General features: G+C 37.6%; 1 non-coding gene across 1 annotated transcript; it reads left to right on the forward strand.

Moving 5' to 3' along the window:
• The first annotated feature begins 1,078,386 nt into the window (after positions 1-1,078,386).
• LOC129006955 (U6 spliceosomal RNA) lies at positions 1,078,387-1,078,494 on the forward strand. Its single transcript, XR_008492144.1, has one exon. It is a non-coding gene; the product is annotated as a U6 spliceosomal RNA (small nuclear RNA).
• The last annotated feature ends 74,939 nt before the right edge of the window (positions 1,078,495-1,153,433 follow it).

Genomic DNA, 1,153,433 nt, shown 5'->3' on the forward strand with positions numbered 1-1,153,433 from the left:
CTGAATACATGTATGAATGGGTCATCTAGTAATCACATTATTACTTATATAGCAAAATGTATCTTCTGTTGATTAGAGTAAGCCAAGACTCCAGTGGGAAATAAAAACAGAAAGAACTAACTAGCACCTGCTCCCATTTGGGAGCCTCTGAATTTATGTGACTTCATGGCATATTGCTGGACTTGTGTTTCTACCACCGAAATGGGCCCTTTCTCCTATTTGTGGGGCTGTCCAGTATCCACTTAGAAGCATTCTAAGTGCCCAAAGGAGGTAATTAAGGTAAAGAAATCCAGAGAAGTGCATATTTATTATAAGTGCTACCATATGTTGAGTTTTATCTTTGTGACACAATGCTGGATGCATTTCATCCTCACTCATCCAATTTCCCATTTTATTCCTGAGGAAACTGTCACTTGCCTAAGTTGACACAGTTAGTAAAACCAGGAGCCAGGATTAAATCCACAATGGAGTAACTGCTATAACCCCTGACATTAACCACTGTTCTCTACCATACATTGATGAGTTGGGGTAAAAGAACACCAATTACAGGTCGTGCAGCCGAGTGCACATCACATTTTCAAGGAATGCTATCCTCAGTTTCCAATTTGGAATCTATTTGGTGTTTATTTTTACTTTCTCTTCGATCATCTTTTATTCTTCTTGGCATGCCATTTATTGCACACAAGCTATCCCCTTAACTTTAATAAAGGATAGGCCATTTCTCATAGTAGTTTTATTAGTTACATATTTTTAATCAATTTTTTCATTTTTGAGATCACTTTAGAATATAAAGAGATCACAGATAGTTCCTAGAGTTCCTGTATATGTTGTCCAGCTTCTCCTAATATTACTTTCTTACATAACCAGAATACAGTTATCTAAACTAAGAAATTGACACTAGTGTAATACTATTAACTAAGCCATAGACTAGAATTCCATAAAGCTATAAAACTGGAATTCGGTAGTTTTTCACCAAAATGATTTTTCTGTTTCAAAATATAATCAGTCTAATCAAAGGCTCCACCTTGCATTTAGCTGGCATATTCCCTTACTTTCAAACCTATGACAATTTCTCAGTCTTTCCTTGTTTTTCATGATTTTGAGATTATTAAAGTCAGATATTTTGTAGTATGTCCCTCAAATTGGGTTGGTCTGAGGTTTTCTCATGATTAGATTGATGATACTCATCTTAGGGCAGAATACCATAGAGGTGATGTGCTTCTTTTAGTGCATTATATCAGGCACATATTGACATTATGTATATATGTCTTATTGCTGGAGCTGTCACCCTGATTACTTGGCTAGGTAGCCTTCACTATAAAATTAGTGTCTTTCCCTTTGTTATTAGTAAATATTTATTGCAGAGGGCAATACTTTGAGGATATGCAAATATCCTGTTTCTTCTAAACTTTAGTCAACTGAATTTTGTAATTATTGGTAGATGTTTCCTAAAGCAATTATTACTGTCTTTTTCTAATGATAATTTGTCTATTTCCTTCATTTGTTCCACATGTATTAATTAAATTTCTCTGCAAGAAAAAGTTATTTCTTATCTCCTATTCACTGATTCATTTACTTATATAGTAAGGATTTCATGATATTTATTTTATTCTTCTGGTTTTTATCCAACACCATTATTATTTATTTTGTTGTTTAAATTATTCTGGCTTTGGCCATTGAGATCTCTTTCAGATATTTTTCCTGATTTTTCAAGTGGGTAAACTATTTAAAAGCTCATTTCCTACAAAGAAAAATTAGAAAGCAGCTTGGAGTTAAGGATCTAGGGAAACTATGTGGACCTACTGCTGCTGATTGGACATACTGCTGTGAAAACATAAATGGCTCTCTTTGGGTCTCAATTTCTTCATTTGTAAAATGCGGAAGTTGGACTAGATAATAGTTTATTTTCAAATTGTAGTGTTAAATAATTGTGAAGTAGAACTTTGTAACATTAATTCTAGATTGTAGAAGACTTTCTTACCTGGGAGATGTTGGTGGCAATTAATAATTTCTTTTCAGGGAGCACGAAATGGAAGGAGGAAAGGGGACTGAAGTCATATATTATTTGAAAACACAGCCACATTTTGCTTCATCCCTTTAATTTTTGTTTGTTCCCAATTTTTAGTTTGGATTTCAGATTATGTTAAGACAATTTTATTTTTTTAAAAAAGTTAACATTTCTCTAGATGCTTTTAAAATGTAATTGGTTCTCAACACAGTAAAAGTTATCACAGCTGCAAAGTGAGTTTGTTTAGTAGTTTTCCAATTTTTTGATGCCAAGGCCTATCTTTATCCCTTCTTATCCACCCCCACATCTTCACATGGTGCACTCTTTCACTGCATTATGTTTCAGCTTCCATGTGCTCTGTGCAGGGGACCTTCCCCCACCTCCCTATGAAAAATGGCATTCCTCTTCAAGTACTGTCACTTTCTCCCCCAATACAACTTCCTCTTCCTTTATAGTTCTTATCACTAGCAGAAGACATACTGTTTGCTTGTTAGTTATTCATGCAGTGATTGATTCTTTGCCCGACTATTCTATCTGCCTCATTTTTTCTCATTGAACAATTTCGTACACTTAGCAGTGTGATTCCCTACCATCCAAGAGTGGTGAAAAGTATGGTATAGGGATTAAGGATCGTGTTCTTTTTCAGCTTTCAATAACCCTCTCAGTGCCCTTTTCTCTGTGTCTCTTCCACCCTCTCTCTAATTGATAAGGGGAGAGGTGTTGGTAATAATAATAAAGTTCATTTTTCTGAATGTTAATAAAGATACTGTGAGTAAGGATTAATGATCTTAATAAGTACTGTTAATGATCTTAATAAGTATTGTTACCTTCTTATTTTTATTCAGTAACAGAATAACTGAATCAAAAAAATAAATAAGTGAATTAACCAAGCCCATTCAGAAAGTAAGAGTATTTTCAATGGAAAGTCCTGCAATGTCTGTAATAGTAATATCATGTATATGTGTAAAGGCTTTGTAACAATCCTACTAGCAATGTTAGTAATGGCAATAAAATTTAAAATTTTATAGTTACCTATGATCTAGGTTACTGTTTTTTTAATTTTATTGTAGTAAGACATTTAATACTCACTGAAACCCTTAAAATAGATTTAGCAATTGTCTATTATGCAGAGATATTTATATATATTATCGAAACTAGTTATCATGTAATCTCTGCAAGTAAGCAGAGCTGTATTTTTTAAAAATTATCTCTATCGGTGAAGAAGAATCATACTGATGATATAATGAAGTCAAACTCAGAGAAATGAGTGAAAGAGGATGGATTACAGCTTTAACTGCTGAGTTCTAAAAGTTTAAAAGGTAGTTCTAAAAGCCTTCTCTGAGGAGTACCAAGAGAGTGTTCCCTCTCTGCAACCTAACCATGAGACTGAGAAAAAAATACCAGAGTCATCAAAGGAAAAACATCTTTGGGAAAGAGAGGGGGAAGGACATTCATGCTACTGGCCACACCCAGGGTTGATACCCAGCAAGGTTCCCAATCTCAGGTCAGAACCATGCAAATCCCCCTTAAGGTGCTCAGGCTTAGGGAAAGTAGAAACAGACCACATCCAAGGTCATTTACCAAAGAAGCCTCCAATTATTTTTTAATTTTTTGATTTTTAAATTTTGTGGGTACATTGTAGCTATATATGTTTATGGGATACATGAAATGTCTTGATACATCCATCCAATGTATAGTCATCACATCATGGAGAAGGGGGTATCCACCCCCTCAGGCATTTACCCTTTGTGTTACAAACAATTATGCTCTTTTACTTATTTTTAAATGTACAGTTAAGTCATTAATGACCACAGTCACCCTGTTGTGCTATCAAATACTAGTGTTACTGAGCACTGTGAGCATCCTTGGTTTTTGTCTTCTTGAAATAAAGATTTCAGTCAAGAGATGCACAGCAAGGGTTAAGTAGCAGAGTTGATTGAAGGAAGATACAGTACATTCCAAGAGAGGAGCAGCCAGCTTGGCTGGAAAACAGCTCCTGGTTGGTGTGGCTAGAAAAATAGCAGTAGTAGTGTTTATTTAAAGAGACAGTATGCTTGGAAAATGAGTCAGAGTGGGCTGGTGGACAAGAATGAGCTAGCAGCAGCCAGCCCTGGGAGATTCTTTTTATTAGAATCTTACATGATTATTCATGAAGGGGCATGACAGTGTTGTGTGCAATCATGTTTTAGGTGGTACCCTTGGATGTGCAGACTCTGTGGTTGTACATGCTAGTACACATATGACATGTATCACTAGTATTTAAAATCTTCACCCTGGGGTATGTGTTTTACTATTATAATAAGCAAAAGGCTACTCCAGGGTGAGTTAATAGAGGAGTGTGCATGCTTGGCAGCAGGGAAAGTCCCTACCATCGTTATCTCTGGAAGGGGCCTGATAGGTCTCCTTTAGGGCCAGAGGAGCCCAACTATAAGGCTAGAAGTAGTCAATGAAGCCAATGTATGTTTTGCTGACCAACAATGGGCAGCACTGACTATCAGTGGGCAGTGTCTCCAAGTCTTCTTTTCGCAGGCTCACTTGGTTGCTCATTTCTGGCTATTCACCTACGCTAACAGTAGGTCTTATTCATTCTACCTATTTTTTGTACCTATTAACCTTCCCCACCTCCCTCCCCGCCCCCCAATACCCTTCCCTGCCTCTGGTAGCCATCCTTTTATGCTCTATGTCCATTAGTTCAATTGTTTTGAGTTTTAGATCCCCAAAATAAGTGAGAACATATGATATTTGTCTTTCTGTGCCTGACTTATTTAAAATAACATAATGATCTCGAGTTTCATCCATGTCATTGCAAATGAAAGGATCTCATTCTTCTTTTATGGCTGAATTGTATTCCACTGTGTATATGCACCACATTTTTAAAAAATCCATTCTTCGGTTGAAGGACACTAAGATTGCTTCCAATTCTTGACTATCGTGAATAGTGCTTCAACAAACATGGGAGTGCAGGTGTCTCTTCTGCATATTCATTTCCTTTCTTTTGGGTATATGCCCAGCAGTGGGATTGCTGGATCATATGATAGCTATATTTTTAGTGTTTAGAGGAGACTTCAAACTGTTTTCATAGTGGTTATACTAATTTACATTTCCACCAACAGTGTAAAGGATTGCCTTTTCTCCACATCACCAACATTTGTTATTCCTGTCTTTTAAATATCAGTCATTTTAATTGGGGTGAGATAATATCTCATTGTAATTTTGATTTGCATTTATTTGATGATCAGTGATTTTCAGCATGTTTTCATATGCCAGTTTGACCTTTGTATGTCTTTTATTGAGAAATGTCTATTCAAATCCTTTGCTCATTTTTTGATCCAATTGTTAGTTTTTTTTTTCCTGTAGTTGTTTGAGCTGTTTCTATATTCTGATTATCAATCCTTTGTCAGATGGTTAGTTTACGAATATTTTCTCCCATTCTGTGGGCCATCTCTTCACTTTATTGATTGTTTCCTTTGTTGTGCAGAACCTGATGTGATCCCATTTGTCTATTTTTGCTTTGGATGACTGTGCTTGTGGTGTATTGCTAGAGAAATTTTTGCCCAGAACGATGTCCAGGAAATTTTCTCCAATGTTTTCTTGTGGTGATTTCAGAGTTTAAGGACTTAGATTTAAGTCTTTAATGCATTTTTATTTGATTTTTGTATATGGTAAGAGACAGGGGTCTAGTTTTATTTTTCTGCGTGTGGATATTGGGTTTTCCCAGCACCATTTATTGAAGAGACTGTTTTTTTCCAGTGTTTGTTCTTGGAGCCTTTGTTGAATATGATTTCACTGTAGATGCATGGATTTATTTCCAGGTTTTCTATTCTGTTCCATTCGTCTGTGAGTCTGTTTTTATGCCTCTTAGGAGAGATCCAGAACATTATTTGATGTGTGGTTGACAGTCCTCAGCCATGTGCTGACCCAGCTGCCCCACCTCAAGGTACTCAGGATACTCATAGCATTTTCCTGTGTTTGGACAAGTGACTTTTATTAGACTCCAAAATCTTGCCAGTGGAAGATGAAGCATTTTATTGTTGCTCAGTTCCTATCTAGCTGCATCTCCATATGAAACCTGGTGTTTGCCGACTACCAATGATAAAAAAAAAAAAAAAAAAAAAACACAACTATGAATGAAATGAAAACAAAAAAGCACAACAAAGAACAATTAACCACCACAACAAAATCCTAGAGTTAGAACCCTCTGATTCTATCCTTTTCTCTTCAAAAAAATCATTGGTTTTCTATCTGATGTGCTTCATTTGGGAAAAAATATATAATCCTGTCTTTTCTGAATATTTAGATAAGGAAGGAAGGAGAAAGCATTCCCAAAAATCTACGGTATTTGATCTTGTTTCATGGATGACATGGTTAGACCTGTGTCCCCACCCAAATCTTATCTTTAATTGTAATTCCCACATGTCAAGGGAGAGAACTGATTGGATTTTGTGGGCAGTTTCCCTCATGTTGTTCTCATGATAGCAAGTGAATTCTCACATATCTCATGGTTTCATAAATGCTACTTTTTCCTGTACTCTCACACAATTCTTTCTCCTGTCACCCTGTGAAGAGTGCCTTCCACCATGATTGTATGCTTTCTGAGGACTCCCCAGGCATGTAGAACTATGAGTCAATTATACTTCTTTTCTTATAAATTATCCAGTTTCCAACCATTCTTTATAGCAGTGGGAGAATGGAATAATACAGTAAATTGGTACCAGGTAGTGAGGCACTGCTATAAAGATACCTGAAATTGTGTAAGTAACTTTAGAACTGAGTAATGGGCAGAGATTGGAACAGTTTGGAAGACTCAGAAGAAAACAGAAAGATGTGGGAAAGTTTGGAAGTTCCTAGAGACTTGTCGAATGGTTTTGATCAAAATGCTGACAGTGATATGGACAACAAAGCCCAGGCTGAGGTGGTCTCAGATGGAGATGAGGAACTTATTGGGAATTGGAGCAAAGGTCACTCTTGGTATGCTTTAGCAAAGAGACTGGAGGCATTTTGCCACTGCCCTAGAGATCTGTGGAACTCTGAATTTGAGAGAGATGATCTGAAATTGGAACTTATGTTTAAAAGGGAAGCAGAGTATAGAAGTCTGGAAAATTTACAGCCTGACCATGTGATAGAAAAGAAAAACCCATTTTCTGGGAAGAAATTCAGGTCAGCTGCAAGAATTTGCATGAGTAACCAGGAGCCAAATGTTAATTACCAAGACAATGGGAAAAAAAATGTCTCCAAGCCATGTTAGAAGTCTTCACAGCAGCCCCTCCCATCATAGGTCCCAAGGCCCTGGAGGGAAAATGGTTTTGTGGGCCAGATCCAGGGCCTTGCTGTTTGTGCAGTCTCCACACTTGGTGCCCTGCATCCCAGCCATAGATAAAAGGGGTCAACATACAGCTCAGGCCTTTGCTTCAGAGGGTGCAAGCCCCAAACCTTGGCAGCTTCAATGTGATATAGGGCCTGCAGGTACACAGAAGTCAAGAATTGAGGTTTCGGAACCTCCACCTAGATTTCAGATGTATGGAAATGCCTGGATGTACCAGCCGAAACCTGCTGCAGGGGTGGAGCCCTCATGGAGAACCTCTGCTAGGCCAGTGCAGAAGGAAAATGTGGGGTTGTAGCCCCCATACAGAGTCCCCACTGGGGCACTGCCTAGTGGAGCTGTGAGAAGAGTACCACCATCCCCCAGACCCCAGAATAATAGATTACCAACAGCCTGCACTGTGTTCCTGGAAAAGCTGGAGACATTCAATGCTACCCCATGAAAGCAGTCAGGAGTGGGTCTGTACCCTGAAAAGCCACAGGGGCAGAGCTGCCCAAGACCATGGGAGCCCGTATCTTGCATCAATGTGATCTGGATGTGAGACATGGGAGTCAAAGGAGATTATTTAGGAGCTTTAAGATTTAATGACTGCCCCACTGGATTTTGGACTTGCATGGGTCCTGTAGCCCCTTTGTTTTAGCCAATTTATCCCATTTGGAATGGGAGCAATGCCTGTGCCCCCTTTGTATCTTAAAAGTAACTAACTTGCTTTTGATTTTACAGGCTCATAGGCAGAAGGGACATGTTTTGTCTCAGATGATACTTTGGACGTGGACTTTTGGGTGAATTTTGAAATGAATTAAGACTTTGGAGGACTGTTGGGAAGGCATGATTGGTTTTGAAATGTGAAAGAAATGAGATTTGGGAGGGGCCAGGGGTGGAATAATATGGTTAGGCTTTGTGTCTCCACCCAAATCTCATCTTGAATTGTAATCCCCACATGTAAAGGGAGAGCAGCAATTGGGTGGTGGAAGTAGTTTCCCCATGTTGTTCTCATGATAGTGATTGAATTCTCACAAGATCTGATAGTTTTATAAACGGTAGTTTTTCCTGAACTACTTCTCTCTCCTGCTGTTCTGTGAAGAGGTGCCTTCTGCCATGATTTTAAGTTTCCTGAGTCCTCCCCAGCCATGCAAAACTGTGAGTCAATTAAAGCTCTTTTCTTATAAATTACCCAGTCTCAGACAGTTCTTTATAGCAATGTGAGAACGGACTAACACAGGGAGTCAGACATATGATTGAGGCAAGAGAGAGGCTTTTCAGGAGTAGTAACATCAAATTGTTTGAAAGTTTGCTCCTTTAGAGGATCTGTCTGTGATTCAGCATAGTTAAAACTAAGAATTTATGTAGAATATAGTAGAATATGGGGCTAGAAAAGCAGACTAGTGTCATATTCTGAGGAGTCTCATATGCCTTTCTAAAGAATTTCAGTTTTAGCCTGTGAGAGTCAAGAAGCCCCTGAAAGATTCTAAATAGGTATACACATATTCATCTTTGTATTTCAGCAAAATCACATTGATATCATCATGAAGGATGGGTTGGAAATGGAACAAGGCTGGTAGCAGGGAAATTTATGGGAAAGCTTTTGTGGGAATTCAGGCAAAAAAAATGAAGATGTTGGTAACTCCTACAGTGTACAAGGGGCAGATAAATTTGGAAAAGGATATTTAAAATGCAAATATGCAATGTGAACCAATTAGATGTGAGAATCACAGGAAAGTTTGTGGTTGTGGACTTTGATGACTATATCTGACTTAAATGACCACACAGTTAGTAATGTGATTAAGTGAAGAGGGAGGGAGTTCAGTGTGGAAAAATTGACAGACTATCCAGCCAGAACTCTAGCCTTGACTGTAGGTGTTAATAACACTAAACTGAGATGCCCTTCAGAAATCAGCCTTTTCATCCTAAGTAGCAACAGCATGTGACTAAATGTAATAAAAAGAAAGGGGAACATGTCTTATTAAGTGAGATGAGGAAATGCCATAGCAGAGAATATCAGGAGGAGGTGAAAGATTAGGACAGTGGGAAAGGAGAAGAGAAAACCACAACTAACACATGAGAAAACTTCACTTCACATGATCCCGTCTAAGAACAATTGGATCAGGAAAGCTGCTGCCACAATTCTTGGAATGTGCTCTGTTTTCTTACAGGTGAATGAGTTATTGGTGTTCCTTAACTGGAATTGCTATTCTGAAGATTCCTGCATTTCAAATTAACAGAATTTGCAGTGGAATAAAATAAGTTTGTAGTGGCTTTGTAATGACATGTAAATCAGCTTTTGACACTACTGGAACCCATTTCAGGCAATTCTTTGTCTCATCTCAATTTGAACACACTGTCCCAGGATAGAGCTGTGAGGCAGAAACTTCTAGAATGAGCTATAAGTTGCTTATAAAGGCACCCATGCTAGCCAATGAGCACCATTAACTCTGGATATTATTTGTACCCCAATATGATACAGTCTCATGGCCAATAATATGGTTTGGATCTGTGTCCCCATCCAAATTTCATGTCAAATTGTAATCCCCAGTGTTGGAGGAGGGGTCTGGTGGGAGGTGACTGAGTCATGGGGGTAGAGTTCTCATGAATTATTTAGCACCATTCCCCCTTGGTACTGCATAATGAGTTCTCACAAGATCTGGTTGTTTAAAAGTGTGTGGCAATCCCCTCCCTTTCTCTCCTGCTCCAGCCATGTGACATGGCTGCTTTCTCTTCACCTTCCACCACGATTGTAAGCTTCCTGAAATCTCCCCAGAATGAGTAGATACCAGGAATTGTGAGCCAATTACAACTCTTTTCTTTCTAAATTGCCCAGTCTTAGATATTTCTTTATAGCAATGTGAGAATGACCTAATACAGTCAGCATTAAATACCATTACGGAAATCCAGCTGCCTTAGAAGATGTCACAATTTAAGTCTCTCTAAAACCTTGAATCTTTTTTGGTCTAAGTTATCTGGAGAGAAGTGAGCAAAAAAAATGCCAGAACAAAAAGCTATTGTGGGGAAACAAATTATTCTTCATAGGAGTCTGCAGTTTTTATGATTAAAGTGAATGTTAAAAGCAGATCACAATAAATTAAGATGATTGGAAGGAAAATAAATGATAGCCAGAATCCTTGACACTCAGCCACAGTTATGAGCCTTCAGTAATCTTGTGACTTTTTGAAACAGCCTGACGGTATAGCAGAAATAGCAAGGAATTCAAACAACTACCAGAGTAGACAACACACAGTAGCTAGACTCACCCATATTTGCCTTGTTATTTGGTTGTTTAAACTGACTGTGTGGAAAAGGGTTTTTGCTAATGAACTGTGCAATGACCAAAGGGGAAAAAGAAAGAAGAAAAAAAGACATAAAATATACAAAGACAAGGCTGATTGTACAATTAAATTGAAATATGTATTTATTTATTACCCATTGTAACCCGGAACAAATGAAGTGTGAGATTACTGTGACAGCTAAGTTATAATTTCAGCTCTCAGTTCCCTTTACAAACAGTGAAAAAAACAGGCAGTTGTAAAGTTCATAGTATTCTCATGGACAAAGGTTATACATTTCTTTTTATTTATTTATTTTTTTATTAATTAATTAATTTGTTATTATTATACATTAGGTTTTAGGGTACATGTGCACAATGTGCAGGTAAGTTACATATGTATACATGTGCCATGCTAGTGCGCTGCACCCACTAACTTGTCATCTAGCATTAGGTATATCTCCCAATGCTATCCCTCCCCCCTCCCACCACCCCACAACAGTCCTCAGAGTGTGATGTTCCCCTTCCTGTGTCCATGTGTTCTCATTGTTCAATTCCCACCTATGAATTAGAATATGCGGTGTTTGGTTTTTTGTTCTTGCAATAGTTTACTGAGAATGATGATTTCCAATTTCATCCATGTCCCTACAAAGGACATGAACTCATCATTTTTTATGGCTGCATAGTATTCCATGGTGTATATGTGCCACATTTTCTTAATCCAGTCTATCATTGTTGGACATTTGGGTTGGTTCCAAGTCTTTGCTATTGTGAATAATGCCGCAATAAACATACGTGTGCTAGTGTCTTTATAGCAGCATGATTTATAGTCCTTTGGGTATACACCCAGTAATAGGATGGCTGGGTCAAATGGAATTTCTAGTTCTAGATCCCTGAGGAACGGCCACACTGACTTCCACAATGGTTGAACTAGTTTACAGTCCCACCAACAGTGTAAAAGTGTTCCTATTTCTCCACATCCTCTCCAGTACCTGTTGTTTCCTGACTTTTTAATGATTGCCACTCTAACTGGTGTGAGATGGTATCTCATTGTGGTTTTGATTTGCATTTCTCTGATGGCCAGTGATGGTGAGCATTTTTTCATGTGTTTTTTGGCTGCATAAACGTCTTCTTTTGAGAAGTGTCTGTTTATGTCCTTTGCCCACTTTTTGATGGGGTTGTTTGTTTTTTTCTTGTAAATTTGTTTGAGTTCATTGTAGATTCTGGATATTAGCCCTTTGTCAGATGAGTAGGTTGCGAAAATTTTCTCCCATTTTGTAGGTTGCCAAAGGTTGTACATTTCATTACATCTATGCCCAAATGGCTATGGTGTGACGATAGGAAAAATATCAGTAATACATTAAAGGTATCTTAATGCAAACATCCGAGTACGGAGACATCACTGAAGACATCTGGGAAAGCACAGCAATAACCTGGCCTGGGTTATATTAAATTAAGAGCTATATGGACTGAGTCTAAAGGAATACTTTAATTTAAACAGCAACTAGTGTCAAAGTTGTCCACAACCAGTTTCCTAAGCAGGTAGTTCTGACCACAGACTAAAGCACAGCCCATAACATATGGAAAGAACAAGAGAACTTTGACTGGACCCTGTACCTGTGCACACAGATAGTAACCAACAGCATGATTCTCAAGCACACACACCAGTGACACAGTCATCACAAATTTGTGCCATTATCAGAGACTCATCCCATGTCTGGAGCAGGAAAAAATAATAAGCTAGTCCAAAGTTTCTCTGGTTATTCACTTCCAGCTTTATTCCATTGTGGTCAGATGAGATAACTGATATGATTTCTATATATAAAATTTTTGAGACATGTTTTGTGGGTTAATATGTGGTTTATTCTTGAGAATGTTTCACGTGCTGAGGAGAAGAATGTGTATTCTCTAGCTGTTGAATGCAATGTTCTATAAATGTCTCTAAGGTCCATTTGGTCTATAGGGAATATTAAGACTGATATTTGTTGATGATTTTCTGTCTAGATGATCTGCCCAATGCTGGAAGTCATTAGTGATTATTATGTGCAACTATATGCCAATAAATTGGAAAACCTAGAATAAATGGATATATTCATATATACAAAACCTATAAAGATTAAACCATAAAAATCCAGGACCTTGATAAACCAATAACAAGTAATGAGATAGAACCAGTAATAAAATGTCTCTCATTAAAAAAAAAAAGGCAGAGGACCTGATGGCTTCCTTACTGAATTCTACCAAACATTTAAAGAAAAACTAATACCAATCATAAACTATTCCAAAAAATTGAGGAGGAGGAGGAAGCACTTTCAAACTCACTTTACAAAGCCTGATACTAACCCTGATACTAAGATCAGACAAAGACATAAAACACAAAAGAAAACTAGAGGCCAATACCTCTGATGAACATAGACGCAAAAATCCTCAACAAAAGACTAACAAAATTTAATGACACATCAAAAAAATCATTCACCACGATCAACTGGAATTCATCTCATGGATGCAAGGACGGTTCAGTGTATGCAAACCAATCAGTGTGATACATCACATCAATAGAATGAAGTACAAAAACCATATGGTCATTTCGATAGACGCCAAAAAAAATTGATAAAATTCAACATCATTTCATGATAAAAACTCTCAACAAACTGGGGAAGTAGAAACATACCTCAACATGATAAAAGCCATATATAACAAACCCAGTAGCTGACATCATACTGAATGGAGAGATCTGAAAGCCTTTCCTTTAAGATCTAGAACAAGATAAGGATGCTCACCTTTACCACATTTATTCAACAAAGTACTGGAAATCCTAGCCAGAGAAATTAAATTAGAGAAGGAAATAAAGGGCATACAAATTGGAAAGGAAGTAGTCAAATTGTCCTTGTTTGCAGATGACATAATCTTATATTTAGAAAATTTAGGCACTTCACCAGAAAAAAGGCTTTCAGATTTCCCAATTCAGTATGATGTCAGCTATTGGATTTGTTATATATGGCTTTTACCATGTTGAGGCTTCTACTCACCCAATTTGTTGAGAGTTTTTATTATAAAATGATGTTGAATTTTACCAAATGTTTTTTGTCATCTATTGAACCATAAATTCAGTAAAGTTGCAGCATACAAAATCAACATACAAAAATCAATAGCAATTCTATATGCCAACAACAAGCAATCTGAAAATAAACTGAGAAAGCCATCCCATTTATTATAGTTACTAATAAAATAAAATAACTAGAAATAAACTTAACCAAGGAAATGAATAACCTCTACAATGAAAACTATCAAACATTGATAAAAAAAATTAAAGGTGATAGAAAAACTGAAAATATATTTTATGTTTATAGATGGAAGAATAAATATTGTTAAAATGTTCATATTGGCTGGGTGCGGTGGCTCACGGCTATAATTCCAGCACTTTGGGAGGCTGAGGAAGGCAGGTAACGAAGTCAGGAGATTGAGACCATCTTGGCCAACATGGTAAAACCCAGTCTCTACTAAAATACAAAAAATTAGCTGGGCGTGGTGGCACATGCCTGTAATCCCAGCTACTTGGGAGGCTGAGGCAAGGGAATTACTTGAACCCAGGAGGCGGAGGTTGCAGTGAGCTGAGATCGCATCACTGCACTCCAGCCTGGGGACAGAGCAAGACTCCATCTCAAAAAAAAAAAAAAAAAGTTCATATTACCCAAAACACCCTACAGATTTGTTCAATCTTTATCAAAATACCAATTCTTCACAGAAATAGAAAAAAAAATTCTGTCAGCCATGACAGCTCACACCTGTAATCCCAGTATTTTCAGAGGCTGAGATAAGAAGATCATTGAGGCCGAGAGTTCAAGAACAGACTGGGCAAGACAGTGAGACCTCATCTCTACAAAAAATTTAAGTATTAGCTGGGTATAGTGACACATACCTGTAGTCCTAGGTATTCAGGGGACTGAGGCAGGAGAATCACTTGAGCCGAGGAGATTTAGGCTAGGCTAAAGTGAGCTATGATTGTGTTATTTATTGTACTCTAGCCTAAGTAACAGAGCAAAACCCATTTTTTTAAAAAAGAAGGAAAAGAAAAAATGATCCTAAAATTTATATAAAAGCACAAATGACCCAGAATAGCCAAAGCAATTGTGAGCAAAAAGAATAAAGGTGGAGGCAATGCATTACCTGACTTCAAATTATACTATAAAGTTACAGTAAACAAAACAGCACGATACTGGCTTAAATACAGACACATAGGCCAATGGAATAGAATAGATAACTCAGAAATAAATCCACACATTTACAGTCAACTCATTTTGACAAAGGTGCCAAGAACATACACTGGTGAAAGGATAATCTCTTCAATATATGATGCTGGCAAAACCTTATATCCATATTTAGAAAAACGAAAGTAGATGCCTGTCTCTTACCATATACAGGAATCAAATCAAAATTTATTAAGACTGAAATCTAAAACCTAAAACTATGAAACTGTTCGAAGAAAACTTTGGGAGACACTCCAGGACATTGGTTTGAGCAGAGACTTTTGAGTAATACCTCAAAAACACAGGCAGCAAAAGCAAAAATGGAAAAATAGGATCACATAAAGCTAAACAGATTCTGCACAGCAAAGGAAAGAGTCAACAAAGTCAAGAGACAACCTACAGAATAAGAGAAAATGTTTGCAAAGTATCCATCTGACAAAAAGGCTTAATAATCAGAATATTTAAAGAGAAACAACTCAATAGAAAAATACCAGTTTAAAAATAAACAGTCTAAATAGACATTACTCAAAAGAAGAAATATGAATATCCAACAGACATGTAAAAAGATGCTCAACATTACTAATCATCATAGAAATGCAAATAAAAACTACAATAAGATATCAGCTCACCCCAGTCAAAATGGCTTTTATCCAAAACAGGCAATAACTGATATGGTTTGGCTGTGTCCCTACCCAAATCTCATCTTGAATTGTAGCTTACATAATTCCCACATATTTTGGGAGGAACCCAGTGGGAGATAATTGGATCATGGGGGCAGTTTCCCCTATGCTGTTCTCATGGTAGTGAATAAGTAAGTCTCATGAAATCTGACGGTTTTGTATGGGGAAAACCCTTTCAACTGGTTCTCATTTTCTCTCTTGCCTACTGCCATGTAAGACGTGACTTTCACCTTCCACCATGATTGTGAGGCCTCCCCAGCCATGTGGAACTGTGAATACATTAAGCCTCTTTTTCTTTATAAATTACCCAGTCTCAGGTATGTCTTTATCAGCAGCATGAAAACTGACTAATATAATAACAAATGCTGGCAAGGATGTGGAGAATGGGGAACCCTTGTACATGGTTGGTAGGAATATAAATTAGTACAACCTCTATGGATAATAGTTTGAAGGTCCCTCAAAAAACTAAAAGTAAAACTATCATAAGATCCAGTCATCCCAGTGCTGGTTATATCTACAAAAGAGAGGGAATCAGTATTCCAAAGAGATATCTGTACTCCCACGTTTATTTCAAAAGGATTCAAAATAGCTGAGATGTGGAATCAACCTAAGTGTCCATCAATGAATGAATCGAGTTTTTATATGTGGTAAGTATACACAATAGAATACTATTCAGCCATAAAGAGAATAAAATCCTGTCGTTTGCAACAACATGAGTGGAACTCAAGGTTATTACATTAAATGAAGAAAGCCAGGCACAGAAAGACAAATATTACATGTTCTCATTCGTATGTAGGAGCTAAAAGAAAAATCGAACTTATGAAGATTAGAGTAGAATGATGGCTATCAGAGTCTGGGAAGGATCTGGCAAGGCATTAGGGAGGGAAGGATAAAGATGGAATGGTTAATGGGTACAAAAATTGCCATAGAAAGAATAGGAAATAAGATCTAGTGTTTGTTCGCACAATAGGGTGACTATAGTTAACAATAATTTTTTGTATGTTTCAAAATAGCTGAGTAGAATTGGAATTTCCTTAACACAAAGAAATAATAAATTTTGAGGTGATGGATATACCAATTACCTTGAATTGATCATTACACATTGTATACTTATATCAACATATCACACGTACACATAAATATGTGCAATTCTGATGTATCTATAATTAAAAGTAATTTTTTATAAAATTGAAAGAAAAATAATGAGCAAATTCAATAATCATACTTTCATCAGTCAAGGCCAATCTTACAATTCTAGGGAGATTTTCTGCTTTAACTAATGACACTAGTGTCACTAGTAAAGTCAAATATGTTTATATTTCTAAACTTTTGTTATTGTTTCATGCTTTTTTAATTCATCATGAATCAACTTAGGGTTTTTTCCATATTTAATTTGGAATAGAATTTAAATGAGTTATGGTTCACAACAGAAGTAAAGGCAGTTTCATAATTCAAACTGTTAATATCCTTTTGATCCTTAATTTATCAAGTTATTAAATGTTCTTCTCTGCTATAGACACTATCCAAGGAATCATCTTAACATTTTTTCAAATCCACATTTAATAAGGAAGAGAACAATCTCTCTTTAAATCAAAGTTGTTAAAGGAAATTTAAATTGCGTATTCATAAAATGGAAAGGTAAAGTACATCAGTGGAGAGCAGCTTGTACTCCTTTTAAATTGTTATTAAGCAAATGCAGTTAGCATTTTTAGCATACCAGGCAATTTACACATCTGAGCACAATTTATTACCTTGCTTTATGCATCTTTAGGAACAAGGTTTCCTACAGCCATCACTGTTTGACCTAATCAATGGATTCATATGTTTCTGCATTGTCCTGTCACTTTAGCTTTGTTTCTACAAATGAGTTTCTCTTCAAGGGAAGGAGAAAAAAAATCACTTCAGTTTTAATCTTAGCAGAGGCACAGTGCTGAGGGTCACAGAGGTCCTGATTAACAGAAAGCCTCATTCCTGAAGATCCTGTAGACTGGATCCCACCAGGCTTCCCATATTGGTATTGTTGGTACACCTTTTGGTGGGAAGTGTCTCATCTGCTCTCATTCCAATCAGGGCAAGGTTGTTGAAGTGTAGTGCTAACTGAATTCTAGCTTTCAAGCATGCAAGAGGAGAGTCAAAATCACCAGGCTGTGGGACTTTGCTGAGACTTCAACCATCAGCTCCTCAGCCTCTCTCTCTCACTCTCCCCATCTCACTCCACTCACCTCTAACAGGACCCCCAGTAATGTGCAGATAAATATCTACAGCAACATTCCTGGGAGACAGAAATCCTAGGAAGATGTGTTCAAGCCTGTACTTCGTCTCAAAAGTTCCATGCTGGACTACATAAAAAAATTGTTTGTTATTGTCCTGATACAAATGAAATTTTATAAACACAGAAAACAAACTTGAACATGGAAAATTGCCCTTCTGTGTATCCTTTTTTACTTCTCCCTTTATCCTGTCAGCATAGTGTCCACACAAGTCAGAGCCCTAGATTATAACTCAGCTTTCCTGCTTTCATTCCGCTTCATGAATGTTTCAGTATTTACATTTCTGCTTAATATGCTAAGATGGATAGCACTGCCTCTTGACAGATACTAATATAGGCTCCCCAGTTGCTGAGAGGTTTGCTCTCTCCTCTAATTTCTCTGTAATACCTAAAGTTCATTTTCACTGCCCATATCCTTCTAGTGTGCTCATTTTTCAAATAGCTATCTTTCAATATAATATTGTCAAGGTAACAGCATTTACCCAAACGAATGATTTGATTAGCGCACAGAAGGATGTCTTAATGGCCGCACATGGTCAGTTAAATTTCCTCCAGCTTTGCAGCTTGTCACCCTGGTCCCCTTGTCTATACACCGACTGAGAAAATGCAGAGAAAAGGGAAAGAATTCAGAAATTTTTTTAAAACTATCAGTTGGCATTACAAGATACCTCAGGGACTTCTTCAAGACTCTTATTTCTCTGACCACTACTTCAATTTACCACAGCAGTTCAGTTCAGATAGAAGGTGACCTACCTGGAACATGAACATAGGTCCTAGCCCAGATCACAGACAATTTTCCTAAAATCTAACTCTGAACATGAGCAGATATCAACAAAATCTATTAGCAACGAATCTCAAGCTCAATGTAAGCACCTCATTTTTTTAAGACAATTTATGAAGTCCTGGACCTTGACAGAGATTCACTGAAACACGTAGTTGAAGGAGATATGAGTGGGAGACGCTCTTGGAGTCAAGATTTCAATCGGCACCAAGTCCTTTATACATGGACGACCACCAGAGGCTGGCTGTAACTGCAGCAGGTGTTTACTGAGTGCTTACAAGTTGTGCACACTGTGCTAAGTGCTACGTGGTTGCTATCTTAATCTCTCAACAACCAGTGGAAGAGGAAACTAAGGCTTAGGGAAACTGAGGATCTTGCCCAAGGTGACATCACAGGGAAATCAAGGAGCCTGGTTTCAAATGCAGTTAACATAACTTTCAGCCATTGTGCATAAGTGGAGCCTATGCTGTGGGTATAGCCATTTCCCCACAAAATATATCTGGGGGAAATGTGTAGACAGAGAAAGAGGAAGAGGGAAACTATTCAAAAATTCAAACAGGGCAAAGCACTCCCTTACTACTGCTTTCTCTGATTCTAGAAGATACTAAGACCTGACTCTGTTGTTCCCTTACTTAGAGCACTTCAAAAATGCTCCTTATATTGTAAACACATTGCTGTTTTGGGTGCCATCTTAGTGCTTAAAAAATATGAATTATCTATTCATGATGGCCCCTAAACACTGGTCAAATAACTTAGTAGCACTAAAAGCAATGAAGGAAACCATCATTGCTTCCAAAGCTCCCAGAAACTGGGCTGTGGTGGTCTGGCTGAAATGGTATCTTGGTCTTTGTTGTGACACATTTAAGAGTGGTTATCAGGAGAAATTTTAAATTGATCCTTATGCTCTTGTTTTATAAGTTAAAATCACAATGAGATGCAGATATTATCTGTTTCAAGGAACTTTCCCTTCTCTTTCTCACTCTAACCCACAGCTCAGAAGCCACAGGTCATTCCAGACTTCTTACTTTTTTGTTACCTTTCATAATAAGGAATCTATAAAGATGGAAAGTGTAAGAAATCCAGACTTTGACAACAACTTTTAAATTAAAGTAAAACAAAATCAATTAAAGATGCCTCTCAATTGTAGGCTATTTTATTTTAGGTGTTTATAATTTTCCTAAACATTCTAATGACTCAACATTATTTTGTATCTTGCCAACATGAATGTGCATATTGGCATAAATATAAAAAAATGAGTGAATGTAACACAGGAGTTCAATAACAAAGATAAAGAGAGAGAAAGCATGAAAGTGTGAGGTCAAGCACAGACATGGATGGAGACAAATGTAGACAGATGAATATCACATGCTTGCTTGATTTTATTCCCTCTTGTCCTACTTTCCTACCTCCTAGGGGAGTTTTGTTTTTGCTGATTTGGTTTGTTCTTTTCCTGCACATACTTTATAATTAATCACTTTCCCAAGCATCCTCATCTTGGTGTCTGCTCCTTGACCCCTACTCCAAAATAATAATCTTTTTCCAGATATCTTTTACTCCCTATCTCATTCACTAATTTTCCTGACAGTGATTCTTTAATATTCCAAATAAACTGCTTGCACTGAAGTTCTTGTCTAGGCACACTTATATGTAACCCAACTAAGAAATAAGTGACAAACAAACTCAGATAACTGTCTCCAAGCTGGTGTGCCATTTTCTGTAATTCATCAATATCCATGCTTACGTTCTCCGACAACAATTCCTTTTAATGATTTAGACAGTGGTTCCTGACTCACTTACTCCAAATCTCACAAGTGTGATGGCAGAGCCCCACATTTACTTGGTGGGAATTGGTAAAATCAAGAATATCCTTTTAGCTTGATGTTTGGTCTACTTTATTTATGGAAGATTTGATTTCTTATTTAGATTTCATTCTAGTCTATATGACATCAATTCTTACTTGCAGACATCCACATGTAACTGAAATGATTGAAGTTTGATGAAAAACATATATTGACTGGCTTGGGGAAACTATCTGACAAGTATATATTGCTATAGGGAAATGAGACAAGTCCAATAGCCATATCTTGAGAACCCACTATGTGCCAATAGCTGAACCCTTCCTGTGGACACATCTAAGACTCCTTGGCACATACTAGGATTTTGATCATTACGTGAGGGCTAATGTATCTTGAGGCAGGAACAGCTAGCTCTCTCTTCCCTTTGACAGAGTTGTGTATTTATGGCTGGGTGCACTGGCTCACACATGTAATCCCACCGCTAAGAGTTGTTATTCTTTTTATTATTACAATTATCTTATCAATCTGTTTCAAGCACTTATTTTAAAATGGTAAACTTTTAATTTATTAACAACAATTATAACAAACTCAGCAATTTTATTTTCTACCTCTGTTCATCCCATGTTCAGGTTCCCCAGAGATACCCATTGTTTACTCAATTAGCTATTTTATCCCCGTAACTATTTAAAATGGAATTTCCCTTTATATCACTTGTCCTTCCAAGCTTCAAGACAAGAAATGTTGCATTGGGAGACATTGTATCATTCTCCTCAGCTTGACTAAATTTTAGACATGTTTCTTTTTGACTACAGACTCTGTCCTCTCTTTCTTAAATTGCTTTTAGAGCACTTACTTTATAAAACTTGCAATTGTAAATTATTTGTCTTTGTTAACATCTCTTTGAGATTTTAAATCTTCTCCCAGACCCTATCCAGTTTTATAACCCAGAAATATCTTTCTCAAGGGCTTGGTAGACATTCTTCTGAAATGTGATGATTAAGGAAGGCAGAGTCCTATTTCTCACTCTCGGTAGACAGGTAGGAGACTACCTTTGACAAACATCAATTAACAAACACATTGACCAACCTTCCCTCTAAAGTCCTCCAGCCCTTTTCTACTAGCTCATCCCATTGTTTAAGAACCTTCCTACCTTTTGTTTTATCAAAGTTGTGCTTAGCCTCTCTTCTCCACTGAAATAGTCATAATCACTCCACAACCTATGCATGTACTAACATGCGCCACATGTACCATCACAATGTACCCCATAAATATATACGATTATTATTTGTTAAGTAAAACAAATCTTAAAAAAGTAAAAATAAACCCTTCCTTGCCCGTTTACCTGTGTCTGGTGCATATTTCCCTTCGACTATATCCACCTTTATTTTGTTGTAATACCTTAAGCCAGTGAATGTAGAGGCAGAGAGGACATATCAATGGTACACAGGACAGTGTCTGGAACAAACAAACGCACTGTGTCAGGTCACAATTTCTTCCCTGGGGCATTAATGGAACAGCTTCAGGCAAATATGACAAGCTGACCCTGTACAGCCCTCCCATCCCTCTTATAGTAGTTGGCTCCTCTCTAGCCTGCTCACAATCCCCATCTGGTCATGGTCCTTTTATTTCTTTCTTAGTTCCATATTCTCCCTCCCTCTCAGACTTTTTTTCTTTATCCTAATCTGAATTTAGATTTTTCACATGAAGGGAAAAATCATCAATCATAACTAGGCCAAAAGACCATAGGGGCTTTGGAATCTCAGTTTTGCTTTGAATCCTGACTCTGCCATTTTAATAAGGATGACTTTAAAGAACTTATTGGATCTTTCTGAGCTTGAATTATCTATTTTCCAAAATGAGAATGATATTACCTAGCTTGCATGACCACTGTGAGAGAAATGTAAGGTCCTTAAAGCAACCAAAGCATACTGAAAAAACAAAATAACTGAAACACAAGTGTGAAATAAATAAGTAACCTTCCCCTATGATGAAAACCAGTTGTTGAAAAGAAACAAAGAAGAAACATCGAAAGACAGCAACAACTTCAATTATTATAGCACCAATCTCGGCCATTCGAATACTGTCTCTCCTTCCCAACAGTGACACTGATTTGCTGTGAAAATTTTCATATTTTTTGATTGTTGGTTTACTTGAGAAAATCCTCTTCTGCCTAGTAATGGACATTAGTAGTCATTAATGGGCTCTACTCTCAACAGGGTACAAGGAGAAGTTAATTTATGGCTGTGGCGGGTTCTGGGATAGTCCTACTAAAGAGATCCAAGATGCTTTCAGATGAAAAGCAACAAAGAACAGAAGTTAAGGTCCCACATTTCTTCCAGAAAAGAAGAGAACTCCTACCCTCAAGCTAGGCTTGCAAGAATTCTTTTTTGTCAGGATCTTAGAAGTTTAATATTTTATGAGGGAGCTATTGATATTGATGTTGAGGACATGGTAGGACTTTACTTCTCCCTCAAAGGATAATTAGCTATATCCATCACAGTTTCACAGGTAGGGATAATTCACTGCACCACTACTGCACCACTGTGATATCTTCATGCTGGGCCATAAATGATTACTTCAGCATGCATTTAGTCATTTGGAAATTTAAATATCTACTGTAGACTCTGAGACTGCTCTAAAATCAAATTCCAGAAAAGAGCAGTAAAGAGAATAAAAAAAGATGAATTTTTGCTATAGTTCCTCTAGAAAAGGTTAATCTTAGGGGAGCATATAAGAATGTTTTCCAAAACAGACTGGCTGTCGGATAGTAGATAAATAATAACTTTCAGTCATATACTAGAGGTTTTTTTTCTCTCTTTTCATCTTTAGGCTCCTGTATTTTCTCTGCACAATGTTGTGTGCCTCACAGAGTGTGACACAGAGTCACCTGCTCTCAGAGCCCAGATGCTCTGAAGGTAAACTCTGTGTACCCAGTGCCTGAGCTCACAGACGAATAACAGCCTAGGGACAGTCCTGCAGCTATCCTTTCCCAGAGTGCCCAGATGACATTTGTACTTGACAAAAAGTTCTAGAAAAAAAACTTTTGCTATCTCCAAGTATCCTGAAGTAGAGCCAAGATTTCTCAGTAGTTGAGTAGTTGAAGAAAACTTGGCCTAATTCTACTTTCCATGAATGCCAGTATATAGAAATTAATTAACTAATCATCTAGACAGGCTTACAAAATTGTGGTATACTTTACATGTTCACAGTTTACAAATAATACTTTTACACATACACATACATCAAAAATCAAAATACAGTTGTCCTATTCAAAAGATAATTTCAGAACCAATACAAAATATCATGTTACCATTCAGCATTGACAGTGTGCTTTAGTAATAACATATAAGCTTAAAATTGAATAATGAACATTTTAAAATCAAATTCAATTAAGTTATCACTGCAATTAAATGTATATTTTTGTCTGGATTTATAATAATCCCAAAATAATTTGAGATTCTTTAGATGCCACTTTGCCCCATAAGAAGATTTGGAAATATTATCTGACTCCTTAAAATAACTGTTACCATTTTAAAGAACAATTATTTGATTTAGCTCTGGGCCCCCAACAATAAAACCTTAACTCTTTATGCATATGAATCATTAGCTTTCTCTTATCTGTCTTGGTACTGCTATCATCTGCTAATTATACATCACAAATATGTCATTGCTAAAAGAGACCTAACAATCACACAAAAAATAAACTTCATTTTCAGAAGGCATAATTCTCACTACTCTTCTAAGAGATTTATACACATGAATTTTGACCCTCAATTTAGTGCAGGTCTGATGGGCAAAAATACGCAGTTCCGGGTCCATGGTGACCCAATTACAATATGTTATGTATTTTAAATGCTTGACTGGTATGTGAAAAGAATGAATTATGTTCTACAATAAATAGCATAAGCTCTAAAGCTAGAAAAACACAAGTTCAAATCCCTAGAACAAATTACTTAACATATCTAGGCCACTGCTGGATCATTAGAATAGTGTAATAATAACATATTATTTTAGGTTTTCTTTAAGATTTATATATAAAGTGCTAGTAAAGTACCAAGTATACAATCTTATTAATACGTAATGGGATTAATGTCAAATTGTGATTTTTCAGAGGTTGCTTAATAGCCGCTAAAATGCAACAATTGTTATTAATAGTTACTGTATTTACAGAAACACAAAATATTAGAAATTAATGAAATTATTTCTAGATTGGATGACTCTTCTTTGAAATATGACATTCAGTCTAAGATCAGCAGATACCTGTATTAGCTCATGCAGCAAGTGTTACTTTGAGGAAAATATGCCTGTAAAATCAGCATAGTTAATGATCAGATTGTGATGTATAACGTCGTGTTCCAGACATTGGATAAGGATGACAACTTGGTATAATCATTTGGGGGAGGTAATGACTGTTAGAATGAGGGAGAAGGAATTATTGACTAAAACAAGATGCCCTGAGTAGCAGACTGCTAGCTATTCAGGGAAAATCCTTAAAAAAAAATTCTGGGTACAAAGCTAGACTGCATTTCCCATATCTGCTTGCAGTAGGTGCGAACATGTGACTTAGTTCTAGCCAATAAACAAGAGCAGAAAGCCCCACTTTTAGATCTGATTAATAGATGTACTCCCATGATTCTCTGCATGTTCTTTCTGCCACGCCCTGACCAAACGTACATGAAGATTATACTGCAAGGGATAGAGCGATCACATGATGAAAGCTTCTGAATTCCTGAATCACCACAAGGAGGAAAGTTACCAGCTGACCAGAAACACATGCCTTGGACTATTATGTAAGCCAAATACATAAATAATAACTCTTCTTCTGTGGTTGTGCCACTTTCCAAGTTGAGATCTCTTTGTTGCTATTGTTGGCCTGCATTAAAAATACAGCCAAGTGTTGTGCTTGGCCATTTAGACCACCCACTAGACTGCAGACACCTGAGAGAAACGAGTGGTGCTTTGTCATAGCAGCCCTAAGAAACAACATATTTTATAACAAAAGATATTTAAAACATCAGTTCTGGTGGCTAGCAGTTCCAAATCAAGATGTTGTCTAGGCCATGCCCCTGTGAAAACTCTAGGAGAATCCTTACTTACTTCTTCCCAGCAAGCTTTGGCATCCCTTGGCTTGAGCCTTCATATAAGTCCAATCTCTGTTCATTGTCAGTGGTGTTCTTCCTGTGTTTCTGTCTTTACATGGTCATCTTCATATAAGAATACAATTCATATTGGATTAAGGGCTCACTTTTTTCCAGGATGACATTATCTTAACTCATTACATCTGCAATGACCCTTTTTCCAAATCAGGTCACATTCTAAGACACTAGGAGTTAGGGCTTCAACTTAACACTTGTGTGTGTGTGTGTGTGTGTGTGTGTGTCTGTCTGTGTGTGTGTGTGTTACAATTTAGTCTATAATAGTTAGTATTAAGAATTACTAAAACATACTTTTGTATCATTATCTCATAAGGTGCCCCAAATGGCTCTTCTCTATACTTACTTAACTCTTTCCTAATGTTAAGACCCAATGCCAGGTCTCTCTCATTCAGAAGCTTTCTCTAATGCTCTAAAACACAAAATTTGCTCCCTTCTAGGAAATCCTGTGCTATTGAAAATCTAAACCTTTAGCCTTTGTTGCCATTGATGGCTAGTGATACCATGTCAAGATTAGCACAGAAAAGCACAACCACTGCAATCACTGGGATACATGGATCACACATACACACACATACTCACATGCACACACACATATGGTTTAAAATTAGCTATTGATCTCACGTAGTGGTGGGAGCTTATTAAACAGTCTTTTTGAGGTGGCCATTTCTGGGGCAGGTATTAGAAACTAAAATCTAAAGGGGCAGGTAGACAAAAGTTGAATGGTGCAAACAATGGCCAAGTGGAATCTGCAAGGTTGTTCTGGTACCCGTGGTAAACTGGAACTGGGGTCAGTCTCTCATTGCCTCTAAGCTTCCACCTTCTATGACACAGGTATACTGGAGGAGAAGGTGATGCATTTCATCATGAAACTAAACATCTACTTGACCCAGAAACTGAAAAGTTGAAGGCGGGCATCCAATAGCAGTTGTTGGTCTGCAGCCCTATATCAACCAGGTGGGATAACAGGTGACCGACGCCATACTTGAGCTGCAAAAGTACTTGTATACTACTCTCAGTCCTCTGAGTCTAAATACAAAAGGTGACTCCTAGTTCTCTTTGTCTTCCCAATCTAGTACAAGATTTCTCCTGTACTCTGCCATATGTACAAAAAATATCCAGAAGAGAGAATTCTGGAAACCACAGTTCAAGCCTAATTCAGTTGATGTAATACAAATCTACCATGCTAATGATCTTTTAATGATTTAAAGTACAGCTGCTTTCTTTCTTTGTTGATTTATTATTTAATTGAATGAATACACATTACGCACATTATTTCTTCAATAATCTGTAATATGTATGAATTCAGCAGGAATTGATAAGACTTGGTCCCTTGAGTCATACAACTTCTAGTCCATCAAAGAAACAGATGTACAATCATAAAACTAGCACACAATTTAATTATGTTGTTAATAAATGCTTTTATAATGGTATATACAAAGTGGTATAGAAGCTTAGAGAAAACGGTGACTAACACTGTCCTGAGGTAATAAGGAAAGTTTCACAAGGAAAATATTTTTGCATGCCTGCATTGATACAAAAGAGTGGTCTTCAAGCTCTGAGATTCTTTCCTCAGCTTGGTGTATTCTGTTGTCAATATTTCTAATTGTATTATGAAATTCCTATAGTGAACTTTTCATTTCCGGAAGTTCAGTTTGGTTCTTTTTTAAAATGGCTGTGTCATCTTTCAATGTTTAGATCATTGTGTCCTCTTCATTGGATTCAGTTTCAACCTTCTTCTGTATCTTGTTGAGCTTGCTTATCATCCAGATTCCGAATTTTATGTCTCACGTTTCAGCCATTTCAACGTGGTAAGAACTATTGCTAAAGAGCTTGTATGATCATTTGGAGATAAGCAGACACTCTGGCTTTTAGAGTTGCCAAAGTTCTTGTATGGGTTTTTTCTTATCTGTGAGGACAGATGTTCCTTTATCCTTTAATGTTACTGTCCTTTGGATAGGGCTTTTTGCTTTTATGTTCTTTTTTTGTCCTTGAGGTTTTGACTGTGGTACAAGGTAAGTATAGTCAAATGGCTTTGCTTCTGGTTGCTTTCACAGACCCAAGGCTCATCTTGGCACTCCTGGGTTATGTGCTTTAACACGGGGGGTGCTGGGACAAGGCCCACAGCTTTGTTCTCTTGAGGTTGAAAACTGGCTATTGGGGGGTAGCACCAATGTGCTCCCAGACCACTGGCAACAGCACTCTGCTGAGGGTTGTGGATGAAAGTGCTCTGGTAGGGCGGCAGTGAGGTCATAGGTGAAAGTACTCCAGTGGGTCATCAGCAAAATTGCTTCAGTGAGGCAGTGGGGGTCACCAGTGGAAGTTCTATAATGGTGGCCACTGGCAAAAGCACTCTGGTAGGGCAGCTGAGGCTGCACTGTGAGCCAGTGTGGCCAGAGAGGGACTCAGAGAAGCTGGTGGACAGGGGGATGGGCAGATTAGACGTGCTCTGGTCCTGCAAGAAAGACAGGCCTGCTCTATCCATGTCCACCAGTGAACAAAGGCCAGAACTACCTGGAGGAGTATGGAGAGCCTTGATGGGCACCTATAGCTGTGTTCCACTCCAGCTGTCCCCGTGCCAAACCACCTGGGCTCCACGCGGATTTGAGCTCTGTCTGTCTACTCTCTGGGCCATTTCCCTGCCATCTCAAATGTCTGTGGGGGTTATGGGGGCTCCTGCAGCTAGGATTCTGGAAGGCCATGGTGGGAAGGGACCACTCTGCATTTATTTCACTCAGCCCTTCTTTAGGAGCCATTCAAGCCCAGAGATTTTGTTTTGTTTTGTTTTGTGTTAGCTCTGAAAGTCTTCTGTGTTGGGAAACCCCTCAGTCCTGGGCAAACCTGAATGTTTAAGAACATTTTTCCTTCTCTGAGTGAAAAACCTAAATTGTATTCTTTAAGGAAATTTTTACAAAAAGGATTATATATTCTAAAGATCCTTGCTCCATCAGGAAAAGGACACCTTTTTAAGATGCAAATAAAATCAGCTTTTTGTTTTGGAGACTTTCTCTACTACTTTCACTGAGAATTGAAGCTGCCTTATTTGGTCTTGCCAGAATCCCAGACCTGGCCAAGGGAAGAGCGCCCTCTATGAGTAGAGCTATGCCTATGCAGGCCATAAAGCTAAACTAGACCTGTCCAAGTCCAGCTTTTTCTACTGTGAGCATTCTTTTTTTTTTGTATTATGACTTCATTTACTTTGTAATATAATTTTTAGATAACAATTGGCATTTTTCCTGGGAACATAATTTGGTGACTCAGCCAAGTGTAAATGTAAAAAAGTGTTAATGTGCTAGGAATCAACTTTTTTTTTTTTTCTGCCGAAGATTCAAGTAACACGACTCCTTAGCATACTCATTTAGCACTATCCATTGTCTTCATCCAAAGTTCTCCTATTTGTGGGTCATTATGGAGGTCGTTATCCACAGACTTTCTCTGTGAATATCCACAGATGCTTTATGCAAGCTACAAAATCACAGTAAAGGATAAGCTGTTTGGGAAATAGAGGGAGCCTTTAAACCACACTGGTGCTTACAACTCAGGCTGAGGGTTCCCGCATATGGTTGTGCATCTGGCTTTGAGGCGGGCAGGGTTGGAATCTAGTCTGTGGTCTCCTCATCAACACAGCCCTGATGGAGTTGTACCTGGCCAGAGGGGGCATCTTTCTCTAATTCAGACAAAGGTACTACGTGGCACTATATAGACTAGACCAGGCCCTGGATCTTTTGTTAAGTTTGCTATATAATTACTAACTTGCGATGTATAATTTAGGTTGATTTTTGGTTACAAAGAGGGTAGCAAACAAATTAACAAAAAAACGTGAACGTTTTTACTCAGAGAGGGAATTTGCTGGAATAACAACAGAACTTGCAAACAGTTTTGTAACTGGACTTCAGAAATATTAGAACCATCAAGATGCTATCCTCTTTTTATTGTGTTAGCCTTGTTCTTCTATCTTACCTCAGAACAGCTTTCTCCTCATGGCCAAAACACAACTGCCAAGAGCCGCCTAGTTTTATGTCTCACAGATTTAGTCCCAGGGAGAGAGTGATCATATTGTTTTTCCTATGGAAGACGCTCATTGCCCCAGCTTGGGTCAAGTACCCAATAGAACTTAGCTGGAATGAAGTCCCATGAAAATGTTATAACTCTAGAAACAATATAGATAGAGTAGAGGCTGGAGGAGCTGTCTCCTTGGACAAAGAGAAATACCTGTCCCAGAATGTGATCTGAATGTCAATCTGAACAATTAAGTGTCATCTCAACTACATAAAAAAGGTAAGGCCATGAATTAATCACAGATTTGAATTTCATTCCCTGCAAAACAAAGCACAAAAAAATAAGTCAAAGATACATACCCACCCTAAGCCCTCAAAAGTTTCACCCTTCAATTCTAACTTGGATACTTCTCTTATGTTTTATCCTGTTTAAATTCTGCTCGCTCCAAGGCTCAATTTCCTTTAATAAGACTTCCCCAGTGTCATATTCTTCATTGAATTTTCTCTTCTGTCCATTTCTGAGGTACTGATAGCTTGATTCACACATTACCTCCCTTGATCATGCATTGAACCAATTATTAATACATGACTATTAATTAGCAACAATCACCTACCTTCTATTTCCTGCATGGTGAACCAGTGCTAGGTGTACTCTCTGTAAACATGTTTAAGAATGGATTCTGGGAGACTATGACTTGGCATTGCTTTTGCAAAGAAGATTGGCTAGCCTCACAGTAAGTCTAACAGAAGAGTGCCAGGGAAACTTACTGTATTACTCAGAGTTCTCCGGAGAAACAGAACCAGTAGAAGATAAATAAATAGATAGATACATAGTAGTGAGAATTGGTTCACTCCATTATGGAGGCTAAGAAGTCCCATGATATGCCATCTACAAGCTGGAGAGCCAGGGAAGTTCGTGGTATAACTCAGTCTGAGTCCAAAGGTCTGAGATCCTGGGGAGCTACTGTAATAAGTCCCAGAGCATAAGCTGGAGAACCTGGAGTTCTGATGGCCAAGGGCAGGACAAAATGGATGTCTCAGCTCCAGAAGAGAGGATGAACCCTCTTTTCCTCACCCTTTTTGTTCTATGTGGGCCCTCAGTGGATTGGATAAAGCCCACCCTCCAGCCCCCCAACAATGGTGAAGTCAGATCTTCTTTATTCAGTCTACTGACTTAAATGCTAATCTTTTCTGAAAATACTCTTACAGACCTACCCTGAATCAGTTTCACCAACTATCTGGATATTCCTTAACCCAGTCAAGTTGATACCTAAAATTAACCATCACACTTACTATTTCCCTAGACTCACTGAAGTATATGCTATGGAATGATCTCAGGCTGGAAGCTGAGACACAGGTGTGGGTAACATTAGACATATGTCTCTGCCCCTCCCCCACCATAAATTGCTATAAAAGAGTGTAGTGAAAAGACCATTATTCTGTCTCTTCAATTTTCTACTTATGGTAAGTTTTTAGGTAAAGAGGAAGTTCAGAAAACTTTTAGAAGGGGTACTTTTCGTAATTTCTAGAAGGCAGAGGTGTTTGTGTTTCAATATACATTTCCAGATGTGATGCAAGTCAGTGAATGTGATTAGAATACCAGCTCACTAATTCGAAGTAATTAAATGGAAATCAATTTAAATTGGTGGAAAAACACATTTTGAGCCTTATTTAAAAGGCACAATAACTAGAGTTTGATAAACAAAATGTTACAGGAAAATGCTCCACAGAGATAACTTTGTTTAGGGAACTCTTCATGAAGGCTTGCATTAGCATATTTATTGTTAGGGTGTCAACAATGTTCCCAGAGTAATGGAAAACAACATTTTCTCTGAAGTAAAATAATGTATTCTTTTATACTTGTTACATTATTTGCATTTAATTTAACCTCTAAATGGCTTATTCTTTTTGTGTAGTATTGTACTTTGCAGTTCAAAAGCATCTTCTCATTTATACCTTGCGTGATCTATCAGGTAAGTAAAATAGAATTGCTAGACTTCCTTGAGCAAGAATGTGAGGCTTAAAGACAATTTATGAATTTCCTGAGACTGAAGACGAGTGAGTCATGTGATGGCATCAGAAAGCCAGACTCAAGTTCATTCTGATACATCAAGTAACCACGGATCTGAATTACACCAATATTAAGACATTGAAGTCTAAATACATTGCATTTTTCTTTAGAGGCAAATGTTGATATACTCATAGGAAAACTGCAGGCTTAAAAATAATTCATCAGCCAGGTGCAGTGACTCATGCATATAATCCCAGCACTTTGGGAGGCCGAGACTGGCGGATCACAAGGTCAGGAGTTTGAGACCAGCCTGGCCAACATAGTGAAACCACATCTCTGCTAAAAATACAAAAATTAGCCTGGCATGGTGGCGTGTGCCTGTTGTTCCAGCTACTTAGGAGGCTGAGGCAGGAGAATCACTTGAACCTGAGAGGCAGAGGTTGTGGTGAGCCAAGAGCGCACCACTACACTCCAGCCTAGGCAACAGAGCGAGACTCTGTCTTAAAAAATAATAATAATTCATCAAATACAAAACTCTCATCACTCCTAGAATAATTCCTCAAGTTGTTAGGGACAATGTGTAGGAGGCACGATAGGCTCGGAGGAAAAACAGTCCCTCCCTGCTGATTTTGGCTGAACTAAATTGTGCTCTAAATTTTATCACATCCTTTTTTGTTGACCGGTAACATTTTACTGATAATGGGGTCCCCACGTAAATCTCATGTCAAACTATAATGCCTACATGTTGATGGAGGGACGCCGTGGCAGGTGATTGCATCATGGGGGAAGTTTCCTACATGCTGTTCTCGTGATAGTGAGTGAGTTTTCACAAGATCTGTTGGTTTTATAAGGGGCTCTTTCCTCTTGGTGCTCTCTCGCTCTTTTCCTCACTTACATGGGTAAGACATGCCTGCTTCCCCTTCCTCCATGATTGTAAGTTTCTGAGGCCTTTCCAGCCATGCAGAACTGTGAGTAAATTAAATCTGTTTTCTTTATAAATTACTCAGTTTTTGGCTGTTCTTTAGAGCAGTGAGTAAACAAACTAATACATTGACATATTACAATTGGAAAATAATAATGTATCTGGGTCAAGTTAAATATATGTAATCAAATACATATGTGTGTGTTTTTGTGTGTATATATGTACATATAAATTTGTATATATAATATCACATATTATGTATAGTTTCATATATGTAAAATATAATATACTATTTGTGTTATATATACACGGTCACTTATATTTACTTGAATACATTAATGATATTTTTTTTCCTTCTCCATCTAATGAAAGCAGATAATTGGACTTAATGATATTTTGAGGTTGCAGTCAGTATCCTCTATCTTTTCTCTCTGTCCGTACTCCTCCTGCAGAGATGTGTTTATAGCGGAAATTGGATTTACTGTTTGCATAAACCAATATCTTTAGCTGGTGGCTGTGCAAGTCCAATTAACTCCTCTAACAATACAAGTGAAATGAGGTTATTGGATTATGTTGGTAGGCAATTCAAGTTGATTGGATCAAATACTCCTTCTTGTAAACTTATTTAAAATTAAGAAAATGTATCTAAAAATACTACATAGACTGCTGAGACATCTTGGAGAAAAACTGGAAGATTTATTCATTTATCTTATGTGAGGCAATGCAGCATATGGCCCCTAATTTATGCTGAGCTTTTTTTCAATTTTTTTTGAGATTTAATTGACAAATAAAGATCGTATATATTAAAGGTGTACAATAGAATGATTTGATATACATATACATTGTGAAATAATTTCCACAATCAAATTAACACATTCATCACCACTCGTGTTGTACCTTAAATACCCACAACTTATTTATCTTATATATGAAAGTTTGTACCTTTTGACCAACTTCCCCCCAATCCACCTACCTCCTAGCCCTAGTGGCTGCTTTTCAACTCTCTGCTTCTGTAGGTTTGACTTTTTTAGAGTCCACGTATAAGTGAGATCATACAGTATTTATCTTTTGGTCTCTGGCTTACTTCATTTAGCAAAATGTCTTCCAGGTTCATCCATGTTGTTGCAAATGGCAAGATTTTCTTACGTTTTATGACTGAATAACATTTTGTGTGTGTGTATGTATGTATGTATGTGTGTGTGTGCCTATCACATATTCCTTATCAATTCATCCATCAATGATGGCTGAATAATATTCCCTGTGTGTGTGTGTAGGTATGTGTGTGTGTGTGTGTGTGTGAGAGAGAGAGAGAGAGAATTCGTGTGTATATACCTCACATCTTCTTTGTCCATTCATTCAACACTTTAATTGTTTCAACATCTGCATCTTATCTCTTGTGACTGATGTTTCAATGAACATGACAGTGGAGATACCTTTTTGAGATACTAATTTATTTCCTTGGGGTACATACCCAGAAGTAGAATGGCTGAATCATATGATAATTTTATTTTTAATATTTAGGAACCTCTATATGCTTTTCATAATGACTATACCAATTTACACTCCTATCAACAGTGTACAAACATTCCCTTCTCTTCACTACCTCACCAATACTTGTTATATCTTGTCTTTTTGATAATAGCCATCCTAATAAGTGTGAGGTGATGATCGATTATTGTTTTGCTTTGTATTTCTCTCATGATTAGTGATTTTGAACACCTCTTCATATACTCATTGTGGATTTGTATGTTTTCTTTGGAAAAATGTCTATTCTGGTCCTTTGCCCATTTTAAATCTGATTTTTATTATTATTATTTTTTGCTATTGAGTTCTGTTAATCACTTATATGTTTTTTGGATTTTAACTCCTTATCAGATATATGACTTAGGCAAATATTCTTTCCCATTCCACAGGTTGACATTCTAATTTGTTGCTTGTTTCCTTTGCTGTGCAGAAACTTTTTAGTTTGATAAAGTTCAAATTATTATTTTTTAAATTTTGTTGCCTGTACTTTTGGTGTCATATCCAAAAAATCTACTGTCAAAATTAGTGTCACAAAATAAAGGCCATAAATTATAAGCTGACAGCATACTAAATGGGAAAAAGCTAAAAGCTTTTCCTCTAAGACCAGGAACAAGACAAGGATGTTTACTTTTAGCATTTTTATATAACACAGTTCTGGAAGTGCTAGTCAGAGAGATAAGGCAAGAAAAAAAAAAACAATCAGATTGGAAAGGAAGAAGTTAAATGTCTCCATTTACAGACAACATTATCTTATATATAGAAAATACTAAAGACTCCATTAAAAGTCTGTTAGAAATAACAAACACATTCAGTAAAGTTGTAGAATACAAACTCAATATACATTTAAAAATCAGGGTTTTCTTTACACTTACAATGAGCTATCCAAAAATGAAATTTTTGACCAGATACATGGCATATGCCTGTAATCCCAGCATTTTTAATTTTAGATTTTTTGTTTCTAATCAGTGAAGAATGATGGTGCTATTTTGATGGAAATTGTGTTGAAATTGTAGATTGTTTTCGGCAGTATGGTCATTTTCACAATATTGATTCTACCCATCCATGAGCATGGGATGTGTTTCCATTTTTTTATGTCATGTATTATTTCTTTCAGCAGTGTTTTGTAGTTTTCCTGGTAGAGGTCTTTCCTCTCTTTGGTAAGGTATATTCCTAAGTATTTTATTTTTTTGCAGCTATTGAAAAAGGGGTTGAGTTCTGGATTTGATTCTCAGCTTGGTTGTTGTTGGTGTATAGAAAAGCTACTAATTCATGTACATTAATTTTGTATCCAGAAACTTTGCTGAATTCTTTTGTCAGTTCTAGGAGCTTTCTGTAGTAGTCTTTAGATCATATCAAATAGCAAACAGTATTTGGAGGCCATTGATTTCTTTCTCTTGTCTGATTGCTCTGGCTAGTACTTCCAGTACTATGTTGAAAAGGAGTGGTGAGACTGGGCATCCTTGTCTTGTTCCAGTTTTCAGAGGGAATGCTTTCAACTTTTCCCCATTCAGTATTATGTTGGTTCTAAGTTTGTCATAGATGGCATTTATTATATTGAGGTATGTCCCTTGTATGATGATTTTGCTGAGAGTTTTAATAATAAAAGGATGCTGAATTTTGTCAAATGCTTTTTTTGCATCTATTGAGATGATCATATGATTTTTGTTGTTAATTCTATTTATGCAGTGTATTACATTTATTTACTTGCATATATTAAACCATCCCTGCATGCCTGATATAAAACCCACTTGATCATGGTGGATTATCTTTTTGATATGTAGTTGGATTTGGTTTGCTAGTATTTTGTTAAGGATTTTAGCATCTATGTTCATCAGGGATATTGGTCTGTAGTTTTCCTTTTTTGGTTATGCCCTTTCCTGGTTTTGGTATTAGAGTGATACTGGCTTCATAAAATGATTTAAGGAGGGTTCACTCTTTCTCTATCTTGTGGAATATTGTCAATAGGATTGGTACCAATTCTTCTTTGAATGTCTGGAGGAATTCTGCTGTGAATCTGCCTGGTTCTGGACTTTTTTGTTGTTGTTGGTAATTTTGTAATTACCATTTCAATCTCACTGCTTGTTATTGGTCTGTTCAGGGCATCTAATTCTTCCTGATTTAAGCTAGAAGGGTTGTATAGTTGCAGGAATTGATCAATCTCTTCTAGAGTTTCAAGTTTGGCCACATAAAGGTGTTCATAGCAGCCTTGAATGATCTTTTGTATTTCTGTGGTGTCAGGTGTAATATCTCCCATTTCATTTCTTATTGAGCTTATTTGGATTTTCTTTCTTCTTTTTTGGTTAATCTAGCCAATGGTCTATCAATTTTATTTATCTTTTCAAAGAACCAGCATTTTGTATCATTTATCTTTTGTATCTTTTTTTGTTTCAATTCATTTAGTTCTGCTCTGATCTTGGTTATTTCCTTTCTTCTGCTGAGTTTGGGTTTGGCTTGTTCTTTTTTCTCTAGTTCCTTAAGGTGTGACCTTAGATTGACTGTTTGTGCTCTTTCAGATTTTTTCATGTAGGTGTTTAGGGCTATAAACTTCCCTCTTAGCATTGCCCTTGCTGTGTCCCATAGGTTTTCATAGGTGTTGTCACTGTTGCCGTTCAGTTCAAAGAATTTTTAAATTTCCATCTTAATTTCATTTTTGACCCAGTGGTCATTCAGGAACAGGTTATTTAATTTCCACATATTTGCATGGTTTTGAAGGTTCCTTTAGGAGTTGATCTCCAGTTTTATTCCACTTTGGTCTAAGAGAGTGCTTGATATAATTTCAATTTTCTTAAATTGATTGAGGTTCATTTTGTGGCCAATCATGTGGTCTATCTTGGAGAAAGTTCTATGCACTGTTGAACAGAATGTATATTCTGTGGTTGTTGGACGGAATGTTCTGTATATATCTGTTAATTCCATTTGTTCCAGGGCATAGCTTAAATTCACTGTTTTTTAATTGAATTTCTGTCTTGATGACCTGTCTAGTGCTGTCAGTGGAGTATTGAAGTCCCCCACATTATTCTGTTGCTGTCTATCTCATTTCTTAGGTCTATTAGTAATTGTTTTATAAATTAGACAGATCCAGTGTTAGGTGCATATATGTTTAGGATTATGATATTTTTCTGTTGGACAAGGCCTTTTATCATTATATATGTCCTTCTTTGTCTGTTTAAACTGCTGTTGCTTTAAAGTTTGTTTTGTCTGATATAAGAATAGCTACTCCTGCTCAATTTTGGTGTTCATTTTCATGAAATGTAGTTTTCCACCCTTTTACCTCAAGTTTATGAGGGTCTTTATGTGTTAGGTGAGTCTCTTGAAGGAAGTAGATAGCTGGTTGGTGAATTCTTATCTATTCTGCAGTTCTATATCTTTTAAGTGGAGCATTTAGGCCACTTACATTCAATGTCAGTATTGAAATGTGAGGTATCATTCCGTTAATCGTGTAATTTGTTGCCTGTATTCTTGTTTTGTTTTTGTTTTTTAAATTGTATTTTTGTTTCATAGGTCCTGTGAGATTTATGTTTTAGAGAGGTTCTGTTTTGATGTGTTGCCAAGGTTTGTTTCAAAATTTAGGTCTCTAACTTTTAGCGGTTCTTGTAGTGGTGGCTTGGTAGTGGCGAGTTCTCTCAGCATTTGCTTGTCTGAAAAAGACTATCTTTCTTTCATACGTGCAGCTTACTTTCACTGGATACAAAATCCTTAGCTGATAATTGTTTTGTTTGAGGAGGCTAAAGATAGAGCCCCTATCTCTTCTAGCCTGTAGGGTTTCTGCTGAGAAATCGACCATTCATCTGATAGATTTTCCTTTATAGGTTACCTGGTGCTTTTGTCTCACAGTTCTTCTTTCCTTCACCTTTACTTTAGATAACCTGATGACAATGTGCCCAGATGATTATCTTATTGCGATGAATTTCCCAGGTGTTCTTTGTGCTTCTTGTATTTGAATGTCTAGGTCTCTAGCAAGGCTGGGGAAGTTTTCCTCAATTATTCCCCCAAATATGTTTTCCAAACTTTTAGATTTCTCTTCTTCCTCAGGAACACGGATTATTCTTAGGTTTGGTTAACATAATTCCAGATTTCTTGGAGGCTTTGTTCATAGTTTCTTATTTTTTTTCTTTGTCTTTATTGGATTGGGTTAATTCAAAGACCTTGTCTTCAAGCTCTGAATTTCTTTCCTCTATTTGTTCAATTCTATTGCTGAGACTTTCCAGAGCTTTTTGCATTTCTATAAGTGTATCCATTGTTTCCTGAAGTTTTGAGTGTTTTTTATTTATGCTATTTCCTTGAATACTTCTCCCTTCACTTCTTTTGTAATTTTTTGGATTTCCTTACATTGGGCTTCAGCTTTTTGTGGTGCCTCCCTGATTAGCTTAATAACTAACCTCCTGAATTCTTTTTCAGGTAAATCAGGGTTTCTTCTTGGTGTGGGTCCATTGCTGGTGAGCTAGTGCGATTTTGGGTTGGTGTCAAAGAACATTGTTTTGTCATATTACCAGAGTTGATTTTCTGCTTCCTTCTCATTTGTGTAGGTTCTGTCAGAGAGAAGGTCTAGGGCTGAAGGCGTTGTTCAGATTCTTTTGTCCCACAAGGTGTTACCTTGATGTAGTACTCTCTCCCTTTCCCTATAGATATGGCTTCCTGAGAGCTGAGCTATAGTAATTGTTATCTCTGTCTTGGATCTAGCCACCTAGCAAGTCTACCAGGCTCCGGGCTGGTACTGGGGGTCATCTTCACAGAGTTCTCTGATGTGAACCGTCTGTGGGTCTCTCAGCCATGGATACCAGCAATTGCTCTGGTGGAGGTGGCAGGGGGTGAAATAGACTCTGTGAGGGTCCTTAGCTTAGGTTGATTAGTGCACTGTTTTTGTGCTGGTTGGCCTCCTAGCAGGAAGTGGTGGTTTCAAGTGAGCATTAGCTGTGGTAATATGAGGAGAAACAAATGGTGGACAGTGCCCCAGAATGCCCAAGCTTATATGCCCTTCATATTCAGTTATCAGGGTGGGTGAGAAGGACCACTGGATAGGGGCAGGGATAGGAGTGTCTGAGTTCAGACTCTTCCTGGGTGGATCTTGCTGCAGCTGCTGTTGGGGATGGGAGTGAGGTTCCCAGGTCAATGGAGTTATGTTCCTAGGAGGATTATGACTGTTTCTGCTGTGTCATGCAGGCTGGCAGGGAAGTGGGGGAAAGCTGGCAGTCACAGGCCTCACCCAGCTCCCATGCAATCCAAAGGGAGTCTCATTTCCACCATGTCCCCCATCCCAACAGCACCGAGTCTGTTTCCAGGCAGTGGCAAGCAGGGCTGAGAACTTGCCCTAGTCTACCTGCCTCCCAGCTGCAAAAGCAAATATGGCTTTTCTTCCCCTGCCTGTGGAGTCTGCACACCAGATTGACATCCTCGCCTGAGTTCTGCCAGGAGGCTTCTAAATCAATTCAAATTGTTACAAAATTCAGCTGGAAATTTCCTTCTCCCTGTGGCCCTTGCCCACTGCATCTTGCCACCCTCCTGAAGGACCCCTGCGAGGCCAGGCAAAAACGGCTTGCTCGGGGATCCAACAAGCTCCCAGGGCTTTTCCTGCGGCTTCCTCTACCCCTGTATTTCACTTGGCTCTCTAAATTGACTCAGCTCCAGGTAAGGTCAAAATCTTCTCCCATAATCTAGGCCTTCAGTTTCCCCAGTTGGGGTGCGTGTTTGGGGGCAGATGATCTGCCTTTCCCGCTTCCACAGTTTGGGCACTCACAGTAATTCGGTTGTCTCCCGGGTCCTGCAGGAGCAATCTACTCCCTTCATGGGGTCTGGGGTCCTCTCAGTTTCCTGATTTATTCCTGCAGTCATTTTGGAGTGAAAATTCACGATGCAAGCCTCTACGTGCTGCTATGTCCATCCGAGTCGGAGCTGCAGTGCAGTCCTGCCTCCCGTCTGCCATGATCCCCAAAGCTCACTTTAATTGTGCTGAAGATATAGAATTAATCCTCTCCCTCTGCTGATATAATATTTTATAAACATAAATGGGTAAAATATTCACAATGATTAGGTGGATCATCAGGAGAAACATAGAGTAGTCTTTAAGGAAATTGAAGCCTGTGTCAACGACCAAGGAAGTCAGTGATTCTGACAAAGACAACAAAACCAAATACCTCTGCTCTTTGTTTCCAATCTCTTTCTCTTACTAGTTTTAGCTACACCTCAGTCTTAATCCAATAATACAAATAGAAAATCCTCCAACAGTGTTTCTAGATTGTTATTATAATTCCTAGTTTTAAGAGAAGGAAATTGAGGTTCAGGGAGATTAAATAAGTTGTCTAAGGTCAAACAGCTAGTATGTTAAAAAGATAGAATTTGAGCCACATTTTACCTGGAGATTGCAAAATGCATGTTTTTCCACTCCCATGGCCTGAACTAAGAAGTCAGTCATCTATTCTATAAAACTGAGATAGACTTTATCTTTGTGCCTTGCCTATGCTTAACCCAACATCTGCTTTATTATTTGGTCTTAGACACTAGCTAATTTATAAAGAAAAAAAGTCCAATCAATTTCTATGAGCCATTCTAAAAGAGACAGGCACAAGAACAGGTGACAATAGGGTTCCTTCAGCTTCTCACCTGGTGGTAGAAATAGGTAGAATGGCACAAAGGGGTCACTGGGCAGCTGGGGATGCCAAACCCCTGAACACCTGGCTGGTGTGTGATGGGAAGTAAGGAGGCTGGTAAGGGCAATGGGTGAGTATGATCTGTACCCATTACTGACTAAATATGCTGACCAGCCCACTACACCAAAGGAAGGCCTGGCCTGTCCCATCCACAGATAAAATAATTGAGATATTCTCCAATACCCTTGAACACCAGGAACCCATTTATCCAAATAGCTTGGAAAATGCCTGGACCGGGGCCAGCTGCAAGAATAAACAGTCAGATGAGTTTAGTTGATCACACTTTCAGGAAACTCTAACAAAGCTGGAGACCATTTTCCTGGAAGTTGTCTTACTTATGACACTTATTAGTCCATAAGTCCCATTAATTCTTCTTCTGGGAAAAACAAAGATGATTATAAAGCCAGTATCATGAATGTGATCCTTGTGTGGAGCGCTTAGCTTTGCTGTCTTGCTCAGTCTTCAACTAAATCCAGGTTTCACATAAAAAGGACTCTGCCAGAAACTGTGGATGAATCAAAGTTCATCTCCATTACTAGAACAAGCACATCTAACATTAGTTCTACTCGTTACAGGCTAGCAGAGTTAAAACAATTTTGTAAAAAATAAAGCATTTTAGGTTTCACTGTGGGACAAGTTTATTTTTACTTTTAATTATAAATGTTCAATAATCTTTTCTCAACCCTGTACTCACATAATATTCATAATTCTAAATGCCCCAAAACTTTTTTTCTAATCTACCTCATCTACAGGTGCAGGAAGGATGTTTATATACAGACCACACAATGCAGAGGTATCCCTTCCTAATCTTCCTACACCTCCTGGAAAAGGTAGACCAACTTCAATGTTTCATGTCTCAGACGCTGAATAACCTGTAGACAGCTACACATCTATGAAGCAGCAGTTTTCATGCGTTAGCCATCTATGTCCAGACTCTGTTCTAGGAAACTCTACAAAATGCTGCAGTATTGACTCCTCATTTCAACCTCTTGAACTGTATACCAATATTCTCTTCCTTTTTTAGGATGACTATATTTTACCCCCAAAATCAGGAATTTTTGGGAACAAAAGCAAGCACTGTGGTCATCTAAACAGGATTTGAAGCCTGATTTTGCCACTTACAAGCAATGGTTTTTGAAAAGTCTCATCTTCTGTGATCCTCACCATAAAATGACTTTACTTTCTCAAAATAGTGAAGATGAAATGAGATAATTCATGTTAATTACTCAGTCCTGTGCCTTCCAAATAAGCACATTAAAAATGCTTGTTATTATTATTATTATCAAAAATTATTAAAATCTTTAGGCCAGAATTAAGAGGATAGCAGGGCACTTTGCAGGAGAAGAGCAGAGAGAAACAGCCTGGCGTTTTCTAAATACAAAGAATTGAAGGGTGTCTTTGAAAGTAGGTAAGTTTTACCTGTCTTTTTGTATTTTTTCTGTAGAAGGACCACAACCAAGATAAAATCACATAATTAATAGTGAATTGAAATATAGACACTGACACAAACACACAAACAGAACACTATTCATTATAAACAATGTATTTAAGATTTTTCTATATTGAAATAGAGAGCTGCATCAAACTTGTTAACTGTTTTGCAGAATTAGACTGGAAGCATTTTATTTTTTTTTAACCATCCTACTTTATGGATGTCCAAGGTTCTGGAGAAAGGTTGTGGGATAGAATGTGGTAAGCATATCATTTAGAGGAACAATATGAGGCTGGAGAGAAAGGAAAAAAAGCAGAGCATTTAGGGCCATGTAAGTCAAAGTAAGAAATTGTTATTTTATTTAAAATGAAGTATATAGAAATTTAAAGCCTTTAAGTGGTATGTTTATCAACACTGGAATTTGCTATTGCAGCATTGTTGTTTTGAACATCCTTATACATGCAGCTTTATACATATTTTAAAAATAGTTCAGGGTGATAAAATTGATAGAAGCAGAAATATCAGTTCAAAAGATTTGCACATTTAACATGTTGATATGTATTGGCAAAATTCCCTAAAAATATGCCTCACTCCCAGCACTAGTATATGAGAAAATCCACGTCCCCAGCTTGGCTAATTCTTAATTCTATTTGTAAAGATTTGCTAACCTGTTAAAGCCAAATAATACAATGGGGTTGCATTTTAAGTGAGATTAAGTCAGTGAATAACATATAAATTACATATAGGCAAAACTACCTTACAAAATCATAAAATATGATAGATGTTATTTGAGGGTAGTCAACTCTTGATGATAATTCTTATGTACTCTGGAATGTAAAAAACACTGAACCAAAAAAAACAAACCAGCAAACTAAAGGAAAGTCTATGCCAGTGTCTAAGAACTCAAAAATCAATCATTTTCAAGATAATTGCTAAATACCTAGGATGAGAGAGTGATAGATAAGGAATTGTAAATAAAATGTTCAAATTTGCCCAGAAGGTTCACACCATTCTGCTTTAAGACTCTACAGTATTGAAATAAGCAGTCAAAAGACTGCTTATTATTGAGATAATTAATAAAACAATATATAAAAGTACCTAACATAGATCTGGCACTTTGAAATGCAAAAATTAAAAATAAAATTTTAAATATTTAAATTTTGTTCTATGAGACTGACATTTCTTTCCAGTGTCCTTTATTGTTTTCAACATTGGCAACTCCTCTTGTTATAACAATAACAAATTATTACCCATGAATTTTGGCATTGGTTTCAAGACCGTTAAAGTGACATTGGAGGGTGAATAGGTAGAAATGGGGTTTTACATGCTAAGTTATGAAGTCAGAATTAAGTAAAACATAAATAGATTTCAATATCAATATAGACAATGACTTGTAATTTAATTGACAATTATCCAGATTCCTTATGAGGTTAAGAATTTTTGACTTCTGCATTGCTCATTTCTATTTCTATTTTTATGAATTGATTACTTATATTCTCAAAACCAACTTCTGTTTAAGTTGTATTGATTTATAGTAGTTCATTGTGTTTGCTGTGTGATGTCTCCATCACTTATCTGTTGTTTAAGTTTTGTTTATATAGTCTCCAAGATATAGAATGGTTTTTAGTTGATAGTCATATCATTAAATTCTTCCTTTATGCCTTTAATTGTATATATTTACTTAAGAATTACAATGCTATCAACAGAGTGAATAGGCAACCTAGAGAATGGGAGAAAATTTTTGCCATCTATCTGTCTGACAAAGGGCTAATATCCAGAATCTACAAGAAACTCAAACAAATTTACAAGAAAAAAACAAACAACCCCATCAAAAAGTGAGTGAAGAATATGAACAGACACTTCTCAAAAGAAGACATTTACGCATCCAAAAAATACGAAAAAAAGCTCATCATCACTGGTCATTAGAGAAATGCAAATCAAAACCACAATGAGATAACATCTCATGCCAGTTAGATTGATGATCATTAAAAAGTCAGGAAACAACAGATGCTGGAGAGGATGTGGTAAAATAGGAACACTTTTACACTGTTGGTGGAAGTATAAATTATTTCAACCATTGTGGAAGACAGTGTGGCAATTCCTCAAGGATCTAGAACCAGAAATACCATTTGACCCAGCAATCCCATTACTGGGTATATAACCCAAAGGATTATAAATCATTCTACTATAGAGACACATGCACACGTATCTTCATTGCAGCACTGTTCACAATAACGAAGACTTGGAACCAACCGAAATGCCCATCAATGATAGACTGGATAAGGAAAATGTGGCATATATACACCATGGAATACTATGCAGCTATAAACAAGGATGAGCTCATGTCCTTTGCAGGGACATGGATGAAGCTGGAAACCATCATTCTCAGCAAACTAACATGAGAACAGAAAACCAAACACCACATGTCCTCACTCATAAGTGGGAGTTGAACAATGAGAACACATGGACAAAGGGAGGGAACATCACACACCAAGGCCTGTTGTGGGGTAGGGTGTTATGGGAGGGATAGCATTAGGAGAAATACCTAATGTAGATGACAGGTTGATGGGTCCAGCAAACCACCATGGCATGTGTATACCTATGTAACAAACCTGCACATTCTGCACATGTATCCCAGAACTTAAAGTATAATAAATTTTTTAAAAATTTAATAAAATTAAATATTCAGTTAAAAAAAAGAATTACAATGCTCTCTACATCTCTCATCCTATGTCATCTTCATAGGAATCTTTGAGGTTCCAATTTTATGAATAAGAAAATGAGGGTACTCCGAAGTTAACTGTGGTGTTTAAGGAAGAGTCTAAGTTAGAACATCCAAGATTTAAGCATTAGAAGATCCAAGTCTTCTAACTATAAATTCTCTGTTGACTCCTCTAGCCATGAAGTCATGAAGTAGTACTGGGAGCGGGGGGAAGTACCTAGCCAGCTAAATGGGCAAGAAAAACTTTATTGAAGACCTTTGCAAGAAGTAAAAGAAATTAAACTCAACTATCCTGGTACAAATATGTACGATTATTATTTGTAAATTACATTTTTTAAAAGGTGGGAAGGTTTTTAGGCAACTGAGTGAGCTAGCAGAAAAGTCCTGGAGAGCTTTAAGGGGGAGTGGCTAATGTGATTAGGCCATCTGTGTTTGCTCATTGGTAGATGTCAAAGTTAGGCTCCCACCCTCTCGAAGAGACTGGGAGATAGCGAAGCTATCTTTCTTTATAATTACGTTTCAAAGGATGGCTCCTAGGTACTGAGAAAGACATTCCTGGCTTATAGAAGACTTATATGTCAAAAGGGCAAATAAATAATTTATAATTATAAGTTTTCTTATGTAAACACTCTAAGAAAAGGGAGGTCAGGGGCCTGTAGTCAGGAAGAAATCTATCTAAACTTTTCTCAAAGTGAGGGAGAATATAGGGCAATTTTGGCCAGTAAAAGGGCTGAATATATTTGCATTTTGAGTACTATTTTAGAAAATGACTTATTATTAAGTGTGGTTGTTTTAGGATTCTTTTCTATGTGTTTGTTTCGAGTGACAGAAATTCAATTTTAATTAGCTTATTATCTTAATAGTTCAGACCCAGAGTGATACAGGTGCTGGAATGATGACACCAGAACTGGCCTTTTATTATACGGCCTTTTCATCTATTTATCCAGCTAAAAATGTGTCTTTGTTTCTTGGCTATAAGTTACTCAGCACCTGTTTGCATGTTAAGTCCATTCTCTCCTGCTAAATGGGCTCTCTGCACATGGTGCCCCACGCAAGCAGGCTGGTAGTAAAAGCAAATTTGCCGTGACCCATCTCAGGAGCGCACTCAGATGTTCATTTGCCCTAGACAGGGCAGATGTCTCATCCCTCCATTACCCATCCTCCCAGCTCTTCTCTCTGGAAGAAACATGATTCTTTTGCCACCTGAGCAAGGACTGCCTCCTCCACTCCCACCAAAAAATAGGGAAAAAAGTGTTTACATATTAAAAGTCTTCCTTCTTACCCCTGGCAAATTTTGAGCCAGTATCCTAAAGAATTGCTTATTCTACAGGTTGAATTCACTCTGGTGATCTGGGTTAGAGAGTTTTTTATGTTTCGTTTTATTTTTTTTGCTCATTCTTCCTAGTCACTAGGATTACAGTGAGTTTCCAAATGATTAACTGCAACTGAGAGAAAACCACAAATAAGCACTGCCCTGGGAGAAGGCCAGTGGGAAGAGCACTGGCTGGTTGCTGAGATAACAGGTGCTCATCCAGTGATCCATTCAGCACAGCCCTTTGGAGGCGGTCAATCGCCAGGTTTTATTTCAGTGATAAAAGAGAAGTGAATCTGGATCTATGATCAATAACTCGTGCTGTCCATTGGGATTTAGCCTCCAATGTGAACCTTCTTTAAAGGGCAAACTATAAACCACACTAAATATTTAGAAATGAAATTTTAGGATTATACATTGATAATTGCCAAGGCTGGAAAAGGCCTTATATTGGCCTATATTATTTTATGAGGGAGGAACTTAAGGCCCAGTGTGATTACGTGTTTGGCCTAAGTTTACATGAATCTGAAGAAATAAGAAAGAAGATCTCCATTGCTAGCCTCTCTTTTAGCTTTCCTATTGCCTACTCACTCATTTCAAAACTCATTTGATTTTTCTGTAAATTCCAAAAGAAGTTAAACCTTACAATGAAGTTTCTCCTTTCTTTACATAAATATACAGATGTTGTTTTCTTTAAAATCCATGTATACCGCTGATTTTCTATTATTTGTTCATCTCAAAAATCCAGAGAATGCACTAAGAAACTGAATCAAGAAACCTATGCATTTACACAATTAATGCCCAATGAATCCACTTTTGTAGGTGAGTGTAACACTGTAAAGAGAAAGAGGAGTTCGTCACACAAAAGATAAAACAGACACCCTTAGTTTCTCAGAAACAGATGGATAGAGCTAAACAAAAATCTTTCAAGATTACCTAACATGTAAGTAATGGAGCTGGATTTCTGTTAGAGTTCATGTTCTTTGATTCACATCACATTAAAAGGCAAGAATTTATCTTTTGTGCAAAATCAACTTCTGTGATTCTTACTTAAGAAGGAATTTGACAGAATGGTATCAATGAAGGTCTCCTAAATGGAGAAATGGAAAGAGGTGGTTTTTCCAGAACAGTATTACCAATTTCTGGAAAATACACATTTTAAATAATATTTTGTACTTTTGGAAACAGACAGAGAAGTCTAATGACTTAGGAGAATTAACAACAAGAATAGTAGTAGGACTATCCTATAAGCCAGACATCTTACCTTCAGGGCCTGAATACTTTCCACCACATTCTGCTGCTAAGAGATGGAAAGAGAGAAGATCTCATTTATTTTGACATTAGTGATTTATTCGCTAAATAAGCCACGTTGTCTTCCTCATGCAAGATAGTAGATCATAAAGGTGGACAGTTGTTACACAGCCAAACTCTGACAGCCACTGGTGCAACTCAGGAATCATGGTTTCCTCCCACCTGCTCTGTTTCTTTGACCCAGAGAAAATACAAAAGGGACACTAGTGAAAGAAACCCCACACTGGGCAAGGATCATGCCCTAGAAGTTTTCTGGTGGGCCTCATAGTGGGAGCTGGAGGCTTGGCTGCTTTGAGCTATTTTTTTGATGAATGGCCAAGGAAGAGAGAATTACTGTGCTTAACTGTGTGCCTTTTGAGCACAGATCTACGTACTTACTGCAAATGTAACCTCTAAATGGTATCTGCACCTTGCAAATCCCAGGAATGAATTGTTTATTTTTGGGTAAATATGAGATTAAACATTTGTAAAGAGTTTTATGAAGTTCCGCCATACCTATCATCTCATTAAACCTGTGCAAGCCCCATTGAGTTACTATCCTAATGTTTCATATGAAGAATCTGTGTGGACTTGAAACTTGTCCTTATGTTTTCAATCTGTTTCTTACCAATCTACTTCTCTCTTAATGACCTTTATTTACTCAAAGTGGCAGAAATCTGAAGAAAGCATCCAGGGGCCCTAAGTCTTAATATTCCATATGCTGATGCTGAGAATGGCTCTTGCTTTATAGATATACTTTCTTCCATGAGGAAGACACATCACAGTGGAAACATGTGCTCCTCTTCTTACTGCAGATAAGAGGAATCTGCATTTGGACTGATGCTTCATGAATTAGTTTGTGTTCTTGACTGGTAACTTGTGATCTATTATTTCTCCATTTGGTGTGGCAGTTGCCCATCTGCAATGACCTCTTTGTGAAAGTCCTCAATTACCCTCTTTTATTCTTTTCAAAAAATTATTTCAACTTTATCTAATTCGCTTCATGGGCTTTCATTTTTAAACAGGATGAATTTTCTGTTTTAGACAAGGTATTCTGTATATGGTAGAGAAAAATGATAGAAGCAGGAGACTGTGACTCTATTAATGTGTCCATTAAGTGTAGCAGCCTTTCCATGCAACTGTACAGCCTACACATGTGAAAACTGGTAACTCAGCCCACACTGCTTCCTCTAGAGAACTTTGCTATGCTTTATTTCATTACTCTTTCTCATTTCTATGATTCTAACACTACTGGTTCACCATAATTCTTCCTAGATCTTTTTCTTATTGACAAACCAAAGTTGCTCCCAGCCCTCTGGCTTAGTGAATTCAGAGTTCCAAATTCACTGTGTAGACTACCTGGATTTTTGTGTGTGTTTATTCTTTATCCTTACCCTCTTCATTTCATAATTTCAGATTCCCTTGAAAAGAAAGAATCTTTGTAACACCTTACAATCCAGTATCCCCCAAATAGACAAGGACAGGTTGGGCCATTTCTTTTCCCCACTCTGGAATCATCAAGTTGTATGGTTTGTACAGATTATGTTCCTTCTATGGATATTCTTCTAAAGAAATAGCAGGCAAGATGTGCTGTCACACAGGAAGAAAGAACAGAAATCCAAAATTAAAATGGGCATGAGAGAGAATAAAATCAAATTCCTTCTATTTTACAGATAAATAATTTTTGATGTTAATCTTAAGATTTTAGATCATGGACTCCATTGAGAATGTGATAAATCTACAGACACATCAGAAGAAAATGTGTGTATACACTCAATTCTCAGGAATCTTAGAGATGTACTAAAGCCCAATTCCCCTTACATAGGCCAAGTTTGCCCATGACTCAGTATAATTGGTGTTTAGATCATTAATTTTGGTAGTTTGTATGGAACACAGATTAGTTGTCTTATGTTTATCTTGCATTCTTCTCTAGTCTTTTCAACCATATTTCATTAATATGTTTCCATAAGATATACACAAAAAAAGCTGGAAAGAAATGTACTGTAACATAAGCCAAATTTAACAAATAAATATTTTTGACTTTCCATAGATTATTTTTGAGTTTTTATAAAAAGTTATATATTAGGTTAAATAAGATATTATGTTTAAAGTTCATATAGAACTATATTTGTCAACCAGGAAAAAAAGTTTTGCTGAACAAAAATTCTAATATTTAGTGTGTAAACAATCTTCATTTATGTCACAGCAAAACTGAGAAATGTGTAAATCAAAATTCTTAACCAGATACATCTGAAGGTGAAAAATTATCAGGTTATTTTCCATGCTAAATAAAGTACAACCTAGAAAGAAAAAGCAAGCTCTCTACACTTGAGTGATGAATGATCATAAATAAGAAATGTTATAAATGTACTGAATCATGAAATAAAGCTATTATAATTAATCGTGAAAATACATCAAATCTGCTGTAGACAGATAAAGAAAAAAAATGGTCTCAGCAAAACTCCAAGCTCAATAAAGAGTTTAAAAAGAGGCTTCAAAGGTAAATGTTTACAGGTGACTTCATGTTCTCCTATTAAATAAAAAAAAAACCTCTTATTTAATTCCACAGTAAAGATATATAATAATGCTTCATCAGGAATGACAGATTTAGGTTAAGTACTTCAGGAAGTCTCTGCAGGACAAATAAATGAGTATACATCACCATGTCAGAAAGCTACTGAATAAACCAGTGTGTAGGTTTTTCTTATCATGTTCAACATAAAGAAGCAGAAAATGCTGAGAACTCAGGCATTTGCAGCAATGGAGAATTTGTCTGAAGTAGCTTGCGAGACAGAGTCAAGATCTGGGTTCATTACTGGTAGGTCAGAGTCTGATTATGAAAACTCCTGTCCATACCTGAGGTCTCCACAGAGGACTTGGTTGCTTGTATGTGTATGTGTGTTGCAGAGTTGGTGGGTCGGGGGGCGGCATGTGTTTTCATTACTGAGGCTTTTTATCATCAGAGAAAGTTTGTCATAATCCTTGATCTGAACATGAGTAAAGGGTACATTATCCAGGATTAAAAGCAAAACAATAACATGAAAGAAGGTAAATTCAGGAAGCATGTGTCATCAAGTTGAGGTTGGGAGGTTAAGGAAGAAAAAGTTCTGTTCTCAGCTATAGCATCAATTCACTGAATGGCCTTTGGGGACTCATAGAGTTGGAAGGTGGATTACATGCTGTACTTGTGATGCTTTCTATTGTGAGATAATCTCAACCATATGAATTTATGAAATAAAGAAGTGGGGAGGGAGGTTAATGGCTTACAAAGTGCAAGTAAAAAAAAAAAATTGTGGAGGTGGGCCATCAGACACATCTGAAGCCAGAAGTCGGAGCGGTAGTAATGTGGCTCATTGCCTGTTCTCATTGCTCAGAGAAAACAACATTGGTCCATTCGAAAGAAAAAATAGAAATTTTATATTTTATGTTTTTTTAAAAAGCTATGATCTCAGGTGTGTCCCAGAATCAAGCAGGAACGATGGATGGGATGAGTGACCTTTTAAATCCCGCATAGCTCTAAGAGTCCATGACAATCTGTAAGTTTTAGAATATCCAGAATGTTGGTTTTTTCTACTCTATGAAGTTGGTTCCATTTCTTAATAGTAATATTATTATTATGTCAAGAGAGCTGTCTCAGTTTCCCTAAGGTAAATTATTAAGAGGCAGTAGTAATCTGTTAGATAATTGCATAAGGTTTGGCATCATAGTGTTCTGGATTCAGAATGTATCAAGCATTAATCAGTTATGTAAATTGACACAATTTATTTCACTTTCCTTAGCGCCAGTTACAGAATTTAAAAAATGAGAATAATCATATTTCTTACATTATAATTTTTGAAGATTAAATGAGCTCATGAATATCAAGTACTTACTACTTACCCATATATAGAAGGAGCTCAAAAACTATTACTGCTGTTACTATCATTATTGTTGGTTTTGCTGCTGATGATATTACTATTAGTACTACAATTTCTACTGTAGTAATAATATTGGTATCTCTTCTCACACAGCTATTCATTTACCACTACAGAGGGCTGAATGCATAATAACAGGAAAATATTACATATTGCAAGTTCTGGCAACAATATTTCCAAGACTGATCACTGCACTTTCCCTTGAATGATGGATACTACTACCCTCTGTTATTGATTGCATCACAATCCTGTGTTTCTACAATACAATTTATTTGGTTCTATCTCTTTGTCAGGTCATTTTTTCGTGGTTAGAGGTAATTTAAGTCATGCAAAGAAAGCAGTATAACACACAAAAAAATGCCTGTTTGTCTTTAAAATAACTGTACCAAATTTTAAATACCAATTTCCAGAGTGTCAATAGGAAAGATAAACACCATTTACCTAGTACTTTCAATTTTTCCATTTGATCTGAACTGTAATCCTGTGAGATAGCTATGATTTATACCAAAACTATATAAATAAGACAGCTAAAGCTATAAATGGCACTTCTTTCCATTTGAATTCTAAGTGACTGGTAGAGCCAAATGTTGATTGTGAGCTGTTCTTTCCACTATAGTCTGTATTGTGTGATCCATTAATCTGGTCAGCAAATAATTTACCATATTCACAATTCACCACATCTCACTCAATTTACATTTAAAGGGTTTGGTTAGAGCCCTCATTGGCTTAACAATTTCTCTCTCTTTCCTCTTGTAAGTATCTTAAGAACACAAAATAATGCCCTAGTTCCATCTATCAAGGAGCTAGATACTACTGAAGAAGAGAGAAGAGATATTTCTGGTGGTTGAAAGCCAAGGGGGATTTTAGATTTCAGGAATCCTGATTGAGAATGAGTTGGAAAAATAGAAGATCCAGGGGATTTTCCTTGGGTGAGCACATGGGTAGTCCTACAGCTCCCTTAACGATCTAGAATTGAGGCCACAACATTCGTGTGATAAGCTGAAGTAGTGTAGAAAAGAGTAGCTACTCTCAGATTTTCAATGTTCTATGGCTTATAATGCGCAAATCAAGCTCAAATGGAAAGTCATGCTTTATACGTTCTGATTCTCTCTCTCTCTCTGTCTCTGTGTGTGTGTGTATGTGTGTGTGTCTGTGTGTCTGTGTGTGTTAGGCTATAAGACTAGAATAAGTATTGGGACTTAGATTCTCCCTTCCCTCCTATGATAGTGGTTTATTGATCCTTACTGATCTTCAAATAGGATAAAATAGAGGTTAAGTTTCAGGAAAAGACAAAAGAAGGATGTCTAAAGTTTGATAATGCGTAGTAGATACTTTCTCAACATGATGAGTCTGTGGATTTTCTTTAGAATTAGGGAATGGCTTTCAAGTTTTTTATCTAATAAATATTTCCTTCTAACTGGGTACACTCTGGGAATATTTGATTCTTTCAGGATTTAGCATCTTTTCTAAGTGGTTTACTGAAGTACCACTAATGTCCCAAAATATACAAAATGCGCACATATCCTGCATCAAATCCCTTCTCTTATACACATTTTGTGCTTCTACTAAGGATCGTGCATCTGTGTTCACCTTTGAAATCCAAATAGCATGGCCTTCAAGAGCATGGTCATCCTTGCCGAGTGTTAGACACTCTTTGTTTTCTATTATAGCACCTGTCCTAAGACTTTAAATAAGACCTTTCTTTTTTTTTTTTCAAATTACCATGGAAGTGTTAGGAATTTAAGTTTTGTTATACACAATTTGTTTCTCCAGGTCACATCTGCTTGGCATTTAAAAATGAGCACAACAAACAAAACAGAATTTCTCTGGCTTTTACCCCTACATATTGTTGTGGACACTGCAGCAACCTCTGAACTCCCTAATTTATGTCGGGAGTCTCCTTGTAAGGATGATGTTTTGAATGGGCTGACTGAATTTGTCCCCACAGGGCAGGGAGGTGGAACATGGGCACTTTTATTGCCATTTTTAGCTGATGATGTTATCTGTGTGATAATACATATTTCCACAAGCCACATGGGTGTGGGGAGTGGGTACTGCTGCTCTCTAGATTGTAAGCATAGAGGGCCCTCCCATTGTCTCTATCATCTGGCCCCACCCACCTGATAAACTTCAATTCTCTCCATTCAGACCATGAACTCCGTGAACCTGCCATGTGAACTACCTAATGTTCCTCCACTGTGTCAAAATCTCTGTCATCTCTGTGGGTCTCACTTCTAGCTCAAATTTTCTTTTGCTTCCATTTGTTCTCTCATTCTTAATAATTCTTGACTTATGTCCACAGTTATTTCCTTCCAGAGCCTTCCTGGGTTCTCCTAGACATGTTCGCTGTATTTTTCCCCTCAGGACTCTTGCCTCTACTATAAATGTCTGCTTAATTGTTTCCACTTCTGGATGGTGAACTCTTGAAGACAGAATATGGTGTTAAACATCGTTTTATTATCTGTGTTTTGCACAGTGCTTAAGATGCAGTAAGTATACAATGAATACTTGCTGCATGAATAAATTAATAAATTTCTAACTCAAGTTCATTGTAATTTCTGATTGCATGTAATGCTTTGGCCAAAAAACATAACTTTAGACTTTTAAATTAACTACAAATCCTATCAAAACTAAAAGCAGAAAGAATACTAGAGGTTTACTAAAAGCAAAAATCAAAACAAAACCCGGTGGGAACTCAGAGTGGGAATGTAGTTAATCCACTTCTGTAAATATAGTACTATAGCACATATGTGAGGGGACCAATTATTTACTCACTGACTAGGAGAAACTCAGCAAAATTATCTGATGGAGCCATTCACCTAGTACACCCTAGGGACTATTCTATCCAGAGAAAAATGATCTATGACAAGTGCAATTTCTATGTGTTCAATTTTTTTTTTCTTAAGTGCATAGTTTCCCAGCCTCCTGGACTTTCCCGCTCCTGGGGGAATTTCTGATAAACTGACAATGTAGCCAACATATCCATCTAACCTCTTTGGAGATATACAAATAGAAGTTGTACCGGAGTCCACAGCTCCATATTCTCATGAGTTGAAGAAGCTGTTGCAGAAATGGATTTATAAATGTAAATACTAGAGCTGTCTTAGAATGTATCTGAAGCTTCTCTCAGCCCCATAACTTCGGGTAGCCTGAAAAAGTTTCTGTATAGAAAGTGCAAAGTGCTTCCCAAAGTCAACCCTTTAACCACATTGCTCTCTCACTCAACGATAAATCTGGAAATCTCTCAACAAACCTTTCTACTTTTATATTAGCAATCACAAAATGCAAGAGTTCCCTGAAAGCCATGGTGGGCCAATCAATGCTGAGCAAACCACAACAGGAATCCTGTGGGCTCTTGGTGGAAAGTAAAAGGCTCATTAAAAACCAGTCATTCCAAGATAAGAAGAAGAAGATCAGATCAGAATTTAAAGATAACATCTTTTCATGCAAAATTGATATTATTGTTTTGAAAAGAAATATAATACTAATAAGTATATTTTTTTTAAAAAAAAGAAGCAAGGAAGCTTTTCCATTAATGTAAAATCTGATGAAAGCTAAACCATGTCATTAAAGTATAAAAGAGGCTGTGGAATGCACGAGACCTCTGAGTAATGTGTGGCATTGGTCCATGTCATGGCCTGGGAAAATTCTTGGTTCAGTCTTAGCCACCCATCAGCCACAAACAACAAACTATAGCTTGTTGCATTGGCAGTATAGGGATAAGAAACTAAGGCAATTAATTGAGGAAAGATATAAGAAGAAAATAATTTATATGGGCAGAGAGATCCAATCTTAGTGACTAAAACAATGAATAATAGCAAGAAATGGCTAGTATTTTTTGAGATTTTACTATTTGCTATCTCTGTGTTAAGCACTTTCTATGTATTAGTTCATTTTAATTTTGAAGAAGCACTGTTCGCCTTTCTCAGTTGGCCATAAAGATCACCTTTGTCTTATGTAGCCCTGAGTGTGAGCTGAGGGAGAGGCCCTGGTGCAACTGATGGATGACATGAAGGTGAGTGAACTGGTTGTGCAGCATAATTGGGCCCTGTCCCAGATGTGACATTTCCATCTCACAATAAATTGCTACTGGGTCTTCCTTTCCACCATCTCACAATGCTCCATTTTTACCAAGACCTAGTAACACACTTTTTAGAGGAGTGTACAAATTCATGCTGTGGTTGGCACAGCTTTGCTCCAGGACTCTAGAAAACTCTATTGTGGGTCTCCATTTGAAGCTCGTGATAAATTCCACGTGGCATCTTTTCCATCCTAGAAACTTTCAGTAACATAAGCTCTGGATGATCATGTGGTACAAATGACAGGGCTGCCTGAACTGCAGCTTGAGCCTGCTTCACAGCTTTCTGTGCTCCGGGCTTCCCTCAAAGCCATCAGCCTTGTGGGTCACCTGGTACATAAGCTGTTGCAGTTTTCTTAGGAGTGATGTTTGCTGCCTCCAAAACCTGGAGAGCCCTACAAGGTGTTTTGCTTCCTTCATAGTTGAAAGAGATGTGAGATGTAATAATGCGTTTTTTATTTTGGAGGGAAAGTCACAGCCTATCACAAATCATTGACCTAAATATTTCATTGATGGAATGTACCTCAAACTTTGTAGAGTTTATTCCCGTCCTTCTGGAGCACGAGTATAATAATAAGGTCTCAGATATATTGCTACTTTTGGCACATACAATGTAATAACACAATATCATCAAGACACTGTACAATGTAAATTTACTTGTACAATTTACTTGTACAATTACATTGTACAATTTACATAGTAAAATGTTCTACGGAGGGTCAGATGGTCTAGATGTCTTCAGACTATATTACAACAGAAGGTGGGGAAGTTACATAGCCCTTTGGAAAGGATATAAATTAATCTACTGTTAACTTTTACATGAATGAGAAAAGTTTATCTGTGCCCTTTCTGATAAGGATAGAAAAGGATGTATTCCCTGGAGTAAAAGAGGCACACATGTACCCTGAATGTATGTAACAATCTGCTCTAGCAAAGATCCTGCCTTACCACTGCAAATGGAATAGAGGCTACTATTTGGTTGAGTTTGTGTTAGTCCACTAATTTTTTTCTGGAATAAACCTAGGTTTTACAGGGACCAGACTGCTGGAGTAAATGAAGATGAAAAACACCACTGCTTAATCTTTTAAATCTTTTAGGATGGCTCTAATTTATGCCACTCCACTCTCAATTTTGTTGGCACTTTCTATTTTGACTAAAGGAGAAAATTGGCTTAAGAGACTGTCACAGGATTTTCTACTATAATTGTTCTTACCCCACTGTACAAGCAACAAATGTGGTGCTTGGGCTGAATTCAACAGTTCTTTTTATATTTAGATATTCCTACCTTCCTAGTGTCTGGATAACAGGGTAAATCACAATATCCCTTCAGGGCAACTTTGAGAGTGTCGTTTCTATATACACATGCCACATTGTTGTGGAATCTTTTTCCTGGAGGCCTAGCCTTTCCTTCATTCGAAGGGTTCAGGATCAGGAAACTGTCTTGGGTCTAGAAACCAAGGAATCATGAATTTTTATTGAGGAAGTTGCCCTCAGACTCCTAATTATTTGCCTTTGTTTTATTTGTATACAATAGTAAATATTATTGTTGATGGACAATCTTCCTTTCCCTAGAGGTACAGAGCTCTGCTAACCATCCTCATAATCTCTACAGGTCAGATTCCTCTTACCGCAACTTTAGTCTTAGAGCTCATTATGATAATTCAGCCTGCCTTTTCTTTGGACCCTTGAATGCCACTACTTCATTCCTATTATTTCAGAAGTCTATCATCACATTGCTATTAGTGAGACCAGTTCCATACTGAGATCTTCTGGTGATACTGGTGCCTCTCTTACCAGCCCATTCACCCTTGCTTTGGAAACATAATGCCCGCCAACACCTATTGAAGAATATAGCCATCTGGTGGTTATTCTGGCCTTACTTATTACATTCACTATAACATATATTCTCCTATAAATCATTTGATCCACTCTTCTGCCATCTGCTGCTGCAATCCTGACCTTTCTACTTTACTTAGTGCAGACCATCACTTTCAACAAATGGACCCACCTAGCAGTGTGTTAGTCCCATCCTTTCTGGTCCTTTCCAGGGTGTTAAATATGTAATCTTTTATGATGCTAGCAAATCATAAACTATCCCTCACCAGATTTTGTCTTCCAATTCCTGCCTCTCCTCCAGACACAACTCGCAGAATCTAGTACTCCCATAAGTACTTTTCTGGTTCACGCTGGAAAGAAATGTTTAGGTTTGGAAGTTACAAGGTACAGCACCTTTTATTCTTTAGGAGGTCTAGCATCTTCCTGGCCATATTGCACTGTGACTTAATCCTTATTATCGGACTGGTAGTAAGGAGAAAAAGTAGGATCAGATTCTGGAAAACGTAAGAATGTGATATATTTTCTTGCAAGGGAGTGGACGCTGGATTATTGTCTAGCAGAGGTGGTAGGGTAGCAGGGTGACACTAGACTTTACCTGTGAGAAATGAGCCATTTTTACTAGCCCAGAGGTTTCATTGTAATCAGAAAATTTAAAAAATTCAATGATCTTTCCTGATGTTCTCATTCTCTAGCTCCAGGTCCTGCCTTGTTCTAATCTGTGTCATTACCTGGTATAGAAAACCCAGCTAGTTTGAAATTTCAAACTTTTCTGAAGCTCTGTTACTTTTAAGTTTAAGGACTAAACCTGGTATGCCAGTTTTTCTAGTCTCTGGCTACAGGAAATTTTAGTCACTTTAAATGTTGCCAAAGAGGACTTCTGGCATTGATACCTACCATTTAATTGTTTATTAACCATAACAATTGTTTATTAACCATAAGAAAATGAAATGACTGCCTTTCATTTTCTTTTTGCAGTCACCATCCACTCCTGCCTGATGCCACTAGCAATGTCAAAAGCAATATTTTTTTCTATATTGTCATCAACTAACCTAACAAATATGTTTGCTGCCCTGTGCTCAGTCAATAGTTTCAATTTTGGCTGGCAAACAAAATCATCATATCCTTAAATGTCTAGTAAAATATACTATCCTCTCTAGGGAAAATCCAACATTAATCCAAGTGTCAAAATGGAAGAGTGTGAAAATGTGGCTTTTTATTGTTATTAAATAATTTCAGATCGCATATAGAATGATTTTTATTATCTATAGGATGGTTTGTTTCTTTCATATCAAATGTCTTTCAGAATTGATCCTTAATGTCATCTTCAAATCTATCTTCTGGCCTCATTTCCACATATATTTCATCATACATGATTGCTGCCCCATACTTCCTTATCTCCGAGTGATGAGTGCCCTAAAATGCCTGACCTGTGGTCCTTTATTGTACATTTTTGTCTGAGAGCATGCCTGAGACAAGGAATGCAAGTCTATCAAGTCCTAAGACCATGTCTAAATCCACTCTGCATTCCACAAAGCAAAGCAAAATGTCTGACCTCTAGTTAGTTCTCTAGAGAGTTGGTAAATATCTAGGATGCAAAGTGCATCATAATAAAAGAGCCAGACAGAAAGTTAGATGCTTCTAGGTGTGAAGTGGAAAATTGTATACAAAAAAATTGAAAGTTGTCAAAGTATTAGGGTGTGAAATTTTAGGTCTATATTTTTTTGCATTTTGTATTTCTTTTAAGGAATATGTAATGATATTTGTTTAAATAAATTAAAGTAAAAAAATTAAGTAAACTGCCCAAACAAAGAGGAAAGATATTAAACATCAGTATCTCTGTAGGGGATCCCTCCATTCCTCGCAGCAGTGAAGAAAAGGAGTTGCCCCAGCCTCAGTGATTGAGATCTGCCTTTGTCACCAGCCCAGGCTAACTTCTCAGGGGGATATTTTCAGGTAGGGTTCCCAGCAGGCTTACCTTGTTAGCAGTGTTCCTATGTTCCTGGGGCAAAAAATCTATATAAATATTTTTGTGATGTTATCTTGATACTGTTTTCATGCAACACTTTATATAATTTACTTCCAGAGATTATGAGAATTAAGGCAATATTTACAAGGTTCCTAAGTTCGTTGGACCTAAGGCTCTTAACTGTATAAAAGAAACTATTATTTTCCACCTTGGACAAAAGCAAAATCATTTCCTCCCCATGTAATATAAACTTGTTTCCTGACTGTGTGAGGCAGGAATGGAGGCAATCACTGTTATTTAAAACAAAAAGAATCAACACGGTTGGCCTGTGCACAGGCATGAAACCCTTCTGCTAAGATAAAGGCAGGAAAACAGCTCCAAATGAAACAGCATGACAGAATTGTAGCTTGGGATCTGCCAAATTTGGCTTGAGATTTGACTCTACCACCAGCAAACTACATGGTGGTAGTCAAACTGCAAGTCTCTCTGACCCTTACTTTCCCATCTTAAAAGCTGGTATAATAACTAGGCAGCAATCCTCTCTCCCTTGTCTGTTTCCCAAGGAAGAAGATGGAAGAATAACCCTGGAAGAAAGAGACTGAATAGATTGGATGGTCGAAAGATATGAAATCCACTGAAATAGCCAGACGAAGTTAAATAATATTAAATGAAAATGTGCTACCTGCCAGAATTTTACCATAAATTTAAAAATCAACTAGTTTGATCACATCAGTTACCTATATTTTCTCTGTTACAAGCCCATTTACCTATTTCTAATTGCAAAAGTAGAGACTGTCCTTCTGTAAAAAAAGATCTCAAAGCAATAACTATTATTCAAAACAGTTAAGTGCTCACTTAATTTTGTGATAGTATTTGTGAAATACATTTTATTTCAGTTATTTTATGCTTATAAGAACAATGTGAAGCAAGAAAAATCATCAGCCACATACAGAGTTGAGTAAATAGAAACTTGCAGGGGTTCTGTGTTGGTCCATTCTTGAACTATAAGGAAATAATGGAGAAGAATTTGAATCAAGGCCCATCTCTCAAACCTGGGTTTTTAACTTCTCTAGTATATCATCCTGAAGACAGTGGAGATTTTTACCTATTACTTGGCTGTGAGAAACTTCCTAAAATGAGAAATTTGATGTGGAAGGCAAAGCACAAGCTCTGAAGTCAGAAACTCCTGAGTTTGAACACCAGCTCCACAATTTCATGGAGCCACAGAAAACTGACCAAATCTTACCTGAGCCCCGGTTTCCTCCACTGTAAAATTAGATGGAAATACTGTCCTTATAAGTTTGCATATGGTTTATAAACTAACGTTTAGAAACTAATATATGGTTTAGAAAGTAGCACAATGCCTGGCCCATATTCAGTATTTTGCAAATGGTAACATTGGTTTTGCTATTAATGCAAATAGAACTATTTTATGTAGTATAAGAATAAATGATAAAATTGTCATGGTTTTATCCCACAGAGTTTTGTACCCGACGCTCAGATGGATATATCAACCCATATTTTCATTCCCGCAGCATAATGCTATGAAAGTTCATGCAGAAGGGGAAGAATAGCTCAGGCACTACAACTGCTAAGAGCATTAATAGCCTATATGTATAGCACTTCCTACATGCCAGTCATTGTTCTAAAGGCTTTATAGACAGTTAAGCCACACCAACTCTATGAGGTAGGTGCTATTATCACATCATCCATGTTGAGGATGAAAACTTGCTGCAAAGCAATATTAAATAACTTACTTAAGGCCACATAGCCATGAATGGATGGAGCCAGAACTCGAAGATAATTTGGTTCTAGATTCTGGGCTCTCAACCACAACTGATTACTGCTGCAGAACTCCTAGGAACTGCAACAGAGATAATACAAGAAGGAAAGGGTAATGGTATAGTGGCACTTTTGCATGAAATTGGTGATTTTTCTTGCAAGTAAAACAAAACAAAGTAAAAAAAGACACAAATCCAACAGAGAACCAATGTAGCATTTCTCTGTCTTCCATTTTTAAAGCTCTACACTCTTTCCTGGTGAGTGTGTGTGTGTGTGTGTGCACGCATGTGTGTGTGTGTGTGAATGTGTGTGTGTGTATGGCGTAGTAGCAGTAGTAGTAAAAGAAAATACATAAATACATTTGGCCCTGGTAGATTTTTCCTTAGTGAGAAATAATTGTGCAATCATGTAACTAGCATACATAGCACTCTTCAATAATCAAAGTTCTTTACCTATGTCTAATTCTCATACTCTGTCTTTGAAAAAGGTGATGATCATGCCAATTTTCAAATAAGGAAGCCAAATCTCCATTAGTTTTGGCCTATAAATCAATCTGTTCTCTGACTCTAAGCTCCATGCCTTTTATTTTATAGATACAGTAGGTATGTCCTGCTACTATGTACCAGACTGTTCTAGGCACTCAACAGATAGAGATAAATAAGACACACCACAGCTTCAGCCTTGAGTGTCTCCTCACAAGCTAGTGAAAAAGAGAGACAAGAAGATGTACAACCATACAATACAGTATAATTCTCTATTTTTTGAAAGAGAGCTAGAGGGGAAGAGTACTGGAATGAGGGTGAGAAGATAAATCATCAATAAAGTTCTAAATACAAAAATGACTATGGTTGTGTAAAGGTATCAGCCTCGCTGTTACCTAGCCATGTCCAAGCCTCTGTGACTGACACATTTCTACAGAACAACTGACTTCATTCCTGGGCATCAGAGTGCACAGATCATGTGTCTTTATTTCTATCTTTTTCTTGGCATATAAGCCCTAAGTAAATGTTGTTTGAATAAACTCAGTTGTACCCCCATATACTTTCCAATTTGAAAGGTGGTGCTGTGAGGCAAAAGAGAGTTTAGAACATGAAGAGATATTTTATTTCCTCTTTTAATGCCTCATATTCAACAGCATTACCATCACAATGTACCCTTTAAACTGCTGCAGCATCCTGTTGAATTAAGGAGTGACAAAAACAAGTTTTCCTGTATTCTTCATTAAAAAACAATTCAACAACACATTCACAGAATTAGGCAATGAATCACTTGTTTCTAAAGTTCACAGAGGGTAGTAGGCTCTATTTAACATGTGCAGCACTATCTTGATGAAGCTTAGCCAACTACTCAATTCCCATTGCTGCTACCCTTGATGCAGTAAATACACAGCAGAATTTTTCCCCAAGGAGTGCATTTAATATAACATATATCATCAGTTCTGAGGAAACATCATAGTGAGACCCAGTAACTACTGAAAAATCTGCAACAAGTCTGGTCCTGACCAAGTTGTGCAAATGAGAGAGACAGGGCAACCTGGGCAATAACGGCCATACAGAATCCACATATTTAATATTTAACTATGGGCACAGTGTTTCATCTATAACAACTTCAGAACACAAACACACATACATGAACTCACACACACACACACACACACACACACTTCCCAGGAGTTACCAGTGGTTGAAATTTGATTGTAATTACCTTTTATGTCTTCCTTCAGTTCCTAATTACCCTCTGTGTAGATGACTTTAGCAATCAATAAGTGGTTAATAATAGACGATTAAGAGGAAGGGGGAGGATAAAGGCAAGATACTTAATCCTCAGACAGGATAATCAGTTTCTGTGTTTCTGTAAAATCAAGAATCACCTCTGCATATAGTGATGCTACAGGGATCCATGGAATGTGGAAAATTCCAAAGAGCTTTGGAGTCCAATAAGCCTGGGTTAAAATCCTAGCTAAATTACTTTGTATAGACTCTCAGTACTTCATCTAATTTGTCTGTAAAATGCATTGCAGAGCTGTTGAGAACTTTGACTGGGGCCATAAACATGATAGTTCTAGCTTAACATTCTCTACTGCATCAGTGAAAGGAACTCAATAAACAGTTGTCTCTTCTGCTCTGCTACCTGTTAGTCATTCAACAAGTAGTGGGGATGGTTTTATACTGAAAAATCCACTCTTTTAACCAATGCACCAGAATGATAAACAGATGGCTAAGTGGTATCTCAGCTTCAGAATTTAGTTTTCAAAATGTGCTTACAGTGTGCTTTATCATGTGACAGATGCTCTTTTTGAAGACCCTCAACGCTTTGACTGTCTAGAACATGGAGATATGTGTTGAGCTTCTTGAATCACCATGACAAAAGGCAAATGCGAACAACTAGTGAGAACTAAAGAGTTCAGACTCAATTTTGGATTGTTACCAGATGTCCAAGGAAAGCCAACTGCTTTCAGCACAGGTTACATCTGCTTAATGAGCAGTGAAAAGCATCTTTAGATGACCACAGAGGAATTAAATAGCTACAGATAAATGACCAAAATGAGCTCAACGATGCTATATCAAACAGAGGGGAACAGAATACAATCTAGTAACATGACTGCAAGTAGAATTGCAGGTTAATAACTTTGTATTTTACAACTTAATGGGGCACATACAGCACCAGACTGGAAGTAAATGAATGATAGGACATAGTGCGTATCCTGGCACTTCAATAAATAAATAATTTTAACACTAATTGCAATTAAATTGCCTTTCTTTAATATGATCCTATAATTGCACAATACCTTGTTCAGTGCCTGACTCTTTCCTAAATGGGCTACATATAAAAGCAGTTGACTTAGCTAAAATGGTCATAAATGTACCCTCGTACTTTTCTTCTATTGGGCTAGTGACTGCTGGGCATAATAACTATATCTAAAGGGATTGTTATTGTTTGTTTGTACAAACACAAGAGGAAAAATAGCATTACAGTGAATTGGATAAATCTGAACCCCTCTTGCACTAAAAGCAGCACCACCTTTTTTCTGACTCATTCCTCTTTCTGGGATGATAACTGTTGCCAAGTGTTAAAGAAATGTTTTGGTTATCCAGTTTTGCTTTTTGTCTACCTTCTCCTTAGAATTAGGTAGACAACTCTCTGGTCAGAAATGCCACTGCACCTGTGAACTTGGCTCTGACTTTGTGTAAACCATCCCCAGGCTAATGCTTCGCCTTTGGGATCCTCGTCTTCCTATGTGTATTTAGGTCTCTTGTAGTGCTATTCTCACCACATGTATTCATTAGCCTGTTTATATGGGTTTCTGAGTCCAGGAAAAGGACCTTATTTGTATGGTGAATGCTCTAAAAATATTGACTGTCTGGATTAAAAAAAGAAAAATTAAAGAATGTCAAATTCAAACTGACTGCTTACCACTAAAAGTTAATGTGCATGTATGTCCTCAACCAATGAATACTTATCTAGTATCTGTCTTGTGGAAGAATCTCTATATAATTCCACCTGCCAAGCTGAGCATCAGAAGCTGTATCTGCCCAGACACTTTTTTAATCTGACTAGTATTAATACAAAGAGATCATCTGCTTAAGAATTATATCTTAAATGTAAGATGTAATTTCTGCTTTCAAAAAATTAAACAATCACTTTGCAAAAAAGGAACATAATATTAAATTTAACCAACAAACAAAACCTTACTACTAGGTGCTGCACTGAATTAAATATTAAGATGTTACTCCTTAACAGAGCCCTAAGCAAAAGTCTTCTATTATTATCCTATTTCACTGATGAGGAAACGGAGGTATAGATTAGAAAACATCATCACTTGTTTCTCTGCAGGCAAGTGACGGACAAAGTTTAAACCTCAACCAAATGGTTCCAGAGCTTGTGTGTATCACAACCTCACCATATGACTCTCAAAAAATAAGTTATGAATTTAAAGGAGGGAAGTCATTGATAGTCAAGAATTAGAGAGACTGAGAAAGTTTCAAAGCAGAGATGAACTAAGCTGTTAAACACAGGGAAGATTTATAAGGGCAGAAAGGAGCAGATGAAGGGGCTCTATCAGAGTGAGAAAAATAAGCATAGATGTGCAAATGAATATGAGGTGACAGGAGGAAAAGGCATAGGTAAGCTGTAGTGAGCGATAAGGCTGGACAGAAAACTGTAGAAGACTTTGACTGCCAACTCAAAAATCTTCAGAGGATTTTGCCACCCAAGCACCCCAGACAGACAGTGCTGTTTACCAATGTTTTGATACCTTAGCTCCACAGGATAATGCCTGCTTCTTCAAGAAAGCAACAATTGCAGAGGAATAAAGGACTCAGATCACACCCCATGCTACCTGCCTGACCATGAAGAATCCTGTAAGGGTCACAAAAGGCCTATAGGAATGTGCTAATCTGAAAAAAGTCACTCTCTCCAGATAAGCACATGCCTTATTAAGCAGATGGTATCTCTGTACTAGTTAGATAAAGAAAGTGTTGGGGCTGATATAGTTACTGATACCCAACTTGGCTAGTGGGACAAAGGCTGGATTTCAGTGTCCACTCAGTTCCTCACTAGGCTTTTGCATACTGCCACATTTGACCAACATTGTATACCACAGACTTGATCACAATGCAAATTTTTTGATTCTTCTGATTTTCAAATATTTGTTTAATTACAAAGATTGTTTATATATGCATATATTCAAAGTATTCTTTTATTCTGTTCAAGAAACTGACAAGTTATTGATGTTTGGTAGAACAATAATCAGTTATAAAATAATCATTAACTAAGTAATTCTATCTATGGAAATGCAATCTGAGAAACTTTTTTTTTTTTTGAGACACAGTTTCACTCTTGTTGGCCAGGCTGGAGTACAATGGCACCATCTCAGCTCACTGCAACCTCCACCTCCCGGGTTCAAGTGATTCTCCTGCCTCAGCTTCCTGAGTAGCTGAGATTACAGGCACCCACCACCACGCCCAGCTAATTTTTGAATTCTTAGTCAAGACAGCGTTTTGTCATGTTGCCCAGGCTGGTCTAAAACTCCTGTCCTCAGGTGATCCACACACCTCGGCCTGCAAATGTGCTGGGATTACAGGCATGAGCCACCATGCCCGGCCCTGAGAAACTTTTAGAATCAACTTTATAAAGTTATACACAAAGATGTTCACCATGATATAATTTACACTAAAATAATATTGGAAACAATAAGGCGATTGCATTCATGTGAATAATACAGTAGCCATTAAAATGGTGTGTTTGTAATTCCATATGGGAAATGCTTATATAATATTAACATTACGAAAAGGATTAAATTGTATGTAGAACTTGCCAGCAAACCATGTTTATTTCAAATAAATTTTTTAAATACCAAGAATGAAGTTGGTTTAATGGTGAAATAATTTTTAAAATCTTCGTAGACTTTTAAATTTCCAGAATCTTCTACAATGACATGTTATATGTATTATTTTTAAAAATCCCAAAGAAATTCACTTCAATATACACACACTTTCTGGCACTTGTGCTAGCATCTAGACTGGACAAAGGAAAGAGATAGCACATGATTTTTGCTCTGAAAGGGCTCACAATTTAGTGAAAGACAAGAAATAGAAACATCGTTAAGGCAGAAGAAAATTTGAAGAGCAAGTGGGTTTGATTGTGCTAGAAAATAAGTAAATATATAAATATTTAACCTTGGCAATTGCAGAGGGAGAAATAATTTTTTTAGGAGATTTGGCAGATAAAAGAAGATTGACAAAGGAAAACATAGTTATCACCCTGTTGGAAAATAAGAGAAAAATGCCAGCTTATCCCATGTCACTGTAAATACAAATAAGAATAATTTCCAGGTTGAAATTCAACAGTTACTACTCCAGTAAGATTCAATAAGACAGAGGAAGATAGACTGGAGGAAAAACAGAGATATCCTTTGAATGTTCTTTACTCAAGACATTTTGGAGTAGTTCTAATAAATTTATGATTTTATTATTTATCAATAAGTCTCACTTTGAGAATTCTGTTACAGTTGATCTGTGAATTAAACTTTTAGAAATACTTTATCATCTCCTGCTGCCTACTATTATTTCCTAAATTATGATTTTGTTTACATTCTAGTTCTCAAAGTAACTATGTTATTATGGGAAAAAATCTCTTTCCCTTATTTGGTCTTAAGAAAGTCTAATGAGTATGGTCAGTGAACCAAGCACATAATGACTCCTTGTTTGGGGTTGATTTGTGTCCGCAAAATGATATGTTGAAGTCCTAACCCCCAGTACCTCAGAATGCAACCTTACTCGGAAATAGGGTCTTTGCAGATGTCCTCAAGTTAAGTTGAGATCATTAGGTGGGCTCTAATCTAATACAACCTATGGTCTTATAGGAAAGGGAAAGTCAGACAGACAGACACATACAAAAGAGAACGCAGAGACACAAGGCAAACAGCCTGTGCAAATGGAGGCAAAGGTTTAACTGATGTATTCACCAACCAAGGATGCCCAGGATTGCAAGCTATCAGCAGAAACCAGGAGAGAGGCAAGGCCCGTTCTTCCTCAACACTGTCAGAATGATTCAGCCCTGCCTCCACATTGATTTCTATGGTCATCCTCCAGGATTGTGAGAAAATATATGCATGCTATGTTAAGCTAACCAATTTGTGACATTTTATTAAGGCAGCGTTAGTGATAGAGGCAGAAGACAGACAAATGCCTAGGCAGATAGGGGCAGGTCCCCAGTGAAACCCGAACATCAAGTTGGAAAATGTGTCAGGTAAATCCTTGGACTGCATTGAGAACATGCTTTCCCATTTGGTGTGCTTTCCTCTGATTGATCCCCATCCTTTACCTGTTTTAAATATACCTACCCTTTCCTAATTGGGTTTCTACACTGTTGTCACCACCTTTGAGTGGTGTCTTCACTTTTACTGTTTTTGCATACTCACAAACCAATCAGTACACACTTCGTATGCTGAGCCCATAAAAGCCCCAGGCTCAGCCATACTGGGGAACTTTCCTGTCTTCAGGTAGGAGAACCACCCCCCTGCATCCCTTCTTTTTACTGAGAACTTTCCTTCTGCTTAATAAATGCTACTCCACTCACTCACTCCTTGATGTCCACATACCTAATTATTCTTGGTCATGAGACAAGAACCTGGACTTAGCTGAGCTAAGGAGCAAAAATCCTGCATCATTTTTGTGGCTAGTATGGACATCAGAGGAATGGTCAGTAAAATGTGGACCTAAAAATCCTCTTTCACTTTTGTTTTCAAGGCTTCTCATCCTCAGACTTTTTTTCTGAAAACACATGGAGCACTGGGTCTCTGCTAGCCAATTAAGAATGAATGGCACACCTGTAGAGACTGCCACCCACCCCCTATTACCATCAGGGGTTGGGAATGTTGGCCCTGTTCCAATCCAGTATTTGTGTGTGTGTGTGTGTGTGTGTGTGTGTGTGAGAGAGAGAGAGAGACAGAGTTTTCCCAGCTGGAGCACAATGACGTGATCCCAGCTCACTGCAACCTCCGCCTCCAGGGTTCAAGTAATTCTCCTGCCTCAGGCTCCCAAGTAGCTGGGATTACAAGCACATGCCACCATGCCCAGCTAACTTTTGTAGTTTTAGTAAAGACAGGTTTCACCATGTTGGCCAGGCTGGTCTTGAACTCCTGACCTCAGGTGATCCACCTGCCTCGGCCTCCCAAAGTGCTGGGATTAAAGGCGAGAGCAACTGTGCCTGGCCCCAATCCAGTGTTTCTTATGTCATTTTCCCTCTTCCTTTCATGGCTGTTATAGCACCTATCTTTTTTTACGATATTGGGGATGTTATTGCAAACTGCCAAGATATTACTAGATAGAATGAGCCTTTGGCCCAGCCATCAGATATGCAAGTCAGAACAATGTGATTTCTGTCTATTTTTAAAGGCATCCCCAACCCCTAACTTACTAGCCTCAGGCAGCACGAGATGGACGAGTGAGTGGTAGCTCCCTGCTGCCACCCCATCCCCTCCCAGCTGGGGCTCATGGCCATGTCTGCTTCATGCACACACTGCATACAATAGCCATGCAGGGCTAGAATGAGCTGCAGTTGCCACCCGGGCCACAAGGTGGTTTCGGGGGCTAAGGACCCAGTGTGTCCGGTTGGCCAGTTTTTCCTGTTCGCTGTCCCTTCCTGCCTCATGCCCACGGGGTCTTTCCTCCTATGGCTGAACCAGGAAGAGGGTACAAACAATTAGGAGTTTTCCACCATGTTGGAGGAACCCATTTGAAAAAAGCCAGAGGCTTTTGTTCCTTCAGGCATCTTCCTCACCCTGCACTAAAGCTGTCTTTTTTTTTTCCTTTTCTCCACCATGTAAGGAGTTAACACATAGCCCTGTGAATACAGAGAGCGTTTCTATATGAGAGGTTATTTTTTCCTTTTGAAAGGCATCTTGCAAAACCAGGACCCCAATTCACAGGACTGCCTTTTCTCTCCCTTGTTTCAGGAGGGCCACCTGGGGCTTAATGAGTCCATGAACCCTTCCGAGGCACATTTTTGTCCCAAACTCAATTCCAAGCTTTGGGTTGAAGCCCTAGCAAGGAAAACTGGATCAAGAGGCAGATGACAATGAAAGTCAAAAGGCACAGTGCAGGTGAGCATGACTAATTCCTGCCGATTAGCCCCCTCATCCCAGTTCATGGACAGAGAACGTGCTAGCATCCATGGCATAGGTAAGGTTTAGGGAACTCAAAAGTTACCAACAGCAGGGAGAATAGGCAGCACATGGGTGAATGTGGATAATTCCCACCCCTATGCCTTCCTGTTAACATGGGTGAAAGCCACAATGGCACCCATGGGTGGAACCCTGCCAAGGTCACTGGGACTCAGGGATATAAGGACAGAAGAAAGAAAGGGGAACACTTCTTCTTTCTCTCCCTCACATACCCAGGTATTGGCTGGGAAGAGAAAGAAACAAGGAACGCCTTGTTCACCTCTTTCTGGGTGGGTAACCAATAACCTTCAGTCTGTATTTCACTCAAATGCCTCCTGAATCGCTGTGATTCCTTTGGGGGAAAAGAAAAGCCTTATTTCTCCTTTGTCCTCATCTGTCCTCAATTTGCAGATGGGTAATTGTATCCCGTACCGCAGAACACTACCCTCGGATGCATCCCCCAAACCGAGAAAAGTTAATTTCCCCAAACCTTAAACTTCTTGGCTTAAAAGTGAACTTGGGGGAAGGGAACCCAGAAGCATGACATGCTGGCAAAAGAGTAAAAGTTCTTACCAGTCAGACGTCTGGCTTCCCTCTCCCTGAACACACCTGTTGAATGAATGATAAAATCACTGTTTATCTCCTATGTAAAATTTTGATTAATGGGAAAAATTTCTGAGGCTAGTCTTGAGCTGTAGCCAATCTGGTGCACATTGTGTGTCTTTCTGTATGGTTATGTCAGGAAGAGGGGTACCTTAAGATAGAATGGGGACCTAGGACCCCATAAGCCCACTGTTCAAGCCAGCCTGGCAAACTGGTCAGTAAAAAACTTTGCTGCAGGTCTCCATCTTGTTTTATGTCCTTGGAAGCTTGATCCTGTAATCACATGGCTGTACTTTCTTTTGATCTCCACTTTTTTTTTTTACAATGTTGGCCCAGGTTCAATCCTGGCTTAGGGAATGACTGCTTTCTGGTTAATATCTGTGTGACTTTTACCATTTGCTGATTCCCTTCCTCTCCATGAACAACTTCTAGCTTCCTTTTTTAAAATATTCCTTTTTCTGAGCTACCTTTACAAATCTAGATTTTGTAAAAACTGCTTATCACCTTTTTGAAAATATCTTGTACACTCATGTTTAACTCATAACCTTAGTCGAGGCTTGTTGGTTTTACCTCTGACATTGCTTTTGTTAAAGTTCAAAAGCCAGAAACATTGGCCAGTTGACATAACTAAAGTCAGGTAACAAGGGTTTAAAGGGATTTTCTTAAAAAGCGATCAGCTTAATTAAAGTGAATATCCAAGCTATAGGTATATTTAAAAGGCCTTTATGTTTTTCTCTTCCTGGATCTTGTTTCTGTGGAAAAGATTTTTTTCTCTGTCTACTGAATTGCTTTTCTCCATTTTGTCTTGCCACTTTTAATGCGTGCATGAGAGGCCCTAAGATAACTTCTGATAGACTGAGAGACTCCTGGAGAAAAACAAAGAAGGTGCACAAAACCAATTTTGGGGAAAACGAAAACTTCTGTTTTCCTCATGGAACCCCAGGAATTAAAAGCAGATAGATCTCTCTCAAAATCTGTTTTTGTCTTCCAGCTATATCTGCTTATTAGGCTCTATTAAACCACATGCTTTCCTAGCCATGTTTCTTAGAGGGCTTCACCCTGCAGCCAATAATTCAATTAGGAGATTGACAGATGAAAAATCTTAGAACTATTGGATCTTCTTCTCTCTTTCTGTGTATTTATATGTATGGTGTGTGTGATGTTTATAAAACAGAGCTCTAATTAATTGGTCTAGAGAAAAATAAGCACTTAGATCAAATATTTTTGAAGGAAAAATAAAAACTGTAATGCCTTTTAGTTCATGTGACTTTAATGTTTGAGAAATACAAACATTTTTAAAGATATTTGGTAAAATACAGATGTCTTCAAAATGTAAATACGTGTTCTAAATCAGGGGTGGTCAAATACTCGGTTTGCTAAATGTTTTAAGGATATAAACTGCTTCTTTGGCTTTTGAGAACTGTTCAGCTTGCCTGATTTACAATTTGATAAGGCCTGGGGACATATGGAATTAACTACATTCTTAAATATGCTGGAAAGAGACACACTTCATTCGTGCCTAGCACATAATTAAAATAACTTACCAGGTTTTACACTAAAGTTAAAAATTGCTAAGAGTTGCCATTATAACATGTAATTGACACTGCTGAAAATACATTTACATGCAAGGTGTGTAAGAAAAGTAAAATGTGTTTGTAGTGAAAGATTATAAGAACACATGGGAATGTAAATTTTTGCCTAGATTAGAGGGTTAAAGGATTGTTTTGAATTAGATAAAACTGAAACTTGAAATAAATGATGGAAGGTTTGTAAAAATTAGTCTTACAAAATAAATTGTATGTGTGAACATATTGACTAACTTCAAAAATGCATTGTATGGTTTTGCCACAAATTGAACACCAGAATAAAAGCACAATAAGGTTGTATTAGGGTACTGATCTACTCTTTAACAAACATTTGTAAAGGGTTATAAAAAGTTTATGAGAATCTCACCTCATGGACAAATTGGTTAAGATTGGATAGAATTATCTATAAAGTTTCATTTTAAAAAATTGGGTTGACATTAGTAGTAGACTAATGAAAGGGTGATATTTGGCTTTCTCTCCATTGATTTTCATGTAATAATAAAGGATAAGGAAATATTTTTGTTTGCCTTGCAAATATATTACCAGAAAAAAAGAAGAAAACAAGAGATAGACTAGTTGGAAAATTAAGTCTTCTCCCTTAATGAGTAAAGGTTTTTGCCTTGTTTAAATATGTTTGAGTCATTATTTTGGCTACAATAAATAACTTACTGTAATGTGGAATTCTAGTTCATAATATCAAGTGATTTGAACCTCTAACATATTTAATAGGCTTCCAAAAATCAAACTTCAGCTTCAAAAATTGTCTTTCCTGACCCCTGAGTTTTGGATGATGCAGAGGGTCCCTGGAGCATCTAAGAGTGAGGTAAACAGAATTATTTCACATGTTTAGTCATGTGGGATTACCAAAATAACAATAATATTTGACCTTCTTCAGGTTATATTTTAGTGAATAATGTTAATATATGTTCCAAAATTATATGGGAGTTCTAAAATTCTAATGTTCAACTATATGCTATCAATCATAATTAAGGTTACTAGGTTCAGTTAATGTAAACCACGGAAATAACCAAATTTCTTTGTCAATCATGTTTCTTATTGTAACTACCCCAGGGTAGTTTCTTCTGTCATTCACAGACAATTATTGTCTTGTTTGATCCTTTTCAAAAGGTGGTTTATAATCAGGTATAGGACTTTTACAGGTGTTCTCAAATGCAGGTTTCTGATAACCTTGGATATTGTGACACTGGAAAAACCTACCAGACTCATGAAGAGCTGATATGTTCATGAATATCAAGCAGAACAAGAGTTAACAGAATGGACTGAACTAACAGAAAACTGAAGTAATCTTTTTAACCTTTTTGTTTAAAACGTTGCTAATCCTTGTTTTGTTTATCAGAGTCAAGGAAACTTATTTTGAGTTTTTTTACAGTCTTTAATAATTGAGTAAGTATATTCCTGTGAATAAAATTTGTAGCATATTTGTTTCTTTCTGTCTGGCTTCTCCAGAATTTGGAAACTATCTGTAAATATTCCTAACTTACAGCAATATAGTTTTTTGCATCGGTGCAGTAAGAATCCATTTTCTTTTGCAAGAGGAGACAACTGGAAAAACTGATTGTTTTATCAAGGCTTTGACTAAAATGATGTGTTTCCCTTTAAGTAATCAAGCTTGACTTGCAGAGCTAATAAAACCCCCTTAGGAAAACTGGCCTCATACCTTCTCTACACAGTCCCCATACAGTGTTCCTAACCTGTGGTGAGTACAGAATGTCACTTTCTGACAAGACCAGGAGCCCCATGTTCTTGGCACCTCAAGAAGAGAGAGATTTACCCAACTCATAGGTATTTGAAGGTACAAACTCATGGCTGGGCTAAGCTTTATAAGGTCTCTCTGAGATTCCTTGTGGTACAGAGTTCCATCAAAGCCAATTTAAAAGCCTATATGAAAAATAATTATTCTTGCTGCACTTTATGCAAATAATCAGGCCAATTGTAAGACTAAAGTTTATTTTGCAGAAAACTTAGTCTTATCATTTGTTTTTGAGAAATAAAATGAGGACTGGAGAAAGAAAGATTATGTTTCAAAACTTATCATATACTTGTCATTAAATTCTAATCTTACCAGTTTTTAAGTTTTTACCTACATTTTAGGCTAACCCTGCTTATTACTGTGAACCAAGAGTGATCTCCAGCTGCAGCTCTGAAGAAACAAAAGGGATGGGCCATCAAACTCCAAATGGTCACGCAACTGGAACATTGGATGATGGCTCCCTTTTACTGGGGACCCTGAGATAGGCCTGCCTATCTGACCTCTGTTTTTGCAAAACAGCGCCCCCTGTCAGCAGGAAGCAGTTAAGATCAGTCTTCATCCCTATTCTAACAGCACTTAGATGTACCTCTTCAGAGGGGAAAATGATAGAGACAGGAGGCAGACAAATGCCTAGGCAGATAGGGGCAGGTCCCCAGTGAAACCCAACCTTTAAGCTGAAAACAGTCCAGGGTAAATCCTCGGACCAGATTAAGAACCCATCTTCCTGTTTGGCATGCTGTCCTCTGATTGATCCCCATACTTCACCTATTTTACATATACCTATGCTTTCCTAATTGGTTTTCTACACTGTCATGCCCATCTTTGAATGGTGTCTTTGCTTTGACCATTTTTTGCATACTCACAAACCAATCACCACACACTCCCTATTCTGAGCCCAGAAAAAGTCCCATGCTCAGCCATATTGGGGAACTTTCCTGTCTTCAGGCAGAAGAACAACCCTCCTGCATTCCCTCTGTTTGCTGAGAGCTTTCCTTTCACTTAATAAATTCTACTCCACTCACTCTTTGATGTCTGCATACCTAATTCTTCCTGGTCATGACACAAGAACCCAGACCTAGCTGAGTTAAGCAGAAAAAATCCTGCATCACTAGTATCTGATACACTCCTCAAGGAGGCTGAAAATAATTTATTTAAATAACTCTCCAAATGGAAGTCATCAGGAGCATCCAGGATAACTCTGCCTATGGTATTCCTCAGAATGTTCTCTACCATGGCTTAGATGGCACCGAGGGCCTTGGAACCTTCATAAGAGCCTTATCCCAGGTTGCTTGGCTAAATGCCACTTGAGTTAACCTGCTGCTTCCCCTCAGAATTGTCAGAGATTTTTTCAAACAAAGACCCAAAAGGAGGTAAGTAGACTTCCCCTCCTTTTTAATGCACAATGATACACATTAATTTTATCAGAGGATGGGAGAATGTGGGTTTTGGCAGTGAGCCACAGGCCTTGTGGGCTGCAGAGTTTCTCCTTTGCGGAGGTTTTACAGAGTCTGTTTTCTTAGTTTGTTGTACTTACAATGTCAGTGTCCAGCTGCTCTGACTAATTGAGGCATCCGGCTTCAGATGGCCCAGGATCATTTGTGCTTAGGTGTACATCTTATTCTGTCAGCGTGATTCACTTCCACTCCCAGACCTGGCCATAGGAAATTAGCTTGCTCCCAAATGAAAGATGAAATCAATAGCTATTTCAGGTCCCAGTGTTTTAGTTAACAAGACATTTTACTAAATTACGGTGGTATATGATGGAGATGTTCTCAGTTCTTATCAATTATGAATGACCTCCTTTTTGAAGAAAACAAGATGTGTCTTCTGGAGCCAGAGATCAGCCAGCCAGGTTGCTGTGTCTGCAGCTATTGGCATCCTGAGTTAGCAGACAAGCAGACTTGGCTTTCATGATCCATGCTCTAATCTAATTCAATTAACAATCCACTGCTCTCAGTCTGACTAACTGAGGAAGGTAGATCTCTGCAGAGTAGATCTTGGCCTTCACAAAGGCCTACAGAAATCTCCACTTAATCCCAGTATCCTGGGAGAAAGCAGGGCATGGATTCTACAGGGCTAGCTAAAGCATGGGGACTAACTGGGTATTCTGGATGAACAAAGATTTTAACCATGTTAGATCAACATTATTATTCCTAATAATAGCAGTGATGGTATGCTAATAGCTGAAATTCTGGAGGTCTTTCTGCCCAAGGCCCTGGGATAAGTGTATGTCTCACTCAGTCTTCATTATGACCTATGAATTGGAAAGTATCACCATCTATATGATTTTTGGACTTAGGGTTGAAGATACTGAGTCTCAGAATGGAAAAGTGATTTCCCAAAGGCCAAATGGCCATTTATTGTCAGCGCTAGAATTTAAGGCCAGATCTGTCCGATTCAAAAGCTCATAGTCTCACCCATTGGATCTAGTCCTCTAAGACTTCTTCTAACACCCCAGGTTAATGGAGTTCTGAGGAACCTGTGCTGGAGGACCTGCGTTCCAACAGCTATTTTTTTTGTGATATTTGGTGTCTATGATCTCATTGAAAGCCTCTGTTTGAATTCAGATTGTTACATGTAAAGGGGGAGATGGAGCAGGGTGAGAAATGTCTGACTGGATCACCAACAGATAAATCACACATATGGGAAGAGTAAGTCCAGATTTCACGGTATGTCATAAGGTACTAGAGCAAAGCAGTAGGTTTCATTTGTTATTTTGTTTTGTAGATTTTTTTTAAAAAAAGATCCTCTAGAAAATTCAAGATTTATCATAGTGGACTAAGGGAGAATATTTTGTTTGTTTATTTTTAGTATCAGCCACTCTTACTGACCAGATATAGTATTAAACAACAATTATAAAAGAATAAGATCTGTTCAGTCCTCTATGGGATAGTATAGAGTGAGCCTTATCAATCTCGTCTGCAACTGAAGAAATTGAGGCTAGAATGCTAAGCAAACTGCCTAAGGTCAAGCAACTGTTTTTAATTAGCAGAGCTACCCATGGTTCTTGTGTCTGTAGTTCTAGATGCTTCTTTCTTGTAGCTCAGCAGCAAAGAAAGAGACCCCAAGGATAAGGTGCTGGGGAAAGGCCTCTTCCTACACGCAGAGTATATGGGACAGACCAGAGTTGAACATTCAAGTTGTGGCCCCGAATCATTCTTATTTGCTCTATTTTGTATATGGAACAGTTTGAACTGAGTATTATTCAGCTTACTTTCTTGGGAAGGAGCGTGGAGTAATCAGAAAGAATAAAGGGTACTCCATTGTTCTGCTGGCCAATAATGATGGAGAGCTCTGGTAGAGTCTGCTTTTAATAGAGGCAATGTAATAGGCAAGGCTTTTTGTATTGGTAAATATCAGATGCCAGGCTTTCTCTAGGGGTGAAGCAGGGTGGGGTAAGTGGAATGTTGAGATGTCAGTGCACAGGGATCTTTTTTGCTTATGAGATCACCATAAGTGATGCAAATTATCAGAAAATCCAGTGGCTATATGATCACATATTCTGCTTCTAACAGTGGCAGTTGTTTCATAATGAACTCATTATAAAGACAATGGTTCCCATCATTGCCAGTTGATCAGAAAAACAACTCTGATTATTTTTTGTTTCAAATTTTTGGGAGGTGAATCTTAAGCTAAGCAGAAGGAAACAATATAGTATTTGAGAGCTGGACTCATGTTGCAACTAGTCTAGTGTTATGCAAAACTCATATATGTGGTTTCTGCATATAAGAAGCTCACAATCTAAAAGAGGAAAGGAGTCTTAGACATTTGTAACAACTGGAGAAACAGGGAGGTGATTTGCTAGAAAATGCAATGAGAATTCGATGATAAAAGCCTTCCTTTGTCACTAGCAAGTATATTATGGTACATAAATATATAGGCTTCACAGCCAGATTCAAGTGAGTTTACATTCCATTTTGACCACTTTTTAGCTGTGCTCCCCTATGTGTATTTATTAATTCTGAAAATTAATTTTATTACCTGTAAAATAAAGATTATTAACTAACTCATAGGACTTTTGTGAGGATGACATTAGACAATGCAGATAATTTTTAGGTTGGATGATTTATGTCCAAATTTAATTCTGTCAATATTGCAACTTAAATACATATATAATAAAGAGAAATTAATATATATTTTTCTTACTAAGTATTTTAAAACTCATAGTATAGTCAGAATAAGAGGGGGAATTATGTTAAAGATATGTTAAAGAAAAAAATCAATTCAATTCAGAGTGTTGTTAATAGGACCAATTATATCTCAATGGGCATTATGAGAAATGATTTGCGCTTACTCTTACAACTCATTTTTTAATGTGATGCCTGACAATATAGCATCCTAACTACTGAATCGGAAGCAGATTGACATGGAAATATAATCCATCCTTGTCCTTCAAATGATCAGCTAACAAACAAACAACAGTTGATGGATCTATATTGCAGAGTACATAATTCAAAATTGCATTTAAAAAGCCTTTCCTAATTTCATGTACATAATGAGCAGTTTGCTGATAAATTTATGTGTTTCATCCTGTTAAATACTCCTCTGCTGAATTTTTCTCACTCATTTCTCTGAGAACACAGTTCATCTTCAGGCTTGTCAGGTGCTCTTTCCCCAGGTCCTGATGGACATTAAATCTGTCAGTGAGAGGCATATTAAATTTGACTCCATGTTTAAACAGTGGCAGCCTGAAGCTCTGAGTCACAGTGGCACTGAAGGTGACATATTATCCCTCATGTGCCATTTTATACTGGAAGCTCTCATAGCTGTTTGGTCCCCACCATTCCAATTAGAAATGAGTGGGATGACATTTGCAGTTTCTGTTTCTCTTTAAGGGGTCCATCTTCTAAAGCAGAAAAGTGACATAAACCTCGGGGTACATTGCCAACTGTTCAAGCACACAGTGCTCCTTCTCCACCTTACTTTTCTGTTGTGGTGGGAATAAAGGAACCCAGAATTATGTGATTGCACATCTCCAGGGCAAGGGGACACTCATTCTGACAGCTACAAAGCATGCCTTTAGAAATTACTAAGAGTTGGTTTAAAAACTGTCATCCAAGGAACAAGGCAGAGATGTTTGTTCCCAAAGTTGGCAGCTTCTATGTGGTGATCCTGAAGAGTTCTAATGTGGTCAAATCCAGCACAGCTTTCCTCTAATACCCTCTGTTTTGCAATTAAAGTCATGCAAACTCATTGAATGACAGTATTTTAGCAAACTGAACTGTATAAACAAGAGATTGTTTTCCATCCTTCTAGCAAACAGTATTGACACATCAACTCTGATAAAAATAAAAGAGATTGTGGTTTTTGTGAAATATACTTGACTGAAAGTTCCTAGCACAGTGCTTGGTACTAAACAGGTGTTCTGCAAAAGGATCCCCCTCTGTCTTCATTTAGGGCAGTCTGCGTCCTTCCTTTCTGAGATTCTGAAGACCCTTTTAGTAACTGACAGAGACTTCCTTCCTCAGCAGAAGTTAAGGTTCAGGAAATACCTTTCTACTTAATAGTCAGGCAAATGATCACATTAAATAGGAAGGAAACATTATTGCTTTGTTAATGCTGAGGGAATCCCTGTTAACTTTCTATCAAACTTATGTGGACGTATAGCTTAGTATCACCCAATTGTCCCCTATAACAAGATATTCTATCTTAGAGTAGGATGGTTAGGCTGAGATGGTCATTTTGCTCTCTTTACCAGCTCTATCATGTAGGACAAGCTAATTAGCCTCTGAGCTGCAGTGTTTCTGTGTTTTTTAAATTTTTAATTAAAAAATGTTTTTTGTTAAGATGAGGTTTCCCTATGTTTCTCAGGTTGGTCTCAAACTCCTAGTCTCAAGCAAGCCTCTCCTTCTCCAGCCTCCCAAAGTGCTGGGATTTCAGGTGTGAGCCACCATCCCTGGCTGTGTTTTTGTGTTTTATTTTTATATTTTTCATGTGAAATAGGGATCAACATCCTTGGTAAGGTAAGGTGAGGATTAAGTGCTGGCATAAGTAAAGGCATAATAAATGATAATAATTTGACTTAAAATATTGTAATAGTTAATTTTATGTGTCAACTTGACTGGGCTATGTATGGCATGGCCAGGTGTGTGATTAAACATTTCTAGTGTGTCTGTGAGGGTATTGCTGGAAGAGATTAACATTTAAACCTGTAGACTACATAAAGCAGATCACTCTCCCTCATGTGGGTAGGCTTCATTCAATCCTGTGAAGAGTTAAATAAAAGCCTGAGTAAGGAAGAATTCTCCCTCTGCCTGACTCGCTTCAAGTGGGAATATTGGTTTTCTCCTGATTTCAGACAGACTCAGACTGCAATTTACATCATCAGCTCTCCTGCTTCTCAGGCCTTTGGACTAGTCTTAGAACTATACCACTGACTCTCCTGCATCTATACTTCTCAGCCTCCAAAATCGCCTGAGCCAATTTAAATTTATCTTCTACTGATTTCTTGTCTTTGGCGAACTCTGCCTAACACAAATATTATGACTTAAAATGCATTTATTTAAGGTAAACATTTTACTCTTTCCACACAGCCTTACTATTAAATCAAAACACCACTAAAATATGCTATCATGTGTTATCAATTGGTCGTTATAAATATTATAATGGATTACTTTGCCAAATGAAAGGACCCCATGGTGGCCATTGATGAGGGGATAGAGGAAGGAGTAACACACAATACTTTGGAATGTCCTGTGACAAACTTTTGCTTGTGTAAAATGAAAAAAAAAAATTGGGCACATTTTGCAGAATTTCCCAAGTCTCAAAATATCTCTATTCATTAAGGAGAAATCTACACAGTGAATAATACTTTATTATAAACTTGTATGAAAATAAAAAAATATCTGAGCCTATCATATGCAAATAAGAAAAGAAAATGCAACATTAGCCGAATAGCAAAAAGTCACAAAACTGGATGCTCTAATCATCATTATTGAAAGGAAAAGATAAGATAATTAAAGAAAAACAAAAAAAAATTAGCCAGTTCTCTGTCTTTGAGTTTCTCTAACTAAGAATATTTGAGTTTGAAGAGGTTTCTCAATAAGTCCATTAAATATAAAAATCCCACTAATTATATTATTTCCCCAGATTTGAGTTTCAAGAGATTTTAGTTGAATGGGAATGGGCATAGTAGCTAGAAGTGAGGCTTAGAATCAATTGCCTGGTTTTGAGTAGCAAATTTAGGACTGCTTAAGTCTGTGACTCTAGCCAAAGCTTTTTCATCCTTGAAGCTTCAGTTTTCTCATCTGTGAAATGTGAAAAATAATAGCCCTAACCTTATAGGATTGTCTAAGAAGTAAATGAGAGAGTGCAAGTATATTTATGTAGCCAAATTTTGATGTATGGTAAGAACTGAAGAAATATTATCAATATTATTTATAATCAATCAAACGGGAAGTAGACATTACAGGCATGACCATACAGCAGATATTGGTCACAAAACCAGCATCGACATCAAGTAGATTCTATTATCATTATTCTAGATAAATTAACCTGCAGTCAAGTATTGGGTAAAAGAGCTTGGATGCTTGATGAAGAAAGATTAAGTGTGCTCAGAAGCATTGAGAAGCTATGAAAATAAAACCAAAGAAAATATAGCCAGAAACAAAGGCCTTCCAGGGAAGAAGCTTCCCAAATAGAAGCCCTCTCAATGAGCCAAAGAATATCCAAGGGAAAATGACATTCTCTAGTATCAGAAGATACTAATTCTAGGGTTTCTGCACTAAACAGACTATCTAGGACTTTAGTACTTGTGTCCTCAGCAGGAAAGGCAAGTGCTTCATGGGTAAATACAGCCCTGGAACAGGCAACTGCATACTTTCATGAGCACTGATTTTGCTAATCCAGTATAAGAAAATCATATACATGTGGCAAATAGGAGTATGCACACTGTCCCTTAAGATCTAAATAAGTGTTTGAAAAAACTCTTAGAACCCTCAAATTATGCAAAACACTGCAAAAATGCTAAATGCTTCTAACACTCACCACTAATGATAATGTGATTTCTTGCTGAAGCTCTTCCTTAGGTATTTTATGTTCTCTATTGAGAAAATATCATTATTTTCACTTATAAGGTTTATGGAGAAATACTGACCTAAATTAACACCAAAAGAAAATCATTATTAAAACAAGGACATTTTTCCCTCTATATTTTTAAAGTAGCTAGTCTCCCAATGTGGACCTATCGAGGAACTATGTCTCCCAATACCAATGCACTGTGTAATTCTCTTTACGTGGAATTTGGCCAGGCTTATCACTTGCTTTTGACCAACAATATATTGCAGAAAAGGCATCTTGTGACTTCGAGCCTAAATCATAAGATATTTTTCAGCTGGTGTCTTGGTGTTTCGAAATGTTTATCTATATAGCTTATAGGTAGGAAGTACAAATACTCTGAAAATGCCATGCTCTGAGGAAGCTCAAGCTGGTCACATGGAGATGTTATGTGAAGAAAGAGAGATGGCCAACTAGTCAACAATTGTTCCACCCCTTCCAAATGAGGTGCCAAACATGTGAGGGAAGAAGCTACCTTTGTCTTTCATACCATCAGTGTCTTTAGCTAACGCCAACTTCAACATGTGACACCCTGCCTATGAACTGCCTTGGTGATCCCAGCCAACCCACAGTTGGTAAATTACATAACATCTTCTTGTCTTAGTTTTCTGTTCTCTAAAATGAAGATGATAGTAGTACTTACTCTTACACTTAGTAGAATAATTTATTATTAAAAATAAATACTACCATTAAAAAGGAAATAAAGAAGAAATACAGAAATAAAAGTGAAAAAAAGGATATAAAACTACCCTGAAATCACTACTTTTTTAGTACTAAGACATGTTGCAATGAATCCTTCTTAGAGTGAAGCAGTTTACTAAAGGAGTCTTTTCTTGTTTTCTGTACTTCATTGAAAATATCATAAGCAAGAAAACTGTAAATTTGAAAAAAGCCAACAGCCTCCTTCTGGGAGCCAATGCCACAGAGACCATTAGAGGAGTGACAAGCAATTTTTGTTAAGGTTTGTATGTGTGCATGTGGGTATGCTTGTGTATCTCTGTGTGTATGCATGCGTGTCTTCAAAGAAAATGAGTTTTTCCAGAGATAGACATAAAGGGAATTCCAGAGCTCATCCTCTCCAGCAAATAGAATCTAAAGCAGAATGCTTTGGTGTGTGTTAGGAAATTAAAGGCATAATTATGGAGGGGAGCTGTAGGAAAGAGTGTGGTTACAGCGAAATAGAATAATAAAGGTTAAATGATTATCATTAGTCAGTGTCACTGCACATTTCCTTAGATCTATAAGGAGAAACAGTTCAGCCCCAGCCTCTGTCTACTGTTATCAATTCTCACTGGCCTTAGACAATTAGTTTTAAAGGTAGCACCTCTCATTATTTGGTGTCTAGAGAAAAACATAATGAAATGACCACACTTTTTCATCAAGTCAGTGCTTCTCATAAACTTAAAACAATCAACGTGTTTTGTCTTATCATAGTGGGAGAACACAGCAGTCACATGCTGCAGAATATATGAGGTAGTTGTAAATTTTGTTAGGTTTATCAGGATACTGCCAAAAATAAAACAGGATACTGTTACAAATTTCTTTATAACCTGCTCCAAAAACTTGGACTGTTCCCTGCAAGCAGGATGGATGGATCCCTTAAGGATAAGATGACCAGCTGAAGCAGGGAGTTAATGTGGTTAGAGCTGCTCCTCAAGGGAATCTATAACACAAAGAAGCAAGCATGTCTTTTCCATTGGTTAAACATCTTCTTGTGTAATATAATAAAGAGAATATAAGCAAAATCAATATATATTAACACCAAGAAGCAGGGATATCTGGCAAAAATCTTCAAGCAATTTCTCTATACAGAAAAGTTTTAAATTCACATGATAAAGGAAACTAAAGTGAAGTAAAATGTTATTTCACCACGAGAGAAGAGTTACAATTTCTAAACTGTCTAGGGCCCCACAATATGGCAACTCCTAGTCTGATATGACTCCAGTCTACTATCAGAATGACTTGGGTGGAAGAAGAGGTAGAACTTCAGTCACAGCAGAATAGGTAGCTTCAGTTGTTACCTGAAGAAACCTTGAAGAAAAGTTCTTCTGTCCCCAGGTATCTCTCTTATTATCTTACTGTGGGCTCTTCATTTTCCCCCTTCAGTTGCTGATTTGAGGAACGGGCCCTACTAAAATTCAACAGTATTGCTTGGAAAGGTTGATGTTTTGTGTTTTGGAAAAAGTACTTGGAAAGGAGTCAAGAAACTGAGTCCTAGCCCCAGGCTTGTCATGACAATCTAAGTATCACTTAACATTTTTGAGCCTCAGTGCTCTGTCCTCCTTAAAAGTTTGGTATGAAGATAAATGAGTGAAAATATTTGGAGAAAACATACAACAAAACCCCCCAATTTTTAAAATAGTAAATATTATATATATATATACACACACATATATATACACACATATACACATATATATATATTTTTTTATGGTTACAATAGTATAATACGGTTATACTATCCACAGTTTTCAATGTGTAATTTGGACATTGGCTCAAATAAGTACACAGAAGTAAATGGGTCATATTTCTATGACCTTAGCTGAATTTCTTAACCTTTCTGAGACTCAATTCCTATATATTTAAAGTGGAGGTAATAACTCAAACTACCTTTTAGGTTTATTAATAGAATTATGAGACAGCCTGTAGAGTTTGGCATGTCATTTGGCTTACCAAAGTCATTTAATAAATGTCAGAGGAAAAAAGGTTTTTTTAAATTTTATTTATTTTTTTTTTTTTTTAAGAGAAAAGTTTTCATGAAAATGGAGGTCTGTGGAAGCACAATAATGGGCCATTTCTTGCTCAGGGAGGGCATGAATGGGATTTAGTGCTGGAGAGCCAGGGCAACCCTCCAAGGACATGATAAATACTCTAAAAGGAAATGGCAGAAAAAGCAGGCTCTCTTCTGTCAGATTTGTAACTAAGCCATCCCTGCCAACCTCATTTACACAAAGGTTTAACGTCATGCTAAGCACTGTGTACAAAATGAGATGTATCACAGTTCCATTGTGGTTAATAATGTGGGCTTTGGATGCTTTGCTAGGAACGTGCTGAGTGACCATGGCTAGTTACTTAGAGCCTGTTTGTGCCTATTTCTTTGTCTTCTAGGATGAAAAAGGACTTTATTTGTGTGTGATGTGTGCCTCCCACAAGACCTGTTACCAGGAGTAAGCACTTAATAAATGGTAACTGCTATGATTACTATTTTTCCTGTCCTTACAGAGTTTACATTAGAGATGGAGGGACAAAGCTAACCTACACAAAATAAAGACCCAAGAGTAGAATAAATAATTAAAGTACAAAATTATTTATTGATTTTACACATAAATATTTACTGAGCAGCTACTGTAAATCAGGCGGTGTGCTGATAGCTGGGAGTAGTGTGATGAATTCACTATCTATGCTGCCTGTCACATAAAATTTACATTCAGATGATGCTGATAACTCAAAGATTCTTCAGTCCCTGTCACAGATGAGCCTTATAGTTTCCTATAACAACACACATGCACACATGCATCTGTTTATCTATCTATTATCTATTTATTATCTACCTATCTAATCTATCATCTATGTATCAAAAAAGGGAGGATTGTTGCTGAAAGCAATATTTTTTCCCTAAAATAATCCACATCTCAAATAAGCAGAAAGATTTCTGCAGGTGGTTATAAGCTCTAGTTCATCCCTTTTCTAGTTAATGTAATTTATGAAACTTGTATGTCACTGAAGACAAGCAGCTGAAGCAACAACTAATACTGCAGCACTCCCACTTAATACTCAGATTTAAAATATCAAGGCCACACTCTTGTATCCATGAGGCTTAATATGCCTCCATGGATATGCAACAGCACAAGTGACTAGTATGGATTCCTACCTTTGTGATGGATGTCAAACCTGTGCCTATAACTTGGAGGCCTCCCTCTCTGACCAAGCACCTGCTATAGATGATACGACCCTAAGGGCTTGACAGGAAGGAAAAATAAATCACTCTTTCCCCTACTATTTTTTGGCTACTTACACTGCTATCTCCCTTCCCTGATTTTTTAAATCTTGTTTAAGGATTGGATAAAAGGTGATATCTGCTTCACAATTTCTTCCAGCCCTACCTCTTGCATGGTGGTGAGAAAACTAACAGGTAAATGCTTTTATTATTACTTGACTGAGAGTAGAAACCAATAAGAATGAAATGCATAATTTTAAGGGTATAACCAAATAACTATTTCTCCAGAGAGTCAAAAGAGATGGAGGTTGATATTTGATATTATCAGACAATTTTTATTTATTTTATTTTATTTTTAACTTTCAAGTTCAGGGGTACTTGTGTGGGTTTGTTACACAGGTAAACTTTTGTCATGGGGGTTAGTTGTACAGATTATTTCATCATCCAGGTATTAAGCCTAGTACTCACTAGTTATTTTTCTTGATCCTCTCTATCCTCCCACCCTCCATCTTCTGATAGACTCCAATGCGTGTTGTTACCCTCTATGTGTCCATGTGTTCTCATCATTTAACTCCCACTTATAAGTGAGAACATGTGGTATTTAGCTTTCTGTTCCTCTGTTAGTTTGCTAAGGATAATTCACAATAGCAAAGACATGGAATCAACCTAAATGCCTGTCCATGGTAGACAATATTTATTTATTTTAAGGACATTTATTATATAATTAACAGATCTTTTGAAATAAAGTCACGAGCTATCTGCCATTCCTTTTGGAGATTGAAAGAAAAGTACTCAATTCTGCAAAGTCCTGAAAATAGTCCACCATTCAAAGTCAGCCTCAAAGCCTATTGTCATGACTATAACATTTTCTTCATCATCATCATCATCCTCTTCCTCCTCATCATCATTATCTTTGTCTTCAATTGATTAAACCTCTTTGCTATAGAATCCAATCCATTTTGAATTCTGTTAATGGGGACTAGATCAGCTCTAGTATAGTGGATACTTCTCCTAAAGAAAAAACAGGACCCTGTGGCCCAGGCTGAACTCTGGATGAACTTCATCTCCAAGAGGGTTGCAGAATCCCCTTCTAGCTCCTAGCCTTCTCAGAGCTTGGGGCAGCAGAGAAAGAAAGTCAGCACTAAAGGCTGTGTTTAGACAAGATGCCACCACTCTAAACAAGAGTTTTACACAATAGACTGTTGCCTTAAAAAGGTTACATAATCTAAAGAGACATTGCATTTTGGTAGATAAGAGGACTATTTTCGTTGTCAGAATATATCTGATGAGAAAAACCCAAAGAAGTTTTGGAAATGGGAGAAGAACATCCATTCACCAGTCTTCTTATACCTGTTAAGCTAGTAGCTTCAAAAATGCTGTCTTTTACTTTCAAAGATGACTTCTCATTGTATATATTTTCCCATTTACAGACAATTAAATTGAGATTCAGAGACATTAAGGACTTGTCCAAGGTCACAAAGCCAATAACTAGCAGACAAATAATTCAAAGTCAGGTCTGACTCCTGTCCTAATATTCTTTCCACCCTACCATGTGCCTCCAAAGGCTTGCATACTGGCTCTAGCTCTGACTGAATAGTGACAGACACCATCTTATTCAGGACACTACTTTTCTCTAGAATCTCTGTTCTGTGAATGAACACGATGATTGGGCTACTGGAGTGCCAAGATTTCTTCACACAATGAGTTCTTCACCATTTGGCCCAAAGTTTCAGTGTTGTGAGTGCTCAACAGGAAGGAAGTTAAGCTCAGCCTACATAGAGCCCCAAACTATCATCCATTATGAAAATTAGAACTGCCCTCAGAACTTTTAACCCCATTAGAAATGCTGAGGAAATCTACATAGCCTGCTATAAGCTGGGCTGGATCAAGTTTGGCTGGTGACACCAGACAACAGGATGTACTGAGGACATGGAGATTTTTCCGAAAATGCAAGGAGCCTATGAGATTGTCCTATCCTTCAATCCTGATGTTTCAGATACCCTTCAGCCTGGGAATAGAAGAATCGCTCAGGAGGTATTTAGATATCTGTATTCATTTAAGACAATTTAAGGCACTGTCCTTTGGCGTAAGCAAGAACCTGTAGGCTCAAAGAGTCATAACACCAACTATGAGCCATGTAGATAAGTCACTCCACCTGGTTAGGCTTCAGTTTCCTTGTCTGAGTGCCTGCTCTTCTCATTTCGATGTACAGGAGTCTAGTGATAAACATGAACGTATCTCAACATGCAAGCTTTGGGTGAAAAATTACAAAGGAAAATATGACCAAATTGAAGAATAAATAAGAATGGTTAAATGGTTGCTTGCTTTGATAATTTATGCTTGCTCGGAGTAATATTCTCACTATATCTGTATCTATATACTTGCCTATGTTTATGTGGATATCATCTACATCATATTTATCTGGACAAAGAACGAGAAAGAGAGAAACCATGTTTTTTGAGAGTTATTTTACATGTGTTTATAATTCTTACTTTGACCCTAAAACACAAATCAGAATCAATGGAAATGCTTATTTAAAAAGCTGATTCTCAACTAGACCTATTGAATTGGTGTCCTGAGTCAAAGGAATATGCAACTTAAATAATTACCCATGTGATTCTTACATGGGTAAGAATCTATGGTTCTGATTCTAGATGTCCCACAGAGCTCACTTTGGGAAATGTTACAGCACTACCTACTTTACATGCCGTCCTTAGAAAATTAGGGAATATCAACATTTGGTCTGGGAAAGCAGTTCATAAGTCTGTATCTATAGAATCAGGAAAAGCCTAGCAGCTCAGAACATTCCCTTTGGTGTAGTCAGCAGTACCAGAATCCTTAAGCCCTGAGACTTTCTATTGAGACAATACAAAATTTAGTGGTTAGACATCATGAACTCTGGAATTGGACAGTCTAAGACTGAATGCCAGGTTTAACAGTAATTTTCTGGGTGACCATGGAGGTGAGACTTAACTGCTTCATCTGTAAAATAGGTTAATAAGCCAATCCAACTCTGTGTTTTTATGAATACATGAAATATATTAAGTTGCTTGATGTAGTGTCTGGCACAGAACTTGAGAAATGTTAGCCAGCTAGGAAAACCAGGCTTTTATGTCATATATTTATTCCTGGTCACATCTGAAGAACATGCCAATGTAAATAAGGATAATTATCTTAGAAGAACAAATAAAAGTATATCAGTTGTTTATTTTTGCATTAAAAAGATGCACAGTAGCTTAAGCAAAAAATGATTTCTTAGTTATCATAATGTTGTAGACTTTTTTTTTTTTTTTTTTTTGAGATGGAGTTTTGCTCTTGTTGCCCAGGCTGGAGTGCAATGGCAGGATCTCAGCTCACTGCAACCTCTGTCTCCTGGGTTCAAGCAATTCTCCTGCCTCAGCCTCCCGAGTAGCTGAGATTACAAGTATGTCCACCATACAAGGCTAATTTTTGTATTTTGAATAGAGACACAGTTTCGCCATGTTGGCCAGACTGGTCTTGAACTCCTGACCTCAGGTAATCCACCTGCCTCGACCTCCCAAAGTGCTGGGATTACAGGCATGAGCCACAGCGCCCAGACAACAGTTTTTTGTTGTTCTTGTTGTTGTTGTTGTTTTTCAACCAACTTTTGTGGATGAGGTCAACTGATGGCTTACCTGGAACTCCAGAGTCCAAGCAGCCTGACATTTATATCTAGCTATTGGGGCTGGCTGTTAGCTGGGGCAGCTCAGCTTTCCTTCTTTTCTTCCACTAGATTAAATAAATAGGGCTTGTTTGCAGTAGGGTGATCTCAGGGGTTCAAAAGTCAAGAGGAAACCCTATAGATAGGTCCCTTAAGGTTTAAGCTGCGGAACACAAAATCACTTTCACCACATTCTGTACTGATTAAAGCAAATAACAAGACCAGCACAGATTTGAAGGCATGATAAATGTACTTCAGTTCTGGTGGGAGAAGTGACAATGTCCATTACAGAATGACACACAATAAGGGACTGATGCTCCATTAAGGTCATTAATATAAATATCTATAATAAACATCAGTTAAATTGAAAATATAGCTGTAAATAGGTGCGGGAACCATAATCTCATAGTCTAATGTAGACCTAATCTAGGAAAAATATTTTTTTTCATAGAATGTATGCATGTGTCTCTGACTCCCTTTACTACCAATAAACTAAACGTATTTATGAGAGCGACCTGGTGCTTTCATTATCAACATGATTCAGATTGTTCTGTATCAGAAGATTCACAACCAGGGATGAGAAGTGGCTTCTCCTCCCCATCCCTTCCTGGCCGCCGCCTCCTCCTTCTTCTCATCATTACTGTATACCAGACCCAGGTGTAAGTGTTTTAATTTTTTAAATTTAATTTATTATTTGTTATTGCCCTATTTTGCTGATAGGCAACTGAGACTTCAAGTACTGTCCATGTGTACAGAGGCAAACTAAAGAGGCAACTTCTTAATCTCTGATGCTGCTGCTTATTATCAGTGTTTACTCTCTCCTTATTTGGTGTCTTTTGCCAGAGCACAATGAACGGAAAACCTTTGACACTGCATGCATGTACAGGTTGAGCTTTGGTCAGTGACTAGTGATGCCTTCTCTGCTGCCTTCTGCCAGGAGAGATGGACATTAGGGGTGGTCTGTGATGATAGTCATCTCTAAGTCATTAAGCATATCTCAGTTTGTCATTGTCAAAGCCCCACTAGGAACAGGTTATACTTTAGGAGAACAATGAATTTTGCCTGATAATAAAGAACAGGAATTAGATATATTCTCTCAGAGACATAAAAGGATTAATGATATTAAGTGGGCCCCAAAATGCATAAATGCACATGTTCTTCAGTTCTTCCTTTGGAGTTTTATGTTGAATTGTGAATTGGAGCCACACTACATGTACCATTCAGGTCTCTGCTTAACATAATCTTCTCATGAGCAACTTTCTATATTTAATGGTTGAGTATATATTTACATGGTTTAAATATGTGAAAATATGTATATAAAAATATTAAAACTATATGGAGAAAAGACTCAGTTTTTTCCTTGTTCACTTAGGTTCTACTCTCTTCTTCATAGATAACCAACCACTTTTATCTGTTTCTTAGGCATCGTTTTTTGTTGTTTTTTACAAAAATATAAACAAATATAAATTGTTACTACCTCTTTTTCTAACTGAAATTTGCCTGCCATGTCTATTATTCCCAGTTTTTATTTAGATATATCTATTACAGTTCCTTCATTATGTGCATGGGTCCATGGAAAGCTTCCTCATTCATTTTGCAGATGCTTGAAATTCTAACAAAGAGATTAATTATAATTCATTTAACCAGCCCTTTGTTAATGGATAATGTGATTTTGTCGTTTTATGTGGCTATTATAAGCAATGCTGTCATTGAATTCCTTGTGTGTATACAGACATACATATAATTTCACATAAGTGAAATTAAATCAATTTTTTAAATTTTTATTTATATTTTTCATTTTTGTGGGAACATAGGTTTATATATTAATGGGGTTCAAGAGATGTTTTGATACAGGCATGCAGTGTGAAATAAGCATATCATGGAGAAAGCGGTATCAATCCACTCAAGGATTTATCCTTAAGAGTTACAAACAATCCAGTAAAGCTCTTTAAGTCATGTTAAAATGTACCATCAAGTTATTATTGACTATAGTCATCCTGTTGTGCTAGGCCTTATTCATTCTTTCTAATTTTTGTACCTATTAACCATCCCCACCTCACCCCACCCCCGCCACCACACCCAACTACCTTTAGCCCAGCCTATGGTAACCATCTTTCTACTCTCCATGTCCATGAGTTCAATTGTTTTCATTTTTAGATCCCACAAATAAGTGAGAACGTGTGATGTTTGTCTTTCTGCACCTGGGTTATTTCACTTAAACGTAATGATCTCCAGTTCCAGTCATGTTGTTGCATCTGACTGGATCTTGTTATTTCTTATGGCTGAATAGTACTCTATTGTGTATATGTACCACATTTTCTTTATCCATTCATCTGTTGACGGACACTTAGGTTGCTTCCAAATCCTAGCTATTGTAAATAGTGCTGCAATAAACATGGGAGAGCAGTTACCTCTTAGATATACTGATTTCCTTTCTTTTGGGTATATACCCAGCAGTAGGATTGCTGGATCTTATGGTAGCTCTATTTTTAATTTGTTGAGGAACCTCCAAACTGTTCCCTATAGTGGTTGTAATAATTTACATTCCCACCAACAGTGTCCAAGGGTTTCCTTTGCTCCACATCCTCACTAGCATTTGTTATTGCCTATCTTTCGGATATAAGCTATTTTAACTTGGGTGAGATTATCTCATTGTAGTTTTGATTTCCATTTCTCTGATGATCAGTGATGTTGAGCACTGTTTCATATGCCTGTTTGCCATTTGTTTGCCTTCTTTTGAGAAATGTCCGTTAAATCTTTCGCCATATTTTGATCAGATTATTCATTTTTTTCCTATAGAGTTGTTGGAGCTCATTATGTGTTCTGATTTTTAATCCCTTGTCAGATAGGTAGTTTGCAAGTATTTTCTCCCATTCTGTGGGTTGTCTCTTTACCTTGTTGATTGTATTCTTTCCTGCTGTGCAGAAGCTTTTTAACTTGATGTAATCCCATTTGTCTATTTTTGCTTTGCTTCCCCATGCTTGGTGCTTGTCGGGTATTGCTCAATAAATCTTTGTTCAGACAAATGTTCTGGAGATTTTCTGCTCTGCAATGTTTTCTTGAAGGAGTTTCATACTTTGAGGTCTTAGATTTAAGTCCTTAATCCATTTTGTTTGATTTTTTTGTATGGTGAGAAATAGGGGTCCAGCTTCATTCTTCTGCATATGGATTTACAGTTTCCCAGAACCACTTATTGAAGAGACTCTCTTTTCCCCAGTGTATACTCTTGGCACCTTGTGAAAAATGAGTTCAGTGTAATTGTATAGATTTATTTCCGGCTTCTCTATTCTGTTCCATTGGTCTATGTGTCTGTTTTTATGCCAGTGCCATGTTTTTTTGATTACTATAGCTATGTAGTATAATTTGAAGTCAGGCAATATGATTCTTTCAGTTTTGTTCTTTTTGGTTAGAATACCTCAGGCTATACTGGGTCTTTTGTGGTTCCATATAGATTTTAGAATTTTCCTTATTTCTGTGAAGAATGTCATTGGTATTTTGATAGGGATTGCATTGAATCTTTACATTTTTTGGGTAGTATGAACATTTTAACAATATTGATTCTTCTAATTCATGAACATGGAATATTTTCCCATTTTTTGGTGTCATATTCAATCTCTTTCGTCAGTGTTCTGTATTTTTCATCATAGAGAACTTTCACTTCTTTTGTTAATTTCCAGCTATTTAATTTTATGTGTGCTTATTGTAATTGAGATTAGTTTTTTATTCTTTTTCACATTGTTCTCTGTTGGCATATAGAAACGCTACTGCTTTTTGTATGTTGATTTTGTATCCTGCAATTGTACTGAATTTGTTTATCAGTTCTAATAGTTTTGTAGTGGAGTCTTCAGGTTTTCTCAAATATAAGATAATATCGTATCTAAACAAGAATAATTTGGCTTCTTCCTTTCCAATTTTGATACCCTTTATAGCTTTCTCTTATAATTGTTCTAGCTACGACTTCCAGTATTATGTTAAATAACAGTAGTGACAGTGGGCATCCTTGCTGTGTTCCAGATCTTACAAGAAAAGCCTTCAGTTTTTTCCGGTTCAATATGATGCTAGCTGTGGGTCTGTTGTATATGGCTTTATTATGTTGAGTTATGTTCCTTCTATTGCCAGTTTTTTAAGAGTTTTTATCATGAAGGGATATTATAATTTATCGTACCTTTTTAGCATCAATTGAAATAATGTGGTTTTTATCTTTCATTCTATTTATGTGACTTACTACACTGATTGATTTGTGTATATTGAACCATCCTGGCATCACAGGGATAAATCCCCTTTTATCATAATGTTATCTTTCTAATATATTGTTGTTTGGTTTGCTATTTTGTTGAGAATTTTTGCATCAATATTCATCAGAGATATTGGCCTGTAGTTTTATTTTTTTGATTTTTTTTATATTGGGCTAATACATTGTTTTTTTGGTATCAGAGTAATACAAACCTCATAGAATGAGTTTGAAATTATTCCCTCCTCCTCCATTTTGTGGGGGTAGATTGAGTAGAATTGGTATTAGTCCTTCTTTAAATGTTTGGTAGAATTCAGCAGTGAAACATCAAGTCCTTGGCTTTTTTTTTTTTTTTAACTGGGAGAGTTTATTACAACTGTGGTCTCATTACTTGTTATTAGTCCGTTTAGGTTTTGAATTTCTTTCTGGTTCAATCTTGATAGGTTGTACTTCTATAGACATTCGCCCATTTCTTCTAAATTTTCCCTTTTTTTTGGCATATAGTTGATCATAGCAGCCACTACTCATCATTTGAATGTCTGCAGTAACAGTTATAATATCTTTTCATTTCTGATTTTATGTATTTGGATCTTCTCTCTTTTTTTCTTAGTCTGGCTAAAGGTTTGTTAATTTTGTTTAATTTCAAAAAAACAACTTTTTGTTTCATTGATCTTGTGTATTGATTTCTTCATTTCAGTTTTATGTATTTCTGCTTTGATCTTTATTATTTCTCTAATTTGGGGTTTGTTTTGCTCTTGCTTTTCTAGTTCTTTAGGATGCATTATTAGATTTTTTATTTGAAATTATTCCTGTTTTTTGATGTGGGCATTTATAGCTATAAATTTCTTCTTAGTAATGGTTTTGCTGTATTCCATAGGTTTTAGTATATTGTGTTTCCATTATGATTTGTTTCAAGAAGTTTTTCAATTTTCTTCTTAATTTCTTCATTGACCCACTGGTCATTCAGGAGCATATTGTTTAATTTCCATGTATGTGTATAGTTTCCATAATTCCTCTTGTTATTGATTTACAGTTTTATTCCACTATGGTCAGAGATGTTTGATATTATTTCAATGTTTTAAAAATGCTTTAAGACTTGTCTGGGGACCTAATAAATGGTGTGTCCTTGGGAATAATCCATGTGCTGAGGAAAGGAATGTGTATTCTGCAGCTCTTGGATCTGTACGCTCTATAAATCTATTAGATCCATTTGGTCTACATTGCAGTTTAAGTCTGGTATCTGTTCGTTGATCTTCTGTCTGGACTATCGGCACGATGCTGAAAGTGGGGTGTCGAAGTCTCCAGTTATTATTGTATTGGGACCGATTTCTCTCTTTTGCTCTAATAATATTTCCTTCAGATATCTGGGTGTTGCAATGTTGGTTGCAAATATATTTAAATTTGTTATATTTTCTTGCTGAATTGACCCCTTTATCATTATACAGTGACCTTATTTGTCTCTTCTTATAGGTCTTGTCTTTAAATCTATTTTGTCTGATACAGGTATAGCAACTCCTGCTCTTTTTTGGTTCGCATTGGCATGGGATATCTTCTTTTTTCCATCTCTTTATATTCAGTTTATGTGTGTCTTTATAGGTAAAATGTGTATCTTGTAGGCAACAGGTCAACAGATCTTGTTTTTTTATCAATTCAGTCAGTTCATGTATTTTGATTGAAGAGTTTAGTTCATTTTTATTCAGTTTTTATTATTGATAAGGACTTATTCCTGCCATTTTATTTGTTTTCTGGTTGCTTTGTGGTCTTAGCTTCCTTCTTTCTTTCCTTCCTGTATCTTCTAGTGAAGGTCATTTTCTCTGGGGATATGACTTAGTTTCTTGTTTTTTATTTTTTTGTGTATCTATTGTTTTTTTGGTTTTAGGTTACCATGAGGCTTGCAAATACAATCTTATAACATATTATTTTAACCTGATAAGAAGTTAACACTATTTGTATAAACAGACACACAAACAAGCAAAAAGAAAACTAGTAAAAATCCTATGCCTTAACTGTGTCCCCTGGCTTTTTAACTTTTTGTCGTTTCTATTTATATCTTATTATACTGACTATGTCTTTAGAAGTTGTATTTATTTTTGATTGGCTTATGTTTAGTCTTTCTACTTAGAATAAGAGTACCTTACATGCCACAGTTACAGTGGTGTGATCGTCTGTGTTTTTCTGTGTACTTATTAGTACCAGTGAGTTTTGTACCTTCAGGTGATTACTTATTGTTCATTAATATCGTTTTCTTTCTGGTTGAAATACTCCCTTTAGCATTTCTTGTAGGACAAATCTGGTATTGATGAAACCCCTCAGCTTTTGCTTGTCTGGTTTGAAGGATATATTCACTGGATATATTATTCTAAGGTAAAAGTTTTCTGTTTGTTTTTCCTTCAGCACTTTATATATGTCATGCCACTCTCTCCTGGCCTACAATGTTTTCACTGAAAAGCCTGCTGCCAGATGTACTGGAGCTCCATTTTATTAATATGTTATTTGTTTATATTCTCTTACTGCTTTTAGGATTCCTTCTTTATCATTGACCTTTGGGAGTTTGATTATTAAATGCCTTGAGGTAGTCTTCTTTGGCTTAAATCTGCTTGTTGTTCTATAACCTTCTTGTAATTGGATATTGATGTCTTTCTCTAGATTTGGGAAGTTCTCTGTTATTATCCCTTTGAGTTAACTTTCTACCCCTATATCTTTCTCTACCTCCTGTTTAAGGTCAACAGCTCTTAGATTTGCCTGTTTGAGGATATTTTCTAGGTCCTGTAGGTGTGCTTCATTTTTCTTTATTTTTTTTTTGGTCTCCTCTGTGTATTTTCAAATGGTCTGTCTTCAAGCTCACTAATTGTTTCTTCTGCTTGATCCACTCTGCTCTTAAAGGACTTTGATGCATTCTTCAGTATGCCAATTGCATTTTTCGTCTCCAAAATTTCTCCTTGATTCCTTTTAATTATATCAATCTCTTTACGATTATGTAATGCCCTTCTTTGTCTCTTTTGATCTTTATTGGTTTAAAGTCTGTTTTATCAGAGACTAGGATTGTTAACTCCTGCTTTTTTTTGCTTTCCATTTGCTTGGTAAATCTTCCTCCATCCCTTTATTTTGAGCCTATGTGTGTGTTTGCATGTGAGATGGGTCTCCTGAATACAGCACACTGATGAGTCTTGATTCTTTATCCAATTTTCCAGTCTGTGTCTTTTAAATGGGGCATTTAGCCTGTTTACAGTTAAGGCTAGTATTGTTATGTGTGAATTTGATCTTGTCATTATGATGCCACCTGGTTATTTTGCCCGTTAGTTGATGCAGTTTCTTCACAGTGTTGATGATCTTTACATTTTGGTATGTTTTTGCAGTGGCTGGTACTGGTTGTTCTTTCCCATATTTAGTGCTTCCTTCAGGAGTTCTTGTAAGGCAGGCTTGTTGGTGACAGAATCTCTCAGCATTGCTTGTCTGTAAAGGATTTTAATTCTCCTTCACTTATGAAGCTTAGTTTGGCTGGAAATGAAATTCTGGGTTGAAAATTCTTTTCCTTAAGAATGTCGAATATTGGCCCCCACTCTCTTCTGGCTTGTAGGGTTTCTGCTGAGAGATCTGCTGTTAGTCTGATGGGCTTCCCTTTGTGGGTAACCTGATCTTTCTCTCTGGCTACCCTTAACATTTTTTCCTTCATTTCAACCTTGGTGAATTTGACGATTATGTGTCTTGGGATTGCTCTTCTTGAGGAATATCTCTGTGGTGTTCTCTGTATTTCCTGAATTTGAATGTTGGCCTTCCTTGCTAGGTTGGGGAAGTTCTCTTGGATAATATCCTGAAGAGTGTTTTCCAACTTGGTTCCATTCTCCCTGTCAGTTTCAGGTATACCAATCAAATGTAGATTTTCTCTTTTCACATAGTCCCATATTTCTTGGAGGCTGTGTTCGTTTGTTTTCACTGTTTTCTCTAATCTTGTCTTCTTGCTTTATTTCATTGAGTTGATCTTCAATCTCTGATATCCTTTCTTCTGCTTGATCGATTCAGCTATTGATACTTGTGTATGCTTCATGAAGTTCTCATGCTTTGTTGAATTTATCTGATAGAATCTGAATCCATTCTCTGTGATATTTTAAACTTTTTGAATTATCAGACAGAAAGCTCACATATCTCTGTTTTTTCAAGATTGATCCATGTTGGCTTATTTAGTTAAGTTGGTGAGATCTTGTTGTCCTGGATGATGTTGATGCTAGCACGTGTTCTTCAGTGTTTGGGCATTGAAGAGGTAGGTATTTATTGTAGTCTTTACTGCCTGGGCTTATTTGTAACTCTCTTTCTTAGGAAGGCTTTCCAGATATTTGAAAATATTTTCATCTTGTAATCTAAGTTGTATCTGCTTTAGGGTTTATCCCAAGGCCAGTAACACTGTGGTTCTTGCCAACTTGTATAGGTACTGCCTTGATGGTCTTGGACAAGATCTGGGAGAATTCTCTGGATTACTAGGCAAAGACTCTTGTTATCTCCCCTTACTTTCTCCCAAAATATATAGAGTCTCTATATAACTGAGCCACCTAAACCTGGAGGTGGAATGACAGAAGCCCTGCTGTGGCAACCACTGCCATAATTGTGCTTGTTCAGACCTGAAGTGAGCATAGTGCTGTGTCTTAACCAAGACCTTTTATAACCACTCCCTGGCTACTGCCTATGTTAGCTCAAGGCCCCGGGACTCTACAATCAGCAGTTGGAAAAGCCAGCCTGGCCCATGTCCTTTCCTTCAGGGGAGCAAGGTCCCCCAGGCCTTGTGTGAGTCCAGAAGTGACATCTGGAAGTCAGGGATTAAAGCCAAAAACCTTAGAAGTCTATCTGGTGTTCTATTAGTTTGTGGCTGATTTGCTCTCAAACCACAAGATACAGTCTTTCACACTCTTCTCTCCCGTTTCCAAAGGCAGAGGAGCCTCACCCCACAGCCACTGTCACCCCATGCCTTGAGGAGTACTGGAAGACTAACCCTGATGTTCCCTTAAGGCCCAAAGTCTTCTTAAGGCCCAATGTCTTTTAAGTCAGCTTGTGGTGAATGCTGCCTGGCCTGGGACTCACCGTTCAGGGCAGTGGGCTCCCCTCTGGTCCAGAGCAGTTCCAGAAATGCTGTCCAAAAGTCAAGTCCTGGAATCAGGGACCCCGAGAACCTGCTTGGTATTCTACCGCCTGTGGGATTTTTGGTACCTAAGGTAGAAGACAACGTCTCTTTACTTTTCCCTCTGCTTTTCTGAAGCAGAAGTTTTACCCTATAGCCACCATAGCTGGTAATGTGCTGAGTCTCACCTGAAGCCAGCAAGTCTCAGAGGCTCACACAAGGCCTTCAATGTAGTGCCTGAGTATTGATGCTGGTTATCCAGGGCCCAAGGGCTCTTCAGGTAGCAGGTGATGAATGCTGTCAGAACTCAAGGTAGTCAAGGCAGCAGGTTCCCTCTGGCCCAGGGTGTATCTAGAAATTTTGTCTGGGAGCTAGATCCTGGAGTTGGGGGCCTCAGGACTCTGACCAGTGCCCTATCCTGCTGTGGCTGTGCTGGTATCCCAAATGCAAGATGAAGTCCTCCCCACACTTCCCACTCCTCTCCTCAAGCAGAAGGGAGGGCTCTCTTTTGCAGCCACAAGCTGTACAGCCTGAGGTTAGGGGAAGGATGATTCCAGCACTCCCTTAGCTGCCCCAGCTGGTGTCTCAGTATGTCACATGTCCCTGCATTCCACTCTTTCTGGGCCTAGTTCAGCTATGGGACTCACGTAAAAATTGCAATCCTTATGACCTAGACTGCCTTTCAAGTTTACTTGGAGATAGAGAACACTGTAGCCCTTGATGATGAGGTTTGCAGGCACTCAAGTTCGGACCACTGGGATCAATGATCCTCCTCTGACTAGGGCTAGTTTAAATGTTTCCTCTGTAGGCAAGTGTCAGCTGCCTTTGGTCTGACTTTCCTTTCTGCTGCAGGGCAGAAAGCAGCACTAGGTCCAATGCCTCACGTTTGCGGTTTTCTCTCTCACCCAGTGCCCTGAAATGTTCTCAGAAGAGCAATCACACTGTTCCTGGGGGTTATTTTTTATTTTTATTTTCTTCTGGCTTTTCAGAGTCTCTTTCAGTGATATGCAGTTAAAACTAGGTATTATGAGTGCTCAGTTGATTTTTGGTTCTTATGAAAGTGTTTTTTTAATGTGGAAATAGTTGTTAACTTGATGTCCTTGCTATTCTGACTTCTTGCTCCACGTCCAAAAGTGCAGTAAATCTAGAAGATACATTCCCAGAAATAAAGTTGCTATATCAATGCTTGGTTGTATTTCTAAATTTGAAAAAAAAAGTAATTTCTATATATTTGAAATAAAGAATGAATTTTTCAAAGATGTATCCATGAGAAGTGATCTAGGTTAAGTATACTAAGTAGCATGTGCTTTCTTAATTGTAAAAGAAACAAATGAATGCCTTTTTATTTCAAGGTCTTTCTCCATACGCAGCTACGGAGCTACATTTTTTTATTGCCAGTTAGAGTCTTTTGTAGCCAGCTTAATTTACCCTGAACCTTACATCTCCCTGTTCCAACATCTTTGAGGTGTCTCCACTGACCATAGTCAGAAATTTAGGTCATTTCTGAAGGATCCTGATGGCTATTTCCATGGCTTTTCTGTACAAACCCATGCTCTAGTCTGCTCTATATTCAGGCCTGTTCTCTTTTGTCATCTGGGCTTCTTCTCATACTGTTTAGGTTAAATATCCCTTCCAGAAACCAAGCCTCTAAAATTGTGCTCATCCTTGAAGGCTCCATTTAAATGCTGCCTCCTACATGAAGTATTTCTGAATCTCTCTACTCGTAACTCTCTTTACTCTAAACCCTTACGTGAAACTTTATCTGTTCCACTCATCTGGACCTCACCCTTATTGAATGGGTTTTATGTACATGTTTTCTCTCTTCCTCCAGATCATAAGTTTTTTGTTTTTTGTTGTTTTTTTTTTTCTGGAGCTGAAGCCATGTCTTATATTTCTGATTCTTTCCATTGAACTAGCAAAAGCCCTTGCACATAATTCATGCTGGTGAATGTTTGTGGTGATTCTTATCAGCTCCCTGAAGCTCAGAGCTGTGATTTCCCTGCCCTTTGCGCTGAGGAACTGCAACAGCTGCTCTTTTCATGGTAATTTCCTGTGACTGCTTCTGTTGATGTCTGGCTGATTTTCACTCCTGTAGCGCTTTCAAAGAAAACCTGTTGATATCCTGCAAAGCTGGACAGCTTTTATTTTTCTTCTTTCTAAAAGCAGTTCACAGAAGGACCTGGTGAGATTCCTATCATAGGTGTTCTGCTATACAGTTTAGATAGCATCTTGGGCGGATATTTTGTATTACAAGCATCAGAAAATTAATATTAAATTGGCTAAGCAAAATTGGGACTACACTGACTTCTACATAAGATAATTTAAGGAGTAGAATTCAGCTTCAAACACGATCCATGGACTCAATAGACATCATAAGGGACCTCCTGTGCTGTTTCTCTCACTTCTGTTTTCCTGTGTGTTGGCTTCACATGCATGAGATCTCCCACATGGCCGCCTTATTGGCTTATTGCCTTAAGACTTTCTTCTTTGAGTCCAGCAGAATGAGAAGGCTTCTCTTCAACAGCATTTCCAAAATGTGCTAACTTGGATAAAGGATTATTCCTGAACTATAAGACTGGCCAGAAAATGGCAAATACCACTGATTCAAATAATAATGACACAGTAGTGGAGAGAGTTTCCTGAAAAAAATCAGGCCTTTATAACTAGAAGTGGGGTGGATATTGTGAAAGCCAAAACTGAAAATCACAACAGTTCATGAATCTATTTTTCTCGAAAGGGAGTCTGTAGATTTAATAAGATATTCAATGTTATCTAATTCCCTTAAAATATCTAGGAACTGTTGACAAAGAGTCAAACTCTGTAAAATATTTCGAAAGATTTATTTTGAGAAAAATATGAGTGACCATGGCCCATGACACAGCCCTCAGGAGATCCTGAGGACATGTGCCCAAGGTGGTCAGGATGCAGCTTGGTTTTATACAGTTTTGGGATGCATGAGGCTTCAATCAGATGCATTTAAGAAATGCATTGGTTTGGTCCAGAAAGGCAGGACAACTTGATGTGGGGGAGCTTCCAGCTTATAGGTAGATTAAAACATTTTCTGGTAGACAATTGGTTGAGTCCATCTAAAGACCTGGGATCAAAAGAAAGGGATGTCTGGGTTAAGATAAGAGGTTGTGAAGACCAGAGTCCTTATTTGCAGAAGAATCCTTCAGGTAGGTAGCAGGCTTCAGAAAGAACAGGTTGTAACATGTTTCTTATCAGACTTAAGATCTGTGATGATATTAATGCTGAAGGGGTATAATGAGGCATATCCGACCCCCACTTCCCAGCATGGCCTGAACCAGTCTCTCGAGTTAAATTTTAAAAACGCCCTGTCTGAGAAAGTCCATTCAGATGTGCGGCGGGGGAGGGCTTACAATTTTAATTTTAGTTTACAGAACTGATACAAACCAATGCTCCTGTATAACGTCTGCAAATAGATACAAAATGGCAGAAAGCTGAAATAAAATTATCTCAGGTTCTGTCTATAAAAACTGTTGAGTGATTTCAGTCTTTACATCTATAATATTAAAACTGAAATATTAACACTGGATTTATCAGAGTATATTAGACTTCTTTCCTCAAAGACCCCGTAATTAGCATTTTTAGCTCAATGTCTGCCTCACATAAGCTATATGAAGGCAGAGACCATGGATTTTCTATTCAAATGATTGTTCATTTCCTGGTAGTATGCAATAAGGTATTAATAATATTTGAAAATAAATTTAAATAGATGAGACAAGATCTGAATAGGGCTAGGAAAAAAAAGCAAATAAGATCAGAATTTTATTTAACTAATAGAAAAGCAGACCATGTACTGAATAGTTTGTCAGAATGTCTGGACTGTAATTTCAGCTCTTCTGTTAGCTAATGGCATAATCTCCAATAATTACTGACTTTGCTGAACCTTTTTTTTCTTCTGTAAGATATGGACTATATCTAAATGATTCTTCAAACATTTTTCAAAACTAAAATGTATGAGTTTGATATGGGATTGACCAAAGTATGTCACTTGAAATACAATGTTTTAATTAATATTAATGATTAATATTTTATATCAAAATTTGGATATAAAATGATTGCTCTAACTTTGTTGAGCATGCATATGAGGTCCTGCTCTTGAGAACATCCATGTTATGCTTTTCCCTTCTTGTTTCTCTTCTCCTCTTTCATACATTCAGAATGACCAGACATTTGTTCTGCATGTATGTTGAACCAAGTTAGCACATTTTGGAAATGCTGTGGAAGAGAAGCCTTCTCAGGATCTACACCAATACTGAGTGTTCTATAATTTAGTCACATTCCTCTGTAACCTGGCCTTGAATTAGTCATCCTACCTAATTATATTTACCTTTTCATATCATATAATTTCCAGTTATTAATAAAATACCATGACTTTATTGTATAAAATAGTTATAAACACTTCTTTTCTGACTTAAATGCTCAGTCCATGACATATGATGTAAATGATAGGAAACGAATTCCTTGTGTAGCTTTATCTTAAGAATATACTCAGCAAACTAACTCAGGAACAGAAAACGAAACACTACATGTTGTCACTTATAAGTGGGAACTGAATGAGGAGATCACATGGACACATAGGAAGGAACAACACACACTGGAGCCTATAGGAAGGTGGAGGATTGGGGGACGGACAGCATCAGGAAGAATAGCTAATGGATGCTGCACTTAATACCTAGGTGATGGGATAATCTGGGCAGCAAACTACCATGGCATGCATTTCCCTATGTAAGAAACCTGCACATCCTGCATATTACCTCTGAACTTAAATAAAAGTTGAAGAAAAAATCATCATCATCATCATCATCATCATAGACATTCTGACTGCTGTGAGATGGTATCACTGTGGTTTGATTTGTATTTCTCTAATAATCAGTGATGTTGAGTTTTCTTTTTGAGACTGTCTCGCTCTGTTGCCCAGGCTAGAGTGCAGTGGTGCAATCTTGGCTTACTGCAACCTCTGCCTCCCGGGTTCAAGTGATTCTCCTGCCTTAGCCTCCCAAGTAGTTGGGATTACAGGCACAGGCACCCACCACCATGCCCAGCTAATATTTTCTATTTTTAGTAGAGACAGGGTTTTACCATGTTGGCCAGGCTGGTTTCGAACTCCTGACCTCAAGCGATCTATCCACCTTGGCCTCCCACAGTGCTAGGATTACAGGCATGAGCCACCCCGTCGGGCCTTGAGCTTTTTTTTATGTGTTTCTTGGCCACATGTATGTCTTCTTTTGAGAAGTGTCTGTTCCTGTCCTTTGTCTGCTTATTAATTTTCTTTTATAAATTTGTTTAAGTACCTTGTCCAGGCATCAACCACTCAGTATTTACCCAATGAAAGCAAATGTCTTTGCAAAGTCTTGTACAGCATGTTTATAGAAACTTCAATTGTAATAGTAAAAAGCTGGAAGCAACCCAAATGTTTACCATCGGGTAAATAAATAGACAAGTTTTTAGATATCCTTACAATAAAAACAATACAATACTACTCCCCAATAGAGGAATGAACTATTGATATATTCTACAAAATGAAAGAATCTCAAAATAATTGTGCAGAGTTACAGAAGTCAGACAAAAAAGAGTTTATACTTAATGCTTTCTTTTATATAAAAGTCTAAAAGATCCAAACTTACTGTGACAGAAAGCAGATCAAGTTTTTCTAGAGTGGTTTGGTAAGAGTGAGAGAACAATATTTTAAGGGGAACAGTTGACGACTTGGGAATGCCGACTTTGTTTGCTATATTGCAACAGTGATGGTTTTCAGGTTTGTACATATATCAAAATGAATTCACTTACACTTCTTAAATGTCTGCATTTTATTGTATGTCATATAGCTCAATACTGGTGATAAAAAGAAAACAACTTTTTGGAAATACAAATGGTGAAATAATTCATCAAAAGCAGAACCATACTACCAGAAGTATAGTACAATGAATCTAATACATGTAGAACAAAGACTCTAAGACATTTGAAATTCTCGTTGACAGTGAGATTTTTTGGCACAGAGAATAATAATTTTTTCTAAAAGAATTATGCCTAAAAGCTGAGTTTCACTGATACCATCATTTTACCCTTACCACCCAGACTGAAAATGAAAATCCTTCTTGACAATCAAAGGGAAATTTGACATCCTTTATTTATTTAATGACTACAGACAGGCTTAACTTATGAGCAAGTTTGGAAATCACCATTCTAGCCATAGCCAGTAAAAGAAGCCTTGCTTGCTTCTATAGAAAATGACAGGGATGAAGGGCTGACCCTTGCAAATAGGTAGCCATCCACAACATGTATCCAAAGGTATGTAACAAACTTAGAAGGGTTTCAGACATATTCTGATATTCATGGATATCAAATCCATAAGTGCCAACATGATTCCAGTAAAGACATATTTCTCTAAGTTTGAATTATTATCCCTCTGGGTAATATGTCAATTTGCCACAAGATGCTAGCCTATGGCTGATGATGAAAGAAGAAAATTCATCTTTATGGGAGAAGTTGATCACAAAATCAGGATGGAATGTCTAAGACCTTGCCAAGTAGGCTAAGATTCAGAAACCAAATGTGGGAACTCAAGTCTAGTACAAAAAATCCAAGAGAGAAATGCCCAGTCCTATGGCCAGAACCAACATGGCAGGAAGATGAGGTTGAGAAGGCAGTAATGTTATAGACACATTTATATCCAGACTACACAACAGACATAATAGGCTAAGCACAGTGGCTTACGCCTGTAATCTCAGCGCTTTGGGGGACCAAGGTGGGAGGATTGTTTAAGCCCTGGCGTTCAAGACCAGCATCGGCAACATAGGGAGACCCTGTCTCTACAAAAATCAAAATTAACCCAGGCATGGTAGTGCATGCCTGTGGTACCAGCTATTTGGGACGGTAATAGGGACGATTGCTTTTGCTCAGGAAGTCGAGACTGCGCTACTGTACTCCAGCCTGGGCTACAAAAACCCAGTTTCAAAATATAAAATAAAATAACTAAAAAGTCATTATAAATCCTGTGAATTATTCAGCAGCCAGAAGTGCTACTTAAATTCCATGGCTCAGGAATGTCTCTGAAGTTAATTAGGGATAGACAGATGTTGAAAGCCCCATTAACTCCGGTCAAAAGGAGATGGGAGAAGTGAAGGTTGCTTCAGTGTTCTTTTCGATCAAATGGATTAAGCTGGTGGAGCTACCCTCAGTCCCTCCAAACTGAGTGCCTGCTATGAGTCAGGTGTATGATCCTATGATTTAGTTATTTTGCTAACTCAAATTCATGACACTATTACGATCAATATTGCATGGGAACTAAAAAACAGAGAAGTTAAGTAATCTATACAAGTTTACATAGCTAAGACAGTGACAAAACCATGATTCAAAGCAGAAAAGCCAAATTGTAGAACATGCATATTTAGCCACTATGTTATAATGGCCCCGCTACTTGTTGGGATAACTTTGGCTGGGGACAAGGAAGCACATTAGCTCACCAGCCCTAAATTCACTGCCACCTGACTAAGGACCCTTGCTTTCTCGAAGCACAACAAGTATTTTCTCTAGAATTCCAGGAGTGTCCTTAAGGTTTAGTAAATAGCAAGTACTGTATTTTCCTTTGTACACTAGAGTGTTATATTGATAGACTAGAGATAATAGTTTTCTAGTTACTGAATTTCAGTTGAAACCAAAAGGAAAAACAAAACCTCTGTCTATAGCACATGAGATTATTATTTTCTTCTCAACACATACAGAAAAGAGGCATGGGGTGAGTAGAAAATTGGAAAAGTATGAAGAAGTATATAATACCAACCATTTTTAAATGCAGAGAAATTTACAAAATTATATTAAATGGAATTTATCATGTCTATTTTGAAATGCTGTACCAACCTCTTAACTATCAAAATCTGCATAATGGTGTTGCTATATTGTGATGAGCTGTATATTTTATCCAATGAACTATTCTCAGGTACAGAAATTTTTGTTTAATTTTGTTATGGGTCGTTTTTCATTATATTTCAAACAAATTGGACTTTGATAAATTATTGAGTGAAAGCTAGATATGAATCCAGCACCCCTTGCACATAAAGCAAATATGATTCAAGTAAATGTATTTTTGACAAATGACTTGCACCTTCATGATTTAACAACATGATGTGAAATGACCCTATAATAGCATGGTATCAGGCCTGTTTTGCATTTGTTTCCTCTTTGGCAGACAGAGACAACAGTGGCTGAAAATATAATTTATTTCCATGAGGAAGGTAGAGAAAAACTGGGTGTGTGTTAAATTCACAGTGTGTGGCTCAAACAACAGAGAAAAAGAAAAAGTAATAAAGCAATGTAAAATTTGCTTGAACCTACAATTATGGAAATTATCTTTGATCTCTGAAGAAAGAAGATGCATCATTAGAGCTAACTGAGCTTATTAAACCATAACACAAATTGCTTTTTTTATGTGACACACTTTAGGAGGCTACACTCAGCTTAAAGGTAAGGGCACCACTACAGCTTTAACCAGGCTTTTAAAATGTCCTTATTTAGAAACTGCTACAGCAAAACAGTTTGCAGTTATTTACTTGAGCAATACTGTCAAGGGATACTTAGAATCACCAGAAAATGATGAAGAAACTAAATGCAGGGTGGAAGGGGGACAAAAATATGAAGGATGGTTTCTACATTTGTTCAACATAATAAATATTTAGACCTACACATTTGTGATGCTATGCACCAACCAGGTTATGGCAGTATTGACCAAGATTGCAGTTCTGGATTTGCTGAAATTGAGTTGCTTTTTAAATACTCAATAATATATGTTGAACAGGAAGTGGAATATAGTATATTAACCTGGATATCATAAGTAAGCTGTGGGGTAAGCTGAAAACAGATACCTGAGAGGAGTTATCAACCTTGATATCACTTGAGGGTGTGTGTTTGTGTGTATATGTATACACACATATACATATATGCATGTATGAATATGTATGTCTGTATGTATGCATTTTGGGGGATGTATACTACAAAACTCCATTTTATAGAAAACAACTAGAAAGATGGTAGAGTAACAGCAGTCAGTGTGCTACATGACAGATCAGGAGAGACAGAAGCCAAAGAGACAGAAGCCAAAGAAAGGAACGGTCAACTGTGGCCACTGCTACCGAAATGTCAGGTATAATGAGGGTGGCAGCTGAATAATATGAGATTCAAGTATGTAATTTTTATTTTGTTTATTTATTTTACATAAAATAGTTTTATTATATATATAATATATAGTATATATATGTATATATGTATGTGTATATATGTATGTATATATGTATGTATATATATATGTATGTATATATATCACATCATATAATACAGTACCACACAATATAATTTGATTTTGGTAAGAACACCTAACATGAGGTCTACGCTTTTTATGAATACTGTATTTAAATGAACAATATTGTTAACTAAAGGGACAATATTGTACAGCAGATCTCTAGAACTTCTCCATATTGCAGAATTAAGACTTTATGTACATTGATTAATAATTCCTCATTTCACCCTCCAGTCAGCCCCTGGCAACAACCAATTGTACTCTGATTCTATGAGTTTGAATAATTTAGATATCTCATATAAGTGGAATCATGCTGTATTTGTCCTTCTGTGATTGGCTTATTTCACTTAGCATAATGTACTCAAGGTTTAACCACATTGTTATATGTTGGAGGAGTTTAAGAATAAATATTATTCCACAGTATTTACATACCATATTTCCTTTATTTATTGATCGATGGACATTTAGGTTGTGCCCACATCTTCACTATTATGAATAATTCTGCAATGAACACTAGAGTGCTAATAACTCTTTGACATCCTGATTTCAATTATTTTGAGTAAATAATTACCCAGAGGCGGGATTGATGAATTATATAGTAGTCCTAGTTTTAATATTTTTGAGGTAACTATACCGGTTTTCATAGCAGCTGTATCCATTTGCATTCCCACCAAGGGTTCCCTTTTCTCCTTATTCTCACCAACAATTATTATCTTTTATCTTCTTGATAGTAGCCATTCCAGCAGGTGTGAGGTGATATCCCATTGTGGTTTTGATTTTCATTTCCTTGATCATTAGTGACACGGAGAATCTTTTGATATACCTGTTGCCCATTTTTATGACCTCTTTGGAAATGTCTGTTTAAGACTTTAGCCCATTTTATAAATCACATTATTCATATTTTTTTTGGTTTTGCTTTGTTTTGTTTTCGCTATTAAGTTGTAGAATTTCCATATAATTTGGAAATTAACTTTTTATCTGATACATGGTACACAAACATATTTTTCCATTTCATACATTGCCTTTTTACTCTGTTGATTATTTCCTTTGTTTTGAAAAGCTTTTTAGTGTGATGTAGTCCCACTTGTCTGTTTTTGCTTCTGTTGCCTACTGTTTTGGTGTCATACCCATAAAATCGTTGCTAAAACCAATATAAAGATGTTCCACTATGTTTTCTTCTAGGGGTTTTACAGTTTCAGGACATACATTTAATTCTGTAATAGATTTTGGGTTGATTTTTGTGTGTAGTGTAAAAGAGGGATCCAGTTTCATTTGTTTGCCTGTGGATATCCAGTAGTCTTAAATCAATTTGTTGAAGAAGCTATCCTTTTCCCATTGTGTACTCTTGGCACCCTGATCAAAAATCAGTTAGCTATATGTAGAGACAGATTGGTTTCTGGACTCTCTATTATATTTCATTGAGCTATATAGTTGTCTTTATGCCAGCATCATACTTTTTTAGGTACTGTAGCTTTGTAATATATAGATGCTCCTCAACTTACAATGGGGTTACATCCCAAGAAACCCATTGTAAGTTGAAAATATCCTAAGTCAAAAACACATTTAATACATCTAAACTACTGATATGGTTTGGCTCTGTGTTCCCACCTAAATTTCATCTCAAATTGCCCCCCCGTGTCAAGGCAGGAACCTGGTGGGAGGTGATTGGATTATGGGGTGGTTTTCCTCAAGCTGTTCTCATGTTAGTGAATGAATTCTCACAAGAGCTGATGGTTTTATAAATGTTTGACAGTTCCTTCTTCACACTTGCTCTCTTGTCTGCTGCCATGTAAGATGTGTCTGCTTCCTCTTCTGCCATGATTGTCAGTTTCCTGAAGCCTCCCTAACCATGCAGAACTGTGAGTCAATTAGACCTTCTTTTCTTTATAAGGTTACCCAATCTTGGGCAGTTATTTATAGCAGTGTGAACGTGAACTAATACACCCACAAATACACATAGAAAACAAACTAATACACCTACACTAGTACACTAATACACGAACACACTATAGCTTAGCCTAGCCTACCTGAAACATGCTTAGATCACTTACGTTAGCCTAGAGTTGGGAAAAATTATGTACTAATATTAAAAGTGATTTACCACCCTGGCGCAGTGGCTCACGTCTGTAATCCCAGCACTTTGGGAGCCTGAGGCGGGTGGATCATGAGGTCAGGAGTTCAATACCAGCCTGGCCAAGATTGTGAAATCCCATCTCTACTAAAATACAAAAATTAGCCGGGTCTGGTGGCGAACATCTGTAATCCCAGCTACTTGGGAGGCGGAGGCAGGAGAATAGCTTGAACCCAGGAGGTGGAGGTTGCAGTGAGCTGAGATCGCACCACTGCAATCCAGCCTGGGCAACAGAGCAAGACTCCATCTCAAAATAAAAAAAAAAATGATTTACCAGTCCCAGCTACAATATTGCAATATAGTTATCCTTCTTATATGCAGTGGATTGGTTCTAGGACCACCCCCACCCCCACCATATATACCAAACTCTGTGCATACTCAGGTCCTGCTATTGGCCCTGTAGAATCTATGCATGTGGAAAGTACACAGAAGTTTCATGTGTATTTTAAATCTGCATTTGGTTGAAAAACATCCACATATAAGTGCACCCACACAATTCAAACCTTTGTTGTTTAAGGATCAACTGCAATTTGTATTTGTCTGTATATTTACCTTTAGCAATGAGTTTTATATGTTCTTATGTAGTTTTGTTGTGGTTTAGCACCTTTTATTTCAAGTTGAAAAACTTCCCCTAGCATTTCTTGTTAAGGCAAGTCTCCTGATAATGACCTCCATCAACTTTTATTTGTCTGGAAAAGTCTCTTCATTTTTGAAGGACGTTTTTGCTGAGTATAATATTCTTGGTTGGTAGTTGCTCTTTTTAATTTCATGTTTTTAAATTTGTTTTGTTCTTTCATATCTTTCAATATATTATTACATTTCTTCCTGGCCTGCAAGGTTTCTGTTAAAAAAATTCATGGATAGTCTTGTGGAGATGTTCTTGAAAGTGGCAAGTAATTTTTTTCTTGCTGCTTTCAAAATTTTTTCTTCGTCTATCACTTTTACTGATCCTAATGTGTCTTAGTGTCGATTTCTTTGAATTCATTTATTACCTTTTGAGTTTCCTAGATTTGGATACCCACTTTCTTATCCAGATTTGCAAATATTTTAGCCGTTATTTCTTTGACTACACTTTCCAGCCATTTCTCCCTTTCTTCCTTATTTTACTTCCATACACACATATTGGTCCACTTAATGGTGTCCTATAAGTCCTTTAAGCTTTCTTCACTTTTTTCCCTTTTTCTCCTTTTATTTTATTAATCCTGTTCCTCAGCTCCATGATTTTTGTTTGGTACTTTAAAAATATTACTATCTATTTTTTGATATTGTAAACACTCACATATTGTTCTTCTAAGCTTGCTATCTTTAACAGTTATTTTGAAATCTCTTTCATATAAATTATAATAACTCCATTTCATGAGGGTCAATTTCTAGATATTTATTCTATGTCTTTGTTTGGGTCACATTTCCCTTTGTCTTCATTTTCCTTGACTCTCTATGTTGGTGTCTGCACATTAGACAAAACACCCACCTTTTGAGTCTCCAAAGAGTGGACTTTTACAAAATAAGACCCTCACCAATTAGCCTGGCCAGAGATTCTGGGGGCCTCTCCAACCTTCATGGTGGTTCAGCTTGCTTTCTTTGTTGTTAGTGGCCTACTGTGGTCTGGAGAATGCTGCATTTCATTAGTTCTCCAAGATAAGCAAGAATAAAGAAAATTCCTTAGGGAAGCCCCCTCAAATTTAAATTTTTGGATGCTCTGCCCAAATCACTCCCTCCCCAAAGAGAAGTTAGTATCTGGAGTTGAGATATTACCTTTTTGCTATGGATTCACTAGTGGGGAAGGGCTGTGGCAGCTAGTTGTGTGCTAGGTCCAACTATTAACTCTTTTCTCACTGGCCCCCAAGTGGCTAGATTATGTTGGGTCCTATCAACACTCTGAGACAGACTAGACTGAAGCCAGTTCTCTGAGTAACCCCTAGAAATGTAGGGTAAAAGGTACACAGCCCATCTCTTCCCTTCTTCAGGGAGAAGCTGGAAGTTGGGTTATTTGCTTCCATTGAGCTGAAAGGAGCAGCTCTGCTGACTGTCAGTTTAAACTACTGCCTCTGTTCTGTCTCTTAAGTGGCTAGGTTATTTCAGATCCCATCAGTGCTGCAAGATGGGCTAGACAGAAGGCACACCTATGGTTAGCTCCCAGAAAAGTTAGGTCATTGGATGCAGTCTACTCTTTCCTTCCTCAGGCAGAAGCTGAGTGTTGGGGGGTTTCCTCCTAATTGTATAGCACTGTGCCAAAGGTAAGGAGTATTGTAATATGGTGTTTCAATTATCCCTACTCCCTTCAATTTGGGTAGTTTTGTTCTCATCCAGAATTTAAGAGAACTTGGGTTCTACTAGTTTCTAGATTTCTCACAAAGATAATTTGTTCATGAATTGTTGCTGAATAGGTATGTTTGTAGGGGAAAGGAGGGTCCAGGCCTACTTATGCTACCATCTTGCTGATGTTCCAAGCAAAACGTGGTTTCAGTATGTTTAAATGCTATGTTGCATAAAGAGGGAATGTTTGAAGAAATGAGAGAAGTAGGAAATAAATGAAAGCTTGGGGTTCTTAAGAAGATGAGAAGAAATAGGATGCAGAACACAGGCAGAGGGATTCTTTTATTTTATAAAAGGAACTTATTTATGTATTTTCATTGAGATATATTGTGCATGTTATACATACTGCTATTTTATAATTTTTACATGGCTATTAAACCATCAACATTATGCAAAACCTGAATGTTTTCATCAGCAGCAAAAGAAACTGACCATTACTGGACATCCACTATACTCTCTTACTCTATTTTCTAGTGAACACTTATCTACCTTCTTTTTCTATAGATTTGCTTGTTCCAGATACTTCATATAAATGAAATGTCACTGTATCTGGTTATTTAAATCAGTGCAGTGTTTTAAAGTTCATTCATATTGCAGCTTGTAATATTGCTTCACTCATTTTTACTCAGGCAGTATAATAGTCCATCATATGAATATATCATTTTTTCATCCATTCAGTTGATGGACATTTGTCTTATTTTTAGTATATGAAAAAAATTCATTATTATGAATAAGGCTGCTATGGAAATTGTTTACTCGTATTTGAGTAAGTTTTCAATTATCTTGTTAATGTAAATAGGAATGAAATTGATGGGTTAATGATTTTATTTTTAACTTTCTGAAGGAATGCCAAAATGCTTTCAAAGTGCTTGCACCATTTTATATTTGCACGCCCAGTGCAGGAAGGTTCCAATTTTCCCAAATTTTTTCAACTCCTGTTATCCATCTTTTTTATCATAGCCATCATAACAGATGTGAAGTGGTATCTCATTGTGGTTTTGATTTGAACTTCTCTAAACATTAATAATTCCAATTGCTTATTGGATATTAGTATATTTATACTGGAAAAAGTCTATTTAAATTATTTGTTCAATTTCTAATTATTTGTCTTTTTGTTGTTGTTTAGTTGTAAGTGTTCTTTATATATATATATGCAACTCTTAATAATGGAATATGTTCTTTGAAATGCATCTTTAGGCAATCTAGTCCCTGTGAAAACATCATAGAGTGTATTTCCACAAACTTAGTATAGCCTACTACACATCTAGGGTTTATGGTATAGCTTATTGTACCTAGGCCACTAAGCTGTACAATATGTTGCAGTACTGAATATTGCAGTCAATTGTAAAACAATGCTTAAGTATTTGTGAATCTAATCACTTAAACACTGAAAAGGTACAGTAAAATGTGGTTAAAAAAAGGAAAGATGAAAAATGGTATACCTCTCTATAGTACTTACCATGAATAGAGCTTACAGGACTGGAAGTTGCTTGCTCTGGGTAAGTCAGTGAGTGTGTATTGAGTAAATGTGAAGACTTAGGACATTATTGTATAAAACTTTAGACTTTATAAACACTATGCTTAGCCTACACTATGTTTACAAAACTATTTTTCTTTCTTCAATAATAAATTAACCTTAGCTTATTGTTACCTTTTTAATTATAAACATTAAAAAAACCTTTTTGACTCTTTTGCAATAACACTTAGCTTAAAACACATTCTGCAGCTGCATAAAATATTTTTCTCATCCTTATTCTTTAAGCTTTTTTTATGTTTAATATTTTTTATTTAACTTTTTTAACTGTTTTTATTAAAAACTAAGGCACAAGCACCGCACTAGCCAAGGCCTACACAGGAACAGGATTATCAATATCACTGTATGTCTTGTCCCATTGGAAGCTCTTCAGGGGCAATTACATGCATGGAGCTTTCATCTCTTATAATAACAATGCCTTCTTCTGAAATACCTCATGAAGAATATGCCTGAAGCTATTTTACAGTTAAGTTTTTTATAAGTAGAATGAGTGAACTCTAAAATCACAATAGAAAATATAGTATAGTGAATACATAAATCAGTAACATAGTCATTTATTATCATCAAATATGATACACTGTACATATATACTGTACATATGTATGTGCTATACTTTTGTATAACTGCCAGCACAGACTTGTTTACACCAGCATCACCACGTCATGTGAGAAATGTATTGTGCTATGATGCTGTGATGGTTATGATATCATGAGGAAATTAGAATTTTTCAGCTCAATTATATCTTATGGGATCATCATTGTATAGGCATTGTATCATTCACCAAAATTTCATTAAACAATGCATAACTGTAATCCTGATGCCTGACATATAACAGACACATGATTTGACAATATTTTCTCTTCTTCTGAGGCTTGTCTTTCACTTTCTTAGATGTCCATTTTGAAGGACAAAATATTTTATTTTTGATGGAGTCCAATTCATCTATTTTTTGCTTGATTTGTCGATTTTGTTAACCTTTTCAAAGAACTGACTTGTCTTTATTTCCTCTATGGTTTTTCTATTTTTATTTACTTTTGCTTTTATAATTATTATGTTCTTACTTCTGGTTACTTTAGATTGCTTTTTCTTCTTTATTAGTGTGTAACTAAGAAAGTTAAGATTTAAGTTTAGAATTTTTCATTTTAGATTTTAATTTTTTAAATATAAACATTTACAGCTATAAATTTCACTGAATATTCTAAATTTTGATATACTGTGTTTTCATTTTCATTTATCTCAAAGTACTTTCTAATTTCCTTTGTGATTGATTCTTTAGGAGTAATATTTAATTCCATGTATTTGTGAGACCCTCAAGTTTTCTTCTAATATTGATTTCTAATTTCATTTTTTGGTTATCAGCAAACATTCTCTGCAAAATTTCAATCATTTTAAATTTTGCCAAGGCTTGTTTTATGGCCCAAATGTAGTCTACTCTGGAGAATGTTCCATGCATGTGTGCTAGAGAAGAATGTATATATTCTGTTGTTTTGTTTTGTTTTTTTGATGGCTCTGGTGTTCTATATATGTCTGTAAGGTCAAGCTGGTTTACAAAGTTGTTTAAGTTTTCTGTTTCCTTCCTAATCTTGTATCTGATTGTTCTGAAAATGTCTTTTTAATTTTCATGATTTTGCTTTCATTTTAAACTAGTTTCTCACAGTGTGATAGTTCTGATAGGCCTGGTATCCATTATAACTTCTATAGACTATGCCAGTTACGTTATTATCAGGATTATGGTATCATGATACTAACAATAAACAGTATTAATATCAGCTGCTTTTTAATCATGCCTTATGATAAGAGTTTTTAAGATAAGAGTTTTCTTATGACAAATAATGATGATGGCAAGGGAAAATTCTAATTCTGAAACTGTGTTCTTTTATAGTCCATGACACCTATAACTGGAAATTTTTTTTTTTCTTTTTTGAGATGGGGTCTCATTCTATTGCCAAGGCTGGAGAGCAGTGGTGCAATGTTGGCTCACTGCAACTTCTGCCTCCTGAACTCAAGCGATTCCCCTGCCTCAGCCTCCCAAGTAGCTGTGACTACAGGTGCCCGCCACCACGCCTGGCTAATTTTTTGTATTTTTAGTGGAGATGGGGTTTCACTGTGTTAGCCAGGATGGTCCTGATCTCCTGACCTTGTGATCTGCCCACCTCGACCTCCCAAAGTGCTGGGATTACAGGCGGGAGCCACAGCACTCTGTCTGGAAATAGGCTTTTAAAAAATAGTCTTAAAAAGCTCTAAGGAGGGGTTGGAGAAACAATTATTAATTTTCCTTGAATAACTGTCACTGCCACTTTAGCAACTGGTTGGAGTACAGAATTAGCACAATGACATCCACTATTAAACAATGTCAGCCTAATATTAATATGAAGATACATATCAGACACAGTAGATGACTCTTCTTCAGTTTATTTTCCTGATAAACGTGGCCAATGCTTTTCACATGTTATATAGAAGAGAACAGATTACAGTTTGTAGTTATGATTGCCTTCAGCTCCAGAGAGAAAAGAAGTTACTGTGGCTTAAAATTGCATGTAGCCATCTATACAGTAAATGGTCTTCTCACTAGATTCAACGTATGACATGAATTAAATGATTCAAAACACACTTCTAAGAGAGAGATGGTAATGTTTTGCCTTTAATTTTTAGTATTTTTTTCAGCTAAAAGATTTTTGCTGTTTTTATGAAAAATATCATTTTGCTTTTTAGATTCCTCTTTGTTCAAAATAAAAAATAAAGATATCTCTCTTTCCAAAATACTTTCATAGAAAAGGTGATGGCCCAAAGCTAAAGAGGAGAGGGAGTAGTAAGTTCCCGAAAGCTGAGGAGTGACTTGACACCTGCAGTGGCCTCTGGCTAAGTGACTGGGAGGTCAATTACCTGGGCCCATGAATTGCAGCCTGGCAGACTCCTTCCCATGGCACTGCCCAATAGCTCTCTTGGAGATGACTACCACCGGCTTCCTAGCTGGTCTCCATACTCAATTTTTCATAAGATTGCAGGATCTTTTGGTGAACTTAATGAATTCTTGTTTTATCTTCCCCAAGATCATTTTTTCCCCCATCGTAGATCTTTTTATATGTGTATCATTTTTTTTCTCCAGTCATAGATCTTTTTATATGTGTTTGTTCTCTAGCTACGCATGCAGGGGCTACCATGCTTCAATCGCCTTCACAATCATTCATAGTCAAGTGTCTCCACTGAGTGGAAGCCTGAATAGATGGTCACTGGACCTGTAATATCCCTAAATATGACTGCAACCCCCTGCCCTCCCCAAAACTGCCCAAGGCAGGCACAGGGATTTTCTTTCTGCCTGCATGCCCCACTGTGCCACTTCGGTTTCTCATCTGTCTGCTGCTGCTATAGATTTTACACCCCCCTCCCTCCTCCCACCACAAACCTGCTTGCCCATCTCTATCCAGGGAAGGCTTTATTTTAGCAAAACTGATAGCAGAAATAAAGAAGAGACAACTTTGACACATTTTTTTTTCTCTACCCCATGACTCCTTTCTTTTCCCAAGCTCTTATCTTTACATCTTCTAACCCTCAGGTCTTCTCACTTCATTTGTTTATTCCTTCTTTTCTTCATTTATTCCATAAACATTCATTAAACATGTCAATGTGCTTGGTATAGAACGGTGAATAAGAAAAAAATTCATGTTCTATCAAGATTTATATTCCAGTCAGGAAGGCAGGCAAGAAATAAGTAACTAAGTAAATACATAAATGGCAACATTTAAGGTAATAAGTGCAATGAATAAAAATAAAGTAGGGTAAATGAAGGGAGGGTAACCAGGCTGGTGGCAACTGTTGCTGTGTAGTTTAGATTCGAATAATCAGGAAAGACCTCACAGACCACTTCTCATCAACCCATAGATCTTATCCTGCTGGATTCCCAAAGCCCCTTTCACCATTCGTCAAGTGGAAGAATTTGAAGTAAAATGGAAGATAGGTTCCTAGTATTATACGTAGAAACTTGAGATTCATTATCCACTAAATATTGTTCTGCATTGGGGTAGAGGTTTTGTAACAATTCATGCCAACTGCTTATATAACATCCATTATCTTCTTCTATAACAGAATACTGCTTTTTCTTAAAAAGTAACAAAGATACAAAAATGTATACATCATAAGTACACAGTTTAATGAATGAATGCATGATGAACACACTTATTTATCCATCTCCTCTCAGACTTTCTTTTGTCTTGTCCTAATCATGGTTCACTCTGTTCTTGACAAAGTTACACTTAATTTTTACTTTGAATACAATTGATTGGTTTTGCCTCTTCTGAAGTTTAAAAGTAATGATACATTTTGTATGATTTTCTGTTTGGCTATTTTTGCTTAATATTATATTGGTGAGATTTTCTTATGTTGTTACATATATAGGAGATTTACTCATTTTTATTGAAATATGGTATTCTTTTGTATGAATATAAAGACATTTAGCCATTCTAATTTAAATGAGCATTTTCATTTTTCTTCAGATTTGGGAGATACAATAGTACTACTTTGAACATTCTTGTACATGTCTTCTGGTTAAAAATGTGTATGTATTCTGTTTTTATATGTCAGTAATGAAATGCTGGATCATAATTTATACATAGGTTCAATACTGATTGTATTAATATACATGATTCTGAGCAGTTTATGAGTTTCTGCTGGTTTACATCTTTACTAGCATTTGGTATTGACAAACTTTAATTGTAGCCATTTCAAGTTGATAATTTTTCCGATATTTATTATCCATTTTGATATCATTAAAGTGCCTATTTAAGTTTCTTATCTATTTTTCTATTGCATTTTTTTATTTGTCAGTAGTTCTTCATACATTCTTGGAAAGCAAAGCCTTTTGTTGTTTATAAATACAGAAAATATCATTTTTTTCCATATATAGAGATGCCTTTAATTCTGCTAATGGTATCCTTAAGTAAACATAGGATTTGTGGCAGATGAACTCTTCTGTACGTAGGTATTTATTTCTTGTACTATTTGCTAACACAAGTCACAGCTGTAGGAAAAAATAATTCTGAGATGAGAATTTGGTCTATTTTTTATAGAGATTAATTTCATATTTTATGACTCAACAACTAAAAATATTAGCCCCAAGTTTTTAATCTCATCCATACCCCTTTCATAACTAGACATAATACTACCTAAATTTAGTGGTTTTGCTCAAATAAAGAAGGGCTTTATGCAACACTATTATTTTCTAATAACATAGTTCTTTAGCTTAGTTCTTATGAAATATGAGTACCTTTTTCTTAGGGATAAATGTGTTTATTTTATTGGAAATCCTGTGAAAGTGTGAAGTCAAACTTCAGGGGTTAAGATTGGTGTCCTGTTCAGAGGATTCTTATCAACCCGAATCTCATTCTGGGGTGAATTTTTATTACAGAAAACAAAAATACTTCTTTCATTTAGCCAACAGTGCAAGAAATGTAAACATTCCAAGAGCAAGGGAAAAGCAAATCAAAACAAACAAACACCAGTTCTTTTCTATACTAGGGATTATGTCGTACAATCAGAAAGATCTTTAAAGGCAGATGGTTTCCCTCATTTTGAATTTCAGATGTTTTAGGAAAATTCTCTTTTCACATTTGGGAATAATCCTAAAAGGAAACCCCTACTACAATGTAGATAACCCTTATCTGAAGCTACTTTCTTTATCTTACAATTTGTATGTGAACATCTACTAGGATTGGAAAAAAGTAATGGAGTCAAGAGAAGCAGGAGGCACAGATAACAAACTGTGATCAGTTCAGTCCAGATCAGTAAATGGGCAACAGTTTAAAATTGTTGGGTTCAGAGGAAGATCATTTCAAATGGAACCAGAAATAACTTGAACTTCAGGAAAGAAACAGGACATAAAATGATCTGAAATCTGTGCTCATTTGAAAAGGAATATGGACAACTCAGAGTTCAGTAACTAAAACCAGGATAGTAATGTGATTTGGTAACTACACTTCTTAAACACATTGCAGATAGGTTTGTTTAGATTACAGGTTGGTGGGAAATTGAGTAGTATCTGTGGATTAGTGGAAGCCCCTTTTTGGGATTCAGCCAGTAATATCAATATTTGTACATGACAAACTAATGTCCTGAGATATTTCTCCTTCCACACCGTAAAATATTTAATAGAAAAGGTAGCTTTGGGGTCTCACTACTCCTCACTGGCAGACATGCATGCACATTTTATCTCTGCCCTATAGCCCCTTTTCCTGCGCTTCTGTTTCTCCACATGGGGAATGGCTCTCCCTGAGGTGCATTCTGGGGATGCACGTCAATCTAGTTGGCAGCCATTGTCCAAAGGAAGTTGAAAGAGACCACTACCAGGAAGAAAACATTGGAGTCTCCTCTGTATATGAGTCAACCTCCTAGTTTCTGCTTCCAGAGAAGACTAGTCACACGTTCAATCCTCTCTCTGCCTCATTCACAATCCTTAGGCCTTAATCTCCTGTGAGCCTTTCCCCCTGCAGTGACCTGGAGGCATGGGCTGTCTTGGATTGCCATTTGGCTTCTTGAGCACTTCGGTTCTGGGGTTCTGTGATACAGAGAACAGGCCTTGGACAAGTCCACCTGTGCTGGTATCACCAGAAAGATGAGTGATGACGGTGTTTCTACAGAGCCCCATGAGGCCCTCTGTCATTGCTGAATTTTGTGTTGAACACAGAAATGATGTTAATATACATTTTGAAAAATCCAAAGTTGCATTTGTCTTGGAGATAGTTGATCATTGTAAACATTTAAATGAAATTATCTTTTTCATTGTGTAGATCCAAATGTTTCCAAGCATAAAAGAACAGATGGGTCAACACTATGTTTGTGAAAAGGGGAATCTGGGCAGTCATGGCCAAGGTTAACAAAAGAGCAAAGCATGTTTGGCTTAGTGTTGACTCACATAATTGGAAAGAAAAGAAAGATGATTTAGATGTTTAATTTTGACCATTTCTCTGGGATGATAAACATGGGTGGTGATAAGGATGTATATTTACCAGAAGTAGAGGGAACAGATGATGATCCAATGATGATTTTAAAAGGCCAAATCTGGAGTAAGGAATATTGCTCTCACCAGGATTATGAGATAAAGAAGCAAATTTTCCGCAAGATTCCATAATTGAGAGAATTTCTGAGTTGATAGCTATAATGGTAGAAGCTGTATTTCTCGCCTTTAACCCATTTTTCAACTTGTTTGTTTTTTAGAGGTCTTCCCCAAGGGTTGAATGGGACAACTTTAAATTGTATAGGATAATTTTAAATCAGCTCAGGCAATAACCTTACACATAAACATTTCCCAGACTTCCATGAAATTGTTGAGGTCCTAGGCAATTGATATCACAGTTGTAATAAATAAAAACATTTTTTCTAAGTCTTCTTAACTTCCCAACATAGATATGGGCATGTAGAAAGTTCTCAGGATATGGAAAGATAACCAAATTTTAGCCTTCAGAAAATGGACTTAAAAGTTGTGAAACAAATTGCCTGACACCTTAAACTGGCAACCTATTGTTCCTCTGGGGTATCCTTCAGGACTTTTCCACTACAATTTTAGTTTTTTAAAAAAATACCCCTTGTTTTACATAACAGTCACTTATCAGTGTTTCAGATACATAATAATTAAAACTAATGAAGGTCCTAACTTACATGGTTGTGAATCCTGTACATTTAGTATGGTTTGACTCTTAAGCTTTGACAAGTTTGAGCATGGGGGACAAATATAAACTATGTTATTGCTGGAAAGTCTGTATATTTAGAACCAAATTTGTATTTCACTATTGATATGGAAAATGAGAGATTTAAAAGGTTGATATGATATTGTATTTTTTTCATCTTTCTATTAAGCTTACATCAAGGCTGAAACACCTCAATTTGTTTTCATAACAGTGGAGATATTTATTCGTGTCTACATTTTTATAATAAATTATTAGGAGAATTAAAAAAGCATCCAGTGCTAGAATATCCCTCTTGTTACACAACCACACTTTCTCCCTCAATACATATATGCAGGTAAACTTAACATATTCTACCTTTTAATCACTGAGCATATTCGAACAGAGGTATCCACAATATGCAATTATCACTATATCTCTAAATTTAAAATTTGACCTTTTTCTTTGTCTAAGAGGGGAGAAAATGCCACAGTTGAAGATAGCACAGTGTTCTTTATTCTTATTCAACAGGCAGTGTCTTCATTTCTATTCCTGAGTACTTTTCCCACTTGAATATTTTCTTTATTGTTACAACTCACAGAATATGGATCCATTTTCAGTAAGTATGATGATTCTAATGTTCAGTCCTTTAGTTTTCACCTGATTCTGTTCATTATTATTCCTCTTATTGTATAATTCTACCAGAGGCTGCTTCCTCTCAGGGAACAATTCACTTAGATTCTTTAGAGTACAAATCTATAAATGCTGTATTTGCATAGTTTGGGTTGTCCTAAATATTCTAGCTACTTATCTATTAAATTTTTTCTGTTTATTCTCTTAGAGTTTGGTAAGCTCAGATAAAATGAGATAAAAGTGACTCTAAGAAAACGCAATTGTTTGTATTTTGACTGTAAAATATATATTTCAATAAAAGGTACTGACACTTTATAGATGTATTTAATAAAAATAACTTGGGATGAAGTTAGTTGAATGTGAAGCCAGAAAGAACCATGTGTTAATTTATCATTTATGAATTATGTTTACATTTCCATTGATAATTCTCAAGTGTTATAAATTTAAACTAGATTCTTTGTTGTTATTTGTTACAACAGTAAGTGATGATCATTTGAAATTCACAGTTATACTGCAGGATCTCCACAAGACCAACTTGCCTAAATACATATGTATTTCATACAATTATTAAGAACATAAATATATAAACTATGACTCATATTGGCTAAAAGTTCTTTCGCACTGTGAACATTAGTCTTTGTCTATTGTCTTTAAGCAAAGGTGATAAAATTGTTCACAGATAAAGTGGCCATTAGGCAACTCTGTCATTCTGTGAGCATCATAGAGTGTACTTACACAAAAGTAGATGGTATAGGCTGGGCGCGGTGGCTCATGCCTGTAATCCCAGCCCTTTGGGAGGCCAAGGTGGGCAGATAACCTAAGCTGAAGGCTTTGAGATCAGTCTGGCCACCATAGTGAAACCCTGTCTCTACTAAAAATACAAAGATTAGCCAGGCTTGGTGGCATATGCCTGTAGTCCTAGCTACTCGGAAAGCTGAGGCAGGAGAATTGCTTGAACTTGGAAGGCGGCGGTTGCAGTGAGCCAAGATTGAGTCACTGCACTCCAGCCTGGGTGACAGAGTGAGATTCCCCACCTCCCTCAAAAGAAAAAAAAAAAAAAAGATGTCATAGCCTACTATACTACCCACCTAGGCTATATGGTATAGCCTATTCCTCCTAGGCTATAAATTTATATATTATGTCACTGCACTTAATGCTGTAGGCAATAGTTACACAATGGTATTTGTGTATCTAAACATGAAAAGGTACAATAAATAGAGTATAAAATATTTAAAATGATACCCCTATATATGCAACCCATTATAATCTTATGGGGTCACCATCACATATGCAGTCCATCATTAACTGCAATGTCATGTTGCCATGGTTTGCCATGGTTACTATAGGACTGAATGAAGGGGGACGAATGCAGAAATGAAAACTTAAAACAAAAGAAACTGTTTTAAAGAAGGGGTCCGGAGAAGAAGAAGGGCTCCCTGCTTCTAGTGAGCAAAGGCAGCAGCCACCCTGAGCTTCTACAGCCCTTTGTATTTACTGGGCAGAAAGAGCAGGCAGGAGGAGGTAACGATTGGTTAGCTGCTTAATTGATCACGGGTTCATATTATTGCTAACAGGCTTCAGATGTGCCTAATCACAAGAAATACTGCACTTGGGGCGTGACTGCCCTCAGCATTCCTTCTGGGTGGCAGACGCAGTTTGTCAGTTTCCCAACATTCTGTATTCGTGAGAACAGTCTGCTGTTTACTCATATAGCCTCCAGTGGTACAGTGAGTTGATCACTACCCTCACTCTTTTGGCCTGCAACATCATGTGTCACATAATTATAAATTGATAAATATTAATAAGTAGTTTTTAAAAAAATCTCAGTTTTACTGTATAATAGATTGGGTGTTGATAGAGATATAAACCACATAAACAAGAGCTCTTTGGGGTCCCCACTGATGTTAAAGAATAAAGGATTTTTCAGTACAACAATTGTGAAAATAACAGCCTTAAATGACAGTCCACTGTTGTTATTACTAGGGCAGGTGGAAGCCACTGCCAGTTGAGAACTCTGTGACTGAGAAACGCATTTGTTCCTTGAAACCTTGGTTTCATCATTTGTGGAATTAGGATAATAATGGTGCCATAATATTAAGTAAATAGTATTACATCTGTAAAGTGCTTACTGAAGTGCCTGCACATAAATAGATATTGATCATTGCTAGTGATCATTGTTGTCATCACATAAATGAGAATTTATTGAAAGTCCACTTCATGGCTAACACAAGGCTCCTCTTTTGGAGATCAAAGAAGCACATGGTGATGAACCAAATTTCCCCAACTAAATACTCATTGAGACAATGAATAGCAACACACACACATTGCTGAGAGAACAATAACAGAAAAACAAGAGAAAAATAAGATGATGCACATTTAGCACAAGACACCTTGTAATTATTCTAGGTGTTCAGAGAAGAAAAGGCGACCAGAAAGAGGTTGGAATAGGCAACATTTCCCTGCTTTTATGGACTATTGAAAACTTCTGAACTTCTCAAAGAATGGGAGCAATCTGAGTATCAGAGAGGAGATAGAAGGGTATTCCAGGAAAGGTCATAGTAGAAGCAAAGAAATCTCCAAGAGAATTGGCTGCTGGAGAAGAGTAAGAGAGACATCATATAAGGGAAAGGGAGTTAAATTAAAGAAACAGATTGAAAAAGTAGGGAGAGGAGATTTAATTTGAAGAGGTGAGTTATAGGTAATTCATGCAGAATCTTGCACAAGGGAAACTATATGAGAAAAGTTGTAGTTTTCTTGTTTACAGCAGTGCCCGCTCTACAACTTGTTTACAGCCGTGCCCGCTCTACAACTTGTTTACAGCCGTGTACTCAGAACAATGTACATTACTAAATGATTTACATGCAGTATTGCTTTTAATCTTATGATCACCTCATGAAGTGCTGTCATGAACATTAAGATTTCCTCCCCAAATTTATTCAAATTCTTCCCCTTGATATACCAGCTACATGGTTCGATGGTATTGACTCCCTACTTTCACCACACCCTGAGAGTGGACCTTGATTGCTCTCACAGCATTTGTTTGATGGTTGTAGGGAATTATAGGCACTCTCCCTTTAGCTGAATAAAGGCACCTTGCAATGATTAGGAGAGTCATGCTGAGGACAATGCAGACACATTGAATATGGTAAAGCTAGGAAAAATGCAGAGCCATAGTTCTGTAATTGATGCCTACATTCACATTTATCAACTAATACAGTCCTTTGTTTAATCTGAGTTGGATTTTCTGTAACCTGCAACTAAAAATATCCTGTCTGATACAAATAGATATTTTCATCTATTTCGAAGTTGCAGAAAGTAAAGCTTAGAGAGATTATGTTAATTGCCTAAGACCTCTAAGCCAGCAAATGTCAGTGCCAGGAATTGAACTTGGCTGAATATAACAGAAAAGACAATGAATTTTTCATTTAAGAATGTTTATCTGTCTAGTAGGACTTCAGCTGAGACTGGCAAATGCACAGCAGGCTAACATGCTAATAAGCACCTGTGGGTTCAGTCAAGTGTCAGCATAATTTGTGACAATGGGGGAGAAGAGAAGAGAAACCTTTGATACACACTTCCTTCGCCTTACTTGCAGGCACCAAATTGCTTGAGCAAATAATTTTACCTTCTTTTCCTGTTTCCCCTCCTATACTATGAAGTTATTCTCCAATGATGACAGATGACATGCTAACAGTAACACCTAAATAAACATGCAATTCCTTTACACATGTTTAATTTAAAATGGTAATTATGGTGATGATTCCAGATTTTAGAAAAAAAGGAAAAGTACAGATTATGTCACTCCTAATCATACATCAGAGAAACCAACATGATATTCCATTTATTTTGTGATTTTGTGGTTTTGCATGTGTGTGGTTTATAATTATGATAGTGACATGTAAATGTACATATTCATTTCTCTATTTGACACTATAAATGTGTGTCTCTTCACTTAGTATATTTGAAAAGAAGATTGTAAATGTTGCATGATAGTCTATTCTTTGGTGTAGTAATATTTAAATATATTGAAATGTATTTAACCATTTCTCAATATGCAATAGATTAATTCTAATTTTTTTGAAGTAAAAAACAAAACTGTGTGTGTAACAAATTTTTCTTACACTTAAACACAGATTAGATTCCTACATGAGTAAATATGTGCTATAACTTTTTAAAGGATTTTTTTAAATAAAATGCCAAATTACATTTTAGAAAGTTTGGGCCAGTGTAAAATCATGTCAGGAGTGTAACTTAATTGCCGATTTTACTTCACCCTAGCCAATATTGAAATTTATCATTCTTTTCATTATTTGTTATTTGCAAGGTAAAAACAAAAAAAAAACGAAACCTAAGAATTCTTGTATTAGTTTTACTTAATAAACCAAAAGAATTAAATTTTTGTTTCCATTAGTGTCACTTATTTATAAATCACACATTTTCCTCTGGATTTAATATGTAGTTACTTTATTGTTTTATTTTAAAATGTCTTTAAATATTAATATTATGATTAATTTATTCAAACATTATTTCTGGTTTGCTGTTTGCTTTTAATTTGTTTATGCATTTAAGTGTGAACAGTTTCTAAACTCATTCTTAGAAATTGATCACACCATGCTATTTTTCTTTTTCTTATTTATTTAGTTTTTCAAATCCACAAAAAGAAATCCATCAATAACTCTGTGAGATATTTAAGGATATGGTTCTTTTGTTTGGTTAAGGTTACATTTAACTTTTAACCATTTGAAATTTAAATTGGTGTTTTGCCAGAAAATGGTCTACTTTTTCATAATCTTCTTCATCCCTATTAAAGGGTGTAGAATCCAATTGGTGAAGACACGAATGATTTTTGGAAAAGGCGATAAACACATTATTCACTTGTTGACATTCTTCTATCAACATTAGTCAAGTATTATCTATATATGAATGAGGTCTTATGTTTAAGGAATATGCACTTCAGTAGGATATGATATACATAACTGATTGTCGTGCAAACAAAAAGTTCAAAAAAGATAATTAAATACTATGGTGTAACAAGAAAGAAAAGAGAGAGGAAGGAAGGAAGGAAGGAAGGTCGGTCAGTTAGGAAGAGGGACAAATAAGAAAATGCTATAGTTGCTGGGAGTAGAATCACAGAGAAATTTTCAAACAGACAGAAGGCATCCCTTAATTTGGCCATGGAGAAGGAAAAGAAACAATAGGTAGAGGAATAGTTGAAGTTTTGTAGGCTCAGGGATATCATTAATAAGAATTTATGAAACATATTTGGGGAATTTCGAGCAGTCAGTTCTACTGCAGTGACAGAAACTAGTGTACAACAGGCACATTATGATTTGAGGGCCTCAATATGGATAGCCTGTTAATTTAAGGTTCAAGAATATTCTTTTTAAAATATATTTTTATCAAAATGCAAGTAATGAATTGTTACAAAAGGTTTTTGTTTAAAGGAGTGGTAGTAAGAGGGCTCTAAAAGTAAGAAAATAATCTGGTAGAGAAATACGGTTTTCTAGGGCGGAGAAGCCTGAAAGTACAGAGACTACTGTAGATAAGCGGTATTGGGTCCCTGAGTTAGGACACGTTCAGGGGAACTGAAAGTGAAGCTTTAAATGAAAGAAAAATGTGGAGGCAACAATCTAAAGAACTTCAAAATTGATAGCACGTGGAGAGAGCAAATGAGTCAGAGTTGAACCCAAATTTGTCATATGAAGTATTGATTAGTCACTGGTTTCAGGAACTTAATATGTGCTTGAAATAGTGCAGCTGCAAATTAGGATAGAGACCATGGATACAGATGTAGATCTGCAAGTCATTAGTATAGATATGTTAGAGCTGGGGAATAGATAACATTTCCTGGAAATGCTAAACAATTTTAGAAAATACTTAAACAGCTTAAGTTAGAAAAGAAGTCAGTGGAAAAAAACAGAGAAGCCAGTGGAAGGTACAAAAGGAATGGACAGGGAAGTAGGGGCACAACAAGGCAAAGGCTTGGTGCAGCTTGGTGCCAGGAGGTCCAGAAAAATGCCATCAAGAAAGGGCTTTTAGAATTGGTGTTTGGGAAAATATGTAGAGTATTAATATTAAAGAAGCTGGCCAGGCGCGGTGGCTCACACCTATAATCCCAGCACTTTGGGAGGCTGAGGTGGGTGGATCACTTGAGGTCAGGAGTTCGAGACCAGCTTGGCCAACAAGGTGAAACCCAGTCTCTACTAAAAATACAAAAATTAGCTGGGTGTGGTGGCATACACCTGTAGTCCCAGCTACTTGGGAGGCTGAGGAAGAAGAATTGCTTGAACCCGGGAGGTGGAGTTTGCAGTGAGCCGAGATCCTGCCACTGCACTCCAGCCTGGCGACAGAGCAGAACTCTGTTAAAAAAAAATAACAAAAAACAAAAAACAAAAACTAAATTACTATGCAAACACAAGAATTTCATGGTGGAAGGAGAAGAAATGTAAGCTATTTTATGCTGTTTTTTGAAATTTCTGTAGCACAGAAAAGAAAAAAAGGCCAAAATAACTTACAGATGCATCCAATTAGAGGAAATCTCTCTTAGGAGGAGAAACAAATAGTTTGATGTTAATGATTATTTTGTTGATGCTCTCCATTTGGCATGGAAAACTATTAAAAATATAGAGATAAGTATGAAAAGAAGCTGTCCACGAGACCAGTAAAATATAGGCAAGAACTAATCACACAAGATAAAAAGGTGGTAGTAGATGAAACATAGGTATTTAAAGACAACCAAAAGAGGCAATGCTATATTATATAATACTGACCCAAGAAAGCATATGAGTTGTTATTTCGTGAGCATAAAGGATCCAGAAGTGAAACTGGAGGATGAAGAAAAGTAGGAAATATTTGTAAGAGTAATCACTGAAAATAAATCCAACATTCAAGAAGAAATAAATAAAAATATGTATTGGTAGTAGGAAGAAGCAGATTATGATGAAAAAATGTAAGCTTTTAAGTAGGTACAAAAAGAGATCTGTGGATTTACCTAGCAATATAAGAATGGGTTTGATTCTTTGCAGCTGGGGGATAGATAGAGCATATATCCTAGATAGATAGATAGATAGATACATAGATAGATAGATAGATAGCGTACATCATAGATGCTCTATCATAGATAAAGCATACATCAACATTCTTTATTTCATGTATTTGTTTAGTAACATTTAATGGTCATATATTTAGAACATATTACACACTTTTACTAGATAAGGTGTGAGTAGAGATATAAGAATATATAGGATACAGTTCAAACTATTGAATAATTGAGAATTTGGAAGGTATGAGAGGCTAATATATGGACATGCACAGTGAAATATACTGAGTGCTTGGATGCAGATATGCTCTGGGATTTTCAGGAAGTTTTTCCATAGGATCATGAGCTGTAAGTCACAAAGAATGAGTAGAAATTACCCAGTGTGATAGGATGGTCTAGGAGTAAAGAACATTCCATACAAATGGAAACATGCAGACAAAGATCCACAGGGCTGAATGAGGACTGAGAGGAGAACTAAATAACTAAATAGAGCTTCATATGTCTTGAACACAGTACACTGTTGGACAAGTGATGATGGGCAGATGAGACTGATGGATATTCAAGACTCAAATGGAAAAACTTGGTTTGACATACTAAATATTTGAACATGAAGACAAAAGGAATTTATTGAAGGATTTTAAACAAGTGAGCAACATGACACATTTAATATTTTAGAAAGATTACTCTGTGATGGGTTAGAGAAAAAATTGGAGAAGGATACACCACATGTGTTTAACATAAACACAAGTTAAAAGGTTATTGCAATAGTCCAAGTGAAATGTGATAAGGCTAAACCTAAATCAATGACAGCAGGAATAAAAAGGGAAAAGTTTACAGATATGAGAGCTATCAGGCAGTCAGACTTAATATAAATGATGATTAATTGGATAAGAAATGTGAGACAGGCGAGGAGTCATTCCATTGAAAGAAACTAGTGACATCATCTGAAAATAGTAAAAGAGAAGTGAGGAGCATGGAGTATGGAACTAGAGGTGTTGTTAATGTAGCAATGGAAAAAGTTGAGGGAGTCTGTGATTCTAGGTAGGACATAGACACACAGTTGAAATAGCAGAACTTGGGATATATGTTAGGGCAAATGAAATAAAAAGATAAATCAGGGAGGCCGAGGTGGGCGGATCACAAGGTCAGGAGATCGAGACCATCCTGGTTAATATGGTTAAACCTTGTCTCACTAAAAATAGAAAAAATTAGCCAGGCGTGGTGGTGGGTGCCTGTAGTCCCAGCTACTTGGGAGGCTGAGGCAGGAGAATGGTGTGAACCCAGGAAGTGGAGCTTGCAGTGAGCCGAGATCGTGCCACTGCACTCCAGCCTGGGCAACCGAGTGAGACTCTGTCTCAAGAAAAAAAAAAAAAAAGATAAATCCATGGAGCTAGAGGTCAAGAGGGGCATACAAAGGCACTATATACCAGGAAGTGAAGAAAGTAAAAGGCTAAAATGTCTTATTTTCTTCTCAATATGCTAACACTTACTAGATGGTCTATTTTTAGCCTTTGCTTCTAGGACCATCCATATATTAATGACTCCAGCTCTTATATCCTCCATCCTGGTTTCTCTCTAAAGCTCCAACATCATATTTCCAACTTTCTTTTCTTAATTTCTCTACGACAATTTTCAACAGACACTTCAAACTTAACCCATATCCCACAATGATCTTGTGTCTATCCAGTAATTACATTGCAAATATTCACAATCAGTATGGTACAAGCTCCTACTCATTGCAATAGGTCTTCAATTAATCAGAATGAACAATAGCAGTAAACAACTGGTGAGCCCGACCAGTGTATGCCAGCTGAATATCAAGTTCTTACATTTGCACTTTATGTCAATATCTCTACCATATGGCAGTTTTCAGTTATTGTAAAGACAAATTGACATTCCTGATAATACAAACACTTGGATAGCAAAAAAATCAAGTACTTAGTTGGTTAAAATGAAATCCCATTCTATGGGAATGTGCTAGGAGCTAGAATTTTTTGTTTGTTTGTTGGAGATGGAGTCTTGCTCTGTCACCCAGGCTGGAGTGCAGTGGCACAATCTCAGCTCACTGCAAGCTCCACCTCCCGGGTTCAGGCCATTCTCCTGCCTCAGCCTCCCAAGTAGCTGGGACTACAGGCACCCACCACCATACACAGCTAATTTTTTGTATCTTTAATACAGATGGGGTCTCACCATGTTAGCCAGGATGGTCTCGATCTCCTGACCTCATGATCCGCCCGCCTCGGCTTCCCAAAGTGCTGGGATTACAGGCGTGAGCTACCGCGCCTGGCCCTAACTGTGGTATTTTTTTAATAATCAGAAGAAAATAGAGCACAGTTTTAAAGTGTATATCAAATTTAGATATATAAGAGGCAAGGATATATATTTCAAAGGAGAAAAATGACACCTCTAAAATAGTTGTTGATTCAGTTTTCTTTAATTGGTATTCATTATTGATGATGTCTGACATTGAGCAGCAAAGGTAGATCAAAATTACAGCCCACGAAGAGCAAGAGGAAAGGCTTTCTCCTGTCAGATAATTCTGACACTACTTTCTATTTAAGATCCAGGGTCTAAAAACTGAGAATTCTCCCTATGATATTGGGCTTTAATAATTTCTTCACATACTAACTTATTAACTTTTTTGTTCCAACTCTAGTCATGGTTTTCTCATATATCACAGAACCATTACAAACAAGTAACAGTTGATTTGCTAAGATCTTAAAGTATAAAGTAAAGCTTTCCTAATTTTCAACCCACTTAGCTTTGTTTTATGGAAAACTCAAGCCTATTCCATTTTATTTAATATTCTTAGCCTAAAATACTTTATAGATTTGGTGCTGAGGTAAAATGAAAGAAAAACTGCTTTAAGAAATTCTTCATTTGACATCAAAATAAGCTCAATAATAAATTACAGAAATACATCATTTTTGGACTAAAGTCAACAATATAATAAGCCTGGTTTATCCATTGGCTTTGAATCACAGAAAGTCACTTGATAATATGTGACAAAGTATTAAACTTTAACAATCAAAACAGAGTTTCTGCTGAGGAATAGAACTTTCTCAGTGGACATTATATTGATTTTCATTATTTTTACAGGCAGAGAAGAAAAAAAGGAAGATAGTGATTGCTAATAGAGTTATACTGACATGACTATATATAAGACTGTGGAAGAATTCTGCTCTTTCTACTAATAATCCCATTAAATACTCTCATTACTTTGCTTTATCATGTAGATTATACTGATACAAAGAATGGGTAATTTGACAGTTTCCTAATTATGCAGTGTCTTTTTTTTTTTTTAGACAGAGTCTCTCTCTCAGAATTGCCCAGGCTGGAATGTGGTGGTGCGATCTCAGCTCACTGCAACCTCCAACCCCCGGGTTAAGTGACTGTCATGCCCGAGCCTCCCGAGTAGCTGGGACTACAGGTACATGCTGGCATGCCCAGCTAATTTTTACTTTTAGTAGAGATAGGGTTTTCCTATGTTGCTCAGGCTGGTCTTGAACTCCTGAACTCAGATGATCCGCCTGCCTAGGTCTCCCAAAGTGCTCAGATTACAGGCATGAGCCACCATGCCCAGCCTTGTCTTGTAATTTTTAATAGTTAATTTATGTTTATTTCATTTATTGAGAAGTTAGTGGGGTCTTCTGAATTTGGCATGTACCATCCATAATTATCTGCTGTTCCTGGGCACTTATATAAATGAGTTGAATGGTGGCAGTAGTGACCTAAAGCAGGAAGTCCAGATGACCATGCTGGAGAAGATCCTGTTGTACAATGTAAATGAAGCTGGCAAAACATCAAGTACTAATGAGCCTAGAACTATTTGCACAATCTTATGGAAAGGCCCTAAAACTGAGTGTTCTTCTACTATGTGGTTATAATAAAGGAATTCCACTTCTGTGGCCAAAATACTAGGAAAACTGATTAGAATATACAAAACAAAGGTCTTCAGAAGTTGAACCACAGACAGTCCAGTATTGTGATTCCTAAGTGAAGATAAAACATGAGATTAGCCATAAGGTTGCCCTGTTTACCTCTTGGAGGTAGTTTCCTAACTGCAATGCAGGAAAGGGGAATCCAAACAGAGCCAGGTGGACTTTTTCCATTTAGAAAATAGAGATTTGAGTTCAGGGATTCCAAAGCAGCTCGAATATGTAGAGCAGGCTAATGTAGAGGAAAGAACATCTTGGAAAGAAAGTTCTGGAGATCTGAAAGTCCCCACTTGAATCCTTAAATGCATATTGAATAGCAATTGTGTGAGAGGAAATAGCCACTGGAATAGAGCAGACAAGACCCTTTTCAGCACTCAAATAGGGCTGGCAATAGTTTGCGTTTACCAACCATAGGAACAAGAACTCATAATACAAGAACATTAAGTAGAATTACCAGATAAGTGTTGACTTAATTGTGGGAAAAAGTTAGTCCGAAATTAAAAGCATTCTTAACTAACCTGAGAAAAAATTAACAGCCAGTTTTGGAAGGACCAACCTAATTTCAAGCAGCTTAACTACATCACGTAATAAAATGAATTGTATTTAATGGAATACAACAGAGCCCAGCACTCACGGTGCAAAAATTTAAAATACCCAGAATCCCATAAAACTGTAAAGGCATGAAAAGACTTAGAAAAATTTAACTCCATAATTCACAGAAAATAATTTAATAAAAATTGATTCAGAAATGGCAAAGATGAAAGAATTAACTGACAACAGTGAGAAAAACAGCTACTATACAAATGTTCCATATACTCAAGACAGCAGGGGGAACCATAAACATGATAAAGTAGAAGGGAAAAGGGAAAAGTTTAAAAGAAGTTCAAAATAAAATTATTTGTGGAAAAAAGTAAACAAACAACTTTAAAATATATTAACTGACACGGCGAAACCCTATCTCTACTAAAAATACAAAAATATTAGCCAGACATGGTGGCAAGTGCCTGTAGTCCCGGCTACTCAGGAGGCTGAGACAGGAGAATTGCTTGAACCCAGGAGGCAGAGGTTGCAGTGAGCCGAGATCACGCCACGGCCCTCCAGCCTGGGTGAAAGAGCAAGACTCCATCTCAAAAACTATGTATGTTTCTAAAATATATTTTTATACATAATATATAATTATATATTATAAGATAATAGCTTACAATATAATATATAATTATATATTATATTATTATATATTATATTATTATATATTATATTATTATATATTATATTATATTAATACATATTATATATTATATTATATAATATATAATATATAATATGTAATATTATATAACATATATAACATATTATGATATATAATTATATATTATAACATAATTATATGTAACATAATATATAGTGATATAATATATAATAAATAATATATACCTATATATCATCTATAAATATATGATATATATAATTATATATTATATTATATATTATATATTATTCATTATATATTATATATTATATATTACATATATTATATAATATATAATATATTATATTATATAATATGTATTATATCTTATGATATATATAATATATATTATATATCTTATGATATATAATATATATTATATATATTATATATTATATAATATATATAAAATATATTATATATATTATACAATATATAAAATATATTATATATTCTATAATATATATAAAATATATTATATATCTTATAGAAGATATATAAAATATTTTATATACCTTCTATAATATATATAAAATATATTATATATCATATATTTATAGATGATATATAGGTATATATTATTATATAATATATAACTATGTTATGTTACATATAATTATGTTACATATAATTATGCTATAATATATAATTATATATCATAATGTTATATATTATAATATATATTATAAAATATATTTAATATAATATATAATTATGTATTATACATATATTATAATGTGTAATATATTATATATATTATGTATATATATATTTTTTGAGATGGAGTCCTACTCTGTCACCCAGGCTGGAGTGCAGTGGCATGATCTCAGCTCACTGCAACCTCTGCCTCCTGGGTTTTATTTATTTTTATATTTTTTATATATATATATATTATTATATTATATTACACATCCCATTATGTATATTATAATATATAATAAATATATTTTTATGTTTATGTTTTATATTTTATATATAATAAATGTATGTATTGTAAACAATACATAGCATATAAATATATAATATGTTTTATAATATATAATATACTTATATAATTAATATTTAATTATATATTATATTTAATTATATATTAATTATATATAATTATATATTCCATATTTATAGAATATATAATATATTTATATTTATGTAATATATAATTATATAATTATATATGTATAATATATACATATAATATATAATTATATATTTATATATTATATAATAAATAGATGGTATTTATATTATATGTAATATATTACATATATATTTTCATATGTTTGATATATAAATATATAAATATATGTTTTATATATAAATATATAAATATATGTTATATATAAATATAAATTTATATATTACATATTTTACATATAGGAAATATATTATATATAGCGTTTCTATATATTTATATATTATAATATATAATATATTATAAGATATACTAAACCTATTATATTTGTATTAGTATATATATTATATATAGTAATTGAGAGATAACAGAAGATGAAGTACATAGAGGGAACTGATTCTTCTTGTTTTGTTTTATCTGTTTAAGTTTTCCCAAGACACCAAGGGCAAGTAAGGAAAGTTTCTCTTTTAAGAAATTCACGATACACCAGTAGAAAGTATAAAATTAATCATAGATGACAAATATAAGGAAGTGATCCGAGTATTAGTAACTCTTGAGACAATAGCATGTGTCATAATATACATGAAATAGAGGAACCAGAAAATTGGGGAATACAGTAAAAATACTTGTAGAAACAATGGTTGTTTTGTGATGAACATGATAAAGCGGGATTGGCACAGTGCTAACTGCAGGCAAAATTTAATGTGAAGCCTACTGTGTATGGCTTTTTAGCCATAAATTAACCTTACACTTTTGTTGGGAAGAAAATGTACACTTTTTTTTGGTGTACAGAGACACAACATGGCTACAAAAACCAAAGTAGTTACTATTTTGTCCACTACAAAAAGAGTTTGCTAATCACTGTCATTAGCTAATCACTAGTCACTAGTCCCAATCTAAAGGATAAAATGAACCACGAACAAAATAAAAATAAAGAAAAACATGCCAAGACAACTCATAATCTACTTGACAAAAACTAATAAAAATGAGAAACTCTTCAGACAGCTAGATTAGAAATGAAGCATCATGTGCATCTGACTAAACATAAGAATGACAGGATTTCTTCCAAATGATTTAAACCAAGAAGACATTTGTAGTATGCTGATGGAATAACAAAAGAAAATAAAATATGTCAACTGAACATTTTATACCAGGTGGAAATGTCTTTCAAAAATAAAGAAACAGTAAAATTTATAAAGAAAAAAAAATAGCTGGAAGAATTTGTTGGCAGCAAGTCTGCACTACAAGAAATGTTAAATGAAGTTCTTGACACAGAAGAGAAATAATAACAGGTATAATTTGAATCCACACAAATAAATAACACTGGAAATACTAAATGCACAAATATAAAATATTTTTCTCAGTTTATTATCAACTTCTCAAAAGATTATGGTAATAGGAATGTGTTGTTAAATGTCTAATGTATCTGTGATATATTGGATGATATCACAAAGTATGGAAAACATAAATAGAAGTAGTCTAGATGTGTATAGCTTACATTATAAAGAAAAATGTATAATACATTTGGCTACAGACTTTGACAAGTTAAAACTGTGGTGTACTTTTGTATACCCTAGAGTCAGTACTAAAAGTTTGTAAGTGTTGTGTGTATAAATATGTAGGTGAGTGTGTAAGTATGCACATAATATGAATAAGAAAACAAATTGTGGAGGTAATATTAAATAATTTTTGAAAACAAACACTATAATCAATACAACAAAAAACTGCGAGAGAAGGGAAATAAGAATACATGGGACAAACTGCAAAATGTAAATATAACCAATACTTATTGATTAAAAACCAATTAAATGTAAAAATCACCAATACAAAAAGTGGAAGAGAAGCTATCGCATCAATCTACACATACTAAAAGGATAATAAGGGAATATTACACACAAATGGGTATCTGTAGTGTGACAAATTACGTAAAGTGGCAAATTATTTGAAAGGCACAAACTACTGTTTCTTCTAAAAATAATTGAAATATTTAATAGTATGTACCATATTTATATCTGAGAGAGAGAAAGAAAGATATTAAATAAATTACATTTGTAGTTAAAAGCCTCCCAACAAAGAAAACCCCAGACCTAAATGGCTTCTCTTGAAAATACCAACCCTATTAGAACTCTTCCAAAAAATGAAAGAGAGAAAATATTCTAATTTATTTTATGGGGCCAAGTTCTACTTAATACCAAACCAGACAAAGACATTACAAGAAAAGAAAATCACACTCCAATCTCCCTCATAAGTAAAGGAACACAAACCCTCAACAAAATAGTAGCAAATTTTATCTAGCAATACATTAAAAAAGCGTATTATGACCTAGTCATATTTATCCTGAAAATTCAAGGTTGATTTAACATCTAATAAAAATCAAGTGATTCTCCATACCAACATAATAAAAAAGAAAAATCAACCATCTAAAAAGTTGATATAAAACATTTGAAAAGAGTTAACATCCATAGTCATGGTAAAAAGCCTCAGCAAACTAAGATAGCAGGACATCGCCTCGATTAATAAAAGACTTCTACACAATATCTACAGCTATCATATTTAATTAACATTCCTGCTGAATAGTAATGAATATTTGTGCTTGAAGTTGGGGGAAAACATTAAGTGTTTAACATATTTAATTAATATATTTAATTGTTAAACACTTAATGTTTTTCCCCAACTTCAAGAACAAAGAAAATATGTTCACATTTTGCTCTTCAATATGATTCAGCAGGACTTATCATCTCAATAATGCAAGAAACATACATAAAAATTGGTAAGAGAGAAATATAATGGTCTTCAGAATAACATGATGGTGTAGAAAATCCCAAAGGATCTAGCAAAAATTCTGTAGAGTGCTGTAAGAAACATATTGTGGCTGTAAGATTAATAATCGCCATAAAGCCTGTTTAGATATCTTACTGGGCCTACACTATGTGTCACTTAGCAACATCATGCAACCTGGCCTGGGAATTACAGGGCCTCTATAATAATGGGACCTAAAAACCTTGGTTATCCTAGAGACAAGGCTTCCTCGACATGAATGAAACTTTTATGAGCCTTAAAACAAAGCTTACCTGTACAAGAAAAGAGTAACTTCCTTTTATGAGAGAAACACCTGGTAACTGATCTGGCCTAAATACAGGTATAAGAAAGGTGGAATAATCCTTCAAACTCTAAGAAGAGTTTTCTGACTGAAACCCTCCTGGTCAGGAGGTCATCCGACCCCTGACTGTACTTGGCTCATGCCACAGGTCTATTCCTAGTATCCGTCTTGTAGAAGCACTGACAGGATAAACTGCTTAAACATCAGACCGGTGGCTAAGATTCATCTTTGATGTGAATTGGACCGAAGGGGAAAAGTCCCTGAGGAAGCTGGTTAACCAGAACCACTCAAGAGCTCTGAGTGTGGCAATAGTTATCAGACCTAGTAAGTCAGTTTAGCAAGGTCAAAGGGCACAAGTCAATGGAAACAAATCTATTGTATTTCTTTATACTAGCAATAACAATTGGACACTAAAAGTTAGAATCATTTATAATATTACAGAAATTCATGGAATACCTAAATAACATGAAATGCATGTATATCTAAGCAAATATGTATAAGATTTATATGCTGAAAAAAAACACTGATTTTAAAAATCAAATATGGCCTAGATAAACAAACCCATATTCTGTGCTTATGGGCTGTAAAAATCAATATTATTAAGATATTAATTCTCCTGACTCTGATAATGCAATCATGATAAAAAAAAATACTGCAGGATTTTCGTAGGTATCAAAAAGCCATTTCTAAATTTTATATGGAAAGGCAAAGTATCTAGAATAGCCAAAATAATTTTGTAAAGGAAGAACAAAGTCAGGGAACACAATTTACTTACTATCTATGTGATTTCTAAGATGCCTCTAATGGTTGCAGGAGTGAAGCCATTGAAGACCTAGTGGGTTCTAAGCCAGGAAAATGATCGACATGGTAGAACTGAATTATGTAGGTTGAAGGGCCTTATTCACTAGAGGTGCACTGCTAATTTTGGATGGTGAGCATCTGCCTTGGCCCTAGCCTAGTTCACTGCTTACCTGTGCCCTTCTGGACCTCAGTGCTTTCACTCTGGCTCCATGAGTCAGTAACAGGTTGTCAGGCACTGCAAACACCTTGCAGTTTACCAGTGAAGCTGGGCTTATTTGGGCTCTTCGTTTTGCCTTTCCACACACTTCTCTTCCTCAGCTGGTAGATTTCTACTATCATTCAAGGCACAGATCAAATATCTCAAATTATTCTTACTTTCTTTCCATTTAACACAAACTTCCCCATCATGTCTAGCTTCTGGTGAGGCCCTGGGGCTGAAACTCAGTTGATGAGTTTCAGTGCTTCACAGCTATGAAGCCCAGTGGACCAAAAGTGAGACCAATTGCAAAGGTTCCCATCCTCCCTGTGTGTCTTAACACTGGATCTACATACGTTATTAGAAACTAATGGTGCATTTCATGTTCTCCAATTTCCATGTACTAATGGTCTGCTTTAGGAGCAATTCAGGAAATTAGAAAGAATCACAATGCAGAATATTCTCATTCCTCAACAGCTTTTATATTATCAGGGAAATTTAACTCTACCCTTCAAAGAAACAAGATAAAACAAAATCTCAGAGGATCTGAGAATGTGGTTGTGTTTGTGTGTGTGTGTGTGTGTGCGCAATTTTTTTTCTCATCTTAGTGTCTGCCAAATACAAATACATTCCCAGGTTACCAGGTCCAAGTTTAGATGCTTAATCATTTCCTTTATGCATGTAAAATGTCATAACACATTCATAAACTTTAAAAATAAAGTCCCAAATTTAAAAATGCAGCTTTCAATTTTCCCCATAATGGCTTTGCTTTTTACTACTAGATACATCTCATTCAGAGTAGGAAACACTGGAATACTGCTCTTCTGTTTGTTTTTTTAGATGGTCAGTCCGAGTGCTTGGATGTAATAACAAACACACTCTTTTGGTACCAAGAAGTAGCTGTTAATTTATCAACTCTGCATTATTTATTATGCTTAATAGCAGTGCCATGGAGCTTCATACCTGGAATTTAGTAAAACGATGGAAAAAAGGTATGGATTCAAATCTGGGAAATGCATTATTTGCTCAGGGCTAAGAAATAGTAGGATATGCTATTCTAAACTTATACATGGAACACAATGATCTGTTAGCAGGTAAACCAATTAATCACCAGATTGCCTCATTTTTACTGATTTTTATTCCTATCACTCCAACTTCTTCATGAGCGTCATCTTCTATTATTCCTGCATACTTTATGTCAATCCATTTTTTCACCTTTATTGTAACTTCACATTTATCTTTCAGTTAGTGTAGAAACTAGATTTGTACTTGTGTTAGGTTTCAGACACTCTTGGAGATTTTCAAACACAGAGAGCCTGAAAATTTACTTCAAAGGTCTCACATCATGGTGGTAGAACCAGACACAACACGTGCACATTAAACAATTGATGGATAATTTACAAAGCAACTGTCAACAAAACAAAATAAGGCACTTTAATACATAAGTATGCCAATTAATTATGACTTTGTGCTATTCTTGTTACATTGTTCCATCATCATGTTATTCCATTCAGAGCATAACGTTTTCAAGTCATGGGGATAATGATATCCTGCAGAGACACATGTGGCTTATCTCAATAATAATTACGTCATTGTTTCTTTTATTTGTACAGTAAATGATTATTAAAACAAATCCTTAATGAGTTGAAACTCATAGTAATTCATCTCCAGTTTCATCTCACGTAGAGCTCTAAAGATTCATGAATAGTGATGGGCTAGAGTTTTTACCATGCTTAGTGATTCCTTGGATAGAAGATGTTATTTTAATATAAGATTACTATAATGAACCACCTCCTGAGTATCAACAGACATTCACAGACTCACAGGCACAGGTAATGAAGGAACTGTACCATAATGAATATTCTGTATTAGGGTTTAATTACCAAGGCAAGAACTTGGGCTTTGATGATTTTTTAATAGAAGGTAGAATGTTTTTCTAATTTAGCATTTTTCAGTTAAAAAAGCTCATTAACCACAACATTCCACAGTGTAGAAGATCATCCATGTGAGATGAGGGTTAAAGATATGAGAACTACATTTTTAATAAAAGCCATTGTTAGATTGTTACATTTTTCCTTGATGCTGATATTTCTCTCACACAATAGATGGTGCCTGGTGCCAATGTGTCCTAACCGTGCGGTAGAATACTAACCCTTATTGCCTCCCCCAAACATAGGAAGACTCGGCATCACTGTACTTGGTACTAGCGCTGTTTTGATTGCTGCCAACTTTGAGAGATGAAATCAATCTAAGAAAACTGAAGCTGAGTCTAGTCCCTCAAGGACGTAGAGAATTTATTACTTTGACTACAAATCTCTAGGTCCTTGTGTTACCAGTGGAGGGTCTTGACTAGGAGTTGTCCAGGTCCTTGGCATTTTGAATAAAGGATTGAACAGAACGCACAAAGGCAGAGGAATGAAATGCAGCAATGAAGCAGAGAAAGCAGGGATTTATGAAAATGAGAGAGCACTCTACAGGGTGGGAGTGGGCCCGAGCAAGCGGCTCAAGGGCCGCATTGCAAACTTTTCTGGGCTTTAAATACTCCTTGTGAGGTTCTTATCAGCTACTCCTTACCTGGATGAAGGATTTGTCTGTGACTAAATAAACGCTGAGGTGAATTGGCATCCTATGCAGATAAAGGGATGGTCCCTGGTTGGACCATGGCCAGTGGAAGGCACTCTCCCTTTCCACCTGAGACATGGTAGAAGGAGGGTTGTGGGGAGAGTAGCCTTTGATCCTTTGTTACTTGGGGTGGGGAGATGGGGGTTTTCATTCTGGTTTAGCTTTAGGATGTTTGTGTTAATTGGCTTAAGTTCTCTGCCTCCAGACCCTAATCTCCTGCCTCACTTGAGATTTGACACGATGACCCACAGCAAAGTGATCTAACCCTCTCCGCAATGGAAGTCTGAATGCCCTGGACTATTGGATCTCTCTCTCTCTCTCTCTCTCCTGTATCTGATTCTGTGGAAAAAAATGATATTGTATATAGAAAGGAGATGAAGCATGAGTTAGTTTCAAGATAAAATAAATAAAGGAAGAGGAAGATGAAGAGAAGAATGGAAATAAAGTGGGAGCAAAAGGAGAAAATGCTAACCAGGAGCAGATACTAGTTACTAAAGTGTCACTGAAAGTACAGTCAGGGATCTTTGCTGCATGAACTCTGCTTTCTTTCACTCTTCAGAAAAAATTTACAGGAAACCCAAGGTTTTAGAATTTCATTAAGTATGTCTTTCTTTCTACTTCATTTATTCCTTCATTGATGCTATTAACGTTATCATTAAATTGAAAAGAAAATATATTTCCACTCTATTAGACTTGTTTTAATGTTTCCTAAACACAGTCTATGAATATTTGATTATAAGAAATAAATAAGTGCTATCTGGAGAGATTTTCCTCAAAATGAAGAAAATGGCAGGGGTATATTTATAATTATGAAGACATGCCCAATATAATTTAAATATCCAAGAGAGGTATAATTTTATAATTCTATATGATGAGGAGTTATTAGAAATAATTATCCCTTTAATCTTAATAATCACTAGTTATTTTATGGAGATGGATTGAGAAATTTATCTGGAGGATTTGTTTTAAAATGGCCAGATTCAAAGCAGCTATAAAATGATTTTTGGAGGCTAGATGCAATTAGAGCTCATTCAACCAGTCCATTTCCATTATAATGAGATTTGTTTTTAAGTAAGGTGGGGGGAAAAAGGACCTGTTACCATAAGTCACCTGATCCAGCAATTGCCTATTGTTCAATGGCGAATTATTATCTATGGTAAAGCCTAAAGGGTTTTGGTGAGACTGGTTTGAAGTAGATCTTTAAGGAGGCACAATGATCTCAGTGCCCCTTCTCTCCACCCAATCTTATATTTAGCTTATTTTCTGCCTACCTACTCATCTTCCATTGAAGAGTAAAAAGAAATGTGTTTGTTAAGTGACTAGGCAAGGAACAGAATTGACTCATAGATGGTAGTTGAAGGTACACAAAGACTTTTGAGCTTTAACTCAGTTAGCAAATTAGGGATTTTTCCAAAGAGGAGCTGGCAAAATAAAATACAGCCTGAGGAAACTGGAAAGCAGCTTGTATGGGCTGTTTGAGTCTCAACTATGGAAAAGCACATTTTTCCTTCTACCAAAACCAGAAAAGTATATTTTGGAGATTCCACCATAGCTTCTTAATGTCACATCATTTGGTGCTGAGATTCACTGTCACATATCAAATTACAATTGCTCAACTGACTGCACTGGTAATTAAACCATGGGGGAAGTCAAAATTCTAGAGAACACAACAGGAAGATATCATGGCTTCCACTAAGGTTTTTTAAATGCGAGCTATGACCAAGAGGAGTTTTACGACTGTTTTCTCTGCTATTAATTTCTGCTTTCTCTCAACAGTCTTTTACCCATCCTCTGTGCAAGGTGAGATTGCCATCCACCAGGGCAATGCAGTAGACACATGAGTTAAAAAGAATAAAGTACAAAGAAGAAAGACGAGGACAAAAGCAGAAGGAATCTGCATTTGCATTATAAGCATTTTCAATTATTTCCATCATGGGCATGCGTTCCTGTTTTGTAATGATTTTCCGATATTTTGAGTGTAAATTCTTTTGGTAAAGTTAAATCCTATTTTAACTAGTGCCATAGTTCAATGAAGAGAATGCTTGGAAATCCCGGAAGTCATATTTAATGGATGTTACTAATAAATATCCAGAAACAACTGAGACAAATTTTCATACTAAGGGAGGGGTAATGTGTAGCAAGAAAACGGAGGACTTGTAGAGGCCATTGAGTTCAACAATAAAATGCGAATAGAATCTCATTTGTCTCCAAACTCCTTGAGGGTAGGAATGTTACAGGTAGTTAGATAGGCATGAGCAAGGTAGGAGAGGGCTCTTCTCCCCCACCCACTGGGAATGTCAGGTGATGGATCAACAATTATCACACTGCCTCTCTAAAAATGATAATTCCACAGAAGTGCCAGGGTGCCAAGGAGAGACAATCTCCTGATGTTCCACAGCTGTTAAAATTAAAGTGTTAATTGAGTGCAGATGCCAGGGAGAAGCAACTTCCCGGACAAAGAGACAAAATGGCAAAGTATGATATTCCACGGACACTCCACCAGAAAAGGGAAGAAAGCCTCAGATGGGCGTGTGTACAACGTCCTAAACACACTGCGCATGCTCACTTCCTAAACGTGAGCAGGGCATTGTGCATGCAGGCAGCCCACACTAGAAGAAGAATGATAGGAAAAGGGTGCAAAATAGAAGCCTATAAAATCCTAGAATCATGGTTAAATAACACACTTGATATTCAGGTGCTCACTTGGGTCTCTTCTAAGTGAGTTTTCCTTTCTTTCCTGTTCTAAAGCCTTTTAAAATAAACTTCCAATCCTGCTCTGAAACTCGCCTTGGTCTCTTCTTCTGCCTTATGCCCCTCAGTCGAATTCTTTTTTCTGAAGAGGCAAAAATTGAAGTTTCTGCAGACCTGTATGGATATGCTGCTGGTAACTCTGATATCTTCCACGGGTAACAGGAACAGTTTTTTCACTGCATCACAAACCTAGCCCCAAATTTAGCATCGAGAGGGCACCAAAAAATGTCTGCCGAATAATCACTGTATATTGAATTAATTACACACATTTCTATGTACATTATTCCAAAATATCAGGTATCTTACCTAACTTTAGTGGGTTTTTTAATAGATAATAAAGGCAATAAATATCTCCTCTCAAACTGTATCTTTATTTTCTCCTGCATATACTTACTGGGGTATATATATGAGTATATGAGTATAGAGTATAAAAGTTTTAGCTAAATGAGAAAAGAGCAAATGAATTGATAGCCAATGGTTACAAATATTTAACAGATTTACAGCAAATGAATGAGTCAATGAAGACTTGTCCCAAAGGTTCTTGTTTGAAGCTTTGTAATAAGTATGATGATAAATCCTAGCTCAGTTCTGCTTCATACTTCCCCTCCTTCTCTCCTTCATTGTGAAGGCCTGGATTGAAGTAGTTCTTAGTCCTCTCTGCCCCTGCTCCCAGAAACCAAGAATAGAACCTTGTATAATACAGAAACATATTCATCAGTTGTTTTTTTTCTTAATCATCTTTGTTCCCAGGAAACAGTCACAAAAAGAAGAGAAAGAAAGAAAGAAGAGGAAGAGAAAGGAGAAGAAATCAAATTAGGTTCGAAGTTATTTGTTGATATTTTATATCTAAGAGGGGCAGAGTTTGCATAAAAGCAGTAGGAAAGAATTTGGATATAGATGAAAATAGCTTGTTGAAGTTGTGATGTAGAAGATGCTACTGAGTCCCCTAAGAATTCAGCTATTAAAAAAATTATAGCAAGGCATGGCCAAAGGAAACAAATCATTCAGATAATAAAGTGACAGATGTATCTGGTTAAAAGTGAGTTAAAAAGAACTTCTAAAGTTTATATAATGGATTTAGCTTTGGTGATTTATTCACGGCTGCTTAAGGCACTTCATTCTTCCGATTCCACTAAAGAGTAAGCAGAAGTGAGGGCCAAATTATTTTACAGTCAGAGTGACCTAAATATTGATCATTAAAAACGGATGTCAGCTCATTGTACTGGAGTCACATCCTGGGGGCTGCTAGGCTTTGGCCCTCACAGCAGTCTGGGGTTGATCTCGTGGATTTGGCTATTTTTAAAGAATGTGGCTTTGGAGTCATGTGGCACTTAAAGACAAGATACTTTCTGAGAAATGCATTGTTAGGCTATTTGGTTGTTGTGTGAACATCATAAAGTCCACTCACACAACTTACATGGCATACCCTACCACACATCTAGATTCATGGCTTAGCCTCTTGCTCTAGCCTATAAATCGGTACAGCATGTTACTGTACTGAATATTGTAGACAATTGTAATGCAATCATAAGTGTGTTTGTCCCCAAACATATCTAAACATAGAAATGGTATAGCAAAAATATGGTATAAAAGATAAAAAATAAAAAGGTAAACCGTGTAGGGAATTTACTATGATGTAGCTTGCAGAACTGAAAATTGCTCTGGGTTAGTCAATGAGTGAGTGAGTGCTAAGTGAGTGTGAAGGACTAGGATATTACTGTATATTACTGTACATTACTGTAGACTTTATAAACACTGTACAGTTAGGCTACAACAAATTTATTTACAAAAAACAAAATAACTGCACTACGACATTACAATGCCTATGTCACTAGGCAATAGAAATTTTGCTGTTCTATTATTATCTTATGGGACCACCATCATATATGCAATCTGTCTTTACCTAAATTTCATTATGCAGTACATGACTATATTTTAATATTTAAAATACAAAATATTCATGATTTTTCATGACCGAACATCAGTCCCTTGAGATCATACTACACATGTTAAACAGAAGAGAAAATGGGACCAGATAAGATACTGTTAGGCATTTCATAGCAAACAATGAGAACATTTTTTTCTGGTTTTTGTGTGACAGAGGATTTTATATTGTATATTATGGGGGAAAAAAAGAGCATTACAGTTTGAAAGATTTATAGCCTGCGTGATGGTTAATATTCAGTCTCAACTTGATTGGATTGAGGGATGCCTAGATAGCTGGTAAAGTATTGCTTCTGTGTGTGTTTGTGATAATGTTGCCAGAAAAGATTGACATTTGAGTCCGTGGACTAGGAAAGGAAGATGTATCCTCAATGTGGGTGGGCACCATCCAATCACTGTCAGCATGGGTAGAAAAAGGCAAGGTGGACAAAGGTGGGATGTTTGCTTGCCTAATCTTCTCGCTCTCTTTGCTCTTCCTGTGCTGAACACTTACTTCTGCTCCTCCTGCCCTCGGATCTCAGACTCCAGGTTCTTTGGGCCCTGGAATCTGGGACTCGTATCAGCAGCTTCCCAAGGGCTCTCGAGTCTTCAGCCATAGTCACTGTTGGCTTCCAGTTTTGAGGCTTTCAAATTTGCACTGAGCCACTACTGGCTTCTCTCTTTCCCAAGATTGCAGATGGCTTATCCTGCCTTGCCTTGTAATTGTGTGAGCCAATTCTCCCTAATCAACTCCCTTTTTTATATATATATGTTCTATTGGTTTTGTCCCTCTAAAGAACCCTGACTACTGAAATTGTCATTAACTAAACAGATTTGCAGAGGTCAGGTTTGCAAGGATTAGCTGTGGGTTAGCGATAGCATTTTCTTTTGACATACTACATTTCAGATTAGCTGGATATGTTGAGTTAAACATTAGGCATAAGAATATAATTACTAAAAAGGGGGCTTGGAATAAAGATGGAAATTTGGGTCTCTACTAAAAATACAAAAATTAGCTGGGTGTGGTGGCATGCATCTGTAGTCCCAGCTACTTGGGAGGCTGAGGCAGAAGAATTGCTTGAACCCAGGAGGCAAAGGCTGCAGTAAGCCAAAATCGCCCCACTGCACTCCAGCTTGGGTGACAGAGCGAGACTCCATCTCAAAAAAAAAAAAAAGATGGAAATTTGGGACTTATCATCATACATGAAGTCACAAAATTAAATATGATTATCTAGGGGGAAACATTATACAGAAACCTAGGACTCAAGTGTTCCAACTTCTGAGTCTCAGGGTGTTTGAATACATGGAGTCAGTAATGTGAAGAACAATTAGCAAAGACTAAGGAGGAGAAGTCAAAAAGACCAGGAGAAGAAACAAGGCATGTGGTAACAGGGGAGCAAGTATAAAACATATTTCATGGAGTGATTGGGTCATATAGTACTAAGGGTTAGAATGACCTTATAATTTGTTATCCAAATCTGGATGCATTGGAGAGTGAAAGCAGCAGCTATCAGCTATAAATAATTAAAACAGGACAATAGAAAGAAATAGGATTGTCCCAGGAAAAGTACAGGATATATACTCAAACTATTCATAGGCAAGTGTAGATGGTCTAAGAATTAATTGTTAGATTCAGCAAAGTAGTGGCCATAAATATCCATCAGAAGAGTAATTTCAGAGATTGGTGATGATTGGAGAATGCTAAAGAGAAAACAGAAGTAGGTGAAAACTGGAAGACAGTGAATACAGACAATTGTCTCAACACATCAAAAGAAGGAGACAGAATAGTGATAGTATGGTCAAGGAAGACAAAAGAGGAGTGTTTTTTGTGTGTATATGTGTATTTGCTTGTGTGTGAGTGTGTGTGTGTGTTTAATAAGAAAAATAGTAAGTCATTATTCTCATTTTCCTACTGGGCAGGCACTACAACCATACCATAAAGCAATCTGTGTCAAGGACAGGAAGCATCCAAGTGAAAAACCTTCATTGGCTTCAGATGGATGGTGGCCCATATTTTACAGATGGATGCTTTAATGCTGTAAGCCTGTGCAGTGTCATTTGGAATATTTTGTTACATCTAGATGTAGAATTTAACACCTTGATGATATTAAAGTTCCCAGTCTCTTCAAGACCTAAGATGCTATTTGTCTGACATGAGAACTTACTCCAATAATAGTAAAACCCACCAGCAAGACTAACTGAGTAAATCAGGAAAGGCTTGCCAGACAACGTACCCTAAATTCTAGACACCAGAGTGTTAGACATGCAAAGGAGGCAGAATCACACAGCGTGAATAGGCACTGTCACCCAATAGCATAGACTTGAATCCTGTCTTTAACATTATCTGGCTATGTGATTTAAGGCAAGTTTTCAAATCTCTCTGATTCAATTTTCTGAGCTATAAAATAGAAATACAACAAGAAGACGCCTACTTGTATTTGTTGTGAGCATTAAAGGAGTTAATACCCATTAAGTGTTTGGAACAATGTCTGGCACAGAATAAATGTTCAAATAGAATGAACTACAATGATTCAAATGTTGCACTTTGAGCAATGAATTTGGAAAGGGACCTCAGTTTTTATTATCAAAAAGCAAATAGGTTTTAATTTCTAGATGGAATTCAAAGGCCGCTTAAATAAAACCAGTAGAACAGTGTAATGTAAATGGTTAGATCCAAAGTGATGAAATTTGAGAAACTGCAGCACATCCCGGCTCTGCTCTCAAAAATTGAGGAACTTTGAATAAAAAACCTAGGTATTCTAAGTTTTACTTTCCTTTAGGATAATATGAGATAATAATATATACTCTACAATTTCTTTGTTGAGAAGAGTATATGAGGAACCTCATGTGTGGGGATATAATTACTACATATTAAATTATGCTTTCTTGTTTTCTAAGTTTTACTTTTATTTTTATCTTAAGTTATGGGGTACCTGTGCAGGATGTGCAGGTTTGTTACATAGGGAAATGTGTGCCATGGTGGTTTGCTGCACCTATCAACCTATCACCTAGGTATTGAGCCCCGCATGCATTAGCTATTTTTCTGTAAAGCTCTCCCTCCCCAAATCCCTCCTGCCAGCAGAACCCAGTGTTGTTCCCCTCCCTTTGTCCATGTATTCTCACTGTTTAGCTCCTACTTATAAGTGAGAACATATGGTGTTTGTTTTTCTGTTCCTGGGTTAGTTTGCTGAAGATGGCTTCCACCTCCACCCATGTCACTGCAAAGAACATGATCTCATTTTTTTTTTATAGCAGCATAGTATTTCATGGTGTATAAGTATCACGTTTTCTTTATCCAGTCTATCATTGGTGGGCATTTGGGTTGATTTCATGTCTTTGCTATTGTGAATAGTGCCACAATGAACATACATGTGCATGTATCTTTGTAATAGAATGATTTATATTCCTTTTGGTATATACCTACTAATGGGATCACTGGGTCAAATGGTATTTCTTGTTCTAGATCTTTAAAGAATTGCCACGCCATCTTTCACAATGGTTGGACTAATTTACATTCCCATCAACAGGGTAAAAGTGTTCCTATTTCTCCCCAACCTCACCAGCATCTGTTGTTTCTTGACTTTTTAATAATCACCATTCTGATTGGCCTGAGATGATATCTCATGGTGGTTTTGGTTTATATTTCTCTTATGGTCAGTGACGTTGAGGTTTTTGCCATATGTTTGTTGGCTGCATAAATGTCTTATTTTGAGAAGTGTCTATTCAAGTCCTTTGCCCACATTTTAATGTCTTTTTTCTTGTAATTTGTTTAAGTTCCTTGTAGATTCTTGATATTAGAACTTTGTCAGATGGATAGATTGCAAACATTTTATCTCGCTCTGTAGGTTGCCTGTTCACTGTGATAATAATTTCTTTTGCTGTGCAGAATCTCTTTAGTTTAATTGGATCCCATTTGTCAATTTTTGCTTTTGTTGCAGTTGCTTTTGGTGATTTTGTCAGGAAATCTTTGCCCATAACTATGTCCTGAATGGTATTGGCTAGATTTTCTTCTAGGGTTTTTATAGTTTTGGGTTTTACATTTAAGTCTTTAATCCATATCAAGTTAATTTTTGTATAAGATGTGAGGAAGAGGTCCAGTTCAATTTTCTGCATATGGCTATCCAGTTCTTCCAGCACCATTTACTAAATAGGGAATCCTTTCCCCATTGCTTGTTTTTGTCAGGTTTGTTGAAGATCATATGGTTGTAGATGTGTGGTCTTAGAGTTCTCTATTCTATTCCATTGGTGTATGTGTCTCTATTTGGACCAATTCCATGCTGTTTCGGTTATTGTACCTTGTAGTATAAAGTCTGGTAGCATGATGCCTCCAGCTTTGTTCTTTTTGTTTAGGACTGTCTTGGCTGTATGAGCTGTTTTTTGGTTCCACACGAATTTTATCTTATTTTTATTTATTTATTTATTTTTTTGAGATGGAGTCTCTCTCTGTTACCCATGCTGGAGTACAGTGTTGTGATCTTGGCTCACTGCAGCCTCCACCTCCCGGGTCCAAGTGATCTTCCCATTACAGGTGTGTGCCATCACGCCTGGCTATTTTTGTGTGTGTATTTTTAGTAGAGATGGGGTTTTACCATGTTGGCCAGGCTGGTCTCGAACTCCTGACCTCAAGTGATCTGCCCGCCTCAGCCCCACAAAGTGTTACAATCATAGGCATGAGCCACCACACCTGGCCCCATATGAATTTTAAAATCGGTTTAATTCTATGAAGAATATTAATGGTAGTTTAATGGGAATAGCATTAAATCTATAAATTACTTTGGGCAGTATGGCCATTTTCAAGATTTTGATTCTTCCTATCCATAAGCATGGAATGTTTTTACATTTATTTGTGTCCTCTCTGATTTCCTTGAGCAGTGGTTTTTAGTTCTCCTTGAAGAGGTCCTTCACTTCCCTTGTTAGCTGTATCCCAAGGTGTTTAATTCTTTTTGTATGCTTTCTTGTTTTCAATTTTTTTCACCTTATCGTTTTCCCTCCACTTTCTCTCCTACTTAAGCATATGTAAAGGCTTAATATGTGCACTACCATCAAGGTAGGATAAAACACAAAGAACCAGGAGTCAGATGTCAACTTTTAGTTTGTTAGGGATACTTTGGTAAATTTGTAACTGTTTCTTAATGGTTGTTGTTGTTGTTTGTTTGTTCGTTTTTAATTTTTAAGAGTCTGTTGCTTAGGAAGAAAAATTGTGATTCTTTCTGCCCTGCCTCCCAATTTTATTTATTTTAATTTTAAAATATGGTTTTAAATATGAAGAATTAATGCTTGGAAAACAGAGTTGAAACAGAGTTGAAACAACAAACTACTAGTAAGTGGGGATCAAAATGCACAATTATGTAAGGATCAATTTCTGATCTAAAGGTGAACATTTTGAGCAGTTAGAAGGAAATAAAGAATAAGAGGAAAATAAGCAGGTATTAAAAGCTGGTGGTATCTAAACAGCAGACCATCACTGTTTAGAAGGTGTTCCCATCTGGGCATTTTTCAAGTTGGTAGAAACCAAATAGAAATATCATTAAGGCTTGAGGTATCACAAAACAGAATTGCAGAAGATGGCCACCTACAGAGAAGCTTCATGTGCTCTGTTGTCTAAACAGCAGAATGTCAATGCTTGGAAGATGTATGCAGGTACGAGGGTATGTGAACTTCGCATACATTCCTGCTCAAATTCTACATGCTGCAGAGGATAGCCATGAGGTTGAGCACGGGGTCCTGGGGATGCAAGTGCAGCATATGACATAAACTAGAATGGGCCTCATAATCATAGCATCACAGCTTTTTAAAAATTGTAAAGTTCACTCCTAAAAGCCCGACTTTGGAGTAAGAACCCCATTTGCACTCTTTAATGGGAATAATAAAAGCACTTAGAGGTTTTTGTAAAAATAAAATGTACTAATACATTGAATGACTTTAGCACAATGTCAGGCACATATGAAATGTTCAAAATGTAACAGCACTTACTCTTAAGAGAGTGAGAAAATATTATCGTTAAAATTTTCTCAAGTAAACAAAAGCAGAGTAGATCTTCCTAGCATTGGTTTTGATCTTCCGTCAGTGACAAATTAAACTGAATTGCATTTCAAACCAGTTTCTGAAAATACACTGTGAAAGGAATAGGTTGAAAGTGTGAATTAATAGGTATGGAAGAATTCCACAACAGACCTCTATGATTTTTCTTTTATCACCTCTATTTCCATCTACATGTGTTTCCATCTATACGAGTTTTCCAGAAAGTTTTGGTTGTTTATCCCAAGTACACGGCTATTATTTTGTGACAGTATAACACTCACCATTCTAAATATTTGACAATGTTAGTTGTTTCTTTTCATTCCTCTTTTTTGTGATATATTTGGTTGCATACATACTTACCTGCAAATTTACTTTTTTTATATTTTAAAATATGTGATCATTTTTCTAAAATAAATTCTACTTATATTTTCATTATTAAGCAGGAAGAGTTTCATTGAAGTCATAAATTATGTTGGTATCTTAAGTATTATAGAAGCTGTCTGTGAGCCCATCCCACTTAGTCATAGAGAAGGTAGCTGGTGCTTAAAGGAGAGACTCCCTTTTAGGAAAATATTTCTAACCATCTAGTGTCATCTACTTGGACCAAATCAAAATGCTGCCTTTGGAATAGTGAATTTAAGCCATACTAGAGAAAGCTTTCCTCAGTATGTTTGGCCTACAGTGAACAGTGTGAATATCCACAAACAAATTGAAGCTTATTATATAATAATTATATTATTTATGCATTCAATACTATTATGGTGCCATCATGCACATGTCAGCCACTTTGTTAGGAATTAAAGATATAAAGAAGAATATAATTTTGTTCTTGCCCTTAAGATGGAGAGACAAGTCAACATGTTAGAATGTCACTTTCTTTCATCTCTTAATCTCTCAGTATAAAATGTACTTATTTATATTTGTACTGGAAACTACACATTTCAGGGAATTTCCTTTTAAGGGTGTATAAGATATATTGTGGAAGTTTGGTCATAGAAATAGGCTTAGGAGATAATGGGGAGGTGTCTCTAATACCTGAGAGTAAGCAAAAGTTCCCTAGAGATGTCTCCTAATCTGAGCCTTAGAGTATAGTAAAGAGCTAGCCTGACAAAGAAGAGTAGAAAGAACATGCCCAGTACATAAGGCCATAATGATCAAAGACACAGAATCTAACAACAACATAACAGGTAATTGAGCTGGAGAAAAACATAGGTCAGGACTGGGGAGGGAGGAGCTCAAGTCATAGCAATCTTGCTTATTATGTAAACAAACTGCACTCTATCATTATTTTTAGTTGATTTTGACAGGTTAAAGTTACACAGAATTCTGGTTTATAAAACAGATTGAAAAATAGAATTTATTTTGTTGAATTGGTGTGTGTTATAAGGAGGCACCATGTTCATCACACAAAAATGTTATGTGTGGAGTGAGAGGGTCAACTTTTCTTATACTAGGTTACACTCTTGACCATGTGGGATAGATTTAAAGGAAATATGAATGTGAGCACAGAGAACACTAGGAGCCTCTGGTTATAGTTTAAGCAAGAAGTCATAAGGACCTGGAGTACACTATATCCTTTACTTCTCTCTTAATGAATAACTAAGTCATATAGATGCTACTTTTTTCCTTCAAAATCTAAAGTATTCATTTTTTTCTGGAGAAGGTCCATCTTTAGGCCTCTAATAGTCAAGACTAAATATAAACATCTGAATCCTCATACGATTTGTGTAAAGGCTCCTGCTCAAGGAGAAACTTTGTTTGTTATCCATGACAGGAGCCATTGAAAATCCTGTTAATTTATAGGGTAAAATAAGATAAATTTTAAGCATCATTGGGAAGAGGAAATAATAAATTTTAGAATCATTATATTTAATGGCTAAAACTAGGCTTGGTAACACATATAAACAAGTAATAAGCATGTTGTAACAAATTTTTAATTGTGTTTTAATGACCAATAAAGTTTGCTTTATTCCTTGAAAAATCTGTATTATATACTTGTTTTATTATCTGCCTTAGAAAATAATCCAAGTTCACACTGCCACCCCACCATTTCGTTAGCTATGTTCAAGCATATCTAAATCCCTGAAGAAATGACAACACAGGCTCACACTACCGTTCCCTCTGCATCACTACCCTTGTCTTCACATTCTGCTTGATATAATCCTTAACAATTTATTATATTCAGTTATATTTTGTTGAATTCAGAAGTTGGTTCTTTAAGTAGTTGATTAACGAATTCATCATACCTGAAGTTCCAATCTCAAATCACATTAGTGATTACTGGAATACTTCATTTCACATAATAAATTCATGGTATATTCTTGAAATTTACACATAAATTGATTTTTTGAATACACTATATTTTCAATGAACTCTAGAGAAAGTTATGGCACATCCTTTGGGGAAAATAAATTATCTCCTCTTAATTTATATGATTCACGAATTATTTTAATAAAATACCTCCCTTTTATTTCTATAAAGCCACCTATTGAGACCATTTGGTCCAGGAAATGAGATGTCAGGTACCCACAGATTTCTATTTACAGTGGTGAGAAGATTGAAATTCGTGTCTGTTTAAAATAGGTTACTGGAAATTCCTTACCTAATCTCATTTTTACAACTATCTCTTTTACTTTACTCTCAGCAATAGCCTACACAATGATTTTTTGAAACTATGAAATTAAAATAGTTCCTAAATGTTAAGCAGTAGTTCTAATGGAATATAATTTCATATCTTGGATAATGTTCCTTCTTCTGTCATTTTATAAGTGAATTGGAAAGATAAATTAATTGGAATGTATTCAGAGACTGTGAGAAGGCTGACAAGGAAACTATCTCCTACATGGAATAGGCAATGGAATAAAACATATTTAGCTCACGGAAGGGAAGGTTCAGTACAGACATAATAGCTCTTTATAAATTTCTGAATAATTTGTTCTGTGGGGAAAAGGAGTAAGCTTATTATAATCCTTCAGGAGCTCAGACCACAATTAGGAATTAGAAAAAAGAAAAATGAAAACTTCAAAAAAATCACCAGAGTTGCTCTAAATGGGAATAAGCTGCTTCTTGAAGTACTACACTTGTAGTCACTGGAAGTGTTCAAAAGAAAAGCTAAGTAGCCACCTCTCCAGCACCTCTTATATGAAATGAATCCTGAAGCACCCTTCTTAGATTCCACCTCAAAGAGTCTGAGTATCTAGTAGATTGTAGCAATGACTATAATACCGATAGCTCCTCTTATCAAGGCATGGAGTTGATTTCCCATTAAGCACTAATTCTGGGCTTGGTCATATGACTTGGTCTAGCCAATGATGTGTTGGTAAGCAGAGGCTCAGAAAGGACTTGAGTAGTACCCATGGTACTGTGTTGCTGCTTTTGGAGCCTTCTACTGAGTGAATGAGGCCGTACTACCCTGTTACATGATGAAGTGACTACACAGAAGAGATAAGCCATCCCAGCTATAGATCTCCACTACTACCAACACAATGGTCCCTCCTCCAGCTGAACTGACATCTGACCAAAAGGTATGATTGAGCCAAGAATGTCTCCATCTTCACAGATAATTCCAGACCAGTTTTCCAATCTACAGAGTTGAGGGCCAAATCGATGGTTATTCCTTTAAGGCAAAAAGATTCATAGTTGTTTGTTATGCAGCAGTAAAAAATGACAAATATGTACAAAGTGGTACAGACCAAAAAAAGGTAATTATCTTCAGAGTGAAAAATGTCATGGAGTCCTGCGGTTCTCTGGAATTTCTTGAAAAGAAAAAGCACATAAATGAGTTTGAAGGATGGGCAGAATATAAATAGAGGGATAATTAGGAACTGCAAAGTAGGAAATATTATGAACAGTATGACCCAGTTGTTCTTTGATTGCAAGAATAGAAGACAACTTTGGCTAAAGATAAAGAGGAATTTGTGTGGAGACACAGAAAATAGTTTAGAAAACCAAAGGAGAGACTAAACAGTCCCTTCAAAGGGCAATGCAGTAATAGGGCGAGTATGAGACTCTTAGTGGCAAGAAGTAAACACCATTCTCTTAAGAACACTACTCCTGGTATATATTACCTCCCACTTTGCCTTTCAAAATCTGCCCTGGTATAACTGCTCCATGTTTAAACTCCTGGAAGAGGAGTTCTAACTTGCCCAAGATGATCACTCACTCAACCCTTGGCCAGAGAAGGAAAGGCACCTCAGAACTAGGAGAGGCATGTATAACAGAGAGTTGGCTCCAAAGGAAATTTAAGGAAGTGTTACCAAAGGAGAGGGGAGGGGTGCCTGAACAGCAATTCAGATGGGGTAGACTACACATGATCAATTATAGGTTAACCACAGTTAAATCATATAATAATGAATAACATGCCCAATACTGTTGTAGATTTTTGAAGTATTAACTGGACCCTTTGAGGAAAAGTACTAATATTGACCTTATTTTTCAGATATGGAAAGGGAGGTTAAGTGACTTACACAAACATACGTAACACACACATACACACACACACACACCCTACCCAGTGACATCACATGTAATTGGGAGTTTGATGTCTGTTTTAAAAGCTCACTATCTCGTTCATTAAAATATAGGAGATTTACTGCTTACTTATTATCAGAAAAGTTCATTTCATGTTTATTCATTGATTAGAATTTCTATAAAGCAGGTGAATTCGCTAAGGCCATTTCATTGTATGTTTCTTATCAAATTTGAAAAAAGTTACATAATTGGAAGCTTAGTTGAGCATAATATACCACTCTATATTTATGCTTGCAAATTTAGGCTATTTCACAGTGGATATAATTGATCAGTCTTGAATATGGAGGCAATATAAGGCAAAGAATATGAAGCCTTTAAAAGGGAAAGTTTACAATGGCAGTGATACCAACACCACAAGTGACTGAGTGAATAATTAGGACTAGTCAATCTGTATGCTAAAAATGTAAGAATGTTATATTAAATAAGATATTTTTATTGGATTGTACTCCAAAATGGACAAATATCCAATAGCAGAGCTGATGCAAAAATTAGTTTTCCATCAACCATGAAACAGATCAATGATCTATTAACTAAGTCTTGCTAGCAATGAAATTTCATTATAATCTGTGACCTGCATTTTGGACATTCTACTGACAAAGTTTAGCTTTGAATGAAATAGTTTTTTTTTACATAACCAACATTGATAAGTTTGTTCCTAATCGACAAGCGTATTATATCAAAGTGATTTTGTCCTTTAAATCAAAGACTATTTCAGCTTTGTGTCTTTTCAATATCCTTACATAATGAATAATTATATTCAGCTTATTTTGTAATACTTTTGTAGCCAAAACTTCACAAGAGACTCAGATGATTTTTAGTAAATCTCCACACTTAAGACAAAATATAAAGCCCTTTCTGTCAAAACACATTTTCAAAGTTATTTCCATAGCAGTGCAAATCTTTTCATTCTCTCCCTCCTCCACCCACATGCAATGTCCTCAACAAAGTCAGCAGGAGTTCACACACACACGTGCAAATTGTTAGAGAACTACAGGGAAGATGGCGTTAGAATAGTTTATGAATAGTAGCATTATGCTAATTTTTAAATTAAAAGATTAGAGAAAGTTTATAAAAATGTGGAGAATTATTTAATACAATTGCAATAATCACTTTCATGTATATAACATTTTCTTCTTATGACAAACTTCTTCAGGATAGGGAGAAATGTCAGACCTTATTAATAAAGGAAAAAAAACATATTATTGGAAAAATATTCAACCAGTCATACAAATGTTAGGAAGACTATCCAATCTGTGTGTATTTTCTATAATGCTTATGAAGCAAAATATGGAATTTCCTTTCCATAACTTTGAGCTAAAATACCTGTCCTAGTATTAAGACCTACTCTAAGTAGCAGTAGAAAAACAGAGGTTCAATTAGAACTGGGGCTTGAGAAGGCAGAGAAGGTTGAGCAAAGGTTTGTTTGTGTTTGTTTTGTTTTGTTTTGTTTGTTTTGTTTTTTGTTTTTTGAGATGAAGTCTTTGCTCTGTGGCCAGGCTGGAGTGCAGTGGTGCGATCTCAGCTCACTGCAACCTCCAACTCCCTGATTCAAGCGATTCTCCTGCCTCAGCCTCCTAAGTAGCTGGGATTGCAGGCACATGCCACCACATGCAACTATTTTTTTTGTGTTTTTAGTAGAGATGGGGTTTCACCATGTTGGCCAGGATGGTCTCAATCTCCTGACCTTGTGATCTGCCCGCCTCGGCCTGGCAAAGTGCTGGAATTACAGCTGTGAGCTACCACGCTTGGCCAGAGCAAAAGTTTTAAATAAATTTTACCACATATTACTGAAAAAAGTAGACTTAAATAAAGTCAAGAAAAGATGAAGAAAGGAGGTAAGCTAAGATTAAAAATAAAAGCTGTGTGACATTTGGATAAACATATGTTAAGTTTTCTTTGATAAGGTTAATAAAACCACTAAGCTAATTACAAATACTAGAGAAATTGTACGTTTTCAATTTTCCCATCAAAATATGTACACCTCTATTATATATTAATAAAAATACATTTTATTAGGGAAAGGACACCCTATTTAATAAATGGTGCTGGGAAAACTGACTAATCACATAAGGAAGAATGAAACTGAATCCCTATCTCTCACCATATAAAAAATCAACTCTAGATGTATCAAAGGCTTTAAGACCAAAACCATAAAAATTCTCGAAGATAACCTAGGAAAAACTCTTTTGGCATTGACCTAGACAAAGAATTCATGACTAAGACCCCCAAAGCAAATGCAACAAAAACAAAAATAAATGAGACCTAATTAAGCTGAAAATCTTCTGTATAGCAAAAGAAATAGTCATCAAAGGAAACAGGCAAACCACAGAATGGGAGAAAATATTTGCCAAGTATGCATCTGACAACGAACTAATGCAAGGAACTCCAACAAATGAGCAAGAATAAAAGAAATAACTCCATCAAAAAGTGAGGAAATAACATGAACAGACATTTCTCAAAAGCAGAAGATACGTATGTGGTCAATAAACACATGAACAAAATGTTCAATATCACTAATCATCAGGGAAATGCAAATTAAACCACAATGAGATACCACCTTACTCCTGCAATAACGGCCATTATTAAAAAGTCAAAAAACAACAGATAGTAGCATGGATGTGGTAAAAAGGGAATGCTTATACACTGCTGGTGGGAATGTAAATTAGTATAACCTCTATGGAAAACAGTAGGGATATTCCTTAAAAAACTAAAAGAAGATCTACAATTTGATCCAGAAATCCCACTATTGAGTATTTATCCAAAGGAAAAGAAGTCATTATATCAAAAAGACAACTGCACATGTATGTTTATTGCAGCCCAATTCACAATTGCAAAGACATGGAACCAACTTAGGTGCCCATTGACAAATGAGTGGATAAATAAAATGTGGTGTATATACACCATGGAATACTACTTGGTCATTAAAAAGAACAAAATAATGTCTTTTTCAGCAGCTTGGATGGAGCTGGAGGCCATTATCCTAAGTCCATGTGCTGCACACTAGTCAGAGCGATTACATAAAACGTAAGTTAACATCATGCTGCTTCTCAGCTCAAAACCCTCCAAGAACTCCCCTTTTCTCATTATACAAAATCAATGTCCTTACGTGACCTGGCCTAATCCAATCTTTCTGGTCTCAGCTCACACAATTTTATCCCTTGGTCACTCAGGGCAGCTGCACTGGCCTCTTCACTCTTCCAAGCTATTTGCTTTGCTTAGACTTCTTTCCTGCAGATATTTCCATGCTTTAATTCTTTACCTACTTAAAGGCTTTCTCAAACATTACCTTAAATAAACCCACCTTTATTCCATAATACAACACATTTTTTACTTGCTTACTAGGCTATCATTTATTGCCTATTTTTCCTTACTAGAATGTAAGGTAAAAGACAGCAGAAAATGTTTTTATGTGTATCTTTTATTGTTGCTGTATCCCCAAATTCAACAAATAGTGCCTTTCATATAATAGATACTTAAAATATATTTTAGTAAATGAAGAAAATTTAAAGAAATATTCAAAAAATAACACTTATAAACACTTTGGGAAGATTTCATTTTGACAGGGTAGTGCAAGTGTATGCAATGCACAATGTTTATATCACTTAAAATATTTGTGACACATTCCATTTGATCTTCAGATAAAATAATAAGTTGTAAGTGGTTTAGAGGTAGTCATCTGTCTAAAAAAAATCCATACAATATTATATCTTGGGATCACTCATTTTTCTGTTGTCCTCTAAGGAAGAACTTTAGATAAGAACTGAATATAGGAACCTTCCCCAGTCAAACACAGGAGTGTTTAGTTTTCGGGCAGTTTGCCTCATTATACATACAGCATTTGAAATATTTTCTATTTAAATAGATTAAATGCTCACAGCTACTCCTATTCTGTCTATGCCATTCAAGTTATCTGTGTACATCAATGTTTCTTTTTTGAAACAAACAGTTTTTGAGCTACTATAAGTATAATAAGTATGTATTTTATATTGGATGTTGCGTGCTTGTGGTGAAAAAATAAGTCTTTACCATCTGACAAAGCTGAGATTAAATTCAGTTCTCTTTACAACTTGTATAGCTTTGAGCATGTTGCTTAACTTCTTTGAATCTTTAGTTGACTAAATGTGATTTGGGGGTGGTGCTATCACCCACCACTTTATTGAAAAGATTAAATAAGATAATGCTTATAATATACAGTGAAGTTAGACAGTGACTGGAACAAGAAACAATCCATAATATTACTGATCATAACTACAATTTATTGAGCATTTATATTTCAAACACTCTCATAAGTGCCTTATGATAATACATATAATATATCTAAGATATAAAAGATACATATTATCTTATACACGTATATAATACTTGTAAGGTAATACTTTCACTCAAGCATCTCTGTAAACAGAGGAGGGAGAATTAATCCACATTTTGTACAGGGCTTACAACTCCACACAGAATTTGCTGATTCTCTTTCCCATTTCCCTCAGATTCAAGAATGAACTGCACTGTCTTGAATTCCAAAGCAATTAAATAATGTTTCTCTACCTTTTAGGTTTTTTTGAGATAGAGTCTCACTCTGTCACCCAGGCTAGAGTGGAGTGATAAGATCTTGGTTCACTGCAACCTTCACCTCCCAGGTTCAAGCAATTCTCCTGCCTCAGCCTCCCAGGTAGCTGGGACTACAGGTGCACGCTGCCATGCCCAGCTAATTTTTTTTTTTGCATTTTTAGTAGAGACGGAGTTTCACCATGTTGTCCAGGCTGGCCTTGAACTCCTGAGTTCAAGTAATCCGCCCTCCTCAGCCTCCCAAAGTGCTGGAATTACAGACATGAGCACCCGCACCGTGCCTATTTTTATTTATGTATTTTTTAAGATGCTAAGAGAGTTCGTTCTTTCTTCACTTTTCCTTTGTTATCTTTGCAAAGACATTGTCATTTAGCTCCCTTACTCGAGGAGAGGGAGCTTCTGGTTTCTGAATTCAGTGCACATGAACTCCAAAATCAAGAAACAAAATCTTTCCCAAACTGTTTGGGGTGGCTGTGGTTACAAGCAACAATCACAGGTGTAGGCTGGTATGAAATCCAAGTGAGGGAGGATAAAGACGGGCCTGAAGTATACTTCAGGATGTAAAGCAAAAGGAAATAGACAGAACAAAGGGCCTCTGAAATGTAGAAGCCTCTCCTGCTTGAGTGCCCAAGGAAAACAATGAATAATAATTTGGGGAAACGAATCCACGCATAACAGTAAAACTTGAAAACACTGCACAAGAAAACTGCTTCAGCACTGTTGAATGGAAACACAAAAGGGACAAGAAAGCTGAGAGGCTGACCTGTATATATTGTAAGCATGGGCCTTTTCAAAGAGATATGTAAATGCTTTGAAGCTACGCACAGCAAAGGAAGAATAAAGTTCTCCATGGACAGTCAGAAGCTGGCTAAAACTAAAATAAAGGGAAAAATAAAGAGAAAGAAAGTGAGGTGACAGAGCTTCTATCCCGATCAGAAGAGTGACACTAATTACAAAATATATGAACTCTGACTAGGTATCAGCCACTATTTTACTGTATACCTATACCTATATTTGTGTGTATATCTATATGTATTATCTCATTTGATCCTCAGACAACTCTGTAAGAGTGAAATTACTACCTACTTTACAGGGATTCTGAAATTGAAGCTTAAAATTATTAGTATGAGTCCTAAGGTTACTCAGCTATTTAATGTAAAAACAGCATTTAAACTCAAACCTACATTATGTCTAAGTTCCTTCTCAATTACCATGCTGTGTTTTTAAGAAAGTGTCTTTCCAGTTCTTGTTGGAATTATTGGCAGAGCCCTACTAGCAGCAGCCATTCTTACCAACCTGAAAGAGAATATTGCATTCTGCTGTTTTCAGCAATTTGTTGTTCATGACCACGTAATGTTTACCCATGGCCTATTAATTACATATCATATCTTTCTATGCCAAAAATGCGAATCCGTTTAAAAAACAGTTGAACTTTATTGTTATTTTATTTTTGTGTACCCCCTCCACTAATCTCTTTCTCTAAAGCAATCAGGAAAATATTACATTAGTTATCTTCAGAGTATATGGCAATATCAAAGCTATCAGGAGAATTTAACTACAGAGGATAGACATATAAACAGTTTCTGTTACAAGGTTTCCTCTCTTGTTGGCCAAATCTCTTCCTGGAATATACTGCAATATCACATTTGGTTTGGCATTTAAATTTGTAGGGAGAATGCAAGGAATATGTGTTGGTTTTACGTACGGTGAACTTAAAACGTATAATTCTACCTGAAAGTTTTAGAGAGTAAACTGCTGGACAGAACATCTACTCAATACATGTATATTGGGACTATTCTTGGAAAACTGAGACAATTTGCCTGGTTATGTGTTGCTTCATCTCTTAGGAAGTGTGAGGAGTTTTAGACACATTTTAACATTTTTGTACTTTTCCTGGCAAGTCACGGATATATCTTTCCAATGTCAGCTACTTATTTATAGCCCAGCAATGCACTAGATCCCTGAAAACGACAGACTTGTTTGTTCAAAATGAAAGGAAAGTTGAGTGCTGGGTGGTTGTGTCCTATTTGATAGGAAATTAAAACATATCTTTGCAGATAACTCAAGCCTTTCCTTCCCTGCTAAGTGAATACAATCATTAAAGTTCTCTCCTCTACTTATAATATGGTCTGAGCTTTCCGGTTTGTACCAGGTTCACAAAACTCAAAGACATAATTACCTTCCCCTCTCCCTCCAATTCACCTACAGATGTGAGCTTCATGCTCTTTCTCTCTTAAACTAGGGACTTCTACATATTTCATATATTGTTAGCCACTCAAAAGAAAGCCTTCATTCATATGCCTCCATTATTACTGTAGTAACATGTGTATTTTTGAAAATTTAGATTTCTTGGTATTACCTACCATACCCAAGTTTTATCAAAAATAGAGAAAAGCAGTCAAGTCTTATGTTTATGTAAGTCATGTGAACTCTTTAAAGGCAAGGGAGCTTATTTTATGAATAACTTAGGTCTCCTCAATATGCATGTGTCATTGAATATTGTTGAATGGATAAATTAATTATTTGTTGAATATTAATGGTTGAAATTGAGAGGGTCTTGAATTATCTAATAACAATCATTTTTAGCAAAGGTATCTGAGGCAAATTCACACTCAGTATGCTCTAATCCCCATTCCAGTATCTTTCAAATTCTTTTTTACTGGGGAAAAAAACTACGTATTTGAAATACCTAAATTAGTGTGTTGCTTAAAAACTCAACCATATTGACCCATGACATCTTCTGAGACCTAGATGGGTGGATCAATTTATTTTATGGCAACCCATGAAGAGCTGTCCACAATAATTTCTAATGAGTTCATTTGATTCTGACACACAATGTCTTGACCTCATCATCTGGGCCCATCTGTGAGAATGGCAGGAAGCCCTCAAGCAAGGTGGCAGGCCACAGGCCATCCGCAGCCTGGCACAGATAGGAGGGTGGGTGAAGTGGAGCTGGCAGAATGATGTTGCCACCAAGCCAAGTCCTTTCATAGCGGCAGCTTGGCGACCTCTCAAATTTGCCTTTTTTATAAATTTGTTTATTTTTTATTTTTATTTTTTACTTTTATTCATGACCAGTAACAACCAGGGAAAAATAAAAGAGTGTAAAATAAAATCTAGTGAAGGCTGTGAAATAAAAGGAACTAAAAGTCACCAAAAGGTAGATTGGGTTGAGATTAAGAACTAAAGAAAAAAAAAGGCGCTAAAAATAATTATTATGGCCATAGAGTGCTGGAGCTACAGGATAACTTATAGAAAAAGTTCTACTTCTATATTAGACAAAACTGAGGTCCATAGAGAAATGATGTATTTATGTACAGTAATAAATCCACAAAACTCCATATCTTTATATTACTACAAAGTGAGTCCCAAGAAGGTAAGGATTATCTATTTTGTTCAAGGAAGTATCTCCGAACTTACAATAATGCCTTAAACGTAGTAGCCATTTATTAAATATGTGTGAATAAATCTCAAAGGTTTTTGTTGTTGAAGTCAGTGTAACACATTTTTAAGATATTAAAGTCAGAGTCAAACAGATATGGTATGAATGCTGATTATTACCTACTAGACATGTAATTCAGGGCTAGCAAATGTTTCGATTGGATGGCGAAGGAACAAAGCCTTGGATAGAGTTAATCCACATATTATATCCTGCAAGGAAGAAAAGAAGAGAGAGAGGGACGGAGGGAGGGAGAGAGGAAGTGAGGGAGGAGGGAAAGAGGAGGGAGGAAGGAAGAGAGAAGGATAAGAGAAAGAAGAGGGTGGAAAGGTGAAAGTAAAAAGGGGAAAACAAAGAAGGAAAAGGGAAAGAAGAAGAAAAGAAAGAATATGAAAGAAAGAAAAATAAGGAAGGAGAGATCAACAACCCTATAAAAACATGTTCAACACCAGTGCCACTAGAAAAATGCAAATTATAACCACAATAAGATAGCACTTTATACCCATTAGGATGGCTATTATTTAAAAAAACACACACCAAAACCATAAAATATGACATGTTTGTGAGGATGTAAAGAAATTAGAAGATTTGTGCACCACAAGAGGAAATGTAAAATGTTGCAGCCACTGTGGAAAACACTTTGGTGGTTTCTCAAAAAGTTAAACATGGGACTTCCACATGATCCAGCAATTTCATTTCTAGGTGCATATGAAAAGGAATTGACAGATACTTGTATACTAGTGTCCCAGTGTTCTTCACATTATTCACAATCGCTAATAGGTAGAAATAACCCAAATGATCATCAGCAGAAGCATGGTAAACAACATGATTGAATCTTGAAAACAGTACGCTAAGTGAAAAAAGCCAGACACAGATGAACATATCCTGTGATTCCACTTATATTAAGTACCTAAAGCATTCAAATTCAAAGAGACAGAAGGTAAAATAGAGGTTACTAAGGGCAAGAGGGTCTTACAGAGGGAGGGGGAAATGGTGAGTTATTGCTTAATGGGTAAAGAGTTTCTGCTTGAGATGATGAAAAGTTATGGAGATGAATAGTAACAATGGTTGTACAACACCATTAATGTGCTTAAAGCCATTGAGTTATCCAATTAAATATGGTTAAAATGGCTAGTTTTATGTTACATGTATTTTATCACAATAAATACATTAAAAAGAAAAGAGAGCTAATATACAACTAATGAACATTTAGGAGGAAAAAAATTAACGGACAGTGCTTTGTTGCCTACCCAGTTTTTATTCCCTCACTTTTCTTATATCTCTTACATTTACCATAGGATGGTAGTAAAAGGAAATGAGGATAATTTCACCCAAATTGCCAGAATGATAGTTTAAGAGATTTTAAAGCAGGGACAAGTCAATTAGATGATTGAATTGCTCTGGCCATATAACTTTTCTAATTATGTTAAAATTTAGAAATTTTTGTTGATATTTATTAGAAGCAAATTTCTACTGTTCTCCAGTTGTAGGTGAGAAGAAGATACATAAATCTAATGGCAGGCACTTTACAACCACAAGGAAGGCATCCTTAGAATGACTCAGCCACATGGAGAAGGGTATATCTTGGGAAAACAAATCTCAAATTAAAATGGAGCTGGCATCTTGATAGAAAGCTACCTGGATCCTACACTGCCTCTAGTCTTGTTTAAACAATAATGACATGGTTTTCAATTATTTTTCAGGCAAAATAATTTTATTAGAAAATTAGAAATTAGACTAGCTCTCACCATTCGTGCATTTTTATAAAAATGTTTGAAAAAAATAATGAGATTTCCACAAAGATATCCCCTAACACTGTAAATCTGTAATTCCTTCAACCATAATCTAAGGCCTGAATTGTCCTCTTCTTGGCCTCAGAGATTTTTGATATCCTTATATAAAAAGACAAAGTAATCTAGGAAAGGCGATGGTTTATTTGTAGAACTGCTTAATAGCAGCTGCATGATCATATGCTGAACATTTTCATCCTTAGATTAGGTGATCTCTTCTGCAAATAAACCTTTTTTATTTTCTCATTCAACCTAAGGACCAACCTAGATTGATCTCCTGTAGTTTTTTTTCTTTTTTTTTTTTTTTTTTTTGAGACAGAGTCTCGCTCTGTCACCCAGGCTGGAGTGCAGTGGCACGATCTTGGCTCACTGCAAGCTCCGCCTGCCGTGTTCACGCCATTCTCCTGCCTCAGCCTCCTGAGTAGCTGGGACTACAGGCGCCCGCCACCAAGCCCAGCTAATTTTTTGTATTTTTAGTAGAGACGGGGTTTCACCGTGTTAGCCAGGATGGTCTCAATCTCCTGACCTCGTGAACCACCCGCCTCGGCCTCCCGAAGTGCTGGGATTACAGGCATGAGCCACCGTGCCCGGCTGATCTCTCCTGTAGTTTTAACAAAGGAACTCACATGAAAAATTATGGAACGTCTCTGACTTTCTTGGAAATGTCAATTAAGATGGTGTCTAAATGATCTTTCCAGATGTATGGAGTATTTCAACAAATAGACCAAGATGTCTTTCTAAATAATAATGTGATAAGATGAAAAAGCATAGCTGGCATAAAGCTTCCTGGGGTATGAGCTTCCATCTCTTTCTCAGCTTCTAATTAGCATATGATACTATCATTCCCCAACTTACAGGGCATGAAAAATAACACTGACTTTATATATGCATGTGTACTGCATGAATACATGTATACATACATACATAAATACATATATCACATAAAGTGCACGCATATGTAAAATAAAACTCCTCCCTTCCAGATCTATTCTGAGAGTGGAATTTTCAAGCAAGAGCTTAGATGGAAGAAAAGCACACATGGTCAACTTATCAATTTGGAGGATCCTTGGGAGACACTACATGTTCTGTTACCATGAGAAGGAAGATCCTTATATACTCAAAGGTAAGTCTGACCGTCATGATAAAATGCAATGTTGTACTTACATATAGGTCAAATAAGGTATTTTCCCACTTGAATACACTTCAAAAGAACAAGAGAGTTCTGCTTATTCAAATGTACTTTCTCAATGGCCTACTGTTGCACTGAATATCCAGAGGATACAGATTTCCACTTACCAGTATATAACCCCTAAAATATAAACAGATCTCTATGTAAGAAGTAATATTATATCGTTTACTGAAATTTGCACTTCAGAAAAATACCTGGAGCCAGAATATTACCTGAGAGTGGGTTTTAATTGTCAAGGGCTTAGTAAAACAGAACATTGCATGGAGACAAAATAATGGCTTTTCAAACAAACAATTTTTTTTTTTTTTGAGACGAGGTCTTGCTCTGTTGTCTGGCCTGGCGTGCTGTGGTGCGATCTTGACTCACTACAACCTTGGCATTCCAGGCTCAAACGATCCTCCCACCTCAGCCTCCCCAGTAGTTGGGTCTACAGGTGCATGACACCACTTTGAGCTAATTTTTGCATTTTTTTTTTTTTTTTGAAGAGACAGGGTTTCTCCATGTTGCCCAGGCTGGTCTCAAACTCCTGGGCTCAAGTGATCTGCCTGCCTCAACCTCCCAAAGTGCTGGGACTACAGGTGTGAACCTCTGTGTCTGGCCAGGCAATCTTAAGAATTGACTTTGGGCTGGGCGTAGTGGCTCACGTCTGTACTCCCAGCACTTTGGGAGGCTGAGGCAGGTGGATCACCTGAGGTCGGGAGTTCAAGACCACGCTGACCAACATGGGTGAATCCTGTCTCTACTAAAAATACAAAATTAGATGGGCATGGTGGCACATGCCTGTAATCCCAGATACTCAGGAGGCTGAGGCAGGAGAATCACTTGAACCCAGGGAGGCAGAAGTTGCAGTGAGCCAAGATCGCGCCATTGCACTCCAGCTTGAGCAACAAGAGCAAAACTCCATCTCAAACAAAAAACAAACAAACAAACAAACAAAAACACTTTGTTACCTTTTGCATTTGTGACCATTGGAAGTCATTTAATCTCTCTGAGTCCTAAAGGGTTGTTTCCAGGATTTTATAAAAGGTAAAACATCTAGCAGAATCCCTGGCATCCAATAGTCAATGCTTATTCATGGAAAGCACCGTGACTTTGAGGACCTAAAGGAAAAAAATTGCAACAAAAATGGGGAACCAGTAGCACAGAAGATAAGAGAGGCTGGGATGTGCAGAGAGAATGAATGGACACACCGGACCATTAATTCCATGTATGTTTTGCCAGTGGCAGGGCCAGCCCTGAATGAGGCATGGAGCCCACAGTGAGCTTGCAAGATCTTGCCAGCTCTACACTCTTCAGGAGAAAAAAAGTTCGTCTGATTAAATCTCACATGTTCAGTTTTAGGGTCCCACTAGGATAATGATCTTCATTCCCTAGTCATTTTAATTTTTAATTGGCTGCCAATATTGGGCATTTGCTGAGGTAGACATTGCCCAATGTGGATCAAGGGAAATGTCATCATGGGGCAGCAATGAGTCCATGAGTTTCCATTGCTAAATCAAAAAGAAGTGCAGGGATCAATTTTCCATTAAATGGAAGATAAATTGTTATCCAAGAGCTGATCAGAATGTGTCAATGGCTAAATATAGAGCAGAAAGCACACATTATTCATTATCAACTCAAAGTAATTCAAGGACAAGTAGATATTCACTAGCTCTCCTAAACAAATGAACAAAAAAAAAGCAACAACAACAATTTTTAAAAATCCAGTGGGTTCTAAAACTGCTATTTGTACATATTAAATAATAGCCCAGTGATTAAATTTGGATGTAATCAGGCAGATGTGAGTCAAAGCATAACATTCACAACCTGCTACATTTTTAATCTGGAGAAATTACCTAAACTTCTCTAAATTTTAAAAAATACACCTGCAAAATGGAGGTAATTATAATTTGAATTATATAAGATTATTGTAAAAATCAAATGACAAATGCAGGCAAATGATGTAACACAGTCTGACATGTATCAAGAGCTTAATAGCTGTGAGTTTCTGTTATTTTATACTTGCATATCAGTGCTGAATCCCTAAGATAATCATAAATGTAAATAAATTTCCTAAGCCCCAGCTAGGAACAAAAATAAATCACCATTCTTAAGTCCAGGGTTTTACCTATACAGCATCTCTTAATGAAAGGTTGGTTCATTCTCATATCCTGTCATTCGTAAACTAATTTAAAGATTTGAATGACTCACTCCTTCACATTACCTTTGAAAAACGAAATGTTCTTCCAAATTTGACATTCTATTTATAAAAGTACACAAAGGAAATGTGTTTAAAATTAACATTCTAAGACCTTAATGTCACTTGCTGAATAGCTTGACAATTATGGTTGTTTCTTGAGAAGCGTGATTACTCCCAAGTTGTTCATACATTTAAACAGATAACATTGCCATAAAATCAGAGAACATTCTCAGTCAAGAGTATGAAGATAAAAGATTTCCTGTGGGAGAGGCGATTATTGAGTGGTGTTCCTGGCTGTATAATGGTATGTTTCAACTTTAAGAAATTGACTCCCCAAACCTATGTTTATTAACTGCAATGAAATATAGGCAACTCTAGGGTTATATTCATCCAGGAAGATACAAAACAAATGAATGGGGAAAAGAAAAAGTCTTCTGGCCAGGATTGTCAGAGACTACATATGGAGTGAGAAATAAAAAAAAGAAAAGAGGTCAGCTGCAGTACTTAACAAAAACCAGTTTGGACAGTTAAAGAAAGCATAGCAAATCAGAATAGCCATCTTGTTTTACATAGTCTTATTTTGTTTTTGTAAAAAAGGTAAATGATAATTGAAATATTTAAAAACTTCAAAATACGTTTAAAAACAAGTTACAAATACCATACATAATCTCACCAAAATAAATGCATACTCTCACACCTTGAACATTATTTCACATATTCCTCTGGTCTAAATCTCCATATGGATGCATACATATAATTTTAACAGAGGACAGTACTATATATGTGATTTTTATAAGTTTTTAAAATAATAGTCATTATTCAACTTAGCAAATATAGTTTTATATTATAATTTTAAGTGATGGGTCGTATTTCATTGTATTTATATTCTCTAATTTATTTGCAAATTTTTTAAGGAAATGTGGTTCAATTTTAGTTTTTCTGATATTAGAAACCATATTGGTTGGATGTGTGCACACGTTCTTTTACTTGTGTAATAATTTTATTGAGTCAAAGCATAGACACCATTCCCTAAGGAAAGTCACTGTAAAAATAAATAAAATCAGGTCACCTTGACTCTAGTCTTAGGTAAAATTTCATTCATTCTCTACATCTTTGTCTCAGTTTGCATGCTGGTAAAGTGAGAACGTTAAGAACGCTGTTTAAGGTCTTTTTCAGCTCCAAACCTCGGGGTATAAAAATAGAGAGGGGCTGAAACAATAATTTGAAAGTGACCAATAAGTAACACAATGAGGATATCAAAACATAAATTCATCTTCCACAGTCAAAGAGGCATCAGAGGAACTGGGTTATAATCTCATTTCATATAATGACACTTCAATAAAATATATTGGATTAAGTCTTATAACCATTTTTTTAAATGGTGAAACCAAAGCCCAGAGATGGAGAACTTTCCCCTAAATTATGTAACTAGCTAGTGTCAAAGCCATTGGCTCAAGCCAGATTTCAAGACTCTGACGCAGGGCTTTAAGCACCAACAAAACTGCTGATTAAAGAAAAGTCATGAGGTGCTAAATTAATGTCAAAACATATTACAGTTCAAAAGGGGCATAGGCAAGCAATTTGGAGAACATTATGCTAAGTGAAATGAGCCAGGCACAGAAAGCCAAATGCCACATGATCTCACTTATATGTAGAATTTTTTAAAAAGTCAAAGTTTGACTATCAGTAAAAGTCAAACTCGAAGAAATAAAGAGTAGACTGGTGGTTACCAGGGCTGTGGTGGAGGGAGAGTGGAGATAGGCAGTTATTGCTTAAGGGGCACAAAATTTTAGTTAGACAGAAGAAAGAAATTTTTGAGATCTATTGCACAACAGGATGGACTATAGTCAATAATAATGGATTGGATATTTTAAAATAGTCAATAAAATTTCAAATCTCTCACCACAAAAAAATATTAAGTGAGGTGATGAATATGCTGATCGGCTTAACTTAATCATTCCACATTCTACAAATATATAACAATATCACAAAAGTATTTCATTAATGTCTACAATTATGATGTGTCAACTAAAATATTGCTAACAATAAAGAAAATGATAAAATCTAAATGAAAAACATGAAAAGGACTTAAAGGAAAAATCGCTATAGAAATCAAGTGTGTGTGTGTGTGTGTATGAATGTGAATCAAAGAAAACCAATGCCAAATATCACTTCTGGCCTGTAAAATTTTCAAATTTTATTATTTTAGAAAACACGCATATGGTATGGTTGACATTGGGCAAAGGAATATGTACTTGCCAATTCTTTCAAATGACTAAACATGTCCATACCTTTAGTTCAATATTTCTAACTTTGGAAATTATCTTTAAAAAGTGTTCATAAATACACATAAATGTTTATGAGCCATGATCATGGTGAAAAATGAAAAACAGTCTAAATTCCTAAAACAGGTCATTGACTAAATTAAATATACGGGCCAAATAATATGCCCCATTAAAAAGCAAGATTATAAAATATTTGACATTAGTTAATATTTGATAATGAGGAAGAGATTTTAAAAAATTTAGAGGTAGTATGGCTCCAATATTTTAAGAAATAGTTACATCCAAATCAAGCAAACATACTTGCACGCACAAAATATGTGCATTTTAAAATTTTCTTTTTTTCTTTACTATTTTCTTCATTTTCCAAATTTCTGTAGTGTATTTGTATAGATATAATCAGAAAAATAATGAATAATACTTTTATAGCCCATTGTCAGGAGAACAGTTTAAGGAGCAAAATTATTTGTGCATAATATAGCCACTGTACATTGGACTTAACAATGATTACTTCATCTTAGTTAACAAACCTAAACTAAGATGTTTTCACGTCTGGGTCAAGATCAAATAAATTACCAATCTTGGTCTATTCCTCTTGCCATATATACCAAATATTTCAAAAGATCCTCCCTTTCTGATACTTTGGTATGTAGCAATGACATCAAACAGAATTGTTTAATGTACAGTAGATGCCCAAATCCTTTAAGATATTTAGTTGATCGATCTCCAGTGAGACTAATTAAATTCCGTGAAGGTGAAAGAGATCTACCCCATCGAGATCTCTAACCCGCAAACTCTCAAAACGCAATTACTCCCTGGTGATCTCATCCTTCTCCTGCTGCATGAATCCCTACCTAATTTTTCCTCCTGACAATTTCTCAAGGTGTGTTTGGGTAGTCCTTGAGCTATATCTCTTGTAATTATCATCAGAGGTGGGATGTGCCTAAAAATGACAACATAGGAACATGTACCATATAACATGAATCAGGAGAGCAGATGTACATTGCTGGACTCCAGCTGAAATCCCGGCTCATCCGAGTCTTGTATTTTCAGGAACTCAACAACTGCGGTCTCTGTCTCCTTATATTATCTGTTATTCAATAAAATTTTGATTAGTCCATTTTATTTATTTATACTAACTAATCTTGATAACTTTTCTCTTAGTGCAATAAATTCCCATTTAGAACAACATTATTTATATAAAAGTGATTTTAGGATTTAGAGCCCAGTTCTCATTACCTTCACTCATCAATTTACTTCATTGTGCAATTTAACTCCCAACACTGCATAAATAATCTTGCTAACTAAGCATGCCAAAACAAGAAGCTCTGATGATCTGCTGCTTAATAATGTCGTGAAGAAATCTCTGTCGTCTCACCTATGTGACCTTTGCTACTATTATCACCCTGAAAGAAGGCATGTTGTGAGGAATTAATGATTGTCACATTTTGAAGAATTTTAAGGATATAAACAGATTTGAACTTGTTTTAAGGATATAACCCATCTGAACCTGTTTCCTCACCAGAAATATGGAGATAATAGTTCTTGCCTGGCTTTCCTCCCAGGTTTATTGTTAAAATTCTAAGGATACAAACGTTTGAACACGACCAACATATTGAGACAGCCAGGCATTATCTGGATATGATGGTGCACTGGAAAGTCAGGGTGTGTTTAGTGAAAATATTTAAAGAAAATATGTTTCAGAGTCATATAGTAAAAATTTCCATGTAGACGTCTTTGTACAGGTTGAACACTACAATTACTAAAGCCAATCTTCCTTATTTACCATAAGCAGAACTCTCCCATGTACAAGAGAAGACAAGCCTAAGCTAATTGTAAGGAAGGAGACTAATTTTAGATTCCCCAATAAGGAAGTGTCTTTAACCAAGAATTGCACAGAAATAGAATAGTTCAACTTAACTATAGAAATATTCAATCTGAAGCAGGATAAGCCTAGAAGAGTATGGCAGATTGTATTCATGTATCCTAACATATTGACCATCTTATGGAGATATTGGCATTTCCATACTGACAGCTGAAGTCTAAATTCTTTCCCCATGAATCTGAATGAGTCTATAAACTAAGGCAGATGTTAATCTATGCCATTTCCAAGTCAAAGTTTAAAAATGACGGAATATCTTTGTGTGTGTGTGTGTGTGTGTGTGTGTGTGTGTGTGTGCGCATGCATGCATATTCAGACACACACATACCTTTGCAGCCTTGTGATGAGTCTGACTACCTTGAAGATGTCATGCTGGAAATAACATTCAGGAACTGCATGGAGATAGATGGAAGTAGAGACATAAGGAAAGTCTCAGCTGTTCCAGTCCCTAGCAGTTCAAGTCTTCCCTGCCCAGGCACCAGACATGTGAGTGAGCACTTATTCATTAAGTGAATAGAGACCCCAGTCTTTGAGATACTCTATCTGAAGTTTAGTGGAACAGAAGTCTGAACCCCGCCCATCATTCAGATCTGCAGGCAAAGTAAATGTTATTTCCACTGACTTTGTTTTTTGTTTTTTTGTTTGTTTGTTTTTGAGAAGGAGTCTCGCTCTGTCGCCCAGGCTGGAGTGCAGTGGCGCGATCTCGGCTCATTGCAAGCTCTGCCTCCTTGGTTCATGCCGTTCTCCTGCCTCAGCCTCCCGAGTAGCTGGGACTTCAGGCTTCCCCCACCATGCCCGGCTAATTTTTTGTATTTTTAGTAGAGACGGGGTTTCACCGTGTTAGCCAGGATGGTCTCAATCTCCTGACCCCATGATCCACCCACCTCGGCCTCCCAAAGTGCTGGGATTACAGGCATGATCCACCGCACCCCACCTGATTTTGGTTTTAATAAACTTTCCTTGTATGTGGACCAGAGTGGTTGGTACAATGGGTTGGATGTTTGAGTTTATGACTTTCAAGAACCATCCCAAATTATATAGAATTGGGACTATGTTTCTGAAAAGTTGCTTTCTGCCTTCTCTTGTATATAAAGGATGCTATGTTTTATCATTTGGTCCTAAAGTAATTCACAAAAGAAAAATTCTGCTTTTCTAATCATCTTAACTTTGATCATGGCTTCAGGCAGGAATTGCAATGTCTCATTCATGCATCTCATTTGGCGCTTGGGATATAGCAAGCTCAATGTGTTACTGGGATATGAAATAAAAGACTATATTAAGATGAACTGGCTGATTTCTTCACTGGATTGCTGTATGATTATCAGCAGACATATGACCCATTTGAACCTGTTGCCTCACCAGAAATATGGAGATAATAGTTCTTGTTTGGTTTCCTCCCAGGTTTATTGTGAAAATTCTTTAAAATCTCTAAATTCACATAAAATGCAAAATTTACAAGTACACAATCTTTTTGTTCTAATTTCCTTTGAGAAATGTGATCCTGATCTATGAAAATTATTTTCATATTCCCAATCACCCAAGAAGCAATAGGAACAATTCCCAACCACAAGTAATTGAGAGCACATTTCCTAATACTAAGAAGTGTTGGATTCGTAACTCATAGTACCTGAAGTTGACACAAAGAATGTATTTGTTTTCACACAGTGAATAATCCCCTGAAAAAGTCCATTTTCATTAGCTGCTGAGTTTTATTGTTGACTTATATCCTGAAGTTATCTTACTGTATCTGCAAAAGTAATTATGGAAGCCATCTGGAACAAGAGCAGAGAGAAACAACTGGCATTATAATAGATGGCATGTTGGAGGCACAATGATATTAACAAACCTACTCATTAAAAGTGGGAGGAAAGATATTCAGCTGGAGGAAATTGCAATTGCTCACTGCCAGGCATGGTGTAGTCATGAGAATCCATTTCTGAAACAGGCAAACCTTCCTCTCCTATGTTATTGAGTCACAAACCTGGACCTTTAGTTCATTCATCATGGGAAGTAGTTCAATCTAATGGACTGAGCGGGACTGCGTTGTTGGCTGGTGACTCATTCAGTTACCTCAACAAATTACTCATGTTTTCAGGCTACTGAAATTATTGGTAAAAAGATGTAATTTTACCACCAGCTGACCCTAGAGGGCACAGTTTTATTGATAAAAGAAAATGAAATATTGATAAGTTTAACTTTATTGTTCATTTGTTTGGGAAAATAAAGGTAAAACAAAAACCCTAAATTCAGTATCTGTCTCTTAATGATTCCAGGCATGTTCTAGCTACCTGCACTATTTTGTTTCTGTAGGGAGATAGTAGAGTTTTGTATAAAACACAAAATTTTTAAGTTAGACTACTAATACTCCTGTCTAATCTGGGAACATCAATCAACTTTTCAAGGCCTCAGTTTCCTCAACTGGAAAGTGTGGTTCCTATTGTAAAAATCTCATACTTTCAGTAAGAATTAAATGATGTGATGATACAAACACAAAGAAGTAGTGAATAAATACTAGTTATTGTCATGAATTGTTATTATTGTATTATTATTTCGTACAATGATGACCATATAATTCAGGCAATAAATGTATATGCTTTCTGCTTTCGTCCTTTCACCCTCACCCTTACAATCTTTTTTTTTTTTGAGACAGAGTTTTGCTCTGTTGCCGAGGCTGGAGTGCAACGACAAAATCTCGGCTCACCGCAACCTCTGCTTCCCAGGTTCAAGTAATTCTCCTGCCTCAGCCTCCCGAGTAGCTGGGATTACAGGCATGCACCACCACACTTGGCTGATTTTGTATTTTTAGTAGAGACGAGGTTTCTCCATGTTGATCATGGAGAACTCCCGACCTCAGGTGATCCACCCACCTCGGCCTCCCAAAGTGCTGGGATTACAGGCGTGAAACACTGTGCCCAGCCTACAATCTTATAATAAAATAGAAATACTATAGAAGTTGAAAAATAATCAATACCGTCTGATTTGAAGCTACCCTAAAACCTAGTTTTGTTTTCCTGATTTCTGGACAGCTTCTTTCTTTGACCTCTTAAAACTAGGTGACTCTATACAACCTCCTGGATCCTCAAACCCGGTGTGCACTTGTGACACACAGTAATTAATAAGTATTCAGGATAAAACCAAAATATATTCAATCCTTGATCCAGTTGCCCATTTCGTATGGGAAGTAAATCACAAACCAGTCCAGGACTGAATCATGAAATGTTTAACAAAAGGTGAGGAGTACTTGAATGATTTAGGGAGACTACAGCTGAGGCCTGTGGTTATTAATATGTCTTCATTCAGAGGCCATAAAGATGAGAAAGACAGCATAAAAGGTTGACACTATGGAGATGCCAGAGATAAGATCAAGAATAGCACTTGTCTGACAAAAGTACCTTTTAATACACAATCATAGCCACATGAAAGAGTCATGGCAAGTCACCTGTCTGCTGCCCACTTCAGTGTGGTTAGCAACAAAGAAGATTACATAATGAACGCAGCATGCTCCATTCAGATGGAACACCAGCCCCTCTGTCTCATTTCCTTCCTTTAGTTCTGTTTAGATACCACAACTGGAATCAATGATTTATCCATCTGTTGGGTCAGACCTATACCACGTGCGAGACATATCTAGGATTGAGGGAAAAAAAGACTTTAATATCTCTAGTTTTTCTTCTTATACTCCTCCCCAAATCTGTGCACCTTATTTTCTAGTCTTCTTCCAGTTTGGTTGAACTTAAATGCAGGATCCAGTGCTGGGCCTTAGACTCCTGTTCCTTCCAGCCACAGTTCTTTTTACCTATACCCTGCAGTAAATGCCCCTCAGTTCTCCACATCTTTTCCGGTGTCACAGTCTTCCCCAAGCTTCTAAACCGCTTCTACACCCAGACTTGTAAACTATATCCTGAACTCTTTCCCACCTAACCTGCCCATTAACCCTGTTTCTCAAACAGATCTTCATTGGTCCTTTTAGAAATGTCACTCAAACATTGTCCTCAAAACGTATTCAAAGCTTTCTTAAATTACTGAATCAAATAGGATGACGCGGTGTAAACTTTCTTCTAAAAAGAATATCTAAATCAATAGCATTCATAGGCTGACTATACAAAACATTTCTACATGGTCTGCTTGTAGATGAAAAAATGTTTTAAGACTCTTATCTAAAGATTTCATCTATTTGATTCATATCAATGCTGATTTATCTATTTGAAATATTCCAAGGGATATTTCAGTAATATAAGTACTGGATCCTGTCTTCAGGGACTCTGACTGAGATGAAGACTAGGGTATTAATAATGTTTTCAAAGGCCACAGGTAACGACAATGGGTAATCAATGTGGAGATTCACTGCACTAAACCATATATAACCAGTATTTGACCTGAACTCTAAAAGGTTATTACTTTAAAAGAAAGAGTGTTCAGAAGGTAATGATTTACAGCAAGTCAGTTGGAATGAGATACTTTGCCTCTAAAACTGGTTTTGCCATCCAAAAAAACTTAACTTAAACTGCTTTAAAGTCATAAAATAAGTTCCATTTTCTTCATCTGATCCTGCTATACAAAAGAGAGGAAAATGTAATGGATAATAGGGCATGTGTTTTACATATTTTAGTTTGCTATAAGTTTTTATGAATGTCTTATTTAAGCATTACAACAACATGGAAGTGGGAACAGGGTATGGTTGGCAGGTGATGGGGTACAGGAAAAGCACTGTATTTACCAATGAGAAAATTGAGGCCTAGAGTGGTTGCATGAGTTATTGAAGGTCACGCAGCTAGCTGGTGATGCAAACTGGTACTCAACTCATTATAAAACTCTGACTTGGTTGCTTCATACCATTGTAACTTTGAGTCACTGAGTCTCCTCAGCAAATTTATGCATTTGATCAATAATTCATGCAGCTCCTTATTGGACAGGGCAAAGGGTAGAGATGTATTTAAATTAATCACATCTCTAAGAGGAACTATAAAAGCTCATACAAGATTCAACCCAATCCACATTATCTTAAACAGTCCTCCAAATGAATTATTTAGACTAGGACACCTATTCCATTAGCTTTTGGTAAAATGCAGATAAACACATACCTTCTCAAGCTACTTGCTCAGAATATTAATACATATTTCTTCCCAAATGTAATGTACTGGTACACACAAGGACTTACCCAGGTGAATTCATCAGGGAAGTCCATTTCAGCAAAGGAAAAACCCATTTCAGCAAAGGGAAAGCATCAAATTACTTGTTTTCCAAAAAACTACACTTTTTGCACTGTGTTTTTAGCATACCACTTCAGAATTAAAAAACAAAGAAAAAGAAGCTAAAGAAAGGTTCTTCACAGATGATTACAGAGTAGGGAGAGGAGTTGAGCTGAGTGTCTGATCATGCTATCTTTGAAGAGCAGATGTTTGCTGGTGAGCTGGGATCCGTAGTTTAATTCTTAGAGTAACATGATCTTCTGCAATGGAGTAAAGACTGCTGCTATCAGTCAGCCTTTTAGAATCACTGAACACTGCAGAACCAGTTGGGTGGGAGAATCAGTACTGATCTCTGTGAGGTAGCAAAGAGAAACCAGAAAATTCTTCATGGTTTGTTGTTAATAATTTAACATTTCTAAAAAATCTTGAAAATGGGAATTCTGGCTCTACAATATCCAAAAAAATCTTCCAAAGGGAAATAAGCATATTGGTAATTGGGAAGTAGGGAAACAGAAAAGTAAAAAAAAAAAAACAACCATAATATTTGACCCAATCTTTCCATGTGGTCTGTCATCCTCAAGGAGGCTGGTCAGGGCTCCTTCATATGACAATCTCAAGACAGCAAGGGGTGCAAGGTCTCTTGAGGCCCAGCTTTTAGAATTCACATAATATCACATCTGCAACCACGTCTTGGTCAAAGCAAGCTACAACTTTACCTTTTACTGGGAAATATGCAGTAATTTTTGGAAAGGAGCATGCACAGAAAAATATCTTACCTAACATTAGCATCCACCCTCTATCTCATTTATCATAGTGTTTGATTTTGTCAGAAAATGACAAGCAAATTACCCCCTTTGTCCCTTGCTGCTCCATGTGGTTACTTCCTAAAGCTGCTTATCTGCTCATACATGGCGGCATGGCTAAACTGATAAAGATCACTTGAAGCAGCAACTGAAATTATTTCAAAATGAGGAAATGATGTCCTTAATCTATCGAGAAAGACCTAGTCAAGATAATTGCAAAAATCATTCACTGAGGTTCAAAAAAGCAACTACACAAATACAGCATGGGGACACACAGCTTCACTACCTGAATAGGAATAGGAATAACTGAGTAAATAATAAATTCATGAATGGGAATAACTGAGTAAATAATAAGTTCACTTTGTATAAGTCAGGGTATAATCATAAAAGTACAGCCACTTTGACTATTTTGTGAATAAGAAATGTATATTAGGCATTAGATATTATGTACATATAGGAAGAGTTGAAGAAGTGAAGGCCGAAAGGGGGGTTAGGTTGATAAAGAAAAGAATCACTACCTAGTCTACCTGAAACACTGTGGTAAGTGGATAAGTTGAAAGTTGCAGTGAAATCTTGGAAGCCAGGCACATCTAGGAAGAGAAATAGAATGGTAGTGGGACTCATGGAGATGGCACAGAGCTAATGCCTCTCTGTGTCCCATGCCTCTGCTAATCTGCAGCTATCCATCTCCTGATACGATAGGTGTCATTGCTCTTCAGCAGGAACAGCAGCTGGGAGGAAAAGGAAGATAGGGAGAGGAGAAAAAGAAGGAGAGGCTTGTACTTTCCAAGTGGCTCTCCATCTGCTTGTCATATATCTAACTGTGATGACCATCAAAGAATAACAATTTGTTTTACTTTTGCCTTTCAAAGCTCATACAATTTCCTCTTTTGCCCATCTGAAACACAGGGCTATATAAAGAAAGCGATTGAAAAAAATGTAGCACCGAGTCTTAACATAGTCAACAGCAGCACAATCTTGCACATATTTATTTTTCTAAGTTATATTTTTGGAATAATACTCTTTGTAATAATTACAAATTAAACTGGTAACCAGGAAAAAGAGATCAAAATGAAAGGATCAATGTCTCTTCCACAACAGTACACAGCTTTTTGGACATTTGTTCCTTTTGAAATTGTCTCCATGCCTTCAATATTTTCCTCCTCCCTTCCCTACAGATGAATAGTTTTTTTTTCTATCAGATTAACTGTAATGGCTATTTTATGTATCAACTTGGCTAATCCATGAAGCCCAGATTTTTAGTCAAACATTATCCAGATGTTACTGTGAAGGTGTTTTTGCAAAGAGATGAGCATTAAATATAGTGTCCTTGAATGAAGCAGATTACCCTCCATAATAATTACCCTCCATAATAATTTAATCAGATGAAGGCCTTAATAAGAGAAAGATTGACCTCCCCTACACAGTAGGAATCCTGTCAGCAGACTACCTTTGGACTTGAAATGCAGCTTTCTAGATCTCCACACTGCCAGTCTACACTGCAGATTTTGAGCTTATCACACCTCCACAATTATGTGAGCCAATTATTTTCAATGACTCTTTCTCTCTCTATATATATATATATACATATTATAATGGTTCTGTTTCTCTAAAAACTCTGACAAGCATTCCTTATTCTAAATTCCTTATAAATAATTGTCACTCATGTCATACTTCTTTGACAACCAAACCTCAGCTGTGAATGTGACAAAAGTCTCCATATCTGCATTGTCCAATAGGAGAACCAGTAGTCCCATGTGGTTCTTTAAATTTAAATCCAAATAATTTAAAATTAATAAAATTAGAAATTTACTCACACTTGCTGTATTTCAAGAGACCAATTGTTATTTGTGACTAGTGGCTAGAACATTAAACTGCACACATTATATTGCATTTCCATTATTGTAGAATGTTTTATTTGACAGTACTGCAATTCTAAGTCAACTTCTCTCTGCTATTCCCCTACAGAAATCTCAGTTAACGAGATGATTTGTCTTCTCCAAAAATATTCCAGGTGACCAGGGTCCATCTTGGAAAACTTTGATACAGTAGCCACAGGAAGCTCAGATAAAAAGAGATTAACCAGCATCTTGCAGTTAGCAAACACCAAGTGACTGACAGATTTCAACAGTCTCTCAGTACTTATAAGTGAGCAGGGACACACTCAGGTTCATGTGCTTTTAAGCCTTTATTTGTGATCTCTAATATGTGCAAATATCATCCATCCCCAAAACAGTGTCACACCCTATGATGTATAAGATGCTGTGATGTATACATCCTATGATATATAACAAGCAGTCCTTACTTCAACATAAGGAACAGAGATCAGTTAATGAGATATAATGCTGGAAACACATTTATATTCTCCCCTAAAACATGAGGCACTTTTATTTACTTGGAGAGAGAAAAAATATGACTTATAGTGCATGTTTTGTCAATTCATGGGCATTCTTTCAAAGAGGTAATCTCCAATTACAAGTGGAAAACTCATTTTAATTTTTAATAATTGCCTGCTCTCTGACTTGGAGGAAATAATTCAGCCTTTTGCTCCAAGGATCTTTTCATCATTATCATTTCAACAGCAGACACTAAATTAGGAGAAATTTAAGATTAAGTAAAGGAGACAAACTCACAAATAAATCAGCAAATAACCCATTTTATGGCATTTTTAAATTATTTTATTCTTTTTTTTCTTTCCCACCCTCATTTTATTGGTGCTCAAGGATTTTTTTTGTTTTGTTTTCATTAGTCAGCACTGACTTAATGCAAAAGAAGCAACACTTATAGAAGGGCAAACTTGTGACATGACAATTCTACTTATAAAGAGGAGTCCATGTCAGTTTCTTTCTTTGATGAACATGCCTGTCTGTAGTCATTTAGACCAAACAGACACAACAATCAAAACCAAAGTGTTACCAACTCAAAAATATGAGGATAAACAAATGGGAGTGGTGGGAACTACAGAAATCTAAAGAACACATGATCCATGGACAGAGCTGCCACATAGCTCTAACCGCTCAGTGAAGGAATGAAAGTCCAGCATTGCTAGATTTTTATATTTTTAAAAGGTATCTTAAAATATGATTACCTGAATACTGCCATCCTATAAATGTTGGCAAATAACTTAAAATTTGAAAAAAAGTCTAATTAAGTATTTTTCTCTAATTTAGATCAAAAGGTATTAGTTTCTTATTTTAGGAGCCATAAACTCCTTGAAAATGAGATACTACTTCTGCTTCCTTTTCTTTTCATCACATACTCCATTTCTGTGTGGGCACAAGTTAGGCCTTTAATAAAGGTTGACTCACTTGACAAGTCTGTAGTTGACATCTCTTATCCTTGAAAAGGTCAAAGTCATCGCAGCCACTGATGGAAATGAAAAACAGCTATTGTGATTCCAGATCAATAGATCTCAACTGTGGGCCACTTTGGCAATATCTGAAAAATTTTTGTTTGTTGCAATTTGCTGGGAGTTGCCATTGGCATCTAATAGGTAGAGGCCAGGGATGCTGTTAAACGTCCTGCAATGGACAGGATACCTCTCTCCATCCCCATAAGAAAGGATTATTAGTCCCAAGATGTCAATAATGCCAACATTGAGAATCCCTTCTTTAGATGCAGTCTTTGCATGCTGGATCCATTAGTGCTTGTCTACCCCTGCCATTGGTGATTTAGACACTGACAGTTAGATACATTTTCCTGCTCTCTAATATTAAGGCGTACCCTTCTCCACATCCTCATTACAATATTCAGGATCTGCTTGTCTAGGCCCATACTGCAAAATGTGTAGATCTTTTGAATTTCCAGAGGTGGTGGTCCATAAAAACTGAAAGACATCAGATCGGCAGAAATTCAAGTCTAAAAAGTCCAAGTTTTGGTGAGAATGAGGGTAATTAAGGTTTTAAATTTTGTTTTGCTTTAAGAGTTAGTGTTTAGAGCAGTTTTAAGTTCACAGCAAAGTTGAAAGGAAGGTACAGAGATTTTCCATATCACCCTGTCCCCACACAGGCTGAGCCTCTCCCATTATCAACACCTCCCAGCAGAATAGTACATTTGTAATTAAGGTTTTTTCATACCTACTGCTGAAGTATTAATTTGGAAATCCAGAAAAGAGGTCAATCTATTCATATTTATTTCAATTTTAAATATACAGTCTTTCTTTTTTCTTTTCTTTTTTTTTTTTTTATTTAGTAACTCCATTTTTTGCACTGTTCTTTAGAATAGAAATTGGATAAACATGTGCCGAATCAGCCCAGCATCTGTTGTTATAAAGAAAGGTTTGGTCAGGCACAGTGGTTCACGCCTATAATCCCAGCACTTTGGGAGGCCAACGGGGGTGGATCACCTGAGGTCAGGCGTTCGAGACCACCCTGGCGAACATGGTGAAACCCCATCTCTACTAAAAATACAAAAATTAGCTAGGCGTGGTGGTGTGTGCCTGTAATCCCAATTACTAAGGAGACTGATGCAAGTAGATTCCTTGAGCCCAGGAGTTCAAGGCTGCAACTGCACCACTATACTCCAGCCTGAGTGACAGAGACTCCGTCTTTATTAAACAAAGAAACAGGCCGGGTGCGGTGGCTCATGCCTATAATCCCAGCACTTTGGGAGGCCAAGGGAGATGGATCACCTGAGGTCAGGCATTCAAGACCACCCTGATCAACATGGTGAAACCCCGTTTCTACTAAAAATACAAAAATTAGCTGGGCATGGTGGCGGGCGCCTGTAATCCCAGCTATTCGGGAGGCTCAGGCAGGAGAATTGCTTGAACCCGGGAGGCAGCGGTTGCAGTGAACTAAGATCATGCCACTGCACTATAGCCTGGGTGACAGAGTGAGACTTTGTCTAAAAAAAAAAAAAAAGTTTTATTAGAACATACAAAAACCCATTCAATTGTATATTGTCCATGGCTGCTTTTGCATTACAACAGCATAATTGAATAGTTGAAACAGAGACAATATGACCTATAAAGTCTCAGTTACCTAATATCTGGCCTTTTACAAAGAGAGAAAAAGAAATCCTGACCCCTGCTCTAGAGATATAACTTTCAAAATGTGTTCCTCGAGCAAGCAAAACCAGCATCACATGAACGTTTGTCAGGCAAATGTTGGGTGCCACACTAGACCTATCAAATCACAAACTGTGGGAGTGGAAGCCAGTAAATCTGTATTTTAACTAGCATACAAAGGGATTTTGATGCCTACAAAAGCTTGAGGAGCACTGATGAAGAGAAGTAGTTTTAAAGACTTACTGTGCATTAGAATCACTTGGAGACAAATATTAAAAATGCAGATGCAGGATCCTATCTCTAAAGATTCTGAGCTCATGAGGGCCTAATGAACCCCTAGATATTCAGGGTTGCTTTTTGGGTTCTTTAGTAGAGAATCAAGTGCTGACCTGCTAGCAGACTCATGACTATGATCCATACCTGCATATGTGAAGGTTTACAGAAACATTGGGTGTGGAAAACAGCTACTTCAGGGTTGATGTCCTAATTTTTAAAAGTAAAAATACCAAGTTCACGTTTTCACTGGGACTTTTTCCTCAAGAGAGCTCTGCAAACTCTCAGATCATACACAGTTGTATGTGAGAAAGCAGAAAGAATCTCAGAGTAGGTAACTTTTGTATCATTTCTTTGCTCTGGGTCTATTTCTGGCAAAACGGCATTTCATACATGCTTTCACAGGAAAGGAAAATTGCCTTTCCATTATTTTTGGAGTTTTCCTTTTTTAAGATCCTTGTCTCCTAAATGAAAAAAAGGTAAGTAAGAGGTTTTAACATTCTTATCCATTGTCCTTCAATGCATACACATGTAGGATTGCTATGTTCTCAGTGTCTAGTAATTTCTTTTTCTCTGAAGTGCACTATATGTGGTATCAATACAGCCGCACTGTATTTTTTAATTAATTAAAGTTTGCATGGTTTGTTTTTTTTCTTTTCTTTTACTGTCAACTTAGGTCATTATTTTTGAAATAGTTTTCCCATAAGCAGTATATAGTTGGATCATACTTTTTAATTTATTCTATAATTTCTGTCTTTTAATTGATGTATTTATATTATGTTTATTTAAAGTAAAGACAGGGAAGTCCTAGACAGAACAATTGGGCAAGAGAAAGAAATAAAAGGCATCCAAATAGGAAAAGAAGTAAAATTCTCTCGCTACGCTGACAGTACGTTTCTGTACCTAAAAATCTCTGAAAAAACCACCAAAAGGCTACTAGAAGTGATACATGATGTTTTAAGACTTCAGGATACAAAATAAATTTACAAAAATCGGTAGCATTTCTATACACCAATAATTTCCAGGCTGAGAGTCAAATCAATAACACAATCCTATTTACAATAGCCACATAAAAAAATGAAATACCTAGGAATACAGCTAACAACGAGGTAAAAAAAAAATCTCTACAAGAAGAACTACAAAACACTGCTGAAATAAATCAGAGACCACACAAATAAACGGAAAAATATTCCATGCTCATAGATTGAAAGAATCAATATCCTTAAAATAGCCATACAGCCCAAAGCAATTTACAGATTCAATGCTATTCCTATCAAACTACCAATGTCATTCTTCACAGAATTAGAAAAAACTATTTAAAAATTCATATGAAACCAAGAAATAGCCTGAATAGACAAAGTAATCCTGATCAAAATGAACAAAGCCAGAGGCATACTACCTAACTTCAAACTGTATTATAGGCTACAGTAACCAAAACAGCATTGTCCCAGTACAAAAACAGACACATAGACAAATGTAACAGAACAGAAAACTCAGAAATAAAGCCATACCCTATTAACCATCTGATCTTCAACAAGGTCAGGAAAATTAGGCGATGGGCAAAGGACTCCCTGTTCCATACATGGTGTTGAGATAACTAGCTAGCCACACGCAGCAGAATAAAACTGAACCCTTATTTCCACCATATACAAAAATTAACTCAAGATTGATTAAATATTTAAATATAAGACCTCAAGTTGTGAAAATCCTAGAAGAAAATCTAAAAAATATTCTTCTCAACACCAGCCTTTGCAAAGAATTTTTGCAAGTCCCCAAAAGCAATTGCAACAAAAACATAAATTGACATGTGGGACTTAATAAAAGTAAAGGCTTCTGCACTGAAGAAACTATAAACAGTGTAAACAGACAACCTTCCAGAATGGGAGAAAATATTCACAAACTAGGCATCCAACAAAGGTCTAAAATCCAGACTCTCTAAGGAACTTAAAGAAGACATACACACAGCCAACAAACATATGAAAAAGTGCTCATCACTAATCATCAGATAAATGAAAATCAAAACAACGATATACCATCTCACAACAGTCAGAAAGGCTATTATTATAAAGACAAAGAAAAAAAAAACATGCTGGTAAGGCCGTAGAGGAAAGGGAATGCTTATAGACTATTGGTGGTAATGAAAATTAGTTCAACCACTCTGGACAGCAGTTTGGAGATTTCTCAGAGAACTTAATACGGAGCTACCCTTTGACCCAGCAATCCCATTACTATTACCCAAGGGAAAACAGATCATTATACCAAAAAGACACATGTACTTATATGTTTATTGCCATACTATTCATAACAGCAAGAACATGGATTGAATCTAGTCCATCAGTGGTTGACTGGATAAAGAAAATGTGGTATAATTATACCATGGAATATTGCACAGCCGTAATAAAGAATGAAATCATGTCCTTTACAGCAACAAGGATGGAGCTGGAGGCTATAATCCTAGTGAACAAATGCAAGAACAGAAAAGAAAACACCACATATTCTCATTTATAAGTGGGAGCTAAATATCCAGCACACATGGACATAATCATGGGAACGACAGACAACGTGGACCAATAGAGCGGGGAAGGAGGAGGGAATGGGTTGAAAAACTACCTACTGGGCACTGTGCTCACTGCCTGGCTGAAACCTACCCATATAACAAACCTATACATGTATTCTTCTATCTAAATGAAAGTTGAAATTTTAAAAAATACAAAGAAAGATATATTAGGGTTAAGTTGTTAAGTCTTCCATTTTATTGTTTTATATTTGTTTGCTCTGTTTCTCATTCCTTTGCCTCTGTTTCTTTCTTTCTCTCTCTTTGGTTACTTATTTTGATTTTTAGATCTTCATTTTAATTTATTGATGGCATTTCAAGCATACAAATTTGTATAGTTTCCTTAATGGTTGATCCAGTTATGACACTGTCCACAGTCTACTGTTAGCATTGAAGTGTTGTAACCCCTCTTATTTTTTTATTATACCTTAAGTTCCGGGGTACATGTGCAGAATGTGCAGGTTTGTTACATAGGTATACATGTTCCATGGTGGTTTGCTGCACCCATCAACCCGTCATCTACATTAGGTATTTCTTCTAATGCTATCCTGTCCCTAACCCCCCACCCCCCTACAGCCCCTGGGGTATGTGTTCTCCCTGGGTCCATGTGTTCTCATTGTTCAACTCCCATTTATAAGTGAGAATATGGGGTGTTTGATTTTATGTTCTAGTGTTGGTTGGCTGAGAATGATGGTTTCCAGCTTCACACATGTCCCTGCAAAGGACATGAACTCATCCTTTTTATGGCTGCATAGTATTCCATGGTATATATACGCCTCATTTTCTTTATCCAGTCTATCATTGATGGGCATTGGAGGTGGTTCTAAGTCTTTGCTATTGTGAATAGTGCCACAATAAACATACATGTAGATATGTCTTTGTAGAAGCCTGATTTATAATCCTTTGGTTATCTACCCAGTAATGGGATTGCTGGGTCAAATGGTATTTCTAGTTCTAGATACTTGAGGAATCACCGCACTGTCTTCCACAATGGTTGAACTAATTTACACTCACATCAACAGTGTAAAAGCGTTTCTATTTCTCCACATCCTCCCCAGCATCTGTTGTTTCCTGACTTTTTAATGATCAGCATTCTAACTGGTGTGAGATGGTATCTCATTGTGGTTTTGATTTGCATTTCTCTAATGACCAGTGATGATGAGCTTTTTTTCATATGTTTGTTGGCTGAATAAACGTCTTCTTTTGAGAAGTGTCTGTTCATATCCTTTGCCCATTTTTGATGGGGTTGTTTTTTCTTGTAAATTTGTTTAAGTTCTTTGTAGATTCTGGATATTAGCTCTTTGTCAGATGGATAAATTGCAGAAATTTTCTTCCATTCTCTAGGTTGCCTGTTCAAACTGATGATAGTTTCCTTTGCTGTGCAGAAGCGCTTTAGTTTAATTAAATCACATTTGTCAATTTTGGCTTTTGTTGCCATTGCTTTTGGTGTTTTAGTCTTGAAGTCTTTGCCCCAGCCTATGTCCCGAATGGTATTGCCTAGGTTTTCTCCTAGGGTTTTTAACAATTCAGGTTTTATGTTTAAGTCTTTAATCCATCTTGAGTTAATTTTTCTATAAGGTATAAGGAAGGGGTCCAGTTTCAGTTTTCTGCATATGGCTAATCAGCTTTCCCAACACCATTTATTAAATAAGGAATCCTTTCCCCATTGCTTGTTTTTGTCAGGTTCGTCGAAGATCAGATGGTTATAGATGTGTAGTGTAATTTCTGAGGCCTGTCTTCTGTTTCATTGGTCTATATATCTGTTTTGGTACCAGTACCATGCTGATTTGGTTACTGTAGCCTTGTAGTATAGTTTGAAGTCAGGTAGTGTGATGCCTACAGCTTTGTTCTTTTTGCTTAAGATTGTCCTGGCAATGCGAGCTCTTTTTTGGTTCCACATGAAATTTAAAGTAGTTTTTTTCTAATTCTGTTAGATAGTCAATGGTAGCTTGATGGAGATAGCATTGAGTCTATAAATTACGTATTTTCAGGATATTGATTCTTCCTATCCATGAGCATGGAATGTTATTCCATTTGTGTCCTCTCATTTCCTTGAGCAATGGTTTGTAGTACTCCTTGACGAGGTCCTTCACTCCCTTTTAAGTTGTATTCCTAGGTATTTTATTCTCTTTGCAGAAATTGTGAATGAGAGTTCACTCATGATTTGGCTGTTTGTCCATTATTGGTGTATAGGGATGCTTGTGATTTTTGCACATTGATTTTGTATCCTGAGACTGTGCTGAAGTTGCTTATCAGGTTAAAGAGATTTTGGGCTGAGAAGATGGGGTTTTCTAAATATACAATCATGTAATCTGCAAACAGACAATTTGACTTCCTCCCTTCCTATTTGAATACCTTTTATTTCTTTCTTGCCTGACTGCCCTGGCCAGAACTTCCAACACTATGTTGAATAAGTGTGGTGAGAGAGGGCATCCTTGTCTTGTGCCGGTTTTTAAAGGGAATGCTTCCAGTTTTTGCCCATTCAGTATGATATTGGCTGTGGGTGTGTCCTAAATAGCTCTTATTATTTTGAGATACGTTCCATCAATACCTAGTTTATTGACAGTTTTCAGCATGAAGGGGTAACCCCTCTTTCATTTAATTGCCTTGACTGTCCCAACTTTTAAAATGTAATTTTCATAGGTATTTCCTTCACATACATCAAATACCTCATCAAATGATATTACAACATTCTCTTCAGCCATAAAATATGACTTAAGAAAATCACTAGGAAATGAATATTCTATTATATTTATACCTATTTTCACCTTTTTTCTTTCTAAATTTTCAAGCCTTCATAACCATTATGTTTTGAGGTTTCTTTAGCCATTATTTTAGACTATTTCTGCAGTGACAAAATCCATTACTCTACTGCCATCTCAGAATGTCTTTATTTCCACTTATTCTTAAAGATATTTTCATTGAATATTGAATTTGTAGTTGACAGGTTTTTAAGACTTGAAAAATGATGACACGGCAGGTAACAAGCCTCTTTAGCTCATAGATTTTCAGAGTGAGAGAAACTGTACTCAATATGCTATACCTGAGGGCATATATTCAAAGAGCCTCATAGACATATTTTGTCTGATTTTGATAATGAGATTTTAGACATGGAGCTTATACCCTAGTGGGATAAGGCTTTGAGTATCTTTATACAGGTGAGTATATTTTACATGTAAAAGGAATATGAATTAGTTTAGCCCGAGAATAGACTGTGTCAACTCATATTTCCCAAAGATAGCTTCAAAAATATGCTTTTCTACAATGTGATCTTTTCAGTTCATGAGTAAGAAGTGTTTGTTTCTGTATTCAACCAAATATGTGTAGGCCTCTGACTGCTTTGACTAAATAAATTAAATTAAATTTTAAAATGGTGGAGATTATTATGTACAAATTTTGAGCTTACCCCTTGCCTTGCTCAGCAGTTTCTGTTTTGGGCTATGGGAAAGCATCTGCCATATTATAAGTGTAAATGTTCTGGGACCAATGCACTGTGAGAAGTTGCAGTTATGTGAAGAACTCTTTTAGAATGAGACAACATGAAGAGAGAGAAAGACAGAGACATACAGAGACAGAGAGGGGGATACATCAAGGAATAGAGTAGCTAAACTTCTAGATATACCCCAAGGAGAACCACTGAGTTTGTACACAGGAATGTGAGGGATGATAATAATTTGCTATTTCAGTTTGGGAGTGTTTTTAAAATATAACAATAGATAGCCACATCAAAAGGAAAGAGTTTGTTATAAAACCCTCCCAGTCGCTTCTAATTAGCATCCGTTGCCTATTCTTCTTTTAATACTAATTTACCATAGACGTAAACTATTATATTTTAAAATCTGATGGGCCTATTATATTCACCACATGAACTGCTGTTCATCTCATGCCCATAAATGAATAAACTGGTGATCAGCAAATCAGTAGACTGCACTTGTAAAACTCAACTTTTAATTTACTGCTATGTTTATTTATCCACCTTCATGAAAACTCTCAGAGTATCAGTTAGCCATAGGGATGCAAGAGTAATCACATACATATTTTATCACTTTGTCAAGTTCAACAAATACTATTGTGATGTGCTAATGGCCTTTCATAAAGACAGAAACCATCATGAAATTTCAAACTCATAAATTCAAAGATTAAGCAATTATATATTAGGAGGCTGGTTGTACTTGTTTCTAGAGATTTAAAGGATTAATGAGACACGGTGTTTCCTACTCTTGTTGAACTCACAAGGTACTGATAAGGCTGCAAGGAAAGTGTGAGCGAATTACTAAGAGTACTTGAGGCCAACCGTGACATGAGATTCAGAATATTTGACATTGAGAGCTTACTGCATTTATTAGCACATTTAAAGTTCATAACTGTGCTGTGGATATCATACTATAATTATGCTTTCTTCAGCTGTGGAGGCTGTGAGCTGACACTCAGAGACATTGAATATGTTACCCAAGGACCAACTGCTAATAAGTGGTGAAGGCAATATTCAAAACAGACAGTTCAAATTTCGGAGCTCATGCTCTTCCAAAAACCATTTATTTTTAATGTGATAGTGGTGGTAGATGGGCATTAACTTTCATTTGAAATTCAGCCAGGGACTTTAAGCTCACATATTTTAAAGAACTACAGGACCCACATATACATACATATACACATTAAACACACACACACGTGAAACGCACACACACACAGGCAAATACAGCATACACCTCAAGTTTCAACCAAACTACAGCATTTTTCTGCAGAAATACAGTAATCCTCCCTTATCCTAAGTTTTGCTTTCTGTGGTTTCATTCACCCACGATCAAGTGTGGTCTGAAAATATTAAATGGAAAATTCCAGAAATAAACAATATATGAGTGTTAAAGTGTGTGTCATTCTGAATAATGTGATGAAATCTTGTACGATCCTGCTCAATCCTGTCAGAGACATGTACCATTCCTTTTGTCCAGCCTTCCCACACTGTCCATCCTACTTGCCCATTAGTCACTTAGAAGTCATTTTGGCTAACAAATGGTATTGCAATGCTTATATTCTAGTAGCCCTTATTTTACTTAACATGTCCTCAAAGCACAAGACTAGTGATGGTGGCAATTCAGATATGCCAAAAAGAAGGCACAAAGTGCTTCCTCTAAGTGAAAAGGTGAAAGTTTTTGACTTAATAAGAAAAGAAAAATAGTCATGTACCGAGGTTGCTAAGATATGCAGTAAGAGCAAATCTGTCCTCGGTGGCAACTCTACAGGGCATATGATAAATTCGAGCACAGGCATTTTATCATGTGACCTCATCAGCATAAGAAGAGCGAGTACAGTACAATGAGAGATTCTGAAAGAGAGAGACTGTATTCATATGACTTTCATTATAGTATTGTTATAACAGTTCTATTTTATTAGTTATTAATCTTTTACTGTGCCTAATTTATAAGTTAAATTTTATAATAACTATGTATGTATAGGCAAAAACATAGCTTATATAGGATTTGGTACTATCTATGGTTTAAGACATCCACTGAGGTCTTGGAACACATCCCTTTAAGAGAAAGGGAGAATATTTATTTGTTTTGGTGCCTAATTCTGGAATTTGAGCTTAAAAGAAGCAAACTCTACTGTCAATGTCACTTCTGCATTGAACAGGGGAGAAGAGAGGACTAACAAAAAAGAACAAATCAACTGTGTCACTCTTCAAATTCAGAAACAGAACCATGCAACTTTGTTTTTTGAGATGGAATTTCACTCTTGATGCCCAAGCTGGAGTGCAATGGTGCAATCTCTGCTCACTGCAACCTCTGCCTCCCAGATTCAAGTGATTCTCCTGCCTCAGCCTCCCGAGTAGCTGCGATTACAGGCATGCGCCACCATGTCCAGCTAATTCTGTATTTTTAGTAGAGACAGGGTTTCTCCACATTGGTCAGGCTAGTCTCGAACTCCTGACCTCAGGTGATCCACCCACCTCAGCCTCCCAAAGTGCTGGGATTACAGGCGTGAGCCCCTGTGCCCAGCCAGAATAATGCACCTCTTATGAAAGACTTCTACAGTTTAGTGAATGATCCCTGACAGTCCTGTAGTTCATTAGAGGATTTTCCTGTTACTTACCTATGCTGGTGAATAGGGAATATTGAATGATGATAGTGTCAGCTGAGTTCGTTTTACCAAGGTCATGGTGATGGATTTTTGGACATGGGCTATCTGGGAATGATCCATAGATCAGGGGGAATGTGTAATTAACATTGATACTTCCAGAGTTCCAGCCATTCACCAGAAATTACCTTGAACTTAGTGATTTCTTCGCCCTAAGAGAAAAACCACCTTTTACAAGGAATAAATATTTTGCTCTTTTCTAGTGATGGGGCATATAAGCTCTTGGGTCCCTGAGAAGAACAAAATAAACAACAGGCTAGTAGGGGAAAGGGGGAAAGAAAAATGCTGGTCAGCTCTATCTCCTTGGGGATGTCAATTTTCTATGCCTTAATCGTAAAATGAAGATGGTAGATGGCATTAATTCATGCAATGTTGTTCAGGGATTACATATTTACGATATGTCAAAATCTGGGCTTAATATTGAAAATATAAAGGTTAAAAAACCCCACATATGACCCTTGCCCTTGTGGAGGTGACAGTGGGGGAGATGAACATCAATCAACATACCCAAGAAGATTGTTATATTTTGGGTTCCTAAATAAGCAGGCTCTGAGATGGAGGTTAGTTTTCAGGTTTGTGTTGTGACCACTACTTGTAGGAAGGAATGAAGGATAGGAAGCAGATTGAACAAGAAGTTGGATTGTGTTATTGTATTAGTCCAATCTCACACTGGCATAAAGAACTGCCCGAGACTGGGTAATTTATAAAGGAAAGAGGCTTAATTGACTCACAGTTCTGCATGGCTGGGGAGGCCTCAGGAAACTTACAATCATGCTGGAAGGCAAGGGGAAGCAAGGCACCTTCTTCACAAGATGGCAAGAGGGAGAATGAATGCAGAAGGAACTACAAACACTTATAAAAACATCAGATCTCGTGAGAACTCACTCATTACCACGAGAACAGCATGTGGGAAACTGCCCCCATGATTCAATTACTTCCACCTCATCTCTCCCTTGACAGGGGGGGTTATGGGGATTACAATTCAAGATCAGATTTTGGGTGGCGACACAGCCAAACCATATCAGTTATCAACAAAGGTTGTTTAGTATCAACAAGACCTCAGTCATCCTTATGAAGAAGTCTGGTCTGAGATGGCCTTCAGAGTTTTTCTGTGTTGGGCCATGTAGTCTGGACTTTCTATCCCAGTTATTAGGTGCAGGCTGTACCAGTTAGCAAAGTGGTTCCCTTCAGTCAAAGTATATACAAATATGGCTGATATTTGAGGGATGTCAGGGAGTAACTTTAGTCCTGAAGGAAGATCTGAGCAGTTTATCACAGTCTATGAATAGATGTGCAATTATGAACTGTGATAGGCACTATGAAGAAGGATTCTCCACCGCAATGGGATATGGATAGCCAGAGGATCTGACCTAGTGTGAGAAGTCAAGGAAGTCTTTCCTGAGGAAGTCATAATTAAGTCAAGATTTGAAAAAACCTAGTGCACTTCGGGGACCAAAGAGAAAGAAAAAAATATTTAGAAGACAGAGAGTCTAGAATGTGGAGAAAGTGAGCATGAAGTCGTTGGCAGAGGCGAGACCATACAAGGTTTTGCAATCCAAGTTGAGAATTTCATTGTAGAAGTAGCAGGAAGTCACTGAAATATTTAGCATGGCAATAAGTGGGGTGGGTGTTGTTGGGGGGAGGGTAAAATAATCAGATTTACAATTTACAAATACTGATCTGGCTGCTGAGTTGAGGGGTGGAATTCTGGAAGGCAGAGTTGTTATCTAAAACCTCCATCTAAACTCTAAGTTTCTATAAGCTTTATTTCATTACTGACTTGAAAATGATCAGCTTGTCCCACAGAATCTAGATTTCAAGGTGTGTAATATGGCTTTTGGGATATTATAAATGATGACTAAACATTTTATATATATCAACTAATAATTCTACACAACCCATGAGGTATGTACTATAAGGTCTCATTTAATGAATAAATATACACATTATGAAGTATCATTATTCCTATTTTATGGATGGATATATTGAGCCGTAAAAAGGCTATGTATGTCATCTAACTTTATGCAGCTAGTCAGTAATTCAAGCCCAGACAGGTTCATACAGACTCCTTCAATCAGAGACAAAATAAAATATAATTTACATACATGTATTAGCAAATTATCATATACTTAACTAAAAAGCAGGCATTATCTGTTAAATGACAATAAGACAAAACCTGTTCTTCCATGTAACAAATATTATGTATTGTATTTTAAATGTGATTTGTGGTATATTTTTAACGATGAACTCAATAAAATATATATTTTTTCAGCTAATATTCAAAATGCAAAACGCATGTAATTTCAAGGGGTTTAGGGCTTACATATTACTGTTGTATTATTTGGAATAAATATCCTCATCTACTATAGTAAACATATCCCTAAATCATTCTGTTTTAACCTAACAAAAAGGCATTTATAACCCATAAGCCCCAGTGACCATGTTTCTCATTGTTATATGCCTTTCCAGAGCCCAGAGACTAAGATGTCTTCCTGTATCAGGCTGTACCCTCCTTTATGATCCTCTGCCGCATTCTCTACACTTGCCCAACAGAAAGAGCAAGGAGGGAGCGAAGTCACAGAAGTGGCCTGCATCACTTTGTCCACTTGCCATTGACCGGAACTTAGTCCCATGGTCATATCCAATGGAAAGGATTCTAAGGAACACGTGATAACTGTTGGCCCAAAAAGACAAGAAATGGATGTTGATGCCTGTATAACACAGTTTTCGTGAATATAAAAGATATTTACAAGTCAAAAAATTTGGGTAATGTACACCTACATTAAAGCAATAATTTGGTTCCTAATCCCATTTTATTTTTCTCTTGACACTCTTGGAGATATGGAGTTTAAAATTAACTTCTGTTTCGAAGTTTCATTTTGATATTTTTTAATGTATTCTCCAGAACAACCACTAAATCTATGGTCCAAACTATACCTAAAGTCCACAATGAAGAAATAACAGTTAATAATTTGTCCATTATTTCATTCATAAAGCTGACTTTTTTCCTTAATTTCAGTAGGATTTCTACTTTGCTTAAAGTCTTGATCTAAAAATTGCTTAGAATAAGTTTCTGGATATGTAATGAAAATGCACAGTTAAGAATTTGTCCATTATTCCATTCACAAAGCTGATTTTTTTCTTTGATTTCAGTAGGATTTCTGCTTTGCTTAAAATCATGATCTAAAAATTGTTTAGAATAAGTTCCTGGATATGTATGTAATGAAAATGCACTTATAGCTCCAAATCTATGGTTCAGGAATTAACTACAATATTACCATTGGTAATGTGGACAAAGATGAAGACAATGATGATTATTAGTAATCATGAGCATTAAGCCTACAACAATTATTACGGATTTCTTCAAAATTGTTTCAGACTTCTAATACAGTTTTTCTAATCCCTACATTATTGTAAGATGTACAGTAATTAACTGTATGACTTAAAAAAAATCGCCAAATATCCTCTACTCTGAACTACCTTTGGAGTCTCCTTTCTCAAGACAGTCATAAAGCATACTTGAGAATGAACAGTGTGGTCCAGGGCTTTAAAGTCACCTAAGTGACAGCCAATTAGTTGCAACCAGCACCGCATAGTCACAGTGTCCACAAGTTAACAAATACATTTGTTTCTCAAATAGCAACACTCTGAGCACAAACTGAACTACTTTTTCAAGTCTGAGCCTGAGTTGAGGTTTCAATCTGAGTTGACAATGATAAGAATGAATGAAAACAAAAGTGGTATAAAGTAGAGGGTGGTTAGCTCTGACAACAGAAAACAATTGTTTTTTTTTTTTACTTATTTATGTTTAATTAACTAATTAATTTAGTTATTATTATTATACTTTAGGTTTTAGGGTATATGTGCGCAATGTGCAGGTTAGTTACATATGTATACATGTGCCATGCTGGTGCGCTCCACCCATTAACTCGTCATCTAGTATTAGGTATATCTCCCAGTGCTATCCCTCCCCCCTCCCCCCACCCCACAACAGTCCCCAGAGTGTGATGTTCCCCTTCCTCTGTCCATGTGTTCTCATTGTTCAATTCCCACCTATGAGTGAGAACATGCAGTATTTGGTTTTTTGTTCTTGCGATAGTTTACTGAGAATGATGATTTCCAATTTCATCCATGTCCCTACAAAGGACATGAACTCATCATTTTTTATGGCTGCATAGTATTCCATGGTGTATATGTGCCATATTTTCTTAATCCAGTCTATCACTGGGTATATACCCCAAGGACCATAAATCATGCTGCTATAAAGACACAAGCACACGTATGTTTACTGCGGCATTATTCACAATAGCAAAGACTTGGAACCAACCCAAATGTCCAACAATGATAGACTGGATTCAGAAAACAATTCTTAATTCATGTCATTCAACAGTCTCTCCCTGTCCTAATTCTTTAACTCTCTGTGTCTTCCAGAGAAAGCAAGCACAAGATTTAGCCAGAATTCAGTGAGCATAAACTGTCTCCATGATGTTCAACAGTAAAAACTCTAAGAATAAAATAAGAAAGAGAAGGTGTCATCATCATGTTCATCATCATCATTATCACCTTCATCAAAGCAAACATTTATTGCTTGACTACTGTGTGCAGGGCAATGTACTAAAACTTTACATGTATTGATTTAATTGTCATTGTAACTCTGAGACTTTATGAGTTATTATATTAGTCAGGACTCTTCCAATTTCAATAAGGAAATTCCAAGTCAATGTAGCTTAACAGAGAAAAAGCAGAGAGAGAGAGAGCAGTTAGCAAATAATGAGGAATCAAGATACTGGGAAGGCAATATTCAAGCTATTATACTCAGAACACTTGTCTCACTCTTGTGTGTGCTCTCTCTCTCTCTCTTTCTCCTTTTTGGTCTGCCCTCATTCTCTTTCAAAAATATGACTCCTGTATGTGGCAGGGATAATAGACATCTACAGCTATAAGATATATGTACTCCTTCTTTCTCTAGCCTAGAAGTGTCTAAAAAGAAAATTAACTTGCCTGGAGTCACATGTCCATTTTTTAATACTATAGGTAGTTTGGTGGAATAAGTTTTTTGATTGGTCAATTCTGGTTTCCATGGTTAACCTAAGTTAGGTTATTGTTGGTCATGTCCACATCATCTGGAGAAATATTAAAGAGGGCAGACAAAAAAAATCCATTCTGTTCACAGCTAGGCTTTCCTATTTCACTACATTACATTAGAAGAAATTAAGCCTATAGAGGTTAAAATAATTTTTCTAATATAATTCATGTGTGTTAGGGTAGATTTGATACAGCTCTGATTGATTTCATAACTTATGATTTATTACTAAGCCAAATTACATTTCCAAAAAGTGTCAGTTGGGCCAAAGTGGAAGCTGAACCTTCATGCTACACATTTTCAATGAGACGGTGTACATTAACAAGCTTGAAGGAAACTCGTTTATTGTAGCTACATATTTTGAATTTTGACATCTAGTGAATAAGGCTTAGACTCAAAGAAAATCAAGTCTAGGCTCAGTACAAGTCATTTCCATTCTGTGGGTATCTTTTTTCTCATATAAACCTCCTACCCAACTATATCATGTAGTTACATCAAGACTTAAATTATTGAACAAATACAAAGTATTTTGGAAAGCTTAAAATGCCCTCATGTGCCCCCCCCCGCCTCCACCGCCCAGAAAAAAAGATAGTATAGTTGTTCCTTGGTATCAGTGGGGAATTGACTCTAGGAATCCCCATAAATAACAAAATCGGACATGCTCAAGTTCCATATACAAAATGGCATAGTATCTGCGTATAACCTATACACATTCTGCTATATACTTTAAATCAATTCTAGATTACTTATAGTACCTAATATAATGCAAGTGTTATGTAAATAATTGCTATACTGTTTGTATTTGTATTTTTTATTGATGTATTACTTTTATTTTTTTCTGAATATTTTAAATCTAAGGTTGATTGAATCCGTGAATGTGGAACTCGTGCATAGGGATGGCCAACTGTATTACTTCATGTGCCTTCTATTTTGAAGTCTGCAATCGTTGTCTATTGACAGTTTTCCAAAAATTTGAGGGAAAGAAATACAATGTTATTACGGTACTTTATAAACAGGAAAATTTTACTCTAATTTACTACTCAGTTCTTCTTCTTTAAATTGTCATTGTTGCTGTCTTCCTCCTCCTCTTTCTCCTTGGTCTCCTTCTATTTTCATTCTTCTTATTAATATCTGATGAAGTTATCTTTGCTAACTAATCCTCTGGGTAGGAGTCTTACAGATTAAATTTCATGCTCAATGAAAGATTTTGTTTACATTCAAATTAGTGGTATTTTCCTTCCTATTAGATCTCTTCTGTTGACAGAGCATTTTCCTGGTTTTTCCATGCTAGGCATGGAATGCTAGCATGCATTCTTCTGTTACCTTCTCTCCTGAGTCTTTTTCTGTGCAACCTAAACAGTCCTTTCACTGTTTCTTATACCAAATCTCTCTTTATTCCTAGAGTCTCCAACTAACCACAGGCTGATTCCAGATGAAATTTGGACATTGATTTATTGTAAAGCCTTACCCACTGCTCTAAGGAGGCAAGGTAACAATGCTATATTTTTGAATAATTGGGTTAGAAAACCAAACCCATGCGTAGTAGGATGAAACAATGGGATTTACGCTACACCTCATTTATTCTGCCAGTTGTAAAATTCCAAATCTGATTATGTGTGCTGATGCAGGCAGAGGGTAGGAAAAAGGAAAGACATGTTATTGTCAAACCAATTTTCATAGCATCTCAAAGATCATTTAATTTTGGCTGAGACTGCTGGTCATGCAGGGGATTCTGAGTGCTCTTCCCTGTCTTATACTGCAAGAAAATAACTTAATAAGTGACCCATGGAACTCTACCTTTTCCATTGGCCCCCATCCCTGAGACCACTTGATGACCTTTGGTTATCTTCTGGTGGACATTAATCTAAAAGGTGACCAGGGCACTGGAGTGGGAGGCACAAGGGATCTTAATTTCCTTTTCATTAAGTTTCTGACTTTGGATTCAATATCAAGATAGAAAAACAGAGAGCTAACAGGGAGGGAAATATGGAAAATGAAGACAGCTCCTGAGTAGATAAATCAATGTATAGAGACAGAAGCATATTTTACAGAATTATGAGTTAATCACCAAGGTACAAGAATCAGAAATGATTAATAGTGTTTGCATCTAAGGGTGAGACTGCATGTGGGAAGAAGCGGTGTGGAAAACCATTGCTTTTTGTAGTGGGCTCACACACAAACACACACATGCATACCCAGACACACATGAAGACAAATATTTATCATATATGTATGACTTTTATAAAGACTATATTAGTGATTATTTAAAAAATAGGTCTAGACCAAAGAGGCAAATTTGATATAGAATATGAAATAAGTCTAAAAATAGCACAAATATCTTTCATACACAAACCACATAATATTTTTTGGTGAGATAAATGTTGGTGGAGGTGAATAAGGAGAGAGGTTATTAAATTTTCTAACAAGTTCCTTTCAGAGACAGAGGACAAACAGATTGTTTCCCAGAAACAAAGAGATTGAGAGGCTGACAGAGAGGAACAGAAGTAGAGCAAGAAACAGGCACAAAGACAAACACACAGGAAGAAGTAAATGTGAATGTGAAAAAAAAAAAAAAAAAGAGATTGTTTAGGCCAGGGGCAGTGGCTCACGCCTGTAATCCCAGCACTTTGGGAGGCCGAGGTGGGCAGATCACGAGGTCAGGAGATCGAGACCATCCTGGCCAACATGGTGAAACCCTGTCTCTACTAAAAATGCAAAATTAGCCAGGCGAGGTGGCGCATCCCTGTAATCCTAGCTACTCGGAAGGCTGAGGCAGGAAAATCCTTGAACTTGGGGGGTGGAGGTTGCAGTGAGCCGAGATCGCACCGCTGCACTCCATCCTGGCAACAGAGCTAGACTCTGTCTCAAAAAAAAAAAAAAGTTTAAATGACATTTCTTTTCTAGTAAAAGTAAAGAGAATAGGCTGATAAGGAATAAAAGTAAAGTTTATTATTTCGTAGAAACAGGAATCAGTTCAGTAACATTTGCTTCTCTACTATAATTTGTCAGCTTTTACACAGGTAAGAGCATAGACCCATGTGTGTTTATGGGTGTGCATACTTGTGTTGGAAATATTATCTGTGGAAGTGCATACAGTTTGAAAGTGAAACTAGCCCAGATGAGCGATTTAGGGATCCTCTAGATCACATGGGTTCCCAACCCCTGAGCCACAAACCAGTCTTGGTCCCTGGCCTGTTAAAACCTGGCTGCATAGCAGGAGGTGAGCAGCAGGTGAGTGGGAATTACCAGCTGAGCTCCTCTCAGATCAGTGGTGGCATGAGATTCTCATAGGAGTGCAAACTCTTGTGAACTGTGCATGTGAGGGATCTGGGGTATGCGCTCCTTATGAGAATCTAACTAATGCCTGGTGATCTGCGGTTTTTATCCACGAAACTGGTTCCTGTGGTGCCAAAAAGGTTGGGGGCCACTGCTCTAGATCCCTAGCTGCTCTGTTTAAGATTATAGTCACCAAGAAAGGAGAAGTTTTCTATGCCTTTTTTGTTCTGAAAAAAATGGTTTTATGCCTGGCTTAAAAGGGATTAGAGCACATTCATGGGTTTCTTTATCACATGATTCTTGTTCAATGGAAAAATAAAAATCAGTAATGCAGTGCTGGTCAGCATAAACTCCTGCTAAGAAACACACATCTTGTAGGTATTAGAGAACATATAAAAGTGGGAATTATTAGTAAGGTACTTCAGTCTTGGTATTGGCTTGGAACTAATTAGATTATATTGTCCAGAGTGAGAAAGTTTTCATTTTACACCTGTTTTGCTGAGCTGGTGATATCCCAGGGGCTTTTTGCAGGGATAGCTTCTTATTTTTGAATTTCCTGATGCCCGTGGATCTGAATGATCTGAAGCTCCTTTTAGAACACACAAAGAGCCTTAAGTCTGAGGCTACTTTTAGAGTACACAAGGTTGTGGTTGCTTTTCTGATGCATTTATTTATAAGATACACCCAATCTGTCTGAAGTGGTTTAAGGAGCCTGTGTAGCACTGGCACAGACTGGAAAAGAGGTGTGGCTGGTACTGTTCATAACACCCCAGTGTAGCTCAGGATGGGGGAGTCAAGGGTGTGGGGATGAACAAGAATATCAATGACTCCTTCCAAATTAAAAATGTATTAAAGCTAGAGACAGAATTGTTTTCTTATCTCTAACCCCTTCAAAACTCCCACAATAGTAGGCACAAAGTAGGCTAGTGATTATTAACATTTTCTGAGCTTCAGAAGCAAGGAGATTCTTGTAAATAGAACTTCATTGGTTTTGATTTAATGAATCTTGGATGAAACTGAGGAATCTCAAGGTATAGATATCACTTAAGGTAAATCTGGTGGCTGGTAGCCACTTTTTGAGAACTACTGTAGTTAATGTTCTTAGATTCATTTTTCAGTATCTGGGCTCGCTTGTTGGCCTGTCCCTGTTCTTTCTGTTTGCTCTCTTCAGCTTCCTCCCCACTGCCTTAAAGCTGAAACTGGATCCCTTCCTTACACCTTATACAAAAATTAATTCAAGATGGATTAAAGACTTAAACGTTAGACCTAAAATCATAAAAACCCTAGAAGGAAACCTAGGCATTACCATTCAGGACATAGGCATGGGCAAGGACTTCATGTCTAAAACACCAAAAGCAATGGCAACAAAAGCCAAAATTGACAAATGGGATCTAATTAAACTCAAGAGCTTCTGCACAACAAAAGAAACTACCATCAGAGTGAATAGGCAACCTACAAAATGGGAGAAAATTTTCGCAACCTACTCATCTGACAAAGGGCTAATATCCAGAATCTACAATGAACTCAAACAAATTTACAAGAAAAAAACAAACAACCCCATCAAAAAGTGGGTGAAGGACATGAACAGACACTTCTCAAAAGAAGACATTTATGCAGCCAAAAGACACATGAAAAAATGCTTACCATCACTGGCCATCAGAGAAATGCAAATCAAAACCACAATGAGATACCATCTCACACCAGTTAGAATGGCAATCATTAAAAAGTTAGGAAACAACAGGTGCTGGAGAGGATGTGGAGAAATAGGAACACTTTTACACTGTTGGTGGGACTGTAAACTAGTTCAACTCTTGTGGAAGTCAGTGTGGCCATTCCTCAGGGATCTAGAACTAGAAATTCCATTTGACCCAGCCATCCCATTACTGGGTATATACCCAAAAGATTATAAATCATGCTGCTATAAAGACACATGCACACGTATGTTTATTGTGGCACTATTCACAATAGCAAAGACTTGGAACCAACGCAAATATCCAACAATGATAGACTGGATGAAGAAAATGTGGCATATATATACCATGGAATACTATGCAGCCGTAAAAAATGATGAGTTCATGTCCTTTGTAGGGACATGGATGAAATTGGAAATCATCATTCTCAGTAAACTATCGCAAGGACAAAAAACCAAACACCCCATGTTCTCACTCATAGGTGGGAATTGAACAATGAGAACACATGGACAGAGGAAGGGGAACATCACACTCTGGGGACTGTTGTGGGGTGGGGGGAGGGGGGAGGGATAGCATTGGGAGATATACCTAATGCTAAATGACGAGTTAATGGTGCAGCACACCAGCATGGCACATGTATACATATGTAACTAACCTGCACATTGTGCACATGTACCCTAAAACTTAAAGTATAATAATAATAAAATTAAAAAAAAACAAAAAAAAACTGACTCTAGATGGAAAGAATACTCTCTAAGTTTAAAAATATCTGTCCATTTATCCCAGAAAGTGAGAGTCATGGAAGAAATAAGCCCCAACAAAGAAAAAGAGACTTCATTATCTCACCAGTATTCAACAGCAGTACATGTAGGGAGGTTTGACCTTTTTATTTTCATAGTTGAGAAATCTGGTATTCAGGGAACTCAAATGCCTGGGCCAAGATCCCACAGTTTAGAGTAAGTTGAGAAATGAATGACAGAGGCACTGGTAGAGATATAAGATTACAAGGGATGCAGAGGTCACCGTGAACTGGAGGCTCCTGATTTTCATTTTAAGCGATCAACATTTACATAACAATGGATCATTAGTCCTTTAGAGATGAAGGTTTGGCAAAAAGTGGATCATGCTACACAGCATGGCTTTAAAAACACAATGAGCAAGACCTTAGTTTCAGTTTACACAATGACAAGTAAAAGCCATGTAAAGTGTATAAATCTGAAATATAAGGGTCTGGTCTTATATTTAGTAATAGTTAGGTCATGTCTACCTTAAATGTGTCTGAGTCTTTATGACAGAGAGAGACAAAGAGAAAGAGAGTGAGAGAGAAACAGAGAGATAGAGACAGAGAGAAAGAGAAAGAGAGAGAAAGGGAGGCAGAGGGGAAGAGGAAAAATACAAATAATTATGTAATTGATGATAATCATTTTTAATCAACCCCCAGAGACAGAGGGAAAGGGAGATTTCCAGAAAAGAGGTTTATCATAGTTTCAAGCAAAAAACAAACAAACAACAAACAAACAAAAAACCCTCTGAGTTGAAGTGTATCAAAAGATGGCATCAGACATACAGCCTCCATAATTAAACCTGCTGACTGTAACCCTTCCTTGAGAGAAGACAGGTATATTAAGAGTTTCTCAGGTCATACGAAAAAACTCCATGTCATCCTAATTTCAAGCCTTGGTCAATCTTCAACATGTTTTTTCCTTTGCTAAAAATATATTTGCAATTTTATTCTGTGGGATCTACTTCCTGTCATTAATGGGTTGGAACAATGAAAGCACTTTGCCAAAGATCTCAACTGCAAAATATAAATCATGTTTTATGCCATCAAGATGAGCAAAACATTTTTTCATAAATTTCCAGTTTCACCTATATGCAGTTTTGGCAAATATATAATTCCCAGGTAGCTTTGTGTAAACTGCTTGGCTCTGATGCTTTTTAATGACCTAAGTAATGTTTTGGAAGCAGCATCGCTATATTTTGTAAAACCAAGTTATTGATTGTCTAAGGACAATTTAAGATGAAGTTTGAAAGTCAGAGGGCCTTTGCGGCAGTATAAAATGAGGTTCTTATCTCTTCCAGCTGGAGAACAGAAAAAGAGGTATTACAGTTTAAAGAGAGCAAACTTTAAACAGAAGATAGAGCAAACTTTAAGGTTTGGCTATTTTCCAATCCCTTGTGCTGAGAGAACAGAAGACAAAGGAGTCATCTGTTTTGGAAGGACAATTAACCCCAAGCATGAGAAGGATGCAGGGTTGCTGTTACACAATGGGGACAGGGAAGAAGTGGTTAGATATATGTCACATAAGGAGGACAGGAAAGATCACTCAGAGTATCCATGTAGAAGTTCTCATACTGTCCTATCCAATTTTTATGGTACATTGACAAGTGGCTATGACCTGAGAAGCTCATGGTGATCTGGGCTCTGAAACCTCAGTGGGAGGATTTGGATTCACATAACCAGCTAAGCCATTTAGCCCAGCAGAGGTATTAACAAAGGTAACAGAAATCTAAATGTCCAATAGTCAAACAATGGAGAAGGATTCAGAGTATCAGCCGTAGCCCCCAAACCAGTACTAGCCACAGAGGCTACAGTTGGTCTTAATAATCTATCTCTTTAAATTTCTCCAAGAAAGTTCCCATCAAAATATCATAGACACTGTTTCTGATTAATCTGATAGTGCCAAGGGTAGAACTTAGTAGATGCTGTTATATGTTGCCTATACCCCCTGCAGGATTAATTCATTCATTGTCTTAGCTGCCAGGAATGTCACCCACTGAAAGGTCGCAGTTGCCTCCCTCCCCAAAAATTGCTGGTGACTCATATGAAGACAGACTCTTTTCCAGGGGAATCTCCTATCAATGATAGGCCAATATGCTTCCTTTGCTTCAGTATGGGACATTTTTGAAAAGTCTTTCCAGCCTGAGACTCCCTGGTGGGATTGGCTAAGTCCTCTGTTACAACTACAACACTGTCCACCTTCTCTTTCCTTTTCCTCACTTTACAAATGTGGTTTCTTGGAAGACTACCCAGAAAACTTCCTGCAAGCAAATCTCAGCCACAGAGATGATTTCTTGGTCAACCTAATCTATGACACTTCTTTTGATTTTTAATTTTTTTTTCCCAGAGCTCTCTGCTAGAAAAAAGGGGAAGAAAAAAAAAATCTACCTTTGACTCTATTTTGAAAATGTAACAACTGACAATCATCCTCAACTCCCCCCCTCCCACAATCTTGGTCTTACTCATCCAACCAATAAATAAACCTTCTCAGGTTGTTTGTAAAATCTGTCTCAAAACTATCTATGCTCCACTGATACTTACAATACCTTAGTTTTTCTGATACCCTAGTTTGAGTTACCATTATCTGCCTTTGCTCATTTTTTTTTCTCTCTTACCCTTTTAAATGTATTCTTCCATTGTAGTGAGAGTGATTTTTCCAACATACAATGGTTGAAGAACCAAAGCCTTAGCTTTTTCCTAGAGATCCTGCATGTGCCTGCCTTGCCTGCATCTGGAGCCTCAGCAAAGACCTTCCTTCACTTCTTCCAACTTGCTATGTGCCTTTGAATTTTTGGACCTTTATATGTATTGTCTTCTCTGCATAAAGTTCTTCCTTCAATTCAACATATGTAAATACTAAATCTAAGTCCTCTCATCAAGGAAAATGGACTCTTATCCCAATAAATGATGTTAAGATAAAACAAAATAAAATTAACATATAGTTATATGCTGACATAATAGTTTTTACAAAATTTACCCAAGCATTTTTAGTCCTTTGAACTTTTCCCTGTGATTTCTCAGAACCTCAATGTCAAAAACAGTCTTTAAAGAAAATATTTAGGCTGAGTGCCATGGCTCACACGTGTAATTCCAGCACACTGGGAGGCTGAGGCAAGAGGATTGCTTAAGTCCGGCAGTTTGAGACCAGCCTGGATAAGATAGCGAGAGCCTGCCTCCTCAAAAAATTAAAAAACCAGCCTGGCATGGTGATATGCACCTGTAGTCCCAGCTACTAAGGAGGCTGAGGCAGGATGATCCCTTAGATCCTAAGAGTTCCAGACCTGGGTGACAAAGTGAGACCCAGTCTCTAAAATAATAATGAAAAATTGATTTATATCACCTAAGAAATTACTAATGCATTGTGTCGTGAAGATTTCAATGAAATTAGTCATTACTGTTAGTTCTATAATATCCCCTGGAATGTTGTGTCTTTATCCAATGTAGATGTTGGCCTGCTATAATGTACGAAACTTTGTTCTAAAATCTGTTTTAAAAAACAGATAAAAGACATTAATGAAATATACTCACTTTCATGTCCTTGACATGAAGAAGGAAGATTTGAAATAAATGAGCAAGTAAAACAACATTAATTAGCACATAATTAGCAATAGTAGAGTACAGTGCTCAATAATTTTTAAACAAATTGACTCTTTTGTACACGTTTTGGGATGGAAGCATAGCCAAGTTCTCCTTGAGGTACGATTAATGTCACCCTACTATATAAATTCTCAAAACAACTCTCTTGTTAGAGAGACAAAGTTTTATTTTATAAGGAACATCAATATCAGAATATAACTAACGTGGAACAGCAAGAAGGAAGGACATTTAAAGGATTACATATGCCTGTGAAGTGTAGAAGTGCTGTGTGTTTCTGGAGATATACTAATGCTAGATGACGAGTTAGTGGGTGCAGCGCACCAGCATGGCACATGTATACATATGTAACTAACCTGCACATTGCGCACATGTGCCACAAAACCTAAAGTATAATAATAATAAAATAAAATAAAATAAAAAAACAAACAAAAAAACCAAAAATTTAAACCAGCAGCAATGATAAAATCTCGATGAAGTCTAAAATTATTAGAAAATTCTATTAAGACACTACCATTGTTAGAAAACTCAAAATAAATCAATATTTGATTTTGAAAATTAGAAACCCTAGGTATGTGACAGCTACATTTATAAAGAAGCATCTGTATCATCTTTCAGACACTGAGTAAATATTTAAACTTAACCTTTAGCAGCATATAAAATGTTCTTTGCAAAATCCCTTATAATTTTTAGCTAAGTACTATATGAATTGTTCTAGCCAGCAACATTTTACTTTTAGCTATAAAGAGGCATCAAATGAGTTGACAGTGACAAGGACAAAGGAATCTGAATCAGCAGGTGTCTAAGCACTGTCATCTCTTCAGCAAAGGACCTGGACTTTGCAATCAGGAAGATTTGGTACAAATCCTTCCATTTCTCCTTGCTGGTTGTACATTTTTGGCCAGTTACTTAATATTTCTAAGCCTCAGTATTCTCATCTGTCAAAAAATAACACATGCTCATGGGGTTATGAAGATGCAATAAGCATATAAAATGGAGAGACATATTCAAATACAAACAATGTGACCCCCAGGACCCACACTCTTGAGTCTTACCCTAGACTTACAGGGTCCAGTACACATGAATTGTGCCTAACTCTCAGCACACTTGTGAACATTATCATTTTAAAATTCTTTTTTAGAGACAGGGTCTCCCTATGCTGCCCAGGCTGGACTGGAACTTGAACTCTTGGGCTCAAGCTATCCTCCCACCTCAAACTCCTGAATAACAGGTATGTGCCATGCTACTCAGCAACACTGTAATTATTATAATAATAGTTGGAAGCAACTATAATTACTTAAAATAATGTTTTTGTTTTACATACAAACATTGGTCCAAAACTGGTCAAGATGACAAGTGATTGAATTTGGTTATTTCATACTCAGAAACTGAGAAAGGTTCAGTAGGTCAGATGATTCTGGAGGTGAAGAGCAGGAAAGAAAGGAGAAGAGTATGTGTGAGAGATTGAGTAAGAAATGCATTTTCTGCAGGCACTAATGAAGTCAATATGCTGTAATAAGCCTGTGTTTTATGTTTTTAAATGTCATGCTCATACAATGAAATGCAGACACCTAAAGAGCATCAGCTGTGTACACCCATTTATCATAACAAAGCTATGGTTATAGACCAGTATGAGGACAATTCCAAGTGTTCAGAGATGAGAAATTAGGCTGTAGAGAGGGGCAAGGGGCCAGATCTCAAAGGGACTCATGGGTCACATCATTTGTATTATGGCCATAACCAGCAGGAAGCATTTTAACCAGGGCATGTTTTAGTCAAATTTTGTATAATATGGCTCATGCTAGCAGTGGTGTGAAGCTTAGTTTGGCAAAGTGAGAGACAAAAGCAGGATAAATCATTTAAAAGCCTTAAGCTCCACTTTTCTCATCTGAAAAATGGGATAATAATGGCCGATTGCAACTCCCAAAGTTGAAAATGACAGAAAATTACATAATGTATAAGGAAGGATGCTGAAAGATGTAAAGTTCACTGGAGAATAAAGATCATTATGTTGAATATGTGATAATTTTGGGATGTATATCACATTTTATTACAATAGGGATCATGAGCAAGTAGTTCTGGCCCAGAGGAAGATATTCAGTAGCAAATTAGTCGACCTCTTTCCATTTCCAGTTGCCTACTAACCCCACTGGTGACTCATGATAGAGGAGAATAACTACATGTAATTATATTGCTGTGACTAAATTGACAGTCCCCATACCCAAAAGCAATTCAAAGAGGGGAAAAGAAAAAAGAGTCTAGCCTGCACAATCACTGGTAGTCAAAGTTAAATCCATTGAATCATTTTGCAGAACTGTGCAAACAGATGACTAAATGATTGGCAGAGATTGCTGGAGAAGGGGAGCTCGCCCTGCTGGCTCCTTTCCATTGGCTTAGGTGGTTGCCATTTCTTCTTGATTAAATCTTAGTTCTGATGACTTTCATGATTCAGAGAAGTGAAGGTTCCTGCAGCTTCAGCCTGCTGAAACTCAAAGACATCAGTAATTTTAATTTCCATCTGTATTTAAACAAATGGAAAAACTGCTCTATAGCCAAATATATTATACCTTGCCAATTAATCCATTAGCAAGGCTCCGTAGCTGAATTTCCCATTAAGGAAAACAATTTTCTGACAATTCACTTTTGGATTGAGTGCTGATTACCCTTTTATCTAAATTTAAACTGTACAAAGCTGAGAAGTTTAAAAACCAAATGTGAAAAGCAACAGTGTGGGATATAGATTTGTGCTGTCCTATACAGTAGCCATCAGCCACATCTGCCTCTTGGGCGTTTAAAATGTGGCTAGTCCAAATGGAGATGTGCTCTAAGTGTAAAATGCAAACTAAAACCTGAAACTTATTACAAATACAAAGATGTTAAATGTCTCAAATAATTTTAATATTATATGTTGAAATGACAATATTTTGGATATATAGTATGAAATATATCATTAAAATTAAATTTACTTGTTTCTGTTTTTGTTGTAAAAAGCATCCACATATCTTAGTGTGAATTCTGAAAAATTTCACATTACATATGTACAGTATATTTATGGCTTCCATATAGCCATGGGATAACACCAGTATAGACCTTCTATAGATATATGAGAAATGAAAGCAAAACCCATTGCATACACAGATGTATGCCAGGCTACTAGTTTACAATGAGGCAAGGACAAACACAAGAACAAATCCAGACAGGGCAAAGCACAGGGGCAGGAGGAGTATGGCAGATGATTTGGGAGCTGACAAAATTCTGAGTTCAGAAATATCAGCTAGAAAAAGAAGATTCACACGAGCATGGCAGGTCTCAGTGGGCAATATGAAAAGGGCAGATAGTACTGTAAGTTTTACTTGTTGGGAACTTGTGATGCATGAATGCACATTCTAGCACAGGAGCACCTTACTTGAGCTCAGTTTCATTCTTCCTGCTGAGAGTGAATATTTCTTATGAAACTGAAATCTCATGCATATTATTGGATACTCTAATTTTTTTCAATCATTATAACATTATATGATGAACATTTTTATATGGCATAAAATTGCTTTCAAGGCTGCCATTTTTTAATGGCTGTGTAATAGTCCATTAGATGGATGTATTATCATTTATATAGTTATTCTTACATAACTGGACATTTATTTTATTTTGGCTACAGAAAATACATTTACGGCTACAGAAAATACCACTCTGGCCAGTAATGTGGAGCCTCCATTGCCTTTTGTGAAAAATGGGCTTTTACTACTTTTTGCAGATTAAATGAGATAGTTCATATTGTGGAAGGTATGGCATGTGGTAGAAGTTCCATGAAGTTCTTGTCACCTTCTTTATATAGAAGCATCAGTCATTTAATAACTCAGTAGACCCTCAAGAAGCCCTTTACTGATCTTACGTTGAGACAGCAGCAGCTTACTTAAGGTGAGCAGGTGAGCACTGAAGAAGAATCCTCAACCTCTCTTGGTAACTTGACATAAACTCTCAATGCTTCCTTTTTTTCTAAGTCATCTTCATCTTTATTTGTCTGCTGTGTCCATGTGTAATATGCACTCAAGTTCTGTTGATTTTGCTCTCCAGGTATATTTTTTTATCTTCCCTATTTTCGTATTCCTGTTTCAAATGGACTAGCTCATAAACTGGTCATCTCTAACATGAATTATTGCAATAATCCCTTCATGAGGCTAGACTGATTGTGATGATTAAATGAGATGAGGCATTTCTGAATGTTAGCATAGGCCTTGACACATAATTAGTGTTCATTATGAATTAGTAACTAGTGATATAAAAATAATGACAGTAATGAAAAAATTCAAAATGCAATATCTTATTATAACAAAGGATTACTAAGTGAATAATATATCTAAGGCAGAGAATAGTTACTATGGGAAACACTGAACCTTTGCTTTTCAGAAACATACACTGTATTTGGGGAGAGAAATAAGAATGCCAAGAGAAATTCCAAACAATTAAACAAATTACTTTAAACTAAGCAGATTTTTGCTCTAGTTCTGACATCAAGTCACATTTTAAGAAACTTTAGTATGACAACCCAAAATGACTGTAAGTTAATTTACATCAAGTTTGTTATCTCCTTATAAATATCAAAGTGAGTTCTCATTAAAAATATTCAGAAAACATATTAAGTATGTCTTTCTAAATCCCTCTCATACTTGTCTCTAAATTCATTGTAGCATATCCTCAAAATGTCTCTTATTTCCTTTATTTCACACTATTTAAAAAAATAGTTCTTCTTAACTCAACAGAAGACAAGCAGGTTCTTATGTTTTTTTCCCTACCTTTTCTATCTCAGGCTCAGCAATTCACATCCCTGTGGCTTTTTAAATTTTTCTCTAGCTCCAGATTCTGCACCGTAAAAGAAAATTCAAGATCTGACACAGGAATCGATAATTGCTCCTTCAAAGAGGAAAGTAGGAAGAGGAGAGAAGATATTTTTAAGGTATACATTAATAAGTGAAAAATACAAAAATTGTACAAATGATGCATGTTATTGTAATTATAAACAAACTGTATGCTGAGGCTGCATGGAGGCCACCAGTAATTTTTGCGTGTGTGGCATGGATGGATAAGGCAGGAGGGTAGGGTTAATCATTTGCTCCCCAAAATAAGGAGGGCTTGGGCTGCATTCCCCTCAGGGAAGGCCATGCTTTTGAGTTGCAAAGTAAATGACACTTAGGCTGATACAAACTAGGCTAAGGGAGAAGCTGAAGATAGCAGTAACAGAAATTGTCCATAAATTAACAGACAGAGGCATGACATGGCATGCTGGAAACAGAGTTCTCTAGAGTGGCCTTCAGACCCATTCCTGTTTGCCTTCTGGGATCAATCTGCCACAGAAATATGATGGAAACACCTAGTCTGTGTAAAATGAATGGGTTTGCAAAAATGTAATATGGAAATTGGCTGATGATATGGCTTTACAGAAACGACAGATGACTTGAGATGTACTGTGTGCACAACTTTGTTAAGCCTCTGAGATGCTTCTTTAGCCCTGGGGGGCAGAGCAGGGCTTAGCAGTTATGCCATGGACCTTTACAATGTCTCTACCAGGAGGTGGAGTTTTCTGATGTCAGGAGTGTTTATAAAAGGCTAATGAAACTTAGTTTTGTTGGCTCAGAAAAGCCCCATTTTCCTTCCCTTGGAAAGTAGGTGTCTCCCAAGTGCCGGGCAAATGATTGTTTATGGGGCTGACATGAATTGGTTTCTCCTCAATGCCTGACAAATAATTGCATATAGGGATGTGTCCTTCCCTGTTTTTCTCACTTGAGGTGGTAGGGAACGTTTTCTCTTAGGTTCATAAGGCCTGAAGGTATAAGTATAGAACTACGCCCAGTAATAATTTCAGCTTTGTGAGGAAAAGCAGTCTGAAAGAGGAAAATAATTTACAAGAAGAAGAGAAGATGAGAGGAGAGGAGAAAATGGGTAAAATGTGTTAGATCCTAGGGCAAGGCATGAGAGAAGGAGGGGAGAGCTTCCATCCACTCCCTGGGCATATTACCTTCCAGAAACCTCCCCATATTCAGCTATCAGAAGCACTACAAACCCTGTCCTCTGGGGCCTTTAAGAAAGACTTCATTGGATAGGCATGTAGAAATAAGATCAGACAAAAAGGATATGATCTAATTCTCATAGACTGAGTGGAGAAATCCAGCACTACCTGTCCAGAGTCTCCTTAGCCTCTCTGTGTAGCATTCCTTCTTCCAGGAGATGGGGCAGGACCTTATCTGTTTAGTTTCTAAGCCTTGTCTTGCAGAAAAGAAAGAAAGAAAGAAAAAAAAAGCAGGAGGTCAGATAGAGGGATTCTGTTTTCTGAGGCTTGCTTCTGAGACCTACAGCACTCCAATATATAATAAGGGCTACAGCAATTATAAACCAGGAACCATGGAGATATACATACACATGTACACACAAGCATGCATATATATATATATATATATATATATATATATATATATGTTTGACATAAACTCTCTATATACACATATACACACATATACATATATGTATATATACACACACACATATACATACGTGTATATAAATGTTTTTGCCATGGTCCCTGGCTCACAGGGCAAGGGTCAATTTGACCACAGCATGGAAGAACAGACCGAACCATTCTCCCATTGATGTTTCTATGACCGATACTTTCTCATCCCTCTGATTCCAGCTCAAATGCTACTTCCTCAGAGGAGCCTTCCCTCATTCACCTATCTAATGTTCCCAGTAGCTTAACATCACATATTGGCTTTGTTGAATTTGTAGCACTCATGCCAGGTTCAATGATCTAAATTGCTGGTCCAGTGTTCAGTTTGTGTCTCCCTCACTGTCCCGCAAGGTCTGTAGCAACAGGTGTCTTGCTAATCTTGGATACCTCTGATTGCTGGTGCCCACCAAGGCACTTGCAAAAAGAGAGTTATCATTAAATATCTATTAAGATAATGAATTGGGAAGTGAGAATAGAAAGAATCTGGAGTCTGAGAGTGAATGCCAGAGAGTCCTAGGTTTATGCAGAAGATAATAAAGACATGGGGGTAATTGTCAGAGCTGTGCTTTTAGGAGACTGACTCATTGGTGTGCAGGAGGCAGAGTGGTTGAGGACTGGAAGAGCTGAGCTGAGCAATAAGGAGGCAACTGCAGATACCCAGGCAGAAGCTGATGCTTGCTGATTGAGTGAATTAGAGGAGAAATTCTCAGTTTTCCTAATCATAACAACAACAAAAGAATGATAAGTGCAACATGTTTACTTTTTCCTTTTCTCCATCTCTCATAGCTGGTTTTCCTGTAAGAGTCTCCCATCTTCTTCCAGATAATATTTTTCCAACCAGCATCTTTCATATGAATCTACAATGTTATCCCCTGCACCAACCCCCTATAGGTAGTATCTTCAGAGAACACAGTGGGAATGGCTATCTGATTAGATAATGAAAGCACCAAGACCTACATTCCCTGGTTGTACAGGATTTGTGTTTCCCTGGGCCGGTTCAGGCCACCCTTACCTCCACCCATACAAACTTTTGCTAATCCAACAGGCCACATCTTCACTACCCTCACGGATTATGTTTGTTCAATTTGTGTTTCTCACAATTGTTATAAATATTTTCATATTGTATATGCAATATTGCAACTTTTCTTCAAACATCTGGTTTGGGGATTTAGTTAAGTGATATGTAGCTTTAATTGCTCCGTTACCATTGGCGTAGAGCTTCCATTATGTGAGTATGTATCATTTATGTAACTATTTTTCCTACTAAAGAACATTTCATTTAGTTCTATTTTAGTTTGGTTTTGGTTTGGTATTTTGGTCTTACACACAATGTTACATCAAACATACTATATATGTTTCCTTGTGTTTATATTAAGGAAACGCCTAAGAAATTCTAAACATTTCTTAGAATCCGAACAATTGCTGGGTCCAAAGTACATTTACAAATATTCAACCATATCAAATACTATCTAACTGCCCTCAAAGAGTGCTGGGACCACTTACACAACTTTAAGCAGGATATAAAATCCTCTATTTTTTCCCATCTCCTTGTCAATCCCTTGAATTACAAGTCTTAAATATTTATATGTGTATATTACAATAGGTATGCATTTTTCTTTTTGCATTTCTTTTATTTCCAAATACTGTCTTATAGCTCTTAGCCATTTGTGTTTCCTCCTCTGTGAATAACATGTTAATAATTTTGGCCTATTTTTCTACTAGCTTATGTGTGGTTTTGCTCTTTATTTGTAGGACTTTTAAGTAAATTTTGCATATAGTCTTCTCCCAACACTGTTATAAAGATTTTGCCCTCATTTTCTTGTTTCAGGCCTTTAACACAAGCAGAACTTATTTCACATTTACCTCTTGCTTCTCTCCTCAGTCTCTGTACTTGAGTTCTGTCTATCCTTCCCTAACCTTGTGTAATTCCTGACTCTGGGACAGCCCGAGCACCACTTTCTTCATGAAGTTTTCCTCGTGGCTCCATCCCTGCCTGGCTATGCCCTCCCTAGAATTCTAAATTGCTTCTCAATGAATTAATGACAATTTTTGCTTAACACAAGAGTTGTAAACGCAGATGCCTGCAGCAACCATATAGGAAATCTAAGTAGATAAAGTGTGCCTGATTTAATACGATGGGTGGGGGTTGGAGTCTATGTTGAAATGGACAAAATTTACTTCTGCTCAAAATGTCAGACATTGCTATGAGTGCATATGGTCCCAGCTTGGACAGAGCTGCTGATATTTTTGTTTGTTTTTCCTGTTAGGAATATAGATTTTTCATGTGCAACCTCCTGATTTTTAAATATTGCCAGTGAGTACAAACATTTTTTAGAAATATTATGTAGGTAAAATAAGTTGTATCTATTAGGCAGGATTTTACTTTCTGCCCTCAAACTCAAATTATTTCTAATAATGTAACAATTTATAAACATAATTTGTTTTCCCAATTAAACCAGAATTCCTTTGTGCATAGGAACACTCTTTTTGTATCTGCCACTGCACTTATTGTGGAAACAAAAGCCTGAAAATTCTCAATAAATCCTGATGGATTATTGATTGACAAGAGAATTTATAATCACTTATAAATGCACAGTCCTCTCCATAGCCAAATACTGAGGATGGCATCATGGGGGATTCCATAATGAGTCCAAATGACCAACAGTCTGTCTACCTACTTAGCATTTGTCATTCCAGCCAAACTTGCACATGTTCCCAACAGGCAGTTGTGTCCTTTACCCAGGCAGCTTCACGACTGCAGTTTCATTTCTGCGCTGAGTCCTTGTCCTCAGAGTCAAGGCTCCCTTGCACTCCCCAGCCAGCTATATGCAAGTGCCTGGTATTTATCTGACCAAAAACAGGCTTGAGAAGCTTCAATGTGGTCTAGCAGTGCTCTCAAACCACCCTGTACTGCTATCAAGCCCTTTGGAAAGCACAAACCAGTGGCTTTTGAACTTTTGGGGAAAAAAAGAAAAAAATCACCTAGGACCTTTAAAAAATACTACATCCCAGATGTCCTCTACAGTCAAATATTCGGAAATACTAGAAGCTGTTACAAGGTAGGGTCTCAGACATCAGTATCTCTTAAAAAGCTCCCTAGATTATTCTAATGTGCATCTGGAATTGAGAACCACTGTATCTGCTAGATAACTAGGCCTTTGCTGTTTTCCCTGGAAATATGCAACTTGCTTCACTTGTGTGTGACTTTACTTTTATCACAATTCAGTAGTGAGGATGATTTAATTAATTTATTTAGTGTAGCAATGGGCTGAGCCTCTGCTTTCCTACTCAAGAGGAAGATGATCCCTGAGAGTAACTTGTAAATCAACAGCCTCTAGATTAACCCTCTGAAAACAACAAAGAATGTCCCCTCCCAGCCCACCTTCCTTCACTTCAGCTAACATGTATCTTCTTTTCATTTATAGGCTGTGTAATTAATAAGCTATATCCCTGGTTTAATGTCCATATAAAATTTTCACATCCATTGCTTGTGTTTGAAAAACAGAAAAAGAATATATGGGTATAATAAAGCAAGTACTTTATAAAAATTTAAATGCATGTTTTGGAGCATTTTTTACAGGGGAGTAAAGAAAGGAGGAAGTAGAAATGAAATGCAATTGTAACCTTGGAGAGAAAGTTAGAACCTAAATGAAGGGAAGAAAGAAATCACAGATACTTAAAATGTGGGAGGCAAGGATACAGTCGTATATACAGCTTACAGCTTTGTGAAAATAGGTTCTGACTCCTCCACAATTTGACCCTTGCCTACCTCATTGGATGGGCATATTTCTGGAGCAGGTCCCCTGATAATCTTGTTAGCAGGGATCCTTGCTGGGTTAGGTTGTCTGGGTGTCCCTGTGACACTTCCTCACTCCCAAATTCCTGCTCATACCCTGAAAGAATGTTCAGAGGTCTGAAGATTCAGTCACCCATATTTATTAGGCAAAAAACCACTACATTTAAAAACATTTCTCAGTACACCTGACATAGTAGGTGCTCATAAATATTAGTTGAGTGAATGAACATATTACTGTTCAATCACAAGTTGGATCTGAATGGGAAGCTCAAAGGACTTTTTCCCAATGAATAAAAACCCAAAGAACCAATGGAAAAGCTTCCTTTGTCTCCAAATATGTCAGCAAGGGGACATTTCTTGGAACAAATTCTTCTTGGGAAATCACAAAGAGTAGAGAGATAGGGAATATAAGACTGTGTTTATCTGCATCACTTGCTGATATTTAACTCAGTAGGGAAGAAAATAAAAATAAAACAAATAAAAACTTAATATTGGTATTTTTCAGCTATTTCCATGCAGTCGCTAACACCATTTTAGGATTCCTAAATATGTTTTTTTTGAGTGATTGGAATTGTGTGGTGGCTTTGTAATGTGTCAAACTGACTAAATTAAACCATATTTCCAAGAATCCTGGTCCCTATATGTTCCTGGTTCATCTTATCACAAGAAAAAATCTGGGCAAGATTAGAAAATAAGAGTAAAGCAATAGTCACGCGTACTCTAAAAAAGTCAGTGTGGGTCAGGATCTGATACAGATTATGCACAATTGTTCAGATTTTTTGGTTCACATTGTTGCCATGGGTAGCAGACCTGCCAATTGTTCTAGCTGAATGGAATCTATTTCTATTCTTTTCTAAATCCTAGGCCAGATGATTGGATGGTTCTGTGAGAAGATAGATCTCCAGCTCCTTTTGGAAGTCATCTGCAGCAGCAAGGTTGGAAGCTTGAAGATGACAAGAGGCCAACACAGGTTTCCGAGAGAGAGAGAGAAGTGCAGGTTCCAGCTCTTTTCTTAAACGATCCCATTTTACCTGTTCACCACAACTTCAAACATAGCCATCAATCTTGACCACTTCTCTTGTGTGTTAAGGTTCATAATCAAAGGTAGAAGGAACAGAAAAACCAAGGCTGTCTGACTAGATCCCATAATTGCATGTGATCAAACTATTATAATGAATACATTATATTACATCATTCCCAGCAGTTCTCTTTCTGATTGAAGCCTGACTGATACAGAATTTAATACTGGAAGTATTTCCAGAAGAAAAGAATTTAAGGATGAATTCTCAGAATTTATTATGGTTATCTGGAAATGGTTATCTGATATGATTAGTTTAAAGGCTTTAATTTAATCTGTTTCCAGTGGAAAATGAAACACCATTAGCCTATAACATGCAGTGGCCAAGTAGCCACTTAAATGATCACGTGTTGACACTTGTGATCAAATAACTACAGAAATGTTTGCTGCCATAGAATGTTTTCGTGGAAATAAGGAATATAATGTAGTTGGTTTATTGCTTTTGAATTCAATGGAGACCTTTAAATAAAATTATGAGCTCAGGGCTTTAAATTCCCAGTTCAAAGACTGCTTAAGAGACTCAGAAGTTTCTATGATTGACCTAAAATAAAACCTTATTACATGTAGCTGCCGGATTGAGATTTCTGAAAACAAAGTTCAAAGTCTAATAACAAATATGGCTAAATTATTATACAACACAAATTAAAATTTCTAATTGTCAGGGTCCTTTGGTCAATATTTAGGAATTAATTGGAGAGAAGTGAAACCCTGAATTTAGGTTGTGAGTACATGGGAAGATTTGAATAAAGCAGGATAATTTGACTTGTAAATTCTGTTTAGCCTACCTTGACATTAGGAACAGTCTTCCTTTGAGTAGCACAGCGTGTTCATTGCCTGAAAAGCCTGTAAAGGCCTCCTATGAAGTAGATTTATTACAAGGATCTGATGGTTCTTTCCATTATATATACATGCTACTTATTACTTCTTATTGCCTTAAAACCTATTATAAGACTCAAGTCTCAGTAGACCATGAGGGTAAGAAACAAAGTGTGACCCCTAGCAAAGTGCAATGCACATCAAATGCACTGCATTATTTTAAAAAATTATATAGAAAGGCCGAGGAGGGTGGATCACTTGAGGTTGGAATTCGAGACCAGCCTGACCAACATGGAGAAACCCCATCTCTACTAAAAATACAAAAATTCGCTGGGCGTGGTAGTGGGTGCCTGTAATCCCAGCTACTCGGAAGGCTAAGGCAGGAGAATCGCTTGAACCCAGGAGGCTGCAGTGAGCCGAGATTGTGCCATGGCACTCCAGCCTGGGCAACAAAAGTGAACTACGTCTCAAAAAAAAAAAAAAAAAAAAAAAAAGAAAGAAAGAAAAGAAAAGAAAATACATGTTGAAGAGTATTCTGTATTCTTAAAATCCTGGATCAGGGTTGAAGTAATCTAATGAATAAATTTAGGCTCATTAAAGGGCTTTTATACTTTGCTTCATCAGTTGACAGAAATCTGGACCCCAAGATAACCTGTATTTAAAGAAATTCTAAATGTCATACCTACTTTAGTATACTACAAAGGGAGGTATTGAAAAGCTTGGAGACGGGGCTTTGGTGTCAGCTCAGATATGTAAATAACTCAGAGTAAGCATTCCATCCTTTCAATTAGGAAAGTTAGAAACATGTGAAAGCAAACACTTTTATTTGTCCCACCAGGTAAGTGAGGTTTCAGGACAAACTACTATCCCCAAATCTGGTAGAGGCACAGTGAAACACAGGACTTGAGATTTACTTAGCTGGAGCAGTGTTCACTAGATGCTGTAAGAGCATAAAACTAGAAATACCAATGAATTGCTGGTGGCCAAGTGTGGGCTACTGGGAGAACAAGCTACTGGCAGTTGCAGTCATTGCAGGGTCCCTATATTTCTGCAGGCTTTTCCTCCAAGGACTCTACTGCTCTCACACAGGGATAATTGAGAAAATCTGAAGACAGCTCGTCACTTGACCATAGCAGAAGAAAAGGAGGGGAAGAGTAACCATTGCGCAATCTGCGCAGAGCTTTCATTCTCTGGAACACTTAATCTCAGGAAGAAAATTTCTAGATGGCAGCAATGAAATCCCATCTGACTAAAGGGAAGAAACTTTGCTCTGCTTTGTTCTAGCCCTATTCTAACCTCTCTGATTTACATATAAAATAGAAGTTGTAATCTGTAGGAGAGAGGGCTTGAAGGACACAGACTGGGGACACTGGAGAATACTTACCGTAAATGGGAAAGGATTATGGAGCATAGAGAGGAAAAGCTTTTTTTTTTTTTTCCCCCCCACCCCCCTGGAGAAGGGACAGAAACAAAGTAAAAGCCATGCCTCTGATACATGATCTAAGGTGCACTCCAAATACTGGAAATTAATCAAAAGAAAACCCGCACTACTTCCTCCATCCTCTAAATCCATGCTAATAAGACTCAAGTAAAAATAGTGGATTGTAACTGGGAAAACTGCAAGAGAAGCAATATTCCTGAGAAGAAGCACAAAGAGAAGACCCAAAGCCGAGAAGAAAGAGAAGACAAGTCAATAGAGTCATTTTAAGCTTTTGGTCCCCATGGCTGCAACAAATATTATACACAGCCTAATACTTAGCTCTGTAAATGTAAGTTCTCACACTGATGAATGCTAATTTGCCTCAGTATATATTGTGCTGTAAAACATTCCTGACTTTCAACTACAACAAAATTACAAGCCAAACAAAAAGACAAGAAAAAAATAGCCTCAAGTAAAGGATCAATAATCAGAATTAAGGACAGATATAAAACAAACTAAAATTATCAGTCAGATATTTAAAATAAATGTTTAATATTTTAAAGGCACTAATGGAAAAGATATATAATATGCATGACCAGATGTATAACATGAGCAGAGAGATGGCCAATATCAGAAAAAAACGCAAATAAATACTTGAAGTCTAAAACACTGTAACAGAAATGATGTCTACCTTACATGGATCATCAGTAGACTCAACACAACTTACGAATGAATCAGTAAGTCTAAATATATGTCAATAGAAATTATTCAAACTTAAAGGCAAATAGAGAAAAAAATAACAAAAAAGAGCAGAATATCCAAAAACTTTGGAACATTATAAAACAGCATAACATGCATATAATTGAGAGAAGCAAAAAGAAAGATGGAACAAAAGAAATACTTGAAGTAATAATGGATGAACATTTTCTAAACTTAGTGACAGATAATAAATCATGAATTCACGAAAGCCAGAGAATGCTCAGCAAGATGAATACAAAGATAAAACAAAGTAAAACAAAGCAAAACAACAACAAAATACCTGGGCATTTTATATACCAATTATAGAAATCAAAAGATAACCAGAAAAATCTTAAAGGTAGCCATGGTGATAAAGGAGCACTTTACCTACAGAGAAAGATGAACAACAACTATAGCTGAGTTTCCAGTAGATAACATGCAAATGAAAAGCCAGCAGAGTTAAACATTTGATGTGCCAAGAAGAAAAAAAAAAAAAAAAAAAAAAACTAAAGTGAAAACATAATGCTAAGCCAAAACTCTAGATCTAGTAAAATGTGCCTTCAACAGTGAAGAAAAAAACGTAGACTTTCCCTAACAAACAAAAACTGAGGAAATTAATCACTAGTGGTCCTGAAAGAATCTTTTTAAAAAAGTTTTTCAGTTAGTAGAAAAATGATAACTATCAAAAACTTGAAGATCATTCAGAAATCAATGGATGAAAATATAATCTTTCATGTTTTATTTTCTAATTTATCTAAAAGATAAATGTTTAAAGCCACAACAATAACACCATTAAAGTTTATGTGAAATGTTCAAATACAGTTTACATGAAGTGATTAAAGTATATATAAAATGAAATAAATGACAGCAACGTCTCTGACACAGGAAGATGGAATTGGGAATATACTGTTGTAGGACATCTTCACTTCATATGAAGAAATATATTATTACATGAAGGTGAGCTTAGATTATTTTTAAATGTACATTATTATCAAAATGAAAAACTAAGAGAAGAATAAACAAGCCAATATAAAAATAAAATTGAATTATTTTTTTAAATGCACACCCAGTAGAATGACAATATAAAGAAGAAACAAAAAAAAGTTCATAAGGATACAGAACAACGTAAATTCTATTATATTGCTGGTGAGAATATGAAACAGTACTGCCTCTTTGAAAGACAGATTGGAAGTTTCTTACAAAACTAAACATAGTCTCAGCATGCAATCCAGCAATTATGCTTTTAGGTATTTACATAACCTTAAACTTTACGTCCACACAAAATCTACACATGAATGTTTATGGCATCTTTATTCATAATTGCCATAAGCTAGCATCCGCCAAAATGTCCTTCAATAGGTTAATGAATAAAGAAACAAACAGTGGTACATCCATAGAATGGAATATTCATCAGGAATTGAAAGCCAAGTCCATACTAATAGAATACATTATTTTTAAAAACTAAAGGGGAAGACACAACTCTCCCATGCACAAGAATTCTAAATAATAGATACTTTATGTTCAAGGAAGTGGGGTATAATTCCCTGCTCCTTAATTGTGGGCTGTGCATACTGACTTATTTTCCAAAGCACAGTATGAAAATTGGAGTGAGTGGGGGAGGAGTAACTTTACAACACAGAAACCTGATAAACACTACCTCAGTAAGGTGATCAAGGTTAACATTAACAGTGGTAAGTCAGGTTAAGAGTGTGCACCTTTTGTATGATGTGATTAGTATGGTACTTTATCTCTGAAATATGTTTTCTCGAAACACATAACTATAGTCTAAGCATGAGAGAAATATACAGATCCAAATTGAGGAACATTCTACAAAATACCTGAACAGTAAGTACTCTTTAAAATTATCAAAATCACCAGAAACAAGAAAAGTTTTAGAAACTCTCACACATGAAAACAAAATGTAATATGGCATCCTGGATGGGATTCTGGAATAGAAAAGGATAGAAAACTAAAAAATCTGAATTAAAAATTGATTTGGTTTTTTAAAGTTAAGGCAGGAAAAGAGGGATGAAGAGAGAGAAAAAAATACAAGCATGTAGAAAACAGTTAGCAGATGGTGAATTTTAATCCAGTAATATCAGTAATCAGTTTAAATCTAAATAGTCTAAACACACTAATTATAAGGCAGAGCTTGTCAGACTGGATTTTTTGAAAGGAAAAAATGTAAAATCTCAGGTGGTTAAAAGTAAATGGGTAGAGAAAGATATATGATGCTAACATTTTTTTTAAAAAAGCTGGATTAACTGTATTAATTTTAGACACTAGCTATTTGTTAGGTAAAATTAACAACCAATATGGATGGATAAAATGGAAGTTATATTTATTGCTATTGGTTGAATATTCACTATGTACTATGTTTCATATGATTATCTTATTTTCTTGATTACCTCATTAAGTAGCTAGAAATATTTTGCCAGTTTCATAGCTGAGAAAACCAATGTCCAAGCGGTTAAATAAGTATTGAGCTTCTCTTAACAAGGAAGTAAGCAAAGCCAGGATTCCAATACATGTCATATGATTCTAGAGCCCACATGACTATACAGTATAGAGTTTAATTATGTAGCCACAAAAGAGTTGATTATGATCAACTGGTAACAAACCAATTGATAAATGTGAGGAAGCATAGACAAGGTATGACTAGAAATCTTAACGACACTATCTTTTGAATTCCATAAACTAATCTCTTAGAACCAACACAAATGTATTCTGATTCCACAAGTTTAAATAGTTACTTAATGGGGAAAACAAGGGGGTGCATTGCTTAGTGACATCTTCATTATTATTATTTACAGATAGGTCTTGCTATGTTTCCCAGGCTGGACTTGGACTTCTGGGCCCAAAAGATCCTCCTGCCTCAGCCCCCTGAGCAGCTGGAGCTACAGGCACATGTCCCAGAGCCCGTCTTAGTGATTTTCAAGACATGAAAGATAGCCACCTCACCAAATTTTAGAGGAGACAATGGCACTGGAAATTAACAGTCTATACGTTTCATTTGATAGTTGAGGAAACCAGTGCCCAGAAATAGGAAGTCATATATCTAAGTCGCAACTCAGGGACACAACCAGCATGAGATCCACATACTCTTCCTCTGAAGCTGATTCCACAAGCTGTTTTATTTTCCTTTTGAATTACTTAAGCACATCTGTTTAAAGTTCAAAAGACAGATTTGTTGATTTAGGTATTCTTTAGCCATTGCAGTCCCAAAAGATTCTGATCAACCAAATTTTTTCTTTGTATAAAATTAACGGGCAAAAGTGCAATTTTGTTACATGCATATATTGCATAGTGGTGACATCTTGGCTTTTAGTGTATCTACCATTTTTTCAATAAAAATAAAAACGATTTTTCTGTAAGAACCAAAAAGGACCCTTCCCTTGTGTCCCTACTTCACCATTGATAATGTGGAGAAAACGCTCACACACATGCAGATGCAGAATTTACCATGAATCTTCTACAATGTTTTCTGTCACTTTTCCCTGCTTTGGCTTCTCAGCAGAGTGGTAGAGCCCTGTGGGAACATGAAGACAGGCCAGGTGCCCTTGTGCTCTGATTTATGCTAATCTATTCAAGAAAGTTTGGAGAAAAAAAAAGCAAATCAAACAAAGCATTTCATATTTAGAAATGCCAAACAAAACGATCACACACTTTTATATTTCACACACCATGTGTGCCTTTAAATTGTGTTCTCCCTGCATGTAAGTAAAGGAAACTGGGAAATTGACCCAGCTATCAAGGAGACCCAGTAGCCTTTTAATCTGACCAATACGTTTAGTTATCTCTTACACACCACACCCCTATGCTTATCTCCACTTACTGCTACCTATTTTCAAAAGGCAACTTACTGATATAAATTCTGCTTTTTGAAGCAACAATGCAAGATCTTCAGGCCCTAGAGATGAAGGAAAGCAAATGCCCAGTTATAACTTGGCTGAGCTTAAAAAAGCTAATCAGAAAGTGACCACTGGAGAAATGTTATCAAGATGACATGCCCTAGGAAGCACTGAAATAGGAATAGGAGAGAAAATTAGGACATGAGGCAACATGTAGAAGGAGGAAAGAGTCACCTTGAAGATTCTTCCACTCTGAATTTAGCACTTCAAACATTCTATGTCTCTGCATAGCCTGTCTCCAACTAACATTTTTGGATTCTGCAGATTGAAATTGACTCAAAGCCTCTTTATTTCAGCTTCTCCTTTTATTTTTTTTTAATATTAAGTTCTGGGATACATGTGCAGGGTATGCAGGTTTGTTACATAGTACATGTGGCATGGTGGTTTGCTGCACCTATTAACCCACTACCTAGGTATTAAGCCCAGCTGCTTTAGCTATCTTTCCTGATGCTCTTCCTCCCTCCACCCCTATAATAGGCCCCAGTGTTTGTTGTTTCCCTCCCTGTGTCAATGTGTTCTCACTGTTCAGCTCCCACTTATAAGTGAGAACATGTGGTGTTTGGTTTTCTGTTCCTGCATTAGTTTGCTGAGGATAATGGCTTCCAGTTCCATCCATGTCCTCCCAAAGGACATGATCTCCTTCCTTTATATGACTGCAGAGTACCCCATGGTATATATATATGTACCACATTTTCTTTATCCAGTCTATCACTGATGGACATTTGGGTTGATTCTATATCTTTGCTATTCTGAATAGTGCTTCAGCTTCCTCTTTTTTAACCCCCTTCCTACTACATCCCCTTTAATCTGTTGTGCAGCCCAAGTATAAAGAAACCAGGATGTTGAAAACGCCACATGCCTCAGCAGCTCATTTCTTCCTTCGATATTTGTAATAGAATTTCCTATTTCATGAACAGAAAACTAGTGAAATTCTCATCCAGTTAGCAAATGTGTAGACATGTCATTCTTCGTCATATTCAGAGTATAAACTAGAATAGTTAGGTGCTTTAAAATCTCTCTACATCTCTGTGTGTGTGTCTGTGTGTGTGCGCGTGTGTATACTTTATTATTTACATGCAAAATTATTCAATATACATATCCATATCTATATATAACATCTATATAGAGAGAGTATCAGGAAACGTATATTGAATGTAATATTTTGTGTAAATAATAATGTAATGAGCCCTAGCAGTAGTAAAATTAAAAGCTACCATTCATGAAAACTCTGACAGCCTATGAAATATAAAAAAAGGTCTCTAGACCCTTTGACTCCGTAAACACATCTCTAGTGATCAAACAAGGGAAATCAAAAGTAGGAAAACAACACACATACACAGCAATATTCACATTAGGGTTATTTATAAAGGACCTACTATTTTTGACAGTAAGACATTTATTTAATCTATTAAGCTAAATCTACTCAAACATTCAGATATTTTAAAAGATGGTTAAATATCACTTAGCAGCCTAACATTTGGTTATGATATCTTCTCTTTTTTCAAAGAGCAGAATGCTTTAACAGCCTGAGTTTTTGGTTGCAAGAGCCAGAAGTCAACAATGGATAATTTTAACAAGAAACTCATAAAATAACAACATTCAGCAATTGAAAGAATTACAAGGAGAAACACAAGGAGGGCTGTGGAAGTAGGATTTGAGTTAATATAGCCAAAAACAAAAAAGTAATTTATAGCACACCACAGTACTGGAAAATACCATTGGTGAGCCTCTGAGAGAGACACCACAGCTTGCACTGCTGATGGCATTGACAACAAAGCCTGGTGCTGCCCTGAGATTATTATGTAACTGCAGCTTTGGAAACCCCACTAAAGCCATTGCTACCACCACTGCTACTCTCACCAGGGTGGATACTGGACAGACCCTGTCCATTCACATTACCAGCTTCAAATTCAGATTTGAGGTTTATGTATCTAATAGTGCATGGATAAGCACCCTGAAGATAAAGAAAAAGAGGGACCTGGCATGTAATACAAGAGACTCTCTTATAAGGTTTCTCCTTATAAGGGAAGGAGTCTTACTGTGCTTAATTTCTGAATTATAATTTATGAATTCATAAGTTAGGCACAGTAAGACGTATTTCATTCAGGAATGTTTAGACCCAGATTAGACAAAAACAATGTCATGTGCCCACTAGAGACAGAGAAATATATTAAACTGTGGTTATAAATAAGAAAAACTCTTTGCATTAATACAAGGTTGCAATAAAATCATGATAGTAGCTGAGTTTACACTTAGCAATCTAGGTAATGTTTTCCTATTTCTCTAATGGTCTGTGTTATATTCTGATATGGTTTTAATGGTTTTGTCTCCTGCAGAACTCATGTTGAAACTTAATCCCCAATGCAATAGTGTTGGGAAATGGGACCTAATGGGAGGTTCTGGTCATGAGGGCTTTGTCCTCAACAATGAATTAATGTCATTGTAAAAAGATGACATAGGCCCTAGTTTGCTTCTTTGTCCCTCTGCCTTCTGTTACATGATGATGCAATAAGAAAGCCTTCGCCAGATGCCAGTGCCTTGATCTTGGTATTCTCCGCCTCCAGAACCATGAGGCAATAAATTTCTGTTCATTATAAATTACTCAGTCTCAGGTACAGTAGTTTCTTCTTCCCTCTGGGGGATATATTCCGAGACCCCCCCAGTGCATGCTTGAAACCACAGTAGCACTGAACCCTTTGTATATTAATAGCATGTTTTTTCATATACATAATACCTATGATGAAGTTTACTTTATGAATTAGGCATAGTAAGAGATTAGCAACAATAATAAAATAGAACAATTACAACAATACACTGTGATAAAAGTTATGTGAAGGTACTTGTTCTCTTTCCCTCTCTTGTAAACTATCTTATTGTACTGTACTCACCTATTTTCAGACCGTGGTTGACCAAGGGTGACTGAAACCACAGAAAACAAAACTGTGATAATGGAGAACTTCTGTAGTCTGTTATAGAAGCACAAACAGACTCACATATACTCTTATTAAAAACAAAATTATTTTCAAGTGTCCTTCCTTTCCTGAGTTAAAATTCAAGCTTCTGATGTCAGATCCTACCTTTTTCCTCCCTTTTAAATACAAACCTGACATTCTTTAGGGCAACTAGCATAAGGCTTAGAAAATGATGGGTATTTAGAAAAGTCCTGAAAAATAATGGAGAGAGAGACTGTCTGAGGGCAAGAGGAAAAAAAATTAATGGATAAGCAATTGGATAATTCAGTGAACTAATGACTTTATTGGTTCTGGTAGAAATCTACCACAAGGTCAGGGAAACTTTCTTCTTCTCATTTTCACTATCATTTTTATCAACATTATTTACTACATAAAGCATCTGCCACAGTAAAGTCTGTGTCCATTTAATTGACATTATAGTTATTTTTCTTAATTATAAAAACATTTCTCTCTCTCTCACACACACACACACACACACACACACACACACACACACACACACACACACTTCAATGAATCTGAGTAAATTACATCTGTTGTTAAGGACAAAGTAACATTAAGAAAAGCCTCAATTGTTTTGAGAAAGCATTTTATCAATTTAATTGATATGCATTTTTTTTCAAAAAGTGGTAAATGGATATACTAAGACAAGCGGGTACATAGACGTCATTGCTCCATGAACCATTGCTTGTTCTCCTTTCAGACACCAAGGCAGCAGACATGATCTCCCCAAGGTCCAGTGATGGTCCAGAGTGAAAGGGGCTACAAAGGAATGGCTGCAGTTTCAGAACCTGAGTGCAAGGTGATTTTACCAGATGTCAAGAAAGAGAACATCAGCTGCTGTGCATAGTCTATGTAAATAAGAAAGCATTTTAAGTAGCGTGCACTTATGCCACAGCATATCTTGACTATCCCTGAAATCCATAACTGCGCATGACTAGGACTTGGATTCCTTATAATTTCCTTAGCCCTTGAACACCTGCAATTCAACTCCTGGGAGCATTCTTGCCAGCTCAACTGACACATGTTTGGAAACACAGAAGAGCAGGAAAGAGGATAATTATGTGTTCTTCAAAGTCTGGAAAAGCCTTATTCTTGTGACTTAAATCCTGCTTGAGATGCTCCCAGCAAGCTAGTATCTTGACCTAGTAGTAATCGCTTTTGAAAAGTAAATAGCAAATGGTCATCCTGATACACACACACACACACACACACACACACACACACACACACACACACACACCCCTATATCTGTATCTTCAGGTTTTAAAAATCTTTTGCTTTGCTCATACACCCAGATGCTTTGAGAATGAAAGGAAATTTCCTTAAGTTTCCTTGTTTTACACCTTGAGTAAATTTTTAAAAAATGAATCATAATTCAAAGCAAAGCAAATTAATAGCTTTTAAATTATAAATAAAATGTTATTCACATGCTCAGACACTGTCCATAAAATTAAGAGGCAGGTGTTAATACTTTTTTTAATCTAAAAAGCAGGTATTGGAGAAAGAAAATAAGGTAACGTAACACATACCAAGAACAAAGAAATTTAAATCTCTATCCATTAGAATGTTTTCAGCGACCAGTAACAGAAAACCTGACAAACTGTCACTTAAAGCACGAGAGCTTTCATAGTTTACATAAAGAGAAATCTGGATGAAAGTGGTTCCGAGTTTAATACAGCAGCTCAACCAAGTCATCCTAAGTATAAATTTCCTTTGCCCTTCTGGTTTGACAATCTCAGAGTATCAGATTTTCATTATCAGGTATGTATCTTCTTCATTCCACTTCCAAACATGTTCAAAAAGGGAAAAAAAATCCTCTGAAATAGAAATATAATAAAACAAAGTAGTGCTGATAATTGTTTAATATTGTTATTATTATTTATGTACCAAAGGAAATGATTGTGGCCTGAAGGCCAAAGTGATGCTCAGGAAAAGATATCCCCTTCCCCATTAAGAAGCCCGAACTTTACTGAAACCTGCATCTGTAACTGATTTTCCCCTCTGCTGCACTAGCCACTACAGGATCACTCGCTGTCTCTTGCTGCAAGGAAGCTGGGGAAGTGTATATATTGGAAAAGAATAACAGAATTAGTGTCCTTCTTTTCCCTTTCTTCATACCTCCTCACTCCCCCAAAATTGTTTTGCATTAGCAAGAAAAAAAAATAGTACAGAGCAAGAATTCCTGCTGCAAAGGGATGGAGTATAATATGGGTCACTTTGTTCATCCATTTAGACAAGGTGGATTCTGAAAATGATGCATGTAGAAAATTTTATAATTGGGTAAAGTCCTTCTACAATGACTCAATATGTAAGGAGACTGTCCCCTCCTTATTTATCACTGTGATAATGACAGCATGAAAAGAAAGCATTGGAAACCAGCTTTTTCTCCAAAGGGGTTCAACAAAGGTTTTGTCCAGCATGGTAGTCCAGAAGAAATAGTTCTTGTTGTCAGATAAATTTGAGGATTTTCAATACACACTAGTATATTAAAGAGTGATAAATATTATAGTTAAAAATAGGCATAATGTCAAAAATGTTTTATATTATAACTACTAATGTGGAGAGGTTGGTAAGTCATGTATGTCTTTCCCCTCTAAGGAAAACAGGCAAGTTTCTGATTGGGCACTTAATATTCTCTAAGAAAACATCTTCTAATGGTACCAAGGTTGTCTCAGCTCACTGTTAATAGTGCTGCTCATCTATGCTGTGTTTTCTTTATACTTTTCTTTCCTCAGACTAAACAAAGTATAAATTAGGCAGCAAGGAGTACGCAGCCTTACATTTATCCACCTAAGGGGACTCAGACAGAAACAGATGAGTTTAAGCAGAGGCAAAACTGAAAATCAAGTTGAATTCCATCTTGAATTGTCACATGGAAAAAAATGACATTTGGTGAGATCTCAAAAGATTATGAAAATTAAGAGATAGCAATTCAAGTCTTGTGTGTTTAAACTGTGGATTTCGCTGAGTTGACTTTAAGCAGGAATGTTGCACAAGTCCTTGTTCTGCAAACAACTTGCAAGAGAAAGAGAAAAAACAGAGAAGACACTCTCCTTCAAGAGACTAAAATTGTACTCTTTTGTGCCTTCTATAACTTCCTGTATCTCTTTTTTCTTGACCAACTTCCATGAAGTGCTGTCATGAAACGATAGCCAAACAGAAGTCTAAAAACTCTTGATGGGCACCATGCTGTCCAAGGGATCAATAATATTGACCTTAACTCCTAGGATCTCGCATATTAAAAAACAGGATATTTTATAAATAAATATCCTAATGCCATCTTTAAAATATATAACTCACTTAATTTTCTAATTGTGGTAAAAGACACATAACTTAAAACTTATCATATAAACCATTTTTATGCATACAGTGCATTGGCATGAAGTATATTCACACCGTTGTGCAACCATCACCACTACCTATCTCCAAAACTCTTCATCTTGCAAAGCTGAAGCTGTATGATTAAACAAAAGTTTCCTATTCCCACCTGCTCCCAGCCTGTAGCAACCATCATTCTGCTTTCTGTCTCTGAATTTGACTATTCTAAATACAATATGTAAGAGAAATCCTATAGTACATTCTTTTTTGACCAGTTTATTTCATGTAGCATAATGTTTTAAAGGTTTATCATGTTGTAGCACGTGTTAAAGTGCCTCTAGTGTTACTTTTAAAGTCGAGTTTCCCCTTCTGTCATTTGCTGGCTTAGGAAGATAAAGATTAAAGTCAAGGCAGATCCATCAGCAAAACAGTGGGCCAATAAATGACCAATACAGAAATGTCAAATCCTCATGGGTTTTCAATACAACCCCCCTTAGAAATTTCTTCAAATGTCAGTGACTCCAAGGTAGACAATCTTTTGGATATTATTGTAATAGAAACAGTTGTATGTATACTAACATACCAAACTCCTTTACCATACCTGGAAATCTTCTCCACAAATAATAAACTCAAGCCCAGTGGAGACCACCTCCATGTCAGGATCTAGCAGCATGTTGTTTTAGTTTCTTTGAACAAGAAGGCTGATATAACTGAGTTTTACAGCTTAGTACCTAGGTTTGGGCATTTTCACTTAAATCATTTAATGAATACTTCAATTCTAAGTGAATTGTCAAAATGCTTTTCTTGCCTCCTTTGCCTGATAAGGGTCACCTATAGTTGGGCTCTGCGTGTCAGCTGGCGAGAACACACAAAGATGGGGAACACTGAGAAGGTTAGAATTTGACTCTACTGCAGAAGTGACCAGAATACTTCTCAAGTGGTCCCTCTCCCAAAGGATTCACAACAGCCTAACAAGTTACCACTGTCCATCAAATACAGCAAGTGATCATCTGTCCTTGGAATCCTCATTTTATTTCTTTCTCCTCACTGGAGTTGCTCCCCCTTAACATCCAGTTGTTGCACACAACTTTCCCCATCCTTTGGCTCAGAGATGTTCAGAGGCTTACTTTAAAACACTCAGCTATTAAGTAATAGGTCTGGGATTTGAACACACATTTGACTGACTGACACCAATGGCTATCCATACCCATTTAACTTTCTGTCCCAGTAAGAGGTGGGGATGAGATTTTAACCTAAACAGCCTAAGGGTAGCATTCATGCCCTTAATCACTTTACCACTGTGACCTTTTAAACTCACTCAAGTTATTGGTAAGACTCTGGATAGTGAAATCACACCCTATTACCAAAGCCTACCCTTCTCAGAGATGAATAACTAATATGTTTATTCGAGGAGGAGATGGACATTTGTTAGAAGTTAGGAATAATCCTTTCAACTAACAATTGTATAGGGATGTAATATCCTAATACAAGAGAAGGCTAATCAATGACTCCATTGCTAATTTCAAAAGCTGTGTTCTAGGAATGAGGATGCTGTAATACTAGATTCAAAGCCTAATTAAACATATAAGTCAGAGTTTTTACCACAGGCTTCCTCCTTCCTCTTCCTTTTCCCTGGATCTTACTGAATATTTGCTGGAGGCAGTTAAAGAGGTCCAGGATAAGGGAGGAAGAAGGCTGAGTGTGGTTGTAGCCTTATGATTTGGAACTGAGTAAAAAAGGTAGTTAAGAAAAACAGTATGGCAAGATTTGGATCCCATCAAGGGAAGTGGCTGAGTGAGGTCGTGGTCCACCAGGACTAGGGGCTAAGTGAGAGCAGGTGTTTGACACATTTTGCCCTTAGGCATTCAGTGTGCAGCAAGAACCCATGTAAGTGAGGTGGCTTCTCTGGTGAGGAGTTGGTCAGTGAATCACTAATACACAAGGACAATGTGCAAATAAGAAAATCAGTTATTGAGATAATGGAAGCCAGAATTCTCAGCGTCAGAGGAGGGAGTTACAAATAAAACATAGGGAGCCCAGAATGAACCATAAATTTTGGGGATTGAATTGAAATTATTGATGCAAACTGATAATTTTCACTAATACAGGTAGATATAAAAATTAATATAGAAAATTTGTGTATGTGATATGCACACAAAGTATTTCTAGCTCTATTCATCGGAAGACCAGTGGCAACAGGTGTGTCTAGCCCTCTGATTATTTCTAGATATTGTTCATTAAATGAACCAGAGCTCCTTGGAGAAAAGGCTTTAACACTGGGACAATAAAAAGTATTAGATAAAACTGGAATATTTTATTGTATCAATCAGCAAGAAGTATTCATAGAATAATAGTAAAGTATCAAAAAGCCATCAACGTTAGCTTAAAAGAGGCTTCCACTGGTCAATTTGGATAATTTGAGTTGAAGAGTAAATAATAACATAAACAGATTACAAACCATTAAATAACATGAAAATCCATGAGTTCATATTGACATAAAAAATACATGACTAAATAGGCCAGGCACAGCGGCTCACTCCTGTGATGCTATCACTTTGGGAGGCAAGATGAGCAGATCGCTTGAGCCCAGGAGTTTGAGACCAGTCTGGGCAACATGGTAAGATTCAGTGTCCACCAAAAATACAAAAAATTAGCCAGCTGTGGTGGCACCCACCTGTAGTCCCAGCTACTTGGGAGGCTGAGGTACAAGGATCAATTGAGCCTGTGAGAGCAGAGGTTGCAGTGAGCAGAGATTGTGCCACTGCACTGCAGCCTGGGTGACAGAGGGAGACCCTGTCTCAAAAATAAAAAAAAATAAAGCTATACTTCATATTAGAATGCCAAACAATAAATAAAGGAGGAATTATGGTATTAGAAAAATATCCATTTGATAGCTTTCATAGTAATGATTGAAGCCAAAACTGATGGGAAAATGTAATGAGAAAAAAGATACTTAGCTAGTTTCAAAGTATATTCTCACAAGATATGTGTTAATTTCAAAAGGAAAATGTAAGAACTGTATAGAGGAGAAATCTGGTAGACACACCTGATCCAAATGGCACCAGTGTTAGCAGCACTAACAATGGGACAAATCCATCTGGAGTGCTGCCAGGTAGGTTTCAACAAGAGCACAGTCTCATTTCTATGATTATTTTGGACAAAAATATATAACCTGGATCCAATTATTATAACACCAAGACTAAATATGAAGAGATAAATGACAAAATGCTGGTATTCTTAAAATAAAATCATGAAAGACAAAAAAAAAATCTGAGAAACTATCCCGAATATACTAAAACAGATGTGACAACTCTATTAAATACATTATCCTGGACTGCATCATTTCTAAAAATAAGAATATTGGTAAAATTTGCCAAATTTTGAACAGAATTTGTGGATTAGATGGTTGTATTTTATTAATAGCAATTTGTTGATTTTGAGGGTTTGCTAGGACAATGTCCTTTGACGTAAGAAACGCACACAAAGCATTCAGGGCAGTGAAGCATCATTTTGGTAACTTATTCTTACATGGTTTGAAAATATTACTCCTACACTTGTATACTTATATATGGCATAGAGTAGTCTCTTTTATCAGTGAGAAATACATTCCAAGCCCCTCAGTGGATGCCTGAAATTGTACCAAATTTCAGGCATTGTACCAAACCCTATACATACCATGCTGTTTTGATCTGATAACTGAAAGGGCTACTAAGTGAGTAACAGGCAGGTGCCATATACAACATGCATACGCTGGACAAAGGCATGATTCACATCGTGGGTGGGACACAGAGGGACTGCATCATTCTACTCAGAACAGTATACAATTTAAAACTTACAGATTGCTTATTTCTGGGTTTTTTCATTTAATATTTTTGGCCTACAGTTGACCATGGATAACAAAAGGCAGAAAGCAAAACCAAAACTATGGATAAGGGGTGTCGTGGGAGGATTAGTGCATTTAAATAATTATAAAAGAAAAGACAGTAAATGTCAAGAATTGCTAAATCTAGGTGCGAAGTATATGGATTTGAAAAAATTGCTCTTGCAAATCTTCCATAACTTTGAAATTGTTTAAAATTAAAAAGTAATATAAAAGTTTTCAACAGTGCTACCATATTGATAATTGGTACCTTTCTCTCATGGAGAAAAACACTCCATGTCGTGGGGCAAAATGCTTCAGGAATACAGCATTCTTGAATTTCTTCCTGACAAATCCCAGCTTCTTAGTACCAACCACTATTTTCTGAAAGACACCCAGATGGTAGATGATACTTCATTAAGATAAAGCCCAATTTCTTTCCTTTCTTGATGAAGGTGGCAAAGCCACTACTCTGAGACTAACATGAGGTGGAGGCCATTTTTATTTATGTTCACTTTTCAGGGATGCCAACATCTGTATCTGAGGACTATAAACAGCTAGAATACAGAGTTAAGAAAATTGCTCAGAAATTTCATAAGGGATTTTGTACTGTTATTGCTACATTATTTAGCTACCTCAGCGGACACTGGTCTAGCAGGAAATTCCTTGCAAAGCTCTTAATTCTGCTGTAACTCTCTGGCATCACCTCATTTTAACTTCATAAATGTGTCTTAGCCAACCATATATCTATTAATTAACCTTTAGAAAAATAAGATTCTCCAACTTTTTTAGTGGCAATATTTGCAGTCAAACCTATCTTCCCAAGGCTATATTGAAATCTCTTTGGTCCACTTTAACAACTGTGCTGCTCTCTTTATTCATCACCCCAAACCCCACTCATCCTATAAGCCTGACTAAAAACTCTTCAACACTTCAGAATAAATCCATTTCAAATTTCAACCACCATTATTCTTTCTTGATTCTTATGTGCCTCACTTTAGAGTTAATTATTTACATTTTAAGTTTTCTACTGAACTGAGACTACAAGCTTCTCAAAAGTGTATAGAGGTTTGCTCATCTCTGTGGGCTCTACCATGTTGAGAGAAGATATTATAAGGCATAACTCCTAATTCAATGCCTTCTTGTTTAATCAAGAGAAGAACCCAATGCTCAATAATTGAGAAGTTGTGAAGGATAGATTATAAGGTGGTCTCCATGATCCTTACATCTCAGTAATTCACACACCTGTGTAATTCTCTCAAGTGTAGTCAAGACCTGTTAACTTGATTCTACCTAATAGAATGTGACAAACATGACAGGGAACACATAGGTATGTATTCTTACATGCATTATAAAAGATTAACTGCCCATCATAATATCAGGTGCTCTCACTGGCTGGCTTTGAGGAAGTAGGCGGCCATGATAGGAAGGCTTTGTGACAAGGAGATGAGGTTGGCTTCTGGCCAAAAGTTTAAAAAAAAAAAAAAAATGAGGCTCTCAGCATAACAGCCTGCAAGAATTAAAAGCTCCCAAGAATTGTGAGAATATGGAAGCAAATATTCTCCAGTTGGAGCCTCAGATAAGATCACAGCCTCATCTGACACCAAGATTGCAATAAAAGGCTGTTAGACACTTTTTTTCCTCTTTCTACATTTCTTGTTACCTAATCTCCTTTATAAGATTATTTCAATCTATTTTCCTTTCCTCATTTCCCCTACCCCAAATAACAGTGAATCATAAAGACCACCTTCTTTATAAGCCTTGCTTTGCCACTGGAACTAACTTTTTAGGTATAATTTTGGAGATACGATGGAGAATCTGTCTCTCTCTTTTGAATATCAAGGACTCTATACTTTCAAAACACTTTTATGTCATGTAAACTCTATGTTTTTTCCCTGTCCACTTTTTTAGTTTGTCTATATGTTATGATTTCTGTCTTCAGAAAGGCAAAGTGACTGTCCTGGCTTAAGCCCAGTGTGTAGCAGAAAGAAAGTCTATCATAAATATTTTCTGGGTGAAAATTCAGGGACCGAGTGCCTTGAAATTATACAGTGGTGTTGACTAATCTGCTCCCTGTTATGGGGACAAAAAAAAATGTCCTCAAGTTAGTACCTAAGCTTTCCAGATTCACAAACATACATGTATATACACATATGCATATGAATGTGCATGTACATTACAAGAAGACAGTTACCAGAATGGCATGTTGGCAAACAGAAAACTACTGCCCTTTATTAATGCACCAGAAAATTCAGGAGACCCAGTTCCCCACTCAGCACAGCAAATTCAGACCCTTGATGTGCATTAAGCACTTTCCATGTCATAAAATCAGAAATGTAGACCAGTGGAACAAAATAGCCCATAAATAAATCCACACATTTACGGTCAGGTGATTTTTGATAAAAGGTGCCGTGAAGGAACAATGGGGAAAGGATAGTCTTTTCAATAAATGGTGCTGGGAAGACTAGATATCCACATGCAGAAGAGCTAAACTAGACCAGTCTGTCTCACTTTATACGAAAATCAACTCAAAACGGGATAAAGACTTGAAATTGTAATGCTAATAGAAAAAACATAGGAAAAAAATTCCATGACACTGATTTTGGCATTGATTTTTTTTATATAACCCCAAAACACAGGCACACAAATTAAAAATAGACAAATGGAATTATATCAAACTAAACAGCTTTGGCACAGCAAAAAAAAAAAAAAAAAATCAGTAGAATGAAGAACAACCTATGGAATGGGAGAGAAAATAATTGAGAACCATCCATCTGATAAAGGGTTAAAATATATAATGAATTTAACTCAATGGCAAGAAAATAAGTAACCCATTGGGCAACAAAACTGAAAACATTACTCAAAAGACAACATACAAATGGCCAAGTACATGAAAAAAAATTCAACACCACATTATCAGGAAAATGTAAATAAAAATCACATTAAGTTATCACCGCATTCCTGTTAAAAATGGCTATTATCAAAAAGATGAAAGATAACAAGTGCTGACGAGGATGTGGAAAAAAGAGAACCTTGATACAATGTTGGTGGGTATGTAAGCTAGTTGAGCCACTATAGATAACAGTATGAAGGTTTCTGAAAAATTAAAAATAGAATTACCATAAAACCCAGGAATCTCACTATCAGATACATATCCAAAAGAAATGAAATCAGTATGTCAAAGAGATATCTAAACTTCCATGTTCATTGCAGCATCATTCACAATAGACAAGTTATGAAATCCACCTAAGTGTCCAACAGTGGATAAACAGATAAAGATAAATGTGGCATGTATGCACAAAGGCATGCTATTCAGGTTTAAAACATGAGGAAATCCTACCATTTGTAATAACATGAATGAACCTAGAGGACATTAGTTTAATAAGCCAGGCAAAGAAAGACAAATATTGCATGATCTCACATATGTGGAATCTATAAAAAGTGAAACTCATAGAAGCAGAGAGTAGAATTGTGGTTACCAGGGGCTAGGATGGGAAAGTATTGGGGAGATGTTGGTCAAAGACTACATAATTTCAGTTAGATATGAGAAATAAGTGAAGAGATTTATTGTGCATCATGGTGACCATATTTAATACCAATGTATTCTTGAAAATCGTTGAGATTAAAGTGTAAAAAATACTATGTATGTAAGGTAATACATATGTGAATTAGCCTGAGTTAGCCATTCCACCATGTATATCTATTTCAAAACATAATATGTAATAAGTGCATATAATTTTATTTGTCAATTAAAAAAATAAATACTTTCTAAATAAAAACAATTGCTATAGGCTAAATGGTTTGTGCTGAGGTCCTATTCTTCAGGGATCTTGATCGAGGGACAGAGATGAGCTGGGAAAATTAGGAAGGATCACTTTTCCGTGTGACATTTTGCTCTATTGTATAAGGTCAGTGAGCCTGCCTCAACTATGGTGTTCAGACTTATCCTTGAGTCTCACAGCGCTGTGAGATTCTCTCCCTGATGTTATCAGAAAAAAAGACAGTATTAAGAATTGAAACAAGTCTTTATTTCAAATAGAAGCACATGTCTGTCTATGGTGAAGATAAAATGATATAATGTCATTATGGCTGGTAAACTATACAAGAGTAGACACATACAAAGAATGGTGTTAATGTTAATTACCATTCATGAGCACTGACTAGGTACTAGTACTATCCTGGACACATAATCCTATCCAGTTGATCTTTCCTAAAACATTATGAGAACAGTATTGTCAACATATTATACATGAGAAAACTGAGGCTCAGAGAAAATGGCGATTTAAACCGTCCTCAGATTCAGTACATACCAGAGCCATGATCCACACACATGTCTCTCTGGCCTCCAAATTCACATTACATAAATAGTCCATTTCTTCCCACTCTTATCTGCCTTTGAGTTTATTCTTATAGGTTAAGAAAAGCCATTTAATTTTTTTTAATATTCAGCAAGGTTTTAGTAATAAAGTCAGTATCTCCCTGTCTAGGTCTCCGTGACAATTCATAAACTAAAACCATAACCATAAACATCTTATTGGTGTGCTGCCAAGAACAAACCTCATAACTTGCTAAGATGGAGGAGTCAGGACATACGAGGGAACAGTAATGTTGACTAAGAAGATGCCAATTTTACAGACCCCCTTCTTGGACTGTAACGACACTCCCCTTAATGCTTTCCCATTCCTCACCTTCCAAGGTGTAGGAGTGAGGAAGGAATTAATATAAGCCACTGCACCCGCCTCCTGAAAAGATGATGCTTACAAACTTCAGGCTGGGTCCTCATAAAAAAAAAAATGAAATGGAGACCATGACTCCCCCGAGAGGTCTCAGCAGCAGGTCTTAATGTATTTGTTTGAGAGACATAAAGTGTTCCACGGAAATATTCTTTCCTGGCCAAAAGCTGCATTCTTTGAGATGAGATGATTATGCCTCTTTCAAGACATAAATGAAAGTATGTGCATGAGCACACCATGTACAAGCACCTCAACTTTAGCTTGGAAAAGAGAAAGGACTGCCAAGCCTCATCTCCCAGAGTGTGAGTATAACAGAATCAGGCATGAAAGCCTGGAACTTGAGGGGCAAGGGGAATGTCTGAGTCTGACAAACTGAAATTCAAACTCTAGCTCATTTGTATATTAATGGTAAAATTGCAAAAAATTGCTTCTTCTCTGATTCTTAATTTCCCACCTATAAAAATAAAGATACAAAGAACCAGCCTCCTCGTGATGTTTTCTTGAGTAATTTAGTTAAGTAAGAAAATGCATGTTAAAAAAGGAAAAACATTCAGCACAGTGCCTGGGACAGAATGAGCCCTCCACAAATGCTTTTCTTAGACTGTGTGAGTTCCTAGATTCTGAATGAAGAGACTGGCTTTCATAAGTGTGAAAGGAGGAAGTGAGAAAAGACTGATCCAAAGAAGTGGTCCAAAAGGGAAAATGTGATAAGGTACAAGTGTGCACATATTGAAGCTCAAGGAGAGGTAATTGTGTGCTGGCACATCTGCGCACTGCTTGGGCTAGAAGGGCAGGGAGATTCAACATTGCTACTGGGGGGACCCAGAGCCTTTTTGAACACTTCTGAGATTTTGAAGAAATAAAGTAAATTTAAAAAAGAAGAAAAAGAAAGAAAAGGAGGATAGGAAGACAACAAAAGAAAGGAGTCCAGAAATATGCAAGACTTTATTCAGTCAACCATCAGTAACTGAGATACCATAAAAGGGAAATCAAAAAGAAAAGCCGACATGAAATTACACCCAGGCTCAGCGAAAACTAATTGGTGACCATGCACAAGCTAAATACCTTCCTTGGGCCTCAATATTCAAAACATATTTCTATGGTGACTAGATGTTTTCTAAAATCTCTTGAAGCTCTGAATTTTTAAAGCTTTGGATCCAATCATAAGCAAAGCTTAATGATGTCCATGGTTTTACTAAATACACAAATATATTTCATCAAATATATATCAAATAGTGTGGGACTGCAAGGAATATGTGTTCTCTAGCCAACTTCAGTTATATACTATTTTTATATAGAAAAGTGTTCAACACACTACTGAAGATAACTTGGTGATTGGAGACTGTCTGAGGGCAACCACTGTGTCCACAAGCTGAAGATGGCAGGGACACAGGAGGGAAGAAGCCTGGGTCACTGAATCTACCCAAAGGAGAGTCACCTCCATCCAGAAACACTTGCATTGAATAACGACAAAGTGGCTCCATTGAAAATTTAAGACTTGGCCAGTTCCACCTGGCTTCTTGCGTGTTCTCACAGCTGATATCTAGATCTTTCCTATAACATCATTGCTGGGACCCTTTAGTCCTCTGCCCCTACCTCCCTACCTGCATTGATCAAACACAAGGGGGACATGGAGCCTGTAGAAGATGGAGATCCCTGTGTCCTGTGCAGACAAGGTCAGACTTCCCTGAGGCAGAAGAAAACTTTAGATCAGGAGAATGAACCTTAACCAGGGATGCCCTCTACTGAAGTGGACCCCACTACTCTGCCCTGGCATGCTCATGTGCAGGGCAGGGCTGAGGCATGGCACTGCTCTGGTCTTCTAGGTTTGCTGCAGGGCCAGGTGCAGCCTAGAGTGGCCTGAGCTTCAGACTGATCTCTGGTTGTATTCAGCCCTTTCTGCTTCCCCAAATGTTCTATATCACTTGCTATTAATAGTTGTACACTGAATAGAGCAAAGTTAGACAGAACTGTTTTATTGAACAGGGCTGGCCACACTCTCCCTGGCCCAGCTGATGATCTGTCCTAGTGGCCAGGAACATGTTTACATTAGAAATGGACCATGCCACAGGTCCTGCGTAGTATGGTCAATGTGAACTATGGGACACTGGCATTCAAAGGCAGAACTCCCTGCTCTTTCGACCAGGGAAGGCTGGCTGAGTGCCAAAATAAAAAAAATATGTTATCCAAACTATAAACTATTTCTGGAGCTTCTCTGGTATTCTGATGGTGATATCTGATTGCTTGAGACAAATTCCAGGTTTCTTTGGGTTTCCCTGGGAGATCCTGATAAGAACTGCTGTGGTTTTTATAATAAAGAGCTGACATACGTTAAGAAGGGGGAATGAGCTGGCCAAGATGTTTTCTGCCAAGGTTGAAGTATATTAAAATCAGGGAGAAGATTGGGCTAGTTACATAAGCCTTTGGAGCCATAAAGCCTTCCACCTGTGGCAGAAGCCAGTCCTCTGAAGTTACCAACTGGAGGAGGGGGATGAGGAGAAGGAGGAGTGAAAAGGAGAGGGGGCAGAAAAAGGAGAGGAGGAGGAGGACAGGAAGGGGGTGGGGGAGGGATCTTGTTCAATTAAGCATGAATCTTGCCCATTGTGTCTTTCCCTGTGTCTGATATTTGTCTGAGGCACCATTCCCTTCATACTCATCAACTGACAACTAATACGATCTACTCTTCTCTCTTATGTTTGAAAGACAGGACAACAGATTTTTCTATTGTAATGTCTGCTTATTTTACATGTGTGTGTCTATATATCTCTACACACACATATATATTATCATGGGAATAAAGATTGAACACAGCATTTTCTTCCTCTCCCTTTCCCACTCCTCCTTCCCTCCTTCCCTCCCCCTCATATGAATAATTGTAGAGGGCTCATTATAGTACAATTCAATACACAATAAAAACTCAGTTTTAGAGTCAGAGGAACTAGATGTAGGAGAGTTATCTAAAGCAGTCTCACTGGGCTTAACCACTCCCTCACTCACACAGATGAGGAAAATGAGGCTGAGAAGGCAAATGGTTTTCAAGGACTATGGTCAATCAACAACAGCTGTTCCTGATCTCCGAATATCTTAGTCCTGCAATCACCCTCTCTTCCTCTTAGGAAGTCTGGAACCCCAATGTAGGGTGTCAGGGAATGAAACTGACACCTTTCCCCACATCAGCACCACCATCTGAACCACATGCCTCCTCATGAACAGATTTCAGTTATGTTAAAAATAACTTTCAAAAAATGCTTGTTGGATTCTTCTTTGACTTTGTTCCTTTCATTGCCCTTGCAGGATCCATTCTTGATCTTTGGAGCATAATAAACTCTGCCCTGATGACAACACTGACCACAGGCATTATGTAATCCTTTACAAAATTCCCTGGCAAGTTTTATTTTATCATGTAATTCTGAAACAGGCAGTAAATGATGATCACTTTTTCTGGTTTTAGCGAGGGTTAATTCGTTCATTCTAGCAAACAAAAATCAAAGCCTGCAAAATGACCTTTTAGGCAAGCAAGTCTGTACCCTGAGGAGGGGGCAGATAAGTGCACAAAGTATATAATGACAATCCTATTACCAGCAAGTGAAAGTTAATAGAGATGGTGGTGTTGCAGGTTGACGATGCTAAAAGCAGGTGCTAAGATGGAATTGGGCTTGAATAATATTTTTTAGGGATCAACACCTGTGAAAGGGAGGTTTTGAACGCTGGTTAAAGCAGAAAGAAAATCTGAATAGTGATTCAGGCTTCACAAACACCCTGTCACCCCAAAGAGAACTCTAAGGGTACACGGCCTATTTGAGTTTCCCCGCAGAGGTCTTTGCTATCCCCAGCAAGATCAATCAGTATGGGCCATTGTGGAAAAGTATTCAGCTTACTCACCACAGCTGAGGCAGACCATGAAGGAGGTAGCAGCTCTAGAGTGTCAGTAACAGCGTTTCTAGTGACCAAGCAACATGTTCTTCCCATAAGGATTTGAAGCATCTCCCACAGCAGTTTTAAGGAAGGGGCAATCACACACCCAGAAATAAAACCAGGACACCAGAGAGGGGGAGGAAGTTGAAGACAAAGATGGGACAGTGTGGGAGGAGAAAAACAAATGTGGTTTCGAATTCAAGAGTTACGAAAAAGTACACAGTCTGGAAGGATAGTTTTCCTATTCAATACCAAATTTTTTGTTGTTAATACTACAAGCCTAAGTATAAGGCGTCTTCTCTTAGATGCTGTGCAGAGATTTTAGTATTTTCTCTAAAGTATTTCCACACCTGTGCCTCATCTTTCTTATCACGTTCCCCTGTCATGAACCCACTTTTTTATGATTTCCCTTTGAGAGGGGACATGACATGGAGAGAGAGGTTCCTTGATTTGCCCAAGTCTCTCAGTGAGTTGGTGAGAAACTTGGGCTTTAACCCAGACCTCTTGAGCCCCCATACTGAGAGTTTTAACTGAATCATGATGTGTTAGTCAGGGTTCTCTTAAAGGGACATAAGTAATAGGATATACGTATATACATAAAAGGGAGTTTATTAAGTATTAACTTACATGATCACAAGGTCCCACAATAGGCTGTCTGCCAGCTGAGGAGCAAGAAGAGCCAGTCTGAGTCCCAAAACTGAAGAACTTGGAGTATGACGTTCGAGGGTAGGAAGCATCCAGCACAGAAGAACCTACGTAGGCTGGAAAGCCAGACCTGCCTCCTTGCTTCACGTTTTTCTGCCTGCTTTATATTTGCTGGCAGCTGATTAGATTGTGCCCACCTGACTAACGGTGGGTCTGCCTTCCCCAGCCTACTGACTCAAATGTTAATCTCTTTTGGCAACACCCTCACAGACACATCCAGGATCAATATTGCATCCTTTAATCCAACGAAGTTGACATTCAGTATTAACCATCACAAGGCCACCCCTTGTTAACTTGAACCCACACACATCTCCAGAGATCATACATAATCTTCAAATAAAGACAATAATAAGGTCATAATTATGACCATGTAACATAATACAACTATCCTTGGTACAATTGGAAATGCACCAATCCCAAACCCAAATACTATTACATACAGTTAACAATACTCAAATGCTGATATGAAGTCAATAAATCTTATGTCACATGATAAAGGAAAAGGAAATACAATGAAGATATTTTCTTAGTACAAGTGTGTACATGCACAAACATGTTTTTAACAAAAGAAGGAGGCAATACTCGTGACAATTACTGCCCTCATTTCTGCAGCTGTTCATGTGGTCACAGCTAGTATTGATGACTACCTCCATCTACTATCCGTTCTGTATTCCCCTTGCCTTCAACAAGCGCTTCAGCAGGTTGTGTATTTTTTTCCTGGTGGAGTGACCCAAACCTTCATTTCTGAGGGGTCTGGGTCTTTTGTAGTTCTGCCTGGATTGGGCTGTTGTAGTTTCTCATTGACCTTAATCACAGGGCATGGTAATACCAAGAGACACCCTAGTGGATCTCCGGTATTCCATGCATACTCTTCCTTGCCTCAGTTGTGGAGTAGCAGACTGTTTTTATCTTTATAGTCTTGGTCAGTCACCCCAGCCAACACTGTAACTTCCTTCTTAGACTGTTGACTTAAAGGTAGGAGGAGCCCCCAAGTGTCCAGGTGGCAATTTTAACTTTCAGTTTAATGGAATCATTGTTGTGCCTCCTGGTGGCAGCATTCCTGCCTCTGAAACTAAGACCTCTAGGCTAGCGAATGTGATGTCGCGGGAACAGAAAGCCAAAATTTTGCTAGTGGATCACTAGGGGTGATGGTGACTGGTGCCACTTCCATTTCCACCCCTTGATTCCTGGACCCGTGAATCCTGGCTATGGGAGAAACAGTACCAATATTGAATGTTGATTCAGAGCATACACAGCCTTCTGGAAAACTTTGTCCCAGCCCTGCAAAGTATTGTCACCTAGCTGGCATTGTAATTATCAAGATTTCAAAAGGCCATTCTACAGTTCTATCAATCCAGCTGCTTCAGGATAATGGGGAATGTGGTAAGACTAGTGAATTCCGTGAGCATGAGACCACTGCCACACTTCTTTAGCTGTAAAGTGAGTGCCTTGATCAGAGGCAATCACGTGTGGAAGACCATGACGGTGGATAAGGCATCCCATGAGTCCATGGATGGTAGTCTCGGCAGAAGCATTGCATGCAGGATAGGCAAACCCATATCCAGAGTAAGTGTCTATTCCAGTGAAGACAAACCTCTGCCCTTTCCATGATAGAAGAGGTCCAATATAATCAACTTGCCACCAGGTACCTGCTGATCACCCTGAGGAATGCTGTCATATCGAGAGCTCAGTGTTAGTCTCTGCTGCTGGCAAATTGGGGTGGCTGGGGAAAAAAGCTAAGTAGTGTCCACAGAAGGGGTCATCATATCCACTTGATTATTAAAATCCTCCTCTGCTGAGGTCGCCTGTTGGTGAGCACTCACATGGGATATAAATATCTTCACATTTTTTGACCAGTCAGGGAGGTCCATCCAAATAACTCTTCTCCAAATTTCTTTGTCACCAATTTTCCAATCATGCTTCTTCCAAGTCCCTGACCATCCAGCCAAACCACTGGCTACAGCCCATGAATCAGTATATAATCACACATCTGGCCATTTCTCCTTCCATGCAAAATGCACAACCAGGTGCAGTGCTCAAAGTGCTGCCCACTGGGAAGATTTCCCTTCACCTCTGCCCTTCGGGGATGTCCTAGAAAGGAGCTACAATGCTGTAGCTGTCCACTTTCATGTGGTTCCTGCATATCATGCAGAACCATCTGTGAACCAGGCCCTAGTCTTCTCTTCCTCTGCCAACTGATCATAGGGAACTCCCCATGAGGCCCTCAGTGCAGGCTGGAGAAGAGAAGGGAGGGTGGAAAGAGTGGAGACCATGGGCATTTGAGCCACTTTCTCATGTAACTTACTTGTGCCTTCAGGACCTGCTCGAGCCCAATCATGTATATCCCACTTCCATTTGATGATGGAATGCTGTTGTGGATGACTCACTTTATGGCTACATTGCTCAGAAAGCACTCAGTTCATGATAGGCAGTTCAGTTCGCATGTTGACTTGGTGACCCATAGTCAAACATTCAGTTTCCCCCAAAGCCCAGTAACAGGCCAAAAGCTGTCTCTCAAAAGGAGAGTGGTTATCTGCAGAAGATGGCAGGGGCTTGTTTCAAATTCCTAGAGGCCTCCACTGTGATTCACCTATGGGAGCCCGCCAAAGGCTCTAAACAGCATCCCTGTCTGCCACTGACACATCAAGCACCACTGGATCTGCTGGGTCATATGGCCCAAGTGGCAGAGCAGTTTGCACAGAGCAGGCAGTCTCAATCAGTTGCAGAGCCTTCTCCTGTTCTGGACTCCACTCCTGGTACCAAAATCTGTATTAGTCAGGGTTCTCTTAGAGGGACAGAATTAATAGGGTAGGATAAACACACACACACACACACACACACACACACACACACACACGTATATATATATATGAGTTTATTAAGTATCAACTTACAGGATCACAAGGTCCCACAATAGACTGTCTGCCAGCTGAGGAGCAAGAAGAGCCAGTCCAAGTCCCAAAACTGAAGAACCTGGAGTCTGGGATTCTAGGGCAGAAAGCATCCAGCACCAGAGAACAATGTAGGCTGGAGGCCCATTTCATCGCTTCACATTTTTCTGCCTGCTTTATATTCACTGGTGGCTGATTAGATGATGTCCACCCGATTAAGGATGGGTCTGCCTTCCCCAGCCCACTGACTCAAAGGTTAATCTCCTTTGGCAACACCCTCACAGACACACCCAAGATCAATATTGCATTATTCAATCCAATCAAGTTGACACAATATTAACCATCACACATGATAAATGATCACCAACGTTAATATCATAGCTGTTTAGCCCATCTCTGATAGAAATAAGGCATGGTGTGAGGCAGAACATTGGCTTTGTGGCATTAATTCAAAATCTCTTACATACCCCAGACATCTTCTGTGGGGCAACCAACTGTGAATCTTCTCTTGCCTTCTGAACCAGCTTCATTTCACCGAACATATATTGAGAAGCTACCGTATGCAGGGTACAGTTTGTATTTCTTGTATTTCTCTTCTTTAGTCTTCCCTCCTTTCTAGCCCCATGATAACATTTCTGTTTCTTCTGAGAATGGCTCATGTTGGCTCCTTTGCAGGGAGTTAGGCCTTTTAACAGCTGTGCAAGTAGATATATCAGGATATTTTTCCACAGACACAGATATTTTATTTATAGGGCCCCATTCACTTCTCATTAAGATGCTAGAGAGAGGAAGGAAGAGTTGAGAAAAGCCAGAAGACAGTGTAGAAAGAAAAAAAAAAGAACAAAATTAAAATTAAAATGTGAGGGTGGAGGGGTGCAGAAATGCCCAGAAACATCCTCAATCAGCTCCATGAAAACAGGAACCACATTATTATGTCCGTCGCATCTTCTTAGTTCCTTGAACATCATCTGACAGATATCTGTCTTATGGATAAATAAAGTTAAAAAGAACTAGGCAGGATCAGAGTTTGGGAAAAAAGAAAACAACTTCAACTGTATTAGCCTTTCATGCTGTGATAAAGACATACCCAAGGCTGGGTTATTTACAAAGAAAAAGAGGTTTAATGGACTCACAGTTCCATGTAGCTGGGGAGACCTCACAATCATAGTGGAAGGCAAAAGTCACGTCTTACATGGCAGCAGACAAGAGAGAATGAGAACCAAGTGAAAGGAGTTTCCCCTTAAAAAACCATCAGAACTCACGAGACTTATTCACTATTACTAGAACAGCATGGGGGAAACTGTCCCTGTGATTCAATTATTTCCTAATTGAATATCTCCTAATTGAAACTCCCTTTGGGAGATTTCAAATCTCTCCCAAAAGATGTGGGAATTATGGGAGCTACAATTCAAGATGAGATTTGGGTGGGGACACAGCCAAACTATATCATCAACTAATTATTTTCTAGAAAATATAGAGATTTTATACAACTATTTCCTCTTTTTTAAAAAAAAGAATCTAAAGTTTGAATTTAAAGACAGGGATTGACGCACAGGAGATGTAGCTATAGGCAGCCAGGGCTGTGCATAGTAGGGGAGAAAGAAAACTGGAAAGACATCCCAGTTACTTTTTCACCCATTGGGTATGCCTTTTTCAATAAATCCTCAATTCCAGGGACAAGACTCTTCCAAGGGCCAAAAGCCTCAATAAAATTTGCATTTCCACATAGTTCTATTAAAAAATGAGCAAAATGTATTCTGTGGCCTAATTTTATTATTTTTTCTTTTATTTTTAAAGCACAATCAGCAATTTTAAAGACTGGGGGCTACAGTTGGATGCAATGTGAAGTCTTCTGAAGTTAATATGCTGAAAAGTGAATCATTAAACTTAATTTAACTACATCCAGTTGTGTTCTCCAGACCAAAGAATGGTTTTATTCTACTAATTATCGCATGGTTTTCATGGCTTGGGTCTCTTCCATGAGCCACTTCAGTATGAAAGCAGGCAACTAAGCATTCTATTCACAAAACAGGGAAACCTGAATTTGCCATCACTCATGTCAATCGGTCAATTAGGTTCCTAGACAGACCTCAGTGCCATGTGTTATGGTAATGAACAAAATAAGTATAAGATATTAGATCGTTACAGTATTCTGTGCATTAACCTTCAAATTAACCCTGCATTAGACACTCACAACCTTTTCTAGGTTCAAATCTAATGTCGTTTACTTTACCATGACTCATAATTACCAAAGTCAGCTTCCATCCAATGTGATTAGTTCCTTGGCCCTGGAGCCCACCAGTAGGTGGAACCTCTGTACCAACCAGTGACTTGGTGACAGATTGCTGGACTGTGACTCAGGAAGTATACAGAGGACCCTTTATTTCAGTGCCTCTCCAAATACTTGGCAATATTCATTCCCCTGCAGCTATTTACCAGCCACAAAATCTACAACTCCCTGTTCCATAATTTTCACTGAGCATTTTTTCCTGCCTCTCTTCACGTTTTGTTAATTCAACTGATGGGTGTCAATTGTCTATCCTATCCCAGAAACTGTTCCAAGTACAGGGGCAGAGAGACAGAAAGATATTCATAGTCCTTGGCTGTGTGGAGTTTATATTGCAGGAGGATAGGTGGAAAAGAAAAAGACATTCAAATAGAAAGAAGAAGATGGAGGAGGAAGAGGAGAAAGAAAGGGAGGAAGAGGAGAAAGAAAGGGAGGAAGAGGGGGAGGAGGAGAAATACAAATATTATATAATTTGTGACAATAATTTTTAATCAATTCCCATTATTTCTTACTTTAAGCTTCTTTAAATTTGTCATTTAATTAGTGACCATTATGCACTCAGCATTTACAAATGGTAGTTCAATAAATTCACTCAACATCCCTAGGAAGTGGTTACTGGTCCCTTTTTATAGATGAGGAGACTGAATTTAAGTATATGATAAAATAATAATAACAACAACAGCAACAACAATATTAATAAAATCTAAGGTGTACTGACATATGCCAAGAATTTACTCACAGTTTTATTCAAGCTTATGATAATCATATGAGGCACTATTATCCCCATTTTACAGTTGAAGAATGGAAGCTCTGAGAGTTCAGCCCTCTCCTGAGGTTACAAAGCTATCAATTAAGAGAGCCAGAATATAAACCGAAGTCAAACTCTCCCCAAAGTCTTTATTCTTAAGCACATATGAGAAAACTGAAGCCCAGAAAGGTTAGATCTTGCCCTATAATCCACAAGTGGAAGAAGAGTTGAACCCACACCCAGATTCCAAAATCCATGTTCTCCCTCTTACCCATGAAAGATTACTTTTCTCCAAATTCTAGGCTACACTCTGAAGATGTTCTTATTTTGATCACTACTACCCTGAATATCCCCAGTGTGGAGCCTTATCTCACAGGAAGAAAGTAGATAGGAGATAGGGAAGAAGGTATGGGTGGCACCTGCCTTAGTCCTCTCACACAAAGGGCAGGCAGCCTTTCCTCTCTCCTTTGCCAACTTCTGAGTCTCCTTGTCTCTGAGCCCTTTCTCATTTGTACAGCCTTCTTCCACTTTGGTGAGTGACTGGGCACTTCCTACTCACAGCCCTTCAGTTCTTACCAGCTCCTGGGGCACCACATCCATCTGTGTTTGCATGTGCTCTTCTGTCAATGCTCCTAAATCGAGCACGCGCATGTGTGTGTGTGTGTATGAGTGTGTGCGTGCATGCATGCTAATGAATCTGGAGCAAATTGTCACAGGCAAGACAACCAAGGACAAGGAGATAAGCATAAAGAGTGAAAGTGGCAGGTGATAGAAAAGGACACAAAGATGTATCATAGTGACAGAAGACAGGGAAGTCTTCAGAGCCAAGGGACAAGGGTCTTCAAGAAGCATAAGATGCTGAGGAATGATTTCCTGTTCATTGTGCTAGGCACCATGTTAATTACATCAGAAACTTTTTGTTTTGAATTTCTTTATTTATCCTGTAAGGAAGACACTTGTTTCCTATTATACAGAAGAAGAAAAAATATATGGAGTAGAAAGCAAAAGTTCAAAGGTCACATAGTAAATAAGTGAAGGAGTCAGGGTTTAAAAATGTATTGCTACAACATTAAAACATGTTTTCTATACTAAAATTTTCCACTGTGACAAATATGACAGAAGAGTTACTGAGATTGAAGAGTGAGTGAGGGCCTCCTTCATTAGTAATAAGACATAGGTGATCCTATAAGTTACTATCCATGCTAGGATACTTTTGAGATGAAAGCAAGTACTCTTAATAATACGTCAAGACAACAGGTATAAAGGAGATGTTTAATCTCCCTACTGAGAGGGAACTGTTGACTGAAAAAATAGTCCTAGTAGAACCCTGAGGTGGAAGACAGATAGCAGTGGACTAAAGACATAAGAAGAGATAAAGAAAAGTAGAAAATGAGAGCATATCATCCCACTTAAAAAATAATTACGGACACCAGAAGAACGATACTGCAAATTTTACTAGGGTGCCAGGTCTGGCTTAACTGTGAACTTGGTGATGGCAGAGACCATGTGCATTTCTTCATTGTTGTATCTCTAACACCTCCTACAAAGCCTGAAATCTGGAGGCACTTAACACATAAATTTTAACTAAATAACAGGGAGTCAGAAATTGCTCTTATATGGCAGAAGAATTCTGAGGATAATTGTAGGAAGAAGGGGTGGATATTATAAAGAGGAGTTAAAAAATAGTAATGAGAGAGATGATAAATAAAATAGGAGGGATTGTTGGTAAATGGCCTTAAGAGTTCAAGTGAGATAGGTGTTTCTATTTGAAGGAAAAAGGGTAAATTTTTTTTATTTTTTATTTTTGGAGATGGAGTTTCACTCTTATTGCCCAGGATTGAGTGCAATGGCGCGATCTCGGCTAACTGCAACCTCCGCCTCCCGGGTTCAAGTGATTCTCCTGCCTCAGCCTCCCGAGTAGTTGGGATTACAGACATGCACCACCACTCTTGACTAATTTTTATATTATTAGTAGAGACACGGTTTCACCATGTTGGCCAGGCTAGTCTCAAACTCCTAACCTCAGGTGATCAAAGGGTAACTTTTTTAGTGAAGTAATAACATGATGCTATAATGACTGTTTGACATAAAAATAGGAGATAACTTTTCATCAGTGGTGAGGACTGAATGATGGCAATATACATAAAATATTTTCAGAAAATATGTACTGTGTGTACCTCATGCCTGGAATCCTAAACAAGCACCACCCAAAGAAGCTGAATCTTTTCCACTGAATACCTCCAGTGTAGTTGTTAACTAGCTGTGTAGAGCCTCAGCAGATAAAATTTCCTTGGACTGGGTTTCTAGCAATATGGGTATTCCCTGTTTGGCCAGGACTTGCTGAGAGCCCTTGAATAATCCCCTTCCTCTTGCAGCAACAAATGGGATTTTGAACCAGATAATAAGTTCCCACAGGACTGAAGGCCCCGTGCCAAGACAATGACCAAGTTTTCAGTAAAATGATAAAAATCAGAAAAAAAGAGTTCAGTTTTTCATAGGTCTAAATTCACTCCATTTAGTAACTATTCCTATTCTGAATCATGTATTTCCCTGTGTTTTTTCTTTCTTTTTATGAAATCCATCTCTAACAGCTGGATGTCTGATTTCAGTGTTTCATATTTTAGGGACCTGACTTAAGAAATTTATTTCCCAAATTATATGCTTTTTTGAAATTTACTTGGATTTTACAACAGCTGGATCTGGAGCCCACTGAGCTAGAGCACCTATAAGTTTCTGGGCTCTGTGATTTGCTTGACAAAGCTTGAGATTACGAACTTCCTTTGATGGCTGAGTTTTGAAAGGAGAAGAGGCTGCAGACTCTTACTGATGCCCATGGAAGTCCAAACAACCAAACAATTGATACTTCTTGATTGGGAGAGTGTGAATGAAGAGTTTTGGGGGATAAATATCCTCTCTAGATGTATCCACCTCATAACAGTAATAAATTATTTACGTTTACCTATGCAACATGTCAGATAAAGTCCTCAAATGTCCATAAGGAACAACCTGAAAGTCTGCCCTGGGAATGGACATGTGACCCGCTAGGAGAAAATAAAAGAGACAGAGAATGAGAGAAAAGAGTAAAACAGTGTGAATTAAAGCTTGAGTCTATGAGTTCAGGCTTGGTGTGTCAGTGGAATTATGGAATGAGCAGGATAGCTTGAGATCATCAAGAAGCAGGAAGATGCATGTACTAGACAGAGAGATAATTATCCTAAATAAATTCCCTGAAGTAGATATTATTGGTTCAGGCTGGAAGCAAAAATAGTTTTTATTGCTGCAAAACTAATTTTTTGCTAGGTTTTGCTTTGGTCTTTAGCAGCCTATATATAGCACCTGGCTGTGGAAGCCATAGTGAGACAGAACCTTCAGGGGAAGAAAAAATTGAAACATTTCCCAGGATGCTGAGTTTAAGAGATGACTGTCTAATGAAGAAATGGAATCCATAATGGGATGTTTCATCAAGATATACTCAAATAGAGGACCTCATGTATTCAGAGAAACTTCCCCAGGGGAGTTCAGTGACATATGCAATAAAGCCCCCTTTAAGGAAAGACATCATTGTAAAATTTTGCATTTTAAATAAGGTCAACTTTAGGCTTTTTTTTTTTAAATGAATAGCTTGGGAAAAGAAGCAACTGCACTCCTTTAAATGGGTAGGTCTCCTTGTACAACTGAAATATGACACAATGTATACAGAACTTTGTTAGTCTGATCAGGCTGCCACAACAAAATACCACAGACTGGGTGGCTGAAACAAGAGACATTTATTTTCTCAGAGCTTTGGAGCTAGAAGATCAAGGTTCCAGCTGATTCGGTTTCTGATGACGGCTTTCCCCCTGGCTTCCATACATGGAACAATGCAAGTCACCCACTTTCCTCACTAGATGCCTTAGAAACAGCTTTCCAGGGATGGTACTGGATAATGCTGATTCATGCACACTCTCCCTCACCTTGTTCCATAGTGATCAGTGCTACAGACTAGGAAATTATTTCTCACATCTCTTGCAACAAGAGAAGAATGGGCCATGCCAGAAAACAGACTGGTAGGATCTGAGATATGGTACTAAAAATATCTGCTGGAGGAGCGAGCAGCACAGAAACACAGTAGCAGAGCAGTGAGGTGGAAAGTAAGGTGAGACATATGGTCCAGGTAGAGTCACCTCCACAGAGTACAGCAAAAAGAGTCTCTTTCACCATGTGAAATGAATATGAACTTGTGCCAGCTTAGGGTGAGAATAATATGAAATTGAAGATAATTCTCAGCACAGAGAATAATTTATGTCAGACAACTGGCATCAAAATATGAAACTGTGGCTGGCCCCAGGGGTAGAACTTCAGGTACGGCAAAGGTAAGAGGGAGAAAACTGACATTCAGTAAACATCTAATTTTTACAAAGCACTCTTTATAATCTATTGAATTTACTTTTCATAATACTACAAGACAGTATTTTAAACCATTTATACTACTTTTAACAGATAAAACAAATGAGGTTCAGAGAAGCTGAAGAACTAGCCTGCATTAATCAGTTTCTCCAGAGAAACAGAACCAATAGAATAGAATAGAATATAGTAGAGTAGAATTGAATAGAATAGAATAGAGGAGAATAGAATACAGTAGAGGAGAACAGAATAATAGAGATTCATTGTGAGGGATTGCCTCACACAATTATAGAATTATAGAAGCTGAGAACTCTTATGATCTGCAAACTGGAGGCTGAGAAACATCCCTAGTACAATTCAGTTAAAACCCTACACTCTGAGAACCAGGGAGCCAATCAAGTAAGTCTCAGTGAGTGGAAAGGTCCAAAACCAGGGACACTGACATCTGAGGGCAAAAGGGGATGTCCCACCTCGAGAAAAGAGCAACTTCACCCTTCCTCCACCTTTTAATTCTATTTAGGTCCTCAACAAATTGAACGATACCTATTTGTGTTGGTAAGGGCAATCTTCTTTACTCAATCTTCCTATCCAAATGCTAACCTCTTCCAGAAACATCCTCATAGACACGTCCAGAAATAATATCTTACCAGCTATCTGGGCACCTCTTAACTAAGTCAAGTTGACACATAAAATTAACCATTATACTCCCCAAAATGACAGAACGGATCGATTAGTGGTAGGCTCAAGATTTGAACAAGGTTTCTGTGATTCCAAAGCCATTCTCTCTCCACTGAGAGACCATGCACACAACAAAAGCTGGAGATAAAACAACATCAGTTCTCAGGCTTGAAAAATTAAGGCAAACATGTTCCTAGAAGTGGTGCACAAAGGGGAAAGAGAGGTAGCAGAAAGGGTACTCAGTATCAATACAGTAATCACCTAGAGCCTTCTAAATCCTCTTGACCAGGGAAGGGTTTAGTCCTGAAGCCTGATATGTGATTGCTCCTGCAGGTGGAAGTCAAAGAGCTCAGTTTTCAGATTTGAGGAACTGAGGAGTGGAAAAAGAAGCCTCAGACACCCATAGAGATGGGGCAGGCTTACAGATAATGGCCATGACCGTGGAACAAAGCAAATTTTTGATCCACTTGGGGACTGAATGCAGGACTTCAAACCTAATTTGAGTTGGGCTTTAACTAAACTAATCAATCTATCTGAGGCTTTAGTGTTCAAAACAATATGTGGAGAGGGCAAATAACTGCAGGCCAGTGCAGGGGTCAGTATGCACATTATCCTCTTGACAGAGCAGCATGGAGCTTTCATTAAAAGAAAAAAAAACAAAAAAAAAACCTCTAGTGGGATATTTGTAGCATGTTTGAAATTGAAGATAATTCTCAGCACAGAGAATAATTTATGTCAGGCTTTGTCATATAAGAGACATAACTTGGAAAAGTCAGGGAGAGTCACTAAGTTCTAGGAAGACAGAGTTCCTGAAGAACTGATGGTGTGTGTATTTCCTATTACGGTGACAAGCCTGGGACTGAAACTGTGAGGATCTTCTAATCTGATGAAAAGATCAGAGACACTAAAGGTAAGCTGTTCTCGTAACAAAATAGAATTACAGGACAGTTTGGGGCAGCCTGAGCCAAGTGGTAAAGGATATGTCAATGCAACAGTGTGCTGGGACCCAACCAGGGAGACCCTAGAATTCTGTGCAAGGAGCAACCTTGCATGCTACAACTTTCTGTTTCCTCCCCACTCAGCAGAGAAGCTCTTTCTGAGGTGGCAAAATCAAACTTCCTTAATTTACTTCCCTTGTACATAGACCCTGGCCTGGACACACTGATCCCTGAGTCCCTACCACTCCAGCAACTGAGTGGAATCCACATGCCTGCCTTTAGTATCAATGGTGGGGAAGCAAGTGAGGGTCTTCCCCAGGAATTCAGGAATTGATAGATTGCAAGTCAATTTGCGTTCTTAGGTTTTTCTCCCTTGGCCTTCTCTAAAGGAAACCATTGGTAATTGCTGGATGCACAAATGACGTCTACAGAAACACGCTGTACCCAGCAATGTGGAGGTTAGTTGGAAAATTCCCCTGCTGGACTCCCTAGTAATGTTCTTTTATCTCTTAACAAGTGACACTGCCAGCTGTTGAAACTTGAGGGTCTGATCTTGCAAGTTTTCTAATGATCTCCCTGAACACCTTTCCTTGAAAAATCTCTCTCTTGGCCAGAGGCATGTGCCCTTCACCACTGCATGCAAACATGTCACAGGCTTCTCTCACTCCCTGGAAAAGGAAAAGAATGATACGGAGAGAAAATTCTAATCAGAACCTGGACAGTTAAATCCCAATCCAGACACTCCAACAAACTAACTTTTGGACCTGTCAGTGTCTCACTTGTAGAATGGCCATGGCAATCCCCAGTCTACCAATCTCAGGATTGTAACATGGAGGCAAGGTGATCATTAAGGTGCTTCAGGAAACATAACACTTGTAGCTGACATTTATTTAGTGGAAACTTTATGTCACATATTTTTCTGAGCACTTTATATATGTTGTCTCATAGGTATACACTATTATTACCCCACTTACCCATACGGAAACTGAAACAAAAAATAAGTTAAATATTTACCAATGGTCACACAGTGAGTAGTGGCAGATAGAAGACTGGAAGATCTAGGCAGTGGGTTCCAGAGACCAAGGGCTTTACCTTGGTGTTCTCCATCTATTTTGTTACTGTCGGTTAATATTGAGAAATTATCTCAAAAGGGAATCTCCATTTTCTACTCCCCACTTCCACCCTAAACATTCATATCTAGCTACCATCAAGCTCCATATATCCACCAGACTCTCTTAAAAGCACTGCCTTTATTGTCCCTACTTTTCATGGTTGCAACAAGACAACATTCAGATTCTACTCTGTACCAGTTGCACACAAAGCATCATAACCTCCTGAATCAAGGGATCTTCACATGGCTCCACATGGCTAGGAGAACTTACTCAATGTGGAAGGCTATGGAATGTTTCCTGCATCCCCAAACTCTGGTCAGAGAAGCTGAGTAGAAAGAAGAGGCAGAGACAAAGGCATGCATGAACATGAGAGTAGGACTTAGGGGACAGACAAAGTTCAAATGGGTGAGGATGAGATACCATGATTGGCTTCTTAGCTGCCATATTCAAAGTTCTCAACATGGAAGTTCTCACTTTGGATGGGCCTCAATACTAAAAATATTTACTTTGAAGTCCTTTACAAAAGCATGTTTCCACTTCCCCCTGATTTAGAAGAGCTTAGTCCTTTGCAGATATTAAAAAATTTGTGGCTGAGTGTGGTGGCTCACGCCTGTAATCCCAGCACTTTGGGAGGTCAAGGCAGGCAGATCACCCTCAGGTTAGGAATTCAATAACAGCCTGGCCAACATGGTGAAACTAGGACTGTAATAAAAATACAAAAATTATTGGAGCATGGTGGTGGTTGTCTGTAATCCCAGCTACTCAGGAGGCTAAGGCAAGAGAATTGCTTGAACCCAGGAGGCAGAGATTGCAGTGAGCCAAGACTGAGCCACTATACTTCAGCCTGGATGACACAGCAAGACTCGGTCTCAAAAAAATAAAAAATAAAAAATAAATAAATATAAAAATTAAAACAGTTAAAGATTATTTGTAGCCAAGTCAGAAATTTAAGATTGGGGATGCTGCTCTTCTTCCAAATCAAGTTGTATCTAAGAGACAACCATACCATTAATCTTGCATTCCTTAAAAACTTCTAGTAAAATAACCAATACTCAGGATTAAACCTATTTTACTCAACTCTTTTCAGGACATTATGAGACTGAGAATTTTAGCAAAATCCAAATTTTCCTCTAGGGAGTTTGCAGACCCTGAAGAAGCATAAAATGTAAAAATACAGTGAATGAATAAAATTGCAGTGCTAAAATTCCTCCTGGCTGATCCAGCATCCTTTATGGGATGCTGAATTAAATACTAAGCTAGTTTAGCATTAGAGGCCTCTGGAGACTATTTTTCATTTTGTCAAACCTCACCCGCAACTGTGAAAGGATGTCCAGATACGGAGGCTTTCACCTTTGTGACTCTTATGGTAAACAAAAGTGCCCTCTCAACTGGCTCAACATGAAGGCAGTTCAACAATGAACATAGCTCAACAATGAACACTGGCATTTCTGCATCTTTAACCCCTATTTTATAAACATCCTTGGTGTTTTCCCACCAGTCTTATCAATAAATGATTATTTATTAAATACCTCCTATACACCAAGACCCTGTGAAATTTCTCGTATTATATAAGAGCTTCTATTATCATTGGGGAGACTTTAAAAAATTTCATAATAATGAAAAGGAATGGTTGGTTAAGACTCAAAAGGAAAGTAAGTGCTACAGAAATGTAGAGGAGGGTGTTCCAACTGGAACAATCAGAAACAAATAAACAAAGAAAAAGCTTTAAACACACATGTGAGACTTGAACTAGACTCAAGAGGAATGATTCAGAAGGATAATTAGACGGAGGTGGCCTTCTAAAAGGAGGATTAGAATTAAAGAATGTGCCTACTTATGTGACAGGCATCGGGGAATTTCAGGATTGGGTAAGCATTACCCTCTGTTGGAAAGTGTCCTGCATACACAGCCAGGAGACCAGGAGTCAGAATGACACTGGGCTACATCTTTAGTTCTGACCTCAATTTTCTCATCTGTTCCATGTGGAGGTTGGCTAGATGATACACATGATCCCTTCCAACTCCACAACACACTTTTGTTTGGATAACAACATTATAGTCAGAACACAGAATATTCTGGCTTGAAAAAATTCCTCTGCTGTGAGGCAATACATAGTATGGTCAACGCATCTTTTCAAAGGTATCATGATGGGAATGACTGAATCTTCGTGGTCACCACTGACTCTTTCAGTTTTTACTGTGGCTGCTATTTGCTAATAACTCATTTGGTAAACATGCCCCCAGCGTCAAGTGTAGTAGACCTTGGGGGATGGGAGGTAATTAGGCACCTTCTCAAGAAGGTTGCAATCTAAGGTGCCATAACCTGGAGCCCATGGGCCAAATTCAGGTCAGGGATTATATTATCATGCAAGCCAGTATTTTAAAATGTTGATAAGTTACTGACAATTTCTCATCAAGGACAAAACAAAGCAAAAAACACCCTGTCTGTCTAGCTGGAGAAGCATTGATTGGGAAGGGATTGTGGGAATCCTCTCACTGGCCCATGTTTCATGACTAGAAAGTTTCATTAGAGGGAGAAATAACTTCCCAGAAATCAGTAATTGGTATGTTGAAGGAAAGTGTCCCCATATCTGAACCCTTTGTGAAAACTCATTTCATTAGACACAAAACTTCATGAGGGTAAAGACAGCAAATCAAATAAATAAGACCCACCCCTTGGGGGTAACTGTCTAATTTTTATCGAGTGCCTGCTTTTTCTATCCAAAAGTTGTTCCATTCATATAAAAGTGAGAAAGACCATTTATTTTGACCCACATTTTTATGACCCAGTCTTCCCCCGTGCTCTTGTAAATTTACATTTTTATCCGGTATTTGCAATCTTTATGGTGCCATTTTTGCCCAGTTTATTTCTCTTGAATTTAAATGCCAAGGCAAAGTAGGCCCCAGCAAAAAGCTTCAGGCACCAGGCACCTGGACATTTTTGTTTCTTGGGTTTTGCCAATTAAATCAAACTTACTCTGAGACTGCCTTGGGAAGAGAAAGGCTTAATATCCCGGTTAGCAAACAGAGGAGTTACAGTCACACTTGACTTATAGTCTGTTTAAACTACAAATCAGCTGCAATTTGTGGTTTCTACTTCCTAAGAAATGGAAAGCTTGGGGATATCATAGAGAACGTAAATGCCAAGTCCCAGGACTCTAGACTTGCTGGGGTAAAGGGAGGAGGATAAGAGATGAATTATGTAATTGCTATATGTCCAATTATTCAAGAGAGTGCATTTATTTAAGCCCATTCTTATGGAACATGTTGGATATACAAGCAATTCTGAACCAAAGACTTCCAAGAATTGATCTCTGGTGAAACATATACTGCAGGTCTGAAGAATAATTCCTGTTCTTCTGTGTCCTGGTTAAAAATTTTAACTTAAAACTATCTCTGAACCTTCATTCCACTCGCAAATCAAGTTGGAACTGAATTCTTGGAAGGAGCAAAGAAAGAAAAATTATCTCAGATAAGTTATTTTTAAACTTAGATTAAATGCATATTATTAATATAGGATAATGTTGCTGCGATTTTGCTGTTTATCATGGTTCTGAATGATGAATATACTCAATCTGCAGGACATAAATATATTTTATTCCTTGTGCTTCCAGAATTTTTGGACATTCCTAAAATATAGTGGTTGAAGGAAAACATATTGAGCATAGTACTTCCTAGTACAACTAGCATACTATTTAAAAATCAGTTTATTCCATGGTTCTTGATTTTTGGACTTCCAGTAGATTATTTTATTTCACTTTCTGGGCCTCCAACTAGAGCAAGATGCAGACAGAGACAACCTTACTTAGGTGAATCACCGAACTTATGTTTTGGTTTATTCATGTTTTAATGTAATCTAAATTAAAGATAGATTTTAAGGTTTAATGGAGTTAAATTAATAGGTTTATCTCATGAAATTGTTTATAGCCACTAAATGGGATGAGGTAGGCCTACATGCATGGATAGGGAAACATGGCTAAGAAGTAACATCAAATGAAAGTTCAAGCTGTATAAAAATGTGTATTATGATCAAGTTTGTGTAATCATTTGCCATATAGATAATTTAAATATATACATGTGTAATGTTTATCCATGAACAGAAAAAAGTCAAGAAGGAGATATATATATATATATATATATATGCGTATATATGTATATATGTATATATGTGTATATATACATGTATATATGTGTGTGTATATATATATATATATATATATATATATATATATATACAGTACTAGTCAGAGCTAGAATCTGATCAGGTAAAAGGTTGTTTTGCCAACACAGGCCGGAGAACCTTGGCTTCTGGCAAGAGGAGCATCCCAGCCAGGAGTTTTCAGCTTTCTAAGGCATAACCCTCTGCAGCAGCAACATTATGTTGGTATTATTCTCAACAATTAAAATAATAATAAAAAGAAAATCAAAGTTGTTGCCAAAAAAAATTTATGGAATTTTGGGGGTTCTTCTTAGATTAGGAAAACAAGCAACACCAAGAAAGAGGTAGGTGGAAAAGAGGAAGAGGAGGGATGATGGAAGGATCTGGAGATTGCCTGCCATGTTTCTTCCTTTCTCCAGAGCATATTTTATTTTATTTATTGCTTTTTTCCTTTTTCATGAGTGCTGACCCAGATCATATTTCTAAAATGCAAAAGTGTCAGTAATGTTTGGAAATAGGTTTGTCTCTCCACTGAGGTACCAGTAGCCTCCTGGTGGCCTGTTTCCTTCCTGAGTACATTTCTGTAAGACAGGTGATATCAGGACAATGAGACTGCAAATGACACAGACATCCTGATACTGAAATCACAGGCATCAAGGAGCTAAGATCCCAGAGAGACACCTGACCTTGCTCTATAAGCTGGAAGAGTTTCCAGCTGGGAGAACCAGCTAGAGGAAAGAGCCAATGGAAGCATTCTCCATTACTCTTCATCCTTCACCGGTATTTTTGTTTATTACCACTCAAAATGCTCAATCAGTCCCCAACTGAGAAAAATCCCTACCTTGAGAAGTACACAGATATTCTGGGGATAAAGCAAGTGGCTTCCTCATATAAAGAGGTCTGGGTTTTTTAGCTTCATTTTTTCTGGAAGTAACTATTTTCTTGGTTCATGCCAATTTATTTTTATTTTTATTTATTTATTTATTTATTTATTTATTTATTTGAGACAGGGTCTTACGCTGTCACCCAGGCTGGAGTAAAGTAGTGCGATCTTGGCTCACTTCAACCTCTGCCTCCTGGGTTCAAGCAACTCTTCTGCCTCCAGCCTCCTAGTAACTGGGATTACAGGCACGTGCACCACGCCCAGCTAATTTTTGTATTTTTTTTTTTTTTTTTTTTTTTTTTTGGTAGAGATGGGGTTTCACCAAGTTGGCCAGGCTGGTCTTAAACTTCTGACCTCTGGTGATCTACCTGCCTCAGCCTCCCAAAGTGCCGGGATTACAGGCATGAGCCACCACACCTGGCCTTTGTAAAAACTTTTTTTCCAGGAATTTTGACCACTTGTGTCACTGTCATTTGAAATTAGTGTCTGTAGGACTTCTGCTTGTCTGTTAGGAGACAGCTTGTCTGCCCTATGCAATTTGTCTCCCCAGGTCAAGGCTATGGCTCTGATCTAACCTTGATCATCTGTGTGATCCTACAACCCTGCTTCAGGTCCCTTGGCCCCCTCACCTGGCACTCTGGGCATTTGCACACATACAAGAATAATCTCTGTTATACAAAATTAAGCCTTGGCTACTGTCCCTAGCTTTTGGAAGGTTTTGACTTCCCCTGTGTGATTATCGTAGCTGATAAGAAAGTACTGATGCCACCTCTCTTTTCTGTGGGAGAACCGGCATACATACAATGTAAGACTCTGCTTCTCAATTCCCAAATGCTTAATGAAACACAGCAAGATTAAAACACTCCCTTATATACAGTGCCAAGAAGCCTTAAATACCCACCTGACATTTTGTACAAAGTCACACGTGGCTATTTTTGCTACATGTACTTCAATGGAGCTGTCCACAGGTACTTACTCTGCTTCACCTGATCACTTACCACTCTCAGTTGTAAAATTTGGCCATCCTATAATATCTGGGGAGAAAGATCCTCTCTGGATTATGTCCCAACAAACAGAAGATATACTCATCTTCATGTGATCTATTGCTTTTAATTGGTTGACTTGAACCTGTTAATTAAAAAATGAGAATATTGTGGAGAATTTAGGATACCTCCATTACCCAACACAACCCTGCTCCCTCGTATCTTTCCTTTAACCTCACTTCATGAGAGAATACAGCGCTATTATTGTATTCTCCATCGGAAACAAAGTTGGAAATTCAAACACCAGTATTTTCTGAACTTAAAAATGTACTAAGTGAGAAAGGAGAAGCAGATTATATGGCTATTTACCACAATCACCAAAAACTCATTTACCAGAGATGGACGTCGCTCAGTACTCAGCATCAGCACAGAGGACAGGAGTAAATGGAAACCAATGGAAGGTGGCTCACCATTTACACAGGGCACATGAGGGATGTGATTAGCACAGTTGGTTACATTAGCCACAGATACTGCTCCGGGGTTACCATGAAAACATGAAGAACATGTACAGAAGGTTACTGAACAAGGACCAACAAGAAAAACATCTACCTGTACTGAAGAGAAACCACAGTTCAGACACAGGCATGCCTGAGCTCAGGGTGTGTATGCTCACACATGCCAGTAGACTGTCTATTATATCAAACTTGGTTATTTGTTCCTGAGAGCTGTTCTGGGGTCAAACCTCCAGAATAATTTTTGTTTCTTCAAAAATCAATCATGCATTCTGCCTTCATACTAACCACAGGTCTCCAAATGCAAGATCAGCTACCTGCTGAGGAAGCATGATCCCTAGCCATGATGGCGTTCAGTGAGAGTGAGATGCTAGAGGCTCCCTGGTCCTGATGGTAATGAGTAGGAGGATCCATGCCTCAGTCATGGCTACATTAGGTAAACTCTAACTCTACTGATACTTTCTCAGAGCTAACATCCCAAAGCAACAAAGCTGTGATTTAATAGACACTCATAACAACATTATGACTACTTTCATCATTCATGTGAAGAAACTGAGGCTCACAGATATTAAATGACTTACCCTAAGTCATACGGATGATTAGTGGCAAAACCAGGGCCAGCCTAGCCCTGGTCAACTTCCAGCCCAATGCTTCATTCTCTGGTCTCCAAGCAAAAAGGCTATATGCTCAAAGCCTGGATGTCCATAAAATAAATCCCAACAAAGATTATGGAAAGCAGCACTGGCCCAGTGCTGAAGAACAGACAGGGAGGGCCGGTGGCAACTTCCCTTGGGCCCTTGGATGCTATATCTGATTTTTTCTTTCTGGGATCATGGCCTCACGTTTCACCCAACATCATAATTTATCAGGAAGAAGACACTGCTGAGGTCGCATCATAATCTTTAGGCCTTGGTCCCTGGAAGCTCTTCTCAGTTCAAATACTTCATGCAGTACCTTTTCTTAGTTTGGCTTGGTCTGAGGTAGGCTGGAAGCTGACACAGTGAGTGAAAGGACTTGCTCTTCCACGCCAAATGGTTAAAGTGTTCATTCCATGAATTGGAAAATGAGCCTGGTGCAAAAGAAACCACCTATCTTAGGTTCTAGTTGGAGAGAAGTGTGTTGCATCCAAGCTATGTGGACCAAGAGGACACATGTACAGTATTTCTGCCAAAAAATTCATAGGGCCATAGTACTTATCAGGGAATATATTTTTTTTCTTGTTTTTCTCCTCCTCCAGATTCTCCTTCCCCTTCTGCTCCTCCACAACTTTCTTCCTCCTTTACTCTTCCTTCTTTATTTTTTCTTTTTGGCAGTTTGTCCCCTTCACACAGAGTATTTATAAAAATGTTTTAAAGCATTTTGCCCTGCCACACAAATAATTGTGAACAAACAAAACAAAACAAAACACCATGGGACAGATTTCTATAAATATTTTAAAAGGGGTCTGATATGGTTAGCTTTTGTATCCCCATCCAAATCTCATCTTGAATTGTAATCCCCATTATCCCTGTAGTCCCCATGTGTCAAAGGAGAGACCAGGTAGAGGTAATTGAATCATGGAGGTGGTTTCCCCCATGCTGTTCTCATGATAGTGAGTTCTCACGAGATCTGATGGTTTTATGTGGGGCTCTTCTGACTTCTCTCAGCACTTCTCCTTCCTGCCACCAGGTGAAGGTGCCTTGCTTACTCTTTTCTGTCTTCTATGATTGTAAATTTCTGGAGGCTTCCCTAGCCATGCTGAATTGTGAATCAATTAAACCTCTTTCCTTTATAAATTACCCAGTCTCAGGCAGTTCTTCATAGCATGATGAAAATAAATGGACTGATACAGGGACTTAGTGAAGAGAGAGATGTCTTGGATACGAGCCAATAGTAGATTAGAACATATGGAAGATTTTGCCTTGGGTAAACTAATTTAAGGAACATGAAATCACACCAACTAAGACGTTATGAGTACCCTTTGTGACAGACACTCTGCTAAATATTTTGCTTCTGTCACTGCATGTCTTCCTGACAACAACTCTATGAAGTAGGTATGATTATTGTGTGCACTTTGCAAAGAAGGATACCAAAGCACATTTAGCTATGTATTTGTCTAAGGTTATATCGCATGAAGCAGAGCTAGGTTTCAAACTCAAGCAATTTCAGTACAACCACACCACACTGAAGGTTATTTGGTTATTCGCCAAACAAGGCATTAGTGCTCAGAAGGAGAGTTATCTGATTTGCTCGAAATCAACCTGCAAATATGCGACATAGTCAGGATAAAACCCTAATCTCCTAAGGTTTGTCCGATGCTCTTTCCATAGCATAAAAAGAAATCCCAGACACAAAGCTCATGTTCTTCCAAAGTGCTGACTCATACATATGGGTCAGGGATGAGCTGAGAACCACAGATTTTCCCCACTGGCCATCATAAAAACTTCTTATTAAAGACACTGTCTTAAAGCACTTTTTTTGGATTAACAACAATTCATAGAGATTCAACCTCAAAGCACCATGCACTTAGTGTGGTCCAGGATTTCCTTGTGCCAGTGGCTCTTAACATTTTACAACATCTTCAATATCTACTCAGGAAATGGGTAGTACATATTCCTTTTTTACAGATGGAAAGAGAGGAGCTCACAGAAGTTAAGTGACTGATTGCAGGTCACAGAACTAGTACACAGCCACCAAGGCCTGGGGCCAGCTCTGCTCACTCCTGGTTCCAGATTCTCCTGTTCTATCTAGGACATATTAGAAACACGGTATGCCAGTTAAGAGAGTGTGTGTGAAGTTACCTCAAAAAGTAGAGTTTTTAGTTGGGAAACTGGTTTTGAAAGATTACAGGAGTTTTTATAATCTGGTGTAAATGCTATCCAGTAAACAGTCCTTAACCTCATCCCTATCACAGAATAGAAAGTTCTAGAATCAAGACAAAGACTAAACCTGTTTAAACTTGAATCTCAACCACCTTGACCTTAACAGAATGCTTTTGTGATTTCTACAAATGTCTTACCCTTTAATAATTAATTACATAGACCTCATAAACTGATAAGCCTGACTCCACACTAATGAGCTACTTTACTGGTCTTCGTATAATTTTACTGTTTCCTACAAACTGGTTTAGGTTTGCCTCCACCTTACCTTCTGTAGGCTGTGAGGGGAAGAGGAAGTATACCAAAAATGCAAAATCAGGTCACCTGAAATATACCAACTCTTTCCAAAAAGGGTTCCAAAATTGTTTTTAAGTCAAAATAAGACCCTCTTTTGAAAGAGACAAAATTAAAAAAAAAAAAAAATGAAACTGAGGGTAAACTGCAGAGGGTGGCACAGAGTGGTAGAAATGAACTTGGCCAGTCTCTGACATATAGACTCTTTGCCTTTAACGGGTAATTTGTTTCTTGGAAGATACTGTCCCTCAAGCTATCCTCTAGGCACTTGTAGCTGCAAGTCATGGTAAAACAAAACTGTTTTAGACAAAGAAGACTAGGGCTGCAAGCCAACTGCTGGTTTTGTGAAGCAGAGGGACTTACTGGCAGAGAGCCTGAAGACACTGTTTTGCTATCATGTACAATATCTACACCCATGCTCCCGGCAAGGGGTATTTTTTTGTATTTTGATATAATTTAGATTTGAACAAATATTCATGAAATAACCTAAATGACCTTAATATTTTTAGTTGAGGCAATTACTATCAATAATAGAAATCCATCCATTCACTCAATGATAAAGCTGTACTTTCCAAGTTCTCTTTTCCTAACTTCTTGCTCTTTCCCTCTCACTGGCTTTCATATCAAGACCCATTTCCAAATCTAAATTCTTCTACAAGTACTTATCATAAAAGATGACTGTGAAAAAGCAAGATGTGGGAGAAAAATATGCAATTCAAAGGTCATCTATGCTTGTTCTCTCATTTATTTAACCAAACTTGAATAAATGAATCACTCTCTTCATAAGAGCCCAGGACAGTCACAGGAATGAGGAACAGTCTGAGGGTTGATAGGCTGAAGTAGAAGCCATTAAAATGGCTCCCGTAAGCCTACTTTACTTAACCCAAAATAACTGCTCAGTGGGAAATAAGTGTTCATGTCAAACGTTGATTTGTGGTAACAGAAAACCATGGGTGGTATTTCAAAACATAGTGGAGTCGTACTGCAGCCTTGGTTCACTTTCTTGTACTGGGCAACTGAGTTGATGAGGTCCATCTCATCTAGGGACAGAGCCTCAGAGACTGACCTAAGAAACATCATTAAACTTAATTAATTCAGCTATTCTTACTTTTCTACTGTTCAAAGAACCAGCCAACTTATCTCCCCAACCAGATGGTGAGCTCAAGGGAAAGACTGCTAACATATATTTCTTTATGTCTCTATCAATATATGCCTAGATAAAATCAATGACCAAAAAAAATGTTGAAACTACTTTTAAAAAAAAGAGGCAAGCTAAATTATCTTGGGGACTGGGAACAAAGACCAGGATTGCAAATCAGTTCCACATGTTTCTGGCAGTCTCCGGCTCTAGCCAAAGCCTCCAGCTCATTCCTTCAGCCCTGACTCCATCAGATGTATCTAATTATGTCTCTAGGCTACCAGACAAAAAAGATGTATATTAGTTTCTCACTTTGAGAGACAGAGTGATAGAATAACAGAATGATTTTATTCTGCTAAAAAGAAAATGAATCACAGATACTTTCATGTAAGAATACATTTTCTCAAACATTAAAAAGCACTTTTGAATGTGCTCCAATTTCCCCTTGTATGTCCAAGACAATGTCACTGAGTGGTTTGAGTAATATCACAAAAGATTAAAGAAATAGAAAGAGATACATCATGCAAATATTAACTCAAGAGTACACATTAAAATAAGTTTAACTAATGACATTTAAATGAAATAGTACATCAAAGTGCATTATGCTCCCACTCAAAATCACTTCACACACCATGGCATCACACGTACCACACTTGGAAAACACTGAGGTTCATGATTTCTAAAGGTCATTGGCTCTGAATTCTCAGGGTCTCTCACCTCTCAATAAGAATTTAGCTCAATGGACTTATTCAGATAAAATGGCTGCTCTAATCTTTCTGGGAATCGGACTAACTAGACACTCTGTTCTGGGGTTTCAAAGACAAGGCCAGATACTGCACGAGCTGAAAAGCTTATGGAAGCATTATCAGCCACCATACGAGGACGGGGAGTATAGAAGTGACCACAGAGGAGATACTGAATTTGAGGATGGCTTCACTCATGGCATGGCTGGCCCTTTCACTTTTCCCTTAGGAAGAGATCTGTGCATCAGGCTTTTGAATAGCTCATCACGGTGCTTGCAAAGACCACTGAATTTTGTATATGGCTGTCAGGCAAAGGCAACCAAGAGGAGGTATTGTATAACTGCACTGCCCAATATGCTAGCCACTGACTACATATGGCTATTAAGAATTAAATTCAAAACAATCAAAATTAAATAAAACTAAAACTGCAATTACTCTGTTGCACTAGTCAGATTTCAAATGATCAATAGCCATGATGGCTAGAAGCTATTGTGCTGGCAGAGTAGAGGATATTTCCATCATTGCAGAAAGTTCTATTGAACAGGATTTCTCTATAGCCTCTATTGATAAATGGTCTGCAGAGGATCCACAGATTGGGAAAGAATCCAGTCATGTGAGAAGGTATAGTCCAGCTAAAATTGCATGCATGCTCATGCACGCACCCAAACACACATGACTTCTGGAGTCTGAGATCTTTATTTCTGTGATTATCAAAGTAGATCCAGAGTAAAAGTCAAGTATTATTTCCTACCTCCCCAGTTGTTTCCCCAACTCCTGATCCCTTGCTTATATTTGTATTATCCAAAATTTGCTGTACCAAATAAGGTCGGATATGATAAGTAAGTTGCTGAGAATTATGGGCAGGCAGATTGTTTAGGAAATGTTAATAAAAAGGTTTTGTTTGTTTGTTTTGTTTTGACCTAAAACCTTTTTATCTTCCTTCTACTTTACTTGAAAGCAACAATGTCAATAAGTCTGAGAGCAACACTGCGCAGATTACCAACTCCATCCAAAAGTGTGAAAAATGGAAGATACAATCAACCAAGATTAGATGATAAATATTCATTGAGTATTTGGATTATTACAAATATGTCTGGGTTCCTGTTATCAGTTTCTTTGACTTCAGGACAACTGCAGCATCTAAGTTTAGAAGCCACTGTGCTAGGTAAACCCCAATATACCTTCACTTGACACATGATGAAATTCAGGAAAGTTTGGTTCTTGCCATTATGTTAAGAACATTTAAAATCATTTAATTAAATAAATTCAGAGAAACTGTTATATGTATTTTACAAAGTACATGTGACAATTACACAGTGAAATAGATTTTTTGCTTCCCAAGGGAGTTTTTAGCAGTGAATTAAAGAAATTGCCATCAACTGTATTCAGCAAATTGACTGCTTGTTCAGCCAGACACTACTATCCACAGCAGCAATACTGGGTTTCAGTAGAAGGATAAGAACGATAAGGGCACACTGTGTATAGACCCTCATGGAAAGTATTCTTCTGGAGCTTCATTGACAATGACAATCCTGAAGGCTTCAAACATCTACCATAGATCGACCTCCCCCCATAGTTCATGTATCTATATATTTACTGCTTCCCAGGAATAAGCTCATGTTACTAAGCATCTATTGTACATCAATTATCAATGACAGATTTTAAAGTGGGTTATTAACAAAAGAGTTAACTTTTATTGACCACACACTATATCTTAAGTTTTGTGCTAAACGTTCTATTTGAATGTCTCATTTTATCTTCACAACCACCCTAGAGACAGACACTATTATTCATCACATTTTAGACCCCAGAGAACTGAGAGTTAGAAATAGAGTTGACCTTCGAACAATGTGGGGGTTAGGGAAACTGATTGCCTGTATAGTCAAAAATACACATACAACTTTTGACTCTCCGAAAATGTAACGATAAATAGTCTACTGTTGAATGGAAGCCTTACCAATAACAGTCAACTAGCACATATTTTGTATGTTATAATATTATGTATTATACCTTTGCAATAAAGCCAGAAAAAAAATGTTAAGAAATTCATAGAAAAGATAAAATGTATTTACAGTGCTATACTGTATTTATTAATAATGTAAGTTCATGTATTCTGTTTATGATATGAATCACCTATCTGAAATGGCAGGAAACCACAGCTGCAGACTGCAATCTATGGTACACATCAAGAAATTCAACTTTTTTTTTTTTTTTTTTGTAATGTTATGACTTTCATCAGTTTCTTGAGAGCTTTTCCAACAACACTAGTGGCACTTTGTATGGGCCCTGTGGTGTTAGACAAGGTTTATAGTGCTGCGCTAAACAGGATGAAAAATATGTGAGAATACAATTTGCTGGAAAGAGAAACTGCTCAGGTAGAGATTAAGAGCATCACAGGGCCTTTTAAGTGGATAGTACCAACACTTGAACTCACTGCAACAGCAACAGAAGGTGGCTTCAGAATTATTGCTACGGTTAATTTTATGTAGTTATAATTTAATACTTTATCTTTATGTTTGTTTACACTTCTCCCCACTGAGAATAGCATCATGCATGGTCTGTGTTTGCATGAATAAGTTTTGATAAGTTTCAACTTTCTACAATAGATTTGTATATATTTTATGGTAGTAAATGACAAAAACAGACTAGTATCTACGTATATTTTATATAATCATGACATATCTAACTTTTTCTTAATTTTTTCAGTATTTCTAGTCTGCATGGTCCATCTGTAAGCTTTTTCAAGTCGTTGCAAATCTCAACAAAAGTTCTAATATCTTTTTTTAAAAAAATGTCTGCATATAAGTGTACCAACACAGTCCAAACCTGTGTTGTTCAAGAGTCAACCGTACTAAAAAATTTGTCCAGGATGACACTGTTAGTAAGAGCCTGAGCCAGCATATTAAATTAGGCTGTTTGATTCCTAAGTCTGAAATTTATATACTGTGTCATAAAATTATACTTGCTGATAAAAGGATAGCCTAAATGGATACTTTAGTTTATCCAGTGTAGAGGGAAATGGAGTTAGTAATTTGATAATTAGAAACGTTCTGTTCCTTTGAGATGGTAACCAAAGGGAGTTGTTGATGAGATAAAAATGTATATCACTGAACTCATGGTTTTTGTTTGTTTGTTTCATCAGTAATTTGCTGAAGAGGCTCAATGATTCTAAGTGACCTCAAATTCCCTGGCCCACTAGAGCAAAAGGAAACCCTTCAAGCTGCCTGTAATGCTTCACTCAGAGATTCAATATTTCTCCCTGAGCAGCTTCAAGCAATCATTTTTATTTCACTCAAATTACTCTAATAACAAAATAAATTTTTGTATAAATTTTGTATCAATCTGTATACATGTCCTATAAACTGTATAAGTCTATGAAGATTAAAATATTGAAAGGTAATTGATTTAATTTATATAACCACTGTCTTTTATTTGCATTTGTAAACTTTGCTGACTAGAGAGAACAGTATTCGGGAAACCAATAACACAATAAAATGGGCCACCAACAAACTTGACAAAATGCATACATTCTGCTGTGTACTTTGATTTGGGCTGCTTGACCAAAAGGATGATAAAATCATTCCTGTTCCCCTTTTTAAAAAACAGAAACATATTAAATAACGGTGGATAACAAAGATCACAGCCTAGATAATCACATTCTACTATAAATGAATGAATCACTCACACATAAATATAAAGAAGCTAATGATGGACTTTTGGGGAAGCTTGACTTCTACATAATATACAAAGAGTGAAGTGAGATTAATACAATTATCCCTACACTCCTCTCTTCTAAACAAGGTAGTTCTTAAAGGCCTAGAAGCTCCTTTTGCAGGCAACTCTGGAAGAAAACACATGTGATTTTACTACATTGCAGATATATCTGTTTCTACATATCTATGTATCTATGTATGTAAGTATTTATCTACATATATCATTTATTGATCCCTTAAGCTATGCCAGATACTCTTTAGATCCCTGAAATATTGATAAACAATACAGACTCAGATACCTGTCTTCATGGCAAGCATTTATTGTTTTTGTTTTTTACCTGTATTAGCATGATAGAAGATGCTTATATCAAGTCAATACATATTTTCTATATAATGCTTCATACAAATCTATCACGCAAAGACATATTCATGGGTTGTTTTTCAGTGTGAAAAAATTTCTTTTTTACTTTGATTTAAATAAAAGCCACCCCAAATTTTAAATTTCAGGAAATTCTTTGCATAATATGCATATTAACAGTGGGGATGACACTTCCTCAACTACCTAAGGGCAACCTTACATGTGAATGTGATATATTATTACAGCTACCCTGATGGTACAGATCTATGCATCATCTCTGTTTCTCCAGGATATCCAGTGCACTTCACTTAGATGTCTTTGGTGCTCAACATCTGCAGCTTAAAAATCTGATACACTGATTCATGCTTGGATGGCACTTCAGATAATTTCTAGCTTATTTATCTTGATATTATAGAGAATAAAATTGATATCAAGAAATATGAATGTGTTATGATTACTTGGCTAATTAAATTTACATAGAGAATGAGAACTAGAACCTAAGAACTAGAGAACTAGAATGTCCTGTATTCCAGCAGAAAACCCTTTCCTTTAATAAAAACAGTACCAATTATTAAGTACCCACTAAGCGTAAATGCTTTAGACATATATCTCACATAGTTGGCAAGCTAGGCAGGTGCAATCAACATATTTCAAATAGGGAAATCAAAGAGACTTTCTGACCACTACATTGTTAATAAACAGGGATTCTAAGATTCAAAACTAGGTATGTCTCCTACCAAATATTATGAATTTTCCACTACAGTGTCTTGCTTTCCTTGACACATTCCTTTTCATTGATGAATACTGCCAGAACACTAATTTAATTAGAAAAGAAAAAAAAATTAGTCTTGCTGAAAAAAACAAAAACAAAAAACCAAGTTTCATATATATATATATATATAGAGAGAGAGAGAGAGAGAGAGAGAGAGAGAGAGAGAGAGTTTTGTTCTTTTGTTTTGTTTTGTTTTGAGACGGAGTCTTGCCCTGTCACCCAGGCTGGAGTGCAATGGCGCCATCCTGGCTCACTACAACCTCTGCCTCCCGGGTTCAAATGATTCTCCTGCATAGCCTCTCAAGTAGCTGGGATTACAAGCACATGCCACCATGTCCAGTTATTTTTTTTTAATTATTTTTTTTTAATTTTTGGTAGAGATGGGGTTTTACCATGTTGGCCAGGCTGGTCTTGAACTTCTGATCTCGTGATCCGCCCACCTCGGCCTCCCAAAATGCTGCGATTACACGTATGAGCCACTATGCCCGGCCCCTATCTTCTTACTTTTAAAAAGTAGTAAAAAGATCTTATCAAACATCGAGTCAAGTGTTCATATCCAACCTCTCAACAGAATCTTATTTCCTTATTAACTCAGAGAAGTACTCTAACCCAGAAGAACCACAAATCCATTAAATGGTCTGCTGAATAACCTGAATGATCATCATGTGTTATCTTGGGCTCAAGGAATTGCCAGTTACAGATTCTAGCACTAAAAATAAAGAGATGAGTAGGTGAGAGAGCCACTAATCACTACCTTAGGTAAGAAAGTGATGTGACGGGCACATGTTTAAAGTCTTTCTTTTCTACAGTGGGATGAAATTACCAAACACCATCCACTGGAATTTACCCAACTAAATTATTTAAAATACAAGTTCTTTAATATTCATTTTCCTATATCCTGCATCAAAGCCTGAAAGGCAAGATATTCCCTAGGCTTTGGTGAAAGATCAACTGGAGTTTATTTTTTTATCGTTTATACCTAATGTTATTTTTATTATTCATAGACTATAATTTTTAGAGCAGTGTTAGGTCCACAGCAACACTGAGCAGAAAGGACAGAGAGTTCCCTGTGCCCTTTGCCCTGACACAGGCAACCTCCCCCACTGTCAACATCCATACTGCCATGGGACATTTGTTACAGTCCATGAATCTACATTTACACATTATGATGACCAAAAATCTTGCTTTCAATTCCTGCTATTGAATATTCTGTGGGTTTTGAGAAATGAATAATGACATGTATCCACCATTATAGAACCATACAGAATACCTTCACTGCCCTAAAATCCTCTGTGTTCTGTATATTCATCCCTTCCTTCCACCTAACCCCTGACAAGTACTTATCTTTTTACTGTTTTGCCTTTTCCAGAATGTGGTATAGTTGTACTATACCACATAGTACATACCATGCAGTATGTAGCCTTTGCAGACTGGTGTCTTTCACTTAGCATTCAAGACCCTTCCATATATTTTATGGTGTGATAGTTCATTTAAAAAAATCACTGGATAATATTACATTATATGGATTATGTAGATACAATGATACCATAGTTTATAAATATACTTATTGAAGGATACTTTGGTTGCTTCCAAATTTCTCAAATTATGATTACAATTCCTAAAAAATTATATAAAAGGTCTGGGTGCGGTGGCTTACGCCTGTAATCACAGCACTTTGGGAGGCTGAGGTGGGTGGATCACCTGAGGTTGGGAGTTCAAGACCTGCCTGACCAACATGGAGAAACCCCATCTCTAGTAAAAATACAAAAACTAGCCAGGTGTGGTGGTGCATGCCTGTAATCCCAGCTACTCAGAAGGCTGAGGCAGGAGAATCGCTTGAACCTGGGAGGCGGAGGTTGTGGTGAGCCAAGATTGTGCCATTACACTCCAGCCTGGGCAATAAGAGCGAAACTCCATCTCAAGAAAATAAAATAAGGTTTTATGTGCATGTATGTTTTCAGCTAATTTACATAAATGTTTCATTGGTATGATTGCTGGATCTTACAGTAAGAGTATCTTTAGTTCATAAGAAACTTCCAATCTTTCTTGCAAAATAACTCTACCGTTTTGCATTCCCACCAGTTTTGGATGTACCACAACTTTGCTAGCATTTGGAAGTTGCCAGTGTTTGGGGTTTTGGCTGTACTAATAGGTGTGTAGTACAGTCTTGGCCACTGCTCTGTTCTTCACCTCCCCTGGTCTGAATGTTTGTATCCCTCTCAGATTCATATGTTGAAACCTAGTCACCAAGGTGATGGTACTGGGGACTGGGAAGGCTTTGGGAGATGATGAGGCCCTAACGTCAGAGCACTCATGGTGGGATTGGTGCTTTTAGAAAAGAAGCCCCAGAGAGCTGTTATATCCCTTTCTACCATGTGAGGACAAAGGGGAAAGATAGCTGTCTACAAACCAGGAAATGGGCCCTCACTAGAGACAGAATCTGCCAGTGCCTTGATCTCAGGCTTCCCCACGTCCAGAACTAGCAGAAATAAAGTGCTGTTGTTTATAAGCTACTCAGTTGATAGTACGTTGTTCCAGCAACCTGAACAGACCAAGTCAATTTCCTTGCCACATCACAGGTTTTCTAAACATCAGCTCTGTCTTCCATATAATGAGAATTATAATGCTTACTACCTAAAATAGCTGAAATGAGATAATTTCATTTTTTCAGCTATTTGTTTTAAAAGATTAAAACAAATTCTTAAAGCTGGCCCAGGCTGAACCTCTAGTTTAACAGGAACATTGAGCTGATGGATGTCAACTCAAAAAAAAGGAGCTTCATGGAAAATGATCCAAGAGCTGTGCTTTTTCATATAGATAGCACTAAAAATATAATAACATTAAGAGGAGTCAAAGAAAAAAATTGGAGATGGCTCCTTTTGATAACAATTTCTCATAAATCATTGCCAATGAGAAACATCTGTTAACCTTCATCAAAAAAGTTTTATACATATTCATTAATTAAAATACACACACACACACACAATGTATGTATGATATGTAATTTCCTATGAAACCAGACCAGAAAACCAGGGCTGGGGAAATTGAATATCTTTGCTTTTGAAGACTTGGGCAATAACTATTTTTCTCCACCCTTAATGTATATGTAAATACTGAAAAAGTAACATGTTTGTATGTGTCTATGTTGGGTACAATGTAGAGTAAAATATGTTAGGATACTCAAATTCTTAGCCATCACCACCTCTATATTTACTGCATTATTCTAGAATTCTCTGCCAGCCAGTCTCTAAGTTGCAACCCCAACAAGCTCCATTATACTTATAAGCAACCATGGATAGGCAAGGAGGGTAGAAGTTATTTGAAATAGTTCTTAGTTGGTGTTACTTGTTAGCCAAATATATACTCTTCTCACTCTTTCAAGAAATAAACTAGATGAAAGAGATTTAATGCACAATTCATATTTTACAGCATAAACAATATCATTCATAAGTTATTTGCTTCATAGTCAGACAACTACATGCTTCTTTCGAAAAACCTTTAATGTCAGAAACTTTGAGTTATTCAAAGCAGAAAGTTATTCAATCAGTTCAATAATATTTAAATTCAAATTGGAGGATTAATTATAGTGGCTACAACATGAAAACTCAACTAGGTAAGGTAGGAAGTGAGGGCAAAGTCTTCAGTATCCAAAGGAAAATAATTTTTACTTCATTTATTTGATTACTCCAGAGTTAACCGCTATAAAATCACAGCCCATGTAATGAAGGCTGAATATTAGGGGGAATCCTGGGCACATTCTTATGAAATAAACTTCAATACTAAATGCCTTATCATGATTTGGCATAATGAAATCTATATCTGCATACCAAGAATATTCATAAAATGCAAACTATTAATTTTGAATGTCCATGACTGTTATTATTAAAGATTTAGAAACATGTACAACATGATAATGTGTACCTCTCCTGGAAAGTTTCTGGAAATTAAATGTCATATAGAAACATCGTGAAAACTACTAGGCTGGATAACCATCGCATATGATAAGCAATAAAATTCTCAGTTTCTTAACTGAGTTTCCAATTCTTATTTCATTTTATTTTTATCCATCCTTACTTTTTATGGTCTCTTGCCTGCTTTATGACAATCTGGAGACCTTTTCACATTTGAAAATAAATGGTCTTGAGTCTTGAGCTACTGCCATCCAAGCTCTTGCTTTATTTTGAGGGCAAGTTAATTTCTAAGTTTAGCTTAAACAAACAAAACAAACAAACAAAAAAACACTCCCTCAAATTTCGAACTTATAGAATTTTCTAGAAACCCTAAAACTTTCCTGGGAAAGAGCCCAAATTACCAACGTTCGCTTTTAACTATCTGCTTTGTTCCCAGCAGAATCCCAGCCTCAAACTCCAGTGCCGGCCTCCTGTAATGTAGTAATTTCTTCCCTCCATCCGTAAAGGAAAGGCTAAGAGTTTTATTTTTCTTCTTGCAATAGGGGCGTGATGAGGGCATGGACGGAGGGTGTAGTTGTACTGGATATCTGACCTACCTAGGACTGCTCACAGTGCACACACTCACACACACACACCTCTCCCTACACTGGGTCTTTTAGAAGATGCTGGAGTGCTGGAGTGCTGGAGTGCCCTGTCCGGAAATACACAGACAAGTTCTAAAAGAAAAAAAAAAAAAGGAAAACAAACAAAAAACTCCACAAGGAATACACTAAGGGCATGTATTGCAGATTACCTGTAAATTTAAACTTTTTAATGGTCGAACCCCAGATATTATATTTTAACCCCTTCCCCTTTTGGTCTGATCTTCAGCTTCACACATGGTGGCCAAGGAATTGGGAAATAAGAGATTTGGAGAAAACTATTCAGCTGTCGGGTGGGGTGTGTAGCATGAAGCAGTGAAGCCAGATCGCTCAGCAGATGAGGGAAGGTGCCCAGCACTTCCCAGTCCAGAAGCACCACCCGCCCCCCAATTCCAACAGACCAACCAACAGGCTTTGGAACATTCCCCTTGTACCCAGCCACGTAGGAACCTCACAACTCCTGCTGTGAGGGCCATATCATTGGACAGTGGCTGATTCTGTGCGAAGGGGCCTCCGCTCCTGCACCTGGCCGCGGTGGCGCGCCCACATCTCCCGCTGGAACCCAGAACTTTGGGTTCAGCCGGGCTGGGAAGCCACCGCCAGCTCCCACTTTTCCCATCGCGGGGGCGGAGAACAGCGGAGAGGGGTCCCAGACCGAAGGTGGCGCGCGTGGCTCTGCGCTGGCGGCTGTTGGGGGCCGGCGCTCAGGACCCCAACTCCATCCAAGTTGGACCGCGGTGGGGGCGGGTGGAGGTGGCCCCGGGCAGCTGGCGGCCGCTTGCCTGGGCTGGGTTTGTGCCAAGCGCGGGTCCGGACGGAGCAAGCCGCAGCCGCGCGGGGTTGGATCTGAACTGAAGTCACTGGCTGAGCAGGCGCGGGCGCTGGCGGGCACGCGGGAAAGAGGGCGGGCTCTGCCTGGTCAGCGGGCGCTGCCAGGTCTCCGGGCGCTGGAGGCGCCGCCGGCGACCTCCCCTAGGCCTCGCGGGCGCTGCCTCCGCCTCTCCCCGCTGACCGCTCTGCGACCCGGCTGCAGCGGGTCCCCCTGCTGAGTCCGCGCACCCTGCCCTCTGGGGCGGTCGACCCCGGGCTCCTGGAGGGTCGATGTGTTGGAGTTGGGAAGGGGCTTTACTCTGCCATCTCATTCCCAATGACTGGACACCTCTACCTGGCTTTTCACTCAGGCTCCATGTTCTGGCCTGTGGGAAACCCTAGAAAGGTAGCCCTCAAAAATAATGTTGGAAACTTTGGGCCTGTGTACACACAACATGCTCAAAAGATGATCTGAGGCAACAATTATCACTCTCTATGATTGATGAGGTTACAGCTGGTTAGTGGTGAAATCGGGCTCGAAACCAGTCTGATACAAGATTATTTTACACTACTTCTCTTAACTTATAATAGTTACATGTATTGCAGCTATTTTGAATTGGAATAGCAATTTATTTGAGCAAATCTTCAAACTAAGAATGCTATGCTAGTTTATGCTAAAGGAAAAATATCCATATTCTCCGTTGAACATTTTCCATTTTGAGGAGACATTGTTTTAGAATACAGCATAGTCTCTCTTCCTTTAATGCTTCTGTATTCATTCAGGTAAATATTACCCTCAGTTTTCTTCCTTCTCATTTTTAGGTTTTCTGCTTCCTTGATGGTTACATGACTTTAGCACAAACATGTCTCACAATTAGAACAGTGACTTATTAGCTCTCAAAATGCTACACCTCTTGATACCATTTGAGAAGATATCTTCTATTTTAGATTGTTTTTGTAAAGAAACGAGAGAAAACTAGAGGAAGAGCAAAGATGCTGGTTCTTTTCACACCCTACCCAGGGAATGATGATACTGTCCTTTAAAATATTGACACGCATCAACAAATTCTGGAAGGGGCCTGAAACCAATCATTGTATCTCTGCTTAAATTCCAAACTGCAGTGGCTTAAGAAGAGGGCTTAAGTTCTCCAATTTTATAAATATTTGACTAAGATCCTTTAATCAATTTACAAGGAAGTTGTAAAAGGTAAAAGCACGTTATGAACAGCTTGAAAATAAAACATTACTTTCACACATTATATAACTCATCTCATCACAGTGTTAAAGAGGTTCTGCATTTTTTTTCCAAATTAGTAAATGTTAACAGGTGCTCTGAAAGATAGGCGGGAAGAAGGAATTACCTGCATTCTTATAAGAAAATAAAATGCAAACAAAACTCACAAAAAAACAAGCATTTATATTTGTGTATACTAACCAATGTATACAGATACCTGTAAATCATTTTACAGGTATCTGTATTTATGTTATGCTACATGTGTGTTTATTATGATGTCTCCAATTGTAATCCATAACCATATGTACTTTTCTAGTCTACTTTCTTACTTGTTGGTATTTCAAACCCCAACAGTGAGAAACCTGCAAACCATCATTTATCACCCATTTACTCATCTATTTAATGCTGGTCTACATGAATAGCTGTGCCAAATTGTTAACTTGTAACCCCATGTGAAGTAACCTTACCAACTAGATTACAAGGTTTAAGTGCAATTCCTTTTTCCTTTAGTATGATAGGCTCCATTCATTTCCAAAAATTATAGATTTTATTTATATATACATATGTGTGTGTGTGTGTTTGTATACACACACATACATACATAATGTCAAGGATATATATATATATATAAAATATATATATACACACACATACATATACTACATCCTTAACATAAAGTTTTGTAAAGGAAATAAACTGCATAAAATATAGACTACCTATACTGTAAATTCAAATTCATGTGTTAATATCTTTAGCATTTTTATACATTTCACAATTTTAGCTATAAAGCCTCTCCTTTCAGTTGATACATTTGGATTTATGTTTGTCACTAGCTTGGTAGCAGAGACCCAGATCAGATAATGGAAATAACTTCAACCATGTTATTTTCTCACATTGCCAACTCAATGTGAGAGGACTTCGCTCCAGGTTTTAGATTTTCAGGGATCTCTTAACTTCAGTTAAAGTTAAACACAACAAATTGAACATTTGTTACAAACCACGCTAAATACTTCAAAGAATTAGGGTATGAATGAGCAAGAATAATTTCTGCTGTTACAGTACCAACAATCTACTGGCATGTGTGGTTACCATAAACATCAAAATGTGACATGTTCCAATATTTTAAACAAAATATTTGAAGAGTCAATAGGAAAGGGAGAAAAAAAAAGTCATTTGAGAAATCGTGAAAAGCACAATGATATAGGTATTTTTAGAAAGATAAACATCAAAAACTGGGTTACTTTCATTTCTAAAAGATAATGATAGAAAGAAAATGAGTTACAATTGTATTTAATAGCATGATATATCTGACAAACAATTAGACTACTTCAGTTTAATTGAGTATACATAAAAAAAGAAATAGGCTCAGAAACTTTTTAACATTTTTGGGTAATTGGAAAGTGCCTATAAAAAATTATTAGGTAAAACATTAGTCTTGTAATCCATACAATGATTAATATACAAGCTGATAAGATTATTATACATAAAGCAACTTCTATATCATAGGATCCCACAACACAAACTATGAGTTCAGTGCTCTAGCTACATATTGATGCCATTAAAAATTCTACAGAGGAAGGAAACAGAATTTTATTAGTTTGCAAAAATAATGTTATAGACCTAGAATCAATAAATTGCATGCTCAGGCATTTGTAGGAGTGAGAATTACCCTGTCATGGTCGCCTGAGATCAGAATTATACGTGGTAACTATACAGAGTGTGAAACTGGTAAGCCTAAGTGGCAATGGAACTGGCCACCAGGGCATCGTCTTCTGAGATTCACACTCTACTAACCACCAGGATACACAACAAACTCAAATATCTGGAAACCCACAGAAATTATTTTCTCCATCATTTGATATCTGTTATTTGCATAGTAAAGGTAGTATCTTTGAGGCCTGAGAGCCAATACATGACATTGGCTACACAATATCCGCTTAGAGCTGATTTGCAATGGACTTTTCTTTGAGAATAAATGTGTCAGTTTTGCAGTGATTGGCACAGAGTAAATGATCAGTAAATGAGAACTTAAAATTGTCCTCTGTTCACTATTTCACCCTTCTTACCATGGACCATGCTGCCTTTTTCCCTTATATCAGGGGGTCAGCAAACTACAACACTGGACCAGTATGTCCTATTACTTGTTTTTGTAAATAAACACAGTTTATTGTAATACAACTGTGTTCATTCATTAATGCATCACCTATGGTTACTTTTATGCTACAATGGCAGAATTAAGTGGATGATAACTGAATGGTCTATTAGTCCATTCTCACACTGCTAATAAAGACACACAGAAAAATGGGTACTTATGAAGGGAAGAGGTTTTATTGACTCACAGTTCAGCATGCCTGGGGGAGTCTCAGGAAACTTACAATCATAGCAGAAGGGGAACCAGAAACGTCCTTCTTCATACGGTGGCAGCAGGGGAAGTGGCAAGCAAAAGGGGGAAAAGCCTCTTATAAAACCATCAGATCTTGCGAGAACTGACTCACTATCATGAGAACAGCAGCATGGGGTTACCACCCTCATGATTCAATTACAGCCCATCTGATTCCTCTCACAACATGTGAGGATTATGGGAACTACAATTCTAGATGAGGTTTGGGTAGGGACACTGTCAAACCATATCACCCTCCTAAATCTCATGTCCTCGTATTTCAAAACCAATCATGCTTTCCCATAAGTACCCCAAAGTCTTAACTCATTTCAGCATTAACTCAAAAGTCCACAGTCCTATGTCTCATCTGAGACAAGGCAAGTCCATTCTGCCTGTGAGACAGTAAAATCAAAAGCAAGTTAGTTACTTCTTAGATACAATGGAAATATAGACATTGGGTAAATATAGCTATTCCACGTGGGAGAAATTGGCCAAAACAAACTGGCTACAGGCTCCATGCAAGTCTGAAATCTAGCAGTGTAGTCAAACCGTAAAGATCAAAAATGATCTCCTTTGACTCTATGTCTCACATCCAGGTCACGCTGATGCCAAAGGTGGGTTCCCATGGCCTTGGGCAGCTCCACCTCTGTGGCTTTGCAGGGTATAGCCCCCCTACTGCTGCTTTCATAGATTGGCATTGAGTGTCTGTGACTTTTCCAGGCACATTGTGCAAGCTGTCAGTGGATCTCCCATTCTGGGGTCTGGAGAATGGTGGCCTTCTTCTCACAGCTCCATTAGGCAATGCCCAAATGGGGACTCTGTGTGGAACCCTCAACTCCATATTTCCTTTCTGCACTGCCTTAGCAGAATTTCTCCATGAGTGCCCCATCCCTGCAGCAAACTTCTGCCTTGATATCCAGGCATTTCCATACATCCTCTGAAACCTAGACGGAGGTTCCCAAATGACAATTCTTGACTTTTGTGTACTCACAGGCTTAACACCACGTGGAAGCTGCCAAGGCTTCGGGCTTGCACCCTCTGAAGCAATGGCCTGAGCTGTACGTTTGCCCCTTTTAGCCACAGCTGGAGTGGCTGGGATGCAGGGCACCAAGTTCCAAGGCAAGGGGGCCCCTGGGCCTGGGCCTGCAAAACCAGTTTTCCCTCCTAGGCCTCTGGGCCTGTGATGGGAAGGGCTGCTTTTTAAAGGACTCTGACTTGCCCAGGAGACATTTTTCCCATTGTCTTGGTGATTAACATTTGGCACCTTGCTGCTTATGCAGACTTGTGCAGCTAATTTGAATATCTGTCCAGAAAATGGGATTTTCTTTTCTATTGCATAGTAAGGCTGGAAATTTTCCAGACTTTTGTTTTGCTGCCTCTTGAATGCTTCACTGCTTAGAAATTTCTTCCCCCAGATACCCTAAATAATTTATCTTAAATTCAACATTCCACAGATCTCTAGGGCAGGGCCAAAATGCTGCCAGTCTCTTTGAATAGCAACAGTAACCTTTACTCCAGTTTCCAAGAAGTTCCTCATCTCCATCTGAGACCACCTCAGCCTGGACCTTATTGCACTATCAGCATTTTGGTCAAAGCCATTCAACAAGTATCTAGGAAGTTCCAAACTTTTCTGCATCTTCTGGTCTTCTGAGCTCTCTAAGTCTATAAGAAGTTCCAAATGTTCCCACATTTTCCTATCTTCTTCTGACCCCTGCAAACCGTTCCAACCTCTGCCTATTATCCAGTTCCAAAGTTGCTTCCACATTTTCAGGTGTCTTTACAGCAGCACCCCACTACCCAGTACCAATTTACTGTATTAGTTTGTTCTCATGCTGCTAATAAAGACATACCTGAGACTCGGTAATTTATAAAGGAAAGAGGTTTAATTGACTCACAGTTCAGCATGCCTGGAGAGGCCTGGGGAAGCAAACGTGTCCTTCTTGACATGGCAGCAGCAAGAAGAAGTGCCAAGCAAAAGGGGGAAAATCCCCTTATAAAACCATCAAATCTTGTGAGAACTCACTATCATGAGAAGAGCAGCATGGGGGTAACCACCACCGTGATTCAATTACCTCCCTCCAGGTCCTTCCCACAACACATGGGAATAATGGGAACTACAGTTCTAGATGAGATTTGGGTGGGGACACAGCCAAACCATGTCATCTACAAAGCCTAAAATATTTACTATCTGGTATTTTTTTTAAGTTTGCTAACCTTTTCTTTATATCAAGGTGTTCAATATTTGCCCATTGGTATAGCTCGATAATTACATTAAGTGTTGTCACTTCCACATTATAGTGAACTGTATGGTAGCAGAAACATCTTTTTTTCTTTTTCGGCCCTTCATTATTTTATCTCTATCTAGTGCCTAGCACTGTACCTGGATTACAATTAGAAAGTTTCATAAATCATTGTCATGAATTTATTTTCAGTAAACAAATGTCTATAAAATCTCTAAAAACAATTTGATAACTATGGAGATTATAAAAAGAGAAACCAAAAGAAAAAAATTATGGAATAATAAAAAAAGATGTAACAGAGACAATGTTATTTAAACATAAAATGAATAAAACATAAAAGTAAGTAAACACAGTTTCAGTAATATACAAGAGAAGGGCTCCTGACATGTTCCAGTTTCAGCAATGCCTACCACTAAGTACTTGTTACGTCTCAGTAACTAAGAATTTATTGATGTAGCAGTGCTTTAATTGATATATCAAAACAGTAGGAGACTTGCTCAGAACTTTTTGAAATTCATCTTAAATAATATTTTATTCATTTAGCAAATAGGTTCTTATTACAAATATCCTTTTATGAGATAGCCATATTCTGTAAAGAACAGCAGGAATGTAGAGAAAAAGATACAGCCAAAAAGACAGAATATGTTTGAATAGCTGTCAGAAAGTGTCACACTCAAGAATTATCTCTGCTGTCTAAAAGGTGTGTAGAAAATACTTTTCAGAATAAAAATGAAAAACATCCCAATAAAGAACTATTATTAAGGAAAGGTTCGTTTATACTGACATGATCACTTGAAAGCATCAATTTGAGTCTCTGTATGTATACTTTACAAAAATGTGGAGTAATATATCATGTGTCATCTATCTTAGACATGGCATCGTAAATATTTTATGGCTTAAAATTGTACGATGATTGCATGCATGTAGGTTAGTATACATCTTAATAATACTTTAGTGCAGCAAAATAAAAGTGTTTACTTTAGCCAATTCTATCTCCCATATAGGACCAAGACTAAATCTGCCTTATGACACTACAAAAGTCTGAGTCTTTCTCGGTCCCAAGGTCTCCCAATGTCATAAAAAACACAAAAGTTCTCAGCTCATGGCACAAATTAGTTTTTGTATTAAATAATACCACTATTCAGTATTTTAAATAGATAAGCAAATTGTGAAAGAGTTGGACTCAAACAATCACATTCAACAAAAATATTTGTTCTTTACTCCCTAATAGGCTCTCTAGTTCCCAGCCACACTTAACTCTTTAAAAAGTCATTGTGGTCTATTAGCCTTATGGTAAAGGAGATGCAACTGCAGTAGGTGATATGGGAAGGGGCATGCTGAGGATTCAATTGGGAAGATTAGAGAAGGCCAAATGATTAATGGCCCTGAAAGTCATGATAAAGATTTGCCCTTTATTCTGTGTTCCAAAGAGAAACTACCAGACATACTGGAATATAAAGTCTTCCTTATCCCCTGACACCAAAGTTAAAGTGAACACTAGTCTAGGAGGAAGACGAGAATGAGATAAAATCCAGGTGGTTTCAAAGCCCTCTTCCCTGCAACTCTCAGTCTGTAATAACCAATTTCAGTTGTTCCCCATAGGACAGCAGAATCAATAACCGTGTTTAAGTGAAGACCCCCATACGTATTTGGGGCTGTGTGATAAAAACCACATTATTCTTAGAAATGAAGATGTGTGAGGAAAGGACATGTTTTCTCTGGTCCCTGGCTCCTCATACTATCCTTGACATATGACAAGAAAAACATGGAGATTAAAACTGGGCTTTGGAATCAAAACCTCCTTGGTTTCCTTCCCATCTCTCTACTTACTATGTGTTCTTAACTTCTCTGTGTCTCTGATTCTTTATGTTTACAAGAGGATTTTGTAAAGTTGCACATGAGATTCGAGATTATCCATGCAACATGCTTTGCCACTTAACTCCAATCTCTCTGCATAATAAATTCTCAACTCTTATTTTAAATGTACAGTTGTTGATTAACATCTCAATATCAATAGTTTCCATTGATCCTCTTGGAGTGGCAATCAAATATGTCCTCAAAAATTGACAAGTTCTGTGTGGAGAGCATATAGCTGTGGGGCTAATGAATTCCCATAAGACAGAAACTTTTTCGCTCACATGAAGTGACCTCAGACTGTTAGTGACAAGATAGTGCTCTTTGAGTTTGATGGCATACAAGAAGCCTGCTCTTCCAAGTAGGAATATCAGTACTCATTTTCACACATTTTATGAAGTGCATCTGGTATGTGGCAATTATGATATAATTGTTATTTTCAGCTTAATGATTAAAAATCTGCATGGATCAAAATACCAGGTTACATTCATTTGAAGACAGCCACCTTAGGAGAGATTATAGCAGACTCTCTCCTTGAAATGATTCCTCATTTTGCCCAAATGGCCAGTACAGTATTTTTGACCGCAGCTACACTAAGCAGCTGAGGATAATGTTGACATGTGGCCTTCACTGTGTCATAACATTTTTGGAGTATCCTAAAAATACAGGGCTGAACCACGAAGCAGCTTCTCAATGTGGATATGGGAGAGCACATCGAGGACAAAGCATATCAAAGTCCGGTAATCTAGACAGACAAGGCCAGTTAACTGCCACAGTTAAAATCCAAAACATGGGAACATTGTTAAAATGGGATGTTTGGTACAAAAAGGATAGTCAGAGTTTGTGTAACTCTTGGAGAAAAATAACATTTTGTTTTCTCATAATTTACTCAAAGATTTATATTACTTTACACTCTCCACAGGCTATGTAAATGCATGTATCATAGTTGGAATGACCCCTTAGTTAAAATTCAGTTCAATTGTTTTCTTTGTTCCCCTTTCCCCACCACTAAAAGAGAATCCAATGCACTTGAAGAACCTCTATTTATGGACATTCATTTGTCACCTGCAACTCAAAAGGAAATGACTTTTGCAAATACTAAGTCAGAGCGTATTATAACTGGGCCAAATGTCTATGGATACCATTGCCCTGCTGCATTAACAGAAAAGCACACTGCTCTTCACCTAAGGGCCTGACCGTGTTATTCCCCCTATGCAGATCTGCCCGGTTTTCATGTTTTCGCTCAAGTCCCACCTATTCCATTTAAACTTCTGCAACAGTCCTTGTTCATACAGATCTACAATTCCATTCCATGCCTGAAGGTCAGAGAACCAAGAGAGCCAATAGTGTAAGTCCTGGCTTGAATCTAAAGGACCAAGAACCAGCAGCACCAATATCCAAGGGCAGGAGAAGATGGATGTCCCAGCTCAAGCAGAGAGAGCAAATTTTCCCTTTCTTCACCTTTCTGTTTTATTTGGGCCCTCAATATTGAATGATTCCCACCTACATCGGTGAGGGTGATCTTCTTTACTCAGTGTACCAACACAAATACTAATCTTTTCTAGAAACACCTTTACAGACACACCCAGAAATAAAGTTTTACCAGATATCTGGACATCCCTTAGATCAGTTAGGTTGACACAAAAAATTAACCATCACTCCTGGAACAACCACCTTGGTTCCACATTATGAACCAACAAATTGAGGATGTCAGAATCATCCTACTATCGCTGACCTCCTAAGTCTCCAATTATTGTGGATGAAATACAGTCTATTTCATTTAAGGCAATATGTTGGTAGACTAGACTCTACCCTATACTAATACTTTACTTATTTCATAAAAAAGTTATTCAACATGCTCTACATGTTATTCAGTTTTTGATGCTTTTTCCTATTCCTTGGTCCCCAAACTCTCACTTGCTGTTATCCTTAACCCTTAGTTCACCCTACATATAAAAATGTTAACTTATTATTTGTTGGTGGCCAACATCAAAATGTCTTTATAACTTTGTTATGCTCTTCCTACATTCTGGAATGTCATACTCTTGTTTTTCTCTTTAATTACTGTCCTTCTTTTAATGACAACTTTAAGTGTACATCTTCCAAGAAGTCTACCATATCAAGAGAATGAATGCATTTTCTTGACCTCTTTCTGTGTCTGTAATAATCTTTATATCTATGTCAACTTTTGTTGCTCTGCTGTATCCAATTGCTTTATCTATCAGTGTGCGGGAGTCTGAATCTAATGACTCTCTGATTCAATATGGTGATACCTACAACCTAAATCAAGGTTGTTTGAATTGTCTTTGGTTGTTTTATGTCTAGAAGCCTGATTGCCTTTGAATTATAAGGATCCAAAAGGAAATGCACACTTTATAATAATCTTGAAATCTCCTAAGTGTTTACTTCTCTGTTTCTCCTATTATTCTTGTTGAATTGAATTGGAATAGCATTGACTACACAAAGAATGATTCCTTTCATTACATTAAGCAATACATGCTTTGTGTAGACAGATTGAATTATAGGAATAAAAAAGATACATAATTATATCTTCAGAAAGTTTTGAAAACAGAATAAGTGACATAAATATGCATACTCTAGTGTTGGCACACAATAGGTACTCAATAAATACTTGATTATCTTCCTTTTCATGAGGGAACTGAAGTGAAAACTTGAAGAAATTTTAAATTGTCATTGTTTTGTTCCAGCTCATAATACTCCAGCTGCATTCCTGATCTAGTAATGATTACTCATAAATCTGACCCAAAAAGTTTAAGGAAAGCATCATTGTTATCAGCAACAAACATAATAAATTAGAAGATCCTCTAAATAACCATCTAATTATATAAGTATTTTCTTTCAGATTGGGAGGTCACCTGATTAAATTTGGGTACATTTTAAAAGAAGGAGAACATTTTCCAAGTTAATATACTATTATCAAATATAATACCCTAAGACCTCTATTTTCTGTAATATGAGAAAGGTAAATTTGATGATTCTCAAATCTTTTCAGTTCCAATATTTATACTTCTCTATATATTTATTATGAAGACTTGGCTCATGAAATTGTGGAGGCAGGCAAATTTCAAGATCTGCATGGTAAGTCAGCAAATTGGAGACTTGGAGACCTAGGAGAGCTAATGGTTTCGTTCCAGTTAAAGCCCAAAGGCCTGAGAAGCAGGCCTCCTGTGGCTCCTGTTATCTGTCCTATGGTGCTTCTGCCTCAACACTGTCAGTCTTGAGACCCAGGAAAAGCAAATGTTTCCATTTGAACCCAAAGCCTATGTTCCAGTCTAAAGGCAATCAGACAGGAAGAATTCACACTTACTCAGAGGAGGGTAAGCCTTTTGTTCTATTCAGGCCTTTTGACTGATTATATGAGGCTCGCCCACATTAAAGGTGGGCAATATGATTACTCTGCCCATGAATTTAATGCTAATTTCACCTCAATACAGCCTCACAAAAATATCCAGAATAATTTTTGACCAAATACCTGACCACCCCATAGCCCAGCCAAGTTGACACATAAAATTAACCATCAAAATCACCACTACCACCACCATCATCATTATCATCATCATCATCAAAATAATAAAAATACTATTAGAATATACACACCGAGACACACTGTTATTGGAAACGTCTGTAATTTGTTTATTGATTTAATGACAAGAGAAGACTTACTTACTAGTGTTACATTTACAAGTACATAGTATCTTTTCTCAGAAGGATTCTGCAGTGTGGGGCTTAAATATCAAAGTGTTGTACAAATGTCGTCTGGTTTGTTTACAGATATGGGGCTTAGGAAACTTCGATGCATATTATGGCCACTCCATTTCTTGCAAAAAAGGTCAAAACAAGGAGAACGGCGAAGACTTGCTTTCTTGTTTTTTTTTTTTTTTTGGTTTTTTTTTTTCTAAAATGTAAGTCAACTTGCAGTTTTATTTTAGTACTCCATCCTATTTCATATATTTGACTACTTACTCCTCTACAAAAGTCATATTGATTTAATTTGGCAGAAGACAAACTTTCTAGCCCTGACTCCCATTGTTCTGCTTTTAAATGTAACAGGAGACCAAATTAAACAAAATGTCATTTCCCATGCATTTATTTCCTTTTTGTAATAAAATGAATAGTGAGGGTCAATTATGTGTCGATCCTTGTTCTGATGCTGACACTGTAATAATAAACAAGACAGACATGAAATTTCTGTCCTTATAGACCCTACATTACAATCAAGTGGAAGTTTCATAACTCAGCATTATTGTAACAACATGCCCACCCCAATTTTGAGTTTCTCATGGGTATGTAGTTCCCAACCACTTCCTAATGTTCAATTCCAGCACCACATACCCATGAGTCTACTCAGACTGCCATTACAAAATTCCATAGACAAGGGGGATTAGACAACAAAAAGATATTTCTCACAGTTCTGGAGACTGGGAATATAAAATCTAGCTGCTGGCAAGACAGATTGATTCTAAGGAGTCTTTTCTCACCTGGAAGGCACCTGCTGTCTCACTGTGGGCTCACATGACCTCTTCTGCTTGTGCCACATGCGGAGTAAGAGAAAGACAGCAAGCTCCTTATGGTCTCTTCTTATAAGGGCATTAATCCCATTATGAGGTCCCTACCCTAACACACTTATCTAATCCTAATTACCTCCCAATGGCACCATATCCAAAAACCATCATATTGGGAATTAGTGCTTCAACATATACATTTTAGGGGAAAGCAAACATTCAGTCCATAGCTACTTACTTCATGAAATATTTCCTGATGCCTGTGGAAAGAAATTAGAGTCTCCCTGCAAAACACCTCCCTATGTCCATAGCTAATTTCTCCCAAAGAGACTGTAAATTTTTGTAGGTTTTTGTAGGATTATAATGAATTATTTTTTCTGACACACTAAAAACCCCAGCAGGGACTCACATATATTAGATATTCAATAAATATTTACTGAATGACTGATTTTTTAAAAATCTCTCAGCAGGACCAGCCTTAGATGATTAAGAATTCTCTCTTCTATCCAGACTCATAACACATTTCACCACATTGGCATCAGCCTCATAGTTTTCCAAAAGAATCAGGATGTCATGATCTCTATTTAGACTGCATGATTTTTATTGTCTTTTGGGCTCCTAAATATATGCTGGCTTCTTCCCCATCTGCTGTCTAATATCTCGAACTAAAAATCTTAGTCCTAAACTGACCCTTAAAACCATCTTTCTCAGTAGTTCTGAAACCTGGATATCTAAGAGCAGCCATCATACTCCAGAGATTCTAATTCAATTATTTTGCTGAAACTTCAACCTCACTTTATTGAATTTATACAGCCAGGTTTGGGTATCAAAAATCTTAAACAACTTTCCTGTATTATACATATAAGAAAATGCATTATCTATTACAGTGAAGAAACTCAAGGTCAGAGATATCAAGTAACTTGTGAGGTGGAGGCTGGTTGGGGGATCACTCAGCTCATCTATTCATTAAACCAAGTCTCCTGGTCTATATTGCCTTTTGATAAATTCATGCATTCTTTCTTTTCATGTTATCAAGTAATGAAATCCTCAGTCAATATTCTCTGATGGCCTCACCACATACATATTCACTCTCTCTCAAGAGAAGAAACACATGGTTTCCTGAACTTGCTGCAAATTTCATTAAATGCATCAAACACTCTTTGATTTGAGGAACAGCAAATGTTACCATGACAGAACTTAATGCCATTTTACAGTACAGAAGCACCCACTAGTCCAGATTCTAAACAAGCTGGTCATAATCCCGACCTCAGAATAACCACATGGAACATCTCCACAAGGACAAACGTGCTGGATTTTCTTTCTCTCAGGATGGCTGTGTGTTAAATAATATAATCCATATAAAACCCTAAGTATAATGCTCATGATTTTTTAAGGTTGTCCAATTAATAGTAACAATAACTATTATTGCAAGATACTTTCAATTTTTCTATGACAATGACCAGTGATGTCTGTCACCTCTGATGGGAAGCAAAGTAAATGCACAATGCCCACGTGGGGACAAAAAAACACTTTCACTTCAAGGTTCTGAGACACTGTACTAGGGACTTTAAATTTCATTTAACTTTCACATTAAATTAATGTACTATGCTTTATTTTCTTTAGTTTATAGATGAAAACACATCAGCTCAGAGAGGTTAAGTACCATACTCAATAAAATATTGTTACAATATTTTCTGGACAGTGTCAGATTAAGTGCATGGGCATTGATAGGTTGGCTGTGTCCGCACCCAAATCTCATCTTGAGTTGTAGTTCCCATAATCCCCACATGTCTTTGGAAAGACTGAGGGGGAAGTAATTGAATCACGGGGGTGGTTACCCTCATGCTACTGTTCTCATCATAGTGAGTAAGTTCTCACGAGACCTGATGGTTTTATAAGGGGCTTTCCCCCTTTTGCTCACAGTTCTTCTTGCTGATAAGTAATGAGGAGCCAAATGCTAACTGCCAAGACGATGGGGAAAATGTCTCTAGGGAGTCAGAGACCTTTTCAGCAGCCTCTCCCATCACAGGCCAAGTGGCCTAGAAGAGAAAAATGGTTTCCTAGGTGGGGTCCAGGGCCCCTTTGTTGTGTGCAGCCTTGGGCTTGGTGCCCTACAACCCAGTGGCTCCAACCATAGCTAAAAGGAGCCAAGGTACAGCTCGGGACGTGGCTTCAGAGGATGTAAGCCCCAGACTTGGCAGCTTCCACATGGTCTTGAGCCTGCAGGTACGGAGAAGTCAAAAATTGAAGTTTGGGAACCTCCACCTAGATTTCAGAGGATGTGTGGAAAGGCCTAGATGTCTAGGCAGAAGTTTGCTGCAGGGGCAGGGCCCTCATGGGGGAACCTCTGCTAAGGCAATGCAGAAGGGTAATGTGGGGTTGGAGTCCCCACAGAGAGTCTCTGCTGGGGCACTGCCTAGTGGAGTTGTGAGAAGTGGGCCACCACCCTCCAGAACCCAGAATGGTAGATCCACCAACAGCTTGCACTGTGTACCTGCAATAGCCGGAGACACTCAAAGCCAGCCCCTGAAAGCAGCCAGGAGGGGGTGCTGTATTATGCAAAGCCACAGGTGTGGAGCTTCCCAAGGCCATGGTAGCCCACTTCTTTCATCAGCGTGACCTGGATGTGGGACATGGAGTCAAATAAGAACATTTTGGAGCTTTAAAATTTGACTGCCCTGCTGGATTTTGGAATTGTATGGGGCCTGTAACCTCTTTGTTTTGGCCAATTTCTCCCATGTGGAATGGCTGTATTTACCCAATGCCAGTATCCCCACTGTATCTGGGAAGTAACTAAATTGCTTTTGATTTTACAGGCTCATAGGCAGAAGGGACTTGCCTTGTTTCCGATGAGATTTTTGACTTGGACTTTTGGGTTAATTCTGGAATGGGTTAAGACTTTGGGGGACTGTTGGAAAGGGATGATTGTGTTTTGAAATGAGAGGACATGAGATTTTGGAGGGGTCAGGGGTGGAATTTTATGGTTTGGCTGTGTTTCCACCCAAATCTCATCTTGAATTTTAGTTCCTACAATCCCCATGTGTCATGGGAGGACCAGGTGGAAATAATTGAATCACGAGGGTGGGTTTCCTCCATCCTGTTCTCATGATATCTGAATGGTTTTATAAGGGGCTTTCCCCTTCACTGGGCTTTCATTCTCTCTCCTGTCCCCCTGTGAAGAGGTATGTTTTGTCATGATTGTAACTTTCCTGTGGCCTCCCCAGCCATGTGGAACTGTAAGCCAATTAAACCTCTTTTCTTTATAAATTTCCCAGTCTTGGAGTCTTGGGTATTTCCTTACATCAACATGAGAATGGACTGACACAGCATCTAATTGATAATAGGAAGTTAAGGGTATCACTGTCACAACCCTGACCTTTTCAGGTAAAAATGGCAACTTGCAATAATCGTGATCTATAACGATATGAACGCTTCTTAGTTTCTATATACTTGAGTAGCAGAATTTATACCTTAAACTTTCTTTGTCAGTGTGGGCTGCTATAACAAAATACCATAGATTAGGTGGCCTAAATAAGAAACATTTATTTCTCACCGTTCTGGTGGCTGGAGATCCAAAATCGAGGTGCCAGCAGGGTCAGATTCTGGGAGGGTCTTCTTCCTGCTTTGCAGACAGTCATAGTCTTGCTGCATCTTCAGCAAGAAGAGATAATCTAGAGAGAGATAATCTCTTTGGTGTTTCCTTTTATAAGGGCAATAATCCCATTCATGACGGTTCAAACCTTCATGAGCTAATCATCCCCCAAAGGCCCCAATTTCAAATTCTATTGCATTGGGGATTAGAACATCAATGTACAAATTTTTGAGGGACACAAGCATTCAATCCATAGCGTAAACCCTCTGTGAAAACCAGACTAGCCACGTGGCATCTTTGCCTCTGACTACACTGAACTCGCTACCTGGAGTGCCTTCATTTGTTCTCTGGCTATGTGAATATTCCTCAGACCTAAGGCCCAATTTGAGTGCCACTTCTCTGCAATGTGATGCATAGATTTCCTTATTTTAGCTTTCTCTGAATTTGTGTTTCATGGTTAATTGTCTGCATCATGCAGCCACTAAGTTTATCGAGCATGTGTTTTTTGTTAGATACTTTTAGGTTGAAAGTGACATATATCATTTAAAATATCTTAATCAAGGGAGGAAAATGTAATAGAAGAACAAAAAGATTTCTCTGGAATCTTAAACAGGTCACAGAGCTGGGCCTTGAGAGGGACTTGAGCCAGGATTTGGAAGACTAATGCAGACATAGATGCTATTTACTCTCACTCCCTCTTTTTTCTTCTTGGAGCTCACCTCTGCTGTAGTAATCTCTGGAGCCCTGGTTTCAGTACCATCAAACTTATCATGGACAGTGAGTGATAGGCTACTATTGAATAATACAGATTGATCCAGACCTTTTAAACTTATCTGACTATAGCCCATCTGGGTAACTGTTCCTTGCAAGCCCCAAACCAATATACACATATTATACACATAATTTCTTTTCTTTTTTTTTTTTTTTTTTTTTTTTTTTTTTGAGACGGAGTCTCACTCAGTCGCCCAGGCTGGAGTACAGTGGTGCGATCTCGGCTCACTGCCACCTCTGCCTCCCAGGTTCAAGCGATTCTCCTCCCTCAGTCTCCCAAGAAGCTGGGATTGCAGGCATGCATCACCACATCCAGCTAATTTTTTGGATATTAGTAGAGAAGTGTTTCACCATGTTGGCTAGGCTGGTCTCGAACTCCTGGCCTCAAGTGATCTACCCGCCTCAGCCTCTCAAAATTCTGGGATTACAGGCATGAGCCACCATTCCCAGCCCAATAATATACACATATTCTATCCATTTTCATGTTTCATAGCTCTTCAATTCTTTGTGACAAAGCTTTTTGTTTCTGGTGTGAGATTAAAGTAGTTAATATTTATAAAATAATTAGATAGTGTCTAAAACATTGTAATCACAGCCCAAATGTTTGTTAAATTCACTGACAAGCATGCTCTATTTTAAGCATTTTATTTCATTTTTTAATTTTTTTCATTTTTAAATTTTTTTACTTCAATAGGTTTTTTGGGGAAGAGATGGTGTTTGGTTTTATGAATAAGTTTTAATAGTAATTTCTGAGATTTTGGTGAACTCATCACCCAAGCAGTGTACACTGTGCCCAATATGTAGTCTTTTCTTCCACCCCATCCTTTCCCTTGAGTCCCCAAAGTCCAGTATATCATTTGTATGCCTTTGAGTCCTCATAGCTTAGCTCCCACATAAGAGTGAGAACATATATTGTTTGGTTGTCCATTCCTGTGTTACTTCATTTAGAATAATAGTCTCCAATTCCATCCAGGTTGCTGTGAATGCCATTATTTTGTTCCTTTTTTGGCTGAGTAGCATTCCATGGGGAGTGTGTTTTGTGTGTGTGTGTGTGTGTGTGTGTGTATTTATATATATAAAATAATGTTTTATATATATATATTACATTCTATCTACTTGTTGATTGATGGGCATTTGGGTTAGTTCTATATTTTTGCAACTGCAAATTGTGCTGTTATAACCATAGGTGTGCAAATATCTTTTTTCGTACAATGACTTCTTTTCCTTTGGGTAGATACCTGGTAGTGGGATTGATGGGTCAAACAGTAGATCTACTTTTAGTTCTTTAAAGAATCACCACACCATTTTCCATAGTGGTTGTGATAGTTGTGCTAGTCTCCCACCAGAGGGTAAAAATGTTCCCTTTTCACCCCATCCCCACTAACATCTACTATTTTTTGTTTTCTTTATTATGGCCATTCTTGCAGGAGTGAGGTTCTATTACATTGTGGTTTTGATTTGTATTTCCCTGATAATTAGTGATGTTGAGCATTTTTTCATATGCTTGTTGGCCATTTGTATATCTTCTTTTGATAATTGTCTATTCATGTCCTTAGCCCACTTTTTGATGGGATTGTTTGTTTGTTTGTTTGTTTGCTTTTCTTGCTGATTTGTTTGAGCTCTTTGCAGATTCTGGATATTAGTCCTTTGTCAGATGTATAGATTTTGAAGATTTTCTCCCACTCTATGGGTTGTCTGTTAATTCTACTGATTATTTCTTTTGCTGTGCAGAAGCTTTTTAGTTTAATTAAGTCCCATCTATTTATCTTTTTGTTGTTGTTGTTGCATTTGCTTTTAGGTTCTTGCTCATGAAGTCTTTGCCTAAGCCAATGACTAGAAGGGTTTTTTCTGATGTTATTTTCTAGAATCTTTATGGTTTCAGGTCTTATATTTAAGACCTGTCCATCTTGAATTGATTTTTGTATACGGTGAAAGATGAAGATCCAGCTTCATTCTTCTACATGTGGCTTGCCAATGATCCCAGCACCATTTGTTGAATAGGGTGTCCTTTCTCCACTTTATGCTTTTATTTGCTTTGTCTAAGATCAGTTGGCTATAAGTATTTGTCTTTATTTCTAGGTTCTCTATTCTGTTCCATTGATCTATGTGCCTATTTTTATATCAGTACGATTCTCTTTTGGTGACTGTGGCCTTATAGTACAGTTTGAAGTCAGATAATGTGATGCCTCCAGATTTGTTCTTTTTGCTTAGTCCTGCTTTGGCTATGCAGGCTTTTTTGGTTCCATATGAATTTTATCATAGTATTTTTCTAATTTATTCCACTGTGGTCTGAGAGAATACTTGATATAATTCAATATTCTTAAATTTATTGAGATGTTTTGTGGCCTATCATATGGTCTCTCTTGGAGAATATTCCATGTACTGATGAATAGAATGTATATTTTGCAGTTGTTAGGTAGAATGTTCTGTAAATATCTCTTAAGTTCATTTGTTCTAGGGTACAGTTTAAGTCAATATCTTTGTTGACTTTCTGTCTTGATGACCTGTCTAGTGCTGTCAGTGCAGTATTGAAGTCCCCCACCATTATTGTGTTGCCATCTATCTCATTTCTTACGTCTAGTAGTAATTGTTTTATAAATAAGGGGGCTCCAGTGTTAGGTGCATATATATTTAGAATTGTGATATTTTCCTGTTGGACAAGGCCTTTTATCATTATATAATGTCCCTCTTTGTCTTTTTTTAACTGCTGTTGCTTTGAAGTTTTTTTTGTCTAATATAAGAATAGCTACTAGGGCTTGCTTTTCATGTCCATTTGTATGGAATATCTTTTTTCACACCTTTATCTTAAGTTTCTGTTAGTCTTTATGTGTTAGATGTGTCTCCTGAAGACACCAGAAACATGGTTGGTGAATCCTTATCCATTCTGCCACTCCGTATCTTTTAAGTGGAGCATTTAGGCCATTTACATTCCATGTTAGTATTAAGATGTGAGGTACTATTCTATTCATCATGCTGTTGGTTGCGGGAATACCTTGTGTTTTTTTTTTGTTTTGTTTTGTTTTGTTTTTCATTGTGTCATTGCTACATAGGTCCTGTGAGATTTATGCTTAAGGAGATTCTGCTTTGTGTATTTTGAGGGTTTATTTCAAGAGTTAGAGCTCCTTTAGCAGTTCCCGTAGTGCTGGTTTGACAGTGGTGAATTCGCTGAACATTTGTTTGTCTGGAAAAGACTGTATCTTTCCTTCATTTATGAAACTTAGTTTCACCGGACACAAAATTCTTGGCTTATAATTGTTTTGTTTAAGGAGGCTAAAAATAGAGCCCCAATCCCTTCTAGCTTGTAGGGTTCCTGCTGAGAAATCTGCTGTTAATCTGATAGGTTTTCCTTTATAGGTTACCTGATGTTTTGGTCTCACAGCTCTTAAGATTATTTCCTTCATTTTGACTTTGGATAACCTGAGGACTGCGTACCTAGGCAACTATCGTTTATGAAGAAGACTAGAGATGACAAAAAGAGTCTCGTTACTCTGAGAAGGAGACAGACTTTTGCTAAGAAGCACACACTTAGGAACATGGAATTGAAGTTGGTCTTGAAATCCCAAGCAACTTTTTTTTCCCCCAAAGGCAAGTCTAGTAATGGCCTCAAGTGCTAGGTGGCTCTCTCATCATGTACCATGTAAACACTTTTATTAAATACTTACTTGCAGTTTTATCGTATATTCATTTGTAATAGCAAGCATGATGTTTTGTCAATGCTCTTAAGTCATTCTACAAATCTCAAATGACTGCAAAAATAATGAAACTGAGTTTTTAAACATATATACCAGAATTTATGCATGTATGGTATGAATTTTGTTGTTTTCATATGTAAAATAAGAGTATAATATTTACTCTTTAGAGGCTGCATTTTATGCAAAGCCTTTAGTTTTAGGTTTATATAACAAATCTCTTAGTTAACCATAGTTGTAAAGATTACTGTCTTTATAAAGTACTCCATTCCTGGGGCCTAAGAACAGTTAGTTTATATTTTAAGAAGTTCCACTAACAAAACAAACCACTCGTGTTACTTCACTACATGCTTCTGCCTGCCCCTTCCCAAATTATTCCATTCTCCCTCTGAGGCCCTTTCTATCAACTGTCTTCTAACTTATTTGAATGCAGCTTGCCTGCAATTATAAAGTTTTCCAAACTTTATAATTTCCTTCTCAGAATGTAAGGCCCAGTCATGCGCGGTGGCTCACATCTGTAATCCCAGCACTTTGGGAGGCCAAGGCAGGTGCATCACCTGAGGTCAGGAGTTTGAGACAAGCCTGACCAACATGGTGAAATCCCGTCACTACTAAAAATACAAAATCAGTCAGGCGTGTGGTGGCACGTGCCTGTGTTCCCAGCTACTTGGGAGGCTGAGGAGGCGAATCACTTGAACCCAGGGGTGGAGGTTGCAGTGAGCCAAGATTGCACCACTGCACTCCAGCCTGGGCACTAAGAGCAAAACTCTGTCTCAAAAAAAAAAAAAAAAAGTAAGGCCCAGTTTTGTGCCTGTAGGACTAGTCCTGCCCTCTAAGTTGAAAGTTGAATGAAATGTATCTTCACAATTAATTCCAGAGTCTTAATACTTAACTCTAAATGAAATTTAGAGCATGCCAACTATTCTTTGCCTATTTCAATACCATCAATCCCCTTGCACCCAATGTACATGACTGATTCTAAATTGAGAAACATCTAGATGAAGAAAACATGAGCCCCGTAACACGTCTGTCATGGCTGAGACATCTTTGCTAAAAACTGTATCAGCTAATAATCATCAGAAGATACAAGGGCAGCATGTGAAGCCACTTAAGAGGAACAGAATGTGCCATTTTATATTCTTATTTTCACTAGTAGTAAATAAGGCAGCAGATTTCAGCCTGTATTGCAAACAAGGAACAGTGAAAGAAGAAAAATAGATCCTATGGTTTTTAAAGACTATGTTACCCCTCATTCCTCTTTTTGGCACCACTGCCATGCCCCCTTTTAAAGATTTTATTTATTTATTTATTTATTTATTTATTTATTTATTTATTTAAATGTCCTTAATTTTAATTTGGCCCAACTAATGAGACAGGAATACTAGAGGCCAAGTCATCAGGACAATTGAAGGCTGACAGTATAAAAGCAGGAGAAAAATGTTTTGACCTTTCCTGCCGTAAAATTCTCTAATTAGGAAGCTTAGAATTCCAGGCCCAGAGATGGCCTAGTTTTAACTGGGTTAGAGTTATAGATAGATGTAGGAGTATGGGGATACACCCCTGCACTGTGCCCTTAAGTCTTAAGTAGTGTTGGTGGTGGTGGTAGAGAAAATGGTTGATTAACAAATAACTAATCATCAGAGAAAGGTAAATCAAAGCCACAATGATTTACCACCTCACACCTGTTAAAATGGCTATTATCAAAAAGATAAAAGATAATAACTATTGGTGAGGATGTGAAGAAAAAGGAGCACCTGCAAACTGTAGGAATATAATTAGTAGAGCCACTATGAAAAACACTATGAACATTCCTCAAAAAATTGAAAATAAAACTATCATTTGATCCAGCAATCTTACTACTTTCTATCCATTCAAATGAAATGAAATCAGTAAAGAGATATCTGTACTCTCATGTGCATCGCAGCACTATTCATAATAGCCAAGATACAGAATCAACTTAAGTGACTGTCAACTGATGAATGGATAAAAAAACCTGTGGTGGGGTATGTGCATGTGCACATATTATACACGTACTTACATACAATGAAATAAGCCAGGCACATACAGACAAATAGCAAATGATCTCACTCATACATGACTCTAAAGAAGGTAATTTCATAGAAAGCAGAATGATGGTTACCAGAGGCTGGGGTGTATAGGGGAGAGAGAGGATTGGAGAGATGTATTTCAAAGTATAGATAATTACAATTAGAGAGAAGAAAAAAGTTCAAGAAATCTACTGTATAGCATGTGACTATAGTTAACAACGATATATTGTATTCTTGAAAAGTGCTAAGACAGTGGATGTTAAATGTTTTCACCACACAAATATGGCAACTGTGAGGTAATGTATTTGTTAATTATCTAGATTTAAATATTCCACAGAATATATATATACTTCAAAATATTATGCTGTACTTAATACAATTTTATCCATCAGTTTAATAAATAAATAAATTTGGAATCAAAAAAGAAATCAGTACTGAAGAAGACTTTTCATTTTGGAAATGTTCAATGGGCCTAGTTTGGAAAGGCAAATGTTGGAAGACTCTCTTTCTCTACACAGGCAAACTAGTGAAAAGAATGAGAAACTAGGAAGAGAAATTGAGCCCCAGTTTGCTTGTGTGATATCACTGACGCTACAAATGTTGTCTCTCATTGCAACAGTGGCAAGATTTTTACAGTAATAAGCAACTGATCAAAGTGTTAGGTCTGTCCATCTGGAAGGGGACAGAGGCTAACCTATTTTCCTACCCATGATGCAGAAAGATGACCTGTGAGAGCTCAACTGCAGCAACTCAGATCTCCTCAGTCCCTAACAATCCAAACCATCCTAAATAAATCCACAACCTAAGCTAAATTCATGTTCTTTTATTTATTTATTTATTTATTTATTTATTATTATTATACTTTAGGTTTTAGGGTACATGTGCGCAATGTGCAGGTTAGTTACATATGTATACATGTGCCATGCTGGTGCGCTGCACCCACTAACTCGTCATCTAGCATTAGGTATATCTCCCAATGCTATCCCTCCCCCCTCCCCCAACCCCACAACAGTCCCCAGAGTGTGATGTTTCCCTTCCGGTGTCCATGTGTTCTCATTGTTCAATTCCCACCTATGAGTGAGAATATGCGGTGTTTGGTTTTTTGTTCTTGCGATAGTTTACGGAGAATGATGATTTCCAATTTCATCCATGTCCCTACAAAGGACATGAACTCATCATTTTTGATGGCTGCATAGTATTCCATGGTGTATATGTGCCACATTTTCTTAATCCAGTCTATCATTGTTGGACATTTGGGTTGGTTCCAAGTCTTTGTTATTGTGAATAATGCCACAATAAACATATGTGTGCATGTGTCTTTATAGCAGCATGATTTATAGTCCTTTGGGTATATACCCAGTAATGGGTTGGCTGGGTCAAATGGAATTTCTAGTTCTAGATCCCTGAGGAATGGCCACACTGACTTCCACAATGGTTGAACTAGTTTACAGTCCCACCAACAGTGTAAAAGTGTTCCTATTTCTCCACATCCTCTCCAGCACCTGTTGTTTCCTGACTTTTTAATGATTGCCATTCTAACCAGTGTGAGATGGTATCTCATTGTGGTTTTGATTTGCATTCTCTGATGGCCAGTGATGGCGAGCATTTTTTCATGTGTTTTTTGGCTGCATAAATGTCTTCTTTTGAGAAGTGTCTGTTCATGTCCTTCGTCCACTTTTTGATGGGGTTGTTTGTTTTTTTCTTGTAAATTTGTTTGAGTTCTTTGTAGATTCTGGATATCAGCCCTTTGTCAGATGAGTAGGTTGTGAAAATTTCCTCCCATTTTGTAAGTTGCCTGTTCACTCTGACGGTAGTTTCTTTTGCTGTGCAGAAGCTCTTGAGTTTAATTAGATCCCATTTGTCAATTTTGGCTTTTGTTGCCATTGCTTTTGGTGTTTTAGACATGAAGTCCTTGCCCATGCCTATGTCCTGAATGGTAATGCCTAGGTTTTCTTCTAGGGTTTTTATGGTTTTAGGTCTAACGTTTAAGTCTTTAATGCATCTTGAATTGATTTTTGTATAAGGTGTAAGGAAGGGATCCAGTTTCAGCTTTCTCCATATGGCTAGCCAGTTTTCCCAGCACCATTTATTAAATAGGGAATCCTTCCCCCATTGCTTGTTTTTCTCAGGTTTGTCAGAGATCAGATAGTTGTAGATATGTGGGGTTATTTCTGAGGGCTCTGTTCTGTTCCATTGATCTATATCTCTGTTTTGGTACCAGTACCATGCTGTTTTGGTTACTGCAGCCTGGTAGTATAGTTTGAAGTCAGGTAGCATGATGCCTCCATCTTTGTTCTTTTGGCTTAGGATTGACTTGGCGATGGGGGCTCTTTTTTGGCTCCATATGAACTTTAAAGTAATTTTTTCCAATTCTGTGAAGAAAGTCATTGGTAGCTTGATGGGGATGGCATTGAATCTGTAAATTACCTTGGGCAGTATGATCATTTTCACGATATTGATTCTTCCTACCCATGAGCATGGAATGTTCTTCCATTTGTTTGTGTCCTCTTTTATTTCATTGAGCAGTGGTTTGTAGTTCTCCTTGAAGAAGTCCTTCACATCCCTTGTAAGTTGGATTCCTAGGTATTTTATTCTCTTTGAAGCAATTGTGAATGGGAGTTCACTCATGATTTGGTTCTCTGTTTGTCTGTTATTGTTGTATAAGAATGCTTGTGATTTTTGTACATTGATTTTGTGTCCTGAGACTTTGCTGAAGTTGCTTATCAGCTTAAGGAGATTTGGGGCTGAGACGATGGGGTTTTCTAGATATACAATCATGTCGTCGGCAAACAGGGACAATTTGATTTCCTCTTTTCCTAATTGAATACCCTTTATTTCCTTCTCCTGCCTAATTGCCCTCGCCCGAACTTCGAACACTATGTTGAATAGGAGTGGTGAGAGAGGGCATCCCTGTCTTGTGCCAGTTTTCAAAGGGAATGCTTCCAGTTTTTGCCCATTCAGTATGATATTGGCTGTGGGTTTGTCATAGATAGCTCTTATTATTTTGAGATATGTCCCATCAATACCTAATTTATTGAGAGTTTTTAGCATGAAGGTGTTGAATTTTGTCAAAGGCCTTTTCTGCATCTATTGAGATAATCATGTGGTTTTTGTCATTGTTTCTGTTTATATGCTGGATTACATTTATTGATTTGTGTATATTGAACCAGCCTTGCATCCCAGGGATGAAGCCCACTTCATCATGGTGGATAAGCTTTTTGATGTGCTGCTGGATTCGGTTTGCCAGTATTTTATTGAGGATTTTTGCATCCATGTTCATCAAGGATATTGGTCTAAAATTCTCTTTTTTTGTTGTGTCTCTGCCTGGCTTTGATATCAGGATGATGCTGGCCTCATAAAATGAGTTAGGGAGGATTCCCTCTTTGTCTATTGATTGGAATAGTTTCAGAAGGAATGGTACCAGTTCTCCTTGTACCTCTGGTAGAATTCCGCTGTGAATCCATCTGGTCCTGGACTTTTTTTGGTTGGTACGCTATTGATTATTGCCTCAATTTCAGAGCCTGTTATTGGTCTATTCAGGGATTCAACTTATTCCTGATTTAGTCTTGGGAGAGTGTATGTGTCAAGGAATTTATCCATTTCTTCTAGATTTTCTAGTTTATTTGCGTAGAGGTGTTTGTAGTATTCTCTGATGGTAGTTTGTATTTCTCTGGGATCGGTGATGATATCCCCTTTATCATTTTTTATTGCATCTATTTGATTCTTCTCTCTTTTCTTCTTTATTAATCTTGCTAGAGGTCTATCAATTTTGTGAATCCTTTCAAAAAACCAGCTCCTGGATTCATTAATTTTTTGAAGGGTTTTTTGTGTCTCTATTTCCTTCAGTTCTGTTCTGATTTTAGTTATTTCTTGCCTTCTGCTAGCTTTTGAATGTGTTTTCTCTTGCTTTTCTAGTTCTTTTAATTGTGATGTTAGGGTGTCAATTTTGGATCTTTCCTGCTTTCTCTTGTGGGCATTTAGTGCTATAAATTTCCCTCTACACACTGCTTTGGATGCATCCCAGAGATTCTGGTATGTTGTGTCTTGGTTCTCGTTGGTTTCAAAGAACATCTTTATTTCTCCCTTCAGTTCGTTATGTACCCAGTAGTCATTCAGGAGCAGGTGGTTCAGTTTCCATGTAGTTGAGCGGTTTTGAGTGAGATTCTTAATCCTGAGTTCTAGCTTGATTGCACTGTGATCTGAGAGACAGTTTGTTATAATTTCTGTTCTTCTACATTTGCTGAAGAGTGCTTTACTTCCAACTATGTGGTCAATTTTGGAATAAGTGTGATGTGGTGCTGAGAAGAATGTATATTCTGTTGATTTGGGGTGGAGAGTTCTGTAGATGTCTATTAGGTCCGCTTGGTGCAGAGCTGAGTTCAATTCCTGGATATCCTTGTTGACTTTCTGTCTCATTGATCTGTCTAATGTTGACAGTGGGGTGTTAAAGTCTCCCATTATTAATGTGTGGGAGTCTAAGTCTCTTTGTAGGTCACTCAGGACTTGCTTTATGAATCTGGGTGCTCCTGTATTGGGTGCATATATATTTAGGATAGTTAGCTCTTCTTGTTGAATTGACCCCTTTACCATTATGTAATGGCCTTCTTTGTCTCTTTTGATCTTATATTCAACTATGGTTCCAAAACAATTTTTTTTAGCCCCCACTTTCAAACAGGTTGTTCCATTTCTGTATGGAAAATCAATAATATTCATGGTTCTCAACCCAATCTTTAAAATTATCAAAGCGTCAAAAATAACACCATCAACTTTGAACAAGATATTGTTCACCCAGCCAGCCTCATAAACATGATTAAAGGTCTGAGCTGATGAGTTAATTATTGTTCAAATGTTACTCACTCATAAATTTATACTAAACCAATCTGGGCTCAACAATGATAATGTTTTGACTATAAATTCACCTTCCTTCATTATTATAGCCTTGGCTTTGTTGCACATTATTAGAGCAAGTTGGCTCATTTTCCTTTCCTTGGGGATGAGAGCAGAGAGATAAACTGCGAAACAAAACCAGATTTTAGAGGGCAGTCTATCACAGCTTCTAAGAAGTCAGAAAGTTTATTAAGCTTAAATGTTCAATACAATAGTTGAAACCCATGTTAAATTGATGAACTTTTGTTTTAGTTGCATTCAATTTTTCTTGTGATATTAATTCCAAGATCATAGATGTTGCAATTTGCTATTGAAATGGCATTTTATCCCCTAAGAAATGTGACTTGGAATTAAGAATATCAAAGACAATTTATTCTGAGCTCACATTTAAGAGAGGAGCAGTTGGTTTGGTGTAACTCATACCCATTTTTCCCTCAAAAAGACGCATATTTTTTCCTCCTATCTTCCATAATAATCTAGTCTAAATATTATAATTTGGTAAGTTAAGTTAAGGATACTCTGGAATTATACAGATTAATAATTCTGAATGCGATAATCATCATTCACTGATAAAATTATTTTCTTCCCGGCCACTCTGCCTCCAACTCATTACCCCAAGAATAATAATTATTCTAAAATGTTTAACAAACATTATTTTCCACATGTTGTTTTCCTTTTTAGTAATATACTCAAATTATATCTCAATATGCATACCAGTTAGTCTACATGTTTGCTATAGTAATAAGCTGTTGGGAAAAAAAGTGTGGATAGAACTTTTACTCATTATTTCAATTATCTTTGTCATAGTAATTATGGTTCTATAATTACTAGACTGGCTTTTGAAACATGAACAACAATGTTTTCTATTTTAAAAAAGTTCTTTAGAGCTGAAGATTAAGTGGTATTTTATGACAAACATTATAATGATCTTATCAAGTTCTAGGATTAAAAGCAGCACCAAGAGCACACTAGCTCTTGCATTCCGGGAAATAATTAGCCAGCATTTCTTTTTTGCATTCCATTCTCCCAAATTTAAAAGTGGCCTGGATTACTTCTAGAGGCCAAGGAAAAAGTCATCTCTGTTTGAAGCCATTGGCCAACATAAAAATCACAGAATGCTTTAAATCAGAATAACTCCCTGACCTCTAGGAAAAAAAAAAAAAAAGATGTGAGATGCAGCCTCAGATAATTGAGTTCACCCAAGCATTGCTTTTTTAAATAAAGGGAAAAACTCCAGGTTAAAGGACTATCTCATGGCATCTCAAGGCCAAGTATCTGTTGAGCATTACATGTGACACCTATGTTTTACAGAAAATAAGGTACTAATGCCAGAATACCACCTCACCAACACACTGCCTTTAAGAGATAAATTCCACAACAGACAAGTAATTAATCTTAACAAAGATATGTATATCTTTGTCCTTGAAACTGGTTATTCATATGTTTTTGGCATTACATGCCAAATTAAACACATTGAAGCAGACTCCCCAAATAAACTTTCATCCAATATAACATTAGTTTATATTGATAGAGCAATATGTTATCTAATACTTCAAATTATATGAATAGAATCTTCCTTGATGGCCAAAAAAGTTCATAAATCAATACAACAATTTTTTGAATACAAAATATAACATAACAACAGAGGAAATGTCACATATTCCTGGCCCCTGATCCACTAGAACAAAAACAACCAAAATTTTACTCCTCCTTAAAGGCTATTATAGTACTAGAAAAATTATAAAAACAATTTTTCCAGGACTCTGAAAATTAACCAAAGGCTTTCAACAATCTGAGGAATCTTTGTTCAAGAAAAATACCTGTCTCATATTTAACAAAATATTTTAAGACACATAAAGAAACAGGAAAATATGTCCCTTATATGTGAATGAAAATAAATCAATAGAAACTATCCCTGAGGAACCTCATATGTTGGAGTTATTGGACAAAAACTTTAAATCAGCTCTCCAAAGAACTGAAGAAAGAAATGTCTAAAAACGTAAAGGTAAACATGAGAATGATGTTTTACCAAACAGAGAAAATTGATGAAAGAGAGAAATGATTTAGACAAAAAACCAAACACCGCATGTTCTCACTCATAGATGGGAATTGAACAATGCGAACACATGGACACAGGAAGGGGAACATCACACTCTGGAGACTGTTGTGGGGTGGGGTGAGGGGGGAGGGATAGCATTAGGAGATATACCTAATGCTAAATGGCGAGTTAATGGGTACAGTACACCAGCATGGCACATGTATACATATGTAACTAACCTGCACATTGTGCACATGTACCCTAAAACTTAAAGTATAATAATTTAAAAAAAAAGAACGAAATAGATTCTGGAGTTTAAAAGTACAATAACTAAGATTTTTAAAAATTACAGAAAATTTGAGCTGGCTGAAGGAAAAAATTAACAAATGTGAAGAAAGGTCAATTGAGATTATCCATTCTGTTAAATAGAAAGGAAAAAACAGAAGAATGAAGAAAAATTAAGAGAAACTCAGGACACCATCAAACATCCCAACACTTGTATAATAGTCATATTAAAAGGAGAGAAGAGAGAAAAAAAGAAAATAAATCAGGAAATAATTGCTGACAACTTTCCAAAGTTGAAGGAAAACAATATTTTGCACATCTGAGAAGCTCAACACATTTTAAACAGAATAAACTCAAAGGTAGTCACACTAGAGACATCCTCATCAAATTACTCAGAAGAAAGACAAAGAGAGAATTTCGAAAGCAGAAAGAACAAACCGACTTATTACATATTAGGTCCTCAATGAAATTAACAAGTTGCAATATTAGAAACCATTAGGGCCAGAAGGCTGTGGGATGACATGTTTATAGTGCTATTAATAAAAGAAAATTATTGTAAACCAAAAGTTTTATATCCAATATAACTATCTTCAAAAAATAATGGCAAAATTAATCAATTCCCAGATGATAATGGTTTAGATCTGTGTCCTCACCCAAATCTCATCTTGAATTGTAATTTCCATGTGTGGAGGGAGGGACCTGTAATTCCCATGTGCTGAGGGAGGGAGGTGATTAGATCATGAGGGCGGTTTTCCCCATGCTGTTCTCATGATAGTGAGTGACTTCTCATGAGATCTGATGGTTTTATAAGCGTTTGGAAGTTACTACTCTATTCCTCTCTCTCATTCTCTCTCTCACCTGCTGCCATGTTAAGATGTGCCTGCTTCACCTTCCACCATGATTGTAAGTTTCCTGAGGCCTCCTCAGCCATGCAGAACTGTGAGTCAATTAAACCTCTTTTCTTTATAAATAACCCAGTCTAATGCATTTCTTTATAGCAGTGTGAGAACAGACTAATGCACCAGATAAACATAAACTGAGTCATATGTCACCAACAGATATGGTCTATAAGAAATTCTAAAAACATCTTTTAGGCTGAATTGAAGGAACAGTAGACAGTAACTCAAATCCACATGAAAAATAAACACTATTAGTAAAGGTAAGTGTATTAGTAAATATAATAAATGTTATGATGTATTTTTGTTTGTTTCTTCTGATTTAAAAGACAGTTGAATACAGAAAAGATATAATTATGTGCTGATGGATTTCTAATTTATGAAGATGTAATTTGTATGACAGCAATAGTACCAAAAAAAAAAGAGGGAATAAGGCTATACTGAAGAAAATTATTTGTATGCAATTGAAATTAATTGTAGTATTTCAATTTAAATTGTTTTAGGTATGAATTTATTTGAAATTTCTAGCATACACACAATAAATGGAAAATTATAGTAAAGAAAAAGGCAAAGGAATTAAAATGGTACATTAGAAAATACATATCTGTTATAAGTAAAAAAAAGAGGAATGAAGAAGAAAACTATGAGAAAGTCAAAAGAATAAGGCAAAAATAATTCCAACCACATAAATAATATTACATTTTAATGTATTAAAAATCAATCAAAAGTTAGAGATGGACAGATTTGACTTTTTTAAGTTCCACCAATATGCTATATAAAGGAAACACACCTTAGGTTAAAAAACAAAAAGGCAGGACAGCCACGATAGCTCACACCTGTAATCCCAGCACTTTGAGAGGCTGAGGCAGGCAGATCGCTTGAGCTCAGGAGTTTGAGACCAGCCTGAGAAATGTGGCAAAACCCCATCTCTACAAAAAATACAAAAATTAGCCAAGAGTGATGGTGCATGCCTGTAGTCCCAGCTACTTGGGAGGCTGAGGTGGGAGGATCACTTGAGCTAGGGACATGGAGGCTGCAGTGAGCTGAGATCATGTCACTGCACTCCAGCCTGGGTGACAGAGAGAGACCCTGTCTTAAAAAACAAACATTTGAAGTTGTTTGTTTGAAAAACAAACAAACAAAAAAGGATTTGAAGTCAATGGGTGGAAAATAAAATTTAAAAAATAAAATAAAAATGGCAACCTATTAGGATAGTTACTTCAGTTTGTAAGAGAACTGAATGAAGTATATATGTTAATAACAAACTACTGTGTAAGAAAAAAAATGATTCCAGAGACAAAGCAGACATTTTATAATGATTAAAAAGTCACTACATCAATAAGATAAAGAAATTATAAGCAAATAAACACCTAACAAAAGAGCCTTTAAATGTATTATGCAGAAACTGCCTGAATTAAAGAGATCATGAGAAATACAAAATTTAGCAATAATAGCTGGAGACTTCAACACCTGCTTTCAATAATAATCAAAATTACTAGGCAAAAGATAAACAAGGACCTAGATGACTTGAACAACAAGACCAATGACACCTAACAGTCATAGAAAAATTTACCCAATAGCAGTAGAATAAATATTCATCTCAATGGCACATGAAGCATTATCCAGAATATACAATATGATAGGCCATAAAAGAACCTCAATAAATTTTAAAAAATAGAAATTATATATATTTATTCTCTGACCATGTTACAATGAGGTTAAAAATCAATAACAAGAAAATCTGGAATAGTCACAAATATGTGAAAATTAAACAACATATTTCTAAATAACTAATAACTCAAAGAAGAAATCAAAGATAAATTAGAAAAATAGTTCAAGATAAATGAAAATTAAAACATTATATAACAAAATTTATGAAATGCTGCAACATCACTGCTTAGGGGGAAAGTTATAGTGGTAAATGCCTATATTAAAAAAAGATTTAGATAACATAGTTTTCCACCTTAAAAAATTTAGAGGAGAAATGAAACTCACAGAAATTGAAAGAAATGACAACTAAAGCTGAAATAAATACGATACAAGCTCCCCCTCCTCCTTTTATACCACCTTAAACTTTCCAGGTGATTCCAGTATGTACACAGCATGACGAACCATTTGCTATACAAGACCTATCCTGTGAATAAGGTTAACCCTAACTATTCAAAGCCCATGGGCCAAAAGCCTACTCAGAGAAGGGATGATCATTTGGAAAAAAAAAAAAAAAGTTATGCTACCATTTTACCACATTAAAAGTCAATAAATGTTGAATATAAAAATATTGTATATCTACTGTTTTAAGGTGAACAAATTTTGACTCCTTCTTGGTATACTTGCATATTCCACCATTTTGGGGGCATGGGAATGGTAAGATCTCCCACAGAGTCTTACGGATAAATGGTTCAAGAAATCAAATAGCCAGAGTTGAGATTGAGCCCGGAAAACAAATTGGTGTCACATTTGACTTGCTCTCAAGAAGTTACAGTCTTCATACTCGACATTAGATGATGAAAAATACTTTTCTACAAGTTATGCCTGATGACTTGTCTTCTCTCACAGAATTGTCTGTGAATTCACATCATCCTCATTTTCTCTTCAATAAGGATACATTTGTAACATCAACAAATGTGTTTTTATGAGGCAAACGACATTCTCAGCTTCATGATCAAATACATTAGGACATCAACCCCATGCCCAAGCATAATAGCATGTCACAGCAAAATGAAGCAGAATGAAAAAAAAAATGTTTAGCCTTAAAATAAGATAGAGAGACATGCTTGCATTTTTCAGGAAGAAGGAACACTAGCAAAGTTCTACACCACGAGTAATGAATATTTTTTGGCTTCAGAAAGAGGCTTCAGTTTTATTTTAACACACATTTAACTTCGCCAACATCTTTACCAGCTCTGACAGGTAGCTCAGCAGAGTTGATGAACTCTCTGTACTTACTCTCAGAGTAAGAGGGTGATGAGGAACTTCACAGATTTGCACAACCATGTGATCCTTTAATCTTTTCTCCTGACTGTGCTTTGACCTCTTTACCAAAGAATGTCTAAAGGGGAAATAAAACTGTACCAGAGGGAACCTCAATGCAGAGCTTTTCCATCCCATAAAAATGCATGGAACAAAATATACAGTAAATGCTTAAACTGTGAGAATCAGAATAATTGAAGGTGGAGTCATGGCAGAGGTGATTTAGATTCACTGAGTTGACTAATAAAAAAATGTAAAACAAAAAAATGAAGGCAATGACTCAAAGTTACAAGTATTTATCACTTTGCCAATTTGTTTGTGGAAGACATTAGGCTGTCTTCCCAACTCCAAGTTAGTACAAATCAAAGACTGACCCTGAGGAATGTTGCACACAACCTTTTGAAAAAAAAAAAAAAAAAAGAAAAAAGAGAGAAAGAAAGAGAGAAGGAAAGAAAGAAAGAGACAGAGTGAGAGAAAGAAGGAAGGAAAGGAAAGGAAAGGAAAGGAAAGGAAAGGAAAGGAAAGGAAAGGAAAGGAAAGGAAAGAAAGGAAAGGAAAGGTAAGGAAAGGAAAGGAAAGGAGTTTCTTTAAAAAAGGAAAAAAACACCTTCTAAATAAAATTGAAAGATTAAAAAGAATAGACATCTCTCAGTCTTGGTACTGTGTCAGCCTTGGTAATCTGACTGCAGTGATGACTATCTATTCCTTGTTCTAGACATAGAATTAGAGAATAAAGATGTTGTAACAGAGAGGATTATGGGATGACTCGTCTCAAGAACCATGGTTACTGTTTATGAGACAAAATGTCCAAGTGGCTGTGGTCTCAGGTCTGGTAAGCACAGACTCAGAGACTTGCCACTTGAAAGAAAAATTAACAAATAAACGCCTGTAAAAATTAGCAGCCAGGACACTGGGAGAGGCACAAATGTCAAGTCTGTGCAAATGGGTGTTTTAATATTAGATTAGAAAGTTAAATTATTATGTGTCCAAAGGTGACATATATGATGATAATATGAAATAACAATATGAAATACATTAAAATATTTTTTCAACGAAGAAAAAATGGGAATTACATGAATTTTAAAAATTTAAATTTTTTTTTATTATTATACTTTAAGTTTTAGGGTACATGTGCACAATGTGCAGGTTAGTTAAATATGTATACATGTGCCATGCTGATGTGCTGCACCCATTAACTCGCCATTTAGCATTAGGTATATCTCCTAATGCTATCCCTCCCCCCTCCCCCCACCCCAAAACAGTCCCCAGAGTGTGATGTTCCCCTTCCTGTGTGCATGTGTTCTCATTGTTCAATTCCCATCTATGAGTGAGAACATGCGGTGTTTGGTTTTTTGTCCTTGCGATAGTTTACTGAGAATGATGATTTCCAATTTCATCCATGTCCCTACAAAGGACATGAACTCATCATTTTTGATGGCTGCATAGTATTCCATAGTGCATATGTGCCACATTTTCTTAATCCAGTCTATCATTGTTGGGCATTTGGGTTGGTTCCAAGTCTTTGCTATTGTGAATAATGCCGCAATAAACATATGTGTGCATGTGTCTTTATAGCAGCATGATTTATAGTCCTTTGGGTATATACCCAGTAATGGGTTGGCTGGGTCAAATGGAATTTCTAGTTCTAGATCCCTGAGGAATGGCCACTCTGACTTCCACAATGGTTGAACTAGTTTACAGTCCCACCAGCAGTGTAAAAGTATTCCTATTTCTCCACATCCTCTCCAGCACCTGCTGTTTCCTAACTTTTTAATGATTGCCATTCTAACTGGTGTGAGACGGTATCTCATTGTGGTTTTGATTTGCATTTCTCTGATGACCAGCAATGAGGAGCATTTTTTCATGTGTCTTTTGGCTGCATAAATGTCTTCTTTTTAGAAGTGTCTGTTCATATCCTTCGCCCACTTTTTGATGGGGTTGTTTTTTTCTTGTAAATTTGTTTGAGTTCATCGTAGATTCTGGATATTAGCCCTTTGTCAGATGAGTAGGTTGCGAAAATTTTCTCCCATTTTGTAGGTTGCCTGTTCACTCTGACGGTAGTTTCTTTTGCTGTGCAGAAGCTCTTGAGTTTAATTAGATCCCATTTGTCAATTTTGGCTTTTGTTGCCATTGCTTTTGGTGTTTTAGACATGAAGTCCTTGCCCATGCCTATGTCCTGAATGGTAATGCCTAGGTTTTCTTCTAGGATTTTTATGGTTTTAGGTCTAATGTTTAAGTCTTTAATCCATCTTGAATTGATTTTTGTATAAGGTGTAAGGAAGGGATCCAGTTTCAGCTTTCTACATACGGCTAGCCAGTTTTCCCAGCACCATTTATTAAATAGAGAATCCTTTCCCCATTGCTTGTTTTTCTCAGGTTTGTCAGAGATCAGATAGTTGTAGATATGTGGGGTTATTTCTGAGGGCTCTGTTCTGTTCCATTGATCTATATCTCTGTTTTGGTACCAGTACCATGCTGTTTTGGTTACTGCAGCCTGGTAGTATAGTTTGAAGTCAGGTAGCGTGATGCCTCCAGCTTTGTTCTTTTGGCTTAGGATTGACTTGGCAATGCGGGCTCTTTTTTGGTTCCATATGAACTTTAAAGTAGTTTTATCCAATTCTGTGAAGAAAGTCATTGGTAGCTTGATGGGGATGGCATTGAATCTACAAATTACCTTGGGCAGTATGGCCATTTTCACGATATTGATTCTTCCTACCCATGAGCATGGAATGTTCTTCCATTTGTTTGTGTCCTCTTTTATTTCATTGAGCAGTGGTTTGTAGTTCTCCTTGAAGAGGTCATTCACATCCCTTGTAAGTTGGATTCCTAGGTATTTTATTCGCTTTGAAGCAATTGTGAATGGGAGTTCACTCATGATTTGGCTCTCTGTTTGTCTGTTATTGTTGTATAAGAATGCTTGTGATTTTTGCACATTGATTTTGTATCCTGAGACTTTGCTGAAGTTGCTTATCAGCTTAAGGAGATTTGGGGCTGAGACGATGGGGTTTTCTAGATATACAATCATGTCATCTGCAAACAGGGACAATTTGATTTCCTCTTTTCCCAATTGAATACCCTTTATTTCCTTCTCCTGCCTAATTGCCCTGGCCAGAACTTCCAACACTATGTTGAATAAGAGTGGTGAAACAGGGCATCCCTGTCTTGTGCCAGTTTTTAAAGGGAATGCTTCCAGTTTTTGCCCATTCAGTATGATATTGGCTGTGGGTTTGTCATAAATAGCTCTTATTATTTTCAGATACATCCCATCAATACCTAATTTATTGAGAGTTTTTAGCATGAAGGGTTGTTGAATTTTGTCAAAGGCCTTTTCTGCATCTATTGAGATAATCATGTGGTTTTTGTCTTTGGTTCTGTTTATATGCTGGATTACATTTATTGATTTGCGTATATTGAACCAGCCTTGCATCCCAGGGATGAAGCCCACTTCATCATGGTGGATAAGCTTTTTGATGTGCTGCTGGATTCAGTTTGCCAGTATTTTATCAAGGATTTTTGCATCCATGTTCATCAAGGATATTGGTCTAAAATTCTCTTTTTTTGTTGTGTCTCTGCCAGGCTTTGGTATCAGGATGATGCTGGCCTCATAAAATGAGTTAGGGAGGATTCCCTCTTTTTCTATTGATTGGAATAGTTTCAGAAGGAATGGTACCAGTTCCTCCTTGTACCTCTGGTACAATTCAGCTGTGAATCCATCTGGTCCTGGACTCTTTTTGGTTGGTAAGCTATTGATTATTGCCAAAATTTCAGAGCCTGTTATTGGTCTATTCAGAGATTCAACTTCTTCCTGATTTAGTCTTGGGAGAGTGTATGTGTCGAGTAATTTATCCATTTCTTCTAGATTTTCTAGTTTATTTGCGTAGAGGTGTTTGTAGTATTCTCTGATGGTAGTTTGTATTTCTGTGGGATCGGTGGTGACATCCCCTTTATCATTTTTTATTGCATCTGTTTGATTCTTCTCTCTTTTTTTCTTTATTAGTCTTGCTAGAGGTCTATCAATTTTGTTGATCCTTTCAGAAAACCAGCTCCTGGATACATTAATTTTTTGAAGGGTTTTTTGTGTCTCTATTTCCTTCAGTTCTGCTCTGATTTTAGTTTCTTGACAAAAATAAGTGGACATTTAACCTTTTCTTCCCCTTTTGTTTATATCTAGCACCCAGATGAGTGCATCATAATAAGGAATGCTCAATCATATTGTATAATCAAGTGTTTTCTAAACTTAACACAGTGTTCTAAGACTGCTTTCATAACTGTTGGCACATTCATTTACTACCTGTTTCAGTCTATTTAGTGTTGCTATAAAAGAATACCTAAGGCTGGATAATTTATAAAGAAAAGAGGTTTATTTGGCTCATAGTTCTGCAGGCTGTGTAAGAAGCATGGTGCTAGCATCTGCTCAGCTTCTGATGAGGGCCTCAGGCTGCTTCTACTCACAGAGGAAAGTGAAGGAGAGCCAGTGTGTGCAGAGATCACATGGCAGGAAAGAAAGCAAGTGGGGAGTTCACTGGGCCTTTATAAAAACCAGCTCTCACAGGAACTAATGAAATGAGAACTTGCTGACTCTCCTACCTCCATGAGAGAGGGTATTAACTTATGCATGAGGAATCCACTTCCATGACACAAATCTCCCATTAGGCCCTCTCATTAGACCTCATATCCAACATTGGGGATCAAATTTAAACCTGAGATTTGGAGGGGGCAAACTTCCAAGCCATTATACCACCTCAATATTCTTTGTTAAATTGCTTAAAAATATCCCCGATTCATAACTTAGAGGTGTGTTATTCAGGATGTCATGAGTTTGATGCTCTGTTTATGCTTTCTAAGTTTTTATCTATTTTTTCCTAAATTCGTGTACTTACTTGAATATATCTGCACCAGCTATCATTTCCTTGTGGGTTTCATTGTTGACCCACTCTTCGCATTGGGAAAACACCACTCTTGTGTTTCCATTTGTGTTGTGTCTTAAAGCTCTAGCATTATGCTCCCAAAATAAGAATACAATAAGATGGTGTTGATTGACTTTCTGAATTACTTCCGGTGCTACCCCTGATCATTGCTCTAACTTTGGTTCTGCCTAGTCAGGCCAAATTCCATACCACTAACTTTATAGTCAGACTCTTTCTCTCCACCCACCCTTATGGACTGATGTCTCCATTGGGCAATTTACCTGAATTCTTATTTGCCACATCTCATCCTGACTGTGAGCTCCAACCACTCATTTTACTCCTCGACCTTGCTCATCATGGCAGTGCAAATGGGAGTGAGATACATATGGCTCACAATACACCACCAACTATGAAAGTCATCTGGGCACTCACATTTGCTGGCATCCAGAGACAGGGCTTGAAAATAAGACTTAAGTGTAAGAGAGTGATTTTCAGAAAGACGCCTAACTGAAGGATTGGATTTAGCATCTGAAAAGATGAAGGTATCAGCACTTGCTTGATAGGGTTGATGTGAGATTGAGCAACTGAGCAAATGTGCTAACGTACTTATTACAGTGCTAGTTATAGGGAATAATAAACAATAAATAATAAAAGTATGTGTTGTTATTACTAAGATGTTAACTGTATTTAGTATTACTCTTATACCTGTATTTAGATTACTCTTATAACAGAATGACTAAACGAATCCCAGATAGTCTTTATATTAATGCTTTCTGGAATACCTAAAGGTGTTACCTGCTGGCTTGTCCCATCCTGCCTTCTGATCATATTTGGGATTTACCTTTGTTGGCTATGGCTGGAGACAGAAGTTTTTTGTTTGTATTGTAATAAAAAGGCAGTCCTTTTTATTAAAATCTGGAAGAACACCGTACGAACAATAAAGGAAGAAGCAGTTTTTAGAATTTTTTTTTTTTTATTCTGAGCTAAACTTGCTTAACAGAGACCTGCAACTCAGGAAATGCAGCCAGTATCTGCCTGAAGAGATATCACCAGGTAAATGAGGAACCAGGTCCTACTGACAAAGGAAGACTTCGGAGATGACAAAGACAGAATTGGGTCTGTCAAAGCAGCACGCATGGTGAACACTAAGAATCTGAGCACTAAAAGGCTACCGAGTGAAGGAATTAAGATCTTTCTGAAAACACCTGTTTTTCCTCCCACACTGTGCTCACATAATTCAAAGCATTGATTCTTATCTCACTCATTTGTATCTATTACTTCTTATTATCTGTGTTGTCAGGATTTTGAGGACTTTGATAATTCTTTGGCTTTGAGGTTGTTTTGCTCTTCTTACACCTAATAAACTATGGGTCATTGTTATCCTCATGTTATGCCTTCTCAGAGCAGTGCATGTCCTAGGGTACCCTAGTCTGGGGAAGGAGAGGAACATGAAGCTGATAAATGTTAAGATCAGAGAGTCCTGCAAACTGAGTAGGCAGAATGGATAGATATTATTCTAGTGTGATCAGGTAAAAGGATAATTCCTTCAAATTGAAATCATTACAGTCTTAGACAATTTGCATGCGAATTTGTTCGTGAATGAGAAACTGCAAGAAAGTAGATAAGCAACACTGTGTGTTATCTGTTTTGGTAATTTAGACTGGCATATATAGAGGCAGAACAGAATGCAGGTAATCAAGGGAGTAAGTATTTAGCAGATAAAATGAATCATCTGACTGTTACTAGAGGCTGAGGCCCCCAAAAAGGCTTGAAAAGAAAAGAATAGTAGAATGGAAAGTGTCTCTGAAATCAATAGATCTAGGTTTGTATTACTGTCTGCCATTTCCTAGGTGTGTAACAAGAAGCCAATTTAGTTGTGTTTCTGAGCCATGGTTTCTTCATCAGCAAAATGTGGTTGTATTAATATCCAAATTGAAGGTCAAAGAATGAAATATTTGTAGAAGTGCTTCATAAACTACAAACACCAGGTACATAGTAGAGATAGTGTATAAAATAACAGCTTTTGTTGTTGCTGCTGTTGAAATTGTGGAGAGGTTTATGGTTTTGATGATGTCAACAAAGAAAGCCCCAATGTAGCAATGCTCCTATTCACACTTTTTTAAGTTAGGCAAAACTTTTGTAATACTTTTCAAGGAGAATATATAAACAAAAACAAAAGCAAACAAGCAAACCAACCTTAGTAAAATTGCCATAAACTTAGAATGGGAAAAAAATTTGTATGGAGGTGGAAGCTTTGCTGTTGGTCAACAAAGGTGATACTTAGACATTTCAAGATACGATGTATAAACAAGCAATTTTACCACAAAATTTTAGTAAGACCTACTGTTCTGTTTTCAGAGAATTTTCCTTTTGTTCACAGCATAAGGAGCAGACCAAGAATAAGACCACAGATTGTCCAGGAATGGTGGCTCACGTAAGTAATCCAAGCAGTTTGGGGAGCCAAGGTGGGAGGGTTGCTTGGGCCCAGGAATTTGAGACCAGCCTGGGTAACATAGTGAGACGCTATCTCTAAAAAAAAAAAAAAATAACAGAATTTGCTGGGCATAGTGCTGCACACCTTTAGCCCCATCTACTTGGAGGCTGAAATGGGAGAACGGCTTGAGCCTGGGAGGTCAAGGCTGCAGGAAGCCATGATCATGCCAATGCACTCCAGCCTGGGTGCCAGAGTAAGAGTCCCTCTCTCAAAAAAATAAAAATAAAAATAAAAAAGGACCGCAGATCCTGCCACACCAAAGTCAGAATTTTACCTATGGGATCAAAGTAGGTATTTGAAGGAAAGCTTCCTAAATATCACCTACTTTTCTTTTGTTCTAGTTCCTGATTAATTTTGTCAAAGAACGTAAGTGAAACTTGCTGACTAATACAACTGATTTCAGCTGAAGTTAAAAAGATTCAGTCAAGAGAAACTTGGATTTTTTGTTTAAATTTTTTATAGTGATTATTTTCTTTATTCCAGTTTAGCTGGAGCTGGGGACTTTCTGGTAGCCCATCATGGAATTATTTTTTCCAGCTGATTTTAAATAAATCAGGTGATTGGTCTCTTATAATTCCAGGTGGGAAACCATTCACTAAGATGAGGGAGTTATATGTTAGGCAATCTTTCTTGTTATATTATAGCTGGATTCAATTTCTTGATATAAACTCTCCTTTACTCAATTTATTTCCATGAATAAAACTAAATTAAAAAAATATTGATTTGGAGGTGGAACTGTTTATTGCTGGTAGGAAAGTTTAGAAGTAGGCAGTGCCAGGGTATGTTTTAAAAAGCAAAACAAAAGGAATATTGAAGAAAATATGACAGTGAATATAAATAAGAATAGATCTGAGGAGGCAGCAATGATCCAGAAGTGATAGCAGATTTTCTCCCTTATTCAGGGCTCTCTCTCAGCTGAAATGTGTCTTTAGATATTGCTTTTGGTAATTGCTATCACATTGGTAAATTCTCGCCAGCTTACTTAAAATTGATTCATATAAAGAAATCCCATTGCTATCCTTTTAAACTGTATAAACAAAGTTTGAACAAGATCCCAGAAGTGGGACAACTGGGGAGGTGGCTGGAAAAAGTGGTCTGACTCTCCTCCACATGGTACTGAGCTGTTACTTTCCTGCAGAAAGAACCCTATTCATCCCCTACCCCTAACTCCCGAGATCACAGCTTTAAGGCTATTAGTTTCCAAACCCTGAATCCTTAGAGCAATGATTTCTCAACCTCACAGCAAGAGGGCAGACAGGCAGCTCACAAGAGGACTCTGCAAATCTCCAAAGAAGAAAGAGAACAAAATTTTTCCCCATTCTACATGTCAGGGTAGTCAACAGCAAAGATTTCAGATGGATGTTGCAAGTTTAAACAACAGCAGCAGATGCAATTCTAAGGTTCTTTGGGAAATGAACTGAAAAGAGGAGAAACGTTAACGTATTACTTCCTTCACACCACCTAAAAGTAGTCACATTTCATAATTCTCTAACTATCTACAGTTACTAGACCCATGAACAAATTCTAGCTCTGTTTAACACACTGCAAGGGCTTACGGTGCTCTTGAGATAAAACACAGCCTACCTGATCTGGCTCTTGTTCATCTCTCCAGCCTCCTTTGGGCTTGTCCTACCTGCATTCTGTCCACATAGGCCATCATCCATGTTCGCATATGTATCCACATCCATACAATATGTGGTCTTCATGGTTCAAGGGCCTTTATATTCTTTAATTTCCTTAAATTTTACTACCCTGCTCTCCCTAATTTTGCTAATTAACTCCTACTCACTTGCTAGATCCTAGTATATATATATATATATTTTTTTTTTTTTTATTTTCCAGGACACACTTCTTGTCCACCTTCATCCCTAGACTAAGTTAGTTCTCCTTTCTCATCCTCAAACTTTCTCTTCATGGCAGTTTTAATTAAACACATATTCACACAAGTAAATATGTCTTCCCAACTAAAGTGTAAACTCTAAAAGGACAGGAACCTTGTCTCTTTTGTGTACTGTTGTATCTCTGGAACTCAGAGCAGTGAGTGGTATGCAGTGCTTATGCTACACATTTTTGTTGAATAAATGACTTGTATGTTGCTTAAAACAGGCACATCATAACAACATGTGAGGCACTGGGAATGACTAAATGGAAACTGCTCAAATTCACAGATCTCTGTGTAGCTTTACTAAACATTTGGTCTATTACCACTTACCTCCCTAACGTAAATTTTTTTTAAAAAGTTCCATTGAAAATGAATTTTTGCATTTCTTTAATCAATAAAAATGTTCTAAGGGTCTTACAAGTGCCTTCTAATAAATTCCAAATTTTGGCGGTTCCAAGATGGCTGAATAGGAACAGCTCTAGTCTATAGTTCCCAGCATGTGTGACGCAGAAGACAGGTGATTTCCGCATTCCCAGCTGAGGTACTGGGTTCACCTCACTGGTGCTTGCTGGACAGTGGGTGCAGGATAGTGGGTACAGCCCACTGAGCATGAGCCAAAGCAGAGTGAGGCATCGCCAGACCCCGGAAGTGCAAGGGGTCAGGGAATTCCCTTTCCTAGCCAAGGGAAGCTGTGACAGATGGCACCAGGAAAATTGGGTCACTCCCACCCTAATATTGCACTTTTCCAATGGTCTTAGCAAATGGCACACCAGGAGATTATATCCCGAACCTGGCTTACAGGGTTCTATGCCCATGGAGCCTAGCTCATTGCTAGCACAGCAGTCTGAGATCGAACTGCAAGGCAGCAGTGAGACTGGGGGAGGGGTGCCCACAATTGCTGAGGCTTGACTAGGTAAACAAAGCAGCCTGGAAGCTTGAACTGGGTGGAGCCCATCGCAGCTCAAGGAGGCCTGCCTGCATCTGTAGACTCCACCTCTGGGAGCAGGGCATAGCTGAACAAAAGGCAGGAGAAACCTATGCAGACTTAAATGTCCCTGTCTGACAGCTTTGAAGAGAGTAGAGGTTCTTCCAGCACAGAGTTTGAGATCTGAGAATGGACAGACTGCCTCCTCAAGTGGGTCCCTCACCCCTGAGTAGCCTAACTGGGAGACATCCCCCAGTAGGGGCAGACTGACATCTCACACAGCCAGGTACCCCTCTGAGACGAAGCTTCCAGAAGAATAATCAGGCAGCAACATTTGCTGTTCAGCAATATTTGCTGTTCTGTAGCCTCCGCTGCTGATACCCAGGCAAACAGGGACTGGAGTGGACCTCCAGCAAACTCCAACAGAACTGCAGCTGAGGGTCCTGACTGTTAGAAGGAAAACTAACAAACAGAAAGGACATCCACACTCCATCTGTACGTCACCATCATCAAAGACCAAAGGTAGATAAAACCACAAAGATGGGGAAAAAACAGAGCCGAAAAGCTAACAATTCTAAAAATCAGAGTGCCTCTCCCCCTCCAAAGAAATGCAGCTCCTCGCCAGGAACAGAACAAAGCTGGACAGAGAATGACTTTGACAAGTTGAGAGAAGGCTTCAGACGATCAAACTACTCCGAGCTAAAGGAGGAAGTTTGAACCCATCAAAAAGAAGCTAAAAACTATGAAAAAAAGATTACACAAATGGCTAACTAGAATAAACAGTGTAGAGAAGTCCTTAAATGACCTGATGGAGCTGAAAACCATGGCACGAGTACAACGTGACACATGCACAAGTTTCAGTAGCTGATTCGATCAACTGGAAGAAAGGGTATCAGTGATTGAAAATCAAATTAATGAAATGAAGCGAGAAGAGAAGATTAGAGAAAAAAGAGTAAAAAGAAACAGATAAAGCCTCCAAGAAATGTGGGACTATATGAAAAGACCAAATCTACGTCTGATTGGTGTACCTGAAAGTGATGGGGAGAATGGAACCAAGTTGGAAAACACTCTGCAGGATATTATCCAGGAGAACTTCCCCAACCTAGTAAGGCAGGCCAACATTCAAATTCAGGAAATACAGAGAATGAAACAAAGATGCTCCTCGAGAAGAGCAACTCCAAGACACATAATGGTCAGATTCACCAAAGTTGAAATGAAGGAAAAAATGTTAAGGGCAGCCAGAGACAAAGGTTGGGTTACCCCAAAGGGAAGGCCATCAGACAAACAGAGGATCTCTCAGCAGAAACTCTACAAGCCAGAAGAAAGTGGGGGCCAATATTCAACATTCTTAAAGAAAAGAATTTTCAACCCAGAATTTCATATCCAGCCAAACTAAGCTTCATAAGTGAAGGAGAAATAAAATCCTTTACAGACAAGCAAATGCTGAGAGATTTCGTCACCACCAGGCCTACCCTACAAGAGCTCCTGAAGGAAGCACTAAACATGAAAAGGAAAAACCAGTACTAGCCACTGCAAAAACATGCCAAATTGTAAAGACCATCAATGCTAGGAAGAAACTGCATCAACTAATGAGCAAAATAACCAGCTAACATCATAATGAAAGGATCAAATTCAAACATAACAATATTAAACTTAAATGTAAATGGGCTAAATGCTTCAACTAAAAGACACAGACTGGCAAACTGGATAAAGAGTCAAGACCCATAAGTGTGCTGTATTCAGGAGACCTATCTCACGTGCAGAGACACACATAGGCTCAAAACAAAGGGATGGAGGAAGATATACCAAGCAAATGGAAAACAAAAAAAAGGCAGGGGTTGCAATCCTAGTCTATGATAAAACAGACTTTAAACCAACAAAGATCAAAAGAGACAAAAAAGGTCATTACATAATGGTAAAGGGATCAATTCAACAAGAAGAGCTAACTCTCCTAAATATATATGCACCCAATACAGGAGCACCCAGATTCATAAAGCAAGTCCTTAGAGACCTAGAAAGAGACCTAGACTCCCACACAATAATAATGGGAGACTTTAACACCCCACTGTCAACATTCGACAGATCAACGAGACAGAAAGTCAACAAGGATATCCAGGAATTGAACTCAGCTCTGCACCAAGTGGACCTAATAGACATCTACAGAACTCTCCACCACAAATCAACAGAATATACATTCTTCTCAGCACCACATCACACTTATTCCAAAATTGACCACACAGTTGGAAGTAAAGCACTCTTCAGCAAATGTAGAAGAACAGAAATTATAACCAACTGTCTCTCAGACCACAGTGCAATCAAACTAGAATTCAGGATTAAGAAACTCACTCAAAACCACTCAAATACATGGAAACTGAACAACCTGCTCCTGAATGACTACTGGGTACATAACGTACTGAAGGCAGAAATAAAGATGTTCTTTGAAACCAACGAGAACCAAGACACAACATACCAGAATCTCTGGGATGCATCCAAAGCAGTGTGTAGAGGGAAATTTATAGCACTAAATGCCAACAAGAGAAAGCAGGAAAGATCTAAAATTGACACCCTAACATCACAATTAAAAGAACTAGAGAAGCAAGAGCAAACACATTCAAAAGCTAGCAGAAGGCAAGAAATAACTAAGATCTGAGCAGAATTGAAGGAAATAGAGACAAAAAACTCTTCAAAAAATCAATGAATCCAGGAGCTGATTTTTTTGAAAGGATCAACAAAATTGATAGACCACTAGCAAGACCAATAAAGAAGAAAAGAGAGAAGAATCAAATAGATGCAATAAAAAAATGATAAAGGGGATATCATCACCAATCCCACAGAAATACAAACTAGCATCAGAGAATACTATAAACATCTCTACGCAAATAAACTAGAAAATCTAGGAGAAATGGACAAATTCCTGGACACATACACCCTCCCAACTAAAGCAGGAAGAAGTTGAATCCCTGAATAGACCAATAACAGGCTCTGAAATTGAGGCAATAATTAATAGCCTACCAACCAAAAAAAGTCCAGGACCAGACAGATTCACAGCCTAATTCTACCAGAAGTAAAAGGAGGAGCTTATATCATTCCTTCTGAAACTATTCCAATCAATAGAAACAGAGGGAATCCTCCCTAACTCATTATATGAGTCCAGCATCATCCTGATACCAAAGTCTGGCAGAGACACAACAACAAAAGAGAATTCTAGACCAATATCCCCAATGAACATCGATGCAAAAATCCTCAATAAAATACTGGCAAACCAAATCCAGCAGCACATCAAAAAGCTTATCCACCATGATCAAGTGGGCTTCATCCTTGGGATGCAAGGCTGGTTCAACATACACAAATCAATAAATGCAATCCAGCATATAAACAGAACCAAAGACAAAAACCACATGATTATCTCAATAGATGCAGAAAAGGCTTTTGACAAAATTCAACAGCCCTTCATGCTAAAAACTCTCAATAAATTCGGTATTGATGGGATGTATCTGAAAATAATAAGAGCTATTTATGACAAACCCACAGCCAAAATCATAGTGAATGGGCAAAAAGTGGAAGCATTCCCTTTGAAAACTGGCACAAGACAGGGATGCCCTCTCTCACCACTCCTATTCAACACAGTGTTGGAAGTTCTGGCCAGGGCAATCAGGCAAGAGAAAGAAATAAAGGATATTCAATTAGGAAAACAGGAAGTCAAATTGTCCCTGTTTGCAGATGACATGATTGTATATTTAGAAAACCCCATCGTCTCAGCCCAAAATCTCCTTAAGCTGATAAGCAACTTCAGCAAAGTCTCAGGATACAAAATCAATGTGCAAAAATCACAAGCATTCTTATACACCAATAACAGACAAACAGAGAGCCAAATCATGAGTGAACTCCCGTTCACAATGCTACAAAGAGAATAAAATACCTAGGAATCCAACTTACAAGGGATGTGAAAGACCTCTTCAGGGAGAACTACAAAACACTGCTCAATGAAATAAGAGGACACAAATGAATGGAAGAACATTCCATGCTCATAGATAGAAAGAATCAATATTGTGAAAATGGCCATACTGCCCAAGGTAATTTATAGATTCAATGCCATCCCCATCAAGCTACCAATGACTTTCTTCACAGAATTGGAAAAAACTACTTTAAAGTTCATATGGAACAAAAATGAGCCCGCATTGCCAAGTCAATCCTAAGCCAAAAGAACAAAGCTGGAAGCATCATGCTACCTGACTTCAAACTATACTACAAGGCTACAGTAACCAAAACAGCATGGTACTGGTACCAAAACAGAGATATAGACCAATGGAACAGAACAGAGCCCTCAGAAATAATACCACACATCTACAACCATCTGATCTTTCACAAACCTGAGAAAAACAAGCAATGGGGAAAGGATTCCCTATTTAATAAATGGTGCTGGGAAAACTGGCTAGCCATATGTAGAAAGCTGAAACTGGATTCCTTCCTTACACCTTACACAAAAATTAATTCAAGATGGATTAAAGACTTACATGTTAGACCTAAAACCATAAAAACCCTTGAAGAAAACCTAGGCAATACCATTCAGGACATAGGCAAGGACAAGGACTTCATGTCTAAAACACCAAAAACAATGGCAACAAAAGCTGAAATAGAGAAATGGGATCTAATTAAACTAAAGAGTTTCTGCACAGCAAAAGAAACTACCATCAGAGTGAACAGGCAACCTACAGAATGGGAGAAAATTTTTGCAATCTACTCATCTGACAAAGGGCTAATATCCAGAATCTACAATGAACTCCAACAAATTTACAAGAAAAAAACAACCCCATCAAAAAGTGGGCAAAGGATATGAACAGACACTTCTCAAAAGAAGACATTATGCAGCCAACAGACACAGGAAAAAATGCTCCTCATCACTGGCCATCAGAGAAATGCAAATCAAAACTACAATGAGATACCATCTCACACCAGTTAGAATGGCAATCATTAAAAAGTCAGGAAACAACAGGTGCTGGAGAGGATGTGGAGAAATAGGAACACTTTTACACTGTTTTTGGGACTGTAAACTAGTTCAACCATTGTGGAAGACAGTGTGGTGATTCCTCAAGGATCTAGAACTAGAAATATCATTTGACCCACCAATCCCATTACTGGGTATATACATAAAGGATTATAAATCATGCTGCTATAAAGACACATGCATATGTATGTTTATCATGGCACTCTTCACAATAGCAAAGACTTGGAACCAACCCAAATGTCCATCAATGATAGACCGGATTAAGAAAATGTGGCACATATACACCATGGAATACTATACAGCCATAAAAAAGGATGAGTTCATGTCCTTTTAGAGACATGGATGCAGCTGGAAACCGTCATTCTCAGCAAACTATGGCAAGGATAAAAAACCGAACACTGCATGTTCTCACTCACATGTGGGAATTGAACAATGAGAACACTTGTACACAGGAAGGGGTACATCACACAAGGGGGCCTGTTGTGGGTTGGGGGCAGTGGGGAGGGATAGCATTAGGAGATATACCTAATGTAAATGATGAGTTAATGGGTGCAGCACACCAATACGGCACATATATACATACGTAACCAACCTGCACATTGTGCACATGTACCCTAGAACTTAAAGTATAATTTAAAAAAATAAAAAATAAATTCCAAATTTGGTGATACCATCTGTTTAGAAATACATCCCAATTCTTGCACATAGCACATCCCTAACTAATATTGCAATAGTTACTATTTTCTAGATGTTCAGCCCATTTTCTTCCTTGGCTTTCCCTGGATTCTGGTGTTTGTGTTGTGTGTACACCACATTTCACACATACACACTCACATACATAAATATTTGAAATGTATACACAGCTATTCAAAGTGTAAAACTCACAGAGCAGTGATGTGCGTCTCTGATAACATTTTGTTCCCTGTAGCCAATATACTGTTAGATACTGCTTAAATGAATACTTAGGAGTAACAAACCATAACAATTTAAGAGATTCTCAGATAACATTTTTCCTTTATATAACTTGTTTTTAACTGCAATATTTAGATTCAAGCTTAAATCTGAATTGCAAGAATGAAGACATTTCTTGATATTGCACAGGTAGGCAGAAATCATCTATCATTCAGAAGCTATATTATTCAGTCATAAATAAATGGAACTGACGAATAGAGAATACCATGATTGTGAGTGTCCCTGTTTCATTACAGTGAACAATGTGACTGCTTTTGAGTGAAAGAAGTCTGTTCCTGAGGCACTCATAGGAGCATAAACATTGGGAGGAATGAAAGTAAAGGAATTATAATAATGCCCTGAGAGGAAAACACAGGAGCTTAGGAAACACATAAGCATGATGGTAACTATTATCATTGTGTTAAAATTAATTTGGTGAAGAGTTTCTCCTACAAACTAGAGTAGACAGGTGAATACACAAGGAAGAAGAATTAGAAACAGAAGCTTCCCAACTTTTGTAACTATTCTGAGTCAAACTTAAATTTCAGCAGTAGACGACAGCACAATGACCTAAATTTAACAGCCTAGTTCAAGACCCAATGAGTTCGGGAGGAAGTGGTCTGAAAAAGGGAGAGTCAGACTGGGTCCAGGTAGTCTGGGTGACTTGAAACATGTCTCACTTCCCACAGGATGTCTTCTCTCTCCACTTCATCCCCAAGTGCCTGTGGTCTTTTCTCTCTTGGGGTTTAACCACTCTGTCAATTGTCCTCACAAGATCTTGAGGTTTGGTAGCAGTGGGTAGCTACAATGGATGAAATTGTTTCACTGGGAACTAATGAAATGTAAACTTTTGTCTCTAAATTTCTATTTGCATTTATAAAATTGTGCTTAAATTGCACAGTCTGTTTGGGCAAGGTGGCTCATGCCTGTAAACCCATCACTTGGGAGGCCGAGGTGAGAGGATTGCTTGAGACCAGGAGTTTGAGAACAGCCTGGGCAATATAGTGAGACCTTGTCACCACATAAAAATTAAAACATTAGCTGAGAGTGATGGCATGCACCTGTAGTTCCAGCAACTTGGGAGGCTGAGGTGAAAGGATCCCTTGAGCCTCAAAGACAGAGGCTGCAGTGAGCTGAGACCATGCCGCTGCACTCCAGCCTGGGCCAGAGAGCAAGACCCTGTCTCAAAAAAAGAAAAGAAAAGAAAAGAAAAGAAAAGAAAAAGAAAAATATTTCGGCTTCACCAAACTCGGAGCCCCCCTTCCCTATTCCCATATAAAAGCTTATATCATAGCAGCAGCAGGGAATATGAAACTATACCAGTGAAAGTGTTCCCTTGCTTTCTGTCTTTACTCCTGGGCTCACAATTCTTTCTAATGTGTTTGGAAAGAACACAAAGAGAAAATCAGAGGGCAGAATCCTCAACTTCTTAGAATGATTTTGCCTATTCAAATATGAGAGATTATTAGAAGCACACATGTTAAAATTCTCTAGAGAAGCTGTAAAAATAATATCTATACAATTCCATAAATCATGGTAAAACTGCTGGACCCTACTCTCAGGGGAAACGGTTAGGTAGAAAAATTAGAAGATATAGAAATTCTGAAAGTCAGTTGAAGAACAAACAGGTGATTTTCCAGCCAAGGTTACTGGGTGTTTTAAACAGACAGTAAAGCAAAATGTTCTAAATTACTGGCCTTGTTGTAACTTAGCAGTCAGAACAATCTAAAACAGCAGTTGTTTTTTGTTGTTTTTGTTGCTGTTTGGTTCATTGGTTGATTGGTTAGTTGATTTTTGTTTAAAATAAATAGTTGATAAAAGGAACTAACAAATTGTGTAAAGCCATTAAAAGCACCAAGATAGTAAACTGAAGGTGAAAACCATCAGTATTAAGTGGAGAGATGAGGTAAGAGCAAGTGGCTTCCTGAGTGCTCAGTGAGATGCTGTGGTTATTAATACTGGAAGCGGAATGCTTCAAAAACGTTTCAACTTAACAAAATTTGTGCCCGTGGATTCAAAAGGGCTGCCTATCGCATGCCAGTTATTGACTCCTGAAATTATGAGTCTGTCACTTAACCCCCATTCCAACCCATCCTCACACATTACCCCTCATTTACCTTTATCTGAGGTGCTTGTTTATCAAATAATACCAAATTATCAAATAATAATTTACACTATGGTAACACTTGGTTGAAAAAACAACCTGTATCCACAGTTGTTCTCACAACCTGCATGCACTTATTTTTTTCCACAAGTTCATGTATTTCTTTTAAAGTAAATTAGGATATTTTGGGTGCTTTTGTTTTCTATTTTCCCTACATGTTTGGAAGATCTGCAATAATAAATATACCCAAAGGACTATAAATCATGCTGCTATAAAGACACACGCACACGTATATTTATTGCAGCACTATTCACAATAGCAAAGACTTGGAACCAACCCAAATGTCCAGCAATGATAGACTGAATTAAGAAAATGTGGCTCATACACACCATGGAATACCATGCAGCCATAAAAAATAATGAGTTCACGTCCTTTGTAGGGACATGGATGAAATTGGAAATCATTCTCAGTAAACTATCGCAAGAACAAAAAACCAAACACTGCATATTCTCACTCATAGGTGGGAATTGAACAATGAGAACACATGGACACAGGAAGCGGAACATCACACTCTGGGGACTGTTGTGGGGTTGGGAGAGGGGGGAGGGATAGCATTGGGAGATATGCCTAATGCTAGATGATGAGTTGGTGGGTGCAGCGCACCAGCATGGCACATGTATACATATGTAACTAACCTGCACATTGTGCATGTGTACCCTAAAACTTAAAGTATAATAATAATAAACTAGCTATTCAATTTCTTTACTGCCTTCAAAAATTAATTCAATCTGTTGTGCATGAATTACCTTATGATCCCCTTTTGTATTGTTCCATCAATGTGATCTGTACCTCATGATGTTCAATTTTTCCACTGCACACACAGACCAAGTCTAAATTAATGTTGGCTGACTAACTTTCTGCCCACCTCTTGCTGCTCAGATCTTTCTTAAAGAATGATTTTGCCATTCAGTTCCAAGGAGCACTATTGGAGCTAAGAGCCTCTAGGTGTTAGAACCTGTGGGAACTACCTGAGCTTTTGAGTCAAGGTCATGGACTTTCAGGCAGCCTCCCGCCAGTGACTGCACAGGAAGAACTTACTAGGGCTTTGCCATTTCTGCTCATGTGGGACTCCTCCACTGGCATATCTTCGTCCTGGAGTTCCCCATTGGCATATCTTTGTCCTGGAGTTCCCCATTAGCTTGGTTGAAGCCTCAGAGCTGCATAATTGTCTGAAGTTCCCCTTGCTCCATCCTACTTTCTCCACTTTTATCTTAATCAGGCATGGACCCCCAACAAACCTATTACAACTGTTAACTTTGTCTCAACGTCCTCTCCCTGAAGAATTTAACAAATACACTTTCTAATTACAACACTCTGAAGGAGGATACAAAATTTAAATACATACTTAGGAGTTGCCTGGAAGCTAAATGATTGGTGACATATGGGTTGATGGTTCTAATTCATACACGTATCTGTAAATATGTCTATGTGTAATTATTTGTATCTCTATTAAGGTAGACATAAATTCATATGGAGGTCTCTAACTCTAATCCATGACCACATGGCTCATTCTCATTGCTTCTCCTTGATTATCTGTAAACTCTGAGTTCACAATAAGAAATCTGCTGCCACAATCCACCATCCATGTGCCTAATTGTTCACTTTCAGCATACATGAATAGCCCTATCAGAATAGTTAACCAGTATCCCCTCTAAAGGGTTTATCATCTAGAAGCTAAATGATTAGTGACATATGGGATGATGATTCTAATGTATACATATATCTATAAATATGTCTATGTGTAATTATTTGTACGTGTATTAAGGTAAACATGAATTCATATGGAGGTCTCTAACTGTAATCCATGACCATGTGGGTCATTCTCATTGCCTCTCCTTGATTATTTGTAAACTCTGACATCACAATAAGAAAGCTGCTCTCACAATCCACCATTCATTTACTTAATTGTTCGATTTCAGCATACATGAATAGCCCTATCAGAATAGTTAACCAGTATCCTCTCTAAAAGGGTTATCAACTAGAGTGCAATGTTTATAGATGGTTCCTTTTGGCTTTAGTTAGTCTTAAGGATTTCACTCATAACTAGGGTTACTTAGGTCATTACCATTTTCCCTCATCCCCTTCAGTAAGGTTGTTTCATATATTTTGATATTGTGTTTTATCACAATTTTCCATTCATCCTGGGATTTTCTGACCTAATAAGTGATGCAGCACTCTTTGTGCAATAAAGTTCTGTGGGTTTTGACAAATATGTAGTGTTAATTATCCAAAATTACACTGTCATATAGAATAATTTCATCACCCTAGAAAAAATCTTGTCCTTCACTTAGCCTGCCTCCTACCTACACAATGCTTAGACATGTGGCAATCACTGATTTCTTTTTAGTCTTTTTGTTTATTGCTTTTTTCAGAATATCATATAATTGGAAGCATATACTATGTAGCTTTCTGAGACTAGCTTTGTTTACTTAATTGTACATATTAAAGATTTATCCAGGTACTTCTGTGGCTTAATAGCTCATTTCTTTTTACTAGTGAATAAAATTCCATTGTATAGATGTAACACAGCTTGTTCACTCACTTATTACAGAACACTTTTTTGCTTCCATTTTTTGGTAATTGTAAATAAGGTGCTATTAACATTGTATACAGGTTTTTGTAAGGACATAAATTTTCAAATCAGTTGGCTTAATACCTAGAAGTGTGATTGCTGAATCATATAGCTTTGTAGAGAACTGTAGAGCTGTCCTCTAAAGTAGTTGTATAATTTTGAATTCCTATAGCAAAGAAACAGAACTGCTGCTGTACATCCTTGCCAGTAATTGGTAGTATCTTTTTTGTATTTGGCATTTTAATAAATGTGTATTGATATCTCACAGCTGTTCTAATTTTAAATTTCCTAATGATAAACAATGTTGAGCATCTCTTCATATAGTTATTTGCCATTTTCTGTCTTTTGTGATGAAATGATTCTTCAGATTCTTTACCCACTTTTTGGTATTTTTAAAATTGAGATAAAAATTCACATAATTAACTCCTTCAAAATGTATAATTTAGTGGCATTTAGTACATTCACAATTCTGTGCAACCATCACCTTTATCTCATTCTGAAACACTCTCATTATCCCAAGAGGAATCTCCTCTCTTTCTCCTCTCCCCACTTCCTAGCAACCACTAGCCTGCTTTCTGTGATAAGGATTTACCTGTTTTGTATATCTCATATCAGTGGAATCATGCAGTATGTACTCTTTTGTTTCTGGCTTCTTTCACTTACCATAATATTTTAGGTTCATCAACATCATAGAGTATATCAACACTTAATTACTTTTTATGTCTGAATAATACTTGTTTTATTAATATACCACATATTGTCGATTCATTCATTAGTTTGTAGACATTTGTGTTGTTTCTACCTTTTGGCTAATGTAAATACTGCTGCTATGACCATTCATGTACAACATTTTGTTTAAACACCTGTTTTAATTCATTGGATAGATTCTGTGGAGTAGAAATACTAAGCCAAATGGTTAAGTCTATGTAACTTTTTGACGAACTGCCAAATTCCTCAGCACAGAAGCTACACCATTTGACATTTTCATTATTCATGTATGAAGGGTCTAATTTCTCCATATCCTGAACAACATTTGTTATTTCTCATTTTGTTGTTATGTTTTGTTTTTGTTTTTTGATGACATTCTAGTGAGAGTGAATGGCATCTCATGGGGCTCTGATTTATATTTTCCTAGTAATATTGAGCATCTGTTCATATTCTCGTTAGCTATTTGTATATTTTCTTTGGAGAAATGTCTATCAAAATTATTTGCTTATTTTTGAACTTGGTTGTTTTTTGTTGCAGAGTTGTAGGGGTTCTGTACATAGTCTGGATATTAATCCTTTGTCACATGTATGTTTTGGAAATATTTTCTTCTAGTCTGTAGGATGTCTTTGGTTGTCTTGATAGTGTCCTTTCAGGCACACATCTTGCTAATTTTGATGAAGCTGAATGTATTTACTTGTTCTTTTGATGCTATGCTTTTTGTGTCACAACTAAGAATCCAGTGCCAAAGCCAACCTATATAATTGGAATGTTTATTTTCTTATTAGTAAGTTTTACTCATTTTTATTTATTTTGAATACAAGTCCTCTATTAGATGTCTATTTTGAAAATATTTATTTCAGACTGTGTATTATCTTTTGAATTTTTAACAATGCATTCAACACAGAGCTTATTTAAATTAAGTCTAATTCATCATTTTTTTCATGTATTGTGCTTTTGATGTTGTATCTTAAAATTCATTGTCAAACCCAGCATCACCTACATTTTATTTTTTTTTCTACAAGTTTTCTATTTCTAGACTCTATTCTGTTCCATTGATCTATGTTCCTTGAAAGGAATATTGAAAGTTCAAAATATACTTGCTAGGTATTTTCTTCCTCTTTTAAGTTGTGTAGGTCAATTTTTCTTTATTTATTTTGAAACTATGTTGTCAGATAGGTATGCATTTTTATTTTTTGTTTTCATGGAAAAATAGACATTTCATGGCATTGTGAAATATTTATTTTTCCATTACTTTGGTTTTCAACAGTTCTTCTGTGAGGAACTCAGTGTGGCTCTGTTTTTATTTATTCTGTTTGTGGCTTTCTAAGATTCCCAAATCTATGGGTTAATGTCTTTCATCAATGATACTTTGCCTCATTTTCTCTCTCTTCTTCTTTTGTGACTTCATTTACATGTATGGTAGAATGTTTGATATTGTCTCAATATTCTATGATGCTCTGTTCATTTTTCTATCTCTCTTTGTATCATTTTTATTGATCCATGTTAACTTTCACTGTTCTCAAATTTTTCTGTGTACAATCTGCTTTCAAACATATCCAGTGGATTCAATATTTTAAATTTTATAACTTTAATTTTAAAACCCTTATTTTATTGATTTTAAATTTAAATTTATCGGATTAAATTTCCTTCATTTCTTCAACATATTTATAGTAGTTATTTTAAAATCCACATATGCTAATTCACATGTCTGGCTCACATGTCTATTGTTAACTATTGACTTTCTCCATATAGATTACATTTTGCCATTCCTATTAATGCCTGCTTCTGAAAATTATATTAGAATTTGTATATTAAAGATATCATTTCTTCTATGCAACACACAGGTGTACCTATGTATTATGCATGTATTTTTCTTAAAAGCATTTAAATTATTAGCAGATCCTTTTAATATTGCTAAAGATTAGGTTTTGACTTTGCCAGGGAAAGTCTATTTTAGTATTCTTCTTTCTACTAAGGAATAGCCTTTACTATTAGGTTATGAACGTTATTCTCAGGAGTGTGTCTCACTGAGATCTCAACTTTAAATAAAAACTCCAGCTATCTCCAGATATCTCCAAATCTAACATCTTTTTTCAGCTCTCAAACCCTCATGTATGTTCTGCTAGACCTTGTGCAATCTCATCCTGCCCACATGAAATCTAAGATTTAGCCAATAATTAATGTGCCAGCCCAAAGCAAATTTTACATACTCCTCTAAATTATTCTACCTTGCAAATTACAGTTACATTAACATCTCTGAAGTCTGCTATGTTTCTTCCATGAAGTGAAAATTCAGCTCTCTGTTGTTACTCTAGTTTTCTACACATTTAAGAAATATCCCTAGGAAACCTGAGTTGAATGTGGAACTCAGTCTGTATACAATATAGCCAAATTATATACGCTGTGGTCTGGGAATCAGTGTTTTTGGTAAACTTCCCAGTAATTCTAATGGCAGCAAATGTGAGCAACCAGTGCCATAAAAGACATTGCTACTTGTTGAGAAGTAGACATAAACTCTGGCTTTCTATCAGTGGAAATGTACAGAGCTGAATGAGCATATTGAATATCTTAACATAATTCCATTTTAAGGAAATAAAAGACACTATCTTAATACCATAAGCTATGCATAGTTTGTTTACATTGATAATAGAGAATGGCGACTTGAAGGAGAAAGTTGGAAGTCTCAGAGCAAAGAGAGCATAAAGAGGGTTTTGAGGATGTATTAGTCTGTTTTCATACTGCTATAAAGAACCCCCTGAGACTGGGTAATTTATAAAGGAAAGAGAGGTTTAATTAATCCACATTTCAGCATGGCTGGGGAGGCCTCAGGACACTTACGGTCATGGGGGAAGGTGAAGGGGAAGCAAGGCACCTTCTTCACAAGGCGACAGGAGAGAGAAGTGCCAAGTGAAGTATAAATCATCAGATCTCATGAGAACTCACTCAGTATCATGAGAACAGCACTGAGGAGACTGCCATCCTTTCCCATGGGGAGAGACCAAGTGGAGGTATTTGAATGATGGAGGCAATTTGGATGTCCAAGCAGAAGTTTGCTGCAGGGGCAGAGCCCTCATAGAGAGCCTCTGCTGAGGCAGTGCGGAAGGGAAAAGTGGGGTAGGAGCCCCAACACAGAGTCCCTACTGGGGCATTGCCTAGCGGAGCTGTGATAAGAGGGCCACCATCCTCCAGACCCCAGAATAGTAGATCCAACCACAGCTTGCACCATGCACCTGGAAAAGCTGAAGACACTCAATGCCAGCCATGAAAGTAGCCACAATGGGGGCTGCACCCTGCAAAGTCATAGGGGCAGAGTTGCCCAAGACAGAGGGAACCTACCTCTTGCATCAGTGTGACCTAGATGTGAGACAGGAAGTCAAAGGAAATCATTTCAGAGCTTTAAGATTTGATTGCCCTGCTGAATTTTAGATTTGTGTCCCCCTAGTTTTGTCCAATTTCTCCCATTTGGAACAGGTGTATTTACCCAACAGCTGTACTCCCATTGTGTCTAGGAAGTAACTAACTTACTTTTGATTTTACAGACTCATAAGCAGAGGGATTTGCCTTGTCTAAGATGAGACTTTGGATTTGAACTTTTGGGTTAATGCTGGAATGAATTAAGACTTTTGGGGACTGTTGGGAAAGCATGATTGGTTTGGAAATGTAACAAGGACATGAGATTTGGGAGGGCCCAGGGGTAGCAGAATGATATGATCAGGCTTTGTGTCCCCGCCCCAGTCTCATCTTCAGTTGTAATCCCCATAATCCCCACATGTCAAGGGAGAGACCACATGGAGGTAATTGAAACATGGTGGCAGTTTCCTCCATGCTGTTCTTATGATAGTGAGCTAGTTCTCATGAAATTTGATGGTTTTATAAGGGGTTCTGCCCCCTTTGCTTGGCACTTCTCCCTCATGCTGCCTTGCTTCCCCTTTGCCTTCCAACATGATTGTAAGTTTCTTGAGGCCTCCCAAACCATGGAGAATTGTGAGTCAATTAAACCTCTTTCCTTTCTAAATTACCCAGTCTTGGGCTTTTCTTTATAACAGTGTGGGAACACACTAATATAGATGGTGAGTGAGACAGGAGACCTACAGGAACTTAGATAAGAAATAATAAAAAAAAATGCTAGCAGATCCACCAGTGTCTTTCATAAGGAAAGATATCATAAAATGTGAGGAGACTTGATCAATTAGAGGGAGCTTCTTATGGAGGAATTTAGAAGGAAACTGTGGGTGTTTATACAAACCTCTTGTGCTTGAGGAAACATTTAGAATGAGCCGGGCAGTAATGATTGACTGGGAAAAGAAATGGTCTGGAAAAATAACAACCACCCAGGAGAAGACAAAGCAGAAGGCAGGATCCCAAATGGATAAGGAAAAAAGATGAGGTAGGAATGTAGGTTAAGCCAAAGCAAAGAGAAGAGATCTGCAGAGTTATCTAACAAGTCAATTTGCAGCATTCAAAATGCCTTTTTATGTGCTTATGTAAGTGTAGTTAATGCACAGGAATGACAGCCTGTTTAAAATGTTCTTAGTTAGAGCTAACCATCATGGGTTAATAGTGACCAAAAGGAAAGGAAGACCTTCAGAATTATGAGAACACCATGAGAATCACAGAAACTTGGAATTAGGAATAAGTGTCATGGGTAGGTATGAAGAAAGCTTTCTCTGAAAGACAGACCACCAAGTTTTAGGAGTTTGAGACTCCCTAATTAATCTACAAACAGGGAAGAAAAGGAGGCATTCTATAACACAGTTTGGAGAAAGACTGTAAAGCAACATCTTTGGAGAGAGTTAAGGGAGAGTATTTCCAGTTGCTCGTATTAGACTGTCTTTTATTTGGTGGTCAAGGAGCCAACTTTTAAGACCTGTGGGCCAGGCAAACTGAGACCCCCAAATCTGCTGCCATCAGGTCAGAACAATCAGAGGGAGCTCAGGTCAATGTGTCAGGAAATGTATGCCAAGCTGTCATGATGTCTGGGATTTTTCATTTTTATAAATTAGAAGAGACAGAATAAATGCATTTCTGATCACTCCTGAACAATTTAAAAATAAAAATGACATCAGATTTCAGACAAGGTGGTGGACAACTGGTTATTACAGAAACAGTCTGATTCCAGATTTCAATTTTTTGTATCTTAGCCTTTTTTTTTAAAGGAACCATTCTTTTACTTTCCTCTATATCCATCCTGTCTTTTCTATTTTTCTGAGTTTCTTTTTTTTTCCTTCAGTCTCTTTACTGCTCTTTTTCCTTGTTCTATGAGAGAAATAGAGGTTGGATAGTGTTGGGGCTCAGAAAACAATAACACAAAATGAAGACCTCAGAAACAGTTTCTCTCTGACCTTCTTCTGCCCTCCTGTCTCTCTCCTTATTCTCCTCCAGGGAAACCCACAGAAACTGAAATTCCTCTTTCACAAGGTGGATCATGGAAGCCAGAGCCTCTTTTCCCCAAAGCCAGCCACAAAGCTTAACAACCTTACTCAAACCTTCTACAGCTATTTTGTGTAACAGCTAGCCATTAACAAATTTAAAAACCTCATCCCAGAAGGGTCTAGCCACAAACCCAGGAAGAGAGAAATGCCACATGGAGAAGCCAAGAAGAATATGAACAGACAGGCCTTGCTGGGCTTCCCCACTCAGTCTATTGCCATTGACTGCATGGCTGTCCCTGCTTCATCAAACATAAGCATCAAATCAGATCACTTCTCTGCTGTCTTTGAGGTCTTCAATCTGGAGGCTCTTGTGGCATGTAAAGCTATGATTCAAATAAATTTGCTATGCTTTTATTTTGTTAGCTTGTCTTTATTTTAGGGGTGTTGGCCATGACCCTCCTCTGTCTGCTTTCCTCCCCTACAATAGCCAAAGGCTCTTTACATGTTCCACAGACCCCTGGATATCCATCAAATTCAAATATCCTAACCTTCTAGATGAATACCTGGCCACAAGCACAGGACTCATTAACTCACATTTGCATCCTCATTATCTAAATGAACAGTTAGAGCTTCTCTCTCAGCCTTATCCCTGAAATGTGAACCTCCTCTCCCCTCACATCTCCTTCTCTCTCTGCTCCCTCCCTCCCCCCCCCCTCTCTCTCTCTCTCTCTCACACACACACACACACACACACACACACTAACCTGCTTTCTTGAACGCCAGTTTTTCGGGGCCCCTCGAGCATTGATAGGCAAGGTGTCCTTGGCCTAGACCATTCCGTTTACCAGGAGGGGCTGGGCAAGAGGCCAAGGACTCACTTTAATAGGAAGGATGTACTTTCTAGTGATTCATCACTTCCTCCATAAATTTGGGAAACACATCTCTGCTGAGCTAATGATTTATTAAGAAGACTTTCAAGCAGTAAATCCTCTCTCTTCCCATTCTCTGGGCAGTAATGGCAATGTTCAAGTCTCAGAGAAATAGGAGCCTGACCTTTGCAGAGGTGACAACCTTTCTAAAAAGCAGTGACACTTGCTAAAGTCACAGTGGGAGGCATTGAGAAGAGCCAGCAACCTGTTTCGAAGTCAGGACTTTCACCTCTAATGCAGCAATATGTTCTAGATGAACAGGCTGGGATCCAGGAACAGAGCAACAGCTCCTTAGAGTAACTAGGCCAGTTATTAATTTTTTCCCTGTCAGCTCCAAACCAGTTTTTCTTTTTCCTGCTTTGTGATAGCAGAGCTGAATTCTGCAGAATGCATTTTCACTTATTTTTAAACAAACAACACCTGTATAATCCTTCAACCAGCTTCCCTAAATAGTTATCATCTTATATAACCAGATCATAATTGCAAAGGCTGAGAGAGATTAACATCTATACAACGCTACTAAATTATCCACCTATCTTATTTATATTTTGAATTAAGGCAGAGGTTCTCCCTAACCTCTCTGCATCCCATAAGATAAAGTAAACATAGAGTCAAATAGAGGAAGAAGTCAACTCTCTAAATATCTCTCTAACCTCTCTCCATCCATACTGTAATGCATACCTTGGCATACCATGGGAGTCCCTCCTTCAGAACTTAGTCACCATTCATTTTGCTTGCAGAAGTTTTTCCTGGTACTAGCTTCCATATGAGTTTTCCCCAGTACTAGCTTCCATATGAGTTTTCCCCAGCAGTTGTTCGAAGCTGACAGGGCTGTCTCATCCAATTTCAAGCTCCTCCCCAGGCATATCACATATTTTATGACTGGTGAATGTATGATACAAAAGCTAAACATCCTTGTTTTAATTTGAAACATCTCTTACAGGCCACCAGGTAAAATGGAGAGACACTGAAAGTCATTTTTTCTCCAGCACAATTTTCCCAGTGGCACTCAACTCCTAAAGGAATATCATATTACATGATAAAGAGAAACACCTCTGGCTGCTGCTGTTGTATTTATTTTTCACAGCAGGAATCAACATTTAGTTATTTAATGTGTAGGGAGACTAACACATCTGTCATAGCATGGTAGTGAATATTTAATTTATTAATCATTAACAATTCTTAAGCCATTCATCACAGTATTGTTAATATATTTTGTTCCTTTGAGGCAAGATACCCAGAGGTAGTATGTCACCCCCTGGAATTCCATTGCTATTTCTGGCGTCAATAAAATGTATTGCTAAGCATAAAAATGAAATATTATCTAAGATTGTTTATTGTGTTAAGACTACTAAATTAGGAAAGTAAAATTGTCTGGATTGTAGAAGGTTGATTTTCCTTGTTAAGTGTAGACTGAAATTCTCTTCTTCTTTTTACTGGGATATTTTTTTCAAATGGCAAAAGATTTAGTTGGCCATTCAAAATTTATTGCATAACAGATGGCGCTCAAATATTCTTCTGGTAGGACTTTATTGTTTTACAAAATTACATATAAGTAAGGCCAGTTGGCACTCTTTCAGCATCAAATTGACATGTGTTTACTCAGATACATTCACACTTATATTTTGAGTGACTTACTTGGCAAGAAAATAATTTCATACAACATATATGGGTTGAACATTGTGACCCTCTACAGAAAAACAATAAAGTATATCTCAGTATTTATAAGACAACTTGCATTAAACAGTGGTTAGCTTTTCTTTGCTTTATTAGGAAAACATTAATTTATTCCAAAAATACTGGGTAATTGGCATTTATATTTCAGATATATAAATACACAAGGATCTATAGGGACAGAAATGGAGAAGCATCTTCTCATTTTTTAAAACATTAATACTATAGGTTTCTATTTTCAAGGTATTGCTTATATTAATTTTACTTGTATGGGTTATATTTCTTAATCAGTTTTGAATTTATCCCTTGTTGGTCTTGTTTATTCATCTGTAAGCTCTTACAGAGGTTGATCATAAGTTGGTAGACCACTATGCAATGTCAGATATGTTAGTTCCTTGGAAATTATCTGGTTGATATACTTCCCAATTCTACTGGTTGTAAAATTCATTCTGAGTTGCCTAAGGTCATATAACTAATTGGACTCAGAGTGGAAATTAAAATTCAGTTCTTTAGTGTACTAGCTTTTCTCACTGTTATTTATTAAGAAGTTTAAGTAAGAGTAGTTAATCATTTACTTTTATTAAAAATGCTAAGAACCTACTGTGTGTCAGGCACTTGGGATGTAGAAATTTATTAGATAAGCATAATGTTTTAACTCTCATTATTTATAATATAATGTATGGGACACTAAAATATAAACTAACTGTGTTAGGAATCTATCTCATGGTCTTTTGCAAAATCTTGATAGGATCCAGTGGTATTTTAGTAGGGTCACTTAAGGGGCAGTGTACAGAAGGTACTTTAAGAGCCAGAGTGAAATCAGACAGAAAAGTAAGAGATCACAGTGGTATAAATGCGAATAGTGATAAGTTGGTTCCACAAGGAAACAAATTCTGATAAAGAGACACACGTGGTTTACTGCAGGGCTTGGGTGAGGGAAGCCAACTTGGGCAGAGGGAGATGTTGAACTATGATGCTGCTAAATCAGAGGTTTCAATGCATTCTACAGGGCTGAAAATGGCCTGTTAGAGATGCTTCAAGTTAAAACAAGAATGTTTAGCCTTTGTACCATACATTGACCAGTCATACGATATTGGCTGTACCTGGGGAGGCACTTGAAATTGGATGAGACAGTATCTGTCAGCTGAGAGCAACTGCTGGGGAGAAGCTCATATGGAAGCTAGCACCAGGTAAAACTTCAGAAGGCAAAAGTAATGTTGACTGAGTTCTGAAGGAAAGACTTGCAAGGTTGACTGAGTTCTGAAAGAAAGACTTGCAAGTTATACACTACAGTAGGGATGGAGAGAGGTTTGGGAGATATTTAGAGACTTGACTTCTTCCTCTACCTGACTCTATTTTTACTTTATCTTATGTAAAATGGAGAATGGAGACTTACTGAGCACAAGACAAATACTCTTCCACTACCCTCTCCTTCCACACGTATCATGTGGATTCTGTGTGTGCTAATCAAACCTCACAAGCATGTGACCACTTACCTCACTATGTACCCTTCCTCTTCCTTTTTTCCTCCCTCTTTTCTTTCCTACCTGCTTTTTTCCTCTTTAAATACTGAAATACTGAAGACTTCAAAGCTCTCTTTAGAAAAATTGGGGGCCACAGATCCTACTGTGACTTGTGTCTCTTTTTCCTGGGCCCATCCTCAACCACAGTAAAATAAACTTCTAAATTGATTGAGACCTGTCTCAAATACTTTTTGTTTCACAGTATTCAACAATGTTTAGTGCTACCCAGAGCTTGAGGAAAATAGGATTAAGAAAATCCAACTGGAACTTAACAACAAGGAAGTGACTTCTGACCATAGAATGGAGACAGGATAAAAAAAAAAAAATTAATGGAAACTGATTTAATGGGGACCACAAGAGTGTACCACTCTTTTAAATATTTTCTCTATGAAGGGATATGAGAAACATGTCAGGGGCTGGAGATAAATAGGAGACCCATGGAAGGTTTTTTTTTAACTAGTTTTAATTTTTAAAGAGTATTTGAACATTTAGGAAAGAGTGAAGCATGAACAAGGAACCAAGGTCTCTTAACAGGGAGCTGGAGCAGAGTGCAATACACAGTGGAGTGGTTAGATTTAAGAGGAGAAAAGACACAATTTTCTTTTTAACGGAAGAGAAAATTGAGACAATACAAACCAATGGCAGTCAGTTTATGTTAGTAAGTTAGTGAAAGTAATGAGGCCTAGAATCTAAGGTCAAGAGAGAAGTCAGATGGGACTGATAGGGAAAAACTGCAGGCTGAGAATTTAACGTTCAAAGTCTTTCTAACACAGTCTTTCTGCACCTCAACCATACCAGTAGTTGGTGTCTTTCTTTTCTTTGAAATCTTTAAAATGTATTGGATAAATGGAGTAAATGAGTAAATCTGAGTTTTAGTGAAACATAATAAAGAACTATAAAAGGAGCTAAAATCTTGATTTTACGGATGAAGTATCCAAGGTTCAGAGAGGCTTCTGTGACTGACCTAATATCATACAATTAGTAAATTGTAGTGTGAGGACTGAAATAGAATAAAATAACTAATAATAATGATAGACTGTTTGACATTTATACACCAAGTATCACATACATTATATTACCAGTGTTGTAGGACTTTTTTCTTAGTTCAGCTAGGAGCCGGCTTCTTGTCACACAGCCATAAGAGATTAGGCTCGCAGATACTTTGAAGGGTGAGAAAAAACGGACTTCATCGGGCAAAAAGGGAAAAAAAGGGAAACAGGGACACTCAGAAAAGCCAGAGTCCTGCTAGTGTGCTTCTTGCCTGGCAGATGGAATCCCAGGTTCCACCGAGGAAAAGGAGGGGCCAAGCTCTTCCCCACTGCAAATGGTGTAACCTTCCCAATACTCCACCCCAGTGCACATTCCTCCCAGTGCGCAGGTTGGTGGGAGCTTCTACCAAGGAGCCCTTCCCACCTGGCTGTCTCATTGGTGCATCTCAAGAACTCTGGAAGGAAGCAATAAGGCAGAGTGGTTCAGAATAGGATCTTTATAATTGGAGAAATTTGGGTTTAAATGTTGTCTCCACCTATCTTGTGACAATATATTAGTCATCTAATTTCTTTGAGCCTTACTGTCTCATGTAAAACAGAAATTCCAAAACTCACCTTATAAAGCTTTTGTGAGAACTAGGTGCAAATATCAAGTGATTAGCTTGGAATGGGGATAATGGCAAAAACTGGGAAAACTTAGCCATCATAATTACTCCATTGTACACATAAGAAAGGGAAAATCATCTCACTCTGAAGCCACTGATGGATCTAACAAATCTTGAAGAAAACTGAAGCTAAAAGTTGGTATCAGAGACCAGTCATTTGAATTACACACAGAGATCCCCCCAAAAAATGCCCCTTTCAAAAGTGAGAGAACATTGAAATGCCAGCTCCACATGAAAACAAACAAACAAACAAAAAACAGAAAGGATGACAATAAAATGAAGAAAAAGGAAACTACCTATTACACTGGCAACAATTTGAGACAGGGCCAAGCCAGCCTGTATGGGGATTCTGTGTGAATTAAGAAAAGGCATTCCCTCCTGGACATCAAATAGAAAAGGTGTTCTCATGGTACCAACCCGACAGCAGCTATGCAGGTGAGGAAACAAAATTCTAAATAATCACACAAGTGCATTCATTTCAGAGATGTGTAAAAAGTATATTTATAATTATCCTCTTTTGACTGATAACTTACAGAAATGACTACTGAGAACTAAGTGTTGAAACGTGAAAACCAATAACCAGACCAATTCATTATGAGAGATAAGACTCCAGGCCTATAAAATATTCTGGAAAAATGATAAGCATCCAACCCTAGGGAAAAACAGCAACAACAACAACAAGTAAGTAAACAAATGGGGAAGGAAACTATAATTAAACCAAAAACAAAATTCTAAGCCCCACAATCTATTGTATGAACCTACTCTCTTGACCAAGAAGATGCCAAAAGAAACCTGAAAAATTAGTTCGGGCCATGACTAGAAGGGGTGATAAGAAGTGCCTCACTATACCCTCCTCCCTTTGGAATTTAGACATAACTGACCAATATTAACATTAAAATAGAGGTCATAAGACTGACAAAATAGACTCTTCATAACAATCAGATACTAACCTCCAACCTGAGTGTGTTATACATTTACATGACAGATAGCAGGCCCCGAAGGAAATCAAAGCCTTTTACCCCAAAATATACTTATTTGACATGTTTGGAATTGCCCTGCAAAGCTATCTCTTGTGGGGAAAATTTGCATTCTGTAGATTATCTCCTTCCCTTACTGGGTTTAAGAAATTAAAATCTTTTATGCCGAAGTATATATCTTTGACATATTTTGGAATGGCCCCGCAATGCCATCTTTTGTGGGGGAAATTTGCATTCTGTTGATGATCTTCTTCCCTTACTAGGTTAAGGAAATTAATTTATCCCAAAATATATTTCTTTGACATATTTTGACATTACTACCATTTCGCCAACAGGCAGAAGTGGCTTTGCAAAGCTGTCTTAAGTGGAGAAAATTTGCACCCGTAGAGAATCTCCATTAATGCAACCCCTTCCCCTTTCTATGCCTTTCCCTGATCCAGAAAACACTGAGAGTCTGACACCTTTAAAAATCTGAAAACAAACATTTACCATCTACTCTCTCTGAAGGAACGTTCTGAAGGAATGTTCATCTACATAGCAAGGCCATCTTTGCTAGCCAAGCTTCTTACTTTCTCTTTTAACCTCTCTTGCCACTAAACCTGATTTATCTATTTCTGGTCATGCTCTGAGTCTGCATAATTTACTGGCCTCAGGATAGTATATAAGTTTCTGAAACTCATTGGGAAGTTGGGTCTTTATTCTGAAGACTCTTGTACACATGTTAAATAAATTTGTATGCCTATTCTCCTATTAATCAATCTGCCTCATGTCAGTGATTTTTAGTGGACCTTTAGGGAGCTAAGACCCTATGGCCCCCGCAAGGTCTTTTCCAGAATGTCTGACACCTTTTAAGTAAGAGATATGTACGTCTATTCTCTCTGGAGTCTGCTACTTAGAGTCATCAGCTACATAACAAGAATCTTGGTTTCTACAACCCTCTTTATCTTAACTCAAGCATTTCTTTCTGCTGACTTCAACTATTTAGGCAAAGCTAACCTTTTTCAACCAATTGCCAATAATAAAATGTTTGACTCCACCTATCACCTAGAAGCCTATTTTGAGATATCTTGCCTTTTGGGGCCAAATCAATGTTTACTTTACATGTATTAATATGTGTCTTTGTAACTTCTGTCTCCCTAAAATGTATAAAACCACGTTGTAACCCAGTCACCTTGGGCACATGTTCCCAGGACCTCCTGAGGCTGTGTGATGGACATGGTCACTAATATCTGGCTCAGATGAAACATCTTCAAATATTTTGTAGAGTTTGGCTTTTTTCATCAATAATAAGAAAGTCAAAGATTCAGACGTAGAAGAAAATACAGCTTAAGAAGGAGGATATTACTCACAAGGGCTTATGGAAGAGGAAATATAAATTAAAGTAAGAGGTTTAATTTCTCTCCTGAATATAAAGGAAGAAAATTTTCCTTCTTTCATTTCTTAAAGCATTTACTTCAGAAAACTCTTAAGTTGTTTTCTGTCTCTTTGAAAAGTACGTAAGTCTTTTTAAACCCTAAATAAGCCTCTTGCCAGGTTTAAGACTTAAGCATTTCTTTCCAAAAACATGGGGGCTATCTCTTTGAAATGTAATTATCAAGATAGAACTTTTATCTCCCAGTGATTGTAGGAAAGTAGCAACCTTCACAGATGCCTTGTCCTAAGTTGCAAAAATACTTCTTGTCATAAAGATATTATAAGTTTATTTTTCCTCTGGATAAAGTGAAACAGCAAATACAGGTGCTCACCAGGTGAACTATGTGTGACAAATGCTGCTGTTCAGTTCTATTACTTGAGGACTAGTTCTTGTTTATCTTGAGAACATACATGTAATGGATTGTATCTGCTTGGCAGTATAAAAATGTAGATTTCTTTCAGTCTACAAATTCTAGCACATTGCTTGTGATGCAATTAAGTTCTGATTTAATGCTCATTCAATAATAAAATTGGTTTCTTTCTCTTCTACCTTTTTGAAGAGGTTTTCTGGGTGGGGGAAAGACTTCTTAATTATATCTTCTCAGCATTTACAACTATGTAACAGCAAACAAAAAACTTCAAGATGAACTTAAAAACAAGAGGAAATGATGTCAGAAGTAAATGAAGGGGAATAGTCCAGATAGACCTAAGGTTGAAAATTCAATACCAAGGCAGAAGTAATAAATTAATTAGGAAAACATGGAACAATATAGTTACCTTAAAAAAACTCAAATACTAGGATATAGAGATAAACAGAGATTATAAAATTAGGAAGCAAATAAAAAAATTCACGCAATAAAATTTGTTGTTTGTGGAAAAAAGTTCAATAAATACTTTGTTTAAAAATATAAAAATATATTTCTAAAATTAATTTTTAAAACCTGAATATTTAAACGGACATACAGTATACCATAAAAAAACAGACATAAAATACTAAATTCTAACTCATATACCAGTTAAGCTACTGAACTACAAGAATAAGAAAACAATTCTCCCAGGAAAGCAGAAAAATTATATGTTTTAAATTAGACTGGTTTCAGACTTTCCTGCATCAAAATTTAAAGTCAAAAGATAAATGATTAGTATCTAAATTTTGTCAATCAAAGAAAGAATTTAGGAATGAAGAAACTGTGATTTTTTTTAACTGGAAAGTGGTAGTAAGAAGTTAATCCATTCAAATTTACAGTCAGTATTACTACAAAATTATCTCAAAATAATAAGAGCTATTTATGACAAACCCATAGCCAATATCATACTAAGTGGGCAAAAGCTGGAAGCATTCCCTTTAAAAAACAGCAAAAGACAAGGATGCCCTCTCTCACCACTTCTATTCAACATAGTATTGGAAGTTCTGGCCAGAGCAATCAGGCAAGAGAAAGAAATAAAGCGTATTCAAATAGGGAGAGAGGAAGTCAAACTGTCTATGTTTGCAGATGACATGATTGTATATTTAGAAAACCCCATCATCTCAGCCCAAAAACTCCATAAGCTGACAAACAACTTTGGCAAAGTCTCAGGATAAAAAATCAATGTGCAAAAATCACAAGCATTCCTATACACCAATAATAGACAAACAGAGAGCCAAATCATGAGTGAACTCCCATTCACAATTGCTACAAAGAAAATAAAATACCCAGGAATACAATTTACAAGGGATGTGAAGGACCTCTTCAAGAACTACAAACCAATGCTCAAGAATAAGAGAGGACACAAACAAATGGAAAAAACAAATGCTCATGGACAGGAGAAATCAATATTGTGAAAATGGCCACACTGCCAAAAGTGATTAACAGATTCAATGCTATTTCCATCAAGCTACCCTTGACTTTCTTCACAGAACTAGAAAAAAACTGCTTTACATTTCATACAGAACCAAAAAGGAGCCCGTATAGTCACAAGAATCCTAAGCAAAAGGAACAAAGCTGAAGGCATCATGCTACCTGACTTCAAACTATACTATAAGGCTACAGTAACCAAAACTGCATGGTATTGGTATCAAAACAGAGATATAGACTAATGGAACTGAACAGAGGCCTCAGAAATAACACCACACATCTACAACTATCTGATCTTTGACAAACCTGACAAAACAAGCAATGGGGAAAGGATTCCCTATTTCATAAATGGTGCTGGGAAAACTGGCTAGCCATGTGGAGAAAACAGAAACTGGACCCCTTCCTGACACCTTATACAAAAATTAACTCAAGATGGATTAAAGACTTAAACCTAAAACCTAAAACCATAAAACCCCTAGAAGAAAACCTAGGCAATACCATTTGGGACACAGGCATGGACAAATACTTCGTGAATAAAACACCAAAAGCAATTGCAACAAAAGCCGAAATTGATAAATGGGATCCAATTAAAATTATGAGCTTGCTCAGCAAAAGAAACTATCATCAGAGCAAACAGGCAACCTAAAGAATGGGAGAAAATTTTTGCAATCTATCCATCTGACAAAGGGCTAAAATCCAGAATCTACAAGGAACATAAACAAATTTACGAGAAAGAAACAAACAACTTCATCACAAAGCAGGTGAAGGATATGAACAGACACTTCTCAAAAGAAAACATTTACACGGCCAACAAACATATGAAAAACAGCTTATCATCTTTGGTCATTAGAGAAATGAAAATCCAAACCACAACGAGATACCATCTCACTCCAGCTAGAATGGCAATCATTAAAGAGTCTGGAAACAACAGATGCTGGCAAGGATGCAGAGAAATAGGAACACTTTTACATGGTTGGTGGGAGTGTAAATGAGTTCAACCACTGTGGAAGACAGTGTGGTGATTCCTCAAGGATCTAGAACCAGAAATACCATTTGACCCAGCAATCCCATTACGGGGTATATACCAAAGGATTGTAACTCATTCTACTACAAAGACTCATCCACACGTATGTTTATTGAGGCACTATTCACAATAGCAAAGACTTGGAACCAACCCAAATGCCCATTAGTGATAGACTGGATAAGAAAATGTGGCACATATACACCAAGGAATACTATGCAGCCATAAAAAAGAATGAGTTCATGTCCTTTGCAGGGACATGGATGAAGTTGAAAACCATCATGCTCAGCAAACTAACACGGGAACAGAAAACCAAACACTGCGTGTTCTCACTCATAAGTGGGAGCTGAACAACGAGAACATGTGGACACAGAGAGTGGAATATCACATACCAGGGACTGTCAGAGGGTGGGGGAAAGGGGAGGGAGAGCATTAGGACAAATAGCTAATGCGTGCGGAGCTTAATACCTAGATGTCAGGTTGATAGGTGCAGCAAACCACCATGGCACATGTCCACCTATGTTACAAACCTGCATGTTCAGCACATGTATCCCAGAACTTAAAAAAAACAAAAAGTTATGGTTATATAACAAAATGTCAAAAACCTTTTCAGTGTAAAAATATTAACATAACTATGAAAAATCAGGAAATAGAGGAAAGGGATTTTAGCAGCTAGTGTGAAAAGCTGCCCTTAAAAGAGTATTTTAGGAAATGGTACATCTTATGACAAGATAACATTTATTTGAATTTCAGCCATCACTACAGTTTGTTCTCCTTATAAGTTAATTTATATTTAAAACATTTTATTACATTTTTAATAAAATGTGATCTCATTCTTAGAATTTTTAATAAATGTGGATCTACCTATATGCACACTTAAATACTTAGAGAGTTATGTGGATTCATGCTCACTTAATATAAAGATTAGTTTATTTTAAGTTACAATTTCATTTTGATATTTTTCATCATTATTTGAAATCTTGGTTTTGGAAGGAGCATACAACATTTAACAAAAAGAAAATTAAGCACTAATAAATAGATGAGATTTTACATTGGTTAATTCTAGAGTTAAAATACAGAATATTATTCATTTTTAAATGTATCACACATAACTAAATTCTCCCTTAAGTATGTCTCTCACCATCTGCAATCCTAGATACTTTCCAGAGGTTCTCATTGTTATCATTTTGATATTCCCCCTTCCACATTCATCTCTATACATATAAATGCATGCATGTATTTGCATATTCAGTATTACTTTAGGGTTTACTTAATTATTTCAAATTGCTCATATTCCACAATTTTCTGTTTTCACTCAATATTAAGTTTTAGAAATCTTTTCACACCATTATGTAATGATGATATATCCACATTATAGAATATTTCACTTAATGATTTATTTAGCTATTTTCTTATATTTTGTAATTTCAGTATTTCCTATTCTTTTCTATTACAAGAAATGCTACAATGAGCATCATTGTAAATACTTTCTTAGAGCTTCAGATTCTGAAGAATGACAAGCTGTTAGTCTGACTCCCTCTGCTCTCTTTAAGATGCAATGGAGGTCTGTTCCAAGATGGCCAAATAGGAACGGCTCTGGTCTGCAGCTCCCAGCATGATTGATGCAGAAGATGGGTGATTTCTGCATTTCTAACTTAGGTACCTGGTTCATCTCACTGGAACTGGTCAGAAAGTGGGTGCAGCCCTTGGAAGGCAAGCCAAAGCAGAGCAGGACATCACCTCACCCGGGAAGCATAAGGGGTTGGGGGGTTTTCCCTTTCCTAGCAAAGGGAAGCCATGACAGACTGTATTGGGAAAATTGGGACACTGCCACCTAAACATTGCACTTTTCCAAGGGTCTTAGCAAATGGCACACCAGGAGATTATATCCCACGCCTGACTCAGAGGGTCCCACGCCCATGGAGCCTGCCTAGCTGCTAGATCGAACTGTGAGGATGCAAGCCTGGCTGCAGGAGGGGCATCTGCCATTACTGAGGTTTGAGTAGGTAAGCAAAGTGGCCTGGAAGCTCGAACTCGGTGGAGCCCACTGCAGCTCAGTGAGGCCCGCCTGCCTCTGTAAACTCCACCTCTGGGGGCACGGCATAGCTGAATAAAAGGCAGAAGAAACTTCTGCAGACTTAAATGTCCCTGTCTGAAAGCTTTGAAGAGAGCAGTGGTTCTCCCAGCATGGTGTTTGAGCTCTGAGAACGGACAGACCGCCTCCTCAAGTGGGTCCCTGACCCCTGTGTAGCCTAACTTGGAGACACCTCCCAGTAGGGGCCGACTGACACCTCATACAGCTGGGTGCCCCTCTGAGACAAAGCTTCCAGAGGAAGGGTCAGGCAGCAATATTTGCTGTTCTGCAATATTTGCTGTTCTGCAGCCTCTGCTGGTGATACCCAGGAAAACAGGGTCTGGAGTGGACCTCCAGCAAACTCCAACAGGCCTGCAGCTGAGGGACCTGACTGTTAGAAGGAAAACTAACAAACAGAAAGGAATAGCATCAACATCAACAAAAAGGACAACCACAACAAAACACCTTCTGTCACCATCATCAAAGACCAAAGGTAGGTAAAACCACAAAGATGGGAAGAAACCAGAGCAGAAAAGCTGAAAATTCTAAAAACCAGAGCGCTCTTTCACCTCCAAAGATTTGCAGCTCCTCACCAGCAACAGAACAAATCAGGATGAAGAATGACTTTGACAAGTTGACAGAAGTAGGCTTCAGAAACTCAGTAATAACAAATTTCTCCAAGCTAAAGGAGGATGTTTGAACCCATCGCAAGGAAGCTAAAAAGGCTTGAGTAAGTAAACAAAGTGTCCTGGAAGCTCGAACTGGGTGGAGCCCACCGCAGGTCAATGAGGCCCGCCTGCCTTGAAAAAAGATTAGACAAATGGCTAACTAGAATAAACAGTGTAGAGAAGACCTTAAATGACCTGATGGAGCTGAAAACCATGGCACGAGAACTACATGATGCATGCACAAGCTTCAGTAGCTGATTCGATCAACTGGAAGAAAGGGTATCAGTGATTGAAGATCAAATTAATGAAATGAAGTGACAAGAGAGTTTAAAGAAAAAAGAGTAAAAAGAAAAGAACAAAGCCTCCAAGAAATATGGGACTATGTGAAAAGACCAAACTACCTTTGATTGGTGCACCTGAAAGTGACAGGGAGAATGGAACCAAGCTGGAAAATACTCTTCAGGATATTATCCAGGAGAACTTCCTCAACCTAGCAAGGCAGGCCAATATTCAAATTCAGGAAATACAGAGAACACCACAAAGATACTCCTCGAGAAGAGCAACCCCAAGACACGTAATTGCCAGATTCACCAAGGTTGAAATGAAGGAAAAAATGCTAACGGCAACCAGAGAGAAAGCTCGGGTTACCCACAAAGGGAAGCCCATCAGATTAACAGCAAATATCTTGGCAGAAACCCTATAAGCCAGAAGACAGTGGGGGTCAATATTCAACATTCTTAAAGAAAAGAATTATCAACACAGAATTTCATATCAAGACAAACTAAGCTTCATACGTGAAGGAGAAATAAAATCCTTTACAGACAAGCAAATGCTGAGAGACTTTGTCACCAGCAGGCCTGCCTTACAAGAGCTCCTGAAGGAAGCATTAAACATGGAAAGGAACAACCGGTACCAGCCACTGCAAAAACATGCCAAATTGTAAAGACCATCGATGCTAGGAAGAAACTGCATCAACTAATGGGCAAAATAACCGGCTAACATCATAATGACAGGATCAAATTCAAACATAACAATATTAAACTTAAATGTAAATGGCTAAACGCCCCAAGTAAAAGACACAGACTGGCAAATTGGATAAAAAGTCAAGACCCATCCGTGTGCTGTATTCAGGAGACCCATTTCATGTGCAAAGACACACATAGGCTCATAATAAAGGGATGGAGGAAGACCTACCAAGCAAATGGAAAGAAAAAAAAAAGACAGGGGTTGTAATCCTAGTCTCTGATAAAACAGACTTTAAACCAACAAATATTAAAAGAGATGAAGAAGGCCATTACATAATGGTAAAGGGATCAATTCAACAAGAAAAGCTAACTATCCTAAATACATAGGCACCCAATACAGGAGCACACAGACTCATAAAGTAAGTCCTGAGAGACCTAAAAAGAGACATAGACTCCCACACAATAATAATGGGAGACTTTAACACCTCACTGTCAATATTAGACAGATCAATGAGAGAGAAAGTTAACAAGAATATCCAGGACTTGAACTCAACTCTGCAACAGGCAGACCTTATAGACATCTACAGAACTCTCCATCCCTAATCAACAGAATATACATTCTTCTCAGCACCACATTGTACTTATTCCAAAACTGACCACATAGTTGGAAGTAAAGCACTCTTCAGCAAATGTAAAAGAACAGAAATCACAGCAAACTGTCTCTCAGACCACAGTGTAATCAAATTAGAACTCAGGATTAAGAAACTCACTCAAAACTGCTCAACTACATGGAAACTGAACAACTTGCTCCTGAATGACTACTGGGTAAATAACGAAATGAAGGCAGAAATACAGATGTTCTTTGAAACCAGTCAGAAAAAAGACACAATGTACCAGAATCTCCGGGACACATTTGAAGCAGTGTGTAGAGGGAAATTTATAGCACTAAATGCCCACAAGAGAAAGCAGGAAAGAGCTAAAATTGACACCCTAACATCACAATTCAAACAACTAGAGAAGCAAGAGCAACACATTCCAAAGCTAGCAGAAGGCAAGAAATAACTAAGATCAGAGCAGAACTGAAGGAGATAGAGACAGAAAAAGCCCTTCAAAAAACCAATGAATCCAGGAGCTGGTTTTTTGAAAAGATCAACAAAATTGATAGACCACTAGCAAGACCAATAAAGAAGAAAAGAGAGAAGAATCAAATAGATGCATTAAAAAATGATAAAGGGGATATCACCACCATTCCCATAGAAATTCAAACTACCATCAGAGAATACTATAAACACCTCTACGCAAATAAACTAGAAAATCCTGAAGAAATCGATAAGTTCCTGGACACATACACCCTCCCAAGACTAAACCAGGAAGAAGTTGAATCTCTTAATAGACCAATAACGGGCTCTGAAATTGAGGCAATAATAAATAGCTTACCAATCAAAAAAAGTCCAGGACCAGATGGATTCAAAGCAGAATTCTACCAAAATTACAAAGAGGAGGTGGTATCATTCCTTCTGAAACTATTTCAATCAAAAGAAAAAGAGGTAATCCTCCCTAATTCATTTTATGAGGACAGTATCATCCTGATACCAAAGCTTGGCAGAGACAAAACAAAAAAAGAGAATTTTAGACCAATATCCCTGATGAACATCGAGGCAAAAATCCTCAACAAAATACTGGCAAACCGAATCCAGTGGTACATCAAAAAGCTTATCCAACAAGATCAGGTTGGCTTCATCCCGGGGTTGCAAGACTGGTTCAACATATGCAAATCAGTAAACCTAATCCAGCATATAAACAGAACCAAAGACAAAAACCACATGATTATCTCAATAGATGCAGAAAAGGCCTTCCATAAAATTCAACAGCCCTTCATGCTAAAAACTCTCAATAAACTAGGTATGGATGGAACGTATCTCAAAATAATAAGAGCTATTTATGACAAACCCACAGCCAGTATTATACTGAATGGGCAAAAAGTGAAAGCATTCCCTTTGAAAACTGGCACAAGACAGGGATGCCCTCTCTCACCACTCCTATTCAACATAGTGTTGTAAGTTCTGGCCAGGGCAATCAGGCAAGAGAAAGAAATAAAGAGTATTCAATTAGGACAATAGGAAGTCAAATTGTCCCTGTTTGCAGATGACATGATTGTATATTTAGAAAACCCCATCGTCTCAGCCCCAAATCTCCTTAAGCTGATAAGCAACTTCAGCAAAGTCTCAGGATACAAAATCAATGTGCAAAAATCACAAGCATTCTTATACACCAATAACAGACAAACAGAGAGCCAAATCATGAGTGAAATCCCATTCACAATTGCATCAAAGCGAATAAAATACCTAGGAATCCAACTTAAAAGGGATGTGAAGGACCTCTTCAATGAGAACTACAAACCACTGCTCAATGAAATAAAAGAGGATACAAACAAATGGAAGAACATTCCATGTTTATGGATAGGAATAATCAATACTGTGAAAATGGTCATACTGCCCAAGGTAATTTATAGATTCAATGCTATCCCCATGAAGCTATCAATGACGTTCTTCACAGAATTGGAAAAAACTACTTTAAAGTTCATATGGAACCAAAAAAGAGCCCGCATTGCCAAGACACTCCTAAGCAAAAAGAACAAAGCTGAAGGCATCACGCTACCTGACTTCAAACTATATAACAAAGCTACAGTAACCAAAACAGCATGGTACTGGTACCAAAACAGAGATATAGATCAATGGAACAGAACAGAGCCCTCAGAAATAACACCACACATCTACAACCATCTGATATTTGGCAAACCTGACAAAAACAAGAAATGGGGAAAGGTTTCCCTATTTAATAAATGGTGCTGGGAAAACCGGCCAGCCATATGTAGAAAGTTGAAACTGGATCCCTTCCTTACACCTTATACAAAAATTAATTCAAGATGGATTAAAGACTTTAATGTTAGACATAAAACCATAAAAACCCTAGAAGAAAACCTAGGCAATACCATTCAGGACATAGGCATGGGCAAGGACTTCATGACTAAAACACCAAAAGCAATGGCAACAAAAGCCAAAATAAACAAATGGGATCTAATTAAACTAAAGAGCTTCTGCATAGCAAAACAACCTACCATCAGAGTGAACCAGCAACCTACAGAATGGGAGAAAATTTTTGCGATCTACCCGTCTGACAAATGGCTAATACCCAGAATCTACAAAGAACTTAAACAAATTTGCAAGAAAACATCAAAAAACCCCATCAAAAAGTGGGCAAAGGATATGAACAGACACTTTTTAAAAGAAAACATTTATGCATCCAACAGACACATGAAAAAATGTTCATCATCACTGGTCATCAAAGAAATGCAAATCAAAACCACAATGAGATACCAGCTTACACCAGTTAGAATGGCAATCATTAAAAAGTCAGGAAACAACAGATGCTGGAGAGGATGGGGAGAAATAAGAATGCTTTTACACTGTTGGTGGGACTGTAAACTAGTTCAACCATTGTAGAAGACAGTATGGGGATTCCTCAGGGATCTAGAACTAGAAATACCATTTGACCCAGCAATCCCATTACTGGGTATATACCCAAAGGATTATAAATCATGCTGCTATAAAGACACATGCACACGTATGTTTATTGTGGCACTATTCACAATAGCAAAGACTTGGAACCAACCCAAATGTCCATCAACGATAGACTGGATTAAGAAAATGTGGCACATACATACCATGGAATACTATGCAGCCATAAGAAAGGATGAGTTCATGTCCTTTGTTGTGACATGGATGAAGCTGGAAACCAGCATTCTGAGCAAACTATCGCAAGGACAGAAAACCAAACACTGCGTGTTTTCACTTATAGGTGGGAATTGAACAATGAGAACACTTGGACAGAGGGTGGGTAACATCACACACCGGGGCCTTTCATGGGGTGGGCTGATGGGGGAGGGATAGCATTAGGAGAAATACCTAATGTAAATGACGAGTTAATGGGTGCAGCAAACCAACATGGCACATGTATACATATGTAACAAACCTGCACGTTGTGCACATGTACCCTAGAACTTAAAGTATAATAATTAAAAAAAGAGAAAAAAAAGATGCAGTGGAGATACTCAGTGTTATTATTAGTAAGAATGAATTCAAGGTGTCTTCTCATGAGCTCCAATTGTAACAATCACCATAATATATAAGCATAATGTACTTTTTATTATACATATCAAAATGATTTTGGGTAGAGGCCTTCCCAGGAGAATCAATATAAAGGGAAATGGAGGGAAAATTTAGTTATGTGTAAAACTCATAACTGAATCATTAAAGGCAAACAATGTGCTAAATCTAACCAGTTTATTTATTTATTTATTCATTCATTCATTCATCCATCCATTCATTCATTCAGATACAAGGTTTCATTATATTGCCCAGGCTGGTCTCAAACTCCTGGTCTCAAGCAATCCTCTCACCTCAGCTTCCTGAATAGCTAGGAATATAGGTGTATGCCTCTACATTCAGCTTGTTCACTTTTAAAGAAAGAATAACTTAGAGATTTAGAAGCTATTTCTTGAGTGGGGGAGGTTGAAAGCCATGTTATTATATTGAGTTTTCTCTACTGGTTCCTCTTCTAAATGGGAAGCTACATTGAGCAAGACTGATAAATTTCCAGAATGCTCTTCCAGGCAGACAGCAACCATCATCTTGAAACTGTCTCTACAAGAGAGTTGTAGGACAATCTCATGCCCTTTATAAACAGTGATTTCCTGAACTTTTTGTTATAGAAGGGCTCTACCACTCTGGCTCAAAAATTTCATAGCACCTTAGTTCTCGTTTCTCTTATTGGGTGTACGAGGTTCACAGTTTGTACCTACACGACCACATCAATAACATAGGACATATATATTTATTTATATGTCATATGTTATATATAGATATAGTAATGTGATATACACATATAGTAATATATAGTAATGTGATATTTTCTGTTTCTGTTGTGCCCAATGTCATTGGAACAATTCATATATATATATATAAAAATATATATATCACATATTATATATATATATAGTCGGGAAAGTAGCAAAAATGCCAAGTAGCTTAGAAGTTTTCTGGAAAACTCACTGAAAGCCCCCAGCTATGTAACTAATACCAGAGCATTATGTCAACTTCTAGGGATAAAAATCAATCAAAAAATCATGATCCATGACCCTAGTTCATTTGTAATTTGACTAATAGAACATAATCAAGAATATAAAAATTTGAGAATGATTGGGGTGTGCAGAAGTGGGCGGCGGCTTAGGACCTAGATCTCCAGAGCAGGTATCTATGTGAATATCCTGATTGAGCCAGGCTGAGCTCTGCACATACAATATTTCTCCCTAGACACTGGAATTTTACTCATACTCTAACTTCTCTCCACTTCTCCTTGCCTATCCAAGTTCTTTACCTCCCTCAAGACCCAACCCTCAACCAAACTCTTCTCTAATTAATCTGAACAAGAATGATTTATCAGGACTTTAGTTTGGGGTCTTAAACTGTCTATTTTATGCATACAAGCCTATCTTGTAGGTTTCATGAGAAAAGGATCATATATTTAGGTTTTTTTCATTTCAAGTCTATAGATAGATAGATAGTAGGGGGAGGGATGATAGAAAAACAAACAATGAAAAAAAAAGCAGTTCCCAATGACTTATTTAGATGAAAATGACATGTCAGGAAAATCTTGGCTGTGATAGTCTTTAAGTATGAAAGTGGAGTTGTGGGATACAAAGCTAATGGTCAAGGAGCTCTTTCTTACACAGTGAGAAACTGTGTTTCTTCTCTGAAACTAAATAAAAATCACTGGGCTAATCCTATTCATTTCATGTCAACTACTCCCTTCTGTGCCCGTCCAAATTGCAGGCATAAGATAGATGTACAGAAGTCAAAATCCATTTTTAGTTTAGAATCTCCCAGACTTGGATAGGATGAGATCACAATTTCTCCCCGTCCCTTATGTACTTTGCAAATTCCCACTGTATGAAAATATCAGCTGTCCTTTTTTCCTTTCCTACCATCTGATCTCTGCAGAGGCCAGCACCTCTTTTTCTTCAGCACTTCAGATACAGAGAGCTATCCTCCATATCTTTAAAAATCTTGAAAAGCATATGGATTCCCACTGTTCTCTGCCTATGCTCCCTACTGTTCCTATTTTCATGCTAGTGAATTCTAGACTGTGTTGCTTCCCTCTCCATAGGAAAGTGAGGTTGCACACACAAAATATATCTAAAAGCCATCAATACTGAGGCCATGATATTGACAAGGATACCCAGAAGAGCACATTTTCAGGAATAGAAAATTAATTCACTTTTCAATTATTTCCTTCTAGGATATTGAATGAAGTGGAGGCCTGAGACCACTGGTTCTCCTCCTTGAATGCTACCTACAGGCCCACTCTGAACAAAGGCTGCTTGAGTGTGAGGGCAGGTGTGGTGCCTTGTCTCTACCAGCACCGCACTGATTCTCACATATTCTCCCAGAAACTCTCATCAACTAAGATTTCTTGCATGATGAGATCGACAGATGAAGGGCATCCAACGCCCATCCTTATGCACTTATCTACTTACACTCAAAGAAAGCTACATACAACTTACTTTACTTCTGCTCATGTAATGAGCCTTAGCCAAAATATTTGTTAATAATAAAATGTATAATTTCCAAATGCCCTGGATGACATTGTACTCACTGAATATTATTGAAAATTACTCTTCAGGGGGAAAAAAGTTTTAATAATTTATGCCTTCTTGGCTATTTTAATTTTCTTTTTATTGCATTTTGGCAGGGCATACTAAGCATAAATTGAATAAAATGAGACATCACACATTGAGTATTAATTACCACACTTAAGAGATCTTGCTGCTTCGCATTCTGAGCTAAACAATGAGAAACTATGAAGAAGTGGAATTTTAAAAATTGCTAGCTGTTTTTCCTCTTCTCAGAACGTAAGTCATATAGATGTTACAAAGTATTTTCCTTTTCATTTTCACATTTTACATTAATTCTATTAAGGAGAGGAACTGTTGGCTTGAATAAGGCAAAAACTAGACCTAAAGACGTTGTACAGTAGATCAGATGATTCTAGGACAGACTATTTCAAGGACTCAGAAAAAAAAAAATATGTGGGAGTTGAAGATAGAAATCCCTTCAGAAGCCAGAGTCTAGGGAAATAATTAAGGCTGAAGATGTCATTCTTGCTCAAATAATAAAAAAAACAGAAGATACCCTGAAAGCCAGGAAGCTGGGAAACTCTCAAAACATAAATTTCACACCATCTGAAGAGAAGGCCCCAGGAAACTCAAAGCAGTGGAGGACATAGGGCTGGGTGGCCCTGGGTGAGAAAGTGTGTTTGGGTATAAGGGTATTACTCTGGTGGACCCTGGGAGGGCTGCCAGACCTTAGAAAGAGTATATGTTGTGTCTTGGGCATCACTTTTTCTAGGAACAAATTTTCAATTTGACCTGGAGACCGTCATACTGGGTATCCATCCTCTTGAAAGGAAATACCCTCAGAGTCCTTCCATAGAAGCCAGCTTGGTGACTTCATTGCAGAGAAAAAGAATTGAATGACTACCAATGCTGAAAGTGTTCATGGCACAGCCAGAGGGTGATTGGCCAAAAATGAGATGGAGACCAAGCAGAAGCTAAGTGGTAGGAAAGAAGACAGAATTAAACAATAGACTCCCATCCTTAGACACATACAACCAGGTCCAGGTTCCACCACTTTACATGTGATCTGTGATCACTCACAATATTGGAATATTGAACTCCCTTGAGAGTAGTAAACAGAAAAAAATGTCTACTATCTATCTCAATTTTCTTTTTAAAAATATTGTACTAGAGGTGCCAACAAGTGAAAAAAACAAGAAAATAATAATACTCTACTAAGTAGGAAAAAAAGTGAAATGAAATTACAATTTGAAATTACAATTACCACACTATGGTAGAAGATTCCTTATCTAGGAAACCTAAAGTAATCTGCAGGCAAAGTATTAATATTAATTGGTCTATTTGTCAAAGTCACTGAATACATGGTTAACTAAATATTTCACACCTGACTCTAAATACATAACTAGAAAATGAAGTTATAAATGGCACTCTTTATAACAGCATCAAAGAAATTGTAAATGCTGTGATTTCCAAAAGCATTAAAAATCATCAAACATCTAGAAATATGTAATATATATATATATTTCATAAGGTATATAATAGTTCTATGTTAAAACAAAAAAATCCTAAAAATATTATTGAAAGAACCTTGAAAACACAAAGGAAACACATGAAATGGAGGGCTACAAAATGTTTATGGCTTAAATGATTCCATTTGTACAGACACAGTTTCTCCCTGAATTAATCTGTAAATTCAGTACATACCAGTAGTTTGTTTGTGTGTGTGCATGCATTAGTCACTGTAGAAATTAACAAGTTAATTCTAAAATTCAGATATAAATTTAATAATCCAAGATAACCAAAGGCAAGGTTGAAGGAGCAAAAGAAGAAAGCTGAAGAACGTACAGGATCAAACAGCAATAGTACTCCAAATCTGTGGTAAATATGTCATAATGTTGGCCCAAGGATAGGTAACAACCAAGGACACAGAATCTAGAAAGCAGCTACACCTGTAACTCCACCGAGAGTCATGGAGAAGATGAACTGTAGTATAATGAGGAAAAGATCTCCATTAGGTATATATTTGATATAAAATATATCTAGATCCTTATTTCACTTCATACACAAAATCAGTTTCAAAAAGACGGTCAAATTTAAAAATGAATGGAAAGGCAGTAAAAACATTTATAGAAAAATAATGGAGGATATCATTTTGATATACATAAACAAAGATAAGAGTACCTAAAATCTGTAACAAGAAAAACTGAAGAAGAAAAATTTACTAAAATGAAAAAAATATATTGTCCTCACAAGACACTAATAAGAGTGAAAAGGGAAACTATAGGCTAGCAGAACATAGTGACAAAAACATTAAGTTGGTGCAAAAGTAATTACATTTTTGTATGACTTTCAATGGCAAAAACTGCAATTATGTTTGCACCATCCTTAAATGACAAAGGCACTACATCCAGAAAACGTTAAGAACATCTACAACTCAATAAGAAAAGGTCACAGAACCCAAGTGAAAAACGGACAAGTCTTGGCTCTTCACAAGAAGCAGATATCAAAATGTGGCCAGGGCCAGTGGTTCATGCCTGTAACCCTAGCACTTTGGGATGCTTAGATGAAAGGATTGCTGGAGTCCAGGAGTTCAAGACAAGCCTGGGCAACATAGCGAGACCCCGTCTTTACAAAAAATAAAAATAAAAAGTTAGCCAAATTTGGTGGTGCATGCCTGTAGCTCCAGCTACTCAGGAGGCTGAGGTGGGAGGATTATTTGAGCCCTGGAGGTCAAGGCTACAGTGAGCTATGATCACACCGCTGCTCTCCAACCTGGGTGACAGAGCAAGACCCTGTCCCAAGAATAGAAGAAAAAAAGAAAGAGAATCCCAAGATAGTTAATAAATATGTGAAAAGATGTTAAGTTCTTTAGATATAATGGAAACACATATTAAACCTGATTTACTTGAAAAGATAAACACCAGCTATTGATTATAAAACACCAGCTGAGAGTGTGAATAAACCAAAGGCTTTATACACACTGTAGCTGAGTTAAACTGGCACTGCCACATTGGAACATTATTCGGGATGATTTAACAGAGCTGAACAATGGACTATCCTAAGACTCAGAAAGTCCACCCTTAGACATATGCACATCTGAAATGTTAACTAAAATGCAATATTTTTATAGCCCCTTCCCTCCAAAAAACAAAAACAAATAGAAACTACCCATATGTCCATCAGCATTACAATGACTATATTAATACATACTGAGGATATTCCTACAATGCCATTACTTTATAGCAAAGGAATTATTGAATGGATATACTTAACATAATGTTTAAGAAAGAAACCAGGCACAATAAATACTGTTATTTCTATTTGTATAAAAGTACAAAAACAGGTGAAACTATTTTTTTTCTATTAAAGAAGTAGAACAATGGTAAATCTCAGGGGCATGGTAGAGACTGGGAATTGGTAATATTCTGGAAGCTGACTGTATAGTTATGCTGTGTTTGTAAATATTTATCAAGCTGTAAACTTATGATGTATGTGTTCTTCTCTGATTATAGTATACATTGATAAAAGTTAAAAGAAAAGGCACCAGGAAGTATTTGACACAGTGGTTTATGTCATGGACTCTGAAGACAGATTGCCTGGGTTTCACTGCTGACTTCACTGCTACTGCTTACCAGTTGTGTAACCTTGGGAAAGTTTTTTAGTGACTTAGTTTTATCACCTATAAAGTGGGAATCAAAAGAGGTGCCTGAGCACATGAATTTTCCCTTAAGCTGTAGAGCTCTTAAGGAATTTGATTTTCACAGAAATAGACATAAAAAGGGGCCAAAAAAGGTCACAGCCTCTTTACAGAAATCAAGCCCAGATAGCTCTCACTTGTATGAAGTGGAGGAAAGAGAAAACACAAAGAAATTAAGGCTAATGGGGAATCATATAGATCAGGAAAAAGAACATGATTGGAAAGGTTACTAAAATAATATGACCTAATATGAATTTTAAGAATTATGAGTACACATGGTTTAAAAAATTTGAAATCCAAAAGAAGAAAAAGTATAACAAGATAAAAGGAAAAATGTGTGTGTGGGTAAAGTACACAAATAACAAAAGACTACTAGGAAATGGATAAATTAGCATTGGAGGCACTGAAGTGCAGCACTGATGCTGTAGAAGATTAGGAACAAATGATACAATTTCAGTTTCCTCAATATAGGAAGATTAAAAAACTGATTAGAATAATGAATACAAAGATGGAAAGTGTATGGCAGAGACAACACACATGGCTGTCCTGGAACAACAACAACAACAAAAACTAAATGAATCAAAAGCAACAACCAAAAGTGCAAACTAAAATAAAGTAAAACAACACTTCCTTGAGTTAAAAAATATAACAAAATAAATGGGCATCAATACAACCAATTTAATAAAAATTACAAAATAAATGGGCATCAATACAACCAATTTAATAAAAATTACAAAAAAAAACATTTTCTGTTGCAAATATCTCAGAAGATATGTCTTATTCATCACAGCACAGTGTCAAGTAAATTAGAAACTGTTTAATAACTTTCTGTTGAATGAATATTATTTATTCATTATTAACTGCACGTGGTACAAAGATGAGTAAAAATCTTCTCTAAACATGTCTGAAATCTGCTAAGGCAGGAGTACCATTCTCTTTACCATAGAAGTAGAAATAGCACAGTCCAAAAGTCAAAATTGGATCTGATTCTTTTTTTCTTTTCATTTTTTAAAAATTGTGGAAAAACACATATAAACTACAATTTTCTATCTTAACCATCTTTTAGTGTACAGTTTAGTCATACTAAGTCCCTTCATATTGTTGTGCAAATATCACCACAATTCATCTCCAGAGCTCTTTTCAACTGGCAAAACTGAAATTCTATATTCATTCAACAATAACTCCCAATTTCCCCATTCCCATAGCCCTGGGAAGCTACCATTCTACTTTCTGTCTCTGTAGGGTCCAGTCCTACAGGGCCTGTGGGTTTTTCTCTTCGTGTATGGAGACGAGAGATCATAGAAATAAAGACACAAGACAAAGAGATAGAAGAAAAGACAGCTGGGCCCGGGGGACCACTACCACCAAGGCACGGAGGCCGGTAGTGGCCCCTAATGCCTGGCCGCACTGTTATTTACCGTATACAAGGCAAGAGGGTAAGGAATGTGGGTCATCTCCAACGATAGGTAAGGTCACGCGAGTCACGTGTCTACCAGACAGGGGTCCCTTCCCTATTTGGTAGCCAAGGTGGAGAGAGGGGACAGCTTACATCATTATTTCTTCTATGTAGTTCTCGGAGAGATCAAAGACTTTAATACTTTCACTAATTCTGCTACTACTATCTAGAAGGCAGAGCCAGGTGTACAGGGCAGAACATGAAAGTGGACCAGGAGCGTGACTGCCGAAGCACAGCATCACAGGGAGACGTTTAGGCCTCCGGATGGCTGTGGGTGGGCCTGACTGATGTCAAGCCTTCCACAAGAGGTGGTGGAGCAGAGTCTTCTCTAACTCCCCAGGGGAAAGGGAGACTCCGTTTCCCAGTCTGCTAAGTAACGGGTGCCTTCCCAGGCACTGGTGCTATCCCTAGACCAAGGTCCGCTAAGTAGCAGGTGCCTTCCCAGGCACTGGAGTTACCGCTAGACCAGGGAGCCCTCTAGTGGCCCTGCCCGGGAGTAACAGAGGGCTCACACTCTTACCTTCTGGTCACTTCTCACAGTGTCCCTTCACCTCCTATCCCTGTATGGCCTGGTTTTTCCTGGGTTATAATTGTAGAAGAAAGATTATTATAATATTGGAATAAAGAGTAATGCTACAAACTAATTATTAATAATATTCATATATAATCATATCTATAATCTATTTCTAGTATAACTATTCTGATTCTATATATTTTATTATACTGGAACAGCTTGTGCCTTCGGTCTCTTGCCTCGGCACCTGGGTGGCTTGCTACCCATAGTCTCTATGAGTTTCATTACTCTAAATACCTCATACAAGTGGAATCATACAGTATTTGTCCTTTAGTGACCAGCTCACTTCACATAGAATAATGTCCTTGAGGTTCATCCATCTTGTAAACATGCCAGAATCTCCTTCCTTTAAAGCTAAATAATATTCCATTGGATGTACCATATTTACTTATTCATCCATCTGTCAATGCACACTTGGTCTGATTCTTTGTATTAGCTAATGTTATTGTGAATATAATTCTACAAATATCTCTTCAAAATATCTCTTCAAATTCTTTTGAGTATATACCTTCGATTGGAACTCCTGGATTGTATGTTAATTGTATTTTTAATTTTTTGAGGAACTATCATACTGCCTTCCACAGTGGTTGTACCATTTTACATTCCTACCAACAATGCACAAGGATTCTAATTTGTTCACCTCTTCACCAACACTTTTTATCTGTTTTTGTTTCGGATAGCAGCCATTCTAATGGGTGTGAGAGTGTATCTCATTGTAGTTTTGATTTCTATTTCTCTAATGATTAGGGATGTTCCCTAATCAAGTGCCAAATGTGCCTAATACTTGATCCTTTGTATATCTTATTTGGAGAAATGTCTACTCAAGTATCTTCCTCATTTATAAATTTGATTTTGTTTTTGTTCTTGGGTTTTAGGAATTCTCAACATAAAGATTTGCCCTGTGCTTCATTTCCTTCTAAGACTTTTATCACTTCAGATCTTATATTTAGGTCTTACATTAATTTTGAGTTAATTTTTATATATGGTGTCAATTAAGGGTCCAATTTTATTCTTTTTCACTTGGATATTATGTTTTTTTTGATGTTTGCTTTTTAAAAAAATTTAATTGTGCTGCTGGTTTTCTCTGTGCTGATGATGAACTTGAGGTATAAATTTGAGGCTGTTTAGGTCTTTGCTGAGCCTGCACCTTTCCTTGAGCAATTGTGGTGGCTTTCTAATTTCTGCCCATATGTGGTTGCTTTTTAATATCTTATTCTTTAACAATGTTTGACTCTCATAAAGGAAAAAAGAGAACATGAAGTGAAAATGAAAATCACTGGCGCTTTAAACCTCCAGGAAGTCACTTCAGCCAGAGGGGAGGGGCTTGCAACAATCTACAAATGCGGGCAGGTGCAACAGACAATGGCTGCCCTCCTCTATGACTGTGAGGAGTAGGGAGTGGGAGGCTGGGGAGGCAGTGGCTAGAGATAGATAGGTAGTTGCTACTGCACTAAGAGCTGCAATTGATCAAAATTAATCACAATATACAACCTAAAATCTTCTGGAAGTTGAAAGCCTTTAATAGTTCTAAATATTTACATCAAACAGATTCTTCCACTGTAATTTTTATGTAGGTGATTAGATGGATTCCTGGTGCTTCCTACTCTACCATCTTCTCATAATCCTTTTTCTGGATTTCATTCTTTATGATGACACTTATTTAGTGATTTACCTTTTCAAGTCACCAAAGTCCTGTATCTCTCGTGTAGTTTTCATAGGTAAGAAAGAGAAACTAACAACAATATTAACGAAAACACTAATAAGAATAATAATAGAAAACTCTTCACCAAGAGCTTACTGTGTTCTAGGCATTGTGATATACACTTTACATAATAGAGATGCTCTTTGACTTATGATGGACTTCTGTCCTGATAAACCCATTGTAAAGTTGAAAAATTGTAAGTCAAAACATGGTAAGTCAGAGACCAACTGTACTGAAAACAACCTATAAGATGAATAGCACCAGCAGACTCATTTTACACATGAAATAGTGAGTAGAGAAAATAAAGAAATTTCACAAGGACATAGAGCTAGCAAATGGTGGACCACTCCATGGAACGTGAACATGGATATTTACCTGGAAAGCTTATGAGATACACATTAGGTTCCTCTTGATGCAGTACTGGGAAGAGTTCTGGTTCTCAATTAATGGTAGATGGTGGCAGTACTAGTAACACTGGTTGTAGCGGTACCTGCAACTAATGGATATGTCACCTAAGTGTTGCAATGGCCCAGCTACATCAGCTTGCAGTATTTATGGTCCTATTACCTTATGGAATAGAAAAATTCACAATTACCATATAGTAAAACAAATTCACTTTATTCTTTTCCTTTTGTTTATTTGAAGCAAAAGAGCCCTCTTCCTTGATTTTTTTTTTTTTTTTTGAGACAAGGCCTTGCACTGTCTCCCAGGCTGAAGGGCAGTGATGCAATCACAGCTGCAGCCTCTACTTCCTGGGCTCAAGCAATCCTCCCACCTCAGTCTCCCTAGGACCACAGGAGCATGTCCACCGTGCTTGTTTTTTTTTATTTTTTTATTTTTTTATTTATTTTTTTTATGTAGAGCCAAGGTCTTGAAGGTCTTGCCATATTGCCAAGGCTGGTCTCAAACTCCTAGGCTCAAGTGATCCTCTTACCTTGGCCTCCCAAATTGTTGAGATTACAGGTATGAGCCAGAGAGCCTGGCCTCTTCCTTGATGTTTTTTACTTATCTTCCAGCTGTGAATAATCCTCTTTCAAAATCTTACTTTTCACTTAATTCTTTTCATATATTTTGAACATTTTTCATTTGCTCATGGGAAAAACACCGAGTACATGCTATTAGACACACTATTCCTCAAATGTTTCTACTCTTAATACTTTCTGTACATATATTTATATATTTACATTATTTTAGGAAAAAAACCCCTTGGATACAAGCCCCTTATGCTTGAATCTTAGTAAAAACAGTATTGAGAAGAAAGAGATTAGTTTCCTATGGAATTTGGAGCAATAATCTCAAAGTCTTATGGATCTCAGACACCCAACTGACACTTAAGTTGATCAGTTATAGAAAAGCTTTTACAAAATACATTTTAAGGCTTTTCTCTCTAACGATGTTCAGGCTAGACAGTGTTGAGCCTGAAATATACCTCCTTCCAAGGGGGAACTTGAGAGGAAGAATTACAGTTTTTCACAACCGTAAAAGAAGGCTGAATCTGTTTTAATTCATATAACTGGTTACACATGAAGAGGAAATTACTCTCTGAAATCCCAGTTTAAAAAATACATGGAAATTGGCTGGGCATGGTGGCTCAGGTCTGTAATCCCAGTACTTTGGGAGGCCAAGGTGGGTGGATTACCTGAGGTCTGGAGTTACAGACCAGTCTGGCCAACATGGTGAAACCCCATCTCTACTAAAAATACAAAAACTAGTGGGGCATGGTGGTGTGCGCCTGTAATCCCAGCTACTTGGGAAGCTGAGGCAGGAGAATCGCTTGAACTCAAGAGGTAGAGGTGGCAGTGAACTGAGATCATGCCACAGTACTCCATCCTGGGCAACAGAGTGAGACTCCATCTAAAAAAAAAAATTATATATATATATATATATATATATATTTAAATATGTTTTTCTAAAAACTTTATATGGCTTAAATTATACTGACAAAAACAACTGCAGCCACTGTTAAACTAATGACATTATCTCATAGAAAATTTACTCTAAATAGCTCAGCAATGTGAATGGATAAATCATATATCATTATAGAAAGTGATTTCTTTCAATGAATTATACCTTCTGGAATCTTATTGCTTTGCAGATTCGGTAAAACTGTCCATTAAAATAAGACATTGAAATAGGCTCTGGGCCAAAACCTAAACCCTGAATTTGAGGCCTGAGTGAACATATTTAGATTTTGCCACTTTCTGTGAATTCTTGTTTCAAGCGTCTTTCTTCTGCCTGTGGCAACTTACTTTGTAAAGAGATCCAGTGATGTAAGTGACTTTAAAAATTTCTTCAAACTTTCAGTCCCCTTAATGTGAACTGTCTTTTTCTGACATGTTGCTGCCAACCAAGACTCTTAACATTGCTGCCTGTCCTCTACAGTGGTTTATCACTCTCTCTGAAGTTTAATATGTAATAGACGTTTAATGGAAAATCAAGACTCAATAAGCAGTCAGTTCTTGGGAAGCTATAATAGACAGTGAAGCATGCGTCCCAGCTCCAGATAACCTTACAATCTTTTTATTGTTTCTGAACTATTTGAGAAAAGAATTCTCTAATTGCATTATTTTATTTAATTTATTCTTATGACTAAGATCTTTTCACCAAAAATGGGACAAAGTTTAGTGAGGCAATTCTATTCTCCATTGTTCACCTAATTATTCCCTTTGTTTGATTTGGTTATAATTTGAGAAATAGCCCAAGACCTTCTAGGATTTTACAAAATTTTACTTAAATTTTACAAAATTATTTACAAAATTAATCACATGGTATATAGTAGATCAGGTTCTAACCCAGGTCTTCTAACGATCTTTCTTTAAGTTGTAGCTCCCAGTCTACATTAGAACTTATGCTGATTTCATCATGAATGTTGTCCTGGCAGACAGAGAAGATATTTATTTGTCCTCAGGATTCATCTTGTTTTCCAGCACACAATTGGGCACATTCACGTGTGAATGTGTTTGGTGAACAAAAGTATGGTTCTTGTTCAGTATTGCATTGTGACTATAGAGTTGCATTAGACTAGCTAAATTTAAAGGACTTAGAACATGTAACAGACACAGCCTGCAATAGTGGAACCAGAGCAAGTCTTTTTGTTTAAATTGTATTTTTGTGTGTGTGTTTGTTTTCAATTATTCCCTATCCTGCAAAAATAAATGGACATCTAAATAAAAATACAATATTATACTTACTGCTGGTAATTTTGCATTATAATAGACAGACATGTAGGATTGGAAGCTCTGTGCTGTAGGAATAAAGAGAACAAAATTTCTGGCTCAGATATGGCACAAACAAATTGTGAGACATTACGGTTTAACCAAGATAAGTCTCCAATTAATTACCTCATCTGAAATATGACAAGTTTGTATAAAGCAATCTGTTCTCCTTTAATAACATGAGATCTCTGAAACATAATTTAATACATGCATGTATTATTAAAACATTTATATTTATTGGAATAATGGCATAAGTAAAGCTCTCATCCAGTGTTTTATATTTCGAATATCAAATACTAATTTAACGCAAGAGTCACATCATTCCTGCCATAAACAATTCCTGAACACTTTCTATTTTGCTTTACTATCAGGTACATTTCTGTTATTATCATTGTGCAGGCTACAAAATATTGTAATGTATTACTCACACCTTTTTGGGTAAAATCCTTTTCAGTGACCTTCCCCAGCCTCTTCTCTTGCTCAGTTTCTGGCATTATCCATTGACCAGAGGTGTGGCCTAAATAAATCACTGCCTTAGATTTTTCTTCAGTAAAATTATGTTTCTTTTAGGCATGTCCTTTCCAAAATATAACTTATTGTTTGTGAAAATCAACATGACGAAAGAATTCTATCAACCAAAATTCAGGAAATGCCCAAAATCCATTTGCTTTCAAATGGAGCCATCATATTAGCATTCTAAAGGCTCTGAGAAGCCTGCAGAAGAGAAATCTGATTCATTCTAATTAACCCACTGTATCCTAAACACACTTATTCATGAAATCACTTATTTCTGGGTAACAGCAATTAATAAAACTCCTGATATATAATAATCTTAGCTATGTTTAAATGATAATTGGGTCATTTTGGGAAACCTCAAAGTAGATGTTCTCCAAGGTCTCTTTTAAGGTCAAATATATTATTAACACTTAAAGAATAATTCTCAAGGGGTATTAAATATGTGGTAAAGTTGCAATTGAAACTTAGAAATTTAGAATTGAAATTTATAAATTTATACCCTAGGATACTCCTCTCTTCATTTCTCCATGATCATATTATTGAACTAGTATATCAACTAATATGATAGATAGAGGTAGAGATAGATATATAGCCTTTTATAAGTTAGATTCCAGTAGCAGACAATAACATAGGAACACAAGCTAAAAATCAAGTAACTGGTCCCACGATTCACATGCGGGCTTGAAATTGGCCACTGGGGACTTGAAATATCTCTATGTTTTAATTTACATTAAAAAAATATATTTTTATTGGAATTAAAATATCTCTACATTTTAATTTATTTTTCTGAAAAACAGCATCAATAGAACAATATAAAATGAATAGGTAGACACACACTGAACAAAAACCGCCCTTGCTACACAACTTGAACCATTGTATAAAATGTTTGAAATAATCTAGGCAAGTGGGAGCACTTGCCAACTTAACACATTTTGCCTTGTCCTGGAAAGAAAAGCAAAGTATCTAATAAACAGATGCATGCCTGCAGTGTTGGTTTTACTTTATTGCCTACATTTTTTTCTATTTTTAGTCAAGTTTCCAGGAGATAGGTGATGTGTATGCTGTTGCCTAAAAGAGATCTACTGTAGACATAGTCAATTCCATTATTAAATAATTATTGGTAATACTAGTTTCCAGTTTGCTATATAAGAAGCTTGAAGTCATCATTTATCTTAACAATAAGTAAAAGCCAAAAAAGCTGAAAAATCAACAACTCTTCTTAGAATTGTCACAGTAGTGATATAATAGGACAAACTGTTGCCTCAAAAATTGGGGACAGGCTGGATATGGAGAATCACAACTTAACAGAGCAGAAACCCATGAGCAGAAACTGCCACAGACACCAGTGATGGGGCAGGAAAACCCAAACTATAACTGAAAATTTTCTAGAGGCTCAGTGTGAACATGTCTGAGAGCTAAAAACTCCAGAAGAACCCTCACAAGTTTGTAAGTTTTACCTTTGACATCTCTACCATGTTCCCGCAGGGAAGATTGAGAAAAATCCTCTCATGCTTCCAGAAAAAGAAGAAAAATAGCTATTTTGGAATACTCCAGAGCATTCCATTTTTTTAATAAAATATGTCCTCAAAAGAAATTATTTTACTGGAGCCTAGCCTATATTGGTTTTATCAGGGCCCAACTGAGCTGGAGGAAGAGAAATACCCAGCTCCAGGCCCAGCTAGCTATCTCACCTAAAGGAAATGGAGTTGGGGGGTTTCTCAGATGTGCTTGTGAAGTTCACAGTCCAAGAATCACAGGCTTACTCACTAAAAGACTGAGACCCAATCACAGGATTATAGAACATTCCCCCTTCCCCCATATCTTACTGCCATATTAATAAAGGCCTATTTAATACAGTTCCTCTTGCACACTACATCATGCCCAGTTAACAAGAAAAAATATTGCAAGTAATACTAAAAGAGAAAAAGTACAGTTTCAAAAAACTAAGCAAGCATCCAGGATCTGAGTAAGATATGAGAAGAATGTTAGCATTATCAGACAAGAAATAAATAATTTAAAAACTATAATTACTATGCTCTGGGCTCTAATAAACAAAGTAGAAAACATGTCAGAACACAGGGATAATGTAAATTAAGAGGTGGAAATTCTGAGAAAGAATAGATAAAAAACGTGGGAGATCAAAAAGAACAAAAAATAAATTAAGATTGTCTTAATGGGTCATTAATATACTGGACACGACTGAATAAATTATCTCTGAATCTGAGGGTATGTCAAAATAAACCTCCAAAACTAAAACACAAAGAGAAAAAAAGAATAAAAAAATGGAAAAAAAATTCAAGAAATGTGAAACCACCATAAAATGTATAAGATACACATTATGGGAATATAAGAAGTAGAAGATAGAAAAAGACAGAAGAAATGTTCGAAGCAATAATGACTGAGAATGTTACTAAATTAATGTCAGACACATTAATGTCATTCAATTAATGTTAACCACAGATCCAGGAAGGCCAGGGAACAGCAAGCAGAAAACAAATGCCAAAAAATCTACATCTATGCATATCGTATTAAAAATGGAGAAACTAAAAGATAAACTTGAAAGAAATGGGAAAATGTCTTATAGGGAGAGAAGTAAAGACAATAATTACATCAGATTTGTCCTCAGAAACTATGCAAGCAAAAAGGGAATAAAGTAAAATATTTGAAGTGTTAAAAAAAAAAACTCACCTAAAAGTATGTATTCCTGAAAATTATCCTTTGAAAATGAAGGACAAATAAAGTCTTTTTTCAGACAAACAAAAATTGAGAGAACTTACTTGTCAGTAGATTTGTCTTGTAAGAAATGTTAAAATAAGATTTCAGAGTGAAGGAAAATGATATAGGTCATAAATTCAGATCTACATTTTAAAGGAAGAGCATTAGAGAAGTAATAAATGAAGACAAAATGAAAACTTTTATTTCTTATTCTTAACTGATGTAATAGATAACAACTGTTATTACCAGAGACTAGGAAGGGAAGGGTAGTGGAGGGTTGGAAAGGGGAGGTGGGGAAGGTCATTTTGTAAAAAAAATAGAAACAATGAATAAAACCTACTATTTTATAGCACAATAGTGTGAATATAGTCAATAATAACTTAATTGTATATTTTTAAATAATGTAATTGGATTGTTTGTAACTCAAAGAATAAATGCTTGAGGGGATGGATACCCCATTCTTCATGATGTGATTACTTCACATTGCATGCCTGTATCAAAATATCTCATGTACCCCATAAATACATATAACTACAATGTAGCCACAAAATGCTTTTAAAAAAAATTTTTAAAGAAAAAAAAAACAGTCACAGACACCCTAACAAATGAAGCTTTAAGCTTATAATTACGTTTCATTTCAGCATGTTCAACTAAATAAAATTCAGTGTCATAAGTAAAAAAAAAAAAAGTGTGTTCATACACACACACTTACGTATAAGTGAAATAAACAACATTAATTAAACCAAAACCAGGAAGGAATAATTAGAAATATTTTGTTATTACAAGGTACTTGGCATTACCCATGAAGTGGTATAGTGCCATTTGAAAGCAGACCTGGCTTAGTTGTAAAATATATTGCAGATTCTAGGACAAAAACTAAAACGTAAAAAAAATAATAATAATAATATCATTGATATGTTAAGAAAGGAGAGAAAATGTAATCATAAAATTCTCAACTAAAATTACAAAGAGCAGGAAAAGAGTGAAATATAAAAGTAGAAACAAAAATCAAGGGCAATGAATAGAAATCAGTAACATATATAGCAGATATTAATGCAACTATATCAGAAACCATTTAAATGGTTTAAGTATAGCAATAGATTGGATCTAGAAAACAAACACAATTATACCTTTGTTGATATGCTTTGGCTCTGTGTCCCCACCCAATTCTCACCCTGAATTGTAAATTCCCACTAGCTTCATGTGTCAAAGAGGAAGCCCAGTGAGAGGTAATTAATCATGGGATAGTTTCCTCCATGCTGTTCTTGTGGTAACGAGTGAAACTCAGGAGGTTTGATGGTTTTATAAATGTCTAGCATCTCCCCTGCTTGCACTCATTCTCTCTCCTGCTGCCCCGTGAAGAGGTGCCTTCCACCATGACTGTAAGTTTCCTGAGACCTCCCTGGCCATGCGGAACTGTGATTCATTTTCACCTCTTTTCTTTATAAATTACCCAGTCTTGAGTATTTCTTCATAGCAGCATGAGAATGGACTAATACAGTAAATTGGTATCAAGGTAGTGGGGCACTGCTGTAGAGATACCGGGAAATGTGGGAGCAACTTTGGAATTGGGTAAAAGGCAGAGGTTGGAACCGTTTAGAGGGCTCGGAAGAAGACAGGAAGATGTGGGAAAGCTTGGAAATTCACAGAAACTTGTTGAATGATTTTGACCAAAATGCCAATAGTGATACGAACAATGAAGTCCAGGCTGAGGTGGTCTCAGATGGAGATGAGGAACTTCTTGGGAACTGGAGCAAAGATGACTCTTGCTATGCTTTAGCAAAGATTGTGGCAGCATTTTGCCCCTGCCCTAGAGATCTGTGGAATTTTAACTTGATTTAGATTATTTAGAGGATCTGGCAGAAGAAATTTCTAAGCTGCAAAACATTCAAATGGAAGCAGAGCATAAAAGTCAAGAAAATGTGTAGCCTGATGATGCAATAGAAAAGAAAAACCCATTTTCTGTGAAGAAATTCAGGCCAGCTGCAGAAATTTGTGTAAGTAACAAGGTGTCAAATGTTAGTCACCAAGAAAATGGGGGAAATGTCTCCAGGACATGTCAGAGGCCTTCACAGCAGCCCCTCCATAACAGGCCTGGAGGCCCACCAGGGAAAAATGTTTTGTGGGATGGGCTCAGGGCCCCCCTACTCTATGCAGCCTCAGGACATGGCACACTGCTTCTCAGCTGCTTCAGCTCCAGCTGTGGCTAAAAGGAGCCAAGGTACAGCTGGGGCCATTGCTTCAGAAGGTGCAAGCACCAAGCCTTGGCAGCTTACACGTGGTGTTGGGCCTGTGGGTGAACAGACATCAAGAATTAAGGTTGGGGAACCTCCACATAGATTTCAGAGAATGTATGAAAACTCCTGGATGTCCAGGCAGAAATTTGCTGCAGAGGTGGAGCCCTCATAGAGAACCTCCACTAGGGCGCTGCAGAAGGGAAACATGGAGTCAGAGCACCCACAGAGGCTCCACTGGGGCACTGCCTAGTTGAGCTGTGAGAAGAGGGCCGCTGTCCTCCAGACCCCAGAATGGTAGATTCACCGACAGCTTACACCATGCACCTGGAAGAGCCACAGGCACTCAATACCAGCCTGTGAAAGCTGGAATTGGGTAAAAGGCAAAGGTTGGAACAGTTTAGAGGGCTTGGAAGAGGACAGGAAGATATGGGAGGGAGCTGTACACTGCAAAGCCACAGGAGCAAACCTGCCCAAGGCCGTGGGAGCCCACCTCTTACATCAGCATGCCCTGGATGTAAGAGGTCAAAGGAGATCATTTTGGAACTTTAAGGCTTAACAACTGCCCTATTGTATTTCCGACTTGCATGGGGCATGTAACCCCTTTGTTTTGGCCAATTGCTCCCATTTGAAATGGGTGTATTTACTCAATGCCTGTGCCCCCATTGTATCTTGGAAATAACTCGCTTTTTATTTTACAGGCTTTTAGGCAGAAAGGACTTGCCTTGTCTCAGATGAGATTTTGGACTTGAACTTTTGGGTTAAGGCTGGAATGAGTTATGACTTTGTGGGACTATTGGAAGGGCATGATTGTGCTTTCAATTGTGAGGACATGAGATTTGAGAGGAGCCAGGGGCAGAATGATATGGTTTGACTCTGTGACCTTACCCAATTCTAACCTTGAATTATAATCTCCACATGTCAATGGCAGTACCAGATGGAGGAAACTGAATCATTGGGTGAGTTTCCCCCATCCTGTTCCTGTGATAATGAGTAAGTCTCATGAGATCCGATGGTTTTATAAGCATCTAGCATTTCCCCTGCTTGCACTGATTCTCTCTCCTGCTGCCCTGTGAAGAATGTACCTTCTGCCATGAATGTAAGTTTTTCTGAGGCTCCCCCAGACATGAAGAATTGTGAGTCAATTAAACCTCTTTTCTTTATAAATTACCCACTCTCGGGTATTTCTTCAAAGCAGCCTGAGGACAGATCAATACACTTGTCTACACAAAACCCACTTGAAATATGAAGACACATATAGATTAAAAGGAAAGGGAGGGAGAAAAATATAACATGCTAACACTAATCAAAAGGACACTGGAGTAGTTATATTAATTTTGGAAACAGCAAACTTCAGAATAAGGAAAGTTATCAGAAACAAAGAGGGGCATTACCCAATGATAAATGGATTAATTCTCCAAGAAGACATAACAATCCTCAGTGAGTATTTTCCTAACAACAAAGCATCAAAATACATCAGGCAAAGAACTGCAGGAAGAGATAGATAATTTACTATTATACTTGGAGACATCAAACCTCTATATTAGACATGGATCCAGCAGGTGGAAAATTAGTAAGAATACAGTTTACCTTAGTAGTACCCTCAATCAACTGGATGTAATCAACATCTGTAGATTACCCCAAAACAACAAATTCCATATTCTTCTCAAGCTCACATGGAACATTCTACAAGGTAGATCACGTTCTGGGTTGTAAAATACATGTTAGCAAATTTTAAAATACAGTAATTATACAATGTTTGCTTTCAGACCACAATAAAATTAATCTAAAAATTAATAACAAAGATAGCTGGAAAATCCCCAAATACTCGAAGATCAAACAACACACTTACAAATAACACATAAGCCAAGGAAGAGAAGCTTTAAAAATATTTTGAGCTAAATAAAAATATAACTGATTAAAATTTCTGTGAAGCAGCAAAAAACAGAATAGAGGAAAGATCTAAAATCAATACTCTAAATTTTCACCTTAGGAAATTAGAAAAATAAGAATTAAATCCAGAGTAAGCAGAGAAAAAAATAATGAATAACAGAACAGAAATAAATGAAAATAAAAACTGGAAATCAATAGGGCAAATCAGCAAAATCTAAAGCTGATTCTTTCAAAAGATCAATAAAACTGATACGCCTCTAGCTAGGCTAAATGCGAAAAAAAAAGATATAAATTACCAATATCAGAAAGGAAAGAAGAAACATCACTATAGGTCCCATGGATATTAAAATATAATAAAGGAATATAATGAACCGCTCAATGCCCACAACTTTGTTAACCTACATTAAATAGATCAATTCCTTGAAAGACACAGTCTGCCAAAACTCATACAACAAGTAGACAGTCTTAGTCTGTTAAAGAGATTAAATCAAAGATTAATAAACTTCCCAAACAGAAAGCATCAGTCCCAAATGGTTACACCTGATGAAAAACAAAGGTAAAAGATATAAACAGACTAAACAGACACCTCACAAAAGATGTAAAAATGGAAATTAAGCATATGAAAAAAGATCCATGTCATATGATTTTGCAAACTAAAACAACAATAAGATACTACTAAATACCTATTAAAACAGCCAAAATCCAACATAATGCCACCACTAAATGCTGATGAGTATTTTGGAGCAAAAGGAACTCTCATTTATTGCTCATAGGAATGTAAAATGGTTTAGCCACTTTGGAAAATAGTTTGGCAGTTTCTCACAGAACTAAATGTAGTCTTGGCAATTTTGAAGAATATAATACATTATTAATAAACTACAGCCACCATGTATTACAACAGATCTCTCAAACTTATTTCTCCTACCATAATTAACATACACATTAGCTAGATTGATATGTTAATTAGATAGATTTAGTGGTCCATAATGTATACATATTTAATAATGTCATGTTGTATGTGATAAATATGTTATTTGTCAAACAAAACAAATAAATAAAAATTAAAAAAAAAAAAACTAAACAGAGATTTACCATATAATTTAGCAATGATGCTTTTTGGTATTTACTCAAGTTGAAAAAAAATATGTCCACACAAAAACCTGAACAAAGATGTTTATAATAGCTTTATCCATAATTTTCCAATATTCGGAGGACACTAAGATGTCCTTTAGCAGTTGAATGAATAAAGAAACTGTGGTACATCCAGGTAATAGAATATTATTCAGCACTAAAAAGAAATTAGCTATCAAGCCATGAGAAGATATCGAAGAACCTTAAACGCATATTATTAAGCCAATCTGAAAATGCTTCCTACTGTTTTATTCTAACTATATGATATTCTAGAAAAGGCAAAACTATGGAAACAGCAAAAAAATTCAGTGATTGTTACGGTTAAGAGAGAGATGAACAGATAAAGCATAGAGGATTTTTAGGGCAGTGAAATTATTGTGTATGACACTCTAATGGTGGATAGATATACATTTGTCAAAACTCATAGAATGTAACAGCATCAAAAGTGAACCCTAATATAAACTAAGAGCATGATAATTAGGTGTCACAGAAGTTTCATTGATTACAACAAATGTACAACTCTTGTACAGAATGTTGATAATGTAGAAGAAGACATATGTAGGAACAGCAGGTATGTGGGGACTCTCTGTGCTTTCTACTCTTCTTTTTTTGAAACAGGTTCTCACTCTATTGCCCAGGCTGGAGTGCAATGGCACACAGCAGGATAATTTTTTTTTTTTAATTTCGTGTAGAGACAGGGTCTCACTCAGTTGCCCAGGCTAGTCTGAAACTCCTAGGCTCAGGCAATCCTCCTGCCTCAGCCTCCCAAGTTACTGGGATTACAGGTATCAGCAGCTGTGCCCAGCCATCCACTCAATTTTGCTGTGAACCTACAACTGCCCTAAAAAATAAACTTTCTTTTCAACAAAATATTGAATACTTTGGATATTAGTAAATGCTCAAACTTCTCTGTAGGTTTAATTCTCTCAACTGAGATGTAAGCTTTTAAAGAAAAGGATGATGGCTTATAAATTTTTTATTTCTTTTTAAGACTCTAGCTGAGGTCTTCATTCAAAGTAGAAGTAGCACAAATATTCACTAAATTAATGAACATACATACAGATCTATAAGTAGGTAAAGCCAAAATTGATATTCACAAGTTTTTAACTTTCTTAAAAATATCTGCAATACAAAAAGGCAGAATGACTAATATAATAAAACACTGAACCTGCCACCAGACTCACATATTGAATACTGCGCACCTCACTCTGTTTACATTTGCCTCTCTCCCGCACAGTGGTAACTGCTGTGCCTCTGATATTTATCATCCCTAGTTCCCAAGCACCTCTTTATATCTTTCCTACTCGTGTACAAATTCTTACACAACATATAATTTTACCATTGCATATATTTAAACTGTAAAAATAGTATTTTATTCACAGTCTCTGAAACTTTTTAAACTATACATAAGTATGCTTGTATGATAAATTGATGTTGAGTCACGGCATTCTAATACCTTCATTTCCACTACTTGTAGCATGCATTTTTATGAATATACAATATTTTTTTCTTTCTTGTGTTAATAGGAATTTAAGTTATTTCCAGTTTTTGTATTACGGCAGTGCTGCAATGAACATTTGTATACATGTCTCTGAGGGCATACATGAGCCGGTTGCTGTAGGTCATGTTTAGGAGGGGAAATGCTGGGTCATAGCCTATGCATATCTTCAGTTTTATTAAGGTTTTCCAGACAGCTATCCAAACTGGTTCTACAATTTATACTTTTATGAATCTTCATTTTTAAAACTATAGTTTCCCAACACTTAACTCTTGGCCTTTAGGCACTGACATTTATGTGAGGATACTTTTTGCTGTCAACCTTGCTCAAGGGGCTGTTTCTCAAATCTCCCAATTCACTTTTGTGTTTGCTAAAGAGTCATGACTCAGGTATACCATTATTTGAATCAATTCCTCTGCCTCTGCTGTGATTTCATCATGTGAAGCCACTGGAGTTGTTTTGTGTCCAAAGTCTATGAGTTCCTTTTTCCTAATCCTCAATTTTTTAGAGCTTTTTCAATTTAAACACAGCTTCTACTATAATTGAAAGTTTGGCTTAATGGCAAATAAAGGACTGCATTTATCTAAATGTGATCTATTTTAATAGGACAGATGGCCAGATGATTCACATGCTCTGGTCTCTTTGTATCTTGACAAGCTTAATATACTGTTTGATTGTGTTGTGGATTAACAGCACCACAGGGCACTAATATGGCTACTGAGATTTTAAGGTCTGGATAACTATAGGCTTCAGTGAATGCCCCATAACTGAAATGTATTAAATATCTAATGCCTCAGAGCACAGTTTAATAAAACAAGCTGGACTGTGAAGTATTCAGGCCATATTTCAAAGGGGAGCCCATGTTAAACGATCATTTAAATAAGGATTTACTACCAAAAAGAGCCCATTCTGATTTGACAGTGAGATTACTACTGGTATTTTTTTTTTGTCCTAAATTACTTTTCACCTTATATTTCCTTTGGGAACTGGTAGTCCCTACAAATGTGAGTCAGGATCAGGATTTAGGAGGCAAGATAGAGAGGTAGGTAGGTAGGTAGGTAGGCAGGTGGATGGGTGGGTGGGTGGGTAGATAGATAGATAGATAGATAGATAGATAGATAGATAGATAGATAGATATTGAAATATATACTTTTATCTGGTCTTTTTCTCAACAGGAATTTGAGATGGATACTAGATTTTGTTTTACTGTGAATATTTTGTTTAAAAGTTAAGTATATTATAAATGTAGAAAAGTATACAAATAATAAGTAAACAACTTGAATTTTCCATCAAAATGAATACAATCATTTGATCAGCATCTGGATCAAAAAGCAAAACATTACAAAACCCTGGAAGCCTTCTTCAGTCTTCTTCCAAACATTACCTCTACCAAGATAACTACTAAGTCACATTTTAGTTTGTTAATTTTAAACCAAACAGTTTTTAAAATGTTAGACAAAAAAGTTATTTATAAAATCAGTGAGGCCAAAAGAAGAAAAGGATTAACTTAGGGTTACAAAAGAAAGAAAACAAGAATTAAAGATAGACTTAGGCATCTTGATGTCCTGTCCATTGTCCATTCTATTACTTTTTACAGCTATTCACCTAACGTTCAATTTCATTTAAATGTGGCATGACATTCAGTAACAAATTGCATGTTGTCACATTACCTTTCCATGACAGAGGCTGACACTGTCTGCTCTGGATGAGTATCTTGTGCCCCAGGCCACTCTCTGGAATCTAGTAGCTGCAGCCTTCAGCTATTAACTTCCTTAGGATTCATCCTACTTTTTTTTAGCAGAGGTCATGCTATTTACGAGGTAACCTCCGCCAATTACTGAGAGAGTGATAGCTAAGGGTAGGCTTTATTTGGTTGGTCCCCAGCCAATGACTAAGGAATTATTGATCTCCAGCCAATGACCAAATAAGGTTATAGCTAATTTCACCCAATATAGAATCCCTCTAACGAATAACCTTCGCTCTACAGTATCCTGTTAGGCTGGCTCTACAGTATCTTGGTTAGGCTGTCATGATGGTCTGAAGCTTCCCTTGCCAAATCCGCCCCTTCCCACATTTTCTCTGCATAGCTAATACTCCTTAATAAAAATGCTAGCCTCTTAACTCTGCTCAAAATACACCATTTGGAGATCCTAACTTGCAAAAACATCTAATATATCCTGATTGTCTAACTTTAAGTCCAAAGCCTTTTTTTGTGATGCCAGTCCCTAAACATTCTGGTTAATTGAGGTTTCAGTGTCGTGTGCTTCAGTACAAAGAGCTTGAAATTTCAGATTCTGATATATTTGTGTTTTATTTTCAGTTTCACTATGTACCTGCTACTGTAGGCTAGTTCCCTTTGCTCTCCAATAATTGTGTTATCTATTAAATTAGAAGAATAATATTTATTATGTATGTCAAAGTGTGATCATTAGGATACATGAGAGGGCACAAATCATTTAGCCCAGTATCTAACACTGAAATATCCTAATAAATTAAAGTCACTCCCATCTATTTTGTGATCATTCTGATTCTGAAACATTTCAAACATAGTTACAACCACTATTCTCTATTTTAGCACTTACGTTATTTGTGACAAGATTATTGTCAATCTAAACATAGATGGTATTTTTATATGCATAGATATATAAATTTATTATTGTCAATTTAAACATAGATGCAAAGGACAGTTTCTCATCCCTAGAGGAAGGATCAGATGATAGAAAGACAGGGGCATTTTATGTTAAGGAAATAGTATACATATTTGCTGCTTTTGGAAATATCAAAGAGGAAAATTCTCACAAGAATTTTCAACACAATCCAAGCTCAGCTAGCAAGACTCCAGAAGCAGAGTACTAATTTTTATAATGTCTCTGATGCTTCATTTAACTTTTGGCAAATAAGACTACATACAAGGCCACCAGCTGATTCATTCATGTTAAATTGAATGCAGATACACACACACACACATACACACACACACACACACAAGATACAGGCACATTAGCACTCTACAGGAAACCAAAATCCCAACCAGAGAGCCTAATCAATATAGTATGTTCCATATTGGCTGATCAATTCTGTCTCATCCGTGCTAAGGAGATCAAGTCTAAAGTAAATTAAAGCTCATTAGCCCAACTCAATTCTCTTCCCCATCCCTAGTTATTTAAGAATAAATTAGAGTATACATCAGATAAAACAATGCATTTCTCAGTTGTCTCAGAATTTTGATAATTTTTAAGTTGATGCTATTTACACACTAGTTGTGAAAATAAGAATACATTCATCACTTGCTAGTGATTATTATACTCAGAACATTTAAAATAAAATTCTAGAAAGTAAAATAGAAAGAGGTGACCCAGATTTTTACTTGGTCAAAGGAAAGCTCCAAGTTTTATAGAATAGAAACAACTCTCACACTGGATTTGTTTTTTGTGCCTATGAGACATTTTAAATAGAAGTACACAAAGTTTAGGAGAAAGTACAAATGATCTGGACTCTTATTAGTACTGCGTTAAAACTCGAGATTTAGCTTGAACTCCTCCTCTTCCCCTCTTTTCCCATCACTCAAATCAAGTTTTCTTGAGGTTCATCCATGTGCCAGACACTGACAGGTTCTGCATCCTGCCCAGCTTGAATTTACTTCTACCTTTTTCAATCACCACTCAAAACCAGTCTCAACCCTTGCTTGGGCTATTCTTCTAGCTGGACTCTAACTTATACTCTTGCACATCTCTAATCATTCTTCACAGGGCAGCAAGAATTATCTTTCCCATCATAAATCTGATCACAGTAGAGAAGGCTCTACTCTAAATTCTTTAATGATCTCCCAGAGAACAGCTATGGTAATTGCTTTGGGCTAGATCCTGGATACAAGATGCAGGGAATATATGATCTATCCCAGTCCTTATGGTGTTTAGACTACCATTTAATAATACCACACCTCTGATCTCTAAGTTCTAACTAGAAGAAAATAAGTAAATAAATAAAAGCAAGAAAAAGAATTATTATAAGATATCTACATTGGAAAAAATGGTGAAAATAATAACTCATTGTATATGAGTTGATAATCTACATAGAAAAATCACCTGAAAGCTATAAGAATAAAAGAATAACTATTAAAACTAATACGTGGCTGGGCGCAGTGGCTCATGCCTGTAATCCCAGCACTTTGGAAGGCTGAGGCAGGTGGATCATGAGGTCAGGAGATCGAGATCATACTGGCCAACATGGTGAAACCCTGTCTCTACTAAAATACAAAACATTAGCCAGGCATGGTGCTCCACGCCTGTAGTCCCAGCTACTCGGGGGGCTGAAGCAGGGGAATCACTTGAACCCAGGAGGTGGAGCTTGCAGAAGCAAGATACACATACAAAAATAAATTTTATTTCAATATACTAACAATTAACAATAAAAATTAGAATAAATACCCTTTTCAACAGCATCATAACATAAAATATTTGGGGGTAAATATGACAAAATTATGCAGGAATTGTACATTGAAACGTACAAAACATTGTTGAGAAGAATTAAAGAAAATCTAAATAAATGAAAATTTATACCATACCAGTGGATCAGAAGGCTTGATATTGTTGCAATGTCTGTTAGCCTCAAGTTGACTGATAAACTCAACACTACTCCAATAAAAATTCCTATAGTTTTTCTTCTACAAATTGATGAGATGAGTCTAAAATTATAAAAGAGCCAAAAAGACTTTGGAAAATGAAATGCAAAGTTAGAGGACTTACTTTACTTGACTTCAAAATTTGTTTTAAAACTGAAATATTCTAGAAAATGTAGAAGTGAAATAAAGATGAATAAGTAAATCAAAGCAAAAGAAGAGAAAATTTAGAAATAGACACATATGTTTATTTTCAATAAAGGTGAAAAGGAAATTAAATGGAGAAATGATAGTTTCTTCCACATGATGCTGGACAAAATAGATATCTTTATGCAAAAAATTAATTGAAGTTCATGCCTAATAACATTTGCAAAAAATAATTCAAAATAGATTATAGCCTTAAATACAAACCCTAAAACTAAAACACTTTTGCAGGAAAATATAGGAGAAAATTTCTGAGATCATGTACTAGAAAAAAATTTCTTAGATATTACACTAAAATATAATCCATAAAGGAAAAAAATTAAAAATTGGGTTTCATCAAAATATGGAGCTTCTGCTCTATAAGTGATATTGTTAAAAGCATGAAAAAGTACCCACACACTATATGAAATAATTTCAAATCACATATATGATAAATAATTTATATCCAGAATAAAGAAAGAATGATCAAAACTCAATAGTAATAAATAATTAAATAAAAATGAGCAAACAATTGAGCTAATACTACACCAAAGCTATGTCGATGGCAAAGAGATGCATAAATACATGTTTAACACCTTTAATTATTAGGGAAATCTAGTTTAAAATCATGATGTACTACTACTCACCTATTAAAATGTCAAAGTTAAGGGGAGAGAGAAAGGAAGGAAAGAAGTTGAAGGCAAGGGAAGGGAAAGGAAGGGAAGGGAAGGGAAGGGAAGGGAAGGGAAGGGAAGAAGGGAAGGGAAGGGAGAGGAGGGGAAGGGGAAGGGGAAGGGGAAGGGAGATACCAAGTATCAATTAAAACATGGTGAAACCAGAATCCTCATAGACTATTGGCAGGAATGTAAAATGGTGCAAACTATTAGAAAACCAGTTTCATATTTCTTAAAACATTGCACAGACACCTACCATATTACCCAGCTATTCTGAGCCCAGATAATTTACATGAGAGAAATGAAAGCATACAATTGCTTGTATATAAAACTTCACAGCAGCATTATTTGTAGTTGTCTCAAAATGATAATGACCTAAATGCCCTAAATATCAAATTCTACTAAGCACCGAAATAGAATCAACCATAGATACATGCAATAACATGGACGAATCTCAAAATAATTATGCTGAATGAAAGAAGCCTTACCAAAATGGACACTGTTTTATGATGTTATTTATATAAACCTCCATAAAATGTAAATTAATCCATTGTGACAGAAAGCATATTAGTGGTTTCCTAGAAAATAGGGAGGGGAGTGGTGAGGGCAAGACTGAGCAATGTCAGATGGGCATGAGGAAACTTTTGGGAGTGATATATGTGTGTACAATCGTAATGATGGTTTCACAAGTGTAAATCTATGCCAAAATTATTAACCTGTGCATTTAAAGATATGCCATGTTTTATGTGTCAATCATGCATCAACAAGGTTGTTAATAACCTATCATAAATTGTATGTGACTGTTGCTGGAAGGAAAATTCTCTCTTCCTTAAAAAAATTGCAATGTACTGATGGCAGCCGCGGACCATCTGGAGCGGCCGCTGCCATCGTGCCCCTGCTGCCGGGAGGGTGTGGGGAGGAGAAAGACAGTCCCCCTGCAGCCCGCCTCCCTGGGGGCTGCCACGATGAGGGTCGCGGGTTGTCCACCGACAGGGGAGCAGTGCAGTCAGGCAGAGAGAGGCCCCAGGAGGAGCTAGGCTGGGGCGGTGCAGTTTGTACACAGAGCCTGAGAACACACCCGGGGTGTGGAGCAGGGGCCGTGATTAGGGGGCCCTGGGAAGGAAGTGGGACAGGAGCCCACTTTGGGGACCTAGCCAGCGGCGCAGCCACCGCACCCACTCTGCCGAAGGCTACCAGTTCCCGCGCCTCTGCGCGGGGTAACCTGGGGCTGAGTCACCAGGGTCAAGCCATGGAGCCTGACAGTCCCAGAGGCCTGCGATCTGCTCCTGGAGGTGCCCCCCAGGCAGGGCCACAAGCTGGGCGAGTGGGAACCCTGGCAGCCCCCGAGGTCCGAGGCCGTGGAGGAAGCTCGCAGAGACGTCATCCCTGGCCTAGACATCCGGCGGGCCCAGCAAGGACCCGGAGCCCTTGCCCAGGCTGCCAGAAGGTGCAGCTCCGTCCTCCCAGGCGCAGCTGCAGCCACCTTAATTGGGGACCCAGGCCTCCCTGTGCTCTTGGGGGCGGGGAGCCGGCAGCAGCCTAGACGCCATGGATGGCGGCAAGAGGCATACAAAACTCTGGACCCACTGAATGAGGAGGCTAAAAGAGCTTAACACAAACAGAGCTGAAACATGCGCCTTGCTCCCCACGTTGCCGGCAAAGAGAAAGAGAGAAGAGCTGCAGCCCTTCGGGAAGCCCAGACCTGGGAGCTGCCAGAGAGCCAGGGCTGTGACTCCCTCTTTGGGGCCCTGCAGTTCCTGGCATCTCCAAGCTTCCAGGCACCGCCGCATTCCCTGGTGCCAGCTAGGGAAGCTGCTTGCAGTGCGCCTTGCCCATCTGCAGCCTTGCAAAGAACCAGTTCCCATGCTGACGTGTGCAGCTGCCCGCCCCAAGGCAGCAGCTGGTGTTTCTTATTGAGCAGTGGCTGGACCCCATGCTCGCTCATACAACCCTTGCTGCTCCACTCCTGACTTGCAGTCTCCCTTGGAGGCGTAGGATCCAGGCCAGTAGCATGAGCTGAGCACGGTCTGTCAGGCCCAGTGGGTGGAACGAGTCCAGCAGGCCCAGAAGCAAAACTCAGGCAAAGGTGCCACCGGCCACAGATTTCCTGCCATAAAGACGACACCCCAAAGATCCCATAGCAGTACTCCTAAACCTTTCCAGTGTGTTTTTGACTCTCTGGATTCCAAGACTTAATAAGTGCCACTGTATTAACTATGTCTTTTATTTTCTATGTTCTAATGCTTTCACATCTGAGGCTCTGTTGCCATCTGGAGGAAATGGCCCTCTCAGGGTTATCCAATTCCTAGTATAGTAAACAACTCTCCGGGTAAGCAAAATTTTCAGATGCAATCCTACCAATTCAGAGCAAACACCCTCAACCTCCTCCATTCTCACGGTCTCATCCTCTGAGCCACTATCCACCTGCTGTAATCACCCCAGGGCCAGATACTTGACTACTGGGCTAGGGACAGTTTCTACACCTCCAAGCTCACTAAAATTATTCAAACTAGCCAGTCTTAAACATGCATACCCTGCCTCATTGTTTCTTCTTGTACAAACCATAATAAAGACTCTAATACACTATGCCCTTCTCTCTTATTCACTCTGCCACCTGGCAGAACCCAGTGTTTTCCTGTGTCCCCTCCCTGTCCTCTTCCTCAGTGACAAGGCAACATGGCATGCCTCCTCCCCTTGGGAAATGTGAGTAACAAATTATCTTCTCAGTGGCAGACAGCTCCTGACCTATAGTCATTACCAAAATATCTACATAAACCATGATATTTAAATATTAATAAAACTCATTAAAAGTCACCTTAGTTATGCTATCTCCTTCTTCACTCTGTTGCCCCCCTGCATGTCTAAAATATTTGCAGTTTCATTCACTATGGGAAACTTGTCTAGTTACGTCATTTCATGAATTGAAATGTCCTTTAAAACAACAATTTCTAAATTATTAACTAATGTCACCAAATGATATTTGGTGGTAAAGCAACATCTGTTTAATGTATTAAGTGGTTTTTATGAAAAAGCCAAATTTTTTGACAATATAATAATTATGCTATCAAAGAATACACGGTTCCTTTCTCTTGGAGCCATTTATAAACCTTGGTTTTGGTTTCACATCTATTTAAAGATGGTAAAATTTACTTTTTCTCTAACCACACCATAGCAGTCTGTTTTATGGAAAACATATTGTTGGTACCACTTTTCAGAAGTATATAAAATGTATAACATTGCTTATTAGGAAATTAAGTACACAACTATTTTAATAACTAGATGCCAAGGGGAGGGGCAGAGAAAAATCAGGTGTTTGAAACTCTAAGGTCATGTCTAGTTATTTAAAAATATATAAAAATTGGTAATTTGTTTGCTAGTTAAAAGGGGAAAAATGTACCCTACTTAAAATAATTATTTTCTATTTCCCTGCTCAGTGAAACTATTCTGAAAATGTGAAGTTTGACCTTTTTGTGCATGTAAATTTCTAGGATTTGCATTGTCATAACTTAAATATAGAGCATGTGTTATTAATCCTAGATGGCTGTTGGAATATCTGTGAGTGTCTTCCCCTTATAACCAGGCAACTTAACACATAAATCATTAGAGACCCATGATGATCTAGTGCTTAGCACCAGCGCTTAGAATCTGCACTCACATGTCTCCTTGGACCTGATATTTGTGTCACTGTGCGGTGATCTGGCTGGTCTGCATCTTCTCTAATTCCCCAAATGTCCATTTTTGTTCATACCTATTTAATAGAATTTCATGAGCACCTATGGTATACTTGTTTGGTGTTAGATTCAGGGGGCAATACGTAGGGAACATATGATCTGTCCCACTTCTCAGATGCTTAGACCAACAGTGGAATATTGAAACTTGTGTTAATATAAAAATTAAGAGCAAGACACAACTTTCTATAATTAGATTCCAACTTGAATATAATTACATGTATTAGTACATGATTTGGTAAAGCCCAAAAAAAGAGAGCACAGTGTTCAGCATCAACATTCCTGCATCTGAATCCTGGTTTTATCACACGCTACCCATACAGTCTCGGATCAGTTAGTTCACTACCATCTCCCTCTCTGTCAAATTAAGATTTTATTAACAATGGCATAGGCTATCATGAAGATTAAATGCAATAATCTATGTACACTGCTCAGCACAGTGCCTAGTTAGTAAGTATCTAAGTCTTGCTCAAAAGCCAGAGTTCCACACATAATGTTGTCATTTACAAAAGGGGGCTATTAAAAGAGGATGCCACCGTATTTGAAATGAGGTTAGCCCACAGAAGATGGAAGTCAGATAGCTGAGAGGAGATTCAAAACACAGTCAAGGGGGAGAGTTGATATCACACCTACAGTAAGAATGATGATATTTCCTTTGAATAGGAGGTAAAATGAATCAAAACATTAACAATTCATAACTGTTTTGAATAATTTGAAGGTGGAGCACAAACCTGTCAGAGTAGGAAGGCGGAACTAAAATCATGAGCCATGTCAGAATGTTGGGGAACAAGTTTATGTGGAGATGGCTTCCTGGTACAGGATTGGATTGTTATGTTAGGGAGCCAGGCAGAATTAAATGGGAGGCAGACATGAGTTTGTTTCAGGGAAATAAAATCCACATTATGGTGTGTATTGTTTAGATAATATTATGAGTAATATGGTCAGTTCTCACCCACACATTCTAAGAAAAAAAAATAGAGCTTTACACAGAAATGCTAGTAAAACTTATGGGAAGCTGACCACATTAGAACAAACTGAAAGACCTAATGACATTATACAGACCTTTTATAGGGAATAAAGGAGGCCTAGCTTGGGGTACAATGCTTGCATAAAGCAGACGCTTAATATAAATAAAATTAGACATAAAGTAATAATAATAATTAGAAAACAGTTATAATAACAGCAGATAACAAATCTTTGAAAGTAAGTGGAAAGATAAAACTAACACTGCCAAAATTGAGATTCTGCCTGCAAGGTAATTGTCCCTCTTATTAGAGTCACTAGAAATAGGAAAAAATTACTATACCTGAGGTCTTTTTTTTTTTAAGAAAAGGAAAAGAAAGTCATTTGTTATAGTGACAAGGACTTAACTCTGCATGAGAGAGTTCCCAGCCTCCGCACCTGTATTAGCATAATATAAGGTCTGTTATTTATAACTGAAGAAATGATGAAGCCAGTGTTCTTTTGCTTTTGTTTAAGCTGCTAAAAGCTGCAGGGAAGCCTTACCCCAGCCTAACAACAAGTGCAAGCTGGACAGTCAATAAAATCTTACATTTGGGGGCCCAAGAGAGAGCTGAATTCACAAAGCACGTTAACGAACTGAACCCCCAAGGGTAATAATTCCTCCAATCCCTACCCCAGGAAGAGACATTAGATAAACATCACTCCACCTTTGGCAGAGAAAGAGGACTAAGAGATAGCTATTATAAAAGTGGGTGAAAATTTTAAAAAGATACAAATTTCAAAGCTCCTTTTCTTCTTTCTCTAATTGGCTTTCCCAAAACAATTATGAATATAGACCATAGTCTACCCTTATTTTTTGTCCAGTTATTTTATGTTATGTCACATTCCAAAATGGCTTCCTGAGTGCAGGAACAATGTCTTCTTTTACATCTTCTCTATTCTTAGAATATCTAGTTCAGACTGTATATTTCTAAAATACTCTCAACAGTCCATTTAATTAAGAGAACATTCATCATTACATGTTTGTTTTCTTTTATCTCCTAAAAGGAATATGGATTCCAAAGTTGACTAGACATGGGTTTATCCTGTTCACATTTACTCTGCGTCCCTAGACAAGGAATCAAATGAGCAATTTAATTATTCTCCTTAAAAACTGGAATAATATACACTGCATAATATAGTTTTGAAGTTTTAATTAAACATACAATGAATCAATCACAGTATTTGATATATAATAGGGCTCTATCCTAGCACCTGCTTCAAAAATACAGTCAATGACTACAAAAACAGTTAGTTATTCAACCACTCCTCCTTTTCTCTCTTTTCCTTTGCAGAGATTACAGGCTTTTCATAGCATATTTCCCCCAAAGGACCTGGGAAAGAAAATCTTAGACTAATCACAACACAGAGGTTCATGCGGTATCTACCAACTGAGAAGAGCTCATGAGAAACTTATAACCTCTTTGATATCTCTGGTCTAATTGGTGTAATCAGGAAGCAAACAAATTATTACAATGCAGGGAACTGAAAGCTAGAAATGCATAAAAGATAATATTTAGTACATAGTGGGAAAAAGTTAAAGAGGTCAAGAATGGATTCCCAAATTGGTAATATTTAACATGAGGCTCAAGATTATGGCAAGTTCAATTAAATGAAGATGATTCTATATACTTATAGGAGTGAAATGCACATGAGTAAAACTGAGATAAAACTGTAGAGTCAAAAAAACCTACATAATAAATATCCTTTAAACAATGACAAAAATTTCAAATTTATGCCACTGGATCTTAAGCAAGGTAGCGGATCAAATTTGTGTTGAAGAAAAAAAAAATCTAACTGTAATGTAAATACACAGTGTATTACCTGGGAGCAACTTGAAGCAGCAAGACCAGTTCAAAACTTATTGCAGTAGTTTACATAGCAGATGAAATATGTCTTCCACGGTGGGATTAGGAAGAACAAGTAAGGCAATTATCACTGAGAAAATGAAGAAATTGGTAATGTTTAGAAAACTGAGAAGAGGAATTTGAGTTAGTAACTGATTAACTTTCGGTGATCAGGGGATGGAAGAATGTCTGAGTTTATGGCTTTTATCAATGGAAGAGAGAATAATGCCATTTGTTGAGATAGGAAGCACTAGATAAACTGAATATACGTTGGAATAGAAAATATAATCTGTTGAAATTATTTTCTATTGAAGATGACAGATTTTCATATCCAGCCAAACTAAGCTTCATAAGTGAAGGAGAAATAAAATACTTTACAGACAAGCAAATGCTGAGAGATTTTGTCACCACCAGGCCTGCCCTAAAAGAGCTCCTGAAGGAAGTGCTAAACATGGAAAGGAACAACTGGTACCAGCCGCTGCAAAATCATGCCAAATTATAAAGACCATCGAGACTAGGAAGAAACTGCATCAACTAATGAGCAAAATAACCAGCAAACATCATAATGACGGGATCAAATTCACACATAACAATATTAACTTTAAATGTAAATGGACTAAATGCTCCAATTAAAAGACACAGACTGGCAAATTGGATAAAGAGTCAAGACCCATCATTGTGCTGTATTCAGGAAACCCATCTCATGTGCAGAGACACACATAGGCTCAAAATAAAAGGATGGAGGAAGATCTACCAAGCAAATGGAAAACAAAAAAAGGCAGGGGTTGCAATCCTAGTCTCCGATAAAACAGACTTTAAACCAACAAAGATCAAAAGAGACAAAGAAGGCCATTACGTAATGGTAAAGGGATCAATTCAACAAGAAGAGCTAACTATCCTAAATATATATGCACCCAATACAGGAGCACCCAGATTCATAAAGCAAGTCCTGAGTGACCTACAAAGAGACTTAGACTCACACACAATAATAATGGGAGACTTTAACACCCCACTTTCAACATTAGGCAGCTCAATGAGACAGAACGTTAACAAGGATACCCAGGAATTGAACTCAGCTCTGCACCAAGCGGACCTAATAGACATCTACAGAACTTTCCATCCCAAATCAACAGACTATAGATTTTTTTCAGCACCACACCACACCTATTCCAAAATTGACCACGTAGTTGGAAGTAAAGCTCTCCTCAGCAAATGTAAAAGAACAGAAATTATAACAAACTGTCTCTCAGACCACAGTGCAATCAAACTAGAACTCAGGATTAAGAAACTCACTCAAAACCACTCAACTACATGGAAACTGAACAACCTGCTCCTGAATGACTACTGGGTACATAACGAAATGAAGGCAGAAATAAAGATGTTCTTTGAAAACAACGAGAACAAAGACACAACATACCAGAATCTCTGGGACACATTCAAAGCAGTGTGTAGAGGGAAATTTACAGCACTAAAAGCCCACAAGAGAAAGCAGGAAAGATCCAAAACTGACACCCTAACATCACAATTAAAAGAACTAGAAAAGCAAGAGCAAACACATTCAAAAGCTAGCAGAAGGCAAGAAATAACTAAGATCAGAGCAGAACTGAAGGAAATAGACACAAAAAACCCTTCAAAAAATTAGTGAATCCAGGAGCTGGTTTTTTGAAAGGATCCACAAAATTGATAGACCTCTAGCAAGACTAATAAAGAAGAAAAGAGAGAAGAATCAAATAGACACAATAAAAAATGATAAAGGGGATATCACCACTGATCCCACAGAAATACAAACTACCATCAGAGAATACTACAAACACCTCTACGCAAATAAACTAGAAAATCTAGAAGAAATGGATAAATTCCTCGACACATACACCCTCCCAAGACTAAACCAGGATGAAGTTGAATCTCTGAATAGACCAACAACAGGAGCTGAAATTGTGGCAATAATCAATAGCTTACAAACCAAAAAGAGTCCAGGACCAGATGGATTCACAGCCGAATTCTACCAGAGGTACAAGGAGGAACTGGTACCATTCCTTCTGAAATTATTCCAATCAATAGAAAAAGAGGGAATCCTCCCTAACTCATTTTATGAGGCCAGCATCATCCTGATACCAAAGCCTGGCAGAGACACAACCAAAAAAGAGAATTTTAGACCAATATCCTTGATGAACATTGATGCAAAAATCCTCAGTAAAATACTGGCAAACCGAATCCAGCAGCACATCAAAAAGCTTATCCACCATGATCAAGTGGGCTTCATCCCTGGGATGCAAGGCTGGTTAAATATATGCAAATCAATAAATGTACTCCAGCATATAAATAGAACCAAAGACAAAAACGACATGATTATCTCAATAGATGCAGAAAAGGCCTTTGACAAAATTCAACAGCCCTTCATGCTAAAAACTCTCAATAAATTAGGTATTGATGGGACGTATCTCAAAATAATAAGAGCTATCTATGACAAACCCACAGCCAATATCATACTGAATGGGCAAAAACTGGAAGCATTCCCTTTGAAAACTGGCACAAGACAGGGATGCCCTCTCTCACCACTTCTATTCAACATAGTGTTGGAAGTTCTGGCCAGGGCAATTAGGCAGGAGAAGGAAATAAAGGGTATTCAATTAGGAAAAGAGGAAGTCAAATTGTCCCTCTTTGCAGATGACATGATTGTATATCTAGAAAACCCCATTGTCTCAGCCCGAAGTCTCCTTAAGCTGATAAGCAACTTCAGCAAAGTTTCAGGATACAAAATCAATGTGCAAAAATCACAAGCATTCTTATACACCAATAACAGACAAACAGAGAGCCAAATCATGAGTGAACTCCCATTCACAATTGCTTCAAAGAGAATAAAATACCTAGGAATCCAACTTACAAGGAACGTGAAGGACCTCTTCAAGGAGAACTACAAACCACTGCTCAATGAAATAAAAGAGGATACAAACAAATGGAAGAACATTCCATGCTCATGGGTAGGAAGAATCAATATCATGAATATGGCCATACTGCCCAAGGTAATTTATAGACTCAATCCCATCCCCATCAAGCTACCAATGACTTTCTTCACAGAATTGGATAAAACTACTTTAAAGTTCATATGGAACCAAAAAAGAGCCCGCATCGCCAAGTCAATCCTAAGCCAAAAGAACAAAGCTGGAGGCATCACGCTACCTGACTTCAAACCATACTACAAGGCTACAGTAACCAAAACAGCATGGTACTGGTACCAAAACAGAGATATAGAGCAATGGAACAGAACAGAGCCCTCAGAAATAACACCACATATCTACAACTATCTGATCTTTGACAAACCTGAGAAAAACAAGAAATGGGGAAAGGATTCTCTATTTAATAAATGGTGCTGGGAAAACTGGCTAGCCATATGTAGAAAGCTGAAACTGGATCCCTTCCTTACACCTTATACAAAAATTAATTCAAGATGGATTAAAGACTTAAATGTTAGACCTAAAACCATAAAAACCCTGGAAGAAAACCTAGGCATTACCATTCAGGACACAGGCAAGGGCAAGGACTTCATGTCTAAAACACCAAAAGCAATGGCAACCAAAGCCAAAATTGACAAATGGGATCTAATTAAACTCAAGAGCTTCTGCACAGCAAAAGAAACTACTATCAGAGTGAACAGGCAACCTACAAAATCAGAGAAAATTTTTGCAACCTACTCATCTGACAAAGGGCTAATATCCAGAATCTACAATGAACTCAAACAAATTTACAAGAAAAAAACAAACAACCCCATCAAAAAGTGGGCGAAGGACATGAACAGATGCTTCTCAAAAGAAGACATTTATGCAGCCAAAAAACACATGAAAAAATGCTCACCATCACTGGCCATCAGAGTAACGCAAATCAAAACCATCATGAGACACCATCTCACATCAGTTAGAATGGCGATCATTAAAATGTCAGGAAACAACAGGTGCTGGAGAGGATGTGGAGAAATAGGAATACTTTTACACTGTTGGTGGGACTGTAAACTAGTTCAACCATTGTGGAAGCCAGTGTGGCCATTCCTCAGGGATCTAGAACTAGAAATACCATTTGACCCAGCCATCCCATTACTGGGTATATACCCAAAGGACTATAAATCATGCTGCTATAAAGACACATGCACACGTATGTTTACTGCGGCACTGTTCACAATAGCAAAGACTTGGAACCAACCCAAATGTCCAACAATGATAGACTGGATTAAGAAAATATGGCACATATACACCATGGAATACTATGCAGCCATCAAAAATGATGAGATCATGTCCTTTGTAGGGACATGGATGAAATTGGGAATCATCATTCTCAGTAAACTATCTCAAGAACAAAAAACCAAACACCGCATATTCTCACTCATAGGTGGGAATTGAACAATGAGAACACATGTACACAGGAAGGGGGACATCACACTCTGGGGACTGTTGTGGGGTGGGGGGGAGGGGGGAGGGATAGCATTAGGAGATATACCTAATGTTAAATGATGAGTTAATGGGTGCAGCACACCAGCATGGCACATGTATACATGTGTAACTAACCTGCACATGGTGTACATGTACCCTAAAACTTAAAGTATAATAATAATAAAATTAAATTAAAAGAAAGAGCAAAACATCATCTCTTAAAAAAAATGTGTTTACAAAATTTCCCATGATACGTATATAGAGAAAAGGGAAAATGCTGAGGATTCAATATTAGAAATAATTATATTTTGAGTTATCATAGAAAAATTTTCACTTGAAATATTTTAAGAAAAAAGAGCAAATATGGAAGTACAAAAATCAACCATACAAAGAGTGTACTAAGAGAAAGAAATAACTGATCTTTATTAAGGCAGTTTGTAAAAACCACTCAAGAAATTAGGTAAAAATTGCAGAAGGAACGACGCCAGCAAGATGGCAGAACTGGAAGTTCTGTACCCTTCTTCCCTCTTGGAGACACAGACTCAGAAATAATACACAGACCAATACCCTCTGAGAGAAATCCAGAAGCAAGTTAAGAGGCTCCTGCCCCTCAGATGAGTGTGAAACAGAAGCATCAAAGTGAGGAGGAAATGTGGTGGTACTCCCTCACCATAGTTTCTTCCTCGAGCTGAGCGCAGAAAAATTGGTGGAAAATTTCTAGCTCCCAGCTTCTCATTCGAAGAGAACAAGAATACTAAAATATATGCCAAATGTTCATACTTTTGGGGGAGCTGTCTGTGGAACTTGTTTCTTTCTTACCTTAATATAAGTGCTAAGAGCAAAAAAATGACAGTTTGCCATAGTCCCACTCCAACCCCCATTCTAATAAATAATCAGCAGGAGAAAACCACTAACTTGCTTGGGAGGGCAAGAGTTGGAGCAAGTGCCCAATATTCCCACCTTTTCTGGGAGGCTGCCTGAGGAACTGGTTTCTGTCTTGCCTGCCTTGGAGTGCTTACTAGACTTGGCAATATGCCATATGGATGGGAGCTGCTGCAAACAAAAGCAAGCTAGGCAACTTATAACAGTTCTAGAGTACTTGCAGTACCACACAGCAGAGAGAGAAAGGTATTACAAGTGCTTCAGGAAATAAACCAGCAAATCCCTCTAGTTTATAATTTACGAACACAATTCCAGGGAAGATATATTCAGAAAAGTTTTAAGCGCCTCTCTAGAATCTGTAGCCAGACTGATTGGTGAAGGACTTTCCCTGATGAAACCAATTCATAAAAACTGGGAATGGTGGCTATTTTTTTTTTCGAAAATGTAAATCCCAGCACAGCATTATAAAGCACAATAAAAAAAAAAAAAAGTAAAACTTGGACCAATGAAAGGAACAAAACAAATCTCCAGAAGCCAACCATAAAGAAATGAATGTATATAGATTACATGACAAATCATTCTAAATAAGCATCATAAAGATGCTCAAAGAGCTCATAAAATGATAAATGAACAAAAATTGAGTTGATAAAATGATATATCAACAAAGATATAGAAAATATAAAACACAACCTATCATTTTTTGAAGTTGAAGAATATAATGTATGATATTAAAAAGTTACTAAAGAGTTTCAAAAGCAGACTTGATCAACGCGAAGAAAGAATCAGTGAACTAAAATAAAGATATTTGAAATTATCCAGAGGAGCAGAAAGAAGAAAATAATGTAAAAAGAATGAAGCAAATCTAAGAAAGATGGATGTGATCAAGTGGATCATTATATTCATCACGGGAGTCAAAGACGGAGAATAGAAAAGAAGTAGATGAAACATTGCTTAAAAAAATTAATAAAAGAAAAATTGCAAATATGAGAAAGGAAATAAACATCCAGATTCAAGGATCCCAATGGACTCCAATTTTGAAGAACACAAGGAGAAAGTCTAACTAAAACACATTATTACCAAACCAAATATTCAAAGACACAAGGAGAATTTAGAGAAGACAAAGAGAAAAGCAACTTATGTACAAGGGAATGTCTGTATGTAAGACTATCAGCAGATTTCTCAGCAAAAATATAGCAACTGAGAAGTGAATGAGATAACATATTCCAAATGTTAAAAGAATGAAAACTGCCAACTAAGAATACCATATCCAGCAAAATTGTCTGTTAAAAATTAAGGAGAAATATTTTTCCAGATAATTAAAAACTGAGAAAGTTTCTAACCACTAGACCTGTCTTACAAGGAATTCCAAAGGATCAAGTTTGAAATGAAAGGGTGTAATACAGTAACGCAAAAGAATATGAAAGTATAAAGCTTGCTGGTAAAAATAAATGTATAGACAAACATAGAGTATTAATACTGGTGCATGAGTTAATATTAATTCTGGTATATAAGTTAAATGTCAAATGTATAAAAATCAGTATAACTATAAACATACATTAATGCATAATAATGTGAAAAGATGTAATTTGTGATATTAATAACAAAGTAAAAGAGGGAAATAGTAGTTTTTGTAAGTAATTAAGGTTTTTTGTTGTCAGCTTAAAATAGATTGTTCTAATCATAAGATGCTTTATGTAAGCCTATGGTAACTGCAAAGAATATACCTAAAAATATATATGTGAATAAAATAAAAAATAAATCAAAGTATGTCACTACAAAAAAAAATCAGTGAAATGTAAAAGAAGTCAGCAAGGAGAAAAGAAAGAATAAAAGGCAACAAGACATATAGAAAACAATTAACAAAAATGATAAAATTCAGCTATTTCTAATCAGCAATTACATTAAACATAAATAGATTACATTTGCCAATATAAATAAATTAAAAAACAACAAAAAACAAGATTCAATTATATAGTGCTTATAAGATACTCAGTTTTCACTGAAGGACACAAATAGATTGAAAGTGAAAAATTATAAAATATATTTCGTGCAAATGGTAACCAAAAGAGAGCAAGGTGTCCACACTTCTATCAGAAAAAATAGACTTTACATAACAAACCATAAGAAGAGACAAAGACACAATGCTTTGCAACATGATAAAAAGATCAATTCACCAGGAAGGTAAAACAACTACAAATACATGTGCACCCAACATCAAAACACCTAAATAAATGAAACAAATATTGACAGAACTGAAGAGAGAAATAGATAGCTCTTTAATAACAGCAAAAGATTTCAATACCCTGCTTTCAATAATGAAGAGTATCCATACAGAAGATCAAATAGGAAACAGAGCATTTGAACAGCACTATAACTAAAATGGATATAACAGATACATACAGAACATTCCACCCAACAGCATCACAATGCACACTCTTTTCAAGCACACATGTAACATTCTCCAAGACAGATGACATGCTTAGTTACAAAAAACGTCTTATAAATATATATTTCTACTCACAATGGGATAAAGCTAGAAATCAGTAGCAGAAGGAAAACTGAAAAATTCAAAAGGACTTGGAAACTAAACATGACATCCTTGGACAACCAAAGGTTCAAAGATGAAAAAATAAAGAGAAGAAAAATTAGAAAATATCTTAGAAAAAAAACAAAAATGAAAAGACAACATACCAAAACCTTCTGAATGCAGCAAAACAGATACTAAGAGAAAAGTTTAAACACATAAATTATAAAAGATCTCACATAAACAACCTAAATTTATACCTCAAGCAACTAGAAAAATGGGAGAAAACATATTTAAAAAGTTAGCAGATGAAAGAAGGTAATAAAAATTAGGGCAGAAATAAATGAAGTGGAGAAGAAAAATGATAGAAACAAATCAATGAAACTAACAGTCTGTTCTTTGAAAGGATAAAAAAAAGAGCAAATATTAACTAGATCAAGGAAAAAAGATAGAAGACTCAAATAAGCACAGTAAAACCATAAATGTAAGAGGAAATATTACAATTGATGTTACAGAAAATTAAAAAGACAATGAGAGACTATTATGAAAAATCATATATCAACAAATTGGATAACCTTGAATAAATGGATAAATACATAGAAACATGCAATATAACAAAATGGAATCACAAGGAAAGAGAATGTCTGAAAATGCTTATAGCTAGTAAAGAGATTGAATCAGTAGCTAGTAAAGAGATTGAATCTTCCAACAAAGAAAAGCCCAGGACCTGTCTTCACTGAAGAATTCTACCAAATATTCTTAAAAGAATGAATGCCAAGCCTTTTCAAATTCTCGCAATAATTGAATTAGATGGTATACTTCCGAATTCATTATATGAAGCCAGTATTACCCTGATATCAAAGTCAGATAAAGATACTGCATGAAAAGAAGACTACAGTTTAATATTTCTCATGAATATATGTCAAAATTGTTAAGAAAATACTAGCAAATACTATATATATAGTATTTATAAATATATACATACACACATATATATTTATAAATAGAATAAAATGTGTATATATAGAATCATATGGAGAATATTATATATAGAGACTTATATAGAATTTGTACATACTTATATATGTATATGAGTGTGTAAATGTATGCATATATAAAGAGAAAAGCAAATAAAAGAAAAAAGAAAGAAAATAACAAATATTTGTGAGGATGTGGAAAATTGGAATCCAGTGCACTGTTGGTGGCAATGTAAAATGGTGTAGGTGCTATGTAAAACAGTATGGAGGCTCCTCAAAAATTAAAAATAGAACCACCTTACGATTTAGTAATCCCATTTCTGGATATTTATTGAAAACATTTCAAATAAGGATCTCCAAGAGATACTTGCACTTATGTTTTTATTGCAGCATCATTTATAATTTACCATAAAAACAGTAAAAACAGATTGTTTTAGGCAGTAAAAACAACCTATATATCTGCTGACAGATAAATGGAATAAAAAAAGTTTATATATATATATAAATGATCAATGATCCCATTTGCCTGAAATATATGTTATGTATATGTTATCCATATATAACATATACAGATATTATATATGTTATTTGTGTTATATATGTTATATGTGTTAATACAGATAAAACACACACACAAGGGAATATTATTCAGCCTTATAAAAGAAGGAAATCTGTCACATGCTACATCATGAATGAATCTTGAGGATATCATGCCAAGCAAGATAAACCAGTGACAGAAAAATGAACACTGTAAGACTCCACTTTTATGAGATATCCTGAATAGTCAAACTCATCAAAGCTAAAAATAGAATGGTGGTTGCCAGAGACTAGGGAGGGGTAATTGCATGGTTGATGTTCAATATGTACACATTTTCAGTCACGCAAGATGAAAATGATTTAGAGATATGCTGTACAGCAATGTGCATATTGTTAACCATACTGTGCTATACACTTAAATATTTAAGTGGAAAGATTTTACATTATAATTTTTACCATAATAAAAAAAACTGTGCCATAAGTAACAATTTTAAAACTGGCAATTGGACAAGCAGTAGGAGGGGGAATACATCCAGGCAAATGGAATCACTTGAAAACAAGCAGAGGAAAGGAAAAACAGAGTGTATTAGATATTTCTCAAGCATTTACTAGGAATAGGAACTTAAAATGATTGACATGTTGATTACATGACTGATTTGAAAACTCAATTATACTTCAAAAACAAAATCTTCACAATATAAATACTACCTTCTCCATCTGCCACCATAAGCAAAAATATCTCTCAGTTTATATTAACTCTGTTCATTCCCCTAAAAAGAGTTCTGAAAACTCGCTACTAAAAAGGCCATTCTGTGTTTGCCTCCATCAATGTTAACCACATTTTTTCAAGCAGTAACAGTGATTTATTACATGCAAGTGCTGCACAACTCATTTGTCTTAAATGTGATGTTAGAATTTCAAGGTCTATATTTAGATTATATTAATTATTTTCAAGTATTGTAAAATAGCATTTTATAATGGTATCTTTCTAATTCTATATCAATTCCTAACAGTGACTTTTGCAATGTTATACTTTGCCTAAGTGGTTCCAGAAATAGAGCGCACTTGTTCAGCAATAGATCTTTTTGAAATCATGATTATATGTTCAATTGCTTCCATTAATAACAGAATCTTTCTTCTTGATTAGAAGATGTTTGTCCTCCCTCTTTTGCTGCTAACATGATTATCATATAGCATGAGAATATGCATTCAAATCAGGCTGTCAGTCATAGGTGTTGGATTCTATAAAACAGAAGTTGCCATTTGGCACTCGGGATAAAATCTGGTTTATAGGTGAGTTTTGTATGTCTTGCACAAAGGTATCCTGCATGTTATTTTATTTTTAAAAAGTGGCTAATATTTTAAAATCAGAAGATTCAAATAAAAATCTCTATTTCTTGTCCTTTGTTTAAAAAAAGAAAGAAAGAAAAATTCAGAAATTCTGAGTCTACATTTGTCTCTGTGAACAGCGAGCTGTACCTGAAAATAGGGCTATCCCTTCAGAGTGCACTTTCCAGTTTGCACAATCCCCACTACTCCCAATTATTTCTCAACTATGAACTCAAAAGATGGTTGTCCTATATAGCAATTGCACTTAAATTCTCAGTAGTTTTAAAAGCAAAGAAAACTATTCAGTTCATGTCTCCAGCAGAAGTGGGACCATTAAGCTAAACCAAGAGAATAAGATATTTAACTGTAAATTGTTGAATAAATGAATAATAAATAACATATTTTTTATAGAAATAAGACCATGCCTATTTTCCATAGAAGACTATGCCATAATTTTTTATAGAAGTAAAGACTAAGCCTATGTATTTCATTATGCAAACCAAGAGCAAATATGTGGTAGGGAAAAAAAATCCTGGATCATAAATTTGTAAGGACTCAAGAGAGGAAAAATAATGCCATTTATACAGAAGTGTTATTTAGGTATTGAAAACCATTCAAGTTTCATGAAATTATAAAGATCTGAGATACTTTATATCTCAGATATAAAGTATATATCTTTATATATACTTTATATATATATATATAAAGGGAGGCAGGACATTTTGATAATTAAATGAGAAACAATGAGAAGAGATTAGAAACTTGGAAACTTGGAGTTCACAGGAAAGAAAAATCAAACCTGCGAAAATAAGAGGTTACTGCTTGGCGAATGTTGGTATCACTAATCTAAGAGAAGCCCCATTTGTTTGGGACCCAGAATTCTGAAGAAAGGGTGCTGTTAGATTGGTACTAGAATCTCTGAGGTACACGAGGAGGATGGTTCTGCAATTGTAAAAACCTTAACGTGGAATCAACAAGTAGTACCAGAATAAACTGCTGCTGCAAACGTGACCTTTGCTAGGGTGTTCCTTATAGGATAGGAAGCCCAAAAGAACAATAAATGAAATGCTAACAGGAGGCAAACAGAGGAAATATCTTCCTTTCTCCAGCTTTCTGGCTGCCTAATAGTGTGACCTATTGGTAGAATTTAACAAAGAGCATCTAGCAAACCAGAAATATAGTGGACATCTAGCTTCTAGTAACATAGAATAACAAACATAAGGATGGGTTTGAAGCTAGGAGACAAGAGCTTAAAAATCAGCACAGTTGCCTAAGTAGCCATTTAGGTACTAGAGTGTTTGGGTCTACAAAGTTATTTCATATGTTTATGTCATTTAATACATTTGGTCTCTACATATTGGCCATGATAGAGTCCATTTTCTACATGAGGAAACTGTGGTATATAGTATGATACTTACATAGCAAAAGTCATATGGATCACAGAGTCAACATTAGAACTTAGAAATTTTGTCTACTCCTCCATTGCTTGAGCAACTGCAATGTGCAAATCCAGTAGGTAACCAGACTCCCAAGGCTAATTCATTCCATAAATCCCAGTGTCCTACAGCAATAGAAAATCAGATGTTTGAAATTCTCACTGCTTCAATTGCAGATGATAGCCATTTGTTTGCTGATAGTTTTTTATTAAATGTATAAGAAGAAAAAATAAAAGCTTGTCCAGCTGAAGTTATGGTATATCCAAAACCAATTGACTTTAGTTTCCCCTGAAACATCAGCTATCTGTCTATTAAAAATCCTGGAAGAAGGCAATTCAGTTTAGCATCTTAAAGAGAAAAACTGTCATGAAGACAAGAGATATCCTCCTTCCCACACCTCTGCCAGGAGCATCGACTGTGCTCTGTTTGAAATATTATTTTCCTTACTCTGTCACGACCATGCAAGGTGAATTACTGTGACTTAGAAAAAAAATGTGCATCACTTCCTCAAGTGATGGCATTCCTTAGTGGCATCTTTCAACAAACAAACAAAAAATGGTCTAACTGCCACACATATTTGTGATGACTGCAAGGTTAACGGCAACCTTCAGAGTTTTGCAGTTGCTCTGTGTATAACTCAAACAATTCTAACTGGCAGTCTGTTTTCCACAGAACACTAGCCATGTAGGTAATTGACACATGCATTTTTGGGGGAGGGAGGCAGGACATTTTGATAATTAAGTTTAATAAGCATTTATTATGTTTTAACTGCTGTACTTACCAGTACCTTTAATATTCTAATGCACACGATGGAGCTGCATGTAGGGGGATAATATTCTCTAAATTTGTATACCAAAATACAAAGAAATTTCTAGGAGCATTTAGAGAGAATTATATTTATGATCCATGGAGTGGATTTGGAGAAACACTTATTTAAGAAAATAACACACCAATATCCTTAGTTAATTCTTATTAAATATTTGTCTGGAGAAATATATATACTTATGGCCAACTTTTTAAAAAAATTTGTTTTATCTCCTCTCCCCCCATCTAAATTGTTTTTGACTTTTAGCATACAACTGTAGTTATCTTACAAAGTTCACAAAAGATTACAGATGAAAAATAGGGTGAAGAGCCCTCCTAAAGTTTAAGATTTATCAGAGGGATTGATTGAGGGTAAATGTGTCTTCAAGATTCTACAACAGATTCTCTCAGCTTATCAAGAGTTTATTCTTCTGTTTTCTTGCTATAAACCCAGTGCATTTCCTCCTTCCTCTGAAAACATGTCTTGTCACTTGTGACTTGAATGTAGACAGAAAACCTCCTAAAAACTATCTTTGCTTCTCCTGATTGTGTGGCTTTCCTTGGCTGAGGCACCCCTCAAAAATAGAAGCAGATTGTAGGTGGCTGTGGCCTTGCTTTCTGGACTGCAAAGAGGAAGGCAGCAGAGAGGGGGTATAAAATTGGCCAAGCTACCCATATATTTCTATTTCAAACTATTTTTACCTATCACAGAATATTAGTTCTAGATCCTAGAGGTCACTAAGATGATCTAATCCAACCTTCACCCTCTTATGATGAAGAAACAGCATGGTTACATGACTTGACCAATACTCACAATAACTTACTGTTTAAACCAGAAGTAAAGCTGAGGTCTCCTATCCCATCTCCCAGTTAGTGATATTTATTCACTCAGAGCCTTCTTCAGGTGGGCTGAATTCAGTCAAACTGATCAGAATGTGGTTAAAATCAGTGGGATCCAAGTCTGGTAAATTGTCAGATTCACCCTGTGAACCCAAAAGTATCTGAGGTGGATCTCAGTCAATTTAGAAAGTTTATTTTGTCAAGGTTAAGGATGCACCCATGACACAGCCTCAGGAGGTCCTGAAAACTGGCACCCAAGGTGGTTGGGGCACAGCTTGGTTTTATACATTTTAGGCAGACAAGAGACATCAATGAATATGTGTAAGATGTACATTGGTCTGGCTGGGCGCGGTGGCTCATGCCTGTAATCCCAGTTCTTTGGGAGGCCGAGGTGGGTGGATCACAAGGTCAGGAGATCGAACCATCCCGGCTAACATGGTGAAACCCAGTCTCCACTAAAAAGACAAAAAATTAGCCGGGCGTGGTGGCAAGTGCCTGTAGTCCCAGCCAGCTACTTGGGAGGCTGAGGCAGGACAGTGGCATGAACCCGGGAGGTGGAGCTTGCAGTGAGCCGAGATTGTGCCACTGCACTCCAGCTTGGGCGACAGCGAGATTCCGTCTCAAAAAAAAAAAAAAAAAAAAAAAAAAAAAAAAAAAAAAAAGATGTACTTTGGTCTGATCCAGAAAAGGCATGACAACTCAAGACAGGGAAAGGGGCTTCCAGGTCCTAGGTAGATAAGAGACAAATGGTTGCTTTCTTTTTAGTCTCTGATTAGCTTTTCACTAAATACAGAATTTACGTGTGAGAGGAAGGTAGAGGAATAGTCACTTATGCCTTAGTCTGGTTTAGTGAAACAACAGGGCAGAGGAAGCAATTAGATGGGCATTTGTCTCAGGTGAGCAGAGGGATGCCTAAGTTCTGTCTGTCCTTTGTTCACAAGGAATTTCCTTGTTGGCAAATTGTGAAGGAGGTATATAGCTTTTTACATTTGTAGCTATCTTATTTAAGAATAAAATGGCAGGCAGGTTTTTCTGACGCAGCTCCAAGCTCGACTTTTTCCTTCGGCCTAGTGATTCCCGGGTCTGAGATTTATTTTCCTTTCACAGCTTATATTTCTCTTACAGCCATGAATTCCCATGTCTTATTCAACATTTGTGATATCTGTATCCTGGAGTTCATGTATCTCTAACCTAAAAATCTGTCCCAGTGAGTCTGAGGTCATAAAATTTGGAGAACTCTGGAGAAGACCATGCAGTTTGAAGATCGTGAGATATGACACCAGTTGTCCTAGACTTGCCTTTATTCTATAAAAGGAAGTATGAAAGATGGGCATTTCTAGATAAAGGGTAGGACTGCTACTTTGACCGTTCCTAGCTTGCCATTGCTATGTGACCTATACTAAGTTAACTTTTTTGCTGTCATATCCATTATGACAGGTAGGTTACAATGACCTTTTATTTGGGATCCAATCAAAGCCTAATTAATTTCTAGGAGGAAAGACTGTTAACTACCCAAATATAAAGGTGTCAAAGAAGTGAAATCTATCTTTCTTATAAACAGCACATGTATTCTAAATATGAAACTTCCTTTGGAAAAATTACCACAAAGAAAGACATCAAACTTAACTGACTCCATCTTGCTTCTAACTTTAAACTGCCCTTGTTCATTCCTGGGCATAGGCCGAAGTCATCTTCGAAAGGAATTTAGTTTATAGTTTGACACTGAAACAAAATTAATAATTGTCCTTTCCTGAAAAGACCCCCTTCCTGCCTGGGGACCAGCCTGCCTTTGCAGGACTAACAAATTAGCTACAAGATTAGAAATTACAGTTTAGGGACCATGCAGCCCCAGCTGCAAGAGTCTAAACCTCTCCAAATTGCTCCTGGAGATAACATCACTATTGTAAAACCTAAGATCAATGCTTGAGACATTTTGCAGACCCTGCACCTGATGCACCAGCTGACACCTCCCAGACCAGTAATCTGGCTCAACTATTTCTGTGATCCTGCCCAGGGACAAAAGACAGCAAGAAGAATTCACTTTGACCCTCTATGATTTCATCTCCAACCCGACCAATCAGCAATCCCCACTTCCCAAGCCCCCACCCACCAAACTATTCTTAAAAACTCTGATCTCCAAGGTTTTGGGGAGACTTGAGTGATCATAAAACCCCTGTGTCCCGCACAGCCGTCTCTGAATTACTCTTTCTCCACTGCAATTCTCCTGTCTTGAGATATCAGTTCTATCTAGGCAGCAGGCAAGGTAAAGCCATTGGATGGTTACAAATACACCAAGATGATATGGAGACTTTCAAGTTATTAACAATAAAAATTCAAATTATGAAAAAAAAGACAAATCATGTAAAAACAAAACTTCTGATCTACACGCAGACACAGAACCCAGAGGTAGCTTGAAACATTAGTTCAGAGGACAAAAAATTACTATGAATTCCAAAAGGATATTTTACCCTAAATAGAATAATCTCTCCTATTTCTCTGTCTTCAAGGTTAGACGTTCTCACCCATTGCTTAAGAGAAAAGGACAAGTAACATTTCTATTAGAGATTTAAAAAAAAGTATGTTTTAGGCACATTCTGAGGAAAATATAGCAGCTGGCCAATTATGATGAGAAAGGAATTTCTATAAAAATGAATTTTCACTGAGGTCCCTTAGGTATTTGCATGTTGCAAGGGGCAAGTGTGCTACAATGGAAAAGGCTTTCAGATCTTGCAGGTGGCAGTAAAACCAAAAAGATGAATTTTAAACATATCAACAACACTGTAGTTAAAATCTGACTTCTAATTACCAGAGGCTTCTTATGGAATTTCCCCCTCTTTTACCGTAGGCGGAAGAGAATCCAAACTGTATTAGAAATCCTGCATTTAGAGACAGTTCAGTTTCCTGGAACTTGAGGTAAGAACAGCTTTCCTAATTGGCATCTCATCAGTCAACATTATTAGCAGCTGCCGACATTATCAAGAAACCACTCTTACTGTGTTCCTGCTGTGTGCAAGGGAATCACAGAATCAACCAAATCTTTAGATAGAATATAGTAGTAAGTTAAAAAGTATGAATTCTGCCATCAGACTTCCTGGCCTAAAAGCTGAACTCCATCATTTTACCAACTGTGTACATCTTGGCAAGTTACTTAACCCATTTATGTCTCAGTTTAGTCATATGTCAAATGATGGTGAATATATTTCTGGTATTGAATCATTCCAAGCGTTAGATCATAGAATGCATGAAGATCACTCAGCAAAGCATATGTTGTATAGTAGGGACTCAACAAAAAGACACTATTAATGTGAAGAATGTGGAACCCTAATTCCAGACTTAACATTTCTGTAATATTAGATTTTAATCCAATCAAATCATATAAAAATTATTTGAACTTTTTACTATGTGCCAAATACTTGTTTGCAAGATGAAGATAAAATAAAGATGGCACTCTTTTGCCCTCAAAAAGAACCCAATATAAGTAAGGCATGAACGCACGTGAATGGTGTCACAAATCTGTGTGTGTGATCAATTGCCAAATACTCAGAAAATAAATACTTTACATTCAAAGGAGAAGGGACTATGAAAGTTAGTGAAGGATGAGCAAATTAGTTTAATTTAGAAGTTTATACACAGAGACATATTTTAGGAGTTATAGTTTAACCAGAAATAGAATGAGGGAAAATATATTTTAGACCCCCTGGAGATTAATTAAACAAGAGTATTTACAATCGACCAATATATTTAAGGAACAATGAGTTGGCCCTTTTTGATAGAGCAGACTACTTGTGCTTTGAAAAATACAGGAAAACACAAAGCTTGCACCCTGAGTGAATGGTGAAACTGGGGACTGGAGGCAGGTTTGAGCACAGTGTAAAGGGGAATTGCCCAGTGAAAGAAGGGTCAGCCTAGGGTCTCAAGGAGCTGTCCAGCGGAGACGTTGGCACAGTGAAGTCTTACTTTGGGTGGGAGGCTAATGGATGATTTTTGATGACATTCTAACATTCAGCTTCATGGCTCTGCTGTGTTTGTCTTGGTGAGCCAAGGGGAGGCTGTCCAGCTGAAGATAACAAAGAGATAATTTCTGGCCTCTGCCCTGTCAGATGTTCAAAGTGTAACTATCAGCAAGTTCCTCTCCCCGTGTCAGGATCTGACTCATTCCTCAGCATCTCTCTCATAGACTTGTTGTGAGAATTCAAAGAGCTAATTCCCTTTTCAAGTACCTTATAAATTGTCTATGGCTATGTCAATGACAGAGTAAGGAAAGCAAGACAAATTTGATAACAGTTGAGAATCAATTTTGAGAACAAAGCAGAACACAAATCCAACATTCAATCCCATTGCCCTTTCTTTCCCATCTAGCCTCAACCCTATCAATACCTCCAAGTGAAGACATCTCCTCTCTCTAGTCTCCCTCTCCATTTGTGCTAGGAAGTGTGAAGTACTTTATATGCATCATTTCAGTTAACTGGCACAGCTTCTTCATGAGGTAGGCTTTAGTTGCATCCCACTTTATAGATCAGAAAACCAATGTCCAAGGCCACCAAGTCTATAATGATCCAAGCCAGTCCAACCTAATGCAGATTTATTTGATGCCAAAGTCTGTGCCACAGATCACTTTTCCAGTGAGTCATCAAGGTTATACCACAGAGGTCCTGAGGGCAAGGGTCAACTGCCCACATACTGCTCTTTAAGACCTGGCTTTAAGGGCAACCAGGGCTTCCCACTGCTATCACCTTCCCTTGAGTTATTCTCATGGCCTCCAAGGGGCCTGAATTTACCTTCTTAGTTAACGATATGTCCATTTGAATAATTAGACTAGAACGTCTCACTGCCATTGAGAAAAGAGAAGCACATATTAAATGGCCCTGTGCTTATTACCGGCATGTTATAATGCCATGGAAATAGACATGATAGAATGTCCCTGAGAGCAGCTTCCAGCTGCAACTAAGCCACTAACCTGCCATGTTCCTTCAGGCAAATAGTTTAACTATTTGGGGCATTATAAAATTAGATGATGTATATGGAATAGACTTATGAGCTCCAATGAATGCACTAAAATCCTAATTATTGTTTTTTTAACAGCAGCTGTGGTATAATGCAATAGTATAGATTAGGCTTGAATTAAAGTCCGAGGGATGCCACTTCAAACAATGTGATGTTATGCAAATAAATTATAGTTTCTGACCCTCAGTTTTTTAATTCTATTAAAAGGGATATAAAATACTCTTTTTACAGTGATGCTATAAAGATAATGGAAAATTTGCTTAAAACTGTACTCTACAAATCATTTTAATATATTCTAGAATTGGTTACTCTTAGCAGTTAATACATATTATTTTTTGAAATTATATAAAAAAAATAAACACATTGTTAGGGTATAACTTGTCAAATGCTTTCAATTCTTTGGGAGGCTTTTAAGTACTCCTGTTTAAACAAATTAAGTTCTTTACAAGGGCTAATGCAAGGGCTAGAGAAGACACACAGCATGAGATGTAAAGCCCCATTGTAGTGATGCAAGTGTTAGCAAGACTCGAAGAACAGATTCTATTAGTGACACAGTCCTCACTGAACAAGGGCTAGGCCAGCCCCTGTGGTTTCTCTTGGCAGGGAGCCCTAGATCTGTTTTAATCGGTCATGGCCTCTTGGCCCTTGGAAGAGCAGCTACAGAAGCTTCTTGCTGCGAGGGGTTCATATAAAGTGAGTTCTTGGAGCAAGATCAAGACCTTCTTGCAATCTGTGTTGCTTTCTCCTTTGATATTTAGCTTGAACTAGAAGTTTGCTCAATGGAGTGGCCTAGAAGCCCCTGCCCTGTATAGAGTGAATTGAAGGTGTCTCATCACTTGCCTGAAGTCTTCAGAACTTCCAGACTCCAGAAAAATAATGAGATTCACATCATTTTGAAAGGAAAGAAGTATTCTAAGAGAAAGCAGGTGGATACCCACTGAAGAATACAATATATGGCTTATCTTTCAAAAATGTGATAGTGGCAGGAGGCAGACAAATCCTAGGCAGACAGGGGCAGGTCCCTGGTGAAACCCCATCTTCAAGCCAAAGACAATTTAAAGCCTAAAAGCCAGGCTACAAGTCTCAGGTAAATCCACAGACTGGATTGAGAAACTCTCTTCCTGTTTGGCATGGTTTCCTCTGATTCGTCCCTACCCTTCACCTATTTTACATATACCTAACCTTCCCTAATTGTTTTTTTACACTATTGTGCCCACCTTTGAGTGGTGCTTTTGTTTTTTCATGTTCCCAAACCAATCAGCACGCACTCCCTATTCTGAGCCCATAAAAGTCCCTGGTGACCACAGGATCTCCGCTAGAGTGCAAGCCAAGCACAGCCCAGCGGGACAAGTGGGGAGGGCAAGTCCTGCAGCAAACCTGGGGCCAAGGGAGGCCAGGACAGGGGCGTCGCCGGCCAGAGGTATCCGGCTGGCAAAGTGGCTGAGAAAAATCCTGCATCAAATGGTTATTAGGTATCCTTTGTCAACCTCTGTCTTTTATGTTTCCCTGTATAATGGCCTGCTTACTTCCTGTCACATTTGTATTCTGGTCTTTCTTCTTGCAGCTCGGGCCATGAGTATAGCCTACAGACACATGTTCTGTAAGATTTAAGGACCAGAGGATAAAGGGTTCAGAACAACTCTTTAGGGTTCAAGTGATAGAAATCCAAATCATACTGATAGGATTTGTGTGGTAGGCTGAATAATGCTGTGAGCCCTAACAAAGATGCCCACGTCTTAATTCCTACAAACATGTTATCTTATGTGGTAAAAGGTACGTTGCAAATATGATTAACTGAAGGATCATGACATGAGGAGATTATTCTGGATTAACCAAGAGGCCCAAAGCAATCTTAAGGTCTTTATAAGGAGACAGAAAGGCCAGAGGCAGAACAAGAAAAAATGCTACACTGATGGCTTTGAGAAGGGGCCATGATGAAATAAATGTGGGCAATCTCCAGAAGCAGAGAAAAGCAAATGCAGGGGACCAAGACCCTTCCCCACTAAAGGTTCAATGAAAAATCACTGACTTGAAGCAGGTTGATTAATAGAAGAAAAGACATGTGCATTTATTTAATATGTATACACAGGAGCTTTGAGAATGATGACCCAACCTCCCAATGAGGCACAGAATCTTATATACCATCTTAAAGTAGTACAGAAAGGATGTTGGCTCAGAGCATGGCTGAAAACAGGTTATACAGGTAAATCAGGTTTTAGTGGCAAGACAAGTTATGGGAAGGAGAAAGGAAGAAGCTTGGCTAGCAGAGAGGGTCTTATTGTGTAGGCAAAGCCTCACAAGTAGCAGCCCTCAGAGAGAACAAATGCTAAATATTTATTTCAGATCTTTAAAGGTGTCAGACTCACAGTTAAACTCTCCTAGATTCAGGAAATGCCTAGAAAATGAGGCGTGGATGCGTTAATGAAAATTCTCTAGAGATGCAAATTTTCCCCTACCAAAGGCAGCTTTGCAGGACCACCTCATTCTGCTGGTACTGCAATAGCCATTTGAAAATATGTGAAATAAATATACTTGGGGAAAATAGTTTGATTTCCTTCACAAAGAAACAGATTTTTTCATAGAGCCCCCACAAGGAACCAACTCTGCCAACAGCTTGACTTTAGCCGGGCAAATCAGACTTCTGATCACCAGAGCTTTAAAAAGTAAACTGGGGCTGGGCACGGTGGCTCATGCCTGTAATCTCAGCATTTTGGGAGGCCGAGGTGGGCAAATTACTTGAGGTCAGGAGTTCAAGACCAGCCTGGCCAACATGGAGAAACCCCATCTCAACTAAAAATACAAAAAGTAGCCAGGCACAGTGGCGGGCACCTGTAGTCCCAGCTACTCAGGAGGCTGAGGGAGTAGAATCACTTGAACCTGGGAGGCGAAGGTTGCAATGAGCCGAGACCACGCCACTGCACTCCAGCCTGGGTGAATAACCAAGATTCTGTCTCAAAATAAATAAATAAATAAATAAATAAATAAGTTAATTGGTGTTGTTTTGAGCCACTAAGTTCTTGGTAATTTGTTACAGCGGCAATCAGAAACTGATATACTAACTGGAAAAGGGAGATTTGTATGCTCACATAACTGAAAGCTGTTTGTTACATCAGGTAACTAGTCAGGCATGAGCAGGGCTCCCCTTAGGGAGTAGTGGGGTAGTGGGTACTAGGAATGTCAGGTGATGGGCAGGTGGTTGTCACACTGCCTCTCTAAAATAATAATTAGTTGCAGCCAGCGCCAACATAAAGCAGTTCCCCAATAGATAAACACACATGAAATAAGTAATTGGCAGCTATCAGGAATTGGGTGAGTGGCCTCAAGCTTGTGCATTAAGAGGCAAAATAGTGGAGTATAACTTTCCAGGAGCATTCCACTGGAAAAGGGAAGAATGCCTCAGGTGAGCATGCGTACAACTCCAGTAAACACACTGTGCAGGCTCACTTCCCAGGCACTAGTAGGCCACCGCACATGCGGGTGTCTCACTCTAAAGGAAGAATCAAGGGAAAAGTGCAAAACAGTGGAAGTCAGTCACATATAAAATCCTAGGTTCAAGGTCAGATGGGGCACTTAATCTCCAAGATGCCCACTTGGGCCTCTTCCAAGTGTTCTTTCCTTTCTTTCATTCCTTCTCTAAAGCTTTGTGATAAATGTCCACTCCTGCTCTGCTATGACACACATGCCTCAGGTGTTTTTTTGTTTTGTTTTGTTTTGTTTTGTTTTTTAGATGGAGCCTCATTCTGTTGCCTGGCTGGAGTGCATGGGCGCAATCTCGGCTCACTCTGCCTCCTGGGTTCAAGTGATTCTCCTGCCTCAGCCTCCCAAATAGCTGGGACTACAGGTGCGCCACCACCACACCCAGCTAATTTTTGTATTTTTAGTAGAGACAGCATTTCACCATGTTGGCCAGGATGGTCTCAATCTCTTGACCTTGTGATCCACCCGCCTTGGCCTCCCAAAGTGCTGGGATTACAGATGTGAGCCACCACACCCAGCCCAGTCTCTTTCTACCTTATGCCCCTCAGTAGAATTCTTTTTTCTGAGGAGGCAAGAATTGAGTTTGCTGCAGACCTGTACATATTCACCAAAGTAAATTGAATAACTTCCACCACTAACACCATGAGTACCTTGTTCACGTATGGCTGGATTCAAATTTGCACAAGATACCACCAAAAAGCTTTCTCTGTATCTTAATTCTGTTTTCTCTGGCAGGCATTCTCTACAGAGAAGCCTAGAATCTTTACGATGACTTTCTTATAAATGTAAGCCCTCTGTAAATGTAATGTTTCTTTCTTTGCGGCATGTACAAAAGTCCTAATAATAATTTTAATTGACCAAATTTCAGTTATATGTCCATTTATCACTGTGGAGGAGGAGGGTTTGATATGGTAATTGTGAGTTCTGGGTCATATGCTCACTTCTGAATCTGAAGAGAGATGGGTTCAACCCACTGAAACCACAGGATCTCATGGCAGGAATAGTTTCCTAGGAATATTAGGGTGCTGATATCAGAAGAATGGAGTATGGCAATACAAAGTGGACAAAATCCACCCAAGCCACTACTATCAGCCTGTGGCCAGCCTTGTGTGTGACTGACCTCTCTGACCGTAGAAAAAGTCAGTGTGTTATGACGATAAATTTCTCTTTAATTCAATAGTCTGAGGCAGGTCTTCCTGCTTGGGTAGATTTTTCTTTGTTTGTTGTTGTTATGTAAAACACTCATCTCCAGGTGGCATCTCAGGTTATTGGGTGACTTCCATATCGTGGCTCTACTGCCCAAGTCCACAGAGTTCTTTCCTATCAAACAATAGATGGTTTTGTCTGATAGGACAAGAGTTTTGACAAAGATATGTATCAAGAGTTAATTCCTCATGAGATATGTATCTCTTAAATTCCCAGTAATAAGTAACAATCTTCCTTTAGCCCTTCCAATGAAACATCTTGGAAAGTTCTAAAATCTAGTCAGTACATGTATGGTTGTACAAATTATGCCATTTGTTTATGAATGTTTAAATGACAGTAATTCACTCTGGCCAGATGCTCTGCAATTACAAGCATATTACAGAATATACTTTACCATATCACAGTTGTGTCCTTATACATGGTCTAGCTCCTAGTATAAAACAAATTATTTTCCAGCCTGAGCAGATCTCACAACCTCATACTACGGGAAACTGAAGGGTCATGAAAAAGTAAATGAAAATCAGGTGATGACAGAAAAAATAGGGGAAGTGCAAGAAGTAAATGGAAGAGGGACATTAATGGGGCCTTGAAAAGAGCATGCATTTTCATTAATAATTTTTGATGTGTCAGCAAGCTGTTATTGAGCTAATAGAATTCCTTGTATATGTGGTTTATGGACAATACTGTGCAGGGACATTTGTAAAACAACTCAAGACAGTGGGTACTGAGTGGCAGAAGGTAGGTACTGATTCTCAGAGGTTAGGACTTCTGCAGAGGGAGAGATCCTTCCACAGAACTTAGAGGAAGTACCCACTAGAGAACTTAGAGGAAGATTCCTGAGGAAGTGAACACTGAGTGGAGCTTCAAAGGATGGGGAGAATACAAGAAATAGAGTTAAGGATGGAGAGATATTTAGATAGGAATAATAGGCCAGGCATGGTATAGCTCATACTTGTAATCTCAGCATTTGTGGGAGGCCAAGGCAGGAGGATCCCTTGAACCCAGGAGTTTCAGACCAGTCTGGGTAACAAATAACACAAAATGAACAAAATTAGCCAGACATGGTGGCATGTACCTATAGTCCCAGCTGCTCAGGAGGTTGAGGTGGGAGGATCACTTGAGCCTGGGAATTTGAATCTGCAATGAGGCAATGAGAGTGAGTTGAGATTGCCCCACTGCACTCCAGACTGGGTGACAGAGGGAGACCCTGTCTCAAAAAAAAAAAAAAATACAAATACAAATAAAAGAAGGTCTAAATAATAGAACTTGTAGTATACAAGCTTAGATAGGCTGGGAGATTAAGAGTGGTGGGAGAATGAAGAAAAAACAGAAAAGTAAGTCAGACAATAGAGAAAAATGGTAACTAGATAAGGAATGAGGATTAAAAAAGAAAGGGAGAAGTAAAGAGAATAAAGGAGACAGAAACCACAAACACATTTTTAGATGTTCCCAAATTTCAGATGTTCACATACATGTTGGTCTCAGAAATCCTGGCTCTGCCAAATAGTTGAGCACTCCTCCTGGGTTTACCAGGTGAGATGTGGGAAGACTCTCCCAAGCTGACCTGGTTGTGATGTCTCAAATCATAGTTCAGAGTGCGGTAAGATCTATCTGCAAGTCTAAGTATCACCAAGTGAAATGAGACCATTGAAACAGGGGAGGGATCTGTAAATTCATTCAGTGGTTGATGGTAGAGTTTCTGTATCAGAAAACATTTCCTTTGAAATTTTCTACTACTTTTTTATAGTAAAATGTCTAATATTTAAATACTGGCCATGACAGTGAAATTTTCTTCTGGCCCCAAATGAAATAAGGTAAGAGAGCTTTTTTTGCTTTGTCTGTATACTGGTTACTAATGCATTTAACAAATTAGTTACTGTTTTTGAGATTCACCTGTAGTCTAATTATCAAAATTTACATCAGTAAAACAAAACAAAACAAAGACTGTACCTATAATACATCTCCTCCATGATAACCAAACACCACAATATGGCCTTGTCAGGAGTTTTGCACTGTGGCAATTAAGCTAAAATGAAACTATGTTTCTCAGAATTCCCTCCCCGTAGGCTCTGTGTTAGGATTATTCACAAAAGAAGTTGTGTATGATTTGGAAGACAGATATAAAGGATAGTGATGTTTACACTTGGAAATTTGGTGTGGAGTCAGGCAATATTGCAGTTCATGTACACTGTTACAGATCTGCTGGTTCAATATGAAGAGAAAGACCCTCAGAGTATACAAGGGTATTTGGGATTTTAACCATATGGGTGGTTGAACCATGTAGTATAGGAATTCATTTATTCATTTATGCACTGTCTGAGTTAAATAATTTTTATTGAGTACCTACTCAGTGAAAGACACTGTGTTTGGTTCTCATGGGAAGAAGGGGAAGAGTACCAGGACATCCTTGACACAGTTCCTGGCTTCATGTTCCTTACCATCCAACAGAAGAAAAAAATGAACGTCCCTGGAACAAAATGATAAATACGAGGTCTAAGTCTTATGAAATATACAGACCATGAAGTACAAGATTTCATTATTGGTTTTTTTCTTGCAATTAATTTGTATGAAGAACCCACCATATGCCTGTTGCTGTCTCACAGGTCTGGGCTCCTAAGGGTGTGAATCTAAGGAAGGCAGGACTGTCACCTTCAAATTGCAGAGATGCCATGAGGTGATGAAGCAAAGCCTCCGTCTGAGTGAAGCTCCCTGAAAAGGGAACAGGTGAACTGGGGAAGGATTTTGATAGGCAAAAGTGGAAGAGAGAACGCCTCAAATAGAAGGACTGACCAAAGTAAAGGTTAAGTATAAGACAGGGCTATGCACAGTACGAGCTGAATGCAGAAGAGGCAAAAACTGTGTGTCTCACTTACACATGGAATCTAAAAAAGTCATAGAAGCAGAGAGTAGAATGATGGTTACTACGAACTAGAAGGAAGGAGGAATAGGGAAGTGTAGGTCAAAGATTACAAACTTTTAATAATAAGATGAGTTGTGATGCAGGGAGCTTATAGCATGGTGATTGTAGTTAATAAAACTGTATTGTTTACTTGAAATTTGTCAAGAGAATGGATTTTAAGTGTTCTTACCACTACACACATACATAAGATGGTAATTGCGGTAATGGATGTATTAACTAATTTGATTGTGATGATCATTTTATAATGTATAAGTATCCCAAATCATCACATTGTACTTCTTGAATATATACAATTTTTATTTGTCAACTGAACCTACATAAAGCTGAAAAAAAATAGAAGATTTAAAATATAGCAGCAAGAAAAGGAGATTGGGGTAAGAAAATGAGGGGGCATTAAGGTCCCGGTTTTTGCCTTTACAAAGTGATTTCAGTTGATGTTCTTCTATATGTTTAATAATGACATTTTAATAGTCTTAGGAACCCTATGTGATTTGATCTAGGTAATGACTCTCTGTAAGGTTTGATCTAAATAATGACTCACCCTCAGGCTCCCAGACTGGCGAGTGGAAAACAGTTCCTCATTTACTTCAGTGCCTTGAAGCCAAACTGTCTCCTCCCAGGATAGGAGACTTTTCTATGGGGAGACAATTGTTTAGGATGTCACATTAATTCCATATGTCTGGGCCCTATTTGAATGAGGAAAGGCAGAAAGAAGTACAATTTCTGCGATGAGTGCCAGACTTTGCTATGAACCAACAGGAATGAAGGAAAAAGTCCTGCTGCATCTCCTTTCAAAAGATGAGACTGGGCTGGGCGCGGTGGCTCACACCTGTAATCCCAGCACTTTGGGAGGCCAAGGCGGGCGGATCACGAGGTCAGGAGATCGAGACCATCCTGGCTAACACGGTGAAACCCCGTCTCTACTAAAAATACAAAAAATTAGCCGGGCGAGGTGGCGGGCACCTGTAGTCCCAGCTGCTAGGGAGGCTGAGGCAGGAGAATGGCATGAACCCAGTGGGTGGAGCCTGCAGTGAGCCCAGATCACACCACTGCACTCCAGCCTGGGCGAAAGCCAGACTCTGTCTAAAAAAATAAATAAATAAAATAAAAAGATGAGACTGTCTGTTTTCTCGCAATTTGGTCAGTCTGTAGATGGGTACATGTCCTTGTCAGGGTAGGTTGTTCTTGAGCGCGTTTACAAATTCTCCATCCTATCACATTTTAATTCCAAACCTGATTAACTCAGCTAATTTGCTCTCAGTGGTAAGACAGGAAAATTCTAAAACCCTAACTTTAATATATAAATTCACAATAGTGATCATTAATCTCAGAAACTACCAACTCAGGGAAAAATAACATTATAAGGTGACAAGCTTCTAAATAATATTTTTCTTCTTTTGTTTTATTGAACATTGAGTGTAAACTTTTGGGGAGAAAATCTGAACATAAAGATCAACTTGAAAATGAACATAAAATTATGCACAGTTCCTCCACCTAAAAATAACATACATAGACATTTTTGTGTAGATCAGTTCCTATAACATCCATCTATACACATATTTCCTAATAAAAATATTTGAATACTATGCTGTAATATTTCTAACTTTTTTTTTTTTTTTTTTGAGATGGAGCCTCACTCCACTATCAGGCTGGAGTGCAGTGGCACCATTTCGGCTCACTGCAACCTCCGCCTCCCGGGCCCAAGCAATTCCCTTGCTTCAGCCTCCCGAGTAGCTGGGACTACAGGCATGTGTCACCATGCCCGGCTAACTTTTTTTGTATTTTAGTAGAGACAGGGTTTTACCACATTGGCCAGCATGGTCTCGATCTCCTAACCTCGTGATCCACGCCTAGGCCTCCCAAAGTGCTGGGATTACTTGTGTGAGCCACCACACCCAGAGTATTTCTAACTTTTTTAACAGATTAAAATTGACATATTACCACATTAGTGATTTTACTTCTATAGAATTGGGCATGCATTCAAATAAACTAAGTTTAAATATGAACTGTCAGATAAATAGGATAGTTTCACACTTTGAAAGCTGTAGCAGGTTAGGTGGCAACAGTGCCTCACTCACCTTGACTTATTTCTCCACATCTCCCTGGAATAACAGCATCAAGATGTCTTTCCTCAGGTTTAACAACCCTATTTTAATGACACAACCTCTGATGAGCAATAGCTTTCATCATTTTCAGGAAAAGATAGAGACAAACAAATGACAAGCAAATGTCTGAGACAAACACATGACAAACAAAGAACAAAAAGGAATGAAACTCAAGTAGCTTTAAACAGCAAACTCCTGGAGGAATAAAGGGGATGCCAGATAAGAAACAAATCCTTTTATTGCACTATTATCTTTCTTAAATGTAGTTGCTCTCTTCATGAATACTCTCTTTGTCTGGGGACATTAGAAGAAGAACCACAGCTCTAAAAGGCTGGCTGCCAGAGAGATTATAAGAGGGAACATTGCTGGTGCTAGACATTAACTTCGCACTAAAATAGCCCATGCTTAAAATTTATGGGACTTCCTCTCATGTGGAAGCTACCCTACTGGGCTACAGATTTTAATGTCATTTGGGTTTTGCTTTATATGAGAGTAATAGCTACATTCCTGCAAAGTTGGGGGTGATTTAGATTTTGAAAACTGAATTCTATTTAAAATGCACTGTGATAACTCAATCTTTGAAGGAACCCTGCAGTCTTTGATTCTGTGAATAACCATGACTCTCAAAACCTTGTTGAATTATTTTTGCAAGTTCAGATTTTCATATCTCTGAAGAGGAGTCAACGGTTTCATCTCAGGTCAATTTTGTTTATTAATATTTATGGGACTCTGTTTTAAATGGCAAATCTTTGTTTCTTTTTGCCAGATACTATGTTGGTTTCCTGAAATGTGATTATTTTCAGTTGGCTTCTTTATTAGTGTCATGCTGAATGTTTCATATAGGAAAAATATTATTGTATATTATATTTGAGGAAAGTGGAGGGAAAATGGGCTAATTAACACATAACATTTATCATGGCCTGAGAGCAGAACAAAAATTCTGTTAAAATTACAATAGAATTACCCTGTTTCCAGCTTTGAGAGGAAGAGTAGATGTTCATATAAAAAATGTATCAGGGACAACTGTGGGGGATTAAGAACTGACTATGCAAAGGCATGCACTGAAGTCACTGACATTTACATTATATTTGCTTCTGGTGGAAAAATAGGATAAATTTAAAAGAATACAAAAGGATAAAAAAAGAATGCAAATCTTTCAGCAGAGATACTTTATTTGTTAAATTAGCTATTTATAAACTGGCAGTCACATTTATCTGTAGAACAAATTTTAAAACAGAGAAAACAATGTTAGCTTTACTTAACTATTCGTTTGGAATTGTGCTGCTATAAGTGTCAGATTTCCACTGAAACAGGTTTCATTTTCCACCCTCCCATTATGAAAAATGTAAAGTATACATAATAGCAAGAAGTTCTAACAAAGCCTGCTTCATTATGCTTCCACATTCAATTCATGCAACTACTAAATTCTCCCAGGAAATGTTCTCGAGATACTATGGTCCACATCCATCATTATGGACTGAAAAAGCAGGAAATATGCCTATTAAAGAAACCATTTGTGTGGACAATACATTCCCCAGCAGCAATACTTATAATAACACCGCCACCCCCACCACCACCCCTGACACACACACAGCGGCTGCATTCAAGAAGAAAAAGATGAGCTACTGGCTAAGAGTCGGTTGCAGATGTGCCCAAGGTCATGTGTCCTTCCTTCCTTTCTGCATGATTTGCACTGTCAGCTACCAGAGGAAGATAAGAGCTGGTAGCAAGAGGCTTTTTACATTTCCTGTGAGACACTAACATGCACCCAGCTGACATGTTTGAAGCTAAACCTGCATCCAGATCGATTGTGAGTCTTCCTTGATCCCCCAAGCCTATGTGAAATCCGTTAATACTGTGCTTCTCTCCTTTAACACACTCATAACAGTAACAAATGTACATTTAGTATTATAAATATTATATTACTTCTGTCTCCAGTCTAGCCTATAAGCTCTGTGAGTTTAGGGATCTTGTATTTTTTTCACCTTTGTGAACCCTGTCAGTCCTCTGACAGGGGCTGTGAAGGCGAATGCTGGGAATAATCAATTGCTTCAAGACAAGAGAGCTTGGACTCTGGGAGTCCAGCATGAAGACAGGGTCAGAACAGATCAAGGGGTCCATACCAGGTCCTCAAACAGGACAGCTGACTGAATATTTTAGCCTAGAAGCTGGGCAGACCTAACCCCAGGAAGAAAACAATGCCCAACCTTCAGGGCCATGGGCTGCCTACAACATAATATTATGGCAGAATTTGAGCATCGCTGTGATTTGAGATTCACTGTATCTTAAATGCTCTATACTTCAAACAAATTTTTAAACTGATGAACAAATTGTATATACTCATGGAATTGTGTATTTGATATCCCTTACTGAATAATCATTGCCTAATACAAGTATGGGCATCAAGAGGATAGGCTGATAGACTAATGTGATATTGAAAAGCTTTGATTACAGAAGTATTACCCAGGGTAATACAATGTCATTTTCATATTCAGCCTCAACAGATATGTCCAGTAAAATGAAATAGAAGCCCTGGAAGCTGCTCAGGGCTTACTTTGCTCTGGCTCCCTTGGGTTCATGGGGGAGAGAAAACCCTAGTGATGACTTTATGACTTTAATATATTGTATTGATATGTCTTCTTTTTTAAGAGAAAGTTAAAGGGTTGAGACAGGGAGGTAGTGAGGAAAAATAATTTTATGTCTGCTTATGTGGAACATCATTCTGCACATATTATATGTATTTATTCTAAGCAAGCTGCCAATAGACATTAAAGAAAGATCAGCATATCATGTTATGATGAAAGAGAAAAGCATGAAGGAGAAACAAAAAGGAACAAGGCTCTCCCTCTGCACCATGTGCATAATGAGGATAGAGATGAAGGGACTTAGCCTTCAGCCTGTACCTGTCCACCTCCAGTGTTCTTACTCAGTGAAATGAGTACTAGAGCAAAAAAAAATGGGCAAAAGATGTAAATCAACATCTTATCAAAGAGAAACAAATAGCCAATACACATATGCAAAAGTACTTAAAGTTATATTAGTCTTTAGAAAAAAGTGAGTATTAAAATCACAATGAGATACTGCTTCACATAGACAATAATGATTAAAATAAAAAGACATCTGTGTTGAAGATGACGTGGAAAAACTGGAAACGTCTTGTCAAAATATAAAACAGTGCAGCCGTTTTGGTAGTCTCTTAAAAATTTAAATATTAACTTACCATATTACTCAGCAATTTTCCTCTAGATATCATTCTAAGAGAAATGAAATCTTACGTTTTCATGAAGATTTCTACATGAATTGTCAAAACTACATTATTCCAAATAGCCTAAAAGTGGAAGTAATGCAAATGGCCATCAACTGATGAATGCATAAAGTGTGATATATCTATAAGGTAGAATGCTATTCAGCAATAACAAGAAATAAAACGCTTATAGAAGGACAATATAGATAAATCTCAAAAAAAGCTGCTGTAACTGATTGAAGCCAGATGCAAAAGAGCACTTATTTTAAGAGGACATGCGTATAGAACATCCATAAAAAGAGGCATCTGTAGAGATAAAATGTAAACAGTGGTTATCCAGGGCCAATGCTGACAATGGACAGTAAATGCAAAAAGGTACTAAGGATCTCTTTGGGGTGATAGAAATGTTATAAAATGGAATTGTGGTGAAACTAACAGAGCTCTTCAAGTTTTTTTAAAAAATCACTGAATTGTACTTTATAAATGGGAGTATTTTATGGAATGCAAATTATACTTTAAAAAGCATAAGATTTAAGAAAATAACTGACTCAAAATTCTACAGTTCATGAAATCAGAAATGAATTATTTTTCTACCTAGACCAAACTGAAGCTGAGACAAAAATATGTGCTAAAGATATTTAAATGTAAAATAATATATGCACACTACCTACTCCTATAATGCTACATATATTTAAAATAGTGAGGATGTTTTTGTAAATTTTGATGGCTTTTACTTTGAATTTTTAGGGCAAAGTAACAAAATAACTTTAATGTTTAAAAAGAGACTCCTGTTCTTTTTCATGCAATTCTACCATATATCAACATCATTATCAAATTCAATGGTAGTTATATAATATTAAGCTAACACAGTATACAGCCCTTGGAACATGCTCAGCAATGCCTGTGAATACAATTTAACCTCTTATGTGACCATTAAACATCCTTTCCAACATCTTCACCAAGGAAGTATTTCCAAAGATCAGAAACTCACTACTTCCTACTCACTTCATTTCACTGCTCTCTGAATCTTAGAGCAATGTATTCGAGTTTCTGATGAGTAACTTTACTTGCATGACTTAGAGGAGTGCTATGCAATAGAACTTTCAGTTGTGACATAAATGTGTGGTAATCTACACTGTCCAACACAATGATCAACGCGAGGGAAATGTTGCTATGGAGGACTTGAAGTTTGGCTAGTGAAACTGAGGTCTTAAAGTTTTAATTTTATTTGCTTTTAAATTATTTTAAGTTTAAATAACCACATCTGGCTAGGGAATGCCATATTGGAAAGCACAGGCCTAGAGGCTCATCCAGTTTAACTGACTCAAGAAAACTTAACTCATTATCTTCCTTAAAAAACCTGCTTCTCCTCTACTTGTATTCGCTATCTCAATAAATATTACAATCACTCATCCGGTTGGCCACTCCAGAAATCTTGAAAGAAACAACCTCAGAATTACCCTCTGCACCCAGTCAGTCAAGAAGTTCTATAAAGCCTAGATTCTGTTTTTGTAAAATATATATTTTTTTATTTCAATGCCTTTGGAGTATGTGGTTTTTGGTTACATGAATGAATTGCATAGTGGTGAAGTCTGACATTTTAGTGCACCTGTCACCTGAGAATTGTAAGCTACACCCAATATGTAGTTTTTCTTTATCCCTCAACCCCCAACCCTGCACCTTCTGAATCTCCAGTCTATTATATCACTCTGTATACCTTTGTGTACCCATAGCTTAGCTCCCACTTATAAGTGAGAACATACGTATTTGGTTTTCCATTCCTGAGTTACTTCACTGAGAATAATGTGAAGACTACATTCTAAGTGGTCCTTTATTTGTTGCCTGGCCTCTGCATTTTACTACTCCTGCATTTTTCATGCCTCTTTATTTCTTATCTGATTTTACATAATTCCATTTTGTCTCCCAGTCACTTGTCTCATTGGCCTACACTCATGTATTCACGTGACAGCCACAGTCAGCTTTTCAAGCATGTCTGACAATGCCACACCACTGCTGTAAACCCTCTGTGCCCTCCACTGCATTCTGGACATAATTAGGATTCCATGTGATGTTGTGCATCATCTAGCCCCTTCCTGTCATTCCAGTGCATTTGTTATTACACAGGTGTGTACGGGTTCAGTCAGGATGGTGGGAGAAATTGTAAACTAAACAAAAACCTTCTTGGAAGGCTGGAAGGTTTTTGCAAAAGCCTCAGGATAGAGTTATGGCTGAAGGCAGCTTAATCCTCTTTGAGCTATAGCAAGGGTAATTAACATAGGAATGTAGACGAGTCTATAACTAGCTTGTTTACTCATGTGGTCCTAAGACTAACCTTTGACCATCTGCAGGTACATGATTGCTTTCTACTCAGGGGGGTTGGCAATGGCAATTACCTTCTAGTGGTGTTTACTTGAGACCATTTGTCATTTAATGTGTTCTGAATAAATGCCAGCAGGGCCAGGGAGTCGAGGCCATGGCTGCTAAGCTTTACAGCACTCTCCTCGGAGTCTGTAAGTGGCCGGATGCTCAGCCAGACTGACAGGCATAATATCTGTGTAAGTGTACGTTATTCATCCACTCTTGGGTCAGGGTCTGTGGGACAGACTCCCACATAGGTGTACTTTCTCCACATCTCTCTGCATTTGCACAAGCTGTCCCCTTATATTATACTAAAAGCTATCCTTTATCTTATTAAGGACATGCTTATAAAGAAAGCAGAGCCCACAGGCAACAAGAGCAGGTGCTCTGGATCCTGACAGTCTGGGTTGAAAAGTGGAGCCCACCACTCAGTCTCCCTAATCTTCCACTTCCTTACCTGTAAAAGTGGGATAATAAAATCACCTATTCCCCTGGAGTTAATGAGATGATATCTAAAAAACATGTACACTCTGTTTGAGACTAAGTAAACATTCCACAAATGTTTGCTGTCAGGCCTCTGACCCCAAGCTAAGCCATCATATCCCCTGTGACCTGCACATCCAGATAGCCTGAAGCAACTGAAGATCCACAAAAGAAGTAAAAATAGCCTTAACTGATGACATTCCACCATTGTGATTTGTTCCTGCCCCACCCTAACTGATAGGATATATTATCCCCCATCCTTAAGAAGGTACTTTGTAATATTCTCCCCACCCTTGAAAATGTACTTTGTAGACCTATTCCAAACCTATAAGAACTAATGATAATCCCACTCCCCTTTGCTGACTCTCTTTTCAGACTCAGCTGCCTGCACCCAGGTGAAATAAATAGCCTTGTTGCTCACACAAAGCCTGTTTGGCGGTCTCTTCACACGGATGCATGTGACATTCAGTGCCGTGACTCGGATTGGGGGACCTCCCTTGGGAGATCAATCCCCTGTCCTCCTGTTCTTTGCTCCATGAGAAAGATTCACCTACAACCTCGGGTCTTCAGACCAACCAGCCCAAGGAATGTCTCACCAATTTTAAATCAGGTAAGCGGCCCCTTTTTACTCTCTACTCCAATGTCTCTCACTATCCCTCAACCTCTTTCTCCTTTCAATCTTGGCGCCATCCTTCAATCTTTCCCTTCTCTTAATTTCAATTCCTTTCCTTTTCTGGTAGAGACAGAGGAGATGCGTTTTATGACTGAACCCAAAACTCCAGCGCTGGTCACAGACTCAGGAAGACAGTCTTCTCTTGGTGTTTAATCACTGTGGGGATGCCTGCTTGATTATTCACCTATGTTTCAGAGGTGTCTGATCACCGTGGAGATGCCTGCCTTGATCCTTCACCCTTAGTGGCAAGCACCACTTTCCTGGGGGGCAAGCACCCCCCACCCCTTCTCTCCGTGTCTCTACCCTCTCTTTTCTCTGGGCTTGCCACCTTCACTATGGGCAAACTTCCACCCTCCATTCCTCCTTCTTCTTTAGCCTGTGTTCTCAGGAACTTAAAACCTCTTCAACTCACACCTGACCTAAAACCTAAACTCCTCATTTTCTTCCGCAATGCCACTTAACCCCAATACAAACTTGACAATGGTTCCAAATAGCCAGAAAATGGCACTTTCAATTTTTCCATCCTATAAGATCTAGATAATTCTTGTCATAAAATGGGCAAACGGTCTGAGGTGCCTGACGTCCAGGCATTCTTTTACAAATAGGTCCCTCCCTAGTCTCTGTTTCCAATGCAACTCAACCCAAATCCTCCTTCTTTCCCTCCTGCCTGTCCCTCAGTCCCAACCCCAAGCATCACTAAGTCTTTTCAATCTTCCTTTTCTACCAGCCCATCTGACCTCTCCCCTCCTCCCCAGACTGCTCCCCCTCAGGTCACTCCCCACCAGGCTGAATCAGGCTCCAATTCTTCCTTGGCCTTGCTCCCCGACCCTGCAATCCTTCTATCACCTCCCCTCCTCACACCCGGTCTGGCTTACAGTTTCGTTTCGTGATTAGCCCTCCCCTACCTGCCTAACAATTTCCTCTTAAAGAGGTGTCTGGAGCTAAAGGCATAGTCAAGTTTAATGCTCCTTTTTCTTTATCCGACCTCTCCCAAATCAGTTAGTGTTTAGGCTCTTTTTCATCAAATATAAAAACCCAGCCCAGTTCATGGCTCATTTGGCAGCAACTCTGAGAAGCTTCATAGCCCTAGACCCTGAAAGGTCAGAAAGCCGTCTTATTCTCAATATGCATTTTATTATTCAATCTGCTCCTGACATTAAATAAAGCTCCAAAAATTAGATGCCAGCCCTGAAACCCCACAACAGGACTTAATTAACCTCGCCTTCAAGGTGTACAATAATAGAGAGGAGTTGCAATTACTTGCCTCTGCTGTGAGAGAAACCCCAGCCATATCTCCAGCACACAAGAACTTCAAAATGCCTAAGCCACAGCAGTCAGGCATTCCTTCTGGACTTCCTCCCCCAGGATCTTGCTTCAAGTGCTGGAAATCTGGCCACTGGACCAAGGAATGTCCGCAGCCCAGGATTCCTCCTAAGCCAAGTCCCGTCTGTGCAGGACCCCACTGGAAATCAGACTGTCCAACTCACCCGGCAGCCACTCCCAGAGCTCCTGGAACTCTGGCCCAAGGCTCTCTGATTGACTCCTTCCCAGATCTTCTCGGCTTAGTGGCTGAAGACTGATGCTGCCCGATCATCTCAGAAGCCTCCTGGACCATCACAGACGCTTTGGGTAACTCTTACAGTAGAGGGTAAGTGCATCCCCTTCCTAATCAATACGGAGGCTACCAACTCCACATTACCTTCTTTTTCAAATGCCTGTTTCCTTTGCCTCCATAACTGTTGTAGGTATTGACGGCCAGGCTTCTAAACCTCTTAAAACTCCCCAGCTCTGATGCCAACTTGGACAACATTCTTTTATGCATTCCTTTTTAGTTATCCCCACCTTAACTGAGCGATTAACCTTGTGAAATTGCTTCTCCTGGTTCAGAAGCTCCCCCACTGAGCACCTTGTGACCCCCGCCCCTGCCTGCAAGAGAAAAACCCCCTTTGACTGTAATTTTCCACTACCCACCCAAATCCTATAAAACGGCCCCACCCCTATCTCCCTTCTCTGACTCTTTTTTCGGACTCACCTCGCCTGCACCCACATGAAATAAACAGCCTTGTTGCTCACACAAAGCCTGTTTGGTGTTCTCTTCACACGGACACACATGACATTTGCTACTGTGATTAATATTTCTGACTTTTCCACCAAATAAATTTCTTTTTATATGTCAATGTTCAGATACCAAATTTTGAGTATGTAGGAAAAACTCAAGTGTTTTTCCTCTACTCTCACTCAACACTCAACACAGAACACTTCTGTGACCCTGATGTCTAGGGTTGTCTCTCACATTTCAAGCAATTTTCCAGCAGATTTGCCAGGAGACACCAGCTGGGTGTCCTTGAATTCCATTTAATTTAGATACCATCTACCTAGAGATAGCATCAGATCCCAAAGGCTAAGTGCTCAGTCCCAAAAGATGGCCCCTCACTTCAAATCCTGGTTCCAAGTCCTGGCCTCCTGAAATTCTGATGAACCAGCTACAAATTTGGTTCCCCACAACCCCTCCTAGGTTAGATTAATTTGCTAGAGTAGCTCACAGAACTCAGGGAAATATTTTACTTACATTTACCTCTTTATTACAAAAGTTATTTAAAAGGATAAAAAGGAACAGCCAGGTGAATAAATATATAGGAGGAGGTCTGGAAGGGTCCTGAGCACAGAAGCTTCTGTCCCCCTGGAGTTGGAGGTGCCAACCTCCCCAGACATGCAGATGTGGTTGCCAATCCAGAAGCTCTCTGAATCCCATAGTTTAGAGATTTTAATGGAGGCCTCATCACGTAGGCATGATTGATTATTAATTTAATTTCCAGCCCCTCTCCAAAGATTGAGGGTTGAGGCTAAATCTATGAGCTTCTAACCATTGGAGTGGTCTTTCTGGTGCCCGGCTGCCATCCAGGAGCCCACCAAAAGTGGCCTCATTAGAACAAAAGATGCTCCTATCACCCAGGAAATTACAAAGGTCTTAGAACCTCAGTGCCAAGAATCAGGGTAGAGATCAAATATTAAAACATAAGATCCTATTAGCATTCATATCCACAAGGGTATTAAGAACTCTGTGCTAGGGACTGGGGGCAGAGACCAATATGCATATTTTAAACTATTTATTTCACCTACATTGTCAAGGATATCATTTGAGATAGCCTTCTCCCTACCACCTCATTTTGCCTTCTATGCTGTGATTTCATAATACACTTGACATATCATTTTATGGCACTTAAAGTATAAATAGGTAATTGTTAGTTTGCTTATATTCAATTCCCTCTGAAGACTTTAAATACATTAAGGGTAAGAACTGTGACTCATTCATGTATTAGTCACTTATGCCAGCATCTAATCCGCTATAGATATTCGACAAGTTTGAGCCTTGCATATGAAGGTAGGGAAAGTCAGAGCACAGATTTTTCAGGGATGAGTATACATGTCCCCAGATGTAGAAGCTGATCGGTGATTGAATTTTCTAGGATTAATGGAGGTTAACTACCCAATCAGATTCTTAGTCAGTGGCTGGAAGGTAATACTCAATCAGCATTCCTTTGATTAAAATGGAGAACCTATAACTCAGGCATTGTACCAGGACCCTAAATCTAAATAATCAGGATCCAGCCAGCTTTAGGTTGCACTGGTTTATTATAGTCTCTTCATTAGGATCTAAACCAAGTCTTCCGCAGAATCCTAATTAGTAGAAAAGCACTAACTATGAGTTAGTTAGTCCCTGGAATATCTTACCACAAGAAGTCAATATTTTGACAACTGTGAAAGGCTACCCTCATCAAAATCAGGTTAAAAATAAGAGTCTCACTTCTGTTGAATCTGTTATCTTTTCTACCTGTTAAAGGGGAACTGAACCCATCCCCTCACCACTTTGTCAACACTCCTATTTCTAGAATGATCACTATTGCCACAATTAAAAAATATGATATTAAAACCTATAATTATTAGTTTTATGTATAAACTTGGCTAAAGTATAATGCTGAGTTATTTAATCAAACACTACTAATCTAGGTGTTGCTGTGAAGGTATTTTGTAGGCATGGCTAACATCTGCAATTATTGACTTTAAGTAAAGGAGATTACTCTTGATAATGTGGGTGGACCTAATCCAAACTAAAAGGCCTTAACAGAAAAAAGAAGTTTCCCAGAGAAGAAAGTTTGTGCAAAGATGGCAACATCAGCTCGTGCCTGAGTCTACAACCCTATGGACTTTAGACTTGCTAGCCCCAAAATCTCTTTTTTTTTTGTCTTTTTATTTTATTTTATTTTATTATTATTATACTTTAAGTTTTAGGGTACATGTGCACAATGTGCAGGTTAGTTACATATGTATACATGTGCCATGCTGGTGCGCTGCACCCACTAACTTGTCATCTAGCATTAAGTATATCTCCTAATGCTATTCCTCCCCCCTCCCCCCACCCCACAACAGTCCCGAGTGTGATGTTCCCCTTCCTGTGTCCATGTGTTCTCATTGTTCAATTCCCATCTATGAGTGAGAACATGCGGCATTTGGTTTTTTGTCCTTGCGATAGTTTACTGAGAATGATGATTTCCAATTTCATCCATGTCCCTACAAAGGACATGAACTCATCATTCTTTATGGCTGCATAGTATTCCATGGTGTATATGTGCCACATTTTCTTAATCCAGCCTATCATTGTTGGACATTAGGGTTGGTTCCAAGTCTTTGCTATTGTGAATAGTGCCGCAATAAACATGCGTGTGCATGTGTCTTTATAGCAGCATGATTTATAGACCTTTGGGTATATACCCAGTAATGGGATGGCTGGGTCAAATGGTATTTCTAGTTCTAGATCCCTGAGGAATCGCCACACTGACTTCCACAATGGTTGAACTAGTTTACAGTCCCACCAACAGTGTAAAAGTGTTCCTATTTCTCCACATCCTCTCCAGCACCTGTTGTTTCCTGACTTTTTAATGATCACCATTCTAACTGGTGTGAGATGGTATCTCATTGTGGTTTTGATTTGCATTTCTCTGATGGCCAGTGATGGTGAGCATTTTTTCATGTGTCTTTTGGCTGCATAAATGTCTTCTTTTGAGAAGTGTCTGTTCGTGTCCTTCACCCACTTTTTGATGGGGTTGTTTGTTTCTTCCTTGTAAATTTGTTTGAGTTCATTGTAGATTCTGGATATTAGCCCTTTGTCAGATGAGTAGGTTGCGAAAATTTTCTCCCATTTTGTAGGTTGTCTGTTCACTCTGATGGTAGTATATTTTGCTGTGCAGAAGCTCTTGAGTTTAATTAGATCCCATTTGTCAATTTTGGCTTCTGTTGCCATTGCTTTTGGTGTTTTAGACATGAAGTCCTTGCCCATGCCTATGTCCTGAATGGTAATGCCTAGGTTTTCTTCTAGGGTTTTTATGGTTTTAGGTCTAACATTTAAGTCTTTAATCGATCTTGAATTAATTTTTGTATAAGGTGTAAGGAAGGGATCCAGTTTCAGCTTTCTCCATATGGCTAGCCAGTTTTCCCAGCACCATTTATTAAATAGGGAATCCTTTCCCCATTGCTTGTTTTTCTCAGGTTTGTCAAAGATCAGATAGTTGTAGATATGTGGCGTTATTTCTGAGGGCTCTGTTCTGTTCCATTGATCTATAGCCCTGTTTAAATCTCTTCGCCTCTCTCTGTTTCTGTCTGTCTGCTTCTCCCTCTCTTTATATATATAGTATATATAATACATAATTGTTATTATATAATTTTATGCTGCTCTGTTTCTCTAGAGAATGCTGACTGATACAAAACCTATGTAAGACCATCTCAGGAGTTTAAAGATTAATTTCTATTGTAAAGGCATTTGCTTTCTCCTGTTTTCTGACTTCTCAGAATCAGATAAACTTATTCATGAATCAGGTAATTCACCGAAGAGCTAATTCTTTAAAATAAGGTTATCTCCCAATATGTCTAGGAGGACTTACTCAGGAAGACTTATTCAGGAGAATTTATTAGCCCTTCAAAGCTTGTTTTCAGAAAACTTGTTTTGCATTCAGACAACTTTCATCCATCCATTCTAATGGCTCAAAATCACCTCACAAAAACTGGTGCACTTATTTGAGGACTTGAGAATTCGAAAGTTTCAGTATGTGTGCATGATTGTTTGCAGTTTGGGCTTTAAACTCTTTTTTTTTTTTTTTTGAGATGGAGTCTTGCTCTGTCGCCAGGCTGGAGTGCAGTGATGCAAGCTCGGCTCACTGCAACCTCCGACTCCCTGGTTCAAGTGACTCTCCTGCCTCAGCCTCCCACATAGCTGGGATTACAGGCATGTGCCACCACACCCAGCTAATTTTTGTATTTTTAGTAGAGATGGGGTTTCACCATGTTGACCAGGATGGTCTCGATCTCCTGACCTCAGGTGATCCATCTGTCTTGGCCTCCCAAAGTGCTGTGATTACAAGCGTGAGCCACTGTGCCTGGCTGTGCTCTAAACTCTTAGCTCTACCTCACTTCCCATCATATTTATCCTTCTTAAACTCTTTGCTGAACTACTCTATTTCTGACTTAGTCTTAATTCCTGAGGACATGGTGATATATAATACTTCACTTTTGCAAAACTGCACGTAATCCTTTTTATTTCTGTAGATGAATAATTTTACTACTGTTTATGTAACAGTATATCACCAGGAACAGCATATTTTTAATGGCCCTTTACACTAAACACAGTGAGATCCCTAAGTGAGAAATAAAAATTGTTCTACTCTATCCTTTATGCTTGCATAAATTGGATAGCTTATTGTATGTGAGTAACAACATACTATCTTATTATAAATAAGAAATGCTTTTTACAAGAGAAAAAGTTGTTATAAGGTAATCTTAATACGTTCCTATTACTTCAATGTTTCATTTTTAGGTTTATGTTTGATGACTTTTTATGCAATGACATATTTTACTGTTTTATGTTTATATCCTTTAAGCAATTTTTAAAAATTGAAAATGTGAATGCAAGTTTAATTTCCCACTTAATGAAAAATACTACCATGCAGAGATGAGAATCCAAATATACACATACTAGGTTTTCCTTAAATATGTTCAAAGGAGACTTACAATTTTCTGAAGCATGTCTTTCTTCTTCCTATATCTTGTTTATAAATATAGTATATAATATACTTAGATTCATTCCTTCTTTGTTCCTGTAGCTCCACTACTGATAATTCCTTACATGCCTTTCTGTGCTTGTTCTTACGTGTTCTTTCCCAATTTGTAAACAAATATGGTTAAAATGCTTGTACTTGCTTAAAATAAAGATATTAAAACCAAAAGACTACCTTCTGTGTCAATAATTATTTTCTCTTACTTCAAAATAAACTATGTTTTATAATTCTGAGGGTAGAATTCTGAAAATTATATTTTTCTTAATTCAGGTAGCTTCCTTTTGGGTTCCAACAAGATCAGTATAGGAAGACATCACTTGATTCTTCCATTTACTTGCTATTGCTGGCAATATTAAAAGCCTGTCACCAAGTAATGACCTGTCTCCATGCATCAGTAGTTTGTTGTATATCTAGCTGCATTTACCACCACTAGGACCAATTTCAGGATGCACATTCAGAGATAGCATTACCAGCTGGGCAGTGCTATCTCCTCAGTGGCCCCAGCTCTGTAATGATCCTCTTCCTAGCTTTTGAGTTATCAATATTATTACTGTGGTGACTTTAACTTAAAAGTTGGAACCCCATATCTGTGAAACTCTCCTTCAAAGTCTGGGATGTCAGAAACAACTTGGATGTGCATTTTTCTCAAATGTCTGAGCCCTGAACCCTCTGAGTATGTGGCTATTATCTAATAACCACAGCCTTTTCTGTTGGTTTCACAGCCTTAAGGGTGGTCGATACCTCTGCAGTTATGGCCTCTGTATTACCTCAGTTTTCCTTTTGATCTTTCAATCCTTTAACAATTATTTAACCAATTCATTAAATACTTTCTATTCAAATACATAGCATGACTTCTGTTTTATTGACTGGAGTCTGATTTATTTTATTTTATTTTACTTTAAGTACTGGAATACATGTGCAGAATGTACGGGTGTGTTACATTGGTATACACGTGCCATGGTGGTTTACTGCACCTATCAACCCATCATCTACGTTTTAAGCCCAGATGCATTAGGTATTTGTCCTAATGCTCTCCCTCCCCTGGCCCCCCACCCCGGCCGACAGGCCCCAGTATGTGACGTTCCCCTCCCTGTGTCCATGTGTTTTCATTGTTCAACTCTCACTTATGAGTGAGATGTGTCCATGGGTTTTCATTGTTCAACTCTCACTTACGAGTGAGAACATGTGGTGTTTGGTTTCCTGTTCCTGTGTTAGTTTGCTGAGGATGATGGCTTCCAGCTTCATCCATGTCCTTGCAAAGGACAAGAATTCATTCTTTTTTATGGCTGCATAGTATTCCATGGTGTATAAGTGCCACATTTTCTTTATCCAGTCTATCACTGATGAGCATTTGGGTTGGTTTCAAGTCTTTGCTATTGTGAATAGTGCTGCAACAAACGTATGTGTGCATGTATCCTTATAGTAGAATGATTTATGATCCTTTGGGTATACACCCAGTAATGGGATTGGGTCGAATGGTATTTCTGGTTCTAGATCCTCAAGGAATTGCCACACTGTCTTCTACAATGGTGGAACTAATTTATACTCCCACCAACAGTGTAAAAGCATTCCTATTTCTGCACAGCCTCACCAGCATCTGTTGTTTCCAGATTTTTTAATGATCTTCATTCTAACTGGACTGAGATGGTATCTCATTGTGGTTATGATTTGCATTTCTCTAATGACCAGTGATGATGAACTTTTCTTCATATTTTGTGGGCCACATAAATGTCTTCTTTTAAGAAGTGTCTGTTCATATGTTTCACTCACCTTTTGATGGGGTTGTCTTTTTCTTGTAAATTTGCTTAAGTTCTTTGTAGATTCTGGGTATTAGACTGTTGTCAGATGGATAGATTGAAATATTTTCTCCCATTCTGTAGGTTGCCTTTTCACTCTGATGATAGTTTCTTTTGCTGTGCAGAAGCTTAGTGTAATTTGATCCCATTTGTCAATTTTGACTTTTGTTACAATGGCTTTTGGTGTTTTAGTCATGACGTCTTTGCCCATGCCTATGTACTGAATGGCATTTCCTAGGTCTTATTTTTTTTTTTTATGGTTTTAGGTCTTATGTTTAAGTCTTTAATCCATCTTGAGTTAATTTTTGTATAAGGTGTGAAAAAAGGGGTCCAGTTTCAGTTTTCTGCATAAGGCTAGCCAGTTTCCCCAGCACCATTTATTAAATGGGGAATGCTTTGCCCATTGCTTGTTTTTGTCAGGTTTGTTGAAGATCAGATGGTTGTAGATGTGTGGTGTTATTTCTGAGACCTCTGTTCTGTTCCCTTGGTCTATGTATCTGTTTTGGTACCAGTACCATGCTGTTTTGTTTACCATAGCCTCATAGTATAGTTTGAAGTCAGGTAGTGTGAGGCCTCCAGCTTTGTTCTTTTCGCTTAGGATTGTTTTGGCTATAAGGGCTCTTTTTTGACTCCATATGAAATTTAAAGTAGTTTTTTCTAATTCTGTGAAGAAAGTCAACGGTAGCCTGATGGAGATAGCATTGAATCTATAAATTACTTTGGGTAGTATGGCTATTTTCACAATATTGATCCTTCCTATCAATGAGCATGGAATATTTTTCGATTTGTTTGTGTCCTCTTATTTCCTTGAGCAGTGGTTTGTAGTTCCCCTTGAAGAGGTCCTTCGTGTACCTTGTAAGCTGTATTTCTAGGTGTTTTATTTTCTTTTTTAGCAATTGTGAATGGGAGTTCACTCATGATTTGGCTCTCTGTTTGTCTATTATTAGTGCATGGGAATGCTTGTAGTTTTTGCACGTTGATTTTGTATCCAGAGACTTTGCTGAAGTTGCTTATCAGCTTAAGGAGTTTTTGGGATGAAATGATGGGGTTTTCAAAATATACAGTCATGTCATCTGCAAACAGAGACAATTTGACTTCCTCTCTATGTGAATACCATTTATTTCTTTGTCTTGCCTGATTGCTGTGGCCAGAACTTCCAATATGATATCGAATAGGAGTGGTGGGAGGGCATCCTTGTCTTGTGCCGGTTTTCAAAGGGAATGCTTCCAGCTTTGCTCTTTCAGTATGATATTGGCTGTAGGTTTGTCATAAATAGCTGTTATTATATTGAGATACCTTCCATCAATACCTAGTTTATTGAGAGTTTTTAGCATGAAGTAGTGTTGAATTTTATTGAAGGCCTTTTCTGCATCTACTGAGATAATCATGTGGTTTTTGTCATTGTTTCTGTTTATGGGATGTATTATGTTTATTGATTTGTGCATGTTGACCCAGCCTTGCATCCCAGGGCTGAAGCTGACTTGGTCATGGTGGATAGGCTTTTTGATGTGCTGCTGTATTCAGTTTGCCAGTATTTTATCGAGGATTTTTGCATCATTGTTCATCAGGAATATTGGCCTGAAATTTTCTTTTTTGTTATGTCTCTGCGAGGTTTTTGAATTAGGATGATGCTGGCCTCATAAAATGAATTAGGGAGGAGTCTCTCTTTTTCTATTGTTTGGAATAGTTTCAGAAGGAATGGTACTGGCTCCTCTTTGTACTTCCGGTAGAATTCGACTGTGAATCCATCTTGTCCTAGGTTTTGTTTTTTGGTTGGTAGGCTATTAATTACTGCTTCAATTTCAGAACTTGTTATTGGTCTATTCAGGGATTTGACTTCTTCCTGGTTTAGTCCTGGGAGGGTGTATGTGTCCAGGAATTTATCAATTTCTTCTAGATTTTCTAGCTCATTTGCACAGTGGTGTTTATAGTATTCTCTGATGGTAGTTTGTATTTCTGTGGGATCATTAGTGACATCTTCTTTATAATTCTTTATTGTGTCTATTCAATTCTTCTCTCTTTTCTTCTTTATTAGTCTGGCTAGCGGTCTATCTATTTTGTTAATCTTCTCAAAAAGCCAGCTCCTGGATTCATTGATTTTCCAAACCATACCATAGATCCACACCACAGAATAGATTCATGATTAATTAAACCATCACTTTTATTCAATTGAGATAAAGGGTTTATCTAAATGAGAATATAGGAGAAACATGTGGTCTGCTGCAAATGATCATTGAGAATCTCTGGGTTCTCCCTATTGAATAAATGTTACTGAAATAACTGGCTAGTCATATGCAGAATATTGAAACTAGACCCTCTCCTTACACCATATACAAAAATCAACTCAAGATGGATTAAAGACTTAAATGTCAAACCCCAAATTATAAAAACCCTGAAAGACAACCTAGGCAATACCATCATGTACATAGGAATGGGCAAAGATTTAATGACAAAGAAGCCAAAAGCAATTGTAACAAAGGCAAAAATTGACAAGTGGGATCTAACTAAACTTAAGAAGTTCTTTACAGCAAAAGAAACTATCAACAGAGTAAACAGACAACCTGCTCTATGGGAAAAAATATTTCTAAACTATGCATCTGACTTAAGTCTAATATCCAGCATCTGTAGGAACTTAAACAGACTTACAAGAGAACACAAACAACTCCATTAAAATGTGAGCAAAGAACATGAACAGAAGCTTTTCAAAAGAAGACATGCATGTGGCCAACAGCCACATAAAAAATAGCTCAATATCACTGATCATTAGAGAAATGCAAATTTAAACCACAATGAGATACCAGCTCATACCAGTCAGAATGGCTATTATTATAATGCAAAGTCAAATAGTAACAGATGCTGGTGACATTGTGGAGAAAAGGAAACACTTATAGACTCCAACCAGACTACTGGAGGGAGTATAAATTAGTTCAACGATTGTGGAAAGCAGTATGGCAATTCCTCAAACAGCTAAAAGCAGAACCACAAATCGACCCAGTAATACCATTATTAAGTATATACCCAGAGGAATATCAACCATTCTACCATAAATATATATGCACGTGAATGTTCATTGCAGAACTATTAATAATAGCAAAGACATGGAATCAGCCTAAATGCCCAGGAATGACAGATTGAAATAAAGAAATGTGGCACATATACACCATGGAATACTATGCAGCAATAAAAAAGAATGATATCATGTCTTTTGTGGGAACATGGATGGAGCTGGAGGCTGTTATGTTTAGGAAACTAACACAAAAACAGAAAATCAAATACTGCATGTTTTCCCTTATAAATGAAAGCTAAATGATGAGAACTTCTGAACACAAAGAAGGTAACAACATACACTAGAGTCTACTGAGGGTGGAGGGTGGGAGGAAGGAGAGCAGTAGAGAAGATAACTATCAGGTGCTGGGCTTAATACCTGGGTGATGAAATGATCTGTACAACAACCCCCCATGGCATGAGTTTACATGTGTAACAAACCTTCACATGTACACCTTGAACCTAAAATAACAGTTGAAAAAAAAAAAAACAACAGAATGTATGTGTGTATTTGCATGTGTATATGTCTGTAAAAGCTAATAATATATGTGTCTTATATACTGTAGTGCTAACATAAATAAAGTGAAAAGTCAAGGGCTTAAAATTTCGGCTGAGGTTACGTTAAAAAGAAAACAAAAAAGGACTTCTGATTTCGCCAACATTGAACGCCTTATTACTTCCAGGTCCCCTTTCTTACATCTAAAACACCACAAATAGCACAATAACAAGCAGAAGAATACTCTGAGAGTTGGAATAAAAAGGCATATTACCCAAATAACCCAGAACTTGAGGAATGACATGGTGATGTGTCCTCTTATTCCTTGTTCTGTCTTGTATATCCTGGACAGGGTGCTTTAAAAGCTTCCAGCACAAAACTGCCAACACACGCAGACAACAAAATCTCCAAGAAAAGCCTTCTCAAATCAAAATAGACTTAAATAAATGCAGACACATACCATGTTCATGGATTAGAAGACTTAATGTAGTAAATACATAAATTCTTCTCTAAATTGATCTCTAGGTTTAATTCAATTCATATGAAAATCCTAGCATTTTTGGTAGGTTTAGAGTAGCTTATTCTAAAGTCTATGTGGAAAGATTCAGGTCCTAGCATGCTTAAAAGAATCTTTAAAAAAGGTTAAAATGATAGACTGGTATGGTTGTATATGTCTGTAGTCAGTTACTCAGGAGGCTGAGATGGAAGGATTGCTTGAGCCCAGGAGTTTGACCCTAGAATTTTGAGGTTACAATAAACTATGATTGTGCTTCTGCATCCCAACCTAGATGACACAAAGAGACTCTGTCTCTAAAATTACTACTTCTACTACTACTAATAATAAAAAGGATAACTTTGGAGAAATAAGAGGCATTACTAATTATTAAATTATTACAACCAATATTAAAGTCTCCCAGATAGCTACAGTAATCAAGGAAGTGTCCAGAGGGTGACCTTTTCATAGAAGTATAGACAAATAGATTAATGGAACAGAAGAGAAAACCCTAATATATTCACATACAAGAAGGTCCAATTAGATTTTGGTGAAAGCACAAAAGGCATTCAATAGAGGAAGGATAGTCTTTTTAACAAATGATGTTGAAACAATGGGACATGAACAGGCTGAAAATGCAAACCTAACTTAAACCTCATATCTTAAATAAGAATAACTCAAAATGAATCACAGACTTAAATGAAATATTATAATACTTTAAGAAAACCATCATTGGAGAAAATCTATGGGATCTCAGCTAGGAAAATCATTCTTAGACATGACAACAAAAGCATAGCTTATAAAAGGAAAAAGTGATAAAATAACATACTTTAAATCTCCTGTGAAGAATAATTTTAATTAACATGTGGAGATATTCTACCAACAGGGAGGCTGAACATAACTCTTCACTCCTTAAGTGTGGGCTGCATGTAGTGACTTCCTTTGTGAGTGAGGAGAGTAACTTTATAACAGGGAAACCCAATAAACACCAACTCAGCCTGATGACCAAAGTTCATATTGACTTTGGTAAGCCATATTGATCATATTTACTCATGATATGATGTGATATGAAAACAACACTCTATTTCTGTGGTCTTCCCCTCCAAAACACACAAACACAACATAAGATGCAAAAAAAAAAAAAAAAAAAGAAAAACACCTCGAATCTCAATTAAGGGATCATAATACCTGACTAGAATTCTTCAAACTACCGTAGTCATCAAAAACAGGTAAAGTCTGGCTGGGGTGCAGTGGCTCACACCAGTAATCCCAGCATGTGGGAGCACAAGACAAGAGGATCACTTGAACTCAAGAGTTCAAGAGCAGCCTGGGCAATATAGTGAGACTCCCCATCTCTACAAAAATATAAAAATTAGCAGAGCATGGTGGTGTGTGCCTGTATTTCCAGGTATTCAGGAGGCTAAGGTGGGAGGATCGCTTGAACCCTGAAGGCAAAGGTTACAGTGAACCAACAATGCCACTGCACTTCAGCCTGGGTGACAGATAGAGACTCTTTCTCAAATAAATAAATGAATACAAAAACAAGGAAAGTCTAACCGTCATAGTCAACAAGAAGCTAAAGAGACATGAGTACAAAATAAAATGTGGCATCAGAATGGGATTCTGGAAGAGAAAAAGGACATGAAGTAAATACTAAGGACATTTGAATAGAGTACAAGTGCTAGTTGATAATAATGTATTAGTATTGGTTCATTAATTACAACAGATATACCATAGTAAAGTGAGGTGTCAATATCAGGGCAGAAATGGGTACAGAAAATATGTACCACTATTACAATTTTCCTCTGAACTCAAAGCTGTTCTACATTTTTAATGTTTATTAAATGAAAAAAATAACAATTTTGATCTTGAAAAGGTTGTGGGAAAAGGATGAAAAGACATTACAGATTGAAAGAAAATATTTGCAAGCCACATTGCCAACAAAATACTAGCATCTGGAATGTATACAGCCCTCTTAAAACTTAACAGTAAAGGCCGGGCATGATGGCTCATGCCTGTAATCCCAGCACTTTGGGAGGCTGAAGCGGGCAGATCACGAGGTCAAGAGATTGAGACCATCCTGGCCAACATAGTGAAATCCCGTCTCTGCTAAAAATACAAAAATTAGCTGAGCTTGGTGGTATGTGCCTGTAGCCCCAGCTACCTGGGAGGCTGAGGCAGGAGAATTGCTTGAACCTGGGAGGCAGAGGTTGCAGTGAGCCGAGATCATGCCACTACACCACTCTGGTCTGGCAACAGACCATCTCAAAAAAAAAAAAAAAAAAACACTTATCAGTGAAAAAAAAAAAAAATCAATCCAATTAGAATATGGGCAAAAGACATGAACAGGCATTTTGCCAAAGATGTAAATACAGATGGCACATAAGTACATAGGAAGATATTCAACATCATTAGCCACCAGAGAAATGCAAATTGAAACACAATGGGATATCACACATACATATCTGAATAGCTAAAAAATAAAAAATAAAAAGTGGCAACCACAAATACTAGCCAGATTGTAGAGACACTGGGTCATTCATAGATTACAGACAGAAATGTAAAATGGTCAGCCACTCTGGAAAACAGTTTAGCAATTTCTTAAAAACTAAACATCTAATTACCATGCAATGCAATAAAAGCTAAAGGCATCTTTGGACATTTGTTCCAGAAAAACAAAAATATACCATCACATGAAAACTTGTACACAAATGTTCAAAGGAAATTGTTTGTGGCTATCAGAGAGCAAATGAGGGATTCTTATGGTGACGGAGCTGTTCTGTATCTAAACTGTGTTAATGTCAATATTGTTCTTGTGATCTATCATTTTACAAAATATTACTTTTCAGAAAACTGTTTATATGTAATCTTTTTATTATTTCTTACAACTGCTGTGAATCTATAATTGTCTCAATTAAAAAGTTTAATTGTGCTTATATTGTGGTCCTAAAACAACTTTTTTTTTTTTAATCAGGTGGCACTTTGTCACCCAGGCTGGAGCACAGTGGCATGATCTCAGCTCAGTGCAGCCTCGACCTCCCAGGTTCAAGTGGTATCCCATCTCAGCCTCCTGAGTAGCTGGGACTACAGGCGTGTACCACCATGACCAACTAGTTTTTGTGTCTTTTGCAGAGATGGGGTTTCACCATGTTGCCCAGGCTGGTCTCAAACTCCCGAGCTCAAGCAATCCACCTGCCTTGTCCTCCCAAAGTCCTAGGATTACAGGTGTGAGCCACCATGCCCAGCCTGAAAATCACACTTAATATTTAATTGTACTGTTTGCAGTACCACAATAAAAAATAATTTATGGATGTCATCAACATTTTCTTATGTCTCTATCCTAAATATGACATTCATGTACATTTCAGATTTAACTTCTTTCTCATCCAATTAGTTGCCAAACTCTATTATTAATTTAATCTGTCCCTACTATATTCTTGATATATGTCTTTTGCAAATACTGCTGAACCATGCTTTACTTATATTTTTCCTGATCTGTTTTAATTGTCAATTAATTGTTCTACTAATGCCTTTCTTCCCTTTTACTTTTAATTATATTTATCAATGAAAATCTACCCAAACTCCCTAGAGGGTATATATATATTCTGGGCCATAAAAAATATCAACATAGACAAAGACCCAGCTAAGAGACAGTACTATAAGGTGTCATAAAGGCTATCTGACTTGTAACACTTCTATATCTGAAGGAGTGGAAACCTCTAAGTAAACAGAAACACACAACACAGTTGTCTCATTGTTTTGGGCAGAACAGCCATTATTTCTAGAGTTAATAGTATAGCATTAATCCTAGTGCAGTTCACGTATGTTTATTGCAGCATTATTCACAATAGCAAAGACTTGGAACCAACCCAAATGTCCAACAATGATAGACTGGATTAAGAAAATGTGGCACATATACACCATGGAATACTATGCAGCCATAAAAAATGATGAGTTCATGTCCTTTGTAGGGACATGGATGAAACTGGAAATCATCATTCTCAGTAAACTATCGCAAGAACAAAAAACCAAACACCGCATATTCTCACTCATAGGTGGGAATTGAACAATGAGAACACATGGACACAGGAAGGGGAACATCACACTTCGGGGACTGTTGTGGGGTGGGGGGAGGGGGGAGGGATAGCATTGGGAGATATACCTAATGCTAGATGACGAGTTAGTGGGTGCAGCGCACCAGCATGGCACATGTATACATATGTAACTTACCTGCACGTTGCGCACATGTACCATAGAGCCTAAAGTATAATAATAATAATAATAATAATAATAATAATAAAAATCCTAGTGCAGTTTATATTTACAGTGCTATTATGCATATAACATAAATATTCTGAGCTAAATAATAATTGCCTCTTCCCTCTGACCTCTGATATTGAATATACACATTCTCTGCTTCACTGGCCCATACTGTTGGTATCATCAAGCATGTTGATTTGGTAAAAGAGCTGGAAGCAGAGACAGTTTGATGTCAATTTGCTGTTAATGAAGAAAGTGTGAAGGCTAGACTGACCTCTACTTACCCAGGGTCCATTTTAATTTAGAAAAATGCAGTCAGGTTGGAATGGAAAGAAACAATATGACTTGTTAATTTCCATTTTCCTATCCTGGGTAGGGAATAAAGAGGTAAATGGAGCTGCTGGTTCATCACAAAGTGCCACTCTGCCTTACTCTGATGTGAAGGCATTGGATATTGAAATTTATAGCACTGTAGGCACTGCCCTCTGCTCTGGAAGAGGTCACCCTTATTGTGTTTTTATTATTGGATTGTTTTACATGTCCAGCCTGCTCAATTTGAGAAAACTCTGTATTCTCTTGAGAGGAGACTTGCATTACACATGGGCAGGCAGCCCAGAGCATTAATTGTATACATATCATTGTATTTCAAAAATAAATCTTTCTCATGTTTTTCCCTTGCTTTCTTGCTCTTGTGCCTTTTCCTTGCCCCTTGAATTAATTTTTCCCATAAACTCACAGAAGCCAGCTGAAATTACAGAGGCAGGTTAGGAACCTTACAATCTTAAATATTCCCTTCAGGTGTTCTGCTCACAAACCTGTCACAGATATTGTTCTTTGCCTGGGGGCACATGTTTCTTGCAGTCTCCAAGAGCACGCTATGTTTTGTAGGCACACAGAAACACACACTTCCTGTGTGCAGTACATGTAGTGATTAACAGACTCTGAAGTCAAAATCATCTAGAATAAAAATTCTACTTCATCACTCGGCCAGCTTACCTAACATCATAACAGTCATACAAGCCTCCACTTTTCTCACCTGTAAATTCTAAAATGTCCCAGAGGGATGCGATACAGGTAAGATAATATAATGAATGTTAATAAATTATCACAGTGACTGGACCTACAGTATATGCTAGATATAATATTTTTAAAGATAATCTCAGGACTAGAACAGGCTTTAAGAATAATCTGTTTATAATATTCTTCTAAGCACTCTGATTTGAAATGTGGACATATGGATGAACTCAGAAAAAGCCAAGGATCCCTAATCTCTAGCTTCTCATTACCTATTCCAGTCTCCTTGTCTCACTATGTCTAATGTTAAAATCCATTTTGTAATATTACCACCAAATGCTGCTTTAAACGCTATTTACAAATCTCCACTGGAAGAAATTCTTCACCTGTTGAAGGAGGCTTGTCCATACTGAACAGTTTTGAGAATGCATCCTAATATCCAACCAAATCTGGACCGAGTATATTCCAGTCACTGATGCTAATTTTGCCACTGGGTTTAGAAAGAACAAATTTAATTTATCTTCCCATTTTACTGCTCTATGGAAATTTGAAAACACCTACCATAACCTCCCTAGACTTCTTTGCTTTAAGGTTATTGTATAATCAAAGCGTCAATCCATGAAACCCAACATTTTTTTATCTACCCAATCGAAATGCTCTTGCCAAATACTTCCTCATCTAGAGTCTCAGTTTTCTGCGTCCTTTCTGTTCTCTAACAAGTAATCCTCTTTGGAATTTTCCCTTTCCATGTTCTAATTACTCCTTTCCTTGGCAAGTAAAGACCTACATTAATTTGGGAGGGAATGGGGCATTTTTGTAGCTCTCTAGGCTGCTATAAAAGAATTTCCACATTTTTTCATCTATTTTCTATCTCCATAATCATAATGTAGGATACTAAAGACAAAGACCATTGCTATTAATATGAGAATCTAAGACTTTATAGTTGGAACTGGGTGGGAGTAAAAATCATTGAGAGAACACTCGGCTCAAATTCCTGTTGTCATAACCATTTTAAAGATTAGGCAGTTGAAGCACCAGGAGCTTAACTGACTTCCACAAATTCATGTAATCGTATTAGCCTCCGTCCTACTGTTCAAGGGCTCCTTATAACAAGATTTCCCATAAATTTGGTACAGATCTCTCAAGCCAGACCTAGATATTTTGTTATTTTACCTGAATAACTTTTGGGAGGTAATATTTACAACTCAGATTTTACATTAAAGTTATAGATTTCTGGCTTCTTTTAAAATGTAAGATTTCTGTATTTCTGGGTCAACATTCTCACTTTCCATGGAACTCAATGGTGCCTGCACCATGTAGAAGGGATCATTCTCTCCACGTAACCTGGCTTGGCTTTGCATATATATACATTTACCATGTTGCTTTTGTATTGTATCACATAATCTTGTAAGCATTTTCATATATTCTTTTTTATTTGAGGCCATCATAACACTGTAATAACACGTGTATATTTTAGCTATAGACAGATAAGATAACTGAGTCCTCTAATGTGTCAGGCAGGGTAGTATGGTGCAGAGATTTTAGAGTAAAAGTTCGTAATACATGTTAGCCATAAACATTTCTTGCAGAATAGGAGGTAGAAAAGCCAGGTCTTCTGGAATCTAATACAGGGCTCCTACCATGGTAAGGCTTGCCATGCCCACTTTGTCTCATGCACCTCTATTGACTTCCGTTTCTGGAACTGCTAAAAATGAAAGCCTTACAGAGCTGCTAATGAGCACTCTCTCATGGTCAAGCACTGGATGAGTTACTGAAACATCTCAACATGCTGCTCAACCCAGCTCACTCACATAAGTTCTGTATGGAAAACACGAAGAATGTCCTGTGTGCAAGGGGCTTCTGAATCATGCACTCAGGCTGGATCCTGAGTGGACTAAATATTTTTGCAACCTATTAAAACTGATGGATGTGTGTGTGTGTGTGTGAGTGTGTGTGTGTATCACACACACAATGGTATGATCAGAGTTCATACTTTACTTGGTAAATCACTGACCATAGGATTGCAATTGAGGTCCTTCTTCTATCTTGCAAAGAGCCTGACAAAAAACTAATTGATGACTCAAATGCCTGGCATTCTCCCTATGAATCATCAGAATTTTCCTGTGCCAAAACTCTAGGCCTCTCACTCATCCCCAAGTCAGACAGGTTCTGCAAACTTCACATTTGCAATGATTTTCTCTAATTTCTCTGGTTTGGGACTTTTTTTCCAATGTCTTATGGCAGATATTTGGCAGCTCTGTGGCCAAATGCAAAAATGGGAAACTGAGGCTAAGAGGCAGAAATGTTCTTATTCTTTGGAAGGGTGTTTTCTTGTGCCCAAGGAGACTTTTTAATAGAATTGGCTAAAGCATCCATAGAAGTATCACCTGGCTATCCTAAGGTTTATTGGTAAAAACAAATAAACAAGTGGTGATTTGGAACCAACCCAAAATGTATTAACTTGCAATATCTGGGGGTGTAACCCATGAATTTGCTTTTCTAATAAGCACCTCTAATTATAAAAACCTGAGCCCAGGGTCTCAAGAATTATGCTAAAAAGTTAAAAATTATAGAGTAATCAATTTAAGAAAGAAAATACAAAAATAATTTACAATACCCTAGAACTGAAAATCACAAGATAAAATTAGATTGAGATACTAGTTGCAAGATTTTGTGAACACATTTAAAAAATTACATTTTACCTTTGAAATCAGTAGTAAGATTTATGGTATAACAATTATATCTTAAAGCCATTAAAATAAATTTTTAAAATAATATGAGAGGTCACAATCTAATTGGCCTAATTCTTCATGTAACCACTAACAGGGGACAGATAGGGTAATAACTTCTCAAAATTTTTGTAGGCATTCATTCTTCTCTGGGTCTATGACAACAGACAAAAATGCATTGTCTATATTCATTCAAAGGGGAACTCAATTTTTTGTTCCTTTTGTATCTTGTGCCCCATTAAATTTCTCATTTTGCGATCCCTGAGATTATACAGACTCAGATATTGTTCGGATGCTTTGAGATTTGTAAGCAATAAGTATGGAAAACATAGCAGAATAAAATATAGAGAATGAATGTAGTTTCCTAAATCATGAGACAATGCCTAGTGTCCTCAGTCTATGCTGTCATATGGCCTCCTAGAGTTTTGTGTTTGGAAGGTAGCTGTTTCAGCTGCTTGTGCATAAAGGTGTGTATGTCTGTGTGTTTGTGCACCTTTTTACTTATGAATCACATGTAGATACAGTGAACATTAGACAAAAATTCCTTCTTTTTCTTCTAAAATTTTTATGGATACAGAAGAGTCATACCTATTTATGGGATACATGTGATAATTTTGATATTTTGTAAGTCACTGCTTAGGAAACAGCTGCACGATATTAAAAATACGGGGTAATTAGGTCCAGAATATTTTTAGTTAAAAAAAGGCAGTTGGGTATGTGGATATTGAAGGAAAATTGATGTTTGGTGGTTTTCCTAACCCTAACACTGTTTTTTTCTTGATAACCTCTCATTACAGACTCAATTTTATCATTAAAATTAATCATTTTGTCATGATTAAGCCATGGGATCTTTGAAAACACATTTGATAGATTGTATAGTGTCATCCAAATATAAGGTATTTGTCATAGTTTGTTCAGGCTGATATAAAATAAAATATCTTAAACTAGGTAACCTGTAAATAGCAAAAACTTATTCCTCAACGTTCTGGAGACTGGGAAGTTCAAGATCAAGGTGATGTTAATGTCTGTGAAGGCATGCCTCCTCATAGATGGCACCTTTTGGCTGTGCCCTCACACGGTGGAAGGGGCAAGATAGCTCTCTGGGACCTCCTTCAAAAAGGCACTAATCCCCTTCATGAGAGCTTCACCCTCATGACCTAATCACTTCTCAGAAGGCCCTGTCTCCTAATATTATCGTCTTGGGGGTTAATATTCCAATGTATGAATTTTGAGGAAATGCAAACATTTGGATTATAGCAGTATTAGTGTTGCCTTAGGAAGAGTTAGCCAATCAGTTTTTTGTTTTGTTTTGTTTTTTTTGAGATGGGGTCTCGCCTTGTAACCTAGGCGGAGTGCAGTGGTGCGATCTCGGCTCACTGCGAGCTCCGCCTTCCAGATTCAGGCCATTCTCCTGCCTCAGCCTCCCAAGTAGGTGGGACTACAGGTGCCCACCACCACGCCCGGCTAATTTTTTTTGTATTTTTAGTAGAGACGGGGTTTCACCATGTTAGCCAGGATGGTCTCGATCTCCTGACCTCGCAATCTGCCCACCTCGGCCTCCCAAAGTGCTGGGGTTACAGGCGTGAGCCACCGCGCCTGGCCCCAATCAGTTTTTAATCATTTTTAGCCTTCTAATATAAATTTATTCTTCCCCAACTATTTGAGGTACAAATTCCTCTGAGAAAGAAAAGGTTTGAGGTAAAGTAGTTTCTATTTTAGGATAAAGAGTACAGGAGGACAGGTAGGCTTTTGGTGGTGATGAGAAGGAAGAGAGAGAACTATTCTTTTTCTTTTTTGATCTATTAATTCTGATGTCTGTGGTTACCAGACTAGAGCTGTCAGAAAAAAATAGGCAACTGTAATTGTCTTGAATTTTGGAGAAACATGGATTGAAGATGTAGTGCAGAAATTATTTATATTTGAATGGTAAGAGAAGCCAAGATATAACCACATAGAAGAGTATTGCATTTCTTCTTGATTACATGGCCAGTAAATGATAAATCCAAAACATAGAACCAAGTCCTCCTGCCTTAACTCAACACTCCTTTCTTTAAATTGACCTATCTTTCTGCATTAAAAATATTTGATCAGTACCCAACAACTACACAACATGCATAAAGCTTCATGAGCATAGAAAACAAGAAAAAGCATGAACCCTTGATAAGAGTGCAGGCACAGAGGCTATCTTTTATTACATATCAAGAATCCCTGTCTTATTGCTATGTCCTTCCCTCGTTTAGATCTCCATTGGGCCATCTTGTAGACCATTAGAGGCTTCATATAATCTAAAGCCCCAACTTTAGTCCCTTCATTCAAATTCATGATCAGCATATTCATGCCAGAATTGCCTTCCAAAGGTTTTTCTCCTATGGACTATGGATGATGTCTCCCTTTTACCCACAGGATAAAAATCTATTCAACTCTAACTGAAGCCTTCTTTGTCTGACATTCCACATTGGCCACTCTTACTTCTGTCTTCTTCCCAGGTTGAAGTCTCTGATGGACCCAAACTGACCTCTCCCATTTCACCACTCAAGATTCTGCATCAGTAGACATATATTCCAGGCTTATAAGCAAAATTGATTCCATTTTTCTATCCATCTAAATTGCATTTATTTAAAAGATTCACTTAAATGCCATGTCCCTTGAGAAAATGTCCCTTAGAATCACAGCCTGTGCTTAGCTCTGTATAACTACTTTCTACAATTTATCTAGTTCAGAATATGTTGTTAGATATTTTTTGAATATGTATTATTAGGGCAACCAGAGGATAAGAAGCTCTTCAAGATAAGATCTCTGCTTTATATATCTGTGTTTGACCAGTTATATGATTAAAACAAATATAGAAAATTAACAAGAACAATGACATAATTGAATATAAGTTTCATAGGTAATTAAAACAATAAGCATTTCTTGATGATCTGCTGTGTGATATCATAGGTAGTGTCTCAGGTTTAGGCATTGGGACACTTGGCCTAAAACCTAAAAATTGCTGGGAAGAGCAAACATTTCTGAGCATCAGCTTCATATTACCCATTAAGGCCACTTGTCCATAGTTATAGGAGAAATTGAGTAAGTGAAATAATTAAAACTTCTGTACTTTCTTACACGACATTCTGTTTGAGTCCAGAAGCCTGTAGGCCTGTTAAAAAGTTTATTTTCTTCAGCCATTCTACACTGTAGCTGGGGTCTTTAAGAAGCTTCTAATCTTAGCAAACATTCATTAAAATAAAAGGTCACCTGGAGACCCTGAAGAAGACCTCTGTCAGGAAGCCAATTAGCTTAAGTCCACCCCTGACTTTGTCTGCTCAGCAGTTATTCTCGGGCTATTTCTCTATTCCCTTTTTATTATTATAAGCTGTAATTAGTTACTATGCCATATAATTTCCATAGCCACAGGAAATATTTAACTGTAGCATCAGGGGCACCTGGGAAAATGATTAATTCTAGAGAAAGTGTAGTTTGGGTGACTAGAGCACATCAGGACAGAATCTCTTAATTGAGACAAGCCACCAATTTGAGGATCAAAGTAAAACTTCCTGCTATCATGCCATACCAAATACCCTCCCCCACGGCTGTGGGATCCAGCTGAGAACAGCATGAGCTCCTGAAAGAAGTCCCAGAGCCACATCTGGTTTTGAGGTTGTAACCAGACTGTGATCTTGGTTCTGAAAGGAATTCAATCATCTTCTCTCCACCAAATAATAGAACGCATTTCAGAATCTTATTCAAATTATGACACATAAAACCCAACTTTGGTCAAATGATGAAGTTTGACCTAATTTGACATCTCAGTCTCAGTACCCATCAGAGACACGCACTCTCTCTCTCTCATTCTCTCTCTCTCCTCATCCTACACCTGCTCTTAGCCCTTCCATATATTCCAAAATGTCAATGACTAAGTTACTTCTTCTCTGTGTGTGTGTGTGTGTATATATATATATATCTTGCTATTCATCTCTACTTTTTATTGAATCTCCATTATTTTAGTATGCAGCAGAGTGCTTTAAAAATATTTAGATCAAACTACAAAAGGCTACTGCCCTCAAGAAGTATTCAGGTGAGTAGGAGGAAGGTAAAGCCAATATTTGTGACTTATTTCTATGCAATGGATGAGGCAGTTTGTGTGCCTTATGTTGTTTAACAGATGACATGAAGTCAGTGTTAGTATTTCCATTTATAAAATAAGAACACTGAGATTTGGAGGGGTTAAAACACATGTTGAAAATTCATAGATGTATCAATGTTTGAGCTTCAGTTTCACTCCAGGGGGGCCTGTCTCCAAAATCTATGTTCATTTTTACTGCAATGTTTGTTTATAATAAACTGCAACACAGGATAGAAAAGGACACATAGAGAGATGAGATTTCAAACTAGAAATTATCCAGATGCTGCCTTTGATTGAAACTTTCTTCCTGTGCCTAGCATAGAATCTAGAATAAAATTGAAAATAAATAAATAAATAAATAAACAAATATATGTGTGTGTGAAGAAAATATACAGGGGAAGAAGTGCTTTGTGTCCAGAACACAGATCAACTAAAATCATGCATTCCAGGGGCCATAGGCATGCAAGGCCCTGAAGATTAGTAACTGGCCCCGAAGATTTCCTACCAGGTTAATTCCCAGATACATAGAGTTTCTCTCACTTGAGGAAGTCTCCTCATGTATGGACATGATGTGTATGAATAAAGAAAATTACCCACCACATTTGTGGACCACACAAATCATAATGGTGGGTCAGGCTCAGGTAGAAAGAACATACCCACAGGTCTGTGCAGGAGGGTGCCTGACAGAGTTTAAAGAAGGGAAAGATACAGATTGGAAGGGAAGAGCGGGGGACATTTTACATATACAAAATAGGACAGTTTAAATAAAATTATATAAGTAACAATGTATGTCTCTCTTTACCTACAAAGAATTTGAACCCATTAGAGTTGTAGTAGATTCTGCTCAATACCACATTTTTTAAATAACTATATCCCATATTATTTTCTTGAATGGGTATATTATTCAGATTCCAGCTCTTTTGCCTCGTAAGTTAGTTATTATTTGCCTCACTAATTTACTTTTGATGTTACAACTTAGTTTTGCAGTTAAGAGATGTGGATTTTGAAATAAATTTAAACATTTAAACAAAATTATGTGAGATTTTGTTCACAATTTGTCTCTTGTTCACAATTTGTTCACAATTTGTCTCTCCAGTCATTCTTAACTTCTTTTTATCTCCAAAACCTTGAATCTCTCTCATAGCACAGTGTCTTTATGCATGACTTTGTCTCTCAATGGCATGTTTTATCTACAGTTTTTCCCAGCTAAGTCACTCAGACCTTCATGCTGGAAAGCATCTATGATTCTCTGGAGCAAGGCCGTCTTAGATGCTGCTTGTCTGTGCTCCTCCTGGGTATGTATATATGTGTGCATGCTACACTCATTGGTTTCTCTGCCTCAGACTATTTTCAGATGGAGTGCTTCCATACAGTGACCCGTGCTTTACCATCCCTTAAGAAGAATAATTTTTCTAATAGTTTCAAATAAGATATTTTTGAAGAGAAAGGGGTGTGTGTGTGTGTGTGTGTGTGTATGTAGAGGTCCCCACGGGGACATTTATTTGCTTTTATCAAGGAAAGAGAAAGGCCAATTAAAGGTGATTGGATACATTGATTGCCAATAACCTTGGAAATATTAAACTTGACAACCCTTCTATCTACCCTAAGGTGGATATCAACATCCACCACCAAAGAATAGGGCTGCCCTCCTGCACAGAGCAGAGAATTTGGTTGTGTTTGTTTCTGGTGTGTGGGTGTGGGTGGGTGGGTGTGTGTGTGTGTGTGTGTGTGTGTGTTTTCTTTGGTTTAGTTTGATTTGGTAAGGAAAGGGATCTTTACTGAAGTATTGGGGTTGGGAGAAAATAAATTAAATCTTACACTTCTTTTTGATGGATAAGGCAGTTCCAAGAAAAGAACTAGTCCTTCCTGAGCCACTGTGTCCTAGAAATTGTGCCAGAAACATCATGCATATTATCTCATTTAATGATCTCTACAACCCTGGGCTCTCACGGTCTCAATTTTATGGATGAGTAAACAATCTTACAAAGACTATACAACCTGCTAGAGTCACCCAGTTGGTTAAAAGTGGTCAGAGGATTTGAACCTTGGTCTCTGGCAGTCCAAAGCCCTTGCTTACTAGAACATGGGGGTTACTATCTTTGTCTTCTATTTCAGTTACAGCTAAAGTTATACTTAGAAATTTTGGGTGTTTTTATTTGGTACTTAGGCCTCATTCTCTTTTCTGCCAGTTAATCATAAGACATCTTCTTTTTAAAAACATTGTGCAGAAATGACTTAGTTTCTGGCAATAGAGCCTTATTTCCAGGAGTCACATTACCTTTCAGGTGAAGCAGCAGAACAAATTACAGGAATTAAGGAGCATAGTTCTTACCTTTCCAAAGAAGATGCATATTAGAAATGATGGAAGTAGCCAGACACTATTCTATCACTAACGGTAAAGTATGAATTTGAAGAATTATTTTTGTGATGTTGCCTATTTGTGTGAATTACTGACCAGTATGCGAATTCTCTAGCAAATAGAGTAAGGATAAACATAGTGAGGTTTGACCTCACAGGGCAAAAACAGACATGGTGATTTAAAGTTCTAATAAAAATAAATCAACTTGGGCTAGATTCTCAAGAGAAAATTTATGTGAGTGAGTGGAGACATAGCTGATGGAAGATCTCCTCCTCCTGGCTCATATTCTAATTTCCATTTCTGATTTTGGCCCTTAGACTAACATAAAAAACTGGCAAAAGAGAAATGAAATTATACATTATAATTATATAGACAAATGACATTTACAAAATGTTTACCTGCAGTGAAATTGTGTTTGAAATTATCTAATAAGAAAGAGAAATAAATAAAGCACTCCCCTATTTCCAGATCCCCTCTATACCAACGTGATAGCACAGTTTATTGGATGGTTCCATTATCAGAAATGAACATGGGCCTTCAATGTCTTGCCTACTTGTTTTTGTGTTCTCAAAAAGATAATCTTCTAAATGTGATTATGAAAGATAATTGCAACAACAATTGTCCCATGGTGTGTGTAAATTCAGTTTTATCTGCCATCGAACCTACCAGTCACTGTTTAAAAATACCAACAGCAGCTACCAAATAGAATCATTGCAGAGATTAAATGAGACAGCGTATGCAAAACGCGAAGTCAGTATTTGATAAGTTAGTATCAGTACTCAGGAGTCTGAAAGAGCAGTTTATGAACTGGTAACTGTCCCTACCTGGCTATTTTACATCTTTATCTCAATTAGTGACATTATATAACAGCAAATGATTTGGGGATGTTTTGTAACCAAGAACAATTACTTCATTTCTTTAAGCCTGTTTCCTCACTTATAAAGCACCTGGTTCCTAAGGCAGCTCTGGAGATTTTTTAAAAAGATAATACATATAAACAACTCAGAATAGCACCTGCTTATAAATGCTTAATAAATGTTAAGTACTGTTACCAAGACTGAGGATTTTCAAAGTCATCCGAACAGATTCCCTTAAGTATGTCATCAGCTTTAGTTCCCGTGATTTAAGGCTAGCCTGGTTGCAAGTTCCAGATCCCTCGCATTAGGCTCCATGACATATGAGATCTACAATAGGTTTTTGAATCATGTTTGTCCTTAGACATATTTTTAAAGAGGCAGGGTTGGAAAATGGACAGCACAGCCAATGCCACCATTCTTTTTCATGTTCATGGCATCATCAACACTCTTTATGAGCCCGGCCCACATCTTAGATCCCTGCTCAGCACATAGAGTACCCTGATGTGAGCAAATGAGAGGAAGTCGATGATACTACTCCCATGGAAACTCATTCTGATGCTATTCTTCTGAATCACAGATCAGGGAGGGAGGTAAATTTTGTAAGAGAAACGGAGTGAAGATAGGCAAGAAAATAAGCACAACAACAACAACAACAAAAAAAACGGCTAATATTTCTTCAAGCATCTTCTAAGTCCTTTTCATCAGGAATAGAGATATATTCAGATTCTAGTGCCTGGCTCAAAATAACTGAAGGATTCCTTTGTGCAACTGGGGAGAGAAAAAGGAATAACAAGGAGAATGCCAGCTTGCACTTTAACGTGCAGCTAACAGTGCCCTTTATCAAGCTCCCACCCTTTATATTCTACTGGCCCCTTTATTATCCTACATAACACGTCGTTCCATGGAGTCACCTTCCTCATGTCTGCACCCCTCTGGACTCTCCGTCTAAACCAGGCCAGTCTGAAGCTTTCCTTGAGATCCAGTCTGCGCATGTTTTCATAGTGTCTGTAGCTCCCTTCGAATTACTCTACATTTCTGAGGAGACTTGAGGGAAGAGCTGCCTCTTTTAAAAGGATACTAATATTGTTCTTCCAATCTCCTCCTCATGTGAGTAATTTCCATAATATTTCTGGGACAAGAAACTTATGTAGACGTTCTGGGGTTAATCCTAGCATACTGTTATTAGGAAGCTTATTTATGTTTTTGGTGTCTGCTGAGGCCCTTATTTTATTACTGCCTTTTCAGCACACAGAATCGTTCAGGATGATAAAGGATCGTTCTAACTATAAATGCACATCTATCCCTCTTTCACCTATTACTTCAATTTTAGTAGAATATGCTACAGCTGTGAGAAACCAGAGCTTCATAGCAAAGTTTACTTTCACTTAAGATGGGATGCCAAGCAAATCTCTGCTTGCTTTCTCTTTATACGTGGAATAAAGAAAGAAAACTGTGTCACTTACTGGATATATAACAACATAAATATCATAATATTCCCTTAAGAAAATAACTTGCAGGTTATCTATCAATCAATAATTTGCCCAGTTTACATTTACGTTTATTTTCTCTCTCTCCCTCTCTCTCTTTTAATTTTTTAATTTATTATTATTGTTTTGAGACAGAGTCTTACTCTGTTGCCCAGGCTGGAATGCAGTGGTGCATTCTCAGCTCACTGCTGCAGCCTCCTCCTCCTGGGTTCATGCAATTATCCTGCCTCAGCCTCCCGAGTAGCTGGGATTACAGACATGTGCCACCACACCCAGCTAATTTTTGTATTTTTTAGTAGAGGCCTGGTTTCACCAGGTTTGTCAGGGCTGGTCTCGAACTCCTGACCTGAAGTGACCCACCCACCTCGGACCCCAAAGTGCTGAGATTACAGGTGTGAGTCATCGCGCCCGGCCTCCTCTCTCACTTTCCTTCTCACTCCTGCTCTCCCTCTTGCCCTTGCTCTTCCTCCCTCTCCCTTTCATAGAAATAACAGGAGGGGAGAGAGAGACACACACAGAGAGAAGTCAAAGGCAGACTGATGGCTGACTGATGAAGGGATAGGAGAGATGAGAGCATGTAGACAATACAAGCAGGATCTATCCTAAAAGCAGCAGTTGGTGAAACAACTCATAAGATAAATTATGTCACAGCCAGTTAAATAAATAATGACTGGTTATTGAAATATACACTTCTTACAGTATCTACAAAACTGTAATTTTTAAAATAAAATAAAGTGAAACAATACTGGTGTTGGATGTTAAACACTAAATATTAGCCTTTTCCTACTTTGTCTTTTACATGACAATTTCAAAATTTAATCAGCTAGGCTAGAGTTCTGCAGGGTCTCATTAATGGAGACAAAAACAAAATATTTCGCCGAGTGAGTACTTAAAATCAAAGGAGCTTCTTCTCTATACATGTGATAAAATTAGGTAATTCCTTCTCAATAATTCCCTCAGACCTCTCCTGGAGAGTTCCTACTCTTCAATCCTTTTGTGTCCCTTCCATTCCTTTAATTAGCCAATCTTAACCTTGTTACCAGCAACTGGACAAAGTCTAATTCAAACTATTTGTAAATTTACAAACATCAAATAAAAGTAAATCTAAAGCATATCTCTGGAGACATGGAGTTTCTGTCTATCTCTGAATCTTACCCTTTTGGTTGTATCAAGCTCAGTCCCAAGAACTTCAGCCCTGAATTGACCTTAAAATTTATGATCCCACACAAGAAAAGCCTATTTCAATTTCTCCAAAAAGGTCTCTACATTTCTCCCATGATAAATTCTTTAGTTCCAATCCCATTCTCCTAACATTATTATATGACATATAACTCTGATAGGAAAAGTTGCCATGTTGTTGGCTGCTTTTCCCACATTATTGCCCTTTCTTATGCTGTTTTGTTGTTGTTTTGTTTTATTTATTTATTTGTTTGTTTGCCAGGAAACCTGTCTATGCCCTGCTAGGCTTCTTATAACAGATCCATGTCTCTGCATAATTTCATACAACAGTCTATATCACCCAACTTTGTATTTGATAATAGGCCATCTCATGTTATTTACTAACATTGTATGGGAGAGTGTCTTTGTTTTCCTACCAGATAGTAAACCCATCCACTCCCTCCATCCTCCTACTCAGCTTATGCATGCAATACAATGCACACTGATTACAGTATGTGGACACTTAAGGATTACAAACATTTTGTGTGTGTTGCCTAGCATATTAGCTGGAGGAAAAAGTAAGGTAATACTTCTAATAACTTATTAAGAGTAGGTATGTGTATATGAAAGTTAATATTAAAATGTTCAACATGGTTACTCAGCAAGAAAACAAATTAAAATCATAATGAAATATTACCTCATGCCTGCTAGGGTGGCTATTATCAAAAAGATAAACAATAACAAGTGTTGATGTAGATATTGAGAAAAGAGATCCCTTGTACACTGTTGGTGGAAATGTAAGTTAATAGTCATTATGAAGAATGGTATGGAAGCTCCTCTGAAACCTAGAACGGAACTTCCATATGATCTAGCAATCCCACTTCTGGGTATACACTCAACAGAAATGAAACCAGTATATCAAAGAGATATCTGCACCTCATATTCATTGCAGCATTATGCAAAATAGTCAAGACATGAAATCAACCTAAGCATCTATTAACAGATGAATGGATAAAGACAATTATTACACACACACACACAAGATTATTACTCAGCCTTAAAAAAGAAAGAAATTTTGTTATTTGTGACAACATGGATGAACCTGGAGGATGTTATGCTTAGTGAAATATGCCAGGCATAGAATGGTAAATACCACATAATCTCACTATATGTGGAATCTGAAAAAGTCGAATTTATAGAAGTGGAGTGGAGAACGGTGGTTGCTGAAGGCTGGGAGAGGGGAAGGTAGAGAATGGAAAGATGTTGACCAAAGGCTACAAAATTTCAGTTAGACAGAAGGAATACATTTTCAAGATCTGTTGCACAGTATGGTCACCATAGTTCATAATAATATATTGCATATTTCAAAATTGCTAAAATAATAGCTTTTAAATGTTCTTGGTATAAAAAAAGATAAGTATTTGAGGTGATGGATATGTTAATTTGCTTGATATAATCATTCAACAGTGTATACCTACATCAAAACATCCCATTATACCCCATAAATATACACAATCATTATTTTTTCAATTAAAAATAAAAACTTAAAAAACAACTCCCTAAATGTATGTATGTCTATCTATATACATACACACACATACACATACACACACACATATATATACGCAGTATATATATGCATGTATATGTCTGCGTATATATATGTGTGTAAAATTTCCTGTGGATACACTTGATATCTGTTGTCTTTTTCTCCTACCCTAAGGCTTGTAATGCCAGAGGTGTCATACAGCAGGCACTCAACGGGTACGTATGACTGTTGCATGATCACAGAGTTTCTGTGTTTTTGCTTTTGTCATTTTCCTCATAAGTACATGTTAGGTAGAATAACTGTCAACATAAATATACCCTTTCAGAATTGAGCTTTCTACCTTAAACTTAGTGAAATTTAAAGGTTTTATTTATTTTAGCATGTATAGTTCAAAGTTATAGAGAAATGTATGAAAACACATTGTATAAATACATGCAAGCTGTAGAGCACATGCAGTTTCTCTCCTGCAAGCACCCCTCTGAAATTTTTATGTCAGCAACAAGAAGCAATTTGGGAAGAGGAAAGGGAGTGAAAATTTCAGAATGTGACATCTGCCCCCCTTCCTTCCTAAAAATATACCTTACCAAGGGACGACTCTTCTTTACGTAATAATGGTAGCTAACATACAGTGAACAAATGTTTAAATGAGAAAAAAGAACGACCTTTAGAAAGCCATCAATGTAATAATTCACTAAGAAAAGAATCAGAGGTTATTGCCAAAACATTGGGAGAGAGGAGTTGGGAAATATGATATTTACACTGGCTCAGAGATTACTACTGATGACAAAGCAGGGAAGGCATCTTTACAAAGAAATCCAGGGACCATCTTAGCTGAATGATCAATGTGGCATCATCAACAGCAGAGTACATGGACCTTTCTCTTGCTGGGAAGCAATGGGAAGAACAGAGCGACGCCCCTGAGAGATAGCCTTGCTCTGACTCTTACCTGGATCTGATAATGGGGTAAAATTAGACAAATCAAGATTGAAGCCCATTCTATAAGATACTTGGCTTTTACCATTTAAAAATTTCAATATCATGAATGAAAAAGAAACATGACAAATCTACTCCAGACCACAGAGATTAACAAGCCATGATATAACTAAATACAAAACAGGTAGTTTACCTTCCCAAGAAAAAACTGAATGTCTCTGTGTCTAGGGAATGATGGCGAGACAACACATGCCCTATGCAGTTGCAGCACTGAAAGAAAAATCAGACGCCCGATGTTTTGTCAAAGAGATCTGGGTTGGGAATGGAGTGGCTATCTCAGGGACTCTGCTCTCTGATCTCTAGACACACCTGCCTCTTTCTGGAACACAGCTGGCATGCACCTACCTCAGATCTCTTTCTTTTCCTCTGGACTATTCTTCAGGTAGGTATGAATCTCTCTTACCTCCTTCAGCCCTTTGCCCAAATCACTTTCTCTGACTACCTGATTACATCTGTACCCTGTCTTCATCCTCTATGAGCATTCTTTGTTTGATTTTTCTCCAGCATACTTTTTTCACTAATATACTATATATTTTACTTCCTCATATTTATTTTTGTCTCCCTATGCCCAGAAAGAAAACACTATGATGACAGGGGATTTTGTCTTTTTACTACTTTTGAGTGCTTACTATATGCCAGCATCACCTTGCATGTGACATTCCCTGCCTACGTGGAATGTGTACTGACCCTCTCACCATACATTCAGTGCTGCATCACCTTTAATCTCTAATGGCATACTTGATACAGAATAATGCATGACGCCATGATGACAGAATAGTCCCGATGTCATAAATCGGTGGTGAAGGCCCAGCCCCATCAAGAGTTTATGAAAAGAGAGAGGATTCCCTTGTACAATTGGTGAGCGCAGGGTGGACACTAAGTGCTCTCTTTTAGTCTCCTGGTCTGCATGAACGTTCACAAACCCAGAAAGAATTCCAAAAAAGCAAATATGACCTTAGAAACTTCTCTAGTTCATGGTGGCCACAGAAATTGTCATAATTCTTCCAAGGCAGGCAAATCCAGTCTTCACAACAGAAGTGTTTCTTTCTCCTGCCTGACTGATTATGCTGAATGTAGACACACACAAAAAAATGCCAGAAACTAAAAATATAGGCCAAACCATTAAAAGTGAATTAACAGTATAATTATTTTTCTAGAAGTATTTGCATAGGGGAGATGTGGTCTTCTTGATATATGATATTTATGGAAGATCTTGCTGAAAACAGAGAGAAAACCAAGATTAGATGTCAAAGTATCTTCTGAATCTATCTTCTTGCTGTAGCTACAAGATGAGATGAGAGAGCCCAGTCAATTCTCTAAGACTCAGGCAAGGCTAACTATTCACCCATGCATGGTTCCTGCTCTAGATGCTAGATCTGCTTTACGTTTGAAATTATACTATAGACATCTTTGTCAATAAGTCATGCATTCTGAGGACCCTTTCCCTGGGGGAACTCCTTTTGTCTGGAGCCAAATATGCTTTCTTCCTCCATTTCTCTCACAAAAAAGAAGTCACTTTCCCTTAAAAAATGACTGGTAAGGATTTAGTCTGAAACTTTAAAGTTTACTTGCCCCATAAAAATTGAGCCTCTCACTGCACACTCAGCACTGCATCACACTTAATCTCTAATAACATATCTGAGACAGAATTAATGCATAATGCCATGATGATAGGATAGTTCTGATGTCATGAATCAGTGGTGAAGGCCTGGTCCTATCAAGTTTGCAAAAGAGAGGATTCCCTTGTGCAGCTGGTGATCTGCAGAATGGACACTAAATACTTCCTTTACTCGAGCTAAGAGGACTGCAGAAGTTCTTGAATAGATCAGTTTCCAAAACTGAATATTCTGCTACTTAGATAGAAAAGACTCCTGGACAAACTCAACAGCCCATCCCCTTTCTCTTGCTTAGGTAAATCTAGCATCATGTATTCGTTCTCTTCTGTTAGTTCCATGATAAACTGGGCATTTAGAATGCCACTTCCTGTCCCTCTCTTTCTTATTATATATAGACTCCCTAGTACCTGACACAACACATCAGCAAGATTCTGATGACCTCTGGTGGTCTCCCTCACTGCTTGAATGCACACACACAGACTGTCAAGCAATGCTAATAAATACTGATTCAGTCAGTGTAGGCCCAAGAGTGATGGTCCCAGGAGAGGGGAGGAATAAAAAGAGCCCATAGACAGCACTCAGGGGAGACATCAGTGAACCTTAAAGAAACACTTCCTACAAATCACAGCTCTGAGGCAAACACCAAAACTAATGGAGTGTTTGTAAAGAGATGTGTGTTTGCTGGGAGAGCAGGGTAAATGAAGTGTGAGACTAAGCAGGAGGGCTTTGCATGTGGTTTTGAGGCAAAGGGCTGGGAAGGAGGAAAACACAACCTCACAATCTTCCTTTTCTTATTTTTCATAAATCAACAGATAATGTTGTATGTTTTTGTCATATACAACATCATCTTTTAATGCACTTATATGTCATGGAATGGTTCAGTTTAGCTAATTAACAAATACATTACCTCCCATAGTTATCATTTCTGTGGTAAGAGCACATAACATTTGCTCTACATTTTGCAAGAATACAATATATCATAATAATCTTTAGTCATCCTGCTATACAATAGATCTCTTGAAATTTATTTTTCCTATGTAACTTTCATTACATATCCTTTGCTCAACATCACCCTTTTCTCTGTTAGCCACCCCAGCCTAAGTAGCAACCATCTTTCTCCTCTCTACTTCTATTTGGTCAACTTTTTTAGATTACATGTTTGAGGGAGATCATGCACTATTTGTCCTTCTGTGCCTGGCTTATTTAACTTAGAATAATGTCCTCCAGGTTTATCTATGTTGTCACAAATGGAAGGATTTTATTCTTTTTATGGCTGAGGAGTATTCCATTGTGCATACAGACCACATTTTCTTCACCAATTCACCTACCGATGCACATGTGGGTTGATTCCATATCTTGGCTATTGTGCATAGTGTTACAATAAATTCGGAAGTGCAGACATCTCTTCTACATTCTGATTTCAATTCCTTTGGATATATGCCCAGCAGTGAAATTGCTGAAACATATGGGTAGTTCTATTTTTAATTTTTTGAGGAATCACCATACTGTTCTTCATAATGGCTGTACTAATTTACATTCCCACCAGCAGTGTATATGCATTCTCTTTTCTCCACATCCTCATCAGCACTTGTTATCTTTTGTCTTTTTTTATAATGGCCGTTCTAACTGGAGTGAGATGATATCTCATTGTGGTTTTGATTTGCATTTCCCTGATGTGTTGAACATTTTTTCATATACTTCTTTGCCATTTGTTTGTCTTCTTTTGAGAAATGTCTATTCAGGTCTTTCCCATTTAAAAAATTATGTTATTTGTCATTGAGTCATTTGAGTTCTTTACATAATTTAGAAATTAACCCCTTGTCAGATGTATCATTTATAAATATTTTCTCTAATTCTGTTGATTGTCTTTTGATTTTGTCGATTGTTTCCTTTTGCTGTGCAGAATCTTTTTAGTTTAACATAATCCCATTTGTCTATTTTTGCTTTTGCTACCTTTACTTTGGGGTCTTATCCAAAAAAAAAAAAATCCTTGCCCAGACTTATGTCATTCCTGGTATGTTTTTTTCTATTAGTTTTGTAGTTTTGGATCTCACATTTAAGTATTTTAATTCATTTTGGGATAGTTTTTGTATACGGTGAGAGATAAGGATCTAATTTCATTATTCTGTATGTGAATATCGAGTTTTCTTAATGCCATTTATTGAAGAGACTCTTCTTTCTCACGGGTGTGTTCTTGGCATATTTGTCAAATATCAGCTCGTAGTAAATGTGTGGATTTCTGGGCTCTCTTTTACATTCCATTGGTCTATATTTGTCTATTTTTTACTCTTGTCCTATTTTGGTGACTATAGATTTGTATTATAAGGTCACATAGGGTGATAGTTCTAGTTTTGTTCTTTGTGCTCAAGATTTCTTTGACTGTTTGGGATCTTTCGTGGTTCGAATGCAGAGAAGCTTCTTGGCTTCACTCAGGAAACAATTCAAGAGTGAGCTGGTGGAAGAAGAATGCAGCTTTATTGAGGCAGCAGCAATGTTACAGCTCTGTGACTGCTCCTTGCAGAGCAGGGCTACTCCATAGGCAGTGTGCCTATGGGCAGTTTGCAGTCATATTTATGCCTACTTTTAATGACATGCTAATTAAGGGGTGGGATATTCAGTAAAAGCTAGACAATGAGTTGTAAATTTCAGGTGTTGCTATGGCAAAAGAAGCAATAACTTCAGAGCATTGCCATGCCATTTGTGAACTATGCTGGTGGGAGTGTCTTATGGTGATGGTCAGTGAGAGTAACTGGAGGTGCTTTCAGTGCCCCTTCCCAGTTTCAGCCTGCCTTCAATCTGATCTGGAAGAGTCCTGTCTGCCTCCTACCTCACTTCCATACAAATTTTGGGATTGATTTTCTATTTTTGTGGAGAATGTCATTGGTATTTTGATAATAATTACATTGAAACTGTAGATTACTTTGGGTAGTATGGACATTTAAAATATTAATTATTTCATTCTGCGAACATGGGATGTATTTCCACATTTTGTGTCTTCTTTTTGCAGAGGTTTCTGGCAACTAAAGTCAAGAGGATTAAAGCACAGATTGAATAACTGCTCTGGTTTGACAAATATCCACCCCCTACTCACTACCTCCTTTTCTGGTAATATCTCCCTGGTTTTCTACTGCTAACAGCCCATCTCTCGCTCTCAAATCATGTTGAAATAGAGAGATAAGACAGACAGATGTTGCCCTATCATCAGCTTCAAGAATTGACATATGATGCAGGAATAGCTAATCAAAGCATCACATCTGATTGGCTGAGGAGCAGACATGTGACCCAAGTCAAGACATTCTGAGTTCTTGGGATTCTTTCACAGACCTTTATTAGAACCACCGAGAAACAGATAATCTATTTTGCTGGCTTAAGATGAATAAGATGTAAACTTTAAGCTGCAGAGGCCACTGTAAAATGGAAGCCAGCTTTATAATGAAGCCAAAACAGAATGCAGAGCAGAAAGACAGGGAGAAGCTGTTTCAATCATGACATCACTTGAGTTCAGCCTTGTCCTAAACTTTTTAATTTGATGAGTCAATAAATTTATTTTTTGCTTTAACCAGTTTGCATTAGATTTCTGTAACTGAATATATCCATACTTCTAACAAGAATTTATAGACTTCTTTTTTTATTATACTTTAAGTTCAGGCATACATGCGCAGAACATGCAGATTTGTTACATAGGTATACATATGCCACGGTGGTTTGCTGCACCCATCAACCCATCATCTACATTAGATATTTCTCCTAATGCTATCCCTCCCCTTGCCCCTTGCTCCCCAACAGGGCCTAGTGTGTGATGTTTCCCCCATGTGTCCACGTGTTCTCATTGTTCAACTCCCACTTATGAGTGAGAACATGCAGTATTTGGTTTTCTGTTCCTGTGTTAGTTGGCTGAGAATGATGGTTTCCAGATTCATCCATGTCCCTGCAAAGGACATGAACTCATCCTTTTTATGGCTGCATAGTATTATTGGTGAATATGTGCCACGTTTTCTTTATCCAGTCTATCATTGATGAGCATTTGGGTTGGTTCCAAGTCTTTGCTATTATGAATATTGCTGCAATAAATATACATGTGCATGTGTCTTTACTGTAGAATGATATATACTTCTCTGGGTATATACCCAGTAATGGGATTGCTGGGTCAAATGGTATTTCTGGTTCTAGGTCCTTGAGGAATCGTCACACTGTCTTCCACAATTGTTGAACTAATTTACACTCCCACCAACAGCGTAAAAGCATTCCTACTTCTCCACATCCTCTCCAGCATCTGTTGTTTCCAGACTTTTTAATGATCACCATTCTAACTGGCATGAGATGGTATCTCATTGTGGTTTTGATTTGCACTTCTCTGATGACCAGTGATGATGAGCTTTTTTCCATATGTTTGTTGGCTGCATAAATGTCTTCTTTTGAGAAGTGTCTGTTCATATTCTTCACCCACATGTTGATGGGGTTGTTTGTTTTTTTCTTGTAAATTTGTTTAAGTTCCTTGTAGATTCTTAGATTCTGGATATTAGCTCTTTGTCAGATGGATAGATTACAAAAATTTTCTCCCATTCTGTAGGTTGCCTGTTCACTCTGATGATAATTTCTTTTGGTGTGCAGAAGCTTTTTATTTTAATTAGGTCCCATTTGTCAATTTTGGCTTTTGTTGCCATTCCTTTTGGTGTTTTAGTCATCAAGCCTTTGCTCATGCCTATGTGCTGAATGGTATTGCCTGGGTTTTCTTATACGGTGTTTACAGTTTTTAGGTCTTATGTTTAAGTCTTTAATCCATCTTGAATTAATTTTGTATAAGGTATAAGGAATGAGTCCAGTTTCTGCTTTCTGCACATGGCTAGCCAGTTTTCCCAACACCATTTATTGAATAGGGAATCCTTTCCCCATTTCTCGTTTTTGTCAGGTCTGTCAAAGATCAGATGGTTGTAGATGTGTGGTGTTATTTCTGAGGCCTCTGTTCTGTTCCATTGGTCTATATATTTGTTTTAGTACCAGTACCATACTGTTTTGGTTACTGTAGCCTTATAGTGTAGTTTGAAGTCAGGTAGCATGATGCCTCCAGCTTTGTTCTTTTTGCTTAGGATTGTCTTAGTTATATGGACTCTTTTTTGATTCCATATGAAATTTGAAGTAGTTTTTTCTAATTCTGTGAAGAAAGTCATTTGTAGTTTGATGGGGATAGCATTGAATCTATAAATTACTTTGGGCAGTATGGCCATTTTCACGATATTGATTCATCCTATACATGAGCATGAAATGTTTTTCCATTTGTTTGTGCCCTCTCTTATTTCCTTGAGCAGTGGTTTGTAGTTCTCCTTGAAGAGGTCCTTCACATCCCTTTTAGGTTGTATTCTTAGGTATTTTATTATCTCTGTAGCAATTGTGGATGGGAGTTCACTCATGATTAGGCTCTCCATTTGTCTATTTTTGGTGTATAGAAATGCTTGTGATTTTTCCACATTGATTTTGTATCCTGAGACTTTGCTGAAGTTGCTTATCAGCTTTAGGAGATTTTGGGACCTCATTCTGTCAATATCTGAACCCTGGAGGGAATGTTTTCCCCTTCATGTTCTTATTTAAGTGTGCAGCATCTATTTAAAAAGTACAGAGTTTACTGTACAGTATGAGGTTAGAAAACTCCCCTTTTCTTCTCAACTGCTTAGAATTATTTACTTTGTTTGCAGAATATCCACGTTCTATCCTTATCACCTTCCCCCAGAATCTCTAAGTTTCCCTGACCTCCAATAGCTTCCTCTCAGGATTAAGTTTCACAGCCCCACATTCTAAGGCCTTAAGTTAATGAATTAAATATTTGAACTTCCACTTTTTCTCAACAACTCAGATTTTCCTCTTCCTCCAAAACAAACCTGATAACCCGAAGTTTGAAAACTGACCTTTGCTAAATTCAAGTTTTTTAATCTCCAACTTCTCTACTTTACAGAAGGCACTACTCTTCTTCCATATCACAGATAAAAACCTCCCTCAGTAGAATAAATAACTCACCCTTCCCAACAGAAGAGACCTGGTAAGAGCTTCATGCAATAACGATGGACGTCTGACAGATGCTTGTTCAGTTTCTGCAAATGAAAGGCTGCTTCCCTGGAAGACAGTTCAGTTGCTGTAAATAGAATTTTAAACATCTAATTTTAAAAGATTTTAAAATATTCTGTAATAGGAGACATACCACACTTTCAAGCTGAAAGTCATTTTACCCATGCTTCAGATACACACAATCCAAGTGAAAAGCAACAGGCATTGACCTAGTCCCTGTTCATGTGGCTCTTTATGTGAAGGGTATATGACAGCAAGACAGAGCTGGGCAGGAAGGTTTCATGTTTGGAAAGTAAGATAACCTCTCAGGTATTCTTTCAGTCTCTGAATCTAGGGGATATGCATCCCTCACTCACAATTATAGTCCAGATCAATCTTGTAGTCCATTCAAATCTCCGGCTGAGCAAAAAAGTTTTAGGACCTTCTTGAAATATCTTTCCAGAGGTCATAAAACACCACCAAGCAGCACCAAATGAGGCTTATTTATGTACCTCAGCTAACATTCTGGTTGCAATACTACTCTTTGTTTCCTGTTACCAAGACATTGCCCCATACTCTAGTTTCTGTAACAGAATTCTTGCATGACAACTTACTCTCCCAGAGAGAACGTAGTTCTCATCTGTGTTCTCATCTGTCTCTCCGGAGCTGAAGTCCTATCCCTGAAGTCCATTCTCTGTCAGTGGTTTCTATCATCCCTCCCCACATTCTGCTGACTGATGAACTGCCCAGGACAGTATTCAATAGCAGAATCTTTGAAGTCAGACCTGCATTTATATCTTGTCTCTCCAACTTGTTGCTGTGCAATCTCAGATAATTTTTTTACCTCTACTAGCTTCATTTGTAAAATAAGAAAACCTGTTTAATTTTGCAAGGATTAAAGATAATCATATTTGTAAAATGTCTGTCAGCTTACTTATATATTTGTTCATTCTCTGATTTTTTCAAAGTATTTGTGGAGCACCTATTATGTTTCAGGAATGGTTCTAGATACTAAAGGACGTAGTATAAGCTCAATATACAGATCATCAGCATTGTACTCATTGACATCATTACCATCACATCACCACAAACACCATCAACATTTTTATTCATTCTTTTTCTAAAAATTAATTATTCCATTCAACATTATTTAAAAGCTTTAGGCCAGCATTCACACTTAAGGAAGAGGAAGTCGCTCTCTACATATCAGGAACTTACAACTTTGAGAAAGAGACAAGCTGCTGTAAGAAACATAGAAATGAACGACCCTCTGGAATCCCCTCAAAGAGCAGCATACAGCACAGTCCCAAGGTCAGTAAGCAGCCTCCAGCCTTTCAGCTCCTTCAGAGGCCTCTCTAGCTGTTAAGAGTCACTTGACACTTCCTTATCAGGGAAGTGCTTCTCCGATGACCAGGCAAGGTGGGATATAAATGCCAAGCCATTTGAACCAACATAGGACAACTCTTCTCAGCAATATTTGCTCAAAAAAACCCTTGCCAAATGGAAAGAGATGTAAGAACCTGAATTGTAGCTTAATTTTTTCCTGTTATCAATTTGACGCTCTCTCTTCTTTTCATAGTTATCATTCTTTAAAAATAACTGTCACACCAAAGTCCATCTCAGCATGTGCCTCTGAAGAACATGTGTTCTGAAAAATACAACCTCAATACTAATTCAACTTGTTGCCTGAGAAAACAGGCAAAAACAATAGGATTTCATTGTAGATTAGTCCCTACTCTGGCAATCAAATGCCACCACTGGGAGTAGATGAAGCACAGACAGCTCACACAAAAAAGTAGAAGATTAATTGTTACAATTTTTATGAATGGTGACTTGATGTATTGAACTGGTATACTGAAGAAAGAGGTCACACTGGTGGGCTCAGTGTCTCAGATATTTGAGATGTATGGAAGAAATGGTAGATACAATGAATTTGGATGACTCTTGCTAAGCAATATTAATGGTCTACAGAAAGATAATGAACAAGCAAGGAACTAACAGACAGAAGTCTTCTTTGGTTGGAGTTAAAGAAGCTCTCATCTCCTGTATTGCATGGGTAAAGAAAGAAAAGGACCAAGATCAGGCCCTAATTTCATGGCTGAACTTCAACGACAGCTAAAATTCAACCAGAACAAGTTGGTATACTGCATTCAGAGGTTTGGTTGGAAATACATGGGACCCAGATACATAGGATGGGAATGTGTGGGGAGATGACCCTAAAGATTTGGATTTTGCAGATTCTTCTGAATACTTTTGAACCTGAAGAAATGGCACACCTTTCTTTTCAAAAAGCCGGCATTCCTACTCTCCTGGAAGACAATGTGGACGCCTCCCACAAGACAACTTGTGTCCCCTCAGGACTCACTCCAACCTCCACTCTTGGCCACTAGGTCTATAATTAGAGTAATAAAATCAAGATGATGACCAGCATTAAGATGAATTTCAGAAATCAGAATCATGCCTCATTTTATCCTGAATACTGCTCCAAGGCTCTGAAACCACAGGGCCAGTGTCCTTTTATTTTTAATTTTTAATTTTAGAGACAGTCTCACTCACTCTGTCACCCAGTCTGGTGTACAGTGGTGCCATCATGGCTCACTGCAGCCTCGATCTTCTGGGCTCAAGCCATCATCCTGCCTCACCCTCCTGAGTAGTTGGGACAACAGGTGCATGCCACCATGCTCGGCTACATTTTTTATTTTTTGTAGAGATGAAGTCTAACTATGTTGCACAGGCTGGTTCTGGGATTACAGGTGTGAACCATTGCACTCAGACCAGTGTCTTCTTATACACAGTTAATCCTAGCCAGGGGAGTTTGGTGGGGGTAGGGGGGTGTTGCATGTGTAACTGGATTGCTCTAAATAATCCAACAACAAAAAAAGGTAGGCATGACGGACCAAAGTCACAGCATACTCCAGCAGGGGACACACTGAACTGAGTAACAGAGCTAAGTGTGCCCTGGCATGTTATTGTACCAGAGGAGTACACTGTATCTGTATTATGAGGGGGCTTGATCAAGGAGGCTGAAACATAAATTTAAATAAGGAAGCATATATTAAATTGGGAACACCTCTCCTAGATTTAAGATTTAACATCCTGGAAAGGCCCCCAGTAAGTAATACATACTCACTAACAGAATGGCTTTTAGAAGCATAGAAAATACAACAGACCAGGCAGAGTAATGTTGAAATGTTATACTTTTGGTGTCAGTTAGAGAAAGAAGGAAAGCAAAGACTTGGTAAAGTGGGTAGGTTGAAATGGATAAACTATTTCTAATAGCTTAGGTTCTAGGGTAAAGATCAGACAATATACTATTTACCAAGACCATAAGAAATGGAGTGAGAGGGACACCGGCATCCCTGAAGAGTGGAGGCTCCCCTCCGTATGCCAGGAAAGACAATGATGTAGGCTGTTGCAAAACTCATCTCTCTGGTAGCAATAGGGATGATAAGATGCCAAAATAGTAAAATGAAGGTGATGCCACTTAACCATGAAAGCCCAGAGAGTCATAACTATCATATGGACCACCAAATTTGGGTTGGAAGCCAATGGAGTCTAACCTAGAGAAAGTTATGGAGATGCTTAATAAAACATGACATTAGTTGGGCAAAATAGATTGGCAGTTGACAAGAGTACTCTTCAGCTTTACCAGCAGCAGAAGACATGAGTAGACAAGGAAGAGGCTGAGAGTGGTTACACCAGTGAACGATCTTAATTTCTTTTTTAGTTTTCAAACCAAAAACATCATCAACTAAGAAGTGGCTAGATTTTCAGAAGGAATAATCTTCCAATAGTCTATGAAGCATACAGATGAATTATTTCTCCAGACCTTCCACAAAGGCATTTAGTCTTTTGGGCATTTACTCTGGTGACTATATACAGGCACATGGGAATACCTAGATATTTCAGGACCATTGGATATAGGGTTAACATTATTACCCAGATAACTAAAGCATTCTTAGCCCCTTGGCATCTCCTCTCCATCTAATAAATGAAGTACTGAGCAAGGTCTGGCTTAGTCTACTGTTTCCAGGGACTCACGCAGTATCATTTCCCTGAGATCATGCATAAACATTCCTTTCCCTAGTATATAATGTATGGCAACTTACCAACCCTGGCTCTGAAAAGCATCTTTCAAATCTGTGAGATAAAGTCAACTACACAGATGCCCAGGAAAGCAATAAGAGACTAGCCTGGATCTAAAAAGGCAAAACATGAATTAGAGTATGAGATATCTACTTTGTTGAGGAGCAGGCTGAAAACATGAGAATAAAGAAGAAACAAGATAAATATTGAGATATGAAGGTATTTCATAATAGGCTATAAATTTATACGTTTTTGTTTGTACATTTTTGATGAATTTGCAGTTTTAGAGCTTCTGAAATTGAGACATAAATTTTTTATCTTTTAGCCATAGTAATTTCTTATATATTATTACAATGATTTTATACTTTCATTAATCCATGCATCATAAAGAATTTCATACCTATTCAAATCATTTTGCTTATTCCATAAAGCAAAACTGCTGTTTACTGCTGATTCCAAAGATAGACTTATGGTCAGTGTGTACATGAGCCATTGAAGTTATATGGCAGGATTTATTCATGGAGCTGCTGTGGTTATCATCTCCTCTTTGGTATAATTACAATTACTGATATGGGTAGCGCAACGCTTCTGTATGTCTTAGCAGCCCTTGACTTTGCACAAGGATAGAGAAACCTGATATTGGGAGCCAACAATGTCCCCATTAGGGCACACTGGTTTTCTCATCAAGCCATGGGGAACCTGTGAAGTTGATCGCTTCACCTCTTATCCCTTGACTTTTAGGCACAATTATTCCCTAAGCAGCCAAGCCATGTTTGAAATCAGCAGATCAAGGTACAGAGGAGGAATTTTACGTCCTTTTAGGTATGGTCCAGTATGATCTTTCTGTTCCCTATAAAGAACACTTGAATGCATGCACAGAATGCTCCAGAGAAACAGAAGGGATACTTAAAACACTATATTAATAAGTATGCAAATTCCTAAGAGAAATGAGCTTCCATGAAATTTTCATATCTGATTTTTTTTTCCTAAGAGTACAGTAGTATAAGAAATAAATGATCCTGTTGAGTTGGAAGACTGGCCAGAATTTAAAGCAATAAGACCCGGAAGACCAAAACATATTGCATAATGAGAAGTGTGAATATGTAGTTCCATCCTCAAATAAAGCTTTTGGGACTGTAGAATTTCAGTTGTTCTATGGAATGGTATGAGCCCTAATACCAAGGACCCACAGTCGAAGACGTGAGAGGAGAAAGTAGAAGGAAGTCAGATTACTTATAACATGGATAGGAAATATAGGGCATAAATGCCACTGCTATTATCTCTCACAAATGGCAGAAATCATAAATTTATCATAAAACTCTCTTTCTGAATACTAAGAAAGTTATAAATTTTTTTATTATAATTTAAGTTCTGGAATACATGTGTAGAACGTGCAGATTTGTTACATAGGTATATATATGCCATTGTGGTTTGCTGCACCTGTCAACTCATCATCTAGGTTTTAAGCCCTGCATGCATTAGCTATTTGTCCTAATGATCTCCCTCCCCTTGCCCTCCACCCCCCGACAGGCCCCAGTGTGTCATGTTCCCCTCCCTGTGTCCACATGTTCTCATTGTTCAACTCCCACTTATGAGTGACAACATGAGGTGTTTGGTTTTCTGTTCCTGTGTTAGTTTGCTGAAAATGTTGGTTTCCAGCTTCATCCATATCCCTGCAATGGACATTAACTCATTCTTGTTAATGGCTGCATAGTATTCCATGGTATGTATGTGCCATATTTTCTTTATCCAGTCTATCATTGATGGGCATTCAGGTTGGTTCCAAGTCTTTGCTATTGTAAATGGTGCTGCAATAAACATACGTGTGCATGTGTCTTCATAGAATGATTTATAATCCTTTGGGTATATACCCATTGATGAAGAAAATTTTCTGTGAAATCTCTCTCAAACCTTCACAGAAAATCTTATTTGTCATCTCTCATGATCTATAGACATAATCAGTTTTATGTCAAGTTCCTTAAATGTAATATACCCTAATCTTTTGGGACACTATGAATAGGCAGAAAAGGGTCATTGGATAAATGACATAGAATGTTTCTGTCCCCCCATTGTTATAGTACTTCTTGTCTAACCCCCTATTCATCACTTTGTCATGTCATGTACTACCTTGAGTGTTTATCTTTTCCTGTAGTGATATTATCTTAGCTGAAAGTATGTTTTATAATTTATAAAACTCTTTCACATTAATTATTAATTCTGATGCTTATGACAATGCTATGATATAAGTAATGCAGATATTTTTCCCCCACTCTAAGAAGTAAAATGTCTGGCTGAAAGATATTAAGAACAACCTCGCATTCTTATTTTTACTAACCAACCAAGATGAAAAGTTAAAACTTCAATAATAAGAGTTGGTTTTTATTGACTTTATATATAGGAAACTCTGCCTCTGATTAATATTTTTAAAAGTTAGCTAATACTAGAACTTTGTAAACCACGAGAACAAATGATCTCTAAAGTTTCTTCCAAAAACAGTACCTACAGATCTTGTGGCTAAGTCTAAAATGGGTCTTTCTAACTTTCCTAAGGGTTTAAATCTGCTTTTTAAGAGCTGCCTGGTTTAATCTTTCAGTTCTGCCTTCAGTATTACAATATACCAAAACTCCAACAGTAGAGTAATCAGAAAATTACACCGTAATATAACATGGAAGAGGAGATTAGTTCTTGATCCTCCCGGCATTTGTTTTGGCACTTAAACAAAATTATTTGATGTTTTTAAAGTGGTCTTAAGTAGAATGGCTACAAATGCTATTAAGCATCAGAAAATTACCAGGCTTTACTAAATCTGCAGGAACAATGTTCAACTTTAACATCTTCTCATGAATTTTGTGTCATAAAAATGTGTCATTGGTGATTACAATGATAGCAAATAATTTTAGAAAGAAACTGTGGTCAAACGTAATGCATTTTTCTCTGCCCTATGTACCATAGTTTCTTCTAGAAACAATGAACACAGAATTCTTGACTGAATAAAACATGTAAATATTCTTTCTTTCTTCTTATCTATATACTGATTTATGCATTCATGTATTTATTTTAGAGACAGGGTCTTGCTCTGTCACCTAGCCTAAAGTACAGTGGCATGATCATAGTTTACTGCTACATTCTTGAACTCCAAGCTCAAGCAATCCTCCCGTCTCGGTCAGCTTTCTCGGTAGCTGGGACTATAGGCACAAGCCACCAAGCTTGGCTAAGTTTTACATTGTTTTTGTTGTTGTTGCTGTTTGTTTGTTTTTTTCATAGAGACTGTCTCACTATTCTTCCCAGGCTATTCTAAAACTTCTGGTCTTGAGCAATATTGCCTTGACCTCTCAAAGTTTTGGAATTACAGGTGTGAGCTGCCACCACACCAGATAAAATATCTTCTTCAAAGGAAGAAAAATATTCAAGAAGGCAAAAAAAAAAAAAGTTCTTAAATCTAATAGAAGAATGACCAAGAAAGTCTTTCTGTGGTTAAGTGCTCAGGTCTTCCTGCAATGGAAACAGAATTATAATAATATAATAATATAGATCCATGTTGTGAAACACTTTATCTCTCTCATATATATATGTATGTATATATATATATATATACATACATATATATATGAGAGAGACAGCACCAGTTCTATGTCTTCTACTGTGCTTGGTACATCTCATGAGATTTTCACAAATGTGATGCAGTAACTTTGAGGGATTCAAGTCACTTCCTCCACAAGTGAAGCATTTTTAGAAATCACAGTATTTTAGCTTATTTATTGATTTAACTTGTGAAATGATCTCATCACTTCCAAAGTGCAAAATAAAAATGGTGTTACTATGGCACTGTAAAAAGAGTCCTGGGCTGAGTGGGGAGACTATGGGAATGAGGTAGGAATCCTTAAGAGGTGGAGCCAAATAAAACAAGTAAAACAGAGAAAATAGAAAACCTCAATGAACTTCAGGCAAAAAAGACTATTTGAATATTTGACTATTTGAATAGTCTTTTTTTGTGTTTCCTCAGGCATTTCTGGGCTGTATTATTCTCTAATGTCACAGAACACTTAAACATGCTTCTTGCACCTGATATTCAAGGTCCAGTGTCAACTTGATGAGAAGTCTAGAGCTGAATTATAGGACTTTTTCAAAACAACTTTTCTTTTTCATGAGGGAAGGCATAGAAGGCACATTTAACAGTATATAAATGACTTCCAGCAGAGGAAGAACAAATTTTAACACTCAGAATCATACGTAGGGCATCCAGCTAAAAGGCAGAATGAATATCAATACTTAAAAAAAACAAGTAGAATAAATTTATCATTGCTAAATTGAAAGATTTAAGATTTAAATTCAAAAAAAAACCCTCAAATTCGTAAGTGTAAGATAGAGGAGCTACAATTTAAAAGCAATTCACTTTGTAGAAAACCCTGAAGGGATCATTAACCTCTGGCTGATTATGAACTTGTAGTCCAACCAGAAGAATAATAAGAAAAAAATAGTTTTATATGATTTTGATATCTTTAGCCTCATTATTCTCAGTTACATAATTCTTTTGTATCAAGTATGGTGCTATACACTTATTATAAAATATGTCATTTAGCCCACACAACTAATTTTATGACGTTAATATTACTATCCTCATTTTGTAGCCAGGATTCCAATGTAGGTCAGCTGATGCTAAGGTCCCTGCTATTAATTCTGTATTACATTATTGCCCCATAATGTCTATCCAAGGACCATGATCTGGGAATTTCAAATAACCTCATAGCAAAAAAATAAAATAAAATAACGACCAGCATAGAACAACAAAAATAATAAAGGAGGTTAAAAATTGGTGCATGCAAAAAAAAATTTAACATTTTTTAAACTGAATTCTTTTGAAAGGTGAATGATTCATCTAAAGAAGTTGATGTGTGAAGACTATAATAAGTAGTCATTATATAGACATAGAGCTGTCTGTGGCTTGATATGCTCTGGGAATCTGAAAAGGGATGATAGTTCTTGGCTGCAGAAAGGCAAATTTTGTCTGAGTATAAAGAAGCAGCAATAATTTCAGAAACTGTACAATATAATTTGTAGCTTTGCAAAAGCATAAACTCCCTGTAACTGGCAGTGCTTGAGAAAACTCATGAAGATGCAAGTTAAGATTCTCAGAGGAAATGACAAAACAACCAACTTCGATATAATCGTATTCATCTATTCATCTTTCAACTCATCAAATCAAGGTTCTAGATAATGGTGAACTTCTTTATCAGTGTACACAGAGTCAGAAAACAATCATTTGAGGCCGTGTCAGTCATTGCTGAATGAATTGATCACTATCAGCTTCTTTTTTTGTAACTATATTTATACATTTTTATTTAGCTAATCTTTAAATAAATGTTTCCAATATAGTGGTTAATACAGTAGGGTAGCTCCAATGATTTAGCCATGCCTTTCCTCACATAACAGATTTAACTTTGACAATGTAAATGGGCATTTTTAATAATCTCTCATTTACATTTATTTACATTATATTTTATTTTTGTGGAATTTTATTGAAAATTTCTAGAATGAAATTTGCACAAGTGACTTTATTACAAAATACCAATTTTAGCCATTAGAGGTTGAATCCACATCCAGTTTCCCAAAATTTACCACTGATACTAGATAATTTATTTAACTCCCCTAAAGGAACCTAATAGGAGTATGTCCACATCATTAGTTCTTCTCCCCTTCACTGTCCAAGTTAACATTGTTTCCTGAATTCTCAGTCATGGTTCACATTACCAGATACCCAGTTTCCATCATCAGAATTCTTGGATTTGCCCTGAAACTCGTCTTCTTTTTTACTATCCTCCCCACCAATGCAACTAATCAATAACCAATAATTAAAAAGCAAATAATCAGCCATTAAATCCTGTTGGTTGTACCACAGCACTGTCTCCTGAATTTAGACACACCTTGCTTAAGCACTGTAATTTCCCTAAACCAGGTCCTCATGGTCTCTTTCACTCTTACAGTAGTTTGCCCTCTCCTTCCTACTTCCTCCTTTAGTCCATCAAATCAGTCTAGAAACTGTTGTCTCCAGATCTATTTTTCTAAAAATAGCAACCCCTTAAGCCTACAGGCTTACTACACACATTATATTAGGCATACAAACTCAGTGATCACATTTCCCCCACTGCCAGTGAAGCCTGCTCCTCCTCCCTATGCTTGCTGTGTTCCCAACTGCTATGGTCTGAATGTTGGTGTTCCCCCAAAATTTGTATACTGGAACCCAATACCCAATGGGACAGTATTAGGAGGTTGGGCCTTTGAGAAGTTAATAACTTATGAGGGTCCCACCCTCATGAATGGGATTTAGTGCCCTTGTAAAAGAGGCTTGAGAGAGCTCCCTTTCCTCCTTTGCCATGTGAGAACACACAGAGACATCATCTTTGAAGAAGGCCCTCACTAGGCTGAATTGGGGCACCTTGATCTTAGACTTTCCAGTCTCTAGGACTGTAAGTAACAAAATTCTGCTGTTTATAAATCACTCAGGCTGATTTTTTTATAGCAGCCAAAGCTAACCAAGACCCCACCCAAAGATACCTGCTGGGCAGCTACTTAAAATACTAATCTTTAAACTATTATTAAAATGTATTATGAAGGAGAAATTTGTACTCCCTTGTACCAATTTTGCATCAGGGAAAATATTGCACTGATTTGAAGGAACATTTTGGTATACCACTTGAAGTTGGAATTAGACTTCTAAAAGTCAAGAATGAATCACAACTAACCATTTTTTTAAGGTGAGTGTGACTGGTTTGCTGAAAAATGTTTTGTTCTCTTGAGAGGGGATATTAGCGTAGAAGTGAACTGATCAGAAAAATAAGAGGCAGAGTAGCCTCCCAGGTGTCCCCTTTAGTGATCACTACTCCATTTGGTAAGCCATTCAATTCTAATTAAGTAAATATAAATACATATACACAGAAACAAACAATATTGGTTTAAATAACCTTTTCTTATGATCGGGTCTTTCACCTATCTGCCTAGGTCTGGCCCTTCTCGCTTTTGCTCTGAAAGTTTCCCTATGCTCTGGATATGCTGGACACTCACATTGCTGTGCCTTTACCCACATTGTTTTCTGTGTCATGAATGACCATCCACTTTCTCACTCCCTATCCTCCATTCCTGAGAATATTCTCATCGTTACTAACTGAGCTTAAAGAGTATCAGCCTTTCCTTATGGCCCCAGGCACTGAATTCTTCTTTGTGTTGTATCCTCCATGTATTTGTTCACACCATTTTATTTTTATTACCTATCATTTTTAATGTTATATATATTTTTTCACAAGTCTATTTTCAATAATAGTCTTTGAGTTACTCCAGGGCAAGAATTCTTCACTTATTTTCATTTTCTTAGTGCTTATCTAGTCTCTCCGCATTGGCTAAGTGATCAAATAATGTTTTTTGAATTAACTGAATTAGTTTCTGTTACCTTTTAAATTTTACAAAGGAGGTTCTAGCTTTGATTGAGTCACTGACCCATTCAGTAACTTAAAAAGCAATGCGAATGGCAGGGCATGCCCATATACATTGGAGCACTATGTGAAAAATCAAATAAGTTAATAAATAAAAAATGATACATTATAGTAAAGCACTGTACCAACTTATGTTATCTAGCATTAAACATCATTTTATCAAAGAAGATTATTTGTTAAATTGAGTGGAATGAATCAGTAGTAGATCAAGATCTGTGCAAAAAAAAAAAAATCACATTAATATGGAAGTCCAAGGTATTTAGTTACTGGTCCACGCTCCCTGACCAGAGAGTAATTGGCAAAGACTGCATCATGAAACATCTCCTCTTCTAAGGAAATCTCCAAAAGTTTAGCATTCTAAGTCAGCAAGCACAGAAGTCCAGAGTAGCAAAGCAATTATCCAGCACCTTACCAGTCTCTAAGATACTTGTGGACATGGAAAGAAATCTGGGACATGTATACTCATACTGCTGAGAATGGATAACAGCACAGAAAGAAAATTAAAATGTCATTGAGACAGACCTTGGCAGGATTCTTCAATTACAGTGCTCTCTTGATATGGAATACAAAGGGCAACCATTACAAGGCCCTAAATGATACACTCCCCACCTCCAATGCAAGGTGTCTACTGTATCACTTAGGATCTCGTAGTGGCGGCCTCTTTGTATTACTTGTCACCACACTCCATTCCTCAAAGAAACAATAACAAAATTAAACAAATGAGTCTACAAACTTGTTTCAGCTAACATCTGTTTCACTAAATATTCTAAATAGAGTCCCCTGGTAGTAAATACCTATTGACTTTGTCCAACATACATCAACATACATTACTTTGTTAAATATCTTTGATTTTCAGAACCCATCCATCCTCCAATCTCAGTTCATGTCGTTTGAGTGAGACTGACCACAAGGGGTAGATATGTGACTCTAGCCATCCTCTTGCTACACAAAGTATTTCTTGTATGGGCATGTGACCTAAGTTGGGTGATGAGAATCTTACCTAATCAAGCTGAACCATTGCAAAACAGAGACTGCTTGTTGCTAGGGTTGCCAAGTAGGTAGGTGTTAAGTCTGAGGCTACTGGTGACTATTTTTCTTCTACATGTAAAGAGCTTGCTTTAGGATTAAATCAACATTAAGGAAGCAAGGTAAGTGACAGAAGGAGTAATATTTCTAATGACAATGTCTCATTGTTTATAAACAATGAGCCACTTTTCCACTTAATCTAATTGTTCTTAGTTTTCTGTTTCTTGAAACCAAAAGATTCTTGAATCATACATCTCTAGAAATCCTGCATTGTGTCCTCTCTCCAGAGCTGTGTTCACTCTTCCCCATTCACATGATGTATCCTTTCATCAAGTCCCTGATTAGGGCTTAACTTCTCTAAGAAGTCACTTCCCAACCAGAAACAGTGATGGCCTTTTCCTCTGGTCTCTCAGACCACTAGTGATCTGAGCCTTTCAGATGCACCTACTGTGGGTTTCAAGATTTTGGAGACATTCCTCTGTAACTGGGATGTCAGTGAGAGAGCTATCCCCAAATCCTTATGCCCTACACTCCAACCCATTCTCATCCCACTCTTCAGAGGTCCACTCTTCAGAGGCTGACTAAAATTACCTAAAACACTGCATTTGGACATTCTTCACCCTTCCCATGGTCTCTGCACATCAGAGAACTTAATTTCTCCTGAGCCACTTGGCTTCCATCTTGGGATCTGCACATGGTGTTTATGTGCATCTCCTTTTTAAAGCTCTTGTTTCTTCTTTATGAATATTGCCTAGATGCCAAGGATTTGAAAGTTAAGAAGCATAAGATTGTGTCGTCAGAAAAGAGTATGCTATAGAGTGAAGATTTCCAGCATCTTACTGGTCTCCCTATATCTTTTTCCTCTCCCCCACTCGATATTTATCTGTCTTCACCCTATTTCCAAGAAGCAAAATGAACCCTGTTTATTTCTCCATCTTCTTGATTTAGTGAGCATCTTTATTTCCTTATCTGACTATATGCAATTCTCAAGTCCTTGTCAGGCATATCTTCTAAATTAATCTTTGTTCTTCCTAAGAATTCCAATATTTACGATTATGTCCATCTCACTCCTCTTGAAGCATGCATTGTTTTACCAGCTTGATGCTAAGACCTTTACAAACAATGCAGTAACTAGTCAAAAAATCTATCTTTGTGAATAATTTTTCAGTGTTTGAATCCTAATTCTACTGCTTTCCAACTCTGCAATCTTTAACAAGTTAAGTCTCTAACCCTATAAATCTTCATCTACTGGGATAATAAAATTTACCTCAGAGATGGAATAATGCACATTAAATGCCCTGCACATAGTGGGACCTCAATATATGTTAGTTTCCTAATCTATCTGCAGTATGCATTTAACACATAACATATGGCTTGGCATAGTTTCTTAATAAGTAACTAATGATGTAATGATTGTGGTGCTCTGGCATTACAGCATAATACTGCACTCCTGATGAAAACTGGGCTCCCACACGTATTGTGACTCTGATATGTCCCTGAAGCATGGCCTACCATTTTTATTTCCTAATAAGTTATCTGTCCTTTCATAGAGCATACCTATGGGTTGCTTTAAATTTAGTACTTTCTGGTCTTTGCCAAAATCCATGATTCACAAACATAAATAAGAATATCAGAACAAAAACTAAGACATGGGTGCATGTGTGCATATGCACATGTGTATATTTAGAAATTGGAAAAACTAAAATGAAGATAGCCTTTTTGGGACAAAATATCTCTTCATTAGAAATATTAAAAATACATAAGAAAATATCTCTTCATTAAAAATACTAAAAGTGCATAATTTTTATAAGCATACCCACAAGAATTACTACTTATCCCATTACCCAGTGAAATTCCTCAATAATGCCAAAGATAATACAATTAATACTAGTGCCCAGAGAGAAAGGTGGCACATCTCTAATTCTTACTACCACTGAGTGCTCCAAATAAAATATTGCTTCAAAACTCAAGCCCTCATTATATTATCTAATGTAAAGATAACAGTGGCAGTCACAGGCAAAGACAAAATTTCAAGAAACACAGTGCAAATGCAGGCTTAGAACTGACATCACCAGTGTTGTTTCAGAACACTGTAATACAGTTGTACTTCATTTTACTTCTGTGAAAAAGATGTGGTCAAAAAATACATATGCACTGAGGCTTGGTGTTACTAAGAAAAGAAGAAGTACTTCAATAGGCAACTGTCTTTAAATGAATATAATTAGCTCAATTTAAGAAATTGACCATTGTTTTGAAACACTGCATACAAAGGCTATTTGTATAAACTGCAAAGAGAAGTCTGTCTCTCCCTGTTTTAAACACACACACACAGAAAGAGGCAGAAGGAAAGAAAGGAAAGAGAGAGAAAGAGGAAGAGAAGAGAACAGAAGAGAAGAGAAGAAAGAAAAGAAACCTAACGAAAGAAAGAGAAAGAAGGAAGGGAAGGGAAGGGAAGAGAAGGGAAGGGGAGGGGAAGGGAAGAGAAGGGAAGGGGAGGGGAGAGGAAGGGACGGGAGGGGAGGGGAGGGGAGGAGAGGGGAGGGGAGGGGAGGGGAGGGGAGGGGAGAAGGGAAATGTTTCAAACTATTGTAGATTGATTTTTAAAATGTACCCAATTTTTTATGCCTCCATGTATACAAATCCTTTGCAGTATGACCTGGTAGCTCCTCCCCTTAAGAGCTGGAATTAATTGCACCACACTTTAATCCTGGTGGGCTTTATTTGCTTTGGCCAATAAATTGAGGTATAAGTAACATTGTATCTGTTCTAACCAAGGCTGCAAAATGAATATTAGTTAGTTCTCACTGTGTAACATACCACTCACAACCCAATATCTTAAAACAATTAGCATTTTTTGTTGCTTGGAAATCTATGGATGAGTTGAGTGGTTCTGCCAATTTAGGCCATGTGTGGCTGATCTTGGCAGGGCCTGTTCATCATCCAGCAGGCAAACCCATATCTTTTCACATGGTGGTAGCAATTTCAAAGAGAGTCAGGAGAAGTGTGACAGGCCTCTTAATCTTTAGACATGGAACCAGCACATTTATTCTTTCTGTTTTCCAACACAATTCAAAGAGTCAGCGTAGATTCAAGCGACTGGGAAACAGATTCTACTTCTTGATGGAAGGAGCTACAAATTCACATTTTAAAGGTAGTAAATATGTAAAAATAGATAACTGAGGACATTTTAATAATCTAACACAACAGACTCTGAACACTCTTTTAACCCTTTTGAAATCCTACTTTCATTATAAGAACAACCCCAGTCAGGCACCAGCCAACTTTCAAACTTGTGAGTAAGACAATCCTGGAGCAACTGACCTCAAGATGACTAGTCAGCTTACCGAAGATTCAGGAAGAAAATAAGGAAAGCTCAAAACCACTCATCTAAGCCAGCTCAAATTGCTGTGCACAGAATACTGAGCTAAATAAATAAATAAAACTAAAAGTCAACCAAATCTTGGGAAAGTATATAAAGTAGCAGCATTAAGGTGTCAACAAGTCACTGGTACGTGGCTTTCATTTGATGGATGTGCCTGCTTTTATGATTAATCAGCAAGGGTGGTGCAAAGTGGACATAAAACACAATATTAGTCTCATGCTGCTGACAATCTTGCTGGTAAGACAAAGGCTCAGGCATCATCTACCATTTCTGGTGCTATGTTTAATATATGCTTATATCTGCATATATTAAACTGCTTTCTAGGAAGCTCATAACATTTTTTATGTGTTAATATCTTTTTTTAAAAATGTACTCTCTTCAAATATTTAACTAAATGTAGCATTTTTGCATACTGAATTCAGCCATCTGATAATGTTATGCACGATCCAAACCATGTTATTTTTATTTGCTCATTTCTATAATCATTCATTAAACCACAACCCATTGTGGGATCCAACTGTATGTAAATTGTGTGGAAAATTTTAGATATATAGTAGTCACGTATATATAAGAATTGGTTCAAGAGCCTTCCAGAACTGATAGATAGATAAAGAAATAGAGAAGCAAATAGAGAATTGCATACTATGTTGTCAGCACTGGAATGGGTTTATAGGAAAGTTTTTTGGGTCTAATATATGGAGAAATTAATACTGTCTTGGTGCAGTTGTGGTTAGCAATATCTTCCAATGGCCAATTTTATAAAAATGGTCAAAAAGCAGAAGGTTATGGGGGGAAGAAAACATCTGGGATTTTGTTAAAAATATCAATTCTAGGGCTCTAAAAATAGACTTAATGTATCAGAATCTCTGTGGCCAGAGCTGAGTGACCTACATTTCAAAGAGTATCCCAGGTGATTCTCCTGCCCAGTGAAGTCTGAGAGCCACTGCTGCAGATTAACTGACATATGTTTGGAGACATGGATAACCAGTATTGCTAAGTTCGATTCTTACTTCCTCTTTAATGTATTTAATACACAGACATTAATTTTAGAAAATGCAATTCAGTGGGAGAGATTTCTGAGACAGCATTAAAATGTAAGTCCTTGACAGACTGATTATTTTAACTATGATTAGTAACAAATTACTTGCAGCCCACTCCATAACTGATGAAAACACAGGAGGCTGAATTAAGAGCTCCTGTGTGAAATCCTGGCTCTGCCCCTTACCATCTGGGTAGCCTGAAATAAAAAACCTAGTTTTTTTCTGTCTTAGTTACCTTTATTTGTGAAACAGGGATTTTAGTTAGCTATCTACCTTATGGGTATCTGTGAGGACAAAATAAGTTATTATGTGTAAATTACTTGGTATATAAGTTAATATATGTAAAGATGTTAATATGTAAAGAATTTGGCACATAACAATGGCAAAAAAAAGTGTTAGGTATTATCTTTAATCTGAGTCTCTCAATCCTTTCCCTCTCTAGACCTAGCCTAACGTAACTACCTCACGCTTTCTTGCACATCATTTCTCTGTTGTCTTTTCTGATGTTTTCCCGGACAGGCCCATGAAACAGAGGTGTCTCATCTCCATAGGAGGGTTGCACCGTGAAGAGATTTTTTTCTAATGAAAGCATGGATTTCTATCAGGGTCACATGATCCTTAGGAGAACCAGCCACTCTGCCCTTATAATAGAAATCTATAAACCTGGTATTTCATTTTCACCTCTTACAACCAGCAAATAATTCCTCTCCCTCCCTCGTCAGCAGCACAACCCTCAGTTCTTCAAAATGAAGTTATTTGGATGTGAGGATTTGCTGAGAGTATGAATATTAGGCAGTTGGCATTTCCTCTCAGATCTTTTATCTTCAGATGTGCTGTGTGAAAATTAGAATGCCTTGTGACTGACTGGGCATGATGGCTCGTGTTTGTAATCCCAGCACTTTGGGAGGTCAAGTTGGGAGAATCACTTGAGCCCAGGAGTTCAAGATCAGCCCTGACAATATAGTGAGACCTCATCTATACCAAAATTTAAAAAAATAAAAAAGAGCCAGGCGTGATTGTGCATGCCTGTAGTCCCAGCTACTATGAAGGCTGAGGCGGGAGAGCGGCTTGAGCCTGAGAGGTCAAGGCTGCAATGAGCCATGATTGTTCTGCTGCACTCCAACCTGAACAGAGCAAGATCCTGTCTCAAACAAAAAAGATTGTTACAATGCCTCTTCCTCTGCCCTCGTCTGTGTGTCCTACTTGTATGTATGTGATGAAATGGGTCTCCGAGGTCATCATTAGGGACTACTCGAAGGAAGGCCTCTCTCTGCTCTTAGAAATTGCTTATTACTTCATGTCATGTAATCTTCTAATAATGTAATTTGAGTCTCACTACACAGACCACTTCTCTAAAATCTGGTAAAATTCCAGTGCAATTAATATACATATTGAATATTTTAAATCCTAAAAAAAGTTAGATGGATTTTTAAAAGTTACTTACTTTAGAAATTAAGCCTCTTTGCTTAGTGAGAACAACTTTTATGGCTATGTTTAAAAGTGATGCATTTATGTGTTTGTATCAAGTTGTGTATCTTATTAGTGAGTTATAAGATTTTTAAATATATTATAGGTATGAGTACTTTATCACATATATGTCTTGCAAATATTTTCTCCTAGCCTCTCTTTTTATTAAGAGCATTTTTTAAAAGCAAAAGTGTTTATAAAATCTTAAAATTGTTGATAAACTCTTATTTAATGTTTTTTCAATGATTTTTGCCTATGTCCCACCTAAGAAATCTTGGCCTAACCTCAGTTACAAATCTTCTCTCCTATTTTTTTTTTTTTTTCTGAAAATTTAAAAACTTTAGTTTTTGTATTTATATCAATTATTTCAAGTTAAAGTGTGCAAAATATTTGAACAGATACTTCACTAATAATATGCAAATGAAAAGTAAGCAAAGAAAAAGATATATAATACTAGACATTAGGGAAATTACATGAAAACCATGATGATATGATATTGTACCCCTAGTCAAATAGCTAAAGTTCAAGAGTCTGACAATATTAAGTGTTGATTAAAAAAAACAGTAAATGAAACTTTCATACATTAATGATGGAAATAAAAATACTATAGTAATAATCACCTTGGAAAACAGTTTTGAAGTTTTGTATAAAGTTGATCACAAACTTATTGCATGATCCAGCAATTCTGCTCCTAGGTAATTATATAAGAAAAACAAATAACAACAAAAACAACAAAAAGCTATGTTCACATAGAGACTTATAAATGAATGGTAATAGTAGCTTTATCTGTAATGACCCCAAACTGCAAAGAACCCAAGTATCCTTCAACTTGATAAATAAATAAAAAATAATGATGGATTTATAGAGACACACTGCTCAGCAATAAAAATAACTATTGTTACACGAAATAACATGGATAAACCTCAAAAGCAGTATGCTAAGTGAGAAAAACCGGATGCAAAAGACTACCTAGTGTATGATTCCACTTATATGAACTTCCAGAAGAGATAAAGCTATAGAGACAGAAAACAACTATGACATTTTTCGCAGCTAAGGGCGGAGGGAAACGTTGACGGTGACAGGGCTAAGGGTATTTTTTGTAGTGGTGGGATTATTATTTTTCTTTATTGTGGCAATAGTTACATAATCATATTTATTGTCAAAAGGCATTAAAGTGTACACAAAACTGGTGAATTTTAGTGTATGTAAATTATACTTTGACAAGCCAATTTTACAATGCAGTTAAGTAATTGTCATTAAATTGGAAAACAGAGTGACTTACAAAGTCTCATTTGCCCTTCCCTAAGAATAAATGAATTAAATGTCTTCCGTGTATGTAGAAATTGTATGGCATTTACACTGTGCTAGAGGAATCATATCAAAGCTTTTAGCTCAATGTAAACACTGATGGTTTTAACTGCCTCTCTTCTTATTGTAGTATACATTGTTTACAGATCACAAGGAAACTAAGAGCATAGTTATTTGCAATTTTTAAGGTATTTAAAACGATTTCACCTGTCCTCTAATTTCAAAGACTTTTTAAGTGGCTGCAGCACTTTTCTCTGGGGGAGTTGGGATTGGTTATCTTTTTTCTTTTTTTGTTTTATTACACTTTAAGTTTTAGGGTACATGTGCACAACGTGCAGGTTTGTTACATATGTATACATGTGCCATGTTGGTGTGCTGCACCCATTAACTCATCATTTACATTAGGTATATCTCCTAATGCTATCCCTCCCCCCTCCCCCCACCCCACAACAGGCCATGGTGTGTGATGTTCCCCTTCCTGTGTCCAAGTGTTCTCATTGTTCAATTCCTACCTATGAGTGAGAACATGCGGTGTTTGGTTTTTTGTCCTTGCAATAGTTTGCTGAGAATGATGGTTTCCAGCTTCATCCATGTCCCTACAAAGGACATGAACTCATCATTTTTTGTGGCTGCATAGTATTCCATGGTGTATATGTGCCACATTTTCTTAATCTAGTCTGTCATTTTTGGACATTTGGGTTGGTTCCAAGTCTTTGCTATGGTGAATAGGACCTCTTCAAGGAGAACTACAAACCACTGCTCAACGAAATAAAAGAGGATACAAACAAATGGAAGAACATTCCATGCTCATAGGTAGGAAGAATCAATATCATGAAAATGGCCATACTGCCCAAAGTAATTTATAGATTCAATGCCATCCCCATCAAGGGATTAGTTATTCTTTAATAAAATGCTCAAGGATCGATTCAAGTAAACCTGTCCTCAGAAATATTATATTTTTTAATAAATTAAAATATCAGAGTCTGATAATCTTTATTAAATTATTATTGTCAGTAGTTTCTCTGCTTCTTAAAGCACCTAAAATTTTTTTGGAAACAAGGTAAAGGAAATGAGAGCAAGAGAAATACATCAGGGATTTCCAAAATATGTAAACTGTTCTCAGAATATGTAAAATATTCTATGGGGCTACAAAATAACAAGGAGTTTATAATATGTTTTGGAGATTAAATACTGACAAAATAAAATAATATGACATTATGTGTTCAAGAGCTTGTAGCCCCTCAGCTGCCAGGAATTTAAATATTAAAACATGACATGGCTCATCACACAACCTGTAGCATTTAAAAAGTTTGTTTAGGAAGAGCAAGCTATCAAGAGCTGGAAGGGGTGGCTACTAAGAAACTTACAGCACCTGCTTTTCACTGCCATGTGTGTAGCAGTGATCAAGTGTAAGAAACTGACTACAAGATTTCAGGAAAAGGAGAGAGAAGGACTGGGATGGTCAGAGACCTTCTTAGGAAACATGGGCTTAAGCTGGACTTTGTTGGATGAACAGGATGTGGATGGGTGAAAGTGAGAACAGAGAGTGCTTGAAACAAGACAGGATACCCTGAGTATAGTGCAGGGTGGCGAGCTGTTAGTGATGTGTTCAGTGACCATTGCCAGCATGCCAAGCAGTGTCTCCAGATCATTAAACCAGGAAAAATGGCTGGAATGAAAATATAAATGATTTTTAATGAACATAATTAAAAATTTTTAAAAATTTATCATCGACTCCTGACTGAAAATGATGGCTTTCAAAAGAATATTTACAAGCAAATTTTTCAGGACTGAATGACGTTCAAGTCCAGATTAAAAGCATCCACCGACCATTTATAAAAATAAACAAAAGGGATACAAACCAAGGAACATATTTGTGGAATTTCCGACTGCTAGGGCTGAAGTAAAGATCCACATGCATTGAGACAGCTAGAACAATATGGGAATCAGAAGGCCATCAGCATTTCCCCCAAGCAGCACCGAATGCTAAAGACAATAGAACCATGACTATAAAATTTTAGGCAGGGCAATTAATTTCAGCTTATAGTTGAAAGCAGTCTTCTTATTGATTGGTTTGTTTTTGTTTTTTTGCTTCCAAAGCATCTTTTTCAAGAAACTACTACTGAGGAAGGAACCCCACAGAAAATGGGGTAAGTTAGCTGACTAAAAGAGAAAGAGAACACACATCTAAAACATAATAGATATGTAACAGATCCAAAAAGAAATTGACAGAGATTTCAATATTTGGATGGAAAATAGAAACTTTAAAAGGGAGATCTCAGAGAAAATAAAAATTAATCATTTTCAAAATTGTTTGAGCCATTTGTGGAAAAATACTGACAGCCGTATAATAGTAACGATAGAAATAATTTATAATGGATATGCTAAAAACTATACAAGTGACAACAAACAAATATGACCATAGTTTATTATATTAATATTATTATTGGCTAGTTATTTAAATAATTTGTATTAAATCTATTGGGAAAATAGGAGAAAAATAGGAACTGGAGATGCAGTATTATGTGATAGTAATATTAATAAACCCCCATCTATCATAACAGGATATAACAGTCATACATTTGTAAAGCAAGAACACCAAGATATAGCATTGTAGATTTATGTCAATAATTAAAACCACGGTTTTTTTCTGGGAAACTGAATTTGGGAATTTGAAATAGTGAAAAGCATCAGTCTATTTTATTATAATTATTTTAGTTTGAATTTAAATGTTCATCTTTAAAATCTTTAAAGCTATCATCATTTTAAATTTCTTAACATTTTTCTAATGACAAAATAAGAGACATCATGAAATCTTTACAGAAAATTAAATAACTGCCTTTCTAGAACTGGAAAAATGAACTACCAATGTTTCCTGTGTTCTGTTCTAGGATTTTCATTTGTTACAAAATGTATTAAATGTTTTGGCAAACCAAAGGAGTAGGTGCTCCTCGGAGGACTGGATTGCTTGGTGGTGCCATAACAGGCGAAGTATTTCAGCAAACTTGGTAGAAGAATATTTCCTTAAGGAAAGTAAACTTGACATACTTTTCCTACTAGCCATTCCATATTTGAATGTTGTTTTAAATATCCCAGACCTATATGTCTCTCATATGGAATACTGACTTCTGAGCCACCTTTCACGAGGCTGAGATATGGTGTAGGGTACTTAGAACAATAAATATGTCTCTAGATCACTCATTTGTTGAATTGGTCAAAGAAATTAAAATTGCTTCACATGTAAAAGAAAAATCTGTTGGGGGCCGGGTGCGGTGGCTCACACCTGTAATCCCAGCACTTTGGGAGGCCGAGGAGGGCAGATCATGAGGTCAGGAGATCAAGACCATCCTGGCTAACATGGTGAAACCCCATCTCTACTAAAAATACAAAAAAAAAAAAAAAATTAGCCCGGCGTGGTGGTGGGCGCCTGTAGTCCCAGCTACTCGGCAGGCTGAGGCGGGAGAATGGCGTGAACCCAGAAGGCAGAGCTTGCACTCCAGCCTGGGTGACAGAGCAAGACTCCGTCCCAAAAAAAAAAAAGAAAAATCTTTTTGGGACACGTTGGCTGGTTTCTAATATTGCTGCAGGTCTATTCTAACATTTTGTGTGTTGAAAAAATACAACTGGGGCCAGTTGGTTAGAAGTCACAGAGAGGTTGATCTCAGTTTTATAGGGTCAAAAAAAAAAAAAAGGAGATTATCTACAATTATAATTGCGGGATGGAAGTCTGAGTTCTCTGTTCCTATAGTTGCTCAAGGAAGGCCAAAAATTCTCATATGTCATCCAGTACAGCAACAGAGCTGTTTTAGCCTGTAGGAAATTTAAATATTCTTGCATTTTATGTGATTAAATTCCAGAGTGTTAGAACTGTAAGGGCCTTTTAACACCGTGCAGTCAAACTTCTTGATTTAACAGATGATGAAACTAAGGATCAGAGGTATTGGTGGGATTCAGTGGGGTTACCAGATGAATGAGGATGGACTGAGAAACCAAGTCTCTTTGAATTCAATCTTGTCTTCTTTCTACGTTTCATTGCTGCTTTAATGTGAATCTAATCCAAAAAAAAAAAAAAAGAGAGAAAGACACCCAGATGCAGATAACAAAACTATCTAATAGAATGACAAACACAGAGATTAACAGTGTGTAGCAAGAGGCTGGTCCTGAAAGAAAGCAAAAAACAGAACTATGGCTCTGCAATTTCTGCTTTCTCTCTGGCTTTCTTTGAATGGAAAGGCTAATATTGGATTCTAGGCCAGGTGTTGGCAAACTTTTTTCTGGAATGGTGCAAATAATAAAAATTGTATGCTTTCCAGGCCACAGATACTCTCTGTCCCATATTATTTGTTTTGTTTTTATATTTGTTTGTTTGATTATCACTCTTTAAAAATGGGGAAAAATCCTTTATAGTTTGAAAGCTACACAAAAATAGGCTACTGGCTAGAATGAGCCACAGAGAGCAGTTTCCTGACCATTGGTCTGGTCTATTAGTAAGAGGGAGTAGGATACTAAACGTCCTTTGAGAGACAGAATGTTGTGGACGAGAAAGTATGCTCCTCAAGACAGTAGTAGGTAGATGTTTATTGTCTTCAGAAAATAAGTTAAGGGTATCTAGGCTGTTAAAAAGTCCTCTCCAATCTGTTAGAAAAAAATATATCATCATCATAATAATAGCCAAAGAAGAGAGACAACCATCAGCTATCTATAGGCCATGTGTGGTCACTGAGACTTGATGAGTTTCATGCAGAAAAAGACTGTTAGTTGCTTGATGTGAAATCAATTAGTGCCATAACACAGCAATCAGAAAGTAATTATAGTCAAATCTAACAATAGACTTATGGGCAAAAATGAGATGAAGAAAATAAGATGCATAATTCAGTAATGGAAATGTTGTTTACTGAATAACTAATCAAAAACATTAAAAAATAATGGGGTTTTAGAACATCTCTTCCCTGTCACATTTCACAGCAGGGAGAAGGATGTGACTTCAGTGTGAAGCCATTAAGTAGGTGACTTTTCCTCAGGGCAAATTGACAAACAAGGAAACAGAGGAATTAAAATCACACTTGTCCTTCCACTTAAATATTTTTGCAATGCTCCTAAACATGGAGCTCTCTGTGGGCATGATCTGGAGACAGACAATGACAGACAGAGAGAGAGAGAGAGAGAGAGAGAGAGACATACATACCTATATACATACAAACATACACGGATGATGGCTGTTGAGCTAGAGAGATACACAGATAAATAGATTTGTACTGTGAAGTCCACTACTTCATATACATTAATTAATCCTCATGAAGAAAGTTACACAGTAGGTATTATATTCCTCATTTTGAAGATGGGAAATTGAGGCTCGCAAAGGTTACGTACTTCTCTAAGGTCTCAGGTAACAAATGGTGCGGTCAGGATTAGAATTTTTGTAATTCTAATGCCAAATTTTTTACTTTTTTACCATCTCCTGCTTCCTCTCTTGTAGCCACCTTCTACCTCTGCTAATTACAAGATTCCAGGCAAATTCCCAGGCTCTACATTCTCTGAGGCAACCACAGTAGATGGTCGATTGCTTTAAGTTAACAAGTAGACTCCACCGCAGAGTCACAAACAGGCTCTGCTAATACGCTGCCTCTGGGGAAATGAAGTCTTGGAGAAACAGGATGTCTTAGAGCTGCAGCATGAGGCAATGTCATGGAGCCAGTAGAGTGTTAGTGAGAGAGCTTATAGATGGATAAAAGGAATCAGCAAAGGAAATCAAGGATGCCTGTACCCTGACTTAATGAATCAGCTTAATATCACCCGCAGGAATAATTGCTCCCTGCCCCAGCTCTTAACCTCTGACTCTGCTGATTAATAATATTAATGACTATAATAACAATCATAACTTCTTTCATCAAAACCTTTTATACTAACAGCCTTTAGCTATTTAAATGTTCACGTAGGATATTCTATGACCCTTCACAATTTTATATTGTCTTTTACGGCGTTCAATCTTGTATTAAAATAGCAGAATTCTTTTCCCTCTCTATCTTGTACATAAAAGAAAATCTGAAACACAAAAGGATCTAACCAGTGGGAGAAAACATACTCTTCCTATTGTCTCAGAACCATCGGATGCTTATTAATATTTAAATTTAAGACAGTAGAACAGCAGCAGTAGGAGTCCATTCTTATCAAAGCTCAGAAACCCCAACAGAGAACACAGGAAGAGAAGCTGGAAGGTGGTAGAGGTGCATAGTAAAAGGGTCAAAGGATGGAATTTAAATATAGCAAGGACAGCAGGAATGTGTTCTAGTCAAATCAATGACTGAATTCATCCCTGATGCTGTTTCACAGTGAGAGGCATAACCAGTAACCACAAATGAACTGCAACTTCAATGTTGAGGTCAATCTGTCACAGGAAGACAATCTCATGACCAGGAGCAAATCCCCTTTTTATGGGATCCAGACTTTTGATCAACCTTAATTCACTGAAGGGGTACACGTGGGCATGTGTGTTTTCTGACCAATGTGAGCATACATAAGAGACAAGGACTTAGAAACACATACCTGAAAATAAGACATAGAGCAGAGAGAAAATACCCTATCAGATAAACAGATCTTAAAATTGCAAACAATTAAATCTACTTATGTGTGTCAAATTGCTGGCATTGACCTCTAAATTTAACTTGGAATCATAAATACAAGCAGGCTTGAGAGAAAATGTCATTTTGATGGAACCCAGGTATTTAAAATTTTTTCATATAGGATAAGTCATAAGGTAGAAATGGGAGAGGCTTTGACAAGTAAATATGTTTTTTTCAGAGGAGTTGAGTTTGTTAATACAGTTTTGTAACTAAAACTTTGGGAAGGAAACATTTCTTAAATTTATTTGGAAGGATGGCCACAAGGAAAGAGAAAAAAACTGTCTCCAAAGGCATCACTGAGCAGTTGCATTAACCCAAGCCTAAGGTATTCCAAGACTTCTAGGGTCAAGGTGACTGTCTCTTATGTGTTTGTGTGTGTGTGTGTGTATGTGCACGCGCACACACTCATTTAAACATTTAAAAATTAATTTTCCAATACAAAGTCCTTCCATTTTCTGCAAATATCAATAAGGAGATTCTTCATTTCTTTGTTCTCCAGGTTTTCTTGTGAATTGGCTCCTGATGTGTTTTACTACTCCTTCACATAAAAGACACAACCAAGTGTAAAGAATCCTGCCATCTCCCTCACAATAATCAACTCTAATTCTCAAAGGCTAATAAAGAAAGGAGCCTCCTCCTAGCATAAGGCACATGGAATCACAAAGATTTCTTGATGATAAGGTGAAGCTCATGGGGCAGGAATCTGTTTAAACTACCCAATTCTCTCCAAACAAGAAAGTTCATGGGACTCTTCCACAATCAGTAAGAAAGTTTTGAATTGACTATTGTATTGGCTCATCTTAATATTTAATATAATTGCTGACTTTTTTTATTCTGGTTGTTCATATTACTTGTCCCTAATCTTTTAAATATCTAGTTATTGAGAATGGCTGGGATCTCATATATGGTGGTGTAATTATACATACTTTTCATTTTTTAAAGTTTAATTTGCCCTTTAAAGATAATTATTCTTGCTTCTAATATAATCTCATTCTCAATCAAATTTAGAAGCCAAAGTAATATGCCAGTATCATTTGGACTGTGATCTAAACTTGCATTCAAGTGTACTGCAGAGAGAAAAGCCAAGGCTCTCAGGAGTAAATATTGATTCTTTGGAGGACACCCAAGACACCAAAATAAAGTTCTGAGAAGAATTATACAAACTAAATATGCAAGAGACAGGATAGTTACTCTGATCAAATAAGAATGTGAATGAGTGCCGTTGATTGGAACCTCAAAGGACATACCCCACCACTGTGGGAAAGTTTCACCTCCCTAGAGCAGAGGTCGCAGGCTCCTTCTTAACTTGGGCCTCAGTGCCCACTGCCTAGAACTGCTATTTATTTTTTCTACACATACTGCTTTCCCCTGGCTAGGTTAGATGCCCCTCATGGACAGGCTGTTTCTGTAACTCCAATTTCTAGCCTGCACGATGCCTTAAATGTCATTGAAAAGCAATACAGCCCTGTTGTGAAAATTTATGCAAATGAATGAATTGTAGCTCCTGCAACTTGTTGACTCGCTTAGAAAAAAAAAATAGAATGATGACTTGAGAATTATAAGAGAATAGAAGATGTTACATTTCTAAAATGCTTTTTATGTATTTGATCTAAAAATATTCAAACTTAAATGAGAAGTAAAACTTATTTGCACTACAAGCAACATAACAAACACCATATTCTGAGGAAAGGTAATTTCATCCATCAACCCAGCTTCTCACAACAGAACTCAGACATCCTGCTTTCTGTCACAAATATTAATACTTTTATAAAAAGGAAACAGATTAATAATATAACAAATCTTTGCAGAATGTGTTTCATTAATTTTCCAGGAAGGCAGCATTGCAGACTTACTTGAGAGTCAAGTTTAATCTTATTTTCTACTATGTACTTATTGTTGTTCCAAAACATGATCAATTTATTTTCTGCAAGCCACTGAGCATTGCCGCTAAAACAAGATTGATTCCGAATCTCTCCAAAGTAACTGCTTCTTTTATTTTTATTTTTATTTTTTATCAATGTTAATGAAACCACAGTGTCTTGGCAAAATTCAATTTAAGATCCTTTTTCCACCTGGAATGTTTTGAACATTTAAAAACCTTAGACATTTCTGGAACATGAGTTAGAAGAATATTTTTTTCTACAGTATTGTTTTAAAATAATATTCTAAAAAGATATTATTTAAATGATATTCTAAAAGGATTGTTTTTTAAGGAGAGAGAAGAATTACTCTATTTTCATACAAATCTTCCACAGGGAAATAGACAATAATGACTGTTCTCGAGGAATTTTTGTGGTTATTTTTGCTCACAAACAATCTAAAGTGGAACATGCTATTAGAATACTTTCAGTATTATGTGGTAAAAAACTAGTATTTACTGAATAACTAAAATGAAAGGTTTATTTTACTAGTCAGGCTTATGAAATAAAACATCCTTAGAAACTGCATTTCAAAATAAAATCTCATGAAATGGATATTTTGCCTTTGCACAAGGATCTTTTAATTTTAGTAAATATTTAACTTTCCACAGAATAGTAGTAAAATATACTGTCATCACCATTCGTTCAGGTTTCCATCAATTTATTAAACACCTACTTTATGCTAGGGAATATAATAGATCCTATCTATTCTATAATTATGTCTACTTTTACAAGTTACTATACAACTATTCTTTTCCAGCAAAAGCAAATATTTCTCTAATCCCATATCACGTGAATGGTACTTTTAAAAAATTCTTGAAGATTAAAAAGTTTGTGCTGTTTTGGACGATTCCTTTGGGCACGGTATATCTGCTTAGTATTCATATGTATTTAAAACTTTTTAAATATCCATGATACTACACAGTATGGATGTAGCATTATTGTTATGGTTATTAAATGAGGATTATTTAACAAAATATTAATAGGATCACTATTCTGAGGGATTGCTTATATTTACATAATTTGTTTCTGAACATATCTCCATTCAGTTACTGAAAATTTAGCATCAGATAGATATTTTAAATATAAATCAGTGATGAGCTAATCTTTTCAAGAGTCAAATGACATTAATGTATTGCAGGATTTAGTTTTAGAAGAATATTAAAACTTAGGCATCTGCTCTCATTAATACCTCTAGTAAGAATTCATTTCTCTTTTGTCCTAGTCTCATTATCTTTAGTTTGAGCAGTGCTAAAATCTTCCTCTTACAGTGTGTGTCTATATATATGATTGTGTGTGTGCCGTGCATGTGTGTGACTGTGTATTGAGCAGTATATAGTAATTGAGAGTATGGGTATGAAATACAAGAGATTTGTGTTTTGATTCATTACTTCCAGACTTTGAGGGTAACCAATTTATTTATTTATTATTATTATTTTTTTGGAGATGGAGTTTCACTCTTGTCACCCAGGCTGGAGTGCAATGGCGTGGATCTTGGCTCACTGCAACATTTGCCTCCCAAGTTTGACCGATTCTCTTGCTTCAGCCTCCCGAGTAGCTGGGATTACAGGCACCCACCACCAAGCCCAGCTAATTTTTGTATTTTTAGTAGAGACGATGTTTCACCGTGTTGGCCAGGCTGGTCTCAAACTCCTGACCTCAGGTGGTCCACCTGCCTCGGCCTCCCAAAATGCTGGGATTATAGGCGTGAGCCACAGCTAAATTATTCAAGTTCGTAAGCCTTATTTTTGTCAACTGTAAAATGGGATGATATAAGCTATAGGGTTGTAATGTTAGATCCATGTCACATAACTTCAATAAACAGAAGCTATTTATTTTATGTTAACAAATGTTCTCCTCATACTTATTGTTGATTTTTGATGAAATATTTTATTTAATCACAGTAAATTTCTAATAAGTATTTCTTAAGCTGAATGCCTTGGATCACATTTCTAGGTGAAAAAAGAATCATTAGCAACTGAAGGCCTTAATTACTCAATCACTGATGGTTGTACAACATATCTGCTATCAAAATGCCACATTTTCTGTAATATATTTAAATCCATAATTGTTTCATAAATATTCCAGTAGAAAACATTTAAAAAGTTACATAATCTCAGCATCTAGATTTTATTTTTCATTGATAATTAATACAAGAACGAAAATATCTCTGTTGCAAGAGATCAGTTCTGTAACAACCCAGATTAGCAAAAAATATAAAAATGAGTTTCATGTCTTGTTTCAAAAAATGTACAAAGATATGCAATTCACTCAATGTTTATGCCTTTAAAATTAATGTCTAAAGCAATCTGATTTTACAAATTAAGTGGGAAGAGTTTTTGAAACAATACGCTTATTTTAACCAAAGTCTAATGTACTGAAAAAGGTGACTAGTTGCCATTGAAAACAATAGTCCAGACAACAGGATTTAGTGGCATCTGTGTAAAACAATTCAGTGGCTATATTCCAGTGTTCTCATTAGTTCACTTCTAAAAAAATACATTTTATTAGCTAAAAAACTGCTTATTGATCTCAAAAATAGTATTTTAAACAGTGGTCATAGGTGCTTTGGTGGCCCACAGAAAGGATATAGCAAAACTATAGAACTTAGAGGCAAATTTGGAGAAAATAATTTGCTAATGTTAACAACATATAATCAACATGCAGTTCACGCAGACCTATATTTCCCAAATAGGCACTCGGGCTGTGCATAAAATTATTTAGATAAAGATATTATATAACAGTAAGTATTTTGTTAAAGTGTAAAGGCATAACCTTAAAGTCATGGTCAGCAACCCTTTAGAGAGAAAAACGGCCTGTCATATTCCAGACCATCATTGAGAACTACAATTGCATTATATAAGAAATCAAGAAAAAGATATATAAACCAAAATAGGTCCACTATTTCAATATGTGGTTAAGGTCAGTTTCATTATGTTCTCTAGATGCTTGTGTGCTGGTTTATGACTACCTGGAAGAGAAAATGTTTCTTCCTGGGCTTATTTGTGTCTGAATTATCCATATCTTTTCTTGTTGGCAATCCATATCATAGGCACAGTAGCATATCAGGGTGGAAATAAAGCACGAGTGTTTCTAGCCTTGGTCATTAAATGCTATTTTGTCACAGCACATGCTTTTATTCCCTAATTCTGGGATACTGGAGTTTCCTATTTTCTCCTGTGGCTCAAGACTTTTTTCTTCTATCTTCATTTTATTTTTATATTTTACTGTTATTTTTACACCACTGCACAATAACCAAAATCCTGATTTATCTTTCACAATTTAAGCAGTACATTTTATATATAGTATAGGTTTTATTTCATTTTGTTTTTTTGGTTTGTTTTTTGGTTTTGGTTTTATTTTTACAATTATCTCCAATCCCAGAAATTAAGGAGTCTATATCTTTATCTTGAGCATCTCTGATATTGCACATGGGATTTGATCATAAACTAAAAAAAAAAAAGTTAAGTCAAATAGAGGGGGTGAAAACACAATGCAAAGAATATGTAAGACTTCAGTATTTTGCCTAGAATCACTTATCTCTAATTAAAAATGTATACAAATAAAGTAGCATATTAGTGCATTACCTTTCTCATATAACAAGGCATAGACATGGCCAGGATTAAATTGGCAGCTAGGTTGCATCATCAGGAACTGAAATGCTTTTATCTTTCTATTTAGCATCATCAACAATTTAGCCTTTGCTCTCAGGCTTAGACACTCTGCTCACACCATGGCTGCCTTACTCTATCAAGTTTTCACACAAATATGTCAACATGTGGGAAAGAAAATATTTCCTCGTGCCTATCTTTCTGAGAAATCCCTGTGTGGTCTTCCTCTCAGGTCCCATTGGCCGGGATAAAGTTACATGCTTATTATCCTGCTGTAAACTGAACTATGTCCTTTCCAAAATTCATATGTTGAAGCTCTAAGCCACGTGACTATGTTTGGAGATATGGCCTTTGGGGGCAACTGAGGTTAAATGAGATAATAAGGTTGAGGCCTGTTCTAATCGTATTGGTGGCCTTTTAAGACAAGAAAGAGAGGGAGATCACTCTCTCTCTGTAAGCACTCACCAAGGAAAGACCATGTGAGCACACAGGGAAGGAGGCAACTTTTTGTGTACAACTTATGAGGCAAGCCGTCACCAGACATCAATCCTGTTGGCATCTTAATATTGGACTTCCAGGATCCAAAACTGTGAAAAAATAAATGTATATTGTTTAAGCTACCCAGTCAATGGTATTTCCTTACAGCAATCTGTGTAGACTAAGAGAAATCTTAACTTCACAAAAGGCTGAAGAAGCATGAAAACTCTCTGGCATTTTCAGCTTTTATATGGAAGTTGGTCTCTGCCAACAAACAAAAAGTAGAGTTTACAAACTAGCCATAACTTAAAAAAAAGAGACAGAGAGAGACAACAGACTCAAAAAATGCTTCAGATTAAACAGTATTTTGTGTGTGTGTGTGTGTGGTGTGTGTATTAATCCTTATTATTCCAGAAGTCAATTGGGAGGATGGTGAACACATGCCTGAGAGGAGAAGGGTTGTAGCAGGCCTTGGATGTCTTCAGCCTAGCTCCAAAATGGGGAGCCTGAACTTGGTATTTATTAGAAAGAGAAAACCTTATTTCACTATTCTACAACCCATTTTAATTCTAGGGCTCTACATTCCCCTTAATGACCAACCTGGTATAACTGGGAGGTGTGAACTCAGAAATGCCTCTCAGAAGCTACCTTCTTGATTCAACGTGAAGCTGTCAATACCATGTGACCCTCTGCCCATGAACTTTCTACGATTCAGACTGTTAGGTTCAGTGGTGTTTTAAGTTCCTGATCCCTGTCCTGTAGTATTAGACACAACAAATATCCAAAATCCTAGAGAATTTTCCTATCGATAAAAAAATCCAAAATAGTCTAAAACAAATACAAGGAGGAAACAAATGTTGTAACCAGGTGGTTCATTTGAAAACATAAGAAAATGTCAAGGAGAAGGTAGCAACAACATTTAACTCAGAAGAATCCAGGGCATTAAATTACTTGCCTCTTTCCTGAGAAGCCTGCAATATTCTTTAAGTTTTATTTAATAAACGGTAGGTTCATTCTTATTCTTCTCCTTTTTTCCCCATTTAAATCTATGCTTGTCATCCATTACAGCTTGATTGTCCCTCTATGCTGAGGGCTGCAACATAATCTTTGTAATTTTCTCCACATTCTACTCTGGCTGAGGAGTGGTACTGGATGGTGAACCCTGTGTGGGCAGTTTAAGGATTTGTTAGCGCAAGAGAAAACACGGCTGCCAGGCTTGAACCAATATCCTATCAGCTGTGCCAATTCACTTTTCCTTTGAGGTCGATTTGAACTGAGAGCCATTTTCTTGCATATATTAAATATTTTTAAATGGATGTAGGTCAGAGAACAGTTTATTGCTAGACATTAGTAATGGTTGGTAAGACATTGAAAAAAAATTCTCATTAACCCAAAAGTTTAAGTTCTAAAAGCAATTGTAGACAAACATACAAAATCATATGCAAAAAGATACTCATTTCAATGTTGCTCATAAAACATAAAAGTATAAGCTAGATATGCATCAAAAATAAATTATGATATATCTATGCAATGAAATATAATACCAGTGCAAAAAAAGGCAATATAATTCTATTAAGTTGTACACAGATATTAATGGTAATTTGAGTGCTCAACATGTGCAGATATTGTAACATTCCTAATAAAAACTAATACACATGAAAATATTGAGAAATAGTAAAATTACATTACTTCCTCAAGGTCACAGAGCTTAAACTTGACTAAAAGAAAGTTTGAACCTAGTTCTATATAACTCCAGATAGAGATCTATTAATTCCTTCATAAGACCACAAGAGCTTCTAGATCTTCAAAATATTCCTCACTAATGTAACAACTTTAACTAGTTTGCAGTTGATCAAAGCTGTTTTTTTAAGTATCATACTTTTTACACTGTCATAATATTATTCACAGTTGGCATGAGATATTGGGGAAATATGGTCCTGGACATAAAAAGGACCAAGAACCAATAAAATGTAAACAATTTGGAACCGTAAATCTAGATAGAAAATAAAGGGAACAATGCAGTTGGTTAATGAAGTATGCATAAAACACACAACATAATATGAGGGTAGAGGAAAGAAGATAGTTTTTAAGTGTGGCAGAAAGAGAAATATGCTTCTCCTTTGTGTACAAAGACAGGTGTTTCTCTTGAAGTCAGTGTCATTATAGACGTGGCCAATGTGCACACTGGATTTTCCAAGAAAGTTCCCAATATATGTAAGTTTACTGTTTTCAATTAGAGTGGCTCAATGAAAATTACAACTAAATATCCGTTTCTAATGGTTGAAAAGTTTTCAAATGCAGATAATTTTACAATCAGAAAAATATTTTGTCAGAACAATGATTTTACTTTGAATTTTGAAAAATATAGGAACTATAATCAGAAAATTTTGGTTTAGCAACCTATTTATTAGGATGATAAAAGTAATATGGATGACTTGGTTGTTTCTAGATTATCTGGCCTCTGCAGCTAAATTTTCCCAGGGCTTTATGAACAAGAATATCTGCTAATAATAGCAATAATAGCAATGATGATGAAGCTAATAAAAAAAAATAACAAGAAAGTATATGAATTGAAGCTTTCCTTTTTGCAAAGGTCTGTGATAAGCACTTTTTAGGTATGTTCTCAAGTAGATAATGCACATATATCTTAGAGAACGTATACATTTTTTGCCATTTTACAAAACAGTAATCTTATTTGGAGAAACTACATAACTTGCACTAAGTAACACAACTATTAAAGGCTAAACAGAGACTCTTTCTCTCCAGTTCATCTGATTCCATATCCCTTGATCCCCATGCCTCTAGAAGAATAAGACGTGCGTTATATAAATATATAATAGTAAACATGAACAAATCTAGGGGAAGGAAAGCCAGCTTTTACTTGTTACTCCAGAGTTGAGGGTCTCCTTTTGAAAGAAAACATGCAGACACTGCTGACTTGTGATCTTTTGACTGGGATGCAGTATGGGAATACGACTAGCACCTAAGTAAAAGCTTGATGCCCCTGGCCAGGCGCGGTGGCTCACGACTGTAATCCCAGCACTTTGGGAGGCCAAGGCAGGTGGATCACGAGGTCACGAGTTCGAGACCAGCCTGATCAACACGGTGAAACCCGGTCTTAAAATCTGGTCTCTACTAAAAATACAAAAAATAGCTGGGTGTGGTGGCACTCACCTGTAATCCCAGCTACTCAGGAGGCTGAGGCAGGAGAATTGCTTGAACCCAGGAGGCGGAGGCTGAAGTAAGCTGAGATCACACCACTGCACTCCAGCCTGGGCGACAGAGCAAGACTCTGTGTCAAGCAAACAAAAAACAAAAAACTCGGTACCCCTTGCTGGCTTTATGCCTTCAGCAAGATGCCCTCTGCACCATATTTACCTCTTCAATAAAATAAAAAAGGGTAATAATTGCCTGTTTCTTAGGAGCAAATGCAACATTAGGGGTATGTAATTTAAACAACAGTTCATATGCATAATAAAAACTCAATAAATTATTGATAATACTGTTCTTATATTGCAGCCTTTTGCATGATTATATTTTCTCCTTTATCTGAACTTGAATAAAATACTGCTTTACCTTGCAATTTGAGGAATGATAATCCCTGCAAGGGACAACTCATCTTTCATTATATGAGCTTGAAAAATCATAGCGCCAGATGCTCCACAGTTACAGTGAGTCTCTACTATATACAAAACACTGGCCCTGGCATTGGAGCCTCATGAATGAAAGACAAAACAGCTTCGTTAACTTTGTGGACATTTCAGTATTCTGTGTGGTGTGGTATGTTTCACAGCAGGAGGGAATTGAAAGAATGTGAGACACAAGACCTGCTTCTGGGGCTGAGGTTTCAGAAGACAAAATAATCACACATGAAACAGAGAGCAGCCTGGTGCTAAGCCATTGACTTTAAACACAACATTCAGAGAAAATTAGAATGTAGGAGAAAACCTCTAGGAGGAATCTCTAGAAGAGGAAAATCTAAAGAAATGTGAAATGTAATGATACTCAGCCTAAAAATATTTTAATGTTTAAATTTAGTATACACTTTTTTTCAGACATACAAAAGTATATGATGACCATTATATGCTTGCCTCTCAGCTGAGTGTTACCAATACCAGTTGAGGCTGCCTTTGAACATATTTCTGCTACACCATGTGACTCTTACAGATGTATAAGGCTGGACGTCTATGTAATGTACTAGAAATAAACACTTTTAATGATGTCATAAACAATATTACTTACTTGCATGATATGCATAAACAGATATGCTCTGCTGCTGCAACACATCCCCATGTAGGGTACACGTATAGCTGATTTATGACCTCTGGTATAGCGCCACAGTTTAGAACCAAGGTGAATTTACCTGTATTTTGCTAATGTACTAGACACCTTCTCACGTATTAGCTTATTTAATTCTCACAGGTATTTTATTTTTTCCAATTTTCAGATAAGAAAACTGTACCTCCTGTGAGATGCTGTCCAGGGTCACATGAGTAAGCAGAAGAGCTAGGTTTCTACTCAGTCCTTCTGACCGCAAATTTACTTCAGTGTCTCTGTCCCAGTCCTGATGCTTTTAAGAGATGTGGTAACATTTAGGTTCCGTGATAATCCTACATGGGTTTCAAATACTGGGTTTAACAAATGCTGTGTGTGTTACTTTGAGCAAGTTACTTGAACTCCTTAGGTTTAACTTTTCTAATTTTCATAGTAGAAGGAATAATGAAAACTGTGTATTAAGAATATTCTAAATATTTCACTGAGCCACTTATTAAAAGTAATTAGCATTATCCCTGACACATAGTAAATGCTTAATAATGATAGTTATGATTGATATTTCTTTTGTGAAGGTGATTTTAAAGCTCTACAGCAAAATGTACAAGGCTGACACTTGGAATTTCTATGTAAATGAGTTGGCTTTGGGAGGCAAATATAATGGATATTGGTTATGACCAACTGTCAGAGAGCACCTGCTGCCTGCATGGAGCTGGGCTGTCCTTTTCTCTATGATTAAATAGCCAAGAACCCTGAAAACTGAAGTCTCCTCCTTATTCCACAATGACTGCATTAAAATCCTTCTCTTTCCTCTAGGGACTAGTCAGTTCAGCCTTATAATGACTTTCAAAATGCTGGAGAAAGGTTTGGCTTCCTGGAAAAAATTATACTAAAGAGTAAATGCATAGAATTAAAAGATATCATCTTCTTCGATAAATACTAAGTTAAAGCTGAAGGCTTCCTTTACTACCACTCAACTACCATCCTGCAACCTAACCCTCTGGCATATTTCCCCTCCCACAAGAAGAGGAACACTGAATCTGAACTAGAAACAATCACTTTTCAGTTCATAAAACTTAAATCTGAGTTTTTATTTAAAAAAAAGCTGCTAAAATTTTGTTAACGAATGCCATGAATCTATAGATCAATTTGGATAGAACTGATACCTTAACAATATTGAGTCTTCAAAGAGCATGGTAAAATGTTATCTCAAAATATTTCTAATTTATAAATGCTATTTTTTAAAATTTTCATTTTCAAAATGTTTATTGTCAGCAATTAGTTTCTGTATACCGATCTTGTATTGTAATTTTGCCAGTTATTAATTCTGATAATTTTTCTTTCAGCTTTTAATTTTCTATAGATTTATATTCTATGTAGAAATTCATGTCCCCATAGAGATTTTTGCCTCTCTCTTTTTCTCATGAATCGCTATCTGTTTCCTCTTCTTCTCCCATTTTGATGCACTAACTAGTACAATGTTGAATGAAAGTGGTAGAACCAGACATGTTTGCCTTATTCTTGGTACTAGGGAAAGAGAATTTTTCTTTATTAAATGTTATGGTAGCAGAAGGATGCTTTTACAAACACGCTTTATTAGGTTTAAGTGTGTTGTGTTTTTTTTTTAATTTAAATCACAAATGATTGAATTTTGACAAATGCTTATTATTTACTGAAAGAACTACTTTAACTGATCACCTTTTTTTTTCCTTTTCAGTATATTAATTTGGTATATTACATTTGACTTTCTGATATAAATTCCTTTTGATCATAATTGTTATATGTTTCTGAATTCAAATTACTACAATCGATTTTGTGAAGGACTTTTGCATCTATGCCTATAATGGACATTGTTATATAGTTTTCTTGATTTTATTATTTCTTTCCCTTTTTTGGTATTAAGTTAATGTTGGCTTCATAAAGTGAATTTGGAAATATTTATTCTCCAGCTTCTACACTGCAGAAGAGTTGTAAATATCTGGCATCATTTCTTCCTTAAATATTTAATGGAATTACCCAGCAGATTCATTTAGTTATTACTGTGAGGAGGATTTTAACTGCTAATTCAATTATTTTAAGTAAACATAGAACAATTCAAATTATGTTTTCTTCAGTAGGTTTTATTAGTTTGGACCTTCTAAGAATTTTTTCTATTGTATCTAAATTTTTAAGTTATCCTTATTTATTTTTTTTTTTTGAGACAGAGTCTCGCTCAGTCGCCCAGGCTGGAGTGCAGTGGCTCCATCTCTGCTCACTGCAAGCTCCTCCTCCTGGGTTCACGCCATTCTCCTGCCTCAGCCTCCGGAGTAGCTGGGACTACAGTCGCCCACCACCACGCCCAGCTAATTTTTTTGTATTTTTTTAGTAGAGATGGGGTTTCACCGTGTTAGCCAGGATGGTCGCGATCTCCTGACCTCGTGATCCGCCCACCTCTCCTTATTATTTTTGTGTGTGTATTGAAACTCCAGTGATGTCAGCTTTTTCATCCTTGATATCAATAATCTTTTTTTCTTTATTGATATGGTTAAATATTTTCCAATTTATTTTTTAAGGAAGCTGCTTTTTTCCTTTTTGTTTCTTTTTCTCTGTCTTTATAATTTTGTTCCATTTGATTAGTTTGAATTTAACTCATTTTTTATTTTCTGATGTCTTATAGTGGAAGCTTAGATAATTGTTTTTGACCATTCTTTTTTTTTTTCCAGGATAAGCAACTAAGATGATAGATTTCCCTGTAAGCACTGCTTTAGTTGCATCCCAAATGTTAATGTTTTGTCTTTTTTCTCATTCAACTTTTCTCACCTTGTGATTACTTTTTATTCTTTTTTATAGTAGTACTTTCATTCTCAAGTAATTAGAAATTTTTCAGATACTTTCATTGTTTTCTATTTTTAATGTAATTTGATTGTGGTAAGAGAGGATACTTTGTATTATTTCAATTTCATTAAATCCGGTGATTTTTTTTTTTTTTTTTTTTTTTATGGCCCAGAATAGTCTACCCTGGTAAATGTCCCAGGTGAGTTTAAACGGAGTGTATAGTCTTCTACTTCTGGGTGAAACGCTTGATGAATGTCAGTTATGTCTAGTTGGTTGATATGTTTGGATGTGTCCCCACCCAAATCTCATTTTGAATTGTAACTCCCATAATTGCCATGTGTCATGGGAGGAACCCTATGGGAGGTGATTGAATTATGGGGGCGGGTCTTTCCCATGCTGTTCTCGTGATAGTGAATAAGTCATGCAATCTGATGTCCTTAAAAAAAACGGGAGTTTGCCTGTGCAAGTTCTCTCTTTGCCTGCCATCATCTACATAAGATGTGACTTGCTCCTCCTTGCCATCTGCCATGATTGTGAGGCCTCCCCAGCCAAGTGGAACTGTGAATCCAATTAAGCCTCTTCCTTTTGTAAATTGCCAAGTCTTGGGTATGTCTTTATCAGCAGCATGAAAATGAACTAATACATTGGTTCATAGGATTGTTCAAGTCTTTGTATTATAATTTTCTCTCTAATTTTACTAGTATTTAGAAAGTATAAATATCAGTAACTATTATTGTGGGTTAGGCTATTTTTATTTCAATTCTATTAGTTTTGGAATATATAATTTGAATATGTAATGTGTTAAGTGCTTATACAATTAGGTACCCTTGTGTTTGACTATGTGCTTGTGTTTGTGTGTGTCTGCCCTCTTCATCATCAACAAACTCATGAGAAGCTTCTGAATTGAAGCCTGGATGAGAATGAAGTATGACTGCCTACCAGAAATGTGACAAAAGTCAAGTTTATAACTTCTCTTAGACTCAGATTGGCCATCTTCAAAATTAGAATGTGTTCTATCTCAGATCATGGTTTAGGGATATGAATTTAATTTTTAAAACTCTATGAAGCAGCCAGGCACGGTGGCTCATGCCTGTAATCCCAGTGCTTTGGGAGGCTGAGGTGGGCAGATCACATGAGGTCGGGAGTTCGAGACCAGCCTGACCAGCATGGAGAAACCCCATCTCTACTAAAAATACAATATTTGCCAGGCATTGTGGCACATGCCTGTAATCCCAGCTACTTGGGAGGCTGAGGCAGGAGAATCGGTTGAACCTGGGAGGCAGAGGTTGCGATGAGCCGAAATTGCACCATTGCACTGCAGCCTGAGCAACAAGCGCAAAACTCCATCTCAATAAATAAGCAAATAAATAAATAATCTATGAAGCACTTACCATATGGTCTAGAAACATAAAAGACAATCATTAATGGCCATTCTTTGTTAATAGGTTTTATAGCTACCTTGGTGAAGAGTAGGATTAATTATAGAATTGTATAAAATTAACTACTAAACTTGAGGCATAATTTCTTTCCTATGGCTCCTACCTAATTCTCCAGTCTCCTCTTATAACGTACTTCTCCACCAGGCAACTACGCTCAAGACACAATAATATTCTCTTTGTTCTCATAGGACATCATGAAATTTTCAATTCCATGTAATCCTTCAAATCCCAGCAAACTGTAAAGTCCTTAGTAAAGCCTTTGCTAATTCTCCTAGAGTAGGGGAAATTATCACTACACTTATCTGTAATCCACATAACATTCTTATGCTCATTTTTTGCCCTTCTAGTTTAACATTAGAGATTGTTTATTTACATGACTACATCAACCTGCAAACACTGAGATGGCAGAAAAGGCATAGTTTGTTTCATCTTTGTATCTCCAGTAAGCAGAATTGATTAATTAACTATAACAAAGCTTAATGTACATGCATGTTCTGTAATTCAGTCACAAACATTTACTGTGCATCTGTGTTAGCCAATCCTTGTCTTTGGTATTGAGATGGGAATAAAAGTATAAAATGCACTAAAGAAGAGTGGAAAAATTAAGACTCAGAACCTCTGAATAAGTGCTGGATGTGTAATCATTAGTGTCTTCATTTCTAAAGTAAAATCATTAAGAAATCCTACCACACAGAATTTTTAAAACACAAATTGTGGCTATCAAAGTCTGTAATTTTTGGTTGTCTTAAAGACATAGCTTTATGGAATTCCTAAGGTTTACATTGAATTTAATTGAGATTTATGACCCACGTATACCCAGGAAAATGCAATATCTATAACATGATATTAATATAAGACACTATACGATGTGTCTAAAGAATAAGCCATTAGTTTGTTTTCTAACAAGAAAGATAAGAATAATGGAGTTGAAGGCATCAGAGGAGTCAACATAGGGGAGATATAACTAAAACAGATAAGATTTAAAGATATGAACTGAAGACTAGATATATATTTGTGAGTTTCCAGATACTGCAGCACAATGTGAATTTGCAGTGCATCCAGCAGTTTCAAAAGGTGACTGCTGGTTCAATTTGTTTGCAATGACAGGAAGCAAAAACAGCTAAAGGTGTAAAATGGCAGCAAATCCTTCTTCATAACATGATAGTTGACAAAGGTTATTATACAACCAGAAATATGACCAGAGAATGTCTTGGATAAGAAGGTGGAGATCACAAGAGGTGGTGGCTGCAGAACTGAAGACTTGGAATGGACCCAAGAGTACCGTTTCCCACTGCATGCACCTCCACCCCATCACCCATTGGAACCTAATTCTTCACATTAACAACAATGAGCCTCCCCACCACCTACTCTTTCACCTAAAGGCAGTTTCTGATCTTTGATTGTGTTGATTTCCCAGGGTGCAAGTCAATAATTCTGTTTCTCTCTTTTCTTTCAAGTATGCCTACTCATTCTGAATAATGTTGGATTTGCTGAATAATTTATTCAGATTTTTGCATGTGCATTTCAAGATAGGTCTCTTTACAGAATTGTCAGTGTTAAAATGATTTTTTTACTACCAAATAAAATATGAATAAAGTAGGAATCAGAGCCAAGTACCATAACCAGGAGCTAAGAGTCTTTTAGGTGGTTTTGGTAAAAATTAAGCCTTCTCCTTTCTTCCCTAACCCCTGACTCATAAACAATATCCTTCTAAATCCCTCCAGTTCACTTTTCTCCAGTAACAGAGTTCAAGTTGTCTTTCAATTTCTATTCTAATAGCATTGTATTCGATTTTTTTTTGTGTGTGTAGAAAACATATAATCTGTACACCTAGCAAACATGTTCAGGACTCATTAGATTTTGCTTTAAGTCATAGTAATGTTCTTTTTTGCAGAGGCATTGCACTTGACAATCACTCACCCAGATAACTGAATGCAATCAATAAATATGTGCTTTACAAAGTCTGCAATGTCCAGAAGACAAATAGTAAAATAGAACTTTATTTGAAAATAATTCTGATCATTTATCATGCGAACATGTATTTATCTTCATGACTCTGTTCATTGAAATTGGAATTTAACAAATTTTGTTTCTCAAGGATCCAAGGACATTGGATATAGATATTTGGAAATAGCTCATTTTTTTATATTAATACAAGGCGTGTCCAGCCACTTTCTGCACAGAGATGGCTGGAAAGGATCACTTTATTCTGGAACCTGATGTCTTCAATAATTAATAAAATATTGGATAAGAATTGTACAGAATCACAGAAAATCTCACTGAGAAGAATCCTTGGCTCCTCCATTTTAGAATGAAATTACTTGGTTTCTCCTTCTTTAACACTCTTCTATAAAAGGAAAATGATTTGTTATTTACCAGATTTTCGTGAGCAGACATTACACATTTCAGTCAATGGTAGAAACAATAATAGTTAGATTTTGCCATTAGGAAAGCTCTGTACTAAACCTGTTATATGGGTTATTTCATTTCATGCTTCAGCAATCCCACTCACATGTCCAAAATTTTTTCCTACATCCCTCAGTCTCCCCACTTTACACATACTGGCTTTCTTTAAGTTTCTGCCAGCTGCCATGATCTTACTTACATATGATCTTCGCACATCCTATTTCCTAGGATTGGATGGAGTTCCTTCTCCCTCATTTCCCTCATCATTGCTCATTACCTAATACATTATTTTCATTTCAATTTTATTTTTTATTAATACATAATAGATATACATATTTTCAGGGTACATATAATGTAATATATTCATATAATTTACAAAGATCAAATCAGTGTACTTGGGATATCCATTCCCTGAAATATTTTTCTTTTCTTTATTCTAGAAACATAATGATTATTCTAAGTATTTTGATTGAAATATACAATAGATCATTCTAAACTATTGCCACCTCACTGATCTATCAAACATTAAGTCTTCTTCTTTCAAATTGTATTAATATATTTCTACCCTGAAAAATATTAAATTTGCCTATTATACATCTTATTATACATAGAAACTTAGGGCCTCCTCTTTGGAGCTTTTATCACATTATTCATTGCTTTCAAATTTCATCTTTCCTATATATATCTGATTCCAAGTTCAAGTACTTAGTAGTTGCTAAAATTCAGGTTACCTAAAATTTTTCAAGGACAAAATCATAGACAAAAGGACATCCATGTGGACAGTTAATCAAGGCCACAATAGTCAAGGAAAATAATAAATGAGTAGAATGTTATAGTTATATGTTTGAATAGTATAGTCAAATAACCAAGGAAGACATTTCCTAAATTACACTTCTATTTCTGTAAATCTCTGTCAACATGGGACACAAGTGTATTAGTCTGTTCTCACACTGCTGTAAAGAAATAACTGAGACTGAGTAATTTATAAATAAAAGAGGTTTAATTGGCTCACAGTTCTACAGGCTGTACAGGAAGTATGGCAGCATCTACTTCTAGGGAGGCCTTAGGGAGATTTTACTCATGGTGGAAGGTAAATGGGGAGTAAGTGTCTTACATGGTAGGGCAGGAGAGGGGAGGAGGAGGTGGTGGTATAAACTTTTAAACAACCAGATCTCACGAAAACTCACTTACTCACTATCATGAGAACAGCACCATGAGTGCTAAACCATTCATGAAAGATCCACCCTTATGATCCAGCCCCATGATCCAATCATCTCCCATGAGGCCCCACCTCCAACATTGGGGATTACAATTTGACCAGAGATTTGGTTGGGGACACAGATGCAAACTATATCACTAGTAAATCAAACAAGTTCTTAACACTGTACTAGAGAAACTGTAGGTGCTCGATAAGTATATTCTACTTGATTGATATAATCAATATCTATCCCACTCTACTCTCACAAGGAGTCTCTGGAAAAATTAAAGATCCCATTCTTCTAATCCAATGTGTGAAGGTTTAAAAGATCAAGTTGGTGTAGATATTACCCCTCAGCCTTTTTGGCACTGCGAGTTGTAGAGAAAGTCTAGAATGGAGGTAATAACTTTATTATATATCTGCATCCCAGATGGTAGCTTACAATATTTATTTGTTGCTGGGAAATATACAAACAGATTTATGAGTGTGTCTGTATTATTAGAAAGACTATGTGAAATGTAAATCTTCTTAAGTACCAATAACCGTTTGAAAAATAAAATGTCACCATTTTTTTGATCATCTTTTCTTATATTTAACTTCAACCACACACAGGCCTTACTCTGGGGTTGAGAAAACCTTTTCCCTTGTAGGTGTTCCATTTGGGGTATTTGAGTCATGTGCGAATGTGTTTGGCTATAGTAAATTTCAATTTTTTTCTCTAATAAGAAAATATAATGTATTTATTTATTACAACAATAAACACAGCTGTAAAATGAACCATAAAAATAGATGACATGAAAATTCCTGTAACTAATGGGTCAGCTATAATTGAGAAATAAATTAAATGATCCATCTGCTTCCTACCATTGATTTCATCATTTTCTTCACTATTTGGGTATTTAAAACCAAGACAGCATTATTTATACTAATTATTCACTTACAAAATTGCCACATCTATATTGATTGGCTCTGTAGTATAATTTTGCCAATCTTTAACATACTGTTGCGTTTTCCGATACACTCAAACCTAATGAGCATATGAACTCCTTGTCTCATTAATATCATTTTGTCTTTCAATTATACCATTAAGTTTTATCTGTGCTGGTTACTTACAGGCTTTTGTGCAATGAGTGGAAGAGTAATCTATTACTATGGTTGTGATTTGAAATGAAAGAAGAGCATAAATAAGAAATAAATACGCATGTTTCATGTGTGTTAAATCATGGGATATAACCTTTTGGCTAATTTGGTTTAGTGGCAAGAGTCCAAATAACCAACAGTCATTGAAATAAATTAACTATAATTATTTCACATATTTCCCCTCATATTTTTAAGCATCTCACAATGAGATAGGGGACACAGCAAGAATTTGTTTTCATTTTTTTCAAATATATATGTGTATATGTGTATTATTATTAGTATTTTAACCCTTACCTATTGCTGAATTCATTTTTTTCTTGAATTCACACACATATTCATGACTTAGCCTAGCAAACTATTTGCAACACTTTAGAGAGGCAATGATAATACAAACCTGCCTCTGTAAGTGCTTTTTCTTCCAATGTTTTATTTTAACTACATAAGAAATTCATGTAGAAATTCAGAGATAATAATAGAAACATAGGTAAGAAAAAATAAAATATAATTCATCAGATTTAATGGCCCCTTACACCTTCTGTGTCTGCTCCATTTTTCATTGCTGCATAATGAAACACTGCAAAATCTTGAAACCTAAGACAATAAGAATGTTTATTTCACTCATAGACCAGCAATGTGGGTGGCAATGTGGGTTCAGTTCTTCTTTATTCCATTGGCATCAGCTGTAGTGGTTTGATTGTGAGAAGCTGGAATCATCAGAAGATGCGCTTGCTCATGTCTGACATGTCTTTGGGACCTCAGGTTAAGGAGTGGCTGAAAAAACTACATACATCCTTTCTATGGGGCTGTTTGACTTCTTTGTAGTAGAATCAATGTGTTCCAAAAACAAACATCTCAACAAGATTTGGCATAAACTATATTGGCCTTTTCTAAAAAGTATTTTCTTATTTGAGATCATTTTAAACTACAGAACAGTTGCAAAACGAATACAAAGACTCTAAATACCCTTCACCCAGCTTCTCCTAATGCTAATAATTTACATATTACATGTTTTTCCACCACGAATGCCCTTTTTTCTGCTCATGATTTTGTGATCTTGAGAGTCAGCAGTTTGTGCTGGACACATCTGTGTGTTTCTGCTCTTGAGTGCAGGACTTGCTGGTCTTAGTTCGGCTCACTCCTGTGATTGTTGGCAGCTGCTGGTTAATCTAACAAGTCTCAGCTGGGTTGGCTCCTCTCTACTCCACATGTTTTCTTATCCCCCAGCAGGTTAGCCTGGACTTGTTCTCAAGGGAAGACCAGAGGAATTCCAAGAACATGACCTAAAGTAAACCACACTTCTTCAGACCTAGGCTCAGAACTCATACAATATTGTTCTGCCGTCAATCAGTCATATGGCCATCCTAGATTTAAGGGTAGAGACAAAGACACCATCTCTGATATTTCTCATAGGAAACTTAGTAAACTTCAATTCAAAAAGTCAAGTATTTGCATTAATAAGTCTATTCTTTTATCCTTTATTAACTGGGGTTCTCAGAGCCAAAACAGGAACCACTAACTTTCTCATGTCAATACACATAATTCAGTTTCTGTGAAACCTGATAGCTACCTTATTTTTGAAATTTTAATCTGGTTCTAGCATCTTTCCCTTGACTTTTCCAGCAGTCTTGCTTGGACTGCTCTGTCCCCTGTCTCCAGACACTTGTCCTGCTTAACCCACTTAGAGGATTAATACAGTCCTCATTCCCTGACAGATCTCTGGCGTCACCTGAAATGCCAAACTCCAGATGCTAGGCTTTGACAGACTGTTTTCATAAATTTTCTTTTCCTCTGCCATTTTTTTCTTCTCCTTTCTTGTCCTTGCTGCAATGTCTTCTGCCAATGAGTGGAGACAAAATAAAACTGAGATTCCAGAATCTCATTAGCTTCAGAGGGGGAAAATGCTGCAATTTTTGTTTTAATATGATACAATGTGACAATATCATTTATTTATTTCTCCATTTATCTATCTTTCCATATGCATGGGCACAGAATACAAATATGTGTAAATATATGCATATACTTGCTTATATAAGCTTCAAAAAGCAAAAAAATAAAAAATAAATGAAAAAACAAATTAGGAACCCCTTGTAAGAAGATTTATGAGAAAACAGCAAACATATTTAAAAATTGGAACATGTTAACTTTATATAACAAAATTTTTCAATTCAGTTCAAAAGAAAAGAGCAGCCATCACTTCTCTGAAAATATTAGTTTCCAGATCCACATCTTCCTTTCTGTGCTTCTTCTGACATGCCTGTCTAGCTTGCTAGTCCTATCTACTTGGATGCTGGATGGGACCTGTAAGATAGTCCAAAATTGGACTCTTTATCTTTACCCTAAAATACATTCCTTATGCTTTATTTCATTGTTTTGTTGTTGTTGTTGTTGTTGTTAAAGGTGCCAATATCTACTCTGCTATCAAAACCCATAGAATACTCTTTGGTTTTTCTTTTTTTACAATTTCCTAGTCCTAATTAACAGTGGAAATAAAATGATTCTGAATGTCTCAAGCCCCTGACAATCATTCCCTTTCTTCCTAATGCAGGCCTTAGTTACCTCTCCCTCTGTGGCATTGTAGTCACCTGACTGCATTTCCGCCTGCAAGTCACTTCTCATTAGGAGAGAGAGAAAGAGAGAGGAGGGGTTTTGATGCTAGCTGTGCTATCTTATTTTTACTTACTATTTAGGAGACCTTAGGATGTTATTTACTGTAGCATCTCTGAGTCTCATTTTCCCTTTCAGCAATACAAGCATAATCAAACCACGTAGGTGATACACTGTGAGTCCACAGCATTCTATGCTCTACTGTACATTCAATTTTCATGTATCGTAGCTCTAAACACACTAATCCCTGATGCTAACCCCTTTCATTGCCCTCAGAATAAAGCACAAGTTTCTCAGCTTTGACAGATAGAGCTCACTGAGAACTCCCATTAACTTCTCATATATTCCTGACTCTGCTTTTAAGGTAATGTCTTCATTTGTCCTGGAATGCCCTGTAGCAGGGTGGTTAGAAGCTGGGCTTTGCAGTCAGACAACAGGGCTTTATATCCCTGTTCTATTGCTTGTCAGCTGTAGGCCCTTGGACAAGTGGCTTAACTCCAGTATGACTTCATTTACTTATTCATAAAATGGGATAATAATAGCTAATTCATAAAATTATTACAAAGGTTAAGAAAGTATTAAAGCCCTTAGAACAATACCTGAAGACATATTAAAGCCCTAAGAATAATACCCGAAGACATAGTAAGATTTCAATAAATATCAACTATTATAACAGAGTTTTTACTCTTAGCACCCTTCAAATATCAGCTAAAGTTCATCCTTCAGGAAGCCTTTTCTAGTGCACTCAGTCAGATATAAACTTCCATTCCTCGCTCATACTCTACCTAGATGCAGTTGTTGATATTTAGTTTCTGGCATATATTATAATTAAATGCACGCAGTATTCCTACTAAAACATCTAGTCCTTAAGAGGAAAAATATCTCTTTCATCTAATACATCATCACTAAACACAAAGTAGAAGTTCAGGAAATACACAATGAATTAGTTGATTTCCACCTGCCTACCAATAAAAATCACACCAAAAGATAGAGTACAATTAATTTAGACCATTCAAAATGTCTTAACTGGTTTCATAAGGACTATAGAAAATGCCAGCTTCAGAAAATAAAGTGTTTCCACTTTATTTCCAGAAAATAAAACACAGAGTGTACAGCAACTGTAAACATTAAATATGTTTAATTGGCCTATCTTCATTAGAGGTCAGAATTAATTCTGCTATTGAGTTTCATTTATAGTACATAAAAAATAAACCATGAAAAATGAGAAATTTAAGGCTAAAGATTGGCATGTCTTGTTATATGTCATGTTTAAGCAACACATAGTAGCTCTTAGAAGCTCAAACTCTCACTATAAATTAAAGTATTATATATCAAAAATATGTTCCTGCCCATTTTGTTATCTGCTTTCTGACTTACAAAAAACATATGCAGGGAACGAATGCCACACAATGGGGAAATAACAGTCTCTACAATAAACGGTGCTATGAAAATTTTATGTTTTCTTGCAAAAGAATAAAGTTGGACCCTTTATGCCATATACAAAAATTAACTAATAATGAGTTAAAGGACTAAAAATAAGACCCAAAATCATAACTGGAAAAAATGCATTGGGAAAAAAAGCTTCATGAAATTGGGTTTGGCAATAATATTTTGGAGACAATATAAAAACAAACATAGACAAATGGGAATGCATCAAACTCCAAAAGTTCTGCACATCAAAGTAAACAATCAATAGAGTGAAAAGGCAACCTACAGCATGAAAGAAAACATCTGCTAATCATAAATCTAATAAGGGGCTTATATCCAGAATGTATGAATATCTCCTACAACCAACAATGAAATAACCCAATTTAAAAAATGCTTATGAAAATACATCCTAACATCACTAAGCACGGGAGAAATTAAAATCGTAACCACAATGATGTATCACTTTCACCCACTAGGATGGGCACAATTAGAAAAAAAACATATCGTCAAGTATTTGCAGGGATGTTGAGAAATTGGGTCACCTGTGTATTGCTCGTGAAAATGTAAAATGGTGCAACTGTTACGGAAAACAGTATGGCAGTGACTCGAAAAATTAAAAATAGAATTACCATGTCATCTAGCAATCTTGATTCTGAGTTACATCCAAAGAAATTCAAATCAGGATCTTGAAGAGATATCTTCACAAGCATGGGCATTGAAGCATCATTCACAATAGCAAAAATGTGGAAGAAAGCCAAATGTCAAAGGACGGAAGAATGGATAAAGAAAATATGATATACACACACACACACACACACACACACACACACAGTGGAGTATTATTGAGCCATAAAGAAGAATATTTTGCCATTTTTAGCAACACGGATAAATCTGGACAACCTTGTGCTAAATAAAATAACTCAGTCACAGTCACAAGACAAATACTATATGATTTCACTCATGGAAACAGGAAATAGAATTGTGGTTTCCAGGGATCAAGAGAAATTAAGAGTTGGTGTTCAGTGGGTGTAGAGTTTCAGTTTTACGAGATCAAAAATTCTAGAGCTCTGTTGCACAACAAGGTGCAGATAATTAATAACACTGAATTGTACATTTAAAATGATTAAGATAGTAAATTTTATGTAACATGTATTTTACCATAATTATTATTTTTTAGTTGTTCAGGATCCACAAAAATTAATTAACATGTTGAGATGATATTTTGGAAGAAGTCACATTTAACAGCTCCTGCTTTTTAATTGAAAAGATATTTCTCATTCATTTTTTCCAAAACTCAGAATTCTAAGTGCAACTCTACTGCCATTTCCTGAGACAAGACCTACCAGTAATTAAAAGCAGAATTTAAGATAATGTATTAATAAGATAAATGAAGGTGATTCATATTTTTTCTTCCCTCCCCCATTTCTTTTTCCCTTCCTCTATTTCTAGAGATGTTCATCTCCTACATACATATTACCTAGGTCATTGGATCTGCTAATTAACCTTTATGTTGAGTATGCCTACAACATACCTGGTAATGCCGAGATAAAAACAGAGTAAGCTGGCATGACATACCTTATCAGGCTGAGCAGATCAGTTCTCAAGTCTCTGGGGAGACCAAAACTCCTTGAAGGAAGAAGCTATATTTGCAATATTATGCTGACTGCAAGGGCATCAAAAGAGGCCGGTAGACTGTCTACAAATTTTGAATCTGTGAAATTATTGACCAGGTGACAATGTTCTTCATACATTTAGGCCAAACAAAACTGCTTTCATTCCAAACAAAGGTCTTCTTTCTGCATAAGTGAATTGATCTCTTGGGAAAAGCCCTCATTCTCTGGGTACCCAGGAGGATATTTTTGGCTGCAAGGAACAGAAATCCTAACATAATTGAACTAAATGGTAAATACATTTATTGTCTCGCATAATAATAAGAACTGTAGAAGTAGGATAGTACTGGTTCATTAAACAGCTTAATGACATCATCATGGCTTAGGTTTCCCCTCCTAACTTTCTTCTCTGCCAGCCTCTCTGTGCTCACCCCTTCCATGGACAAATAATGTCTATTGGAGTTCCATCTGGCATATACTGCTAAGTAGCATTGTGCCAAATAATGAGGCTGTGTCTTTTCATGGGTCAATTTTTAAGGTTAAAAACAAGCCAAAAATACCATCTCTCTGAAGTCCCACTGGCAGATATCTCCTAACATTTCATTGGCAATCACATCACAACATTTATTGGAAATGGAAATTGGATGACCTTGTCTTATAGGCAATCAATAGTGTTTCCCATGTTCTGCTACTAACCAGTTGTACAACTTAAGTGCCTTTTCTCTGTAAGAGTCAACTTTCTTTCTTTCTTTCTTTCTTTTTTCCTTTTAAGTATCTTATCTATATTTAACTATATGAATTCTCGGAAAATCTAATTCAACCAGTCTTTTCTATGTATTTGGTGAGTAGACTCCTACACTTGTAGGATTCTATGCTAGACTGTAAGAGTTTCAAAGATTACTGAGATATGGTTTTTGCCCTTAAAGATCTTAAGGGATTAGACAAACAGACATTCTCCCATATCATTGGATTCAATCTGAAAAGACATAAATCCGTAGCTACTGACAAGTGACTTGACACCTGGGGGACTCTGAGACTAAAACAGTTGAGATCAGAGTTAGGAGATAATAAGGAAAGACACTGGGTACTGAGGATACAACTTGAGCCTTAGACTGATCCCTTTAAAGCTAGGAAATTCTGGACTTCTCTATAATTTAGACCAGTAAAATTTCTTCTAATTTAAAGGATCAAAGTGATACAGTGAACAAATGCATAAAACTGGAGAAGGCTTGAGTGTTTCAGAAACAGCCAGAAAAAAATATAAAAATTATCTTGGAAAAAAGGGAAAAGAAGAATAAAAATATTCTGTAATATAGGGTACTTGTCAACAACCAGCACATTTGCGAGTTGATATTTTCCTCTAATGCCAGCCCATATCATGTATTTCCATGAAAATCAATCTAAAAGCTAATAGAAAGTGGGGCCAAGTTGATGAAATAGAAAGTGGGGCCAAGTTGACTGCTTGATTTCCTTTCACCCTCCGCGAATTGACTCCCTGACTGTGTCATGCGTAGGTTAATTGATACAGATGGTTTTTGTTAAATGCATAATTGTGGGCACATACAGCTTAAGTTGTAACATGGAGGTAGCTATAAGCCAGGCAAAGATGAGACATGATGATGATGATGATGATGATGATGATGATGATGATGACGATGACGATGACGACAACGATGATGGTAATGAAGATGTCAAAAACTGTAACATCTACAATTTATTGTTTGTTTCCCATGTTCCAACCATTATTCTAAAGATATTATAAACATAATTTCTGCATACCACCACCACCATTTTGTTGAGTGTTGCTGAAGCTCCAGAAACACAAGTTACTTTCTTATAGAACTATAGCTTTAAGTGACAGAGCCAAAACCAGATACAAATCTAACTCCAAGCTGTGGCATTTTATCTAATATACTATAGTTACTTTACATCTTGTCTTAGGGGTTCATGTTGGGATGAAACCCTGGCATGTACCTAATAAGTGTATGATGACCATGGCAATGGAATGCTGCCCGTCCTCTTACTGTCAGGGAGATTAATATTTCCTTGCTTATTGGGAGGGATTTTAAGGGGGTTAGCTGGATACCCAGCTCAGTCTAGATCAGGACTTCTTAATCTTGTCATTATTGACACTGGGGACCAGATAATTTTGTCATGAGGCCTGTCCTGCAAATTGTAAAATGTTTAGCAGTATCCTTGGCTTGTACTACCCTCTAGATGCCAGCAGCACCCCCTGCAGGTATGACAACCAAAAATGTCTCCAGATATCCATCAGATACAAAATCTACATCTGGTTGTAAACGATTGGTCTAGAGTCTTAGAAAAGAGATTACTTGCCTTAATTCATTTGTGCTACTATAACAGAATACCTGCAACTGCATAATTTTTAATTAACAGAAATTTATTGGCTCATGATCTGGAGGCTAGAAGTCTAAGGTCAAGGCATTGGCAGTTTTGGTGTCTGGTGAGGCCATTCTCCTCCTCCAAGAAGGATGCCCCTTGTGCTCTGCATCCTCTGGAGGGAGGTTGGCTGGATCCTCGCATAGCAGAAGGTGGAAGGGCTAAGAAAGGCAAAAGGGGGCAAATTTGACCTCTCATAATTGCATTAATCCCATCCCTGAAGGTGGAGCCTTCATGGCCTAATCACCTCTTAAAGTTTCTTGCTTTTAATACAGTTACAATGGCAATTAAATTTCAAGATTAGTTTTGAAGAGGACAAACATTCAAATAGTAATATACTGATAAAACAGAGAGACTCAACTTTGCTCTTTGTGATTGGAATTATTGTATAATACATTGTTCTGAAATATGCTATGTTTTTCTTTATTAAAAGTATAACTCCTATTGATTAAAAGAGAAAGACAAAGGCCAGACAAGGTAAGCCTCTCCGGGAACTAGACTAAGTCAAGGACCCAAACATTCTAGATTGGGCTGTGGATAAAAATGAGCTCCTGAAGGGAAGTTTGGATCTGGGCCGTATTTAAGAATCGGTAGGAGAGATTAGAAAAAAGAGCTTGGCAGGCTACTGACCTGGCCATCAAGGCTCATCATTGCATTATTTTAGGCAACTCTGTACTGCAGAGCAAGATGCCCAGTTCAGCTTCAAGGAGGGAAATAAACTGCCATTTGCTGAAGCCCAGTTAGGGACTAGGCATATTTATACTTCATCTCATTTTGTATGTTTGCTGACCATGTATACAATATGCCCTTGAGTTAGTTATTATTATTTCCATTTTAACAAATACAGACTTGAGATATAGAGATGTTAATAGTTCTCCCAAATTGCCAAACTAGTAAGAGAAGAAATAGAATTAGAATTCTCCGATGTCTAAAGTCAGGCCCATTAACTCAAGCCCTCTCACAATTCAGAAGAAAAAAAGCTGATGGGACAGAGTACTCCAATAACTCGTAACTCAATTATTTCCATGAACAGGTAAGACAATTTTGTGGTTCTTATTCGTTTAAAGTATGTATAGAAACATTGCATTTTTCCTTAGAGAGCATGCAACACTTTGAAATGAGCCAAAACATTCTTTTCTCCAAAGGAAATACGTAAGCCACTTTACATAAGTCAATTTCTAGCTCATAGGTCTCAGAAGTATCATAAAGAGCATAAGTAAATATAAATATGTGCACATATTCTCACAGCAATTGTTAAACCATTATCAAACTACATGGATAAGAAGACTAAGAACTGAAAGCCAAGAGGAGGAATCTAGGAAGATGGCTGGGTAGGAAACACCAGGAATCTATCTCCCCCTTACATAACAATTAAGCTTGCAGAATCTGCCTTATATGATTATTTTGGAACTATGGAGTCTATTAAAGCCTTGAAGCTTCCAAGAGAAGTCTTCAACACTCAGTTGTGGTTAACTTTGGTCAATTTCAGCTTTTAGCTCAACAGCAGCTACTACTTCCCCATGCACAGCTCCATGGCAGGCACTGGTGCATGTGCTCCTGAAGCAGCTTCCATGAATCTTGTAGGAAGTGGGGTGTGGGACAGCAATAAAGACCTGTCCTCTAAATATTGGGGATCTGTGTTCTGAGCTCTGATTGCTATTTCTAATCACTAAGGCCTAGAGCCAGAGGTGAGCAGCTATTATTGTTTCACCTCCCCCCATTAAAACAAACCCAATTCCCTTCAGTTGAAGTGACATTGAGGAGATTGAAAGGTCCACTGCCTTTTTTCCTTTATCACTTTCCTTTTTCTCTTTTTCTTCTTTGTGGAGCCAAACTAGACTAGGACATTGAAAAGCAACTGCATACCTTGGAACATTTTAAAAATGCATACCCAGGCAAAGTCTCATGCTCAGAAAACACCTGAAGAGAATTTCAGTTTACACCTCAGGTTGATCATCAGCACAGAGACAGCCTACAGAAATTGAAAACAACAAGTCCTGGAGAAAGAGGAGAATCTGATTTTCGGAGCTGCCACATTATTAGATTCAGGTGTCCAGTATTCAACAACAACAACAAAACTACAGGGCATACAATTAAATTAGAAAGTATGGCCCATTTACAGTGAAACAAAAAACACACACACAAAAGAGAAACTATCCCTGAGAAAGACTTCATGGTAGATCTACCTAATAAAAAAAGACTTTAAAACAGCTCTCTTAAAGATACTCAAAGAACTAAAGGAGGGAATCGCTTCCAAGATGGCTGTATAGGAACAGCTCTGGTCTACAGCTCCCAGCAAGACTGATGCAGAAGATGGGTAATTTCTGCGTTTGCAACTGAGGTACCTAGTTCTTCTCACTGGGACTGGTTGGAGAGTGGGTGCAGCCCATGGAGGGCAAGCAGAAGCAGGGCGGGGCATCACATCACCTGGGAGGTGCAAGGGGTCGGGAGATTTCCCTTTCCTAGCCAAGGGAAGCCATGAGTGGCTGTACCTGGAGGAATGGTACACTCCTGCCCAAATACTGCACTTTTCCCATGGTCTTGACAACCAGCAGACCAAGAGATTCCATCCTGTACCTGTCTTGGCGGGTCCCATGCTCATGGAGCCTTTCTCGCTGCTAGGACAGCAGTCTGAGTTCGACCTGGGATGCTGGAGCTTTGCAGGGGGAGAAGTGTCTGCTATTGCTGAGGCTTGAGTAGGCAGTACTATGATCATAGAGTATAGTAAACAAAGCAGCAGGGAAGTTCAAACTGGGTGGAGCCCACTGCAGCTCAGCAAGGCCTACTGCCTCTCTAGATTCCACCTCTGGGGGCAGGGCATATCTGAACAAAAGGCAGCAGACAGCTTCTGCAGACTTAAACATCCCTGCCTGACAGCTCTGAAGAAAGCAGTGGTTTCCCAGCACAGTGTTTGAGCTCCGATAATGGACAGACTGCCTCCTCAAGTGGGTCCCTGACCCCCATGTAGCCTGACTGGGAGACACCTCTCAGTAGGGGCCGACAGACACCTCATATATGTGGGTGCCCCTCTGGGACAAAGCTTCCAGAGGAAGAATCAGGCAGCAATATTTGCTGTTCTGCAACCTCCGCTGGTGATACCCAAGCAAACAGCTTCTGGAGAGGACCTCCAGAAAACTCCAACAGACCTGCAGGTGAGAGGGACTGACTGTTAGAAGGAAAACTAACAAACAGAAAGGAATCGCATCAACATTCACAAAAAGGGCATCCACACCAAAAGTCCAACTGTAGGTCACAAACATGAAAGACCAAAAGTAGATAAAACCACAAAGATGGGGACAAACCAGAGCAGAAAAGCTGAAAATTCCAAAAACCAGAACACCTCTTCTCCTCCAAAGGAACACAACTCCTTGCCAGCAAGGGAACAAAACTGGACAGAGAATGAGTTTGACGAGTTGACAGAAGTAGGCTTCAGAAGGTCAGTAATAACAAACTTTTCTGAGCTAAAGGAGCATGTTCTAACCTATCGCAAGGAAGCTAAAAATGTTGAAAAAAGTTAGATAAATGGCTGACTAGAATAACCAGTGTAGAGAAGAGCTTAAAGGACGTGATGGAGCTGAAAACCACAGTACGAGAACTTCATGAAGCACACACAAGTTTCAATAGCCGATTTGATCAAGCGGAAGAAAGGATATCAGTGATTGAAGATCAAATTAATGAAATAAAGGGAGAAGACAAAATTAGAGAAAAACGAATGAAAACAAATGAACGAAGTCTCAAGAAATATGGGACTATGTGAAAAGATCAAATCTATGTACAAGATTATATGTACTCAGTAAAAGACATCTATGATTGCATTAAAACCTCATAACACTGAGAAGTGTGTTTGCAGCTCCTCTTACAGATGAACAATTTATGGTAGGAGAGATTAGGTAATTCACCCAACACAAAATAGCAAGAAGAAGACAGAGACAGGATTGGGTTTGGAAATCCAGCTAAACTGAGGACACTAGAATTGGAAAAATGCTGTAAGAGAGGCTCGTGAGAGAAGGAGGTTGGTAAGAGAAATTACAGATTTGGGAAATTAAGAGTGATTTCACCTAATTTTGCAGCAAAACAAATAATATTTCGGTCCCCTTTAAAATAAACTCACTTATGAGTTCATTCAAATTATGTAAACAGCCTGTGGCTCATACCCTAGAGTTGGCTATCTGTGAGTATCCAACTGCGGAAATCCCTTTAAATGCCATCACATGCAAAGAAACACTGTTCCTTCCAAGAGACCAGATTTAGCTATAATTCCATTTCATTCATTCATTTGTGCACTTACACATTTACTCTTTCAAATATTTGATTTTCCAGTAAATGTCAGACACTGGGGCTATAGAACCAAAAGTGTCATGCTCTGTCCCAGACCTGGAGGAACATCCAACCTTACTAGAAGCAGTAGTCAAGAGAATAGACCCAGACAAACACAGAGCCATACCCACGTGTCTCCAATCCTAACATCCCTTCTGTGCATTAAAGGTCAGCTCAACAAAATCCAATTCTTGGAAAGTCTTTGTGAAGTGTAAACACTTGCAAAACTCTCTCTTCCACATATTTTTAAGCCAACTGAATCATTTAACCACAGGTCCTCAGGATGATTTCCTGGTAAGTTAGAATATTTTTTTAAGCATCAATCAGTTTCTCTCAGTCTTCTCTCAACTAGAAATTATGGCGTTAATTAAAAAGAGGAAAATTAATGGAAAACATGTATGTTCCTTTACATAAATTCACTAGCCATTAAAGTTACTTTTCAGCTTATTCAATGAGAAATAAAAACCTATCACAAAATTTTAAAAATTGATTATATATGTGGAAAGAGGTTTTTTGTTTGTTCATTTTGTTTTCTTCAATGCTCTTAAAGCTTTTCAGAATAAGAAAAATTTAGGTTTCAAGTTGCCTCAACTCTAAATCTGAACTTGTGAAATCCAATTTTCCTCTAAATCACAGGCCCAACTCCTTTCCACTCCCTTTAAGACAGGGATAAAATGATTAAGTAAACCCCTAAACTTAGGCGTTCGTTGTCATGACATTTTTCCTGAGGTAAGGGCGAAAAATGTGAAAAAGAGTGTAAGTCCTTAATTGTATGCACAGTCAGGAGACAACACATTGTATAAATGTAAGTTGGCTGATACTTTGGTTACTTTTCTTGCCTTCTAAAAATGCAATAAAACTGCACTAAAGAAGCAAAGGGGAGAAGTGGCTTCTTGCATACAAATTTCTCACTTTCCAAAGCCTGGCCAGAAAATCAGCTGTTTTTATCTGTCTTCGTATCTCTCAACCATTTAGATATTTATTATATTCTTCATAACCTTGAAGATATTTGATAAGAAACAGAAATGCTAACAAAGAAACTTAAACAAATTAAATGGAACCTACTCTTTGACATGCAAATACGTTTTAGTTTTGCCCCGCTAGGTCGTATGTTTCATAATGATTAAAAATGTCAAACAATATTTCCCCTGCTGGGAGTGTAGGTTTTACTTCTACTTTTCAATCTTACTCAAACCTCCTTATTGCATAATTTATGAGGTACAGCAGCCTTTGGTTGCTCTTTTAAAATTACAAACTGTGAACCCCATGGTGGCATTTTGCTAAATGGTTTTGCACATATTGGCTTTTGAACATTTATAGAATAAAAGTACACAATAAGAAAATTTTTTAGATGATTATTCTCTTATGTGCAACTTTCAGGAGAGAAAATAATCTGGCTACATCAATAGAGCTATTGAGTGAGTCGAATATTCTGTCTACTCAATTCATGAGTTTGTCTTTCATTTTGGGTGATGTAATCCTCAAATACTTATCAGTCTCTCTCATTCCTCACTAACACTCCTCCCCTCATCCTACCTTTTGCTGAGAAACTCATGGATTAGGAGTTATGTGGAGAGCACTTACTAGCTGAAAGCCAAAGTAGTATATTGAAGCCACGTGATTTCTCTCTAGCCACTTCCTCTGGTGTTCTGTGAGCTTAAATGAGCTTGCCAGGGGTGTCTGCAGTGTGCCAAGGTCACTGAAAAAATAATTCCCTTTGTAATAAGAAATACTTAAAGGGCACTCATGAGAAAAATGGAACCACCTATTTGGGGAAATCAAGAGGTTGGGGACACCGAGGTTTTACAGCTGGGGTTTTAAATAGCTATGTTTTGTTCAATAGCTTCTTAGAATAATAGACTACCATGGTCATATGTTCCTGTCCATCCAAAAGGGCAGTTGAGAAGATCTAGTGAGATAATATATGCTTACAATAGGTCCTATCCCATGGAAAATGCCCAATATGTTTGTATTAATTTTCTCTTTATGTGAGAGTCACTGTAAACATGCCAAGGGGAGCAGGGATTTCTTTAGGAGGAACTCTATATTAGAAAACATACTTTAAAAAAGGAAGATGAGAATTCTAGCATCATAGCCATGATTGACAAATGAGAGACTCTACTTTATACCCATTAGGATGGCTATAATCAAAAACAGCCAAAATTAAAAAGTGATGTTGAATATGTGAAGAAATTGAAACTCATATACATTGCTAGTAGGACTATAAAATGATGTGGTCACTTTAGAAAACTGCTTGGCAGTTTCTCAAAATGTTACCTATAGAGTTCCTCTATGACCCAGCAATTTCACTCCTAGGTATATAATCAAGAGTAGTGAAAACATATGTCCACACAAAAACTTGTACAGGAATATTTATAACAGCACTATTCATAATAACCAAAAAGTAGAAACAACCCAAATGTTTATCAGCTGATTATTGGATAAACAAAACATGGTATATTCATATGACAGAAGATTATTTGGCCATTTGAAAATAACGAAATGCTGATAAATGCTACGACATGGATGAACTTTGAAAACATTATGATAAATAAAAAGTCCAGATACCAAAGACCACATATTATTTGATTCTATTTCTATGAAATGTCCAGAATAGGAAAATTTGTAAAGACAGAGGATGCCTGATTGGTTGCTTCAGACTGGGGGATGGAACGTGACTGCAAATGGTACAGGGGTTTTCTGTTGGGTGATGAGAATGTTCCAAAATTATTGGTAATGGTTGCACAACTCAGTGAATATATTAAAATCACTGAATTGTGCACTTTAAAGGGATGAATTTTATAGTATGTGAATTATATCTTAATAAATACCTTAAAAAATAATAACTAGATAAGAACCAATTCACAGGGTCCCAGAATGGGGGATATTACATACACGTGCTGTGGCATCTTATACATTAAAGTAGAATATCAATTTGAAAAGTATTTTTTCTATCAAAAGTCAAATCAGACCAAATTAAAGATGTTTAGTTTATTGCACATATAAAAGAACAGTTTGAGAACTGAAAAACTATGAACTGAAAAGTGGTAAGAAACCTGCTCACAGCAGTTACACAGTCACAGTTCATAGCGAATAAAGGAGAATGTATTTTGACCTTTTTTTAAAATACATTAGCATTGTGTTACATATTAGCATTTTTTTTTTCCAGAGTCTCACTCTGTCACCCAAGCTAGCATGTAGCATGCAAGAGCAAGACCATAGCTCACTGCAGTCTCAACTTCCCAGGTTCAAGGAACTCTCTCACCTCAGGCTCCAGAGTAGATGGGACTACAGCACCAATCACCATGCCTGGCTAATTTTGTTGATCAACATGGGGTCTCACTGTGTTGCCCAGGCTAGCCCTGAACTCCTGGGCTCAAGTGATCCTCCCATCTTGGCCTCCCAAAGTGCTGGGATTACAGGCATGAGCCACTGCACCAACTCCATTAAGCATTCTTTTTTAGATAAGCCGACAGTTTAAGCTGCTCTGTCTATAGCTGACTGTCTTAATTTCACTGAATCATGCTTGCAAGAACTTATAACCTCCTTTTTCTATTTCATTTATGATTACAGCTGGCATTCCAGTGAAATCAGAATGACTTATGTTTTGGTTACCTAGTTTAGAGCCGTTGGCATTGGGGTATATCCAAACTATGGCCTCCATTTTTTCTTTAATTTTTAAATTTTTTTTATTATACTTTAAGTTCTGGGATACTTGTGCAGAACGTGCAGGTTTGTTACACAGGTATACATGTGCCATGGTGGTTTGCTACACCCATCAACCCATCATCTACATTAGGTATTTCTCCTAATGCTATCCCTTGCCTAGCCCTCCACCCTCCAACAGGCCCTGGTGTGTGATGTTCCCCTCTCTGTGTTCATGCGTCCTTATTGTTCAACTCCCGCTTATGAGTGAGGACATGCAGTGTTTGGTTTTCTGTTCTTGTGCTGGTTTGCTGAGAATGAAGTTTTCCAGCTTCATCCATGTCCCTGCAAAGGACATGAGCTCATCCTTTTTTATGGCTAACACTCCTTTCTCTGTATAATACATCTTGAGACAGTGTTAAGAGTCTACCTTGGAGAAAGTGTCACAACAAACTACTATGTCTCTCCAAATACTGACTTTGACCTCTTTCAAATGGTCAGAACTGAGTACCTGATAACCTTTCATGCGCAGTATGAGGACCTGAGGAACCTCAATGAGTATTAGAGTTGTGGATCTGCAAGGCCAAGTTCAGTGAGAGACATAGCTCAGTCTGTGCTTCTCACTTTTTCTTGTCTCTCAGGATCAACTCCCTGGCCTGTGACCCAGATCAAGAAAGGAGTTTACTCTCTTTAGAGAGAGAGAGAGAGAGGAAGAGGAGAAGGAGAAGGAGGAGGAGGAGAAGGGAGGAAGAGGGTAGGCAAGGGACGGAGAGGGAGAGGGAGGAGGAGGGTTGGCAAGAGAGGGAAATGGAGAAGTGAAGGGAGGAAAAATGAGGAGAAAGAAAGAAACATGAAGGGAGGGAGGAAGAAAAGGAGCCATTGCATTCACACAGTGGTACTACCCACCTTCTTCATGTTTTATTTTGTTTTGTGTTGTTTTATTTTCTTTAGCTTTAGCTTTTAGTAGAAGAAAACTGAGGCGTGTTTTTCTTTTCCTCTCACCTTTTACTCTTTCTATTCCCATCTCTCATCCACCTGGTACCACTTATCTCTTGTAGTTCCAGAGTCTGGTACCTTTATGCTGACTGAACTCTAACATGATAGCTGGTTGTGGAGAACATACAGGCATGGTTCCTGTAAGCTTCCCATCACCCTGCACAAAGTACTCACTGTGTATTTTTACTACTTTGGGGAAAATTCACTAGCAAAGGATTGTTGCTGCAAAGCCTGGAAATTATGTCTTTCTGTGCATTCAAGATAACCTCAAATGCTGCAAGAACCCAAACATTGATAAAAATAACAATGAAACTAAACACTGATTTAACATTTATCATATATAAGACTTTGTTCTGTGTTTTCTGTTTATTAACTCAACTAATTCTCATACAGCCTTATGACATGGATACATATTCATTTCTATTTTACAGATAAGAAAGTTGAAGCTTAGCAAAGTAAAAGATCAAGGTCACACAGTGATAAAGCAGGATTTGAACCTAGGCAGTCTGATCCTAGAATCTGGGGTCTTTGCTCCTGAGCTAGCAGTGCCCCAGCCTGACTGTGCAACTTATCATTAATTGAGAAATTTTTTAGATGATTAATGCCAGGATTATTCTCCCAATTTAATAAGACTTTCTGGAACCCTACGCATCAGTTAATTTTTAAAAGCTTCCTCAGGTGATGATAATGGGTAATAAAGGTTAAGCGCCATTGCTGTGATCTGAATCACCTAAATGAAGAAAGTTTGTCCTTTACAATTATTTTAATTATTTTGTTTTAATAAAGGCAAATCCTCAGTTTGGAGCTATTACATCAAGTTAGTTTTAATAACATTATTTTATTTTCATCGTATTTATCGTATTTATTTTTAGTTATCTATATACAGCAGATAAGAAATATATAGATGTATACAGATATATTGTTAAATATAGATATATGAAACAAAGATAGGGCAAATATTGAAAATAAACTTAGTTTAGTGACCTAAACTAAGGTGGTTTATAGTGGGAGAATTAAGAGCAATAACATCAAAATGCAGAACTGGACATAGAAACCCTGAAATCAGATACTAATGTGCTTCTAATTCTCAATCAGCCCTTTGCACCTCTGGGCATCAGTCTTTAATGCCAAGTGGACTCCCAAGTGATCCACTTCAAGTTTCCACTTGAATGGTCTGCTATTTAACTTCTTCATGGCTATGTAACACAAAGTAGGTGCTCAATTGTTAGTGAATTTAAGAAAAAAAAAAAAAAAAGAGAGAGAGGAAAAAAGAAAAAAAAAAAGCCAGTGGGAAGATAGGAAGGAAAGAGAAAAAGTTAAGGAATAACTTCACAAAATATATCACCTTTCTGGAGAGAGAGAGAGAGAGAGGAGAGAGAGAGAGAAGAGAGAGAGAAAGAGAAAGGCATATATATATATATATATGCGTTGGTGTGTGTGTATGAGAAAGGCACACATATATATATATATATAGAGAGAGAGAGAGAGAAAGAGAGAGAGAGAGAGAGAAAAATCAGTACATTAGGCTGGAAGAATAAATCTTTATGTGAAATTTCAGTCACTAAGGATAAGTAGGTGATGAAAATAATTTTAAAAGAGTTTGCTAATAGCCCTCAGATGACTTGCCTTTTTCAGGCATTTTCTTTTTTCTGCCTCTTCTCTATCTAAATGAATATACAATTTCTGCTTTCATTCTCACCCAGCATTAATGTGACACTACCAGGTACTATTCTGACAACCCAGGATTTGCCTCTACTTTGTAGAAGTTAATGCTCTGGTATAGCCACAGTCTTGATTTCTGAAGGCAGAAAATATGTCTGGAGGTCTTAGCAAACTCACAGCTTAGACCCAACCCTCACTTTCAACTCATCCTTTCCCCAGCCAAAGCCCTTATATCACAGAGCATGGAAAGAAGTCTATGGTGTTTTCTTCCCAGTCCTCAGCAGACATATTACATCAGGAGTGGTCTGTTGTGTTTTCAGCTGGTAACACTGGCTCCAGTAAGGCTGAAGGCAGAGAAAGAAGGTTGAAAGCTGTTGTAGTATCCAGGCAAGAAATATAGCAGGTGACAAATCTTTTAATGTGTGAGAATGCATGTGTGTGTGCTGATGTACGTAGGAGGTGGAGGTGTAGGCAGAGTGACATATTGTGAAAATAAATAAATGTATAATCAACAGGAGTCAGTGATTAATTTAGAAAGGAGGAGGAGAAAAGAGGGTGTCTTAGTTGATTTTGTACTATTATGACAAAATGTCTAAGACACACTTATAATGAACCAAAATTTATTTTTTTAAACCCACAAATTTATTTTCTCATAATTCTGGAGGCTGGGAAGTCCAAGATCAAGGCACCATCAGATTCTGTTGTCTGGTGAGGAATACTCTGCTTCCAAGATGACACCTTGAAAGCTGAGTCATCCAGACAAAAGGAATGCCATGTCTTTACACAGTAGAAGGCAAAAAGGGAAAAGGGGACCCATTCTGTGTCCTCACATGGCAGAAAGCAGAAGGGCAAAAGGGATGAACTTCCTCCATCTAGCCCTTTTATAAAGTTGCCTAATCTCATTCATGAAGGCAGAGCCACACCATTCAAAGGCCATGCCTCATGGTACTATTGAACTGGGAATTAGGTTTGAGCATGAATTTTGGAGGTGACAAAAACATTTAAGCCATAGCGGAAGGTCTCTGGCCTGAATAGCCAAGGAGATGGTGATGTCACTAATGAGATGATGAATTCTAAGAAGGAGGTGTTTTGAGGAGCTCCGTGGAAAGCTCCATGAATCAGAGGAGGCTGTAGGATTTTGGGCTGACAGCGAGCTGCAGCAGTTAAAAATTCCAAGTGGAGATAGCCTTTTAAAACGAGCCATTTTAATTCAAAATAGCAAAAACACAGGATTCAAAGCAGGAACGTGGAAGGAACGCATGACATGACATATGAAATGAAGACCTTTCATAAGCACAGCCAATTAAAAGAAGAGACTAAGGTGAAGGAAAGAGAAAAAAAAATCAACAAAGACATACAATTTTCTACAACTGTCACTGTAGTCAGGAAGGCCCATGGAAACAAATTTTGATTAAGTGCAGTAATCCTCTGAAGCAAAATGAGTTACTTACCCCTACTATTAGGTTGGTGCAAAAGTAATTGCAGTTTTTGTCATTATTTTTACCTGGCAAAAACCGCAATTACTTTTGCACCAACCTAATAGAAGCTGGTTTTCTCTGAATCTATCAATTTCAGATGAGCAATTTTATGGTAGAATATAATGAGTTTGAGATGATTTTTTTAAATGCCACGTGAATCACTATTCAATGATTTGAGACATCATCTCAGACCACCTCCCATCTCCAAGCTGTCATAAACCACCCTATCTCATGGCAGAGTCCAGCTTTTAAATCACATCCAGAGGGGGTTGCACAAATGCAGACCAATACCTTAAAGATTACTGTGATGTTTAAATGTGAACTTAGTAGTGTGCCTAGTTAGACATGATGGGAGGGCAAGAGGAATAGGTCCATCTATTCTGCAGGATTTGAAAAAAGGTGGAGCTGCTGAGATTGAAGAAGTGTTTTGGGCCAACTAGAAATTCAAATGTCAAGTAAGCTATAATGGCAGTCCCTAAAATAACAACTCTCACCACAGATGGAAGGACAGTTAAATGAGAATAGTACTAAAAGTGCAACTGAACATTTACTAGACTTCATAGCAACATTTGCACCACAGAGAAAAGTCAGCATCAGCATCCTAAAGCAAAACGCTCATGACACATAAATCAAGAATGTTTGTCACAGCCAGGTGTCAATGACTAAAGTCTGCAACAAAAAAAAAGAATGAGCAAATACAAGGTAAATCATTTATTATCAGGGAGATAGCCTGCTTAATTAAAGTCATAAATGGTCATTATTAAATTAAAAGGGGCTCTGTGTGTCCTCACTTGTATATTAATTTCATACATTTCACAGCAGGAACCCAATTAGTTTCCACTTCTATAGTTAATCAAAAATATTAGGTAATTAAATTAACTTTCACAATACAGTAATCAGGTTTCTAATACAATAATACACTGAATGTTCTCCTCTTACTCAATGTATTACTTTACTGTATGTTCTTTTCTTCTGTAGACATTAACTGGGTTTCATATTTACTTGCAACATTTTGAAAGCCCTGCTTAATGATAAGCTGAGTATTTTTCCTTAAATTGAAATTTGTTGAATGTTACTCAAATCATCCAACCATAAAATGAAAATGAAATTATATCTGTGGAGATCAGCTTGAACCGCTTTCATATCTTTACTAAAATAACGTCCAGGTAGCATTTTTAACTCTCCTAACAACATACATACCAAAGCATAATTTGTTAAATTTCAGCATCATATAAAGTTATAAACAAAACATTCAAGACTATAGTTAACTGGTTCTCCCTTGAAACTTTATAAGTGAATTCATTATCTCCTGTAATATTATTGTCATCTCAGTTATCTTTCTAAATTGCATTTCTTTTAAGGATAAAGAGAAAACTAAATCGCTTCGGCTTACTGTTAGTATAAGGTAGAAGGCAGTGATTCACTGCAACCTTGGTCAGTAAAGAGGCTCAATTTCCAATACTGTTTTGACTGGCACCAAATAAGTGCAAGAGAAGAGATTGTTTCACAGGGCTAATATGTGTATCATACCCTCACGATACAAATCTGATATACTATCATGAATCATTAGCTTTCCTTCTGCTGAGCTAATTTTTTTTTTTTTTTTTTTTTTTTTTTTTTTTGGTGACAGAATTTCACTCTGTTACCCAGGCTGGAGTGCAGTGACACGATCTGGCTCACTGCAACTTCCGCCTCCTGGGTTCAAGCAATTCTCCTGCCTCAACCTTTCCAATAGCCAGAACTACAGGTGCCCACCACCATGCCCAATTAATGTTTGTATTTTTAGTAGAGAAGGGGTTTCACCATGTTGGCCAGGATGGTCTCCATCTCTTGACCTTGTGATCTTCCTGCCTCAGTCTCCCAAAGTGCTGGGAAGCTAATCATTTTTACTCCTAATCATATATATGATGGTGCTCCATGTTGACAGATAGCGTAAGAAAAGCCAACCTTAAGAACTATTTTTCAAATCCTTCAGAGGGTAAATCAACTTATTTTCCCAAGAATTTTTTTTCAAGATTTTTTTCAAGGGCACAAATGATTGGGAATGACCTAACATAGTTTTCTCAAATTGGTCCATATCAATCTGCCTATTTGCAGAAAGATAAGTAAATGGCAAGATATTTATATATGGCAAGATGGCAGAAATAGAAATAAAACAAGGACAAGAGACCAAGACAGAGTGACAGATAAGAAACTAAACCTTGACAGGGACATGGAAATGTATGTACATAAGTGAATAACTCGTCCCCTTAGTTCCATTCTTCCATTCTTAGCTTAGTTCCATGGGCAGGACAAGAATTATAGAGAAAGAATGGAGTTTGAACCTTGGCCAATCACATATTAACTATGTCTTTAGGCAAATCACTTAACTTCTCTGAGACTCATGTTTCCCATTTATACAAAAAGACATACAGCTAGTTCACAGGGTAATTATGAAAATAAGCATAAAATGCAGAAAATGTAGCCTTGCATACATACAATATAGGTCCTGGCCCCACTTTCTCTCAACAAATATGTATTAGCATATTTTTAAACATAGCTCTTTCAAAATGCCTTTAGCATATTTTTAAAATGCCTTTAGCATATTTTTAAACATAGCTCTTTTTAAACATAGCATATTTTTAAACATAGCTCTTTCAAAATGTCTTTGGTAGTGAAGGTACTGAGTTTATTTCTTAAGCACGGGTACAAGATTACCTTCAAAACAATTTATCTCTATTTCCAGACCATGTCCACATCTAATACTATGCTTGCTCCATCTTCTGCCTGCTTCCCAATGATTCTGGGTTTGTTGTTTATGTAACATGATTATGATTTGTCAGAGAGGATTTGTGGTAGGGGTGTGAACCTTCTATATGAGCATCTGTCTGGCTTGAATCAGACTGTGAACAACATACAGATGATCTTCCTGGAGTGGTTTATTACGTTCATTATCTGAACATCACACAGCAGTTTTCCACAGTTGGCTAACACCACTCATGCTCCTCATCTCTCTAATGTGTATTACACATGTTCATAACAGCATTCACTGGCCTTAAAGTAGTTTTTTTCAGCGCATTTTTTTTCAAATATTTCCTTGTCCCTGTAAGTGTTCTTAAAAGTCACTGTCAGTGTTCATTTAATTTTTTACCTTTTTTCACTTGGCCTAGTATAACCATGTTTCACTCTGCTATATAGTCTGTCTAGCCATTAAATGGCTGCTTGTTATTTCTTCTAACGAATAAACTGTGGCTCACTTTACCATTTTCCTGTTGTTGAACTTCTGAAGCTATTCTAATGGTTTCAGAAATTAAATAATGTGGGACTGAATATCCTTACTCACCACCGCACTCCAGCCTGGGTGACAGAGCGAGACTCCATCTCAAGGAAAAAAAAAAAGGTCATAAAAGCAACAAGAAATACGGGGTAAAATGGAATTAGTGGCCTGACACTCAAAAACTTCATTAGTGGTTGAGGGGTGGGGGTGGGAAAGATAGGAGCATTCAAAAAGGATAGTAGCACAGTTTTGCATGTATAAAATAGTTAAGAAATACATAATACTTTAATAAATGTGACACTTTACCTTTAAGAGAGCTGAAGTTTGCTTGTGGAAGCAGGCACTTGAAGGGTGTAGCTTGTGAGTAATTGTAAAGTAGTAGAAGGAGTGTTGTCTGAAATCAGACAGAAAGTTATAACACCAGATGTGTATGAATGTGGCTCACAACACACCTGCAGTGAACTGAGGTAGCTTATAGGTGTTTGAGGTGCATGCATGTATGCTTGTTTTGTATATTTCTACAGAGTCTGTTCAGCTTGGTGAAGCTTTCTAAGTTCACATAGTATTTCACATGAATAAAAATATGCATAGGCAAACACAAAATTTGTGTTATGCTCAAATCAATCCCTAGTATATCAGTTATTAGAAGAAATTCATGTTTTAAAAATATTATCACAGAAATGACTGCATATACTTCATCCTCAGAATATATATATGCACACACTGCATTGGATGGAGCATGGGCCTGACAAAACATTCTCAAGAGCCTGCTTTTCTTATGCAATTAAACAATACCCATTTTAAGAAAGCCAGCATTGTTTACTTTTCAAGAAGTAGATGGGATTAATGAATCACTAATTTCAGATTTGATTAAGTTGACTTGGTTGGAATTGGTTAGAGACCAGATAAATTGTAATGCCATCTATTTTTAATTTTGAATCTCTTTGATTAAGGCAAATTCATTTTGCAAGTTAGATTTTATTCCACATTATGTAAAATTGACGCCCATTCCAAGATGGTACTTATGTCACTGAAGTGGGGCAAAGTTTGAAATACATTGGGTGGGAACCATCCTGAGCATTACATTTTTCTTCAAGGGTTCAATATCAGCTCGACAGCTATGTGTTTAGAACCAATTAAGTGTCAGGAGCCAAATCTCAGAGTGGCCAGTGCTCTATGAGACCGCAGTCCTGATCCAAATTTTCTCATCTGAAGTTCCCTCTCCCACACTCATTTTAGAAATGGGATGTTCTTACTGAACAGCTACCTTTTTTTAAATTTCTGGCTACATTATTTGTCTATGATTTTGTTTATCCAGGGTTTTATTATTTTTTCATTATAGTATATAATATATACATAGCTGAAATAGCAAATTGTATTTATGGGTTTATCAGCTGTGACAATAACAACAGAAACATGGAGAAAAAAAATACTGCAATGTGACTTCACCCTCTCCCACCAGAACAGAATCTTCCTACCATCATTCTCGCCAATCCCCTAGGCAACAGCGAGGTATGCTGGGAGCCTTCCATATAAGGGGGGGTCTTACTTAAGCTATTAAATAGAGAGGGAGGAACAGGAGCAATAGTCTTTATCTGGAATAAGCAGCACTGCACAGATTATTTTTTCCCTCCTCGTTTCATTCCTGGAGCCAGCCTGAGACAAATACACAGCAGAGCCTGCACAGTCCCTACCCCCAACTCTTTGTTTCACTTCCCTGCCCACCAACCCATGCGCCTGCTACCTTTCTTCATATACCTCACAAATCCCTTGTGCCTTAGTCCCACTTCTGTCCCGCTAAGCTTTTAATACTCTGTTTCCCCTCATTTTTCTGTATCTCAGCCTTGTCTCAAGTCTTGACACCAACAACTGTGTTAGAGATAGGATTTGCTTAGTGGTTAGCCCAGTACACTTGGGTTTCTGTCCAATCTTTGCAATTTTACTATGGCCATGGGGAAGTTACTTCACTTTTCTGAACTTCAGTTACACCATATCCAAAATTAATAAAATAACATTTCATGATTGCTTTGAGAATAAAATAAGTGACATCAAAACCTGGCATATAATAAGTATAGAACAAATACTTTCACATCCCTTGTAATTACATTCTTTTGCAAAGAAGAAACACTAAGAATTTAGGTATTAAAAGGTTAGTCCTGGCCAGGCACAGTGGCTCATGCCCGTAATCCCAGCACTTTGGGAGGCCTAGGTGGGCGGATCACCTGAGGTCAGGAGTTTGAGACAAGACTGGCCAACATAGCAAAATCCCGTCTGTACTAAAAATACAAAAATTAGCTGGGCATGGTGGTGGGCACCTGTAATCTCAGCTACTTGGGAGGCTGAGGCAGGAAGAATTGCTTGAACCTGGGAGGCAGAGGTTGCAGTGAGCCGAGATTGTACCATTGCACTCCAGCCTGGGTGACAGAGCGAGACTCTGTCTCGAAAAAAAAAAAAAAAAGAAAAGAAAAGGTTAGTCCTACCCTCTGTAATACAAGTATGTCTCAAGGACAAAGGAAAAAGTTAATTGATGGTTGGGACAGGTTCCAAGACCTTTGCTTTAAAGATTTCAGATAGTCTTTCAGATGAGATGTGATGTGGCCCATAGACAAACCCTGAGACTGATTCAAAAAGACACAAAATCCTGACTCTGCTATTATTAGTTGCCTGGGACAAGTTACTTAGTCTTTCTATGTTGTGCCTGTAAAATAGCGACGATAAAAACACCTATTTCATGGTGTGTGTGTGTGTGTGTGTGTGTGTGTACCTGCCTACATGCATGTTATAGATAATTAAATAATGTATTTAAAGTCCTTAGCCCAGAGTCTGGTATGTATCAATATGTATTTTCATATTTATTATTTTGATGATGATAAAGATAATGATATCATGAAGCATAAAAAATTACCAAGACTTCAAACAGGCTTAAGATATCTTGAAAACATCATGAAAGAGCCTATTTCTGCAACTGCTATAGACATTTAACCAGACCATTAATATTGATGTATAACATGCTGTGTGAATTTATTTCTCTATCCAAGGATAACCAGATCCATCACCTGTTAACACAACATTAAATGTTTTGAAAGGCTGTCAGAATAATTCTCTGAGTAAAATGCTTACTGAACTTTCTTTCATTTCAGTGCTTCAGGTAGTAATGGCACCAACATAAATTTAGTCATGGATAACTTCAAATATTTACGATGGTCCCCTGAGACACCACCTGAAATGAAGTCTCAGGTAAATGACGTTATAGAGGACAAAAATGTTAAATGTTTACAATAGCTTTTTAAAAAGCAGTTAATCTTTAAGAAAGGCACAGGGAATATTTCCAAAGCAGACTGATTATTAGAGTAGATAAATACTAACTGCAAATAAACACTAGAGATTTTTTTCTGTCCACCTTCAGGATCCTGTGTTTCCTGCACAGTCCACAAAGCACGATGTCGAGTCACCTGCTCTCAGAGTCCATGACAGGTCTGTACAAAACTCCTAACAGATAAATCAAGTCCCACCTCCCTGTCTTGTGGATTATTTGAGAGTAGAACTGGAAAAATACGTCAATAGGGTAACTACATTGCATTAAAATCATTCTCTCCACCTTAACTAAATAAGTGTTTTGCGTACTAAATACATCTGTTAAATAGATTGAATTATTTCTTTCCTAAGTTGACTTTCTAAATTATATTTTTCTCCTCATGAAAATATATACAAATTGGGCAATTATTTATGTTGAATATTTTTTTTCACATACCTGGCATATTCTCAAACCTCAGAGAAAATCTGCCATTTGAGGTAATGTTCTAGCCTCTGTGGCTAGAGATACAATTCCCTTATCTGTTACCAGCTAATTCTCTGCCTGGCCTAGAGGCGGGCATCATCTGTCATAGAGCAATCCATATGTAGATCTTAGAGCTATACTAGCCCTGTTCACACATAATATTTCCCATGGATAGCATTATGTTTTCATTATGACTTTATTTACTTCTAGAAAATAAAAGCATACATACCAAACATCATTATGTGATGTCCAAACTTAATATTGTAGTACAAATAATAACTTGGAAACTTATCTGCTGCTTCTCAGCAGGTAAGCAATACTAGTCCAAGGCCAACAAGCCACTTGTTCCTCCCAGGACAAATTTTAACCACATTCCACCCTGTATTAGTCTGTTCTCACATTGCTATAAAGAACTACCTGAGACCGGGTAATTTCTAAAGAAAAGAGGTTTAATTGACTCACAGTTCTGCAGGATTTACATGAAGCATGGCTGAGGAGGCCTCAGGAAATTTAGTCATGGTGGAATGCAAAGGGCATGTCTTACATGGCCAGAGTAAGAGGAAGAGAGAGGAGGGGAAATGCTACACACTTTTAAAGAAACAGATCTTGTGAGAACTCACTCACTATCATGAAAACAGCAAGGGGGGGATATCTGTCCCCATGATTTAATCACCCGCCACCAGGCCACTGTTCCAACATTGGGGATTACAATTCTACATGGTATTTGGGTGGAGACACAACTCCAAATCATGTCTTTCTGTCCCGGGCCCCTTCCAAATCTCATGTCTTTTTCACATGTCAAAATACAATCACTCCTTCTCAACAGTTCCCCAAAGTTTTAACTCATTCCAGCATTAACTCAAAAGTCCAAAGTGTCACCTGAGACAAAGCTAGTCCGTTTCCCCTATAAGCCTATAAAATAAAAAGCAAGGGTCAGGCACAGTGGCTTATGCCTGTAATCCCAGCACTTTGGGAGGCCAAGGCAGGTGGATCATTAGGTCAGGAGTTCGAGACCATCCTGGCCAACATGGTGAAACAACGTCCCCAGTAAAAATACAAAAAAAAAAATTAGCTGGGTGTGGTGGCACAGACCTGTAATCCCAGCCACTTGGGAGGCTGAGGCAGGAGAATCACTTGAACTCAGGAGGCAGAGAGTGCAGTGAGCCGAGATTGCGCCACTGCACTCTGGCCTGGTGACAGAGCAAGACTCTGTCTCAAAAAAAAAAAAAAAAAAAAAATCGAAAAAAACCAATTTCAGTTCTTCCAAGATACACTAGTGGTAGAGGTGTGGGGTAAATACTCCCTTTCCAAAAGGGAGAAATTGGCCAAAACAAAGGGGCTACAGGGCCCATATAATTCCATAACCCAGCAGGGCAGTCATTAAATAAAGCTCCAAAATAATCTCCTCTAAGTCCGTGTCTCACACAGGCCACACTGACACAAGGGGTGGGCTCCCAAGGCTTTGAACAGCTCTGCTGCTGTGACTCTTTAGGGTACAGCCCCTGAGGCTGCTTTCACAGACTGGCATAGAGTGTCTGTTGCTTTTCCAGGTGCATGGTGCAAGTTGTCAGTGTATCTACCATTCTGGGGTCTGGAGGACAGTGGCCTTCTTCTCACAGTCCCACTAGGCAGCCTAATAGAGGGAGCTCTGTGTGGGGGCTCCAACCCACATTTCCCCTCTGCACTGCCCTAGTAGAGGTTCTCCATGAGAGCTCCACCCCTGCAGCAGCTTCTGCCTGGATATTCAGCTGTTTACATTCATCCACTGAAATCTAGGCAATGGCTCCTCAGATGGTTTGGCTGTGTCTCCCACTTAAGTCTCATCTTAAATCTTTTTAATAAATTACCCAGTCTCAGGTATGTCTTCGTCAGCAGTGTGAAAATGGGCTAATAGAGTAAATTGGTACCAGAAGAGTGGGGCACTGCTGTAAAGATTCCCAAAAATGTGGAAGTGACTTTGGATCTGTGTAACAGGCAGAGGTTGGAACAGTTTGGAGGGATCAGAAGAAGACAGTGACATGTGGGAAAGCTTGGAACTTCATAGAGACTTGTTGAATGGCTTTGACTGAAATGCTGATAATGATATGAACAATGAAATCCAGGTTGAGGTGGTCTCAGATGTTGATGAGGAATTTGTTGGGAACTGAAGTAAAGGTGACTCTTGCTATGCAAAGAGACAGATGGCATTTTGCCCCTGCCCTAGAGATCTATGGAACTTTGAACTAGAGGGAGTTGATTTAGGGTATCTGGAAAAAGAAAATTCTAAGCAGTGAAGCATTCAAGAGGTGACTTGGGTGCTGTTAAAAGCATTTAGTTATAAAAGGGAAACAGAACATAAAAGTTCAAAAAATTTCTAGCCTGAAAATGCAATTAAAAAAGAAAAAAAATTTCCTGAGGAAAAATTCAAGCCAGCTGCAGAATTTGCATAACTAGCAAGGAGCCAACTGTTAATGACCAAGAAAATGGGGAAGATGTCTCCAGCACATGTCAGAGACCACTGCCATAGACCCTCCTATCACAGGCCTGGAGGCCTAGGAGGAAAAATGGTTTCATGGGCATGGCCCAGGGCCCCCCTGCTGTGTGCAGCCTAGGGACTTGGTTCCCTGAGTTCTAGCCACTCTAGCCATGGCTAAAAGAGGCCAAGGTGTAGCTCGGGCCATGGCTTCAGAGGTTGCTAGCCTCAAGCCTTGGCAGCTTCCGTGTGCTATTGAGCCTGCAGGTACACAGAAATGAAGAACTGAGGTTTGAGAACCCACCCATCCTAGACTTCAGAGGATATATGAAAAAGCCTGGATGTCCAGGCAGAAGTTTGCTGCAGGAGCAGGACCCTCATGGAGAACTTCTGCTAGGCAGTGTGGAAGGAAAATATGGGGTCAGAGCCTCCACAAAGAGTCTCCACTGGGACACTGCCTAGTGGAGCTGTGGGAAGAAGGCCACCATCCTGCAAACCCCAGAATTGTAGATCCACTGACAGATTGCACTGTGTGCCTGGAAAAGCCATATACACTCAATGCCAGCCCATGAAAGAAGCTGGGAAGGAGGCAGTACCCTGAAAAGATACAGGGCCAAATGCCCAAGTCCATGGGAACCCATCTCTTGCATCAGCATGATCTGGATATAAGACATGGAATCAAAGGAGCTCATTTTGGAGCTTTAAGATTTGACTGCCCTGCTACACTTTGGAGTTGCATGTAACCTTTAGCCCCAGTTTTGGCCAATTCCTCTCATTTGGAATGGGTGTATTTATCCAATGCCTGTACCACCATTGTGTCTAGGAAATAACTAACTTGCTTTTGATTTTACAGGCTCATAGGGAGAAGGGACTTGCCTCGTCTCAGATGAGACTTTGGACAGTGGACTTTTAAGTTAATGCTGAAGGCATGATTGGTTTTGAAATATGAGGACATGAGATTCGGGAGGGGCCAAAGGCAGAATGATATGGTTTGGCTCTGTCTCCACCCAAATCTCATCTTAAATTGCAGCTCTCTTAATTCCCATGTGTTGTGAGAGGGACCCAGTGGGAGATAATTGAATCATGGGGGTGGTTTCCCTCACACTGTTCTCATGGTAGTGAATAAGTCTCATGAGATCTGATGGTTTTACAAGGGGAAACCTCTTTCACCTGGCTCTCATTCTGTCTTGTTTGCTGTCATGTAAGACATGCTTTCACCTTCTGCCATGATTGTGAGGCCTCCCCAGCCACATGGAACTGTGAGCCCATTAAATATCTTTTTCTTTATAAATTACCCAGTCTCGGGTATGTCTTTATCAGCAGTATGAAAACAAACTAATACAGATCCCAAGCTACAACTCTTGCCTTCTCTCTACCCACAGGCCTAACACTATGTGGAAGCCACCAAAGCTTTTGGCTTGCACCCTCTGAAGCAACGGCTCAAGCTATACATTGGTCTCTTTTAGCCACTGCTGGAGCTGAAGCAGCCATGATAGAGGGTGCCATGTCCTGATGCTGCACAGAGCAGTGGGCCCTGGGCCTGGCCCATGAAACTGTTCTTCCCTCCTAGGTCTCTGGGCCTGTGATGGAAGGGCCTGCCACGAAGGTCTCTGAAATGCCTTCAAGGCATTTTTCCCATTATCTTAGTTGTCAACATTTGGCTCCTCTTTACTTGTGCAAATTTCTGCAGCTTTCTAGAATTCCTCCCCACAAAATGGGTTTTCTTTTCTCCCATATGACCAGGCTGCACATTTTTCAAACTTGTATGCTCTGCTTCCCTTTTAAAAATAAGTTTCAATTTTATATCATTTTTTGACTCACAAATTTGAGCATAGGATGCTAGAAGCACCCAGGCCACATCTTGATTGTATTGCTGCTCAGAAATTTCTTCCTTCAGATACTCTAAATCTTCACTCTCAAGTTCAAAGTTCCACAGATCTGTAGCATGGAAGCACAATGCCTCCAACCTCTTTGCTAATGCATAACAAAGTGGCCTCTGCTCCAGTTCCCAGTAAGTTCTTCATCTTCATCTAAAACCACCTTAGCCTGGATTTCATTGTGCATATCACTATCAGCACTTTAATTACAACAAATTAACAAGTCTCTAAGAAATTCCAAACTTTCTCTCATCTTCCTTTCTTCTTCTGAGCTCTCCAAATTGTTCAAACCTCTGCCCATTATCCAGTTCCAAAGCTGCTTCTACATTTTCAGGTATCTTTATAACAATGCCCCACTATCTGTACCAATTTAGTTTATTCTCACATTGCTATAAAGATACCTGAGATTGGGTCATTTAAAAGGAAGATATGTCTAATTGACTCCTAGTTTTTCAGGCTGTACAGGAAGCATGGCTGGGGGGCCCCAGGAAACTTACAATCATAATAGAAGGCAAAGGGCTCATCTTATATGACAGAGCAGGAGGAATAGAGAACAGGGGGAGGTGACACACACTTTTAAACCACCAGATATCATGAGAACTCACTCGATCTCATGAGAACAGCAAGGGAGGAATCCACCCCCATAATCTAATCACCTTCCAACAGGCCCATCCTCCAACATTGGGGATTACAATATGACAGGATATTTGGGTCAGGACAAAAACCCAAACCATATCATACCCCACCTGCCTTTGTAGGTTAGTAGAGGGGGTAATAGGGAAAGGAGGCAACACCACATCCATGAACTGAGAACTGACAAACTTGACAATAGTGATCTGTTGTCTTGGTTAGCATCATAAGATGTTTCATGTGGATAAAAAGAAGGATTTGATGTTTGAGAAACAAAAGGGAAGCATTAAACAAAAGTGGTATTTAGCACCCAGACTGAGACTCATGCGGGTTCTCTGGAATGATAATACTACAGGTTGACCGGTGGCTACAAATCAGAGATCAAGCTGAAGCAGTGTTGGTTCCTTCTGAAGGCTGTGAGTAAAGGATCTGTTTCAGGCCTCTTCCTTGGCTTGCAGAGGGCTGTCTTCTCACCGGGTCTCTTCATTTTGTCTTTTTTTCTTCGTGTGTCTCTCTGTCTGAATTCTCCTTTTTTATGTATACCAGTCATATTGGCTTGTGGTTCATTTTAATGACCTCACCTTGACTTCCTCTGTAGAGATACTGTCTCCAAAGAAGGTCACATTCTTAGGTACTTAGAGTTAGCACATCAACATATGAATTTTAGAGGGGACACAATTCAAACCATAAAACATGTACAAGAGCATTCATCCCATAAGTCTTGTGAGTGTCGTCAGCTAATACTCCACAGGAGCCTCCTACCTCTGAGAACTGCTTTCAAACAGAAGCTGCTTTGCCTGCATATTTATCCTCTATCACTGAGAGATAAGTAGGCCACAGATAAATATTGGCTGACCTGTGGGTATAAAAGTCCTGCCTCCGTCCTCCAGATTGAGCCAATAGTGTTATACAATTAAGGCTCCAGAGTGTCTCATGGATTCTGGCTGTGATTTTGTGGAATCATTAAGGATTTTGTAAATTCAATTCATCATACCAGATTGCAAGCTCCTTCCATCTTGTATATAATGATAAACTTCTATAATAATTAGTAGCATTTGTAATTAATGATTAGCTTTGTCCATATATTAGCGCTGGTAACACAGCACAAGTGCATCCTTGATAAATACATATTTGGAAAAAGATCTTGCTAAGCTGGGGCTTAGCATCACTTATACAAAACACATTATGTACCCATATAGAAAGAGTAACGGATAAATGACAGTGCTGACTTTTATGCAATGTAAATGATCTTCTAGGCACTAAATGATGTGTGTATATATTACATATGTGTATATATATTTTTACATCTTACATGTGTGTATAAATATACATTGTGTGTATATATATATTACACACATATATGTACACACGTAGGTTTATATATAAGGTTTAAATATATATTTAAATATATAATGAGCTTTAAACACATATTTAAATAAAAGAATAGTCTTCGACATGAATTTTAATCTTCATTAACTCAGGTTTTGAAAACAAATGACATACTAGTTTATTAAATAAAGTAATAAACATTTAAATTTTGGAAAAATAAGAATTATGAAATACATTTAAAAGGCACAATAACCACAATCTCTGTAATAAAATGCTACCAAAAATAATTCCATAATGAGAATGCTTTAGTGAACTAATTCTGAAAATTTGTCATTACCATATTTATTGTTAAAATGAAAATAATGCTCCCAGAGAGACTTAAAAAAGCCTATCTTTTTAAGTAATGTAAATTTTTCTTAATATACTTGCCTGCATTATTGCTTCTAGGATTTGTTCTTGGGGAATGTGTTTCTACATTTCGGTTGGACTTCTAAAAGCAGATAATCAGAGGATTTCTGACTCTGGCAAAGATGGAGTAGTCATTTTTATTTAGCTCAACTAAAATCTCTGGACATAACATAATAAACAAGCTTTGGAAGAGTATTGAAGATGGACTGCCTCAAGTACTCAGTACTTGAACAACACGGTAATGAGTATCCTCAGTTTTCTTACTTCCTCCCGTATATCTTAGGCAGGATATTGCATAAGCCTTTAACCTGTAATGGCCAACAGGCATGGAAAAAAAAAATTATCCAAGAAAAATCTGTCTCCTTTAGCCAAAGGTACAGAAAATGGGTGACCTAAGGAGGAAAAAAAATCCCAATATACAACCTACTCCAGGCAAACACCACAGAAATCCCAACCGCATACCACTCCCACAGTTTCACTCGGGCCAACTGGGAGCTGACCTTCTACCCTACCACTAGAGAAGCATCCTGTAGAAGCAGGCAGTGATGCTCCAAATCTTCTGCCTAGTGATGTCTGCAGGACTGAATAGGGAGTTGACCATCAATTCTTCTTTTTTTTTTTTTTGGTTTGCTTCCTCTCTTTTTTTTTTTTATTATATTTTAAGTTTTAGGGTACATGTGCACAATGTGCAGGTTAGTTACATATGTATACATGTGCCATGCTGGTGTGCTGCACCCATTAACTCGTCATTTAGCATTAGGTATATCTCCTAATGCTATCCCTCCCCCCTCCCCCCACACCACAACAGTCCCCAGAGTGTGATGTTCCCCTTCCTGTGTCCATGTGTTCTCATTGTTCAATTCCCATCTATAAGTGAGAATATGCGGTGTTTGGTTTCTTGTCCTTGCAATAGTTTACTGAGAAGGATGAATTCCAATTTCATCCATGTCCCTACAAAGGATATGAACTCATCATTCTTTATGGCTGCATAGTATTCCATGGTGTATATGTGCCACATTTTCTTAATCCAGTCTATCATTGTTGGACGTCTGGGTTGGTTCCAAGTCTTTGCTATTGTGAATAGTGCCGCAATAAACATACGTGTGCATGTGTGTGCGTGTGTCTTTATAGCGGCATGATTTATAGTCCTTTGAGTATATACCCAGTAATGGGATGGCTGGGTCAAATGGTATTTCTAGTTCTAGATCCCTGAGGAATGACCACACTGACTTCCACAATGGTTGAACTAGTTTACAGTCCCACCAACAGTGTACAAGTGTTCCTATTTCTCCACATCCTCTCCAGCACCTGTTGTTTCCTGACTTTTTAATGATTGCCATTCTAACTGGTGTGAGATGGTATCTCATTGTGGTTTTGATTTGCATTTCTCTGATGGCGAGTGATGATGAGCATTTTTTCATGTGTCTTTTGGCTGCATAAATGTCTTCTTTTGAGAAGTGTCTGTTCATATCCTTCGCCCACTTTTTGATGGGGTTGTTTATTTTTTTCTTGTAAATTTGTTTGAGTTCATTGTAGATTCTGGATATTAGCCCTTTGTCAGATGAGTAGGTTGCAAAATCTTCTCCCATTTTGTAGGTTGCCTGTTTACTCTGATGGTGATTTCTTTTGTTGTGCAGAAGCTCTTTAGTTTAATTAGATCCCATTTGTCAATTTTGGCTTTCGTTGCCATTGCTTTTGGTGTTTTAGACATGAAGTCCTTGCCCATGCCTATGTCCTGAATGGTAATGCCTAGGTTTTCTTCTAGGGTTTTTATCAATTCTTTTTTTATTTAGAGAAGGAATTCTCCAAATCTCATGCTCCAGTAGTGTCACTGGGGCAGAGTAGGGAGCAGATCATCATCCTTTATCTGGTGGAAGTCAGATACTCTAGAACATATTCTAATTCTCCTGCCAGGGTAGAATTAGTGGATTCCAGTGGCAAGCTGAGTCTCCACTCCCATCCCCATTTAACAAGGGGCTGGGAAATGAAGTTGGTTAGCACTTTGTTTATTCACATTCTTCCCCTAATGTCAGTGAGGCCTAGTGTGGAGCTAAGCGTCAGGCCTCAACTTGAAGCAATAAAGTGATGTGATTCAGATATGTGTTTTCCCTCTTCGTGGTGTCAGAAGGGCACAATAGGGAAATGATATTGGTACACCACTTTTACCAGGGATGTGGAACCTGAATTTCTAGCTGATCCATTTGCAAAGGGGCAACACTCTACTTTTTCCAGTTGGAGCACGTGGAGGAAGGGATCCAGTAGAAAGCCAAACATATGTGCCCCCTTGCCCTCATGCTACACATCAACAGGGGGAATACAAGATTCAGAATATTGTAATATCCAAAATGTATAGGGTTCAATTTTAAAAAGAACTTATCATACTATGGACCAGGAAAATCACAACTTGAATAAGAAAAGATCATGGATAGATATGCCAACATTAAAGTGAATTAGATGTTGAAATTGTCTGATAAAAATTTTAAATCCAGCTATTATAAAAATTTTTTAATGTACATTTACCAATTCTCTTGAAACAAATGAATAAATGAAACATTTCAACTAAGAAATAAAAGTTATGAAAAAGAACCAAATCGATCATTTAGAACTAAAAATTGCAGTATTTTTTCAAAATGGCTGACTAAGGACATTGGATGCCAGATTTCCTAAGAAAAAAGATGAAAGTTACAGGTTAATGGACAAGTTCTGAATGGAAAACTGAGTGAAGAAAACTAGGACCTCTCGTCGTGTCCATGGGGAGAAGCTGGTGTTCACAAGAGAAAAGCAGCAAGACTCTGGCACAGACCAACCCCAGAGGAACTTGAAGTTCTGTGGAAAGGATAGGTGGGAGTGCTTCTCTCTTTCCCTCACCCTTGTGACCAAACTGTTAATGAGCCCCTCTGTCCTCATGACCCAGGGCAATGCTGTCAGTGGAGAGTTAGGGTTTCCTGAGGAAAGAACCAGGTTTCCATGCCTGCACTCCCTTCACAGCTGAACGGAGGCATTAGGAACCATACTTGTTGTTCCCCTGTGGTGGGCCACTGCCCTGCCTGGGGATTCTCTGCTCTTGAATCACTGCACCACCAGATTCTTCATAAATGTACCCCACAACCTGGTCTGATTTTGGAAAGCACAAGTGAATGGTGGGTCCCTGGAGAGCTGTGGGATCCCCTGGAGATCTAACCCTTGGTATGGACCACTCCTAAAAAAGGGGAGCACAGTCCACCAAAACCTCCTTTGGGACAAAGGACACATTGCTGTGGCACAAATTGATGAAAACGGCAGCGCTGATACCTGGGAATAGATGTGGGGAGGGTGTCATCTCCCACCCCCAATACCCCATCAACTTGTGTGGACACATTAGTGATTCTTCCCACTGGGAAGCCTGCACATGTGCACTTGGAGAAAGCATTTTTAGCACTTTTCACAGTGGCATGACTTTTGCTGAAAGTGAGCCCTTGCTGCTTGGGCACACATGAAGGACTGGACCCAAGTCCCCTTTCCTACACAGAGTGGCAGTATCTCACCAATGGAGTTAAGAAATATCACAGAGTTGTCTGTACCAGACTCAGGGAAAAGGTTCTGCCCCAAGCCCACTTTGATGGAGTGTATTCATGGCCCACAGCTGCACTGTGGCTGGCAACCAACAGGTCAAGTCTTTATGAACTGAAGGTCATGAGCCCAGAGACACAGGTGTGATAGGGAAATGAACCAGGTTTCTGCTGGCTCAGGATGAAGAACTGGTGCACCCACCCTGCCCCTTCCCATGAGACATCAGCACACCACACATGATCTCTTCCCAACACCCCCCTGTCAGGGAAGGTGCTTCCACCCATTATTGACCTATCTGGGCATGAGCAAGCTATTACTCTTAAGCTCCACTTATGGACTACAGTCTAAAATGCATCACCAAATAATAAACCTCCTTCCAGAAAGGCTTAGTGCTTGCCCACAAGACAAGCTTGCTGACCTCCACATCCTCAGACCCACAGAAAATAGTGTGTCCGCTCATTTGTCCAATGCATAGCTATAAAAGCAACATCCAAGAAAGTCACTGCATGAAAGTTATTCACAACCAAGCAACACAAACACAGCACTGCCCCACTGAATGTGTCCAGAAACAAAGCCAAGTGATCATATACAACATACACCATACTCATACCATCAAGGGAAAAAAGAATTTTAAAAATATCCCAACCAAATGATAGAAAATTCAAAAATAAGAAGCAACAGCTCCTTAGAGATAAACACAAAAACACCGACACTACAAAAAGCCAGAGTGTCTTGATACCACCAAAGGATCACACTAGCTCCTTGGAAATGGATCCTAACCAAACTGACAAGCCTGAAACAGATAAATAATTCAAAATATGGATCCAAAGGAAACTCAATGAGTTCCAAAGGAAAGTTGAAATTTAACACAAACCAATAAACTGATTAAATATATGACATACAAGATAGCTATATCAAGAAAAAAAAAACAAACAGAACTTCTGGAATTGAAAATTTCATGACAGGATTGTCAAAATATAGTAGGAAGCTTTAACAGTAGACTAGATCAAGCAGAAGAAGAAATTTCAGAGCCTGAAGATGTCTTTCAAATTAACCCAGTCATACAAAAAAAATTTAAAACTAACAAAGCCTTTGGAATTATAGAAATATGGAATTATGTAAAATGATCAAACCTAGAAATTATTGGCATCTCTGAGAGAGAATAATAAAAAATAAAAGAGGTGGAAAACAACTTTGAGAGAATAATTCACGAAATATTCTCTAACCTTGCTAGGGAGGTCAACATCCAGATAAAAGAAATATCAAAGAACAAGATACTATATCAGATGACTGTATGAGTTTGTTCTTACATTGCTATAAAGAGCTACTAGAGACTGGGGAATTTATAAAGAAAAGAGATTTAATTGGCTCATGGTTCCACAGGCTGTGGAGAAAGCATAGCTGGGGAGTCCTCAGGAAACTTTCAATTATGCCAAAAGGTGAAGGGAAAGCAAGCACATCTTCACATGGCCAGCAGGAGAGAGGGCAAAAGGGGAAATGCTACATACTTTTAAACAACTAGATCTCATAAGAACTCACTATTATGAAAACAGTGAGGAGAAAATCTGCCCTCATGATTCAATCACCTCCAGCTGGTCCCTCCCCCAACAATGAGGATTACAACCCGACATTTGGATGGGGACACACAGCCAAAGGATATCAATGACTATTCCAAAGGCATACAGTCATCAGATTATCCAATATCAACACAAAAGAATAAATCTTAAAGATAGCTAGAGAAACAGCCAAATTACCTATAAAGGAAATCCCATCAGATTAACAGCAGATTTTTCAGTGGAAACCTTATGAGCCAAAGAAGACTGGTGGCCTATTTTTAGTCTCCTTAAAAAATGTCAGCAAATAATTTTATATCCTGCCAAACTAAGATTCATAAACTAGGAGAAGTCTTTCCCAGAAAAGAAAACACTGAAAGAATTGGTCACCACCAGACCAACCCTACAAGAAATGTTCAAAGAGCTTCTAAATGAAATGAAAGAATGATACTTGACACCATAAAGGCACATAAGTTCAAAGCTATCAGATCCTATAAAGCAATTACACAATTGAGTTTACAAAGCACCCAACTAGCAACAATATGACAGGAACAAAACCTCAAATATCAATATTGACCTTGGATGTAAACAGCCTAAGCACTCTACTTAAAAGACATGAGTAACAAATTGCATTTGAAAAAAGGCTCAACCTCTGTTACTTACAAGAGACCTATGTCACATCTAATGATATCCACAGGCTCAAAGTAAAGAGATGAAGAAATCATGTAAGTGGAAAACAAAATGAGCAAGAATAGCTATTCCTGTATCAGATACAATATACATTAAATCAACAATAAAAAAAGACAAATAAGGCCTTTATATAAGATAAAGAACTTAATTCAACAAAAAGACTTAACTACACTAAATATGTATGTACCCAACATCAGAGCACCCAGATTTACAAAACAAACAGTACTAGAGCTAAGAAAGGAGACAAACAGTCATACAATAATAGTGGGCTACTTCAGCACCCCACTGACAGCAGTATATCAAGGCAGAAAGCTAACAAAGAAATTCTAGAAGTAAATTGGACACTTGATAAATTGGACCTGGTAGTCATCTAAAGAATACTCCAGAGGAGCCAAAATGGCCACATAGGAACAGCTCCGGTCTACAGCTCCCAGCGTGAGCGACGCAGAAGACAGGTGATTTCTGCATTTCCATCTGAGGTACCAGGTTCATCTCACTAGGGAGTGCCAGACAGTGGACGCAGGTCAGTGGGTGCGCGCACCATGCGCGAGCCAAAGAAGGGTGAGGCATTGCCTCACTCGGGAAGCACAGGAGTCAGGGAGTTCCCTTTCCTAGTCAAAGAAAGGGGTGACAGCACCTGGAAAATCGGGCCACTCCCACCCAAATACTGCGCTTTTCCAACGGGCTTAAAAAACGGCGCACCAGGAGATTATATCTCGCACCTGGCTCAGAGGGTCCTATGCCCATGGAGTCTCACTGATTGCTAGCACAGCAGTCTGAGATCACACTGCAAGGTGGCAGTGAGGCTTGGGGAGGGGCGCCCACCATTGCCCAGGCTTGCTTAGGTAAACAAAGCAGCTGGGAAGCTCGAACTGGATGGAGCCCACCACAGCTCAAGGAGGCCTGCCTGCCTCTGTAGGCTCCACCTCTGGGGGCAGGGCACAGACAAACAAAAAGACAGCAGTAACCTCTGCAGACTTAAATGTCCCTGTCTAACAGCTTTGAAGAGAGCAGTGGTTCTCCCAGCACGCAGCTGGAGATCTGAGAATGGGCAGACTGCCTCCTCAAGTGGGTCCCTGACCCCTGACCCCTGAGCAGCCTAACTGGGAGGCAACCCCCACAGGGGCAGACTGACACCTCACAGGGCCAGGTACTCCAACAGACCTGCAGCTGAGGGTTCTGTCTGTTAGAAGGAAAACTAACAAACAGAAAGGAAATCCACACCAAAAACCCATCTGTACATCAGCATCATCAAAGACCAAAAGTAGATAAAACCACAAAGATGAGGAAAAAACAGAGCAGAAAAATTGGAAACTCTAAAAAGCAGAGCGCTTCTCCTCCTCGAAAGGAACGCAGTTCCTCACCAGCAACGGAACAAAGCTGGATGGAGAATGACTATGATGAGCTGAGAGAAGAAGGCTTCAGATGATCAAGTTACTCCGAGCTATGGGAGGATATTCAAACCAAAGGCAAAGAAGTTGAAAACTTTGAAAAAAATTTAGAAGAATGTATAACTAGAATAACCAATATGGAGAAGTGCTTAAAGGAGCTGATGGAGCTGAAAACCGAGACTCCAGAACTACGTGAAGAATGCAGAAGCCTCAGGAGCTGATGCGATCAACTGGAAGAAAGGGTATCAGTGATGGAAGATGAAATGAATGAAATGAAGCGAGAAGGTAAGTTTAGAGAAAAAAGAATAAAAAGAAACGAGCAAAGCCTCCAAGAAATATTGGACTATGTGAAAAGACAAAATCTACATCTGATTGGTGTACCTGAAAGTGACGGGGAGAATGGAAACAAGTTGGAAAACAGTCTGCAGGATATTATCCAGGAGAACTTCCCCAAACTAGCAAGGCAGGCCAACATTCAGATTCAGGAAATACACAGAATGCCACAAAGATACTCTTCGAGAAAAGCAACTCCAAGACACATAATTGTCAGATTCGCCAAAGTTGAAATGAAGGAAAAAATGTTAAGGGCAGCCAGAGAGAAAGGTCGGGTTACCATCAAAGGGAGGCCCATCAGACTAACAGCGGATCTCTCGGCAGAAACCCTACAAGCCAGAAGACACTGGGGGCCAATATTCAACATTCTTAAAGAAAAGAATTTTCAACCCAGAATTTGATATCCAGCCAAACTAAGCTTCATAAGTGAAGGAGAAATAAAATACTTTACAGATAAGCAAATGCTGAGAGATTTTGTCACCACCAGGCCTGCCCTAAAAGAGCTCCTGAAGGAAGTGCTAAACATGGAAAGGCGCAACCAGTACCAGCCGCTGCAAAAACATGCCAAAATGTAAAGACCGTCAAGACTAGGAAGAGACTGCATCAACTAACGAGCAAAATAACCAGCTAACATCATAATGACAGGATCAAATTCACACATAACAATATTAACTTTAAATGTAAATGGACTAAATGCTCCAATTAAAAGACACAGACTGGCAAATTGGATAAAGAGTCAAGACCCATCAGTGTGCTGTATTCAGGAAACTCATCTCACGTGCAGAGACACACATAAGCTCAAAATAAAAGGATGGAGGAAGATCTACCAAGCAAATGGAAAACAAAAAAAGACAGGGGTTGCAATCCTAGTCTCTGATAAAACAGACTTTAAACCAACAAAGATCAAAAGGGATAAAGAAGGCCATTACATCACGGTAAAGGGATCAATTCAACAAGAAGAGCTAACTATCCTAAATATATATGCACCCAATACAGGAGCACCAAGATTCATAAAGCAAGTCCTGAGTGACCTACAAAGAGACTTAGACTCCCACACATTAATAATGGGAGACTTTAACACCCCACTGTCAACATTAGACAGATCAACGAGACAGAAAGTCAACAAGGATACCCAGGAATTGAACTCAGCTCTGCACCTAGCAAACCTAATAGACATCTACAGAACTCTCCACCCCAAATCAACAGAATATACATTTTTTTCAGCACCACACCACACCTATTCCAAAATTGACCACATACTTGGAAGTAACGCTCTCCTCAGTAAACGTAAAAGAACAGAAATTATAACAAACAATCTCTCAGATCACACTGCAATCAAGCTAGAACTCAGGATTAAGAATCTCACTCAAAACCGCTCAACTACATGGAAACTGAACAACCTGCTCCTGAATGACTACTGGGTACATAACGAAATGAAGGCAGAAATAAAGATGTTCTTTGAAACCAACGAGAACCAAGACACAACATACCAGAATCTCTGGGATGCATTCAAAGCAGTGTGTAGAGGGAAATTTATAGCACTAAATGCCCACAAGAGAAAGCAGAAAAGATCCAAAATTGACACCCTAACATCACAATTAAAAGAACTAGAAAAGCGAGAGCAAACACATTCAAAAGCTAGCAGAAGGCAAGAAATAACTAAAATCAGAGCAGAACTGAAGGAAATAGAGACACAAAAAACCTTTCAAAAAATTAATGAATCCAGGAGCTGGTTTTTTGAAAGTATCAACAAAATTGATAGACCTCTAGCAAGATTAATAAAGAAAAAAAGAGAGAAGAATCAAATAGATGCAATAAAAAATGATAAAGGGAATATCACCACCGATCCCACAGAAATACAAACTACCATCAGAGAATACTACAAACACCTCTATGCAAATAAACTAGAAAATCTAGAAGAAATGGATAAATTCCTTGACACATACACTCTCCCAAGACTAAATCAGGAAGAAGTTGAATCTCTGAATAGATCAATAACAGGAGCTGAAATTGTGGCAATAATCAATAGCTTACCAACCAAAAAAAGTCCATGACCAGATTGGTTCACAGCCGAATTCTACCAGAGGTACAAGGAGGAACTGGTACCATACCTTCTGAAACTATTCCAATCAATAGAAAAAGAGGGAATCCTCCCTAACTCATTTTATGAGGCCAGCATCATCCTGATTCCAAAGCCTGGCAGAGACACAACCAAAAAAAGAGAATTTTAGACCAATATTCTTGATGAACATTGATGCAAAAATCCTCAATAAAATACTGGCAAACCGAATCCAGCAGCACATCAAAAAGCTTATCCACCATGATCAAGTGGGCTTCATCCCTGGGATGCAAGGCTGGTTCAACATATGCAAATCAATAAATGTAATCCAACATATAAATAGAAACAAAGACAAAAACCACATGATTATCTCAATAGATGCAGAAAGGGCCTTTGACAAAATTCAACGCTTCATGCTAAACACTCTCAATAAGTTAGGTATTGATGGGACATATCTCAAAATAATAAGAGCTATCTATGACAAACCCACAGCCAATATGACACTGAATGGGCAAAAACTGGAAGCATTCCCTTTGAAAACTGGCACAAGACAGGGATGCCCTCTCTCACCACTCCTATTCAACATAGTGTTGGAAGTTCTGGCCAGGGCAATTAGGCAGGAGAAGGAAATAAAGGGTATTCAATTAGGAAAAGAGGAAGTCAAATTGCCCCTGTTTGCAGATGACATGATTGTATATCTAGAAAACCCCATTGTCTCAGCCCAAAACCTCAAGCTGATAAGCAACTTCAGCAAAGTCTCAGGATACAAAATCAATGTACAAAAATCACAAGCATTCTTATACACCAACAACAGACAAACAGAGAGCCAAATCATGAGTGAACTCCCATTCACAATTGCTTCAAAGAGAATAAAATACCTAGGAATCCAACTTACAAGTTATGCGAAGGACCTCTTCAAGGAGAACTACAAACCACTGCTCAATGAAATAAGAGAGGATACAAACAAATGGAAGAACATTCCATGCTCATGGGTAGGAAGAATCAATATCATGAAAATGGCCATACTGCCCAAGGTAATTTATAGATTCAATGCCATCCCCATCAAGCTACCATTGACTTTCTTCACAGAATTGGTAAAAACTACTTTAAAGTTCATATGGAACCAAAAAAGAGCCCGCATTGCCAAGTCAATCCTAAGCTAAAAGAGCAAAGCTGGAGGCATCACGCTACCCGACTTCAAACCATACTACAAGTCTACAGTAACCAAAACAGCATGGTACTGGTACCAAAACAGAGAAATTGAAATCTTGAACAGACCAATGAAAAATTTCAAAATTAAATCAAGTAGAAAATCTACCATCCAAAAAAAGCCCTTGACCAGGGAGATTCACAGCCAAAGTTTACTAGAAGAGCTGGTTTCAATCTTACTCATACTATTACAAAAAAAAAAATGAGGAGGAGAGATTCCTCTCTAATTCATTATGCAAAATTAGTATCATCTTGAAACCAAAATCTGGTAAGGACACAACAACAACAACAAAAGAAAACTGCAGGCCAATGTTTCTGGTGAACATAGATCCAATCATTGTCAAGAAAATAGTAGCAAAGCAAATCTAGCAGCACATCAAAAGATAACTAATCATGATCAAGTGGGTTTTATCCCTGGATGCAAGAATGGTTCAATATAAGCAAATCAATAAATGCGATTCACCACATGAACAGAATTAAAAACAAAAAAAAATCATCTCACTAGACACAGAGAAAGCATTTTATAAAATCTAACATTCTTTCATGATAAAAACCCTCAGTAAACTAGGTATCAAAAGAACACACCTAAAAATAATATAATCCATCTATGACAAACCCACTGCCTACATCATACAGAATGCACAAAGTTGAAACGATTCCCCCTAAATACTGGAAAAAGACAAGGATGTCCAGTTTCACTACTTCTATTCAGTATTGTACTGGAAGTCCTAGCCGGAAGAGTCATGAGAAAGAAATAAGTACATTCAGAAAGGAAAAGATTAAGTCTAACTATCTCTGTTGGCTGATGATAAGATCTTATAACTAAAACACCCTAGTGATTCCTCAAAGACACTGCTAGACCTGATGAACAACAGCAGTAAAGTTTTAGAATACAAAGTCAATGTACACAAATCAGTAGCATTTCTATACACCAATAATGTTCAAGCTGAAAACCAAATCAAGAATTCAATCCCATTTACAATAGCCACATATATTATACACACACACAAACAAAATATAACTGAAAAGGTGAAAGATTTCTACACAAAGAACTACAAAACACTGCTGAAAGAAATTATAGATGACACAAGCAAATAGAAAAACTTTCCATGCTCATGGATTAGAAGAATCAATATCACTAAAATGATCATACTTCTCAAAGCATTCTACAGGTTCAATGCAATTCCTATCAAACTCACAATGTCATTTTTCACAGTTAAAAAAAACTATCATAATTTTCATATGGAACCAAAAATAGCCCAAATAGCCAAAGAAATCTAAAGCAAAAAGAACAAAGCTAGGGCATCATATTACCTTACTTCAAACTATATAAGGCTACAGTAACCAAATCAGCATGGTACTGGTACAAAAACGGACACATAGATCAATGAAACAAAACAGAGCACCCAGAAATAAAGCCACATGCCTACAACCAACTAATCTTCAACAAAGTTTACAAAAATAAGCAATGGGAAAAGTACTCCCTATTCAGTAAATGATGTGGGGAAAGCTGTCTAGCCATATACAGAAGAATGAAACTGGACCCCTACATATCACCATATAGAAAAATTATCTCAAGATAGATTAAAGACTTTCAGCGTAAGTCCTGAAACTGTAAAAATTCTAGAAGAAACCCTAGGAAAAGTCTTCAAGACATTGTTTGAGGCAGATACTTTATAACCAGGACCTCAAAGGAAAATGCAACAAAAATAAAAATTGACAAATGAGACTTAATAAAACTAAACATCTTCTGCACCACAAAAGAAACAACAGAGTAAACAGACAACCTATAGCATGGGGGAAAACATTTGCAAACTATGCCTCTGACAATAGACTAATTTTCAGAATCTATAAGGATCTTAAATATATCAATAAGCAAAAAACAAATAACTTTATTAAAAAGTGAGCAAAGACCAGGAACAAATACTTTTCAAAAGAAGACACACGAGCAGCCAATAAAAATATGAAAAAATGTTCAACATCACTAATCATCAGAGAGATATAAATCAAAACCACAATGAGATTCCATCAAATGGCTATTACTAAAAAGTAAAAAAAAACAGATGTTGGTGAGGGTGTATTGAAAAGGGAATGTTTATACACTATTGGTGAGAATGTAAATTAGTTCAACCCCTATGGAAAACGATATGGAGATTTCCCAAGGAACTAAAAATAAAAATATCATTTGAGCCAGCAACCCCAATACTGGATATCTACCCAAAGGGAAAAAAAATCATTTTATCCTAAAGAAACCTGCACTCGTAGGTTTATTATAGCACTATTCACAAGAGCAAAGTCATGAAGTTTACCTAGGTGCCTGTAAGTGGTGGATTGGATACAGAAAATGTGGTAACATGGATGCAGCTGGAGGCCATTATCCTAAGTGAAATAAGAGGGAAACAGAAAATAAACTACCACATGTTCTTACTTATATATGCAAGCTAAACAATGTTACACATGGACGTAAAGATAGAAACAATAGACGCTGGGGACTCCAAAAACAGGGAGAGAAGTGGGAGAGCAAGGGTTTTAAAATTACCTATTGGGTATTTGTTGGGGGCTGCACAAATATTTCTTGTGATTAGGTACATCTGAAGCCTGTTAGTAATAATATGAACGTGTGGTCAGTTAAGCAACTGACAAATCATTATCTCCTCCTCCTCATTCTTGTTACCCAATAAATAAAAAGGGCTGTGGAAGCTCAGGGTAGCTGCCTTTGCTCACTAGAAACAGGGAGCCCTTTTCTTCTCTCTTCTTTTTCCCCATGCTTAGCCTTTCTTTAAAATAGTTACTTATGTTTTTTCTTATCATTTCTACATTCATCCCTTCATTCAGTTGTAATGACGGTCTCAAGTGGTAACAGTAGTAACTGCTGTAGTGATGGTCTCAGGCAGTAACAGTAACTGCTGTTACTCAAGTAGTAGCAGTGGCAGTCCACCACAAGTGGCACTGGAACAGGGACTATCAGGGACAAAAAGAGACCTGAAGGGACCTGAAGAGACCTGAAGGGACCTGAAGAGTCCTGCAGGGACAAATAGAGATAAAGAGAGATAAATAGGTAGAGGGAGCGAGGTAGAGGTGGAGGGAGGGAGGTGGAGGGGGAGGCAAGGAGAGGGAGGGAGATGGAGGGAGGGAGAGGGAGGGAGGGAGGAGGAGGGAGAGGGAGGGAGGAGGAGGGAGAGGGAGGGAGGAGGAGGGAGAGGGAGGGAGGAGGAGGGAGAGGGAGGGAGGGAGGGGGAGGGAGAGGGAGGCAGGGAGGAGGGTTAGGGAGAGGGAGGGTTAGGGAGAGGAAGGGAGGGAAGGGGAGGGAGGGAGAGAGAGGGAGGGCGGAGGGAGAGGGAGGGAGGGCAGAGGGAGAGGGAGGGAGGGCGGAGGGAGAGGGAGGGAGGGCGGAGGGAGAGGGAGGGAAGGAGGGCGGAGAGAGAGGGAGAGGGAGGGAAGGAGGGCGGAGGGAGAGGGAGAGGGAGGGAAGGAGGGGGAGGGAGGGGGAGAGGGAGGGAAGGAGGGGGAGGGAGGAGGGAGAGGGAGGGATGGAGGTAGGGGGAGAAGGAGGGAGGGAGGTAGGGGGAGAAGGAGGGAGGCAGGTAGGGGGAGAAGGAGGGAGGGAGGTGGGGGGAGAAGGAGGGAGGGAGGTGGAGGGAGAGGGAAGGAGGGAGGTGGAGGGAGAGAAAAGGAGGGAGGTGGAGGGAGAGGGAGAGGGAAGGAGGGAGGTGGAGGGAGAGGGAGGGAGGTGGAGGGACGGGGAGAGAGGGAGGGAGGTGGAAGGAGAGGGAGGGAGGGAGGTGGAAGGAGAGGGAGGGAGGGAGGTGGAAGGAGAGGGAGGGAGGGAGGTGGAATGAGAGGGAGGGAGAGAGGTGGAGGGAGAGGGAGGGAGAGAGGTGGAGGGAGAGGGAGGGAGGGATGTGGGGGAGAGGGAATGAGGTGGGGGGAGAGAGAGGGAGAGAGGGAGAGAGAGGGAGGGAGGTGGGGGGAGAGGGACGGAGGGAGGTGGGGGGAGAGGGAGGGAGGGAGGTGGGGGGACAGGGACAGAGGGAGGTGGGGGGAGAGGGAGGGAGGGAGGTGGGGGGAGAGGGAGGGAGGGAGGTGGGGGGAGAGGGAGGGAGGGAGGTGGGGGGAGAGGGAGGGAGGGAGGTGGGGGGAGAGGGAGGGAGGGAGGTGGGGGGAGAGGGAGGGAGGGAGGTGGGGGGAGACGGAGGGAGGGAGGTGGGGGGAGAGGGAGGGAGGGAGGTGAAGGGAGGGAGGGAGGTGGGGAGAGGGAGGGAGGTGGGGAGAGGGAGGGAGGTGGGGAGAGGGAGGGAGGTGTGGGGAGAGGGAGGGAGGTGGGGGAGAGGGGGACAGAAGGAGGTGGGGGAGAGGGGGACAGAAGGAGGTGGGGGAGAGGGAGGGAGGGAGGTGGGGGGACAGGGATGGAGGGAGGTGGGGGGAGAGGGAGGGAGGGAGATGGGTGGGGGAGGGACAGATGGAGGTGGGGGAAAAGGGACAGAGGGAGGGAGGTAGAGGGAGGGAGGTGGGGAGAGGGAGGGAGGTGCAGGGAGAGGAAGGGAGGTGGGGGAGAGGGAGGGAGGTGTGGGAGAGGGAGGGAGGTGGGGGGGACGGAGGGAGGTGGGGGGGACGGAGGGAGGTGAAGGGGAGTGGGGGAGGGAGGGAGGGAGGTGGAGGGAGTGAGGTGGGGGGAGAGGGAGGTAGTGAGGTGGGGGGAGAGGGAGGTAGTGAGGTGGGGGGGAGGGAGGGAGGGAGGTGGGGGAGGGAAGGAGGTGGGGGGAGGGAGGGAGGTGGGGAGAGGGAGGGAGGTGGGGAGAGGGAGGGAGGTGCGGGGAGAGGGAGGGAGGTGCGGGGAGAGGGAGGGAGGTAGGGAGGTGGGGAAGAGGGAGGGAGGGAGGTGGGGAAGAGGGAGGGAGGGAGGGAGGGAGGTGGAGAGGGAGGGAGGGAGGTGGGGGAGAGGGAGGGAGGGAGGTGAGGGGAGGGAGGGAGGTGCGAGGAGAGGGAGGGAGGTGCGGGGAGAGGGAGGGAGGTGCGGGGAGAGGGAGGGAGGTGCGGGGAGAGGGAGGGAGGTGGGGGAGAGGGAGGGAGGTGGGGGGAGAGGGAGGGAGGTGGGGGGAGAGGGAGGGAGGTGGGGGGAGAGGGACGGAAGGAGGTGGGGGAGAGGGACGGAAGGAGGTGGGGGAGAGGGATGGAGGGAGGTGGGGGAAGAGGGATGGAAGGAGGTGGGGGGAGAGGGAGGGAGGTGGGGAGAGGGAGGGAGGTGAGGGAGAGGGAGGGAGGGAGGTCGGGGGACGGAGGGAGGTGGAGGGGAGGGAGGGAGGGAGGTGGAGGGAGTGAGGTGGGGGGAGAGGGAGGGAGGGAGGTGGGGGGAGGGAGGGAGGGGGAGGGGGCGAGAGGCAGGGAGGGAGGTGCGGGGAGAGGGAGGGAGGTGGGGGAGAGGGAGGGAGGTAGGGGAGAGGGAGGGAGGTGGGGGGAGAGGGAGGGAGGGAGGTGGGGGGAGAGGGAGGGAGGGAGGTGGGGGGAGAGGGAGGGAGGGAGGTGGGGGGAGAGGGAGGGAGGGAGGTGCGGGGAGAGGGAGGGAGGGAGGTGCGGGGAGAGGGAGGGAGGGAGGTGCGGGGAGAGGGAGGGAGGGAGGTGCGGGGAGAGGGAGGGAGGGAGGTGCGGGGAGAGGGAGGGAGGGAGGTGCGGGGAGAGGGAGGGAGGGAGGTGCGGGGAGAGGGAGGGAGGGAGGTGGGTGGAGAGGGAGGGAGGGAGGTGGAGGGGAGGGAGGGAGGGAGGTGGAGGGGAGGGAGGGAGGGTGAAAGGTGGAGGGAGTGAGGTGGGGGGAGAGGGAGGGTGTGAGGTGGGGGGAGAGGGAGGGAGTGGGGTGGGGGTAGAGGGAGGGAGGCGGGGGGAGAGGGAGGGAGGTGGGGGGAGAGGGAGGGAGATGGGGGGAGAGGGAGGGAGGGGGTGGGGGGAGAGGGAGGGAGGTGGGGAGAGGGAGGGAGGTGGGGAGAGGGAGGGAGGTGGGGAGAGGGAGGGAGGGGGTGGGGGGAGAGGGAGGGAGGTGGGGCAGAGGGAGGGAGGGAGGTGGAGGGAGAGGGAGGGAAGTGGGGGAGAGGGAGGGAGGGAAGTGGGGGAGAGGGAGGGAAGTGGGGGAGAGGGAGGGAAGGAGGTGGGGGAGAGGGAGGGAAGGAGGTGGGGGAGAGGGAGGGAAGGAGGTGGGGGAGAGGGAGGGAAGGAAGTGGGGGAGAGGGAGGTTGGTGGGGGAGAGGGAGGCAGGTGGGAGTAGAGGGAGGGAGAGAGGTGGGGGTAGAGGGAGGGAGGGAGGGAGGTGGGGGTAGAGGGAGGGAGAGAGGTGGGGGTGGAGGGAGGGAGGGAGGTGGGGGCAGAGGGAGGGAGGGAGGTGGGGGTAGAGGGGTGGAGGGAGGTGGGGGAGAGGGAGGGAGGTGCGGGGAGAGACAGGGAGGGAGGTGGGGGAGAGGGAGGGTGGGAGGTGGAGGGAGAGGGAGGGAGGGAGGTGGAGGGAGAGGGAGGTGGAGGGAGAGGGAGGTGGAGGGAGAGGGAGGTGGAGGGAGGTAGAGGGAGGTGGAGGGAGGTAGAGGGAGGTGGAGGGAGAGGGAGGTGGAGGGAGGTGGAGGGAGGTGGAGGGAGGTGGAGGGAGAGGGAGGGAGAGGGAGGTGGAGGGAGGCGGAGGGAGGTGGAGGGAGGCAGAGGGAAGTGGAGGGAGGGAGGCGGAGGGAGAGGGAGGTGGAGGGAGGTGGAGGCGGAGGGAGGTGGAGGGAGAGGGAGGTGGAGGGAGAGGGAGGTGGAGGGAGAGGGAGTGAGGTGGAGGGAGAGGGAGTGAGGTGGAGTGAGAGGGAGGGAAGGATGTGGAGGGAGAGAGAAGGAGAGAGAGGCGGGGGGGAGGGAGGGAGAGAGAGGGAGGGAGGGAGAGAGGAAGAGATGGAGGGAGGAAGAGAGGGAAGGAGGGAGGAAGAGAGGGAAGGAGGGAGGAAGAGAGGGAAGGAGGGAGGAAGAGAGGGAAGGAGGGAGGAAGAGAGGGAAGGAGGGAGGAAGAGAGGGAAGGAGGGAGGAAGAGAGGGAAGAAGGGAGGAAGAGAGGGAGGGAGGTCTAAGGAGGGAGAGAGGGAGGGAGTGGAGGGATGTAGAGGGAAGGTGGGAGGGAGGTAGAGGGAAGGAGTCAGGGAGGTAGAGGGAAGGAGGCAGGGAGGTAGAGGGAAGGAGGGAGGGAAGTAGGTAGAGGGAGATAAATAGGTAGGTAGAGGGAGGTAGGTAGGTGGAGGGAGGGAAGTGGAGGGAGAGGGAGGGAAGTGGAGGGAGGGAAGTGGAGGGAGATGGAGGGAGGGAAGTGGAGGGAGATGGAGGGAGGGAAGTGGAGGGAGATGGAGGGAGGGAAGTGGAGGGAGGGAGGTAGAAGGAGGGCAGTGGAGGGAGGGAGGTAGAAGGAGGGCAGTGGAGGGAAGGAGGTTGAAGGAAAGAGGGAGGTAGTTAGAGGGAGTGAGGGAGGGAGGTGGAGGTAGGGAGGCAGGTAGGTAGGTGGAGGGAGGGAGGCACATAGGTAGGTGGAGGGAGGGAGGCAGGTAGGTGGAGGGAGGCAGGTAGGTAGGTGGGAGGGAGGGAGGGAGGCAGGTAGGTGGGAGGGAGGGAGGGAGGGAGGGAGGTGGGAGGGAGGGAGGCAGATAGGTAGAGGGAAGGAGGCAGGTAGGTGGAGGGAGGGAGGGAGGCAGGTAGGTGGAGGGTGGGGGGTAGGTGGAAGGTGGGAGGGAGGCAGGTAGGTGGGTGGAGGGACGGAGGCAGGTAGGTGGAGGGAGGGAGGGAGGTGGAGAGAGGGAGGGAGGGAGGTGGAGAGAGGGAGGGAGGGAGGTGGAGAGAGGGAGGGAGGGAGGTGGAGAGAGGGAGGGAGGGAGGTGGAGAGAGGGAGGGAGGTGGAGAGAGGGAGGGAGGGAGGTGGAGAGAGGAAGGAAGGTAGGTGGAGGGAGAGGGAGGTAGGGAGAAAGGGAGGTACTGGGGGAAAGAGAAGGGGGAAAGGGGAGAAAGAGAGGGAGGGAGGTAGAGGGAGGGAGAGGGAGGGAGGTAGAGGGAGAGAGGGAGGGAGGGAGGGAGGTAGAGGGAGGGATGGAGGGAGGGATGTAGAAGTAGGGAGGTGGAGGTAGGTAGGGAAAGGCAGGGACTTGCAGGAACTAAGGGACCATAGGGACAGACAGGGTCAGATAGGGATAAAGACTATCAAACTAGCAATATAAGGTCAGTGCCCTAAAGAGGTAAAAAAGTGTAGACTAGCAAAGACTAGCAGAGATTTGCATGGAAGGTCTGCTAGAACAGGAAGTAAAAAAAAAAAAAAAAAACCTAAAACCAACTAGATGAATGAGAAACCCTGTTACAATTCTGCCGGCACCAACATAAGGTCAGTGCTCTAAAAATGTACTGGTCAGTGCCCTAGAGGTACAAAGAATGGGAAGTTTTTGAATTAGGGTAACATGAAGAAGAATTTGGCTATTTCTTTTCTCTTTTTTGTTTGGAGTTTGGTACATACCATCTTTTATTTCAGGGTTTAAGAACATTTTTTGCCCCACCTACAGCACCTATCCAAAGTGGTGAACAGGAGAGGGAGGATGAAAATTGGCTTGTACTGTCTTTTGTGGCTACAGAAAGGCTAACTTTAGCTTTGGCTTTCATGGATTGTAAATGTGCACTGGCACCTGTGAGATGTGCAGAGGACTTGGGAGGTTTTTTCAGAGCTTGTCAGGATATGGAAGCTGAGCTTCATTGCTCTGCACTATTGACTCAGGCAATGGCTAATTTGGTAGCTGATAGATCTAAAGGAAGCCAAGGGTCAAGCCCTAAAGTGGGAAAGTGTTATAAGTGTAGAAAAATTGGACGTTTCAAAAAAGAATCGTGGCTGACCTCTTGGCAAAAGGGACCTTGTAACACAGTTCCCCTCTTAACAGAAAAAAACGCCAGGACTTTGCCCTCATTGCAATAAAGGAAATCATTGGACTAATCAATGCCACTCAATATTTCATCAAAACAGCACCCCCCTGTCAGGAAGCAAGAAGGGGGCCTGGACCCGGGCACCTCAAACTATGAGGATTAGATCTCCTAGATAACAAATTATGTTAGTGGAAAGAAACAAACTAAGATTCCCATTGGTATTTGAAGACATTTGCGAACAAGATACATGGGATTGATTTTGGTAAAAGCTGCCTTAACTTACAGACCCAGGAGTTGTTGACTTTGATTGTGAAGGAGAAATTCAGGTAGTGGTAATGTCACAAGATCTTTGGGTTTTTGAACCGGGAGAATATGTTGCTCAACTGTTGCTTATTCCCTGTAAATTATACTTCTCTACGTAAGAAGAAGCGAGGAGGTCAGGGATTTGGAAGTGCAACTAGGAGAGAGATTTATCTTTCACAACCCATAACATCTAGTGGACCCACCTGTACAGTGCAAATTGAAAGTTTAAAGATTGCTTTTTGCTATACTGTTGTATGAAAAGGATGAGCCTCAATTTGCTTTCTGTCTTCTGTTAATCAAAAAGAGCCTGTCTCATTGTCACTGGAAAGTTTTACCCCGTGGTAATCAACCAAAGAGGCAGAAGCTGAGCTAACAGATGCTCAGCAACGGCATGCCTTCTGGCTACAGCCACAAAAGCTTTTTGCTTCTGTTTCAGTAGATTTACTAATGTAGGGACGAGGGTATGCTTGTGTCTTTACGGAAGATGAACAAGCCATGCGGGTGCCCTCAAGATGTGTGCAACCATGGAATCGGAGACTGGTGAGACCCATAGATTCCAATTACAGGCCTGGTTCCCCTAGTACAAGCCATGAGCCAGTTGAATCCAAATGAGAAGACAGAACAACGACTGACGGGAATCATGCTGACATCAACCCCCATAATACAGGGACAGATCAAGAAAACCACACAGGAAGCTGAGAAACTGCTGCAGTGCCAGGGTTTCACCTTTTGCTGGAACCCAGAGGCATAATCGATGCTTAACGAACCAATGCTTTCTGACTGAGCTCCTCTCTACCCTGAATACAAGAGACCCTAATAGGCAGGAATATCATCGCCCTTACTCAGCATGAAGAAGTTGCAGAAGACGGACCTTCATCCTTCTGCAACCCTTAGGATTAAGGGTCCTCTTGTAAAAGGGAAGGGGAAAATATGTAAGAAGCATTCAAACCAGAGCAACTCCATTTTGAATAAGGGCTAAGAAAAATGAAGCTGGATCACCAACTGGCAATTAAGGGCTGCACAGCCTGCAATTGCCTTGCTCAATTAATTTGAAAAGGAGAGGCCGCACAAATGTTTCTTGTGATTAGGTACAGCTGAAGACTGTTAGTAATAATATGAACCTTTGATCAATTAAGCAGCTGACCAATCATTACCTCCTCCTCCTTGCTCTTGTTACCCAATAAATAAGAAGGGCTGTGGAAGTTCAGGGCGGCTGCCTTTGCTCACTAGAAGCAGGGAGCTCTTTTCTTCTTTTCTTCCCTCTTCTTCCCCATGCTAGCCTTTCCTTAAAACAGTTTCTTTTGCTTTTTGTTATTTCTACATTCATCCCTTTCTTCAGTTGTAATGATGGTCTCAAGTGATAACAGTAGTAACTGCTGTAATGATGGTCTCAAGCAGTAGCAGTGGCAGTCTGCCACAGGTATTATGTTCATTACTGGAGTGATGGATTCACAAGAAGCCCAAACCCCACCATTACATGATACACTCATGTAACAAACCTGCACATGTATCTCCTGAACCTACAATTTTAAAAATGCAGCCAGTAACTGAAATTTAAAAAACAACAAACAAAAACTTTGGATATATTTAAGATACAAAAGAACTGGAGACATTCAATTGTAAAGTGGTATGACAGGATAAAATCAGCTTGAGGACAGAGCAATACATTTTACAAAATCTGAACAGAGAAAAAGTAAACTGTAAAAGAATTAACAGTATGAGGTACCTGTAGTACAATAACAAAGATGATATTCATATCTTAGTTGCAGTGGAGGAGAAAGTGACTAAATGTGTTGGAGGAAATTATTACTGAATTTCTCAAACATAATGAAAGATGCAAATCTATAGATTCAAGATGCTTAGTGAACGCCAAATAGAATAAACCTAAGTATCATAATTACAATTCTGAAAACTAAAGACATAAAAATTTTTTAAAGCAGTCAGAGAAATGTGATGCAATACATATAGGGAAACACCAATTTGAATGATGGAAGATTTCTTACCTGAAAGCAGAGGCCAGAAAGAAGTGTAGCATTTTCAACTACTGAAAGGGAAATATTGTTATTGTACGTCTGCTAAAAAAAATCCTTTATAAATATATAAATTAAGGGGATAGCAAGACATTTTTTGGGACAAGAAAACTAAAAATTTGTTGCTAGCATAAGTATCCCTCAATGAATGGTTCAAAATAGGTTCTCTAAACAGAAAGGGAATGACAGAAGGAATAGAGTTTTACAAAGGAAAGAAGATCAAAAAGGGAAAAATAGGGGTAAATACAGTATCTTATTTGGTATTAATTTCTTAAATAATATTTGATTGTTGAAATAAAAATTATAACAGCATATGACATGTTGCTCAATGTATGCTGAAGAAATAGGCAATTATATTTCAAAAGGAAGGAGAATAAAAGTGACCCAAATAAAAGTATGATTTATATGCTTTATTCAAATGAATAAAAGCACATTCTCATTTAAACCATGCATGATCTTAGGAATGAAGTGAAGCAGGAATTACTATGTTCCCATGTAAATAAAGTGAAACTTAAAGATATTTCTTACTTGCCCAAAGTCATCTTTCATATACAAAATGCCCATTTTTCAATCACTTTAAGTCATGGGCTCTGAATAACAAAATTTTTAAACTTTTTTTTTTCCTATATTGAAAGAGAATTTGAACTTTTTGGGATAAATGAAAACTATCTAAAATAGGATTTTTATAATAGTTGCACAACTATTTAAATTTATTAAAACCCATATAAACTTACACTTCAAATAATGCATTTTACTGTATGTAGTTTACACCATGATATTACTGTTGAGAACAAGAAATATTAATATGATTTTCCAATAAAGTAAAAATTCAAGGTCAAAAGCAAAGTTCTTTCATTAGATTTTCTGTAGTTCCTAGTGACATGTTTCATGTCATAGCGACTCATTGAGGTTCAGGTAGAAAGAAGGAAGTCAATTTTGGTAGTTTTGAGCTGAGTTTGACAGAAGTGAGAAATTTCTCTTTAATTTTTTTGATTTTTTTTTTTAACTTTTAAGTTTAGGGGTAAAAGTACAGGTTTGTTATATAGGTAAATGGCATGTTGCGGGGGGTTGGTGTACAGACTATTTTGCCACCCAAGTGATAAGCATTATAACTGATAGGTAGTTTTGCATCCTCCCCATTCTCCACTCCACCTTCCAGTAGGCCTTGATTGCTACTGTCGCCTCCTTTGTGTCCATACATACTCAATGTTTAGGTCCAACTTATAAATGAGAACATGTATTATGTGGTTTCCTGTTGTTTTGTTAGTTTGCTTAGGATAATGGATTTCAGCTTTATTCATGTTGCTGCAAAGGACATGATCTCATTTTTTTAATGACTAGATAGTATTTCATTGCATAAATGTACCACATTTTATTTATTCAGTCTACCACAGACAGACATTTCTTTATCCAGTCTACCACTGATGGGCATTTAGATTAATTCAATGCCTTTGTTATTGTGAATATGGAAGCAATAAACGTGCATGTGAATGTGTCTTTATAGTAAAACAATTTATATTCTTTTGGGTATATGCCCAATAATGAGATTGGTGGGTTGAATGGTGATAGTGCTTTAAATTTTTTGAGAAATTGCCAAACTGCTTTCCACAATGACTCAACTGACTTACATTCCCACTAGCAGTGTATAAGCATTCCATTTTCTCCACAGTCTTGCCAGCATCTATTATTTTTTGACTTTTTAATGATAGCCATTCTGACTGATGTGAGATGGTATCTCATTGGGGTTGTGATTTGCATTTCTATGATGATTAATGATGTTGAACTTTGTTTGTTAATCCCACATATGTCTTCTTTGAAAAGTGTCTGTTTATGTCCTTTGCTCACCTTTTAATAGGGTTACTTTTTGCTTGTAAATTAAGTTCCTCATAGATTCTCAATATTAGACCTTTGTAATATGTATAGTTTGCAAATATTTTCTCCCATTCTGTAGGTCATCTGTTTACTCTGTTGATAGTTTTTTTTGCTATGCAGACCTTCTTTAGTTTAGGACTCATTAGTCAAATTTTGTTTTTCTTGCAATTGCTTTTGTTGTTTTCATTATGAAATCTGTGCCAGGTCCTAAGTCCAGAATGGTATTTCCTGGGTTATCATCCAGGCTTTTTACAGTTTTAGATTTTATATTTATGCCTTTTAATCAATCTTACGTTGATTTTTGCATATAAGGAAGTAGTTCAGTTTAAATCTTCTGTATATGGCTAGCCAGACCATTTATTGAATATGAAGTGCTTTCTGCATTGCTTGTTTTATCAATTTTATTGAAGATCACATGGTTGTAGGTGTGCAGCATTATTTCTGGAATCTCTATTCAGATCCGTTGGTCTGTGTGTCCTTTTCTGTACTAGTACATGCTGTTTTGGCTACTGTAGCCTTGTATAGTTCGACATTGAGTAATGTGATGCCTCCAGCTTTGTATATTTTGCTTAGAATTGCCTTGGCTACTTGGGCTATTTTTTGGTTCCATGTGAATTTCAAAATAGTTTCTTCTAATTCTGTGAAGAATGACATTGGTAATTTGATAGAAGTAGCATTGAGTCTATAAATTGCTTTAGGTAGTACAGCCATTATAATAATATTAATTCCGCTATCCATGAGCATGGAATGTTTTTCCATTTGTTTTTGTCCTCTGAGATTTCTTTGAACAGTGCTTTGTAATTCTTGTTACAGCAGGCTTCTACTATTTTGGTTAGATGTTTTCCCAGATATTTATTATTTTTCTGGCAGTCATGCATGGGACTGTATTCTTGATTTGGCTCTCAACTTGAAAGTTGTTGCCATATAGGCATACTACTGATTTTTGTACGTTAATTTCATATCCCAAAACATTGCTAAAGTTGTTTATCAGATCAAGGAGCTCTTGGGAAGAGACTGTGGGGTTTTCTAGGTATAGAATTATATTATTGGCAAACAGGGATAGTTTGACTTCCTCTTTTCCTATTTGGATGCCTTTTAGTTCATTCTCTTGCCTGATTCTTGTGGCTAGGACTTCAAGTATTATATCAAATAGGATGATAAAAGAGGGAATTCTTGTCTTGTTCTGGTTTTCAAGTGGAATACTTCCAGTTTTTATTCATTCAATATGTTGGTTATGTGTTTTTCATATATTGCTCTTATTATTTTTAGGTATGACTAGTTTGCTGAGAGTTTTTAACATGAAGAGATGTTAGATTCTATTAAATGCCTCTTCTGGATCCATTGAGATGATCATGTGGTTTTTATTTTTAGTTCTGTTTATGTGGTGAATCACATCTATTGATTTGCATAAGTAGAACTAACTTTGCATTCTCGGCATAAAGGCTACTTGATCATGAAAGATTAAGTTTTCAATGTGCTTCTGAATTCACTTTACTAGTGATATGGTTTTCTATGTCCCTACCCAAAATGTCATCTTGAATTGTAATGCTCATAATCCCCATGCTCAAAGGTGGGACCAGGTGGAGGTAATTGGATCATGGGGGTGGTTTTCTCCATGTTGTTCTTGTGCTGGTGAGTGAGTCTCACAAGATCTCATGGTTTCATAATTATCTGGCATTTCCCCTGCTTGCACTCACCCCATCCTGCTGCCCTGTGAAGAAGGTGTCTGTTTATCCTTTGCCTTCTGCCATGATTTTAGGTTTCCTGAGGCCTCTCCAACAATGTGGAACTGCGGGTCAATTAAAACTTTTTCCTTTATAAATTACCAAGTCTCAGGCAAGTTTTCATGGCAGTGTGAGAACAGACTAATACAATTAGTATTTTGTTGAGAATTTTTTGCATCCATATTCATCAAGGAAGAATACTGGCCTGAAGTTATCTCTTTTTGCTGTGTCTCTGCTAGACTTTGGTTTCAGGATGATGCTGGCTTCATAGAACAAGTTAGGGAGAAGTGCCTCCTCATCAATTTTTTTTTGAGTAGTTTCAGTAGCAGTGCTACTATCTCCTCCTCATAAATCTGATAGAATTTGGCTGTTAATCCACCTGGTCCAGGGCTTTTTCTGGTTGTTAGGCTTTTTATTACTGATTCAGTTTCAGAACTCTGTATTAGTGTGTTCAGGAATTCAGTGTCTTCCTGGTTCAATCTTGGGAGGTCATATGTTTCTAGGAATTTACCCAGTGCTTCCAGGTTTTCTAGGTTGTGTGCACAGAGGTGTTCTTAATAATCTCTAAGGGTTTTTGTATTTCTGTGGGGTCAGTGGTAAGGCCCCCTTTGTCATTTCTAATTGTATTTATTTGAATTTTCTCTCTTTTTTTTCTTTATAGTCTAGGTAGTGGCCAATCTATCATATTAATTTTTTCAAAGGACAAGCTCCTGAGTTTATTGATTTTTTGCATGGCCTTTTGCATATCAGTTTCCTTCAGTTCAGCTCTTATTTGGGTTATTTCTTTTCTCCTGTTAGCCTTGGGGTTGTTTTGCTCTTATTTTTCTAGTTTCCCTAATTGCGATATTAGGTTGGTAATCTGAAATCTTGCTAACTTTTTGATGAGGGCATTTAGTACTGTAGACTTTTCCCTCTTAATGCTGCTTTGGCTATGTTCCATAAATTCTGATATCTTGTTTCTTTGTTCTCATTAGTTTCAAAGAATTTGTTGATTTCTGCCTTAATTTCATTAATTACTCAGAAGTTATTCAGGAGCAGGTTGTTAAATTTCTATGTAATTGTACAATTTTGAGTGTTTTTTAAGCATTGATTTATATTTTTATTGCACTGTGGTCTCAGAGCATGGTTGGTATGATTTCAAGTGTTTTTAATAAGTTGCTAGGATTGTGTGGTCGATTTTAGAGTATTTGCCATGTGTAGATGAGTATAATGTTATCCCTTTGTTTTTGGCAGGAGAGTTCTGTAGGCGTCTGTCAGGTCCACTGTCCATATCACTATCAGCATTTTGGTCACAACAATTTAACTGGTTTCTAAGAAGTTCAAAACCTCCCCTTATCTTTCCTGTCTTCTGAGCCCTTCAGAATCTTCCAGTCTCAACTTACTACTCAATTCCAATGTTGCTTTCACCTTTCCAGCTATCTTTACAGCAATACCCCACTTCTGGTACCAATATGCTGTATTAGTTCATTCCTGCATTGCTATAAAGAAATACCTGAGACTGGGTAATTTCCAAGAAAGAATTTTAAATGACTCATGGTTCTTCAGGCTGCACAGGAAGCATAATAGCATTTGCTTCTGGGAAATCCTCAGGTAGCTTCAACTCATAGTAGAAGACAAAGCAAGAGCAGGCACTTTACATGGCAAAAGGAAGACTGAGAGAGAGGGAGGGTGCCGCACACTTTTAAACAACCAGATATCATGAGCATTTACACAATAGCACAAGAACAGCACCAAATGGATGATGCTAAACCATTCATGAGAAATCTGTCCTCGTGATTCAATCAGCTCCCACAAGGTTCCACCTCCAACATTGGGGATTACATTTCAACATGAGATTTGGGTTGGGATGCAAATCCAAACTACATCATAATACGTGCCTTCTTACATTTTGTGTTTGCTTGGTAGAATTTTCTCCATCTCTACTTTTTCCTTTGAGTGTCATTGCCTATGAGATGAATCTTTTGATGACAGCACAATGTTGGGTTTTGTTTTTTTATCCAACTTGTCACTCTGTGCCTTTTAATTGGGGCATGTGGCCTGTTTACATTCAAGGTTAGTATTGATATGTGCAGATCTGATCCTGTTATCATGTTGGTAGCTGCTTATTATGCAGACCTGTTTGTGTTGTTGCTTTATAGTGTCAATGGTTTATACAGCTAAGTGTATATTGTAGTAGTTAGTAATGGCCTTTCCTTTTTAACCTTAGCTCTCCTTTTAAGACATCTTGTAAGGAAGATATGCTGGTAACAGATTCCCTTAGCATTTACTTGTCTAAAAAGAATATTTCTCTTATGCAGCTTAGTTTGGCTGGATATGACATTCTTCACTGAAAGTTGTTTTCTTTTTCTCTTTTTTTTTTGAGACAGAGTCTTGCTCTGTTGCCCAGGCTAGAGTGCAGTGGCACAATCTTGGCTTACTGCAACCTCTGGCTCCTGGGTTCAAGCAATGCTCCTGCCTCAGCCTCCTGAGTAGAGTAGCTTGGTCTACAGGCATATGCCACCACGCCTGGCTAATTTTTGTATTTTTAGTAAAGACAGGGTTTCACCATGTTGGCCAGGCTGGTCTCAAACTCCTGACCTCAAGTGATCTGCCTGCCTTGGTCTCCCAAAGTGCTGGGATTATAGGCATGAGCCACCACGCCCAGGCCGAAAATTATTTAAGAATGATGAATATAGAATCCAAATCTCTCCTGGCTTGTAGGGTTTCTGCTGACAGGTCTACTGTTATCCTAATGGGGTTACCTATGTAGGTGACCTGCCTCTTTTCTCTAGCTGCATTTAACATTTTTTCTTTCATTTCTACCTTGGTGAATCTAATGAATATGTGTCTTGAGGATTTGTCTTGTAGTATTTCACAGGGGGTTGCTACATTTTCTGAATTTGAATGTTGGTCTTTCTAGTGAGGTTGGTGAAATTTTCATGGATGATATTCTGAAACATGTTTTTTATATTGTTTGGTCTCCTCTTTTTCAGGGACACTAGTGAGTCATACATTTGTTCTCTTTGCATAATCTCATATCTCTTGTTCATTGTTCTTTATTTTTGTTTGAGTTATTTCAGAAAGCCAGGCTTCAATATCTGAGATTCTTTCCCAACAGTGGCAGGGGTGGACAGGGTCATGCACTCTGCTGTCTGCGTGTTTCTTGGGACAACAGGAGGCTGCACCCTCCAGCTGAGTTCACACTGAAGTGAGACCTCTGGGATGGAAGCTCTAGCAAGCCTTGCCCTCTGGCTACTAGTGTCGGGGATGGCTGGAGTGGCCGGTTGAGTTCCTGCTGAAGTAGGACTGCTGGGCTAGAAGCTGGTGCTGCATACCGCCTGGCAAGGGGTGGAGGTGGAGCAATCTTACTACTCACAGGCCCTGCTACTGCAGCCTCTGCTGGGACTATGGTGATGGTGCTTGTCTGCTCCAGGGACTAAGGTGTGTAGAGGTTCCCTTAGACTCAAGTATTGCCTCTGCAAAATGTGCAAATGGCTCTCTGCCTCAGACTAGAAGTATGGTGTGGGGCTAGGGGTTCGGGAATGTTCATGGGGCTAGGAATATTCTCCCATTCCCAGTCTTGCCCATGTCCCTGTGGAAAATGTGATTCCCCCAGGGGCTTCTCATTCACTCACCCTTTCCTATGTTGAAGAGGTTCTTCTGGCTCCATGCCAAGCCCAGTCAGGCTGCTGCCCAGCTTTGCTCATCTCTGCTGTGTTCCCCTGCTGCCATGATGGATCTTGATGTGTTTTCCCACATGAATGGCTTGCAAGGTCAATATTCATTAGCCCTTTCTTTCCTCTCCATGATAGCAGCACACACGAGCTGCTTCTAGTCTGCCATCTTGGCCCTGCCCCTCAAATTTGTCTTGTTAAAACATTTGTTAACTTGTTTCATTTAAAAAAGATATGCATGTACACACAAAATTTCATCAAAAATTTAATAGTGGTTTTTCACATCTGTTTAGAAAGAGTAGATACTTGAAACCAAATCATCTTTTGAGGTTTTATCCCAGAATCTCTCCTTCTTTCCTTTCATCTGTATTACTACTGCAGAGCATTATATATGAAGGAAATTAAATTCAAAATTTGCATATAACACATTTTTAGCTGGTAGCAGTTCTGGTTCAATTAATTCCTTTAAATAATAGGAGTAAAATGTGGTTATTGTATTATGCTTGTAGCACAGCAGAATTGATATGGCTGAACATTTCATTTTGTAACAATGTTTAATGTCAATAACAATAGTGCTGAAAAATATTTCATGGAGTAGAGAGGGACAATCTGAGGGAAAATGTAAGCAAATATCTAGATCCTGAAATCAAAGACATGACTTTTATTTATTATTGGGGATAAAGGGAGGGCTTTGTTGCAGAAATGAGAATACAAACATCAAATAAAAAACTGTGTAAGGCATCTCATTTTGATCATTTTAGTCACTATTACATAGTAAAAGCTAATATTATTAATGGGACACAAAATAGCAACAATTAAAGGAATATGGAGTTGAAAACAAGTTGAACAAGGTCCTTGAGGGTTGGTGAGTCACAACCTATATGAACTGACTTTTTTTTGTCATCTGGAAGTTGGATTAATAACACTATTACCTTAAGGATTCAATGCACTAATAATCGTAATGTGTATTGATAAGGTATAAATTATAACATGAATTTAGGACAATTGTTCCTTCTGAAATTATTTTAGACTATAATACAATGGTCGTTAGTTCTAGATAATAAGTCTTCCCAAGATAAGGTTTAATTATAATAAGAAGAATATTCACCAATTTACTTTAATGTCCTTAAGATGAATAATTTGCCCTCTTCATTCCTCTTGAGTACCTATTTATTCATGTGAATGGGCTTTTTAAAAAGATAATAGGAAAGTTCATGACCTTGTGCTAGAACTGCAAATGGTTTCAGTAATTGAGGAGAGAGCCAGAAGTACAGGGGTTCTGTAATGAAATTGAAGCCAGGTAAAGATTATTGGTTTATAATCACCACTGCATTCTACCTGTGGCTAAAACCCAACTCTACCCCACAAAGATAATAGACTGTCAATCTCAAAAATACTTTGTTCATTCACAGGTAAACTAAGGCTCAAGATGTTTAATTAAGTTGCCTAAAGCCAGAACACTAGCAATTGAAATAAATGTATTTGGTGTGGATTTTGCCTGGGAAATATGTTACTCATTTCCTTTTCACCCCTCTGCACTGACAGAAAAAGCTAGGTATTCCTTCTTTAAAGCTGAGCCTTCAATATTGTCATTTACCTTTACTTAATGGCTAAGGCTGAACCCAGCAATTCTTCTCCTAGACTCCCACCTTAGGTAAAATATCCATTAGAGCTTAATAACACTCTAAGAAGAAAAGGTCATATAGTTCCTGGATGGCTCTTATGAACCAAATGAGGGCAGCAATGAAAGGTAGATGAGCTTTTCCTTTCTCAGCAATATAAGAATGGAGAATCAGACATTGGACAGTTTAGCAGCTTGGAATGCCAGGCCTCAGAATGGCCAGCTGGCTGCTCTTTTGTAGCAAGCCTGGGAGCAGGGGCAAGAACATCAATGAATATTGATCCTTTGACCAACCCATAAGCCCAAAGGAGGCACTGCCTCTTTTTCACACAAAAGAAACTAACCATGGGGATATTTACCTTCAAACACAAGGAGCCCATTTGTCTCATGCTGTTGCTCAGAAAATATTTATAACTAGCATCAGCCATTGGCATGTCCAGGGTCAAAAGATTCAAGTTGGTGAAGTCATTGGACCATTCTATGGCAAAGCTTGACACGGCTTGCCTGTGTGTATGTATGCATTGTTTCCATTAGTTCATGTACTGGGAAGGCAATGATTATAAGGCCAGAGTTATGAATTTGACATAAAAATTTGCTTTTTCCACAATTAGTTCCCCTACTCCATCCCATCCAACTCCGCAGAAACCACAGAGAGGACCAGGACATAAATTATGGGTGACACAAACAAAACTATCCAGCCTATTAGAAAAAAAAATTAAGACAATCCCCACCCCCCACCCTTCAAAAAAACAAAGAGGTATTACCTGGCAGAGGCATAATAATCTCTTTTTTAATACAGGAATTACTGTTAGGCCTTTCCTCTAACGCTAGAGACAGATTTTTTTGTGGTAAGGAGTATCTTTGGAATAGACTAGACTCTTATGCAATTATGTGAAATAACTGAATTTATGTACGTTAGTAGTGATAGGTTATGTTTTCATGAAATTCAGATCCTTAAACATCTGGCTTCAGACCTACCTGACCTACATATTCATGAGGATATTCAGCAAGGAATTATACAGGCAAATGTATTATTATACTTTTGTGTGTTATCCCCTAACCTCCCCACAACCCCTGGAGGAGGGGCTTCTAGCCTTATTTGATCAGAGCTAAAAGAGACAGGAGACTGTAATCAGTTGGCAGAGACATCTGACATAAGAGGGCACATATCCAATGTTCTGTAGAAATGAAATATTGAAAGAAGAAAGCAGAAAGAGTAAAGTAGAAGGTGTGGATTTCCACCTGGGAGAAAGAATCAAAAGCAGAAATGAGAGACTTCAGAGACTCAGAGAAATAGAACAAGGTAAAAAGAGACAGAAAATAAGACATGTAGAAAAAGATCAGAGACGGGCAAAATCAAAGATAAACAGAAAGGAGACACGGTTTTTATGTCCTCGTAGTTTTCTAACTTCTCGATTCCATATTCATGAAATCCTTGATAGCACTGTATCCTTAAAATAATCCCAACCTACTTTCTACCTTGTATAGGCAAAATCATTTAAGTAAATTTCTTTCGTTTGTATCCCAAAGACAAGTGCATGTCCTCAACTGCGTAGTGTCTGTCACACAAGTTCCACCCCACTTGGGGGCAGCCTCTTTAATCTTCACAGAAACCCTGTGGAGAAGATGCAATCACTCTCCCCAGTGTTAGTGTAACCATGAAATAAATCTTGCAAACCAGGACAAGTGAATATGGGCATAAACTAAGAGTGTCCCTAGCAGAGCAGATCATGTGGTCATAAGGCCCATTACAGAGGCGAACTGCGGGGTTCGGAGGGCCAAGGCTCTTTGGTGATCTCTGCAAGACATGAGGTCAAGAGATCCAGACCAGAGACACGTCCGCTTTGTTCCTCTAGTTTCCTGATACCTTGCAGTTTTGCCTTCAGTGAGCACTATTGTTTACCAAATAATACACAAAAACACACAGCCAAAAAGAACAACAACAACAAAGAAAGAGGTCACATTGCTATATAAAGAATTACCAAATGCTAGACCAAAAAGGTGAGACATGCAATTAGGATCCTTAAAGTACGAAAATAAACAATCTTTGTAAGTGTAAGAGATACTCCTATGATGAAGCCATTAATCATGAACAGGTCTGTCTCTGCAGCCATTAATTCTGACACCACAGTCCTGGAACAAAGGGAAATAGCAAAGCTGACCTGGGTGTCTTCCTGTGAGCTCAGGTGCTTGACAGCTGATGTGGAAAGGGAGTTGTATTTGTCAGCTTTGTCCTTCTGATTCTGATGGAAGTGTGATTGAAACCTTTAAAAGGAGAAGTCAACCCTACCCTGGAGAGAGTGGTGCAATATTCCTATGCCTTTGGACTACATTTTATGATAGTCAGGGAGTCTGTGTTCATCTCTAACATGAAAGGGTAGAGGAGTAAGCAGATTGTACACTCAGCATATAACAAAAGAATTGCATGTTGCCAAAATTGTCCTGGAAAATCTCCTGAGTTATCCATAATGTGCAATATGTGCAGGTGGAAATATACAGCCCTATACAGTTATACCTATACATGCTAAAGTGAAAGAAACACTGAACCGGATTAAGAGGAAGGGCCTGAAGTCCCCATGTTGTAACTCAAATCATTCTGTTTTCAAGGAAACTGTTAGAACCCTGTCAATGTTTTCCCTTGAGACCTGGATGGGTCGCCCACACCCTAGTTGTTACATCCTAGTGAAAAGTGATTCACATTCTGCCTCCACATGGGCAGCCACAGCAGAGTGCAAACACCTTTATAAATAAAAAAGGGTCTGTTATTATCAGCCATTTTAGAGCTGTGCTTACAGAATTTAGTATGCATCAGGTTAAATTCACCCTAATGCTCTTGGTGATGCAGATGTCTTTTTCACTCTTGATCAGCACTGGGATTATAATGAGCTTCCACTGTAATAACCCCAACCAAAAGGAAACCATAAAACAAGCCCCTCCCTGAAGGAGACATGGGCTTATGGCAGGGTGGTCATTGGTCGACCTGCAGTGTAATGTGCCAGTGCAAATGTTCATTAAGCAGAGCGCTGGCCATTCGCAAGATGGATTTCAGAGAGACTGAAATGAAGCTGGAAATATGAACATTCACTCATGTTGACACCAGGACTTTGTCTGCTGCCTGCCACCAGTGATCAATCCCAAGCTTCCTCTTCTAGGGATGTATTCCTCCAAGCCAAAGACTCAGAAATATGATCAGAGCAACATAGGTATAGGAAATCTGAGTGCCGGAAAAGGCCTTGTATTGAACTGCATCACTTTACAAGGAAGAAAACTGATGCCCAATGTAAACTTATGACCTGTTGAAGAGAAAACTACACAATAGAAAAAAATATGTCTCTAATACTAATATTCCTTTCACATCTAGTACAGATATGCTTGTCACTATGTTCATTCTATTTAAAAATTTTTCTAAATTCAAGGAGAAGTGAATCCTCACAAGGAAATTACTCCTTTCTCACTTGAACCCATTGATGTGTCCTTAAATGTGCTTTTACTTTTTTAAATGTCTCCTTAACATGTCCACGACATTACTCTCACGTGCTTTTTTTCAGGTGAAAAATCCAAAGAAGGGCAAAAGTTTTTAAATGTCTGATAAAGACCTTCACACTTTTACACCACTCATGTGTCTCATTTTAATACTATAGGGGGTGGATGGAATAGAGTTAATAATTAGTGAGAATCTACTCTTGGGGTGCAGATATTGTATAGAGGCCTATGATATATCCTGTACCTTGCATCACTTCTGTGATAAAGGCATCCTTTTGACCATTTTACAAGAGAGACAACTGAGTCCCAGGTAGAGTTTAAGAATATCTTTCCAGATTATTAAGTAAATGATTGGCAATAATTTAAACCCAGATCTACCTACTTCTAAAGTGCACACTCTTTCAGCTCCTACACATCCTCCCTAAGGCACAACTTTAAGAACTAACCCAGTAGTAATCTACTGCAGTGCTGATTTTTGAGTCAGAAGTAGGTATAATCTGGTGTTTTATAAGTGAGGCAAAGTTGGATTTATCTCACAATATAAACAATATAAAAAAGGGAGGAACACATTTTTGTATAATTTTGTATGCTTTTAAACGATTTTCAGATAAACTTTATAACAGCTCATAAGGAAAACAGGACAGATTTTTATATCCCATTTTTACAGATGGGAAAACGAGGTCAAATGAAGTGCTTATGATTGCACAGTGAGTTAGTAAAGGGCCCAGATTGACCCCCTCTAAGTCTAGATCCCTTCCTACTACATCATGCTGCTCAGATATATAAACAGAAGGACCTCATTTTATTCTGATATTACTGACATTAGATACTTTTTTTCCCCCTCAGAGAAGCTAAATTATCTTTCACTCAAGACAGAGAAGTGCAAGGGCACATGTTTGCTCCAGCACCACACTTAGGAGCTGTTGACCCATCCTGGATTTAGCTCTTTTTGAACTCTCTCCTGGTCTCAATCCCTCCTCCCCAGAGAAACTACAAGAACATTTCACTGGAAAATCTCCCCACAGAGGAAAGGACAGCCCTGGCAGGAGTTCTGATGGGCCTCATGCTGTCGCTGGTTCAGGATGCTTGGCTGCCTCCAGCTGCACTGTAGGGACAAACTGCAGAGGGAGAGGTTCCCACTGTGCTCCATTTGAGCACTGATCTGTTTACTGCCTGCAAGCTTAACCTCCAAATGGACTCTGGGCCTTTCCAGTCCGAGGGACAAATATATCATCCTTTAAATAAATAAGCTAACATTTATAAAGAGCTTTACAAAGTTCTTCCATGTGTATCATCTAATTAAATCCTGAATCCAACCCCATGAGTATCTGCATTTTTTTCACATGGGGAAGCTGCTTAGTGATGAAATTACTTTGTTGACTTAATTTGTGTCATTTGACCTCCAAAATCCCATGCCATTTTCCCCCGCATATTTTGTTTACTTAATGACCTTAGACAATCATCTAAATCCTGGTGGTTGAAATGTCCCCAAGACATCATTCAAAGACCTTATCTGTCAGTATATCAGATATCCAGGCGGCAAGCAGCTCTTGAATTCTACATGAAATCCCTTCTCAGACACATGTCACCTTTCCATTATGTGAAACGGAGGGGCTAGGCTTTGAGCCGATGCTCAGTGAACCACATATGTGTTTCTGACTTGAATTTGCAATCTCAGTCTTCCCTCTTTATTTGGGGTGATAATCCATGACTTCACTGCCAAAGCCCAAAATTGTCCTCATTTATGTTCATCTATCTCATCCTAGAAGCTTTTGAGTTCTTAAGAAGTTTTTGAATTTGTTGTTGCAGAAAAAAAATCTAAGTGTAAGAAGTAGGATGGAAGGGAAACAGCAGAGCAATCTATTTGGGCTTTTTGCTATACTCTCTAAACACAGCTGGCTCTTCCATGTCCCTTAACACAGCCTGTTTGTGTGAGTCTGGGACATCACACTATAATAACTCCTCAAAAGAATTGCTCTGTACTGTTTTCTGCCTTGAACCACTGCTTTTTGATTATTTCTATGACTCTACAATGTTGGACTCCATTTCCTGGACCTCTATAGTTGCACCTAGTCCTCCACTTGGTTAAAAAGTCAAACTTTTCTTTCTGGCTCAGTGAATTTGTTCCTCATTTCTCAATTCTATCCCCATAACCCAACTTAGAGAGTCATTAACTGTCAGATTTGTTTTCATCTATAAAAGTAGGAAATTTCACTACATTCTCTAAGGAAGGAAAGGAAAAGGGAAGGGAGCAGTACACACAACATGAATGATCAGAATTTGAGAGGTAGAAGGGAATTTAGTGGAAATAAAATCTATTGTTTTTGGTTTTACCAATGGAGAAACCATTATGTCAGTAGAATTTATTAGACGAAAGTATATGTACATATAATTGTAGATATGCATATAATTTCAATGAACCTTATCATAAACTTAGGTTAAGGACTCTGCAACTGGTGCTCAGGTCAAGACTCAATGCAACTGGTGTTTGGGTCACATATTAGGTGCTTAATTTAGAACATATGTCTAAGTGTCACATAATTATCTTTTGTTATCTCTAGTTGCTTCATGTGTATTAAGCAAGTGTATTTATCTATAGAACTTGCTGAATATGTTTACATCAAACCTGTAGAAAAAAATAAGACAAGAAAAAGATAAAAACAGCTAAGACAAATGAAATAATCCAATTTATGATACAGCCATCATTTTACATCAAATGTATTCATTTCCATGAGGGTAATAAAGCTTTTTATGTGAATATATTTACCAATCAACTAACAATAATTATTTATCACATGGAATTCTAAGTTTTAGTGTAGACAATATGATTCCCATATTGAATGTTTAGATAATTTGAGTTCAACTTCTTATCTGAAGTAAGTTTAGCTTCCTATCCAGAGATATTTGAATTTGAAAGATCATAAGGTTAGGTATTTATACTAAATGGATAAAGTGAAAACTAGAGAACAAAATAGGTGCCTCTCTGCTTGGGTGATAAATGATTGTGCATCTAAAATGTTATTACAGTTCTACTGAATCATGAAACACAGCTAATATAATTAATCATTAAAACATACTGAATCTGCCAAAGAGAGATAAAGAAAAAAAGTGAACTCAGCAGTATTTCAAAGCCTAATAAAGAGGTGTTTAAAATGTTGATTTAATCTTTATTATTTTCAAGTAGCTTTATATTTTTATTTAAAACCAGTTTTATTATACGTCATATTAAAAATATATAACTACATAAGTAATCCATCAGGGTAGTCAGACTTCTGCCAAAAACTACCAAAAAGAAAAGAAACCTGGAGGGCAGGTAAATGAAAATATACCAAATGTCAGAAAACTCTCAGACACATAAATGTGTTTTTCTTAACATGTTCAATAAGAAAGGCAAACAGAAGCTGAATCCTCAGGTATTATTAGTAAAGGAGAAGTTGCCCAGGTGATTCATGAAGCAGAGTTTAAAACTTTGTATAATTGCTGGTGCAACAAAATTCAGCTATAAAAATTCACAGGTGCCTTAGGTCTCCCTAGAGTAATGAACTCAAGGTAGTCATCACACAAGGAACATTTCCAAAGATCTTTCAGCTAAAGACAAGTAAGACTTTAAGTGTTCCAGAGTCCAATTCCAATCTAGATAATTCAAACTCAGAAAGACTGATGTCAATTCCAGACTGGGATGTAAAGGAGTATGTATTCCCAGCCATAACACCATTCCACCAAATGGTCTGCAGAAAATATGAATCCAGAACTGGAAGAAATATATGCTGTATTCAGTAAAACTCATTCTGTTTCCAATCAGAAATATCCAACCTAAAACAGCTTAAAAAACAAACAAAACAGCTGGGTGCGGCAACTCAGGCCTATAATACCAGCACTTCGGGAGGCCAAGGCGGGCGGATCACGAGGTCAGGAGATCGACACCGTCCTGGCTAACACGGTGAAATCCCATCTCTACTAAAAATACAAAAAATTAGCCGGGCGTGGTGGCGGGCGCCTGTAGTCCCAGCTACTTGGGAGGCTGAGGCAGGAGAATGGCGTGAACGCGGGAGGCAGAGCTTGCAGTGAGCCAAGATCATGCCACTGCACTCCAGCCTGGGCAAAAGTGCAAGGCTCCGTCTCAAAAAAAAAAAAAAAAAAAAAAAAAAAAACTAAACTAAAGAGAATTTATTTAATTCCCTCCAATAAACTAGGAAGTAAAAGGAATCTGGAAGTAGATCTTCAGTTACACCTGAACTCAAATACTGAAATAATGTCAAGGGGGATTTATTCCACTCTTCATTATTCAGTTAAGATACACATCTTCATCAACAACAGCAACATTATTAACTATATCCTGGAATATAATGAAGGAAAAATACCAATTGATTAATCTTTATAGTATAGTCTCACCCTCAGATTCTAAGAGAGCCTAAGCACATGGAGTATTTAACATTCATAATATTTATCATCAATTATTTTATATTAATATTTTATTATTGTTGATGCTGGAAAATTTTCTCAGTTTTCACACTGTGCCCTTAATACTATGCTAAAGATTAAGGTTGAAGTTGGCACAAGAATACTTGGGAGGTTCCATGAGATTGAGAGCGGCATAATCCTCAGTCAAATCCTTTCTCATCAGCCATGTGAACTTAGCTAATTAATTTATCTTTTCTGAGCCTCAATTTCTCCATTTGAAAATAAGGATAATAATGTCACCATCTACTCCAAAAGGCTACTGCAGCTAATGAAGGATATATGTACACTGCTTGGCACAGTGCCTGGAACACAGAACTAACTCTAATTCCAAGAATTTCACTAACCGTAACCCAAACCCAGCACTTTTTATTGATTCAGAAATATTTATTGATTGCCTACTAAGGATCAGGCACAATGGTAAATATCAGGAATTTAAAATGTGGGCGATAAACATTCTCTATTTTTCTAGTATTTAAAGCTAGTCAGATGAAAGGAGAAAAAATATCAGGACCCCAATGGGGATATGCTCTAATCCTTTAATGCTATACTCAGAATTGACCCTCTTTTCCCTATCAGGAAACTGTAAGAAAAACTCCATCTCTCTGAGGAAGAGCTGTCTCTCAGGATGCAGCCTGGTCTCATATAAGATAACTGGTTGGCAAACCACCTCACTAGTCAATCAGACATACCCTAACATGTATGAATGCTAATGGTAGAACACAGCATAATAAAGTCATGGTGCCAATCTCATTCTACAATAGGTATTCAGAATCTGATAAAATATTGAGCTGACCCTTTCCTCTATATATAATCTGATTGCATATATTCATTAAGGTCTATTGTTTACTCACTTACAAGAAAAAGTCAGCAAAATTCTCTGATTGACCCAGAAAAGGAGTATCTATATCAAGTGTGACCAACTTTAATTGCATTTGTTTCTCCCTAGCACAGATTCCTGCAGTCTGGCAATCACCTCAGGTCCTGAGGGTATTTTAAATGTTACTGTCACTTAAGCCAAAGTATTCAGTCAGCCTCTTTGAATATGGACTAATGGAAACTGTATTTGAATCCACAACTCATGGATTGAAACAGGTGCTGAGGGAATGAGATTCTAAATATAAATCCGATAACCTTGGATACAGCTGAAGCATCACTCAGCCCCTTAACTTGATGTGTTCTGCCAATCACAAGAGACAGTGGAGAGAAGCATTGAATAGTAGAGAATTGGAAGGGATTTTCTCAATTTACAATGTATTCGTTGACTTTACTTTGATATACATAAGAGATATATGAATACATACACAAGAGAATATGAATCATGTATACTGTTCCCACCATTGTATGTCTGGGACCTGATACAGTCTCTAGTATACATTGATGCCCAATAATGAACTCCAAGTACAGATCGTGACACTTCACAGATGAGGTATTTCTCTTGCAGAAGGGTCTTCTGAAAACAGATGTTTACTCTGTCACTTGCTTCTCTCTTCACACTCTTGGCAGCCAAACTCATACAAAGTGCTCTTCGATGCCACCACCCTACCAATCCTCTACTAAACTATTATCTCAGTTGGAAAGCTGGACATCCTTCAGCAAAAACACTACTCTGGGGATGAATATATATGGCTCTGTTAAAAAAGAGAGTATATTCATTTGAAGAAGAGGTCAATCAAAAACACCTTTCTTTCTTCATTCATACATTCGTTCCTTCATATTTGGGTCTTAAATATGTATGTGATGCTTTGTTGGTCAACAGTTACCAGTATTTGAAATTTGACTATATTTGCTTTATACTTTCTATGTCTGCTCCTTCTTTCCTTCAGTGTAAAACATCTTAGCAAGTAATAATGTGGTCAGCAGAGTCAGCAAAAAGAGGAGGAAAATGAAGGCAAATATGCTTAATCCTTAGACAAGATACCTAAACTCAGGGAAACAGAGTGAGTTCTGCACATAATAGATGATAACTAAATTGTGATTTGTCACAAAGCATCTTGGAGTCCTGCAGTCCTGATTATAAATCCTAGCTCAGTTACCTAGTGTATTAGTCCATTTTCATACTGCTATGAAGAAATACCCAAGACTGGGTGACTTATAAAGAAAAAGAGTTTAATGGACTCACAGTTCCACATGGCTAGGGAGGCCTCACAAACCTGGTGGAAGGCGAAGGTGGAGCAAAGGCACATTTTGCATGGTGGCAAGCAAGAGAGCGTGTGAGGGGAACTGCCCTTTATAAAACAATCAGATCTCATGAGACTTATTCACTATCACGAGAACTGCATGGGAAAAACCCACTCCCATAATTCAATTACCTCCCACTGGGTCCCTCCCATGACACATGGAGATTATGGGAGCTACAATTCAAGATGAGATTTGAGTGAGGACACAGCCAAACCATATCATCTAGTAACTGTGCAAACTTACACTAGTAAATTTTTCTCTCTGGGTCCCAGTTTCCTGTAAATTGGGTTTACAGTAATATCTCTCTTACAGAATTTTAACAGGAAATTTATTTGAGAGACCATGAGTTACGATCTTTCACATTCAATATGAATCAATACATCAATAAAAGGAAAACAAATGGTAGTCCCCTTCTATTTACTTCATTCTTCACTTATGAGTAAAGGTTGTACTAAACTATCCAGTCTTTAGGGCACATACCCAGTGAGGTACATAAGACAGCTGGTCTGGAACAGGAGTCCTTGTGCTCTGTGTTGATAAAGATAGGTTTTATCCATGAGAAAGAATCTGTCTGGGAAGTTCTATAGTACAAATGCCAGACTCATCCATAACACTGAGCCAAAGAACCTTGAACACTCAATACTAAGTGCCACCTTGGCTCCAGAAGCAGAGGAATTGTTTCGCTTCCATAGTACATTCATGGCACACTTGGTCATGTGCCAAGTGCTCTCTTTAATGTCCCCAAAACCCTAATGATTCTGAACATGAAAACATGTATCGTACTGCCAAAATCACTAATGACCAAAAGCAAATAAGAGGAAAATGAGAGCACTAAAGCAACCTGACCCAATTTTGGATCCTGCTCAGATGTTAAAGAAGTGCCAAGTGATTTCCACACGTCACACCTGCTTAGTTAGCAATAATAAAAGCTTTCAGAAGATCAGAGAGAAATTAAATAGTTACAGATAAATGATCTAACAATTTTGTCTCAGCCAGAGGAGGGACAGGATGCAATTTAATAACATGATCACAAGTGGAATAGCAGGTTAATGACCTTGCACTTTGTAATTTAATGGGGCACACATAGTACCAGGCTGAAAGTAAATGGATTGTCAAATGCAAATGCATATACTGGCATTTTATAAATAAATTATTACAGCACTAATTGCAATTAAATTGCCATGGTTTAATATGGCCTAGTAATTAAGTCATAAGTGGCTTGCTGCCTCGTTCTTGCCTGAACCTGGCAACAAAGAAAACTATCTGACTCAGCTAAAGTAGTTCTGAATATACCCTCAAACTTTTGTAGGGCAGTGGAGGTCCAAAAGAATCCCAGCTCTACACTTAAGGGTTATTTCTCCTCCCCCTTGCCTTTTTAAATGAATATTTACAAAGAAAAACAATGCCAAGGTAAATTGGGTTAACTTGAACTCTTCTTGTGTGTCAAGAAATACTGCCAATTGACTCAGTCTTCTCCAAAAAAATTTTATCCCTGAAAGCTTCGAGCACCTCTCCGGTTAGCTAGTTTCACCACCCATATATTCCTCGGTACTGAAAGGAGAATGCCTTTGTCAGAAATGCCACTACAGTTGTGAGCGTTGGTTATATATAAAACTTCCATGGGATCTCTTTGGGTCATCTGTCCCTGTCTGTGCTCCCATGGCTCCCGTGTTTAACCATGTCAAAGTACTGTTTTCTCCATGTTTCAATCATTTATTCCTGGATATATGTATCCATTTTCCTGAGGGCAGAACTATGACCCTTTGTATGTTTCCAGATCCTAAAATATGGTATGTACTCAAATATACTGGTTGTTAATGAAGGAAAAAAAAGAAAGTAAAGCTAATTCACAGCTCATCATAATCACTAAGAGCCCATATGTAATAATTAATTAAACCAATTCATACTCATTTTAGTGTCTGCCAACTGCAAGGGTTTTTGAAGATATAAACAGAGATACATGATAATCCCTGCCTTCAAATGAAGTACAGTCCACTTACCAAAAAGAATACCCATATAAAGGTAAAATCACTTTTTGCCAGACACTGCTTTGAAAACGATATGAGCTCTTCAACCCTCACAATGATGCTATTATTGTACTATTAGTATCCCTACTTCATATATGAGAAAATGCACACCAAGTTTAAGAAAGTTTCCCAAGGCCTCTGTACTGGTAAATGAAGCAGACAGGCTTCTATCCCAGGCTAGCTGGCTCCTGATCCTACATGTTTAATTACTGCAAGATTTAACTACAAGAATACTCTATTTAAAGTATCAAATAGAGTATTTAAAGGAAGTGAAGGTCAATGATCTTTAATGCACTGGGGCAACTAAAGACAGGGTCGAAGCAGAAGTAGTGTCTCCAAGGGTGGGCAGGATCAGATGGAGAAAGGAGTTGATGAGTAAGTAAAGTCAGAATGGAGTCAAAGGTGAACACGGTATGGTCAGAGCAAAGGGCTCAGGTGGACCACAAGGAAAGATAAAGCTATAGTAAAATTGTGGAGGACTTCACCATCCATGCTAAAGAAACCTTCAGATGTTGTTGACATCTGATCTTTGCAGCCAGAAAATTCTGGTCACTTGGCCCATCTTTAAGCTAAATTTCTTGGCTGAATGCCCACTGAAGCAATAACATTTTCTTCTCCTCAACTTTGTCATGTGGTCACTCAAATAAGGTTAAAGCAGCAGGTAGATAAACTCTGCCCTCCTTTTTCATGCCTTGTCACACACAGTAAGTCTAAAAAGGGTGAGGACAGGTATATTCCATCAAAAAAGGGCAGAACATAGAAGCTGCTTCTTTCCTCCTTTGCGGACGTTTCCCTGGGAGAGTTTCTGCATTTGCTAGTGCTTGATATGTCAGTGCTGATTTCTTTGACTGAGGCCACAGGTTTTGGATAAACCAGGAAGTAAAATGCTTGGGCACTCATTTCATATTGTCAGTGTCCTCCCAAATCTACTTTGGCACATGATAAATATTAGGAACAAAAGCTGTTTCATGCATCACTATTTTAACTGACAAGGTATTTTATTAAATTAGGGTAATGAGTAATGGGGATGTTTTTGAACTTCATCAGTTATAAATGATCTCTTGTGTAAAAGAACACACAATAGGCATCTCTTACCCAGTATCAGTTAGGTTGATGTCTCTATAAGGACTGGATTTCTGGGTTACTCTATGACCAAATTCCATCTTGCTGATCCAAGCTCCAATCTACTAAAAACCACAAATTCTTGTGCTTAGTCTTGACTCATTGAGGAGAACAGATTCCCACAAGGTAGACCCTGACCTTCAGGAAGCCCCTGGGAAAATTTTAAACCCTTGAGACCAATTTCTCTGGAAAAATCACAAGCAGAAAAAGAGACCTGCAGAGCTGTCTGAAAGATGGTGGCTAACTAGGAGTCCTAAATATATGAACAGTCTAAGCATTTCAAATCAACACTATTATCAACTAGGCTAATGATTGATGGGCTAAATGTGTAGGCTAATGATAACAGCAAAAGCATTATAACTCCAATTTTGGTGTTCTACTATAGCCTAGGCACAGTGTTAGGTACTGCATCCCACTTAATTCTCATTACAACCTTGGGAGGTGATTATTATTACATTTTCACATTTCTAGATAGGGAAACCAAGCCTCCAAATGATAAAATAATTTGCCCATATGGCAGGCAATAGAATTTGCCAGAGTTAATACAATATGTCTCTAAATTCTGTAGTCTTAAGCACCACCCTGTAGCTAGAGTTCACCAACCTACCAACATTCATCAACGTAGAACAGGGGTACATCTTCCAGATGACCCAGTATTTTTATTGAAGGTCCTCTCCATCATGTACAGATTTGGAAATAACTAAATTCATCTGCCCAACTATTTACCATAGGCCCAAGATTGCATTGATTTAGCCTTGCTGGATTTTCTTTAAATTAAATTATTTTGTGTTTAAAGAGAGTTCACAGAAGAGTAGGGATTGACTCTTGCAATCATCAGCAGAATTAAAAAGAATTTTTGGATTATCCTCAGATACCTGTTGCATCCTAAGTAAACTATATAAGAGAAAACAGTGTATGAACAGGGAACAGTCTATGGTCACTGTATAAATGAGGTCCTAAAACAAAGCAACCTAATTTATTTGTTCTGTTGTTTTTCTGAAAATAACTCTCTTCAGAAAAATGGTCTCATTTGATAAAAGGGGCTAATTTTTTGCTTATTCATTCATTTATGTAGGTAGATATGCATATTTATACATACGTGTATGTGTGTGTATATATATGTGTGTGTATATATATATTTTTTCCCCTATGTTCCAGACATTTTCAGTGACCAAGAATAAAGCTATCTTCTTCTTTCTCTTTTTCTTCCTCCTCCCCATTGTCATATACATTTGATACTTCAAGGGGAATTTGATCTTTATTAGCTTATTTTTTCCTCTCAACAACCATGTAGAAAAGGTAGGCTGATTATGACCAAAAGGTATTAATGTTTCCTTCAGCTTGATGAGACTTTCAACAGGTCTCTTCCTAACTATTGGCCTCTCACCTACATTTTCTTTGAGCATTCACTTTAGAAAACTTGATATTGTTAATTCTTTCTCTGCCACTTTGAGTTGGAAATCTTCTCCCATCTCTTGCTGGTTTTACAACCCAGGAATATCTTTCTCAAGGAACTGAAAGCCATCCTTTTGAAATGTAATCATTAAGGGCAATAGTCCCCCTAGATCGCATCTCTATGGAAGGGTAGGGGGTTAACTTTGATAAGTGCCAATTAGAAAACACAGATGGCCTGATCTTATTGAATAATCTACCCACTAACATCCTGCAGTATACTTCGCCTAGCTCACCCCAGTACTTAAAAATCCTTCTGCCCTTGTTTCATCAGAATTGACTTCAATATCTCTCTCCTGTTGCAATAGTTTTGAATGAAGTTTCCTTTGCCTATTTAATTCTGTTCAATAAAATTTTTCTTTGGCAGTTATTGTCACTACTGTTCTGCAGATGTGGAAACAGATTCTAAGAAAGTCAAGAATTTGCCCAAGGACACAGAACTGGCAATTAACAGAGACATAGCCAGAATTTGTTTGTTTTGCTCCCACTGCTCTTTCTGCAGTAGCAATGGGGCAAATGGAGAAAAAGAGACCTCAGAAGTCAGATGTTTCAGACATTTAAAAGCTGGGGATGAAACTGCTTTTGCAAAAATTATAACTAGGAAATTATGACAATGAAACAGATCTGACCTAACCCACTCCATCTTGCTTCTAACCTCCAAACTGTCCTTGTTCATTTTGGGGCATCAGCCATATTAGCTTTGGGAGGAACTTGATTTATAATTTAACTTTGAAACAAAGACAATAACAGCCCTTTCCCAAAACAAACCTCCTTCTTGCCTGGGACTAGATTGCCTTTTCAGGAATAAAAACTTAGTCATGAGATGAGAAATTATGGTTTAGGAGTCCCTGCTGAAAAACCTGAGATCAGCGCTTAAGATATTTTGCAGACCCTGCATTCCAATGTACCACCCAGATGGATAAACTGGCTCATCTGGTCTTGTGCACCCCACCCCCCCACCCAGGGACTGACAGCACAACAGGATAGCTTTAACTCCCTATGATTTCATTTTTGACCTGACCAGTCAGCACGTCCCCCTTTCCCAACCCCTACTCACCACATTATTCTTTAAAAAGCCATCCTCAAATTTTCAGGGAGACTGATTTGAGTAATAATAAAACTCCGACTCGGGTGGAGTTGGCTTTATATGAATTAAACTGCTTCTCAATTGCAATTTCCGTGTCTTGATAAATCAGCTCTGCCTAGGCAGTAGGCAAAGAGAACCTGTTGGGCAGTAACAGGAGTGTTGATCCTTTCTGTCTGGGTTATCTCCTGCTTATACCCACATCTTGTGAATTAGAATCAAAGGAGTGTGTGTGTGTGTGTGTTTGTCTGTGTGTGTATGTGTGTGCCTGTTTAGATGCACAAACAATGTATCTTTTGTTTTGTTTTGCTTAAGTGGGGGTGGAGAAAGTGAGGTAATCCTAAAGTCCTCTTCTAAGACGTAGGTAATGGCTAAATGTGGAATACGAACAGACCAAGTTTGCTTATGTGGAACATGGACTAAAGCCCTTCTTACATCCCATTTTTACCTATTTCAGTGACTAGGGAACAGAGTGCTCTGAATATTTTGCAGATCGTCTTGTTGGGAAGGTGAAGAAGCTGAGCAGAGGTGATGAAGGGTGCTTTATGGTCTTTATTAGCCAATAATGACAATATTGTTTTAAAGCCTGCCTATAACAAAGGCAGTTTCATAGCACAGGCTTTATGTGTGGGATATGCAACAATTCATTTCTTACCATATAGTGATCCATTAACAAGTGGAGGAAGGAAAGAGTGCAGCAATGTTTTTAGGGACAATTTTAGAATTACATTAAGCAAATTGATCACAGGAACAGAACAATGAACCATATAATCACATGTCTTGACTCTAATAATTCTAATTACTTCAGAAAGAACTGTTTAAGATAATGACAGTGACTCATCATTGCCAGGTAGTATCCATCTTTGGGGTATAAAGTTCAGAATAACAACTTTCAATATTCTTATTCTCAGAATGCTAATCTGAAATTAAGTAGAAGAAACTGATGTTATTTTAACTCGACTTGGACAGTGCTGATAGCTGAAGCATGGTCTAGATAAACAATAAGAATTTTAGAGTTTAATTGGTGTTTGCAATTATAGACAATTAATTGGTCTGTATTATGAGGACACCAGAGGTATATTTTAAGGTTTCTGCCCATTAAAACTTATGTTTTGAATGAAGAGACACATCTTAGACATAGCTTCACCATGCACACACAGAAAACTCAATCAGTGGTAGGTGTTAATAGTTCATTGTTGTGTGTATATGCCCCAAAATTAATCACACCTAGGTTTATATTCCATCTTGGTCACTGTGTTTTCTAAGGTAAAATATTCAATCTCTCTGAAATTTTATCTCTTTTCTATAGAAAAAAGATAATGATCTTAGCTACCATATACAGTTTTGTGACAGATAAGATAATGAAAAGGCATAAGACAGTGCCTAAGACATAGTGAATGATCAATAAATGTTATCCATCACAATTATTACTAATAAATAAAGATAAGATAAAAGGCAAGGCAGGGAATGCCTAGTTGAAGCACAGGGTGTGTATTGGAAGCACCATCTTAAGGAAGTATTATGCCAGAGTCAAGAGGATGACCTGAAATTTGTCAATCTAGACAGGGTTAGTCAAGAGCATACCGTCTCTTGAAGTCCAAGGTGTGTGCAACCAACGAAAACAGATGAAAGGAGGGATTTAAAGCAAATGGTGAAAATTAGACCTTGGAGTTAATTCTTAGCTGGCATGCATGTAACTCAGGTGAGTTTTTATAGACTAGGTTGACGCAAAAGCAATTGTGGTTTTTGTCATTCCTTTTATGGCAAAAAATGCAATTACTTTCTCAGCAAACTAATAGTTCTTCTAGTCATTTGGCTTCAGTGATGGTAGTAGAATGGACACCATAAAATATAAAGAGCCAACTATTATTATTTTTTTTTTTTAGAATTCTAACAACCACTTCATCCTCTTCCTCTTACTGCTGGGCTCATTTATTTTTATCATAACAACCTCTTCCTTGGAAAAAGACTATGACAATTAGGGCCCTGAATGTACTTCAGGTCTATTATTGCTCCTTACCAAGTAGTTGACTATCGGAGGACAAGCGCAATTTGGTGCCAGAGTAGTTGTGACACACCTGAGATTAACTTTGGTACCTACTATTTATGCACCTAACAGGGGGCTCCTCCCACTCACAGCTCCTACAGAGTGATTATTTTAACATATAACTCAGTCAGTTCACTCTGAATACCTTAATTGGCTTAGAGATGGACATCGAACTACGAGTGGACCATCCATAAATTGTCTTGGAAAGAAAAGCAATGGCAAAGAGACTCATAGTTTGGGAATATGAACTGGAAGACACAGATGGCAATTTCACATGATGGGGTTTGAAAGTCATGTAATCTTGAAGCTGAGGCTGCTGTTTCCAGATGCACATACAGTTATAAATGAGTAGAATCTAGGAAAAAGGGACTGAAGAGAAACAGAGAAGAAAGTGCATGTGCAGAGAGTTAACCCAGAGAAGACAGGGAAAGGTGAAATGAAGAGAGTACTATGGAGCAGAACTGCTCTTCTAGATATTTGATTCTTGATCTTCCTAAGGCCTAGTGTTGAGCTGTTTTCAGAGTGTCCCGCAAACTCTCTGTGGCTGTACAATGATCCCTCCCACTGCCCCTTTTATTTGAGCTTGTTTGTCTGTCTTACCATAAATATGGACCTAACTGGGAGAGAAACCTCATGTTCATTCTGCAAGCAAAGAGCTGGAAGAACCAACTGAATACAAACTTGTTTTTTTCCTAAATTTCCACATCCATACTGGCCAATGTTATGAGAATGGCCCAGAGAAACTATAAGCAAAAGCATCGTAACCACTGGAAGGGTCATGGGACAGACATTTTGAATGTAGTCCAGCTCAGTGAAGACAGTGCCTTTTCCTAGGTAGGTCTATCGCTAATGCAGTAGGAGACTCACAGCTCAGGGGAAATAAGCAGGGACTGGACAGTCCTGCAGACTGTGGTTTAAATCTGACTCCTCCACTTACTGACTGTGTTACCCTGAGAGAACTAGTTTACTTCTAAGAGACTCAGTTTCTGCATCTGTGAAATTGGGATAGTGACATCTAACTTACACAGATTTGGAATGGACCTCCTATAATAGTGTCCATGCAGTTTCCAGTACAATTTCTGCCATGAGTTTGAAAAAATTTAGCATTTTTTTCTTGCTGGACAATTTGTCAAGCTGAGTGTAGACTGGATTTCAGCCCCAATTTACTTTTTCAGCTCTGTCCTCTTCAATAATGGTGCATGGTGACCCTCAATATGAGATACAAGGCAAGTAGTGATTATCATCATGTTTTTGTGGGTGATTTATATCAGGAAAACAACATAGATTCATTTAAGGAAGTTGAAACTAACGCTTTCCCTCAGAGAAGGTTACATAACTGGTAGAGTAGCTTGGACAAAAATTTTAAAAAGTGGAATCACAAAGTGTTTCAGCTAGTTAGGAAAATCAGTACAGATCAGTGAGCTGTCAAAAGAATGAATTACTTCTCATTGGTTATAATGGAAATTGGTTTGCACTTACCTATTTCGGATTAATTTTTTAACCTGATGTCTGACCAAATGTCACCCTAAGCACCAAATCAGAAGCAAATTGACAAGGGAAGAAAACATGCCCCAGACTTCCAAAAGATAGGCTACCCACCAAGAAACAGTTGAGTATAATGCAGAGTACATAACTGAAAATGACACTAAATGGGGAAAAAGTCTTATCTAATTTTATGAACATGCTAGATACATTTTGCTGACAGATTTATGGATTATAACTGGCTGACACCCTTCTGTTTAAATGTTCACTTGTTTCCTTCGAAGACAAGAAAGTCAGTTAATCTTAAGGCCCTTTGAATGATCTTTCCCCAGAACTTAATGGACTTGAAATCTGTCTGAGAGCAATTCATTCAATCTGACGCAATGCTACAGATGGTAACCATCTGAAGCCCTGAGTTGTAGAAATTGTAAAAAGTGACACAGACTTCCTCAAATAGTGTTCTACATGGAGGTTAGAAATAATGCATTCCAAATTAGAAATAAGAGGGAGGCATTATTTGCAATCCCTGATCTTCTTTGAGAGATCTTCGTTATAAAATTGCTGAGTGACTCAAACCCCAGGATACTGTGACAAGTGCTTAGTCCTTCTGTGTTCTTTCTATACCTTTCAGGAAAGGTAGAAATAAAAGAACTCAGAACCATGTAATTCTTATCTTCAAAGCAAGGGGACAAGACAGATAAAAAGAGTGCCTTAAGTAAACACTGAAAATTTGTTTAAAAGTATCATCTAAAAGACAAGTCAGAAAAAATGCTTTTACTTCCAGGTTTGGCAGATGTTAAAAAGTTTCACAGTTATGAAGTTCAGAAAAAGCTTCAATTTAGTATTGATAATCATGAAAAAGCCAAGAATGTTTAATATTCCACTACTATATTATCTTGTTTTTATTTATTCTACCCATATACTTTATCCCAACTTCTATAAAGGTTTAAGAACAATAAAGAAAAATAGGAAGAAGATTCTTGTGAGACAGGTCTGAAAAAGGTTAGCAAATAGCCTAAAGTACATTAAGTTCTCAATGAAATGGCCTTCCCTTCTTCCTCAGATAGGGCATCTTGATTCTATCTTAGGGATTCCTAGTAAGTCTGGTAGAAGGGGGGTGGCTAATCCTTCCCAAAAAAGTAGTCCTGAATAGTCTCTGAATCTCTGGTAGAAAGCTGTTCTCTCAATAAGAGTGAATGGCACATCCAATACTCAAAAACACTCAACTCATATGGGAGGGTAGTGAGGGGAGATGCCTGCTAATCCTCCATCAGAATGAGTCTTGTGTGCCTACAGCCAAAAACTACACATGTCCTCCACCAGGTAAAAAGAAGTGATTATCTGGAGTCCTAAGAACTAAACAGATATGACTTTGAATCCTATGTGACACAGTATAACTTTCTCTGACCCATAGTTTATTATTCAAGTAGACTAAAAGTTTCTACTATGTAAGAGTGAAGTAAAGAATAAAAGATAATATGAGAATATATTAATGTAGTTCCTGGCATTTGGTACATATTAAATGGTAAAACAGTAAGTTAGTAATATCTCCATGTGAATCAGGATACTAGAGATGAGAGGAGATTTCTGGGGAACATGGAACCCCAGCTGATAATGAAGAAGACTCAGTACATTAAGAAGTGGTAGGACTTCCAAGCACAAATTTTGCTAAATTTGCAAAATTCCACAAATTGTCAAAAGTAGAATATTCTTTAAGAAGAAATAAAGTCAGCCATCTTTACATTACCATTATCTTATTCTCTCAAACTTGGGCTGAAATAAAAATAGTCCACTGGACTGATGTTAGAATACTGGGCACCAGAAGCTGTATGATAACTCAAATTCCAAACTCAACAGAAAAAACACAAATGTTTCAGACGTTTGTTTTTGTTTTTGTTTTTTTCCAGACAGGGTCCTGCTCTGTCACCCAGACTGGAGTGCAGTGGTGTGATCACTACTAACTGCAGTCTCAACTTCCTGGGTGCAAGTGATTCTCCTACCTCAGCCTCCCATCTCAGCCTCCCAAGTAGCTGGGACCACAGGTGTGCACCACCAAGCTCAACTAATTTTTTTAAAATTTATTTTTGTAGAGATGGGTCTCCATATGTTGCCCAGGCTGGTTTCAAATTCCTAGGCTCAAAGAGTTTTCCTCCCTCAGGCTCCCAAAGTCAGACATCCTTCTTGATGGGGGAAAAAAAATGGAAAAAAAGAAAGAAATGGGAAGAAGAAAATAGCATCCAGTCTTGAGAGCAATTCTGGCTTTTAGGTCCTAGCATCAAAGTAATCTGAGTTCACTGAGGCTTTGTAAACAGCCCACGTATGTTTCTGTTTTCAAATACTTGCACACATTCCTCCAGACTGTAAGACTTAAGAGATTTTAGGAACACAAAAGAAGAGATCATGGCTAAACTTACGTAATATGTAGTCACATGGCCTGAGTTTGAATACCAGGTTGAACTCTGATTAGCATGTGACTTGTGAAGATACTCAGCCCTCTAAATCATGGATTCCTTCTTTATGAGGAGGACAAATACTAGTACCCTCCTCATAGGGCTGAGGTGAAGGTTCTAATGGGATGTTGCATATTCAATTCTACGTCAAAGGCTGTTCTTGATTAGTGCCTCTACTTTGTGTTTTTGATTAGTACCTATATTTTGGGCTTTGTGAATAATCTTATCACCTAGTTTGGTTGTAAATGTGATCCGTAGGTTTTGAGTTCTTCTCTCTAGATTTTCTGGCTAGTTTTACATGGAGATTCAATAAGATTGAAAAACATCCCTGCTGCATTTCTAGAATCTTTGCTATTAGTTTTGAAATCTCCACTGAAACTCTTTTAAATAAGGTTTTAATAAACTATTTTAGAACAGTTTTTGATTTACAGAAAATGTCTAAAGATATTACAGAGAGGTCTCATGTCAGCCTTTTAAAAAACTGGTCCTGAGTCTTCAATTTGATGAGTTTATACAACTGTAGACAACATGCTTAATTGTATACCAGCCATGTGACTGGTCTTTTCATCTTGCTAGCATGCTCTCCCTTGACCTCTTGCTCTCTCTCTGAAGAAGCAAGTTGTCATGTTGCAAAGTGCTCTATGGAGAGATCCACAAGTCTTCTTGCCAACAGCTCCTGAGAAACTGAATCCTACCAACAGCTATGCGAGTGAGTAAGGAAGTAGTTTCCCCCTAGTCAAGCCTTGAATTTACAGTGACTTTATGAAAGATCCAGAGCTGGAGGACCCAGCTAAGCCATGCCTACAGAGCCCAAATACCTGCATACATTCCTCCAGACTGAGAGACTCCAAAGATTTTATTTTAGGAATGTAATAGTGAGGCTGTGGCTAAATATATACACTTTAGAGTCACATTGCCAGACTTTGAATACCAGGTTGAACTCGGATTAGCACTGTGACTTGTGGAGACACTCAGTTCTCCAAGCCCCAGGTTCCTTCCCTATAAGGAGGGCAAATAATAGTGACCACCTCATAGGACCAACATGAGGGTTTTAATGGCATGGTGCATATTCAATTCTATGCCAAGGGCTGTTCGTGAATAGTACCTATATTTTATGTTTGTGATAAGGGTATCTAATGTACAGAAATTGTGAGATAATAAATATAATTTTAAGTCTCTAAATTTTGGAGCAATTTCTTATGCAGCAATAAATACCTAATACAGGGAGCCACTGTATTAGGTATTAGTATTAGTGTAGGTATTAGGTATTAGTGGAGACACTGTGCTAACAGCTGGGAATATGACAGTAACAATCCAGGTTCCTACCCTGCCCTTTGGGGCTTACAGTATGGGGTTTTCTTGGTGACTCTGAAAGTCCATGGCCCAGTGCTCCCAAGTTCTCTTTCAAAACCAAAGCCCTGAACCACCCTACATCACAAAGGGGCTAAATGGGAAGGTGGAGCATTTTTCTAACCAGTGCTTAATTTTTCAAATAGACTGGAAGAAAAGTTTCTACATGCACTCACTGCATGTTTGACATACCCCTCCTGGTTAATATTCATAGAAACTTGAAGGAATCCCTGTTAATACCCAGATTTGAAATCTCAGAGCCAAGTGCTATAGCCTTGGGGCCTTATTTGCATCCATCAATATGCAGCAGCACGAGCCCTTTGCTTGGGATTTCTGCCCTATGATGGGTGTCACTGGTAAGTGATGGCTGTGCATTTTCTCTTTCTGAACTGAATGTCCAACTCAGGAAATGAAATCTGAGCTGTACAGCAGAGGATAACTCCCTTTTCTATTTTCTTTCTACAGCAAAAGACTCACTCTGGCTTCAGCAGCCCCTAAAATGTTTTCACTTTTGTATAAATTCTGGGAGAGATGATGTGATTTTTTACGGCTTCCTCCAGCCCTATGGTTTGAGGGATGGTGAGTAAGCCATTTAACTGCAGTCAAGTGTTCTACTAATATACCACTCACACTCAAACAAACAAATAAGCAAACAAATAAAGATAAGCAATCACTGCCATGTATGATGATCTTCAAAATGCAGGCAAATAGCTCATTTCCAGAAACTTAAGAGAGATGGAGTGAAATATTTGATATTTTCAAATCGTACTATTTTCATGTGATTGGCACTTATCATGTAGATAAGAAGCCTTTGGAATAGACTCAAAAAAATTTAGAGACTCATTTCGTCTTTTGTTAAGAAAGACACCTCTCATTTTCTATAAATGAACAGCACGGGAAATGGGTCTTGAGTCCTATTGGAATCACCACCATCATGCACATGTTCACTATCTTTATCTCCTTCGTGTATCCCTTTGATGGGGCCAAAATGATCTTGAGAGGGTAATGGGTGCCTCCTTGGAGGAAGTAGTAAGAATTATGGCCCAGGTGGACTTGATGCTGGCTAAACTCCATCTCCATCGGCAGGAGGTGAAGCAGCACCTCCTCCCAGACCCTTGGTCTCAGAGTGTCATCAGGCCACTAAGGTAGTGGCTGAAGTCAGTTGGGTTCGTTGGGCATAATGTCTCAGTTTTTTGAAAGACTTGAACTAGATTCACAGGCAGTAATGCATTGCCTTAAAAATGCCAGAGTACCTTAAAAAGGATAGTATACCATTTGGTAAAAAGCAGGATCACTGCTGTTGAACTAGATGAGTAAAGACTCAATCCAATGTTGGTCTACACAAAGGGAAGGGAACCAGCATACACAGAGTACCCATTGTTGACAAATGTTATCTTAAATTCAGCCAACTGCCTCAGAAGATATTTGTCATTATTCTCATTTCACAGTCCACAAAACTGAGACTCTGAGGGGTTAGGTGAGTTGCTGAGATTACAGGGTCTGTATATTGAAGATGCTGAACTCGAAGACAGCTATGCTTTTCATGTCTGGGTTCCTTCTATCCTACTGTGGTGGCATAAGAGATGTACACCTTGGCCTTGGCTCTGTTTCTAAATGGCCAATGGCATAGCCTTTTAGTCTGTACATTCTCTGCCACTGGGTTCTTCTGTGAGGAAATGAGTTGTTTAGATTAGGTGACTTCTACGTTTCTTAAAGTAATAAGGTCCTCATCCTGTGACCTAAGGGATCAGTGTGGTAGGTGTTCAACAGAGGAGTAGAAATCAGACTTGAAAGCTAGGCAGATTGAAAGAATTACATTGAGAGAATAATTCCAGTTTTCTTTAGAAGAGTGATTAACTCCAAAAACAACAATGGGGAGGCTCACAAAAGCCTGCCCCAAAGCTAAACTGGCTTAGATTTGGCTACAGACATCAAAGAATAGGATGTACTGTTTCAAGTCTTCTGTGAGCGTGTGTTGGGGCGGGAGGCTCTTTAGACACCCTGTGACTGACAGGCCCATCCCCCAAGGAGACTGAGATGAACTAGAGTCCTGGTCTCAGAGCCATGATTAGCAATACCATCCCCGACAAGCTTAGATAAGCAATTCTAACATTGCTGGTCCTCAATTTCTCCAACTTTACATCAGCATGGTGCCTATGTTCTCATTTAGATCACATGAAATGGTGAAAATCAGATGTAAAAATGCCTCAAGAGGATAAAATGATCTGAAACATTACTACAACTTTAAGAGAAAGTATTTACAATGTAAGATATTTAGAAGAAATTACATACCATTTATTTTGATAATATATGCCTTTTCATATTACTGGTCTGTGTAATGTTTTTAATGCAAACACAAACACACTAACACACACCAGAGATCAAATTATATATACATATGGGTTTTTTGTTTTTTTTTTAATTTTGGCATAACATACCTGATATGGTTAGGCTTTGTGTCCCCACCCAAATCTCATCTTGAATTGTAATCCCTAGGTGTTGAGGGAGGGACCTGTTGGGAGGAAGTGACTGGATTATGGGGGTGGTTTCCCCCATGCTGTCCTCATGATACTGAGTGAACTCTCATGAGAGCTGATGGTTTTATAAACGGTAGTTTTTCCTGTGCCCTCGCTCACTTCTCTCCTGCCACCTTGTAAAGAAGGTGCCTGCTTCCCCGTCTACCATGATTATGTTTCCTGAGGCCTCCCCAGCCCAGCAGAACTATCAGTCAATTAAACTTCTTTCCTTTGTAAATTACCCAGTCTCAGGTAGTATCTTTATAGCAGTGTGAAAATGGACTAATGCAATACCTGAGTAAAAAACACCTAGTAAACTTATTTTAAAAATCAGATTCCCAGGCTCCACTCAGAGTTACTGAAATTAAATCAGAATTTGATGGTGAAAAGTTTATAGGAAACTGCATTTCCAACTCATTTCGCAAGTATTATTTGGTCTCCAGACTATATTGTGAGAAAACTCAGTATCTCTGACTATACATATTGAAATACTCAGGCATAATTGCTATTGTTGGTGTTTTTACTTAATCTGAGCCCTCAGGAAAACTCTGAGACCTGTCCTGTGAGGATTCAAAGATGCTGCCCTTGTGCTGGAATACAGGTTTATTGCAAACAATTGGCATTTATGTAGCTTTCAGACAGTTTGGGTAGGGAGATATGGTGGCAAATAGGAATTGAATCCAGAATTTATATGGGTTCTTTTCTTCCTCTGGTTCTCATTAAGGGTAAAGCTATTTCTTCATCTGAGAATGACAACCCAAAATGACTCTTAAAAAACTCAAAAAGCACAAACTCAAATTGGCTCAGTTTCCCTCCTCATCCCTACATTCATATCTAACAAATGAAATATCCTCTCCCACCTTCTGCTGCAATCAGCATCAATGAGGCAAAGCATAATTTGAATGCTTCTGATCAAAGTTTCCACTATTTTTCCCAACACATTTTATTGGGCTTAACTAAGGGTAGGCATGAGAAGGGTCTTGCTTCCATGCATACCAGGAGCAGGAGTCCAGCAAAGTTAATCCAGGAGCTCCAACACATGGCCCAGTGAAAGCTGCCTTATCACTCTGTGTCTATAGAACCAAAACTGGCTCAGGAGGTGAGAACAAATCATTTGGTTTGTAATCCTTTCCACTACAACTGACCCTCCCTAGAAGCAATAGGGAAATAAAATATTTAAGAACAAGAACTCAGGAATCAGACTTGCTGGGACCAATTCCTAGCTAGACAAATCATTTTCTCCTGTGAAAAACAGAAAAAAAAATTCAGCAAATGCTTGATAGAGTTTTTATAAATTGTAATTTGAATGATTTTGATAAGAAAACTGCTGGACAACTTTTATTATTTGTTTCGCTTAGTTGCCTTAAAGGGAGATGGTGACACTTCCATGAGTTTTATGGAAGTGTACCTTTTTTTTTTTCTAGGACTAGTCACCTTAAATGAAGGCTTAAATCAATGAGTGATGACTCTCTGAGTATAGATATTGTCCGTATGTGATAAGTATCTTTTTCTTTTGAAATATACATCCAATAAAGTATAGTCACTGATATGACAAGTTCCCCTAATGATATCAGGCACTAAATGAATGACTTAAGGCTTACATATGTAGTGCATGAAATGTGTACCAACCTTTGCATTAGGGTGTACTAATCCAGGAAAGATGTTTCCTTGACACTAGCCCATTTTGATTTGTATTAACAACTTCTATTGGGTAGACACCATCACCCACTTTTATGGGTGAGAAAATGAAGTTTAGAGAGATAAAATAAGGTCATTTACTAACAGAGTTGACATTTCCATGATTCCTCTATACAAGTGCACGCTCTATGTAAAACACGAGGGTTAGATTTCACAACTCCTCAAATCCCTTTCAGAGCTAAATTCTGAGACTCGGTGATATTGTGGACCAAAATATGACCCACCCTCATATCTTATCAATTTTATGCATTAAGTGTCTCATACAAAATGATTATTCTAGGGTCCTAGTCTACAAACATTAGCCTTGTTTTATGGTACCACCCATCCTATCTTTACTTTCAATTCTCTTCAATCTTTCACATATTTCAATTGTTGTTGAGCACTCTCTTTTTTAAGGCCCTAATGATGCTCAAGAATAAATCTGATTTCTGTATATCCTGACTTGAAAGAACCACAATTCTGGTCCCACAGTTTTTGCCTTCTGATGAAATTCAAAACTTTCTATCAAAATACTACCATGAAGTTGGCCCATAATATCATTTAATAAGTTATTTCTTTTTACTTTTCTTCTTTATTTTTGACCTTGAATACACAGGCTGATATGCTGTGTGAATTTTAGGAAGCTAAACCAAGAAGTATAATCCTCAGAACAGAACTTTTGTCACAATAACATAGTCAATTTAGAAATTTTCCTTCACTGTCCTCCATTGCCTTATGTTCTTCAATGATGGGCTATTTGATTGAATGTCTTTTTCTGACAGATTTCCTCAACCTTACCAATAAAACAAAGCACTCATACCCAATGACATTCCATGATATATTACACCATAAAAAAATGAAAAAATAAAATGTTCTCCATATCATAGAGAGTTTTTCATTTAGTTATTATTTTAGATATGCAGGTTTTTCAGCTCTCAATAGCTTAATCATTAGTTCCAGATCATTACTACACATTACTAGAACAATGCTATAAAAAGACAATAGGCATAAGCATGACAAGGGTAAGAAAAGATATGATTATTTGTACCTACTTGTAATATATCATTCTAACATGTCATACTTTTTCTTCTTCAACCAATGAAAAGTTGATACATATTTAATACAAATTTTATTTTGTTTTATTTTTAATCTTACTTATTTTTACTTCCTTTTAAATTGCTCATCTGGATTCCAGTGACAGCCATGACAGAGCAACAGGTGGCAGATCTAACCTCTTTCTTTAAATAACTACAAAACCAGACCAACTACAAAGCAACTGTTTTTAGATGTTGAGTAAGATAAAGCATAGAACTCTGATCCATGAGAAAAGGAAAGAAATGAGGTGAGCTCTATATTTTCCATGACTTAAGACACTTTCCATACACAGAAGTGAATGCCAAACACAGAGCTTCCCTTCATCCATTTTGGTCTCAATGAATGGAAGAAACAGAAATGATGTATGGAGCTGCAGAGGCTATTTTCATTTTGTGGGTAAGGTTACATAGACAAGGAACCTTAATTGCCAAAGACCTTGAGAAACTTAAATAAGAGTTCCCTTAAGACTTTGACCTAGTAATTAGCTGCATATGTGCAAGTGAGAACCAAGGAAGCCTGGCAGAAAAAAAAAGCTACTTTGGACTGAGAGACAGTACAGTGTTGAGAGATGTTGGCATTCAGAGTAGACCAATCTTACTTCCCATCCCAATAAATACGTTAAAAATCCAAAAAGCCAGACCTTAAAGAGCAGGGCTACTCTAGCTCTAGGTAAGGACTATTCAGCTCCAACACTATAAAGCCTAAGACCAAGCTTAGACAGAGCAAGCTGATCTGTCAAAATTTAAATAACTGCAAGAAAAAACACTTCTTAATAGAAGACAGCAAGCAGACTCTCAGCAATGCAACATCCACAATTTCCAACATAAATTAAAAATATGATAAAGCAATAAAGTGTGACACATAAACCAAGAGAAATGACAATAAGGATAAAAATGCTCAAAGATGATCTAGACATTGGAATTAGCAGATAAGAAGTTTAAAATAGCTATCACTAGTATGCTAAAATAGTTAAAGGAAAATAAGATCATTATGTGTTATCCTATGTGAAAACTCAGGAGATAAAAGGAAGCTATTAAAATAGAGAAACCAATGACTAAATACTGAGATATCTGAGATGATATATTTATTTTGTCTGGCATTTGAGTGCAGTGTTCTACAAACATTAATTAGTTAAAAGCAGTTGACAGTATTGCTCAGATTATCTATGTCTGTTTTTTTCTTTTTGGTCTAGTTATTATGTATATAACTGAAAGTCAGATAAAAATTTCATTTGAGATTGTAAATGTTTATTTTTCCTTTAAATCTGTCAGCTTTTGCCTCATATAATTTTGCTATTAAGCACATGTACATTTATGATTTTATTCCTAATTCACACTTTGACATTATGAAATAGCTCTGCTAGCATTTCTTTGTTTTGAAGCCTGTTTTATTTGCTATTAATACAGGTTCTTCAGATGTATTTTGATTACCATTTACATGGTATAATACTCTATTTTCAGCCTATTTGTGTCTGAATATTTAAAGATATCCCTAATAGACAAGACAGAGTTGGTTCTTTTCCATCATTCTTATAATCTCTGTGATATTTATGTATTGTATATGCTATTCCACTTAATGCAGTTTTTATCTTGTTGAATATGAATATTGCTTGATTTACTGTTTTCTTATTGTCACCTTTATTGTTTCTTATCTTTCCTTATTATTCCTTTCTTACCTCTTTTGTATTACTTGAAGAAGTGTTAGAATTTCATTTTAATTTGTCTGATGATTTTTATTCATGACCATTTGTACTCTTTTTAAAGATAAGTTTCTCTGGGATGTACAAAAAGTATTTTTAAGTCTTCACAGATTTCTGAGTCAATATTGTACCACCTCATGTAAAATGTGGAAACTGTGCAACTCCATAGATCCTTTAACTCTCCAATCTTTCTCATCTTACAGATGTGATAAACATCCAAGTCAATGTTATAACATGTTTTAACATCCTATCTATTCTACAGTAGTAAGAGAAGTAAATATATTCTGTTATATTTGCCATATCTAATGATCTTCATTTATTTTCTAAAGAACTGAGTCATCCTCTGGTTTTGTAACTCTTGCTCCCTAACTAAACTATGCTTTACTGTACTGCAGATATGATGGTCTGAGAGTACAAAAAACAAACCCAAAGTATTTTATTCTCTCATACCACTACAACCAATACAGAAGACTTCTGTGACCAGATGTGTGGTCACACATCAAGCAAGCAATCAATTCTGCATGGGGCACCAGCTTGATGTCCTCTAATACGTTCAATTCTGACACTATCTACCCAAAGGTAGCATCAGATCCTACAGGTTGAGGGCTTAGCCCCCAAGACTGCCCACCAGCCCTTTCAGATGCCAATCACAAGCTCCAGGTTGTTTCATCTGTCTTTCTCTGACCGACTAGCTATAAACTGGGAATTCCATGACCCCTTCACAAAAACTCACCCCCTGCCTCATGTAATTAGGTTCAATTAAGTTACTAGAGTGGCTCAAAGTGCTCAAGGATATACTTACATTTACAAGTTTATAATAAAGGATATTACAAAGGAATACATATGAGAAATGCACAGTGCAAGGTGTGGAAGAAGGGGTGTGGAGCTTCCACTTCCATGGTCTCTCTGGCTATGCCATCCTTAAGGATCCTTCATGTGTTCAGCTGTCCTGGAAGCTCTTTGAACCATGTCCTTATGGTTTTTTTATGAAGGCATCATTAAGTATGATTGATTAAACCATTATCTATTGATAATCAACTTAATCTTCATCCCCTCTTCCCTCCCTGGAGGTTAGGAATGGGGCAGAAAGTCTAAGTCCTCCAATTGTCCCTTCTTTCTAGTGACCAACCCCCATTCTGAAGCTACCTAGGGACTGCCAGACATCATTAAACTCATCAGAGAACAAAAGACATTACTTTGGGGCGTCTAAGGATTTAAGAAATTGTATGCGAGGAAACAGGGTCAAAGACCAAATATATATTTCACAATATAACAGCTGGATAAAAATTACCAAAGAAATATATGTATTTCATTCTTATTTTTGCCAGATATACAAATCTGACAGTATCTACTGTCTCCCTACAAACACGTGCGTGCATGCACATGTGAGCACACACAAACACACACACACTACTTTCAAGTGACTGTTGCATCATTACCTGGACTCTATAAATGAGAGGTTTGAAAACATTTTTCAAATCATTGTTTATCATTGTGTATCATTTTTATCTGGCTGTTTTCAAGATTTTGCTTGTTTTTCAGCAGATCTACCACAATGTTTTGGTGAATCTATATATTTATGTTTCTGCAATTAGTGATGTTTTCAGATATTTCTTTGTACACATTTTACTTATTTTTCTCACTCTTCCTCAGGGATTCAAATCACATAATATGTTAAACAATTTGATATTTTCTTATATGATTGTAAGTCTTTGACTTTTATGGGTTATTTTTATTTCCTTTCATATTTGTGTCATTGGATAATTTCTATTGTTTCATGATCTTGATTTTTGACTTTTTAGTGTCCTTTATGAAATTAAACAAGTCTTTAAACCTTAACTTCAAATGGCTAAATTTTTCAATTCTAAGTGTTATTGGGCTCTTTTATGCACTTTCTGCTTGCTGATTTTCCTTACTTTTCATCTATTAAAATAATATTGTCTTTAATTTCACTGAATATACTTATAACATTTTATAATATCATTGCTGGCTAATTCCAACATCTCTGTCGTCTTAAGGTCACTATATACTGATTATTTTCCTTTTGAGAATGGGGCACATTTTTCTCTTTCTTCACATGTAGAGTAATTTTATATCACATTATACATATTGTGAATGTTATACGTTTATTATTTTAAGTGCCTTTAAATGGAATGTGTATGTGTATAATACACAATAAGTCAGTTATACTGAACCTCAAAATGTCTTTGGGGTAACTAAAATCTCAGCTAAGTTTTTATCCTTAGATTGGCTATTTGCAGTTTGCCACACATTTGCATGTTTCAGAAATGGAGACTTAGGCAATAGTTTTTGTTCTTTCTCTGATTGTCTTGTCCCTGGGATTCTCCCCTCATTTTCTAGTGGTTGTAAGCTAAGGTTGTTCCAAATTCTTCCCCTGGTTCTTCAGGCCAGAAAAATTTCTGGATTTGTATTGAAGTTTTAGCTGATCCTCTCACATGAATCATGACCCACCTTTAGGTTAAAAGATATAAAAACTGGAAATGCACCATATATTAACACTTTCATTCAAGTGTTGCTCATCTTACTAACCTGCCTTTTTGGGTTGATTTCTTTTTTCTTTCTTTACTTACTTTTAATTTTATTTTAAGTTCCGGGATACATGTGTAGGACGTGCAGATTTGTTACATAGGTAAATATGTGCCCTGGTGATTTGTTGCACCTATCAATTGATAATCTACATATTAAGCCCCACATGCATTAGCGTTTTATCCTGATGCTCTCCCTGCCCCTACCCTCCCCAACAGGCCCCAGTGTGTGTTGTTCCCCTCCCTTTGTCCAGGTTTTCTCATTGTTCAGTTCCCATTTATAAGTGAGAACATGCGTTGTTTGGTTTTCTGTTTGAGTGTTAGTTTGCTGAGGATAATGGCTTCTAGATCCATCCATGTCTCTGCAAAGGACATGATCTCATTCCTTTTTACGGCTGCATAGTATTTCATGGTACATATGTACCACATTTCCTTTATACAGTCTATCATTGATGGGAATTTAGGTTGATTCCATGTCTTTGCTATTGTGAACAGTGCTGCAATGAACATTTGAATGCATGTATCCTTACAATAGAATGATTTATATTTCTTTGGATATATACCCAGTAATGGGATTGCTGGGTCAAACGGTATTTCTGGTTCTGTATCTTTGAGGAATTGCCACACTGTCTTCCACGATGGTTGAACTAATTTCCATTCCCACCAATGGTGTAAAAAGCATTCCTATTTCTCACAGCCTCGCCAATATTTGTAGTTTCTTGACTTTTTAATAACTGCCATTCTGACTGACATGAGATGGCGTCTCTATATTGCAATATATAAAATTATGAGCTCCAGACAATTGGCAATATATGAATTGTTCCTTTCTCATTCAATGGCTGCAGTAGAATTGAGAGCCCTAGATTCATTTTTGAATGACAGCCCAGATGTCGTCTATAATTCAAAGGACCCTGGAATACTCTATTATCCCAGGAAGGGTATTACATCTGTGAAAAATGAAAATAAATAAATATGAATTCCCAGTTGCTAAACTAAAACATCAACTCTGAATTTAGAGGTCAAAATATCCAACCACAATCATGATTCATGCATAATTCATGATTAAGGCGTGACAATTATACATTTCAGCTTGTGGGAGCAGAGGGTGAAGGTGTACACGTGCTGGACAGGATGTCAAAAGTATTCCAGGCAGACCTCCACTCTTTCCTTCTGACCACCACAATTAATATGCCAGGGTAAACAAAACTGCTTAAAATAGATTTAGATCATTTATTCATAGTTTTTAAAATTCAATGCTTATTATAGATTTTCAATGCATTAGTAGCTCAGTGTTTTCCTGAGTTTTCCAGAAAGAAAAGGTTAGGTAAGAATCTCTTTTGTACTTCTCCTTCAATCCAATGCCCAAGTGCGTTCCAGTACTGACGCAGAGGGATCTTTTTTTTTTTTTTTTTTTTGAGATGGATTCTCACACTATTGCCCAAGCTGGAGTCCAGTGGTGCCATCATGACTTACTGCAACCTCTGCCTCCCGGGTTCATGCAATTCTCCTGCCTCAGCGTCTGGAGTAGCTGGGATTACAGGTGCACACCAACACACCTAGCTAATTTTTTTTTTTTTTTGTATGTTTAGTATAGCACAGGGTTTCACTGTGTTGGCCAGACAGGTCTCGAACTCCTGACCTCATGATCTGCCTGCCTCAGCCTCCCAAAGTGCTGGGATTATAGGCCTGAGCCACTGTGCCCGGCCAAGGGGGATCATTTCAAGCACCTCACTCATACAACATTTTCTAACAAAGTCAACAAATCTCATGGTCTTTGGCATAATGCTGCTTAGCTATATGACATATAAAATCATATGGCTGAAAAATACAGCAAAATTACTAGCTGCTTGCTGGTATTTTTAATACCACAAGAGTGGCTGAGTCCTATTTCTATATTTCTATAAGGTACTAAAGAAGGGAATCAGTTTCACTGGCAACACTTCTCCCAGCAAACACATTCATTCATTCATTCATTCTCTCTCTCTCTGTCTCCCCCCAACTCTCTCTCTCTCTCACACACACAAACACACACACACACACACACACACACAGTCAAGGCCTAGAAGCCCTCTTTAAGGTACAAAAATGCCATCCTTGTATCACAGTCTGGAAATAATGACAGATTCCTCAGCAAACCCTGTTGCAGTTATATTATTTACTTTTAAAAAAAATTCCAACTTTTAAGTTCAGGGGCATATGTATGTACAGGATGTGTAGGTTTGTTACATAGGTAAATGTGTGCCATTGTGGTTTACTCCATAGATCATCCCATTACCTAGGTATTAAGCCCAGCATCTATTAGCTAGTCTTCCTGATGCTCTCCCTCCCTCTACTGCCCCCTGACAGGCCCCCATGTGTGTTGTTCCCTGCCCCCATGTATCCATATGTTCTCATTATTCAGCTCCCATTTATAAGTGAGAATGTTTGGTATTTGGTTTTCTGTTCCTACATTAGTTTGCTGAGGATAATGGTTCCAGCTCCATCCATGTCCTTGCGAAGGACATAATCTCCTTTCTTTTTATGGTTGCATAGTATACCATGGTCTATATATACCACATTGTCTTTAATCAGTCTATCATTGATGGGCATTTAAGTTGAATCCATGTCTTCGCTGTAGTACTGCAATGAACATACATGTGCAGGTATCTTCTTTTTTTTTTTTTTTTTTTTTGAAACAGAATATCACTCTGTTGCCCAGGCTGCAGTGGAGTGGCATGATCTTGGCTCACTGCAACATCCACCTCCTGGGTTCAAGCTATTCTCCTACTTCAGCCTCCCATGTAGCTGGGATTACAGGCATGTACCACCATGCCAGCTAAATTATAGATATATATATATTATATATAATGCCAGCTAACTTATAGATTTATAAATATATATTATATATATTTATATATTTTTAAATATATATTATATATATTTATATATTTTTAAATATATATTATATATATTTATATATTTTTAAATATATATTATATATATTTATATATTTTTAAATATATATTATATATATTTATATATTTTTAAATATATATTATATATATTTATATATTTTTAAATATATATTATATATATTTATATATTTTTAAATATATATTATATATATTTATATATTTTTAAATATATATTATATATATTTATATATTTTTAAATATATATTATATATATTTATATATTTTTAAATATATATTATATATATTTATATATTTTTAAATATATATTATATATATTTATATATTTTTAAATATATATTATATATATTTATATATTTTTAAATATATATTTATATTTTTTATATTTTTTATATATTTTATATATATATATATATATATGGTTTATTTTTTTTTTAGTGGAGACGGGGTTTCACCATGTTGGCCAGGCTGGTCTCGAACTCCTGATCTCAAGTGATCTGCCCACCTTGGCCTCCCAAAATGCTGAAATTACAGGTGTGAGCCACTGTGCCCAGTCACATGTATCTTTATAACGTAATAACTTATATTTTTTTGGTTATATACCCAGTAATGGGATTGCTAGGTTGAATGGTATTTCTGCCTCTCAGTCTTTGAGGAATAACCACACTGTCTTCCACAATTGTTGAACTAATTTACACTTTCACCAACAATGTGAAAGCATTCCTTTTTCTCCACAGCCTCTCCAGCATCTGTTGTTTACTGACTTTTCAATAATAGTCATTCTGACTGGTGTGAGATGGTATCTCATTTGCATTTATCTAATAATCATTGATGTTGAGCTTTTCTTCATGTTTCCTGGCTGCATGTGTATCTTATTTTGAGAAGTGTCTGTTCATGTCCTTTGCCCACATCTTAATGGAGTTGGGGTTTATTTTTGTGAATTTGCTTAAGTTCCATGTAGATGTTGGATATTAGACCTTTGTCAGATGGATAAACTGCAAAAAATTTCTCCCATCCTATAGGTTGTCTGTTCACTCTGATGATAGTTTCTCTTGCTATGTAGAAGCTGTTTAATTAGATCCCATTTGTCAACTTTTGCTTTAGTTGCAATTGCTTTTGGCATCTTCGTCATGAAATCTTTGCCTGTGTCTATGTCCTGAGTGGTATTGCCTAGATTTTCTTCTAGAGTTTTTATACTTTTGGGTATTACATTTAAGTCTTTAATCCATCTTGAGTTGATTTTTGTATATGGTGTAAGTAAGGGGTCCAGTTTCATTTTTCTGCCTATGGCCAGCCAGTTCTCCTAGCACCATTTATTAAACAGGGAATCTTTTCCCCATTGCTTGTTTTATCAGGTTTGTTGAAGATCAGATGGTCTGATCCATTTATCTATGTGTCTGTTCTTGTACTAGTATCATGCTGTTTTGATTACTGTGGACTTGTAGTATAGTTTGAAATTTGGTAGCATGATGCCTCCAGCTTTGTTCTTCTTGCTTAGTACTATCTTGGGTATTTTGGCTCTGTTATGGTTCCATATGAATTTTAAAATAGATTTTTTTCTAATTCTGTGAAGAATGTCAATGGTAATTTAATGGGAATAGCATTGAATCTATAAATTGTTTGGGACAGTATGGCTATTTTCACCATACTGAGTCTTCCTATCCATGAGCATGGAATTTTTCTCCTTTTATGTCATCTCTGATTTCTTTGAATGTTGGCTTGAGTTCTCCTTGAAGAGGTCTTTTACTTCCCTTGTTAGCTGTATTGCTAGATCTTTCATTCTTTTTTGTGGCAATTGTGAATGGGAGTTTATTCATTATTTGGCTCTAAGCTTGCCTGTTGTTGGTATTTAGAAATGCTAGCAATTTTTGCTCAATATTTTATATACTTAGACTTTGTTGAAGTTGCTTATCAGCTGAAGAAGCTTTTGAGCTGAGACGATGGGGTTTTTTAGATATAGTATCATGTCATCTACAAAAAAAAGACTTCATCTCCTCCTATTTGAACGCCCAGGGCCAGATGGCATCAGAGGTGAATTCTAGTGGCACAAAGAAGAGCTGGTACCACTTATACAGAAACTATTCCAAAAAATTGAAAAGGAGGGACTCCTCCATAACTTATTTTATGGGGTCAGCATCATTCTGATACCCAATCCTGGCAGAGATATAACAACAACAAAAAAACCTTCAAGCCAATATCATTGATGAACATCAGTGCAAAAATCCTCAAATAAATACTGGCAAACTGAGTCCCAAAGCACATCAAAAAGCTTATCCAGCGCAATCAAGTAGGCTTCATTCCTGGGATGCAAGGTTGGTTCAACATACAGAAATTAATGAATGTGATTTATCACATAAAATAACTAAAGACAAAAACCACATGATTATCTCAATAGATGCAGAAAGGTCTTCAATAAAATTCAACATCCCTTTATGTTAAAAACGCTCAATAAATTAGGTATTGAAGGAACATACCTCAAAACAATAAGAGCCATATATAACAGACCCACAGCCAATATCATATTAAGTGGGCAAAAAAGATGGAAGCATTACTTCTGAAAACTGGCACATTACAAGGACGCCCTCTCTCACCACTCCTAGTCAACATAGTATTGGATGTTCTGGCCAGGGCAACTAGGCAAGAGAAAGACATTATTTATTTTCAGTACCCTCAATTTGTCATTGAACTGATTTTCATAACACATAATTTTAATTCTTACTTCACTCACATACACAAATATGGTTAACTTTCCCCCACTAATTCCAAAGTCTTTTACCAAATCTCTTTATAATTTGCCCCCATGCTTCTTTTCCATGTTAATGTTTCCTTCTTATCATTCAAAATAACAACCTGAGTTATGACATATATGCTAATCTGTAGGGCTAGATAAATTATTAAACATCTATTCCATAATGAAGTACCATGCACTTTTTTAAAAAATAAAAAAGTTCCATATATTATTATGGATTTGCCACCGGGATATATTGTTAAATGAAAAACATACAATCAATATGCATGTTTCTGAAAGTGAGAAAAAAATGACATCTGCAGAAGAATACGAATAAAATAATAACATTGGTTTCCTCTAGGGAAGAAAGCCTGATAGCTGGAATTTGAGATAAGTGGCAAGTGGCAGAATTTCTACTTTGTAACTTTTATACCTACTGAATTTTGAACAATAAAAATGCATTATCTATTCAAAAAATAAACATAACTGCATTTAATTAAATATAATTTCAAAAACTGAATTCAATATGAATCATTATGTCCTTGGATTACCATTTTAGAACAATGTTTCTCTTACATGCTAGGAAGATGTCTCAGGGAGACTCTGAAATTCAAGTCAGAGGATGCTGTGAGGCTCTCAGCCAGGCTAGACAGGAGGGAAGACAAGAGGAGAGAGAAGTAAATAGGAAATGTTCTTGGGAGCTCACAGTGGGGAACTTCTTCCCTACAACTGGAAAGCATCTGAAAGTTACTCTATAGCCACATCCTCTCTTAATAAAGATTGCTCCCTTCAAATAAGAAATGATAAAGATGAAGGCAGTATCAAAAAATTAGTTCAAACTACCCTTTTAAGAGAGAAGAAGGCTCTCTTTAGTCTTTCAAATATTCTTTAACTCTACTAGAATAGACAGTGAAAAAGAATAACCATTGAAAAGTACATATCAGTATTTAGGCACATTTATATCAATGCCTTTCACTAATGCAGTTTTTAAGACTTTTTTTTCTTAGTGCCATGATCTTTGTCAATATAAGTGAGGAGAGATGATGAATGTATATGAAGATTTATTTTTAAAGGAGAAAAGAAATGATGATCTGCCAGGCCTAGGAAAAAAAACAAATAATATACTCGTCTGTGTTAATTGTGCCAGCAAATTGACAAAATTCGTATCTCTCAGGGAACCTAAAGGGTAGTAATCCTGATTTCCCTTCTGCAGGGAGATTTTCTTAAGCTCTTTAATTTTTATGTCCTAGGAAATAATTTATTTCTCACATGTATTGAAATTCTTATAGTTGCAAAGGGCTATATCAAGATTGAATTAATTATTTCAATGATTAAGGATATGGTTTTCAATTCACTCTACTTAACTACTTCTAACTGGGATTAAAGCCAGAGAGTCATTTTAAAGGAATAATGTTATCTCAACCTTAACATTTTAAAAGAGAAGTGTGATGCTGTTACTTTGTCTTATACAAAATCACAGCCACTTAACCACAGAGATATATTTGAGTTCAAATACTTGCCCCAGAAAAGGCCGACTATTGTGGAGAAGAGACAGGGAATGACTTGAATACTTTAACCAGCTGGTAAAACATATGTTTAAAATAAAAATAGGAAAAATGGTTGAGAACTCACCATGAACTCAACTTTGGGCCTCACATAGTTTATTGTTTTCATATTCATTTTCTATTTAGTAAATTATCATTTTTTCCATAATAAAATCCTCATTTTTGATAACCATAACAATCTTTGACCTCTTCAAAATGTCTTTACTAGACACACTAAAAAACCTTCTAAGAGGCCAACCCTGAGCTAATTTCTAAGAAAAAAAGAACTTCTTCATTTCCTCTCCAATATAGAAAAGACAAATATCATCAGCGTTCTGCATACTAGATGCCTGATTACACTCTGAAAGACTCCACACTTCAGATCAGCCACATGAAGTACATATGATGATACCAACTACTACGGATCCTGGAAGATAAGACAGGGTGAGGGCAACGAGGTACTTTTCCTGAATTCTTATAGAGTGACTGGAAGGTTACTGTGGCTATTGTCTACTATTACTCACTTACAGGAGCATTTGGATAAACTATGCATGACATTGCAGTGACTTCTAAGTTACAAGACCTCTTGAAGTTAAACTGATCTACGAGTTAAGAAGAAATCACTTAGGCAGATAGTGAGGATATGGGAGTCCTCAGTAACTTTAGTTTTTAATGAAAGGCAGCCCCAAATCATTTTCTAGCAAAGAGTAGACTGTAAAGTCGAGCTGCAGTCGTAGACAAGCAAGCTAGAAACTTGCATGGGTGAATGCTAGCAGGAACTAGGGACTAGACATGTTCAAGATAGCAGCTCCATCTTCGCTTCTCTGCCAGCCATGTGTACAGTAAGAAGCAGACAAGATGGCACTGACCAAGGGAAGAATTCATTTGTGTAATAAGATTAGGGTAGGGCAACCAGCCTTCTGTATGCCCTATGTAAACGTCATATCTGATTGAACCTATCTGTGAGCCCTATGTAAATCAGACATTGCTTCCTCTCAAGCCAGACAATAAAATCCAGCACATCTGCCACCAGCCGATCTTTCCTCTTGGAAGTCCCGTCTCCCTTACTAGAGAGAGAATGCTGTTTTCCTTTCTCTTTCTTCTGCCTATTAAACCTCTACTCCTAAACTCCTTGTGTGTGTCAGTGTCCTAAATTTTCCTAGCATGAGATGACGAACCCCAGGTATATACCCCAGACAACGTAGCTATTTCATATTGAGGACCTCATCCACGATACCAAGGTACAACTGTCATCAAAATGGTGAGTAGAGGAGCGAACTCCAACTCTGTCCTTTCATTTTGGGGCTCTTGGACTCCATTTTAAAACCAAATCAAACCAAATGCTGGGCCTCCTTTAGCCATTTAAAAATGAGTAGCATGGCTGCTAGCCTTATAAGACTTCAGGGACAGGCTTGTTGGGGAGAACATAGAGAATCCCCCAGTACCTGTGTGCTGCTGAGCATGTTGGCCATATTTGTATCAGCTTCCTTTCATGGAAGACTTAGCCATCACGTGAGGCTGGAAGAGGTTCTGGAGCAACTGAGGATTTCCGGCTACCCCCTGGTGTTATCCAAAGGCATCTGGACTGACACAGGCCTCCAACTGCCTGATGGGGTATCAGCAAGAGGATCTCCAACTTTTCTATCATAATTTCCTCCTTTCCTTTCCGCAACCACCATATCGCCTATCCTCTCTGTGTATGCAATGTGTGGGAAGTTCTACGGTTCAGGGAACTAATCTTGTCAGGCAAGATCAGGGAATGCATAGTAACCGGGGAAGGGAAGACATCTTTGTGATTTTCTACAGAGGGCCCCCTCCCACAGTAAGCATCACTCTTTGCCCTTGGTCTAGAGAGCACAAGTCATTTTCAGGTTCTCTCTGCCCTCGATCTGGAGAGTGCCTCACACTTCCAGGTCTCTCTCTGCTGTTGGTCTGGAGAGCACATGGCAAGTCAAGGTCTCCCTCCCATTGGTCTGGAGAGTACATGGCATTTCAAGGTCAACAGCACCACCTAGTGGAAGAGGGATCCTCTTCATGAGGCACATTGTCAGTCCTTTACCTAAATATTCTAGCTTCCCAATTATCTTCCCCTTTTGCACCTTTCTACTAGAAATCAGGCTTCATGCTGCTTCTATAAACCAGAAAATTCTGCCTTCAACAACTAGGAGTAAAATATCCTCCAAAGCCAAATTTTAGTCTTGATATTGTTCCATAGCAGGAAAATGGCCATTTGGTCCCTACATTCTTTTAAGGCACCTATTCCTCCTCGAATTAGAATGGTACTTAATTAGTAAGGGGATTTTAAGTTTGGAAGTTAACCAGAACCATTCTCTAAGAGTAAATGCTTTAGTACGGGCTATAATAGCAGGATATAGACCTCAAACCAGCACACTTCCACCATTAAAGAGGAAAGTGCAGAAGCTGCCCAAATGTAATTGTCACATAGTCTCTCCCAAGATCCATTATTTTGGGGAGCCAGGTGGGTCACACAAGTCTAGGAAGTCAAAGAGAAATCACAGGCAGAGGACTAGGTATGCATAGGTGAGTGTGACTAATCCCAATTTCTTAGTTCCTCTGGTTCTATGGCTGGGGGTCACACCTAGAACGATGGGCATTGCATCTAACAAGGTGCAGTGACCCAGGAACCAAGGAAGGAAAACAGCAGGGGGGCCGTGCCCATATTCTTCCTCTCCACCCTGGGTCACACCAAAAGGAAGGAGACTAAAGGGATGCCTTTCTCTCACTTCTCTTTCTAGATGGGTAACAGATTATCTTCAGCCTATACCCCTCTGGAGTGCATTCTGAAGCACTGGGATTCCTTTGACCCTATGACTTTGAAAAAAAAAAAGTGGCTTATTTTCTTTTGCACAAGGCCTTTACCTTCTTAGCCTCTTGAACCAGCCTGGCCTGTGGAAGGGAGCCTTAATTTTAATATCCAACAGTTAGGTCTTTTCTGCAGATAGGAGGGAAAATGGTCCAAGGTACCTTATATACAGGCTTTCTTTGCCCTGTGAGACAACCCAGACTTTTGCAAGTGTTGCACAATCAACCCAGCCCTTTTAGCAATAGTATTAGGCAGTCCCAAATGGAATGATTCCCCAAGACTAGAAAAGCAACTTCTGGGGAAACCATCTGAGGCAGCTATTGAGTGCCCCAGCCCTTCCAGTCTCCCTTATCTAAGACCACCTCCAACCATGCCACCAGCTCTTCCACCTCCACCATTTCCAAAATTCTCCACTCCCCCACCTTCACTCTGACCCAGACAGGAAGTGCCCAATGGAGGTGATGTCACTAAGATTCAAGTTCCCTTCTCATTGTATGACCTTAGGCAAGTAAAGGGAGACTTAGGCTGATTTTCTGACCCTGATAGGTATATAGAGGCCTTCCAAAATGTAACTCACATATTTGACCTCTCATGGTGGTATGTTATGCTGCTCCTAAGCCAAACTCTTAACCACAAATGAGAAGCAGGCAGCTCTGCAGGCAGTAGAGAAATTCAGAGAGGAGCAAAATATCTCCTATAGTCGGCCTAAGAGGAAAGGAGAAAATAGGGAAGGCAAAGAGATAATGGAAACACCTTTCTCAAATGGAAAAGGAAGTAGTTCCTCTAGGCAATGCTAATTGGAACTCCTATGATGCTACAGATGAATGGAAAAGGAAACATTTTTTAATGTGCATATTGGAGGGCCTATGAAGAACTACAATCAATCCTCTTAATTACTCTGTCTGTGATAGATCAAAAGCCAGATGAGAATCCTGCAGCCTTTATAGAAGGACTGAGAGAGGCTCTAATAAAGCACACCTCCCTATCCTCTGAGTCAGTGGAGGGACAGCTAATCCTAAAGGACAAGTTTATTACACAGGCAGCTCTTGATACTAGAAGGAAACTATAGAAGTAGGCTGTAGGACCAGATAGCACTTTAGAGAACATCCTGAAGGTGACTACCTCAGTCTTTTATAACAGGGACCAGGAGGGGGAGCAGCAGTAGACCAGAAGAAAAAGAGGAAGCAAAAGAGAGGGTCAGAGGCTCTAGTGGCTGCTTTACATGCTTGCAAAGCCTAGGATCCCTGAGGTGCATCCACCAGTTGCTATCAGTGTGGCAAGTCAGGGCACGTTAAGAAAATGCACCCAGGCAGCAAGAAGAAACCACCACAACCGTGTCCAGCATGTGGTGGGGACCACTGGAAATTGGACTGCCCCCAGAGAGGAAGGTTACTGGGTTCAGAACCAGTCTCACAGATGGTCCAACAGGACTGTTGGCTCCCAGGGTTGGAACCCCCAGATCCAGTGGCTCAAACTTTCATTACACCATGGGAGCCCCAGAGGAAATTGAAGGAAGGAAGGTAGATCTCCTTCTAGACACTGGAGCCAGGCTCTCCCTTCTCCTGTCTACTCCAGGCCTTCCTTCTTCCCATAGCACAACTGTGAGTGGTGTCTCAGGAAAATCTCTAATTTGATACTTTTCTCAACCCCTTAGTTGCAGATGGGGAAATCTACTATTTACACATGCCTTTTTAATCGTGCTAGAAAGTCTCACTCCTTTATTAGGTAGAGGCATTTTAGCTCACATAGGGACCAGCCTCCTTATGGTCCCAGGACAATCTCTTTGTCTCTTCCTGGTGGAAGCTAATATCAATCCAGAAGTATGCGCAACTCAATGAAGTCTTAAGTGAAACATGCTGCTTCTGGATCTCTAGTCAAGTAGAAGAAAACCTACAGGTGCTTTAATATCAAGTTAAAAATCACTGACCAGTTAAGAGCAAATGCAAGCTCCAGCTCTGGATGGCTAAAATACCTCTTTAATGAATTCCAGTCTTCTTTGTAGAACTGGTTAGCTCCATTATTAAACTCCTTCTTGCTCATATGTTTTATACTAATGTTTGGACCTTGGCTACTGAATACTGTAACTCAAAGTGTTTCCTCTCACCTAGAAGCAATCCAACTTCCAATAGCGATGCAGACCGAATGATACATGGGCACACCTTTCCTCCAAGGACCCTTAGACCATCTCCAGGAGCCCTAGCTGCTGTTCTTCACACAATGCCCCTTTTCAGCAGGAAGTAGCCACAAAGAGTCATCACCCAAAACCCCCTAACAGCAGTTATGGTTACCACTCCTGAAGAGGGAATGCTACAGGAGTTAAGAAGAAATCACTTAGGCAGATAGTGAGGGTAGGGGAGCCCTTAGTCAGGCTTTTCTTTTTAATAAAAAGCAGCCCCAAATCGTTTTCTAACAAAGAGTAACCTGTAAAGTCGAGCTGCAGACATAGACAAGCAAGCTGGGAGCTTGCATGGGTGAATGCTGGCAGGAACTAGGGACTAGACACATCCAGGATGGTGGCTCCATCTTCGCCTCTCTGCCAGCCACGTGTACAGTAAGAAGCAGACAAGATGGCACTGGCCAAGGGAAGAATTAATTTGCATAAGGTTAGGTTGGGGCAACCAGCCTTCTCCAAGCGCTATGTAAATGTCATACCTGATGGAACTAATATGTGAGCCCTATGTAAATCAGACACTGCTTCCTCAAGCTGTACTATAAAATCTAGTGCATCTGCCGCCAGCCAGTCTTTCCTCTTGGAAGTCCCCTCTTTCTCACTAGAGAGAAAGCTGTTTTCCTTTCTCTTTCTTCTGCTTAAACCACCGTTTCTAAACTCCTCATGTGTGTCTATATCCTAAATTTTCCTGGCATGAGACAACAAACCCCAGGTATATACCCCAGACAACGTAGCCACTTCAAAACCCACCTACGTCTAGGTAGTAACTTCATGCTGACTGCCAATTATCCCTACTGCACTTGTTGTTTCTCCCTGGTTTTCTTATTTATAGTTTTGCACAACCAGAGACAGGCCTATTGGTCTTGGTGGGCTTGTTGGGCTCTTCAGCTTTTGCTTTTTCACAGCCTTCAGATTGGGTCAGAGCTGATTTACTGACTCTCTCACATTCTCTGCTCTTTCTCTTGCATGAGTCAGAAAATCAGTGAGTAAAAGAAAGTGAGTCAAGATGAGAGACTAAGCTTATATGTCTCTTCCTCGTCTCTCCTAAAATCAGATGGTATTTCAGAAACATAAAACACTAAAAACATTGAAAAAACATATTTTCAGACCAAAAAATAAGGATCTGTAAAATAGACAACAGAAAAAATAGGAAAAGAATCTCTGCAAAAGAAGACTGCTCTGGAAGTAATCTAGTGATCAAGAACCATCAAGTGCTGAAGACAGTGTCATGAATGAAAAAAAGAATTTAATAAACAGAAAATAAAATGATTCCCAAAGATTCTAAAGATAACAAATGATCAAAGATATTAAAATCAATAAATCAATACTATTAGAAAAAAAGGGATACTGATTGCATCCAATTAAATAAGACAAGAAGTCTTATATAGAACATATTTCTGAGAATCATAAGTAAAATGTGAATTAATTGACAAAGGCCATAAAATTGAAAAAAAGTCATAGCCCAAAGTAAAATTGTCAGATATTCAAAATTTGTGTGTCGAAGGTAAGCTGCAAATTCGTCTAAGAGCTGCTTAAAAGCCAAAGCAAATACTAAAATACAATTTGATACACAAATTACAGGGCTTACAAAATAATAAAACAAACAATTGATAAAGAGAAATTGCAGCTGGTCTCTTAGTGGAAGCTAAGAGAAAATTCTCCCACAGGTTTTCATAATGATAACATGCTCATCAACGTCTCTACAGCAAATATAATAACCGTGTTCATAAGAAGATTAGCACATCCCTCAGGTCAAAAATGATTATTATTATTTGAAAGCATTTTTCCTTTCTCTCTTTTAATTTACATTAGCCTAGTGACCCTTGGCTTTTTTGGGAATGTACAGTACGACTCTACTTAGAAGTTACATTGGTTCTGATGTCAGCTTATAAAACTCTCCTTTGCCTCAGGCTTCCTGTAAAATCCATCTGATCTCTTTTAACTGCCACCATGAATTCCTAATTATAGATGATGCCTCTAAAAGAATAACAAGGAGAATGCCTTTAGTCTCTAATAAAAACAGAGTATTTATGTGGAAGGGAAATGATAGAGACCAGTTTTGCAGCAAGTGAATTCTGAAATATTCCCTTATCTAGAATTACTTGGACAACAGAAGAAATTGTTTCTATGGTTGTGTTGATATAATAAAATGTAACTGAGCTTGTTATGATAAATAATTTGCTATCAAATATATACAATTTATTTGAAAATAAGAGGAAAATAAAAGAAAAACAAACCTACATTCCTGCTGGAGTGCTGACAGCTTGATAGTAATACTAAACTATGACATTTCAATTCTCGTTGCTAGGGAGATTCTAGAGAACAGATATAAATACAGAAGTCAAAGTAACTGGCACACTTTTATCGGTTAGCTTTAGTCCCAAAGCTGAGTTTTATGGATGTCAGCTTCCCCAGTCTTTCCCTCTGTTCCACCTCCTGTTGATAAAAAGAAGAGAATTCGACATTCGGTATTAAATAATCACTACATGTGACATCAACCCCAGTGTATTCCAGAGGTTCAACAAAATTAGCCTATTGCAAGAAAGAGGAAGCCCCGATTAGCTCAGAGAAACTGACCAGTCTAAAAGTCTGACCTCTGGTCATAGCTAGCATTTTGACTTACTGTGTATGGTCAACTCTGCCAAGCTTTAATTTGGTTCTGATATTCAAAGAGAATTAATCCAGAAATGACAGAAGGAGCTCATGTATAAAGAGGAAGAAGGGTCATTGATCTGATTATGAGTTTATTTACAATAAGACATTAGCTTGTGGTTGATGATTCAGGAAAAGATTCACCTTTGCAGGAGGGGATGATGAAAAAGTCTAGGTAGCATGCCTAAGATCGGGCAAGTATACCAGGATTCAGAGACAGATTTGTTTTCTGACTCAGTCAAGGTCTAGGATAAATAAGCCACAAGGGAGAGGACTAGTCATATTGAATCCAATAGGGCAGGAAGCTGAGGTTAATTTGATTGGCAGTCCAGGGTCTAAACCATACAACTGGCACAGCAGATGCTAGGTCCATGGCATCAAGACTCATCCCAGACCTCATGATTTGGTGTGCTGGAAAACCACTGGTGTATTTCCTGTCCTGGACAGGAATGTCTCAGGAAGTAGGCAGGGTGTGACCTAATGACAGGAGGTCCCAGTACTTCTAATTTAGAGGCAATAATAGGGTAGAAACTACATATTATGTCTCCACAAAGCAAAGACTAATAACAGAAAAACCATGCAAGGGTTTTTAGAGGTCAAACAAGTAAAGAAACAGAGACATGGGAAGGGAGCTAGGAAAGGTGGGGGTGGGGAGACTACCAAACCACATTGTTACATAGCAGTTGAATAAAGGACAGAATGAAGGTTAGATGGAAGTCACCTAGGTAGTCCCAGGAAGAGTCAGCAAGGTCATCTGTGAGTTCTTGAGCCAAAGTTTAGCAGTCAGGGGAGTCCTGTGTCTCACAGTAATGGGCCTGCCTTAGTATACCTGCTGTGCTCTATCACTGGCCAGAGTCCTGAGAAGTGTGGTGTTAGCATAAACAGAGGAATGAATTTCATAGAACAACCAGGGCCCTTGCTTGATGATACTCTATGTTTAGAAGACTGCAAGGACATTCTTATGGTGCTATAGGCTGACTTAGCATTTCTCCTAATTTGGTGACTTAAGCTGGTAGAACAATATCAGTCAAGCTTGCCTAACACCTACTTCATAAATGTTTGGTAATTATTAGGTTATATAAGAAAGTATGTGTAATCTTTGAGATGAGAAAAAAAAGGAGACATAGAAAGTTTACTTACTAGTCCAATTTGACCTTGCTAGGAAGTGAGCCAGTCAGTATATAAGGTAGAACATCCCTACTCCGGAGCCCACTTGCCGAAACACTGTACCTAATAAATGCCCACCTCTACTTGTTGGAACACCATCTGCTGAGGTTAGAACAAAGAACTAGCTCACAGCTCCGAATGCAAATTTGTCCCTATTACTAATCATTATTTCATATCAGAGCAGGTCTTGGCTTTTGCATATTAACAGAGACCCTGTGCGTGATTCATGAATCACAGGAAATGAGCTTTCCTTTGAATACTGGAGCATTTTGAAGAGAGGGAAAAATCAGAGTTGCCTGTGGTACTGGAGTTCAGTCAGGAATACAGGTTAAAACCAAAGGCTCTGTCTTCATCATATAAGGTTATTATTTTCTATGTATCATCAGCAGAAATACCTAGGGGAGGAGATGTTAGCACGAACAGACAATACCATTTTTAAAACAAGAGTTATAATAAAATATGTATTAAACTGTTTGTTATATCTATTTTGAAATACACAGAAAATATTTGGCTATTGAATTCAGCATTTATGATGTGATAATGAGTTTTAATCACGTTTTCCTCCAATGTGCTATTCCCATAAATTGGGACTTTTATCTCATTTTACTATAGGCTAATTTTTGGTATATTTCAAAAAAAATAAACCTGAGTTTGATAAATTATTTAGTAAGTGCTGGATAAACAATCTAGTACCACTGCACATAAAACAACTTTAAATAAATTGTATTTTTGATAAATGAGTTTTGCCTGAATGATTTATCAACCTAATGCGGAACTGTCCTACAATTTCATAGCACTAGACCTATTTAACATTTGAAGCTTTTATTGCAGGCTGCAAAATGAAGGCAAAAGTAGAAGTTATTTCCAATTGGAGGTTAAGAATTAGTTTTGTGTAAGTTGACAGCGTATGACTCAAATAACAAAATAAAGCAAAAGCAATGAAGACAAAAAACTTTACTTAAATCTGGACTCATGAAATGACTCATGTTTGCTGAACAAAAGAAAAAAAAATACCATTAGTATTAACTAAACTTACTTACCACTAAACCAAAATGTGATTCCTCATATCATAAACTTTCTGAGTGGGCTCCTGTCTGCTTTTATTTAGTTAGCTGAGCATTAAGCAGCATTAAAGATCTTTGGTACAGTTTGAATAGGAAGAAAATTCTATAGCTAAGAGGTATACCAAGTATACTACCCAAAATCAGCCTCAGGAAGATGAAATTGCAGAAGTTTACAAGCTTAAGGTACTTACTTCATTGGCTCATAGGTTGCTGTGACAAGTGAAATGATGGTATCAATTATACAAACTTAAAACCATATTAAACATTACCAATATAAATTGTGAAATAATTTTTAGTCCAGCTAAGGTAACACATCGGTATCAATTTGGAGTTCTAAATACATAACATGCAAGCTATAAGATGCATACTCATTTACTCACTTAATTAAACATGTATGAAAATATTTTCTATGCCTGATACTATGCTAGTCACATGGGCTGCTATGGTAAATAACACAGGACTATTTTATGCACATGTTGAATTTTAATCTAATGGGTGGAACTAGCCTTAATAATGGTGTGTATAATAAATAAAAATTGTGCTTCCAAACATAGACACAACTGAAAATTATGTATTTCTCAATGGAAGTACACAAGACCAGCTATTACTATAATATGCTTATTGCCCCTCAATTGGCACAAATCTGAGAAAGGCTCTGAAACTAATCATCAGTTCAAAGATAATATATGAGAAGAGGGAAATAAATAACACCATAGTGATACATTTAGCAAAATTCAGACTGCAAGAGAATTTACAGGGCAAATGCACTAGATTTCAGAAGTTACTTTTTAAAATGAAATAATATAGGAAATCATTAAGACTCTTCAAAGATATATTAAGCAATTGTAATGCTTGAACTCTTATCATATTGATCATCGAATGAGAAACAGAGAAAGAGAAACTGTCTACATGGTTAACACTACTAATAGAATATTGAATATTATTAATTTTAGATTTGAAAATGACTTTATTTTCTAAAAAGACATACATTAGAAACATATACTGCCATGTTTATTGATGGAATAATATGATGTCTGGGATTTGCTTCAAAATAGTCTCAAGTTTATTATTGCAGGTGAGTACGAGTGAAATAAGATTGATAAGTTGTCAATCACTGATGTTGGATGTTGAATATATGTAGGTTTATTATGATAATTTATTTTGAAGCTAAGAGGCTTAGTTACACTGTAGATGGAAAATAAAGTATGAAAGAGAGAAAATTGCAAGAAGAGTGTGGATGAATTGTTGGTATCTTAGAAACCTTGTTAAGTATTTTGGGAACACTCTTACAATTAATGAGAAGTCATCAAAAAGACTTAAGAAAGCAACAAAATTAAATTTAGTTTTGGGAAAGAACATTGTCTCTTTCTTAGCAATGAATTAGAGGAGGACAAGAATGAAGAGGCTACTGCAACACTTCAGGTTAGGAAATAATGACAGGAATACATACATAGTAAAATGAATAGGTTCAAGAGATGCTTAGATAATAACATCACCAGTAACTGGCAGTTCACTAGATACATAGGATTGTGTAGAAAGAGATGAAAAGGGTAATTCCTATGATTTTTTTATTATACTTTAAGTTCTAGGGTATATGTGCACAATGTGCAGGTTTGTTACATATGTATACATGTGCCATATTGGTGTGCTGTACCCATTAACTCGTCATTTACATTAGGTATATCTCCTAATGCTTTCCCTCCCCGCTTCCCCCACCCCACAACAGGCCTCTGTACATAATGTTCCCCTTCCTGTGTCCAAGTATTCTCATTGTTCAATTCCCACCTATGACATCTATGAGTGAGAACATGTGGTGTTTGGTTTTTTGTTCTTGCGATAGTTTGCTCAGAATGATGGTTTCCAGCTTCATCCATGTCCCTACAAAGGACATGAACTCATCCTTTTTTATGGCTGCATAGTATTCCATGGTGTATATGTGCCACATTTTCTTAATCCAGTCTATCATTGATGGACATTTAGGTTGGTTCCAAGTCTTTGCTATTGTGAATAGTGCAGTAATAAACACACGTGTGCTTGTGCCTTTATAGCAGCATGATTTATAATCCTTTGGGTATATACCCAGTAATGGGATGGCTGGGTCAAATGGTACTTCTAGTTCTAGATCCTTGAGGAAACGCCACACTGTCTTCCACAATGGGTAAACTAGTTTACAGTCCCACCAACAGTGTAAAAGTGTTCCTATTTCTCCACATCCTCTCCAGCACCTGTTGTTTCCTGACTTTTTAATGATCACCATTCTAACTAGTATGAGATGGTATCTCATTGTGGTTTTGATTTGCATTTCTCTGATGGCCAGTAATGATGAGCATTTTTTTCATGTGCCTGTTGGCTGCATAAATGTCTTCTTTTGAGAACTGTCTGTTCATATCCTTCGCCCACTTGTTGATAGGGTTGTTTTTTTTTCTCATAAATTTGTTTGAGTTCTTTGCAGATTCTGGATATTAGCCCTTTGTCAGATGAGTAGATTGCAAAAATTTTCTCCCACTCCGTACGTTGCCTGTTCACTCTGATGGTAGTTTCTTTTGCTGTGCAGGGAAGCTCCTTAGTTTAATTAGATCCCATTTGTCAATTTTGGCTTTTGTTGCCATTGCTTTTGGTGTTTTGGACATGAAGTCCTTGTCCACGCCTATGTCCTGAATGGTATTGCCTAGGTTTTCTTCTAGGGTTTTTATGGTTTTAGGTCTAACATTTAAGTCTTTATTCCATCTTGAATTAATTTTTGTATAAGATGTAAGGAAGGGATCCAGTTTCAGCTTTCTATATATGGCTAGTCAGTTTTCCCAGCACCATTTATTAAATAGGGAATCCTTTTCCCATTTCTTGTTTTTGTCAGGTTTGTCAAAGATCAGATGGTTGTAGATGTGTGGTATTATATCTGAGGGCTCTGTGCTGTTCCATTGGTCTATATCTCTGTTTTGGTACCAGTACCATGCTGTTTTGGTTACTGTAGCCTTGTAGTATAGTTTGAAGTCAGGTAGTGTGATGCCTCCAGCTTTGTTCTTTTGGATTAGGAGCGTCTTGGAAATGTGGACTCTTTTTTGGTTTCATACGAACTTTAAAGTAGTTTTTTCCAATTCTGTGAAGAAAGTCATTGGTAACTTGATGGGGATGGCATTGAATCTATAAATTACCTTGGCCAGTATGGCCATTTTCATGATATTGATTCTTCCTATCCATGACCATGGAATGTTCTTCCATTTGTTTGCATCCTCTTTTATTTCATTGAGCAGTGGTTTGTAGTTCTCCTTGAAGAGGTCTTTCACATCCCTTGTAAGTTGGATTCCTAGGTATTTTATTCTCTTTGTAGCAATTGTGAATGGGACTTCACTCATGATTTGGCTGTTTGTCTGTTATTGGTGTATAAGAATGCTTGTGATTTTTGCACATTGATTTTGTATCCTGAGACTTTGCTGAAGTTGCTTATCAGCTTAAGGAGATTTTGGGCTGAGTCAATGGGGTTTTCTAAATATACAATCATGTCATCTGCAAACAGGGACAATTTGACTTCCTCTTTTCCTAATTGAATACTCTTTATTTCTTTCCCCTGCCTGATTGTCCTGGCCAGAACTTCCAACACTGTGTTGAATAGGAGTGGTGAGAGAGGGCATCCCTGTCTTGTGCCAGTTTTCAATGGGAATGCTTCCAGTTTTTGCCCATTCAGTATGATATTGGCTGTGGGTTTGTCATAAATAGCTTTTATTATTTTAAGATACGTCCCATCAATACCTTTATTGAGAGTTTTTAGCATGAAGTGTTGTTGAATTTTGTCAAAGGCCTTTTCTGCATCTATTGAGATAATCATGTGGTTTCTGTCTTTGGTTCTGTTTATCTGCTGGATTGCATTTATTGATTTGCGTATGTTGAACCAGCCTTGCATCCCAGGGATGAAGCCCACTTGATCATGGTGGATAAGCTTTTCAATGTGCTGCTGGATTCGATTTGCCAGTATGTTATTGAGGATTTTTGCATCAATGTTCATCAGGGATATTGGTCTGAAATTCTTTTTTTGTTGTGTCTCTGCCAGGCTTTGGTATCAGGATGATGCTGGCCTCATAAAATGAGTTAGGGAGGATTCCCTCTTTTTCTATTGATTGGAATAGTTTCAGAAGGAATGGTACCAGCTCCTCCTTGTACCTCTGGTAGAATTTGGCTGTGAATCCATCTGGTCCTGGACTTTTTTTGGTTGGTAAGCTATTAATTATTGCCTCAATTTCAGAGCCTGTTATTGGTCTATTCAGGGATTCAAGTTCTTCCTGGTTTAGTCTTGGGAGGGTGTATGTGTCCAGGAATTTATCCATTTCTTGTAGATTTTCTAGTTTATTTGTGTAGAGGTGTTTATAGTATTCTCTGATGGTTGTTTGTATTCCTGTAGGATCAGTGGTGATATCCCCTTTATCATTTTTTATTGGGTCTATTTGATTCTTCTCTATTTTCTTCTTTATTAATCTTGCTAGTGGTCTATCAATTTTGTTGATCTTCTCAAAAAACCAGCTGCTGGATTCATTGATTTTTTGAAGGGATTTTTTGTATTTCTGTCTCCTTCAGTTCTGCTCTGATCTTAGTTATTTCTTGCCTTCTGCTAGGTTTTGAATGTGTTTGCTCTTGCTTCTTTGGTTCTTTTAATTGTGATGTTAGAGTGTCAATTTTAGATCTTTCCTGCTTTCTCTTGTGGGCATTTAGTGCTATAAATTTCCCTTTATGCACTGCTTTAAATGTGTCCTATGACTCTAATTCACACAATTGAATGTTGGTATCATGCACCAAGATATAGAAGATGACCTGTTTGAGGGGCAATTCTCATGAGGTCAGTTCTGGACTACAAAATTTGAAGCACATTTATAACATCCAAGTTGAGGGCCAAAATAGTTTTATATAATTATCTATAGCTTAGAAAGAGGTACCTTGGTTAGAAATAGAAATTGAAGACTCTTGAGGAAATGAAATGGCAGAAAAAAATTGTGAATATAAAGAGATCCTTCATGTAAGCCCTGAGAAATAACACTCCTTAAGGTGCAGGTGGAGAATTTTGCTTCTCATTAAGTGTCTTAGTCCATTTTGTGTCACTGTAAAAGAATACTTGAAAAGTGGTAATTTATAAAGAGAAGAGGTTTCTTTGGCTCACAGATCTGCAGGCTGTACAAGAAGCAAGGTACCGACAACTGCCTGGCTTCTGGTGAAGGCCTCAGGCTGCTTCCACTCATGACAGAGGTCACATGTACAGAGATGGCAAGAGCAGAAGGAAGAGAGAGGAAAAGGTGCTAGGCTCTTTTTAACAACCAGCTATCATGGGAACTCATAAAGCAACAACTCACTCACTTCCCGCTCTCAGGAAGAATAATCTATTCATGAGGGATTTGCCCCCATGAGCCAAACACCTCCCATTAGGTCCCATCTCCAACACTGGGGATCAAATTTTAACATAAGGTTAGGTGGGGACAGATATTGAAACTATAGCAGTAAGATATAACAGGTCATTGAAGTCACTGAGCATTCATTAAACATAAGGTGGGTAACTTATACAAATTATAGTTTTAAAATATTAGAGAATGATGCAGAAAACATGGACTATATGACTTATATTTCCAGAGGGATTCTTTTCAAAGACAACTGAGTGTTCTAATTATTTCCCTGAAGGCATTTGCTGATTGTGTGCATTAACTGAGAATCAGGTCTGGCCCAAACAAATATAGTATATTGGAGAAATGAGAAACCAACCTGTGGTTTTCATGTACACCTGAGGTGACAGTCTAGAACCCTGAGTCACCTGAATAAGCAACTGGTTTTTCTATTGTTCTCTCCTAAGGCTGTGTGTAGAATGCTACAGGGTCATGCTAAAAGTGGTGTAAGATCTCTTGTAATCTTGCCAATTTTCATAGGCAAATTCTACTATGAGAAGGGTGTCTGCTTCAAACATGTGTCTGACATTGCCATGGGGATGGTTACCAGAGATGAAGCTGCAGAAGCTGGGAAAATAAGACTTAAAAACAAAATATTAGAAGAGCATAATTAAAAGTCTTTTATTCTTGTAGGAACGAGAAGACCAGTATTTGCCAGGTTATCAAACAAAAGGACAGGAGAGGTGCATATGGAGTACTGACAAACCAAAGTTGTGGTAAATCTTACTGTAATTGCAATACATTCCACATGTATTGGGGAGAGCAGGCTCATGTATTATAAAGCAGATGAGAACAGAGCTCTCTCTGGAAGGAGATATCATTTACAGGCTCCACACATCTATTATATACAACGTATGGCTTAAAATTAAAAAAAAAAAAAACTACGTGATGTACAAAAAGACAGAAAAAATGTAACATTATAAAGATGAAGAAAAAAGCATACTGCAGAAGTAGATTCTCTCGTGACTGAGATATTGGAGTTAGCATACAAGGAATTTATATAATACCTATGACTAAGAAAATAGACGATGATTACATTAAATGGGAAAAAGAAAATGTCAACAAAGAAATCAGTGTGCACAAGGAAAAATTGAACAAACATTTTAGAACTGAAGAAAATAATATTTGGAAAATAAAACTCATTACCTAGATTTGATAGGCAAATAGAAGACAAGATTAGAAAATTTGAAGCTGGGTCAATGGAAATTTAAAATTGAAACATAAGGAAAAATAATGAATAAAAATCATGTAGTGTAAGCAGCATATGAAACAAGTGAATGAAAAGGCCATATGAGTACACATTTTACTGGCATTAAAAGCATACAAGAAAGATGTCATGAATAGCTTTGTGCCAGTAAACTCAGCACTCTATATAAATTGGTCCATTTCTTGAGGAAAGAAACTTGTCAAATTTGACAAGTAAATTTTTTTTATGATGAAACGACTTTGTGTCCCTTGAAGAAATTTAATTTATAATGAAAACCTTAACAGCAATGACAACAAAACCAAACTCTCTGAGCCAAGGTGAATACATAGGAAAAATTTTACAAATATTTAAAAATATATATAACTTATTTATTCTAGAAGAAAGCAGAATAGAATATTTTGCAACTGATCTTGCGAAGCCAATATACTATTGCTTTCAAAATCTGACAATGTTATGAGTAGAAATTAATAAATTAGTACCTCATAAATGTGTACACAAAAATGCTAAATGAAATAATACTAATCAATAGCAAATTATACCGCAACATCCTCAAGTAAGTATTTACTTTGTGTGTTCAAGATGGTTTTCTCATTTGAAAAGTCAATCAGTTTAAGCAAATATACCAACAAAATTAAGGATAAAATATTTAAACATCACAACAAATACAGGAAAGTAATTTGGTGAAATTCAACACTCACTCACATAAAAATGTCGGACATAGTAAGAATAGAGAAAGCTTCCTCTGAGATTAAAAAAATATAGGGAAATAAAGGTATAGATACTGAAAAGAAGTCAATTTTGTTCACTTCTGTCTGAAGAACAACACCATGCCTGGTACATAGATTCTCAACGTTTAATTAATTAATTAATATTCATGCTTGTCTTGACCTTGGGGTGTCATGTAAGAAGATAAGATGGGAAAGGCATTTTCTCTATCAAAACATCAAATGGAATCTTAGAAACTGTTTAAGTTTCCAGAATTTATTTCATATCTAAAATTAAACTCAAAGGATTATATAAAGAATGATCAAAAACTCGTGGGGGGGAATGATAGTCTAAAATGCAGATGTTTTCATATTCCAGAATGAGTGTAGCTACAAATACACTTTTTAAAGACAATAGTTTCAAATTTCTATAGCAGGAATGAAGAACAAAATTATATCAGAAAATTATTTTCCAGAACTGTCAGGTACCAATTTTCTAGCAACCAGAAAGGAGGTGCAGAATTATCTCCATAATAACTGCTATTAAATTATTCTAGCATAATATTGCTAACAAAAGATGTATACCAGGCAGGAGATACGGCCTGTCCTACAATTTGTTTCTCTGAGACACTGACCTAACACTTCTCACATGTAATCTAGGAAAGAATAGAGCACAGTTAGCTGTGATGACTGCCTGGAAAGAGAAAATAATTCTGACTTACAATCACCCCAGCTTCTCCTGGGAAAGGTCCCATCTAACTCAATTTTTCAGCATGATATACATGACCCAACATACAGTGATGAGTGCCAGCTGGGATTTTCATGCCTTTGAATTTGGGAAATTATTTTTATTGCTAAAAATTTTGTTATTATCTTTCACATTAATTTTGGCCATTAAATATAAGATGTTATGATTTTTTTGTTCCCTGTCTGCATGAAAGCAGAAATATTACAGGCCTCTGTTTCTGTTTTCCACAAAAGAAATAATTTTGAAGGAAATTACAAAAATGAATAGTCAAGTACTGCAGGCTGGGAGTAATTATCCATCCCAGGTACCCTGGTTGGTCGCCTGTGCTCACCAGATACAAACTAAAGAATCTCTCACTATGGTGCTTGGGCATTACCATAGTGCCAACTGTCATGGCCTGCCTCCTGGACTCTCTGCTTTCACTCTTGTTCAATGCAACTTATTCTCCACTCGACAGCCAGAGTGAGTTTTTAAAACAAGTTTTATCCAAAACACTTGAAGAAAATATTCCAGGTGTTTAACAGGTGAATGTTTACACAAATGTACATATGCTGGATGTTTCCAAAAAGGAAGCTAATTCTGCTACTCTAGCCAGCAACCATTGGACCAGGGAGAGAAGCACGAACAAAAAGACTTCACACATGGATTGGACACGAAGGAACCAGACCTGCAGTGGCTTTGTGTGAAAATCTGACCAATGTTAGTTAGCACTCAATTTTTAAGTAGTATCAAATATTCAGAGACTCCTTGTCAGAAAATGAACTCAATAAAAAACGAAAACAACAATGTGGGTAATTATGAGATATTACTAGTGATATCACAATATCTTTCCTGGTTTACTTCAAGGCCTTTATATTATCCATTCTTGAGAGCACTTGAATCTAGATTTCCTAATAAAATGACTTACTTGTATAGCCTATAGTTTTAAATATTTTAAAATAATTCCTCCCTTATTATTAAATATTTTCTATGAGTGTCTTCCTTGACAAACTTCTCAGATATCTTACATAAATATATATTTCTAGGACTACCAAGATGCTCAATTTCAGCATCCCTTTTTGGCTTCCATATTTTATTAAGAAGCCTTGATTATATCCTCATTCTTTTTCTGGTATTTTCCTGATTCAAAGACCAACTCTCCTAGTACATGCACTCTATCTCTCCAGTTCTAACATAGATAAAGACAACTATTATTGTAAAAGTCAATGATCTCTTTAGTGAAGTTACCCAACTCTGTTCTTGGTAATTTGTGTGTGTGTGTGAATCATGCATCCTCAGATACCTTGCCATAAATGTGAGCAAGTGATATCAGCAGGCTGATGAAGAGCACACTATACCTAACCCCTTCCTCAACACAGTCTTGTGTTAACAATGACATTAGAGTCATTTTGTGGACTAGACATAATGGACATAAAATTTTACCAAATGATTCGTTTAGGACATAAGAAATTATTCCAGAATCATTAGTCTAAGAAAACCGATTGGAATGTGGAGCTAAGAAATTCAAGAAACGAAGTCGATGAGATCACCTGAGCCACCAAACCTGTTCCTGAAATTAAATCCACACTTTGCCAAATCTAGATGCCCTCTTCTGCGACTCCTCAATCCAATCAATCAATCACAGCCACAAAATGGTGCCAATGTTACTTCTGAAATGTGGCTTGACTCTGTTTTCTGCCCTTTCTCCACACTTCACTTGTTTGCTCTGGCTTCCTTTATCCCTCACCTGTTTCTTGAAAAAGCCACTCATTTCCAGTCTCTCTTCTCCCTTTATCAGGCATGTCCTCCATACTATCACCAGCCATTCCTCTGTATCACAAAATATGACTAAGTGTTGGTCTATCTAAAAGAGATCTAGGGCTCCCACTGCCCATTGCAGTGATTTCTAATGGCTGGGATTTTTATTTGAGCTATGGAGGGAACAGACTTACATTTTCTTTTTTTCTTTGATCCATTTTACCAAAAAAGAGTAAATTGGTCTGGGAAGGGGCTCTGAATTCTGATTTTTAAAAGCGTATAGGTGATTTTGATATAGGTTTCCTTCAAATGACTCCTTAGAAAACTATGACTACAGCCCGTTAGAAGAAACATTCTGCCTCCTGTAACTTAACTGCTGACTCATAATTCTCCACTGGCTTGTCAATTCTGTTAACTAACCACAGCATTCCATCTAACTCTGAAAGCCCAGTTGATGTGAATTGTGGACTTTCTGAACTAAAGACTTTACCACACATATTTTTCCTGTCTTTGTGTTTGAATCTATGCTGGATATTTTGTGTAATGTTTCAAAATGGCACACATGCACAATTGAGTCTGGCAAGGTGGGTTACATATTACTTTACACAGAGAAGTGAATATAAATTTGTAACTCCTTTCTTTGAAATAATTACTTAATATGTGCTAAATTTATTTTAGGTACTAAATTTAAATTCATATATGATGCTTCGTTTTATAATTCATCTTTGAGATTTTGGGTGAATATTTGCATATTTACATATTTTAAAATATTTCATCTTTTAATATTTTAATGTTATTAAATATATTTTTAAATATCTCATCTTTGAAACATATTGTATCCTGTTATATATGTGTCATAATATGCTTTAACTAAAAGCAATATAATCTGATGTGAGAGCATTAATCAGAGAAATGAAGGAAAATTGGAAGATTAAAATCTTCCAAATCTAAGAAATAAGCATAATTTCACAGCTAAAATGAGTTGACAGATACAAGCAAAAAGATGAAACTCAGTGAATTAAAGAGGTTAAAATAGAGATAGAATAATCTGTCGAACACATGAGTTTTCATATATGAATAAAATAAGGAAAGTTAGAGGAAGGAAATGGATAAGATAAATATCTGCATGACAGTACCATCTATAGATAACAAAATAAGAGCTGTTACTACCATGAAAGATCGGTGTTTAAAATCTTGAGTTTCTCTTCCGTGAGTTGTATGCTAACTTCAGCCTCTTAGATGAGGACAGAAAATTAAGCTGGAGCAGGGAATGGCACCTGGCCAGGGGATATGCTGCTCCTACTATGCTTCCTTTCTTTCTTACTGGCTGCATTACTTTTTAGCTTTTTCACTTCTATGACTCCCCATATTGTTTGCAGAATTGCACTGATCTACATATGACTGTAAGGTTTTTAATTAACCTACTATGAATTCAAACTTCAGCTCCGTATTTGTTTGATACTTGGGTAATCTTGACCAAGTCATGGCACCTTCCTAAGAAGGTACCCTTGTATGTAAAATAGGTATGTTAATAGTACCCTACTTACAAATTTATTGTGGGGATTAAATCAGTTCATGTATGTAAACACATAAACCTGAGCCTTCCTTGGGTTAACCATTCTATCAATATTGACTGTTATTATTATCATCATTAGCACTGACTTGGTTAGAATGTTTTTTGAATTAGATATCTTGATAAGCCTTTAATTCCTAAAGATTCTTACACCTAAATTTCAGAGTGTTAGAGTTTCTTTAGTTCTTATAATACTCTACTTCTTCACCAGGTTTATCATGTCAGGAAATGTCTTTGTCTTTTCCTCGTTTTCCCCCGTTCTCCTATTTTATCATGCTTTTTGTTTTTCCTGGCCTTGATGTTAGGGACAGTCATTATTCAGCCAAATATGAATACGGTGGAGTTTACGTCTTTTTTTTTTTTTTTTTTTGGAGATGAAATCTCGCTCTTGCCCCCCAGGCTGGAGGGCAGTGACTCGATCTCAGCTCACTACAACCCCCGCCTCCCGTGTTCAAGCGATTCTCCTGCCTCAGCGTCCCAAGTAGCTGGGATTACAGGCACCTACCACCACGCCCAGCTAATTTTTTAGAGAGACGCGGTTTCACCATGTTGGCCAGGCTGGTCTTGAACTCCTGACCTCAGGTGATCCACCTGCCTCAGCTTCCCAAAGTGCTGGGATTACAGGAGTGAGCCACCACGCCTGGCCGAGTTTAACTCTTAAAATAACGGATATTCTCTATTATCTACAGTCTAAGATTGATGAGTGTATTATTAGCTTCCAGGAGTGTCTGCCAATAAGCAGCAGTGCCTAGGACTCACGGCTGAAATACTGCTGTGATGGTCAGACATTTTTGAAAAGCTTCAGCTAACTGGCTAAAGAACACAGCTGCTGAGCTCAGACAAGAGAGGAAAGAACTTCATTTTGCTGAGACTTCAAGATGTGATTTCAGGTGTTCTGTTCTGTGTGGGGTTGAATAGGAACAGCAGATAAAGGCTTTGGGAGTGTTTCAAGTTCCGTCCTTCCCTAAATTCTTCTAACAGCCAACAAAACCTTGTTTTCTGTGGACAGCTTCACTTTTTAAAGGACTATTTATTCCCGCAAAGACTCTTCTCTTTACAGGCTCCTCATGATTGCCACCAGCCTAGAAAAGTAGTTGTTCTTTGAACTGGCAAGGCTGACATTTTGACCACTTCCTCTATGTTCTTCTTTAGACTCCTGTCCTTGTGCTTCATTAGATTAGGCCACGGGAAAATAGACCCCCAGCTCCACACAACTTCTCACAGTCTGATACCTGAGGTCAAGACGGTGTCTCTTGTGGGATACCTCAGGGACCCAATCTAGGAAAGAGAGCCCATTGGGACTTTGTCCATTTCCTCAAGATACTTAATGATGCCACTCTGTGAAGATGAAGGAGAAACAAGCTGAACTATTCCAAATATCAAAGAGAGAACATTTTATGTTAGGGAGTAAAAATCAATTTAATTCCACTATTTTCCAATTTAGATTTTGCCATTTATCTCTGTCCTTACTTAAGCTGCGATTTAACATAGATTTAAACTTCCTTATTAAAATACGCTTCTAAGAAGCAGCCAGATGGACATAAATTGACTTTGAGGAGATACCCCTTTGCTTTATTTTTGCTTATTGAAGCCACACACTTGGCAGACAAGATCCCACATTAGCAATTGCACCTCCCCCAGTGCTTGTGCCTTGAAGAGATGGTAACAGTATTTGAAACCAACAAAGAATATCAAATGTGGCAGGGCAATGCATGAATAAACTATTAGAGTATAAAATATTTAGCTTGCATGTTGCCAAACTGGTATGAAAAAGCTGGGGTGGGATGTATGAACCATTTCCTAATGTTCAGTCCTGCACCACATCCCAGAAGATAGATTACAGTCTCCACAGCTGAACTATGGTGCTAATCATTTCAACTCAGCTTTTTGCTCTTTTACTGTATAATGGTAAAATTTAAAAAGTGTGAAGATTTATAGACAAAAATTCAGTTTTATTGTTGTGCAAATACCCAAAGAATCAGAGCTAGAAAATATTGTTTGAATGACTATTAAGTCATTGTAACAATTATTAAACTTCCTGCACTATGCTGAGGACATTGGGATATCCAGATATTTTTCAAAGAGTGTAAAATATACATGAGAATATAAGATTAATCTAAGAAAAAAATCAGGAATCAGAAGAGGGTGCAAAAAGACATTAGAGGCTTAAATATAAAAGATATTTGGAGAGGTTGCCTATCAAAATTCTACCAAGCCAGGTAAATAAAGTGATCTCATCTAAAGTCTATGCATACGAAGATGCCTACAATTTCATGAAAGGTGTATATTAAAATGTCAAGTAGTTATAGCAAATGTTATCCCAGATCCCATCATCAATATACTTTAATGCAAATTTCAAAGGCACCTCTGGAAAAGTAGCAATGACTGTGTTCATTTCTAGCTAGTAAGGGTGAGCATGTGCTGTGCTTGGTATCAGATCTATTTGTGTTACGTGAGAGCATCTCCAGAAACTCTAACTATCCAACAAGAAAGTGTATATCCTATGCTTTCATTTCTCTGCACATATGCCTATGTGAGACACTCACCAGGAAGGCTCTCATCATTTCCCACTATCTATGAAAATCTTTCTTGTTCTTCAATGTTCCCTTCAAATTCTACTTATTAGGAAACTTTCTCAAATGTTAGAACTCTTCATTGTTCATTTAGATTTCCTGTGTTTCGCTTGCCTCCCCAAACTGAATCACATGTGTTTGAAGAGAAAAGACTATGGGTGGCAGAGATAATGCTAAGTGTTCCCCAAATCTTCTAATTTACCTCCAGGAGACACATGAAAATGACATTCCAGCCTTTTGTCGCTATGTAGGGAAAAATGACTAATTTTGATTAGTGGAATGTCGGTGGAAACAATTTTCAGACGTGGCTTGTAAAAATTCCACGTCTTTCTTTTCTTTCTCTAAAAGAGAAAGAAATGGGATTGTACTCCCATGTTTAGAGCAGTAATATATCAGAGTAGCCAAAGATGGAATCAACTTGTCTGTGAAGGGATGACTAAAGAAAATTTGGTACATATACACAGTGAAATACCATTCAGCCACAAAAAGAATGAAATCCTGTCATTTGCAGAAACATGTATGGAAACAGAGGTCATTATGTTAAGTGAAATATGCAAGGCCAAACAGACAAGTAACTCATGGTCTCTCTTATATATGGGAGCAAAGAAACATGGATCTCATAGAGATAAAGTGTAGATTGTTGGTTACCAGAGGCTGAGAAGGATAGAGGAAAGGGAAAGATAAACAGCAATTGATCAGTGAGTACAAAAATACTCAGTTAGATGCAAGAAATGGGTATAGTATTTGATAGTTCAGTAGGGAGATTATAGTTAATAATTTATTGTATATTTCAAAAATAACTAAGAATTTGAATATTCCTAACATAAAGAAGAGTGTTTGAGGTGATGGATATTCTGATTACCCTGATTAGATCATTACACATTGCATGCATATATAAAACGTAACATGAATCCCCAACATATGTACAACTATTATGTGCTAATTGAAAACATGAAAAAAATCCTCCCATGTCCTGTTTTCTGTCTATTATCATAGCAATAGAAGCTCTGTGATGAGGAAGGGCAGTGACACAGGCTAGAAGGAGCCTGAATCCCTTAGTCACTTAATGGAGACGTGATTCCCAGAAGAAATACCCAATAAGTAACTTTTTTTTTTTTAAGGTGGCATCTCACTCTGTCACCCAGGTGGAGTGCACTGATGCGATCTCAGCTACCTGCAAACTCCACCTACCAGGTTCAAGTAATTTTTCTGCCTCAGCTTCTCAAGTAGCTGGGGCTACAGGCATGCACCACCATGCCCAGCTAATTTTTGTATTTTTTTTAGTAGAGGCGGGGTTTCGCCATGTTTGCCAGGCTGGTTTCGAACACCTTACCTCAGGTAATCTGCCTGCCTCGGCCTCCCAAAATGCTGGGACACAAGCCACCATGCCCAGTCCCTATCAGTAACTTCTACATAGGATTTTGAATGAGTGAACATTTAACTCCTAGTGTGTAAAGGTACTGAATTTTTTCTTTTGTATGAGAGTTGGCATTCATTACTCTTAATATCTAGATATCACAAGACTTATATAGGTTTACACTAGACTTTTTGATGTTCAAAGAAAGAATTTCTATTGCAAATTAGAATAGTTTTAAGAAACTTCAGGGAAGTCAAGAAACAAAATAGTATAAAGTATGAGTTATACTGCTGTATCGAAAGAAGAATTGACATCTCGGGGGGTTTAGATTATGACAAAAAAATGGTAAAGAAATTTAATGACATTCTGTTTAGGAAAAAACTATTCAAGCTGTATTTTTCCTCTGCTCTTACACCGACCCAAAAACAAGCAACACAAAGGACTTCTGTGACCCCAAAATATGTGGTATTTTTTTCCCATAGCAAGCAATCAATTCTGTAGTGGACACCATCTGGGTATCCCCCAATTCAATTCTGTTGTTGTCTAGCTGGGGTCAGTGTCAGACCCCATAGATTGAGGGTTCAATCCCCATGACTACCTCCCCCAACATCAGACACTATTAACAAGTATGGGCCTCTGGAACTCCTGCCTGACTGACGTCAAATCGGGGTTTCCATGCTACCTGCTTTGGGTTTGATTAATTTGCTGGAGCAGCTCACAGAACTCAAGGAATCACTTACTTACATTTACCAGTTTATTATAAAGGATACAGATAAAGAGATACATAGAGCAAGGTAAGGGAAAGGGGCATGAAACTTCCATGCCTTCCCTAGCTGCCCCACCCTCTAGGGATCTCCATGTGTTCAGTTGTTCAAAATCTCTCTGAACCCCATCCTCTTGGGTTTTTATTAAAGCTTCATTATGTAGGCATGATTGATTAAACCATTGGCTATCAGAGATCCACTTGACTTTCAGCCCCTCTCCACTCTCTGGCAGTTGTGACGTGGAGCTGAAAGTCCAACTCTGTAATCTTGCATTTGTTTTTCTGGTGACCAGCCTCCCCTAAAACTATCAGTCAACATTAGCAGAAAAAAAGACAACATTTTGGATTCCAAGGATTTTAGGAGTTGTATGCTAGGAAATGAAACCAGGAAGGAAGACCAAATGTATATTCTACAATACCACACATACCATTAAAGATGTTATTAAAGAAAGTAGATATTTTGAGACTACATATTGAAAGATTAGTGAAAAATTAGGGAGGAGATGTAGCAGGTCTCTATAAATCAATCTGTCAAAATACTTCAATTTATCTTTTTTGGCTCCTTCTACTAGGTGGAGCTAATAATGGGAGTCAAAAGGAGCTAAGACTAAGGAGTCATAAGGAGTCACAGGAGATTGCTTTTGGTTTGACATAAGCCATTTGTTCAGTAACCAAAATTGTCCAGATGAAAGATGAGCATCCTACTCCAGGGGGATTGAGTTTTCTATATCGAAATCATTCAAGCACAAGCTAAGCATTAAATTATAATGGACTTTTTAGAGGGATTTAAGGTCGACTAAATGCTACTACTATTACTACCATTTCCAAAGCTGTCTAGTGGGGAATGTAACAATATCCAACAGGACTTCAGAGAGAACACGACAGAAAACTCTACCAGAACTTCAATCTTCAACTTTTATATGCCACAACTAGCCTTGGCTTTTTTCTACAGACCTTCTGAGAAGTTGTATCAGCCATTTGTGGTAATGGCAGAAATCTCTCTTGATGCATGACTATAGGAGGGAAAAAATATTTCTCCTAGGAAGTTATAAATTACTGATCTGAGGAAAGCCCTGGGAGAAAGTACAATTTTTCCTATGTATTATAAACTACTCTTTAGAAAAATCATTTCCCTTCTCAATGCTTTCAAACTTCACAATTGTTATGGTGAGTCCATTACTAGGATACTCTTACATAACGCTTCCTCTGTGGGCCACTCAAAGCCATTTGTAAATGATACTGGAAACTCATTGTTTTTCTGAATGAAGTTCCTTAATTTTAAGGCACTTTGAATCCACCCACCGAATAACCAGTGCTCAGAATTAAGTACAATCACGTATCCTATTCATTGCCATCTGGTTATTTTCCATTTTTCATCACTTACAAATTCTGACAAATTATGCATTGCACAATTGTCTCTACATTTCAAGTTTCAAGACTGACCTTTCTCTGTTAGAGAAAGAATCATACTCTGAGAGAGCACAGATCTCCCTGTTCCTTTCTTACAAACAAGGTCTTATTTCTATTCTTGAGTCCTTTTCCTACTTGAATTTTGGATTCTTCCTCTCACAAAGGGTAAATCCTTTTTCAAAAACTGTGATGTTGTTCTGTTTCAATGTTTAACCTTTTAGCTAATTTTATTTCTTTTCATTTCTCTTGTTATTTATAAGAAAAGAAACTTCTGGCTCTTACTTGAAGTGGCTTATTCTGAAAGAGCAATTCATTTTGCATTTTTGGAGCCCAACTCTATGGATGTTATATTTAGATAGCATAGGCTCATCTAAGCATATCAGCCTACAATGTCTTAACAACTCCTGCTTCTTCTTTCAGTTCTGGCTAATCGCATTTAGAATGAACTAAGGAACACAGGAGAAAAGTTTAAATCTTTGTACTTGGACTACAAAATATATATTTCTGAGAAAAGGCAGTGCTTGATACTTGTATAAATCTTCTTAAATACACTGAATTGGAAAAAAAAGCTGTAAGATCAGTAAAAAGAACAATGAATTTATTGATTATTCATGAGCTATGTATACATTTATGTTGCTTACTCTCCCAACTCTTGCACTGTTAGTTTGAAGCCCTTTTGTCTTTGTTGAAATCAAGGAGACTATTGAAAGATAATGAATTTAAATTTCAAGGTATTTTTCATTATCTAAAAAAGAAAAAAAATGTCTTTCTTCACCTACTAATTATCATATTTCACAGTATGTGAACAGAACTTCCAAATAATATATTTATGTATTTTTTCTACTGTGGGCATCAGTCATTTTATGATTTTGGCCTTAAAACAGAGTATAGTGATGTCATTATTAGAATGGATAAGAATATCTGTCACTAACTGTAACATTGGAAAACTACTTAGCATTTACAAATCTTAATCTCCACATTTGTAAATTTAAAATAGTGATACAATTCCCATGAAGATTAAATAAGATTATACAAGTGTAGTTTTGTTGCTACTTGAAACTCAGTATTTGTGTTTTCTATAGGCAAGTAATGGGAGTCATCAAAGGATGGTACTCAAAGGGGTGACATGGTGAGAGAGTTCCCTATAGAAATTGATATGGCAGCAAGGACAAAGTTAAAATAAGAAGTAGGAAGTTGAGAAGTGTGGTGATCATGTGTCTAGAGAGAGTTAAGTTGGGATAAAACTGCAGATATAAATCTGAAAGAAAATGATGAGGTAAGATATATCAAAATTTACAATTGATGGGATATAGGGATCTCGAAAATTTAAATTTGAAGTGTTAACAAGTGCTACAACTTTTTTCTTTGTTTAAATATATATATTTATATTTGTAGAGACAGTCTTGGTTTGTTGTCCAGGCTGGTCTCAAATTCCTGGCCTCAAGTGATCTTCCTGCCTTTGCTTCCCAAAGTATTGGGATTACATGAGCCACTACACCCAGCCAGTGCTATGATTTGAATATGGTTTGTCTTTACCATAACTCATGTGGCAACTTTAATTTTTAGTGCAGCAATGCTAGAAGGTACAACCTTTAAGAAGTGAGGCTATATTATTCAGGGTTCTCCAGAGGGACAAAACCTATTGGTTTGACCCTGAAAGGCTCAAAACCAGGGAAGCTGACAGTGCAGCCTTCAGTGTGTGGCCAAAGGCCTGAGAACCCTCAGCAAGCCACTGGTACAAGTCCAAGACTCCAAAGGCCGAAGAATTTGGAGTCTGATGTCCAAAGGCAGGAAGAGAGGGAGGAAGCATTCAGCATGGAAAAAGAAAAGAAGCAAGAAGACTCAGCAGGCAAGGTTATCCCACCTTCTTCCACCTGCTTTGTTCTAGTTGTGCTGGCAGCCGATTGGATGGTGCCCATCCACATTGAGGGTGGGTCTTCCTCTCCTAGTCCACCAACTGAAATGTCAGTCTCCTCTGGTAACACCCTCACAGACACACCCAGAACAATGCTTCATCTATCATCTAGGCATCTCTCAATCCAATCAAGTTGACACTTAATATTAACCATCACGGACGCCTAATGGGAAATATTTGGGCCATAAGGGCTCTGATCTCATGGGTGGCTTGGGGACCTTTTTTGTAATAGTGAGTGAGTTCCTGTTCTGGTGACACTGGATCAGTTCTCATAGGAATGGATTAGTTTCCAGGAGAATGGTTCATTAAAAAGCCAAGGATGCCTCTTTGGTTTAGCCTCTTCATACATGTCTGCTTTTCCTTTGACCTTCTGACATGTTGTGATGTAGCACAAAAGTCGTTAGTGGAAGCCAAGAAAATGCTGGTGGCATTCTTCTTGAACTTTCCAGCCTGAGAAACTGTGGGGTAAATAAACCTATTTTTTAAAAAATTACCCAGCCTCAGGCATTCTTTTATAGCAATACAAAACAGACTAAGACAGAAAAATGGTACCAAGAAGTTGGGTGTTTCTTTACAGATACCTGAAATGTAGAAGTGGCTTTGGAACTGAACAATAGGCAGAAGTTGGAAGAGTTTGGAAGACCAGGGTAGAAAAAACTTGTACTGCAATGAAGGGAGCATTAAATGTGATTCTGACGAAGGCTCAGAATAAGACAAAAATGTTACTGAAATGCCAGAGGTTCAGTCTAGGTTTTGTTGCTAGATGCACAGAAAGCTGATCACTGAGACAATCAGTATGGCCAGGGAAGAAAGGGGATGGGTAGTGTCGGCTGGGGAGATACATAAGTTTCAAATCTATCTCCCCAACCAGCTAAAATTGGGGGTTAATGTAGTGGGGGAGAAATACAACTATGTGTGGTAAAACAGGAATTAGAGAGGAGTAAGGAAGCAATTAACAAATGAGGGATCTGGTGTTTCATTTTCTGGATGTGGTAAGCTGGTAAGCTTCAGTTTCTTGATACTGTGAGGCCTGAGGTTCAGTTTCCTGAGAAAGGAAATCAGGTAAGTCCAATGTAAGTTTCAAGTTTTAAAACTGGGAAGGTCAATTTCTATATTTATTCAAACACAACCATAAACATCAGTTCTATAGGGAAACTGGGTTGGTTTCAAAAAGATGAGAAAAAGATTGGAACTTCTAAGAGATTTGTTGAGTGTTCATGACCAAAATTCTGACTGAAATATCAACAGTAAAGGTCATTCTGATGAGGTCTCAGAGGAGAATGGGAAGCAAGATATTGGGACCTGGAATGAAGGCCACCCTTTTTATAAAGTAGTTCAAAGCTTGGTAGAACTGTATCTACGCTCCAGGGCTTTATGGAAGTCAAAACACATGCGTGAACTAGTATATCTGGCAGAAGAAATTTCTAAGCAGCAAAGTGCTCAAGAAGCAATGTGGTTACTTTTAATAGGTCATGCCCAGTTATAGGAGCAAAGGAATTGCTAAAGGCAGAATTTATAATTAAAAGAAAAGCGAAGCATAACATTTGGAGAATTCGTAGCCTGGCCATGTGATAGAGAATGAGAAATGATTTTTCAGGAGAGGAATTCAAGAGTATAGCTGAGAGACTCTTTGCTAAAATGATTAGCATAGCTAAGAGAGAGGCAAGTGCTAATGGTCAGAACAATGGGGAAAAGGCTCCTAAGGTGTTTCAAAGATTTTCAAGGCCACCCTTCCTACCACAAACCCTGAGGCCTAGGACTACAGAATGTTTTTTTGTTTTGTTTTGTTTATTTTTTTGAGACAGAGTCTCGCTCTGTTGCCCAGTCTGGAGTGCAGTGGCAGGATCTCAGCTCACTGCAAGCTCCGCCTCCTTGATTCACCCCATTCTCCCTCCTCAGCCTCCCGAGTACCTGGGACTACAGGTGCCCACCACCATGCCCGGCTACTTTTTTGTATTTTTAGTAGAGATAGGGTTTCACCGTGTTAGCCAGGATGGTCTCGATCTCCTGACCTCATGATCCACCCACCTCGGCCTCCCAAAGTGCTGGGATTACTGGCGTGAGCCACCACGTCCAGCCGGACTACAGAATGGTTTTAAGAAAGAGGCCTAGGACACAGCTGCTCCCTTACCTGGCAGTTGCTTCTGGAGCAGCCATGGTTCAAATGACCCCATTTGCAACTCACGTTGGTAATCCAGAGACTGCCAGTGGTAAGCCTTGGTGGCTGCCACATGGTATTAAGTCTGAAGGCCTGAGAATGCAAAAGCTAGGTAGGCATGACTTTCTCCACCAAGATTTTAAAGGATGTATGGAAAAGCCTGCAACCCTGGAAGAGACTTGTTCAGGAGTAGTGCCAATGGAGAGTCATCTTAAGGGCAATACCTAGTAAAGCTGCAGTGGCAAGGTCACTACTGAGACCCCAGAACAGCCTGAAAAAGCCACAGGCAACCAACTCCAACTTGTGAAAATAGTCACATGGGTTGCATCCAACAAAGCCATGGGGTAGGGATTCCTGAGGCCTTGGGAGACCACCCCTAGCAACAGTGTGCCCGGATGCAGGACATGAAGTCAAAGGAGATTATTTTGGAGCTTTAAGATTTAATGTCAGCCCTGCTGCGTTTTTGACTTATGCGGAGTATGGCTTTCCTTCCTTTTGTCTTATTTCTCCCTTTTGGGAAGAAAGTGTTTACCAAATTCTGTTCCATAATTATATCTTAGAAATGCATCATTTGTTTTGACTTTAACTGAAAGGAACTTGCCTTGAGTATAAGATGAGATTTTGACTTTTTGACTGTTGTCTTTTGAGTTGTTTTTTTTTGAGTTGGTTTTGTCTTTTGAGTTAAGACTTTGGAACTATTGGTATGGAATTATTATATTTTGTATGTGAAAAGCACATGTGTTTTGAGGGCACAGGGGCATAATGCTATGGTTTAAATGTGATTTTTTCCCCATCAAAACTCATTTTGAAAGCTTAATTCCCAGGGCAGCAACATTGAGAGGTGGAACCTTTAAGAAGTGCGACTGTACTGGGCGCAGTGGCTCACGCCAGTAATCCCAGCACATTGGGAAGCCGAGGTGGTTGGATCATGAAGTCAGGAGATCAAGACTATCCCAGCTAACATGGTAAAACCCTGTCTCTACTAAAAAAAAAAAAAAAAAAAAAAAAAAAGTTAGCCAGGCATGGTGGTGGGCGCCTGTAGTCCCAGCTACTCAGGAGGCCGAGACAGGAGAATGGCATGAACCTGGGAGACGGAGCTTGCAGTGAGCCGAGACTGTGCCACTGCACTCCAGCCTGGGCAACAGAGCGAGACTCCATCTCAAAAAAAAAAAAAAAGCGACCTAATGAGTGGTGTTTGGGTCATGAGAGCTCTGATCTCCTGGGTGGCTCGATGCTATTCCTACAGTAGTGAGTTTCTGCTCTGGTGAAACTGCATTGATTCTCACAGGAATGGACTAGTTTCTGAGAGAATGGGTTATCATAAAGCCACACATACCTTGGGTTTAGCCTCTTCACACATATCTCCTTTTCCTTTGATCTTCTGCCATGTTGTGACACAGCATGAAAGCCCTCACCAGAATCTGAGAAGATGCCAGTGCCATGTTCTTGAATGTTCCAGACTGCAAAACTGTGAGCTAAATAAGCCTTTTTTCTTTATAAATTGTCAGTCTCAGATATTCTGTTATAGTAACACAAACCAGACAGAAAGTTGGTCATTTTCAATCTCAAACTCCATGTTAATTTGGAAATTCAGTTATAGGAGAGAACCCCAAGTTGTCGTAGACAAAAGGAAAAGGCAAAGAATGAAAGACATGAATGAAAATAAAAATCAGAGATGTGGAAGTACAAAATAATGTAATTGATCAAGATTTACAAGAGCCCAGTGCAGGAGAGGTAAGCAAAATTCAAACTAAAAAGGCTTTGTGTTTGGGAGGTCAATGCACTTTTCAAAAAATAATTATATAATTACATAGATTTAACATAAACCTAATTATAGTCTCAGCAGGAATTTTTGTAGAAATTGACAAATTTTTTCTAAAATGTCTGTGGAAATACACAAGAAATTCCCGGAACATTTTAAAAAGCAAACTGGAAAAGAGAAGACTAGATTTTTAGGAATTATACTACCTGACATCAAAATATTTATCAAGGTAATATATTGAGTTGTGAAAAAAAGCGTTTTTACATATGATGCTGAAATAACTGAATATTCATTAAAAAATAAAAACCTTGACTTATATCTTACACTGCAAACAAAAATAAATTTGGGATGACTCATATACCAAAATATGTTAGCTTGATTTAATCATCCCACAACGTATACGCATATCAAAACATCACACCGTACCCCATAAATAAATATATAGAAAATGGTGTTAAGAAAATGAATAGGAATTTAGAGTACCTACTAGAAAAGTAAATCTGCAATGATAATACATAGACTAAATGGTACGATAGCAGTATTCACAGGCGGTAGAGAGTAGGGATTTCCTGCAAAGGGCACTACATCAGTACAGGCATACAGGGGTGAGTGCCTGAGTGAATCTTGTAAGTTATGGCATTTTCATGTAGCTTGGCATAGCTGGGGCATAGTATGTCAACATGTATGTTTTAAGAGATGAGGCTGGATAGGCATGCAGGATTTGACATACAAATAAATAAGACCTTATGAAGGAGATGGGAATTTTTCAAAGGATTTCAATCAAGTGGAAAACATGATTCCATTAGTATTTTAGAAAGACCACTATGTAGCTACATGGTGACTGGAAAATGGTATGAGACCGATGGCAAAGTAGTCATCTAGAGAGACTGTCAGTAATCCACATGGGCTTTGGTAAGGAGCCACACTAAGGTATATAAAGTATGGGCAAAATAACTGAGGAGATGGATTATAAAGCTCTTGGGGGATCAAATTAATAGATTAATAGGAATTCTAGGATCTGTTGAGTCAGGGATTTAGGAGAAGAGCCTACAGTTACTCTTGTACCAAAGAAGAGTGTTGTTAATTAAGAATAAGATGGAGAGGCAAAGGCAAAGTTTAGGATGTAGCCAAGGTAACTGATTCCAAGGGAAATCTCATCACATAACTGAAATGGCAACCCGCGGTGTTCAGGTTGGAACAAATGAATTTAATGAAGGCTGGGGAAGCTAGTGGGGTTGAAGGTCAAGGTGCCTCAAAGAGCAGACCCAATGAAAATTAGAAAGTGGAGGTGATAAAATATGAGGAGATCTCCTCTTCTTAAAAACGTGTGACACATCTCCTGTATCCACAACAATGGCACCAAACACAACCTATTAATGACTATGAAACCTAAATTTACTAGGTCAGGTAAGTCCTGAGTTACATTTCAACCTCCAGAATATTATCTTCAGGGGTAGGGAAGTTCAAACTTTCCATCTTAAGGTAGGAGTCTAAGTCTGCTGAAATGAATTGACAATAGATAAATTAACAGGAGAAAAGGCATACAAATTTATTAGCATGCATATGGACATGGGAGTCCAGTTAATATGAGACTCAAATAAGGGTCAGATGATTTAAGTCTTCATATAATACAGAAAGAAATAGAAGCTTAGAGCATGGTGACATGTTATGACAGGGAGACAGGAGAAAAGGCTTGGCAAGCAAAGGCTATCTTGTTATGCAGATGAAATCTCTGAGGTAGCAGCTCTCAGGAGGAATAAACAGAAGCCTGTGCTAATAGTTCCTCTGCCAGACCTTTAAAAGTGTTAGACTTTTTATCTCCTTTTCCCGTGAATCAATCTTCTCTAGAAAAAAAGATCTAGAAAGCCTCTGCATCTGCTGTTTACCTCACTAATGTAGATTCTGTTTACAGATGCAAATTTCTTCCACATAGTGACAGTTTTTCAGAGCTGTTTCTGTGTCTGCAGCCCCTTCCAATAGCCATATCAAAATATGCCAAAGAAGTACATTTTGGAGTGGCATGTTTTGGATTCTTCTACAAGTTATCCCTAGACTTCTAGACTTCTATATTCAGTGGACATCTCACATTTTACCCATGTTCAAATCCAATTTATAGTATTAGGTCAGGGTTAACATTCAAAACATTTCATAGCCAGAGCATCGTAAGTTTTAACTAATCAGAACAGATGCCAGTTGACTCTGAATGGCAACTAGACATAAAGAATTGTAGCAAGCCAAACCACAACTTGCTGGCTGAAGATCTGACATGTCACTAAACAATTTAACTTCCAAACCCTTTTGTTCTCAACTTCAGTTGATGATACCATCATCTAAGTCACTAAGTCAGATGCCTTAGAGTTATTCTCTATGCCTTCGTTGCATATAAGTGACTTCATGTCTGTCTTTTCCTAACTTATCTTGTGGCAGACAATTTATCATTACTGTATCTTCAGTTTCTAGCACAGAATTATATACTGTATTTAGGAAACACTAAAAGCTTCTCTTTTTTAATAAAGAAAGGAAGAGGATAAGTAAAAAGGAAGAAAGATAAGCTGTTTCTCTCCCTTTCAGCATACTGCACTACTCCACTACATAATGAAGTAGCTAAAATACCTTCTTTGCTGTTATTTTACTCTAAGCCTCAAATTTCAAGGTACTCAGTTAAATTAATTCGCATGGGACATGCATAGAGCAATTATATGTAAGCCACAGGCCTAATTCATATACCATAATCTAGAGTGCCCCTTTAGTCAAAAGGCAGAGTATTGTTAAAAGGAAAATTTTAGCTGAATTAAATTTAACAGAATTTAATTGAGCAAAGAATAATTTGTGAATCAGGCAGCTTCCAGAGCCATAGTAGCCTCAGAGACTCCAGCAGAGCAACATGGTGGAAAAGGATTTATGGACAGAAAAAGAATAGTGACAGATAGAAGACAGAAGTGAGGTACAGAAACAGCCCAATTGGTTACAGCTTGACTCTGACTTATTTGAACACAGTTTAAACAATTGGCCACCTTTCATTGGCCAAAACTCAGTGACTGGTACAAGAGTAGGCTACAGTCTGTTTATAATTCCCTTTGGTTATAGCTCACAATGTACAGAGAAATCTTCAGGCCAAATGTAAAATATTTTGTTTGATTTAGCAGTATAAAAGAGAGTGTTATGGTTAATTTTATGTGTCAAATTCACTATGTTAAGGGATGTCAAATAGCTCATGAAAACATTATTTCTAGGTGTGTCTATAATGGTATTTCCAGAAAATACTAGTATTTGAATTGGTAAACCTGAGTCAGGGCCATCTGCCTTCCTAATGCAGGCTGGCATCATCCAGTCCAACCCATTCATGGCCCACATAGAACCAAAAGGTGCAGGAAGGGTGACTCTCTCTCTCTTTATCTCTCTCTCTCCCCTCTCAAGATGGGACATCCTTCTTCTCCTATCTTTGAACACACAAACTGTCCACCTCCGCTTTGGGTTCTCAGGCCTTTAGCCTTCGGCAAAAAGTTACAACATCAGCTTTCCTGGTTCTTAGGCCTTTAAACTTGGACAAAATTATGCCGCCAGCTTTCCTAGTTTTCCAGCTCAGAGATGGCAAATCATGGGACATCTTAGCCTCCATAATCACATGAGCCAATTCCCATAATAAATCTCCTTTTATAATCTATATTGTGTGTGTGTCTGGGTGGGGGCATATAGATTTGGATCCTGTTTTATTTTCTCTGAAGAACACCGACGAATAGAGGGTATTTATTCCCCAGACACGTCTAAGGGTGTCATTCTTTAAAAAATATTAACAGAAGCTAAATTCAGTCATCTAGTGGCATCATTGTCTCTGGCCTGTAGCAATTTTCAGTTCAGTTTGGAAGACAAAGTTTTACCTGTGTATGTACAAGGAGCCACTCCAAGATAGCACAGAAGAAAATACTTAACTGAGTAGAACTGATTCTTCTGCCATGAGAACTCTCCTGTGTCCTGAATTATGTGTATAATTTGTATAATAAATCCAGATAGTAGGTGTTTCAAGTTAAGAAAAGGACATCTTTATAACCCTATTAATATCATGGTCCAAATTAATTCACTAAATCAAATTCTGCAGATCACTGTTCATCAACAGTAATGACTGAGCTGTCCAAATAAGCCATAGGAAACAATGAAGAAAAAGTCTTCACCATGACAAATAACGTTGACATTACTTGTCCCTTAGGAGCCACAGTCTATAAAATCAGAATCAACCCTCAAATACACCAATCAAAAAATGTGGGGAATCAAACGATTCCCCCGTTTTTTACTTTCTTATTTAAGTCAATGTAACATTTTCTTCCCAAATGAGGGATCCATTTCTACAAAAAGAATGTATTTACCTATAAGTCTAAATGTGAAGCAAAAGCTCATCTCATTTTTGATTAAATTATTTTTGTATATTAAGAAATTCAAGCTTATGGGCTCTATTTCAAACTTAAGAAATGCACATTATCATACTGAGAAAACTAAAGAAAAATGCAGTTTTCTTTAATAAATTCTTGATTTAGCAATCTACAAAATTTACTAAAATGCTGCAAAAATTAACGCCTTGTTGTTAGACTAAAGCAAAAACATAATTAGCAGTCACTTCACAAAACGTGACAGTGGTCAGCATTTTAAAAACAAAGTTTTATTTAGGAAATATAATTTTCTTCGTGAACTCCACCTTGGCTTTTGACATCTCTTTGTGAGCAAGGACAAAATGTTTATGAAAAAGCAGAATGTTTTGTTATCCTATGCTTTACACTACTTTAAGTGAAATATGCCTGCCTTCTACTACATATTTTCACTATTTCCCCTGACCACAATGATGATGGCAGCCTAAAGCACAGGCAATTAAATGCCTTCCATTATAAGAGACTTCATAATTATCTTTTTTATATTTATTTAAGAAGTAAACAAGAGATTATGAAAATAAACAAAATAGGGTTAAAGCCAAATAGTATTAACGGAATTCTCTTAAAATTTTAAGCATCACGATAAAAGGGGAGGAAACAAAATCATATACTTCAGTGAAATGGCCGTAAACTCCAAGACAGGCAGATTCAGGTCATGTTTTTGCCCACAGAGACATCAGATGGGCCTGAAACAAAATAATAATTAATGAGAAGAATTTTAATATTTTGTTTGTGTGTTTGAGTCTCCCTCTTGGAATAAATATTTTTAAAGTTCCCTATTGTTTTTAGAATAAATCACCTGGTAAGCCAAGTTATATAAATCACCAATTTTGTTGCTTCTTCTGGCTTAAACACTGAGATAGAAATTTTGCATATTTCATATCAAAGACTGATAATAATTTCATGCAGTTATTATCCTTAATGTAGTAAAAAAATAAGTTTTAAAGACATTAATTAATTGTCCTATTATTACACCATGTATAAATGATAAAGCCAGAAACAAGAAATCCAGTGGATTTAAATGATTCCTCATGTTAATTCTAAATCACAATTGTAATCTTGAGGCTGAATAATTTCATACTCAAATCTTATTACTCCCTTCTCCTTTACTCATTGCCTAGATTTATTTTGATTTGTATAAGAATCTACTCAGCTGATTGTATTTTAAGCTCTTCAAAAGCATCTTACTCTTTACTGTGGTCTGAACGTCTCTGCCAAAATCTAAGTGTTGTCAATTTAATCCCCCAATGCAGCAATGTGGGAAGTAGGGCCTTTTGAGAGGTATTTAGGAGTTAGGCGGAGCCCTCATGAGTGGATTAAGAAATCCACTATAAAAAAGACCTGTGGGAGTTGGTTCTCTCTTGCCCTCTGCCTTCTGTCATGTAAAGATGCCATAGGAAAGCCTTCCCCAGATGGCAGCGTCTTGATTTGGTATTCTGTTATAGCAGCAAGACACAAACTAAGACAATCTTTTTGTGGCTTTTATTGCATGTCTTCATCTACTTGTGTTGCTATAAAAGAATAACAGAGGCTGAGTAATTCATAACGAGGTTTACTTGGCTCATGATTTTGCAGGCTGCACAAGAAGACTGATGCACCAACATCTACTTTTGATAAGGGACCCAAGCTGCTTCCCCTCGCGGTAGAAGGCAAAGGGGAGCCCGCATGGAGAGATGACATGGTAAGAGAGGAAGGGAAAGAGAGAGGAGACAGGTGCCAGGTTTTATCTAACCAGCTCTTGTACAAACTAACAGAGTGAAGACTTACCCCTTTTCCAATGTAGAGCATTAATCTATTCATGAAAGATCCACACCCATGACCCAAACATGTCCCACTAGGTCTCACCTCTAATACTGGGCATCAAATTTCAACATGAGGTTTCGAGCGGCAAATATCCATACTACAGTACTCCATAAGGCTGTGGAGAAGGAAGCATCATTTAGTGGACCTGGAACTCTATCCATTGTCTGGCTAAAAGGGTGCTGAGACAAATGGCTACATCCCACATTGATTGGGTAGGTAGGGCTTTCCATGTAGACAACCATAGTGAAGTCTTTCAGGTGGTCAGAAAGATTACTCACCAAAGGGACTTAATACATTACTGGCTTCACCAGTGACAGCCTTTAAAAACTAGAGATTTTCCTATGGAGGGTTAGACAAACCAGCTGTGATTGAGCTATCTAGCATTAAAGACAACATTCATCCTAGAAGCACCATTAATACTGGATTTCTTCTTTTACCCTGGTCATGACCCTAATCAAGCTCAAGTTTAACTATGTCCCTCTGTCTCCCTTCTAAACTTCGAACTGCTCTCTATATTTTTTCTAATGGCTCATTGCTCACTGGCCCCTGGTGTCAGGGAAGAATGCCCAGACACATCAAATTTCATGTTGTTTTCCAATTAGCTGTGCTTCTTTCACATGCCATCCCTCCAAATTTTGTCTTTTCTAAACCAGATGAATTTTTATTCATGTTTCAAAATGTAGTTTGACTATCTTCTTTATGAATCCTTTCACAAATATACTATGAAAACACAATTTTTTTCCTGTTTCTGTTCTTTTACTGCACTGAGTGTATATCTCTCTGAGAGCAATTGTCAAATTGAGTCTGTTCTTTGTTTTTATCATGTTTGAAAATTGGCTAGTGGATCAGTAAGTAGAAATTGATCATCAAGCAGGACTTAGAGGAAGTAATTGTTGCCAACTATTCTGGCAGTAGAAACTAAATGATGCTTTTACAAGAAGATTTATTTGAGCCCTTGTAGATATTTGAAAGGTTCTGATAAAGTTGGACAATTCTTTCTTCTACTCCCCAGTCACAACAGCCTTTTCTACCTCTCACCTTACCATTTTACGCAGTTAGTTATAAGGCCCATGATTGAAACCAGATGATGAGTCTTGCTGGCCCTCAGAAGTGAAGTCCTTTAAAGATCTGTAAAAAGGGGAAAAATTACTAGATGTTTCCTACCAAGCAGTGTTGCCTTGAATTGGATCTAAGTATTTTATTCACTTCGTGGACATTTTATGTTTTTAGATTTCCCTATATTAATTTAATTATCTGCCTCAGGGTAGCTGATTAAAGGCATATTGTGTCCCTTTGAAGGTGAAGACAAATTGCAGCTGAGAGGCTGTTGATATAGACAGTGAACAGAACATGACTGCTAAATATTTACTAGCTTCTGATGGCAAGGAATCTCTTTGATTTTTACTTCAATAATATTGGGTGTAGGGGCCTTAATCAGCGGGACTACAGCATTAAGACTGCGGCAATAAATTGTGAGGTGCTATTTATCCTTTCCAAGTTTTAGAAAGGAGCAAATTTGGCTTATAATTGTCACAACAGTAGCCATAATCACTATTTCTCTAAATAGGTCTTGCCTAATGAGTTTCAATATTGAAGGCCCTGTTTTAATTTATACTGGGCTGTATTTATTATTTTACCAAGGAGGCAAGTTCATAGGGTCCAATATTATCAAGCCAATTCATGTACCAGAAACTTCATTTAATTTTATTTTATTACTCATTGGGTGAGTGTGGATATGCTAACTATGGGCTATTTTAGGGCAATGAATGCTATTACTGTGAAGACATTAGGCAAGATAATAGTTCTGATGGTTCAGATGAGGCTTATCTGTTTTGTGTTTGGTTGTTGTTCCCCTAAGAGTATAAAAAGTATCCTGTTTAAATTGATAGCAATTCCCAGGCATAATGGTAATTTGAAGCCCAATATTGATTAAACCACAAAGTTTTGCCAGATAATACATTTTAGCATATTTTAAAGATGATTCAAATCATAATTGTTCATTATATATTTGTTCATTACATATATTAATCTCACCTGTGAAAACAATTTTTATTTTTATCTAATTTTTTTCTTACAGTTTCAGTTTGTGGAGAAACTAGTTTTGCACCTGTATGGGGGCTTGAGTATCCCTTATCTGAAATGCTTGTTTTGGAAATCAGATTTTTTAAGATTATGGAATATTTGTATTATACCTACTGGTTGAGCATCCCTAATCCAAAACAATGCAAATATGGAATGCTCCAGTGAGCACTTTCTTTTGAGTGCCACATGGCACACAAAATATTTTGTATTTTGAAGCATTTTGGATTATTGAATTAGAAATGCTCAACCTGTATGACACTCTGATTCCTCTTGAAGAAATCCAAACAGCAGAGAACATACAGAAGTCTTCTCATAAATTTTGCAATCTGCTTGTGGAATTTGGACACATATATTAAGCAACTAAATGACATTTACAAACCAACTGTTAGCAAGTTCTAAATAAGTTATTACAAATTAAATACATAAGAAAGCCACTTACATTTTTAATGCTCTCTTTAATACCGTATTTTATTGTCTTGTTCTTCTATTTACTAAAGTTGTAAAGATCTTTAAGAAGCGTTACAAAAATAACCTGCATCAGAGACATTTGTGTTTTCTCAGTAATAATTTTATTGCTTCTCTTATTTTGTTAGTGCAGCATGTGATTATTAAAACCAAGCTCTGGTGATTAAAATAAAGATATAGCATTCTGCAATCCAGGCTGCATCTCACTTACAGGTGAAGAGATTTGTGAAAAATGGTGGACCTTAAGATTTAACCACAATAAGTGACACCTTGGGACGTAATGTGTTGTGTTAATATAAGACTCCAATAATTAACTGAAAGTCAAGCCGTGGTTATCAACAGATATTCATGGACTCATAAGCAAGTATAAGGAAGGGACAGTTACCAAAATAGTGTGTATTAGGGTATAGTTACCAAGGCAGGAGCATGGAGCTTCATGATTTTTTAGTGAAGAGTAAAATGCTTTTATAATTTAGAATTATTCATCCCAAAAGCTCATTAGCCATCACATTATCCAGTGTAACAAAATTTACCAAAGGAAAAAATGGGAGGGGAATAGTTAGCCTATACTTCCCAGAGAGAAATGTCAGAATTTACAATTTTCCGATAAGTTATTATAGTATTCTCATCCAATATTGTCCCCAGTGATACTGTGCTCTCCTCTCAGGGGGCTGTAGGTGGTAATATTTCCCTGAGCCCCTCAAAGATAGGAGGATTCAGAATAACTATAATAAGATCTAGGGCTGTTTTGCAGGCTTTACTTTTTAACCAAAAAAGAACTAGAGATGGGTCAATTGTCCAAAGAATCCCAGATAACTCAGAAGAGTACTAACAAATCTCTGAGTCCTTTTGTTTTGACATGGTGACCCTGCCAAAATGACACTGGAATTCTAAAATTAAGAGTTCCACTGTCCAGTTATGATTTCTAAAATAGTGGGATATGAAGCCCTGAAAAATCTACTGTCTCATTAAAAACCTGAAAACACTGATGAATATTGTCAAAATCAACTTTTACAGGATTTTGAAAATGAATAAATGCTTGCAAGAATAAGTAATATTTATTCAAGAAATAATGCTAAATTAAATTATAAGCTTTACATTTGTTGTGCTCTAACTTGCCTTAAACCCATCCCCTTTCTCTCCAGCTCTGCAGAAGTCGTAAAAGCAGCATCCTTACAACCAGGGAAGTTGTGAACAACACTGCCTATCAGCCACTGAGGGGAGCATATCACAACTGGAACTTTCAAAAAAGCCCCATCCCCGAAGTATTTTCACTATGTGACTGCTATTGGCAGCAACCTATAAAAGATGCATTCACAGGATTTATCATTACTTGGCCCTTACTAAAAATTTACTCAGTGTAAAAAGTTTAATACCCAGGAATTTGAAAACAGCAAAAAAGGAAATTATTTAACATCATACATGCCTGAGTTGGGAAAAACAATAGGTTTGTCAAAAAAATTAAATATCTTGGAAGCCAGATGTCTATGGGAAGTTTTTAAAAAGCTCCAACATATTCCTTGGAATCTTGTGGGCCACATATATGTGCTAGTATATGCATATGCTTTGAAAAAACTAAAAAAAAAAATCACAATCTTTTGCATATGTCTGACTTGAGGTTCTGCATAGGAAAGAAGTGAAGGCTAAAAAAAAGTTGTGAACTGCTGGAGAATTGAAGATATGTCTCAACACAACAAGAACCACTCAACAAAGGCTGGAAGACTCTAAGGTTACATCAGTTAAGGAATTTTCTGTCTATTAAATGAGTATTAAGGATATCAAGTGGAGGCTTAAGGAGCCACAAATCACAGGAAATACATACTTTACATGATTAGACCAGAAGGATCACTAAACAAAGGATTGACAACAGCAAGAAACATCAGCAAACAGCAACAACATGAAACTTGAAGTATGTGTGTGTGGGAAAGAGTTCTGATTTACAATATTGTCATACTATATTATTTAAATATAATACATTTAATATTAAAATTTAATACTTTAACATTAAAATATTATCTATTTTATATTGTATTATTTTAAATGTCTAGTTTCAACATAAAATTGTAAGACATATAATGAAACAGAAAGTGTTGCTTACACATTTTTTTCACACAGGAAAAAAATAACATGATAGAAAAGGTGAATATGGAAGCCAAGATGTTTAGACTTTAAATTTTAAAAAGGCTATAAATCAGCTATTATAAATATGTTTAAAGAAATAAAAGGACTGTTGTCCAAATAATTAGATGATATATGAGAATAAAATTCCATGAAATAGAAAAGTTCAGTAAAGAAAAATTATTTTTAAAAGAAGCAAATGTAATTTTGGATTTGGGAATTCTAGAAAAAAAAAGAGGCATAAGCAGATAGAAAAAATATTTGAAGAAATAATGGCCACAAATTTTACAATTTGATAGAAAACATTAGTCTCCGCCTTCAAAAACTTTAACACACTGTGAGTAGGATAAACTCAAAGAGATCTACCTTAGATAAATTATAATAAAACTATCAAAAGTCAAAGACAAAGGGAAAATTTTGAAATCAGCAAAAGAGAACTAAATCATCATACACAAGAGATCTCCAATAAGATGAACAGCTAGCTTCTCATCAGAAATCACTGTACCCAGGGGCAATGGGTTGATGTATTCAAACTGCTGGGAAAATAAACACTATATTAAAAATTCTATGTCTAGAAAAACTATCCTTTAAAACATGCAGAAGAAATTAAGACTTGTCTAGATAAATATTAAGAGCATTTTAACAAACTGTCTCATAAGAACTATTAAAACAAGCATTTCAGGCTGAAATAAAAAAGAAAAACAGTGGGAGAAACTCATATCCATACAGAAACATAAAGAGCATCTGTAAAGGTAACTACTTTGGCAAATAGAAACAACATTATAAATGCATTTTTATTTGTAGCTCCATTTTCCTATTTTTAAAGATGTCTGCATAAGCAATAATTATAAAACCTTGTTGAGGGTCTTATAATTATAAAGAAGTAATTTGTATGATAATGGCATGAGAGGGGATAGGGAAATAATATATTTTGGCAAAATTCCAAACAATATAGAAATTAAGTTTGATGTTAATCCACACTAGATAATTTGAAGATAAGATGTGTATTATAATTCTCCAGGAAAGTACAAAGAAAATAAATAAAAAATGTAGTATACATACAGGAAATTAATATACTAGAGAATACCTAGATATCAGTAATGGGGAAATTTTAAAATTGCATGAGTCATATGGAAAATAAAAAGCAAAATGACAGATGTAAAACCCACTCTATTAATGATTACATTAAATAAAAGTGGGCTAAACACTCCAAGAGACTATCAAAATAAATTGAAAAAACATAATTCAACTACATTTTATGTACAACAAACGCACTTTTAAACATAAATAGGGTGAAAATAAAAGATTAAAAAAGATATACCATGCAAAATGTAGTCAAAAGAGAGCTGAAGAGGCTATGCTAGTATTAGACAGAATAGTGTTTAAGCAAAAAATATTGTTAAAGAAAAATAGGGACATTTTATAATAATGAAAATGTCAATAAATTCAAAAGACATAAACATTATAAACATACATACATCCAACAACAGGGCGAATAAAACATATCAATCAACAACAATAGTCAGGATTGGAGAGAAACAATTCACAAATAATAATTAGAGACTTCCATACCCTACTTTTAACAATTGATAGAAAAAGGAAGCATATTATCAATAAGGAAATAGAACACATAAACAATAATGTATGTCTGGTAGGTAGAATAATGGATTCTTGAACATGTACACATGCTAAACTCCAGAATCACTGTTTTTATTATGTTACATGACAAAGGGGAATTATGGTTGAAGATGAAATTAAGATTGCTAATCAGTTTACTTTAAGATGAATACGCTATCCTGGATTATACACACAGGCCAAATATAATGTATTAGTTAGTTCTCACATTGCTATAAAGAAATATCTCAGACTGGGTAATTTATAAGGAAAAGGGTTTTAATTGACTCATGGTTCCACAGGCTGTATAAGAATTATGGCTGGGGAGGATTTGGGAAATTTACAATCCCGACAGACAGTGAAGGGGAAGAAGGCACATCTTACATGGCCAAAGCAGGAGAAACAGAGAGGGGGTAGGTACTACACACTTTTTAGACCAGATCTCATACTAACACTATAAGGAGGACAGCACCAAAGGGGAAATCCACTCCCATGATCCAGTCACCTCCTACCAGGCCCCACCTCCAACACTGGGGATTACAATTTGACATGAGATTTGGGTGAGGACACAGACCCAAACCATATTCTTCTACACTGACCCCTACCAAATCTCATGTTCTACTCACATTGCAAAATATAATCATGCCTTCCCAGGAGTTCCCCAAAGCCTTAACTCATTCCTGCATTAACTCAAAAGTCCCAAGTGCCATCTGAGACAAAGCTAATCCCTTTTACCTATGAGCATGTAAAATATATTTAAAAAGATCATTACTTCTAAGTTACAGTGAAGGTATAGGCATTGGGTAAATACTCCCTTTCCAAAAGAGAAAAATTAGCCAAAAGAAAGAGGCTAAAGACCCCATGCAAGTCCAAACCCAGCAGGGGTAGTCATTAAATTTTAAATCTCCAAAACAATCTATTTTGATTGTATGTCTCACATGCAGTGCACACTGGTGAAAGCTATGGGCTCCCAAGGCCTTAGGCAGCTCCGCTTCTGTGGTGCAGCAGAGCTCAGTCCCCAAGCTGTTCTCAAGGGCTGGTATTAAGTGCCTGTGGCTTTTCCAGGTGCAAGATACAAGCTGTTGGTGTATCTACCATTCTGGGGTCTGGAGGATGGTGGCCCTATTCTCACAGCTCCACTAAGCAGTGTTCCAGAGATAACTCTTTGTGGGGGCTCCAAATCCACATTTCCCCTCCACACTGCCCTAAGAAGAGGCACTCCATGAGGGCTTCACCCCGGCAGTAGGCTTCTTCCTAGACATCCAGGCTATTCCATACATCTTCTAAAATCTAGGTGGAGTCTCCCAAGCCTCAACTCTTACACCCTGCACACCTGCAGGCTTAACACCAAATGGAAGCCAGTGAGGCTGACAGCTTTCACCCTCTAAAGCAGCAGCCCAAGTACCTGGGCCCTTTGAGCCATGGCTGGAGCTGAAGCAGATGGGATGCAGGCAGCAGTGTCCTGAGGCTGCACAGGGCAGTGGGGCCCTGGGCCTGGCCCATGAACCATTTTCCCTTCCTAGGCCTGTTGGCCTCTGAGGAGAGGGGCTGCTGTGAAGGTCTCTGAAATACCTTCAGGGCCTGATTTCCATTGTCTTGGCTTTTAGTACTTGCTTTCTGGCTATGCATATTTTTGCAGCTGGCTTTAATTTCTCCCCAGAAAATGAGGGGTTTTTTTTCTACCACATAGCCAGGCTGCAAATTTTCTAAACATTTACACTGTTTCTCTTTTAAATATAAATTCTAGTTTCAGGTCACTCAGTTTGCTGATGCATATGAGCATAAGCTGTAGAAGCTGCCAGGCCATTTAGTGAGTGCTTTGCTGCTTAGAAATTTCTTTCCTCAGTTACCCTAAATCATTTCTCTCAAGTTCAAAGTTCAACAGATCCCTAGAACAGGGGAACAACGCCACCAGTCTCTTTGCTAAAGCATAGAAAGCATGATGTTTACTCCAGTTCCCAGTAAGTTCCTCATTTTAATCTGAGTCCTCCTCAGAGTGGACTTCGCTGACCATCTCACTATCAGCATTTTGGTCACAACCATTCAACAAGTCTCTATAAATCTCCAAATTTTTCCTCATCTTCCTACCTTCTTCAGAGCCCTCCAAACTGTTTCAGCCTCTTCCCGTTACCCAGTTCTAAAGTCACTTTCACATTTTCAGGTATCTTTATAGCAATGCCCTACTCCTGGTACCAGTTTTCTGTATTACTCAGTTCCCACATAGCTATTAAAATATCTGAGGCTGAGACTTGGTAATTTATAAAGAAAAGAGGTTTAATTGGCTCACGATTCCACAGGCCGTACAAAATATCTGAGACTGAGACTTGGTAATTTATAAAGAAAAGAGGTTTAATTGGCTCACAATTCCACAGGCCGTACAGGAAGCATGGCTGGGGAGGCCTCGGGGCACTTACAATTATGGTGGAAGGTAAAGGGAAAGCAGGCATGTCTTAGATTGTAGGAATGGGGTGGGGGGTGGCAGCAGGTGTTACATACTTTTTAAACAACCAAATCTCATGACAACTCTCAATCATAAGAACAGTACTGAAGGGGAAACCTGCTCCCATGATCCAAGCACCTCCCACCAGGCTCAACCTCCAACAATGGGGATTACAATTTGACATGAGATTTGGGTGGGGACACAGAAACAAACCATATCATATAATCATAAGGGCTCTTAAAATTGGGTAAGGGTAGTAAAATAACAGGTCAGAAGGATATAATGTGAAGATTCCACCTGCCATTGCTGGATTTGAAGATGGCAAAGAAAAACATGAGCAAGAAGTACAGGTAGCCTGTAGAAGTTAAAAAAATGACAAGGAAACAGTGTATTCCCTAGACACTCCAGAAGGGAGTGAATCCCTATCAACACGTTGCTTTTACTCAAACTCTGACCTTAAAAAATTGTTATATATTTGTGTCTTTTTAAGCCACTGAGTTTGTGGTAATGTGGTACAGCAACATTGGAAAACAAATGTGATAACTAGATCTAAAACATCTATACAGCACTCCACCCAACAACAGGATACACACTCTTATGTACATGTGAAACATTCTTCAGGCTATAAAATACGTTACATTATGGACAAATCAATTATTGGAAAAGATTAAAATTATTATATAAAATGTGTTATTCAACCACAATAGAATAAATGTGTAAACAAATAATATAAAGAAATTTGGGATATCATTTATAGGTGGAAAGTAAACAACAGCATTCTAACTAACCAACAGGTCAACTAATAAAACATAGGTGAATTTTATATGAATAAAATCATATAGTAAAATTTATGTGATGTAGTAAAAGCAGTGCTTAGAGGATATTTATGACTATCAAAACCTATATTATAAAATCAGAAAAATCTCAAGCCATCCATCAAATTTTCCACCTAAAGAAACTAGAAAAAAAAAGCAACTCAGCCAAAGCAAGCAGAAGAAATAATAAAGAGTATGATGTAAAAGTGTTGCATTTCCTTCACAACCTCACCAGCATGTTATTTTTTGACTTTTTAATAATAGCCATTCTGACTGGTGTGAGAAAATATCTCACGGTGGTTTTGATTTGCATTTATCTAATTAATTCAACCATTGTGGAACACAGCGTGGTAATTCCTCAAAGACCCAAAAACAGAACTTCCACTCAACCTAGTAATTCCGCTACTGGCAATATAACCAAAGGAATATAAATCATTCCATTGTGAAGACACATGCACGCGTATGTTCACTGCAGCACTATTCACAATAGCAAAGACATAGCATCAACCCAAATGCCCATTGGTGATACACTGGATAAAGAATATGTGGTACATATATGCCATGGAATAATATGCAGCCATAAAAAGAATGAGATCATGTCCTTTCCAGGGACATGGATGGAGCTGCAGGCCATTATCTTTTGCAAACTAACACAAGAACAGAAAACCAAATACCACATGTTCTCATTTATACATGGGAACTAAGTGATAAAGACACATGGACACACAGAGCAGAACAACACACACTGGGGCTAGAGGGTAGAAGGAGGGAGAGGATCAGGAAAAACAACTAATGGATACTAGACTTAATACGTGGGTGATGAAATAATCTGTAGAACTAACCCCCATGACTTATGTTTACTATGTACAAACCTGCACATCTTGCACATATATCCCTCAACTTAAAATCAAAGTTAACAATGAAAAATAAATGAAACAAAGAATAAAAACACTAGAGAAATAATACCAAGAAGCTGTTTTGTAATAGATCGTCTAAGAAATAAAGAGAAAACCTCATATTATTGAAATTATGAAAGGCAGAACATGAATGCAGACCTTATAAAATTGCATTAGGTTGTAAGATAATACTATAAACACTTGCTTGAAAAAAAAAACTTCAGGCCATGCACGGTGGCTCATAACTGTAATCCCAACACTTTGGGAGGCCGAGGTGGGCAGATCATGAGGTCAGGAGTTCAAGACCAGTCTGCCCAAAGTGAAACCCCATCTCTATTAAAAATACAAAATATTAGCCAGGTGTGGTGGCGGGTACCTCTAATCCCAGCTACTTGGGAGGCTGAAGCAGGAGAATCACTTGAACTGGGAGGCGGAGTTTGCGGTGAGCAGAGATCACACCATTGCACTTCAGCCTGAGTGACAGTACAAGACTCCGTCTCAAAATAATAATAATTTTCAACCCAAAATGAAATGGACAATTCCACAATAGATATAAACTACTGAAACTGAATGAAGAAATTCTAAAGCTGAATATGCTTATAATAAATACAAAATAATTTTGTAATTAAAAAATACTTTGCACAAATTACGGCCAGGCCAGATGGTTTTACTGGTGAATTCTATTCAACATTTAAAGAACACACAATAGCATACCTTCTTAACTATTCCAAAAAAGGGAAATTCTAAACTCATTCTAAGAGGTAATTATTATTCCAATAGCAAAACCAGAAAAAGGCATGGAAGAAAACTCCACACCAACATTACTTGTGAATATAGACATAAAAATTCTCAACAAAATGCTAGCAATAGAATCATTAACATACAAAATAGATTATACACCACGGCCAAGTGAAGTTTTTCTCAAGAATGTTTCACCATCTTAAAATTAACCAATATACTCTATAGAATAGAAGTCTTAAGATACTTAGAACTACAGTATCTTATCAATACACATAGAAAAATCATTCAGAAAAAGCCAACACATTTTCATGTGAAAACACTCAACACATTAGGAATAAAAGGAAAACTCCTCAACCTATGTAAGGATATTTAAGAAAAATGCACAGATAACATCATACTTAACAATGGTGAAATATTATGTATTTGCTCCCTAAAGTGAGGATAAAGACAAGATGCCCACTCTTGCCAGTTATATTCAACATTGTATTGGAGGTTCTAGCTGGATCATTAGGTTAGAATAACAAAGAACACGGTAAGTCAGATCAGAAAGGAACAATTCAATGGTCTCACTTCACAGAATGGCATGACATTCGATGTAGAAAAATCAAAGAACACAAATTACTATGAAAAGAATTAAACACATTCAGCAAGGTTGTACAATAACATTTTCATAAATGAAAGTTAATTGTATGTCTATAAATTGTTAGTGAAAATTATAAAAATGCAATGAGAACACATTTGTATTTCAATAGAATTATAAATAAAAAAATACATAGGAATAAATTTAACAAGAGAGGAGTAAGGCTTAGACACTGAAAACTATAGCGTACTGTTGAAAGAAATTAAAATCTACTAAAAGGGCAACACATTGCACATTTATAAATTGAAGTACTTAATATTGCTAAGATGACAATACTCCCAAAATAATCTACAGCGTAAATGCAAGCATTAATAAAATCATAGCTTTTTTTATAACATAAATTGATAAGCTGACCTTGAAATTTATATAAAATTGCAAGGGATTCAAACAACTCAAAACACCTTTAATTAAAAGAAAGAATAAAGTCAGTGGGTTCACACTTTCTTATTTCAGAACTTCCTACAAACTAGCAAACTACATTAATCAAGATACTGTAATACTACTATAAGGATGCTATAAGGCTGGACATATTGATCAATGGAAGGTAACTGAAAAGTTTAAGAGCCTATACATTTATTATAAACTGTTGTTTGACAAGGTACAAGATAATTTAATGGTGGTGAATAATCTTTTCAACAAAAAAACTGGTAGGACCAATGGAGAGGTACATGCAAAAAAAAAAAAAAATTAGGCCCGGTTCTCATATCATACATTAATATCAACACAAAGTGAATCATAGACCTATACCTAAAAGCTAAAACCATAAAACACGTGGAAGAAAATGTAAATTTAGTGACCCTGTGGCTAGGTAATGCCGTTTAGAGTGTAAGTGATAAAAACAAGAGATCGATTGGACTTTTGCAAACTTAAAAATTTTGTATTTAAAGGGCACAATAAAGAAAGTGAAAAATCAGCTGATGGAATGGAAAAAGTATTTATAATATATCTAATAAGGGACTTACATTCAGAATATATATTTTTAAGTCTTACAATTTAAAATTTAAAAGACAAATAATCAAATTAATAATGGGTAAAATAGCCGGGCGTGGTGGCTCACGCCTGTAACCCCAGCACTTTGGGAGGCCGAGGTGGGTGGATCATGAGGTCAGGAGATCGAGACCATCCTGGCTAACACAGTGAAACCCCGTCTCTACTAAACATACAAAAAAAATTAGCCCAGTGTGGTGGAGGGCGCCTGTAGTCCCAGCTACTCGGGAGGCTGAGCAGGAGAATGGCATGAACCCATGAGGCAGAGCTTGCAGCGAGCCTAGATTGCGCCACTGCACTCCAGCCTGGGGGACAGAGTAAGACTCCATCTCAAAAAAATAAAAAATAAAAAAATAAAATAATGGGTAAAATATTTGAATAGTGATTTTTCCAAAGAAGATATATAGATGGTCAATAAACACATGAAAAATGCTAAGTCTCATTCATCATTGGGGAAATATAAATCAAAACCATAATAAAACACTTTTTCATACCCACTAGTATGGCTAAATTTTAAAAAGAACAATAAGTGTTGGCAAGGATGTAAACAAATTAAAACCTCGTATATTGCTAGTGGAATTTTAAAATGATACAATCCTTAAGAAAACAGTTTAACAGTATCTCAAAATATTATATATAGAGTTTTCACATAACACAGTAATTTTATGCTTAGGTATATACACCCAAGAGGAAAAAATGTATTTTCACAAAAACACCTGTGCACAAATATTCATAGCAGCATTACTTGTAATAGCAAAAAAGAGTTAACTATCCAATGTCCACCAAGCAGTGGATGGATAAACAAAATGTGCCTTATCTATATAATAGAACACATTATTTAGCAATAAAAGGAAATCGGGTACTGACATATTCAAAACAGTTCTCCCTAGAATACATGTAAAAACAGCAGTTATAAATGACTAGATATTTTATAATTCCATTTATGTGAAATGTCCAAAAAAGACAAATGCATATGGAAAGCAAGTAGATTAGTCTACTAAAGTTAGGGGAAGGGGGAATGAGAAGCTTGACCTTCCAGAAGGCCTTCCAAAGACAAGTCACCAATGTCTAACTGAAGCAGTCCAGTGCCTCTGCTTCATGGCTGTGTTCTTTTCTATCCCTTTCATGAAATTTGCCGATAGAACTAGATTTTAGAATTTCTTTAGTAGGAATGTCTATTATTTATGGTAAGTATATCAACTGGCTGCTATCGAAGTTTCATATATACAGCGGATTCTTTAACCACTCAGAGTTTAAGCGTGCCTATTCCCATTCATTAGAAAATCAGTGTATAACTTTTGACTTCCCAAAAATTTAATAGCCTACTGTTGAAGCTTTACTGACTACATAGTCAATAAACCATATTTTGTATGTCATATGTATGTATACAAATACATACTGCATTTTTATAATAAAGGAAGCTAGAGAAAGAGAATGCTATTAAAATCTATTCATTAAATGGATGTGGATCACCATAAGGGATCACATTGAATAGATTGAAGAAAAGGAGGAAGAAGAAGGGTTGGTCTTGCTGTCTCAGAGGTGTCAGAGGTGGAAGAAAATCTTCATATATGTGAACCTGTGTGGTTCAAACCCATGTGTCTGTGTGTATGTGTGTGTGTGTTTAAACATATATGCATACGCACACATACATATACATATATACATACACACACACACATATACACACACACACACACATATATGGAAGTTTATTGCTCTCTTGTTAAACTATTTTAATATTTCCTAAGGAAATTATTTGCACATTTCATCTCAAGCCATAAACAACTTATTTTTTGTTGTTCCTATGACACTTCATTTATTTCAGCTGTGATGTTTTTACAATTCCCCTTTTAAGGGAATTTTACTCCTGAGAGATTCAATGATTTTCCCAGAGCCAAACATTTATCTGTAACACACTTCTACCTATCATTTTGTTAATTATTTAATTTAAATTCGATATCCAATTTGGCTACTTCTTAAGGCCAAATCCTACCTGATTTTTAAAGTCACGAGTTTGGCTCTCTTGACAATAACAAGGGTTATACATGAGCGAGTATGACTAATACCTAAACAACACCTTCAGATTTCATCTAAGAGAGTTAGATGAAAGGGTTGTTGATATTTGAGAGAAGCAGCCAAATGATTCCACTAACTAGGAAATTAGCAACAATGATAAACAAACAAAATCTCCAAATCCTTCAGAGATTCTAAACTTACTTTTTAGTTACTTGAATTGACAGTGTTATTTTCCAAGTAAAGAGAAAGTGTAACTAAATGAGTGTGAGCCTTTGATCTTGTGCACAAATTTTGTTGTTTTGTTTTTCAACTATTCTTTTAGATTCAGGGTCCATGTGCAAGTTTGTTAACTGGGTTATACTGCATGATGCTGAAGTTCGGAATACGAATCATCCTGTCACCCGGGTACTGAGCATAGTACCCAATAGTTTTTCAACCCTTACCCCCCTCCCTAGCTACCCCCTCTAGTAGTCCCCAGTGTCTACTGTTGTCATCTTTATATCCATGAGTACTCAATGTTTAACTCGAATTTTTAAGTGAGAACATGTGGTATTTGTCTGTTCCTCTGTTAATTTGCTTAGGATAATGGGTATCAGGTCCATCCACAGGTAAACAACTATTTTTTTACAAGAGTTCTTTTTTTTTTCTCAGCAGGAACAGAAAATAAGGCAATATATTTTTAATTAGGAAAACATGCCAACTACAATGTAGACTTCCAAGATAGGCATAATGTTATGAAATCATGAGATAAAGAAAAATATGCTGAAAAGACTCCCTTTCTTTCTTAAGTAATTATAAGATCTGTAATGGAGATTGATGGTGAAACTTATCTGGAAGTTATACTTTTAAATTGCCAGATTAAAAGCGGTTATGGAATACTTTTAAAATCTACATGTATTTGGAGCTCATTTGCCCAGCCCATTTTCATCATAATAGGATTTCAAAAGTGAGTGCAGGGGAAGAAAGGACCCATTACAGAGAGGTCACCTGATCCAGCCCTAATGACAATACTGTATTGTTCCTTTTAGCACTGTCTGGAGGGCTTTGTCCAATCTCATTTGAAATTTGCACACATTTCACCTTCCTCATTATTTTTAGCTTGAATACCTATTTTCTAATGGCAGTAATGAGTAGTCTGCCAACACATTCATCTTCCTCTAAAGATGAAAATAGCAGTCTTTTGGTATGTGGGGCAAAGAGCAGAATTGGTTCACAGTTTCTAGGAGATAAATGAGTAGCTGAAGTTGTACATCTATTTTTGAGCAGAGCTCAACTCCCTGAAACAAGCATTATTTTAAGGGAATGAAGAAAACAAAGAGGAGTTTCTGGAAGCTAGATAGCATGTTGTTTGAGCTATTTCAGATAGCACTGAGGATACCTTGGAACCACAGTCACCTGCATCTCTCCTCCGGTTTTCAGATGTGGAAAACATGGAGAAAACTAACTTTACTTGAGAGATTGCACTAATATTTCTTATGTTTCAATGTGTGAAACCATTGCTTCAAAATATGATATCAGTTAGTGCTAGGATTCACTATTATAAATTAAATAAAAATTTCCCAGCTTTCTTCATTAGTAATTATATCACAGAGATATCAAGCCTAGAAATACTGTAGAAAAATATAAAAGCCCAACACGATGTCTCTATTTCTTCATAAAGGCCAGCTATAGCTAAGGCATCTTTTGTAGTTATTATTATTTTTTATCATTTGACGGTTTCTTCTGCAGCCTACCAGCAAGAGCCTCTTGGTTCTACAGGCACCTTTTGATTTCACACTGCCATTTTCTCACGACTCAAGTGAGCACTACCATCTGCCAAGGCGATGGGTCCCTGCTAACCACAGCAGTGCAGGAGGGACAGGAAGAAGCAAGGTACAGAGAGGTGAGAAGAAAGCTCTGGATAAAGGCACAGACATTGCTGAGTCTTCCTTTAGGAGTATTTTAGACAACATCTTCCACAGGCAGGACTTATCTGTATGTGGCAACATACCAGATACATACCTCTTATAGAAGATAGCTATGATAATCTGATGATAAACAACTTGGATAAATCAAATCCTGCATGAATTAATGTTAAAGATCAGGGAGAAGAGATAATGGAAATATATGAATAGCATATGTGATGAACCAAACTGAATGCATCTACAAAAAAAAAAAAAAAAGGAAATTTTTAAGGAAAGGAAGAGAAATTGATGTCTAGCATTTGACTAATAAGGCCTGATAGCCATTGTGAATCCAACATCAAACATATCAGAAAATCATACTGTACCCCATAAATATACACATTTACTATGTGTTAGTGATGAGGAACTTTTTGCTCCTTAGTTCAGTTAAAAATGGGTTATTGTCAAACAACCAGGAAAGATTAGGCACGTGGACACATTGAAAGGTGAGGAAGGCAGAAAAAAAGGAGTACTGCTAATAGCCTCCTTCGTAAAATGGCTTTATGTGCTTTCTCTTCTCCTTTACACAGCATCTCTTATCTGGAGACTGGCTGCTCTCAGCGAAAAAAGAAGGAGTACTGCTAATAGGCTCCCACCCCACAGCCTGAATGCCAGGCCAGGCCACCACACAAGAGCTGAAGAGGCCAGGCTCCTCCCCATTCTCCCAGTGTGCAGGTGGGCCCCTCACCCATTGCAGGCATGTACAGACAAGACCCTGGGCAGGTTCCCTCATCTGCACAAAAGCATCTGATGTAAACACTTGTGGGGTGAGTCAGAGATTCTCTGGGGACCCTCCCTCATCTGACTCCTGCATCTATCACTAGTGTTACCTCAAAAAGAATAGAAAAGTTAAATTGGCATTTTTTTTTAACCTAAAGGCTAGTGTATCTGGCAACATACCAGATATATACCTCTCATAGAAGATTAAAAGCTTTTTCTTACCAGGGATTGTGTCTTTCACATTTGTATCATTCAACCTAACACAGTGCTTAGCACCCAAAAACTACTCAAAAAACTTAGCCAAGTGCATTACATTCTAAATATTAAATAAATCACACACACACACATATATGTAAAGCTATCAAAGACCAATTTCTCTCTTCAGTAAGATTGTCATACATAATAAAATGTAGTAAAAATGTTCACTCATAACTGTCTTCATTCCCTTCTGCTTACAGTTATTTAGAAAACAATTTGTATCCTAATATCCATTGAACTCAAGCTAGAAAAATATTAAGAGTGAAAGACTGAAAAGTGAAATGATTTAAGTCAAAGGAGAGGGGGAAAATGAGACTTTAATGAATGTAAGTATGTTAGGGTTTAGGTTTATATTCTAGAAACAAGCCAGACTATTTTCTATTGTGCCAATATATTACATAAAGAGCTCTAAAATATGCGTAAGGTACTAAGTGTCTTTTGAAATATAACAAGAAAAAAATATTTTGTGTGGCTGGAACAACCACTCAGGTAAATAAGATACGACTTGAGACTTCCAGGAGATACACTCCAGTAACAAAAGATGTCCCTTAAACTGCCTCTATGGGAGTTAATTTGGAGGAGGAGGGAAAAATGAGTAGTCTGAAAAGAAGAATAGGAAGGAGACAGGATAAGTGGGGGAATATAAATAAACGGAAAAACAAAATAGGCACTTTGGAGCACTACCCTTGATACGTATCAACTCTGATTATTTCTGTGTCACCCTACCTACCCAAGATTCAAATTCCTGGGAAAGAATCAGAAGATTTCAGATTTGGCTTGGGGAGTACAGGGAGCCTCTACTGACAGTCTTACCAAGACTCAGAGTAGAAGAGAGTTGTACTTCAAAGGAAATTTTAAAAACTTGTTAGCAATAGCTGGAGGAAAGGATGCTGTACAAACTAAGTATCAGATGTTCATTACACATAATTATAGCACGAAACTATTACTAGTGACTACTTAATAATATCCACAAGAATAATGCACTTTGGAGCAGGTTCTGTCTTAAGAATTACTGATATTAACTCACCTAACCGTCACAAAAACTTTCTTTCTTCCTCTTTTGCAGATAAAGACACATGTACTTAGAAAGAGTTGATTCAAAGTTACACAGCTATGTAGCAGCAGAAACAAAATTTGAGTCCAGGATACCTGGCCCCAGAATCTACCTCTACTTCACATGGCTTCTCAAATACATGCTGCCTGGAAAATAGAGCAGCCAGTCTCCAGCTAAGAGATGCTGTGTAAAGAAGAGAAAAAACGTAAAGCCATTAAACTATTTCATTATACCACTTTATTGCATTTATTGAAAGAGTGTTTGAACTTTCATTTCATGAATCAGAATCCAATTCTTGGCCTCAATTTCATGAAAGCTTGGAAGATTAAAAATCTCACTTTTATACATGAAAGTTAAGTTCTTAACGATTCAGTGCATATAATCAAGGTTTGGAGTTTTTCAAAAGTCCACTATCTTCTCCTTCAAAAATCAGAGACTTCAGTGCCTAAATGTTATCAAAAGATTCCTTTTGTCACTTATTCAAAGATTAGAACTTCTTGCTTGAAGTAGGTGAGATCACTAACACCATGTCATTTCAGGTCCCTCATCACAATATTCAATAGAATCACATAATTGGAAGCTTAGCCAAGCATAACAGGCATTAACAGGTGATGGTACAATCGGATACCACTCTTATCTTCTTGCTTGCAAACCCAGGCCATTTCACACTGGAAAGGATTTATAGTCTCAGAAGGCACAAATAAAAAGCAGCCCGTGAAAAGAGAGTCTTCACAAAGGCAGGGATATCAATAACCTCTAGCAACTGCAGCGATAAGCAGAGTTCAATTTACCCAGGGCCTATGCTGGGTGAAAAAGCAGATGATGTCAAATAAGAGCCTTTCATTGGACTGGCCCCTAGAACAGGCAAATAGCAAAGATTATGAAAAAAATAATTTGTGACTAACCATTAAACATTAGCTACATCAATTATCCATTAACTCTCATTTGCTAGCAATGAAATTTTGTTATAAAATGGGAGCTGTATTTTGAAGACTCCACTCCCAAATCTGTGGCTTTAAATGAAATAAATCACTGATAACACTGATGCAGAAGCTTAATATTAACTAAAAATAACTTCATTATTTTCTCTAAAACTGTTCATCATGGACTTCTATGGTCATTATGATCATGTTATTTTTCTATTACATATCCTATTAGTAGCAGAAAGTGTAGTAGAGCCTTAGAAAATCCATACTTAGATTAAGTATTAGAAAGCCATTTGAGGCAAGATACCTCATCAAAATTATTGCCATATAAAGGAAAGCCACTAATCCACATCCATTTGCAGATTCATCAAATATCAATGCAGAGAAAAGTCTAAAAGAAAGTCACTATGGGGAAGAGACAATGGACTTAATTATAGTCCAACTTTATAGTAAAGTTGTCTGTTTGGATTCAACAGAGAGAGAGATGCCAAGGTATTATGGTTTCTTTCTACATTATTTACCTCATATGACAAACTTCTTTGAGATGAAGATTAAGAACATTCCTTGTTTATAAAGTAGAGAAAAGATTGTTTGCAGGGAAACTACCAATTTGACAACTGCAGGGACACCACCCAACTGCATACATTTTCAATCTCTTGTTCAGAGGTTGAACAAGTGTGTTTTAATCTCCCTAACAAATTTATTGATTTCATGGTACTTCCTGCCATGCTCCCAAGGAGAAAAGTAACCATTCTCTCTCCAGAAAGGGTTCACCTTGTTTTAGAATTTCTTTCATGTAGTTTTTTCTGCATCCTGGTCTGACAGTTTCTTGAATTTTATGTTTTTGGAGTTTATCTAATATGTTTTCGTTGTTAAGTCTCTTGTGACTTTGTACCTCTTAAAGGGACCAGAAACAACAATTATAATTCTAAGTGATGTTTTCATTATTACAGAAGTTCACATATATATAAAATCAACTTTTTTCAATGCCTTAAATGGGTATCTGTCTAAATGCAAAGTGAAATAGATCATCTCCTTAGATCTTTTTTTATTTCTTCTTGCATTCAGGGTAATGACAATTTAATAAGAACTGAATGTCAAACACTTCACCAAGAAAAGGTTTGTAAGGCTTTATCTTGTAGTTAGTTTGGTATTTTATAACACATGGAGACTGTCCTATTAAAGTAGGTAGGTAGGTAGGTAGGTAGGTAGAATGATCAATCCATCTAACCCTCACAGCACCCTCCCGCATCATTCTTTATCTTTTCTTAATATTTCTCACCTAAATTGATGAGAGGATGTTATCCCTAAAATAAACAGAACTATAGTTTTAAATTTATATCAGGGACTGTTTATATTTGATGCAACTTAAATATGGTAAGAAAACATACACACCAAACTTTACGGTTGGACCAACTTCTTAATTTCTCTAAACCTTCAGTTTCTTCATCTGAAAACTGAGAGTACATTTTTTACATTTAATTATCAAAACTGGATAATAGGAGTTACTACGACTGCCGGCATAGAATCTTGGGCAAGCTAGACCCTCAAACATATTAATTACAGTGCTTAATATACATCACATAATTACTAAGTTCCAAGCCATATGCTGAGTGATTTACATGCATGATGTCCTCTTTTCAGCATAACAACCCTGTGGGATATAAACTCTTACTATTCTCAATATTCCATGAGGAAACCTCTCAGAGATAACTTGCTTAAGGTCACATAGCAAGAAAATAGCAGCACTAGTGACTCTAAGGATAGACTTATAACTACAACTCTATACTGTGCTCCATATACTCTTACCATTGTCTCCCTCTCCATTCCCTTTTGATGCATGATGAACCTGTGTTGGCCTGAATTCTGCTCCAAACAATATGGCATCATTACAAGAAGATTCCAAGATAACACTACAAAATTTTCAACTCCCTTCTGCATATTCTCACCAAATAATTATTCTCTGCCATTTCGATTGCATATCTTTCAGATGATCAGAAAGCTCTTTCACTTCTATTCTCTCATTCTTCCTTTGTCATCCTTCCCAAGCCATCAATACTTGGTCTCTTTACACAGAAGTCAACAATTTGGCTTTATCATTTTGCCTCTTCTCTCTCCTAACCATTTTCTTCCTCATCAGCTGACAAGTTTTAGCTATAGCAATGCTTGGAGAGAAAACCTACTTCTAATGAAAGATTCACAGACATCTTTATTTCCATTTAAGGAGAGAGATACTGATTTCTGAATTCATAATACACAATGTCCCCAAATATGAAAAAAAAAGTTTCAAAACACTATAGTGTCACTGTGCTTAAAGCAGTGATCACAGATACACGGTTGCATGAACTATAACTACAGTGGAAGACGGAGCCTAAATCAGATTTCTGGATGCAGAATCACAGAATAGATGACTAGAGTTCACTGAACCACAGGGAGCATTGTGCTACTCATCTCCAGAAATATTTCAATAAAACTTTGATAAAGAAAAAAAAACTTCATAACACAAAAGTTGAGAATGCTGCCAAAGTTAGCTGTCTCAATGTTTTAAAAAGTAAATATCAAATGAATTATGTCCCATTTGTCAATCTTTGTTTTTGTTGCAGTTGTTTTTGAGGACTTGGTCACAAATTCTTTCCGAAGGCCAATGTCCAGAATGGTATTTCCTGGGTTTTCACTGAAGATTCTTATATTTTGAGGTCTTACATTTAAATCTTTAATCGATCTTGAGTTAATTTTTGTATATGGTGAAATGAAGGGGTCCAGTTTTATTCTTCTGCATATGGCTAGCCAGCTATCCCAGCACCATTTATTAAATAGGGAGTGCTTCCTCCATAGCTTATTTTTGTCAACTTTGTTGAAGGTTAGATGGCTATAGGTATGCAGCTTTATTTCTGGGTTCTCTAATCTGTTCCATTTATCTATGTGTCTGTCTTAGTACTAGCACCACACTGTTTTGGTTACTATAGCCTTATAGTACACTTTGAAGCCAGGTAATATGATCACTCTAAATTTGTCCTTTTTGCTAAGATTGCTTTGGCTATTTGGGATATTTTTGGTTCCATATGATTATAATTGGTTTTTTCTAATTATGTGAAAAATGACATTAGTAATCTGATAGGACTGGTGCTGAACCTGAAGTTTTCTTTGAGCAGTATGGCCATTTTAACAATATTAATTCTTCCAATCCATGAGCATGGACTGTATTTTCATTTGTTTGTGTTCTATGACAGAAAACACTTCTTTCAGCAGTGTTCTGTAGTTCTTCTTGTAGAGATCTTTCACCTCCTTGGTTAGATATATTCCTAGAAATGTTATCTTTTTGTGGCTATTGTAAATAGAATTGCATTTTTTTTGGCTCTCAGCTTGAATATTGTTGGTGCATAGAAATACTACAGTTTTTAATGTTAATTTGATATCCTGGAACATTACTGAAGCCATTTATCCGTTCTAGGAACCTTTTGATGGAGTCTTTAGGGTTTTTTAGGTATAGAATCACATCAGCAGGAAAGAGAGATAATAGACTTATTTTTTTCCTATTTGGGTTTCTTTTATTTCTTTTTCTTGTTTGATTGCTCTGGCTAGGACGTCCAGTATTATGTTGAATAGTAGTGGTAAGAATGGGCACACTTGTCTTGTCCCTGTTCTTAAGGGGAATGTTTTCAGGTTTGCCCATTCAGTACGATGTTAGTTGTAGGTTTGTCATAGGTGTCTCCTATTACCTTGAGGTATGTTCCTCTTATATCTCATTTGTTGAGGGTTTTTAATCATGAAGGGTTGTTGGATTTTCCTAAAAGCTTTTACCACACCTATTCAGATTATCTGAAGGAACTGTAAACAGAGAAAACACACAACTTGCCAAATGGGAGAAAATATTTACAAATTATGCATCTGACAAAAGTCTTATACAGAATCTATAAGGAATTTAAACCAATATACAAGCAAAAAGCAAATAACCTCATTAAAAATGGACACTTCTCAAAAGAAGACATACAAATGGCCAAAAAACACATGAAGAAATACTCAACATCACTAATCATCAGAAAAATGCAAATCAAGACCATAATGTGATAGCATATTACACAAGTCAGAATGGCTATTATTAAAATGTCAAAAATTAACAGTTGCTGGTGAGGCTGCAGAGAAAAGGGAATGTTTATACACTGTTGGTGGCAATGTAGATTAGTTCAACCACTTTGAAAAGCAGTTTGGCGATTTCTCAAAGAACTTAAAACAGAACTAACATTCAACCCAGCAATCCCATTACTGGGTATATATCCAAAGGAAAATATATAATTCTACTAAAAGACACATGCACTCGTTATGTTCACTGCAGCACTATCCACAATAGCAAAGATATGGAATCAACCTAGGCGACCATCAATGGTAGATTAGATAAGGAAAATGTGGTACATATACACCATGGAATACTACACAGCCATAAAGAAGAATGAAATTATGTTCTTTTGCAGCAACAAGAATGCAGCTGCAGGCCATTAACCTAAGTGAATTAACACAAGAACAGAAAACCAAGTACTGCATGCTCTCACTTACAGATGGGAGCTAGGCATTAGGTTCACATGGACATAAAGTTGGCAACAGTGGTCACTGAGGAGTACTAGTGGGGAGATAGGGAGGGAGCAAATACTGAAAAAGTAACTATTGGGTACTGTGCTCCAAACCTGGGTGTTAGGATCATTCATACTTTAGCATCACACAATATATTCATGTAACAAACCAGCACATGTACCCTCTGAACTTAAAATAAAAGTTGAAATTATCTTAAAAAATAAATAAGAAAGCAGAGTGGCTTCCATGGCACAGTGTAAACCCATGCTTAGCTCAAAAGGCATCATATATGATTTGAAGCTACAAATGGCACATAAATAACCAACTCCTTTCTGGAAAGGCTGAGCCTGGAAGATAAACATAAACACAAGAGGAAAGAAGACAAGCAAAAGTGACAGAGTGGCAGCCAAGGCTGAAAAGACAGTGTTTAACCTGTAATTTAGTAAGCTCTTGCTACGTATCAGGCACCGTGTGTGTGTGTATATGTATATGTACATGCATATACATGTATGGATATGTGCATATATATGTATATATGTATATAATCTCATTTAATTTTACAACATTGTGAGACATATTAAATAAATCCTACAGGTGAAGGAAATCAGGTTCAGACTACTAAATAGCAGGCCCAAGATCATTATTTATTAGGAAAATGCTGATCACAATGAAATAAAATCTCATACCCACTACTAGTGTGGCTAAAATTAAAAAGACGATAAGACAATACCAAATACTGTTGAGGATGTGGAACAACTATGTTTTTAAAGTAAGGCAGTATTTATAAGGTAAAATATACATTTGCCCTCAGACCTTTCATTTACACTCTTAAACATTTACCTACAAGAAGTAAAACAGTATTTTCACAAAAAAATTGTAAAATAATACTTATGGAAGCTTTATTTATGGTATCCAAAACTTGTAAAAAATGTAAATCAATCAGAAAATTGTTAAATATATTGTAGTATACTTATGAAATTTTATGCAGCAGCTAAAAAAATCAAACAAGCGACAAATCTACAACAAAGGTGAACTCAAAAAACATTATTTTTGAAAAAAAGATGTACACTATGTAACTGCATTTACATTAATTAGAAAGAACTAATATAAAGTGATAGGAAATCAGAACAGTGGTTTTCTATGGCACGGGATTGCCCTTGGTGTGGTAGCTACAAAGCGATTTAAGGGAACTTCCTAGGGTGATACAAATGTTCTATATCTTGACTGAGTAGAGATTACACGTACATACATTTGCCAAAGCTCATTGAACTGTACAATTCCTTTCTGTACAGCTCACTGTTTATATATTTTTATTCCATTAAAAAATGCTAATATATTTGAATCAATTAGCATACCACCTGGTGCAATATGCTCAATAATGATCAGTTATTGTTATTCTCATCTAACTCTTGGTATGGGATGGGGAGAGAAGATATGTTAAAGATATGTAAGTAATTCCTCAAGTGGGCCAAGAATATAACCAGAAAAGCAAACCAAATCTCTAGTATTCATTAACTGATAGTTGGATCATCCCCATACACAGTAATTCTTATACATCCTTTAAAACAAAGATGTTATTATCCTTTTCATTGGAAAATAAAATATTTCTCTCAATTTGGCACTTTTATTTAACAAAAATACACAAAAATTATTTTCAAAATTAATATAAATTTTTACACTGCATTTCACTTGTTAGGCAATTCTTGTTTCCTGAAAAGCATGATTACTCTTGTGCCATTCCTACGTTAAAAATATGATCAATTCCATTAAATCAGAGAACATTATCTGTCAAGGATATTAATATAACGTTTATTTATAAGAAGCGGTTTTTGAGCTCTCATACTCTTAATTCTACAAGTGTGCTACAACTTTAGAAAATGTCCCATAAGCCCTATGCTTATAAATGCAAGAAATAAAGAAAGAGCAGGGAGGGGAGAGGGACAGAAGGAGAGAGGGGAAGGAAAGAAAGTGAAAAGATAGAGGGAGGAATGAAGGGAGAAAGGAAGGAAATAAAATAGAAACAGTATCACTTACCTATGCAAAATTACAAATTACAGAATAAATGAAATAAAAGATATCCCAGCCAGAAAAAAGACCATATGGAATTTATTATAAATAATTCAAACAATATAAAAAGTGTTAAAGATAAATGCAATGAAAAAATCTCTATCTCCAAGGGTGGGGTCCTCATGGAGCATGTGAAAAGAAAGTATGATGATGTCATCAACGAAACATTCATTTCAAGAAATACAGTATTTCCTGGACTCAAGCTAAGATCAGGGATTAGTAATCCAGTTTGAGTCAGGATTGTGGGGAAAAAATCTGGCTGAGAATTTTTGTACACTGAAAATTCCTTTTAATCACCTCAAAGCTAGAAATGATATATGTGTAAACACAGTGTGTGCCACGTGCCCCAATATAGTTCATATTATTAAAATGTTAGCTAACAGCATAGCTTCCTCATGAGTCCAGACCCAGGGTTTGACTCAATGGTAATGGAAATGATGGAAGGGAGATAGCTCTTTCACAGCATGGCCCAGCACCAGCATTTTACAGAGCAGCAAGTCAGCCAAGTACCAAAGCAGATAGCTCTGACTGCACAGCACTGTCATATGTTAGAGATCACATATAGGGAGCTTATGCCTGACAATCTGCCCTTGAAGGATAATCTTACGGATGCCCCAGTGACATTTATAACTGAATTTGTCAAAACTGACCAAAGCGACATGACCAAAATGCTAGTTCACCCTTTATTAGGCAGCACCTCAGGAGATGTGAGAATTCCTCAGAAGAGTTTGGCATCCTATCTACCTTGCTAACATGATACACTTACAACCAGGACTGTGGTAGGTGGACTGTCAGGGTAATTACCTACACGATGCTATGTGGAGTCTCTCCTTTTTACTCCAAATGCAATAGCAAGACAATCCCAAAATACATGTGGAGAAAGATCCTGAAAGAGAAGCAGTGACAAGTTTCAAGCACAGGCCTGAAGCCAGACCTCAGAGGTGAGCAAGATGTGAGAAAACTCCATGAGGTCAACCTAGAGGAGAGGTCTACCATCAAGGGAGTGGGGAGCAGATGAAACGCAATTTGACTGAAGCTCTGTGCAATCGGCTACTCTGTGCTCAATTGATGGTGGAGAAGACAAAGGTTGCAGGAATCTAGCAGGCTCATGTACTATAGTCAGCCTTAATCCCCTGTGCTCTGTGAATAACCCCATTCTAAGAAAGAGAATGCTACTTTCATCAAGTTAAGGACAACGTTTCTATCTATGGTTGTGATAATGGAGTGAAGGATTCGAATGCTGACATGGGGAAACTCTAAGATATGATGCTCTGTGTATTCTCTCACAGGCTAGAAAAAAAAAATAAAGTTAAGAAGCTTAATGAAGCCATACATGAGCTTTGGAATATAGCAGGGATGCAAATTCCAAAATGATATTCTGCAGAGCTTCAGCTGGAATGTTGTGAAATCAAACATAAAATAGATTCACTAAGACTGGCAGAAATTGTGCAAAAAAGCAAACCACATCTCATGAATCCAATTAATGACAATTCGAAAAAATATTTTTTAAAAAATATGAAAAAATATTCCCTAAATGAATTTTATATATCATATTTTATTACATTTTGATACAGCTTAATAATGCTATATATATGTAAATACAGAAATCATTGGTAGTAAAGTAGTAAGAAAAACTCAGTTCCTAGAAATATTATTTTAGAACTGCTTATTCTTATGTTCATAAGGCAGTGGATGGTATTACCCAACAAGGTTCTTCAGTAATAAAGTAAATAAACCAACTATGAACAGTAAGCAAGGAACCAAGTATAGTGACATTTCTGCTTAATAAGCACTTAATTTTTTAAAAAGTCACCCTGAGTTTCACCACCTGACCATAACCACTGTGAACATTTTGAACATTCTTTCAGACATTATTTGGAAACTGTATGTATCTATAAAATGTACATCTGCAATTTTACACACAGAGAATACTGCAACTGCACCTGCTGTTTGGTGGTCTGGTCCTTTTCAATTAATAATATATACGGACATACTTTGAAGTTATTACATGAACTTATATATCTTTAGTTTTAATGGCTATATAATCTTGCATTGATTTTCTTAACTCAACTTTCCTTTACAAATCTCCTACTCAGGAAATTTTAGGTTCTTCTCAGTTTTCTGGAATTGTGAAGTATAATAAGTGGAATATCCTTTTATACATGCCATCATACATTTAGTTTTTCCTTTGGAACAGAGATTAATCAGCTTTTGCACAAAGTGCAAAATCTGTTGCTTGAAAAGCACTGGACTGTGAATCAGGAAACCTAAAGTCTAGAGCTAGTTTTCATTTCTTTCACTTCCTCTTTTCTGTCTCAGTATGCATGAAAGAAAATAAGAGAATAGGAAAGATGTCTAAGACTCTTCTAAGCTTTAAACTTCAACTCAACAAGTAAAAATATTCTTAAAAGTGGCATATTAAAAACCATTTACATCTGGTTTTATCATGTATTTCTATGAAATTATAAATTTTAATCAATTGATTTAATCAAATACTTATATTTTATTTATTCTCTCATAGGCTCTGTATGTTTGTCTAAATGATGGATGAAAGTCAAAATATATATTTTGTAGTTATTTGCATGTGAAAACCTTAGCAGAGGATGTGGCAGGTAAACCACAAACTACTTCCAGTCTTAGATTTTGTTAGGATTTTAGTAACATGATAGATTTTTTAAATACATAAACATAAACATTTCCTCTTTTGTCATAAACAACACTACAAGGGTATTAAACTATATATAGACCTTCGGCAGGTAGTTGAAATCTGAAAATGATTTGAATGGTGATCTCTATTATTTTCATAGCATCTCTTGATGATGAGGTCCAAATGATTGAGATTATTCTTACCTCCGTTTTATAGATGAGAAAACTAAGGAACAGGAATAAAGAAACTTGTCCAAGATTGTGCAGCAAGCCAATGTCAGAGACTCTTGGTTGAACTCAACGTTCAACTTCCTGATCCAGGATATTAGCTGCCAGCATCAAACATCAGAGAAATCTTAATATCAATGACATCTACTTGCTGTAGTAGAGGTACAGGTTATTATAGCATCAAATGACACACTATGTTATAAATTTCCAAACTTTATTTTTAATGTTAATACATATTATTGGTTATGGAGCATAGAAATAGACCGTTTATAATATATTGAGAGCCTAAAAAAACTCATACCGTTTATTATGATAAATGTATTTGTATAAATCGGAATTTATGTTGCATAAATATTACAAATACAATAAATATTTATGAATATAGAATGCTTAGAAGAGCAAAAACCCCAAGACCCACAGGGCATTATGGGTTACAATATTTTAAAATGGATATGATACACAATCCTTAAAAATCAAGATCTAGGCCGGGCGCGGTGGCTCACGCCTGTAATCCCAGCACTTTGGGAGGCTGAGATGGGTGAATCACCAGAGGTCAGGAGTTCAAGACCAGCCTGGCCAACATGGTGAAACCCCATCTCTACTAAAAATACAAAAATTAGATGGGCGTGATGGCACACACTTGTAATCCCAGCTTCTCAGGAGGCTGAGGCAGGAGAATCACTTGAACCCAGGAGGCAGAGGTTGCAGTGAGCTGAGATCGCGTCACTTCACTTCAGCCTGGGCGACAAAGCAAGCCTCCATCTCAAAAAACAAAAATAAATAAAAATCAAGATTTAGAATAATGTTTAATAACATAAAAATATCTGTGCAATATTAAGTGAGAAAATAACTTACAAATAGTGGACATTGTGGAATACCAATTTTATAAAATCTAGCTCTAGATAAAGCACCTAGGGATATTCCTAGAATAAAAATGAAGAGACTGCAGAGAAAAAATGATTATTGAGGATTTCCTTCATATATGTGTATGTGATATATATAACACATATTTATGATCAATTTTTTTTCTGTATTTTCCATATTTTTACTTTAAATCATTGATTCTGATTCTAGTCAGTAAAAATGATAAGAACATATACCAAATTCTATTTTCCTGAATGTGGATTATTATTGGTATCTTAAATCCATTTTGAAATGAATTACCACTTAGCTAATTGCTTCATATCAGTATCCAAATTCAAGATATATTTTTCTAAAACAGAATCACCCTAAAATAAGTTGCTTATCTTGGCTTTCTAGTCACAGATCCTAAAATAAAAATGGCTGATCCCTCACAGATCTCCTTCCATGCGGCAATGGCATCAGGTTGAAATATTGAGCAAGAGCAATTCCTGAAGCATAATTTAGGTACCACAGCCAGTGGGGATTTCCATAGGTCTTCAATACCCCAAAAGATCCCCAGGCTTTGTGCTCAGTACAACCCCAAAATTTCCCTTTGTGATTTCATCTTTACTGCATTAAACATGCCCACTCTCTACCCCAGACTTAAAGTGAAGCTAACTGAATTTCAGGTCACAGAACTTCTAATTATGGTTTGTCACAATTCTTATTTTTTTGTCATTATAATATCATCATCAGGAACAAGAGGTCCCTTAGAGAAGAGTGGAGGCACTTACAGTTCAATATCAGTTTGTTCCTCAAATACACATGGTTGGACTTCCGCTGGGTTTTGCACCCCTAAGAATGCAATTATTCTCCAGTATTATTTTGTCTGTTTCCCAACAAGTGTTTAATGAGCTATATAACTGTTCTTAAATACAATACGTCAATTTATTTTTTTATTAGTTAACCAAGGGATTTGTCCCTCCTCAGTACGAATTCTCTTACTGACCAGAATCTTCAATTTAATTATTTTCTTTAAGGAAGAGCAGAGTTCTCAGTCACTCTCTCTACATTCATTCCACATCTCTGTACTGATTTTACCTTCTCTTTCTGCTGTATAAAACAGCAAAGCAACTAAGAACTTGCCGAAATATGATTCTCTTGGCAGCCATCTTCGCATTATTACCCCATGTAAGTCCCATCCCTTCACATCATAAGCATCACAACTACTTCAACTACTCCTCAGCTATTAGCAGAACTTTGGGGAGGTGTTATGGCTTCACACATCTTGAAGAATTTTAAGTTTAGTGAAAACTGAAAATGACCAGCCAGATGAGAAACCTAGAAATCTTTTGATATGGTATTTCACTAGAGAGTCAAGGTATTTTTAGAAAAAAGATCTTCCAAAGACAAAGCAATAGTATCAATAGCTGAAGATTTACAGGAAGATCATTTGAGTCCAAATGAAATATTAAATCAATTAATTCAACGATTCTACCACACAGCAAATAGATCTGCTTCATGCACTTGGCAAACCTAAGACAATAATTAGAGTAAAACAAATATTGACTTCCTCTAAGAAGAATTTGTTTCAAACCCAGAAATTTTTTTTAAAAAAGTAGATATATATCACCCCATCCTTAAAAACTTTCCATCAAAGGCAGGAAATATGTGTCAGCAAGGGTATAGTAGAGCTTTTTAGTTGGGATGTGTTGCTGAATTTCATGACCCCTATGACCCACCTAAAATTCTAAAATTAAGAACTTTTCAGTGAAAAGCTTCTCATGCCTCCTTTCATAAAACCAAAGTATTTGAGAACTAACTAGAAGATGATCCATAGAAAACCAATCTTCTGTATTTCTGCAGACGTGAGTGGCTCTCAGAGAGTGTAGGACATATTTAACCTGTATCTATATTAGAAATCTTATATCCAGGAGATACTGTAGTATTAGAATAATGTATAGAGGACTAGATTAGGAATCAGGAGGCTGAATTCACTAATTATTGGAGAGCTGAATGACATTATAATAAATTACTTCTCTGAACTTCAGTTTCCTCAACATGGTTCTGAGGGTAATAGTATCTGCCTGGCTTTCTTTCAAAGATCACCGTTAAGTACTTTCAAAGCCATAAAATAGTACAAAAATGCAAAAGAATGTAATCACATGACTTTTCTGAAAATTGAGTTGAAGGGACATTTAACTTGGGACTACTACTAAATTGATATTCAAAGCTAGCTATCTTCCAAAAGGCAACAACATCAATTTATATCCCAAATAATTGATGCAGCTTATAAAATCACAACATGCTTGACTCAGAGTCCACAGAATCTTCCACTGACATGTGACACAATTGTTTTTACAAAACGAATAATAAAAAAGCCATGATATGTTGTTGGTTTGCACCCTGAAGTTTCCTTCACAACATCTGCAAAAATAATAAACCAACTATGAAACCACCTGGAACAAAATATTTTTTAAACCTCTCCCTGAATAATTGGCACTATAACAGATGACATGTCAGAACAATATTAACAAAACCATCCTCATTAAAGAAAGAAGGAAAAGAATTTGTATGAAAATAATAACTGCTTGTAATCAAAGTGGGGTCACATGCTGATCCACAGCTGAGATAGGCTGAGCATCCATCATTATGCATATTTGAGACACAAGCTGAGATTCTCAGCTGGTGCATTACTTAGTGACCTTGGGCAAGCCATTCACTCCTACAGGACACTATCCTCTTCAATAAAAACATGAATTTTTAACTATCAGCCTATACTACAGAACCACAAAATAAATGAAGAAATCCAAGAAAATGTTAGTTGCAAGGCAATGTTAGTTGACATTGCAAAGTCAATCTGCTTTGAATTATAAATCTCAAAATTACTGTATAATCTTGATCTTGCTAGCTGTTGACATTTCTAATACTCCGTTATTCATTTGAAAGTTGAAAATTATTGTAGTAAAATATTCAAAGACTTATATGAGAATTAAAATAATTCACGTAACCCTTGTGCCTTTCTTTTTCCCTTGTGCCTTTTAAGCATGTAAAACATTTAAGCAGGAATACTTGCCATAAAATATTAATCATCTTAATTTTTAATTATTTTCTTATACAATTATAATAATCAAAACAATTTTTTTCTCCTCTTTTGACATCCTTTCTTAAAATTTGTCAAATTTAGAAATCAATTTTCTAATCAAATTTAAAAATCCTATACAAACTGGAAAGTAATCAATAATTATATTTAAGCAAAATAAAACACATAAAAATAAAATATCTATATACTTTTATTAGGTTAGCATGAAAATCTCATTATAAGAAAATATTTGTGCCAGACTTGGCTCTGCTACTCAAATGCCCTCATCTCTTTGTAAATTACTTAAATTTTTTCATTTTAAACATGGAAAAACTATGTACTTTTCTCAAATTATGGTCATTAAAATCCAAGACCTACACCATCTTTGGATTCTTTTTCTTTTTTTTTCTTTGAGATGGAGTTTTCCTCTTTCACCCAGGCTGGAGTGCAATGGCACCATCTCGGCTCACCACAACCTCTGCCTTCTGGTTTCAAGCGATTCTCCTGCCTCAGCCCCCTGAGTAGCTGGGATTACAGGTGACTGCCACCACACCTGGCTCATTTTTGTATTTTTAGTAGAGACAGAGTTTCACCATGTTGGCCAGGCTGGTCTCGAACTCCTGATCCTGTGATCTGCCCGCCTCGGCCTCTCAAAATGCTGGGATTACAGACGTGAGCCACTGGATTCTATTTAATCTGTATCAAGATCATAGTCACATTTTTAAATTAGAAATAGAAAAAAACAATCCTAAAATTCTTCTCTATGAAGAAATGTTTACATATCCAATATAGTTAGAAGATAAAAGACATCAGTTATATAATCAAATATAACAATGTAAAACATGTATTGTCTGGGAAAGATGTAAAAATTAAACCAGATGCATAATAGTTGTAGAATTTTATATTATAAAATCTTAATAAGCATAAACTAATGTCTTAATGCATTTCTTTTTAACTTTATGTTTTTAAATGTAGGCATAGGAATTTACCAAACTAGTACATACAGTCCTTCCCATATTTCCTCAAAGGTAACATCTTATATAACTACAATACAATATCAAAAATGGAAAATTAACATTGATACAATACCATTAACTAAACTGCAGACTCCTTTATTTTGCCATGCCACTAGTGATGCATGAGAGTTTCAGTTGCTTTACATCCTTGTCAACATTTGGATTCCCCTGTCTTTTTAAATTTTAGCAATTCTGACGAGTGGTTTAGAGTGGTCTCATGGTGGTTTAATTTGAATTTCCCTAATGACTATTGATGTTCAGCATCTTTTCACATGCTTATTTGCAATTTTTATATTTTTGTAGATGAAGTGGCTATTTAAATATTATCCCCCTTTTTAATTTTTAGAAGTTAATTGTTAAACTTTTATACAACTGTTTAGATTTACAAGAATATTGCAATGATATTACAAAGTTTCCATATATCACAAGGCCAATTATACCTATGGTTAACATCTTACATTGGTATAATACATGTGTCACAATGAATTAACTAATATTGATATATTAATAACTAAAGTCTATATTTTATTGAGATTTTCTTGCTGCTCACCTGATGTCTTTTTTATTGTTCCAGGTTTCCAGTAAAGATAATACATTACATTTAGTTTTCATGTCTCCTTAGGTTTCTCTTGGCTATGACAGTTTTTCAGACTTGCCTTGTTTTTGTTGGCCTGGAAAATTCTGAAGAGTACTTATCAGGTGTTTTGTCAAATGTCCTTCTATTGAAATTTATCTGATGTATTTCTTATTATTAGACTGAAGTTACAAATTTCAGGCTGTCACGGAAGTACTATATTCATCACATAATATATATATAATATTATAGTATTGACATGAGTTCTTACTGTTAATGCTGACATTGATCCTTTGACCAAGGTAGTATTGGTCAGGACTTTTCACTGTAAATTTATACTTTGTTTTCACATTTCCATACTGTACTCTTTAGAAATAAGCTACCACATGCAGCCCACACAGAGTGGGATGGTATGCTTTATCTCTTGAGAGTATAGTATTCACATAAACTATTTGGAATTCTTTGCCATAATAAGTTATTTTTATTCTGAAATATTATTTATAATAATAATTATAAAATTTTATTCATTCATTCATTAGTTTACATCACTATAGATTAATGGATATTCATTTTATACTTTGGATTATAATTCAATACTACTTTATTTTTCACTTTGGTTCACTTTGGCCCTTGGAAGCACTAGTGGATATTCATTTTGTACTTTGGATTATATTTCAATACTACTTTATTTTTCACATTGGTCACTTTGGCCCTTGAAAGCTCTTTCATTAGGCTCCTGTTCCCCTTTGACACACTCCCATCACCATATTTTTGCTTGTTTAAGAATTTTCTTAATTTCTGGCACCACATAATACTCAAGGCTTATCCTGTACATTTCCTGACCAAGTCCTATAATTAGCCATTCCTCTAATTAACATTTTAATGGGAAAATGGTATTTAAACCAAGATGTGGGCGCTGAGTAGGCTGGTTGCTATTGGGATGTTGTTTCCAGGCCCTCTCAGCTGACATAGCAAGGAAGTATATATGTGAATATACTAACACATCTATATATACATATCTGTAAATATATCTATATGTTATTATGTCTATTATGCTAAAACCAGGATTCATACTGATGTCTCCAAATTTAATACATTTCAATCTGGATTATTCTAGCAACCTCTGATTGCATATTTGTAAACTACTCCAACACTGAGAAACCTAGCTTCCACCATCTAACATTTATTTACTAAATTTTCACCTTCAATGTACAGATTTGCTAACCCATACACTTGTGGAAAAAGACTTTATCAACTCGAGTATAAACTGGAGTTCAAACTGCTCTTGAATAGTTTATTTTGCTCCCGATCTTACAGACTGCAGTGATTTATATTTAGGTCAGACTTCCCCCACCATCACCTTAAGAATAGTTGTCTTATATATTTGTAATACGGTTAGGTATAATGTCACACTTTGAATTCCATCTTGGGATTCCCTTTAACTTGCTAAATGATATTTTTAAATGGCATACATCAAGGTTCACTCTTTAAGCTATGAAGTTCAATGGGTTTTAACAAGTGCATAGTTATATAGCCACAATTACAGGATTGTACAAAGTAGTTTTACCACCCTAAAAAAAAATCCACCATGCCTCAATATTTAACCAGATGATTTCTGTGAACCCCTGAAAACCATTGACACTTGTATGGCCTCTGGTTCTGTCTTTTCCAGAATGTCATATAATAAAAATTATATAGTATGTAGATACTTCCAATTAGCTTCTTTATCTTAGCAATATGTATTCATAAGATTCACCCATGTTTTCTCGTGGTTTGATAGCTTATTTGTTTTGATTGGTGCATAGCATTGTGTTAAACCACAGCTTTTTATCCACATGCCTATTAAAAGACATCTTGATTACTTCCAGTTTTTGCAAGGATAGTCCTGTTATAACACCTCCATGTGCATTTTTGTGGACATAAGATATATATATATTTTTTGAGACTTGGCTCTACTACAACCTCTGCCTCCCAGGTTCAAGTAATTCCCCTGCCTCAGCCTCCCAAGTAGCTGGGATTACAGAGGCCTGCTACTATGCCCAGTTAATTTTTGGGTTTTTTTTAGCAGAGACAGGATTTCACCATCTTTGCCAGGCTAGTCTTGAACTCCTGACCTCATGATCCACCCGCCTCACCCTCCCAAAGGGCTGGGATGACAGGCATGAGTCACCATGCCCAGCCATCGACATAAGTTTTGAAATCAGTTGGGTAAATACCTAGGAGCACAATTTCTGGAGTGTATGATATGACTGTGTAGCTTCGTGAGAACTACAAAACTATCTTCCAAATTGGCTGTGTCATTTTTACATTCTCACAAGCAATGAATGAGTTATATAGCTTTGCATCCTTACCAAAAATTGGTATTGGTAGTTTCTGGATTTAGCCATTCTAGTAAATATACAGTGCTATCTTGTAATGACCAAGTGATGTTGAGCATATATACATTTTTTTCATTTGCATATCTTCTTTGGTGAGATATCTGTTCAGATCATTTGCCCATTTTTTAATTAAGGTTTTGAAAATTTTGAGCTTTAAGAATTATTTTCATATTTTGGATACAAGTTATTTATTAAATATGTGTGTTGAAAATGTTTTCTCACAGTCTGTGGCTAATTTCTTTTAATCTCAGCAGTTTCCTTCACGGACTAAAGTTATTTTTCATTTTTTAATTTAATAAGGTTCAGCTTGTCAATTTCTTTTTTCAGAGATCATGGTTTTGATGTTGTGTCTAAAACACCTTGTAAAACCCAAGCTCATATAGATTGTTTCCTATATTTTCTACTTTTTATACTTTTGTGTTTGGTACTTAATCTATGATCCATTATTAATTAATGATGGTGAAAGAAGGTCTATGTCTAGATAGAAGGTCTATGTCTAGATATATGGTCTATGTCTGGGTTTACTTTTTTGACATGCAGCCATCCAATTGACCTAGGATAACTTGTTGAAAAGGCTATCTTTGCTCATGGAATTGATTTTGCTCCATTGCCAAATATCAGTTAACTGATATTATGTGGATCTATTTCTGGGCTCTCCATTCTGTTTTGGATCTGTCTATTCTATAACCAATACTATGCTTTCCTGATTTCCATACTTTATAAGAAGTCTTTAAATTGGGTAATGTGTATCCTCTAGATTTCTTTTTACCCTTCAGTATTATGTTGACTATCCTAATACTTTTGTTTTTCCTATAAACATTAGAATCAGTTTGCTTATATTTACAAAATAGATTCCTGGGATTTTTGCTGTAATAATGTTGATTCTATAGATCAAATTTGGAAAAATTGACATATTAATAATTTTGAGTCCTCAAATCTATGAACACGGACTACTTCCCCATTTATTTAGGGTTTCTTTGGTGAGTTTTATAGTTTTCCTCATAAAGATACTGTATACATTTTTATAGATTCATTCTTAAATACTACTTGTATTCCTAGTTTTTAAATCTTTTTGCAAATGTTACAAAATAATTTAATCCTATTAGGTTCCAGTTGTTCATTACTGTTATGTAGGAAAGCAGTTGACTTTCATATGGTAACCTGTATCCTGTGACCTCAATATATGAAATTGTCTATGATATGAATTAAAATACAAAGTAATCAGGAATAATTATATTTGACAAAACAAAAAAAGGGGATTTCATTCAAGTGATTCAAAATTATATTCCAATTCCAACTTATCATTCCACACATTGTCTACAAAGAAAAGGAAGAAAGTCATTCTAATCGTGCTGAGTTAGCACCTTCTATATGCAGGATGCTGCCCTAAAATTTTTACAGAAACAAAAACAATTCTTATCAACACTATTAATAATCTCATAGGAATCCTCTTAGCTAACATCAATTGCATGCTTGTCATACAGCAGAAATTATAGTTAGTACTTTCCATGTGACTTAATTTGATAGTCATCACAACTTTACAACGTTATACACTAGTCCTAATTCTTTCAAATGCAGTTGGAAGAAACCCAACTCCAGCTGTATTAAATGAAATAAAGATCATAATTATGGCAATAATGAGGGTTTAACATCTTCAGACACCGGGAAGAATAGGTGAAAATGGATCAGGCATTATATCTAGTGCCTACTAACTCTTTTTCTCTCCCCATTTCTCTTTATGTTTCAGCCTCATATTCTCATTCAAAGAACAACATTCTTAGGATGGATACTTATATGGATACTTAGAGCTACCAAGTACATAGGCAAGAGATCCATAAAAGGGGCCACCATTTTACAGATGGAGATCTGTAAAAGTGGGCGCCACTTCTTTGCTTTCTCAAGCAAAGAAACCTCCAGAACATGTCCTCATTGGCATTGCTTGTGTCACATGTCTATCTTTTAACCAATGCCATACCAAGGAAAATGAAGTTTTCCATATTGGCTAGTTCAGGTCACATGCTCAACCCTGAGGTTCAAATCATGGAATCCTATGATTGACAATGTAACTAGAAATAAATATTGGAAAAGGAAAACAAAAATAACTATGGGCAATTATAAGTAGGTGAATAGGAAGCTTAGAGTCTAAATAACTTATTGAAAGTCATCTATGTAAATTGCCAGAATGGAGTTTGATTCTACATCTAACTGAATTGTACACCCAAGCTCTAAATAGCTTAGCCACAGTGCCTTCCTTTTTCCTATTTTGATGGTGTTAACAACCTATAGGGGTGTTGCTGCTGATGATGATAGAGAAGGTAATAATGATGATGATGGTTATTATTATTATTATTATTACAAACTGGATAATGAATACAGGCCAACAAGGTGGTCCAGAATATTTTCATAAATTCTGAGAGTTTTCAAAATGGGAGATATAATAACTTAACAAGAAAACTTATAAAGAACTTCTTGGAGAAATGAAATTATAAGTAAATCTAAATAAGAATAAATAATGAGAAGAGAGAAGGTAGACTATGGTTTTCTATCTCCAGCTAGAGCTTTATTTCTTGTAAGAATATCATAGACATTAGAAATAAAGAGATACAGATTCTAGTCCAGATTCAGTTGCTAGTTCCTTTGTGACTTTGGATAAATCATTCTGTTCATCAGACTCAAGTTGCTTATCTACAAAAATGGGCAATAATATCTGTTCCTCCATTTCATGACGTTCTCATGAGATTGGGGAACAAATATCAAAGCATGTTGAACAAAAGTAAAATCACTATTCAAAGAAAAGATAGCATTATTTGTTGTATTTTATGCTTCTTCTTGTTCACAAAATTGCAGGGTTTTTGTTTCCACTATCAGCATTCTTAAAATCCAAGACAAATTAAGATTTTATTACAAGAGCAGTTTTTAAATGGGTAATTGAAGAGACAAATTTTATACCAACTAATTTCCCCCTTACTTAATATGCTATCCCAAACTTTTTTTAATATGATAAAAATGTTTTTGCTAATCATTCCTCTGTAGCAGAATTCCTATGCATTAAATTCTGTTCTCCAAACAAGTTGCTTTGTTTGGCTATATTGCATGCAGGTAAACATTTATTTCTTTATATTGTGTTCTCTTCAGTAAACAGGGATATCTTACTTTATCCACACTGGTCAATAATTTCCCCTAAACCTTCTGAATTTGTTTTTCTGCAATCTAAGTAGCCTTTTCATTTTTTTTAAATGAGAAATGTCTTTTTTTCCCAAATACCTCCAATCCTTTTGGGGAACCCTCTTCCCATACAATTCCAGGTGTGAAGCAAGCATTGCTTTATGCTAAGCCCTTATCTACAGCCCTAAGGAAAAAAGTGAAATGACACATTTTGTGACTAGTTGGTTTTTAAAACAAATCCAGAAGTCAACAGAAATGTGTGAATGTCTGTTTCATGTTATTTATTTTGACAGTTGTGGGAGGTCAAGTTTCATTTTGCATGTTAATATTAGTAAATACAGGTGGGAAAAGAAAAAAATAAAGAGACTCAGATTCACTGAAGCTTAACGACTAATAAATTGTGACTAAGTACAGCAGCACAATCATTATATGAGTTGGTGATATAGTTTGTTAGAGCATTCTGAATGGTTCTCCATATTATGCTCCACAATAGGATAAATAATCCACAATAGGCACTCTCCCCAAGACACCAAAGCTACTGAGAACAGCAGCTGCCCTCTGGTCTCAGAGCAGCACTTTTTCTACACAGGATCCCTAGATCTTAGAAATGTAAGAGGAAAATATCTCTCTTTTCCTCAGACTGTTTCTTTCTGTGTTCAATGTAAGAGAAAAACAAGAGACTTTTTAAAAAGGAATTGGGTAAAATAAGATAGTAAATTGAATAAGTAAAAATAATCAAGACATAGAGGTGAGAAATATTACAAAAACATTGTCATATAAAAATAAAAATTATTAGAATTGTTTGTATCCAGGAAGTGAAATTATAGCTAGGGTTCACTGGATTGGGGGCTGTTGTTTTTTGTCATGACCCTTTTGGTACTATTGGATTTATTTTCAATGTGCACATATTACTGCAGTAGTGATGATGACAATAATAGCAATATCAGCAATATAAATAATAATGTCTCTAGACTAACAGATTAAAGTGAAGGTGTAATGTCAAACAAGTTAACTAAAGAATGAGATTATCTTTCACAGTTATTTGCCTATTCAAGTATCATAATAACTCTCTGAGTTAGATGGATCAGGTTTATTGTCCCACTGTTCATATAGAGACCTTGAGGTTGAAAAAACTTGGAGACCTCTCCCAAAGTTGTCCAGTAAGCTGAAGACAGAGTAATGGGGAAGAGAACCTGTCTCATGAGCCTGACTCTGGTGCTCCTTCCTGACCACCAGATTGAAAGAGATGTACCCAAGACACCATCCACTAGAGCAAAAGCGATTTAAGGCAAAGGAAGAAATAAGAATACCACAGTAACCAGATAAATATCTACCTGAGAGGTGACAGGGACCAAAGTATCAACTGATTCAAGAAAGCTCTTAGTGATTAATGTGGGAACAATTGATCTATTCTGGTTATGAGAAACTGCACATAATTGGATTAGTGCCCTGACATTTTAAGAATGCTGAGTGCTTTCTCGTAAATTATCCCTGACAAAACACATGGACTAACAGAAAAGCACACAAACACACAGAAATGAGTGAACTATAGTTCAACATAGCGAGACAATTCATTTGTATCTAGATTTAGAGGTCAGCAAAGACAAAGAATAAATCTCTTCCACTGAAGTAAGGTCAGTGTAAAGATGTAAGCAAGTGCTGCTTGCACATAACTTCTACAGATACATGGCAATGGTCGACCCTGAGCAACTCACATGACTCCCCTGTGACTCTCCCAGCCTTCTATGCAGGAGAAGAGGAGGTTCGCTTGTATCTTTTTCTGATTGTTTTGATTATGGTGAATATTTAAAGACATGTCCAGTGATAGGAAAATATCACAGCTAGATCTAACCCATTTGGGTAGAGAGATATTCCAGCAGAAGAAAGTAAGAAGAGCATGAATGCTGAAATTAAAAAAAGAAAAAAATCACAGAGCTCACTGAAGAACAAGTACAAGCTGGGTTACAGTGTGAGGAGAGTGTGCAGGACAGCAGAGGTGGATAAAGGCTAGCTCCTATAGGCTGTTACATGCCATGGTCGTGAATATCACCATCAGATGCCCCAAGGTTCATTCCCTCACTACATGCAGGTCTTTGTGCAAAAGTTATGTGCATAGGCCTTTCCTGATCACTACATCAAAGCAGCAAGTCCACTCTCCCACTCTCTAGTCCTTTATCTTCTTGTTATTCTCTCCGCATCTCTTCTTTGTGCATGTCTGTCTTTATTGAGACATAATTGGTCTGCCCCACTAGAATGTACACTCTAAGAAGACAAGGACTGTTTCTGTTTTATTTACTGCTATATCCCCAGCATCTAGAATAATGGCATAACTCTTCCATAAATATCTGGAAAATGAAAGAATAAATAAATGAATGGCTTTTGCTCTACTATCCGGATGAATTGGGCAATTCATGCGGCATCTCCATATTCACGTTTACATATATTTTATGAAATAAAAGGAAATGTATATGATGTACTTAATCCAGGCCTGACACATTCATATGTTCAATAAATGCTGAATTTTAGAATTAGACAGAAAAATCGAGAGAAGCCAATAGTCGACCTGACTATGCATTGCTTCCATTTTCTAAAGACAACACATCTGTTGCTTTAAATCTCTCGTCCAAATGTCATAAAACATCTCATATATCTTTGGCTTTACTTGCAGAAGAAAAGAGAAGAGAAGAGATAAGAAGAGAAGATGGGAGAAAGGGAGGGAGGAAAGAAAGAAAATGAAAGAGAAAAAGAAGAGAAGAGAAGAGAAGATGGGAGAAAGGGAGGGAGGAAAGAAAGAAAATGAAAGAGAGGCAGGAAAGGAAGGGAGAAGTAAATGAAAGAAGGAAGAAAGAGAAAGAGAAAGAAAAAATTAACTTTTTTTTTCTAGAGTAAATGTGAAAATGACGCTTTTTCCTCTGCTTTTCCTGAAGTCTCTGGGCAATTGTATCAGAAAATGAAGAGCGATTATCTACTTCTGATTTCACAAAAGTGTTTTACTCTTGGTTCTGAGAAGTTTGGCTTTGAATTTATGGACATGCATGTTTTATAATTTTTGTCCAATGCAAAAACAAAAATCAGTAATGCAGCACTGATCAAAGTGGCTAAAGTAGTGTAAAAGGAACACATTCTGCAGGTATTAAAAATTAAAAATACATATAAAAGTGAGAATAGTTATTATGGTGCTTTGCAACTATCTGGTAGTAAAAATATTATATTATTCATCTGTAGACATTTTATTTTTCACCTACTTTGCAGAGCTGATGACATTTGGAAGCCACTAAGCTGTCTGAGACTGGTGGATCTGATAGTTGGAGGTCTTAGGCTTCTAGAGCACCCTGGCTGTTTCTCTAATTTATATGTTTATAAGCAATGGCCTACTTGCCAAAAACATTTAAAGCAGTTTACAGCACACTTGCTTTTCTACCAAGGTGGTGTTTTACATGATCATACGTCTTTTAGAAAAGCTGAAGCTGGCCCTATTCATCCCATCAAAGCGCACCTGATGGTCTAGGGTTAGTGAGGGATGAGATGGAGGCAGAGATCATCAGATTACTATTTCGAATGTAAAAATTTATAACAACTAGCAGCTGAATCACTGCACATTTGCATCATCCTCAAAACTTCCAAAATGATAGGCACATTCCAGGCCAGTCATTCTCAAATGTCTGTGTTCCTCAAGATCGCCTGGGAGCTTGTAAAAAAATATAGGTGCCCCAAGCCTAGTCCCCAAAGTTTTCATTCAGGGACCTTGAATGACAACCAGAATTCTCAGTGTTTAACAAACACCTGATGTGCATCTGATGAACTAGAGTCCCATTTTGAGAAGTACTAACAGTGTTCTCTGACTGGTAGTTTAATATTTTTCACATGACTTGTTGATTTTGATCCATTGATCCCATGACACCACCCCACCACCATTCTCCCTAAATTAATTTGCTTAGTCTATTGTGTGTGGCTAAACTGGCCCCACCTGTAAAGGTCACTGTACAAGAATAGAGAGACCAGTAACTGCCCCCTACACCCTCAGCCATTCAGTAATAGCAATGGAAAGAGAAGCAGACATGGCAGAGATAAAGGGAGATTTCAATTAACCACCACAGAATATTTATAAACATTCGTATCACAGCTCCTCTCTTTACTAGTTGAAGAATTTGATGTTCAGAGAGCTCAACTAATTAAGTCAAGGACACACAAATGGGATAGAAAAGACAGAGCAAAATGAGGAAGGAAGATTATTGCAAATTGGACATTTGTCAAGTCTCAGTTTGAGGGGGCCGTTATAGATATTAAGAAATCATTATTCCCTGAGGGGTCAAAGTTGGCCAATAGCTGACAGTGCTAAATAGTGTGGCTTTGAAAAGAAAATGGTAGTATTTGTTGCTAAATCACAAATGAAAGCAACTAAAATGTGAACCGAAGAGGCTGGATTCATCTCCTTAAAAAACCCTACCAAAGGGGTGTGTGTGTGCACACATATTTATCTATGTCTACATGCGTATGCGATAAATCTCCAGGCAAAGAAATTGCTATCTTTTCCTAACAGAGAACAGCTGAGATGATGCTGATCAAAGGCTGGTACCAGACATGCAGCCTCAATAATTAAAGTTTCCATTTATAACCTTGCTTCTAAGAGAATACAGGTTGATAAGTTTCTCAACCAAATAAATTAGCTTCACATAATTCTAATTTCCAGGCTCCAGTCCCTCTCAAACCTATCTCTCCCAGCCATCTTGAAGCTAGTGTGTAAGATTACCTTGTGTAGTCTGACTGGGGATTGGAATCACGTGTTCTCAGTCAGATGGAGAAATGTAGCCCAGTGTGTTCAGGGGTCTCAACCATAAAATATTGCTGGCATTAAGCCATCAGCATGAACATAAAATAGCATTTCATAAATTTCAACTTTCATCTCTATGTAAATTTAGCCAATGTATGTAAAAGAATAATTTACGAATATATTATAATGTTTGTCTATAAAGGTTTTCAAAAATTTTGTTTTAAATTATGGTTCAGAAGCACATTATTTCATTTTATAAAACCCAGTAATGGGCTGCATGTGGAGCTACAGAATAGAGATCCATCTCCCATTTAAAGAAAATTGTAACCACTAAAACCTTTCTAAGCTAAAAACATAAAAAGGGGGTGATGCTGAGCATAAAGGTACCAAAATTGAAATGTAATTTAGAATATAAAATGATTCTGAAAATGCACATTTAAAAAATTTTTACATAATATAAAATATAAAACAAATAATGATTGAAATGCTGATATTTATTCAGAATTGAGTTACATTCTAAGCATCACACCACTGATCTTATTCTTTCCCTCGTCAGGATCTAGCACACTCTACAACATATAGTACATAAATTTAAGAGTACATTTATGATGATGGAAACACACATTTCATCATGCCTCTTTTAAAGGATATAGACTTTGTATCAGCCAGGGTTGTCCAGAGAAACACAACCAATACGATGTGTGTGTAGTGACCGTGGGAGCTGGCAATTCTGAAATCCATAGGTCTGGCCGGCAGCCTGGAAACTTTGGCAGGATTTCTGTTTTAGAGCCTTGAGGCAGAATTTATTCTCTGGGTAACCTCACTTTTGCCCTTAAGGTATTCTGCTGATTTGATGAGGCTTACCCACATTATCAAAGATAATTTCCCCTTTTATTACAGTCAACTATGACAGATTGAATTACATCAACAAAAATTTTAAAACTAATATCTCACCTAGTATTTGACCAAATAACTGAGCACAATAGTCTAGCCAAGTTGACACACACACAAAATTAATCATCGCAGACTTTGAAAGGGGAAAAAATGCCCCATGTTGAAAACTATTGAGGGTGGAAAGCTTCTGGGACAAATATGCTCCAATATTTTTATAATTTAACAAAATAGAAGCTTAATTTTTCTTTTTATAACAGCCCTATGTGTTATTCTAGATTGATGATTTATTCTTTCAGCACATGAATATTTAAAGATCTAAGTTCCTTTCATTCTTGGCTCCCACATTCCCACAGGGCCTCTTTGTCCTCTGTGGTCAGCAAACTATATAGGAAAGATAATATTGAATGTGCACAGTCACTTCTTCAAAGCTTTGCCACAGAAGCTACAAGCATTATTTCCACTCACGTTTCAATGGCAAGAAGTAATCACACAGCCATCCTTAGAAGCAAGTGGGCTTGGCAATGTGATTGGTACCTAGACAGCCCATTTTTTGGAAAATCTCTCTACTCTGAAAGGAATACACATTTTGTTAGCCATCTATACACCTAAGACAGAAAGAGGATCTCAATAGGACATCTAAACATCAGAAAATTGTTTACAAATGAGACTCTGTGTCATCATCACTGTAAGTGTCTAGGGAGTTTATTTTAAAATGCATATTCCTGTGGCTCTTGACTCATCAATCAACATTTAGGAAATCTGTGGTAGGGTCTACAAATGAGATCACCCTGATACAGCCTAACCAGGCCACTTAATTCAAATCCTTCATCTACCTATAAGTGGGGGCATAGACTATGTCTTGCATGGATACTTATCTTTGAACACAAATACAGTCAAACATAGTGATCATATAAATCCTACTCTGTCTCTAGAAATATTCATTTTAACAAATTTCCCAGATAATATTAACTAATTTTTATTGAGCATAGAAGATGTAAGTACTTTCTAGAAGTGTCATATGAGTTACCTTATTTGTTCTGCACAGAAACATTACAAGTTAGCTATAATTAACCAAATTTTATGAATGGGAAATTTGAGGCACCAAAATATTAAATTAAATGAAAAAGTTATACTGGCAGATGCAGAGATGGGATTTAAACCCAGGTAGTGTGAGTCCAAAGCCTGCATCTTTCCTATCGCCCTATATCTAGGTAATCCTGAAACACTTTGTCTAAAATACATTGAGTTAAGGATAGCAATGAAGAAGGTTGAGATTGTACAAGATTTTTGTTGAGAATCTCTGCAGTGTATAACATGTTCTTTACTTTTCCTCTCTCACTTAAATCATCCAAACAAGCCCTCTAAATCCCAACTCTGTAACTCCTCTTCTGATTGTTTTAAAAGCACATGTTATATCCTAAAACAAACATAATCTTTCTCTGAAAATTATCTTTTTCCAGTGTTACAAATCAAAACAAATGGTTACAACTCCCACAGGTATTACAAGCTTGTCATCTGGGAATCATGTTCAACACATTTTTCACCAACTGTCTCCACCATGTCAATCCAACAATAAATTAGTCTAACAATTTATCTCCAAAATCCTCCTTAAAACCATGCGTTCTCCATTTCCACTATCAATTCCCAAGTCTACATCACCATCACATTGCTTTGGCAACTGCGAATGATTCCAACTGGGCTCCAACTCTCCCACTCGCCAATCTATTCATTACGTTGTAGCAAAAGTGATCTTTCTAGCATGTAATACCTAAAGCCCTAAATTCTTGGCATTTATTGGAAAACCCTCCATGTGCCAGCCTTGCCTGTTAATCAGCCTTGCCTGTCAACCCTCCATTTGCCAGCCTTCCAATCAGACCACTCTTCCCATCTTTCCAACTTTAAGCCATCTCCTTTGATATTAAGATCTTTTCATGCAGGCCTCTCTGCCTACAGTTCTCCCTTGCTGTGGTCTGAATGTCGTTTCCCCCCGAAAGTCAAATGTTGCAACCTAATCACCAATGTGATAGTATTGGGAGGTGATTAGATCATGAAGACTGTCTCATAAATGGGATCAATGCCCTTATAAAAGAGGCTCCAGATAACTACCTTGACTCTTCTGCCATATTAGGGATGCAGAAGGCACCATCTGTGAACCAGGAAATGAGCTGTAATCAGAAAATAAAACTGCTGGTGTCTCAGTCTTAGATTTCCTAGCTTCTAGAACTGTGAGAAGCAAGTATCTGTTGTTTACAAGCCACCATCTATGGCATCCTGTTATAGTAGCCACAAGGGATGAAGACACCCTTTAATTCACTCTGGATGGTTACTTAAATACTCCAAATGTCATCATCTATAAAATGGGACTTAAATGCCACCAATTGGGAGTGATTATTTTAAAAATGAAATAAAATCTGTGGTTGGTATATAAAAGATTTTCAATGATTTTTTCCTGATACATTCCAGCTTTTTAAATGCTATCCAACACACATATAAAATATGTGTCAATTTTCTTGTTTCTGTAATTATAATTTTATTAAATCACTAAGTTGGAAATAACATTTAAATAATTTATTTACATTTATTCAGAAACATATTAAAATCATAGCGCATCTTTATCTGAAGGAGGCTTATAGCAGTTTAAAATTACTGTCAAATTAATACTATCTTTAAGCATTGTATCTTTTCCAAATAAAGGTCTTGAACTCCTACCATTTTCAACACAATTGCTTTGTTATGGAATCATTAATAAAATGTGCGCATCTTTGTAGGCCCTGACACGAAAAAAACAAGTTTCAAATAAATGAACAGGTTAAAAAATATATTAACTAGTGTCTAATTTGAAAGAGCAAATGGCAGCATTCAAATATTTTAAAATGAATTGAACTTTTGTATTAGTATAACAATTGGAAACATAACCAAATTCTTATTGAGATAAGATCAATCTTAACCATACACATTTGTTAAGAAAACTGGCTTACTGAAGAAACAAAGATATAGTATATAAGAAATATCCATCTCTGAGTACACCCAACTTGGTAAAGCAACGAGGTAGAATATTGGAAGAATAGTGTAGACTTGTGAAAAGACAAAAAGAAGATTATGAAGATAATCAAACAACAAAAGTAATGACAACAATTGTGTTATTTATGCTAAGTTTAAATGATTGGATGTTAGCTGATTTTAGAAAAATCAGAACAAATGATTTTGCTTATGATACTAATAATTGGAAGAATTGATGAGTTTTCTTTTTAAATTATCTTCAAGAAATTATAATTATTAAAACTCAATACTTAATAGTATATTAAATTCCTTTGGGGGAGTGTTTGTAATTCTCAATTGTGTCAACTAGGAAGTGTTTAGATGGGTGGAATTATAATTTTAGTGGAGAGAACTGTATACAGATGATGGAGACAAAGGATAGAGCATCAGTCATGATTTCTACAGTACCATGACTAAGACATAGGGCTTTAGACTCAGATAGATATGGGTTCAATTTCACGACTTACATTTCAAGGCTGTGCGAATTTCACCAATTATGTAATTTTTCTAAGCCTTGATTTCTTCAGCTGGAAAATAAAGATAATGTTACCTATTAATTTGTTTATTTTGAATATCAAATAAGGTTATCATGTAATGTGGCAGAACCAGAATTACTACTGGGGTCCAATGCCAGAACCCCCAGTCTTAAAAGGATGATGCTACACCCACCTTTCCAGTCTACCTACATGATCTGAATGCATACAAGTGTGCTTGGCACATAGTAAGTACCCAGTAAAGGTGAGTAGAGGCAGAAATACCATTGAACCCAGCAATCCCATTACTGGGTATATACCTAAAGGAATACAAATCATTCTATCATAATCCAGAATAATTTTACATTTTTGGCATTTGATCAAAATTGATCAAGACAAGAAATACCCAACTTTGGTCTAGCATGTCACCTTCAGAGATTGAAAACTGCATGTGAGACCCAGGAGGAAGTCAGATGAGGCTGGGAAAAGAAGAAAATAATTGGTGTGAACATCAGCAAGTTACCCATTTCCCAGAGGCACTTGCAGAGGTAATGTGGTGTGTTATAAGCTTCAGTTTTATTTTTTGTCTTTTGATTGCTTTACTCATCCCAAGCAAATGTCAGCCTCTCAAACTAGCACTTCTATAGGGAATTAAAGTAGTATGCCCTATGATGAAGGCTTCCAATTCATCTGGTCCTGGGAAGAAGTCTATGGTTTACAAGTCAATCTCACATTTTATACTAATTGAAAAAGTTTTTCTCCTACATTTTTGAGAAACTATATTTTATATATGCTAGAGGAGATCATTATTTTAAAAGATTAAAAGAACTTCTGCACAGCAAAAGAAACTATCAATAAACAGACAAACTCCAGAATGGGAGAAAATTTTGCAAATTATGCATTAAAGACCTAATATTCAGCATCTGTAAGGAACTTAAATTTACAAGAGAAAAACAACCCCATTAAAAAGTGTGCAAAGGACATGAACAGACACTTCTCAAAAGAAGACATACATGGCGGCCAACAAGCATATAACAAAAATTCAACATCACTAATCATTAGAGAAATGCAAATCAAAACCACAATGAAATACCATCTCACACCAGTCAGAATGGTGATTATTAAAAAGTCAAAAATAACAGATCCAGGTGACATTGTGGAGAAAAAGGAACATTTTTACATGTCGGTGGGAGTGTAAATGAGTTCAACCATTGTGGAAGAAAGTGTGATTCCTCAAAGACCTAGAGGCAGAAATACCTTCCAACCCAGCAATCCCATTACTGGGTATATACCGAAAGGAAAAGAATCATTTTATCATAAAAACATATGCACATGGATGTTCATTGCAGCACTATTCACAGTAGCAAAGACATGGAATCAACCTAAATGCCCATCAATGGTAGACTGGATAAAGAAAATGTGGCACATATACACCACGAAATATTATGCAGCCATAAAAAAGCACGACATCATGTCCTTTGCAGGAACATATATGTAGCTGAGGACCAATATCCTTAGCAAACTTACACAGGAACAGAAAACCAAATACCACATGCTCTCACTTTGAAATGGAAGCTAAATGACAAGAACAACATGGACACATCCAGGAGAATGACAGACGCCAGGACCTATCAGAGGGTAGAAGGTGGGAAGAGGGAGAGGATCAGAAATAATAACTAATTGGTATTATGCTTAATACCTGGATGATAAAATAATCTACAACAAACCCCCATGACATGAGTTTACCTATATAACAAATCTGCATGTGTACCCATGAACTCAAAATAAAAGTTAAATAAATAATCCTCAGATAAAACATTTTTAAAGTGACAAAAGTTTTATTAAAAAGTACACATGGGCTATTGTCCATTTGGTTGACTGCTATACTTCCACTATCTGGTACAGTTTGGCACATGCAGAGACATGCCACAAATATTTGTACAATGAATGAATGAATATATTTGTTTAATGATGATCACGATAGTGTCTACCTCACATATTTGTCATAAGACGCACTGAGATAATGCACAACATATCTCACGATGTATGGATAAAAAATGAGAGAAGGTCTAATTACACATGAAGGCAAATGCAATGTGCTATGCAGAATAATGTACAACGGGGTCATGTCATGTGATTTTTTTTTTTTTTTTGCCTCAGTTATGACTTAGGGAAACATATTCTCCTTAGCAAATTAACCCCCTCTCTCTTGTATCTCATTTCTAGGAACCTCTCGTGGCTGTAAACATGGTGAGGCTAGAACTGTGAAGGACATGGACAATTAACATTTTCCTGAAGAGAAAGAAGAGGAGGATGAAGGAAAGGGGAGATTCAAACAGAAATGAGGAAAAGAAATTGCCCCAGGGAGAGAGACTTTGAAAATATCCTGAGACTGTTGCCTTTTCTGTCTTCTTAATAAGTTTATTTGAGCCCCCTTTGATTTTTCAAAGACATAAAGGGACCTGCAATGATAGACTGAGGTAGTCTAAACAATTGAGAAAGTTTAATCTTCATTTTTACTCAATTAAATTAATGGGAAACTGCCTCCCTTGCCAACCTATTAGCACCTGACAATAAAGTTATTAACAGAGGCTTGACAGTTGATTATTCTCCTTGAAGGAAACTAACCTGCTCACACTTCATTTTTAGGTTGAATGCTGATTAGCCTTGCAACTGAATCTTGACCTTGTAAGCCTGAGCTGTATAAAACTGTCTGAAAAGGGGAAGAGTTGGATACAGACCTCTAGGATAATGCACAGGAAAAGAGGAAGGCTGGTTCCATTTAGAGGTGACTATGTGAGGCTGCTATGGGTGGAGCAAGACCAGATACACAAGAAAATATTGCAACTGGGAAAGCGACGCTGGCAGGAGGCAGTCAGCCACTGCAGGCCGGAAACAAACAAAAAAACTGCATCTGGGGAGGCCTGTGAAGATATATGAGTCAAGTGTACACATTACATCCCAACAGGTAACATCTTAAGGAAAATGAGTCCTGTGTCCTCTCAAGGCCAAAGAATGTGGAATATTAATACTGATATTCATTATAAGGTACAGACACATTACTCCCCAGTATGTACTGCTTTCCATATGTACTGCTGAGGAGGTGTGGGTGGACACTGAGTGTGGGTGGCTTGAATATTTAAAGCCAGACAGAGGGCATGGATAGTGTAAGTGCTATTAATGAAGGCAGGTTTTATTCCAGTTTTATAGAAAAAAAAGTACATCATTGAGAAGAAACAAAGGAAATAAGAGACACCAAACTTAAATCTCAACAGAAAAACTCAGTGATTTGAACCACGTGAAAGTTTACTTAGTATCTATGAGCCTCTAATTTATTTTCCCTTACTTTCTAATAGTAATACAAAGACTTTTGTAGGGAATTTGTAACTACAGAAGATAGAAATAAATATTAAATAGTCTATAAGCTCACAACACAAAGATGATTGTTATATTTCCTCCTAGTTCTTATCCTATGAATATATACATGACTATTCCTCCATGGCATGATTCTTTATACATAATCTGGAATTCTAATTTATTCTGAATGAGATTATATATCAGATATTTTCACATATAAATAAGATTCTTCAAAACCACAATTTCTAATGGTTGTACAATGATCCGTTACATACATGTAGCATCACCTATTTAACTATTTTCATATTTAAAAATAATTACATTGTTTCTTATGTTTCACTATTATATAGCATACCAAGGTAGTCAACTTAAACAGCTTCCATTTCTTTGGGTAAAATGTGAGTTAAAGCTACTCTTTGAAGTTTATGATGGTTTCCCATTTCCAAAAATTATTTGAAACTCCTCCCATGAATTGGTGGAGACTATGTATTCTTTTCTTAAAGTAGGTGGCCCTTTGTGACTGCCTTGATTAATGGAATTTTAGTGGGGGGAGTGATTATAACAACTTTTAAGGATATGTTAGCAAAGACCCAGAAGCTCCTTCCAGTGATGGTTAAGAAGTCTTCCTCCACCAAATAAGAAGTCAACCCATATTAAGGCTGCCACATGGAAATATCATACAGAGATCACATAGAGGGGTGGGGGGGGGAAAGAGGGAGGTGGGGGAGAGGGAGACAGAGGGTGACAGAAAGAGAAAGAGACCCAAGGATCTCCAGAGATTCTACCACTAGCTGTTTGAGTACCAGCCTGGTGCCAGAGATGTGGGTGAAGAAGTCCTTGGGATGAACCTAGTCTCTACATCATTTGCATGAAACCACAAAACTGACCCCAAGTGAGAACTGCCTATAGGAGTCCAGTCAGTCTCCAAATTCATGAATCTACTATGTTGTGGTGTGTTTTTTTTCCCCCACTTAATAATAGACAACCAGAACAGATTAATGGGGTGCTGTTAAAAAACCTAACATATGTCATAGTAGCTGTGACATTGGATGGTGGGCAGAGTTTAAAAGAGACCTGAAAAGACTGTTAGTGAAAGCCCATTGGCCCCAAATCATAGAGGTGGCTTGCCAGCTATGAGGGATTAAAGTAAAGTAAGGATAAAGTTATTGGGAGCTGGATGTAAGGATAGCTTTGTATGTACCAGCAGTAAAATAATCAATACTGCTGCCTGCTTTCATGTAAAAGAAATATAAAATATATATAATGAACCAGTGGATTTGGCTAACAAGATTTCAAGGCAAAACATCGAAAGTAACAATTAGTTACTTTCTTTTAACTACCTAAGATAAAAATCAAGAGATGGATTAAATAAGGAACTCTTAATTAGAAAATAAAAATGTGCAGGGAATATAAAGGATTGAGGTAGCTCTAGCTCTAAAGACAGTGGAGCACAGTGGCTCATGCCTATAATCCCAGCATGTTGAGAGGCCAAGGTGGGAGGACTGCTTGAGGCCAGGAGTTTGAGACCAGCCTGGGCAACATAGTGTGGTCCCATCTCTACAAAAACATTTAAAAATTAGCTGGGTAGTGTGATACACAGGTGGGGCCCCAGCTACTTGGAAGGCCAAAGTGGGAGGATCACTTGAGCCTGGGAGATCTAAGCTACCGTGAGCTGTGATTGTACCACTGCACTTCATCCTAGGTGACAGAGACCCTGTCTAAAATAACAAATAAATAATAAAAAAAAACCATTTATTGTTTTCAGTCTTGTAGATAGATGATTCTAAAAGTAAAAGAGGGTCCCAAGTCGAAGATCAAATTCAGGTAGGAGTAAATTCTGTAATTAAGAATTCAGAAATATCTAAGCATTGCCAAATTGACCTTGTCAAAGTACAAAAGACATTCAATCATCAGGGCATCCTCTTTGATCTTCTCATATAAACAAGAAAATTTCAAATTTCAGGGCTTTGTCCCACTGAAACCTTAGAGAAAGCCCAAGGTAGACAAGTGATTATATCAACAAGATCTGTGAGCGTGCTTTTGTTCTGATAAAGTGAATTTCAATAATATTCATAGAAAACACACACATTTCTCAAGAGAACTATTCTGACAAAAACAGCATTGTTCTTAAAGAAATATACATATTAAGAAATTAAAAGAAGACTTTAGACACCCAAATTAGCATGAAACAGGTCGACAAAAGTCCATAGCTACAAACTCTAGATACGTCTTATTGAAAACAAGGAATAATGCAGAGGACAGGATGAGGAGTCCAGAGAGCTGACTCTGAGGCAATGGAAAATTATTCCCAAGTTATAGAGCTAATTCCTAATCAAGGACCTGATTGGTCTAATTTCAGAATTATGAAGGAACAGTGATCACTCTATTTCTTCCCTTTTCAAAATTTCTGAAGTGTGTCTGTAGTGGTTATCTCACACCAGTTCCACATTGTATTATTGAGCATGGTTGGGGGGACAGTAGCTTGTCTTTAGTTCCCAAGACTTCAGGCTGAGAAGAACAGCACTCAAAATGCTCCCCAATGAACGAGCTTTGAGAAGCTCCCTCTACACCTACATCTGGTTTATGATTAGAAGTTTATGATGATAGATACTACACCTTCAGTCTAATGCTGTAATAGATGACATTTTTCATATCTTAGAAAAGAGTGAGTACATTTTGTGTTTGGGAGGAATGTAACGTGTTTGGGAGTAATGTAAATAATTTTGGCAAGGGGATAGTCTTTGGTGGTTTTTAAACATCTGTAAACTCTGTGACACTCTTACCATCAGAAGGTGGAGCCCCTTTAACTTGAATGGCTTTTGGGAATGGCTAGATGAATAGAATGTGGCAAAGGTGATGTCACATTACTCTGAGGCTAGGTTAGAAAAACCACATTGCCTCTGCTGGTATTCACTCTGGAATGTTCAACTATCACGTAAAAATTCAGTCTATCCTGAGGCTGCCATGTGCAAAGACAAGTGAGAGGTAAGGGAAGGAGGAAAGGGGACAGGAGAACAGAACCCATCTGTCTGAGTCTTCCTAACCCAGTTGTATCAAAATGACTGAAGAAGCCTTTTAATGTGACCCTTGGGTCATTGCCTGACTATAATCTAAAAAGAAATCCTGCACCCAGTTGAGCCTCTTTAACCCTCACTCTTATGAGCAAAGTACATGACTGCTATTATTTTAAGCACCCATGGTGGGGAGGTTTGTTATGCAAGAAAAGGAGTTTAATGATATAGTGTTATTTAATACAGAAGACATGACACATGGTGCATATTGCAGTTACTTGACCCCTCTTTTGTGGAGTATAAGCAATTAAGAGTTAGAAACAGTTTCTAGAAACTTTTAATTTGATCCTTCTTCCTTTGTATACCACCCTAGACAAAAGTGTGACCATGTCCCTCCAGGTGACCTCTGTAGAAGAATCTACAACATTTCCTGGAAGTAAAGGTTTCCAGTTGTAAGGTCTCTCTGGATTTATTACTTTTTTCATCCACTTAATTTAACATGAATGTACTGAGCTCCTGCTACATATTCAGGATTATGCTTGATTGATGGTAAGATAAATATAGTGTCCACTTTCAAGGAAGTTTTGGAAATTATATGGCCAGTCCAAGAGCTGCCTCTCCTCAGTACTTGAACTAATTTACGTTTCTAGAGCCACTGTCACCTTTAACAACCTCCTTTTCTCTACTTGTGAGCGTGTATACCTTTGAATGTGTGAATATACTGCGAAATAGAAAGTGAAACATTCATTGAGTTTTCTAATAGTCCCTGTGTTAAGGAGGTTGTATGATTATATACAGACTCATCCCTCCACAAGGGATTGGTTCCAGTACTCCATGTGAATACCAAAATTCAGGGATGTTCAAGTCCCTGATGTAAAATGGCATAGTATTTGCGTAAACCTATACACACTCTCCTGTATACTTTAAATCACCTCTAGATTACTTATAATATCTGACACAATGTAATGTTATGTAACTAGTTGTTACACTGTATTTTTATATAATTTTAATTGTACTTTTAAAAATATTTTTATCCATAGTTGGTTGAATCTATGAATACAAAATACACAGAGGGCCAATTTTACACACACATACATATATATATATTTACATAAATATATATAATTGCTTGTTCAAAGAAATATAATTATTTCTATTCAACTTTACAAAATATTTCCAACTTGCAATCTAAATGATTTTACCAATTCACACTCCTCCTATCAGTCTATAAGCATTCTAATTTTCAACATCTTTGCAAGCTGCTCAGAATTTTACAAATACTCTAAGTACAGAATGATACTTCACTGATATTTTAATTTACATAACCCTGGGTGTTGGAGAGGTGAGCTGTTTTTCATATCTTCATTGACCATTTGTGTGTCCTTCTTTCTAAATGGCATTTTCATATGTCATCCCCCTTTTTTACCTTATCTTTTCCACATGATTTGTGAATTCTTTTTATAATTCTTTGCCAGTTTTATTCATTATAATTACCCTATGTCTGTGATTTGTATTTGTACAAACCTTTTTTTTAATCTTTAAAAAGATTAAACATTATATTTTATGGTTTGTAATTTTTCTGTCTGGTATAAAAAAGTCTTTCTCTGTCCTAATATCATAGAGTCTCCGAGTCTCCTATACCATCTATTTAAAGTGTTAAATTATGGTTTATACTCATAGAACTTCAATTCATCTGGAATTTAATTTTTATTTGCCTTTTTCTGCCTCTTCTCAAGAGCTCTACTCTCAAGTACCTGTATCCGCTATTGCCTTATCTAAACCCTGATTTCTTTCGAGTTCCATTGCGGGAACTTCCCTGACTGCTTCTGCCCTTGCTGACTTTCTCCTTCCTAGATAGCTAAAGCATCAGCCATTGTATTTGTACTGAATTATTGCTTAATCAAAGGCTGTAAACCAGTAGACTGCCAGTGCCAAGAAGGTAACCCAAATGGTTGAAATGGAGCTGAATTACAACAATAAAAAGTATACAAAGTGTGGGAACATGGGCCCTAGTTGCAAATCATCTGAAATTCTATAAATATAAATATCCTTAGGAATCTGTATTTTTATCTAAAAACTTGATTTGTTTATGAAAAAAGTAATTCTACTAGTTTTTAAAGCAATAATAGGCCAGAAAAAAAATGTATTTACATTCTTCATCTCTTTGGCCTTCAGTCTGTTCCCTTTGATTTATCTTTGTTTAGTTGTCCCATTATTTCTAATCACTACTTGTCTCCTAAATAAAAACTTATGCCATTTGAATAAAGAGACTCTCATTAGTATCTATCACAGATCCAATCTCAGGGAAAAATCACAACATAACTGCTCAGTAAATCCAGTTTCACGTTGATTGACAGGAGATCCTTATACTTCAAATCTTTGAGCACACAGCTCTCTATACAGTCCAATACAGAGGAAAGGATTAAAAGATAATTCCACATGTCAGTGTAACCAAATGCCTTTCCATCCAGTTTTATTTTCATCCAGACCCATATTCAGAGAAAATGGCGAATGAACAGACACCTCCTCCCAAAATCCAGATCTTCTCAACACCCAGCAGATGAGAAGGCAGTAGTGTCTAAGATTTATTAAAATGACATCAGCCTGAGTGCTATGGAGAGCAGTTATACATATCTCAGATATTAACTCTCTCACTGTATTCTAGAGAATGCACACTTGGTTTTAAGTTTATTTGAGGCATGCATATTACTGTTTAATTTCCAGAGCTGGGTACTTAATATCTAAGTTATATTGCTCACTTTTACACCTGGCCAAGTTCCCATACAACTCATTGTCATAGTGAAGTTGACCCTGAACTAAGAATTTGGTTTGTCCTGGAGTACCCCTGAATGGGGTAATTGATTGTCTTTTAAACCTGTTTTTTCTTCTGTAAAGTAAGAATAATCAAATGTCAATTCCAATCTCCTTGTAAAATTGGGGTAAGAAATCTACCAATTTAATTGAGTTGTTCACATGATTAAATGAGATTAAAATCAAACCTGTAAAGCTCTCTATAAGTGAAGGTACAATAAAATGAAATTGACAGTAGGAATGTACTTGATCAATGTATGATGTCATTCAAATATTATTTTTTAATTATCAATTTAAGACTCCTTTGGTGTGCTATTCAGATGTCTGTCAGCACCCCATCCCAGGTGAGAGAGTGGGAAATTTTCAGTAAAGTTGCCTTTCTCATTAAAATGTTGAGTGGTTTCCTGCCTTGAGGCTACAGTTGCCATCTTTCCTCAATACCCATCTCAGTGAGACATCACGGAGCCTGCACTGAGCTAAGCCAAATCATATCCAGAGAGAGGCAACAAATAATTTTCAATAACATTCCAATACCCTACACAGAACAAAAAGCTAAAAATTTCTAAGGTCAATTTTTGAATATATGTGCATCTATTCATGTCAGTTAATAGCTTGGTATCTAGTGCCTCTATGTCTTGGTGTGGATATTTCTGTATGTATTAGCCCTTGAATGTCTTTATTGTGGGTGTATCTGTGTGCTTAGGGCTATGTCTATACAAGTAAGCCTCATTATGTTCATCTGTTTCTATGTCTGTCTTTTTACGTGTTGTATATCTCTGTATGCTTATATCTATACCTGTGTCTATATATGTGTATATGCATGAGTGTGTATGTCTATGTGCCTATGTTGTGAATGTATTTATTTTCTGTGCCTATGCTAGAGAATACCTTGGAATAGGACTGTGTTTCCGAAGTTATTTCTGGGACTATACACATAGGTGTCCAAGCATGTTTGCATGACTGTGTCAGTGAAACTATCTTTGAACCATGTATATGTGCCTGAGAGTTTCTGTGTAACAAAGGCAGAGATTAAGAAACTTCTACCTAGTCCAGGTGCTCCTAGATTACTCTGTGCTACAAAGACCCTTCAGAAAATAAAGTCAGTTTTTCAAGTCTCAGCTATAAAATAGAATCACATACTTTTAAAACAGTAACATCCTATTTTTAAAAAATATGTTTACAAAATAATTATTATATATAAAATAGATTATATATAATTATATTATTTTTATATATTATACAATTATATATAATATATATAAATATGTATATGTATATGTAAAATTATATGTAACATATATATATGTTACATATAATTATATATATGGCAGTAGTGTCTAAGATCTATTATATATATTATATCTATAAAACATATAATGTATATATAATATATCCCAAATACAACATATATATAATTAATAGATCTTAGACACTACTGCCTTCTCATCTGTTGGGTGTTGAGATCTGGACTTTGGGAGGAGGTATCTGTTCATTTGCCATTTTCTCTGAATATGGGTCTGGATGAAAATAAAACTGGATGGAAAGGCATTTGGTCACATTGACATATGGAATTATCTTTTAATACTTTCCTCTATATTGGACTGTATAAAGAGCTGTGTGCTCAAAGGTGTGAGTTATAAGGATCTCCTGTCAATCAACATGAAACTGGATTTACTGAGCAGGTATCTTGTGATTTTTATATAAAATTTTTCTATAAAAATTTAATTATTACATCTTTTCTGAGATGAGGCCCAGATATCAGTACCTTTGAAAAGCCCTCCTATTGATTATAATATAGAGCCAGGCTTGGGAATTAGTATACTGGTGAAAGAGCTGAAACTCTTCATAGAAACCTTCAATGTGCTTTGATTATATCTGACTTTGCTTATATCACAGTGGGGAAAGAAAGAGTATTTAAATAACTTATCTATGTAGAAAACATCTCCCCCCATCACTTTCCTAATGAGGAAGTAAGTGCCCTATCAGACTGGAGCCTGTGAGATAATAGCCCCAGATTAACCAACAAAAACCACTGAGGAGAAACTTCTTCCTCAGCCCACCTCTCTTTTGGCCAGCACTTGTTTGCTGTTATGTATACCTCAGTATAACTAAGAAGAAAAATTGATTTCTTAATTTACATATAAACTCTCCATAGCCACTGTGGGCCTTTGGCAAACAAAAAGAGGATTTATTAGTATAATAAAACAAGTACTACATAAAAATTTAAATGCATGTTTTGAGATGTCCTTTACATAGCAATGAAAATAGGAAGGAAAATAAATGCATCAGAATTGATAGCCTTGAAGAATGAGAATCGAAGGATAGGAGAGAGACAGTGATATGGTTTTGCTGTGTTTCTACCCAAACCTCATCTTGAATTGTAGTTCCCATAATCCCCCTGTTGTGGGAGAGATCCAGTGGGAGACAATTGAATCATGGGGGTGGTTACCCCCATGTTGGTGTTCTCATGATAGTGAGTGAGTTCTCACGAGATCTGATGGTTCTATAAGGGACTTTTTCACCCACTTCACTCTGCACTTCTTGCTGTTGCCATGTGAAGAAAGACGTGTTTGCTTCCCCTTCTGTCATAATTTAAGTTTCCTGAGTCCTCCCCAGCCATGATGAACTGTGAGTCAATTAAACCTCTTTCCTTTATAAATTACCCAGTCAGGCAGTTCTTTATTAGCAGTGTGAGAACAGACTAATACAGAAAGGTTGCAATAATTGGGAAGAAAAAAGATAAAGCTGCAGGTATTTAACCTTGGGAGACAGGTCTCTTTTTTAATCCTAAAAAATACCTTTGCATAAGCTAAAGGCCCCTCACGCCTTCAAAATTCAGCCCCATTTGCCTCCTCAGCAGACATCTTTTTTTTTTTTCAGTGAATATGCTAGAAGCTCAGATGGAGAGGGGCAGCCTGCCTGGTATCCACCTAGCCCTATCCTCTCCTCAAACTCTCATACTTGGGGACCTCTCTGTGGGACTCATAATTTGGACTCTGTCACCCATGAACATAAAATCAGGTGAATAGACAGACTCTTGATTAAGGAAGAAGAAAGCCAGGTTTAAAAACACTCCTCAGTTTCATTACTGTATTTATCTGTAAGAAACATAGTAAGATGCTGAATAAACATTTCCGGAATAAAGAAATGCATTATGTACTGTTTAACAACCTGTCAGAACTGAATGGGCCACTCAAAGAAACTCTCAACTAAAGTCAACAAGAGAGTCAAAAGGGAGCTCAATAACATCAGCATAGTTATCACCAAAGAGATATACCTTGGGAACAAAATATCCTTGAAAAAGCAAAAGGAAGACATTATTTTTATGATTTTCTTAATTGATACACTTAACTACCTAATGGACAGAAATATCCATCAGATCAATTTCATTGATGAGAAAAACAAAGTCCAAGAGGTCAAATAGAATTAAGGTCCAGTGATATCTAAGTAGCAAAGCCTGAATTCCAGTTCAAATCACAGGACTCTAGAGGCCTATGTGCTTAACAGATACACCACCCATTCTCCATCCACCATTGACAAGATAATAGAGCAACTGAAAAAGTATAGATGAGTCCCATGTCAAGTTTTCTCTTATGATGTATCTCCATGTTACATCATACCCTAAGCTACTGGGGTATAATAGGATGCTTTTTGATCCCCAAAAAGTTGAGGAATGCTTTATTCAGGAAGATGTGCAGTTGTCTTACTTTGGGGAATTTTCAAAGAAGAAAGATGGGCTGGGCACGGTGGCTCATGCCTGTAATCCTAGCACTTTGGGAGGCTGAGGCGGGTGGATCATTTGAGGTCAAGAATTCAAGACCAGCCTGGCCAACATGACAAAACCCCATCTCCACTAAAAATACAAAAATTAGCCGGGCATGGTGGCATGCATCTGTAATTCCAGTTACTCAGGAGACTGAGGCAGGAGAATAGCTTGAACCCAGGAGGTGGAGGTTGCAGTGAGCAGAGATCTTACCACTGCACTCCAGCCTGGGTGACAGAGCAAGACTTTGACTCAAATAAATAAATAAATAAAGTTAAGTTCGCAAAGCCCCCTGGAGGCGGTGCAGTCCAGACCTCTCATACCATTTTGAGGAAACCAGTTTGCAGCGATATAAAGTTATTTATCTCTGGTAACAGAGCTTATCAATGATGGAATCAAAACTAAAGAGTATTTTCCTTTATCTTTTACTCTTTTTAATATATCATGCTGCTTTACTTCCATCTAGAATGTCCTGACAAACACAGACTTATTAACTTTGTGTCTTAATAAATACAGACTTGTTGACCCCATTAACCTTTTCCTGGACTATTCAGCCGTGATGCATACTGCTTCCCTGATCCACATTAAATTTATCAATACAATATCAAAATAATTTTCTCCCTCTCTGAGAAATAATAAGGATTCTTCTTTCCCTTTTCTCTGGATGCCATAAGTTTGTAACATGTGGCAAATGCTTCTAAGTATTATTGTGCAAGCAAATCCAGCCATTAAAACATAAACTGAAATTACTCTACAATATTACTTTGGCTGCCAACTTGGAATGATTCCTGTGGGGTCTGTGTGTGTGTGTGTGTGTGTGTGTGTGTCTAAGGAGGCAGGGTGAATCAATGGCAGGTGCCCACATTTTTTATTAAGTCAAATCTCTTTATAAGAGTTGGGAAGAAAATGAAGCAAAAAAGATTAATAAATAAGATTATAAATAAAAAAATTAGAAATATATTTAACCGAAGAAGTAAAAGATCTCTACAAGGAAAACTATAAAACATTCATGAAAGAAATTGAAGAGGACATAAACACACACACAAATAGAAAGATATCTCGTGCTCATGGATTGGAAGATTAATTTTGTTAAAGTGTCTATATCACCCAAAGCGATCTATAGATTCAGTGTGATCTTTATCAAAGTACTAATGTGATTCTTCACAAAAACTGAAAAATTATTACAAAATTTGTACGGAACCACAAAAGACGTCGAATAACCAAAGCAACCCTGAGCAGAAAAAACCCAAATTTCTAGAAGTTCATGCAATATTTGGTCATTTAAGTAAGGTCATCATTGGAAGTTAGTAACAGTAACAATCTGGTAAGTTGATTGTGCTCATAGGCATTCAGCTTTTTATCTGACCTGCAGTCTTTCTTCTTATTCCACATACACCCTCCCTCACCAACACCGCCATGTGTATTTCTCCTTGTGACACTGTGAAACGAAAATTATAGACTGAGACTTAATGTTGAAAAAAAATTAGCCTTTAGAAGTAACAGTTCAGGATTCCAGACATGCAGATGAAGGAAAGCAACTGCCAGGCTTTACTTTGGCAGTGATTTAAAGGGTGCTTAGAAGTAAGTAATTATTTACACCGCCTGAAGAAATCAAATTGAAAATATTTGAATATTTTGACTCCCTACAGCCAGAACTGGACATTTATTCTAAATAAATGAATCAAATGTTGATGTCTGCTATTGTTTAGCCATTTTCTATGATTTTTTAGAAATGAAAAATTTATAAATTACCAAATATAAACGTATGATGAATTTTCTGGTAAGGATATTTTATTAGAAAGATTTTAACTTCCAAGACATTTGAAAGCCACTAGAATAGCCTAAAAAGTAAATAATTCAAATTCTAAATTTGTTGATGATTTGAGATTGTTATTCATCTGTGACAAACTTATCCTTACCTTTAAAAATTTTCTGTTGTTTCATGTGCAACTTTTTAAAGTTAAAACAAAGTTTCTCTTATTAAATATAAGCAAAGGTATCCAAATGCCAAATTGGATTATAGACTATTAAACAAGAATATTAAAATAAACTGTAATGTAATTATTCAATATTAACACATTCCATATGTAGATTTTTTCTTTTTTTAAAAAAATCAATAAACCAATATTTTATATTTTACTTTTTTTACTGCCACAATTTCATATGTGAAGTTCAATTTTTAAAAAATCACTCTCTGCATGTACTTTTGGTCATTATTCTTATTGCTCATCGTACTTATTAAAATAATTTTGTCACATAAAAAAGGGGCTGTTAAAAAAAACTGATCCACTCTGTTGTCAAAAACCTTAGATGCAACACTGAATTAAGTAGTTAGAGGAGCAGATGAAATTCACCCATGGTTCTACTTCTATTCTTCCAACTTCTCAAACCCTGAGAGCATGTATGGTCATTCCAAGTTAATGTATACTGAATGAAAAATGCTATCTTGTGCCACGTTGAGGATTTGGTATATGAGTGTTAGCTAATTTTAATACAAGATGATGAAGGATGCTTTAAGCCACCATGCACAAAATGTCCATAAGTTAAGAAAATCTAAGTAGTCTGCAGTTGCTTATCAGCATGTCTCAGTTTTGTACTTTCTTACTCCCGAGATGTATGTAATTATGTAGTTATTTCTTTAAAACCTGGGGAAACTACAGTCCAGTTCCTGAAATCCTTCTTGCCAGCAAGTTGCCCAGCTGTTGGGGAAGTGAGTATATCAGCAAAGAAAAAAGGGCAAGCCTCAATCAACTCAGTGGATATGATCCTCAACGTCTCTGGGCAAGGTTACTATTTGCATCAGAATGCATAAGGGATACCTACAATTTGACCCAGCAGTAACTACAATTGGAAAGTGAATATTGTCTTTAGTTAATTAGCTGTACATGTATAATTGGTAATCACATTTTTTGACCATTTCTTTTTAGAAGGTAGAACAAAGACCTACATCAAGCACCTTCAGAAATGCGGAGGAAACTCTTAGAAAACCTCCTGTTTGACCAATCTATGAAAAGGGAAAAAAAGCCAACACAAACCAAACTCAACACTTTTGAAAATATTCAAAGAAAGGTCTTTGTTTCTTTGGAATACTTTCAATCTGAGGAGCAGAAATTACAGATACAAATAAGAGAGAAGCAGCAACAATTAATAATAAAAAAATTAAAGTAGATATCAGTCAAGGTGTTTTCAGCTGCAGGTAAAAGGAAAGCTGATGGACAACTGCTTAAACCTAAGGACATTGACCATTTATGCAGTAGGTCATCGGGGGAAAGTGGTACCAAATTCAGTTAGTACCTCAACAACATAATCAGAGCCCATAATCTTTTACCATTCTGTTTGGCTTTTTCCTACCATCTTTAAATGTTACTTCTCCCAGTGTCAAAGATATTCAAAGCAAGAAGGGGAAAGAGATGGAATGTAAGAACTCTCCTTTCACATCTGACTTCTAACAGTAATCACAATGTTTCCCAGAATCCACCTAACAGATATCTCATCTCTCTTTGTCCAGAATTGGGTCACTTGGAGAACCCCAACTTTGCAAAAGAAGCTGGGAAATTAAATATTGGCAAAAGGTAACAGAATTATAACCACGTTCCTTAGAAAATGCAAGTCTGTTAGCAAAGAAGTTGTGGAAAGAAGCAAGGAATGACTATGCGGTAGTTGACTATCCTTGATTTATTTGAAAACTATCTCTGATCCACGGAGATGAAAGTTGATGTCATCCTCAAACGTTGATGACTGGCTCCTCATCTAACTTATAATTTGAATGTAAAACAAGAAAAAAGATACCTAAACAAGCTATTTTCAGTGGATTTTATAGAACAATCAGCATGCAAGATGGCCCAGAAAAAAAAATAAATGTAGTGATTTTTAATTCACATTACCATATTAAATGCTCTGGTAATCTTGCAGTAAATCTATTAAAACAATAACAATTCTTAATCCAGTGCTTCTCAAATGCATTTATTTATAATTTATTTAAATAATCTGTTGTTTTATGTGACACCCATGGAACTCATTCTAGAGTACATTCCTCTTTTCATTGTTATCTCAGACTGTACACATATTTTTGCTTTGGAATTTGGTATTTTCTGAGGAAAGATCATCTAATGTTATTGATACCCCAATTAATAGTTCACAGTGATGTCTATCAAAAGTGTTTGAGATATTTTATTTTCTCTCTCTCTGAGCAGGCAAAGTATAAACCTAGAATGAGTAAACAATCATAACTCTTATTTAACAAAGATCTGACAGAAGCATGAGTTTAACCAGGCAAAGGCAAAGCTGAGTACAAAGTTACTGGAAACTAGAATTATCATGTGGTACAAGTAAATACTGTTTGACAGAAAATAATCACTATTTGCTGATAGAGGCATGACAAAAACTGGGGACAGTCAACTCACTTGTTAATTTCAGTGAATGGCTTCATGTGGCATTTCTCTTTCTTCAAATACCTATTCTGAAAATGGTTTTCAAGAAAATAAAGCAAAAAGTCATGGAAATAGACAAGTTTTAAAATTACAACCTTTCCTACCTCCACATACCGTTTTCACCTTCCTCGATTCTCACTATTCACTATCCTAGAGTTGCCAATTCATAGGTAAGTTTGAATTTAAAAACCATGGATGGGCTCTCATGCGTTCCTAAAGCTCATTAATGTTATTTCCAACATTCGTCGCTTCCAGGCTGATGGACAACACAAAATAGGTTCCCACTTGAATAGACTAACTCCATTTTCCAAAGGAAATTTCTCACTACTATCATTGGCTGGTTCAGGAGACAGTAAGATCAGATTTTATGCATACCATCAGATCACTCCAGAATCTTTCAACACAACCCTTGTGCTGAATCCCTTGCACAAGGCAATGTCTCTCTGGGGGACACAGTTTTAGTTATTCTCCATACACTTCCAATGTGATACAGACTCAGAGGCCAGAACTCTTCAGTATGACTTAAATTTTTCTTCCTGCTAATATAAGTCCACTTTCTTTAGCTGTCAAAGTGTCTATGTTCCATGACCTAGCCGTGTTTTACTGCATTCATCATAGCAAATAGGCTAGATAGGAATTTTAGGACTTGGACCTTATAAATATAAATACATACCTACATGTCTGGTTCCTGCAGAGACTTCTAATTCCAAGTGATTCATCATAAATGCTTTTCTCTCCTTTATCTTCCATGGTTGTGTTCCTCATCATGGTACTGTCAGGGTTCTCCAGAGGGACAAAACCAATAGGATATATGTATATATGAAAGGGAGTTTATTAGGGAGAGTTGGCTCACAGGTTCACAAGGTAAAGTCACACCATGGGCCATCTGCAAGCTGAGGAAGAAAAAAGCCAGTAGTGGCTCAGTCTGAGTCCAAAAGCCTCAAAAGCAGGAAAGCTGACAGTGCAGCCTTCAGTCTGCGGCCAAAGGCCCAAGAACCCTCGCAAACCACTGATGTAAGTCCAAGAGTCTCAAGGCCAAAGAACTTCAAGTCTGATGTCCAAGTGTAGGAGAAAGGGGAGGAAGCATCCAGCATGGAATAAAGATGAAAGCCAGAAGACTCAGCAAGCCAGCTTACCTCACCTTCTTTGGCCTGCTTTGTTCTAGCTGCACTGGCAGCTGATTGGATGATACCCACCCACACTGAGGGTGGGTCTTCCTCTCCCAGTCCACTGACTGGAATGTCAAGCTCCTCCAGCAGCACCCTCACAGACACACCCAGAAACAATACTTTACCAGCTATCTAGGCATTCTTCAATCCAATCAAGTTGACACCTAATATTAAATATCACACGTCCACCTCCTGTCAACTTGGCACCCATACACATCTCCTGAAATCAGTCTCCAAATAAAGACAACAATATGGTCATAATTACACCTACCATAAGGCAGCTGTCCTTCATACAACCAGAAGCACACTAATCCTTAACTTAAATGTTATTACACAAAGTTAATGGCATTTAAATGCTGATATGAAGTCAATAAATCCTATGTTACATGATAAAGGAAAAAGAAAAGAAATAAAATGAAGATATTTTCTTAGTGCAGGTGTATACATGTACAAACATATTCTTAACAAAATAAGGAGGAAATACTCATGACAATTGCAGTCTTCATTTCTACAACTGGTCACTGGTTGTAGCTGTTATTGATGACTACCTACTTCTACTACCCATTCTGTATTCCCTTTGCCTTCAGCAAGCACCTCAGCAGATCATGGTTTTTTTTCCTGGTGAAGTGACCCAAGCTCATTACTTAAGGGACTGAGCCATTTGTAGCCCTGTCTAGATTGGGCTGTTATAATTTCCCATTGACCTTAATCATAGGGCATGTTAATACTACAAGACACCCTAACGGATCTCCTGTATTCCACACATACTCCTCTTTACCTCTATTGTGGAGTAGTAGACTGATTTCCTCTTAGCCTGTTGCCTTAGAGGTAGGAGGGGCCCAAAGTGGCCAAGTGGCAATCTTAATTTCCAGCTTAATGGAATCTTTGTTGTGTCTCCTGGTGGCAGCATTCCTCCTTCTGGAACTAAGACCTCTAGACCAGCAGAACTTAATATTGTGGGAACAGGAAGCAAAAATTTTGCTAGTGGGTCATTAGGGGTGCTGGTGAATGGTGCTACTTTCACTTCCACCCCTTGATTCTTGGACCTATGAATCCTGGCTATGGGAGAAATAGTACCATATATTGGATACTGGTTCAGAGTGTACAGGACCTTCTGGAGAACTTTGCATGAGCCCTGCAAAGTATTGTCACCTAGTTGGCATTGTAATTGTGACTTCAAAAGGCCATTCCACCGTTCTATCGAGCCAGCTGCTTCAGGATGATGGGGAACATGATAAGATCAGTCAATTCCATGAGCATAAGACCACTGCTGTACTTCTCTAGCTGTGAAATGAGAGCCTTGGTTAGAGGCAATGCTGTGCGGAATACCATGATGGCAGATAAGGCATTAGGTGAGACCATGGAATGTAGTCTTGGCAGAAGCATTGTGTGCAGGATAGGCAAACCCATATCTGGAGTAAGTATCTACACAAGTGAGGACAAACTTCTGCCTTTTCCATGATGGAACAGGTCCAATGTAATCAACCTGTAACCAAAAAGCTGGCTGATCACCCTGAGGAATGGTGCCACAACGGTGCCACTGTCCTTCAGCGATGTCCCAGAAAGGGGTTATAGTTGGCAGCTGTCCACTTTCTGGTGGTGCCTGCATATTTTGCACAACCGTCTGCACACCAGGCCCTAGTCTTCTCTTCCTTTGTCAAGTGATCATAGGGAACTCCCCTGGAGGCCATCAGTGCAGGCTCCAAGAGGGAAGGCAGGGTGGCAGGAGTGGGAACCATGGGCATTTGAGCCACTTCCTCATGTAAGTTACTTGTGCCCTTAGAACCTGCTCAAGCCCAATCATGTATATACCACTTCCATTTGAGGATGGAATGCTGCTGTGCATGCCCAACTTTATGGCTAGATGGGTCATATAGGCAGTTCAGATCTCATGATAACTTGGTGAACCATAGTCAACCACTCAGTTTCTACCGAGGCCCAGTAACAGGCCAAGAGCTGTCTCTCAAAAGGGGAGTAGTTAGGTGCAGAAGATGGTAGGGCCTTGTTCGAGAATCCTAGAGGCCTCTGCTGTGATTCACCTATGGGGGCCTGCCAAAGGCTCCAAACAGCATCCCTATCTGCCACAGACACCTCAAGTATCATTGGATCTGCTGGGTCATATGGCCCACGTGGTACAGCAGCTTGCACAGCAGCCTGGACCTGTTGCAGAACCTTCTCCTGTTTTGGACCCCACTCAAAACTTGCAGCCTTTCGAGTCACTTGATAAATAGGCTGAAGTAACACACCCATATGAGAAATGTGCTGTCTACAAAATCCAAATAGCCCACTAGGCATTGTGCCTCTTTCTTGGTTGTAGGCAGGGCCAAATGCAACAAATTATTCTTCATCTTAGAAGGAATATCCCACACTACTGGACCCCTAAAAATTTTACTGAGGTATAAGGTCCTGAATTTTAGTCAGATTTATTTTCCATCCCCTGGCAAGTAAATGTTTCACTAGTAAGTCCAGTGTGGTTGCTACTTCTCACTCACTGGGTTCAATCAGCATGTCATCAATGTAATGGACCAGCGTGATATCTTGTGGAAGGAAAAAGTGATCAAGGTCTCTGTGAACAAGAATATGACACAAAGCTGCAGAGTTGATCTATCCCTGAGGTAGAACAGTGAATGTATATTGCTGGCTTTGTCAACGAAAGCAAATTACTTCTGTGTGCCTTACGGACAGGAATTTTTAAAAAGGCATTTGTCAAATCAATGGTTGCATACCAGGTACCAGGAGATGTGTCAATTTGCTCAAGCAATGAAACCACATCTGGTACAGCAGCTGCAATTAGAGTTGCCATTTAGTTAAGCTTACCATAATCCACTGTCATTCTCCAAGATCCATCTGTCTTCTGCACATGCCAAATAGGAGAGTTGAACAAGGATGTGGTAGGAATTACCACCCCTGAGTTTTTCAAGTCCTTAATGGTGGCACTAATCTCTGCAATCCCTTTAGGAACCTGATGTTGGTTTTTATTGACTATTTTTCTAGGTAAGGCAGCTATAATGGCTTCCATTTGGCTTTTCCCACTATAATAGCTCTCACTCTACCAGTCAGGGAACCAATATGGGGATTCTGCCAGCTTCTAAAATATGTCTATTCCAATTATGCATTCTGGCACTGGGGAAATGACCACAAAATGAGTCTGGGGAACCACTGGACCACTGTAAGTTCAACCTGAGCTAAAACTTCATTAATTACCTGACCTCCTTAAGCCCTTACTGTAACTAGGGGGCCACAATGATATTTTGGGTCTCCTGGGATCAATGTCAACTTAGAACCAGTGTCCAATAGTCCCTGAAAGGTTAATCATTCCCCTTTCCCCAGTAAGCAGTTACCCTGGTAAAAGGCCAGAGGTCTCCTTGAGGAAGGATGAAAGAAAGATTAATAGTATACATTATTGGTAGTACAGTGGGGTCCTTCCTCAAGGGGATGCATTCAAGGGGTTCTGGGTCTGTAAACTGGCTCAAATCTGGAAATTGATTGAGGGGCCATGATTCTCTGTTTTTATAATTCAAATTAGTCTTTTGTCTGCTTTACCAGGAAGTTTTCTGCTTGTACACATTAAGTAAGAAGTAGTAGGATTCTTACCTATTTCACTTCGAGGAACATCATGATTAATTGGCCAATGCCAGAGCTCTACACAAGTCAGACTATTCTGATTTTACTGCGTTGCCTCTGCTGTCCATTATGGTAACTAAGCCCACCTTGCCTTTGACCGTTGAGTGTCACCACTTGGCTCCTGCCACCCCAGGATCCAATTATTCCCATTGCATTTAAGTTTTCCAATTGAGTAACTGCAGTTCCCACTGTAAGATTAGGCATACAGAGAAGACCAATCACAAAGCTCTTCATGGATGCAGGCGCTCTCCTCACAAATCTACTTTGCAAGGTATTGGAGAAGTCTATGTCTTCTGGACCCTCTCAGTTGGGATGAGTACGTCTAAAGTGACAAATCCATTCTAGCATTCCAATCTCCCTAAGCCTTTGGATCCCTTCCTCTACATTAAACCACAGAGATAAGGCATTCTGGCTCACTCACAGTTAGCCATCTTTTGATCCATGTTTCACCCAGCCAAGCAAATAAACTGTCAGAATCTTTTTTAACTCCCCAAGCTACAACATTAAATACAAAATCTATGCTTAGTGGGCCCATATCAATAAATTCAGCCCGACCTAACTTTATGTTTCTTCCACTATTATCCCACATGCTTACCATCCATTCCCATACCTCTTGTCTGGATTTCATACACACTAGAAGAAATCCATCACTGCTCTGAATTTTCACAGGCTTTTGTACTTTTTCTCTTACGGCATTTACAATTTACCTCACTGTAGAGTTATTGATGCATATCTTATCTCTAACGGACCACACCCTCTTTGCAAATGCCTTGGCAATTATTTATCTCCTTAGCCTCCCCCTTGTCTAGAGTAGAACTAATGTATCTATTCTGGCTCAATTAGAATCTTTAAAGGCAATAACTTAGTAGTCAATACACTGGTGATTAGTCATCTAAATAACTTTAAACCATAGAAAATAACATACTTGAGTATTTAAAATTCAAACCTTACTCTCAGGCTTAGGTTTGAGTTCTTGCTTAAGCACTTACTGTGACATCTTGGTTTAGGAATCTAACCATGCCATGTCTTAGTTTCTTTTTTTGTAAAAATGAGACTACAAATAAGACATGATAAATTGGGGCTTTTTTGTAAGAATTAAATGAGATGATGCCTTCAAAGCTTCCCCTATGCCTTTCAATACCCATTTAAAATTGGCTATTCCTCTTTCAGTTAAAAACAAAAGACCAAAAACATAAGTTCTACCTCTTCTTCTCTCACTTCCTCCTCTGCTTCTCCTGCCACCCTTGCTCTCTCTCTCTCTCTCCCTCTCTCACTCCTCACAGAGGTTTCTGTAGTTGTCAGTAAAAACAGATTGACAGGCTAGGTTATGCTGCAATAACAAACAACTCTCAAACCCAGGTGGCTTAAAATACTTCTTGCTCTTACTTCATGCCCATCAGCCATCGCTCTCCTCACTGGTGTTCTCAATGTCAGAATAAGCATCCTCTAGGTAACTCCTAAGGTCTAGCAGCGAACGAGCAGTATTAGGCTTCAGTGTGAGTGGGGAAAGAAGGTTTTCCAGGCCCTTGTCTATCCTCTCTAGATAAGAAACTTTGATAAAGAGGAAAATGTTACTTCCCTGGCTCTTGTTCTTGACCAATGCCCAGAACATCCTGGTCCTGCCTTCAATGTATGATGTTGGTGGATTGTGAGAAAATTTAGTTTTTCCTTTCAAAGATTCCCCCAGTCCCTAGGGAGGATTCTCTGCCTAGACTGAAAGAAGACAGAGCACCAGGTTCACACAAACAACAAACCAGCCTGCCAGCCTACAGCCAACTATGCCATACTTTAACTCATTATTCTGGGAGACTCTGGGGTCAGCCATGTTGGCTTCAAAACTTGATCTGGTTATTTACTAGCTATGACACTTATGTACTGAATGAATCTCTGTCTCAGTTTTCTCATCCCTAAAACATAGACGATAATGGCACCAAGTCTGGAGATTGTCTCTTGTGACAATTAAAAGTGATAATTCAACAAAATTTCACCCCTATATCCAGAGACCCAAAGTAGACTCTTAGTTGTTTTTTTAATAACTATATGAACTCTAGTAAACTCCCTTCTCTCAGAGCCTCATCTGTAAAATAGAAATAACAGTAGTACATCATGGAGTTCTTGAAAGGAATAGACAAGGTCTAGTTATAGATCTTGCCCAGCACATAAGTAAGTATTCAGCAAGTATCTGTATTATAATGTTACCTGTGCAGTCTAGCACTAAGGAGAGATCACTATACTAGAGATCAAGAGACCCAAGTTCTAATTCCCATGCTGACTCCTGACTTAGGCCGTCCACCTTTACTTTTTCAGCCTATTTTTGCATCTTCAAAATATGGCTTGAGGCCGGGCACGGTGGCTCACGCCTGTAATCCCAGCACTTTGGGAGGCCGGGGTGGGCAGATCACCTGAGGTCAGGAGTTGGAGATCAGCCTGGCCAACATGGCAAAACCCTGTCTCTATTAATAACACAAAAATTAGCATGGCATGATGGTGTGTGCCTATAATCCCAGCTGCTCAGGAGGCTGAGGCAGGAGAATTGCTTGAACCCAGGAGGTGGAGGTTGCAGTGAGCCAAGATTGCACCATTGCACTCCAGCCTGAGTGACAAGAGCAAAACTCTATCTCCAAAATATATATATGGTTTGAGCTGGAAGCCCTCCCAAGTCTTTTCCAGTTCTGATGTTATAAACTCCTTTTAGCAAACAATGTCAATGTTCTGTCTGCTATTTTTGCTGCCTAACTCTCAGTGGTCCATTCCCTTGAATACTTTCCAGGATCAGGGAGTTGCCTTTGAACACTGATGTCCTGCTTGGGAAGGGCAGCACAAACTTCCTCTAAATCTCACAGTTTGTATTGCAAATATATATTTTTAAAATTGTCAATTTTTACATTGTTTTGACATCTTTAAAAGCCTTTCTGTCTTGGGGAAGACTGCCCCTCTCAGAGCTATCAAATCTCCTACAGATAATAAATAAAAACTTGCCTATCAGTGTACCTTTCATATACAAACCAATACTCAATTTATACCCCTAGCTACCTCTATATCTAAGTCTCACACACCATGCCAATATTTCCCCTGCCCTATGATGTCACCTAAATTGTCCCAGGGAATAACTCTATGCCTTAGAGTTCCCTAAAATTATTGAAACTAGCCAGTCCTAAACTGGTTACCTTGCCCTACCCTGCCTTTCTCAAAGAAACCCCAATAAAAGCTCTTGCCTAACTTCTCCTCTGCCTCCTGTCATCTGCCTCCTGACCATCCTGGCTAGGGCACACAGTGACTGCCTCTCTTGGACCTGTGAGCGCAATAAACTACTTTCTTTCAAGCCTCATTCTCCTTTTTCCCTGTGGCCACACTGACTTCACCATATCAACAAGTACATTCTTAAAACATGTTTCCTCCAGACACACACCGTATCCTCCACCAGGTAGACAAAACAAAACAAAATAAGAAAATGAAAAGATACATATAAAGATTTCTGGCATCAAAGTATCATGGGGTTTAGTTCAATTGCATCTCATACAAAATAGATCTTCAATAAATTCCTGTTAATGAAGGACAAGTAATAGAAAGAAGAAAGTGACAGACTCCCAACTGCCTGCAGCTTGTCTGGCTATCTCTAGGCAGCACCACCATGCTCTTTTTGGATGATTCAGAAGGGACCAGGTTCCCACGGCACTAGATGTTGCACTGTCCTCTCTTTCTTTTGTTATCCAGGGCTGGGTAAGCAACTACTGGCAAATGGGCCATATAAGGACAATGCCTACTGACAATAAATAAAACTTTCTCTGTTTCCCAACTGTAAAATATAAAGAAATGAGGCTCAAAACTGTCAAGGTGACCAAGTTTCTCCTGGGCTTCTCTGTCTTTCACCCTTTCACCTTTCTTCTTTCCTTTTTTTTTTTTTTTTTTTTGAGACAGTCTCACTCTGTCACCCAGGCTGGGGTGCAGTGGTATGATCTCAGCTCACTGCAACCTCCGCCTCCCAGGTTCAAGCGATTCTCCTGCCTCAGCCTCCCAAGTAGCTGGAACTACAGATGCGTGCCACCACACCCAGCTAATCTTTTGTATTTTTAATAGAGACGGGATTTCACCATGTTAGCCAGGATGGTCATGATCTCCTGAACTTCTGCACACCTAGGCCTCCCAAAGCGCTGGGATTACAGGCGTGAGCCACCGTGCCCACCTACTCTTTCACCTTTCAAGCTTTCAATTTGTCTACTTTCCTCAAAATATCGCCATTATGCATAGTAACTAGATTAAATCATACCATCTACTAAGAAGATCTGAGTCCTACCTGAGGACCTAGAAAATCAGATTATCAGCCTGGGGTTGTACTAGGGAATTTTTCCATCTTCTACATTTCTTTCTTTCTTTCTTTTTTTAGACGGAGTTTTTCTCTTACGGGCCAGGATGGAGGGCAGTGGTGCGATCTCAGCTCACCGCAACCTCTGCCTCCTGGGATCAAGGGATTCTCCTGCCTCAGTCTCCTGAGTAGCTGGGATTACAGGTGCCTGCCACCACACCCAGCTAATTTTGTATTTTTAGTAGAGATGGGGTTTCTCCATGTTGGTCAGGCTGGTCTTGAATTCCCAACCTCAAGTGATCCACCTGCCTTGGCCTCCCAAAGTGCTGGGATTACAGGCGTGAGCCACTGTGCCCAGCCTCTGTATATATTAATACCTTGCTGGTGACATTGGTTTTTCTTCACTTGCTGTTTCTGTATATAGTACTGCCCTTGCTTACTGTATCAGTGAAGATTAGTCAGAAAAGCAGAGCCAGTACAAACATTATGAGAACTAGGGGCTTACTAAAGAAATTAGACCTTGCACATACCTGGGGAGAGCTGGATAAGTGAAGATGTGGAAGATAAAACCGAGTATCAGAGAATGTCTTTGTTCACAATGGCCTGAAGCCTGTTATAAATGCACAGGTTGGTGTCTGCAGAAAAATATTAGAACTTGTGTATGTCTGACACTGACATAGAAATGCAAATAAGGGATTCTCTGAAACAACCTACAGTCATGTACTTGGTTGGCCTAGGGAACAGTGTTGATCACAGAAGCCAACATAAAGATAAGCTGCAACCTAGAGCCCACTAGACACTGCTGGGTACCTGCTTTACCACTGAAGCCTTTGGATAGTTATGATGGCTGCTTCTTACCTGCCTTCCAAATCTAATGAAGGTTCTTCATCTTGGGAAATGTAGTTCCTAGCCTTGCCAGTGTGACATAACCAAATCCAGTTCCTGATTTTTGTCTCATGCCTGTATTTCTTAATTTATTTAAAGAGAGATAAACTGATTCTCCCAAGCTGTTCCCAATGCCTGGCAGAGAGATGGCACTCAGGAAATACCTGCTAATGGCGAGTCAGGATCAACTATCTGGACATCACACTGAGGTATCAGTGGACCAATATCCTAACAGAATATAAATCAAACACCAGTCTGGGAGTTGCCTCAATCTTCTATCATCATTTAACTCCCTGGTTCACAATGAAAAAGAGATGGCCACTTATGACATATTGTCTGAGATAAAAATGCTATCATTTTAAAATAGGAATGAATGTAAATAAAGACAATGCTTTCTATATAATCAAGAAAATGAAAGCAGACTTTCATTTTACACGATTGTTTGCCAAGGCTGAAGTTGTTGTATATTTATTTGGGCATGGCTTCACCTAGAAAGGCAGGAAGAAACAAAAGCACTGATAATGTGACCCAGAAACCAAGACCTTTATATCTTTCAATGTTTCTGAATTTCTAGAGATGACACAGAGGGAGAGAGGAAATAAAATAAAGGGGAAAAATTAAGCCTAGAAAGACACAGAAGTTAATGAGTAGTTATTTCATTCAACCCACAAAAAAATGAGAATAGAAGGAAAAAGTTTTAAAGCCCCAAATGAACCGGCACTTAGTCCAAGATCTGCCTCCCTGAGCCTCCATTATTAATTAAAAGCCCAAAGTTAGATCAAATATTTTATAATCCCTTCTAGCTCTATCTCATGCCATATGACTTTGACTCCAATATTTAATCAAATAAAAATTCAGTAACAATGGTTTGTTTTCCAAGGCCAATTTTAATTGTCCTCTAATTATAAAATCATGGGCTCAGAGTGTCCCAAAGTCATACTAAAGTCTACCATGTAGTACTAAACTGAGGTATATGACTTTCTAAGAAGAAAGGAAGGAATGAAAGAAAAGAAAAGGTGGATTAAGGAAAAGAAGTACAGGAAGGAAACCGGGGAAAGAAAAGGAAGGGGAAAATTGGCCATTACTAGAAGTCACCATGGAATGGATTTTTACAAAAATTATTATGCTCAATTATCCTTGCCATCTGATATAACTTGGCTCTGTGTCCCCACACAAATATCATCTTGAATTGTAATCCCCATGTGTTGGAGGAGGGGCCTGGTGGGAGGTGATTGAATCATTGGGGCAGACCTCCCCCTTGCTGTTCTCTTAATAGTGAGTTCTCACAAGATTTGGTTGTTTAAAAGTGTGTAGTACCTTCCCCTTTGCTGTCTCTCTCTCTCTCCTGCTCTACCATGGTAAGACAAGTTTGCTTCCCCTTCACTTTCCATCATAATTGGAACTTTTCTCAGGCTTCCCAGTCATGATTCCTGTTAGCTGGCAGAACTGTGAGTCAGTTAAACCTATTTTGTTCATAAATTATCCAGTCTCAGGTAGTTATTTATAGCGGTGTGAGAATGGACTAGTATACCCAAGACTGTATAACTGCATGGGGAGAAGGAAATTGCAGGAAGAAACACACTGTACATACATACACACACCCCATTTTGAAAACAATATTGGTGCTGTTTTGATTTTCAAAATGGGAGAAAGGATTTCATTCTAGCTGATGAGTCTGATTAGATTCAAAGAAAATATAATGTTTGCTTTGGACAAACATCAGGGACAAGGAACATATTGGATGGATTCAAAATTGATTAAAACTCATATAAATGTGGCAACCTTGAAAGTTATTTCTAAGGTTTGCTTCAAGTTTGTTTTTTTTTTTTTTTTTACGTGACCATGGCTGATACAACATTTAATATTATCATGTCAGAAAATTAACAGAAGAAGCTTTTTATTACATTGAGTTGCAATTTTATGTTTTTTTCTTTTTGTGTTATTTTTATTTATTTATTTTTTGAGTTGCAATCTTAAAACCAAATTAAGTGATCATCACGTTAGGGGGAAAATAACCAAGATTCAAAACAAAAAAATATTTGAAATGACAATTTAGTAATGTGTACCCAAAATAAAGTTCTGTAAAAATATGCATACCATATAATTCAGTGACTCAACATTTCAGTATTTTATCCTAAGAAAACTAGGCAGGAGACAATGATATAACACTACAATTTCTCATTATGACTTTACTTAAAATAGTAAATAATACAACCTGCACACCCAGGAGTAAAAAATTAGTTTTGATGTAAAATATTTTTAAAATAAAATGATTTTTTGAACCATAGAATGACTATGATATTTGACATGTGGGGGTTACAAGAAAGCTACAATCAGCATTACAGCATAATGACATTTTCTATTTAAACATTCATTGATTGATTAAATAGGCACAATCACAAAGGTAGTGGCTCATGATCTCATGGACTTTTACAAGTTGAACCTGTTTAATTTAGCTGTGGGAATTATCACTGTATTCAATGTGGGCAAGGTGTTCTGTTGGCTAAAATTCATAAGATTTATGCAGCAGCATGTGCAACAAAAGAATCAGGAAACACAGCTACAACTAGAAATCAAGAGCAAGAAACAGTGGCTCACGTTTGTAATCCCAGCACTTTGGGAGGCTGAGGCAGGCAGATCACAAGGTCAAGAGATCGAGATCATCCTGGCCAACATGGTGAAACCCCATCTCTACTAAAAATACAAAAATTAGCTGGGCATGGTGGCACATGCCTGTAGTCCCAGCTACTCAGGAGGCTGAGGCAGGAGAATCACTTGAACCTGGGAGGCAGAGGTTGCAGTGAGCTGAGATTGCACCACTGCACTCCAGACTGGCAATAGAGCAAGACTCCATCTCAAACAAGAAAAGAAACAAAAAAAATGAGCAAGAAACAGAGTGAGCAAAGTTCTGGAAATAAAATTTAAAAGTGTATGGAACTCAGTGAAAAATAACTATGAGAGAACCAGGAAAGCATGTTATCTGAGGGTAAATAGTGCCAGGCACCCCAACAGGGTGAGCCCCTTTAAAACATTTTAAAATCACGACTGGAAAGTGTGGAGGGACATTCATTTGAAGCACAAAGCAAAAATACATTAAATACAGACATATGAAATGATTTGTGAGTTTTAAATTTGCATGCCATTTTGTGATTTAGAATGTATTGCATGGAATTTTATCTCACATTCATCTGGTGGGTTACGTGGAGCACACATCATCCGACCCACTTTAAAATGGGAAAATGCCACTTGCTGTGTTATCCCACAACAATAAAAACAATAGCAATCTCTCACAGCACAAATCTGAGCTGTCCTGGAAAGGCTTTATGGAGGTTATGCAGTTTGGAGAGTCCAGATAGGCTGAGCCATACAGCAACAATGTAAATTCCATGAGGGTCAACTGCCTTGTGTAGTACTGAATCATCAACATTAAAGCAATAACTACCAAATGAAGGAATAAGAGAAAAAAATACATGAATAAAATGTAGCTGATTATAAATATCTTCCAAGTATTGACTCCTTCAGACCAGAGACCACCATGCACTCTCTGACCAAGAGGTCAAGGAGCAGCAAACAGCCCCTTGTGGGGCTTGCTTGAATCTCTCCTGTGTGGTCTCCCACCACTACGGTGAGAAGAGATAAATAGGCAAATATTTTTAAATAGAAAAATGTTTATCTAACACCCAGTGAGGGGCAGGTGCTGGCCTGGATGCTTGATTTTCCTGGCCTGGCTCAGACTCTCTCGTGGTTCCCCAGGAACACGGCAAGGGCCCTGTTGTCCTGTTGTCTTGCTGTCCACTCAGTCTTCCAGCCAGGAGGGTCCAGTGAATAGGACCACCCAGTCAGAACCTGGGGGCACCAGGACAGCAGGCTCCCTTGTACTGATGAGTGGAAACATCAACTTTCCCTTTCTCTCCATCTGCACACCAGGCTTGAAATAGGGTCAGTCTCTGGCAGGAAGCAGAGATGGAATCTTAGCTGTTTCCTCACTGTAGCCAGAATAAGAATCAAAGAAAAATGAAGAGTTGGAAGCAATTTCAGTTGCTTCCAGTTTCAACTACTTTCAATTTCAGTTGCTCCCAGTTTCAATTTCTTACAGTTTCAAACTTCTTCAGCAAGAGAGAAGTGTAAATGGCTTGCCTAAGGCCAGAAGCTAGTAAACAGCAGCCTCTTCGCACTCTCCTACCAATATAGTCACTTTCTCCCCACCTCTGAAGATCACCCTGATGGAGCAGAGGGTCGTGGAGGAACTGACCCTTTCAAAGGCAGCCACGTGCCTCTCCAGGAGCAAAGGACTCTTTACTTAAAATGAAAATGTACGTTAGGGGAGCAGAAGTTGCTTCCAGGCCTGCCCTCCAATGCATAATAAACCCCTGGCTGCTCCCTAACAGCTGGAAAAACATGAAACATGAAGAAAATGTAATTTTTAAGAAGCTTCCCTGTCAACTGTTATTTTAACGTTTATTTCTAAATGCAGTTTAACCATTCTGCGCTAACAGCTGCAATCAAATCATATAAAATGCTTGCTCCTGTCAACGGGAAATACAGTCAGGCCTCTGCACTCACAGGTTCCACATTCTCAGATTCAATAAATCTCAAACAGAAAAACATTCAGGAAAAAGAAACCAAAAAAATACAAGAGTAAAAAATAATACAAATAAAAATACAGCATAACAGCTATTTACATAGCATTTATGTTTTATTCTCAGTACTATAAGTAGACTACAGATGCCGTAAAGTACAGGGGAGCATGTCCCTAGGTTATATACAAGCACTACACCATTTTGTATCAGGCACTTCAACATCTTTGAATTTTGCTCTTCATGGGGGTTCTGGAACAAATTCCTTGTGAATACCAAGAAAAAACTGTATTGTAGTTTGAAGGGAGAAGTCAGTAGTGGGTACTTCAGGGGACTTAAAAGTCAATTCTCAAAAGTGAGCTACAGGAAAGTTTATACACTTACTGTAAGTCGATGTTGCATCTACAGCTAAACCAGGAATATCAGGGACAAGAAGAAAAGTGAGGAAGGGAACAGTAGGAACATAAGAAATAGAAGAAGGAAAATGTGCTTCAGATTTAAAGATGATGAGCAGTTTTTCCCATTAAATGTCAAGCTGTATGCTTTAATTCAAAAGTCTGATGATAAGATATGACCTCCTCAGGATTGTATGCAGTTTTAAAAATTTCTCCCTAGGCCGGGCGTGGTGGCCCACGCCTGTTATCTCAGCACTTTGGGAGGCCGAGGCAGGTGGATCACCTGAGGTCAGGAGTTCGAGACCAGCCTGGCCAAAATGGCAAAACCCCATCTCTATTAAAAATACAAAAAAATAGCTGGGTGTGGTGGCAGGCACCTGTAATCTCAGCTACTTGGGAGGCTGAGGCAGGAGAATTGCTTGAACCCAGGAGGCGGAGGTTGCAGTGAGCTGAGATCGCACCATTACACTCCAGCCTGGGTGACAGAGCGAGACTCTGTCTCAAAAAAACAAAACAAAACAAACAAAAAAAAAAATTTCTACCCAAATAATTTCCAAAGGTGTGATGTTACATAATTCTCACCACAACCCAGAGAAATAAAATAGCTTTCATAATTTTCCTTCGAAAAGATAGTTCTCAGAAATATACAATATGACTTGCCCAAGGTCGCTCCTCCAAGAGATAGTGCGAAAGCTGGGATTCTCACCTAGATCTCTTGCCTCTTTGATCTATGCTCTTTCATCAGAGCAGGGTTAGGCAAACTACTACCCTGGGCCAAATCTGGCCCACAGCCTCCATTTGTAACATTTTATTGGAACACAGCCAGTCTACAGCTGCTTCAGAGCTACAACAGCAGAGTTGAGTAAGTAATTACTATAGAGACCATTTCATGGTTCACATAACCTGGAATATTTACTAACTGACCTCTTACAGAAAAAGTGTATTGATTGCTGCTGTGCACCCACCCACCCACTTCAGGGTCATTATAAAACCTTTAAACCAGAGGTCCACCTCTGATAATGGCTCAAGGGGTGGTTTGAGGCAGAATAACTGGCTCCGTTACATCAATTTTAAAATCCATGATGACCCCACACATCCTCTCTGGAGTGACTCATTTGTCATCAAGTTTCTTCAGTTCAGCTCATGAATTGAGCCAAGCACTCACTATATCTAAGGGATGGTTTGTACCACTTGCATTTTATTTCTTCAATAAAGAATCATAGCTCTATAAATATGCCTTTCATTTAGCCATATAGATGGCTTATGATTTCACAGATCTGAATCTAGCACCGCTGACCTGGTGCATTCACTTTCTAGCCTGGGGTGTTATTTCAGGCCACCCTCCCCCGATCCTCCCCATGACCCAGCTGTTGGTCTTTCACTAGGGACAATTTCATTGTGTCTTCCTTGCAGGCTGTAAGACCTTATCGCCCAGCTGCATAAGAGGATGCAGCGTGCGATTTTTTCCACAGGTTCACAGAGTTCAGCAGTGGGGTCCTCAGATGGGCTTCCTCATTGAGAGGCCAGAGAAAAGGAGGAGGGAATTAAAGGAAGACGGAAAAGGAGGTAGAAAGCAGAAAAGTAAAAACAGAGAGAGAAGAGGGATTTTCCCTGAATTACATTCCAACTGTTATGTTTTCATCTGTTTGTCTACCAGACTGCTAGCTCCATGAAAGAGAAGACCATGTATGTGCTTTGTTCACTGACTTTCTGCCCCGGAACAGTGCCTGACACATAACAGGCACTCAATGAATACAAGCTGAAAAATGAATACAATTAGCAGAATCGGTCTTTCCTATGGACTGAGAAGAGTAAATTTAGCCTCAAATACATTTTTGCCAGCAATTACAACCATTGCATCTGTCGGTATTGAATTTTCTTAAAAATCACAGGATGAAATTTTAAACCAGTCTCAGCAGAAGGAAGATCCAAGGCTCAGGAGGGGAGAAACACTCAAAAAGAAAAACAAACAAACAAAACCCTCAACAAAAAAACACCATCCCAGCACTATCTTTATGCAAGAGCAATACGTTTCTTTTCAAACAAATTCTTATCTACAAAGACTAGCCTCTCATAGAAGCCAAAATCCAAGTTTAAATATAATTCCCTTAAAGTTCCCTTCCTTGTATTTCTTTCAGAATATTTTTTAAGCACAGGCACAGATTTTGAACAATAAGGGCACATCCGGCCACCACTGCATGCAATGTCAAGTTTTGCAAGGCTGAATGGTTTAACTCAGTAATTTCTCTTACCTTGTATCCCATAGCCCAGTGAAAGATTTAAGATTTATTTGTCTTCTATTTTGTTTCCTCAGGACCTTCTATGAGATGTTTCAGCAGAAAAGCAGGCAACCAAACATCGAAATCACGAAGCAGAAAAGCTAGTTATCACTCACTCATGTCAGATAGCCAGTTTCACTAATGGGGTCTTTTGGGTGCCAGCTGGCTTGCTAATTAGATTAAATGAGCATGAATCATCAGAAAGTACCAGAATGCCAAAAATTAACCTGCAGATTAGCCCTGAGCTGCCACACCTGGTCAGGGTTGTTATCTGCCTTTTCTGGGGTCAAATCTAAGCTTGTATCATTTACTGTGGCTTCTAAATACGAAGTCAGCTTCTATCCAAGGCAAATTCTATACATGAGAAAAGATAACTAAACTAGGTTATGTTAAACTTAACCTAACCTAAATATCCATTTGTGAAAATAGAAACAGGTTGTAGAGTAAATTATGGTACATCCAAAAGTAATTTTTTTAAAAAAAGAGGCATCCACATCGATAGCTCCAAGCCCAGCTGCCCTGCAGATACATCTGGGTACTTTCAACCTAATTGAACCCCAGCCTAATTGAATCAGAATCTCTACAGGTGTGGGTGTGGATGTGTGCATTGTTTTCAAAGATCCTCAAATGAATATAATGTGCATCACAGATTGACAAACAACACTATCCTCTACATACTAACTTAAAAACAACACATGACTGGTTAATGAATAAAAAACACAAGTTTAGAAACAATATGAACAGTTTGATTTAATCTTGTTATAAAATCCAACCAATTTAATTGGGGGTATATATTTTTGAATAAGCAAAGAAAAAAACTAAAATATATCAAAATGTCAGGTTTTGATAAAGATGTTTTCTTGAGTGAATTAGTGCCTATTATACTACTTTGTAATAATTTATATATGATACTAATGTTTATTTTTGAAGAAAATTGTGTAAATATAATAAAAAGCACATCAAACCTTAACAATGGATACTTTTTACATTTTACTTTTTTGAGGCTTCTCTAAATATTGCTGTTAACATAATCTCCCAGTTATACGGAGGTAACAAAAGGAAGGAAAACATAGACAAGGTGTCTCAAGGAACATTTCCTTAGGGGCAGTCCCTCTTATGGTCGAGGAAAAAGCCCCTAGCTTCAGACTTCCACTTGTCTTTTTTGAAATTCAGCTTCAAATTTTTTTATGCTATTATCACTAAAGATTTGTAGACAGAATTCCATAACCCAGGTACTGAGAGGAAGAGAGGGAGAGCTGGCCCAGGAAAAGACAACTGAAACAGAATCTCAAGAATCTGTTAAGCTACTTAGAAGAAGGAATGATGGGATGCGATAATAAATAAGAAAGTATGCAAATAAAATAAGTGTCAGTTCTTTCTAGCTCCTTAGATTATTGTGACACATTCTAAAGGTAACATAATCACAGGTTATGATTATCTCTAGGGTCTTTTCCCAAACTGTTATTTGATATGTACTTTTCAAGGCAAAAACATGGGTTCTGTAATAAATATTTGTTAGATTCACATAATGGTCCACTGAGCATAGCCACTCCCTTTCATAATTCACATTTCAGCTAAAAATAAAAATTATCTTTAGAAAATGGTTTCTTAGACAACCAATCTAATGTATCCCTTTCTGTCACTTTATGACATCATCCTGTTTTATTATCTTCATATGATTTAGCATCATAAAAAATTATCAGTTTCATGTATTTTATGCTTATCTCCTGTCAGTCTAGCTAACCTCTTATATTAAACAATGTCATTATTTGTTGAATAACTGAATGAGTGAATGGATCAAGTACCTCTCATGTATTGATTAATAATTGCAATGCCCTATGGCTCAGAGAAGTGAACTGACTTGCCCAGGACTATTGACTAATTTAATCGCCATATGAATAATGAGATTCAAATTATTCTCTTTTGCCTAAAGCTCATGCTCTTTCCACTACACCACACTTAATCTAAGGATTGACTTCTGTATATTTGCCTCACCCATCTCTATATACTGGCTAAGCCAACATGAAGAATGGAGACAGTTTTTACACTGTGTGTTGTGTTCCTACCACACTTGTGTCTCCTCACCTGTGTCACCATACAAGTGTCTCCTCTTTCAGACACTGTTCCCATGAAATATTTGTCTCAGGCCAGGAATCTTATTTGTTTCCGCTACCACTACCAACATAGTGCTTGACATACTGGCTGTGATCAAAACGTGCTGAATGAACTCAGTTGCAGTTATGATGATGGTCAACACGGCATAGTATTTTACCAGGTGTGGGATGTTGTATGCACAGCATCTTCCTAGATTCCTGCAATATCCCTGGACAGTTAAACAAACAGAGACTCAGAAAGCCCTTCTGGGTGGTAGATTCTAAGCTGGAACTCATGTTTTTCCTTTTCTCTAATAAATCAATTCAATTATATTACAAATGTATGTTATAATCTCATTGAAGAGGGTTGAGGAGAAAAAACTGATCTAAGTAACCCTGGGAAACACTGTTTTGGATTGGGTACTCTAAATACAAAAATACCTGTATGAAAACACTACACCCTAGTTGGCAATTTTGTTTATCCTAGGGGTATGGGTTAGCAATGCTAAAACTAACTCATGTATATTTTAGGAAACAATAAGTAAATACATAGTATATAACAGGAGCCAGTTTTTCACTGTTGGAAGAAAGAAGTTACAAATAAGCAACAATGAAAGGTTAGAATAAACCCTGTGTGCAAAAGTAGATTCAGTGACATCTCTTAAGAAAGAAAATCACCACTTCCTAGTACTTTGGTGTGGGTTGTGCACAGTGATTTCTTTACAAACAATACAATTTGGAAAGGGGGGAAAGAGTAAATTTCCAGTAGAGAAACCTAACACACTACCTTAGCTAGGTGCTTAAGATTAATATTGACAGCAATGATTCATGTAAATAGTACATACCCATATCAGGTCATGAAAATAATACTTTGTGGGCTTCTCCTCAACACACCGATATAATCATGGGAAAAAAATCAGATAAATCCTAATTCAGGGACATTTTATAAAATACCTAATCAGTACTCCAAAATTCCAGTGACTTCAAAGTAATGAAAACCAGAGAAAACTGTCACAGTCCAAAGGAATGTAAAAGGAGACATGCCAACTAAATGCAGCATCGTATCCTGTATGGAATCCTGGAACAGAAGATGCATTGGGTAAATACTGAGGAAATCCGAATAAAGTACGAACTTTAGTTAATAGTAACTTAACATCATTTCATTAATTGTGACAAGTGCAACATTCTAATGTAAAATGTTAATAATAGGAGCAGCTGGGTGTAGGATATATAGGAACTCCAGCTCTAAATCTTCCCAATTTTTCTATAAATCTAAAAATACTCTAAAATGAACATTATTTTTAAAAAATCATAACCCCACTCTACTCCTGGGAAAACATCAAATACCAGTTGAGGGACATTCTACAAAACAATGGAGCAATATTCTTCAAAAAGTGTCAATATCATGAAAAACAAGAAAAGATTTAAAAACTGTTACAGATTGAAGGAGACTGGGGAGTCATAACATCTAAATGCAGCATGAGATCTTGGATCGAATCCTAGAATAGGAAGAAGACATTAATGAAAAAAGCTATAAAAAATAAGGTTTGTAGCCTAGTTACTACTATTTCACGATGAAAGTTGCCAGAATCAACAAGATGTCACATGTGTGAAAACCTTGACAAATGGAGCTGAGGAAGGGCATAAATGGAGAGTTCTCATGCATGTATGCCTGAAAACAGGAGCTATCACTAAAGGCTGCAAAAATCACATCTTTGCACAAAGCCAACCTAACACAGAAAATAATTCTGCAAGGATATCTGCCCAACAACTGCCGAGCTAATCTCCGACTGGTGCCACCCTTGTTATTGATTTTTGTACCTCAGAATAATTATCTCAAAATAACATATGTAATCCTCCTCATTTTACCGGAAATATTCCTCCTTGCCTCAACCTCCTTGAATATACATATTGTCTACTATGGTAACATTGAATATTCCAACTGCCATGTTACCCCCAAGCACATACCACTTTGTTTTAGAGAGTCTATTTGTTATTCAGTTTGACAGTACCAATGTTACCCTCTTCTTTTTGATAAATGTACTATGGTTTTATAAGTTATTAACATTTGGGAAATCTGGGTCATTGGATATAGAAACTCTCCTCACCATCTTTGCAACTCTTCTGTAAAACTAAAATTATTTCAAAATAAAAAATTAATAAAACATAAAAATGTTGGCCTACAGAACATTCCCATATTATTTTTTTAACCTAGACCTTAGAATAAATTCTATTCTTTCATATTAAACATCACATAGTAGGTTCCACTTCTGCTTCATGTAAACATTTTGAATATATTTCCCACCCAAAGTAAAGAGAGGCACATGCTTCTCCAAGGCAACCATTAATCTTGTATTTGTGTGGCTTATGTTCATGTGAACCACATCCCTGGTTTTCTATTACTTTTGGTTGTTGCTGGAGATATTTGGCCAATATCTCCTTTTCAAGAAAGACAGAATCATTGTCCTCATTTTTCAGCTAGAGAAATAATATAGTAATTAAGCTAACACAAAAAGGAAAAACAGTATTTTGCATATTAATTTAGAGGAAGAAAATAAATTCTTACTTCTCAACAACTATATACACCCTGAAAAAGCCACCTTTTCATATGTTTGGAGTGGTTTCAGAGAAAGGAGATTTCACTATTAAACATGCATTGGTTCCTCAAATGTTTAACAAATACTATCCCCTACCATTTATTCTTTGTCTCAGAAATCTCATCCTATCATTCTTTTCCGATGTTCTGACCCCGCTCCCTCCCCCCTACTCCCGCCAAGAAAACAAATAAACAAACAAAAAAACCACCATGATTTAGAGGATTTAAAGCACTTCAGGTAAAAGCCTGGCAGTCTTTCCTGCCATTTCTTAACTGGAGTTATGGATTTGCCAAAGATGTGCTCTCTTCTCCTCAGTCTTTCCAAGATCTTTCTTTCAAGATATGAACAAACACAGAAGCCAAAGGACAAGGGTATTTCCCAACTTAGATAGCATTAAAAAGAAAAATTAATTCAAGTCCAAAGTTCTTTCAATCCTGGCTCTGAGGTATTACCTGTTCCACAAATATAAATTTTCTGCTTAAATGCAGAACTTCAATTAATTACCTAAAGCTGTAGGAAAGTTATTAAATTAATATAAGAAGATTCAAGTTCAAATTGGATGATTAATTTTCAGGGTTATGACAGGAAAGATATGGTGATTGAGTTAGGAAGTGAAGACAAAAGTCTCTCAAACCTGAATGGGAAGAATTTCTGATTCAATTATTTGATTAAACTACTGCTGGGAAGGATATAAAATCATAACCTCTGACATGAAGGCTGAATTGCAGGGCAACTCCTGCAAATCATCTCATTCTAAATGCTATTATCAAGGTTTTCCTTAATACAATATACATCTGCGTATCAAGGAAATAAATGAGCTGACTTATTTTGAAACGTATTCAACTCTTAATAAAAAGCTAAAGATGAGTCCAACTAACTCAAGTAGCACTTTTTCTGTAAAGGTTTCTGGCAATTGCATTACAACTAAAATCACAGGGGAAGGTATCAGACTGGATGATCTGGGCAGTTTTGAGGAGGTGGACTGAGATTAAATTTGTCTGCGCCTTGGAAGTTTCCTGAACACGGCTTTTGAATGAAATGGAGATAGTTTAATCCTCAGCTAATATTAAGTACAAGGAATAAGTGAAGGATTTAGAAGCTCCCATGCAGCCCCATCTTCCCTCTAATCCTCCGCGGGCTTGAACCCATTCCACCTTTCATCTGTTTGCACACAGCCCCAATACCTTTTCTCTAATCGCTCTCCCTTTTTAATTTAATTTTATTTTTAAACAGACCATTAGACCATGGCTGGTTTCTGGGCTGAGGCTCCCGCTGGCGCAGCCCTGCAGGTGGTCCGCTTCAGCTACTCCGTTAGGAGGCGGGCAGTTCTATCTGTGTCTTACTCCTTCCGTTCAGGGCATTCCGCGGACTCCTGCTCCTTTCTTCCTCTCCACTGGCTCTCAATAGAGGGCGCGCTGGGCGAAGTAGGGGCGTGGCAGGAGCCCCGCTCCGTGGATCCAGGTTGAAATTCCTCCCTCCTGGAATCCGACCGTGAGCATTTCTGAGCCGTGGTGAGGAGGAGGCCACCGAGACACCTCCCTCCCGCTGTGCAGAGGAACGCAGGAGCCCGGCGCAGGTGGGCGGCTTACCGCGCGCACGCCTGGCTGGAGAGGTGACGCCGCCGTCTGCCAACCTTTCCCAGCTTTTCCCACGATTGGAGCCAAGAGAGGTCCCCGGGGATCTCAGTTGGGCAATTGTAGGGGAAGGAGCTCAGGACACTGACTTCAAGATGAAGGGGGAGGTCAGCGAAGACAGTTCTAGGGTAGGCGGCGGCCACTGACAGAGCAGGAGCCACAGCCGCCGGGGCTTGGAGATGGGAGCAAGTCGCAGGCGGAGGGGGCTGCGGGCTGGCTGCCTGGGCAGCACAGGAGTTGACGGAGCTGCGGGGACTCCTGGAGTCTCATCAGGCCTTCCAGTTGCTGTGGGGACCCCAGCTGCGCGGGGATCCCCTGCGCCACTGTCCCCACTGACCCGCCCGCCAGGTTTGCCAATTACCAGCGCCACCTGGTCCCGCACCCAACCCCATATTTTCTCTGTCAAGGGCTTGTTTTCAGGGCTCCAGGAACTTTCAAAATGTTATTGGTGTGGGGGGGGCGGGGGGGGGTTGGGTGGGGGCGGGAGTGTAAAGGAGGAGGGGCGTCTTCTTTTCTCTTTGTCTTTCTAAATGGACACCTTGATCTGACCTAGAGCATGGTCTGAGTGTCCTATCTGGAGCGTCCTAACCGAAGAACACCCCAGAGATGCAAGCCAGGGTTTCTGCCTCTGTGGGGGGTGGGAGGTGCTTCTATGTGTGGTGGGGCTGGGGGGCAGGAGGTGAGGGAGTGCTGGGCGCGCGCTTCTGTGGCAAACTTCTGATTCCTTCTCAGTTCTCAGAATCATAATATATCTCCATTTAATCAATGAAAGAATCATGCCAAAAATACAAATAACAATTAAATAAAATAACACTTCCAGTTTCTAATATTCTGTAACTTTGTCTTTTCTTAGTACTTACACGGTAACCTCACTGAAAATTTAATCGCTGTTTCTTTAACGGTGACACCGTGAAGATCAAGTCATTGCTTCTTATTGAAAATGACAAATTTCAGGTGGTGTCTAAAAAAATTAGTTATGACAGATTGTATTTTTTGAAAATGGCTGCAGCAATTTTATTCATTCTAAGTGCTGTACCTATTGCATGACTTTGATACTTTCCATAGACAGGTTGGGTCTATGTTCCTTTTTGTTGTTTTTGTTCTGGGCAGGCTAAGGCTATGATAGAAGTGACATGCAACTCCCGAGGTTAGCTGACCTAAGACAATACAAGTTCTGCCTGATTTTCTTTGAAAACTTACTTTAGAATTCAGCCACCTTGTCACAAGGAAGAGGAACTGAAGCCCACACAACCTAGGCCCTGGCTGAGGTCCCAGCTGACAGCCAGTGTCAACTAGCCAGTCATGTGACTGAGCCATCCCAAATGCGTATTCTCAGTGCCCAGAAAAGCTGCCCCAATTGTTGCCATGTGAAACAGAGCAGAGCTGTTGCTGTCAGGTTCCGCCAAAATTGCAAATTCCTGAGCAAAATTAATTATTGTTGCTTTAAATCATTAAATTTGAAGTTGAAATGTAACACTAATAAAGAACTGATATACTTTACATTACACCCACCTTCACAAAGTAGTGTTTTTCAACAATTCTCTTACCCAAAACTAATGTGAATGGAAGAAGAGGAGGCTTCTCAGCTTTTGATATTGGGTGAAAGGAAGGATGAGAAAGTGTTATGTCTGCTATCAGAGGAGCCTGGGATGTGTGTGAGCATCTTTGTTACCCTTGACTAATGGCTTATTCTTGGAACCCAGGCCTATACACTGGTATAAAACTGATACCACCTGACTAGCTGTGGTCTCTAATTAAGAAAGTGGAACCAGAAAATCTTCCCCCATCCCTCTATCACAATTAATGGCAGTTCTTTGTGGAAGCCCAGGACTGCCATTCCCCTTTCCTCTTTGAATGGTTTTCAGAGATTTGCAGCACTATTTGCTTAAAGTTTTTTCTTCATGTTCTGCTAACCTCCTTTCTCGGTCTGAATAAGTGAGTGGGAATTCCTCTAGGATAGGAAAACATATTAAAAAGTCAAAATTTAAAGAGATCTCTGTCAAAATATATGGCTGAAAATGACAAGATGAAAAACAAACCAAAAAAACCAGTGAATTTGAAAGCAGAGAAACAAAGCTGATTTTGAATGAACACTTAATTATCTAATCCTAAGGTATTATTGACCTTGCATAAGCTGGAAATGTTTTTCCAAAATAAAACATTTCCTGCACAACTTGGTGAAAACGTAGATGAATTTTTGTCTCTCCATAAAGATTAGACCTCCTAACTTCCCAAACACACTTTCCCCAATTATTTCTTAAATGGGGTTTTTAAGATCAATTAAATGTCAATTTACTGAGACCTAAAGATTTTTGGTGCCTTATGCTAGTTATACATGTGAGGGAAGTGTTCATGGATGTCGATTAAATTGACTTCATTTTTTTACATCATTACATTTAATTTTATGCATTTCTACCACCCAACCCACTGACCTCTGTCAATGAGCAGAAGTGAAAATATCACAAAATCTCCAAACCAATCCCATTGCCAAACATGAAGAAAGTGAGCTAGTCTAATTAAATGTGTTTTTGATCCAGTGGCTCACTAAGTGCCCTCGATAAACTTCAATGAACAGGCATTCAGCAGAAAAACCATTGATGTTATAAGTCCAGAAGCGAGCATAGTCATGTAATTTCTGTAATAAATCTGTCAATTATAAATGAGATTATATCTTATTTTTATTTCTATAAGGAAATATACACAAATTTATATATACATAAATTTGTTTATATATTTTATATATAAAAATATTTATAAATTAACAAAGTTTATATATAAACTAAAAATATACATTATATATAAATATTTGAATATAAATGTTTATATAATGTATATTAAATCTTTATATGTAAAGATTTATATATAAATCTTTATATGTTTATATATGTATATATATGTTTATATAAACATATATATACATCTCTCTCTCTCTCTCTCTCTCTCTCTTAAAATCATTCCCTTTTTACCACCAGAATTGCCAGCACTCTTGATGAAGCTGTCATTTATTTCTATCTGGGCAACCACAGGGCTGCCTATCGCTGCACCCCCTGCCTCCACCATTACTCCTCTCCAATTCCTTTTCTACCACACCATCTCCAGCATGGGTTTCATTAACTCAGCAGCACCACAGGACAATGGACACAGCATTAAAATAACAGAAATGTTATGTGTACGTACTTTTGCCTAAACAAAATAGAAATTTACTCTTATTAATGTTCTGTTACCTAATGATTTCATTTAATGACTTCAATACTCTTGAGTAAAATTTGTTGGAAGCCATTGTTTTGGACCAAGCTTCCATACTAGGCCCAACAGACCAAACAAAAATGGGCCCAATCAAGCTTAGCAGGCATGACAAGGACCTCGCCTCTGCTTTAACCCTTCCAAGGAAGGTAACCTGAAATAACCTGATGTTAACCAATCTACTTCTTCGTATTAAGCTGTTTCCTTGTTCCTGCTCAAGCTACCTTACAAAAACCAAGTGTTCTGCGATGTCCAGTAAAAAGCCTTTCTAATTTATAGATGAGATACTGCCCAATTCACACATCACAAATAAAGCCAATTAGATATTTAAACTCAATTTGTTGTAATTTGGTTCTTTAACAGTTCATATATAATTTAAAGCAAAAATGGAAGATCTACTATTTTAGTGAAGCATTTTAATTGGAGATAATCTGGGGAGAAAATATGTCTCCCAAATTTTATATAAGGATTTCTCAGTCATGGTTTTTTCTTAGTTCTAATAAGATAGTCCCAACTAAAGCAAATTGAAGTTTTCATCATGTATAGTTGTTTTTTACAATTTTCAAAATAAAAGTTACAATATTTTTAAACTTGGAATGTCTGCATATAAATATATATTTGCTATATTATTTAGCAATTGGTTAGAAAGTGCTTTTTTCTCCTGAAGCCATTCATTTCATACCATCATTTTCATGTGAAACTGAAAATATAACTTATGGATTACTGTACTTATAATCTTTCTTTCCCCATCATTATTCTTTATGCTCCAGTGAGCTCTTCCAGAGTCAAGTAAAAAGCTATAGTGACAGTGATGTGCAAGATTATTTTGTGTTTTGTTAATTCAAATAAACTCCACTCTAGTAAATAACAACCTATTTTGTTAGCAAGAATTAACATCTAGTAAGGACAAATGCTACACAATCACAAGCTAAGCTGATGATATTTTAAATATTAGTCTTTTAAAACAATCCATTATTTTTTTGACATGGTTTGAGCACATTCAGTGTCTTTACTCTCCACAAGTTTTTTTATCATTGGTTTCATCTGAAACTCATCTGAAAAACAATACACTGTCTCACACCAGTACCCATAAAAAACCAATAATTTTGTTAATTACTGAAGAAACATTGTCTTAATTATGGGATATATGATTTAGTGCAAGATGAAGCCAAATTTATTCAATAAGAATAGACTGAATTATAAGAAGGAGAGAAAAACAAAAGGAAAGTTATGTTACCTAGTACCCACACTGTAGTATGGTATTACATGAATAGTGACCATGTTATTTATTTGATCGTTGTTGTTTCAACACAATAGCAAATTAAAATGGTAATTTTTTTCCTTTAGATACTTTATGCAATCAGATTTGTTTATAAAACACAATTTAAAATAACTCAAAGTGCATATCAGAGAGTCTGGACATAACGCCCCAATAATTATGTTATTAGTTGTAGAAGCAGTATTGCACAGTGGTTAAGCACATGTTGTCAGAAACACTACATAGGTTCAAAGCTTTCCTCTTCCACTAACTTATTAGGAGAAAATCATTTAGAGATGTGTGTCCATAAAGCAGCAAAAGAGATGTTTTAAACATAAAATGTGTCATGCTACAGCTTTGCTGAAAACCTTTCAATAAATTCCTATTCCACACAATGAAATCCAAGAACCTTACAATGGTCTATAGGATATTGAATGGACTGAACCCTGATTAAATCTTCAAAGACATTTACATGATATTTCCTCCTCTCACAGTGTACCTCAGGCTCCCTGGTCTATCAGTTCCTTCAACGTGCCCAGCATTTTTCTCTTCTCATTACATTTGCACATATGGTTCACCTACTTGGATGCTTTTACCCACATCCTTCACACAGCTGTCTCTCATCTGTTAAGCTGATCACTGGGTATAGTAAGTGTTCCCTTCTTATTGATACCATTTCTAACAACCTAGATAATATAAATCACTATTTTCTATGTAAATACCTTATTATTTATTTATAGATTTTATTAAAATATGCAATTATTTTATTTGACTCTGTGTTTTGTTTATCTTCCATCCAGATGGAAACCTTTTGAGAAGAGAGACCAGGACTGCTTGATCTTAAATTCCCTCTCAGTGTCTGGCTCCCTGTGATGGTCACTAAATAATGGCTGGCTAAGTGATAGCTCTATAACAGCTCTATCTAAATATTACTATGCAATATTTATCACATGTTCACTATGTACCAGGAACTTGCTACATATTCTACATGTATTATCTCATTCATTTTTATAAAAATCTAAAAATTATTATGGTTTAAGTAATAGTATAAAATATTTTTAGTCATATAATAGCACTTATGTACTATTAATTTAAGTAATTGCCCTGGTCACATAGTTGCTTAGTGAAGAAGCAGGGTTTGAACCCTGGAAGTCTTTCTCACAATGCATATATAACTATTATTATCAGATAACAACTATTGGTTGGTTATTATTTCTAACTCCTTTGATAAGTATTTTGTGTCATTTTTAGTTACTCTGTACAAACAGATCTGGTTGTACAAAGTGTTCAAAGGAAAAGAAAAGTGCCACATCAATTTGCTCTTGTGTTGAAAGGACAATAATCAAATAAATAACATGGTCACTGTTCATGTAACCCTATGGAGTGGGCACTAGGTAGCATCATTCTCATTTTGTTTTCCTTCCTCTTCGTATAGACTTTTTATACTTGATGGGTAATTTGGCAACATCTTGCACTTAATTACATAACATGTCTTCTAATAAGAACAATGTTATTATTAAAATTAACACAATAATTGGTTCCGAATGGGTATCAATGAGAAAAACTGTCTTGTATTTCAGATCAGTTAAGAAAAAAAATCATAGAAAACTGGGGAGAAAAAGGATACTCAGTGTGCTCAAACCATGCCAAATAGAGGAGTTTTTTTAGGAATAATCTTCAAAATACTAGAGCACTACTTGTGATTATGTACACACTGGTCCTTTTTGTAGATATCACTGGATGTTTCTCCTTGCTAATAAAACAGCTTGTCATTTACTAGCTTGGGGGTTATTTGAATTGACAAAGCACAAAATATCCTTGCTCATCACTGTCACTATATTTCTTCACTTGATTCCGGAAGAGCTTAATGGAGGAAAGGAAATAATGATGTGGAAGGGAAGATTACAAGTGAAATGATCTGTAAACTGTGTTTTCAGTTTTCATTAATAATGATGGTTAAAAAAATGGCTTTAAAAAACTACCTTTTTTCTAATTGGCAAATAATGGAGCAAATACATATTAATATGAAGAGTTTCTAACTTAAATAAAGGACATATTCTTTAAACATTTTTTAATGTAAAGAACAACCACTTACGCCTAAATTTTTAATTTAGTGTAGAGAGTATCACCTGATTAAAAATTATAATTGTGCGGGATCATGGTGGATAGGAGGCAGGACTAGATTGCAGCTCCCACTCAGACACAGCAGAGTGTGGAGGCTCGCGTCGTGAACTTTTGCTTCAGAATGACTGCAGAAATACATTAGGAAAGCTGAGAGAACCCACAGACCCTCTGAAGGAAGCCGATTGCTCTTGCAGGACCTGGAAGACAACCCAAATACTGTGAGGGCCCAAGCTGTGGAAGTGGGAAAGGGAGATTGTCTGCCCGGGAACACACACTCACACTAGGGAACCTGAAGGTCTAGATTATGGGAGAAGATTCTTACCTTACCTGGAACTGAGTCCATGTAGAGAGCCAAGCATAATACAGGGTAGAGGAAGCAGCAGGAAAAGCCCTGTGAGCTCACTAGGTCCACTAGCAAGCCATTTCTGCCTTGCCTCACAGGGGTCCAGGCTTGCTGGCTGGCTAGATCCAGAAGAAAGATAACAATCACTACAGCTCGGCTCTCAGGAAGCCACATCCCTAGGAAAAGCGGGAGGGTACTACATCAAGGGAACACCCTGTGGGACAAAAGAATCTGAACTACAGCTTTGAGCCCTAGACCTTCCCTGTGACAAAGCCTACACAAATGAGAAGGAAGCAGAAAATCAACTCTGGTAATATGACAAAATGAGGTTTTTTAACACCTGCAAAAAATCATCTAGCTCACCAGCAATGGATCCAAACCAGGAAGAAATCCCTGATTTACCTAAAAAAGAATTCAGAAGGTTGGTTATTAAGCTAATCAGGGAGGCACCAGAGAAAGGCAAAACTCAGCTTAAGGAAATAAAAAAATAATACAAGAAGTGAAGGGAGAACTATTCAATGAAATAGCATAAATAAACAAACAATAAAAACTTTAGGAAACAACGGATACAAGTATAGAAATGCAAAATGCTCTGGAAAGTCTCAGCAATAGAATCCAATAAGCAGAAGAAAGGACTTTAGAGCTCAAAGACAAGATCTTCGAATTAACCCAATCCAACAAAGGCAAAGATAAAAGAATAAGAAAATATGAACAAAGCCTCCAAGAAGTCTGGAGTTATGTTAAACGACCAAACCTAAGAATAATCAGCATTCCTGAGGTAGAAGATAAATCTAAAAATTTGGAAAATATATTTGGGGGAATAATTGAGGAAAACTTCTGCGGCCTTGATAGAGACCCAGACATCCAAATACAAGAAGCACAAAGAGCACCTGGGAAATTCATTGCAAAAAGATCATTGCCTAGGCACATTGTCATTAGGCTATCTAAAGTTAAGACAAAGGAAAGAATCTTAAGAGCTGTGAGGCAAAAGCACCAGGTAACCTATAAAGGAAAACCTACAAGATTAACAGCAGATTTCTCAGCAGAAACACTATAAGCTAGAAGAGATTGGGGCCCTATCTTCAGCCTCCTCAAACAAAACAATCATCAGCCAAGAATTTTGTATCCAGCAAAACTAAGCTTCACAAATGAAGGAAAGACACAGTATTTTTCAGACAAATGCTGAAAGAATTTGCCACTACCAAGCCAGCACTACAATAACTGCTAAAAGGAGCTCTAAATACTGAAACAAATAACAAATTATTATTATTATCAATATCTACTTTGCTACAAGAACTGCTTCTCTAAGATCCATATAGCCATATTCTTGAGTATAAATCACATACTGAAAGATATTAACAGTAAAATTTCGAACAGGCATCAATATACAAATTAGGTTTTTCATAGTGAGGTTTCAAATCATCACAGGTCAATAATAAAAAGCAATCTTGTAAGTCAACTCGACAACTTTTTAATCTCTCAGCTAAATAAAAGAATAAGTAATTAGTAAGTGAAAAGAGTATTTTTAAAGAAATATTTGAGAAGTGTTTTTCCCTAAAAAGACTGTTGTGTTCTGATTCTCCCACCACCTTGCTGTTCTAATTGTTTCACCTCATCACCAGTGAGAGAGGTCATCCTGGGTCTACTCAGAATAAATACATACTCTGTGGTGGGCATGACTCCTACCAAGGACGGAATAACAATCCAAACAGTGCTACTTCGTGAGACATCAAAATGAGGGCTTGCTACGGTTTGAATGTTCACATTCCTTCAAAATTTATGTTGAAATATAATTCACAATGCAAGAGCATTAAGAAGTGAACCTGCAGAAGGTGATTCACACAGCATTTGTTCTTCTTCTTCTTTTTTTTTTTTTCACCTTCCATCCCTTTCACCAGGTGAGAACACAACATTGATCTCCTCCAGGGCAGGTAGCAACAAGGCACTATCTTGGAAGCAGAGGGAGAGCTCTCACCAGACACCAAGTCTGCCAGTGCCTTGATCTTGGACTTTCCAGCCTCCAGAACAGTGAGAAATACATTTCTATTATTTAAAAACTTTCTACTCTGTGATACTTTGTTACAGCAATAGAAATGGACTAAGACAGGGCAATCAGCCTACCTCCAATAGTTAGTCAGGACAAGGGATATGTAGGTATATCTTACAGAGAGATGAGAATCACCAAAAATGAGAACCAATATGAGTTCATATTGGATCTTTTCCAAATCAGGTCACCACAAGAGATACACAAATCCCAGTAGCAAAAACTAAAGGGGCTTTGCATTTCTAGCCATTGCATAATTTGGGGAAAAACATCATCCACAAAATGATTCATCTTCTTGTCCAAGGCATGTGAACTAAAGTGGGAGAGTCCTGTTAAGAAAGCCATAATGAGTCTCTGACAATACCACACAAAAGAATTTAAAAAAAAGAAAAAGAATCAGCTTAAAACATCTCTGAGGCCCAGAGATTATAAAAACAGCTTATTACCATACTATTCAAATAATAGGTTTCACTTTTCTTTACTGTTGTATACTCTGCCTGCCCCAGCTCTGTAGGGGTCAGAATGTGCCCAGCAGGGTGAGGTTAGAAAAATAGAGATAAAAATTTAAGAAGAAGCTGATCATGCCCTCTTCCCTACTGCAGGCTTCCATTCTAAAGCAAGTTCTCATGGAGAGAAAAGAGAGGTGTTTTTCTTTTTAAATTTTATTTTAAGTTCAGGGTTACAGGAGCAGGTTTGCTACATAGGTAAACGTGTGTCATGGGGGTTTGTGGTACAGATTATTTCATCACCCAGGTATTAAGCCTAGTATCCATTAGTTAGTTTTCCTGATCCTCTCTCTCCTCCCACCCCGCACCTTCTGAAAGGCCCTGCTAAGTGTTTTTCCCTTCTATGTGTGCATATGTTCTCATCGTTTAGCTCCCATTTTAATGCTAAATAAAATTGAGTTTTGATTAATAAGTTGTGTTGGATATTCTCATTTCTGATATAACACTGGTTTGGGACTAAAGTGGATGTAGAATATCCCATAGCCAAAAAATGAGCATAAAATCACTGTCATGCTTCATTAACTTACTGCCTTCACATGCATTGAGACAAGAAGTTTGCTTTGATTCCAGTCTAGAGAGGAAAAGCTAAGCCGGGTCTGTGCGTTGAAAGCTATTCTGCAGCAAGTCCACCTGTGGAAACAAGTGTAGATGTGGTAAGAGACACTGACTGTGGATTTCATTTCAGTATCGTTTGTAAAGTTAAGGAATCCATTCTCAAGAACAATGTGATATAATAAATCTAGACTTTTCATATTTGATCTAGTACTGTCTTGCAGCTCAAGATCTGTTACCTTTTCTGTAATCCTTAACTTTTATATCTGCATAATTACAGGCTCAACTGACTTGAATTTATTAACGGTGAACTACAAACTTATAAAATGTTTATTCAAAAGAATTAATGAATAAATGATAAATTCAGTTGCAGTCCTTACCATTAACTTATAGTGTGACCTTTGCAAGTTTCCTAATTTCTCTTTGCTTTAATTGACTTTTTTATAAATATCTGCTCTGTATTCCTATAAGGTGAGCATGAAGTTCAAATAATAACAATAATAATAGGTGTGAACATTTCTAAAAATTTAAAAACCTTATGCAAATGCAAGATGCAATGGGAATTAAGATGGCTATTCTAAAATTGCGTTAAATGAACACTGATTTGTTTGAAATGTTGCAGAATACAACCAAAGCTAGGGAGGGAAATTCAAAACTATTCCACTTCCACATTCCATTTTTCTCTTTATCCAAATGATATATCCTTCCCTTCACTATTTCAAGCACAGAAGTTCAGCAAAAACCTCTACCACCAATTCGATAATTTCACAATTCTTATAATTACATCTTTATTTCATTTAATCAAGCTATGTTGATAAAAAGTCAGATGATAATAATTGTTATCATAATTTGTGCTACCAAAAAGAAAATATTTTCTTTGAATATTGAAAGGGAAGAAATTCAACCTTAAACAAGTTAGGAGCTGATAACAAAGTGTTCTACGTTAATTATTCTTGTTTTTACGTGACATTGACTGTTTGCTAGAATTATCATAATACATCAGGCTGAAATATGTTCTAAATTGTATTTTGCTAATGGATTTGTGATCACTGCCTACAGAGAAATCAAAACAGGAAAATGTTTTGAATAAAATGGAATGATTCAGTATCCAGAGTGTGTGTGGGATAAACTTAATGATATTACATATACAAAATTCTCTCACTTGACTTATTAAATAGCAATATATAGATTTTTCTTTCACACATGGTTTCTTCTTGGCAATTGATGCATTTGCAAGTTCAAAATCCCTACACTGGCTCAGCAAACTCAATTACATTTTTATCTGACTTTTTTCCTAATAAAAGATTCTTAATAAGATAGAAAATTTGCATATTATTTCCCCAGAATTTTGACAGATCTAGGTCTCCTTTCTTGCTTGTATCTGTGAAATGGAAAACTCTTTGAGCCAGTAAGCTAATTTTTCTCTCATCTAATTTCTCTTCCTGTAGCTTCCATGTTAAAAACATGAGATTGGGAGATGCATTTATTTTTTAAGGCTTAGATCATCTCTCCACCTCTGTGAAAGTTTCTGGTGCTCATTACTATTTCCAGAATATTGTCATCTTTTGGGAGTAGTGTTATTTGGTATTTGGTCAATATTTTTAATTAGTCCTGAGTAGGAGGCTGGCATACTTATGTAGCCTAGTATTACTGGAATTATTACTCAGTACTCTCAACATTGTGAGCTATGATATCTACATGTTATTCCTGGCTTCCCATTTTCCTGCTTTTCTTCTTCTTCCCACGGTCTCCTATGCATTTGGTCCCCAGTGAAGAAACAATACCCTCCACTAAGAGGTGCACGTTAGCAGTCCTGCAGTATCTCCAGCAGCCTTACCCACACAGTGAGCTTCTCCATCCTGAGACCACTGTACTTACTTCTGTCTTTCCTGCAAGCAATAATACCTCTTGCTGCCATTCCCATAACTGATCCCCTTGACATAAAGAGATAGTGGTTACCACACTTGTCTCAGGCATTTCTCTTAGAGAGAGGAAGGGGTGAAGTGTTGAGCCACATCCTTTCCTACTAATAAATTTTTTAAAAAAATTCCTAAAGACTTGCAGTCCAAGGTAAGAAAGATTTTTGTAAAATTATAAAAAGCTATTTTCAAATATATTGTTTTGAAAACAACCCAGCTGGAAATAAGTAGCTATTTAATCCAAGAGTAGCTATGTAATTCATATTCTTGACCTTGCACACAAAATTTGTTCTTTATTAAAATTGCTGAAATTGAGAAGTTTTGCTTTCTCTCAATAAAAACTGAAAAAGTGGAATTAGGTACTAATTTAATTGAAGATCTCTTAGTTATTGGGAATCATAATTCCTTCTGATAGAGACAATTAGAGGATTAAAAACATGCCCTCCACACTTTAGTATCAAGGATAGATTGTTTAGAAGTTAAGAGTTTAACTTCCAGATTCTGCAAACCTTGGACAGAATTTCTGCCTCCTTTCTTCCTTGCTGTACATACTTCAGAGAGTTACTTAATTTCTGTGCCTTCGTTTATTCCAGAGGTATCTGGAAGGAGTCCAAAGCTATAGCCCCCCCATCACAGCATATTCCCACAAAGTAATTTCTATTCTAACCCTTTCAAATTTTCTCTTTCTCTTTCTTTTCTCTTCCTTCCTTCCTTCCTTCCTCCCTCCCTCCCTTCCTTCCCTTCTTTCTTCCTTCCCTTCCTTTCTCCTTTTTTCCCTTTCTCTCTTTATTTCTTTCATCTTGCTCTGTCGCCCAGGCTGGAGTGCAGTGGCATGATCTTGGCTCACTATAACCTGCACTTCCCAGGTTCAAGCAATTCTCCTGACTCCACCTCCCAAGTAGCTGAGATCACAGTTGCCTGCCACCATACATGGCTAGTTTTTGTATTTTTAGTAGAGACTAGGTTTCACCATGTTGGCCAGGCTGGTCGCAAACTCCTGACCTCAGGTGATCCATCTGCTTCAGCCTCCTGAAGTGCTGGGATTACAGGCATGAGCCACCGTGCCCAGCCTCAAATTTATTTCTTGATATAACAGTTATGAAGATTGCAATAAAAAGAAAGCTTGAGAGAAGATCTGTATTTGGTGCATTGCTAAGGCCAGCTGGAGGACAGAGATTCAAACTAGGGAGAAGAACCTAACAAATCTTAAGATTTAGGGATGAATGGTGAGAGTATTTCTTTCCATAAGGAAGTTACAGTTCAGAGAAAGCAGGATGATGTTGGAAGAGGTTTTGTTAGAAAAATGGGCAATAAAGGTTGTGTTGGGTTTCAACTGGGAAAAAGGACAAGTTTCTTTTGCATTCATTAGTACGGTGAATTTAGAAAAACCTAAACTCTTTCTCAGGAGATAGTTAATTGAGTTTAAGAAGAGTTTAATTAAGAATAATAGGTTCAGAGTCTTAATTAGAATAACCTTAGTGCATGAGAGCAATAATAAATAAGTGGTAGTCCAAACATTCATTTTGTAAACCATGCAGTAAGAGTTAAATGCACAAATGTGATAAGATTCTTAACAATGCTTTATCACATATTAGAATATCACATAATCTTACAGTATGAAACAGACCATAGTTTGAAATAGTGAGATCTCACTGTCATTAAAACATTCTAGATTGTTTTAATGACATTCATCTATTGATTCCATTCATCTATTGATTCCATGAAAAAACTATGCTATTGGCTTAAGATGGAAAGACTGCATTATTTCTCTCTGTGTATCTCTTTGTCTCTGCCCTTGTCTCTTGCACTCTGTCTCTCTCTTCCCCACCCCACTTGCTTTCTCAGCCTTTTGTGACTGGATTATTTCACTTAGTATAATGTCTTCAAGGTTCATTTATGTTGTAGTATATTTCAGACTTTTTTTTCTTTTTAAGACTGAATAATATTTAATTGTTTGTAAATAATTACATTTTAAAGGAAAAGAAACTGACTATGGCTTGCAAAGCCACCCACCATCTGCCTTTCCCATTCCATCACTCCAGCCTCAATCTGATCCATTTCTGTTCCATGTTGAACACAATGATCTCCATTCTGTCTCTTGAATTAGCCACATTATTTTTATCTGCTCATTGCCCTTGCACACATTGTTCTCTCTGCCTGTATTGATAGTGTCCACTCTACACCCAGCTAACTCTTAGTTCACCTTGAATTTTTCCTGAATACCAGACTGGGACTGTAGTCCTTAGTATCATTTCTTGTAGCTACCTGGTTTATGCAGCTAGTGGTGTTGCTAGTGGTGTTGCTGGAGTCCTTAGTATCATTTCTTGTAGCTACCTGGTTTATGCAGCTAGTGGTGTTGCTGGAAGTGTGATGTTAAACCTTTTGGGCTTAGTAACTCTGTTCTGCTGATCAATCATTAATGCATCTAATTTTATTTCATTCAGGATCTAACAATATAGAGTTATATTTTGTCTCCTTGTTCAGAAACACAAACAATAGTTTTGAAACATGTGCACTCTAAGGACTAAGACACGCAATGTGTTTCTTGCATAAAGTTTCAGAGCCTTGCACACAACACAGTACCCCTTAGGGTGAATAATTTTGAGCATGAATGAACATCAGAAGAGTAAAAGTAAATGGGAACCCACCATCCTAACATTAGTGTTAGGTCAAAGAAGAAAAGCCTGTAATAATTCTATTTCTTGGTCCTGGGCACTAGATTAAGGGTCAGCAAAATTTTTTTTAGTAAAAGGCCAGATAGTAAATATTTTAGGCTTTGTGGGTCAAGAGACAAAATTGAGGATGTTATGAAAGTATGATAGAACTAGAGAGAAAACACATTGCTTCACTTTTGTATGACATTCGAAATATAATAAGAATAATTTAGTACATTTTGAAATAAAAGTTTCTTTTTTTCAGAAGAGTGACATTTTCAAGGATGTGGTGGGGGGTAATGTTTCACTTAATTTGGGTTCAGAAGTAGTTTTCTCTGCCATCAAAATTAATTGGAAATGTTCATCTATTAATGCTGATCGTCAATGAGATCTTACGTATTTCATCTTTGAAAATGTCTTATTACACAGTTAGGTACTGCATAATACTGATACCAGTCCGTAAGCATATGATTTTAATTGAGCACATTTATTGTTCAGAGGCATTGATACAATTCTATTGGATTTTTTCTTGACAGTCACCTTTTAGTATGCACAATACTGCAGACTAAAATCTCTTCCAACTCAAGGTTAGATTGAAGCTATTCAATTACATGGTTAAAGAGATTTTGAAATATGAATATTATTTCTGAACTTGCATTGAAATCTGAAACACACTGTTGGAACTGTAGGTTGACCTTGAAAATTTGAACATTTAGACTACAAATTTGTGTGAGAATGATAATCTTGCTTCTTGTCTTAACTTGTTAGCATGGATAATTTATAAGGTGGTTTATTTTATTTTTGCTTCAATCATTAGTGTTTTTGGAAACAGCTTTAAACTAGCATAGGTTTCACAAATCAGCTTTGTTTTGTCTTGAAATTTTATGTTGAAATCACCAAGAACTATTATCAAGTCTGGAATATAAGCTAATTTCTAAAGCCAGTCAGTGTTTAATGATAGTGGTTGAGGACAGTTCTTTTCATTTAGAAAAATTTCAATCTTGACCCTGAGCTCAAAAAGAGTAATAAAATTTCTGCCTGGTAAATCATAGACCTGCTAAGTGGTAAAGAATAAATATTAGTATATTTAGCTTTTATTTCTAATAAAAATTCATGGAACAGCAATGTTTAAGTCCACTAGAGCAAATTAACTTCACCATTGATACTGCTAGTTCAATACCACACTAAAGATTCAAATACTTTCTACATAGTGCATGCTGATGGATATTATTATAAATAAACAAAGTTTTAAGCAACTTACATTTTCACAAGCTATTAAAATCTGTTCAAATAAGATTTTTCTGCTCCACCCCTACTTTTACCAGCATTAGTTATAATACATCTTGGCAGATTCCACTTCGGGTTTTAATGAATTTGTGTTTTCTAAACTAAATATGTGAACCTACCATGTATGCTCAAAAATTAAAAAAAGAAAAAAATCTTGCCTGTAGTTGCTCCACATAGGGTATACATAGAGGCCGATCCCTTAGTCATTTCAACCTTAATAGTGACTCCTTGAAAAGGTAAAAGTTGTCCACTCATCACGATTCAAGAAAAACAATTCAGAATCACCCAGCTAACTTTTAATTGGCTATTGAGATATCTTCTAATGTCCACTGTTCTTCAATTAAATTTTCTCACAGAAAGACTATGGTTTCAAACAAGTTTTATTTCTCAAGACATTTCTTCAGCTGTTGCAATCAAACATGATTCAATTAACTCATCATTGATAAAGAGGTGTATTATTTTTATTTTTATTTTTGGCTTGGCTAACAAATGAGTCACAGAAACACTTTCATTAGTTGCAGTTTCATTTTTATTTTTGTAAAGAAATTCTGCTACAAAGATGTTCTGTTTTAAATTTTCTAATTTTTCTCACCATCACTTTCTAGTGAGTGGGAGTATTTTGGTAAGCTGAGTGCTTACTTTGATCATGTTAATGTCTGCTTTATTCTTTTAGAATAGCTAACATATCACTGCATCATAAACACAATGCTTTGACATTCAATTCAATAACAAAATAATTCACACTCTCCTGTGCCTTAAAATACATTAGAAGTCAATTTTGTTCTTGTTGTGGTTTTGACATCATAAGTATGCAGTACTAATAAAAAACATATATCTTGATATAGCCATATATAGCACACTCCAAACACAGTTAAATTATAACTGCATCCCTGCCGAGTGGTAGTGCACCAACCAACAATGCAAAGTGATGCGAGCACCGTATACGGTCTCTGTTGCAACTACTCAACTCTGCCATCATAGCAGGAAAACAGACATGGACATTACATAATGAGCATTGCTATGTTGCAATGAAATTTTGTATGGATATTGATATTTTAATTTAATATCAGTTTGTGTGGTTAGAAAATATTCTTTTTATTTTTTTCAACCATTTAAAAGTAGCTCTTGAGCCATCCAAAAATAGGTAGTGGATCATTTTGGCCCTCAGCCTGTAGTTTGCAGATCTCTTGTTTAGAATATGGATTTTGATTTTGGTGCCCCTGTCTCCATTACTTTCTTGGGCAACTGATTTTTTTCAATAGCAAGTCTAAGCTTTAATCTCTTTATTTATAAAATGGGAATAGTAATGACCATCTAATAGGGACATTGTGAAAATTACGTAAAAGTGTATAAGTTAGATGCTCACCTTGGTGCCAGGTACATAATAACATACATTGAAAATAATTATTTTTCACTTTTGTCCCTCTTGACTATGAACTTGGGGGTTAATTTAATGGGTTATCAATTAACCCAGGCATAACAATTACTTTATTACTTTATTCCACAGGATTTTCTAGAAAGATGAAATGCCTAATGTTTAAGCCTCAATTCTTATTTCTTTCCTGTGAACCAACAGACAGGAAAAATACCTGCCCAATGTTGATGAGAATAGAATAGAATAGAATAGGGACACATTTGTGGAAAATGTATACCCGATTCACTCCACTATTTATATCATAAACTACACGATGGGAATCTAAAGCAGTCCTTCCTGTTCACCCACAGCAGTGGCCAGATCACATCAGGGCACCTCTTGTTCAGGAGTCTACAAGCCATAAATCATTTTAGCTAAGACCATCTCAACACTTTTAGCAATTGTTTATAAATAAATTCAATAGACGACTTCAGTTTGCAAAGGTTAATCTAATATACTCAAGCTGTATTTCTTCTGTGTAAAATGGTTGGACAGAAAATTAGTTGCTGTGGGACACTCATTTTGAAATGTCTAGTAGGTCATGAGTAGAAAATAAATGTAGAAGGACTTTATTTTTTCTATACAGGACAAGGAAGCCTGGAAAAGAGTTATTCAGTCCTTGTTTGTTGGTGTAAACTGTCACAGAAACAAGTGTCATCCCTAGTTTGATCATTAGGAGTATGTTTACAGATTCATCTTAATTACTGCTGAAAGAAGAGTAACCTGGTCTCCAAAATTTGTGACATCTAAGGGGTGACCTGGGAAACCTGTAACTACAACAAGCCACACTCACCTCTCCAGTCCCAAACTACCTCAATTAATTATACAATGTAGATTAAAGCAATGTCTGATGTGCAAATGCAGCTTCAATACAAGTCTTAAAGTCCCAGCTTCCAGGCACATTGCCCCTTTGCTGTACAAAAAAACTCCTTAATATTTTAGCAGACACTATATCCAACTAATATGAGAGTTCATAGAGCAGCCAGAATGAAACCATACACACTTTGCAATAGACTATAGTATTCAAAAGATCACAGGAGGTGTAAAAAAGGACAGGACATGTAAAAAAAGACATATTTGCTTTGCTAATTCATTTTTAAAGATTATTTTACTTCTACTTAGACTAGTTCAATGTAGCTATGCCAGTGATAATAGTTTGAATGCAATTATAATTATTCATCCTTCATTGCCTGAGCCCTAGCATAGTTTGTTTATAATCAGTTTATATCGTTTGTTCTCCCTCCCTTTCGAAGATAGGGATGGAGTTGGTGGTTGTCAATAAAACTAAATTGCACAACCCAATCCATTATAGTATCCAGGGAAACATAAACAGCATTAAACAGAAATGCACATTATGGTAGCTCAAGTCCAGCCTAAATTGGTGCATTTTCTATTCAAGTGCTGTTATTACCATGATCATAACTGTTTTAATTTGCTAGTGTGAATAGATAGCTTTCCTCAGAATGAAACTGTGGCTGTAAATATAAAATTAAGATGATAAAGTTCTCTGAGTACCCATTTGGAGGGCAATTGATCAGGCAGCATTGCATTCAAGATGCTTGCAGCAATGTTAAGCAGAGCCTGGATTCTTACAAGTTGGGAGGAAGATGTGGAAAGAACACCAAACTTGAAAACAAACTCTGTCATTGAATTCTTGCACAATATTGGACAAGGCATTTGTATTAGTCTGTTCCAACACTGCTAAGAAAGACATATGCGAGACTGGGTAATTTATGAAGGAAAGAGGTGTAATTGACTCACAGTTCCACATGGTGGGACAGGCCTCATAATTATAGTAGAAGAGTAAGGGACCTATTCCATGGTGGCAGGCAACAGACAGCTTGTGCAGGGGAACTCCCCTTTACTAAAACCATCAAATCTTGTGAGACTTATTCACTATCATGAGAACAGCATGAGAAAGACCCACTCAACAGGTGATTCAATTACCTCCCACTGGGTCCCTCCCACAACACGTTGAAATTGTGGGAGCTATAATTCAAGGTGAGATTTGGGTGGAGACACAGCCAAAACATATCAGCATTCCATGTCTATGCAATTTGTTTCACATATATTTCTACTTAATGCCGCCATGGCTTTGCTTAAGCTCTTTCCTCTGCTAAGAATGCCCTCTTTCCTTTCACCTAAGATCCACTTGGTAAGCTCTTTCTCTCCTTTGAAGTTTTAACTTAAACATCATCTTTCATACATGCCCTCACATCTTTTCAGGTAGAGTTAGCCATATAAAGCACTCAATGTATAAAATTCTGGATCACCAGGTATTTTTCTGCCATTTTAGCACTTTAAATATGCCATTTGTTGTCTGTTGGCCCTCAGCTTCTGATGAGGAAGTTGCTGGAGTTCTTATTTTTATTCTTTTCTATGTAATACGTGTTTCATTCTCTTTCTGTCTTTAAGAATTTTCCTACATCTTTAGTGTTCGGCAGTTGACTATGATATATGTTAATAGATTTTTTTGTTTGTTTATTCTGCTTGGGTTCCACTGAAGTTTCTGGATCTCTGTTCTTGATGAAATTTTGAGGAAAAAAAAAGTCAACCAACATTTGCTCAGTTAGTTTTTGCCCTGTTGTCTTCCTTCTGTATTTCTTGGGTTTCAATTTAACAAATGTAAACATGTTTAATATTGCCCCCCAGGTCACTGATGCTCGATTCATTTTTTTATTTTTTCCTTCATATACTTGTTACTCTATGTGTCCTATTATTTGGTCTTTACGTTGATCGTTTATTTTATGTATTACTTAATTAAATTTGCTTCTTTATTTTTTCTCTCTCTCCTGAAACTCTTAATCTCTTTCCTATAGATTCATCATTTCCCATGTACTATGAGTTTACTTATTAAAGTTTTTTAAAAGTCTCCTAATTTTTAACATCTGAGTAATTTGTAAATGTTTTACTTTAGAGTAAAATTTTACTTCACTCTGGGTAATATTTTCTATTTTATTTTCATGTATAGTGGCTTTTCAATTTTTTCAAGGCATTGTGGGTAATATATTAATGAGAGTGTGGCTTCTGTAATCACTCTCTAAAGAATAACAATTTTGCTTTTCTATCAGCCAATTAAAAAATTAGCACATCAAACACCTCATGTAGAACAGGGGTTAGTAAGCTATAATCCTGAGACAAATCTGAACCATCATCTATTTTTGTAAACAAAGTTTTATTGGAACACAGCCACAGCTGTTTGTCTAGGCATTATCAATGGATGTTTTGGTGCTAGAACAGCAGAGATGAGTGACTGCTATAGAGACTTCATGGCCTACAAAGCCTAACAGATTAAACATGTGACCCTTTGCAGAGAAAGTTTATCAATCCCTGTCTAGGGCATAAGCCTTATAAGTACATTTTGGAATAAAATAATATTTCCAGATAATTCTAATGCATAGCCTGGGTAGAAACCACTCCATTAATGTATTATAGCATCCTTAACATTTCTGAGATTCTTTAATTCTAGTTATCAGTGTTTACATTGGAGTATAACATCGCAAAATAGCACATGCAAGTTTAATTTTAGAGTAACGAGTCAATATTCCTCTTCTCCTGTAAGTATGGTCATTCTTATACCTTTACTGTATTTAAAATATGAAAAACATCATTCAGAAGGCCAGGGATTCAAGAAAAAAACTCAAATAATTTAAAGATAGCTGTGGTCTAAGATTCAGATCATATTGATCATATTTTAGTTTTTTTGTTTGTTTGTTTGCTTTGCTTTATTTTGTTTGGGTTTATACCTTTTACTTCTTCCTCAAACTGGCTATTGTCTGTACAGCCAAGAAGGCAGCACTTGGCCCTAGGAGGCAGAGAGACATCACAACCAGAGAAGACACTCCACATAATTTACTTTGAAACAATGTATGAGAATTTTCAGATGTCAATTGCAGAGATTTTGGACATAAATGAGCTGGGAAATGCTCATTAATCAAGCTCAAGCTGCCTATTTCTCAAAGGACATAAAATCAATACAGGTCAAATTTTCTATTTCTCCAAAGCCTATCTCACTAAACACCTTGAAAGAGATGTTATAGATAGTTTTCCTGTAGATATACTGCTTGGCATGCAAGAACATCAACCTCTTTAAATGTTGGACAGAGAGAACTTTAAAATGTGGAACAAGTAAGCCTGATTGAAGGGTAAAAACAATTAAACACCAACTCCATTCTGCGGAAATTCATTCTGTAATAAGATAGTAGATTTGGGCAGGTGAGCTTTGAATTTTCATGTTGCAAATATTGATTTTGGAAAGAATGGTTCTATTTCCCTTTACCCCTAAAATAAATACATAAACAGATAGAAGGACTACCTTTTAGCAACACAAAAGGTAAACAAAATCAGGTAGAAGACTGGATTTATACATGAGAAAGAAAGAATTATTATACTAAATACATAAAAAGCTTCTACTATCAATGAGGAAAAATAAATATTAAATAGCTTAATATCCAAAATATATGCACAAGAAAATACATTAAATACCAATTTTTACTAATGTTAAGATATCTTATAAACCAACATTTATTATCATTGTATGATATTAGTAATAGCACCATAGTTGAGGATTTTCCCCCCCAAAAAGACATACACACTCACCTATGTATATGTATATAAATTATGGTACATCATTTTCAATGGAATTCAAAGTAATTGCTATAATATTAAATATTAAAAATTTAAGTTGTGCTGCTTTTTTCTCTGAAAAACATGGCTAGCTGGAGAATTTATGTAGTATTATATGTCATTATGTATCATTACTTATTATTTTATATGCATAAATGCAGAGCCAAAAATATTTATATCAGAAGGTGTTCATGTTTGTGTGATGAGGTTATAATGATTTTTACTTTCTTCTATGTGTTTTTATTATGCAGTTGCTTTATTGTCTAAATTAAACATCAATTTCCTTTATAATTACTCAAAGGTAACAAATGCATTTTTACAAACAGGATAAAGCCTATTTCCTTCACGGAACTTTTCCTGTACTGTACCATATCTCTCTATTGCTCTTTCTTAACGGCAAAGGTCAATGGGAACACTCTCAAGTTTAAGAAAAGTAGACGCATTAATGAGGCCCCTATATTCAAAGTTCTTAAGGGTGTCTAGAGCCTATTATGACATTCCTGGAAGAAAGAAAATGTGGATTTCCTTAGGATGAACTTGGGAGGTAAGTTGGGGCAGGGGAAAGGCCATTGTCTTTAGAACTGAGCAAACTTTATACCTCAATTCTGCTACTAACTGGGAAAGATAGGTTGCAATCAAAAATTATAAATGTTATTGATAGAATAACTGTGGGATAGCTCATCTTCAACATCTGGTAGCTTGATTTCTCAGTAATTGTGAAAAATATCCAAATCTGTTGAGCCGTTTCAACCTCTTGGCACTCACATGCTTTCTTCTCTCTCTAAGCTACTGCCTTCCTCTTACAAGGACATTTGTGATTACACCAGGCCCACTTGGATAATTCAGGAAAATCCCACCATTTGAAGACTTAAATATATCAGCAAAGACCTTTTTACCATGTATGGTAGCATAGTCACAGCTTCTGGCAACTCGGACATAGATATCCTTAGGGGGCTTATTCAGCTTACCATCCATATAAAGAAGCAAATTTCTCTAAAGTCCCAAATTCAACAATATTAAACTGTTATCTATCTATCATCTATCTATCTATCTATCTATCTATCTATCTATCTATCTAAGATAGGGTATCACTCTGTCACCCAGGTTAAAGTACAGTGGCACAATCAGCTCACTCCAGCCCAGCCTCAAACTCCGGGGCTCAAGTGATCCTCCCACCTCTGCCTCATGAGTAGCTGGGACAGCAGGCTTGAGTCACCAAACCTGGCTAATTTTAAAAAATGTTTTGTAGAGATGGGGTCTCACTTTGTCACCTAGGCTGGTTTTGAACACCTAGCTTCAAGTAATCTTCCCATCTTGGCCTCCCAAAGTACTGGGATTATGGGCATGAGCTATCATTCACAGCCACGGATATATTTTTATTATAAATTTTATATTACTTAAACACATATTGACCAAACAGATGGAGTGGTTTTAAATTAATAAATTAATAATATAATCCCAAGAGCAATTTCCTTTAAAAAGCTCAGAGACATTAATGAATGAATCCTATTTTATTGCAGAAAGACATTTCTCTCTATGAGATCCACCTGCTGCAGTCTCAAAGCATTACAAATTGAATACAACTTTCATTCAAAATAAGACTGTGAAACTGGCTCTGGAGCAAAGCCTAAACCCTGAGGGTTAGATGGATGCGAATATATTTAGAACTTTCCTCTTTCTAGGAGCTTATGGTTTACAAATCTCTCCTCTGTGCACAGCATCTTAACTGGTAAACTGACTTGCAACAACAATTCTTCACAGATTCCTCTCCCCTTAATATGGACTGGTCTTTTCTGATAGATTGCCATCATGTAAAAAATTTTTTTTTTCTCCTTGCTCTGCAATACAGAACAAGAAGGTATATAAAATTCATATATATATATATATACACACACACACATATAAACATAAATTCATCAAAAACTCAGTAAATTTTAACAGATTAAATGTCATTTCTTGGGAAATTGTAATAATAAGTGAAAACATGTAGTTTAGTTCCAAACAGCTTTATGTGTATTTCTTTCTGAACTATTAAAGGATATTATAGAAAATATTGCTCTTTCACACCAGCAGTTTCTTTTGTTGTTTGAGTTTTTGTTTGCTTTTCGGATGAGAAGTTTTTCCCCAAAACTGGGAGAGGACTTAAGCAGAATTATGATCCCTTCTGCTTGAAACTGTGCTAGGTCTGAGAAATGACCCAAAAGTTTTTTTCAAGGAATTTGAAACTCAGGAAGGAAGAATCAATTATACAAAATCATACGGTGAATTCATCTAAAGCCAGGATTCTAATTAGGCCCTTTAATGCTCTTACTCTTACCCAGTAGCTCAAATTTATATTTGGTTTCATATTTATTCCCCTTAGGAGTGTTCTGCTTGACCCTTACTCTAGACCACAAATGCTTTGTGGAGAAAGATGCTATCTTACGAAGGTTATGAGTAAGTATGTCTTAGCACAAGGCTGAGCAGACTAATAGCCAATGTCTAATGCATTGCAGAATGGTTTTGTTTAATAATCCTCTCATCAAAGGTGTCATTAAAAGAATGAAAAGGCAACTGAGAGAGACAGAAAGAGAAATAGTTGCACATATATATAGATATACTGTATATATATATAAAATATATATACAGTAGTGCTGCATAATTACATTCTGGTCAATGACAACCCACATATACAATGGTAGTCCCATAAGATTGTAATGGAGGCAGGGCATAGTGTCTCACATCTGTACTCCCAACACTTTGGGAGTGTGGCCAAGGCAGGAGGATCACTTGAGCCCAGGAGTTCCAGACAAGCCTAGGAAACATAGTGAGACCCTATCTCTACAAAAAAAGAAAAAAAAAAATTAGTCACGCATGGTGGCTCATGCCTATAGTCCTGCCACTAAGGAGGCTAAGGTAAGGGTATCACTTGAGCCTGGGAGATTGAGGCTGCCATGAACTATAATCTTGCCACTGCACACTCCACTCCAGCCTAGGAGACAGAGCAAGATCCTGTCTCTTAAAAAAAGAAAAAGAAAAAAGATTATAATGGTGGTGAAAAATTCCTATCACATAGTGATGTCATAGCTGTGCTTGTAGTGTGATGATGCATTCCTCATGTGTTCATGATGATCCTGGCATAAACAAACCTACTGCACTGCCAGTTGTATAAAATTGTAGCATGTATAATTATGTAAAGTACATAATTCTTGATAATAATAATAAACAACTATGTTACTGGCTTATGTATTTACAACCTTATACTTTTTATTGTTATTTTAGGGTGTACTTCTACTTACGAAAAAAAAATGTTAGCTATAAAACAGTCTCAGTCCTGTTCTTCAGGAGGTATTCCAGAAGAACGCTTTGTTGTTATAAGAGATGACCACTTCATGCATATTACCACCCCATAAAACTTTCTAGTGGAACAAGATGTGGAAGTGAGAGACGGTGTTATTGATGATCCTAGGCCTGTGTATACCTAGGCTAATATGTGTGTGTTGTGTCTTAGTTTTACAAAAATGTTAAATAACTTAAAAATAGAAAAAAAATCTAGAACAAGTATACAAAACAATACAATATTTTGTACAGCTGCACAATGTATGTTTTAAGTGTTATTACAAAACAATGAAAAAGTAAAAAAAATTAAGAAGTTTACAAAGTTAAAAAGTTACAGTAAACCAAGGTTAATTTATTATTGATGAAAGACATTTAAAAAATAAATTTAGTATAGCCGACATATACAGTGTTTATAAAGTCTACAGTAATGTATGGTAATGTTCTAGGCCTTTGCATTCACGCACCACTCAATCACTGAATCACTCAGAGCAACTTCCACTCCTGCAAGCTCCATTTATGGTAAGTGTCCTGTACAGGTGTACCATTTTGTATCTTTTACGTAATATTTTTTACCGTACATTTTCTATGTTTATATAAATAAATACCATTGCATTACAGTTGCCAAAGTATTCAATAGAGTAACATGCTGTATAGGTTTGTAGCCTAGAAGCGATAGACTATACCATGTAGCCTAGGTGTGTAATAAGTCACACCTTCCAGGTTGCATTAGTACACTCTGTGACATATACACCGTGAGGACATCACCTAATTATGCATTTCTCAGAATTTATCTCCATCATAAAGCAACATATGATTGTGTGTGTGTGTGAATGTATATTTAGCCCTCAAAATCCCAATAAATAAAAAAGACAGACAACCCAATAAAAATACTGGGTAGAACCCCAAATAAACAACACCAAAACCAACTTTTACAGGCATTACGTAAAAGGGAGTATCTAAATTACAATTAAATCTGTGAAAACTTCCTCAGCCTCATGAATTATCAGGAAAATTTAAACAAAATTACAATGCAAAATCTTTGCATATTCTTAAGAAGAGCTGATAGAAGAAGGTGGTGGGGAAGGGCTGGAGGAGAAGAAAAATGAGAGGAAGAGGAGAAACAGAAAAGGGAAGCGGAGAAGAAAGAAAAATTTTAAGTAGCAAAAGCTACCAAGTTGGTAAGGATTGAAGCAACTATAGCTCACAAACAATACTCAAGGCAGTGTAAACTGACACGTCCACTTTGGAAAACTACAGGAGATCAATGGCATTGCTGGCCTCATTTCAGCACCCCACCTTGTGCTAATGTCCTTTGCCAGCGAGAACCAAAGTATGATCCCCTGCCTTTCAGCAATTTGTTCATCTACCTGACTTGCTTCAGACCGTATTTGTGAGTGTTATACAAGCATAATCTTATAGAAAGCGTTTGCCATCTCCACTTATGCCCTAGTGTCTCTGCCTGTGTAATGAGAACATGACTTGACTAGGTTGCTGAAGGATGAAAGTTACATGGAAAGATTTGCGTTACCTTTGTTCTAGCCAAGGCCATCTTAGATCAGCTAACAGCTGATCTAACCCTACATACATGAATCAGCTCATCCTGGAAGAGTAGAGTCGCCTAGCTGAACCTCTGCTGAACAAATGCATTTAAGCAATGAATGCTTATTTGGGGATACTGAGATTTTTATAGTTGTTCATTATATAAACTTATTGTAAAAATAGGCAACTGATACAAACTGTTTTGTAATACTCCTAAAGCTAAATATATATGTACCTTATGATCTGGCAATAGTCTTCTAGGTATATGCCAGCAGAAATGTATCTATTAATATATTAACATATGAAATAAAATGTTTACAAAAGCACTATTCATAATAGCAAAACACAAAACAAAACAAAAGTAAATCTAGAACTACCCAAATGCCTACCATAACTGAACATATGAATAATATGTGGTACATTCATCCAATGGAATATCATGCAGCAGTGACAATGACAAATCTACAATTACAAATTATTGAGCAAATGAAACCAGACATCCACACACACACATCTATGCTGTTAGCAGCTAGGGTAGCAGATATCATTGTGTAAGGGTGGCGCAGGGATAGAAGGAAGAATAAGAAGAACTTCAGTTATGGGGGAACAAATAGAAATAATCTACTTCTTGAAGTGATTGTAGGTTGCATGAGTATTTTTAATTTGTGAAAAATTTGTGATAGACTAGACCTCTATTTCCTAAAATATGTTGTTCAACTTGCAGTATGACCAACATAAAAAAAGCATTCTATAGTCAACAGTGTTTGAGAAATGGTACATACTCTACATGCACTTAGAGATTGATCTTTCATATTTCTTAAGCTCTGTGAAGTCTGACAGAAGAGTTATGTGCTCTTTCTGAGTAACATCAATTCATAATAGGCCTATAGGAAAAATACTCTTTGAGTTCGGTGAAGAAATCTCAAACCCCAAAGTCTATTTTAGTTTAACAGTTTATAAATTCATGGATTAATTGTTTTCATATAATAAACTAGAGTTTAATATTTGTTAATAGTTCTTACATTTAAGAAAAATTCTCATACAATCAAATGTACAAATCTTAAGTGTAGAAATGTGGGTTGAAAATACAGTGTGACTTCTGGGTGGTAGCTTCCTAGTTTATGAAAACTGTACGACACTTTAGCTTTAGGGGGCATAGAAGAATATGAGCCTAGAAACCAAGCTGCCTTCTAAACTCAGCTTGCAACGGGCTGTCATAATACTGGTCTGGGAAAATTATAATATCCTATAACTTAATTTTCCCATCTGAAAAACTGAGTTGATAATATCTGCCTAGTGTATATTATGAGGACATTATATAAATAAGGATGCAAAGTAAATAAAATATGTAAACTGTGGATTAAAATTTACTTTATATCCTAGAGAAATTAAAGCAGAATGAAGAGCTGGGTTTGAAGGCTGTAAAAACTTGAGAAAGACCAGAAGAGTTGACATCAGACTTTACACTAATTTTGAGAATTTGTTTGGAGATTTTGGGGGAGAGCAGCTACTTGTATACCTTTGACCAAAGACCCATCCTCCTCTATCAGGGATAGTCATCATCTTCAACAGAGTGCTCAGCTTCTGGAGGGATGCACATGGAGCAGTGGGGGAGAAAGGGGGACACCTGCCTAGGCCAGCCAGATTAGCCAAATCAACCCTGCAATCAATGGGGTGACAGATGAAACAGCCAGATCATCCTTACATCCAGACTTTGCACTGATTTTGGAAATTTTGAATATCAAAATAGATTATTTTGGAATGGAAGAAAATAATATCCTTTTTTCCCTCACTTTATGTGTTTTATAAATATATATATCTCATATGTATCATTATTTATATGATACCATATATATATATATATATACACACACACATATCATCATATATATGATGGTCTTAATGAAGTTCTAAAGTTATTTTAGGTAAAAGAGGGATACACACACACACATATGTGTGTGTGTGTGTATATATATATATATATACCTTCCTCTCATATATATGTGAGTCAATCACAAATGAAAATACTCCAGTTGATTTTCAATGGCAGCCCTTGCTTTTAGAAGCTGAATCAAAGGAATCTCAGAGCTTGTGGATAACTTGCAGGTGATCTACGTTTGTTTTTTTTTAATATTTCCTATCCAATTCCACACAAATAGTTGTCAATGTGACAGCATAGCCCTCCTATCATATTTCTCTTTGCTTTTTGTGAGAGATAGATTCTGCTCTTGAGCCAATATGTTATTAAACAAAGTCTGGAAAAAAAACACAGTCACAAAGTGTTCTCCAAATACAAAATGCATGACTGATTTACACAATGCCTCTCACTATCACAACTCTATGAGAAGTAACACATTGAAATATGACATAGAATAACATTCACTGTTTGTGAAAAAATTTTGGTCATTGTAAAAAATGTGTGAAATAGCCACACTTGAAAAAGAGCACATGTCAAATAATGGTTATCACTGCATCCTGGGGAAAAAAAGAAAAGAGTAAGAAATACGATATGTTAATTTTTGTTCAGTGCTCATACTAAACATTGTCTATAGGTTTTTCCTTAGAGAAAGGTCACGTGTGTCCTATTCTTGCAAGCCCCGCCTTGCTTTTAGACACAGATATATTTTCCATTATTAAAGGTGTAACTATATTTTAAGGTTCAAGTAGCATGTGAAATCTTTGAAAGTAAGGATTATGCCTTAATTTCTTCTTTTCTCATGGTCTCTAGAAAGGAGCTTGGCAAAAAGTGGAAGCTAAATAGAATTTATTGAGTATTTATTCTGTTATATCACGCTGGCCACTGATCTTTTAATTTCAACCTAAATAAATAAGTATATGGATAAATGGATGAATTGGTGACTAAATGGATACCTCAGATTGTTTTAAAATTACAACATAAAATATCCAGACTAATATAATGAATGAATATGAACCCATGATTCTGATTCATATAGCAGATGCCTCGGTGCTCATCCCCTTCCTCCCCTAACCTAAACCATTTACCATCTTCAGCCTCTTTCTCAGTGGAATCCACTACACTGAACTTGGTGTTTATTGTGTCTGTGCATCTCTCCATGTTAATGGATAAAATCCTAAATAACATACAGGATTATTTTTGCTTCTTTTATGAACTTCATACAACCACATCATAAAGTATTATTCTATGACTTGCTTTTTTCCAGTCATGAATATATTTAAGAAATAAATTAATGTTAATACATTTGTCCTTTCATAATTTAAAAGTATTACATTATTTGAAACCATAATTTATTTCCATTCTCACATTGATGAAAATGCAGATTGCTTCAGTAGTTTATTGTCACCTTCAATGCTGCCATGAACATTTTACCCACAATTGCTTGTGCACATGTGAGCAGAACTTTGCCAGGCCCATCCTGATGAGTAGAACTTTCTGGCTAATAGGATATGCATTTCCTAACCTTTAGTAGTGATCACTGGATAACTATCCATAGTCATTGAATCAAATCAAACTCCTGCAAATCCTCATTTTTACCTAACATGAGTTTTCCAAAACCAGGGTTTGGCTCTTTGGAAACTGAAATATCTAAATTACACTGCTTATTTTACATGAGTCTAAAAACAAACACACAAAAAATGACTTGCCCTAGGTCACCTGTGGGGTTGGTGCAAGAAATAAGGCTCGATTTAGGCCTTCTTTGGATTTAGATTTAGGCCATACAGTATTCATTCTGTCATATCACACTGCCCACTGATCTTTTAATTTCAACCTAAATATGGCAAGGATGTAACTGATCTATTAAATGATGTCTCACTTTGTCTCCATATGGAGGTCAAGACTCAAGTTTGCAGATTTTCAGCCCATGTTGAATTCCTTCTTCCATGGCACCTATCTACTCTTGAAACATTTTATCTCCACACACTGGCAGATGATTCTTAGATACAAAGACTGTTTTCAGTCCATGTGAGTGAAGATAAAGAATGCAAAGAAAAAATTAATCATCATTCATGAGAGTTCACCCACTGGCAGATACCTAATTATGTAGCATATTGCATCATATAAATTCAATATGAGAGAAATATCACAACAAAATTAAGGCTTATGCCATTTGTGTAATTCAAATCAAAAGAAATTTCATACCATATGCTAGAATCTGAATACATTCAATACTCCCAGATCTACAGCTTTCAAATGCCTCCAAATACAATATACAGACTCAGCCCCCTTTTTTCATCTCCAGCACTTAGCACAGGGTCTGGCACATAGTAAGCAATAGATATTTGCTATATGAGTGAATCTACATCCATGACCCAAGTTTTCTTGTTTAGACTGGTAGAGCCCAATAAATTATCTCTCAGTTTAAATTTATTCCAATTTAGTCATTTTTCTTCATGACAAACAACAATCGTTTTTTGTTTGTTTGCTTAAAGCTGGTCCCATTAGCCTACTTTCCTTGGCTTAAATGATTTCAATGGACAATTGATCATTCCAAAGCCTCCACTACCCTGTACTTCCTATCATAATTTAGATGCTTGTCAGAATCTTCCTCAGTAGCGTGCTTCAGGAAGCTGCATTTGTATCCATTTCATTTTTATTCTTAAGAAAACCTTCATGCTGTCCCAATGATCTCAACTTCCTGAATTAATATCACTCCAAATGGTAAGTGATTTGTGCCACTGAAGAACTAAAGAAATAGGATTCCTTTTTTTTTTTTTTAAGAGATAAGGTCTTGCTCTGTTGCCCAGGCTGAAGTTCAGTGGCACAATCATGGCTCACTGCAGCCTTGAACTCCCGGGCTCAAGGAATCCTTCCATCTCAGCCTCTTGAGTAGCTGGGACAACAGGGGCACACTACCATACCTGCTAGTTGCTATAATTATTATTATTATTATTATCTTATTATTTGCAGAGAAGAGATCTTGCTATGTTGCCCGGGCTGGTCTTGAACTCCTGACCTGAAGCAGTCCTCCCGCCTCAGCCTCCCAAAGTGCTGGGATTACAGGCATGAGCCACTGTGCCTGGCCACATTCCCTCTTCAGATGTTATTTCAGTCAGGGGTGAGGAAGACTGAGTAGTGGAGGAGGAGATGAAAATGAGAATAGGAAACAATTAGAAGAATATTGTTGTTATTGACAGAAGGGAACTCTCTGGGAGGTATTAATAGAAAGAGGAAGTTGAGGTGAAGATTTCAAAGAAATACTCTTAAAGACATCAATGGCTTCTTCTGCTAACTCCATAACTTACCAGAGATGACTGGGAGCTTCTGGAGCTTCCATTTGGGCTTAGTTTAGATACCTGGTTATCTTTGTCACCTTTTTAGAATATTCAAATTTCAACTTCATGTGGTAAATAGATGCTTTCCCCAAGTCACCATACCTCAAAGTGATTTCCAGTTCATTCTTCCTCTTGACTCTCTGGACTCTTTAGTGAGGAAAGAGAGAGCCCTCTTTCTGATCCAGGTGGCTCAGGGTTGGGGGTTGTTCATATGCAATAAACCAAAGAAATAATGCTTGGATCATAGCAACTTCTTTCCTTATTCTTGAAATTTATTTATATCTGCCTAAACTCCTCTAGGAGTTGCAATTCATTTACTGATAAGTTTTTTAAGCAGAGGTTTCATTTTTTAAAGTCTGGATTAAGCTAATTGGTGGTACTTGACTACTATATCTAATTTTCTGTATTTTCTCTATTAGCATCTGCAGGTGTCTAGGGTTCAGATTTCAACTGAACTTTGACACAGGAGCACTTGACCACGGCTTTAGGTTGATACAAAGAGTACATACAGAAAGTTCATGACAAATTTATACTCTGTGATAATTTGAGCTTGCCTTGGTTGTTCTATTATTCCAGAAATATCAGAGAGTATTTTTAGGTCTATGAAGGAAAACAGAAAAACACTACTCTTGGGGATGCAAATATATACTCTACTGTTTACTAACCTCACAAAATTCAAAGCTTCATTGACAAAATTCACTGTATTGCTCATACAGAAACTTTACAGGACTTACATTGTAATATATAATGAAATAATTATACAACTCATAATATAGACTCAGCTGGAGCCCTGAGCTTATTTTCCTGCAACTGGATGGTCCCATCTGGGGATCTGGTGGTGATGGGAGACAGTGACAGATCATCAGGTATTTGATTCTCATAAGGAGCACGCAACTTAGTTCCTTGCATGCACAGACCACAGTAGGGTTTGGGCTCCCATGTGAATCTAATGCCACTGGTGATCTGACAGGAGGCAGAGCTCAGGTGGTAATATAAGTGATGGGGAACAGTTGTAAAGACAGATGAAGCTTTGCTCCCCTGCTGGACAAAGATTTGATGAGAAAAACGTCAGAAGCAATTGAAACAAAAGCAAAAATTGACAAAGCAGATCTAACTAAACTAAAGAGTTCCTGCACAGCAAAAGAAACTATCATTAGAGTGAACAGACAACCTAAAGAATGGGAGAAAAATTGTGTAATCTATCTATCTGACAAAGGTCTAATAACAAAAATCTACAATGAAGCTTTGAATTTTGTGTGGTTAAACAATTTTGTGTGGTTAAACAAATTTACAAGAAAAAATCAAACAACTCCATAAAATGTGGGCAAAGGACGTGAACAGACATTTCTCAAAAGAAGGTATTTATGCAGCCAACAAACATAACTCAACATCACTGATCATTACAGAAATGCAAATCAAAACCACAATGAGATACCATCTCACTCCAGTCAGAATGGCAATTATTAAAAAGTCAAGAAACAACAGATGTTAGTGAGGTTGTGGATAAATAGGAACACTTTTACACTGTTGGCAGGAATGTAAATTAGTTCAACCATTGTGGAAGACGGTGTGCCGAGTCCTCAAACACCTAGAACCAGATATACCATTTGACTCAGCAATCCCATTACTGGGTATACACCCAAAAGAATATAAGTCATTCTATTATAAAGATGTTCATTGCAGCACTGTTTACAATAGCAGAGACATGGAATCAACCCAAATGCCCATCAATGATAGATGGGATAAAGAAAATGTGGTACATATATGCAATGGAATACTATGAAGCCATAAAAAGGAATGAGATCATGTCCTCTGCAGGGACTTGGATGGTGCTGGAAGCCATTATTCTCAGCAAACTAACACAGTGACAGAAAACCAAACACTGTATCTTCTCACTTATAAGTGGGAGTTGAACAATGAGAACACATAGGCTCTAATGTGACCATAATCATCTCCTTTGTCATATTCAGTGAAATATCTAAGAAAACCATTCAGAACCATGAATATGTCTCACTTATTACTGGATGAGATCCAAGAGTAAGAAACCATATATGTTTTTGTTGCCATCAGCTAGATCTGGGACTGTGAAGGCCTGTGCTGGAAGTAGGATATCATCAATTCAAAAGGCAATCTTGAACCTGGGAGCCCAGCATGAAGACAGGAGTTAGAATAAAGCAAAGTCAACCATGGACAATCAGTCAAGAGAACTCTCTGACGTTACAAGTCATAGCCAGCCTTAGACTTGGAAGCATCTTGTAATTTTACCGAAACCAGTGGTAGGCTCTCAGGTCTTCAGACTACCTAGAACCCAAGACGAGTGCAGGATTTACAAAATGTCAGTGATGGATCTCTAGCAGATGAACTAGTAGACTTGAAAAGTTTGACTTGCAAAATACACCACAAGTCAATTTATATTACTGCCTTTCTTAATTTTGACCAGATGTGTCCAAATAGTTCCCAATGATAGGCCATGGATGATTTTCACAGGTTTCAATTACGGTCCTGATTTCTTGGTCCCTATTTTTCTTTCTAGAGAAATACCTGGATGCTCCCCATAAACTTGTTTACCAGATTCTATTTTTGAGGTATGTTGATTGAGAAACAGAGCAGAATTCATCTGTTTTCCTAGAAGGTTATTCTGAATAATATAAAAACATAATAATCATATCACCCTATGAAAGGAAAGAAAAGCATACAGGAAAAAATGAAGATCAGAAACGCTCTCTTTCTACCATGAGCTAATAGTGAGGCTGTAGAAGATAAGACCCAGCCTTCAATCTGCAACTGTCATCTCCACTGACAAAATGTTTATCACTGTAAGTGACAAGAAATTCAGTAAGTAGATTGTAGTAAGTTTTAAAATAGGAAAATGTCTGTACTCCAACTTTTCTTTTTTGAGATTGTTTAAGCTCCAGGGTCCCTTGACTTTCCACATACATTTGTTGACAACTTTTAAATTTATGTAAAAATAAATAAATCAAGTAAGTAGAATTTTGATATTGTATTAAACCTGAAGGTCAATTTTGGAAGTACTGTCATCTAACAACATTGTCTTTCTATCAATGAACATAGAAAATATTATAATTTACTTAAGTTTATTTTAATTTATTTCAATATTTAGCAGTTTTCAGTGTACACATTGAATTTCTTTTTCAAAATTTATATACAAGTATGTATTTTATGTTACTGTAAATGAAATTGGTTTATTAATTTCATTTTTGGAATTTTCATTGCTAGTGTATAGAAATGAAATGAACTTTTGTAAATTGATACTTTATCTTGCCATCTTGGTGAATCTTTTTAATAGCTTTTGGGTGGATTCCTTAGGACTTTTACATACAAAACCATATTATCTGCAAACAGAGATTGGTAGATTTCTTCCTTCCCAATATAGATGTTTTTTATTCATTTTTCTTACTATGCTAACTAAAGCTTCCATCACAATATTGATTAGAAATGGTGAGAATAGACCTATTTTGTGTCTGATCTTAGGAGAAAAGCTTGAAGTCTTTTTAACCATTAAGTTCGATAGTAACTGTGGGCTTTATGCAGATGCTCATGATCAGCTTGACAAAGCTTCTTTTTATTCCTAGTTTTTTTTAAAAAAAACTTTGTTTTAGTATTTTTTTAATCACGAAAGAGTATTGGATTTTTTTCAAATAATTGTTCTGCAAATATAGAGCTAATCATATGGTTTCTGTACTTTATTCCATTGATTTGGTGTATTATATTAATTGATTTTGAGATGCTAGGCTAACCTTGCATTCCTGTGGTAAATCCCAGTTGGCTGTGGTAGATGATTAGCTTATAATAATTTTTTATGTTGCCATATTCATTTTACTAGTATTTTGCATCTATATTCATAAAAGATATTGGTTTGTACTTTATTGTAATATATTTATATGGTTTGGATATCAGGTTGAACTGGCCTTATTAAGTGAGTTGGCAGTATTAAGACTGGAATTTACTTTGGGCAATGGTTTTTGATTACTAATTTGATCTCTTTGCTTATAATATGTCTATTCAAATTTTCTATTTCTTTTAGAAAAGTTGCCGTAATTGTTATTTTCCTAGGAACATCATTAAATAAAATGTATTCATTTCATCTAACTTACCCATTGGCATACAATTGATCATAGTACTTCCTTATAGCTTTTTATTTTTCTGTAGGATTGGTAGCCATGGCCTCTCTTTCATTCTTAATTTTTGTAAGTTTTGAATTTATTATTTTATCTATTTTTTTCTATTCCACATTTTATTTATTTCTGCTCTAATTTTTGTTATCTTCATTCTTCTTTAGTTTAGTACTTTCACTTGCCCTTGCTTTTCTAGTTTCTTAGGCTGAAGATTCTATTGCTACTTTAAAATTATTCTCCTTTTAAAATAAGCATTCCCACCTATAAATCTCTCTCTGAGCATTAGTACTGAAAGTGCTAGCTAGAGCAATCTGTCACGGGAAAGAAATAAAAGGCATCCAAATAAGGAGTGGAAGTCAAATTATCCCTGTTTGCAGAGGATATGATTCAATACCTAGAAAAACTTAAAGTCCCCACTAAAAGGCTCCTATGACTGATGAATGACTTCAGCAAAGTTTCAGGGTACAAAATCAATATACAAGAATAAGTAGCATTTCTAACAATACTAATGTTCAAGCTGAGAGGCAAATCAAGAATGCAATCTCATTTACAATAAGCACAAAAAACTAAAATATCTAGGAATACATCTCACTAAGGAGGTGAAAGATGTCTATATGGAGAACTAAAAAACACTGCTAAAGGAAGTCATAGATTACAAAAACAAATGGAAAAAACAGAAGTAGGCTTCAGAAGGTGGGTAATAACAAACTCCTCCAAGCTAAAGGAGCATGTTCTAACCCAATGGAAGTAAGCTAAGAACCCTGAAAAAAGGTTAGATGAATCATTAACTAGAATAACCAGTTTAGATAAGAACATAAATGATCTGATGGAGCTGAAAAACACAGCATGAGAACTTCTTGAAGCATACACAAGTATCAATAGACGAACTGATCAAGCAGAAGAAAAAATATCAGATACTGAATATCAACTTAATGAAATAAAGCGTGAAGGCAAGATTAGAGAAAAAAGAATGAAAAGGAATGACCAAAGCCTCCAAGAAATACGGGACTATGTGAAAAGACCAAACCTACATTTCATTAGTGTCCCTGAAAGTGACGGGGAGAATGGAACCAAGCTGAAAAACATTCTTCAGGATATTATCCAGGAGAACTTCCCCAACCTGGCAAGACAGGCCACCGTTCAAACTCAGGAAATATGGAGAACACCACAAAGATATTCCTCAAGAAGAGCAACCCCAAGACATACTCATCAGATTCACTAATGTTGAAATGAAGGAAAACATGTTAAGGGCAGTCAGAGAGAAAGGTCATGTTACCCACAAAGGGAAGCCCAACAGAATAACAGTGGATCTCTCTGCAGAAAACCTACAAGCCAGAAGAGAGTCGGGGCCAATATTCAACATTCTTAAAGAAAAGAGTTTTCAAACCAGAATTTCATACCCAGGCAAACTAAGATTCATAAGTGAAGGAGAAATAAAATCCTTTACAGACAAGCAAATGCTGAGAGATTTTGTCACCACCAGGCCTGCTTTACAAGAGCTCCTGAAGGAAGCACTAAATATGGAAAGGAAAAACCAGTACCAGCCACTGCAAAAACAAAGCAAATTATAAAGACTATGGACACTATGAAAAAACTGCATCAACTAATGAGCAAAGTAACTAGCTAAAATCATAATGACAGGATCAAATTCACACATAACATATTAACATTAAATGTAAATGGGCTAAATGCCCCAATTAAAAGACAAAGACCAGCTAATTGGATAGAGTCAAGACCCATCGGTATGCTGTATTCAGGAGACCCATCTCATGTGCAAAGACACAAATAGGCTAAAAATAAAGGGATGGAGGAATATTTACCAAGCAAATGTAAAGCAAAAAAAGCAGGTGTTGCAATCCTAGTCTCTGATAAAACAGGCTTTAAACCAACAAATAGCAAAAAAGACAAAGAAGGGCATTATATAATGGTAAACAGATCAATGCAACAAGAAGAGCTAACTATCCTAAATATATATGCACCCAATACAGGAGCAGCCAGGTTCATAAAGTAAGTTCTTAGAGACCTAAAAAGAGACTCGGACTCCCACATAATAATAGTTGGAGACTTTAACACTTCACTGTCAATTTTAGACAGATCAACGAGAGAAAATTAACAAGGATATTCAGGACTTGAACTCAGCTCTGGACCAAGTGGACCTAATAGACATCTACAGAACTCTCCACCCAAAATCAACAGAATATACATTCTTCTCAGCACCACATCACACTTATTCTAAAATTGACCACATAATTGGAAGTGAAGCACTCCTCAGCAAATGAAAAAAAAAAAAGAAAACGGAAATCGTAGCAAACAGTCTCTCAGACCACAGCACAGTCAAATTAGAACTCAGGATTAAGAAACTCACTCAAAACCACACAACCACATGGAAAGTGAAAAACCTGGGTAAATGACTACTGGGTAAATAACGAAATTAAGGCAGAAATAAATAAGTTCTTTCAAACCAGTAAGAACAGAGACACAAGGAACCAGAATCTCTTGGACACAGTTAAAGCAGTATTTAGAGGGAAATTTATAGCACCAAATGCCCACAGGAGAAAGCAGGAAAGATCTAAAATCAACACCCTAACATCACAATTAAAAGAACTAGAGAAGGAAGAGCAAATTCAAATGCTAGCAGAAGACAAGAAATAACTAAGAACTGAAGGAGATAGAGACAGAAAAAACCCTTCAAAAACATCAATGAATCCAGGAGCCGATTTTTTGAACAGATTAACAAAATAGATAAATCACTAGCCAGACTAATAAAGAATAAAAGAGAGAAGAATCAAATAGACACAATAAAAAATGATAATGGGGATTTCACCACTGATCCCACAGAAATACAAACTATCATCATAGAACACTCTAAACACCTCTATGCAAATAAACTAGAAAATCTAGAAGCAATGGATAAATTCCTGAACACATACATCCTCCCAAGACTAAACCAGGAAGAAGTCGAATCCCTGAACAGACCAATAACAAGTTCTGAAATTGAGGCAGTAATTAATAGCCTATCAAACAAACAAACAAAAAAAGCCCAGGTCCAGATGGATTCACAGCTGAATTCTACCAGAGGTACAAAGAGGACCTGAAACTATTCCAAACAATAGAAAAAGAGGAAATCCTCCCTAACTCATTTTATGAGGCCAGCATCATCCTAATACCAAAACCTGGCAGAGACACAATAAAAAAAGAAAATTTCAGGCCAATATCCCTGATGAACATCAATGCAAAAATCCTCAATAAATACTGGCAAACCGAATCCACCAGCACATCATAAAGCTTATCCACCCTGAACAAGTTGGCTTCATCCCTGAGATGCAAGGCTGGTTCAACATACACAAATCAATAAACGTAATCCATCACATAAACAGAACAAATGAAAACAACCACATGATTATCTCAATAGATGTAGAAAAGGCCTTTGATAAAATTCAACACCCCTTCATGCTAAAAACTCTCAATAAATTAGGTATTGATGGAACGTATCTCAAAATAATAAGAGCTATTTATGACACACCCACAGCCAATATCATACAGAATGGGCAAAATCTAGAAGTATTCTCTTTGAAACCCGACACAAGACAAGGATGCCCTCTCTCACCACTCCTATTCAACATAGTATTGGAAGTTCTGGCCAGGGCAATCAGGCAAGAGAAAGAAATAAAGTATTCAAACAGGAAGAGAAGAAGTCAAATTGCCTCTGTTTGCAGATGACATGATTGTATATTTAGAAAACCCCATTGTCTTAGCCCAAAATCTCCTTAAGCTGATAAGCAACTTCAGAGAAGTCTCGGCATACAAAAATCAATTTGCAAAAATCATAAGCATTCCTATACACCAATAATAGACAAACAGAGCCAAATCATGAATGAACTCCTATTCACAATTGCTACAAAAAGAATAAAGTACCTAGGAACCTAATTTACAAGGGATATGAAGGACCTCTTCAAGAAGAACTACAAACCACTGCTCAATGAAATAAAAGAGAACACAAACAAATCAAAGACCATTCCACGCTTATGGATAGGAAGAATCAATATTGTGAAAAAGGCCATACTGCCAAAAGTAATTTATAGATTCAATACTATCCCCATCAAGCTACCATTGACTTTCTTCACAGATTAGAATAAAACTACTTAAATTTCATATGGAACCAAATAAGAGCCTGTATAGCCAAGACAATCCTAAGCAAAAAGAACAAAGATGGAGGGATCATGCTACCTGACTTCAAACTATACTACAAGGCTACAGTAACCAAAACAACATGGTACTGGTACCAAAACAGGTATATAGACCAATGGAACCGAACAGAGGCCTCAGAAATAACTCCATGCATCTACAACCATCTGATCTTTGACAAACCTGACAAAAACAAGCAATAGGGAAAGGATTCCCTATTTAATAAATGATGTTGGGAAAACTGGCTAGCCTTAGGCAGAAAACTGAAACTGGACCCCTTCCATACACCTTATACAAAAATTAACTCAAGATAGATTAAAGACTTAAACGTAAGACCTAAAACTGTAAAAAACCCTAGAAGTAAATCTAGGCAGTACAATTCAGGACATAGGCCTGGGCAAAGACTTCATGACTGAAACACCAAAAGCAAGGGCAACAAAAGCCAAAATTGACAAATGCGATCTGATTAAAATAAAGAGCTTCTGCACAGAAAAAGAAACTATCATGAGAGTGAACAGGCAACCTACAGAATGGGAGAAAATTTTTTCAATCTATCCATCTGACAAAGGGCTAATATCCAGAATCTACAAGAACTTAAACAAATCTACAAGAAAAAAAACAAATGAAACAAATGAAACCCCATCAAAAAGTGAGTGAAGGATATTTACAGACACTTCTCAAAAGAAGACATTTATGTTGCCCACAAACATATGAAAACAAAGCTTCTCATCACTGGTAATTAGAGAATGCAAATCAAAACCACAATGAGATACCATCTCACACTGGTTAGAATGGTGATCACTAAAAAGTCAGGAAACAACAGATGCTGGAGAGGATGTGGAGAAATAGGAACACTTTTACACTGTTGGTGTAAGTGTAAATTAGTTCAACCATTGTGGAAGACAGTGTTGTGATTCCTCAATGATATAGAACCAGAAATATCATTTGACCCAGCAATCCCATTACTGGGTATATAACCAAAGGATTATAAATCATTCTACTATAAAGACACATGCACACATATGGGTACCGCAGCACTGTTCACAATAGCAAAGACTTGGAACCAACCCAAATGCACATCAATGATAGACTGGATAAAGAAAATGTGGCACATATACACCATGGAATCCTATGCAACCATAAACAAGGATGAGTTCATGTCCTTTGCAGGGACATGGATGAAGCTGGAAACCATCATTCTCAGCGAACTAACACAGGAACTGAAAACCAAACACTGCACATTCTCACACATAAGTGGGAGTTGATCAATGAGAACATATGGACACAGGGAGAGGAATATCACACACTGGGGCCTGTTGTTGGGTGGGTGGGTTAGGGGAGGGATAGCATTAGGAGAAATACTTAAAGTAGATGAGGGGTTGATGGATGCAGCAAACCGCCATGGCAAGTGTATACCTATGTAACAAACCTGCACTTTCTGCACTCGTATCCCAGAACTTACAGTATAATTTTTAAAAAATACAGCCAGGCGCGGTGGCTCACGCCTGTAAAACCAGCACTTTGGGAGGCCGAGGCAGGCGGATCATGAGGTCAGGAGATCGAGACCATCTTGGCTAACATGGTGAAACCCCGTCTCTACTAAAAATACAAAAAAAAAAAATTAGCCAGGCGTGGCTGCGGGTGCCTGTAGTCCCAGCTGCTCCAGAGGCTGAGGCAGGAGAATGGCGTGAACCCGGGAGGCGGAGCTCACAGGGGGCCGAGATCGCGCCACTGCACTCCAGCCTGGGTGACAGAGCGAGACTCCGTCTCAAAAAATAAATAAATAAAAAATAAAAAAACACCCTTTGGGAGGCCGAGGCAGGTGGATGATGAGGTCAGGAGATCAAGACCATCCTGGCTAACACGGTGAAACCCCATCTCTACTAAAAATACAAAAAATTAGCTGGGCGTGGTGGCGGGTGCCTGTAGTCCCAGCTACTTAGGGAGGCTGAGACAGGATAATGGCGTTAACCCAGGAGGCGGAGCTTGCAGAGAGCCGAGATTGCACCACTGCACTCCAGCCTGGACACAGAGCGAGACTCTGTCTCAAACAAACAAACAAACATTCCATGCTCGTGGACTGCAAGAATCAAAATTTTGAAAATGGCCATACTGCCAAAAGCAATCTACAGATTCAATGCTACCCTATCAAACTGCCAATGTGATTTTTCAAATAATTAGAAAAAAACTTCTAAAATTCATATAGAACAAAAAAGAGCTGAAATAGCCAAAACTATTCTAAGCAAAAAGACAAAAGCCAGAGGCATTATATTATCTGATTTCAAACTCTATTATATGGCTACAGTAAACAAAACAGCATGGTACGGGTGCAAAAACAGACATATGGAACAATGGAACAGAATAGAGAACCTAGAAATAAAGCAGCACACCTACAGCCATCTAATCTTTGACAAAGTCAACAAAAATAAGGAATGGAGAAGGGATATCCTACTTAATAAACGATGCAAGGACAGCTGTCTAGCCACATGCAAAAGAATGAAACTGGGCCCCTACCTTCCATCATATACAAAAATTAACTCGAGATGGATTAAATATTTAAATATACTCCTTAAATTAAAGTAATTCTGGAAGAAAACATACAAAACACCATTCTGGAAATCAGCCTTAGGAAAGAAATTATGACTAAGTCCTCAAAAGCAATGGCAACAAAACAAAAATTGACAAGTGGTACCTGATTATACTGAAGAGTTTCTGGCCAGCAAAGAAAAATATCAACAGAGTAAACAGACAACATAGAGAACAGGAAAAAATATTATCAAACTATGCATCTAACAAACATCAATATACAGAATCTGTAAGAAACCTAAACAATTGAACAAGCAAAATCAAATAACCCCATTAAAAATAGACAAAAGACATGAACAGACACTTCTCAAAAGATGACATACAAGTGGCCGACAAACATATGAAAAAAATACTCATCACCACTAATCATTCAGAGAAATGCAAATCAAAATCACAATGAGATACCATCTTACATCACTCAGAATGGCTGGTTGAAACTTTTGTAACATAGAGCTTGGTTAAGTGGAGTCAAGTTGTGAGTCATGGCTCAAATGTCCAGACTCTCACTGTAACCACTGACAGTTAGTAGATTTTCTTGAGTGAATGCTTCTCCATTTGCTCTATGCCCTTAGGACAATATCCAGGGTTTTCAAATGACTTGTATTTGTTTAAACATAATTTTCACCCATTAAATTTTTGTTTTGCTGGAAGGAGCATCTGCTGAGCAACTTAGTCAAGCTCCTTATTCAGTCAACCTAGGAGTCCTGCACCTCCTTCCTTACTTCTTACTTGAATTATTGCAACAACCCCTTGAGCTGTTTCCCTAACTCTATCCTCACTTGCTGCCAATTCATTTAGCCACAATTCCTCCATAGTAAGCTCCACAAATGCAAATCTGACCTTGACATTCCACTGCAAATAACTATTCAATGGCACTTCAACACTTTTCCGGGTAATAATCCATACTCTATAATATGGCTTGTACAATCCCTGCTGATTTAGCCCTCTCTTACCTTTAGAACATAGTTATTAGGCTCTTATTTTTCTCTTTCCTCACATAGCTCTACTACACAAATGTGAAAAACAATTATAATTTGTTACTTTTACATTAATTCGCATCCCTTCTGTTCTGATATATGAGCCTTGGTGAAAAGTAGACCTGTTGGAAACAGGATGGGTTTGAATATTGTGTCCATCGCTTACTCTCGATTGACTTTTCACTTTCTTATCTGTAAGATGGAGACAGTAATAGTAGTTAACATAGGATGACAGGGGGTATGAAGTTCAATGATGTATGCCTGGTAAGCACTTTACAAATGTTGGCTATTGTTATTAATATTCTCCTTTTTTCTTGCTCATCTCACAAGTCCTTATTCATTTCTCAACATGCAGACTAGATATTTGCAAACGTCTTTTCCTGAATGACCTTGCCCCATCCCGCACCATGTTCATTACTCCACTTCGTTCCTGTTATACCCAGGATAAACATTTACAGTAGCTCTTACCAATAACATGGTAATAGTTTATCTCTGCCTTCCCTCAAACAATTGTGAACATCTTTTTTTTTCTTTTTATTATTATTATTATTATATTATTATTATACTTTAGGCTCTATGGTACATGTGCGCAACGTGCAGGTAAGTTACATGTGCCATGCTGGTGTGCTGCACCCACCAACTCGTCATCTAGCATTAGGTATATCTCCCAGTGCTATCCCTCCCCCCCTCCCCCCACCCCACAACAGTCCCCAAAGTGTGATGTTCCCCTTCCTGTGTCCATGTGTTCTCATTGTTCAATTCCCACCTATGAGTGAGAATATGCGGTGTTCGGTTTTTTGTTCTTGCGATAGTTTACTGAGAATGATGATTTCCAATTTCATCCATGTCCCTACAAAGGACGTGAACTCATCATTTTTGATGGCTGCATAGTATTCCATGGTGTATATGTGCCACATTTTCTTAATCCAGTCTGTCATTGTTGGACATTTGGGTTGGTTCCAAGTCTTTGCTATTGTAAATAATGCCGCAATAAACATACGTGTGCATGTGTCTTTATAGCAGCATGATTTATAGTCCTTTGGGTATATACCCAGTAATGGGATGGCTGGGTCAAATGGAATTTCTAGTTCTAGATCCCTGAGGAATCGCCACACTGACTTCCACAAGGGTTGAACTAGTTTACAGTCCCACCAACAGTGTAAAAGTGTTCCTATCTCTCCACATCCTCTCCAGCACCTGTTGTTTCCTGACTTTTTAATGATTGCCATTCTAACTGGTGTGAGATGGTATCTCATTGTGGTTTTGATTTGCATTTCTCTGATGGCCAGTGATGGTGAGCATTTTTTCATGTGTTTTTTGGCTGCATAAATGTCTTCTTTTGTGAAGTGTCTGTTCATGTCCTTCGCCCACTTTTTGATGGGGTTGTTTGTTTTTTTCTTGTAAATTTGTTGGAGTTCATTGTAGATTCTGGATATTAGCCCTTTGTCAGATGAGTAGGTTGTGAAAATTTTCTCCCATTTTGTAGGTTGCCTGTTCACTCTGATGGTAGTTTCCTTTGCTGTGCAGAAGCTCTTTAGTTTAATTAGATCCCATTTGTCAATTTTGGCTTTTGTTGCCATTGCTTTTGGTGTTTTAGACATGAAGTCCTTGCCCATGCCTATGTCCTGAATGGTATTGCCTAGGTTTTCTTCTAGGGTTTTTATGGTTTTAGGTCTAACATTTAAGTCTTTAATCCATCTTGAATTGATTTTTGTATAAGGTGTAAGGAAGGGATCCAGTTTCAGCTTTCTACATATGGCTAGCCAGTTTTCCCAGCACCATTTATTAAATAGGGAATCCTTTCCCCATTGCTTGTTTTTGTCAGGTTTGTCAAAGATCAGATAGTTGTAGATATGTGGCATTATTTCTGACGGCTCTGTTCTGTTCCATTGATCTATATCTCTGTTTTGGTACCAGTACCATGCTGTTTTGGTTACTGTAGCCTTGTAGTATAGTTTGAAGTCAGGTAGCGTGATGCCTCCAGCTTTGTTCTTTTGGCTTAGGATTGACTTGGCGATGGGGGCTCTTTTTTGGTTCCATATGAACGTTAAAGTAGTTTTTTCCAATTCTGTGAAGAAAGTCATTGGTAACTTGATGGGGATGGCATTGAATCTGTAAATTACCTTGGGAAGGATGGCCATTTTCATGATATTGATTCTTCCTACCCATGAGCATGGAATGTTCTTCCATTTGTTTGTATCCTCTTTTATTTCCTTGAGCAGTGGTTTGTAGTTCTCCTTGAAGAGGTCCTTCACATCCCTTGTAAGTTGGATTCCTAGGTATTTTATTCTCTTTGAAGCAATTGTGAATGGGAGTTCACTCATGATTTGGCTCTCTGTTTGTCTGTTATTGATGTATAAGAATGCTTGTGATTTTTGTACATTGATTTTGTATCCTGAGACTTTGCTGAAGTTGCTTATCAGCTTAAGGAGATTTTGGGCTGAGACAATGGGGTTTTCTAGATATACTATCATGTCATCTGCAAACAGGGACAATTTGACTTCCTCTTTTCCTAATTGAATACCCTTGATTTCCTTCTCCTGCCTAATTGCCCTGGCCAGAACTTCCAACACTATGTTGAATAGAAGTGGTGAGAGAGGGCATCCCTGTCTTGTGCCAGTTTTCAAAGGGAATGCTTCCAGTTTTTGCCCATTCAGTATGATATTGGCTGTGGGTTTGTCATAAATAGCTCTTATTATTTTGAGATACGACCCATCAATACCTAATTTATTGAGAGTTTTTAGCATGAAGGGTTGTTGAATTTTGTCAAAGGCCTTTTCTGCATCTATTGAGATAATCATGTGGTTTTTGACTTTGGTTCTGTTTATATGCTGGATTACATTTATTGATTTGCGTATATTGAACCAGCCTTGCATCCCAGGGATGAAGCCCACTTGATCATGGTGGATAAGCTTTTTGATGTGCTGCTGGATTCTGTTTGCCAGTATTTTATTGAGGATTTTTGCATCAATGTTCATCAAGGATATTGGTCTAAAATTCTCTTTTTTTGTTGTGTCTCTGCCAGGCTTTGGTATCAGGATGATGCTGGCCTCATAAAATGAGTTAGGGAGGATTCCCTCTTTTTCTATTGATTGGAATAGTTTCAGAAGGAATGGTACCAGCTCCTCCTTGTACCTCTGGCAGAATTTGGCTGTGAACCCATCTGGTCCTGGACTTTTTTTGGTTGGTAAGCTATTGATTATTGCCACAATTTCAGCTCCTGTTATTGGTCTATTCAGAGATTCAACTTCTTCCTGGTTTAGTCTTGGGAGGGTGTATGTGTCCAGGAATTTATCCATTTCTTCTAGATTTTCTAGTTTATTTGCGGAGAGGTGTTTGTAATATTCTCTGATGGTAGTTTGTATTTCTGTGGGATCGGTGGTGATATCCCCTTTATCATTTTTTATTGCATCTATTTGATTCTTCTCTCTTTTTTTCTTTATTAATCTTGCTAGCGGTCTATCAATTTTGTTGATCCTTTCAAAAAACCAGCTCCTGGATTCATTTATTTTTGAAGGGTTTTTTGTGTCTCTATTTCCTTCAGTTCTGCTCTGATTTTAGTTATTTCTTGCCTTCTGCTAGCTTTTGAATGTGTTTGCTCTTGCTTTTCTAGTTCTTTGAATTGTGATGTTAGGGTGTCAATTTTGGATCTTTCCTGCTTTCTCTTGTGGGCATTTAGTGCTATAAATTTCCCTCTACACACTGCTTTGAATGCATCCCAGAGATTCTGGTATATTGTGTCTTGGTTCTCGTTGGTTTCAAAGAACATCTTTATTTCTGCCTTCATTTCGTTATGTACCCAGTAGTCATTCAGGAGCAGGTTGTTCAGTTTCCACGTAGTTGAGCAGTTTTGAGTGAGATTCTTAATCCTGAGTTCTAGCTTGATTGCACTGTGATCTGAGAGATAGTTTCTTATAATTTCTGTTCTTTTACATTTATTAAGGAGAGCTTTACTTCCAAGTATATGGTCAATTTTGGAATAGGTGTGGTGTGGTGCTGAAAAAAATGTATATTCTGTTGATTTCGGGTGGAGAGTTCTGTAGATGTCTATTAGGTCCGCTTGGTGCAGAGCTGAGTTCAATTCCTGGGTATCCTTGTGGATTTTCTGTCTCGTTGATCTGTCTAATGTTGACAGTGGGGTGTTAAAGTCTCCCATTATTAATGTGTGGGAGTCTAAGTCTCTTTGTAGGTCACTCAGGACTTGCTTTATGAATCTGGGTGCTCCTGTATTGGGTGCATATATATTTAGGATAGTTAGCTCTTCTTGTTGAATTAATCTCTTTACCATTATGTAATGGCCTTCTTTGTCTCTTTTGATCTTTGTTGGTTTAAAGTCTGTTTTATCAGAGACTAGGATTGCATCCCCTGCTTTTTTTTGTTTTCCATTTGCTTGGTAGATCTTCCTCCATCCTTTTATTTTGAGCCTATGTGTGTCTCTGCACGTGAGATGGGTTTCCTGAATACAGCACACTGATGGGTCTTGAGTCTTTATCCAATTTGCCAGTCTGTGTCTTTTAATTGGAGCATTTAGTCCATTTACATTTAAAGTTAATATTGTTATGTGTGAATCTGATCCTGTCATTATGATGTTAGCTGGTTATTTTGCTCATTAGTTGATGCAGTCTCTTCCTAGTCTCGATGGTCTTTACATTTTGGTATGATTTTGCAGTGGCTGGTACCGGTTGTGCCTTTCCATGTTTAGCACTTCCTTCAGGAGCTCTTTTAGGGCAGGCCTGGTGGTGACAAAATTTCTCAGCATTTGCTTGTCTGTAAAGGATTTTATTTCTCCTTCACTTATGAAGCTTAGTTTGGCAGGATATGAAATTCTGGGTTGAAAATTCTTTTCTTTAAGAATGTTGAATATTGGCCCCCACTCTCTTCTGGCTTGTAGGGTTTCTGCCGAGAGATCCGCTGTTAGTCTGATGGGCTTCCCTTTGATGGTAACCCGACCTTTCTCTCTGGCTGCCCTTAACATTTTTTCCTTCATTTCAACTTTGGTGAATCTGACAATTATGTGTCTTGGAGTTGCTCTTCTCGAGGAGTATCTTTGTGGCATTCTCTGTATTTCCTGAATCTGAATGTTGGCCTGCCTTGCTAGATTGGGGAAGTTCTCCTGGATAATATCCTGCAGAGTGTTTTCCAACTTGGTTCCATTCTCCCTGTCACTTTCAGGTACACCAATCAGACGTAGATTTGGTCTTTTCACATAGTCCCAAATTTCTTGGAGGCTTTGCTCATTTCTTTTTATTCTTTTTTCTCTAAACTTCCCTTCTCGCTTCATTTCATTCATTTCATCTTCCAGGGCTGACACCCTTTCTTCTATTTGATCGCATCGGCTCCTGAGGCTTCTGCATTCTTCACGTAGTTCTCGAGCCTTGGTTTTCAGCTCCATCAGCTCCTTTAAGCACTTCTCTGTATTGGTTATTCTAGTTATACATTCTTCTAAATTTTTTTCAAAGTTTTCAACTTCTTTGCCTTTGGTTTGAATATCCTCCCATAGCTCGGAGTAATTTGATCGTCTGAAGCCTTCTTCTCTCAGCTCGTCAAAGTCATTCTCTGTCCAGCTTTGTTCCGTTGCTGGTGAGGAACTGCATTCCTTTGGAGGAGGAGAGGTACTCTGCTTTTTAGAGTTTCCAGTTTTTCTGCTCTGTTTTTTCCCCATCTTTGTGGTTTTATCTACTTTTGGTCTTTGATGATGGTGATGTACAGATGGGTTTTTGGTGTGGATGTCCTTTCTGTTAGTTTTCCTTCTAACAGACAGGACCCTCAGCTGCAGGTCTGTTGGAGTACCTGGCCGGCCATGTGAGGTGTCAGTCTGCCCCTGCTGGGGGGTGCCTCCCAGTTAGGCTGCTCGGGGGTCAGGGGTCAGGGACCCACTTGAGGAGGCAGTCAGCCAGTTCTCAGATCTCCAGTTGCGTGCTGGGAGAACCACTGCTCTCCTCAAAGCTGTCAGACAGGGACATTTAAGTCTGCAGAGGTTACTGCTGTCTTTTTGTTTGTCTGTGCCCTGCCCCCAGAGGTGGAGCCTACAGAGGCAGGCAGGCCTCCTTGAGCTGTGGTGGGCTCCACCCAGTTCAAGCTTCCTGGCTGCTTTGTTTACCTAAGCGAGCCTGGGCAATGGCGGGCGCCCCTCCCCCAGCCTTGCTGCCGACTTGCTGTTTGATCTCAGACTGCTGTGCTAGCAATCAGCGAGACTCCGTGGGCATAGGACCCTCTGAGCCCGGTGCGGGCTATACTCTCCTGGGGCACCGTTTCCTAAGCCCATCGGAAAAGCACAGTATTCGGGTGGGAGTGGCCCGATTTTCCAGGTGCCCTCTGTCACCCCTGGAAAGGGAACTCCCTGACCCCTTGCGCTTCCCGAGTGAGGCAATGCCTCGCCCCTGCTTTGGCTGGCGCACGGTGCACTCACCCACTGACCTGCGCCCACTGTCTGGCACTCCCTAGTGAGATGAACACGGTACCTCAGATGGAAATGCAGAAATCACCCGTCTTCTGCATCGCTCGCGCTGGGAGCTGTAGACCGGAGCTGTTCCTATTCGGCCATCTTGGCTCCTCCCTCCAATTGTGAACATCTTAAGGGCAGAGACTGGACCTTTCTTTTTTGAATCTTTACTGCCAGCATCTAGTCTGAGGAAGAAGTTCAGTAAACACAAATTTCCTTTTATGAATTTTGGAAACATTAGGGTTCAGCTGTAGCAGAGACAAGAATGCATAGCCATTGCGGAAGATGTCAGAGGTGGAGATTTCTTGGCTCAGGAAAGGTTATTCACTCAGTTGGCTTCCACATCAGTGCCTGGAAGGGCTATTTTGCCAGCCAGCTGAGTTCTGACTAACACAAAGAACTGGTAATCCAGGCATCCTACCAGGTTCCTACATCTGAAAAACTGTGATCCAGCCAAGCCTTCGTTCATTCCAACTACAGCTAATTTTGATTCCAGCCTCTTCATGTGTTCATAAACTCTTTCTCTGCTAAAGAATTCTACATAAAATCATTCTTCAAAACAGATGATTTATCCGTAATTGTGGGAAAAAAAAAAAAAAAAACATTTCCCTTGAGCAGCCAATATTCGAGCTGCATATCAAGGTTTACCCTCATCAAAATCATAATGAAAAAGTTAAGGCTTTGTTTTTGATAAATCTGCCAATTTTTGTTTTCTCTTTCCACAAACCACAAATCTGAGCGTGGAACATGCCGTGCTTTTCCATCTGGAATTTCAAAATAGCCCCTTATTAGTTTGGCCACATTTTTCTTTAGGAAAGATTGTCATGTCCAAATTTAGAAATATAATATTTAACCCTGAGGCTATTTCTTCTGTTTTAAGCTCAGTTCCCACTGTAGAGGAGATTCCTTTCCCTTCATTTAATTTTTTTTCTCTGAATACCCTAAAATTAATCATCAGTTAGAAAATACATGAGAGGTTCAAACACATATACACATTCCTACACACACATGCACAAATTGTTCATCACAACAAAAGTCATCTTTATAAACTCTTGCCTTTGCATGTAGACAATGCGTTACTCTTTTAGATTGCTTGGCAATTACTAGTACAATTTTTGTGAACAAAGATATTTAAATGAAACCTGCATTTCGTCTTATAGTATGCAGTTTGACTCTCACATTCTAGCTCTTCCTCACCCTTTTCTGTCTTTTTTGTCTGACTTAAACTACTTCCAGGACAATTCTTTTTTCTATGTTGCCTTGACTGCAGAGCATGTAGGTATTATGCAATACCTTACTTTTGTAAAACCTTTCCCTTTCTGTACAAAGATAATTGAGCTGTTTATACAAACATATATTACTGCCCCCTGGGATATTTTGATAATCCTATACACTAAATGCAATAAGATACCCAGTTAACAAATTCCAAGTTGTTCTACTTATTGATTCGTGAACATTCACTTGGATTCCAAATATCAACTTAGCATAAGTGAAGAAACCATTTAGAAAGAAAAGTCAGTTATAAAATAATTTTAATAAGCTCTCAGTAACTCACAATTCCATGTTGTGTTTCTGTTTTGTGATGTGCCATTAGTGAGGCTTTCTGGTGGTAGAGGTGCCTCATTCTAGTCAGGTGTTAGAGGACATGGAGCCATTCCATCACGTAAGAAAAAAAATAGTGTACAATGAGAATTCAGAACACCTGCTCAGCATTAAATATTGTTACATTAGAGATCATAAAAAATGAGGTAGTTAATAATAGTTGGCAAGCACAGGCTGGTTGACATAACACAGTTTATTGAGATGCTTAACCTCAATGGAGACTCTCAGTATTTCCAGATGCCCAACTTCAATGGAGATTATATTTTACTGCTGAAAAAAATGGGGGAAAAAAGTTAAAGGATATTCTTTTATCACGTGTGCTTCTGTCACCAATCTGTTTGTATTATTTTCAGTCAAATAAACTATCCTTCACCGAATCTTTGAAATTGAGATTATACACTATTACCCACAACACAGCAAGCAGGGTTCAAAACTGATCTCACAACATGGAGTGATGAGTTTAGAATAAGAACATCCTCAGTCTCCAGAATGGGAAAACACAGCCCCATCCCCTTTTAGGCACAGTATGAGAAACCATGGGAAAGAGGTGATCTACTTGTGAATGCAAATCAATTAGTTACTAGATATCCAGGAACAAAGTCCATCTTGCCATGGAACAAAAAAGATCACCTTTGCGGTGCAGAACAATGCACAGTTAAATGGATATTATTTTATTCACAAACCCAAGGAATAAACTAATCAGGCACCAAGACGTTATCTAAAGAGATATGAATCCTCTTTCTTATGACCCTCAATATTATGCTTTCTTAGACTTTTTCTGGACCAAAGCCAAGGGTTAAGTACAAAGAAAAAAATTAATATGGTTTTCAATGATATCAATTTGTGCCAATAAAATAAGTTCAACTGCATATCTCCTTCACCATCCATGAAATAGTCTCACCAATTTCAATATCTGTTAGTCAAAAAGCTGAAGGATGGAGATCAAACAATCCTTAGGGTCAGAAATAGACATGACAACCCACAGACACCACATTCATGACTGAGGTGTGATTGTGCCTTCAGGCTTAAAACTCTGAAATAATTATTTAGGATGCAAGCTATTTAAAAGAAAATAAAGGGGCATTTAATCCTGATGATCAGATGTATTTATTTGCCTCTATTTTCCTGTTAAATTTAATAAAGTTCATGAGGTAAAGAGGCCCCAAATAATCAATAAACCAAACACTTTCTCCACCTCTATGTGACTCCATCCCTAGGTAAAATTTCCATCTGTACATTTGGAATACTTGAGACTTCTTTTGTAAGAAGCAGAAATTATATTAGAGGGACATGTCAATGGAGACCTGATAAATGAAAGGTGCACTCTGCTGGTAGACAGCATAGCTTACAATAAAATTGATACTTGGCTTTAGGATACATACTTACAGGCTTCACCTCAGACTTCCTTATGTTTCGCTGCTAGGACAGAAAGCGTTTTCCTCAACTTAGTTCATTGTGAAATCAGTTGTTATAAACAATAATGACTCTTGTGCAAACTGAGATACTATACCTTAACGAGTCCAGTCTCATTCCCTTGTACCTAAGTGCCAACCGGAGAGCCACATTTTAAAAATCTGAATTTTTGGCCAGGCATGGTGGCTCATGCTGGTAATCCCAGCACTTTGAGAGGCCGAGGCAGGTGGATCGCTTGAGGTCAGGAGTGTGAGACCAACCTGGCCAACATGGTGAAACTCCATCTCTACTAAAAATACAAAAAATCAGCCAGGTGTGGTGGCAGGCACCTGTAACCCCAGCTGGTCAGGAGGCTGAGGAATGATAATCGCTTGAACCCAGGAGCCAAGATCATGCCACTGCACTCCGGCCTGGGCAATAGAGTGAGACTCTGTTTCAAAAAGTATAAATAAATAAATAAAATTTTTTAATTGAACTTTTTACATGTAGAGGCCATTCTTTTGTTGCAATACTGACATCTCACAATTTGTCAGTTCTTGACTTTTTACATGTTCTTTTTCTTAAATCTGAATTAAATAATCACAATTTGGAACTGTTGAAAAAGACATATAGTCACAACTAAAATCACCAGCTTTCATATTCTCCCAAATTCTTGCCCTTCCTGGTGCTCAACCATGAATACCTCGGCTTTCAACTTAAAATCAGCTTTAACTTCTTCCTTAACCAATCAGTTGCCAAAACAAATTCAGTTTAGTAAATATTTATTAGGAGCTTACTATATATCTGGCATGGAGACAGGCAGAAATTTTACCTGTAAATTGAGTGTCAAAGGCAATATCACCTTTCTACTTTTACTACCCTATTGTAATAATCTCCTAGTGAGTCTTATTGTCTACTTTCTCTCTTCCCCTATTTATTACATTTACAGGGACTTAATTTATCTGGAGAGGTAACACACATATTGTGTCATAAAGAGGACATCAAGATAGCCCAAAACTTCAGTAAAGAAGAAATATGATGGTGTGTCTTAGATCCCATTTGAATTCCTTGTTGATATTATCATGTAACTGCAAGACCCAAAACAATTAACTAAGTAGAATTGTTCACCACCATGGTCCAATTGTTCTTTTCCAGAAAGATCATTAACTCTAAATTTATAGTTTGTTTAATTATGCCAGTGTATTTACAGTGCTTTCAGCCAATATGAACGTGTGTGAGTGTGCGTGTGTGTGTGAGTGTGCATGTGTGTGTGTGTGTGTTTTGAACTTGTCTCAGCTATTTGCAATTCTGAAACAGATTATATGCATCACTGGCCCTTTCTCATGACATCTTCAAGCATCTCTGTTAAAAGAACTGGAAGCAACAAAAACTGGGCATTGTTTTCTTGAGAATGAATAAAAAGAGTCAAGGACAGGGAACCTTTACAATCTGGAGCCCATTTCAATTTAGTAAAACGTGGTCTTCATTTTATGAATGGAAATTTATTCTCATTTGCATTGGCCTATGCTGGAGAAAAGGATAAACTAGAGAAGTAAACAAAACTCTGCTCTGCTTTGCTACAACTGTAGAGATATTAAAAATTAAAATGTTTAACACTGCAGGCACTGCCCCACTTCCTTCTGAAACAGGTCATCTTGCTTGTGTTTGTATTACTAGGTTTTTTTCATGTTCATTACAGAATTCTGTGTGGCCAAGGACAGTATTCATTAAATGTGGGCAGGTGGCCTAAAGGATTAATCAGATAAATAGTATTCCATTTAGAAAATACTTTTGGTTGTTCTTGTTGCCTCATTTCTCTTCTCCTTACCCTTGACCCTGGATTTCATTTAATCATATATTCACAGATGTCAGCTCAGTGCTCAGGGGTAAGGTGACATCCACAATTATTCTGTTTGAGGAGGACATTACAGAAGCTGGTGCTTGAAGATCTGTCATAGGTATTAGTTATTATTCTCTTCCTGGGAGTATCACCCCATCCAACACCTGGCCAGATTCCTGTATCCAAGAGCATGTTCTAAGGCAAAAAGAAATGAATACTAAGCCTACAAGTTAAGGTATTATGGAGTAAATCTCCAAATTCAAAATTTTACCCCCTCATTTACCCTGTAACCTCATGGTTACCATTTATTTAACTTCTTGAAGACTCCTTTTTATCATTTATAAAACAGTAGCAATGAGTGAGCATAAGATGAAATATAATACAAGTAGCCAGTGCCTGGAACAAAGCATTGCCTCAACAGACGTTAATGATTACTTGTTTTTTATTCTTTTTTGATAATCTTGGGGGTATAAGAGGTTTATGGAGACCTACTCCAGTGTTTCTGCTGAGAGGTGAATGCAACAGAATCATCCAGATGTGTTTGATTAGAGTTACCCATTTTTTTTATTGCATACATAGTGAATCAAATGTTATATTTAATACATGTCTAACCATCTTTCCAGGTAATTCTGGTGGCAGTCATACTTAGAAACCACTATCTTATTCACTCAACCCTAAATTCCATTGTTCAAGTTCCCCTTGCAATATTGCTGCCAAGTGTTTCTGTAATCTTTGTTTAAATACTTAAAATAACAGTGAACTCAGAATGTCTACTGAAGCATCTCCATCTGTATACAACAGCTTTGATAACCGGTATCTTCTATCCAAACAAGATTTCTCTCTAGTATCCTTCACTCACTACTGCAAACTCAAACTTCTGAAGCCATATAGAAAAAAATATTAATCTCTGCAACTGGTAGCCATCCACATATTTGAAATCACAGTTCTTCTCCTCCAAGTCTTCTTTCCTGTAGACTAATGCATTGCTCACCAAATTGCCAACCTCCATGTTCCAAACTCATGTTTACCTAATCATTGTTAAATATCACAGATTCAGTTTTTTTGAAATTGTTATTGCTTTAATTTATTTATTTATTATTTATTTATTTAATTTGAGACACAGTCTCACTCTGTCACCCAAGCTGGAGTGCAGTGGCACGATCTCAGCTCACTGCAACCTCCACTTCCTGGGTTCAAACAACTATCCTGCCTCAGCCTCCTGAGTAGCTGGGACTACAGGTGCACACCACCATGACCGGCTACTTTTTGTAATTTTAGTAGAGATAGGGTTTCACCATGTTAGCCAGGCTGGTCTTGAACTCATGGCCTCAAGCCATCCACATGCCTCGGCCTCCCAAAGTGCTGGGATTACAGGCGTAAGCCACCACACTGCACCTGGCCTGCTTTAATTTAAGCCAATATTTAATAGTTAGAAACTATCAATTAAGCTAAGGATTCCTGGATTTTCCTGAAAAATGGCAATTGCAATTCTGTTCCTGCCATCTCACATAGGGGCAATGTTCTGGAGCTCCCCCATAGGTCGGGTTCATGCTCTTCATTTTACCTACCTATTTTTATCTTGTAATACAAAAAAGAAAGAAAACTTATCCTTTTTCTTTCCAGTTCTCAGCTAAGTAGATATCATCCTTCATTCAGGCTCTGAGGTTGCATTAGGGGTTGAGACAATGCATAAAGCTGATGTGTGAACTGCAGATGAGAGTGATAATACATGCACTGTGGGGGCCATACTGAATTAGCCAGAGGTAACTGGAAGGATTTGCCTGTGGGAAGGGATTCTTTACATCTTCATCTGTGCTCTACTACATCTGGTAGCAAGGCCAAAATCCGACTTCACCTCTAGTGGAAGTACTATCATCATTTGTTCTTAGGTGCTGGCCTGAGTACCACCTTATTTCCTGATCATACTTCATAGGACTGCCGAACATCGGTATATGCTCATCGTAGTATATACTTGGAATTCAGATTCTCACGTTTTTGGGGGTGATCAACCTCCAGGTTCAGAGAGGGGCATGTGAAGTTGGCCTAAGCCAATTAGCACAGTTCATCCCTCTGGATACAAAAAAACTGGTTCAGGCTTGTAATGGATCTCAAATGCAGACAATCAGAGCTCATTTCAGAACTTGGCTGGTGTGCTGGAAGAAAGATTTTCCTTCCTTTCGGATTTAACCCACAGTGATGTAGCTTGGACCTGCTACTGAAGCTCCATGCCCTGTTATGGTGAGAGCCTCTCTGAGAATGAGACCAATACAAAGGTGGACCCCAGATATAGAAAATGCACTGATGATATAATTTAATCTCATAATCAAGTTATTTTGGAAGCCAAACTAACTCCAGACTTTTTCATTTTCTGGTCTATGAGTAAAAATACTACCTGACGCATAATTCATTTTTGTCATTGACTAAAATGGTTTCAATTGATCTAATGAGGTGTTAAGAGTCAAAAGCATTTACCTACATTGATGTTTATAAACCATTTCAAAAATGCCACAACTTTCTTTGAAATTTATATTCTGCCTGCAATAGTTTGTTTCATTTTAGATCAATTGTTTTTTAATCTCCCTTTGATCCTCTTCTTGACAATCAACTATAAACAAACACTTAACATTTAAAGTTGCCACTTAAAGAGCCTCCCAGTTTATTGTAGATCATAAGACCTTTTTGAAAATTGATAATCATCCACTTACGCATCACTTTTGTAAATCTCCTTTGCATATGCTACATTTCCTTAAGCTAGGGACCTCCCGTAAAATTTTTGCATTTCTGAACCTTGGATATTGATTCTCCTGGTCACTCAGACACCATTTTGCCATCTAAAATGAAATAAATAAAAAATACATTTCTTAAGTAATGAATGCTGCCCACAGAATAAAAACAATACCACAGGTTGATTTTTCATATCTGTATCAGACCAGGCTTTATATCTGTGAATCCAAAGGCCATGGAAGAAGGCTAGGACATTAAAGAGGGATACAAATAAATGCTCACAACAATAACATTATTTCTTCCGACGTAGAAATGAGGTTATAATACGACAACACAAGGCACATATCTATACTAGTTGGTTAATCCAGAATAAAGACAACTTCTCCAATCAAGAGTGTAGCACAGATTTAAAAGACCTGAAATCTTTATCTGGCTGTTTATTAATATTATTATAAGGAGAAACAAAAAAGAAGTATAGGCTTTAAGAGCAGTTTCTTGGAAAACACAGGTCCAATGGAATCATTGGTCCAAGGCCCACAGGAGAAACTTCACAGAATTTTTGTGAGAAGGCAAATGAGAAATGCTACGTAAAGTGTCCAGCACAGAGAGAGGAGGCAATGAACTCAGACACATGGGAATGGGATACTACTGGGCTTTAGATTTACCTCTGTTACTATGTCACTTAGAAAAGCTACTTAAATTGAGCCTCAATTTCCACATCTATGGAAGGGGTAACCTACCAGGCATGGAAGAACTTTGGAGAAGGTCTATCCCCCTCTCCTTCTACATCAGTTCACCAATGTGCCTGCCAGGGCTGAGGATTCCTTTTTCAATTAATCTCATTTTGCTTATCATCTATTTAGGAGTCTTCACAGTTGCTCATCCATTGAAGGCTATCCTTCTATATTCAAGAATGCTTATGGATTTTCTAAATATTCTTTCTAGCATTTCAAAGGATTTGAAGAAATTGAAGGAGCCTGTATTTTATACTTAGATCTCTGTATTGAATCAGTTCCAAATGTGTGCTTCAAATACCTTCAATTTATACTCTTTTCTAAGAATGGTGTTGCATTCCCTTATAAGGATTTCCTCCTAATTGCATATAACCATTGCCTTGTAAAGAGATTAGCATATGTTGTCCACAGCTGTCCTCTCCTGCTATAAAGAGTCTCTCATTTACATCCTAATTAACTGGCTTCTCTGGAATGAGCTTCTTCAGGATTTTAAATCAAATTTTAATCCTACTTTTGATATATCCAGAGTGCAGGACAGGCTGATATGATCTCATGCTCTTGACTTTTAGCCTCAAATTTAGCACCAGCAAAAGCCACACATAGTTAATAAACTGGGAAAAAAAAAACTGAACTAGGTTTGATCTACCTGAACACAAGTGTCACCTTTGGTAGTAGAACCTCCCTTCCTTGTCAGCTGATTATAGGTTAGCAACCACTCAGTCCTCAAACTAAACTGTCTCAGTTAGCCTTCAGTAAAGTTGAATTCTGCACACTTCTTCCAAGGCTTACAAACCCAAATTAGCTCAGTGTCAGACTGCTAAACATACAGGCAAACATAGTAGCAGCCAGATATAGCAGCAAAAGAAACTTCAAAAGCCTCCAGCTCAGTAATTCTTGAGACAACTTCTATAGCAAAAACTTCAGAGCCACACTGCAACTTCCCCCCTTTAATTGTTAAATTTTTTAATTATTATATAAAACATATGAAATATATACAGTAGACCCTTAAACAACATGTCTTTGAACTGTACTGGCCCACTTATACTTGGATTTTTTTTCAACAAATACAGTTGGCTTCCATATCTGCAGGTTCCGCCTCAATAAACAAATACAGATTAAAAATATAGTATTTGGGTGATGCAAAACCCACGGATATGAAGGGTCAACTTTTTATATAAGTGGGTTCCACTGTGGGACGTGAGTATGCACAGATTTGATACACATGGCAGTACTGGAACGATCCCATATAGTGAGGGATGACTGTAGTATTCTATATATAAATGTATCATATCAACTCAACAGTGAGCATAAGTCTAAAAATCTAATTATTCAAACAAAGAGGGTACTTTGACTTAGAATCCAACTGAGAGTTCTCTTTGAAGTGAGGTACCTCAGAGTACAAAATCTGTTATGGTATACAGTGAACTTACAGAGGCCCATCGTCAGTACTCTGGTTTCTCTTCAGATCGTATAAATCTTTCGCCTTTTAGAAAGGCCCATAGTCCATTACTCAAGGCTTTTGTGATATCATTGGCAGGGGAAAGGTTAGCAATGCACACCCTGATAATTTATGCAGGGTTTCATTCCACTTCAAACCCAGAAGAAAGAATGACCTGTGTTCTTTGGTCCTATTAAAAGTAAAGTTCAGCTCAAGCCTGTAATCCCAGTACTTCGGGAGGCCAAGGCGGGTGAATCACGAGGTCAGGAAATCGAGACCATCCTGGCTAACACGGTGAAACCCCATCTCTACTAAAAATGCAAAAAATTAGCCAGGCATGGTGGTGGGTACCTGTAGTCCCAGCTACTCAGGAGGCTGAGGCAGGAGAATGGCGTAAACCCAGGAGGTGGAGCTTGCAGTGAGCCAAGATTGCACCACTGCACTCCAGCCTGGGCGAAAGAGTGAGACTCCATCTCAAAAAAAAAAAAAAAAAAAAAGTAAAGTTCAAATATATGTTCTTTCTCAAAATTATGTGCCCTAACTTTGGAATTTGTGTCATTATTTCAAAAAACCTGCAGAACTAGATTAACCAACTTGATGTGTTAAGATTCTTAAAGAAAGACATCAATGAGGTAGTCTGAGGTTTACAGGCAATTAATTTGCAGTCTCCTGTGTCAGGTGCCAACTTTACAAATCCTCAGTCTGCACTATCATCAAGGTAGTATATGGTGATTTGTGGTTTGGGAGGCAGCTATTCTAGCTGCACATGTATAAACATCCACTTTTAGAGGATTCATTGCATTTACAGGATCATTCATTAATTTACAAATCTTTTTTTGTTTTCATTTACTAGTACTCTACTAAGTGCTGGGCATGGTATGTTCCTGTGCCAACTAAGTTGTAGTTAGAATGAATGCCAGTATGTGGTTGGTGAGAAGTAACTGGAGTCACACAGCTTCCCTAATCAAAAAGCAGCTCTCATTGCCACTCCAGGATTTGAATTTTACAAATATCAATTCCTTTAAAAGTATATAGAATGCACTGAAATCTACAAATAAAAGGAGTTATTTATACATCTGTGATAATACGAAAATGCCCTTGGAAGAGGCAACATAAGAAACTTATCCATTCTTAGCTTGATGGAGTGAATCTGGGTTTTGTTTTTGTTAGTTTTTCAGCTGGTTGAGGGTGAGACATCTCTGAGACTTTGCAGTTTTGAGACAGAGAAGTTATTATTCACTACAATGTAGAACACAAAGAGCAAAGAGCAAAAAGAGCCTCACAGAGGAGTGGAACAGAGAAGGGGGATATGTCTTTTTTTTCCACTTTGATTTTAAGATGTTTGTGGGCACAAAGTAGGTGATGTCAGGCCAACAAGCAGAAGCAGAGGTCTTCACTGTAGGACTGATCGGCATTGGAGACTCAGGTGTGAAGTCCTCAGCATACAGAGGGTGGCAGAAACCAAGCATGTGACTATGTCTAACCAGGGAGAGTTTTAAAATGAGAAGAGATGCTCAGAAAAAAATTTATGAGGCAGGCAATATGTTCCTATCCACAGGAAAATTAGCCACAGAGAGGGTATTTAATATTCTGTTTCACACATGGTTAGTGATAAAGCCAAAAGTCCATTCGAGCTTTAACTCAGTATGTTTTTCACTGATTCATACTGTATCCCTGATCCACAAATTTTTGTTGACTGTCTGTCATCTTCCCAACCTGTATAAGCTACATACAGAAAATAAAGTAAGAATAAGGCAAAGCCCCTCGCCAGTCTGAAACACTGTTGCACATACGCTATTTGATTAATTGTTAGTGGAAATGCTAATCCCCAGGCTTGAAAGCCCCTTAGTCTATTTTTCACCCTTCTAATCCCTGGTCATTTATTACAATCCTCTTAGCTGTTATTTATTCTTGGAAGCCTTCTTGTTCCATCACTCCATGATAATTGTGGAGCAGATATTTTTTAAAACTAATTTGATACAACATGTAATGTTAATTATCTTCTTACATGCCATATCTTATATCCCCAATTAGACAGAAGGATCTTCAAGGATCAGAATTCTTCTTCAGATGTCCTTAATTGATCTCCTTCTAATACAGGAGATTAGTTGGAAAAATATTTATCAGAAGAATGAGAGAATCATAGACAATGAAGTGTCAATATGAAGTAAATAAAACAACAGAGACATTTATTAATGATGTGACCAACTGGTAAAAGGTCCAGGAAGCTTTTGTTGTAATACAGAAACTGATTGAAGGAGTAAGTTATAGTCACTACAAACTCCAGAATTATACTCTTCATAAAATGAAAATAAAGCTACTTTTCTTGGCCTTTGGGAAGAATTGAGGAGGTGAAAATAATGGTAATGAACGATACAATCAGTATATCTTCTTGACACTCCATTCTCTGTTAGACTCATTGAAATGTTTCTAGTTTAGACATTTAAAAATTCTGCAATGTACTTGGGTGGCAGTAGCTTACAGAAGTCTCTAATTTTGGTATATATTAAAATGAAAGGTTACTGGAACCCCAGGAGGCACTCTTCTCAGGAAGTCAGTTAGCATAGGTCCAACACATGACCCTATCTGTTCAGCACTTTAAGATCATTATCCTATTCCCTTTCATATATTCATGATCTGAAATGATCTGAAATTAGTTTTTGTTTAGTATAATATCATAACTATGAGAACGATTTAGCTGCAATGTCAGAATCACTTGATGAAAAGTTTGTTCTGGGAAAAGGAAACTGGGTGCTTAGAGAACCTCAGGATAAAACATTCAACTCTCAGGGATATGTCACTGATTCAAGAATAAAAATGAACCTTCTTGTGGTAGTGCTCAATAGGACTCCCTCCATCATAGATCCTGAAAGTGCAGAGACAGAACTGGGTTTTGAAAAGCAACCTAGTGCTGGCCTTGGTCCTGAAATGTCTGTGACCCTCTCCCCGCCACCTAAGAACAGAGAAGGGAAAGAAAGAGCTACATCTAAGGGTATGGTGGTAGATAGAACTGGTCTTTGATAAACAATAAAGTTAGGTCCAATTTGAACTCTCAGTTTCTGCATACTCAATCACCCCCAATCCACACCTTACAGACATTTAATGATGCCCCCTCCACATTGCTTTGTTTGTTCTCTAACCCTTCATTTGTTTGAAAGCATCTATGACTATGTCACTTCTCCCTAGAGTACAGCCAGTGATACTCATTCTTTATCTTGATTTTTGTAAACCTTTTATTTTGTTTCTAGTATTTGCTTATCAATCTGCTGAATTCTATGGAGTATGCTGCCCTCAAAGACTATTATAGACTTAATAAGAGTAACAGGAGAACAATATTTGTGGCTCTCTGACTGCTGAACATCTCATGCTATAGATACACAGTTTTTTATATATTTAACATCTATCACAATTGATGGATAATACAAATATTGTCTCTATATTTTAAGATGCAAAGGCTAAGATTCAGAGAAGTCAAATGATGTTTTTCAAGGCCACATATTTGTCACTAGTAAAGCTTTGATTTAGCACCAAGTCTGATGACTTCAACGTTCATGTCCAGTCCAGTGCACCATATATTTACAGGTAACTATAACAAGTGGTTTGCAAAATAAAAAATAAATACTAACAATTGTAAGTGAAAATAGAGATAACAGTGGAGACGTAACCCAGATAATTTCTTTTGCCAAGCCATATTCCAGGTGCCTGAAATAGTGTCTTTACAGGATTAAGATTTAATATACATTTATTAAACTTCTGATACATTTGATAAATTCTGGCTGAAAGTAACAGGAGAACAGAGTTTTCAGGAAGTGTGTTGTGTGTGTGTGTAAGTAGAATTTGAGACTGGCCTTACAAAATGAGAAGGGTATGCATATATTAGGAATTAAGTGATGGGAAATTATTTCCTGACACATGTGAACAGAATAATCTAAGACACTGTGTAGGAAATAACTAGATGATTTTTAAAAACATAGTCAAGTCTAAATGAATCAACCCTGAAATCAGTAAATAAATTCTAATGTTAGAATTTTAGATCTTAGCCTACCTGTATCATAGAGAGAACAATGGTTTTAGAGTTAGAACCATTCTATTCTACCAAGAACCTCTTCACATACAGAGTGTCGCAGGTAAGTCTAACTTTGGAGATTCTCTACCAGTCATCTTGGGTGACCTGAGGTAGCCATATGAAATGGCCAGGTATGAGTGAGACATTTCTTCGAAGTGTCTGTTTATCTTTAAAATGCCAGTGTATTTTTACATTTATTAATATTTGGTTTAGTATAAATATATTTCCCAATATCATTGAAAAAAATAGGCAATCTTGGGAAAGTAGACTATATGTACCTGTGGCTTCATGTGTTCTATTACAAACTACCTCTAACCATGAAGCTCTACATTAGTTGCTTGAAGTCTGTCTTTAGAGAGATTTAACTTGATGGCATATCTTCTTCTCAGAACAAAACAAAACAAAGTAAAACAAAAGGTGGTGTATAGTCCCTTCTTGCACTACTGTAAAGAATACCTGAGACTGGGTAATTCATAGGAACAAAAAAGAGGTTTGATTGGCTCACAGTTCCTCAGGCTGTACAAGAAGCATGACAGCAACTGCTTCTGGGGAGACCTCAGGGAACTTTTACTCATAGTGGAAGGCAAACCTGGAACAGGTGTCTTACTTGGCAGGAGCAGGATAAAGAGAGAGAGAAGTAGGAGGTGCTGCATGTTTTTTAAAAACAAGATCTCATGAGAACTCACTATCGTGATGAAAGTATCAAGGGGCATGGTGTTAAACCATTCATGAGAAGTCAATCCCCATGATCCAATCACTTCCATCAAGGCTCCACCTTCAACACTGGGGATTACAATTTGACATGAGATTTGGTGGGGACACAGATCCAAACCATATTAGGTGGTACAATATTTATTAATCACATTTAGAGATTTTAAACACATTTTGAGACTCTAAGGAGGTAACTGGTCATGCTGTGGGCTTATAAAAATTGGATCTGGAAATGTTAGCCTTAAATAAAACTTCAGTTAGAGAGAGAGAGAGGTGTGTGTGTGTGTGTGTGTGTTTTGGTCCAGAAGAGTTTAACATTCAAATAAAATTATGTTGTGAACAAATTCTAAAGAAAACAAGCAAGCAAACAAACAAAATACTGTTCTACAAAGAAAAGGACAGAAGAGAGCATTATGAGAGAGGATATCACTTCTCCCAGGTGCATGTACTCTCTAAAGCTCTAAAGCACACCTGGATTTTTCTTGTACTGACAGAATCCTTTCTGTACTCCTGGCAGAAAGCAGATGCCCAGAGAAAGTCTTTTGAAGAAGCCACATCATCTATAAACCAGTTTTACCTTTTTCTTCTTATTTTTTCTCCAACCCATTCAGACAACCATTAAGTGAGCTTCACTGCCTTGGGTCCTTGTAAGTTTTCTAAGCATGAAGGTGGACCAAACACTCACAAGCTACTCACCTGATGGCAGCACAAAAATAATAACAGTCATAGAAAACAAGATGTTTTTATTGAGAAGAGCTGAAATTGGGAGTTCATTTTATTTTTGACTAAACATCATAACAACACCTGGCATTAAATCACACATTCTAAAATGAATGAAAGCATGAAGTAATTATTCAATCAATAAGTGTGTTTTCCTTATCTTCCTTCCTTCCTCCCTTAAAGCCATTTTGAGCACCTACTGTATGGCAAGCACTGGTAGAAATACAATGAAGAACATACTTCCCCTGTCCTCAAGGACTGTATAATATAATAAAGCAAAGGAGATCATCAGGAATAATGTGACCCATGACATAAAATAAATGGAAAGGGTGATCTAGGGATACAGCTTTCCAGAGCAGGGGGGAAATCACTTCATGAAATGGCCATAGTGGTCCTAAAAAAACTATCAGGTTGATAGAGCTAGGATTCTAATCTTCATTTTAGGTGAATCAACTGAGGCTGAGAGGCACTGGCTAACTTGTCCTAGGTCACATAGCTAAAAAAATGGTGTATCCAGGATTAAAAAACAGCAATCTACCTTCCTTTTTATCACTCCACACTCTGTCTCAAAAATCAAAAGGCATATTTTAAAATGTTAATTTTAAGACTATCAGAATATAGCAACAAGTTATGCCTGCTGCCTTCTAATTAAAAGATTCAATGCTAATCAAGTCTAATTTGTGAATTTTGAATCAGAAAAGCTTATTGATGCAGAGATCATCTTAAACTTTAATATCAAATATTAATATTCTGTAATGCACAACTCCTTTTTCTTCTCCAGATTTGACATCATCCCTCTTCTGCGCCAGAAGGAACAATTAGTCCTTCCATAAATAGATCAATATTCACTCATGCTGTAGACTATGGAATCCAATCTCTAGTATCCTTTCTGCATGTTGGCACCAAGTCCACCTCATGAAACCAGCAATGGTCATTTTTCTAATTCTACTTTCAAAGGTGAGGAAACAGTCTTAGGGATCTATTAATCAGTGTGACTTGTCTCACGCAGTTGAAAAGTGGTAGATAAAGGTTGTGAGCAGGTCTCTGGGAGTCCAAAGGTCTTGTCCTTTCACTCTATCATTGTTCACTTTATCTTTATATTCTGTTTGTAGTACAATTACAGCTAAAGATTTTAGGTGCTTTCTGTGCTACTTCTTTTTGATAAAACCTTCCTGATTCTACAAAAATAAAAATAAAAACATCCTCAAAAAGGGCCCCATTTTCTGCCATATGATGCTTCATCCCTGAGTTTCACTATCTTTTAGATGGAACAGCAGTATAGCTATGGCAGAGCACACCCACAGGGTTTAGGAACAACCTTCTTGCCTTTTCAAGCAGGGCTCATCGCAAAGATGTGCAGATGCAACCAGCTATTGCTCATATTTTGTCTTTATTTTCCAAGAAAATAAAATCTGGCTATAATAATGTCTGAAATGGAAGATTTGTTTATATGACCTGAGCCTCCTTATGCAAATCACTGACCATCTCTATATGAGTTTTCAAGAAATGTATTGAAGGTGGACATATAATTTTACCACAAATGTCAGAATAAAGAAGGGAAATTTGCAAAGTAAATTTTAATAAAAATAAATCTTCTTGACCCATATTCTCTAGATAATATTTCCCTGGTGGAGGAAAGAGGTGGCCCCTGACTATTATTTTAATTTTCATGTACTCTTTTTAGCTCTTACAGTAATTGATAAATAATGGTAGAAGATAAATGATAATGAAGTACAACACAAATGAGTTCCATAAAATATTTATATGCAGTGAAGTTGTGTTTGGTGGTATCTGAACATAAAGAAACATAAACAGGACATTCCATTGCATACAAATTTTCTATATGATTCCTTCTCTTTTGCACTTGTATTTAAAGGTCCCATTATGGGTAATAGAAAAGAACATGAAAAAGTCTATACCTTTTTTTTTTCTCCTGCCGTTTTCCAAAAGTTCATTTTCAAAAGGTAAGTATGATAATACTTAGCACTTCATAGTAACTAAGTGTTTATGGATCTAATATTCATTGTTCTGAAAAATTACTAATGAGACCAAGGGTTGATTTTTATAAATAATCATGGTCCATCTGCATTTTTTTTTTTTTTGGTGAGAATAAACCAGGAAATATAGAACACCCATGCAAAAGGTGTTGTGAAAATTGAGAGAAAGAATGCCTGGCACTTAGTAAATCGTCAGTAGATGTTGAGCTTTTGTTACATGATTGAAGATTTGCAGAAGTCTATGAAAATAAATCAACTGCCCTCTAGGTGATTTAACGCCAGTATGTGACAATCACGTATCTCCAGGCTCGATGACATCTGATTTCTATCACAGGTTTTGAAAGCTTCTGTATACTTTGATCTACTTTTAAATACTTAGTTGGCAAATATTATGGCTTATATGTAGTCACTCTTCTCCCCTCTGTTTATGATGGTCAGCACTAATCAGCAGTTTCTAGCTGAGTCTATACAAGGTTTAAGCATTCTTTTTAACACATACTCTGAACGACACTTATTAAATTATTGGAGTCAGCACAAGAAACGTAGCAAATTTGCCATTTGCCATGCCAAATTGCCATGATTCCTCTTCTAAAAATACAACCTAATGACATCATTCTGAACTGCAGTTTGAGAAGGGAGTCAAGTTGTAGGATAGGACTTAAGAGTCAGAAAAAAAGACAAATAATGACTGATGCTCCTTTTAGCATCTGCTAAGCCCATTTCTTGTCATAAACACTTATTCTTTATTACCCCAGGATGGTGCTTTACAAGAACATAAATTACAACATTTTGGAAATTTGTCAACATAAGACTCCAATAATAAAATATCCAGATTCATGAGGGTGCTTCTGTAAACATGACAGCAGCATTTATCTTCAAATGGCTGGGAAGGAAATAATAAAGAGAATGACAACCAACAATTCCTTTTAACATGCAGAGAAATATTACTGCACCTCTGCTCTTACTGATAGGCAAGTTAATTAAGCTTTGATGCAGAATTTACAGGGAAAAAAAAGACAGATCAATGTATAATTTATATTGAAGTAACTGAAAATATGGGTATGTTCTTAGCATATGATCCTTTATTTGAAGAGGGTGTGAAGGGGAGCTTTGTCTTACTGTATCCCTCTAAGAAGACAAAGGGCTCTAAATTAAAATGGAATGTTTTCACATGTGAAATGAAAGTGTGGGATAAGTGGTGAAAGGGTCCCTAGTATCTTGTTCTCCAGAAAGGTAGCATAAAACAGTCCTGTATTATGCCTCTCTTGTGACTCTATTCATGTAGCAATTACTCATCACAGCACAACCACATCACCCACATGAACTGAACAAAGCCAAAAAGTGGGAAAATTGGCTGAGAGATCACTGACAGTCTTTTGATGAATGTGGAAAACAGGTCTGTTTCACCTTATGTCTGTGCAACTCACATCCATTTTCCTTGAGATGTCGTCCCAGTTTTGAATGGCTGCCTCATCCACAGGAGTCGTGTTCTAGTCTTTTGTGCAACTCTGACTCTCTGGCCAATCTTGATTGAAACACAAGTGGATGCCTGATTCACTTGATTCTCTTATGATGATTTTTAATTGGGTTTTAGGGAATTCCTGAGAGCCAGAATGCACATGTTGAAAGTAAATTATGTACATTTTAAGTTTTGAGGGGCAATCATTTTCTGCCATTGCATTGCTTTAGTAGCAGAGAAAATTGTTCTAAAGAGAGAGAGAGGGAGATTAGCTGAGATGAATAGAGATAGGAATGAAGAGGCGCCATTGTCTCAAGGTTTCTCAAATGCTTTCTTTTTGAGGATCCAATATTTTGGACTGGATTCTTGGTCACTATGACTGATCACAGTGAAGCTGACCTAAGGGAGTCACAGCCTGTTACCAGTGCTTTAAGGACTGGCTTTGCCTTTTTAGAGAAGCACTGCAATGTTGGTTATATGGTTTGGCTGTGTCCCTAGTAAATTGGTACCAGGAGTGGGGTACTATATTAAGATACCCAAAAATGTGGAAGCAACTTTGGAACTGGGTAACAAGTGGAGCTCGGGACAATTTGGAGGGCTCAAAAGAAGACCGGAAGATGTGGGAAAGTTTGTAACTTCCTAGACACTTATTGAACAGCTTTGACCAAAATGCTAATACTGATAATGGACAATAAAGTCCAGGTGGAGGTGGTCTCAGATGGAGATGAGGAACTTGTTGGGAACTGGAGCAAACGTGACTCTTGTTATGCTTTAGCAAAGAGACTGGCAGCATTGTGCTCCTGCTCTAGAGATCTGTGGAAGTTTGAACTTGAAAGAGATGATTTAGTGTATCTGACAGAAGAAATTTCTAAGTGGCAAAGCATTCAAGAGGAAACAGAGCATAAAAGTTTGAAAATTTTGCAATAGAAAAGAAAAACCCATTTTCTGGGGAGAAATTGAAGCCTGCTGTAAAAATTTACAAAAGTAACAAGGAGTCTAATGTTAATCACCAAGGCAATGAGGAAAATGTCTCCAGTGCACGTCAGAGACCTTCACAACAGCCCCGCCCATCACAGGCCCGCAGGCCTAGGAGGGAAAATGGTTTCCTGGGCCAGACCCAGGGCCCCCTGCTGAGTGCAGCTTAGGGACTTGGTGTCCTGTGTCTGAGCCGCTCCAGCCATGGCTTAAAAAGGCCAAGGTACAGCTCAAGCTGTCGCTTCAGAAGACGCAAACCCCAAGCCTTGGCAACTTCCATGTGGTGTTGAGACTGCAAGTGCACATACGTCAAGAATTGAGGTTTGGGAACCTCCTCCTAGATTTCAGAGGATGTATGGAAATGCCTGGATGTTTTCATACATGGAAACATGTGCTATGGAAACCTCTCCTAGGGCAGTGCAGAAGGGAAATGTGGGGAGGGAGCCCCCACACAGAGTTCCCACTGGAGCACTGCCTAATGGAGCTCTGAGAAGAAAGCCATGATTCTCCAGACCCCAGTATGGTAGATCCACCAATAGCTTGCACCATGCACCTGGAAAAGCCACAGGCACTCAATGCCAGCCCATGAAAGCAGCCTGGAGGGGGAACTGTACTCTCCAAAGTCACAGGGGTGAAGCTGCTCAAGGCTGTGGGAGCCCACCTCTTGCATCAGCAAGACCTGGATGTGAGACATGCAGACAAAGGAGATAATTTTGGAACTCTAAGGTTTAATGACTGCCCTGTTGGATTTCAGGCTTGCATGGGACTGTAGCCCCTTTGTTTTGGCCAATTTCTCCCATTTGGAATGGGTGTATTTACCCAATTCCTGTACCCTTATTGTGTCTAGGAAGTAACTAACTTGCTTTTGATTTTACAGGCTCATAGGCAGAATGGACTTGCCTTGTCTCAGATGGGACTTTGGACTTGGACTTTTGAGTTAATTCTGGAATTAGTTAAGACTTTGAGGGACTGTTGGGAAGGCATGATTGGTTTTGAAATGTGAGGATGTGAGATTTGTGATGGGCCAGGGGCAGAATGATATAGTTTGGCTGTGTCCTCACCCAAATCTCATCTTGAATTGTAGCTCCATAAACCCCGTGTGACGTGGGAGGGACACAGTGGGAGGTAACTGAATCATTGGGGAGGGTTTTTCCCATGCTGTTTTCATGATAGTGAATAAGTCTCATGAGATCTTATGGCTTTATAAAGGGCAGTTCCCATGCACATGCGCTCTTGCCTGCCACCATGTAAGACGTGACTTTGTTCTTCCTTGGCCTTGTGCCATGATTGTGAGGCTGCCCTAGCCATGCTAATCTGTGAGTCAATTAAATTTCTTTCCTTTATAAATTACCCACTCATGGGTATGTCTTTATTAGCAGCATGAAAACAGACTAATACAGGTGGTCATGGCCTGGTTCTTACTACTTTCCAAGAGTCACTGCTTTTTTCACCATATCCACCACCATCTCCTTGGAACTTAATCCCACTTTCCAAAGATAAATGTTTCTCAAACCTCAATTAACATGTCTATGCAGTTTCACCAAGCTTCTACAGAGGGTCATCACCTGTGTTGATATGCTTTTCCTGAATTAATAAACAATCAGTCCAAATTTTCTAGCCAATGTGAAGAATGGGCCTAAGATGAATACACATGCTTTCCATGGGGCTATCTCCATAAGCCTCCACTTCTTGATCATGCCTAGTTTTTTGTTTGTTTGCTTGTTTTTGTTGTTGTTTGTTTTTTAAGAGGGAGTTTCGCTCTGTCACCCAGGCTGTAGTGCAATGGCTTGATTTCGGCTCCCTGCAACCTCTGCCTCCTGGATGCAAGTGATTCTCCTGTCTCAGCCTTCTGAGTAGCTGTGATTACAGGTGCCCAACATCATGCCTGGCTAATTTTTGCATTTTTAGTAGAGACAGCGTTTCACTATGTTGGCCAGGCTGGTCTCAAACTCCTGACCTCAGATGATCTGCCTGCCTCAACCTCCCACTTGCCTGTTTTTTGTTTTGTTTTGTTTTGTTTTTACTAAACATTATGACCAATGCTTATACCAGTTATAAGTTTTATATCTCTATGTGTGTGTGCATATGTGTGTACGTACCTTTTATGTGTGGGAAATGAAATCTCATATCAGTTAAGAAATGGGACAAATGCCAAATAGCTGCTAAGTGGCCAAATTGAAATTTTAAATCAGGATTATCTGATCCCAGAGTCCAAAATTCCTTGCAATTCATCAGACTGCCTTGTTCATTTTCTTCTAGACAAGAAAATAGCCTCAGATCCTTTGCTTAACAATACCCATGTCAAGTGAAGTAAATTTACTTTATTCAATGCCAAAACATTAATTTTTCTTTGAGTACTTTTTCTAAACCAATGCAAAGGACTATCAGCTTCTGTGTTGGCACGGACAGACATACGGGTTCTTCTGTTTGGTAGAAAGCTTAAAGACAAATGTGTCTCTTAGATTCCTCATAAATATATATGCCACATAGAATATGATTACCTTTTTTAGGTTTCTCAAGCTGTTGGGTTAATCTCACCTTGACGACTCAATTTTTCTCAGTTTCATTTCACAAGTAACCCCCCAGTGTGCAATGAGTAACATGTTTTATAAAAAAAATCTTCAAAGTTGGAAAGTGGGATACCTCAGAGTCTGAACATAGGCTCCTAAGTAGTGCTCAAGATAGAAGTTATTGAAGGATAAATCACTACAATTCTCCCTCAAGAAGTTTCTGTTGCTTCCAATTCAACTAATAATAATGATCAGAATGAGTACTTTCCATAATATAAGTCCCCTAAGAACTATACATCAATTATTTAATATTTATAGAAACCTAGGTACAATATAATTTTCACATTTTATAAGAAAATTGAAACTCATAGAGGATGAGAAACTTAATTTAAATTTTGTAGGTGCCAAAGCTAGATGTAACGTCAAAGACTGCAAAACTCATGCTGTTACCATCATTTTATTTCTCCCAAACTGGAGATCCTAGTCCTCATCTCAGCTGCTCTATTTCCTGTCTTACCTTCCAGGACATAGCTGGGTATGGCAAATTAGCTTGCTTGCTTCAGCCTTGTAATACTTTTGGGAATAGATGAGTTGTAAAAAAATGATAATGAAGGGGAAGAATAAATTGGTGATGGGAATTGTTGCCAAAAACAGAGACTCATGCAATAACAAGCATATTCCAGCTTTTCAGCCATGTACCTGACTTTAAGGAGTATAACAGACAATCTTGTAAATACTGAGTGCCAGCTTCCATACACTCCTGCCTTCAGGCTGCAGATTTTCCACTTTTTAGCATGTATTTTCCTTCTTTTCTCCTTTAAAATTGTTGATGTTCATTTTACCCTGTAATTCACTTGCATCCCTTATCTTTGCTTTTCTAAGTGCGTTCTGAAGAGCAGCAGCTCTGGCATCACCTGGAAGCCTGATATAAATGGAGACAATCAGCCCTAAATCAGTGATATTAAATCAGAATCTGATAGTTAATTAGATACCCTCATGATTCAATGCACACTGCAGTTTCTGGCCTTTGCTCAAAGCCTTAATCCTACCCAAGATATTCATGCCTCTCCCTTGTTTATTAATTCTTGCTCTTTTGCTTTATCCTCCCTCTTTTTCTCTCCTTCTGTGCAATAGAATCAGAAGCAGTTGACCTACATTTCAATATGCCTTCATCACAAACACTTTCTCAAACCCTGGTGACTGTGTTGAGAAGAAATCTTGAGGAAATTACAGAACTTCTAAGAAATTTCACGGATGGAAATTCTTCGTTTCTATGCCTTAAGACACAAAGCTTCAGTTTCTGTCCTCTGCCATCCACTCAAAAGCTTTCACATTTATCTGTCAGAATGTTTTCCCACATGCTTAATATGACTTTTCCATGTGGATGGCGAGGGCATCTATTCTTGCTGCAATCTCAGTTGTTATGAATATCACCTGTATACCAATTTATCTTCTATAAACCTCTTACTGTCGGGTCACTTTCTCATTTTTTTTTCCCTCTGCAAACGATGAACTGATTTAACTAATTCCACTGCCTACAACTCTCTTGAGATCCAAACTGCCAGTGGCTGCAGTGGATCCTTCCAACCTCTTTATAATTTTGAGGACAAATGAAGGCAGATTTGCCTATCTGCAGGAATCCTCCTCACCTGCTCCCATCCTTCACTGCTCTCTTCTTCAAATCCCTGAAGTGATCTTGAAATAGCTGCTTACAAAAACGTCTATGTGGTTATGTAGCACTCAGTCTCAGGCTGGTCATGATAAAGAACATTTACTAGAAAGCTTATTTGTGTGTATGTTTATGAGTCCTGATGCCCTTATTTCATTGGTGCCTACACAGAACTCCAGTCTGGCGGGAATGATAAAGCATTACTCTCATTAAAAACCACAATTTATCTCCCTTCTACCCACTCCCTTGAACGTTATTACTCTAAGTCATGATAATCAGAAATCAGAGGAAAAGAGAAAAGGCTGCCTCTGTTTAAGATGTGAACACAGGAAATTCACCGCTTTCTCTTTGGGGATAAGGAATTGACATTCAGGAGATGCATAAAACCTGCATTGCATTCCTTTAAGAAGATCATTGGCAGCACTAGATTGTTTACCTAGTTCAAGATTAGAGGTTTCTCTCTCAGAAGGTTTATCTCCTTAAGATGAAAAATCATGGAGAAGGGAAAGGGAAAGGAAGCCATAAAGACAAATGACTAATTGGCTGATTAATTGGTAAAGAGACAGAGGGGCATGAGAAAGGATGGGGGAAGTAGCTCTCTTGAAAACAGCCAGTGCAAACAAAATAAATGATGTTTGGGTCTAGAAAAATGCATCACTTCCCGGCTTCCACCACTATAATGTATCTAAATCAGTCAAAGTGGAAGAGCACTCATTTTAAATGTTTCATAATAAATATTAGTCTTCTCCTGCTTTATCTTTTGTTTAGCTTAGTTAGAAATTTGCAAGTTCCCTTCATAAGGTAAAAAACAGAAAACTCAGTTTCTTCCTACCAAATAAAGAGGAAAATAAGGTCACCCCTGAATAATTTCCCCACCCCTACTGCTTGGAGAGATCCTAAATTTGCCCCTTCCTTTTTTCTGTGCTAAAACCATAACTGTTGATTGCAGTGTCAAAAACCCAATTTAAACTGAGTCCTGAGTCCTCTAAGCTAAAACAAGAAAACAAATCAACTGAGAAAATACCTTCGGTAAGGCTGGATCTAGAAATTCAACAAAACTATTAGGTATCTTCCTGTTTCTAACACTTGCCTCTAAAGCCCCTGCTTTGACAATGAAATATGTGTATGGAAATTGGAAACTTAGGGATTATACAAATTTTGTATTTATCATGTTGTCTGGACATCTGTAAAGTCATGATAATAATATAAACTACATAGACTTGTGTGGGAGGAATATTTAAGATATAGTTTGTTACATACATAAAACATAAGCATATTATAAATAAAGAATACACATCTTTCCATGTTAACTCATTCAGTTCTAATCCAATCTTTCAAATATCAAAATATGTCACAGAGATATACAGTTGACCCTTGAACAATGGAGGGGTTAGGGATATCAACACACTATACAATCAAAAAAATCCACATATAAATTTTGACTCCCCCAAATCTTAACTGCTAAGAGCCTCCTATCGACCGGGAGCCTTACCAATAACATAAACAATTGATTAACACATTTTGTATGTTATATAAATTATATGCTGTATTCTTACAATAAAGTAAGCTAGAGGAAAAAAAGGATGTTATTAAGAGAATCACAAGAAGAAAAAATATATTTCCTATTCATTAAGTGAAAATGGATCATCATAAAGTCCTTCATTCTCATTATCTTCATGTTGAGTAGGCTGAGGAGGTGGAAGAAGAGGAGGGGTTTGTCCTGCTGTCTCAGAGGTGGCAGAGCCAGAAGGAATGAAGGAGGTAGAAGGGGAGGCACGAGAGGCAGGCTACTCAGTGTAACATTTATAGGAAAAAATCCACATATAAAAGGACTTCTGCAGTTCAAATTTGTGTTGTTCCAAGGTCAACTGTAACTGAAAAATTCACCTTCATGTATTCTTTAGGTATTGTCCTTACCCAATTCTAAAATATTTCTTTTATTAATCTTCTTTAACCCTACTATTCCATTGTAAATGTTTCATGTTTATGAATAATAACAGGCTTCCATGTATTATTGACCTTTCACATGTTTCTTCTTGATTCCACAACTACTGGATGGTAAATACATGAAGAAAAGGTAGCTAGTCTAATGCACTGCCTCTGCCCTCCATCATCTTTCATAGCTGTGCCTACTAGATACTGGGACTGCACACCTAAGGGTTGCATGCATTGGATCTATTATTTTGTATAGTTATCTAAAATATGGAAATAATTTACCCAGTCTCATATGGCTTAGTATGAGGAAAATTTAAGGTCAAGTAAAAAAAATACACATATGTGTGTGTGCACACACACATACACACAGTGTGAGTATCACTTATTCAAAATGTTTACGACCAGAAATGTTTTGAATTCCAGATAATTTTGGATTTTGGAATATTTGCATATAAAAAATATACAACATGAGATATCTTGGGAATGGGACCCAAGTCTAAACATAAAACTCATGTATGTTTTATATAGACCTTATACACATAGCATGAAGGTAATTTTATACAACATTTCGAATCATTTAGTGCATAAAACAAAGTTTTGACTGCAACTTTTCACATGAGATCAGGTGTGAAATTCTCCACTTGTGGAGTCATGGTGACACTCAAAAAGTTTTAAATTTTGGAGCATTTTGGATTTCAAATTTTTAGATTAGGGATGTCCAGTCTGTATTTATTTTGCAATAAATAAAAAAAACAGAGCCGTATTTTTTATGTTCTTGTTTCAGTTCTCACCACCATGGGCTTTTAATGCCAAATATAGAATACAATGGGCCAAAGGGCCATTAATATGAGTATATGACTAACCCATTCTACATTCAGGTTCTTCTTCTTTTGCCAGTTTTTTATGATAACATGTTAAATGACTGCTATCATAAATATTCACTTACAAAATTTTCTTCCTTAAACTGAGTAGAAACGTAAAGGCTTTAATTTTTTTTTTTTTTTTTTTTTCTGAGATGGAGTTTCGCTCTTGTCACCCAGGCTGGAGTGCAACGGCAATGGCACAATCTCGGCTCACTGCAACCTCCGCCTCCTGGGTTCAAGCGATTTTCCTGCCTCAGCCTCTCAAGTAGCTGGGATTACAGGCGCATGCCACGATGCCCGGCTAATTTTTGTATTTTTAGTAAAAACAGAGTTTCTCCATGTTGGTCAGGCTGATCTGACCTCAGGTGACCAGAATCAGAGTTCAGATTGAACTCTGACCTCAGGTGATCAGCCCACCTCAGCCTCCCAAAGTGCTAGGATTACAGGCATGAACCACCGTGCCCAGCCCAGGTTTTAATTTTTAAATGTACAGCTTGAGGTTACAGGGAAATGTTTGGAAGCACATTACATAAACATATGCAAATAGTAGAACATATGCAAATTCTTCCTGGCAGTCCTCTCTTCTGCTTCTGGCCTCTAAAAATTTATGAAAGTTAGCTCAAAGGGCAGGCTGGAGTGAAAAAAGGAGGTGGAGAGGAATCCAAGATCCCAGGGCAACTCTAAGAGAATTTGCTTTTTTTTTTTTTTCTCCTATGAGTGGTTCTGTGGAGAAATAACAAACTCCATTATCTTGTAAACGTATGAAACTCAGAAATAAAAATAACTACTTCTATTGTCAAAAGTTTGATGAGAGCAAAAATAGAAATATTCCTTGCTCCAAATATTCTATTTAAGTTAAAGACAACACAGAGGTTACTTTATATCTTGGACCTTTTATTTGCCTATTACTGTGAGCAAATATTTCTAAAATGTAATGAGTAACTGGAATATTCAGTTCTGGAAACATATAGGAATAACTGAAACAAATTCTAACACAGAAGAAACTAATAGAGCAACAACAGTTTGTAATAAGAGAGGTAGAAAAAAAAGGTCACCCTGGGGAAGCATTTTCATGTTTAAATATTTGATAATACTTTATTATGGCAGCCTTAGAATGAACAAAACTTGGGCCTATTTTTGCTGGACAGAGGTAAAATTTAAGGATAGCCATCAATATGCACTGTGGGTGTATATTGATGTTGGGGAGCTATATATGAAATGCAAAAACATATCCTTGCTTTACTGATTAATTTGGTAATACACCACATAAAGGATGCAGTAATTTATCTCATCTATTTTATCAATTTGGTAGTGAATACAGAACAGTGGTGAAAGAAATACACTTTGAAGTCAGACAAAACTGATTTTGAGCACTGGGTTTCATCATTTCCTAGTTGTACATCTTTAGGAATATTTCCTCTCAATTTAATTTTTCTCATCTATGAAACTGAGATATTGCCATTACCTCTTATTGTAAGAACACATAAGAAAAAAATATACAATGTCTTTAGCATCATGTCTGGCACATAACACGCACTGAATAAATGTTGGTGATGATCTCAGATGCTGATGATTGTTAATGATGATAGTGGTTATGCCAGATTTTGCACCTATAATAAGACTTATCCCCTTAAGGAAACATTTTTGGAGGAATGGGAACTTTTAGAGATGCTCTATAAGATTTAAAATAGTTAAGACATTATCAAAACATTATCTGAAACCCATCAAAAACATTCATAGAAAGTTGTAGAGGCACAGGATTCTAGGACCAATCAATGTGACTAGTAAAGGGAAGCAAAACCAAACATTTGTATTTTGTAGGAGTGGAAATTGAGAATCACAATCTAATTAGCAGCACCTGTTCCTCTAGACTCCTAGTCCAGTACTCTTTGAAATGTAATAAGTTGAAAATTACTCAACTATTCAGTGTACTCCCAAAACACTGTGACAAACTCTCTAACAGATGAACTTAATAGAGTTAGCACCATATGGACACAATCAGAGTCGTACAAATAGAAATAGGGTGAAAAATGACCAACACATGAATAGGCAATAAACAGGCTCGGGTGCTCACTGCCTTATCCAAAGAACAAGGATCACAGAGTTGAACACACCAGCCACAAGGCCTGCAGAGCAAATGCTTTCCCTTGGTTATTTATAAAACATGACAAGTTTTTCATGGAATGTCTACATCAATGACAGTATAAATATTTCATAACATATATTTTAAAAATTCACCTTTCCAAATAAATTCCCTTCTGCAGAGGGAAATACTAGCTAATAACAGTAGAAAGAATGGTAGCATTCAGAAATTAACATTTTGTAATCAGCAGTGTAATTGATGTCCAGCAAGTTTGTCCAAGGATAGTAAAAGAAGCTGGAAAAGTTAAAGAGGAAAAGTGGTGATCTTTGCACACATCACATATGCTTTCATCTATAATCTACACTGTGACCGAATGACAACAGTTAAAAGATAACTGTTGAGGATCTGAGCTGCAGCCTGGGGCTGGCCAGTAACTGAAATGTATCACTGTACTCTCAGAACTGCATACCAGCCACGGACAACTTCATCTATAATCGCATCTTTGAGCCAGAATGGTATCATTCTTATGAGTCTGGGAGAAATGCCCGAACCACCCAAGGATATCTGAGAGTATTCACAATGAGCAGCTGCAAGCTGTGCAGTGGACACTGAATGATGCCCTTCCCTGAGATCTGAAGTGTGATATCAACAGTTTCTTAGGCTCAGATGAAAATATTCAGGACTTTATGTTCTGACAAAGAGATATGTGTCTAAAGTACACATATTCAACAGCTTGTTTCTCCCCTCTCACCTGAGCACCTCCTCCATCACCCTGATAGTTCTGTCCTATTAGCCCCATGATGAAAGGAGAACCAGGACTAAGCCTGTTCCTCTATTTGCTGTGAATCCTCCTGGTACTTGACAAAGCACATAAGTGAGATTCTGCTCACCTCCGTAGGCCTCCCTTCCTTCTTGAATGCACACCCACAAATCCAAACAGTGTTAAAGGATATTGATGAACTGGACGACTTTCCAAGAATGATGGCCCTGGAGGAAAACAGAAATAGCACATAGTAAGCAATTAGGAAATGTCTGTCGGCCTTAGAGAAACCCTTCAAACACACCAGAGCACTGAGACAAACATGAAAACTAATGGAGTGTTTGTGAAGAGATGTGTGTTTGCTGAAAAAAGGGAGGTAGGAAATGAAGTGAAAAGCCAGGCAGAAGGGCTGTGTGTGTTATTTAGGGGCTGTTAGCATGGTAAATAAAGAATACAATTCACAAGCTGCCAGTCGATAGAAAGGGCTAGAAGGTAAGTGGAAGATGGAGTGAATGCTTGATACTTATTGTCTGCCTTGTGCTCATTTTCCCTCTAGTTATAGCCCTCCATTTTCCTTGGTGAACTCCCTCTCCATTATTTTCTTCACACTGTGTTGAGGTAGAGAGGGTTTAGTCCCATCCAATTATCAGGCATTACAATGTCAGTTAAGAACAGCCAGTGAGAATGTCACAGACTCCTGGTCACAGTGATTGATTTAGTCATATAACCCAAACGAGAACAATCTGGGTCAATGAGACACAATTATAGATCTTTAATTGCAACTCTTGGGACATAGAACATCTTTTTCCATGGAACTTACATAAAGGTCCTCTAGGAAGCAGAGGCCAAGATGAAATTAGACATACATTATGGACACACACACACACATATGTGTGTATATATACATACGTGTATATATACATATATACACATTTATATATCTGCATTACACACACATATTTATATGTGTATATAACATATTATATAATATCTATATATACATATATAGATAGAGATAAATAAATATTTGGAGAACTAAATGAAGAAGGAGCTGGGAAGGCTGACAGACAGGACTCTCCGCTTGGTTGCACCAGGCTGTTGTGGAATAGTGCCCTCAGGATACTTAGAAGGCCCTCTATCTAACTGAAATGTCCAACAGGGGATCAACGTCAACATTTCAAATATTGTTAACAAGGAGTATATACCTATACCCTTGATTTGTTCATTGACTCAATCTTTATTTCACTTGAAAAATTTTCTACTTTCTGGGAAGACTAAAGATGAACAGTTTTCCAACCAGGCGAGCCCTATTCCTCGTACAGCTTCAAATGTTGCTGGCAAACCAAACTGTTTCTTCTTTAGTTCATTTCCCTCTCTTTCTACTTTTCACAGGCAGGAAAATGAAGCCAACAGGCACTAGAAACATCCTGCATGGAAATCATTCAAGGCTCACAAGTTTATTATGTAAATGTTGTAGCTTCCAGGTAACCACAGGTGAAACTTTCACTTACATAATTTGGGTTGTCATTTTTTCCACCTAGATACTGTCTTTTTCTCACTGCTTTTCTGACTTTATTAAGCCATTTTGCACCATTTTTATAGCCTTGTTACTGGATTTAGTTCATTGTTTAGTAACTAAACAATTACTGGATTTAGTAACATTGTTACTGGATTTAGTTCAAATCTGGATTTAATCTCTAGACTCGGTGGATCATGCCTCTAGCTTAGAACAAAAAGGCTGCAGAGAGGGCAATGTCAATGAAATGAAATTAATTTGCAACATGCTAATCAAGTGGAGACATCTCAGTATCTTTAAAAGCTATTATTCTGACCCCATATTTTTTTCCAAAATCACTGTTTTCCACAAGGATCACACCAACAGTAACGAGGCAGAAAAACTATACATGTTAAGAAATTAATGTGCTCCATAATGGGTTATAAACTTACACCTCTTCATTGTTCATGCAATTTTGATAAGCTTGACAAATTTTAGACCTCTTTAACTTAAAATATGGCAGCTTTTGTTCTTCAAGTTACAGTGGAAATAATTTCCCTATCTATCATTAGAATGGCTCGATACATTAATTAATCTACAAAAAAATTGTGCAGAAAGTGATTTTTTATCTACTCCAATCATTCATGTAGCCTGCTTCAGAAAAGAAAAACGGCAATTTTCTGAAGACCCCAAATATAGACTTAGGACAAGTACCTCCATAAGGCATCAAAATTTCAGAGGCAAGATTTACAGATACAGCTGCTATTGTCCCTAAGTCTTCCTTGGCATGAGTAATGCCATTTGCTGTAGGTGAGACCATGACATCGACATTGCAGTAGGATATGCAGTACTGCTCCAGGACACAAAACTCCTTTCTCATCAATATAACACAGGTCCGTGGAGTTGCTCATTTCTCTCTGGTCCTTCCCTCAGTGACACCATCAGCTGTTTGCCAAGCTGATGGGCTACTTTTGAAAATATTCAGATGAGACACATCAGAGAAAGTTGTATCCACTGTTTCCTGATGAGCTCCACCCACAGTCCTGTTCTGGTTTTTTAAGTAAACTGATCATTTATTAAGGCACCCCTCTATTTCTCCAAGCAGAACATCTAGATTCAAGTTTAAAGTATATCAGAGAGAGGTAAGCCATGTCTGCAATAATACAGTATTAAATTTGTCAGTCCACAAGTTGTGTGGGCCTCATGGATCCTCATCATGGATGATTTTCTAACAGCGGTACAGCATAAAAGGCAGAGTGCAATATGTAGGAAAAGGAACTGAGAAACTGGCAGACTGTCAGCGTTCCAAGCTGCGAGGCTCCAAAAATAGAAACACATACTGTACTAGCAGAAAGCCTATGCAATTAGTCCCCATTCCCAGTCTAAAATTTTTCAAATGATGAACCCCAACTGTTCAAAAAAGTGGTGTACTATTGACCCAGAATTGTGAACTTGGGAGAAAAAAATCAAAGAAGTGAAGGTAATTATAGTGTGGTAAATAATTCACATTAATATTATCTCCTATCACTATTATAATAGTGGTGAACAATGCATATTATCCCCTACATCACTAATTATAGCAATTATCTATTTCCCTGTAATAAAACACTTCAGCATTCAATGGATGAAAGAATTTACAAGTTCAGAAGTGTGCAGGGGCGCTGGAGGCTATTCTGCTAGTCCGGGCTGGGCTGTTCCAGGCCTTGCTTCTCATGAATTTATAGTCAGCATCAGATTTGGCTCAGGGCTAACTCAGCTAAGATGGCTCGGCTGGGACAGCCAGTCTTCGCCCCTATATGGTATTTAATCCCTTAAAAAATACCATGGACTCGTTCAAGAGCTCTTAGTGGTATAAGTTAGAGGAGCAAGAGTGGAATCAAACAAAGCCTCTTAATGCCTGCGTCTCAAAACTCAGAACAAAACTGCTTTCACCATATTCTATCACCTAAAGGAAGTCACAAACCAGTCCATCTTTAATGATCAGAGAATTAGATTCCACTTCGGGATGTGAGTAGATGCAGAAAATTGTGGCCATTTACGTAAATCCTAATCTGGCCTCAAATCCTTTTCTGTGACGGAATGAGAAAGCCTCAAAATCTCACAATGAGTCCAGCTCTCCAAGCAGCCACTCCCAACTTTTTGACAAGACACAAATTTGTCATCCATGGTGCAAGACAATATCTAGTTTTAGTCTGCTCACTTATGAGTAGGATAATCACAGATACGATTGCTATAACTTAATAAAATGATATATCCTAATAAAATGATATATCCTAATATGGTAAGTCCTAATCATTTGGTAAGTTACTAATGAATGGAAAACTATTTTTATATAAACTATCTAGAGGCTTTCCTTCTCTTTGTTGTTAGAATAACTATTGTTTAAACCACATATTTATCATATTGTCATGTACTACCATCAGTGCTTGTCTTTCTCTGTAGCAAAATGAATATATGTGATATGCTATTTTAGAAATTATGAAGTACTTTTTATATGAATTTACTTATTTGCTTTATGAAATAGGCAAGGCAGGAATTATCATTCTCATTTTAAGATTTAAAAATATAATGATTAGAAAATTTTAATGACTTTTGAATATAACATATTTAATAAATGGAGGGCCCAAAACAATTCAAATCTAAACACAGCAAAGAGCTTTTGTATACCTTAGTGATTGGGGAGTTTTCTCTGGAGGAATTTTTAAAAATTAGCTACTTAAAGAGATTGAAAAATAGGAAAATAAATAATACATAAAGTTATTTACAAGTTCTAAATATCCTATGGCTAAGGTCAGAGAGAGTTTTCTCAGTTTTCTTGAAGTCTTAGTTGTGACCTATTTGGAATCGAAAGCCAACTTGACAAATCCAGAAATTCTGCCCCTAGCATTAACAATATCTCAAAATTCTAAGAGAAGAAAAACCAGAAAATAAAGCAGTAATGTACCATGGGAGAGGAAATTAGTTTCTGGTCCTCCAGGCATTTGTTACTAAAACAAGAACATTTGAATACCCTCTAAGCTGTCTTACAGAGAATGGCTGCAGATATTAGGCACTAGGAAATTACCTGGCCTTTCTAAAGTTGCAGGAACAATGTTCCACCTAATCACGTCCTATGGTCATGTATCACTGAAATGAGACACACCATTGGTAGTCACAATGCCAGGTCCTGGTCTCAGGAAAAACCCAGGGTCAAAATTAACAAATTGTATTCCGCTCCTCTAGCCAACAGATGGGAAGGTGAGCTAATATCAAGCCTCAAAAGCAAGAAGGATTTAGAAGTTATAAACAGAAAATTTCTAAATTTTAAGTTAAAATAAAAAGCTGAAATACAAATCTCTGATGCAACTCATCAAATTTTAGAGCAATTTGAAGAAAAGGCCCGAAGTTTTCCTTGGTCTATGTTTATTAAGTGATGATAGTCTAACCAACAAAACATTTAGTCATTTTCAACTTCAGGCGCACCACCACCTTCATTATCTAGTATGTGCAATTACTTGAATAACTCCTCTGTGTAAGGCACTGCACTAGTCATGTTTCATAACTATCACATTTATCCTTATAAATTTGATAGGAACATTATGCTCAATGTGAAATAGGCACATTATCCTCAATTTATAGACAAGATAATTGGGATGTTTGCAGCCAGAATTCTAACAGAGGTCTCCTGGAAACCCTGATTTCAAAGCCTGGTCTCATATTGCCTGTATCACACTATCCTTCCGGGATCTTTCATCAGAAAACAATGACCTGGATAGCCCAGATTATATGAGGAGCGCTAAGCGTGAGACTGGTCACCACACCTTAAAAAAGAGGCTTCGCAGACAAACAAAAATAGTCTACAGTAAAAAATCAAATGGAGAGATGGGGCACAGTGGCTCATGCCAGTAATCCCCGCACTTTGGGAGGCCGAGGTGGGTGGATCACCTGAGGTCAGGGGTTTGAGTCCAGCCTGTCCAACATGTCAAAACCGCATCTCTACTAAAACTACAAAAATTAGGTGGGCGTGGTGATGTGGACATGTAATTCCAACTACTTGGAAGGCTGAGACAGGAGGATCACTTGAGCCTGGGGGGCAGAGGTTGCAATGAGCTGAGATTGCGCCATTGCCTTCCAGCCTGGGCAACAAGAGTAAAACTCTGTCTCAAAAAAAAAAAAATCAAACTGAGAAAGGGCTTTGGAAAGTCAGTCTCAGGCAGAAAGTAATAATGATAGTAAAATGAAATAAAATGACTGATTTTAAAAGTTGAGGCCGGGAGTGGTGGCTCACGCCTGTAATCCCGGCACTTTGGGAGGCCAAGACGGGTGGATCACGAGGTCAGGAGATCGAAACCATTCTGTCTAAGAGGAGAAACCCTGTCTCTAGTAAAGATACAAAAAAAATAAAATAAAAAACAGAGCAGAAAAGCTGAAAATTCTAAAAATCAGAGTGCCTCTCCCCCTCCAAGGGAACGCAGCTCCTCACCAGCAACAGAACAAAGCTGGACAGAGAATGACTTTGATGGGTTGAGAGAAGGCTTCAGACAATCAAACTTCTCTGAGCTAAAGGAGGAAGTTCAAACCCATCGGAAAGAAGCTATAAACCTTGAAAAAAGATTAGACGAATGGCTAACTAGAATAACAAGTGTAGGGAAGTCCTTAAGTGACTTGGTGGAGCTGAAAACTATGGCACGAGAACTACATGATGCATGCACAAGCTTCAGTAGCCCATTCGATCAAGTGGAAGAAAGGGTATCAGTGATTGAAGATCAAATGAATGAAACAAAGCAAGAAGAGAAGTTTAGAGGAAAAAAGAGTAAAAAGAAACAAAGCCTCCAAGAAATATGGGACTATGTGAAAAGACCAAATCTACATCCGATTGGTGTACCTGAAAGTGACGGGGAGAATGGAAACAAGTTGGAAAACACTCTTCAGGATATTATCCAGGAGAACCTCCCCAACCTAGCAAGGCAGGCCAACATTCAAATTCAGAAAATACAGAGAACGCCACAAAGATACTCCTCGAGAAGAGCAACTCCAAGACACATAATTGTCAGATTCACCAAAGTTGAAATGAAGGAAAAAATGTTAAGGGCAGCCAGAGAGAAAGGTTGGGTTACCCACAAAGGGAAGCCCATCAGACTAACAGCTGATCTCTCAGCAGAAACTCTACAAGCCAGAAGAGAGTGGGGGCCAATATTCAACATTCTTAAAGAAAAGAATATTCAACCCAGAATTTCATATCCTGCCAAACTAAGCCTCATAAGTGAAGGAGAAATAAAATACTTTACAGACAAGCAAATGCTGAGAGATTTTGTCACCACCTGGCCAGCCCTACAAGAGATCCTGAAGGAAGCATTAAACATGGATAGGAACAACTGGTACCAGCCACTGCAAAAACATGCCAAATTGTAAAGACCATCAAGGCTAGGAAGAAACTGCATCAACTAACGAGCAAAATAACCAGCTAACATCATAATGACAGGATCAAATTCACACATAACAATATGAACCTTAAATGTAAACGGGCTAAATGCTCCAATTAAAAGACACAGACTGGCAAATTGGATAAAGACTCAAGACCCATCAGTGTGCTGTATTCAGGAAACCCATCTCATGTGCAGAGACACACATAGGCTCAAAATAAAGGGATGGAGGAAGATCTACCAAGCAAATGGAAAACAAAAAAAGGCAGGGGTTGCAATCCTAGTCTCTGATAAAACAGACTTTAAACTAACAAAGATCAAAAGAGACAAAGAAGGCCATTACATAATGGTAAAGGGATCAATTCAACAAGAAGAGCTAACTATCCTAAATATATATGCACCCAATACAGGAGCACCCAGGTTCACAAAGCACATCCAGAGAGACTTACAAAGAGACTTAGACTCCCGCACAATAATAATGGGAGACTTTAACACCCCACTGTCAACATTAGACAGATCAATGAGACAGAAAGTTAAAAAGGATATCCAGGAATTGAACTCAGCTCTGCACCAAGCAGATCTAATAGACATCTACAGAAATCTCCACCCCAAATCAAGAGAATATACATTCTTCTCAGCACCACACTGAACTTATTCCAAAATTGACCACATACTTGGAAGTAAAGCACTCCTCAGCAAATGTAACAGAACAGAAATTATAACAAACTGTCTCTCAGACCACAGTGCAATCAAACTAGAACTCAGGATTAAGAAACTCACCAAAAATCACTCAACTATATGGAAACTGAACAACCTGCTCCTGAATGACTACTGGGTACGTAATGAAATGAAGGCAGAAATAAAGACATTCTTTGAAACCAATGAGAACAAAGACACAACATACCAGAATCTCTGGGACACATTTAAAGCAGTATGTGGAGGGAAATTTATAGCACTAAATGCCCACAAGAGAAAGCAGGAAAGATCTAAAATTGACACCCTAACATCACAATTAAAAGAACTAGAGAAGCACGAGCAAACACATTCAAAAGCTAGCAGAAGGCAAGAAATAACTAAGATCAGAGCAGAACTGAAGGAGATAGAGACACAAAAAACACTTCAAAAAATCAATGAATCCAGGAGCTGGTTTTTTGAAAAGATCAACAAAACTGATAGACTGCTAGCAAGACTAATAAAGAAGAAAAGAGAGAAGAATCAAATAGACCCAATAAAAAATGATAAAGGGGCTATCACCACCGATCCCACAGAAATACAAACTACCATCAGAGAATACTACAAAAACCTCTATGCAAATAAACTAGAAAATCTAGAAGAAATGGATAAATTCCTGGACACATACACCCTCCCAAGACTAAACCAGGAAGCAGTGGAGTCCCTGAATAGACCAATAACAGGATCTGAAATTGAGGCAATACGTAATAGCCTACCAACCAAAAAAAGTGCAGGACCAGACAGATTCACAGCCGAATTCTACCAGAGGTACAAGGAGGAGCTGGTACCATTCCTTCTGAAACTATTCCAATCAATAGAAAAAGAGGGAATCCTCCCTAACTCATTTTATGAGGCCAGCATCATCCTGATACCAAAGCCTGGCAGAGACACAACAAAAAAAGAGAATTTTAGACCAATATCCGTGATGAACATTGATGCAAAAATCCTCAATAAAATACTGGCAAATCGAATCCAGCAGCACATCAAAAAGCTTATCCACCATGATCAAGTGGGCTTCATCACTGGGATGCAAGCCTTGTTCAACATACAAAAATCAATAAACGTAATCCAGCATATAAACAGAACCAAAGACAAAAACCACATGATTATCTCAATAGATGCAGAAAAGGCCTTTGGCAAAATTCAACAGCCCTTCATGCTAAAAACTCTCAATAAATTAGGTATTCATGGGATGTATCTCAAAATAAGAAGAGCTATTTATGACAAACCCACAACCAATATCATACTGAAGAGGGAAAAACTGGAAGCATTCCCTTTGAAAACTGGCACAAGACAGGGATGCCCTCTCTCACCACTCCTATTCAACATAGTATTGGAAGTTCTGGCCGGGGCAATCAGGCAGGAGAAAGAAATAAAGGGTATTCAATTAGGAAAATAGGAAGTCAAAATTGTCCCTGTTTGCAGATGACATGATTGTATATTCAGAAAATCCCATCGTCTCAGCCCCAAATCTCCTTAAGCTGATAAGCAACTTCAGCAAAGTCTCAGGATACAAAATCAATGTGCAAAAATCACAAGCATTCTTATATACCAATAACAGACAAACAGAGAGCCAAATCATGAGTGAACTCCCATTCACAATCGCTTCAAAGAGAATAAAATACCTAGGAATCCAACTTACAAGGGATGTGAAGGATCTCTTCAAGGAGAACTACAAACCACTGCTCAATGAAATAAAAGAGGACACATACAAATGGAAGAACATTCTATGCTCATGGATAGGAAGAATCAATATCGTGAACATGGCCATACTGCCCAAGGTAATTTATAGATTCAATGCCATCCCCATCAAGCTACCAATGACTTTCTTCACAGAATTGGAAAAAACTACTTTAACGTTCATATGGAACCAAAAACCAGTCCCCATTGCCAAGACAATCCTACGCCAAAAGAAAAAAGCTGGAGGCATCATGCTACCTGACTTCAAACTACACTACAAGGTTACAGTAACCAAAACAGCATGATACTGGTACCAAAACAGAGATATAGACCAATGGAACAGAACAGAGCCCTCAGAAATAATACCACATATCTACAACTATCTGATCTTTGACAAACCTGACAAAAACAAGCAATGGGGAAAGGATTCCCTATTTAATAAATGGTGCTGGGAAAACTGGCTAGCCATATGTAGAAAGCTGAAACTGGATCCCTTCCTTACACCTTATACAAAAATTAATTCAAGATGGATTAAAGACTTACATGTTAGACCTAAAACGATAAAAACCCTAGAAGAAAACCTAGGCAATACCATTCAGGACATAGGCATGGGCAAGGACTTCATGTCTAAAACACCAAAAGCAATGGCAACAAAAGCCAAAATTGACAAATGGGATCTAATTAAACTAAAAAGTTTCTGCACAGCAAAAGAAACTACCATCAGAGTGAACAGGCAACCTACAGAATGGGAGAAAATTTTTGCAATCTGCTCATCTGACAAAAGGCTAATATTCAAAATCTACAAAGAACTCAAACAAATTTACAAGAAAAAAACAAACAACGCCATCAAAAAGTGGGTGAAGGATATGAACAGACTCTTCTCAAAAGAAGACATTTACGCAGCCAACAGACACATGAAAAAACGCTCATCATCACTGGCCATCAGAGAAAAGCAAATCAAAACCGCAATGAGATACCATCTCACACCAGTTAGAATAGCAATCATTAAAAAGTCAGGAAACAACAGGAGCTGGAGAGGATGCGGAGAAATAGGAACAATTTTACACTGTTGGTGGGACTGTAAACTAGTTCAGCCATTGTGGAAGACAGTGTGGTGATTCCTCAAGGATCTAGAACTAGAAATACCCTTTGACCCAGCCATCCCATTACTGGGTATAAACCCAAAGGATTGATTATAAATCATGCTGCTATAAAGACGCACTCGTATGTTCACTGCAGCACTATTTGCAATAGCAAAGACTTGGAACCAACCCAAATGTCCATCAATGATAGACTGGATGAAGAAAATGTGGCATATATACACCATGGAATAGGATGCAGCCATTAAAAAGGATGAGTTCATGTCCTTTGTAGGGACATGGATGAAGCTGGAAACCATCATTCTCAGCAAACTATCACAAGGATAAAAAACCAAACACCTATCCTTTGTAGGGACATGGACGAAATTGGAAATCATCATTCTCAGTAAACTATCGCAAGGACAAAAAACCAAACACCGCATGTTCTCACTAATAGATGGGAATTGAACAATGAGAACACATGGACACAGGAAGGGGAACATCACACTCTGGGGACTGTTGTGGGGTGGCGGGAGAGGGGAGGGATAGCATTAGGAGATATACCTAATGCTAAATGAGGAGTTAATGGGTGCAGCACACCAACATGGCGCATGTATACCTATGTAACTAACCTGCACACTGTGCACATGTACCCTAAAACTTAAAGTATAATAAAAAAAAAAACAACACCGCATGTTCTCACTCATAGGTGGGAATTGAACAACGAGAACACTTGGACACAGGAAGGGGAACATCACACACCAGGGGCCTGTGGTGGGGTCGGGGGAGGGGGGAGGGATAGCATTAGGAGATATACCTAATATAAAGAAGAGTTAATGGGTGCGGCACACCAACACGGCACATGTATACATATGTAACAAACCTGCACATTGTGCACATGTACCCTAGAACTTAAAGTATAATATAAACAAAAAAATAAATAAATAAAACTATTTTAGGAATAAAAAAAAATTAGCACAGTGGTGGGTGCCTGTAGTCCCAGCTACTCAGGAGGTTGAGGCAGGAGAATGGCATGAACCCGGGAGGCAAAGCTTGCAGTGAGCTGAGATTGCGCCACTGCACTCCAGTCTGGGTGACTGAGTGAGACTCCATCTCAAAAAAAAAAAATTGAATAAATTTGTCTAGAGGAGAACATTTAGAAAGAACATATTTTGCAGTCATTACATGGGCATAGAGTTGTCCATCAGATGGCCTCTTTGTATTTTACTGGGAGGCAGAGGAAACGCCAGTCAGTGACAGCCATAGGGAAGTAAATTTTACCTCACCTCACTGTAAGGAAAAAATTGTGTGTGTATATATTTTTATATATATATATATATATATAAATACACACACATACACACATACATATATATGTATATATGGAAAGATAATTTAGCTACCTACTATCTATATGCATATGTAAAATAAAATAGATCAAAGTAAATGGGGTCTTATCAAACAGAGAAATTCCTATCTTGAGAATCTTCAAACCAAAATAAGACAATTAAGTACCAATACCAAATACCAGGAAGAATTTGAGGAAGAGAGTATAATAATACCAAAACCAACAAAAACTCAATCATACAGCCATCCAATTATTTAAATTAACAGAGCCATTTGCTGGACCAAGAGTCAGTAAACTTTTTCTAGAAAAAGCCAGATAGTAAATATCTTAGGTATTAAAGGCCTCATAGAGTCTGAACATATTTTTTTTTATTTATTTCAGTCCCTTGTAAATATAAAAGTGATTCTTAGTTCATGGGCTGTAGTGTGCCAACTCCTGTGACAGTGTGAGCCTTCTTCAGCTGTGCACGTAAGGAAAGCCCTGCTATCATCCCAGACTGAACCATTATCTTGCAATTAAATTGTAGAATCATTAACTTTCTCTATTGTAGCCAGCTTCACACGTTTCACTTTAGATCACTCATAAATGAATTTCTTTTTTAAAGACTCATCAGAGAAGTGGGGTTGTTTCACGAAGTAAAGTGTCACTTCACTATGTACGCAAAACAACTTTAAGAACACAGATAATTTAAACATCAAAGACAAGCATTTTCCCTATTTTGAATAATACTGGCAATTACTGGTGGTCAATTCTAAAAGTGACTTCCTTTCAAAATGCCAGCATCCTCTAACCTGGAACCAAATCTAACATGCCTGATACATTCACCTCAATGATTTAAGTGCACCTCAAACCTAATACATCCACTCCCCAAACGCACATCTTTTTCAATTTACTGTTTTCTTTTTGTCCCAGTGTTAATCATGTGTCTGAGCGATCTCTATAGTTAGAAACCTTGAAGGGGTCCTCAATCCCCAGCAACTCCTTTATTGCCTTCAATAGATCGATCATTAAGTGTACTCGTTTGTACCTCAAAATGTCTCCAAATTCAGGTGTTCCTTGCTAAGTTGCAGTGGCAATACCCAAGCAGGCCCTGGCCTCTTACACTCCCCTAACAGGCTTCTCTCTGATCCCTCCAATTTCAGTAACTCTGTTCTAATGTGTCTACCTAATATTGGCGACATCCCCTCCAGAAATAGTTTCTTCAAAATTAAAACGGGTCTTCCAAGTTCATTGTTAGATATTGTTTTGGTTTCCCTGTGGCTGAATAATTAATCCAGACATGGTAAGACATAGTACAAGGCCATGTGCATCTCCTCTGTTTCTACCTCTCCAGGTACCATTCCTGGGAAGATTCCTTGAGGCACCAGTGGAGCAGCTTCCAGAACACAAGTCGTTAAGGAGCACAAAAATGTATTTCAAATGTAAGAAAAGGAGTGCTACATTTGGTTCAAAAGAGTGTTTTGCAAACCATTTCGGGGTGGGGGTAAGACTTCTAAAAGGCAAGCTGGATTATAAAATGTGGTGTTAAAACTTCTTTCTTTTTAAAAAAAATTTACTTTAAGTTCTGGGATACATGTGCTGAATGTGCAGGTTTGTTACGTAGGTATACATGTGCCATGGTGGTTTGCTGCACCTATCAACCCATCATCTAGGTTTTAAACCCCATACGCATTAGGTATTTGTCCTATTGCTCGCCCTCCCCTTTCCCCCCACTCCTCAACAGGCCCTGGTGTGTGATGTTCCCCTCCCTGTGTCCATGTGTTCTCATTGTTTAACTCCCACTTATGAGTGAGAACATGTGGTGTTTGGTTTTTTGTTCCTGTGTCAGTTTGCTGAGGATGATGTTTCCATCTTCATCCATGTCCCTGTAAAGGACATGAACTCATTCTTTTTTATGGCTGCATAGTATTCCATGTTATATATATGCCATATTTTCTTTATCCAAATGGGCATTTGGGTTGGTTCCAAGACTTTGCTATTGTAAATAGTGCTGCAATAAACACACGTGTGCATTTGTCTTTATAGTAGAATGATTTATAATCCTTTGGGTATATACCCAATAACGGCATTGCTGGGTCAAATGGTATTTCTGGTTCTAGATCCTTGAGGAATTGCCACACTGTCTTCCACAATGGTTGAACTAATTTACACTCTCACCAACAGTGTAAAAGCGTTCCTATTTCTCAGCATCCTCGTCTGCATCTGCTGTTTCCAGACTTTTTAATGATCGCCGTTCTAACTGGCGTGATATGGGATTAAACTTCTTTCTAAATATTTTGTTGTGCTGAGATGGGAATGTATATTTAAGGTTGAAACAGACTGCTAAGAATACCAGATCCCAAGCAGTCCCACAACAGTCCTCTTTCTCAACTATTGTCTTAAAAGATTATCAGTGAATCCCTTTAAATAAAGAAAGAGGCTTCACGTTAGTTGAAAGGAACATCACAATATTTGCCTTCACCAACATCCTGTTGTCCTGTCTGGCTCTAGTCGAGCAGCACTGAAAATCTCACTTGCCGTAAAGGAGCTGGGTCTTTTATAATCCGCTGCCTCTGTAAGGTTGTTCTTTGTTTCTGGAAGTATTTCAATTCCCACACTCTCCACCTTCAATCCCACCCCGCCCCTGCAACCATTCCACAGGCACCAATATCAGCATTATCTTTCTCATGCTCAAAACAGAACTTAAAAAGAAAAAAAGCCTTTCTTGCTGGCCCTTGGCAAGTTTTGCTCCTTCCTCTACAATCCACACTCAGGTTCATACCTTTATAATATCACTTACATGTTGATTATAATGTATTTGCTTACATGTCTATTTCCTATAGTAATCCCTGAGTTACTTGAGGGCAAGTGGAATTTCTTATTTATTTTTGAAACCCCAGTTTTTACCACTACCCATCACCAGGGATTGGCTCAGTAAATGTTTGTTGATTTAATTGAATGAATTCGTACAGAGAGAGCCTGGATTGTATTGCCTCTCAAATTTTATAAAATGAGTTCCAGTCCCAAGTGAGTCACTAGGCAGGTGTTTAACTTCTACTTTTAAGCTTACTGTTTGGGAAAAAGTAAGAAAAATCCCTAATGTTCTGCCTAGTTGAAATGGTTGTTTCAAGAATAAAAATGGGCTAATGTGTGGGAGAATGCTGAAAAAAATATAAAAAGACTCTGTGTACTAAATTGCTCTTCTCTGGTGTTTAACATCATGCTAGTATACTCATTAAATTGTTGTTAAATTGAATGATGTGTTTCCGTCATTGATCAAGGTCTATGCTATGACAGAAGACATTAATATAAAAATCTAAGACTCTGGCTTCTGCCAAGGAGAAGGACAATCAGCAACTACCACATTTTGGAACTTTGATTCTTCCAATAAAATTGCTAAAGTATGTATCCATTTCCAATAAATATAATACAAAAAGAGAAGTATATAAGCATAGTTTAGCATAGGAGCATATTCTGAGAAATTCTGTGAAGAGGAATAACATTTAGGGAGTTGAATTTGAAAGGAAAGGTAAAATTGGGCAGTATCAGCAGAGAGAGAAGAAAAGAGAAACATAAGCCGCTGAGCGTTGAGATTGTTATGCAGAATAGAATCCTAAAACAAACAGTGTTTTAGTCTACACATATTAAGTAAAGTGAGACAATTAGGCACGTTAAATCTAGTCATCTCAAAATAATTTATTATTTTGCACACTGTAAGGCTATCTCACAATCATTCATTCACTCAATCCTTCACATTCTACAGATCTTTCCTTCAACACACAGCTACAAAGCATCCGCTATATCAAAGGTGAGTAGAAGATATTAGAGGTACGACAGTGGAGTGACACAATTCTTGCCCTTAAAGACTTCAGAGTCTAAAATAGAGTGAAGATGAGTAAGTGAGCAATAACCATAAAATGTGGAAAATGTTCCAATGGGTTACATGTGAGATTGTCGGAGGGTATTACGTCGCCCATCAAAGGAGTCTTTGTGCCAGGGACAGTATCCAATAACAGATTTTTTTTTTCCTAATTGTATTTGAATAAAAATTGCAAAGATCTAACCTAGGCTTTCAAAATCAAAACTTTTGAAGTCGAGGCCTTCAGGCTAGGCATGATGGCTCATGCCTGTAAACCCAGCACTTTGGGAAACCAACGCCGTGGATCACCTGAGGTCGGAAGTTTGAGATCGGACTGACCAATATGGTTAAACCCCATCTCTACTAAAAATATAAAAATTAGCTGGGCATGATGGTGTGTGCTTGTATTCCCAGCTACTTGGGAGGCTGAGACAGAAGAATCCTTTGAACCCAGGAGGCAGAAGTAGCAGTGAGCCAAGATCATACAACTGCAATCCAGCCTGAGTGACAGAGCAAGACTCTGTCTCAAAAAAAAAAAAAAAAAAAAAAGGTAGTAATTATGAAGTTAGGGCCTCCAAATATGCATTTTTAACAGATTCTGGTAATCTTTCTGCTAAGGAAGTTTGAGAAACACTATTCTAGATAACTGGCATTCATGCTGAGACCTTCATGACAAGTAGGAGCTAATGAAACTCTTTTTCATTATATATACAATAACTTAAAATCTGTAAGAGAATGCAAGGTAATGAAGGTAATATATAGAGAAAATTTTGAATTAAATATAAATTATTGACCAAATTTTAGAATAATAATTAGCAAAAACCTACTTCCAACCTATCACACTACTAATCACAACCTTGCCATTTAAGTCAAACCTTGCCATTTAAGTCAAACTGCCTGGTTTCAAAGTTTAACTTTGCAACTTACCAGGTATGTAGCTTTGAGCAAGTCACATAACATCTCTATGTATCAGCTTTCTCATTTTTAAAATGTGTGTAATAAAAGATCAGTACCTACCTCACATTTAGGATAAAGTAAACAACATAAGTACTGAGACACCACCTGGCATGTTGTGTTAGATGTCATTAATAATCTCCCTCTGCTTATCTGTTCTCTCTCTGGGCCTAACTTTGGCTCACTGCTCATTCCAGGTCAATTCTCAACATTTAACATTTCTTTTCCTGCAGTTATTTTTCCTGTTGCTTTTTCTAGTGGTACATAATGAACATTGAATAATGTTCTATTGAAGCACATGGGAGAGACCTGATCTTCACCCAAGAAATGTTTAAATGAGATATTTGTTTTTCTTGAAGTGTTAGTCATAGTCTTACTTAGGATAGTCTTTGGCAGTCAGGGAGGGACAGGAAATGCTATAAACTGAATGTTTAGGCCCCAAAATTTGTATGTTGAAATCTTAACCCCCATTGTAATGGTATTGGGAAGTGCGGCCTTTGGGAGGTATATCAGTCTGTTTTCACACTGCTTTAAAGAACTACCTGTGACTGGGTAATTTACGAAGAAAAGAGGTGTAATTTACTCACAGTTCCACGTGGCTGGGGAGGCCTCAGAAAATTCACAATCATGGAAGAAGTCAAAGGGGAAGCAAGACATGTTTTACATGGCAGCAGGTGAGAGACAAAGGGGAAAGTGCTGCATTTTTAAACCATCAGATCTTGTAAGAGCGCTATCATGAGACAGCACTAGGAGGATGGTGCTAAGCCATTAGAAACCACCTCCATGATCAAATCACCTCCCACTAGGCCCCACCTTCAACACAATGATATTTGGGTGAGGACACAGAGCCAAACCTTACCAGAAGGTAATTATGTCATGAGGGTAAAACCCTTTCACATGGAATTATTGTTCTTATAAAAGAGGCCCCAGAGAGCTCCCTTACTCCTTCAACCACATAAGAGCATAGCAAAGAAAGGGCTTTCTATGAATCAGGACACAGGTCCTTAGCAGACACTGAATCTGCTGATGTCTCAATCTTGAACTTCCCAGTCTCCAGAACTGTGAGAAATAAATTTCTGTTGTTTATAAGCCACCCAGTCTATGGTATTTTGGTATAGTAACCCAAACAGACTAAGACAGGAGATAATCATTCGATTTTGTTCTTAGGAGAATGTAGACCTAGAAATCTGAAGATTCACTTTATTCTCATAACCAGAAAAATAATTCTCCTTTCCATTCAGTGGCACATTATCCATCCATCAAAATTAAGTAATTGGTATTAATAATTTACCAAGAATAAAATATTAGGAAATTGTTGCTTAACTTACAGCAGTCCTCCAATGCAGTGGGTGCAAATTACCATTTCTTTCTCTCCTTTACCTCATACCCCCAATTACTTGTATTTGATTAAGTCATCTTCTCCTCTTTTTATCTTCCATCAGTTTGTATCTCCTAACTCTTCACCAGGTAGCTTATTAAAGTTCCCCACATTGTGTAAATTCCTTTTAGTTCCACAAATCTTCTGATAAAGGGGTTGAAAACAGGATCTGGACAATTTGCAATAACATCATGTACATGACTACTCTAAAACTCCATAAAATTAAAGTGCAATTAAATTAGTTGAAAATTATATAAGTAGAACACTTAATGATCCTGCCCAAGAGCTTTTAGGATGCATTTTTATAATGTGCATTACTTTAAAAATTAAGATATTTAAGTTAGTGGAGAGATACTTTAAAGATATGGTTAAAAGTACATTTATATTAAAATGTAGTTAAAAGTTAGAATACAATCATTTTCCCAGTCTGAAAAATCCCATGGAAATAAATGTCTTCTGCACCTTAGATATGTTTTACAGCATCAACATTGTGCTGAAGGAACCACACAAATATTGCAGCTAAATGAGAACATTGAAATTGATTAAAGAGTTTTTTATGGAAGCTAAATATATTACAATTACAATAAGCAAGTAGAAGCATAATTTCATAAGTTTTTAAAGATAATTCACAAAGGAAAATTTTTTAATTTGGAATGTTTACAAATGTTAGCTAGGATATATTTGGAGTAACTAGTACTGGTTATCCTGGAGAAGAAATAGCCATTGAGCACTTCAACAGAAAGCATCTTGATGAATATTACATTATTTATGAAATTAAAGTGCTAAGTTACAGTTCTAAAACACTCTCTGATGACTATAACTATCAAGATAGTCAACGTGATTTTATGTTATGCTGTTTAAGAAATTTGAAACACTTTTTTTGAACAAAGTGAAAGTAAAGAGAAAGTGAGATAGAGATGAGAGAGAGAAAGAGAAGAAAGTAAAGAGAAAGTGAGACAGAGATGAGAGAGAGAAAGAGAAGAAATCAAGAATTTCAAATGTCTGAAATATTCTCAACATTACACGAGGTACTAAGGGAATATAGGAGAACCAAACAATTCATGAGGTAGTTGGAAAGATCAAGTTAACAAGCCGGAAGAAATGCATGCTGTTCTGTACTCAATAGCTTGCAGTTTCTGAGCTGCCATTAATTAGCAAAGAAAGAGCAGAAAAAGTAAAATTTAGACATCAAAACATGACAAAACTCATCACACTACTTTCTATAGCATCCAAACAAAGTTACTTAAATAAATACAATTATCAATAAGTAAAAAAGTACTATCTATAACATTATGAGATATTCTGTAAGGACCAAAATATACAATGTATTTTGAGGACTTTATACCAAGAAATGCAAAATGGCTCATTAATATTTTTACATTGATCACAGGTTAAATGATAATAATATTTTAATTTTTTATCTATATTGGGCTAAATGAAATACATGATTAAAATTAATTTTACCTATTTTATTGTGACTACTAGAAAGTCTTAATGAAATACTTGGCTTGCATTATATTTCTACTGAGCAGCACTGACCTGAAGTGCTTACTTCTCTGCATATAATGGTGATGAATATAAATATTAACTTTAGAAATACCGTAAAGAAGAGAGATAAGAATAGAGACAGGATAATAGGAAGTCCTCCTAAGGACATAAGGCTTGGGCTGGCTGGGCCTTGTTGATATCAAGAGGAGGAAAAATGGAAGGGGGCTAAGCCAAGACATAAAGATGACAATGAGTTTGACGTAGGGTGATGGCTATTTGGCTACCATTATTATCGCACCAAACAGCATCTGCAAAAGATCAAAAAAGGAAGAATGAGTTTAGATTTTTTTTCAAATGAACATGAGGGAATAAAAAAGTTGACGTGTATTTCTAATTTGACATGGTAATGAACAACAAAAACTAATCAGAGAACAGCCCTGAATTGACGAACATCAGTTTCCAGTTTGAAAGTCTACCAAGGACTCAGCACAATGAATGAAATGAGAAAATTAGGGTGTATCTTTATGCAGTTTCAGAATCCCAGAATACAGTAGTCCCTTGGTATCACCACGGATTGGTTCCAGGATATCTCCAATACCAATATATTGGGATGCTCAAGTCCCTTATTTAAAATGACATAGTATTTGCATATAACCTATGCATATAACCCAAATAATTTCTAAATTAGTATTAAATTAGTAATAAATTAGTATTATCTTAATACAGTGTAAATACTATGTAAATAGTATTTATTGTGTAGTTATTATGTAGTTATGCTGTATTTTTATTATTTTTGTATTGTTATTTTTGTTTTTTACCAAATATTTTTGATCCACAGTTGGCTGAATCCATGGATGCAAAAGCCATAGATACAGAAGGCTGCTGTAATGAGAAGTCCTAAAAGCTTTCAGAGTCCAAAAGAGTAGAAACTCAGAATGATATCAACCTTCTCAATCACAGCATTAAATAGTAAAAGCTCACAGAGATAGGCTTTCAATCAATTGCCAAATAACAAACCACCCTAAAACTTAGTGGCTTAAAGCAACAGCTGTTTGATTATGCCTAAAAATTTATGTCAGGGCACAGCAGTGATGGCTTTGCTCTTCCCATGATGACTGAGGCCTCAGCCTGGGAGCTTGAACAGCTGAAAATAGTTGGGATAGGTTGACTGGGTTCATAACCTAGGACTTCAATTTTGGTTGTTAGATGGGTTTTTTTTTGTTTTTATTTTTCCTTTCTTCAGTCACATCCACTGACTAGAAATGTTCAAGATGACTCCTTTCCGCAATATCTGGGATCTGGGCTGGGATGGCAGGAACAGCTGGGGACTGCCCAGTCATCTCTTGTTCCCTGCCTCCTCTTTACATGGCTACCTTGGGCCTCTTCGTGACATGGTCATCTCAGTGTATTGCTTCCCTAGAGTAAGAGTTTTAAGAGGGAAATGTGGAAGTTGCAAGGGCTTTTAATGACCTAGTTTCAGAATTCCTAGAATATTTTGGCCTCATTCTATTAGTCAGGTGAATCACTAAGACCATCCCAGACTCAAGGAGAGGGTAATTAGACTGCATCTCTCAAAAGGAGTTGCAAAAAATCTGCAGCTGTGTATAATATCCACTTAAAAGAAAATTGTTTTTAGTTTAGAATGATATATTCAGCTTAGCTTTCAACTGAGTGTGAAAATAGACATTTCATACATATAATAACTTGGTGCTTTGTTCCAATATGTCATTTCTTTGGAATCTACTGAAGAACTATTACATGCCAAAATAAAGGAAGCTGATTAATAAAGAGAAAGATACAGAATCTAGGAAACACCAGCTATGAAACAAACACAAAAACCCACTAGTCCAAATTGTAGTAGTGAATTGAGCCTCATGAACAAAAGAATTCATGGGAATTGAATAAAGAAAAAAATTGAATAGTAGATGTGTGTGTGTTTGGAGTAAAGATTGATTAACAGGCATTTGATAGAGGCAATAAAGCTAACTAATTACAGGTATATTGAAACTGATCCAAATAACTTATATTAACTAAAGAAAAACAAAAAAAAATAAGAAAAAAATATAAAAATATTTACAATAAACCTACTGAGAGAACAGGAGAAGCTAACTGGAGATGAGGGGCTGTGTAAACTTGACAAAGCAAGAAAGTTTTATTTAAAAGCATGATAAACATATTATTTAGAAATATGGAGATAAGTATCTAAATAAACAACTAAAAGAAATAAAAACAGATTTCCTCTGGGGAAAAAAACTGATTTCAGGGTCACACTTTTAAGAAAAACTGAAATGTATAGGAGCACCTCAGAGCAAAGTGAGCAGAAGGGAAGCATGGCTCTGCCACAGCACATGAGAAATTAGCCACATGAGCTACATCCCTAGGGAATCTAGTGGCTTTGAGTATCCGAAGACTGTGCTGTGGGCAAAGACCTTACTTAATTTTTTGTGTCTTTAAGGGACAAAACTGGAACAAGTGAATGAAAGTTACCGTTCTCCTTAAAAAAGATTTCTCCTATAAAGAAAACTGTCTGAAGATAGAGGTGCAGAAAACTCTCTGCTCCTAGAGTTGTTCAAGTAAAGCCAAAGAGCTTTGATCAATTACGACTTTACAAAGCTCCCAAAATGTAACCCCAGATACGAATTAAAAAGTAAATGCCAGGGCCGAGCGCGGTGGCTCATGCCTATAATCCGAGCACTTTGGGAGGCCAAGGCGGCCGGATCACAAGGTGAGGAGATCCAGACCACCCTGGTTAATATGGTGAAAACCCGTCTCTACGAAAAATACAAAAAAATTAGCCGGGCGTGGTGGCGGGCGCCTGTAGTCCCAGCTACTCGAGAGGCTGAGGCGGGAGAATGGCGTGAACCCGGGAGGCGGAGCTTGCAGTGAGCTGAGATCGCGCCACTGCACTCTAGCCTGGGTGACAGAGCAAGACTCCGTCTCAAAAATAAAAATAAATAAATAAAGTAAACAACAACTGGGACCCTCGATTTACCTTATTCATTATATTTTCTCTGCCAGGAATATGTTAGTGTCTTAACATATGCTGAGTGAGGCTCAGCATCTTCCTCTGCTAAGAAAGAGTTTAGGTTTTATTTGTCAAAGGGTACGTGGGACAGTGAGCTGGCTCTGGACAAGGGATGGCAGATACATGCCACCACACCCCCTTCCCACCCATAGAAGACATCACTATACCCACAGGAAACTGTCCCACTGCCTAGGTCGGAGTCCTGCTCAAGGTAACATTCAGCGATTATCAACTGTAGCTGGCATACAAAATGAATCCTGCTTGTCCTGTCTGGTCTAGGATAAATCTGCCCTCTTACTTCATGTCACAGCAGCACCATTGCCCATTCCTTCTGACATTTCTTTCTTTATTCTGTTTTGTGTTTACATGGATGCCTATTCTGTGATGTTGATAATCCTTGCTTAGATATTAACTAATAAATATTATTTTACATGTTGACCATCTACGCTGTTCAGATTGTATACTAAATATATATGAGGGAAGGCATTCAAATGAGCAATCAATATAGATGTAGATGCATTACATTTTCTTTAGCGGATGAGATACGAAAGGATCTTTTTTTCTTATTTGCACAAAGGTTAGCAGTGAGATAGTTTGAACATATAAGTGATTAACTGGTAATGACATTTTACTAGAAGTGGTTCTACACGTTTAGAGCTATGTATACTTTCAACAGCATCCAGGCCAACTCCCTGTTTATAAATATAGAAACTAAGGCCCCAAATTGGTAAGGAGTTTTGTGTAGAATGGAACAATGAATTGGAGCCAGAACAAGAAATCAAGTCTACTTGAATAGAATTTCATGGTCTTTCTACTATATAGTGATCTTCTGACATGGGTCTCATCCAGAAAATAACAAGATATATATTTTTTAATATGTACTTAGCAAAAATTTGTATCTGGAATGACAGACAGGAAGGTTTACATTTTGTGGCAAGAAGCCAGTCTTAGGAAACATCACTAAACAACCTCACAGCCCCTTTTGTCTGGAAAGAGAAATTCATGAGTCCAGGCTGTTGGTAGGTGAGAGGAGAAAGTTGCACCCAGGAAATAAGGCTCCATAAGTCAGTTGTGGGTATTGTAAATTCTGAGAGAGTAAGACTAAAAAAAAAAAAAAGAAAAGAAAAAAAAACCCTAAGTCATTAAGAAGACTTTTCAAATGTGTTAGAAAAAAAAGATGAAATTTAAAAAAAACAAAACAGAGGAAAGAAACAGGGTATTACAGGTAAGCCGTGGGCAATGTATGTTCATGACTTTAATTAGTTTTATGCTGAATAATATCATTAATGGCTTAATGTGATATAATTAATGCCAAGATTTAGTAATTATACAGTGATTATAATTAAACCCAACAATTAAATTTATGGGCAAAAAATGAGATAAAGGAAGTAAGATGCATACTTCATCAATGAAAATATTCCTTAATGAATTATGAATCAAATACTTCAAACATGATGGTGTTTGTAGAAAGTCTTCACACAGTTACTTGTCACCTCACACCTCATGCATAGAAATTTTTATGTACACCTGGCATGGTGGCTCACGCCTGTAATCTCAGCACTTTGGGCGGCCGACACGTGTGGATCACGTGAGGTCAGGAGTTTCAGACCAGCCTAGCCAACGTGGTGAAACCCCATCTCTACTAAAATACAAAAATTAGCTGGACATGGTGGCGTGTGCCTGTAATCCCAGCTATTCGAGAGGCTGAGGCAAGAGAATTGCTTGAACCTGCGAGGTGGAGGTTGCAGTGAGCCGAGTTCATGCCACTGCTCTTCAGCCTGGGAGACAAAGCAAGACTCTATCTCAAAAAAAAACTTCATGTACAGCAAGTAAACACAGAAATGAGCACTGCATCTGTCTAACCCCATTATGTAGTCAATGCATCCAAATAATGAATTTGTTTCATAGTTTGTGAATTTTATATTAATGGCTACCACCTTGTGATCAGGCACACATTTATCATGTACACATTTCTTAAATCATTAGATCCTCCCAAAAATTTGGTGGGATGTATTATTTTCCCTTGTATTATTTCTAGAGATAGGTAAGGAAACTGATACTCAGAGGGCCTATGGTACTTGCTCAAGATCTCAGCAGGCAGTGGTGGAGTCAGAATTTGAAACTTGGTGACTGTCATGCAAAAGTCTCCTCTTTACTAAGCACCCCAGTTGCTTCCCTTATTGCCCCAGCCTCAGTGTTCCTGTATTTACAAGGCTTTTCTAATTTGCCTTCTAGATTCTCAGAGATATCTTAGTAAACTACAGATGGCTTTAAACTGTTGACTCTAGACCACACTCTCAAACCAGAGTCTCCTAATGCCTAGCATCTCAGGATCTGAAGCTGTGGAGGGGGAGTACAGGGTGGGGTGTGGCTGGAGCAGGCAGTCGAATGATGCAACAGTTTGGGGGTGACACAGGAACAAAGGACTCTGCCTGCACTTTGATTGTTTCTTCTGTCATCATGGGTATAACTTTGTGTTAGAATTCTTTAGAGAAATGGAACCCATGGTATATATTTATATATGTGAGTGTGTGTGTGTGTGTATATATGTAGAGGGAGAGATTTATTTATTACAAGGCATTGGCTCATATGATTATAAAGACTGAGAAGTGCCACAATTGATCAACCACCTGGAATCTGCAAGCTGGAGACCCAGGAAACCCAGGGGAGTAGGTCCAGAGTCCAAAGGCCTGAGAACCAGGGGAGCTGATGATGTAAATTCCAGTCTGAATCCAAGGGGAGGAGGAGACCTATGTCCCAGTTTCACAGTTCACAGTAAATTATCCCCTCCTCTACATTTTTGTTCTATTCAGGTCCTCAACAGATCAGAAGATGCCAGCAACATTGGGGAAGGCAAGCTGCTGTACTCAGTCCTGGGACCCAAACATGAATCTCATTCAGAAACATTCTCCCAGACAAAGCCAGAGGTAATGTTTAGCCAAATATCCTGGCACCCCATGACCTGGTTAAGTTAACACAAATTAACCATTACACATGTGCACATACCTCTATGGCTAACAGTCTTCTGCTCCAGTTCTTAGAAATAGATTCTGCCCTTTCATAAAAAGAACTGTCTTCTCCAAAGCTGCATGTGCTCACTACTTTTGTCTATTTTAATTTACACGAAGGGAAATCCTTGGCCCTTCATATATTCTGGATTGTTTATTGCTTGTTTATATTTGGAGGGATATTTTTTCAGGGTTTTTAGTTGGCTGTTAAATTCCAGGACGCATTTTCTCATTGTATCTCGGACACAAAAGAAGTCTGACACCCTGGAGACGCAAGCCAGTGAAAGAAACCATACTGTTGCTGTCTTCCCAGTGTCCTCTGATATCTACTGCCATTCAAATTTAAGAGAGGAGAGGGCCGGGTGTGGTGGCTCACGCCTATAATCCCAGCACTTTGGGAGTCCGAGGTGGGCAGATCATGAGGTCAGGAGATCGAGACCATCCTGGCTAACACGGTGAAACCCCGTCTCTACTAAAAATACAGAAAAAAAAAAAAAAAATTAGCCGGGCGTGGTGGCGGGCGCCTGTGGTCCCAGCTACTCGGAGAGCCTGAGGCAGAAGAATGGCATGAACCCGGGAGGAGAAGCTTCCAGTGAGCCGAGATCGCGCCACTGCACTCCAGCCTGGGCGACAGAGCAAGACTCCGTCTCAAAAAAATAAAATAAAATAAAGGAGAGAGCCTGCAACTGCAATGTACCCAATCAAAGCCCAGCCACTCAAGCAGAGAACACAGAGACTCTGGAAGATCAAGCAGAGTGGGAAGTAGGCTTGGAATGTCAAATACCTATATGGAGGAGAGTAGATGGGTATTTCAGTTACATCAAGAGATGGATTTGTTCCCAAAACTGCACCACAGTGAAGGTTTAGCTGGCAGCTATAATATTCCAATGTTCCCTGTTGAGAAACAGCCAACCCAGGTTAAGAATTTAGTAAGCCAGAGAGAGTTTTCCTCTTCAACAATCCAAAGTTTTGAGTCAGGTGCAAGTCAATAATGCTTTACTACCCAGGGTGAACACATACAATAACACTGGGAATATAGAAAGGCCAAAATGAGAACTAGAAACAAAGACAGCAAGAAGTTCATCAGAGAAACAGCACAAAAGAGTAAATAGCTCATTGTGATGATTTGCACCAGGTTGACTGAATTTGCTTTTAAATGAAGAATCGTTAAAACTGCCACTTAGAGAGAAAACAAGGTGACAATATAAGATCTTTGGAATCTTCTTACATATGTGGGTTCATAAGAATGTGTCTACAGAGGGTTTGAAAACTAAGTACTCCTTTGAGAGGCTTTGAGTTTTTTGTTTTGTTTGTTTGTTTGTTTGTTTTCCCAAGATGGAGTCTTGCTTTGTTGCCCAGGCTGGAGTGCACTGGTGCGATCTCGGCTCACTGCAACCTCTGCCTCTTGGGTTCAAGCAATTCTCCTGCCTCAGCCTTCCAAGTAGCTAGGATTATCGGCATACACCACCATGCCTGGCTAATTTTTGTATTTTCAGTAGAGATGAGGTTTCACCATTTTGGCCAGCTGGTCTCGAACTCCTGACCTCAGGTGATCCGACCGCTTTGGCCTCCCAAAGTGCTGGGATTACAGACATGAGCCACCATGCCTGGCCGGGATTTTTAATAACAATTCTTCCTAAAATTTTGTAAGGAAACTTATAAGATATTAAAAAGAAGAAAAGTACCAAGTTGTGCAGAACTCACCAAATCACATAGTGCTAACTGACATCAGCAACATGAAAGATGAGCTGAGAATATTCACACATCCCCATTTCATTTTCCAACTACCCTTTCTGTTCAATACCTCAGAAAGCTACAAAATGGAAAAATGCACATTATTAGCCTCCCTAGCAGATTTGGAGAGGTCGATGTGACATAGTCCTGGCCAATAGTACATACAAGAATTGCAGTTTCTGCTTCTTGCCCTTACTCGTCCTCGCTGGAATAGATGATGCCTGGAGACACACTAGCCACTGGGAACCATGAGGTGACAACCATGAAGGTAAGAAACCAAAAAGCTAAGGATGACAGAGTGGGCCAAAGAAAGGTCCCTGATGGCATCACTGAGCAGCTGTACTAGGTTTGGACTGCTGACATCTGAAATCCCTCTTAGTTGAGTAAAAGGATATTTTAAATGTTTAAGTCACTTTAGGAACAACAACGATTTTTGTGCCTTGCAGCCAAGAAGATTCCTAACCAATATGACATTTAAAATGTTATTAATGTCCTCCAACATTAAGGTGATTATTTTTTTTCCCAGAAGAGAGCTGTTAATTGGTTTTAACTAGGAAGAAGCCTACTTCTTTGTTTAGTCTAAATAAAAATACACCTCCCTCTTTTGCTCTTTATTTTCTTATGAGTTGACTTATTAGTGCTGTTCTGGCCCCACCTCTAAAAGATACTCAAAAGTGTAAGGACCCTGGCACTTCTTAAAATAAAATTAAATTCCAATCTTAAAAGGCTGATCAGGGAGGGAGAATCCTTACCCAGTGGCAGAGATGAGAGGAGGGAGATTCCTTAGGGATTAGGACAATCTTATGTGTAGGGTGTGCATGAATCAGATTTCAGAATTCAATCCATCATCTTTCTCTGATTAGAGATCCTCCCTCATTAAGGGGCCTTGTGAACTTAAGTTTAATTTCACAAAGAATGCAGATGAGCTTATTTATGCAAATCTGTAAGAATCTGAGAAGTGAAAACCCAAACTACTGTATAGATGCAGAGAGCCCAACTTCTAAGAGGAATTATAAAACTAAATATTCAAGAACAAGGGGCACAACAACAAATTTGGTTCTAATCCTTCTAACCGGAAATGAAAAAGAGCCCAGAATCTGGCACAAAAAAACAAGATCCATTTTTTCCAGAGCAGAGGGGGCTTTGTAAGAGCATCCCCACCTGTAAGGCTCTGCCAATGCCACGTAGAAGCCCCTTGAAAACAGTATTTTAGGCCGGGCCCAGTGGCTCACGCCTGTAATCCCAGCACTTTGGGAGGCCGAGGCAGCCGGATCACGAGGTCAGGAGATGGAGACCATCCTGGCTAACACGGTGAAACCCCGTCTCGACTAAAAATACAAAAAAAATTAGCCGGGCATAGCGGCGGGTGCCTGTAGTCCCAGCTACTCAGGAGGCTGAGGCAGGAGAATGGCGTGAACCCGGGAGGCGGAGCTTGCAGTGAGCCGAGATTGCTCCCTGCACTCCAGCCTGGGCGACTGAGCGAGACACCGTCTCAAAAAAAAAAAAAAAAGAAAACAGTATTTCCACCTCGCCCCAATTCCAAGCCTGCATGGCTCCCTCAATATGGCTTATATTCAGGAAACAGTTGTTATTAAAGATGATGCAAAAGGAATAAAACATTAGGTTATTTATTTTGATTCACCCAACAAGAAAAACTGATAGCCTGATAATTATAAGAGAAAAGGAAAAAAAGTTGGGTTTTTTTTTCAAAAAGCATTTTTTCACATATTTCATATAAACAAATCTCAGTCATAAAATGAAATATAAATCTTTTTTGTGCATGACCAGCAGCTGAATGCAAATAACTGCATTCTGAAGCAAGATAATTTCATTCTTCAACCACACTGCTGAATAGAGAAATTGCAAATATTAACTTTCTGTGACAAACATTAACAATTTCATAAAGAAGGACTAGATTAATATTTTATCAAAAATGAGCTGAATATTTTCTTCCACTATTTTTTCAGCTAAGCAGAAATGTTGTCTGAGTTGAGGATCGGTCTAAAACAGATGCTTTATTATGCACATCTCATTTTTTTGAAATATGACTAATGTTATTCATTGTATAGAAGCTACTGAAGTTGCCACTGAAATAAGATTGATTTTGAATTTCTCTCAAGAAACTTCCTTAAATCGCTGTGCCTTAAATAATTCAATTTCAGTTTATTTTCCACCTGGAGAGCTTTAGAAACTTTAAAAATCCACTAATTTTAGAAAACATAAGCATTGTTCCATTGGATAGTTTTTTTTTTTCCTACTGCAGTTTTGTAAAATACATATTCTAAAAAAGGACTCAAGGACAAGGAAGCATTATAGTGCCTTCAAACAAATCCTTTTTGAGGAATAGAGAGTAATGACTTAAAGAATTTTGTGGAGGGTTCTGTCTGCAAATTGCATCTAAAGTTGAACATGACTCTGGAAATAATTTTAGTCTCTACTGGAAATTGGAAAATACAAGATTTTGTTACTTCCTATGCTCATCAGAATAAAGCATCTCTACAAACTACATTCTTAATCTTTTCTTAAAATATGGCTGTATTGCTTTTATACGACGTTAATAAATGATTTACCTTGCCACAAATAGAAGCTTAATGCAATGCTATTCCATTCATTCAATCTTTCATCAAATGTTTATTAAGCATCTTCTGGCCAGGCACGGGGGTAATCCCAGTGCTTTGGGAGGCAGAGGTGGGCAAATCACAAGGTCAGGAGTTCGAGACCAACGTGGCCAACAATGTTGGTGAAACCCCATCTCTACTAAAAATACAAAAAATTAGCCAGTCGTGGTGGCGGGTGCCTGTAATCCCAGCTATTCAGGAGGCTGAGGCAGGAGAATCACTTGAACCCGGGAGGCGGAGGTTGCAGTGAGCTAAGACCGTGCAGCAGCACTCCAGCCTGGGCAACAGAGCGAGACTCTGTCTCAAAAAAAAAGAAAAAAAAATTTCTCCAAATGTAGATTGTTGACCATGAAGCATACTTCTTCCTGACAAATAGCTACATAAACAATAACTTAAAATAAACCCTACTATAATCTTTCCTGTATTGTGTGTGTGTGTGTGTGTGTATGTGTGTATGTATTATACAATACCCGCCTGTGTGATATAAAACAAATTTCATTATATGCAGAGGATGTTATTCAGCAAGTAACACAACCTCTTTGGACTTCATTTTCACCCATGTAAAATGATAGAAACAATCTTAGAGTGTTATGATGATTAGAGTTAATTTACTTTAAGTTTCTGTCATCTAGTGGGTAGGCTGTCACAAAATTCTATTCTTATCTCTAAGTAAGAAATGTCTGACTTCAATTCTGTTGCTGATCTATGGAGCTGGGTGGGAGAAGGTTGACCTTTATTGCATATTCATTGCATTGAATGTCTTGGAACAAGTTCCTCTGTAAGAAATCCTTCTATAATCTCAAACTCAGAAATGAGTCCAATTATTCCATTCATTATCAAAAATATGAATATGCCTCCCTCCAAGACTGATCCTTTTAGTAATATACTCAAGTAAAATGTTATGTACTGATCTTCCTTGGGGAAGGGTGTAGAGTTTCAAACTACCAAGTGATTTTTAGCATTTGGTCTTGATTTCTCACAATGTCTTAATGACAGAAGGAGAATGACAGAAGGGGAAAAAATGTTTCTTTTCTTTTGTTGTTTCATTAGAACAAGTAATACCATGAAAAATTGTTTCAAATCTTCCTCTTAAATATTTACCAAGACACCTACATGATTGATGTTCTCTGAACGTCTCTGAATGTATCTGAATCTCTGATCATATCTCTGAAATAATTAACTGCTACTACTCAGGAATTCACACATGGGCCCAGAAGGTGATGATGGGTGCATGAGACAAATTCTAAAAATAAATACATAGACATTATCCCATGAAAACAGAAAATATATTTTGATAATAAGTGATATTTTTTCTACCACATATAAGTTCCAGATGTCCCAAACACAAACTGATATAAATGCATAAACTTATTTGGAGGAATATATAGTTTATATGACAGCATTTGATTGATTTATTAAGGCACATAGGTAAAGTCACATGCAAATTCTTGTCGAAAGGAAACACTACAATCTTTAAGACCATCACTTAGAAATAAAAATAAATTATATAAGGGATGCTATTTGAGCAAAGGGTTAAGGCTATAAAATTTGATTATGTGGCTAATATTTCTTAAATTATTTTTCTCTAGGCACAAATGTAATGCTTTCTGCATTGAGACATGTCTACAATACACATGGTCCAACTGGATTACCAACTGCACTATAGACACAGTACCTGACTTAAATAGCAGAAGATAAGAGATTTGAATATTTGTAGCCTTTGGATGCATTCTTCTGAGATAGGACATTCTTTGTTCCCTAAATCTGGATGGGACATTAGAGTTTCCAACCCAGTATGTCCCAGTGTTCAAACTATTTTTTATTATCTTCAGAGTTTTTCTGTCTTAATTAAAAGAGTAGTTTTTACAGAGCTACAGAATAAATAAAACCCTGATGTATTTTCACATTCACACGTTGAATATTTCATGTACGTTTGACAGTTCAATATTAAACCTAAAGTCCCTTCCCCCACCATAAATTGTGAAGCTTATATTGCCATCTAGCGTCCTTCTGAAATGACACTTCTGCCAAGATTATGAAATAAAACATGTTGAGTCAGACAAAGTAGATGTAAAACTTTTGCAAGGGGATATCTTGGATTTGTATAATGTTTCAAAAATATTTTTGCTGAAACTCACAGAATGATCCAACGAAAGTGTCTTAAGATCAGTGTCTTCATCATCTCACTGAAAGATAGTTCCAGATTTGGTTACTTAGGAAGCATAGTGATGTCAACTATGATTCAGATGCTTCTCTTTCCACTCAAATCTTGAGCACGTTGGCTTAAATCCTCAGGCTAATGCCCTCATAATCACCAAATGCTGCTACTCCTCCATGTGTCATATTTTTGCCTAATCATACCTGCGGGAAGAAAGTGGGCAATCCCCTTGTATATGTCTTTGCCAGACAGTCTTCCACCCTCACAATTGTACATTTTCCCTTAGGTCTGACTGCATGGATTAGATCACTGTTTATGCCCTAAAGCCAAGGAAATCTGAGCAAGGAAGTGCACAATCTGGAATTTTCCATCTATCATAAGCATTTATTAAAGAAGAAGAATTAGAGGTTAATCACCCATGTTGGAAAGAGTAAAATTGACAAAAGAGAGAAAGAAACAATTTCAAGTGGCCTAGAAAATGAGCTTTACTTTTCGTATTTCAACATTCCGTAGAAAGGGTCCTGGACATATTACTGAGATGTGTACACTGGGGAAAGGGTGCGTACTGAGAAAAAGAGAAAGGTACAAAATGAGATAGACCTAGAAGGATCCCCACAAAAGCATTTCTATGATGGAATATTGCATTTGGCCAAGAATAAAAAAATGATCCTGAAACATTGAAAGGACATGAATTACTGGGACTCTGCAAAAGGCCAAGTGAACTGCAACCTGAGAGTCCATGCAGTGTCCATTTCTCATCGGTATGCCTGATTTAATACATAGAAAACTCAGCAGTGAAAGAGGCCTTGGATGCAGCTTACAATCTGCATGGCAGCTTGGCAGGTACCAGGAAGTTCTGAATTCCTAATCTTGCACTGTGTGTCCTACACGTAAGACACACAAAAAAGGGGCTTTGGCACTGGTATTCAGATGGTCAGTTTATACATGTGAAAATTGAGGGCTGAAGAAATCAACAGGGTTTCTGTCAAAGATTAGCATTAGCAGCCAGGCGCAGTGGCTCACGCCTGTAATCCCAGTACTTTGGGAGGCCGAGGCGGGTGGATCACCTGAGGTCAGGAGTTCAAGACCAGCCTGGGCAACATGGTGAAACGCCATCTCTACTAAAAACACAAACAAAGTAGCTGGGCATGGTGGCACGTGCCTATAATCACAGCTACTTGGGAGGCTGAGGCAGGAGAATCGCTTGAACCTGGGAGGTGGAGGTTGCAGTGAGCCGAGATTGTGCCATTGCACTCCAGGCTGGGTGACAGAGCAAGACTCCATCTCAAAACAAAAAAAGATTAGCATTAGCTTATTTTTCAAAAGTAGTTGTTCTGTATTTCTGTATTCACGCATTTAGTGTTTTATTCCAATGACTGAAAGTAGTGTTTATCTAAATTTCTTCTATTTACACTATGCTCTGGGGACTGGAAATGTCTCGGGATAGTTAAGAATTTGAAAAGGTACTCAGACATATTTTGACATAAAATAATCACATAATCATACAGTATCATTCTGAATGAAAGCAGTGGTAACTAACACCAATTCTCTTATGTGATATAGAACAAAACTTAAGCCTTGAGAAAGGCATTAACTTATCCAGTGTTCCTTGGTGATAAAATAGAGCTGCTGGGTTTAAAACTTAGGTATTTTAATTCCAATCCAGCACTCTGTTCACTACGTTGTCTCCAAAATTGTACAGGATATTTGTTAAGAGTTTGGGATTTGGAGACAGACTTGCATATGAATACTCAGTCTGCCACTCAGTGTCTGTTGATTTAAAATGACAAATTTAATGTCTCTGAGATGTGGGTCCATCATCTGTCAAATATGAATATAAATAAAAACTATCTTGTAGGAAATTTGAGAAAATAAAATGCAGTCCCTATAATATGGCATTGGAAGCCCAAGCGTATGGTGCTTCCAAATGTTAACGTTAGTCATTAGTTCTGGCAGGACTCTATTTTCAGGAGTTGTGTGTGGCCCTTGGGGATTCCATGGGAATTTAGGGCCTATCTAATTTAATCTATAACCATTATACCTAAGTCCTGTGGCTCAGTGTAAAAGTATGATTATGTAGCCCAACCATGTGGATGCCTATATTAGTGGTGCCATTTTTTATTTTTACAGACTGCAAAAGTAACTTTGAGCAAGTGATTTAACCTCTCTTTGCCTCAGATTCTGGAACTCTCAAATGAGTATTATAAAAGTATCTATTCCATAGGGTTTTTGGAGGGATTACATGAGTTAAAATGTATAGAGTTTAGAACAGTGCTTGGCAAATGGTAGGTTCTATATAAGTACTATTTTTGCTTTTTGTAGTTAATATTATAATCAATTATGAAACCATCTCATTGGCAACTTCAGCCTAATTCCAGAATGGACATGCTAAATTGCAGCTTCTATTAAAACAAAACAAAGCAAAACACACACACCTTCACGGATGAGCAACTCTTTTTAGTTCTAGCAGCCTCCAGTCCCTACAATGGCACACACTGTGTAATAGGGGAATGATAGCACGGCACGGTCTGTCCTGGGAAGCCTCCTCAACAACCTGCGATCCTCTGCCCACAAGCACTGTTGATCTTGGCTGTATCAGACACATCATTGCTTTGGTTCCTCCTTCATACACAGCAGCCCTGGATCAGACAAGTGTCCAGATTCCAGAAAGCCTAGGTATCAGCTGAGGAAGTGCAAATTATTCTAAGACAGAAAGAAGTATCTGTAATCACCAGATGGTTCATTTAAATACACAAGAAAGTATCCCAGAAGGACTTGTAGTGAGGCTTAACCTTGAAGAACTAGAAACTTTAAACTATTCCACATTAGAGGGTAGGAAAAAATACTGCCCACCTTTTCTTAAAAGCCACACTAGTCCGAGCTTGGTGGCTCAGATCTGTAATCCCAGCACTTTGGGAGGCTGAGGCGGGTGAATCACTTGACATCTGAAGTTCAAGACCAGCCGGGTCAACATGGTAAAACCCTGTCTCTACTAAAAACACAAAAATTAGCTGGGCGTGGTGGCACACACCTGTAATCCCAGGTACTCTGGAGGCTGAGACAGGAGAATCGCTTGAACCTGGGAGGCAGAGGTTGCAGTGAGCCGAGATCGTGCCACTGCACTCCAGTCTAGACAAGAGAGAAAGACTCTGTCAAACAAACAAACAAACAAAAAGAAAACACCACACTAGCAAGACTTTATGTCCGAAGTGCTCATTTTCTCACTTTAAAACAATGCATAAAATCCATTATAAGCTGATTATACTTCTACATTAAGAAATGAGGCACCACTATAATTTTTTTCCAAGTTCTTCTCTGCCTAAAGGTCAGTGTGGTCAGGGGTGGTATTAGATGGTGAACCTCAGATGACAGAAGTCATGCTTGGCAGCCTGAGTTATAGCTGCCAGATGAGTGCAAACATGCTTCCATCTGTAGGAGCTGACATTTCCCATCCTGCTGTAGAATTTTCATATCTAGGTTATTGTGAAATGAAAGTTGATTCCCTCTTGATTTTCAGGCCTTTGAAACTAAAACTACAAGAAGACTCTTCTTTCTTTTTTTAATGGACAAACTTGGCCCACTTCCTGTTTTCTTTTAAATAAAGTTTGGTTGAAATATAGTCACATTCATTTGCTTATGACTGCTTCTACAACAGCAGAACTGAATAGCTGTGACAGAGACTATCTAGCATGAAAACACTAAAATACCTGTTCACTTACAGAAAAGAGTTTACTAGCCTCTGTTTTAAAAAGGCTAGCATGTCTTTCATCCAAAAGTTCCAGTTCTAGGAATATATATTAAGGGATATAAGTAAAATATAAATTCTAGACATATATACTAAGTGGGTAAGTGAAAAAGAAGGATATAGACAGTGAGATGTTCATTGCCATGCTGTACACAATAGCAAAATATTTGAAATAAATCTAAAGTGCATCAAAAATAAATTATAAATATTAATACATATAAGATGTAACACGTACATAAAAATAGTGAATGTTATAAAACTGTTGAAAAGGAAAAGATATACCTATTCAGTTTGACACAGAAATAGATGAGCAACAATGATAATAATAATCACACTTTTATTCAGTGATTAACATGGGCCAGATACTGTGTTAATCCTTTTTTATCTACTATTATCCTCAATACATAGAAGAAAATATTGAGGTTTGGAAAGAGTGTATTGTTGTTCAAATCACATAACTCACAAATGACAAAGCTGACATCTGAACCAAGATTCGCCTGTTTGCTCAACTTCAAAGGAAGTGGCAGAGAAAGAGAGAAGAAGCCAGTGCACACTAGCTGTTAATAGATTGCAGGTCAAAAAAGAAGCATTGGAGACTTCAATATACTCTCTATTGCTATAAAAAAGATGGCTTAAATACTTAAACATAAGACCTAAAACCATAAAAACCCTAGAAGAAAATCTAGGCAATACCATTCAGGACATAGGCATGGGCAAAACTTCATGACTAAAACTCCAAAAGCAATGGCAACAAAAGCCAAAATTGACAAATGGAATCTAATTAAAATAAAGAGCTTCTGCACAGCAAAAGAAACTACCATCACAGTGAACAGGCAACCTATAGGATGGCAGAAAATTTTTGCAATTTATCCATCTGACGAAGGGCTAATATCCAGAATCTACAAAGAACTTAAATTTACAAGTAAAAAACAAACAACCCCATCTAAAAGTGGGTGAAGGATATGAACAGACGCTTCTCCAAAGAAGACATTTATGCAGCCAACAAACATGAAAAAAAGCTCATCATCACTGGTCATTAGAGAAATGCAAATCAAAACCACAATGAGATACCATCTCATGCCAGTTAGAATGGCCATCATTAAAAAGTTAGGAAACAACAGATACTGGAGAGGATGTGGAGAAATAGGAAAGCTTTTACACTGTTGCTGGGAATGCAAATTATTTCAACCATTGTGGAAGACAGTGTGGTGATTCCTCAGGGATCTAGAACTAGAAATACCATTTGACTCAGCCATCCCAGTACTGGGTATATACCCAAAGAATTATAAATCATTCTACTATAAAGACACATGCACACATAAGTTTACTGTGGCACTGTTCACAATGGCAAAAACTTGGAACCAAACCAAATGCCCATCAATGATAGTCTCGATAAAGAAAACGTGGCACATATACACCATGGAATACTACGCAGCCACAAAAAAAGGATGAGTTCATGTCCTTTGCAAGGACGTGGAAGAAGCTGGAAACCATCATTCTCAGCAAACTAACACAAGAACAGAAAACCAAACACCGCATGTTCTCACACATAAGTCGGAGTTGAACAATGAGAACGCATGGACACAGGGAGGGAACATCACACATTGGGACCTGTCGGGTGGTGGGGGGCAAGGGGAGGGAGAGCATTAGGAGAAATACCTAATGTAGATGACGGGTTGAAGGGTGCAGCAAACCACCATGGCACATGTATACCTATGTAACAACCCCACACGTTCTGCACATGTACCCCAGAATTTAAAGCATGATTTAAAAAAAGAACACTTCCCCCCTGAACCAATTGAGAGTAAGTTGCTGAACTGATATCCCCTTACTCATACACACAACCATCTTATTCCTATAAACAAAAAATATATTATTTTCTGCATAATTACAAACAATGATCACCATTAAAGCCATAAATTAATGTTGATGCATTACTGCCATATAGCACTCAGATATCAATGCTCCCAATAATGACTTTATGACAAAAGGATCCCGTTCAGAATCATTTATTATATTTTATTGTCATGTCTGTTTAGTCTTCTTCAGTTTTGGAACACTTCCTTTCTTTCTTTGACTTCCATAACTCTGACACTTTTGATGATTGCGGGCCAGATATTTTGTAAAATATATATCCCTTCTGGGTCTGCCTGCTGTTCCATCATGATTAGATTATATGCATGTTTGGTTCTTTGTCCTTTCCCTTTAATCTTATCATACAGTGGATGATTTCAATTTGTCCCATTACTGATAATGTTCACTTCCTCATTACAAATGATGATGTTGATTAAGTAGTGCTTCTCCACTCTGAAGTTCCTCTTTTTTTCTTAAGTATTTTGTTTCAGAAGGGTCACTTTGAAACTATTCAAAGATTCTTTTCCTCTTCAAATTTACTTATTTATTCATTTACTTAAACATGGTTAGACTGATGGTTTCCTATTTTATTCAATGGGTTATAATGTGTTACTAGTATTACTTACTTTGATGCTCAAATTATGCTCAATTTGGCACAGAGAACTTCTCCTAACTGGCTTCTGTGTCTTTTTGACACATTCCATCATTATTTATTTATTTACTTTCTGGCACACACGCACAAAAATATTCCTGGTTCCCATAGTGAAAAATATATTTAGAAGATAAGATACGGGCAGAAGGAGTGCTCCTATTTTTAAAAACACTTTACTGAGGTATGATTGACATATAAAAACCTGTACATTTCAATGTTTACAACTTGATGACTTTAGAAATGTGTAAACTCATAAAATCATCCCTACAATCTGTCATAAACCTATCCATCACCTCTGAAAGTTTCCTCCTATTCTTTTTTAATTATTATTATTTATGTGTGTACTTGTGTACGTGTGCGTAATAAGAACACTCAATGTAAGATCTTACTGCTATAACTGCTCTGAGGCCCTTTCAATTAATAGAACAAACAAATAAAGGAAACCAAACAACACACATACTGCTATGGTTTAAATATAGTGCCTTCTGTAAAATTCGTGTTGAAACCTAATCATCAAGATGAAGGTATTGGAAGGCAGGGCCTCTGGGAAGTGAATGGGTAAAGAGAGACCCACCCTCATGAATAGAATAATGTTGCTATGAAAAGGGCTTGCAGGACCTAGTCCATTTTTCTCCACTCATCTGCCCTGTGTGGACACAGCAAGGCCCTCACCATCCCCTCGCACTTGATCTATGGTTTCTCAGTCTTCAGAACTGTAAGAAATACATTACTATTTTTTTTAAATTACTTAGTCTGTGCTATCTTGTTACAGTAGCACAAATGAACTAAGAAACACACACACCCTTCCTTGAAGTCATACTGGTACTTCAAATTCCAATCTACCAAAACTGAAAAGATTCCTTTTAGTTTTTACACTTTTGACATTTGATCTCCCTTCTCTGACAGTGAGAAACTGGGCTCTCATTATCCTTAACTTATTGTTCTTCCTTTCCTTCTATCCCTTTGCACATAGCCAATATTTCTTCTTTGCCAAGCCCCACCTTACCTAACTTTGGTTCCAACATGCTATGTGGGCTACCCTTTGACAGGAAAGCCTTCACTCCTCACCCCATTTTATAATCAATACTCCAAGCTGGGCCTCTGTCACCACCACTGCATGCATGTCCCCCTCACCTGTTCCAAGCTGTTCCCACTTGTGTGTCTTCCTCACCCTGCACAGAACAAGGTGAGGTGCTCCTCATCCCTGCACTAGGCCCCTGCAGCTTCCCTTTCCTCCCAGGAGAGCCACTTATCTTTTTTATTCTGCCCAATTAAATGGCTTCAGGAATTAATTGTTCAAGAAGAGAAGAGTAAAGAAAGGAAGGGAAGGAAAAAGAGTGGGAAGAGAAGGAACAAAGCAAGATAAAATTTAATACCATGCAGTATAACTCAAAGTGGGGAAGAGAGAGTGAGGCAATATATCCGTGAAACAGATCTTTTCCAAGGACTAAGAAAATGAGAATGACATGGAGCGAGCAATCTAGAAAGATCACGAAGCAGCAGTGTCAATGGCTAATGAAACATTCACTACAAATAAAGAGACGATTAAGGAAAACAGAATCTCTGGGCTTAGCAAAAATAAAAATATTTCTTATTCAAAGTAGATTTTTGATAGCTTTGAAAATAGTGATATCTCCCTTATAGATACTGTGCGTTATAAATATCGGGGCTATAAATCTTGGATTTTCCAAGACAGTCACAATTGTAGATAATTTTACTCTTTTCTATTAGGCTGCTTTGATAAAAGCACAACTGAATACATTTTTAAAGGTTGGTAAGCCTGTGTTGTGTGTGTGTGTGTGTGTGGTGTGTGTGTGCGTGTGTGTGTGTGTTTATACGTATTCATACATCAGAACACAATTTTTATCAAGTGAGATGATCCTATTTTTATGGTTTGGAAAATATGATCATTGTAACCACATTATTTTTATTTAACAATTGACTTTTTAGAATGATTGCACAAATATGGGAAAAATCTAATTATCCAAGACTTTCTGAATTACTCAGTATCTACACTTAAATCTCACTTTCTAATCCATATTGACCTCACGATAGGAATGCAAAGAACCCATGCTACCTCTGTAGTAATCAATATTGTTATTATAAAATAATAATTACCCTTCTGCATTAAACTTTGTGCTAAGTAGTTTGCATGTATTCTGTCAAGCAATATACAGTTCTAGAATATACATACTTTCATTTCCACTTATAAAACAAGAAACTCATGTAGTCAGTTATGTAACTTTTTGAAAAAAAAAAAAAAAGCTTTTAAGCAGAGCAAGGAATTCATAGTCTGGCTAGGTGAGCACTTCTGATTGAACCAGCATAGAACACTACCTCACCATGCTGCCGAAAGAAAATATGGAATTTATTTATAAATATTTCATGCCATCAGGAGCAAATGCCATAGCAAAGAAAAGAAGACTTCCATGAAGCTTGCCAGGATATTCATCTCTTATTTTGAAAGAGAAATTGGAGGCATTTTGGGGTTATATCTGGGGACTTGGAATCACAGCAATGCATAGTGGTTAGAATGTAGCTGTGGCAGCAAATAGACAGGCTCAAAGCCCAGCTCAGCAACTTACTTGGGACCTCAAGTGAGTTATTTAATTTCCCTGCGCCTCATTTTTCTCATCCATAAATGGGAATGGTAATGAATATCTCCTTTCTTCTAAATGAAATAATACATAAAGTACTGAGTGTGTGCCAGGCATACGGTAAGTAATCAAAAGTATAATAAATTTTTGTTATTATTGCTGTTGATGATGATGCTATTATTTCATAGCCTCTAGCTGTGCCTTACATCTGCTGCTTTTTTTCTAATCTTAATTAACATCAGTCTTAAAAAAAGTGAAACTTGAGAAACGACAATCCTTGATAAGAATAACTCAACCTTAATTATGAGAGCTTATAAAATTCTATTGTATATATTCAATCAAGCCAATTAATGTGCAAATACACCAAGAGCACCTCCTATGTGCTAGATGCCATCTTAGGCATTAAAGATCCAGTAGGGAAAGACAAATAGGTCCTTTGCCTTCACAGAACTCTCAGTCTCAGTCATTCTTTAGTGTGCTTCATGCCATTAGTAACTTTAAAAAAAAAGAATGAGCTATAGTGTCTGTTCTCTTGCATGCACAGAGATATAGAGACATAAAAATCATACCTGATGAGGTTAGAAAGAGATTTGATGATAAGCCACAATAACAATGAATCTTAAGCACAATGGTCCTGAGCTGGATCCCAGATCAAGGCTGAGAGGGTTTCTGCTTCTGGAACAGCTCCTTGAAAAGAAATAAAAAACAACAGCCAAAACAAAATATATAAGAATTCAGTCTGAAAACCAGAGGCAATAAGAGGGCACTCTTTGTTAGTGTCCCACTTGTGTTTGTTAGTAGAAAAAGTTCAAATCCACTGGGAGTATCAACATATACAATGACCATCTTAACATATGCCTTGCAGTTTAAGGAATAAAACATCACCTATCAATTAAAGCCTTCTCAATATCTATGATTATCACAGATGTATGGATCTGATCACTTCCCTAATGAGCTACAATTTAACTTCTTCAGGATCTTCATGGATGAGCTCATTTAAGCACTTCAAGGATGTAAATGGCCAACCACTTATCAAAATAAATGCTTTCTAGTGAAGCAAAATACGTTTACATGAGCAAAAATGGTGCTCATCGTCTGCCTTTGAGATAACTCTAAAGCTCAGAATCAAGCCAAGTTCACCTACCTGATAGCAGGCAAAATGCCAGACACACTCACTAACTTTGGTTGATTTCATTTTCATCAAGTCTTAAAATTTTCTTCTTTGGACAGCTAAGAAAACCACATCTCCACGAGATGGCCCTTGGGCACCTGAGTGAGTGTGAGAGCTGCTGGTCACACTCAGTCCACCGGGCTGCAAGTCACTGCTGTCTCTGTCCTCATCACCAATCTGTCCATGGTGCCTTGAAAGTTTAGGCCTCGTGGATATTTCAAACAAACCTCCAGGCAGAACTGGCTTTGCCTCATACTGTCTTTAAGGCTTAATTTCCTCAACTGCAGAATAGAGGTGAGGTTAACATCCATGTTTTAGGATGTTTTGCTAAAAATATTAAATAATTCAGTTAAAGTGCTTAGCACAGTGCCTAATACATAGTAGATGCTCAGTAAATAGTAGGTGCTACTGTTCTTTCCCATGGGAATAATAAAAGGTTGTTTGAAAACTCAAAAGAAAACTGCACAGTGCTAATCCTCAGATTCTGCCAGGAAAGCAAATGAATTTGCTCAGGAGGGGATCGACACGGACACTGGGTGTGGGAGCTGCTCAGAGAGCACCGGCCATCTGTAAGAAATGCCATATTTATGCATGCGTTCCACCCACAGAAGACCATTCTGGAGTAACTGTGAACCAACCTCTGACACCATGGCTTGTCTCATTTCACTACCACAGCTCAGCATGTCTGTGCCTCTTCCCACACAGGGCAAATCACATTCTGCTTCAAATGACTATGACTAGAACCATGGAGAAAGCTGTGACTCCCACAGAGGGAGTTTCAGTGGAGGGATTAGAGTGACTTCATCAACAGCATTGTCCCTGGGTTACAGACTCAGTTAAAAGATGGGAGTTTCTTTAGCTCTTGTCAAAGAAGCAACACACTTCACATTGTTAAGAGGGGTGAATCTAATTCCTTACTATTTTCTAAAGAAACTCCCTTTAATGCCTCAGCTAAGGGAGTTTTTGAAAAGTAGACTATTTCAGGGACGCATGTTGGTGATGGCTTTGTCATCCTAAAGCAAAAATGGCTTCGGTGTGAAAAACTCACAAACTATTTGAAACTGGTATTTTAAATATATAAAAAAAAGAAGAAGGAAAGGGAGAAGGAGGAAGAAAAATAAAGAGGAAGAGGAGGAGAAGCAGGAGGAAAGAAAGAAAATGCACTATTTCCTGGCAGACTACAGCTATTGTGGTTGTCTCGGGTTTGCTATAAAATAATGTGTTTGCAAAGGAAACTCTGAGAGGAAAGTTTTCCAGATTGAGATTCAATTCTGAGGATTTTATTTTGTCTTCCCTGGAGGGGGCTTTGGTATGTTCTAAAAAATCAGCTTGTAGAGAGTCTTTTGCAGACTCACCAATATGTGTGCCAATATTTTTTTTAAAATTAACTCAGTGACATTTTTACAAGAAGCATGAAAAACTCTATATAGAAAGAGCCAACTTTCTCAAACCCCACAGGCCTTTCCTTCAGCCAAGAACAATCTTGGCATGAGCAGGAGTGTTTGACAGAGACGGGTTTGAAGGATTCTTTCATGTGGGAAGTACAGAGAGATGCATCAGCACATCCATGACCTTTTCCTCTGACACACTTTGATGTAATCTGATTCATATTCTGACTTTGCAAGAGACTTCTCTGAATTTTCCATCACAATGGGTGGACCATAACCCATTTGCTGGAACCACAGGCCCCTGATGACCCCTGAGTTACCTCAAGAGAAAGCAATTTTATTCCTGTACTCATGAGTGAGGGTTGGCTGAGCTTCTGTACCTGTACACTAAGGGATTTCTTAGCATGAATGACAAAGCTTAAGGCCCATGTCTCCACAATAACCCAGCCTGCTGCTCCACCCTCGGTCCACATGCGCAGTCCAGCTGGGCTGTTATTTTCTTTGCTTCTTGAGCCTGTGGAACCCATTGTGCCCTCAGATTCTTCACACACTCTCATCCTCCCTGAATGCTCTCTCTCTTACTCCACTAACTTCACCAAGCTGTCCCCTACTTTTATAAAACTGGCCCTTTCTCCACCTTCAACCAAAATTTTACTTCTTCCTTGAGAATGTCCCCCTATTTCAATGTATTTAAGCCTTTTAAAATTCTCTTTTGTGTAGCCTATACAATTTCCAATAAAGATTTCACAAATCCTCTATAAATACTCCTAGTAATGGGGAGCTCTCTACTGCACAAGGAGGCCTATTCTGTTTTGACCAGATTTTAACACTAAAAAGTGATTCTTGATCAAAAAAGGCATTTATACAGAGACTATAGGGTATATGACCTAGATGAGGAAGCAGAAGGGTGTTAATTCTGGACAAAAGAGCGTATGTAAGGGTCCTGAGATGGAAAAAACAAAAACAAAGATTTAAAAAAAAAAAAAAAACACCACTCTGGAAGAATGTGAGGAGCACTGGCATTCCTACAACGAAGAAAATGAGGTGGATAATTTGGCAGATATGTTATATCCATATTAATTTTTTAAATTTAATTCTACATTAGAAAGACAGCAGAAAAAGATGAAATTTAACTTTTTCATTTTTAGAAGAAGTTTCTGTAACTTGGTGACAGTTGAATTGTAAAGGGGAAGAATGGAAGTAAGGAGAGAAGTCAGAAAGTGAGTGCTAGGCTCAGCCTTAGAATCACCCCTCCGGTGTGATCTTTCCCACCAAGCCCATCTATTTTGCCTTAGTTCAGGCTCTCACACCATCTTTAATCATCGAGCACACTGATCTATGATTCCCCATTTCACAACTGATTTCCCATGTTCCAAAGTGTGTGATGTGTATGCGTGCCCCCTCATTCCCATCACCAATAAACTCATGGGAAGTTCTGGAGGAGATCTACAGTAAAATCCTGGAGGTGATCTGTGGTAAAATCCTGGAGGTTATCTGCGGTAAAATCCTGGAGGTGGCGTCTGCCAGCTTTGTGGTCATAGGCAAGCTGCTTTTCTCCCCTGCCTCAGATCCATCATCAGTAAAATGAGAATCATGTTATCTAGTTTGCAGGATTATTCTAGTCCATTAATGTTATGACATCCATAAAGAAACTATTATAAGGCTTAGAACATAGTAAGCAGGGGCTCTCATAGTTTATTTTTTAATTCCTTTATTAAAAAAATAGATTTTAAAGCTCTTCTGATTAACGTGATTGCAGAGGATTAATTCCCTGACTTGAGATGAAATCATTTTATATAGAGGCCACACATACCTCTCCAGATTACTCTGCTAATAGCTCTAATTCTCCATCCTGCCTCTACACTCCAGAAACACTGACACCCTCATTCTCCCTATATCTCTTTACAACTCTGTATCTTTTGTACATATTAATCTCTCTTTGTACAATGTCTGTCACTGTTTCTTCACCTGGAAAATTCTGACTTATCTTCAGGGCCTAGAAACAGTTACCCTTTTATGTGAAGGCTTCTTCAGTTATTTCAGAGTCAATCACTTCCCTTGTCTGTACCCCCCCAATACTTTAATAACTCATGATGTTTCTTAACAAGGTGTTTGATCTTTTATCTATTTACCTGACTCCACTAGACTATAAACTTTTTCAAGGCAGAAAAACAGCAACTATCCCCTACCACCACTACCTGAATAGCTATTCCCACCGAGTAGTATATACCCATCAGGCTGAATATATACTCATGCTTATATAATCATAAATACTTTTGAGTACTTATAGGAGCCAGCCCCTGTGCTTGACTCAAAGATGGGAATGAAACAGAAAAGACACTGGCTGGAAGAGACCTAATCAAACCATGTAGACTCAGAAGCTCTGAGTTATTACTAGCTTTAAGCTCATCAGGAAATTCCCTCTTTGAATCTCAACTGCTTTATCATCAAAACAAAAGTATTAATGGCTCATCTCATAGAATGTATAAGGCACATACATGAAATCAGATTGTAATTATAGAACACAAATTGTACAGATATTAGTTGTTTTTGACATACTATCCTATATCTTTCTAGAGAGTATAATTTAATTGTGGTGCTGTAACATATAGAAAAAGTCAAATAGAATAACATATATACAAAAATATGCATTAAAATATACCACCAACATAGCACAATTGAAATACAATACATATAATTAAAAATACATGGAAATAAATATTTATATATATATATATACACAAAATATGTTAATACCCATACGCTGATTATAATTCAAGGTAATTTAAGATATAGGTATGATGATGTAATGAGTTAATTTTTTTTTTCCAGAGACAGAGTCTTGCTCTGTCATCCAGGCTGGAGTGCAGTGGCATGATGTCAGCTCACTGCAACCTTTGTCTCCCAGGTTCGAACAGTTCTCCTGCCTCAGCCTCCTGAGTAGCTAGGATTACAGGCACCCACCACCATGCCTGGCTAATTTTTGTGTTTTTAGTAGAGATGGGGTTTCACCATGTTGGCCAGGCTGGTCTCAAACTCCTGACCTCGTGACCCACCCACCTCAGCCTCCCAAAGTGCTGGGGTTACAGATGTGAGCCACCACACCCAGTCGTAATGAGTTAATTCTATTAAAAATAAGACAGGAATAATCCTCATGAGTTAAGGTAGTTGAGGACATCATCATGGAAAGCCATGACTTGAAGAACAGGTAGGATTCAAATGGAGTGAGAGGAGGCTGCCTGTGATTACTTGTGGGTCTCCAGGTACTGCAGAGTACCCAACGTAAATGTTCTTTTTATTTACAGAGTACCAGTGTACATGCTCTGTTTGTCCAATTTATGCGCACTTACAGGGAGAAAAAGGATTGCTACAATTGTGTAATGACATAAGTTCACATCCCCAGAAAATTATAATTTGAGCAATGTCATTTAAAAACTTGAGATACAATTAAAAAGTACTTTTGAAAACAACATGGAGAACTCATAAAGAGGGTAGCTGGATAAGTTGAGAATTTAACTGGATCCGTATTTGCCAACTCCTGAATCCCTCCACATCCGCTCCTAATGTTCCCCATCCACGTGCCCTTTGACTTAAAGGTGATTTATGACCCTCAATTATTTGAACTTGTCAGAATGCAATGCAGTGCTTCTGCTCTCTTTGCCTCTGTCAGGGGTGATCCTACCCACTCTGAATTTTGATGGATTTTGTGATCAATTCAGCCAGCCATTGACACACACCTGGAAAGCCAAACCACCATGATGTTTAGGTGTGTTTTTTCTAAAGGGTCAAAACATAATTAGCATCTAAACCAGGTTTCATCATCAGAAGCTGAGTGAGGTTTCTATCTGCAGTTTTAACGAACAGCATATATCTTCTAACTCCCTTTCCCCAGCCCTTGATTCACAACTAAGATTATTTCCAAATTCCTGCAATTCCCTACTCCCCAACTATAGACATGAAATTTTCTTTTATGTTGCTGTTTGACTGGACCGATATTCCAATCCTTCATAAGATGTCTGTACACACAACAAAAGTATCCAATACACCTTGGGTTTTACTTCTGCCTACAGAAATTTTTTTTTTTTCCTGCAGTCAATGCCCTTGTCAATCACCCAGCCAGATCCCCAAATACAGGGAATAAATATGGATTTTAGAGAAAAAGAAATAAACAGAAGAACAACTCTAAAATAAAACCCTATTCAGGAAGAAAATCAAGAAAATATGTAGCTAGCATACCTATCCAAGAAGAGTGTTGAAAAGAAACTCTTAAAACAGAAAGGAATTGAAGAATCTTGAAACATTAGGAAGGAAGAAAGAAAAACAGAAAATGCAAGGTATGGGTAAATGTGATCTTGAGTTTTATCAATCATGGTGAGAAGCAAAATTTATAACATTTTCTGATGCGGTTGTCAATGTATTTAGAGGAAATACTTAAGGTAATTATATTATAAACAGGGGAGGGTAAAGGGATTTAAGAGGAGATACTCTTTCTATACTCTGTAAAATGTCAATAACAGTAAACTATGATAAGATATATAGATAAGTTATACATATATATAAAAATATATATCACCTAGAACATCTACTGAAAAATCTACCCAAGAAATATAGATAAATCAAATTTGAATTGTTTTCCAGAAAATATCACGGCTGCCCACAACAAAGCTGTAATTAGAAAACAAAGAAATGAATAACAGAGAGGGAAAAACAGAACCTCTCTCCAAAAAAAAAAATACACCACAAAACAAAACATAAAATGGCAATATAAGCCTTAACATAGCAATAATTACATTAAATAAATATGGTCTCCACCTTCAAACAAAATTTTACTCCTTCCATGAGAATGTCCTCCTATGTCAATATATTTAAGCATTTTAAAATTCTCTTTTGTGTAGCCTATACAATTTCCAGTAAAGATTTCACACATCCTCTATAAATACTCCTAGTGACGGGGAGCTCTCTACTGCACAAGTAGGCCTATTCTGTTTTGACCAGATTTTAACATTAAAAAGTGATTCTTGATCAAAAAAGGCATTTATATAGAGACTATAGGATACATGACCTAGATGAAAATGTGGAAGGGTGTTAACTCTAGACAAAAAGGCAGAGATGGTCCAAGTTGATAAAAATACATGATAACTGTATGCTGCTACAAGAAATGCAGTTCAAATACAACTATAATAAATGTAACTTTATATTGCCTTGGCATGCATTCTGAGTATAGGGTTAACTGTCTCATACCAGAAGCAGGACTTCATTACTTTTGACATAGTTTCCAGTTCTTTAATTTTTCCTAGTTCCTCAATGTGGTAGATTTATAAACCTGCCCAATGCAGCTTCCTCTCAGTAATCACCTCAACATAGGACATATACATACAACATTTTTCTCAGTCAGACCTCTCCTAGAGAGTAGCTGTCTTGGTAGGAATAAACTGGACACAGGTCAGACAAGAGTCACAAGGACATCAGTCAGTATAGACAGGTTTCCTGCAAGAGGAATACCTGTTGAAGGTCAGGCACTTAGGCGTTATGTCATCCACTAGGATTAAGAAGTATCCCATGAAAGGCACAGTATAAACATCCATGACCACATCCCTTGGATTACTGTCAGGGAAGGGTTAGTTTATGGCTACTTTCAGGAGAGAAATATTAAGTTTGGATTAGAAGAAAATACAGCAATAACTATACATGTAGGTTGAAATTAGATGGTAGAAAAAGATTAAGAGCACATGTGTTAATATCAGATAAGTAGACTTCAGAGAATGAATTACTAGGGACAGAGAGGGATGTTACATGTTGATAGAAGGTTCAATCCAGCAAGAACCCCAAGTAATTCTTAATGAGTACTAACTAAAAAACACAGCTGCAGAATATGAGAAACAAACACTATAGAACTGAAAGGAGAAATAGGCAAATCCACAATTATAGGTACAGTTCAATACTCCTCTCTAAACAATTAATAGAACAACTGACTAGCAAGTGTAGAGATGAACTCAGCCTGTGGCTATGCCACTTGTTTTGATCTGTAAGACAGGAGTGATAATGTTAATACTTATATCCTGCTTAATTTTTGTAAAGATAAAACAGTGTATTTTTGTAAACAGCCAGCTTAGAAATAGAACTCACATACAATAAGCCCTCAAATATAATAACCTATTGGTACATGGAAATCATATATTTAAAATATAGTAAATAAACCAACACCCCAAAAAGAAAATGGGCAGTGACATAAGTAATGAAAGCATAGTTGAAGAAATGTCATTATCGAAACATACAGCCTCATTATTAAGTGTTTCAAAATGAAAGCAACAATAAGAAAGAAACTCTTTTGGAAACAACTCTAATCACATCTCACAGGTTTTGCTGTTTCTATATTTGCCTCAATTTAATTAAAGCAACATAAAACAAGCCTTGTTTTCAAAGAATCAGGAAAATTGTATAACAAGGTTTAAAAAATTCATTTTACCATTTAAATACAAGGAAATTGACAAATATTTTTCCTTAATTTGTTTCTTCCGTGGGCACAGCTGATTACAAAGTCATAACTAGTGCTATCACCTTGATACTGTTAAAGAATTAATAAATTATCAGTCTCAAGTTGGGCCAAGGTCTATGGACACATTGTCCCACAATGAAGACTCCTCTACTTACTGATTCTATTTTAGCCTCAACCCAGTTTGTTGCTACTTCCTTAAGGTAAATAACTTCTTATGAGAGGAAAAGATCCTGATTTAATAGGTCAATGAAAATGAGACAACATTTTAAGCCCAAGGTAGGAATTAAAATAAATAAAATTAATAGCTAACATAGTTAAGCATTCTTCTTTAGCCAGGCAGCTTACTATGTCCTATGTGTATGCTATCTCATTTTATCAGCACAACTACTCCTGTGTATTTTCTAGTTTCATTTCCCTACTCAGCCGTTACATTCTAAGCATATCAGATTATTCTAACTTATTACATACCTTATTTGTCCCCATCACCGGTCCCTTAAATATGCTGTTCCCCATATACAGAACTCCCCAATCCATAATCCCTCTTTACCTACCAAATTCCTGAACATTCTTTATATTCCCTTTGAAATATCAGATAAAATTAGGAACAACAAGTTCAATATCCATGTGAAACAGCTCCGTTGTCTGGGGTATATACCCTGGCTATTGGTCTCAGTCAAGAAAGAATTCAGGAGACAAACACACATGAGGAATGCGTTTAGGAGTGGAAAATTTAATAGAAAAAGAAGAGACAGAGAAAAATCTTCCTTATGCTGAGAAAGCATGTTGCCCAAAAGAGGGTCTCTGGTTTGCAGTGCAATGCGATCGGTTTTGTACAGAGGCTTGAGGAAATGGTGATTGATTTACATAGGGCTCAGGGGATTGGTTTGACCAGGAGTTCCATTAACATAGCCCGAAAAAGACTGGTCCTCCCACCCTAGTCTTTTATTATGCAAATGCAGCCTCCACCTGGTGGTAGCCCCACTGGTAAGAAGTTTTTACCCTTCTGCTGGCATGTCAGGCTTCTGGTTTCCCTTCCCCCTAGCTCACCTCTAAGCAGAGCATTTTAAGGTTTGGGAAAATTAACTTTTCCTAGTTTGGAGGAACATTATAAAAGAGCCATTTTAAACTGTGAAAGAAAGCAAAACACCATAGAAAAGTCTGGAGGTTCCAATTCGGGTTGTCAAGAGGTATTGCCTCTCTTCCTATGGGGAATGATGTTTCCCCTATTGCTTTGCCCTCCCTATTTTCTCTTTTCCTTTTAGGCCTATGATAAGAGACAAATTGCTCACCTCCGAATTTTTCTGCAGTCTGCAGTGCTGCCTGCTTCTCAGCTGTGGTTAGGGTTTAGCTTAGGAGCAGCATAATGTCCCCCCATGAGAGGTCAAATACCTGAGTTAAATTTTGGGAAGCTTCCATATACCTATCAGGGTCTTTAGAAAATCGGCCTAAGTCTCCCTTTATTTGCCTAAGGTCCTGTAATGAGAAGGGAACTTGAAGGGGGCCCAAATAAGGGGGATCCTCAAATGGTTCCCTTGGAAGTTGCTTCTCTAATTTTGGGGAATTATCCACTTTGGTCCTGCCCAATAAGATTGCTAAAAGAGCCAGGTTGATTTTGCAGTTCAGGCAAAGGTCTAGTAAATAGGCCATGCCCTTGTGCAAAAGAAAATGAGCCACGATTTTGTTAGAGTTTCAGGGTCAAAGGAGTCCTTGTGTTTCAGAATGCACTCCAGGGGAATGCAGGCTGAAGATGGTACCCATTTAGAAAGAGAAGCGAGAGAAAGGTTTCCCTTTAGAAAGACTGTAAAAATTAATCTTGCCAAAACGTATAAGCATTAACTAAATTCAAAAGAGTATTATTTTTTTTAATAAATTGAGCATCAAAATAAAAGCACAGCAAGGTTTTCTTAAGACACTAATCTTCCTTTAGCAAAAGGGGTTATAAAGAGTTTGTAAAGATTTCACTCATGGTCAAATTGGTTCAGATTAGATGGAATTATCTATGAGGTTTCATTTAAACCAATTGGGGTTAACATTAATAAATGAATGCAAGGGTAAAATTTGGCTTTGAACAGGATTTTCATGTAATAGTAAAGACTAATGAAAAGTTTTTGCCTTTTGAGTCATCATTTTGTCAAAATAAATAGTTTATGGCAATTTGGAATTCTATTTCATAACATCAAGTGTTTTAAACCTCTAACATTCCACAGGCATCCCAAAATCAAACTTTGGGTTTCAAAATTATCTTTTCCGATGCCTGGCTTTCTGGATGGCTCAGAGGGCCCCTGAAATATCCAGAGAAGAGATTAAACAGGATTATTTGACCTATTCTTATAAAAAAATTTCTTCGCCACGTGCAGTGGCTCACACCTGTAATCCCAGCACTTTGGGAGGCTGAGGTGGGCAGATCATGAGGTCAAGAGATCAAGACCATCCTGGCTAACATAGTGAAACCCTGTCTCTACTAAAAACACAAAAATTAGCCGGGCATGGTGGTGAGCGCCTGTAGTCCCAGCTACTCAGGAGGCTGAGACAGGAGAATCGCTTGAACCCGGGAGGCAGAGATTGCACTGAGCCAAGATTGCACCACTGCACTCCAGCCTGGCGACAGAGAGAGACTCTGTCTCAAAATATATATATATAGTTTGCCCTTGAGTTACAATACACATTTTTAACTAATTCAAGTCCATCTTCAAATAACACTATACATTTTACATGTAGTGCAGGTAGCTTATGACAGAGCATTACCAATTCCATCATTCCATTTCATTTGACAATCCAGTCATTCATTTCACATATCCATTCAATATAATCACATTATCACTATCATTTATTTTAATAGATAGCTATCTTTTACATCAATTAGCAAAAAGAAAAATAAACATTTTACCTAAATTTATTCCTTCTTTCATGCTCTTTCTTTCTCTACTTATATCTGAGTTTCTGACTTATATCATTTTCCTTCTGACTAAAGAACTTCTTCTGACATTTCTTGTAGGACATATCTACTGGCTATGGCTTTTCTTTTTGTTTCTTTGAGAAAATCTATATTTTTCAATTTCAAGTAATTTTTCTGAATATGGAATTCTAAATTGGTGATATTTTTCCTCCCCTCCTCCTAACTCTCTAAATATTTCACTTTATGCTCTTCCTTCTTGCATTTTTTTGTGAAAAATATGCTGTAATTCTTACATTTGTTCCTCTAGAGAGAAAATGTTTTTTCTCTCTCTCTGGCTTCTTTCAATTTTTTCTTAATCTTTTGTTTTTGTGGCTTGAACACAGTATATGTACATGTCAGATTTTAAATGTGTCTAGTTTGATATTTTCTGAGCTTCCTGCATCTGTAGTTTGATATCTATCATTAACTTTGGAAACCAGCTGGTCATTATTAATTAAACTGTTTCTTCTGCTGAGTTCTCTATTCTCCTTCTGATATTCCAATTGTGTATATAATATACATTTTGATAGCATCTCAAAGTTCTTGGAGGTTCTGTTCTGTTTGTTTTTTATTTTTATTCTACTTACATGTTAGTCCGGGAAGTTTCTTTTGACCTATCTTCAAGCTCTCTTGTCTTTCCTTAGCCATGTGTAGTCTACTGATGACCCCATCAAAGTTATTCTTCCTTCTTGTTATGATGTTTTGTTTTTAAATTTCTAGCCTTTCCTTTCTATTCTTTTGTAGAGCTTCTGGTTGTCTATTTTTTTCCAGTAGAGCCCTAATACATTATTTACAGTTATTTTACATCCCCTCTCTGATAATTTGAACATATATGACACACCTTAGTCTGATTCCGGTTACTGATTACTTCACTGTTCTTTATTGCGTTTTGGCATGCATTGTATTTTTTTCCTGAAACCAAACATGTTATATTGGTTAACAGGAACTGAAGCATATGTGCCTTTAATGTGAGGACTGATGTGAATCTGGCTAGAAGTTGGAATTTTTAAACGTTTGCTATAGCTTCAAATTCATGTAGTATGCTTTTTGCTATCTCTCTCGACCTTGGGTTTTCCTAAATATTTATTCTCAAAGGGAGTATGTATCTCACAACTCTTTCTCCTGTAATCTATTGTTATTTTACTGTGCCCTGTTAGTGTGGTGAATGGGTACTCCTCTGTAATCTAATTAAATCCAAATCTCTTATTTGACCTGTTTCTCAGGACTGCTAATTTGAGAAGTATTTCTCCAGTACTAAAACTCTCCCCCGCCCTCCCTCCTTTTTCCTTCCTAATCCCTTCCTTGTTTCCAATAAGTTTCCTTGAAGATCTGACCCCTGTTGACTCTTTTCTTTCCCACTTAGATGAGACAAGAAGCTTGGAGGGAGCTCAAGTGGGAAGAATTATCTTTCCCCAACTAGGATAAAGCTCTTTCAGAGTTCTTTCCTGTGAAAAATAGGCCTTTTTTTTTTTCTTTTTTGCACTGTACATCATAAGGGCCTTTCCATATAGTAGGCACTCAGTTACCACTTGTTCTAACACTTGCATAATTTTTAATTTAAGGCCAGATGCACTTTTGGAGTCAGATGGCCTGTGTTGGAATATCAGCTCTATTACTTCCTGTGAGATCTTTTTCAAGCTACTCAAACTCTCTGAGCCACATTTTCACAACTGCAACAAAAAGATAATGATTGAAACTGTATGCAAATGCATATTTAATTAACACATTGAATTGTGATTATGTGCAAGACAATTTGTAAGATGTATTTTTATATGAGCTAATTCAAATATCACATAAGCCTTCTGAGTTTGATATTATTCACTTTACTGATTGGGAGAAACTAGTAAGTATCATAACTCCTCTGAAATGTTTAGACACATATCTTTTCTGTAACTTCTATACAGTTTTTTAAAATTTATTTATTTACTTCATGGATATAGTTTGAAATATATATTTGTTGCTGGGGACACATACAGCTATCTAAACGTGGCTCCATTATCACAATGATTTGCTGGTATGTAAATGTACCAACTATTAATAACACCTACAAAAATGGCAATGTCACCCTTTTCTGTGACCGTGTCTTTTTCTATCCCTACCCCTCAGCTATACTTGCCTAAGTAAACGTTCTTTCCTCTCATGGTTCTGTTTAAGGCATACATTTCTTATGTAGACATAAGGGTTCATTGTTGTAACTTGACTTCTCCATCACTGCCCTAATGAGATAATGTGTTCATTTTTATAATAATAAGCATTACCTTAAAATGGATCATAAGTAGGCTATTTGCATATGTCTGTACCCAGTATTTTATCTGAAACCAAAAGATAAAGTATCTTTTTGCTTCATATCATCTACTTTCTATTTTCTTCAATATTCATGGTATTTAAAAGAAGTCATAATCATTTGTACTAAATTCTTACAAGAAAACTGCAAACAGAAATTGATTAGTCTTGCAATAAATTTTTCATGTAACACATTGTTGTTCTTCCAGTACACTCACACATGTTAAGAATGATCAACCCTCTTTTCTTATGGATAGTTTTCACTTCATTATACTAACAATGTTGTGTTTTCTCTTTATCTGTCTTACACACAATGCAGGAAATAATAGATAACTGGTGAACCAATAATGTAATCTATTATCGGGTTGAGAATTTCTAGGAGACGGTGAAAAACTAGTGTTGCAAGACAGAACATAAAATTCAATCTCCCTGATAACATTATTCAAAGGTGAAGGTAGAAATAACCATCAGCTATTGGAGGCAATTAAATATAATTATAATAACTTCTGCATCCACTCATGATAAACAATCTAGTATTGACTAGTCTTCCTACCCCAAACAACTATTATATAAAACTGGATAGAACATATGCAACGACTGTTTTTAGACACTATGCTATTAGGAAATACTTGAAGTAGTCCCTTCAATTCTTCAAGTTCTCTACCTTGGGTTACTTTCCAGACTTGGCATGAGTTAGAGAGTTAAGAGTTCTGGCAGAACATGACAGTAGGTTTAGAGGAGGGGACAGAAATTGGAAATTGGGCTACTAAGGTGACTGGAATTTGTGGGACAGAATACTAAGGAAAAAGTTGCACCCAAAAGAAAAAGGGAGCTCCAGAAGTTTAGAAATGTCCTGTGGTTGAGGGTCTGAAGGTCAGCAGAGAACTGAGGAGCTCTAAGATAAACAGAGATAGAGGAAGAGGCAGAAAGGTGGAAAGCATGATAGTTCTGATTGGCTGAAGTGGAAGGGCTGACTGAACTCTTAGGTCATTCAACTCAATACACGAGAAAAGTCACTTCTGAGATGTAAAGCCCTTAGACCTTAGAATAAGGGATTCTCTATATCTGTCCTAAAAAGGCTTAAAATCAAGCCAAAGAAGATCAATGTATCCATCAGTGGGTGTTACAAGTCTTACCATATATATTTAAACTTTTCACTCACTTTTGGGGGTTATAAGTAAGTTATAATACTGATTGCACATATCTGTGCATACACTAAAAGCCAATGAACTGTATAATTTAAATAGATGAATTATATGGTATAAAAAATTATATCTTAATAAAGTTGCTAAAATGTTTAAATGTGTACTTGATTATATTATTCCTTATGTAAATCTTCTTAATGTCTTCTCAGTATATACAAAATAAAATTCGGACTCCTAATATACATACATTTATAAATGTGTGTGTATACACACACACCCATACACACATGCACACGTGCCTATAAGTATACATAGAGGAATACATGAATTCAATGGTTTATAGAGCTAGGGCCTTCACCTTCTTCATGCATAGGTTCTTATGGTTCCTGAGAGGTGACAACGTTCTAGCAGCCCTCGCTCGCTCTCGGCACCTCCTGGGCCTTGGCATCCACTCTGGCCACACTCGAGGAGACCTTCAGCCCGCTGCTGCGCTATGAGGGCCCCTCTCTGGGGCTGGTCGAGGCCAGAGCCAGCTCCCTCTGCTGGCGGGGAGGTGTGGAGGGAGAGGCGTGGGCGGGAACCACGTCTGCCAGCAGCACTCGCAGGCCTGTGCGGGTTCCAGGTGGGCGCAGGCTCAGCAGCCCCACACTGAGCATGGCCAGCCAGTGCCTACTGGGCTTGAGTGGGGGATGAGCTCCCTCTGGGCTGCCGGAGTGCCCAGGCTGGGTGCCACAAAGTCCCGCAGCAAGTGCCAGTGAGAGGTGAAGCCGGCTGGGCTTCTGGGATAGGTGAGGACTTGGAGAACTTTTCTGTCTAGCTAAAGGATTTTAAATGCAGCAATCAGCACTCTGTGTCTAGCTAAAGGTTTGTAAACACACCAATCAGCACTCCGTCTAGCTAAAGGTTTGTAAACGCACCAATCAGTGCTCTGTGTCTAGCTTATCTAGTAGGAACTTGGAGAACTTTTGTGTCTAGCTAAAGGATTGTAAACAGACCAATCAGCTCTCTGTAAAATGGACCAATCAGCTCTCTGTAAAATGGACCAATCAGCAAGATGTGGGTGGGGTCAGATAAGGGAATCAAAGCAGGCTGTCTGAGCTAGCAGCGGCAACCCACTCAGGTCCCCTTCCACACTGTGGAAGCTTTGCTGTTTTGCTCTTCACAGTAAATCTTGCTGTTCCTCACTCTTTGGGTCCGCACCACCTTTATGAGCTGTAACACTCACCGTGAAGGTCTGCAGCTTCATTCCTGAGGCCAGCGAGACCACAAACCCACCAGAAGGAAAAAAAACTCCAGACGCGCCACCTTTAAGAGCCGTAACATTCACCTCGAAGGTCTGCAGCTTCACTCCTGAAGTCAGCAAGACCATGAACCCACCAGAAGGAAGAAACTCTGGACACATCTGAACATCTGAAGGGACAAACTCTGACACACCATCTTTAAGAACTGTAACACTCACCATGAGGGTCCACGGCTTCGTTCTTGAAGTCAGCGAGACCAAGAACCCACCAATTCCTGACACAGTTCCTACAATAATGTGCTTTAAACCTGGCAGCCACCCAATGTCTTCATGACTTAGGTCTTACACTGTTCTTGGAAGTCCAGCATTACACTGTAATCTTTTTCTGGTTTTCCACAGCATCCCTACTAAGACAAAAATGACCTGTATCCTTAACTCTCCCTTTTTTTAGAGTCACATGGAGTTACATACACCTCTTAAGTCTTGCTTACCTTAATGTTTTTAGATGAAATACTCCTTATTGTCTTTCCTCAAATATTTAAGAACAAGGCTTCTCCCGTTTGTCTTGATGGGCCTTGTTTTTGCAGATTATCTACTGACAAAAGTAGGCAGAGCAAAAATGTGATTCTACAGTCTTAATTCAGAACCACAAAGGGTTAAAGGCTTCTTCACCATGGGATCCATGTGGAAATTTGTCACACATGCACACAAACACATGCACACACACACACACATTTATGTAATTATCATTTATTCCAGTCTAAAGGGAAATTCAAACTGTAAACCCTATTCATTTAGTGCCTGTTAGGAGCAAAGGGTAAAACTTGCAAGTTGAGCCATTTCTATACTTTCTGAGAGTAAAATCTCTTAAGAGGATCGATAAGAATGCAGGAGTAGCTGTCTCCTCTGTGAGCTAGATTATTTACAAATGTATGTTTTCAGCCCTGAGATATTCCTGACCTGTGCTCATTACTTGCTCTTTGGTCTTCTATATTTCTATCAGGGAATATGTTGGTATCTAGAACTCTCTCTAGGTCTAAAGTAGAACTCACCACATTCTGGTATATATCATATGCCTGCATAATAACATAACATCTTTGGCTTCCTTTTCTCACTGTATCACTTGCCCACGCATGTGAGTTCTTCCTAGAATCATTTACTAAATTAACTACTTGATTCAAATTCGTGTTTTAGGGTCTAATTCTGGGAGCAAAATCCTAGACAGCTCCCTGGCTCACACGCTTCCTATGGCTTTCAATTCTCTGCCATGTGAAGTCCAAACTTCTTAGTGTATACAGCCTTTGGCAATTACTCTAATTGTCACTTCTAATGTTTTTTGTTTGGTTGGTTGGTTGGTTGTTTTTTTCTCAACACATTCCCCAGGAGACAATTTGTTACAGCCAGACTAGGCTTTTTTTCTCCCCATGCCCAGGTCACATACTCCTGTCCCTGCTCTTAGGCGATGCTGTTACTCACACTGGAATTTCCCACAATAGAGTGATTAAAATCATACACTCTGAAATCAGGGTCTTTGCATTTATATCCTGATTGTAGCTGTATTCTTGGTTGAGTTGCTTAGTCTCTCTGCCTCCATTTGCTCATTTCTTTTCCAGGTGTAAGAATAGTAACAATCTCATGAAGTGACTCAGAATTTTTTTTAAAAAATAGTGATTAGAATTGTACCCCATTGCTTGGTAAATACTCAATGAATGTCAGCTTTATTCTCCCATCTTTAAAACTTACCATCCTTCAAAGCTAAGCTCAACCGTCCACATCAAGGAGGCTTTTTTGAACCAAAATCTGTATATAAGTTGCCTCTCTTGAAGACTCTTCACCTGTGTTTCTCTCTTTGCATTTATTTTCTATCTTGTATTATAAGTAAATGCATTTAATTCTCCAAATAACAGTAAGCTCCTTAAGAAAACAAGATAAATCCCTTTTTTAATCCAATTCAATGCTTAGTACATATTTAAAAAATATTAGATAGATTTTTATTCTCACCACAAAATAAAAATAAAAAGATATATTTAATGCATGTCAATTTAGAAGATCTTAACAAATTCAATTCACAAGAGCAATAAAATATTTCCAATTTAGGGCTAGCATTTTACCCCCAAGAAATAAATTATAAGTTAAAATTGTAAAAGTTAAGTAATAGTTAACCTCATTAGCTCATCTCTACTAGATACCAGGATTAATTCCACTGTAGAGATTCATTTATGTCAAATAATATAACATAATATGACAAATATGGCTGTTGTGTTGTTGTTGTGTAATAATCTTCCTGGTACACAACTCCCTGAGCCAAAATATTATTTTCAACTACCTCACATGTTTATTAATCACATAGAAACTCTAATGAGCCAAAAGACTCACAAGGAAACATTATTTTCATTCAAACATATGTTTCTTCCCCAATCTTTCATCAGCTTCCTGACTTAAGAATCTGTTCAGTTCACATAAACAAATAATCACCATGTAAAGTTGATGACTTGGAGGGCAGTTACATGGAACAGCTTCTGCTCTATAATACAGGAAATACTCCCTAATTATTTATCATATGAGCTCAAATCTCTAAATGCAACTCACTGCCAATTTCTGGGGCCAGGTTCCATAATATTTCAAAGCAAAATCTAGAATGATGTTTCAACAAAAGAAATAGAATTGGAGCTCACTTTTTGTTTTGTTTTGTTTAATTTTCCAGTTGAAACATAATTATTGTTTTAGAAGCACGGAATTACTATGGGACTGTAATTCAGAAAGTATTTACAATGTATCTTCTGAGTACCAGCTATTGGGCTGGTTGCTTTAAGGGATTCTATGATGATGAGGCAGCCTCTGCCCTTAAGGAGCATTTAGGAAGTTAATAGGAGTGCTTCAGCACATCAAAGAAAAAGCTCATTGTAATAAAATCCACAGGAGAAGCCTAAGTGCCATTTGGATTAAATTGGAGGAGAACAAATTCACCCAAGACAATGAGAACTTGAGTCAGGATATACATTATGTAGGAAGTAACACTGTAGACAGGACTGGAAGGAAGAGATAGACTCAACCTGTGGAGGGGGTGAAGGAAGGGTCTCCATGGAAAATAAAGAACAGATGTGTTATCTTATTTTTGCTGGCTGGCTGGTACACAACTATTATTTTCCTGGCACAGTAGCTCTGACTTTCCTTTGAGGAAGCACCACTCTAAGTCCATGTTCCTTGAATGGGTTTAATGTTATCAGTGGCACATAATCTAGACCTGTCATTCCCTTTTACTACTTACAGTGATTGGTTTAGAAATTGGCCAGGCAGGTGTGTTCAGAGTTCATCCAGGACTTTTTAGGGACTAGAAAGGAGCCATCCACATGGGCTAATGATCTTGAGCATGAGAACATATAAGCCTAAAGCTGCTATTAGCCATCTTCCCAATCCATGAATCCTGGGACTAAAGCCAGCATAGAAGTAAGAATCAGGGGATGAAGGAGACTCGGTCCTGATGATGTCATTGGAGTCTGAGCATCAAGCCCACATGGAACTAGCCAACTCTGGACTTTCTGGTTACTTGGACCAGCGAAATTCTTCTGCTCAAGGTTATTCGTGTCAGGTTCTTTGTTGCGTCTTAAATAAAAGGTCCAAATTAGTATAGCAAATAAATACATGGTTCTGGAAAAAGACGTGTAGGAGACGTAATATCTCAGCTAGTAGAAAGGTCTCTGCTATACAGACATTATCAATAACTGTCAACGTCTAGCACTCGCAGGGATTGGTATTCACGTTTAGTGTCAGATCTCACCACATAAGCTTCTATTAAATGCATCTAAATGTAAATGAAAGTGAGATCAACACAATAAAAGTTCTTGGCTGGGCGCGGTGGCTCACGCCTGTAATCCCAGCACTTTGGGAAGCCGAGGCAGGCAGATCACGAGGTCAGGAGATCAAGACCATACTGGGTAACACGGTGAAACCCCATCTCTACGAAAAATACAAAAAAAAAAAAAAAAAAAGCCAGGCATAGTGGCAGGTGTCTGTAGTCCCAGCTACTCAGGAGGCTGAGGCAGGGGAATGGCATGAACCTGGGAAGCAGAGCTTACAGTGAGCCAAGATCCCACCACTGCACTCCAGCCTGGGCAACAGAGAGACAGAGTGAGACTCTGTCTCAAAAAAAAAAAGAAAAAAAAAAAGAAAGTTCTTCTACTATGAATGTCAGATTTATTTTCCTTATCTCCATTCCCATCCCACTTAGTGGCTGATATGGTTTGGCTTTGTCCCTGCCCAAATCTCACCTTGAATCGTAACAATCCCCCTGTGTCAAGGGTGGGGCCAAGTGGAGATAATTGAATCATGGGAGCAATTTCCCCCATACTGTTCTCGTGGTAGTGAATAAGTCTCAAGAGATCTGATAGTTTCGTAAATCGGAGTTTCCCTGTACAAGCTCTCTTGCCTGCCTCCATGTAAGACATGCCTTTGCTCCTCATTTACCTTCCGCTGTGATTGTGAGGCCTCCCCAGCTATGCAGAACTGTGAGTCAATTAAATCTCTTTCCTTTATAAATTACCCAGTATCAGTTATATCTTTATTAGCAGTGTGAGAACAGACAAATACAGTGGCCTTTTCCACCTAACACAGGGTTAACTGGCACAGAAGACTTCATCAGTACAAAATTTCCTGTCCAACCTTCCTCTTATTGTGTCAGAATGGTAGCAAGTTGAGAGTTGATAGTGAGATTTGATGATGATAATGGTGTAATAGCTATCATTCTTGATGGCTTCCTATCTTCTAGGAGCTGTACTGAGAGTGCTACGTGTATAATTTCTTCATACTTTCATAAAAATCCTTATGTGACTTACGCACCATTTTTCTATTATACAGTTTAGGAAACTAAGGATCATAAATGTTAATTAATTTGTTCACATTCCCCTCAGAGGTCAAATGGAATAAAATCTATCTGATTACAAGTCCTACTCTCAATCCTTATCCTAGCAATAATCTGTAAGTTTGCAACATACAAGGAGCTTTTAGGTGCTTAATGAAAACTTGTTTTGGAGGTGAATGGAGAGCTTGCTCCTTTGCTTTTATGGATATAGAGTCAAACACACAATTCTGTGCAGACCATAAGGTGGCTAGATTAATGCCCAGCAAAGTCCAGATTCTTAGGGGAAAAAAAATTGCAGGATTTGCTTTTTAGAGTTGGAATTAACAAATAAATTATTGCTCTGAAATATGCCATTCCTATTTATCATAGTTACACAAAACAGGTGAAAAAGATGAGGTCTGGAGAGGTGAGCTACTCTGAAAGCTGGACTGTTGGAATGAGATCCTGGCCACCCTGGCTTAGCTTCTTAGGGGAAGTTAAATTGCAACCATAACTAAAGGCCTGGAACTGGGGTTAAATTAAAAAATGTGGTAGTCCAGTGGTCAGACCGCCAGCTCTCATTGAATTTTCTAGGGCAACTGTGTACTGGAGAGACAGGAAGTTCTGCTTCAGTTAAGGAAATACATTAACATTTATTAAAAACTACCTACAACCTGATGTTTGTATGCTTTACCTTTCCTAATCAAATGATAGCACATGGAGCCTTTTTGTGGTAGATACTATTATTCCTATTTTACCAAATAAATAAAATAAGGTTCAGATTAGTTATGTAAAAGCCTCCAAATTACCAAATCTGAAATTTTCTAAACCAGAATTAGATCTCTGTTGTCCATTGTGTTTACAACTTTAGAGTACATCATACCACACACTCACTGCCACTACCGTCAGTGGTGGTTGTGGGTCAAAGCACAAAACACACACACACACACGCACAAACTATTCCATAAAAATGTATACTATTTTTCAATGAATTATAGATACTTTATTTGTTGGTATAGTTGTTGTTGTTAGTGACTGTTTTCATGTGAAAAACTTAGCTGAGATAGCTTCTTCAAAGAAATAATAGAAATCAATCTTGATGCCTGCTTATCTAGTTTTTGAACACTGTGACTTGGAAAGAAGAGACTTTGCTAAAAGTACAATCTGACAATTTTTTTATTGTTATACAAGGAGCTTATATCAACTTCCTAAGTTACTGAAAAAAGTTACAAAGCAACCGTTGTTGTGTTTCAGTAAATGTAAACATGCAAACTGCATAAACAAGAGGACCCAAAAGAACATGACATTCCAATTTGGGGCTCTTTTTTTTTCCAAGCAGTTTGATAGAAGCTTGCATTTACTAAAACCTGCCAACAGTTGCTTTGTGTATCTTGTTACCAACTGTGTGACTTTGGGAAAGTCAGTATTCTTGGTGTCCTCATCTTTGAGTCTGCAAATTGGGGAGGTTTACCTTCTAGCTAAGGACAAAATGCTATTTAAGAAAAAATGGAGGAAAAATACATCAAGTCAGTCCCCTGGTAGTGAATAATGAATAGGACTAAACTCCAAATATCTACTCTGTTCTTGGAGGCTACAAAAGTAGGACACTGTGGTAGGTGTTGAACACTTAAATGCTTACAAAGGCTGGACAGGTGATGTAAACGAGTGATGTGAGAACACAGGGAGTAGCAGAGCATGCCATGTCTGGGATCATCTAGAAGGTGGATTTGCAAAGCAGCTAATAGCACCAGAGTTAGGAGTCAAAGTATCTGCGATTTAGTCCTGGCTCTGCTTACTAATTGTTTGTGTTTGGATAAGTTAGCTAAACTTTTCATGTCTCAGTTTCTTCATCTATAAAATGAAAGTAGTAAGACTCACGTTAGAGAATTGCTGTAAAAATTAAACAATATTGTCAATGTAGGCTCTTAGCACAGTGCTTGACAGACAATGCTCAGTAGTTTGATATTTTAAACCCTTTAGAAACAATGGGGATGCCTTTATATTTTCAGTAAAGTTTTGATTAGTTTGACTTCAACTGCCTGGGCCTCCCAAGTCATTGTAAATTATGTCACCATAGACCCATTGTATTTTTGCTTACTGAGTGATTTCTGTGTCTGTCACTGTGTTTGCTGCAGTTCATTCAGTCCTGAGCAGGTCAGACAAGAAGGATGTGGTCTGAGACCTGGCCCTAGGCCTTCCTAGAAACTAATGTGGCTTAGTTAAGAGGATCCAAATGTATTCAGAAAATCCATAACAAGTTCATAGCAAACTGTTAAATATTATTAACCTTGTGAAATGTGTGGCAAAAAGGAAAGCCAGCTTCTAGCTCCTTGTAAAGAAGAATTTAGTCACCCAGGGGTATAGATACTATGGAAAATTCTCACAAGCACTGAGCATGAGGACTAACTAACAACCTTTATCTATTTCACAGTCTGGGCATTATACGACATCTATGGCTATACTGCACTTGTGAGTCTTTTCCAACTATTTCAGAGTATCTTGGGCCAAAACCGGAACGCCTCCTCTGGAGGTCTTAAAATCTCTATATCTCACAAGCAAATATTGATTTATCTACACTCATAAAATATAAGTGACAAAAAGGATAATAAAGATGAGCAAAACTACTCTAAAACAGTTGGAGTCCTGGAAGAAGCAAACTGAACGTGTTTAAGCTGGTCTGGGCATTTGGCAACATTCTGTCTTAAGAGCTCTAATGGTGTCAAAAAGTGTGGTCTAAAGGATGGGGTCCTCATGTATTTCACTTGCCTGTAGAATTTGCTCACTATATCTTCATATTCATTTCTAAATATTTAATTCATGTTAACAGTCAATCTCTGCTTTTAAAGAGTTTGCCAATAGATACTCCAGCTGGCAATAGACACCAATAGTATAATAAGAGCTCTTCTGAAAAAAAAAATAAAGTGTGCTGGGGGCATATAGCTTGTGCATCTAACCTCGTTTACGGCATGTTATTCAAAGAACCCTTTTTAAAAGAGGAGACAGAAGAAAAAGTCAATTAAACAAGCATCTCTTAGGGATTAAGAGAGAAAAGAAATGAATAATGGAAAAGAGTCTCTCATCTAGAAAGCTTCCTTCAGGTCCTGCCTTCTCTGTCTCTACCTGTGGAGATTTGGATGCAACCTACATTCTGAAAGTACCTTGTTCCAGTAAACAGCTGTTATTTTCTAGGCTGGCCTCACTAGGGCAGGAAAAGGAGTAGGAGAAACAGAATGTCTTCTTAGCCCTGAAATAAGCTAAATGCTTAGGAATCACTTCCATCACCTAAGCATTCTCCCTTCATTCCAGGCAACTAACATTTTATTTCTTGTCCATAAATTATACTCTCCACTTTAACATCCTAGAGTAAACACAGAATTATTCTTGAAAAATATAAGAGTTGTAAAACTATAAAATAGGTATAAAAGCAAGAGAGGAAACTGCAAAGATTTTGCTTAGCAAAATTTAAAACCCCCATTTGAACACAGATGAAGAGAAATATTTCCAGGAAGTACATCAAACAACCCAAAGGTTTTTCTGTAGAAATTATCTATCAGAAGCAGATAAGCAATACTTACGACCAAACTAAATAAACATCAAACATGAGAGAAACAATTCACAGAGAAAATGTATTAGAAAATTAAGTATATAGAAAAGTACCCTTCACTGTGGTGACCCTGACGCTATAAAGAAGAAAAGTCTCCAACTTTCAAAAATGCTGGTTAAAACAACCATGAGGTCCTTTTTTCACTTATCATGGTAGCCAAAATATTTTTAAATAAAAATAACCAGTAATTGGAAAAATTCATAAATTTCTATTCAGAATGTGCTATGCTATAGGGAAGCCATTAGAAAATGTATACTGAAGACTGAAAAATGTCCAAAGACAGACTTTGTAATGATAATTATGAGAGTCTACCCTGTGGAAAATAGTTCAAAGTACAGAATAAGCTTTATGCAGAGATATATTCTTTTTTTGCAAAATATTTAAATTAGGTATTTTCATTTTATTCATTGAGCATGTAGTGATATCACAATATTAAAATAGTAAACATAAGAAGAAAATACAAAATGGCATACCAATATTTTTTCTATAGGCCCTGTCTTCAAGGGATCTGCAATTTAATTAAAAGGGACACAGTACACATTGGAAAAAAAATGAGAATAATTTTAAAAGAAAAATTTGGATGTGGCAGAAAGGCAAAATAAAATAACAGAGTAATCCATCAATCATCTTCCTTTCTATCTATTTTGTAATAACTAAAGTAACAAAAACTATTACAGAAAATTTGAACAATAGAAGAAAAAGTAAAATGAAGAACATAAAATTGTCTCTATTTCCTCAGGTAACAAGATTTAATATTTGTTTAATTTCTTATTTTCTCCCTTACATATGCATGGAGTAAGAAGCAGAGTGCTTGCTAATGTAAATATAATTATATGATAATCATTTAGACACTAGACTAGTATCATTTAAAGCCCTATATATTGCTTTTTGAGTAAAAGTTGCAAAATAAATATACATTTGCAGGGGCAGAGTCTGTGTAGACATCATCTTTTCTAGTCATTCTTTTTGAATTCACAAATAAAAAATCAAATGAGTTTTAGTTTAGGCTAAGTTCCCAAATCTGAGTCTTTAGTGGCTCTAGCACAACAGGTCAGACCTCTTGACTCCCAGTGAGGGTGACATACAGAAGCGATTTAGTATATGGCATTGGAGTCAGGCTGCTTGGTTTCAAATCCTAAGTTCTGTGATCTCTGACACGTTATTTAAACGCTTATTAGCCTCAGTGTACTCATAAGTATTTATGTATAAAATGGGCATGATAGCAATAAAACTGTCTTCATAAGATCATCTTGGGGATTCAATGACATGACTTGTAAAAGCACTTAGTCAAGTGTCCACCTCCTAGTAAGACGTATATTAACAGTTATTATTACTTTTAGTTAGTCCTGTGCTTTTCTCCTACATGATGTTTCACATGTTTCACAGTACTTGAAGACATCATTCATTTTGCTTTTTTTTTTTCTCTCACTCTGTCACTCAGGATGGAGTGCAGTGTCATGATCTCGGCTCACTGCAACCTCTGTCTCCCGGGTTCAAGCAATTCTCCTGCCCCAGCCTCCTGAGTAGCTGGGATTACAGGTACACGCCACCACACCTGGCTAATTTTTGTATTTTTAGTAGAGACGGGGTTTCACCATGTTGGCCAGGCTGGTCTCAAACTCTTGATCTCAGGTGATCCATAGCAGTCATTCTGTGGGTTGCTCTGATGTCCCCTCTCCTAAACATCAAGAAAAGCTGATGGGTTTGGTCTGGGTGTGTCTGGGGAAGCTAGAGGAGGGTGGTTTGGAGCTAAAAGACTACATTCCTATCCTAGCTCTCCATTTATAAACTCTAGGACTTGGGCAATCATGAACTTCTCTGAGCCTCACAAGACTCACAAAGAGACAATTCCAAGACCTACTTCAAAGGATTGTTGAGAGGACTAAACTCAGAAAAGTGGCTAGCACATTGCCTGCCATGTAGTAAATTCTCAGGAAACAGTAGCAGAAATCAAAGAATGGAAAGAGTGCCCCATAAGTCAAGTCCTGCAAGCTTTTGGCAACAGGCATACTCATTTGAATGTTCATCACTCTTTTTCTGTTGAGGGCGGGTATTCAAAACCCCTTTTAAAGGATTTTGTAATTTATTAGCATGCTAGTGATGATTAGCAATTGATTAATTTGCCCCTGTAATTAGTTGGGGTGATTAGAGAAAGCTTTCCTATCACTGCGAAGTTTGATTTGTAACAACCCATTAAACCCAAAGGGAGGGAGTTGAGAAGAAATCAGTACTCTCCACTAACAAATACACACCCTCTTGTGCAGATGAAGTCCATTTTCTTAGTAAGGTATTTGAAATTTAAGCATTATTGGCTGGCGCTTTTTGTCAGCAAGATTTTAAGCTTCCAATGAGAAGAGCTAAAATTATGCCAACTTTTCCCAAAATATATTGTATTTATGGGAGGACTATTCACCCCATGAAACACACTATAGAGAATAAAAGTGGCTCTTAAGTTCAAATAACTTTGGAAGTCTTACATAAACTAATCTCTCTTTCAGGATTCACAAGACACACAATGGCCCCCCTACATACTCAAACTGTTTAACTTTGAGAGAATCTGGATAATGCCAATTATTTAATTCTATGAAGCTTTTATTTCTGTCAATCATCATCTCTTAATGTTCTAAAAAAGTAACATACACCAAAAACTTCTTGGGAATTCTTATCTATTTTAAGATGTATATTAAAAGTTTCAAATAAAACAGTATACCTATCCTGAGTTCTGATAAATTATTTAATTTAAGAAGGGTTAGATACTGGAAAAATCATATTCTAAGTAAAAGATGAAATTATTTTTCTCACTTAACCCATTGCTACTCTTAACTGGCTTCCTCATTGTGCCTGAAGCAAGAATTATGACATCACCAATACAGTGAATGTTAAATGGAGACCCAAAGAATAATTAGCATCTGTCTCCAAACTTGTATACTTATGTCTTTTCTTGCTGTATAAAGTACAAATTTCAATTCTAAAATGCTTTTATTCTATTTATTTTTATCTTAAGATATTACAGAGTTCCTGATTTAAAACAGTTTTACTTATGATTTTTGACTTCATAATAGGTTTAAAATCATATAACCCTATTTTAAGTCAAGGAGCATACGATGTTAAATTTTTCAACTTTATGATGGATTAATCGAGGTATTAAGCACACTTTCAAGTTACAATATTTTCTATTTACTGTGGGTTTACTGGGATGTACTCCATCCTAAGGTGCCTCTGTGTTTGTGTGCAGGCTAGGTAGTAGGGAAGAACAGGAGCCCTTAAAAATCAAAATATTTTTGAAAATCAGTGAAAATGTGAAGTTTCAGTCATTCTGTAGAAAAACAGAACTGACATTCCAAAATAGATTCCTTCCAGTAAGCTCCATTAAACATAGTTATATGTAGCTTAATGATGAGAATACATGCTGAGAAATGCATTGTTAGGCAATTTCATCATTGTGTGAACACCATAGAGTACTGATAGTGACAGGAGGCAGAGAAATTCCAGGCAGACAGGGGCAGGCTCCTGTCAAAACCACACCGTTGAGCCCAAAAGCCTGAAACCTGGCTCCAAAATAAGAACTTCTATCCCTGTTTGCCCACTCTCTCCCAACTGGTTCTTTCTGAATAAATGATATATTTTTACCAATCAAATGTTGTCTTTTCTAAAACTACCTACAGCCCTCCCTGCCTCCAGCCTGTGCCTATAAAGACCCCAGATTCAGCTGGCAGAGAGAAGCAGCAGCTGAACCTTGGGAAGACCTTGGCTGGATGTCGGGGAGAGGTGACTTTGAGATGGTGGCTGGGTGAAGCAACTTGAATTCAGAAGAGAGAGGCAGGGAGGCGGCTTGACTTCTTGGAAGAGCAACCTTCCCTTTCTGTCCACTTTCCAGCTCCCCTTTCCACTGAGAGCTGCTACAGTCTCGCTCTGTCACCCAGGCTGGAGTGCAGTGGTGTGATGTCGGCTCACTGCAACCTCCACCTACCATGTTCAAGCGATTCTCCTGCCTCAGCCTCCTGAGTAGCTGGGACTACAGGCATGTGCCACCATGCCTGGCTAATTTTTGTATTTTTAGTACAGATGGGGTTTCACCATATTGATCAGGTTGGTCTTGAACTCCTGACCTCGTGATCCACCCACCTCGGCCTCCCAAAGTGCTGGGATTACAAGTGTGAGCCACCGCAGCCAGCCAAGAGCTGATTTTATGATGCAATAAAGTTTTCTACATAAATCATCCTTCAGTTTGGCCATGTGACCTCATTCCTCTTGGGCACCAGACAAGCATTTAGGATGCACCATGTGCAGGTGCCCCAAAAGGCTGTCACACCGGCCCTTTGCCCTCACTGGTGGAGGGCAGCCACCCCACATGATGGGGCAAAAGACCCACTGAGCCGATAACACACTGCTGTCTGTGGATGGTGGAGCTAAGAGAGCATTGTAACACACCATCTGGGGCCTTGGGGTGGCAGGCATCCCCACCTGGATGCTGCCACAGGGCCTCACAGAGTTTGTTTCTGCTGGTGCTGAGCAGTCAGCTGGTTTTTGCACTCCTATGCTCTCACACTCTCTCCTGCAAGGGGTGGAGACTGGAGGACCTGGGTGAACAGAGGTTGCTCCTGTTGGACCACTGGCCAGTTCCTGTGGTCACTCACTCTGGCTCCCTCACTCATTAGCTTGTACATTCCCTCCTGCAAGGGGTTGAGCAGGGAGGGCTGAGTAAACAAGGCACCCCTGTCATGAGTACATTGGAGGGGTCAAGAAAATATCCTGCATCAGTACTTACACAAACCTAGATGGTATAGCCTACTACACACCTTGGCTATGCGGTAAAGCCTATTGCTCCTAGGCTAAAAACCTGTACAGCACATTACTGTAGTAAATACTGTAGGCAACTATAACACAGTGGTATTTCTGTATCCAAACATAGAAAAGTTACAGGAAAAAATACAGTATTATAATGCTACAGGACCACTATCATCATATGGTCCATTGTTGACAGAAATGTCATTATTCAGCAGGACTGTACATGGTTTTTCCTCAACTTAAATAGTAGAAATACAGTTAATTTACTTTATCTTGAGATTAAAAACTCAAGATACATTGTTACAAAGCTCAGGATTCTGTTGGCTTGGGGCTAATCTTCAGTTTATTTGATGGAGTTAAGGTTGCTTTTAGTGATCAAATGTCAGCTTGAACTAGGTGGGATACAGAGGGTACAAACTCCATGATGTTCAAGAGCACAGTACGTGATCCACACTCTGAGCTGGTGGCACACAAGCTCAAGCACGAAGTTCAACCCATCAGCTACTGAGTGCTTGTCAAGTTGTTTGTGTTTTCTGGGTTTAAATGGTTTCCTCTCGTCATCAATGGTAGAGCATTTATTTTTTTTGTTACACTTGATTTTTTTTTAAGGTTTGTTTCTTGAAGAGAGAAAAGCATTCTTTTTTGTTTGTAAGTAGAGAGCTTTAAAACACACTGATAGCTGTCTTTTACATAACTGTTAAACTAAATTTGGTCTGAGACTGTGTTCATACTTTCATTTCCTAGTAACACATTGCATCCTAAGTTGAGTGTATGTTATTGTAACAAGTGGCTGTGTCTTAATCACAGCAGCTGAGCCTCAGCCAGTCACAGCCTGCTAACTCATCAGACCATGTCCACATAAGGCAAATGACTCACTATGCCATGCCCAAATAAGGCCAAGGCTCAGCTATAATCAGTCAAGCTGTTTCTGTAATTACTTTGTTTTTCTATCTATAAATACTGCCTACCCATGATGCTGGGTGCAGCTCTCTGAACCTCTCCTGGTTCTCAGTGCTGCCTGATTCATGAGATGTTCTTTGCTCAGATAAATTCTGCTAAACTTTCTAAAGTTTGTCTTTTAACACTATCAAAATAATTTTATCCTAGATAAAGCACTTCCTTCCCTTAAATAAGATAAGCAACTGTTAACCTCATGGGTGAAAGCATCCCAACATTACAAAGCCAATTATTTAATTGTCTGTAGGTAATTTACTGTTGAGGCAAGATGTGCTGAACACTGAGTTTCTACATTTAAAAAAATGTTTATACCCATATTGTGTGAGTGTGTGTGTGTGTATGTGTGTGTGTGTGTGTGTGTGTGTGTGTGTGTGTACGAAAAGAGAGAGAGACAAGGAACTGCCTGAGACAGGGTCTCACTCTGTTGCTCAGGCTGGAGTGCAGTGGTATGAACACAGCTCACTGCAGCCTTGATCTTCTAGGCTCAATTAATCCTACTGCCTCAGTCTCCTTCCTGAGTAGCTGGAACTACAGGTACGCACCACCATGTCTGGCTTTCTTTTTTTTAGAGACAGCAGTCCCCTATGTTTCCCAGACAGGTCTTGAACTCTTGTCCTCAAGCAATCATCCAGCCGATACCACCTGATTTTTAATACCTTCTCCAGCTATCCCTTTTAATAACATGTTTGTAGGTCTAGGAAAGTTCCAAACCCTTTAGCCTGAATCTTCAGGAGACTTGGAAATAACACTTAGGCAATGAAGAGTCCTTGTCATAGAGTCCATAGCAGGACTTGAGGAACCTAGGAATTGCCTAGAGTCATATGGAAAAGATTTATCAAATGCAAGTAAGCCCTCCTCTCTCTCTCTCTCTCTCTCTCTCTCACTCACACACACACACACCCCCCTACACAAATGCACAAATATGTTGCTCTGGGGAGAAGATCCACAACTTTCTCAGGAATCCTAAAAAGTTTCTGTAAGCAAAAGAGAGTAACAGCCACTGTTCTAGGTCTGGAGACAAATGTACCACATGACCTTACACAAATCACTTGGCCATACCATACTGCACTTTCCTCTCCTGTCAAATCATAATGATGTAATTATTTTCTGGCAAACCTTCGAAGTGTGAATATTGAATGATATAAAGGGCTACATATACATTAACTATGATTATTTCTTTCCCCTTCCCCTTTCCCTTCTGAGGTATCTTGTGAAATTTAGTCATGAAGGTTCTTTTGGGCAAGTTCCAAAATCTGACTTATGCAATGCTTTATTTAGATTTATTTTATGAAGATATTTTAGTATTCTGTATTTGCCATTGTTTGCAAATTATTTTTCCAATTTGTACCAATAGACAAAAAAATTTAAGTTAAGAATAAATGAAAATAGTAAATATGCATTTCTGCCCATCATCTTATAAATGGAAGATAAAGTGAACAAGTAAACATCAGAATGACACACCATCATTCCAGGAGGACTTAAAAACCTGAGCAGGGCTATTTTAATAACAGAGCAGGGTTTTTTTGTTTGTTTGTTTGTTTTGTTTTGTTTTTTAAGACGAAGTCTCGCTCTGTCACCCAGGCTGGAGTGCAGTGGCATGATCTCGGCTCACTGCAAGCTCTGCCGCCTGGGTTCAAGCCATTCTCCTGCCTCAGCCTCCCAAGTAGCTGGGACTACAGGTGCCCGCCACCATGCCAGGCTAATTTTTTCTATTTTTATTAGAGATGGGGTTTCACCATGTTAGCCAGGATGGTCCCTATCTCCTGACCTCATGATCCACCTGCCTCAGCCTCTCAAAGTGCTAGGATTACAGGCGTGAGCCACCACACCTGGCCCAGAGCAGCTTTTCTAAAGAAACAGGCAATGCTATGTAGCAGCTCTAGAACTAAGCTTAAATAACAGAATATTTCTGCCAGAGAAAGAATTTCAGCTAATGTGATTTGGACCCAAAAGACGGCTCCAGCAGCTACCAGAGACACTGCCATGATTGCTCTCATGGCTTTGCTGCTCTGTCCATGAGAATCAGCACATACACATGCAACACACACATGCGCACACTCACAAATACATACATAAATGCGTCAAAGGGATAGGTAGCTTTCAGACTCTCAGAAACAACACTTAAGGAACATCTCATCGTGTGATTTCTGATAATTATGATCTGGCCTGAATTTCCTGTAGGAGCTCCATAATTGGCCAACATTTAGGAGCGAAGTTTTATTGTGTTACTGTTCTGGGGGCTAGTGGGTGCTTCTAATACTTGACTGGGAAATACAGAGTTTCTGAAACCCAAATCATAGGGAGAGCTATTTTAAGGTCTGGTGAAGGGAATAAAGAGACAGCCACCTGATTTCTTCAAAACATAAAGCAATTTTTCCCCACAGTCCCAGAAAAAGCACCTGGCTCTCTTTCCTCACTATGTACCAAGAAATTGTTAGTTTTCTCCCTGTAGAATTCTGTATAGTTAGTGGAAAACCATTTCTCTAAAAATTATGTGGAGGGACTGTTACATATAGATAAAATGCATGCTTCAAATTAAAAGAATTAAAATGAATTCTAGAAAGATTACTTTGAGGTTTTCATAATTAGAATGAGCATTATGTATTATCTCTACATCATTTTTCAAACCCTGCTATAAAGCTCACGATATGTAATTACTTAGGCAATGCTAGAAAGCCTCTAAAAACAGAGCTCAATACTTCAAATGTGAAAATCTGTAATCATCATTTATCTATGCATTAATCCCCAAATTCATTAAATTTCTAATATCTTGAAGGCATTCCAAATGGAATGCAATCGAAGATAGGAGATATCTGCCACAGGCAGTTTGAAATCTAGTAGAAGATACAACTAAAACAGAAATAACCTTAGAGCACTTCTTAGTTTTAACCAAACTTCCCTGTGTATAAATCCCACTCATTTTTTTGGTTTAAGCCCCTAGCAATATATATATAAGTCCAATTTATATCCCATAGACAAATCCATAAAGCATTTGAAGACAACTATTACCCTTTGCCAGTTAGAAACCCCTAATCAATTTATTCAGTACTTTTTTTGAGCACCTACTCTCTGTCATGTTACGGAGACACAGCAGATTAAATACTAACACAGTCGCTGCCTTCAAGAAGTAGATACCTATCCTTGCATCTACAAATTTTTGTAGATAAAAATTTTGTAGATTAGATCCAAATATCTTTTTATGTGCCACTTTAAATACTAACAATGAATACTGAGCAGAGATTTATTCATGTACAGAACTAAGTGACACAGTCCCTGCCATCAAAAAGCATATGGGCTGGTTTAGAGCCAAGTGTAGCTACTCCACTCATGTCATTTATCATGAATTTTCTAAACTAGGCATGTAGATTTTCCTTTTCCAACACTATCAAGGGTAACTAAATATGTGGGAAAGATAACACGATGAGGTTTTGCATTTATCAGAAACAATGTAAAATGAATATTGAGCTCTGAGTATAGTGGTTATGTGCAGCATTTGAAGACTTCTAAATCCAAAAAGCTCATCGATCTAACCCAAGGTAATTGACGTTTTATTGCTTTTTTCTAGGATCTTTTTTAAGACCATGGGCTGCAATTTATTCTGTATGGGGCCATTCAACATTTTGAGGCCTTACTGAAACACTAAAGCTTGAAATTTGTCAGGGAAATCCTCTCAGCAAGTTCTCCAACTCAATCTTCTCCCTTTCCTCTACCTGTTCACTGTATTTCAGCTTACTCTGGCTTCAATCTCTAACTCCTGCCTTTGGGAAAGTCAAAGAACACAACATAATTGTTGCCTGGCTTTTTTCCATCAAAGCACCACAGACTACATAAGCTGCCTCCAATATTTCCAGAGGGGTGGGAAGTATTTTGATAGTGGTTGTCATCTTTACTTTCTCTTCTGCTTTCTTGACCTGAGTCTCTGACTTGCACCATTAAGTGTCCAAAGGGTCTGTCTATCTATGTATTGGTTAAGCATTACAAGCTCTGCCATATTTCTTTAACAGATTACTTTGAGATGATCTTTAGTTCATAATAATGTATTAATATGGTTAATACTGAATAACCCAAGTTTCAGATTTTTAAATTATCACTTAATGAATGTTAAGTACATTCTTACTCCATCACTGAGTCTCCTCCCACCCACCCATTGGTAACTCTCAGCCCTGTGGTGGAGTTTGGAGCTAAAGGACAGATCAAGGATCATCCAGTAGACAAAGCACAGGTATCCATCCTATCATACCCTCAGCAATTCCTTCCTGGTACACCCAGTCTAAGATAGTAGTCATAACACTCTGAAATATCTCCTTACTTTGTCTGTACTTCAGAGAGTATTTCATACTCTGGATTTACTTTATTTATCTATATTTTAACTTTTTATAGTCTACATATCATCCACCTTAATGCCACTTCTAATTTGAGGTAAGCCATTCAAGGACAGAGGCCCTGCTCACCTTATTTATCATGCTACCTCCAACTGGCACATGATTAACTGATAGAAATGTTAAGTAAATGATTGAACCAGAAGACGTGTCTTTCATAGTGACTCGTCTAGGAAAAAAAAAACTATCAATAATTCTAGGCCAAGTATTTGTTCTCAGAATTCACTCATACTTTATATAGACTTATCACATCCTGATGTCTCTCTGACAATAACTATTGAGAATACATGACTATTTTATCAATTAAATAAGATATTTGGTGGCTAAATCACCAAACTTATTCTATTTGCCCTTTGAAAGTCTAGTTTTTGAACACCTGAGTTTCTGTAGGATTCCTAATATTTCTTTAGGCTAGATATAGGTACTTGTTTCTCTTAATGTCTATTGTGCCCTAGAAGAGAAATATAAACTTTGAACATTTCCATGGCAAAGTGTCTCAAGTTTCTTGTAGAAAGTTACTTTATGAAATAAAGTAACAGGCAATAAAAACAAAAAGATATTTTGTAAAGTTATTAAAACTCATTCAAAGTAGAATCGTTAATTTACTTATTATTTAATTTACCCATTTTAACAAACATTGAAAATGAAATAAATACCAGGCACTGAGCTAATACACAAGAAGAGGTAGAAACCAACACATAATTCCTGTCTTCAGTGAGTTCACAATATTGCACCAACAGTACATATGATCACGAAACAGTAGAATCTAAAATGTAAAGTTAAAGCACAGTAGAAAGGTAGTTAGCATATCTAGAGGCAAAATGAGTAAAGGAAGGACGGGTGAGTGACTAGAGGAAATACTTTCTATGAAAGGTAATATTTGAGTTTAGATTTAGGAACAAGGTAAAGTGAGAGAAAGGCATCCCAAGTAGAGGAAACAGCGTGTGCAAAGGCCCAGAGTGAAGCCAGATGCTTTAAGGAGAATACAAGAGGCTCAACAAGCTAAAGCAAAATATTTGTGCAGGTACCGGTAAACTACGAGGCCCCAAAGCAGACAAGAGCCAAATTGTGGAGAATAGTGTATGTAGCATGGTTAGAAGTTGAATTTTATCCTGAGATTCAATTAGGCAGTGAAGGAGTTTAAAATAAGTGGTTACATGATCAAAAATCACATGCATTTAGCAATAATCAATCACACAGGAGATAGAATGAAGAAAGAATTGAAAAAAAGTTAAGGCCTGGAGGCCTTAGCCAAGCTAGGAGGTTACTTTCGTAATCCAGGCAAAGAGAAAAGAGGGTAGAGACTCCCGTCATGAACTAGGGAGTCAACCGATTGTGGGAAAAAAACTGAAAGTACATTGGTGATCAATTAGAAATGGAGGTTGGGAGAGAAGGAAACATAGGAATAGAGGCCTCTGGATTGGACGGCCATAAACCCAAAGACGCCTTTATTATCTGAGGGAGAAAAGTGGTGCTCAAGTGGAACAAACTGAGTGATATTAACCTGCAGGAAGATTAACTGCAGGTCAGTAATAGGCATCAAAAACACCAAAAAAGAGGTGTCTTTTAGAAATGTAATTTAAGCCAAAGAAGCAACATATTTGAATTTGTGCAATTCAAAGAAGGAATGAGAAAGAGAGAGGCAGATGCATTTTAAGTGAGAAGGAGGTAGATCCTAGAAAAGCAAATTTGTAAATGAATAAAAACAGTGATAGGAGAGGTGAGGAGAAATTACTAACATATGAAGACATTTAACTTTCCATGAATTTTTCCTGAAGCTGTCAGATCAGGGAGGCTATTCCAAGCAGTCCTTTGGTAAATTTCAATTTAAGAAAAACTAAAGAAAATAAAAACTAGTCTTGGACATAGTCTCATTCTCCTGCAGCAGTGTATGCATTTGATCTGCTCTGATTAAAAACTACCATTCTCTGCACCACTGGATTTTAGATTTTCCAGCAAATATAATGAGTTTAAGGTGACATTCTTCATAGCCCTCAGGTCCATCTTTGAAAACTGTCTTAATCTGTTTGGGCTGCTATAACAAAATATCTTAAACTGGATAGCTTATAAAAAATAGAAATGTATTTATTATAGTTCTAGAGGCTGGAAAGTCCAGGATTAAAGCACTGACAGATTCCATGTCTGGCAAGGTCCTGCTTTCTGCTTTGTAGATGATACCTTCTAGTTGTGTCTTTGCATGGTAGAAGGGAAAACACTCTTTCCACCCTCTTTTATAACACCACTTATGAGGGCTCTGCCCTTATGACCTAATTGCCTGCCAAAGGCCCTGTCATACCAACACCTTGAAGATTAGGATTTCAACATATGAATTTGGAGGGGACACAAACATTCAGACTATAGCAATAATCCTGAGTTCTACCATAGTTATCTTCCACTGACAGGCCCAATAGTAAGCTTTTGGCTACCTCCAGAATGAGGTGTTAAGTTGCTCATAGTCTCTCTTTATGAACCACAGCCACTACCAACTATGGACATTACTGTCAGACATAGGATGTGCCTCCAAGTGTGATGTATATTTATGGCCAACATTGTAGCTCAATAATGAAATTCAGCTACTTTAGCACATGGCACCATTGAGAACTCCCTCCTGCCATAAATCTTTACCTGGTTGACTTGTTGAGAGCAAATCCACATAGAAGCCAGAAAACAAAGTTTTTTCAGGAAAACAAATTTGTTCTCATAAGAAGCCAGCTGTTCACATGGTCAAGGAAAATGATGGAAGCAAGTTGCCATTATTTGAAATGGTGGAGAGAAGAGAAAATGGGAGATAGATCACTGGACTGTCAACTACAAATAAGAGCCATCAATCATCTTGCAATTTTCCCAAAGAGCCTAACAGAGCCTAGCCTTGCATTCCTAGGTTGGAATGCAACCACCAAATAGACTGATATCAAACTGAAACCTTAAACTACATTTCCAAAATAGACAAATCACAGCATCTGCATTAACGCACATTGGCCTCATTGGTTGATTGGGATAGGAGAAGCAATATTATTCAAGAGCTTAGCAATGACCACAAAATATGAAGGACACAAAGACACAGCTCATGGCACAACAAAACTTAATGAATTGGTAACACCCTACCTTATTTCAGAAAGTACTGTCATGAAGTGGTATTTGTGAGAAATGAACTTTGAGTTTGTTTCTTTGTTTCCTTACAGTCAGTGTAAAGAGGAAAACTAGTGAATTACATAATATACAGTAGTACATGTACTAAACCTGTAATACTCATTGTATGCAGATGCAACACTTGGTGTGGACAGACGAGAAATAGAGAACAGCTTAAATGTATTCTGAATCCTATATGCCAATTTCAAGGCATAGCTGAAGAATAGTGTAATTTAAAAGGCGTAGGATAGTTGAATTGGGCCAACTAGAAATCCAAGTGTCAAAGTTAGTTGCAAAACGCAGTCACTCAATAATAACATGGAAAGAGAAGTTGAAGACCTAATAGACTTTGTAGTTGCATTTGTGCATATGTATGTTTATCAAACTCGATAACATCATCCTCGAACAACAGAGGACAGTGACAAATGCATAAAATGTGTGTGTCACAGCCAGTATCCAATAGTTACTTCATGTCTAGAGCAGAGAAGAAAAATGACCAAATACATTAGTCACACCTCTATTGCTTGGAGTTAATCATTTATTATCAGTGGCATCACCAGCCTTATTCAAAGCCATTAGTGTCCATTAGTAAATTAAAATGTGTTTGTATTTTGAGACTTCTGTTTTTGTTTCACATGTTTTGTTCCATTTCTTATCAGAAATTCCTATGGTATGGTTCTATATTTAACCCCAAACATTTTGTTAAAAGTAAATTTTCTTTCAGAACAGAATCTAAACAGATTTCCAATTCATTAATTTTCAGAATGTCCCTCACCCTCTTAAATCATAAAACTACTGATGATTTTTTCTGCATATAAATCTTAGCCACATATTTATTACTGATGTTTTGTGAGTCCCGGCTTAATAGTGAACAGTCATCTGTCATTCAGTCAAAGTATTTTGTGAGTCAATAAGATTTTCTAGTCCTAGAATGTAAAACAGAGTACATTGTATATAGAAGAGCTTTCATTTCTTCTATAACTTTGTTCAGTGTTCAGGAAACATTCTGGCATTCTAGGCAACTTATATAATGAAACAATTTACTGCCTTTCTTCATAGATCTTCAGAAGCAAAGCATCCAAAAATAACTGTTGGCTGGCTGATTTATTTTGGATAAATTCATTATCTTCTATCTAGTCTTTGTCACCTCGGTTCACTCTTTTCTCTCCCTCCTCCAACTTCTATGTGTGTGTCTGTGTGCATGCGTGCATGTATAAAGGAAAGTAAATATCTTCAGTTTAATCAGAGCAGTAGGCAAAGTTCAGAGGTTCAGAGGATCACTGAAATCTTGCTAAGCAAAGACGCTCAATCCCCATACCATTTACAGTGTTCTTCCCCAGGATCCCACCCACAATGGCAGTATTTACATATCTTCTGAGAGTGAAATTTTCTACCTTCTTTCATTATCATTGTGACAATTTTGTGTAAACATATTTCAGACTAATTGGATTCTAAGTTGCATACAAGCACAAAGAACCATCAGGTAGTGAGGCCGTGCTGTGGGTTAAAATCAACTATCAGCCTGGAGGCCACTCTGCACTCTTTCATCAGTCTGCCACCAACAGGACCCGCATTGCTTTGCAAATAAATATTATATCTAAATGTTTCAGCAAGGCAGACATCCTAGAGAGATCCATAAGAGATTCCCTTCTGGAAAATATATGTTTAATTTTTCCGGTACTCCCATTGCATAAGCAAAAATTATAAAAGTATGGTCAGAGAGAAAAGAAAAATAACTGAACTGGAAGATTTGCCCTCAGTTCTATGCTTTTCTTCTCTTTTTATCCTGTCAGCATAGTATACATAAAACTAGAGCTCTGTGTTGTAGCTCTGCTTTTTTGCTTTTATTTCCCCCCATGAATTTTTCAGCATTTGAAATTTTGCTCAATATACTAAGATGCATAGCACTCTTCCTTGATAGACACAAACCTAGGCTTCCCAGCCAATGACATACGTTTTCTCCTCTGATTTTCTATTATACCTAAGGTTCATTTCACTGCTCATATTTTTGGCATACTTATTTTTTAGATATCTATCTTACAATATGTGATTTTCAAAGTAACTATAGTTCAGTATTTATCCATATGATTTTATTTATTTAGTGTACAGTGTGGCATCCCAAATTCTGCAGCCACTCAGCAAAGTTTTCTCAGGTTTCCTCCCCATCATAAGACACACTCTGCCTATCTAAGAAAGGCCACAGACAAGAGGAACAAACACTAGATGTATCTGCATGAAAGAAAATATATAAAATGAGAGAGTATCAACAGGAAAAGTGAAAATCATCCTAGCCACCTTTAGTCGACTGGTTTTTCCAAGCTGTTGCTTCATTTTTACCTGATCTGGCCAGTTCGGTGAAGAAAAGGGAACCTCAAATATAAACCCAGCACAGATTACAAAATATTTACCTAAAATTTAATTATTTAAACAGCCAAGTAGACATCAGTGAAATGTTACAGGAGCAACAAAGCTCAAATATAATGAAAGAAAATTATTCTTCATATAATCTGTTAAATTCTGGGCCTTAGCAGATGGGAAATCACTGGAACACATGGTTCCAAGGAGATGTAAGAGAGGAAGTGTCTCCTGGAGAGGTGACCTCTGTGGGTATCAGAGTATTCACCAGTGGTTGAATAGAGCAAGACAACACTAGCAGTGAGCTGCTATTGAGAAATTACCAAAAGGTAGGCACTGTACTAAGCCCTTCACATCTGTTATCTCAAACAACAACTCAATGATATCAGTATTGTTATTATCCCCATTTTACAGATGAGTAGATTAAGGTTTATGAAGCTTAAATTGCATGCCTAAGGTGAAAACTAAGCCCTGGAGCCTGAATTCAAATGCAGGCAGCAAGAGGCTTCACCATTTTGCATACAGTAGTTGCTTTATATCTTATAGGAATTTGCAACTGCATCTACTTAAGGAGGGAAGAAAATTGTGAGAGTGTGTGTGAGTGTGTGTGTGTGTGTGAGAGAGAGAGAGAGAGAGAGAGAGACAAAGATGGGGGTGGGGAGAGAGAGACAGAGAGAAAGAGAAGGAGAATGCTCTGACTAGCCAATCAGTGAGAAGCACTGCCTCCTCCCATTCTGAGCCATCCGTGTGCTCCCTGGAAGAACAGGACAGAGGAGACCTGACTGCCATTTGCTTCCTCAGTCTCAGCTCTCAGCAACTCTCACAATGGGATCTTGTGAGTGGCTTGGGAGTCTTTTCAGCATATGAAGCACAAGACTTTCTCACACAGCGTTACCCTATAGATGCACCAACTACTTCATCAGATGCTCAATCACAGGAAGATCCATTGTCCCTACCCCAAGAGAAGAATTGCACTTAGACTCACTGAGGGATGGCACATTTGTTTCCAATGTGGCCCCTTCTTAAGGGGTTTTCAGAAGTGATATAACCTTGCCTCGTGTGCCACTTTTAAAACATAATGCCAGAGTGAAAGGCAACTCCTCTGTGCTTCCAGACAGCAAAATTCACACTCTTTTCCAGAAGCCACATGATCCTCTTAGATGCCCTTGGGTGCCATTCATATTTCAGGCTTCTATATTGCTGGGTAGTATAAAATAATGTGCAACTATTTTTTGATTTCTTTATAAAACATTTTTAAAGTGCTTCCTCAAGAACAGGTGTTTTTATTTAAGACAAGGTTCATTGTAGTAATCATTTTGAATGGCTCGATCTAGTCTCTTCATTGCCCTAAGACAATCTTTGCATTGGTCGAAAAGTGAGTAAGTGAACAGATTTTCAAACTGGGATATGGTGATAAATATAGAAACAAAATGAGGAATTAGACATGAGGGACTGGACATAAACGTATATGTATGCAAATACAGACAGATGTCCACCTTTTCCACTTCTATTTCCAGCTTTGTGCAAGGAAGGATGTAAAATCTTTAGTAAAGGAGAGAAATGTGTTTGCATTCCTGCTCTTGTCAAATATTAGCTGTGCATCCATTATTTAACTCACGTGAACTCCCTCCTAGCATTTATAAAGTTTATCATGATAGCTATTTTCAGAGGATTACTGGGGAAATTTGTATAAAGTTCCTGGAGTAGAGATCTTTCACTAAAACTGCAGCCTCCACAACTTCCTCCTCCTCATTATTTCTTTCCCTTTTAATTTTTTTTTTTTTTTTTTTTTGAGACAGGGTCTCACTCTGTTGCCCAGGCCCAGGCCCAGGCTGAAGTGTAGTGTGATCTCAACTCACAACAACCTCCACCTCCTGGGCCCAAGCAATCCTCGTACCTCAGCCTCCTGAGTGTCTGGGATTATAGGCACGCATCACCACCCCTGGATAATTTTTGTAGGGACAGGGTCTCACCATGTTGCCCAGGCTGTTCTGGAACTCCTGAGCTCAAGGGGTCCACCTGCCTCAGCCTCCCAAAATACTGGGATTACAGGTGTGAGCCACCATGCCCAGCCTCACATTATTTCAAGAAATAAAAAGTAGCAAACCTCATGCACATAATCAAAATGCGACTATCCAGGAATCCATTCTAACGATGAGGGTGAATATGCTGTACTCTTCAGTCCTAGTCAGGGGTGTGCAGGGTTCTTCTCCCATACAATTTGTCTCTATTTCCAGAATTTACACTTCATTTATTTCCCTCTCTGGCTTCTCAACAATATTTTTGGAGTTTGTTAACTGCATGACAATATCATGCTCTCAATCAGAGAATGTTTTGAAAAAATGAGTGCCCCTGTATCACGGCAGGTACATACTATGAGTCATAATAACATACAGATGCTCTATCCACAGGGACTGCTGCTTTCACTGTACAAATGTCACGAAAAAGTTATCCATTTCTTGCTAACACCACACCTGCTTTCCACTTTCCTGAATTAAGATTCCACAATTTCAGAACGACTTCTATTTTATTTAGTCCCAAAGTGACCATCTGATTGATCCTGTTTTTTTTGTTTGTTGGTTTGCTTTTGTTTGGTTTGGGTTTTGCTTTGTATTTTTGCTTTGTTTGTTTTCTGTATTTTACTTTGTCTTAAAAGGAAAAAATAATGTATTTCTTTATGAAAAAGACAAAGTTCAGTTAAACCACTTTAATTTGGTATTTTTACATCAGTACCTAAGTTTTAAAATACAATCACTGCTTTCTTCTCTGAGATAGATGGGTCTCTGACCAGCTGGCTCTAAATCCTACAGGACAAACGCTTCATTCAGCCCCATGATTACATGATGGAAATTGGCAAATAAGCAAGGATACAAATAACCCCATAATATCATCTCAATGTGTCCGAGACTTTTTACTTATAGCATATTTCCCTCAACTAAGTTTTAGTCCCTCTAATATGAAACAATTTCTGACACTGAGAGCACCCCATTTTATTCAAATGGGGTAAGTGGGACATAAAAAGATGCTTGGTGGCTGAGGGAACTAGCCTAGTGCTTACATTTTGTTAGGATCAGTTCAGCAGTCATGTATTGCATATCTACTTTGTGCCAAGAACTAAACCTTCCCTGGTGGTGAATCTCAGTGTAACCAGCACGTGCTGGGGCTCCACTCGTGATAGATCACAATACACCATCTCTAAGTCACTCTCCAAGCTTGTCTCAGAAAGGCAGGAATAGATACTTTGTATCTTCCTTTTGACTATGTTCCTTATCTATGTTTTGCTGCTTGTGAGACTGTTTTTTACAAATTTCGTAATAGTATATCGTGTGTGTACTGAATATCATAGTAAAAAGATATTGTACCAATTTATTTATTAAGAAAACAGATTGTTTACCGTGTCTCGCACCAACATCTGCTCTTCCCCAAATTCAGCACCCAGAAACAACCACCTTTAATTTTTTACTTGTTTATTCACATCTTTATTTAAAGTGTAATTTCTATTACAGATCTTCAATACAATCCTCAGCTCAAGAACTCGGCTCTGCTGAATAACACTAACTCCAATTAAGATAAATTATAACTTCAGCCACTGAATGGTGAGAGCAAGAACAGATAGAGCAGTGTCTCACACAAGCACTTGGCATTATGTTATCACCTTCCTTCTCTGGAGTCATACTTGGATTCAGTGTTAGAAACAAACAGGGGCTGGGTGCAGTAGCTCACTCCTGTAATCCTACCGCTTTGGGAGGCAGAGGCGGGCAGATCACCTGAGGTCAGGAGTTCGAGACCAGCCTGGCCAACATGGTGAACCCCATCTCCACTAAAAACACAAAAATTAGCTGGGCTTGGTGGTAGACACCTGTAGTCCCAGGTACTCAGGAAGCTGAGGGGCAGGAGAATCATTTGAATTCAGGAGGGAGAGGTTGCAGTGAGCCAAGATCACACCACTGCACTCTAGCCTGGGCAACAGAGCCAGACTCTGTCTCAAACAAAAAAAAAGACACAAACAGGGAAACACTATCTTATAATACCCTCCCTCAATCTCCATTCCACTCTCACACTTAACCCAAACTTCTTCCAGATATTTTTTCCATTCTTTCTTTCTCAGTGCCACTTTCTCTCTTGTTCTTAATCTTCATATCAAGGTTTTGATGAACAATACTCAGTGCATCAGAAAGGCCATATTGTTTAGAAGGTAAGCACATGGTCTTTAGAGTCCAAAAATGTGGTGGGAGTCCTAACTCTGCTATAAGGGTGACCTTGAAAAAGTTGTAAGTTTGCTATACACCCTCTAAAAACATGACAATAGACCTACCTTTCAGGATTGTATGAGAAAAAATCTATAAAAATCACCCAGAATAGGTATAAAATAAATATTTTGAAATTACAATGTTGCTGAAGAGAAACCAATAAAAAAAATTAGTTGTTGAAAGTTGCAATAAATTCAGATTATGGCAGACCTATTGGCTATGAGTACCCTGGACTTCTCTTCTAACTTTGACATTGATTTGTCACTCTTGATCAAGAAAATTTCTCTGTCCATTGATTGGTTAGTTCTGTTTTGGGTTGTGCTACTATCTCTGAAAAACAGAATAAGAAATTTATTTATGACTGTGGCAGGTACTGGAACCTTTGCATTAAAGATGCTTTTAGATGAGAGGAGAAGTGCAAAATTGTTAGGACATCAGATGTTCACTCCATAAAGATAAACAGTAGGCTCTGGTGTTTGCTAGATGTGAAATCTTGAGCAAGTTAATTAAGCTCTTTAAGGCTCATCTGTAAAGTGGGAATATTAAGATTGCTTCTTACTTTGTAGGACTTTTGTGTAAATTAAATGAAAAAACTCATGTAAAGAAGGTGCTTTAATATATTTGGACGCCCTTATGTTTTTTCTATGACTATTATGGTGATAACGAAGATGATCACGATGGATGATGTCATGAAATGTCAAAAAATATTAACATATCCAGACAGCTTGGAGAATTCCTTCTTTGGTAGGGTCCTGCAATCTTGATTTTTAATTAAGGAGCTTACTTCTGCCATTGCCATGGATAATTAATCAGACTACTGATAATGATATATAGTGACTTTATTTTTCTACTAGAAAATAATTGGATCTGTCACCTGTTAATTATAACATTAGTTAAATATTTTGGAAGGTCATTAGAGGTAAACCACTGAGAGAAATACCTACTGCATTTGTGTGGCATATTTCTGTGGATTGCAGATGGTGATAGCCTCTGCATAAAATTAGTCATTTATGACTTCAAATAGTGCCCTCATCCTCTGAGACTCCACATAAAATGAAATTTGAGCAACATAACAGTACAAAGGACAAAGGAGATGAATGTTTGCTGTAGCTCTTTTTAAAAATAGGTAATCTTCATATTGCACACAGGGGACATTATCAAACCAGGCTATTAGAGTAGGTAAGTATAAACTTCAGATATACACTAGAGCTTTTTCAGTGCGTCTTTATGCTCCTATCTCTTCCTTTCATGTTGTTGTTCAGTCCATAAGGCATGAGCCGAGCCCACATCCTCTGGACATAGTGGTGCAAACAGCGCCCTAGTGGACAGGTAAATTACAGACCAGGGATAGCCATAGCAGCACTATTTTCGGAGTGGCTAAATAACATCTAGCTAATTCATCAATTCGGAATGGCTTCTGATAGCCATTCACAAAACCTTCCAACACCCCAATGTGTGCTCTATACGTGATTTAGCGGATAACAGAACCAGTGCTTAAAAGATTGAGTGATCTCTGGCCTAGCTCCACATTTTTTGATACTAGCACCTAATAAAAGAGGAAACAAACGCATATAAATAATTGCAAAATGGGGTTACAAACTGTGGCATATTTTTAATATTTATATTTTTAAATTAATGTTTTAGTTCAAACAAAAAATATGATAATTCACAAGATAATTACAAGATTAATTAAAAACAATTTGTGGTGCAATTTAAACAGTGTGAAGATTTTTATATCCTCTTTGGAAAAATGTCTATTCATATCCTTTGCTAATTTAAAATTGAGCTATTTGTCTTTTTATAACTGAGTAGTGAAAGTTACATATATTTTCTGGATAAAAGTACTTTAACAGATGCATGATTTGTAAATATTTTCTCCCATTTTGTGTGTTACCTTTTCACTTTCTTGATGGTATTCATTGAGTACACAAGTGGTTAATTTTGATAAAGTCCAATTGATCTACTTTTTGTCATCTGTGCTTTTTGTGTCTTATCTTAGAAAACATTGTATAACCCAAAGTATAAAAGATTTATCCCTATGCTGTCTTCTAAGTGTTATATAGCTTTTACACTTACATTTACATATTTGATCTATGTCGAGATAAATTTTATACATGGTTTGAGGTAGGATACAAATTCATTGTTTAGCTTGTGAATAGCATGTTGTTCCAGCAAAATCTATTGAAAAAAACATTCTTTCCCTATTTGCCTTGGTACCTAGGTGAAATATCAACTGACCAGGTATATGAAGATTTATTTCTGCTTTTTCTTTCATTCTTAAGACATGGTATTGCTCTGTTGCCCAGGCTGGTGTGCAGTGGCACAATCACAACTCACTGCAGCCTTGACCTTCTAGCTCAAGCGATCCTCTCACATCAAACTCTGGAGTACTACCTGGAGCCAGCACACCCCACTATACCCAGCTTCTTTTCTAATTTTTAGCAGAGATGAGGTCTCACTATGTTGCCCAGGCTAGCTGCAAACTCCTGAGCTCCAGTGATCCTCTTGCCTTAGCCTCCAAAAGTGCTACGACTACAGGCATGAGCCACTGCACCCATCCATAAAGGTTTATTTCTCGACTTTCAAATCTATTCCTTTAATTTGCATGCCTACTTTCTATCGGCAGCACACTGTCTTTATTACCGTAGATGGGTAGTAAGTTTGAAGTTAGGAAGTACGAGTTCTTCAACTTTTTTCTTCTGTTTAAGGGTTGTTTTGTTTTTTCTAGGATCCTTGTATTTTCGTATGACTTTTAGGATCAACTCATCAATTTCTTACAAAAAGGAATCTGGGATTTTGATAGACAGTCTGTTGAATCTGTAGATCAATTGGAGAAGTATTTCCATTTAAAGAAAGTAAAATATTCTTTCACTTACTTAGATCATCTGTAATTTCTTTCAACATTATTTTGAAAGTTTTAATGTACATCTTAAACTTATTACTGAGAAATAAGTTTGATATTATTGTAAATAGAATTGTTTTCTTAATTTCATTTTCAGATTGCCCATTGACAGCGTATGGAAATAGAATTGATTTTTGGAAATCTATCTTGCTTCCTGCAACCTTACTGAACTCTTTTACTTCTAATAGTGTGTGTGTATACAGTAAACTTTAGAATTTTCTATATACAAGACCATATGGTTTGTAAATAGAGAACACTTTTTATCTCATGTGGATGTCTTTTATTTCTTTTTCTTGTGTAAATGCACAAGAAAACTCCCGCAGTACAATGTTGAATAGATGTAGTGGATGTTTTTCTCTTCTCTTGTATTGATCTTAGGAGGAAAACATTTAGTCAGTCACTATTACATATTATGTTTTCTGTTTGTTTACATAGATGTCCTATATCTGGTTGAGAAAGATCACTTCTATTTCTAATTTGATGAGTGTTTTTTTTTTCTAAAATAGTGTTGTGTTTTGTTAAATTATTTTCTTGCATCTACTCAGATGATCATGTGGGTTTTTTTCTATTAGTATGGTGTATTACTTTGATTTTCGGATGTTAAAATAAATTTGCATTTCTGAAATAAATCCCACTTGATGTTTTATGTCTCTTTTTTTGATGTGCTGGATTTAGTTTCTTGGAACTGTTGAGGATATTTGTGTCTGTATTCATAAATAATATTAATCTGTTAGGGTTTTTCTTGAAAGTGTATTCACAAACCATTCCTGACTTTAGTATTTTGAGTTTTCTCTCTTTTTTCTTTTCTTACTCATTTCAACTAAAGGTTTATCAGTGGTGTTAATCATTTCATAGAACCAAATTTGGTTTCAGTGACTTTACTGATTTGTTATTCTGCATTTTATTAATCTATGCTGTAATCAACATTATTTTATTCTTTCTACTTCTTTGGGGTTTATTTTATTCTTATTATTCTGGTTTACTAAAGCAGAAGATTAGGCTCTTGATTTCAGTAACTTCTTTTTTTTTTTTTAACTAAAGACATTTACAGCTATTAAGTTTTCTTTAAACACTAATGTAATTATGTTCCATACAATTTTTTATTTTTTGTTTTCATTGTCTTTCATCTCAAATTGTTTTCTCTTTCTCTGGTAATTTTTAAATATAACCCATTAGTTATTTATTACTCTGTTGTTTAATGTCTACATATTTGTGACTTTCTGTTGTTTATTTTTTATCTCTATTATTGATAAAATAATTTCTATTACTATTATTATTATTTTTTTGAGACAGAATCTCACTGTGTCACCCAAACTGGAGTGCAGTGGCGCGATCATAGCTCACCGCAACCTCCACCTCCTGGGGTCAAGCAATTCTCCTGCCTCAGCTTCTGGAGTAGCTGGGATTACAGGCATCCAACACCATGCCCAGCTAATTTTTGTATTTTTAATAGAGACGTGGTTTCACCATGTTGGCCAGGCTGGTCTCAAACTCCTGACCTCAGGTGATCCACCCACCTCAGCCTCTCAAAGTGCAAAGTGCTGGGATTACAGGCATGAGCCACCACGTTCAGCCTATTATTCATTTTTAATTGAATTCTATTGCTGTTAGAAAACATATCTTGTATGATTTTAATCATTTTAAATTTATTGAAGGTTATTTTATTCCCTAACATAATTGTGTTTGCCCCACCCCTTCTCAGGCTTGGCATAGCCTTAAAGATTACAATCCACCTGCTCAGTATGGGACCCTGAACCTAATTCTGGAGGAAGCAGAGCAGAAATTATTCTCAAATAATCGTGTCTGTTTGTCCTACACTGTCTGATGATTATCTGAAGGACTTGACTTTGTTTCACCTAGCTTGGAACTCACTCTGAATGGAAAATCTGCAGGCTTTTTTCAAAAACTTTTCTAAGGCAAATGTACAACATACAGTCACTAGAAGCTAAGGTTTACAATAGAGGTAAACAACAGGGTGCCTAAGCCCAGGATGAAACATTGAGACTTTCTTTTGGAAATTAGGGTGTTCAAAAGTATCTGTATCTGGCTTATTTCACCTATTATCCTCCAGGTCTATCCACTTTGTGTAGCAAATGACAGAATTTTTTTTTAATGGCTGAATAATATTTTATTCCACAATGTGACAAAAATATACCACATTTTTGCACAGTAGGATGACTTCAGTTAACACTTGTATATTTCTGAAAAGAGGATTTGGAATGTTCTCACCATAAAGAAATGATAAATGTTTGAGGTGATAGATATGCTAAATATCCTAATTTGCTCATTACACAATATGTACATGTATTAAAACATCACACCATAAACATAAACAATGAATATGTGCCAAGTAAAAATAAAATAAAGCTAAAAAATGTATATACTGTGAAATTTAGAAAATCACACACATGCCCCAGACAGGGCCCACGCTCAAGGCCTGATAAGACCCTAAACTTTCACCTCTGGCTAATCTCTAGTCACAATGCAAGCAGAAAGTGAAAGGTAAGGAAGAGTTGTAAACACTATAGATATTGAAAGAGTACCCTCAGAGGAGAGTCGATCTGTAAAGACTGAGAGAGGTGGTTTTCTTTATTCTTTTATTTTCTTCTTTGTATCCCTCTTCTTTTTCATTTTTTCATTTTTTTTGTTGGGGGATGGGGCTGGGGTGCTCCTGACATTCAAGGAAATCTCTGTCAACAAACTAGCTGAACAGAAACTTAAAGAACAGATTTCAGAGATTACCACTACAAGAAATACAGACTTTACAAAACTATTTTAGAAAAGTCACTAAACAAACAAGCAGCTACAGCCTGCAGCAAACAACAAAAATAAACCCCGACAAAGGGAAAGAAGAGAATCTGATATCCAAAGTCACTATATCATAATATTCAAAATATTCAGTTTGAACAAAAAAATATAAACTATACTACAAGGCTACAGTAACCAAAACAGCATGGTACTGGTACAAAAACACAGATATAGATCAATGGAACAGAATAGAGCCCTCAGACATAACGCCGCAAATCTACAACTATCTGATCTTTGACAAACCTGAGAAAAACAAGCAATGGGGAAATGATTCCCTATTTAATAAATGGTGCTGGGAAAACTGGCTAGCCATATGTAGAAAGCTGAAACTGGACTCCTTCCTTACAACTTACACAAAAATTAATTCAAGATGGATTAAAGACTTAAACGTTAGACCTAAAACTATAAAAACCCTAGAAGAAAATCTAGGCATTACCATTCAGGACATAGGCATGGGCAAGGACTTCATGACTAAAACACCAAAAGCAATGGCCACAAAAGCCAAAATTGACAATTGAGATCTAATTAAACTAAAAAGCTTCTGCACAGCAAAAGAAACTACCATCAGAGTGAATAGGCAACCTACAAAATGGGAGAAAATTTTCACAACCTACTCATCTGATAAAGGGCTAATATCCAGAATCTACAATGAACTCCAACAAATTTACAAGAAAAAAACAAACAACCCCATCAAAAAGTGGGCAAAGGATATGAACAGACACTTCTCAAAAGAAGACATTTATGCAGGCAAAAGACACATGAAAAGATGCTCATCATCACTGGCCATCAGAGAAATGCAAATCAAAACCACAATGAGATACCATCTCACACCAGTTAGAATGGCGATCATTAAAAAGTCAGGAAACAACAGGTGCTGGAGAGGATGTGGAGAAATAGGAACACTTTTACACTGTTGGTGGGACTGTAAACTAGTTCAACCATTGTGGAAGTCAGTGTGGCGAGTCCTCAGGGATCTAGAACTAGAAATACCGTTTGACCCAGCCATCCCATTACTGGGTATATACCCAAAGGACTATAAATCATGCTGCTATAAAGACACATGCACACGTATGTTTATTGTGGCACTATTCACAACAGCAAAGACTTGGAACCAACCTAAATGTCCAACAATGATAGACTGGATTAAGAAAATGTGGCACATATACACCATGGAATACTATGCAGCCATAAAAAATGATGAGTTCATGTCCTTTGTAGGGACATGGATGAAATTGGAAATCATCATTCTCAGTAAACTATCGCAAGGACAAAAAACCAAACACCGCATGTTCTCACTCATAGATGGGAATTGAACAATGAGAACACATGGACACAGGAAGGGGAACGTCACACTCTGGGGACTGTTGTGGGGTGGGGCGAGGGGGGAGGGATAGCATTAGGAGATATACCTAATGCTAAATGACGAGTTAATGGGTGCAGCACACCAGCATGGCACATGTATACATATGTAACTAACCTGCACATTGTGCACATGTACCCTAAAACTTAAAGTATAATAATAATAAAAAAAAGAAAAGCTGATTCTAAAATCCAAAAAAAAAAAAAGAAGCAAGAAAATATTACCCATCCACAGAATAAATTAATAGAAATTGTCTGTGGGGAAGCACAGGCATTATACTTACTAATAAAGACTTTAAGTGTCCTAAATATTCTCAAAGAGCTGAGGAGACCATGAAAAAAGAGTAAAAGAAAGCCAGGAGAATAATCTATGAATAAATAGAGAATACCAATAGAGACTAAAACTATAAAAAAGGAGCCAAACAAAAATTCTGGAGTTGAAAATGCAATAATTGCCATGATAAACTCACTAGAGGATTATAATAGCAGATTTGAGCAGGTAGAAGAAAGAATCAGTATATTTCAAAATAGCTGATTAGAAGCTAGATCAATTAAAATTCTCCAATTTGAGGAAAGAAAGAAGAAAAATGAGAAAAATTAATACAGCCTAAGAGATCTATAAGAGAGTGTCAAGTGTAGCAGCATCTATATAATGAGAATTCTAAGACAGAAAAGAGATAAAGAGGCAGAAATAATATTTCAAGAAATGTGACCTAAAACTTTTTAAATTTGATGAGACTTAAATCTATACATTCATGATGAATAAACTCCAAAGAAGGATAAATACAAAGAGGTATGTACCCAGACATATTACAGTCAATGTATTGAAAGATAAAAAGAATATTGCAAGTAGAGACTCATCAAGTACAAGGAGTTCTCAATGAATGTAATAGCAAATTCTCAGAAAACGAAGGAGGCCAAAAAAGAGTGATGAAAGAAAATAAAAAAAAAACACCTATCAACCAAGAAATATGTATCCATCAAAACTACTCTTCAATAATAAAGAAGAAATGAAGACATTACCAGATAGAGAGAAGCTGAGAGACTTGATGCTAACAAATCTACCCTACAAGACATGCTAAAGTTAGTCCCTCAGGATGAAATAAAGGACACTAAAAGTAACTCAAAGGCACATATAAAGAATTTCAGTAAACGTAACTAAGTAGATTAAAATAAAAGCCACTATTACTGTAATTTTGTTGGTAACTCCTCTTATTTCCTGTATGGCTTAAAAGACAAAAAATAAAAGAATTTTAAATATAAATTAATGGAAAATTTATAAATGTATAAATTTTGAGAATAACAATATAAGACGGGAAACTAGGTATATAGGAACAAAGTTTTCTGGGCTTTTGAAGCTAAGTTGGTATAAATTCAAACTGATTGTTATAAATTTTAGATGTTAAATTGTAATTCACATGGTAACCACTAAAAAATATCTAAAAACATACACAAAGGGAAATTAAAAGGAAATCAAAAAAGTACACAATAAAAATTCAATTTAATACAAAAGAAGGCAGTAATGGAGGAAATGAAGAACAAAAAAATGTATATGACATACACAAAAGAAATAGCAAAATCACTCTTCCTTATCAGTATTTCATATGTAAACGCATCAAACTTTCAAATCAAAGACAGAGATTTCCTAAAGAATTTGAAAAAAAACAAACAAAACATGATTCTACTGTATGTTGTCTACAAAGATTGACATTATATACCAAAGAAGTCTTCAGATGATAAGTGTTTTTCAAATGTTATCTTCTAGAATTTTTATGATTTCAGGTCTTAGATTTGATCCATCTTGAGTTGATTTTTGTGTAAGTTGGGAGTTGAAGATCCAGTTCATTCTTCTATGTGTGGCTTGCCAATTATCCCAGCACCATTTCATGAATAAGGTGTCCTTTTCTTACTTTGTGTTTTTGTTTGCTTTGTTGAACATCAGTTGACTATAAGTATTTGGCTTATTCTGGGTTCTCTATTCTGTTCCATTGGTCTATATGCCTGTTTTTATACGAGTGCCATGCTGTTTTGGTGACTATGGCCTTATAGCATAGTTTGAAGTCGGGTAATGTAAGGCCTCCAGATTTGTTCTTTTTGCTTAGTTTTGTCTTAGCTATGTGGGCTTTTTTGTTTCCATATAAATTTAAGATTGTTTTTCCCAGTTCTGCAAAGAATGATGGTGGTATTTTGATGGGAATTGCATTGAATTTGTAGATTGCTTTTGGCAGTATGGTCATTTTCACAATATTGATTCTACCCATCCATGAGCATGGGATGTGCTTCCATTTGTTTGTGTCATCTATAATTTCTTTCAGCAATGTTTTGCAGTTTTCCTTATGGAGGTATTTTACCTTTTTGGTTAAATATATTCCTAAATATTTTTGTGTGTTTGTTTTGCAGCTATTCTAAACTGGGTTGAACTGAAGATCAGGAGAAAGTTTGTCTCTAGAACTCTGAGCCTTCTGTCTAGTATGGTCAGAGAGTACACAGATCTTTCCACTTCAACAGGGATTGAACTCGTAAGGGTCTGTGGTGCTCCATCTCCATTGATGGCCCCAGCTCAGTAACTATGCCTGGTACATTTCCTGTGTGAAATCTGTTCTTGTAAGCAGAGCATTCTGAGTAAAGTTGGAAAAAGAAAAGCTTTGCTTTGCAAAGACTGATGACAGACTGGTTCCCCATAGACCTAGGCTATCCTTCACCCCTTTTTTTTTCCAGAGACAGGGCCTAGAATGAAGGCAGTTTCTTCTCTGTCACTGAAGCCTGGAGATTTGCTTTGGCTCCTTGAGGTGGAAGAGGCTAAGAGGGCAGCTGCCACAGCAGCTCTGTGTGCTCATCCTGGCTCTTCCTGATCCCTTTCATTGTACTGTGTCTTATCTCTCAGCCAGCCAAATGGCCTCCCCACTCCTGACCAGCAGATAAGTTTTGGAGTGGTTGGCATGGTTTTGCAATTAGGGCAGCTCATGGTGACCAAGGTAGCAAGTCAGGTTTCACAGGCTGACTCCACTTTTCATTCCCTATGGGAATGGTAGGCCAGGCCTGGCAAGCCATGTCCCACTATGTCCTCCCCTCGGGAGGAAAAGCCAGCTGCCAGTTGAGTCAGCAACTGTCCACAGCACAGCCTTATAAGTGTGTGAAGCCAGAAATTGCCTGTGAGCAGAGCTGGAACCAGAGCTTCAGTCAGTCAGAGGAAGAATTACCTTCAGGAGTATCCAAGGAAGAAGATTGGCTGCTGTCTTTATAGTTCCAATGCCCTAACCAAGGGTCCACAGTCTAAATGTATAGTGTCCATCCCTCATGTAATAGAGGTTTCCAGCCCAAAGTGAGACTACCCCTTCAATTAGAAAAGGGTATAGAGATAGTCCACGTGGGAAAGCCAGAAGTGCCGGTTGCTCAACCATTGGGACCACCTGTTCCTGCCCCACTGGCTTCTAGAGGGGACCAAAGGAAAGGCTGGCTGGTGGATGTCTGTGGATTGAGGATGTGGCAGGAACTAGTCCTCCCACCCACCTCTGGTCAAAACCAGGCTCTGCCCGATGTGTGCCTGTCACCATCCACCAGTAGTTATGTCCTAGCCTTCCCAGACGGAGAAGTGGTGGGCAAAATTTTAAAACAAAAGAAAACATGAAGGTGTATTCTTTTTGTGGGGAAGTGAGAAGGGAGATAAGAAAATGGTCTGTATTTTGTGTGTTGTTATTTTTTTGAGGATAGTTGTCTATAGGTTTCCTTAAGTGCTTTTGTTTCCTCATCCTGTCTTGTCTTTTTTTTTTTTTTTTTTTTTTTTTAAAGTAAGTTGCAGGCTTTGGCTAGGAAAACCCCAGGTGGATGGGGGCAAAAATCTGAGGCTACTGTCCCTTTATCCGCCTTAACGGTAGTGTCCTCTTCCCCCAATTTCCCCCTGGCCACATAGGTCAGGCCTCAGGCTTTCCAGCTAACTGCTTCCCATAAGCCACTTCTATGATGTCAACCTATAACCAAAAGAGCTGGGTGTCCAGGCCTGGTGAACAACTCTTCTCAGCCCACTCAATGAGGGTGCTCCCCACCAGCAGGCAGGAGGCAATGCCCTATCTGCTACCAACAGCCCCTTCCAGAGCCAACCTGTCCCAACAAGCCCTGCCCTGCCATACCCTGCTCTGCCCATCTTGGGGTACCCTACTCAGGGTTGGGCTGGCAGGGATGCACCCAGCATCTCTCATAAGCAGAAACTCAAGAAACCTCTGGGGTCCTACTTTCTGGTCATGTGATCCCAGGGGTACACATGGGCCACCTGGGTGTCCGAACAGAAAAGCATGGAAGGAAGAGTTGCACCTCACTGTCTTGCTCTGCTGGTTTAGCAGGCAGTTGCCCACCCCCATCCCACACTGGGATGGACCTTGGGCTCCTGAGTCAGCAGATTAAACATTTTATAAATTGTATTTTAAATATATGTTTTAAACTTGTCAAAAAAAAAAAAAGAACCTGCAAAAAATGAGCAAACAAACCCTACCAGAGTTAATAAACAAGTTCAGCAAAGTTCCAGGGTACAAGATCAGCACACGGAAATCGGCTGTGTTTCCATAGATGAACAATAAACAATCCAAAAAGGAAATGTTAAAAATTCCATTTGCAATAGCATCTGAAGAATAAAATACCCCTTAAGAATAAAGTTAATAAAGGGAGTAAAAGACTTGTACACTGAAAACTACAAAATATTGCTGAAAGAAATTAAAGGAGACCAAACTAAATAAATGAAAATGTATCCCGTACTCATGAATTGGAAAACTTCATGTTCTTGTCTATTCATTTTTTGATGATGTCTTTTGATGCACAAAAGTTTTAAATTTTTATGAAGTTCAGTTTAGTTTTTCTTCTGTTGCTTAGAATTTTGATGTCATATCTAAGAATTCATTGGCAAACATAAGGCCATGAAGAGGTGGGGTAATCATTCAATTGAATATTATTCAGCCATAAAAAAGGAAACACTGATATGTCCTACTGCATCCTCAAAAACATTATGCTATGTGAAAGAAGCCGGGTACAAAGATTAAATATTCTATGTTTATATTCATATGAAATAAACAGAACCCATATTAATAGAGAGCAGAGTTGTGGTTGCCATGGGCTGGGAAGATGGGAGAATAAAGGTAACTGCTTAATGAGTGCTGGGTTTCATTTAAGATGATGATAACATTTTGGGATTTAAAAGAGGTGGTTGCACAACATTCTGAATGTAATAAATGATCCTGAGTTTTACACTTTACTATGGTTGATTTTACCTTCTATAAAATTTAACCTAATTAATTAAAAAGAGGCATTGAAGCTGAACTCTCCAACTATTATTGCTATATCATTGATTTCTTCTTTCAGTTCTGTCAGTTATATCTTCATGTATTCTGGTGCCCAGCTGTTAGGCATATATTTGTTTATGATTGTTATATTTTCCTGAAGGAATTAATGTATCATTGTAAAATTTTATTTTGTCACCTTTGTAACATTAACAACAACATTTGTCTTAAAGCCAATTTTGTCTTATATTAGTATAGCTACTCCATACCTTTTAAAAATTTTTTGCACCAGCATGGCACATGTATACATATGTAACTTACTGCACATTGGGCACATGTACCATAAAACCTAAAGTATAATAATAATAATAATAATAATAATTACAATAAAAGAAAAAAAAATAAAAAATAAAATACTCAGAAACAATTAGAGAACAAAAAAAAAAAAAAAAAAAAAAAATTTTTGCATGGCATAAGTTTTTCCATCCATTTAATTTTAATCTAGTTGTGTCTTTAAATCTAAAATGGGTGTCTTATACCCCAATTTGGTTGAATCATATTTTTTTCATTCTTTCACTCTGTCTTTATGGGTATTTAGTCTATTTAATTAAATGAAGAATTTATATTTGACATCTTCTATTTGTTTTCTTCATGCTGTGTGATTCTTGTTTGGTTGTTTTTTGTGTGTGTTTTTCAGCTATTGCTGCCCTCTTTTGTGTTCAATAGCTATTTTCTAGTCTAACATTTTAATTGCTTATTGTTTACTTTACTATATGTTTTAGTCACTTTCATAATGGTTGCCCTGGGGTTAGAAGGATTTTACTTAGCTGATTTGTATAAAATTTTGCTTCCAGATTTTCTGCAAGAGTTCCCTATGATATTTAGTTTCCTTTGATTCATTTCGGTATAATCAAATTTTCTGCAAGTTTGCAAGTTTAATGAGATGCTTTTCTGTCAGTCTAGCAATTGCCCAGATACTTTGTGTGTTTTGTTTTGGTGACTGAAAATTGAGTTAGTTGTGAGTCTTTGATTTTATGGCTCTCTTCTGTCCTAACGATCCTGTTTTTATTCTTTTTTTGTGCTGTGCCCTTTACCACCCAATTGCCAAAGTTACTTTTTTTTTTTTTTTTTGGCTTATTTTTCTCCCCCAGAAGCCATAGGTTTACAACACTGCCTCTTAAATTGTCCCTGTCCTTTTAAATCAGATGTACCTCTTTACATAGAGTGGGTCTCCTAAAAATCTCACTTGGCTCTTTCTATGGAGTATGCCTCTTTAAATATAGCACCTGAGGCCCTTTGATGTTTATTTTGAATCACAAATACTTTTAAATCCTTTCTGTGTAGTAGTGTTCTGATCTGCCATGTTACTTTTTTGGTACGTTTAGAGTTAAGGAGGCTAAAATTTTCCCTGGTGGTTGCTTCAACCCACCCTCCAGCCCCTTTACTAGCTCATTCCTTTGTCTTCCCTCCGGCTTGCCTAGGACTGCCTTTGCATTCTGCAGAATCTTGCCTATGGTGGCAGCAGGGTGAGAGGGCATAGGACCCTGGCTCGGGGATTTGGTGAATTTCCCCTTCATACTTAGTTATTTTGTGCTTTTCGCTTTCTCCATCTTCAAGCAGTACTGTTACTGTGGGTTTTCCTGGAAGTTTCCGAGGTGTAAATGATATTCTGTATAGTTTGAAGAGGAAGTTTGGAAAGGATGTTTTCTAAACTACCACCATTGACTACGGCCATCCCAAAATTTTGGATTACAAGTTTTAAACAATGATTCTGTTAAAAGATCTTTGGGATATGTCACAGATTTGGGAAAGTAGTTTGTGATGGTCCTCAGGCTACAATAAAACCATTTCTCCTCTCTGTCCCTCTTGTCCTCTTCTCCATGTGTTCTCAGCTACCCTCTCTCTACCTATTAGCCAGCTTTTTCTACACGGCCAAAACCAGGACCACCTCCTGAGTATTATCACTATAATATCAATGTATTCCTATCATTTCTTTGTTCCCTGGAGACTGGCCTAACACTCTTCATGTGTCTCAGTCCCTAAAGCATAGAGAAGAGATTCATTCATGCAACTTGTGTCAGTCACCCCATCCTTAAACAAAGGAAACTTCACCAGGAGAATGGGTTATATATAAATGTCATCTACTTAGAAATTGTATTTTATAAACCAGATAATATCGGAGGGTATCATTTTAGAAAATACTTCATTGTTTTTGCTATAAAATCAAGTATTAAAAGTCAGGCAAAATAATTAAATGGCCATTATAACCATATATATGAAGAAAAGCCTTGCATCAAATAAAAGGAGTGTACCTTCATATAAAACCAGAAGAAGAAAAAATAACTTTGATCCTACAGTCTCATTCTCAGCTCCAATTTGAATAGCCTTTCTCCTGAATTTTATTCTTCAATTCTCCTCACACTGAGATACTCAATGAATTTCTCCCCTGTTCCCAGAAGCTTTCACCAAGTACTATATACAGAGCTGTCAATCTCTTCCCCAAAAATGCATAATAATGATTTGCACATTGCATTCCTTGATGATGGGATGCATTTATTGTCCATTACTTTTTTGTCATATAACTCATCTATTATAGATTATAAGCTCCCTAAAAATCTTGTAAGAATTATTATCTATTAGCATAGTTAAGAAACAAATATCCTTCCCATGTATTCAACCATTTGTATCATGAACCTTGTGAAACTCTGGGCAATCCTATATTTGGGAACATATTTTAGAAAGGAGATGTTGTTTATATGTATTATAAGTATTGCTTATATGTATTATAAGTATTGCCTATATGAAGCACACTAAATAGCCCCACAGCAAGCAGGATAGTTAAGTTCCACAGTAATGGACTCTTTGCCAAGATATAAAAGAGCTCCTAATCTCTGAATAATACTCTTAGGAATCGTCTCAAGCTAAGTGATCAAATTCAACGTTTGTCATGTACAAGACGGTGTTTTGTCCACCCCAAAGTATTGTACTAATTATGAGCATGGAGTAGGGAGATCTATACCCCGTTTCTTCTATTATCTATATAGGGCTCATCTCAAAAGAGATAGTTAAAAGAAGCATTGCTTATTTTCCAGGAAACAAAATGAAGTTTGTTTTCAACACAGATTTTTAATGCTGAGGCTTGTCAAGTCATGCATTAAAAACAACTAGCAGCCAGGCACAGTGGCTCACGTCTGTAATCCCAGCACTTTGGGAGGCCAAGGCAGGCAGATCACAAGGTAAGGAGTTTGAGATCATCCTGGCCAGCATGATGACATCCCGTCTGTACTAAAAATACACAAATTAGCTTGGCATGGTGGTGCGCACCTGCAGTCCCAGCTACTTGGAAGGCTGAGGCAGAATTGCTTGAACGCCGGAGGCAGAGGTTGCAGTAAGCCAAAATCGCACCATTGCACTCCAGCCTGGGTGACAGAGCGAGACTCCATCTCAAAACAAACAAACAAACAAACAAACTACTAACATACAAGCTCACTAATTTTGACCAAAGTAATAACCAACTTGAATGTGTAAAAACTCAGAATTATGAATAGTATTTTCAAAAGGTAAAATAACTTGAATCTGATTAATGCTCTAAAAAGCAAACATTCCTTAGCAAACTAATAGTGAAGATTTGGCATTAGCCTACTTGTTGTTAGTATGTAAACAATGATCACTGCATGGCTAAAAATAGCTCGTTCTTTGAAATAAGTTAAATTTTCCCTTTTATAGGAATATACACAGTATTGTTTATTGACCATTATCACATTTTCTTGAATATATGCAGTAAAGTTTAAGGTGATATTCTCATTTAATCATTGCGTGCCTTCATGAGGTAAGTAAAACTACTTACTTTAATAGACCAAAATGGTAAAAGGTTAAAGGTATTTTGTGACTACCCAAGGACAGGAGTATGCAGGGAGTGGGGCTAGAAATGGATAAAATCAAGTTCCTTCTCATAATTAAGGTAAGCTTTGACAAAAATTGACGAAGCCTAAGTCAATGAAGTCTGAATAAATAAAGCCATTTTAAAAGATATATAAATAGATTACAAAGACAAAAATCTTCTCTCTGTGTTAATTCTTAAAGTTCTTAGGGACTTGGAATACAAAATGCTAGGAAGTAGGATGAAGGAGTCTATCTCCTTTCATTTTGACTGGCCTGGACTGCATTATAAAATTTGTCATTTCCTTATTTGTTGCCTATTCTAAATTATAAAGATAATATATGTTAAAATAAATTAATGATATTTTCTTTTATGTCTATCTATCAAGAGCAGAAAACTGGAACAAAAAAGATCTTTTGAAGTTACACTGAGCATTCTCCCTCTTTGCCCCTCTGTCTGCACCACTCTTGTACAGGAATGAATGTTTATGAAGGAAATTAGATTCACTCTTTGCATAAACCAATATATTTTGCTGGTGGCTATGCAAGTCCAATTAACTCCTCTGACAACATGGTAAGATTAGGATATTGGATTATGTTTGTAGCCAATTAGAAATGTCATGGTTGAATACTCATTCTTGTAACATTATTTGGAGTTAAGAAATCCTAGTACTGAAAGATATTTATGGACCTCATATATGTTTAGGAATAAATTAATGGCTTTCTCTGTAAGAATCATAAATATGTAAGGCACAACATAGTAGAAAGTAGAAAGACATCTCCTTATTATCATTATTAACATTATTACACATTCTAAAAATTAACATTATCATGGGAGAGAATATGGTGAAATAGACAGAATATTTGGTTGGAAAATTAATAGACCCAAGTCCTAATTTTATTTCTGCTGCTTCATGAGTCACAGTCTCTATAATTTTTAAAGAGGAAATAATCATTATAATATCATCAGGATCACATAAGGTAATAAACACGATGTGCCTTGGAAAGTATAAATAATAAGGTATGAATTATAAAATACAATTGGAATCATACATGTTTCTTCTGAAATTAATTTAAATTATAGTATAAGCAAATCATGCTTTTTACATTAGAAATATACTCAAAAAGTATTTATGAAAAAAATTGAGAACCAAACCTTATTTGAATTGTGCTAAAGATAAATAAGTAGCCCACTCATAACCCTGGTATAAATATTTTATAAGTGAGAATGTAGTTTCCAACAAGACCATGGAAAAGTTCAAGAGACCAAAAAGTATACTTAACTGAATGTATGGAAGAGTTATTAATTACCCCAAACTTGAAAACATTCATCAAACCACACATGGATCAAACTGAAAAAGGTAGAGGCCTTACTAGCTCAGGGGTTTTAAGCACACGCATCTGAATAATCACTGGCTGAGTACTAGGCAACGGTAGCCAGTCCTGGGCAATATTAATCTAAGGAAACCTAAGGAAAAAGTTTGAAAAACAATAGCAAGTATATTAGTTCATTTTCACACTGCTATAAAGAAATACCCAAGACAGGGTGATTTATAAAGGAAAGAGATTTAATTGACTCACAGTTCCACATGGCTGGGGAGGCCTCAGGAAACTCACAATCACGGTGGAAGGGGAAACAGGCACCTTCTTCAGAAGGCAGCAGGAAAGAGAAGTGTGAGTGCAGGAAAAGCTTCCATTTATGAAATCATCAGATCTCTCATGAGAACTCACTACCACAAGAATAGCATGGGGGAACCCACCCCCTTAATCCAATTACTTCCCTTCCTCAACATGTGGCAATTACAATTCAAGATTAGATTTGGGTGGGGACACAGAGCCAAACCATATCATCAAGGGAGTGCAGATATCTCTGAAACATTGATTCCATTTCCTTTGGATATATACTCAGTAGTGGAATTGCTGGATCATACAATAGTTCTATTTTCTATACTTTAGGAAACTTCCAGTCCAGGTGCGGTGGCTCATACCCATATTCCCAGCACTTTGGAAGGCCAAGACAGGAGGATTGCTTGAGGCCAGAGGTTCGAGACCAGCCTGGGTAACAAAGTGAGCTACGTCTCTAAAAAAAGTAAAAAAAAAAAAAAAAAAAAGTAGTCGAGTGTGGTGCCAGCTACCTATAATCCCAGCCACTCAGGAGGCTGGGGCAGGAGGATTGCTTGAGCCCAGGAGTTCAGAAACTGAGTAAGCTATGATCATGCCACTGCACTCCAGCCTGAGAGACACAGAAAGACCATGTTTCTAAAAATAACAACAACAAAAAAAATTCCATACCGTTTACCATAATGGCTGTACTAATTTGCATTACCACCAACAGTGTGTAAGGGTTCACTTTTCTCCACATCTTTTCCAACACTTGTTATCTTGTCTTGTTGATAACAGCCATTTTAACAGGACTGATGTGATATCTCCTAGGTAGTAAGGAATTTGTTACTTAACTAGATTTAACTATTCCGCAATGTATATGTACCTCAAAGCATTATGTTGTATACAATAAATACATATAATTTTACCTGTCAATCAAGAAAATAATAATTTTTAAAATAATATTTTTTACATAAAGAAAAAAGAATAATAATAACAAAAAAACTGAGAAGTAAAATTAGGGATTGGACATTATAGAAGAAATACACATCACAGAATTAGTCCAGGCAAATAACTGAAGAAACAAAGAAAATCATGAACAAGAGTCCCATTAGAAATCAGAATCCAGAGCGCTGTATTACCCAAAATATCTAGTTTTCAGCAAAAAGTTACAAGACATGTGAATAAACATGAAAGCGTAACTCATAAAAGGTAACAGAAACTGCTTTTGAGAGGGCTCAGATGTTGGAATTAGTGGATAAGGACTTCAAAGCAGCTATTATAAATATGCCAAAAAATACACAGAGAATTAAAGGAAAGTATTAAGATAATGACATCCAAGACAGACTATCACAGGAATAAAGTTTTGTTTGTTTGTTTTAAAAAAAGCTATATGGAAATTCTAGAGTTTAAAAATACAATAAGTGAACAACTCACTACAGCATCTGCATCCCAATAATAGAACTGAGCTGGAAGGAAAAATAACCCATGGACTTGAAGATAGAGCAACGAGATTATTTAACCTAAAGAACAGAGAAAAAGCAAAACAGAGTCTCAGGAACCTGTGGGACAATGTTAAATATATAACTCATTGTTATTCTAATACTTGTTTTAGGAGTTACATTATACGTCTTTAACTTATCAAATTTTACTGTGATACACTGAATAGTACCCCACAAAGATGCTCATGTCCTAATCCTCAGAATTTATGACTATGTTACCTTAAAGAGTAAAAGGGACTTTGGAGATGTGACTATGTTAAAAAAGTGAGATGTGGAGATGATCCTGGATTATCCAGATGAGCCCAAAGTAATCCCAAGGGTCCTTATGAGGGAGAAGCAGAGGCAAGATGTGAAGTGGGGGCAAGCACGGGGGCAAGCATGAGAAGTGGGAGCAAGCATGAGAGACAGGAAGAGAGATGGAGAAAGAGGGTTGAAGATACTACACTGCTGAGCTTGAAAACAGAGGAAGGAACCACAACAAAGAGATGACTCTATTAGCTGAAAGGGGCAAGGAAATTGATTCTTCCCTAAAGCCTCCAGAAGAAACACAGTGGTGCTAACACCTTAACTTTAGCCTAGTAAAAGCATTTTGGAGCTCCAAGACTATAAAATAATAAAATTGTATTGTCCTAAATCACATAGTTGTCAGTAATTTATTATAGTAGAAATAGGAAACAAATATATCATAGTCAAATAACTTTGTGCCACTTTATATATAGCAGGCATTCTTAACTGGGGATAATTTTTGTCTGCTAGGGGACAATTGACAGTATCTATAGACACTTTTTATTGGCACAAATGGTGGCAGTGGGAGTAGGCATGGTGCTGATGGTGTTAGCTGTGTAGAGTGTAGAAGCCAAGATACTGCTAAACAATGCACAGTACAGCCCATAAAAATAAAATAGAACTACCCAGCCTAAAATGACAATAGTGCTGAGACTGAGTATCCACGTATCTAGTTTAGAAACTTATAATAGCATACTTTCATTTTTTCACTCCAACATTATAGGCTACTCCTTGTCATACATTTTATTTATACAAAAGTTATTAATGACAGAATACTTTGTCAATATTTGTATTTAACCATTTGATGAACATTTTAACAGTGTTGAGCTTGAATTCACATACCATACAATTCACTCACTTAAAGTACTACATTCAATAAATTTTAATGTGCTCACAGTTCTGCAGTCATTATCACAGTCTATATTAAAAATGTTTCTCGCCTAACTCAAATAACCCATATTAGCAGTTACTTGCCAATTGCTTCCCATATCCCTCCTTCCTAAGATTTAGGCAACCATGAATCTACTTTCTGTTTAATAAATTATCTATTTTGGCCATTTTGTATAAATTGAATTATACAACATGTGGTTTTTCTAGCTTTTTTCACCTAATATAACATTTCAAAGTTTATCCATATTGTTTCAGTACTTCTTTTTTTTTTATTGCCAAGTAATAGTCCACCAAATGGGTAAATCATATTTATTCAGTTCATCAGTTGGTAGACATTTGGGCTTTTTCTACCTTTTGACTAATATGAATGTCACTGCTATGAATTTTCCCATACAAAGTTCTACGTGGACATAAGTTTTCATTTCTTATCGGCATATAGATAGGAGTTTATTTACTGGGTCACATGGTAACTGTGTTTAACATTTCAAGGAACCGCCAACTATTTTCCAAATTGGCTGCACCATTTTATACCCTCACCAACTATGTATGAGGGTTCAATATCTCCATACCTTGCCCAACACTTGTTAATATTTGTCTTTGTGATGTTAGTTATGCTAATGGAAATAAAGTGGCAGCTAATTGTGGGTTTAATTTGTATTTCCCAGGTGGCTACTCATGTTGATATTTTTATAATGTGATTATTGGCCATTGGTATATCTTCTTTGGAGAAATGTTTAGTCATACCCTTTGTCCAGTTTTAGTTGAGTTATATGTCTTTTCATTATTGAATTATGAGTTTTTTATGTATTCTGAATAGAAGTCCATATGCTGATCTATCATGTAAATATTTTCTCCCCTTATGTGGTTTGTGTTTTTATATTTTTGATGGTTTCCTTTTATGTTGATAAGTTTTTAATTTTGATGAAGTACAAATTATGTTTTGTCACTTCTGCTTTTGTTTCATATCTAAGAAACTATTGCCTTCCCAAAGGTCATAAAGATTTACTCTTGGGTTTTCTTCTTAGAATTTTATAGTTTTAGCTATTGCATTTAATAATCTTATTTATTTTGGATTAAGTTTTGTGTGTGGTATGAAGAAGAGGTCCAGCTTCATTGTTTTGCACATACATACCCAGTTTTCTCAGCACCATTTGTTGAAGGCTATCTTTCCCACAATGAAGTTCACAAATGGCTTCATGATCTCCTTTCACAGAGGGAGGATTCTAAGCAAATTTCTCTACCCCTCCTACGTTTGAAGGTGGTGCTTTGAAAAAAGGCAAGTGTGTGGTGAATGAAAAGTTATTTTTATTTTTATTTTTATTTTTTATTTTTTGAGACGGAGTCTCAGTCTGTCATTCAGGCTGGAGTGCAGTGGTGCTATCTTGGTTCACTGCAACCTCCGCCTCCCAGGTTCAAGCAATTCTTCTGCCTCAGCCTCCCAAGTAGCTGGAATTACAGACATGTGCCGCCATGCCCAGTTAATTTTTTATTTTTAGTAGAGACAGGGTTTCACCATATTGGCCAGGCTGGTCTTGAACCCCTGAACTCGTGATCCACTCACCTCGGCCTCCCAAAGTACTAGGATTATTACAGGCATAAGCCACCATGCCTGACTGAAAAGTTATTTTTAAAGTATTTTCTTTCTTCACTAACTTTCTTTAATTTTTCCTTTGGCAGTACTGTCTCTTTAAACCGCTGACCCTGATCAACTTGAGGGAAGGAAGAAGTGAAAATTCTCCTGTATCATTGACAAGAGCTAACCAATGATTTATTCAGGCAATGTCACATTTATTTCTAACGGCTGCAAGTGCCAACAAACTCATTCCTGGCCTCTGATGCTGCTAGTCCAAACAGCTGCAGTCCAAACAGTTGCTGAAGTCCAAACAGCTGCTCAGATTCCTTCACCTTGTATGCTGACTCAGTGCCATTTCCCTATTAGGCAGATTACATAAAGTATATGCATCAACTCCGAATCCACACTGTAGCAAGAATGCCATGTCTACCAGGAAAATGTGCATCTTGTTCAATTCTCAGTAAAGTAGATGCAGCCTGGATAATGAAAACTGAACACATTCAAGTTTTTGCCATTTAGCCACTAGCCTCCTCCCTCTTCAAATTGCTTAATTTCCCTTGTAATAAGTAGAGTGACATTTCACTTATTTGTAATTCTGTGTCTTAGCCTGAATTCCTCCAGAAAGTAGACAGTAGACCTTGAGGCAAAGATCCAAGTGAGGGTGGCGTATTTTTGAAGGTGGGGGTTGGTAATCTCAGGCAACATGCAGAGAGAAATAGAAGGACAGGCAGTGAAGGATAGGAACAAAGAGAGGTGAGTTATCAAGCAAGTTAGCATTATGGATGACTGGAGTATAATCACGCCAGGAAAGTCTAGGACTTCTTAAGGAATATATACCTCAGAGTTATCCCATTCGAGTTGGGGAGGGAACTTGAGTACTTATGTAACAGTCCCATCAGTCATTGGATGAAAGCCCTCCCTTCCTTAAGAGAGATAATTCTTTAACATATCCGATCTGTCCAGTCCACAGGCAGACCAGGTCCTTGTGGTTAGAGAAAGACTAAGACAGAGACAGGCAGTGTTATAGTTATGGTTCTTCAAAGAAATAAATTCAATAGAACATATAAACTTATATAAGAGGAAATGTATTGTATGAATTGGCTCACAGATTATGGAGGCTGAGAAGTCCCACAAGCTGCCATCTGCAAGCTGGAGAATGAAAAAAGCCACTGGTGTAATTTAGTGTGAGCCTGAAGGCCTTAGAATTGGGTTTGGGAAAGAGGTGATGCTGTAAGTCCTGTCCTGGTCTGAGTCTGAAAGCCTGAGAACAGGAGTATGTTTGTCCAAGGACAAAAGAACATGAATGTCTCCATTCCATTCACTCCATTAGTGAGTTCTCCCTTCCTCCACCTTTTAGTTCTATCTCATTCCTGAACAGATTGGATGATGCCCATCCACAATGAGGAGGGCCATCTGTTTTACTCAATTCACTAATTCAAATGCTGATCCCTTCCAAAAACACCATCACAGACACAACCAGGAATCACGTTTACCTACAATCTAGGCATCTCTTAGCCCGATCAGGTTGACACAAACTTAACCATCGCTGGCAAGAATGGCATTGGAAGTTGGGCCAGTATACAGCGAAAATATAAGGGCTAAGGGCAGGTAGTCAGTGCACCATCAGTGTCTTCTCAGACCACTTATGTGTCAACTTTCCAGAACAGATCTAGACCAAAAAGTTAGCTAAAAATGGTATCCTCAAGTACTCAAAGCTCCGTTTCTTGTGGAGAATGCCATGAACTCTCACTTAAATGTATTTGCTGACTCCTAGGAAAGGCTTCAAACCTTCACAGAATTTGAATAGCGTGGGACAGCCGGTTGCCTAGTTCACTATAGCTTTCGTATTGGAAGCAGCAGATACCTCCTATTGGTAGACACATGCCCAACACTAATAAATAATGATAGAGTGGTAACAGCTGACAGTAAAGGAGACTGAAAAATATAAAAACAAAACAGACACAAGAAAGCTGAGGACACAGAGCTTTAGAATAAGTAACAAATAGCTTTCTTTATACTTTCATCCGTAAAGGCATACTATGTTAAGTTTCAGTATAATAAATAATTACTATAATAGTTATTCATTAAGTCAACAGTTACTGAGCATTGTTAGTATGTCATTTGTATTGCTGTAGATGGAGGGGGAAGCATAATTAATATTACCATCAAAGTCATATCCATTATGAGATTATACTCTTGTGGTGAAGGCAGATTTTTTAATGCATATTTAAATGGTTCTACTCAAAAAGATAGGAAGTAAAATTCATTCAAAAGTCAAATAAAGCTCTTTTTTAACAGGAAGGGAATAATAATGGGCATGCTGAAAAACTTTGTTATTCAGAAGAATTAATTCCCCAGGATTGACCAAGAGCTGGACTTTCACTGTGACTGCCTTGAACTGCCTCCCCTTTCTCCTGCTTGCCTTCTGAGTGAAAGGCCTAAGTAATGTGTTGAATACAGGACTAAGCAGAGGAAAGGGAAACTTGCAGAATTTGTCCTCAGAACAACTCACCCATGGAAAATTTTATATAATGATGCTAAAAGGAAAATCAGAGAGTACAAGTCAGAGAGCCCTGGAGTCCAGAACTGGGTTTGAGCCTTTTCTCAGCTGCCTGGTAACTGTGTAATTTTGGATAAGTAACCTTCTCTGAGCCTCAGTTTCTTTGGGTGTATAATGAACTTTTTAATAATACTAGCTTTTCAGAATTGGGCATTGAGTTATCTGATGAAAAATCCCTAGCTCAGAAAAATCCCTACCTCAGAAAAATCCCTATCTCAGCAATTTCTGGCACACTGATAGGAGGAACTCAATAAATTCTTCCTTCCTAGTCACGTAAATATTCTATCACTCTGACAGTAAGTGGAAGCAAATTTGTCTCGATCCATCCACAGAGTTGAGCCCTTGTGTACCCAGTGATGGCTAGCCTTGACAAATTTGCATGTACACTGTCTTAATCAAACAGGTTTATGTGGTAGACACTAACAACATGGAGACCGCCCCTCCACAAGTCTGGACTTGTTGCACATACTAACCAGACTCAGCTCACTGAATCAGACCTCCCAAAGTTGAGTGACATACTGGCTTCAAAATTAGAAGTAGCATTTTGCTGACAGAGTCTACCACAATTCATTTTGTCACATTCCAAGGGCTCTCCATAAGGGTGCCAAGAACTCTAAAGTCCCGTAACTTGGAAACATTTATTTCACTTCTGGAAAGACTAACAACCAAGGGCAAACATGAGGAAGGAGACACAGCTAAACAGGCCTGCACTCATGCTGGAGCAACTCCAGATGTTTAAGGAAAGCCAGTTGCTTACAGCACTGATCACACCTGCTTCACCAGTTGTAATCAGAGCCTGTTGAGTTTCAGAGAAATTAACTAGTAATAGACGAGTAACCTAAGAAGGCTTAACAATTCCATACCAGACAACAGAATGTCATGCAATAAGATGGCCAGTGAAACTGCAGGTTAATAACCTTGTACTTTACAATATACTGTACTTTACAATACAGTGAGGCATATAATATATAGTACCAGGCTGGAATAAAATGTACTATAAATAACATAAATGCATATATAATAACAGTTTATAGATAATTTCAGCACTAATTATAATCAAGTTGCCTTGCTTTAATATGATGTCATAATGATGTCATATGAGTAGCTTCCTGCCTGGTTCTTGCCTGAGCTGCACCAAATAAAAATATTTTTCTCAGCTACAGTAGTTATGAATGAAAACCCCAACTTATGAATTTTTTTTTGGATGAACATGCATGAACAAAAACAGATTGCCACAAGATGGGTAAGCCCTCTTAGGTTGCACACACTGCCAGTTCTGATGCAGAATTCTCTTCCCAAAGATGTTTCCAATTATTTCAAAGGAAGGAAACTTTTAAGCTGTCCATATTCACCTGTCATCTATTTCATACTACCTGGTAGATGTAGCTCTGGTCAAAAATGCCACAGCAGCTGGGAGCTCAGCTCTCCCCGTGTAAGGTGCTTCAACTTAGCGAGAGATAAAATAACATACAAACTACTTATATAAGATACAAGACATCAGCTTTCAATAACATTAAAAACACAGCTCCTGGAAGGTGAATGGCAGGAGCAACTGATTGGTTGGCAAATAATACGGAAGGTCAGGGAAGTAGCCTTTCTTTGCCCTGGTCCTTAAAGGAAGAGACTCCTCCTGCCAGGAAGTTTTCATGTATGTGTCTTGGGATGTAAATTAAGGGACATCATTTCAAAGTACCATTCAATGAAGAAAGAAAACCTGTTATGACTGATGAACAAACTTGTTTCTGCTAAAAACAAATAAACATAAACATAAATAAACCCTGTACTGAGGAGAGAAGAAGGGTGTGTAAGTACAGTTGTCAGAGGGAAAAAGCATTGCAAGAGAAGATAATTTAACACTCACAGTGGACAGTGTCTAGAAGAATATCACTATCAAATGAAATAGTTGAGTCTCCAACAGAGTGAATGGGCTAGTTGTGAATGGATCAAAGAAAGTACGCAGGTGTCAGTGCATTTCTCGGTACAAATGAGTGAATGGGATGCAGGCTGAACTATGGAAAGAACCAGCAAAATGGATTAGGTTCTTAGGAGAACCAATACATAACAGTTGTCTGCTCTATCTTGGGTTCTAAACTAAAGAGTAAGACCAATAGATTTCAAAATACAACCTTTACTACCATAAAGTCAAAACTAGGGGACACAGTTTAGTATAGAAACAAATACATCGAAACAAATACATCTAAACAAAACAAAACAAAACAAGCAGGTCTGCCAAATGAATCCTAGAATGAGAAAGACTTATAAGTGCTCTCAGAGGCACTGGGACAGGACAGGCCACACTGGAGCCTAACTTAGAAGAAAGGGCCACCCTTGAAATAACAGCAGAAAACATCATCTCCCTGCAGGTAGTTACCTCCTGAAAGAAAAATACAAGCAGACCCAACATATTTTTTAACAAGTAGCCCCTAGTCCCAGCCCATCCCTCATTCCCCCCTCCACCTGCCACCCCACCCCAAGTGATTTTCTTGCCATTTGACTGTAGACACTCTTTGAGGAGCAATGTACTACCTATTTCCTCATGCTGCCTATTTCCAAGGTTCTCTTGTGATAGCCTAACGAGGTAATGAAGTTAACTATATCAGGTTTCATATGCTTTTTTATGATTCCTAGTCCTATGTAATTATGTACCAAATTGTTACTCTGCTTCATTTTTATTTTCCAAGTAAATATATATTTTTGAAAGAAGTTCTTTTGACTCAATTGGTACAAAGAATGTCTAAAGATCATTTTCACTGAAGCAAGTACCTAATAACTTCTCAAATGCACTGAAGAACATTTCCTTAAATAGTTCCTCAAACTGCAGTTGTAAGAAACAGCCATAAAACTCTGCCTAGGACCTTCCTCCAAGAGCTCTCCACCCCAGCAGAAGCAGCATTGGAGGTCTTGGGACCCTGGCATTCACACAAATCTCATCCCAGTTTTCTTAGCCAAGTGTCGATTGAAACAATAACATCCTTATTCCCTAGGTTTCAAGTACTCTTTCAAATAAAAGATCAACATCAAGTAATTAAACTCTAGCCCTCCATTTCCAAGCTGACATACAGACATTAAATCTACACAGTGTTGGTGGACATGGGTTAAGCCGCTTCTACAGGCTTTGAAAGCTGCCCATTTTTCACTTTCAAGTTTTCACAGAGAGTTGTTGTTTGTTTGGTTTGCTGGTTTGCTTGTGCTCAAGAAGGTCAATATCTGGCTTATGTAATTAATTGGGGCACACTTGGGCCATGATGATAGCCTTTAAAATCAATAGATGTTTCAAGCATGACTGTTTTCATTAATAAGATATTTTATTAAATTAGGGTGGTAGATGATAGTGATGTCCTGGACCTTATCAATTATAAATGAACTATTGCTTGGAGAAAATTAGAATTTCCAATTCCCTGTTCCTTGCCAGAGATCATCCAGGCTGTTCTTACAGAGCAGGGCTTTATGATTTAAGGCACTTCAGTGATCCAGGCTCTTATCTAACGCAATCAAAATTTCCTGGGCTCAGCCTGACTTATTGAGGACAGCTCTCCACAGGGACTGAACATTCAGGAACCCCTGGAGAAATTCCTTCTGGTTTGGTGGCTCCACTTACATGGAGAGTCCTGGGAAAAAGCAGAGCAGGGCAAAGGTCATATGGAGCTGCCTCGAAGAAGGGAGCTACCTGGATGTCCTGAACCGCCACAGATTTTCATCATTTCAGATCAACTTTGAAATGTTGATTCAAAGTTGAATCAACATGGTAAAATCCTCATCACAAGGTGATTGTATTGAATGAGACATAGTATCTCAATGTCTGGTGTGGAGTATATCCTCACTAGTTTTAGATATTATGTCATTCCTGCTATTATTAAATGCATTAGTGAATCACTTAATAGTAGTAATGACAATTGCTACACTTAATTACAGCAGTAATGACATAACAGCTACAGCTTGTGAGGACATACTCTGCATCAGACATTGAGCTACTATGTATCACTCAATACTCACAACCAATTTGTGATGAGAATTTTATCACGAACACCATTTTTAGGGCGATGAGGAAAATGAGGTTCCACACGTTAAAATTATTTGCCCAAAGCTACGATGCCAATGATTGGTGGTACTAGAATTAAAGTCTAGGTTTATAATACTAAAACTCCTGGTCTTACCCATCATGCTATCTCCAACCAGTACTTCTATCAACCAAATCAGGTTAATGGGGGATTGGGAACCCTGATGATCTAAGTTCTTTGTTAGGCACAAGAAAAATGAGCCTTAATTTGTTGGAACGATTTGGGACAACAAACTTCACTTGTTCAAAACTTACCCACATGTTCACCATGGCCCAAAGATTATTTTCCGTCATCATTGAAGGCATCTTCTAAATTCAATTATTTTGTGTACTGAGGAATGGAAGTAGGAGGTGAAGTCTATCTATAGGGAACAAAAACTGTTCTGTGGACTATTTTCAGGTATTCTGTCCAGCCTGGGGAGATGAAGACAGGATAGCAGGGGAGAAAGTCCAAATTTCATGTTCTTAAAGAAGATATCAAAACAATGATGGGAGAACTTTTCTGCTTATTTCTCTTGTTTTCTTGGTGCAGGAGGAGAGGGGGCAGGAATTATCTTTCAGAAAAAAGTTAAGATTTTTCATGGTTGATGAGAAGAATAAAGAAAGCATTACTGCATTAAGTAATTCAGTAGCCAGAAGAGTAGATGGAAATTATAAAAAGATAATAATAATAATTTCTGGGATTTTATAAGATTATAGAGGTCTCTAACATTTATTACCTTATGTGTTCCTCACAACATTCATGTGGGAAAATAGGGTGGAGATTATTAGCCCCTTATGAAAAATAATAAAAATATATTTTTTAAATTGAGACTAAAAAACTAATTAATTAGCCAGGTCATATGATTGGCAATTAGAAGAGCCAGCATCAATCCCTGGCCTTCAGTCTAATCGTCCCTTCAGTAGAAACTCTATACATGGTTAAGATAAGAGGAAAGATCTCAGAAGGCAAGCTGGTGGAGAAAGCTATGAACACAGATAGTTACGTCTGGGTCTTTTCCTGATCTTCCTCAAACCTTGTGCTTTAACACAAGAGAAATCCACATATATCTGCGCAACTCTTGGTCCTAAAATCTATTTCTCAGACACATCCCATGGCTGAGGCTAGGGACACACCAGCTTGTAGACAAAGCCATTCTTTCATTTTCATGTTTATTATCTTAGCGGGCATGGTACAGAGAGGTCAGTGCATGTTCCAGCCCACCTTGCTGGGAAAAAGCAGAATTGGGTAAAATTAAGGTATCATTTTTCCTTGATATTCAACCAGTCAAAAATCATGAAAAGATGTTTTAGGGTCTTCCTTTCAAGATGTTAATAGGGCAGTGTTTCCAAGAAGCAGGAGCTAGTTTTACTATTTAGTGCAGTAGGGCCAAATGTGTGTTTTCTTTAGTTAGGTTCAGTTAATTTTAGATTTTTATTTCTTATTCAATTTCAATAAATAAACCAATTACCAGAACAGCTTGGCCCATAATATTCCATTTTTCTGTTTCTATCATTACCAGTTCAGAATAAATGTATTAGGCAGATGATAGTGCACTATCATCAAGAATCTTTGGCCATGTAGATCTCAGAGGAATAATCCTAAGTCTTGTCTCTAGAAATTCAACATTAGGGTTGTAGAAGAGAAAAAATATAGTGGAAGTTTGGTTTTTGATGGGACTGAAAGCTAAAAAAATGTAGAGGTAGACAGACCATAAGTATATGTGAGCTTTATTTGTCCTTCCAACTAGGATGTGTTGTAGAAGACACCAAAGACATGTTCTATGTTTCCTTCCCACAGCACAAAGTCTAGTTGAAGAGACAAGGCTTTGATGTATACTAAACACGCAAGAACAGAAAGGTGGTTCCTCATAAGCAGGGCACTCAGTCAGCTTTAGATATCAACAGGCCAGTCATTTGTCACTTACAACTGTAACGTGGGGCTTAGGAGTATAATAAATTCCAGAGCCAGATACACCTAGGAAACAGTCTGGACACTGTGCTGCCTTGGATAAGATAGGAATTCTCACCAAAACTTTACATTATCATATATAAAATGAGGACAATACTATTAGCAAAAGATTTCCATGAAGATTAAATGGGGTAATGCAGGAAAAGAACAGAACAGTGCCTGACATTTTATGAATTCTCATAAATATCAGCTATTGGTATGAGCAGCAACATTAGTAGCACTGGTAGTAGTAGTAATAAGCAAAATCTGTTAGAACAAAAGGTAAAAAAATGTTATTGGTATGATTTGGCTCTGTGTTCTCACCCAAATCTCATGGGGGATTTTAATCGCCACATGTCAGGGGAGGGACCTGGTGGGAGGAGATTGGATCACAGACGTGAATTTCTTTCATGCTGTTCTCACAATAGTGAATTCTCGTGAGATCTGATGGTTTAAAAGTGTGGGGCTTCTCCCCTCACTCTCTTTCTCCTGCTGTCATGTAAGACACGCCTTGCTTCCCCTTTGCCTTCTGCCATAATCGTAAGCTTCCTGGGGCCTCCCAAGCCATGCAGAACTGAGTCAATTAAACCTCTTTTCTTTACAATTAACCCAGTCTCAGGTAGTTCTTTACAGCAGTGTGAAAATGGACTAATACAGGTATAGTTAGAGAAGGCTCAAGAATGTGTGTGGGAGAGAGCATCTCAAGGAGTCCCAGGTCAGATCTAAGAGGCTTACTTGAAATTGCATTGGCAATCCAACAGGCTATTGAGAAGGAAGAGTGATGCCCAAGGGGGCTAATACTAAGCAGAGCAGATAGAGGAAGTGGCTTGAAGCAGATAAAGAGGCACTGGAGTATGGAATAAATTCAGGGCTGATGTGCAGGGACTGAGGCCCCCCTATTATCTAGGTCTGTAGCCACTATATCCTGCAGAGGGTGCAGTATATATCACATGACCACATTGTTACCAATCTCTCCCAACCCAGATCCAGCTTACTGGACCAGGGATAGCACCTGAGTAGGGATTGCCTATCTATGGACTGGCCAGTTTATGTCTCAAGTCCAGCACCCTTCTACCAGGAGTGAAATTTTAATTCCAAATGGAAGACTTGAGAGATTCATGAAAGTAGAGATTATCAGCCCATATATACAGTACTGTTACAAAAAATTAAGTTTCAGAGGCCTCAGATTAGGACAAAATTAACAGAGCAAATGTGCAGAGAAACCCAGAGAGATCATGAGAAAGAGAGTTGAGGCTGAGAGAACAGTGACATCTGGGAGCTGTCATTCTGGAGGTTCAGGTCCTGATGCTGCAGAGGTGTGGCACTCAGCTCTTCCTAGACTCTCACGAAGCCTCTCTGTAGCTTTTCCATGACTCTCCTCTCTCATTTACACTTGCTTTCCTTAGTTGCCAAGTAGACTAGAAACCCTATGCCAATTCTAAAAGCAAAGATTTGAAGGAGCCAAAAGAGCAAGCTTTCTTCTCTCATCTTTTTTCAGAAAAAAAGAGCAAGCTTTCTTTTTCTAAAGTTTCACTTCACACTAGCTGATGCTTTGGGATTATCCAAGAAAACCATAAGCAAAAGCATCCACAACAACCTGGGAACACTAAAGATAAGCCACCTTGTATCTAATCTGACTAATAGATGACATAGTTTCTTTCCATAAAATGCATCTCTTTTGGTTTGGCTGATGGGATAGCTAAAAAAGAAAAAAAAAATGCATCTTTCTGATGCAGTGCAGACCCTGCTAAGGGAAAATAAACCAGCATTCTGCAATTTCAGTGACCAGGATTTGAAATAAGTCTTTCATTTACTGGTTGTCTGACCTTGGATAAGCTTTATCACCTCTGTAAGGCTCATATTCTGCATCTGTAAATTGGAGGTAATAATATTTACCTTGAATGAGTTCTGCACAAATTAAATGTGATAGTGCATTAAACTTTCAGCATGTGAACACACGGTAGCAGGCCTGCCACAAGACCATCCTGCCTTTATGGGATAAGAAAAATGTACTCTTTCTTCTGGGAGAACAACTGGCAAGTAGGGTATGGAATCTGAAGAGCAGTACATAGCAAGAGTTCTCAATCATCATTAAGTGTTAATTATTAAATTGTTGTTGCAGATAACTTATGTCTAAATTCATTTATTTTCAGAAATGCAGCATAGCTCCATATAACAAATTGTAGTTTATATAATTTTTCCTTGGAGATGGTTTATAACTAGTTTTGTAGTTGGTGTCAAATATAGTGTCAGCAGCTTTCAGCAGGCTGAAAATCAATGCAGCCGTGAGTGCTATCAATAGTACCGATTACATCTCGTTGGTCATGATGGAAAGCAGTTTGAATTTATTTAACATGGATTATTTTTTAACTTGAGGCCTGCTTATATGTCACTCTAAACACTGAATCAGAGCAGGCTGACATGAAAATAAAACTTATCTCTGTCTTCCAATGGCTCCAGCAGCCACCTATGAACAGTTGATCTATCTATATCACAGAGCGCATAATTCAAAGTGACAATAAATGGCCGGGCACCATGGCTCACGCCTATAATCCCAGCACTTTGGGAGGCCAAGGCAGATGGATTACCTGAGGTCAGGAGTTCAAGACCAGCCTGGCCAATGTGGTGAAACCCTGTCTCTACTGAAAATACAAAAATTAGCTGGGCGTGGTGGCACACGCCTATAATTGCAGCTACTTGGGAGGCTGAGGCAGGAGAATTGCTTGAACCCCAGAGGCAGAGGTTGCAGTGAGCCAAGATTGCGCCATTGCACTCCAGCCTGGGCAACAGAAGTGAAACTCTGTCTCAAAACAATAACAACAACAACAAAGTGACAATAAAGAAAAAAGAAGCTAGCATAATTTCACACACATGGAAGGTAAGGATTGCTGACAGATTTATTTATTATATAACCTGCTGAAGACTCTGTGTGGAAATGTTTCACTCACTGCTCTTTGCAGAAAGGCAAATTCTTTCATCCTCAGGCCCTTTGGATAAATTTTCTCCGGGAGCTGATGGACTCTAAATCTGTCAAATAGGGACCTATTAAATCTGACTCAGTGCTATAAATGGTAGAAGCCTGAAGCCCTGAGTTGTAGCAGCTCTAAAGATGACACACACCTCCCCATATGGCATTTTATGGTAGAGAAGAGCAAAGCTATTAGAACTGCCATCTTCCAAATTAGAAACCAAAGGAAGCATTTGCAATTCTTGCCCCTCTTGGACACCAACCCCAAGTACGGTGGCTCCTGCCCAACCAGACTGTGCTGTATTTTCACTTTTCAATGATCAGGGGTAAATGGATGAAAGAATTCAGAATCATGTGATTCTCTCATCTCCAGAGTAAAGGGATGGTGAGTGTCTGGAGGCAACACTAAGAACTGGTTGAAGAATACCATCTAAAGCCTTGGAAGAGGTCATATGTGTGTTCCCACATGTGGCAGCTCCCAGGTATGAGTGTCGAAGCCTTCTGAAGGCATCATATTTGGGAACTCTTTGACCTAACATAATGCCTGTGTGATTAAGTCGTTCAAATTCTAAGAATGACAAAGTTTAAGCAAACCAAGTTCTCTACAGTTGCTGCTCCATCTGTCTGCTTCCAGAAAGCAGTGTTTAGGCACCAGAACCTAATCAAGAAAAAGAGGAACAGGGCTTCTAGATGGGGAAGTGGGACTGTGCCTCACAACGGGCCTGCCACAGGATAGGCTTCAGTAAATGGACCTTCTTCTCTTGCTTATACAGGGCACTCCATGCTTCAGACCGAGGGGTTTTTCCTTACCATGCGGGAAGGAAGAATATTAACTCTATCCAAAGGATAGGTGGACCTGAAGTTTCTCAGGGTCTGTTGGAGGCTGGTTTTCCAGAAGCAAATAAGACACAGTTTGACATGCTGGATATCTATTAAAAACCAATGCCTGTGGGAGAGTGTTGGAGGAGAGGCAGAAGTCTAACCATGAGACAGGTTTACAAGGTCTTGGCCAAGTCCACTGGAAGTTTGAGAGCACATATGGCCTATCTGAGTTGTCCCACATTGGGCCGAAAGGGCTGGGCTTCTATAGCCCTGCTTTAATCGGTCACTGAATATGGGCCACCCCAGGAAGGCATGAATACCCTTGGGGAATGTAGGTCTCTGTATGAAGCAATCCCTGAAGTGATAGAGTTGAAAGCTGTTTGCTGGCTGCTGGGGCAACAAAACTTCCCTTGAAATGGTCCTGTTCTTTTCCCAGTAGGCTTTAGCAAGGTAGACCTTCCTTGATGGGGCTTTTAATCTTTAGCGCTTAGACACTCTGACTCAGTACCTAGTTCTAAACTTTCCGTGCCCTTCTTTCTGCTCTTAGAGGTGAGTGCCTCTTTGTAAGCTCCCAACTGTGCCTTCCCTTTTAGCTTTTACTCTTTTCTTTCTGTTGCATATTAGTCTCCTGGCACTTTTTTCTTTTCTTCTTTTTTTTTTTTTTTTTTTGAGACAGGGTCTCTCTCTGTCACCCAGGCTGGAATGCAGCGGCATAATCATTGTTCTCTGCAACCTTAAACTCCTTAGCTCAAGTGATCCTCCTGCCTTAGCCTCCTGAGTAGCTGAGACTACAGTCATGAGCCACCCATGCCTGGCTAATTCTTTTTATTTTTGTAGAGATGGGGGTCACACTATATTGACCAGGTTGATCTCAAACTGTTGGCCTCCAGTGATCCTTCCACCTCGGCCTCCTAAAGTGGTGAAATTATAGGTGTGAGCCATCATGCCTGGCCTCCTGGCACTTTTCTGTAACAGCTTCTCCTTCAAATCTTGGCATACATGCTACTGGAGGTTCAGTGGTACCAACTGGACACTTACAATTTTAGTGTTCTCTGATCACATTGCTCTCAGTGAGCCTTGTTCTCTCCTATTACCAGTCATAGATTGCAGAGTAGAGTTAGCCCTGACCATTGTTAGTGACACTGTTACCAAAATGCCTGGGGTTCCCTCTTGGTCCTGCTGCTTGCTGCGCAGGAAGTCAATCACTGAGACAATGAGTATTTCCAGGGAAGAAGGCTTTATTCGAATGTTGCATTCAAGGAGATGGAAGATCTGTCTCAAATTCATCTCCCTAACTGGGCAAAATTGGGGTGTTTAGGCAGCAGGGAAGGTGGGAAAACAGGAATTAGGGAGGAGTAAGGAAGTAATCACGATGAATGAGGAGTCTGGCATCTCATTATCTGGATGCAGTGGTCTAGTGAGTTTCAGTTCCTTGCCTGAGAGTGAGTTTCCTGAGAAAGGAACTCAGATAAGACAAATGCAAGTTTCAACTTTTAAGACCAGGGAAAGTCAATTTCTATGTTTATTTTAAAAATTTGTAAATATAAATTCTATGAGACAATTGGGCCAGTTTCAGCATGGGTGCCTTCCCTAGTCCTGATGGCTTTGGTAATCAGTGTATTCTCTAGGTATACCTATGAAGCATGACCATCTGTTGGGTACGTGGCCTTACATAGTGCAGCATGTCCATTTCCCTGAGCCATTCAGTCCCTTCCTCCACTGTCTGCCATGGCAACTCTAGCATTTCAACTTTACTTAGTGGGTCATGGCTGCTCCCATACTTCTAAGAATCATCCTAAATGGGCTTTTGCACCATTTCTCAGGGTCCTTGCCAGGTTGTTGTATTTATATCTTGGTAGAATACTCCCTAACCAATTATCTCTCCTATATCCATACCTACACACCCTTAATTTGGTAATCAGAAACTGGTAAGAGAACTCTGCTCTCTTACAGAAAAAAAGAAAATCAGCCTATTTAAAGGCACTGAAAAGTCATGGCATCAAAATCAAATTTGCAGTCAGAAAAGGAGAATTCCCCTAATGGAGATGCTCCTCCAAGTATAGAGGCTTCTCAATAAACCAAACAATACCAAGGCATCATTAGATTCTCCACTAACTAAAGGCAGATGATTCTGATATGGGAGGCGGGCAGGGAAGTGCTGGGTAGAGAAGGGTGGGGTCCCTGGCAAGGGCTGTACCATCAGGCCTGTGCCCATGGACCTAAGTGAGAATAGGCATTCCTGTTTTTGTGCCCAAATGTTGCATTTTTCCAAGACCACTCTGGCCTGCCACATCCCCTATCCTATGCCCATATAAACCCAAGACTTTAGTGGGCACACACACAAGCAGCTGAACATCGAAAGGAGCAGAGGACCAGACACCAGCAGACACCGGCAGACCAGTGATGGTGGAACGACATGCAAAGAACGAGAGGAAAGGAAGGATATCTGGATGCCAAGGGAAATTCAGCTGGGGTGGTCAGAGAAGGTCCAGTTGCTGGGCAGCCTAACTGTAGGGGAAGATCACCTTCCCCCTCCATCCCCCTCTTCTGTTCCCCATCCATCTCACTGAGAACCACCTCCACCACTCAATAAAACTTTGCATTCATCCTTCCAGCCCACAGGTGATCCAATTTTTCTGGTACACTGGGCAAGAACTCAGTTTATCACACTGCCCCCTCGCCCTTGCAATATGGCAGAGGGTCTATTGAGCTGATTAACACAAGCCATCTGTAGACAGCAAAGCTGAAAGAGCACACTGTAACACATGCCCACTTGGGCTTTGGGAGTCATAGACACCCACCCCTCAATGCTGCCATGGGACCGGAGCCCAAAAGCACTCCCACGGTCTCTGCATCCACCCATTTGCATGCTTCCCCTAGGGTTTTGAGCAGTGGGGGTAACAGAAGGAGTGAGCCACACCCCTGTCACATGTCCTTTGAGGGGGATATGGGAACTCTTCTGTTTCACTTCTAGGGTTGATGGTTGCAAACAGCTCACTCAGGCTTTTAATGATGGAGGAGGCTTGGGTTTCAGAGCCTCAGCAAAGAAGGCAAAAGTTTTATGAATAAATGAATCACCACATCACACAGTAAGCCACAGGTTTTCATCAACATTAATTTTGCTGAATATTAAAAAGATTTAAGTGCTGCAAATACAAACATGGCAAATAAAAGAGCAAAAATGCAACTATTGGGATTATAATATAGGTATAAGAATGAGTAATCAAACATACACTCCAAGTAGAACACTATATAAATACTAACTACTCCACCATTTACTACCAATAATAATGTTTCATCAGGACAAGGCTATTCCTTAAGTACTTTATATTCTCTGCCATTATTAAGTTATTAATCTCACTTATATGGTTAATGGGGAAATCTAGGTCCAAATTAGGGACAAGAGGAAATGCATCAGAATTAAAGGCAAAGGAGCATTTTATAGTCTTGCATTTGTAATGTTGCTTTGCTAAATGAACTATCCCCAACTCCTAGCCTTGACCTTGAATCCAGAAGAATCTACCCTAGAGACATTTATCAGAGCTTTCCAGTTAGACCACACACACATTGCCAGGACTAGGAAATAACTCTGGTCCAATTCAGTCTCTGCTAAAGCATTCATATTTCAATCAGTCCAATTAAACTAAGTTTTATTCTGTATGTCAAGGAAAGAGGACAGAGAGGAAGGGTGTCTAGTTATCCCCTGTGTAAGGTTGTCCATGTTAAAACTGTTACACTCTTTGGGAGACAAGGAGTAGAGTACAATGGTTAACAGTGTGGACTCCAGAGTCACACAGACCAGGTTAAATTCCAGCTCGGCCTGTAGCTGAGTAAATTTTGGGTACTTTATTTAACATCTTTGAATCTGAGATCTCTTATCTACAAAGAGGGTATAATAGTAGTATCTATTGTTAGGCTTATGAAGAAGACCATTTCACAGGGGAGGGGAAGGGAGGGGAAGGGAAGGGAGGGGAGGGGAGGGAAGAGGAAGGGAGGGGAGGGGAGGGGAGAGATAAGCCAAATAAAACTGTCGTAAGTCAACTCTTTACACAAATTATCTGCAATAGGACAGACTGAAGAAATCTTTCCCAGCACCTTCCCACCACAGTCTGTTCTTGTTCTCCAAGTTTCACTGAATAATTCATGAGCGAAAGGATATGAGCATGGAAAGAGCAGCAACATTCTAGGAGCACCGTTCCAGAGGCCATCCCAACATCAAGCATACTTACTAATGGTGTTTGTGGGGAATGAAAAAGATGCTGAGTCTTCTCATGGCCATGTGGCCCAGCAAAGAACGCCAGCAGATTAATGGCCTTATTCTTCTTGCTCTGCAATTGCAGATGCCATTACAAAGCTAGGTTAAAGCAAAAGACTCTACAGCAGCCTAAATGTCTGTTGTCAGCCACTCTGACTATACACATCCTCAGACCCATTAGGGGAGTCACTTGGGTTCCAGCCCTGGTCTGCTGAGATATCTTCTCATTGTCAATTGGCATCTGCCTTAAGAGGCAGCTTCTCTCCCCGTTTTGCATCCAGTCTATAGTGGAATGTGTTGACCACACATTGTCCCCAGTGAGATTCTCTGCCTCTAAAACCACTATTCCCATAAGCCTGAAAGAGTCTGGTAATATGATTTGGCTTTGTCCCCACCCAAATCTCATCTTGAATTGTTTTTTCTATAATCCCCATGTGTCATGGGAGAGACCTGGGGTGAAGTAATGGAATCATGGGGATGGGTTTTTCCCATGCTGTTCTTATGATAATGAAGAAGTCTCATGAGATCTGATGGTTTCATAACGGGTAGTTTCCCTGCACATGCTCTCTTGCCTGCTGCCATGTAAGACATGACTTTGTTCCTCCTTTGCTTTTTGCCACTATTGTGAGGCCTCCCCAGCCATGTGGAACTGTGAGTCCATCACACCTCTTTTTCTTTATAAATTACTCAGTCTTGGGTATAACTTTATTAGCAGCATGAGACTGGACTAATACACCTGGCTTGGTGGATATATGCTGCAACGTATGGAGAGTGACCATATACTTTATCACAGAAACCTAGGCATGGTTAAGAGAACAGAGAGTATATTAATTCCATAAGCAATGGACGCAACCTAGGACTAGCCAGAGGCAGTTTATCTAAATATAGATGAATGCAGTGGATGCAGGGTATGAAATTACGGTTTCATGCTGCAGAAATTCATTTCAAAAGCAAGTCTGGAATCCTTGTTTGTTATTCTCCCTTTGAAACTATTTGTAGTAGGCTGAATAATGGCCCCCAAAAATGTCAGGTCCTAATCCTTGGAACCTGTAAATATTACCTTACATGACAAAGGTGATTCTGCAGATATGATTAAATTAAGGATTTTGAGATGGATGGATTATTCTGGATTATTTAGGTGGGTCCTAAATTCAATAACATGTATCCTTATACAAATAAAACTTGACTACATACAGAGAAGACAATGTGTAGATGGAGTAGAGATAATTTGAAGACACTAGCCATGAATATTGGAGTTATGTAGTCATAAACCAAGGAATTCTGGCAGCCATCAGTGCTAAAGGAGGCAAGGAACAGATTCTCCAGGAGTGCAACCCTGCCGATTTTGGTCCAGTGATAGTGATTTGACAATTCTGATCTCCAGAACTGTAAAAAATAAATTTTAATTGTTTTAAGCCACCAAACTTCTGGTACTTTGTTACAGCAGGTACAAGAAACTACTACACTAGTTTAATTCTTTTTTCTTTAGTAATGATTTCTGAAAATAAAATATTTTTTTAAACTTTTAACAGATAAACAATGCAAAAGCATACCAAAAAAAGGAGTTAAAAGAAATCACTGTAAAATTCATATCCCGAGGAGGGGATAAAATGGCAGTAGCATTTGCTGAACATCATTTCTGCTGTATTTCTACTTATTAAGAATAAATACATAAATAGAAAAAAATATATAAATAGAATATAAACCTAATTCAATGAAATCATAATATGTAAAATATTTTTAAAAGAATTTAAATTCGCTTTTGCATAACAAAACAAATGAATATTTTTAAAAAACTATTGAATTTCAAATAAACCATTCTTTATAAAAAGGAAGTTGAGCCTTCCTTCCTTCCTCCCTCCCTTCCTCCCTCCTTCCTTTTCTCTCTCCCTCTCTCTCTTTCTTTCTTTCTTTCTGAGATGGGATCTCACTATATTGCCCAGGCTGGTTTCAAACTCCAGGGCTCAAGTGGTCCTCCCACCTCAGCCTCCCAAACTGCTAAGATTATGGGCGTGAGCTACCGCATCCAGTCAGAAGTTGAGTTTCCATTCCCAAACTCTTCTGTCTCTAAAAGATTATATACTCTAATCCTCTTCAGACATAACCTAAGTTCAATGTCAATTTAACTTTGGTTAAAGAGAAGGTTGGCCTTCAAGCGAAATGGAACAGTCAATGTGGTCGTGAGGCTGAAGGAACACAAAAGATACTCCTTCTGACAAATACGTCCCTATGGTCCAAGTATGGGATCAGTAATTTCTACCTTCAGACACTGGTTTGGTGAAATGCCCCTGATTAAATGCATAAATAATACTTGAAAGGTTGATGGTGCAGTGAGAAGTGATTGATAAAGACAGGAGACCAAGGCATTTTATCCAGACTGGCTACTATCTGTTATTTATGATTTCTTAATCCAGGTTGCTCTGCCTTCATTTAGGGATTGTGTGAATATCAAATGGGAGAGATTATTTAAAATCTTCAAAAATGATAACTCTAAGGTATGGTTATATCAGTAGCCTATGCAGCCATTCTGCATTTAGAACCTTGACCCAGGAGCAAGGAAGAAACAGAAAGTTACAGTGGAATGAGTTATATGTCTATGACCTTGACTCAGTTTCTTAAAACTTCCTGAGTCTCAATTTTCACGTCCTTAAAATGGGAAAAATAATAACACTCATCTCATAGGTTAGCGTGCTAACTAAATAATGCATTCTATAAAATGATTATAATATAGATTCTAGGTCATCATGAGCATTTTATAAATGACAGCCAACAAAACCAAATGAAACAAATTTTCAGGAAGAGAGTTTGTCAGAAAAACTGCAGGAAAGCGCTTTCTGGGATAGACAGGCCTAAATAGCATGGGTAATGGAGACCCAAGGCCATGGCAGCCCTAGAATAGCATAATGGCAGCCCAGAATGGAAGCAGGCAGAGAAAGCCCCACTCTTCATGTCAGATTTTTACCTTACCCAGATCTGCTAATCATGGTTTATATTTAACACTAGCAAATGCAGCCTCTGCAAAACACTGATCCTTGGAACCTGTAAATATTACCTTATGAGATACCCTATGAGATAGAGCACAAGCATTGTAGCAAAGAATACAAGCCTTGAATTCAACCATTGGCTCTATCATCAACAGGATGTGTGATCATGGGCAAGTTACTTAACTTCTGTTTCTTCATCTGTCAAATGGGAATAATAATCCACTTCACTGAAAATGTGAGAGGATTGAGTTTGTGATATGTGCCCCACAGGACCTGTTATAAAAAATAGGTACTTTAGAAATTGAAGCTACTTTTGTGACTAATTTTATCAGAAACCATCTTTTAGGAGGTTAAAGCATAGCTAGAGGAACAAGAGTAATCAAAATGAAATAAACGAGCAACAACAAAACATTGGAAACTATTAAGAGCTAAAGTCAGGGATTCCCTTCATTAATATGCATTAACTATGCATTGTAGTAGTCACTGTGTATCACGATATGTCACCTATTGTGCTATCTGCTGCAGAAATAGTAGTGAATAGAATAGTGACAGTCCCAGCCCCAAAGCATTTACAATACAGGGGTGCTGTTGACTCAACAGGGGTTCATCATATGGGCATTCCCACTTCTTCTACTGCTCCCCAAAATAAGCATGAAGAAAGTTTCCTCTACATGTTCAATGCTTTACCTTCCTGCTTCTAGCTAATATAATACAGAGACACTTGCAGAAATGTTTGTTAATATCCAGATCTAAATTTATAGAGTCAAAGGTTACAGCCCTGGAGCCTGAATTGCATTCATGAATATTTAGTAGTAAGATATTGCTTTATAGATGTGACAGCATCTAAGAGTCAATATATATTGTAGTAGTTATTTGGTGTTAGACTAGGCCTGAGAGATGAGCTTTGAAATAAAGGGAGACTGGGCAAAAAGAAAACCGTTATTCACCAAAGACCTACCCTGAGTCAGAGGCCAGGTGCTGTGAAATGCTATAGGTAATTTAATAAACTGGTACGAGGCACTTGGTTATTTTCCTCCTATCACAAATGAAGAGCCTGAGGCTCAGAAATGTTAAGTGATTTACCCAAAGCCACAAAGCCAATGAGGGGCAGAGGAAAATTTCAAAGTCTAGTCTGCTTGCGTCTAGTTTATTCCACCTTATCACAGAGCCTCAGCAGACAGACATCCTGGCACAGGCTCTGTCACTAACTTGTTTTAGCCACTATGGATGAATCATTCATTCCCACTTGGTCCTTGGGAATAAATGAGTGGTTTGGACTAGACGATTTCTGAGTTATTTTCATGTTATCTTTCTTATCTTCTGGTTTGGACTTAAGCATGAATATCAAAGGCAGAGCTGGGAACAACTAGAGAAGTATGTGCTACTTGTAAAAGGGCATCCTTCTCAGAGTAAGCCTCATACCCAAGGTGCCTGCAGATGACACCCTCCTTTCTCCAGGTCATTTTAGTTGTCCTCTACCCTGGGAGTTAATGCCTGGCCCTTGCAGTGGTCTCTATATACTAGATACCATTCTGATTGCAATTTAAGGCAGTTCCCTGTCACATAAACAGACCCAAGATCAGTAGTTACAAGCTGAGACTTAATTAGAAACTTAAAAAGGTCATCTAACCTTGTTTAGCCCCAGTCTCCTTGGCTGTAAAATGGGAATGACACCTGTTCTCCTCATTTGGATCTCTTGAATTTTAAATGATAAAATTGAGACAGGAAAACACTTTGAAAAAGATAAAATGGTCACAGCAGGCAAGTTAGATGTATGTAAGTAGAAAAGAGCACATGTCCAATATCAGAAAAGGAATGAATATATTTAAATTTATATATTATATTAAATTTGATCATTTATATTTGATCATATTAACTTTCTGTCTATATTTTTTAACACAACTCTAATTTTAAGGATAAAGGCCACATTTTCTGGCAAATTGATTTATATATACACTAGTATTCTTCATTATGATACAGAAACATACATCAGAAACACTAGGGGCACTTTCTTATAGAAGCAGGTACCTGTGCCATGAAGAAGGCCAATTGACTCCGAATTTCTAGGAGTGAGACCTATAAATTTCCTTTTCTTTTTTTGGTCCGGAGAGGGGGATAGGTTTTCACTCTTATTGCCCAGGCTGGAGTGCAATGGCGCCATCTCTGCTCACTGCAACCTCTGCCTCCCCGGTTCAAGTGATTCTGCTGCCTCCGCCTCCCAAGTAGCTGGGATCACAGGCACCTGCCACCACACCCGGCTAATTTTTATATTTTTAGTAGAGATGGGGTTTCACCACGTTGTCCAGGCTGGTCTTGAACTCCTGACCTTATGTGATCCACCCACTTCGGCCTCCCAAAGTGCTGGGATTACAGGCATGAGCCATCACGCTGGGCCCTAGATCTACATTTTAACTAATTATTTCATTCCCCAAGTGATTCACATCTAGGTGGGCTTCAGGACTCTGGATGTAGCGAGTCAGCTAAATGCTTTTGATGGAGTAGATTAACAATAAAATATCTAACCTTGCCTGGGCTTAAACCAGCAGATTATAATGGGCGGGTATCAGAGGCTGTGGTAGGGGTGGATGGACATTCTGTGTGTTTCAAGACATGGGAGTCACAGTTAATCAAGGTGCCACAGAATCTTGCCTGGGAAAAGCATTTCCATTACTCCATGTCTACAGAACCAAAAGTATTCCAAGAAGTAAGACTGAACACATGGACTAGAATTAATAATCCGAATGCTCTGAAAACCTCAGATCATCCATCATGCTCTCTCAAAATCATAATGGCTAAAAATGTGACCTCTGGAATAAGAACAGCTGGGACTAAATCCCAATTCTAGTAACAATCAGCTACGTTACTAAGAAAGTTAGCCGCACTCATCTTATCTATAAAACAGGGTTAATATTAGCACCCAGGTTGCATAGTTTATGTAAACACTACATGAGATGAAATATTCTTAATGCAGTGCCTGGTACAGATTGAGGGCTCAATAAATGCCTGTCACCCTGGAAAATGGATCACATGAGTCACATATTTGTTTCCCAGACACATTCTGAAAACTTGCCAAGCAAGCAATTATAATATTTTGGATGAATGTGAAACACACACACACATGCCCATGCTTGAATTGTGACAATATCTGGAAATGGTTGAAGAAACCATGACCCATAGCTTCCAGTTGGGATAATGCAAAAAATAAAGATGCTCCCAATGAACTCATGATGGTATCCCTGTCCCCTTCACTGCAACCGAACCAAACATCCTGATCAGGGTTGTCCAATTCTTGAACTATCAAAAGCAAAAAGATTAGCCTATATCTCCTGATTTACAGTGAGCAGATAAGAGCCATCATCATCAACCACATACTTATTGAGAGTTTTACCATGGTCCAGGATGAAGTGTTTCATATTATAATAAAATTCAGCACTTAATTTACACTGCAATCCTTGTGAGACAGTTATTGCTATCCCCATTGCATAGGTGAAGCACTTAAGATGGCTCAGTCTTTTTCCAGATTGCAAGATCACCTAGAGCGGGAGCTGTGCCTTACCTTCTTCGACCAACCTCTGGGAGCTAGTGAAACCCTTGCAGATGGATAGTACCTAATCAGTACGGATGGCGCTGTGATAACTCTCAGCAGCTGTTCCCACAATATTATAGCTGTGGCTTTCTATTCCTTACACCAGCAACTGGAGCAGGCAGCTTCCTTCAGTGGTTAATTCCAGCAACTGTTCTGTGAAGTCCTGAATGTTTCTCTCCTAACATAACACTTTTCAAAAGCTATTAGGCATCTCTGAAGCCAGACTGTTCCATATACTTGGTTCCAGAAACTAAGTAAAGCATTGTCCTCTGCAAACCCACTAGTAATGAATGTTGTGTGCAAATGGTCTTTGAATTCACAGGTGCTCTCCTCCCATCCATCAGATGCCTTCTGTTCCCCAAAGTAGACAGATGCCCATGAGTCCATTTTGTAGGTGAGCACTCATGCCATGAAACATCTTTTCCCACACTCATGAAGTAGGAGAAAAGAAATCCACACACATTTTCACAGCTTCGAAACTCAGATTACCGACTTAGCCACAAACCCAAATATTCTTCAAAATTCCCCAATATTATTCACAAAGGACTGTATGCAAATCAAATTCAGAAGATACTTTATTGCAACTATAATTTCATTTGATATCCAAACTAAATTCTAACAGTGACTTTGAGTTTATGCTGGGACTGGGCATGGCGGCAAGGGAGAGCATTGAGGAAAATTGACCTATGTATTCCTATGTGGTCCAAGGACCATCACATTGTAAATAAATGGGTGATTTGGGTAAAGTCTAAATTAAATACCACTCTCTATTGGACATGACTGGTGATCATCTCACCTGCCAAGAAAAAGAGGATACAGGCTTGTGATGTATAAATCCCACCCTCCCCAAGCAAGCAGGTAGGAAGATTCACAAAGAAAATATGCAGTGTAAGCACATTAATTATGCACTGTTCAAACGCCAGAAAACAACTCTCCCAGCTTACCAATGATATATCCCAGGGATACTTAAGATGCAATCTGTGGCTGTGCCAAATAATATCTATAAAAACACCTGTGTTTAAGTTGGAAAACAACAAGGGTTTTTTTGTTGTTGCTGTTCGTTTGTTGTTTGTTTTTCTGTTGTAAATGTCAGAAAATCTATCTAGGATCAGCTTAATCAGAAACATTTCATTTATTTATTTATTGACTTCTGTAACTGATAAATTTGTTTTTGACAGGACTGGGTCCAGAGGATGAAGTGATATCTAGGGTTTATTATTCTCCGTGTCTCAGGCAAGCTGTTTCCAAGTGATAGCCCCTAAAATCTTAGACTCTTTGTGCTTTGAGTTCAGCAAAAGAGGGGCTCTTTCTTCCTAAAATCTCCAAATTGGGCCAATTGAAGTAAACCCTTCATTCCTAAACCAATCGCTGAAACTAGAACCGGTGAGTTTCCTGCCCTTCCAAATCACAAGTACAGTGAGTGGGAGAAGGATGTTTCCTCAAAAAAAGTTGACTTGGTGTTACTGGAAGTGTGGATGAAACTTACACAGACAAAACAACAGATTTCATCATAGTTGATAAGTGTGGTTTTTTTTCCTTAAGAATATCAATAACTTTTATCATATTCTCAATGTGGTCAAAAACCTCTGAAGTTGTTAACAGCTCTTAGAAGTCCATAGTTCTTTGTATACCATGGAGGCAGTTGTGAGATGGAAGAGACTCTAAATGAAGAGCAAAAAGGCAGAGGTTCTTGCTCCTGTATCTTCCTAACAAATTCTTAAGAATTTCACTTTGCTCATCTATGTTTACAAAAGGCAAAATAATAACACCAACGATTCTACTAAACTTCTACATTCATAACATTCTTTACATGTGTAATCACTTTTTCAAAGTTGTCTTCCAATTAGACCAAAGATGTAAAACAAAAATTAAATGTTAGACACATAAGAAAGTTTAGAATTTCTAATAGTCAAATTAATACAATAAAAAACAGTAAAATTAATTGTAATTATGAACGCATTTGGCCAAATACATTCAAAACATTGTTTCAAAACAATAAAACAATTAGTAAGTTATTTTAAAAACTTTATTGATATATAATTTAAATAACATAAAGTTCACCCATATAAAGTATAAAATTCAATTTTTTTACTAAGTTTGCAAAGTTGTGCAAGTATCATCATAACCTAATTTTAGAATATTTTCTTCAACCTGAAAAGAAACCATGTATCCATTAAATTAACAATCAGTCCTCACCCCACCCATCCAGAACTAGGCAACTCCTAATCCACTTCCTGACTGTAAGACTTTGCCTACTCTGGACATTTCATATAATGAATTTAAATACTGAAGACACAGAAGAACAATAGATAGTCTATATATCTAAACATAGAACCCTGGCCTACAGCCTGCAGTTACTGGCCCAGGATGTCAACCTACTACCTTCAATAATCCATCTAGAAAATCAGATGACCCAGCGATCCCATTACTGGGTATATACCCAAAGGATTATAAATCATGCTACTATAAAGACACATACACATGTATGTTTATTGCAGCACTATTCACAATAGTGGAACCAACCCAAATGTCTATCAATGATAGATTGGATTAAGAAAATGTGGCACATATACACCATGAAATACTATGTAGCCATAAAAAAGGATGAGTTCATGTCCTTTTCAGGGACATGGATGAAGCTGGAAACCATCATTCTCAGCAAACTATCACAAGGACAGAAAACCAAACACTGTATGTTCTCACTCATGGGTGGGAATTGAACAATAAGAACACATGGACACAGGGCGGGGAACATCACACACCAGGGACTGTCAGGGGGTGGGGGCCTGGGGGAGGAATAGCATTAGGAGAAATACCTAATGTAAATGACAAGTTGATGGGTGCAGCAAACCAACATGGCACATGTATACCTATGTAACAAACCTGCACGTTGTGCACATGTAACCTAGAACTTAAAGTATAATGAAAAGAAAAGAAAAGCAGACAACAAACCCTTAACAATAGGCCTAAAATTTCTAAGACTTGATTAGTAACTGACAGCTTTCCTAGTTCTTGCCCCTGTTTCCAAGTTAGGACCAATCAGAGAAAGCAAAACATGCACCCTAATCAATTACTTAGGATGCGCTACTTCTAGTTAGCCTACCTACAGCTTCCCATGTCAACAACCTCCAATCAGTACATACCTGCCTTCCCCTTTTTTTTCCATTATAAAGCTTTCCACTCTTCTGCCTTAGTCTCTGCTAAATGCAAGTGATGGTGGATGCTTTCCTTGCTACAACATGCTCTACAACATGTCCCTTTTGTGTCTGTATTCTTTCACATAGCAAGTTTTCAAGGATCACTCATGTTGTAGCATGTATCAGTAATTCATTCCTTGTCATGGCAGAACAAAATCCCATTGTAGTGATATACCACATTTCATTTACCCACTCATCAGTTCATGGATATGTGGGTTATTTCCATTTTGGGGGTTATTATGTATAAAACTTCTATGAACATTTGTGTGCAATTTTTTTGTGTGGACGTATGTTTTCATTCCTCTTGAATATATACCAAAGAGTAGAATTTCTGTGTCATATAACAAACATTACATTTGACACCAGCAATGTATGACAGTTCCAATATCTCTACACTTTTGCCAAAAGTTGTCATTATCTGCCTTTTTAAAATTTTAGCCATCATTGTAGGTGTGAAGTGATATATCACTATGGCTTTTATTTGTATTTCCCTAATAACTAATAATATTTAGCATCATTTCATGTGCTTCATGGTCATTTGTAAATCTTCTATAGAAGTATGTATTTTCAAATCCAATGTCCATTTTTAAATTGAATTAAATATTAAATATCTTTTCATTATTGAGTGATAAATGTTATTTATCTAGTCTAGATACAAGTCCTTTATAAGGTATATGATTTGCAAACATTTTCTCACATTCAGTGGATTGTCTTTCTATATCATCAATAAAGTTGGAAGAAAAATAATTGGAAATAAATTCTTTTTTTGTGTTCTATTAGTTTCTACCCATGGGATCAAATTATTGGGGAAAAAAATCTATGTACTGAAAGCAATATGAGAAAATCTGTATTCGAGTTCCATTCCAAGATGGCCAAACAGGAACAGGTCTGGTCTGCAGCTCCCAGTGTGATCGATGCAGAAGATGGGTGATTTCTACATTTCCAACTGAGGTACCTGGTTCATCTCATTGGTACTGGTTAGACAGTGGGTGCAGCCCATGGAGGGTGAGCCGAAGCACAACAGGGCATCGCCTCACCTGGGAAGCACAAGGGGTCAGGGGAATTTCCCTTTCCTAGCCAAGGGAAGCCATGACAGACTGTACCTGGAAAAACGGTACAATCCCACCCAAATACTGCGTTTTCCCTATGGTCTTAGCAACTGGCAGACAAAGAGATTCTCTCCTGTGCCTGGATCAGCAGGTTCCACACCCATGGAGCCTTGCTCACCACTAGCACAGCAGTCTGAGATCAACCTGCGAGGCTGCAGCCAGGCTGGGGGACAGGCATCCACCATTATTGAGGCTTGAGTAAGTAAACAAAGCACCGGAAAGCTCAAACTGGGTGGAGCCCACTACAGTTCCACAAGGGCTACTGCCTTTACAGACTCCACCTCTGAGGGCAGGGCATAGCTGAACAAAAGGCAGCAGACAACTTCTGCAGACTTAAATGTCCCTATCTGACAGCTCTGAAGAGAGCAGTAGTTTCCCCAGCATGGCGTTTGAGCTCTGAGAACGGACAGATGGCTTCCTCAAGTGGGTCCCTGAACCCCGTGCAGCCTAACTGGGAGACACCTCCCAGTAGGGGCTGACAGACACCTCATACAAGTGGGTGACACTCTGGTATGAAGCTTCCAGAGAAAGGATCAGGCAGCAATATTTGCTGTTCTGTAATATCTGCTGTTCTGCAGCCTCCACTAGTGATACCCAGGCAAACAGAGTCTCGAGTGGACCTCCAGTAAACTCCAACAGACCTGCAGCTGATGGACCTGACTGTTAGAAGGAAAACTAACAAACAGAAACAAATAGCATCAACATCAACAGAAAGGACATTTACACCAAAACCCCATCTGTAGGTCATGGACATCAAAGACCAAAGGTAAATAAAACAACAAAGATGGGGAGAAACCAGAGGAGAAAATCTGAAAATTCTAAAAACCAGAGCACCTCTTCTCCAAAGGATCGCAGCTCCTTGCCTGCAACGGAACAAAGCTGGATGGAGAATGACTTTGACAAGTTGACAGAAGTAGGCTTCAGAAGGTCGGTAATAACAAATTTCTACGAGCTAAAGGAGAATGTTCTAACCCATCACAAGGAAGCTAGAAACTTTGAAAAAAGATTAGATGAATGGCTAACTAGAATAAACAGTATAGAGAAGACCTTAAATGACCTGATGGAGCTGAAGACCACGGCACGAGAACTTCATGAGGCATGCACAAGCTTCAATAGCCAATTCATTCAAGTGGAAGAAAGGGGATCAGTGACTGAAGATCAAACGAATGAAATAAAGCAAGAAGACAAGTTTAGAGAAAAAAGAGTAAAAAGAAATGAACAAAGCCTCCAAGAAATATGGGACTATGTGAAAAGACCAAATCTACGTCTGATTGGTGTACCTGAAAGTGATGGGGAGAATGGAACCAAGTTGGAAGACACTCTTCATGATACTATCCAGGAGTACTTCCCCAACCTAGCAAGCAGGCCAACATTCAAATTCAGGAAATACAGAGAACACCATAAAGATACTCCTCGAGAAGAGTAACACCAAGACACATAATTGTCAGATTCACCAAGGTTGAAAAGAAGGAAAAAATGTTAAAGGCAGCCAGAGAGAAAGGTTGGGTTACCCACAAGGGGAAGCCCATCAGACTAACAGTGGATCTCTCAGCAGAAACCCTAGAAGCCAAAAGAGAGTGGGGGGCCAATATTCAACATTCCTAAAGAAAAGAATATTCAACCCAGAATTTCATATCCAGCCAGACTAAGCTTCATAAGTGAAGGAGAAATAAAATCCTTTACAGACAAGCAAATGCTGAGAGATTTTGTCATCACCAGGCCTACCTTACAAGAGCTCCTGAAGGAAGTACTAAACATGAAAAGGAAAAAGCAGTACCAGCCACTGCAAAAACACGCCAAACTGTAAAGACCATCGATGCTATGAAGAAACTGCATCAATTAATGGGCAAAATAACCAGCTAACATCATGATGACAGGATCAAATTCACACATAACAATATTAATATTAAATGTAAATGGGCTAAATGCCCAAATTAAAAAACACAGACTGGCAAATTGGATGAAGAGTCAAGACCCATCAGTGTGCTGTATTCAGGAGACCCATGTTCACATAAACAGACACACATAGCCTCAAAATAAAGGGACTGAGGAAGATATACCAAGCAAATGGAACGCAAAAAAAAAAGCAGGGGTTGCAATAAAACAGACTTTAAACCAACAAAGATCAAAAGAGACAAAGAAGGCCATTACAGAATGGTAAAGGGATCAATTCAACAAGAAGAGTTAACTAAACTAAATATATATGCACCCAATACAGGTGCACCCAGATTCATAAAGAAAGTCCTTAGAGACCTACAAAGAGACTTAGACTCCCACACAATAATAATGTGACACTTTAACACCCCACTATCAATATTAGACAGATGAGACAGATCAATGAGAGGGAAGGTTAACAAGGCTATCCAGGACTTGAACTCAGCCCAGCAACAAGCAGACCTAATAGACATCTACAGAACTCTCCACCCCAAATCAACAGAATATACATTCTTCTCAGCACCACATCACACTTATTCTAAAACTGACCACATAATTGGAAGTAAAGTACTCCTCAGCAAATGTAAAAGAACAAAAATCACAAAAAAAACCATCTCTCAGACCACAGTGCAATCAAATTAGAACTCAGGATTAAGAAACTCACTCAAAACAGCACAACTACATGGAAACTGAACAACTTGCTCCTGAATGGACTACTGGGTAGATAACAAAATGAAGGCAGAAATAAAGATGTTCTTTGAAACCAATGAGAATGAAGACACAACATACCAGAATCTCTGGGACACATTTGAAACAGTGGGTAGAGGGAAATTTATAGCACTAAATGCCCACAGAGAAAGCAGGAAAGATCTAAAATCAACACCCTAACATCACTATTAAAAGAACTAGAGAACCAAGAGCAAACACATTCAAAAGCTAGTAGAAAGCAAGAAATAAGTAAGATCAGAGCAGAACTGAAGGAGATAGAGACACAAAAAACCCTTCAAAAATCAACAAATCCAGGAGCTGGTTTTTTGAAAAGATCAACAAAATTGGTAGACCGCTAGCAAGAATCATAAAGAAGAAAACAGAGAAGAATCAAATAGATGCAATAAAAAATGATAAAGGGGATATCACTGCCAATCCCACAGAAATACAAACTACCATCAGAGAATACTATAAACACCTCTGTGCAAATAAACTAGAAAATCTGGAAGAAATGGATAAATTCCTGGACACATACATGCTCTCAAGACTAAACCAGGAAGAAGTTGAATCTCTGAATAGACCAACAACAGGCTCTAAAATTGAGGCAATAATTAATACCCTACCAACCAGAAAAAGTCCAAGACCGGAAGGATTCACAGCCAAATTCTACCAGTAGTACAAAGAGGAGCTGCTATCATTCCTTCTGAAACTATTCCAATCAATAGAAAAAGAAGGAATTCTTCTAACTCATTTTATGAGGCCAACATCATCCTGATACCAAAGCCTGGCAGAAACACAACAAAAAAAAAAAAGAGAATTTTCGACCAATATCCCTGATGAACATCAATGTGAAAATTCCCAATAAAATATTGGCAAACCAAATCCAACAGCATATCAAAAAGCTTATCCACCACGATCAAGTCAGCTGCATCCCTGGGATGCAAGGCTGGTTCAACATATGCAAATCAATAAATGTAATCCATCACATAAACAGAACCAACAACAAAAACCACATGATTATCTCAATAGATACAGAAAAGGCCTTCAATAAAATTCAACACCGCTTCATGCTAAAAACTCTCAATGAACTAGGTATTGATGGAATGTATCTCAAAATAATAAGAGCTACTTATGACAAACCCATAGCCAATATCATACTCAATGGGCAAAAACTAGAAGCATTCCCTATGAAAACCGCTGCAAGACAAGGATGCCCTCTCTCACCACTCCTGTTCAACATAGTGTTGGAAGTTCTGGCCAGGGCAATCAGGCAAGAGAAAGAAATAAAAGGTATTCAATTAAGAAATGACGAAGTCAAATTGTCCCTGTTTGCAGATGACATGATTGTATATTTAGAAAACCCCATTGTCTCAGCCCAAAATCTCCATAAGCTGATAAGCAACTTCAGCAAAGTCTCAGGATACAAAATCAATGTGCCAAAATCACAAGCATTCCTATACACCATTAACAGACAAACAGAGAGCCAAATCATGTGTGAACTCTCATTCACAATTGCTACAAAGAGAATAAAATACCTAGGAATCCAGCTTACAAGGGATGTGAAAGACCTCTTCAAAGAGAACTACAAACTACTGCTCAACGAAATAAAAGAGGACACAAACAAATGGAAGAATATTCCATGCTTATGGATAGGAAGAATCATATCATGAAAATGGCCATACTGCCCAAAGTAATTTATAGATTCAATGCCATCCCCATAAGCTACCAACGACTTTCTTCACAGAATTGGAAAAAACTACTTTAAAGTTCATATGAAACCAAAAAAGAGACCGCATTGCCAAGACAATCCTAAGCCAAAAGAACAAAGCTGGAGGCATCACGCTACCTGACTTCAAACTATAATACAAGGCTACAGTAACCAAAACAGCATGGTACTGGTACCAAAACAGAGATATAGACAAATGGAACAGAACAGAGGCCTCAGAAATAACACCACACGGCTACAACCATCTGATCTTTGACAAACCTGACAAAAACAAGAAATGGAGAAAGGATTCCCTATTTAATAAATGGTGCTGGAGAAACAGGCTAGCCATATGTAGAAAGCTGAAAGTGGATCCCTTCCTTACACCTTATACAAAACATAATTTAAGATGGATCAAAGACTTAAATGTTAGACCTAAAACCATGAAAACCCTAGAAGAAAACCTAGGCAATATCATTCAGGACATAGGCATGGGCAAGGACTTCATGTCTACAACACCGAAAGCAATGGCAACACAAGCCAAAATTGACAAATGGGATTTAATTAAACTAAAGAGCTTCTGCACAGCAAAAGAAACTACCACCAGAGTGAACTGGCAACCTACATGGGAGAAAATTTTTGCAACCTACCCATCTGATAAAGGACTAATATCCAGAATCTACAAAGAACTCAAACAAATTTACAAGAAAAAAAACAACCCCATTAAAAAGTGGGCAAAGGATATGAACAGACATTTCTCAAAAGAAGACATTTATGCAGCAAACAGACACATGAAACAATGCTCGTTGTCACTGGCTATCAGAGAAATGCAAATCAAAACCACAGTGAGACACCATCTCACACCAGTTAGAATGGCAATCATTAAAATGTCAAGAAACAACAGATGCTGGAGAGGAAGTGGAGAAATAGGAATGCTTTTACACTGTTGCTGGGAGTGCAAATTAGTTCAACCATTGTGAAAGTGTGGCAATTCCTCAAGGATCTAGAACTAGAAATACTATTTGACCCAGTGATCCCATTACTGAGTATATACTCAAAGGATTGTAAATCATGCTACTATAAAGACACATACACACGTACATTTATTGTGGCACCACTCACAATAACAAAGACTTGGAATCAACTCAAATGTCCATCAATGACAGACTGGATTAAGAAAGTGTGGCACATATACTTCATGGAATACTAAGCAGCCATAAAAAAAGTATGAGTTCATGTCTTTTGCAGGGACATGGATGAAGCTGGAAACCATCATTTTAAGCAAACTATCACAAGGACAGAAAACCAAACACTGCATGTTCTCACTCATGGGTGGGAATAGAACAATGAGAACACATGGACACAGGGCAGGGAACATCACACACCAGGGACTGTCAGGGGGTGGGGGTCTAGGGGAGGGACAGCATTAGGAGTAATACCTAATGTAAATGACAAGTTGATGGGTGCAGCAAACCAACATGGCCCATGTACACCTATGTCACAAACCTGCATGTTGTGCACATGTACCCTAGAACTTAAAGTATAATTAAAAAAAAACATAAAAAAAGAAAATCTGTATTCTAATTTCAGCTCCTCTATTATCTTAGGGTGGCCCTATATCTTATCTTCCCTGAGCCTCTAGGCATTTTTTTAATCTGTAAAATACAGAGTCAGATGTGGGTAATCCTCCAAATCTCATCCAGATACAAATTATGTAGGTTTGATATACAGTAGAAGAATGTATACTTCCTAAAATACAGCCATTTTATATATCAATTTTTTAATGTAAAAAAATAATTACTCTAGAGCCATAGATTTTGAAGGCAAGCTCTGTTTCCTGGCATTGCATGCTTCCCACCTCTTCGCTTCCTGTTTATCTTCTTATTCATTCACAAGTTACAGAACATTTGCTGTGTGTGTGTCAGCTCTATAGGAGAAAAAATAAATCAGATTTCTCTATATCTCTGCCTTCTTAATATCTCCAGTAAGGGACCCCACTCTGGTGCCCTAGTATCTCCCTTTGTAGAAGTTCAAAACCCAATTATTATAGAGTTAATAAGATAAATTATTTCGTGATCTTGTATACCCTATAACATATTATGTGAATGACAGAGACTGCCTATAGTAAAAAGCTTTGAAAATAGAATTCCAAACATAATAATTTAACAAAGTGCACGTTGGAGAAAGGCTGTTCTATCTTGTGAAAATTTTCCTATATGGATTAATTTGGCTATGTTTGCTTTTCTGAAAAATTTAGCAGCCCTCAACCATATATTAATGTCACCCATGCTAAATTGACATTCATGATTTATTACACTTGGATATGAGGTGAAAGTCATTCTTCAGACAATATACTTTATACCGCAGGTACTACCACTTTCACCAGCTTGTACATTGGTTCAAGTCCATTAATAAAACCATGATCAAATAAAAAGGCCTCAGGCATAAACACAGCAGTAGCAAAGATCTAGGTGGTGGTTTACACTCATTTGTAATATATTTTTTCATCACATTGTAGGATTTTTACCTTTCTCAATAAGTTGATGGTTTTATAACAGAGTTTTCTTTCTGAATCTTTTCCTTTCTACATACAAACTGCTAATTTTCATCACAGGCTCTCATCCAATTGCTTGACAACACTAATTTCTAAATTTTAAAGCTTACTTCAATCATGCTTGGTTAATTATATGGGCATTTGGTAGCAAGCAGAAGACACAAATTATTAATTGCGCAAAATGAAACATTTAAATGCCTATCACTCTTTTAAAAAAAACTAATTTTAAAATGTACATAATACTTATTTTATTCCTATTGTCTAAGAAATTGGCTTAATACTATTGTCCTAGCTATTCAGAACGATAATTAAGTTTTCTGGTCTTATATATCTAGATTCAAACCCCATCATCACCATTTGCAATTTTGAACTTTGGTTCAAGTTAGTTGAATTATTTCTGCCTCAATGTCCTCATCTCTAAAATGGAACGTTAGCAGTACGTGCTTCATAGAGCTATGGTGAAGCATTTTTGAGATATACGTTGAGGTGCTGTATAAAACAGATCTAATACAAATGTCACAAAAGCTTGTAGAACACTTAAGAACAGATTGGTATGTGGCATGTTCTTATAAAATTCTACATGAATATTTGTGTTCTTGCTCTCCCCATTACACATGTGAAAGCAAAGGAGATGCCTTTGGTTCTAAATGTAGTCCAAATGAAAGATAGAAGGAATCCTTTAAGATATAATATAATCTTCTGTCTGTGTCCTTCTCTCTAATCAGCCTCACACATAAGTAGCTTTCCTGCATTCCTGGAATCTCTTCTCACACCTTTAGCCAACAGTTGCATTGCTTTCTAACCCACCCTCCTTCTTTCCTGTTACTTGACCATCATATTCTGTCTCCTTTCCACTCTGTGGTCCAATCAAATACAGCCTCTATCCATCAACTTTATACATCTCTCTAAATCCTAGATGATATAGTTTTAAAAATCTTTTATCTTACCAAAACTATAAATACTGGACTGAAGAATGAAACTTGGGAGCCACTGCATCATAAATATTACTCTATTTTCCACCTGAGATTAGAGACACATACCCTGCCTCTGAAGCAGTGCATCATTTTTAGAAACAAAGTGGAGAACTGACTTACATAGTCCAGAGAGTAAAAGCAGTGTTGATATACCAGAACTAGATCCTTTTTGGCATAATACTAGTTGCAGCAGAGGTGTGCTGGAGGAAAAAAACAAGTCCAAATCACAAGCAAAATGGATCAAAACACATAATGTTAACATAAACATGCAAATAGTTTAATGTTGCGATGGAGAAATGAAAAATGATTAAAAATTAGAAAATCATTACAATCATAATGTTTATTGTTTCCATAGAAATACATTTCCCTAACTCTAATGTAGAACTCCACTCTAATTTAGAATCCTTTCTTTCTGAAGAAAAGCTCTGATTTTCTTTGGGGTGGGTTACATTTGTTCTTCATAATGTTGAGTATGTCTACAAATTAATAAATACAGTACATAATAATTTAATCTCAAAGTCATAAGAAAAAACATTGACAGGCCAATTAATCCTACATTTTACTTCTGCAAATGACAACCCCAAAATTATTCCACTATTATCCTCCCTTTTGAATATATCACAGTATGTTGGAAACAATGATCAGGAGCTTTGAAAGGCTATACAACACTGGACTTCAGACATCTGCTTCAACAGGTTTGGCAATTACCAGTTTCTGTGCTTCTGTGACTTGATTCTGACCTAAATCCTCCACTTTCTGCCTTTATGAATGTAACCAATGCAGAGATAAAGTCAATTTCTTTTTCATAAAGATGTACCTGGCATCCCTAGTGCTGACACCTTTTTCTCCATACAGACCCTTCTCCCTACCTGAAGCCATTTGTCATCATTTTTTAATCCTTCCCACAGGAGATTGCTATAATTGCAATATACCTAAAAGTTTCTGGAAGTTTTATTCCCTAATTTTTTGAAATTCTCAATTCTAACGAATGATTTAAAGCCAGAAGATCTATTTTAAATTAAGTGCTTCCTTCGTCATATGCGTTATCAAGAGGGGTGTCTATTTTGTCTGTACAGATGCTTCTCTCTCTCTCACCATCTGGATAGAAGTAGTAACCCTGCAGCCACACTATTCTACAGTAAGTAACAATACCATCTGTTGCTTAACGGCTTCACTAACACATGCCCCATTCTTGCGGGAATGCTATTCCAGTGAAATAACATAACAGGAAATGAATGGAGTGCCCAGGTGCTGTATTAAAATGTCAACTCTGACCTTTGAAGATTAGAACAGTGAAAGACAGTCATTATTAATGGCTTCCCCAGGCTTCATGGGTAAAGAGATACATTTATAAATTACAACTTCCAGGATGAAGAGAGGGAGGTGGGTAGTTCATAGACAGGGAGTTGGGAAAGGTTCAAACCCAGTGCTTCAATCTCTTGTCTATTATTAACAATGCCAGTTTTAAAAGCTGATTAGAATGTAGTTTGGCCAATTATTCATAACTTTTTGACACATTAATTTTTTAATTTGTTAATTTAATATTTTTTTGGGTGCCTTAGTAGCTATACATCATCCAAGAGGTTTCAGGAAGAGAAAAGCTAGGCAAGGTTCCAGGTAATGCAGTACACACTTTTTGTCTCCACTGAAAATCTGTTAACATATCTTCCCATCTATGTCCCAGAACAGGTTCAAGGGACAATGATATGGTTTGGATCTGTGTCCCCACACAAATCTTATGTTGAAATGTAATGCCCAATGCTGGAAGTGGGACCTGGTGGGAAGAGATTGAATCATGGGGGCGGAGTTTTCATGAATGGTTTAGCACCATCCCCATTGATGCTGTATAGTGAGTGAGTTCTCATAAGATCTGGTTGTTTAAAACTGTGTAGTACCTCCCCCATCTCTCTCTTCCTCCTGCTCCTTGCCATGTGAACTGTCAGCTACGCTTTCACCTTTTGCCATGATTGAAAGTTTCCTGAGGCCTCCTTAGAACATGAGCAGATGCCAGCATCATGTTTGCTGTACAGCCCTTGGAACCCTGTGCCAATTAAACCTATTTTCTTTATAAATTACCCAGTCTAGATTTTTTAGTAGAGGTGCAAGAATGAACTAATACAGAGAATTGGTACTGAAAAGTGGGGCTTTGCTATAAAGATACATAAAAATGTGGAAGCAACTTTGGAACTGGGTAATGAGCAGAGGTTGGACAACTTTGTAGGGCTCAGAAGAAGACAGAAAGATGAAGGAAAATTTGGAACATCCTAGAGACCTGTTAAATTGCTGTGACAAAAATGCTTACAGTGATATGGATAGGGAAGGCCAGGCTGGGAAGTCTCAGATGGAAATGTGGAACTTATTGGGAACCAGAGTAAAGGTCACTTTTGCTATGCTTTAGCAAAGAGCCTTCCTGCATTGTGTCCCTACTCTAGGGATCCTGTGGAAATCTGAACTTGAGAGTGATAATTTATGGACTCCGGCAGAAGAACTTTTTAAGCAGCAAAGCATTCAAGATGTTACCTGACTGCTTCTAACAACATATGCTCATATGCATGAGAAAAGAAATGACATAAAACTAAAACTTACAATTAACAGGGAAGCACAGTGAAAAAGTTTGAAAAATTTGCAGCCTAGTCATATGGTAGAAAAGAAAAGACCATTTTCAGGGAAGCAATTCAAGTCAGCAGCAGAAATTTGCATAAGCAGAGAGGAGCCAAGTACTGATAGCCAAGACAATAGGGAAAAATATTCTAAGGCATTTCAGAGAACTTGGCAGCAGCCCCTCCCATCACAAGCCTGAAGACCTAGGAAAGAAGAATGGTTTTGTAGGCCAGGCCCAGGGCCCAGCTGCCCTGCACAATGTCCAGACACTGTTCCCTGCATCTCAGCTGCTCCAGCCATGGCTCAAAGGGCCTCAGACACAGCTCTGGCCATTGCTTCAGAGAATGCAAACCATAAACTATGGTGGCTTCCACATGGTTTTATCCCTGTGGGTGCACAGAGTGCAGGAGTTGAAACTTGGGAGCCTCCACCTAAATTTCAGAGGATGTATGGAAAAGCCTGGATATACAGGCAAAGCCTGCTGCAGGGGCAGAGCTCTCATGGAGAACCTCTACTAGGGCAGTGTGGAGGAAAAATGTGGGCTTTAGGCCCCCACACAGAGTCCCCACTATGGCACCTAGTGGAGCTATGAGAAGAGGTTCACCATACTCCAGGCCCACACACTCCAGAATTGTAGATCTACATACTCCATAATTGTAGTTATACCAACAGCTTGGCCTGTGCCCCTGCAAAAGCCACAGGCACTCAACGTCAGCCTATGAGAGCAGCCTTGGGGAATGAACCCTGCAGAGTCACAGGGTCAGAGCTGTCCAAGGCTTTGGGAGTCCACCCCTTGCTCCAGTATGCCCTGGATGTGAGATGTAGGGTCAAGGGAGATTATTTTGGAGCTTTAAGATTTTATTACTGCCCTGCTGAGTTTTGCACTTGCATATGGCCTGTAGCTCCTGTTTTTTGTTTGTTTATTTGTTTTTTTTGTTTGTTTTTTTGTGTGTGTGGTTTTTTTTTTGGCCAATTTCTCCCCTTTGGAATGGGACTATTTCCCCTGCAAGTGCTCCCACTGTCTAAGTTGAGGAGGTCTCAGAGAGAAATGAGAAACTTATTGGGAACTGGAGTAAAGGTCACTTTTGCTATGCTTTAGCAAAGAGCCTGGCTACATTGTGCCCCTGCACTCCTATTGTATCTTGGAAGTAACTAACTTCTTTTTGATTTAAGAGGCTCATAGGCAGGAGGGACTAGCCTTGTCTCAGACAACACTTTGGACTTCAAACTTCTGAGTTACTGCTGGAATGAGTTAAGACTTTGGGGAACCGTGAGAAGGACGTAAGATTTGAGAGGGGTCAGCAGCAGAATGATATGGTTTGGATCTGTGTCCCCACCCAAATCTTACGTACAAATGTAATCCCCAATGCTGGAGGTGGGGCCAGGTGTGATGTGATTGTATCATGGGGGTGGAGTTCTCATGAATGGTTTAGCACCATCCCTCCTTGGTACTATATAGTGAAGTGAGTTGATGCAAGGTATAGTTATTTAAAAGTGTGTAGCACCTGCCTCTTCTTTTTCTTCCTCCTGCTCCTGACCATGTGAATTGCCAGCTCTCCCTTCACCTTTTCCATGATAGAAAGCTCCTGAGGCCTCCCCAGAAGACAAGCAGATGCCAGCAACATGCTTCCTGTACAGGGCCTGCAGAACTGTGAGCCAATTACATTTCCTTTCTTTATAAATTACCCACTGTCGGGTATTTTTTTTATAGCAGTGTGAAAACAGACTAGTACTGACAATGCAGATGTTTGTGGCTATGTCAAATACCTCTCCTCCAACACAGTGCTATGGACAGCGGTCAACATCATGGTCCTTGGCATGATGTTTTTGAGGTACAAAAATGAGGTTAAAATAATCCAAGTGATCAATTAATACTTAGAAAATATTGCAACACTAACAGATTCCAGTGCCTGATGAGAGGTATCCAGATTCAAGTTCATTATCCATCTACTTCCCACACATAATAACACATACACAAACACACACACACACACACACACACGAGAGAGAGAGGAGAGACAGAGAGAGCATGAGCGAGAGAGCTGGAAGCTCCTGGAGGGTAGAGATATCTTCTTTCTTAGCAAAAAAATAATAAAAACTTTTCATGCACTTGATGAACTTAAATTCCCACAAACATCCTTAATTTGTATATTTTGTTAAGTTTTCAAAAACACAGCTTTGATTACTTTACCTTCCCATATGCCCAAATTCTGCTAACATGACTCCACTCCCCACATACTCCTAATTCAAGGGTACTCACAATCTGGCCCAAATAGCCTTAATAGGTTCATCTCTCCTCCTTCTTCCTTAAAATTCCACACTCCTTTCTAACCAGCCTTGCCACTGCTCCTCATCAGTGCCCTGACCTCTGTGCATTCTCACACAGCATTTCTTTTCCTGAATCCCCATCCCACTTCAATCTCAACTTTTAAAGACATTCATTTCCCTATGAAGGTTTTCGTGATTAACTTCCATTTTCATCTTATGTGATTTTCATCTTATGTCTTCTTTGAGGTCCCACAGTACTTTACATGTTCTTGAGACTGGTATCACATGTGAGCTTTTTAAAATAAGTATTAATCTATCGCTTTGGCCCCAAGTTAAACTGCAAGAACCTTGAAGGAGGGTTATGACTTGAATACCTCTTTATGCCCTGCAATGCCAGTCTCAGTGCCTTATACATCATCAATACGCAATATATACTTTTGAATAAGCTGTACCGGAGAAATAAAAAATGAAATCCTTGGCCCACCATCCAATTGACCAGACCCCCTCTTGGCCAAGGGGATGCCAGAGAAATCTTGGAAGCTGAGTTCCTGGCCATGACGGGATGGGAGGTTAGATACACCTAGTTATATGCCCTCTCTCAGACAAGAACCATTGGGCTTTCTTCCTGAAGGGTTAAACAAAAGCCTTTTGGAAAGACTCCACTACTGATAGCAACCAAGTGCCTGACACTACCCCTCCTTCTTGTGGGTTTCCACAAAACAACTGACTAGCATTCCTTCCTGATAAGAGACCATCAACCTACCAAAGTGGTTCTGGCCAGTATATGGAGGATGTGCAGAGGTTTTTGTGTCCTCTGATTTCAGACGGCTGAAAATTCTACCCTCATATCAGGCTAACAGTATTGTTTTCTCAACATGGATTCCATGGAGAGGCATAAAGCTCAGTTGAGCATATTCAGGTTTCCCCTCTCATAAATATTCATGAATTATCCTTTGGCTTATTAAATATGTATATTCAGCCACCCCACTCAGCATAAATACCTGTTCCCTTTTTATCTCCCTTGAGTATGTGTTTCTGATTTCGAGCTAGAGGCTACGTTTCCCAGCCTGTCAGAATGGCCACCCTGCAAGCTGCAACCCTTTATGAAAAATAAAGCTATTCTTTCCAAATTTATGAACCTCCCACTCTTCGACTGACATGTCCAATTTAAAAATAGGAATAAGTGACTGCAATCCATTGTACATGCAAATTATAAAACTATAATATGTTTTTCATCTACTTTATTGGCAAAGACAAATCATGATCACATACGTACACGCTGACAAGTATCTAAGGAAACATTATTATACTTTGATGGAAGAAATACAAATTAGTATTTGAATAATTTGGCAATATCTGTCAAAATGGCAAATCCATGTAGCCTTTCATCTAGCAATTGCTTTTAAAGTGTTTAGCTTACAATTATATTACTACATGTTAAAAGTTAGAAACAATGCAAATGTTCACAGAAGCAGCTGCGGTAAATAAATTATGGTGCATCTACGAGGTCAGGAGATCGAGACCATCCTGGCTAGCATGGTGAAATCCCGTCTCTACTAAAAATACAAAAAAAATTAGCCGGGCATGGTGGAAGGCGCCACCTGAGTACCAGCTACTCAGGAGGCTTGAGGCAGGAGAATGGCATGAACCCGGGAGGCGGAGCTTGCAGTGAGCCGAGATCGCGCCACTGCACTCCAACCTGGGCGACTGAGCAAGACTCCATCTCAAAAAATAAAAATAAAAAAAAAAATTATGGTGCATCTTTATCATGGAATGCTATCACAGGGGCCAAGGTCCTTGGATCCCTGGAAGTCTGTTGAAAAATCACTGACATGAGGCAGATTGATTAATAGGAGAAAAGTCATACAAATTTATTTAACATATATACACAGAAGCCTTCAAAATGAAGACCCAACCCCTCAATTAGGTACTAAAGCTAACATATCATTTTAAGATTACAAAAAGAATGAGGGTTTTGGATCCTGGTAAAACAGGTTATGTTGTGGTGAGAAAATACATTATGTTGAGGGGCAATATATGATTACTAGGGAGAATGAATTAATGGGGAACAGAGATTAACTGGCAAATAGTTCACTTTGGAATTTGAGTCTGAGAGACAGCTATTATTTTGTAAAAAGGTTTGTTCAGATGTGGTAACATTCTTGGTCTTATTTTCTGCAATAGATAATGAGACAATGGGAAGAGGAGGGAAAAAAACATTGTTCTTTTTGGTGGGTCTGGACTTTGGGCAGAAAAAGGAACTTCAAGGAACATCTTAATCTTATTCTTTGGAGAGACTGTGGGGGTGAGGAGGAAGGTCTGGGGACCTTGGGGCTTTTTCAGTTCAGCATGTCAAAAAGCCATATTTTGGGGTATCTCTTTCTGAACCACAATACTATACCACAGTTTTTTTTAAAAAAGAAAGAAAACAAAGAACAAAAATATTGATGAGAATCAATGATGCGTTTGATAAAAGAAGTAAAAAAGAATATGCACAGACTTCTATGTGCATATGTTCCTGGACCAAAGTGAGGGTCAGGCTGCTATTTCTCGTGGCCCAATAACAAGATGCAGATGAACTAGGGAGGAAGAGAGTTTTTATTTCTGTAGCTAGTTACACGGAAAAGGCCTGGAAATTATCCCCAGGCCAACTCAAAATTACAGCGTTTTCCAGAGCTTATATACCTTCTAAGCTATATGTCTACATGTAAGTGTGCATTAATCTAAAGACATAAGTGATTAACTTATTTTAATCTATAACTAAGGTCCCAGTCCTAAAGACCTTCTTCTGGAGCCTGAGTAAGTTTACTTAATCTAAATGGGTCTAGGTGCTGGGGTAATTACCCTTATCTTTTCTCCTGCTAAATCACAAAGGTTTGGGGAGTTCCTTTAGAGCCCAATAAATTTTGTGGAGCCCTGGGGAGTTTATTCAGACTCCCAATAAATCTTGTTTAATCCTAAAAGGATCCTATTAAGAATGTCTTCATTATCTTTTCATGATTTAAGGCCCAGGAAAAGCCTAGGCAAAACTCTTGGTGGGCTCTTTCTTACATTCCAGCCTTTTATAAGGACACTGGCTGAATTAGTTTTTAATGTTTAACCTAGCTACTCAGTCAGTGCTGAGACAGTTGTAATGGAGGCCTGTGTTAGTGAGACCTGGCCTGCCACACATACATAAAATATATCTGAAAAGCTGCATAAGAAATCAATAATAATGGTTACCTCTGGAGAGGAACACTGAATTGCTGGAGCATGGGAATGGAAGGGAGATTGTATTAGTTTGTTCTCACATTGCTATAAAAAACTATGAGACTGGGAAATGCATGAAGAAAAGAGGTTTAATTGGTTTATGGTTCCACAGGCTGTACAGGAAGCATGGCTGAGCCAACCTCGGGAAACTTACAATCATGGCAGAAGGTGAAGGAGAAGCAGGCATGTCCTACATGGCTGGAGCAGGAGGAAAAGGGTGCAGGGGAAGGTGCTACACACTGTTTAACAGCCAGATCTTATGAGAACTCACTCAACATCACAAGAACAGCAAGGGGGAAATCTGTCCCCCATGATCCAATTACCTCCCACCAGGCCACTCCTCCAACATTGGGGATTACAATTCAACATGAGATTTAGGTGGGGACACAAATCCAAACTATATCAGAGAATTTTTATTTTACATTATTTGATGTCAATTGAATCTTGACCATGAAAGTGTATTATGTATTTAAAATCATAATTATCATTAATTAAATAATATTTTAAATAAACTTCTCATTCTTTGGATCCCATTTTAGAACAATGCGTTCCCAGTGGGACCCCAGGGACACCTGGAGTGCAACACTCCAAAACACAAGAAAAGAGTGTGCTGATGAGAATCTGTAAGGGAGTACTCAGATTCCTGGAATGTTCATTGTGGGGATCATCCTCACTAAATTTTTGAAGTTATCAAAAGTTCCTCTTCAGTCACCTTGCATCAGAAGAATCAGCAGAAAGCATCATGCAAGGAGCTCATATCTGACTGTCGATGAAAAGAGTCAAACTGTAAAATATTTGAAGAGATTTATTCTGAGCCAAATGTGACTGACCGTGGCCCATGACACAGCCCTCAGGAAATCCTAAGAACATGTGCCAAGGTGGTCTTGGGACAGCTTGGTTTTACATATTTTAGGTAGGCATGAGACATCAAACAAATGCATTTAAGAAATACATTGGTTTGGTTCAGAAAGTCGGGACAACTCAAAGTGGGGGCTTCCAGGATATAGGTAAATGTAAACATTTTCTGGTTGACAACTGGTTAAGTTTGTCTAAAGACCTGCAATTCATAGAAAGGAAATGTTCAGGTTAAGATAAAAGATTGTGGAGACCAAGGTTCTTTTGAAGTCTTACAATGGCTGCCCTTAGAGACAATACATGACAAATGTTTCCTATTCAGATATTTAAAAGGTGCTATATTTTAGTTAATCTTTTCTGGATTGGGAGGGCCTAGAAGAAAAAGATCTAGCTGCTTTAATAGAGATTCTTTTCAGATGAATATTTTCCCCCACAAAGAACGGCTTTGCAGGGCCATTTCAAGATAAGGTAGAGAAACACGTCTTGGGGCAAAATATCTTGATTTTCTTTCTTGTCTTGTAATATTATGCCAGAGTCAGATTGGAAAGTAAGTCACAATATATAGGGTTAAATAAAATCCATCTGATGAGAATTTATGGTTTGTAGTGCATGACTCCCCAGACTCCTTAGATAGAAATTTGGGCAAGATAAAAAAAAAATCAGAGCTTAGTCCTCATGACAGTTGTTCTGGGTTCCTCAGATCTTATGCTTTGGCCTCAGTCAGAGATGGCCAGAATTTAACTTAATAATCAGGTGATTGATTCATTTGTCTCTTTTGTATCATAAATAAACAGAATAAGTGGATTTGGGGATTGGAAGTCATAGAGCTCTGTAGGAATGGAAAAGTTGAGGAGCTCGCTTCTTGTCTTTGGCTGGCTGTGAACTTGGTGAAAAATCTGCCCAAATTTTGCCTTCTTCCAGGGAAGCGTCCATCAGTCCCAAAGCAGCCTGGACCCTGGCCATCTCAGAGAGTCCTGTAACTGCCCAACGGGTTCATTTTGCCTGCTGCCCAGATAGAGCTGCTTTATCAAGACAGGAATTGCAATAGAGAAAGGGTCTAATTCTTGTAGGGTCAACTGAACAGGAAACCACAGTTTTATTATTACTCAAATCAGTCTCCCAAAAAATTAGGGGACTGGGGTTTGTTAAAGCTAATTTAGTGGGGAAGGGGCCAAAGAGTGGAAAGCACTGATTGGTCAGGTTGGAGATGAAATCACGGGGAGTTGAAGTTGTCCTCTTGCACTGAGCTCTTTCCTGGGTGAAGGTCACAAGACCAAATGAGCCAGTTTATTGATCTGGGTGGTGCCAGCCAATCCATCAAGTGCAGGGTTTGAAAAATATCTCAAGCACTAATCTTAGGTTTCACAATAGTGATGTTATCCCTTGGGAGAATTGGGGAAGTTTAGAATCTTGTGGCCTCTTGTTGAATTACATCTGATCCATAATTTATCATCTTGTGGATAACACTTAACCCTACAAAGGCAATCTGGTCCCCAGGCAAGAAGGATGTTTGTTTTGGGAAAGGGCTATTATCATCTTAGTTTCAAAGTTAAACTATAAACTAAGTTCCTCCCATGGTTAGTTCAGTCTACGCCCAGGAATAAACAAGTACAGTCTGGAGGTTAGAAGCAAAATGGATTGATTAGGTCAGGTCTCTTTCACTCTCATAATTTACTCACTTATAATTTTTGCAAAGGTGGTTTCAGTCTGACTTGAATACATGCATATTACAAGAGTTTTGGTGCAAAACAAAGGTCAAATAATAAGTATAACAGTCAAAAACAAAATGGAAGCAAAACAAAAGGAAAGAAAACAATAATAAACCTTCATCAACCATTGAGCTAATCTCACTTTCTGCTCTTTAATCATGAAAGCTCATTTCTAAGAAGGGATAATGAGGATAATGTCAGTTGCAAAATCATTTCAAATGATACTTTAAAAAATAAAGAAGACAGTTCTTCATTTGAATTGGCCTCAATGAGCTTTAATTACAGCAGTGTGAGCAACTAAAAAGAGCTAATTAGGAGGTATATCCTTGTTTAGGTACATTCCCATCAATGTGCTTTCATAAATGGTTTTCATTTGAAAAGAGATAATTTTTTTTAAAAATCTAAATAAGTACTTTATCTTTGTGGATAATGAGTGAACACAAATAGAGGCATTAAATAGCTGAAAAGGTGAAAGTAAATGTATTGAGGTTTTAAAAAACACAAATCAAATTCTTGTCTGTCTTAGTAGAGTCAGTTTGTTGACACTAATCTGAACTCTTATTAAACAGCTGAAAGATGGTCTCCTGCCTGACTCCAACAGGGAGATGTTTACAAGCTCTTCAATTTCTGTGTAGCAGGGAGGATTGATTTAGTTATGAAGTCCTAGAAGTTGCAAAGGGCTTGCACCAGATCATATTAACTTTTGGGTGATTACATGTACAAATTCAAATGATCACTTATTGAACTATGCCTGAATTTGAAGCCAGAAGAGCTTGGAGATTTTATCTCTACATTATCCCAAATTTATCACCTTGGAGATATATCTGGTTTAATTTCATTTTTACCCCAAAAGACCTCAGGCATTTTGGAGGAATGAGAATGATCCATTTGATATTCAAATCAGCTAATGAACTACACATATAATATAATACTTGCTTACATTTATTGAACAATATGTGTCTGGCTCTGTACTTTGGGTTTTGCATAGATTTATTGAATCATTTCAACTTTCCTATAAATATGCATTAATTTCATCTATAACAACATCTTGCCCTGTCTTCAAACTAACTCTACTAAAAACACTAAAAAATGGCTCATGGGGAAAAACCCAAGCAAATCTGAAGAATGTCAGGCTTTGTGCTTTCTTTCTTCATTCACACACAAAAAGTATCAATTTATGCACTATGCCCTGAATCAGCAATATAGGGTACATCAGTCCTAGGGAGGTGGGGCAAGGGTCATAGTGATTATTTTTTCTGGGTCCCACAGGGTAATTGACTGGACCAGGTTATTATAATTTGCTCTGGGTCCTGGCCTCATATATACAGCTAGACCTGCTTTGCACAGTACTACACACACACATCCCAGATTATTAAACCTGTTTCTTAAAGTGGCCCCTGTGCTGCATACCAACCACTTTGGTTGCCCTTGCTGTGCCCTTCTTGCTTTTTATTTTGAATTGAATTTTTTACTGAGGTAATGGTAGATTCATGTGCAGTTTGTGAGAAACAATACAGAGAGAGCCTACGTGCTCTTTACTCAGTGTTATAGGTGGAATTGTGTCCCTCCCACCAACAGATAGGCTGAAGTCCTAACTACCAGTACCTGTGAATAGGACCTTATTTGGAAACAGCGGTCTTTGCAGATTTAATCAATTTAACATCATTAGCATGGGCCCTAATCGAATGTGACTAGTGCCCCTAAAAGAAGAGAAGAGACACAAAGATAGAGATACACAGAGGGAAGACAGCCACATGAAGATGGAGGCAGAAATTGGACTTATGCTGTCACAAACCAAGGAATGACTGTGGCTACCAGAAGCAGGAAGAGATAAGGAGGTTCCTTCCTTAAGAATCCTTGGAGACAACATGGCCCTGCTAACACTTGATTTGAGATTTCCAACTTCCAGAATTATGAAAAATCAAACGGATGTTGTTTTAAGCCACCCAGTTGGTGGTATTTTATTATCACAGCTCTAGGAAACTAATATGCCCAGTTTTCCCCAATGGTAACATTTTGCAAAACTATAGTATAATATCACAGACAAGATATTAACCTTAATACAATCCATCTTTCTTATATTTGCCAAAGTTTAACTTGGATCTATGTGTATGTTCAGTTCTATACAATTTTGTCAAATGCATAGGTTTGTGTATGGACCACCAAGTCAAGATATTAAATAGTTACATCACCAAAAGGATCCTTAGCAAACCCCTTTTAGAATCACCACAACTCAACTCTTTTCCATTCCCAGGGTGGATAGGAATCCCATCCTTAAGCACTGGCAATCAATAATCTGTTCTCCAGTTCTAAAAATTGTGCCACTTCAAAAATGCCATATAAATGAAACGGTAATCTTTTGAAACTGACTTTTTTTTCACTCAGCTTAAATCCCTGGAGATTCATTCAAGATGTTGTGTATCTGTGTCTGTGAAACCTTGCTGAAAATTTGATAGTAATTACATTAAACCTACACATTAATTTCAGGAGAATTAACATCATTACTATGTTGAGTGTTCCAATCTATGGACACAGTATCGGCCTTTATTTATTTAGGTCTCCTTTGATTTATTTTATCAACATGTTGTAATTTTCACCATATAGATCATACACATGTTTTGTTACATGTATATTGAAGTCTTTTTTCTTTACAGTCATTGCTAAATTGCAAGCCCAGTTTTGTAGCAAAAAGGGATTCAAGCACAGCATCTTTTCCCAAGGAATTCTTAGATAATAAGAGTGATGCTTTTGTAGCCTTCTCAATGTGTTAAAATGCATCTGAGCTTGTCATCAAATATTATACAGTACATTTGTATCTTATAGGAAAATACAATAAGGTAAACATGGAAACCTAGTTAAGACACTTTTGTTGGAATTCTGGACATTTTAGAAAGCAATATAATCAAACTATGATGTTTCAGCCCCTCATTGCTGAGATAATGCTAAAGAACAAAGGGAGGGAAAAAAAGCAGATGACCAGAAGGATTTTTGACCTCTAAAGCCTGAGAATAAGAATGCCAACCTATCCACTCTGTCATCACCCAATAAACTTGATAGATAGAAGACAATTCAACATCCTTTATCAGCTCAGTTGCCACATTTGGCCTCAGTTGCAGTTCACACTGGAATGTAAGCCACACTGGTCCAAAGTAAGAGGTAGGAAGTTTTAACTGGGCTAAAGAAACTGACCAAGTGGAAGGACTGACCCCTGTAGGTCACTGGCATTCTACAACAGTATACAAAGGTATGATAATCTAAGAAGAGTTTCAGACATATTCTGATATTCATTTAACATTTCATTCAGAAGTGGGATTACAGTGCTCTAATTCAGGTGGGTAGAAGTGCTATGGCTCTGGGTAATTAGCCTATTGCATCAATATGCCAGGTATTTGCTGCTAATGAAGGGACAGGATTCACTTCCATAGGAGAGGATGATGGCAAGGACAATGTAGAATGTCAGGGATCTACGGAATCACTTTATTCTCAACAGGAAACCAGGTATAGGCCAAAGAAATCCCAGGTATAACGCAAGAAGCAAAAACTGAATCAACATAGAGGCAAGAAGGGTTTGCAAAGGTTGTGCTGAGAAAGTATTCAGGAGCCCACACTGCAAAACAGGCACAATTAATGCCAGATCTATGGCAGGCAGGTCACCTCATGATTTGGAGGGCTAAGACTGCTGATGAACTCCAGAACCAGGTTAGAACTGACCAAGACTTCAAACTATACTACAAGGCTACAGTAACCAAAACAGCATGGTACTGGCACCAAAACAGAGATATAGACCAATGGAACAGAACAGAGCCCTCAGAAATAATGCCACATTTCTACAACCATCTGATCTTTGACAAACCTGACAAAAACAAGAAATGGGATAAATGGTGCTGGGAAAACTGGCTAGCCATATGTAGAAAGCTGAAACTGGATCCCTTCCTTACACCTTATACAAAAATTAGTTCAAGATGGATTAAAGACTTAAATGTTAGACCTAAAACCATAAAAACCCTAGAAGAAAACCTAGGCAATGCCATTCAGGACATAGGCATGGGCAAGGACTTCATGTCTAAAACACCAAAAGCAATGGCAACAAAAGCCAAAATTGACAAATGGGATCTAATTAAAGTAAAGAGCTTCTGCACAGCAAAAGAAACTACCATCAGAGTGAACAGGCAACCTGCAAAATGGGAGAAAATTTTTGCAATCTACTCATCTGACAAAGGGCTAATATCCAGAATCTACAAAGAACTCAAACAAATTTACAAGAAAAAAACAAACAACCCCATCAAAAAGTGGGCGAAGGATATGAACAGACACTTCTCAAAAGAAGACATTTATGCAGCCAAAAGACACATGAAAAAATGCTCGCCATCACTGGCCATCAGAGAAATGCAAATCAAAACCACAATGAGATACCATCTCACACCAGTTAGAATGGCGATCATTAAAATGTCAGGAAACAACAGGTGCTGGAGAGGATGTGGAGAAATAGGAACACTTTTACACTGTTGGTGGGACTGTAAACTAGTTCAACCATTGTGGAAGTCAGTGTGGCCATTCCTCAGGGATCTAGAACTAGAAATACCATTTAACCCAGCCATTCCATTACTGGATATATACCCAAAGGATTATAAATCATGCTGCTATAAAGACACATGCACACGTATGTTTATTGCAGCACTATTCACAATAGCAAAGACTTGGAACCAACCTAAATGTCCAACAATGATAGACTGGATTAAGAAAATGTGGCACATATACACCATGGAATACTATGCAGCCATAAAAAATGATGAGTTCATGTCCTTTGTAGGGACATGGATGAAGCTGGAAACTATAATTCTCAGCAAACTATTGCAAAGACAAAAAACCAAACACCCCATGTTCTCACTCATAGGTGGGAATTGAACAATGAGAACACATGGACACAGGAAGGGGAACATCACACACCAGGTTCTGTTGTGGGGTGGGGGGATGGGGGAGGGATAGCATTTGGAGATATACCTAATGTTAAATGACAAGTTACTGGGTGCAGCACACCAACATGGCACATGTATACATATGTAACTAACCTGCACGTTGTGCACATGTACCCTAAAACTTAAAGTATAAAAAAAAAACCCACTCAGATTAACAGGAAGAAGAAATAGTACCCCACTTTTGGAGAAGACAAAGTGTCAAATAATTTGTAGCTATCTTTAACCTACCACACCATTTAGCTTATTTTTTTGTCTCTGTATTCTAGATGTTTTCTCTCCCTGATAGCTTCTGATTATAACTCAGATACTGCTGACCTTTCGCAGGCCTAAACTTAATTCCTTATACATGGCTTCAAACCCATGTCAAGGGATTCTCTGCATGTAACCTTCAGCTTGAAATCTACTATTAATTACCTGCTTCTCTCTTTCCTCAATTCATGTCAATGAGAGTAAGAATGTGATTAGCTCAGATCATCATTTCATGCAAAGCCATGCATGTCATAGGTAACAAATAATCTATGCATTGGCACCATTTGATCAAGTGCTTACAATCCAATATCTGTAGCCAAGGGGGCAGGGTCATAGACATAAAATATGACTTTTTGGCTCATCTTTTTTGCATTTTCTGTGAGTATGGCAATGAAGTGCATGAGTAGAGTTGTTGCAAAGGTTGTGAATGCAGTAGACACCATAGTTCATTTTCCTAGAATAAATGGAGAACTTAGTGGTGCTGAAAATACTTATATAACTATCCACTGCATCTCAGATTATCAATACATTGAAGATATAACTGGTTTAATTGCTTCTCTTTTTTATATATCCTTCCAAAAACCTGGATGTGGCTTTCCTATAACATTTTATCTCCCTCTTTTCCCCTGAAAACTGCCCTTAAAATCCACATAATGCATTTCCTCTGAATAAAAATTGTATCATGATTTTCCCTGGAAGATGCAGTCTGCAAGTGAATAGTCTGGCCCTATCATGGTAACAGAAAAGAGGTAGCAATACATATATATGTGTTCCTTCCTGATTTCAAAGATGTTCTTGTTGACCAAACATTAGTCAGGTTTCTAAACCTTCTTTTCAAGTAAGCATCATCGATGGGCCTGGATCACCCAATTTCAGCAAGAATCCTGTTAAGTCAGTTCAGAAAGAATCCCCAAGCTCCATTTCTGATCACTCGATAAAATCAAATTTCTTGTCCCAGACATTCCCCTAGGGGATAACTGGACCCCCTAGCCTGCCTTCAGCAAGAATCTTGTCAAGTCAGTTTAACCAGAATCACCCCTTACCCCAATATTTCCTCTTAGTAATTTTCCTTGCAATGACCCCTACCATGCTCTTTGACTGTAAATCCTCACTTGTCCTTGCTGTATTCAGAATTGAGTCTAGTTCTATACTTAGGTCTCTTTTCTCCTATTGCAATAGTTCCTGAATAAAATCTGGTTTTATCACTTAAAAAAAAAAAAGAAATAGCCTGAAGGTAGAAAGCCTCAGCTTTTTCTTTTAACTGAATATTTTTGAGGTGGTGGAATCATATTAACTAAGGGAGCTGCACACAGCTCCCCATTAATGAGAGTTCAGTCAATATCAGGATGCATATTTTGTGATTCAATCCTCCCGGCAATACTAAGCAGTGAGCACCATTATTAATGCTATTTTAACATGAAAAAACAGGAGCAAAGGAAAGTTAAGAAATGTGTCCAAGGTCACATAGATGGGAGATCACAGAGCCAAGTTTCCAGGTTGTACAGCCTGACTCTAGAGCTTGCACACTTAGCCATTAGGCTATATTTTACTCCATTCTATTTTCTGGGTCACTTGAGTAAAAACCAACCCACTGGCTCCTACTGTAACACAAGTGAAACTATCCACTCTATCAAATCAGAACCTATTTTGCCCCTGGTTGTTTTTGTTTGTTCTTGTTGTTGTTGTTATTGTTGTTTTTCTTGAGACGGAGTCTCGCTGGGTCACCCAGTCTGGAGTGCAGTGGCACAATCTCGGCTCACTGCAACCTCCGCCTCCTGGGTTGAAGCGATTCTCCTGCCTCAGCCTCCCAAGTAGCTGGGACTACAGGTGCGCACTGTCACGCCTGACTAATTTTTGTATTTTTAGTAGAGATAGGGTTTCACCATGCTGGCCAGACTGTTCTCAAACTCCTGACCTCAAGTCAGGCTAATTTATTCAAGTATAGACGAGTAACTCCTGCTTGAATGATTTACCAAGCTACTATAAAATTGTCTTTAAAAGCCAGCTGCTAATCCTGTTTTGCATTTGGAACTTCCACTGAAAGATGGGAAAGGGATGGCTCAGAGTATAATTCTTTTTCAAAAGATCAACGTTAAAAAACAGAAAAATTTGTGTTAGGTTCCTGTTAAATATATATTAAAGATGAGTAGCTCAAGCAGTAGGCAAAAAACTAGCAAAACAAAGTTATATAAACTGTTCAAATCAGATAACATACAAATTGTGCACGGTCACTGGAGAAAGTAAAAACACCATTAATATTACAAGAGCTTATTAAAATATAATCCCTCAAATTACTAGTTACTAGTAATCAATTCATTATTAGTTATAAGGGCTGTTACCAAAAAAACACTACTTTCTTAGGCCACTCACAAACTGATTATTAAAACAATTTATAGGTCTGGATCTTAGACTGTCAATTTTATTTACATAACCACAGATGATTTTAATGTGCAGCCAGATTTGAAAAACACTGGTAGTTGATTACATTTTTTATGGAGAATCTCAATTTATTCATTCACTCTGAAGTATTAATAAGTAACTATGGCAATATCAATTTATGGCAATTGATATTTATGTGTATATATAGAGTATTATAATTCATTCACCTGTGTGTTCTATTCCCAGCGCTATGCTTAAACCAGTGACAAAACTTCCATGGCTTCAGTGCTTTATTTGTAAAATAAATGATAGTCAAAATTATTTTAAAACCGTTTCTACCTCTAAAACTCTAACCTAGTATTAATGATGTATCTCCAGGGTAAAGGGCAGAAACCTGTGACATTTACCTGGGGTGTTTTGGTCAGCACCATCTGTTCATACCCCAAGAGATGTTCACATACTATTCTATACACACCACCACCACCGCCAACACGTACAAACCACAGGCCTAAAAAATAAGACACTAAAAGTCAGAAACCACTTTTTTTCATTCTTCCTTAATATCTCACAAAAAACTGCCATAAGTGGGTAGGAGGAAAGCATCTACAATTTCCTAAGCAAAGTTTTCAATAAGACAGGTCATCAGCTATCAGCTGCTGCATAAGAAACCATACTCAAAGTCAACGGCTTAAGGCCACAACCATTTTATAAGATCTCATGAATTTGGGAAGCCTTCAGCTAGATGATGCTTCTGCTCTACACAGCATTGACTAACCTCATTCAGTGGTATTTTGTAAAGCTGTTGGGCTAGTCTAGAGGATCCACGTAGTTTCACTCAGATGTCTGATGCCTTGGCTCCCTGGAAGGTGGGCTCAGCTAGAAACTCTCCCTCTCCTGTAATTTCAGAACCTCCGCAGGTAGTCTCTCTCCAGAAAGGCACTGAGCTTCTTACATGTTGGCTCAGGAATCCAAGACAGAATTTTTTTTTTTTTTTTTTTTTTGAGAGGAGTCTCGCTTTGTCGCCTAGTCTGGAGTGCAGTGGCGAGATCTTGGATCACTGCAGCCTCCACCTCCTGGGTTCCAGCGATTCTCCTGCCTCAGCTTCCTGGGTAGCTGGGATTACAGGCACACGCCACCACGCCTGGCTAATTTTTGTATTTTTAGTAGAGATGAGGTTTCACCATGTTAGCCAGGCTGGTCTCAAACTCCTGACCTCAGGTGATCCACCCGCCTCAGTCTCCCAAAGTGCTGGGATTAAAGGCATGAGCCACCGTGCCCAACTGACAGAATGTTTCAAGAGACAAGAAAGTTTCAGTTTAAGACTTGGGCCCAGAAAATGGCATGGTGTTAATTTCACTGTATTCTACCAGGCAAAGCACTCACAGAGTCCAGCTAGATTTAAGGAAAGGAAACATAAAACCCAGCCTCTCAATGGGTGAAATTCAAAGAATTTGCAGCAAACTTGAATCAACAACAGAGTCTATCAATGCATCCTTCCAACATAGGGGAGGATTAAAATGCCCTGCCTTCACGGAGTTTTAATGCTAGCTTGGCTACTCTCTGGTTGAGTGGTTTAGGGTAAGTCCTTCTCTGAGCAAGTAGCCTCTCAGAGACTTAAATTTCTGCTATGTAAAATGAGATTTGTGATACTGCTGCGTAGCTCCTAATTGTGAGAATTACAGAAGAGAATTTGTAATGTGAAAATTTCACAGTATCTGGCACTTAGGTGATAGCTATAATGTGATTATTAAGTATAAGAAAATCTGTTAGCTCTTTTGAGATGCTACAAAAATGTTTTATATCAGGAAATTATGAGCAAAAGATTTACATTGAATAAATGTGAGTGTTCCAAAGTTGGGAGGAGAGAACATTTACATCCTGACTTGGGTTATCCTATGAAGCATTAGGAAGCTTCAGCCCTGAAGTCTGTTTCAGGTGTGACAGAGAAAGGTGAGGACCACAGACACAGCTATGCTAACCCTTTGACAGAGAAATGCACTGATTTTCTCAATAATATGGGAAAATGTATAATTATAGTCACAAAATTATTCCCTCTTGTTTTGTCAATGGAAAAACAAAACTCTTCTATGTATCATCTTCAGCCACATGGTGACACCTAATTCCACTCACACGCCTCTTCATGCACATATGTGGAACACTCATTTTCCTTCTTAAAAAAGTATACTCAAACATCCTTTGCAACGACTTCCCTGATTCTCTCAGACAGAATTTGTTCCCCACTCCCTCTATATTCTCATATCACTATGAATGAATGTTTATTGTACATATTATGTAGTATTGTGATTTGTTTTATGTAGTTGTGTATCCGTCTCCACTTCCCACTGTCCCATGAGTGTGTTGAGTGTGGGAACTGCATCATGAGTGCACAAGTGGGGCACTAAGCCCACGTGCCTGCCTGGAAATACATCACAGGTGAGCCCTAGAGTTGAACATGTCCTAGTCTCTTGCTATTCAAGTGTTGTACTTGGACCAGAAGCCTCAGAATCACCTGGGAGCCTGTTAAAGAATCTAAAACCACCCAAAACCTACTAAGTCAGAATCTGCATTTTAACAAGATCCACAGGGTATTCATGTGTGCACTTACATTTGAAAAGCATTGCTCTAGCATAAGCTGCAGTCTGGCTTCCCTCATTGAAACGTACCCAACCTTTCCTGACAGGAAATACCTAAACACATCTTTTCAAACCCCTTTCTCAATTTCTGAAGCCAAATAATTTAGTATAGTTTGGTTAAAAAACATACATTTCTTTTTGACCACATACACATATGCTTTTTAAAAAATCTGGATTACTTCATAATTTTTATTTATTTTTTCACTTTTGTGGGTACATGGTAGGTGTATATATATTTATGACGTACATGAGATATTTTGACACAGGTGTGCAGTGTGAAATAAGCACATCATAGAGAATTAGATGTCCATCCCCTCAAGCCTTTATCCTCTTATCCTCTGAGTTACAGATAATCCAATTACACTCTAAGTTATGTTACAATGTACAATTAAGTTATTATTGATGATAGTCATCCTATTATGCTATCAAATAATAGGTCTTGCTCATTCTTTGTAACTACTTTTTGTACCCATATACCCCCTCACCCCCCACTACCATTTCCAATCGGTGATAACCACTATTCTACTCTCTATGTCCATGAGCTCATTTGTTTTGATTTTTAGATCCCACAAATTTTGTGCCTGGGCTATTTCACTTAACATAATGACCTCCAGTTCCATCCATGTTGTTGCAAATGACTGGATCTCCTTCTTTTTTTATGATTGAATACTACTCCATTGTGAATATGTACCACATTTTATCTATTCATAAAGAATAAAGAATATCTATTCAAGGACTTTGGGACTCTTGGACCTTTGACCTCAGACTGAAGGCTACACTGTCAATTTCCCTAATTTTGAGGTTTTGGAACTCAGACTGGCTTCCTTGCTCCTCAGCGTGCAGACAGCCTATTGTGGGGCCTCACTTTGTGATTGTGCAAGTCCATACTCCTTAATAAACTCCCCTTTAGATATACATCTATCATATTAGTTCTGTCCCTCTAGAGAACCCTTACTAATACAGGCAAACACTGTCCTGAGTGCTTTACCTGCATTGGTTCATTTCATTTTACAACAATTTTGAGAAGCTGGTATTATTATCCCCATTTTACAGATGAAGCAACTGAGATTCAGAAAGGTAAAGTGTTTTTCTCAAGGTGTTGTGAAAAAAAATCATCATTTTTAATTTTTAAGGCTTATTACATATTATGTTTACATCTGAAATTAATTTATGGAAATAATTTTCTGAAGGATGTAACGATAAGCATCAGCAATGCCTTAATAGGGGTGTTGTCAACTGACACATTAGGGATGTCCAATACATGAGGACTGACCTGTAATAGAGTCAATTCAGTGCCAACACCAGTTTCTGATGGACTATGAGATATCAATCTTCTTCTTCATTTACTGTCAACACAACAAGTGTTTCAATATGTAACCTTAGCTTCTATGGTGCTTAGTAGAAAGCAGACCAATCAGAAGGCTTCACAGAGAAGCATCCTGGGCATCTTACAAGGCTGTGCTACAGGTTCTCCTATAGGTGATCCAAGTGAATATTAGATTCCTTCTCTGGGTGAAAGAGTAGCCACTTAAGCAACAGTCCATGTGCTTTGAAACCTCCTTCACCTCACTGCTGAGAAGATTAAACTCTTACTTTTGTTTTAGCACCCAGGAGGAGGTGATCAGAGACTATCTTGAATGTGACAAGTTCTTGTCAATCACTCTGAGAGCAGGAGGTGAGGAGAGAAAGAGTTTTGAATCCTCCTGGAGAATTTATGCCTTTGAAAAGAGACCACTTGAATGTCCAACATCCTAGGATACTATTTAAAAATTATTGTCTTTGTATCTCTCATAACCCATTCCATTGAGTGTCAATTTTGCTAGTTACCATAAAGTGACTAGACTACCTTCGTGACATTCCACCTTAGAGTCACATCATTCAGTTATTTCCTCATGTATGAGGTTAGGGCATTTTTGGTGCTGTGATTTAAAGCAGAATTACCATACAGCCTTAAAACACACTTGAAGTCAAGCATCTGTCCCCAGCTTCATTGCCTGTTAGAATTCTGTTGTGAAAGGCAAAAGAGAGGGGTAGTGCAGCAGTAGAGACAGTGCAGCTCTTCCCAGAGCTCTTCACCAGACAGGGCAGTGAAACTTGATTTCACCATTTGCTGGCCGGGTAGCCTGAGGCAAAGTCAGTCTTTGCATCTCAATTTCTCATTTGTCAGTCAAACATAAAATACCCAAGCTTGATGGGATTTTGCAAAGAGTAAGGAAAAAAGGAAGAAAAGGTATATAGACTGTATTAGTCTGTTCTCATGCTGCTAATGAAGATATACCCAAGACTGGGTAATTTATAAAGGAAAGAAGTTTAATTGACTCACAGTTCCACATGGCCAGCAAGGCCTCACAGTCATAGTGGAAGGCAAAGGAGGAGCATAGTCACATCTTACATGGTGGCAGGCAAGAGAGCATGTGCAGGAGAACTCCCTTTCATAAAACCATCAGATTTCATGAGACTTATTCACTGTCACAAGAACAAGATGGGAAAAACCCACCCCCATGATTCAATTACCTCCCATGCGGTCCCTCCCATGACACATGGGGATTATTACAATTCAAGGTGAGATTTGGGTGGGAACACAGAGCCAAACCATATCATAGACCATGGGCACTCAACATTATAAGCTAAATTTGTAAAAAGCATTAAATCTTCTTAGTTAAGATTCTCTGAAAACATGCTCTGGAATAGAGCTTTTCCTAAAGGAGATTTTTGGTGAGTACACTCAAAATCCTCCTATGCAAGGTAATGAAGGAAGTGGCGTTGGAAGAGGAGGAAGTTGGACTGTGATGAAGGTTCAATACAAGGCTCAGTTGACACCATGGGAATCTCTGGAGTCTTGATAATCTATCAGAATTGTTTAAATTGAGGCAAGGGAACTCAATTCGTTCCTTGATACCAACCTGTCTTTGGATGAATGCTGTCCTTGGGAAGAATCATAACCCTGGGCAGGACAGCTCCCCTCAGCAGAGAGTGATGCTAGAGACAGACACAGATGTGAGTCCCAGCAGTTAACATTTCTGGTAGATTGGGGAATGAATGGCTCTGTCCTGAAACAGAAATCTGGCCAGGGCACTATATTATCCACTACCGATGCAAATGCTCCATAGGCAGAATTCTGACTCCAGGCCATTGGGAAAACCCATATTGATGCTAAATCCAATGAGACATAGCAATGGTGCCTTTGTGTTTCCAAACACAACCTCAGGACTGGACTTTCCCCTAATTCTATCTTAAGCTCAGCACAATGCAGAATGTCAACTGTATGACCCTTTGTGTACCCTAAAGTGAAAGGTCTAGATGTGCAAAAATTGGATCAGTTCTGTCACTGATAGATTCCCAATACCCATCACAGAGCCTGCACATAATAGTGGTTCAACAGTTGTTGAATAAATTAGTATACATAATGAGCTGGATTGACTCTGAAGACAGTCATAGAAGAAACATCAGAAAAGGAAATGTGGAGGCCTTTCTTCACCAAATATAGATTCTGGTAAGTCACTCAAGTTAATTCAGAGTCTATTATACATGTTTCAAAAAAAGCAAAGACTTAATGACAAAGAATGATGAATAACCCCAGGAAAATAATGTACATCTGAAACTTAGTCTTTTAATATCCCATAATGAGTGTAGCCACAAAGATGTTTTTGATAATAGTCATTAAAGCTCTCCAGGTTTGAAGCAAAAGAAAGTCAGAAATCCATTTCCCATAATGACAGCCACCAATTTTCTCACAATCATAAAGGAGATGCAGAATTAGCTCCATAATATCTGCTATTTAAAAATGTCAGCCTAGTATTACTAAGGAAACACAACCCAGGCACAAGAGCCAGCTTCTCATGCAACACATTTCATAGATATGCTGACTTGGCTAATGCTTCTGCGATTGTACCAAAGGATGAGGTGACATCTGCCTAGAGCTTGAGAGAAACTAAATTTATGTGGTCAAAAATGACATGTAGCCTTCCCTGTGAAATGTAGTTTTTCAAATTTCTACTTTTAACATGATTTACATCACAGAAAACACTGAGAGCCAGTCATGCCTTTGATTTTGGTGTAATTATTTTTAGGCTGAAAGATTTTTACTGTCTTTCTATTACTTTTGCCCATAAGCATATCAAGTTTTTCTTTTCTATTCTCTCTGTTTAAAAGATGGAAATAGAAATTTCTCAAAAAAGTATTTTCAGAAGCAAAAGATTACCAAAAATCTCATCAGAAGAGGCAGTGTTATGCTATTGCAGCCTAGGGAGTATTCTAAAATCTGACAGAGCCTGGCTTGGTGACTGGGGCAGGCAGAGTCACATGAATGCCTAAGTTCTAATTCACCTTCCAAGGTGCTGGCTGGGAACTCTCACCAAGACTGCTGCTATAGCTCCCAACTCGTCTCCCTGCTTCCTTCCCTCTTGGTCCCTTTAATCCACCCTCCACAAACAATCAGTGTGAGTTCATTCAGCAAAATCAGACTTTGTCACTCCTCGGCCTGAACTGTTTCAATGCCTTTCCTGACTCTTAAAATAAAAATAAAAGCTCAATGCCATGTCCTTTGTAGTACTTATGATCTGACTGCAATTCTTTGACCAGGATAACTTTATGAAAGGTTTGAGAGAGAACAGTTGGTATTTGTTTACACGATAAGGGTCTAAGAAATGCACCCTGGAAAGTGACCAGCAGACCTCTAGGCACTACCTCTCTCATCTCCCATGAACCACTCCTCTCTGAGCCCACAGGCCCTAGCTCCATATCTTAAATAGGCCTAGTGTGTGGTTGTTTGCTTTTTTACTAAACTTTTCTTTGGCACTGGACTTGGAACAGAGACAATAGAGCTGAAGTGGAATTCAGACCTGACACTTGGCAAAAGTACAATGTTCACTCTGATGATTCTTGCATTTGATACTTTTGTAGCTTTTAATTTAATATAAAAAACTGACCCCTACACCAACATTCTAAACCATCCATCCCAGTTAGAGGCACATATTACCATGCAAGAGAAAGTTCTATTAAGAGCCTCTTGTGTTTAAGCAATGAACTTAGTATGAAGAGAACTGATTATTTACTTTCAGTTCCACAGCTAGGTTGCCCTTAGCTTTTTCATGTATAAGTGTCTATTTCCACTGCTGAAGCTCCAACATGTTTTGGTGTGTTTGGTGAGTAGGTGGGACTAGCCACCATTTTACTCCCCATCTAATTCCTGTGGTAATTGACAGAGCAAAAATCTTAGAAAACCTTCAGGGTCATTGTGCTTACATTAAGATCACATAGAGAAGGAATCTGTGATAACTTCTAGAGTTTCATGGGAGATTCAGGAAAGAGAAGACCCTGGTTAAAAACAGCAAGCAGTGTCAATGAAAGTGGAAGAGGTGGAGCTGCTACTCAGAATCTTCACCATAAAAGAAAAGATAATCTGCAAAGATGAAGCCCAGAGACCAAGAACACTGATCTCTGAGAGCCTCACTGATCCCTGTGGAAGGCTTCTTTCTTCCTTATTTATTCAATAAATATTTCATTACATGGTCAAGTTTATTGATTTATTCAGCTATAGCACACAAGGTACCCTAGCTGTGTTGTGTAGAAATATTTATGATTACTTAATGATACATAATCCATTATTGATTATTAATTAACATATAATAACTTGAACTTCTCTTCTGATAGCTGTGAGAACAAGCTACTTATCAATCAACCAAAATTTTTAACGCTGACATAGTGAGACGAACCCAATCATTTTCATCAGATTTATTGGATGACAGCCTCATTGCCAGATCTCACAATGAAATGCAATCTGGAATAATGTGAAGGTATTAAATTTATAGTTGGGTTATTAACTGTAGCTATGAAATAAGAAATGATAAAGATAGTGACTTCAAAAGTTTTAGAAATGCATGTTGGAGGAACCTATCATCTGACAGGAACTCCTTCTCACATGTCTTTCATGTGTTTTCAGAATAATAAAGATTTAGAAGTTATTTTCTAAAAAAACTAAGAAATATTTTTTAAAATTAAACAACAAAAATTCTCAGAGATACATAAGCAGTGTTATCAAATAAGCAAGGAGTGTGGAAAGTTCTTATACAGTTTTCCAGCAAAAGTGAGAAATTGATAGCACTTTCATGAAGAAAAGAAATTCCAAACTTACACTATAAATGAAAACTCATACCATAGTCTGTGTTTGGAATGTTTTATTTGGAGAAAAAAGTGAGTCACTCAGCAAAATCTCAGAAGCAAAAGAGTTTTAGAATCATAGCCTTCAGCAATGGGATTCATGACAAGTCTCTCTGTCTGCAGGATGTAATCCCTTCTTGAATTTAGAATGGTGTGCCTCCTAAAAAGGATCCCTGCGGGAGTTCTGAAGTACTTTAGGGGAAAGTACCAATGAAATTATCATTGATTCTGTTTACCCTGCCACAACACATTTAGAACTAGGCTTTTGACTGCAGTACTATTTTTCCTTCCTCAAAACTCACTAACAGTTTGAAGACTTGGGTAACCTATTTAACCTGTTTCTTTTCCATGTCTATGAAATTGGTTAATAACACTATTTGGTAGAATGATTTTGAAGATTAAATAAGTAAATAAAATTAAACCCTTAAAGTAGAGACAGTTTAAAAGAGTTTTTAGTGATAGCTGTCACATTAAAATCATCATTACCATCATTTACCAACAACTATGGGTTCTGAGCTACTTAGGGTTGACTTTATGGTAAAGGAACCCTTCATACTTCAAGAAAGTAGCATCAACTCTGTCTCACAAATATTTCGTGATGTATGCTTTCATGATGTATGCTTTAACTGTGTATGCTAAATGTTCTGAGTAAACAAAACTGTCTCCACTACTTTGATGACATATAGTTGGACAAAGGCCTGATTGTGAGCTGAAAGCAATTATACATTGGCCAAATATGCAGAAGGCAAACCATCTCTGAGGTGGCATATATACAATTCTTCCCAACAAGAGTAATCCAAATCAGATGGGCACAGGAACCCCATTTGAAATATCTCTTTTTAGAATGTAAGCATGGAGAAATTGGCAATGAGCACAATGATCACTGTCTTAGTCCATTTTCTGCTGCTATAATTGAAACTGGATAATTTATTTAAAAAACCCAGAAATTTATTTCTCAAAATTCTGGAGGATGGGAAGTCCAAAATCAAGGCACCAGCAGGTTTTGATGTCTAGTAAGAGCTCAATCTCTGCTTCCAAATATTAAACAGTACCTTGAACACAATGTCCTCTGGAGGGGAAGAACTGTTCCTTGCATGGGAGAAGAGTACAGGGAGAAAATCCACTCCCACAAGCCCCTTTTTATAGTAGCATTGATTCATTCATCAAGGAAACACCCTCATAAGCTAAACACCTCCCATTAAGCTTCATTTTCCAATACCATTGCATTCTAAAACCTAAGTTTTAGAATGGATAAAACATTCAAACCATAGCAGTCACTAAACTTAAGTATAAATCAAATGAACCTATGCAATTTTTGTGGTTCTACTTGAGAACCTAGAACTCTCAGTCTTGGTGCTGATAGCCAATGCTCTTGAAGAAACGACATCTTTTGCTGTCCTGTAGTGTGTTGTATTTGTACATACATACTATAGCACATACTATAGGGTATATGCACACTATAGACACTACGTATATTCTCCTTAACTTGCAGATGGCCATTTTCTCACTGTGTCCTAACATGATTTTCCTCTGTGCACTCAGGTCCCTCATGTCCCTGTGTGTCTAAATTTCTTCTTGTAACGACACCAGTCTAATTGGATTAGACTTATTGGTTAGATTTATGTGTGAAGTTGGCTGGGCCACAGAACCCAGATGTTTGGACAAACATTTTTCTGAATGTTTCTTTGAGGGTGCTTTTGAAAGAGATTTACACTTAAATCAATAGGTTTTGGGTAAAGCAGATTGCCCTCCATAATGTGTGTGGGCCACATCCCATCCATTGAAAGCCTGAAGAGAAGAAAAGGCTGGCCTTGCTCAAGAAACAGGGAATTCAGCCATCAGATCAACTCAGACTTCATCAGCAACATCACCACCAGCAGTCTGCCTTTGAACTTGAACTGCACCTCTTTCCTGAGTCTCTAGCTTGTGAGCTTCCTCCATGAGATTTCGTACTTGCCAGGCCTCCCTGAGAGCCAATTATGTAATAACCACCCCCACCCCCCACCACACACACACACACACACACACACACACACACACACACACACACACACACATATTGAATAGGTGCACATTTCAAGCTAGAAATAAACTGGGGAAAATGTAGCCCAGGAACGACTGGCAGCCAACTGTGGCCCAGAGGCAAAGCCTGACCAATAATGAAATTAATTAATAAATGATGGTAATATTATTAAACTGAACAACAGTGTGGAAAAGAAGGCATTTTTTAAGCCCTCATGACCAGCTATTCTTGGGCCTGCTGGCAAAGAGTGTAATTCAGTGGGTCTGGGGAGAAGCCTTGTAAATTAAATTTTAAGAAGCACTCAGATTCTCACTATAAAGTCATTATATAGAGTATACTTTGAAACACCATGACTTGTCTCTCTGACTTCACTCTGGACACAAATTCTCTCCTAATCTGGCTCTTCTGCCAACTAAAGGCCAAATAACCCCATCTGGTTACCTTAGCTCAGTGAATGTCGGTGCGTGGCCTTTTAAGCTGGAAGTTCTCCCACACCAACTTACATTAACTTACACAGACATGCATACAAATTTGAGCCTCTACTTCTTCAATAGTTATGTTTTTTAAATGCTGGATTCTATTTATTTACCTGCAGGAAAGGCTGATTCTCACCCCTAACACAGGGTTTGCACACAGAAGTGCATTATTGAATAAGTGTGTGACCTTTTGCGATAATACCAGCAATGTTCTTTCTTTGGTGATCCCTCTGCAGGTATCATTTTCCCTGTTTCTATGATTGTTATGAGACCCAAGTAAATAATTTTAATTTCATGACTGTCAGCTTGGAAAGCTGTTGAAGAAGGATTTTTTTTTTTATCTAATGCATCTAAGTTACTGATAGGGTCTTAGAATTGGGGTTCCTTCAGACACTACATTTTCTGGGATTAGCTTTGTTCTTGGTGATCAGAGAAACACATATACGTGTTTACACTCACAATTAAGGAATGTAAAGTAACAAATATACAATTTTTTAACAATGTAAATAAATTTGTTTCTTTTGAAGAAAAATGACTGGAGGAGATATCCTCAATCTCTTCACTGATAATGAATTGGGGCAGTACATAACAGCTAGGGAAATAGTCACTGTAGCAGCAATAGCATAACAGCAAAATTAATTTGGTGATGTAACTATCTTTTTCAAATAGCCCCTATTCTGTTGTTGTACCTGTTCATGAGTTACAGGAACCCCACCTATTTCCACTTTCTTCGTTTTTATTTTTCTTTTATTTTTCTTGTGAAACACGGTCACACTCTGTTACCCAGGCTAGAGTACAGTGCTGTGGTCATAGCTCACTGCAGTTTTGACCTCCTGAACTCGCGGGATCCTCTTGCCTCAGACTCTCTAATAGCTTGAACTACAGACAACTTACCCAGCTTTTTTTTTTTTTTTTCTTAATTTTTGTTAGAGACAGAGGTCCTGTTATGTTGCTCAGGTTTGTCTTGAAATCCTCATCTCAAGTGATCCTCCCTCCTCAGACTCCCAAATTGCTGAGATTACAGGAATGAGCCACCATACTCAGCCTCTGTTTTCTCATATTAGCAAAGATTCTGGAAAATATTACAAATCATTCAGGGAAGAAAAAAGAAATGAAGAATGGCATTTTCTAAGACTAGCTGTAGATGCCTGCAAATCTCCTATTTTCCTGAGGTTAATCCTTTCTTTTTCCGTTGCAATTTAAACTTGAAAAAATATTTATGGGTAAATTAAATTATCAGTCTCACATTTCTCAACAAAGAGATTTTTGTCTTGCCTCTATCAAAGTATTTTGCAATAATGATTTTTTCATTTTCACCTTTTAGTGCCACACAATCTGTATTGTTAATATACTTCAAGAAGACATCGTCAATATGTGCACTGAAGGAATATAAAGAAAAGTCTCACCTTGGCCAGCCAATCTGTAGAGTCTATGGGGATGTGCAGTGCTGTTAATTCCTCTGAGCTCTATCTGTAGGAATGATGAATTCTAGCCATTATGGAGGACAGTGAGGTTAAATTAATTAGGTTCTTCTATTACACTGCAGTATTCTGGAAATGGTGGCCATTTTCCCTTTAGATGTCATCATTTCTGGATCTAGTTAGCAGCTGATAAAATTAAAGAGGAGATCATGTAAATTTAACAATACAAATAACACTTCCCTTCATGTATATTGAAAAATGCATGAAGAGAAGGATCAGCCAAGTTGTACCTGCCCACAGTGAAAAAAGGATATAATATAATTCATATTTTAAAAGAATAAAGTAGAACCAGTAGAACAAAGGATATAATTCATATTTTAAAAGAATAAAGTAGAACTTGGATTCTTCAGTAAGTTCTTGAATCCATACTGTTCTTGGTAACATTAATATATGTAGTTACAAACTGTTGCCAATAAGAAAGAAAATATCCTCTGCTGTGTAGCCTTCTAAACACTTGTTAAAGAATTATGCCCTTTTTTTCATTTGGAATTATAATTTTGATTGTCTGCTATATCTTAGAATCTCCAATGGATCATAAGTATACACACTTAATTCCTTAGACTAATCACCTGAGTTGAAATACAAGGTCACATTAGCAGACCCAATAACATCTCTTATCTTGTGAAAAAAGAGCACATATAGGCATAAAAATAACATCAATTATGATATTTATTCTGCTGCTGCCGAAACAGAACAAAGAGACTGGTAGGCTAATGAATTACAGTATTAAAAACAGATGTGTTCCTATTGCATTAGAGAGTAAGAATGTACTATTAACAGGTGACAAACTGCACATTCTAATAAAAATAGTACAATTTTTAAAAAATTTTTAAACCTTTCAAGGAGTATTTTATTACTCTTATAGTTAATAAAATTTTTTTACTGGAAAAAAAGGCCAACAATATCTTGAACTCCAGGGCTCAAGCTATCCGCCTACCTGAACCTCCCAAAGTGCTGGGATTACAGGTGTGAGCCACCACACCCAGGCTGCCTTATATATTTTGTAATAGCCTTTGGCCAAGGGTAACACAACCTGATGTACAATATTAATTTCAAAAAATGAATAGAGAGTAATATGTCATGAAGAAAAAACAGGGCACTAAAGTAAATAAAGATAAAGCAGCCAAAAGAATGGCAGATACAGTCTTGAGCTTAGAAAGTAGATGGGAAAGACAGATGAGACATTCTCTAAACCCAGTAAGTTCTCAGACGTGGATAAAAGGAGGGAGTAGGAGACAGAGAGTAAATGAGAGGCAGAGCTACTAGGGAGCAATGTCTATTGCCCACAAGATTTGAAGAACTTTTAATATAGAGGAATGTTGGTTCAAAATTCTGAGTTTATCTACCTACTCCCCCTCCCACCACCAGAATTTTATCCCAACTTCCACCTCTCACACAATAAATTTGGAGCAGGGAGTAATTTTCTGCCTGGGAAATACTTTCATTTAATAACTAAATATATTAATGACAACATTTTAACTAATGAATCCTTTTGATCCTATGACTCTCCTCAATTTGTCCAAGAAGACCATTCTCCCAAGATTGCAAGAGCCGTTGGATGGTTTTATCATTACTGCAGGGAAGATTTACTCAACCTGTTGTGAGTGAAGGTTTCTATTGGGAAGCCAACCCCTCCTCAGATTTCTCTGCCCCTTACACCACTCAGCTACAAAAATAGTCTCAAACATAAATTTAGATCTAGAAAAAATATATTGTGGAAATGGAAATGATGCACATAATCATAAAAGACTGAATTTTATTGAGACTTCTTCCTCTATCCATTCTGGGTGTCCTGAGAATATGTGCTAAAAGGTTTCCCCCCACCCACCCACAAGAAGGGATGTATACACATTATTATTGATCTTAGATACTTAGTACAAAAATACATTTCTTTCTGAGTGAATGATTGAATGAATGAATTGAGAGTAACTGGGAGGCCAAATCAACACGCAGAAATAATCGTTAATGTTGCTTTATCAGCTGTGTTTAATTATCATTTAATAATGACTTTCATTAAAATTGGCTCATTTATGGCCAAGTTTAGAATTAGAGCAAAGAATAGTTGTCATAGTTCAGACTCCCCAGGAAGCAGGCACAAAGACAGTATTTCTGTGGAATTTATTAAGGGAGTGCTCCCAAAAGAAACCAGGAAGAGAGCAAAAGAAGCAGGAAAGATAAGAGGAAGAAGCCAAGCAGGGTGCAGTTTTAGACATCACACTAGACTTCAGCTGAGGCTGCAGGGGGCTGTGGAGCACACTTACACGTTACAGGGCCTGTAAGGCAAGGGAGCTAGCTGGGCTTTCATATTCCTTTGCAAGTGCCTGGCAACTCTCCAACTGGAATTAAACTCCCAGGCATTTCTGGCTCCTGGTGTGTCTGATCAAAGGGTTCCAGAGGCCCCAGGGTGGTCCTCTGAACAGGTTGCAGGTGTGAGCCCTAAGGAGGCACTAACAGACAGGCAGGCTTTACCCACGGAACTGGTAACAGAGATCTCAGGGATGACAACAGCATTTGCTACAATATTTAAAACCACTGGGGAAACCTGAAAGCACTTATTATATCATCAAACAGAACTGAACTTAAGGCGCACCTGAGCACTTACACCTGTGCCACATTAGCCAAATTACTGCAGCTTCTTGATCCTCAGTTTCCCCATATGCAGAATGAATGTGATAGTAACTGCCCCCATATGTTTACAAAGACCAAATTAGAAAACATGTACAAAGCAATGTAAAAGAGTGCCTTCTATATAACTACTCGATAAATGTTCATTATCATTATCATCATCACCATGCTCTTCCTCCTCCTCATTGTCCTCATCATCCTCGACATTGCTGAAATGAGAGAATATTTTGGTAAAATTCAATATTTTGACATTTCTCTAATGCCTAAATTCCAAGTTTTCTTGTGTTTTCTGGTCCAAAATATTCAACTCTCTAGCTTCAAGAAAGATGCTTGCTCTTCTCTTTCCACTTCATCCTTCTTTTTTTACTTCATCCTTCTCTTTCCACCTCTGATTCTCATGTCTGTGTTTCCCCTGACCTTACATTTAGAGCCAGCCAATTCATTATTCAGCCAGTACCAGGCAGACTCAGAGAGGAGCGTGGATCCAAAACTAATAGATATTGTCAGTTATTTGCACACTGAAATTAAGGAGATCATTGCCAGCTCCATGGAAGTCTGCCAGAAAGCACAAGTGACAAAGACCTCTGGCAGCAACAATCCTGGGATGATCAGGCTTTATTAAAAGGCAGTGATGGAGAGATTCCAAAACAGAACTGCTGGGGCTCAGAACTGCTGAGAGCCTCGGGTATCCCAGAACCTTTGAGTATAATTTCATTTGCCTTAGGTGGTAAATTAATTTCTGATTCATACCAGGGGGATGAGAAGAGAAGTGTGTTTTCAGAGGGAACCTTGACCTGAGAACTTCAAATACTGAGCAAACGGAAAACAGAAACAGCTTAAACTTTTAAGGCTCTCAAAAAACTTGTCAGGCTTGTCATTAGTCCTACCTGCTGCTGTGGTCATCTTTCTGTCGTCAAGAATGTCCACTTATACCAGCTGAAGATCTCTCTTTGGGTTTTCTGTCTTGCTTCCAATTACAGAAGGGTCTAATATTTCTTTATAAATACCATGCTCTTAATTATGGATATCTATGACAGATACAATAGATTCTCAGAACCTGGCCTCAGCACTCAAGACAAAAGACTCCAGTGAGACACTCTGATGACCCAGTGGGGAAAATATTGCCCTGTGGTTATGTGTTATTATCATTTTCAAGCTGCCTAAGGATACAGTAATTTGAAGATAAGGCGAATGTCAACCAAATTATTCACATCCTTAGATCATATTTCATATTAGAAAGCAAAAATTAGTTTAGTCTATTTTTCACTCAGTTAACACAAATCATCATTTAAGATGCAAATTTAACATAGATTAAAAATTCTTTATTGAGGGATGCTTCTTGGAGGCATACCAATTAAACATGTATTGGATTTTACATGACATTATACTGCTATTTTTTTGCTCATTTAAGATTCCAACTTGGCAAAGGAGATCCCAGGAAACTATCACACTTTCACCAAATTATTTTTGGCCTTGAAAGAGAAATAGTGCTAGAACTTGAAGCCAATTTTCAATACATACAGAAGCTCACATAGCCCAAACCTATAAATGTGGTAGGGCATTAAACAAATAATGTACTGGAGCACAGAATAGTACATTGTGGAGTACTAGCGGCTGTATGAAAAAGGCAGAGTGAAAAACATCTTTTTTGCTTCATGAAATTCAGCTGCATTCCTGGCCTCATAAGATGGGTTTCAGGAACCCATGTAGCTTTGTGATAGTGAGGCTTGCAACCTAGCCCCTTGCTCCCTCAGTGACTAGCAGCAAAAATGAAAATGATATAAGTTAATTTCACGATTGTTTTTTGTTGGTCTTATGTAAAAGTCTGGAATATTAAAAAATTAAGTAAATACATAAATATACAATGCCAGGTGTTTTCAAGACCCTATGAAGCAAGGGGCCAAAATGTCCTAATTTTTTACAGCTATTATACCTCCCACACTATGCTCAGCATTGATGGAAAAAAAATCTGTTTATTTAATACATGTGGAAATACAGTCTAGTAGAGAAGGCAAGACTGTATGTATGCAAAATAAATAGGAGAGGATTCACAATAGAGTAAAAGATCACTGGGCGTGTTGAAATTGTCAGAAAATGTCTTGGTTGAAAGGAGGTTGATACTGCTTGGATGTTTGTCTCCTCCAAATCTCATGTTGAAATGTGATCCCCCATGTTAGAGGCAGGGCCTAATGGGGGTGATGGGGGTGGGTACTTCATGAATGTCTTGATGTCCTCATCATGGTAATGAGTTCACGTGAGATCTGGTTGTTAAAGGGTCTAGGACCTCCCTACTCTCTGTCTTGCTCCCTCTCTCCCCATGTGAAATGCCTGCCCCTCGTTTGCCTTCCTCCATGAGTAAAAGCTTCCTGAGGTCCTGACCAGAAGCAGATGCTGGTGCCATGCTTCTTGTACAGCCTCCAGAACTGTGAGCCAAATAAACTTCTTTTCTTTATAAATTACTCAGTCTCAGGTATTCCGTTATAGCAATGCAAAATGAATAATATAGAGGCACATGACAAAATATCTTAAAGCAGATCAACGAACAGTCTTTATAGAGTGATATCATATGAAAGATGATTACATTCCTGATGGGAAAACAGTTAAGCCAGCACCGAGGTATAGTAAGGGCAACCCCGACTTTCATCCCTGAATTTCTTAAATTATGATTCCAGAGAGTTCTCTGAGGAATGAGGATTCATGTGTTGATGGCTATATGGTAGTGATACTCATGTGCTTCTCTTTGTGTTGGGACCTTCCTGTGATGTATCAGGGGTCTCAGCATCCATGTTTCTCCTTGTTCCTCCACCTGCTCAAATCACCCTCATTCTTCTAGAATAACTCAAGTTCTGTTTTTTCATGAAGCCTTCTCAAATGGTTCAGTCTTTATTATTTATTTATATTTTAAATGTTCATCTTGCTTCCTCAAAATGGATTGTACTATAATTTTTAAAATAAAGTCTATGCAAAGCAAAATAACATTGTATGTTTATCAAACCATGTCATTTCTCTGACTGATGAAAAAAAAAAATGGAAGACTAAATTTTCTTGCTTCTAGGTGAAGTCATTTGACCACTTTTATCTAATATTATGTGAGAGAAAATGTTGTTCACCATTCCCATGCCCACCTCCTAAAAACTCACCCTTCATGGGTTTCTTGTACCATTTAGTTTCCACAAAGAATCATACTTTGGTAATAGCCAAGTCCAAAAATAGAAGGAACCTGGACTCTTGGGTCAGTGCCTCGAGAAGAGCCTTCAGGAATACTCCTGACTGGCAATAATCTCAGAAACATGAGCAAATAATAAAATTTTATTATATTAGGCCATTGAGATTCTATAATCACCTATATAGTAACTAATATTTATTATCCTATTTAATATAGTTGTTTTTCTATTTATTATAACTTTTAATTGAAGTATAACATATACATACAGAAAAATGCCCCAATTATTAGTACATAGCTTGATGAATTTTCACAAAATCAATGCACTTGGCATCCAGCACCAAGATCAAGAAACAAAAAAAAAAATTATCACCTCTGTATTAGTTCATTTTCATGCTGCTAATAAAGACATACCCGAAACTGGGCAATTTACAAAAGAAAGAGGTGTAATGGACTTATAGCTCCACATGGATGGGGAGGCCTCACAATCATTGCGGAAGGCAAGGAGGAGCAAGTCACATCTTACGTGGATGGCAGCAGGCAGAGAGCGAGCTTGTTCAGGGAAACTCCCCCCTTATAAAACCATCAGATCTTGTGAGACTTATTCGCTATCACAGGAACAGCATGGGAAAGACCTGCCTCCATGATTCAGTTACCTCCCACTGGGTCCCCCCCACAACACATGGGAGTACAAGATGAGATTTGGGTAGAGACACAGTCAAACACTATCAAGCTCCTAAAAGCCACCTTCATGCCCTCCCCCAGCCACAGCTTTCAAGAGTTTCCAGTAGCCTGGCTTCCAACATCAAGGACTAGTTTTGCCTCCTTCTGCACTGTAGAAAGGGAATCATGAAGCTGAAGTCTGATAGCCTCTCCTGGTGTAAGAACACAGCCTTCCTCACTCTGAATTTGGCCTAGCCTGCAGTATCCTGAGCACTTACCTTCATCTTCTATAATAAAGGCAATTGTTTCTCATGTCACAGAGTGGGAGGAAAAAGGGAGATATGGTTCAATACCAGGATTTCTATATATCTGGGTCTTCAGTCCCAAGGTTCTCAGGGAGATTTAGGGAACAAAGCTGAGTACAAAAGCAACATCTAGGACTTTGTCCTCAAAATCTCACTGCAATGTGTCAATGAGCTGGTGTTGCTCAAATGAGCAATGGGGACTGCTGCTTTCCAGACAAAAGTCCCACTATCTCAAGCACCCTTTATTCCAGGCCCAAACCCTAAATTCACCTTCTTAGAGCTTATCACCCTAATCAAGGTAAGATGAAGGCAAGGAAGAACATACAAAGGAAAGAAATAAGGAAAAAATGAAGTAGCGTAGAGGCTAAGTATACAGACATCGGAGTCAGGCAGAATGCTATGGATTGTGTTTACCACCTCCTCGAATTCAAATGTTAATGCCTAATCCCCAATGTGATACTAATAAGAGGTAGAGCCTTTTGAGAGGTGATTAAGCCATAAGATCAGAACCCTCTTTTATGAGATTAGTCCCATTATAAAAGAGGTCTGAGGGAGCTTGTTTTCCCCTTCCATCACATGAGGACACAGCTAGAAGGTGCCACCATTGAGGAAGAAGGCCTTCACCAGGACCTGGATCTGCAAGCCTCTTTATATCGGACCTCCCAGGCTCCCTCCAGAACTAGGAGAAATCAATTTCTGTTCTTTAGAAGCCACCTGGCTTATGATATTTTTGTGATAGCAGCCCAAACTAAGATACACAGCTAGGTTTGAATCACTACCCCACCACTTATTATATTTGTAAATTAGTCCTTTGTTATTTTTGGTGTCTGCATAATATTTCAAAGTGCAGCTGCTGTGTAATTAAGCCATAGTCCCATTGGGACATGTGGGTGACTACCAAGGGAAATGACAAGGGGGTTTGGGGTTTTCTTAGTGCTTAATTGATGTACACTCACTTTGTGTCCCGTGGTTTGTCACTAAGTGCAATGCTGTAATAAACATCCTGTATGTATACCTTTAAAAACCCAGAGCTTTTATTTTTATGGGAGAGATTCAAAGAGTAGGCCTTCTGGGAGGAAGGCTGTGTAGTTTCAAGTTTCAACAGCTGTTGCATTATTGCTTTCAAAAAATTCCATGGCAATTTACATGTTCATTGGCAATGTCTGAACATCCTTTAGCCCAAATTCCTGCCAGAAGTGTGTTAGACTTATTATTTTGTTTTCCAAACATAAAAATAAAGAGAAAAGTATAACCCCCAACACCCATCACCCAGCTTTATCAATTGTGAATATTGTGGCACTCCTATAGCCTTATACTTTAACTCAGTTTATTAAGGTATCATTTATATCTGAAAAAATAGATTAGTATATAGTTCTATGAGCCTTGACAAATGCATATTGTTATATAATCATCTATGCAGACGTGATACAGAGCTTTCCCTCATATTAAAAAAGTTTCCTCATGCCTCCTTTTAGTCCAGCATTTCCCTGAAATCCCAGTCCCTGGAAAGCACTGGTATATAATTTTTTCTCTATATTTTTGCTACTCCCAGAATGTCATATAAATGCAAGCATATATCATGTAGCCTTTTGAGTATGGCTTCTACAATTTAACATTTGCATTTGAGATTCATTTGTATCATTACTTATATCAGTAGCTTGTTCCCTTTTATTGCTGAGTAGTTTCCAATTGTGTAGGTACTCCTGCATTTGTTTATTCAACATTTGAAATTTGGAGTGGTTATGAATACAGCTGCAGTAAACATTGATGGCCATGTATTTATGTGAACATAAGTTTTTATTTTTCAGATAAAAACCTAGGAGTGGGCCGGGCATGGTGGTTCATGCCTGTAATTCCAGCACTTCGAGCACTTTGGGAGGCAGAGGCGGGCAGATCACTTGAGATCAGGAGTTTGAGAGCAGCCTGGCCAACTTGGTGAAACCCATCCTTACTAAAAATACAAAAAAATTAGCCTTGCGTGTTGGCACACACCTGTAACCCCGGCTACTTGGGAGGCTGAGACATGAGACTTGCTTAAACTCGGGAGGCAGAGGTGCAGTGAGCTGAGATCATGCCACTGCACTCCAGTCTGGGCAACATAGCGACTCTGTCTCAAAACAAAACAAATGAAAAACCCTAGGAGTGGTACTACTAGCTCATATGACACACAAACACCTGTATAAAAACAACTGCAAATCTATTTTCCTGAGTGGCTAATACATTTTACACTCCAATCAGCAATGTATGAGAGGTCTAGACCTTCTGCATCCTCACAAGTACCTGACTGTAAGTTTTTTTAAGTCACTCTAATAAGTAAGTAGCACTGTCTTCTCATAGTTAAATCCGTATTTTCCAAATGACTGATTCTGAGTACTTGTTCTTGGCCCTAATTCTTTTCTTTGCTGAAAGAAAGAATTCTTTCAACCCTATTTGTTAATAGGCTTTAATGTTTTTATATTATAGAATTTTAAGAGGTCTTTATATATTCGACACATGTCCTTTATCATTTTGAAATTTTTTTCTCACTTTCTCTTGCCCTTGTATTTCTTAACAATGTTCTTATTTTTTCTTAAATGTATACAGCAATATTGATTTTTGGTACTCTTTCAGTTATGTGAATTTTAACATATATAGATCCATGTAAACACCACAATAATCAATATACAGAAAGTTAAATTACTACAAAATACTCTCTTATGCTTTCAGTTTGTTTTCTCCCTCTGTTCCCAATTATAATCTCTAAAAACCACTGAGATAGTCTCCATACCTACAGTTTCATTTTTTTTAGTATTTAATCATGCAGTAGTAACCTTTGGAGACCAGGTTCTTTCACTCAGTGCAATGCCTTTGAGACTCATATAAGTTGTGTGGATCACAAGTTTGTTCCTTTTTGTTGCTGTGTCTGATCTATTCCATTGTGTAAATATACCTGAGTTTGTTTATCCATTAACCTATTGAAGAACATTATGTTTTTTCCAATTTGAGTCAATTTTTAATAGTCACTATAAATATCCATGTAGAGATGTTTGTGTGAATATATGTTTTCATTTTTCTAAGATATATTTCCAGGAGTGGGATTGGTGGAGTCACACAACAGAGTGCTGTTAACTTTGTAGGAAACTGCCAAACCATTTTCTAGTGTGGCTGTACCAGTTTTCATCCCACTGGCAATCTATGAAGAGTTCTAGTTGCTCTCCACCCTTGTCAGTACATGTTATTGAATGTTTTGTTTTAGCCTAATATGTAGTAATATTTTATCATGATTTCAGTTTGTAAATGCTAAAGACTTTTTTTTGGTATTCTTTTCTGAAATGGTCAGTCAGGCATGACCACATGAGAGAAAGGAGAGGCTCAGGGAAAAACTAAGTTTATTATACTAACAGATTTTAGAGATAGGAGGCATAGGAACGCCATGCAAGGCCAGATGGGAAAGACACTGAGATGGTCAGAAGGCAGAAGACAAGAGTGGAAGGACCCTGTAGGCCACAGTCTTCATGAGAGTTTCCGCAGGAAAAGAAAGGGCAGAAAGAACAGATTAAGCCTGGCTAGTCTGAATAATGTCAGTGGACTCTAAGCTATAGGGATTGTCCTCAGGTGTCCAATACCAGGCTTTGAGATGAGTAAGCAAGAGGAATGTTGGTTCCTGGGGTGTGTAGGCCAGAGAGAGGAGGCATGGTTCTCGATTGATTAGTTTGCACCTCAGATGCATGCTCCTGGCTGAGCCCTTGCTATTTCTAAGAATTGGGTAGCTCCAGGAAGCGGCAGTCTCTCCCCAGCCAGAAAAGTTTTTCAAGATGTCAAAACATTATGATACACAGAACATTTAAAAATACTTACAATACTACTATAAGTACCATTTTAAATGCATATTTGCCAACTTTATATCCTCTTCAAGGAAGGGTATATTCATGTCATTAACCCTTTTTAGAATACTTTTTATTTTCGTATTCTGGAGTTTGGGAAGTTATATATTCTGGAGATAGGTGTGGTGACTCACACCTGTAATCCCAGCATTTTGGGGGGCTGAGGCAAGAGGATTATTTGAGGCCAGGAGTTGAAGACCACTCTGGACAACATAGTGAGACCCCATCTTTACCAAAAATAAAATACAAAAAGTTTATATATACTTGTTAAAATCAATTGTTTTATATATGTATTTATATATATATAAAATATTGAGGTATATATAAAAAAATATATATATATGTTTTGCTAATATTCCTCCTAATGTGTAGTTTATCTTTTCATTTCCTTAATAGGATATTTTGCAAAATCAACATTTTTAATTTAGATGAAGTCTGATTTTTCCAAGTGTATCTTTAAATTGACAAATAATAATTATATATATATTTATGGCACATAGTGATGTTTTGATACAAATAATCTATACTAATCATGTCAGGGTAATTAGCATGCCTATTGTCTCAAACATTTATCATTTATTTGTGTTAAGAACATTCAATATCTTTCTTCTAGCTATTTGAAACTATATATTGTTATTCACTGTAGTCATCCTACTCTGATAAAGAACACTGCAATTTATTCCTCTTATCTAGCTGTGATGTTGTATTCTTTAACAAATCTCTCCTTATCCCTCTGTATTAGTCCATTCTCACACTGCTCTCAAGACATACTGGAGACTGGGTAATTTATAAAGAAAAGAGGTTTAATCAGCTCATGGTTCTGCGGGCTGTACAGGCTCCTGCTTCTGGGGAGGCCTCAGGACACTCACAATTATGGTGGAAGGTGAAGGGGAAGCAGGCATGATCTTCACATGGCCAGAGCAGGAGAGAGAGAGAAAGAGAGTAAAGGGGGAGGTGCTATACACTTTCAAACAACCAGATCTCCTGAGAACACTATCACAAGAAGAGCAAGGGGAACCACCCCAATGATTCAATCACCTCCCATGCAGCCTCTCCTCCAAAACTGGGGATTACAATTCAACATGATATTTGGATGGGGACATGCAGCCAAACCATAACACCTTCCCTTCTTATTACTCTTCCTAGCCTCTAGTATCCTCTGTTCTATTTTTTAGTTCTATGAGGTCACCATTTTTTTCTGAGGCAGAATCTCACTCTGTTGCCCAGGCTGTAGTGCAGTGGTGCAGTCTTGGCTCACTGCAACCTCTGCTTCCCAGATTCAAGCAATTCTCCTGTCTCAGCCTCCTGAGTAGCTGGGACTATAAGCACACACCACCACACCCAACCAATTTTTGTATTTTCAGTAGAGATGGGGTTTTGCCATGTTGGCCAGGCTGTTCTTGAACTCTAGACCTCAAGTGATCCACCCGCCTTGGCCTCCCAAAGTGCTAGGATTACAGGTGTGAGCCACTGTACCCAGCCAATCACTATTCTTTAGCCTCCACGTATGAGTGAATGCAATGTTTAAGTATCTGCTCCTGGCTCATTTCACTTAACATAATGTCCTCCAGTTCCATCCATGTTGCTGTGAATGACAGGATTTCGTTTCATTTCAGAGCTGAATAGTATTATATTGTGTATATATATCACATTTTCCTTACCCACTAATTTGTTGTTGGACACCTAGTTTTACTGCATATCTTAGCTATTACAGTGTTGCAATAAAAATGGAGGTGCAGGTGTCTATTCAACATAATAATTTCCTGTCCTTTTGATATATTCCCAGTTGTAGAATTGCTGACTCATCTGGTGGCTCTATTTGTTTTTTTAAGGAACCTTATATTGTTCTTTTTAGTGGTTGTACTAGTTTACATTCCAGCATGTATAAGAGTTACCCTTTCTCTGCATCCTTGCCAGCACTTGTGACTTTTTGTCTTTGTAATAACAGCCTTCCTAACTTTAACTTAGGTCTGTATTGTCTAATATAAGTTTAGCTACTCTTGTTTACCTTTGGTTTCCATTTACATGGAATATCTTTTTCCATTCCTTAACTTTCAGTCTATGTGTGTCTTTTCAGTAAGGTGAGTTTATTTTATTATTATACTTTAAGTTCTTGGGTACAGGTGCAGAACGTGCAGTTTTGTTACATAGGTATACACGTGCCATGGTGGTTTACTGCACCCATCAACCCATCATCTACATTAGGTATTTCTCCTAATGCTATCCCTCCCCTAGCCCCCTACCCCACAACAGACCCTGGTGTGTGATGTTCCCCTCCCTGTGTCCATGTGTTCTCATTGTCCAACTCCCACTTATGAGTGAGAACACGTGGTCTTTGGTTTTCTGTTCCTGTGTTAGTTTTGTTAGTTTGCTGAGAATTATGGTTTCCAGCTTCATCCATGTCCCTGCAATGGACGTGAATGCATCCTTTTTATGGCTGCATACTATTCCATGGTGTATATGTGCCACATTTTCTTTATCCAGTCTATCATAGATCGGCATTTGGGTTAGTTCCAAGTCTTTGCTATTGTGAATAGTGCCACAGTAAACATAGGTGTGCATGTGTCTTTATAGTAAAATGATTTACAATCCTTTGGGTGTGTACCCAGTAATGGGATTGCTGGGTCAAATGGTAGTTCTAGTTCTAGATCCTTGAGGAATAGCCACACTGTCTTCCACAATGGTTGAACTAATTTACACTCCCACCAACAATGTAAAAGTGTTCCTATTTCTCCATGTCCTCTCCAGCATCTGTTGTTTCCTGACTTTTTAATGATCGCCATTCTAACTGGCATGAGATGGTATCTCATTGTGGTTCTGATTTGCATTTCTCTAATGACCAGTGATGATGATCTTTTTTTCATATGTTTGTTGGCTGCATAAATGTCCTCTTTTGAGAAGTGTTGGTTCATATACTTTGCCCACTTTTTGATTTTTTTTTTTTCTTTTTTGTAAATTCCTTTGTAGATTCTGGATATTAGTCCTTTGCCAGATGGATAGATTGCAAAAATTTTCTCCCATTCTGCAGGTTGCCTGTTCACTCTGATGACAGTTTCTTTTGCTGTGCAGAAGCTCTTTAGTTTATTAGATCCCATTTGTCAATTGTGGCTTTTGTTGTCATTGTTTTTGGTGTTTTAGACATGAAGTCTTTGCCCATGCCTATGTCCTGCATGGTATTCGGAGTTGTTCCTCTCCATGGAAATCTTTAGTAAAAGGCAAAGGATTCATACATTCTGAAGACAAACCACTGTAGGTGAGTTTCTTATAAACAGCATATAGTTAGGCCTCATTGTTGTTGTTTTTAATCTATTAACCCAGTTTTTATCTTCTAAATGGGAAATTTAATCCATTTACATTCAAGGTTACTATTGATAAGTAAGGACTATACTCCTGTCACTTCATTGTTTTCTGGTTGTTTTATATAATTTTTTGTTTCTTACTTCCCATCTTATTTTTGCAATTGGGTGGTTTTATGTAGTAATAAGGTTTGATTCCTTTCTCTTTTGAGTATCATCTGTACCAGTGAGTTTTATAGTTTTTGCACATTTTCATAATGGTGATCATCTTTTCACTTCCAGATGTAAGATTACCTTGAACATTTCTTCTAAGGCTGGTCTAGTGGGGATAAATTCCCTTAGTCTTTGTTTGTCTGTGAAATATTTTATTTCTCTTTCATTTCTGAAGTATAGTCTTTCTGAGTATAATAATCGCATTGCTAGGTTTTTTTCAGTACTTTGAATATATCATCTTATTCTCTCCTGCCCTATAAAGTTTCTGCTGCAAAATTCAGTGTAAGCCTAATGGTTATTCTTTCATAAGTGACTTGCTTGATGCTTTTCTCTTGCTGCTTTTACAATTCTTTCATAATCTTTGACTTTTGACAATTTGAGTACATTGTGCCTCAGAGAAGACTTGTTTGAGTTGAGTCTACTTGGGGTTCTTCTAGCTTCTTAGGTTTGGATATTCACCTTTCTCCCAAGACTTGAGAAGCTTTCTGCTATTTTTTTTTATTAAATATGTTTTCCTCGTTTTTTCTCTTCTCTTCTGAAATGCTAATAGGAATATTTGTCCTATAAATCCCAAAGGCTTTCTTCATTCTATTTTATTATTTACTCTTTTTTGTTTTTGTTTTCCTGTGTAATTTCAAAAGACCTATCCTCAAGCAGGAGGATAATAAGGTCAGGAGATTGAGACCATCCTGGCTAACACGGTGAAACCCTGCCTCTAATAAAAAATACAAAAAATTAGCCAGGCATGGTGGTGGGCGCCTGTGGTCCCAGCTACTTGTGAGGCTGAGGCAGGAGAATGGCATGAACCCAGGAGGCAGAGCTTGCAAGTGAGCCGAGATCATGTCACTGCACTCCAGCCTGGGCAACAGAGCAAGACTCCATCTCAAAACAAACAAACAAACAAACAAAAAGCTAATTTGGTGTTGAAGCTATTTTTTGTTTCATTCATTAAATTTTTCAGCTCCAAGATTTCTGATTATTAAATGATATTTATCATTTTATTGGATTTCTCAAAATTTTTTTCTGATTTTATTGAATTGTCTATTGGTATTTTCTTGTATCTCACCGAGTTTCTTAAAGATTATTATTTTGAACTTTTCCTAGCATTTTATATATTTATGATACCAAATTTTTAAAATTACTTTCATCAGTGTTTTGTAGTTTTCAGCATATAGAGCTAAAAACTATATTGTTTTCATATATAGCTAAATATTTCAACAGTTTTGTTATTCAAAATGATATAATTTTAATTTTGGTTTCCAAATATACGTTGCTAGCGTATAAATCCCAGTTGTTTGTGTGCTTTATCTCGTGACTTTTCTAAACTCACCTCTTAGTACTAGGGTTATATTGTTTTCATTTGTAGAGTCATACTATCTACTATGTTTTGTTTCTTCCTCTTACATGTCTGCCTTTTATTTCTTGCCTTATTGCATAGGCTAAGACTTCTAGTTCAATTTTGAGTGAAATTGAAATAAGTTTATGTCTTTGATTAAATTTAAAATTGGAAGCAAAAAAGGACACCAATTGGATTGGACTTTTGGCTTCATGGAGCATTCAGAACATACCAACATGGCATGGCTACTTCCAAAACGCTGTAACCCTGGGGTCCCCTAGGAGCCAATAATGGAGAGCATATAGGGTAAATGACTTCTGCTGCCACAAACCACCTTTAATACTGTTAACTAGAGGCAATACCATATTTAGAACACAAGCAAGCAAAAGCACAAGAGCTTGTGCCCAATGGTCAATGGTATATTCTTTACAGCCCAGAGCCTTAAAATCTTTCTCTGTTTAATGTGAGCAAGAGTCACCCAAAGCAGGGCATTATAACTATTCTAGAAGCACAATCTCATGTAATCTTGTAAGGGAAATAGCATTATAGTCAGAAGGAACATTCTACTTACCAAGTCACTTTCCTGAAATCAGACCAGCACTGTGAATCCTTGGGATAATTTCACAGTCAACAGCCCAGAATTACTTGCGATATGTGGTCAAACCCCTATGGGGGTAGAGGGTTGGAGACTGCCTGCAGAGGGAAAGGGCCAGAACCCATTATGGGTTTTGGTCCAGGATGGAGCACCCTGCCTCGATAGTACTGCTGCATTGGCTGGTCCTGGGCATCATAGAAGACTCCAAAGTTCAAGGGATTCTGAGGCACAGGTCCTGAGTCTCAGGATTTCTTTTGCTTGAGCTTAAAGGTGGTACTGCTTCTGTGTTTGAGAGTCCAAGCAGGATAACATATACACAATGTGGAAGTCGTGGTTCCCATGGGAAATTAAAGAGATTTTTCCAAAGCAAAGAGAAAGGGATGCTTGGCTGTCATAAACAATAGATGTCAACTGAAAATGCTTATGATTTTGTAATAATAATAGTGAAATCCCTATAATGAAAGCTAACACAGTGTACTTAGTCTATGCCAGGTACTTTTCTAAACATTTTTTATATATTAACTCATTTGACCTTCAAAACAACATAATGAGGGAAACAATGCCTATTTTCACAGCTAAATAAATGCAAACATAGGGAAGTAAATTATTTACTCAAAGTCATAGAGCAACCAAAGAGCAGAGCTAGGATTTGAACCCAGGTCACCAAGCACCAGGATATCAACATTAAACTTTATTCTATATTGTTCAATGGAATTTTACAGATAAGGGGAAAAAAGACTTCAAAGCATTAAGTGATCCCATTATACCAGTTTTTTTCATTTACTGAAAAAGTTCTAAAACCATCATTTGATAGATTAAAAGTAAATTCATGTAATCTTCCAGCCTTGGCTTTCACTGAAGGCTGGAAGATTACCTATATACACGCAAGCACAGAAACACAATTTTTAATGATTCAACATATGAAATTGGGATTTTAAAGTCTACTTTCTAAAGGTCCACTGTGTTCTCCAAAATTCTGGGCATCAGTGCTTGTGTTATCAAATAATGTCTTTTTTATTAAAAAATTAGACCTTTCTGAAAGCAAGTGATATTATTGATAGAATAGAAGTTCAAGTTCCTCATGAACATATTGTACAGAATCACATAAGTGGACATTTAGCCAAGCAGAGAAGGTAGATGGTAATTCTAAAATCAAATACTACCATTATCTGAATGCCTGTAAACCCAGGCATTTCAAAGTGAAAATAATTTACCAGTCTCCAGAAGTACAAAGAAAAGGAAGCCTCAGAAATAGACTGCAATAGCTGAGATATGAGTACCCTTGAGAGGTCGTAGCAATAATTAAGGTTCAGTTCAACTATAGCATATGCTAAGGACACACAAAAAATAACGTCAATCAAGAAACTTTTATTGGATTGGCCTCTAAAAACAGATGCCCCAAAGCAGAACTGATACAAGAAAATAACCTATTATCTCTAATCTTCCTAGCAGCAAGTATTCGTTATAATTATGACCTAAATTTTGTACTCACTAGCCCAATTAAAAATTATCTTTACATGTGAACAGCACTGATACTCTTGCCCTTGATCCAAAAGCTTAATAATAATTTAAAACAACTTTGTTCTTTTCTTTAAAAGCTATTCACCTTCATGGCCTTTCAAGACCATTATGTAATATATGATTATATTCAGCTTATTCTATTACGATCGGCATTATAACAGAAACCACAGCAGAATCTCTGAAGACCTTTAATAAATCTGCTTACTTGCGATGAAATATTAAAAAACTCTCAGTGCCAAAACATCTTCTCAAGTCATTTCCATATCCATGTAAATCTTCTCATTTGTACCCACTCAAATGTGTCTTGGAGGACAGAGTCAACAAATGTTTAGAAAATAAATGTTAGAGAATTGCAGTGCAGATGGAGATAGACCAATAGTGGAAGAATAGCATTATGTTGAAAAGCACATTTTAATATACGACTATAGAAACTTATCTGGCACAAAAAAGGGAAGAAGGATTGCAGTCATTTTGACTTTTCTGTTACTTCTCTAATATTTCACAATAGGAAAGACTTCTTGAAGTTGGGAAGCAAGAGATCTCATTTTTGAAAAGGAGAGTAGATGGTGTGCACAGGAAGTGTTTTCTATAGCTCTGACAGAATTTAAGGAAACCATATAGTTAGGTTGTGTTTTCATAATTTGGAGTTTCTCCTCTCATAACGTAACCAAATTGGCATTCCTATTTGTTTTCTGGAAGGAAGGAAGGAAGGAAGGAAGTCCCTAGTCTTCAATGAGTCCGTAGTCTTAAGAATTCAGCAAAATGAAAGAGCAAAAGTTTTATAGTAAATTATATTTACATAAAATATACATAATTAAAAGAAAATGTGCTAGAATAAAAGCAAGAGGGAGGTTAGGAAGAAAGGTTAGATAAGCAAGAGACACAGAAGAAATCTATGGTATCAGGAGTAAATAAATATTAGAACTGTCAGGTTGAAGATATTGAATGAATTCCCTGAGTTAATTAGTAAACATTAAAGAAAAAAAAAAGAATGAACCATCTTGAGCATCAAGACTCCCAGAAGAACAGAACTGTTTAGGCATTCATTCAGCTCACAGTAAGCAAATATTTAATACTTTTTATGTGACAGACCCTGTGCTAGATACTGAAAATTGAAGAATGGGAAGGACAGTCTCTCCTCTGAAGATCTTATAGTCCAGACTTTGAGTCTTTTTGATATTCAGAAGAGCTGTTTGATTCTAGATGGTTCAGCCAAATATGGAAAAGACATGAGAGAAACAATGAGATAAGGAATTAACTGCAAAATGGGACCCATTCTGAGCACAGTTGCCCGAAAGATCTTGTGAAGGATAAATCAAATCACAGCACTTCTTTGCTCCAAAATCTTCAATAGAGTCACCACTTTTTTAGAGCAAAATGTCCTTAAAGACCTATAGAGCAGGTCTAGGGGTTGTGGCTTACACCTGTAATCACAGCACTTTGGGAGGCCGAGGTGGGTGGATCACTTGGGGTCAGGAGCTCACGACCAGCCTGGCCAACATGGTGAAAGCCCATCTCTACCAAAAATACAAAAATTAGCTGGGTGTGGTGGTGCACACCTGTAGTCCCAGCTACTCAGGAGGCTGAGGTGGGAGGATCACTTGAACCCTGGAAGCGGAGGTTTCAGTAAGCCAAGATAGCACCTCTGCACTCCAGCCTGAGTGACAGAGCAAGAATCTGTTTAAAAAAAATAAAAATAAATAAATAAGAGACCTATAAGGCAATAGCAATACGCTGTACTGTCTGATCCTCTGTTATCCCTGTGGCTGCAAATATTACTAACCTTCCATTCCCTCACTTAGTCCCTACCATGCTGGAGGGACTACACACTGCTGCCTCTTCTTCCTCTGGCTGGAATGCTTCTCCCTCAGCTAGCCCCAGGGCTTACTCCTTCCACTTCCTCAGGTCTTGGCTTAAATGTCACATCTCAATATGGCATTTCCTGACCAGCCTATTATCAACATGATACCCCAATGACCAGCATGTCCAATCCCTCTTCCTATTCTCTATTTTGCCCATTGCAGATATCTTCTACCCCATTACATACATCTATTTATCACCTTCTCACCATTCATTTTTCTAGCTTCTGTCACTGGAATAGGAGCCTCAAGAGAACAAAGGACTTTTTGTTTTTGTTCACTGTTTTATCTGCAGCACTTAGAACAGTTGTTGAAACAGATTATGCCTTTCATAAATATCTGTCAAAACAAGGAATGAATGTTGAAAGAAGAGACATGTATGATAACTCCTTCTGATGTGTTTCATGTTGAGAAAACAGTTATAGATTTTGAAATGGGAGAGTTCCCTGATCCCCCTTCGAGGACGTGTGACAGAGCTGTCACTGCCTGTTGGGTCACTCCTGCTGCTCAAACACCTGAGGGGAGGGGGAGCACACAGACAGGCAGGTGCAGGAGCCGGGGAAAGTGCTTTGGTCTTTGGCTACATGGTAGTGTCTAGGGGTGGGTGCCTGCAGCCCCAGTGTTACTGTGCTCTCTTAGCCTTGCTGTCCGCAGACGGCTTACGTGTTAACCAGCTCAAAGGACCTTCTGCCTTTTCGCAAGGGCAGAGGGACAGTGTGACACCTTTCTGTTTCCTGAGCTCTTGCCCAGTGTCCCAGAAAAATCAGATCACACGTGGGTTTGAAGGATGAATGTGGCTCTCAGTGGGACGGATGGGGAACCAGAAGAGGGGATGGAGTGGGAAGATGATCTCCCCCTGGAGTTTAGCCAACCAGAGGCTAAACTGCTCTCTGACCACCCCCAGCCAAACTTTTCTCAGAGCTCAGACATTCCTCTTCTCTCTTTCTCTGCCGTGCCATTCCACCATCCATCTGCTTGTCTCGTCTCCTCGCCTGCGCATCTGCTTCTGGAGCCTTGGGTTCAGGATTTATATGGGTACAGGATAAGGGTGTATGGCAGGTCAAAAGACAACTTTTTGGGCACGAAAATAGAAATGCCTGTTCCCACCTAGGGCCACGGGTCTCTAGGCTTGAGGGTGAGGCTTTGGCCAGGGAACTGGCTTCTTCTACCCAGAATTTCCCTGTATCCTGTTCCTATCAATTTCAATACTAAATAAGTACTATTTATAAGAATTAAGTGAAATTTTCTTTCTAGAGATCCACAGAGTTAAAAAAAAAAAACTGGCTGCTTTGAGTGGCATAGATAAGTACTTACGTACAGCAAAACATGGAACAACCAGACAATTTCACAGAATTGTTTCATTGTTCTTCTGATTTCAGATAAAGAACAATCGGATAAGAAGTGGATATTGCACTCTTCAATGATCAGACCTTTTGAAGAGTACCTTTCTACACTAGGTACTTGTATGTAAGGGGTTGCCATCAGAGATCGTTCCATTTAAACATATGCAGCCCATACAATGCTCTATTGTTTTATTACATTACTTAAATTCTCCACTTATTTTTGTTTATTATACTTTAAGTTCTGGGATACAAGTGCAGAACGTGCAGTTTGTTACAGAGGTATACACGTGCCGTGGTGGTTTGCTGCACCCATCAACCTGCCATCTACATTAGGTATTTCCCCTAATGCTATCCCTCCCCTAGTCCCCTACCCCCCAACAGACTCCAGTGTGTGATGTTCTACTCCCTGTGTCCATGTGTTCTCATTGTTCAATTCCTACATATGAGTGAGAACATGTGGTGTTTGGTTTTCTGTTCCGGTGTTGGTTTGCTGAGAATGATGGTTTCCAACTTCATCCATGTCCCTGCAAAGGACATAAACTCATCATTTTTATGGCTGCATAGTATTCCATGGTGTATATGTGCCACATTTTCTTTATCCAATCTATCATAGATGTGCGTTTGGGTTGGTTCCAAGTCTTTGCTATTGTGAATAGTGCTGCAATAAACATAGTGTGCATGTGTCTTTATAATAGAATTAATTATAATCCTTCAAGTATATACCCAGTAATGGGATTGCTGGGTCAAATGGTATTTCTGGTGCTAGATCCTTGAGGAATTGCCACACTGTCTTCCATAATGGTTGAACTAATTTACACTCCCAGCAACAGTGTAAAAGCTTTTCTATTTCTCCACATCCTCTCCAGCATCTGTTGTTTCCTGACTTTTTAATGATCACCATTCTAACTGGCATGAGATGGTATCTCATTGTGGTTTTGATTTGCATTTCTCTAATGACCAGTGATGATGAGCTTTTTTTCATAAGTTTGTTGGCCGCATACATGTCTTCTTTTGAGAAGTGTCTGTTCGTATCCATTGCCCACTTATTGATGGGGTTGTTTTTTTCTTCTAAATTCATTTAAATTCCTTGTAGATTATGGGTATTGGCCCTTTGCCAGATGGATAGATTGCAAAAATTTTCTCCCATTCTGTAGGTTGCCTATTCACTCTGATGATAGTTTCTTTTGCTGTGCAGAAGCTCTTTTTATTATTATTATTATTATTATTATACTTTAAGTTTTAGGGTACATGTGCACTATGTGCAGGTTAGTTACATATGTATACTGGTGCCATGTTGGTGTGCTGCACCCATTAACTCGTCATTTAGCATTAGGTATATCTCCTAATGCTATCCCTCCCCCCTCCCCCAACCCCACAACAGAACCCGGAGTGTGATGTTCCCCTTCCTGTGTCCATGTGTTCTCATTGTTCAATTCCCATCTATGAGTGAGAACATGCGGTGTTTGGTTTTTTGTCCTTGTGATAGTTTACTGAGAATGATGATTTCCAATTTCATCCATGTCCCTACAAAGGACATGAACTCATCATTTTTTATGGCTGCATAGTATTCCATGGTGTATATATGCCACATTATCTTAATCCAGTCTATCATTGTTGGACATCTGGGTTGGTTCCAAGTCTTTGCTATTGTGAATAGTGCCGCAATAAATACATGTGTGCATGTGTCTTTATAGCAGCATGATTTACAGTCCTTTGGGTATATACCCAGTAATGGGATGGCTGGGTCAAATGGTATTTCTAGTTCTAGATCCCTGAGGAATGGCCACACTGACTTCCACAATGGTTGAACTAGTTTACAGTCCTACCAACAGTGTAAAAGTGTTCCTATTTCTCCACATCCTCTCCAGCACCTGTTGTTTCCTGACTTTTTAATGACTGCCACTCTAACTGGTGTGAGATGGTATCTCATTGTGGTTTTGATTTGCATTTCTCTGATGGCCAGTGATGATGAGCATTTTTTCATGTGTCTTTTGGCTGCATAAATGTCTACTTTTGAGAACTGTCTGATCATATCCTTCGCCCACTTGTTGATGGGGTTGTTTGTTTTTTTCTTGTAAATTTGTTGGAGTTCATTGTAGATTCTGGATATTAGCCCTTTGTCAGATGAGTAGGTTGCGAAAATTTTCTCCCATTTTGTAGGTTGCCTGTTCACTCTGATGGTAGTTTCTTTTGCTGTGCAGAAGCTCATTACTTTAATTAGATCCCATTTGTCAATTTTGGCTTTTGTTGCCATTGCTTTTGGTGTTTTAGACATGAAGTCCTTGCCCATGCCTATGTCCTGAATGGTAATGCCTAGGTTTTCTTCTAGGGTTTTTATGGTTTTAGGTCTAACATTTAAGTCTTTAATCCATCTTGAATTAATCTTTGTATAAGGTGTAAGGAAGGGATCCAGTTTCAGCTTTCTACATATGGCTAGCCAGTTTTCCCAGCACCATTTATTAAATAGGGAATCCTTTCCCCATTGCTTGTTTTTGTCAGGTTTGTCAAAGATCAGATAGTTGTAGATGTGTGGTATTATTTCTGAGGGCTCTGTTCTGTTCCATTGGTCTATATCTCTGTTTTGGTACCAGTACCATGCTGTTTTGGTTACTGTAGCCTTGTAGTATAGTTTGAAGTCAGGTAGTGTGATGCCTCCAGCTTTGTTCTTTTGGCTTAGGATTGACTTGGCGATGCAGGCTCTTTTTTGGTTCCATATGAACTTTAAAGTAGTTTTTTCCAATTCTGTGAAGAAAGTCATTGGTAGCTTGATGGGGATGGCATTGAATCTATAAATTACCTTGAGCAGTATGGCCATTTTCACAAGATTGGTTCTTCCTACCCATGAGCATGGAAAGTTCTTCCATTTGTTTGTATCCTCTTTTATTTCATTGAGCAGTGGTTTGTAGTTCTCCTTGAAGAGGTCCTTCACATCCCTTGTAAGTTGGATTCCTAGGTATTTTATTCTCTTTGAAGCAATTGTGAATGGGAGTTCACTCATGATTTGGCTCTCTGTTTGTCTGTTATTAGTGTATAAGAATGCTTGTGATTTTTGTACATTGATTTTGTATCCTGAGACTTTGCTGAAGTTGCTTATCAGCTTAAGGAGATTTTGGGCTGAGACAATGGGGTTTTCTAGATATACAATCATGTCATCTGCAAACAGGGACAATGTGACTTCCTCTTTTCCTAATTGAATGCCCATTATTTCCTTCTCCTGCCTAATTGCCCAGGCCAGAACTTCCAACACTATGTTGAATAGGAGTGGTGAGAGAGGGCATCCCTGTCTTGTGCCAGTTTTCAAAGGGAATGCTTCCACTTTTTGCCTCTTCAGTATGATATTGGCTGTGGGTTTGTCATAGATAGCTCTTATTGAGATATGTCCCATCAATACCTAATTTATTGAGACTTTTTAGCATGAAGTGTTGTTGAATTTTATCAAAGGCCTTTTCTGCATCTATTGAGATAATCATGTGGTTTTTGTCTTTGTTTCTGTTTATATGCTGGATTACATTTATTGATTTGTGTATATTGAACCAGCCTTGCATCCCAGGGATGAAGCCCACTTGATCATGGTGGATAAGCTTTTTGATGTGCTGCTGGATTTGGTTTGCCAGTATTTTATGGAGGATTTTTGCGTCAATGTTCATCAAGGATATTGCTCTAAAATTCTCTTTTTTGGTTGTGTCTCTGCCCGGCTTTGGTATCAGGATGATGCTGGCCTCATAAAATGAGTTTGGGAGGATTCCCTCTTTTTCTATTGATTGGAATAGTTTCAGAAGGAATGGTACCAGCTCCTCCTTGTACCTCTGGTAGAATTCGGCTGTGAATCCATCTGGTCCTGGACTCTTTTTGGTTGGTAAGCTATTGATTATTGCCACAATTTCAGATCCTGTTATTAGTCTATTCAGAGATTCAACTTCTTCCTGGTTTAGTCTTGGGAGAGTCTACGTGTCGAGGAATTTATCCATTTCTTCTAGATTTTCTAGTTTAATTAGATCTCATTTGTCAATTGTGGCTTTTGTTGCCATTGTTTTTGGTGTTTTAGTCATGAAGTCTTTGCCCATGCCTGTGTCCTGAATGGTATTGCATAGCTTTTCTTCTAGGGTTTTTATGCTTTTAGGTATTACGTTTAAGTCTTTAATCCATCTTGAGGTATTTTTTTGTATAAGGTGTTAGGAAAGGATCTAGTTTCTGTTTTCTGCATATGGCTAGCCAGTTTTCCCAACACCATTTATTAAATAGGGAATCCTTTTCCCATTGCTTTTTTTGTCAGGTTTGTCAAAGTTTAGCTGGTGGTAGATGTATGGCATTATTTCTGAGGCCTCTGTTCTGTTCCATTGGTCTATATATTTGTTTTTGGTACCAGTACCATGCAGTTTTGGTTACTGTAGCCTTGTAGTATAGTTTGCAGTCAGGTAGGATGATGCCTCCAGCTTTGTTCTTTTTGCTGAGGATTTGGCTATACGGGATCTTTTTTCATTCCATATGAAATTTAAAGTAGTTTTTTCTAATTCTGTAAAGAAAGTCAATGATAGCTTGATGGGGATAGCATTGAATCTATGAATTTCTTTGGGCAGTATGGCCATTTTCGAAATATTGATTCTTCCTATCCATGAGCACGGAATGTTTTTCCATTTGTTTGTGTCCTCTCTTATTTCCTTGAGCAGTTGTTTATAGTTCTCTTTAAAGAGGTCCTTCACATCCCTTGTAAATTGGATTCCTAGGTATTTTATTCTCTTTGTAGCAATTGTGAATGGGGGTTCACTCATGATTTGGCTATTATTGGTGTATAAGAATGCTTGTGATTTTGGCACATTGATTTTGTATCCTGAGACTTTCCTGAAGTTGCTTATCAGCTTAAGGAGATTTTGGGCCGAGACAATGGGGTTTTCTAAATATACAATCATGTCATCCGCAAACATCAACAATTTGACTTCCTCTCTTCCTACTTGAATATCCTTTATTTATTTCTATTGCCTGATTGCCCTGGCCAGAAGTTCCAATACTATGTTGAATAGGAATGGTGAGAGAGGGCATCCCTGTCTTGTGCAAGTTTTCAAGGGACTGCTTCCAGCTTTTGCCCATTCAGTATGATATTGGCTGTGGTTCTGTCATAAATAGCTCTTATTATTTTGAGATATGTTCCATCATTACCTAGTTTGAGAGTTTATAGCATGAAGGGGTGTTGAATTTTATTGCAGACCTTTTCTGCATCTATTGAGATAATCATGAGTTTTTGTTGTTGGTTCTGTTTATGTGAAGGATTATGTTTATTGATTTGCATATATTGAACCAGATTTGCATCCCAAGGATGGAGCTGACTTGATCGTGGTGGATAAGCTTTTTGATGTGCTGCTGGATTCAGTTTGCCAGTATTTTATTGAGAATTCTCACATCAATGTTCATCAAGGATATTGGCCTGAAATTTTTTTTTTTTGTTGTGCCTCTGCCAGGTTTTGGTATCAGGATGATGCTGGCTTCATAAAATGAGTTTGGGAGGAGTCCCTCTTTTTCTGTTCTTTGCAGTAATTTCAGAAGGAATAGTACCAGCTCCTCTTCGTACCTCTGGTAAAATTCAGCTGTGAATCCATTTGGTCTTGGTCTTTTTTTGGTTGATAGGCTATTAATTACTGCCTTAATTTCAGAACTTGTTATTGGTCTATTCTGGGATTTGACTTCTTCCTGGATTCGTCTTGGGAGGGTGTATATGTCCAGGAATTTATCCACTTATTCTAGATTTTCTAGTTTATTTGCATAGAGATGTTTGTAATATTCTCTGATGGTAGTTTGTATTTCTGTGGAATCAGTGGTGACATCCCCTTTATCATTTTTTATTGTGTCAATTTGATTCTTCTCTCTTGTTTTATTAGTCTAGCTAACAGTCTATATATTTTGTTAATCTTTTCAAAAAACCAGCTCCTGGATTCACTGATTTTTTGAAGGGTTTTTGGTGTCTCTATCTCCATCAGTTCTGCTCTGATCATAGTTATTTCTTGTCTTTTGCTAGCTTTTGAATTTGTTTGCTCTTGCTTCTCTAGTTCTTTTAATTGTTATGTTAGAGTATCAATTTTAGATCTTTCCCACTTTCTTTTGGGGCAGTTAGTGCTATAAATTTCCCTCTACGCACAGCTTTAGCTGTGTCCCAGAGATTCTGGTATGTTGTATCTTTGTTCTCATTGGTTTCAAAGAACTTATTTATTTCTGCCTTAATTTCACTATTTACCCAGTAGTCATTCAGGAGCAGGTTATTCAGTTTCCATGTAGTTGTGCAGTTTTGTGTGAGTTTTTTTTTTTTTTTTTTTGAGACTGAGTCTCTGTCACCCAGGCTGGAGTACAGTGGCGCAATCTCTACCCACTGCAAGCTCCGCCTCCCAGGTTCACGCCATTCTCCTCCCTCAGCCTCCTGAGTAGCTGGGACTACAGGTGCCCACCACCACACTCGGCTAATTTTTTTGTATTTTTAGTAGAGATGGGGTTTCACTGTATTAGCCAGGATGGTCTCGATCTCCTGATCTCCTGATCCGTCCGCCTTGGCCTCCCAAAGGGCTGGGATTACAGGTGTGAGCCACCACACCAGGCCTTGTGTGAGTTTCTTAATCCTGAGTTCTAATTTGATTGCACTGTTGTCTGAGAGACTTATGATTTCCGTTCTTTTGCATTTGCTGAGGAGTGTTTTACTTCCAATTATGTGATCAATTTTAGAATAAGTGTGATGAGGTGCTGAAAATAATGTATATTCTGTTGATTTGGGGTGGAGAGTTCTGTAGATGTCTATTAGGTCTGCTTGTTCCAGAGCTGAATATCCTTGTTTTCTGTCTCATTGATCTAATATTTACAGTGGGGTGTTAAAGTCTCCCACTATTATTGTGTGGGAGTCTATAGCTAAATGCCCCAATTATAAGACACAGACTGGCAAATTGGATAAAGAGTCAAGACCCATCAGTGTACTGTATTCAGGAGACCCATCTCATGTGCAAAGACACACATAGGCTCAAAATACAGGGATGGAGGTGTATTTCCCAAGCAAATGGAAAGAAAAAATTAAAAAGCAGGAGTTGCAATCCTAGTCTCTGATAAAACAGACTTTAAAGCAACAAAGATCAAAAGAGACAAAGAAGGACATTACATAATGGTAAAAGGATCAATGCAGCAAGAATAGCTAACTATCCTAAATATATATGCAGCCAATACCGGAACACCCAGATTCATAAAGGAAGTTCTTAGAGATCTACAAAGAGACTTAGTCTCCACCTATTTTATTGAAATCTTCTATTCAGAGAACAGGCATAATTAAAGTTATTATCAGTCTAATACCAATTTATTTATCTTGTCTTGAATACAGTATGACATCATTAAAAAAGGACTTGAAGGTGTGCAGACAAGAGTTGCAATTTCAGCTCTTCTATATTCAGGATATCTGGCCTTGAACAAATCATTCAACATCTTCAAGTCTTCATTTTCTTTCTATTAAATGGAGAGGATTGGTAGTAATGCTTGTTTTGAGGTGTCGTGGGGATTAAATAAGCTAATATATGTAAACTGTTGTCACAGTGTTTGGGACAGAAACAATTAAAATGTTAATAATAATAGCTACAATTAAGAATTCTCTATGACCCAAGTACTTTCGCATCAAATGACTTCCATATATTATCTCCTTTTATCAAAATCCTATGAAGTAGAAGCTATTGTGATCCTCCTTTCACAGATGGAAAATCAAGACACACTGGGATTAAGTGATTTGCCTACACATTACATGGGCAGAAAGCAGAAGTGTGGGGATAGAAGCTCTAATCTGATCCCAGAAGTAGAAGATATAAACACGTTTATGTGCTCCGTATGCCACTATGCTAGCTCCATTGCCCTTGGATTCCAGAAAAACATACTTGTCTTAAATTTTGCTCCAAAATAGATTGTATTATAGGACGACTCCAATATATCACCTATCCCCCAAACTGTTGAATGCAACATGTTCACCTTCACCTGATTGTTCTTTCTAAATCATTCCTCTCTGCCCTTTAGCATCTTTTTCAGAAAGGAGGGTACTCAGAGAGCTCTTTTTCTCTCCAATTTTTGTTTACCATCCTTTTCCCAAAACCACACATATTTGGTATCTTTACCCAAACGGGTTGCCCTCTGGCCTGGTTCATTATTTTGCTTCCTCCTTTCTCAGGCACTCCCTATAGCATTTGGTGACAACTTCCAGGTACAGGAATGCTCTGAAATAAAGCCATGGTTTCAGGAGAGGTTTGTAGGGTCTCTAGTTCTACCCAAGCAAAGTAGCTTGTTTCTAAATTCAGCTTCCCAGTGCTCATGAAGCAGGAAAAATAACACTGTAAAATTCAGTTTGGTGGCTATAGTGATAATCACAGGTATAGTCTTGCATGAATTTCAAACAAAAGGGGATAAGTAGGAGGCCTGAGGCATTTTTCAGATGAGAAGCCGAAGAACACACAAACCAGAGAGCTGTAGATATCTAAAACTGCAGTTCTGCTTGTCTGCATGAGGCAAATATTTCAACAATGATTGCTGGATGGAAAGTCTACACACACATGCGCACACATCACAAAGCCAAAAAACATTGAAAATGCTCAATAGCTCTGGCGAGCAGTTAGAAGGAGACACTGGATTTTTAAAAAAAAAAGGACAGTCCACTCTGGTACACAGTGTAAATGCAGGTGTTCTCAAAGAGCCCCATATTTCTTTGAAGCTTCACACAGCAAAGAAATTTTTCCACAGATAGTTCAAACACAGCTAAAACCAAAAACAAAAGTGAAGAACAAAGAGGAAGGATGGGCTGACAGAGGGTTACAGTTCCAACCTGAAGAATAGTCCTAAATATACAATTCATTAAGCTCTTACTAGGTATCAGCCACTCTTTGACACTCTGTTCATAATCTTAAAACAACTCTCCAAGAAAGGAATTATTATCGACTTCATAGAGCTTAAAAAATTGAAGTACATGTCTATCTTGCTTTGCAAAGAAAAAAGTAAAAAAAAAAAAAAAAGGTAAAAATATTTTTAAAAATGAAAATTGTGGTACAAACTACTACCTACAAATTATTTATCATCACAGGATTCAAACCCAGATCTACATAATTTCAAGCCCTCTTTCTTAAGCATTCTTCTGTTCTCATAAGAAACAGCCTTTACAGCTCCTGCTTCATGGTTGGAATTACTGCCTCACCTCCCCCAGCTCTTGTGGGGAGAAATGAGAAATGAGGGTTCCCATTCCAGAAAGAGGCAGCCATACTTAGCAATCTAGAAAACAAGAATGGCCCAATCTGTTGTTTTCAGACACTTTGCTCTTTATAGCCACATAATGTTCAGCTACCATGATCTGTTCAATTCTTTCCGTGCCAGAAATGGTAATTCATTGAAATATGCAATTGAACTTTATTTCTCCCTGTCCCATCGACACACCCTGAATCCTAAAGTAATAAAGTGAATCTCATGTTAAGTAGGCTTCAGAGTACATGAAAATGTCTGTCTTGGCAAAAGAATCTAACTACAACAAGCACATAAACAGACACTTTGTTATGATGTTAAATTTCTTCCTAGACTATGTTGGAGAACCATGCGTGATTACTTGGGGATTTTTGGCATTGTTGGCAAATGTGGAAAGAAGGTTTGTTGCTTGGTTATATATAGAGTGATCATACAATTCATCCAAATTGGAACTCTCTTAAGAAAACAGAGTGCCAATTGGACTAGTTGTGGGTTAAACAGGCATTAACTTTGAATTTCCTGGATAAGCTGGGAATTTTGGTCTTGCTAGTTTTTTGTAATTTTACCTCCAAGGAAGGATGAAGAGTTTTAAGCCAAATGAAAAACTTTAGATGCCACCTTGCAAGTTTATTTACAACCCAGGTTGACACTTGGTTTGCTCAAAAGAAGATGATAGCTTGCTCAAATTTGGAGCAAAATCAAATAGAAAAAATATTCATTGCCATTGACTCCAATTCTTCCAACTCTGCATAGGTGAAAATCTATAAAATTCTTTTCTGTACTTATTATCTGTTCCAAAATTAATAAGGTTTTTTAAAAATCAAAACAGTATTATCCTCTCTCCCCACAACTATGTATAGGAGCCTTACATGATTTTTTCTAAAAATAAGGGTCTTAAAAACAAGTTTAAAAAAAGAAAGTTTTCTTAAAATCAAGGAAGCCAGAGGCCATTATCATAGCAAATTAACACAGGAATAGAAAACCAAATACCACATGTTCTCACTTATAAATGGGAGCTAAATGGTGAGAATGCATACAGGGGAATAACAGACACTGGGGCCTATTGAGGGTGAAGGATGGGAGGAAGGAGAGGATCAGGAGAAATAACTAATGAGTAGTAGGCTTAATACTTGGGTGATGAAATAATCTATACAACAAGCCCCTATGACACAAGTTTACCTATGTAACAAACCTGCACATGTATCCCTGAACTTAGAATCAAAGTTAAATTACAAGAAAAAACCAAGGGTCTCTGCTGTAATTATATTGTCTGTATTTCCAAACAGCATGATGATTGACATGATAAAAAACCCACACGTTATTGTAAGAATTAATGAGTTAATGATTGAGAGTGGCATTGCCAAATTGAGAGAGACTTGAACTGGCACACGCTTTATGAAAAAAAGAGACTGCAGAGTGAAATTCACAAATACTCCTCTCATCATATCTTAGTTTAATTCATGTTCTTTTTATAAACAGCTAGAAAATTCTAGTATAAAATGCCATAATTTTATCACATTGCTTAAAGAATCAACCAAATAGATCCATAAAGTCTTCTGGGATTCAGCTAGTAGACCAATTTATTTTATGGCAACAACTGCAATAATTTTCAATGACCACATATAATTCTCATACGTGATTTTCCTACTCCAGCATATTGGGCCCATCTGTGATAACGGCAGGGAGCCCACAAGCAAGGTGGCAGGCTGTCAGCTGTTTGGCATAGGTGGGGACGGAAGGGATAGGGGAGCAAAGCTGCTAGAACCTTTAGCATTAGCTAAAGACCACCAAGCCATGCCAAGTCCTTCCATGTCAGCCTGCTCAATCTTGAATCTCTTTGATTCCATTTGTGACCATTAACACTCAAAAACTGATAAAAACTAGGAAAAAAATGATCAAAGCCAGAAAATAAGAGGACATAAGGAAAGCTAGAGTTGTTCAGCTTGGAGAAGAAACAGAAGAGACATAAAATATGTAGAAGTTCCCTGGGTATACAATGAAGGGACTGGACAGAGTGCAATTTCCTCATTCTGCAGCTGAGGAAACTGAGGTCTAAATTGGGGCAGAGATGTATCTAACAGAACTGCTCTGTGCTGGCACTCTGATAACTTTGCATATCTTCACATAAGCTGTATAAATAAAGCTCAACCACAGGCTAACCAAAAATCCTTGTGGAATATCCTGTGACCCTCCAAGTTCAGAGTAAGAACGGCAGTCTTGTGAGGGAGGAGCTGCTACCGGCATTGCCTTCTCTCTTGAAGGGAGGCTGTTATGAAGCAGTTTCTCATCTGCCTCCTTCATTCTGGTGAGGTAAGGGGCTCTCCTCCTTGCCTCACCTTAGCGCAGGCTGTGTAGCTGCAGAATGGACCTGGTTATTATTTTTTTTTTTTCCCGAAAGAGACTTTATTCCAGTGAAGTTTGCAGACCCAGAAGATGCAGCCTTCTGTGTAAAACAAAGATGCATTCCAGAGAACAAAGGGAGGATTACGATTTCATAGAAAAGTTACTACCCAGGTTCCCAGTCAGTTTCATTTATGTAAATGAGGGATTCAAACTTGCTTAGTTCTGAGTAGTCAATACAGCTGAACCTTGATTGTTTTTTTTTTATTATTATACTTTAGATATATCTCTCAATGCTATCCCTCCACCCTCCCCCCACCCCACAACAGTCCCCAGAGTGTGATGTTCCCCTTCCTGTGTCCATGTGTTCTCATTGTTCACTTCCCACCTATGAGTGAGAATATGCGGTGTTTGGTTTTTTGTTCTTGCGATAGTTTACTGAGAATGATGATTTCCAATTTCATCCATGTCCCTACAAAGGACATGAACTCATCATTTTTTATGGCTGCATAGTATTCCATGGTGTATATGTGCCACATTTTCTTAATCCAGTCTATAATTGTTGGACATTTGGGTTGGTTCCAAGTCTTTGCTATTGTGAATAATGCCGCAATAAACATACGTGTGCATGTGTCTTTATAGCAGCATGATTTACAGTCCTTTGGGTATATACCCAGTAATGGGATGGCTGGGTCAAACGGTATTTCTAGTTCTAGATCCCTGAGGAATCGCCACACTGACTTCCACAATGGTTCTTTAACAACAGGGTGACTCACCACTCATACTGCCTGTCATCTGGCCTCTTTTTATTCCATGTAATCTTATGGGACAAGGGACATGAGGAGCTGACATCATTGCTGATCTTGTTTTTGCTGTCTAAGCAAGTAACAATCTGTCTTCATTTTTCTAGACTCAAATGTCTTCTTTACAACCGAATCTGTCAGCCTGTTTGCCATTTTACACTTTGGATTATACACCTAAGGGATTTAGGTTTCCCCAAATTTATATGAATATTTATTTCTTTATCTTCTTTAAAGGCCAAGTTTCACAAAGGCAGAGTGAACGTTCTCTACTGTTTGGAATACTTGGCAGATGGAAAATGCCCAGCGAGAATCCTGTTGTTGGAAGTCAGCACAGTGATGGTAAGAGCTTGACTTTTGAGCCAGACATACACAGATCTCATAATAGCCATGATCTACTAGATGTACTGCCCTGGGTGAGTTACTGAACTTCTTTAAGCATCACGTGAGATGTCAAGTGAGATAATGTAGTAAAAGCACCTTGCTCTGCCTGGCACAGAGTAGGTACTTATAAATAGTAAATATAAATCTCTTCATCATCATATGCTGTCCCTCTGTTGCAAATAATGTTATGATTTCTAAGTCCTAGACTTTTACACGTTAAAACAGGTCTTATTAATCCCACTTTATAGGTGGCAAAACAGCAGTTTAGGAAAAACATGTGATTTGTCAATCACTCGAAAACTCCGTGAGGAAGGGAAAAGAGTTTATCAAGTTAGGCAATAAGTAAATACGATGTTTTTGAAGATTTATTTGTTCTAAGATTATTTATGTGGTAGAAGAAATCATGAAAAATAAATGTCTTAGTGCTGTAATTGGGAATTTTGAATAGTGGAGACAGATAAAATGAAAGCGCAAGAGTTAAATAGCACTTACACATTGCTTCTGGATTCCTCTAGAAGCACATAGAGGGCCAAGCAAACTATTTTCCAAGTGTCCATCTATAGGTTGGTGACTGCCCTTAGGCCTGAAAGGAAAAAAAAAAATTCTCTACTAGAGGGACAAAACATTAAAAGTAGGACCCTAGTTTAAGAAAAAAAGTCGGACCCTAGTTTAAGAAAAAAAGTCAAGCAAAACCTAAACTATTCCCAGATACAGATGAATTCCTAGACCATAAACCAGTACAATGGAAGTACAGATGTATTGTGTACCTTTAAAAAAGTGAAAGACAAAGAAAGTACACTGCCAACATGTGCAGTCAAACAAAAAAGGCAAGGGAGTCAGATGAGACCCTCCAAAACAATGCATGGGAGAATACACCAGAAAAGAACATCTGGATAAGGTTGTGGCTGTCCCCTGAGGAAGGGAGCTTGAAGAGGGAGAGATTGCTAGAAATCACCATAAACTAAAGTTGCTTGAAGGTTACAAACCATGCCTCTGGGCCCATGCCCAGGATGAGACCATGAAACATTCAGCCCTCTGAATGGTTTAAAGACATCCCTGATCTCTATTCTCTTTCCAGTTTCCCCGAGTCTACGGGCAGAAAAATCTGTCTGAATGAGTGAAGAGAGACCAGAGGGCATCCAGCTATGTACATCAGAGTGCATTCAGCTTTGTCATTCTATGTGTTAATGGATGGATGAATGAGGCAGACAGCAAGACAGAGCTCTGCCTCTCCAGCCCTCTCCCCAAGATCTTATCTACTTCTCCTTCTTAATTACATATTAGGAAGGGAAGTCCATACTCGTTTCTTAGTGTTAAAAAGAGGTAACACAAATTATGCCCCAATTTATTCATAATAAAAAATTGAAATTAGGTAATTTTCCAAAAAGTCTGCTGTACATCTGTATGAGAAAAAAATATCTCTTTCCTCCAGTTACAGAGTAAATCATATTTCATTGACAATGATTGACAGAGAGATCCTACCCTCTTTCTACCTAATTTTCTGAGGCAGAGATATAAGTAATGAGAGTTGCCTTTAGCATATATGGGAATTTATTTTCTAACCTCAACAGATAAGTTAGAAAATTATACCCAATTAGAATCCTATAGAGCCAGGACAAGGTCTTGTTTTGGTTCAGTCTCTTGTGACCAGCCATTCTCTATGTTCAGATATTTGGATATATACTCATCTTGAGAGGAAATTTCATGGAAATAAGTGGAGAATACTCAATTCCTACAGAATCAGTCTTGCAGAATTAAATCATATGCTTTGTATGGTCCTGGGATGGGGAAATCACATGTGGTCCTGTGCTTTGTATTATTATTATTTGTTTGGGTTAATAACCTCCTTTTCAGACTAAACCACCTTGTCTATTTGTGTCGAATTTTAAGATTCTAGTATAACTTCATGTACTTAAACAAAAAATCAACTCAAATGACATATAAACCATTACTATAGCCTTCTTGAAAACACCAGTTAAGATGATACAAAGATGATCTCTCAGATGTACCACATTATTAAACAAATGAATCTGTCCGTCTTCCTTAATCCCAGTAGAAGAGACAGAAAACGTAAAATTGACATCAAGATTCCTAATTTATAAGCTTCCTTACATACCACTTAACTTCAGCCTCCAGAGATTTTGTGATACTTTTTCTTCCCAACTTATCAGTAGGCTAACAACAGAAAAACTAAATAACAGCCCTTTCAGATCTGTTTTGAAGAATACATTGTTATGCAAGATAATTTCATTTCACAAAACCCCTGCATATTTGATGAATTCTTGAAAATATTAATTTATTCTTCAGGACTGGCAGATCCTGCTTTATGGAAAAAGATAACCCTACTTCAAGCCTCTAATCTCCTTGATTGTTATAACAAATAGACCTAATAAAGCTGTCTTTATTAAAATGAAAGGAGATGTTGTCTACACAAAGTAATTTTACACACTTGGAAAAACCTACTGAGTCAAAGCACCTCACCCATCTTTCTTCCAAGGATATGAAAACTAAGGATTAAGACTTTCATTCAACTATAAGATAGACAACTTAAAATTAATGTCCTTAAGAGAAAAATATTTACTGAATTTCATGTTTGAGTATAGAAAGTCCAAGAAAATGTCTTTTCTAAAATACATTTTAATTGTGGCAATGTCATGAAACAGAGTATACTGTGTAGACAAAATATAGACTTAATGGTAAAAGAGAAAATAATAGGGATTTTAGATTGGCCTCTCACTAGCTGTGTAATCCAGGGAAGTCCCTTACAGCTTTCTGGACTGGAAAGGGTGTTTGTAAGTGCTGAAGAGAATGCTTGCAATGCATCCAGCACAGTACAAGGTATATAGTGGTGATAGTTACTGGGAGAAAGAAACAGGACCCTAAGAGCTCAAGGAAGGAGAGAGGCAGAACTGGAGAAAGAGGCATTGCAGAGAAGAGAACTTGGAAATGCTGGAAGATAAATTGTTTATTCTCATCTCTGCCAAGGTCAGCCCTTAATGGGGCACTAGACCCCATCGTGAGCCTCAGAGGTGGTTCTACACTGTTTATCCAATTAAAATTACCTTAATTGGTTTCATTGTCAAGTATCACTCTATGACAGTACCCTTTTTTCCCTCTTCAATTTTTAATATTCAACTTTATTAATTTTGTCCTGAATGCACACCTGAGATGTTCCGGACCTGAGGCAGATTTTATATTAATTATTTCACTGTAAATAATAAATTGTCTTCTCTGTCTCCCTCGTTACTTGCCCTAGTTGTTACCCCTGGCACTACATGACAAGAGGTAACAGACATGAGTGCTAGGTACTCCACACAGGAAGGAGAAGGAAGAAATAAACAGAAAATAAGATTAATTAAAAACTGAGAAATTTTAAATAAAGTATAAAATTTAATAATGTAGAAATGTTGGTGCATTCATTGTGACAAATTTACCATACAAATATATAATAAAATACTAATAGGGAAAACTGGGTATGGAGTAAATGAGAAATTTGTACATCACCACACATTTTCTGTAAATCTCAAACTCTAAAATAAAATGTTAACGAAAAATAAATAAAATGCTTTTCTAACACTGAAATTTTATACATAAAAATAAACACAATGGAAATGTGCTCGAAATTAACATTCACATTAAGACCTCATTTTCCTTGTTTAGCAGCCTGTCAATTATGGTTATTTCTAGAGAAGCATGATTGCTCCCCAGTCATTCATACATTTAAACAGGCAATCAGTGCCATTAAATCAGAGGGTGTCTCAGTCAATCAAGAATACACATTTAAAATCTATCTGATGGGAGAGGAAACTGCCAAATTTGATTTCCCATTGAGTAGTTGGTGTAGTACTGTGAAATTAAAACATCCTCTAACCTTATGTTTATTAACTATGACAACAGATAAGAAAACTCTAATGTTCTACTTACCAAGAAACCAAAAAAACATGTATAACTAGCAACAAATAAGGGAAAAGGATCCCAGGCTAAGTTTGCCAGAAATTACAAAGGGAGGGAGAGAGTAAATGACCAGATGAAATATTTTATAAAAACAGGATAGGACAGTCAAAGACAGAGAATAAGAATCTAGATATCTGAGAGCATGTTATTTTGTTTATATTACAATATTTGGTTATTTTAAAGAATTCAAACTGTCTTTCCTAAAATCCAAAAAATATATAAAACATTATACTTAATCTCATAACTCAGGGATAATTATTAAGCTTTTGGATATTAAAAGATTTCTCTGTTTATAGAAGTACGTACGGTGTATTATATACATGCTATTTTTTCTAACTACTTTTGTCAATTAACCATGAGCATTTTTCTAGATCAGTAAGTAAAATTCTACATTATTTTTATTGAGTGTTAACATTTCATTACTTTACATTTGTTATTTATAAAATCTTCTGTTAAGAAACTTTGTTTCCAATTTTTGCCACTAAAACCTACACTAAGCACATTAAGATTTTGTACTTTTATAATTATGTCCTTGGTATAAACAAATAGCTTTTGTCACAAGGAGCAAAATGCTGTAGGAGAAAAATGCTAAATTAAGAATCCAGAGATAGAAATTCTAATATTCAATAGATATATAAGGGGGAAATTTTTTTACAACATTGGAACTTCTAATGCATGAACATGATATGTCTTCTACTTATGTATTCTTCCTCTATGTGAAGTTTTGTAATGTTCAGTGTACAAGTATACTCCTTTTCTTAGGCCTATTCCTGTGTGTTTTATTCTTTTGAATGGAATTACTGTCTTAATTTCATTTTTGAACTGTTCTTTTATAGTATATAGAAATATAATATTGTATTTGGATCTTACATCCAGCAAACTTACTGAACTTCTTTGTGATTACAGTGGTATATTTTTATTATTGTTGATTCAGTAACATTTTCTACATGAAGGGTCATGTCATTTGCAAATAAAGACAGATTTACTTTTTTCTAACTAGATACACTATCCATCCATCTTTCCATCTTTATTGTGCTTTATTGTGCTGACTGGCTTCTCCGGTAAAACGGTGAGCAAATGTGGCAAGAGTATTATCCCCACCTTATCCCCAGTTTTAAAGGAAAACATTGAGTCTAATATTATTAAGTATGATGTTAGCCATAAGTTTTCAATATATACCCTTTATCAAGTTGAAGTTCCCTTCTATACCTAAGTTTGTTGAGACTTCTTATCATACATGTATTTTGAATTTTGTCAAATGCTTCCTCTGTATCTATTGAGATAATCGTTAGTTCTTCCTTCCTCATTCTAGTAATAGAATTAACGTTTACTACATTAATTGACATCCAAATGTTAAGCCAACCCTGGCAATCTTGGTATAAATTCTATAAGACCAAGATCCATTTGTCTTTTTTAAAAAATCTTTCTGGGCTTGATTTGTTAATATTTGGCTTAAGATTTTTGCATCTTTGTTCAAGAGAGATGTCATTTTATGATTTTTGATTCCTACAATGACTTTGTTTGGCTTTGGTATTAGAGTAGTACTGGTTAGGGAATTTGGATGTGTTGTCTCAATCTGTTTTCTGAAAGAGATTAAAGCATTAGTTTTTTCTTTAAATATTTGATAGGATTTAATCAGGAAAGCTTTCTATGCCTGGACTTTGCTTTGTAGAAAGACTTGTAATTATTAATTCAATTTTCTTACTTGTTATAGGTCAACTCGAGTGTTCTTTTCTTGTGTCAGTTTTAATGATTTGTGTCAGCTTAGATATTTGTCACTTATCTAAGTAGTATAATCTTTGGTGGAGGATTTTTCATGGAGTTTTCCTATATACCTTTTATTTTTTTCAGATTGGTGATGACACCTCCTCTTTCATTACTGATTTTGGTATTTGTATTTTTTATTTTTGGTCTGTCTAGGTGAAGATTTGTCCCTTTTGTTGATTACAAACTCTTCCAACTCTTCCAGATTTTTTCTAGACCTGCTTCCAACATGGAGCTAAACTGAGTTGTACTAGTACAGCTAATGTTTGTGATGCTGAAACTCTGCTTTGCATATTTGCATGGGGTGAGATGGGGTCACTGAGACTAACAGAAAGTGAGAGGACATACAGCTCACTATGAACTTGTTCTCAGGTTGTTTGATTGGGCTACAAATGAGGTCTTTTTTTATTACCCCCTCCTCCCTTCCCTCCCCCCTCAAATGAGGGAGATTTGCTCTTGTTGCCCAGGCTGGAGTGCAATAGCGCCATCTTGGCTCACTGCAACCTCTGCCTTCTGTGTTCAAGCAATTCTCCTGACTCAACCTCCCAAATAGCTGGGATTACAAGTGTGTGTCACCACGTCCATCTAGTTTTTGTATTTTTGGTAGAGATGGGGTTTCATCATGTTGGGCAGGCTGGTCTCCAACTCCTGACCTCAGGTGATCCACCCCACCTCGGCCTCCCAAAGTGCTGGGGTTACAGGCATGAGCCACCACGCCCAGCCTATACCACTCTTATGGTACCAAAAAGTATTAATTATGGAATCTCCTCATTTTTTCAATTTTTTATATAGTTTTTATATAGTTCATACATTTATTCTCTAAATTTACTAATACAATGTGATTCATTGTTAGTTACCAACTTTGATACTTTTTTCAATACAATGTGATTCATTGTTATTTACCAACTTTGATACTTTTTTCTCAATCGATACATTTCTCTTTGATTAATTCTGTCCACTCATTGTTTTGTTTGAAGGTAAAGCACAATTTCCAATCATTCTCTTTACAAGTCTTCCACATGTACGTACTAATTTTAGTTTCTCCTTTAATCACATAAATACTTGTCAGCTAAGAGGTAAAGCCCTCTGCAACCATTTCTCAAATAGCCTCTCTAAACATGTTCTGATACTTTCTCTACCAAAATGTCCAAGCACTTCACCGGTAGCAGATACATTGAGAGAACCTACAGATGGCATATCTTGAAAATATTAATGGTACTGACAAACAAAATTGTCCAAAATGGGAGAGATATGTATAAATTTTATAAAATATGATACTATTATATATAAATTTTATAAATACATATAATTAAAGTATATATAATAAATTATGTAATTTTATAATATACTATATAAATATGATACTATTATATATAAATTATATAAATACATATAAGTAAAGTATATATTATATATAAATTATATAATTTTATAATAATATACTATATGAGCATATACTGGGGTATCAAGATGTATTAAGTATAAAAGACAACATAAACAAGATGATCAATTTCTAACACAAGAAGTGTTTTAGTTAGAAATTTAGAGCTAGAATAAACTTTAAGTCATCTAATCCACTTAGATAAACTTTAAATCAATCCAAAAATGTTCTGCCACCCACAAGCATAACTCCTTTGTGAAAATGCAGTTGGCTACCTAACACCAAACTCAAAGTAATCATGGTTTATTTTAATTCATTCTAATAAGATAATTTGTATAACTCAGAATTATCCCCAAATGGAATAAATCAATTTATCACCAGAAATATTCAGTCAGAGGCTGGAAGGGCATCAGTCAGAAAGACTGTAGGATAAATTTCTACACTGGATGAGTTGTTGGACTTAATGACATTTAAGGTTCATTCAGTATCAGAATTGAATATTTTTTAGTAAATTTGAGCTGACCACTGCTTCTTTTCCTGACGCTTGGGTGTGTGGGAACTGTCCTTTATCAGAGGTAGAACATCCCCAATTATGGCTCCTGAATATAAGAGAGATGACATGGTAATAGTGAAAAGCAAAGAAGACTAACCAAGAAGCCAGAACACCTGCATTATTCCATGTCACCTCTCTGGACCTCAGTTGTCTCATTAGGAACATGGAAATAATAACAAGACTAGTAATTATATCTGTTTGGTTTTGTTTTCAAGATTATTGTCAAAAACCTTTAAAACTATAAAATGGAGTTTAAAAATAGGGGATTATAATTATACAACTTTTCTCAAAAGTCAGTTCAATGGGAAATATGATTTGTGGCTATTAAACTTATTTGCAGGGGTCCAGTCTTCCAAGAAGCAACAAGACCATCTTCCCATATTAAATAATAAACCTGTAAACCCTCAAATCCCATAAATTCTGGGCCTATGAAACAGAGCGCTTCAGCTAATGCACGGATTATATTTGTCCAAGCAGAATAATCAACAGGGGAAGGCCACTTTGACTAGCTGATGCAATCTACTATTGGCTTATTTTCTGAAATTTCTCCAAAACATCTGTAAAAGTAATAAACCGATTATAGGAGCCATCTGGAACACAGCATAGAAGATTATTTTTTAAATTTTACTCTGAATAACTGGCACTGTCATAGATAACATATAACAAGAATCAAGATATTAAGAAAGCCATTATCACTAAGGGAGGGATGACAGAGACTTGTTTAAAGACATTGTGATTGCTCTTTACCAAGTAAGGTGGAATCACATGACGATCCACTGCTGAAACAGGCTGAGCATGCATCTTCACTCCTTCCTGAGTCTTAAGTCAGGACTCTCAGCTCATTCTTTATGGGAAGCAGGTCAGTAACGGATAGCTGATGACTATTCAGACACCCTCAGCAAATTACTCATGCCCTTAGGACACAGGACTCATTAATAAAAATAGTGACTTTTTACCACAAACCAACCCCACATGAGCACAGAATATTGAAGAAACACAACAAGAGGAAGGCTTCAAGGCTCAAACAACCTATGCCAGTTCCAACACAAACTTCACATACCCAATGGCATAGCTGATCCAGAAAAGACAACTAGATACAGAGCTGAAACTCATCATCCCCCTGAAGTGGAGAAAAGAAAACAAATGTAAAATCCACAACCCCGAATCCGTCCCCTTTAATCCCAGGACCTGCTCTACCTGTCTACTCTGTCTAGCTTCAATCAAGTCACAATGGAATTGGGTGGTTTAGTGCAAGGGTTTTGGAGTCTGGCAGCCCTGTGCTGAATCTCATGTATGCTATTGTGTAGATTTCAAATCACTGGAAAGCATGTTAACTCTCTAGCCCTCAGTTTTCTCATCTGTAAAATGAGGATTCTTAAAGAAAAATAATCATATTTTAGACATGAGATTATTCATAAAAAGGCCATTAGTAAAGCAGCGGGCCAATGGTAGTTCTCACTAGGAGCTCTGTTTCCCCTCTCCTCCTCCCCTTCTTCCCTCCTCTCCCTCATAAATTAATTAGAATTTTGCTTTGTAGTTTGATTATATCATTATATCCTGATGACTGTCTAATTCCACTGAAACAAAATTGCAAATTATTCCTCCCTTGACATTTTCTCTCCAAAATAAGTAAATACACAATTATTATAAAAGTTATGAAGTAATCAATACAAAATAAGGAAGAAACAAATAATCTCTTTATTTTCTCTAGGCCACTGAGAAAATCCCAGGCCCAGTAGATGGTTCTAGGCCTGACTCTGTTTCTCACATTTCATCTGATCTTAAATAGTTATTGAATAGTCTTAAGCTCAGTTTTTCTATCTATAAACTGGTGAAATAAAATGTGTTTTTCACCTTCAGGATTTTTTTTTAGTGTTAAAAACTTACGGAAACATTCTTTTTAACTTAAAAATGTTCTTCCGTGTTCATAGTCTTTGATGCAGACATCATTTTCCTATTATTCTAAAAACATACTTTTAAAAAGTATGAAGCCATGAATTCAAAGATATAAACTGTCTTTTAAAATAACACATATAGCCAGGCATGGTGGCTCATGTCTGTAATCCCAGCTATTCTGGAGGCTGAGGTGAGAGGATCACTTTAGGCCAGCAGGAGTTCAAGAAAAGCCTGGGCAACGTAGTGAGACCACACCTCTTAAAAAAAAAAAAAAAAATTAACCAGACATTGTAGCAAATGCCTGTAGTCCCAACTGCTTGGGAGGCTGAGACTGGAAAATTGCTTGAGTCCAGGAATTTGAGGCTGCAATGAGTTATGATCACACCATTGTACTCCAGCTTGGGAGACAGAGTGAGACTGTATCCCTAGGGGAAAAAAAGATTTTATAAAAGTAATAAATAATTGTAACAAAAAAGTTCAATAATTTATTTAATATCTTAATTTATTTTAGATAAGCATAATGAAATATATAACCAATAAAAGCATATTTTCGTGTTCTCTATGAGTAAAGGCTCATGATTAAAATGTTAGATTAAAAAGGGGGCACAAAGGTAATACTCTTCAAAAATAATAAAATGTTATGTAAATGGGCAAATATTAATAAGGTATACTTAAAAAAGAAAGTTATATTAGTCATAAGATTTTTTGCTATAAAAGTGAAGGACAAAATTAGATTTTAAAAGTGTTACTTGTTATTTAAAAATGTTATGTGTGCATGACTGATTGAATCATTAGCCATGTGACTCAATCTCCAGTCATCTCTTCCCTGCGACCAGACTGATATCACATGACTCAAAGACCCAGCATTCTAATCACGTAGTTGATCTTTATGGCATGATCTGAGTCATATTGTTAGCATGAATGGAGTAATGTGGTCTCAGGGGGCCACCATAAATAACAAAGACACTGCTATGACTTGGGAACTTTCAAGAATTTAGAGGTTACCTCCCAAGAACCAGAGATAAAGGCAAACTGAATTATTTTTTATAGAAGACCTCAACTTAAAATCACAAAGTTGGCAGAATTGCAGTCCCTGATGTATCTCCCTGTAAATCTGATGCTCTTTCTACTGAAATAGTCAATGACAAATTTTGCTGTCATCAGACTCATCTGAGAAACTTTTTAAAAAGTACAAGTTGCTGTACCTTACTCTTAGAGACAGGGACTCAGCTAAGGCCTGAGCATTAGTAGCTTTTAAAGCCCTACATGATTTTAATGCTCAGCCCAGGAGAAAAAGCACTTCACTCAACCAGAATGACATTATGTAGCTCAAACTCTGAAAATCATGCATATCCCTCAGAAAGAATATTCGGTAGGTTACAATTTATAGCTGGCAACTTGGAATATGAACACTTCCTAACAAAAATGTTTTCCACCTAAAAAGACAAGTAATAAGCAACTTGATTCAACTTCACAAGATGAGATCTACCCTATGTCATCAGACTCTCATATCAACAATATTTGCAAGTAACAGTAACAGTACATACATATTACAAATTTTAGCTCACAGTAGGTTTTTATATCCACCATATTGCTTAAGAATCACAACAAAACATAGGTATTTTATGAGAAAATGAGACAACTCAGTCTTAGAATGATCCACGTGACTTACCCAAGATCACACAGCAAATTAATGTCTCAGTCCAGTACTCATTTGATTATTCTACTCTAATTTGCTTCAATGGTATTGTAACTTTGTGGCACCTCTTCAAAATGAAATGAAAGATTAAGAATTCACAGAGAACTAATTGAGCAAGATAAAAAAAAATAGATATAATCACTTTCCTATGAAGCATTCCTAAAACTCCTATGAGAAATACAACCCAACCAGCATTGCCATAGTTATCCTTCCAAATAAAATATTTATATTCAAAATGCATGCTTATTAGCTTTTTTTTGAAATACAGATAACAATATTTCTTCCTGAACTGCTTGCTAAGCACATTAACATGCATTTTACCCAAATGTGATGAATGATACACTTAGACCATCAGCAGGGGAAATCATCATTAAAATTCATTCAAGTGCAAGAAAACAATTAGCCAGTAGCTTTTTGACCAACCTGCACTATTCGGTCTAGGCTCCCAGTATGTCCTTTCAGAATAAACAACTTCAGGGAGGCAACTACACAGGTTACAGGGCAGAGTGAGAAATCAAACTAAGTGCCTGGAAGCGTTATCAAGGAACAACAGATGTTTGCTTCTGAGCTGGGGTCATTGGCTTTAACCCACAGAGGAAAATGATCTTTAGAAATTAGGCAAGCCTAGTGTTATCAGTCACTCTTGTGGAATCTTTGCACACTGGAAAACCAGCCAGGTGTGAAAGCCATGTCCATTCTCTGTGAGATGGCTGGGAGGGACTGGCTCATTCCTCTTTGTGGCCTTTTGTTGGTAAATTGCTCTTTCTAAAACTCTTCTGAAAAATAGGGGTGTAGTACAGGGATATTCAAGCAGTCTTTTGCACTGGGAAATGTGGGCATTGGTAATTCAAAAGGGAGAAGGAGAGAACAAAATGTTCCTAAATTTTTGAGATGGCTTTTTTAACATTTAAAAACAATGAAATTTTTAAGAGAAATTTTTTTTGTTTTTTTGTTTTTGTTTTGAGACAGAGTCTCGCTCTAGCCCAGGCTGGAGTGCAGTGGCACGATCTCGGTTCATTGCAAGCTCCGCCTCCCGGGTTCAGGCCATTCTCCTGCCTCAGCCTCCTGAGTAGCTGGGACTACAGGCGCCTACCACCACGCCTGGCTAATTTTTTTTTTTTTTTTCTTTTTTTTTTTTTTTTTGTATTTTTAGTAGAGACGGGATTTCACCATGTTAGCCAGGATGATCTCAATCTCCTGACGTCGTGATCCGCCTGCCTCGGCCTCCCAAAGTGCTGGGATTACAGGCGTGAGCCACCGCGCCCAGCCAAGAGAAGTTTTAAGTCTCCTAAAACATTAATGATAAACTGCATTTCATTCTTCAAAACAGTTGTATGTTTCATTCTTCAAACTAAGTATTTATGGCAAATACACAGATATGGGTTCAAATCCTTGTAGCTACTTACTCGTGTGTGTGTGTACACATTTTAAAATTAGATTCTTTTCTTTTTAGTAAAAGCTAAAAGCAAGTAAATAGAAAAGAATATTGGGACATCTCACCAACTGGAGGCTGCAGCATTAAGGTGTCTCAGTTCTTCTTGGTGGGCTCAGTGGAGCTTATGTAAAGGAGGCATGCCTGCATGCTCACCTCCTTGAGGATAGTCTTGGTGAGTTAACAGGTTGAGGTAAGCCTTGTTAAATTTTCCACTAAAGGCTCACACACCCAAAAGTGGTAAATAGACCACTCCAGCACCCTGGAACATTGCCAGTTCCATGGATTTGTGTGACACTCAAGCTGTAATAGATGAATCAACATTGTCTATATCTCTGTTCATGTATTCTGAGAGTGATAAATTATTTACTTAAGCTAATGTGGATAAGCTTGATCATTTGCATTCACTCTGACAACTCAGACAAGCACTTGTCCATAACCACTGCCAATCTGCAATATATGAGTGTTTTGACTGTGTTATAAAATTCCCAAAAGAAACAATATAATTGGTCTAGCTGGGGCAAAAATATCTTCTTTATTCCAATCCACAATTACCACATATGACAATGTAGAACACAAATATAGTTGGTGCCCTGTCCTTCCTTGGCCTTTCCAAGGACCTGGGGTCATCAGGACTTGGGAAGGTATCTTAAAAAACCTTGACCACAATTAATAACTTTTTCTCTCTGTGCCAGTTTCTTTATAGAAATGGAGACAATCACACCTATTTTCTACCATATCTACTTTATTATATTTTCATAGTGTCCTAATCTGCTGTACATTTTTTTACTTATTAATATAAATATTCTATGTTTTTCTCCAATGGAATGTAAGCTTTGTGAGGACAGGTGCTTGATTTCTTCACCGCTAAATCCCCAGTGTCTTACAAAATGTTTGGCACAAGGTAGATTCTCAATAAATATCTGTTGAAAGGTGATGAAGTGATTTAGTGTTGTGAGGCTGAAATGAGATAAGCTAAGCAAAGTATCTGCCATTATGTAAGATGAGCAATAAATAGTGGCTATCAATGTTATTGTATTTAACATTTTCAAAATATCATATTCCATTACAAAATAGCAGAAACAGTTAACACTTATTAAAGATCTATTAGGTACCATGCACTGTTCTAAACATGTTACATGAATTAACACATTTAGTTCTCACCACAGCCTTGTGAGGTAAGTAGGTAGAATGTTATCTTCATTTTCTAAGTGTGGAAACTTCAGTTATGCAATTTGCCCAAGGTCACTCAACTACCAGGTGGCAGTGCTGGGATTCAAATTAGGCAGTGTATATTTAGATCCATGATGTTTTCCCAAAGCCAAGACTGCAGAAAGTAGATGGACAAGGGGTAGACAAGACTGAGTGGGTAAATTTTTTTTAATTTTGTTTGAGATGAGTTTTTTGTTTTTGTTTAAGATGAGTCTCACTCTGTTGCCCAGGCTGGAGTGCAGTGATGTGATCTCGGCTCAATGCAACCTCTACCTCCCAAGTTCAAGTGATTCTCCTCCCTCAGCCTCCTGAGAAGCTAGGACTACAGGTGCATGCCACCACATCCAGCTAATTTTTGTATTTTTAGTACAGAGAGGGTTTCACCATATTGGCCAGGCTGGTCTCGAACTCGTGACCTCGTGATCCACCCACCTCGGCCTCCCAAAGTGCTGGGATTACAGATGTGAACCACCGCGCCCAGCCTTGGGTGAAATTTTTAGGGTTAAAACAGGTGGGATCCTGTATCCAAAATAACAGCAATAAAAAGGCAACAACAAAACATGGTAAAGGGAACATCAGAATATACTCTACGGAAGAAAAAAGATTGAAAGAACGTTATGTATTTCTACTGCTATGGTTGAATAAAAAAATAAAAAACAAGATTTAGAAGATTGTATGTATATAATGTGATCCCATTTAAAAAATAGAATTTTGAAAGGTTCATTAACATTATCTTAATTTGAAAGACCTACAATTTCGTTAAAGTCCAGTTCAGTTTTATATGTTATTTTTGTTAGTATCAACTTCCTGTAGGAATTCCAATTCAACTATCTAAGCCAATATATTGAAATCTTTTATCCTCACAGATAATGAATAAGAATGAAACAGGCTGATTATTATATAAGGAGACTGGTGGGAACTGTAGAAAACTGAAAAATGTACACCCATAAGGGCTTTTTAGCGACAGGTGATAATCACAGGAATTCAAGTCACTAGTGCCAGATCTCCCACTTTTCAAAATATGATAATAATCTGTACTTTTAATGAAACTGATTTTAAATAAAAGTAACTAATTAATACGATACAAATACTACATTAGCTAGAAGAAAAAAGCTATCAGGCAAATTTATTCAACTTTGGTTAGTTTTTTGCCCCAGTGAGTCATAGACTCCTTGAGAACGGAAAAGTGTCTTCTGCTTCAACTTTCCCTACAGTCTTCATCGCCATGTGGGGCTCACTGCAGGCCCCCAGAAAAACTCACAGACCTGACAAGTCACAGATAGGCTGTCCCCAAGCTAAAACAAGGCAGAGCCATGATAGCTACCAAAAGTGAATAAATCATGCCTCATCCTTGCATTCTGCCTTTAGCAGTGGGACCGTTGTAATCTGACCACTAAGCAGAAGATTATTTTGTCCCCATACTCCACTCTCTGCCTCACCCTCCATAGCTATAAGACATGATCATCTACTTGACCACACTCGAACTGCTAAGAACCTGAAAAAACATGGCTTTCTGATAGGTGGTGTTTGTTTTTTAAAATGGTAGTAGACATTACATTGGGAGCAAAGGAACTATTTAAAACGTCTATTGGAAAAAAAAGTGGGAAATAAATTAGCTCATAAACACTGGTGAGAACACAGATTAGGAATGGCTTAAGGGAGAGCAGTCCAGCACTACATATTAAAATGTAAAACATACACCTTCTAATGCAGTGAAGTAAAAAAATAAATCAGAATAGAACACAAGACTCTGTTCTAAAAGGATCTCTGTTCTATCATTCTAAAAGAATGATACGAGTTGTTTACAAGGGTAAGTTTAGATAGGAAATTTAGAAAAGAGAAAATGAGGCCTGAGAGCTGAGGTACATTTAATGGGATGACCAATAGTACGAGAAAGCAAATGCAATCAATTGAGTACTAGATTCTGGGCACTGCAAATTCAATCTTTGCAATCACTCTGAGATGTTCATTCCACAGAAGAGAAAACAAGTCTTGGAAAGTTATGATTTTCCATTGATTCTCTGGCTTAAATATGACTAACTGCAACAGCACACAGCAGAAATGTCAGTGAGTCTCCATGGGAGTAGGGCATTAGACACTGCCTTTAGAATGATCGTATCTGAATCCCAAAATTGTAGTTGAATTCTGGAAAACACCCTCAGGTATTCTGATTAGCCACTCCCTCTTTCTCCTATGAGAACTCCTAAATTTTAATTAAATTAAAACTTGATCATTCTGAGTCCAATGCTAGTGTTCTTTGCATCATTAGCAGTAGACACAGGAGTTGGCAAATCATTCGACTGTACTTACGTAAACTCATCATTTCATTTCATAATGCAGATATGTATCCATTTTCATTAGTATATCCACTAACCATGGGCAAGAAAGAATAAACACAAGGGTAATTGATCATCTTATCAGGTTCAACAAACACCATACTGATGTGCTAACAGTCTCTAATGAAGACAGAAAATGTCGTAAATTATTTGATTCATGAATACATGTATTCAGCAGTTATTTATTTGGAACTTATTTACTAGTCAGACTGCCTGATCTCAGTATGTAGATTTGAAGATGAATGAGACATGGCCTCTCTGGCCCTAGCTGAGCTCATCAAGTAGAGATGAGGCAGAGGGAAAGTAGGAATAGAGTGTTTTGGGAAATTGAAGCTATCTCTGCCAGAGGTGGCCCTGAGGGCCACACACACTCGTCATGGAGAACTTACCCTACTCTGGGATGCTGGAGCACAACACTAGCTCTTTTAAACTCCATAATTATCCTGTGAGCCAGGTACTATTTTACCCTGTTTTCCAGCTCAGAAAGATTAAACGCAGACCTCAAGTTTTCTAGGGCCACACAGCTAAAAGAATTAAAAATACACTAATTAACAATAAAACATTTATTTAAAGTCACTTTTGATCACATATCATACAAATATTTTAAAAATACTTAGTCCTAAAGGAGTTTAGGAGATTATATATTGCTATAATATTAAAATATCACCAGGTGCTATTACAAACTCCCAGATTTCAGTGGCTGAGCACAATAGTTTATTTCTTCCCCTGCATAATCATTTAAATGAGTTTCTTTTTGGCCAGTAACTTCCATGAATCTCAGTCTTCAATATTATGAGTCTACCCTCAGATTCTAAGTGTTCTGTGATAATCATGTACATCCTGAGAGGATATGGATATTCATGTGAGACCAAATAATGGGCGAGTCCTAGGAATAAATAACACATTTTACTTCTTCCCCCTTTCCATTGGCCAGAACTTAGCCACATGTCCACATCTAATAGCAGTGAGTCTGCAACATGCAAATGAACTATGTGCCTAAGTGGTAGAAGAAATATATTTAATTCATTGCTATGAACACATAAAAGTTTCTGCCATCATAAAGCTATATATAATATATATACTCATATATTTATGTATTTGTATAAATATATGTATACCTATATATAGGTATTATACATACATTTATATACATGTATATGTGTGTATATATGTACATATACATCAACATAAAGTAGCTGTATGACCTATATGATTTCCAAGTCATTATTACTTTTTCCTCAGCTTTTTCCTCACAAAGATATAGAAAAGATAAAATTAAGTCTCATACCTACCTACCACATTCGTCTGGGGTTACTTAGTCCAAACCATGGCTAGTGTCCACAGTGAGGAAATGGTTTTATCAAGCATGTGTCTTTCATTTCTCTATTCCAAAAGTGTGATATAGACATTTATTTATTTATATTGGTAGTGATCCTGTTTGACTTATAGTTCTGCCCAAAAATCTGTTAATTGAGCTCTTGAACATGTAATGCAAATGAGTGTGTGGACTAGAAATTAATTACCATAATTCAGGGTCAGTCGTTAGCTCAATATGAACATTAATAACAAAAGTGAGAATGATGAAAATGATGATTAATAATCATTAGAAAAATTACATATCTCTTCTGTAATTTTATCAGAGCTTTCTTCCAGATTGTTCCAAAACTTTCCTTATATGCATCATCCTAACAAGAATGACAGGAATTAATTATGCCACTGCATTTTGGTTTTATTTGCTAAAAGTCCTCTGATTTGAGGCAATGTTTTTGTCATTGTTTCTCAAAACAGAAAATAGAGGAAGCTTGAGGAGAACATATTCCAGTATTTTAATTCATGCAAATATATTCTCGCTCTGAGCAGCACCATCCAGCTCCCAGACAACAAACTACTTAGTCCTTCAAAGGTAAAAATATTGAGAACTAAGTTCTTCCATAATTTGAAGTTGAGGCAAGGTATTAATATGAATTACCAATAAAAAATACTGAATATTATATTAATCCGTTTTCACACTGCTATGAAGACACACCCAAGACTGGGCAATTTATAAAGAAAAGAGGTTTAATTGACTCACAGTTCTGCATGGCTAAGCCCCAGGAAACTTACAATTATGGCAGAAGGAGAAGAGTTAAGTCTTACACGGCAGCAGGTGAGAGATAAGAGTGAGGAGTGAAGGGGGAAGAGTCTCTTATACAACTATCAGATCTCATGAGGACTCAGTATCATGAGAACAGCATGGGGGAAACTACCCCCGTGATCCAATCACCTCCCACCAGGTATCTCCCTACACATGTGGGGATTATTGGGATTACAATTCAAGATGAGATTTGTGTGGGGACACAGAGCTAAACCACATCAAACATATAAATAGAAAATTGGCAATGGCTAGAGCTGGCAACAGAAAAAGACACAAAGTTTTTTTTCCCAATTCTTATTAACTTTCTTGCTATCTTCCAAGAAGAGGGAAAAAAATCAAGCAACATTTAGTGAGTGCCTATTACATTCATGGTGCTGTATTGGATATTTTACAGGAAAAGAAATAGAAGGTATTATCACTGTCATAACTGTCATTATCACCATCCTCATTATCACAGCTAATATTTATTAGGGTTTTAGTCATGATGCTAAGCGTTTTATATGTAGTAAGTACCTCATTTCTCCCTTGCTGGGGTCCTATATGGTACTATATTAACTAGGACTTTTCCAGTTACAAACTAAAGAAGCTCAACTCAAGCTGACTTAAACAGCACAGCAACAAATAATATTACTCTACTACTGCTACTGATACTGGTGGACTAAGAGAGGTCCCCAGAAGCTGGTGGGACCTTAACCTCCGTGGTGTCCAGGCCCTTGATACTGTCCAGAGAAGGAATTAAAGGACTAGTTAGAAAATAAAGAAAGTAGGCCGGGTGTGGTGGCTCACACCTGTAATCCCAGCACTTTGGGAGGCTGAGGCAGGCAAATCAGGAGGTCAGGAGTTTGGGATGAGCCTGGCCAACACAGTGAAACCCCATCTCTATTAAAAATACAAAAATTAGCCAGGCATGGTGACACACGGCTGTAATCCCAGCTACTTGGAATGCTGAGGCAGGAGAATTTCTTGAACCCAGGAGGCAGAGGCTGCAGTGAGCTGAGATTGCACCACTGCATTCCAACCTGTACAACAGAGCGAGACTCCATCTCAAAAAAAAAAAAAAAGAAAAAGAAAAAAATAGGGAGATTTATTGCAAAGTGAAAGTGTATACTTAAGAGAAGGAGTGCAGACATACTCAAGAGAGAGCATCTCACCCACAGAGTTTGGGGCTTCTATCTATTGGTTTCTTTAACCAAGAGGTGGAATATTCATGAAGATTTCTGGAAGAAGGTGAAGATTTCTCAGAACTGTGGTGCCACCCATTTTTACACTAAATATAGATGTTCCCAGAACTGTCATGGCACTATTGAGTGTGTGATCTGGCATGTTAATGGGCATATAACAAGTTCCTAGGTGAAACCTAGGTCAAATCCAATGTTATGTTGGGTCCAGTCAGTCTTAGCTAGCTTGGCCCACATCCTGTTTCTCATGGTCTTATCCACCCTGAGCTTATGCAACTATTTCAACAGTTTCCCTTTGCTAGTGATGTGAAACTGCTGCCTGGGCATTTCTATTCTCCTGTGATCATCCTGTATTATTCCTGTCTCATTACTAGTGTTAATAATAACAATGCTAAAGTAAACTGGGGATTTAACAGTTCAAGAAAATGGGAAGGGTGGCTCTCGATGCAGTATTATATCAGGCTTGTTTGCTATGTCTCCCCCTGCCACTCCACAACTTTTCTTAACTCATTGGCCACAATCTCACCTTCCATGGATATGTGTTCTACTTGTGGCAGGAAAGATGGATACCTGCAATTGAAAGAGGCAGTTGTCCCTGCTTTCTCCAGCAAAGAAATCCTAAGGAACATCTCTAATTATTCTGTCTTGGGTTACAAGTTTACCCTTTAACCAATGGCTGTAACCACAGGAATAAAGCTCTTCACTGAACAATCTTGAGTCAACATGCTCAGTCCTCAGATCCAAGAAGCGGGGATTCTATGTTAGTTGTTTTGAATTATGGAGGGTTTAAATAAAAGATATCGAAGTCCACTAGAGGTAGGTATACCATCTTACCATTTAACAGAGAGAGAAAAAAAAAAAAAGCTTAAGATTGGTTAAGTAATTTAATGACGATCATCCAAGTACACGTGGCAAAGCAGGATTTTATTCCAGGTCTATCTCCAGCATTAATTTTAAAATCCATGTTCTTAAAAACAACTAAGCCATACCACTTACCTACTTTAGGCCTTGGAGCTGTTTACAACCTATAGGAAGGACTATTACCATTGCAGTATAAATTCATCACTCATTCCCTGAAGCCCGGAAACAGAACTAGAATTATCAGTACATGGGAGGCTTTCTTGGATTGCTTTTGTTGTTATATAAAAGGATCTGCTCCTGGCTTTGAAGAGTACAGAACACATTTACTGGCTCATTTTTTGCCTGTTTCATACTCATTGCAAAATCAAAAGTCTATAATGTAGCACTGGTCATTAGTACCATAGTGATGAAAGAGAATTGTGCTAAAATACATATAAAACAAAGAAAAATAAACAAGTACTTCAATCATAGCTGGTAGCTTAGAATAAGAAAATTACATTATTAGCCATGGGGAAGATTTTATTTTAGACCTGCTTTGTGGAGTTGGTGATATTCCAGGGGCTATTTGCAGGGATGGCTACTTATTTGATGGTTTCCTAACTGCCCTGGATTTGATGGCTAGAGACCTATGGTTGGATTTGGAGTGCCTTCATTGTTGCCCTTTTCAAATGTTTACTCAAAATTATTCCCTCTCTTAAAGCAAAGAAGGATCTGAAGTGCTTTAAGGTACCATCTCCTGTACCAAGGCTGTGTTTTTCCACTGAACCAGGCAGAAAAGAGAAAGAGCAGGTTTGTTCATCCCACCCAGTGCAGCTATGGGGTTTGGGGGGTGGGGGTGGGGCAGGGAGCAGAAATAGAGAATTATCAGTGCTGTTACAACACTAAAAATTCATTGCAGGTAATTGCTGAGTCTCTTGCTTACTATCAATCCTTTCAAAACTACACTAATACTTGGCATATACTCAACCCAGTGCTCTCAGGATCACCTGAGAATCTTCTTTGAAAAGCTACTTCCTAGACCCCACCTCCAAGAATGAGTCAATGGGCCTGGGGTGAACAATATTCACCAACTGATTAATATCCTGCATATAATGTGTGGATCAATCAGTATCACTTGTTCCTTTTTTCCCACTGACATCTACTTCCACCTCACTCCCCCACTCGCATTTTAATTATTTCCTATTCATCCTATTGGTGACGTAGTGATGTCCAGAGCTTCTGCTCTATAGAGAAAAGGAGAGACTATAAGAGATCAATCTCACATAATTCAGCTGTGTGAGAGAAGCTGGCCCAAGAATGTGTGTGTACAAACGTGTGTGTGTGTGTGCGCTTGTACAATAAAATTCTAGGAAAATAAATTATCTCTTCCAAGCAAAGTTCAAGATGAGATTATGCTAATCAAAAAATTGGTAAACATGAAGACTTGATAATTAACTCCCCCTTCCTTCCACTACCCCATATATATATATAAAAATGTATATAAATATATATATACACACCCACCTCACTTTTATATTATATTTTATATGTTATATATATAACACACATATAAAAGTAAGGTGGGAGACAGGGTCAACATGAGTCCCTCAGTCATATAAATTAATTCAATCAATTCCACCTTATTCTGATGTAGATCCTTCAGTCTCTCTCCAACACATTTTTCCCTGCCTTCTCCTTGGAAGCAATTTTCAAATTAACCCTATGAAGTCTGGCCAGGACTAGGGCACTTACATCTCCAGGTGGATGGAAACACCAGTGGCACTTTGTGCACAGACTACAGCCATTAAAAATGAGTGGTGTAATCCCAGTGCTTTGGGAGGCCAAGGTGGGTGGATCACGAAGTCAAGAGATCGAGACCATCCTGACCAACATGGTGAAACCCTGTCTCTACTAAAAAGTATAAAAAATAGCTGGGCCTAGTAGCACACGCCTGTAGTCCCAGCTACTCAGGAGGCTGAGGCAGGAGAATTGCTTGAATTCGGGAGGCGGAGGTTGCAGTGAGCCAAGTTTGTGCCACTACACTCCAGCCTGGGTGACAGAGACTCCATCTCAAACAAACAAACAAAAAAATGAGTGGTGTTAAGCTATCAGGATAAAAAAAATATTTCATACATTTCCATTTTAATCTGTATGTAAATTTAGCCAGTCTACTTTAAAAATGGATTATTTGTGAATGTTTATGTTTATGCCACTTCTCTGTGAGAGATTTATGCCTTTAGTTAATGGTTTCAAAGCAACATTTTTACATTTTATAAAACCAGGTGATTGAGAAAATAAAGAATACAGACCCACCTCCTATTTGAGGACAAACAAAACCACTAAACCACATCTGAGCTAATAAAGAATAGAGTAAGGTTGACCTGAAAGCTGCTGACTTTTCATTTATATTCGAAGGCCATTTGAGAATCTGAAGAAATATCTTCCAAATGCACAATTTTCTAATTACTAAGTTCTCAATCAATATGAAATATAAAAGACTAGTAATTACTGAAATGTTGCATTGTTTAGACATAGATTTATATTAACAAAAAATGAAAAAAATATGTTTATTCTTCTTATCCTCAGGGGTAGTGCATTGATGAAAGCATAATATATTTCTTCATAGACTTCTTATGTGTATTTCCTTGGAGAAGAAAATATCTAGAGGAGCAGTTAAGGTAACTCTAGTTTTGTAACAAAAAACCCCCATGGTTCTGTGACTTAAGATATTAGTTTACCTCTTGTTCACATAACAAACCACACTTTTTCATGCTTTTCAATAATCCTGAATTCCTTCCATCTTGTGGAAACACCAGCCTTGAAGCCTAGTTCTGGTCCACACCCAGTGAGCCAAAGGGAGGAGAGTGTGGAAAGAATAGAACCACTTCCTAAAAGCTTTGGCCGCACCCACATTCTAACAGCCAAAACCATACATTCCCCTGACTGGAAGTATGCTTATAGGATGGGCAGCCAAGACCCAGCATAAAGGCTCTACTTTTCAAGGAGAATACACATTGTAGTGGATATACTGAAAAGATATCTGTATGGAAAGGATCATAATACATTATCTAATGTAGTGTCCCAGACCTGCTTAAGGACCAGCATTACCAGATCCTGGGGAGTTTACTTAAATAGGGATTCTCTGCTGCTCCTCAGAAAATTAGATATAACTCCCTAACAACTTCACTGCCATTCCCACTGGATGGGATCCTGTGCAGTCTTTGTAACATCAAGTCACTGTTTCTGATTTAATCTGAGATAGGAGTTTCTGATTGTTCATGGGCAGCACTGTGGATTCAGAGAATGTTGTGAAAGCAGAAATGTGACATTTTCAACCACTACGGTGGGAGAAAACCTTGTCTAGGAAGGAATTCTCCCAAGATAAGACGAAGGTTAGATGCCCCATGTATACAGAAATAACAAATATCCACTAGACACAAAATTACGTTATACTTAGGTTACAACCAGTAAAATTATTGTTGTTGGGGAAGATTGAAAGGAAATCAAAATAGTACTTGGGTTTGGGTCATTTTCTTTTCTATTTACCAGTGTTCTGTATTTTTCTATGCATTATTTAAATATGCATAACTTGGGGCATTCTTTCTTCTGTTGAGCCAAAGATCCAGTTTCTGATATCAGGAGTTGTGTATTTCTTTGAAGTCCAAATAACCTTTTCTTGTAGTACCTTGAGGAAGGCTCAGTACACATAGGGCATCCAGTTAACTTAATGAGTGATGCAGAAAGAGAAAACAGGAGAAATTGAGGGAAAAAATGTGCTTGAAATCCAAGAATATATAAGTGAATGATTTTAGGGGGAGTTAATAGAAAATCTGCCACAAGCCCAGAAATAATTTCTTCCTCTGTTTCTTCCTCTTATATCCATTTTTCCATTATCATAATTGTTATTATCATTAACATCATCATCACAATGATCATATTATCTAGTCCTTAAAGAATATGATAAAATAAGGTCTGCCCATCCATCACAATTATGGTTTTTTCCTAATAAAGCAACAAGAATATCTAAATCAGAGCAAATTAAGCAAATGCTTAAACTCAAGGCTAAATTAATATTAGTCAAAAACTTAGAGTGTATGGAGAAAATTCTGTGATCTCATTGATAAATAATTTTCATGTTTTGAAAAGTGGGTAGATAGGTAAGTATGGTAAGTAGATAGGTAAGTGGATTAGACAAGAAAATAGAGCAGTTAAGTAATCAAACAAAGCAAGGAGGTAAGCAGGCAACACGAAATTTCCCCAAGTCACCACTTTCAGTTCTCAGCTTCTCAAACTCACAAGTAATAGAAATAATGATCTCAGAGGACAAAGTGTGAGACAAGCTTATCTTGTGACTAGGTGGGGTTTTGGAACCTGAACTCAAGCTAACTCTAATAGGAGGCAGAGGGAATTACATCAGTAACTGTACACTGTCCACAAATTGAAAACATTTTAAGTGGCATGCCCTTGTCTCTCTCAGTGTATCTTGACTGCTCATCCCCTTAATCCATAATTACCCATCACTATGTGATACCCTTGATTCCAAATAGTAATTCCCTTAGCTCCTAGAGAATCTGCTATTCAACTCCTGGGAGCCCTCTTGCCAAATGAGATGCCAAGTTCTTTGGGAACAGAGCTCAGCAGCAGCCAGAAAAAAGGGTAGACATCAATCAGTTCAATTGACGTGCTTCTCACTGGCTCTGGGCAACCTCAATTTTGCTACTAAAATCTTATTTGAAATGATCCCAGATAGATCAATGCTGAATGTAGTAATTACTCTTGGATACATGAATAATGGCCCTAATTTTTTACCTGTATGTGTACATTATATACCATCAGGGTTTTTGCTTTTGTTGTTATTTATTTAAAAAACATAGGCCTACCTCATATGCTATTACAATTTTTTAAAGAAATGTATGAAAAACGTATGGAGAAAATAATTTAGCTATCTTATAAACAATTCTTATATTTTGAAAAGTGGGTAGATAGGTAAGCATGGTAAGTAGATAGGTAAGCAGGTTAGACAAGAAAACAAGTCGAGCAGTTAAGAGAAAGAAAAAAAGTCTAATATAGAGCAAAGTTTTTCTATGGTCAGTAAAAAGATGTCTTCAGATGCTGTTTAAAACATTTATTGGGAGGCTGAGGTGGGCAGATCACGGGTCAAGAGTTCGAGACCATCCTGGCTAACACGGTGAAACCCGTCTCCACTAAAGATACAAAAATTAGCCAGGGGTGGTGGTAGGCGCCTGTAGTCCCAGCTACTCGGGAGGCTGAGGCAGAAGAATCGCTTGAACCTGGGAGACAGAGGTGCATGCAGTGAGCCAAGATCACGCCACTGCACTCCAGCCTGGGCCACAGTGAGACTCCGTCTCAAAAAAAAAAAGAGAAAGAGAAAAAGAAAAACAAACATTTAAAGAGGAATTTTCTCCCCTGGAGGTATGCAAAATCTGAGTTTATAGATTTGGAGAACGACAACGTGAAGTGGCAAATATCAAAAACAAAAGAATTTAAAATGTGTAGCAGTTAGAATGTGCAAGTCTGTGGTAGCCAAAATTATGCTCCCCTAAAGATGTCCACTTCCTGATTCCTTGAACATCAGAATATTACATATTGTCTATGTAACACTAATATCCTGCTCCCTACACTTTCAGAAAGTTTAGTCAATGCGTTTCTCTTGAGTCCCTCGGGAGGCAGACAAGCATCTGATCAGCTGTTTAATATGTATCTAAAGGGATATCTGATAGCCTAGCTCACCACTAATTGTATTACATATAAAAATCGTTTGTGTTTATTCTTCCCTCTCAATCAGACCAAACAAGGTACAAATTAGGCTGGAATGAGTAAACAGTCTTACATTTTGTCAGTTAAAGAGCCTCTGACAGAAACTGATGAGATTAACAAAGCAGAGGCAAAACTGAAAATTAAGCAGCTGGCATCTTGAATAGCAACAGGGAAAAATGTTTGGTAAAATTTAGAGAGGTTATGAAAAGTGGATGCAGCCGATTTGAGCTGTGTTTATTTCAATGGATGCTTTTTATTTAAGTGACTGAGTAACTTAACACAGATCTCTTGCCAGTTCTCAGCTCTGCAAACAGCACTTAAGAAAAGAAAAAGTCATTGAGTTAAAGGAGCTCTGAAATTATGTCCTATAATTGGTCTCTCCTTTCAAAACCTTTCCCTGCACTCCCTATTTTTCACAATTCACCTTTCTAGAATACTCAACCCCTAGCTATGCCAGCATCTAGAAACAAGGACACACTGTCACATTTCTGTGGGGCTCAGTACTATACACCCCCATACCTCATAGCTGATATGCTGATATACAGAAAATGTGACCTTTGAATCTTCCAACTGCATTTTTCAAAGATGTTCTTTACTGCTTTTAAGAGATCAAAACCAAGACAGAACCATCAGACACTGGACTTTCTTATGAGAATTCCAAGGCCCTATGTGTTTTCCACAGAAAACCTACACCTTCACAGCCTTTGTGGGAAGGAAACATTTTTAATCCTTTGAACAAAGACAGTTCAGTCCACACAAAGCAGCATAACTCTTCCCCAGTGCTCATAAGGTTTGCCATACAACTAAACCCCTCTACCATCAAGAAAGTCAATGTCTCCAGGCCTCATAGCATGGTCTTTTGGATCCCAAGAGCTATCAGGCTAACAGATTGGAGTTTTAGAGCTCAGACTTCACGTGAAAATTCACATGTCCATTGTATTTCTCCAGAGACTTTGGGTTCAAAGGATTTGTCAAAATTACTTTCCCTTCTTCCTTTACCTTGCATGGCTATGGGCTCTGTGGCTTATTGGAGACCACCAAATGGCTGCAGCCCCCAAGCACCTCAGGGAGGTTCGGCAGATACACATCAGAAGTGAAAAATACAAGGAATATAAGAATCTAGCTCTTATCACCAAAGTGACTGACTTTCCCACATGATATTTAGCCTCTGAGATCATCAACCAAACTCATCTATGTGTTAACCACTCAGCATAGATAACCAGTTACAAAGTGGTAGAGGTGGGTCTGTCTGCCAAAGGCCATTTATGCCCTTCACTGCCTCAAAAAAGAGTAAGTCTGTAGTTGGCTCTAGTAAGATGTGAATTGAGATTTCTCACCCAGGAAGCCTGCACTCAGAGACTCACTGCTATTGGTCAGGCACTGATGAGAAAAATCACATCCATTAAAATATAGTATTCCTTTCTCCAGAACTTAAAGCACAAAGAGGTATGTATAGTGAGAGAAGGATCACTAGAGATGAAAATAAACAGTACAACAGGGACACCAAGAGCTAACATTTCCAGCAAAAAGAAGGCCAGCCAATGGCTTCATTGGCCATTCCAAACTGTATTTCAGACATGTCCCAGACAAGGAATTACTATCAAATTATTTTCAAAGCCCAATCAAAGCAATGAGATCAAAGTACTACCCTCATTGAAATAGTAACATCACATCACTTCTTTACAGGGGTATTTCTGTTTGACAACACATCAGGGAAAAAGATTATTTTGTTTTACATCTTGGCAATCTGAACATCCTTAACAGGAGCTCGTTATTTCCTAGAAGGCACCAGGTAACAGAAATGTCCTACAGATCCTTTCCTGTATGGAATGCCAAAGGCACTCAGTGACTGACCTGGGTTGAGTCCACATAGTAAATCACACTACAGAAGCCATTTTGCTCTCTATGCACTTTCTCAAGATGCTCAATTTTGTAGCTATGCATTAAAAATAGCTAGGAGGAGAATCTAAGTATCTGCATCAAAAATGTCGAGGATTAGGATCTGCCATAGCTATCTCATGGGACATTGAGCAACATGGTGTTCTTTGTAATGTACTTAATTACTCCTCAGCTTTCCAGTACCAGCTCATTTCACCTTCACAAACCTTTTAATAATGATACACCTGTGAGCTAAATGTTGTAATATACCCTGAGTTTATATTTAATGACTATCTTATGGATCAAACCTAACTTCTAATTGAAGATTTTTCATGGAGGCTCTGTTTCACAATTATACCGTGTTCCTTCATCACTTCAAATCGTAGGCACTGTTAAAGCACAATTTATTTTTTTTTAATTTTATGAGACACAGTCTCAATGTGTCGCCTAGGCTGGAGTATAGTGATGTGATTATAGCTCACTGCAATCTTGAACTCCTGCCTCAGCCTCTTGAATAGCTGGGACTACAGGCACATGCCAGTTTGCTTGCCTGGAAATTTTATTTTTTAATTTTTAGTAGAGAAAAGGTCTCACCATGTTGCCCAGGCTGGTCTCAAACTCCTGGGCTCAAGTGTTCCTCCTGGCTTGGCCTCCCAAAGCCCTGAGATTATAGGCATGAGCCATGGCACCTGGCCCTGAAGCACCATTTAAAGGTCCTCATCAGCACCAGAAAGACTCCTTCCCTTTTCCTGATTCCCATAGTCCTTTGTTTCCCTGTGTTCTATGTCATTTATAGTCTGCCCCATTTTAGAGTTACTTTTTTATATCTCAGTTCCAATACCAAACTGTACACCTCTTAAAAACATTTTTGTGTTCCTCTGTGTTTTGGCTTTCCCTGTGTCTAGACCAGAGTCTTACATATTAAATCAGTTCAATCCGGTTTTGCTAAGAATATGATTTTTAAAATATCAATAGTTTAGTTACAAACATAATACAGGTAAGAAAACAGCACCTAAAGCATCCCAAATTAGAGAAAAAGAATATGATATGGATATTATAAATGCAAACTTTCGAATCAGACAGCTTTGCAACTAATTTATGGAAACTTGGTAAATAAATTTAAATAATGTAAGTCTTAGTTTCTTAAGACCTGTAATATGGAGTTATTTCTGGGACATGCTTTATAGAGTTTTTGTCAGAACTTAATGAGATTATGCCCTTTAAGCAGCTCAGTGTGGCAAATACCCAATAAATGTTACTATTATTTTTCAGCTAAATGATCTTTGTCTGTCTCACTCTGCTTCTCAACACATGCACACACACGCGCGTGCGCACACACACACACCCAGATAAATTATATGTGGCCTTATCAGTAAAAGTAATGTAGTATCACAAAAAGATTCTCACTTTATCATTGACTCAAAATTTCTGTCTAGAAATTACTGTCAAATGAAAAACAAATCCAGACTTAATCAAAAAAAGACACTTTCAAGATGACTACTGCAATAGGGAGAACACATCAACCTTAGAGTCCCTGTATGCCTCAAAATTAAGCAAAAGCAAAAGGTTTTTCTTGTATAGGGAGGTGTCTGCAGGGCTAGCGAGAACTTTGTTGGGGAAGAGAATGATTGTGGGGGCCAGCAGACAACATGATCAGGGTGGTTCAACAGGAGACGCTCTTCTCTGTGGTAAGCTGTTAAGGGAAGGAAAGGTCAGAGATATATTCTGCATCTCAGTACTAGCTTAACCTTAACCGTGGGGGTGAGCCAAAGGTCCAGGGCAAGTGGAGAGAAGAGAAGCCCAGCTGAAGTTTGTTCAACCCAAGTGAATTGTCAAGTGACGGGCAACCATAAGCACTTGGTGAGCACGTATCATTTCACTCATATTTCTTTGGCTAAACATTTACAGTTAATTGAATAATAATGTGTTTTTCCAGTTTTTATTGAAGAATTAGAAAAACAGATTGAATTATTTGTCATTATGTAGTATTCTTTCCTAAATGTTTAACTTCAATGACTGCTATATCATTATTAGAAACTAAATAAGAATGTATTTAGGATCAAGGCATTCTATAGGCACCATTAGGCTCTGCAGGCATTTTGCCACGTGAATAGATGGTGAGTAGATTTACTGCATCTCCCAGGCCTTAGAGAACATCTATCTTCTCCTCCAGCTGGTGTATCAAAAGCTCTGGATTGAAAACTAGATAGATCATTCATTCTATTTAAAAGCTACATGGGCAAATAGAGAAAAGAATATCTGACTAGCAGAAGCGGTTATTGTGAGGAAGAAATGTGGTGAGAATGTGCTTTACAAATATAGAGGAATAAATAAATGGAAGGTATATTCATTCATTCTCATGCTACTATGAAGAAATACCCAAGAAATTGGGTAATTTATAAAGAAAATAGGTTTAATTAACTCACGGTTCCACATGGCTGGGGAGGCCTCAAGAAACTTACAATCACAGCTGAAGGCACCTCTTCACAGGGTGGAAAGAGAGAAAATGAGTGCCAGCAAGGGAAATGCCAGACGCTTATAAAGCCATCAGATCTCGTGAGAACTCACTCATTATAATGAGAACAGCATGGGGGAAACCACCCCCATGATTCAATTACCTCCCACCAGCTCCCTCCCATGACACGTGGGGATTATGGAGATTACAATTCAAGAGGAGATTTGGGTAGGAACACAGCCAAACCATATCAGAAGGTAATGTTACTTATATATCAGATTGTGTTCATTAATGAGAGTTTGATTATAGGCTAGGGGAACTTTATATGCTTATTCAATTTAATCATTACCCAAAACTAATAAGGTATTTTCTCCATGCTACAGAAGTGAAAACTGAGGTTCAAAAATGAGAGTCATTTATACTTTTCTAATTGATAAATAGTAGGGCCAAGATTCACCTACCACCCTCCAGTCCCAAAGCCCATAACTGCTAATTGTTTCCTGTCTTCTCATTCACAAATACAAGTTTCTTTTTTTTAAAAAAAAAAAAAAAGAAAAAAGAAAAAAAAAGTTTTGAAAGAATTACTTAATTTTAAGAAAAACAGAAAATACCATACCCTTGCCTGCCTCAATCCTCACCCCAAATTATGAAAAGATGCTGCACCATGAACTATTTATTGGAATCCTGCAAACAATGCACCCTCTGCCTTGCTGAGATGGGGAAGCCAGGAACTATGAAAGCAGCAGATATGTTGAGTGAAAAGTTGCCAAATTTACACATCTATTTTTTTTTATTGTAGTCACATTCCCCTTAACACTCCCTCATCCCTCACTGTCAGGGGTGTGGGGTTTAGAAATAAATTAGTTATAATAAGCTACCACTTCTGCCCACTGATAGAATTCTTCTCATAAACTGCAGTCTGGGGATACATGTCCCTATTGAAAATTGAAATGAGAGGCCATTCCCTCTCTGGAAAGGATGAAAGGACAGGCCTTTCTCTATTGCGTGGTGAGGGAAGAGGGCATTCTTAGAGGAAACAGCATGGGACTTCAAGGAGTTGAGAGAAAACCTACAAATGTAGATGGGAAGCCCCCAGTGTTCAACTTTCTCACTGGTGACATACCAAAAGCTAGATGGATAGTGATTTGGATTGTGTAAGTAAGTGGAAAGGAAATGCCAATGCCAGGTGTTTCTATGCTGCTGTTGCTCTGTTTGGAAAAAATTCCCATTGACTGAAGGGCTGTGTGCTGGTTAAGTCTATTTGTAAACTTCAGTCTTAGAAATTTACATATTTTACAAAACATTTGCAGAATGGTCATTATGTGCAAGGGACTGAGCTAAAAGTTTTTACATGCATTGTCCTATTGAATTGAATCTATTCAACTACCGCATGGCAAGAAACATTTGTCTTCACCTTATAGATGTGAAGTCTGCAAAATAAAGTGGAGAAGTAATTTTCTCAAGTTATTATATAATTTAAATTCATAAATACGATACTATTTTATAAAGTCTGACTCCTCTCCATTTGAATTTTGGAAGGCAGAGCCTGTCAGCCTATCAATGCATTCCTTTTTTCCAAAGTAAGATTTAGTGTACATATATACTTGTGTGTGTGTTCGTGTGCAGACATGCATGGGTATCTCAGAATAAAGAAGAGATGATTTCATTCCAAGGAATTAAGCTTCTGGTCAGGAAATAAAATTCCTCACAATCATATGAGTACTTCCTCACATCAAAACTTTTATTCCCTAAGTGTATCCAGGCAGCCCTATAGCTACCAGACATCCACTTCTCCATGTAATCGGATCATAGTGCGGTGGTTCTCAAAATCTGGTGTCTGACCAGCTGCATCAGCAACACCTGAAAATTTTCATGCCCCAGCCCAATAGAGTCAGTCAGTTTCTGACTCTATTAAGTCAGAAACTCTGCAAGTGGGGCCCAGCCCCACAAGGGACTCTGATGCTTGCTAAAGTTTGAGAACCACAACTGTAGAGAGAAGCAATCTGAGTAAACTGATTCACCTCGAAGTGTGGATGACTGGGTTCACTCTTGTTGAGTATCGACTTATTAAAGGAGAAACTACAAAACAAGTCTTGTAGCCTTCATTTCCAGCTAGACTGTTGCTGTTTCTATATAGAGAATCATTGGCCATCCAATAATATGAAAGTTACCAGAGTAGCCACAGTGAGACTTAGCTACTTGGCCTGGAAATAGGTACTTTTCAGCTAGCCTCAGGGAAATGATAAAAGGACTAAGTTTCTAGGCTAATTGCTGCATGATTATACACAAAAATTCAGTCTGGTCCCATGATGGAAAATGGTTTTAAGGTAATTATGAATTGGTAATCTTTCATGACTTTGGTCGTGGCTTCATTTGCATAGGCTCTGATTACAGCAAGCGAATTGTTTTCCCTCACATTTGAAATTGAAGATATGACAGGGAAGGAAAGAGGAGACAAATTGCCAGACAAAATCAGGTTATAGAGAACTTCCAAGGAATTTTAAAGGGCACTAAACTTAAATACACCTTACAATACCTGAAGCCTAGACATAACGTGTGCATCTTTGTTTCAATTGGCTTTGATATATTTTATCTCAATTTTTGCAGTTTGCCAGTGTATCGACATGGTGCATTCAAAATGTGGCTTGAAGTCAAGAATAATAAAGATTACATGCTCTGAGTACACATTTGGAGGGCAATTGATCAGGCAGCATTCTCTTCAGGAAGCTCAACCTGGTGAATTAGGAAGAGCCTGATCTCTTACGACCAGAAAGGTTGTGTGGAAAGAACTGATGCCGACCCAAGCTCTGCTGTTGAAGAATTTCATGAACTTAGACAAAGCGTAGTCTCTCTATGAAGTTCAGTGAAGGTGCTATTCTGCACACTAATGTTGCCAGGTCTTGGCACATGCTCTTTCCTCTAAGAAGAATGCCCTCTTCCCTCACCCTCAGGGTCCCTTGGTAAACTCTCCTCCATCAAGATTCAGCTTAAGCACCACCTCACTAGATATTCACTGGCTCTTCAGGTAGAGCTGACAGTAAAGTCTTCTAAATAAGTATGAGGAACATTTATTAATATGATACACATAAAAGGCATAAGACAGTAGGTTTCATTCATCACAAAATACAATAATTATTTGTCTACTAATCTGTTATCCTTATCAGATTGCTGAACAAAATGACTACAAAAGAAGGGTTTTTAGTTGTAGTTAGTGGGAGGAATAGGAAAAAATGTTTACTCCATCTCAGCAGAAGTCTTTCTAAGAATACTTCATATGAAAGAATCTATAACTTTAGAGATAAGTATTAAGTGTGATTCCTGTCCTCAAAGAGCGTATTTGCTTGATTGGTCAGTTTAGGTTCTACTCCTTAATATCTATAAGGTAGACTAGGAACACCAGTCCTGAGACTACAGGACTGCATTGTCCAACACAGTAGCCACTAGCCATATGCGACTATTTAAACTCGAATTTAAATTAACTAAAATAAAATAAAATTAAAAACAGGCCGGGCACTGTGGCTCATGCCTGTAATCCCAGCACTTTGGGAGGCCATGGCAGGCAGATCACCTGAGGTCAGGAGTTCAAGATCAGCCTGACCAACGTGGAGAAACCCTGTCTCTACTAAAAATACAAAATTAGCCAGGCATGGTGACACATGCCTGTAATCCCAGCTACTCGGGAGGCTAAGGCAGGAGAATAGCTTGAACCTAGGAGGTGGAGAACCCGAGATGGTGCCATTGCACTCCAGCCTGAGCAACAAGGGCGAAACTCTGTCTCAAAAAAAAATAAAAAATAAAAATAAAAATTTATTTTCTCAGTTTTACTAGCCACATTTTAATTGCTCAATAGCCATATGTGATTAGTAGCTACCATATTGGACAGTGCAGATATTCAATATTTTCAGCATCACACAAAATTCTGTTAGAAGAGCTTATTTAGAACCATTAATTATCAATACAAAGAAACTCAAACTAAAAGTAACAATGAGGAAAGACCCCTGAGAGATTGTCATGGTCAGTTCTAGTCCCCTGACCCCATGGTGACCACTGATCATTGTCTATATTCAGAACTGGAGATGAGAGACAGTCTGGCAGGGAGGACTGTAGGAAAAGCACTCATCATGAGCCAGGTCAATGTGGTTGACTGTAGGAGGTCCAAGTCTCTATTATCTCAAGATACTCTGTGATTTTATAGATATTTAAATTACTTTTTAAATAATGGATAACTGAAAATATTCTTGAATATTTATCAAATTTTGTGAACCCAGGAGTTTGAAGTTTCAGTGAGTTATGATTATACCACTGTACTCCAGCCTGGATGACAGACTATGTAGAAGAAAAAAATTATCAAAAATTTGAATTCTATTCTGTTCCTCATCCCCTAAAATAGGGCCACTTATTGTCTGATAATGATGTGTGGGTGGGAAGCAAGTACACCATTAGTGCTTCTCTCTGTTTTTTGCTTCTCTGATTTCTGGGGCAATTATGCCAAAGAACAATCTTGCATAAACTTGGAGAATAAGGACATTACTTAGAAATCTGGCAATCATTCACCTTTTGAATGTAGTTGTTTCCAAAACACAAAGAAAAGGATCAAAAACTACTAGGTTTTGGTCCATAACTACATGAATTACACATCTTATGTAAGACTCACATCAGTCCTTTTAGGTGGGTATCACTTATCCCTTTTGTGGATGCTGAATCTTAGTTATAGAAAGATAATATTGTTGAACAGTGAATTTAATTGACAATAAGATTTATCCAAAACATGAAAATAAGGCAGAAGGACGGTTATGTTTTTTTCAACGCTGAAGTATTACCTAACAAGCCCATTCGACTATTATTTAATTCTCTACTAAGTGTACCTTTGTTTGATTTGCTATTTACTATTCATTAAGGCTCAGATACTGAGTTACATACTAATTTGTGGGTGTTTGTTGAATAGAAATTCAAGAGACTTTTGGCCAGTAGAAAAGATGCCACAAAATGTAATAGTTTTATTGCTCTGTAGGAAACTAGCCAGCTTTGCGTCTGACTTGCAAACTTATTTCAGCATGCCCTTCCTGACAGACTACGTGAATTTCTGTTCCTCAAGTTCTCTCTGAACCAGCTTTACCATCTTGCTGGTTTCCTTGTTAATGATTTAAGTCATTCCTGGCACATACTTTCTATGTATTTTTACAACATTCTTGTTTTTAACTTCTTGAAAATTATACTGTGTCACCGTTTACATTTGACAACACCTAGAGTTGATCCCCTATTGTTCTGACACAAACAATACCTTACTATTTCATGAAGCCTAAGATTTGTTGAGTTTATTTTCTTAAGTAAATTCATGATATGTTAAAGCAAGACTAATCAAATAGATTTCATATGGCAGTCATTGTGGCATTGAGCCAAGCCTAACTTATCCTTAAGAGAAGTCTGAGTTTATATGACATCAAAATAAATGACTGAAAACCATGTGATCACAGAAACATGCAATTCTGCAGCAGACAGGGATCTTACAGATCTTCTAATTCAATCCCTTATGTTTAAGGCAAGAAAGTTGTTACCTATGGAGTGAATTGCCTTGCAGGAGGACACATGTCAAGCTGGAAGACCAGAGTTCAAAGTTATCAAATCCCAAGTTCTACTCTATTGCGGCTATTTCATATTTCTTCTAACCAGGGAGAAATAGAATCTATAGACAATCAGAACAACTTTTTTGAATCATAAGGGGACAAACTGCACTATGTGGCATTTCTATCTTTCCCTATCTGCACCTGCAAAGAATAGTACAGATATAATAAATCACCTACAAGACATCCATCCAGAGCCTGGAGCTCTAGGAGGAAGGGAGGAAAACAGAAGACAAGCATCACTGGCCCTGGGTCCTGGGTAGACAGTAAATTGATATCTCTGTCACCATAGTCACAAAGCACATTGTGAATAATAAAGCAGATCATGAGATCCTGACAAAGCCTCAGTTTTCTCATTTGAAAAGTGGAGAATATTAGTACCTACCTGATGGGCTTTGGGTGAGTTTCAAGTGAGATAGTGTGTTACTGTATTTATTACAGTGCTAATCAATAAAAGTTGCTATCACTATTATAATTATTTTCACTTAATTACTAACATTACCACTGCTAAAACAGGTCCAGCCTTGCCATGCCAACTCCATTCACTCCACCTCCTAACTCCTTCCAGAGAATCCAATGGGTTTTACCTGCTGATTAACATTGCTGTCATCTCTGAGTTTTCAGATATGTTGGTCTAGCTGTGGAGAAAGCTGATTTCTAGAAAGTTAGTCCTTTCCTCAGGGAATTGTGCCAGTAGGGAAATTGCAAGACGAACAATGAAAGAAGCATAATTTATTTTTATTTACTTGTTCTAAACTGAAACATTCTTAACAGAAACCTGCAACTCAGAAACAGAAGGCTAACAAGACAGAAACCAATATGTGGCTAAAGAAATACCTTATATTAATTCAGGGACACAGATGCTACAGACAGATACCTTTGGCAGGTGACAAGATTCAAGTTTGTCAGTGAACATGAGGAGTGAACATAGTAGTTCAGCTTTGAAAGGCATTCAGTGAAGGTCATGTTAAGTTCTCTACTGGGAAAATTTTTTTCCTGTGTTGTATTCATAGTACTCGGATAATTTACTTTAGGTTCATTCATTTACTTGTTTTACTTCTTATCATCCTTATGGTCAGAACTTTGAGTTTTGATGGTCCCTCGGAATTGGTCAAGGGATCCAGTCAGCTGCAAAAGACAGCAGGCTCTTTACTGTGACAAAGTGAGGGTACAAATAAATTGGTCTTCCTGTTAAACCTAGCCCAGAGTAAGTTGTTGCCCCAACAAGCTGCATTCTCAAAGCCTGGGGAATCACTCAGGTGTCCTGGCCTTGTTGGGTGGATGAGCTTGTATCAGGAGGCTAGGGGAAGAGGGATCCGCAAAGAAAGGAGGCAGAATGGATCCGATTCTTGGCTGATCAGGAAAAGGGCTAATTTCTTCAACCGAGAGGTATACAATCCAAAGGAATTTGCATTTGTTTCCCTGAGAATGAAAAATTACATTCAAAAAGCAGCTTTTGAGACTGACTACAACATTGTATGTGGTCAATTTGGTTAGATTTATGGAGAGGGTAGGGAGGTTCATCATCTGTACATTGCTAGGCTGAGGCCTGGAAAAGGGTTAGGAAGGGCAGGGTGGTGAAATGAGAAGGCTATAGGGCTTTGGAGATGGACTGTGTTCCCACTCTACCACTTGCTAGCTCTGGGTCACTGAGCAAATTAGTTTTCCCCTTGTCAGCTCTAGGATTTTCATCTGTAAAACAATCTTAATAATACCCAAATCAAAGATCAAATAAAAGGATACTTGTGAAAAAAAATTATAAAGTATGCATCCCATGTAGAAAGTTCTGTTGGTTTATAGAACCAAGTGGGTTTCTATCAAAGTTTGAGGAGAATCAAAGGATATGTTTGTCTGGTGACATCATCACTGTAAACAGCAACAGCTTTCTGTAAGTCCTACAGTGCTAGGCAGCAAGGACATTGGTCTGTTCCAAAGTAGCAATATTTATATTCCACATACTTTCTGTTAAAAGATTTCTGGTGTTCACTTAGACAGCACATATACTAAAATTGGAACAATACAGAGAAGATCAGCATTTGCCCCTGAGCAAAGATGACAGGAAAATTCATGACGCAGTCCACAAATTTAAAAAATAATAATAATAAGAAAGACTCCTGCAATGCACTGCAAGGATAATATATTAAAAATAAAAATAAGTGGATCTTAATATAAATGTCATAAATGTATATTAGGGAAACAAAGATTTTGTAGGGAGAAAGCTGTAGTGCTTTACTCATTTACTCAGACACTTCTGGAAGTAATGTATAACCAGGACATTTTGTCATGAAGTAGCAGAATAACTTTCCTTTCTTATCCCATAATCAGGAGCTGGCCTAGAATAAGAACTGAGCTCCTTCAATATCAAGTTCAATGTTTCATCAACAAGAACAGGCTTTTCCTTGAGAAGGGCATCCCTAATATCTCCTACCCTTATTTTGTTCTAATTTCTGATGAATTTTGCCACAGTAGAGTAGTGAAACTTGCTGACTATAGATAGAGCTGATTTCAGCAGGAGTTACAGAATTTAGCCTAGAGAAAAACTGAGCTAAGAAGAGAAAAATCCTGTTAGGACCATTTTCTTCATTCCTATATGGCTGAGGCTGGGCTTTCCTGGCAGCACATCTTTGATGACTTTGTCCAGTTGAGTTTTAAATAATTCAAGTGATTGGCCTCCTATTGTATCTCCTGGGAGCTCATTCCATCATAGAAAGGAGCTGACTCTTGGGAAGTCTTTCTTGACATAACGTTATTGTGTATGATTGTCTCCCCCACACCCACCAACAACCAGTTCTTGTGTATTATTTCTTCATATTCTTCATATATTTTCTCCTATTAAATTTTACATCACAAAGAAATAAATATGAGTGGAAGGAAGGAAGCAAGAAAGGAAGGAAGGAAGGAAGGAAGGAAGGAAGGAAGGAAAGGAAGGAAGGAAAGGAAGGAAGGAAAGAAGGAAGGAAAGAAGGAAGGAAGGAAAGATGTAAGGAAGGAAGGAAAGAAGGAAGGAAGGAAGGAAGGAAAGGAAGGAAGGAAAGAAGGAAGGAAAGAAGGAAGGAAGGAAGGGAAGGAAGGAAGGAAAGAAGGAAGGAAAGAAAGGAAGGAAGGAAGGAAGGAAAGAAAGGAAGGAAGGAAAGAAGGAAGGAAGGAAAGAAGGAAGGAAGGAAAGAAGGAAGGAAGGAAAGAAGGAAGGAAGGAAAGAAGGAAGAAAGGGAAGGAAGGAAGGAAAGAAAGAAGGAAGGAAGGGAAGGAAGAAAGGAAGGAAGGAATGAAAGAAGGAAGGAGGAAAGGAGGGAAGGAAGGAGGAAAGGAAGGAAGGAAAGAAGGAAGGAAGGAAAGGAGGAAGGAAGGAAGGAAGGAAAGGAAGGAAGGAAAGAAGGAAGGAAGGAAGGGAAGGAAGGAAAGAAGGAAGGAAGGAAAGAGGAAAGGAAGGAAGGAAGGAAAGAAGGAAGGAAGGAAAGGAAGGAAGGGAGGAAGGAAGGAAGGAAAGAAGGAAGGAAGGGAAGGAAGGAAAGAAGGAAAGAAGGAAGGAAGGGAAGGAAGGAAGGAAAGAAGGAAGGAAGGGAAGGAAGGAAAGAAGGAAGGAAGAAAGGAAGGGAAGGAAGGAAGGGAAGGAAGGAAGGAAAGAAGGAAGGAAGGGAAGGAAGGAAAGAAGGAAGGAAGAAAGGAAGGGAAGGAAGGAAGGAAAGAAGGAAGGAAGAAAGGAAGGGAAGGAAGGAAGGAAAGAAGGAAGGAAGGAAGGAAAGAAGGGAAGGGAGGAAGGAAAGAAGGAAGGAAGAGGAAGGGGGAAGAGGGAAAGGGAAAGGGAAGGGGAAAGGAGGGAAGGAGCGGGGGGATGGGAGAGGGAGGGAGGGAAAGAAATAAGTAATGGAGGTTAGATTCGATGGGATGGGGGATGAGGTGGGGTTGTTGGCTGACAGGAGAAGGGAGAGGAGGCAGACAGTAAAGTATAGACTAAAAGAAAGAACTGGTTGTTGGGGGGATGAGGGAGACAAAACACTAAAAGAAAGAACTAGTTGGAGGGTGGTATGGGCATCCCTCAGCATGAATTTAAGGAGGCATCATCAGTCCAAAATCAATAGTAAATCTTCTTCCTAATTTCTACCTCTCTCTGAGCCTAAAGACACTGATCTTAATAATCTCAATGGATTTAGTCAACTCTACAGTTGTTAACCTTAAATTGATATTTAATCCATTTACAAACTAATCCATAGCTATCCATGTTAACGTGCACAAAAAAGCTTGTGCACCAGGCCTGGGGAGGAATGTGGAGTGAGGCTGAGAGAGGCTGCTTAACTTCCCCCCACTTGGGGACTTAGCTGTTGCTTTTCCACAGATCACCACCAACCGCCATAGACACCAAGTTCACACTCCTTTGTGTCTATCCACTTTTGAACTTTGTGTTCCAAAAGAAATGCATACCTGAGGGAATTAAGAAATGAGTAGAGAAGACTATAGATCACAAGGGGGGATCCGCAGTTTCCGGGGCCAGATTCTTCCCCACCCTGTCTGTAAAGTCAAGGGCAGAGTTCCCAGATGAGTGCCATAAAGATAAACTCTAATGGTTCTGTTGAAAAAAAGAAAAAAAGACACCCAAAAATGGGATCAATTTTTGTATCAGTGTTTCTTCACATTAGCCAAGAGTAGGTACGTTTTAACCAGAATCAAGCTTGGCTCCACTTAATGAACTCCACAGTTTCCAGATTGTCATGACATCTCGAATGTACCTCCTGTTTAACTGCACACTCCCTACAAGGACTATCTGTGTTCTCAAAACAAAATTCCAAATCCTCAACACTGTGCACCAAGCCCTGCCTGATCTGGTCTTTATTTGTCTTTCCAACCTTCCCTCTGGCCACCTTCCCCGCTTCAGGCCCACACTGGCCATCATCAGCTTTCTAAAGGGTGGCATGCACCTCCTCTGTGCCTTGGGGACTTCTACATGCACAGTCCCCTTGCCTTTTACTGCATCCTCTGATATCCTTTCCTTCCCCTGATTAATCCCCACTCACCTCTCATACCACCTTAATTATTCCATCTTCAGGGAAAGCTTCTCTGACCACTTCCACTCCCAGGCTAGGTCAGGTCCCTCTCACAGAACTTTGCATCCAAGGCAGGTATAATTATTATTTTTTTAACTTTTATGTTCAGGGATACAAGTGCAGGTTTTTTATATAGGTAAATTTGTGTCATGGGGATTTGTTATACAGATTATCTCATCACCCAGGTATTAAGCCTAGTACCCATTAGTTATTTTTCTGATCCTCTCCCTCCTCCCACCCTCTCCCCTCCAAAAGGTCCCAGTGTGTGTTGTTCCCCTCTATGTGTCCATGTGTTCTCATTATTTAGCTCCCACTTATAAGTGAGAACATGTGATATTTGGCTTTCTGTTCCTGCATTAGTTTGCTAAGAATAATGGCCTCCAGCCCAATTTATGTCCCTGCAAAGGAATGATCTCATTCTTTTTCATGGTTGCATAGTATTCCATGGTATCTATGTACCACATTTTATTTATCCAGTCTATCATTAACAGGCAATTAGGTTGATTCCATGTCTTTGCTACTGTGAATAGCAGAGCAGGTATAACTAAACACATAATCATATGGCTCACAGGTAAGGGAAAGCGGTTCACAGGTAAGGGAAAGCACTTCCCTGGAATATAAACTCCAGGAGAACAGACACCCAATGTCCTTTGCTCACCTGTGTCTACAGGTCCTACTAATGCCTTGTGTATACTGGAAACTTACCCTTTTTTTGCAAGAAAAATTGCAGTATAGGTTACAGCCCATACTTAGAAGCAGGCCTGTCTATAGCAAGGTGCGACCCCCAGGATGCAGAGGTGTGTGGTAGTTGTTCAAATTGAATAAAACAATTAAAATCTATCGTTATCTATTCTTTAAGTGGAGTAAAAGAAGGCTTTCCCAGCTGGAAACTAGTGTGTTGCCAGTTCAAGTTATCAAAGCAATCCTCCAAGGGCCTCAACAGGTACCTTCTGGTGGGTTGCAGGGTTTAGTCAACACATGGTCAGAGATATAGATCTCCTCAAAATAATGACCCATCTCCTGGGCATTTTATCCATTTTCCTATTATACTTTCCTCAACTTCTTAGAATGCATTACTTTTCTGTTTTAAATTGTTAATCCACTGAGAAGAGAACACATCTTTCTTTCTTACAACAGCCAGTGCACAGTTAAATAATGCTTACAATAATATTTAAGGGTAACAACCATAGAGTATGCCAGGGGAAAATTAAGAAGTTTTTCTTTTTTTTAAGACAGAGTTTCGCCCTTGTTGCCCAGGCTGTAGTGCAATGGCGCATCTCGGCTCACCACAACCTCCACCCCCTGTGTTCTATCAATTTTCCTGCCTCAGCCTCCTGAGTAGCTGGGATTATAGGCAGGTACCACCACACCCAGCTAATTTTGTATTTTTAGTAGAGATGGGGTTTCTCCAAGTTGGTCAGGCTGGTCTCGAACTCCTGACCTCAGGTGATCCACCTGCCTCGGCCTACCAAAGTGCTGGGATTACAGGCCTGAGCCACCATGCCTGGCAAGAAGATCTTAAAGTATGTTTTTTCCTTACATAGTAGAGAGTTAATTGTGATATTCAAATCTAAGTTACACATGGGCAAGAAGAGTGAAGAGATTCAACAGTGTTACTAGACAGACACAAATCATCAATTACCCAGAAGCTGTATCAGCCAAAGACATAAGTGAAGGCAACTGATAAATAGCCCAGTGGCTACAGGAACCACTGAAACATGTGAAAAAATCGAGCACATTCAGGAGAAAGTGATAGTTCCAGAGGCCTCTTCAGGGAATAAAATCTTGAAAATTGGAGAAATGGGAATGAACAGCGTTAAGGGCCCTGAGAGGAAGACATGGGCACCTGAAAAGTGTCTAAGCAGGACCACAGCACCATCATCATTGCATCCTGTTAAGGTTGAGTTGGTAAAGGAGCTTCCCACACAGCCTCAGCTGGTGCCAAGGTCACAAGGAGACAGCACAGAAGCAGTAGCTCATGTTCCCAACTTTTCTGTAAGTCCTGTAATGAACACAAAGAGGTCAATCGCAGATGATATACTACAAAGGTCCAAATTAACCTGCTATGCTTCAGACCCACAGGCCCAAGAGGAAGTGGGCAGGCAAAGGGAGATAGTCAGAACCTCACCTTCTTTGTAACACCCTCTTTCAATTCTACCTCAGGAGTCTCTTCTAACCCTGACTGCTCCTGCTCTCATGCCTGTGTCACCCACCTGGCACTGAGGTTTTGATATTTCTAGTGGTCAGTATTCTTAGCATGGAGCTGCCTTGTCTCTCCAAGTAGAACCAACAAACTGTGGTCTGTCTCCTGCCACTGTCTTGCTTGGTCACCTCCACACATGGAACAGGTGTGGCTGCTGAACAAATATTACACTTGAAAATGGTCTTGCTCTTCATCCAAGTCACACAGGTAGAAAACATCAGGCTCATCCCACCAGTCTCTCCTGATATTGTTTGATCCTAATGCTGACCTCCTAACTGAATAGCTGAACATTTTCAGGCCTGGCTGTTTATTGCAGACACCCTCTGGTGAAACATCAAAGAGGCCACAGCATGCTTCTTGTGGAACCAACCACAGTGGTGGAATTTTCTTTCCTTTCTCTGGTTTGAACACTGTATATTTGTGATGCAGGTGGCCCAGCTTCATTCTCTGCTGCATTCTTTAATTAGTCTCATTTCTGGGTCGTGTTGTTGGTGTCCTGGTGCTTGTTCTTAGATGCTGTGCTATGTGAATGGCCTGTGAGGGCTCTTGTGTTTCCTTATTGAAATCTGGGTAGATTCTTCAAAGAAGGTTGTTTTTTAAGGATGTTTGGGCTGCATGGAATTGTTTAGTTCTTACTTTTCTCCAAAATGCATCCATAATTAGCTCTACAGTGATTGAAAACTTGGGTATAAAATCTTGAACTAAGATAAAATGGGAAAGAAAAATTGGACCTTTCTTCATTTTTTTAATTAAAAAGTTAGCAAGTAGACAACCCAGGGAAAATTATTACATCTTTAATGTCAGCTGTTAGGTAGGATAACAGAATGGAAATGGACTGGAATTAATTCAAATTTTGCTTTGGTACTACCTAGCCAAATGACCTCAAACAATCATCTCAACTGTTAAAGTAACAATTTCTTCTTCTGCAAAATGAAGGAATTACACTAATAAGCCACCTAAAAAGTCTTTCCTGGCTCTAACATTCTATGGAGATGAAGCACACCAATCTCAAAGGCTTAGAAATGCAACTGCTTTAGTCCAGTGGGAGACTTGGACAAGGCTAATATAAAAATCATCAGAACTTGTAAAGTCATTAGGTAAAATATTTCATTTCCTTATATAAAAACATTCTCATTTCCTTCTATAAAATAGATTCTCATGCCTGTGGCCCCCATGATTGATGCTATTGTATGAGGCAAGCAAAAGAGAAACTAGCAGGAAAGAAAAAAATACTTATTCCGGATAGTGAGTATAGAGTAGCTCTCAGCACTTTGTATATGTCATCTTACAATCCTCACAACAGCTCAACCATAAGCATTTTTATCTCAATTTTATAGTTGAAATGGAGGCCTAGAGAAGTAAAGCAGGTTGCTTAAAGTTATCTGACTAGTAATCGTGTTTCTCCAGATTAAGTCCAAATCTTGCTGATTTCATGGCTCTATTTTTCTCCTACCAAAACAATACTAAACAAATAAACAACAACAACAAAAACAAAAACAATTTGAATTTACTATAAGGAATGCAAACAATTCTTCAAAATATTTTTTATTGACAGAAAAGAGAAGGGAAATGTTGTCTCATATTTGTGGTATGGAAGATTCCTGGAGAAGATGGTCTTTTAAGAGCCTTTTCCAAATCTCCATGGTGTACCTGCCTCATTTTTACTCAAGTGTGTATCTTCTGGTGGGATCAATTCATTGTCAATAGCAGCAACAGTGTCATCATCATCACATGTAAAACGGGGCATATGAGTACAGCTGACCCCCTTGTGAAAAACTGCCTTCCTTTGATGTTTGGGAAAATGTAGATGATACTGATCTCCTGATCTTCAGCTCTGGGACAAGCAGGTTTCAATGAATTATAAAGAGACTGTGGCAGGAGGAAGAATTTGGAAAAAGTCAAGTTCTAAACTACAACTCCTGTTACTCTGAGAAAGCACAGATTCTCCCATTAATGCCCAACAGTTTCATCAGGAAATTCCTTCTAGCTAACACTGACTTCATGGACTTTACCCTGGGTGTGGAATGGTTAAGGAGAACACAGAGTGTCTGTATTAGCTAACACAGAGTGTCTGTATAAGCTAAGCTCCAAAAATCTCCACCGTCTCCAGGGAAGAGGAGATTTTGAGGGCACTATATATTTCCCAGTAAGTGGTTGAATATAGTACAGTGGATGCTTAATAGGGAAACCCCTTGCCTATATGGAGGTTTCTAGCAGGGAGTATATGAAGTAAACTGAGAGACGCCTTTTCCCACCTACCACAAAGGCTACCATGAGTAGTAAAAAATGCATGCTCATGGCCAGACAGGTGTATGTTGGTGTCACTGCTCCTCCTAGTCACTTCCTGAGGCACAACACCCAAACCATGTTCTTTAGCCCTATCTTTAAGTCCCTTACCCTCCATCCCTAAATCACATCTTCCCACCTCCTACCTTGTCATCCACAACAGTGCTTAGAATTTAATGAGATGTTGACTTGGTAGACTGAATAGTCCTGAAAACAGTGATTCAATCCCTAATGCTAAAAACTGGAAACTTTTCACATTGCTCTTTTGAGGAAATTGACATCCAAGGGTTCAGTCAACCTGTCTTCAGACTGGTCTGGTAGAATTAATTCAGCATTTGCACACCCACAGTCACTGCTATCTACAAAGGCCATTTAAACCTATAAAGAAAACACATTTTTGCCTCCTGCTTAATCAATGGCTAAGTCTCTCTTTATCACATACAATTTTTAAAAGTCCTAAAGTCAGTGTGCTGGCTCTGGACCCTGAAAGAAGGACACAATGAATCTTAGCTATTTCTTCCTGCTTTATACAAGGGACAGACATTTTGAGTTGTTTTCTGAATAGTAAAGGATCAGTATGCAGAGTTATTTATCCACTCTTTTTTGACCTCCACTCTCATCAGCTATATTTGATAACATGTTAAAAAACACAGATTCCCTATGACCTAGGCATTACATACATAGGGCTTTGTAACTAGGAAAGGCATGAAGGGCCAAATGGCCTGAGTTTCGAACTGTCTGAAGCTGGATGGAGCTTCGGATTGAATAGAGATCTCATTTATGATTTTGACATTAATAACAGCATGTGCTTCTGTATTATTTGAGAGCATTGGAATTCAGGTAACAGATAATCACTGAGCTAGCTTAAGAATCAACATGGAAATTTATCATGAAGTTATTGGCGAAAGGGGATCACAGAAGCAAAAGACAGCAGCTGAATCTTAAGAAGGAGCTGGCATCAGGAAAGGATATAGTGTCAGGCATCCAGGGCACCTCTGCCTGTGCATTTCACATCTTTAGCTGTTGTCATCCATGCATTTGCTTTATCTGTCTCTGTCTGCAGACTAGCTCTCTTTACATACAGTCACATGGAACAAAGGGCTATGTCACAGCTTCTCATCTGACTTTGTCAACAGGAGAATAGACAAATTTGTGATATATCTATATAATAAAATAATATTCAGCAATAAAAAGAAATGAACTATGAAGCCATACAAATCATGGATGAATCTTAAATACATATCACTAAATGAAAGAAGGCAGCCCAAGAAAGCCTACTATATGATTCCATTTATATTAAATTCTGGAAAGGGCAAAACTATATACATTCCAAATAGATCAGTGGTTACCAGAGCTTCAGGAGTGGGGAGAGGAGGGTTGAAGTGCAGGAGATTTTTTTTAGGGCAGTGAAACTCTTCAATATGATAGTGTAATGGTGGATATATGACACTACACATAATTTCCAAATTTCACAGAATTCCATAACACAAGGAGTAAACAATGTATGCAAATTTTCAAAGTCCTTTAAGAAGTCAGTGGAACCCAAGGTAGAATACAGACTATAAGAAAAAAATTGACTGTATTACAAATGTTTAAAAAAACTTCACTGAAAGGACTGGAAGAAAAAGATGCTAATCTGAGTAGCTTAGGAAATGAATGGAGTTTATACAACTAAATAAAGGCAAAATTAATGTGTATAATATATGCATGTAAGATGCACTCTATTTGGTTTTTCCTGTGTGGTTGTAGATTAACAATTCTGAAACTAGTACTTTTGTATACTGGAATTCAACTTAGAACCATTAACTTAGAGGAGAAAAAATGAGCAATGAAAAAATATTGATATAATAAGAAATAAAAATGAGAAGCAGAATAATATTTTGACAAATAATGAACGCATGCTCACAAGACAGATACAACATCTTCCCAAGTGTTGAGAGAAAACAGGAGAAAGGAGTTCACAGCATGAAGATGGAGACAGCTTCCTTTAGGGTAGCTTTAACAAAGTCATGGATGCAGTTCTAGTTCTTTCCGCCTGGAGCACCAAGCAGACCCAAAGGGCGTGCTACCTCTGCCAGAGGTTCCGCTTCCAGGAACTGACTGGAACATAATGACTGCCTAAGAGAATTCACTGTGACAGCTAGGATCTTGCATGGATAATGAGCCAAGATTCAGAGCACAGAGTATAGAGAAGTCAAGAAGGGTCAAAACTCAAGAAGGAAAATCACAGGAAGGTCTGAATCTGGGAAAGTTTTTACTAATAGTTCTGAACCCATCACAGTACCCATTTAGTGGCCCAGGTACATGCAGGCCATAGGGCATCAAGGTAATTTATATATATATAATATATATATATATTTTTAAGTTCAGGGGTATATGTGCAGGATGTGCAGGTTTGTTACACAGGTAAACGTGTGTCCTGGGGGTTTGTTGTACAGACTCTTTCATCAGCCAGGTATTAAGCCTAGTACCCATTAGTTCTTTTTCCTGATCCTCTCCCTTCTTCTACCCTCTGCACTCCAGTAGGCCCCACTGTGTGTTGTTTTCCTGTGTGTGTCCACGTGTTCTCATCATTTACCTCCCACTTATAAATGAGAACATGCTGTATTTGGTTTTCTGTCCCTGTGTTAGATTGCCAAGCATAACGGCCTCCAGCTCCATTTATATCCCTGCAAAGGACATAATCGCCTTCTTTGTTATGGCTGTATAGTATTTCATGATGTTTATGTACCACATTTTCTTCATTCAGTGCATCACTGATGGGCATGTAGGTTGATTCCATGTCTTTGTTATTGTGAATAGTACTGCAATAAACATACATGTACATGTGTCTTTATAATAGAATCATTTATTTTTTTTTTTTTGCAGGGGTTGGGGGGTGATATATACCCAGTAATGGGATTGCTGGAGTCAAATGGTATTTCTGTTTTTAGGTCTGTGAGGAATCGTCACACTGTCTTCCACAATGTGTGGTTAAACTAATGTACACTCCCACCAACAGTGTAAAAGCGTTCCTTTTTCTCCACAACCTTGTCAGCCTCTGTTATTTTTTGACATTTTAGTAACAGCCATTCTGACTAGTGTGAGATGGTATATCATTGTGGTTTTGATTTGCATTTCTCTAATGATCAGTGATGTTGAGCTTTTTTCATATGATTATTGGCCTCATGTATGTCTTCTTTTGAGAAGTGTTTCTTCATGTCCTTTGCCCATTTTTTAATCATTTTTTTCTTGTAAATTTTTGTAGGTTCCCTATAAATAATGGATATTAGATCCTTGTCAGACAAATAGTTTGCAAAAATTTTCTCCCATTCTGTAGGTTGTCTGTTTACTTTGTTGATAGTTTATTTTGCTGTGCAGAAGCTCTTTAGCTCTATTAGATCCTATTTGTCCATTTTTGCTTTTGTTGCAGTTGTTTTTGGCATCTTCATCATAAAATCTTTGCTTGTGCCTATGTCCTGAATGGTATTGCCTAGGTTTTTTGTTCTAGGGTTTTTACAGTTTGGGGTTTTACATTTAAGTTTTTTTTTTTTTTTTTTTTTGAGACGGAGTCTGTCTCTTTCGCCCAGGCCGGAGTGCAGTGGCGCTATGTCGGCTCACTGCAAGCTCCGCCTCCCGGGTTTACGCCATTCTCCTGCCTCAGCCTCCCGAGTAGCAGGGACTACAGGCGCCCGCCACCACACCCGGCTAATTTTTTTGTATTTTTTAGTAGATACGGGGTTTCACCACATTAGCCAGGATGGTCTCGATCTCCTGACCTCATGATCCGCCCACCTAGGCCTCCCAAAGTGCTGGGATTACAGGCGTGAGCCACTGCGCCCGGCCTACATTTAAGTCTTTAATCCATCCTGAGTTGATTTTTGAATATGGTATATGGAAGAGGTCCAGTTTCCATTTCCTGCATATGACTAGCCAGTTATCCAAGCACCATTTATTAAATAGGGAACACTTCATCCATTGCTTGTTTTTGTCATGTTTGTTGAAGATCAGATAGTTGTAGGTGTGCAGTCTTATTTCTGGGTTCTGTATTCTGTTCCATTGGTCTATGTGTCTGTTCTTGTACCAGTACCATGCTGTTTTGGTTACTGTAGCCCTGTATCCACAGATGAGTTAATACTTAAAGAGAAAGCATCTGGATCTTGGAAACAAACTGACCAGAAAAGGCTTGGGATTTGGAAAGTGTAAATCAGCCTAACGAGGTGGGTCTGCAGTGTCTCATATTTCCTATCCTTCCATCTCACTTTCTCTAGAGCTCCAGCTTTAGCAATTACATAGCCTCATCATGACTTTCAGTTCTGTGACCTTGTTACTTTTTTCCTATTTTCACTGGTCACAGGTATTTCTTTCCCTTCTTACCCAGGTAGATGCCCTGTTCCTTTTTGTTCACTCATTTGCAAATGCATTGATGTTACTCCTCCCTCCATTGTACTCAAGAACCAGCCCCAACTAGAAAACCTATTCATATGTCAACAATGGTCGAATATCTACTTGGCCATAAACTTGACTGTGATACCATATGGAAACTGAGAACTGTGGTGGGGGAAATAGGGAGATGCTAAGGTCAATAATAGCTGTCCTCTGAAGGCCAGAAGCATTAGTAGGAGATGTTCTTACAGAGTTAGTCACACTTACAGCAACAAAAATAAAATAGTCCTGAACTGTGGAGTCCACAGGATGGTATTTTTCTATCAAAACAAACTAAGAACAATTATGATGAGCTGAGCAGAAAGGTCAGAATATCAGCCAAGGAGGATTGACCAAATGGGAGCTTCTTGAATGGTGATAACACAGCATCCTTAGGTAGATCTATTTGACCCCAAAGAAATAAAAAATAGATAACCTGGAGGCTGAGAGAAATTATCCCAATGAAAAGTCAAAATCCCTTGCTAAGTTTTTGGATCTGAGTGAGTTCTCAGACCTAGCACCAATTAACTGAAGGGAAGGCCTAGTTCTCAATGAAAAGGCCCTATAATATTACAGTAAATGTATATGATGATAATACTCCTAATTCTTCCCCAAAGGCAAATACAACCATTCAACTGGGTACCATATCCTAGGAAACAGGGAATATCCGAACATTTTAAAAACTTACTGGATACATGGTCCTAACTGACATTAATATCTGGGGACCCAAAGAGTCATCATGCCTCACCCATTAGAGTAAGCATCCTGTTAATAAATGGAGTTGTGGTTCAGGTCCAGCTCACAGAGAATCCACCCAGTCCAAGAATATACCAGGGGTCATATGCCTGGACCCAATTTATAATTAGAATTTACATACTTGCTAGTTGGCAGAACCCCTACACTAATGCCTTGGCCTATGGGGTAAGAGCTATCATCGTGGAGAAAGCCGAGTGAAAGCCTCAGAAACTGTCCTATTAGGGAAAATACCAGAGATCAGTGCCACCCCTACAGATCTAAATTATGAAGAGGTGGTGGTTTCTATCACATCACCATTGAATTTACTATTCTGATCACTGGAAAAATCAGCCAGAACCTAGAGGACAGTGGACTCACACATATGCAATCTAGTAGCAGCCCAATTGCAACTGCCATGTAAAATGTGATTTCCTTGCTAAAGCAAATTAACAATATTTTTAGGTGCATAGTATGTGCCCATTTATCTGGCAAATGCACTCTTTCTCAGCCCCATCAGGAAAAGAAGATAAGAAACACTTTACATTCACAATGGACAAGAGCACACACCCCCGGTCTCACTCTTATTACCTATTATTAGTATTATTAGTCATTACCTATTATTATGTATTTTTATATATGCATATGGAAAGAACCAGAAATAGATATAAGAGAATGTATTTATTCTTGTCTGGCAGAAGTTTGGTGATTTTTGTTTTTATCCGAGTTCATTTATTTGGTAGTTTACAAATATTATGTGTGTAGTATCTATTACCTGAATGATCATATGCTGGCAATAAACATTATTTTTAAATAGACATAATATTCCTTCCAGGACATATTTCTACCCTAAGTTTCCCATTCTTTCTGACTTTCTTCAACACAAAAGGCAAAGACAGCAACACCACAATTTCGTTTGGGATACCTAAAGGTGTCTGCCATAACCCATCTCCAAGTTTTTGAGGGTGATCTTGGCTTATCAACAGCAAGCCATCAGACTGTTACAGGGCAGGGGTCCAGATCCAGACCCCAAGAGAGGGTTCTTGGATCTCACACAAGAAAGAATTCAGGGCAAGTCCACAGGGCAAAGTGAAAGCAAGTTTATTAAGAAAGTAAAGAAATAAAAGAATGGCTGTTCCACAGACAGAGCAGTCCCGAGGGCTGCCGGTTGCCCATTTTTATGGTTAAATTTTGATGATATGCTAAACAAGGGGTGGATTATTCATGCCTCCCCTTTTTAGACCATCTAGGGTAACTTCCTGATGTTGCCATGGCATTTATAAACTGTCATGGTGTTGGTGGGAGTGTAGCAGTGAGGACGACCAGAGCTCACTCTCATCGCCATTTTGGTTTTGGTAGGTTTTGGCCAGCTCCTTTACTGCAACCTGTTTTATCAGCAAGGTCTTCATGACTTGTATTTTGTGCTGACCTCCTATCTCATGCTGTAATTTAGAATGCCTTAACCATCTGGGAATGCAGCCCAGTAGGTTTTAGCCTCATTTTACCCAGTTCCTATTTAAGATGGAGTTGCTCTGGTTCACATGCCTCTGACAAAACTATGGATCAATAGGAAAGTTTAGGAACTAGAACCAACCGTTCTGATGTAAGCTTAATGCCTTGTTCTATCTTTTAAAGCTTGAATAAATATGGCCCCCACTTCTCCCAAAGCTCCCCAGCTAGCTTCTCTATCAGAATCCCTTGGTGTTCATCTCACTTAGACAGAGACATGAGGAGTATCTCAAGGTGATACAGATGCTCGAGGTACAGGAAACCACATTGTGCTTTATTAGCTAAAGACAAAGCTTCTTAGAGAAGCAGTGGGAAATTCAAATGGATTTGGATTCCAATAAAGGGCCTACTCAGACTCATCTATGGAGATGGAGAAACATACAATAGCATAGCTGCTGTAACAGTTTGGACCTGAGTTATCAGGTGCCCTAGATATTTACAATGTCTTCACTACCTTTGACACTGGTCTTGCCACAAAACATAAAATATTGCTCCCACTTTTTCAGGTGGGAAGAAGGCATCCCCTCTCCATAGTGCACGTTGATGAAATCAACACTTGGAAATATCAGAAGTACCAAGAACCAGCACCTCCAGGGACAGCATCACAATTGACACCCTAGTATTTATGTTCTGGAATATGCCTCTAATCAACTGCAATACTCAAGGCTTCCAGATAAAATGCTGCTTCAAGATTTTAAGTGTAATAGGACAGGGCTGGCCAAGTGTGAGAAGACAGAGTTAAAGGAGTCAGCAGGTGTCTGGTAGATAATACAAGTGTTTATGGCAAAACAGAGTTTATACATAGCAGATAAAAAGGGAACTCACTCTAGAGAACCTAGACAACCTAGGGAGAAAGGCACAGGCTTGTCCTGGTAATCTAGGCAGGAGATACCAAAGCCTGGGGATCAGTACCTCAGAAAAGGAAGCACTGCCCAGTCAACACAGGACACTCAGGGCAAAGTAGGCCCATAACCAGACCTTTGATGACTGTCTGCTGGGAGAATGGCTTATTCTTAGAACCAGACAGGTAGTCAAACACCTATAAGAAAAACTGTCCAGACTGGGATAAGGCAGTAATGCTGGGCCCTCAGGAGGTCCTCACAGGAAGAACCTAGGTCAGATGTGCAGATGGCAAACATTTTTATGGCTGGGTGGGAGTTTCTTGGAATCCAGGAGCAATCCAGGCATCACCACCAGTGCTCAGCCCTAAAGGGAAGCAATGAAAGAATATAGGGCCCGCTTTCAATGAGAGTGATAATGTGCTGTGGAAGCATTTGTGATGACACCAAGCATGCCTAGAGGCAAATGGTCTAGACCTGGGGAAGGCCAATCTCCTGCTTTCAGTCAAAAAAGAATAACAAATTGCATTATAAAGAACTGTTGCCCTTCTGTTCTGAGGTAGACAACCTTCATGTTTCTTTCTCTTATGGCTCTTATTTTTGCCTTGCAGCACAAATGGCATTTATGTGTGAGAAAGAAGGGCTATCCTTCCCCTTGAGAATGAGTGAACATGAAATATCTCTAATCAGGGGGATTTATAGCTAATGAATCCTGCACAAAACAAATAATTAGTTCCCATTGCTACTCGCATGAGTAAGGAACAGTCCTCATTTTCTAGCTTAAGTGTACAGGAAACCTATTCATTCAAGAATGACAAGTCATTTTATTTCAGAATCATACTTTAATCTGCCAGAGCAAATGAAAGTTGAAATGAGGATAAAATGTAGCATGACATGGCCATCTCTGATTATTTGTGATTGTAACAAGCACTTATAGAGGATTGGGAGCACCATACTTTGAGAATGTGGAGACCCAGATTCTTTTTTCAGCTCTTTCATGAACAAATTGTGTGAACTTATTACTTAATCCATCTGGGCTTCAGTTTCCTCATCTTAAAAGTTGAAAGGGTCAGACGTAACACCTTCAGTAAGCTGGTAGACTATAAAATATAAATTAGCACATATGTGTATATTACTAAACACTTATATGTGTGTGGAGAATGATGTTGGTAATATTAAGTAGCCTTTTCTTGTTGTTTTCCTGCATGTTATAGTAAGTGTTCAATGCAGGAGGAATATTGTTGCCATAAATTATTTCTGGTTTTCTGTAATGCATTTAATGAAGAGGGACATCTTTGGTAGAATGGCTCACATAGTAAATATGGTACATTTCTTCCTGTTTAGTAACCAGGCAAGTACATTTCTGTCATTAGCATGCTAGAATGTAAACATCAGCTGCATGCTGTCCATGCCTTTTTGGAAAAGTGTTATTCAGTGAGCCCTCCCCTTTCTCCTCCCCTGCTCAATCTCAATTTCAGTGCTGACCAGTTTCATGACTTTGGTAAATCTCTCTAACATCTCCGTGCCTTTGTTTTCGCTCAAGTGAAATAATAACTTTGGGTTAGACTTGTATCACGTAAGAAACAGAAGAAGAACAAAAGCATTTTAAATGATTCTGTGAATAACAGTGTTCAGAAAATGCTGTGCACCTGATCCCTTCTCAGAGCCTGGGCATCACATTAACATTCTGGAGACTCTGAGATGTCCTGCACAACAAAATGCTGCCTAACTTTAATTCACCCAGCTTGTCCCAGAAACAATTGTCCATGAATCCTTTGTTTCTGAGTAGAAGCAATTAATAATGGCACCTCAGAAGTAAGAATCACCAGACTTTGGGAAACCTCAAACATGATGATCTCCAAGATGTCATTTTAGCTTAAATATTTTATGAAACCTTAGCAGACAGATTTTTACATGGATTAAAAATATAGTAAATAACTACAATGTAAGACTTCCTAATTTGTGACTCAGAATTTATACATTCTGATTCTGGCATTCTCCCCCAATCACTCTGACATCATCTCATCACAGGATAAAATTGAGGTGACATAGCAAATAATCTAATTCTCCCCATAAACACACACACACACACACACACACACACACACACACAAAATAATCAGTAGAATCTGCCCTGTTTATGATGTTATAAAATTTTATAATGAAACAGTATATGGAAAATACAGAAAAAAATTAATAGCTTCCAAATGTTAATGTCTTATCTCAAAAAAATGAAGGTTCAATGAGAAACTAACTTTAAAGGCTATAAAAGTATGGAAAGTCTGGATGAGGTGAATTTAGTTTGGCTCACTAATTTATGAAATACCAGAAATTTGAGGTCAACTTCAAATCTCAAGAGATAATTTTAGAACCAATGAAAATAAGCCATCAATGAATACCTTTATGGACCATCCAATGCAATAACTAAGGAAATACAAGTTAAAAGGTGGTTCAGAAGCAACCATGGACTAAGGGTTCTCTTACTTTTGAAAGCTGAAGCGAGAAATATTAGAGCTAGTGTATTAGTCTCTTCTCATGCTGCTAATGCAGACATACCTGAGACTTGGCAGTTTATAAAGGAAAGAGGTTTAATGGACTCACAGTTCCACATGACTGGGAAAGCCTCACAATCATGGTAGAAGGCAAAGGAAAAGCAAAGGCATATCTTACATGGTGGCAGGCAAAAGAGCATGTGCAGGGGAACTACCCTTTATAAAACTATCATATCTCATGAGAATTATTCAGTATCATGAGAAGAGAATGAGGAAAAACCCACCCCTATGATTCAATTACCTCCCACCGGGTCCCTCCCATGAAATGTCGGGGTTATGGGAGCTACAAGTCAAGGTGAGATTTGGATAGGGAAACAGCAAAACCATGTCATTCTGCCTCGGCCCCTCCCAAATATCATGTCCTCACATTTCAAAACACAATTATGCCTTCCCAACAGTCCCCCAAAGTCTTAACTCATTCCAGCATTAACCCAAACGTCCATAGTCCAAAGTCTCATCTGAGACAAGGCAAGTCTGTTCACCTATGAGCCTGTAAAATCAAAAGCAAGTAAGTTACTTCCTAGATACAATGGAGGTACAGGCATTGGGTAAATATATCCATTCCAAACAGGAGAAACCGGCCAAAACAAAAGGGCTACAGGTACCATTCAACTCTGAAATCCCATAGGACAATCATTAAAACTTAAAGTTACAAATTGATCTCCTTTGACTCCACGGCTGACATCCAGATCACACTGATGCAGGAGGTGGGCTCCCATGGCCCTGGGCAACTCTGCCCCTGTGGCTTTACAGGGTACAGCACCCCTCCTAGCTGCTTTCACAGGCTGGCGTTGAGTGCCTGAGGCTTTTCCAGGTGTATGGTGCAAGTTGTCAGTGGATCCACCATTCTGGGATCTGTAGGATGGTGGCCCTCTTCTCACAGCTCCACTAGGCAGTGCCACAGTGGGTACTCTGTGTGGGGACTCTGACCCCACATTTCCTTCTGCACTGCCCTAACAGAGGTTCTCCATGTGGGCCCTGGCCCTGCACCAAACATCTGCCTGGGCATCCAGACATTTCCAAACATCCTCTGAAATCTAGGCAGAGGTTTCCAAACCTCAGTTCTTGACTTCTGCACACCTGCAGGCCCAACACCACATGGAAGCTGCCAAGGCTTGGGGCTTGTGCCCTCTGAAGCAATGGCCTGTGCTCTATGTTGGTCCCTTTTAGCCATCGCTGGGACACAAGGGACCAAGTCCCAAGACTGCACAGAGCAGCAAGGCCCTGGACCCAGCCCATGAAACCATTTTTTCCTCCTAACACCCCAGGCCTGTGATGGGAGGGGCTGCTGTGAAGACATGTCCCATTTTACCCATTGTCTTGGTGATTAACATTTGGCTCTTGTCACCTATGCAAATTTCTGAAGCTGGTTTGAATTTCTCCTGACAAAATGAATTTTTCTTTTCTATGGCATCATCAGGCTACAAATTTTCTGAATTTTTATGCTCTGCTTCTCTTCTAAACATAAGCTTCAATTCCAAACCGTATATTTGGGCATATGTAAAACTGAATGCTTTTAACAGCACCCAAGTCACCTCTTGAACACTTTGCTGCTTAGAAATTCCTTTCACCAGATACCCTAAATTGTCTCTCTCAAGTTCAAAGTTCCACTGATCTCGAGGGCAGGGGCAAAATGCCTCCAGTCTCTTTGCTAAAACACAGCAAGAGTTACCATCATTCCAGTTCCCAACAAGATCCTCATCTCTATCTGAGACCACCTCAACCTAGACTTCGTTGTCCTTATGACTAACAGCATTTTGGTCAAAGTCATTCAACAGGTCTCTAGGAAGTTCCAAACTTTCCTATATTTTCCTGTCCTATTCTGAGCCCTCCAAACTATTCCAACTTCTGCCTGTTTTCCAGTTCCAAAGTCACTTCCACATTTTTGGTTATCTTTACAGCAGCACCCCACTCTACCGGTACCAATTTACTGTATTAGTCTGTTCCTATGTTGCTAATAAAGACATACCTGAGACTGGGCGATTTATAAGGAAAGAGGTTTAATGGATTCACAGTTCCACATGGCTGGGGAGGCCTCACAGTCATGGCAGAAGGCAAAGGAGAAGCAAAGGCATGTCTTACATGGTGGAAGGCAAGAGAGCATGTGTAGGGGAAGTGCCCTTTATTAAACCACCAGATCTCATGAGACTTATTCACTATCATGAGAACAGCATGAGAAAAAACCAACCTCATGATTCAATTACCTCACACCGGGATCTTTCCATGACATATGGGGATTATAGGAACTACAATTCAAGATGAGATTTGTGTGATAACACAGCCAAACCATGTCAGCTGGTAAGGACACTTCCAAGTGATCTAGCCTTTCACATAATATCCATTACCCAGTCCCACACAAATGGTTGTCAGCAAAACAACTGAGCCCTCCTCCAATGCATCCCTTGGTTCTCCTGTGAGGGGACTGAAGGTGTTCTGGTCAAACTCAATATGTTCTTATATATTTTAGGCATAAAACAGAGTCAGAAAGAGCTCTATGGACAAAAAGCATTATAATGATAAATGGATATTGCCCTGACATTGTGACAGCACCACACAGAGAGCTGTGACACTTAGACCGACAAAGCATACACAATGTAGAAGAAAAATCACCCTTTGTGCAGAACTTTAGCAATTGAAAGAAGTGTTTGAAAGGACCCAGGCCTGAATGGCAGCACTTGTCAAGTTATCAGATTTTACAGTATCCTAGAAAGAAGATCCAGGACTCCAGTGAGTGAGTGGATTTATGTTTCATTATTGTTATTTTTTTCTCATATCCGTGATATTCTTTATCTTTTAGCACATTCCTGGGAAGCAGAATTCTTCTGAATCATTGTTTCAAGCTGTCCTCCTTCCAGATTTCTCTTTTATCATAATATTGCCTAAATTTCCCTATGTCTTGTCTTCCCAACTCAACCATTAGCCCTTGGAGGACACGAATATGCCTTTTACTTCTCTTGTTTCTCTCACAGCTCCTAGAAGATCATGCACATGAAGCAGGAGCTCAGTAAATATTTATTGTATGAAAAATAGATTGATATATAGATTAACAGATCTATGTAAAATTAACAATTTTATTTTCAGATTAACCTTTTAAAGTTGTTTTATGAATTATTTCAGTCATCTAAACAGGATGATTAACACAAGGAATAACTGAAACTGCTGCAAAGACACAAATTGAATACCTGTGAGCTCCTCCCAGTTCACATCCCCATCACTCCTTCTCAGAGATGACCAGTATATTGAACATGGTGTTTATCATTCATATGAATCTCTTTATACCTTTACTAGTTATATATGGTCCCTAAGTATTTTTAAATGTTATTTTTGCATGCTGGTAAATGACAGAGCAGGAGCATCGCCATCTTGGACAAGCACCATCATTTTAAAGTTCACCTTGATCAAAAACTGCCTAAATCCAAAAAGCATCAGCCATAAACCACAAATAACATCTCTGACAGAAACATTCCAAACCACTCCCCGACCAGAGATATGCCAGCCCCAAGATAACCCCCCTTCTGGCCGGAGAGATGTCAGTCCCAAGATAACCTGCCCTCCAACCAGAGACATTCCAACCCTGCCATAAACTTCCCTACACAGAAACATTCCAAGCTTGTGATAAGCTCTCTCACCCCAAAAAAATCAATAATATTCTTAGTCTATAAGAGAGAGCACTGCTGACCGAAATTGGCCAGAAGCTGCTCTCAAGTTTATTCTCCAGAATAAACCTGTCTTTGACTGTTGAGCTGCTTTTTGTGTTTCTTTCCTTTTTAACTCTTACAGTAAACCTTATAAAACATTATATTATTCTGAAAATTGCATTTATAATCAAGTATATTATGAAGTTAGTTTAGGTTGATATACATCCTTGTAGTTCAATTGTTTTCACTGCTAAATTGTATTTCATTGTGTGAAAATAGCATAATTATTTATTCTTTACACAGGGATGGAAGTGGGCATTTTTCCAAATTTTTACTATTACACACAAAGCTATTATGGACATTTTTCCATGTCTCTGTGTACATAGTGAGTGGATTTTTATAGGGTAAATCCCTTGGGGTAAAGTTGTACCATCATGGAGAACAAGCACTCTCAGTTATACTAGGGATCACTTTAAAACTCTCCAAAAGGGCTATACCAATCTATTCTCCCATAAATCCTCATTTTGTAAGATTCCAGTTTTACAACACCAATATTTAACCATTTGGGTACTGACTTCAAGAGAGGATACTCTTTGCTGCCAAGCTTGCCAGAGGACTCTCTCAAAGCTTCTAGGATGTGCTGGTGTCAGTTCAAAGTCAGGAACTCCAGCCACCATGGTACTCTAGGCCTCCACTGCAGCTTCCTGAGCACAAGCCACAGTGTCAGCTCAATGTTCCAGATATAAGCTTTTCCTTCCAACCCTCAACTATTATATCTCTTTTATTTTAAACACAGATTCCCATCAAAATTGAAAGTTGCCTTTAATGTCAAAAAAAGAGATGCATTTATCAAAAAGCGATCTGTGTGTCAGCAGGACTGATTGTGATCCTATTTGTGTGCTCCTGGTCTTTCTGGGTCCTCAGTGCATTAACATTCTGTAACATTGTGTTGTGGGACTATAGCATCCCAGCACAACCACATGGGTGCTGAGTTTCAACATCATTTTTAACTTACTGCCTCCTCCATGAAATTGATTAAATATGTAATGCCTCAGAATACAGTTATTACAGTAAATTAGACTGTGTAGTTGCAAGGTCACATTCAGTGGAAACCTGTGCTAGATGATCAATTCTATCATAAAGACGTGCTGTCCAGGGCAGTCCATCCTGAACTGTTGTGCTATTACTATTTGTATTTCCTTTTCTTCTAACATGACTATTCACCTCTGATCTCCTTTGAAAACTGCAACCTGCCAATGAGACGATGTCTGTTAGGGAGGTTTTAAATCATTTTTCATCTTGTTTTTCACTATGTTTCTCCTTGGCCGTTTTTCTAAATAATGATTTGAAGTAACTAGAACTTCAGTTGGTTTGATTTCCATGTTTTTATTGTAAAATATTCCAGAAGAATAAAACACATTTAGAAAAGTGAACTAATAAAAATGTATAAATGATTAGACGACCCCTGTAACTGGCACACAGATCAAGAAACAGAACAATGCCAGAACCACAGAGGCTGTTCTGGGTCCCCTTCTGGTCACCCCAGTCCCCCACCCCAGGGTGTCCACTGTTTGTGTGTTTGTTTTAAATTAGATGATGTAATATACTATCTAAACTTCTTCTTAAATATGAGTTCAGTACAGCCCAGCAAGCAAATGAATCACTCAACTCCACACAAGAAGCTACTGCAAGGACAAGGGCCAGAACTCAGGCTTCTTGATGCCTTGTCCACACCCTATTCCACCTATACCATGCTGCACTGATCTCAATTTCTCCCCCACTGAAAAGTGGCGAGAGATTTAGTGACTCATTGAATGACAACACATTCCTCTTCATTCAAAAAGTCAAGACTGTCCAGTTTGAGAGTTGTCACCCAGGGTGGATTCCCTCCTCCTTTGGCGTCTCTGTTCTCCTAGTTGGAACTTGGTGTCTTACAGACATGGCAAGGAGATCTTTCTCTCCTGATCTCCATCTCCCTCTTTCTTCCTCTCTTCCTTTCTTCTTTTCTTCTCTCTTTCTCTCTCTCTCTCTCCCTCTCACACACACAGGTTTTATGATCCCCCAAAAAAAGTATAAAAGTTTTAAAACAAAGCATGGGGTCTTGTTTATAATCAGAGCTCATCTGCTCATCTGGTGGAAGCACCCAACTAGATAGTATTTTTGTTGTGTGAGTCTTCAATCTGAAGAAAAATATAGTGATTGAAAACCCAGGCTCATAAAAATTATGTAATCTCAAGTTTAGCATCTCAGAATATGTGCTAAAATTGTTGATTTATTTCCAATATTCCCACATTGGCTGCCTCCATTTCCGTGACATCATTCCCTAAATATTCAAGTTAATTGAGGTTTCAGTGTAGTGTGGCACAATAGAAAGAACTTAAAATTTTAGCATCAGATAAACAGGGTTCTAATCCCAGTTTTCCCTTATCGGAGTGTGTGATCTTATGTACAGCTTATGTGACTTAGCTCTTGAAGTCTTGGGTTCTTCATCTGCTAAATGCAGAAAATAAAACATACCTCCCTACTCCCTGCCTTTCAATTAGCACTCCATAGCTCTGAGGCCGGTTAGAGGTCCAATAGGGAATCCAGAAAACCCCAAAGTGGACATAGACTCAGCCAAGAAAGTTATTAGTGACTGACAAGATAGCATTTACTCACATTCCACATTGGCTGCACCTATTGGGATGTCTCTGGGACACAATTTGCCACCCAAAAGTGGCAGATGCTCTGAGAATTCTGAAGGCCCTACAGACTGCTCCCTGCCTCAGGCTCCTTACCTGCCTGGGGGCTTCAGAAGAGCATGAGGGCTCAGGTGTTTCTCGGCATCGATTTGTAAAATCCTTGACTGAGTTGCCCTCTGCCCTATTGCCTCCCACTTTCCAGAAAAAGCAGTGACCTCTTGGAGCCCAATTACCCTCCTCCTTAGAGCTGAGCCTCCCCACATCCTATTACCAAAATAACCTCTCTTCAATAGGTAGGGTCATGAAATGGGGAGTGTATTATGTGTGCAGTGAGAAGTGGAGGATGAATTCCAGACCTACCCTTGCTCACTATATGAATTGGGGAATTTGTTCAGCATCTCTAAGCCTCAGTTCTCTCATCTATAAATCTCAGATAAGAGTTTAGTAGGTACCAATGATTTATATAGACATGTCTAGCATGTAAGAGGTGCTCAGGAACCTACAATGTTTTCTTTTTACTTACAGATACAGGTGGAAATTCCTATTCCCAGTTGTCACAAGCACCACACATGTGTGTCTCTGTTCTGGCTGATGACCATTTGCTGTCCTCTGTGTACACCTGCTCACCTTTGCCCCACTGCCTAGACAGGTCAAGTTATCTCACCTCCTCCCCATCAACCCAAAGTCCTACCCTTCTGCAATGCCTTCCTCATACATAAAACCCACCGAGAGGCCCCAGCCCACACCAGCCTCTTCTTTCTCTGAAGGCTATTTTCAATTCCACCTAGGTTAGTACTTAGCCATCAGCTAATCATTTCAGGCACAATCATTTTATCTTCTTCATTGTGCACTTTATAATGAAAGTAACATCATGAGCTTCTAGCGAACTCCCCAGGGTATTTTACATTGTGCCAAGGACAAGGCAGTTACTTGGAGTTAAACTTAATACCTGACATAAGTTTAAAAATTTTGACTGTAAGTCTAAAAATGGCACAGACTCCAATTATGGCCACAGGTGGATGGTTCTCTCAGTTCCATCATAACTCTCTATTCATTACTTCATTGAAATTCCTCCCAGAACTATAAATCACACACTTCACTGGGAATAGAGTTAAAGGAGATAGACTCATACCCTGCTCTGGTGTGGTCCATATTCTAGTGAGAAATGAGCAGGTGTAAAGAGGTGTCTCAATGGTGGTTGATGCCAAAGATCCAGAGGAAGAACAGTGCTCTGCCCCATTGGGGAAGATAATTGAGAGATCCTTGGCAGGCTGAGAAGAAGGTGATGAGAAGAAACACGAGGGAGAGGAGCATCAGGGAAGGCAGGGGGTGTTGTGATTGGTCCCCTTCCATGACTCACTCTCCTTCACAATCTCTAGTGGTGCAGTGTACTCCTGAGTGCTTGTAAAGAGTGATGATTGTTTCCATTGCTGTCTCATTGAAACAGAGTCCTGTGGTGAGTTTCCAATTGAGATCCATGTAGAGCAGGATGGTTCGTCCCCATTTTCTTTTCCTGCTCTAAAGTCAGGACATCCAGAAAAAATAACATCTTCCCATACCCTCTCTCCTCACCTCAAATACCCTGTGGGTAATAGCTGATATTGGCTGATTCCCTTTGGAGGGATTGGATGCCTTCAGGCCATTGAATTAAAAGGTTTGATTCAATTTTACCAATATCTCAAAAAGGAAGAAGGCATCTAGGTGACATCTGTGTCATGCAAGTAGGTGACAATGAAAGTGCAGAATAAGACCCATGAGGCAGGGAGGACTGGGTGCTATGAGAGCACAGAGGATGATGCCCGGTGTAGCCTGAGGAGTGGGTGCTATGAGAGCACAGAGGATGATGCCCAGTGTAGCCTGAGGACTGGGTGCTATGAGAGCACAGAGGATGATGCCCGGTGTAGCCTGAGGACTGGGTGCTATGAGAGCACAGAGGATGATGCCCGGTGTAGCCTGAGGAGTGGGAGGATGGTAGGGGTTTTCCATCAGAAATGACTTTAACATTGAGCCCGAGAACTAAGTAGGAGAAAGGCAAGGCACAAGGAAAATAGATGAGATTTTAGCATGTTTATCTTGCAAAGTAGCTGAGAAAAGAGGGATAAATAATGAATTTAGAGGACAAATGTCAATGTCAATGACATTGAGAGCAATAACCGAGAGCAAAGTGTTCAATTCAGCCCCTACAGTGTAACCTAAGTTGTCTGAGGGCATTAGTGGGGTTTCTACTTGAGAGTTCAGTGTCCCCACGGGGAGTATCAGGACGTGAGGGTTGTTGAAAATCTTCTAAAGAACACTGAACATGTCCCTGATAGAGAAAATTGTCTGAGGTTTGACTACATTTCTAAGCTATTGGACAACCAATTTCTGGGGTAGTTGAAGGAGCCAAGATAAGCCTAAGAGAAGACTTTTCATATAAGCAAAAATCTTTAGAATGACTTCTTTACATCTGTCAAGTAAGAAAAGTTTTGCCTTTAATTACCATTTCCCCAAACACCAGATTTTCAGTTTGTCTATCAAGGTGTCCAGAAGTGTCTTAGGACCCTAATTGGCGGTTTTAATATACTTTCTGTCAAAAGTCCCATTGCCCCTATAACTTATTCTCAGCTGTTGGAGAATATAAAAGATCTGATATTATACTCCTATTGAGTTTTAATAGCTGGTAAAACATACTACCTTGCCTCTTTATATTTGCCTTTAACATACAGGAATTATAGCCACTGCTATGAAGATGTAGAAAGGAATATTTCAGAGATTGGGGTGGGGTACCATTTGTGTCACAGAGAAAAATTTTTTATCACTTCAACTTCTCACCACTTAGACTCAGAACGAGGCCACTTCATGACCAAGATACTTTTTCTCACTGCCTTAAGCACACAAACACACATGCACACTTATGCACACATGTGAACATGTACACACATGTAGATGCACATTTACAGCAAACAAAGACCTAGCTAGGGACTCTAATCAATCCTGTCTCATTTCATAATATTTGATCTATTCTGCCTGATTTTTGTCAGGAATATCAGTTCTAACATTATACACCAGAGCTTTTCTGCCCAAATCATTTTTCCCCAGCCCCTAAAAATTATTTGAGGAGAAATTACATTATACATTAAATAAAATAATTTGCTTCCCAGACAGATTTCAGACTTCAGGTATTCTTAAGCTGATACTATATAATGAAGTAATTGTGTAATTAGGAATACATTTGTCAAGTAGATAATTATTATGCTTAGAACATGAAAAAAATGGCTTTTTAAAGAGAGAAATAAAAAGATGATATTAAGAATTTTAATGGATCAAATGAAAGCTTCAAGTTTTATTAGATAGAAATAAATGGCCCTAACCAGAATTGGTTTTATGGGTCTGTAAGTCCATTTTAAATAGGGTCAGATAATGAGTTTGAGGGTAAGTCTGATCTGGATGAATTCCCATTAATACCCCTTTGCAGCATTAAGTTGGCCATGACCCAAATCAAAGCCTGTCTGTTAGTGTCTGCCCTTCTCCTCCCCCTCTTCCTCTGACATCAAGCCCAGCTTGCCATAGATGGTTTACTTCTTTTTATCTCCATCTCCACCCTAGTCAAAAACACTCCTCTCTTGCCTGAACTAAACCAACAACCTCCCAGTGAGTTCCCACATCCATTCCGTTTCTTTCGCTGCTGTGTTTTTATTGAAGTAAAATTCATATAACATAAAATTAGCCATTTTAGACCGTAAAATTCAGTGGCTTTTAGTACATTCACGGTACTGTGCAACCACTACCTATATCAAGTTCCAAAACTTTTTTATCACCCCCAAAGAGTACCCCATACTTATTAAGCAGTCAGTCCGTATTCTCTCCTCCCCCAGCTCTGGCAGCCGCCAGTCTTTTTTCTTTCACTATGGATTGGCATATTCTGTATATTGCATATAAATGGAATCACAAAATATGTGACTGTTTGTGTTTGGCTTCTTTCATTTAGCATAACATTTTCAAGGTTCATCTACATTGTACATATATAAATACTTCATTCCTTTTTTATGGTGATGAATATTCCACGATGTGCGTAAGTATATGCAATTTGTTTATTCATTTATCTCTTGATAAACATTTGGGTTCCAAGAAATCTACTTTTTGACTATTGTGAATACTGCTTCTGTGAACATTCTTGTACATGCATTTGCTTGAGTATCTGTTTTCAATTATTTTGGCTATATACCTATGAGTGAAATTACTGAATCATGTGGTAATTCTATGTTTAACTTTTTGAGAAATCACCAAACTGTTTTTGACAGCCACTGCACCGTTTTACATTCCCACAAGGAGTGGTTAAGAATTCTAATTTCTCCATATCTTGTCAACACTTGTTATTTTCTGGATTTTGACTTGTTTTATATATTATAATAGCTCTCCTAGTGTGTGGGAAATAGTATTTCATTGTGGTTTTAATTTGCATTTTTCTAATGACTAATGATTTTGAACATCTTTTCATATGTATATTGGACATTTATATATCTTCTTTGGAGAAATGTTTATTCAAGGTCTTTACCCATTTTTTAATTGGATTTCTTTTTTTCATTAACTTGTAAGAGTTCTTTACATATTCTGTATACTAGACCCCTATCCACATATGATTTGCAAATATTATCTCTCATTCCGTAGGTTATCTATTCACATTCTTCATAATCTTTTTTTTTTTAAACAGTCTCTCATTGTCACCCAGGCTGGTGTGCAGTGGCACCATCTCAACTCGCTGCAACCTCCGACTCTGAGGTTCAAGCGATTCTCCTGCCTCAGCCTCCCAAGTAGCTAGGATTACAGGCACCTGCCACCATGCCCAGCTAGTTTCACTATGTTGGCCAGGCTGGTCTCGAACTCCTGACCTCATGATCTGCCCATCTCGACCTCCCAAAGTGCTGGGATTACAGGTGTGAGCCACCACACCCCGCCTCTTTATAATATTCTTAAATGCACCTAGGGTTTTTTGTTTTATTTGTTTCTTGAGATGGGGTTTCACTCTGTCAATCAGGCTGGACTGTAGTGGTGCAATCATAGCTCAATGAAGCCTTCAACTTCTGAGTTCAAGTAATCCTCTCTCCTAGCCCAGTAGCTAGGACCACAGGTGCACACCACCACACTCAGCTAATTATTTTTTTTTAATTTTATTTTCGTACAGATGGAATGTCACTTCCTTGCCTAGGCTTGTCTCAAACTCCTGACCTCAATCAGTTATCCTGTCTTGGCCTCCCAAAGCACTGGGATTACAAGCATGAGCCAGTGTGCTTGGCTGGGTTTTTTTTTTTTTTTTTTAATGTTTGTTTTGATTATATATCTAATTAATTTTTTTTTTTTTTTTTTTGCTTACACTTCATATATCAAATTTAAGAATCCATTGCCCAATCAAAGATCACACAGATTTGCCTCTGTTTTTCTCCAGGAGTTTTACAGTTTTCACTTTTACATATAGATTAATAATTCATTTTGAGTTAATTTTTGTATGTAGTGTTAGGTAGGGGCCCAAATTCATTCTTTTGTATTATGTGAATATCAAGTTTTCACAGCATCATGTATTGAAGAAATTATTCTTTTCTCAATGAATGGTCTTGGCACCCTTGTGAAAATCAATTAGGCATAGATATATGATTTTTGGATTCTGAATGCTTATCTAATGGACCGTTTGTATATCTTTATGCCAGTACCACACTCCTTCAATCACTGTAGCTTTGTAGTTGGTTATGAAATTGTGAAGTAAGAACCCTCCAGCTTTGTTTTTCTTTTGAATATTGTTCTGCCTATTTGGAGTCTCTTGTAATTTTGTATACATTTGAGGATCAACTTTTCCAAAATGAGAATCCACCAGAATCATGAAGGGTGCCACAGATCCTAGGCAGGAGAATGTGGACAAACAACCCCAAATCATACCATGTGGTTGGAGAAAGTATTTTGATGTTTTCAATCTTTTCCATTTATTGAGATTTATTTGTGACCTAACATATCCTGGAGAATGTTCTATGTACACTTGAGAATAATGTGAATTCTATTATTTTGGTGTGGAGTGTCCTGCATATGTCTGCTAGGTGTATTGGTTTATAGTGTTGTTCAACTCCGCTACTCCTTTTTTTTTATATTTTGTCAACTTGTTCTATTATTTAATGTCAAGTAATGAAGTCTCCAACTATTATTGTAGAAATGTCTATTTCTCTCTTCAATTCTATTAATTTTAGACTTGTATCTTTTCCTTTGTTGTTTATACATTTATAATTATTACATCTTCTTGGTGGATTGATACTTTTATTGGTGCATAATGTCTTTCCTTGTCTCGTTATAATTTTTATCTTAACGTGTATTTTGTCTAGTGTTAGTATAACCATTCTAGCTCTCTTTGGTTATTCTTTGCATAGGATAAGTTTTTTCAGCCTTTTAGTTTCAACTTATTTGTGTCTGTGGAGCTAAAATGAATCTCTTATAGAGAACATGTAGTTGGATTGTGGTTGTTTTTGCTTTTTATCCATTCTGCCAATTTCTGAGTTTTAATTGGAAAGTCTAATCCATTTGCATTCTTTTCATAGTTCTCTCTCTCTTTTTAAAAAATTTTTCCATAAGCTATTCGTGCACAGGTGGGATTTGGTTACATGAGTAAGTTCATTAATGGTGATTTGTGAGATTTTGGCACATCCATACCCATGAATACACTGCACCATGTTTGTAGTCTTTTATCCCTTGCCCCATTCTACTTTTTCCCCCAAGTCTCCAAAGTCCATTGTATCATTATTATGCCTTTTTGTCCTCATAGCTTAGCTTCCACATATCAGTGAGAAGATATGATGTTTGGTTTTCCATTTCTGAGTTATATCTATGTGATAGTCACTTTCCACTCGCTGCTTTCAAGATTTTCCCTTTGGTTTGATATAGCTTCATTTAAAATATGTCATATGTCTTGCTGTAGATCTCTTTGAGTTTATTCTTCTTGGAGTTCATTGAGGTTTTTGAAAGTGTAGGTTTATCTTTTTAAAATTACATTTGCAAAGTTTCAGTCATAATTACTTCACACATTTTTTCTTCTTTCTCTCTCTCCTCTCCTTCTGAGACTCTCATTCCCAAATTCATTCCTACACCCTCCAATTTATTCTTCACACTGTGGTTATGTCAGAGAAATAGCAATTTATGCATATGAGAGAGAGAGAGAGTGTGTGTGTGTGTGTGTTTAGAGAGAGTCAGAATTCATTTATTTATGTTTAAATTTTAATTTAATTTAGGTTCAGGGTAGTATATGTGCAGTTTATATAGGTAAACTGCACGTTACAGGGCTTTGTTGTACAGATTATTTTATCACCCAGGTAATAAGCATAGTACCCGAGAAGTCTTTTTTTATCCTTTCCTTCCTCCTACCCTCCACCCTCAAGTAGACCCCAGTGTCTGTTTTTCCCTTCTTTGTGCCCACGTGCTCTCAATGTTTAGCTCCCACTTAGAAATGAGAATATGCAGTATGTGGTTTTCTGTTCATGCGTTAGTTCAATTAGGATAATGGCCTCCAGCTCCATCCACGTTGCTGCAAAGGACATGATTTTATTCTTTTTTAAGGTTGCTTAGTATTCCATGGTGTATATATACTACATTTTTAAAAATTCAGCCTATCATTAATGCACATATAGGTTGATTCCATGTCTTTGCTGTCATGAATAGTACTGCAATGAACATTACGATAGAACAATTTATATTCCTTGGGTATATACCCAGTAATGGGATTGTTGGATTGAATGGTCATTTTGTTTTAAGTTCTTTGAGAAATCACCACACTGCTTTCCAATGGCTGAATTAATTGACATTCCCACCAACAGGATATAAGCATTCTTTTTTTTCTGCAACCTCACCAGCATCTGCTGTGTGTTGACTTTTTAATAATAGCCATTCTGACTGGTGTGTAATGGTACCTCAATATGGTTTTGATTTGCATTTCTCTGATAATTAGTGATGTTGAGCATTTTTTCCTGTGCTTGTTGTCCACACATATATCTTTTGAAAATTATCTGTTCATGCCCTTTTTAATGGTGTTATTTGGTTTTGATTGTTACTTTGTTTAAGTTTCTTACAGATTCTGGATATTGGATCTTTGTTGGATGCACAATTTGTGAATATTTTCTCCCATTCTGTAGGTTGTTCACTCTGTTGATAGTTTCTTTTGCTGTGCAGACGTTCTTTAGTTTAATTATGTCCCATTTGTCAGGGTTTTTTTCTCAATTGCTTTCAGCATCTTCATCACGAAGTCTTTGCCAGGGCCTATGGGCAAAATGGTATTGCCTAGGTTTTCTTCTAGGGCTTTTATAGTTTTGGGTTTTACATTTAATTACTTAATTCATCTTGAATTGATATTTGTATACCGTGTAAAGAAGGGGTCCAGTTTCAACAAGTTCCTTCAGAGGTACTCTTCTTGTCACCCCTTCCCTAGGGCATTTGCATATGCTTTTTCTTTGCCTTGTAGGCTTTTTGTTTTCCTAATTCCACCACTTCTTTTACATGACTATTTCCATTCATTCTTTAGATCTCAGCTTAGCCATTACTTTCTCAGGAAAACCTTCTCTGAAACCCTGTCCAGATCTCATGTCTCTTTATTTACACTGATAGCACCATGTACCTTCATTTGTAGCACTTAAGTAACTTGCAATTTTATATTAAATTCTCTTTTCTAAATGTTTTTCTCCCTTTATAGATGAGAAACTCCATCAGAGCAGGCCTTACTTCTGCTTGTGCTAATCATTCTTTTTCCTCTACCTACCATGTTGCCTGGCACAAAGGAATATTCACAAATAGCCAATGAGTAAACAAATATCCCATATAGCCAATAAATAAATCACCATTGTTGGTCATTGCTTTTTCATGAGGCATGAGTACACTGTCTTCCTAGTGAACCCATCTCAAAGAATGCATACACTGCCTTTCTACTGTACATCTATTTCTGTAAGAGCTTAAGCATATAGTATGGGAAGAGAATAATCATTTATTGTGTCACCATTAAGTCTTAAGCCGCTCTTAGTAACTCATCCTATTTTTTGTTTATTAGGTGTATTTTTTCATGGAAATTCGTCAAACACTGGGCAGCATTCTAGCTACCGCAGACATGTGGGAAAAAAAAACCCTCAGTCCTTTTTATACTGGACATTGGTTGCTCATTTTTGCTGCCCAGTGCTGAATTTCTTTCTTAAGTTGGGTAATTCTACATTTCTTATAAGGTGAAAATGCTGAGTACTCACCTCCCCACCGTGCATTAAAGGTAGGATGTGGGCATTTCACCTAGACTCTGCTAATCAGAGGCACCTACACTGAACTTGGATTTCAAAGCTGGTGAAACAATGAAATAGGACTATTGAAGATCCTATCCTGTCAAGGCTGATGGGAAGAGTGACAGACATAGACACACCCAGTATCCAGAGTCAGTGTTGTTCACTATTCTAGTAGCCCTTTTAAGTGCCTTGGAGCAGAGGTGTCTTCATGTGATTGGTTTTGTGCATGATTTGGTCATTTTTCCTGGCTTTATTACATTCATTGCTTGTTCTCTAGCCTGCTATAGATTCTGCAAACTGCCAATATTCTTTAATAAATTCATTTTCTGCTCAAATTATGAAAAGGCAGTTACTTTGTTTGCAACTGAGAAACTTCATAGATACACTGTCCTCACTGCTGACATGTGATAGCATGTGTGCCAAATCTGGCCACTGTCTTAAAGTATTATTGGAATACAGCCATGCTTTTTCATTTGCATATTGTTTATGGCTGCCTAGAGCTATAAGAGCAGAGTTGAGTCAATACGGACACCAAATGTCCCACAAAGCCTAAAATATTTACTGTCTCACTCTTTACAAAAAGAGATTGCAATCCCCACCCTAGAAAGAAAAGTATACAAGTAACACGCTATTGTAATATAACATATTTTAAGTTTTTATTAAGATATGTATTTAAGTGATATATTATTTTTCATTTCTACTGTCTTAAGACGATGTTTTATAAGTAAGTTACCTCAACAACTTTCAAAAATATTTATGTTAAGACATAGCTCCTTGGGCAAAGCACTTGTTACATGAAATGAGATTTTATTTGTTTCAAATGTGTCTTAACGAGGGAGGCCTTTGGCACAGGGATAGGAAAATCAGTGAAGAAGTTTCTTTTCTCTTAGGCTTGACTTTGGTATTATCATAGATCCTGAGGATCATAAGAAGCCTTAAAATTTACCTACATTAATGCTGATCTAATGTTTGAATCTTCTTCACACTAAGTGACCATCATTTCTTTACGTTTCTTCACTGATAGATAATGCATATATTCTCAAGGAAAACTAACCTCCTCTGGTAAGTCCTGATTGAAACTAGGCTTGGCATTAAGTCAAAATCTGTTTCAATTCATGAGGTCCCAAAAAAAATAGATTTAATTCCTTTCCCATATTAGTGCACTTAAGTATTTGACACTTAAGTAAGTGCACTTAAGTAAAAAGTCTTCCTGACTTTTTAAAAATTGGAACAACAGAACATTGTAAGAGATTTATCAGAGCTGTCTGAGGATTTTATCCACATTTTCTCATTAATGCCTCACAGTGACACTAGTCAGAGGAAAATATTATCATCCCTCTTAGACAACTTGTCCAATCCAAGCTCACAGCTGCTAAGTGGTGTACTTGAGCTTCTGATGGCTTTCCATTATGGCAAACAACATTTTGACTTAAATCACATAGATTTTCCACATGGCAATCAATATTTTGTATCTTCACAAGCTTTCCTTCACCATGGTAATGCTCTCTCTCTCAGCATTTGTCTTCCCAAGCCAGAGAGATTTTCACACACACAATTACCTTGTTTTTATGTTATCATGTCCTTATATGACAACTAGAAACCCCTTAACCTTCCCTCCACTGCTTCCACTTCAAGCATGTCCTTTGAGTTGCCCCTCCCACATCATTTTAATGTTGCTGATGTCATTGCTATGTCCAGAATGCAGCGTTTATAGTGTCAATTCTGTCACTTACTAGTTGTGAGATTTTTGGCAATTATATTTTTGACCTATGACTTCACAATTGCTTCTCACTTTCTGTGCCTTAATAAAATTTATCTAATATCTATGCCTGATTACAGTGAGGGTTAATTAAAATCTTACATGAAATACTAAAGAATTAGAGCCAAACACATCATTATTACTGTAAGTACACTTGAAAATATAACCATATATTTCCTACAGACATCTCTGTCGAAAGAAAAACTTCCAATTCTACAGTAATGAAAATAAGGCATTGACATAAGCAATCTACCATCAAAATTTATTTTTATCTTCTTATTGGAAGAGCAACTTAAACTTTTGAAGAACAACTTGAAGATGAAGTATATATAAAATGCACTCAACACATCAAGCCCATGCAATTAGATTCAGTACAGAAAATTTTTTTCATTGTGGAAATAAACCAATATAGAGAAAACTTATCTTATGTATCAAATATATATATTTATCTAATCCTAAAAATGAGAAGATTCTCTACCAGGGCCCAACAAGTCCTTCTGACTGCACAAGGCATCTTGCAAGATGAGATAATTTGTAAATGGTTTCATTTAAGAAAACAAGAAAATCTTGATGTCCAGAGAAATGGCCAAAACTAAACACTCTTTAATATACTGAGATTTAGATTTTATTAGGAGGCTGAAAATTACGTAACACTAGCAAGGTGACTGTGGGCAATTTGTTTAATTGCTATAAGCCTCATTTTCTTTATGTATAAAATGTTGAGATCTACCTCATTTGTCGTGAGAGTAAAATGAAAAAAAAAAAAACTTGCATGAGACCCAAAGGCAAGTACTCAGTAATTGGTAGATATAAATAGGAAGTAGTAAAATGTAGTAGTTACTATGGTGTCTTCTTAGTGTGTAAACTTAATCAAATTATTTAACTCAATTAATCTGTACCTGTTTTCACATCTGTAAAATAGGAATACAATTATATTACTTATTACCAAAGGTAGTAAAGGGAATTAAACTAGGTAATATGTGTAAAGCACCCAGGACAGTGTCTGGTGTGCGGCGAGCATTTGGTGAATGTTGATCACTGTCATCCTCATCGTTATCACTATTGCATCAAAAATACATTTTTCTCTTACCAGTGAATGTTAGCCAAATACTAAATCATTTTCAACAGTGATATTTTTTATTTAAATTTTAAGAAGACGTCAAGTAAAAGTTAAAACTAATACTGAGAGAAAATTATTCTTAAGATTAAAAGTCAGCCTGGTGCAGTGGCTCACGCCTATAATCCTAGCACTTTGGGAGGCTGAGGTGGGAGGATTGCATGAGCTCAGGAGTTCAAAACCAGCCTGGGAAACAAAGTGAAACCCTGTCTCTACAAAAATACAAAAAACTAGCTGGGTGTTGTGGCACATGCCTGTAGTCCCAGCTACTCGGGAGGCTAAAGCAGAAGAATTGCTTGAACCTGGGAGGCGGAGGTTGCAGTGAGCTGAGATCACGCCATTGCACTCCAGCCTTGGTGACAGAATGAGACTCTGTCTCAAAAAAAAAAAAAAAAAAAAGTCACGGTGACCTTGGAACACCATTTCCAACACTGCTGTTGATTCCTTGGCTTCCAAATCCCAGACACTGGCTTATTAGGTGGATCCCTTTATTCCCTCTGATGCTCAACATCAACAGTGAAGCAATCATACAAAACTCTCAGAATAAAAGGTTATGGTATCTCATTAATTGGTTAAAATAGCCATTTCAGGCATTTTTAATATAAAAGTTTCTAAATTGTTAGTGTTTTCCTAAGTGGTGTTTGATAGCAAAAATTAATATCTGCATGTATAATAATTATTTTTCATGGTAAATAAACTGAGTATGTTGACTGAGTATGATAATTACGCTGTCAAATCCCATTTTCTCAGATCCATCTATATGCCCTGGTTTCAGCTGCACAAGGTGTCATCCAAGATGGTGGGATTTATTTCACCTCTAATTGCGCCATGGCAAGCAGCTTTATAGAAACTACAGCTGTAATATCCACTTTTCAAGAAGGTGTAAAATCATGGCATCACTTATGTAGGAGACTATATGCCCAATGAAGAGAATGGCTCACATGAAGACAAAACCATCCTTTCTTCCCCATTAAAGGCTTTATAGAGACCTGGGATGCTATTCAGATGTCTAAAACCCAAACGGTGTGTTCACGACCTTAATCCCAAAGGAACTGGCCATGAGACAATACGAGTTTGTCTTTTGTGCAGTTTGTGGTGGTTTGCTTTTTCATGCCCTAAGATAAGCAGCATGCATTAAAAACTCTTTGTGGCTGTTTCAAGATCTAAGTCTTCAATTTCCTGTAATTTAGAGGCAAATAATGATTTTGAGCTCACGACAAGGCACTATATTTAGTACTGTCTTTTTTTTTTTTTTTTTTTTTTTTGATCTGCCACTAGTGTCACTGTGGGACTGGCTGATTGGTTTCTATTTACTCTATTTACCCACATGAAATTTATGCTAAAAATCATTTGTTCTAGGAGGTGCCCTATTTTACGCAACTTTCTAAAGCATATCATATGTCCCAGTCCTCGAATGCATGTATTTGAGGACTAAGGCTTGTGTTTATGAAAAATTATTTGTTTATTACCATGTGTGAATTGAGTATCATTAGATGAGCCAGGGAATGACCAGCAGAGCTAAGTTATTAGAAAGGCAGCCTTTAGCATTAGCTTTTCTAGGTCAAAATCCAAAACATACTACTAATAAGCTGCATGACCTCAGTAACTATGAGAGAACTTCTTAGTCTGGATGGCAAACCAGGGCATCTATGGAAATTTCAAGATGGACTAGGAATTTGATAGGTGAAAAGTAGGGAGCACTGTGTTAAAGGCAGAGAGAGTAGCTTGTGCAAATATTCTGAAGACAGAAAAAGAATTTGGCAAATTCAAGAATCACAGAAATGAGACCACTGTCACTCAAAATAAGAAGTACAAATGAGGCTGGAATTAAGGCTGCACAGATTCAAAGGAAAGTGAAGTCTAAGGATGTTTTTATAAGCCGTCATGAGGGTTTTGGTTTATTTTTCTTTAAAAACAAATTATTAATTGGAAGTGACTGCTTGATAGATACAGGGTATTCTTAGAGGGTGGCAAAAATGTTTTAGAACGAGATAGAGAAAATGATTGCACGACACTGTGAATATACAATATACTACGTTTCACTGAATTGTGCACTTTAAAATAATTAATTTTTTGTTATGTGGATTTCATCTCACTAAAAGGAAATTTTGAAACTTATTATTTTAAAAATCAGGCCGGGAGTGGTGGCTTATGTCTGTAAACCCAGCATTTTGAAAGGCCAAGGCGGTCGGACCACAAGGTCAGGAGTTTCAGACAAGCCTAGGCAATATAGTGAAACCCTGTCTCTACTAAAAATGCAAAAAATTAGCTGGGTATGGTGGTGGGTGCCTGTAATTCCGTCTACTCGGGAGGCTGAGGCAGGAAAATCGCTTTAACCCAGGAGGCAGAGGTTGCAGTGAGCTGAGATGGTGCCACTGCACTCCAGCCTGGGTGACAAGAGCCAAACTGTCTCCAAATAATAATAATAATAATACACGTGCAAATGGTGCAGAATTTAAAATGTATGAAAAGGTATTCAGTAAAGAATTTTCATCTTATTCCTGACCTCTGCTTACAGTGTCCTTCTTCATAAACATCTAAGTTATAGATGCATTTTTGTTGATCTTTCCAGATATATTTTATATGATATATACAGCCATACATCATTTAATGACAGAAATACATTCTGAGAAATGCATCTTTATGTGATTTTGTTATTGTGCAATCATAGAACGTACTTACACAAACCTGACAGTATAACCTAGTACACACCTAAGCTATATGGTATAGCCTATTGCTCCCAGGCTACAAACCAGTACAGCATGTTAGTGTGCTGAATACTACAGACAATTGAAACACAATAGTATTTGTGTATTTAAATATATCTAAACATAGAAAAGTTACAGTAACAATATGGTATAAAAGACCAAAATAGGGTACACCTATATTGGGCAGCTCCATTATAATATTATGGAACCACTGTCACATATGTGGTCCATCATGGACAACATGTACATGCTGTATGACAGAATATTGTCCATGATGTCCATCTTTATACATATGTCCATATATATACATATATATATGTATATGCTGCATGACAACATTTTGGTCCATTATTAAATGCATATGTGTTGTTTTTCTTATCCAATTGGTAGCATCCCATACACAATATTCTTTGCCTTGCTCCTGTTATTTAATAGCCACATTAGAGATTATTCCATGCAAGTACACAGAGAGCTTTCTCAGTCTTTCCAAGTCTTCATTACACAGTTGTGCAGTTCCAATTGCTGAATATTTCAACTACTTCTAATCTTTCGCCCTTACAAAAAATTATTGCATACCTCTAAGTTTTCACATTTGCAAGTATATTTCTGGACTAATTATATCCTTCCATTTACTCTTCTGGTTTTTAGTGGATACCAGGCTAAAACTCTCTACTCTTGGCAATAATGAAATTGTTGGTTTCCATTTCCTCTCCACTGCTCTGCCTCATCTACCACCTCACGTTAGTGGATTATAAGGTTTTTGTACTGATGACCTTTAAACATTTAAGCATGTTTACAGCTTTATTACTTGATTTGCCAGCTTTAGAAGCTTTTAATTTTAAGGTATATAGCTTTCTATACTACCTCCTATCTTTCTTCTTCTCATCCCAACTTTACTCTGTTCTTTCCATTTTTTCAGGGATGATAGATTATTTATATTCTATTCTGTTAATATAACCCCTACCTTTATTTCAGTCACTCCTCTCCTAATAAAATGAAGTTTTTCCATACTTTCCTTATTCATCTCTTCATCAGTTGAAGTTTGCCCTTTAGAATCTTCTATAACAGAAAGTTGCATTCTAGACTCACTGGAATTCCATTCCTGGAGTTCTTGTGTACTTAGAGATGTCTGCTTTGTTTATAAATTGGATGACAGAGTCCAGCAATAAGATACTTGACTCACTCTTTTTTTTTTGTTTTCCTTGAGGACTTTCAGGCATTGCTATTTCTTGTAGCATTAACTCTGGGTGTGGAGTCTGAAGCAGACTAATTTTCTTTTCCTCATAAGAGATTTGATCCTTTGCCTAGTTGCAAATAGAATTTTAATCTTTGAATGTCAGTAATTTTTTTTAGAATGTGATTTCAGTGTTAATTATTCCCCATCAGTTTTTCTTGAGACATACTATGACTTTAAGATCAAAGTATTTCATTTCTGGAAAAAAATTATTGAATTATATATTTGGATATTATTTCTATACCATTGATTATTTAATCTTCTTATAAATTCTTTTTTAAAATGTACTTGTCCCTTTTTGTTTCTTAAGAGACAGGGTGTCACTTTATTGCCCAGGCTGGAGTGCAGTCGTGTGATCATAGCTCATTGCAGCCCCTAACTTCTGGGCTCAAGCCATCCTCTCACCTCAGCCTCCCAAGTAGCTAGGACTACAGGGGCGCAAATCCATTTTCTGCTATGTTCTTTTTTAAGAAATTGTGTCTATTGTCCAGGCTGGTCTCAAACTCCTGGCCTCAAGCAATCCTCCAGGCTTGGCATTCCAAAGTGCTGGCATTACAGGTGTGAACTACCACACCCAGATGCCCTTTTTAATTTTTTTGTAGTTTCATTTAATTTTGCTTGCTTTCCTTAATTCAATCCTACATGTTTATGGAGTGTTTTAGCCATGTCTATTCTCCTTTGGGAAGCTTCCAGTGTGTCAATAATATCTATCATCTTTCCTATTTCTTTTTTACGTCAATTTTAAGTTCATTTTCAACATCATTTATCATCTCATCATATCTTCCTTGAGTCCTTGAAGCCCTCTGCTGCGTTGTTTTATTGAGCATCCTTTATAAAAAATTTTTTTAAATTCATAGAAACATGCTTTGTTAAAATGTTTATCAAATTCATGGTAACATTTCTCTGGTGAATGAATTTTTGTCTTTCCCTTGTTTTTCCTGTTTCTGTCCTCCTTTTTTCTCCCCTTTTGGTACGTTTATAGAGATACTTGTGCTACATAAATTTATATGACTCATATTGGAATGAGTTGAGTTCTCCCTGGATTTGCAGTTGGTAGAAATTGTATGTGATTGAAGACCCAGAGTAGTGTGTGGGTTAACAGAACTTGCCCCCGGCTCACATTTAGGTTCTTCATGGCCCCAACTTGTAAGTATATTTTGGTACGCTTTACTTCTCCCAAAACAACACAGGTGAACTTCCGGAGGATGACAGCAATGCAGATTCTCTTCTTCATCCTGTGTCACCAAGAGAATCCTTCCTGCAAACATGACAATTGGTGTGTTTCTTCGGTCAGCCCCTAACCTGCTCCTTCCTACTACTTCAATGGGTCCAATGATGCTCTCGCTGCCACCTAAGCGTAACATTCTGAGTATTCCCAATCAGGAATTATTGGAATCCTCTCAGGGTGTGACATATACTCTGAAGAACTTTGTTTTACCAGCTTTGCCATGAACATATTAACATGGATAACGCTTAGCTGTAAGCATTATCTCTCTGTATTCTCTCATATTCCTTTTTTCTTATTAGACCATAAGTGTTTTGGGAAGTCATTCTTAAAATGTTGTGATTCAGGTTACACACATCATCTTGTTTGTTTTTTTCTTGTTTCCTAATAGCATTATTGAGGTTTACTTGATATGTAATAAACTTATCAAGTATGTATGTAATAAACTTATCAAGTTTATTACATATAAGTAATAAACTTATCAAGTATGTGTCAAGTATGTATGTAATAAACTTACACATATTTAAAGTGTACAATTTGATTATTTGACATATATAAACACCCATGAAATAATCAACACCATCACCCATGAAATAATCAACCACAATCAAGAGAGTTTTCATGTGACTATTAACCCAGTCCTCTCCTTTTCTCGACAACCCCTCTTCATAACCCCTTTCCCTTACCTTTCCGGGAGATCCTTCCTGAACTGCTGTCATATAGATTAGTTTGCATTCTTCAGAGGTTTTGTAAATCAGATCAGGCAGGATATATTCTTTTTTTGTCTGGCTTCTTCATTTATCATAATTATTTTGAGATTTGTTCCTGTTGTTGCATGTATCCATAGCCAAGTCACTTTTATTGCTGAGCAGTATTCCATTGTATAGGTATACCACAGACTGTTTATATACTCAACGATTGATGGACATTCAAACTGTTTACTGGTTTTGGTTACTACAGAGCTGCCATAAACTTTCTTCAAGTCTTGCATAGACATATGCTCTCTTTGTTCCTCGTATGATACCTAGGATTGGAATGGAAAGATCATATGTAAGAGTATGATTAACCTGTTAAGAAGCTCTCAAACAGTTTGCCACAGTAGTTGTAACCATTTCACATTCCCAGCAGCAGTGTATGAGAGTCCCAGTTCTGCCATATCCTTGCCAATAATTGGTATGATTGGTCTTTTTTAATTTTGACAATTTAAATATTTGGCAATATTACATGGGGGATACCTCATTGAGCAATAATGATAATCATTTTATGTGCTTATTTGCCTATATATCTTTTTTGAGGAAATGTCTATTGAATGATTTTACCCAATTTTTATGGAACTGTTTTCTTATTATTGCAGTTTAAGTTTTCTTTATATGCTCTGAGTTTTAATCAGAAGTATGATTTGCAAATATGTTTTTCCAGTCGATTGTTTTTTAGTTTCTTACCAGTGTGTTTCAAAAAGTAAATGTTTTAAAAATTTTTTGACAAAGTACAATTTTGCAATTTTTTTCTGGATAATTTTTTTTAATGTTGCTGTACCTAAAAAGTATTTCACTAAAGACACAAATCTTTCTCCTATATTTTCTTTGTATGTTTCATAGCTTTAGGTTTTGGATTTAGGTTTATGACCTATTGTTGGTTATTTTTCCTATGTAAGAAAAGGAATGGGTTGACACTTATTTTGTGCATATAGACATCCAATTTTTCCAGCATTATTTACTGAAAAGAACATCCTTACTCCACTGATAATTCTTTTTAAAATTGGTCTAGTTGGCCACCCTACCAGTTGCTTGAAAATCATTGCTTCACATACATTGCCTGGTATTTTTGGTCATTTCAGGTTGGAGAGCAAGCAGATCCCAGTTATTCTATCTTAACTGGAAATGGAAGTCAGGACCTAGTTTTCAAATTGGTTTTTCACACTTCATACTGGCTTTATAAACTTGGGTATTACCATTATTTCCATGTTGCAAATTTATAAACTGAAATTCATGGGAGTTAAAAAACTTGCCCAGTGCACAGAGTTGTTGCAGAAGATTGAATGAGAGAAGCTTGCAAAACCCACAGCACAGCATATGACACCACAATTGCATAGTGGATTATAAAAGATTTGAATCCATTTATAATTATTTATTAATTTAACTCAACTACCGTAACAACTGTCCCTTTCTAATATATTCAACATCTATCACTTTCCTGGGAGAAATCCCTATTTTTATTACCTTACCTAACACACTCTGGAGAGTGTTCTCTTAGCATGATCAGAGGGGCCTATCTGCACTCCCAGCATCAGCTACAGATCTTCTGCACTTCTCAGAAACCTACACGCTTCATTCTTTAGATGCTAAATTACTGCTTCAGAAAAGTGACAAGTGACTGCAACATTTCACCAACATAAACCTCACTCAGTAAAAATAAAAGAAGCCTTAGAGAAGAAGAAGCCTTGGAGAAATCATAAATAAATATATGTTTCAAGTAGACTGTGTTTGGCCTGTTGTCAGGATAAGTGAGTAAATGCTAAAGAAATAAATAGCTTCAGTTAATGAAACAGAGTCTTAGGAAAATAGAACTGTTCTCATCATTTGTCATATAAAAGAGTGAATCTGTTACTTTTGAAGTTTTGTTTCCCAAAACTGTTTTGTTTATAAAAATAAAGCTTTTAGATGGGTTGTGAAATCTTATCTTTTCATCTTTGAAACTCTTCCAGCAGCAATCTGATTATATTACATAAGGATATTGGGGCCTTATTTCATGAGATGATTCATGTAAGATTTCGCTGGCATTTTAGAACAATGCTCTGAGCTGAACCCCAAGATGTCTCTGTAACAAACTGAAGTCTAATTCTGTGTGGTTTAGTGAAGCAGGGAAAATAGCAGTAGAAACCCAGAACTTCAAGGTTTGGAAACAAGGATATTGAGAGGGGGTGGGGTTGTCTGTTTGTTTTTTTGTTTGTTTTTGAGACAGAGTCTCACTCTACCTCCCAGGCTGGAGTTCAGTTGTGCAATCTCATCTCACTGTAACCTCCACCTCCTGGGTTCAGGTGATTCTTGTGCCTCAGCCTCCTGAGTAGCTGGGATTACAGGCGTGTGTGACCACGCCCAGGTAATGGAAACAAGAACATTTGTTATAGTAGGAAATTGGTCCAGCTATCTCACTCTCTCACCCCATGTCTTCAAAGACAAACTTTTAAAAAGAGTTTTCTCCCTTTCCAACTCTTCATCAGTTCTCTGACCACTCACTACCACCCCTTGCTCACTCACTCTATGAGACTGTCAGGGTTCTCCCTATCACTAAAGACATGTATGTATTTTAGTCATCATCTAACCTGACCCATCAACAGAATATTCCACTGTGACCAGTTCTCCTTAGAACATTCGGTCCCTTGGTTTCTATGACCAACATTGCACTAGCTTTCCCTTCTTTTTTCCCCCCTCCCTTGTCATTCTTTATTAGATTTCTTTTTAGATTCATCTTCCTGTAATCTCAATCATTAAATGCTGCCGAGGGTCAGCCTTGGCTCTATTTTCTTGTCACACTTTGCACTCTTCCTGAAGGATCCCTGACACCCAGGGCTTTCCCAGCCTTCTGTGTTCAAGTGACTCACCCTCCTTCCCCCTGAGCTGTGGCCTTCCTTAACCAGCTGTCCCCATTGGCATCTCTACATAATATCTCAAGGGAATCTCATACCCACCACATCCAGGTACACGCTGAAACAAAAGAGTTCCTAAAAGAATAAAGCAAATCTGACATGTTATTCCCATTCCTGCAGCCTAAAAGCAACACTTAACAGTTGCTCACTGTTCCTAAGAGAAAAATTAACATTATTCCCAGAAGCCTAGGTAATCTAGCTACTGCCTGTCTCTCCAGCCTCATCTCACACCCCATTCCCCTGTCTCTCTTTGCTTCAGACACACCAACCACACCTCACATTTGCCCCCACTACTACCTGCCGTTGGACCTTCTGCTTGACCCACTTTCCTCCGCCCTCCCTGGTCACCTCCTAGTTAGCTGGTGCTCTTCCTCCAAATCATGACTCATGTACCACCCCACAGGGGCATGTACCATAACCTTAACCTTCAAGAAAAGGTTAATATATTCTGTTTTGTAATCACATGATGCACTATATTCTGAATGTTATCATCTAATTTGTATGTGCAATTATTTGATTAATATGAGTCTCCTCTCAGGGTGAAAGCTCCATGATGGTAGGGGCAAATCCTGCCATACTCTCCAGTGTATCCTCAGAGTTAACACAGTTGATGATCTGTAAAATTTGTTGGGTGTATTAACGAATTGTAGACCAGGAGGCCTGGGTGCCAGCCTAGTTCTGCATTTGTTGAACTTCATGACTTTGAGTGTAAAGAAATGCCACTTAAATGCAAGAGATATCTGCCTTTGTTAATGAAATGTATTAATACACTGTACAAATCCTACCCACTGGAAAAACCCAATCCATTTGCTGATACATCCTTTAAGCATGCTTTCACTTTCAAGAGGCCTGGATAGAAAAAATTGATAGCACTTTCATATTTCTTCTAACTCTCAAATCTCCTCAATTAGTATCTGCAAATGCCCCAATATTCAGTGTCCTATAACTGAGGTTTATGGCTGTTTTGATGGGGCAGATGCCTGAATCTTTCTGGGGATCCAAAAAGCATAGAAAGTGCACAGCTGATTCTTATTTGGGGATACTCAGTGCTTACCCCGGTTGCTCTATGGTTTGGAAAAGTTAAAGGAAAGGCTTCAATGTGAACAAATGTAGGAAAACAGTTGACATTCAACTGTAAGAGAGAGAAAAATTGCATCCCTGGTTGATACCTACTAGAATTTCAAGGCTTCACTGGCAATTATCCTGCCTTCCTCTACTGAATATATTGTTCTTACAGCACTTGTTTTTAGCACCAGTTGGCATATAATTTTTCTATTTTTTGTGATAATTGAGAGTTACTAAGAATTATGTAGTCCCAAGTACGTGCTCCGTTGCCCCATCAGACTTTACTTATAAAACATATAGTCAAAAATAAAATTATTAAGAATTCTGTGACAGTAATAACAGAGCATTCAACCTCAAGGGTGGGGACCCCTTCCAAGTGTGGAAATCAGTGCAACTGTGCACACCCAGCAAACAAGCCTTGCCCTGGGCTCAGAGGTGTCAGTGCAGCTAGGACAAGGTCACAGTTTCCTGGACCACCAAGAGTTCTTACATTCTGCATCTCATATAAAGTCAGCACTTGGCAACCCCAAATAAAAATGGCATTGAATTGCATTGGAGAGATTGCCAATAAAACAGGAAATGTTAAGATCTGCTTTTTAAATCCCAGTATTAATTGAAGCCAGACTTTCCTTTGAAATTCAAATGAAAAAATTTTTGGCTCTTCTTTCACAGTAATAGAAACAGGAAGATGAGTTATCAGATATGCAGGTTTTAACATCAAATTTAATCCTTTTAAGCAGCAGCAGGCCAGACTGTGAGAGCACCTCCCGCACCCATGAACTCTTCCTCTTTCACTTTGGCTCCCACAACAGAGGACTCCATCTTTGCAGAGGAAGAGTTGCCCCATCTGGAGGCTGCACAACTTTTGATGATCAACATCCTTCATCATTTTCAGGGAATGACAGCAACACAAAGAAAACAAAGTACTAAAAGCCTCAAACAACACATTCTTATTGATGTGGGACCTTCCTAGACCCCAGAACCACACTTGATTTTCTTTGTTGTGATTACTAATGCCACCACTTTCCAGAGCTATTACAGGTCTAACAGCAGCCCTAAAAGGTGGACATCACAGAAATGACTGGAAGAAAACTTTCTGGGGCTACATCTTAGCCTTAGATCAGAAAGGCTTGTGGATAAAACTGTGCTTACAATTTATGGGACTTCTCTTTGGGAAGAGACTGTATTCAGCCACACAGGAACTATAATCCACCCAACTCTCACAATGTGGGGACTTATTTTACACAAGAGTTACTAGTCACATTCCTGCAAAGTCAACGGAGGTTTAGTTTTTATAAGCTGAATTTCACTTTTAATGCAAAACAGCTCAGAATTTGAGGGAAGCCTGGGGTAAATTCTCTGCAAACCCAGACTTCCCTGTTCTGGGAAGAGACAGCTCTCTGAAAGATGCTGAGTAACAAGCATAAGTTTGAATTTTTATATTGAATTGGGGATGCCTACGGCTTTTCCTCAGAGTAGTTCTGCTCATTCTTATGCATGTAGTTCTTCATTTTATATGGTGAGCATTCGTTTTGTTTTGTGGTCAACATGTTTCTTTCCTGAAATGCAGTCTTTTAGGTTGGCATTTCTAATAATATCGTGCTCAATATTCAATGTGGCAAATATTCTATTCTAGATTATGGCCAGAACAAATGGAGGGATAAATAAATGCAATTACCGCAAGATGTGTCACACACTAAAAGCAAAACAAAAAGGGTCCTGCCATCAGAAAGCTCCTGTCCACCGTGGCAGAAAGGAGGTTGTCTTCACCCTGGAAATACATCAGAGATGTTAGTGCAAAATTACAAACGAGGAAAAGTGGGCTCTTAAATGCATTTTCCTTCTCTATTGGAGTTAGTCTTAAATTTTATTTGTTTCTTATGGGATGTGTTCATTTTCTATGGTTGCCATAACAAAGTACCACAGACTGAGGAATTTAAATAACAGAAATTATTTTTCTCACAGTTCTGGGGATAGAATTTTGAGATCAAAGTGTCAGTAGGGTTGGTTTCTTCTGAGGCCTCTCTTGTTGACTTGTAGATGGCTTCTCCCGGTGTCTTCATATGGTCTTCCCTTTGTAACTGTGTGTCTCCAAATTTCCACTTCTTATAAACACCAGCCATACTGAATTAAGGTCCAGGTAACGACCTTATTTTACCTTAATTACCTCTTTAAAGACCTTGTCTCCATACACATTCTGAGGTGCTTGGAATTAGGACTTCAACATATGAATTTTTGAAGGGATACAATTCAGTTTGTAGCATGGAAGAATAGTAACAAGAAAAAAACCACCTTCAGGGAAACTGTTCTGATTTATTGTACATATGCCAAAATCCAACTATATTTGTAGAGAAAATTTTAAAACAGAGACAAATCTTATTTTCCTTCTGTAATTTCTATTTTAGAACACTGCTGCTACACAGTTAGGATTTGTACTAAAATGGGCCTCATTTTCTGCAGCTCACTCTGAGAGAAACGAAGAGCTTATTATGAAACACGCCAAATAATCTTAATAGTAGAGAGTTTCTTTATTCAACTTGTGCAACGTGAATTTTTCTTAGATTTTTGCTTTGAGAAAATGTTCTGAAAATATTAATATTCCCATTTGTCAGTGTAGTCTGAGCAAAGCAAAAAATACTACCTTTTTCCAAAAACTAACATATGAACTGATATATTTTCTGCCTTAGAGATATAATAAATTCCTACCAATGCTGCACACAAAAGAGAAGGCTAAGCAGTTGACAGTTAGCACCAGAACTGGCTGCAAATGAGCCCCTCGTAACTTTCCTCTCCTCCTGCATGGCTTACATCAGCAGCTGCAAGAGAAGCTTGAAAAAGTCTTTGAGGCACAGTGGTTAATAAGCTGGCTCTGTTGAAGCTGCTCCTGCTTCTTGGAGTGATTGTGAACCTTTCTGACCCCCTCTCCAGGGTGAAATCTCCACTTTACGAGCTCTTGTAATACACTGAACTTCCCCTTTGTTACACACGTTAACAGTTAAGAACATGCATTCAATGCCATGAGTAATTGATTAATTCTAGCCCCATTACTAAATTGTAAGCTCCAGGACTTCAGGGACCATGTATGTTTCACTTACCTTTGTGACTCTTGTCAACCAGATTTGGAGATAATAAACTGGAAACCAGCAGTGGCAACCGGGCTCTGAACGGTTATCACTCTTGCTAAGTGAGAATAGAGTTTTAGATTTCAGCAAAGGGTTTCTTAATAAGCCCTAGTTAGAGAATCTTAAAACGGCATTCCTTCTCTACAAGGACCACACCAAACCTAGGCCAATAATATGTACTACGAAAATATTTATGTATGTAATAATGCACAAAAACTACATGTGCTTATAAATGCACACATATTTTAAAATCCTGAAAATGTCTCCCATTTTATTTTCTGGTGTTTTTTATCCCCCCCTCCTTTGAACTATATGTTAAACTCCCAATATAGCTTTAATATTGAAGAAAGAAGCATGGTTCCATTTCTTATGCATCGTTATTATTGTAATGAAGAATAATAAGAAGATCCATTAACCAAACACAGTATCGAGCCCTTAGAACATGCGCAAGAAATATTTACGGCATCTTTCTTTTTTTTTTTTTTTTTCTGACACAGAGCTTCACTCTTGTTGCCCAGGCTGGAGTGCAATGGCACAATCTCAGCTCACTGCAACCTCAGCCTCCCAGGTTCAATCGATTCTCCTGCCTCAGCCTACCGAGCAGCTGGGATTACAGGCGCCCGCCACCAGACCCAGCTAATTTTTTTTGTATTTTTAGTAGAGACAGGGTTTCACCATGTTGGCCAGGCTGGTCTCAAACTCCTAACCTCAGGAGACCCACCCACCTTGGCCTTCCAAAGTGTGGGCATTACAGGCATGAGCCATCATGCCCGGCCTATTTACAGCATCTTATCTGACTAACCAACTGGTGATATAAATCCCCTCTCCAACATCTGCAACAAAGACATATGGCTAAAGTTAAGGACCTCATTATCTTCTAGAAACTCCATTTCATCTCACTTGAAACTCAGATCCACATTACTGCTAGGCCTCTCTCTTTGTGGGCAAGCCAAATTTGGTCCACTGCCTGTTTTTGTAAGCAAAGCTTTTTTTGAGGGCAGCCACACTCAGTCATTTACTTATTGTCCTGTGGCTGCTTTCAAGCTACAATGGCAGAAATGAGTAATTGCCATATTACCCCAAAAGCCAAAAATATTTGTAATCTGGCCCTTTACAGAAAAATTTTGCCAATATTTGGTCTAGAGGCTCTTCCAATATTACCCACCCCCCATATCTGCTCTTTTTCTTCTTATATTCCAAAACTCAATGAGTGATACATTTATCCAGTTGCACAATATTGAAATGTTAGAATCATCCCAGATTCCTTATCTCTATTTATCTATTTTTTATTGTGGTAAAAATATATAACATAAAATCCACCCTCTTAAAAATTTAAGTGTGCCATACAATATTTGTTAACCATATGCACATTGTTGTACAGCACGTCTCTAGGACTTATTAACCTTACATGACTAAAACTCTCTTCTCTTCTCTCACTCACCCCATATACTCAGTAGATCATCAAGTCCAGTGAAATCTACCTCCTAGTCACTTCCAACTCATATTCTACTTCATGCCTTTGCCCAGGTCCTCTCCAATCTCACCCAGCTAGTCACAAAGGCCTCTTGACTTGTCTACCTGACTGTATCCTCACCTGCCACCAATCCACTTATCCAGATTATACCAGAGCAAGCTGTCTAAAATGGAAATCTTGCCTTGCCATTCCACAGATGAAAATAATTCATCGGCCTTCCTTGCTCTTCAGAAAACATCTAGGTTCCACAACACAGTGTGTGGTCTTTCTTCCTGGTTTGGCTGTGTCCCCACCAAAATCTCACCTTGAATTTCCACATGTTGTAGGAGGGACCCGGTAAGAGGTAATTGAATCATGGAGGCAAGTCTTTTCCATGCTATTCTCATGATAGTGAATAAGTCTCATGATATCTGATGGTTTTTAAAAGAGGAGTTCCCCTGCACAAGCTCTTCTTTTCTTGCCTGCTGCCATCCACATGAGATGTGACTTGCTCCTCCTTGCCTTCCACCATGATTGTGAGGCCTCCCCAGCCATGTAGAACTGTAAGTCCAGTTAAACTTCTTTCCTTTGTAAATTTCCCAGTCTCAGGTATGTCTTTATCAGCAGCGTGAAAACAGACTAATACAATAAATTGATACCAGGAGTGGGGAGATGCTGAAGATACCTGAAAATGTGGAAGCAACTTTGGAACTGGGTAATAGGCAGAGGTTGGAACAGTTTGGAGGGCTCAGAGGAAGACAGGAAAATGTGGAAAAATTTGGAACTCCCTAGAGACTTGTTGAATGGCTTTGACCAAAATGTTTATAGTGATATGGACAATGAAATCCAGGCTAAAGTGGTCTCACATGGAGTTGAGGAACTTGTTGGGAACTGGAGCAAAGGTGACTCTTGCTATGTTTTAGCAAAGAGGCTGGCAGCATTTTGCACCTGCCCTAGAGATGAGTAAAACTTTGAACTTGAGAGAGATTATTTAGGGTATCTGGCAGAAGAAATTTCTAAGCAGCAAAGCATTCAAGATGTGACTTAGGTGCTGTTAAAGGCATTCAATTTTAAAAGGGAAACAGAGCATAAAACTTTGGAAAATTTGCAGCCTGAAAATGGGATAGAAAAGAAAAACCCATTTTCTGAGAAATTCAAGCCAGCTGCAGAAATTTGCATAAGTAACAAGGAGCCAAATATTAATCCCCAAGACAATAGGGAAAATGTCTCTCAGGCATGTCAGAGGTCTTCACAGCAGCCCCTCCCATTACAGGCCTGGAAGCCTAGAAGAAAAAAATTGGTTTCATGGGCCAGGCCCAGGGTCCCTGTGCTGTGTGCAGCCTAGGAACTTGGTGCCCTGTGTCCTAGCCATTCCAGTGACGGCTAAAAGGGGCCAACATGGAGCCTGGGCTGTGGCTTCAGAGGAGGCAAGCCTCAAGCCTTGGCAGCTTCCATGTGCACAGTGCACAGAAGTCAAGTATCGGGGTTTGGGAACCTCTACCTAGATTTCAGAGGATGTATGGAAATACCTGGACGTCCAGGCAGAAGTTTGCTGCAGGGGCAGGGTTCTCATGGAGAACCTCTGCTAGGGCAGTCCAGAAGGAAAATTTGGGATTGGAGCCCCCACACAGAGTCCCTGCTGGGATACCACCTAGTGGAGCTGTGAGAAGAAAGCCACAGTCCTCCAGACCCCAAAATGTTAAATCTACTGACAGCTTACACCATGTGCCTGGAAAAGCCACAGACACTCAACATGAGTCCATGAAAGCAGCCTGGAGGGAGGCTGTACCCTGCAGAGCTGCCCAAGACCATGGAAACACACCTCTTGCATCAGCATGACCTGGATGTGAGACCTGGAGTTAAAGGAGGTCATTTTGGAGTTTTAAGATTTGACTGCCCTGCTGTATTTTGGACTTGCAGGGGGCCTGTAGCCACTTTGTTTTGGCTAATTTCTCCCATTTAGAACAGCTGTATTTACCCAGTGCCTGTACCCCCATTGTATCTAGGAAGTAACTAACTTGCTGTTGATTTTACAGCCTCATAAGTGTAAGGGACTTGCCTTTTCTCAGATGAGACTTTAGACTGTGGACTTTTGAGTTAATGCTGAAATGAGTTAAGACTTTGGGGGGACAGTTGGGAAGGCATGATTGGTTTTGAAATGTTAGGACATGAGATTTGGGAGGGTCCGGGGTGGAATGATACGGTTTGGCTGTGTCCCCACCAAAATCTTATCTTGAATTCCTACTTGTTATGGGAGGGACCAGGTGGGAGGTAATTGAATCATGGGGGCAAGTCTTTCCCCATGCTATTCTCATGATAGTGAATAAGTCTCATGAGATCTTATAGTTTTACAAACAGGAGTTCCCCTGCACAAGCTCTCTTTTCTCTTGTTTGCTGCCATGTGATATGTGCCTTTCACCTTCCACCATGATTGTGAGGCCTCCCCAGCCATGTGGAACTGTAAGTTCAATAAACATCTTTCTTTTGTAAATTGCTCAGTCTGAGGTGTGTCTTTATTACCAGCATGAAAACAGACTAATATACTGTGCCATTCTGTCATCTGCCTTGCTCCCTCACATCTTCCTGCTGCTGCATGGGTTACTTCCTTTGCCTAGGATGCCTCTCTCTCAGTTTCCATGTTGAGGACAGAGCCCAAGGAGGCTAAGAACAGATGCCTTGGACCCAGATAGCTCAGGCTTGAACATCATGTCCACCACCACTTAGCCCATTTCCTTATCCATAAACTGGGCATCATCATAATAATAATGTGTATCTCATTATTGATATTGAGGGTATTAAATGTGGTACTGCCCACAGACCACGTACCGGGCGCCTGGGTCATGACAGTGGCACTAGTGCCTCACTGAGAAGCAATCACATGATCAGATTTTGGTATTAATAGCTTTATTTGCTGGGTGTTGTGGCTCACACCTCTAATTCTAGCACTTTGGGAGGTGGAAGTGGGTGGATCCCTTGAGTCCAGGAGTTCAAGATCAGCCTGGGCAACGTGGTGAAACCCCATCTCTACAAAAAATACAAAAATTAACCAAGCATGGTTGTGTGTGCCTTAGTCCTAGCTACTAGGGAGGCTGAGGTGGAAGGATCACTTGAGCCTGAGAGATGACTGTTCCACTGCACTCCAGCCTGGTCGACTGAGTGAGGTCCTGTCTCAAAAAAAAAAAAAAAAAGTTTTATTTTTTCTTTGTCTATCTCAGAAGCCTCTACTCATATTTCAAGACCACACATCTTCAAGAATCCTCTCTGACCTGCCTTCCCATATCTCAGCCATTCTTACTCTCCTGTTACGCTCCCAATATAACCTGGGGATACCTTTATTTTAGATTTTACTTCATTACACAATCTCCTGTCTCCACTCAGAAGACTGTGAATATCGTCAGGGAAATAACTGTGCCTCTTTTTTCTCTGAATCCACAGTGCCAGTGTCTTGTTCACTGCTGACACTGAATGCACGTGAGCTCTTCATTACAGAATATAAGTGCCCAGCTTAAGCAGGGATGAGCGCATGTAGCCATAGACATGGAGGTTGTCAGAGCATTGGCATATTTTGACTTGATGATGGTTACTCACTCAATTTGTTTTCACATCAGTAGTTGGAATTACACTTTGGCAGCTGGGCACTGATCAACATGAGAGCTCATAAAGTCAGCTCCCACTGAAGACTGGATCCAAATAACTGTATTGCAGCCAAGCTCCAAATTGTACCAACAGCTGCTGACTTTGATTCTTGCCTTTCACGTGGTTCCACATTCATCCTTTCTTAAGGTATCCTGCATGAACAGAAAAGTACCAAATGCTGATTTGTTTGTCAAAAAAAACTTGCCCTTGAAAAACTAGAACTTAGGACAAACCTGAGAAGTACTCTTATCAAAACCAAGGTGAAAATGGAAAGGACTTGCTCTTTTCTTTTTTGAGTCTACCAGTTTCTCCACCTTTACAAAAATGACAGTCACAAAAGTGGGGCCCATTTCCCATCTTTCCATCTAGAATTTCAGAATGGCCTCTCACTGTTTTGGCCACATTGCTCTTTCTAGAAAAATCTATACCTCTAAGATTCAGAATATATGCTATTTCCCTGCAGTTTTAAAGCTCAGTTTCTCATTAAAAAGGTCATTTTCTTCTCTCTTATTTCTTATTAGGATTTCCTGAACTTGGTCATCATCAGAGAATTCTCGAGGCGCTAGATTTTGAAAAATATGCATGGCCTTCACATGTTTCAGCAAAATTTTTCAGTCTAAAATCATTTGCAAAATATTTTACTTTTACATGCAGACTTCAATGGCCCTCTCTCCTGATTGTTCAGAATTACCTGGCAATAAGCAGTGCAATTATTTATCAATACAACAGCTTGAGCAAAATTCAGAATTCATCCTGTCAGTTTGCAGTTGGTTCTGAACGCCTAGATTTTTCTCATTTTTGCTCTCATTTATCTTCCTTAAATCATGTTCAGAATGATCCTTTTCTAACATTTCCTTGGTCCCAAAGACACTTGTGATATATTTAATACAATACTTACCACAAACAAGGCACTTCTGTTTCCTTTCACTCTCTGTACAGGCAGAATGGAACCACTGTTTATGCAAAAAGGTTTTACCATTACCAGGATATTTTTATCATCCTGTACTCTAAAATCAAAAACATACCAAGTTAGAAATTTCAAATGGTGCTCTTTTATTCTTTCAAAGATAAATCAAATGGCTTATTACATTTGCGATATAATACACAGTTTTATTATAAATGATGAATCCACCTAGAAAAAAGAATAGCTATCATTGAGGTTTCTCAATGAGCTCTCATTACCTCGTAGTTTTATGTTTTATGTTTATGTTGTATTTGATATCCTATGTTGTGATGCTCTGCTGCAATACAGTACATTATACTTAATAAAAGCTATTTTCAAAAATTTAAGTATATAAGTAATTTAAGGTAAATATAAGTTCAACTCTATTTAAACTCAAGTCCTAATTATTGGGAGAGGTAAGAAGTTAGACACACACAGAAACACACACACAGACACAGAGAGAGAGAGAGAGAGAGAGAGAGAAATTTTTCTTAACTAGGTTCATAGAATATTAAAAATTTCTTACACATAACTTTTGCCTTCAACTTATATATACATACAGTATATTAATATTTTATGATAATTTTCTCTTCTCCACGTCCCAATTTCATTCATTCCTTATACATTTTTCTGATTTGAGTTGATTGATTCCCCTTCAATTTTATATACAAATATTATTTTAAAGCTATATTACTTTTTTTAAGGTATCATCACTCATCTCTAAATCAACCCATCTGTACTCTGCTTTATGATAAATAAAAATTACATGTTTCATCATTTCCAGTGACTTTCTGCCAAGTCCCACCAATCTGGGGTGCTAGGCTGAAACTACAGGCAAGAAAAGGGAAGAGAAGACTTATTACTTCTGCTCTCCCTGTCAGCATCACTCCAATCTCACTCTAGCAATGGCTGTTTACCAAGCAGTGGCAGTTAGTCCCACTCTCTAATAATTTTGGTCCTCCAAGAACCAACATCACTTTGTTCCTTCAGAGGTACTAGCACTTACTGGGAGATGACCCATCTCAGAGGTTTGGACCCAAATTCTCTGGTGTCCCACCTCTAATGTCCTCAGATACCAAAAGTAGCCAAGCAGTGCCTCCTCTTCAAAGTCTGGAGCTTAGATCTGCAAAGCCTCTCCTCTAAGCTCCCATGCGATGAGCTGCAGATTCATGGCATCACCCTCTTAGAGGGAATCTCTAGTCTACAGAGCATCTTCTCTAAATTTCCCTAAAATTCTAACTCCTTCCCTTGTGCCTCAAGCCTTAATGGACTAACTTTGTTCTAGCTCAGTGTTCTATTTTGATCCTTCAGTTCTCTAATACCTCTTTATCCAATTTAATGATATTAAATTCTTTCTGTTGCCATATTTACTATGATTTCTCTGTTCCTAACCAGACTCCGGGTCTGATACTATATTTGTACCCAACATAGTCCCAAGAAACCAACCTCAAAACTGAGATTCATGGATGAGTCTACTTGTATCCTTGGCCTTGAACAATCTTCTGAGTTTTTCACCAATGGGAAATAAAAAACTCATTAATGCTTGGCATGCTGTATATCATGATTAATTAAATTGTCACCCGTGGGTAATTATGATAAAGTGTCTAAAGACATTTGTAAAACCAAGTGTCTGCTCTTGATGCAAATGGAGTAGAATGTCTTTCCCTTACTATACTAGAAAGCATACAAAAAGGTATAAGCTTAGAACTTTAAACCCTTAGAACAATTGAAAGACAAGGAACAAGAGATCTTCTGTAAGTTCCTAAAAGAATCTCTTATTTTACTGAAAGTCACACTCAAAATTTAGTTGTGTATGTCCAGGGTAGACATTTGACCCAAGCTGGGCAATGAACCTCATGCAGGCTGGCACACATGCTTCGTTCATTGCAAAAATGAGAATCTTTTTAGTTGCTAATATTCCAAATTGTTTGGATTTAAGCCTAGACTTTCTGATGACCATTTTGCCACTGGATTAAATGAGACTGTTTGAAAATTAAGTCAACACAGAGGAAAAGAGAGCTAAAAGACAGAGGGAGAACCATCACTAAGGGCACGGCTTGTAGCTGTGTCTGAACCCCAAAACCAAATAACTTTTCAGGGATGTAAGGCAATGATTATTTTAGTTTTGGGTTTGGATATTTTTGGTCTGTTTTTTGGTTTTTGTTGCTGTTGTCATTGTTTTCATCCCACCTCATTAGATTTTCTACCACATAGAACCAAAAACTTCTGACTAATCCTCTCTTAAACATATAATATGCAGTTTCCTCTTCAGAGTTATCCTCATTCTGCCTCTCACACGTGGAAGGCAGCTTCCTCTCTACCTTTCTTTCCTCTCAAAGAGCCACGTTCTCCAAGAAGTCTCCTCCCACAGCTCAGCCTTTTGGTGATGACCTTTTACTCTGACTCCCCAGAGCACTAATGGTCTGGGACTCGGCCCTTTAGCCTGTGTTACATGGTGCTATTGTTAACGATAGAGGGTCATGACTGCAAGTTGTCCAGGTTCTTGGCATTTTGAACAAAGAATTGGACAAAACACCCAGCAAAACAAAGAAAGAATAATACAACAAAAGAACAAAAGCAGGGATTTATTGAAAACGAAAGTACACTCCACAGTGTGGGAGCGGACCTGAGCAGCAGCTCAAGGGCCCATATACAGAATCTCCTTGGGTTCAAATACCCCTTACAAGTTTCCCACTGGCCACTTCATGCTTACCTCATATAACTGAAGTGGTAGCCCGGAATCAGTCTGATAGGTTGCAGACTGCAACCATTCAGAGGCTGGAGTGAAGTTACAAAGTTGCAAATGAAGACACAACCCACACTCAGTATGATTTGTTGCAGACAGCCAATTTCCCATCTGCCAGGAAGAAAAGGTCAAATGGAGTAGCCTCTGGTCCTTTAGTTACTTAGGCATGGAAAGTTAGGGTTTTCCTTTCCATTTAGTTCTAGGAAGTTGGCGTGAAACAGCCTTAGGTCCCCTGCCTCCAGACCCTATTCTCTTGCCTCATCTCCCCACTAAGAGATGTGATCCCCATAAATCTTTATGGGAGGCAGAGGGACTGAAGGTTTTTCTTCTGTAACTGCTTCATGCTGACTTGGGGTATAGCCCCTACCTGTTGGAGATCACGGAACTCTCACTCTGTTCTGTCTAGTGAAGGCAGGGTACATTTTAATGGCCAGGGGTAGTATCTTCAACTGGAACTGACTGGAACCTTTGTTGCATGATCATCTGAAGCTTGATGGTCTCTAGGCTAGAGGAAATGAATTTGGTTAAAAGACTTAATGGGAAATTCAGGGGGTTGATACCTATGCTGGTAGAAATGTTTGTTATAGAGATTTGTAGGAGAAAAAACAAAACCTGGTCTGTTCTAGAGTCTATGTGTTCCCTTAAAGTTTTAGCACAAGCAACTCCATTTTGGTTTGGTTTGGTTTGTTGGGGCCTAGGGCATGAGCTCAGTCCAAAACAACCGCCTCCCAGATTTTGTTTAAAAAAATTCTCCCTTTTTGATCAGGTTCTCACTTGGTTGAGATTGTGACCAAAAACTTAGGGCCTTAGTACCACTCTCAGTTACCATCATTTCAGGTTTCCCATCTCAGCACATCTTTATAGGTTACAGCGTCCTCATAGTTGCACATTTCTTTCAGCTCCTGTTATTTCAGTTGAAGAGAGGCCATATGACGTTCTAGAGATGGCTGCATGCAAGCATTTAAAACCTTCGAGTGAATACAGTGCACAGGGAGGCTATTATTATGACTATTGGGAGGATAATACCAGGAGTTTGGAGTATGCCTCTTACCCAAGGTCCCCATAAACCAACATGAAAAAGACCCAGGTTCCTTAAGGTGGTGGTGGTCAGGCTTCTCCACATGGAAACCCCTCAGTTTCACTGGCCATGGCCAGAAACCTACAGTTGCTTCCATGTTTAGGCACTGCCCACAAAGGGTTCCAGGTTGGAAAGGAAAAGAGAATCCCTGTATGGAGCAGAAAGGAAAAGGAGAAAGGAGAAGAATAAGTCCCAAACTTTAGGCTTATCTTTTCCTCCTGGCTGGCTTGCCAAGATTATGAGCTGTTCTTCTGAAACTCAGATGCCCCTCAGAGCTGCATAAACAGTGTTGGAACTCCCAGTAACAAAGCCATTGATATTCTTTATGTAGCTTCATCCCATGATTTGCAAAAGTCAAGGGCTTATGTCCTCTCAGCCTGTCTCAATGCTCCTACACAATGTTCACAGTTATCTCCCTTTTAACTCGGAGTTGATATTAGAAGGGCAAATACCAACTGAAAAGAAAAAATTAATTCTCCCAGTTGAAATTAAGGAATGAGACTTCTTCCTCCCTTTGTTAGAGTGTTTACTTTACAAGATTTGTACTTATAAGGTCTTTTTCTGCCTCTTTGACATGTATACAAGTCCTTTTGAAAACTGGGTAGGTTGCCTGTCAGCTTTATGACCCAAGAATGTCTTTTTCAAAGATGTGGGATGCATATCTTCGAGAAGTAATCATCAAGAAAGATAGTGCCCTTATCTCCCCATTTCTATGGCAAGGTAGGAATCTAAAGGGCAGGAGCCTAGTTCCAAAACTATCTTTTATCACAAAGATATGAGAAGTTCATTTTTCCTTTGGATAGTCAATAAACTAACACAGACAGTCACCCCAATTACCAAGTGAATTTATGATGAACTATGAGTGACAAGTGGTACTGTCAAGTCCTCTTTCATGAGGACAAATTATTATTTATTTTGACAGAATGTATCTAATTGGTTGTATCTGTTTGGCTATTTAAAGGGGTGAGATATATTTCTCTCTTTGCAGTATCTTAGTGGATTGCCTGGGACATGCATCATATTCTGGTTTAATGCTTATTCGATTACGTATTAAAAATCAAAATAACTTATTCAAAAATGTAACTGTATTTTATGAAAAAATTCATCAGTCCAAGCATTTGATCATTCAGAAATTTAAGATTGTCATAGGGAGTGTGCATATCACATGGTATAGTTCATCATTTTATTGGCTTTCCAACTTCATTTTTTCTCCCTTATCTTCCCTATCCATATTGCTCTCTTCTACTTCCATAACCATTTCCAGTTTTAGAAGGAACATACTTCAACATTCATGACCATTCAAGACAAGCCCACAATGAATATCATACTGATTGGAGAAAGATGAAATTGTTCCTCTAAGACCTGAACAAAAAAGAATGCCCACTTTCCTCTCTTCTATTCAACATAGTACTAGAAGTTTTAGCCAGAGCAATCAGGCGAAAGAAAGAAATAAAAAGCATCCAAATTGAAAAAGAGAAAGTCAAATTGTCCCTCCTTACAGATGACATGACCTTATATCTAGAAAAATCAAAAACTTCATCAAAAAATTCCTAGATCTGATAAATAAATTCAATAAAATTGCAGGATACAAAATCAACATACAAATATCAATAGATGGCTTTTCTATATACTGATGATAAATTGTCAGAGAAAGAAATTAAGAAGGCAATACAATTTACAATAGCTACAAAATAAAATAACAAAGAATACGTTTAACCTAGGAGGTGAAAGACCTCAATAAAGTAAACTATAAAATACTGATGAGAGAAATTGAAGAAAACACACACAAATGGAAAGACATCCCATGCTCATGAATCAGAAGAATATTGTTAAAATGACCATACTACCCAAAGAAATCTATAAATTCAATGCAACCCCTGTGAAAATACTAATGCCATTTTTCACAGAAATAGAAAAAACAATGCTAAAGTTTGTATGTAACCAAAAAAGAGCCTGAATAACAAAAGCAACCCTGGGAAAAATAAACAAAGCTAGAAGCATTATGTTACCAGATGTCAAAATGTATTTCAAGCATAGAATAACCATAACAGCATGATATTGTTATAAAAACAGACACATAGACTAATGGAACAGAATAGAGAACACAGAAATAAATCCATGTATTTACAGACAGTTAATTTTCAACAAAAGTGCCAAAAATGTACACTGGAGAAAGGACACCCTCTTCAATAAATGGTGCTGGGAAAACGGGATAGCCATATGCAGATGAATGAAACTGGACCCCTGTCTCTCACCATAATCAGAAACTAACTCAAAATAAATTAAAGATTTACATGTAAGATCAAAAACTATAAAACCGCTAGAGGAAAATGTAGAGGAACATTTCAGGATGAAACCATCATTGCAAAGATTATGACAGTGAGATAAATCTAACACGACGACTTCATCTTGCCTCTAGTCTCACAGGCTGGCTGTCTTCACTCATTTCTGGACATAGGCCAGGCTAACCATGGGGGGAATTTAGTTTATAATTTAACTTTGAAGGAAGGATGATAATAGTTCTTCCTCAAAGCCGACCCCCTCCTTGTTTAGAGGCTGAAACCACCTTTGTAAGATTAATGAAAGGCCACAAGATTAGGATTATGGCAGGGGCCTGAATTCTGCTAAAAGGTAAGCATAGTTTCTATAATCTCTTACTGCTCTGGAGGCATGTGACCAGATATCACAAGATTTGTGACTTCCCGAATTGTTTCTAAAAATAACATCACTATTGTAAAACCCAAGATGGTCTTTTGAGATGTTTTTCAGACTGACCTCACCTGGACTCATGACTAGTTACTCAACCAGTTCTGTGGCCTCCATACAACCAGAAGCAGACTCAGCACACAAGGGCTGTTTTCCATACCCCTATGATTGCATCGCCAACTAATTAGCAGCACCCACTCCCTAGTACCCTGTCCACCAAACTACCCTTGAAAAGCTCTAATCTCCAACCTTCAGGGAAACTGATTTGAGTAGAATTCTGTCTCCTATACGGCTAGCCCAGCATCAGTTAAACTCTTTATTTACTGCGATACCACGATCTCAGCGAATTGGGTTTGTTTATGCAGCAGGGAGGAGGAAGCCATTGACGATTACAAGGACATTGGACTGGGCAAAGTTTTTTGGATGAGACCTGAAAAGCACATTAAACTAAAACAAAAACAGACCAACTGGACTATGTTAAACTTAAAAGTTTCAGCACAGCAAAGGAAACAATCAACAGAGTAAAAAGAAAACCTGTTGAAAGATAGGAAATATTCGCAAACTATTCATCCAACAAGGAACTAATAGCCAAAATATACAAGGAACTCAAACAACTCAACAGCAAAAAATAAAAAAATAATAATAATCCCATTAAAAAGTGGGCAAAGGACATGAATAAACATTTCTCAAAAGGAGACATACAAATGGCCAGAACAACAGGTATGTGGGGAAAAAAAAATGCTCAACATCACTAATCATCAGGGAAATGCAAATCAAAACCACAACGAGATATCATCTTATACCAATTAGAATGGTTATTATTAAAAAGTCGAGAATAACCGATGCAGACAAGGACGCAGAGAAAAGGGAACTCATACATTTTTATTAAGAACGTAAATTAGTACAGCCACTCTAATTAGCAGCAGTTACAAGTAGATTTTTAAAGGAAAAGAAGATGAAATTCCTCAGTTGTTTACCAAGAATTTACATTAAAATAATATAAGCCATTTGATTGGCTATACGTTGTTTTTTGTATCACAAATTCCAGGAACATGAAGGTAATGAGTGAGAAAGCTAATGAGGAACAAAATGTCTTTAACAATTGTCCGCAGGCATGGATATGGGGGAGCAGGTTTGGGGAACATGACCTATGTCTATATACTGCACATAGCTCAGACTGGTCTGAGCTATTTTTCTTTTCTAAATCCAAAGGAAAGGAACTCAAATATCAAAGGGATACCTGCATCCCTATGTTTATTGCAGCACTATTCACACTAACAAAGATATGGAATCAACCTAATTGTCTATCGTGGATGAATGGATAAAGAAAATATGGCATATGCACACAATGGGATACTGTTTTGGCCTTAAAAAAGATTGAAATCTGTCATTTGCAGCAATCTGGTTAGAACTGAAAGTCATTATTTAAGTGAAATTAGCCAGGCACAGAAAGACAAATATTGCATTGTTCTCACTTATATTTGGGAGCTAAAAAAATGCTGATCTCATGAGACAGTAGAATAATAGATATGTTTATGAAAAGAGTCAAACTCTGTAAAATATTTGAAGAGGTTTATTGTGAGCCAAATATGAGTGACCATAGCCCGTGACACAGCCCTCAGGAGGTCCAGAGAACATGTGCCCAAGGTGGTCGGGGTACAGCTTGGTTTTATATATTTTCGAGGTATAAGACATCAATTAAATACATTTAAGAAATACATTGGTTTGGTTCAGACAGGCAGAACAACTCAAAGTGGGGGCTTCCAGGCAATAGGTAAATTTAAACATTTTCTGGTTGACAATTTGTTGAGTTTATCTGAAGACACAGGATAAATGGAAAGGAAAGTTTAAGTCAAGGTAAAGGGTTGTGGAAACCAAGTTTTATTGTGCAGAGGAATCTCTCAGATAGCAGCTTTCAGAGAGAGAGAGTGGGTTGTAAAATGTTTCTTATCAGACCTGAAAGGGTACCTGGCTCTTAATCGATTATCTGCTAGATCTGCAAAGAAAGGAAGGAAAACAAAGAGGAAAGGGCATTTTCTATATAATGTGGATTTTCCCACAAGAGACTTTGCAGGGCAATTTCAAGGTATGGCAAGGAAATACATTTTGGGTTTAAATGTTTTTTCCTCGTCTCATAATGTTATGCAGAGTCAGACTGAAAAGTCAGTCATCATATGCAGTGTCAAATAAAACTCATCTGATGAGAATTTACGGTTTGTAGTGCATGACTCCCCAGACCCCTTAGATAGAAATTTGGACAAGACAAAAATTAAGAGCTTAGTCCTCAGACACCAGAGGCTGTAAAGAGTGGTGAGGGAAGGAGGATAAGGAAAGTTGGTTAACTGTTGTGCCCAGGAGCGTTAGAGAAAATGCCACACTTTGAGATGAATTAAGAGTCCTTTATTAGCCAGTGACCAAGAGACGGCTAACGCTCAAAATTCTCTCAGCCTCAGCCTCAGCCTCAAGGAAGGGGCTTGATTAACTTTTATATCTTGGATTAGGAAGGGGAGGGGGGGTTTAGTTAAAACAATTTTACAGAAGTTAAGTAGTCAAAAAGTTAAAAGGATAAATGGTTACAGGAAAGTAAACAGTTCCAGGTGCAGGGGCTTTAAGACTATTACAAGGTGATAGACGCGGGGCTTTGGGTGTTATCAATCAGACGAATTCTTGGGGACTGCGGATATAGCTTGCCACAGTATCTTATCAGTTAATTGCATTCTTGGATGTGCTAGGAGTCAGCTTGCACAAGTTAAGTCCTTGAGGAAGGGTCTGCCAGTGAAAGAGCCAAGATGGAGTTTGTCTGGTTCTCTTAGCTAAGGGAGAAACAAGGCCAGGTGAATAAGGAAAAAACAAGGTTGGGCATTACATAATCAGTACAAACATACAGTTAGATAGAAGGAATAAGCTCTAATGTTTAATACAGAGTACAGTGACTATAGTTAACAAAAATGTATTGTGTACTTCATACCAGGGACAAGACAGGACTTGAAATGTTACCAACACATAGAAATAATAAATACTCAAAGTAACAGATCCCTTAAATACTCTTACTTGATTATTACATAGTCTATGCATTTAACAAAATATCACATATACCCCATAAATATGTAGAAATATTATGTATCAATCATTTTAGTTTAAACCTGTTAAATGGGGAAAAATATGTCTCTTATTTTTTCATGCTTTTCGATTTAATGAACATTTTTGTTGCTTGGCCACACACCAAAGAACTTACCAAAATGTTTCTTCTAAATCAATAAAGTGCTCTGTGTGAGAGAAACTCTCATGGATGCAATTATCTACACCATTGCACTATTAGGCATGTGTAATATTTTCTTATCTATTATAGATCAGGAGAACTTTGAAAACCCACAGGGTTAAGTGCAGAGGAAACTGGTTTGGTGAATAAAAAGGTCTGGGTTTGCATACTGGCTCTAATGTGTATAAAGTGCCCAGCACCTAATACTGTAGGAGCTCTGTGCGTGCTAATCTGCTAAATTCTTCTCTCTTTGTGTTTAGCACTTACTGAACCGCTTGCCCTTGCAGAGGTGTAATAACTCTTAATGCAAAAATGGTGATGCGCCAGGAGTCACAGCAAATGTCTCCACTCTAGTTAAAAACAAAACCAGTCTCTTCTTCATGCTGTGGCTCCGAATGGCCCCTGCACAATGTCCTATTCTTTTAGCCCCTGTTACATCCTTCTTCCTGGCTTGGATAGTACTGATACGCTTCTTTTCAATATAATACATATTTGGCCTTTGCTAACAGCTATGATTCATAGATCTCAGTGAGGGCATAAAATGAAAAAAGTATGAGAATTTTGAAGGAAAAAAAATAGAGGCAGTAACTGAGAGAATAACTTGGTGGAAAAAGTAGCTTTTTAAATTTAAAAAAAAAAAAAAAAAAAAAAACATAAGGATACCCTTAAGTATTACTATCCTAGCCCAGCTTCTATAAGAGGATTGTGATGCCAGTCTCTACAGGGGTAGCCAATCTCTGATTTTGTTCCAAGGCATGGAATATGCCAGATTTAGTGTTGCTCCAAAATCTAAATCATCAGTATATAGTCATCGTCTCTATTTATCTAACGAAAATGGTAAAAGCAACTCTCAGAGGCAATGCCAAAGGCTAAGGGAGTGAAACAAAACTGTAAATGTGGAACTGATAAGACCACCTGTGTTGGTTCAGCACACTACAACCAAATGCTAATTTTCTTTCACTTCCATGAAAAGGACAATGTCAATAATGTATAACTACATACCCTAGCTGAGGCTTGGTGTTCCAAAGGAAAGTGTGAGCTCCAAAAATCTGAGAGAGGTCTCAGTTAATTTAGAAAGTTTATTATGCCAACGTTGAGGACGCACCCATGACACAGCCTCAGGAAGTCCTGATGACATGTGCCCAAGGTGGTCGGGGCACAGCTTGGTTTTACACATTTTAGGGAGACATAAGACATCAATCAATACGTAAGAAGTACATTAGCTGTGTCCAGAAAGGCGGAGACAGCTCAAAGCAAGCACCCCCTACTGAGGGCTTCCAGGTTACAGGTAGGTGAGAGACAGACGCTTGCATTCTTTTGAGTTTCTGATAAGTCTTTCCAAAGGAGGCAATCAGAATATGCATCTATCTCTGTGAGCAAAAGGGATGAATTGAATAGAAGGCAGGCTTGCCCTGAGCAGTTCCCAGCTTGAAGAGCCCCACGATATTTTTCTTTCACAAAAGAAGGAAGAGAAAAAAAGAAACTTTGAAAGCATACAACTACTTTTGAGTAAACATATTTGAATCAATACAAAGAATTTGAACATTCTTTGAAATATTAAAAACTCAAATTAAATTTTTTATGAGTGAGCAATGTGTACATCATCATTAAATGGGCCTACTACACTTTTTATATAGCAATATTGGGATAACAGTATTGAAAAAAGTACAAAATCTTTATTTATCATAGGAAATTAACAGATAATGTCTAAACTTGGTATACCAAGATAGTCAAGCAATGGAATTATAAACATGTAATTTAGAAATAGGTACATAAATAACAAAATAGCCTAGGAAATTAAAAAATCCATTTTCTCTGGAAAGCGGAACTTGAAAGTAAAAAGTAGTAGATAGAAGTTTCTGTACTTTCAAAAATTCTAATGCGAAAATGAGAGATACAAAGTTTATGATCATGGAAGTCTCTCCCGAAATAAATGAGCCCTAGTTTACTACTGGATCAAATTATCTCTTCCATCTTATTGCTCTACTCAAGGGTTTAAAAGGTCTATAACATATTTGAAAATATTGTAAGATAGAAAATAGCCAGTTTTGATGATACTTGTCACCAGAGAGCTTAATTTTTTGGGTTGCCCAGGAAAAGGCATTACAGGGAGGAAATCCTGTTGGAATCCTTACTGGTGCCAGTTCAGACTAAGAGTGGAGATGGTTCAGACAAACATGGTAAAGAATGTTCCTTTAGTTAAATAATACTAACAAGGTTTATCTATGGCCCTTTCTATTACATTTTGAATATTTGCCTTTTACCCCCAGGTCCACCACTCCAGGAAGCAGATGTTGTCTGCTAGATGCTCCAGAGACAACCTTACAAGCTGTATGTCCTCTTTTCCTGGCCACCAAAGAAATTATTCTCTTTGATGACTTTTGTGATCCTTGATTGAATATTCCTAGAGACAAGGAGCTCAATACTATTCAAATCTTCCTATCCTATTTGTCGCCATATCTAATGATTAGAAAGTAATTCTTTACACTAAATCAAGAGCTGTCTCCATCAGCTTTAACATGGACTTCCAATATATCACAAAAGAAGTACAAAAATAGGTCAAAGGAACATAATGGAGTGCAGAAACTGACTCATACATATGTTGTCCCCTGATTTATGATGGAGGTGACAGTGCAGTGCCACAGGGAAAAGATAGTTTTGTCAATAAATGGTGCTAGATCAACTGGATATCCATTTGGAAAATAATGAATTTTACCCCTTCTCACAGCTTACACAGAAATTAATTCCAACCAGATTGCAATTTTAAATATGAAATATAAAACAGTAAAGCTTTTAAAACATATGATAATAACCTGATGACTTTTAATTAAGCAAAGATAACTCAAATAGGATATAAGAAGCACTAAGGCTGGGCACAGTGGCTGACACCTGTAATCCCAGCACTTTTGGGGAGGCCGAGGCAGGCGGATCACCTGAGGTTGGGAGTTCGAGACCAGCCTGACCAATATTATGAAACCCCATGTCTACTAAAAATACAAAATTGGCCGGGCATGGTGGCACGTGCCTGTAATCCCAGCTACTTGGGAGGCTGAGGCAGGAGAATCACTTGAACCTGGGAGGCGGAAGTTGCAGTAATCTGAGATCGCACCATTGCCCTCCAGCCTGGGCCACGAGAGTGAAACTCCATCTCAAAAAAAAAAAAGACGAACACCAAAACAACAAAAAAAGAAGCACTAACGCAAAAGGAAAAAATGTATGCTTTAAAGCCTCAAAATTAAAAAGCATTATTTATCAAAATAAACCATATAGTGAAAAGGCAAACTACAAAGTAGTAGAGTATATTATTTGCAATACATATATCTAACAAAGTAATCATATGTAGCATATGTGAAAGATAAAAACCCTACAAATCAATAAGATAAGACTATAACCAAGTATTTTTAAAAAAGTAAAAGACTTGGATAGAAATTCATAAGATGTCCAAATGGTGAATAAGCATCATTAGTTATCTCGTAATTACAAATTAAAATTTCAACCTCAGTAAAATACTACTATGTACCCATTAGAATATCTAAAATTTGTAAAAACAACTCAGAAAATAAGAGTTGGCAAGTAATTGGAACAATGAAAACTATTATATGCTGTAAACAAGAGCATAAATTTTTACAACCGTATTAGAAAAACTACTTGCAAGTACAAAGCTAAACATATGTCTACACCAACATCCAGAAATTCCATGCTAACATTTGTACCCAATAGAAATGTATACGTATGTTCACAAAATACATGAATGGAAATATTCAGAGCATACTCAGAGAATATTCAGATTATTCATAGTTGATCAAACTAAAAGCACTTGAAAAGTATGCATTAGAATGTTATACATCAATCAGAATGAAAGAACCACAACTGCATGTAACTACATGGAATAATCTCATAAACCCAAAGTCAAGTGAAAGAAACCAGCCATAAAATAATAGATGCTGTATGATTTCAATCATATGAAATTCAAGAACAGGCCAAATTGATGTGTGTTGCTAGAAGTTACAATAGCAGTTACCCTCTGCATATGCAAATTACTAAAAAGATGCTGTAATAAGGACAGAACTAATATGGTATATATATATAAAAATATATATATACACACACCATATTAGTATATGGTGTATTTATATTTATATAAATATGTATTATATATAAATATATTTATACAAATATATATATTTATATAAATATATATTATATATAAATATATTTATACATATATATTTATATAAATATATATTATATATAAATATATTTATACAAATATATATTTATATAAATATATATTATATACAAATATATTTATATAAATATCTTTATAAATATATTTATAAAGATATTTATATATATTTATAAATATATTTATATATAAATATATTTATATATTTATAAATATATTTATAAATATATAAATATATTTATATATAAATATATTTATATATTTATAAATATATTTATATATAAAGATATTTATATATTTATAAATATATTTATATATATTTATAAATATATAAAAATATCTTTATAAATATATTTATATATAAATATATTTATATATATATAAATATCTTTATATATAAAGATATTTATATATTTATAAATATATTTATATATAAAGATATTTATATATTTATAAATATATATATATATTTATAAATATATAAAAATATCTTTATAAATATATTTATCAATATATTTATATATATAAATATATATATTTATCTTTATAAATATATATATATATATAAAGGAGAGTTTATTAAGTATTAACTTTATATATATATATATATAAAGTATTAACTTACATGATCACAAGGTCCCACAATAGGCTCTCTGCAAGCTTGAGGAGCAATGAAAGCCAGTCCGAGTCTCAAAACTGACGAATTTGGAGTCTAATGTTTGAGGACAGGAAGCGTCTAGCATGGGGAGAAAGATGTATGCTGGGAGGCTAGGCCAGTCTTGCCTTTTCACATTTTTCTGCCTTATATTTGGTGGCAGCTGATTAGACAGTGCCCACAAGATTGAGGATGGTTCTGCCTCCCCAAGCCCACTGACTCAAATGTTAATCTCCTTTGGCAATACCCTCACAGACACACCCAGGATCAATACTTTGCATCCTTCAATCCAATCAAGTTGACACTCAGTATTAACCATTACAAGTCCACCCCTTGTCGACTTGAACCCATACACATCTCCTGAGATCATACCTAATCTTCAAATAAAGACAATAATAAGGTCATAATTATGCCTAACATAATGCAAGTATCCTTCCTATAACCAGAAATGCACCAATCCTCCACCCAAACACTAATACATTAAGTTAACAATACTTAAATGCTGATATGAAGTCAATAAATCGTAAGTCACATGATAAAGAAAAAGGAAATAAAATGAAGATTTTTCTTAGTACAAGTGTATACATGCACAAACACGTTTTCAACAAAAGAAGGAAATACTTATGACAGTTACAGTCCTCATTTCTGCAACTGGTCACATGGTCATAGCTGGGATTGATGACTGCCTTCTTCTACTACTCATTCTGTATTCCCTTTGCCTTCAGCAAGCACCTCAGCAGGTCATGGTTTTTCTTCCTGGTGCAGTGACCCAAACCTTCATTTCTGAGGGATCTGGACCATTTGTAGTCCAGCCTGAATTGGGCTGCTGTAGTTTCCCATTGACCTTAATCACAGGGCTTGGTAATACTAAGAGACACCCTAATGCATCTCCTGTATTCCATACGTACTCTTCCTTACCTCCCTTATGGGGTAGTAGACTGATTTCATCTTGATAGTCCAGGCCAATCACCCCAGCCAACATTGTAACTCCCTTCTTAGCCTGTTGACTTAAAGGTAGGAGAAGCCCAAAGTGTCCAGGAGGCAATCTTAACTTCCAGTTTCATGGAATCGTTGTTGTGTCTCCTGGTGGCAGCATTCCTCCCTCTGGAACTGAGACCTCTAGGCCAGCAGAACAGAATGTCGTGGGAACAGGAAGCAAAAATTTTGCTAGCGGATCACTAGGGGTGATGGGGAGTGGTGCCACTTCCACTTCCACCCCTTGATTCCTGGACCCATGAATCCTGGCTATGGGAGAAACAGAAACATATGTTAGACACTGGTTCAAAGCATACATGGCCTTCTGGAGAACTTTGCCCCAGCCCTGCAAAGTACTGTCACCTAGTTGGCACTGTAATTGTGACTTCAAAAGGCCATTCCACTGTTCTATCAATCCAGCTGCCTCAGGATAATGGGGAACATGGCAAGACCAGTGAATTCCATGAGCATGAGCCGACTGCTGCACTTCTTTAGCTGTAAAGTGAGTGCCTTGGTCAGAGGCAATGCTGGATAGAATACCATGATGGTGGATAAGGCATTCCGTGAGTCCATGGATGGTAGTCCTGGCAGAAGCATTGTGTACAGGATAGGCAAGCCTATACCTGGAGTAAGTTTCTATTCCAGTGAGGACAAACCTCTGCCCTTTCCATGATGGAAGAGGTCCAATATAATCAACCTGCCACCAGGTAGCTGGCTGATCACCCTGAGGAATGTTGCCATATGGCCATAGCCAGGTCAGCCTTGGTGAGTGGAAGTCCATGTTGCTGAGCCCATGCGTAACCTCCATCCCTGCCATCATGGCCACTTTGTTCATGGGGCCATTGGGCAATGACAGGGGTGGCTGGAGAAAGAGGCTAAGTGGTGTCCACAGAAGCAGTCATCCTATCCACTTGATTATCAAAATCCTCCTCTGCTGGTCACCTGTTGGTGAGCACTCACATGGGATACAAATATCTTCACAGTTTTTGACCACTCAGAGAGGTCTTTGCCAAATTTCTTTGTCACCAATTTTCCAATCATGCTTCTTCCAAGTCCCTGACCATCCAGCCAAACCATTGGCTACAGCCCACGAATCAGTATATAATCACACATCTGGCCATTTCTCCTTCCATGCAAAGTGCACACCCAGCTGCACTGCTAGAAGTTCTGCCCACTGGAAAGATTTCCCTTCACTGCTGTCCTTCAGCGATGTACTGGAAAGGGACTGTAGGGCTACAGCTGCCCACTTTTGGGTGGTGCCTGCATATCATGCAGAGCCATCTGTGAACCAGGCCCTAGTCTTTTCTTCCTCTGTCAACTGATTATAGGAGACTTCCCATGAGGCCCTCAGTGCAGGCTGGAGAAGAGAAGGCAGGGTGGCAGGAGTGGAGACCATGAGCATTAGAGCCACTTCCTCATGTAACTTACTTGTGCCTGCAGGACCCACTCAAGCCCGATCACATATATACCACTTCCATTTGATGATGGAATGTTGCTGAGCATGGCCCACTTTATGGCTAGATGGGTCAGAAAGCACCCAGTTCATGATAGGCAGTTCAGGTCACATGGTGACTTGATGACCTATAGTCAAATGTTCAGTTTCCATCAAAGCCCAATAACAGGCCAAGAGCTGTCTCTCGAAAGGAGAGTAGTTATCTGCAGAAGATGGTGGGGCCTTGCTCCAAAATCCCAGAGGCCTCTGCCTCTAGGATTTTGAACACAAAATATGTGCAAAAATAAAAATTTGCATATCAAGTGAGAGCACCATGTGTGACTCATTTTTATGCCTTTCACATGCTGAGAATGGTACCTTCTTTGTGGTAGGTGCTCAATCAATGTCTATTGGAAATAAGAACTTACACAGCTAAGTCATTTCAATGGGAGGTGAAGAGAGGTACATGATGCATTCCATCTAGCTGATGAATTTTCTGGTAGATTTGTGTCTTTCTTCACAGAATCTGTGTAATTCTAATTGAAACTTTTTTAACCCAAAGCTTGAGGCAAAGCATGAATAAAGCATGCGGGCCTTGGAAGCTGCAGCCTGTTACTTACTGGAGGTGGGGCCACTGGCAACTTTTGCACCTCCTGAGCCTCAATATCCTCACCTGTAAAGCAAAGAGTCTCTGTATACAGGTGTTCTTTCAATCAACTTTTATTGAATCCTATTCTATGTCAGATTTTAGCTCACACGATCCTCACATCACTCCTATCAGTTTGGCATCTATTTACTCCTAGGTAGCACAGTCAATGAATGACACATCTACTCTTTAACTAATAAAGCATATGAAGTCATCTGCACAACATTCATCATCTAACTGCTATATCACAAATCCTCTTCTCTAACAAGCCATCCCTGACCCCTCTAGGAGAGGTAACAGCCCTTCTCTCATGCTCTCCTGCTGTGTCCTCTGTTTCTCTCTCTTATAGCATCTATCTCATTGCTACAGATGTTCATTTTCTGTTTTTTTCCACTGAGAATGAGTGACTTGCAGACAAGATATGACTTATCCTTGAATTGCCAGTACAAATATTATAAGTTCTTAATCAAGTCATATTAAGTGAATTAAATAGGTAAATACAAACCTAGGTAAATGCAAATAATTAGGTAAATGCATATGAATGAATGCATACTTTCTGTTTCCTAGATTTGATTTTCTTTAAAGCAGGGTATCATCAGCATGAAGCCACAGCAGATGTGGCAGACATGGCCAGTTGTCAACCTAATATCTATTTTTCCTTTCTTCCCTACTAAGAGGACTCTGCTTTCTTTACAAGCAGAATAAATAAAAGGTTCCTATCCTACAGGAAAACACTGGTTATTCTCTGGCCATAGTAATCCCTAGACCTGGTTTCAAACTCATACTAATCGATTAGTGACAGTTCACTCCGGTGAACAACACACTGCTGAAAGTCAGACAACAGGCATGATCTCAAGTGATCAGCCATCCAAGATAAAGGTTATCCATTCTCTGAACACTCCTCCTTCTAAAATTCTGTCAATCCCCAGATCCTCACTTCCCAAAACCTTGCATGTAATCACCTCATTCCTGTGTTCACAGAAACTGTGTATAATAGATACCCAAATGAAAACTACATTTCCCAATATCTTTTGCTGCGAAGACACCATGTGACACAGGGTTGACCAATGAAATAGGGGAGATCTACTGGGGATTTCTGTGAAAATCTCACTTTCCTAATCTTATCATGCTCCCACATCCTTGTTGCTTTCTTTCTCTTGGAAGTCTCCCCTGAGGCTAGAGAAACAATGACCCTGTAAATTGAAATTTTCAGATATCCGCCAGGACGAATAGTATGGGAAGGTAGGAAACAACCCTGTATTACCTACTACTAGCCTCTTTTCACTGGCTGGGCATCTTCAAAGGAACCCTTGCAACCTGTTACAGTCCTGAAAACCACCTCTCACCAGTCCTGCTTTGGCATCTGTTCTGGGGGAGCAGTGTGCCTATTCTGAGCAAGAATCAAGTCAGGGATGGACTAACCAACTCATCTCCATGGTGAGCTCAGAGCCCAGAGCGTGTGCAGGCCATGCTTTTGAGAATCTAGGAGTTAGTGACAGTTCTCCCTGCACATCACTTGGCAAGAGACAGACATCATCTGTGCATGACACAATGTATCAGGCCATTCTTGCATTGCTATAAAGAAATATCTGAGGCTGGGTTAATAAAGAAAAGAGGTTTGATTCACTCACTGTTCTGCAGGCTGCACTGGAAACATGGCACTAGCATCTGCTTGGCTTCTGGGGGGCTTCAGGAAGCTTCTGATCATGGCAGAAGATGAAGGCAGAGCAGGTGTCTCACATGGCGGAAGCAGGAGCAAGAGAAAGAGAGTTGGGGGGAGGTGCCATACACTTTTAAACAACCAGATCATACATGAACTCACTATCACAAGGATAGCACCAAGCCATGAGAGATCCGCCTATATGCCCCAATCACCTCCCACCAGGCCCTGCCTCCAACATTAGGGATTACATTTCAAAATGAAATTTCAAGGGACAAATATCCAAACCACAGCACAGAGCCAGAGGTGGGTATTGGTGGGACTAAGTTTCCTCGGTGGTCTTTGTAAGCAAACCAACTTTCCTCCTCTTTTTGTTAATGTGTCATCTCTTTCTGGAAAGCCCACACTTTTAATCATATGAATTATTAGGCTTCAACCACTCAATTGTGGGGTTATGAAGAAAAAAAGTACAAACAAGATGCGAGCTGGAACCTCAGCTTTCAAGATCTTAGCAAAATGGTTTGTGACATAGCATGCTTTCCTCAACACACACACACACACACACACACACACACACACACACACGTAACTCCATGGCTTGTAGGAGTCCACAGCCCTCCTCAGTATTT

The sequence above is a fragment of the Pongo pygmaeus genome, chromosome 8 (assembly GCF_028885625.2).
Source record: "Pongo pygmaeus isolate AG05252 chromosome 8, NHGRI_mPonPyg2-v2.0_pri, whole genome shotgun sequence".
NCBI classification, from domain to species: Eukaryota; Metazoa; Chordata; class Mammalia; order Primates; family Hominidae; genus Pongo; species Pongo pygmaeus.